Source organism: Ambystoma mexicanum, chromosome 7q (genome assembly GCF_040938575.1).
Source record: "Ambystoma mexicanum isolate Mex_15411 chromosome 7q, UKY_AmexF1_1, whole genome shotgun sequence".
Classification (NCBI taxonomy): domain Eukaryota; kingdom Metazoa; phylum Chordata; class Amphibia; order Caudata; family Ambystomatidae; genus Ambystoma; species Ambystoma mexicanum.
In genome coordinates this window covers 485138231-486113405 of record NC_090941.1, presented here as the reverse complement: position 1 = coordinate 486113405, position 975175 = coordinate 485138231, and the positions used below count along the sequence as shown (strand labels likewise).

Genomic DNA, 975175 nt, shown 5'->3' with positions numbered 1-975175 from the left:
GCAAAGAAAGAGGGAGAAGGGAAAGAGGACAAGAGATTTAGTTCATTGAGGACTGTCTTATTGGTTTAAAGTTTGTCACGTGGTCAGTTAGAGACCAATAGAAATGAACTACAAATGTTCAAAAAAACATGGTTATTGTAGTTTTTACAAATTTGTATTCATGTTCTTTGGAAATATTTTCTTTGCTGCTGATCAGTAAAGTTGAAGAGTAAGCATAATCAGAGCCTCCGGTCTTGACATAGAATTAGGGCGTGGCATTATCAGGGATGATGATGCCACGCGTGTTGAGGGCAACGTGATTGTACTTTGGATTATGGAATGAATTGTACTCTGTGATGTTCTTTTAAAGAGATGTAATGTTTTAGAGTACATGAACTTTTGTACGAATCTTAGTATTTTTTTTATTTTTAAATAGATTAAGCGTATAAGGTTAAGTGGTAACCAAATATACACTTAAATAACATGAATAAATAAAAATAAATGTTCCTTGAATTGTTGAGCGATAGTTTCCTCATAAACTACGACTGAAATCCAGGCAAAGCGTAGCCCTTCAAACCAGAAGCTAAGGCACGCCTCAGTCACGTTCCTATTGTGATGGTATCTTGATTGTCATCTTTCAGTTTCTGGCCCTCTGAAACGCAGTGCCCGGCAACAACCTCCAGGGGGCCATGCTCTGACTCTGCTGCAGAAGACTCCCAAATGGAACACCTATTGGGCAACAAAACAATGATCAGTCGACGTTCAGACGTGATCGACATCTCGGCAGCGTGTGATTTGGCTACTCGCGCGTGAGAAACGCTGTCTTGGCAAAGGTCAGTGCGCGCTTGTGTATGTCTTTTAGCGGCTCAGCGTGTGCGCGGTCACCAGAAGTGACCCAGGACATTAGCAGTGGTATGATGTCGAATAACTAGGTTTAATTTCTGACTGATGTCTGTTGTGCCCTCAAAGCGGGGATTTAGAAAAGTTCCACATCGGCACGGGCTGTAACCCCTCATTATCAGCAGATATTTAGGATCTCAGACGCATAACAATACACCCGTATGCTATGCAGGATTTAAAGTTTGTGTTTATTCAGTGCCACACACACATTAGGTACGGATTCAGAGTGATTGAGAAGTAGGCAGGGTTGGGTGGGGAATGCAGGGTATGGAGCAAACATCGCATTCACAGCAAGCCCCGTTACAGCATTCGCATTCCTGAGCTTCCTTTGACAATCATGTCAAGGTAGGTGCTACTGATGCAAGGGATTCTGGGGCCAGGACCTTGCCTGTAAGCGCAGCGGGTCTTTGAGGGCTCAGGGCGAATCGTGGGGGCTGGGTGTGGGCAGGGGGCTCCTGCTTTTGATCCAGGAAGAGGACCAACTTTGGGCAGTGAAGGATTTCGGAAACACATGGGTGATTGCAGCTTTCCCCAAGCATTGTCTCCCAGATGTGCCAAGAGCTTGGTGACCTGAGGTTACTTGTGGAGAGGAAAATAAATAGAATTAATTGTATTGTGGGACCAGCTGTGGGGACACGCCGGCCTCAAAGGTGCTGGGGGGCCCAGCACCCTGTTGGATTGCCGGGGTACCCCAGACTTATGCTGTTGCAGGGCGGGACCCTGATAGGCCATGGGGACACAGCCAGGTTGCTGGGGGCACCATGAATGCAGGGAGCATCCGAGATGGACGGTGCCTGGGGTGGACCCAGAGCACCAGGTTGATCTGGGTGGCCCAGTCCAGCAGGGACCTGCCGGACCATGATCACATGGTGTGGGCCTGCAGGCCATGGCTTCAGGACCTTGGCCACGTGGCGTGGGCCTGCAGGCCATGGCTTCAGGACCTTGGTCACGTGGCGTGGGCCTGCAAGCCATGGCTTCAGGACCTTGGTCACATGGTGTGGGCCTGCAGTGCCTAAATGAGAGATGGACACAGGACTTCCATTGTTGGATTCTGCAGCCTTTGTGAGGCATGTGCATGCAGGCGCTCCTTTCATTAGCTTATAGCCCATCTTAAAACGGCAATACACTTGGGAGGGACACACCATCTTAAAAGGGCAATACACTTGGGATGGTCACACATCACACGTACGTTTCCGAATAGCAGTTACATTGGCCGTTCACAACAGTGGTACTCAAAGAGTGACCAATTCTGTTGTTGAAGAGAAATTAAGCAACAGTTGTACTCGGAGAGTGGCTAACTCAACTTTGCCATAGAAGATACATTAAAGGCCTGTTTAATTGTTTAATCTTTTAGTAGCAGTCATTTTGACATTGCTGCTCTTTGTTCTTTGTTTCCCTTCTAAAGCCCCCTTTTCATGTCCATAGGCTGCTCGTTTAGGTGGTCATCATACGTGAACAAAACGTGATTGATGGACACATTCTACCTAGCACAGAATCCCTGGTTTTAATGTCACAATTCTCCATTTGCAGTGGCACGCTAAATTCGTGATAAATAGTTTTTCTTTGTATTAAGTGATTCGCTTTATAAACGACTAGGTCTCGTTAAATCAGTAACCAGAAGACAAACTTTAACCAATCAAAAACAATGGTGATGGCAATTTTTAGGAAGCAGAACACAAGAGCATTTAATGTAATTACATATTTGCCAACACCCAAAGGTTCATAGCGTTATTCCCCGTGTAGTAAGGGGTGTTTGGTCCCTATGGATGTTACACTAGTGGTTTACATGCAGCGGAAATGCTCCACATGGTCCAATGCCTCCAAGTCTGAGGTGCACACAAATTTAAAAAATAAAAGTGAGGCCAATCATACAGTAGACGGAAGCTGTACTCTGGATACTGGTGGAACCATCCAACCCACTAGGGAAACTTGACAGAGCGTGATTAAGAAACTGACTGGGGAGAAACCCAGAGATCAATCAGACAAGAGACACTGCCAGCCTTGCCAGGAGCCATAATCCAGATGTAGGTTGGGTAAGGAAGCGACAACTTACCAAAAAACCCAAGAGGTAATTGCCTCATTATGAGCCAAAGAGAGGGACGGTTTCTAGAAGAGGATCTATGCAGAGGCTTGTGGATAACAAGGATCCTGTGGTGAGCTCATGGGACACACAATCCAGAGTGAGACTCTGGAGGAACCCTGTTTGGCAGCAATTGTACTAACCCACAGACTCTCCATTTCTTGGGGGGCTCACACTAACTGTAGTCTGGAAATCAATACTCGGACAGATAACAAATTAGTCTCTCAGTGGCAAGCAAAGCCACCACTGCCCATGAGAGCCATTGTACACTAGTAGCCGCAAGGTACAGTTTTTGCAACCCTAAAAACCTGAGAACTGTGAGTGACTTTAGTAAATATTTTTTTTTAATCAAACAATTTTTATTGGTTTTTTACATACAAATAAACAGTGCATCTACTGATAGACGCGATGCAAACTCCACAAACCCCCTTGCACTGTGAGCATCAGCAAACTGGTTATAAATCAAAATCTCTGTCGGTGTTAGATAATATTTCATTGACATGTACATGTTTCACACTTTTTCAAAAGGTGGATATGTTTGGCTAGGCAATAAACCAGTCAGTGGAGGTCCTCCCATTTGCTCCATATTTTACTTGCTTTATCAGGGCAACCCCTTGCAGTATACACTCGGTGTTCCATTGCTGCACATATATCAACATCCATCACCCGTTGATCGAAACTGGGTGTTGCCTCCGAATCCCATAGTTGTGCAATGTTCCTCCTAAGTACTGCCGTGGCAGTCAACAGAAACAACTTTTCATATCGTGTCAGATCACTCTCGCCAGCAACAGCTGCTTTGGCTCTCTTGGTATCGCTTTGCCCATGACCCTAGTTAGCTCATCACAGCATACTTGCCAATATTGTTGTATGCGGTCGCACTCCCATAAAATGTGAAAGAAGGTGCCTTCCTTGTGCTTACAGCGTAAGCACCGTGGATCTGAGGCTTTACCCCACCGTAAGAGTGCCACTCTCTGGTAGTAAGTGTGATGTAGGATCTTAAACTGGACGAGCCTGAGTCTAGATGAGATTGCTACCTCCTGTGGGTACATCAACGCGGCAATCCAGTCTTCTGGTTGCAATGCTCCCACATCCCGCTCCCATTTGGCCTTAAGGCTAACTAATTCCTTTGTGGTAAAGGAGGTGATCGCATTGTACATGGTTGAGGTGACTTTATGTTTGATCTGCTCCGGGACTGTGTTGCGTTCTATCAGGGTGTATTCAGGCATGTTGCTCATGTCCGCCAGGTGGGTTTGTAGGGCGTGTTTTATTTGAGCATAGTGGTATTGTTCTGTTGGTGGGAGAGAGAAAAGGATTTTAAGGTTTCGAATGTGACCATCTTGCCCTCTCTTATGACATCCTTGATTTTCGTTATGCCATGTGTCACCCAGGTGGGCCATCGAGGGAGCTTGTTTATTTCTGGGAGGTATCTGTTATCTATTGTGGTTGCCCAGGTGTCAGTTTCATGTCCCATTCCATGTACTTGTGTGTTTCTACCCATATTCAAGACAGATGCGATTTCTTGGACGGGCGGGGGCTGTTCTGCCAATGGCGCAATATAAGAGTTAAATGGGGGCATTCTATTGTTGTCGTTTATTTCTCTGACATGTAGCAGTGTTGTGTCCCCGTGCAGCATGTAATTCACCACCGCCATCTGACTAGCCCAGTAGTATGTTTGTAGCCTGGGCAGGCCAATTCCTCCCTCCCAGATGGATCTTTGGAGCGTGGCAAGTGCTTTACGTGAGTGACCATTACACCATAACAGTTTTCAGAGGGCGCAATCGATTTTCTGAAATTCATCCCTTGGGATGTGTAGCAAGGTATTTTGAAGGACATACAGGAAACGGGGAAGGGCGACTTTAGTCAATCTTGTCTGCTGAGGCTCAGCATGATCACCATCCGAGATAGGTCAAGACATTTCAGACTTAGGACTTGAAACAGAAGACTAGCTGTGTGCTTTCTGAGCATTACTCACATTTTTGGTTATCCCCTGAAAACTCTTCTCTTTCACAGAGGATCATCCACGTTTGGGACCACTTCTCCAACCCTCCCTCTGTTTTGGATCCAAATTAAAGACTTTTGTTTATTGCTAATGAGAGTCTAATGCCCTTTGTACATCTCTCACATTTCTAAAGCTAAAACTGAGTTACTCACTCTTCAAAACTACTGTCCGTATGTAAAAGAGTTCACTAAAGAAGGGCCTAAGTGTTAATGTCCTTGAGTCCCTAGGGCCACAGTATTATTGGGTTATTCCTTCAGGGGTCTGTAGGAAGTACTCATCCACACAGAGAATGTAAACCTCCTCTTGAGCTAATTTGCTCAGTTGTTCGGTATGGTAGACTGCTCATTACAGATCCGGATCCCTCACTAAAACCCTGCCTAAAGTCTCCTCCAGGTGGCCAGGGAAAGGCAAACGCTTCCTGATCCTGATGTTGGGCGTGGTGTACTGCTGGAGGATCACCTGGGAGGAGACAAGGCCCAGGGTGGTGAAGAGATCCTGTGGGATTAGACACAGGGGTCGATTCATGGAATTAATGTGCGCCGAAAATTCCCGCGCAGAGGTGCCAAAACGTGCGATTCGCAGTAAAAGTGCGAAAATCGCAGTGCAAGTGCGAAAATCGCAGGGAAACCAGCGCACATCGATTCATGGAAGTCCGTGCGCGAGAAAAACATTGGATGTGCGCTAAAAATGTGCGCCGCGCACGCCGGCGCACAGGTCATCTAACAGCGTGCCCCACGGCCACTGCGAAATCGCACATAGCGCGGCGCACATCACAAAAGTAGGCGGAACACGGGGCGTAACACTCGGAATGGAGAACAACGTGTGAAAATATGGGCGTCACGGGGGAAGTACAGGAGGCAAGTGCGCGGAACGCCCACACGCTCGCCTACAACCCGTATTCATGGAATCGAATAGGGCAAACCAGCGCAAGGTCAAAGATGCGCACAGGGCAAAACAAGTACGCCACAAGAAAGCAGACGGTAGCGCCCCTGCGCCTGAAAAAAATGTGCGCCAAAATGTGCGCTAACAAAAAGCACCCATATACAGCCATGATGAATGGTCCATACAGTGGCCCTCTAGGACAAATGAGGTGCAAAGGGGTACCGACAAACACGGACACCCGCTGTGTGAAAAATAGCATGTGCGTGTGTTCCTGGGTGCGCAGGAAGTTCCACACGCGATTAGCCTGGGTACGTGTGTTTCTGGGTGCATGGGAAGTTCCACACGCGATTGGCCTGGGTACGTGTACTTCGGGGTGCGCGGGAAGTTCCACACGCGATTAGCCTGGGTACGTGTACTACGGGGTGCGCGGGAAGTTCCACACATGATTAGCCTGGCTACGTATGTTTCGGGGTGCGCAGGAAGTTCCACACGCGATTGGCCTGGGTACGTGTACTTCGGGGTGCGCGGGAAGTTCCACACGCGATTGGCCTGGGTACATGTACTTCGGGGTGCGAGGGAAGTTCCACACGCGATTGGCCTGGGTAGGTGTACTTCGGGGTGCGCGGGAAGTTCCACACGGGATTGGCCTGGGTACGTGTACTTCGGGATGCGCGTGAAGTTCCACATGCGATTGGCCTGTGTACGTGTATTCGGAGGTGCGCGGGAAGATTCACACGCAATTTCAGCAGGGTACGTGTATTTCGGTGGTGCCGGGGAATGCTACACGTGATTTGGCCGTGTGGGTCCTCCCAGGTGTTCCCTCTACACCCTCCACGGCCCCTGCAGGCAGCCCACACCACAGGGGACTACCTGCACCCCTGCTCATGTCCCACAGGCAACCCATCCACCATGGCCATGCCCACCAGCCAACCCACATGTCACCTTGCACTACTGATCACCAACAAATGTCTCCCAGCACCCCCACCCCCCAGCCTCCAGGGGCACCCTCCACCAGGCCCCCAAACATGTCTACCACCACCCCCACCCCCCAGCAGTGCAGGGCACCCTCCACCAGGCCCCCACACATGTCTCCCACCACCCCCACCCCCCAGCAGTGCAGGGGCAGCCTCCACCAGGCCCCCACTCATGTCTCCCAGCACCCCCACCCCCCAGCATCCTGGGGCACCCTCCACCAGGCCCCCAAACATGTCTACCACCACCCCACCCCCCAGCAGTGCAGGGCACCCTCCACCAGGCCCCCACACATGTCTACCACCACCGTGCGATTTGCCTGGGTACGTGTATCCCTGGGGTGCGCGGGTATTCTCCCATGCGATACCATCAGGGTACGTGTATTATGGGTCCGCGTGAACTTCCACACGCGATACCAGCAGGCTACGTGTTTTACGGGGTTCGCACGAAGTTCCACACGCGATTGCCCTGGGTACGTGTATTTCGGGGTGCGCGTGACCTTCCACACGTGACTGGGCCTGTGAGAGTGGGGTACGTGTATTCCAGGGTTGGGCGGGAATATTCACTCGCGACTGGGCCTGGGAGAGTGTGTTACGTGTATTCCTGGGGTGGGCGGGAAGATTCACACGTTCGCCTACGACGCGCCGAAAAATAAATGGTCCAATCCTGAAACACGTACGCCAGCATGAAGCAGGCGTACGTCGACCCGCGCAGCATAGAAGTGCGCGCAAACAACAAACAAGCTCAGACGCCAGGATGAATATACCGTTCCTAGCAGCACTGGCCGTGGGTTACCAAAGGAGGAGGAGGAGGATAGTGAGGGCCCGAATTTTCACTCCCAGAACCAGCCTTTTTGGGATGCCTGATGACCAGGTGAATGGGAGGTACAGGTTTCCACCACACATAATACTGGACCTGGTCAGTGAGTGGGAGGATGACCTCACATCACCCACCCTGTGCTCCCAAGCACTCAGCCCCCTGGAGAAGGTCCTCAATGTACTGCACTTCTTGGCCACTGGATCATTTCAGCGGACAAGTGCCATAGTGGGTGGGGTGTCACAGGCCACGCAGTCACGCTGCCTACACCAGGTCTTGAACATCATCACTGCACGCCCATCAGTCCGTAGGCACATATACCTGCCCAGGACACCTGCAGAAAGGCAGGCTGCCGCCCTCGATTTCTACGGTGTGGCACAATTCCCCAAAGTGCTAGGTGCCATTGACTGCACCCATGTGGGACTACGTCCCCCCAGGGCATCTGAGCACATCTATAGGAACCGCAAGCACTGGCATTCCATCAATGTGCAGGTAGTATGTAATGCCAAGGGAATTATCACCTCAGTATATGCCAACTATCCAGGGTCCACCCACGACAGCTTCATTTACCGAATGTCTACCCTAAGCCGGGACCTAGAAGCTGGGCGGCATGGCGATACATGGCTGCTTGGTGAGTATGAATGCCACTGCACATGCATGCATGTCAGATGCAGAGTTATGTCACTACCCCACTAATGATACCCATCACCTCCTCACCAGGGGACAGTGCCTACCCTCTGAGCACCCACATGATGACGCCAATTCAGAACCCCATCACGCCTCCCGAGGTAAGATACAACACAGCCCATATTGCAACCCGAGGCATAGTGGAGCGCACATTCGGAGTGCTCAAGTCACGCTTTCGCTCCATTGACCGTTCTGGGGGGCAGCTGTTATATGAGCCCCCAGTAGTGTGCAGGATCATAGTGGCAGCATGTGTCCTGCACAATGTTGCAACACGCCGGGGCCTGGCTGTGGACATGGTGGTGCCCCCACATCCCCAACCACATGCACGCCCGCTGCGAGAGGGCACGGGTTGAGGCAGCCCGTACGAAGCTGGTGGCTAATTACTTCACATAGAAATCACACCCCTGTGGAGTGCACACAGCCCTGGCACATACCATCTGATAAGCAATGATGACTCGACCTGACAATTATGACCAACAAAGGGACAGTCAACTGTCAAAACCATAGCAGCCTGAGATTGTTCATGTGGAAGTGTCACAATGTGTGCATCCCTACCTACACAAACACCACCAATGCAGTGTCATCAAAAGACACACTTCCATGCTGCAGAAATGAATACCCACTTGCAAAATACTACATGAAAACAGTGCCATGTCACCCAACCCCTCCCCGGCACGGCCACACAACACACCATGGCATGTCATGCAATGTGAGAGCAAACAAATTAATCCCCACAACATGCCCCAAGTGTCACCAGCTACAGTGTCCCTAATGGAAACATGGCCACACATGAAATGCTCACAGTAATGCAGGACCTACAACCCACATTACCAAATACTTACCAAGAATACCAATCACCTACACAACCTCCAACCTACCTTAAACATGACATTACAGACTTAAAAATTTGCTAGCCTCACTACCTGATGATGCCAGCACTTCGAACACTTCCAAGTATACAGTGTTAGCGTCACGCAAGAGTGTAGGTGCACTGCTTACAACATGGACTCCAGTTCCAAGGTGGACCGCCTTGTGAAGACATGAGAAATGGACCTGCAATTCGGAGGATGAGATGGATGCAGAGGCACATATCAATACACCATGCAGTGTACAATACAACAACAATATGCACTATGAATGTATACACAGTATTGACTACAGACTGCCCACACATCGAATGGGAGTCCAATGTCACCATGTACGTCAATGTCACTTGGGCACACCCTTTGCAAGCCCATGGAAACGGGAAGCAGGAGGGGTGTGTGTCACAAAAACCCAAGCATCTGAACCAAATTCATGACAAGCCTGCATGTGCCCAGCCACAATGCAGCGTATGCCCACGGGAGCCACACAAGGCAACACACTGTCCCAAAAAAATAAATAAATAATGCCCATTAATGGGCCCGGGGGGGGTGGGGGAGGCCACCCAGGAGGTCCGAGGGAAGGGTGCACACCAAAACCCACCTGTGTGGATCTTGCGAAAAAAAACACCTCCATGGCCTACACGGCTACCCTATTGTGGGAGAATCACTGCTGTCGCTCTCCTCACCCTCTGCAGATGCATCAGGAGGTGGTGGCACTATGGGAGGCAGCCCACGCAAAGCCCTAGTCTGTTCCTCCATGGCAGCAAGAATGCGGGTGTGGTAGGTCTCGTTCTGGAGTATAATTGTGCGGAGGTCCCCATGCAACAACTCACGGGATGCCCGGACCTCCGCCCTAGTTGCCTGCATCTCAGCTGAGAGCGTACGTGTGAGACGCTCCAGCTACTGTTCTGTCCTTCTGTTTGTTGAAGCCTCAAGCTCAACAAGAGTCGTCCTGAGGTGAAGGAGTTCCACCCTCAGGGCTTCCCTGTGGCCCTGGGACTCTATGGAAATGGCTTCCCGCAGAGTCGCCAGTGCCGCCCGCCTGTCCCTGTCGGACGCCAACATGTCCTCCCTGTGTGACTGGCAGATGGAGTCTGTTGCCTGCTGTAGTCGCTCCATCAGCCTTTCGGGGGGGGACAATGGAAGTGGCCACCCTATCCATGGCCTGAGCCATCATCTCTGATGATGCTGCCTGTTGGGTTGCCATACCGTATATGGATTGCTCCCATGCAGTATTGCCAGGTGGCGGACGGCCACCACGTCGGCGGGCACCACACCTGTCTGGGGCAAGGCGAACTGCGCCTTGCTGTGCCGGCACTGCCTGAGGCTGCAGGACTGCATTCCCCCTCTGATCTGCTGGCCCAGGAACAGGATCAGATGTCGCGGAGTGTGACCCTGCATCCGTAACCACCAAAGGCGTACCTGCAAACACTGACATCCCCATTGAGGGTTCTAACCCTGGTGCAGGTGGGTCGGACAGAACAGAATCCCTCCCAGGAACACTCACCTGCGACGGCACATAGGTCTCATCATCCGAATCTACACCTGAATACAGCTCGGGGGAGGTGCAGCCAGAGACACCCCTTGAGAGCACGACCTGCAGCAGTTGTGGGTTCTCACCCACCACCACACCACGTCCCTCACTGGTGGTCAGTCGGCCCTCAGTCCCCTCCTGGGTCTGCACCCAGGAGGGGTCTGGGTGCACCATCTCCACAACCCCAGCAGTATCAAGTGCGTCATCCCCTGCAAAGACATAAAAGAAAACAAATGGAAACAGGCATTAGCACTATGGCACACAATTAGGGCTGAGAGGCTACAGAAACAGTACTTGATTGACACATGTCCCACATGACTAAAACCCTCCCATGCATGCACCGTCACTGCGTGTGAAGGGTAGGCAGATGGCACACATTGATGACACCAAGATGGAAGATGAACACATTTGCTGCATGCTGCCTAGCAGTGGCATCACACATTGGCCAGTGATTGGCAGGTCAAATACACATGCCATCACACAGATGGCATGTACCCTAGCCATAAAGTGAAGAGGGAGAGGAGGTCACCAATTGTTCATTCAGTCCAGTTTGCTCATGAAATTGATTTTTTCATTGAAATGGTTCAAATGTTTAACCTGGAGCTGCCAGTCCAAAATGGTCCTATAGCACAGGGACATGTCTAAACAAATCATGTCCAGGAAACAAAGCCAGTCCACTGTACCATAGCCATGTCAGACATGTGACAATAGGACTGAGAAATCCCGAGTAAAAGTGGTGGTATGCAAACAATCTGCCTGAATAAACAGAGGTAAATAAGCAACAATGTTGTGGCAAGATGACACTTCAAGGGCAACTGGCGTGGTGTTGGGCTGGATGTCGAATGTTGGCAGAAGGGATGCTGCTATACCCAAATGCTGGTGCACAGAATGTATAGGATGAGGCACAAGTGCATTCAGTTCGGCCTCATTGAAGCTGGGCTTTCTTGACGGGCCGGACTGTGTAGCCGTGTCTGGGGCATCAGCCTCTACTGGACGAGCACTCTTCCACTTCTGCTTGGAAGGTGGTGAGGATCCTGAGTGTCCTACGCCGCTCTGGACACTAGGGGCAGGAGCCCCGGTGGACTCTGTACTAGGAGTGTGGGATTGCACACTCAGCATGGGAGTTGGTGCAGGCATTAGCTCAAGTGTGATGGTGTCAGGGGGAATGTCAGCATGATGGACTTGGACCGACACTGTCCTGGCTGGGTGTGTGAGAGGTGGGGTGGATGGAGCCGAAGCTGCCCCTGCAGCCTCCCCAGCCTGCCTACGCGGGGCAGCAGATGACCTAGCTGCCCCTGATCCACGTGGCCTGATGACACCAACGTTCACCAGCGCACGTGGCCTAGACCTGCTGACCTGGAAGTCAGCCATGGAGTCACCCTGTGCCAGGTCTGGTTCCACAGTGGGCTGGTCCAACAAGGGCTGAGCATGGATGGTGTCAGCCACGTTAACCTCAACCAGGGGGGGGGGCATGGGTGGCCCTGACTGCTCCTCCACACATGGGGGGCTAGGGGCACTCTGCAAGTCACGGCCACGTCCCCTACCGGATCCACCCCGGCCACCACTTGGGGCTCGGCCACCTTTGCCACCCTTACGGCTTGTTCGCCTCCCAGCCATGGCACTGATGTTATTGTGTGTATGGGAGTCGATGTGAACTATTGTCCTGGGCAATTGGGGGTCAAAGGGGTTGGGTACCAGATGGTAATCGTACCCTAGTGCTCTAGCAATGCTGTATGTCACCCCTGGGGAAAGATGACGGGTCACGCAACGCACAGGCACCCCAAAAAAGGGAAGTAAGGTGCACGCAACCCCTCCTAGACCACGTGCATGGAAAAATACACCTGCACTACGCTGTGGCACCCAGAAACACAAGAATGAACGTATGTGTGTCACACGCAGCCTAGAATGACCTCTGAAGGGGTACGCGACACACGGGGCAAGCACAGATGTTAAATACGTGCGCGACTCACCGTCTGCCAGGAACAAAAGCGTGAAAAATATGCGCGTGTGCGCGTTGGCAACACCCCCGCCAAAAGAAGAATTGTACGCTGTCTGAGGAGACAGGACAACAGTAGAAGGGAACGCTGTTTGAGGAAACAGACCCAGGAAAAAGAGGAAAAGAGAAAAAGCTGTCAGAGGTAACAGGGAGTACGAACTTGAAACGCCGTGAAGTAAATCGCGTGTGAACTGACAAGAAGTACAGATTTCTCCCACTCGCTCTCCACGAAAAGCACGTACAAGGAAATGGCGTTCTACACGTACCTTTTATACACACGTCACAGACGCGCATACGCGATGAGGCCATTTCCACCAATTACACGCTTTGACACTCGGACGTGTATCTTTTTTTTTACACGCGCCATTCTCTACGGCCATGCGCGTGACGTCATAGCTGCGCATGGGGGCCTTTGGGCCAATGAAATTGCGTATGCGTGCAGACGCGCTTACGCGCTAAGGGCCTTTCCTCGAATTACACGCAGACGTGCAGGACTTTTCACGTGCCAAATCACTCCGTATCAAGCTGGCCACGCGTAAGCACACGGAAGACCAAGCTCCTGCCCAGAAAGCCGATTTACTGCCCCCCAGAGCCCCGAGCACGCTCCCACCTGCCATCTGCTGCTGCCTGACTGCCTGCTGCCCACGTGCCCTGCCATTTGCTGCCTGCACATCAGCCAGGGGTGCTGTTGCTGTGACCACCCCTGCTGGAACCGAAGACTCCCGACTGGGATTCCACAGCCCAGTCCCAGGACCCAGTTGCCCACCCACTCCTGCCTCTGGGGTTGTCATGTCGGGCACTGCAACATCTGACAACCCCCGGCCAGAGAGGCAGAGGGGCACCAGCTTCAGTGCCAGGGAAGTTGGTGTCCTGGTGGAGCAAGTCCTGGGGCAGTAGGATGCCCTCTACGGAAGGTTGCGCACCGACAAGGAAGAACGGACTCGGATCTGGACGGACATCGTGACTGCCATCAACGCGGAGGGGGTGGCAGTCTGCGACTTCCAACATGTCAAGAAGCGCTGGGAGGACTTCAGGTCCAGGACCCTGAACAAGGCCCGGCGCCTCTTGAAGGCAGCGGATGCTAAGGAGCGCCAGGGACACTTGTCGGAAGATCAGATGAGGGTCCTGGAACGCATATCCCCAGCGCTCCACGTCCAGGTCCTTGAGAGGCAGACCCGTCTGGAGTCGAGCGGTAAGTGTACATGCATCATGATTGTAAGCTGTGCGTGTGGTGATGTGCCAGTAGTGTGCCGGTTGCACATCTTTTTGTATGGGGCCGAGTATGGGTGGGGTGTACAGGACCGTGAGGCTAACACATGCGAGCGCTGTTATGTGTGAGACATGGATGGTGCTTGTGTGTGTAGGCTTGCATGCCAAATGCAGTTGTGTGGGCACACATGTTTGAATGAATGTGTATGTAAGTAGGCATGTTCGTGATGTCACGCATGTATGTTGTTTTCAGCTGCATGTATCAGCACTGTGTACATGTGCATGTTTGTGTATTTGACAGGGGTGCAACAGTGATGCAACATGGATGCATGTGACAGCAGGATGTGGAAGCCTGATTGGTAGATGTGACATGGATGCCCATCGGAACACTGCGACGGTTGGCTGAGGTGTACACATGCATGCAAGTGTGGTGGTGTGCGTGCATGTGTAGTGCACTCCCTGTGTTGCATGCAATGTCTGGCTCACCTTTGCCTGCTCATGCTGTTGTATGTGTATGGATGGTGCTGGCAGTTGCGATGTGGCTGTGGTATGGCTCATGTGTGCATGTAGAAATGACATGTGTGTTGCCAATTGTGATGCCATGTCTGAGGTTTGCCAATGCCACTCATGTGCAACTGTCATGGGTGTATGTGTCCATTGTACAGTGCCCTGATGCCTGTGTTTTATTTCTCCCGGTCTGCAGCGTCAACTGATGAAGAGGGCGGAGAAGGTGCTGTGGAGCACAGCGGCGGGGATCGCACCGCCAGCCGGAGACGCAAGGCCCGGCTCCCCTCCCAGGTTGTGATCTCGTCGGGGAGTGAGGAGTCCGGTGCCGCGTCCCAGGCCACAGCTGCCGGGGGGAGGTCCAAGAGATGGAGGTCGGAGTTGGACTCCTCGACAGCAGAAGGGGCAGTTGGGACCCCACAGGGCCCAACGGGGGAAGATGGCACAGAGTCATCCAGGTTGGTGGGGGGTTTGGTGGAGGAGGAGGCCGTGCAAGCAACAGAGACGGGGTCTAGAGGTGGGGATTCCACTGGTGCTAGTGGTGCAGTGCAGGACCAGGGACAGGAGGCAGCACAGGTCGCCGCGGAGGTGCCTGTGTGCAATCCTGTCCCTGATCCTGTCACTGCATCATCTTGCACCAGCAGGGATGCCAACGTCCAGACCCGTTTTCAGGCAGGGGATGAGCTCACCACAACTGGCCTTCCTCTGCCTGCGGACGTGGCTATCGGGGTCCGGGTTGAGCATGTCCTGACTGGTGTGGTGTTGCGTCAACGGGCCATGCGAGGTGACCTGCAGTCTTTTCATGAGGAGACTGCACGTCATCTCGAATGGCTCGTTGACCGCGTCGGCCTATTGGGACAGGTCACCCAGGCCAGATTCCTCCGTTTAATGGGGCTTGCTCAGACCCCCTCCTCAACTGAACCCCCTATGCGCCAGTCGTCCTCCGTGCCATCTTCCCACCCATCAGTCACCTGGGTGCCCTGTGGAGCTGCCTCTGACGGTGCGGCCAGGCTGGTGGAGGAGGCATCCCTGCCACAGTCGGGAGTAAGACGTCCAGCAGGGGTGGCCACATCAACGACTGCACCCCAGCCAGCGGAGGATGTGCAGGCAGCAGGAGGCAGTGCACGGGCAGAGGCTCAGCAGCAGCAGCAACGTGGTGGGAGCCATGATGGCTCGGGGCCTTCGACATCGGAGAGGCAGGCATCGGCCGGAGGGCAGGAGGACCCAGGACGGGAAGTGTCTTCCGTGTGGCAGCGGTTGGGCCACGCCATAGATGCGGAGCGGCAGCGGGCGGAAGAGGCACGGCTCACGATGGTCAGGGCAGAGAACTCCATGCGGAGGGCCCTGAGGTGTGCCGAGTGCCTCGAGGCAATCCGCAGGGAGTTTGGGGGGAACATGTGGACGGCCCTGCAGACCCTCGGGGCATGGAGGAGGAGCGCCTCCGGGACATTGAGCAGGAGTTCGATGATGCCCTGGCCCGGAACATCCCGAAGTGAGCCGTCGGACTAGCCCGCTGCCCTTGTAAATAGTTCTGTAGTTAGTGTTAGGTTTCCTTTGGTTTAGCATTTTTTTTGGACAATGGGCCACATTTTTGTATATAGTTTTTTTTTAGGTAGTGTTATTCGATAGGTTTCATGTCTTCGTTTGGGATCATGGACCCTGGATTGTTTATCTGTATATAGTTGACTTTTGGATTTTCATTTTTTTTTATGATTGCACCATGGAGCAATGGTTTTCGATTTTAATTTTCCATTGGATTTACTTTTGTGGACTGTGACTTTGGACACCTTTCGTTTGCATTATGATTTGTGGTTTTGCATTATTTCACGTACCTGCTGGTTTTTTTAAAAAAAATTCCATTATTGTTTGTTTATTTTTTATTCAATTTATGTTGCGTTTAATACATATTTTTTCTTCAAACTTCAATGTGTAGTATCATCTCATTGGTTTCATGCATATCATGATATGAGTTTTGACATTCACTGACACCCATTGGGTGTATGTGAGGGACATGTGTTCATTTCCAAACTTGCAATTGGGGTTCTATCATGTTTTTGCCATTTCTAAGTGGGTGGATGCAATACTCAGGTGGATGTTTGGCATTTGGAGGCTGACCATAAGGGCCAGGGATCTAGATTGTGGTGACATGTTGGCTGGGAGACATGAGTGGGGGCCTGGTGGAGGTTGCCCCTGCTGGCTGGGGGGTGGGGGTGGTGGTAGACATGAGTGGGGGCCTGGTGGAGGCAGCACCTGCACTGCTGGGGGGTGGGGGTGCAGGGAGACGAGTGGGGGCCTGGTGGAGGGTGCCCCTGGATGCTGGGGGGGTGGGGTGGTGGTAGACATGTGTGGGGGCCTGGTGGAGGGTGTCCTGCACTGCTGGGGGGTGGGGGTGGTGGTAGACATGTTTGGGGGCCTGGTGGAGGGTGCCCCTGGATGCTGGGGGTGGGGGTGGTGGTAGACATGAGTGGGGGCCTGGTGGAGGCTGCCCCTGCACTGCTGGGGGGTGGGGGTGATGGGAGACATGAGTGGGAGCCTGGTGGAGGGTGCCCCTGCACTGCTGGGGGGTGGGGGTGGTGGGAGACATGAGTGGGGGCCTGACGGAGGGTGCCCCTGGTGTTGGGGGGTGGGGGTGGTGGGAGACATGAGTTGGACCTGAGTGGGGGCCTGGTGGAGGCTGCCCCTGCACTGCTGGGGGGTGGGGGTGGTGGGAGACATGAGTGGGGGCCTGGTGGAGGCTGCCCCTGCACTGCTGGGGGGTGGGAGACATGAGTGGGGGCCTGGTGGAGGCTGCCCCTTCACTGCTGGGGGGTGGGGGTGATAGGGGACATGAGTGGGGGCCTGGTGGAGGGTGCCCCTGGTGGCTGGGGGGTGGGGGTGGTGGGAGACATGAGTTGGACATGAGTGGGGGCCTGGTGGAGGGTGCCCCTGCACTGCTGGGGTTGGGGGTGATGGGAGACATGAGTGGGGGCCTGGTGGAGGCTGCCCCTGCACTGCTGGGGGGTGGGGGTGGTGGGAGACATGAGTGGGGGCCAGGTGGAGGGTGCCCCTGGGGGGTGGGGGTGGTGGTAGACATGAGTGGGGGCCTGGTGGAGGGTGCCCCTGCACTGCTGGGGGGTGGGGTGATGGTAGACATGAGTGGGGGCCTGGTGGAGGCTGCCCCTGCACTGCTGGGGGGTGGGGGTGATAGGGGACATGAGTGGGGGCCTGGTGGAGGCTGCCCCTGCACTGCTGGGGGTGGGGGTGATGGTAGACATGAGTGGGGGCCTGGTGGAGGGTGCCCCTGCACTGCTGGGGGTTGGGGTGGAGGGAGACATGAGTGGGGGCCTGGTGGAGGGTGCCCCTGCACTGCTGGGGGGTGGGGGTGGTGGGAGACATGAGTGGGGGCCTGGTGGAGGCTGCCCCTGGTGGCTGGGGGGTGGGGGTGATGGTAGACATGAGTGGGGGCCTGGTGGAGGGTGCCCCTGCACTGCTGGGGGGTGGGGGTGGTGGGAGACATGAGTGGGGGTCTGGTAGAGGGTGCCCCTGGTGGCTGGGGGTGGGGGTGGTGGGAGACATGAGTTGGACATGAGTGGGGGCCTGGTGGAGGCTGCTCCTGCACTGCTGGGGGGGTGGGGGTGATGGTAGACATGAGTGGGGGCCTGGTGGAGGGTGCCCCTGCACTGCTGGGGGGTGGGGGTGGTGGGAGACATGAGTGGGGGCCTGGTGGAGGCTGCCCCTGCACTGCTGGGGGTGGGGGTGATAGGGGACATGAGTGGGGGCCTGGTGGAGGGTGCCCCTGCACTGCTGGGGGTTGGGGGTGGTGGGAGACATGAGTTGGGGGCCTGGTGGAGGGTGCCCCTGGATGCTGGGGGGTGGGGGTGATGGTAGACATGAGTGGGGGCCTGGTGGAGGGTGCCCCTGGTGGCTGGGGGGTGGGGGTGGTGGTAGACATGAGTGGGGGCCTGGTGGAGGCTGCCCCTGGTGGCTGGGGGTGGGGGTGGGGGTAGACATGAGTGGGGGCCTGGTGGAGGCGGCCCCTGCAATTCTGGGGGGTGGGGGTGATGGGAGACATGAGTGGGGGCCTGGTGGAGGCTGCCCCTGCACTGCTTGGGGGTGGGGGTGGTGGGAGACATGAGTGGGGGCCTGGTGGAGGCTGCCCCTGCACTGCTGGGGGGTGGGGGTGGTGGGAGACATTAGTGGGGGCCTGGTGGAGGCTGCCCCTGCACTGCTGGGGGGTGGGGGTGGTGGGAGACATGAGTGGGGGCCTGGTGGAGGGTGCCCCTGGAGGCTGGGGGTTGGGGGTAGTGGGAGACATGAGTGGGGGCCTGGTGGAGGGTGCCCCTGGTGGCTGGGGGGTGGGGGTGATGGTAGACATGAGTGGGGGCCTGGTGGAGGCTACCCCTGGTGGCTGGGGGGTGGGGGTGGTGGTAGACATGAGTGGGGGCCTGGTGGAGGCTGCCCCTGCACTGTTGGGGGGTGGGGGTGATGGTAGACATGAGTGGGGGCCTGGTGAAGGCTGCCCCTGCACTGCTGGGGGGTGGGGGTGATGGTAGGCATGAGTGGGGCCTGGTGGAGGCTGCCCCTGCACTGCTGGGGGGTGGGGGTGATGGTAGACATGAGTGGGGGCCTGGTGAAGGCTGCCCCTGCACTGCTGGGGGGTGGGGGTGGTGGGAGACATGAGTGGGGGCCTGGTGGAGGCTGCCCCTGCACTGCTGGGGGGTGGGGGTGATGGTAGACATGAGTGGGGGCCTGGTGGAGGGTGCCCCTGCACTGCTGGGGGGTGGGGGTGATAGGGGACATGAGTGGGGGCCTGGTGGAGGCTGCTCCTGCACTGCTGGGGGGTGGGGGTGGTGGGAGACATGAGTGGGGGCCTGGTGGAGGCTGCCCCTGCACTGCTGGGGGGTGGGGGTGATAGGGGACATGAGTGGGGGCCTGGTGGAGGGTGCCCCTGGATGCTGGGGGGTGGGGGTAGTGGGAGACATGAGTGGGGGCCTGGTGGAGGGTGCCCCTGGTGGCTGGGGTTGCAGGGGGACATGCGTTGGTGGGCAGTAGTGCAAGTTGACATGTGGGTTGGCTGGGGGGCATGGCAATGGTGGATGGAGTGCCTGCGGGACATGTGCAGGGTAGGCCCCTGTGTTGTGGGCCACCTGCAGGGGCCGTGGAGGGTGTAGAGGGAACACCTGGGAGGACCCACACGTGCAATTCACGTGTGGTGCTCCCCGCGCACCCCTGGAATACACGTACCCTGATGGAATCGCGTGTGATACTTCCTGCGCACCCCTGAAATACACGTACCCGGCTTCTTTTGCGTGTGATACTTCCCGCGCACCCCTAGAATACATGTACCCTGCTGCTTTTGCGTGTGATACTTCCCGCGCACCCCTGGAATACACGTACCCTGATGGAATCGCATGTGATACTTCCCGCGCACCCCTGAAATACACGTACCCTGCTGCTTTTGCGTGTGATACTTCCCGCGCACCCCTGAAATACACGTACCCTGCTGCTTTTGCGTGTGATACTTCCCGCGCACCCCTGGAATACACGTACCCTGCTGTTTTTGCGTGTGATACTTCCTGCGCACCCCTGGAATACACGTGCCCTGATGGAATCACGTGTGTTACTTCCCACGCACCCCTGATGTACCCGTACCCAGGACAATCGCGTGTGGAACTTACCGCGAACCACTGAAATACACGTTCCCCGCTTGGCGTTTGCTGTTTGGCAGCCCTGTGAACTGGTCCAGGGTTAGCGCAGCCCTTTGCGATGATTTGGGTATTTTGAAGGCTTTTCCTTGCGCAAGGGCGTTCTTGGGGGCGTAACTGGCGCTGCTGCAGGGTCGCTGCGCCACTCTGCGCCACAGCTGGTTTCGGAGGCTGAAATCCATGAATACGCTGTGCGATGGAAAGGATTTTTTTGCACGCGGCTGGCGCAGTGTATCGCACGGGGACACTCCGCCAGCCGCGTGCGCCATTTTTGTGCGAATTTCTATGAATTACCCTGACAGTATTTATCTCTAAAAGGGAAGGACCTTTTAAAGACACCAAGACATGTAATGGTTTATTTAAAAAAAAGCTGGTGAGTAGGGCACTCCTCTAATTATAAAAGATGGTAGCGTTCAGTTATGTCGGTTATTTGTCAAACTTGGGGTGCAAACCCACTATAAGAGGTGCTTCCGTGATGTGGCACCAAATGAGCAATGCAAAAAAGAGACCTTGGCCGTGAGGCCAGCGGTGCGGGCTGCACACCCTGAAACCTCTGTGAAGTGGTATAATTCAAATAAAGATGTGTTCTTCAAGGTTAGTTCCTTTTTCACAAACATTTTTATTATTATTATTATTCAGTTATATTTAATTAGTATAACATGGCACTTTCCAAAAAGAATTCTTATGGCAGAAAGAAATCACACGAATGGCCTATGCATTTCGGGTTGAAACCCTTCCTCAGGGCCTGTGATTGAACCTATTCATATTAATTAGTCACATAATCATCACATTGTGAATACAGACATTAATTCAGATATTCAAAGCAAAATTATAAAGGTCATCATACCATATGGAAAAATAAAAACACATCAACATGTTCAAGGTATATCCATACGACACATAGTAAATGTAATGTAATACGTTGGTCAAGTTTCAATCAAGTATTGTGTATGACACGAGTCACGTCGATGTGTAAAGGTAAAAAATGAAGAAAGAAGAGAAACAAAGAAAAGAGAAACAATAACAAAAAGAAGAGGTGCAAAGAAACGTCAATACATTATACCGTCATGTATCATATTCTAAATATACGTGCTTCATACAATCTGCAAGCAGTTAACTAGAACTGCATCACTGACCTGTAAATCATGTGGTAGAAAAAAACCAACATAGATTCTCTCTTGCGGTTAAAACCGCGGGACTGAAGTGCAATCGGCTGAAATCTCTGTGGAGAGATCAACCGCGTATATTAGAAAGATAAGTGCCTTAATGTACGTCAATATGCTACGGCTCACATCATAGCGAGAATGCACTTACTTGCGTTCCAAATACTGGAACTCTTCCAATGCCGAACGTGATCACTCGCGTGCCCCTCAGAATCCCTGCTAAATTGTTGCGAGGTTGCCTGGGCAACCATTGTTCACTACGCGTCGGCCATTTTGCAACGTTAAACTCAATGAATGGCACAAAGCTAATCGGGCGGCCATGATAGCATGGCCCAAAAGTGAATGCTATCTAATATAATGTCAGCAGACCTGTTGTATATAAAGCCTTGGATGCTAATAATTACTCTGTTACATGAAAAACCATGAATTACCCGGGGGAAATACCTCCGAATACATTACAAATGCAAAGTAAATGCAAACACGTACAAACATATCCATAGAAAATGACAAGAATAAATTAAAAAAACATAATGACAAATACCACAAAAATAAATAGCTTCACAAAAATTGCATGAGAAAAAGACCAAATAACTATAACAAAAATAAGTGAAATGATAAAAGTTGACACGTTGACAAATAGTCCTGCAGATCTTGGTGATAACGTAAAAAGTCATTCAATACTGATTACGACAAAAATAAGAGAAATGATAAAAGTTGACACGTTGACAAATAATCCTGCAGATCGTGGTGATAACTTAAAAAGTCATTCAATACTTGATTACGTCACAAGGACAATACCGTCTGAGAAACGTTTGTGGGGTTCATAAAAAACAACTCAGATCATGATCTTGTCATTTTCTATGGATATGTTTGTACGTGTTTGCATTTACTTTGCATTTGTAATGTATCCGGAGGTACTTCCCCCGGGTAACACATGGTTTTTCATGTAACTGAGTAATTATTAGCATCCAAGGCTTTATATACAACAGGTCTGCTGACATTATATTAGATGGTATTCACTTTTGGGCCATGCTATCATGGCCGTCCGATTAGCTTCGTGCCATTCATAGAGTTTAATGTTGTTAATGTTGCAAAATGGCCGACGCGTAGTGAACAATCGTTGCCTAGGCAACCTCACAACAACTTAGCAGGCGTTCTGAGGGGCACGCGAGAGATCGCGTTCGGCATCAGAAGAGTTCCAGCATTTGGAACGCAAGTAAGTGCATTCTCGCTATGATGTGAGCCGTAGCATATTGACGTACATTAAGGCACTTATTTTTGTAATATATGCACTTCAGTCCCGCGGTTTTAACCGCAAGAGAGAATCTATGTTGGTTTTTTCTACCACATTATTTACAGGTCAGTGATGCAGTTCTAGCTAACTGCTTGCAGATTGTATGAAGCACTTATGATATTTAGAATATAATACATGACAGTATAATGTATTGATGTTTCTTTGCACCTCTTCTTTTTGTTATTTTTTCTCTTTTCTTTGTGTCTCTTCTTCTTTTTTTACCTTTGCACATCGACGTGACTCGTGTCATACACAATACTTGATTGAAACTTGGGTAACGTATTACATTACATTTACTATGTGTCATTTGGATATACCTTGAACATGTTGATGTGGTTTTATTTTTCCATATGGTATGATGACCTTTATAATTTTGCTTTGAAAATCTGAATTAATGTCTGTATTCACAATGTGATGATTATGTGACTAATTAATATGAATAGGTTCAATCACAGGCCCTGAGGAAGGGTTTCAACCCGAAATGCATAGGCCATTTGTGTGATTTTTTCTGCCATAAGAATTCATTTCGGAAACTGGCATGTTATGCTAATTAAATATAACTGAATAATAATAACAAAAATGTTTTGTGAAAAAGGAACTAACCTTGAAGAAACACATCTTTATTTGAACTATACCACTTCACAGTGGTTTCAGGGTGTGCATGTAATGATTTATTGTCCTTATGATGTGTTTGAACCACACATGAAACCTGTTGATGTGGGTACAGCTGGTGTGACAACTTTAAATATCCCAGGGAAGGAAAGACTGTTTGAGTCTTCCAAGGTCAAAAATCTCCCTTACTCCCAGATGTACAGTGACAGGAAACCTATAAATAATGGCTTAAATAAACTGCCTGCACCTTTTTCAATAAACTTGTAAGTTTTCCTTAAATGCATTTAAGAGAAATACATCTGAATTTAAAATTAAAAAGCTGACAAGAAACCCTAATTCTGTTGATTGGCGCTACAAGTCCCATATTCCCTCAAGCACTGGGACGAGGAAGATGGCCCAAGAGCAATGTTACAGGAGTGGTCAGCTCGTTAAGCCTGATGACCCACACCTGAGGGAAGCATAGAGGTTTAAAAGGCCCCCTTAGGTGCTGGGCATTAGATGGAAGTGTGGCTTGAATAGTTGCAGCAGTAGCAGAGCAAGAGCACGTTGGCAATCCAAGCAGAAGTTGTTGGAAAGAAGGGAAGCCAGAACTTTGATCAAGCAGATTCCAGCTGCCTGTTCTGAGAGGGTCCTGTTCCCCCTAAATCTGAAGTGCTGAGGCTGCGCAGCGGAAGGAGTGATGGAAGACTACTTTTCCCCATGTGAATCTGATTGCAAAGATTGCACAGCAGAAAGTGTGCCTGAGGCTGTGGCTGAAAGGTGTTGTGCTGCCGAGGGTCGCAGGAGCAAGAGGAGATCCGTGACTGCGTGGCGGGATGAAGTCGCCTTCACAGAGGAAGGGTGTGTGTCCAAAAGAAGTCAGAAGCAGTCAAGTCCTGCAGCATGCAAAGGGAGTAAGACCGAAGCTGGTGAGTGTTACCAAGCATTCTGAACGCCTTGCGCGAACTAAGGCAGGCAACTGTACCCAAGCAGAATCACTTGCGTATGAGCAGGGGTTAAGTCCTAAAAATTAAAGTGGGGGGCTCATCAACAAACGCAATGCGATGTGACCTCACCAGAAATTAGCATATCAAGGTGAAATATTCACATTTCATTGAATTGGCTTTGCATAACCACCCAAATTGCACAGGACGAATGGCATTTGCTTTTCATAAAATCAACACGCACACAAAACCAAGAGAGGATATTTTCTTCAAATGGTGTTTTTGAAAACATTAAAGGTGTGCATGTTTTAAACTCCAAGAACCAATACAAATGTTTTCCCTGGAACTTGCAGCACCAAAATAGGACATTTCACGTTCAGTTGTTTGTCATTTTTCATCAAGTTTTATAGTGCAGTGGGGAAGTGTCCGGCCTGCAAACCTGACGACTGCGGTTCTTTAATTCATAAATTCAAAGAGGACATTCAATGTTTCTAATTTTAGCTGGGGCGGTACTGAGTCCACCCTCAGAAAAAAGTGAGTGGACTCTGTCCACCCACGTGTACCCTCGACTTGAGCCCTGTGTATGAGTGAAAGCAGAAATAAACTGACAGTTGATTGTCGGACAATGGGAAGTTACAAAGGTAGCACTCGTGTGTGAACAAACTTCTTCCCTAGCACTTGCGTAAGATTAAAACACTCTGAATCAAATTCATTGAATCTTAAACCCTCTGTAAACAGATGAAAGACTGGTTGCGTGTGCTTAAAAGTAACTCTGAGGTAAAGGTGAACTCAAGAGTCAATTGTGAAGCTATTAAAGTTGAAGTAGCACTGAAGTTAAGTGACTGAATATTGAATTGTGAGTTTGAGGGAACAAGCATTGCCTAAGCCAAGAATGAAATAAGCATTACCCAAGCTAAGAGTGAAATGTTTTTCCAAAGCCAAGCATGATGCAAGCTTTGTCCTAGGCCAAGAAGGGTATAAGCGTTGCCCAATCCAGGAGTTGTGCAACCATTATATTCAGCCAAAAGAGACTAACAAGAGGCATATAATAAAGCTGCTTTGGTGAGCCTGAAGCAAAGAGGTGAAGGCAAAGTTGTAAAAAGGTGAAGCCTGCTGATAGTAAATGTTCCCTAAAAATTGGTATAACTCACATTGCCAAAGCCATAAGGAGGAAATGTAGAATTACATCCTTGGGGACAATTTCGGTTGTTGATGTGGCGGAAAGACAAGAGTGGCAAAGAGGCTGCTCTTTTGACAAAATGATTGTTCAGAAGAAGAGTACCATGCTTACTTGGAAGTGGTGAGGGGCACTAAAGAAGATGTTGTCTTTTCTGAAAAGCTGTATAAAGTCACAAAGGTGCAAACTGCTGAAGCTGTGATAAATATTAATGTTGCAGAAAGACAAATGGCAAAGAGGCTGTCCTTCTGAAAGGAGGATGTTCAGAGGAAGAGTGCCTTGCCTACATGAAGGTGTTGTGGAACACTGATGTGAATATTGTCTTTCTGGGAAGTTACTAACAATTACAAAGTTGCAGAGTATGGAAGCTTTGATAAATCTTTTGGTTGTCAGTAGATTTAAAGTTTCAGAAGCCCAGTTCAATGTCGAACACTATGGGGCTGGCGAGTAGACCCGCATTGTGAAACCTTACAGAATTGAACCTGGTGTGCTTCCAAAGAGCCTGCAGGGTCTATTCATCAACTGGTTTTGTACCTGAACTGTTTAAGTGATTTGGTGCCAAACCTCAAACCTCTCAAATACATTTTGGAAGTTGCTCAATTCTGGAATCCTTTGCTGGGGCTTGCATAGCCATAATGGTGCATTGTGGTCCTTGCGCTTTTGAAATCTTGGATCATCTGCATGTGCAAACGCTATGTTTGGATTTGGGCCTATGATGCTGCTAGAGGACTCCTGATAGTTCTCAGCATGCCACCCTGATAAATTACAGAACCAGATTCCAATCTACGATCTGTTTCAGCCTTTGCATCCTTGCCTTCACTAAAACCATGCATAGGCCACATTCAGGAGATGGACTCTTAAGCGCTTGCATCTGGCTCAATTGCCATTTCTTTTCACCTGTGAGTAACATACCTTTAACAACTGCCGTTCTACCAGGGCCCTTAGCGCTCTGAACAAGATCCTGACCATTTGGCATACTTGTTCCACTTAGTTCCTGATTAGTAGAGCCATTTGCACTCTTAAGGCCTGATTTCAAATCACCTAATTGCCAGTGTGCAGCTTTGTTTGAAAGCTCTGGTTCTCCAGTCTGAAGCCTAGCTTGCAAACACCTTGTTCCCATTTTAAAGCCTTTTGCTTGCAGATTTCTTGCTTGGTCCGACCCTTATGTACTCCCCAGTCCTCCATGCAGCTTGGATGTAGTAGTAGTTTGTCATTTTTATAGTGCCTTATCCCATTGGTATGGCCTCAAAGCTCTGTAGGTGAACGCCCTTGGGGGACCGAAGTCCAGGGTATGGGAAAATTGTCAGAGGATTAGAATGTGTGTTTAGATATTCTAAAAGAATTCTGCTCCCTGTCGCTTTTAGAAATACTTCCAGTTTCCATGTAATGTATTCGTATTCTGTGTTTCCTTGGCTGTTTACACTTGTTTTTTCCTCATGCTTTTGCCTCCATTTGTCCTGTATTTCCAGCCAGAGCTCAATTTCCATTGTCCTAGTCACTGACTCCAAGATCCACACCAGCTTTTTCTTGGAGCCCTGTCATAGATTCCCTTTCATCCATCCACTGTTTCATAAGACAGTTTCAATCCATGTTCTCTTTTGATGTGTACCCGTTTTCATGAGCTGCCTGGCTTTTATTAAGGGTGCCAGTGAGTAGGTGCTTTACAGCATCTTGCATACACATAAATAACTTTTGTGCTTTTTCCTATAGAGATGCTAGTTCACTATGTAAGGGCAACAGCTGCAATATGATTTGGCGATCTCTCTACTAGTTTAAGGTTTAGTCCCATTCCCACAGCCCACAAACTATCATTCTTCCATGGTGGTTTTTCTTACATGCTTTTCATAATTCAGCCTTTTACCGTTTCATTGTCTTTTGACTGTGCCCTTATCTCTTGCTTTGTATTTTGGCTTCTGTTAATTCTTTGAGCCTTAATGTTTGTAATGCCCTATGTTTATGTTTAGAGGGACAAGCGCTTGCTTCTCCCCATTCACTGTCCAGATCGGATGTTAGCCGATCACGTGTGGTGGGCAGAGTTACCGCCAATTTGGCAGTCAGACGAAGGATAATAAAGAAGCTGCACCATTGACCATTACTTGATTGTCAGCACGCACATAATTGTAGATTTAACAATTGCGACAAGGGTTTAACGTCTGACCCACCTGTGCCGTGCCTCCGACCTCGCTGGTCATAGTCGCGCTGGGCGGCTTAAGAAAAACCTGTCACCCCAAGCCGCGTCACAGCATCATCAGAGGCCTGGCTGCCACATAAGTGCAGAGCATCGTCTGTTTGCTGATGCCTGCTCCAGCTCTTACCTGACCAGTGTTGAAGCTCTGTAAAGACGCCCTTCATCAAGAAGAATGCACACTTTGCGTCTGAGGTTATCCGATCGACACTCGGCTGGGCTCCATATGCACGAGAGGGACGCTGCTGTCTGGCAGGGAGTGTACTCTACCTCTTTTGCTTGCAACATGCACCAAGCTGCCTCATTTGCTGTTAAAGTGTGCCCAGCTCTCCATAAGTGGCACACTACATTCACATGCTTCTGGCTCACATGTGCAAGGAAAGACCAGTTGGCCTGGAAGGCCCCACCTCACCAGCCAGTTTTCACCACTAACTGCTGCAGCCTGGAGCGCCCTGGCAACAAGTGCAAAAGATTCATCAAACAAAAAGCCTTCATTTTGAACCACGAACAGAAGGTGAGAGCGCATAACCAGCCTTCCCCCTCCCCAGCAGCACGACACACGGTGCACCTCCATCATGTCAGAAAATGAAGCATGTAGTAGCTCCTTCAGCCCATCTTCAAGCTCCTCCACTCGTAACCCAGTGTCCAGAGATGATGGTGGGGGGGTGAATCTCTGCAATTACAGGCAGTACAGCCATTTGACATTTCTGACTCCAGCAGTTGGCACCCCGATGGGACAGGTGGCTTAAGGAACTCAACATTTACATTAATGCGATGGGGGTAAGGGAGGAACACTGCCTCAGAGGCATACTAATGCACTCCTTGGGACCAGTCGTAAGGGACATGGTATTTGAAATGCCAGAAAGTTCAACTGACACATTTCAAGGCATCATTGGTTCATTGAACAACTATTTCGCTCCTTTGAAGAACGTAGACTATGAGCACCACATATGCCACGCATCCATAATTGGGAGAAACATTAGACAACTTTGTCAAAAGAGCGAAATACTGAGATTTTGATCGATACTCTACAGAAGAGTCTTTAAAATCCCAAGCGATTGCAGGGTGTGCGTCAGCCGATTTCAGAAAGAAATTACTGCAGAAGAGCAGAACACTAGGAGAAATTCTACAATTCACAAGAGCGGACATGGCATTATCCATGCAGACAGAATCCCTGAGCAATATTAAGATTACGCAGTCAGCCTCCCCGGCATCCCTGTGTCAAGTACGATTGTCTGAAAGAAATCAAGATGAAAGAAAATGCTATCGTTGTGGATATAATTTTCCCCACATAGGACCGTGCCCAGCCGTAGGGCATAAGTGTGACAAATGCAGAGGTGAAAACCACTTGCAATCGTGGGGCGCTGTTGCGCAGCTAGCAAGATGGCCGCTGCCTGAAAGGCTCCGTCCACAGCAACAATATCATAGAGAAAATCCTTTGCCCTGCAGTCCTACTCACCCTCCGGAGCCTTGCTGCCATAAATATTAAACTTTGGGGCATTGTTTGTTCCTAAAACCGCTCCTTGCCATACACAAGAAGTCCAAAACGAGTCACCAGCCAGCTATGGCCCCGACGCAGACACTGGAGACAGTGTGGTGGAGGAGCAGCTTCGCCACAACAGAAAATGTACGGTGACTGGCGGCTGCACCCCACGTCAGCTGTAAGCCGCGTATGCAGAGTTTTTTTTTTTTTTTTTTAAACATGTTTTTATTATTTTGTAAGTGATACAAAAGGTAACCAGTCCCTCAACTCCCCATCCCGCCTCCCCCGCCCTCCCTCTTCCGGAAGCATAGTCATTGCACCAAAGATCTCGCAGCTAGTCACTAGGTGAAAAAGTCAGAGATTTTTATAGAGTGCGGGCACCACTGTGCCATGTAGTCTGACTGGAGATATTCTAGCACTCCACCCCATTCTTTTATGAAGGAGCCATGTGTTCCATGGAGATTGTGTGTGATTTTTTCCATGGTCATTTGGGACCAGACCTTGTGTAGCCAGGTGAACAGCATCGGTGAGTCTCTGTTTTTCCATCCCTGTGCGATGGTTGCCCAGGCCGCAATGAGTAGGCTCATGAAGCATTTTCGCTGCGCCTTGGTGAGTGTGTTGACCTTGTGGTCCGTGAATCCACAGAGCCAGGTTTTCTCTGTATACCGGTCCACTTCTGGGAAGATCTTCTTCAGTTCGGCTATTACTCCTGTCCAGAAGAGTTTAACCTTGGGGCAGTCCCACCAAATGTGTCTCCACGAGCCTGCATCTGTACAGCCTCTCCAGCAGCGGTTAGGTGTAAGTGGGAACATACTATTTAGCCTCTCCGGGGTGTAGTGCCATTGCGTGACGACCTTAATCCACATTTCTTTGGTTTGAACTGCTCTGGTCAGTTTGTGGATATCTGACCACAGCGACTGCCACTGCTGTGCGGTGATGGCTGTCCCCAGCGTTTTTTCCCATCTTTTCATGTATGCCCACTTGATGTCTTCTCCCTGGGTATTCATGAACCTGTAGAGGTTGGAGACTAGTTTTCTGTCTCCTGAGTTTGTGAGGAGAAACTTTTCAAAGGCGGTAAGTTCTCTTGTCGCCGCATGGGTGATCTCAGGCGTGATCAGCCAGTGTCTAAGCTGCTCATATTTGTACCTGTCCGCATTAGTGAGGTTCCAAGTTGATTTGCAGTTGGCAAAGGATCTCAGCTCCCCGTCCACGAACATCTCCCCTATTTTTCTGCATCCAGCTTCCTCCCAGTTCCCATATGCCCCTTGCTCAGTCCCCGGGGGGAACTGCCGGTTTCTACAGATTGGGGTGAACGGGGCCGTAGTCGTGGTAATATTCTCTCTCCGTGTCTGCTCATCCCAGGCATTCAGCGTGGTCTTCATGATCTCACTAATGCGAAGATTCGGGTGCCTGTGCTGCTTAGGTGTCCATAATAAGTCTTCTAGTGGGGTTCTGGCGACCGCCCGGTCCTGTGTCACCCATATCGTTCGTTGATTATCTCCTAGCCATTCTCTCAGAATCCTGAGCTGGGCCGCTTGGTAGTAGTTCTTAAAGTGTGGGAGTGCTAGGCCACCTTCCCTGATGTTGGATGTGAGGATTGTTCTGGATACTCTGGGGGGTTTCCTATTCCAGATGAAGGATGAGACCGACTTGGCTAGGGCTCTGAAAAAGGAGTCTGGGACCCCAACCGGTAGGGACTGGAAGTGGTACAGTGCTTTAGGGAGAATGTTCATTTTTATCGACTGTATTCTCCCCCACCAGGAAATATTTAGGGGATTCCACCTCTCTAGATCTCTTTGAATCTTGGCTAGGAGTGGGGGATAGTTCTTGGTGTACATCGTCTCTACCTTGTGAGTCAGTGTTATCCCCAAGTATTTTATGCCCTCTTCCGCGACCTTTATGTCCATGTGGTCTGCCTCTCTACCCAGTGTTACGCTGCACCCTGCCAATATAAGCATTTCTGATTTTTTTTTATTTATTCTTAAGCCAGAAATGCTCCCAAATAGCTCCAGCAGGTGGAGCGCCGCTAGGGCTGAGTGGGTGGGGTCCTCCAGTGCCAAAAGCATGTCATCCGCATAGGCTATAACCTTGTGTTGTTTCCCCGCCATCTCAATCCCTCTGATTTGATCTGTTTCCCTAATTTTAATGAGTAGGGGTTCTAGGAACAGCGCATACAAGAGTGGCGAAAGTGGGCAGCCCTGTTTCGTTCCCCTGGATATTTCCACCCTCTCTGTAATTTCTCCGTTTACCGCTATCCTGGCTGAGGGGGAGGAGTAATTGGCTTTGATCATGTTAATATATTGATTCCCAAATCCCATGTGCGCCAGAGTTTTAAAGAGCATTGACCATTCTACACGGTCGAACGCCTTTTCTGCATCTAGAGAAAGTAGTACTGCTGGGGTGCGGGAGAATTTTATTTTCTCTATAAGGTGGACTAGTCTTCTGGTGTTGTCATGTGTCTGTCTTCCCGGGATGAAACCCGATTGATCTAGGTTGATTAAGGAGGGAAGCAGTGGGGAGAGCCTAGCCGCTAGGATTTTGGTGTAGATTTTTGCATCTAGGTTAATTAGGGCTATGGGTCTGTATGAGCCCGGGAGGGAGGGATCCTTCCCTTGTTTATAGAAGACCAGAATTTTTGCCTCGTTCATAGATGGAGTGACATTCCCACTATCTTTGAAGGTGTTTAGAAGTCTAGTGAGGAATGGGGCGAGGATGTCTACGTATTTTTTATAGAATGTGGCTGTGAAACCATCCGGGCCGGGTGCTTTGTTTAGCGGGAGGCTCATTATCGCCTTCTTCACTTCGGTTTCGGTTATCTGGGCCTCTAGGTCTGCTCTGGTTTCTTCTGAAATTTTCTGAAAGGGGATCGATGCCAGGAAACTGTTTTGGTCAGCTTCCTTTGGGTTCTCTGTGGAGTACAGGTTCTGATAGAATTCCCTGAATGTGTTCCCTATGTCCTCGGAGCTCGTTAGCGTTTCCCCGTTTGCATTTTTGACTTTCTTGATGGTCGTTGCGTTCCGCTTCGACGAGAGCAGTCGGGCGAGAAGACGGTCTGCCTTGTTGGCTTTGATGTAGTATTTCTGTTTGAGGTATAGGAGAGATCTCTGGGCTTGTTTGCTTCGGAGCTGTTCGAGTTGACCCTCTGTGTGTTTGAGTGTCCGTTTTAGGTCTCTAGTGGGGCTTGACATTAATTCTTCCCGGATATCCGACAGCTTCTTTTCCAGTTCTGATTCCCACTGCCGTATTTGTTTATCCCTGGTCGCTTTGAGGGCTATTAGATGGCCTCTGATTACTGCTTTGGACGCCTCCCATACTGTGCTCAAGGGGACCTCCCCCGTGTCGTTATGCTCAAAGAATTCTTCCATTTTTTCCCTTATGGATTCTCCCATCACTGGGTCGGATAGTATTTCTTGTGGGAGTGTCCATCTCCATAATCTCCTTTCGTTCCCCGGAGTCGACAGTTCCAGCCAGATAGGTGCATGATCCGACAGTGAAATGGGGCCCAGCTCCAAATCCTGTATTTTTCCCAGGATCCCCACTGACACCCAGAAGTAGTCTATTCTAGACATTGTGTTGTGAACGTGTGAAAAGTAGGTGAATCCCTTGGTTTGGCCTTTATGTTCCCTCCAAGCGTCCCACAGGGCCATGCCTTCCATCTGTTTCCTCAGACGCTGAGAGGGGGCGCTCTGGTGGAGGGGTCCGCTCGCACTTCGGTCTGATTGGGGGTGCCAGGCCATATTTAGATCTCCACCTATTATCATTTCCCCCTTCGCGAACCCCTCCAGCCTCCCCATTGTGTCCCTCAGAAAGCCATCCTGGCCCGAGTTTGGAGCGTAAATGGATGCCAGTGTCATAAGGGCGTTGTGTAGTTTGATATTGGCAAAGACATACCTCCCGTCCTTATCTGAGGTTTTGTCGATCACCTTTACTTCTATATTTCCTTTCACAGCGATCAGCACTCCCGCCTTTTTTTCGGCTGCGTTGGATTGTGCAATTATCTCGTATCCTCTCAGGCGGATTTTCCCCCTATCTTGAGCTTTAATGTGGGTCTCCTGGAACATTAGCACATCCGCCTTTTCTCTTCTTAACATGATCTCTACTTTTTTCCGCTTCACCGGGGAGTTCAGGCCCCTTACATTTAATGTTACAAGTCGAATCTTCCCCATTTCAAATAGTGTGATTGTACCAGTGTAGAGCTCGAGATGCTTTTCCCCTTCTCGCTTCCGGAAGATCTGCCCTCCCCTCCCCAACAATAAACGATTCCCCCAACCATAAACTTTGTTGCAACTTTACACCCGAGGAGGGCACGGGTACCTAAGGTAGCTCTGGCATTCCGCCTGTCGCTCCCTGCCCTCTGTAGGCTCGAGGTTAACTTATTGGGGAGTCCTAAACCCCTCATTGTTCCTTGATCTTTATGTGGGTTGTTCCAGCTCTGAGCCGGGCCAACTAAGACTGTCGTTTGCGACTTCCATCATTGGGGGCCGTTCCCTGTGCTGTCTTCAGTTATTGGGCCCCGGGTCTTTGTGGTTTCATCTTTGCATCCTCTAATTTGTTACGGTAGTCCCATCTCTACCCCCTCCACGACGTTTTCTTTTCTGTCGGACCCGTTCCCATCCCCCCGGCCTGTTGTGTCGTTCCCCCATTTTCCCGTCTTTTCTGGCTGAGGATTCCCTCGGCTGGATGTCCAGAATGGATAGCCCCTCTTCCATGGTAGTCACCCTCCTTTGTTTCCCTTCCCAGTCGAACAGCAGACCGAAAGGGAATGTCCATTTATATTTTATCTCCCTTGTGACCAGTTCCCTCGTGAGAGGGGCCATCTCTCTTCTTTTTAGGAGTGTAACGGCTGATAAGTCCTGGAACAGCTGAATGTCTGCCCCATTCATCCTGATTTGATCCAGCTGCCTTGCTCTTCGTAGAATAAGCTCTTTTTGTGAATAGGAGGACAAAGCCGCCAAGACGTCTCTGGGTCTCTCTCCCGGTGCCCCCGTGCGTCTCGGGCCTACTCGATGTATGCGATCGATCCCCACAGTCTCCGGGTCCTGAGCTTCGATGATATCCCCGAAAACCTCCTGAACAGCTTTCTTTAGGTCCCCGTCCAGGACCGATTCTGGCATATTTTTGATGCGTATATTCGATCTGCGGGACCTATTCTCGAGGTCTTCGCACTGAATTTCTAGGTTATGTGTCAGGCGCACCAGGTGTTCTTGTGTTTCGGCGCGCTGAAGGGCCTCCTCTTCTGCGTTTTGCACAATCTTCTCTAGGGTGTCAGTCCTTTCCTCCAGGTTGGCAATGTCATGTTGAACTCCTTGAATTGCCTGTTGCATATCCTGTTTAATAGCTGCAAACTGGTCTTGGACCGTTGACATTAATTTATCTTGTAGTTCTTTAAACCAGGAGTGCATATCGTCTTTTGTCGGAGGTTGGGCGCCAGGGGCCATGTCCCTCGTCTCGGACGAGTTTGCGGCCTGTTGAGAAGAGTCCTCCTGTATCCTGCTCCTGGTCGACACTGGGGTGTCCCCTGCCCACATTTGTATCAGGTTGGAGTCTTGTTTGGGGGGCTGCTGTGTCTGTAGGGATCCCCCCCCTCTCCCCTTCGCTTTAGACATGTCTTCCTTTAAGTGATCTTGTCTTGGAGTCCCTCCGGACGGACCCGTCCCCTCTCCTATTTCTCTGGCCGGGGGGAAGCCTCTTGTTAGGTGTGCCTTGGCGCGTCCTGCTGATTTCGTGTCCCTTCTTTGGTTGTTTGTCGTTGTTTGTCGTTGTAGGGGGTAACTACTCGGGGGGAAGGGGGGCGTACAGTCCACCCCGGTATGGCGCCTGTTGTAGAGACCCCCGTGTGCTGCAAAGTTGGGGCTCCGGTTAGTGCGGCCCTCGGAGATTGCGCCGCACTCTGTTACCCTGGGTGGATCTATCTACGGTGCTCTGGTTTGTGGCGACCTCCACTTATCTCTCAGCTGTGGGGTGGGGGGGGATGAGCCCTCCCCGCTTCGGCCTGGTGGGCCTTCGTGCGGTTTCGCCGCCGGCCCTCCAGATTCACGTGGCTCCAGGGGGGCGTGGGGTGCACCCGGGGGGGGGCCTCACCTTGTGGTCCACCGGACTGGGGACCGCCGCTGGATTCCGGCGTCCCGCTCTTCCCTCGGGGTCCGCTGCTGCCGAGGGTCGCCGAGCCCGTGTTCCTCGGGGCTGCCGGAAGTTTGCCCGACCCCCGGGCGCCGCAATGCTGGGGCTCCGTTCCGAGGGGGGCTCCCCGCTCCTCGCTCCCCCCGCCGATGGCCTCCTCCTCACGTCCTCTGGGGGGCCTGTGATGGTGGTTCGTGGAGCGCGGGCCGCTCCTTGTCCCGATGGGGGAGGGGGGAGCGCCGTTCCTCGGCGCTGGAGGGGGCCGATGCGACCGCCTCCTGGTGCCCGTGACAGGGGCCGTACCCGGGGCTATTTGTGGGGTACAGCCGCCCTCCGGCTCGCAGCTTCTACGGTGCTAATGTGTGGCCCGGCGGGAGCGAGACTCACTCGCGTCTTCTCGCTCCGGCGGCCATCTTGGAATCCCCGCGTATGCAGAGTTTGACACGCCAGGGCGGAGATAGATTGGTGAGGAGGACCCCGGGGCCAACTCTGAACACGCCGAAGGAGGACCCCGGGGCCAACTCTGAACACGCCGATTGCCAACCAGCGCCCACGCCTGAGGACCCGTATACAGGCAAGGCCCCCTGAATTCCTTCTCGGGGCGTGATCTACTGGTGCGGTCAGCGCGGGCCGCGCTACATCCCGGCCCGAGACTCAGCCAGCGGGGCTCTGGCGTTACACTCTATGGGACCTCGCTGAACGAGTCTCCTCACCAACGAAGACTCCCCTCACACCAACGCACACCACTGCACCAGATTGCGAATGGGTGCTGTGCCTCCCTCCTGTACCCCAGTTGCGACGCATCACTGAAACCACCCCTGGCCACCTGGGGTGTTTCTTGGGGATGGCTCGCTTGGAGTCGGAGCCACCATAGGCCCGCCGCACTGTGCCCCCGTCCCCTGGCCTGGAGCAGAGCAGACACACGGCCCACAACCCCTGGGGGACGAGCCCGCCAACCACCTCCGACAACGGAACCGACGGGCGGAAGGGATCCCGCCAGACGATCTATCGCAGCACTTTTGGCATAAAGTACATAATTCGGAGTATCCTCCCCTGGGTGCTAACCCCGCTCTCAGCTCTGGTGAGACGTCCTACAGGGGGGATAGGACTTATCATTCGGACAATCTCTGAACGTCCCGGTACGGGAATCTGAATACGGGTTGCCTGGTGCAGTTTTGGGAGTCGTCCATGTGTGGAACGTCACGGCATCAGCCCAAAACAAAGTAGCAGAAGGTTAGTGGCCAGGGCCGTAAGAACGTTGTTACCTGCGCCATACTCCTCCTTGGTTCTTGCCGTAAAGGGCCTACCCTCTATACCCTGTGCCTAGTAATATCAAGACTCACCCCCCACGACAACAGGCCGCCACATTACAGACGCTGGAGTGAGCCCGCACACAGGTTACCACATAGCAAGTGGCAGTGCGACCGATGATCACATCCAAACCTGTGATAACTCAAGAGACATATCCCTAGCGTAACCACTCTCTCCAAATAGAGGATCCTCGAGCTAGGTGGGCTACACAGGCCCCCACTCACTGATCTCCTGGTGCGGGGAGGCGGGCTTCTTGGGGTGGACTACCATATAGGCACAACAGCACACCCGGTGCGGCGGCGGGGCTTCGGCATATCACAAGACTCATCTACTTGGAACACCCTTGGAACCTGACCACCAGACTCCTGATCCTACTGGCAAACAACTCCCCTCCAGCTGTGCTTTGTGGCCTAAAGACAGCAGCCCCAACTAGGGACACAATAACAGGCGAGTGCTACACCACGCAAGTGAAGTGCCCTCACTTCCGGCGGGCCCGGCTGCACTGAACCATCCTGGGGACCTCTACGTGACCCCCTCCAATCCGGCGACTCCAAGTAGATGAGGAGGCATTGGCAGTAACTTACGGGCGTGGATAGCACCCAAACAGAAAATGCCTCACACCCAACGGGGGCGCCGTTGCTGCTGGCTGAAGTTTGGACCCCAATGCTCCCGCCCTTACCACCGCCCAACGGGGCAGCTGCGCGGGGCGCAGAACAGACTGATCTGGACCGCCCTACTTGCTATTAGCCTTAATATCATCGCACAACATCAGATAGTCATTGCCTGACGACCACGATCCCGGTGCCCAGATACTGTAACCATAGGAAATTTGCAATCTTGGACCTACCCACTTGAGTCAACTATATAACCCAGTCCAAACTGCTGCACAGGGAAACCACTTTGGGATAGTCATACACGACAGACTGTACCTACTGACACATCACAGCCTCGTGTACCACGACTACGGTGCCACCCCCCTTGGGACTTGAACGGCAACACTACTGTGTTGGACCACTCCTAGGGTAACACTACCATGGTGAACCCCAAGAAACAAGCTAGGATGGACCAGTTTGTGCGCCCGACCAACCTCAACTGCCCCCGACATCCTCTCCTGGCCAATCACCGTCTCAAATAGATGTGGCAGCCCTGGACCAAACACTACTGACCCTGAAGAGCCGCACAGACAATTTGGGAGCTAAGATAGATGACTTGACCTGTAAGGTTGACGTCTCGCCATTCAAATCGACAAATTGTGCGGACTCATGACAGATATGGGAAGGAGAAGATAAAGTAACTACCCTACAGCGGGAAATGGCGGACCCACAGCAGACCGTGAAGAAGATGGTAGCCAAGAATGAAGACTTGGAGGGTCGATCCAGGCGCAATAACGCCTGAATTCTGGGGATACCGGAATCGACTGCTATTGACAATATGGAGAAATGTGTAGAGGCCCTACTAGTGGAGATCCTGGGCAACCCCCCCTCGCTCACACCTATGTCATGGTGGAGAGAGCCCACCATTCTCTAATCGCAAGACCCCCTCCGGGTGCCCCAGAACGCCTGATCATAGCTAGGATCTTCAGCTATAGAGGCCGAGACATCATCCTCTGTTCCGCCAGGGAAAGGGCAGAACTTCGTTGGGGCTCCTCTACAATCCGTCTGTTGCCAGACTTCAGCCCAGGAGTGCAAGACCAGTGGAAAACGTTTCAATCTGCCAAGAATGCTCACCGCAGAAAGGGAATTAAATACACCATGCTGTACCCGGAGAAACTCAGAGTGCAACAATGAATCCACTGTTTTATTCACTTCCCCAGAGGCAGCCGAACGCTTCGCATCGAACCTTCCAGACCCTGGGGACTCCCCGGGACACTCACTGCAGCATCCCTGAACGATATACGATATCAAGATGCCCCATACCACACAATCCTGACAAAGATACAGGGGCGGCTCTGGAGGCCAAGGGCAACACAAAATGGCCACTGCCAATTGGAGCGCCCTGACTGCCCCTAGCGTACCACTACCCGCAGTCACTGCGGGACAGTTATGTTGTGTTTTTCTATGGGTTTAGTTAAGGATAGGGGGAGGTATGGGAACCGGTAGGTTACTGTTTCTGGCGTGGGAGGGATTGGGAAGGGGAAGAGCCACAGTGTTGGCTATTATGTTTAATGTTATTGGTCATTCATCTCTCAAGTAGTTCTTTGACGACTCACAAGGGTACACCACACCCAAATGCTACAGATATCACAACAAATATCCCCACTGATCAACTATCAACATTATTTGCCATGGCCCCACCAGTATCATGGCTATACCCGTAACGAGCAGGAAACCTGGGGCGACCTTGTCTATCTTGTCCTGGAATATAAGGGGGCTCACTAATCAGAAGAAGTTTCGACTGATCAAAAAACTACAGTACAAAGCACAGATCAAACATAATATGTTTACAGGAAACACAGCTAGCCTGGGGGGCTCCTCTTCCTAGATTAGCAGGATGGGGTATTCACAGATATGACTCATCGTATTCCTCATATTCCAGGGGAGTTGCTACCTACATCCACAGAACCCTACAATATAGGCTGCATGAACAGAATAAAGCCAAAGAGGGGCGATACATAATACTTGCAGGGGAGATGTTCAGCACCAAAACTCCTACTTATAAATGTATACGCACCCAACATTGATTCCCCTAAATTCTTCCACCAATGCGCCAAACACATTCACAAGTTCCCAGACTATGAGATAATATAGGCTGGCGACTTTAACCTGGCCTTTACACTGGAGCTGGACAGGTCCACAACATCTCAGTCGACCCCCCCCCCGCAAGTGGTCAGGGCATGGTCCTCGATCTCCCAAAGCCATGACCTACATGACGCATGGTGCTGCGAACATCCACACAACAGAGAGTACACATTTTTCTCTGAGGTGCATGGTTGCTCATCCAGGATTGATTATGTTATGTTCGCCACTCCCATCCTTCGAAATGTTACCACAGCGTCCATTCTCCGCCGAACCCTGTCTGACCATTCGCTGTTATTATTCCACTTTACAACCACCTTATGCCCCCCTTGCTTCGATGGCGATTCAGAGCCACCGCCTTGGAGGACGTCGCCTTCCGATCAGAGATAGCCCAGGACATTTGATCCTACTTCCAAACCAATGAAGGGTCAGTCCCCGACCAAAGCATAATCTGGGAAGCCTTCAAAGTCTATATAAGAGGGTGCTGTATCTCAAAGGAAGAGGGGGTACTAAAAACCATACAGAGGTCAATGCGAATATAGGAAGACACTATCCGTGAAGGGGAAAATAGACAACGAGGTGCCTTACACACGCCCGAACTCTGCCGGGTGCTACGGACTCCTACAATTGGCAACTAGCGAGGAGAGATTTTTGGGAGATCCCTTACTGGCAGCGAGATACGGGGATGGAGACTGGCCGAGTAGGACTCTAGCTTGGGCTATCAAGAAGGAACAGCCAACCACCAGCATAGCAGAGATCGACAACAAGAACGGGGTTCTTGTAAAAGATCTACAGGGGATAAATAGCCAGTTCAGGGAGTATTATGACCGGCTACACACAACATGCCCTACCCCTGGCCATAATGAGCCAACACGATATCTAGACGAAATAGCTTTAGGTTGGATAGACCAAGATCAAGGGAATGCTCTCAATAACCCTATCTCCGAAGAAGAGATACAAAATGCTCTAAAAGTACTTAACAATGGGAAGGCTCCCGGCCTGGATGGAATTACTGCAGAATTCTATAAGGCATACACAGACCAGGTGGTCCCTTATGTAATGGGTATGTACGACAGTGCAATGTCCAGTGGCATCCTTCCGGAATCTACCAGATCTGCCTTGGTGACGGTACTTCTGAAGGCTGGTAAAAACCCCTGACATTTATCATCATACCAACCACTATCAGTAATTAATAGGGATAATTAAATACTTGCGAAGATCCTCACCGATCGTATCTCCCACACATGCCAGCCCTGGTCCTTTCGGACCAGGCTGGATTCATACCTGGTAGGTCCACGCAGAATAATCTAAGGTGCTTGTTCACCCTTATGCACAACATAAACCCAGAAGTACCAATGGCGATAGCAGCACTTGATGCCGAAAAGGACTTCCACTCGGTTGAGTGGGCCTTTCTTTTTGAAGTGCTTTGACGATCTGGATTCGGTCTAACATACATTTGATGGGTTATACAACCCCCAGAGCATCGATATACATGAATGGCATGATCTCGACGCATATCTACCTCAAGCGCGGCACCCTCCAGGGCTGTCCTTTCTCTCCGGTCCTATTTGCTCTTGCGATGGAACAATTAGCGTGCCATGTCCAGGAACTGCATGCACACCGAGGGATGCACCTACATACACATATCTCTGTCGTATCTTTATACGCTGACGACATCCTTCTGTATGATAATCACCCTCTTCAGAACTTAACTCTGTTAACACAAGAGGTGGTTAGATTTGGAGAATGTTCTGGCCTCCGGATTAACTGGAACAAGTCTGAGATCCTCCACTTCACCCCAAGGATACGGCGGGCTGATGTGAGCGACGATTTTCGCTGGTGCCCCCAGGGGATACACTACTTGGGCATTGTGGTTACCACTACACAGGATGCGCTATACAGACACAACTATATAGGCCCCCTAGAGAACTCCCCAAAGCTACTGTATATCTTTAACAATGTTCCAATATGGGCCCCTGCCAGATACTGGACCCGCGTTAGGAGACTGATGACAAGGCTGGTGTGGGCTGTTGGGCAGCCTAGAATAGCCTATGACACGCTTACACGCCCGTACGAACTCAGTGGCATGGAGTACCCGGATATGTACTTGTACTACCTGGCAGCCCAGGTACATAATATTTTGCACGATTGAACCCCACTAGCCCCGACTCCCCCCACTCCCTGTTAGCGAAGGCCGTCGCCCACCCGGATGCTCTGATTGGCATGATCTGGGGCAACAGAGAAGCAGTCCCTAGGAGAGAGGTTGTAACGCTTACCTGAACTCCGTGGGGGTGTCTGGCTGTGGTGCGGGATTCTTCAAAGAAAGGTGTTTTTCTTCTTAGAGGAGCATTGATTAGTAACTCTGCAAAAATGGGTAAAACAACTTTTCTTCTTATAGGAGCTTAATCGTGTTCACAGAAGTCTCAAGAGAGGATAACGCAATGAATGAATTCACTGCAGAGAACGTACTACTGCTCACCCTTGTCTTGATTTTGATGAGCTCTCCATCCTGCTCTGGTGCAGGGCGCAAGTCCTGAAGCATTATGAATCTTGTAGTAGACAATAAAAACTGGAGCCAAAAAGAGGAAGAAATGGATTTCTGAGGGGGGAAAAACATTGAAAAGGGAGTGTACTAATATATATATATCTAAATATATATATATATATATATATATATATATATATATATATATATATACACACACACATTTATATATATGTCTAAGTAAATGAGGTAAATAATTGGACTCTAATTTGGATGCACAACGTGTAGGGACAGAGAGAGAGCTAATTATGTGTTTCCCAAAAAACTACGGTATTACTATGAATCTCAGAAACAGCGTGACATACTTAAATATAATGGGAAACATCCATGCACAACGCGGTCGTTAGTGCAACAGTGTAGCGCACACTGAAGGATTATTATAACAAGCGTTCGCAATGGCAACAGCCTCTACTATGTTCCAAACCTCAGAACTCTTATTCTTATAATAACTTAACTGCGAAGATAAACTGAGGTAAATTCACCTGAGCGAACGTCGGAAGAAGCAAGAACGAATAAATCAAACAACAGGCATTCGTTACTTGCGGTTTTGTAGAAGTTCAGAGAAAATCTTGCCACACAGAATGTAGCAGATGCTTGAACGGGAAGCTGAAGTGGAAGCTAGCGTCTGACAGCAACGCCTCAGGATACAGACAGGTGACGGTAGACTGACAGGAGGCAAACTGAAGCGGCAGGGACGGAAATGGCAAGGCGAACACAGGGGAAACTAATACTGAGAGAAGATAAAAATGAATGGACCAAAAACTGTAAACTACTGAGGCTGTAGAGTTAACTGTGAGAGGAACCGCGGTAAGCATTGCGCTGCAACAGCAGTAACAACACAAAGCACGGAACTCCAGGAGGGCAGGGGTTATATAGGCAGAGGTGAAGAAGGCATAGACTAACACTGCTAAACCAGGGGCGACCAGCAGGGCGGCCATATTAGGTGACCAGGCAGTAGGTTACTCATGCACTACAGAACCCATCTTATGTGTAGCCCAAGTGCGCCAAGCTAATGACCAACTCATCTGGGGAACTAAAGTGGGTAACTTCCCCGTGATCATGACAGTATCCCCCCAAGGCCCCTCCTAGGTTTAAAACTCCCCTCCCTTGTTTCCCTGGGTTATTCTGATGAAAGGCCTTCAATAACCTGGGAGCATGGATATTTTCTTGGGGTTCACAAGTTCTGTCTTGTGGGCCATAACCTTTACAGTCAACAAGGTAAAATAACTTTCGGCGCACCACCTTGGAGTCCAGAATTGCCTTTGTTAAGGAGAATTCTCATAAATGGCTGATTTCCCTTACCTAAAGAGTCCCCCATGTTACGCTCACCTGGTATCCACGGGGACTCCCGTATGCCCTGGTTGCCGGATTCACCATGGACGTGCCCAATTCAGGGTGATGTCTTCTATGGCAGGTGTGCCTGAAAATTCACGAGGACTGGACTTAGGAACTGATTTTGTTTCCTCCCACCAGCCCCTTGGACTCGACCTGATGGCCCCCTCCTCACCTTGTTATGATGTCTGCCGTGCTCTCCGTCCTGCTTTCTGCGCAGGGGCGCGTAGTTTTTCTGCGGGTTGAAGTGACCGAGTTAACTTCACTGGTGCCAACCATTCAAGTGTCTTTAAGGAGGTAAGTCTGATTATAGCAGTCTCTAAAGGCCTTTGCTTTTCTTTCTTGCTATTAATGTCTTTCCTTGTTTGTTTCCCCCTTAGGTGTACGGAGGTTCGATGGTTGCGCCGCTTAGATCAGGCTCCTGCCGGGATTATGGACGCGGGAGCTTATGATGGATGGTAGATTAAGCGTGAAGTGCAGTGCGCTAATGTCTTTTTGGGCTAACCTGTATTCTTTATTCCTCTTTAGGTCGCGGTGGTCTTTCTGGGCGTGCGAAGATTTCCGGAGCGGAACCGGCCAAGAAATGCCCAGCCAGGTGAGGACTTTATGGTTACTGCTGTGAATGCCCGTGAGTAACCTGTTTAACGTTGTCCTTCTTTCTCTCTCCCTCCAGGTGCTTCGTTCCGGTGCATGCGTGATGTCCTGAAGATGCTGCCAACTAGATGGAAGACCGCGAGCAGCAGTAATCGACGGATGGAAAGTTGCAGGTAAGCTGAGACTGCTAATGATGTTCTTTTGTTTCCTCTGCAGGTCTGCTATTTCAGGATCGCCGGGTGCTGGTATCCGAACACGATGAGCGTCACACTGCTGGCTGCAGAATAACGCAAAGCACATTCTGTAGCTTGGGTGTGGTTTATATAGGCCCCTTGTAAAGTAGTCCCAGTAAAGTAGTCCGGGCTACCACACCTTAAAACACTGCACCGCATAGTCTGGTTCTTAGGAACTAGACTGTGTGGGTGCCTCCATGTTGGCTGCAGGCCTTCACAGAAAAAGTAGTCCCTTCAAGTAAAAGTCCCCATCTGAACATGAGCCTGGCGCCAAAGGCGCCAGGACTGACTCCAGGAGAGTCTGTGATGATAATGTAAGGCCCTTGGGGCCCCAAATGAACCCCGACTTCTAACCCTACCTGGCATGTGACCATGCTAGTGGGGTTCTGGGTCACGGGTCATGACAGCACTCCCCCCAAGGCCCTCCGAAGGTGATTCTCCTGCCTGGTCCAGGCTTGTCTGGAAAGTTTCGATGAAACGTTCTAATTAAACGCAGTGCATGAATGTTCTCACTAGGTTCCCAAGTTCTGTCTTGAGGGCCGTAACCCTTCCAATCGACTAGATAGTAGAGTTTGGATCTGATATATTTGGAATCCAGGATTTCTTTTACTTCGTATTCGGGTTCTCCCTCGATCATCATGGGTTCAGGGGATGGTTTAACTCGAGTACCGGGTTGTACTGGTTTTAGCAGTGAGACGTGGAATACTGGATGGATATGCATGTTAGCTGGCAATGCTAGTTTAACTGCCGCTGGGTTGATGATGGCTTGAACAGGATAAGGTCCCAAATAGCGAGGGCGAAAAGTCCAGGTTCCTTTTAGCGGTATGTATTTTGCGGCTAGCCAAACTCTGTCTCCCACCTGATAGTCTGGGGCCTTTTTTCGATGTTGGTCAGCAAACCCTTTTTTGTTTACTTTTGGCTTGGATTAAAGGCATGGTCTAGTAAAAATTGTTATTGTCCCAACGGGTCGGCCATATTTTTTTAAGCCTAAGTGGCTCAATTTTAGAAAACTTTCCTATGGACCTTACCCGAGTTTTCGTCCATTAAACACACGCGAAAACAAGCACCAGGGAGCCGCCATTTTCTGATAATCCTATCCTTTCCCCGATCGACCTGGCTGACCTGCTTTTGCGGCACTAAATCAATTCCCCCGCCCCTGAGCCTGACATTATCAAAACATTCATATTCCCTGCCTCTCCCCGTGATGTTACTGTGCTGCGTAGGCAAACGCGCCCAGTCGTCTTCTGCGCGACTCCACACAGAACCCGGAAACCAACACAGATCAACTCACAACACAGCGCGCCACAATTCGGAATATGAAACTGTACTTTAAAATGAAACAGCAACACGGTACATTTGTTAAAGTACATTTATTTGACATTAAATGTTTAGAGTATATTCAGCAATTGACATATGAACTCCGGAAGCCATTTATTTTCTTTTATCTGTATCCGCAATAACTGTTCCGTTTCATCTTGAGTCACGCGCTGTTCCTTTATGGTACACAGGGTGTTCATTTTCGTAAAAAAAATCACTTTGGAAGCACGGTGAACCGCAAGGCTGTTCCATAAACTAGGCACTAGTCCAGCCAAAAGGTTGATATGTTGCTTCTAGCCACTAGTACAGCGTAAGGGCATGTGGGCCCTTGGCGATCGTCCCATAATATGGTGATCGTGCTCCAGTTGTTGACACGAAGCTGCAGGTGTCTGCTGAAGAATCCATCCGCCGGTGTCTCAAACAGATGGCAGTGGCAGTAAGGGATCAAATACCTGTTATGAAAACAAAAAAAATGATAATTAGTCTCGCTAGCCGAACTTCATTAATATTACTCATTTTATTTATTACGGCCGATCAGAAACTATTTGCTTGCAAGGGTAGTTCAATTGAGTATGTTCGTCTCTAAAATCAATGCAAAAAGTAACGAGATAAATCGAGGCAAACACACAATGATAAACGACAGTCTACATGCGTGAGGAATGATATGATATATGATATGGCATTTGTAACGTGCCTATACTCAAGTGTTACTAGGCGTGACGAGGCAGGTGGGGAACAAGGGCAGACAGACAACGATCCTACTAGGCCAGGTGTCTTTCTGATCGCGCATGGGGATGGGCTGTACAAGGTTAGTTGAATACAAATTAAATAATAGGGCCAGCTGGTGGCAAGTGCAAGGTAAATGCTGGGAGAAGGGGCTGAAGGATACAGAGACAGTCCCGTAGTGCAGGGAAAAGTGGCTGGGCCAAGGAGCGAGATCGGTGAGACCAGTGGACCTGCATGCCCATGTGCCCACTACGAACAGTTTTACTTGCTTTTCCTAGCTCTTCATTCATTCATTTATTCATGCATCCATTCATTAAATCTTCATTCCGGTATAAAAGCGTGTAAAGATTTACTTACATTATATTTGAAATTTCCATTGTGTCTCCTCGTAATGCAGTCTGTAAAATGGACCGTGCTCTTAACAATGATTTTTCGTATACTGACCTAAAACTGAAACTCGGTCTAGTTTCTGAATTTTCTGCCTTATCGTCTCTTACGTTATTGCGCACTCCCTTCAAATGTAGTTCTTTCGGCATGGTCCCTGTCTCAAGGTCAAAAAACAATAGACCCTTATACTTCCAGTGCGACTTGTGGGCCTCATCTGCGCCCTGTCCTTCGCATTCTTTATTTGCAACATCACGTAGTATAGGCATCTGTGAGAACTTGACGTTTAGAATCCGTCTATGTAGTGCGCCTCAATGTGCAAATGCCACGGCCCGCTTGGCTGGCGCGTTCTAAGTGCCCCAATTTTGTCCCCGTTGTCTGCGAGCTTTGCAGCCCAAATTGAGACATTTAATTTTTGGCGGAAGGTCAGGGAAAGTATAAAGTACCACAGGAGTTGAATTAAAAGTGAGATTTATTGTTTGTTTGTTTGTTTTATTATTTGCAATACGCAAGCCTCCCCTCCGTTAACAGTGTGCAGCATTTACATTTACATGAGATGAGACATGAGAAAAATATATACATACACATATGTGAGGTGAATAGAGAGAATTCAAAGATGACACCCAGCTTGTTCGCCACCCATGATGGTGAAGGTAGGGGTTAGGTTTACAGGTACACTGTACAATAACATTTATTTACAAAAAGACAATCGTATTGCAATTATTTAAACCGGGATTTGTACTTCACAATCAGCTGTGCATCGGGTGGGCATGGCACAGTCGCAATGTTCGGTGGCAATGGATCACTGCTCTGCACAGAAACGTCCAAAATTCCATATCTGTGCTTCTCAAACACAGCAACAATAAGGCCTTTCACAAAGTCGAACTGCATTTCATCATAGACTGGTTTGATCACCCATTGCTTACTTCGTTTTGAAAACACCTTAGTGTAGCGAGGCATCCTTACTTTACCCCTAGTCCTAGATTGTTCACATCCGACATTGCTGTTATGGGCCAAGAACGCTAGTAGAGTGCGATGTTTCATGCCCCGAAAGCTAAAATGCAAGCGCTTTGGCCTGTACTTTAGGCACATATTGTGGAACACCTCCAAATCTCCTGTGTGACAGAATTCTGTCAGTCCTCTCAAATCTCTTGATAGAGTTTTGTCGAAAACAATCTTCTCAATGGCTTTGTGTGTCGGTGAAGATGGAATCAACCACTTCTTCTTCCGTGCCTCCTCTGGGGACAAAGGGCCAGGTTCACATTGGTGGAAATGTTCTTTTGCTGTCCAGCCGTGAACGTTGGTACAGTGGTGCATCAGTGACCGCCATTTTTCAAGTAGTATTTCCACTGACCCCTCACAAGTTTTTGAGGTCCACCAAAGATGGTTGGTGATAGAATGTGACCACTGCAAAATACTTTCAAAACCTTTTTTTTTCCTGCAGCCGAGATTTTCTTACTGATTGATTTAACAAGATGCCATACGTCAAATTGATGTTTAATATGTGGGAACTGCTCTCTCATTGTCTTGGCAATTGAAACGTGTCTATCCGTGGCTATGAGGTTGATGTGCATTCCCCTCGATTGTAGATATTCCACTGATTTTATAAAACCTAGTTTCTCCATGGCCACTGACGATGTACATTGTGTTACCTGCACCGAACTCACAATATTCTTACTATCCATGTCCTGAAAGTGGTAGGTGCAGTACTTGGCAGAAAATCCAGGGCTGTCGCACTGTCCATCGCCGGCTAGCCTGAATTGTTTGCCTTCGAATGTACTTGCTAGAGACAATTGTTCAATTTTCCAAGCATCACTAATGGCCGGAAACAGATAATCACGTTGGTATGTGTAGTACAGCGCTTTAGAAATGAAATGGAGTCCCACAAACTGAAAGAAAGCCTCTAACTTTCTAAAACTGGAGCCACTAAAAAGTGATGCAGCTGCACACAGTAGATTGCCTGCTGGCATTTTCCCCAGCATTGGTTGTGCAGACCATGAGAACCTATGATTTAATCTACAGGCGGCATTTATTTTGACGTTACTGCCTTTTATTTGACGAGTCACATTAATCAATGGCTTCCCACATACTTTCCCTCTAATGGAATGCACACATTTCAGCATACTTATAATTTCCATCAAACAACTGTTGAATACAATGTATTTGCTCTCTTTCATTAGACTGTCATCCTGCGTCAACGTTGTTTCGGCCTTTGACGTTGTGGAGATTTCAACACATTGGAAAGTAATATCGCTGATATCAAGTTCTGATGCGTCTATGGATGCTGCGGCTGGTTCATTCACTGTCATTTCAACATCTATTACTTCAACATTGATGGGAGAACACAACAATGTCGACAGGTTTTTTGGTGGCAAATTTTTGGCGGGTGTAGATTGTGTAAATTTATCTGCAACTACTTCAGAGCTATCTTCAATACATTCAATAACATCTTCTTGTGGTGGTGCGGTCGCACTGTAGCTATGGTCCAATGCAACTTTGCTGTAGTCTCCAAACACAATTAATTCATGTTCTGGCCATTGGACATGAGCATCTCGAGCCTGAACACGCCTCGCCTCAATTAATAGTTCCTCCATAGTGTACACGGTCTGGCAAGCCACATCTTCCATTCGCTTCACTGTCTGTGTGTGTATAGTTCTGACACCCACGGGTAACTGGAGGAGATATTGAAAAGGGATGTTCAGTTTAAACACAAGATGGAGTGTAGTAGAATTGACTGGAAAAAAACATAAAATAGTCCCCAGCACAAACATTTTTTTAAAGTTATGAACTGTTTGTAACTAACCTTTTTTTGTTTTTTTTTCTTTGCAACTTTTTTGACTCGACCTTCAACATCTGCACGCTGTAGCTCTGATTCATTTCCGCATGTCCTCCCTTCCCCTGGCGCTGCAAGGACTATATTTTCTGTATCCGCATAGACAGCACGGAATGAGGCTCCATTGTCTCCCTGAAACATAGTACTTTCATTACTATGTATCAAAATATTGTTAGCATAAAACACACGTGAGGACGAACACACAGGTACATCTCAATAGCCAAATACGATTTAAACATTGTGTGCAACAATCAAAGGACAAGTATTCGACCAGTGATGATCTATTTCGATGGAACTGTCAGTATCCATACCTCTGGCTCTGCATGGACTGCCATGAATGGTTGTATTGGAGAGGAGGCATCCGCATCTCCCTGAAACACAGTACTTGCATTAGTATGCTTTTCAATATTGGAAACACAACACACACTTGGGGTCGACGGCACAGGTACATATAAAGAGATAACCGCAAATGATGAATTGTCCAAAAGAATCAAGGAAAATCCAAATATGATCACATTTCATCGACTTATTTCAACGATTCCTTTACATCTGCATCATCTAAATGAGATGTTGTGATTGTGGTGGAAGCTCCGTCGTCTCCCTGAAACACAGTACTTGGAATAGTATGGTTTTCAATATTGGAAACATAACACACACTTGGGGTCGAACGCACAGGTACATATAAAGGGATAACCGTGAAAGATGCATTGTCCAAAAGAATCAAGGAAAATCCAAATATGATCACATTTCATCGACTTATTTCAACGATTCCTTTACATCTGCATCATCTAAATGAGATGTTGTGATTGTGGTGGAAGCTCCGTCGTCTCCCTGAAACACAGTACTTGGATTAGTATGGTTTTCAATATTGGAAACATAACACACACTTGGGGTCGAACGCACAGGTACATATAAAGAGATAACCGCGAAAGATGCATTGTCCAAAAGAATCAAGGAAAATCCAAATATGATCACATTTCATCGACTTATTTCAACGATTCCTTTACATCTGCATCATCTAAATGAGATGTTGTGATTGTGGTGGCATCTCCGTCGTCTCCCTGAAACACAGCACTTGCGTTAATAGGGAAGAAAGTATAGCAAATGGAATCACGTTATATGGTCACGCATGATGGAGCTGTCATTATCCATACCTCGTGCTGCTGAAGAATATCTATGGATGTTGCAAATGTAGTGCGCACTTCCGAAAGCTGTTGCGCCGATTCGTATACTTGAATGTCAGGCTCTGCATCAAGTGCAGGGGTTGACGCTCCATCAACTGCCTGAAACATATTACTTGCATTAGTGAGGATTACAATTGTGAAAACATAACACACACCTGGGATCGACAGCAGAGGTACATATCAACGGCTAACCACGAATGAAACATTGTGTAGAACAATCAAACGACAAGAATTCCAGCTCTGATGATGACGCTCGGTGGAGCTGTCAGTATCCATACCTCCTGATGTTGAAAAACATCTAGAAATGTTGTAGATGTGGCGGACGCTTCAGCATCTCCCTGAAAGACAGTACTTGCATTAGTATGGATAACACTAATTATAACTGAAAACAAACACTAGTGGACGATAACTAAGGTGTATATTAATTGGAAAGCAGTAACCAAACATTCGGTAAAATAATTACACGATAGAATAAAACTATTACTTGACATGCATAAAACATGTAGCGGATTAGCCTAGTAAGATTACCTGATACGCGCTAGAAGTGGTTGATAACTGCGACCACGTCAAGGATGTAGAATGTTCTTGCTTCAGATTCAAGGGATAGTCAAGAAGTTGTAAAGGTCAATTAATGATTGATAATGAAATGCCAATATTAGAAATTGCCATGTAAGCCGACAGAATACTTGAAAAATGCTCAATACAGCACAGTTCCCTGTCCCCATATATATATACATTGTGTTTGTGGGTTATGAAATCGAAAAAGAATATATTGATAAATGTCATTATTCAAAAAACTATACACTCATATCAATATCGAAATTATTACAAGGGATAGAACACCTACAATATCTATTAATCCATTCGGCTACACACTACCGCAAGGCCTAAAGCTAAATCCGGACACTTGACTCACCGGTGGCGGAATGTGGACGAATAGAGTGGGAATAGCGTTTTCGCGCAATTTCCGTGTCGTTCGCCGTTTATTCTTCTTTGTTACCCAAGAAGTTGTGTACATGTCCAAGGAAAAGTGCCGGCTGCAGATGCGGTATCGATCACCCCTCTTGTCCTCTAAGACTTGTTGGACTCTACTTTCTAGCTCATCCAGTGGATATCCGCAATGTCTGACCCATTCTCTTATTCGATCAACAGTTTTCGGGAATACATGCATTTTAGTTCCTTCAGATTTCGCATGGGTCTTCGAAGGGCAACCGCTAATCGAACAGGCAGGCATTGTTGATAAATCTGAAAAGTAAATATCGACATTATTATACAATCTTCAAGAGTAAAGATTTGATACAAAAGTAAATGAATCATACAATGATCAATGCAAGGTTTGTTTTGGTCGCAGGAACTATACCAGTTCATTATGTGCTGCTTAGTACTTGCATAAGTTGCAGAAATGTATAATTGATGTGACTGAAATCTGAACATGTGACTCGTCCCTTGGATGTTCTGTCTTGCACGAGAAGGAAACATGCTAACATTATTGACTGGACCCCCGAAGGATGCAATTCAATCACAATAGTCACAGATAAAAATAAATAGATCTATTGATAGCATAGCAATGGAAACTCAAGTCAATACCAATGAGACCAATGAACATAGCACTGTTGTGTACTCTACTCGAAAATAGATAGAAATTTAAAAATCTGCGAAATATGACCAGGATACATGGCCTTACCTTGACCAACAAACAGTTGGATTCAGCAAGCAGAGCAGTATGTTGCGGGAGAATAGGTGGATGGCCACAGGTAGCGCACTGATGGGTATGCTCGAAGCGGTCACAGAATTTCACGGATAGCACGACGACGAGCAGATTAGCATAGATCTCAGTGGTTCCCAGGTAGCATGTTCAAGAGTTGACTTGCAAAGCACAAAGATGTTCTCATGAGACATATCGAGTGGTTTTTAAAGTATTAGAAACTGGGGTGTGTTTGTGAATGAATGACGTATGTATGTCGTGGTATTAGGGGGGCGGCCTGCCTCAGGGGAGGCCTGCCTGGAGACACGGGGTCTGAGGAGGCCATGTGACCGATGGCCCCTTGGCGTGGGACACCTTTTGAAGTGTACATGCAGTTTGGCACCTTGGCCTTTCGCGCCCCAGACAGCCCCCCATGACAGCGCTCATCCCCGGGTGTGAACCGCCTTTGATAGAGGGGGGTGGGATGGATGGCCCTGGGGCGTGCAGATAAGGCACAGGAAGACTGCTGAATGGAGGCACACTTATGTGGATGGCAGGGGGGCGGCCTGCCTCAGGGGAGGCCTGCCTGGAGACACGGGGTCTGAGGAGGCCATGTGACCGATGGCCCCTTGGCGTGGGACACCTTTTGAAGTGTACATGCAGTTTGGCACCTTGGCCTTTCGCGCCCCGGACAGGCCCCCATGACAGCGCTCATCCCCGGGTGTGAACCGCCTTTGATAGAGGGGGGTGGGATGGATGGCCCTGGGGCGTGCAGATAAGGCACAGGAAGACTGCTGAATGGAGACACACTTATGTGGATTGCAGGGGGGCGGCCTGCCTCAGGGGAGGCCTGCCTGGAGACACGGGGTCTGAGGAGGCCATGTGACCGATGGCCCCTTGGCGTGGGACACCTTTTGAAGTGTACATGTAGTTTGGCACCTTGGCCGTTTGCGCCCGTCACAGCCCCCCATGCCAGCGCGCACCCACCGGCGCGAACCGCCTTTATATCAATATACAGTATATCGCCTTTATATCAATGATAGTATATCGTTGCTTATCAATAACAAATGCCACATACCGGAGATTCTTGTGAGCACAGACCCACACTTCAACCGGTGTATTATAGTGGTCAAGACCCTAAGGCCTGTATAATCCAATGGTAATTGTTAGTATAGATATATGTGTGACTTTTATAGAGACATAACCTACTGAAAGACTTTGAACAAGTGTTATTTAGTGCATGCATTATCGAGAATATGTTATGTTAGCTTAGATAGATAGTGACCACCCTGCTTCACAGCAACCAGACCTTCACCCATTCGGAGCACAGATGTCTGACGTCCATCCTTGAATGGAGACACACTTGATTCATTTAAAAAATCGAGACAAACGTTGTTAAAATATATGTGGTGTTTTATTTTGTACCTTATTTTCATGACACAAAAATAGAAGACTTTAAAGATTATACAGGTCAGGTTGCAGCACAGCGAGAGAAAATCCCCTGTACTGACCGCTGTCACTCGGGAACGTTTCTCTAATGGCACGAACGGCACAGGCGGGTATCACTCTTCGAACCCGGTGTCCAAGCCTCCCGTGAAGCCACCATGTAAAGGAACGATAGGCCACCAGCCTGTACCACCTGTGAAAAGGAATGAAACAAACTGTTTTTAAATGACGCAGATAAGTTTAATAAACGTTTGTTGTCAATGACAATTCTTGTAACTAATGGCATTTTACACGGACAAATGCTATCTAGACAATGCACACTATTGAATGACTTACATGCGTTACAATGATATATAGATGTAATTTTGGATATAGTAGAAGAACATGAAATAGGAGTGGCATGACAAGCAGAGTATACTTACTCGTTACTCGGATTACGAGGACGAACAGTTGCTCGAAGTTCGTGCATAAGCACCATCATTATTCTCAACACGGCCCGTGTGAGGCAGGCTGCCCTGAAGTCTGGCAGCTCGGTGATGCATTGCGGTCGTGGCTCGCCTTCCGAAATGTAGGCCAGGCATCCCGAGTTTTCTCGGCAGCAGCAGTTCTCGTCCTCAGTTGGCATTAGCTCGCACCGATTGCATGTGCACCAGGTGCAGACGCCGTCCATTCGACTAGGCCCAGGCTCTTCATCTGTTGATTCGTCCTGCCAACTGCCGTCCGAATCCCCATCGTTTTCGCGTGCTTCCCTTTCCAGTAGTTCCTCCTCGGTATACTCGGGCTCGTACATGTAGGGCATTATTGTAGCCATTGTGTGTTAAACAAACTAAAATAATTGATAGCGGTGGTACTGGTATCTGTTCACACGGGCTACAAGCGGCGAAGGTAGTTGACCAGAGCACTGAAACGAGTCACAGAATACTCAAAGTAACACAGAGAGAGGAATGGAATCGAAAATCGGCTACTGTGTGTTGTGAAACGGTCTGCTTATACTTATTGAGGAGAGAGGCGTCCTGCCATTTCCATGGCGACACGTCATTAGCTGAAGTGCAGCGAATGTTGGCACGAGACATGCTTTGGCGTTGGGAAATGGGCGGTACGAGTCTGCTGATGACAGGCTCAGGGGCGGGGAAATTGATTTAGTGCCGCAAAAGCAGGTCAGCCAGGGCGATCGGGGAAAAGATAGGATTATCAGAAAATGGCGGCTCCCTGGTGCTTGTTTTCGCGTGCATTTAATGGACGAAAACTCGGGTAAGGTCCATAGGAAAGGTTTCTAAAATCGAGCCACTTAGGCTTAAAAAAACATGGCCGACCCGTTGGGACAATAACATTTTTTACTCGACCATGCCTTTAACTGTTCTGTTGCCTTTTGAAAGGCTTGAGTGATGTTTGCATGAAGAGTCTTTACAGCCGGCATTTCTAGACTGGCAGGGCTGTCTAGTTCGGAAGTACGTGGATGTCTGCCGTAGAGGGTGTAGAAAGGTGTTTGACCAGTACTGGAATGCAATGATTTGTTGTAAGCATATTCGGCTATCCATAACAGGTCTCTCCAGGTTCCTTCGACTTGGTGCAGCATGCATCGTAGGTATTGTTCGAGAGTCTGGTTGGTCCTCTCTGTTTGACCAACCGTTTGGGGGTGGTGATTGGTGGATAGCCGGATGTCGATGTGAGCCATAGCACAGCAGTTAGATATGAATTGGCTACCTCGATCAGAGACCAGGACTGAAGGGAATCCATGCAGTTTGATAATGTTTTCCAAAAACACTTTTGCTAGATGAGATGCAACCGGGAGGCCTTTGAAAGGGATAAAGTGTGCCATTTTAGAAAATAGGTCCACTACTACTAAAATGGTATTGAACCCTTTGCTGGGAGGTAAATCAGTAATAAAATCGAGAGAAAGTGTGTGCCATGGTGCCGGAGGTATTTCTAATGGTTGCATGAGGCCGGCTGGTTTTTGTTTCAATTACTTGTTTTTTGCACACACCCCACATGACTTAACGTATTGGATGATGGAGGTCATTACGACCCAGGCGGTAAGTACACCAACTTTACCACCAAACTACGTTTACACCATGGTGGATGGCGGATTTACCGCCCCATTCCAAGGTGAGTGGGGCGGTAAATCCCCATTTCCCATTTACCCTTCCCCATTCCCATTTTTGCCCCATAGGGCATAATGGGAGTGGGGAAGGCGCTAATTACGGCACCGTAAATTACGGTGCCGTAATTAGCACCAAGGCGGTTTAGAGCCATGGATTTTAACGCCTGCTAAAAGCAGCCGTTAAAATTGGAATCAGGCGTTAAGGGTTAACCCTTAACGCCTGAGTTGTAATGAGGGCCGATGTCTCGACGCCAAGTGGGCCACCAATAATTGCATTTCACTTTGGCTAGGGTTTTGGCAATTCCGGGATGACCCTCCATTAAAGAATCGTGATAGTCCGAAATGATTTGTTGTGGTAGCTCGGTTTTAGGCACATACAGGCGTTTATCAAAATACGGCAGTTGATCTTTAACAGTGTATTATTTTCCTTTGGTATGCCATTCCAGTAACTCGCCTGGGGTTATTTCGCTCTGGATCATGTATCTAAGCTCAATTTGTGTTAAAACTGTGGTGAGGCCTAAAATCTTGTCTTCAGGTATAATGGCCACTGGATCTGGGGTTGCATATTCTTTTTCATCGATGCCCATGCATGATAGTGCGTCAGCTTTCCCATTTCTTACACCTGGTCGATAAGTAATTGCGTAGTCATACTCAGCGAAGAAAAGGGCCCAGCGTAGTTGGCGTGAAGATTGTGCTTTTGCTGTTTTTAAATATTGTAAGTTTCGGTGGTCTTTAATTACAGTGACTGTATGCCTGGCCCCCAAGAGATAATGTCGCCATGCCTTGAAGGCGGATTTTATAGCAAGCAGTTCCTTATCGGTGATGGCATAATTGATTTCAGGAGGCGTGAATTTTCGCGACCAGAAGGCCACGGGGTGCAATTGGCCAGTTTCAGGGTTTTTTTGAGAAAGAACCGCCCCCATAGCCATGCTGGAAGCATCCGTTTCCACGATGTAAGGAAGATCCGGGCGAGGGTGTTGTAAAATCGGGGCTGAGGTAAACCTTTCCTTAAGTTCTTGGAAGGCCTTTTCGGCATCTTCTGTCCACATGAATTTTTTATTGCTTTTTCATAGCAGTAGCGTGATCGGATGCACGATCTGAGAGAAGCCTGGGATGAATCGACGGTAGAAGTTTGCAAGGCCCAGCATGCTCTGAACCCCTTTTAATGAGGTTGGAGGGGGCCACTTAAGAATGGCATCCACCTTGTGCGCATCCATTCTAATGGCTTTTGGAGTAAGAACAAAACCAAGTAATTCTACTTCAGTTACTTGGACATTTTTTTTTCAAGTTTTGCGTATAGTCGATGTTGGCGCAATTTGGCAAGGACAGCACGGACGTGTTTGACATTGTCTTGTTTTGAGGTTGAATACACCAGGATGTCGTCTATGTAGACCAGGGCGCAAACATCGATCAGTTCTCTTAGGACGTTCATAAAATATTGCAACTCTGCTGGGGCATTGCAAAGCCCGAAAGACCTGGTACTCAAACAACCCATACTTAGTATGGAAGGCCGTTTTCCATTCATCTCCTTTTTTAACTCGGACCAGGTGGTACACTCCTCTGAGGTCTAACTTAGTATAAATCTGGGCATCCTTGACTTGATCCAGCATCTCGGGAATAAGGGGCAGAGGGTAACGTTTTTTCACGGTGATCTGGTTCAGGGAGCGATAGTCAATACAGGTTCTCAAGTCCCCTTCCTTTTTTGGTACGAAGAATAGGGGACTGTCTGCCGGTGATTTGGATGGGCGAATGAACCCATTTGCCAAGTACTGGTCCAGATAAGACTTTAGATGCTGGTTTTCTGGTTCTGTGAGCGCATAGATTCTGCCACAAGGGATCTGTGCACCAGGTATGAGGTCAATCTGACAGTCGTAGGATCTATGCAGCGGTAGAGTATTGGCTTCTTCCTTCTGGAACACATCCTGGAAATCTTGATATTCTTCAGGGAGAGCACTGGTTGCGCCAAGTGTAGATATGCCGATTCCTGGATTCGTAGGAACCTTGAAACTGGACTTGTTTTCTTGGAAATAACAGGTGAAGGCGCAATCACGAGGGAAAGTCAATGTTCTTGTACGCCAATCTATCCGAGGGTTATGAGCAACCAACCATGGCATCCCTAAAATTAGCTGAAACTGAGGTGCCTTGATGAGATTAAAAGAAATCGATTCCCGGTGTCCATCTTGGCACAGCAGGGTTGTTGCTGCTGTACAGTGGGTTACTGGTCCGGAAGCAATTTCAGTTCCATCCACCGTGGTTACCTTTTCTGTGCTCGGCTTAAAACTTAGGGGAAGCCCCATCTGTATGGCCAGATCTCGATCAATATAATTCCCAATTGCTCCGCTGTCTATGTAAGCTTCAACGGAGTGCATCCTTGAAGGTTGTTGGTGATTGATTAGGATCACTGGTATTGCAAAGTGTGAGGTCGGTGGCTCATTCTTCTCACTCGACAAACTGACCTCTACTTTTGTCGAGCTAGGCAGTTTTCTGACTCCTTCCTCTCATCCTTTTCTGTAGCTCCCACAATTCGCCTGGGGGGTTTTATTGGACAGTCGTTGAGGAAGTGCCCCGATTGTCCGCAGTACAAACATAACTGCTGTTGTCTTCTCTTGTCTCTTTCGGCTTTTGTTAACGGTGGTCGTATGCCTCCAATTTGCATTGGTTCTGTGGCATTCTCTGACGTGCGCAGAGTAAGATCCTTGGTTCGTAGATACACGGCCCGTGTGTCTGATTTGGACCGATCCGCTTTCCGATCTTGTAGTCGATGATCTAGTTGTACCACCAGATTGATGAATTCACTACAGTCTCTCGTGGATCAACTACCTGAGCCAAGACGTCCTTTAATTCCCATCAAAGGCCTCAGTGAAACAATGTGGTTCTCTTGTCCTCAGGCCACCTGGTTTCGGCCACCAATCTATTGAAGGTTGCTATGTATGTTAGTAGATCCTGATTCCCCTGCCGGAGTGATAAGAGTTTGTTGTCTACAGCTTGTTCATGGGTGTGCCGAGCAAAGAGCGTTTCCATTTCTCTTTGGAAGCCCCCAAAGTCACGTAGTAATGGGTCATCATAGCTCACAAGCGGCACTGACCAATCTGCTGCACTACCGCTCAGATATGACAAAATAAATGCTACTCGTGCCTGATCGTTTGGAAATGCGCCCGGTCTGCAGAGGAAGTGAAGGCGACATTGATTCATGAAAGCAGCATACTTCCTTGGATCACCTGAAAACCTTTCTGGTGGTGCTAACGGGATTGTTCCGGGTAAGGTGATTTGCACTGGAGCGGCAGACGTGGTTGTCTGTGCCGGTGAATTTGTCCCAGGTAATGGAGCATGCCCAGCCTGTGATTGCAGTAACTGCCTGCTGATTTCTTCGGTGCGCTCTTTGGTGATGACAAGATCCCTTCGCAGGGTATTAGTCTCTTGCCTAGCCGAATGCACTTCGGCGCGTAATTGTCCTAATAACTGGGCCAGTTGGTCCATTTCTGAAGTCTCCATGGCGCCCAGGTGGATTTTGTTATGAAGGCTTTGCGTTCTGTTACGCTCACCTGGTATCCATGGGGACGCCTGTATGCCCTAGTTTCCGGATTCACCCTGGACGTGCCCAAGTTCGGGGTGATGTCTTCTATGGCAGGTGGGCATGAAAATACAGGAGGACTGGACTTAGGAACTGATTTCGTTTCCTCCCACCAGCCCCTTGGACTCGACCTGATGGCCCCCTCCTCACCTTGTTATGATGTCTGGCGTGCTCTCCATCCTGCTTTCTGCGCAGGCGCGCGTAGTTTTTCTGCGGGTTGAAGCGACCGAGTTAACTTCACTGATGCCAACCATTCAAGTTTCTTTAAGGAGGTAAGTCCAATTATAGCAGTCTCTAAAGGCCTTTGCTTTTCTTTCTTGCTATTAATGTCTTTCCTTGTTTGTTTCCCCCTTAGGTGTACGGAGGTTCGATGGTTGCCCCGGTTGGATCAGGCTCCTGCCGGGATTATGGACACGGGTGCGTATGATGGATGGTAGGTTAAGCGTGAAGTGCGGCGCGTTAATGTGTTTTTGGGCTAACCTGTATTCTTTATTCCTTTTCAGGTCGTCATGGTCTTTCTGGGTGTGCGAAGATTTCCGGAGCGGAACCAGCCAAGAAATGCTCAGCCAGGTGAGGACTTTATGGTTACTGCTGTGAATGCCGTGAGTAACCTGTTTAACATTGTCCTTCTTTCTCTCTCCCTCCAGGTGCTTCGTTCCGGTGCGTGCGTGTTGTCCTGAAGATGCTGCCAACTAGATGGAAGACCGCAAGCAGCAGTAATTGACGGATGGAAAGTTGCAGGTAAGCTGAGACTGCTAATGATGTCCTTTTGTCTCCTCTGCAGGTCCGCTATTTCAGGATCGCCGGGTGCTGGTCTCCGAACAAGATGAGTGTCACGCTGCTGGCTGCAGAATAACGTGAAGCACGTTCTGTAGCTTGGGTGTGGTTTATATAGCCCCCCTGTAAAGTAGTCCCAGTAAAGTAGTCCGGGCTACCACACCTTAAAATACTGCACCGCATAGACTGGTTCTTAGGAACTAGACTGTGTGGGTGCCTCCATGTTGGCTGCAGGCCTTCACAGAAAAAGTAGTCCCTTCAAGTAAAAGTCCCAATCTGAACATGAGCCTGGCGCCAAAGGCGCCAGGACTGACTCCAGGAGAGTCTGTGATGATAATGTAAGGCCCTTGAGGCCCCAAATGAACCCCGAGTCCTAACCCTACCTGGCATGTGACCATGCCAGTGGGGTTCTGGGTCACGGGTCGTGACACCCAGCAGCTTTGCTGGATTTCTAGGGTTTCTTTTTTTTTCACCTGGTAAGAGTGTGAGCCTTTTCCCCACTCTTACATGCGTTTTGCCATGTGTGTTTTCACTGTTTGTGTGATCTTGGGCAGGGAGCCTCACCTACTCCAGAGCACCACTGTTTGTGTGTGTTACACAGCACCTTCAGTGCAGTGACACAGGGCTGTCTTTGAGACTTCCCCCTGACTCAATTTTTCTGGGGCTGTCTACTGTCCCCCAGAAACAGGTAAAGTTGCCATTAACTTTATATAGTCACTTTAAATTGCAGACCCAGTAAACCCCATTTTACATGGAGTACTGGAAAGGGTTAACTCTTATCCCTTTTTGTCTGTGCCTCTTGGAGCCTAGTTTCGCTCCTTTAACTTTAAAACTTGGCTGGTGGCAGTGGTATCTACCCTAACTTTCCTACCGCGATTACATTATATAAACGTGGTATTGTACCAGGCTATTATAGTAGCCTCGAACATAAACCTGCTTGACCAAATAACTTTTATTTTGGTTCCGGCTGGGTTTATTCGCCATTTCTTTTTGTTAAAGTCTTTCTCGTGTTTTTCTCTGCGCGCCAAACCGGGGATGATTCCTTTGTTCGCTGTCTTTTCGCAGGCTTCTGCACAGAAGCCCTCCTTAAGGCGCCTGATAGTCTAAGTAGGTAGGATGTGAGTGAGGGATCTTCGGACCCCTGCCATGGGTTGCCTTAGTAACCCAAGTCGCACTCTTGTCTGATTGGCTAAGGGGACTGGCCTTGCCAGGCCAGCCACCCTGCTCTGTGATTGACAGCCAGGCTGTATGAATGGGGGGAAAACTGCATAAAAAGCAGGTCTCTGGGACTAGAAGAACAGAGTCGCCACTGGAACGAAAGAACCAACGAGGAACTGGAAGAAGAGGACACCTACCACGGCTGAACCGCCCGGTGAAACCCTGCTGCAGGTCCGAATCTCCAAATCCGATGACAGAGAAGATCCTCCAGGAAACCTCTTCCCTTGAGCTGGTGGGACCAACCAGTTCGCCCAAACTACAAGCCTGGACCCCTCCTCAGGTCGAATTCGCTGTACAGAGCTACAGTGGGCCGGATAGCCAGGAAGGTCCGTCCCTGCTTGGGTTTTAAGGAGCGTGTCTTTTATTTGTTGTTTTGCTCTGCTGCTGGTTTCTTCCCTGGGTGGCGCAGGGCCCTCCAGTCTTCCTACTTCGTGTCAGTGCGACAGTCGCTTCAGGAACCATGAGCCTGTAGGAACCACCAGGAACGTCCACCTCAGCTACAGCTCCCTCTCCGTTTTAAGGTACTCTGCAAATCCGGTTGTGTGTTTCGCTCACCTGCGGTGAAAGTGTTTGAAATCTTTCTCCAATCTAAGGGCTTGTCCTTCTCTTCTCTTTGAACTAACTTTTCTACCAACCAACCTCGTCCGGAATCTGTGCCACAAACTTTATCACAAACTACATTGAACCTATTGGGCCTCATTACGACCCGGGCGGTAAGGGATTACCGGTACCGGTAAGGGCACTGGTACCGGTAATCCCTTACCGCCCTATTACGAGTTCCCTTTGCGGGTCCTCCCTTAACACCAGGTTTTACCAGGCGTTAAGGACGGGGCCCGCAAAGGGACTTTTGTGCTAATAACGGTACCGCAATTTGCGGTACCGTTATTAGCGCCTTCCCCATTCCCATTGTGCCCTATGGGGGCTCAAATGGGAATGGGGAAGGGCCATGGTGAATGGGGAATTACCGCCCCCGCCAACCTTGGAATGGGGCGGTAATAGCTCCATTCACCTGGGTGGAGTCGGTGAGGTTTTGGAGGCATTAGCGCCATGGTTACCTCCAACCTCGTAATGACCCCCATTATCTTGAGCAAAAGACTTTTGCACCAATGACTTTGACCTTAAGCCTTTTCTATCTGATTTTAACCTTGTAGTCTCTCTTGTTCAGTTGCCGTGCTTACTTACTTGTTGGTTTTGCCTAAATTTCTAATAACCTTATCTTTCCCTCCCTTTTAAATTGCTGGAGTGCCATTTTGCTCCCACTTCATTGTGTGAGCTTAACTTGTCTGGAATTTAAGGGAAGTGGTGTGGTGTATTTATGATTGTGATTTTTTTACTTGCTTAGAATAGTGAAATGTTATACAACTGTTGAGTAAATAAATATATATTCTTTTACTTAGAAACCGTGAGTCAGTGTATGTCTGAATCATAGTAATTGCTGTCCTTTGTGTAACTATTTGTGCTGCTCACCTACTGTTGAGACAAGTCTGGCTGCTCCGCTACTGCTACCACTATAACTGTGTAGTACAGGCTTGTACCAAAGGTGACATTGTACTGTCACTTGTAGTCCTAATTGTGTGTAGTGTTCACAAAGGGTACTGCATATCATTCTGCCTAATAGCCTTGACTTCAAATTTTGGTTGATCACCTTCCAATTCTAGTGGTACTGGTGCCTCTTGAACTCGGGTGTCTGGACAAACTGGTTTCAACAAAGAAACATGAAACAGCGGATGAATCTTCATCTTTTTTGGCAGTGTCAATTTCATGGCCACGGGATTGAGGACTGCTTCTATTACAAACTGACCCAGGAACCGTGGATGAAATTTCCGAAATCCTTTCAAGGCAAGGTTTTTTGAGGCTAGCCATACTGAGTCCCCCACCTGATATACTGGAGCATCATTGCAATGACGATATGCAAACTCCTTCTGGGAGTCTTTGGCTGTGGAGAAATGAGTGTGAGCTTATACGATTGCAGCTGAAATGGTATCGTGGAGAGTCTTGACTGCTGGCATCTCCAAAGGATCTGGAGGATCATAAATGGAGGTTCGTGGATGTCTCCCATATAACGTGTACAAAGGACTAAGTCCAGTAGAAGAATGCACAGAATTGTTGTAGGCGTACTCTGCCACCCACAAAATATCCAACCATGACTTGTCTGTCTGATGAAGCATGCATCGCAGATATTGTTCCAATGTCTGATTTGTGCGCTCAGTCTGATCATCGGTTTGTGGGTGGTAGCTGGTGGACAAACGTACATCAATCTTAGCCAATTCGCAACACTTCCTCCAGAATCTCGAGATAAATTGACTTCCGCAATCAGATACCACAGTTGAAGGAAATTCATGGAGCTTCACAATGTTTTCCAGAAATGTCTTTGATAAAACTTGTGATGTTGGAAGCCCTTTCAGAGCCACAAAGTGAGCCATCTTATAAAATAGGTCTACCACAGAGGCGTGGCTTGGAGCCAAAATGGTCGGACCAGCTCTATGAGAGCTCCCGGCTGTCGCCTCGCATCCACCAGAAATGCACTGGTGAAAGGCGACCCGCATCACATTCCAACGGCGTCCCTGATGGCAGAAGCAACCCTGCTTGATTTGAGCTAGCCCCGGTCCCGCTACGAGCCTCAGGGCTGAAGCAATACTGTGAGGTCTGCAGCGCCGGGGGAAGGCGAGAGCATGCGCCCAAAATGGCGGTCGACACCATTTAGCAGACCCCCGAGCCGGCGCAGTGCCTTGGAGCTGGGATCGCCGACCACCGAGCCCCAGGTGTCCCGAGCAGGCCATCGGCCCCGGAGCAGAGACGCAAACCGAGGGTGCTGTTGAAGCGGGCCTCGGGGTCTGCACAGAGGAAGTCGGTCCAGCTCCACAAGAGCTCCCGGCGAACGCCCCGCATCTAACTACAACGCTCCAATGATAAATATCAATTAGCAATCCCAAAGGAAGTTTCCGGCACCTGAAGAGATCCGGCACGAAAGGCGCTAACCCTGGGCACAGTCAGCACCCCGGCACGGTGCGCACATCGAACCGAAAGTGGCGCCGGAGGTCCGAGAGCGCCATACTTAAAAGTTTCGAGCAGCTTCACATAACTGCCCGGCAGCACCGAAAGCCCCTGGTACAGTAAGCGGCCCCTGGGAGGGACTACATCAGCCCCCGGCGGCACAGCCCTGGCGGCACGCGGAGTCCAGGCGCAGCCTAATGACAGAGGCGCTCCGTCCCTAGAACAGTCTTCGGGGTAATGGGATCGGCACCGGGCGGCTTGGCGATGCTGAGCGTTTGAGGAAACCATCCGGGATCTTGCAGTGACGACAACTCCCTCGGATCTGCACGACGTCAGCCGTCGCGGCTACCCCAAAAGGGGGAGGCAAGAGGCACCGAGTGGAGGAAACGTCGGGTGGAGAGAGCAGCCCCCAGAACAGCAGGCAGCCCCATACTGCCCGCCAAGAAGGAGCCGGAGGAGCACCAAGCGGGGAGCTGCCCTCGGGGTGACTGTGTCGGCGCCCAGCAGCCTGCCGCCAACCGGCGGAGTAAAGGGGGGCCACCTCCAAGACAGCGGGCAGCTCCGCAAAGACTATCGAGCAGGATCCTGTGGCCCATCGGGCGGTGGACTGCCTCCGAAAGATGGAGGTAGGAGGCACCAGCCCGACAGTGCCCTGGGGTGCGTGGGGTGGAGGAAGTCTCCATAAACAGCGGACTGCCTCACAGAACCCGCCAAGCAGGAGCCAGAGGCGCGTTGTGTGGTGAGCTGCCTTTGGAGTGACGGGATCGGCACCTGGCAGCGCACCACTGACTGCCGAGCAAAGAGAAGCCGGGCACAAAACGGTGGGCAGCTCCGCAAATGCCATCGGGCGAGAGGGGAGAGGCGGGGAATCAGGCGGCCCCAGCCCGCAACAGAGCCTCGGGAGAGCACTAACAGCTGTGGCGCCAGCCAGCCAGCCTGTGGCGAAGCAGATCAGTGGGGGCCCCGGCTGCCGTCCCCAGCCCCGCGCCTCCTGGCTCGGCGGCTCTCCCCCAACACACAACCAGTGAACCAGTGCTGATCCGGAGCTGCCGGGGAAAGCCTGGAACTATGGCTGCCACGGCTCCGCTCCGGCCCAGCAGAAGAGCATTGCAGGGATCGGAGGAGGCCCCTCGGACAGACACTCTGTCTGAAGCAAGGTAGGGCGGCACCTGCCGCACCAACCACAAGCCCAACGGAATCCCCGCCGGCCCAGGAGGGGCCAAGAACAGCTTCGCTTGGAGGGAGCGGACACGGTCCCCCCCCATATCCATGAAACACCAAGGGAGACCCAACGGGCCCTGGGTGGCCTATCCCCGCCCACACAAGTGAAATCAATATAACACGAAGGGGGCCCAGCTGGGGGCCACTAACATCTTGGATACCAAACACCACCGACCCCGCTAATAGCCCCCGGGGCTCTGAACCATCACCAGGACTCAGCAAGTCCCCTGTAACAGCCGCGGGAGAGATCGGCGAGGGGGGGAGGCACCCCCAAACTCACGTGGCACCCCCCGGCTTCGGAACGGAGAATCGGGACCCCAGGGGACCCTCACTGCACAACGCACTTCACACAGGCGGGGCGCGGCAGGGCGGGCCGCTCCACAGGCCACTCCACAGACTCCAACTAACACACAGGCCACTGGGTGCAGTAAGGTGGTGCAACGGAGAGGCTCTGACCAACACACAGCAACTATCTGGGCCCCAGTGAGTGACTGCTCAGGGCTCGACACAACACATCAGTCTGGAGGATCGGGTCCACCAGGCCCCAGCAAGCCAAGCAACCAAGAGAAGGTCTACCCGCAACCCAGAGTGCCAACTGTGCCAACAAACAGCAAGCTATCACGGGGAGAGACTGCCATGACCCTTATAACTCCCCCACCTGATCCAGGTCAGGGCCACTCGGGACCCACCAAAACAAGAGAAATCCTCCCTCAAAGCATCACAAGTGCAGTCCTTCCCCCCCAAATATGACGAAAGCGCTCAAAGCCACGAAACAAACAGACATTTCTACCCTACTGGCAGCTCCGAGCACAGACAAGCCCAAAAGGGGAGATCGGCCAGAGACCATGTCCGCAAACCCACACGCTGAAGCGGACCCTGCCACCATGGCACAGACAGTAACCAAATCGGACCTGCAGGAGCTCTTGCAAGCCCTCACAAAAGAATACCAGAAGGGCACAGAAGAAGTCATGGGAAAGATTACAGCTCTAGACAAACGGGTGGGGGAAGTGGAGACAAGAACCGTAGAGGTGGAGGCGACCCTGTGCGAACACGGACACGAGATTGGTGAAGGTTCAGATAGAATCACAGCACTCGAGGCCCGATGCGAAGCTATGGAATTGAGGCAGGAGGATGCTGAAAACCGCTCTCGCCGGAATCATATCCACCTAAGGGGAATCCCGAAGACAATCTCGGACGCTGACCTGCCCCGCCCCCGCTATGTTAACGACTTATTCCGCTTCATCATAACCCTCCCAGACGACGCCCCACTGGAGCTGGACAGGGTACATCGAACAAGGACCAGAGCGAACACAGCTACCCCGCCGGATGTCCTAGTCAGAGTGCATTTCTACAAAGTTAAAGAGGAAATCATGAGCAAGGCCAGGGACTCCCCCCGCGTCCTCTTCAGAGACGCTTCTATCTCCCTATACCAGGACCTAGCAGCCATAACACTAGCAAAAAGAAAGGCCCTATGATCCATCACGGACTGGCTCAGGGAAAAGAAAACCCCTTACCACTGGGCTTTTCCCACGGCCCTAGCGTTCTCCTGGGAAGGAAAACCACGCCTGATACGCACCCTGCAGGAAGGAGAGAGGCTTCTAAATCCGGACCCAGAAGACGACATCCAAGCCCGGGATACATCAGCCCGGACACCCCGAACAAGGAACGCTGACCCCTTCTGGACCAAAGTTGTAAGATGCCGAAAACTCTGGGGAACACCAATCAAGAACAAGCCAAATGGCTAGAACTGCGCGTACTTCCCAACAAAGAGTCAAGGATAGGGATGCCGAACAGAAGCCCAGGAAAGGGGACAATACGATCTTGGAACATCAGAGATTCACTGTTTCCCAAATAACAGTTGAGGCACCGTTGCCTCCAAATTACAAGGATGCGTTGGCCCAGCCAGATGCCCCGTTGGCAGATAGCTGACTTTGAAGGCCTTAAAGACTCGGACTGTTTGGGGAGGGAGGGCATCAGAACCAGGGGACAGCGATCAAAAGCCCAGCACTACACAGGGGAACCAACGCACCAGAGGTATCGCAGCAAGGACAGCCCAAAGAACACAGAAGCAACACCACCCCAAAAGATGGAGTCTACTAAGGAACTAACCATGATAACGTGGAACGTGCAGGGGCTGAACTCACGTAGAAAACGGAAGTCGGTGGAGCAGAGACTGAGCTACCTAGAAGCAGACATTGCGTGCCTCCAAGAAACGCATCTCCTGCAATCGGATGAAAAGAGAGCAAACTTCCACCAATACCCCACGAAATTCTTTGCCTCTTCGGGCCAAAGAAAAAGGGGAGTAGCCATACTTCTCAGTCGGGCGGTGCAGCTAACCCAAATTTCGATTAAACGCGACCCAGCGGGGAGATACATACTGCTCAAGGGACTTGTGATAGACCTACCGATCACCATAGCAGCAATATACACCCCAAATTCCGGGCTTTCTCAGCAGTATTCTCCCCACGATCACCTCCTTCATGGAAAGGCGCCTCCTAATTGGAGGAGATTTCAATCTCACCCCAGACCCTAACACAGACAAGAAGCTTCCGCCCTCCAGGGAGGACTTCTCCCAGGCACTGGGAATGGCAGAATTCCTGAGGGACACAGGCACCGGCGACACCTGGAGATTGGCTCACCAGGGAGAGTGTAACGCTCACCTGATTCCCACGGAGGCGCAGGTCTGGCTTCGAGTGCTGATGCTTCTTCAATGGTGAAGCGCAGGACTCTGAAGATGGACAGGAAGGGCCCTCTACTCTGGCTTCTCCGGCTCGCAGGAATATTCCCCTGTGCGTGAAAAGTGAGTATTACCTACTGACTGAGTTATGCTCAAGCTTCCCACTCTCTTCCAACCCTCCACGAAAACCTTCCACGATTCCCTGTGAAGTCTCACCTTAGGGTCAGGAAGGATGAGCTCTCCATCCTGCTTCTGATGCAGGGGCGCATTGAAACCCAGTTACTTCACTGGATTGAGGATTGATGGGAGTTCAGGTAAGCTTGACTATTCAGGTAAGGCTCTGTAAAAGTTCTGTTGCAAGTTCAAAAGTCCAAGCTTAATAATAATGTTCATTGTCTTTTTGCAGCAAGCGCTAATGCTTATGTCTTTTTTCCCCTTAGGGGCCGGGGTTCGGAATGCCGGAGATATGGCACCGACCCGAAGTGAAACGTGCAGTTCCAGTTCCAGTAAATGGCAGGTTAGTTCTGGATGAGCGCTCGGGAACTGACTTTGCATACGCTCATTCAACGTCTTTGTCTTTTTTCCCCATAGGGGCCGGGGTCCGGAATATGCCTGGAAGCTGAAAGACCCGAAATGAAATGGGAAAGACCCAACAGGTAAGTCTTATTCCTTCCTTCTCTCACCTCTTATTCTTGTCTTTTTCTCTAGGCTCTGGGAAGTGGCTATGTATCCGGATGATCGCTGCTGAAGATGGAGGAACCCAGGAAAGGTGAGTGAAATGCAGCGCTGCAGCGATCGTAACAAAATGCTTTTAAAAATAATGTCTTCCCTTTCAGGATCGTCGGTGATGTCTCCGTGGTGCAGTTTAGCTGGTAAGGTCTCTTGTCTCCCTTTGCAGGTGACCCAGGATGCTGACAGGCGTGGCTGAAGTCCAGATGCAGGAGCAGACACGGTGAGCGTCCAGCTGCGAGGAGCAGAACAATGCGAAGCGTGAGTTGCTGATCGGGTGTGGTTTAAATAGCTTTGGAAGAAGTCCCAAGTGTGTATCCTTCCTCCGATCAGGTATGTATCCTTCCCCGACCACACCCGGGTGGAAAGTAGTCCCACAGGTAAAGTAGTTCCATTCAGGCCTCAAGAGGGCCTGGATGTGGCAGCATGGTCTGCATCAGGTAAGTGCACATTAAAACACTTGAACACATGTCTAGCTTTATGAGCCTGGCGCCTAAGGCGCCAGGACAGAGGTCGAACATGAGCCTGGCGCCTAAGGTGCCCGGACTGCGTCCAAAGGGCCCCTGCTTGGGCCCGCTGGCACTCCCCTGGGGAAAATGATGCCTGCCTCTGGGGTCGCTGGGTCGGACCTGGCTCCTTGGAGGTAGGCATCATGACAGTACCCCCCCTCAAGGCCCCTCCCAAGGTTCTTCCCTCCGGGGGTTTGGGCTTGTTCGGAAATCTCCGGTGAAACCTTTGTACTAATCGAGGTGCGTGGACATGGTCACTAGGCTCCCACGATCTCTCTTGAGGTCCATATCCCTTCCAGTCAACAAGATAGAAGAGTTTCGACTTTACCACCTTGGAGTCTAGAATGTCTTTAACTTCGAATTCTAATTCCCCTTCAATTTGAACTGGATCTGGAAGCTTGGACAATCGGGTTCCTGGTTGTACTGGCTTCAAAAGTGATGCATGAAAAACTGGATGAATACGCATGTTGGACGGTAGATCCAGTTTAAAGGCCACTGGGTTGATTATAGCTTTGATGGGATAAGGTCCTATGAATCTGGGATTGAAGGTTTGCGGGCCCTTGAGGGGTAAATGTTTAGTTGCTAGCCATACCTGGTCTCCTACTTGGTAAGGAGGAGTTTTACTTTGGTGCAAATCTGCGTTTTCTTTATACTTTTTCTTGGCTTGCTGTAAATGAGTTGCAGCTTCTTTGAAGGTCGGGTTATTGTGGAATGCAGATGATTTACTGCGGGCATTTCCAGGGTCAGAGGTGGATCTAGGTCAGAGGTCCGAGGATGGTGACCATACAAAGTATAAAAGGGGGTTTGTCCGGTTCCTGAATGCACTGAATTGTTGTATGCATATTATGCGATCCAAAGGATGTCTTTCCAATTTAACTCGGATTGGTGTAACATGCACCGAAGATATTGCTCGAGAGTCTGATTGGTTCTCTCGGTTTGTCCGTCGGTCTGGGGGTGGTGGCTGGTGGATTACCGCACATCTATTTGTGCTAGTTGGCAACACTTCTTCCAAAAATGTGATATAAATTGACTTCCACGATCCGAGACTAATATGGAAGGGAAACCATGTATGCGAACTATATTCTCCAGGAATTCCTCGGCCAAGGTGGAAGCTGAAGGCAAACCCTTTAAAGGGATAAAGTGGGCCATTTTGGAGAATAGGTCCACAATTACAAGGATTGTGTTGTAACCAGCACAAGGAGGCAGATCTGTTATAAAGTCCATTGACAGGGTGTGCCATGGCGCCGGTGGAATATCCAAGGGTTGAAGTAGGCCGGCTGGCCTTTTCTTTTGAGCCTTGTTTTGGGCGCAAATTCCACAAGACAGTACAAAAGACTTTATGTCTTTTCTCCAAGAAGGCCATCAGAAGTGGCGTTTGATTTTTTCCTCCGTTTTAGCGATACCAGGGTGTCCTTCCATTAAAGATTCATGATGATGGGCAATAACAAGTTCTTGCAATTCTTTACTTGGCAGAAACAACCGCTCCTGGAAGTAGGGTAAGTCATCCCTAACGGTGTAATGAGGACCCTTTTGACTCCATTCCAGTAAGGTTGAAGAGTCTAGAAGTTGTTTTACTTGCGTTTGGATATCCTCAATAGTTTGCAATGAAGTTAAGCCTAAGATTCTTTGCTCAGGTATGATGGGCACAGGTTCAAAGCTCGAATTAGGTTCTTCCATGCCAATCCGGGATAAGGCGTCCGCTTTTCCATTCTTGCAGCCAGGGCGATAGGTAATTACAAAATCAAATTCCGCAAAGAATAGAGCCCATCGGAGTTGTCGTGAAGATTGAGCTTTGGCCGTTTTTAAATACTGTAAGTTTCTGTGGTCCGTAATTACGGTGATGGTGTGTCTTGCCCCGAGAAGGTAGTGACGCCAAGCCTTGAAAGCAGATTTGATGGCCAGTAACTCTTTATCGGTAATTGCGTAGTTGATTTCAGGAGGAGAAAATTTTCTGGACCAAAAGGCCACTGGGTGTAGTTGGTTAGTTTTTGGGTCTCTTTGCGACAGGACATCTCCCATGGCCGAACTGGATGCATGGGTTGCATTTTGTGAGCTTAACTTGTCTGGAATTTAAGGGAAGTGGTGTGGTGTATTTATGATTGTGATTTTTTTTACTTGCTTAGAATAGTGAAATGTTATACAACTGTTGAGTAAATAAATATATATTCTTTTACTTAGAAACCATGAGTCAGTGTATGTCTGAATCATAGTAATTGCTGTCCTTTGTGTAACTATTTGTGCTGCTCACCTACTGTTGAGAAAAGTCTGGCTGCTCCGCTACTGCTACCACTATAACTGTGTAGTACAGGCTTGTACCAAAGGTGACATTGTACTGTCACTTGTAGTCCTAATTGTGTGTAGTGTTCACAAAGGGTACTGCATATCATTCTGCCTAATAGCCTTGACTTCAAATTTTGGTTGATCACCTTCCAATTCTAGTGGTGCTGGTGCCTCTTGAACTCGGGTGTCTGGACAAACTAGTTTCAACAAAGAAACATGAAACAGCGGATGAATCTTCATCTTTTTTGGCAGTGTCAATTTCATGGCCACGGGATTGAGGACTGCTTCTATTACGAACTGACCCAGGAACCGTGGATGAAATTTCCGAAATACTTTCAAGGCAAGGTTCTTTGAGGCTAGCCATACTGAGTCCCCCACCTGATATAATGGAGCATCATTGCAATGACGATCTGCAAACTCCTTCTGGAAGTCTTTGGCTGTGGAGAAATGAGTGTGAGCTTATACGATTGCAGCTGAAATGGTATCGTGGAGAGTCTTGACTGCTGGCATCTCCAAAGGATCTGGAGGATCATAAATGGAGGTTCGTGGATGTCTACCATATAACGTGTACAAAGGACTAAGTCCAGTAGAAGAATGCACAGAATTGTTGTAGGCGTACTCTGCCACCCACAAAATATCCAACCATGACTTGTCTGTCTGATGAAGCATGCATCGCAGATATTGTTCCAATGTCTGATTTGTGCGCTCAGTCTGATCATCGGTTTGTGGGTGGTAGCTGGTGGACAAACGTACATCAATCTTAGCCAATTCGCAACACTTCCTCCAGAATCTCGAGATAAATTGACTTCCGCAATCAGATACCACAGTTGAAGGAAATCCATGGAGCTTCACAATGTTTTCCAGAAATGTCTTTGATAAAACTTGTGATGTTGGAAGCCCTTTCAGAGCCACAAAGTGAGCTATCTTATAAAATAGGTCTACCACAGAGGCGTGGCTTGGAGCCAAAATGGTCGGACCAGCTCTATGAGAGCTCCCGGCTGTCGCCTCGCATCCACCAGAAATGCACTGGTGAAAGGCGACCCGCATCACATTCCAACGGCGTCCCTGATGGCAGAAGCAACCCTGCTTGATTTGAGCTAGCCCCGGTCCCGCTACGAGCCTCAGGGCTGAAGCAATACCGTGAGGTCTGCAGCGCCGGGGGAAGGCGAGAGCATGCGCCCAAAATGGCGGTCGACACCATTTAGCAGACCCCCGAGCCGGCGCGGTGCCTTGGAGCTGGGATCGCCGACCACCGAGCCCCAGGTGTCCCGAGCAGGCCATCGGCCCCGGAGCAGAGACGCAAACCGAGGGTGCTGTTGAAGCGGGCCTCGGGGTCTGCACAGAGGAAGTCGGTCCAGCTCCACAAGAGCTCCCGGCGAACGCCCCGCATCTAACTACAACGCTCCAATGATAAACATCAATTAGCAATCCCAAAGGAAGTTTCCGGCACCTGAAGAGATCCGGCACGAAAGGCGCTAACCCTGGGCACAGTCAGCACCCCGGCACGGTGCGCACATCGAACCAAAAGTGGCGCCGGAGGTCCGAGAGCGCCATACTTAAAAGTTTCGAGCAGCTTCACATAACCGCCCGGCAGCACCGAAAGCCCCTGGTACAGTAAGCGGCCCCTGGGAGGGACTACATCAGCCCCCGGCGGCACAGCCCCGGCGGCACGCGGAGTCCAGGCGCAGCCTAATGACAGAGGCGCTCCGTCCCTAGAACAGCCTTCGGGGTAATGGGATCGGCACCGGGCGGCTTGGCGATGCTGAGCGTTTGAGGAAACCATCCGGGATCTCGCAGTGACGACAACTCCCTCGGATCTGCACGACATCAGCCGTCGTGGCTACCCCAGAAGGGGGAGGCAAGAGGCACCGAGTGGAGGAAACGTCGGGTGGAGAGAGCAGCCCCCAGAACAGCAGGCAGCCCCATACTGCCCGCCAAGAAGGAGCCGGAGAAGCACCAAGCAGGGAGCTGCCCTCGGGGTGACTGTGTCGGCGCCCAGCAGCCTGCCGCCAACCGGCGGAGTAAAGGGGGGCCACCTCCAAGACAGCGGGCAGCTCCGCAAAGACTATCGAGCAGGATCCTGTGGCCCATCGGGCGGTGGACTGCCTCCGAAAGATGGAGGTAGGAGGCACCAGCCCGACGGTGCCCTGGGGTGCGTGGGGTGGAGGAAGTCTCCATAAACAGCGGACTGCCTGACAGAACCCGCCAAGCAGGAGCCAGAGGCGCGTTGTGTGGTGAGCTGCCTTTGGAGTGACGGGATCGGCACCTGGCAGCGCACCACTGACCGCCGAGCAAAGAGAAGCCGGGCACAAAACGGTGGGCAGCTCCGCAAATGCCACCGGGCGAGAGGGGAGAGGCGGGGAATCAGGCGGCCCCAGCCCGCAACAGAGCCTCGGGAGAGCGCTAACAGCTGTGGCGCCAGCCAGCCCGTGGCGAAGCAGATCAGTGGGGGCCCCGGCTGCCGTCCCCAGCCCCGTGCCTCCTGGCTCGGCGGCTCTCCCCCAACGCACAACCAGTGAACCAGTGCTGATCCGGAGCCGCCGGGGAAAGCCTGGAACTACGGCTGCCACGGCTCCGCTCCGGCCCAGCAGAACAGCATTGCAGGGATCGGAGGAGGCCCCTCGGACAGACACTCTGTCTGAAGCAAGGTAGGGCGGCACCTGCCGCACCAACCACAACCCCAACGGAATCCCCGCTGGCCCAGGAGGGGCCAAGAACAGCTTCGCTTGGAGGGAGCGGACACGGTCCCCCCCCATATCCATGAAACACCAAGGGAGACCCAACGGGCCCTGGGTGGCTTATCCCCGCCCACACAAGTGAAATCAATATAACACGAAGGGGGCCCAGCTGGGGGCCACTAACATCTTGGATACCAAACACCACCGACCCCGCTAATAGCCCCCGGGGCTCTGAACCATCACCAGGACTCAGCAAGTCCCCTGTAACAGCCGTGGGAGAGATCGGCGAGGGGGGGAGGCACCCCCAAACTCACGTGGCCCCCCCGGCTTCGGAACGGAGAATCGGGACCCCAGGGGACCCTCACTGCACAACGCACTTCACACAGGCGGGGCGCGGCAGGGCGGGCCGCTCCACAGGCCACTCCACAGATTCCAACTAACACACAGGCCACTGGGTGCAGTAAGGTGGTGCAACGGAGAGGCTCTGACCAACACACAGCAACTATCTGGGCCCCAGTGAGTGACTGCTCAGGGCTCGACACAACACATCAGTCTGGAGGATCGGGTCCACCAGGCCCCAGCAAGCCAAGCAACCAAGAGAAGGTCTACCCGCAACCCAGAGTGCCAACTGCGCCAACAAACAGCAAGTTATCACGGGGAGAGACTGCCATGACCCTTATAACTCCCCCACCTGATCCAGGTCAGGGCCACTCGGGACCCACCAAAACAAGAGAAATCCTCCCTCAAAGCATCACAAGTGCAGTCCTTCCCCCCCAAATATGACGAAAGCGCTCAAAGCCACGAAACAAACAGACATTTCTACCCTACTGGCAGCTCCGAGCACAGACAAGCCCAAAAGGGGAGATCGGCCGGAGACCATGTCCGCAAACCCACACGCTGAAGCGGACCCTGCCACCATGGCACAGACAGTAACCAAATCGGACCTGCAGGAGCTCTTGCAAGCCCTCACAAAAGAATACCAGAAGGGCACAGAAGAAGTCATGGGAAAGATTACAACTCTAGACAAACGGGTGGGGGAAGTGGAGACAAGAACCGAAGAGGTGGAGGCGACCCTGTGCGAACACGGACACGAGATTGGTGAAGGTTCAGATAGAATCACAGCACTCGAGGCCCGATGCGAAGCTATGGAATTGAGGCAGGAGGATGCCGAAAACCGCTCTCGCCGGAATCATATCCACCTAAGGGGAATCCCGAAGACAATCTCGGACGCTGACCTGCCCCGCCCCCGCTATGTTAACGACTTATTCCGCTTCATCATAACCCTCCCAGACGACGCCCCACTGGAGCTGGACAGGGTACATCGAACAAGGACCAGAGCGAACACAGCTACCCCGCAGGATGTCCTAGTCAGAGTGCATTTCTACAAAGTTAAAGAGGAAATCATGAGCAAGGCCAGGGACTCCCCCCGCGTCCTCTTCAGAGACGCTTCTATCTCCCTATACCAGGACCTAGCAGCCATAACACTAGCAAAAAGAAAGGCCCTATGATCCATCATGGACTGGCTCAGGGAAAAGAAAACCCCTTACCACTGGGCTTTTCCCACGGCCCTAGCGTTCTCCTGGGAAGGAAAACCACGCCTGATACGCACCCTGCAGGAAGGAGAGAGGCTTCTAAATCCGGACCCAGAAGACGACATCCAAGCCCGGGATACATCAGCCCGGACACCCCGAACAAGGATGCTGACCCCTTCTGGACCAAAGTTGTAAGATGCCGAAAACTCTGGGGAACACCAATCAAGAACAAGCCAAATGGCTAGAACTGGGCGTACTTCCCAACAAAGAGTCAAGGATAGGGATGCCGAACAGAAGCCCAGGAAAGGGGACAATACGATCTTGGAACATCAGAGATTCACTGTTTCACCAAATAACAGTTGAGGCACCGTTGCCTCCAAATTACAAGGATGCGTTGGCCCAGCCGGATGCCCCGTTGGCAGATAGCTGACTTTGAAGGCCTTAAAGACTCGGACTGTTTGGGGAGGGAGGGCATCAGAACCAGGGGACAGCGATCAAAAGCCCAGCACTACACAGGGGAATCAACGCACCAGAGGTATCGCAGCAAGGACAGCCCAAAGAACACAGAAGCAACACCACCCCAAAAGATGGAGTCTACTAAGGAACTAACCATGATAACGTGGAACGTGCAGGGGCTGAACTCACCTAGAAAACGGAAGTCGGTGGAGCAGAGACTGAGCTACCTAGAAGCAGACATTGCGTGCCTCCAAGAAACGCATCTCCTGCAATCGGATGAAAAGAGAGCAAACTTCCACCAATACCCCACGAAATTCTTTGCCTCTTCGGGCCAAAGAAAAAGGGGAGTAGCCATACTTCTCAGTCGGGCGGTGCAGCTAACCCAAATTTCGATTAAACGCGACCCAGCGGGGAGATACATACTGCTCAAGGGACTTGTGATAGACCTACCGATCACCATAGCAGCAATATACACCCCAAATTCCGGGCTTTCTCAGCAGTATTCTCCCCACGGTCACCTCCTTCATGGAAAGGCGCCTCCTAATTGGAGGAGATTTCAATCTCACCCCAGACCCTAACACAGACAAGAAGCTTCCGCCCTCCAGGGAGGACTTCTCCCAGGCACTGGGAATGGCAGAATTCCTGAGGGACACAGGCACCGTCGACACCTGGAGATTGGCTCACCAGGGAGAGTGTAACGCTCACCTGATTCCCACAGAGGCGCAGGTCTGGCTTCGAGTGCTGATGCTTCTTCAATGGTGAAGCGCAGGACTCTGAAGATGGACAGGAAGGGCCCTCTACTCTGGCTTCTCCGGCTCGCAGGAATATTCCCCTGTGCGTGAAAAGGGAGTATTACCTACTGACTGAGTTATGCTCAAGCTTCCCACTCTCTTCCAACCCTCCACGATAACCTTCCACGATTCCCTGTGAAGTCTCACCTTAGGGTCAGGAAGGATGAGCTCTCCATCCTGCTTCTGATGCAGGGGCGCGTTGAAACCCAGTTACTTCACTGGATTGAGGATTGATGGGAGTTCAGGTAAGCTTGACTATTCAGGTAAGGCTCTGTAAAAGTTCTGTTGCAAGTTCAAAAGTCCAAGCTTAATAATAATGTTCATTGTCTTTTTGCAGCAGGAGCTAATGCTTATGTCTTTTTTCCCCTTAGGGGCCGGGGTTCGGAATGCCGGAGATATGGCACCGACCCGAAGTGAAACGTGCAGTTCCAGTTCCAGTAAATGGCAGGTTAGTTCTGGATGCGCGCTCGGGAACTGACTTTGCATACGCTCATTCAATGTCTTTGTCTTTTTTCCCCATAGGGGCCGGGGTCCGGAATATGCCTGGAAGCGGCAAGACCCGAAATGAAATGGGAGAGACCCAACAGGTAAGTCTTATTCCCTTCCTTCTCTCACCTCTTATTCTTGTCTTTTTCTCTAGGCTCTGGGAAGTGGCTGTGTATCCGGATGATCGCTGCTGAAGATGGAGGAACCCAGGAAAGGTGAGTGAAATGCAGCGCTGCAGCGATCGTAACGAAATGCTTTTAAAAATAATGTCTTCCCTTTCAGGATCGTCGGTGATGTCTCCGTGGTGCAGATTTAGCTGGTAAGGTCTCTTGTCTCCCTTTGCAGGTGACCCAGGATGCTGACAGGCGTGGCTGAAGTCCAGATGCAGGAGCTGACACGGTGAGCGTCCAGCTGCGAGGAGCAGAACAACGCGAAGCGCGAGTTGCTGATCGGGTGTGGTTTAAATAGCTTTGGAAGAAGTCCCAAGTGTGTATCCTTCCTCCGATCAGGTATGTATCCTTCCCCGACCACACCCGGGTGGAAAGTAGTCCCACAGGTAAAGTAGTTCCATTCAGGCCTCAAGAGGGCCTGGATGTGTCAGCATGGTCTGCATCAGGTAAGTGCACATTAAAACACTTGAACACATGTCTAGCTTTATGAGCCTGGCGCCTAAGGCGCCAGGACAGAGGTCCAACATGAGCCTGGCGCCTAAGGCGCCAGGACTGCGTCCAAAGGGCCCCAGCTTGGGCCCGCTGGCACTCCCCTGGGGGAAATGATGCCTGCCTCTGGGGTCGCTGGGTCGGACCTGGCTCTTTGGAGGTAGGCATCATGACAGTACCCCCCCTCAAGGCCCCTCCCAAGGTTCTTACCTCCGGGGGTTTGGGCTTGTTCGGAAATCTCCGGTGAAACCTTTGTACTAATCGAGGTGCGTGGACATGGTAATTAGGCTCCTACGATCTCTCTTGAGGTCCATATCCCTTCCAGTCAACAAGATAGAAGAGTTTCGACTTTACCACCTTGGAGTCTAGAATGTCTTTAACTTCGAATTCTAATTCCCCTTCAATTTGAACTGGATCTGGAGGCTTGGACAATCGGGTTCCTGGTTGTACTGGCTTCAAAAGTGATGCATGAAAAACTGGATGAATACGCATGTTGGACGGTAGATCCAGTTGAAAGGCCACTGGGTTGATTATAGCTTTGATGGGATAAGGTCCTCTGAATCTGGGATTGAAGGTTTGCGGGCCCTTGAGGGGTAAATGTTTAGTTGCTAGCCATACCTGGTCTCCTACTTGGTAAGGAGGAGTTTTACTTCGGTGCAAACCTGCGTTTTCTTCATACTTTTTCTTGGCTTGCTGTAAATGAGTTGCAGCTTCTTTGAAGGCTCGGGTTATTGCGGAATGCAGATGATTTACTGCGGGCATTTCCAGGGTCAGAGGTGGATCTAGGTCAGAGGTCCGAGGATGCTGACCATACAAAGTATAAAAGGGGGTTTGTCCGGTTCCTGAATGCACTGAATTGTTGTATGCATATTCTGCGATCCAAAGGATGTCTTTCCAATTTAACTCGGATTGGTGTAACATGCAGCGAAGATATTGCTCGAGAGTCTGATTGGTTCTCTCGGTTTGTCCGTCGGTCTGGGGGTGGTGGCTGGTGGATAACCGCACATCTATTTGTGCTAGTTGGCAACACTTCTTCCAAAAATGTGAGATAAATTGACTTCCACGATCCGAGACTAATATGGAAGGGAAACCATGTATGCGAACTATATTCTCCAGGAATTCCTTGGCCAAGGTGGAAGCTGAAGGCAAACCCTTTAAAGGGATAAAGTGGGCCATTTTGGAGAATAGGTCCACAATTACAAGGATTGTGTTGTAACCAGCACAAGGAGGCAGATCTGTTATAAAGTCCATTGACAGGGTGTGCCATGGCGCCGGTGGAATATCCAAGGGTTGAAGTAGGCCGGCTGGCCTTTTCTTTTGAGCCTTGTTTTGGGCGCAAATTCCACAAGACAGTACAAAAGACTTTATGTCTTTTCTCCAAGAAGGCCACCAGAAGTGGCGTTTGATTTTTTCCTCCGTTTTAGCAATACCAGGGTGTCCTTCCATTAAAGATTCATGATGATGGGCAATAACAAGTTCTTGCAATTCTTTACTTGGCAGAAACAACCGCTCCTGGAAGTAGGGTAAGTCATCCTTAACGGTGTAATGAGGACCCTTTTGACTCCATTCCAGTAAGGTTGAAGAGTCTAGAAGTTGTTTTACTTGCGTTTGGATATCCTCAATAGTTTGCAATGAAGTTAAGCCTACGATTCTTTGCTCAGGTATGATGGGCACAGGTTCTAAGCTCGAATTAGGTTCTTCCATGCCAATCCGGGATAAGGCGTCCGCTGTTCCATTCTTGCAGCCAGGGCGATAGGTAATTACAAAATCAAATTCCGCAAAGAATAGAGTCCATCGGAGTTGTCGTGAAGATTGAGCTTTGGCCGTTTTTAAATACTGTAAGTTTCTGTGGTCCTTAATTACGGTGATGGTGTGTCTTGCCCCGAGAAGGTAGTGACGCCAAGCCTTGAAAGCAGATTTGATGGCCAGTAACTCTTTATCGGTAATTGCGTAGTTGATTTCAGGAGGAGAACATTTTCTGGACCAAAAGGCCACTGGGCGTAGTTGGTTAGTTTTTGGGTCTCTTTGCGACAGGACAGCTCCCATGGCCGAACTGGATGCATCGGTTTCCACTATGTACGGGAGATCTGGGTGCGGGTGCTTCAATACAGGTGCAGAGGTGAATTTGGTTTTCAGGTCCTGGAAGGCTTGTTCGGCCTCAAGAGTCCATTCGAAGCGTTTGTTTTTCTTATGGAGAGCGGTGATGGGTTGGACTGTTTGGGAAAATTCCGGGATGAATCTTTGATAGAAATTGGCAAAGCTGAGCATGCTCTGAACTCCCTTCACCGAGCTTGGAGATGGCCATTTGAGGATGGCGTCCACCTTTCGCGAGTCCATTCGGACTCCTTGAGGTGTCAGGATGAATCCGAGAAACTCAACTTCTGTGGTATGAAAAACGCATTTTTCGAGTTTTGCAAATAATCTGTGCTGGCACAGTTTCTCAAGAACTGCCCTAACATGTTTTCTGTGATCAGATTCTGAAGAAGAGTACACCAGGATGTCGTCAATGTAAACAATGACACAGACATCGATAAGTTCCCGAAGAACATCATTCATAAAGTACTGAAAGGCGGCAGGTGCATTGCACAAACCGAAGGGCATCACCTGATATTCGAAGAGCCCAAACTTGGTGCGGAATGCAGTCTTCCATTCGTCGCCTTCTTTTATGCGCACCAGGTGATAAGTTCCTCGGAGATCTAACTTGGTGTACACACAAGCGTCTTTCACCTGGTCGATAAGCTCAGGGATCAAGGGCAGAGGATAACGATTCTTAATCGTTATTTGATTTAGGGCGCGATAGTCTATACACGTTCTAAGGTCGCCTTCTTTTTTCGGCACGAAGAACAGAGCTGAAGAGACAGGAGACTTGGACGGGCGAATAAAACCATTGGCTAGGTACTGATCTAAATACTGACGCAAATGCAGGTTCTCAGGTTCCGTAAGAGCATAAATCCTACTACAAGGTAGTTGAGCATTGGGTACCAGATCGATTTGGCAATCATAAGACCGATGGGGAGGTAACGTGTTAGCCTGTTCTTTCTGAAAAACATCTTGGAATTCTTGGTATTCTGACGGTGGGTGGAAGTTGCTGAGGCTAGACCCATAGCTGGATTTCTTGGATAACAAGTTGGTTCACAATCAGGAAAACTTATCTTCTTTGCTCGCCAGTCAATTCTGGGATTATGTGTTTCTAACCAAGGAATTCCAAGAATTACTTGAAATTGTGGGGCCTTGATCACATCAAACACGATTGCTTCCCGATGTCCATCCTGACCCACCAGTGTCACTTCAACAGTGGAATGCGTTACAGGCCCTGAGGCTATTTTGGTTCCATCTACTGTAGTAATGACATCTTGGGTTACTTTCGGGCGGAGAGGAAGCTTAATCCTGGAAGCCAATTCACGGTCTATGTAATTTCCAATAGCTCCACTGTCGATGTATGCTTTTATAGCATGCAACTGCTGAGGCTGTTTTGGGTCCACGAGCACCATTGGCATGACAAAATGCGAGGTCAAAGAGTTAGTTTTCAAGCTCGGCAAGCGGACCCCTACGCTTGCCGGGCTAGGTCGTTTCCCGAATCAGGTGTCACTAATTCGTTATCAGTAGCTCCAACCACCTTCTTAAGTGGTTTAACTGGACAATTTCGAAGAAAGTGACCGGAAGTCCCGAAATAGAGACAAAGTTCCATTTGCCGCCTTCTCTCTCGTTCTTTCTGCGTTAATGGTCCTTTAACACCACCGATTTGCATAGGTTCAGATACGTCGGTACTCTTGGAGTTAGCATGGGTTTTGATCGGTGCTCGGTTTTCATACTTGAACCGATCTGCTTTTCTATTTTGAAGTCTGTGATCAAGTTGAACCACCAAGTCAATGTAGTCTGCGCAGACCTGGGGTGGGTTTACTATCTGAGCTAGAACATCCTTAAGCTCTCCGCGCAGGCCTCGATGAAACAATGTGATCCTTTTGCTTTCTGGCCATCCAGTTTCCACAACCAGTCTGTTAAAGGTGGCTATGTAGGACAGAAGATCCTGATTACCTTGTCGTAAGGATAGCAGTTTGTTATCAAGGGCATGTCCTTGAGAGTGTCGAGCGAACAATCTTTCCATGCTGGCCTGGAAGCCCTGAAAATTCTGGAGAATGGGATCATCCTGATTTACCAATGGAATAGACCAATCGGCAGCACTGCCACTGAGGTAAGATAGTATAAGGGCTACCTTGGTCTGGTCGTTAGGGAAGGCTCCGGGTCTGCATAGAAAGTGTAAACGACATTGGTGCATAAAGACTGCATATTTCTTGGGATCCCCCGCAAAACGTTCAGGCGGGGCCAAAGGCATGTGTCCAGGTAGATTAATTTGTACCGGGTTACTCAAACCCATTGATGTGGAAATGTCTCCGGAATTAGGTAAAGGAGTGTGCCCTGCCTGGGCCTGTAATAACCTTTTGGCTAGGTCATCTGTTCTTTCCTTGGATAAAATCAGTTCTCTTTTGAGAGCGTTAGTCTCCTGGCGGGCTGAGTGCACCTCTGCCCGTAATTCCCCCAAAAGCTGGGCCAGCTGGTCAGTCTCGGAAGTCTCCATAGCGCCCGGGTGGGAAATTGTGGGTAGGCTTCGCGTTCTGTAACGCTCACCTGATTCCCACGGAGGCGCAGGTCTGGCTTCGAGTGCTGATGCTTCTTCAATGGTGAAGCGCAGGACTCTGAAGATGGACAGGAAGGGCCCTCTACTCTGGCTTCTCCGGCTCGCAGGAATATTCCCCTGTGCGTGAAAAGGGAGTATTACCTACTGACTGAGTTATGCTCAAGCCTCCCACTCTCTTCCAACCCTCCACGATACCCTTCCACGATTCCCCGTGAAGTCTCACCTTAGGGTCAGGAAGGATGAGCTCTCCATCCTGCTTCTGATGCAGGGGCGCGTTGAAACCCAGTTACTTCACTGGATTGAGGATTGATGGGAGTTCAGGTAAGCTTGACTATTCAGGTAAGGCTCTGTAAAAGTTCTGTTGCAAGTTCAAAAGTCCAAGCTTAATAATAATGTTCATTGTCTTTTTGCAGCAACCGCTAGTGCTTATGTCTTTTTTCCCCTTAGGGGCCGGGGTTCGGAATGCCGGAGATATGGCACCGACCCGAAGTGAAACGTGCAGTTCCAGTAAATGGCAGGTTAGTTCTGGATGAGCGCTCGGGAACTGACTTTGCATACGCTCATTCAATGTCTTTGGGCCTCATTACGACCCTGGCGGAAATCGAAAAACGATGGCGGAAATGCAATACCGCCATCGAATAGCGCTCGGTGCGATCATAACCCGTCACCGCAAAGTACGATGCCATTAGCGACACCGTAGTGAACGCCAACGCTAACTGCACCAAGTATGCGCGCGCGCGCCATGCCAAACCGTAATTACCACCATGGCGCAACGGTACGCGAATTCTGACCCTAGCGGACATGCACCTAACGCCATCAAGCACGGCGGAAAGTACCATTCCGCCATGGTGAGAAGTACGGCATCGCGAACCAACCGTAAACGGCCCTACTGAGTGCCTGTACACCGCTCCCTGGCCACATTGTACAACTCCCCGTAGGTCTAATGAAGTCACACAATGCAACCAGTGAAATGTACTAGTCATCCATGCCTGCCAACGAACAAATGAATCTCAAGAGGGGCCAATGGGAGCTGCAGGGCACAGATGGCACGAATACAGAAGCTATACAAATGGACATGACCTCAGTCTCCCACCAAGAAACGCACGCAAACACAGGCACCTGTGACCAGCCATATTCCGATAATCACATCATTCCACCAATCCAACTGGCTGACCGGCATCTGTTACACAAAAGCTAATCCCCCGCCCCTGAGCATGACATCATCAAAACAGTCATATTGGCAGCCCTTATCCCTGACCGCACTGGGCTTTGTAGGCAAACGCGCCCAGCACAGTACCACGCAACTATACTCCGAAGCTGGAACCCAATGCAGATCTCCTCACAATACATCGCTCCCCAAATAGGAATATGCCACATCACTTGCAAAGAAGAACGCTACACGGTTCATATCAGAATAGAAATTTAATGCACAACAAATTCACCAAGCCCATACAGCCATTAGGCCATGAACTCCAAAATACATTTCACCATTGTGGGCTGCATCCGCAATAAATGACCAGCTACTTCTTGTGTGACGCCCTGTTCCTTCATGGTACACAGGGGCTACATTCTCGTACGAAAAGGCAACATGGAAGCGCCTAGAACCGCAGGGCCGTCCCAATAGGGAGGCACTAGTCCAGCTGAAAGGCCGAAATGTTGCTCCTAGCCACTAGTACTGCGTAAGGGCATGTGGCCCATTGGCGATCGTCCCATAAGATCGTAATGCTGCTCCACTGATTAACACGAAGCAGCAGGTGTCGGGAGTAAAATCCATCTGCAGGAGTGGCATACAGATGGCAGTGGCAAAAGGGGAGGAGATACCTGTCACCCAAATGAAATGAAAAAGAATAGTATGGCCATCAGAACTTCATTTGAATTACTCACTTCAATGATCACACCAAATCCACAGCCATATGCATGCTAGCCCACTCCAAAGGATCATCACCACCCAAAAACCACTTGCGAATCATAACTATCTATATCGAGGTGAAAAACTATCACAAACGAGTGTTCCTGTGCATGCGTCTGTTAAAACAGAATCCATCAGATGGGATTGGTAACGTGCATAGACACAAGTGTCTGAAGGCGCGTCGAGACAGGGAGGGCTCAACAAGGCCAGATAGACGATGGTCCCACTATGGCAGCCCTGCATCACATAGCGCAGGGGAGGCGGATAGATTCCAAGAAGCCCTGTACATGGCAAACTCAGTATCAAATCATCTGTCCATGCATCCATACATCATTCCCTCATCCCGTAATGAAAACGCCTGTTTCCATACTCACATAACATGTGAAATTTCCATTGAGTCTGTGCGTTATGCAGCCTGCAAAATCCACTGTGCCCCAGCCCGTAATTCCAGTGTTGTGAAGTAACATGTATTTGGGAACGTCCGGCCTTATCGCCCACTTCGCTATTGCGCATCCCAAACTATTCATATCAATCATTGCATCCTCGCCATGGCCCCTGTCCCAAGGACATTGAACAATAGAACGTTATATTTGCAGTCAGACCTGTGGGCATCTCCTCGCCGCTAGCTGAAAACCGAAAGCGCCGCCCTTCGAATTCCTCATTTGCAACATCACGTCGAAAAGACATCTGTGGCCGCTTGAAATCACAAATTAATCCATCTAGTGCGGCTGTGTGTGAAAATGGCAACTGCCTTCACTCACAAATGGGACGCCCCGCCCGTCGGTGAACCTCGGTACAGTGTTGCATGAGGGTCCACCGTTACTCGAGTACTACGTTCCACTGACCCTTCACAAGTCTGTTCGCGACTGCAAAGATAGTATGTGAAACAATGGGACCATAGCAGAATGAACATATCAACCAATGTTACACTGCCATCGGGTACAAATACATGATTGTAATAGCAAGATGCCATTCGTCGAATTGCAGCGTTGTGTGCGGGACGTGCTCGCCCAAAGGGGAGAGCAGCTTGCACAGGTGGAATGAATCACCACAGGTGGAGGCCATACAGCCTGAAAACACATAAATTGCACACCCAGCCTCCTCCCACAACCACACCCACTCCGAAATGCTACCGGCAGGACTAGCTAAGTTGGCCCTGGGGGACCTGATAGCACTGCAAGTACTCCAACTTCAAGAAGAAGACGAACACCAACTACAACCGGCCGCACGGAGGAGACGCAGGAGGAGGAGGAGGGCAAGGCAGGGCCAGCAAGGGCCGCCAGCACAGCCACTACCACCACGCAGGCAGCCCGCAATCCCACGCCTCCGAGCACATCCGTTCAACCTCACTGATGAGCAGATCCACACCCTCTACCGTTTGGACCGGGACACCATAACCGCCATTGTGGACATGACACAGGCTGACCTTGTCAGCATGATAGATAGCCCAACCGCCATCCCACCCCTACTGAAGGTGGTGTCTGTACTCCACTTCCTGGCCACAGGCACCTACCAGCACACAGTCGGACAGTTGCATGGCATATCACAGCCACTGTTCTCACGGACACTATTGCAAGTGCTCGATGCCCTCCTGCAGCACGCAGACGACTACATCTCTCTACCACGCTCGGAGCAGGAAATTACCAACACAAAAGTGGGATTCCATGCACTTGCCGGCATACCAGGTTGCATTGGTGCCATCGACTGCACCCATGTGGAATTGGTCGTCCCACATGCCATGGAGGCCCAGTACCGCAACCGAAAACAATTTCATTCTCTGAATGTACAAATGGTGTGTGACTCCAACAGGATCATTACACATTGTTGTGCCCGATTCCCTGGATCAACCCATGATTCTATGGTCTTGAGGAACTCTACAATACCACGCTACATGGAGCGACACGCAGGGAACAGATCCTGGCTACTCGGTGAGTCTCATTTCAAGCATGATGATGTGGGGTATGTGATGCGGCAATGACCTGGCAGGAAGGGGGGGGGGGTGCGTACGTAACAATGGCATTCCTCAAAATTCCTTTATTGTCCACATACAGGTGATGCCGGGTATCCACTGAAGAGATGGCTCCTCACACCAGTCCGGAACCCACGGGACCAGCATGAGGAGGACTACAACCATGCCCACTCATGTACCCGTGTAGTCATAGAACAGGCATTCGGCCTACTGAAGACTCGTTTCCGCTGCCTCAGCAGGTCTGGCGGGGCACTCCTGTACCGCCATGTGAAGGTTGCAAAGATGGTCATGGCATGTGTCATGCTCCACAACATGTGCGTACGTAGAAATGTGCCCATGCCACCTGACGCAGAACTGCAAGCACCTGAAGATGGTCATGATGAGGGTGGGGATGTGGCAGCACCTCAAGGAGTCTGCGAGGCACAGGAGGGCCGTGACATTCGTCAGCATCTCATAGATGCATGCTTCTAGCACTCACGCCTGGTGGCTGATACATGGACACGGGACTCGTGGCACTGTGTGTGTCTGGAACATGCACAATATGGATTGTACGCCTATAATGGCCTCGTACACAAAGATCAATGTCCACACATCTCATTGGATGATCGTGCATTGTTTATGGCATATGTGATATCATGTTAAACACCCTATCGACCCGCCACCCAAGTGAGCCCAACACACCCCCTCCACCCTCCTACCTCCCCCCCGAACACCAGTGTCCAAAGATGCTCATTGTCAGTGGGCAGTCGCTATTGCAAGCCCCCTCTCCGGGTATCAGGGGCACCCCTGCCTGTGGAGCGCAGGTTCCTCCCAGATCTACGTTGGGGGCTGCCCTGGACGGAACTTGCAACGGATGATGTCTCTGCCTGCTCACGTCCATGCATGTCCCTAAGGGTTTGTGAGAGCTCAGTGAGCACACGGCGCACTGCGGCAAGTTCGGCACATACGTCTTTGGACGTCGCATGCAGTTCCCCCCTCAGGCTCTCGGTGCTTCTCTCCATTTGTACTCTCAGGCTCTCGGTGCTTCTCTCCATTTCTACTCTCAGGCTCTCGGTGCTACTCTCCATTTGTGCCCTTAGTGTCTCTGTACTTCTCTCCATTTCTGCCCTAAGTGTCTCAGTTGATGTTTCTATGTCTGCCTTAGTGCCCCCACATTCATCGGCATGGTCCTTGAGGAGCGTGGCCAGTTGCTGCTGTTGCACGATTACCTGGTCGAGGGACTGTTGCCTCTGCTGGGCCATGGCCATTTGCGGTGGTGTCACAGAGTGGCTGGTCACCTCATGTTGCCTTGCCACAGGGCTTGTGGGGGATGGCCAGTCGTCGTCTTGTGGGTGCCCCTGCCTGGTATCCTCATGGTGTACGGGATGGAACAGACAGGGGGATTGAGACAGGTCATGGATGGATCTAACTTCGACATCCCCGTTTTCTGTGTCGGAGCATGCTGCCATTAATGCTGTGTCACCTATGGTGCTGCTGCCACCAGAAGCAGTGCCTACTGTGGCATCCATTGGGGGGACCTGTGGTGGTGCTGTTGTGGGCATGCTGGCTGCTGGGGTGCCTGTTGGAGTTCCCTCCTCTGTGCTGCCACTTGATTTGTGCTGCTGCCGTGTCTTGATGCGTGCAGCTGAGGTGGAGGGTCTTTGGCCGTTGGTCTTGGCCCTCTTTGCAGGTGTGCTGGTAGGGGTGTCCTGGAGCTCGTCGTTTGGATCGGACCCTGTGGTGGAGTAAAGGAGGGCGAGCGTTATTAATGGGTCTGTGGGAATTGGAATGGCAATGTATCACATGCATTGGGGTGGTACCTGAGGGTGATTTGGGTCGGGGCCTTGGAGGTGGTTTCATTTGTGTGTGGAGTGAGGGTGCAGTTGTTTTGCAGCCTGCAGTTACGGTGTGCCTGCTGCACGTGTAGAGGGTGTTTTTAGGATTTTTAATTATTTATGTATTTGATGTGAGTTTTAAAGTGTGCTATCAGGCCTATGTATGTGGACGTTCTCCTGCACATGTGTTACTGTTGCACTATGTGGACACGTGGTACTTCACATGATTGTACATTGTGGTTTTGGCATTGTTTTATTTGGGACACCTACCTGATTCTTCGGATGTCTGCACTCCTTTCTCCATCCCTCCGACTCCCTCTATGCTCTCCATTCCAATGGTGGAGGCACAGATTTCTTCCCAGGGGGTCAACTTGATGGGTGATTCCGATCCTCCCCCGGTAGCTGTGGCAATGTTGCGGTTGGCAGAAAGTATGCTACGGACGCGTATCCGCAGGTCGTCCCATTGCTTTCTGCATTGCTGTGGGTTGCGGGGTGCGGTCCCCACCGCACTTACCCGCTGTGCCACCAGGGCCCATATGACCTTCTTGTTCGCAAGTGCCGTCCTGGTCATTTGCGTGGAGAAGACGGCGGCAGCATTCTCCTGGAGGGTCTCTGTGAGCACGGTGAGTTCCTCACGGGAGAAGTGGACCTGCCGCTTGCGGTCGCACGCTTTCTTCGCTACTTTTCCCATTTTTCTTGGTTTCACTAGGGTGGATGACGGGTTGGGATGTGTCTCAGGGTAGTGTTTTTAATGGTTGTGTGGAATTTGTGGTTTTATAGGTGTACGGCGTGATGTTTCCCGTTCCGGGACCATGCTTTTACTTCCGTTTCCGTATATTTACGGTCACCGTACTTTCCGGTTGGCGCTCACTGCGGTGTCCGCTAAGATGGGTGGCGGTATTGCACCTAGGGCGCCGTACGGCGGCGGTGTGGGCCGTTTTGGGGTCATTTCCGCCATCGCGGACTTTGCACTTCCGCCATGGCGTGGTGCTCGTGCCCGATGGGTCGGAATGAGCCGCACTTTGCTCCGTCGTGCAATGGCGGAAACGCTATTTACGCTATGGCGGTCCGGTCGGTTGATTTCCGCCAGGGTCGTAATGAGGGCCTTTGTCTTTTTTCCCCATAGGGGCCGGGGTCCGGAATATGCCTGGAAGCGGCAAGACCCGAAATGAAATGGGAAAGACCCAACAGGTAAGTCTTATTCCCTTCTTTCTCTCACCTCTTATTCTTGTCGTTTTCTCTAGGCTCTGGGAAGTGGCTGTGTATCCGGATGATCGCTGCTGAAGATGGAGGAACCCAGGAAAGGTGAGTGAAATGCAGCGCTGCAGCGATCGTAACGAAATGCTTTTAAAAATAATGTCTTCCCTTTCAGGATCGTCGGTGATGTCTCCGTGGTGCAGATTTAGCTGGTAAGGTCTCTTGTCTCCCTTTGCAGGTGACCCAGGATGCTGACAGGCGTGGCTGAAGTCCAGATGCAGGAGCTGACACGGTGAGCGTCCAGCTGCGAGGAGCAGAACAACGCGAAGCGTGAGTTGCTGATCGGGTGTGGTTTAAATAGCTTTGGAAGAAGTCCCAAGTGTGTATCCTTCCTCCGATCAGGTATGTATCCTTCCCCGACCACACCCGGGTGGAAAGTAGTCCCACAGGTAAAGTAGTTCCACTCAGGCCTCAAGAGGGCCTGGATGTGGCAGCATGGTCTGCATCAGGTAAGTGCACATTAAAACACTTGAACACATGTCTAGCTTTATGAGCCTGGCGCCTAAGGCGCCAGGACAGAGGTCCAACATGAGCCTGGCGCCTAAGGCGCCAGGACTGCGTCCAAAGGGCCCCAGCTTGGGCCCGCTGGCACTCCCCTGGGGGAAATGATGCCTGCCTCTGGGGTCGCTGGGTCAGACCTGGCTCCTTGGAGGTAGGCATCATGACAGAGAGCGAGACTACACATTCTACTCCCACGTACATAGAGGCTATTCAAGGATAGATCTTCTGCTAATGACTAGCGCACTCATCCCCTGCATTGAGGACTTAGAAATTGGCCGCAGAGTCATATCCGGTCACACCCCAGTCATAGCCAAGCTGCAAGTTGAAGGCCTCCCAGCACCCTCGCAAAGAGCCTGGAAACTCCAAGATTACATCCTAGCAGACACAGCATCAAGCACCGAGCTGCAGAACTCCCTGGTGAACTACTTTTAAGAGAACTCAGCCAAAGGCACCTCGGAAGCCATGGTCAGGGACGCAGTGAAGCCAGTCATCAGAGGGGTGGCGATCAACTGCACAGCAGCACAGAAGAGAAGGCACCAAATCCAACTCGCCAAGCTTGAGGCAGAAGTGGGTGAAATAGAAGCACGATACAAAGCCCACCAATCCGTGAATGTAGGCAGAGAACTTAAAAAAGCGAAGACAAAACTGGAAATGCACCTGGCAGACCAAACGGCCCGAGCATGAGCCTACACAAAACAATTCTACTATATAAACAGCAACAAAGCCAACCACCTGCTGGTCCAGAAGCTGAAGAAACAGCATTCCCGAAACAAGATACTAACGCTTCAAGACCAAGGAGGTAGACTCTGCTGCACAGAAGCGGAGAAGATGGAGATCCTCACTAAACACCAGAAGGGGATCATGTCGGGCCCTGCCACAAGCAAGGAAGCACAAGGCCAATACCTGCAATCAGTCCGGCGAGACCCCCCACCCTCGCAGCTCGACACCCTGGAACTACCCATCTCCGCCGAAGAAGTAGCGGAAACAGTCCGGTTTCTGAAAAACACAGATGGTCTGACGGCCCAATTCTACAAAAAGTTCTCCTACATCCTGGCTCCTCGCCTTGCCTCGTTATACAACACTTTTTTGGACTCCGGCTCCGTCACCCCCTCCATGGAGGAGTCCCTAACGGTACTGATACTAAAACCAGGAAGAAACCCAGAGCTCTGCTCTTTATACAGACCTATCACACTACTGAATAACGATACAGAAATCTTCTCTAAAATCCTGGCAAGCCGACTAGCAAAGCACCTCCCAGAACTGATCCACCCAGACCAGGCGGGATTCATCCCAGGGCGGAGCACCTTTGATAACACCAGGCGCACCCTAAACATCATCGAATCTGCAGGCGGAACGGGCGAGCAAATGGAAGTCCTGTCGCTAGACGCAAACAAAGCATTCGACATGCTAGACTGGGGATACATAGAGGAGGCCCTAAAGCACTTTGGCATCGGCCCAAAGTTCCGGAAATTGACCCTGGCCAACTATCAGCACCCAACTACAGCGCTGAGAGTAAACGGCAGCAGATCATCCAGAATCCATATCACCAGAGGCATGAGGCAGGGTTGCCCGCTATCCCCACTCATCTTTGCATTATCCATGGAGCCGTTCGCCAGCAGAGTTCACCAAAATCCCTTAATAAGCGGGCTATCGGTTAGAGGAGAAGCATACAAGATAGCTCTATACGCAGACGACGTCCTACTATCCCTGACCAAGCCTAAATTGTCCCTGGAAGCGCTCTGGAACGAACTGGCCAACTTTGGAGCGTTGTCAGGGTTCTCAATCAACCTCGGAAAATCCATGGCCTTGGGAATCAATATCCCGGGAGACGCGATAAAATCACTAGCCACCAATCACCCCATTCAGTAGACCAACTCACACTTCACCTATCTGGGGGTAAAGATACCGAAGAAAATAGAAGAAGCGTACAAGCTAAATTTCCCCCCGTTGTTCAAGGAGCTCCAGGCGGACCTAATAAAATGGCAAAAACAAGAAGTGTCATGGCTGGGAAGAATAACAGCAGTAAAAATGAATGTGGTACCAAGGCTGCTCTATTATTGCCAGGCCCTCCCAATCTCCATCCCTAGGAAGGACCTGCTGAAGCTCCAAACAAATATCATGAAATTTATCTGGGAAGGTAAGAAGCCACGAATAGCGAGAAGGGTGGTGAGGAGGAGTAAGGGATCGGGAGGCCTGGGAGCCCCAGAAATAGAGAGATACTGCCTTGCCGCCCAACTCTCACCAGCGTTTACCTGGAGTCTAACTACCAACAAACCCCGCTGGGTGAAACTAGAGGAGGACTGGTGCTGAAGCCCTCCGGAAGCACTCCCACACATCATCAGACCCATTGACCCCCCCAGAGAGGGGCCCCTAACCGCAACCAAGAACACAGTCGAAAGTTGGAGGAAGGCAGCCAGGCGGTGGAACCGCGGAAGCACAATAGGCCCCCTATCCCAGATCTGGGACAACCCGGACTTCACCCCCGGAATAACGCCCAATGACTTTAATCACTGGAAAACGGGAGGGCTAAAGCATGTGGGAGACTTTTACGAGGAGGGAGCCCCACTAACTTTCGAAGAATGCAAGGTGAAATTTGGGGTGCCGGAAACAGAAAGATTCCGCTATACTCAGATCCGACACTGGCTCTTGCACGAGCCCATGAAAACTCAGGGCTGCAGAGGGCTAACGGCGCTGGAACAAACACTCATAACGACTCCCCCCAGAGGGAAAACATCGGCCCTATACGGACTACTAGACAGAACTGATCCCGACAAAAAGGAGGCATACTTGGAAAAGTGGGAAAGGGACATCGGCAGGACAATTGAAAGGGAAGAATGGGGACACATCTGGACCAGAATGCAGAAGAGCTCGAAGTGTGTCACCGACAAGGAAAGGGCGATCAAAACCTGCTACAGATGGTATTTAACCCCAGAGACTCTGAACAAGAGCAACCCAGCTATCTCTCGCTATGCTGGAGAGGATGCACAGACACAGGCACGCTATTTCACTTGCTCTGGTCATGCCCAAGGTCCGTTAAATACTGGAAGGAAATCCTGGACCTAATTAAGCAGATCACAGGCCTAACGATTCCATGGGACCCAGGAATAGTCCTGTTGGGCAGCACAAGGGAGGGCCAATTTCCGCTTACCGGTAACTTAGCAAGCCTGTGCACATAACCTCTCACGGTGGCAAAAATAGCTATAGCAAGACTATGGAAACACCCAGAGGGTCCTGCTGTAAGCCTGTGGTGGGCCAAATGTTGGGACATTGCAGCCGCAGAAAAAATAACCGCCATCCGCTTGGGGAACAGAAACAAGTTTTTTGTCACCTGGTCCCCTTTCCTAGATTATGCGGAACAATTCCTGGGCATGGCAAGAAAACCACTGCCCCTCCGCTGGATGGACAAATAAGACTAAAATAATCTAAAGACCAGTCCCGCGGCCCACATCAAAATCGCCACCCCATTTGCCACTAACCTGGGATCAGGAACAGCAGAGGGCAAGACGAACTAACAGAAACACCCAGCCTCAGTCAAGTTCTAGCCAAAACCTCCCCGCAAAAGACAATTACCTAAAACAGTTCCCCCGAAGGACTATTGCACCCCCGATTGTCGGTCCCCTGATGTTCCCCCATTTTCCCCCCTACTCCCACCAAATTATGTTTTGTTTTTGTTTATGTTTTGGTTTAACATGCTCATTTCGAAATGAACTATGCAATAAGTGAATTAATGCACCTGAGACATTATGTTTATTGACAAAATCAAATAAAAAGAATGTTGGAAAAAAAATAGGTCTACCACTACCAGAATGGTAGCAAAACCTTTGCATGGGGGTAGATCAGTGATGAAATTCATAGAAAGGGTATTTCATGGACTGGGTGGAATCACCAATGACTGGAGAACTCTTGCAGGTTTCTTCTTTTGAGTCTTGTTTTGAGCACAATTTCCACAAGTTTGAATAAATTGAATTACATCCTTGCGCCAAGTTGGCCACCAAAAAGACCTCTTGATTTTTGCCATTGTCTTGGTCACCCCAGGGTGACTTTCCATTAATGAGCCATGGCAGTCAGCAATTACTTGTGTTGTAGTTTTTTAGTTGGTAAATATAAACGTCCTTGATAAAAGGGCAAGCCATCCTGAATACAAGCTTGAGCTTTTCCAATCAACCATTCTTGTAATTCGGCGGTGGTCATGCTACTCTTAACCTCCTCTCTAAGAGCTTCCAGGGATGAATTGGGAGTACTCACCACTCCCAATATCTTCTCTCCAGAAATGATGTCCACAGGAACTGGAGTCACATAAGCCTCTTCCCCGTTTCCTATGCGAGACAAAGCATCAGCCTTACCATTATGCACTCCTGACCGGAAGGTGATAACAGAATCATACTCAGCAAAGGAAAGTGCCCATCGCTACTGCTGTGAAGATTGAGCGTTTGTGAAACGAAGATACTACAGATTTCGATGATCGGTAACAGATGGTAACTGTGTGTCGTGCTCCTAGAAGATAATGTCTCCATTCTTTTAGTTCACTCTTTATGGCCAACAGTTCCTTATCTGTAACTGTGTAGTTTAGTTCAGCGGCGTAGAATTTCTTGGACCAAAATGCCACTGGGTGTAACACTTGAGTTTCTGGCTTACGTAGAGACAAGACTGCAGCCATGGCCACATGAGAGGCATCTGTCTCAACCACGGAAGGAAGATCCAGTCGTGGATGCTGTAAAACTGGAGCCGCAGTAAACCTTTCTTTTAGTCGTTGGAAGGCCTCGTCAGCCTCCTTAGTCCATTCGAATTTCTTATTCTTTTGGAGCAATGACGTGATGGGATGAACTAACTGAGAAAAGTCAGACACAAATCGCAGATAAAATGTGCGAATCCTAAAAAACTTTGGACTCCTTTTACGGAGGTAGGGGCCGGCCAGGTGAGTATTGCATCTACTTTCCTACTGTCCATTTCAATACCCTGTGAGGATAGTATAAACCCCAAGAATTCCACTTCAGGGACGTGAAATTAACATTTTTCCAACTTCACATATAAGGAGTTTTCTCTCAACTTCTTAAGCACAGATTTTACATGTTTCACATGTTCCTGAAGGTTTGTGGAAACAATTAAAATATCATTGATGTAAACCACTGCACAAACATCTAGCAGCTCTCTCAAGATGTAATTCATAAAGCATTGAAAAGCCGTCAGGGCATTGCATAGCCAAACGGGCATAACTTAGTACTCGAATAGGCCATATCGAGTTCGAAAAGCCGTTTTCCATTCTTCCCCTTCCTTAATACGGATTAAATGATACGCTCCTCTGAGGTCTAGTTTAATGAAGATTTGTGCCTGTTTAACTTGATCCAATAGAGTCGAAATGAGGGGAAGTGGATATTGATTCTTTACTGTAATTTGGTTCAAAGCACGGTAGTCTATACAGGTTCTTAGATCTCCTTCTTTCTTTGGAACGGAAAAAAGGGGAGAAGCTGCTGGGGATTTAGATGGCCTTATAAGCCATTGGCCAAGTACTGATCCAAGTACACTTTCAGAAGTGTGTTTTCCTTCTCTGTTAATGCATAAATTCTGCTGCATGGAATCTGGGCTCCCGGGACAAGATCAATCTGGCAATCGTAGGGCCGATGTGGAGGTAACACCCCTGCTTGTTTTTCCTCAAAAATATCCTGAAATTCTCTGTACTCAGAAGGTAGCATGCATAAGATTCCTAGAGTAGATTCCATAGACTGACTGAATGGCATGTACGGATCTCTCAGAACCTTCCAACTGATAGCACAAATCTTTATATGTTTGAGCAAAGGTCAAAGTTCTAGAACGCCAATCAATTACTGGATTATGCTTTTCCAACCAAGGCATCCCTAAAATGATTTGAAATCGGGGTGCACTAATAAGGTCAAAGGAGATCCTCTCTCTGTGTCCCTCCGAACAGAGCAACGTAAGGTCGTCAGTGCGTTGCGTAACTGGGCCTGACACTAATGGAGTGTCATCTACCGCTGAAACCTTCTTGACCACTAACTTGTCCACTAAAGGAATACCTAGTTTGCTAGCCAGATTAAAATCCATATAATTGCCAATTGTGCCACTGTCTATGTAAACTTGTAAAGCATGCATCTGAGTGGGTTGCTTTTGACAGGAAGCACAGAATGTGAGGTCACTGAAACCTTATCACGCTCGACAAGCTGACCTTCAGACTAGCCGGGTGCTGGAGTTTTCTGGTCTCTGTTCTTTCTTATCTTGGTTGACTCCTCCTAAAAGTTTTCGAGATGGTTTAACTGGGAAATCCCACCTTTCCACAATAAAGATATAGCTGTAGTTGGCGCCTCTTATCTCTCTCAGCCTGAGAGATTGGCCCCCTAACACCTCCCAGCTGCATAGGTTCAGGTTGAGTCTCCAATCCTGATCTCACTGAATTTTCTTTAGGACAAACAAAATAGGTTTGGTTCTCCGAGCAGGAACGTTCTGTCCTACGATCCTGCAACCGATGATCCAGTTGAATGGTCAAGTCTGTATATTCAGCAATTCCTTCAGGTGGGTTTACTACCTGTGCCAAAACATCCTTTAGTTCACTCCGTAATCCTCGATAAAACAAAGTTATCCTTTTTTCGGCAGGCCAGTTAGTCTCTGCAACCAATCTGTTGAAGGTGGCCACATAGGCCAATAAATCCTGGGTGCCTTGTCGAAGTGAGAACAATTCATTGTCCAACGCCTGACCTTGAGTATGGTGGGCAAAGAGCTTTTCTAATTTTTTCTGGAACTCTGGAAAATTCCTTAATTTTGGATCTTCTCTATTCACTAGAGGAATTGACCAGTCTGCAGCATATCCGCCCAAATAAGATAACACAAAAGCAACCTTGGATTGATCTGTAGGGAATACTCCAGGTCTACAGAGAAAGTGTAACCTACATTGGTTCATAAATACTGCAAATTTTTTCAGGTCTCCCGTGAATTGCTCAGGAGAGGCAAGTGGTATGTTTCCAGGTACAACTACCTGAACAGGTACTGGTGGCACTGCTGGTGCTGGAGTCTGTGGATTCCCTAATGGTAGAGGAACTTGTCCTGCTTGAGTCTGCAATAGTTGACGTGCCAATTCTTCTGTTTGATCTCGGTTTAGCACCAACTCTCTCCTTAGTACACTAGTTTCTGAACATGCAGAGTGGACTTCAGCCCTTAACTCACCCAACAGCTGCGCCAACTGATCCATCTCAGGAGTTTCCATGACGCCCAGGCAGAGTGATTTCCGTATGGCTTCGCGTTCTGTAATGCTTACCTGTACTCCGCGGGGGCGTATGGCTCTGGTGCGGGATTCTTCAAGGAAAGGTGTTTTTCATCTGGAGGAGCATTGATTAGTAACTATCTGTTCACTGTAGAGAATGAACTACTGCTCACCAGTGTCTTGATTTTGTTGAGCTCTCCATCCTGCTCTGGTGCAGGGGTGCAAGTCTTGAAGAATTATTAATCTTGTAGTAGACGATAAAAACTGGAGCCAAAAAGAGGAGGAAATGGATTTCTGAGGGGGGAAAAATTGGAAAGGGAGTGTACTAATATATATATTAATATATATGATTCTAACTTTTGACAATGAAACATCGAAGATAAAACAGATACCAAAAAGACATTGGAAGATCCTAATGGCTGACAAAGACCTTGCAAACAATCTGAAACTGCACCCAGAAGTAAGCTTAAGACGCAACTGTTCCTTGAAAGACACCTTGGTTCAAAGTTTCATGAAAAATGAAGTAACATCAAACAAAGGAATGTGGCTAACAACACAGAGATTGGGTTTTTTCAAATGCACAAAATGCAATATTTGCAAATATGCTAAAAATTGTGCAACCTATGAACATCCGATTTTAGGCAACACTATTAAATTCCTGGACACAATCACATGTGAAACCAAGTATGTTGTGTATGCATTAGGATGCGCCTGCCAGAAATGGTATATAGGCAGCACTAAATGCAAGCTTAAAATACAGATTCAGCAACATGTAAGGGCAATTCAAAACCAAGACCCGAACTACCCAATGGCCAAACATTTCAGTGAACATCATGACAGCAACATGCAGAGTTTTTACTTTTTTGTTATCCAAAACATGTATAAAGAACCGAGAGGAGGCGACCAAGAAAAAAGACTCTGCCAAAAAGAGACTTGCTGCATTTTGGACTTTGAAACAAAACACCCAATAGGCCATAATGTGGACGAGGAACTGTATCCCTTCTTGGGACAATAATCTCAGACTTTGTGAATGCATATTCTGCTTCTTTGTCTCTTCGTCTCTGGGTTCCTTCACTTTTGTTAACTTTTAAACTTCCTGCTCTACATGACTTGCCATGGACAATTTCTATTAATCCATCTTTCATTTTTTAACTTTAACCTAGATGGATAATGTTCATGCCTATATACAATGAGATTGGTAACTATTTCAGTTCCCATTTCCTCTCTTCCTATGTCTCTGCCTCTCTATTCATTCAAATGTTTCTCTTCCTTTCTCTCCTTCTCTTTTTCTCTCTTTTATCCGATATCTGTAAGGATGAGGCAGCAGCCTGGTGTGGGGACAGTTATTGGGGTCTCCATTTTTTCTCTTTTATGCACTTAAGGTGATCTTTTTGTTTTAACGGTGAGACATGTGACGGGGGGGTTTTGAAAGGAAGAAACTATGGCATTGTTACAGCAATTTCTTTTGACAGTGGAAAGTTGTATTTTCTAAATCAGAGATAGACTTTGTATGATATAGTATGCCCTTCATATATGAACCAATTCTGTTTTGAACATCAGCTTCTGTTGATAGCTAGGTAGTAGCACACCAACTTTGGGGCTATTAATGTGTTATTTCCATACAGACATATAGAGATATATATATGTTTTCAGAATAGTTTGATAATCTATATTGAACCGGTAATGTCTAAATTGGTAGTCTTCTCTGTTAAAAAGACATATGAGCATATATGCATCACGGACTGTCCAATGCTGCTGCTCAGGGAGTTACATTGGGCCTCATTACGACCCAGGCGGTAATCTGCCGACATTACCGCCATGGCGTAATGAGCGTTTACGCCGTGGGCCGATGGTGTAAAGAGCGCCACATTACGACCCATCGCGCACGAGCATTATGCCATGGCGGTAATGTAAATAACGCCATGGCGGAAAGGGCCCCTACCGGCATCGTAGGGCGAGCAAGGTGCACTTCCGCCACCGTAAGTAGCGGCCACTGTAATTAGCGGTGGCCGCAATTAGTGGTCACCGTAAAAAGCAGAACCGGAAATAGCGTCATCGCGGCGGAACGGGAAACAGCACGTCGGCCATCTTTAAAAACACAATCCATTGCCATACTTCCGAACAACACCAGATCCAACCCTGACACCTGTCCCAACCCATCACCCACCCATTCAACCACCCAAAAATGCCTAAAGTTGTTAAGAAGGCATGTGACCGCCAGCGCCAGGAAAGATTTACCCGGGAGGAACTCTGCATGCTTGCGGAGACCCTGCAAGACAATGCAGCTGTCGTTTTCTCGCCGGAAATGACCAGGCCGGCGAAAGCAAAAAAGAAGGCCATATGGGCCCTGGTGGCCGAGCGCATCAGCGCGGTGGGGACCGTACCCCGCACCCCACAGCAGTGCAGGAAGCGTTGGGATGACCTTCGCATACGGGTCAGAGCCGTCATCTCTGCGAACCGCAACCTTGCCCTGGGTACCGGTGGAGGTTCGGAATCCCCACTGAAACTCCAACCGTGGGAGGAAATATGTGCAACCACGATTGGCATGGAAGGCATTGAAGGCGTCGGAGGGATGGAAAGGGGAGTTCCGACATCAGGCGATGAAGGTAGGTGCCTCAAACAAGACATGCCATAGTCACTGCAGTCCATTCATGTGTAGCACAATGTTGCCCTAGAGTGTAAATGCAACACATTAGCTGGACACTGCCCACAGCCACATGCAAGCTCCACCCTGTATACACTGCTGGCACCCACATACCTCCATCCACATTCCACACAAAAAGGAGACAACCTGCATGGCCCTGCCTGAAATCTGCCTCATCTACTGACCAGAATCATGTCAATCATTGTCATTCTAAAGTCTGCAGACCCATCAATAACGCCCTCCCTCCTTTGCTCCACCACAGGCACAGAATCACACCCCGAGGACCAGGAGACCCCTGCAACGAAAAGAGCCAAGAAGGCCAAGAATACCATCCCCGCACCCTCAACCTCAGCTGCAGTGAGGCAGACCCCACAACAAGCAGAATCCACTGCAATCAAACCGGACGGCCCACCGGCAAGCACCCCAGTAGGCAGCAGGCCAGCAGCAGCAGCACCACCTGTACCAACATTGCCTGCCACAGAAGGCACCGGGTCTGTGGCCAGCAGCAACATGGGTGAAATAGCTGCAATTGCTGCATGTTCAGACTCTGACATTGAGGAGCACGACGTCAGAAGCCCCACTGACCTTCTACATTCCCCCTGTTTGTCAAATGCCAGCCCCCATGAGGATCACACACAGGGGCACACAGAGGAAGAGGAGTGGCCTTCTACCCCATGCCCAGTTCTCAGTCCACAGGAGGGGAGCAGCCCCTCCATCACACCACCAGCACTGGGCATGTCCCAGCAGGGGCAGCAGTCCCTCGAGGACATCATACAACGGCAGCAACATCTGTCCACGATGCTGACTGAGCATGCTGCGGAATGTGTGGGGGCTAGGGCAACCATTGAACAGGCCACGGAGACCCTAAGGGCCGGAATTGCGCAGAGCACTGCCACCCTGAGGGATGCTATGCAGGCCATGTCAAGGGACATTTGTGGCGAACTTGCCAGGTTGCTTTGTGTGCTCACTGAGCTCTCCCACACCCTACAGGACGTGCATGCACGGGAGCAGGCAGGGACATCCTCCGCTGCCAGTTCTGCACAGAGCAGCCCCGTCCGACGTTCCGGACGGAACCTGCGCTCCACAGCCAGGGGTGCCCCGGGGGCCGGGAGAGGGGGCTCGTAACAGCCTGTGGCCACTGTCACAGGCATCTGTAGACACTTACATGGGGTGTGTTGGGGTGTGCAGGGGGGAGGGGGGAGGTGGGAGGGGGTGTGTTGGGGTGTGCAGGGGGGTGGGGGGTGGTGGGAGGGGGTGTGTTGGGGTGTGCAGGGGGGAGGGGGGAGGTGGGAGGGGGTGTGTTGGGGTGTGCAGGGGGGAGGGGGGAGGTGGGAGGGGGTGTGTTGGGGTGTGCAGGGGGGAGGGGGTAGGTGGGAGGGGGTGTGTTGGGGTGTGCAGGGGGGAGGGGGTAGGTGGGAGGGGGTGTGTCACGACAATTTATTATTGAAATACACTTTTTCCTTTTCCGAAATGAAATGTGTGGACATTTTCATTGCATATGTGTGCTTTATTGGTGTACAGTCCACAGTGTGCATGTCCCAGAGACACACAGTGCCCCAAGTGCAGTCTCCATGTGATACACACCAGCCGTGTGTGCTAGAAGCAGTGGTCGATGATATTTTGACGCATTTCACGCCCCTCCTGTGCATCGCCTCCTCCATGAGGTGCCGCCCCATCTGCACCCTCCTCATCCTCATCGTCAGGTGGTTGCAGTTCTGCGTCAGGGGGCAGGGGCACATTCCGTCTGACGCACATATTGTGTAGCATGACACATGCCATGACGATCTTTGCCACCTTCTCATGGCGGTACAGGAGTGCCCCACCAGACCTGCTGAGGCATCGGAACCGTGCCTTCAATAGGCCGAATGTCTGCTCTATGACCACACGGGTACGTGTATGTGCACGGTTGAAGTCCTCCTCGTGCTGGTTCTGCGGGTTCCGGACTGGTGTAAGGAGCCACCTCTTCAGGGGATAGCCTGCATCACCTGTATGTAGGCGAGAATGTATGTGTCAGTCATGACGTCTGAGCAAGAACATGATGTGCCACCATGGCTTGCATCCAACTGTTACTTTGGCTCACTTCTACATGCACTAATTAATTCACACAATGCAACCAGTATATGCTTATGGATCTCATGGCCTGTTTTGCATGCCATCACCCAATGTATGCAGAGGGGTGGAGTGCATTGTGAGTGCCCATCCACTGTGTCCGTTCATGCCGTTTGGTTAGTTGGCCTGGCACATGTCCTGTGATGGCAATGCGCACATCATTGCAACATTGCTGTGGGCCTCATCATGACCCCAGTGAGCAATGCTGATGTAGACAGGGACATTTTGGGGGCCCTGCTGTCTGTGTAATGGTGTGTTGATGTTTCTGTCCGTCATGTGCCTCCTTCGTGGGCAGTTATGGGGGACAGGCCTATCGGTTGATGGTGTTTGGTGACGTGCATGTAGGTGCATTTCATTGTTGACAATGTGGTCTGAATTGGTAGAATGCACTTGCAGATGGTTGTGTCATGGTTGGGACACAACCTCATTCACATGGTAGGGCTGCATACATTGGGTATTGGCTTTACTGGTGTTGGGTGGAGTTTGGGTTGCTTTAGGGTATCATCTGTGTCCGTTCTCTCTGCTACTCACAGCCAATTGGAGTATGCATCATTCCCCCCCCCCTTGCAGCCAGGTGGAGTATGCATCATTCCCCCCCCTTTCAGCCAGGTGGAGTATGCATCATTCCCCCCCTTTCAGCCAGGTGGAGTATGCATCATTCCCCCCCTTTCAGCCAGGTGGAGTATGCATCATTCCCCCCCCTTTCAGCCAGGTGGAGTATGCATCATTCCCCCCCCCTTTCAGCCAGGTGAGTATGCATCACCCCCCCCCCCTTTCAGCCAGGTGGAGTATGCATCATCCCCCCCCCCTTTCAGCCAGGTGGAGTATGCATCATTCCCCCCCCCCTTTCAGCCAGGTGGAGTATGCATCATTCCCCCCCCTTTCAGCCAGGTGGAGTATGCATCATTCCCCCCCCTTTCAGCCAGGTGGAGTATGCATTGGTACGTCATTCACCTACCCACTTCACATTTCCATGGTCATGACATTGGACTCACCGAGTAGCCAGGATCTTGGGCCTGCATGTCGCTCCATGTAGCGTGGTATTGTGGAGTTCCTCAGGACCATAGAATCATGGGTTGTTCCGGGGAATCGGGTACAACAATGTGTGATGATCTTGTTGGAGTCACAGACCATTTGCACGTTGATTGAGTGGAACTGTTTCCGTTGCGGTACAGTACCTCCATGGCACGTGGAACCACCAATTCCACATGGGTGCAGTCGATGGCACCAATGCAACCAGGTATGCCAGCTAGTGCATGGAAACCCACTTTGGTGTTTGCAATCTCCTGGGCAGTCCGTGGTAATGAGATGTGGTCGCCTGTATGCTTGAGGAGGGCATCGAGCACTTGGATGAGTGTTCGTGAGAATAATGGTTGTGAAATGCCATGCAAGTGCCCCACTGTGTGCTGGTAGGTGCCTGTGGCCAGGAAGTGGAGTACAGACACTACCTTCAGTCGGGGTGGGATGGCGGTTGGAGTTTCTATCATGCTGACGATGTTGTTGTGTGTCATGTCTACGATGGCGGTGATGGTGTCCCGGTCCAAACGGTACAGGGTGTGGATCTGCTCAGCAGTGAGGTTGAATGGATTGGCTCTGATGCATGGGATTGGGGGCTGCCTGCGTGGTAGCACTGGCTGTGCTGGTGGGGCTTGCTGGGCCTGCCTTGACCTCCTTCTCCTCCTGCGTCTCCTCTGTGCTGCCTGTTGTTGTTGTTGCTGTTGTAGCACTTGCATTGCTATCAGGTCCTCCAGCCCCAACATTGCTAGTCGTATTGGTATCATTGTGGAGTGTGAATGGGTGTGGGAAGGGGTGGGGTGTGCTCTTTTTGTACTTCCTGAGTCTGTATTGCCTTCACCTGTGCTGTTTCTGTGCACCTGTGGCAGCTGCATTCACTTTACATGGCCATTTACGGTTGGTTTGCGATGGCGTAATTAGCACCATGGCGGTAAGGTACTTAACGGGCTGGGTGATGGCGTTAGGTGCATGTCCGCTTGGGTCGTCATTCGCGTACCTTTCCGCCATGGCGCTAAGTACGGTGTGGGAGTTTGCATGCGCGCGCCCTTGGCTCAGTTAGCGGCAGCGTTAACTACGATGCCGCTAATGGCATCGTAGTTAACGGTCACGGGTCATGATCGGACCTAGCGGAAAACGATGGCGGTAACCATTTACCGCCATCGTTTTTCACTTAGCGCCAGGGTCGTAATGAGGCCCATTGACTTTAGCCATTGTATATACTATGCTTGGACAGTTGCCAGATATCTACCTGACATTTTCCCTTGATAATTCCAAAAGAGACTGGTAATTTATAAATAGAAGAGATTGGGCCATTAACATAGGAATTTCAATAATAACGATTAGGGTGAGTCCATGGAGATTCAACGCACCCACAAGATACATACGGAGGGTACATGTGACAACAAAGAAAACATAGATGCACTAAGCGTTTTAAGTAATAATGAGCACTATGCACTTTAATGCTGGCACATTGCACTTTAATGTTGCAGTATTTTGCACGAGTTGCACTAGGCACTTTGAGCGAAATGTATGCACAAGGCACTTTACAAAGCCTATCATGTTGAACTATGTATGTTTCCTTTTATACAATTTTGTATATATTTTACCTAAATTTTAACACTCTAGTGGGGGTGTGTTAAAGAAATTGAAAGTGTTACGTATTAAAACGATGTCACTTTATCCGTTCCAAAATGGCCTATAGGTTTACAGTTACCTGCTCAGTCCATCTTTTATGTCAAACTTCCTGTCACATGAGGTATTTTAACAGTATGGTGTTTGTGTATCACTTGTTGTGATCAAGCGGTGAGGTAACCGCGAAACGCATCATTTTTGTGCCATTAAGTATGGAGCACCACGTATTTTGTGGTTTTTATTAACAGTCATGGTTTGCATAATAAAGAAGATATTTTGTCTGCAGTAAACGAGCTTCCTGGTGATTCTCTGTAGAACGGGGGAGTGCTTCCCATTCTGACTATAGGAAAACAGTCTCATCCAGTATATATATATATATGCCTGCAAGTAAATGAGGTAAATAATTGGATGGACAACGTGTAGGGACAGAGAGAGAGCTAATTATGTGTTTCCCAAAAAACTACAGTATTACTATGAATCTCAGAAACAGCATGACGTACTTGAATATATTGGGAAACATCCATGCACAACGAGGTTGTTAGTGCAACAGTGTAGCGCACACTGAACGATTATTATAACAAGAGTTCGCAATGGCAACAGCCTCTACTATGTTCCAAAATTTGGAACTCTTATTCTTATAATAACTTAACTGCGAAGATAAACTGAGGTAAGTTCACCTGAGCGAACGTCGGAAGAAGCAAGAACGAATAAATTAAACAACAGGCATTCGTTACTTGCGGTTTTGTAGAAGTTCAGAGAAAATCTTGCCACACAGAATGTAGCAGACGCCTGAACGGGAAGCTTAAGTGGAGCTAGCGTCTGACAGGAATTCCTCAGGATACCGTCAGGTAACGGTATACTGACAGGAGGCAAACTGAAGCGGCAGGGACGGAAATGGCAAGGAGAACACAGGGGAAACTAATACTGAGAGAAGATAAAAATGAATGGACCAAAAACTGTAAACTACTGAGGCTGAAGAGTTAACTGTGACAGGAACCGCAGTAAACGTTGCGCTGCAACAGCAGTAATAACGCGAAGCGCAGAACTCCAGGAGGGCGGGGCTTATAAAGGCAGAGGTGAAGAAGGCATAGACTAACACTGCTAAACCAGGGGCGACCAGCAGGGCGGCCATATTTGGTGACCAGGCAGTAGGTTACTCATGCACTACAGAACCCATCTTATGTGTAGCTCAAGTGCGCCAAGCTAATGACCAACTCATCTGGGGAACTAAAGTAGGTAACTTGCCCGTAATCATGACAGAGGTTCAACCCATAGCAGTCACCTGTAGAGCCTGGGAATGCATGAGCCAGCTGCTGGAGACTTCCCCCAACTTTTTACCCGATCTCCCAATATACAACATAATAGGGATACCGATAACACCCGAAAAATCTTTCAGAGAACACTTTCAGATCCTAGCAATACATTCCCCGGAGGACCTGGTACAGGATGGCCGATTTGTGCTCTGGGAGGAGTTAAGATCTAGGGACGAACATAATGCTGTAACCCTACTACATTACTACAGACTACAGGGCATACTAAGAAAAAAAATGGCCAATTTCCCACTAGCCGCGATCCCACACCTGGCACAATGCTATGTGATCAAGCCTCTTTCTGCTAGCAAGCTTGTCTCTACCATCTACAGACTGATTAGAACCGGGAGGGGGGTTAAGTAACACACCTACAGAACTACAGGGGCAGCATTATTAGGGAAACCACTAAACGAGGTACAGTGGAGGTCTATCTGCCTGCTAACCCGCTATATATCCCTAAACTCTCGATACAGACTGATCTACTACAAATTCATCCATCAGGTCTATTATTCCCCCCTCAACCTGAACAGGTACTTCCCTGGGAGTCCCTCCACCTGTAGGAGATGCAATACGGAATTAGCAGACTTCTACCATGTTAGTTGGAACTGCCCTTGTATTAGACCGTTTTGGGGAAGTATAGAGGTGGCGATATCCAAAATGCTACCCTCGACGAGGGTATACTCACCGTAACTCTGGCTCCCGGCTCTAATCGAAGGAGGAACCCACACCGAAAAGAAACTGCTAGGTATGGCCTCAGTGTTAGCCAGGTACTTGGTGGCAAGAACATGGGGGAAATCTAACCCACCCACCTTTCTGAAGTGGTTGGAGTGTATGAGCCTATGTGAACAGAGGGATACCGGGTACGCTTCCTCACTTCCGCCCACCAGTCGCCAATTCGACTATTGGTCCCCTTATAGACAATATTAGTTGGACAACATACAGGTAACATAATTTCCAGGACCTACACCAGGTTGTTGAAGCAGGGGACAAAAAACATGTTGGCACAACTACGTAGTGTGGTCCTAACGGTACACTTTTCCACACATTCGTAGGCCCCAAGTGGTGATATCTACAACAACAAGAGATAAATGCATACCGTTGTCAGTAACTTTGTGAGTTGGAGGGGAGGGTGGGGGGCCGACATGTTGGGGATTTTAAAGGTCTTGTTGATAACTTGTTCATTATAAAACAATAAAGAAAGTTTTTAAAAAAAAGAAAACCACTTGCAATCAGTGTGCAAGAGCAACAAATACTTCCAAAAAACAGAAAACCAAGGGGAAAGCAGACAGCCGGAAAGCTCCCATTCAAGGGCATGGAGATCCCCCTCCCCAGCAGGCATCGCTCAAACAGCAGAAAGAGGGAGTCATCAGATAGGGACCGATGACACAGAGAAAGAAGGGAGGAAACCTGTTGCACATGCTCCCGAGAACAGCCAAAGAGGAGGTAAACGTGGCCGAAAATGAGCTATATAGAGGCCTCACTGAGGTGCCACAATGAATCTGATTCCTCATCATCCAGCAGTGACCGTAAAAGAGGCTACGTACATGCCATAGGTAACTCCAAGGCAACCCAATACAGCCCAACGGTGCTGTTACAGATAAACGGAAACAGTCGAGAATTTCTGATCGATACGGGAGCCACGGTCAATGTGATTAATGAACAGACATATCGGTCCCTCAAATACAAGAAACCACTGAAGCCTGCATACAGTGACATATACCCATATGGCACAAACACACCACTGGAATGCAAATGAATGTTCAAGGCCACCTGCATATACAAGGACAAGAGAAGGAAGGCCATAATATACATGATCAACAGGGAAGTCCTAGGAGGTAGCATCCTCAGCTTCAGATCTGCTATACAGATGTGACGAGTGCACGTGATGTATCAAATCATGTCAGCCTACACAACAAGTTCAAAAGACATGATGGTAAAATAGTTTCTGACACTCTTCAAAGACCTGGGGAAACTCAAAGGGAAACAAATTAAGCTGCATATCAATACAAACATCAAACCGGTAGCACAACACTACCGTGAAATACCACTAAACTTCCGGAGGCAAGTGAAGGATGAAATACCGTCGCTATAAATAGAACATGCAACCGGACCCACACCCTGGATATCGCCCATAGTTCCTGTTCCCAAAATGGAAAACAACAAAAGCATCTGCATCTGCGTAGACATTAGAACACCAAACATCGCAATTGAAAGAAAACGAGACATGTCTCCAAGAATGACTGATATGATGCATCTGCTACACAGTGCAAATGTCTACTCCAAATTATATTTAAATAAGGCATACCACCAACTTGAATTGCACCCAGACTCTCGCTACATAACCACTTTCTCCACACATCTAGGGGTGTTTCGCTACAAGCGTCTCAGATTTAGGGTATCACCCGCTCCAGGGATTTTTTAAAACAAGATACATCAAATAATCAAACACATCCCTCATTGTCTTAACTAGAGCAATAACATTTTAATCTTCAGTGCAACACAGGAAGCCCACAATGATACACTGCGTTGAATGTGCATGGCGCTCAAAGAAGCTAATCTGACACTAAACGCAGACAAGTGCAAGCAAAGACAAATGACGCTCAAGTTCTTTGGGCAAATCTTTTCACACAATGGCTTGCAACCCGACCCAGAAAAAGTGCAATCCTTGGTGGAAGCACTCATGCCGACGTCAACATCAGCCGTCAGATCATTCCTAGGCATGGCGAGCTATGGTACCAGGTACATACAGGACTTTGCCTCCGTAAAACACACCTCTTCCTCTACTCACTGGTAAAGGACAAGATTTCGCATTGGTCCACCGACTTGCGAAGATGCGTTCCAAGAAATCAAAAAGCGCATTGCTTTCGCCTCATGCATGGCATATTATGATCCTGAACTAGAAACTGAGCTAACAGTCGACGCAAGCCCTGTCAGCCTCGGGGCAATCCTCGCCCAAGTAAAGCCGGGTGCCCCGCCCTCATCTGCACGTCACATAGTGGCCTATGCAAGCCATAGCCTATCGTTGACTGACTGTGCATACTCGCAACCAGAGAAAGAAAGCCTTGCGGTAGTGTAGGTGTGTGAGTACTACCACCTGTTCCTGTATGGACGGCCTTTCACCATAATTACCGACCACCAAGCTATCATGGCCATCTATGGCAAACCCGCAGCCAAAATGCTGCCTCGCATTGCAAGATGGGGACTCCGCTTGCAGGAATACTCATTCACCATAATTCATCAACCAGGGAAGGACAGCAACCCAGCTGATTTCCTGTCTAGATATCCACTGCTCGTCAAAGAAGAAAGGCAATCCATCAAGGCCAACCAATACCTCAATTACATTGTGAGCAATGCGTTGCCCAAGTCGCTCACCATACCACAATTACTTGACGGCATGCACCAAGATAATCTGACTGTAAAGGACTGTGTAACGTCGGGAAGGTGGCTTCAAGGAAGCAGAAGTGGAATATCCCAGTCAGAGATGGAAAAGAAACAACTCTGGACTTTCCACCTGATAAGACACACTATGTCTGTGTCCCCTGAAGGGTTACTGCTAAAAGAAAACCAAATGATCATCCCTGAGAATCTTCAAGACCAAGTAATTGCAACGGCACACGGGACACAGTGGAATTATATCCACTAAGAGACAGCTCAGAACAAAGGTGTGGTTCCCACACATGGACGTCAAGGTCAAACAGACGCTGGGGAAATGCATCACCTGTAAAGCAGTTACCCCCCGCACCTTCCCGAACCACTCAAAATGACAGCGATGCCCCAGCAAGTTTGGGACGAAGTCGCCGTCAGCATGTTTGGAACCCTCTCCAGTGGAAAATAGGTTTTAGTCATCATTGATAAAATGTCTAAGTTTCCGGAGATACATTTAATATATTCCACAGCAGCACATTCAGTCATCCCAGCCCTGGACAAGACTTTCTCAGACTACGGAATCCCCACCATCGATAATGGACCCCCGTTCAGTGGGCATGATTACGCAATGTTCGCAGAGCACCTAGGATTCCAGCACAGCAAAATCACACCCCTCTGGCTTCAAGCAAATGGAATGGTAGAGCGATTGATGGCCAAACTGAAGTGCTTTTTACAAATATGTTCAATCACATGAGGATCATTTATGCACTCCTCAGAGACTACCGCAACACCCCACACAGCTCCACGGGCGTGTGCCCCTCAGAATTGATGTTTGGTCGTGTTGTAAGAACCACTCTCCCGCACAACTCCAGCAAGGAGGTGGAAGTGAACATTGGGGCCAAAGCCAGAGCAAATGATTAAGAAAGAAAGCAATGACAAAATAAATGAAAGAGTATGCAGATAGCAGAAGGAAAGCAAAAGCCAGTGATCTTCATGTAGGAGACCAAGTTCTGGTACGTCAGACCCGAGGGTCTAAAGAGACACCAGCATTTAACCCTAAGCCCATGACAGTGAGACACATTAAGGGATCCACGGTGACAGCAGCAAGTCCCACAGGCACCATCACAAGAAACTCTTCATTCTTCAGACAGGTGGAAAGTGATCTGGCTACGCGGAGCGAACATTCATCCAGTTCCGAGGACTCCGATGATGAGGTCTCCGAGTTCATGAACAGCGATTTGGACATGGATGACAGTGAAGCTGACCAGGAAAATGGTACTCCTCCGACGCGAAGCCCGTTGAGAAGAACAATTTGCAAACCCTCAAGATGGATTCCGTAAATGGGTTAGAACACAAAGTTTCTGGTAAGCAAGGGGGAGATGTAATGTCCTATGTTTATGTTTAGAGGGACAAGCACTTGCTTGTCCCCTTTCACTGTCCACATCGGATGTTAGCCGATCATATGTGGTGGGCGGATTTACTGCCAATTCGGCAGTCAGGCGAAGGATAATTAAGAAGTTGCACCTTTGTGTCATGAATCGCAGGGTGCGCCCCTTTTGGGCGTCATGGTCCCTGTCACAACGGACTTATACACATTAATACCTCCAATATGGCCGTCCAACGCATTCCCTTCTCGCTCCATGCGTTGGACGTAACCTTCTCTATTTCTAGACCACGCCTTCCGCGGCTCTGCGCGTCTCAATGCTACTGCGAAGTAGCGACCAGGCGTGTGCTCCATAGCTCACGGTTCTTCTCCTTTCCACTCTGCTTTCCCTTCCTCGAACCCCCCCCCTTCTTCTTCCTCCTGGATTCTAGTTCTAGCGAACTTACCTTGCCTCCTGGATTCCTTGATTTGGCCTCCTGGAAAACTGAACGCATTCTGGATTCGGCAGAGACACGGGCCACCTTGTTCAAAACCCGATCCATCCGAAAGAAGGCAGCATCCAAGGACACCGGAAAAGAACGGATTCAGGTGAGAAGGGGGGAACTCCTTGACACTTTGACCATCTGCCTCTGTGTCTTATTACTGACATTACTTGATTGCCAGCACGCTCATAATTGTAGATTTCCCATTGCCATTGAGGTATAATAGTTGCACGTGTGTCTCCTCTTCCTGTGCTCTTTACACAACAGGTTAAAGCCGTTTCACGTCACTGACTCTAGCCTAGTATCGATCTCAGTTCAGTCCACAAGTATTGTCCAATCCTGTTACAGCATCCTGCCCACTGCCTTACTGTCCTGGCAGTAGAGAATTTTACACTTATTTTCTACATATTCCTTTTTTTCTTTCTCATGCCTTTGCCTCCATTTGTCCTGTATTTCTAGCCGGGGCTCAGTTTCCATTGTCCTAGTCACTGACTCCACACCAGGTTTTCCTTAGAGCTCTGTCATAGATTCCCTTTCAGCCTTCCCGTTTCATGAAACCGTTTCAATCCATGTTCTCTTTTGATTTGTACCCGTTTTCAGGAGCTGCATGGCTTTTACTGAGGGTGCCGGTGAGTAGGTGCTTTAAAGCGTCTTGCATACACATAAATAACTTTAGTTCTTTTTCCTATAGAGATGGCTGGGTTACTGTGTAAGAGCAACAGCTGCAATATGATTTGGCGATCTTTCTACTAGTTCAAGGTTTAGTCCCATTCCCACAGCCAACAAACTATCATTCTTCCATGGTGGTTTTTCTTGCATGCTTTTCATAATTCAGCCTTTCAGTGTTTCATTGGGCCTCATTACAAGTACTCCGGTCCGGAATTAACACTGCCGGTAAAACCATACCGGCACCGTTTCCATGTCCGCCCAATCATGACCCGCGGCCCCGGTAATAACACCACCCTCAACCGCCACCGCGGAAATAGGGGTCCCGTTAAGTCCCTCTGCACGGAAACCCCTCCGTTACCATCAACACAAAACACTGTGAGCATCACAACTAGCGCGGACACGGAAATACCGGCAAAAAAATGGCGTAAATACCGTGATCACGGTGACGGAACCGCCGCCACCGCGAACATGGCGTTATACACTGCCTGCTGAACTGAATCAGGGCACAGGTGCACCAAATCAGCCCAGCTGGACCTAGCAGGCCACTGGCAGGCCACTGCGAGCCTACAAAAGGGCCACACCCAGCCCAACACAACACAGAACCATGCAGGCAGCAGGTCTAGTAGCACTGGGACTGGGCCTACTCAACCAACAGGCAGCACTGCACATGGTGGCAGTAATGGCGCAGAGGAGGAGGCGTAGGCGGAGGAGGCGCAGGCGGCAACCAGCCAAACCTGCAGCTATGGCAAACCCCATTGCCCAGCCAGCCCGACCCCGCCGCCAGCCAGCAATACCACACACCAGGGCCTCACCCTAGAACCTCACCCTAGGACAGATCCACACACTATACCGGCTGGACCGTGCAACAATCCTGCACATCACCGCCATGATTGAGGACAACATCAGCAGCCAAATTGACACCGCCACCCCCCCTCCCTCTTGAAGGTTGTCTCAGTACTGCATTTCCTTGGCACTGGCACCTATCAACACACGGTTGGTGAGCTGCACGGCATATCACAACCCTTTTTCTCAAAAATCCTGGTACAGGTACTGGATGCCCTGTTGCGCCATGTGTCGGAACACATAGCCCTACCCCGCACCCTCCCCAAGGTCATTGCCACCAAGTTGGCCTTCCATGCCATAGCAGACATGCCAAATTGCATAGGCGCAGTTGACTGCACCCACGTTGAGCTGACAGTACCACGTGCAATTGAGGCGGTGTTCCGCAATAGGAAACAGTATCACTCTTTGAATGTCCAGATGGTTTGTGATGCCATGCAACTGATTACACACTGCTGCGCACGTTTCCCAGGCTCATCACATGACTCAATGGTACTGCGGAATTCCACGTTGCCACAGTCCATGGAACGCTATGCCGGACAAAGCACATGGCTATTGGGTGAGTACAGCTGACGATGCTACAACCCTGTCGAAGTGGTGTGTGTGTGTCCAGGCCAATGAGCATTGTGAGTGTGCCGCTGTGACCGCACATGCATCACCCCCCTTCCATCTACCAAATACACAGCGGATGCCAAACATCATGAAGGAAGACATGACAGGGCACCACAATGTGCCCGTGCACACGCTGGCACAGCCAATCCCGTCACTGTCCCATGAACCTTGTGCCACTGCAGACACCCACCCTCAATTGAAACACTGCCTCAAAAGGCACGAGAGGCGTGTAAATGAGACGACGTGTATTTACTACTTCCGTACAGTGGAGTCACTCTGCCATGTGTGGACAGCACTGCACCGTGACATGCACACAATCAAATGTCACCCGCAGGGCACAGTAAACATGCAAGTTAATGTGTAGGCCCATATCCAGTTAGCGACATACATCGTGATGCCCAAAACATACCTCCATACACTGCATGGTACATATGCATGAATGAATGATGATACAACAATGCACAGCAGCAGATGAGGACATGATGCCACAAACACTGACATGTTCCCCCATCTACATCCCATGTAGGTGATGCGGGATACACACTCATGCCATGGATGATGACACCTGTACGGAGACCAAGGAACAGGTATGAAGAGGCATACAATAGGGCACATATCCGCACACGTGCAATGATTGAGAGGACATTTGGACTGCTGAAGGCCCGTTTCCGCTGTCTGAGCAGATCTGGCGGATCACTGCTGTACAGCCCAGTGAAGACGGGTAAAATCACGCTCGTATGTGCCATGCTGCACAATATATGCCTGCGCAGGAACATCCCAATGCCACCAGACGCAGATGAGGAAGATGGGGATGGGGATGGGGATGGAAATGGGGATGGGGATGGGATGGCACCGCCTCCCCCTGGGGGTCCACATGATGGCCAGAGAGCACGGGATGCCCTGATTCGCATTTACTTTTGAGTCACAGCACATTCACAGAAATGGACGAACATGGTGACGACAATGAATTAATAGTTGCACTGCAAAATAAATGATCAATGTCCACACATGTATGTCTTGATTCGAAATGGTGATGTATTGATGTAATAACAACAGGGAAGGAGGTGCATTGGTTAGGGAATCTGTACACCCGGGGCCACCCACCACCCAAACGTGCCCACCCCCACCTAGGCCCCATTGTTCAAACCCCCAAAACTACCTACCCCACCACCCAAACGTGCCCACCCTCACCCAGGCCCCATTGCTCAAACCCCCAAAACTACTTACCCCACCACCCAAACGTGCCCACCCCCACCCTTGTAGTCCACATGTGTCCTGCACTGCCCCACACACATGCCATCACTTCCGTGTGCGCTTCTGTGCCTGTGCAACCTTGCCCGAGGGACCCGTTAGCCTACTCGAGCGCCTCCTTGGACTGGCAGTAGTGGAGCTGGATGGGGTGGTTGTGTTTGATTGCGCAGAATCTGGGATTGAGGGCATCCGTGCCAGATTTGCCTGTTGGCCAACCAACATGGCCTCTACAAGCCTGGAGGTGTGGTCGTTACCCTCCCGCACATGGCGTGCAAGGGTCACTATAGTGCTCGCAAAGCGTCCGATGGACCTCGACAGGCGACGCACTGAGGCGCTGTAGCTCTCCCTCTGCAGCATGGATTCCTCTAGCTGCCTCTCCACCAGCTGGGTGAGGGTAGCCTGCTGGTCATCCATCCGCTGCATGCGGGCATTCAGTTCTGCCATGGATGGGGTGGGCGACCTCATGGGACTCCCCAGTGATGTGGGGCTGAACTCCACCTCATGGAAGGAGCCCAGGTCTTCCAATGTGGGCATCTCCCCCTGTGGCCCCGTTTCCGAGTGCTCTTGCGGGGCATTGTTATCACTGCAGGCCGCCCCCTCTGCAGTGCTGCTGCCTTCGGTGTTGTGTTGGGTGGCCATGATAGGTTCCCGTGGCACCTCTCTAAACTCAGGCAGTGTGGAGACGGTGGGGATGTCGGTGGTGGTGGTGGGCCGCACATCTGTAGTGGCTGGTAATGTGGCCAGAGGTGCAGAACTGCCAGCAGCATCCTCCTGTGTGGTGGCGGTGGCTTGTGTACTTGCCGGTGCAGATTGGCTGGCCTGTTGTGCAGTTTTGTTGTGGTGGCAGATGGGTGCATCACATGCGTCATTAAGATTGTACATTGAATAGTGTTAGTCACATGCATCTGATTGCTGGTGTATGCATTCTGTGATATTGGTTGCCATACGGATCATGATGGGTCCTTTGGCCCACACATGCACTGCCTGGGGGGGGGGGTTGTTAATGGGTCCTTTGGCCCACACATGCACTGCCTGGGGGGGCTTGTTAATGGGTCCTTTGGCCCACACATGCACTGCCTGGGGGGGGTTGTTAATGGGTCCTTTGGCCCACACATGCACTGCCTGGGGTGGGGGTTTGTTAATGGGTCCTTTGGCCCACACATGCACTGCCTGGGGGGGGGGGGGGTTGTTAATGGGTCCTTTGGCCCAGTACTCACAACTGCATATTTTCATGTGGCATTCATGTTTGGGCACTTACCGGCATCTGCAGGTGGGCTCACTCCTGCCTCAGCCTCCCCGATCCCATGGATTCCCTCTAGGTGGAGGACGCTGCTGCAACGCTCCTCCCATGCTTGCAGCCTCAGTGGGGAAGGGGGCCCTCCGCCTGTCCCACTGCTGCGTTGGCGGTGCGTGGAAATGAGGTTGCGTACCCTCAGCCTCAGGTCGTCCCACCGCTTGTGGCAGTCCTTTACGCTTCTCGCTGTCACGCCCACAGCAGTGCACTTGTGTGCAGCTTCGGCCCACACCTCCTTCCTCCGCTGCTGTGTGGCACGCCGTTGGTCGGCGCTGAACAGCATCTCTGCATTGTCCACAATGTGCTCCACCAAGACGGTTAGCTCCGCCTCGCTGAAGCGTTGTTTGCGCTGCCTCTGAGCAGGAATCCTGGCAGACATGCTGGTGGTCCCTTTTGGCTTCTCAGAGTTAGGATTGTGCTTGTGCTGGCTCTGGATGGCAATGGATTGTGCTTTTATATGATGGCCGTCTCTCTGTTTCCTGTTTTGGCGATCATGGTATTTCCGGTTCCGTGTCCGTGGCGGCGGAGACGGACACGGGTTTTGCGCCACTTGTGGCTGCGTTATTTCCATTTCCGTGGGGTTTTCCGTGACGGCGGTAACAACGTTTCCGAGTCCGTGTGGTGCGCGCGACCGACAGCGTGTAATCGGACGGTTTTTCCGCAACCTTGCACGGAAACGTTTTTACCGCCGTCACGGATTTTGCACGGTCCCGGACTGGCAGGTTGTAATGAGGCCCAATGTCTTTTGACTGTGTCCTTATCTCTTGCTTTGTATCTTGGCTTCTGTTCATCCTTTGAGCCTTAATGTTAAGCTCCCTTTACAATTGAGGTATAATAGCTGTAAGTGTGTCTCCTCTTCCTGTGCTCTTTAAATGATAGGTTAAAGCCATTTCACGTCACTGACTCTAGCCTAGTACCAATCTCAGTTCAGTCCACACGTATTGTCCAATCCTGTTATAGCATCCTGCCCACTGCCTTACTGTCCTGGCAGTAGAGAACTTGGGCCTCATTACGAGTTGGGCGGTATTCTGGCAGTAAATCTGCCAGAATACTGCCCAACGGAATTTGTGTTACCGCCACTTGGTTTGGCAGAATTACCGCTGGATTACAAGTGGCAGTGGCGGTATAAATCCCCATTTTTCATGAATCGACAGGACGCTGTGGGGCTTTTTTGGTGGAAATATCACAGCAGTAATTCCGGCACGGTACTTCCGCTGATTTTGCTGATTCTTTTTCGGCGGAGAGTTGGAGGAATCACCTCCAGCACGATGCTGGAGGTAAATCCTAAACTCAGTATGGCGGAGAGGCAGAGGCGTAGGCAGGGTAGGGCCTGAGGGGCAAGGCCCACCTAAAATCTGTAAATGCCCACTCAGCAGCGCTGTGTGGGCATTTACAGATATTTGTGTCAGTGCAGTGGGCCCAACTACATTAGCATCAGGCCCCATTTGCTAGACAATCCTGCCTACGCCTCTGCGGAGAGGGTACATTCGCAGTAATTCCACTAGTGCCAATTTTTTCCCACTCCAGCATACCTGTAATGAGGCACCTAGTGTGGTATATGGTAAACTATCACTCCCCCCGAATTTCTTTGGCAAAGCTCTGCGTGGTGACCGCTCTGACCCGTTTTGCCCTGTGGGTCCTGAAAATATTTGCTACCTGAATTAATATGGTTATAATCTGCAGTAGTTTTAACTTTCACAAGATTACTAAATAAAAACAAGGACACTAAACAAGTACTAAATGTTTTTGGTGTGATACCATTAATCGTTTGTATCTGGGTTTGTTTTCTGGGCCCAATAGCTTTCAAACCAACTTTAGGTGGAAGCATATTAAGCAATATGGGACTGATTCTCAAAAAATGACCAAAGTCTAAAAATTGCTGAGGATGTGTTTTTACCTGCGCAGTATTAAGAAATGTAAAGGTTACCTTATTCACAAAGGAGACCTCTGCATTTCTGAAGGCTGTGAAAATGATATGATGGACAGCCTACTGGTGCAACCCGATGCTACTGTATGATTGGCAGTCAGCACCTACATGGGCTCTCGGAGCGCATCTCACAGCCAAGCATCATTAAAGTCAGACTCTAACACGTAGATGAAGCACAGCTCGTGCTTATGAATTACTCCACCACTGTCGACATCAGCACCGTGGCATGCTCAAGGTGAGTAATCATTGTATTGCACCTTGTGATGGGGATCCATTTAAACATGGCGCTGACACAATCTGAGGTCCAGCTTGGGCCTCCTGCAACCTTTGTCCCGCCTACGCTTGCTGAGGATAGGCTACTGCATCCATATGCTCAGCCCCTCACAATGAGCCGACAGGCGAACCTGGCCCCCATTACAAGGCTCACTTCTAAGGAAATCCTACGAAGAGCTGTGTGGGGAGTGGGAAACATCTGACAGAAGCAGATTGGCGGCAATTGAGACCAGAGACGAGAAACTCCAGGGAAGAGAATGTGAACGGTGTGCAGCTGAGCTGTCAGAGGAGACGCGGTCCTGCAGAGCTAAGAGATCAGGGTAGCATAAATGCTCTTAGCTCTGATACTGTAGTCATGCTCTAAGTAACCTGTGCACTTGAAACCCTGGTATGGGATGTGCATTTGGTTTATTCACAACCAGCAGTGAATGTGTTGGGAGGGAGGCCGTCTGGAGGGTTGTTAACAGCCGTTAAGAATACCTCAGGATTTAATGGGAAATACATTCTCCGAAGTGATGGGTATCCTTGCTGTAGAATTATCCTCATTCCTTGATACCAGAGAGTTCCAGGTAATGATCAGTAACTTTTATTGGCATCCTTCTCACTCAGTGTTGTCTAATTTTGTTGAAGCGGTTAGTGGCATTTTGGTGCAGTATAAAACCAGAGTGCCCAAGGGGAAAATTATCATGGTAGGGGATTGGAACGCAAATTGCTTGACTTCAGACAAGTGTTCTGATTCAGGGGTGCCTCAGAATTTAAAATAGGAAGAAAGTCAGAGGAAAAACAGGAGGATTTGAGAGACCCTCTGTTCGGCATAGAACCTGCACATTTTGAATGGTCAAGTAATAGGGGACATTGCTGCAGCTCCCACGTGGCACAGAGAGGACTCTAAATCATCAATAGAATACACTGCTCTCTCCTATGGAATACTAGCTTTATGTGACAAATTCATGATTTCTGATCACGGAGTTATTAAGGAATTATTTAAATCTCCCCATTAAATCAGCAAAGCAATGTAAGTGTATGAATATTTCAATCAACAATAAAAAGGAATCACATCTCCTGTACGCAACAGGCGACTATCGTATTGGCTGCAGAGATGCATTTAGTTTGCCATTCTACTACACTAGTGTACAAAACAAAGTTGTTTTCGGTGGACTCCTTTTACCCCTTTATGGCACAAACATAATCTAAATATGTTTATAGAGAGCTTGTGCTATGCGAGCTATCAACTCGAACAGTGGGTTTTAATGATAAAATACAAAATAGAAAATGATGCAGAGAGATATTAGAATAATAAATTCCTCTAAGACGAAGAGATACATACATTTGAGAAAATTAAAAAGATTAAGCAGTCATTCATAAACTGGATGAAGGCTAATAGATTCCTTTTGGCTCTTGAAGATGGAGAAACAATGTTGGCAGCAGTGGCAGAGAAGAATGGAAGAAACTTTTGTTCTTTGGTTAAGAGCAAAGAGGGGCAACCAGAGGAGGTTTTAACTAATCCCATTTCGGAACAGGTGTGGTCGGTGCATTTTGAGAATTTGTACCAAGCCCCCCTAACGGAAAAATGGCAAGAGGAATTTGTAGGGAGGTGGGTATTAAACATCTCAGTGGAGCAAATCCATAAAGCCATGGTGTCTGTCTCAAATTCATAGGCCCTAGGCCGTAATGGATTAAGTAACATAACCTTAATAGGTGGTCCTAGGTCCTCATCACTTGTACTGTTTTTACTCTTTAAAGTATTTTGCAAACCAAAATGTTTCCTGTCAATTGCCATCTTTAGGCGATCATCCTCATTTATAAAAAAAGGAGAAAGATCGGATCCGGTCTATTATCGTCCGATAGCTCTCTTAGACATTGAGAGTAAGATCTTCTGCCTACTGGAAAAAATAGAAGTTTGGAATGGAACATCTAATATTTTGTCAAAATTCCAGACAGGTGGGGGGACGCACGAGAGCCTGAGCAAGATGGCCACCGGGTGACAGAGCTCCTCATGAGATGGGCCTTTTATGATTAATTCCTCCCGCTTAATGGCACCACAAGTTCTGTGATAAACCGCAAGATGTAGTGAAGAATGCAGGGCAGCAGTCAGTGAAGTTTGGGAGCTTGCTATATGTGGAGTCCATAGAACAGAGTGCAGTTGCTGGCAAGGCCCTCAACACCAACACTAGGGTCGGGCATCTTCCCACGTACGACTGCTGTATGGGCCAGAGCCAGCGACCCCTGTGATGACCCTGCAGACAGCCGGTGTGTGAAACGACTGTGGCAGAGGGACTCCTGGGGTGCTCTCCTGCTCCATTCTACTGCTGCTAGCCGCCGAGACCGGCTATGCAGGGGGAGCACCTGGGCTCCCGACCCGCGCTGCCTGCATAATACCATCAGCGGAGCAGGGTTGCGCTGTGGGGGCTGCAGTCCCGCATGGGAGCTAATCGATCCAATCTGTTCTTGTCGGAGGAAGCTGGTGATACGGGACAGCGAGGCATGGCATACGCCTCTCCCACTCCTCCAATAACTAAGAAAAGCACTGGCACCGTTAATGTGAGTCGCATGAGGACACTGCCCTGCTGGGGTACGCTGCTGCAAGGTGCTGTGACTGAGCCTGCTGCACAGCATGAAATGGCGTTTCATTAATAGTGGGCTGCATCGCCACAGTATGATATTGATGGCCACCCGCGGGCACAGAGGCATGCCATGCTGAAGAGAACGGAGGCAAGCATGCACCCCTTGCACGTGGGTACTGAGAGGGGCCTGCATGCTTTGTAACGGGCCGCTGTAATCTTTCTGCTCTTAACTCGCTCACCCCTGCGGCCCTACTGAGGAATAGATGGCATGACAACACAAGCAGCAACCTCCATCTCTTCAATAGCCGCTGATATGCATCCCTGCCTCCTGATACCCACAAGTAAGATGCTGATCTGCATGGTGGGCTGGGGTGGATAGGAAGATCCATGAGAATGCTTTACCTCCACCGAGTCACCCCACTGGCCTGATTGGCCTCACCATAAAGGAGGAGTCTCAGTCATGGGCTCATACCTCACTGGGGCCCTACACTGTTAGCCTCTTCTGCCCACAGCATTAACTGCACGAGTAAAGTGTGCCCTCCTCTCAGGGGGTGCCCTCAATGCCCTGGAGCTCACTGTTAGGCAAACCGCAACTGCTTAAGCAACTACTTGTGGGGTGGGGGTGACTACTGACCCCTTGCCGCGGATGCTGGTGCCTGCTTCGATTCTGGCTTGCAGCTGGTTGCTCATGCCTAAAGGTAAGGTAACACTGCTGTCTCATTAAAGTATCACGTACACTGAGCACAACGCCCAGAGCACCACATCTCTGGAGGCTTCATATCTGACCGCTAAACTGGACTTTTTACTGCTGCATGATCTGGGGTGCAGGGGTATGGAGCGAGCGCCGGTAAATTCTGAATCCGATAGTGGGGAAGACAACAACCCCTGCCCACACTCCGCTCTGCAGATCCACCAGACACCCGACAAAAATGGATAACTGAATACAGCTGCAGGTGAAACTAGAGGAAATTAAGCTTATTGGACAACGCACACAGGAGGCTAACAAAGGTGTCCTGGACATCAGGTGGGAGATGCAAGATATCAACACGTGAATGAAGGCCCATGATGACAAAATTACGGATAATGAGCAGCGAATTAGCATGCTGGATGATCACTACGACACAGCTATTGCCAATCTAGACAGACTCATCAGGGAAGTACAACGCCTGAGGGCCCAGCTAGAAGACCAAGAGAACAGGTCTCGGTACAATAATCTGTGCCTGGTGGAACTCCCAGAGAATGCTGAGGGGAACAATCTGGAGGGCTACATCTATGGCCTTCTTCAGGACAAGCTCCACCTTGATAATCCACGGTCCCACGTCATAGAAAGGGTACACAGAACTCCCACCCCCACGCCGCCACCGGGCAAGAGCCCACACACCATCACAATGTGCCTATTGAATTTCCAGCACAAATTGGAACTCACCCGAGGGACATCTGAGGTCCCTATATATTTGTCTGTGCAGTCATGCGCACTCCAGGTAACATAACCTGCACTCACAGACGGGGAGGAGAGGGATGCAGAGTAGGGGGTATGGGTTGTGGGTGGGGCTTCGCCTTTCTTCAACCCTGCATTGGCTTTATTTGATTGTGAAAGTTGTATTGGAGCCCCGTTCCCTGGCTCCAATGTTATGCTGCTGTGATGGATGGTGGGAGGGGGGATTGTCGAAAGTGGAAATGTCACTTGTCAATATTTGTTATAAACCAACTGCATACTGGCCCTACTGCTACCGAGGTCTAACACTGTCAGCCCATGCCCCGGTCCTCCTGTGTCTCACCCTGCCAGACACACCGAACAAAACTCTCATGTGGAGGATAAACCTTGTGGCGCTACAATACCCCGACACGATTGAACTGCTGACACAAGAAGTGGGCCCTTTCTGGCGAGACAATCTAGTTGACGGTTTCAACACACTCTGATGCTGGGACCCCTTCAAAGCTTTTCTGAGGGGACAGTTTATTTCCTGATGGGCCTATCAGAAAAAAAACATGGGCTGAAAGGGAACCCCATCTGACTGTTGAGTTAACCGCTGCAGATCGCATACACAAAGTTAATAGAGACCCCCAGACATATGCCCAGGTAACCAAACTGCGGGCTGAGATAGCGCATATCACTACAAACAGGGCTCAGAAGGCCTTCTCCAAATAGACACCAGATGTATACTCAGCAGGGGACAGGCCTTTGCGCATGCTTGCCCTTAAGAGAAAGGAGCAGGCTCAACTCATTGCCTCAATTCGGGGAAAAGGATGGTGGGTTGCTCATAGGGGATCAAGCCATAAACGATAGATTCGCTGAATTCTATCAGGACCTTTATGCTACCCCACCCGACAGCGGCATGACCTGCATCACAACATTTCTTAGTGAAGTCACTCTCCCATTGATCACTCCTGCCGAACGTAGTCTCTTGAATGCGCCTCTAGATGATGATGAGATCCTTAGAGCAATCCGTGGTTTGAACCCAGGGAAGGCTGCTGGATAGGATGGCCTACCTATACATTTTTATACGCTAATGGTCCAAGAACATAAGCCACGCATGGGCCAGATGTTCCGAAGAAGCCCTGGAGGTGAGCCAACAACGAGCATCCTTAATGAAAGCCAATATCATTGTTTTCCATAAAAAGGGAAGCCTACAGTCTGTGGCTCTTACCACCTAATGTCCCTTATAAATGCGATGCAAAGGTCTTCGCGAAGTGTGTTACGGGCAGGCTAGAGAGGCTGCTTCCCAGACTTATCCACCAAGACCAAACAGCATGTATTATGCATACACACTCCTCTGATAATCTCTGGCGCTTCCTACACATTTTGGAAGGGGTGGCTCAACCGGACGATGTGGTCCTATCAGTTGACGCCGAGAATGCATTCGACAAAGTGCGCCGGCACTACATGTTGGAGGTAATGAGAAAATTCGGCTTCTCAGGGTACTTTCTCCAAATGGTGCAGCTCCTGTGTAGGGCGCCTTGCACCTCAGTGGTTACAAACGGCTTGACATTGCACCTTTTCCCTCTACACACTGGGATTCGACAGGGCTGTTTGCTCTCACCACATCTCTATGCCCTAGTGATTGAACCGCTTGCCGCTAAGACGAGAGAGGACGACGGATGGTGTGGCATAGTCAAGGGGCCTGAGGTGCACATAATATCACTTTAAGCCGACGCCATATTGCTATATATCAGCCACAGCAATAGGTCTCTCCCTCGTATCTCAGATATTTTGCGCAAATACGGACTTGTGGCCGTTTACACCGTCAACTGGGACAAGTCAAAGGCTATGCCCTTGCGCCTAGACATTCTGTTCGATCCAGGTGGGGTGGCCCCATTTAAATTACAGCTACAGTCTGTAAAATATATTGGGGTGTGGATCAATCATCCACTTTCAACGCTTTCTGAGCTAAATTACACACTGGTGCTCGACAAGATTCGGCAGGATATGGCCTCATGAGACTTACTCCCACTCTCCCTTTCTGGCAAAATCAATGCCATTAAGATGAATTCTATGCCAGAATTGGTACACTTGGCATTCATGCTACCTATGCCACCCATCAGAGTGCATTTCGCCAAATTCGATCGTCAGATAGCAAAATTCATATACATAGCAAAAGGGCGCGGGTTAACAAACGCATCCTACAGGGCGTGAAGCCAGGTGGTGGCCTGGCACTCCCGTCCTAGCAGACATACTACATGGCGGCCCATATAGGCTGGGCTAAGAGATGGTTCAGTGCAGAAGATACCACCAGCTGGGGTGCTATTGAACTACAGGCACCGCTCCCCCTCACACCACAGGATATTCTAGCGATACCCCCACGTCGCTTGCTGAAGCCTCTCATACATCACCCCATACTATACGCCGCATTAACACAGTGATACATGATGCATAGAATTACAGGCACCAATATACACACAGCCCCACAGTGGAGCTCACTTTGCGCCCTGCCCACATACGCCACCACAGAATACCTGCACACGCTACCGCAGGCTCACTGGTGCAACGTTAAGGATGATACCCCTTTGCCTTTTACCGAAGCTTAGGACCATGCTGGGGATGGTGGATGGTGATTGGCTACAATATCTGGCCCTTCACTCAGTCATTGCCATACACACCACCAGAGATACCAGGATAGCAAACCTTCTGTTTGTGAATGGGAGATAAGGAGAGATCCTTCAGAGTAGCCTAGGCTAAAAACGATTTATACCCCCAGCATGCACAACAACCATAAAGAAATCTGACCCTGGCGGATATATGGAGCGAGGACCTTGGGGTAGAAATAACTGTGGGGGACATCTATGATTTTTTCTCTATGATCATTCAAATGTCTTGCAATCTCTGGCAAAGAGAGATCCAATTTAAAATGATACAGAGGGCCTACTTTACCCTGGCTAGGCTTTACAGTATGCATATTTCGAGAACTGCTAAATGCTGGCGCGGATGTGGTTGAATTGGGACTATGGGTCATATGTTTTGGCACTGCCTGAGACTTGAGCCGCTATTGACAAAGGTGGCCCAAAAATATTGCAAGTTTGCATGAAAGTGTAGTCGATTCGACCCCAACCGCAATGTTGTTTGGTCAAGGGAGTGAAAACTGGCATGGGGATGTATTGACTCGCAGGCTGATACACATTGTACTGTTTACTGCTCGTAAGGCCATCTTGGTGGACTGGACAAAGCCAAACCCATCTTTAGTGCAACGCTGGCGAGCCCTTATAGCCAAAGTCTGCTCAGCTGAGTGAAACTGTTACTGAAAGGTTGCAGGCCTGAAGCGAGCCGAGAGGTTCTGGGACTTGGCAGACAGGTTTGTTTAGGCCTTGAGCTGCAAAACGGTCTCTGTCTAGTATGATGCTGGACTGTTACTACTATACTCAATGTGACACTTATTTCCTTCTGTGTATTTGGTTTTTTGTTTACTGTTCTTTGGTTACTGGGGTTGAGACAGTGGAGGGCGGACGGTCTATGCGGGGAGGTGGGTGGCAGGTTGCTAGGGTGGGAAAAAATGCAGCGGATAATGGAGACTACGTTTCTGTTCAACTATCTTACTGATGCTCTTGTAAGACATGTGAGTTGATACACTTGTACTGTACCTTGCCACCAAGTAAGTTTTGGTTTTGACCCAAATGCAAAAAAATGATTTAATCCCCCAAATAATTCCAGACAGGCTTCAGAAGGGGGAACGGTACGAACACTAATGGTCTGACTATAAATGCATTAATTGAACAGGCAGGAGGTAAGGTGGCTGATCCCCTTTTTGTAGCGATTGTTGACCTTTATATGGCAGTTGATATTGTTGACAGGCATAGACTGTGGCGTAAGGTACGATCCTGGCATTTCCCAGATCATTTACATAACATTTTAGTTCGTATCTGTGCTCAAACACAAAATAAGACTTAATGTACAAGGCCATGTAACCACTCCCAATACCACTGCAGGAGGCCTACGGCAGGGGTGCGTATTTGCCAACTGCCTATTTAATCTCTACCTATCGGACTAGGGTGACTGCTTGGCTTAGGCATCTTTTGTAGCACCCAGAATAGACAATGAGAAATGCTATTGGTTAAGTTATGCCAATGACATTATATTGCTAGACGGGAACCAGGTTAGATTACAGAGGTTATATGGGAGACTTTCTGCATATATGACATCAAATGGGATAAAAGTCAACCCTTCAAAAACAAGCATTAGGTGCCTTAGGTGACCTAGGAACAAAACTCCTACGTTTACTTGGACATTAGAAGTAGAAGCACTGACAGTTGAGCATATGGTGAAATATTTAGGAGATAGGTTGGTTAGAAGCTCTTCTAGGCCAGCATGGGCAAGTGCCTTACTGGAAAAAGCAATACACTTAAAATGTCCTGTTTACAATGGTCCTCCAACTCCTGTTCCTCCCCACTCTCCTCACCTGATTCCAAGTCTTCCAGGTGTCGAAGTCTGTGCGACAGGTAATCCTTCTCCTTCTTGTGTGCAGTGTATCTATCTCGGGGGGAAGCCACAGTGAATGCTGGTAAACAGCGGTCCTGTGGCTCCCTTCCCACGATTAGACAAGTAGTGAAGGGAAAAAGCCTTAACAGGTGGAAAAAACCTTTCGTCGAGAAGAACAGCAGATTGAACGTTCCACCGATCCCCACTGGGTCTCTCGGAGGGCTCTCAGCCACCCGATCAGGGCCTGTCTGAAGTTAGCGAAGGGCTGAGGTTCTCTGATGCCTTGGGGGAGAGAGTTCCATAGCTGCGCAGCCTTGACTGGGAAGCTATGACCTCCTATAGTGGAGAGTTTGAATTCGCGGGACTTGGAGGCAGTTTGCGTTGGCTGTTCTTGTTGGTCTGGATGAGGTTCTTTTACATAGCCTTTCCATGAGGTAGGGTGGCTGAGAGCCCTCCAGAGTCCTTGGAGGTAAGTAACTGAAGTGTGCAGGCAGTAGCGGGATCGGTACCAGATGGAGCTCTGAAGCAAATGCAATACCGCTGGATGACGTAACCAGCGAACCTCGCCTGCGGAGAATGGGGCAGACTGAAGGAAGGAGGAGGAGGCGGATGCGGAAGAAATCCGCTAGCAGCTCAGAAGAGAAAACACAGAGAGAAAGGGTAAGCAAGGAAAAGGAGAGAGGAGGACGGAAGAGACTGAGAGAGAAACAGTCCGCGAGGGGGGCGGACAAGAGAAAGCAAGAGGGGCGGCCCGCGTGGCCAAAAGTGAAAATACTAGCGTCTGACCCAAAGTAGCGAGGAAGCGCAGCTAGGGGATTGCAACGCGGCGACCGCTGGGGGAGGGGATGTTAAGTACCTCCCAGCGGTCGCCATGTTGGAAAACATCTAGAGCGGCCAATACGCTGGGGGAAAGAAACGTAATGGAACTATCCGCTCAGCTTCCCGACTCGGAGCCGCCAACGCGGATACAGCCGCCAAGTTGGGCGGCGGATGACATAAGAGCGCAAATGATGTACATCCATAAATAATTCTGTCAATTTGCTCTAATGCCATTGATTCTTTTTATAGGCAAAATAATTAAATAACAGTGTTTTCAGAGTACCATGTTTTTGATAAATTAGAAGGCTTCTTTTGGTGGAAAGTGTTGAATTTACCGAATTGCCTTCACATCTATATCCTGCGTTACAAACTTGGCATTGCTTCTTTTTCAAGTCTTATTGACTGGAACATCCTTCGTGTCTGTTTGAAGTTAAGAACGGCAAAGTAAATAGTCTTTCCATTTAATGCCGGACCTGATTCCAGGGCACTAACTCAAGGTACTGCCTCACGACGCACCGTATTATTACATGACCCTATCTCCCGGCTGTTATTCCTGTCTATGTATTGCCGTTGACACAAACATATGACCTATCACTAACGTATCCCCTTACGATACCATGTATACAGCCACATGACACACTGCTAACGTGTATTGTGCGCCTACCGCTCAACGAGCGACCTGAACAAATGTATGTTCTACGTTTAATTTCACTCACCTGCCCTATGTCAATCAGCCCCTGACAACCTGCCTGCTAACACACTGCCCCCCGCAATAACTCAGAGTCTATGGCTGTGAATGCTAGGATGTACTCTGCTCATGCCCTACTCGGTATGTCTTGCTGAATACTGCACATTGATCACTGCCAAGAGAGGAGTGGGCTTAAAACTTGACTCCCACTTATGCGAGCCTGCCAACTGTAACTGCACCTAATTTGCCATCTATATCTAGCCTGCCTATACCTTGACATCTGAAACTTCCTATAGCCAGATAGCTGCACCCAGTTCTGCTACATTCTACCAGATGTTACTGCACTCAGCCCGTTAATAGCATTATTACAGCCTATCTGCACTCTGACTCATGAAACTGCACCTTACCAATTAACTTGCCCTAACCCATCTAAGTTTTGCTATCTGAAATTGCATCTCGCCTGAAAGTCGCATTTAGCCTGCCTGTACTTAGCAATTTTTAACTGTATTCCGACAACTGTAATTTCATCTTGCCTGAAAGTTACACTTAGCCTGCCAGTACTTAGCCATTTTTAACTGTACTCCAACAACTGTAATTGCATCTCGCCTGAAAGTTGCATTTAGCCTGCCTGCACTTAGCCACCTAGCATGTACACCCTGGGTTTAGGCAAACGCATTACAACCACCCCCTACAGGCCACCTTGACTACCACTGTACATCACCCTCTCCATCATACTAGTAGCACAAACACCCAGCCTGGCCACCAAAGTTAACACTTTGAGCCTTCACGTCACATCCTCTACCACCATCTCACCTACCCCATCATGCTCGGCACACAACATCCCAATACAGAACTCAAAATGAACCAGCATCAAGAAAGTACTACCTTACAAATGCCATGTAACACTGTAGACAGGAACTTAGTTGACCATACAGTCCTATGTAGCCACCTTGACTCTGCAGCCCATTTCTCTAAAGAGCCTATAACTTGGATCAAGTCATTTCTGAGTAACCGGACTATGAGAGTCTTCTCTCCATCAGCCTCAGCAGATCCAATCCCTATAACCTGCGGAGTACCACAAGGATCTTGTGTGTCACCTACCCTCTACAATGTTTTCACAAAGCCCCTCTTTGACGAAATGGATCATCTGGGTATGGCCTACACTAACTATGCAGACGATACCCAGATCCTCCTCCCGCTTTCAGGAGTTTACGCCAGGGACCTGGCTCTAATGAATAGAATCTATAGCATCGTTCAGGCCTGGATGGCCACCCACGGCCTATGCCTGAACGATGATAAAACTGAGTTTATCATCTTAGGCACCCCAACCTATATTTCCAAACTTAGCCTGGACTATGCCAACTTCACTATTGATGGCAACAACATAAAAGTAGCTAAAGAAGTGAAAACTCTAGGATTCTACCTAGACGCCACCATGAACTTTGCCAAACAAGTTAACTTTCTAGCCTCTGCTATGGCATATACATGCAAACTTATCAGAACTAGTAAGCTCCAAATTAGATTATTGTAACAGACTATACATAGGGGCAAATAAACAGACCATTCACAAAATACAAGTCCTCCAGAACAATGCCCTGAGAGCAGCGCTCAAGATTAACAGAAAGGAGCATATATCCTCTGTATGAAGAGAATACAAATGGCTGTCATGACCGCTGCCTCCAAGGAGTCAGATCCAGCCCACCATCCTGGGAAGCAGGGTCACAACTTCCATTCCAGGCACCAGCCGGTCCCCACAGGGGCCTTTTGGACCTTGTCCTGGCGCCAGTGGCGCCAGGCTCATAAGGGAACCCAGTCCCGGCACAGGAAGCGCCGGGCTCATATTGAGAGGAATGGTGCTTGGGTGGACCTACCTGCTGCAGACCATGCTGCTCACTTACCTGTAGGATGAGATCCTCATCCATTCATGGCTGGAACTACTTTACCTTCTGGGTGTGGCCAGCACCACTCCTTGGGACTGGATACTGGAACTATCCTGAGAGCTGGAACTTCTTTCTTGCCTGGGCAAGGCTGTGGAAGGAGATACCTAAGTACTCCAGTGGCTTATTTAAACCACACCCGATCAGTGCAACGTGCTTCGCGTTATTCTGCACTAGCAGCAGGACGCTCACCGTGTCAGCTCCAGAGAATCTTCAGCTTCAGCATCTGTGAACAAGAATTCTTTATCTTACCTCCCGGAAAACCAGTCTTCAGTCTTCAGCAGCGTCTGAAAGAGAACAAGGACACCAGGTTAGGACAAGGCAAAACCAGCGCTGCACTTACCTCGTCCATCGGTGCATTCCGAGGCCACGTGCCGCACTCTTCATACTCCGACAACCCTGCGGAAACAAAGGACATTGGTTAGTGAACCTCCGTGATATTTTGCTTACCTGTGCTACTTACGCCTCGATCTCCGCCAAGCGCTGTTCAACCGCACCTGCAAAAACAAGAAGGACATCATTGGGGCACAGTACGCCATCACTACTCACGTGTCTTCTATTCCGGCACGTACCTCCGCATCCATCTCCAACGCCGGCTGCTACGGCTACCTGAAAAAGGGAAAAGAGACATTAAGAAGTGCATTTAACTTCGAACAACATTCTTTTACTTACGTGCCTCCACGAGCTCCGGCATTCTTCTCGCTTACCGTATCTGCATACCGGACCTGCAAAGGCAAGAGACATTTAAAGGGACATATAAATAAGACTCCATATTCAAGCATTTACCGTTCGTGCGGTTAACGACGGCCTTGCTCCCCGATTCCATCCTCTGCAATCAAGAGGCTGGGTTATGAACCAGTGAAGCAACTGGCATTAGCGCCCCTGCACAGACGCAGGATGGAGAGCTCCGCTTTCACCTATCTAAGGTGAGCACATTCCGCCCACGAGAAACGTGGGGAGGCCAGAAAGGGGAAAGTCAGATTGGCCAATCAGACGTACATTAACCCTTTGTTCTCCTACTTGCAGACACCTCACCCTCCGGGTCAAAATTACGGTGAGGAGAGGGCCCATCCAGGGTGTTATCAGAGGCCTGCGCGTGACCCTAGAAGACACTGAAATCTCCCAGCCTGGACCTGCGCCTCCGAGGGATTCAGGTGAACGTTACAGAAATGGCTATCCACCTTTGATAAAATTCAACTCAGGATCGCCTCCCTCACACACAAGTGCCTCAACAATAAAGCACCACCCTACCTCATGGACAGGCTATGTAAAAGAACCTCATCCAGACCAACAAGAACAGCCAACGCAAACTGCCTCCAAGCCCGCGCTTCAAACTCTCCACTATAGGAGGTCATAGATTCCCAGTCAAGGCTGCGCAGCTATGGAACTCTCTCCCCCAAGGCATCAGAGAACCTCAGCCCTTCGCTAACTTCAGACAGACCCTGATCGGGTGGCTGAGAGCTAATGGCATCTAACTACTACAACTGGCATAGCCCCTACATGCACTACCCCTGACACAACTGTATATCATAACCCCATGACTATCCAGGACACAGGTACCCTGTTACTTCACTGTTCCTTGACCTGATCCTGTGTACATATGTGTATATATCTGATTATTGCAACATTGATGATGTCTGTACTTTCCTACTTATTGTAACGTATTTTCCCACTTTCCCACTTATTAAGTACTTAACTAAGTTGAGCATTTTCTTGTCTGTTGCGCCCTTATGCCCCAGGGTATGGTGCGCTGTATAAATAATAAACTAAACTAAACTAAACTAATGTATAACCATATGCTAAAACATCAATCGCGAAGCGACACATCGTTCTTGAAGATGTGTTTTAGAATTTTGTAGGAATATGGCCTATCAGAAGAGGATCTCGTGTCTGGCCTTGATGTCTTGAAGGTGAAATTATTAGACAATGGCCCTCATTACGACCCTGGCGGAAATCGAAAAACGATGGCGGAAATGCAATACCGCCATCGAATAGCGCTCGGTGCGACTATGACCCGTCACCGTAAAGTACGATGCCATTAGCGACACCGTAGTGAACGCCAACGCTAACTGCACCAAGTACGCGCGCGCGCGCGCCATGCCAAACCGTAATCAGCACCATGGCGCAAGGGTACGCGAATTCCGACCCTAGCGGACATGTACTTAACGCCATCAAGCACGGCGGAAAGTACCATTCCGCCATGGTAAGAAGTACGACATCGCGAATCAACCGTAAACGGCCCCACTGAGTGCCTGTACACCGCTCCCTGGCCACATAGTACAACTCCCCGTAGGTGCAACGAAGTCACAATGCAACCAGTGAAATGTACAAGTCACCCATGCATGCCAACGAACAAAAGAATCACAAGAGGGGCCAATGGGAGCTGCAGGGCACAGATGGCACGAATACAGAAGCTATACCAATGGACATGACCCCAGTCTCCCACCAAGAAACGCACGCAAACACAGGCACCTGTGACCAGCAATATTCCGATAATCACATCATTCCACCAATCCACCTGGCTGACCGGCATCTGTTACACAAAACCTAATCCCCCGCCCCTGAGCATGACATCATCCAAACAGTCATATTGGCAGCCCTCACCCCTGACCTCACTGGGCTTCGTAGGCAAACGCGCCCAGCACAGTACCACGCAACTATACTCCGAAGCTGGAACCCAATGCAGATCTCCTCACAATACATCGCTCCCCAAATAGGAATATGCCACATCACTTGCAAAGAAGAACGCTACACGGCCCATATCAGAATAGAAATTTAATGCACAACAAATTCACCAAGCCCATACAGCCATTAGGCCATGAACTCCAAAACACATTTCACCATTGTGGGCTGCATCCGCAAGAAATGACCAGCTACTTCTTGTGTGACGCCCTGTTCCTTCATGGTACACAGGGGCTACATTCCGTACGAAAAGGCAACATGGAAGCGCCTAGAACCGCAGGGCCGTCCCAATAGGGAGGCACTAGTCCAGCTGAAAGGCCGAAATGTTGCTCCGAGCCACTAGTACTGCGTAAGGGCATGTGGCCCATTGGCGATCGTCCCATAAGATCGTAATGCTGCTCCACTGATTAACACGAAGCAGCAGGTGTCGGGAGTAAAACCCATCTGCAGGAGTGGCATACAGATGGCAGTGGCAAAAGGGGAGGAGATACCTGTCAACCAAAAGAAAAGAAAAAGAAAAGAATGGCCATCAGAACTACATCCGAACAACTCACCTCAATGATCACACTAAATCCACAGCCATATGCATGCTAGCCCACTCCAAAGGATCATCACCACCCCAAAACCACTTGCGACTCATAACTATCCATATCGAGGTGAAAACACCATCACAAACGAGTGTACCTGTGCATGCGTCTGTGAAAACAGAATCCATCAGATGGGATTGGTAACGTGCATGGACACAAGTGTCTGAAGGCGCGTCGAGACAGGGAGGGCTCAACAAGGCCAGATAGACGATGGTCCCACTATGGCAGCCCTGCATCACATAGCGCAGGGGAGGCGGACAGATTCCAAGAAGCCCTGTACATGGCAAACACCGTATCAAATCATCTGCCCATGCATCCATTCATCATTCCCTCATCCCGTAATGATAACGCCTGTTACCATACTCACATAACATGTGAGAATTCCATTGAGTCTGTGCGTTATGCAGCCTGCAAAATCCACTGTGCCCCAGCCCGTAATTCCAGTGTTGTGAAGTAACATGTATTTGGGAACGTCCGGCCTCATCATCCACTTCGCTATTGCGCATCCCAAACTATTCATATCAATCATTGCATCCTCGCCATGGCCCCTGTCCCAAGGACACTGAACAATAGAACGTTATATTTGCAGTCAGACCTGTGGGCATCTCCTCGCCGCTAGCTGAAGACCGAAAGCGCCGCCCTTCGAATTCCTCATTTGCAACATCACGTCGAAAAGGCATCTGTGGCCGCTTGAAATCACAAATTAATCCATCTAGTGCGGCTGTGTGTGAAAATGGCAACTGCCTTCACTCACAAATGGGAGGCCCCGCCCGTCGGTGAACCTCGGTACAGTGATGCATGAGGGTCCACCGTTACTCGAGTACTACGTTCCACTGACCCTTCACAAGTCTGTTCGCGACTGCAAAGAATGCATGTGAAACAATGGGACCATAGCCGAATGAACATATCAACCAATGTTACACGGCCATCGGGTACTAATACATGATTGCAATAGCAAGATGCCATTCCTCGAAATTGCAGCGTTGTGTGCGGGACGTGCTCGCCCAAAGGGGAGAGCAGCTTGCACAGGTGGAATGAATCACCACAGGTGGAGGCCATACAGCCTGAAAACACATAAATTGTACGCCCAGTCTCCTCCCACAACCACTCCGAAATGCTACCGGCAGGACTCGCGATGTTGGCCCTGGGGGACCTGATAGCACTGCAAGTACTCCAACTCCAAGAAGAAGACGAACACCAACTACAACCGGCCGCACGGAGGAGACGCAGGAGGAGGAGGAGGGCAAGGCAGGGCCAGCAAGGGCTGCCAGCACAGCCACTACCACCACGCAGGCAGCCCGCAATCCCACGCCTCCGAGCACATCTGTTCAACCTCACTGATGAGCAGATCCACACCCTCTACCGTTTGGACCGGGACACCATAGCCGCCATTGTGGACATGACACAGGCTGACCTTGTCAGCATGATAGATAGCCCAACCGCCATCCCACCCCTACTGAAGGTGGTGTCTGTACTCCACTTCCTGGCCACAGGCACCTACCAGCACACAGTCGGACAGTTGCATGGCATTTCTCAGCCACTGTTCTCACGGACACTATTGCAAGTGCTCGATGCCCTCCTGCAGCACGCAGACGACTACATCTCTCTACCACGCTCGGAGCAGGAAATTACCAACACAAAAGTGGGAATCCATGCACTTGGCGGCATACCGGGTTGCATTGGTGCCATCGACTGCACCCATGTGGAATTGGTCGTCCCACATGCCATGGAGGCCCAGTACCGCAACCGAAAACAATTTCATTCACTGAATGTACAAATGGTGTGTGACTCCAACAGGATCATTACACATTGTTGTGCCCGATTCCCTGGATCAACCCATGATTCTATGGACTTGAGGAACTCTACAATACCACGCTACATGGAGCGACACGCAGGGAACAGATCCTGGCTACTCGGTGAGTCTCATTTCATGCATGATGATGTGGGGTATGTGATGCGGCAATGACCTGGCAGGAAGGGGGGGGGGGTGCGTACGTAGCAATGGCATTCCACATAATTCGTTTATCGTCCACATACAGGTGATGCCGGATATCCACTGAAGAGATGGCTCCTCACACCAGTCCGGAACCCACGGGACCAGCATGAGGAGGACTACAACCATGCCCACTCACGTACCCGTGTAGTCATTGAACAGGCATTCGGCCTACTGAAGACTCGTTTCCGGTGCCTCAGCAGGTCTGGCGGGGCACTCCTGTACCGCCATGAGAAGGTTGCAAAGATGGTGATGGCATGTGTCATGCTCCACAACATGTGCGTACGTAGAAATGTGCCCATGCCCCCTGACGCAGAACTGCAAGCACCTGAAGATGGTCATGATGAGGGTGGGGATGTGGCAGCACCTCAAGGAGTCTGCGAGGCACAGGAGGGCCGTGAAATTCGTCAGCATCTCATAGATGCATGCTTCTAGCACTCACGCCTGGTGGCTGATACATGGACACGGGACTCGTGGCACTGTGTGTGTCTGGTACATGCACAATATGGACTGTACGCCTATGATGGCCTAGTACACAAAGATCATTGTCCACACATCTCATTGTTTGATCGTGCATTGTTTATGGCATATGTGATATCATGTTGAACACCCTATCGACCCGCCACCCAAGTGAGCCCAACACACCCCCTCCACCCTCCTACCTCCCCCCCGAACACCAGTGTCCAAAGATGCTCATTGTCAGTGGGCAGTCGCTATTGCAAGCCCCCTCTGCGGGTAACAGGGGCACCCCTGCCTGTGGAGCGCAGGTTCCTCCCAGATCTACGTTGGGGGCTGCCCTGGACGGAACTTGCAACGGATGATGTCTCTGCCTGCTCACGTCCATGCATGTCCCTAAGGGTTTGTGAGAGCTCAGTGAGCACACGGCGCACTGCGGCAAGTTCGGCACATACGTCTTTGGACGTCGCATGCAGTTCCCCCCTCAGGCTCTCGGTGCTTCTCTCCATTTGGACTCTCAGGCTCTCGGTGCTACTCTCCATTTGGACTCTCAGGCTCTCGGTGCTACTCTCCATTTGGACTCTCAGGCTCTCGGTGCTACTCTCCATTTGTTCCCTAAGTGTCTCAGTTGATGTTTCTATGTCTGCCTTAGTGCCCCCACATCCATCGGCATGGTCCTTGAGGAGCGTGGCCAGTTGCTGCTGTTGCACGATTAACTGGTCGAGGGACTGTTGCCTCTGCTGGGCCATGGCCATTTGCGGTGGTGTCACAGAGGGGCTGTTCGCCTCATGTTGCCCTGCCACAGGGCTTGTGGGGGATGGCCAGTCGTCGTCTTGTGGGTGCCCCTGCGTGGTATCCTCATGGTGTACGGGATGGAACAGACAGGGGGATTGGGACAGGTCATGGATGGATCTGACTTCGACATCCCCGTCTTCTGTGTCGGAGCATGCTGCCATTAATGGGGTGTCACCTATGGTGCTGCTGCCACCAGAGGCAGTACCTTCTGTGGCATCCATTGGGGGGACCTGTGGTGGTGCTGTTGTGGGCATGCTGGCTGCTGGGGTGCCTGTTGATGTTCCCTCCTGTGTGCTGCCACTTGATTTGTGCTGCTGCCGTGTCTTGATGCGTGCAGCTGAGGTGGAGGGTCTTTGGCCGTCGGTCTTGGCCCTCTTTGCAGGTGTGCTGGTAGGGGTGTCCTGGAGCTCGTCGTTTGGATCGGACCCTGTGGTGGAGTAAAGGAGGGCGAGCGTTATTAATGGGTCTGTGGGAATTGGAATGGCAATGTATCACATGCATTGGGGTGGTACCTGAGGGTGATTTGGGTCGGGGCCTTGGAGGTGCTTTCATTTGTGTGTGGAGTGAGGGTGCAGTTGTTTGGCAGCCTGCAGTTAGGGTGTGCCTGCTGCACGTGTAGTGAGTGTTTTTGGGGTTTTTACTTATTTATGTATTTATTGTGTGTTTTAAAGTGCGCTATCCGGCCAATGTGTGTGGACGTTCTCCTGGCCATGTGTTGCTGTTGCGCTATGTGGACACATGTGAGTCACATGATTGGACATTGTGGATTTGGCATGGTTTTATTTGGGCCACCTACCTGATTCTCCGGATGTCTGCACTCCTTTCTCCATCCCTCCGACTCCCTCTATGCTCTCCATTCCAATGGTGGAGGCACAGATTTCTTCCCAGGGGGTCAACTTGATGGGTGATTCCGACCCTCCCCCGGTGGCTGTGGCAATGTTGCGGTTGGCAGAAAGTATGCTACGGACGCGTATCCGCAGGTCGTCCCACCGCTTCCTGCATTGCTGTGGGTTGCGGGGTGCGGTCCCCACCGCACTTACCCGCTGTGCCACCAGGGCCCATATGGCCTTCCTGTTCGCAAGTGCCGTCCTGGTCATTTGCGTGGAGAAGACGGCGGCGGCATTCTCCTGGAGGGTCTCTGTGAGTACGGTGAGTTCCTCACGGGAGAAGTGGACCTGCCGCTTGCGGTCGCACGCTTTCTTCGCTACTTTTCCCATTTTTCTTGGTTTCACTAGGGTGGATGACGGGTTGGGATGTGTCTCAGGGTGGTGTTTTTAGTGGTTGTGTGTATTTTGTGGTTTTATAGGTGTACGGGGTGTTGTTTCCCGTTCCGGGCCCATGTTTTTACTTCCGTTTCCGTATATTTACGGTCGCCGTACTTTCCGGTTGGCGCTCACTGCGGTGTCCGCTATGATGGGTGGCGGTATTGCACCTAGGGCGCCGTACGGCGGCGGTGTGGGCCGTTTTGGGGTCATTTCCGCCATCGCGGACTTTGCACTTCCGCCATGGCGTGGTGCTCGTGCCCGATGGGTCGGAATGGGCCGCACTTTGCTCCATCGTGCAATGGCGGAAACGCTATTTACGCTGTGGCGGTCCGGTCAGTCGCTTTCCGCAAGGGTCGTAATGAGGGCCAATGACTGGATTAATACTTGTGATAGGAGATCCTCCTACAAATACAAGTACAGTGAGTTTTCTATAGATCTAAAAAAGGGGTAAGTCTCAGAATTATTTGATTACTTGCCCTGACGGAAGATTTATGAAGTCGTTTTTTGCGAATTAGATTTAATTATTATTAATTTTGAAATGTTATTTAACTTGCAAAGATTGTACACATTACATCACATGTAGTTATGTCACTTTGATGATACAGTTATACAGGTGAGTGTGTATTTCACATTTATTATACATAGATTATAACACTTCCTCTTGGTTGTTCTCAATTGCACTTTTATCAGAAAGATATTTTCTGAAACAACCCCAAATGTCTTTCTGGCGGCATGTTGATGGCAGTAGGTTGGGATATACCTCCTCCTTATCATTCGTATTACCACGATATTACCGCCTTTATCTGCCTCCTTAATGACTATTGATGTATCCTCGGAGAGAGCTTAGGGTAAGAATTCGTGAGCATTTGGCTAAAATTGGAAGTCAGGACCTGACCCTGCCTCTAGCAGCACATTGGCAAAAGTATCATCAGTTGGATGAGAAGACAAACATACAATTCATTGTTTTACAACATATTACATTAAATAAACGGGGTGGAGACAGGGTTCAAGCATTACGCCAAGCAGAAGCAAGATTGATTTGCTTTTTTAACACAACTGTGCTCGGTTTGAATTTAGATACAGAAATGGTATTGTTCTTATAAGAACACAGACATAAGGAGTTCCAATAATATGTCAAATTGTTGCTATGTGAGGTATACCACAATATGTGTATGCATTCGCATTATATGGGTTTAATGATAATGATGTACTATTATCATGCATTAATCTCTTGTGACTTAACAGTCTCCAAACCATATTACTGTGATTAACATCATTATACTTTTGTTGTTCTATTCAGTGTACTTCCCCATAACACTCCAAAAAAGTTTTTGCTGGGATATATAACAATGTATTATGATCTGAAGGTCATGGAGATGACCTGATTAGTTGTATAGATGTTACTGTAACACATGGTAGAACACTCCGTTATTATGAGTAGGTATATACCTTTAATAAAGTCCGGAGTATAGTTTAGTTACCATGACAACAAACACGATTTCTTTCACAGTAGGTATACACCTTTAATAAAGTTATGAGTGTAGTCCAGTTACCATGACAATGAACACGGTTTCTTTCACTACATTATGTAATCTACAGAGGTTGGTTGTTGCCACCCAATAAACGCTAACTATATTTTAGAATGCAGGTTATCGCGGCTAGACCCTTGGCGAACTGATATTAGCACCACGCACACACTTAGTAATCCGCATGCAAGTGGCTTAGCAACCCGGCACAGAGGCGGATTTGGCGACGCGTCACCATGGGAACCTAACAAATAGTCCCAAGATGGCGCCCGCCTTCTCAGTACGAAGCCAACGCGTATGACTGCAGCTCCTTGAAAGTAAGTGTCTCGTTACGTTTCCGCGCATTGCGCTTTGTTTAACTTTGGTCACATATTGCAATAGAAGTTATACTAACCAAGTCGGCTCAGAATACTATCAATCGGAAGCTCCGGACGTGTGAGACTGAATATTATGCATTTAATGTTGCATTTAATTTAGTTGACATGTAGCGTTTTGTTTAGTATTTACACAAAAATGAGGACTACAATAGGATTAAAGAATTCTTTTGTATCTATCTTGGTACCAGATTACATATAGATGGGATTTGACCCAACACAAATAACCCAAATAATAGGAAGCAATGACCCCCTGCATGGGTAAGTCATGATGCATAAGAGTTATGTTTCACAAAATACGTTTAGGTCTGACATAACCGTGACTAATTTAATATCCATTTCTTGTCCCTGTATGTTTGTTTGTCCATTCCCTTCTCTCTCTTACCCTTCTCTACAATTTGAATTGTATGATGTGTCTAATTACTTTTTTGGTGTTTAATATGCTTTTTTGTATCAATACCAAATATTTCTTTCTTGTTTTGTTTATGATGTTTTTTGATTACATATGAATATGGTGGAATTTATTTTTACATTTATATGACGTAATACTGGATGACTCCTGTTTCATTGGTTTTGTTGATTTGGCATTGGATATATGGACTATTTCGCAATTCTGTATTATTATTTATTACTTTTGTTTTTTTTACTAGAACAGTATGACTATACAAGCCCTATTTTGAGAAAGGCCAGCGAAGGCTGAAACACGTGTCAATAAATAAAGGGCGAATTTGAAAATCTCATAACATTAAAACACTTTCAGCTTTAATGGGCGCAATGTCCTGGATTTCTTTGCATGCTTTTGCATACTTGTATTACAGTTCATGACAGGTTTTTCTTGGCTTACCATCAAATCCAGTGACCTGCGATGAGACAATAAATTGCTTTGGATATATGGAATTAAGGTTTTTTTTCCTGTCCCCATTCCACATGTGTTCAATTTGTTACAATTAGTGGAATTTTTTTAGACTTAATTGTGACTAACGAATCGCCTAACAGACTAGCTGTAACAACAAGCCTGGCTTTCTATCATATTCTTAAGTGGGGCTGGGGTGAGGTGTACTCTGTTTACTATTTTGTAATGGATTAGTCTGTATCTCGAGTTACAGGATATATGTTTTGGTAGCCTGCATATTTGTGTCCAATGCGGAGCTTTGAGGGCCATGCCTAAGTCTTCTTCCCACTCTTTTTTAATATCAGGTGCCAGAATTTCCCTGGTGGACAGTGTGATCTTATATAATACTGAAGCTGATTTCTTTAACCCACTCGGTGAGAGTACATACACCAAACTCGGGTGTGCAGGAGGTTCCTCCGGAAGCCTACCCACATGGTTACTAGTGCCGAATGCAGTCTGAGGTACAGCATTTTCTGTAGTGGGGTATCACCTATGGTTGCCTTGATATCATCCCAGCTTTTAAAGTTACGTTTGTGGAATAAGTCTCTGAACTGGTGTATACCCTTATTGCGCCAGTGTGTCGCCAAATTTACATCTTGTGTTGGGGGTAGGTAAGGTGCTTCCCATATAGGCATATTTGAGTCATACATCACAGTGTTTCTGGGTTGGCTAAGCATCCTGGTCCATACTCTGCACGTAACTAGGCCAGGGTTCATACGGTTATCGCTCCTGGCCTTGCCTTCAGCTAGCTCATGTAGAAGACCTGGCGGGTTTCCCCCTTGTGTCTCTAATGTCACGTGTTCTGCATCAGGACCCCCTTCTGCCCAGTACATTGCATAGTAAGCCTGGGCTGAAAGAAAGTAAAGTTCAAAGTTGGGGCTGACAGTCCCCCTTTTTCATAAGGCATGGTGAGTCGTTTCCAGCTCACGCGCTCCTGTCCCTTCCATATGAACGTTGAGCATGCCCCTTGTATCCTTGTAAAATTGGTTGTCCCTGGCCACACAGGTACCGTGCTAAACAAGTAGAATACTTTAGGGAGTATAATCATTTTGATCAGTGCTAATCGACCCATGAGTGAGATTGGAAGTTGATTCCATCGATTTAATTTAGTGCTTAGTGCATCTATTAATTTCCCGTAATTAAGGTCGCGCACTTGTTGACTTGTTGTGTTGTGTGTGCTATTTCCACACCTAGATACTTCACCCTACAAGGTGCCCATTGAAGACCATGTCGATCTGTGGGCTTTAGGGTAGCCTCTGTCAACAGAAATATTTCAGATTTGGCAGTGTTAAGTTGGAGGCCCGAGTAATCTCCAAATGTGTGAACAGCGCGTATTACCTTTTGCAGACACCTCGTCTCGTCCCTTACATATAACATTATATCGTCAGCGTATAGGGTTATCAGCTCTAGTCTTCCCACTATTGTTATCCCGGCTTGACTATGTTGCGCCCTCAGCAAGGCAGCTAGTGGTTCAATCACTAGGGCGAATAGCAATGGGGACAAAGGGTATCCCTGTATAGTACCCCCCGCCAGTACCAAGATCTGCGATAATATTCAATTGATGCATACTTTCGCATACAGTTGAGTGTACAGTATGTGGACTCATTTGATGAAGTTCGGGCCAAAACCGTAATTGTTCAGGACTCCATATAAGAAGGGCCAATAGACGGTGTCAAATGCCTTCTGCATATTCAGGGCGATTGCCGCCCCTTTGCCTTCTTTCGGGATTTTGGCTAGTACATTATAACACCGACTAATGTTAGATGCTGTGGATCTGCCTTGTATAAACCCTGCCTGATCTTCATGCCCCATATGTGGCATTAGGGGGTTCAAACGGGTGAGCAACATTTTTGCGAATATCTTCGCGTCCATGTTTATGAGTGACAGCGGGTGGTAAGAGCCGCAGTCTTCGGGCAGTTTCCCTGGTTTGAGTAGCAGTGTTATGACTGCTTCATGTGTGGTGTCTGGTAATACACCAGTCTCCAACGCTATGGTCCATAGTGAGTGGAGCCGGGGAGCAAGCATCTCTATTAACTCCTTGTAGAATTACGCACCCAGCCCGTCGGAGCCAGGGGCTTTCCCACCCGGCAGCGCTTTTATGGCTTCCTTTATCTCATTTATTATCAGAGGGGTATCTAAAGCTTCTCGAGCTGCTTCAGGTAGAAGAATACTGGATATCTTTTCTAGGTATCAATCTATCTCCCCCTCTGTGGCTTTGCTTTGGGGGGAATATAGTTTAGCGTAGAAGTCATAGAACACCATGCTAATTTCCTCTTGTTTATTAACTACTGACTCATCTTCCCTGGTTATGCATGGGGTGTTTGAATTACCTCTTTCCCCGCGGACCATATGTGCTAGTAGTTTCCCCGGTCTTTCTTGTGCCCCATATCTCCGTGCAGTGGCTGGTCTGTCAGAGTAGCGCGGCTCCCAGTCTGCCACCGTCCGTTATTCATCTAGTTGAATTTTCATGGTACAGCAGTCTGTGCTGTCGGGTTGGTGGAGTATTATATTTGTAGGTAGGCTATTGTTACCTCCCTTCTCCCAAGTTCTCTCTGTATGTCCCGTAGTACCCCCAGCTCTGTGGACATAGCTACACCCCTGTTGTAGACCTTGAATGCTTGCCTTAATATTGCCTGACTGGTCACAGACCCGTTGTTGTTCTCAAAAAATTCAGTGACATGCTGGAACAATCTGGTTTTGAATACTGGGTCTGCCAGTGCGGCTGCTTTGAATCGCCATGGGGTTCTCTGTGGGGTACTCTTAGGGAATTCTAATGTGAGTGTTATCAGTGAATGACCGGGCAGAGTTCTGGGGAGTATTGTAGATTCCCTTGCCCAACCCAATGCTCTCTGAGAGACCAACCATAGATCTATCCTTGAGTACATGTCATGAAGAGTGGAATAATGAGTGTAAGCCCTTTGTGTTCGGTGTAATGTAGGCCAGGCATTCCTCAGTTCCAGGGCTGTAACATGTTTATGCATTGTGTGCGCTGCTCCAGTTAAAGGTCTGGGATTAGTGGTTGTCTGTCTAAGTCTACATCCAGTACGGTGTTAAAATTTCCCCCACGTATAATTTGGGCTGTTGCATATCTAGCGCATTTCTGAAACACCCCCTGGTAGTAATTTGGTCGTCAATGTTAGGGCCATATACATTGAGCAGTAATATTTCGGTGCTGCCCATTTTTCTGTGCACAATCACGTATCTGCCACCCGGGTCGCTTTCCGTTCTGTAATGGGTGAATGGTAATGATCTATGTATCAGTATCGTAACTCCCCGGGCTCTGGTGGAGTAGGATGTGTAATAGTGATGTTCTCCCCACCCTGGTGCAAATTTACGGGCCTGTTGCTCTAATAATTGCGTTTCCTGTAGATCTAGGATCTGTGCCCCTTGTCTGTTGACATATGCCATTACTTTTCTCATCTTAACAGGCATGCCCAGTTCCCTCACGTTCCAGCTCATCAGTTTGCTCTCCGTGATATTTCTATCTGCCATCATCTTTCAAGCCCACCCTTTCCATTTCCATACTCCAAAATCTTCTATCATTATCATGGTGACTTATTGCTTTCTGTCTGTGCATTATTTTGACTTTACACGACTTTCCCCGTCTCCCCCCACTCCCTCCCTCATAGTTTCCCAAACGTCAACTATGCTGATCCCAACATTTCCCCTTCCACCCCCCACCCGTACCCAATTCACTAAACTATGCACTCACAAGGGGGTGGCTGCCGCAGTGGTGGCCTGGGTCCGGGCGCTAGTGCAGTTACTTATCTCTGACAACTTCTGACCATGTATTAACGTTACCAATGCTCATAATTAATTCCGCCAGCCTGATTGTTCTAGTTGTTCTTCACGAGATCACAAATTTGTGGGCGGCAGCGTCTCATATTTCCTCATCTTTTGTAGGCCCGGGACAGTTTCTGTTTTATTGATATGTTCCTGTCTGCCTTTTAACATAAGGGTTATCTTTTGTTGCCTTCTTCAATTTCTGTTGTCTGCTTGTCTGGTAGTGGCATGTTCATTTCAACTAAGGTTATTGCTTCTTAAGGAAAAGTGAAAAAGTACATCTTGTTGTTGTATTGCATACGCAATCTAGCCGGGTAGAGCATGGCATAGGGTACCTTCCTTTCGCTCAGCATTTTTGTGACTCCCGTAAATGTTCTTTGTTCCTGCTGGACTGCCATGGTGTCGTCAGGAAATATATGTATTATGTTAGATCCTTTCTTTAGTTCTTGTTTGTCCCTGGCGGCTCGCAATACCAGGTCTCTGTCCCTGTAGTTCATGAACTTTGCTATTATCGGCCTCGGGTAGGCGCCTGGCTTAGTGAGCGGGGCCAATGATCTGTGCGCACGCTTGACAACAAACATTGCCGACCATCCCGGGTCACCCAGCAGTTTGTTCAATAGTTCTTCCACTGCTAGTTCCATTGGGCCCTTTAATGCATCCCCAGGTACACCTACAATCCGTATATTGTTGCGGCGTGACCTCGCTTCCAGGTCTTTTCACTTAAGTTTGAATGTGCCCAGATCTTTGGCCATATTGATGACAGAGGTCTGTAATGACTCTAGGGTGTCTTCCTCCGTGCTAATTCTTGTCTCTGCTTCTGTGATTCGCTGCGTGGCCTTCTTGAGTTGGTTGTGGATTGTTGTGACGTTGGTATTGATACCATCAAGTTTGTCATTCATGGCTGCGAAGCCTTGTTGCATTGACTTTAAAACATTTTGCGGATCCATGACTGCCAATGTCGTCGGAGTTTGGGAAACCTCCGGGCTGCTCGTACCTCTTTCACCTGACGCGGTACTCTTGGGGGTTGATTTAGTGAACTTGTCCATAGCCCCGCTCTTTTTGGAGGGAGCACCTTTAGGCATTGCACAGGATGTCGGAGATGTTTTCCATGTGCAGCTATTGTCTGTCAGAGTCGTGACTTCTTCTTAGACGTGCCTGCTGGTTTCTTCCTCTGGGCGGTCTGCGTTTAGGGCGTATTTGACCTGCATGTTCCCTAATTGGTAAGAGCTCTTATGAGCTGGGAGACTCTGTGGTCCCGTTTATTTTAGCAGCAAGGTGATCAGTTATTCCCATAGATAGTTTTCAGCTTGCTCTGTCAGCTGTGTTGTGCCAGCTGCGTCATGTTGGTCTGGTTTCGGTAATACGCTTGATCAAGGCGCCTTTCCAAAAGACACAATTTGTCGCAATGAAAGTGTAGTGCTCAACATGTGGTCTTTGGCTTGCAATGTTAGTGGGCCAGCTGCTTGTGCTCACTATGGTGTTCCCCTTGTTTGAGTCGTCGCCCCGCCCCCGTAGGGAATCGCTGTTGTGTGTAGTGGCTGAGGCTGTTTCTGAAGAGGCGGAGGGGGAGATGGTGATGCTTACCTTAGTGCTTGAGGAGCGTCTCGTTAAATTTCTATCCAATTGCAGATTGCCATGTGATCTTTAAAACCGGCAAGGCTACCTCCAACCTTGTAATGAGACCCAATGAATTCTTGCCATCCAGTCTGGTCCGGTAAAGAGTTACACCCGATACAGTGGACACAGTCCATCAATGTCTGACCTTTGTGCAACAACTGAGATGTGAGATGTGAACATTAAAAGCACTATCACATAGGGAAGGTTGCAGAGCGGTGCATGCCAGGTGCAAGCCATGTCCAATACTCGAGGCAGTGGGAGAACTGTTGCTAGGCAGTACAATGTCATGCACAACTTCTTGCTTTCCAATGTGTAATCTCAAATGTGTCCCCTGAGAGAATTACCATCATTTGGGGCTAGATCATTATCAGCAGGGTCCAAATCAAAGAGGTTACATTTACAAATAGGGCCTGACTAGGAGGGGGCAGCTAATTGATTGCAATGTGATCAATTTGAAGAAAAGAGAACGCAGCTTGCTATAAACTTGCTATACCATAGACTAATTAATTATATCTTTATGATGGCAAGTGAGGCATTTGTACAGAAAACAAGAGCACAGAATGATTACCTTTTTCCCAAGATCACATGTTTATACTGACATGCAATCCTCCCACCCACCCATTCATTCTGTAATTGCTTTCCTAGACATACTGTATGAAAATAATGGCACTGCTGGACTACCTCCCCTGCAAGTCCAAAATGCATAACATACATGTGAATCATTTAAAAAAAATGTGCAGTTGTTTGCAAGCAAAGTGAATCCCAGAAGGAGGAAAATACATAATGGATGCACTTGCACTTTGACTTTGCTAGATGCCAACATGACTCTAGACACTTTCAAGCCCTTAGACATGAATTATTGGTAGGGCTCGGGCCAGTATAATCTGATGCCTACTGCACAGTATGAACACTGTATTTTGTACTTTAGTTTATATTTTTGCTCCAAATTATGACTTTGAGTATTATCTGGGGCACCGTTTGTTTACTTTTCTGAAAACTTCGATTCATCAATGCCCAACTGTGTCTCGTAATTGGTTCCATGTTATTTTGCCGACAGTAGTTACTTCGTTGTACTTTACCACAAAATAATTAATTCAAATGTTTTCATTGAATTTTTTGTTTCAATTTGGGGGGCCTCCCCCACGTGCGCCCCTTCCCCTTCATTCCTGCCCCTGCCCCAAACCACTGCTCCCACCCCCTTTTTATCCCTTACCTGACAATTTCCTAAGAAATTAGATGAACATTTGAAGTAATTACTTTGTTGCAAAGTACAACAAAGTAATTACTGTCAGCAAAATAACGCAATACCCTCATAATTAGCATGGAAATGGCCTTCGTGGGTCTGCCACGACCTTAAAAGGCTGTTCTACATTAGCTTAGCCACCACTGCTGGAACTTCTCTTCTTCCTCGGTTTTGACTCCAGAGAATCGTTCAAGATGAACACTGGGCATTACACTAGATTGGAAATGCTCTGGGAAGAAACAGGAAGGTTTCAGGCGACCTGCATCTCACGGGTGGTCCAGCAGGTAATGAGAAGAACACGCTGCAAATTAAAATTTGGGGAATGGTAACAGCCCAGACATACCTCTGAGAGCAGATCCCACAATTCAAAACTTGTCAGGGATATAGGCACAGATAGATGCGCTTCAGGAGGGGCACAGTGGGTGACTTGCTTGAAGGGGGAAAATATCTGTGCCTCACGAAATGGGTAACAAAATTTCAGATGCCTGAGGGACAATTTCTGAATTTTGTACGACTAGCTAAGACCCTGGCAGACAAATGGGACTCTATACCAGAGGAACCCCTGCTCATCCCAGTCCTCCAAACATTATTAACCATTGGGGAGGAACATCATGCAGTCACAAGATAATACACAGCATTGCAGGATAGTGAGACGCTAGCTACCCCATCTAAAGGTAAACGAACAATGGGAACGAGATATGGGAGAGGTAACAGAGGAGAAAGGGCCAAAAAATATGCAGGAATCATTAAAGTATCAAGGAACGCGTGCTTCAAACTAATTCAATTTACTATTGTACACTGTGTCTATATAACACCCCAGAAGCTACACATGATGAACAAAGCCATTACACATAGGTACCCCAGATGTAAGGGCGAATCCGCAGGGTTCTGGCACACAGGGCTTCATTACAAGTCTGACGGCACCCGCCCGCCGAGTCCTTCTGTGCCAGTCCGGTAACAACGGTGGCAGTAGGCTTACTGGCACTGTTGTTACCGAAACCGGCACAGTCGGAATGAAGCCCACAGTCTGGGAATGCTCAATAATAGAAGGCTACTGGCAGGAAGTGATAGTCAAGGTCAACAGTTTGCTGGGCAGACAACTGGAATGTACGCCCAAGTTTTGTCTATCTGGAGTGTTCCTGGGAAGTAAGAAGAATGGTTACGAACAAGATAGCAACATTTCTGCTGATATTAGCGAGGTGGCACATGGCTATCTCTTGGAAAAGGACTCTTGCTGAGCCAATGATTCCAAGATTTACTGAAGTGGGCGAAGGCAAAAAAGGCAGTAATACATGAACAAAGGGGGAGGGAGGAATTGAATACGTTGGAATTAGAGTGGGGCACTTGCTGAATGACTTGCAAACATCTCCAGATCATCTACCCCTGTGAAAGAATGGTGCCCCGGACGTTAACGTAAACAATGGACATAACCGACTTTTAAGTCGAAATCCCTGAGAGGTTGATACTTGAGACTGACATACGCCTAATGAGTTGGATCATGATGGACCTATTTGGGAATCTGAGTTGGATCAAAGGGGAGCAGGGAGATTGGGAGAGATTGGAGTGGGAAGGTACTAGGGCAATACATGTTATTTTCATATGTTGTTTTGACTCGAATAACGAATAAATAATCGTTGGGAAAAAGATGAATACTGGAAGTTTCTACTGAATTCACACTCGTAATACCAAAAGGAAATTGTGGTTCGACAACCCACAACTCGGCCTGCCCATCTCCCCGAAGCACAAACCAGCCACAGCCTCAAAGCCACAGGCATCAGAGTCCACAATGCCACCCAAGATCTAAGAACAAGGTTCTCCCCACAGAGCTCAGCTTTTACTGTACTTTATGTGTACTGTATTTTGCTGTAGAGTGTGTCTCTGTGGATCTTATCTGTCCTCTACAATCCCCCAAGTTCCCCCAGGACAGTGTAATACATTGGGACTGTGCCCAGATGCCAAAGGAAGATGGTGGACAGCTCTGGAGCATGGTGTGTCAGAAATCCACCTCAGGGATTCTGCTAAAGGCACAGCACAGTGATGCTGTGTATTTCAAACCAGTTCATCTGAGACCAAAGGGTGTGGTGTAATGAATACTGTATGTGATGTTGGAGATTGTTGGAGGATGGTGAAAGGTGGAGTAAAAGTCTTAGAATTGTTGCTGATGTACATACAATGAGGGAAAGCGATGGGGAAAATCTTGATTTGAGATACTATTTGGTGAGTTTGGAAGTATTAAAGCTTACTTTCTAATTAAAGCTGTTGAGGAACCTTTTGGGGGTAACTTGTGGTGGACCTCAGCGCCCTGTTTAATTTTGAAGACTACTCTTGTTCACGTTTGCATGAGAAAGGGTAACAACGGAGTCTATGGGCCTCATTCCGAGTACGGCGCTAACCAATGGCGCTATTAACGCCTTGGTTGACGCCGTACCCGGACCGGCAGCGCCTTGGTGGATGGCGGAATTACCGCCCCATTCCAAGGTTGGCGGGGCGGTAATTCCCCATTCACCAAGGCTCTTCCCCATTCCCAAATGAGCCCCTATAGGGCTCAATGGGAATGGGGAAGATGCAAATAACGGTGACCGTTCATTACGGTCACCGTTATTGGCTTGGAGGCCCCTTTGCGCCCTCGACTTTAACACCTGCTCAAAGCAGGCGTTAAGGGCGAGGGCGCAAAGGGAACTCGGAGTATGGCGGTAAGCGATTACCGCCACCGGTCTCGTTACTGGTGGCCGCTATCCCTTACCGCCATACTCGGAATGAGGCCCTATGACTCCTGAACTCTGTTTAAGTAGAAAATAGTGTTTGCAGTTACACTCAAGATTGCTCATGCGCCCACGATGTACCGAAAAAGAAGACAAATGACCTCTTTCTCCGTGTTTAAATGATTTTTTATAAATATTGACAATGTCCTCTGTGATGACACGTGTTTCGACGGCACTTCTGTCTTTTTCAAATCAGGGCCAATTATTGGTTGTTTGTTTGTTTATCTTAACGTCTTTGTTGTCAGGTTTCGGGTTAAATCCCAGCCTCCAGTTCTCCGCTCCGTACAAAAGAACGAGGACATTTTTGTACAGAGCAGAGAACTGGAGGCTGGGATTTAACCTGAGACGTGGGCAATGTTCCACCCTCCTAACGATGAGAAGCCCCCTTGAACGATTTACCCCCACGTTGTCTGAACCGGGCACCACAAAGACACTTAAACAAGCTGCTGCCTGAAACAGAACCGAACCCCCACTTCCACACTCCTTCCCCCGCCGTCCCCTGCCCTCGCCTTCTTCGCTCCACCCCCTGATAATTCTCCCACGCTGAACTGTTTATCAAATCACATGGAGACAGTCATTGTTATTGTTAAATGTTTATGTTAATGTTGTTTATTGTTTACTTGAGTTACTCTTCGTTGTACATCATCCAAGCTATACTATGCCGCAGTTGGAAACTAGTGCCACACCGCTATTGTACCTATAACAAATGCCAATGAAGAAATTTAAAAATAAATAAATAGCTACATAGGGATGAACAAAATTCGTTATGACACAAATTAAACTATTGACCTGGAATGTGCGGGGTCTTGGACCATTCATGCGCCGGAACAGGGTGAAATCCTACTTACATCGTAAAAAGATATCCATAGCTCTCCTTCAGGAAACCCACTTCACTGCAGAGGATCAGGAAGCTGTCATAAAACTCTGTGGAGGGACTGCCTATGGGACCACATACTCCAAATTTGCTAGAGGAGTGCTTATATGGATAGCTGAATCTAGCTAGAAACACGGAAAGCTGATACATAATCTTGATGGCTATCTGGCAACAAAGAAATAACCATTGTAAACTTGTAGTTCCCGAACCACATGGTACCGTCTCACTGTGCACTAACATTGTTTTAAAACATGACGCTTTCTTTATATGGGTTGGTGACTTTAATTGTGTGTGAGATGTGACGCTGGACAGATCTACACCACCTCGGGGTGTCCCGTCCCCAGCTACCAATGCCCTGAATAACGCATTCACTGACTTAGACTTGGTCGATGTTTGGAGAGAATTACATCCTGGGACTAGAGAGTATTCCTTTTATTCATCCCTGCATAAGATACACACCAGAATAGACTATGTTTTTGTGGGGGTGAGACAACTGGCTGAATTTGTCAGCGTGAAATCTCTCACTCTCCCTTGCTGGTTATATGGGACATTGGGACACCTAGAACCCCTATCCTTGTGTGGTGAATGCCCACGGAAGCCCTGTCAGACCCCCTCTTTAAAGTATGCTGGTCTCCTTTCTCGATGACAATGTTGGGAGCGTAGCCCACTTGGGGAACTGTCTGGGCAACCCTGAAGGTAGCGACCCGGGGAGAGGTCATTGCTGGCGCTGGGGGCATCCACACGATGTTGAGAGAAGAATTGGAGGCCTTGGACCTACAGCTGGTTGAAGGAGAGCTAAGGGAGACCAGGTCCCAGTGTCTAATGGCGTGGGAAAAATTGTCAAAGTTTGATTATGCCACCCAAACAGCACCGGCGCATACTGAAGGAGACAAATCTGGGAAATGATTAGCTAGGCTGTGCAGGCGAGAGCAGCCTAGACCTCTGACTATGTTACTGTATGACGAGTGTGGGGCTTCGTGGTGGGCCCAGAGGGCAATTAACAATATATTTGTCGATTATTGTGCCAAACTGTATAGACACGACTTACAAATACCTTCTGAAGAAATAGCGTAGGTTTTTACAGTGATCCGTCTCCGAAACGTACTGCCAGCCAGAAGATTCCTGGATGAACCGTTTACTCTGGAAGAGCAGGGCGCATCAATGGCTTCCATTTCCTCAGGTAAAACGCCGGGAAGCGATGGCCTCCCGGCAGAATTTTATAAAACGTATCAATCCACCTTCACCCCCACACTCCTGAAGGTATCCGAGGAGGCCTTTGATAGAGGTATACTTCCGGCCACCATGCTGGAAACACTGGTAATACCTATCCTCAAACCTGGAAAACCTGCACATGTGACTCATATCGCCCCCCTAGCCATGTTGAATTATGACGTTAAACTGTTTACCACAATGTTAGCTATATGTCTCCGGAAATGTATTTCAACCCTGATACACACTGATCAAAGCGGGCTTGTGCCTGGTCGCAACACCACTCTGAATTTGAGCAGACTGCAACATGTCATTGATCAAACCATTGATCAAACCAATTCCTGCAATTCCTGCTTAGTGGCGTCGCTGGAAGCTGTTAAAGCTTTTGCCTCAGAATACTGGGAGTCGATAATTTTATTTGTTGGGTTAAACTTTTATATACTTCCCCAACAGCCACGGTAAGATGTGGTAGACAGATATCGGGACAATGGAATATACAAAGGGGTACACAGCCAGGATGCCCACTTTCACCCATGCTCTGTATGGCTGTGTACCTGAGTCAGGAATATATGGAGGTGGGCATTAAAATTAGGGGATATACAAACCTTATCTCCTTATATGCAGATGACGTGCTGCTTTATCTGTGTGAACCACAACACAAACTACCAATAGTATTAGATGTTTTAGATGACCTTGCCAGGTTATCAGGGATCTCCTTTAAGAAGCAGAAATCATGTCTATTCCCCCTGGCAGGACTACGAGGGGAGAGCAAAGCAGCCTTAACGGGCTGGTGATTGAAATGGGAGGCACACTCCTTTAAATATTTGGGAATACAAATTACGCACACCCCAGGGACATGCACTTACTTAACACACAGAGGGTAGTGGAGGGTGTCATGAAGTCAATAACATTCTGGTCTCGCTTACCCCTCTCTAATGGGAAGGGTGGCTATCATCAAAATGATTATCCTCCCCAGATTTTTATATGGTTTCCCCAATGTGCACTTTTATATAGACGCTGCCTTCTTTCGGAATCTTGACGGCATACTCCGGGACTTCCTGTGGGGCCCAAAAAGACATTGGGCCTCATTCCGACCCTGGTGGTAACGGGTTAACAGAGCCGGTAAGGGTGCTGGTGCCGTTAACCCCTTACCGCTGCATTATGAGGACCTTTAGTGGGTCCCGCTAAGGGCAGCTGGTTTTTGTGTTATATCCCTGCCTTATAGTGAGGGACGGGCACAATTCCCACGCCTGGAGTTATACTATATGGCTGCACTATTAAGTTTTATTGTGAAATGGTTGTCAGACGAATTTACATCTGAACATGAGCTAATCAATACACTAGTGAGACCTTCTTGGCTCAGGGAGGCTGTGTGGCTTCCGTTAAATCGATCTGGACTAGAGTATTAAAGTTACTTCGACTGCAACACTCTTACTCCCCTAATGTCCCAATTCTGGCCGACACATGTGCTAATTTGGACGAGATAAAGGATATTCGATGCTGGGAAAGGGCGGGCATAACCACTTGGGACGACATGTATGAAAATGGGTCATGAAAGAAACTGACCAGCCTTACACAACAGGAAGGACTACCTAGAGGACAATTCCTCCCTCAGGGTCCATCGTTTCTTAAAGAAACGTGCTGGGGGTAGATTTCTGTCTTCGGTTGGGGCCTCCCTCTGGAATAGCCTCCCTGTCACTCTGAAACTTGAGGGGAACCATCTCCGGTTCCGGAAGCACCTCAAGACCTTCCTCTTTACTTCTGCCTTCTCTCCCCTGTTGATCTGTTCTGCTTAGGCATCGTGCACCTGGTTACCCTCTGATCTCGGGTCCAGGTACTTCCAACCATGACATGCACCTGCACTGCCTCCTAGCAACCGTTGCACTTGGGTCTGTATTTGTTACCCTACAATCCCCCCCATTCCCTGCACTTATCAGACACCCTCGGTCTGTGCCTTAAACCTAGCACTTGCTGGCTGCACTACCATTCTTTGTTTATCATTTCTATGTACTAAGCTTTCCACTCCCCCCTCCCCCGTCCCCTTTTCCCTGCACTTGCGCATTCTCAATGTCACTGGCCCTAGTAAGATTGTTGTTTTGTTCTCCCTTGTTCCCCTCCCTTGCCTCGTCACGCTCTGAAACACATGTGTATGAGCGCAATACAAATAAAATATCAATATCACTATGAGGGTGACGAGGGTCGCCAGATGCAACTGGAGTGAATTGCCTGCAGAGCCACAAGAACACGCTTTCCTGACTCTAATGTATGCATTAGGAGATGGCTGGAGACCTGTGTCCAGACTATATAAGTACTTAATGGATGCGGCTAGTGTTAAACCTGTTAAACTGAAAGCAAGCTGGGAGACAGACTTTGGTTTGGAAATTACCGACAAGCAATGGGAACTGGCGTTAAGCTTTGTTGAGAATGTGTCCCGCAATGCCAGGTTCAGGTTAATACAAATTAACGTGCTTGATCGCACTTACATGACCCCCTCTAGAGTTGCCCAATTTCAACAGGGTACCTCATCCACGTGCCCTTGGTTTCCCAGGATGACGCCCATCTAATGCATATGTTGTGGATGTGCACCATGGTACAGCACTTCTGGTCTCAAATCAAACAGACCTGTGAAGATGCTGGAATTAGTAGGTACCACTGGACCCCTCTTGAATGCCTTTTGGGCATACACCTCAGACTGCACAAACACAAACCTGTTATTCAATTCATGGACCTAGCATGTATACTAGCTAAAAGATGTTTGCCAATGTCATGGAAATCAAAAAAGGGCTCGCAATGTGAAGCATGGTTCAGTGAGTTTGCAACTTGGTGTGAGGCTGAAACAGAAGCATGGGTCAGTGTAGTAAGAACACATGACGAGGACACTGCTATTGACTTAGAGGCCTCGAAAGCCCTTCCTGAATCTGTCCTCTATGCGTCAGATGATAAACCACCTGTCACCACAGCTGCTTTTGCTCATTCTCCTTTTCCCCCTTACCATTAAATACAAGTAATGCATAGACCCTGAACTCACCCATGGACGAGACTACGTGGAACACCTATTTGGCATGCACTAGACCTGTCATGACTATCATTAATAATTGACATCACTTGTTTTTTCAGCATACTAGCATTGGATATTTGTTAGGAATGTTTAGTTTAGTATATTGGTTGAATTGTAAGGTGTTGAATGTATCATCAAATATTTCTGCTGATTTTTACACTGATTAAGGACTGTGGGCCTCATTACATGGATGGCGGTAAGGGATTACCGGTACCGGTAAGGGTACCGGTATCAGTAATCCCTTACCGCCTTACTACGAGGTCCCTTCGCGGGTCCCTACCTTAACGGCTGGTTTTACCAGCCGTTAAGGACGGGACCCGCAAAGGGACCTTGGAGGTAATTACGATACCGCAATTTGTGGTACCGTAATTACCGCCTTCCCCATTCCCATTGAGCCCTATGGGGGCAGAAATGGGAATGGGGAAGTGCCATGGTGAATGGGGAATTACCGCCCCCGCAAACCTTGGAATGGGGCGGTAATTCCGCCATTCACCATGGCGGACTCAGTAAAATACCGGCGGCAACCATGGCGCTAATAGCGCCATGGTTACCGCCTTTCGTGTAATGAGGCCCTGTGTTACTATGTAATCAAGCTGTACTAACTAACTTCACCAATAAACACATTTCTTTAAAAATAAAGAAATAAATTAAATATAATAGAGGTGAAATATGCACACTTCATTTGTTTGTTTATTTGTTTGTTTATTATATTTATATAGCGCTCCGGACCCGGGAGTAAAAGGGCGCTGGTACAGGTTACAAGGCATAATCCATGGTAAAATTACACAGTGATACATTAGAAAAGGTTATATACAAGAAGTACAGAGAGTGGCTATTGAGAATGCAAATTGGCTTTGCATTACCACTCATACTGCAAAGGACGAATGGCATTTGCCTTTCATAAAATCAACGCACATGCAAAACCAAGAGAGGGTATTTTTTTTAATAGTGTTTTTGAAAACGTTAAAAGGTGGGCATGTTTTAAACGCCAAGAACCAATACCAATGTTTTCCCGGGAACTTGCAGTAACGAAATGGGACATTTCACCTTTAGTTGTTTGTAATTTTTCATCCGGTTATATATTGCAATGATGAAGTGTCCGGCCTGCAAACCTTTCGTTCCCCGAGGTCGGCTTTGATTCATAAATTCAAAGAGGACATTCAATGTTTCTCATTTTAGCTGGAGGGGAATGAGTCCACCCTCTGAAAAAAGTGGGTTCCCTCGACATCAGCCCTGACTTCCTCGACGTTCTGTAGTCCAAGAATTCCAGCTCCTTCCTCTACTGTGCTAATGTTTTTTTCTTGTTCTTCAACCTTACTGGTAATCTAGTGGGGAATAGCCATCAGGAGTTTAGTCTTGTTAAGCGCTTCTGTAACAGGTCGGAAGGCCCTTCATCTTGCCAGGCTGGCCTGGGAAATGTCATCATGAAGTATTGGTGTGCTGTCGTTGAAATCGATTTCCCCATGGACTTGGCAGTATGCATTATGCTCTGTTTGTCCCTGTAGTTGTGGATTTGGACCTGTAACCAGTATGCCCCGTGACCAGGATCCCAGCTTGTTTCTTGGTGATCCTACTCTGTGGGGTCTTTTTATGCCTACTTTATTGCCTGGCTCTTGCCCAAGGATAATTGAGAATAGGTCCTGTATTTAAGTGGTAACATCTGTGCCTGCTGCACCTTCCTTAATAGCCTGAATGGTAGCTCAAGAGCAGTGGATGAGTTTTTGACAAGAGGGGGCCGGGATTGGACTTTTCATTTTATACAGTAGCGCTATACTGTTGGGGGAGGGTGGGATTTGTATCAATCTGGCAAGTATTGTTGAAAGAGACACCTTTTTAGTGTTTAAGAGGAACAGGAGGGTGATTGGAGCATTACAAGCCTCTGCCGGGATTGAATTCCAGATGGTCAGTGGGTGACAGAAGGACTGCTTGTGAGTATTTGCTTTACAGGCTAGCCTAAACGCCAAACATTTTATGGTTTTGTTCCGAGAGACGTGAGAACCTCCAGAGGTGTGGAGTTCAGCCACCAAGTATGCTGGTGTTCCATTTGAGATTGCTTTGTCGGTGATGCATTGCATGAACCTTTTCATTATTATCCTGCTGTGGAGGTGAAACCAGTGGATCTTGCGTAGTGTAGGAGGTCGAAGCCCAGGAAGGTCGGCATTTCCTCTGTCGATGTGTGGGATAGTGAGAGCTTAGACCACCACACGGAAGTCATGCGGGGCAGTGGGAGGAGAAGGTTTGATTTTGCAGAGTGTGGATATCTGTAGCCACACACTTTGCATGTTTTTGTATATGTGTTTTTGGAAGGTAAGGCTATTTTCAACAATGAAACCCAAGTATTTAGATTAGTTTGATAGCTGTGGGGTGAATCCTTATAGGTGCATGTCATCCAGCATTGTTGCACAAGTTGTTGTTTGGCAGGGGGTTGATGTGGAGGAATTTAGTCTTGATTGGATTCAGTTTGAGGAAGCATTTAATGTCCATGTTTGGATGGTGGCCAGGAATTCATGAAGGCGAGCAATGTCCTGAGGGCCACTGACCTTAAGGTACAGCTGAATCGTTATCGTACTGATGGATGGCTATGTTGGGGTCCTTTAGGGGAGTTCTCAAGGGGTCCATGTATGGACTGAAGACAGTTGGGAAGAAGATGGATCCATTCTGGACCCTACACGTGACTGGGAGTCAGTTGGATCTGAATGAATCCATTTGTACCACCGGGTGTCTTCTGGATAAGTAGGATGCAAACCATTGGACGATTACGCAGCAGCCTATCCCATTGGTGATGAGGGAGAGGAGTGTTAGATGTTTGACTGCGTCAAAGGCAGCTGAGAGGTCAAAGAGGTCCAGGAGGCAAGAGTCCCCTCTATCAGTGATTCACAGCACATTGTCCACCACTTGGATATTTATCGTTTCTGTGGTGCATTTGAAAAGGAAGCCGGAATAGTAATCATGTAGGATGCCAAGCTGTTGGATTTTGGCAAGTAGTTATGTCGCAACTCCTTTCTCATTAAGCTTCCCGATGAATGAGAGGCTTGTGATGGGTCTTTAATTGGCTAGGTCAAGAAAAAGTGTGGCAAAACAAGAAGGCACCAACAGATAACAGTGATTGACCATTGGGTGGGGCAGAGGGCCACATGACCTAGGTCCATTTGCATCAGCTGACCAACAGCAAAAGAAAAGAGGCTGGAAGGATGCTTAAATAGAGGAAGAAAGTAGGAGGGCGTGGCCAGAGTCCACTACAAGCACTGAGTACAGGCGCATTATAAATGACATCATTTATCCTATATATTTCATGTGGTGAGGATGTGCCTAGCGTGAGCTCCCTCTTCGATCCTGTTAAAGATCCTGCCTGCGGTGTTCTATTATGAATAACTGCACTGAATTTCTGGAACACGTTTGGCCGTGGCCTGTGTGGCGTTGCCCCGTGAGGGAGACGCGCACGCGGCGACGTGACGTTGCACGTCGCCGCGTGCGCCTTAAATAAACGGGGCGTTCCCGGCCGCGTCAGAGCGACCGGGGAGCCCGAAGCACACAGACGTGTCTGGTCTGAGTCTGTGGGTGGAGGGGCTCACGGGCACGCGTGGGGGCACCCAGAGACCCCCAACAGTGGCGACGAAGGTGGGATGCCCGGGCCCGGCGGTGAGAGCGATCCCGGATAATTTTTCTCCGACGACGAAACATCCGCGGATGTTTCGTCTCACGCTGTGGCCGCGGACCATACACGCGGCTGGCGGCCATCTTGCGCACGTGGCTGAGGAACTTCCGAAAGCTCCGGTTTGGAGTCGGAAGACCATCCAAGCCCAATTTTTGGATTTGCTGACTGCGGGCAGCCTAACCCGCAGGCCCATGCCTGAATTTTGATGTTTTGGCCAATTTTCAGTCTGTAACGTCGTGTGGTAGCTGGAAGATGGACTGAGGTGGCTGGGCCTTCTCAGCCCACTCCATTTTTGAAGCTCAATTTTTGGAACATTTGGTTCAAGGACCCTCTTCAACCCCTTCATCATCACGTGGGTGATGGCATGCCCGCTCCTGAGATCCACGTTGGAACGAGACGCCTCAAGGTAGCTTCTTTAACCCTTTCATCATCACGAGGGTGGTGGCAGTGTGGAGAGAGGTGCAAGTTGCGGCCCTCAGGACTAGAACGAGGGTGCCTGTGCGCTTGGGCCCATGAGTGATTTCGGCGCCCTGGAGGGTGCGACTGCCACGGCCTCGGAGGATTCGCAGGACGAAAGCCTGGCAGATTTGTTTCAACAGAATCCCCCACAGCCAACCCCACGTCCTGCGACGTCTGGGCTGCCTACACCCACGGTTGGTGCCGCTCTTCCCCCGAACCAACCACCACCCCTGGCCATGGCCCAAGCCAGGGCGCAAGCGGCCTTGCAGCCCATTCCGGAGTTTGACGCTACGGGTCCTCCGTCCAGCCTGGGCCCCCGATGGAGAAGATGGATTGGACGGCTGGACATGTACTTTCGGGCCGCCCAGGTCACGGACAATGACAGCAAGGTGGCTACGATGCTGTATTCGGCCAGAGCAGCTGTACAGGAGATATTTGAGTCGTTAACTCCGGTGGACAACTCCTATGACCAAGCCAAAGCCGCCCTCCTCGCGCATTTCATTCCCCTTGCCAACGTGGACTATGAGAGGTTCGTCATGCTCTCGGCCAGACAAAAGGAGGATGAAACGCTCGACACCTTCTATGGCCGCCTGCGCCGCCTATCCCAAGGGTGTGCGTGGGGGGATGCGGAGGATATGATGAGGACCATGCTAATCCAGGCATGTTCATCTGGCAAGCTGAGGCGACAGGTCCTGAGAGAGCCCGGACTCACCCTGCCCAGAATCCTGGAGCTCGGGCGGTGCCATGAGGTGGCGGAGGCCCGTGCCAACAAGATGGAGGCCGGATCCCGCGCAGCGAGGCCGGAAGAGGTGTGCGCTGTCTGGCGAGGCGGCAAAGGGGTGCGAAGGCCCGGTGGGGCTCCCAGAGACAGAGCTGGTAAGCCAGTGGAGTCATGCCAGAAGTGCGGCTATGACCTCCCCCACTCGTCTGAGTGCATGGCAATAGGAAAAATCTGCGGACGCTGTGGGGTGCCCGACCACTTCTCGAGGGTGTGCAGGGCGACCCTGCCTGTACTGATTCCGAGGGGACAACCCCGTCTGTGGACCCCTCGCCAAAACCGCCCGCCCAATGTAGCTCAGGTGGAACAGGCGGGAGAGGAGACGCCGGCGGAAGAAGCGGAGGAAGAGGATGAGGAGAATATCTTCTTCGTCTCCAGCATGGAAGTCCTCAAGGGGAGGAGCAGGAGACAGCCGAGATGCGTCGTGGAGGTGAACTGCTCGCCGGTCCCGGTGCTGGTCGACACGGGGGCCTCAGTCAACGTAATGGCGAGAGGACATTATGCCGCGCTCAACCCACCCCGAGGCTGGCGACGCCGAGAGCCCGCATTTTTGCATTTGGTGGGCGGGTGCCCCTGCCACTGGACGGTGCGTTTGTCGCCAAGGTGGAGCATGACGGGTCGAAGATCAAGGCCCGCTTCTACGTGACTCCGGTGAGCAGCAACACCCTGTTGAGTTGTGCGGCAGCGGAGGCTCTTGGCATAGTGAGCTTCGCGTACTCAGTCTACTTAGAGGACATCAACGATCTGCTGGACAAATATGCTGACATCTTTAAAGGGATTGGGAGAATGAAGGGTGACCCCGTGAGGCTCCACATTGATGAGTCGGTGCAGCCCGTGGCTCTGAAACACAGGCGGATCCCGTTTCATCTAAGGGACCAGGTGGACAGGGAACTAGACAACCTGGTGAACCTGGATATAATCGAAAAGGTGGAGGGCCCCACACCATGGGTATCCCCTATCGTAGTGGCGAGGAAACCAAAACAGCCGGACTCCGTCCGGATCTGTGTGGACATGAGGCTGCCCAACAAGGCCATCAGGAGAGAACGACACCTGACCCCGACAATCGATGACATCATTGCTGAAGTGCAGGGGGCCCGGTTCTTCTCTAAGTTGGACTTACGAGCTGGATACCACCAAGTTGTCCTCCACCCAGAGTCCCGATATATTACAACCTTCACTACCCACAGGGGGCTCTACCTATACAAGCGGCTGAGTTTCGGAGTGTTGTCAGCAGCCGAGGTATTTCAGAACTTGATCCGAGGCGCTCTCGCAGACCTGGAGGGCGTCCTAAACATTAGTGACGACATTCTGGTCTTTGCCAGGACGGAACTTGAACATCTGAAACGTCTGGCCAAGACCCTCGAGAGGCTGCAGTCGCTGGGGCTCACTCTCCACAAGGACAAGTGCGAGTTCCTCCGCCCGACCATTGAGTTCTTTGGTTTCATCTTCAAGGAGGGCGGTGTATCTCCGGACCCCAGGAAGGTCCAGGACATCAGGACCGCGCGCCCCCCTGAGTCGGCGTCAGATGTGCGGAGCTTCCTGGGAATGGTAACATACTGTGGGCGCTTCATCAGGAATCTCGCCTCGAGGTCGGAGCCTCTGAGGGCCCTGACGAAAAAGGATACCACCTGGCAGTGGGGCCCGTTGGAACAGTCGGCGTTCGAGGACATCAAAGGCGCCCTGACAGCAGATGATACCGTGGCTTTTTTTGACCCCGCCCTGGAGTCCGAGATTGTGGTGGACGCCAGCCCGTTTGGCCTCGGTGCTGTGCTCACCCAAGTGGGCAGAGATGGGGGGATAAGGCCAGTGGCATATGCCAGCAAAGCCCTCTCCGAGACCGAACAGAGATACTCGCAGATTGAACGCAAGGCCCTGGCTGTCTTGTGGGGCTGTCGGCATTTTCGGCTTTATGTGCTGGGGAGACCCGTGACAGTGGTAACGGACCACAAGCCGCTGCTTCCGATCATGGCCGGATCATCTTCAAAACCACCAGCCAGAATCGAGAGGTGGATGTTGGCCCTTCTGGAGTATAGCGTCACCCTAATCTGCCGGCCGGGTACCAACAATGCTGCTGACTACCTGTCCAGGCACCCGGTGGGCGGTGGAGGACCCGCACAAGACTCGTGTGCTGAGGAAGCCGATGACCACGTCAGGATGGTGGTAGAGGGTGCCACCCCCAACGCAATGCCGCTACCCGAACTGGAGAGTGCTGCGGCCAACGACAAGTGTTTCCGCATCTTGAGGAGCTCGATGCGGTCGGGGTCCTGGAAGTCCGTGCTGGAATTGGTGGCAGGGCGCACTCAAGAAGCTAAAGTGACCCTCGAGCAACTCTGGAAGGTAAAGGACGAACTGTCCTTCACGGAGTCGGGCCTGCTGCTGCGGGGCGATCGCCTGGTGGTGCCGGGCTCCAAGATCCATGAAGTCATCAACCTGGCACACCAGGGACACCAAGGGGCCGCCAAGACGAAGGCGAGACTGAGGCTGAAGGTGTGGTTTCCCGAGCTAGAGAAAAAAGTGGACAAATTCATAGCGGCCTGTGTGTGGTGCCAGGCGGCCTCCCCAGTCCAGCGGGAGCCTGAAATCGAAGTAATGCCACGAGGGACCCGGCCGTGGGAGGTCGTACATGCGGACTTCGGATCCACGGCCGTAGGCACTCACTTCCTGGTCATTGTGGATGAATACTCCCGATACCCTGAGGTGGAATTCGTCGAGTCGGTGGCATTTGAGCACGTGGTGGGCGCTGTGGAGAAAATCTTTGCCACCCATGGGTTTCCCGTGACTCTGTGCTCGGATAATGGGTCCCCATTCCAGAGCGCTAGGTTCTCGGAATTTCTGGAGAGCTGTGGAGTGCCGCACCGGAAGGTGTCCCCGCTGTGGCCCCGTGCGAACGGGGACGCGGAGAGGCTGATGAGGACATTGAACAAAACATTCCGGATAGCCCAGGGACAGGGCCAGCCCCTCCAGCGGGCGCTATACCAGTTCTTGAGAGTGTACCGCACCACCCCACACGCCTCAACGGGGGTGGCCCCGGCTGAAGTCCTGTTCCGAAGGTGCCCCCGAGGTCTCCTCCCGGAGGTACATGAAAAGGAACCCGGCGTAATAGATGACCAACGGGTGGAAGCGGAGCGACAGGCAAGGACACATCAAGAGAACATACGGCGGGGTCTTCGTCCGCAGCGGCTGGAACCGGGCGACGAAGTGCTGATCAGGAATCGGCATCCCCACGGAAAACTCTCGCTCCCATATGAACCGGAGCCGCTGGACGTGGTGGCAGTAAAGGGATCGATGGTAACGGCCTCGGACGGGAAGTCGGCTGTCACTCGGAATGTGAGCTTCTTTAAGAAACTGGGGGACTCTCGAGCTGAGCTCCCGCCTGACCCGGATGAGACTGTCCTCCCGGATGAAGATACCCCCCGGGGGGAACTCGTGGGGTCGCCAGAACGAGGCACTGGAGCAGCTGGGACTCCTGCGGCTGAGGTAGGCGGGAGGTACCCCCAGAGGGCTGGGCGAGGGAGACCTGCCTATCTCGGAGACTATGTGCTGGGGCCGATTGACTGTGGTCCGGAGTAAGGGGAATCGGGAGGCTGACATTAAAGGGGCATGGGCTCTGAGTTTGTAATTGTTATGTTGTGTGCAGTGCAATTTTTGGAAGTGTCTGTTGTTGTTGTTCCTCCCGGAAAAAGGAGGAGTGTGGCGTTGCCCCGTGAGGGAGACGCGCACGCGGCGACGTGACGTTGCACGTCGCCGCGTGTGCCTTAAATAAACGGGGCGTTCCCGGCCGCGTCAGAGCGACCGGGGAGCCCGAAGCACACAGACGTGTCTGGTCTGAGTCTGTGGGTGGAGGGGCTCACGGGCACGCGTGGGGGCACCCAGAGACCCCCAACAGCCTGAAACTTCCTCTACAGCATTTGACACGATTTGGTGCACAGGAGGCTGAGATATCTACGCAGCCCCGGTAGACCCGCAAAATCCAAGATAGAGGCCGTGCCGGCTTCTGGGACAAGAAGCTAGCGTACCCGGCGAGAGGGCATGGTGTGGTGCCCTTGCTCTGAGTCGGAGCTGTGCTGTGATTGGGGGAATACGGAGCAGCCCTGGATGGGGGCCCGGTTGCTGCTTGCAGACTGCGGAGAGGAACCAGCGGCTGAGGCGAGAGTGTAAGACTGGTGTGGGTGAGTCGAGGTCTGCATTGCGGTGAGTGCAGTCTCCCAGCATGCTCTGCCAACACCCCTTGTGGAGACACGATTGCTTGGGAGGCGGCCCTATAGCGCGCAGGGGCGCCTGCACCCACCAACGGCTCTGGGCTGGAAGACCGCGCTCTACCACTGGAACAGCCTGACACCATGGAGCGTTAGCCGGAGCTGCCGATGACACGCGGCTTATGGCCATAATACCATAATACTCTATCCCGGCAGTGTGAGACTGGTGGCAACAACCGTGCGCTGCTTGGCACAGGGGAAATAAACCGCACACAAAGACACTGATTTGGACAGAACGCCTCGTCTTACTAATTCACAGGAGTGATCTGCTGGAATCCATCTACACACACACAGTCTGCTTGAGAATCATGCTCTTTGTCGCCCCTGTGTTCCCATGTGTTGACCGATCGCCAGTGCAAGCAGATAGATGACATTTGTCCCCCCGGTTTGCAATGCAATTGAAACCCACTTGGACCCTGATGTTTGTCTGCTGGCTGAACTGGGGTGACGTATACCGCAGGGCTCTCTTACCACTATACTTTGGCTAGTGCAGACTGTTACAGGGGATATCATTTTGGTACCTCTGAATAGAAGATTTGCCTGCTGCTGGCGATGGCCTCCGGTCTGTGCTGCGGGGGAGATACATTTGCGATTATCGCTTCTATGTCACCCACCAAGCAGAAGCGAAAGGGCATGATCATGGACTCCTTTGTGGGTTTGGGGAAGCAATAGGACCCTGCGTTGGCTAGCGAGGTGGTGCAGTCGGTCGCAGTGCCAGCACAGAAGGGGACCCAGGAAGATAAAATTCTGGCGGCTATTGCTACCTTGCTCTCCTCCCTGGAAAACAAATCTATGAAGTTATAATCGATGTGCAGCTTCTAAGACAGGATGTACAGTCCCTAGCTCAGAGGGTCACGGTCAATGAGATGCTGCTGCAGGAGATGGTGACTACCACGGCTGATCTGGAGGCAAGAATGAAAGTGATGGAGGCAAGGAACGCCGCTCTGGAACTGCGTGCCATAGATGCGGAAGGCAGGTCACATAAAAATAACATCCTTGTACTTGGTCTGCCTGAAGGAGCGAAGGCGCAGATCCAACCTCATACATTGAGAACTTGATTCTGCAAGAGGTGGGCCCTGGGAGGTTATCTCAGGGCTTCGCAATTGAGAGGGCCCACCGTACGCTCCAGAAGAGACCACCGCCAGGATTTCATCTAAAGGCCTATGATCGCTAGGGTCCTGAACTATAAGGACAGAGAAGTGATTCTGCAATATTCAAGAGAGGCCAGCCAAATACAGAGCGGTTCCTCCAAAATTGCTCTGTATCCAGACTACACACCATTAGTGCAATGGAGAAGGAATATGTTTGTCCCCATCAAAGAAAGGCTCTGTCAGCTGGGGCTTAAATATATGCTCATCTATCCTGCTAGATTGAAGGCACTGTATAAAGGGAAGGCTCATTTTGTGGAGAGCCCGAAGGCGGCAAATGTGGATGGACCACAACGGCATGTCCGACAAGGATGTGGGCGATAGAGGGGACAGTAGAGCGGTGGACCCTTGAACACCCTGATATATGTGCTCTATTGCCAATACATGGAACATCTAAAACTTGCATGAACACAGCGGCTCGAAGAGTCGCTCAACATTGGGGAGGGTAGTGCTGCCACCCATTGTGTGGAACCTCTGACATTCCCGGAACAGTTGACGCAGTGGGTACCTACCTGTGGCTGGTACCTTGACCTGCTACCCCAATGGCACAAAGTGACATTGTGGGTATGGGTGAGCACGAACGGCTTGAAGCTGTTGGGCACAGTTACGACCCTTTTGTTGTGGTCGAGTTGTTGTTGATACAGTATTTATGTTCTCTTTTTTGTTTGTTGAGGCTTGCATACAGGATTCTGGTCATTAATGGGAGGTGGGGGTTGATGCTGTGGAAATTTGGGAGTCTACATGATAGGCGTAAAAGCTGGGGTGCAGGACACAACACTGTTCCGGGGGTTCGTGGCTGACAAGACCCTGTTGGGGTTAATGGAGGCAAACTTACATTACCCTAATGGCATTGATTAAGGTTGTGACCTGGAACGTTAAGGAGCTGGGGACCGATTTACATAGGAACCGGGTGAGGTCCTTTCTACGCAGGAAAAAGATCACAATTGCCTTGCTATAGGAGACACACCTGCTCCCCACAGAACAAGACTCAGTGATAGCTAGGTGGGGAGGTGTGGGTTATGGATCCACTTACTCTAAAGGGGTTATGGTGTGGATTGACGTGCAGATTCCCTTTAGACTATTAAGCGTGGAGAAAAATAGTGAGGGCAGACATGTGATATTGTGTGGGCACATAGGGCATCAGGAGATATGTATAGTGAATTCCTACTGTCCCAATCATACTATACCTGCTTTCCTCCGACCCCTGAGTAATAAATTAGCCCACCTCAGGGCAGCGCTCCTTCTTTAGGGGGGGAATTTAATTGTGTGAGGGATCCAACCCTTGACAGATCAGACTCAACCCAACCCAAGTCGCTGCTGGCCTCTGAGGCCCTGAATGAGGTGATCACTGTTTTGACTCTGGCAGACATTTGGAGGGAGCACAACACGGATGAGAGGGGTTATTCACACTATTTGGGTCCGCATACACTTTATACCCGCATCGACTACCTGTTGGTCAGCACTGAACATCTGGCTGACGGTGGGCAGTCATAATTTCGAAAAAAAAATGTCAACAGACAAAAATGTCGACAAAAAAATGTCGGAAAAAAAATGTCGACTTTCGTTTTTTTAATTATATATTTATTTTAGGGGTTCGGGAGTTAAAAAAAAGGGAAAAATTAAAAAAAAAATTTAAAAGGGGGGTTGGGGGGGAACCCCCCCATTTCGAAAAATAAATGCATTGAAAAAAAAGTCGACATTTTTTTTTTCGACATTTTTTTTTGAAATTTTGACTTTCGACATTTTTGTTGTCGAAATTATCACTATGAACCCTGGCTGACTTCTCAGGTGCAGTATATATGGGACGTAGCGTTTCAGACCACTACCCACTACTGGTAAATTGGGCCCTCCATGGTCCCGGACTCCAGATCCAGTCTGAGATACTTCAAGATAACGGTTTTAGAGATCCGTTAGGAGAATTCCTTGTTTACTATTTAGAGACTAATGTGGGCAGTGTAGACAGTTGGAGTACAGTGTGGAAGGCCCTGAAAGTGGTGACAAGAGGTGAAGTGATGGCAGGTGCAGAAGGGATCAAGAAAATACTGCAATAGGAACTGGGACACCTAGACAATAAAATCTGAACCATTGAGTCGGACAAGGTCTTGACTCCAGAGACCGAGATGGAGCTTAGCTCATTGCGTAGCCAGTGTGAGGAATCATGGGAGAGACTCTGACATTTTGATCACATGATGCACACAGCACGTATGCATGCAGAGGGGGACAAGTCTGGCAGGCTGTTTGCATGGCTGTGCCGGTGAGAACAGCCCCAGAGGCCTATAACGCAGATATGAGATGAATGCGGAGAACTGTGGAAATCTCAGGGGGAAATAAATAGCGCCTTCAGTGAATTCTATAGAGCTTTATATAGGCATCAGATGCTAGCAGATGCTGATGAACTGCAAATGGCCCTCGCCCTGATCCAGCTCCCACAGCTCTCACCTAAATAAGCTGCTGCCCTGGAGCTACCTCTGACAGAAGAGGAACTGGGAGGTGTGATCATGAACCTCTCTGCAGGGAAGAAACCGAGTTCAGATGGATTCCCTGCAGAGTTTTATAAAATGTTTGGTACCACCATAACACCTGTCTTGCTGAAATTATACGAAGAGGCATATGACAGAGGTATACTCCACAATAGTATGAGGGAGGAACTAATAGTTCCCATACCTAAGCCTGGGAAACCGGCAGAGTTATGTGACTCATATCGTCCTCTGGCCATGTTGAACCAGGACATCAAGATTATAACTTCACTACTCAAAGGCAGGCTTAAGAAAGTGATAGGGTCCCTGATCCACAAGGACCAGACCCGATTTGTCCCCAGACGGAATACTACCATGAATCTGAGTCGCCTTCAACATATAATCAATTAACTAACTTACGTGAAGCCCCACTTGTGGTGGCATCACTTGACGCCATCAAGGCATTTGACTCTGTTTTCTGGGAATTGATGTTGGACGCAATGCAAGGTTTTGGTATTGGCAAGGGCTTTATTAGATGGGTCAAATTACTGTACACATTGTGAGGATAGGGTGAGGACAGGGATATGGATGTCTGAGGCTTGAGATGTACAATGTGGAACCCGGCAAGGGTGCTCATTGTTACCCATGCTCTATATAGTAACGCTGGAACCTTTAGCAGTATATTTGAGGCAGGAACTTGGGGAGGCGGGAGTGGTTGTAGGAGGGTCAACTCATCTCTTCTCACTCTACGCAGATGATGTCCTCCTGTATGTGTGTGAACCAGAACACAACTTGCCCATTTTGCAAGAGGTGTTAGATACTTTTGTTAAACTGTCTGGAATATCATTTAACAGGCAAAAATCGTGTGTATTTCCCTTGGCTGGATTACGATGTTACGACCCCCGAGATCTGCCACACCTGGGGTTGCGATGGGAAACTAACGTTTTCAGATCGCTAGGGACAAACATTGCACATTCTCCAAATGACATCCCCATTAGCAACACGGTTAAGGTAGTCGAAGGGGTGAAATGATCCATGCTATTCTGGGGCAAATTGGCACTTTCCCTAATGGGCCCGGATCGCTCTGGTTAAAATATTGTTACCGCGCTTACTTTATTCATTTGCAAATGTGCATTACTACATAGCCGCAGGATTCTTTCGCAGATTAGACACTATCCTTCGAGAATTCCTGTGGGGCCAGGGCAGACAAAAAATAGCTCTGAATACATTATGTATGCAACACGAAGATGTACAACTCCCACATTTTGAATTATACTATCTAGCTGCACAATTACAATACGTGACGTGTTGGCTATCTGCCGACACTACAACAGAGTCAGCGCTATTGCAAGAACTTATTTGACCAGTGTAATTGAAAGAAGTCCTGTGGGCAACCAGGCGCTACTAATAAAATTAGGAAGACGGGGTTGTGAGAGGTTGGTGAAAGTGCTGAAGTTACATAACTCGTACTCGCCACTTGTCCCTATGGCGACATATGCATGTTCGGTACTAGACGATTTGTCGGTGGCCAGAAGATGGGAAGAGCTGGGACTTAGTATGTGGGGAGACATGTACCAGGATGGGGTCTTTTCTAAGGGCCAGTTTTTGTGGTACCAGAGGCTGACAAGGATAGCAAAAAAGAAATGGCCAATATGGCTGGACGAGCCTGAACCAAATGCATTGTTACAGCTGTTGTATGAACACGAGGATGGCTGGCGCACTGTATCTCGGGTTTTCGGATGCATGCAGTGATTGGTCAGTACACGGGATGTACAGCTAAGGGAAAGGTGGGAGGGAGACCTGGGTCAAGTACTGAGTGACACCCAAAGGAATGCTACGCTGATTTTGTACGCTGAAGGTTTCACGCATTGCGAGGTTCCGCCTCTTACAACTAAATGTTCTGCACAGGATGTACATGACACCACACTGCGTAGCCGCATTTGACCATACTAGATCTTCTGCTTGCCTGTTGTGTTGTATGACTGAGGAGGATATAATGCATATGTTCGTGCACTGTGTTTGTGTACAATCCTTTTGGTACCAGGTCAAAACAGCTTGTGTCAAGGCTGGAATCACACGTTTCAGTTGGGCACCGGCAGAGTGCTTGCTAGGATCATACCCTAGGCCTGAAAATTGTAGGCATGTAATCAAATTCATGGATTTAACATGTATATCATCTGAAGGGCGCATTGCAATGGCCTGGAAACTGAATGCAGGGCCGCAATACTGCAAAAAGTATAAATACTTTTTAAGATGGAGTACAGCTGAGACCGCAACATGGCGCAGAGCCTTAAGAATGAATACCAGGGCAGCCACAAAGAAAATCGCAGCATGGAGTGCCCTCCTATCAACAATGTTCCAACCCTCGGATGATAAACCCCTGTGACAATTGAAACTAGGCACCTTTAGTTGCTACTATGCTGATGCACAGGCGAAATTTGCATAGAAATCTGCACTTACAGACCCTCTCGGGTAAACTGGTTTACCTTCTGTTTGTGTGGCATACCCCTGGACTATGGAGATTTGGGGAGAGAAGGAGCTCATATTCCTAACACTGAATTCATAATCCCCGATCTCGAGGTTTGTTGTTGTACTGCTCTGTTTGGTTTAACTTAGTTTTTATATGTTTATTGTTTTGATTGGCTTTCAAGCTATGTAACAAATAGCTGCTTCATGACGTGAGCTGTTTATTTGTGCTATTATTTGTGAGCTGTTTATTTGTGCTTTGAAATAGGCATACCAATAAAACAATTTTAAAATAAATAAGTAGAGGAAGAAAGTAATGGGTAAAAGAAAAAGAGCAACAGAACAAGAAGGCATGAACAGATTAGCAGTAATTGACAGGTGGCTGGTGCACAGGTCACATGACAAACTGTCTTGTTCCATATCTTGCAGCATTCAGTGTAGGTATTTTGTCTTTTCATCGCTATAGTCGCTCTCGGGATGCTGTCTATTGGCCTTTTTTGTGGATAATTATGTTATATTGAATGCCGGACATTTTGATTACTGCGATCGGTGCTTCTGCAGTTGCCATTGAAGAGCCTTAAGCTGCTAAACTGCGCGTGTGCTTTCTTCTACTTAAAAGCTTGATCGCATCCGTGACTGTACAAATAGACTTCACGCTGTTCATTTGCTTGATTTCACAAAAAGCATGTAGAAGAAAGATGACTGCAACTGCATTGCTTCAAATGTGAGAGAAAGTACTTTTGAGATTCCACAAAGGGGAGTTGGAGGTAGGAGTGGAATCTGACAATCAACTTGAATATGTTTCAATGTAACAAAGAAAGACACACCAAAGCAAGCAGTGCTTCTTGGATCAGAAGGTCCTGGTGCTAAACCTTTGGTGGCCCCAGGGCGGGTAAAGACATTAGATTTTGTTTTGGGCGGGTGAAAGCCCACTGATTTATGTGGGCGTGTAAGGGGCTTAATTTTGGCAGGCTGTGACACCCGTCAAAAGCGTGGTAGTTGAGAGGTATGCCTCTGGGCACTTGACTCCAAACGCTGGGAGCAGATGCTTACTGCAGTGTGTTGAAGTTCGGGCATATTCTTTTCCTTTCCTGGATTCACAATTCGGTGAGAGCACTTTTGTGCGAATCCGGTTCATTTTCCACTGTGTGCCACTGTGAAAAACATAATCACAACTGAACCTCCTTTGTGAAATAAAAAGTTAACCGTTCGATTTATGTACAGAGGAAAACAATGCTGTGCGTTTTTTTCCGATTGTTTCTTTGTGGCAACCTGCTTTCTGTAGCAGATTACGCAGCAGCCTTGACTAAACTGGCTACAGTTATAAAGACCACACTTTTACGTCACGTTTTGGTGAACCGACAGACACGCGTATTACACTTTTTCAGCCTCCAGAAAATGTATTTAAAAAGCATTCCACGGCTGGATTCATTGAGGGGAAGGCGTGGTGCTGCAGGGGCTTCCAGATTACATTCTCTATGGTATGTAAGTATTTTTACAGTAGGGTCGGATCGAACGTGACGTGGGACACGTGCCATACTTTATAATATTCCACAATGCTTCAACATGTGTTCTAATTATGTATCTACTAATGTGCTTGAAGGTATTCAAACTTTAGATGTAAGCTCCTCTATGCAACAGAATGCTGGTATGCTGTCACGTTCAGCTCATACCCCATCTCTGTTTTTAACTGATCTATGTCATGTGCGGATTGGGCATTAGAAACCTGAGTGAAATGGGCTATCTTTTTGCTTGAGGGTGAGTACACGTTTAAGGCCTGCGTGCATTGTTGTGTCATCATCACTGCCTACACGGCCAAAGTTGTTTTAAGGTGGGTAAATGGCATCTTCTTGCAGCTAATCTCTTAAAGGGCGACCCAGTGGGATTGTGGACGACTTTGAGTCACAGTACCCCGGCCTCAAAAATTTTAATTTTCCCTCAGAACCACTGAGTGCAATGTTAAATGGTCCCGAGAAATAGGTTCAGCCAAAATTACAACTGCCAGGGAGGATGTGTCATGGCGAGTGAATGGGTATTGGGGAGATACTGAAAGGAGTCCACAGCCTAGACATCACTCCATAAAGAGACTGACTTAAAAACAAGAAAATGCATTATCAAACGGGCAAAGAATATAAGTACGTCACTGCACAGATCGTATTGTTAAATTGACCCATGACCGTGTTTGTTTGTACTTTGTATATTTACTCAAGGCTGGTTTATTTACACAAGGAGTGATTAGGCAGCAGGGCACGGACCATTCTTTGGGTAAGCTGAAGTAACTGCATGCTTACTTAGCTATTAGAAGTTAAGAGCCTAGACTATAAAACACCGATATTGGGGTTATAAAATGGTGATTTTCTTTTTTACTATGTGCGTGTCATAACTTTGCAGATCTTCTGTTTCACACTGTTATCGTATACTTCAAGATAACGGTTTTAGAGATCTGTTAGGAGAATTCCTTGTTTACTATTTAGAGACTAATGTGGGCAGTGTAGACAGTTGGAGTACACTGTGGAAGGCCCTGAAAGTGGTGAACAAGAGGTGAAGTGATGGCAGGTGCAGAAGGGATCAAGAAAATACTGCAATAGGAACTGGGACACCTAGACAATAAAATCTGAACCATTGAGTCGGACAAGGTCTTGACTCCAGAGACCGAGATGGATCTTAGCTCATTGCGTAGCCAGTGTGAGGAATCATGGGAGAGACTCTGACATTTTGATCACATGACGCACACAGCACGTATGCATGCAGAGGGGGACAAGTCTGGCAGGCTGTTTGCATGGCTGTGCCGGTGAGAACAGCCCCAGAGGCCTATAACGCAGATATGAGATGAATGCGGAGAACTGTGGAAATCTCAGGGGGAAATAAATAGCGCCTTCAGTGAATTCTATAGAGCTTTATATAGGCATCAGATGCTAGCAGATGCTGATGAACTGCAAATGGCCCTCGCCCTGATCCAGCTCCCACAGCTCTCACCTAAATAAGCTGCTGCCCTGGAGCTACCTCTGACAGAAGAGGAACTGGGAGGTGTGATCATGAACCTCTCTGCAGGGAAGAAACCGAGTTCAGATGGATTCCCTGCAGAGTTTTATAAAATGTTTGGTACCACCATAACACCTGTCTTGCTGAAATTATACGAAGAGGCATATGACAGAGGTATACTCCACAATAGTATGAGGGAGGAACTAATAGTTCCCATACCTAAGCCTGGGAAACCGGCAGAGTTATGTGACTCATATCGTCCTCTGGCCATGTTGAACCAGGACATCAAGATTTTAACTTCACTACTCAAAGGCAGGCTTAAGAAAGTGATAGGGTCCCTGATCCACAAGGACCAGACCCGATTTGTCCCCAGACGGAATACTACCATGAATCTGAGTCGCCTTCAACATATAATCAATTAACTAACTTACGTGAAGCCCCACTTGTGGTGGCATCACTTGACGCCATCAAGGCATTTGACTCTGTTTTCTGGGAATTGATGTTGGACGCAATGCAAGGTTTTGGTATTGGCAAGGGCTTTATTAGATGGGTCAAATTACTGTACACATTGTGAGGATAGGGTGAGGACAGGGATATGGATGTCTGAGGCTTGAGATGTACAATGTGGAACCCGGCAAGGGTGCTCATTGTTACCCATGCTCTATATATTAACGCTGGAACCTTTAGCAGTATATTTGAGGCAGGAACTTGGGGAGGCGGGAGTGGTTGTAGGAGGGTCAACTCATCTCTTCTCACTCTACGCAGATGATGTCCTCCTGTATGTGTGTGAACCAGAACACAACTTGCCCATTTTGCAAGAGGTGTTAGATACTTTTGTTAAACTGTCTGGAATATCATTTAACAGGCAAAAATCGTGTGTATTTCCCTTGGCTGGATTACGATGTTACGACCCCCGAGATCTGCCACACCTGGGGTTGCGATGGGAAACTAACGTTTTCAGATCGCTAGGGACAAACATTGCACATTGCACATTCTCCAAATGACATCCCCATTAGCAACACGGTTAAGGTAGTCGAAGGGGTGAAATGATCCATGCTATTCTGGGGCAAATTGGCACTTTCCCTAATGGGCCCGGATCGCTCTGGTTAAAATATTGTTACCGCGCTTACTTTATTCATTTGCAAATGTGCATTACTACATAGCCGCAGGATTCTTTCGCAGATTAGACACTATCCTTCGAGAATTCCTGTGGGGCCAGGGCAGACAAAAAATAGCTCTGAATACATTATGTATGCAACACGAAGATGTACAACTCCCACATTTTGAATTATACTATCTAGCTGCACAATTACAATACGTGACGTGTTGGCTATCTGCCGACACTACAACAGAGTCAGCGCTATTGCAAGAACTTATTTGACCAGTGTAATTGAAAGAAGTCCTGTGGGCAACCAGGCGCTACTAATAAAATTAGGAAGACGGGGTTGTGAGAGGTTGGTGAAAGTGCTGAAGTTACATAACTCGTACTCGCCACTTGTCCCTATGGCGACATATGCATGTTCGGTACTAGACGATTTGTCGGTGGCCAGAAGATGGGAAGAGCTGGGACTTAGTATGTGGGGAGACATGTACCAGGATGGGGTCTTTTCTAAGGGCCAGTTTTTGTGGTACCAGAGGCTGACAAGGATAGCAAAAAAGAAATGGCCAATATGGCTGGACGAGCCTGAACCAAATGCATTGTTACAGCTGTTGTATGAACACGAGGATGGCTGGCGCACTGTATCTCGGGTTTTCGGATGCATGCAGTGATTGGTCAGTACACGGGATGTACAGCTAAGGGAAAGGTGGGAGGGAGACCTGGGTCAAGTACTGAGTGACACCCAAAGGAATGCTACGCTGATTTTGTACGCTGAAGGTTTCACGCATTGCGAGGTTCCGCCTCTTACAACTAAATGTTCTGCACAGGATGTACATGACACCACACTGAGTAGCCGCATTTGACCATACTAGATCTTCTGCTTGCCTGTTGTGTTGTATGACTGAGGAGGATATAATGCATATGTTCGTGCACTGTGTTTGTGTACAATCCTTTTGGTACCAGGTCAAAACAGCTTGTGTCAAGGCTGGAATCACACGTTTCAGTTGGGCACCGGCAGAGTGCTTGCTAGGATCATACCCTAGGCCTGAAAATTGTAGGCATGTAATCAAATTCATGGATTTAACATGTATATCATCTGAAGGGCGCATTGCAATGGCCTGGAAACTGAATGCAGGGCCGCAATACTGCAAAAAGTATAAATACTTTTTAAGATGGAGTACAGCTGAGACCGCAACATGGCGCAGAGCCTTAAGAATGAATACCAGGGCAGCCACAAAGAAAATCGCAGCATGGAGTGCCCTCCTATCAACAATGTTCCAACCCTCGGATGATAAACCCCTGTGACAATTGAAACTAGGCACCTTTAGTTGCTACTATGCTGATGCACAGGCGAAATTTGCATAGAAATCTGCACTTACAGACCCTCTCGGGTAAACTGGTTTACCTTCTGTTTGTGTGGCATACCCCTGGACTATGGAGATTTGGGGAGAGAAGGAGCTCATATTCCTAACACTGAATTCATAATCCCCGATCTCGAGGTTTGTTGTTGTACTGCTCTGTTTGGTTTAACTTAGTTTTTATATGTTTATTGTTTTGATTGGCTTTCAAGCTATGTAACAAATAGCTGCTTCATGACGTGAGCTGTTTATTTGTGCTATTATTTGTGAGCTGTTTATTTGTGCTTTGAAATAGGCATACCAATAAAACAATTTTAAAATAAATAAGTAGAGGAAGAAAGTAATGGGTAAAAGAAAAAGAGCAACAGAACAAGAAGGCATGAACAGATTAGCAGTAATTGACAGGTGGCTGGTGCACAGGTCACATGACAAACTGTCTTGTTCATATCTTGCAGCATTCAGTGTAGGTATTTTGTCTTTTCATCGCTATAGTCGCTCTCGGGATGCTGTCTATTGGCCTTTTTTGTGGATAATTATGTTATATTGAATGCCGGACATTTTGATTACTGCGATCGGTGCTTCTGCAGTTGCCATTGAAGAGCCTTAAGCTGCTAAACTGCGCGTGTGCTTTCTTCTACTTAAAAGCTTGATCGCATCCGTGACTGTACAAATAGACTTCACGCTGTTCATTTGCTTGATTTCACAAAAAGCATGTAGAAGAAAGATGACTGCAACTGCATTGCTTCAAATGTGAGAGAAAGTACTTTTGAGATTCCACAAAGGGGAGTTGGAGGTAGGAGTGGAATCTGACAATCAACTTGAATATGTTTCAATGTAACAAAGAAAGACACACCAAAGCAAGCAGTGCTTCTTGGATCAGAAGGTCCTGGTGCTAAACCTTTGGTGGCCCCAGGGCGGGTAAAGACATTAGATTTTGTTTTGGGCGGGTGAAAGCCCACTGATTTATGTGGGCGTGTAAGGGGCTTAATTTTGGCAGGCTGTGACACCCGTCAAAAGCGTGGTAGTTGAGAGGTATGCCTCTGGGCACTTGACTCCAAACGCTGGGAGCAGATGCTTACTGCAGTGTGTTGAAGTTCGGGCATATTCTTTTCCTTTCCTGGATTCACAATTCGGTGAGACCACTTTTGTGCGAATCCGGTTCATTTTCCACTGTGTGCCACTGTGAAAAACATAATCACAACTGAACCTCCTTTGTGAAATAAAAAGTTAACCGTTCGATTTATGTACAGAGGAAAACAATGCTGTGCGTTTTTTTCCGATTGTTTCTTTGTGGCAACCTGCTTTCTGTAGCAGATTACGCAGCAGCCTTGACTAAACTGGCTACAGTTATAAAGACCACACTTTTACGTCACGTTTTGGTGAACCGACAGACACGCGTATTACACTTTTTCAGCCTCCAGAAAATGTATTTAAAAAGCATTCCACGGCTGGATTCATTGAGGGGAAGGCGTGGTGCTGCAGGGGCTCCCAGATTACATTCTCTATGGTATGTAAGTATTTTTACAGTAGGGTCGGTTCGAACGTGACGTGGGACACGTGCCATACTTTATAATATTCCACAATGCTTCAACATGTGTTCTAATTATGTATCTACTAATGTGCTTGAAGGTATTCAAACTTTAGATGTAAGCTCCTCTATGCAACAGAATGCTGGTATGCTGTCACGTGTCACGTTCAGCTCATACCCCATCTCTGTTTTTAACTGATCTATGTCATGTGCGGATTGGGCATTAGAAACCTGAGTGAAATGGGCTATCTTTTTGCTTGAGGGTGAGTACACGTTTAAGGCCTGCGTGCATTGTTGTGTCATCATCACTGCCTACACGGCCAAAGTTGTTTTAAGGTGGGTAAATGGCATCTTCTTGCAGCTAATCTCTTAAAGGGCGACCCAGTGGGATTGTGGACGACTTTGAGTCACAGTACCCCGGCCTCAAAAATTGAGGCCGGGGTACTGAGTGCAATGTTAAATGGTCCCGAGAAATAGGTTCAGCCAAAATTCCAACTGCCAGGGAGGATGTGTCATGACGAGTGAATGGGTATTGGGGAGATACTGAAAGGAGTCCACAGCCTAGAGTAGACATCACTCCATAAAGAGACTGACTTAAAAACAAGAAAATGCATTATCAAACGGGCAGATAATATAAGTACGTCACTGCACAGATCGTATTGTTAAATTGACCCATGACCGTGTTTGCTTGTACTTTGTATATTTACTCAAGGCTGGTTTATTTACACAAGGAGTGATTAGGCAGCAGGGCACGGACCATTCTTTGGGTAAGCTGAAGTAACTGCATGCTCACTTAGCTATTAGAAGTTAAGAGCCTAGACTATAAAACACCGATATTGGGGTTATAAAATGGTGATTTTCTTTTTTACTATGTGCGTGTCATAACTTTGCAGATCTTCTGTTTCACACTGTTATCGTCTATCTTGACGACATTTTGGTTTTCTCCAAGTCACAACAAGAGCACATCTCTCATGTAAGAACCATACTACAGCGACTTCAGGACAGCCATCTCCAAGTAAAACCTGAGAAATGTATCTTCATTTCTTCTACTGTTCCCTTTTTAGGTTATATGTTGTCCGCGAAAGGTGTTTCCATGGATCCTCTCATAAAGTTTCAGCCATTCGTCAATGGAAAAGCCCAAGTAATGTGAATGAAATCCATAAATTCCTAGGACTCGCTAATTTTTATAGAATATTCATACCCTGATTCTCTCAGACTGTTCTTCCTATTACCTCTCTGCTAAAGAAAAACACAGCTTTTGTTTGGAGCAACAACGTAGAAAGAGCCTTACAAAAAATTAAAAAAGACTTCACTTCTGCTCCCATTCCAATCCCACCAGATCCACACAAGATGTTCATCGTAGAGACAGATGCTTCAGAGTGTGCTATCCACAGGGTACTCAAACAAATTGCTTCTGATCAAAAGCAACACCCTCTGTCTTACTATTCTAGGACTTTGACTACCTCAGAGAGGAACTATTCAGTTCTTGAAAAGGAACTTTTAGCCTTTAAGACAGCTTGTAAAGAATGGCGCCATCATCTCTTAAGGGCAGAACAGGAATGAGAACTAAGAACAGATCATCGCAACCATGTCCCTTTGCAGTCCTTTGAGCGGAGAAAACAGCCGTCAAGCCCGTTGTGCGTATTTCTTTTCCCAATCCCAGTTTCATCTGACCTTCATCCCAGGGATGGACGACATCTTTGCGGATGCCTTATCCCGTATGGACGCACCATTCCAGAAAGAACCTAACAACTACAAAAGAATGTATCCTAACTTTTCTTTTGTGTGCTTAAAAGAGCCTTTTCTGCAAGAAGTACGTCAAGCTTACTCAAGTATTTACCCCTCTTTACCAGACCTGGATTCACAAGACGGTTTATGGTTTCATGGTTCTGCCTTATATCTACCATCTGAGGCCCTACAAAGAAAAATCTTACAGATGTGTCACAGTTCTAAGATTGCAGGACATCAGGCGATTCAATCTACCCTTTACTTGACAGAGCCACACATGTTGGGGACTTTTACCAATCGTGTTTAGTGTGCACACAAGTGAAAACACCTCATCAAATACCTTCAGGTAAACTTCTTCAACCTACTTTACCTACATGTCCATGAGAAAAAATAGCCACTGATTTTAACGTGGAGTTTCCTTCTTCAATGAACTGTACAGTGATCATGGTAACTGTGGATACCGTCTCTTAAGATGGCCCATTTCACACCTTGCTGCAAGATCCCTTCATCAGAAGAAATGAGCCACATCTTGTTCTTTTTTTTTGAAAATCATATTTTATTGGCATTTTTAGGTTATCACATCATGCATTGTGTTTCAACATTATTCGCCTTGAGAACATTGTAACAATAACTCTTACCCCTACCCCCACCCTCTGCCATGGATCGAGCACTGGTATCTAATTCGGCCAAAGAGCTCACGGGGAACGTTTCAAGGCACAGTCTATCAGACCCTTGCACACTGGCGTCTTGGGCTCGGCTTTTTGCAGCCCCTTTGGGGCATTATTTGTGTGGCCTCTCGTGCATGTGGGGTATCATTCCTGACGGCCATTGATGTCTGGGTTGGTCCCCAGGTGTGCTATTGTCATTTCAAACCAGGTACCCGTACTTCTCAAAAAAGGGGAGCCAGAGTTCTTCAATATTAGATCTAGATTCATCATTGAGATGTGTCAGGAATTCCATGTCATAAATGGCCCGGACTTTAGTGACCCAGTTTTTTTCTCCTGGAATATATGGGCTTTTCCACTTATGTGCCAAATAGCACCAGGCAGCCACCAACATGAACTGTAACATGTGACCCTGGGTTTCTTCATGATCGTCCCCCACATTGATTCCAAAGAGGAGAAGCCAGGGGCACCTGGACCTCCCCACTCCGTCGACCCCTTTAATCCAGGATAGAACCTCTCCCCAATATATCTGGACCATGGGGCATTTCTACCACATGTGTATGTAGTCGCCTTTTACTTTCTGACATTTCCAACAGTGTGGGTCATATCCCGCCCTCATCCTAGCGATCCTCTGGGGGGGATAATGCCACCTGTGCAGTATCTTCAGGGCCTGGTTTCGGTATTGGAGCGAGGCCGTTGATCGGTTGGCACAGATGCACATTTTGGACCATCTTTTGTCATCAATTGTCCCCCCTAGGTCCCTTTGCCATTGTGTCAGGGCTGGCGGGGGTACCCAGGGGCCGAGAGCAGGAGGAGCTTGTATAGACGTGATATGACCCCCTTGGTGCCACGGGTGGAGATTAGCAATTTCTCAAAGTCTGTCAGGTCTCTCCTAAGAGCGTCCCCCCATGAGGGTTCGGTAAGAACTCCCTTCAGTTGGAGGTAGCGGAACGGTGATAGTTTGCCTAGCCCCAGGGCCTCCTCCAGGTCTTTTAGGGGCATGAAAGATCCCTCCACCCATAGATGGCCTGCACTGGTGAGACCGGCCTCGTACCTTCTTTGGAATGCGGCAGGTTTGGCTATTTTGTCTATGAACGGGGGGGCTCAAATGCAACTCAGTGGAGAGGGCCAGGTTGTGAGCCATCTGTTGCAGCCCCCTTCCCTTCAGACCAACCACAGGACCCCCAGCACCGGGTGGTGTAAGACCGTTCTTGGAACGCGTGATCTGGGGACCCATAACCATTCATCTAGTGTGACCGGGACAAGTACCTTGTTGTCCATTGAAACCCATTGCTTTTCCGTACCGGGGGTGAAATGGTCTGTCAGGACCGTCAACTGGGCACCTTTATGATATGTTTCAAGGTCTGGGAACCCCACACCCCGTCTTCCTTGGGCCTCGTTAGAACCTTGTATGAAATCCTGTGCTTCTTACCCGCCCAGAGAAATCTCAAAAGGGTTAGTTTTATTTCCGTTAGGAAAGTCTTGGGTACCTGGACAGGGAGCATCTGGAACAGGAATAGGAATTTGGGGAGGACCACCATTTTAATCAGGTTAAGACGCGCCATCCATGAGAGCCCTGAACTTGCCCATCTCTCCACATCCCTTTTAACTTCTGACCAGAGTGGGATCAAGTTATTGGGGTAGAGGTCTGAAGGGTCGCTAGTGACTTGGATTCCCAAATATCGGAACCCGTTCCTCTGGAGTCGGAAGGGGAGCTCACCCAAGTAATCTGTCTCTGCATCTGATAGATTACCCCTATGAACGCCACCGACTTTACCAAGTTAACCTTGAATCCCAAGAGTTCTCCATAGCACGCTAGGCCCTGCAGTATGCGGGGGACCGTCTGGGATGATTTAGTGATGTAGAGCAGCGCATCATCGGCAAAGAGGCTAATTTTGCAATGGGTGTCCCCTATCTGTATTCCTTTGATTGCCTCACCCTTTCGTATCAAGATCGCCCAGGGCGCCATAACCAACGCATATATTAGGGGGGATAATGGGCAGCCTTGTCTTGTGCCTCTCCCCAAGGGAAATGCCCTCCATTCTGTCCCATTTGCGACTGTCACGCTCACCTGGTCTCCACGGGGGCGTAGCACGTAGTCGTATGACCGGTATCTGTACTGGCGTAGTTTTGATGGTATGATGGTGTCCTCTCCCCTGTTACCTCCCCAGGAGGTGTTAGTCTGCAATGTTGAAGCAAGATGTTAGCTAGTGAGTGGGTTGGATTAGTCCCCCTTCCTGCAACCTCCTAATGCCCGACTCCTCTCCTGCTCACCTTTGAGTTTGGTGAGGTTGGCTCTCCGTCCTGCTTGACCTTCAGCAGGGGCGCAGTTGGCTCAGTCTTTCTCTGGGCACAGTTACTTCACTGTTCCGGAGTGTCTGTTGCTGTGTTTCAGGAATGCTTGGATTAATCAGGTAAGTCTCTATCCCAATGACAGCTTGGTATAGATGCTCAAAGTCTTATTGTTCCAAGGTTTAAACGTGTTTTGTCTTTCTTGCAGATGCGGTTTCGTACGGAGGGTTAGAAGATGAATTGACTCTCCTAGGATGCTGAACTGGTTGCCTCCAGGTGAGTATTAGCGTGGATGAGTGGCGCTGGATGGCTGAACAATAGTTCATTTTTGTATTGTGAGCGACTAACCTGCTGTTTTCTGTTCCCTTTTTGCAGGCGCGGCGCGGCCCCAAAATGAAGAATGGTAGAACCACTTTGAAGTTCCGGAGGGATGCAGAATCCCGGGTGAGTATTGGAAGCCTGCGCAGAAGTCCTTCTCAACAGGGGCGGCGGTCAAATGACCTGCTGGAGACGAGACCGATGGACGGAATTGCAGGTAAGGCCTTTGTCGCTGTAGTAACACCTGTTCTTCTCCTTTTCTTCTTCCAGGCACCGATGGATGGAACTCTCAGACGGGCGTGGCTGTAGAAACTCAGGAACAGAGCAGACACGGTGAGGGTTACGCTGCAGGAGTGCAGAATAACGCAAAGCGTGTTCTGCATGCAGGGTGTGGCTTAAATAGCCTTGCAAGTAGTTCCAGATAAAGTAGTCCCTTTACTACACCCTGCCTCTCAGGAAAAGTATCCCTCTGCCACACCCTGGATATACAGAAGGCTCAGCCTCACTAGGCAGATTAAGTAGTTCCATAAGTTCAGCCCATTTCATGTGCCTGGCGCCAACGGCGCCAGGACTGAGTCCATGAGGCTCTGGGGCACCTCCTTGGGGCCTGACAAGTCCTTCTGGGTGACAGGGACTGGGGTGGGCTCAACAGTTCCAGGGGTTTCGGAGCACGCACCATGACAGCGACCACCTTGGCTAGGGGAGCGGAATACAGTGCCGACATCCAACCCAGCCACCAAGGTCCCATCCCCACCGCAGAGAAAACCTCCGTCATGAACCCCCAACTAACCCTGTCGAAGGCCTTCTCTGCGTCGAGGGCCAGCAGTAGGGCCCCATCATCCCAGACCATCCTTGAATTTAGCACATGCCGTATGCTGTCGGAGCCTTGTCTGTTTAGGATGAATCCCACCTGGTCTGGGTGGATCAGGCGGGGAAGGTATCTCTCTAGACGAGTTGCTAAAATTCTGGCAAAGATCTTGGCATCTAGGTTCAGAAGGGACATAGGCCTATATGAACCACAGTCTGTTAGGTCTCTGCCCATTTTGGGTATTACAATGCTGAGGGCCTGTAGAAACGTGGGTAGGATTGAGTCTTGGTTTCTAATTTGAATGAACAATTTAGCTAGGGGCTCCGCTAGGATGGTTTGGCACTGTTTATAGAAATCCGCCGTGTACCCATCTCCCCCCGGGGCTTTACTCACCTTTAACCTCTTAATGGCGCCTTTCACTTCCTCCTCTGATATGTCCCCCTCTAAACCCTGCAGCTCCGGGTCGGTCAGTCGGCGTAGTGGGTATTCCGCTAAGTATGCCCAGATCTCCTCCGTCGATTCCCCCCCTTGTTTTGTATCGAGTTCCCTGTAGAAGTCAGCGAAGCATTCTACTATTTGCTCCTTCTTGTTGCACTTGTTTCCCCCTCTGTCTCTGGTGGGTCCCACCCTCCTTTCCATTCTACATCCCCTAGCCCTGCGCACCAGGAGAGTCCCCACTATATCCCCCCTTTCATAATATCTTTGCCGTGTGCATCTCAGTTTCTTAACCACTTCCCCTATGAGGACCGTGTTTAAAGATGTAAAGGCAGGCGCTCTATTACCATTCTTTAGCTTCTCCTCATAACGCACGTTTTCATGACTTCATCAATCTTCAGGGAGGCTGAGTTACTTTGTTTTTTCAGGCGGGTCTGCATTTCTGTTTCAGGTGTGACAAGTTAATTAGCTCTGAGGATTCTGGTACTTGTATTTTTCGCACTTGATTTTGCTGGCAAGTGACTGGAAACAACTCCCTCCATAGCACAAATCTTCCCCTTGATGGGGGCAGGGGGAAAGCCATGGTTGTGGCTCTCCAATGTAAGGCATGATGGCCCTGCTGCACTGCCTTTTCCGGTATTTCTGTAACAATGTTTAAAGATGTAAAGGCAGGCGCTCTGTTACCAGTCTTTAGCTTCTCCTCCTAATGCACTTTTTCATGACTTCATCAATCTTCAGGGAGGCTGAGTTACTTTGTTTTTTCAGGCGGGTCTGCATTTCTGTTTCAGGTGTGACAAGTTAATTAGCTCTGAGGATTCTGGTACTTGTATTTTTCGCACTTGATTTTGCTGGCAAGTGACTGGAAACAACTTCCTCCATAGCACAAATCTTCCCCTTGATTGGGGGAGAGGGAAAGCCATGGTTGTGGCTCTCCAATGTAAGGCATGATGGCCCTGCTACACTGCCTTTCCCGGGATTTCTGTAACAATGTTTAAAGATGTAAGGCAGGGGCTCTATTACCAGTCTTTAGCTTCTCCTCCTAACGCACGTTGTAACTTGTCACACCTGAAACAGAAATGCAGACCCGCCTGAAAAAAACAAAGAAACTCAGCCTCCCTGAAGATTGATGAAGTCATGAAAACGTGCGTTAGGAGGAGAAGCTAAAGACTGGTAACAGAGCGCCTGCCTTCACATCTTTAAACCGTGTGCAGTGCCTGTCTCTTCTCTTGCATCTCTGCCAGGAGGGTTTCCCTATCTTCCCCATTGAGACCCAGCCTTGCGCGCAGGACCTTCAGCTCTTCTCGGACCTTGTTTTCAATCTCTCTCTCGCTTACGCCTGGAGCCCTTGGCTATCAGGGGACCACGGAAGGTGGCCTTTGCGGCCTCCCATACCATTACCACATCGGATTCCTCATTATCATTTGTTTCGAAGTAGGCTACCATTTCCTTCCTTAGGTAGTCTCTGAAGACCGGGTCCCTCAGGAGTGTGTCATTACAGCGCCAACAAGAGGATCTTGGGGACACGGGCAGCGACCAGTTTGCCACTAATAACTCGTGGTCAGACCATGTTATTGCTTCCACCCTAGGGAACGTGGCCACCCCTGTCCCTTCCTCTGAGGTTAGGAGCAGAGCAATTCTCGTGTAGGTGCGACACATCTTCTTGTAAAGAAATATTCAGGTTACATGGTTTACCTAAAGCTCTAATCTCTGACCGTAGAACCCAATACACCTCAGCATTTTGGAAGTCTCTCTGCAGGAATCTATGTATTCAATCATGTGTGTCATCTTGCTTTCATCCCCAATCACATGGAATTACAGAACGTACCAATCAAACATTATAGCAGCATCTTTGCTGTTTTGTGTCTGTGGTTCAAGATGATTGGGTTAGCCTATTTCCTACTGCAGAATTCTCAAACAATAACTCTCTTAACTCTTCCATTAGTATGACACCGTTCTTCTGCAACTATGGGTACCATCCTGCCTGGATTCCATCTTTACCTGCTCGCAGTTCTCTGGTTCCTGCAACAGAAGAAACTCTTACCCAACTACGTGAAATACAGAAACAAGCTCTCTTAACCCTGAGCAAGGCACGAAAAGATGCTAAAACGTATGCTGATTGTTGCTGCAATCCTGATCTTTCTTATCAGTTAGGAGACCGGGCTTGGTTATCTAGCAAACACCTATCAGCCTGACTTTGTAAAGACAAATTTGCTCCGAGATTCTATGGACCTTTTAAAATCATCAAAAAGATCAATCCCGCCGCTTTTAAGCTTCAATTGCCTCCCACCTAGAACCGCATACATCCTGTTTTTCACTCCTCCTTACTCAAACCAGTACACCTGGAGGATTTCTTCATAATCAGCATCAAGAATACGAAGTGGCACAGATCTGTGATTCTCATTTCTATCATGGTTCCTTACAATATCTCATTCATTGGAAAGGATACCAACCTTCTGAAAGAACATGGGGAACCGGCTCCTGCCTTGGTTCATCGTTTCCATCCATGGGAGCTGGGTATGTCGAGACTTGGCAGGGGGCATGATGTTAGACCAATATACTGTCCGTAGTCCCTTTTGGATAGATGACGATCAAAATGCCAATCATGGAGTGTTCCTTGCCAATCACAAGATGGCCTGCTGCAACCTGGATATGAAAACATCTCCGACTCAACGTGCTGCGTTGCAACTTTCCTGTTCCCGGTAACACTCCCTTTGTACTAGCATTACTACTCTCCGTTCTGAATTGCTTTCAGTCCTATCTGCTCTCTGGCTGCTCCTTTTATCCTATCTCGTTTCTCTAGTTTTCCGTGTGCTTCTCTCTTTCTGTAGCCTACTGCTTCATTGTCCTGTTTTGGACATCCTGTTTCAGTGGTGATCTCAGACTTCTCTTCATTCAGTCCTCCACCTGATCTTTACGCTGCTCCTTTGGTCTCAAGGACCTCCACTTGAACCTTTGATCATTTGACTATTCTTTGGAACATTTCCACACGCTTTATGACTCAATTGCTACACCAAGGTTTTTTCACTCCTTTGGAGTTTTTCCCTGGGTTTTGCCTCCCCTATTACCAGGCTGGTCTGTATCACTTCAGGCAGCCCTGGCATCGGGAGAGGAGAGGCCTTTTATGCATCAACGAAGAACTGCTGCCAAGAAACAGTGTCAGCAAAAGTCTGAAAACTCCTTATTTTTCACCACCTCCTCCTGCCCCCCCCCCGGCAAACTCTCTTCTGCCTGCTTGCTGTCTGTCAACATCCACCTCCATATGCCTGCGTCTCTGTCATGACTTCCCGCTATTGAGGGACGTTAGGAGCCTGTTACACCTTTCTGCAGAAACACAGCGGTCTAATCTATTTCCAAAATGGCTGCCCCCACATCTGCTACGGCCTACAACAGACACCTTAATTTCAAAGGAGGACAGAGCTCTGTGTGTGTTGCAATGTTTCTGCCTTCGTTGGTAGAAGCTTCCCCGAAGTAAGTTTTGCCTTGTTTCCTTGCCCCTCCTTACTCCTTATTCCTTCCTTCCTGAACCTTGGATCCCTCTTTGTTTTTCTGTGGCTCCTCTTCTCCTTCCCCTGCTTGCTTGCCTAGCTCAATTTACTGCTCCCTCCTGCCGTCTACTCGGATCTCTCTCCAGAAACGCCTGCACCTCCAGCCTGACTCCTTGCTGTATTTTATCTGCAATCCTGTCATCTACTGCAGTGGGGGGTTTCTGCCTCAGAGGATTTCCCCAATTGGGCACATATTCTGCTGGGGGGGCCTTCCAGTTACCTGTTACGTCTCAGGGGGCAGGCTGGCCCTCTAAAGAGATAGACCCTATCTCTTCTCGTCCCGATGCAGTCCGAAGGCATCTGCAAGTTCAGAGGTTGGTCCTGACAGTCGCCATCAAAGGAAATCCACAATTCCAGAGGTCAGTCCTGATAGTCTGCAGCTTCTTCCAACACTGCTTCTTTGCCTCCAAACTCATAAACTGCTACCAGTCCTTCCAGTTTATATAGCGTGTTTGCCTCGTGCCAAGAGACTGTCCTTGCCTAACCCGGCTGAGGTGTTATATATATATATTTTTAAACATATTTTTATTTCACAGCTGGAGCAAAAACATCACATTTCAGTAGTAAGACCCATATGACACATAGATTACAACAATATTCCCCCGACCCCCTCCATCGTCCCGCTGATCGTCCCTCTGTAGTCCAGATCACCTCTGCCTCCCTCCGGGCCCAAGTCAATCTGGATCAGTCATGGCTTGAAGGTCAGAGCCGGGAACTTCTGGTCAAATTCCAGTAGGGGTGCCCAGACTGCCTGAAACAGGTGGAGCTTTCCCTCCTTTGCTGCAGAGAGCCCCTCGGCGACCAAAATGTCCCAGACTTTAATCCACCACGGCCATTTCTGCCACCTTCCGGTAGTGATAAGCGCTGCCAGCAACAGGTGGGTCATTAACTTCGCCCGCTTCCCCGATTTTGGGTATCCCTTCACAAGGCCCCCGAGCAGCAGGGTCTTTGGGCACAACCGGAGGCAGGAGCCAGTGACATTGTGAATTACCTGTATAATGTTTCCCAGAAGGACTGTATCAGGTGGCAGTCCCACCACATATGGAAATACAAGCCTTGCGCCACACAGCTTCGCCAACAGCTGGAGGGCTGGGGGCCTGGAAGTGGTGAATCTGCACTGGTGGGTAATACCACCAGAACAACAGTTTCAGTGCACATTCATTGTTCGTCACACATTTGGATGAGGCTCGGCTTCTAACCCAAACCTCCCTCCACGCCATGTCATCCAGCTGTTGACCTAGGTCCGTCTCCCATCGGGACATATAATCTGGGTGGCGAGGGGACAAAAGGTCCTCCTGCATTAGTCTGTACAATTTTGAGATCCCACGCTTGTATATGGGTTCCCTCATATTAAGTTCTAGCGGTGTTAGGGATCGTGTGGCCTTTCCCCTTATTTCGGGATGAGAAATCCAATGAAGGAGCTGAGAATATGTAAACCTGTCCCATTCAGAGAGTTTGAATTCTTTTTTACAGTCTTTAAAAGAGAGTGGTTGGCCCTCTGAGTAAAGTTGCCCTGAGGTTCTTAAGCCTCTCTCTTTCCAACGCTTAAATGCCCCTCGTGGAATGCCGGGTGTAAAGGCCGGATTACCAAAGACAGGGGTAAGAGGACCCACTCCCCTCGCAACCTTTTTGTGTTTTACATTTTAATGGCAGAAATGGGCTAAGGCAGCTGTATTTGAATGTAGATTTCTTGCCTCTTTTGTGGGCCCGCCTCTCCCTGCGTGCACAAGTGGACCCGCTGATGGATAAAATGGGACAGGAAGGGAGGAGGAGTGTTAGAGTCAAGAGTTGGAGTTGAGAGGTGAAAGACAGTGTGTGGTGGAGTAAGGAGAAAAGGTGCAGAGAGGAGAAAGTGAAGGTGAATGAGAGGGAGCAGAATAAAACAGAGACCAGAGAGGAGGATGAGAGGAATAAAACAAAGGAGATCAGAGAGAGGAGGATAAGTGGATGTGAGAGGTGAAAAGGAGCAGTCAGGAGATGGCAGGAAACCCACCAGAAAGCAGAGGAAGAGCGACTAGTAAGGGTGGGTAGTGTGAACATCAGAGAGGGAAAAGAATAGGGATGACAGAGGCGAGGAGGAGCTCTAAGAGGCACACAGGGGAATAAAGGGGAGAGGAGGAGTGGAGTTGGAAAGGACTCATGAGGAGGAGGGGAAGCAGCAGAAAGAGGATCAGAGAAGGAGGTGGAAAAGAGGAATACAGAGTAGAGGAGTCGGTGAAAGAGGGTGGAGGAGGTGCAAAGAGAAAAGATTGCCTCCTGAGTGCCTCCTGCTACGGGAGTAATGGCCTAATATACATCTTGATGGAGACTATTAATCGCCCCAAATTTGATACCGCCAGGTGGGCGAAAGTTCAGAGATGCTCTGAGCGGAACTGGGGCTTGCTTGGTGGGCAGGATGAGTGCATATGCTGCAGACTAGTGGGGGGGGGCTGAGCTGTCCTTGGTGGGGAGCGCATAGCAGAGGCTAGCTGGAGGAACGCCGCAGATGGATGCCGTCCTGTCAGGCTGCACGGAGCTTGTGCGACACCCAATATGCCCTAGGGAGGTGGCGCTGCAGACCCCCATCACAGCTGGCCAGTCCTCCGATGGGCGGTCTCCTGGCATGGCCTCCAACAGCCCAGGACATTGATGACACCAGCGTCCTCTATATGACCTCTGGGGGATAGCAAGCGGATCTGCCCTTTGCCCAGCTAGTGCCAGCACTGGATGAGTTTGAAACGGTTTCACTTTGAGGCGAGGGGGACACGCCCAGGGTCCCTGCCTTGGTGGATGCAGCCCTTAAGTCCCAAAATCCATCAGCGGGAGGAGGCACCTTGTTGGAGCTGAGCGCTTTATCAGCCGTCAGCATAATGCAGGCCCTGCAGGTCTGAGGCGGTGAGTGTGAAAGAACTCCTGCCCACTTAGGCCCATCCACTGAGCGGACCCTGTAGCTGAGGATGGCAGGAGAGGTGGTGGTCTCATTCAAGGGACTCAGCTTGCTGGAGTTCAGTTGGGCCTTGCGGTCCTTGGCCAGGGGGCCTCTTCTCTGCTTCTGCCCCTAAGATCAGCGGTGGGGAACCTGGCTAAACTGAATTTGATTTGTTTTAAACTTTATTTGTTGCAAAAACACAGACAGACAGAATAGCACGTTCACGTTCAAATATTAACATATACAAGTAACAGCACGACATGAGTGGGATCGGTACAATAACCTGTATCACAGACCATAACATATTGCACATTTCCCATTATGCATTAGATTAACTGCCCTCTTGGGCCAAATATGCACAGAACAGAGCCCAAATGTCTTTAGGCCTAAAGGCCGGTATCATTGCAGTGAATGTTTCCTCCCTCTCATTTGTGTACACCAATTCCCTCAGCCATTCCTCACATGTGGAGGCCAATGCCGCCTTCCAATGTCAGAGGATATACATCTTGGATATGATACACGCCAAGTTAAAGAAACATCTATTAACCACTGCTACTTTGCCTATATCACTGAGCAAGTATTTTAACAGAGGCATGTTGGGAGGGTTCTCATTAACATCATTCAAAATATCAGCCACCTTACGCCAGTATGCACTGACTGGGGTATTACCCAAATTGGTCGTTTACAATTGTTCGAATGAACAATTGACCGAATTTAAAGGGTCACAATTGACCTTTTCACAATTGACCGTATATATATATGGGTTTTGGGGGGTTTGGCGTTGGGTGGGGGGTTGTGGGGGGTTTCCCCCCACATATATGGTACAATTGACCTTCACAATTCGGTCAATTGTGAAAAGGTCAATTGTCATTCGAGCAGTTGTAAAACAATCAATTCGTATACAACCCTGACTGGAGGACATTCCCAAAACATATGGTAGGAATTGGCAGGAGAGAAACCACACTTCATGCACACCCCGCTCGCACCTGGTGTGAACTTAGCGATTTTAGCAGGGGAATAATGTCATTGATTAAGTATTTTAAACTGTATCAGTCATTAAGAGTCTCCAGAGACGGCCGAAACACCCTGTGTCGACTTTTTTAAGAAGTAACCTCGACACTGCAAACAAATGTCAGGTCACACTAAAACGAAGAATTAACGAGTTTTGTAGAAATCCCTGAATTAGTTAGCTCTGTTATATCATCCACATATATGTTGGAACCAGGTTTTGTTGGGGTCTTACGTAGAGAACAATGGTTTTGTTTTGTGTCTGAAAAGTTGAACATTGTATAGTGTGGTGTCACAGTAAATATACTGAATTGTCTAAAATGTTGTCTGTGGAAGATGCAAGTATACTATGGCCGATCCCAGGGATTTTGATAAAGCAGCAGGAAGGTTACCCCTGTTACAACTAGCTTTTATGCCTATGAAACCCACATGGACTGCTGGTATGGGTAGGTTTAGACACTTATCAGACCACTTGGTTGAAAGTGTATTAATAATCACTAACTAAATGCATGAATCACCCATCCATTTTCTAGGAATGTACAGTTACAAACCTATAAAACCATGTAAAATACAGTCTTACATAAAAAAAAATAATCATTGGTACAAACAGTTAAAAAGTGCTGAAGTGCAAAAGCATTATCACCATGCTTAAATCTGCCCAGTGTTTTTAAACACCTAAACTGTGCAAATGTAAATAATCTGTAGATCTTTTGGATGATCTATTGACCCTTTATTTGCCCAACATGTTTCGTTCTTTTCTCTTCTGAATCGATCAGTAGAACTTCCTCCGGGGCTAATTAACCGTCTGAGAAATATAATTCTAAATTCATGTATTCGGGTGGTACCTTCTGTAAAGGTAATGCCTCATTCTTTAAGGGAAGTGTTTGTTATTGTATGCTGCAAGGAGCCTTACAATCTTTAAACCTCTTTACAAATAAAGAGGGGTATTGTCATGTTTCGCCCATGGCAACTTTGGAAGCGCTGGCAGCTCCATTGTATGATGCTGCAATGTTGTTCACGTCGTGAGAGTAGCAGTGTAGCTCATTTCCAAGATGGCCACTCCCACTATTTACCAGCTTTCAGTATGCGGCTCAGTGGGTTGCGACTCGTTCTATACAGATGATTACGCTCATAGTTTCGCACTATCTCTTGCTCTCCCTCCTTTTGCCTCCCACATGGTTCTCACACCCTTTGGGTGTTCTGCCTTCAGAGACGCTCCTGCGGCTCTGTTCCTCCTGCGCTCAGAGTTCTCCCTCTCTGGCCTCCCGGTTCATCCACTGATCTCTCTCCCTCTCTTACCCGGATTCTCCCTCCTGTCGGCGTACGGCTGACTTGTTGGGCACTCTCCTCAGCTGTATTAACTGTTCTCTAGCTCTCTTTCATGGCCATAGACAGGTCTGTTCTCTGTGACTTTGCCATAGTCATTGTTACCAATGCTATCTTCTCATACTTTCATCTGATCAGATTCTGGGCCTCATTACAACTCAGGCGGTAAGGGGTTTACGGCAGCGTTAACAGCGCCGACCCTTACCGCCTGATTACGAGGTCCCCTAGCGCCATGGTGCTTTTAACACCTGCTTTTAGCAGGTGTTAAAATCCATGGCGCTAAGGGACCATGGAGTTAATTACGCCACCGTAATTTACGGTGGCGTAATTAACGCCTTCCCCACTCCCATTATGCCCTATGGGGCAAAAATGGGAATGGGGAAGGGTAAATGGGGATTGGGGACTTACCGCCCCGCCAAGGTCGGAATGGGGCGGTAAGTCCGCCAACCACCATGGCGTAAACGTAGTTTACGCCATGGTGGTAAAGTCACGGCCCAGGCGGTAACTTACCGCCTGGGTCGTAATGAGGCCCCCTGTCAGGACTGTGTGGAAATCCCCTGGTCCTATTAGCTGGTCCTTTTATTTCTCCGTTGTAAAGAGGGAAGTCTCTATCTTATCCAACGCTGCAGCAGATAACCAACCAATGCAGTATCCTAGCCTCAAGAATCTTCCTGTGTTTTCCGGAACACTGTTATCCTGCTTCTTCTCTGAGACTTCACGTCGCCTTCACCACATCCCAGGTTTTTTTCAGCCACAAGGCTTTTTCCCTGGTCGGGGTTGGCTCCTCTGAGTCCCTCTCTGCTTGGGGCGTTCGCCCCCCGGGCAAAGTGGCCTCCGGGGGAGCTCGCCCTTATCTCTTCGAGAAGAAGGAAAAGAAGATAATAAAGCCTAAAGCAAGGAGAAGAAAAAAGAAGATAAAAGTTTCAGGAAGTTCATCTGAAGATCAAGGTGAGGAGGGGCAGAGGGAAGGATCACCGGTTTATGAGAGATTACAACGCCAAGTACAGACTATGACATCATTGGAACAGTACCAGGAGTTGGTGGCGGCTCTACAAGGACTGACTGCCGAAGTACAGTTGTTCAGATCAGAAAACGTGGTCTTGAGAAAGCAGATCCCAGTACGCAATGACCCTTGGGGCGATCTCCTTCCCTTGACCTTTCCCTTTGGAAAATATGACAGAAATCCCAGACAATTGAAAGAATTCCTTGATGCCTGTCTGGTGTATTTCATCTTCCGCCCCAGAGCCTATTAGCTGGACAGGGCCAAGGTAGGATTTCTTATATCCAACCTGGTAGGAAACACGTTGGCCTGGGCATCTACGTTGAACACACGAGCGGATCCGTCAATTAATGATTATGCCTTGTTTACTCAGCGATTTAGGGCCCGGTGTGATCGACCGCAGGTGCAGTATTCCTAAAACGAAGCCTTGCTGGATCTGCGACAAGCTTCCCAGGACGTACAGTCCTACGTATCAGCCTTTCTAAAGATAGCAACTGAAGCCGGTTGGCCGTATTCCGCCTAATACCACTTCTTACAAACTTGTTCAACCACATAGGGCAGTCCAACGCGCTACCGAAAATGATGGAAGAGGCCAAGGTAATACTAATCCCCAAGAAAGGTAAAGACCCTTCGGATTGCGGATCGTACCGCCCCATTACATTAATAAATGTGGATGCCAAAATCCACACAAAAATCCTAGCTAACAGACTCGACATGGTCCTCCCTAGGTTAGTGCAGGCGGACCAATCAGGCTTCATCAGGGGTAGCCGGACGGGAGACAACACAAGGAGAATAGCCCGTCTAATCGAGAAAGTCCAGAAAAGGGGAATCCCTGCTCTCATACTAGCTGTGGACGCTGAGAAAGCTTTCAATCGGGTGGAGTGGAGATTCCCCTTTGCAACCATGGCCAAGATGGGCTTCATGCCGCAATTCCTGAAGCGAATTAGAGCCAACTACCAGTACCCCCTCCTTCGACTCGTCATAAACGAGCACATCTCCACCCAGTGGCAGTGGGGAGAGGCACGAAGCATGGCTGTCCGCTGTCCCCCATTTTCTATGCTCTACACCTGGAACCCTTCTTGGCCGCGATAAGGGCGAATGAGACCATAGAAGGAATTCCCTTATGGGGAGTCACCCACAAGGTTTTTGCCTTTGCGGATGACTTGATCTTGGCAGTGACCCAACCAGACACATTCCTGAGTGCAGTGCAGATGGAACTGGCCCACTTCGGTCCAGTGGCAGGGCTATAAGTAAACCTGAGATACTTAGCCTTACCTTCACTCCCATAACAGAACAAAACCTTAAAAAGGCCTTCTAATACAGATGGGTGAACAACGCCATTACATACCTAGGGGTGAAACTGCCCAAGTCAGTGAGTGGACTATATCAGGCAAACTACCCGCTCCTCCTAGAGAAATTTAAAACAAAACTGATAGACTGGCCCCCCTAGCTATATCCTGGCTGGGGCGTATCAACGTCCTCAAAATGGTGGTTCTGCCGCAACTTCTTTACCACTTCACGTCTCACCCTCCTTCTTCAGTAGCCTCCACACAGTAACAGGCACATTTCTATGGAGCAACAAACCCCCGAGAGTGGCAGCAAAACTAATGCGAACTCCCGTTGCCCTGGGGGGATTAGGGGTTCCAGACTTCAGGGCGTACTTCACTGCAGCCCAAACAAGGGTCATTAGGGACTGGAAAAAGGATGATAGGGGGAAAATATGGAGACCAATGGACAGGGCAGTAGCGGGGGCAGATCTGGAGGGAATTCTGTGGAAGCCAAGGGCGGACAGACCAGCGCAAATGTACACCAGCCTAATCTTAGAAACAGTGGACAAGGTATGGGATTTTGCGGTGAAAAGAGCTGGCATCACCTCCTTTCCATCCCCATGCACACCGCTCTTCGACAACCTGCAATTTACCCCAGGCCACAAAACGAACACATTTTACACCTGGCAACAAGGAGTGTGCCGCAGAGTCAGGGACATGTTCAGCGGGAACCAGATTAAAACCTTCGAACAATGTAAAGCAGGCTTTGGCCGCCTAGGGAAAGACCAGAGATTTGCCTACACTGGCTGTCACACTCAGCCATGAAAGACGCAGGGACCCGTGACCTAACCCCGTTTGCAAAATATCTAAACACTGACACAGGGGAGAAGAAAGTAGTAGGGATCATTTATAAACTCATTAAACGAGGGTAGCCCCACCCGACCAGATCATACATGGGGAAATGGGAAGCAGATACAGGAGTTACGATTGAGCTGTCTGAATGGGCACAACTATGGGGGCAGATACCAAAACTAGCTAGATCACTCCAAATTAGAGAGAGCTGGATGAAGCTAATCGTGCAATGGTACTTAACCCCGGCCAGACTCCATAGAATATGCCCGGGGGTGTCACAACTATGCTGGAGGAAATGCAGAGAGGTAGGCACATCGAACCACATATGGTGGAACTGCCCAAAGCTAGCTGACTGACTACTGGACGGGTATCCACGAAGCAACTGAGCAGGTGATTGGGATTAAGTGCGGTGGAAACAGGGGACTAGCAATGATAGGGCTAAATGGGGTCATTGGGGAAATACGGACAAAAGCACACCAGAAACTCTACATCATTATGATGAGGGCTTTAGCACTGGTGTTAGCTCGCAGGTGGAAATCCACACAGGTTCCCCAAGACCATGAAAGGATTGCGAAAATCTGGTTGCTACTCGCCATGGAATGACTTACCTGCTCATTGCACGGCCAACACTCGAGGTTCAACACAGAATGGTCAATCCTGATGCTATAGCGTTTATTTTTGCACTCACTATTGAAGGTATGGCGGCCAAGATTAGACACAAACATTCATGGAGGGGCATCCGTATTAGAGGTTCCCCACAACTCCTTTCCTTATACGCTGATGACACTATGATCTATGTGCGGCACCCCGAAACACACTTGCCCCCTATTATGGAAGAGATTTCCACTTTCTCCAGGTACTCGGGCTATAAGATAAATCAAGCTAAGTCCGAGGTTATTTCACTGACTCCAGTCACTGAACAAACTCCTGCATTGACGGGGTTTCGGTGGTCTCCCACCACCGCTCGCTATTTAGGGATAATAATGGCCACAGATAGGCAAACACTGCTTACAAATAACCACGAAGCGTATCTGCACAATTTGGAACATTAGTTAAAGATTTGGGGGGTGTTGCCAATATCTATTTATGGTCGTATTGCCCTACTTAAAATGGTCGTGGTCCCTAAACTTCTATACCTGTTTTGTGGCGTTCCCGTTTGGCCTGGAAGGGAATTTTTTCAGAAATTGCAGAAACTCTCCACTGCGTTCGTATGGGGCGGGGGGTTAGGCTCAGTTGGCCGAAGATGTGTGAAAGGTATGAAACGGGAGGTCTAGCGGCCCCTGACTATTTGCTTTATTATCACACGGCTCAGGCTCACTTTGCGCGATACTGGGCTACTACAGCGGAGCCACATGCCCATGTGCGCGCCGAAAAATTTGCAGCGGCCCCTTCCAACATACAGGCGATGCCGTTCTCTACAGTTAAAGGGAATATTACAGATATAGATCCGGTGGCCTCAACTGTCCGTGCCTGGTCGTCCCTATTTACTAGAGTAGGATGTGAGATCCCTTATTGGCCGTTTCTCTCCTTGTGGCATTACCCTGGGTTAGAGCTCACATTTGACACTGCACTTCAGAAAAGATGGGACCCTGATAAAGAGATGAGGCTGGGTGACCTTTACGCTGGGGGGAAGTTTGCTACATTACAACTAGTGCATGATAGACTGGGTGCCGGCCTTATTATTACTTTACAATACTACCGGTTAAAGGCAGCATGTAAGAAAAAGTGGCCCACTTTTCCAGATGCTCCAGAACCCCACCAATTTGTTCCGGCTACAATGTCACAAGATGGGTTTACAGGTACTGTATCTAGCCTCTACAGGGCAGCACAGGTATATACTCCCTCTAAAAATCATATGAAACTAAAATGGGAAGGGGACCTGGGTATCACTATAGAAGATGATAAATGGTATAAATATTGTCAGCACACTAAATCCATTTCTCTCAAAGCCAATTTCCGGTTTATACAATTTAAGATCCTTAACCACCTACATGTTACTCCGCATAAAGCCTCCAAATTTAACCAACCCAGCCCTACAGGCAACCTGTCCCAAATGTAACTCCAATAAGGCAAATTCAATCCACATGTACTGGTACTGTTCCCCGGTTAAAGCATTTTGGGAAGACGTTGCTGTGTCTGTTAGTGAAATTGTTGGACTTTCTATACCAGCACTACCGCTAAAATACCTGCTGGGTGATATTGGCAAGACATCCATAAAGATCTGCCGCTTTGTGGCTGTGGCGGCTGCGGTGGCCAAAAGGAATATCCTTCGGGCCTGGAAAGCTAGAAATCCCCCAACTCATAAGGCCTGGCTCAGGGACTTAGTGTATGTTCAAGAGATGGAGGAGCAATATGTCGGCTCCACGCCTGAGATTAGTAGACCTAAACACATTTGGGCCCTGCTACGGAATTACCTATCGGGCACTTGCAATAATCTTGATGTGACCAACTCTGTTGATATTAATGGGTCTGCTCAACGAGCATGTTTATAAATCTCGTATTGTAAGTATTGTGTCCCATATATCTGGTCCCTGTAGAAGGCAATGATACAGACTTATTTATCCCCCTCTTTGCACGCCTATTGTCTATCATATCCACTGTGCTTGTTATTTAACTTGTTATCGGGAGAGGGGGGATAGGTTTATGGGGAATCGTTAGTTTTCTCTTTCTCACAAATTGTTAGGTTCTTAATTTCTCTTATGCATGGAAGGTGCTGAAGGGCTGTCAGGGGGGTCGTTAAGAGGGAATGCCTTAACGAGTTATATTCCGTTTAAGTCTGATCCGCATTACTATGTTACGATGGTTTGTTGAACGACCTTTGATCAATCCTGCTTTTTCTTATGGCACTTGATGTCCAGTTGGTTTAAAATTTCAATAAAAAGATGTGGAAAAAAAGAATCCTGATGCTATACCTCAAGGACAGAGCACGCCGGGCATGGTGTCCCAGAGCTATGTCCCTCTTAGGAATAATTGCTAGCCCGGAGGATTGTGACGTATAACCATCATAGAAATGAGGGCCCCCCTAGACAAGGAGGTGGGGATGTCAAAATGTCAACGCTACTCCAATTCACTCGCAAAGACCTCCAAGAACTGCACCAGATCAAGGGTGAGAGGGGGGAGGGAAGGGGGCTACAAGCGGGGGGGGGGAATGTTACTGTTGAAGTTGTTATCTTAAATAAACTGCAAATAAAAACTTATTGGAAAGAGAGCGAAGGCCAGGGCAGACCTTCACCCAGGGACTTGGGCTAGAACACTGGAGAAACGGAGCCCGCATCTGAGGGTGCTTTTGCTGTGCGAAGGGGTAACCTCTCCTCAGACTTGGGGCCTCATTCCGAGGTTGGTGGTAAGGGGTTAACGGCGCCGGTAAGGGTGCCGGTGCCGTTAACCCCTTAACGCCGCATAACCAGGTCCTTTAGCGGGTCCCGCTAAGGGCGGCTGGTTTACCAGGCACCCTTAGTGGCAGCCGCTAAAGGACCAGGGAGCTAATAACGGGCCCGTTATTAACAGGCCCATTGTTAGCTCCCTCCCCATTCCCATTGAGCCCTATGGGGGCTCGAATGGGAATGGGAATGGGAATTAGTTTCCTAAATGGGGAAATACTAATAGCACCATGGCTACCTCCACACTCCTAATGACCCCCTTAGAATCTAAAATTAAGGTGGGTGAGGGGTGGCTAAGCCCCGAGTGACCCCCCATGCATCGGCGCAGTAAGAATATTTTGGGGAGGGGGTGGGTTCTTAACTGCCGCATTGGGGTTGTTGGTGGGGGTTGGGGAATCAGGTTGAGTTGGGGCTACTGTTTGGTTCCGGTTTGAAAGTTGGATGAGAATTACTGGGTTTTTTTAGCACACAATATTACCACCCCAGCAACTCGGCGGGGGCGAGGCTGAATGGCTAGGCCCCACAATATATCCAAGTGGGATGGCTGATGGAGGCATCACCTGTATGTCCTGAAATGTAAGGGGGCTGAAATGAACAGGGATAAGGTTGGGGGTAAGGTAGTAAGTCCCTGCGATCAGACTCAACGGATGGATGACTCTCCGGACAACAGGTTGATGGTATTCAACGCCCAGTTGTTCCTCAAAGATCTCCCTCCCATGGATGCTCTTGCTATGTTGGACTGCGGTGCCACGGGCAATTTTATGGACATCAACTGGGCCAAGGAGAAGGGTATATCTCTACAGGAAAAGCAGGATCCCGTTCCTGTCATAATCACTGCTGGGCTCAGGACTGAGTACTGTTCCTCAACTGAGCTAATGGATTCCTCCACTGGTGACTTGTTTCTGCCTTTGCGTTTTACGTCTGGTTTCTTTTTATGCAGATATGGACTACCACGGGACAATGCCACTATGGTCTGCAGGAGAACCAGAAGACCAGTGGGCCCGGTCCCGCAGTAGCCAAGGAGGGCTAAAAGCCTCTGATAGGCAAAAAAACCCTGGGAACCGTCTTCTCCATCGAAGCCGGTGAGTTCCGTTCCTGGGCAAAGTGCTGAGTGATGTCCGGAAGATGGATGCCAAAAAGATGGAAGTCCGGGCCACTGGAGAGTACAATGGCGAGAGAGACAATCCTGGTAGCTGCTGAAACAGAGTGATCCAAGGAGTCCTGAAGGACACTGTGAAAGGAGAGAGATGGGAAACCAGTAGAAGGTCAAGAGAGGAGGGAGACCAACAGAGAGAGAGAGAGAGACGGGAAATCGGAACGGGCTGAGGACCCGAGGGGGGAAGACCTAGCGGTAAGTACGGGAAGCCGTGAGGGAGAGTAGTGTGCAAGGGCATGTACGGGAAACAGAAAGAGCGCGAACCAGAGGGAGTGACTTCTGCCAGGCAGCAGCGGTAGAAGAACAGCAGGCTTACCTAAGCCAAGAGAGGTAACAAAACGTGGCAACGAAGGAGGAAAGTAAGCACAGTTGCAACGCGGCCGCCGTTGGGAAAAGGAGGGCTAAGAGCTCCCGGTGACGACCATGACAGGAACAACTAGACCGCGGGGCGGTGATGCAGCGTAATGGAACATTTCAATGACGGACCCGTCTCCATCTGTCCCAGATGTGCCGATAGAACGAGGGCATGACAGTATGCCCCCTCCGATCCCGGGGGAGGCCAGGCTCGCCTGAATGGGCCTGATGGAACCTGCACACCAATGCCGGGCCCCGAACAAAGGTACTGGGTTCCCAAGAATCTTCCGATGAGGGGTATCCTTTCCATGAATCCAAATATTCCAGGCGTCCTTTCCTGTAGCGAGAATCCCAGATGAGTGACACTTCGTACTCTTCCTCGCTGGCCGACGTCTGAGGTTTAGATTTATGGATGGGTGTTATAGTGATTTGGTCATCAGCAGGACGCAAGAGCGAAGCATGAAAGACCGGATGAACGCGTCCTAAGCTCTTGGTTAGTTTCAGTTGGAAATCAACCGGATTAATCTGCAACAAGATTTCTTAGGGGCCCAAGTAGCGAGGTGACAATTTGGTAGGGCGTATCCATTGTGGCAGCCAAACTCTGGCTCCGACTGCCAAAGAAGGATCCGAGGTGCATCTTCGATCGGCTTGGATCTTGTATGTCCGTCGAGCTTCTGCAAGAGCTAGCTTGGCGGTCTTGTGGGCTTTGGTGATCTCACAACATTTATCTTCAATGGATGGTATGTTAGAGCTGGGTCCTGTCACCGGAAGAATACCTCTTGGATGTAGTCCGTATGTACAGTAGAAAGGGCTAAGACCCAACCCTGAGTGAACAGTATTGTTGTATGAAAATTCTGTGGAGGGTAGTAGCGACACCCAGTTGTTTTGAAGGTTGTTAATATAACATCTTAGGTGTCACAGGTTTCCCCCTTTCTCACCTGACTTCGATGTTTGCTGGAATTCTTGGAAGGAGTCTTCTTGCGTATGGTTCGGGTTTTGTACAACCCTGTGTGAGCATCTTCGGGTTCCAGTGTGCGTTCAGGGTTCTACATCCAGGGACACTTGGAATCTCCGGGAAGTCCAGGAAACGAAGGAGGTGTACTCGGAGGCGGATACACGAGATCCGGGATTCACGGCAGAATAAGGAGGATGGGAAGATAGAGGGGGGAAGCGAGGGTCCAGGAACCAGGAATCAAAGAGTTCAGCGACGGCGAACTACAGAGCACACGTCTAGCCACAGCAAGCGGTAGCGTTGAAACGCACAGGGCCACGGGGGCGAGGCCTCTTTATAGAATGTGCTACATCTGACATGGAGGCTGGTGGAGAGCTTTCTATGTTAGACGGCCATGTTGGAAGTACTACGGAGTGCAAGTCCTGTTGTGTCAAGGACCAGGAAGTCCAAAAGGGATGCGTCCTACGGATCATGACATTAGGTACTGTTCCAGGGTTCCATTCAACCGCTCGGTCTGGCCATTGGTTTGAGGATGGAACCCTGAGGAGAAAGTCCTTTGTACTCCCAATTTGTTACATAATGCTGTCCAAAACTTTGAGGTGTACTGGCTACCCCGATCAGAGATGGTTTTGTTGGGTAACCCATGAAGGCGAAAAAATCTCTCAGATAAACACCTCAGCCATTTCCAATGCAGGAGGGATTCCAGGAAATGGGGGGAAGTGGCTAGTTTGGTGAATGTGTCAATCATTACCATGATACAAGTACATCCTTGTGAACGGGGAAGGTCCACAATAAAATCATTGGAGATTTGGCTACATGGAATGTCTGGCAGAGGAGTTTGCTCAAGCAACCCTATGGGCACCTCGCATATCCTTTGATGTATTCCTCTATGTCAGTCGACATTCCTGGTCAAAAGAATGATTGTTTGATGAGTTTCTCCGTTCCTTTCTCCCCCCTGTGTCCGGCATTTTTTTTTTATTGTGACACCAAGACAAGACCCTGTGACGAAGTTCCTCTTGGGGAATGTATAACTTCTTGTTGATGAACAAAAGACCATCCTTTTCTTCGACCCTGACTCTGGGTTTAGATGGACCCGAGATGGGTTCTCACGTTGTGGCAGCCTCGACCTGCTGCAGGAACGAAGAGACTGCTGTTATGATCTTTTTCCCGGGGAATAGCCTCTCCAAGAGACCAGCAGATTTATGTTCAGAGGAACATCTATGGGAAAGGGCATCTGCAACGATGTTCTGGCTACCCAGGATTTATGTGATCTCAAAGTCGTACTGTGCAAATAAAAGCGCCCATCTGGCTTGTCGGGAATTAGCGCTTTCATGTTCTGTAGGACCCTAAGGTTTTTGTGATCAGTTCTGATGACAAATTGCTGAGTTCCGCTTTGGAGGAGATTTCTCCACTCCTCGCAGGCTAGCTCACTCCTCGCAGGCTAGCTTCATGGCTAGTAATTCACGCTGTATTTCAAAATAATTGCTCTGACTGGCTGAGAGGGTTTTAGATAGATAAACTACCGGGTGTTTGGTTCCTTCATAGTTCTGGAGGAGAACCGCTCCCACTGCGTTGGCTGAGGCATTGGCCTCAACAATAAAGCTTTTAGATTGATCCGGCTGGCGGAGAATGGGAGGTCGAACTGAACTTTTCTTTCAGGAGTTGGAAGGCAGCTTCAGCCTCTGCTGTCCATCGAAAGAGTTCTTTGGTCTTCTTAAGCAAACCAGTGACGGGGAGAACTGTGTGGGAAAAGTTGGCACTGAATTTGTGGTAAAAGTTCGATAACCCCAAGAATCTCTGTATATCCTTGATGGAAGCAGGAGATGGCCAACTGAGGATAGCAGACACCTTTCTTTGATCTATCATGATCCCTTCTTTGGACAATATGAAGCCTAGACAAGGGACTGATGAAACTTGAAATTGGCACTTGCCAGGTTTTAACCAAAAGGTGATTATCTTGCAACCTTTGAAGGACTGCACGTCAGTGTTTGTGGTGTTCTTGAGCTGAGGAAGAAAACACCAGGATATTGTCTAAGTATATTATTACCCATTGAAACAGTAGATCGGAGAACGCACGGTCCATGAACTGTTGGAATATTGCCGGGGCATTCACCAAACCAAAGGGCATTACCCTATACTCGTAATGCCCGTAGGGAGTTCTAAAGGCAGTCTTCCATTCATCCCCACTGCGGATGCGAAGCAGATGATATGCATTCCTGAGGTCCAGTTTGGAAAAAACCATGGCTCCTTGTACGGCCTCTATGATGTCCGAGATTAAGGGCAAGGGTACCGCTCCATGATGGGGACCTGGTTCAATCCCCTGTAATCTATACAGGGCCGGAGTTCTGTGGAGTCCCGTTTGGCGATAAAAAATAGAGACGCCCCAGCGGGGGACTGAGAAGGCTGTATGAGCCTGTTCTTTAGATTGGCATCCAGGTAATCGCGTAATACCTCCTTCTCCCGGGACCTCTTCGGGTCGGTGAGGGGGTAGATCATGAACCACTTTATCCATGAAGACGCAGTCATATTCCTTGATCTCAGCCGGAATACAATGAACCGTGTGTGTGTTGGAGTCGACGGTCGACAGGGTTGCTGGCTCGTAGTGTATCGAGTGAAGGCAATGCTGATTACAGTAGGAGGAATGAAAACTTAGGCTATTTCTAGTCTAGTCGATGGTAGGGTTGTGTCTCTGCAACCAAGCGATTTCCCAGAATGACCGGAAAATGGGCCGCTCTTATGATATCAAAAGACATGTCTTCCGTGTGTATCATAACCTGTATGCTTTCCATCGAGTGGGTGATAGGGCCTGAACTGAGGGGGGTGCCGTCCACTCCTTCCACCTTCTGATCTTCCGCATTGGGCACTCGATGAATGCCCACCTTGGTGGCCAACACAGTATCTACAAAATGACCTGCAGCCCCATAGTCAATGAGGGCAAGAGTGTCCACAGTCTTGTCTCCCCAGGACAGGTGCAAAGAGATCACCATGAGATGTGAATCCTCAGAGACGCGAGAGGGGGCTATAGCCAAAGTGACAGAAGGGACTTCCTGTAGTACCTCGGACCGTGGTCACACCTAGGTCCGAGGTCGCTCGTTTCCCGAGCGTTTCGGAGGCACCTTAGGGCAATTCCGCAGCAAATGAGTAGAAGCCCTGCAATACATACAGAGACCCGAGTCCCTCCGGAGTTTTCTTTCTTCCGGAGTGAGTGGAGCTCTGGTGGTTCCAATTTGCATTGGTTCTTCCTTAGCCATAGGAGAAGTCGAGGGTGGGACTGCTGGAGGGGCTGCAGAAGACCAACTGGTACCATGATTCCTTCTTCTCTCGCTTCTGCATTCTCCCAACCGGTATTCAATCTGTAGGACAGTTGACAATAGTTCAGCGAAGGACGAGGGATGTGGAATCCTAGCTAGCTGGTCTTTTAGTTCTTCCTTGAGTCATTGCCGGAAGATCACAAACTGGGCTTGTTCAGGCTAGCCTGCTTCTATGGCCAGGCGCTTAAACAGAGTGATGTAAGACAAGAGGTCCATCTGTCCTTGCTGTACGTCCAGCAATTCCTCACAGGCCGTGAAAGTGACTTACGGACGTTCGAAGGTCTGTTTCAGCTTGGCAATAAAATCCCCAAAATCTTGAAGCACTGGGTCGTTGTTGGTCACCAGAGGAGTGGCCCATGCCAGGGCGTTCCCTACCAGATTAGAGACCATAAAACCTACACTGCTCAGATCCGAGGCATAAGTGGTTGCTCTGAAGGCGAAATGCACCATGCAAGCCTCAATTAATTCTTTAAGACGCTTCGGGGAACCATCGTACTTCCCTGAGGTAAATTGCCATGGGGGGAAGGTCTGTTGTGTGAGGATGCCTGGTCGACACTAGCTGGCGCAGCATAGTGTTTTCCACTTTCAAATTCTGGACTTCAAGCGTGAGTGACTGTACAGCTGCTTCCAGCTCCTGTACTTGCTCGGCCGTTGTCATCCTGGTTATAGGCGGGCGTTGCAATCTGTCAGAATCACTGTTGGGCTCAGGACTTAAGTACTGTTCCTCACCTGAGCTAATGAATTCATCCACTGGTGGCTTCTTTCTTCCCTTATGTCTGTTTTCTTTTTATGGCGATATGGCCTACTATGAGACGACACCACTACGGTCTGCAGGAGAACCAGAAGACCAGTGGCCTCGGTCCCGTAGTAGCCAAGGAGGGGAAAACGCCTCTGACAGGCAAAAAAACCCTGGGAACCGTCTTCTCCACTGAAGCCAGTGAGTTCCGTTCCTGGGCAAAGGGCTAAGTGATGTCCTGAAGATGGATGCCAAAAAGATGGTAGTCCGGGCCACTGGAGAGTACAATGGCGAGAGAGACAATCCTGGTAGCTGCTGAAATGGAGTGATCCAAGGAGCCCTGAAGGACACTGTGACAGGAGAGTGATGTGAAACCAGTAGAAGGTCAAGAGAGGAGGGAGACCAACAGAGAGAGACGGAAAATCGGAACGGGCTGAGGACGATAGGGGGGAAGAGCCAGCGGTAAGCATGGGAAGCCGTGAGGGAGAGTAGCGTGCAAGGGCACGTACGAGAGAAAGTGAACCAGAAAGAGTGCGAACCGGAGAGAGGGACTTCTGCCAGGCAGCAGAGGGAGAAGAACAGCAGGCTTACCTAAACCAAGAGAGGTAACGAATCATGGCAACGAAGGAGGAAAGTGAGCACAGTTCCAACGCGGCCGCCGTCGGGAGCAAGCGGGCTAAGAGCTCCCGGCGGCGGCCATGACAGGAACAACTAGCCCGCGGGCGGTGATGCAGAGTAATGGAACTTTTCGATGGCGGACCCGTCTCCATCCGCCCCAGATGCACCGATAGAACGAGGGCATGACAGTTCAAGTGGAAGGTGTAGACGGTTCACCCTTGACTTCCGGCCCAATTATCCAGGAGTCCTGCTCGGTTATGGTTGCCATGTTCCATCATAAGGAACCCATGATCTTTGATTTAATCTGCGCAGCCCACTTTACCATCATTCTGGGAATACAGTGGCTGCGAAAACATAATCCCAACATCAATTGGGTGACTAATATGATCAGTTTTTAATCCTCATATTGCCACAAACATTGTCTAATACAACAGTCGGAGTCACCCCAGGCAGGGGTGAAGGTGTCTCTGTCAGCTTCTGTGGTACAAACTCTACCTATGCATTACAGGGACTTCCAGTACGTTTTTGAGAACGTTACTCCCAGGCTCTTGCCACCGCATGGGAAGGAGGATTGCGCCATTGAGTTACAACCAGAGGCCAATATACCCGTTGGTAGGATGTTCCCCTTATCCCTACCGGAAAGAAGAGCTTTGAAGGAGTATTTGGATTGTAACCTTCAGAACGCAATAGGCCAAAATTTCTGAAAAAATATTACAGACCCCACCAAAAGACCTAAAACACATACCACGAAAAGTTCAAAATACCAAAAGTTCGAACTTTTTCTGGTATGTGTTTAGGTCTTTCAGTGGGGTCGGTTGAAAAAAAAAAAACAGGGATTGCGGGTGACACCCCCGCAGCTGACCTGACTAAAAGTAAAATGAAAAAAGCCAGGGGCTGCAGGGGTGTCCCCCGCAACACTCTGCGTACTATACTATACAATATAGTGAGCAGAGGTTGCGGGGGACACCCCTGCAGCTGACCCGACTAAAAGTAAAACAAAAAAAGCTGGGGGCTGTGGGGGTGTCCTCCCCAACACACGCTCACCATAGTGAGCGGGTGTTGGGGGGGATACCCCTGCAGCTGACCCGACTAAAAGTATAAAGAAAAAAAGACAAGGACCCTGCAGCGCCAGTTCCTGATCACAGAAGTGAAAGGGAACCAGCGCTGCAGGGACACATCGCATCGGAATGAAAGGTAAGTAGGGGGGTGGGGATGTGTTGACGGTGGAGGTGTGTTGGGATGTGGGTGGGGGTGTGTGATTGTATGGATCTGGGGTTGTTTTTGAATGGATGTCCGCATGGGAAACGTACGAAAATGTTTGTATTGCGTACATTTCCCATCCAGACATTTCCGTCGCGGGTAATTGAGCTGCAGAAAAATCATCAAGATCCTTCAGAACAGCCTCATAAGGGAATCCAAGTCTTCGGCGGGCGCATCTCTATTCTTTATTCCCAAGAAGGGGACAAGTGAACTCAGACCTGGTATTGACTACTGCGGGCTGAACAACCAAACCATCAGGGATAGGTATCCCATGCCACTCATTAAGGATGTACTGGAAGCAGTACAAGGAGGTAGTATCTTTACCAAGTTGGATCTCAGGGGTGCATAGCATCTGTTAAGAGTCCGTACAGGTGACGAGTGGAAGACTGCCTTTAGGACCCTGTTAGGCCATTTTGAGTATCAAGTAATGTCATTCGTCCTAGTTAATGCCCCTGCCGTGTTCCAAAGGTTTATGGACAAGGTATTTGCAGAACTCCTTTTTTCCAAAGTCTTAGGGCCTCATTACACGGTATGCGGTAAGGGTTTACCGGTACCGGTATTTTACCGGTACCGGTAAACCCTTACCGCCTTACTACGAGGTCCCTTTGCGGGTTGGAGAATTTAACGCCTGCTTTTTGCAGGCGTTAAAAACCAACCCGCAAAGGGACCAGGGAGCTAATTACGGTACCAAATTTGCGGTGCCGTATTTAGCACCTTCCCCATTCCCATTATGCCCTATGGGGCAAAAATGGGAATGGGGAAGGGCAATGGGGGAAGGGGGAATTACCGCCCCACCAACCTTGGAATAGGGCGGTAATTCCCTTTTCAACCAAGGCGGTGCCGGTATTTTAGCGGCATGGACAAAGGTGCTAATAGCACCTTGGTCCACCGCCGTCCGTGTAATGAGGCCCTTAGTGTACTCTTGGATGATATCTTAGTCTTATCTTCCAATCTGATTGAACACCGCAGACATGTCATCAAAGTACTGTCACGACTGAGGAGCAATCAGCTATTTTCCAAGCCTGAAAAATGTGTTTTTGAGTTGTCCTCTGTCTCCTACCTGGGCTTTATTCTCTCTGAAGAAGGTATACAGATGGACTCTAGTAAAACCAAGGCCATTTTGCAGTGTCCATAGCCAAGGAATGTCAAGGATATTCATCAGTGTTTAGACCTGGTGAATTTCTACAGAAAATGTATTCACAAGTCTCAGATGTCCTTAAGAAGGGAGTTCTTGGGGGGCGTGGCCGGCCGAGGACCCGTTCAGATGGCTCCGAGGTAGGCTCGGAGAACCCCTTTCCCAATAAGGCTCAAACCCCCCATAAATGTGTCTGTTTTTGCTGGGAAAATGAGGCAGACGCTGATGAATACCTGAGGCATCGCTGGGGAAAAGAAGAGGCAACATGTAGCCACTGCGGGGGAGTTCGGAGCATTTTTGTGTGGCGACCCCAGCCTCCCGCCAAAATGGCGGCCCGGTGCTGAGGAGCGCGCGCCCTACGCGGGACACCGACTGGAGCTGCAGCGGCTGAGAAAAGGTGGCCCCACCGAGTGGAGCATACCAGTGCTCATTGCGGTCCAACATGGGGAAATCTACGACCCTCTAGCCCTGAGAGATATAGGAGAGCTGGGAGCCCGCCAGAGGGGAATGAGGAGAGGAGCGGAGGTCCTTGCGCACCGCCGCCCAACAAGGTGCTGCAAGGGCAAGACGGGAACCGCCTGACACTCCGAACAGCGAAAGAAAACGATCCGCGTGTGCCCTCGCTCCCCAGGGGTGCCGGAGAAATTAGATGTGCAACCATCCCTGGACTGCTGACAGAGGGGCGGCCAGCGGAACCGCAGGAGCCCGAAATGAGGCGCAGCATGGACAGCGAGAGTACTGCGGGAGCCCCCGCTGAGAGCAGAGACAGCAGCAACATGCAGTGATTGCCGGGCCTGCAAGACCTGCCACTCGGAGGAGACCTGCTGGGCCATACATCGTGTGATTAAACCAGGTGAGGGGAGCAATGGGGGCACTCACCCGTGTCCACCAGTAATGATATAGAAGCATGGCGGCAAGAGGGGCCATTCTAGAACGTTGAGCGCCGGTCGGGCGCACTCCGGCCTTCCCCCGCCCCACGCAGTTGGAATAAGGCCGCAATCCCAGCTTTTCCCGGCTAGAAGCGGGCTGAGCGGGATACGGAGGAGGTGGAGGGGTCCTGCCTGAACGCCCAACATGGAGGCCTACGCGGGACTCCCGAGGAGGGGGCCCGCAGCACTGCAGCCTGTGCAACATAAGAGGAACAGCTGACTATGTGCTAGACCGGAGCGTGTTTAAAGGCATTCCAGGAAGAATCTCCTTGGCACTTAGCACTTGGCACCAGTTAGAAATGCTGCAGACCTGCTGCAGAGCGGTAATGACCTGCTTGATCAACCAGTGATGGTGAGAGGGTGTTCTCCCCACAGATCGCCCTGAGGCCCCAGAGTTGATGCTCTTGTACCCCAGCTAGGGGGAAGAACCTGATGACAACCGAGGCCACCCATTAGGTGGCCCCCACAGGCCAACCCCACTCAATAGAGCTACCAGAAACACTGAAGGAGAAGCAAGAGAGGCAGACCTGGAGGGCCCTGAATTCAGAGAAGGAGTCTCAAGACCCAGCTGAGGACACTTGGCAGAAGCAATAACCCCGGTGAAGCTCTGTAGAACGGGGGAACAGGGGAACCACCTGTGCCAACACAGCACGCCCTACGAACAAACCAGAGACAAGCTCTACCCTGAAACAGCCGCCAAAAGTGCTCCCTGCCTCCCGCCCCACTCAAATATGTCCAAGCTAAATCGAAAGGGGGTGCATCAGAAGACATCAAAGCGATGATGCAAGCATCGGAGATTCAAAAACGTGGCCAGGTCCAAGCTACTGCCCAGGTACACCTCTCCCCAATCGAAGACCCAGTCGAAACGGCAGACCCGCCAATCTGGAAATCAGACCTCCTGGCAATGCTTCAAGAGTTGAAAGAAGACATTAAAGAAAGCGCCACAGATTTAGCCAAGTCTATAGCGGATCTCAATAAAGGGGTCATGGAAGTTGAAAGAAGGGTAGATGAGGTGGAGACCACGATAGCCGAACAAGGACAGGTACATGAAGAACTAACCAAAAGAGTACAGGAGCTTGAACAACAGATGGGGCGGGTTCAGAATAGGCAGGAAGATGCTGAAAACAGGTCTAGAAGAAATAACATACGGATCCGGGGAATTCCAAAATCCGTGACAGACCCTGAACTACAACAATATGTAATAGACCTGTTTCAACATGTCTTGGATACTGGGGAGGACAAGGACATGGTGCTGGACCGCACGCACAAGGTCTATTCGACATACCAACTCAACAAAAACCTGACCCCGGATGTACTAGCATGAATACACCTATTCCAATTGAAAGAAGACATCATGGTCCTACCACGAATATACCTATTCCAATTGAAAGAAGACATCATGCGTGCCGCAAGGAAAAAATAACCCATACACTTCAGGTCCGCAACTATTCAACTATACCAGGACCTGTCGCAGGCAACCCTCCTCAGGAGGAAACGGCTGAGGGTCGCAACAAACTGGCTGCGGGCTAAGAGGGTGCGCTATCACTGGGCATACCCTACTGGACTCCGATTTGAATCGGAGGGCCCACGATACACAATTACTAAAGCGGAAGAAATGGAGAGCCTTATGACAGGCGAAGAAGATAATGAAAAATCTGACACGAAAGGCTCCTCATCCAGAGACAAAAGGAGGGCGGGGTCATCCTAAAGGGAACAATGGAAACCTGCGCGCCCCCGTCCAAAGGGTCGCAATAAGGACATCAGCGTTATGGATCCTGAGTGATCGGCCGACCTCGAGGCATTAATAGACATATCTAAAGAGTGGTGCCAAGTAGCAAACGCCCGATCTCGAACTACGATAGGCACCAACAAGAAGGAAAGTAAATACGGAAGCTGGTGACAAAGGTGAGCAAGAGGAGAGATGCGCGGAACTTCGCCAACTCAACTTCACAGGAGATCAACAAGCGGATTCCTCGGTGCCCTGGCAAGATGGAACTATAATCGAAACATGACCTCTGCAGGGGTCAGTTAGCAGCACTAGGGGCGCATACTTGGAAATCCCTACGGGAATCAGAATCAACGGGGGATGGGTGGGGGGAGTGGGGACCAGACCCTAATTTCCCAGGTAAATGTATACCTGGTGACTTGTTGTGGTAAATCCACTATGGGTGTTTATGGAGGAAGTTGGAGTTCGGGGGTTAAGGGGTTAAAGGGAGAAAGTTTAAGTTTAAGGATGACGGTGAGGCATCGTACGCAAAGAGTACTCAAAGACATGGAAGGGATTTAGGAATTTAAGAGAGGCAAAAGTGTGAGACATGAGAATGGCTGATTTAACATTTGTCACACTAAACGTCCAGGGGCTTAATTCCCCAATCAAACGCAAATCCATGTTATCTAGACTGGCCTAAGTGGTCTGGATGCAAGAAACACATCTGCTTAGGGAGGATGAACATAGATTGAGGCACAGGGCCTTTCCCATGCAATTCTTTGCCTCTAGTGGATCGAAAAGACGAGGGGTGGGCATCCTGCTGGCCAAAGGGGTCACCTTTGAAAAACAATTTGTGAAAAAAGTTCCAGAGGGCCGCTACCTGTTGGTGGGAGGAAAATTGATGGGGCAGCAGGTGACGTTAGCATCGATCTATGCCCCTAACGACAGACAGGACTGATTTCTGTTGGAGGTGCTCCCGATCATTGCGCAATGTGGGAGCAGTCAGATTCTAATGGGGGTGGATTTTAATTGAGTAATGGATGCTGAGATGGACAAAACTCTCCCGGCTTCCTCTAATGACCACACGTTCAAACAGGCCCGGGCAAAATTCCTCAGGGATCTACATCTAATTGAAACATGGCGCTTCTTTAACCCACAAGACAAGGCTCTGCGGTACATAGAGGCCACTCCCGGATTGACATGGTGCTGATCTCAGACTCGCTGATCCCACAAGTTACGGGATTAGAGATTGGAGTGAGGTGCCCGTCAGACCACGTCCTCTTAAAGTTGGAACCCCTAAGCCCACAGTACCAGCCCTGCAAACCATGGCGTTTAAATGAAGTAATCTTGAAAGATGTAGCTCTCAGAGCAGACATAGAAGAAACCCTGAAGAACTACTTCCAAGAAAATGTCACCCTTGGGATACGCTGGGACACCATTTGGGACGCAAGTAAGGCTGTGGTAAGAGGGGAATGTATAGCGCACACAACAAACTACATTAAAAGAAAAGAAAGGGTGAGACGAGATATGGATACCCAAGTGGCAGAAGCCGAAGCATAGTATAAAAACAAATGCTCATAGAGAGCATGGAGGGCATTGAAAAAAGTCAGGGCAGCCTTAGAGACCCACCTGGCATATGAAGCGGCGCTTCTTCTTGTACGAACCAAACAATCCTACTATAGTAAAGGGGATAAGGCAAATCGATTCCTCGCGGCCAAATTGTAGCACCGAAGAAACCGGAATGGCATAACCGAACTCGGAAATCCAAAAGGGTACCTAGTACGGGGGGAAAAAGCAATAGAGGACGTGATCCACTGATATTATACCAAAAACCTAAAAAGGGAGGACCTGGTGAGAGAGGAACAGACCGCATTCCTTAACCAAATGACCCATGCCACAAATCAGCGATTCAGCTAGGCAAATGCTAGAAGCCCCCATAACGGAAGAAGAGGTGGGAGAGGTAATAAAACACTAAAAGCGAACAAAGCCCCTGGCCCAGATGGGCTTAGTAACGCATATTACAAAATGTTCAGAACCACCCTGGTAGGCCCCTAACAAAACTGTTTAACTCCATTCGGGACTCCGGGAGGATCTCTGGGGACATGAGCCAGGCAACCACAGTACTGCTATTAAAACCGGATAGAGACCCCAGTGAATGTGCCAGTTACCGCCCTATATCACTATTAAATGGGGATGCAAAAATCTACTCGACGGTGCTGGCCCGTAGACTAGCGGAGGTACTGCCAGGGATAATCCACCCTGATCAAGTGGGTTTTATACATTTGCGAAACACACACGATAATATCCGCAGAGCCATAGACACAATTGAATGGGGCCGCAGAACAGGACAGCGATTTTCGTTTCTGGCGTTAGATGCCTCCCGTGCCTTTGACAGTCTACATTGGGGGTTCCTTCAGCTGACTCTGGAAAAGTTTGGGTGTAGCCCTATTTTTACCCGCATGGTAATGGCCAACTTCGCACACCCATCCACACGGCTAATGGTTAATGGACGGTTCACAGATAACATCCTCATTCAGAAGGGCACAAGACAGGGGTGTCCTCTGTCACCTCTGATCTTTGCCATGGCCATGGAGCCGCTAGCACAAAAAACCTGCGACGACCCAGAGATCCAGGGGATAGAGGTAGGTGCCGGAGGGCCCCACAAAATAGCTCTCTATGCGGATGATATCCTCATGTTCCTCAAAGACACAACACATTCACTACCAAAAGCATTAGACCTATTAGAGGAGTTTGCTAAGGTTTCCGGATTCCATATCAATTATGGTAAATCCAGTGCGCTCAATATTACTGAGAGAGCGGAGCAAGTAACAGAATGGGAAGACAGGTATCCGCTGAAGTGGGAACAGAGAGCGGTAAAATACTTAGGAATACAGTTAACCTCCACATACGGGAAACTATATGGGGCCAACATCCCGGAACTACTGATGGAGCTAGCGGGGGACCTAAAATGCTGTGAGGTGCAAGAACTATCATGGCTGGCAAGGATAACAGCCGTGAAGATGACCCTGCTCCCCAGGTTCCTCTACACGGTAAGAGCCCTACCAATATGCATCACAACTCCAGCAATTCAATAATTACAAAGGGAGATAATGGCATTTATTTGGAAAGGGAAAAAACCAAGGGTCCCGAAAAAGGTCCTGTTTAGACCACAAATGTTGGGAGGGTTGGGAGTCCCTGAAATTCGCAGATACCTATGGGCAGCGCAGATAGCCCCTGTATTACAATGGTCACCCAGAAATAAGCAAACCGGTTGGGCGGCCCTCGAAAGGGAAGCAACTAGAGCCCCCCTAGATAGCCTTCCCTTCCTAGCTGAATGACATAGAAACAAAGAAGGTATGTTACTCGAATCTACCAAGGCCACTTTATGGTACTGGGACAAGGCGTTACAAAGTAGAAAGGTAAAGATTGGCAGGGACCTTTGACACCAGTAGCCCATAACCCAGACTTCACCCCTGCAATGCGACTTGACTTCTGGGTACAATGGGAAGGAAGTGATAAAACATTGACAATGGGAGACCTTTACGGAGAGGGTACACCCCTAACCTTTGAGAGATGCAAGGCTAGATTTAATATACCTGAAACTGAGAGGTTCCATTATGTTCAACTAAGGCATTGGATTTCTAACAGGAAGGTTCAGGAGGAAGCAACCCGGGACCCGGTGGGACTAGAACTCACGATAAAAGAAGGCCAACCTGGGAAAGGGGTGTCAAAACTGTATAGCTTAATGGGAGCAGTAGACCCTGAAGAATCCCTCCTATATATGCAAAGGTGGGAGGCAGACGTAGGGAAACCGATCTCTGGCAAAACCTGGAACCAAATATGGCAAAGAGCCGCTAAAAGCTCCAAATGCACCTCTATCAAAGAAGCAGCATACAAAATGTGTTTGAGATGGTACATGACACCTGCACGTATGCATTCCATTAACCCAGACTACCCCATATCTTGCTGGAGAGGCTGCGGACAACCTGGTGTTGTAATACATATGTGGTGGTCCTGTCCAATAGCCGAAATATACTGGAGGGAGATCCTAAGCCACATCAAGGAGATAACAGCGGTACAACTGCCATTTGATCCGATGGTGGTCCTACTGGGGGAGGCGGTCGAGGGGTGCTATGCAAAATCCATATGTTAAGTGCTGCTAGAATACCCTTGGCTCACACTTGGAAGAACAAACAAGGACCGATAGTGGCCATGTGGTGGGTAAGACTTTGGGGGGTGATGGCCATGGAAAAGATAACCGCACTATCCCACGGTTCCTACACAACATATTTGGACACCGGAATGCCACTACACGAATTTACAGATGATAGAGAACAAATGTATTTTAAGCCTAAACTATTGCGCAGTATTCCTGTTAATTAAAAACACATACTCTGAACTGGAAGAGTATGTGATTCTAGAGACTCAGACTGTTGAAACATGCCACACCGTATCCAAATGTTGAGATTGTTGGGGGATGGGGGGAGGGAATATTTTCAAATGTTTGTAATTCATGCCTATGAAAAATAAAAATAAATTAAGTTGGAAAAAAAAAAGAAGGGCGTTCTTGAAGGACATCGTCCGGCTACATGGTGTTCCCCTCCCCTCACCACTGTGTCTGATAGAGGCACACAGTTTACCTCAGTATTCTGGTTTAATCTATGTATACGCCTCAGACCTAGGGGTCTCCAACCTTTACATTGGCTAGAGCTACTTGTAGCTAACGGCCAATAGGTGGGAGATACTGGCGAGAGCTACTGGGGCGGTGATGTCCATGAGTAAAAAACATGTACAGGGATTATTTTTTGCCATTTATTTGCTCTTTATATAAAATAAGGAATAACGTGCATTTATCATAATGACTTCAAAACATCTTTAGTGAATTATTTTTTTATTAGTAGCTGTCTCCTAAAATGGTCAAAAAATACCAGAATGTAGGAAACTAATTGGCACATTCAATGTGAATGCTAGTGCTCAGTAATTTGGTGCGCAGCTTGAAACAGAACAGCACTCAGATGCTGTCAGATGGGATCAAAGTTTTGATTTCAGGAAGTCCATCTGAAAAGGACCTATTTGCAGAGCCAATCATAGTGCAGTTACCCTACCTGCCATAGTGTATGCACCTAACTGCACACCTGACATGGCAGACATACATTCAGAACAGTTTTTAAAACCTTTAATAACAGGCTGTCAGTGGAGTCGCTGCGTCCTACACAATTGCACTATTTGCAAAAGTACATTTGTTTTTCATAAAATAATTCGCCGCTTTGAAGGATGACTGTAACAGAATTTGCACTGCAGCATTTAGTTTACCAACTTTTTAGGATCGCAGACAGCTTCCCTTGGGAACATTATTTTCATAGTCTGTGTGTATTATTGCAAAATTTAGAAAATTGATAATTGGTTATGATTGATATGTAATTGTTTCTGTCAATATATTTCTTTTTGTAGTGTATAAGGTTTTAATTAACCAATTGCACATTAAATTTAATTTAAAAAAAAATATATTGCAAAATACCTAGCAACGTTATGCTTTTTTTCCACCGTAAATTAGGCACTGTAGATTAAAGATGCACATTTTCTTTTTATGCTGGAAGAAACAAAATGGTTTCCCACTCTGGTTGGAAATGGGCATTGTTTGCCTTTTTGTTGGATGGTGCATCCGCATCTGCCTTCAGGATTTCAACAAGGGAAGTCTGTGTCTTTTTGGGGGCTGCATGTGCAAAATAAATCTGAGGAGTATTTCAATCAATGTATTATACTATAAAAATTGGAACAAAATCAGCATATACCACATTTTGCTTTGTCAAAATAAAATCCTCTGCCAGTTTAGCATATCCCCAATTCATGCAGTTTGCTCACATGCAAAGTCAGACAATTCAGCCAAGGAAAAGTAGGTCAAAGCCTACTTTGTTGACTACCCTTTAATGTTTTTATGTCAAAATAATTGGCAAGATTGAAAAAATTTACATGTGGAAACCATGTGATCAAGTTATATGCAAAACATGTAAATCACAGGGCTAAAATAACATTCAGTTTTATAGCGATGACTTGAAATCTGCACAAATCATTTAACAACCCAAGCAGCCAAAATACAAATCATTACATAAAAATGTTGAGCAAATAGAATATGGTTGTAGCGAGGGGTGACTAATTCATAATGGGTAGCGACCTGACACCCATCTGCCCTTCATGAAGGAGGCAATAACACAGAGAACAGATCACAGGATCACCTCCTGTCCATGCAGGAATTATGCAGGTCTTTCTGGTGCATGACCAATGGGCCATGTCTAACTTGCACATGCAGCTCCTTGAGATATATGGGAATGATCCATGTGTTAGAGAATAACTTGTACATTGGATGGTGTGTTGCCCATTTGTGTAGGAAAAACACTGCTCCTAAATTGCACCATTTCAACCCATTATTGAAAGGCTGAAAACCCTCGCCAGAATTTGAACATATTCATGCAGGTTCACCACAGATCTCTGTAGATTTCCCATTTGTGTACATAGACAAATGGGATCAACCCTGTTAATTGTTCTCCCATCCCATGACTCTCCTCAGAGTTCTCTTCCTGCATTCACCATCCTGTTTTGTACAGTGCTCTCTGTCTTAATAACTAGGTTTAAGCTATATTAATCCTATACATATCAAAGTATATACATACAAACCACTGCTCACTTTTCCCACCCAATTACTTAATTTGTATTCTTGTTTCGTAATAAAAAGGCTGACACAGAACTCTCAAATCATGTTTTTTTAAGTCCTGGCATTAATGGCACATGTGACTTCACATTCCTGTTTAGTTTTTATAAATGTACTAGCAAGCACCACAATGCCTTCCCGCGTCCCCACAAGTGTCTCGATGAAAATGGTAACTCACATGTGTGGGTGCACCTACCGCGGGTGCAAAAGGAAAAGGGTAACCACTGGTAACCCCAAAACTTTTGGCACAGCACATTTTATTAATGTGGGCAACCTACATATTTGGGCCTAGGGTGTCGAAGCCAGCAAGGAAAACAGGGAACCCCATGCATTTCTGAGAAGAAGACACCCGTGGGAATCCACAGAGGTCTGACTTACGCAAACCGGCCCAGAATTTATTACCCATAACCCCCGGCAAAGACCCACATGGGAGAAGGGTGCCCAAGGCCAGGGATATTACCGCTGACTTTACTGGAGCCCTGGCTGCCCTGCGTTACAGCTTCTCCCCACCAGGGAGTCCCACCAGTGTGCCAATACCTCCCCGAAGAGAAAAGCTGTAATGCAGCCCAACCGCCACTCCAGGATGGTTGGAGGTGATGTCCCTGGCCTTGGACATCCATGTACCATGTGGGTGTACCGTCCCCTAAGCACAGCAGCAGCTGCAGGGAGCCCCGGCAGGATCCCCATTCCTCCCCGGAGGTGACATCTGTAACATAGCACAGCCAGAGGTGGAGCCTGGGCTTGCAGACGGACAACCCACATGGGAGGGATCCGCTCCCAGGGAAACACCAATGTTCTGCTGGCATGGGGGCAAATTGTGGCCTGCCCATGCAATTGTGTCCCAGCCCACCAACATATCTGTCCAGACGGCCCATTCCTACCCACACCACCAACAATCCAGCCCCAGTCTCACCCACCCCACTGACAGTGGGCCCTAACCATAGAATAATAAAAAAACAGAATTACATAACTCACATAACGTTGCAGCTGCTCGCGTAGAAAAAGCTGTAAACAGAACATAAAACATGAAAACATGTGTTACCTACGGTCACACCAGCAAAAACAAATAAATAATTTTCAAACATGCGCCCCCCCCCCCTTGTAAGGCATCCCTGGTGGTCTACTGAACCTCACACCCCTAGTGAAACCCAATTTGCCCCTTCCTACGGGCAGATATCTGCCCTCAGGCAGGCCTGCATGAGGTACCCCTGCCACCTATTTTGGGTGAGGGGGAGAGGGCCCCAAAGATGGTGGGACAGGCCCCCCAGTGGGTTGGGCAGTAAGGTTTGGGCACCTCGGGGCCAGATTGGCACACCAATGTGCCCCTCTGCGCCAAGGCAGGTTTAGTAAACAAAGAAAATAATTCAAAATGGCTGGCTGCCCTTTAGCGGGGGTTTCGGGGCCCCCTACACCGCTGGGGAATTTTCTAATGTGAAGGGGGTGCACCTCTCCACCCCCACCCCAATTGGAGGGGCGGCGCATCTCATGTAGCCCTCCCCGGGGGCAGATAAGGGGGGGGCTGTCCTGCATTCCTACCTGGGCTCAGGTGTCCCTTCCTAGGAGCAGATATCTGGTCCCAGTGAGGGCTGCATGACATGGGACCCACTCCATTGCGGGTGGGGGTGGGGGACAACACCCCATCCCTTTAGAAAATTCTGCGACCCTTTGGGTTGCCCCACAGCCCCCCCTAAAATGCGTTCCACCATTTTCACTTTTTTCCTTTGGTAACCCAACTCCCCTTGGCGCAGAGGGGCACATTGGTGTGCCAATCTGGCCCCGGTGTGCCAAACCTTACTGCCCCACCCACTGGGGGGCCTGTCCCACCATTTCTGGGGGCCCTCTCCCCCCTCACCCCAAATGGGTGGCGGGGGCAACTCATGCAGGCCTCCCTGGGCTTCCTACAAACGGCTGCGTGAGGTACACCCTCCTTCCATTTGAGGTGGGGGGAGGGCCCCCAAAAATTGTGGGACAGGCCCCCCAGTGGGCGGGGCAGTAAGGTTTGAGCACCCCGGGGCCAGATTGGCACACCAATGTGCCCCTCTGCGCCAAGACAGGTTTAGTAAACAAAGAAAATAATTCAAAATGGCAGGCTGCCCTTTAGCATGGGCTTTGGGGCCCCCTACACCGCTGGGGAATTTTCTAATGTGAAGGGGGGTGCACCTCTCCACACCCACCCCAATTGGAGGGGCGGCGCATCTCATGTAGCCCTCCCTGGGGGCAGATAAGTGGGGGGCTGTCCTGCACTCCTCCCTGGGCTCAGGCGTCCCTTCCTAGGAGCAGATATCTGGTCCCAGGGAGGGCTGTATGGCACCCACTCCATTGCAGGTGGGGGGTGAGAGGGTCAACGGTCCATCCCATTAGCAAATTCCCCGTCCCTTTGGGGTGCCCCACAGCCCCCCTAAAATGCATTCCACCATTTTCCATTTTATTCTTTGTTTATGAAACTTTCCTTGGCGCAGAGGGGCACATTGGTGTGCCAATCTGGCCCCAGGGTGCCCAACCCTTACTGCCCCACCCACTGGGGGGCCTGTCCCACAATTTTTGATGGCCCTCTCCCCCCTCACCCCAAATGGGTGGTGGGGGCACCTCATGCAGGCCTCCCTGGGCCTCCTACAAACGGCTGCGTGAGGTACACCCCCCTCCATTTGAGGTGGGGGAGGGCCACCAAAAATGTGTGGGACAGGCCCCCCGGTGGGTGGGGCAGTAAGGTTTGAGCACCCTGGGGCCAGATTGGCACACCAATGTGCCCCTCTGCGCCAAGACAGGTTTAGTAAACAAAGAAAATAATTCAAAATGGCAGGCTGCCCTTTAGCATGGGCTTTGGGGCCCCCTACACCGCTGGGGAATTTTCTAATGTGAAGGGGGGTGCACCTCTCCACACCCACCCCAATTGGAGGGGCGGCGCATCTCATGTAGCCCTCCCTGGGGGCAGATAAGTGGGGGGCTGTCCTGCACTCCTCCCTGGGCTCAGGCGTCCCTTCCTAGGAGCAGATATCTGGTCCCAGGGAGGGCTGTATGGCACCCACTCCATTGCGGGTGGGGGGTGAGAGGGTCAACGGTCCATCCCATTAGCAAATTCCCCGTCCCTTTGGGGTGCCCCACAGCCCCCCTAAAATGCATTCCACCATTTTCCATTTTATTCTTTGTTTATGAAACTTTCCTTGGCGCAGAGGGGCACATTGGTGTGCCAATCTGGCCCCAGGGTGCCCAACCCTTACTGCCCCACCCACTGGGGGGCCTGTCCCACAATTTTTGATGGCCCTCTCCCCCCTCACCCCAAATGGGTGGTGGGGGCACCTCATGCAGGCCTCCCTGGGCCTCCTACAAACGGCTGCGTGAGGTACACCCCCCTCCATTTGAGGTGGGGGAGGGCCACCAAAAATGTGTGGGACAGGCCCCCCGGTGGGTGGGGCAGTAAGGTTTGGGCACCCTGGGGCCAGATTGGCACACCAATGTGCCCCTCTGCGCCAAGGAAAGTTTTGTAAACAAAGAAAAACATTGAAAATGGTACACTACACTTTAGGGCGGGCTGAGGGGCACCCTAAACCGCCAGGTAATTTTCTAATGTAATGGGGGGTGACTCTCTACCCCCCCACACCAAATGCAGGGGGGGCATCTCATTCAGCCCTCCCTGGGGGCAGATAAGAGGGGGCATCTCATGCAGCCCTTCCTGGGGTCAGATGCCCCTTCCTAGGAGCAGATATCTGCCCCCAGGGAGGGCTACAAGGGGTGCCCCCATTTCCCATTGGGGTGAGGGGGAGAGGGCCAACCCCCTTTTCTGTAAAATAAATCCCTGTTGGCTAGTGGCCCCCCCCACTCCCACCCAAAATTTCCTTTTGTTATTTTTTTTTTCATTTTATTTTTTCATTTTGCCCCTTCCCTGGGGGCAGATGATCAGCCATCTGCCCCCAGGGGGGGCCTAACCTGTAGGCCCCATCCTTTGGGGGGCCTGCACACTTATTCCTGGTGTTTTTCTTTATTTTTTTACTTTGCCCCCTTCACTGGGGGCAGATGATCAGCCATCTGTGCTGATCCATGACCAGCAATGCATCATAAATGGTGTCGTTGGAAAGGGGAGAATCTCCCCTTTCCAACGACACCACTTTTTCCAGAATCCCTGGTGGCGAGTGGGCCCCAGGGCCCCAAATCCCCTCCCACCTCCCCCCTTCCTTTGAAATCTTTTTAAAAAAAAATATTATGCCCACCCCTGGGGGCAGTTGATCACTGCCCCAGGGGTCTCCGGGGCTGTGGCGCCATGCTTTGGGAGCTTGGGGGAAAGGGGTCTGCTTACCTAGTAAGCAGCCCTCCTCCCCCCGCTCCCAAAACAGATGCCTGGTGGTCTAGTGGCCATTGGTGGCCACGGGTCGAGCTCTGCGCCCGATCCGTGACCAGCAATGTTATCACACAAGGTATCGCTGGAAAGGGGAGAATCTCCCCTTTCCAACAATACCTGCCTCGATCTCCGGCTTGAAATACAGCCGGAGATCGAGGCACAGGGAGACGGGCTGAATTTACTTTCAATTTCATGTCGGCGTGCGTCACGCACGCCGACGTGAAATTGAAGGTAATCCAACCCCCGGGCAGTGAAGGGGGAACCCCCTCACATAGCCCGGGGGTTGGATTACAGTTTGTGTGATCCCTGCTCTGCAGGGATCACACAAAACAGAGTGCCCAAAAGGACGAGGTATCTCGTCCTTGGCAACAGGGAGGGAATTCCAAGGACGAGATACCTCGTCCTTGGCACTAAAGAGGTTAATGCTAGATGTACTTTTTTCTTACAAGCTGCGGCACGGATTGTCTTTTTTCTACACACAAGTGCAGACACATCCACACTTGCCAAAAAACTATTACACCTGTACCTTTATTTTCCCCATTCTGATTGAAAGCCTACAATTACCAGCAAGCAAAGTAATGCTAACTGAAATAAATCTAAAGAAAAACAGTGGGACTGAAACAATCACAGCCTCAGCTTTGTTTCACATGGCATGCAGATTTATGCACCCCTTCCCTTTTTAATCACCCATCATTTGCACTTCTTGGTGACAATGGCTACAACACACATTTCCCATTTACATGTTTTTTTGATAGTTGACTCCTTATTGTGACGCTGCCCCAAGCCCTTCAACCCCCGATGCAGCCCCTCCTCTCACCGTGCACACAGCTTTTAACTGTTTGCTTTGCAAGGAGAGGAGATCAAGGCAGCAGGGGAAGAGGCACAGGGACTTCAGACACCAAAATAAACTCACAGTGCTCATTTTGGTGTCTGATGCAAATAACTACTGGAAAGCCCCAGGAGAGCTACCAGTAGCTCACGATCTACTGGTTCGAGACCCTGGGCTAGGTAGGTATTCATCGTGCATTGTCATCAGGGTACCATCCACAAAGCAACGGACAGACTGAGAGACTCATTGCCACACTTGAGCAGTACCTAAGGTGTTTTTGCAACCAGTAACAGGGTGATTGGGCTGACCTTCTGGCAGAATTTGCATATAATAACTCCAGACACACATCCATTGGAATGAGCCCTTTTTTTCGCACCTACGTTACAATCCCAGACACATACAAGAAATAGGGTTCACTCCTTCCAAGATACCCTCAATTGACCGGCTCATAGGACCCATCAAGAGCACCCACAAGCAGGCACTTCAGAACCTTAAGACAAGTAGGAAGACATCCAAGAAGTGGGCAGATAAGAAGAGATGACAAAACCCTTAGTGTGGAACAGGAACCAAGGTTTGGTTGTCCACAAAATTTCTCCCCAGATGGGTTAATGCTGGAAAGTTTTCCTCTCGCATCATTGGTCCTTTCACCATTGAATCCAGGGTAAATCCTGTAGCCTTTCGGCTGCGATTACCTCACAAGTTAAGAAGAATACATCCTGTATTCCATACCTCCCTTCTCAAGGCTTATGTATCCCTATTCGCGCAAGATGCAAGGACATATAATACCCAAGAACAAGGAACCAGAATAATACAAAGTGTCCAAACTTGTGGATTCCAGGTACAAGAGAGGAACCTTACAATACCTATTACATTGGAAAGGGTACTCTACGGCCGAAAGAACCTTGGAACCCATCAGGAACATTCATGCCCCCCAGCTGGTTCATAGGTTTCACAGGCAAAATCCAGGCAAACCTGGGGGAACCCAGATAAGGAGGGATTATACTGTCATGTTTCACCCATGGCAACTTTAGAAGCGCTGGCGGCTCCATTGCATAATGCTGCGACGTTGTTCACGCCATGAGAGTAGCAGTCTAGCTCATTTCCAAGATGGCCACCGCCACTATTTACCAGCTTTCATTATGCGGCTCGGAGAGTTGCAACCCGTTCTATACAGGTGATTACGGTCATAGATTCACACTATCTCCTGCTCTCCCTCCTTTTGCGTCTTGCTTCAGAGATACTCCCTCGGCTCCGTTACTCCCACGGTTGGAGTTCTCCCTCTCTGGCTTCCCAGTTCACCCACTGTTCTCTCTCCCTCTCTTACCTAGACTCTCCCTTCTGTCGGCGTACGGCTGGCTTGTTGTTCACTCTCCTCAGCTGTATTAGCTGTTCTCTCGCTCTCTTTCGTGGCCATAGACAGGTCTGTTTCTCTCTGACTTTGCCATAGTCATGGTTACCAACGCTGTCTTCTCATACTCTCATCTGCTCAGATTCTGTCCGGACTGTGTGGAAATCCCCTCATAGGAGCTTGTCCTATTATTTCTCCATTGTAAAGAGGGAAGTCTCTATTTTATCCAACGCTGCAGCAGATAAACAACCAACGCAGTGTCCTAGCCTCAAGGATCTTCCTGTGTTTTCCAGAACGCTGTTTTCCTGCTTCTTCTCTGAGACTTCACGTCGCCTTCACATCTCAGGGTTTTTTCAGCCACAAGGCTTTTTCTCTGGTCGAGGTTAGTTCCTCAGAGTCCCCTTCTGCTTGGGGTATTCGCCACCCGGGCAGGTGGCCTCTGGGGGAGCTTGCCCTTATCTCTTCGAGAAGAAGGAAAAGAAGATATGAAAGCCTAAGGCAAGTAGAAGAAAGAAGAAGACGGAGGTTTCAGGAAGTTCATCTGAAGATCAAGGTGAGGAGGGACAGAGGGATGGATCACCGGTTTATGAGATTTATTGTCCACATTCCTACCTATATACAAAGGTATTCGAATAATAACTATATCTTATTCTTAGTCTGTACAAATCAACGTAATTAATTATAGTTTGATTTTCTTAATCCATAAACAATTGGCCGTGCAATGCGGCGTGGGATACAACTGTCGCTTGCCACCGCCTGTTACTCTGCAAATAAACCAAAAAAACAAGCATCAATGAGCTTGTAGATATTACGCTGTCATTCAACATTTCACTTTTAAAGATATAAGTAGTTATACTCACAGTGTTGTAAGGAAAGCATGGTATTAACAGTGAGACAGACAGAAGTGACCACAGTTCAAAGGTGTTTATTGAACTTCAAAAAGGGTTTTGAAAAACACCTATCTAATTCTAAATCTACAGATGGGAGCAAGCTACGACCATCAAATAATAATAATGCAGTCCAAGTGGTGTCTTGACAAAATAAAAGGGTCTATACTAATAAACCTATTGCCAATCCGTACCTCTAAATACAAATAGTGTGGGAAACAGTGTTACGAAAAACAAAGAAGTGTTCACAAAATGATATGTCAAGATGCACAGGTAGTTGGTCTCCCTTCCTTATGTTTTCAGCACAAAACAAGGCAGGACACTCAAGCTTTGCACAGTCTCTGGCTTCTCTAGCACAAGGATACAGTTCAATCAGCATCAGGGCCTTCCGTGCCCAAGTCTCTTTTACTTTCAAAGTCTCTTCCTTCAGAGGGCCTGATGAGAGAAACAAACAATATGTTATTTTCCTCTTAGGATTTCACAAGTACTCAATTTCTTAGGCGATTCACTATTTACCTCGGTTCCCCCTCAACCGGGCTCAGATCCTCTTTAAACAATGTTAAATTGCTCTCCCTCGGCCGGGCTTGAACCAATTTATATTTATATTTTAAACTCAAACTTGCTTTAACCAAAAGCTCTCAGCTGATCTCCCTCTGCCGGGCTCAGACCAACTTCATCTACTTTGTCATCAACTTTCTTTACGCTATTAACATCAAAGACTTTCGATTGTGCACAGGATTTTGCCTGACCTGTTGCAGGACCACTTCGATTCACAAATCTTTGTCACTCTTTCGCCACCTTTCAGTTGTATAACTTACAGAGACTTTTGAATGAGCACGCACACACTGCCGGACCACTCTGTCTACGATATCGTATCTTGACTTCAAAGTTCAATCACTCATCTGTTGTTCAATTTTACTTGTGTTGATTATCACAAACGCTTCATACACTGTTCGCTTCAGCGCTCCCTATATGATGGTGCTGCTTGCAACCTTGGCTTCAACATAGACCGGTCTGGTACCAGTCTCCCCAACTCACTGGGGGTCATTCCGAGGTGGGCGGGAGCCATGGAGCAATTAGCTCCATGGCTGCCTCCCATACCGGCACCGAGTCCGGTGTTGTTCAATGGGGACTTACCGGTCCATTTCGACCCTGGAGGGACCGGTAAGTTCCCATTGAACAAACCATTCCCCATTTCCATTTGAGCCCCCAGAGGGCTCAATGGGAATGGGGAGGGCGCAAATAACGGGCTCGCGAATGGCAAGCCTGTTATTTGCGCCCTGGTCCCTTAGCGGGACCCGTAAAGGACTTGTGGTCCGACTACACGTCCCTTACGGTTCCCGCTAAGGGACCGCAGAATAGGGCGGTAGGGGAATACCAGCACCTGTAAGGAGACCGATGCCGGTAATCCCCTACCGCCCACCTCGGAATGACCCCCACTGGCTGTACTGACTTCACTGGCACTGCTTTGTTGTAGGAGCCAAGGACAGTACCACGACGGCAAGCGATTTTCCCCACCTTGACTATCAACACGGGAGAGCCCCAGGTACCTCCAACACACAATGCAGGATTCTTCAGCCTTGTTTCCTGGTCCTACGTTTTCTTTTGTCGAAGGTTTATGAAAGTAACGGTTCCTCGTCGAAAAAGTCATGAGCAGTTCCCTCTCTGCGATCACCTTCTGTTTTGAGGTTTTTCGCCTTGTATTAAACTGTCATCTTGGAACTGCTGCTTCCTCCTGCTCCACCTTTTATCTGTGTGGAGAAGTGTAATGGAAGTCAGGTGTGTGTAATGGTCAGTCATTTCCTGACCCTGTCTGACTATTGTATTGGGACATGTCAGGTATATGGCTCGGGTGTTAGTCCGTTTTCTCTGATAGCGAACTGTCAGTTCGTGTTGGGAAAAGGGGGGTTGAGTTCCTAAGTATCCTACTTGGTAGGATGGGGTGGATGGGGTAAAGGTGTTACAGAGAAGGGGATACCGGGTCTGGCCCTCTGGTATCCCACTCCCTGAAGACCCTTCACACAGGTGATCCTCCCGCACTGTTCCACCCCCAGGAACTGGATCCAAAAGCTATGGCCGTGTCCTGGCCACCTGGATGACAGATACCCGGTGTCAGAGTGCACACAATAATGGAGGAGAGTAATTGACACTCTCACCCGAACCACTGAAGCCGAAGGAATTGACCCACCACCCGTGGTTGGCACAGGCGCCTGACTTGAGAACACAGGACACCACGTGGCAGCCAATGGGGGGAGGAGGGGTTAGGGAGAGGTTGTGGATAGGTGTGGGGGAAGTTAGGAAAACCGGGTAGAGATGTAGGGAAACCTAAGTTGGATAGGGAAAGGGGAAGCACCAGGGAAAAACCTTCCTTAACTTCAACCTGCATACATATTAACGTGATTCTTACAGTAATCTGTACCTTACTGAACCAGCTCTACACAGACCTTAACACACCTTGATACGTGTGTACATGAAACAAACATACACATAGCAATAAGCATAATGAACACATAACAATGGAAAGCTTTCCATGGATGAAGAAACAGAACACATGGCCCCTGGGGCGCGTAGAACCAACACCAAATACATATCACAAAATCATGCCTCTCTCATAACGGACAAACCTTGTGGAGGGTCTAAACTGATCACCCCCTCTGTCCGATTGCAAATCACTGAATACACCTTTCCCCTTCTCCGTGCGTGCGAGTGAAAACACCCATACTCTCACACACGGTAAACCTTTAAACAGATAATGTTCGTTTTGTTGTCGTTTTTCTTTTGCAAAGTCTAATTAGGCCCAGCCAGTTACAGTAAACATATTTTGTCAGCGTTCGCTTCAGTAAGAAAACACATTTTGTCAGCGTTCGCTTAGGTAAGAAAAAACAGAGCGCGATTCAGTAAGAAAACACAGAGCGCACTTATCTGAGTTCTGAGTGGCCCCGCGGGACCTCTAGGACGAAATGTAGACCGCTGTGAACTGCTGCCAAACGCCAGCATTCCCTCCTTGCTCCACGGGAACCTACGGTAGCCGGCCTTAATCACCGTCCATGCTTGGCAGGATTTCTTCCGCGTCCTGTTCCCATCTCTCCGCTCGTGCTGCACTCAATAACGAAAATAAGCCACACCTGCATATGCGCCGTTGCTTCATTTATGCTGCCTCTCATCAATAGCAGCTGGCAACGCGCGCGCACAGAACTACAGGCTTTCCCACAGCATGATGGGAATTGCAGTCTTTTTCCCTCTGCCGGCACACCACTATACACAAACCTTTTGGATGCCCTTCCTCCTAACATTACCTCCTCTCCCAGGCCTCTTCCCAGGACCAGGTTTTGCCGGATGTCGTAAATGAAAGAGTTTCACCAACCTGGGAGCGTGCACCGCCTCTCCCGGTTCCCAAGAACAATCTTCCGGTCCATAACCTACCCACTGAATCAAGTACCATAACCTTTGTTTCTTCCTTTTGACATCCAAAATTATTTTCACCTCATATTCCTCTTGTCCATCTTTCCCAATAGGCTGTGGCCGTTTGGTCTTCATACTGGGAGCTGCAGGTTTAAGTAAAGACACATTAAATACCGGGTGGACAGGTAAAGTTTTTGGTAGACGTAATTTCATCGCAGTGTCTGATACACATTTACAGATTTCATAAGGAGCAATAAATCTAGGCATACATTTACGAGATCCTATTAATGATACATTTTTTGTTGACAACCACACTTTATCCCCAATATGATACTGAGGACTCCCTTGCCGATGTTTGTCAGCCTGTTCTTTATATGCTCTCTTACCTTTTTCCAAATTTTCGCGTGCTCCCTGCCTGATGTTCAAAAGCAACTGTTTACGCTCTTGTAACACGGGCATAGTGTCTGTATCTGGTAAGTGTTCGGGGAACATGTTTTGCTCATGCCCATACAAACATTCATTAGGCGCCATACTCAGGAAGCTATGATAGGTATTATTATAGGTAAACTCGGCCAGCCACAATGCCTGTACCCACGAGTCTCTACCAGCTCCCAGATAACCTCTCAGGTATTGTTCCAACGTCTTGTTAACTCTTTCCATCTGCCCATCAGTTTGAGGGTGTTAACTAGTAGACAAGGTACAGTTGATCCCCAACATCCGACAGAAAGCATGCCAAAACCTTGATGTAAACTGAGAACCTCTGTCAGAGACAATACTTTTTGGCAAACCATGCAATCTAACCACATGTTGTAAAAATAACTCTGCCAACTTGCCTGCCCCTGGAATTCCCACACATGGGATAAAATGAGCTTGTTTGGACAGGAAATCCACCACCACCCAAATTGTATCAAACTGGTTATCCGGTGGTAAATCAGTAATGAAATCCATAGACAGATGAGTCCAGGCTCTTTCAGGAGTAGGCAATGGCTGAAGTAACCCTTGCTTTTTGCCATGGTCAGCCTTGTTCCGTGCACAATTCTCACATTGTAACAAATACCTCTCCACATCCTTTCTCATGTCTGGCCGCCAAAAGTATTTCTCCAACATAATTTGCATTTTCCTCCGACCTGCATGACCTGCCAGAGGGGACTTATGGCACCAAAATAAAGCCTTTTCCTGTAATTCCTTGCTGGGTAGATACAACTGCCTCTGATGGTAAGGCAACCCATTCCGCACCGATCTTGTGGGATGACTATCTTTCCACTTCTGAAGCTGCTTCGGTGAGAAGCCTCTCTTTATTGTCTCAATTAACTGTGTAGTAATTGCTCCAATTATCTTTTCAGGAGAAATAATGGTCTTGACCTCTCCTACCACCGTGTCCATATTTTGTTGACGAGATAACGCATCCGCCTTCCCGTTTTTCTTACCAGGCCGGAAGGTTACCACAAAATCGAATTCATTAAAATACTGGGACCAACGCAGTTGTCTTTGACTCGAGGTCTGGGCTGTCTTGAAATATTGCAAGTTCCTATGATCGTTTACCACTACCACCTGATGTCTTGCCCCCAGTAAATAATGTCTCCATTCTATAAAGGCTGATCTAATGGCCAACAGTTCTTTATCCGTGATGGAGTAATTTTGCTCACATCCTGTTAATTTTCGTGAGAAAAAGGCCACTGGATGCCATACTCCTTTCTTATCCTTCTGAGATAAGACAGCTCCTATCGCAACATTACTAGCATCCGTTTCTACCTGATACACTTCCTCAGTATTGGGATGTTTTAGCACCGGAGCCGAAGTAAAGGCTCCCTTCAATTCCTTAAAAGCCTTTTCTGCATCTGGACTCCATTCAAATTTGCTCGACTTTTTGAGTAGTTGTGTGATGGGAGTGACTATGTTAGAAAAATTACCAATAAATCGCTGATAGAAATTGGCGAACACCAGAAAGGATTGGATATCTTTAATGCGCTGTGGAGATGGACATTCCATCACTGCTTGTACTTTCTTGGGATCCATAACCACCCCTGTAGGTGTCAAAATAAATCCTAAAAACTCTACTTGATTCACATTGAATGCACATTTCTCTAGTTTTACACATAGTTGATATACTTGAAGGCGTTACAACACTGCCCTTACATGTAGTACATGCTGCTCAGGGGATTCTGTCATAAATCACCAAAGTATCAACTGAAAAGGATACAGTAACCAAAAAGGATACAATTTGGTAGGGCTTTTCCGGATCCTATCTTCACATGACTTGATTGTAGGCAGGTCAAATTAGACCTTCCAAATGATACAACTCTCTGACTGAATAAAACAGGCAGAGAGATGGATCACTGGAAAGGGCGTGGGAATTGTACAGGAAGTATGCCTAGAATAGATAAGTATCATAAGACACTGTCCTAAGTTAAATACTAAGAAACACAGAATTGGGATTAATTCAGACACTGACTTTAAGGCTAATCTGAAGAATTCCAGGACAGTGTCTTGAAGAGTCCCAAGAGTTGAACAAACGACAAAGGAAGGGAAGATTAGTAAGGGAGACTTATCCCGAACGGCACGAGGCTCTCGCTAGATACCGGGTTGGCGCACCACAGGATAGCGTCCAATGTACTGTGCACATTCACCTTCCAATAGTTCATGAAATACTTCCTTTCCCACAAAGAACAAAATAAGAATCTCACCTGTTGACTGTCACAGGTACCAAAAGTTCGAAGTAGTTCAGAAAAACACATGCAGGATTGCACGCGACAGCATACACGCAGCCAAGCCAGCCGCGCTTGTAGACAGCGTTTCCGCGTGAAGAATTAGACAGGCGAACAGGATTCACGCAGCCCTGGACAGCCGCGCTTGAAGACAGCGTCCGCGTGGAGATTTGGCACGCGAACTGGATTCACGCAGCTCAGGACAGCCGCGTTAGCAGACAGCGTCCACGTGGAGATTTGGCACGCGAACTGGATTCACGCAGCTCAGGACAGCCGCGCTTGCAGACAGCGTCCGCGTGGAGATTTGGTACACGAACAGGATTCACGCAGCTCAGGACAGCCGCGCTTGCAGACAGCGTCCGCGTGGAGATTTGGCACGTGAACTGGATTCACGCATCTCAAGACAGCCGCGCTTGCAGACAGCGTCCGCGTGGAGATTTGGCACGCGAACTGGATTCACGCAGCTCAGGACAGCCGCGCTAGCAGACAGCGTCCGCGTGGAGATTTGGCACGCAAACTGGATTCACGCAGCTCAGGACAGCCGCGTTAGCAGACAGCGTCCGCGTGGAGATTTGGCACGCGAACTGGATTCACGCAGCTCAGGACAGCCGCGCTTGCAGACAGCGTCCGCGTGGAGATTTGGCACGCAAACTGGATTCACGCAGCTCAGGACAACCGCGTTAGCAGACAGCATCCGCGTGGAGATTTGGCACGCGAACTGGATTCATGCGGCTTAGGACAGCCGCGCTTGCAGACAGCGTCCGTGTGGAGATTTGGCACGCGAACAGGATACACGCAACCCAGGAATTAGCGTGTGGAGGAAAACAAGCTCAAATTAGGCCAAAGAAGATTGCTGGAAGGAATGCGAGATCGCAGGTCCGGAGTTCAGCTACAAACGCCAAAATTGACTTAATCAGAAGCAGCGAATGGAGTTTCCACGCTGCTTATGTACGCACTGCCGTGATACACGTGACGGACCTCAGTCACGTGAAAATTAACGACGTGAAAAATGCAGACGTCGTTTTCCGGGCAATGTATCGAACAACCTCCATTTTGAGTAAAAAGATCTACTGGTTCTATGGGCGTAACTCATCTTGTATGGAGAAGTTGTTCCTGGTCCAGAGGTATGTCCGGCAGGCATGACAGTGCCACCCCCCAAAGGAGCAGCTTCTCCCCTTTTCGAGTGGAATCGCCTTAATAAAGCAGGAGCATGAATGTTCGACAGAGGTTCCCAGGATCTATCCTCGGGACCATAACCTTTCCAATCTACCAGATAAAATGGTTTTCCAGACCGCAACCTCATGTCCAGAATGACATGCACTTCATATTCGTCTGACCCTTTCACTGAAATAGCAACAGGCCGTATAGGTAATCTAGTAGCATCTGAACACGGTTTGATGAGCGATACGTGGAAAACGGGATGCACTCGCCACCGTTGTGGCAAAGCCAGACGGACAGCAGCCGGATTTATAACTTGGAGAACTTCATATGGCCCAATGTATTTAGGCAACAATTTCCTTTTGCCGGGTATTCTCAAGTTTTTTGTGGACAGCCATACCTTCATTCCTGCTTTGTAGACAGGTGCAGGAATTCTATGAGGGTCGGCATAGTACTTGTCTCGTTTTTTAGCTTGTTCCAATTGCTGCTCAACTTTCTTCTGTAGACTTTTAAGATCCCTAAAAGTACGTCCTGCTGCAGGAGTATCCAAAGACAAACTGGAGTCAAAAGGAATGGAACGTGGGTGTTGCCCATACAAAGCATAGAAAGGTGAAGTACCTATAGCACTATGATAGGAATTGTTATAGGCGAACTCTGCTGCTGGCAGAACATTGAGCCAATCTGACTGAAACTGCAAGCACAAACATCGCAGATATTGTTCCATAGTGCTATTGACTCTCTCAGTCTGTCCATCCGTTTGAGGGTGATAAGCACTAGACAACCTGTCATCAATTAATAATGCCGAATTTAGTGCCTTCCAAAAACGTGACGCAAATTGTGATCCCCTGTCAGTGATGATCACTGAAGGTAGACCAAAAAAACGGAATATATGCCGGATGAATAGATCAGCCAGACCAGCAGCTGTTGGTACACCAATACAGGGAATGAAAAGCGCCAATTTTGTAAAGTAGTCCACCACCACCCATATGGTATCATAGCCTTTATTTCTTGGAAGTTCAACCACAAAATCCATTGATATCATGTCCCATGGTTTTTTGGGAACTGGTAGAGACTGGAGTAAACCCACTGGTTTACCAGGAGTAGTCTTGCATTGACTGCATACCGAACATGTTGAAACATAATTTATAACATCTTGTGTTATAGACGGCCACCAACACCATCTTTTCAATAGCTCTAGAGTCTTCTTCTGTCCATGATGGGCGGCAATCAAAGAATCATGACCCCAACTGAGGGCTTTTTTCTGAATGGGATCAGTTGGTAGATAGAGTACTCCTTTTTTAAAAGGCAAACCATTGTATAAATCAATGTTCAATTCTTGGATCAATTGTGGATTTAGTTTCACCCACTCCTGTAAGTCGTTTTTTAGAGAAGGTTGTGCAGAACAACTACATATCACGTGATCTGCCAACAGATTATATTGTACCGATGATTCTTCTTTCACCTCTTCACCGATGCGAGACAAAGCATCAGATTTGACATGTTGTCTGGCAGGGCGATAAGTAATTTGAAAATCGTATTGAGCAAAGAAAACATGCCATCTGGCCTGTCTAGCTGTGAGACATTTCATAGTTTTAAATGACTGAAGATTTCTATGATCGGAATACACCATCACCTGATGTTTGGCCCCAAGAAGATGATGTCTCCACTCTCGGAAAGCATCTTTGATTGCAAGTAATTCACGCTCAGTGACAGTATAGTTCTGTTCATAAGGGGTAAGTTTACGTGAGAAGAAAGCAACTGGATGCTCCTCCTTAGTTTCTGCACAAACCTGCGAGAGTACCGCTCCTGTAGCGACACTGGATGCGTCTGCTTCAACGATAAACTGACCATCCGGATCAGGATGCTGAAGTACAGGTGCAGTTGTAAATGCTTCTTTTAACTTCTCAAAGGAAGCTTGAGCATTCTGGTTCCAAAAGAATGGAATTTTAGAGCTAGTTAAAGCTGTCAATGGGGCCACTGTTTTGGAGAAAGAACGAATAAATCTGCAATAAAAATTCGCAAATCCTAGAAATGACTGTAGTGACTTGACATTGTGTGGGATAGGCCAATTCAATATAGCTTTCACTTTAGAATGACTCATTCGAACACCATGATTGGTAATGTCATAACCCAGAAATTCCACTTCTTGTGTATGAAAAACACATTTCTCAACCTTAACAAAAAGTTTATTCTCTCTAAGTCTTTGTAAGACAGCTGAGACGTGTTTAACATGTTCTGGAAAGGATGATGAATATATCAAAATGTCATCCAAGTAAATCACCACAAATTGATCCATCATATCTTTGAAGATATCGTTCATGAAGAACTGAAATGTGGCGGGAGCATTACAAAGACCAAAAGGCATCACTAAATATTCGTAAAGGCCGTACCGCGTCTTAAAAGCGGTCTTCCATTCGTCTCCTTCACAAATGCGAACCAGATTGTAAGCGCCGCGCAAATCCAATTTAGAGAAGTATTTGGAAGTTCCTAATTGGTCTAACAGGACATTAATCAATGGTAAAGGATACTGATTCTTTATGGTGATGTCATTAATAGCCCTGTAATCAATGCAAGGCCTTAGGTCTCCTTCCTTCTTTGGAACAAAGAATAAAGGAGAAGCAGCCGGCGATTGAGAGGGCCGTATGAATCCCATATCCAGAGCTTTATCGATATATTCTTTCAAGACAGCATCTTCTTTGAGAGTCAAAGTATAAACTCGACCAGTAGGAATTTTAGCTCCAGGAATCAATTCAATTGGACAATCATATTGCCTATGTGGAGGAAGCTGTTCTGCCTGACCTTTGTCAAACACATCGGCAAAATCTGCATATTCACTTGGTATATGCGTACCCTTCTGATGTACCACATTGATAGCAGAGATTCCCTCAATAGAGGCCAACATATGTGATTTATTTGATACCACCTGGCTGGTAAAGCAATGTTCGTTACAAAAAACTGAAGGATATTGGATCAATCCCGTAACCCAGTCTATGGCGGGATTATGAAGAGTCAACCAATTAAGTCCAAGTATTATTTGGTATTGAGGAGCCGCAATGACATCGAAGACTATTTCCTCCGAATGACCATTTGATAAGGTCATCTGAATAGGTACAGTCTCCTGAGTTACCATACCGGAAATCAAGATTGATCCATCCACTGTATTAAAAGTTTCAGGTTTGTTCTTGTCTATAAGTGATATAGAACATTTCTTGGCATATGTGATATCAATGTAATTATTGGTGGCTCCCGAGTCAACCATAGCCTTGGAAGCCAAGTCTTGATCATTGAAACGTAACATCATCTCAACAGCTATCGGTGCATGAGCTGGAAATGTAATGGAGTCCGATGTAACACTCGACACAGGGACTCCTGCTACTGTCGAGTTTTGGCGTTTCCCGAAGGCTTATTTGGTCTTTTAGGACATGCCGCCAATAAATGCTCGGAGGAACCGCAATACATACATAAGTTATTTCTCTTTCGGTTCTCTCTTTCGGCTTTAGACAACCGGCCTCTCACCGCCAATTTGCATTGGTTCAGGATCATTCGAAGAATGTGCCGGTGTATCAGAACGAACTGGTGCCGGAAGAAAAGGTTTTTTCTCTCCTTTGCGGGCATTTCTTCGGGCATCAATTTGTAAAATTAAATCAAGAAATTCTGAAAAACCTGTAAGAACCACTGGAACCGTGGACAAAGCGTCCTTGAGTTCTTCTGAAAGACCCTTGTAGAAAACAGCCGTCTTCTTGTCTTCCGGCCATCGGGTTTCGGCCGTTAATTGGTTAAATCGCGCAATGTAAGCCAACAGAGGTTGAGTACCTTGTTGTAAATTCAACAACTCCAGATCTGTGGCTTGAGTAGCATAGCGCATATCAAAGACTTTGTTCATAGCCGCCAGAAGATCATCGCAATCGTACAACAAGGGGCTATTTGACTCCAATAAAGGATTTGCCCAAGCAGCAGCTGTAGCCCCCAAATGAGAAAGCACGAATGCTGCTTTAGTAGTAAGATCAGGAAATGAATTAGGCCGGCAAAGGAAATGAAGTCGGCACTGATTAACAAAGGTTCTATAGGTTTTAGGATCACCTGTGAACCTTTCCGGAGGAGCCAAGGGAAACTGTGTGGGTATAACCACTTTAAGAGTTTCCTGTGATAATGATGGTGTCGTAGTCCCAGATTCAGACGCAATGGCTGCTGGAATCTGTACTCCCTGAGGAGTGACATTCATGGCATCTTGCATAACGTCTATTCGATGCCGTAGCATATCCTGTACCGTAATCATTTCATTTCTCAAGTCAGAAATTAACTGAGTCAAAACAGTTATAGGATCCGTACCCTCCATGGCTTCTGATTCTGTCATAAATCACCAAAGTATCAACTAAAAAGGATACAGTAACCAAAAAGGATACAATTTGGTAGGGCTTTTCCGGATCCTATCTTCACACGATTTGATTGTAGGCAGGTCAAATTAGACCTTCCAAATGATACAACTCTCTGACTGAATAAAACAGGCAGAGAGATGGATCACTGGAAAGGGTGTGGGAATTGTACAGGAAGTATGCCTAGAATAGATAAGTATCATAAGACACTGGCCCTCATTACGACCCTGGCGGAAAGTGACTGACCGGACCGCCACAGCGTAAATAGCGTTTCCGCCATTGCACGAAGGAGCAAAGTGCGGCCCATTCCGACCCATCGGGCACGAGCACCACGGCATGGCGGAAGTGCAAAGTCCGCGATGGCGGAAATGACCCCAAAACGGCCCACACCGCCGCCGTACGGCGCCCTAGGTGCAATACCGCCACCCATCACAGCGGACACCGCAGTGTGCGCCTACCGGAAAGTACGGTGACCGGAAATATACGGAAACGGAAGTTAAAACATGGGCCCGGAACGGGAAACATCCCGCCGTACCCCTATAAAACCACTAAAACCACACAACCACTAAAATCACTACCCTGAGACACACCCCAACCCGTCATCCACCCTAGCGAAACCAAGAAAAATGGGAAAAGTAGCGAAGAAAGCGTGCGACCGCAAGCGGCAGGTCCACTTCTCCCGTGAGGAACTCACCGTGCTAACAGAGACCCTCCAGGAGAATGCTGCCGTCGTCTTCTGCACGCAAATGACCAGGACGGCACTTGCAAACAAGAAGGCCATATGGGCTCTGGTGGCACAGCGGGTAAGTGCGGTGGGGACCGCACCCCGCACCCCACAGCAATGCCGTAAGCGATGGGACGACCTGCGGATACGCGTCCGCAGCATACTCTCTGCCAACCGCAACATTGCCACAGCCACCGGGGGAGGTCCTGAATCACCCATCAAGTTGACCCCCTGGGAAGAAATCTGTGCCTCCACCATCGGAATGGAGAGCATAGAGGGAGTCGGAGGGATGGAGAAAGGAGTGCAGACATCCGAAGATTCAGGTAGGTGGCCCAAATAAAACAATGCCAAATCCACAAAGTCCATCCATGTGAAGTACCATGCGTCCACATAGTGCAACAGAAACACATGTCCAGGAGAACGTTCACACACATTGGCCTGATAGCGCACGTTAAAACCCACAACAAATACATAAATAATTAAAAACCCCTAAAACACGCACTACACGTGCAGCAGGCACACCCTAACTGCAGGCTGCCAAACAACTGCACCCTCACTCCACACACAAATGAAAGCACCTCCAAGGCCCCGACCCAAATCACCCTCAGGTACCACCCCAATGCATGTGATACAATGCCATTCCAATTCCCACAGACCCATCAATAACCCTCGCCCTCCTTTACTCCACCACAGGGTCTGATCCAAACGACGAGCTTCAGGACACCCCTACCAGCACACCTGCAAAGAGGGCCAAGACCAACGGCCAAAGACCCTCCACCTCAGCTGCACGCATCAAGACACGGCAGCAGCACAAATCAGGTGGCAGCACAGAGGAGGGAACATCAACAGGCACCCCAGCAGCCAGCATGCCCACAACACCACCACCACAGGTCCCCCCAACGGATGCCACAGAAGGCACTGCCTCCGGTGGCAGCAGCACCATAGGTGACACCCCATTGATGGCAGCATGCTCCGACACAGAAGACGGGGATGTCGAAGTCAGATCCATCCATGACCTGTCCCAATCCCCCTGTCTGTCCCATCCCGTACAACATGAGGATACCACGCAGGGGCACCCACAAGACGACGACTGGCCATCCCCCACAAGCCCTGTGGCAGGGCAACATGAGGACAACAGCCCCTCTGTGACACCCCCGCAAATGGCCATGGCCCAGCAGAGGCAACAGTCCCTCGACCAGTTAATTGTGCAACAGCAGCAACTGGCCACGCTCCTCAAGGACCATGCCGATGAATGTGGGGGCACTAAGGCAGACATAGAAACATCAACTGAGACACTTAGGGCAGAAATGGAGAGAAGCACAGAGACACTAAGGGCACAAATGGAGAGAAGCACCGAGAGCCTGAGGGGGGAACTGCATGCGACGGCCAAGGACGTATGTGCCGAACTTGCCGCAGTGCGCCGTGTGCTCACTGAGCTCTCGCAAACCCTTAGGGACATGCATGGACGTGAGCAGGCAGAGACATCATCCGTTGCAAGTTCCGTCCAGGGCAGCCCCCAACGTAGATCTGGGAGGAACCTGCGCTCCACAGGCAGGGGTGCCCCTGATACCCGCAGAGGGGCTTGCAATAGCGACTGCCCACTGACAATGAGCATCTTTGGACACTGGTGTTCGGGGGGGAGGTAGGAGGGTGGAGGGGGTGTGTTGGGCTCACTTGGGTGGCGGGTCGATAGGGTGTACAACATGATATCACATATGCCATAAAAAGTGCACGATCAACCAATGAGATGTGTGGACATTGATCTTTGTGTACTAGGCCATCATAGGCGTACAGTCCATATTGTGCATGTCCCAGACACACACAGTGCCACGAGTCCCGTGTCCATGTATCAGCCACCAGGCGTGAGTGCTAGAAGCATACATCAATGAGATGCTGACGAATGTCACGGCCCTCCGGTGCCTCGCAGACTCCTTGAGGTGCTGCCACATCCCCACCCTCATCATGACCATCATCAGGTGCTTGCAGTTCTGCGTCAGGGGAATGGGCACATTTCTACGCACGCACATGTTGTGGAGCATGACACATGCCATCACCATCTTTGCAACCTTCTCATGGCGGTACAGGAGTGCCCCGCCAGACCTGCTGAGGCAGCGGAAACGACCCTTCAGTAGGCCGAATGCCTGTTCAATGACTACACGGGTACGTGAGTGGGCATGGTTGTAGTCCTCCTCATGCTGGTCCCGTGGGTTCCGGACTGGTGTGAGGAGCCATCTCTTCAGTGGATATCCAGCATCACCTGTATGTGGACGAGAAACGTATGATGTGGAATGCCATTGCTACGTACGCACACCCCCCCCCCTTCCTGCCAGGTCATTGCCGAATCACATACCCCACATTATCATGCATGTAATGAGACTCACCGAGTAGCCAGGATCTGTTCCCTGCGTGTCGCTCCATGTAGCGTGGTATTGTAGAGTTCCTCAAGACCATAGAATCATGGGTTGATCCAGGGAATCGGGCACAACAATGTGTAATGATCCTGTTGGAGTCACACACCATTTGTACATTCAGAGAATGAAATTGTTTTCGGTTGCGGTACTGGGCCTCCATGGCATGTGGGACGACCAATTCCACATGGGTGCAGTCGATGGCACCAATGCAACCCGGTATGCCGGCAAGTGCATGGAATCCCACTTTTGTGTTGGTAATTTCCTGCTCCGAGCGTGGTAGGGAGATGTAGTCGTCTGCGTGCTGCAGGAGGGCATCGAGCACTTGCAATAGTGTCCGTGAGAACAGTGGCTGAGAAATGCCATGCAACTGTCCGACTGTGTGCTGGTAGGTGCCTGTGGCCAGGAAGTGGAGTACAGACACCACCTTCAGTAGGGGTGGGATGGCGGTTGGGCTGTCTATCATGCTGACAAGGTCAGCCTGTGTCATGTCCACAATGGCGGCTATGGTGTCCCGGTCCAGACGGTAGAGGGTGTGGATCTGCTCATCAGTGAGGTTGAACGGATGTGCTCGGAGGCGTGGGATTGCGGGCTGCCTGCGTGGTGGTAGTGGCTGTGCTGGCGGCCCTTGCTGGCCCTGCCTTGGCCTCCTCCTCCTCCTGCGTCTCCTCCGTGCGGCCGGTTGTAGTTGGTGTTCGTCTTCTTCTTGGAGTTGGAGTACTTGCAGTGCTATCAGGTCCCCCAGGGCCAACATCGCGAGTCCTGCCGGTAGCATTTCGGTGTGGTTGTGGGAGGAGACTGGCTGTGCAATTTATGTGTTTTCAGGCTGAATGGCCTCCACCTGTGGTGATTCATTCCACCTGTGCAAACTGCTCTCCCCTTTGGCCGAGCACGTCCCGCGCACAACGCTGCAATTCGTGGAATGGCATCTTGCTATTGCAATCATGTATTTGTACCCGATGGCCGTGTAACATTGGTTGATATGTTCATTCTGCTGTGGTCCCATTGTTTCACATACTATCTGTGCAGTCGCGAACAGAGTTGTGAAGGGTCAGTGGAACGTAGTACTCGAGTAACGGTGGGCCCTCATGCATCACTGTACCGAGTTGCAACGACGGGCGGGGCGTCCCATTCGTGGGTGAAGGCAGTTGCCATTTTCACACACAGCCGCACTCGATGGATTAATTAGTGTTTTCAAACGGCCACAGATGCCTCTTCGACGTGATGTTGCAAATGAGGAATTCGAAGGGCGGCGCTTTCGGTTTTCAGCTAGCGGCGAGGAAATGCCCACAGGTCTGACTGCAAATATAACGTACTATTGTACAATGTCCTTGAGACAGGGGCCATGGCGAGAATGCAATGATTGATATGAATGGTTTGGGATGCGCAATAGCGACGTGGGCGATGAGGCCGGACGTTCCCAAATACATGTTACTTCACTACACTGGAATTACGGGCTGGGGCACTGTGGATTTTGCAGGCTGCATAACGCACAGACTCAATGGATATTTCTAATGTTATGTGAGTAAATATTCAGGCGTTTTAATACCGGGATGAGGGAATGATGAATGGATGCATGGGCAGATGATTTGATACAGAGTTTGCCATGTACAGGGCTTCTTGGAATCTGTCCGCCTCCCCTGCGCTATGTGATGCAGGGCTGCCATAGTGGGACCATCGTCTATCTGGCCTTGTTGAGCCCTCCCTGTCTCGACGCGCCTTCAGACACTTGTGTCCATGCACGTTAACAATCCCATCAGATGGATTCTGTTTTCACAGACGCATGCACAGGTACACTCGTTTGTGATGGTGTTTACACCTCGATATAGATAGTTATGAGTCGCAAGTGGTTTTGGGGTGGTGATGATCCTTTGGAGTGGGCTAGCATGCATATGGCTGTGGATTTAGTGTGATCATTGCAGTGAGTTGTTGGAATGTAGTACTGATGGCCATTCTGTTCTTTTTCTTTTCTTTTGGTTGACAGGTATCTCCTCCCCTTTTGCCACTGCCATCTGTATGCCACTCCTGCAGATGGGGTTTACTCCCGACACCTGCTGCTTCGTGTTAATCAGTGGAGCAGCATTACGATTTTATGGGACGATCGCCAATGGGCCACATGCCCTTACGCAGTACTAGTGGCTCGGAGCAACATTTCGGCCTTTCAGCTGGACTAGTGCCTCCCCATTGGGACGGCCCTGCGGTTCTGTGCGCTTCCATGTTGCCTTTTCGTACGTGAATGTGGCTCTGTGTACCATGAGGGAACAGGGCGTCACACAAGTAGTGGCTGGTCATTTCTTGCGGATGCAGCCCACAATGGTGAAATGTGTTTTGGAGTTCATGGCCTGATGGCTGTATGGGCTTGGTGATTTTGATGTGCATTAAATTTCTATTCTGATTTGGCCCGTGTAGCGTTCTTCTTTGCAAGTGATGTGGCATATGCCTATTTGGGGGGCGATGTATTGTGAGGAGATCTGCACTGGGTTCCAGCTTCGGAGTTTAGTTGCGTGGTACTGTACTGGGCGCGTTTGCCTACGAAGCCCGTGAGGTCAGGGATGGGGGCTGCCAATATGACAGTTTGAATGTTGTCATGCTCAGGGGCGGGGGATTGGGTTTTGTGTAACAGATGCCGGTCAGCCAGGTGGACTGGTGGAATGATGTGATTTTCGGAATATTGCTGGTCACAGGTGCCTGTGTTTGCGTGCGTTTCTTGGTGGGGGACTGTGGTCATGTCCATTGGGATGGCTTCTGTATTCGTGCCATCTGTGCCCTGCAGCTCCCATTGGCCCCTGTTGTGTTTCTTTTGTTCGTTGGCATGCATGGGTGACTTGTACATTTCAATGGTTGCATTGTGACTTCATTGCACCTACGGGGAGTTGTACTTTGTGGGCAGGGAGCGGTGTACGGGCACTCAGTGGGGCCGTTTACGGTTGATTCGCGATGCCGTACTTCTCACCATGGCGGAATGGTGCATTCCGCCATGCTTGATGGCGTTAGGTACATGTCCGCTAGGGTCGGAATTGGCGTACCCTTGCGCCATGGTGGTGTTTACGGTTTGGCATGGCGCGCGCGCGCGTGCTTGGTGCAGTTTGCGTTGGCGTTCACTACGGTGTCGCTAATGGCATCGTACTTTGCGGTGACGGGTCATAGTCGCACCGAGCGCTATTCGATGGCGGTATTGCATTTCCGCCATCGTTTTCCGAATTCCGCCAGGGTCGTAATGAGGGCCACTGTCCTAAGTTAAATACTAAGAAACACAGAATTGGGATTAATTCAGACACTGAGCTTAAGGCTAAACTGAGGAATTCCAGGACAGTTTCTTGACGAGTCCCAAGAGTTGAACAAACGACAAAGGAAGCGAAGATTAGTAAGGGAGACTTATCCCGAACGGCACGAGGCTCTCGCTAGATACCGGGTTGGTGCACCACAGGATAGCGTCCAATGTACTGTGCACATTCACCTTCCAATAGTTCATGAAATACTTCCTTTCCCACAAAGAACAAAATAAGAATCTCACCTGTTGACTGTCACAGGTACCAAAAGTTCAAAGTAGTTCAGAAAAACACGTGCAGGATTGCACGCGACAGCATACACGCAGCCAAGCCAGCCGCGCTTGTAGACAGCGTTTCCGCGTGAAGAATTAGACACGCGAACAGGATTCACGCAGCCCTGGACAGCCGCGCTTGAAGACAGCGTCCGCGTGGAGATTTGGCACGCGAACTGGATTCACACAGCTCAGGACAGCCGCGTTAGCAGACAGCGTCCGCGTGGAGATTTGGCACGCGAACTAGATTCACGCGCTCAGGATAGCCGCGCTTGCAGACAGCATCCGCGTGGAGATTTGGTACGCGAACAGGATTCACGCAGCTCAGAACAGCCGCGCTTGCAGACAGCGTCCGCGTGGAGATTTGGCACGCGAACTGGATTCAAGCATCTCAAGACAGCCGCGCTTGCAGACAGCGTCCGCGTGGAGATTTGGCACGCGAACTGGATTCACGCAGCTCAGGACAGCCGCGCTAGCAGACAGCGTCCGCGTGGAGATTTGGCACGCGAACTGGATTCACGCAGCTCAGGACAGCCGCGCTTGCAGACAGCGTCCGCGTGGAGATTTGGCACGCAAACAGGATTCACGCAGCTCAGGACAGCCGCGTTAGCAGACAGCGTCCGCGTGGAGATTTGGCACGCGAACTGGATTCACGCGGCTCAGGACAGCCGCGCTTGCAGACTGCGTCCGCATGGAGATTTGGCACGCGAACAGGATACACGCAACCCAGGAATTAGCGTGTGGAGGAAAACAAGCTCAAATTAGGCCAAAGAAGATTGCTGGAAGGAATGCGAGATCGCAGGTCCGGAGTTCAGCTACAAACGCCAAAATTGACTTAATCAGAAGCAGCGAATGGAGTTTCCACGCTGCTTATGTACGCACTGCCGTGATACACGTGACGGACCTAAGTCACGTGAAAATTAACGACGTGAAAAATGCAGACGTCGTTTTCCGGGCAATGTATCGAACAACCTCCATTTTGAGTAAAAAGGTCTACTGGTTCTATGGGCGTAACTCATCTTGTATGGAGAAGTTGTTCCTGGTCCAGAGGTATGTCCGGCAGGCATGACAGATTCTGAATATATCAAAATGTCATCAATGTAGACGATAACAAAAATGTCAATATAGTCTCTCAAAACTTGCATAAAAAACTGAAAAGCTGCAGGGGCATTACATAAACCAAATGGCATTACAAGATACTCAAACAACCCAAACTTAGTACGGAAAGCCGTTTTCCACTCATCCACCTCCTTCACCCTGATCAAATGATAGGCCCCTCTCAAATCCAACTTAGTGTAAATCTGTACCTCCCGCTCTTGATCTAACAATACTGAAATCAAAGGTAAAGGAAATCTATTCTTAACTGTAACCTTATTTAAGGCACGTTCGTAACGTGTCTTCCTTCTTAGAAACAAAAAATAAAGGTGAAGAAACTGGAGAAGTGGAATGCCTGATAAAACCTTTAGCCACCATCTCGTCTAAATATTCTCTGAGATATTTATTTTCAGTTTCTGTGAGTGCATAAATGCGACTGCAAGGTAACTTTGCCCCTTCCTCTAAATCAATTACACAATCATATGGTCTATGTGGAGGTAGTCTTTCAGCTCCTCCCTTGTCAAAAACCTTTGCAAATTCCATATACTGCTCGGGGATTCCTGAATCCACCACTCCCACTATTCCTTCTCCTACCTCTCTTTCTGCCAACCGGGTGGCCGGTCCCACTTCAGTAAACATGTGTTCCTGACACTTCTGTTCCTCAAACCATAAAGTTTGTTTCTTCCAATCAATTCTCGGATTATGTTTTCTTAACCAGGGCATTCCTAAAATCAGCCCAAACTGAGGTGCTGCTATTAAATCGAAAGTAATGTCTTCCTTATGCCCTGTCATGCATACCATCTCCAATTTCTCTGTTTGCTTCGAAATAGGCCCGGACACCAATGGAGAGCCGTCCACAGACTAAACTCTTTCCACCCTCTCCTTATCTTGTTTGGGTAACTCTTAACTGTTCAGCCAACACTATGGCCCTCATTACAAGTCAGGCGGTGGACCATGGTGCTATTAGCACCATGGTCCATGCCGGATTCCGCCATGGTGGATGGCGGAATTACCGCCCCATTCCAAGGTGAGTGGGGCGGTAATTCCCCATTCACCATTTGCCCTTCCCATTCCCATTTTTGCCCCATAGGGCATAATGGGGATGGGGAAGGCGCTAATTACGGCACCGTTAATTACGGTGCCGTAATTAGCACCAAGGTCGCTTAGCGCCTTGGACTTTAACGCCTGCAAAAAGCAGGTGTTAAAGTGTGAATCAGGCGTTAAGGGTTAACGGCGCCAACGGCGCCGTTAACCCTTAACGCCTGACTTGTAATGAGGGCCTATATCTACAAAATTGCCCGTCGCTCCTGAATCCACCATGGCCCATACTTCTTTCTGACCCAAAGCAAAACACAATGTCACCAATATATACAAATGAGATGTTCTACTTCCCACCGCATTTGCCACCCATCTGGGGAACCTCAATTCACTCGGGCCCATCACCTGTGTTCCCCTTACGGCCGGCCCAACTCTTTTCCCACTTCCTTCTTGTTCTTGTCCCCCCCTCTCTGAGGAGTGTTGGGGCATGTTCGTATAAAATGTCCTGCCTGTCCACAATACAGACATAAGTTATTACTTTTACGCTGTTCTTTTTCTGCTGCTGTTAATGGCCCTCTAACACTCACAATTTGCATGGGTTCCACCTCACTCATCCTCCCTCCTTTACTCCTGTCTAATCTTACAAAAGGGGCTACTTCATGTCTTTTCCTGTCCCCCTTCCTCTCTGTTATTCTGTGATCCAACCTTAGGGCTAAATCTATCATAGCCGTACATGTTTGAGGTTGTGGTTCCACTTGAGCAATCGCATCCTTTAATTCTTCCTTCAACCCCTGATAGAATAACACTGTTTGTTTGTTCTGGGGCCATTCCGTTTCTATTACCAACCTGTTAAATTGAGTCACATAGGTTACTAGGTCTCTAGTGCCCTGTTTTAATCCTAACAATTCCTTATCCTGTGCCAAAGACACCTCCCGTCGGTCAAACAGTCGACCAAATTCCGCCAAAAACCCATCCCAATTGTATAGCAAAGGATCATCCTTTTGCACAAGAGGCATTGCCCAGGCTTTGGCATCCCCCGACAGGTATGATATCACAAACGCCGCTCTAGCCTGTATGGTCTCAAAAGCTGTGGGTTTACACAAGAAATGTAACCTGCATTGTGTGAGAAAAGTCATATACTTCCGGGGATCCCCCGAAAACAGTTCAGGTGCTGCTAACGGTACACTACTAGGAGGTTGAACAATTACTGTGGGGTTTTGGCTAGGGACATTCTCTCTTGTCTGAGACCCACTAGCCCCTTCCAAAGGAGTTCGTTGAGCTACCAAACCTTGTACTTGGCGAGCATGTGCTAATTCTAGCTGAATATCTTGGAGTGCCTTGAGCACATCGGCCAACGGCGGAGTGGTCAAATCCATTTGGCTTGGGTGGTTTAGTATCCCAATACAGGGGTGGCTTATTTTGTCAGAGTGCACACAATAATGGAGGAGAGTAATCGACATTCTCCCCCGAACCATTGAAGCCGAAGGAATCGACCCTCCACCCGTGGTTGGCACAGGCGCCTGACTTGAGAACACAGGACACCACGTGGCAGCCAATGGGGGGAAGAGGGGTTAGGGAGAGGTTGTGGATAGGTGTGGGGGAAGTTAGGAAAACCGGGTAGAGGTGTAGGGAAACCTAAGTTGGATAGGAAAAGTTGTTGTAGTTTTTCTTTTGCAAAGTCTAATGAGGCCCAGCCAGTTATAGTAAACATATTTTGTCAGCGTTCGCTTAAGTAAGAAAACACAGAGCGCGATTCAGTAAGAAAACACAGAGCGCACTTATCTGAGTTCTGAGAGGCCCCGCGGGACCTCTCGGACGAAATGTAGACCGCCGTGAACTGCTGCCGAATGACAGCATTCCCTCCTTGCTCTACGGGAACCTACGATAGCCGTCCTTAATCACTGTCCATGCTCGGCAGGATTTCTTCCGCGTCCCGTTCCCGTCTCTCTGCTCGTGCTGCACTCAATAACAAAAATAAGCCAAACCTGCGTGTGCGCCGTTGCTTCATTTATGCTGCCTCTCATCAATAGCTGCTGGCAACGTGCGTGCACAGAACTACAGGCTTTCCCACAGCATGATGGGAATTACAGTCCTTTTCCCTCTGCCGGCACACCACTATACACAAACCTTTTGGATGCCCTTCCTCCTAACCCCCGGGGACGAGTGGGTGAGACACCTTCAAGTTTCTCACAGTGTATACTGATTTTGTTATTGGCAGATAATTATGTTTCCCCCAACCTGCCTTTAAAAACATAAATACATACAGCTATTATAGCTTGTCCATATATAGGGGTCTACCTCACAACTTTGCAGTGTTCTAGAAAGCCGAATTGTTATCTAGCTGCTCTGGGCTTTCAAATTCGATCAATCTGTTATTAGGCACACACGTGTAAGCAGGAGAGAACACTTCCTCTTAATCTAGGAGTTGTAACTCGCAGAGCTGGCTCACTGGAATGTCGAAAGGGAGGAACAGCGTAGTGGGCAAAACTACATACTCTATAAAGCACAATCACCTCTTTCTAACAGAGTAGTGTATACATCACTTACTGAAAGATACAGCATAATTTCTGTGTTATTAGTAATATTCGTGCCATATTACTGCGCTTCTCAGCATCGATAGGACCTCTTTAATGGGCCTACTGTAAACAAAAAACAGAACCCTCAGTCAGCTACTGTTTTGTTATTGCCTCGCAAATATGTTGATGTGGCTTGAGCTGAACATCAGGTTGTATATTTTCCTACCTTAGTTCGATGTTGTTGCGTGCCTGTCTGCGTCGGAGAACAAATCGCTTTCAGTGAGGATCTTTTCATGCCGCACTAACATACAACGCTAATGACTGGTTGTCACAGGCAACCCGATCCGGTGACCCTATATGCGAGCTACAATTAGTAATGGATTAGCTAGTACGCTTGTAATTAAACAGCCATGCATATACTCAGCGAGCAGAGTAATGTCAACCAGGAATATCTGTTTCGGAGCACTCTTAATGCAGCGCTAATATTAAATATGTTATTACAAATATTAGAATATTAGTATGGTTTCGGATTGGAGTTTTTAGAGGCGTTAGTACAAGGAGCGTCTCGCGATTGTTGTCGCTACCGTCTCTTTTCGGCCATTTAAAGATAGTATATGTTTCTGGTCAAAGTAACGGCTCCCTATAAAGTTTTTACTAAATGGATGTTAGACCGGGCAAGCCGAGGGTAGGCAATCGTTATCTGGGTTGTTATGGCAACAGGCTTCGCCGGTTGTCTCTATTGTCTTGGATCTTAGGGTTGATTCAGACTCAGTATAAGGTGTCACAAGGTTAGGATGGTAAATGTATCCTATTCTACCCTGTGTACTGCCTCTGATCTGTGTATACATAATCTTGCTATTATGAAGAGCCTTGATGTTTTCTGACCACCCTCATCATTATGACATAATTAGATGCACTATATTAGCACAGGGAAGGGCGTACCATTGTGTCCCATCACATCATATAGAACTTCACATCTCATGTTCACTAGGAGTGGGTAAGTTGCATTAATTAGGCTAGTTTTTCTTTTTTTGCGGTGCCATTCGGTAACTTATTCAATTCTGCTGGAGCTTAATATCACTGATTCGTATTGCAATTATTGAATCCACGTTATAATGTGTTTGACAAGTTATTTGATCTTATGCCATTCAATATTTTCATTCAGACCCACTTCATCACATTTGGTCATGAAGATTAGCTCTTGTTCTTTCCTCTTTGGCTGCATTGCTGTCTTTACTTTTGATTATTTTGTATAATACTGTCCATTTAATATTGTCACACCTGTGGTGTTTGGTTAGAAAGTGTTCCACCATTGGCGCTTCTTTCACTTTATTCCGGATGCAGCTCTTGTCTTGTGCTCGCTTATCCTGGCTTTCACTTTCCTTATCGTTTTCCCAATGTATAGTAATGTGCACAGGCCACAAATCGAGTAGATCACCATTTCAGTGTTATAAATATATTTTCTCATAATATGGTCTTTTCGGTTTCTACTTCTTTGAAAAGCCATCAACGGCGGTCCCAGAGGTGCTTTGCCCTCTTGTAATATTTCCAGTTTTTGTCAATAGATTTGGATATTTCATTGGACAGGTCAGAAAATGTACTTACAAAATTTTTTTTTGCAGAATTCTTATCTTTTTTGCTACTAAATTGAAGGATCGCCTCACAGTTGTTATTTTTGCTATTTTGCAGGATTTTTTTGACCAAGGGTTTCGGGTACCCCTTTTGATGAGTTTGTTCTTAAGATTCTTCGCTTCTGTTTCATAATTCATTTTGACACAGCTGTTTCTTCTCAGTCAGAGAAATTGTCCAAAGGGTAGGTTTTCCCTGCTATGTCTTGGGTGGAAACTGTCGATTTTCAACTAGGAATTTTTGTCTGTTGCCTTATGGTAAGGTTTTACTGCTAGTTTCTTATTTTCTGTATCTGCAAATATGCGTATGTCTAGAAAATTCATCTGACGTGAGTTCCAACTCGTAGTGAATTGTAGGCATCTGTCTTGGTTGTTCAACCAGTCTACACATTCGGTGATCTCTGCTTTGTTGTGGCCATCCCATATTATTAAAACGTCGTCGATGTATCTCTTCCACAATTTGATCTTGTTCTTGTAAGGATTCGGGTTAGCATAAATGTTCATTTCCTCTAGCATTTCTACATAAAGATTTGCTATACTTAGAGCCACAGTTGCTCCCATCGCAGTGCCATGGAGTTGTTGATAAAATGTATCTAGGAACATAAAATAGTTCTCTGTCAGGGTCATTTCTATGCACCAAAGTATAACAGAATTAGGAGTACCATTTGGCGTGCGTTTGAGATATAATAGTTCCTAGCATTTCTAGAGAGTTAGCTTGAGAGATCATCGTATAGAGAGATACGATGTCTAGGCTAACCAATGAATCATGGGTGGGGTCGAAAGCCATTCCTTCTACTTGGCAAATGACAGCATTGGTGTCTTGCACATGACATTTCATTTGTGTCACCAGAGGTCATAGATATATGTCTGCAAACTTTGAGAAAGTTTCCAAGACTGAATTGATCCCGTAGACTATGGGTCTTCCTTGTGGTTTGTCTAGGTTCTTGTATATTTTAGGGAGGATCTAGAATAGTGGTACTCTAGGTTTTTTTTTATTTATTAACGTGCTACATAACTATACCAACATGTCCGTTTTTCAACACACAATACAGTACACCCCTACATTTCCTAATAACCAACAAGTGAGACCAAATTCTAATTTACTTCCTCCACCCATTCACTCCCACTCGCCTTTAACAACCCTGAAGTCCATTAAAAATTAACATTAACCTCCTCCACAATATAGTGAAGTAAATAATACAAGCTTCATTGGTACCATTCAAAAACAACATCAATAAGTCGTCATCAGCACATTCAGATATTCCCGCAGCAGTGCATGTGGCAATCCTCATTGTCCGAACAGCTTCACAACTCGTTAAGAAATGTTTGGCTGTTTCAAGTTAGGAGTCCCTACAGAGCCTGCAATGGCGAAGGGATCATGGAATATGTGTTCAAGCTCTGGTTATTTCCAGTGACTTGGCCACATTTATTTTGATCTTAAAATAATTCCACACCTGGGAATTGCCCACAAATGTTGTGGATGTATTTGGGGTATAGCACACATTGTGAAATGTATTCTTGGAGCAAAACACAAGTCCTCTTCCCAGTGAGTTTGGTTATCAATTGATCATGGGAATTTTGGAGAATGGTAGTTTTCATAAGGAGTTTGTATTGTAGGTAGGCCATGCACTGGCCTAGGCTTGCTGTCACAGAGCTGCCATAATATTTGCCAGGTTTCTATTAGGTATTAGGCACGCCTTAGTCCTCCCCGCCTCGAAGATGAAGGGGTTCAGAGAACTGCTGGAGCATTGGCCAGCTTCCAGTGGATGTTGACACAGGACAGCTGAAATCTCACTTCCCATGGAGCCAAGTCAAATTCAAGGTGGATGAGGTCCGCAGAAGTGTGCACAGTGAGTCAAAGCAATTTCTTCAGTAATTTAGATTCCAACCTGTTTAGCGTTGCAGTGTTAACAAATTCCCAAACCCCAGCACCATATGTGAGGATTGGCAAGATCATAGCTGTGTACAGTTGTACCAGGGTCACGTGGAAATATCGCCCTCCAAATCTGGCAATCTTGTACAGAGCATCCCAAAACCTAGGAGCATTTTCGCTCAAGCAACTCAAGATGACATAAGCCAGTCAGCTTTCTGTCAAACATAACTCCAAGATATTTGTATTCATCCACCACCTCCAGTTTATTCCCATCTAAGCGCCATTCAAAACACTGGGTCTTAACGTGATGGGGTATGAAAATCTTTGGTTTTGTTGGAGTTATTAGTCAGAGAATAAGAGTCAGAGAATTCCTTGAGTTGGGACAATGCTTCCTGCAGTCCTACAGGGGTAAGGTCTAGCAAGACAATATTGTCTGCATAGCCCATCCACTGAAGTGGAAGGTTCCCCAATTCTGGTGGAATAGAGGTAGGATTATGCAATGCCAGTCCCATATCAGCCATATATAAATTGTAGAGCAGGGGCGCAAGTATGCATCCCTGTTTGAGTTCCTGGTAGGTGGAACTACAGGTAGAAGTCCTACCTGCTTTGTCAAGGTGAACTTTGACTCTCGTCCCGTCATGAGGTGCAACTATCATAGAGTAGCCCTGCTGGAATATTCCAGTTAGCTTGCTTGTTCCAGAGCCTGGACCTGTTAACCGAGTCGAAGGTAGCGTGTTAGTCAATAAATAACACAAACACTGTTCTCCGACGGATGCTCCAGGCTTGCTGGATAACTGATAGCAACGCAAGTTGGTGGTCATGCTCAAGCCCTTATGGAAGCCTGTTTGTTTGAAGGGAATTCGAGTCAGGCTTTCTACCCATTTCCACAGTTCATTCAATAATAGGCAAGCAAAGATTTTTGATGGTGCGTCCAACATAGCCAGCAACCGATGGTTCCTGGGGTGAGACCGACTGCCCTTCTTCCAGATAGGCACGATAATGCTATCGCGCAAAGATTGAGGGATAAACTGTACTTCCCTGATCCAGCGGAAGAGCCAATCGAGGGCACTGGCCCAATGGCTTGCATCGTATTTAATCAAAGAGCTACATATTCCATCGGGACTCTGAGCTCTAGAAGATTTACTTCTCCCAATTTGCCTATGGACATCAGCCGGGCCTTTGGAGTATGTCCACTTATTCGCACAAGGGTTTATAGAGGTGACTATTACTGCTCCTTTCCCCAAAGTGCTAGCGATGTATTCAACCCAAGCCTGTTTCGAGGGGCCAACTACGTCACGGGTCAAGTGGGAATCACCCTCGACAATCTTACAGAATTTGCGAGTACCGTTAGATATTGCAGAGCCCACCAATAAATGCCAGCAGAGGCACTCCAGTTCGTACCTGCAGAACCTCAGCCACTTACGGTAGTTGTTTTTAGCCTCGTTAACCCGCAAGGTAAGTTATGTGGCGACCAACTCCTTTTGTGATAAATCTCTGAGGAGTACACATAGTTCTTTTCTCTTATTAACAGTAGGTTTGTCAAACAGATGTTTATGAGACCTGGCAGTAGTCACTCAGGCCTTGGAGTTCCTTTTAACAAGGCACTTAGTAATAACCATCTGGATAAGGGCATCAAAGTCCATAATGGCCTCAGTTGCACAGGAATTAGAGCAGTCGAACAATCTACTATATAGGCTGTGCGAAACCTGAAGGTGTCTCACTGTCTAGTCCCCGGGGATCTGTCATCCGGGCCAGGACACGGCCATCACTATTGGATTCAGTTCTTGGGGGTGGACGAGTGAGGAAGGATCACCTGGATGGGGGATCCTCAGGGAGTGGAAGTGGGACACTTGACGGGTGAGACGCGGTATCCCCCTTCTCATAACACCTTTTATCCATCCTACCCAGAGGATACTTAGACACTCTACCCCCCCCCCCTTCAGACACAAACACTTTCGCACACCATGAAAGACGACGGGCAAACACCAGAGCCGTTTACCTGACATGTCCCACCACAAGGGTCAGGCAAAGTCAGGCAATTGGCCTGAATCACACATACCTGACAGCCCTTTCCCTTCCCCACAGGGATAAAAAGGTGGAGCACGAGAGCACTAGACGACCATGGCAGATCGTACGACGAGAGAGCTAACTCAGCACAGCAGTTCAAGAGGAGGAGGAAGACGCCGCAAATTGAGAGGGTGGCAGGGAAAGAAGCAACCTTGCCCTTTCCAAGCCCGGCTCGTGAAACCTCCACAGAAGGAAACGTAAGTCTGCCGACAATAGCCAGCATGTGTTGCAGCAGATGTCAACGGTACACAGGGCCCTCCTCTGCTGATAACCAAGCTGGTGAGAAATGCGTGCCACCGTGGTACTGGCCTTCACTCCAGAGACAAGAAAGGCCAATCCGTTCATCACAGCCAGTGTGTTGAGGGGAAGCCGATAAGAAACCAAACTGTGTTGAACGAAAGTAGCAAGTGGCTAATTGGAGAAAATACAAAGAACTGTTCATACGAAAGGGGAAAACCCTCTACAGAGGAGTCAGGCACCACCTGGGTGCTCAATCAGGAAACTCTGTGCGACTGCCCTATTGTTGAAACTACCATTTCCAGAAGACCTTGGGAAAGGCGTCAAAGGGGTCGAAGTGGTCATACAGGGGTCTCGTAAAATCCTCTGTAGAGTTGAAAGTCTTTGACAGATGATTGTGAAGCTAAGGGAAGTGACTCCTGCATCAAAAGAACTCTTCAAGAAACTGTGTGATTTACCAAGTTGGCAAGAGTAAAACCGATGGAGGGATGCCGATAGAGAGGAGGTGAAGCCAAAAGTCACAATGAACAGTGTGTTGACAAGAATGAACCGAGCAGAGCGATGGTCACAGTGAACTGTTTAAAAAGACATTAATAGTTGTGAATGTCACAGATGAGATTGAGTTGAAAGCCATAGTGAACCCGACATAGGGAAGCTAATATTCGATCTGAGCCCGGAAGAGTCGGATCCGAGAGTGAGAAGGCATCACCCAACTTACAAGCAGAAAGGAACTTTTGTTTGTTATTTTTGGAATACATCAGGCCCCCAGAGGCAAGAGACTTTTTGTAGAAAAGAGACTTAATCACCGTAGGCTCTGATAGCTGAGAGCGGAACTGTTGGCTCGTGCTGGGAAAGCTTGAGCGTGTGCTGTGCTCCAGAATCCTGCCTTGTCCCATGCTCAAAACGTGGGCAAGGAAGACCCCGACTATCAAATCCTAACTTATCATTTATGAACACTTCTTTCTTTCTTAATCACCTCATTCCGCACTCTTTGTTTGTATTTAGCGTAATGATTGGCAATAGGTTTTTCTTAGTATAGGCCCTTTTATTTTGACAAGACGCCACTAGGACTGCCTTATTATTATTTGATGGTTGTAGCATGCTCCCATTTTACATTTAGGTTTAGATAAGGTGTTTTTCCAACCCGGATGTACAGTTTAACCCCTTAACTGCCAAGGGATTCCTCCCCAGTGCCAAAACCTTTTTTGGTTATTTCGGTATGTCTCCATTCAATCCCTTGTAACTTTTTTGTTACATGAGATATCTCGGCCAAATTTGGCCCCCTTTTCCCCACATGTATGTGGTCATAATGTCACCAAGGAATTCTAGTTTGCTTTGGGGGGTGAGAGAAAATAACCAAAAAGGGAGAACATTTGTTTATTTTCAGAAAATGCCAATAAAATGATGTACAAAGAAGCCTGTGTTTTTTTCCTTGCAAGAGCTAGGAACAAATGGTTTGCTGTGCTGAATTTGCGATATTCCAGGCTTCCAGGAACAGGTTGAGTGGAAACCAATAAAACATATTTTGATATGGTTACAAGCCGTTTTGTGAGAGGTAGGCGATTTTGGAACACAATACAACCACCGGAAGTTGCCAGCCAGTAACCCTGTGCTGCACTCCAAAAGGGATACAATCCCAAAAGTAATTTACAACTAGGTGGGATTCAGAATCTCCTTGCAGGAGCCAGTTAATCCAAATGGTTGGTGCTGCAGATTTTTCCAAGACAATAAGATTCAATAATTACTTCACCACTATCCAGTTAATAAAGCATATCCATGCTTACATGACCCCGTCCGCCTGCTTACACAAAGTCAAGTACCACCAGACTGAACCGAGGCAGGTTTGAACAGGTAAAAGTAGTATTTATATATCACACAATCAATTTACAGCACACTGTTAAGGCACAGTGTGGAATACAAATTCAAAGAGAACATACATTGGTGCATTTCAAAAACAATATCACAACTGAGCTGATAATGCGCTCAAATTAACCACAAAAAATATATAAAAGAATTAAATTGCTTCATACAAGGTATCAAGCACACGCTAATATTTGGCAAAATGAAAACGTGTATTTTACAGTTCTGAGCAATACAGTACATTCTGCTCAAATAATCATCATAAAAACACTCCTATGTGGTCATGGTTGCCAACGCGTATCGGATTATACTAAATCCATCTTCAGGGCAGGACATGTTTAAATTTCATAATGTGTTCAAGATAGTTCCTCAAGATATGTCCTAAAAAGGGTGTGAATACACTAATTAGATCTATGTGAAATACTAGGGAGAGGTAAGAGCTGTGGTTTCAGTGGAAATACACTAACCTTAAATTCAGGGCAATAGAAGACACTGAATGCTACCTGCATGGTAGATACAAGATTAGGCGTTAGGTAAGTACCATTCCTCATAAAGGAGACTTGTAGTGGAGCCTCACACTCAACTAATACATTAACTAGCTTTGCAACTCACCCGGTCAGAAGACAAAATCCTATCCCTGGGTAGTGAAGTGGTGTCGGGTAGTAACTCCCAAGGTGAATGTCTGGAGATAGACAACAGGTAAAGGGAACTCGAGTCAAGCCTGAGAGTCATGTATCTTTACTGTAAATAATAGAATTATGTTACCAAGACTACCCATGCGCGTACGATTAAAGCATGTGGCTTGGTTTGGGAAAAATACGTTCCGATTGCATGCGTTCAAAGAGATCACTGGCCATGATTCAAACAATGATAAAAACCCACTCATTCTAGTTTTCCCCTACTCTTCCAGTTAGGAAATCACACATTTTTCATAATGTTTCACAAAACAAGCAATACCACAAGCCAAAAACGGAGCCATGGTACACAGGATTTTTATGCTTACGGCCTAAACAGACATACTTAGCATGTGTAAATAAGGAAAACAAATGTGGTGAGGAAGGGCAATCATACATTTTTTGAAAGAGCACAGGCAGACCTTTTAAAGGGTAGGTGACTTGTGCAGGTTACAAACTCGTATAGTGCCTAAAGCAGCGACTAAATGTAGGTCACATTTGGGAAATGAAAGGGTTGTGTGACAAAGTGCAGCAGCAAATGTACAAAAACGTTATGAAAACCAAGCGAACACAACAAATGTCTTTCCTGCGTTCCCACTGGTGTCCCGATGACAATGGTACCTCATGTGTGGGTGCTCTTCCCTGGACACAAAGGGAAAAGGCTAAACCACTGGCAACCCCAAGTGTTTTGGCAGAGCAGATTTTGCGGGAATTATTGACAACCTACAGATTTGGGCCTGGGGTGTCGCAGCAACCAAGGAAAACACGGCACCCCATGCATTTTCCGAAAAGAAGACACCCGTTGGAATCCACAGAGGTCTGACTTGCGCGAATCGCCCCAGAATCTATTACCCACAATTCCTGGCAAAGTTCGAAATTTGGCTAAAAAAACACAATTTTCAGACATTTCCCACCGCCAACCCGCCGAAACAAGCCGCCAACAACACATGTCCTACCTTCCTGCATTCCCACAGGTGTCCCGACGAAAACGTTACCTCACATGTGTGGGTGCACGTACCTGGGCGCAAATGGAAAAGGCTAAACCACTGGTAACCCCAACTCTTTCGGCAGAGCAGATTTTGCTCTTGTGGACAACCTACAGATTTGGGCCTGGGGTGTCGCAGCCACCAAGGAAAACAGGGAACCCCATGCATTTCCGAAAAGAAGACACCCGTGGAAATCCACAGTGGTCTGACTTGTACGAATCGCCCCAGAATGTATTACCCACAATCCCTGGCAAAGTCCAAAATTTGGCAAACAAAACACAATTTTCAGACATTTCCCTCTGCCAACCCACTGAAATACACTGCCAAAACCATATGTCCTACCTTCCCGTGTTCCCACAGGTGTCCCGACAAAAACGGTACCTCACATGTGTGGGTACACCTACCTGGGCGCAAAGGGGAAAAGCTAAACCACTGGTAACCCCAGGTCTTTCAGCAGTGCAGATTTTGCAGGATTTTGCTCTTGTGGACAACCTACAGATTGGGCCTTAGGGTGTTGAAGCCACCAAAGAAAAAAGGGAACCCCATGCATTTCCGAAAAAAAAGACACCTGTGGGAATCAATCCACAGACTTCTGACTTGCGCAAATCGCCCCAGAATGTATTACCCACAATCCCCGGCAAAGTCCGAAATTTGGGGAAAAAACCACAATTTTCAGACATTTTCCCTCTGTCAACCCTCCGAAACACGCCGCCAACAACACATGTCCTACCTTCCCGCGTTCCCACAGGTGTCCCGAAGAAAACGGTGCCTCACATGTGTGGGTGTACCTACCTGGGTGTAAAGGGAAAAGGCTAAACCACTGCTATCCCCTAAATGGTTTGGGGAGCCAACCTACAGATTTGGTCCTGGGGTGTCACAGCCACCAAGGGAAACAGGGAACGCCATGCAAAGTCCAAAATTTAGGGAAAATAACACAATTTTGAGACATTTCCCACCTGGAAACTACTGAAATACACCGCCAACAACACATGTCTTACCTTCCCACATTCCCACAGGTGTCCAGATGAAAACAGTTTCTCACATGTGTGGGTGCACCTTCGGGGAGGTATTGGCATAACTGCCGGGACTCTCTGGTGGGGAAAAGCTGTAACACAGGCCAGCAAGAACTCCAGGACGGTTGGAGGTGATGTCCCCGGCCGTGGGCATCTGTTTCCCATGTGGGTGTACCGTCCCCAAGCACAGCGGCAGCACCAGGGAGACCCTGGCTGGGTCCCTTTCACTCCCCAGGGGGTAATTCTGTAACGTAGCCCAGCAAGCGCTCCAGGATGTCCCTTGCCTTGGGCGGCTGTCTTCAGTTGGGGTGGGAGGGTACCCCCCTTTCATTGTATACAATTCCTGGTGGTCTAGTGGGCCCCCACACCCGCCCAAAACTGCATTTATTTATTTTTTGTTTTGTTTTGCCCCTTACCTAGGGGCAGATGCCCATCCATACACAGGGGGGGCAAAACATGCTGCCCCATGCTTTGGGGGCCGGGGGATAGAGGGCTGCTTACATTGTAAGCAGCCCCCTCTGCCCCCACTTCACAAACAGATCCCTGGTGGTCTAGTGGCATTGCTGGATGCGGATCGAGCGATCCGCGCCCTATCCGCGCACAGCAATGCTTCAAAAAAGGTGTTGTTGGAAAGGGGAGAGCCTCCCCTTTCCAACGACATCTTCCTTGATCTGAACGGCACAATAATGCTGCAGATCGAGGGACGAAAAAGAAGGCAACTCACCTTCTATTTTCACTGCGGCAGCCGAAATGGCTGCCACAGTGAAAATTACTTTCATTTTCACATCAGCATGCATGAAACTGGTTGGATTTTACTTTTGCAGGGATCACACAAAATGACGTGCCAAAAAGGACAAGCTATCTCGTCCTTGGCAACACGTACGTAATGTCAAGGACGAGATAGCTCGTTCTTGGCACTTAAGGGGTTAATAACACCCTTGAACTGTGATCACTTGGGTCTGTCTTTACTGTTGCCACCAACAGTAACCTGCCCTTAGGCTGACCCTGTGGGCCCTTGGTCGCCAATTATGACAAGTTTGCCAGCCATTGATTACCAGTTCCTCAGTGAGCCAAGTTTCCTGGAGGGCCACCAAGGAGTAGTCATCAATTTCCTCCAACAGGCCATCTCCCTCCATTAAATGGCAATGAATGCGTGTATTCTAACTAACAAGGCTCGCCTTTGACTCAAGACTGCATGCTAAGGTCCCTGCGCTAAGGTCCCAGCCCTCCATGTAGGGCCACCAACTTTGCCAACCAAGTCCAGTGGGATTCTTCCCCCTGGGTGTAGACTGAAGGCGAAGCTGCCTGCTTCGAGTAACAAACAATAGAACCTTTGTTGACACCAGATTCTATGGAACCAGGTGACCCACCACAGTTTCTCATGCCATACTCCATTTCCACCAACTCACATCCATATCCCATACGTCCAAAGTGGCCCACATATTCCAATACATAAGTCAAGATGCTATCTGAGTGGAAAAAAAACTATTGAAATAGGATTAGCTACGTGTTCACAAATGTCGACAATTTTTATGTCACTACTCATAAGGTCATGAAATATGCCAATATATGGGTGCGGTTCAAAACCAAGGCATCATGTCTGCAAAAGCTACTCCGATCCCAAAGGGCCCTGTGCTGTATTCTATCCTTGTGATTAGCCTCCCCGTGTGATGTTTTCTGTGGTGAGAATAGGCGACCCATGGGTCTTGACCCCTGCTATGCAGCTAAGTGCCACCCACTGGCTGTTCGTTATATGCCATACGAACATGGCCGGTCCGTCTGAACAGAGGCATCAGATCTAGACGAGATTGCCTCAGGAGAGCTGTCAAACAAGGATTATGTGTTCATATCAACATTCATATTAGCTTGGGCTTCAGCCCTAACTTGGCCTGGGCAAGGAATGTGCTGTATACAAAAATTGATTTTCTTATTTGTAGTAGGACATGCCTTGGTCAGTGTTTTTTACATGGCCATCTTTGGGACCTCTGGGGTTGCGTGACACATAGCTGGAGAACCCAAGTTGAGTTTATTCATAGGATAATCTGCGTCAAACATAGTGATACCTGGAGTTTCCCTGGAAAATACTGCATCATCAGGGATCGACTGGTGCCCCATGGTCTTGATAGTACTAGACTCACTCATTTGGGTGATTTGACTTGTTTGGCTAGTTTGACTAGATTGAAACAAAGGATAAAGAGGAGCAGCAGGTTGAATCACAGGGACCTTTTCAGATGGACCTGTTCTTTTCAGACGTTTCTTTTTGACTGCCAGTGGTTCATACATCGTAGAATGTCTGATGGTTTGACGTGTTCAGGTACAGTGGCTCCAGGCCACCAATCTGTTTCGTGCTCAACACATGATTATTTAATGGCAACTCTTCCGGTGAAGAGGTAGCTGCCAATGGAGGAAAAGAAGAGATGGAAGAAATATATTCTGCCAAGGTGATCGTCTGTTTATCAATAAGGCCATGAAGGGTATCCACCAAAGCCTTGGTCATAGTTAATTCTTGGCATTGGAATTCAATTGTTTCCATTATCTCCTCACTTTTATAAATAAGCTCTGTCAATAGAGTCTCCAAATTGTTGAACATTGCTGCAGACGACCTGCTTATGTTCGCCTCATCAAGAGTACTAGGGGAAGACGGGAGCAATAAGCCGTTAGCAGACAGAAAAGTTATCGGTTGAGTGTCGGTCACTTCAGGCATGGAGCCGGACTGCAAAAAACATAGCTAGATAGGTACTCTATGGTAAGCAATAGATTTGCAGTCGTCATAAGTGAGTCGGTCTTTGGGCAAACTGACCTGGGCGGGCAATGGTGGTTCATGTACCAGCACCCAACCTTCGGCACCTTCGCACCTTCGACATCATCTGTTAGAACAGGAGCAGGGCCCCCAATTTCATCCGGTGCTGCTACACTCACTTTTAGTTCGTTTTGGAGTAACACACCTGGGATAGAGTTAGATGTAGTAACAAGTTTGGTAGCTGGTCTAAATACTGTGGTGTCGGTGAGGGCGTTCACCACAGAAGCTACCGTCTTTGTTCCCAGGCAAGCAAGAGATATTGAGAATTCTTCCAAGAGGCCCTCATTAGGAGACACAGCAAAATCTGCAGGCATCGCGGTTGAAGTAAGATATTCAGTCATTTTCCTGTTATCCTTCAAAATGTTCAAGTGAGCATCCAGCTTCACAGTTCATTGAGGGCAAGCCCGTACGGTACGCCTAGTATTGGTAGCAGATATATCCAGTACACCAGAAGCTGGTACGGTCGGTAAAGCAGGTACAGCGGGTAACAGACTCCCTTCTCCTACAGCAACTGCAGGGTCCGCAGAGTCAGTAAGAGTTATAACCTCAGACTTATTCGAGTGTTGTGATAGGTGATATCTCAAGGTTCATTGCGACTGTTAGGTATTGCAGTGCCGCGCGTTTAGCAGCGCGCACAGCAAACGGGCAATTGGCCCGGCACTTCAGCACAGGGAATGAGGAAGGAGAGGGGCACCCACCCAACAATAGGTAAGCAGGTATATTGACATGCCGTACTGGCTGGCTAGGATAGAGTCAGTGAATAAATAAGTTAGACTTATAGTTGAGAAGGATTCAATGTCACATCAGGTGGCATAAAGTAACATCGGGGGGCTAGATAAAATAAAGCCAACAGTCCCGCAGCCAGCAAAACTGCACACTTCCGCACACCGCGTGTGTACCACACTAGGTGCAGGTTTTATAAGGCACCAACAGGACTAGAGGCTCCTTCAGGCTCAATTCAAAACTGCACACTCTAGGATTTTCATTTACAAGGAACATTGCTTCTTGTTTGAATAACCAACCTCTGTGTAAGGCTTTTTCTACTTTGGTTTTAGTTAGGCCTTTAATTCTATGTGTATGGTCTGTGTCCAATTTTAGGTAGCAGGTTTCATCGTTCAGTTGTCTCTTGCATTCATTTATGCAGTCCTCTCTATCCATCAAGACCACCTTTGTCAGCTCTCTGTATTATGATTTTTTCATTGTTGGCCAGGTTGTGTATAGCTTGTGTATATATTTTATTTATCTTTTCCATTTTTTCTAAATCTGCAAAGACTCTTTTTTCAAATACAATCGCTTCCGTGCTTTGACTGTGTTTGGGAGGCATAAAGTGTGAAGGATTCTTTAGTCCGGATTCATTGGGAATGCTGTCATAAGCTTCATTCTGAAAAAAATTGTCTGTGATGTATTGTCTGCATGAATTGTTTGAATTCTATTCTGAATTTAAAACTATAATTTGTGTTAGTAGTCACAAAACCTAGTCCTTTGTTCAGGACAAGTGGTTTGGTCACTGCCAAGTTGTGTGTTGACAGGTTGGCTCCTTGTTATTCTCGGTTCTAGTTCCCATTGTCTGTGGACCTGTTCTAAAAAAGACCTTCCATTTTATCCTCTTCTGTCTCTTCTTCTTCGTCCTCTTGGTTAACGGTTACTGAAATTCCTTCTGTGATTTCTTCCTCTATTTTTTTTTAAAAGTATTTTATTAACATTTTCAAATAAGCAGGCCAACAAGCCTAAACAATAAGAATCAAAAGGAGACAGAAGGCAGTTGTACACATCATATTGCTATGCGACATTCTTTAAATGAGGAAATAGGAAAGAAAAAAGAAAGAGAACAGTACTAAAGAAAGGGAGAACAAAGGAAGAAAGCGACAAGGAACAAAAGGAAATGAAAACCAACCAATTATGCCATTATAACTCCGGTTCTCCCCACCTCCACTAGTATTAACAAATACTCAGGTATAGGTGTAAGTCTCTGTGCCACAAAGACCGTACAGCATAGAAAACAAAATAGGTGAGTATACCATGTATCAGGTGTCCAAAGTTCACAGGGGTTTGTCATCTGAGGGATATAATGCAGTATTGACCAGGAACTTCCATGCCTCAGAGAGGAGGCCCACTTCACCACCATCTACATCTATAGCCCTGCCTCAAGCTGTAGTTTCCGCCAAGATGATTTCTTCCTCTATATGTATTATGTTACTGATAAACATTGTCGTCTCCTGAACTGTCTTCTGTCGAGCTACAAGACGTATTGCCGAATCTTAAATGTTTTTTTGTTTGTAGTTGTTGAAATGTATTACCCTTCTGGTATTTATAGTCTTCTCTGGAGTATGGTAATGCCTTTTCATGGCTGAAGTTTCTCAAATCTTTTTTCATTCTTCGGATCCTCTCTTTCGTTGTATATTCTTTAAACTGTCATTTCTGACTTAATCTTGTTGAGGCGTTTCTTGAAGACTTCTGACGGTACCAATTTCTTTATTTCATCTTCTAATTTAGCCAATTCGATCACTATTCTGTCCGCTATTCTTTTTGCTGTGTCGATGATCAGAATAACCCAATCACGTCCACATTTGTTTGCAATGTAACTCCACTAGATTCTAAATCCTTTGTTGTCCGGGAAAAATCTTGGCTCATTGTGTACAATGAGCCCTTGCGGCAAAGTGCCATTTCTGAGGTATCCAATAAGATAGAGCCATGAGGTTCAGTTTTTATCAGTCTTTTTTTCATTTGCGTTAAGTCATTCCAGTTTGTTAGGTTCATAGTGTTGTTGGGAATCAATATTGTCACCAAATAGTGAAGTATTAGCCAGTAGTTTGGTAACATATCGGTCATCATAGCTCAGGCATTTGTCTAGTGCCATGTTTTCAAAGGTTTATTTTATCAGGGAGTATATATGCACTTTAGTATCTCATGACTAACCAGCCGTACTGGACATGCAAGTATAATATGGGAGATCCCAGGTAATTTGATAAAGCAGCAGGAGGGTTACGCTTGGTACAACTAACTTCTGTACATATGCATGCCTGGACTGCTGGTAATGGGTAGTGTTAGACACTTATCAGACCTCTTGGTTGGCTTGAAAATGTATTAATAATCGCTAACTAAATGCATGAATCACCCATGCATTTTTTTAGGAAGGATCTGTTACAAACATATAAAACCATGTAAAATATAGTCTTACATTAAACAAACATGCATTGGCACAAATAGTTAAAAAGTGGCGAAGTGCAAAAGCATTGTCACTGTGCTCAAATCTGCCCAGTGTTTAAAAACACTGCCGTTAAGTCCGCCTCGGCCATCTCTCCAGATGCAACGACCCTGGAGAACTATTTGCAGTCAATCGCCTTCCCTGTCTTCCAGCAAGACCAGATCGTGCAGCTGGATCTGCCTATACAGGTAGCATAGGTTGCTGCAGCCATCAAATCACTTAGAAATACCACTGTGGACCTGATGGGTTCACGTCTGAGTTTTATAAGACATATTGTGATGTTTCAGCTCTTTGCCTAACTCGGCTCTTTAACACCTTCCCAGATTTCGGGACTATCAAGCCCTCCATGCTAGAAACATCCACCATCTTACTACTAAAACCTAACAAGGACCCAGAGTTATTACATTCATATTGTCCAATCTCTCTTATAAACAACAATGCTGGAATGTACTCGAAAGTCCTGGCCACTCTTATGAGGTGTAGACCAAAAGTGACTACCCCTCCTCCTCTGGTGATGGACAGATAAATATGTCACTCAGGGCTTCTGACCCCCTCCCCCCCACGTCCAAGTCCAATATTGCAATATGAGAATAGTTATTCACTTAAACAACTGTATCATCCATACCCTAAGCAGAGACAGTGAGGATAAACATGGTGTGAGCCAAGGATGACAGAAGCAAGCAATCTCACTTATGACACATATGGCTGCATTAGACATGAGGCAAATATGTATTCATTCCAAAGTCACACAGACATTAGGTCAAACTGTGTTTAGAAATGAAGAATGTTACCCACACATAATAGACACAAGTAAGACATAGCATAAATAATGTATCAGCAAAATGTAATGCTGAAATATAGGTAGAATATAGCTACTGACATAGAAATGCTATAGCAAAAGGAGTCAATTCCTTTAAAATGGACACTACAGGCTGCATTACAAAAAAATGTGCCGACAGATTTTGGCAGAATGTCATGTTTAAACAGAATCAAGTAGGAGAGAAGAAAACATGATCTCAGCAGTATGTCGCAAAAGCCTTTTTTATAAATGGACTTAGCAGTGAGTTAGAAATAGATAAGAATGAAGCAGCCAATGGCAACACGACAACAGGCCTGTTGTTCTTGGCAGAGTTGAGCTACAGCCTGCATCATCCCAAAGCAACACAAATTCCACGATTCATTTGAAATTGGGAAAAACAAGTTCTATGCTGGTCAGCAGAGTATCAGTCATTGGGAGTGGAAATAATGATGTATTTCAGGAAGCATTTGTGTTCAATGAGAAAGGGCAATGCATTTTACTCATAGAAACCTGACCAATGATATTGTACGATTCATATTATACAGAAATGGTGTGTCATATATTTTCTCTCTATAAATGCATGCTAGATATGGGAGGGCTTTGAGACTTTTCTTGCCAGCTGAACCACCCTGTTGGCATGAGAAATGCTCCCGGCTGGCCGTAAAATAATTAAACATTTTTGTTTTTGCACAATTGCGTGTCTCTATCCATGAATTGCTTTATTGGACTATGGCTGAGAAATGACCTCTTTTACGTCTCAACCTATAACGGTTCTGCCAACGTTTGTCCAACCAGACCAGGCAGACTTTATATATCACTGGTGTGCCCACGACAATATTAAAAATACCATGCTTCTGATCGAAATAGCAGGTAAGCAATCTCTCGAAGCCGTACTGATAGCCCTCGATGCCCACAAGGCCTTCGACCATCTTGATTGGTCAGACCTGAGAGTCACCCTTCTACGTTCAGGCCTGGCCCCCGTTTTCAGCAATGTTTGCTCGCCATTTACTCATCGCCCTCCACATGAGTGCTTCTCAATGGGAACTCGATCCCACTTATTCCGGTGAATAGGGGCACTGGAGGGCTAGCCCGTATCCCCCCTCCAGTTTGCCCTCTTTATGGAGCCCCTGGCAATCTGGGTCCGTCAGAACCCTGTCATTAAGGGTATCTCATGTGAAAGGCAAGAGCACAAAATCTCTCTTTACGCCAATGATGTCCTAATCACTGTAACTGACACGACAGCCTCGGCCAAAGCGCTGATGGACACGAATTGACTGTTTTTGGGTTTATCTCAGAATTTAAGATCAACTACTCCAAATCTCAAGGGCTTACCTTGGCACTACCGCTAGAGGAATGCATAAATATGACAGAGTTCAGCCACATAACCTAGAAGGTGGACTGGATTGACTACCTGGGGATTAAGATCCCTAGTAAACTTAGACACTTGCACTGTGTAAACTATCCACCTCCACTTACAAATGTGGAATCCGACCTCAAGCGATGGGATAAGCAAACGATTTTGTGCTTAGGATGGGTTGAAGCCATCAAAATGACCATTATTCCAAAGCTTTTATACCACTTTTCAGCCCTCCCGAAACAAATCTTGTCACATCGATTGCACTCACTCCAGGGGAAGATCTTGGCGTTTATTTGGCAACAGCGTCGACCTAGAATAGCTAAAAAGGTCCTGCTCCAGAGGGAATCCCTAGGTGGTCTGGGGGTCCCAGTTGTTTTCCGCTTTCATTTTGCCTTCCAACCTTTGAACATTATCTCATGGGCCCAAATCAGGGACTCTCCCATCTGTACACAAATAGAACAATCTGCATCTCAGATACCATTACAATAATTACCATTCACCAGCTGGTTCCATAACTGGACCAGGGTAACACTTCTATTATCAACAACACACACGCAGATGCTGGAACATCGCGACCAGGAGGCGGGGCACTCCTTCGGGCTTGGGACCTCTTTCGCCCATTCTTGGTATGCAGAAGGCATTTTCTTTTTGGGTTTAGGGGCAGCTTACAAGAACTTAAACAACTATTTAAAGGGGGGGGCCCAATCACCTTCAAAGAACGCAAACAAACATTCTCATTGCAGTAAGGGGAAAGATTTAGATATGCTCAGCTGAGACACTGGTTGAGTCATCCCACTGTAAAACAAAGAGGCTCTAGAGACTTAAATGCCCTAGAGCTTACATTGTTAGCCGGTCGCTCCAGACGTAGACTCTGAGGGCTCTATAATTTGCTGGACCGATGCGACCGCTCAAAGTGCCTGCACTATATGGTGAGCTGGGACCTGGAAGTCCAAATAGGAGAGGAGTCTTGGCATAGGATTTGGGAACGGAACCAGAGGGTGGGTCGATGTACCACGGATAAGGAATGCCAACTCAAGCTTTGTTGTTATAGATGGTACTTCTCCCCTGACATGCTTCACCACTTCATGCTCTCTATCCTGAAACATGTTGGAGAGGGTGCTCAGAGCAGGAAACATTCTTTCATATGTGGTGGCTCTGCCCTAGGGCTCGTGCATTTTGGAAGGAAGTCCTTTCACATATCAAAGCTATGCTCAAGGTGATTCTACACTCAGACCTACTGGTCATTCTGCTTGGGGATAGCTGTGAGGGGTCATACCCATTGATTGTGTGCATGTCAAAATTAATCACCCACCTCTTACTCACCGCCAAGATTTATTTGGCTCGGAATTGGAAATGCCCAGAGGGCCTTGTCATAGCAAAATGATGGGGGAATGTAGGAAACCTGAGGGTATTCTCACTCCTATTCCCCTTGCATCCTCTGCGCAGGTGGTCAAGGAAAGGTCTTTGCTTTGGATCCTGACACTGGGGGCAGAGAAGCGAGGGAGGATCACCTGGGTGGAGGGTCCTTGAGGATTGTGAGGCGGGTACCCTCAGGCGAGACATGGTATCCCCCTTTCCCCATTGACGACCATCCTAACCCTCCACCGACCTTTATGGGTAAGTCAGCTCCCCTCATTTCCCCTCTTGTGACACTTGACAGTACTGACACGAGGAAGAGGCAGCTGAGACTAATGAACACTATAGCATTTCCCCACTCTGGTACTGGGACAAAGAAGATGACTGCAAGGTGTTGTGAAGGTCAGGCATGTCCCCTTAATCATGATCAGGCAAGGCTAATTGAGAAACTACACCTGCAACCTGTTAAAGGGTTTCAGGTGTATAAAAGGATGAGGGGGTCATTCAAGATGGCCGCCGTCCGGTGAAGTCGTGCGACCCCATGCTCCGCCCGGGTGGGCCAACAAAAGGTGAATAAAACAGCGTATAAGCACCTAAAACTCCCGAAAAAGCCTTCATATGTGAGCGCCTAGCCATAAGACTTCACAGGTCTGATCTGGTTCGGAAAAAACACTAAACTCGGGCGACTCCAAAACTGTGCAGACCCCGGAGAGCGGCCCTGAGGCAACGTGGACAACCAAGGGAGAAATCACTGCGGCGCCTGAAAGAGCACCTGACGTGGGGAGACGTTCGGCCGCAGCGCTGCACCGGCCCTGCAAACTGAAGCCGGAGCCTTTGCCCATGAACGTGGCTGCCTGATCCGGACCTGCAGCAGAGACCTGGAGGTGCGGTACGCACCAAGTGCACAAACCGAAGTTTGAGAAAAGCTGCACACAGGCGCTAAAGGTCCCTTTACCCACCCGCCGAGTGGTTGGGAAAAACACATGACCCAGAAGGGAGAAAGCACAAGCCATCTCCACCTCTCTAGGCAACAACGAAGAAAGAAGCTGGGAGGCGCCGACGGGGCCGCCATTGCGACACAGCTGCCGCTGTGGGATCTGGATGGGTCAAATTAGAGGTACCGGGGCACGAATGAGCAAATGTTTCCCATTTAAGCCAGTGGTTGGGGGGAAGAAAGCTCTGTCTCCTCCCCTACCTCTCCAGAGAATAAATAAGGAATGGATAAAGGGATCCCCCACAGAAGCGCTGTGGGCGCAGACAGGCCCCATAGCAAACCTCGAGGGGGCCCCCCTCAGAAGTGAGATTGCTGAAAATCCCAGACCAGTACGCTGCAATTTGACCTGCACCATACGGACCTAGAAGCATGGGGTTACATATTAGAGCCACCAGGCCCGAACTCGTAAAGCCCTCCTGGTGGGCGAACGGGTGGCGTAATCTCTTCATAGAGGGGGGATAAATACAGCTGGCTCTGAAAATACACAGGGGTTTGGAATGGTGGCTGGAACATTCCGGGCTGGGGACCCCCAGCCTACAGACAATCATTATGCGTCCTGCAAGTAACAGGACCCCACAGAACTGCCTGGGGGGCCCATACAACAACAGCATCTAGAGGTCTCCCGGGAGAGCAACCATATAGGAATTAGCACCTGCTCCCACCCCCGGGAGGCATTAGAGGCCTGAATTTGTATTTGTATTTATTTTATTTATAAAGCGCAGCCAGGCCCAGGGGCATACGGGCGCATAAGTTAGATCTGGTTACAGTTGCAATTGAAAGCAGTCAATAAGGGTTACGTTACATTGCAGTTACAGGTGGGTACAAATTTAGTCATGCAAATGCATATATACATAGTCTAGTATAAGTACATTACTTACAAAAGTGTGCCAGTGACAGTCGATCATGCTGGGATCAGGCAGTTAGGCTGTCATAGAGTCCATGTTGTGAAGCCAACACTTCGTGTTATGTTTAAATAGGTTAAATGAAGGTTCTGCTCGCAAAAGCGCAGGTATTGTGTTCCATAATTTAGAGGCTTGTACAGGGAAGCTAGCACCACCCGAGTTATGAAGTTTAAATCTCGGTATGGACATAGTGTTAGCTTGTGCTGCTCTAAGTGGTCTTGAAGAAGTGTGAGGTGTAAGTTGGTTGGTGAGGTAGGCTGGTGCAAGGTTGGCCCTGGCTTTATGTGTAAGGGCCAGAGTTTTTGGGGATGTTGAGGGCAGCTCTGATGGCCTTATTTTGAATTACTTGCAGTTTGTTGATATTTTTGTAGCTAGTGCCTAAGTAAAGGGCATTACAATAGTCTATCTTGGATAGGACTAATGCTCTAGCAAGAGTAATGCAATTGGGTGAGGAGATGAACGGCCTACATGCAGTGATCAGCTTGCAGGTGTAAGCGGCTGATGATGCTACTGCATTAGTTTGTTTGGAGAAGGATAAGGTGGCATCGATGTAAACCCCAAGGGTTTTGGTGTTATTTGACACGAGGATGAGATTGCCATCTATGGTGAAGGATTTAAATGCGGGATTGAGATTTTTGAGTTTGGCGTGAGTGCCAAGGATGATCAACTCGGTTTTTTCGTCATTGAGACAGAGTCCATGATGTGCCATCCATGCTTGAATTACTGAGTAGATTTCATTAAGGGTTTTGCTGTCTGTTTCATAGTTCCCCGAGATAGGAATGAGTATCTGTGTGTCGTCCGCGTAATTGGTATACGTGACACCCAGATAGTCAAGGATATCAAAGAGGGGCTTTGTGAATATATTATAGAGTGTCGGGGACACGCAAGAGCCTTGCGGGACTCCACAGGGTACTGGTGAAGGTTCAGCAGAATCAGTGGGAGAGAAGACCCTCATGGTTCTGTTCGCCAAGAAGGAACTGATCCAGGCTGTGGCTGCGTCTGAGAAGTGTGCTGCAGTTTTCAAGTGGTGACAGAGTGTTTGATGGTTGACCAGGTCAAAAGCTGCTGACAGATCAAGCAATAAGAGGAGTGCAAGTTTACCATTGTCTTTCAGGATTTGGATCTGGGTAGTGAGATCTATTAATGCAGTTTCCGTACCGTGTCTCGGTCGGAAACCTGACTGCCTAAGTCCTAGGAGATTGTTTGATTCTAAGTAGGCCTGTATTTGTAAATAGGCTGCTCTATCCAGTATTTTTAATAAGAAAGGTACAGCAAAGGAGCAACTAAATACATAGCGCATAGGACCAGAAACAACCCCCACAACCAAGGGGTAGCCTAAGCCTACCGCTACAATTACCCCTCACAGGGGAAATCAGAATAAAGGTACACAGCCAGCCCCCAGGTACCCAGGGACACCCAGTGAGGACTTCAAGAGACCCAGCGAACGGGTCTGGGACACTGATGCCAGGGGCAAAAGCCAAAAACAGCGCGGAAAGAACCAAATCTACAGACAGGTCAAGAGGTGGTCAACTTGAACTCTGCTGGAAACAACACGGGAAAAGAAGACTGCACAAGAGTAAAACAGAAGAACCGAGTTCCAAAGAGGACATGGAAGAAACTACAATTATGGCGCTAAACAAGGAGGAACTGCTAGAATGCCTAAAGAGCATGGAAACTAGGATGATGGAATCCCACCAAAACCAACTAAGTACAATAAAGGAGGAACAACGATCCTCCTTGCACGAGATGAGGAAGGACATCTCGGAGCTAGGGGAAAGAGTGGACGCCACAGAACGGGGACTCTCAGAGACTGTGGAAGAGGCAAAACAGAATAGTATCCTCCTTGACCAAATTGCTAGAGCAACTCAAAGGGCCTCATCATGAGTTGGGCTGTATTCCCGGCTGTAATACCGATTGTTCCAGTACCTAACCCTTTCCAAGTTATACAAAGGGAGACTACTGCATCCAATCACAAGGACATTAAAGGATAAAGGGATCACCTACAGATGGGCATACCGCTTTGGCTTATAGTTCATGTGGGAAGGCAGGCACCAGAGGATTTCCACCTGCGAGGAAGGTATGTCCCTGCTACAAATCGAAGAGGAGGAACCCCGACGGAGTAAAGAGGTGAAACAAACTCAGAGAGAGGAACACCCCAAGCAATGGGAATGGTCCTCAAATAATAGAAGAAGGAGAGGCACAGAGCCCATCCTAAATGTACCCAGACCAAAGTGACACTCAAAGGAAGTCACTCGAGCACATCAACAGTGATAAAGAATCGCTGAACAACAGACGAAAGGCGAGGCTGGAGTTCAAGAGGGGAGATCATGAAAGACAAGATGGTGAGATGGAAGAAGTAAGCCCGGGCGGGGAGGGGGGGACATCTTGGAATCCACATGCAGGATATAGAAACATTGTGGCATGGAGACGAAGAGGAGAATGTGGGATCCAATGCTCCGAGGGGAGTTCGGAGAAGGCTCAACAAAGGTGGGGGGATGAGACTCTGGAAGTTATTAACAGTTTGGTTATGGGGGAAATGTTCGAGGTATGGTTCACGTCAAAAGTGAAAGCGTGGTATCTGCTATGGGGGAAAACACGTCACACAATGAGGAACAGTTGATACTGAGACCATGATTGAACGTCATAACCCTAAATGACCCGATTACAAGAGCTCCGAGCAGCAATAGTCTTCTTACAAGAAACCCACCTTCTCTCGATAGAGGAAAAAAGAATGGCTCACAGAGCCTTACCCAAACAATACTTTGCTTCAGGGGGGAAGAAACCTAAAGGGGTAGCGATCTTACTAAGCGCTGGTGTAACATTTAAAAAACAGGACTTATACAGAGACGCGGAGGGTAGATTCTTGCTCCTCAAGGGGACTCTAAATGATCAAACCTATACACTTATCACGATATACACCCCAAATGAGAGGCAGGACCTGTTCCTGGGTGAAATCTTGCAGAAACTGGGGAGTTGGTGCAAAGGACAAATCATAATCGGGGCAGACTTCAATTGTGTAATGGACCCGGTCTTAGACAAAACCCTCCCTCCCACCCCTGCTGACAGAAGAAATAGGCAGGCACTGGGTAAGTTGTTTAGGGACCTGGAAGTGGTGGAAACATGGAGATTTTTCCACGAGTAAGAAAGAGAATCCACCCACTACTCCGCAGTCCATAGAGGATACTCACAAATAGATATGATTCTGGTCTCAGCCACAATAATCCCACAAATTGACAAGGTACAAATAGGAGTCCAATACCTGTCGGACCACGCCCCAGTCCTGCATCAAATTATCCCCATAAAAGAGAGACCCTGAGTCCATAAAAACTGGAGGTTGAATGAATCGATGCTTAGAGACATTGCCCTTAGAGCACACATGGAGGCAGTGCTGAATAACTACTTTCAAGACACCGATAATGGGGAAACAAACTAGGGAATAATCTGGGATGCTGGAATGGCAGTCGCCCGGGGAGAACTTATATTGCAAGCCACAGCATACATAAGGGAGAGGGGGCTTATCAAGCAGAAACTGGATATAGAATTATGGGAGGCAGAAGCGCAGCACAAAGCTAAACCAACATCTAAAACATTAAGAATCCTCCGTAAGGTTAGAGCCCAACTCGAAACTCAGGTGGCGGACTGTACTGCACAATCACTGTTCCACACCAAACAGACATATTAAGTGCACGGGGGAAAGCCCCCTTAGCTGACAAACTAAATAAACAGAGGTCCCGAAACTCCATAGTACGGCTCAAAAACTCAAAAGGGGAAACATGTACATCGGAGGAAGAGAAACTAGACATAACGGAGAAGTTCCATCAGGACCTCTAGAAAGGGAGAACCTCTCCCCACAAGCACAAATAGACATGTCAAAATTCACCTTGCTCCAAATAACTGAAGAAGACAACCTTACCTTGCAGGCCCCTATCACAACACAGGAGATAAGTGACGCCATAACACACCTTCCCCCCAATAAGACCCCAGGACCAAACTGGTTAGGGAACGGGTATTACAATACATTCCAGAACCAACTCTTAGGCCCACTGACAAAACTCTTCAACCACATAAGGGAGAGCAGAACAGTTACACCTGACATGGGAATTTCAACCACAGTCGTGATCCTTAAATCAGGGACAGATCCCACTGAATGCACAAGCTACAGAACGATCTCACTGCCCAACAGCGATGCCAAACCTTATGCAAAAATCCTTGCAACTAGGCTGGCAAAAGTATTACCCAAAATCATCCACGAGGACCAGGCAGGGTTATCGTAGGAAGGTTTTCTATTTTAGCCCTAGACGCACAGCGGGCATTTGATAGCCTGTACTGGGCATACCTAAACTGGGTCCTGGCAAAATATGGCTGTGATCCTAGCTTTATTCGGATGATACTAGCGAACATCCAGCTCCCCACAACAACCATTATGCTCAATGGAAAACCCACAACAAAGATACAAATACGTAGGGGTACGCGTCAGGGTTGCCCGCTATCCACCCTGATCTTCGCAATAGAAATAGAACCAGTAGCAAAAATGATGAGACAGGACCCGTAAGTAAAGGGAGTGGTGGCAGGGGGAACAGCACACAAAATCGCAATTACACGCCGATGATATCTTACTGTTCCTTAAAGATTCCATTACCTCGCTCCCCAAGACATTGGAGAGGTTACAGGAATTCACCAACATATCTGGGTTCACCATTAATTACGCCAAATCAAAGGCCCTGAATGTAATAGAGGCAGAGGGGGTGGCCGAAGTTATAAAGACTCAATACCCACTAACCTGGGAACCCAAAGCCATAGAATACCTAGGCATCTTACTAACAAAAGAATACAAACTCCTATATGGGGCAAACATAACGCCATTATGGAAGCAGTTAAAAGATGACTTACACAGATGGGACGCTCAGGAACTGTCCTGGTTTGCACGCATTGCTGCACTCAAGACGACGCTACTACCCCGTCTATTGTACGTGGTTAGCTCCCTCCCAGTCAAAATTCCCCCTAAGATGAGCAAGGCTTTGCAAAAAGAAGCGGTTGCCTTTGTGTGGCAGGTGAAAAAACCTAGAATACAAAAAGAGGTCCTGACTAGACCACCCTTAATGGGAGGACTTGGGGTCCCGGACTTTGAAAGATACATCCTTGCAGCCCAAATAGCACCAATGTTGAAATGGATGAGTGGGAACACACTAACTGGGTGGATGGGAATAGAACAAGGAGTGACAAATATTCCCCTGGGAACATTACATGCACTATGAACGGGGGCCAGGGGAGTAGAAGGACAGCTGTTGGAAGCTACTCGAGTAGCACTAAGGGGATGGGATAAAGCACTCAAGAAGCGTCACATTACACCAGGCCTAGGGCCCTTTACCCCAATGGCGCACAACCTAAATATCACCCCAGGCATGTAGGGTGGTTTCTGGGAAAACTGGGGACAAGCACGGTCGATCCAATTTGGGAGACTTCTTTCAAGAGGGAATCCCTTTAGTATTTGAAGATTGTAAGCAAAAATTTGGCATTGGAGAAAAAGAGAGACATGCATATATACAAATAAGGCACTGGATCTCTCAGAAAGAGGTTAAAAAAGTGCCCACTAGAGCTCCGGTGGGACTGGAGCTCAACTTGCAGGAAGGGGTACCCTCGAAAGCTCTAGCAAAAATGTAGAGATTATTAGATAAGGCACAAGTAGAGGACACAATCTCATACAAAGACATGTGGGAGTGGGAGCACCCCCTTTACAGAGGAGGAATGGGGACACATATGGAAAAGGGCACAAAAGATGTCCAAATGCACTGCCGTCAGGGAGACAGCATACAAGATATATACCAGGTGGTACATAACCCCACACAGGCTCTGTAAAATGAATCCCTCATACCCCCCAACTGCTGGAGGCAATGTGGGAACAGGGGAGACGTGTATCACATGTGGTGGTCCTGTCCCACTTCTTTGACGTATTGGAAAGAAGTATTGGGACATATAAAAGAATTTACAGGGAGACAACTCCCATGGGACCCAAAGGTACTTCTGCTGGGAGCCGAGGTAGAAGGAGTATATGCAGCGACAGGAAATAACGCTGCCCTCATCACTCAACTATTAATGGCGGCTAGGATGACCCTGGCCCAAAGTTGGAAAAACCCAGAGGGCCCATTGACAGCATGCTGGTGGGTCAAAATATGGACCATACTAGCGATGGAAAAAGTGTGAGCCCTGAGAGAAGGGAAACATCAGAGATTCCTGGCAATATGGGACCCATTCATAGACTTTGTCAAAGAAAGGGAAGCATGGTACTTCAGACCACGGCTAATGAGAGCAATCCTGGATTGAAATCTCTTAGAAGGGTGAAGTAAAGACTGACACTATAGACAAAACCAAGGTAATCAGGTATTTGAAAATACGAACAAACCACGGGCAAGAGCAACAATCGATGCTGATGTCGGAACCATTCCAGTTAGGAGGGAGTGGGAGGGGGGGTAAATGTCATCAATGTTATTATTATGGTTGCACTTTGGGAATTTACACATATTCGCAAATCTCGGCTTAAGTTGCTATGATATAATAAGTTACAGAGAATCGAGCTTGTGATATTCTGTTGAGTGGTAACCTATTTGTTTGTAAAAATGAAAATAAAGTTTGGTAAAAAAAAAAAGAACGAGGGAAAATCAACACAGAGAGGAGCAGCAGGGAGGCCTGTCTGAGCAGCAGGGAACCTTGTTGGAAGAGAGGCGAGCCGCTGGAGGGAACTGCTGTGGGACGGTCCATTGTGTGCAGCATGCAAAGGTGCTCTGGACTGCAAGGAGAAGTGCTCTTGGAAAACGTGGCATGGGAGCTGGACCTCTGTGGAGCGGACTTGCGGCAGAGAAGGGAGCTGTGTGGAGAGGCTGCCGCTTTTCCTTTCATTCAGAGTGCTGGTTTTCCCATGTCAAAATGCTGGCACAGGAGTGTCTAAGGGGCAGGAGTTGGACCCCTGACATCAGAGGCTGCAGTTTGTGTGTTCCCCGCTGCTGGGAGAGCTTTTACAGAGACCAGCGAGTTTCTACCAGATGAGAAACCCAGTGCGCGCGTCATTGAACATTGCCATTGTTACAGAATACTTTGTATCAGAGTCGTTACGTCTCTCCAAAGAGAGCGTTTTCGAAGGTCTCCAATTTGAAGTCAATTCCATTGTTGAATGTTGCAGCGCAAGGAAATCTTGGTATCGGAGTGGTTGCTTGTCTTATGAAGAACGTTTTAGAAAGTCTTTGAGTGCTAGGCATTTCAATTAAAGTGAAACAAGCAACTATTTAACAGCTGGCTGAATGAAACTGAACTTCAAGCCAAAGCAATGCCTGTTGAATACCCAACTGAATAAAAACGTAACAATTAAGCAAAAGTAACACTTATCGAATTCCAAAGTGAAGGGAATGTTAGAATTAAGCCAAAACCTATAATTTCTGCTTATTTAATTCACACAAAACCAACACAACCACCTCTCTCACAGCAAACCGCACAGACTTCACCACACCAACAAACAACCAACACATAGATCGCAACAACAGCATGCAAGGTCCCGCTTCAATCATATTTGTACACCCAAGCTCAGCGCACGGTGAAAACCGAACTGAAGCTGTCAACAGTACACCATCTCTCACTTTCGTACGCCCTCTTCACCCACTAATCCACCCCGTCCACCTTTCTTTACAGATCCGCCTGAGCGCCTGCAGACCAACTCCGTTGGTGACGGTGCGCTATATAAATACCTTTAACATTAACATTAAATTACTGCATGCTGAATGCCAAAGTGAATGGAACTTTAAAATTTGAGCAAAACCATTACATGTTGAATTCTAAATTTAATGGAACTTCAAACTTAAGGAAAATTGAATAGAACTATACAAAGGAACCAAAGAAAGGTATAGTGAATATCAAATTAACTGAAAGCTTCAAAAGGCATGAATATATATAAGTTAATCCTATTACAGGAAGAACAGAATTAAAGTTTATGGCCAAGGAAATAGAGAAAGTAACAAATAGCCCACCTGTTTGTGATAATGAGATGAAAGACTTGGTGAAGGGAACCCTGAGAAGCGAGGAGCTACATTTGTAGTCTTGAGAACGGAGTTTGAATTGTGTTTCCTGAAACTTGGGCAAGGGAGCCCTGGGGATTGTTTAGAACTGCATAACCTTGAACTTAAGAAAGGTAATCTTGAGACATTTTATGAAACTGTTTTACCCTTGGGGAAGGGAGCTGATAGGAAGCTGCGAGCTAGAAGAAGCTCAGAACGTTTTGTTGAACACTTTTCTTTTTATTGCTGACATCGCTACACTGTTTAGCTTTAGTTCTGAGGGCAAGAATAGGTTTTGGACACAGACAGATTCATAAGTTGAACTCTTGGACTCAGACTTATCTTAGTTTCATTCAGGTAGGGAAATCCCACCTTAGCATAGGACAAGATAGGCCTTTTATCATCCTGAGTTTTCATTTTAATAAAATAGTTTGTTTTGAACTTTGAACCTGTTGTCTGTGTCTTGCTTCCTTATGCCTTCACAGGAAGATCTGGGAAATACTAGCGTCAGAGAAAATGATTGTACTGAGTTAGGGAAAATACTCCTCATATGTTGCAACCTGGCTTCCCTTTATTAACTATATACAGGATTCCTACCTGGGGGGCTATAGACCGAGGCAGTATAAATATCTAGCGTTATTGTAAAGTGTCATCAGTATTTCCTATGCCTGCCTCTGCCTTGATCCTTTGGAACGTACAGTCTAAGGTACATAGTCAAACTGTGTTCCCATTGTCTGTATCAGTCATGCCGTTGCATGGTATATTGCTGTAACCTGTTTATTTTGTTATTATGTTGTCCCATGTCCGTCTGTACAAAATAAAAGAAAGATGTTTAAAAAAAAAGAGGGTGGAGGAGAAGAGACAGAACAAGCAGCGGAACATTGTGAGCAAAGCAAAGAAGACAAGAGAAGGAGAGGGGGTGGAGGAGGAACAGAGTTGAATGTGGCAAATTACTGAGGAGGAAAAAAGCAAAAGAGACAGATAGAGGAAAAAGAAATGAAAGTAAGAGAGGAGCAAATGGAGGAGGAGGGGAAGGTAAATAGAAGTGCAAGCAAAGAGGGGTTTTGTACTTGCTCGAGGAATTTTGTAAATGCGACCAGCAAACCATATTTGCAGGCAGCGTGTACATGAGGAAGAGAGGAGAATGGAAGAGTAAAAGCGAGTTCTTTTATTCTTTACATGTCTACCCTGCTTCGTGAACGTTGAGAATTGCATGCAGGGGACCTAACAGCACATACTCGATAATGTTGGTGATTCCTTAAGTGCAGTTTATGATTTTTGCAATACCCTTCCTAGGGGTAGAGGCAAGTGGCACCTCAGCGGTAGATATTTCCCCCTGTGGAGACAAGGGCTCTCGTTCTGATGAAGAACTCCTTGCTGAAATAGCTCAACAACCAAAGTAGTGAAACCTGCTGCAAGAAAACAGGACGAATCACTATACATGTGTTACTGTGATACTTCCCCTGAAAAAAAACTACCTGTCTGGCTGTCTGGTACTGTGACAAAGAAAACCAATGGAACAATAATAAAACCAGTCCAAAACGAAAATATGGACTGTAACGTTACGTTGAGGAAGCCCCAGCGCAGCATCATAAGTACTGCAGGTGGAGACACCAGTGAGAGTGCGTTTAATGATGTCATTGGTGAGACCGTCCGGACCCGCTGCCCGCGACGAGTTGAGGTTTTTGATTAGGACTATGATGTTGTCCCTGTGAAATTCAATCAACCATTTCTTGTTAGTCTTTGGGACCCCTAGCTTGGGGGCGTTAAATGGTCCGGCAAACAATTTAGTGTAATGAGACACCCAATTTTCCTCCGTAACACCATAGACCGTTGTGGACGACTGGAAAGCGGAGTTATTGTTGAGGAGCCCCCAAAGATCTCTTGTATTTCTTTTGGCAATTACTTTCAATAGTTCTTCCCCATCTGCTTGAAGTCTCGAGATTTTTGTGGATATCAGCCAGTTTTTGAATTGCGGTTTCCTTTTCTTCAGTAGGGAAGCTTTATCGAAGATTAGTTTGGTTTTTCCCAGGTCCTCTCGGTATAGTCTCTTAATTTCCCTTAGCTCACCGTTGTAGCTGTGGAGGTTTTTCACCCCTTGTCCCAGACCTTTTTTATGTTGTATCTCAAATTGCATTAAAAGCCCCTGATATTCAAGTCTGGGGTCTTTCTCTATGGTACCTGACCTTTAGGCTTCCACGATGTCTGGAACTGCGATCCCGGGAATTCTTAAGCGGGTACCGCCTTGGTTTACCTGGATGGTGGCTTTCATTGTTTTAGATTTTTGAGGCATCTCCCCAGTCCAGCTTAAAGTTAGAAGGCAATAATCACTGTTAGCTATAGGTTTTATCCTCAGCGAGGTACTCAATTTGCAGGCATTTCCTAAGAAAAAATGTAGTCCAGTCTTGCTTTTTGCGCTCTGCTCCATGTGGGTTTAACTGGCTTATCCTCCTTCAAATGACTATTTAGCATCGAGATATCCTGTTCTTCGAGCTCTGTCACCCATGCTTTTGCTTTTTTTCATTAGCAATGGGACCACCAGTTTTTTTCCTTCTTTATCTAAGCATTTTATGTTGAGATTCCTGCAGATCATGATTTTTGCGTTGTTTTCTTTGATGTAGACTTCATCAATTAGTGAAGTCACAAGTGTTGAGGATCTCCTCATCACTAATCCCTGCTGAATTCCGATAGAGATTGAACAAGGTGGTAGGTGAGGATGAGATCAGGGTCTTCAATTTAAGAATTGATAATTGAACAGAAGGATTTGGATTTTCTGAATTAGTTACTTGTAAACCTTAGCACAATTTTATTAGTGTCATAAAGCCTGCTGAGAGTCTCCCTGCCCTCCCTCAGTTTGCATGATTACAGTAGACCACCGCAGATTGGTTTCTCTCTAAGCCAAATTTCTTGGAGGCAGATGATTTGATGCTGCCTAAGTGTCAAAGCATCCTCAATGAAGAGATGCATGAGGCAAAGCTTAGAGAATGTGTGTCAATCTTCATTGGCTGTTAATTGCAGGTCGATTACGCTAGCATTCCAGCTAGCCAAGACCAATTCTAACCTGAGGATTCAGTCATACCACTTACCAGAGCTTCCATTACCATGCGCATAGAGATTCTCGTTGGGTCCATTGTTATTTTTAACCGCGGTAGTCGAGTTTCCTCTAATGTCGGAGTTACTAGGGCACTCTCTGAGTTCAAGGTAGGAAGAACTCCACGCTTGCTACTGTTATTTAATGGAATTGCGACTGTAATTTCGATACTGTTCCTGCAATAGTTAACAAAATGTGAATAATCTCACCTTGACAGATCGAGTAGACCGCCAGAGAACAACCAAGTGCAGCCGTGAAAGCTACCCTAGGACAGCCATGTCCTCTCCGACCCGGAGTGGGATTAACCAGGGGAGAGAACAGGGTCGCCAGAGAAACCCTCGATGGGGAAGAAAACCCTGGTAGAATCTGGAAGAGTTGTGGATCCGGATGGTTGATGAATGTCTTCTATGAGTGGCTGGACAGGAAGGCTTCGTCTGGATGAACAAAGGAAAATGGTCAGAGTAGTTGCGAAAAGAAGGGAATAGGAAGTGGAAATTAAATGGCACAGTAAAAGGGTTCTCACCAGCGGAGTGAAGGAGAGGATGATTGATATAGGGCTTCGAAGGAGAAGAGATCGGGAGATGAGAGCTCTAAAAGAAATAATACTTGGTCAGAATCTGAATCGGAAGAGACGGAACGGAATTCTGATTTTATGGCACTTACAGCTATCGGGTGTTTCAGCAAGGATGAAATCAGGGTTGGCGTAATCGTGACGCCGATGGATATCTGGGCTCGATGAGAAATCCCGAGAGATAGCGAGACCGGAATGGGAGCGAGAGTCTGGAGATGAGAGCTTGAGAGACACAAAGGTTACAGGGTTAGTCGAAAAGTCAAATAGTAGAGGCAGAGATATTGAAATCCCTAGAGGCGAACTCACGGAGCGTCTGTAGAAACAGAAGCGACGCGAGGAGTTGCCGGCTTCCGTGTTTGATAAAGGATCACGTGAGCAGGCCGGAACGTCTCGGAGAAACGTGAAGAGTCTAGACCGCTTCCTTCAGAACGGAAGTCATCTTGAGAAGGATTCTCGGGAGTCGCGTAGAGAAGAGTACCACACAACCGATTGCGAGCCCATAGCGACCACCTCCCACAACGTGTAACAGCTACTTCCCTGGGGTTCCTGATCTCGGTTATTCAAACATGACCTTACATTTTTGATTACCTCTTGACTTTTAGCCCCCTTGGTTTGTTTATCAATTGGGTCTTCTGTGATTTCAAACCCCTTCGGGAGCAAATCCAGGGTTGCGTCCAGCAGTGTTTTTTTAATCATGAGCGAGAATAAATACAGAGTTACTCAGTCTAGTCTTTTTTCATCCACAAATTGGACTCTTTTTATGTCATCAAAGTTGATATTACGAAGCTGGGGAGCACAATGAAGCAGCTAAGTGCCAAGGACAAGTATGCTCGTCCTTTTTGCACAGACTTACATAATAGCCTGGCAGTTAAGGGGTTAAGATGTTTCTCCAATTTAAAATTAGGCCATCATTGGATGTAATTTGTCATGAACCACCGTACGCGTCCCTTCTGGATTTCGTGGTCCCTGACCCATAGGGGATTAAACTCGATTGCACTCCCAACATGGCCGTGGAACTCGGAACGTTGTCTGCCAGTCTTCGCATTGTACGCTCTATGTTCTACAAAACAGGCACGCTCCTGCGGCCCCGCGCATCTCAACCCTACCGCTTGCAGTAGTCAGACGTGTGCGGCCGGACTTCGTATGGCGATTTCCTCTTGTTCCTGGTTACCGGTCCCCTGATTCTCCTCTCCTAACTTCCTTCCCTTTCTTTCCTCATCCTGCACTCCTGGATTGCGAGCGCATTCTCTGAGTGCGCTCTTCGTCATTCCTGGACTTATCCCGGACATCTGAACGCTTCCTGGAGTCGAGTCACGAACCACACGCTGGAATCCGAGGATTCACGCACAGGGTTGTACAAGACCCGAACAGAGAGTAAGAAGGCAACTTCGAAGATTCCGAACAAACAATACAGACAGGTGAGAAGGGGGGAAACCTGTGACAGTAATTATCCTTTCAACAGTTACTGTTGCTTCGTAGATTGGTCTTGTTGTGCTCCAATCAATTCCTGGTTGTCCAGGGACGTCTTGTGCATGTTGCCTACTGGACCTTTCTGAACGGTAACTATCAATATCTCTGTCCAGAGTTGGGAAGATCTTCCGTTCCTTCCTTTGAGAAGAGACTAGTGGTGGATCACTATCACTTGACTCCTTGCCCATTTTTGCAGAACCTTTACACTTTCCAATCAGGGCTCGTCTCTTCTCTTCAAGCGTCTGAAACAAGATGAATGACTCTTCAGCAACCTCCTCTAGTTCCATGACCCTAAACTTGGGTATCGGAGTATCTTGGGAATCAGTTTGGGAAAACGAGTTTTCAGCCAGATCATCCACCCACGTATAGGTTTGATTCAGCGGGCTAGTAACCAAAACCTCTTGAGTGTCAGAGTAGGTAGACAAGTCCAAAAGGAGCTGATCCTCTCTGGTTGCCATATCCCTGGCACTCAGAAGATCTTGCTCCATTTGCGGTTGTGCCAGATGTTTTGGCTTCAGTATTAAGATGTTCCTGCCGGTTGTTTGTGCTATTTTCTGGGACTTTTTTTCTGGCTGCAGCATTGTTAAGTTACAAAGAAAGGCTCTTGATCCATTAGATTTTGGCTTTGTTGTGGGATGTTTATTATTCACCTTTTTCGTATTTGGATCCCCTCCCCTTACCTGAATATTAGGATTATTAAATATTGGGAAAGGTTTCCCATTACACTTTGGGAGGATCGTGGCATTGGATGCAGTATTACAAACTGATTCTGCTGTCTCTGCAGGAGGCCCGATATTTTTAGGGTTAGGCAGGTCAGTCTCCAAGCATTCCAAAGAATGTTCCTATGCAGTTGCAATACCTGCAACTACACAGGAATGTCTGCACCTGATATCTGATTGCCCACCACTGGGGAGTTGTCAGTCTCCCTGGGCAAGCAAGTTGTTGAGTTAACAGTCGTTCCGCATATCGCCGGAATATACGTTGCGTTCCTTTGCTGGATTTCAGGGACAGGGGGCGTAATTCTGCACTAACATCCAGGTTCCTACCCTCTCTTTGTATGTGGGACCTTGACCACTTGAGTGCCTCCAGCACTGCGGCCATTAGAACAGTTTTGTCTGCGTCTTCCGTCTGGCTCTATCATATAGGCAGCCCTGCATTGTGTTTTTAGTTCTGCCTCTCTATCTAACCTCTTTTGTGTTGCCGCCATACCTGATTCTAGGTATATTAATTTGGTAGGAATCATTGCCAAAAGGGTTGCCTGATCTTTCAAGGTGTCGTTCATGGTTTCATAGAGTTTGGTGTAGGGATTCAATGCCACAGCCAAGCCAGTCATGATCGCGTTTTGGTTTTGACCCATGGACGGGGGCGAGGGATGAAAATCGCTATGACCTCGACTGGTAAAGGAAGAGATCCTGCTTCGGGGGGAGGAAAGTGATGAAGACAGCGAGGACCGATGAGTTAGTAGGAGTCTTTGTTTTATCGGGTCCCTGTCCGGATCCACGCTTTGAGAACATCCTATTGGTAGCACTCGATCCGGAATCAACCTACCCTCTTCAACATCCTTTGTAGTTTCATGACTTTCAAAGGTGTCAGGTTATCACCTAAAGGACTAGAACACATCTTCTGGGTGGCGCCACTGAGTCTTCTTTGCCAATCAATCATAGTTTTGATATCCGCAATGTCACGCGACAGGCGTGCCACCAGTGCTGAATGTAGCAATTCCAAGTTGTTTAAATTTGTGCATTGTCTTAAGTCAGCATATCCTGAAGTCTCGAGATTTTTGTGGATATGACGAAGACATCATCCCAGTAGGCAGGGTCTTCATCTGGGGGAACGTTGGTTGTGGCAAGGTTTTCTCCCCTTTCACCCCTTCCCTTGTATCCGCCAAGGTACTCTGAGTACCGGAATGCCCCGGGGTCAGGCACTTCAGTAACTATCGGCCTATAGTGTTGTTGTTCTAAAGGTGCCTCCATTGTTTGCACCAGCAGTGACATAGGCGATAGGCATTGACTAGGGCCATTTGGGATTAAGAGATCTTGCGCTTTTCCAAGTTCCCGGTGGGTGTCCCCTGTTAACCCTGCCAGATCCAGGCACCACTCCTCCTCTGTGTATGTAATTTGGGGTGCCGTGCTAACAATGTTTTCGGGGAAAAGACTCTCCGTCTCCCCCTCTTTACCCACGAGATGCAAGTTGTTAGGTAGGCAGCCGTCAGCAAGCTCTTCTAGCGATGATGTACTTCCCGCAGTCCCTTGTTCAGGGACAAGACAGGGGGGGAGCTCACTCTGCGATTTCGTAGCATTTCCTGCAGTCCCAATACCAGCGGCCTTGGGACATTTCTGCGTGGGTTCGAGTATTTTATTTCAAACTTTCCGCACCAAAAGATCAGAAGGTGTTCAAGCAAGTAGCGGATTATACAGGGGAGGGTGTTCTCTTGCCCGGTCTTACCTTGAATTTCCTTGTCACTCGAGGGGATGGATCCTCCCACGTGGCCACAAGTTAACAGTCCTTGAAAGGGCGCGCTGAGTGTGGCAAGTCAAGGCAGCTCAGTAGGAGGAGCTCAATTCAACGTGAGGCTCAGGGGTCCGGACCACAATACACTGTGGAGATTCCCTCAATCCGTTGTTATAAGGACTGACCAGGTCCGGCTCCAGACACCAGACACTCGACCACACTCCGCTCTGCGAGTTGTTCTTGAAGGCGAGCGTTAGCAGGAGGAGCGAGCAGTTAGTGAAGAGTGAAAAAAGACTGCTGTTCTCAGCAAGCACGCCGGAGAGTCTGCATACAATGAGGCAAGGTCCAGTAACTTCCTTCAAACACCAAACACTCGATCACTGGGTTTATTGTGTCCAGAGGGGCAACATCCAGTGTATGGGTTGTTTGTTGTTTGCAGCAGTTTGTTCTTGTGGGGGGTGCGTGGCTTGTGTGTTGCGAGTAGAAAGGATAGCCCATTTGGGTATGTGCATTATGTGGGAGGTACGCAAGAGAGAAGCTATGAGCAGGGGTGGTTAGTAGTATGTGGTTGTTTTATGGAGAATCCTTCTATTATAGTCGGTCGATGATGGACATTATGAATTTAAGTCACTGTTTAATTTTAATTTGTTGATGTGTTTTGTTGAAACTGGAGACACATTTTTAAAAAGGGAGAAAATAATAAAAGTCCTCACCCCACAGCCTGGAACGCGGAGAAAGGGAAAGTGCAACACAATCAATTGAAGTCTACATATACATTTGGAAAAGGTTGGGGTGTGTGCAGGAGGAACACTACTGTGCTCGCTTTTCTTGCTGTTCTAGCACAGATGCTTGGTAATAACCTTGTTTCACAACATACCAAGCTGTTAAAAAACAGAACTGAATGCAAAGTTGACACTATTTTTTTCAATCTGAAAGCCTTCTTAATTGTGACATTTAGACAATTTTAAGACAGATTCACATTTTGCAAAGGAAAAGTTGCTACGCAGAATCTGGAAGCAAAGTCATTAATGAGCATTTAATATTTAGTGTCCTTAAATTACAAAACTGTCACAAATGTATTATGAATTGTTTTCCAATTAAATGTATTAATATGAGGCAAGATGATGGGGTTTTGTATAGATGAAAATAACCTTACAGCCCTTAACACAGGGAGCAGCATATTTATATGTATAAAAGGGAAAATGTGTTTGTGGCAGGATTTGTGTCAAAATGTGTTTGTGGGTTTGTGGCAAAGCGTTGTTCCTTATGCAATTCCACACCGTTTCATCAATCTGCACCTCATTTTCCATAGTTACCTGTTGGGACCCTCCGGACATTACGAGCTACATGGCATTTGGACACCTCAGACTGTTCCCCAGATTTCAGCACCAGTCAAAATTTGTTTGTAGTTTTGTGGCATGGTGAAGTGTTGTTCCTTATGCAATTCCACACTGTTTCACCAATCTGCACCATAATTTGCATAGTTACCTGTTAGGATCCTCCGGACATTATTAGCTACATGACATTTGGACACCCCACCCTTTCCCTGGATTTCAGCACCTTCACACATGAGACGGTTGCCTGAAATCGGCAAAACATCAATCTGGTCGTAGAAGGACCAGTTCTGAGACGAGGAACAAAACTTGAGGTCGAGGCCCTGGGATCAGATTCAGGATATACTTCCGGTCACAGTTACTGAGTACAGCTCAATTCATACGGTGATGGATGCCGACGAAGCTGTAAACTATCCAACAGAATAGAAACTCACTCGACCCCCGGGGAATGCCACCACATCACCTTCGACTGAAAGTTGGGTCACCCATCATGGTGCTTCGCAATCTCGACCCACCTGGGCTTTGTAATGGCACAAGGCTATACGTTAAAAAATTGCTTGCCCGACGTAATTGAAGCGACAGTGTTCACCGGGAAGGGAAACAAAACATGTTGTTTATAAACAAGCCTTACAATAAACATGTACTTTAGTAATATTGAACTTCAGGTCCATAGTTGTTGGCACCGTCTACATCATGTCAGCCATTATGCCGCTCAGAAATCTCCATGTTGTTCTCATGTAGTTATATGTTTCATAATGACTTTATAAGAAGAACAATACATTGTGTTGTGTAGTATTTATGAGAAAACATTTTTAAAATGACAAATCGAAAAATGTAGTGAATTTTTCTTTTCACCTTTCTTATGGAGTCTTTCCGAAAAGCATAAAGCTACCTTAAGGTATTTCTAACAATTAGTACCTAAAAGAAAAGAAAATCCCGGGCAACGCCAGGTATATCAGCTAGTATTAAATAAAGTTAATAGAAATATCACAGTCAGATGTGTTAACAGCCATTCTAAAATATTTGTACTTTACAGATCCACTCTTACTCGCTCAGTTTACACCGTCTGATAAAATGAAGCTAATCAAGAACCTCAAGACCATGCCGGCCAACCCAGGAAATGACGCCGACCCCCTAACCCTATCTGCCCGCATGTTTAAAGTAAGTCTTTGCATGGCCAAGGAAGCACAAAGGGGGTCAATCAGTACAAATGAATTTACATAGAAAAATACTTACATGAGGTGGCCATGTGATTACAGGTAAAGAAGTTAATATTAAGAGGATGATGAAATTGTATTGGGTATTGGACAGATGATCTAAGATGATGGCTCTGTGGGAAAGAAGGATTTCTTGGGGTTTGTACATTCATGTTGGGTTATGTTCATGCGTACATACAATGACATCAATTGACCTAATTGCTGAATTGTAATGGTTAAGGTTGTCATGCATTGACGTTCCGGAACTTTAGTTCGGAGAGAGAATGGATCGCCTGTGGCTCCTCTGGAGTATGAGCCAGGATTTCTAATGCAAATACTCTAAACCCACTGTAGTGACAGAACCCTCTAAATCTCCATGTCTTCTTATGTGAAGGGAGAAGGGGCTAGGCAATGGTAGATGGTAGAGAGGTGTTGAGAGATCAGAGACGGGGGCAGAGTATATAAAAGGACTGGCACTGCAAGCACTATGGGCCTCATCACGAGTTGGGCGGTATCCCTTAAATGCAGTGGTAACAGTGTTGCCGCTGCATTTACCAGTCCGCCCAATGTCGTGTCTGGCTTGTTTACCCCCAGCTGAAAGCTGGGGGTAAACATGCAGGAGAAATGCCAATTTTTGGCGCAATTACCACCAGCAGTATTACTGCGTGGTAATTGTGCAGAAAATTCCCCATTGGGTCCAGTGGACTGAATGGGGAATGGGGAGTAACTGTTAGTGCCCAACCCATGATCCGGCAGTAATATCGCCGGATGGGTGGGCGCTAAGGCAAATAAATTTGGGCGGTATCCTAGTCGGGATACCGCCCAACTCGTGATGAGGCCCTATACAGCTAAATACAAATGAATGAGTTAAACATTGTTCTCCAGCATGGGGTCTGGCATGGATTCACATGCTCATGAATATTCCCCGTCGTCAGGCTGGGAATCCTCGGTAAAGAAAAAAACAGTATCAGTTTCGTTTCTGATCTGTCTTTCGTAGTAGTAACCAATCACTGATCTCTGCGTCATACTGACCACAGCCAATGACTGCCCTCTACCTAAGCCCCGCCTCTGGCAGCCATCTTCAGATTTTTACCGCACGTTCATGTGTTGGGATCCTCGTGCTATTGCTCTCGAGCGTTAGTGCTATTTTTTCACGTTTTTTCTCAAAAACTTCGTTTTTTTCGGTCAAAAGAGCCTCAAGCTCCACCGACTCTCCATCCGATCAACAGGGACCCGTGTCGGATTTGTCTACGCCCCTCAAGGGTGAAGATTCGTCGAGCTACGCTTTTGGAGGACTCCAGAGGTTTCTCAGGCCCATCTCGGTCATGGCCCAGGAGAAGGGAAGCTCGACGCCCGGAAAGCTGTTCAGGGTCTGCCCTGGATGCCAGCTGCAGAATGTCTTTAAGGAAGACGAACACTCCTTTTGTCTTTACTGCCTACATGAAGACAAGACGCACGTGGAGAAGGACTGTGCGTTTTGCGGCAACATGTCGGAGCGGACCATGAAGGACCGCCATCAACGTCTCGCCAACTGGCTGGAAGGGAAGAGCCCGTCCGGCGAGAAGAAGAGGAAGAAATCCGAGCGGTCTTCTAAGACCTTTGAGGACGCCTCGGCGACGGGGGTCCAACATAAGGCCAAGCACCGCGAGTCCGCTGGCACCGGGAGCGCCGAACGGTCGGGCTCTACGGGCGCCAGGCAGGGCGCACCCTCCCCGGCACCATCAACCACGAGCCAACGCTCTGGGTCGGGTAAGAGGAAGGCCGAGCACCCGGCGAAGCTCCTGGAGAGGCCCCGGTCGAGCTTGAAGGCGGAGGGGGAGCGAGGCAGTGTCCCCCCCTCAAGGAGAAGGCGGTGAGCGCACCAAGGGTGGTGAAAGCCTTAATCCATCCCGCCAAGGCCTCTATCGAGACAGTCGCAGTCGCGGCGGCCCTGGCTCAGCCTGTGGAGGCTACGCCTGTGGTGGCGACCTCGGGGCTCAGAGTCTCCCTGCCACCGCGGAGGGAGTCCTCTTTTATGCCCATCGACAGGACCCCGTGAAACCTCCGACGGAGAAGAAAAAGGGGGGGGCAGGAGGTCGCCGTGGATTCGGCCTCAACCTCTGAGGAAGAACTGATCGAGGTCTTAAGCCACGGCGTTGGCGTGGAAAAAGACCAGCCCGTCGGGAGGGATCCCGACGCAGGAGACGACGACAGATTCCCCTCTGCCAGTGCCGCAAGACAACTCGGCGGCCATTTTGTTGGCTATACAGTCCTTATGCTCAGAGATAAGGACGAGACTGCCGTTACCAGTGGAGGAACCACTCCCGTCGGGGGACCCGGAACCAGGCCCTTCGGGCAGCCCCCCTCCTAAGAAAAGAAGGATTCACCCTCCACCTCCTTTTCAGCCGTCGCGCCCCGTTCAGTCCTCCTCCCCGTCCACGACTCGAGGGGATGATACGGGGACTGACACGGCCGCGATGGGTACGGACGACGAGGTGTACAACGAGGATCTGCCGTCGTCTCCTCCCACCCGGGCTTCCCCGCCCGACGAGATTGGATCTTTTCACTCCATGATCGCCAGGGCATCCGAGCTCTTCCAGCTCTGCCCTGAGGAGAAGAAGAAGGAAGGTTTCCTTTATCAGCGGCGCGAGGCCAAGAGGAAGACGGTCCTCGCGGTACCTCTACTGGACGATATTTGGGATGAGGGCCTCGCCCTCCTCAAGAACCCATCCATGACGCCGGCTAGAAGAGACCGGTACGAGAAGAAGTACCGGGTCCCGGACGCGGCCCCCTTGTGCCTCCGGGCACAGCCTACCCCGGACTCCGTCGTCTCCGCGGCGGCCAGGAAGAAAGCGGGGGGGGGGGTGCGGCCTCCATGTCGACTTCCCCGCCGGACGGCGAGGGAAAGAAATTGGACACGATGGGGCGCAGGGTCATCTCGTCTGCAGCGACGACGATTAAGGCGGCTAACGCCTTGGCTATCGTAACCCGGTACGACAGGGAGCTGTGGTACAAGCTGGCTCCCCTGCTGGACTTCCTACCGGACGACAAGAGGGCGGATGCCCTGGAGATCTTGCAGGAAGGTGAGGTGGCGTCGGACCACGCCATCACTATTGCGACGGACATCGCCGACACTGGATTTCGCCAGTTGGGCAACGGCGTGTGCCTTAGGCGGCGTGGATGGCTCAAGGCTACTGACTTCCGTCAAGACGTACAGACCAGAGTCCTGGACATGCCGTTCGATGGGAGCAACCTGTTTGGGAAAACAGTGGACGATTCCCTTCAAGCCATTAAAGCGGACACGGAGACGGCCCGGGCTCTCGGGGTTCTCCAGCAACGGCGGCCGCCCTTTCGGAGCGGCGGAGGCAAAGGCGCCTCCAAAGGTTCCGGCGGTGGATTTTCCACCTACCGTCAAGCGGCCCGTTCGTCGTCTCAGGAAGCTTACAGGGGACGAGGCAAGTCAGGCGGACCCCGCCGTCGTCGCCAAGGAGGTCAAGGCGGCAAAGCCTCGTCTAAGCAGGATTGAACCGGCCGTGGGGTCGGGCCCCCACCGAAGCACCCCGGTGGGAGGCCGGCTGGCGAGCTTCGTCAGCGTGTGGGAGTCCATCTCCACCGACCGTTGGGTGCTGGACGCCCTAGCCCAGGGCCACGCGCTCGAGTTTCAAAGAAGGTGCCCGCGCGTCCCCCCTGTGGCCAGGAAAGAGCTTCACGTCCCTCAGCTTCTCCGGGAGGTAAGGGCGATGCTAAGGAAGGGCGCCATCGAACTCGTCCCAAAGAGGCTTCGGGGCTCTGGAGTTTACTCAAGATACTTCCTCGTGAAGAAGAAGACGGGAGGATGGCGCCCCATCCTAGACCTACGACGGCTGAACAAGTTCATCAAGGCACAGAAGTTCCGGATGGTCACCCTCCAGCACGTCCTGGGTCAGCTGGAGGAGGGCGACTTCCTGTCGTCGTTGGATTTGGAGGATGCCTACTTCCATATTCCCATCCTAAAGGGGCACCGAAAATTCCTCAGGTTCGTGGTCCAAGGGCGTCACTATCAGTTCAGAGCCCTTCCCTTCGGTCTACGGTCGGCACCCAGGGTATTCACCAAGTGCCTTGCACCAGTGGCGGCGCAGCTGCGCCGAGAGGGGATCCACGTCTACCCCTACCTGGACGACTGGCTCATCCGAGCCAAGATGAGGGAGCTCGCCGTGGAGCACACGGCAAGGACCGTCCAACTTCTCACGGACCTGGGATTCTCCGTGAACTACGCCAAGTCCCACCTGGTACCCGCGCAAGACGCACTGTTTCTGGGAGCGAAGCTCGACACGGTGTCCCTTCTGGCCTCCCCGTCGGAGGAAAGGACCAGGGCCATCCTGGGCAAGGTACAGCGGATGTTGGTTTCCGACGCGGCCAAGGTGAGGTCCATCAAGTCCCTCCTCGGAATGATGTCTTCTTGCATCTACCTCATTCCCATGTGCAGGCTCCGGATGCGCCCGTTGCAGGAGTTCCTGGACGCGCGCTGGATCCAAACGACGGGCGGCTTCGAGGAGAGGATCACACTCGACGAGAGTTTCCGACGAGCGATCCGGTGGTGGGGCACCCGCGGGCATCTGACGGCGGGCATGGACTTCCAGACCCCAGGCCACCAGGAGACAGTGACCATGGATGCCTCCCTGGAAGGGTGGGGAGCGCACACCGAAAATCTGCACGCGAGAGGCCTTTGGCTCCCGACGGAGAAGTCCCTCCATATCAACGTCCTGGAGCTCCGTGCAGTTTTTTGGGCCCTCAGGTCCTTCCTTCCGTCCCTCAAGGGCAAGGTGGTGAGGATCTTCACCGACAACACCACCACCATCAGGAAACAGGGCAGAACCAGGTCCCCAGCACTGTCCAAGGAGGCGCAGGACCTGTGGCATTGGGCCGTCGCCCAAAGGATGTTTCTGGTGCCGTTTCATCTGGCAGGGATAAAAAACACCATCGCCGACTCACTCAGCAGGGAGCTGCGCTCGTGCCACGAGTGGGAACTACGGCAGGAGCTAGTGGATCGCCTCTTCCGACGGTGGGGCACACCCCAGATCGACCTGTTCGCGACGGCGACGAACTCCAAGTGCCGGAGGTTCGCCAGCAGGTTTCCCCAGCCGAGGAGCATGGGCGATGCTTTCTCGTTCCCCTAGGAGGGCCTGTTCCTATACGCGTTCCCTCCATTGCCACTGCTGATCCGGCTCATCAACCAGCTCAAGAGGTCACGGTGCAGGATGATCCTCGTCGCACCTGCGTGGCCGAGGCAGATATGGTTCCCGGACCTTCTGGACTTGTTAGCGTCCCCGTCAATCAAGCTGCCAGTGGACGCGGATCTGCTCTCCAGGGAAGGAGGCGCCATCCTCCACCACGACCCGAAGTCGCTGAACTTGCAGGCCTGGCTCCTGCAGCGCTAGAGTTTGGAGGATACGACATACCGGCCGACTGCAGAGAGGTTCTTGCAAAGGCCAGGGCGTCCTCGACTCTTAAATGCTACGGACACAAATGGAAGAGGTTCTCTGTCTGGTGCCACGCACAGAAGATTAACCCTCTAAGGATTACGGCTCCCCAAGTACTGCCGTACCTGTTGACGCTGGCCAAAGCTGGACTGGCACACGCGTCCATCAAGATTCATCTTGCTGCGATCTCCCGATACACTTGAACCACGGGGCGGACGTCCTTGTGGTCTCATCGTCTGGTGAAAGAGTTCATGAAGGGACTGTTCAGATCGTTCCCGCTGGTGAAGGCTCCGGCCCCGGCGTGGGAGCTCAACGTGGTGCTGACCAAGCTCATGGGACCTCCGTTCGAGCCTCTGCACTCGGCCCCGTTGAAGTTCCTGTCGTGGAAAACAGCGTTTCTTGTGGCCATCACCTCCGCACGACGGGTGGGAGAGATCCAGGCCCTTTCCTGCAAGGCCCCGTACTGACTTTTCACGACACGAGGGTGGTGCTCAGGACGCACCCCTCCTTCATGCCCAAGGTGCCGTCGGACTTCCATCTCAACGAACCCTTGGTGTTGCCTGTGTTTTTCCCGTCGCCTTCGTCGCCGGCTGAGAGGACTTTGCACTCGCTGGATGTGGTTAGAGCGCTGAAGTTCTACGTGGACCGCACGAAGTGTTTTCGGAAGACGTCACAACTCTTTGTGAACTTTGGACCTGTCAATCAGGGGAAGGCTCTCTCGAAGGCTTCCATTTCCAGATGGCTCTCCGGCTGTATCATGTACTGTCACCGGTTGGCAAACCGACCGCTGCCTGGCCGTCCGAGAGCACATTCCACCAGAGCGATCGCAGCTACCACGGCGTTCCTATCTGGTGTGCCCCTGCTGGACATTTGCAGGGCTGCTACGTGGAGGTCGACGCACACCTTCACGAAATTCTACTGCGTCGATCGGGATTCCAGGGAGGAGTCCAGGGTCGGCCAAGCAGTGCTGCGCAACCTGTTCGCCTGAGGTGAGCCTGGTGAGGAGGTAAGATTGCTTAATGTTGAGTTTGATGTGATGCTTAATGTTGAGCCTTTGCCACCTCCCGTGGTTGTGCATGTGGGTACTGCTATGTATTCTTTATTCATGAGCATGTGAATCCATGCCAGACCCCATGCTGGAGAAGGAACAAGTTACTTACCTGTAACTGTTGTTCTCCAGCATGGGTCTGGCATGGATTCACATGCGAACCCTCCCGCCTACCCCTCTGCGGCTCTTCACTTGGTCATACTGCCACTTTACGTGCTTCCAAATCTGAAGATGGCTGCCAGAGGCGGGGCTTAGGTAGAGGGCAGTCATTGGCTGTGGTCAGTATGACGCAGAGATCAGTGATTGATTACTACTACGAAAGACAGATCAGAAACGAAACTGATACTGGTTTTTTCTTTACCGAGGATTCCCAGCCTGACGACGGGGAATATTCATGAGCATGTGAATCCATGCCAGACCCATGCTGGAGAACAACAGTTACAGGTAAGTAACTTGTTCCATCTACAAAATCAGATATCAAACGTCTAGCCTAATCTTATTCCCATTTAAGGCCTGGATAGCTAGCTATCCTCAACATCTCTTGTTTTTAGGAGGACCATAGTACCAATCAGCTACTCCACAATGTATGTCCGGGTGCATCATGGTTAAGGCTCTGTTTATGGAATCGACCTGGACTTCTGTATAAGTTGGCAAGAAAGTTTCAGAATGTTCTATGTTACAGTTGCTTTTGTCTACTTTGCCTAGTGCATTGTTTTTTAGTCCACCTATGTGCTGCTCTTAGATATAGTCTTATTTTGTCATAAGAGCAGGCTGCTCCATAACGCATAACTAAACACTGGCAAATCCTTTTTTCGGTCAAAAAGCAATGCAACATTCCTCTCCCTCTAACCGAAGCTAAAACATCTGGTAAACCTGCAACACAGAGAAACATGAGAAACGGGCTGATGAATCCATCATGGTGAGGATTGTGTTACAGGATAAGGCTGTTTGTAGAAGCCAGGGCTCCTTTCTAAGTTGGGATGAGAGTTGTCGAATGTTGCTTTCAAGAGCATCTATGGTTGTAGGGCTGCTTCAAAGATTTATGTTTTTTTCCAAATTTGTGTGCATTCCAATGTTTCTCTTATTGTTGTTTATAATGCTTGACTCATGGATGGTTTTATTAAACCTGCCTTTAATTATATATGACTGCCAATGTAAATAATGTAATGAGGTTCCCAATACATAACAGCCAGCTGTTCCATGAAGCAGAAAGTGCCTTTCAAAGCAGAGTGTGCCATAACTGGCCCATTGCATTTTTATTAAAAACGTCATCCTAGGTGTGCACCACCTTGAACTGGTAAGACATGACTGACAATATTTTTGATTACGTGTTACCATGAATTTTCCTTATGTTTGATGACTTTGAGCTGCGATATATAGTATAACCATAAATTGCGGAGAATGACTCTCTGACTCATGTGAGCATGCAGGTAGTAAAAGGGGGATTTCCCTCAGTCCCTCCACCATACCTATGCTGAACGATATTAGAACTGCCTAGTGATCACAACATATCACCTGCACCACCCAATTTGACATAGAATGGGTCCTTATTTCTAGTGCCCTACCCATTTGTCCTTATGGTATTAGGGCTATCAAGAAGGCGTACTTCTCAAAACATACAATTTACACATTTAATCTAGAGAGAGACAGAGTCCATATTACTGTTAATCTAGCACATCTTGCCCTCACTTCTTTCTTGTGCACAGCATCGCTCTTACAGAGAAGCCTCATTAGGTCAAACACATGCTTATGCACACAACTCAAAATCCTTGACATGAGAGGAGAAAGGAAAGGGTCCCTTTGCTACCACACAACCCATGTCCCAGATATGGCGGCACTTCACAAGTGACAAACAATTTTACTCTTTGGTTTGTGAGGGGTCAGAAATGTGAGGCGGACAACTTTGTGGAGTTATTTCAAAAGATGCCATTTTATTAATTCAAAAGGTTGGATAAACGCCTCACTATCCCTACCATGATGAGGATTTCCCTACTTAAAATAAACAAAAGGAAACACTCTAACAAAAGGTTTCTGTGCCTCACACTTATACATACACCAACTTAACAAGGTAATATATGGCAGTTCAAAAACAACAGGTGTAACAATTAAATTCACATCATGATAACCGTTTCACTTTATAATCTGGGTGAATTCCCCTTCCCCAGATTCAAGCAGGATTTTGTTCAACAGTTCCAAAAGGATAAGGAAAAGCTGGCTCATAACAAAAGTTTCATTTCAGTTCTCAATTTGTTCCAACTTGAATTCAACCAACAGTTCAGAAATGTTCAACAAAGCTTTCTTCTTTTCACTTGCAACAAAGATCTTGAAACAACTTCTTTTCATCAGCAGTTAATAATTCCGTCTTTCATTAGTTTCAACAAAAAGGTCTTTGTCGGGTTATTTCTGCACTAGTTCACACAACCACTTGTTTGACAATATTACATAATTCTGCAGCAGTTTACACAACACTTGCTTCAGTGATATTAATTTGTCAGGATTATTCTGCATTAATCCACAAAAACACTTTAGTGGTTCTTCAACTTCTTCTTCAAGATTTGTTATCACACCACAGTACTTCAATGGCTTCCACCTGGTCCACTCACCTGCCAGGCCTACTACTACAAAGTGCTCTGCTCTGGTGTACTCTCCTGCCAGAACAGGACAACATGCTACAATGTTCTCTGACCTGGTGTACTCTCCTGCTAGGCTAGAATAAACTACTAATTGCAAATACTTCTGTGGTATGGGTTAACTTCTAAAAGATTAGCAATGTCTTTTGCTCCACACCATCAAGTTTAAGAACTTCTTTAGGGGAAACAAGAACCACACTGGTGCTATTTATTTTTACATGTTTGTGATTGCCACATTCAATACAAGTTATGCTCCACTCCTCCTGAATACCTTCTATCAGAAGGGCAATCCTTCTGTCACTCTTGTTTATCCTCTTACGCACAAACCCAATGCCGATAATGATTCTGTCTCACTTTCACACTTCTTTGGCTTTGGCAATGTGGGTTTAAGCCATTTTCTCTTATGACTTCCTTTACATATGGGCAAGAGTCTTTACAAACACTGACATTCTCAATTGCCTTCTTTTGGCTTGGGCAATACTGGTTCTTTCTAAATTGCCTTGGTATGCTTCTCTTTTGGCTTTGGCAATAGTGGTTTGTATTTTCGTCTTATGTTATTGCCCTCTCTTGTTACTGCCTTTTAACATGACCCACAATATTATAATCACACCTTTCTGGTCTGATAATTAGGTTCTTGTTCTGCCATCTGCTCCTTTTTAAATCTGCTTGGTTCGCAACAGAAGAATTAAGCTGCTTTACATTGGTTCGGTATTCAAAAATGTTCCTTTTCTTCAACTTTGCTTTATTTATAATATTTCTGAGGGTAAGCCCCCGGACTTGGCCAGTGGGTGGTAACAGAGCGCTCCGGGGTCACAATCTAAAGGTGAACTCACCGGGTCTGGAGTGCACATCCGTTTGCCTTTCTGCCTTCAGGTCCTCTGCTTCTGTTTTCCTGTGCAGCCCGGTAACCTCTCCTTCGTGGCTTCCTGCGGCCCGCGTCTGTCAACAGCAGAGCTCTCCTGGCACCCACAGCTCTCTGGTGCTCGCCTGCGACCGCAGCTAGTCTGACATGGGGAAAACTGTTAAATGGTGTGCTTTCAGTTGTGCGGCCTCTGCAGCTACAATCCACGGGGGGGGGAGCCGTCACTCCCAATGTTTCCCGCTGCACAACCTCTGCAGTCAAGGGCTCAAGCACAAGAGACCCTCTCGGGACTAGTATCCATTTTACACACCACTGTGGTCCCGGCATCTCAGCTCTCATATGACTTCTGCTGCTGTGTGGAAGTGTTAAAACAACTCCCTCACCTGCTACTGCTCTTAATGGGCTGCCTCTGAGGAGATCCTTTTATGCCTCACAGGCTTCCTCAGGTGTGGGTCATTATCCTTAATAGCATGCAACTTGCAGTGTTGTGCCTCTGCAGTTCTCTTCCTCCTCCCAGTACTTATAGAATTGTGCGACTTGAAGTCCACAATGTCAGAATTGGCTTTTCTAGCAGTTTCTATTTTACAATAGGCCATTAGAAGGTTGGGAACTTGGGTGTTTCCCATTCTTTCTGACTTACCCCCCCCCCATGTGATCCTCCTGCAGAACACCCCTCCCCCGCCCCCCGCAACCCTGTCAGGATCAGAAAGTGTCTGCCTTTCCCTCGACACATGAGAAGGGTTTCAGGCCAGGTTTTCTGGTTGAATCATCTCTGATTCATCACATACCCTTCACCTAATGTCACAGTTTTTTTTCAGCATCTATTGGGAATCGAGAAAGGAAATCAACATTGCCTTGTTCTTTTACCTTTCGATGCTCAGCAGAAAAGCAATCTATATATATAAAAGTGAAAAAAGGTTTGTGGTGGGATTTTTTTCACCAATCTACACCAAATGTTGCATAGTTGACTGTTAGGATCCTCCGGACATTACTGGCTATATGACATTTGGACACCACACCCCTTTCCACGTAGTTCAGCAAAAGTCAAAATGTGTTTGGGGGTTTGTGGCAAAGCGTTGTTCCTTATACAATTCTACACCGTTTCACCACTCTGCACCACATTTTGCATAGTTACCTGTTAGGACCCTCCGGACATTACTGGCTACATGACATTTGTACACCCCAACCCGTTCCCCGGATTTCAGCACCTTCACACACAAGATGGTTGCCTGAAATCGGCAAAACATCAATGTGGTCGTAGAAGGACCGGTCCTAGGATCAGAGTCAGGATATGCTTCCGGACACAGTTACTGAGTACAACTCAATCGATACAGTGGTGGATGCCGACTAAGCCATCAATTATCCACCAGAATTCCTCAACTCACTCGACCCCTGGGGAGTGCCACCACATCACCTTCGCCTGAAACTTGGGTCACCCATCATGCTGCTTCACAATCTCAACCCACCTAGTCTGTGTAATGGCACAAGGCTATGAATTAAAACATTGCTGCCCAATGTAATTGAAGCGACAGTGTTCACCGGGAAGGGAAACAGAAAATGTTATTTATAAACAAGCCTTACAATAAACATGTACTTTAGTAATATTGAACCTCCATGGTCCATAGTTGTTGGCGCCATCGGCATCATGTCACCCTTCATGCTGCTCAGAAGTCTCCATGTTTTTCTCACGTACAGCTATACGTTTCAGAATGACTTTGTAAAAAGAACAATACATTGTTTTGTGAAGTGTTTATGAGAAAAAAAATGTTTTTCCAAATACTTTTTTATTGGCATTTCTTGGATTATTTCACACGACTGTAAACGCCCCCCCCCAACATCCCTCTCCGCTCAGCCATTCTTTGTGAGTTAATCATACGCTCCTTCTCCTTTCGGTCCTCATTGTTCATCTTAGAGGCCCTTCTCTGCCTCCTGTATGGGGGGCTCATCAGACAAACCCTAAGAGCTGCATCTTCCTTGGGCACCACATTCTGCTGGAGTCTTTCATTAGGAATTGTAACACCAAGTTCCAATCTGCAGTGAATTTTGTGTGCTCTCCCCTGATCTCATATGTTACTTTTTCCATTGTAACCAAGGTCCAAATTTTGCCCACCCATTCGTGCTTTGAGGGTGCTTCTTTTGCTTTCCATTTCTGCGCTACTAATAGGGCCCCTGCCATAACCAAGATTACATAGACTTTCTCCTGGGCCTTTGTGGCCAACTTTTCTAGTTCTCTGTCCATGCCCAGTATGAACAGCCCCTTGCTCGGAGTTTCCTCCGTTCCCAGTATGCCCCTAATTGCTTCTTGGATCATGTCCCGGAACTTTTCTACTACTGGGCAACTCCACCAAATGTGTCCCCAGGTTCCCTCTGCCCCGCACCCCCTCCAGCATTGCCTGGAGGCTGATCGGTAAATCTTGGCCAGTCTACTGGGGGTGAGATGCCACTGATACATAATTTTCATCCAAATTTCTTGGATTTGTAGCGAGTGAGCCAGACTGGGGATTATTCGACCATAGGTTATTCCATTGTTCTATTTCAATCTCTTGCTCTGCTTCCCTCTCCCAGTTGAGCATGAATGTTCTCTCCCCAGCTTCTTCCCCTTCTTTGATCAGTCTGTATAGATCCCGAACAAAATGTTTATCCCCAGCGCTAGTAGTCATGAATTTTTCAAATGGGGTTAGCTCTCGCGTCACCGCCTCTCTAATCCTAGGATTTAGGGCCCAGTGTCTCAGCTGGGCATACTGGAACCTTTCCCCTTCCCAAGCCCGAAGTCACTTTTACACTGGATGAATGTTTTTATCTCTCCCCCTTCGTATAGATACCTTCTTACAGCACCCGTCCTGCATTTCTCAAACCTCCTCCGATCCCATCCTGGTGTGAATTGTGGGTTCCTGAAAATCGGTGTGAGTGGTGAGGGAAACGTGGTTATCTTAGTGTGCCTTACTACCTCATCCAGGCCTCCAGATAAGGTGCGTACAGGCCTTTTTACGCATGAAAATCTTGTAAATACGACAGCTTTATTATTTTCCTGTGTACATTTTTACACACGTTTATAGCAGAGGGTAGTGCAAAGCCTTCTTTTGATTTTTATCTACATGGATGTAATTGAAAGCAATGGATAAAAGCCTCTGAAACAGAATGTATTTCTCTGAAGCCTTTCAAAAAAAGAAACTGCACTCTGTGATAAAAGGAATGGTTTATTTCCATTCAGCTTCTGCTGTGTTGCTGCTCATGGAGCAAAAAGAAGCACTGTGCATATTTATTTTCCATATCGTTTTAGCATTGTAAAATTAATAATATAACAATTAACTAAGTTGCAATTGAGAATTAATATTTTTTAACAAATTATTCTTTTTTCCCAGTGAAAGCAAACCAGTATTACACAATTGTATTTTTCAGAATGTACACTTTATTTATAAAAACAGTGTGTAAAATGATGGCTATCCACGATCTAGTGTACACCCATTCAACCTTGCAGTCAGTGGGGTACATTACTGTAAATGGTCAGTGACAGCAGAGTCTTTGCTCTAGGGTGAGTGATTGTCATTACACCAATCGCAGGTGTTGTAGCCTATCAAATCTTCAAGACTACAATTAAAACATCCAAAACCTGACTCTCCAGGAAGTGCAAGCAAGGTTCAAAAACACACAAATGAAAGTTACATTTGTAATTGAGATAGAAACTCAGCAAAACCTGTCCCAGCGATAATCCAGATAGGTATTTAACTGTATGTAGCGCTTCATACTTGGTTCGTCCAACATCTAGGCACTGTTATTATTATACATCAGTCAATACTCAGTTAACCAACCTCTGAAGGAAGTTAGCTAATAAGATAGCTTAGCGGTTTGAGCACTCGTTGCTGCAATATGCGCGTGTTTTGTAGGTTGCAGCTTGAATCCCAGCAAGGCCAACTCAGCCTTTCAGCCTTTCAAGGTCGATAAAGTAGTACCGGCTTCAGATTGGTGATAATTGTGATAAATATATTCTATGTACAGCGCTTTGCCAAAAGCACTATATAAATGACCATTTGACCATGAGATTAGATATAGAATTTAGCATGGAGTCCTTGCCTCTCTGCACTGTTATATCATAACATTGGCATACCATTAGGTCCAGGAAATGAGGACTTGCATTAAACATCAAAAGACAATTCTGCTATCGCACCTCAAAACACAATACAATTCATGCTTGCTTTACTATGTAATTGGCTAGGTTTTTGTGTTTATATACAGGAGAAATAAAATGGCCAGACCTTAGAAAAATAATGAAAGGTGTATTCTGTCACAATGCAGAAAGCTGCTGCATAGTAATGATTTCCATACAGTTTTTGCACACGTCAGCTGGATGTTGCATACATTTTACTCTCTTGCAAAGGAGAAAAGTAATTTTTACTGTCTTAAAATCACATTTACTCTCAAAATTAAAAAATTGGGAGTAAAATACTTCCACCTCAACCACCTCAAAATCTTATCTGGCACACTGACCTCATCCCAAGTAGGTCCCACCAGGGCTTCAATGGAACTAAAGTACATGTTTTGTGGCCTGTCCTCTTGGGGTAGTCATAATACCATGAGAAAACATTTTTAAATGAGAACTAATCGAAAAATATAGTGATTTTTTTCTTTGCACCTTTCTTACGGACCCTTTCCAAAAAGCATAAAGCTACCTTAAGGTATTTCTAACAAATAGTACCTAGAAGAAAATAAAATCTCGGGTACGCCAGCCACATCAGCGAGTAGGGCTGTAAATCTAAAAACCAGCGCATGACTCTAGCATTGGTATCCTTCCTTAGACTTAGCCATTTAAGGGGAACATGGTCAGTAACCAATCTAAATTTTCGACCTGTCAGGTAGTATTTCAAATATGTTATAGCCCATTTGATGGCAAGGGCTTTGGATTCTAGAGTAGCATAGTTATTTTCTCTGACAAATAATGTCCTACTAATGATAAGGATAGGATGTTCTACACCGTCATGATTTTGTGATAATACTGCCCCAAGACCAATATGTGAGGTGTCAGTTTGTAAGATACACTTCCCATTGAAATCTGCCACGTTAAAAATGGGTTCACTACACAAACTTTCTTTTAAACCGTCAATACAGGCTTGGTCTTTCAAACGCCACTTCAGTTTTTGGGGTTCTGAGTTTTTATGTTTATCAGTAAGAGGAGCAGAAATGGTAGAGAAATTTGGAATTAACCGACGGTAATGACCCACTAAGCCCAAAAAGATCCTTAATTCCTCTTTAGAGTTTGGAGCTGGTGTTTCCATAACAGCTTTAACCTTTTCAGTCGGGGGCTGAATTAGTCAATTCCCTATAAAAAAAAATATACTTTACTGCAGATTTAGCCAGGTGATATTTCTTCTTTTTGTAAACTATCTTTTGTGTGGTAGTTCCATATAAAGATACCAAAAGGAAAAACGTACAGTTATACATCCTGCATACATGTACAATAGAGTCTTCATTGCTGTTATGCATGGTAATGATGAGTCTTTGTGGCTGGAGTCCGTTCCAGTCCCTAAGGAACAAAACATAGCCCCCTGACACCGCCTGAAGGCTCCTATAATATTGAAAAATTCCATAGCACAGAAGGCCTGTGGTAATGGTGTTCTCCATCCTTCACCCATTCATAGAACGGAGACCACACTTTCCGAAATGCCAGATAAGACCCCATGGAGAGCTGGCACACCTTTTCCATTGATAACACACCCTACAAACAAATCCACCATGAGGCCACTCCTGGGGTCTTCCATTGGTGAGCCAGGACCATTCTGGCCATGGTTAGCATATGTGTGAGCAATCTTGCCCGAGGCCCACTTGCTGCATAGACCCCCTCCTACACTACTCCTAAAACTGTATTTGTTAAGCATTTATTTGAACATTTATAAGACGCACTATACAGCAAAAAGGTGTTTCCAGGCGCCACAAGGCAAAAGGGGGAGTGGAACAGGGGAGATGAACAAAAAAATACGGTCCTACTAGGCCTTGTGACATTCGGATCGTGCAATTGCAGGAGGGTGGGAGGGGAGTGGTGGGAAGAGGGGGGGAGAAGGAAGGGCCCAAGGTCTGGGCGTACTGGTGGGGATCCAAGGGAGGCAAATGCCAGGGAGGCCAGAGGAGGCACGGGGTGGACCACTGACTAAGTGCAAGGATGGGGGGGCAGACCCAGACCACCAGAGGGCAAGTGACAGGGGATGCCGGGGGAAGACCATCATCTAAGTGCGGGAAACAGGGGGTGACCAGATGTGGGACGGAAGCCAACCCACCAGGAAGTCCGGGAAGGAGGCCCAGAAAGTGGGAGCTGGTATAGACAGGTCAGAGGGCCCTGGTGCCCTGGAGGGATCAGGAGGGAAACCAGGTGGAGCGTGAGGTAGTTGGAATCCTTTAATGTCCTTGATATGCCCTAGAATCTCTTTCCAATACACCTGGGCTTTCGGGCAGGCCCACCACATGTGTATCAGATCCCCAATCTCCCCACAATTCCTTCAACACAAGGGAGAGTATTGCTGGTACCTTCTGTGCAGCCTCTGCCGGGTCAGGTACCATCTGAAGCAGAGATAATATGCGGCTTCCTGTATTGTAGCACATCTAGATGCCTTATATGCTCTGCACCATATCTGCTCCCATACCTCGGCCAGTATAGCAACCCCCACATCACGGTCCCATTGTTCCATGTACGGTAGCCTGTCCCCTGGGGCCGACCCCTCCAGCGACTTATAGATGTGTGAAACCCTTTTCATAGCCACACCTTCTTTTATCCTTGTCTCTAGCCCAATTGGGGCCTGCCGCCTGCCCCTCGCACTTCCTTCTGCGTGATTCAATGCCTCACCTGTGCATAGCAGTACCAATCCCTTTCGTCTAACTGGAATTTCACCTTCATCGCCTCAAACGAGAGAGGAGAGTCGCCACTAAACAAGTCAAATAATGTTAGCTCAGCGATGAGGCAGCTCCTCTGATGGCCTCCGCTCGGATCCGCGGCTCAGTGTTAATTTTACCCGTTTCCAGCTAAGTTCGTTGGTCGTGATGGGGAGGTTTCACCTGCTGTGGTCCTGGGCAGTGAATGGCAGCGTTTTGAGGGCATAACGCCTTCGCTAACGGCGAAAACGCGACGGGGAGCGCGAAGGCCTGCTCCCGTAACACGACCTAAAATGGCCACCGCATCCCCGCGACCCGCTCCGCCGCCGCATCCCCGCGACCCGCTTCAGGCTGGCGGCTAGCTGCCATCATCTGCCCATGAGACGCGCATGAGGCTCATCCTGCCTGACACCCTGCACCTGAGCATCTCACCCCCCCCTGTGCCTGGTCCTCGACAGTGTGAGGCCTGCTGCCGGGGCCCCTGTGATCACCCGATTCGCTGGGATTGCTCTCTCTGCGGACCCTCCACCCTCGTCTTCCTGGGGCGCCCCTGCCCACTTTCTGCCTGCTGCCTCTCCCGGCTACCACCGGAGGCCCTCCTGTGATCCCGGCTGCAGTGAGAGCCACACATGTCGCCCGGCTGAGATTGGCGGCCCCTCAGCTTCACCTCAGCATCCTCTTCGATTCCTGGGGCACCCCTGCCCATCTTCAGCCTGCTGCTCTAGGGGGTGGGGCCCTGCCTCCCCCGGCTACCATCGAAGGCCTACTTGTTGCAGCGTGGCCCCGGCTCGGGGGTCGGCCACACACAGGTGAGGTGGGCTGCCCCTCAGCCCTGCCCCAGCAACCCCCCCCGGCCAGCCTTCACTCCGGAGGCTCTCCATCTCCAGCTACAGCGTGGCCCCGATTTGAGCAACACACACCGCCCTGGGACGACTTTGTCTCTTCTGGCCCCTCTGCTACCTGCTCTCTGCCTCCCCCTCCGGGGTTACCCTGAGGCCTACCACAACACCCGCTCCGGGCGCCTAATATCCCTGCCGGAAGGACCCTCGAGCTCCACCTACTCCGACCCCACACGGAGTGTGTCCCCCCTACGACTTCCTGGGGCACCCCTGCCCACGTCTGCTCACCACCGGCCGGAGGTGCCGTACGCCACCTTCCTAGGCGGATGCCCAGCTCACTGGACTGCCCAACTTGGAGGAACTGTTCTATTTCACGAGAAGCTGGAGTCTTAACCTGTCCGCTCCACCGCCTAGGATCCTCGGGCCTTGCCCACCCCGCACATCTATTTTGGCCGCCCCCCCCTCAACCCCTTGCAAAACGAGAACTTGGGAGTCACCCTCTGGGGTCGTCCCCTCCCCGCGGAACGATGGCCAAAGCACTAAAGCCTCCTAAATCAGCCGACATCTCTGCTATGCTGCAGGCCTCTGGGAAGGGTGAGAAGGCGGACCCCCTCAAGCTCACCCCCCAGAAAACGTCTGAGGGCGGCGGAACGCTCGCAACTAAGGAGGATCTTCAGGCTTTCATGAGCGATATTAAATCTGAATTCAGAGCCTGCATTTCGGAACTCACCGCCAAATTGGAACAGACCGAACAAAGAGTCGCCGGCATCGAACTGAGGGTTGGCGAGGTCGAGGACCTGACCACGGACCACTCCGCCTCACTGACGGAAATTCAACGCACCGTCCAATCGCTGGTGGCAAGAACCGAAATCCTCAAACATAAACAGGAGGACTTGGAGAACCGCTCCCGCCGCAACAACCTACGTCTTCGCGGGGTGCCCGCCTCGATCTCTGATCGGGAGCTCCCGGAATACGTTAGCACCTTCTTCCAGTCCCTCCTTCCAGACCTGAATGAGACTCAACTGCTGCTGGATCAGACCCACAGACTGCGCCCTCGCCGAGGGGTCGATACGGACCCCCCCGGACGTGATCACTAGGGTCCACTTCTACACCACCAAGGAGGCCATAGCAGCGATTGGCCGCTCTAAGGACCAGCTCTCATTTCAGGGAATCCCGATACAGATCTTCCAGGACCTCTCCCCGCTGACTCTTCAAAAGCGCAGAATGCTCCGGCCTCTGTCACTCTTTCTTCGGGATCAGCAGATCCGTTATCGATGGCTCTTTCCTACGGCCCTACAGTTCTCGTACAAGGGCACTCAGCGCACCATCAGCCACCTCGGCGATGCGACGTCAATCCTCCGCCCGGACTCCCCAGAGACCTTAGACCTCTCCGCTCCTGGACGATCAAGCCCAGCCTCAGAAGCAACCTCCTCAAAACCGAAACGGACCCCATGGTCCAGAGTGCAGAGAAATCGCAAACCCAAATGACACGCCTTAACGCCTGCACTGGAACCATGACCCTGGAACGACCCTTAGCTTCACATCTTGCCGCGGATCTGACGCGGTCCTTAACCCCCTCCAAGGCGGATGAAACCACTTTACCCTTGGAGAGACTTTCAAACATGTTGGTGCTGTCGAATGACAGCCATGTTGCCTAGGGGACATGTCGATAGTTCTAAATCGACCCCCCTGGCCGCACTTTGGTCCTCCTGTTGGAGGTCGCTTTTGAATGTGTTTTCTCCCGTTGGAGATCAGTTGGACCAGTTTAAAAAACCCTCGACCACAGGAGACTCTAACTCAATCATGTTCTCACGTCCATGGCTGACCTAACCCCCCACAACCCTCTTCCCCCCAGCAAGAGGATCGCCGGACCAACCCCCTCACTTGAAACTCAAGTTCACCTCCTTGAACGTTAGGGGCCTGAACTCCCCCCCCGAAGAGGAAATCGATCCTACAGAGGCTACAAGACAATGGGTCGTCGATCGCTTTTTTGCAAGAGACGCACCTGATCCGGGCGGACTTTTCACGCCTGCGAAGCAAACTCTTCCCACTACAATTCCTCGCCTCTAATGGCACTAAGAAGGGGGGCGCCGCTATTTTATTCGCAAAAGACCTGAAGCCTCAGATTCTTGATTCACTACAGTGCCAGGAGGGTCGCTTTATTGCAGTCAAATGATCCATCCATGGCCAGCTCTACACCCTCATCTCGGTGTACGCCCCGAACGTATATCAGGAGAGCTTCTATCAGGATCTGGAGGTCTCTCTCCTCCCATTCATCGAGGGGCATGTTGTCATGGGAGGAGACTTTAACGGGGCTCCGGACCCTCTCAAGGACAGATCTCACCCCCGTCTTCTAGAGATTTGAAGTTGGCCGCTGGCTTGCTCCACCTGTTTCGCACACTAAACATTGTGGTCTCTTGGAGGGTTCTGTCCCCAGACGAACCGGACTTTACCTTCTATTTATATGTGCATCGTACCTTCTCCAGAATTGACCTAATCCTGACCTCCCCACAGATCCTGCCCTTCACTGATGATGTGATAATTGGCCCCCGGATCCTTTCGGACCATGCTCCAGTTACTCTGACCCTGTGGTCTCATGACCCAGACCCCCCTCCGCGCCACCGGTGGTGCCTCTATGACCCTATCCTGGGAGACATGGCAGTGAGGGACTCAATCGCCAACTTCATTAGGAACTTTTTCGTTGAAAACCGGGAAGAGGACACTTCCCCGGCTAACACCTGGGACGCCATGAATGCGGTCCTCAGAGGCGAGCTGATTGCCCAGGGAGCCGCATACCACAAAAGGAAGAGGGAGCGGTGCAACGCTTTGGAAGCAGCAGTCTGAGAGGCTGAGGCTACACATAAAAGGAAGGGCTGGGCCCCTAAATCCTACAGGATCCTGCAAATGGCCAGGAAACGGCTGGAAGCCCACTATGCTGAGGCTACGGCGAATCTGCTAACCAAGTCTAAGCAATGGTACTACGCTCACAACAACAAGGCCAACAAGCTCCTGGTTAGCAAACTGGCAAAGGCGAAGAGCAGAAATACTATCTTAGGCCTCTGTGATCCGCAGGGGGTGATCCACTACGCTGACCATGAGAAAATACGCTTGGCAACAGCCCACCACCTGGAAATAATGACGGCAGCCCCGAGAGATCCAATTAAGCAGCACTCATACATCCAAGAGGCGACACTACCACACCTGACCCAGATGGCCGGGGAAGACCTGGAAGCCCCTTTTACAATCGAGGAGGTGGAGGTGGCCATTAAGAGCTTAAAACCGAGAGCCCCGGGCCCGGACAGATTTTCCACTCGCTTCTACAAAATCTTCCGGCCCCAACTAGCGGCCCCCCTGGCCCGCCTCTTCAACTCATTCGTGGCCACTGGCACCGTCACCCCAACGATGCAAGAATCTATTGCAGTCCTTATCCCCAAGCCCGGGAAAGACCCTCACGATATCGGCTCATATAGACCCGTTGCGTTGCTAAATTTGGACGCCAACATATACTCTAAAGTCTTGGCCAACCGTCTGGCACCTATCCTCCCTAATATCATAGACCCGGATCAAACAGGCTTTATAAACCACAGGTCGACGAAAGACAACATCCGCAGGGCCCTGGATCTCATTGAAATCGCCACTCAGGATTCCTAACAGCTAGCCCTATTGGCATTGTACGCAACTAAAGCGTTCAACAAGGTGAATTGGTCTTATCTGCGCCTCACTCTGGGGGCCTTTGGCTTCGGTCCAACCTTCAGAAGATGATCCTGGCGAACTACCAGTCCCCCAGGACGAGGCTGAGAGTCAACGGCCGCTTGTCGGACCCAATCTCCCTCACGTGTGGAACGAGGCAGGGATGTCCTCTATCCCCTCTGCTTTTCGCTTTGGCCATGGAGCCGCTGGCTCAACGTGTCCAGAAGAACCCCCGAATCAGTGGCCTGCGCACCGGCTCTGCGCAACATAAAGTGGCCCTCTATGCGGATGATGTTTTGCTTACCATCACAAACATTGAGAGATCCATGAGCGAGGCCTTAACTGAAATCCACAACTTTGGGATGGTCTCGGGATTCGCGATTAACTATCAAAAGTCGGCGGCGCTGGGAGTGGGCATGACGCCAGCTGAACGGGAGGCTCTGGTGAAGAGGGGTCCGTTTCAATGGAGCATCAAATGGATCCCCTACTTGGGGGTTCATATCCCTGCAAGCCCAACAGAAGTTCACTGAGCTAACTTCCCGCCACTCTTCGAGGAACTAGAAAAGGATCTGACCCGCTGGCAACCCCAAGAGATCTCCCTCCTAGGCCGGATCACGGCGTGCAAAATGAACTTACTCCCGCGCTTCCTCTATGCCTGTGCCGCCCTCCCGATCACCATTCCGCTTCCCCCCTTGCAGCGGCTCCAAAGAAAGATGGTGGACTTTATCTGGAAGGGGAAGAAACCGCGCATCCCGCGGAGAACAATGATGGCCAGCACGAGATTGGGAGGCCTGGGGTCCCCGACCTCCGCAAATACCATATGGCGGCACAGCTGGCCCACCTCCAGGCATGGGGACTTGCTACGGGTCGACCGAAATGGGTGGAGATCGAACAATCCTGCCTCTCTCTTCCCCTTCGCTTCCTCCCGTTCTTACCCACAGCTTTACGCCGCAGCTGGCCGGGCACTCTCACAGCTACAAAACATACAATTAAGGCCTAGGAGTGGGCTCGCAGACACTGGGGCGTCCCAGGAGACTTGAGTGCGCTCTCCCCAATCTTCCTCAACCCAGCTTTCTCCCCCGGGGCCCGTCCTCAAAACTTCAGAAACTGGGTCGCAGGGGGCCTCGCCACTTTAGGACAACTTTTTGAAGGGGACTCCCCCCTAACCTTTGAACGATGCAAGATGACTTTTCAGTTAGCGGAAACGGAAAGGGTACTCCTACGCTCAGCTCAGACACTGGTGCTCTCACCCACAGACCCGAGCGGCGGCCACAAGACCCCTTACCTCACTGGAACTGATGGTGAGCGACCTACCGGCCCGGGGAAAATATCGACCCTGTATAGGCTGCTGCAGGAGGACCCCCTCCGGTCCAGGCCTTCCTACATGTCCCAATGGGAAACGGACCTCGGACACGCCATCGAGGACCATACATGGGTAGACATTTGGACAAGAACGCAGACAGCTTCCCGCTGTATACGCCTTCATCACTTCCAACCTGCACTAAACCCTCTCTGTTGGCGACTTTGCGGCCTCCCAGGATCCTACTTCCACATGTGGTGGACCTGCCCCCGGGTGCAGGAGTTTTGGTCTCTCTGTCTAGCCACCATTAAAGACGTCACCCAGGCGATCATTCCGCTCACGCCCGAACAGGTCCTTTTAGGGATTCCATTGTCAGGCTCATACCCGCGGTCGGGGAGAAGAGCGGCCCTGATATCCCAGTTCCTATTAGCGGCTAAGATCACGGTGGCCCGCACCTGGAAGTCCGCGGACGGACCCTTGATGGCCCTTTGCTGGGTCAAACTTTGGGATATTTTAATAGCTGAGAAAGTCACGGCAGCCAGGGCTGGACTGCTTCATCGTTTTCGGGATATCTGGGAACCAGTGCTAGACTATGACCGGAATTATCCAGCCCTGACCCACAAACCGCCCCTAATCGCAAGGGCCCGTCACGCTATGGATGACCCACCAGCGCCGCCGTGCCAGTCTGACTAAAGCCGAGAACTATGCTTGCCGGGAAGGTACGGGGTGGGTGACGGGGACTCTGGGTTACATGACCTGAGATACTATATGTATAGTTCTTGTATAATCTCTCCTGTGTGTCGAATGATAAATAAACAAATTTAAAAAAAAATAATGTTAGCTTGTGGCCTCCATTCCAACCCTCCCAAAACCCATCGGACCAACCCGGACTAAAGTCAGAATTGCATTTAACTGGTGTATAGGGGCTCAGCCCCGGTGCCACCCCTCTCCGACTCAGCGCCTGATTCCAATGCTGCAAAGTGCAATTGGTGGCAGCAAGCAGCGTCCCTTTCACCCGCTTGGCTTGGTCGCTAAGAAATGGCAAGCTACCTAATGTAAGAAACCTCAAGGCTCTCTCACAACTAATCCCCAGGCAGCTTCTGTTCAGGTGGCCAGGGAAGGGCCATAGCTTTTGGATCCAGACCCGGCGGGTTGAAAAGCGAGGGAGTATCACCTGAGTGGATAGTCCTTGGAGATTGGGGAGAGGGTGCCAGAGGGTGAAACACAGTATCCCCTCTTTCCTGACATTGACCTACCCTGCCCTCCCCCAGCCTTTGTAGGATATTGCTGTTCTTATCCTAATTTTCCCCCTGAAATTGCACAAAGTACTGAGTAGAGGAAAATGACTCCAAGAGTAATACCAATAGGAAACACAACCATAGAACTGGGATGAAGAAGAGGGACCTTGGAGAATACAGGGCTGAAGGTCAGGCATGTCCCAGTAATTGGTCTAATTAGAATCGGGCAAACCAGGCGAGTGAATCACACCTAGAATCCCCTTGAAAGGGTTCAGGTGTATAAAAGGTGGAGCACCAGTGAACTCGGTGAGAGAGCAGCAGGAAGGCCAGCCCAACCAGCGAGAAGCCAAGGGAGAACGGGACGCTGGGACGCTAAAAGACTGCACAGTGAAACAGTGCAATTGCTTGGCGAGGGAGCCGTTGAAGGCGGTAGTAGTGAACCATAGAGAGTATCGGTCCCTTCATTGTAGTCAAGCAGTGCTCGTTCCCCTGGGTGGAAGTACCAGCCACAGGTGTCTGAGGGGCAGGCGGTGAGACCCTGACCTCGAATACAAGGAATCGTATCAACCAGGAATCTAAAAGAAAAGAGCGATGCGACCAGTGAGTTTCGGAATGCAAGAAACCCGGTGCGCGTATGAATGATGCTGAGCTACATTGTATCGGAGTGGTCGCGTGCAATCGGCACATTCTCGAAAAAGCCTCTGATCAAAGTGGAACAACAAACTGAAACAAATGCAATGTTACAAGTGAAGTATTTGGAAACAGTATATAAGAGCGATCACGTCAGAAGAAACGTTACTTGTTCAAAACTCTCTGATCAATTAAGGACACTGAGAAAGTAATATGAACTGTTATGTTAATACTGTGGAAAGGAGAATGGAAGCTGTGAAATAGAGACTGAGGGGAGACTGAAGGGAGCAAAATACTGAAATAGCAAAACTAAGCTGAACAAGTAGAAGTGAAGGCTGCAAATAAAAGCCAAAGTGAAACTTGGAAAAGAGAGCCAAAGAAGTGCCAAGAAAGACAAATCATTAATCAAGGAACTTATGAGTCTTCTGAGTTGGTTGTGAACCGCTAAACCAACCCAGGTCAAGGTGGCAGAAAGCTGGGCGACGACAACTGGCACATGACCTGTAGTAGGTGGGCTGTGTGGCCTGTGAACTGCGCTTAGAGCAGAAAGCCCCAACAAATCTAAAAGAATTGTGAAAGCAACCCTGAAACAAGATAAAGCTGAACTTTGTGAGATTCATTTGTGAACTAGTACTTGAGACTTGGGGAAGGGAACCCAGAGATCCTTAGGAACTTTGTATACTGAAACCAAGTGTACTTTGAACTTTGGGAACAGAAACCCAAGCCCTTGTAATGAAAATGCAAGTTCTGCACAGTGAAAAGGTGCGCACATATCAATTGAGAGAGTAGCACTGAAAAAGGGGAGGGGGCTCCATTTAATCGTTACACAAGTCAAACCCAAAATAAAAATAATTTGCAGGTAACAGAAATGTAGGGGCACCGGTAAGTATAACCAAACCTAGAGGTAGGCAAAAAGGCGGTAAATAGGCCTTGTAGCATGCCTTTGCAGCAAGCGTTTATTAACTTTTATGAATCTGCAACGAAGCCGCAGCGGCTGGTAACACATCGCAGTTCCCACGATCCCAGGCTGGTATGATAGGAAGCAAACAACAGTTGTTACGTTTCGAGGTCCCAGATTAGAACCCATGTGTCCTGCCGACAGGCATGGAGAGCATAACCATTTAATAAGTCAAAATAATTTGCAAAACATGATTTTTAGATGGAGTTAAGAGAACCATTGCGGTTTCAAATTGCCCCTTTGCACATTTAGCCTGGGAAGAAGGCCGAAGAGTTCTTAATATGCAACATTTGTATAGGAGTATGTCCATGGTTCAAGGCCCTGGCAGGGTCATGGAGGGGAACACTTCTTTCGAGAACTTAAATGAGATGACAGGGGCAGTGGAATAAAGTTCCGCTGGTCATCTCAAATGTTTCAACGAATTGTCATTATGATGTGCGAAGTGGGGGTTGGATTGTGACGTAACATATTTAATTGTTAACGGTGTGGGAAGGTTTGGACCCAGTTACAGAACATAGTGTAGGTTTATAAGGGTCTGATGTGCGAGCACCAATCAGCTCGATGTGGGGAGATTTTCTCATGTTGCGAAATTACTAATGTTAATCAGCCAGATTATTATAAAAGTCTTAGATTTAGGGTCGCTTCTTTGACCGCACCTTTTCATGCAGTTCTGTTCCCCAATCTGTTTGGATATAGCTGTCCCAGTTGTGTCTGGGCCCCGAATATACTACTTGTCTGTGTACACTCCTTTTTTTAAAAACATTTTTTTTACTTTTATTTATTTAGCTTGGTAGCACAGGAACAGGCAAGTAACATACAAGGCATGTACACTCAGAGCAATGCAGGTAATACAGACATATAGAGCAAGTTCAAAAACCAGTTTGTACATATGAGGGATACATCCAAGGTGGGTGTGAGGCAGGGAGGGGGCAGTTCGGGAGGTGGAGGGGGAGTGGTGGGGGGAGAGGACTGGAGATGCAGAGTCTGAAGCAGTATCAGTGGGAGACATGAATGAACAAAACTTTGACTAAATATCTCTGGGTCTTGAGTGGGCAGGCTGTTGTACAGCCCAGGATTCTTCGGTGTCCGAGGCCCATGTGACCGCCCTGAGCCACTGTGCATGGGTAGATGTGGTAGGCCGGAGCCAGCAGAGTAAAATAGAGCATACCGCAAGTAGCATGCAAAGGCCAGCCAGTTTTTTGGAGTCTCTGCGGAGCTCAGGAAAGTCATGGAAAAGACACCTCATTGGGGATGGAGTGATAGGGTGTTCGAGGATAGCTGACATAGTAGAGCATACCGCACTCCAGAATTGGGTGAGACGGGGGCAGGACCAGATCATGTGGATATAGCCAGCGTTATCACAGCCACACCTGGGGCACCTTGGGGAGAGGTCATTTGAAATATGGTGCAGTCTGTTCGGGGTGTAGTGGTATCTGTGAAGCACCTTGAATTGGATCAGTTTAAAGCAGGCAAACATATGACATTCGTCTGTCATTTCCAGCCCGAGGTCATCCTCCCAAGCATGTCTTAATTTGGAGAATACAGGGGCCGATCTGGCCTGCACTAGGGTATAGAGTCTGGAAACTTTGCCCCTCATGGGAGTGGGAGAGGATAGCTCCGTAACTGCAGGCTCATCAGGCGGTAGCGACGGGAAACTGGGGTATTTGTGTTAAAGGTTTTTCCGGAGGGATGAGTACTGAAGCCAAACAGATGGTCTCTGCCTCAGGGACAGTGGGAGGTTAGGCCACTCTCTGACGTTGCCCTGTTCAAAAACGTCCCGGAGCAGTTCATATCCAGCCTCAGCCCACCAGCGAACGATGAGGGGAGGTACGTGTGGGATCTCTGGGAGGAAGTTCCAAGGTGGTAGGTTGCTGTGAAAGGGATGGGTGATGCCTAGTAGTTGCCATGTTTTAGATAGGGCCAGAGACGTGCAGGCTGCAGGGTCGAGTGAGTCTAATACCATCGGCATGGGTGTGACAACCAGGGAGCGGATATCACGGTCGCTGACTGATAGCTTTTCGAGTCTGACATGGGGCTGGGGGTCCGGTGTTTTAAACCAATATGAAGTATATTGGAGTTGTGACACCAGCCGGTACTTGAGGAAATCAGGAGCACCGAAGCCACCAACCTCCATTGGGGTGGCTAAGGTCTTGAGTTTAAGCCGGACCGCGCCTGAGTGCCAATTAAGGGTACGAGTCAACGCCTGGAAGAACCCGCTGCCCGGCCACTGGGGGATATTGGCAAACCTGTACAGGAGCTGGGGCAATACTACCATCTTCAGTATCCCTATCCTGCCCGCAAGTGAAATCGGAAGTTTGTTCCAGCCCAGTGACTTTGCTGTAAGGTTTGTGAGGTATTTTTGGTAGTTCTCTTCAAAAACCCGTTCGAAATAGCGAGACACTACTATGCCTAGATAGGTAAAGTTTGACTGAGCCCATGTGAATCCCAGGGTGTCGGGGGGGGGTGTGCAGGCAATGAGCGGAAAAAGGGTGGATTTAGAGCAATTCGCTTTGAGACCAGAAATACGTCCGAAAAGGATAATATCTTCCAATATCGGAGCCAAATTGGTGTCGGGGGAACGGATGAAGAGAAGGGCATCATCAGCATGTAGGCACACTATATCAGAGGAACCAGCGGTACGTAGGCCTCTGTGTACATGAGATTGGCGAAGCATGTCCGCAAATGGTACCATCGCTATGGCAAAGACTAGGGGGGAGAAGGGACAGCCCTGCCTCGTACCCCTAGCTTTTTGGAAAAGGGGGAGCATCGGTCTTCAGTGCAGACCCTGGCTACTGGATTGGAGTCGACGAGTTGGATGGTTCCTGCTCGGATGCCTCCCCCACCGGCCCCGCCGGGGTTTTTGTAAACATGTTGATCGAGCATTGTTTCTTTCCAGCTCCCTTGGTCATGATGCCAGACAGAGGGTGAGCCCAAAGGCCCAGGAGGGCGGTAGGGGTGCCGGGGCAGGTCGGGGGGAAGGATAGGCCACAGAGGATGGTCAGACGGGCTATTCGAGGCGTTGTAGGCGCCCAGAGGACCTCAGGGTTGAAGTGGGATGCAGTGCTGCAGTAGGTTGTAGGGTCTCTGGTCACCGTTGATTGCCAGATCGCGGGACCGGGGGGAACACCCCGGCCAGCGGCAGTGTGAGGGCACAAAGTGGTCAGTGAGTGAATCCACCGGTGAAGACCGCCTTGATGATCCCGGGTGAGGGCCAAGAATCGGGGATCAGTGTACTGTGACTGAGGTGAAGGAAGCAGTGACTATGTGCACTGATGTAGTTGAATGAATTGGGGAGTCCACTCCTTGTGTTGGAGGGGAGGATGGCTAAGGCACCCAGCACAGTAGTCGTGGGCCGCTGAGGGGCAAGCAGGATGCCCGGGGCCAGGCAGCGACACAGCAGTCAATGCGGGGGTCCTCGAGTCCCAGGATATTCAGGTAGAGCGGGGGATCCAGTTGGCGCGCGCCACGGTTGAAGGGGACCAACGTAGAGCACCTCCAACCTCAGTTTGTTGGGGTCTGGAGGCCCGGGGCCCCAGCTGATGTATATGGGCGCAGGAAATGGGAGGCGTAGCACCGCAGCGAAGTCCTCACGGAGGTGTTTCAGTGGAGGATAGTAGGATCCATGTCAGTGGGGGAGCCCGTCCAGGGGCCAGCAATGGGTAAAATATGGCAGCACTTAAGTGGCGCGCGGGATGAAGGGGCCCAGCGCCCGAGGAGTCTGTGTCCCCCCCAGCAGCGCCCACCGGGTTGTGTTAGGGGCGGGGGCCCAGTGTGCCTGGTAGAGTAGAGGGGCAGCAGTGTGGCGCCAGTCGCAGCAGGTGCCGGCAAGAGAGGGCCCAAATGCCGGCTGTGTCCCCAGAGAGGGAGGCGGTGGTGAGCAGGAGCTGGTGATACTACAGAGCGGGTGGGCAGAGTGACCAGGAGTGACTCACCGCAGTTGCCAAGGAGCGGGAGCGTCCCCCGAGCATGCCCCGGACGAAGAACCCCCCGTCCAGACCCTCCAGAGGTACTGGAAGACAGCACGCCACCCCGGGGTCCCAGTCAGGGGGCCGATTTCTCTGCACGGGCCACTGCAGTCCCACGAGGAGTGGGGGAGAAGACAGCGCTGCCCCGCACAGCGCCCCTCCGCCACAGCAGGCCCCGGATGCTCGGAGTCAAAGGCACACTACTCTGGAGCGGAGGAGCAGGACGGAGCAGCGCCAGATCCCGGTACGATTTCGTCGTGCTGGATCTCCGCAGTAGGGCTGATGTGGGAGGCAGCGTTCGGACAGCACATGCCCGGGTCCTCCAGCAGTTGAATCGGGTGGCTGGCCCAGGATTTGGAAGGGCACCGAAGCAGGATTAAGGCAGGAAGGTGCCTCACAGAACGGAGCTCTCAATCAGGCGGCCATCTTCTCTGAGCGCAACAGAGACCCCGGCACATTTTTGGAGACACCAGGTCTGCCTGGTCTGGGGCTGCCTTCCCTCCGACTGAAGTGCCAGCCTTTAAAGGGAGACTCTCTGAGGCTGAGAGAAGTGAACAATATCCTAAAAGGATGCAGATCAAGGGGTGGGAGGAACTATTTTTTTGGTGTATAGCGACGCACCCTCAACGTGGTGGAGGGCGATTGACCATAGTAGTCTTAGATTTTAGGTATGCCGATCTGATAGGCAGACAGTGGCACATCTGCATTAGAGCAAAGGGTTACATATTAAGTGGTAGACCTTGTTAGACAAGAGTTACGCGTAGTGCAGGCAATTGGTATAGCTGTGTCATTTCATTTTCATTGGGGAAGAATTATTGTGCGGGACATGCACGCATGTATTTTGTGAGTAGCTGCAGTTTGTTTATTTTTTTTTGTGTTTTTGAAAGTGGTTGTAATATTTGTTTAATGTGGCTATGGAGATGACAGAAGAGCCAGAGCCGAAATAACATGTAAACATTTACAGAGCTGCATAGCGCGAGTTAAAGATGCAGTGGAGTTAAGGGAGGAGTAACTGTTCCTTTAACGTACTAACGTAGGATATCTTATAAGGTGTTGGGCCTGGGGAGTAGGCCATTTGCGTACTAATATAACCTAACAAGACGGACCTGTGGAGAAGGCCAGTGTATGCAAGTGTGGAGTGCAAGCTATGAAAGGGCAGGGCCTGTGGAGAAGGCTAGATTGAATGAAAATAGGGCGACAAATAAGCGTTAGGTATAATATTTGAGTGAGTGGATTTGATTGAATAAGGGTTTGAGAGTTTAAAGGTTTAAATTATTAAGGAGAAGAGGAAGAAGGAAGGAAAGAGTTTTGCAACAATAGAAATGAAGGTGCGATAATGATGTCCTATTGGATGGATGAACCGCTTAATCACCTGTGTAGGAAACTGGCCCAATATCGTGACAACGTACCATTTTGAGTGGTTACATGACACAGTGGGGACATTTTACAAGGAATGGCCTGGAGAGGGAACGTTCGACAAAAATATTATCACCAGTATGTATTCATATTTGTCGGCTACCCAAAAAGAGGCAGGACATTTTAGGACTTTGGAAGTTATACGGAGAAATGGATAGAGAGATGGAGAAGGGGAAAGAGGAGGAGGAGCAGTTGTCAGACACCTTAAAGGGTGTCTCACCAGCTAGTCCCCAGGGATCTGTCATCCAGGTGGCCAGGACACGGCCATTGCTTTTGGATTCAGTTCCTGGGGTGGACCAGTGCAGGAGGATCACCTGGATGAGGGGTCTTCGGCAAGTGGAAGTGGGACACTGGAGGGTGAGACGCAGTATCCCCTTCCTTGTAACACCTTTTCCCCATCCTACCGGTAGGATACCTAGAACACACCCCGCCCCCTTTTCCAAAATGAACACTTTCTCACGGACAGTTGACTGTGAGCGACAACGGACTAACACCAGAGCCGTATACCTGACATGTCCCAACACTATGGTCAGACAAAGTCAGGCAATTACGGATCATTACACACACCTGACCTCCATCACACTTCCCCTTATGGATAAAAGGCAGAGCACGAGGGCACACTCTGAGCGGGTCAAAACACACGAGGAAACCGCAGTTCCAAGATGGCAGTTAATATAAGGAGAAAGACGGCGAGACCAGAGAGGGTTGCATGGAGGGGAGTACCCTTGACCTGTAAAGACTGTTACTTTCGTGAGCCTTGGAAAGTAAGAAACCAAAGACCAGGAACTAAGGCTGATAAAACCTGCACAGTGTGTCGGAGGTACCCGGGGCTCTTCCGCATCAATAATCAATGCGGGGAGGAGTGATTGCCGCTGTGGTACTGTCCTTGGCTCCTACAACAACGCGGCGTCAGAAAAGACAGCACAGCCGGTGAGTCGGAAGAGACTGATACCAAATCAGCTTGTGTTTTGAACTAAGGTTGCAAGTGGCAACATTGTATAAAGAGAACAGTGTGTGAGGCATTTGGGATGAGCGACGCACATGCAATTTGAAGCTAAAGGAAAGAGTTGAACTTTATAATTGAACTTTGGTAGATCAAGAATAGATACCATACACAGGGCCTTATTAAGAGTTGGGTGGTAGTCCTTAAATGCGGCAGGTAAAGCTGCTGCCGCCGTATTTAAGGGCTGTTCCTATTATGAGTTGGGCGGAAAGTTTTGAGTTTTACTTCCAGCTTTTTGCTGGAGGTAAAAATCCTGCTTTCTGCCCGTTTTCAGAGCAATTACTGCCAGCGGTAATAGTGCCCCCCAACTGAATTGGATAATAACCGCCCTACTGCTACTCGTGATCCAGCGATAATAGCGCCGGACCGAGTAGCGGTAGCGGTATTTGCACTGGTGGTATCCCAGCAGAATTACTGCCAGGATACCACCAGATTCATGATGAGGTCCACAGAGTGACCCGGCACCATGTGGGTGCTCATTCGAAAAGTCTCCGTTAGGTATCCAACTGATGGCGAGTGTGAGAGAAAGATATATTGAGATCTAAGTGGTCATGCAACGGGTCAGGTCTTTTCATTCGAAAGTCTTTGATAGTTTAATGTACATCACAATTGGTCCGAGCTCAGCTGAGGGAGACTAATTGAACAAAAGGAAGGGATCTGAGCCCAGAAGAGGGGGATCCAATGTTGAACTTTTGTTAGAAAAGGATCTGAGCGGAGGGGGCGTGGCTTGGTGCTATGGCGGCTGGAGAGGGTCAATAAGAGCTCCCAGCTCGTGCCACGCAACCAACGATGCAGCACCAGTGAAACAGCATCTTTTAAGTTGCAAATGGGTGCGACTTGATCCCCTGAGGACTGAGCACACCTATGAGCATTTCCAGCCTTCCGCCGCCCGGGCTGGTTAAGTATCTAACACGAGTGATCTACACATACACAATGTGGGTTACCAAGATGGCGGACTCCCCCAGAAAAGGAAATGTCCCTGAAATCCAGGGGGCCTCCCGATCACCCACATCACCAGCGGTCCATTGGCGGAGGCTGTGCGGCATCTCCCGGCGCAAAAGCAAGACCTTTCTCTGCAGCGGTCTCGGTAAGCACCCTCGAATTCTGAGGCTCCGACCGGGGTAGCCGCGCAGGGTAACTAGTACTAACCCGCCAGGACGAGATAAGCTGCAGCCTCTGAAGTCCATTCGGCAGCTCTCCTCCCGTGGTGTGGGGAGAAGGGGCCCCCTCCTGGCAGACCTCCGCTCCCCTCCGGGCACTGGCGCTGCAGGCGAATAGTATTGACGCCCGGGGAACCCGCCGGCCCGCTGCAACCGCATCCCACACGTAGCGGGCAAAACGAAGCTCACTGTGGAGATTGCGGCCGGGCGGGAACCTGGCAATCCGGAAACTGCACAAACTTTATGGACCTCCATCCAGGCTTTACCGCTCCACCCATTGAGCTGGCACAAGCAGATTGATAACGACTAGTGGCACACCTCACACCCAGCAGAGGCGCTGCAATTAATCAACCCGCCAAGACGAGACGAGCCCTGGGGCCATCCGTCAGCTATCCAGCTGAGTACAGCACGCTGCGGTTGGAGCCCTGTGTCTGGGGCCCCCAGCTGCGTCTAGAACTGAGGACGGTAAGAAGGCTCCTGCCGCCTGGAACCCTTGCATCTGGTCCCTAGTGGCCCCACATACCACTGCCTGCCCAGAGGGCCTATCCGTGTCTTTGGGGATCTGAGATGGGAGACATGTGCCAACAAGACCGCCGTGGCGCACCTGAGGCCATCCTGACTGAGGAGCCGGCCGGAGCCACCCCTTCTCTGCCTTAGATGCTCCCCGGCTCGTCCAGCAACCTCCAACCAGAATCTAGAGGCCGCTTTCTTCAGTCCCTGGCAGGAGGTAAGGCGGCAGCTGTCGCGTAGCCCAATGTGCCCCCCTCAGCGCGGCCCCATCGCTTTCGGGACTCCCCCCTCACCCTGGTTGGGGGGCTCAGGGGGTGCTCTGCTAAGAGACACTCCCGCTCCCCGGAGACTCGCCGTGGATGGGGGGGGCCCTGGGACCTGCGGCTCCCAGCAACCCACCTGTCAGCCACCCACGAGCTACAACACGTTAGCCTTGAGCCACTCGCATCGCCTAAAAGGCCTCGATCAAGGTAATATCAGGAGGGCTCCAATAGGCTGTTTCTCCCGCTGGATCCGGTTGCCCCCCAGCATGCATCATACCCAAGGCCCCGGTCAACACAGGGGCCTAGAGCACTAATAAAAAAGACCCGCGGACCTGTTACCACCTGCAGCCCCCTGCAACGCCACCAGGGGTGAAAATCCACACCACAAACTCACTATCCGGGTGGGAATTGAACCGGATGTTCCTTGGACATAAAAACGGTGCCACCACCCGGCATACCCCCTCTCAACAAGTCTTGGGTAAAGGGCCAAACCCCAGAACCAGGACGGCCTGCCTCAGGAGTAGCGACTGCAGAGGTGGATACTGGTAGCACCATCCCAGCCACTCAATAGCGGGGGAACTTAGCTCCATTGACCGACCCACCCCCGGTGTGGAACACCTGGTACCCAGGGGGTCCCAAACCAGCCCAACCAGGTTCTAAGCGAATCTTGCACAATGACCCGGCACCTGAAAACAAAACAGACGGACATCTCTGCGCTGCTATCAACCCTGGCAACAGACAAAACAAGAAAGAGGGACTGTAATGAAACTACATCCATAGAGATACACACAGCGATGGACCCCGGCCCCCCCGACTCAGGCAGTCACGAAATCGGACCTGCATGACCTGCTGTCAGAGCTCACGAAGAAGTATCAGAAGGGCACATAGGAGTAAAGCGCAAGATCAGAACACTGGACGAGCGGGAGGGGGAGATTGAGGAGCGGACAGCAGAGGTGGAGAATACTCTGTGCGAACACAGCTACGAAATTGAGAGGGGCTCAGATAGGATCGCAGCACTCAAAGCCAGATGTGACGCCCTTGAGCTCAAGCAGGAGGATGCCGAAAAACGTTCCCGGTGCAACAATATCCTCCTGAGGCGAATCCCACCAACAGTCTCGGAAGCAGACCTTGAGCACTACGTCAATGACCTCTTCCGCTTTATCCTGACTCTCCCTGATGACTCCCCGCTCGAACTTGACAGAGTCCACAGAGCGAGAGCAAGACCAAGCACGACCACCCCGCCGGACGTCTTAGCGAGAATTCATTATTTTTTTTATTTATTGTTTTGGGAAATTTAAATTTTATTGGTTTTACAGTGAAAGATGGCACATTTTAACGCAGACATGCGCGCAAAGAGAAAGCCCATAACAAGGATGGAGCGACATAGAAGTACGATTTAAGACATAGTGATGAAAAGAAAAGCGTTACATTAACCCTCCCCCCACCTCTTTCCTCATTTCGTGTCCAAGATGTGGACAAAGATAGTGCTCCTGATCCATGTCGTCTTCCATTCACAAAGTTTGGTTGGCAACGGCAGGCGTGAGTATTCAAGGAAGCTAGAAGCGACATATCTTTTGTACAAGCGTCAGATACGTTATTGGGGCCATACTAAGGCATATGCACATAGGTTCTCATGTGATGTATTTTGCACGGAAGTCCGCCCATTCGGTTTCAACAGAAGCACCATGTCCGTGTAGGGCAGCGGTCAGGCTCTCCATTCTGAAGATATTTCGAGCAACATTCACCCATTCCGTCTTGGTGGGGAGGAGTGGCCTCTTCCAAGTCATTGTGAGGCAGGCTCTTGCGGCTAACAGGAGACCCTGGATCATCTTGGGGACCTTAAGAATCAATTCTTCTTCTTCAATCAGTCCAAAGAGGACCAGTAGGGGATGTGTCTCTCTTTCCTCATCATCTAGATCCTTGATCCAACTAAGGACCTCATTCCAGTAGGCCTGGGCCTTGTTACATCCCCACCACATATGCCAGTAATTTGCGTCTTAGCCACAGTTCCTCCAGCATTGCGGATTGGCCCCTTGATACATTTTGGCAAGTCGGAGCGGGTCGTACTGCCACCTGTAGAGGAGCTTGAGTGCATGGAGTTTATATTGACATGATATTGATGATTTCGCCGTTTGTCTGCACATGCGTAACCATAATTCCTCCTGCAGGGGTCTACATAGGTCGGCTTCCCACTTGTTTCTCAGCTTGGTTGAGGGAGCTAAGTTATTCGATATCAGTGCATTGTACATGGAGCTTATCAACCCTCTAGAGCTTACGTGGGTATCTAGGATTTTTTCGAATGCCGTGAGGTCCCTCTGTAGTTGGTCTTTCCATTTCTCTCGGGACATCACCCCCTTTAGCTTTAAGTATTGGAAGACAGATAATGGACCCAAATGGAGTGCATCCTCAAGTTCCTGTATCGTTATGAAGGTCTTATTTCTCCATAATTGTCCGGCGCATTCCAGACCGGCCTCATACCAAGACTGGTAGCTTAATGGTTCGGGTATGTCGTCACGTATTTCCGGGACCCAGAGATGCCCCAGGGGAGAAGGCCAAGTCGTGATTCCTTTCATGTCCCTGCTTGGTTTCCAAATCTTCCAGATGGTACCGAGTATCTGGTGGTTCTTGATGCTGGTCCGCAGTTGGGGGTCCAGGAACCCACAGCCATTCACTGACAGTGTATGGACGAAGATGAAAGTCGTCTAAGGCTATCCAATGTAGGTCTTTTTGCTGCCTCAGGTGAGGGATTAATATTCGGAGCTGAGCCGCTTTATAGTATGATTCCAAGTTTGGGAGGCCCACTCCCGCATCGTCTTTTTTTAGATATAAAAGGGATTTGGGGACTCTAGGTTTCTTGTCTTGCCACAGGAAAGCCAACAGGGACTTCGTCATTTCAGTGAAGAATTCTTTGGGGATCCATATGGGAAGCATCTGGAACAGGTACAGAATCTTGGGGAGAATCACCATTTTAATCGCGTTTAGGCGCCCTAACCAGGAAATCGTGAGTTTGGCCCAGATCTTCATGTCGTTTCTCAGTGTTGCTGACATGGGAGGGAAGTTGGCCTGGTACAGGGTGTCGAAATTCCGGGTAACGTTGATGCCCAGATATCGCAGGGTGGTTAGATTCACTTTCATCCCTAGTGGGGCAAACCTCTCAACTTCATTGTCCCTGTTCTTGTCAAGCGGGAGCAGAGTCGACTTCCCAGTGTTAATTTTCAAGCCTGCCATCTGGCCGTATTCTTCAATGATATTTAGAGCAGCCGGGATGGAGTCGAGTGGTTCAGTTAGGTGAAGCAATATATCATCGGCATAGAGGCCCAATTTGTATTCTTTGTCGCCGACTCTAATCCCCTGGACCCCGGCGTCCAACCTCAGTCGCTGTGCCAGAGGTTCAAGAGACAACACGAACAGAATGGCGGACAGCAGGCACCCCTGCCTTTCCAGGGGGAACCATCTAGAGTAGCCACCGTTGACAGAGACTGATGTTCGCGGGGTTGTGTATAGTGCCTTTATGGCAAGGCGAAGCTTCGGGCCAAGTCCCACCACAGCAAGAACCTTTTCCAGGAAGTTCCAATCCACCCTATCGAAAGCCTTCTCGGCGTCGAGTGACGGGAGGGTAGGATCCCCCGGCATATTTTGTGCCTCATGTATCAAGTGGAGTGTTTTCCTCATGGTGTCCGCCCCCTGTCTTCCGATCACAATGCCGACTTGATCCGGGTTCACTAGTCGTGGCAAGTGGGCCTCCAAACGGGCTGCTATGACCCTTGCGTATATCTTGGCATCTATATTGAGAAGCGATATGGGGCGGTATGATCCGCATAGTTTCGGGTCTCTGCCTTCCTTTGAGATGACCGCGAGCAGGGCTTGTTCAAAGGATGGAGGCGCTTTGCCCGTTTCGAAAATGTCATTGAAGAGCATTGTGAGGAAGGGAACAACGTGCTTGGCGAACGACTTATAGAAGCCAGGGGTGAATCCGTCCTCTCCGGGAGACCTCCCAGCTTTGAGTCGTTTGATGGCGTCTGAGACTTCCTCTTCACTCACAGGGGTGTCAAGGGCCATGGATTCTGCGGAAGACAGCGATGCTAGTTTAATGTCTTTGAGGTAATCTTCAATTGCATTTGACGGGGAGGGCGGGTCACAGGTGTACAGATCTTCTCCCCAAGGTATTCAAACGCCTCTTGAATACCTTGGGGAGAGGTCTCTGTGGTGTCCAGGAGTGTGCCATCCGTCCTTTCTATGACGTCCAGCCATCTCTCGGCCCTTTGTGCACGTAGTCTTGCTGCTAGAAGGGCGTCCGCCTTGTCGCCTTTTTCGTAGAACTTTTGCTTTAAGTACTGTAGGGTTTGGGTTATTTTACCGACTTCCAGTAGCTTCAATTCTTCTCTGAGTTCTTTGACCTTGTTGATGTGTTTCGTTCTTTCAAGTAGATTGGACTGTGTCTGCCTTTCTGCCATGCTCAGCTTTTCTCTGATATTTTTCTCCATCAGGGTTCGCTCTCTTTTTTTGCGGGCTCCCTCTCTGATTAACATGCCTCTCCATGTCGCTTTGGCCGCCTCCCACACCGAGATCCTCACAATCTTCCAGTATCGTTTGTGACGAAGAATTGTTTAATTTCATTCTCAAATTCGTCTCTGAATGCCGTGTCCTTCCATAGAGAGTCATTGCACCTCCACTTTGTGTTTTGGGGAATTGGCCTCCTCCATCTTATCTCAACCATGACCATATCGTGGTCTGACCAGGAGATTGGGTATATGTCTGCGGTCAATGTGTCTCGTAGGAGGCTTCCAGATAGGAATAAATAATCAATTAGCGTAAGGGTTTCATGTGGAATAGAGCGGAAGGTGAAACCGTTCTCTGTAGCGTGAAGATGGCGCCAACTGTCAGTGAGGCCAAGTGTTGAGAGGGCTATCTTCATATCGGATATCTCACTTGGCTGTGGCGGTTTGAGTGCATCCATTTTGCTTTGTCTATCTAGAGTACTGTCCATACACATGTTAAAGACTCCTCCAAGGAGTGTGTGTCCTTTTGCCATGTTGAACACCTTTTCAATTGCTTTGAGGAGGAATCTCTTTTGTCCCTGGTTGGGAGCATAAACCGTGGCTAGGGTGATAGGCGTGTCCTGTATATGCCCCGTTATGACCGCAGTCCTTCCCTCTGTATCTACCCAGGTGTTTTGGACTGATAGCCGGAGGCTCTTTCGTATCAGTATCCCCACTCCTGCTTTTTTTGCTATTCCAGAGCCCCATAGAGCGTAGCCAATAGCTCCGCCCGGGAGTGGTCTTTCTTTTCCTCTGAGGTAGTGTGTTTCTTGAATGAATAAGATGTCAATTTTGGAGCGCTTGAATTCTCTAGCCACCAAGGAGCGCTTAGTGGGGGAGTTTAGGCCCTTGACGTTGAGTGTGCATATCTGTCATGATGCCTACCCCCGGAGCATCAGGCCAGGCCCAACACCCCCGGAAGCAGGCATCATGCCCTCGGGTAAAAGCCCAGCAGCCCCTTATAGGGACTCTTTGGACTCAGTCCTGGCGCCTTTGGCGCCAGGCTCATGTTGGACATCAGTCCTGGCGCCATAGGCGCCAGGCTCATATAGGGAGGTGTTTTGTGCATTTACCTGATGCAGACCATGCTGCACGCTTCAGGCCTCCCTGAGACCTGAAAGGGACTATTTTTTCATAGGGACTATTTTTTCACTCGGGCGTGGCCAGGGAAGGATAGATACCTAGTTGGGGAAGGATACATACCTGGGACTTCTTTGGGGGCTATTTAAGCCATGCCCAGACAGCAGCTCATGCTTCGCGTTGTTCTGCTTCCTGCAGCTTAACGCTCACTGTGTCTGCTCCTGCTCCTGGACTACAGCCACGCCCGTCTTGAACCTGGAAGACCTGCAAGGAAGGAAGAGAAGAGAAAGGTGAAAACCAAGGATTATTTCAAGCTTCTTACCTGCATCCGGAATCTTCTCACCAGCATCCCTGAAGGAAGACTTCAATTTAAAAGCATCGCGTTGCTCGCTGCAGCGCCACGCTTCACTCACCTGTCCTGTCCTCAAGACATCTCCCGACTCCATTGCGGCTGTCAACATCGGATGCCACATCTCTGCACCTAGGGGAGAGAGGAAGAAACAAAAGGTGAGCAGAAGGACACACAGAAGGAAAGCCTGATTAACAGCCATAATACTTACTGGCTTTTCTTCCACATTTCGGGTCGGCGCCGCCCCGTTGGCAGGTACTGTACCCCGGCCCCTATGGGGAAAGGACTAGAGACATTTCAGAGGAATGATAAGGACATCTAGAGGGATCGCCCTCATTACTACTCACCTCGGCAGGTTAACCCCTCGACACATCGCCTTCATTCTGCACCTGAAATAAAGGACAGATCACAGGTGAGAAAGACAGCATAAAGGGGGCCTCACTTGAACTTTGAACTTTCATACTTACGGCGCATCGCTCAGGAAAGTCAAGTGGATTTTGCCAGCGCCATTCTGAAAACCAGTGAAGCAACTGGACGAACGCACGCCCCTGCACCAGAAGCAGGATGGAGAGTTCAACCTTCCAAACCATAAGAAGGATATTCCTACGGGCCAAGGAAGCACGATTTGGAGGTCCTGTCCAATCGGTGTTCCGGGTCCTGCGCATCACGCTATAAGAGGCCGCAGTAATCCAGACTAGATCAGCGCCCCCGTGGGAACCAGGTGGGCGTTACAATATGCGTATATGGCCATTGTCATGTATGGTTGCCATTGGAGAAATCTGACTGGGATTGCGCCGTTGTCTGTGTCTGTCGCGATGTCGCTAGCTTTCGCTGCCATATAATCGAAGTGCATCTCTTGTCAACGGGGAAAAACAAGAATAGGTCAGCACCTGTTTGCGAATGTATTCTGCGTTCTGCATTAAGAGTCTGTAAAAGTCCAACTTTTCCACCCCCTACCCCCCACCCTTCAGGAACAGAGCGGCCCAAGATAGGGTCACCCGTAGCCCCCCCTTCTGCGGCGTCCGATTCAGCTGGGTTAACATCACCCAACCGCTATCGAACCACCAGTATGAACCGCACAACAATCGGTCCTTTCTACGTAACATCATGAAATAACTTTAACTTTTGAGCCCCCCAATAATGTCACTCGAAGCCCAGGAGCAAAAGGCCTTCCTCGCCACCGGCCAACACAGTCTCGAAAGTGGCCCTTCGCCCAGGTGTGTCCAGTTCATTAACATATCCCCCCCCTCATGACCCCAATCTGTACCTCTGTCTTCCTGATTCGATCAGAAGTGTTACTCACTATGCCTCCATCGCTTGAATTACTACCTCATGGTTGGTAGTCAGGACAGTGGAAGCGTCAGTGTTCCATGTCTGATGAGACATTCATCCTCCTGAACTTCCTGGAGCCCTGCATTTTCCGTCTCCGAGGGCCCTTAGTTTGCCAGGTGCCTTCAACAATCTTCTGTGTCGGGGCGAAAGCTTTGTCCGCTTGATGGCCCAGTAGCTCTGCAATGGCATTTGAGATGTCTCTTTCAGAGATTAGCTGCATCCTCGTTCCCTCCCATTCAAAGGTGAGTGAGAATGGATATCCCCTTCTGTATCTAGTACCTTTTTCCCTGAGGAATTTAGTGATCGGTGAGTATTTTCTTCGCAGCGCCAATGTGAGAGAGGACAGGTCCTAGAAGATGGTAATGGGCGACTCTCCCAGGGAGATCCGCGGTGTGAGTCTGGCCTTTTCAAGAATCCAAGCCCTGTCTGCGTAGTTGTGAAACTGGGCCAAGATAGATCTCGGACCACCTGGCTTGCCCCCAGCTCTGTGGATCCTGTCGAGTTTTGGCTCGTCTATTCCATCATCTTCAAACAGTAGTTTCAGGATGTCATGTAGGGTTTTTTTGAGGTGCTTTCCACTTTCACCGTCCATCTCGGGGACACCAAAAACGCGAATGTTGTTTCGACGTTCTCTATTTTCTAAATCGGCTATTTTTAGACGGAGTTCCTCCTCTTTATTCTCTATTTCCATGAGGCGGTGATCGACCTGCATTTCAAGTGTGCTCGATGAGGATTGGTTGTGCTCTACCTCCTCGAGCCATTCCTCCATTTTATCAATCTTGTTCGTGATCTTGTCAATCTTGTTCCCTATATCTGCTCTCATCCCTTTCATTTCGGAAAGGAGGTCGGCAATGTCGCCCCTGGTCAATGCCGCTTTGGGATTTGGGGAGGCCATATTCGGGGGTTCGGGCAGGGGTGGTGCTTCTGTGACCCGAGCAAACTGGTATTTGGCCAATTTCTGTTTAATGTCCATAGATTCGAAGTAGACCGTAACTGTGGTAGATGAGGCCCCAGTGGCTCTTAGACGAGTCTGACGAGCCGGATAAAGGGGTGAGGGAAAATCTGTGTCACCGTGGGGACTCTTCAAGTGCCAAGCTCCCTAGCCCTGATCTTATTCAATGCATACGCAAAGTGCGGTCAGTCCAAACAGCAAGAGCAGGAATGATCTACAGGCAGAAAGGCCAGGAGGAGTATGTAGGGGGTCCACTTACTGTTGAAAGGAAGATTTATTTGCAGACGTTAGATGATCCAGGATGCCCATCACGACTGAGGAGGGCACACGCCCCAGGGATTGGAGGCCCAACCCTCAAGCTGTGTAATGATCAGCACGTTGATTAGGCAGAGTCCACTGCAATGTGTGACCAAGTGAAGGAAATCAAGGAACCCCAGGGGTATCTGCCAGCGCTCTTGTGCCTTGTAACCTCTGCACAGGTCTCGGGGGAGCAGATGTCAGCCGGGCCCACAGCAGTCTGTGGGGTTGTGATGGAGTTTGTTGATCAGTGCAGCCTGTGTCACCAAAAGGAAGTGGCCATTACCTCCTTAATTGTCCCTTAATAGGATATGGGGCCCCGTGGGGTTCCCGTGTCCCTGTGCGTGGTGATGGCGGGCCTGGGGGCGCGTGCAGGGAGGCCTGACTCCAACGGCCTCTCCCGGGGCTCCGCCCGCGAGACCTGACGTGGATCAGTGTCCGGGGACAGGAGATGTCCCGCTGCAGGTCCCGATTCCCTCCTCTCCGCACTGCCCTCCAGACTCCGTCAGCACTCAGGGGTGTCCCCTGTCCTTCCGTGATCCAGGCTATTGCGGAGGGCGTGGGGGACGCAAGACTCAGTCCGCGCCACAGCAGCACCACGGCTCGCGAGGCCGCGCTCATCTCGACGCAGGGTCTCCCGAGAGCCTCGGCCAGGCGGGCCCGTGTCGGGCTTGTTGCTTTCGTTTTCGGAGCGGGGAGGGGGACCCGCTTCAGTTGGACGTTTGAGGGTGAAGACTCCTCTGTTTCTCTTCGAATTTTTTGCCACGGGCGGGGGAGACCTCACCGTGCTCCGTATCGGCTCCCAGCCGCGGGGGGGTCCTCAAAGTGGGGGCTCAGACCGCCTTTGGGACCATAGAGGAGTGAGCTCAAACGGGGCACAGCATTCTCCATGCGCCCCCTGGTGGCCAATCGAGAATTCATTTTTATAAAATGAAAGAAGAAATAATGCGGGAGGCCAGAAGCTCCCCCTGCATACTCTTTAGAGTCGCCTCCATCTCCCTATATCGGGACCTCTCAGCCACCACGCTAATGAAAAGGAAAGTCCAGAGACCCGTCATGGAGAGAAAGATCCCCTATCGCTGGGGTTATCCCACGTCCCTATCTTTCACCTGGTAAGACAAACCCTGCTACATCTGCACCCTAAAGCAGGCCGAGAAGCTACTGAACCCGGAAGCGGAGGAGGCTGACCCTGACAGAGGCTCGCCCTCCAGACAACCCTCATCACAGGAGATCAATCACTCCTGGACCCGAGTGGAGAGACGACGAAGGATCACGGGCCCCCTGGCCAAAAGCAAATGGAACGGCAAAGACTGAATGAAATGAGCTCCAGTCCATCTGACCTTCCAACAACAAATAGGCACTCTTAGCTGGAGGAACGACCCGCACTCTATTGGCTTAGAACTAGAGCCCCACTGACCCCAAATGTCAGAACACCAAGGTTCACCGAATATTAATAACAACTTAACAGCCTCCACATCAGATGGTTGCGATGGCCTCGCTGGATGCCCTGTTGGTTGAAGGCTGGCCCTGACAACCTGGTTCCATTTTGGGGTGGGGAGCGTGGGGGGAGGGGAAAGGGGAGAAATGGGGAACTCCAACAGGGGGCATACAACTCTATCAGTAAGCGGGGTCACCGGAGGCCTACTGTATAAAGCTACCAAAGGAATCTACAAGCGTAGCCGCCCCAAATGACCAACAACGTTAAGGAACTTATCATGATAACATGGAACGTTCAGGGTCTGAACTCACCAAGGAAACGTAACTCAGTGGAACACAGGCTAGCACAACTCGAAGGGGACGTTATATGTCTGCAAGAAATACACCTGCTGACGCCCGACGAACAACGTTTTCATCCTCAACAGTACCCCATACGGTACTTCGCCTCGTCAGGCCAGAAAAAAGGAACGTAGCCATACTACTCAGCTGCAAGGTTCCCCTCAAACATATCTCAATCAAGCGGGATCATGCAGGGAGATACCTACTGCTCAAGGGACTACTGATTGAACTTCCAATCACCATCACAGCATTATACTGCCAGAACAACGCCCAGGACCGTTTCCTGCGTAGGGTCCTCCCAATTATATCCACCTTCACGGAAAGCCACCTGCTGTTGGGCGGTGACGTTAACCTTACCCCGACCCCACTATCGACAAAACACTTCCGCCCACCAGGGCCAACTTCGTCCGAGCACTGGAGATGGCAGAATTTCTCTGGGAAACTGGAACTATCGACGCACGGAGGCTAGCCAACAAAGGAGCATGTGACTACACCTTTTTCTCACACGCCCACGGGGGGTTCTCAAGAATAAACCTACTACTGATGTCCAGTGTGCTGTTCCCATGCATCGAAGACATACAAATCGGCCTCAGAGCAATATCGGACCATGCCCCAGTGATAGCCCGTCTGCGAGTAGAGGGCCTACCGGCACCCCCACAAAGGACAAGGAAACTGCAGGACTACATTTTGACAGACATAGCTTCCCGCCACGAGCTATCGGACTCCCTCATAAATTACTTTCAGAAAAACACAGAGAAAGGCACTGCTGAAGCCATGGTCTGGGATGCAATGAAGCCGGTGATCCGTGGATCGCCATCAACTCTACAGCGGCTCATAAGCAACGTCACCAACTCCGACTCTCTAAGCTGGAAGAAGAGGTGTCGAAACATGATGCAATCTTCAAAGAACGCCAAAACGATGAAGGCAAGAAGGAACCTTAAAAAAGCACGAGCAGCACTCGAAATGCACCTAGCAGACCGGACCGCCCGTGCCCTAACATATACAAAGCAATATTATTACTTAAACAGCAACAAGACTAACCGGCTGCTGGCGTACAAACTCAAAAAACTCCACTCCCGAAACAACATACTCATCCTTCGAGACCGGCAAGGCAAGCCATGCTGCGCGGTAGCGGAAAAGCTGTAGATTATTATGGAACACCGCAGGGACATCATGTCTGGAGCCCCAACTGACAACATTGTCGTCCCCTATCGTATTGGTCACCAAACCTAACCATTCCTGGAGGTTTTGCATAGATTTCCAGCAAGTCAATGCCATTTCTGACTTTGATGCTTATCCCATGCCACGCATCAATGACCTAATCGATAAACTCGGAAACGCCACCTTTCTATCAACCCTAGACTTAACAAAAGGGTATTGGCAGGTCCCAGTGTATGGACCTTATAAGGAAAAGGCAGCTTTCTCGACACCCCTAGGACTGTTTCAGTTCAAGGTCCTCTCTTTTGGCTTACACAGGGCTTCAGCCATTATCCAACGGCTTATGGGCAAAATATTACAGCCCTACTCTGATTTCTGTGGAGCTTAAATTGACGATATCGTCATCAATAGTAAAAATTGGGAAGACCACCTTTTCCACCTCTTTACCATTATGAGGGCTCTCAAAGAAGCCAATCCATCCAAATGCAGACTGGCCCAATCAGCTGTGAAATACCTCTGCTTCTTTGTAGGAAATGATAGTGTGCAACCTCAACGCGAGAAAGTGAAAGCTGTGCTAGATACCTCTACACCTAAAACTAAAAGAGATCTCAGAGCATTTCTAGGGTTAATTGGTTATTGCTGTAGGTTTATTCCAAGCTTCTCTGACTGGACAGCCAGGCTGACAGATAAACTAAAGAAGGCTGAACCCCAGAAAATTAATTGGACTGATGAAGATGATATGATATATGTTACAACAACTTATAACAAACCCTGTGCCAGAACCCGATCCTAAAGGTAGTAGATTGCTCAAAAGAATGTGTATTGCAGACAGACGCCTCCTTCACAGGGCTAGGAGCAGTCTTATCACAAATTTGTGACGGATTGAAACATCCCATCTTGTTTACGAGTCGCAAACTTTTCCCACGTAAAAATGATTACTCTGTGCTGGAATTAGAGGCCCTTGCCATCAAGTGGGAAAATCCATCTCAGATACTACTTCCTAGGAAGAAAGTTCACACTCGTCACAGACCATCCGCCACTAGTTTGGATTAGCCAACGAAAAGACTCTAACCCTCGAGTCATGCAATGGTTCTTAGAACTGCAACCCTACTGTTTCACTGTGGAGCATCGAAAAGGCAAAGACCAATGGACCGTAGATTTCCTCTCTCGGTTCCCCTGTGAAACAGATGCTGCTACATCGCATATGGGAAGGGTATGTGAGAAACCTGAAGGTGTCTCACCCGCTAACCCCCAGGGATCTGTCATCCAGGTGGCCAGGACACGGCCATCGCTTTTGGATCCAGTTCCTGGGGGTTGACCAGTGCAGGAGGCTCACCTGGGTCAGGGGTCTTCGGGGTGTGGGACACTGGATGGTGAGATGTGTTATCCCCTTACCAGTAACACCTTTCCCCCATCCTACCAGGTAGGATACTTAGGAACTCTACCACCCTGCCCACCTTTTACAACACAAACACTTTCACACAGACAGCCCGCTATGGGAGAAAACAGACTAACACCCGAGCAGTATACCTGACGTGTCCCAAAACAATGGTCAGGCGAGGTCAGGCAATTACTGACCATCACACACACCTGACTTCCATTAAGCTTCCCCACATGGATAAAAAGGCAGAGCATGAGAGCACACTCAGAGCGAGTCAAAGCAAATGAGGAAACAGCAGTTTCGAGATGGCAGCTGAACGAGAGAAGGAAGACGGCAAAACAGGAGGGGACCGCAAGGAGGAAAATGCCCTTGACCTTTCCGACAAGGAACCGTAACTTTCAAGAGCCCTCAAGATTACAAACCCTAAGACCAGGAAACCAGGCTGAAGAATCCTGCATTATGTGTCAGAGATACCCGGGCCCTTCCTGCATCAATAATCAAGGCAGGGAGAAGCAGCCGCCGCTGTGGTACTGTCCTTGGTTCCAAGAACAAGCAGCATCAGTGAAGTCAACCCAGCCAGGGAGTTGGGGAGACTGATACAAGACCAGTCTGTGTTGAAGCCAAGGTTGCAAGCAGCAACATTGTATTGTGAGTGCTGGTACAAACATTGTTAAAACGTTGAACTGCTGATGAGTGATTGAACTTTAAAAGCAAAATATGATACCTTTGACAGAGTCGCCTGACGTGTGGGTGCTCAATCGAAGGTCTCTGTAAGGTAACCAGTTGAGAAGTGGCAGAAGTGAAAGTTATGAAAGGTTTTGAAGAGAACAAAGAATTGCGAATCGAAGTTGTCCTGCAACAGGTCGAGCAAAATCCTTCACACAATCGAAATTCTTTGATTTGGATGAAGTAAGGAAAGTTTGGAAAAGGGGATACTGCTGCGAGATGATTAGGAAGGGAGTGATTTGCACCAGATTCAAATTGGTTCACTTTAAATACCTGCATCAATACTATTATACCCCAGCCCAACTTAAAGATTATTTTCCCTGCACTACTGGGAATTTCAAAAGATGTGGGCAGGCCACAGCGGGGTTCCTTCATGTAGCGTGCAAATGCAGTGGCATTCAGCGATTCTGGGAACAGGTCTTCGAGGTGATCGGGGCAGGAAACCACACCATACCATGTACTGGCCCTTTTGTGATATATAACAAGTTGATACCCAGAGGCAAAAGAAAATTAATAGGTGTCCTCCTGATCCTTGCAAAGCGGAGCGTGGCAATGGAATGGGGTAGGAGGAGATGTCCAGTGATTGCTCAGTGGTCCGCGGACATTCTGTATTGCAATGACATAGAGACTAAGTGGGGCGTGATGCAAGTTAACAGATGGGGGGACAGAAGCATGTGGAATGCATACACAGCTTAGCTCATCAAACAAACGGGAATCGAAGATGCAGTAACCCCCCCCACCACTGGGTACATCTCCATAACTCTGAAGATGGGAAATGTTCGCTAAAGGTCAGTCACTCCACTTTATGAGATGCCCCTTTTACAGAAAGCAACAGGCCAGGTTGACTACATACCATGGCAGACAATGGATAGGGACAATTTGATTTACAGTCTGCCTTCATTAATGGTGGGGGCGAGCAAGTGCATTTAAGTTTTTAAAAAGAGGCAGCAGGAGTCCCATAGTCTATAGGAGATATAAAATGTTATTGGCAGTGTTAGTTGGGGAGAGAAGTCACAAAATATGGCAACAGGCCGGATACGCTGTGGTAAAATTAAGCTGTAACATACATGATGGAGCACCCTTTAATAACGATCAAGCACATGTTTGGAAGGCTCTAAGGGAGCTGTATCCAGATACGTCAGACATGGGTTCTATATTGGCTCATAAAATGAAGCCTGATGAGGACCAGAGGCGTAGCCAGGATTGTCTAACAAGTGGGGCCTGAAGCTAAAGTAGTTGGGCCCACCAGAGTGACATTAACATCTGTTAATGCCCACAGAGCGCTGCTCTGCATGCATTTACAGATTTTGGGTGGGCCTTTCCTGCTCAGACCCTACCCTGTCTACGCCTCTGATGAGGACCACATGGAATATATACGATCCATACAAGAAATGTGGATGCAGAAAAATAAACAGTCATGAGATGACAAAATACCTTTGTTTTATTGAGGGGGCTCCCCACAGATGTGCAGACATCTTTAGAGATGATAGTGCAAATTGAGGCGAATGGGTAGTGTGAGATACAGGCGACAATCATACATTATTGCAAGAGAAAGCAAGAGAAGCATAAGAAGACAGCTGACAATGCAACAAAAGCTGAAGACAAGTTAGTTCAGAAAAAACTGGCTAAAATAAACATGGAGGGAGCAGAACTCACATGGTCAGTTATCGATCCACAGGTGCAGAAGGGGGGTTCACAGTGGCAACGGTAATGCAACCAGGAGGGTACACTCAGGTACCACCCAATCAGGAGTGGGGAATGGTGCAGATGCAGCAACAACCTGCATTTGTAAATGTGCAGCAACAGCCAGGGGTTGTGCAGACAGGTGGAGTAAACGGTTACATGGGATCGTATCAGATATTAGGATATTACACACAAGGACAAGGAATGGTGTATAGGAGAATGGGACCACGGTTTGGAGAAAAGTCTTTTGCATGTGGACATTTTGGTCATTTTGCATGAACATGCCCACTAATAGCACAATCAGAGCAACAACAGCAACCTTATACACCAGCACCACAGCAAGTACAGCTGATGCTGCAGCAGCAATTACAGATGCAACCCACACAACCATAGGGTATGTCCCCCAGGGACAAGTACAAGTTCAAGGTGGGAAAGTGGCAGGAACCTAGGCACAGTAAGCATACTACAGGCACCAGGCAGACACAAACACAAGAAGGGGTCACACTACTGGGACAGAACACTGCCCCAATACACCAGAGTGACAGTGGTGGGCGGTAATCTGTTTTTACATCATCCACCAATACATTTTCCCAATAGGGGCGCCCATGGGGAGTGCGATTATGTCCTGTTCTAGCAGTAACTGAGGACCCCTAGGAGGAACCAGAACCCACACACATGGAGGTGTTTTTGTATGGAGTGCACGTGTTGTTCGGGATGGTTACCAAGAATTGGTGGAAGGGTGTTTCGGCTATCCAACAAGTTTTTGTTCAGGCCACGGCGTCCCTCCTCCCTTAGTCCAGGCACACACACACAGCTCTATCTAGAGGAAGTAGTGGTATGGAAGGACATGATCATACTGGTTGCCACTGCTGAAGACAACATGGAATGGCGTTCTGTATTATGTATTGCAAGGAACTCATGATGGCAACAGTAAAGACAGACACAAGTGATCACAGTTCAAGGGTGTTTATTAAACTGTATAGGTAGATTGGAAAAACGCCTAATCTAAACTAAATCTAAAATGGTAGCAAGCTTCGACCATCAAACAATAATAAGGCAGTCCAAGTGGCGTCTTGTCAAAATAAAAGGTCATATACTAAATAAAACAAATGCCAATCCTTATGCTAAATACAAAAAGAAGTGTGCAATAATGTTCTTAGGAAATAAGGAAGTATTCACAAATAATAAGTCAGGATGAGGTAGTCGGGGTCTTCCTTACCCACGTTTTCAGCACGGGACAAGGTAGGATTTTGGAGCACAGCACACGCTCGAGCTTTCCCAGCACGAGCCAACAGTTCCGCTGTCAGCAATCAGGATCAACAGTGCTTAAGTCTCTTTTCTATCAAAAAGTCTCTTGCCTTCGTGGACCTGATATAACCAAAATAATAAAAAAAAGTTCTGTTTCACATGTACATTGGGTGATGCCCTTTTCCACCCCTGGGTCCCCCTCTTCCGGGCTCGGATCCTTCTCAGTATTAGCTTCCCTCAGCCGGGTTCACTACGGCTTCTTAAAACAATCTCTTCTGGGATATTCGCAAATCTGAATGTCCTTTTGAACAGTTCAGTGTGGACATCCCCCTGTCGGGTTCACTCTTGTCAAAACACTGTATATGTGGACTTCGCCCCCTCTTTATCGGCATCCCTCTTTCGGGTTCACTCTTTCCAATCGTGCCTTTTCCATTCAACTCTTACAATGCAGGATTTACTTGCCTTAGCTTCACAATCATCTGTCGGTCAAAGACTTTCAACTGTACAGCGGATTTTACAAGACCTGTGTATGACCACTTTGACCCTTTTCTTTGTCTTTCCCAAGGCCTTCTGGTACTGGTAGTTTCAACAATTGGATAATCGCCCAGAGTTTTCCTGAGTGAGCACCCACGTTGTGATGTTGCTGGTTTTCCCCCTTTTAGCACCAATAGCTCTTTATGCGTGCACAGTTCAATTAGCTGTTTGCTGCTTTTTGTTCAACACAGTTCGGTATCTTATCGACTCTCCCCTCGACTCACCGGCTGTGATGAACCGCTTGAACCGCTTGGCTTTCTCTCTCTTTGGAGTCAAGGTTGGTAACACAGAGATCGGCTTGGTTATCAACGGAAAAGGGTCTTGTGTACCCTTGACATCTGCTGCAATACAGGCTGGCTATTGTTATCGGTCTTACGATTCCTTCTGCAGACGTTTCACGGACCTTGGTCGGAAAGGGCAAGGTTGCTTCTCTCCTTGTCACACTCTCGGTTTGCGCCGTCTTTCTCCTCTTCAACTGCATTGCTGAGTTAGCTCTCAGGTCGTGCGGTCTGCCTTAGTCGTATTGCGCTCTTGTGCTCCACCTTTTATCCCTGTGGGGAAGGAAAAGGGCCATCAGGTGTGTGCGGTTCTGGTCATTTGCCTGACCTTGCCTGACCCTGGTGTTGGGACATGTCAGGTAAATGGCTCGAGTGTTAGTCCGTCGTACTTCGTAATATGCGAAAGTCTTTGTGTCGAATGGGGGGTAAAGTGTTTGCGTATCCTACGTATTAAGTTGGGGAAAAGGTGTCATTACAAGGGGGATACCGCGTCTCACCCGTAGGTGCCCCACTTCCACTCCACGAGGATCCCCATCCAGGTGATTCTCCCTCATTGTTCCACTCCCAGGAACTAGATCCAGACCCCCAGGGCTAGTTAAGACAGACACCTTCAGGTTTCTCACAGTACTAAGCCCACATGGACATTAAAAGGAGCAAAGTGACACAGAATTGTTTGCAACAAAAGGCAATGAGGAAGGAGAGGTAGTATTTTAACTGAGCATACAAGTACACATACAAGAAAGGGCAGTTTCCCCAGATGACCCAGACAACAAAAAAGAATGCAAAATATTTTCAGGACGTTTTGGAAAAAGTGCCAAAAAGCTTATGGACAACAGGACCCCATGATGTAGGGATACTAAAAGGGGCTGGGGCAGTACACATCAAATTAAAAGATGGAGCACCATTGTCACGAGTAAAGCAGTACCCCCTTTCTCGAGAAGCAGATGAAGGCATTTATGAGACACAGCATGCTTTATGGCAGCAAGGCATAATACAAGAAAGCACATCACCTTGCAACACGGCTATCTATCTGATCAAGAAAGAAAAAGGAGGGGTGTGGTGTTTTATACAGGATTTACACCCTCTTAAAAATATTATTGAGGCAGATTATCCATTGGTCCCAAATCCTGGGATGATTTTTTGTAGCATTCCAGCGGAGGCACACCTTTTTACTGTTAGAGAGGAAGAAGCATGTTTCACCATTGCACTTCACTCAGACTCCAGGTATCTCTCTGCATTTACTTATCACAGGACCTGATTCAAACAATGTAGAATGCCCCAAGGGTACTATGAGGGACCTAGCATTCTTTAACACAGTTATACAAATGGATTTGAGCAACTTACATATTGCAAGCACAATGATACAGTATGCCAATGACTTATTGGTATGTAGCACGTATGTCGATGACTTATTGGTATGTAGCACAACAGAAGAGGAGAGTAGAAAGGACTCAGTGACACTACTGACTTTGCTAGCTGACAAAGGATACAAAGTGGACAAAGAGAAATTACAACGCTTTCAGAAAGAAGTGGTGTACCGCAGTCAGATTGTGTTAGCAGACAGGAGAAAAATAACACCTGAAAGAGTAGAGGCCATACATAAAACGCCACGACCAAAAACAATGAAAGAGATGCAGCAGTTCTTAGGCCTATGCAACTACTGCAGGGCATGGGTTTTTGATTACTCCACTTATACCAGGCCATTGGGGCTGGCCTTAAAAGAAGCTAGAAACACAAAACACACATACAGTGGTCAGCAGAAATGGGCGAGAGCTTTGACAAACTAAAACAGGTGTTAGCACATGCCCCTGTACTGGCTACTCCCAATTACAAAGAGACATTTCATCTGTTTTCCCATTCAGATGGATTAGAAGTAGTGAGATGTAGGACTATAAATGCAACAGAATTCATTGCAGAAGAAATTGAAACGGGTGATTACAATTACATACAATTACATACATGACTGCATAGCATTCATAGACAGGAGCAAGGGAACCCCCTAGTTAAGGAAGAGGTGATTGAAGGGGGGACATGATTTTCATTGATGGAATCTCCAGTATTGATCAAACGACAGGATGAAGGCATTAAGGTTCTTCAGTGGTAGGGTTCTTCATGGAGTACACAAGGGGGAGGAGTTGATAGTGTACTCACAGACACGACTACCGGAGCACTACTCTGCACAGGCAGCAGAACTGGTGGTCTTAATTGAAGCACTGAATATGTCAGAGGGCCAGGTAGTAAACCTTGTGTCTGATTCGGCCTATGTCACTTCCATGGTGCACTCGGGACTAGCCAGATGGGAGGGGAGAGGGTTCAAAATAAGTGATGGCACACCTGTTCAGCATGTAGGGTTACTGAGGAAATTAATAGAAATGTTGCCACTCCCAGTAGAACTAGCTTTAATAAAATGCCAAGCCCATACAGGAGGGCAAGAATTTATTTCAGAGGAAAGAAAGATCAGACAGAGCAGCAAACGAAGCAGCACATCTACCAGAAGGAACACATCTACTGTTCCCAGGCAAAAACAAATAAATAGCCCTATTAGCAGTATTAAAGGTGATCAAAGAAAAAGATGCATTATCAGAAAAATGTAATGCAACCCCAATCATGCAGATAATAGAGTTGCAGGGAGAAGCATCAGATGGGGACAAAGAGATCTGGAAGATGAGAGGATACTCTTTATCCCCAACTGATTTGGTATGGCTGCAGGACAGCAGAGAAAAAGTGCCATGTCAAAGAAATTATTGCAGGTGGAATTTGTAAGGAACTTGTGGTGACAACAGTAAAAACAGATACAAGTGATCACAGTTTGAGGGTGTTTATTAAACTGTATACATGTGTGAGAAAAACGCCTAATATAAACCTAAATCTAAGATGGGAGCAAGCTACAACCATAAAATAATAATAAGGCAGTCCTAGTAGCGACTTGTCAAACAAAAAGGGCCTATAATAAAAAAAGATTGCCAATCCTTAGCACTAAGTTACAAAAAGAGTGTGGGATAATGTTCACCAGAAAAGAAAGAAGTGTTCACAAAATGATAAGTCAGGATGATATGGCGGGGTCTCCCTTCCGCATGTTTTTAGCTCAGGACAAGGCGGGACTCCTGACCACAGCACACTCCTGGGCCTCTCCAGCACGAGGTTCATCAGTCTATTCCACGATACCAGAACCTTCAAGGGCCAAGTCTCTTTCCTCAGTCTCTTGCCTTAGTAGGCCTGCTGGATCAAAACAACAAACAAACAAACAAAAGTTCCTTTGGTGGTCTTGCACCGTGGGCGATTGCTCTTCGCCCCTAGGATCTATCTTCGCCGGGCTCAGATCCTCCTTGCAAAGTGGGCCTCCCTCCGTCTGGTTCACTACAGCCTTCTTTAAAACAGTTCATGAATTTCTAACGCAGTTCATGATTTGCTCATTTTCATTAGAAAGCGTGAGTTCCCGTCCCCTAGCTTTCTTTCGACATCCCTCTGTCGTGTTCACACTTGCCTTATTCCACAGTTCACAATCTTATCAGAAAGCGGGGTTCCCTTCCCCTAGCCTTCTCTCAGCAATGGGTCATAGACATTGGGTCAAGGGATTTGACGTGACCCTTGTAGGACCACTCTGACATCTCACGCCGCCCTTTCCTAGGGCTTTCAGGTACTTGCAGTTTCAACACAAAACAAAAGGAGCTGGCGAGAGTCCTTCGAATGAGCACTCCTGCAGGGCTTGACCACTCTACATCTGGCCCTTGTCTGGTCTTTCCCAAAAGTTCAAACACACACACACAAGTTCTTTCTTCTCAAGTTCCTTGCGTTCATGTAATGTTGCCACTTGCAACCTTGGGCTCAACACAGTTTGGTTTGCTATCAGCTTTCTCCGACTCACCAGCTGTGTTGAACCCGTTGGCTTGTCTTGCTTCTGGAGTCAAGGACGGTACCATGGTGGCCAGCGGTCTCCCCACCTGTGCTATCAATGCAGCAGGCCCCCTTGCACAGTTGACATCTGTTTCTCTACACGCCAGCTGAAACTCCCGGTCTTATGATTTCCATTTGGGAGGCTTTGCAGGTCTGAGTTGAAAAGGGTAAGGGCTGTTCCCGCTTCGTCGTCCCTCCAGGTCTGGTTGCCTTTCTACTCTGTTTGAACTGCCGGTTCGGTATAGCTATGTCCTTGTGCATTCGGCCTTGGTATAGGGCTGTGGGGTGTGTGTGGTTATTGTCAATTGCCTGACTCTGCCTGACCCGTGTGTTGGGACATGCCAGGCTCTGTTGTTAGTCCATTGTCTGTTACGGTGTAGGAAAGTGTTTGTGTCAGAAAAAGGAAGGTAGAGCTTTTAAATATCATACAGGGTAGGATGGGGAAAAGGGTAGAGGAGATGAATGGACTGCTTAAAATGTGCATAGCAAAGCTTACGCAAATGCTTGGAAAATTCTGAGTGCACTGCTTGCCTATTGCTTTGTTTGCACTGCGCAATACACCTGGAGGACATCACCACTTGACTCCTCATGAGATTGTTACAGGGCGGAGAATGCAGACACCTATTCCGCTGTCACGTACAATCTCTGATGCACATTCCTCTTCTTGCAAATTGGGGTGGGGGTTTTTGGAATTTGATACATATCTCAAGGAACTCACAAAATCCCTTTGCTACATCTCCTTGCAGAGTAGGCCAAAAACTGAAAGCAGACAATTAGGTAAATTCCCACAAGCAGCATCGCTTTACCCGGGGAGAAGATATTTCTAAAAAATCACGCCCGCAACTGGTAGCAGGAGCGTTTCACCGGCCCACATACCATGATCTATTCGACACCCACAGATGTGAAGATCGAAGGGTGGCGGGGATGGGTCCACATCACCGACGTATGCAAAGACAAGAGGTACGTCTCCCCAAGCACAACATGATGGGGAGTATATGGCAAATTTCTTTAAACGTTTTCTCTGCTTTCAGACTATATCGAAAACCAGCAAAACAAAATGATGAAAATGTCTTTAAAGAAAATGTTTTAATGAAGAAGAAACAGACGTTTTCAGTGTGTTGGAGTATGATGATATTAATATGTTTTAGTATAGGATTAATGCTTCTGATATATTTGATTTTAAGAGAGAAGTGGAACACGATTAAATGAAAAAATAAATACAAAGTTCAATGACGGAGGAGGGTTTTCATCATGGCACTGTAGGAGAGCCAGATTCATCAACTGGAAATGTTTGGTACAGCGAGATGTTACGTGTGAGGAGAAAGCGGGCAAATGGCACATGCTACGTCTGCTCTGTCATTCCACACCTGATAAGAGTGCCCAAGCTTTTCCTACCCCAAGCTGTGTCCTATGAGGAAACAGGATGCCTAATGTACTTGTCACTCTGCAGAACAAGAAGTTTATTCCAGGGAAAAACGTTAACTGTTCAGTGGGTGGATGAAGGGGAAAATGTGTACGAAGACAATTTCGTGAAATTAACAAAAATGCTTCAAAATGAGGAAACCCGGCATAACATAGTGAAGTATGTCACTGAGGGTCCTAAACAAGGGTAATTAGAAATAGGAGACCACAAGGGAATATGGTGCACAGGTGAGGAGGGGCAAAGCATACCCTTGTGTCATACAAGGCCATTGATGAGGGAAGAAGGAGCCGTATGGTATGGGGATCAATGGGAGGGGGAACAATGCAATGTTGTGCTGAAGGATTGGTAGGTTTCGAACAAAACTGGGCTGCCATGATGAATAACTGTTGCAGGACAATCTGGGGAAAATATGTACATGCTTTAACCTGGTTACGTGAAAAGCATTAACCAGTCGACATCAAGAGCTGTTCACAATTCCCTTTGTGTTTCCAATGGAGTGGGTCTATCTACCTGGGCACTAATTCTGGATGCTTGCAACGCTGATGCAAGGGGCTGCAGTGGTGATGGAAATCTGGCGGGCCTGCGGATCGAAGGCTTATGCCCAGCTTCCACCTGACTGGAGTGGTGGCTGCGCCCATGTCACCTTGCACAGTCCTGTTCTGCTGGTGCCTCAAAATAGCACTACTCTCAAGATTACGTTGCCGGACAAAATGGCACAGCAAGTGGAGGAGAATCAATAAGGAGGAAGAAGTGGGCCAACAATAATTTTTCTGAGAAGAGTTAAAAAAAACCTGGCTGCTATCCCAGATGAGTTCAGGCTGTTCTCTACGGCTGCAATATTTTTTAACTCACTTCTGTTCCCAGGGGTCCAGGCTGCTACTAATGCAAAGTGGTTGTAGCTCACCAGATACGAGCTGCTACAGTCAGCACATTCAACAGCAAAAGGGTTGAATGCAATTAAAGACAAGATGAGGGTGCTATGCTTGGTGGCCCTCCAAAACAGGTATGTGTTAGACCTGTTAACGGCTATTGAGGGAGGGGTCTGTGCTAAGCTCAGGAGCAGCTCTTGCACAGTGATACCCGATGGAGAGGCTTTGAATGGAACATTAAAAGCAGCCATAACAGAGATATGGACACTCCATGAAAAGATGACTAGCGAAGTTCATGGAGTGCAATCAAGTGGACAGCATTTTCGCATGGATACACAAATGGCTTTCCGGACTGTTTCGAGTGACTGTCCCCGCGTTGGTGCTCCTTCTCATCAGCTTCTGCATCATTAAGAACATTTTTAGATTATATTCTAGTAAGAAAAAAGGACAGTTGATGTTACCTTTAAGTGTTGATAAAAGGGATACCGAAAAGAAAGGTGGTGATAAAATAATTGGGGAAAGTGAAGAAGGGGATCCTGATGGCTGGGTCTTTTTTTACACAACCAGCAGAGTTAGAGAATTATCAAAAATTTCGGATATCTTGCTTAAAGGATGGCACGGCACAGGGTGTATATGGGTGGGGGAAACTCTGGATGGTTGGGAGGAGAACAGCTAGATATAACAAACTTGGAAAAATATGTGGATTCACAAAGATAAAGCAGCAGAAAGGGAACGGGAGAGACAATAATAGTTAGTTTTTGATAGATCAATGAAAGGGGAGAATAATGTAATAAAAATGCAAGTTCTGCACGGTGAAAAGGGGCCTACATATCAAATGTGGGAGTGGCGCTGTAAAAGGGGAGGGGCTCCTTTTAATCATTACACAAGTAAAAGCCAGAATAAAAATAATGTACAGGTAACAGAAATGTAGGGGCACTGGTAAGTATAACCAAACCTAGAGGTAGGCTAAAATGCAGTAAATAGGCCTTGTAGCATACCTTTGCAGCCAACGTGTATTGACTTTTATTTATTGCAACTAAGTTGCAGCGACTGGTAACACATTTCAGGTTCCATGATCCCAGGCAGGTATGATAGGAAGAACAACAACTGTTGTTATTTTTCGAAGTCACAGAACCCATGGGTCCCGCGGACAGGCATGGAGAGCATAACCATTTAATAAGTCAAAATAATTAGCAAAACATGATTTTTAGATGGAGTAAAGAGAACCACAGCACATTTTGCCTGGGGAGAAGGCAGAAGAGTTCTTAGTATGCAACATTTTTTTTTTTATCAACTTTATTTTAATTTCAAATAAGTACAAACAATCCCAATGACGTCACCCCTCACCCCCCAAACATCCTAACAATGGTTACGGTGTGAACAATATCAACAAATAAGTAGCCTGGATCGCACCTTTCTCAGTTCAGCTTGTGTAATTAAATAACAGAAATGCTACGCAAAAGTCTCGGTTTAAAGTACATTTGCTCTCTGTCCATTGTGTAGTCATGCAGCGGCAACCAAATGTCCAAATATTTTGTGTAGGAGCCGTGGGCTAAGGCGGAAGTCTTTTCCATGGCCATAACCCCCCATAGCCTCACCCACCACATAGCTGTTATCGGACCTTGTCTGTTCTTCCAGTTATGAGCCAAAGTTATTCTAGCCGCGTTTAACATGTGGGTGATAAGGTGAGCTTTTGGACCCGATTTAGGATAGCTTCCTTCGACCACTTCCCCCAATAGGATCACCAAAGGGTCAAAGGGCAGTTGTGTCCCAGTTATCTCCTTGATGTGGCTGGGGATTTCCTTCCAATATGTTTTGGCCAGCGGACAAGTCCACCACATATGTATGAAGTCACCTGGTTGCCCACAGTTCCTCCAGCCCGTTATGGGGTAATCCAGATTGATGGTGTGCATACGTGCAGGTGTCATGTACCATCGTAAGCACATTTTGTATGCTGCTTCTTTGATGGAGGTGCACTTGGAGCATTTCGCGGTTCTTTGCCAAATTTGATACCAGGTGTCACTAGAGATCGGTTTCCCCACGTCCGCCTCCCACCGCTGCATATAAAGGAGCACTTCTTCAGGGTCTAATGTTCCCATTAGGTTGTACAATCTCGACACCCCTTTCTCAGGCTGGCCCTCTTTCATCGTGGGCTCCAGTGGGCCACTGGTTCTCGGATTGATTCTTCTCTGACTTTTCTATTAGTAATCCAATGCCTTAGTTGGATATAATGAAACCTCTCGGTCTCAGGAATATTACATTTGGTTTTACATTTATCAAAGGTCAGTGGTATGCCTTCCTCATAGAAATCTCCCATCACTAGTGACCTCTCATTCCCGCCCCATTGTGCCCAAAAATCAGGTCCCACTCCGGGAGTACAATCTGGGTTATAGGCTACTGGTGCTAGGGGTCCTCTACCAACTTTCACTCCCCTTTGTCGTAGCGCTTTATCCCAGTACCACAAGGAAGCTTTGGTAGACTCAAGCAGAACGCCTTCTTTGCTTCTGTGTCGTTCCGGAAGGAAGGGGAGGTTATCTAGGGGAGTTCTAGTTGCCTCTTTTTCAAGAGTCACCCAACACATTTGGGTGGTTCCAGGTGACCACTGTAGCATAGGCGCCAGCTGCGCTGCACATAAGTATCTGCTAATTTCAGGGACCGCTAACCCTCCTAGCGATTGAGGCCTAAACAAGACCTTTTTGGGGACTCGTGGTTTCTTTCTTTTCCAAATAAATGCCATTATTTCCTTTTGTAGTTTTTGAATTGCTGGGGTGGGATACGCACTGGCAGGGCTCTTACAACTTAAGGAAATTTGGGAGAAGGGACATCTTTACCGCTAATATTCTGGCCAGCCAAGATAACTCCTGCGCCTCCCGGTGTTTTAGCTCTTCTGCTAGTTCTTTCAGCAGGTCCGGGATGTTAGCCCGTACGGTTTCCCATATTTAGGTGTCAGTTGTATACCCAGATATTTGACCCTATTCCGCTCCCACTTCAGGGGGCACCTATTTGCCCATTCCGGGACTTGCTCAGCACCCTCAGTAATATTGAGTGCACAAGACTTGTCATAGTTAATGTTAAACCCAGAGATCTTCGCAAACTCCCCAAAGAGATCAAGTGTTTTGGGTAGCGAGCGCGTGGTATCTTTAAGGAACAGGAGAATATCATCTGCGTAAAGCGCAATTTTTTGAGGACCCACAGCGCCCACCTCCACCCCACGGATCTCTAGGTCATTGTGAATCCTTTGTGCCAACGGCTCCATGGCCATGGGAAATATTAAAGGTGACAATGGACACCCTTGTCTCGTGCCCTTTTGGATTGGAATATTATCTGTGAATCTGCCATTAACCATTAGTTGAGTATATGGGTGAACAAAGTTGGCCATTACCATACGTATGAAAATCGGGCTACACCCGAACTTCTCGAGCGTCATCTGCAGATATCCCCAATGGTAAGCTATCGAATGCACGAGAGGCATCCAAAGCCAAAACCGAAAACCGCTGTCCTGGTCTCCGGCCCCACTCAATTGTATTTATAGCTCTGCGAATATTGGCATGTGTATTCCGCCCATGTATAAAGCCTGCCTGATCAGTATGAATTATCTCCGGAAGTACCCCCGCTAATCTCCGGGCTAGAATTAACAAATAAATCTTTGCATCTCCGTTTAATAATGAGATGGGGCGTTAACTCGAGCAATCAGTGGGGTCTCTGTTTGGTTTTAAAAGTAATAACGTGGTCGCTTGGCTCATATCCCCAGTGATCCTACCCATATCGCGTATATAGTTAAACAGTTTCGTTAGGGGGCCTATTAGGGTGGTTCTGAATGTTTTATAATATGCGTTGCTAAGCCCATCTGGACCAGGGGTTTTATTCGTCCTCAATGCTTTTATAGCTTCTCCCACTTCTTCTTCCGTTATAGTGGCTTCTAAACTTTGTTTGTCTGAATCGCTAATTTGTGGTAGGGATATCTGGTCAAGGAAAGCGCTTTGTTCATCCCTCCCCAGGTTTTCCCGTTGTGAATTCTTAGTATGATATGAGTAGAGCACTTCCTCCACTGCCTTTTCTCCCCATACCAGATCTCCCTCTGTGTTCCGGAGCTGGATTATGCGATTCCGATTCTTCCGCTGCTTCAATTTAGCAGCAAGGAAACGGTTTGCCTTATCCCCTTTTGTATAGTAAAACTGTTTTGTTCGCACCAGGAGAAGTGCGGCTTCATCCGCCAGGTAGGTCTCTAGAGCCGCTCTAGTTTTCTTCAATGCTTTCCATGCTTTCTGCGACCTTTTGCTTTTATATTCTGCTTCAGCCTCTGCCAATTGAGCTTCCATGTCCCTTCTGACCCTCTCCTTTCCCCTAATGTAGTTTGTCGTGTGTGCTATAAATACCCCTCTTATGACCGCCTTGCTTGCATCCCAAATAGTATCCCAGTGAACCCCAGGAGTGAGATTTTCTTGAAAATAATTTTTTAAGGAGCATTCAATGTCTGCTCTGAGGGCCAGATCTTTCAGAACTATTTTGCTTAAGCGCCATGGTTTACAAGGCCGAAATTGTGTGCTCATGGGTTCCAATTTTAAGAGGACTGGGGCATGATCTGACAGGCACCTCACTCCAATCTCCATTCCCGTAACTTGTAGAATCAGAGAGTCTGAAATCAGCACCATGTCGATCCGGGAGTAGCTTTTGTGCACTGCAGAATAGTGGGTGTAAGCCTTTTCTTGTGGGTTGAAGAAACGCCAGGATTCAATCAGATGCAATTCCCTGATAAATTTAGCGAAAGCCTGCCTAAACATATGGTCATGAGAGGTGGCAGGTAGGGTCTTGTCCATCACAGCGTCCACCACCCCGTTAAAATCTCCTCCCATTAATATCTGTCCTCTACCCCATTGTGCCATGATCGAGAGGATCTCTCTCAGAAAGCGGTCTTGACCTTCATTAGGAGCATAGATTGATACCAATGTCACCTGTTGCCCCATTAAATTTCCCCCCACCAGCAGATAGCGGCCTTCAGGGTCCCTTTTCAAGAATTGTTTTTCAAAGATAATCCCTTTCGCTATCAAGATGCCTACCCCTCTCTTTTTGGTACCGCTAGTGGCGGAAAATTGTGTGGGGAACGCCTTATGTCTCAATCTATGCTCATCGGCCTTGAGTAGCTGTGTCTCCTGCAACCAAACCACCGAGGCCTGCATGTCACTCAGCCTGGCTAATATCGATTTGCGCTTAATTGGAGAGTTAAGCCCTTGGACATTTAAAGTAACCAGTGTTAAATCAGCCATGGCCATGCCCTGCATTTCTGCTCCCGTTAAGATCTAGGGATCTCTCCCTTTTCCGGAGAGTACCATGCACATGTTGCAACACTGTCATCCCGAAACCCAAACTGTCCCCAAAACATGTAAATTCCCAAACTGTTACAAACATTTAGTGAATTGAACCTCAGAAAGTACCGGGTATAACCGTTCCCGGAAAAAGTGGGGTCTGGTTCCCCCCCGTTCCCCTCCCACACCCCCTCTTACGTAAGTGCCTATATGTTCTTGGTGTTGACAGGTTTTACAGGCACCATATTCATATTTCTTTACCCTGTTCACGCCCGAATTTGTCAAAGTTCCTTGTGCATCAACCTGACCTCCGCTGATATATGGATAGCGCCTGAAATTGAAGCGTATACCGTCTCCTAGGATCTGCGGCGTTGGTGTCCTTGTTGCGGCCCTTTGGTCGGTGGCGTGCCGGTTTACATTGTTCCTTCTCGGACGAGCCCATATTCTGTCTATCCCTACATGATGAACTATTCACGCCAACATTGCGCCCAGTCTCCTTGTCTGCCATAAATCTGTCAATTTCTTCCTCCTTGGTGACAGTGTAACGTTGTCCTTCCCATTCAAATCGAAGACCAGTAGGGTACACCCAGCGGTAACGAACCCCTTTAGCCCGCAGCCAGTTCGTCACAACCCTCAACCTCTTCCTCTTGAGGAGGGTTGCTTGTGAAAGATCCTCGTATATTTGGATGGTTGCCGATCTGAACTGTATAGGTTCTTTCTTCCTTGCAGAGCGCATAATGTTTTCTTTTTCTTGGAATAAATGTACCCTTGTAAGGACATCTGGAGTATGATTTTTAGCAATTTGGAACGTTGAGTAGACCCTATGCGTACGGTCTAGGACTATCTCTTTCTCCTCTCCGGCACTTAGGATATGTCGAAACAGGTCGTTACGTATTGGTGTAAGTCCGGGTCCGTCACCGATTTGGGAACCCCCTGAATCCGAATGTTATTCCTCCGGGACCTGTTTTCGGAATCTTCCTGCCTATTTTGGACCCGTTCCATCTGATGTTCAAGCTCTTGCACTCTTCTGCTTAGCTCCTCCTGTTCATGACTTTGTACGGCAACCGCCGTTTCGACTTCATCTATCCTTCGCTCAGCTGCCATGACCCCCTTGCTGAGATCGCTATAGACTTAGCCAAGTCTGCAGCGCTTTCTTTAATATCCTTCTTCAATCCTTGAAGCAGCGCCAGAAGGTCAGATTTCCGAATTGGTGGGTCCAAAATGTCAGCCATGGTCTTCTGATGGGGAGAGATGCACCTGAGCTGTAGCTTGGATCTGACTCCGTTTTTGTGTTTCTGCCGCCGATGCTCCCCCTTTGGCTTTAGTGGTTTGTTTGGACATGTTGGGTCAGCGGTGTGGGGAGAACCAGCACACCCAGGCTGTGTCAGGCTGGCCCCGCCACCGATGCAAAGTGTGTTGTAATGCCTATGGGAGGGGGAGTCCCCGCTCTTCCTTATGTACTGCCAGCAAGGGGACGCGGGACCCACCAAGACCTGGATTCTTCTATTCCTCTTTGGATGTATTAGGTTGCACCGTCAGGTGCCCCCACCCCCACCACCAAGCCACACAGTCCTCAATTCCTCAGTTGTGTCGCTGCTCACGTTCGCCAGGAGGACCCGCCATTCGTTCGCAATGCTGCAGGCCAATGCGCCGGTATATGTGAGAGCTGCTCCCAACACACTCCACCACATGTGCTGATTAAGGCTTCCAATGTCGTGTCTCTCCCTCCTACGCCCCGTCTCCTCCCCTGGATTGCATTAATTTGGGGATATTCCCACTCCCCCAAGGAGTCTCCCTGCTGTCAAGACTTAACGGGGCGAGGAGGAGATCCGGTCTTTCACATGCGATATATATGCATGGCGACAGTCCGCTCCCTTTGCCAACTCCCCATCGATGCGTGCCGGGGGCCTTCCCTCCTCCTCTCACCTCACAGTCACCAGTTGGGCGCGGGACAGGAGCGCACCGCCGGCAGCACGGGAACCCAGCAGCCCCGCATCGAGCCTCCACTGCCCACCGGGATCAAATGCGGCGGCTCCACTCTCCTCTCGAGGGGGCCCGGCACCCCCGCCGGCCGCCGCCGAATTGGCCCGCAGCGAGCACTGCCCGGTAGCCACGCCGGGTCCCCCGTGGACGGGCGCACTTGCTCGCCCACCGTGTCGGAGGGCTCACCAAGCTATGGGTCCAGAGCGGGTGTCCGGGGCGCCTCACCGCTCCAAGGCTGCGACCCTGTCTTCATTCCTCCCAGTCAGGGCGCCAGGTCCCCCACCTCATTCAGGCGCAATGGTGCCCTCGTGCAGGGAGGGTGGCCGGGCGCTCCTTTTCAGATGAGTTCAGTGATACTCTCATGCGGGGAAGACGAGACCAACCGCCATGCCCCAACCGCCTTAATGCAGCATTCAGTGCCGACCTGCCATCTTGGCTGGAGGATCAAAACGTCCAAAACAATCGCTCCGATCTCGGACACGGCGGCATTCCGGTGCTTCGCCTTTTCTCCAGCAACGGCTCAGGTGCTCAGCCACCGAAATCTCAATTTGCAGCCAAAAACGGACGATTTAGGGGGTAGTTAAGGGCCATAACGGAGAAGGGGACACAGAGCCTACCTCGGAGCTATCCACACGGGTCCTCGGCTGGCCACGCCCCAGTATGCAACATTTGTATAGCAGTACGTCCGTGGTTCAAGACTCTGGCAGTGTCATGGAGGGGAACACTTCTCACGAGAACTTAGAAGAGATGACCAGGGCAGTGGAATAAGGTTCTGCTGGTCATCTCAAATGTTTCAATTAATTGTCATCATGATGTGGGAGGTGGGGGTTGGATTGTGACGACACATATTTAATTGTGGGCAGTGTGGGAAGGTTTGTGGACCCAGTTACAGAGCATAATGTATGATTTTCTATAAGGTTCTGAAGTGCGAGAAATAATCAGCTCGATATGGGGAGATTTTTTCTTGTTGCAAAATTACTAATGTTAATCAGCCTGATTATTATAAAAGTCTTACATTTAGTGGCATTTATTTGACAGCGCCTTTTCATGCAGTTCTGTTCCACGATCTGTTTGAATATAGCTGTCCCAGCTGTGTCTGGGCCTTGAATAAACCTGTGATACTTCTGGCCTGCGTACACTCCTTTTATGACTACTTTTGTAATATTTATTGGTGAGTTACAAGGCTACCCCCGTCACACCCTGAAGGAACATTGGAAACTTATAATTGTTGGAACTGTATCCTGAACTTGTGGAAGGGAGCTAGAGACTGCTCCAGACTTTACTTTTGAACACTTTCGATGTAGAATAACCCTGCACTATATTTCTGTATCAGATGTTAGGGCAAGCATAGGTTTTTAACACAGACAGATTTTGATTTGGACTTACGGACTGTGAGACAGGCATGGTATCTAGAGAGACAAAGACTCAAACTCAAAAGGTGTTTGTTTCAAAACATTTATTTACTAAGGTTCCTGGGTTGGTGTAATGCCTGACAGGACCTAACTCTAAAGGGATGGTCGCCTTTCTAAAGGCCCTTGATGTCTAATAGTTCAAAATAAAAGTCTGTCTGTGTCTAAACCTATGCTTGCCCTCACTCTTTACAAAAATGTGATAGGATATCTTTAAAAAGAGAAATAGTGGCTCAACAGAAAATAGGAAACCAGTGTTGGTTTTTAGGGGGTCTTCTCAACAGGTGCAGTTTGGTCAATGTCACACAAATTAGTTCAATCAAAAAGGTCTGTTCATAAGACCTTCTCCACAGAGCCCTTGCAATATTTCCAAATACATTCAGTGTCTTTGGTTCCTTGGGGTTCCCTTCCGGAAGCTTCAACTTATTCAAGCTCCAAATACCACAAAAGAAATATAACAGTACCTTTTTAAGTTTCTCAGGGTTCCCTTCCCCAAGCTTCAATCAAAACAACAAGTTAGGCCTCTCAGGTTTCCCTTCCGCAAGCTCAGGCCCCTTTCAACTTGTCCAAGTTCAGAAAACTGCAAAATAAATATAAAACAGTTCTTTGTGAAGCTTCTCAGGGTTCCTGTCCCTGAGATTCAATCCTTTCAACACTAGAAGAACAATATGTCTCCAACTTGTTTAGGCCCCTCAGCATTCCCTACCCCAAGTTCAGGCCCCTTTCAGTTTCCAACACAAATTCAGTTTTGGCAGGATGCACTTAACTTTCTTTGTTAGGCATCTCAGGGTTCCCTTCCCCAAGCTTTGGCCCCTTTTTGGTTTCAAACACAAGTTCAACTTGTCAGGAGGTACCATTCCTTTTTAAACACAGTTCTTTCACACATCCTTCACTTGTGAGGTACAATCAGAGATGTTTGAAACCGCCTGGTTCTTTGCCCCTCCTAGGCGTGACCACTGATCTGCAACCCCCCTCTTTATACCTTGCTCTTCTTTTTAAACCTTTCACCTTCAGGCGCTTCCTGCACCTGTTCCTGTTTTCCTTGGCTTCTTGTTCGTGCACACTTGCACCTTCCCCTTGCTGTTCCTTTTGTTCCACTGTGCACTCTTGCACTTTCCTTTACTTTCTTATCATGCCTCTGATGCACCTCACATCCTTTTGTTTCACTGTGCGCTCTTGCACTTGTCAGTTTCTTTCTCATGCTTCCTGCACGCCTATTAACACGCTGTCCTCTCTTTACCGTGTACGGTTTGCACTTCTCTTCATCGTACACGCTTTGCACTCTTTAAACTCTTCACATAGCTTTCTTTCGCTTTTCTTTTCTTCAGCGCTGCTAGCGCAACTGCCTTCCTTCTATTTCTCTTCTTCTACTTATTTCTTATACTTTCTGACCATGGCACACTTTCAAACGTTCCCGCCCGCACTGTCCCACTTTAAAACTGTGTCTTGCTCCAGTTCCGCTTCAGTCAAACGCACACTCCCAAGTTTCTCTCTTTTACTCACCGGGTAGCGTTGCGTTGACAAGCGGTTCCGCTGGAAACACAGGGTTGAGGTCAGCTTCTCATCACCTGCCCCTCAGACACTCTTGGGACCGGCACACGTCCCAAAGGAATGAGCATTTTCCCATACGCCACCAGCAGGAGACAGGCTGCCTTACTCTAGCTCCTTGGAGGCACGGCTCGCTAGCCACGCTGCAGCCCCTCACAAACACTGGGCCAGCGTCTCAGCACGCCGTTCACCTGCAGGCTTTTACTCCTGCTGCTCGCTGCTCCTTGTCTTTTCGGATCTTGAAAGCATCCCTAGCTTGCTCACTTCCTTGTGAAAAACCACACCTTTTATAGTTGAAAAAAACAGTCAAGTGGAGTCAGGTGTGAGTGGTCATTATTAATTGCCTGACTCTATTAATGGGACAACTTGAGTTCTTTCTATAGTTGGTTTCCCTTACTTTACCCAAGTTGTTTTTATGGGTAATCTTCACTGCTCCCAGTATTGGTTGGAAATGGAGAGGGGGTGATGGAAGGGTTTGGAGGATAGGTATATTCCTGCTATTCTATCAGGGAATCGACAATGGACATAGGGAAATCCTTTAGCCTGGTTTTCCCTCAAGGGATGGTTGCCCCCTTCCATTTTCCTGATGGTTGATTATACAAATGTTGATGGTATTCCCTGTGATTTATATTGGTTGATGGTGAATGGATATTAACATCAGGCTCCTGGCTTGGTTTTAGTTGGTTTTTCTATCTTCCCTACCTTGGGCAATTGACTCCTTCCTCCCCCTTGGGTCATTGATGACAGGATTGGATTCTGGGAAAATGAGACCTGGATCAAAGTGACGGGAATCAATGTATCCCATGAAGGCGTCCGGGACTTCCCCCTCCTTTTCTGTTGCCCTGTCAAAATACTGTGTCTCGCTTGGGGTATTCCCACAAAGGCAACCTGGATTCCCCTACGCAGGTGATCCTCCCTCGCTCATCCACCCTCAGGGCTAGGATCCAAGAGCAACAGCCCTCCCATGGCCACCTTAATGGAGGACTCTCAGGGTCTTAATGGGAGACTCCCCCTACGTTTCTCACAGGACATCGACTTTCCTTTGTTTCTTTAGGTAGGGAAGCCCCACCATAGTTTAGGGCAAGTTAGGCATTGCACCCATCCTGATACCTGATAAAGATTCTATTGTTGAATTCACAATCTGCTGTCTGTCTGTGTCATCTCTTGATACCATGCCTGTCTCACACTAAGGATATTGATGTGGCACACTGTTCCAGATAACACCAGCCCTTTGAGTCAGGCTGTCCTGTCCATTCCAGCATGGGTGCTATCTGTGCCACCAGCAAATATCTACCGATGTCTTGGACCCCCAACCCTCCTTCCCATACCAACCGCAGTAGGACCTTCTTGGGGACTCAAGGCCTCTTTTTCCCCCATATAAATGCGAACATCTCTTGTTGCAGAGCCCGATCTGCAACACTGGTATGTTAAGCGGGAGGGAGCTTGCAACATACAGATGTTTGGGCAGTAGGATCATTTTAAGTGCAGCTATGAGTGTCTTGCTTATACCACCTCTGAAGTCCGTCCTTCATTTCCGCCCAAAGAGGAGGTACATTAGCCTTGTACAATTTCCCAAATTCCCTGGTTAATCTGATACCCGAATACTCAATGTCTGATTCGTTCCAATTGGAGTGGGAATTCATTACACCAGTCCCCCGCTGGCCTCCGCATCCGGATCCACCATTATATTCAGTGCTTTAGATTTAATGTAGTTGATTTTAAACCCTGACGCCCTGCAAAGTGCCCTAGTATCCCCATCGCCCTTGAAAGTGACCCAGCGGTGTCTCCGCGGAATAATAACACGTCATCAGCATATAGCGTGATTTTGTGATCATTCCTGCCCCCTCTTACTCACTTGATCCCTGCAACCACTCTTATCACACTAGCCATTGGCTCCATGGCCATCGCAAAAATCAGCGGCAAGAGTGGGGACCCCTGTCGCGTGCCTCACCTGATTGCCTTTTTTTCATAAAGACGCCCATTAACCACTACCTTCAAGTAGGATATTTGGAAGTTAGCTAATACCATGTGCGAAAAAATAAGGCCACAACCAAAAGCCTCCAGGGTCCTCTGGAGATATCCTCAGTTCATGCAATTGAATGCCTGCGTTGCATCCAAGGCAGCGATTATGAATTTCTGCCCTGTCCACCTAACCCTCAGTCGATGACATCAACCGCCCACTGAGTATTGTCCTGTGTGTGTCTACCTTCTATAAACCCCGCCTGATCAGGGTGGATAATCTTGGGAAGGACAAGTGCCAGCCGCCTAGCCAATAACTTTGCATAGATCTTTGCGTCATTGTTGAACAACGATATTGGGCGGTAGCTGTCACACTCCACCAGGTCCTTGTGGGGTTTAAAGAGCAGTGTGGTAGTAGAAATACCCATATCCTGGGAAATTTGGCCCTGTTCCCTGATCTCATTAAACAATCTTGTCAGGGGCGGCTATAACCAGGTTTTGAAGGCCTTATAAAAACCGTTCCCAAATCCGTCTGGGCTCAGGGTTTTATTTGGTGGAAGGGAATCAATGGCCTGGCCCAACTCCTCTGCTGTAATCAGGTTCTCCAATATCCCCTATCCGCCTCTGACAACTTTGTCAGATTCGACCTGGAGTTTAAATGTTTGCTGTTTATGGGGTCTAGTCCCTACACCTGTAGTGGGCCTGCATAATCTCCAGCGTTTGCCTCTCTTCCCTGCATAAGTCCCCTGATTCCACCCGCAGCTGCGTAATGTAGTTCCTATTGTGCTGCTTGCTTAGTTTAGCCGCCAAAAAGTGTTTAGCCTTGTTCCCCTTGCAGTAGTAGGATTGCTTGGGTTGGAGCAACATCTGGGCACATCTATCTGCTACATGTGCTTCCAGTTTGGTTCTGTCTTTCTGTAACTCCTGCAGGGAGCGTAAGGTGTTTCTGTGTGCATGGGCTCCTCGCTGCCACCTCCAACTCCCGCTCTAATGCAGTCCGCACCACATCCCGTGCCCCTAGGAACGTCACAGTTTCAGAAATTAGCTCCCCACGAAACAGCCTTTGCAGCGTCCCATACCACCCTCATGTCCATCCCGCCTATATCAGTCTCTAGTAAATAGTTCCAAATAGTAACCTCCATATGGGTCCTCAGAGCCAAGTCCGCAACACTAGATCATTGAGACGCCAGGGTTTCCTTTCTCTAGGTTCAAACCCCCGCACCCCATCTCCATCTGTACCAGGACTGGGGAATGGTCCAAGAGGTATCGCAGGCCTATGTCTACCGAGACAAACATAGGAACTAAGCAGGCCAGCACCATCACCATGTCGATTCTGGAAAAAACCCTGTGCACCAGAGAATAGTGTGTGTATTGCCTCTCTTCAGGCCTAAAGACCCTCCAGGTCTCAATGAGCCCTAGTTCCCTAAGGAACCTTGCCAACTCTTGTCTGTGCTTGGCATCATTGTGGGTCGGGGCCAATGTTTTATCTATTTTTGGATACACTACACAATGGAAGTCCCCTCCCACCACTATCTGGCATTCTGCCAGTCCGCCCAACTGTACCCCCAGTGATTTGACAAATTGGCCCCGACGGTCGTTAGGGTCATACGATGCCCCCAGGGTGTACATTTGCTCCTCAATCAGGCCTTTCAAAATCAGGAATCTCCCCTCCGGGTCCATGTGCACAAAACGTTTGATAAACCTGACCGGTCCCCAAACAATATCCCCACTCTTTTTTCCCGAAAAGAGGCATAACATTGTTGGTGGAACAGTGTGTGCCTCATCCGCCTCTCGACACCTGTCAGCAGGTGGGTTTCCTGCATAAAGACTATAGAGCCCTTCAATTCCCCCCAGACGTCTAATTATGGACTACGTTTGGTGGGGGGAGTCAAACCCTGAACATTCAGGTTGGCCACCGACAGCTCAGCCATCTCCCTTCGGGACCTCCTTATTCTGCCCCCTGCGCCACACCATTGGCCTGTCTGCGTCCATCCGCCTATAATGCATCACCATGCCACTTGAGCCTGTAGAAAACAAGCTATAAACCCCTTCCCCCTCCATTTGTCATTTCACCACCCCCTACCCCTCCTCCCCCCCTGTACACAGACCTCCATCCACCCCCCTCCGAAATAGGCACCCCAGCTCTGGGGTAAAGCCGTTTCTCTGGTTCACTCAGGGCCAATCAGGTGCCCTACCGCCCCCCCCCCACCCATAATTATACAACTAGGTACTAGCAAACATGTCGACTGCTGGGCCCCAAATCCCAGTGCAGTCCCACCTCCTCCCTCCAACCCTTCACCGATTACGAATATGGCAACTGTTAATAATAGGCCAACCAGAAATATATCTTCAGTAACACTAATGCGTCCCCATCCTACATTTCTAACAGCCAGTTCCCCTTGTCGGGCCCCCTCCCCAACCTCCCATCTTTATCCTGTGATCAAGATGATTCTGCATATTCTCAGGTGTCTGGTGGAGCTCTTGAGCCTCATCCTCGACCTTTGGGATAAAGCCTTGATGCCCCCCATCCTTCCCTCTTGCCCCGGCTGCTCTCTTCACTCCTCTCTCCCAGATCCTCCACTTGTGGGTGGATTTAGTCCCTCTCCCTCCAGCAATTCCTTTGCTTCCTCCTCTTTGGCAATGCAATAAGCGTTTCCCCCTTATTCGAATCGTAACCCAAGGGAATGTCCAGTGGTACTGCACTCCTTTCTCTTGCGCTAAATCCTGGTAGAGGGTTATCGAGACGTCCTGGAATTTTATCACATCCTGCTGCCGTACTGTCCCCATTATCTTTTCTTTCAACTGGTATGGATGAACGCTTGTGAGCACGTCCGGCAGCAAATTTTTGGCTTGCTGGAAGCTTGTGTTAACTGGGTGTGTGCGGTCCAGGACTATTTCCTCCTCCTTCAGGACTTAGAATATCTGTCTAAACAATGCACTGCCAATCATCGAATTCTGCATCAGGCACTGTTTTGGGGATTCCGCGTAGCCGAATGTTGTTGCGCCTCAACCTATTTTCACATCCACCTGCTTGCTAAGCACCAACTCCACCTGCTGCTCTTAGCCACTTCATGGTCTGTTCCTGCTCATAGCCCTGCTCACAGAGCGCAGTCTCCACTTCGTTGACTCGCTTTTCCATCAAGACCACTTGTTTGCTCAACTCCAGGTTAGACTTGGACAGTGTCTCCGTGCTGTCTTTGATTTCCTTCTTAAGTCCAGTAATGCTTGCAGGTCTGACCACCTTGTGGGGGGATCTTCCACCAGATCAGGCTGCTGGTCCGCAGGGGAGTGCATCTGAGTCGTGGCCACCACCAGACCTTTCTTGGGCTGGCCACCACCAGACCTTTCTTGGGTCCCTCCTGCACCTGAAGCAGTGCCTTGATGTCTCCCTCCTGGGGTCTCTTGCCTTTGGCTGCTTGCTTGACCATGGTCCTGTGGCCCCACTCCAGGCGCTCCTGAGCCAACCCTTTGATAGGGTTAATCGAAACACTGTCCCAGGAAGGTTTTCCAGTGCCTTTGCCTTCAACAAGTGCTCCTTTCCAGTCTAACCCTATATATGGTGCCTAAGCTGCAGAACAAATGCACCCCCGCCGTACCCTTCAACGTGCATATTCTGCTCCTGCATGCCTCTTGGTGCCTGTTGGAAAGGCTATCAGCCAGGATGCAGGAGATGGCTCCCTGCCTCAGATTCAAGTGCTCCTTAAGGCAGAACGGTATGTTCTGATGTTCACCATTCTTGCCATCTGTTACATTGCAGGCCCGGCCAATATTTCCTGAGGAGTCCTGCCGGTCTCCCTCCAACCAGCAGAGGGCTGGGAGATCACTCATGCCCGCAGCGGGCGGGCCTCGCTGCAACTTGCGGAGCCAGCATCCACCAAGGGAGGGACCCACCTGTTCCTCCCCGTTTCTCCGCTCGCTCACCGATATGCTGCCGCTTCAGCTCCCAGCTCCCTGGAGCACCGTGGGGCCACAAACCTTGCTTCTGGTTGCCCGCAGCACAGCAGAGAAGACACTGCCGATGTTTTGCCGGTCCACGAGGACGCTGACATGCAGGATCCTCCCGGTTTAAGGTATTGATGCTTCTGTTGGGTTAGACAGTGCTACTCATTCCCGGGTGCCATTTTCGGTGTCCGACCTTGCCATGCGGCCTCGGTGCCGCACAGGGAATGCTGCGTTTGGGGTTGCCACTGCCTCGGTTAATGCCCCCCATATTCAGAGCCAATCTCAGCCCCTCCAGGGGGTTAATGCCCACATCTACCAGGCTGTAGGGATGCCCGGTGGGTATTGGGCCCGCAGTAGAAAAACGAAACCGTGTGTTACCACACGGTAGCCCCACATGCACTCCAAATGGGATGATATCCCTGATAACACTCAAAAGTCTATTTGCCCTGCGACCCCAAGGGTGGGATATACAAGGGAGTATAGATATAGACCTAATCAATTTATTTTAGCGATCAAGTATTTCACAAACAGTTAGTACATATAGCTCTCAAGGGGAGAGTGAGTCTGATTCCGTAATAGAACTAAGTAACTGGCAATTTAGCCAGTATTGTAACTCAAATTACTTCCCAAAAGGAATATACACACAGGTTTTTTTTAATAACAAGAAAAACACAAAAAAGTATAACAATTTTTCAAAAAAAGTTCGAAAAGCATTTTCAAATGAATTGCAAATGACTAGTGTTTACAACATTCACACTAGAACATTTTTGAGAACTCATCAAAGTCCATAAGACCCATTTCAAACAGCACCATTGAGTTCAATCAAATGCCAACGCGTTTCGGATTACTACAGAATCCATCCTCAGGGCTATGGTGACTATTTGTTCCAATTCTTCAAAATATTTCACAATTCAAATCTCTAGAAAATAACAGAAATCACAATAACTAAGAGTTTGGATGTTTTACCACAACTAAATCACTAATAATATAGGGAGGACCACAAACCTCGTAGTCCATCAACAGTAGTTGTTGTCAGATAGTAGAACCAGACTTTGCGGGACCACAGTGCACCACTGGGTCCGGTAGAAGGTAGGTGTAGAACTCTAGGAAATCCGATACCCTATGGGGAGGGAAAGAAGGTGTGTGTACATTAAAGAGGGGAAACCTCACTGTCAAGTAGCATGAGGCCCCTAGGGCCTCACACTCAATCTCATGTGCAAATGGCACACCACTTAGGACTCAGAGCTACTCGGAGCTCAACATAAAACAACCCTTGACCAAAGGTGAGGGGCATACTGTGCAACTCAATCAAACCTAAAAAGGGGCTCCTAACCCAGTGGGTCAGACCCCCCCAAGTGAGCGGTCAAGGCCGCATTACAGACTAAGGCATTGTGGCATAATACAAACATTAACGTTAGCTTGAAGAAACATAACTCAACATTAACGTTTAGCGTGAAGAAGCATGACTCGACATAACAGTGTTAGGCACCTATGCTTCTAAACAATACGAGCGTCCCATGACACTCGAACCTAAATATGAGTTCCAAACTCATAAACCTGCTTCACAACAAAGGGAAGAGTTTGTGCGAGCACTCACCTTTCTGTATATCCGATGTGTATCCGAAAAACCAGCCGTCCGACGCATAAGCGCGGGCTGACTGTATCTTATGTTTAAAGGTTGCCATGGCGATATCGCGCATGCGCGCAAATGTCACCAGCCGCCATCTTGGAGTGGGCATTTGCGAGTCCCATTCCAGGAAGTATACGTTCAAGGCGATGCAGCAGATGTCCAAAGGCACCTGGATCGCAAAGCCCTCAAGACGCTACACTGCTGACAAGGAGAAGGAGAGACTCATATGTATTCCGGGGTGGCGTTATTATATTAAATGTTTTAGGAACCGAAACGTGCTCATAATTGACCCCAAGGATATATGAGGTACACATAGGTTACAAAAACCTAAAGGCGGGCAAAAGGGGAGATGCAGATCAAAGTCTGCTGGGGTCCCCGTGGCCACCCAGTTCACTAGTGCACATAGGTAACAAAACCTAAAGGTGGGCGTAGGGGGAATGCAGAACTAAGTCTGCTTAGGCCCCATGGCCACCTAGATCTCAAGTAACAATGTTGTACAATTTCCTTGATACAGACCTGGGAGGATTGCAGATCAAAGTCTGCTAGTGCCCCAATTACCGCCAAGTTCATCAATGCAAAAGTATCAAAAAGCCATGCCAAAGTCGATGTGTTCTGTGGTATATTAAGACAACCAAGGGATGGAACGTAAATAGATCCACGCAATTCGCAAATTCAGGCATTTACATTAACAGTCGACCCTTGAACAAAGTGATCCACATCAAGAGGCAGATACATGTCTCAACATACTGCCGCACTAGGAGCACCCAATTCTGGGCATCCAAGCCGTTCACAATCTGCAAGTCAATTAACAGCATATTCCTACACAGAATAGGCAAAATTTACCAAATTTGTTAGTGGTCTGTCATTTGCATCGGCAATGCAATCGAATAGGGTATGGCACATAATGGATGAGAAACAGAAATCTGTCTCAGCGATCTGCCCCACTTGGAACCCCCAGGGCGAGTATACAAGCCGTTCACAATCTAACTGCCACCCTGCAGCATGTTACTCAACAAGACATGTATCTTGACGGTACAGGAGACAATTGTTCAGTACAATTCCACATCTAGTCAATACTCATATCCTTAACAGTCAGCATGACAGTCAGAGGTCTATAAATTGAAGGGACTCTCAACGTAAAGCTAAGTGTAATTAAACGAAACACATCAAATCAAATTCAAGGTTCATGCCCCTTGGACTGAGGCAATCCAGCAGCTCAATCCACAAGATTTCTCTCTGTTGAAGCTTCCTTATGATATCACCTCCCCCTGACCCCAATTTCACCTGTTCCAGTATGACGCATTTCAATTGGGCTACTGTGTGCCTGGCTTCTGCAAAGTGTGCCGCTACTGGTGATTTTTGACTCTTGGTACGGATATTTGATTTGTGCTCCGTCCAGCGTATCTTGGCCTGCCTACTGGTCATCTCCACGTAGTAAAAGCTGCAAGGACATTTTAGGCCATTGATCACATTCACTGCATCACATGTGCATGAATGTTTCAGCCAGATTGGTTTCCCTGAATGCGGATGTCTAACACTGTTACCCTTGATAACATTAGCACAGTGTTGGCAATTCAGGCAGGGTATCGTGCCCCTAAATGTACTCGTGTCTGATCTCGGAGTTTGTAACTCTGTTTTAACGAGGCTACTGCGCAGCGCCTTATTGTTTTTATATGCAAATGTGGGTGTTTGCGGAAAGAGTTGTTGTAATTTAGGGTCCATTTGTAGCATTGCCCAATGTTTCTGTATAATCCTCTTGATTCTCCTACTTTGCATAGAGTGTGTTGAAACATATACAAGAGTCTTGCTGGTCTTCTGAGCTTTAGGTGTGAGCAAGGTGTCTCTTTGAACTTTACTAACTCGATCTTTCACGTTTTCAATGAGTGTATGTTCATAGCCCCTTTCTTCAAATTTCCTCTTCAACATGGCAAATTGCTGTATGTACTCCGCGGGTTCTGAGATGTTACGCCTATACCGTAGGAATTCGCTCAGGGGGACACTGTCCAGTGTTCTCTGTGGGTGGAAACTAGTAGCGAGTAACAGGCTGTTCCTGTCAGTGGCTTTCGTGAAAATGCGGGTCTCCAATTTCTGTGCTTGAGCATAGACCTCAACATCCAAAAAATGAATATTGCACTTGCTCGTGAGAGTTGTGAATTGAATTCTCGGGAGCATCTGGTTCATCATATTGAAAAAATCTCATAATTCATCTTCCGGTCCACTCCAGATCCCGAAGATCTCATCGATGTAACGGGTGTACATTGTCAGGTGTCTCGACCATCTTGGCGACGAAATCACGTATTCATGTTCAAGAAAATACATATATATATTCGCATAGCAAGGAGCCATGGCTGCTCCCATGCTGGTTCCTGAAATTTGCAAAAGTACCTCTCATCGAACTTAAAGAAGTTTTTCATCAGAACGAGCTTCAGTAAGGTCAATACAAACACACGGTCACCTTGGCAATTCTCTGAATTTAATAGCAGCCATTCTACTGCCTCAAGTCCTGATTCATGGACTATATTTGTGTACAACGACGTCACATCCATTGTGAACAATGTGTCCCGTCCTTCAACAAATTGTACTCCTTGAAGTTTTTTCAGAAAGGCCATAGTGTCCCGCAGATACGTTGGCGTGTTCTTTATTAGAGGTTGTAAAATCCTGTCCAGGTACTGTGGCTCTAAAAGGCTCTCAGTTTGCAGCAATTATCGGACGCCCTGGAGGCTTTAAAAGTCTTTTATGAATTTTGGGGAGTATATACAGTACCGGGATTATGGGATGTTTGTTCTCCAAAAACCTCTGTGTTTTCTCTCCGCTTCATCCAGCGTCTCCTCTATCAGAGTCATAACTCGTGCTGTTGGGTTAAACAAAATTTCTTGGTATGTTTCCTTATCAGACAGTTGCCGCTCTATTTCCTCCAAATAATCCTGTTTATCCATTAGCACGAGGGCACCCCCTTTGTCCGCTGGTTTAAAAATTATTGTGTTGTTATCCAACAAGTTCTTCAATGTTTGGCGCTCTCGTACTGAGAAGTTACCCGATCCTTTACTTTTAAACTGCAGTTTATTAAGGTCTTGAAGTATTGCCTTCTCGAAAGTAGACAGGACATGGTTCCGCACTGGCGAGTTTAACATGCTCTTTGGGCTGATCTCAAGGTACTCAGATACCACCTCGTGTTCTTGACTATCTTCTTCCAAGCCTGCAAAGAATAGTTTCAGTTTCATTTTCCTTACTAGTTTAAAGAAATCAATCTTCTCCTTAAGAAGCGTGCTGTTGTTCTGTGGAACAAATGAAAGCCCTTTCCTAAGGACCTGTAGTTCAAGACGAGAGAGTCTGTAAGAGGATATGTTAACCACTAGGTCTTCTTCTGTCTCTTCTTTCTGGGGGGATTTCTTCTTTTGTCCGCGTCTGATAGGTCCTTTTCTAAAAAATTAACCTCCGCGTCTATTGTAGCAATGTTGCTGGAACCTGTCGGTTGTGCAGTTTCTGGTTTAGTAGTAGGGTCTAGTTCAGTACTTGAGGTGTCTGAAGACATCCTGCCATGTATAGACGTTGTCCAACTTGTAGTCAAGCGTGTCTCGTCTAAACTTACGGATTTTCATAGTTTGTAACTCCTGCTTATATCTTTGTATTTTCTGATTTGTATCGTCTAAGACTTCCTGGAGTTGATCTGCAGAGTAACATTTAGTTAAGGACGTTTTGAGGTTCGCAGTATCTTCATCTAGAGACTTAAGACTCTGTGCTAGTTCCTCGATTGTAAGGAGTATAAGATCTAATGAGCACTTGTTAAGGATCTGGCGCCATCTCTTGACGAATGTAGGATTCTCCTTGCACAAGGTTGGTTCAAGGTTAACTCTTAACCCTCTCGGGATTCTCTGTGCCCTATAATACTGTGCCAATGTTGCTGCATGTAGTTTGAGATTGACTTCCCGTCGTATTTTCCACTCCAATTGTTTTATGAGTGCCTCTGGTTTCTCTGAGGTTAGCAATTCCTCGCCCGTCAGTTTAATAAGGGATAAGATCCGGTTGGCTTCTTCTGTGCTGAAGCCTAAGGTCTCGGCTCTATTATTCGTGGTCTGATCAATTTTTGTGAAGGACATGCTGGTCCATATACTCAAGTGTGATTTCAATTTTCGTGTGGCCTCCCGAGTGTGTGGCCGCTATGAAAGCTAACAAGAAAAAATGGGGGGTGGGAGTCAATAACACGTCAATGATTTGCTTGCTAATGTATAAAGGAATATTGAAACAGGTACAAAAATCTGAATAGACTTCAGGTGCAAAGGGGCGAATGCCACAAGGCCACTCGGGACTGATTAGACACTAGAAAAACACTAGCCCCACATGCACTCCAAATGGGATGATATCCCTGATAACACTCAAAGGTCTATTTGCCCTGCGACCCCAAGGGTGGGATATACAGGGGAGTATAGATATAGACCTAATCAATTTATTTTAGCGATCAAGTATTTCACAAACAGTTAGTACATATAACTCTCAAGGGGAGAGTGAGTCTGATTCCGTAATAGAACTAAGTAACTGGCAATTTAGCCAGTATTGTAACTCACATTACCTCCCAAAAGGAATATACACACAGGTTTTTTTTTAATAACACGAAAAACACAAAAAAGTATAACAATTTTTCAAAAAAAGTTCGAAAAGCATTTTCAAATGAATTGCAAATGACTAGTGTTTACAACATTCACACTAGAACATTTTTGAGAACTTATCAAAGTCCTGAAACCAAGCAAACCGGCCGTGGAGCGCGGGTCTTACAGACCGTTGTCCATGCTTAACCAGGACAGCAAAATACTCACGCCGGTGCTGGCTAATAGACTGAAGAGGGTGATTAAGAAACTGATACACCCAGATCAGACGGGATATGTTCCAGGTAGGAACATCACCGATAACCACAGGAGGCTACACCATGTCATAGACCAAACTGAGGAAGACACGGGCGAGCTGGCTATAGTGTCGTTAGACGCGGTCGAGGCCTTCGACTCGGTACGATGGCCCTGGCTGAAAGCGGTCCTGAAGGGGTACGGAATGGGACCTGGATACCTCAGATGGGTCCAGTTGTTTTATAGCACCCCGAGGGCGAGGGTCAAGACAGGATCCATAGTCTCAGATTCTTGGCAACTAGGCAGGGGGACCAGACAGGGATGCCCCTGGTCACCCATGCTATATATTGGCATTGGAGCCGCTGGCAATATGCCTGCGACAACAATATGGGGAGGTGGGCATAAACACTGCCAGTGGAGAGCATCTGATATCATTATATGCGGATGATATGCTCCTTTATTTGCGCTACCCAGAGGAAAACCTACAGTACGTGCTAGAGGTAATAGAACGGTACGCCATGCTCTCGGGAATATCGGTGAACCCTGGAAAGTCCAGTCTGTTCCCCTTGGGCAGATATAGGAATGTCCCGGTGCAGAGGCTGCCTGTCCTGCCAATACCATGGCAGCCCATGACATTTAGGTATTTGGGAATAAATATTTACCACAAGGTCGAGGCAGAACACAAGCACAACACGGAAACGGCGATTGAGGGGATCAAGAACAGCATGGTATTCTGGTCCAGATTGCCCCTGACCATGATGGGGAGGGCAGCCTTGCTCAAGATGGTGGTCCTGCCTAGACTTTTGCACTTCTTCGTAAACGTCCCGTTTCTGATACCCAGGAGCCTATTCGTGAAACTTCACAGCGTGTGTAGGGGTTTCGTGTGGGGCAGCTCTAGGAATAGGGTGGCTCTGTGGAAGCTCCAGAACCCGTGTGACAGGGGGGGGATAGGCCTGCCTAATTTCAAACTCTATTACCTGGCGGGGCAGCTGCAGTACGTGGCCAGGTGGCTCTCGGCTGAAGACTCGGCGGAAGCCAGGCTCCTGCGTGGAGATACAGCCCCATACTTTCTGATGGAAGTGGTGTGGTTGGGCAGAGACAAACTGGTGGGCAAGGGGCAGCTACTGAGACTGGGCTGGGAGATCTGGCACAGGACATGGAAGATTGGGGGGGACTCGGAGCCGTACTCCCAGCAGGCCCCTTTGGCAGCGCTGTGCGGGAGCGACCCCCAACTACTTGAATCGGTCCGCAGATACTGGGAACAGGTAGGCCTAGCCACCCTCAGGGACATATGGCAGGAAGGGGAGGCAGTGGACTTTCAGAGGTTGCAGGAAGAGACGGGAGTACATGGTGGCCAATATATAACCTACACTAGGCTTGTGAAAAAGACTAGAGAAAGATGGCCTGAGACAGTGCTAGCGGAAGACCCAGAAGCCTCCCTGGAAACCATGTATGATGTATCGGAGGGCGGGCACGAAATATCCAGGATATATGAGCTCCTGCAAGTAAGGGCAGGGAAGGAGTTGCTCCAATTGAGACAAGATTGGGAGGAGGAGGTGGGAGGACCCATGACGGATGGGCAGTGGGAACGGGCTCAGAGGTACCACAAAAAGGTGTCCCGCAACGCGAGATTCCAACAGCTTCAACTGTATGTTACCCACAGGGCTTATTTAACCCCCGGGAAGATTGCAAAGTTTGGGGGATCAGCTACGCAGCAATGCCCCAGGTGTGGGGAGGTGAATGCGGGATTGCTACACATGTTCTGGGCTTGCCCGGAGGTGCATAGATTTTGGGACGAGGTCAAGACGAAACTGGCCGGCGGGGGGGGGTGGTGATGGATGTGGAATCGGCCTGATCATGCATGCTTGGGCTTTTCCCTAGACCACGGCATTTGAAACACATAAGCAAGATAAAGGACCTGGCTTATGTCTTGGCCAAACGTAGGATTGCCATGGGCTGGAAGGCGGCCCACAGACCTAGGGTGGAGTTATGGTGGACAGACCTCTTGAGGTGGGCGGAAGCTGAATCCGTAGTCTGGTTTGAAGTGGTCACTAGGGGGGGCGAGGAGGAAGTAGGGCCCTTGCTGGCCTGGTGGCAATTGGTGGCCTCGTTGGCAAACCCTCACCAGGGTGACAACGAAACAGAGGACCCGGATGATGGCTGCCTAAGTATTGTGCCACCCAATGATGTTCCTGTAAACGACATGTGAGAACCGGCTCTAGTAAAGGGGTTGGGGGGAGTTGGGGAGTTTGAAAATGTGTTGGAATATGATGCTTTCTATGTTTTGAAACAGTTGTAGTGTGTTTGTTTGATTTTATAAAATAAAATAAAAATATTTTTTTAAAAAAAATGTGAGGGGTCCGAAAAGTGAGGCGGACAACTTTGTGAATGTTTTTCAAAAACAAAGGTTGGATTAACGCCTTACCAACCCTACCCTAACAAGGATTTCCCTGCCTAAAATAAACTAAAGGAAACACTCTAACAAAAGGTTTCTGTCCCTCACACGTATACATACACCAACTTAACACAGCAATATATGGCAGTTTAAAAACAACAAATGTAACAGTTAAGTTCACATCATGATAACTGTTTCGCCTTATGATCTGGTTGAATTCCCCTTCCCACGATTCAAGCAGGATTTTGTTCAACAGTACCAAAAGGATAAGGAAATCCTGGCTCATAACAAAAGTTTCACTTCAGTTCTCTTTTTGTTCCAACTTGATAACAAAAAGTTCCAACTGGAATTCACCAACAGTTCACAAGTGTCCAACAAAGCTTTCCTCTTTAAACTTGCGAGAAAGTTCTTGAAACAACTTTTCATCAGCAATGAGTAATTCTGTCTTTAATTAGTTTCAACAAAAGGGTCTTTGTCAGATTATTTCTGCACCAATTCACAAAACCATGTGTTTGACAATATTAAATAATTCTGCAGCAGTTTACATAACATTTCCTTCAGTGATTTTAATTCGTCAGGATGATTCTGCATTAATCCACAAAAACACTTTAGTGGTTCTTCAACTTCTTCTTCGAGATGTGTAACCACACCACAGTACTTCAGTGGGCCTCATTACGAGTGTGCCGGTCTGGTAACAGTGGTGCTGGTAAGCTACCGGCACCGTTGTTACCGGACTGGCACACTCTGAGGTCTGCAAGCGGGTGCCTTTCCGCGGGCCAGGTCTGACCTCTCGGGTGGAACGGCACCCGCTCGCAGACCTTGACGGATGCACCGGCACTGTTATTAATGGTGCCGGTGCATCCGTCCTCCCCATTCCCATTGAGTCCAATGGGACTCTAATGGGAATGGGGAGTGATAGTTTCCGGTGCCCGGCAGTAGGGAATTACAGGGACCGCCAGGGCTGTAATGCCCCAGTAGGTCCCCATTGCCGGGCGCCGGAAAAAAATAACTCTGGCGGCAGCCGTGCCGGTATTTACCAGCACGGCTACCAACGGATTCATAATGAGGCCCAATGTCTTCTACCTGGTCCACTCATCTACCAGGCCTACTACTACAAAGTTCTCTGCTCTGGTGTACTCTCCTGCTAGAACAGAACAAAATGCTACAAAGTTCTCTGACACGGTGTACTCTCCTGCCATGCCACAATAAACTAATAATTGCAAGTACTTCTGTGGTAAGGGTTAACTTCAAACATATTAGCAATGTCTTTTGCTCCACAATTCGAGCCCCCCGCTCTTTTGGCGGTGAATCTGGGCACGATGAGGCTGAGAGTATTGGATGATCTGATGACTCTAGTGTTAGATTTAAGAGTGAGTTTGTTGGTCAGGTACTGGGGGGCTAGGTGGTTTAGGGCTTTGTAGGTGAGGCAGAGGGTTTTTAGGTCAATTTTTTTGCTGAATGGATAACCATTTGCAAGATATTCTTGTGTGGGAGATGTGCTCTCTCTTGGGAATATTTAGTGCTGCTCTCAGCGCATTATTTTGGAGGATCTGAAGTTTCTTGATTATAGCTTGGTTGGCACCAAGGTAGAGGCTATTACAGTAGTCAAGCTTCGATTGTATGAGGGCCCTCACCAGAATGAGGCAGCTGTTTGTAGATAGAAAAGGTCTACAGGCCCTGATTAGTTTTCCCGTGTATGCGGTGGCTGAGCCAGTCATATTAACTTGTTTGGCGAGGTTGGTATTGGCGTCAAGGTAGAAGCCTAAAGTTTTCACAGTTTTCACAACTGTGATGATGTTGCCATCTATGGTGAAGTTCGAATAATCGGGGTTGAGTTTCTGTAAATTATTGGGGGACCCGACTAGGAGGAGCTCGGTCTTCTCATCATTCAGGCAGAGGCCTTAAACGTCCCGTTTCTGATACCCAGGAGCCTATTCGTGAAACTTCACAGCGTGTGTAGGGGTTTCGTGTGGGGCAGCTCTAGGAATAGGGTGGCTCTGTGGAAGCTCCAGAACCCGTGTGACAGGGGGGGGGTAGGCCTGCCTAATTTCAAACTCTATTACCTGGCGGGGCAGCTGCAGTACGTGGCCAGGTGGCTCTCGGCTGAAGACTCGGCGGAAGCCAGGCTCCTGCGTGGAGATACAGCCCCATACTTTCTGATGGAAGTGGTGTGGTTGGGCAGAGACAAACTGGTGGGCAAGGGGCGGCTACTGAGACTGGGCTGGGAGATCTGGCACAGGACATGGAAGATTGGGGGGGACTCGGAGCCGTACTCCCAGCAGGCCCCTTTGGCAGCGCTGTGCGGGAGCGACCCCCAACTACTTGAATCGGTCCGCAGATACTGGGAACAGGTAGGCCTAGCCACCCTCAGGGACATATGGCAGGAAGGGGAGGCAGTGGACTTTCAGAGGTTGCAGGAAGAGACGGGAGTACATGGTGGCCAATATATAACCTACACTAGGCTTGTGAAAAAGACTAGAGAAAGATGGCCTGAGACAGTGCTAGCGGAAGACCCAGAAGCCTCCCTGGAAACCATGTATGATGTATCGGAGGGCGGGCACGAAATATCGAGGATATATGAGCTCCTGCGAGTAAGGGCAGGGAAGGAGTTGCTCCAATTGAGACAAGATTGGGAGGAGGAGGTGGGAGGACCCATGACGGATGGGCAGTGGGAACGGGCTCAGAGGTACCACAAAAAGGTGTCCCGGAACGCGAGATTCCAACAGCTTCAACTGTATGTTACCCACAAGGCTTATTTAACCCCCGGGAAGATTGCAAAGTTTGGGGGATCAGCTACGCAGCAATGCCCCAGGTGTGGGGAGGTGAATGCGGGATTGCTACACATGTTCTGGGCTTGCCCGGAGGTGCATAGATTTTGGGACGAGGTCAAGACGAAACTGGCCGGCGGGGGGGGGTGGTGATGGATGTGGAATCGGCCTGATCATGCATGCTTGGGCTTTTCCCTAGACCACGGCATTTGAAACACATAAGCAAGATAAAGGCCCTGGCTTAGGTCTTGGCCAAACGTAGGATTGCCATGGGCTGGAAGGCGGCCCACAGACCTAGGGTGGAGTTATGGTGGACAAGACCTCTTGAGGTGGGCGGAAGCTGAATCCGTAGTCTGGTTTGAAGTGGTCACTAGGGGGGGCGAGGAGGAAGTAGGGCCCTTGCTGGCCTGGTGGCAATTGGTGGCCTCGTTGGCAAACCCTCACCAGGGTGACAACGAAACAGAGGACCCGGATGATGGCTGCCTAAGTATTGTGCCACCCAATGATGTTCCTGTAAACGACATGTGAGAACCGGCTCTAGTTTAAGGGGTTGGGGGGAGTTGGGGAGTTTGAAAATGTGTTGGAATATGATGCTTTCTATGTTTTGAAACAGTTGTAGTGTGTTTGTTTGATATTATAAAATAAAATAAAAATATTTTTTTTAAAAAAATGTGAGGGGTCCGAAAAGTGAGGCAGACAACTTTGTGAATGTTTTTCAAAAACAAAGGTTGGATTAACGCCTTACCAACCCTACCCTAACGAGGATTTCCCTGCCTAAAATAAACTAAAGGAAACACTCTAACAAAAGGTTTCTGTCCCTCACACATATACATACACCAACTTAACACAGCAATATATGGCAGTTTAAAAACAACAAATGTAACAGTTAAGTTCACATCATGATAACTGTTTCGCCTTATGATCTGGTTGAATTCCCCTTCCCACGATTCAAGCAGGATTTTGTTCAACAGTACCAAAAGGATAAGGAAATCCTGGCTCATAACAAAAGTTTCACTTCAGTTCTCTTTTTGTTCCAACTTGATAACAAAAAGTTCCAACTGGAATTCACCAACAGTTCACAAGTGTCCAACAAAGCTTTCCTCTTTAAACTTGCGAGAAAGTTCTTGAAACAACTTTTCATCAGCAATGAGTAATTCTGTCTTTAATTAGTTTCAACAAAAAGGTCTTTGTCAGATTATTTCTGCACCAATTCACAAAACCATGTGTTTGACAATATTAAATAATTCTGCAGCAGTTTACATAACATTTCCTTCAGTGATTTTAATTTGTCAGGATGATTCTCTATTAATCCACAAAAACACTTTAGTGGTTCTTCAACTTCTTCTTCGAGATGTGTAACCACACCACAGTACTTCAGTGGGCCTCATTACGAGTGTGCCGGTCTGGTAACAGTGGTGCTGGTAAGCTACCGGCACCGTTGTTACCGGACTGGCACACTCTGAGGTCTGCAAGCGGGTGCCTTTCCGCGGGCCAGGTCTGACCTCTCGGGTGGAACGGCACCCGCTCGCAGACCTTGACGGATGCACCAGCACTGTTATTAATGGTGCCGGTGCATCCGTCCTCCCCATTCCCATTGAGTCCAATGGGACTCTAATGGGAATGGGGAGTGATATTTTCCGGTGCCCGGCAGTAGGGAATTACAGGGACCCCCAGGGCTGTAATGCCCCAGTAGGACCCCATTGCCGGGCGCCGGAAAAAAATAACTCTGGCGGCAGCCGTGCCGGTATTTACCAGCACGGCTACCAACGGATTCATAATGAGGCCCAATGTCTTCTACCTGGTCCACTCATCTACCAGGCCTACTACTGCAAAGTTCTCTGCTCTGGTGTACTCTCCTGCCAGAACAGAACAAAATGCTACAAAGTTCTCTGACACGGTGTACTCTCCTGCCATGCCACAAGAAACTAATAATTGCAAGTACTTCTGTGGTAAGGGTTAACTTCAAACATATTAGCAATGTCTTTTGCTCCACAACATCAAGTTTAAGAATTTCTTTAAGGGAAACAAGAACCACACTGGTGCTGTTTTTTTTTGTTGTTTTTTTTACACATTTGTGATTGCCACATTCAATACAGGTTAGGCTCCACTCCTCCTCAATACCTTCTATCAGAAGGGCAGCCCTCTTGCCACTCTTGTTTCTCCTCATACTCACTCACCCAATGCTGATAATGATTCTGTCTCACTTTCACACTTCTTTGGCTTTGGCAATATGGGTTCAAGCCATTTCCTATGACTTCCTTTGCATATGGGCAATAGTCTTTACAAACACTGAAATTCTCAATTGCCTCCTTTCGGCTTGGCCAATACTGGTTGTTAATTAATTGCCTTGGCATGTTTCTCTTTTGGCAATAGTGGTTTGTATTTTCTTCTTAGGTTATTGCCCTCTCTTGTTGTTGGCTTTTAATATGATCCACAATGTTATAATCACACCCTTTGTTTGTTTGTTTGTTTGTTTGTTTATTTTATTTAGTATAGCGCTCCAGACCCAGGGGTAAATGGGCGCTTAAGGACAAGTTACAAGGTTACAGTATAAAAGCAGTTATACAATTGTGGCAGAAATATGCCAAGTATGGTATGTACAGGCAGGTAGTAGGAAACATTTCAGAGTATGTACAATATATACAGTTAGTACTGAGCTTAGTCTATCTGAGGATTACCCTCTCCAGATGCCAGCTAATGACTAGTTTTCTGAACAATTGGAAGAATTTGGCCAGTTTAATATTCAGTGGCAGGGTGTTCCAGAGTTGAGGGGCGAGGACAGTGAAATTCGAATGTTTGTAGATAGAAAAGGTCTACAGGCCCTGATTAGTTTTCCTGTGTATGCGGTGGCTGAGCCAGTCATATTAACTTGTTTGGCGAGGTTGGTATTGGCGTCAAGGTAGAAGCCTAAAGTTTTCACAGTTTTCACAACTGTGATGATGTTGCCATCTATGGTGAAGTTCGAATAATCGGGGTTGAGTTTCTGTAAATTATTGGGGGACCCGACTAGGAGGAGCTCGGTCTTCTCATCATTCAGGCAGAGGCCGTGTGTGGCCATCCATGCCTGAATGATGGCGAAGATTTCGTTAATCCTGGTGGAATCAGTGTTGTACTTGCCAGAGATGGTGAGGAGTATCTGGGTGTCATCTGCGTAGTAGGTGTAGGTGACACCCAGATGGTCCAGTTTATCAAAGAGAGGCTTTGTAAAGATGTTATAGAGGGTAGGGGAGACGCAGGACCCTTGTGGGACACCACAAGTGATGGGAATGGGGTCTGCTGCGGCCAAAGATGAGAAAACCCTCATGGTTCTGTTGGCTAGGAAGAATTGTATCCTCGTGACAGCAGAGGGGGAGAAGTGATAGTTAGGTTCTTGTTCTGCTTTCTGCTCTTTTTTCAATCAGCTTGATTTGCAACAGCAGAATTTCTCCTTTAAATCAGTTCAGTATTCAGAAACTTTCCTTCACTTTACTTTTTTTATTATATTTCTGAGGTTAAGGCCCTTGGACTTGGCCAGCGGGCGGTTACTGAGTGCTCTGGGGTCACAATCTAACAGTGAACTCACCGGGTTTGGCGTGCTTGTCCGTTTGCCTCGCTGCCAAGCGGCCCGGCAACCTCTCCTTCGTGGCTTCCTGCGGCGTGTGCCAGTCAACAGCAGAGCTCTCATGCCTCCCACAGCTCTCCGGTTCTCCCCTGCCACCGGTCCTTGCCTGACAATGGGGAAAATTGCTAAATGGTGCGCATTGCACTGCGCAACCTCTGCAGCTGTGATCCTCAGGAGAGAGACGTCAGTGCTAACGCTGCCCGCTGCAGTCAAGGTCTAGATCATAAGAGACCCTCTCAGGACCGGCATCCATTTGACACACCACTGTGATCTCGGCGTCTCGGCTCCATTCTAACTTCTGCTTCCATGTGGAGATGTTAAAATTACTCCACCTTCTGCTACTGCTCTGCAGTCCTCTTCCTCATCCCAGTACTTTGGGAATTGTGGGACTTGAAGTTAACAATGTCAAAATTGCTTTTCTAACTGTTTCTATTTTACAATAGGCCATTAGAAGGTTGGGGTGTTTGGGGAAGTTTTCCAGGGGGTTTCCTATTCTTCCTGACCTGTTCCCCCCACCCCCCAATGTAATCTTCCCACAGAACACCACAGCCAGGGTCAGGATCAGAAAGTGTCTGCCTTTCCCTTGCCACATGAGAAGGGTGCCAGGCCAGGCTTTCTGGTTGAATCATCTCTGATTTATCACAAGTTCCAGGTTGGATGCTATTTACTGGTTATGTAATTCTTGCCAGAAAAGTAACGTAAGTTCTTCGATTGCCTCCCTCCACATCCCATTCCATTGTCCCAGGAGAGGCATCTGGAAACCCCCATCTCATTGCGTGTAGTGGAATGAGCCCCAATCTCCATGCATAAGTACTCTGTCTAGCAGTGACCAAGAGTCACAGGTGGTGAGCGTTCGTACAGACACTTTACATTTCTCATAGAAATGTCATGCCACGCGGCCGGCACACAGGCGACGGCCCTCCGATCCACCAGTGGGAAACAACACTGCTCCACCCAGTGGGCCTCATTACGACCCTGGCGGAAAGTGACTGACCGGACCGCAACAGCGTAAATAGCGTTTCCGCCATTGCACGAAGGAGCAAAGTGCGGCTAATCACGACCCATCGGGCACGAGCATTACGCCATGGCGGAATCCGAAAGGCTGCGATGGCGGAAATGACCCCAAAACGGCCCTTACCGCCGCCGTACGCTGCACCAGGTGCAATACCGCCACCCATCTTAGCGGTCACCGTAATGAGCGGTCACCGTAACGAGCGGGCACCGCAAATTACGGCCACCGTAAATATACGGAAACGGAAGTAAAAGCATGTGGCCGGAACGGGAAACAGCACGCCGCACAACTATAAAATCCGAATCCCAACACAACCATTAAAAATCCGACCCTGACACACATCCCAACCCGTTAGCAACCCCAGTTAAAAAAATAAATATGGGAAAGGTAGCCAAGAAAGCGTGTGACCGCAAGCGGCAGGTACACTTCTCCCGAGAGGAACTGACCGTGCTCACCGAGACCCTCCAGGAAAATGCCGCCGTCGTCTTCTCCAGTCAAATGACCAGGACGGCCCTTGCCAACAAGAAGGCCATATGGGCCCTGGTGGCACAGCGCGTAAGTGCGGTGGGGACAACACCCCGCACGCCACAGCAATGTCGCAAGCGGTGGGACGACCTGCGGATCCGCGTACGCAGCATACTTTCTGCGAACAGGAACATCGCCACAGCTACCGGGGGGGGTTCAGAGTCGCCCATCAAGTTGACCCCCTGGGAGGATATCTGCGCCTCCACCATAGGAATGGAGAGCATAGAGGGAGTCGGAGGGATGGAGAAAGGAGTGCCGACATCCGGAGAATCAGGTAGGTTGGCCAAGAGAAACAATGCGAAATCCACAAACCACGAACATGTGCAGTACCATGTGACCCCATAGTGCAATACATACTTTGCCCTGACAGCGCCCTCTAAAAGTCAGAATGAATAAACAAATCAATCAAGATGCCATAAACAACCCCTACATGTGCAGCATGCACCCCCTAACTGCAGGCAGCCAAATGAATGCATCCTCAATCCACACGAAAATGAGACCACCTCCAAGGCCCAGTCCCAAATCAGCCTCATGTACCACCCCAATGCATTTGATACGTTGCCATTCCAAATCCGACAGACCCATAACTAACACTCGCCCCTCTTTACTCCACCACAGGGTCCGATACCAACGACGAGCTGCAGGACACCCCTACCAGCACGCCTGAAAAGAGGGCCAGGACCAACGTCCCAAGAGCCTCCACCTCAGGTGCAAGGATCAAGACACGGCAGCAGCAGGAATCAAGTGGCAGCACACTGGAGGGGACTGCAACAGGCACCCCAGCAGCCAGCAAGTCCACAACCCCAGCACCACAGGTCCCCCCAAAGAACGTATCTGATGGCACTGCCTCTGGTGGTAGCAGCACCATAGGTGACACAGCTGTCATGCCAGCATGCTCCGACACGGAAAACAGTGCTGGCGACATAGGTACCATCCATGACCTTTCCCAATCCCCCTGCATGTTCCATCCCCTACACCATGACGAAACCACGCAGGGGCACCCTGAAGACGACGACTGGCCAACCCCCACAAGTCCTGTGCCAAGGCAACATGTGTTGAGCAGCCCCCCTGTCACACCACCGCAAATGTCCATGGCCCAGCAGAGGCAACAGTCCCTCGACCTGCTGATCGAGCAACAGCAGGAAGTGTCCACGCTACTCAAGGACCATGCAAATGAATGCGGGGGTTCCAGGCCAGCCATGGAAACATCCACCGAGACACTCAGGGCACAAATAGAGAAAAGTAGTGAGAGCCTCAGGGGAGAAATGGAGAGAAGCACCGAGAGCCTGAGAGCACAAATGGAGAAAAGCACCGAGAGCCTGAGAGCACAAATGGAGAAAAGCACCGAGAGCCTGAGGGGGGAACTGCATGCGACGTCCAAAGACGTTTGTGCTGAACTTGCTGCTGTGCGCCGTGTGCTCTCGGAGCTCTCACAAACCCTCAGAGACATGCATGGACGCGAGCAGGCAGAGACATCATCCGTGGCAAGTTCCGTCCAGGGCAGCCCCCAACGCAGATCTGGCAGGAACCTGCGCTCCACGGGCAGGGGTGCCCCTGATACCCGTAGAGGGGGCTTGCAATAGCGTCCAACCACGGACAGCATGCATATTTGGACACTGGTGTTGGGGGGGGGGGTAGTAGGGTGGAGGGGGTGTGTTGGGCTTCACTGGGTGGCGGGTCCATAGGGTGTATAAATCAAATCACATTAACAATACAGCATCTCATAATCATCCAATGACATGTGTGGACATTGATATTTGCGTACGAGGCCTTCATAGGCGTACAGTCCACAATGTGCCTGTACTACACACACACAGTGCCACAGGTCCCCTTTCCGTGTAATAGGCACCATGCGTGGTTGCTAGAAGCATGCATCTATGATGCTCTGTCGGATTGCACGTGCATCCTGTGCCTCATGGACTCCTTGAGGTGCCTCCACATCCCCACCCTCATCATCATCATCATCTTCAGGTGCATGCAGTACAGCGTCAGGGGGCATGGGCACATTCCTACGTATGCACATGTTGTGCAGCATGACACATGCCATGACCATCTTAGAAACCTTCTCATGGCTGTACATGAGTGCCCCGCCAGACCTGCTGAGGCTGCGGAAACGAGCCTTCAGTAGGCCGAATGCCTGTTCAATGACCACACGGGTACGTGAGTGGGCATGGTTGTAGTCCTCCTCATGCTCGTTCTGTGGGTTCCGGATTGGTGTAAGGAGCCATCTCTTCAGTGGATACCCGGCATCACCTGTATGAGACGAATAAAGGGTGTCAGTGGAATGATAGTGCTAAGTAGCCCCCCCCCCCCCCTGCAAGGTCATTGACGCATCAAATGGGCCACGATGTAATGCATGGAATGAGACTCACCGAGTAGCCAGGATCTGTGCCCTGCGTGTCGCTCCATGTAGCGTGGTATTCTTGTGTTCCTCAGGACCATAGAATCATGGGTAGATCCTGGAAATCTGGCACAACAATGCGTAAATATCTTGTTGGAGTCACACACCATTTGCACATTGATTGAATGAAATTGTTTCCGGTTGCGGTACTGGACCTCCATGGCATGTGGGACAACCAATTCAACATGGGTGCAGTCGATGGCACCAATGCAACCCGGGATGCCGCCAAGTGCATGGAATCCCACTTTAGCGTTGGTAATCTCCTGGTACGTGCGTGGTAGTGTGATGTGGTCGTCGGCGTGCTTCAGGAGGGCATCGTGCACTTGGAAGAGTGTCCGTGAGAACAGTGGCTGTGAAATGCCATGCAACTGTCCCACTGTGTGCTGGTAGGTGCCTGTGGCCAGGAAGTGGAGTGCAGACACCACCTTCAGTAGGGGTGGGATGGCGGTTGGGCTATCTATCATGCTCACGAGGTCAGCATGTGTCATGTCCACAATGGCGATTATGGTGTCCCGGTCCAAACGGTAGAGGGTGTGGATCTGCTCAGCAGTGAGGTTGAACGGATCGGCTCGGAGGCGTGGGATTGCGGGCCGCCTGCGTGGTGGTAGTGGCAGTGCTTGTGGGCCTTGCTGACCCTGCCTTGCCCTCCTCCTCCTCCTTCTCCTCCGTCTCCCCTGTGCGCCCGGTTGTTGTACCTGTTGTTGTTCGTCGTCTTCTTGTAGTTGTAGCACTTGCAGTGCTATCTGGTCCCCCAGGCCCAACATCGCTAGTCCTGCCGGTAGCATTTTGGAGTGGGAGTGGTTGTGGGAGGGGTTTGGGTCTGCTATATATGTGCTGTCGGCCTGTATGGCCTCCACCTGTGCTGATTGAATGATTCTGTGGCAGATGCTATCCCTTCTGGCCGAGCACGTCCCGCACGTAAGGCTGCATTTGGCCGCATGACATCTTGGGATTGGAATCATGTATCTAATCCCGATGGCAGTGTGATGTACTTTGACTGATCTTCATGGTATGCTCCCATTGTTACACATGCTATGATTGCAGCCGCTTACATACCTGTGAAGAGTCAGTGGTATGTAGGGCTCGATCGATGGCCGACCCTCATGCAGCACAGTAACGTACTTCACCGACGGGCGTGGCGTCCCATTTGTGATTGCAGCCAGTTAGCATCATGACACACAGCCGCACTACATTGATGTAATTGTGAATGCAAGCGTTCACAGAAGCCTTTTCGACGTAATGTTGCAAGTGAGGAATTCGAAGGCCAGCATTTTGGGCTTTGAAGTAGCGGCGAGGATACGCCCACAGGTCTGGCTGGAAATGTAACGTTCTATTGTAGAATGTCCTTGGGACATGGCCCATAACGAGCAGGCAATGAATGATATGAATTGAATGGGATGCGCAATAGCGTAGTGGACGATAAGGCAGGACGTTCCCAAATCCATCTTGCTTCACAACACTACAGATCCGGCCAGGGGCACAGTGGTTTTTGCGGACTGCATTACGCACAGACGCGATGGAAGTTTCACATATTATGTGAGTGAATATTCATGCGTTTTCATTGCGGGATGAGGGAATGATGAATGGATGCATGGACTGATGATTCCGTTTAGGGTCTGCCATGTACATGGGTTTTTTGATTCACTCCCCTTCCCCTGCGTTATGTGATGCAAGGCTGCCATAGTGGGACATACGTCTATCTGCCCTTGTCGGATCCTCCCTGTCTCGACGCGCCTTCATACACTTGTGTCTAGGCACGTTACTAATCCCATGTCATGGGTTCTATCTTGACGGACGCATGCACAGTAACCGACGTTGCCAATGGTGTATTTAGCTCGATTGGTTTCGTTATGATTCGATACTGATTTAGGGGTGTGTATATTCCTTTGGAGTGGGCTAGCATGCATATGGGTGTGGATTTGGTGTGTTGAATGAAGATTGTAATGCATCATGAGTCCCGTAATGCAATCGGTTAATTTGTGTTTCTTTTGGGTGACAGGTATCTCCTGCCCTATTGCAGATGCCATCTCTACGCCACTCCTCCAGATGGTTTTTACTCTCGACTCCTGCAGCTTCGGGTGAATCAGTGGAGCACCATTTCGATCTTATGGGACGATCGCCAATGGGCCACATGCCCTTACGCTGTACTGGTGGCTAGGTGCAACATTTCGGCCTTTCAGCTCGACTAGTGCCTGCCTCATGGGACGGACCTGCGGTTCTTGCCGCTTCCATGTTGCCTTTTGGAACGTTGATGTAGGCCCTGTGTGCCATGATGGTACAGGGCGTCACACAAGTGGAAGCCGGTCAATTATTGCAGATGCAGCCCTCGGTGATGATGGTTGTTTTGGTGTTATTTTGCAAATTGCTGTGGGGCCTTTGTCATTTGGATGTGCATTTAAATTGTATTCCGATATTTGTCGTGTTGCGTTGTTCTTTGCAGGTGATGTGGCGATTTTCGCTTTGTGGCGGTATGTATTGCGAGATGATCTGCATTGTGTTCCGCCTTCTGAGTTGAGTTGTGTGGTACAGTACTGGCCGCGTTTGCCTACGTAGCACAGTATGGTCACGGATAGGGGCTGCCATTGTGTCTGTTTACATGATGTGCTGTTCAGGGGCGGGGGATTGGCTTTTGGCCGACTGGTGCCTGTCAGCCAGGTCGATTGGTGGAATGATGGGTTGTTCAGAATGTGGCTGGTCACAGGTGACTGTGTTTGCGTGCGTTTGTTGGAGGGGGACTGGGGTCATGTCCATTGGAATAGCTTCTGTATTGATGCCATCTGTGCCCTGCAGCTCCCATCGGCCCCTCTTGGGATGAGCCTGGCTGCTCAGTCACTCTGCCAACTTGTGTGGTACATGCTTCTGCTGATGGTTGGTTTGTTTACTGGCATGAGTACAGGGCTGGTGCAATCCCCCTCAGGATGCTGTTTTGGATGTTGCCTTGCGCTGGTGGCAAGCGATGGGGGACTACTGTTGTTTTGTGTCATGTGTTCTTGATTTTCATTTTGATGTATTGTACCTTCACATGCCTGTGCTGCGTCAGTACGGCTATGGTGACATGCCGTACATGGATGCCCACTCACGGGGCGCTTTGAGCCCCTGCATGCTTTTCTACGTTGGCATGCATGGGTGAATTGTGGATTTCACTGGTTGCATAGTGTGAGTACATTGCGCCTGCCAGGAGTTGTGCAATGAGGCCAGGGAGTGGAGTACAGGCACTCAGTGGGCCATTTACGGTTGGTTCACGTTGCCGTATTTCTCGCCATGGCGGAATGGTACTTTACGACGTGCTTGATGGCGTTCAGTACATGTCCGCTAGGGTCAGAATTCGCGTACCGTTGCGCCATGGCGGTGATTCCGGTTTTGCAAGGCGCGCGTGCGCGTACTTGGTGCAGTTAGCGTTGCCGTTCACTGCGGTGTCGCTAATGGCATCGTACTTTACGGTGACGGGTCATGATCGCAACGAGCGGTGTTCGATGGCGGTATTGCATTTCCGCCATCATTTTTCCATTTCCGCCAGGGTCGTAATGAGGCCCAGTGTCTGTATCCAGACACGGGAGAGCATTCGCTTGCCATACAGGCCTCCGTATATCCACCAGAGACACCATCCAATTATGGGTGATGGCCCGTTGATCCATCCACTCCACCACGTGGCTCCATAAAACCTCCATAGGCCACCAGTACGCAAGGCCTCCTTAAAGGCGTACAACGTTGGGGGCACATCCAAGCAGGCAGAGCCTCCCCGCCCCCATATTCCAACCAGCACAGTGCTTTCCAATTAAACACAGTCAGATCACTGAAAGACAAAGAGAGCTACCACACATCCACATAAGACAGCGACATAAAAGCAAACCAAGAAAAGAACCATGTCAATGGAAGGGGCACAACCACAAGGTGTGAATCAAGCCCACAGGGCCGCATTTATAAGGAAACCTGCACAATTTGAATTGGCCACTACCTCTGATCGTGGCTCCAGGAGGACCAACCAACTGGCTTGAGGACTTTGAAGACTTTATTAATGCCTTTGGGGATAAAGACGCCAAATGACATGGCCCACATTCCTGAACCTAGCTGGGAGAGAAGTCAGATCGGTGAGGGACACAATTAGTAATTCCAACAAGATTAAAGAAGACAGTGGTTGAAATAGCACACAATGGCCACAGAGGAGCGGACTACACATGGAAACTCTTCAGGAAACCATTGGGGAATGTGCAACATGTCAAATGACAGCTAGAACCAACACGCCAATGCTGATGGCTGTAATAGATCTGCCGAAGGCCATATGAAACACAGTGGCGATTGACTTTTATGGGCCCATGTAGGACAGAATATACATACTAGTTTTCATTGATGAATATTCAAGATTTCCCCATTACGAGGGTGGTGCAATCTAGCACCTTCAAAAACACTGCTCAAGCAATTGCTGAAGCATTTAGTGAGTGGGGGATTCTGATGCACGTCAAGTCAGACAATGGGCTGCCGCTCAGTGGCCATGACTTCTGCAGGCTAGCTGATCAACTAGGATTTAAACATAGGGAAATCACTCCACTGTGGCCCCAAGGCAATGGCATGGGTGTTAGGAATCAGCATGGCAGCATTTCCCAGAGGGCACAATAGCGGACAGTTCATTCGTCTCGTGCTGTCAGCACCCAAAACATAAGAAGGAAACGGCTGCCTGCAAAGACAGAGGACATTGTTCCTGTCGCGTTGGCAGCTACCAGAGAAACAATGGAAGGCCTGCCTCATGCGCCGCAGCATAGCGATGAGGCGTTTGGCTGCCCGTCACGTGACGCGTTTCCCGAAACGCGGCACGCATACAAATACGATTCATTTGTGCCTCGGTGCTTCTGAATGACGTTGCTATGCACACGTTTCCTGTTCTATTGTTTGGTTGCACGTATCATGTTAAGGTATCCTGCTTCCCTGTTTCTGTGTCTCTTGTCTTAGGGGTCCGGTCCGCCGAACTAACGGTTCCAGTATCGAGAACAACGTTCTGTTTGCTGCATGATACCCATCTGACTCGGCTTGCCTTAAGGACTGTCTCTGCCTTACGATTCTGTGTCCAGTAACCATCTGCACCCTCCTATTTGACCTGGATTGCTCTAAGGACTGTGCTTGCCTTCTGATTCTGCCCCTGGTTATCACCCGCACTACCATTTGACCCAGCCTGCATAACAGACTTCATCCGCGCTCCCATTTTGTCACTGGTAACCGGTCGCCCCCTCTTGACCAGGTGAGTTTCACAGACTCAGTTTGCTACATGTTCTTGTCTTTGCTAATTGCCCGGAACCTATGAGACCCGGACCTCATAAAGGATTGCAATTGTGTACTCCTCAGTCGGTCTGCTTTCAATCATCTCTTTCACTTCCCCCCTCATTGCTCTTCAACCTACGCCACAACCACGTTCAATGACAACTACTGTGTATCTTCAGAATCATTGCTCAGGACTTGAGACAATTGGTACACCATCTGGAATATGCGTCCTCGTTCCGTCGGGGTAGGGTTGCTGAACTTTGGAAGATTGAAAGACCTGGACAAGTGTCCTCGTGCCATTGTGATAGGATTGCTGAACTGTGGAGCATTGAAAACCTGGACACACGTCCTTGTGCCGTTGGGACAGTTTCTCCTGCAAAAGATAACCACAAGCATCGCCCGGACTACCGACTTTGAATCTGTTGGTAAGAACCATCAATCATTGGATATTCTGTCTCTATGTTCTACTTCTATCATTGATTCCTTAGTATTCATTACTTCCTACCCTCATATTGCAGACCATTAAGTCAGGAGAGATTCAGGAACACCTATTGCAAACACCCCTCACCTTGCCTTGTGGAACCCTTCTTCCAACCACTCAAGGTTGGATTAGTCTGTTCTACCTATTGTTGGTATTTGATTGGTGTGAAACTGGTTCTAAGGATTGTCTTTCTCTTCTTCTACAGCCATTGTGTCGAGGGTACCTGTGTTCCATCTTTCAACTAATTGATACTTCTACTTGTCTTTACACATCAAGTAGAGCGGTTCATTTGTGGGAAGAATTTGTCAGCGACTAGAAATAGCATATTCAAGACGGTTTTTCTTTTGGGCCACCAGGCAAGAGCTGGGTAAGCCTGACAATGGGCGAGAGGTTCATGGCAATGATCAAACGGACTGCTCAGAAAGCGGAAATATAACACATGCCAGTGCAGGTGGCGCTATGCAGAATGCTGGAGCAATATTGCACGACTCTTCATGAGGCTACAGGAATGACATGGTCAGGGTTGATGATGGCCAGACCGTTGAGAACGAGGATGCCTCAGAATGAGCTATCTCAGCAAAATAATGATGAACAAATCCGAATGAGAGATGCAAAGAGAAAGATGGCCGCCAAATAATACATTGGTCAGAAGAAGAAAGCAGCTGATAAAGATGTTGACATTGGAAACAAAGTGACATGCAAGAGAAACAAAGAAATCTGATTTGAGGTATGTGCCAGAAATTACAACAGTGATCGCCAGAAAGGGGTTCATGATCACCGCCTCGTCAAGAAACTGAGAAGTGACTGTTATGTCTACATCACCAAGTGCCGGAAGGGCAGTCCCAGGCAAAGCAATGCAGGAGTCTGAAGCATTTGTCAGCATGCTGCGGTTGGCACGCACAGCAGCCGGCCCGGCTCCCCCAGTCATACACAACCAGGAGCGCCAGCACCGTTATAACACTGGCGACGAAGCGGGGTCAATCTGCGCACTATGCATTTAAAGAGGCAGTACCGATTTTGAGGGTAACACGCCATACCTCCCCCTTCCCACCTTGCAAGGCCTAAGGAGCGCACACCAACGGCCTCAGGACCAGGCAGTGAGTGAAGAAGCACACAACTAAACGTAACAAAGGGGGGAGAGATACAGAAAGCCATCAAGTTGTCACCCACAGGCGACCACCCACACCACAAGATGACACATGATGGCTACAACTCCAGCAACCACTGCCAGGCTGGCCACGAATTTCAGTCCCAACGCAACGCACTCAAGGACATGGGTGACATGGAGGAGTTCCCATGGCCCCATCTGACCTAAACCTAGAACCATCGTCAGTGGGACACAGATGGGCCCTGTGGCTACAGAAATCTGAGATGGCGATAGATTGTAAAGACATTGCCACACCAGGGAAGATGCGCTCAGACCTGTTACTGAAGGAAGGCGATGAAACGCTGCATATTTTCAATTTGCTACCACAGGCCCCAGATGCAGGTGATGTATAAAAATCAGCAAAAGACATCCTAACACATCATTTCACGCCCCAACTCAAACCAAACTATGAAATCTTTAATTTCTGTACGACGGTACAAAGTGAGGGAGAGACACTTGACTCATACCACACTCGCTTACGGCGACTTGCACTATCATGCAAATTTGACATCACGACCGAGAGATCCAACAGCAGATCATAAATGGGTTGTATTCTGAGAAATTACAGAGGATCATATTGAGTAAAAAAGGAATCTCCCTACCTTGCATCCTAGAATATGGCCGCCAGAAGAAACTCTCAAGCCGCACACACGGGCACCATGATCCAGAGGCTGCAAATACCTCCCGCCCCAACAGTAGCTGTCATCACTGAACGACTGCCACCGCGAGGAGAGAACCAAGATCCTTCCCGCTCACAGGGGGGCAGGGGCAATATTGCATACCTGGACCCAACGACTGCGGTGGTGTGGTGGACAACTTTACGGGAAGCGCAACTGCCCGGCACAAGGCACCACATGCAGCGCATGTAGCCACATTGACGACTACGCCAAAGTCTGCCGGTCCTCGAACAACCTGATCAGCCAGCGCAGCCCCGCAGGCAGACCAACCCCCTAGGGACAGGAAGCAAGCAAAAGCATGCCTGGTCGAGGTGATTAACGATTCCTCATCGGCAGAATCGGAAGAGCACCATAGTCAGTACATAGATTGCAGCATTGTGTAATGTCCTTCCTCCATTGCCCATATTTCAGAGGTAGGTCCCGCCCCAAACCATGGCCACCCTTCTCATAGTCAACAGCAGCAACAGCCCCAAAACAGGTCGTACTTGTTTAGGCAGTCCCAACAGTGCCATCACAGGGAACGGGGTCACACAGTCTCTGGCCACTCCTCCAATCATGTCAAACATCCTAATTCAAAAGGATTGAACCGGGGGACAATGCCAGGCCAAATGTAAGAAACCTGCAGAAGCGTCACACCTCTGGCATGATTCGGGCGATTACGGAGAAAACCTATGAACATCCTTCAGGGTCAGGTAGTACTGATGTAGATATTTACAATGAATCAATTTAAAGTAACTGTTATTCGCCACTTTTGAGTCTGCAGACAGCAATACTTTCAAATCTCCTCATTTAGCGGTGCACCCAGTGTCTCCTCTCATTTGGTGCGAGAATCTACGGGCCATCCAGTGGACCTACCAATTATAGCAGAGTATATTTTGGATACTAACCTGGTCCTGCCCCCCGCACTAACCATCTCATGCAACAGCGGGGCTACCGGAGGCTCTTTTGGAAAGTCTGTAAACCAGTCCCTCAACCCTACCTGCAGCCTGAAAGAAAATAATCCAGTCAGGATGCGGAGTGTCACACCTGAAGGGGTATCCACAACCCCTCTCTAACCACAGAAGCCGAAGGGAGTACAGGTCCCTGATGCTTGTAAACAGGTCACCACGAGACAGCCAATGGGGGTGGGGGAAGAGGTTTAGGGAGAGGTTGTGGATGGGTAGGGGGAGATTAGGACCACCGGAAAGAGGTTTAGGGATACAAAGATCGATGGGTACGGGGGAAAACAGTGTAAAAAAACATATCCATATACGTGCAAATGCCAGACAATCTAGAGTCTCTCCAGTTTGAGTCAGATGACTAACACCTATAAACCTGTCCTGCTTCCTACTACCGGTCTTCCTCCTGACTTTGCTAAATATGTACGCACATACAATGAATATGATGTAGCCACATAACACACATGGGGAGCAACTCACCTACCAAAAGCCATGCATGTTAACACATAATTCAAGTGAGACAAATGAACATGAATGATTCATGCCATCCTTTCCCCTACTGGTTTGCCGCCAAGCTCCCTGGGAAATGTAGTTTCCGGGTTTCCCCACGCTCCACAGCCCTCCAATCCTTACACAGAGCCGTGTACTGATGACAGAAATGTGTAGCCCTTTTCTGTACTGTTCCTGGCCCTCCACAAATCTACCAAGCGCTCATTGGCACATAACTGCTGCAATGTCCTCATTGCTCTGGTAGCCCCTCTACTGAGCCCCCCGGACCTATCCAGTAGATTATTCATGACTGCATTAAAGTCCCCTGCCCAGAGTACCATGTGTTCAGGGTGCCTCCTAATTTGACACTCCATGAGCTGTAATGTCCTTATGGAATCCGTGCTTGAGCCGTAATAATTCACAAGGGTGAAACCCTGCCCCTGAATGATTCCAGTAAGGATTGGGGGTCTCCCCTCATCATCCTTCCATGCCTCTGTGCACCGAAACCCCACTGTGCCTCTGACTAGTGTACAGACCCCCCGGTAATAACTAGAGTATGATGAAAAATATATGTGGCATCCCCACGCTTTTGCGAAGGCTTATTCACTGTTGGGCGAGAGTTGAGTGTCCTGAAGTAAAGATATGTCTACATTATGCCACCGCATTTCCAGTATAACCCTCCTGGCCTTTGAGGGGCATTTCAGCCCCCTTACATTTCAGGACATACAGGTGATGCCTCCATCAGCCATCCCACTTGGATATATTGTGGGGCCTAGCCATTCAGCCTTGCCCCCGCCGAGTTGCTGGGGGTAGTAATTTTGTGTGCTAAAAAAAAAACAGTCATTCTCATCCAACTTTCAAACCGGAACCAAACAGTAGCCCCAACTCAACCTGATTCCCTAACCCCCACCAACAACCCCAATGCGGCAGTTAAGAACCCACCCCCTCCCCAAAATATTCTTACTGAGCCGATGCATGGGGGTCACTCAGGGCTTAGCCACCCCTCACCCACCTTAATTTTAGATTCTAAGGGGGTCATTACGAGTGTGGAGGTAACCATGGTGCTATTAGTATTTCCCCATTCAGGGAACTCATTCCCATTCCCATTCGAGCCCCCATAGGGCTCAATGGGAATGGGGAGGGAGCTAACAACGGGCCTGTTAATAACGGGCCCCTTATTAGCTCCCTGGTCCTTTAGCGGGTCCCACTAAGAGCGCCTAGTAAACCAACCGCCCTTAGCGGGACCCGCTAAAGGACCTTGTAATGCGGCGTTAAGGGTTTAACCGCACCGGCACCTTTACCGGTGCCGTTAACCCCTTACCGACAACCTTGGAATGAGGCCCCAAGTCTGAGGAAAGGTTACCCCTGCCCACAGCAAAAGCACCCTCAGATGCGGGCTCCGTTTCTCCAGTGTTCTAGCCCAAGTCCCTGCGTGAAGGTCCGCCCTGGCCTTTTCTCTCTTTCAAATAAGTTTTTATTTGCAGTTTTTTTAAGATATCAACTTCAACAGTAACATTCTCCCCCCCCCCCGCTTGTAGCCCCCTTCCCTCCCCCCTCTCATCCTTGATCTGGTGCAGTTCTTGGAGGTCTTTGCGAGTGAATTGGAGTAGCGTTGACATTTTGACATCCCCACCTCCTTGTCTAGGGGGGCCCTCATTTCTATGATGGTTATACGTCACAATCCTCTGGGCTAGCAATTATTCCTAAGAGGGACATAGCTCTGGGACACCATGCCCGGCGTGCTCCGTCCTTGAGGTATAGCATTAGGATTTTTTTTTCCACATTTTTATTGAAATTTTAAACCAACTGGACATCAAGTGCCATAAGAAAAAGCAGGATTGATCAAAGGTCGTTCAACAAACCATCGTAACATAAATAAAATATTTTTTTTTTCAAAAGAAGTTGCGGCAGAACCACCATTTTGAGGACGTTGATACGCCACAGCCAGGATATAGCTAGGGGGCCCCAGTCTATCAGTTTTGTTTTAAATTTCTCTAGGAGGGGCGGGTAGTTTGCCTGATATAGTCCACTCACTGACTTGGTCAGTTTCACCCCTAGGTATGTAATGGCGTTGTTCACCCATCTGTATTGGAAGGCTTTTTTTAAGGTTTCGTTCTGTTATGGGAGTGAAGGTAAGGCTAAGTATCTCAGGTTTACTTATAGCCCTGCCACTGCCCCGAAGTGGGCCAGTTCCATCTGCACTGCACTCAGGAAGGTGTCTGGTTGGGTCACTGCCAAGATCAAGTCATCCGCAAAGGCAACAACTTTGTGGGTGACTCCCCATAAGGGAATTCCTTCTTTGGTCTCATTCGCCCTTATCGCGGCCAAGAAGGGTTCCAGGCGTAGAGCATAGAAAATGGGAGACAGCGGACAGCCCTGCTTCGTGCCTCTCCCCACTGCCACTGGGTGGAGATGTGCCCGTTTATGACATATCGAAGGAGGGGGTGCTGGTAGTTGGCTCTAATTCGCTTCAGGAATTGTGGCCTGAAGCCCATCTTGGCCATGGTTGCAAAGAGGAATCCCCACTCCAACCGATCGAAAGCTTTCTCAGCGTCCACAGCTAGTATGAGAGCAGGGATTCCCCTTTTCTGGACTTTCTCGATTAGACGGGCTATTCTCCTTGCGTTGTCTCCCGTCTGTCTACCCCTGATGAAGCCTGATTGGTCCGCCTGCACTAACCTAGGGAGGACCATGTCGAGTCTGGTAGCTAGGATTTTTGTGTGGATTTTGGCATCCACATTTATTAATGCAATGGGGCGGTACGATCCGCAATCCGAAGGGTCTTTACCTTTCTTGGGGATTAGTATTACCTTGGCCTCTTCCATCATTTTCGGTAGCGCGTTGGACTGCCCTATGTGGTTGAACAAGTTTGTAAGAAGTGGTATTAGTACTTACTTATGGGTTTTAGAGAATTCTGCTACGTACCCGTCAGGGCCCGGGGATTTATTGACTGGGAGTGAGTTTATAGCGATCCTAACTTCATCCCTCCTGATTTCCCCTTCTAGTGCTTCCCTCTCCTCTTTCATTAATTTTAGTAATTCTATTTTATTCAGGTAGGCTTCCTGGCTTCCCGTTGACGGGTCGTCAGAGATACACAGTTTAGAGTAAAAATTCACAAACTCCCTTTCAATGTCTTCGGTTTTAGTGCTCGTCTGGCCTCCTGTTTATTTAATTTTTAGAATTGTTTTGACCCTTTCTTCTTTTCTCAGCATTCTAGCTAAAAGGCAGTCTGATTTATTGGCCTTAACATAGAATTTTTGCTTAAGGCGTAGCAGATTGTGTTCCGCCGCCCGGGTTTGGATAGTATCTAGCTGTCCCCGTATCGTTCTGTATTCCCTTTTAATAGCAGCAGTCTGATGCAGTCCCATTTTGGCCATTGTTTCTTTTAGTTTCACCTCTAGCCGTGCTTCTTCTAGGCTCCGTTCCCTTGCTCGTATTGCTTTTATGGCTATTATCCTGCCTCTTATTGTTGCTTTTAATGCGACCCACCAAATTTGCCAGGTAGTGTCCCCGACCTTATTGTTCTCGTTGAAGGCTTCCACTTCTTCTGCCACTTTTCGCGCTAGTATTGTATCTTTAAAGAGCTGGGTCGGATATCTCCTCTTGCAGAGGCCGGGAGGGCCCCTGTTCCTTTTTATGGATAGGGACATTGGGGTGTGATCGGAGAGGGTGATCGCGCCTAGAGTTAAGTCTGTCGCCTTACCGATCAGCGATCTGGACAGCCATGTATAATCGATCCTGGAGTGCGACTAATGCGCATGGGAGTAAAATGTATATTTATTTATTTATTTATTTATTTATTTATTCACATTTGTTGAGCGCACAACAGACCGAAGGCATCGTGGCGCTAGTTACAGAGTTGCTTGCTTAGTTACATACAGTTCAAGTAGATATACTTTTTTGCAGATGTGCCAGAGCAGCAGGAGTACATGAAATCGTGTTTAGTTGAATAGGGCAGTTTTAAGCTTTTTTCGGAAGGAGAATAGAGATGTGTCAGCTCTGAGGTCAGTAGGAAGGGAATTCCAGAGTTTAGGTGCGAGGAAAGGGAAGCCTATACCTCCTGCTTTGGTTCTGTTGATGCGAGGTATTGCTAGTTGGTTCGTGTATTGTGCTCTTCTAGGTCTTGTGGATTGGTATCTACCTATCGTGTCAGATAAATAGGAGGGAGCTGTGAGGTTGATGCATTTATGGGTGGTTGTTAGAATTTTGAAGGAGATACGGTCTTTGACTGGGAGCCAATGAGCTGCTATTCTGGCTTGTGTGATGTGTTCTCTTTTAGGTATGCTGAGGGCTGCTCTGAGAGCGTTGTTTTGAGTGGTTTGGAGCCTAGATAAGTTTTTTTGGGAGGTTCCGGCTAGGAGCGCATTACAATATATCCCTCCCTATCTCCCTGCATTTCCCTTCATGTGTCCACTAACGCTAGTTCTTGGAATTTCCGCTTAAGGTCCCCTGAGGAGCGCACAGGAGACCACTGTGGGTTCGTGCTCCTGTCTTTGGAGGGGTCCCAGGTTAGGTTGAAGTCCCCCGTTAAGATGACCGGAGATCTTGCAAAGTTATCTAATCGTGTGAGTGCTTTAAGTATGTAGGCGTCTTGGCCTGTGGTTGGTGCGTAAAGGATCGCAATCTGTAATGCTAGTGTGTAAAATGCAAGCCAGAATAACATGGCGTTGATGCGCAGCCATTTTGAATACTCGTCTACCATTGCAGTAATAAGTTCTGCGTTCCGTGGGCCTCACAGAATGAACAAGTAGCAGGGAAAACAGAGCAAGGTCACATAGATATTTTGCAAACGGACTGACTACAGAGTATAGTTATTGTACTGTCCAGTGAAGGACACATACAGAATGGGAGTTGGAGCGCGCTGCAGCTGCACGATAAGGGGTCTGGGAATGCATGCAAGTAGAGAAGCGCTGGGTTTTTCCACTTTCAACTGGATTTCTCCACCCTTTGTCTCTTCGACTTGTGGTCTGCCTTTTCGGCCGAGGGCAGAACGCAATTTGGAAGGGGGGTGCCCCATAAAGGAGAGGGCATCATGGAAAGATGGTCGTTGGATGTTGAACCCCGGGTGTTGCAGTCTCGCTGATAGGGAGGACGCTCCGCTTCACACCCCGTTGACCATAGCAACCTCTTTGCCTACCTGCTGAGGGACTAAGCAGTGTTGTTTGGTGGCCAAGATGAAGTTTTCTGCTGCTTCCTGGATAACTGTGATGACATTTATATTCTAATCTATCCGCATATAAATAAATGTTTGTATGTGTTAGTGTTCTATTTGTTTATTATTAGCTATATAATAAGAATAAACAGCCCATATTGAGCCATTTTTTATAACCTTATATGGTGTGTGTGTATCTCTTCTGCTAGTCTGAGTCCAATTATTTTTTATTGCGAGAAGGAGCTGGGGAGACATAAGTGTTGGTGTTCTTCCCTTATAGCCAAATAGACGCAATACATCGTGTAGGCCTCTCCTCTCCTTTCCAGTGCAACTGCCATGTACCTCCCCTAAGTGTCCTTCTCCGTTCCCTTTTCGGTTAAATCAAGCCCGTCCTTCAAAGCTACGAAGACCCCCACCACCCTTTTTTGCTGGATTGTGTGGCCTGAAGGATTCTCCTATAACCCCAGAATTTAACCCTATGCATGTCCAGTGTCTGTATGTGGGTCTCTTGCAAGGTTATTATGTGTGGTTGCTCCCTTCTCAGGAATCTCTCCACCTTTTTCCTTTTGATCGGGGAAATAAGACCGTAAACGTTTAGTGATATCACCTTTAGTTGATCCGGCCTTGCCATATTTGGTTCCATGAGTTATTATTGTCTGAACGGATGGCCCGGCTCTCCCGGGAGCACCCCCCCACCCCCCTCTGCTGTCGTGGTCGGTCAAACTCTTCCTCTAACTGCTGTATCTGGATCTCCTTACCCCTAACCCACTCTCCCCTCCTCCCCCCTTCCCCTTGCTGGGTGGGTCCAGCTGGCCCTCAGCCCCCCTCGTTTTGTGGTCACGAGAGCTAGACCATAGTAAATGCCCAGCTTTTCCCCACACAGGATATCCCACTCCCATTCCAACACTCCGTTCCCTCCCCTCCCTCCCGCAAGAATATAGTTTCTTGTCTGCTACTTATCGCTCCAGCACAAAATTAATTTTATTGTGCGCCCTCCAAGGCATGCAATAGCTGTAGGGCCGAGCCTCGATGTAAGATGATTTGCTGCTCTCGTCCGGGTACCCCGGTTTGTTGGGGTCTTTGTTAGGTGGCTAGCTCCCAAGATGGGGTTGTTTTCCCCCTTTCTTTGGTCTTCTGGACTCTACCGCTGTCCATTCCCATGGCCTCTGGGCGTTAGGTTGGCTGGGTAGCAGGGGGCGTGGTGCTTGACCTTCTTCTTCGATACCAAGTATAGCTGCGCCTTGTTCACATGTGGTTACTTTATGGTGCTTTCCCTGCCAGCTGAAGCTCAGCGCGAATGGGTGCCACCACCTATATCGAACTTGTTGGGTTCTCAGATGGGCCAGAACTGGGCCCATGCGCCTTCTTCTATTAAGGATAGTTTGGGATAGATCTTGGTATCAATAGATGTCCGCCTCGTTGTAGGTGACTTGGTTTGCCTTTCTGGCCTTCTCCAGAATTTGTTCCTTTAGGGAGTAGCTGTGGAGAGCCACAAGGGCATCTCTTGGTCTCGCCCCCAGTTCCAGGCGTTTCGAGCCCACTCTGTGGATTCTGTCAAATTGGATTTCCGCGCTGTGCCCGGCCTCCAACAGGTCCCCGAAGATGGACCGCATGACTTGCGTTAGATCTTTGTCTTGGGTGTCCTCTGGCAAGCATTTCACCCGTAAGTTGGATCGCCTGGACCTATTTTCCAGGTTTTCAGCCCTTAGCTCAAGGTTGTGGGTGGCCACTGCCAGGGTCTCCAATACGGTGTCAGCCTTCCTGGTGTCTTCTGTTAGTTCTTGGATGGCCCTCTCGTTGGTCTCCAATCTTTCCTCGATCTTATTGATGTCTCTCCTTATTTCTGGTATTCCACCGGCCAGATCTTCTCTTAATGCGTCGAATTGTTTTTGCCCCGCATTGTTGATTTTCTCTACTATCTCTCCCAATAGGCCTTTGAGTGAAGCGTGTGTCACCGGCCTCTCCTGGTCTTCCTGCGTGCTGGTGCCTTTTCTCTCTTTCATCAGACTGGCACCATCGTCCATACTGTCCAGAAACTCACTCACCTCTTCAGGTGATTGGAAGAACATGGCCTTGCCCTGGTGCCCCACTCATAGATGTGCCGGGAACAGCACAGTGTATTTGCATCCTTTTGCATGTAGCCTTTTTTTCACTGCTATAAATGTCTTCCTTTCTGCTTGAACTTTGTTGGAAAAATCTGGGACGATCCGGATCTGATCACCTCCGTAACTGAGGGTGCCTAGTTCTCTGGAGCGTGCAGCCTCGATCACGGTAATTAAGTCGTCTGCAATAATCTGCCTGGTTGGCGCTCTGGTACCGGTGGGTGGCCATTTGGTATACGGTGCCCCCTTTCTACCACAAAGGAGGACGAGAAACCTGTTGCCCCTAGCACCTCGCCGAGCATTGTTTCCACCCATTGTTCCATAGGCCTCTTGTCCATAGCCTCTGGCACCCCTAGGATCCTGAGATTGTTTTTTCGGGATCTGGATTCCAGATTGTCATGTTTCTCCTGCAGTTCTTTGACTGCTTTCTTACGTTGTACTAGTTCCTCTACAGATGATGCTGATCCATCTTCAACCGTGGATAGACGCTGTTCTGCCTCATCCAGCCAGTCGCCATGTCTGTTCAACTTGACCTGCATGTTGTCAACTTTGCAGGTGAGCGTGTCAAGTTTCCTATCCAGAGAGATAATCCCCGATTGTAACTGTGTTAGGATCCCTTTTATATCTCTCAAGGTGTCAGAGGATGGCTCGGACCGTGGATCCATCTCCTCCTCCACCTCCTTTTGTCTTCTGGTCATTTGTTTTGACTGGGACGGTTTGGCCAAGGGGTCCCTGGATTGGGTTCTGTCGCTTTTCCTCATCCTCTTGCAGCACTGGAAGTTAGCCGAAGGGCCACGGGTCTTACGTCCCCTGTCTGGCACACACCCCTCACCCCTGCGGCCATGACAGGGGTAAGGGCTCCAACTAGGCGCTTGATTTATCACTAGTCCATGGGCTCACTGATGTTCCTTGGGCCTTTCGTCTCACATTAGAGCCAAATAAGTGCCTCCAGCAGTCTAGGCCTGGATGCCGCTGGTTGGACCAGACCGCCACCAGCAGGATGCATCGTTAATCCCCCAGATTTCAACTTAGTCAGTGCATCCATGGTTGTGTGGTACGTCCAGAGGTGCTCCGGGCGTCCTGCAGCGACGTCAAGTCCCCGGGGTAGGTAGATCGGTATACGTCCTGCTTGGATGGAGGCCACTCCTCCCCCACAGATTCTGATTACACAGTGCTCCTCCAAGTCCCCCTCTCAGCAGTGGGAGCCAACTTCCTTGAGGCACCACCACCAATCCAGCTGCCTCCACCTGTGTTCATATATATGAGGACTTAGATGGCCTTGGTCCTTCGTGATCCACCTATGGGCCATGTTATCTGAGCCCCATCTGTCCCCTTACCAGGTGAGTCAGAGATGTGTCCACTACATGGGTTGGGAGGGGGGGCACACCAACCTCCTACTCCTCCTCAGTTGTGTGCCCCAGCTGTATTATTCCTCAGAAGTCTGCAGCCCAATGACCGGCAGTACGCCAGCAGATCCCAGTGTGCCACAACGATACCGGAGCAATGTGCACTATCCCCACCGCAGGCAGAGCAAGGGTGTCCAACACCTCAACACAGCCCGGGCAGAGGAGGGGCCGACGTGGCTTCCCGCTACATGCACTGCTCGTCCCTCAATTTGGGTTTCCTTCACCTGGAGACGGCCACCGATTCTTCTCGAGCCGCAGCTCACTTCCTCGAGCGTGGGCTCACAGACCCCCCACCGCCGAGGTCCCGTCAGGCGTCCCTCCCTCACACTCTGTAGCCGACACCGGTACAGAGGGGCATCCGCAGTAGTTACAGCGAGTGAGGGAGGAACTCCGAAAGGCTGCTCACTTCAGGTGTTTCCACTGTAGGGGCCGGATGACCAAGACCTTTGTGGTTAAACTCCTCACACCGGCCCCGCTGCTGCGGCCCTCCTGAGGCCTCTCTGCTGCGGGCTCTGCAGGAGGCCAGGCCGTCGCCACTGCTTCTTCAAGGACCCAGGGCCGAGCAAAACTTTGCAAACTGGCTCCCTTCAATCCCAGGGTTGCCCGCACAAGCTTTGCAGGGTAAACCGTGTAATGATGGGCAGTATAAATGAAGGATAGTCGGTGGGTCATTCAGAAGCTCACAGAAGAGCAGCTATTTTGGCGCAGCTCTCGAGCGCCCACCACAACAATATGGCTTTGACCATATATACAAGCCTGGAGCGGACAACCCCACGGATTTCTTGTCAAGACACCCAAGAGCTGCCACAGAGTCCGAAATAGCAGAGTCACATGAGGCAGAAGAACACATCTGCTCCATGTGGATACAGCGAAGCCCAAGGCGGTAAGCATACCAGAGCTAATTGAAGCCCCAAATGACGGCCCATGTTGCACCCTGACGAAGAAAGCCATCCTGGGATGGGCGTGGAAGAAGTTCCTCCAACACAACCACAACCGCACTGCGCAGCAAGAGAATTCCTAACGGGCATCTTCACTATATGCAATGAACTATCGATCACAGAGGAAGGCCTCATCCTAAGGGGGGGTCCGCAATGTGATCCCCTCGTCCCTAAAAGGGAGGATAATTGAACTGGCACAAGAACGACACCAGGGCATGGTGCGCGCAAAAGCCATAATCAATGACTGTGTATGGTTCTGCCACATTGACTCCAAAATATAAGACGTGGTCACAACTTGCCTCCTGTGCCTATCCACTGGAGCCCTGCCAAAGCACAAACCCATCCAAAACGCACCGAGAAGCACATCCCAATGGGAATCGGTGTGTGCCGACTTCTGTAGAGTACAAGAGGTTACCTAACGCCTAGTCATCATCGACGAGCATTCTCGCTACCCAGAGGTTGAGATTGTTTGCTCTACAGCAGCGGAAGTTGTCATACTGGCGCTGGAAGAATGTTTGCAACCCACTGACTGCCAAAGCAGCTGAGGAGTGACAGCGGACCACCTTTCCAGGGGCTGAGCTTGCCAAATACATGGAAGATCTCCAGATCGCACACCACCTCATCATGCCAAGATGGCCCCAAGCAAACAGGGATGTCGAACGATTCATGAAGACACTGAACAAAGTCCTCAGAATTGCAACGTCCCAATCGGCCCCGTGGGAACTAGAACTGTTCAGATTCCTCCACAATTATCGACTAACACCCCACACAACCCCAGCCGACATCATGTTTCGGCCATGCTACGATCCTCCATATCGCACAACAGCCGGAACAAAGCCAAGTCGATAGACAAAAGTGAAACACGTGAAAAGAGAAGGAAGATGAATGAACACATGAGTCGCAAGAGACGAGCCAGGAAGTCATACACCAAAGCTGGGGACCAAGTGCTAGTACTCCGGAACCCATCAAGGTCAAAGCTAGCAAGTACTTTTGAGACCGAACCCTGGACATTGCTGTGATGGAAAGGAACCATGGTTACAGCAAGTAAGAACGGGAAGCTGCTCACCCAGAACGCCTCATGGTTTAAGCAAGTCCCTAAGACACTGTGGAAAGAAAGTAGTGACTTGAGAAGGGACGACAGTGATGAAGGAGAACCAACAACAAGGGAGCTAGTACAACTGGAGAGTTGGCACCAAACTGGTGATCCTCATGACAGGGGACATCCCGACAAAGACAAGGGGAAGGTGAGAACCCCGATTCCGACCCTAGTGGCAACCCAGGACATGGAGTGACCGAACAGCAGCCATCCAGCCCTCCTCCGAGCCTGACCAGACGGCAGCACAGCTGAAACCACCTGAGAACAGCTGTGAGGCTGCTGGACAAGTTAAGTGACTATGTGCGCGAGTAAAGACTTGAATGATATACCATGTGTAGAATGTAATTTGTTGTTTCATGGGGACGAGGAATGTTCTGTCTACGTCACCATGTCTACTTGGTGACGCATGATAAACGCTGCAACGTTCTCCATGCTGGAGGACAGTCGTGGGCAAAGCAATGCAGGAGTATGATGCATTTTTCAGCGCGCTGCGGTTGGCGCGCACAGCGGCCTGGCCACCCCCCCCAGTCATACACAAGCAGGAGCGCCGACACCATTATAACAGTGACAAGAAATGCTTCTCAATTACAACACTTCAGGAGAGCAGGAGATAAAGTAAGAGATGATCCCGACCTGGTACAGTGCCCAGAAGAGAGGAAAGCATTGAGCGAAGAAAGTCAGGAAACAGGGGAAAGACAAGATCGGGAGCAGCATGTTGAGCAATAAAGATAAGGAAGAGAGATAGAGGCCTTGTAGATGGGTTGAAGAAATGTAGTTATATACTTTTGAGAGAGGTGTAGTCGAGACCATGTGTGCAGAGGCGTAGAGAGGGTTGGGCCTGAGCTGGCAAGGCACACCCAAAATCTGTAAATGCTCACTCAACAGCGCTGTGTGGGCATTTACAGATGTTAATGTCACCAGGCTGGCCCAACTACATTAGCTTCAGGCCCCCCTTGTTAGATAATCCTGGCTACACCTCTGCATGTGTGAGAGGGAGGGCGGAGGCTGGAATAACTAGGCTGGCCCAACTGCATTAGCTTCAGGCCCCCCTTGTTAGATAATCCTGGCTACACCTCTGCATGTGTGAGAGGGAGGGCGGAGGCTGGAATAAGGGAGAGGATAGGAAGGGACCGGACGTAGAGGCAGTCGAAGATAGAAAGAATGAAGATTCCCCATGCTAATAGCGCAGGGAGCTCTTGATTCTATTAAAGACAAGGAGGCGAGCATTATTTTCTACTCTCCAGCAGTTTCAACAAACATAACTTTGTAAACTTTCAATTTAAATCTTTACTTATTTTTTTTTTTCCAAACAAACTTCAAATCCCATCAATCCTGTAGTCCCCTAGTCTCTGGCCATGTGACCTAGTCCTTCCTGTTCCTCTGTCCTTCCTCTTCTTTGACTGCGTGAACTGTCATCTCTCTTTAACTGCGCACCCAACTGCTGAACTTGTGCTGAACTTCCTGCTTTGTGCTGGCTTGATTTCTCACATACGAACTTGCGAGTTTGTTCCAGGCGACCTGATCTGAGTAGGGCTTTCAGCTGTTCTTTTGCTCATCCCTAAGGTCAATAAGAAACAAAATTGTGTATGTTAGGGCGGGAATACACACCCTATTCAGGAAGAAATAGCCATGTTAATTATCAACAGTACTTCACATCCTTTATTTCATCATTGCATTCATTGTGTATTCGGGATGGGAATTTAATGCTCGCCTCCTTGTCTTTAATAGAATGAAGAACTCCCTGCGCTATTAGCAGGGGGAATCTTCATTCTATGTCAAGACGGAGGCGAGCATTAAGCTTGTTCAAAGCTTCTTACTACTACTTCTGCTATTGCATTAATAGGTCGGTAGTAAAACGTTCTGAATGTCGTATCTCTAGCCCAGTCTGTGGCTTTCATGATGTCTTATAACGTTGCGCCTAGTCCTAGTGCTTTCGAGGCCATCGCTCCTCTAACTGAGTGTGCTCCGAATCTTGTCATGTCTACGCCTGCTAAGCTCATGATGTTTCTGACCCAACGTGCTATTGTGGCCGTTGCTACTCCTCTGTGTGGCTTTCTGCGCGCAATTAATAACTGAGTTGTCCCTGCCGTTCTTAGTTCGGCTGTTTTATTTTCGTATTCCTTTATACATGCCGCTACACACCATTTCGGGTGCTCTTGCATGTACGGGTACGTGATAGTGCTAGAGTCAGTATTAGTTCTTCTGGCTAAGCTGAACGTCACGCCTTCCGGTCCGTACGTTCTCCTATTCACTTCTAAGACTCTCACATCTGCTACTCTCCTGCATGACACCATGCATAATAGCATGACCAGTTTTTCGGACAGCTGTCCTAGGGACAAATACTTGTTATCGGGCCAGTCCGCAAATAGTTTCAATACTACTGCTATGTCCCATAAAGATTCATATCTTGGCTGCGGTGGTTTCCTGAATCTTATTCCTCTTAGTAGCCGTATTACTGCTACGTTTTCTCCCACCGGTACTCCTTCCACGGGTAGGTGACCTGCTGAGATCGCAGATCTGTATACCCCTATTGTTCTGTATGCCTTGCCGTCCTGGAGGAGTTCTGCTAGGAAATTCAAGATCTCAACTAGAGGGGCAGAAACGGGATGAATATTTCTCCTTCTGCACCACATCGGCCACTTGTTGCAAGCTACGTCGTAGCTCCTTCGAGTTGATGGAGCCCACGACTCGGCGATGAGGCTTGCAGCCTGTGACGAAATACCCGGGAGATTCCAGCGTCTCCTGCTATCCTGCACGCCATCAATGGCAGTGTCCCCTTCACTCTCAGAGGGTGCGATGACCCAGCTGGGTCCGTGAGGAGGCGTTCTCCTTGGGCAAGATTCTCTGGTAATCTCCCAATAGCTCCATGAGTACTGGGAACCATACTTGTGATTTCCAGATCGGAGCCACTACTATCAGGTTCGCTGTCTCTCTGCGTACCTTTGCTAGCACTCGGTTCATCATTATGAATGGGGGAAAAGCGTAGAGTGTCTGCTCCCTCCAATCTTGTAGGAAAGCGTACACTCCGGCTGCTGCTGGGTCCAATCTCCAACTGAAGAACCTGTTACGCTCACCTGGCTCCCACAGTGGCGTCAATCTGGACTGGACTGCTGCGGTCTCCACCAATATGACGTGTAGGGCCGAGATGACGGACTAGACTGGCCCACCTAGCTTCGTTTGCTTGGCCCTTAGGAATACTCTTCTGCAAGTAGAGAAAGGGAATTAACCACCCGTGGAGTTGAGCGTAAATCCCCCCACCCCACTGTTCTCCCCACTGATCACCTTGGATGTTCCCTCTTATAGTCTCACCTGATGATTTGAAAAGATGAGCTCTCCATCCTGCATTGAGCGCAGGGGCGCGTAGATAACCAGTTGCTTCACTGGCTCGAAGGAATTGGTGAGTTCCAGGACAATATTGACTCTGATATTCCCGGCAAGACGCCGTAAGTATGTAGTTCGTAAGAGTTCAAATGCCTGGCTTTCACTCTTGTCCGATTCCTTGCAGGTTGCAGCTTGACCCTACTGAAGAGTTCCTTGTGGCAAGCGGTAATGTTCTGGTAAGGATTTGTATTATCCAACACAGTTCGATAAAATAATGTCCATATGTAACCTGTTGCTTTCTCCCTTATTCAGGCGCTGAGAGAAAGTATGAAGTCTCAGGGAATAATGCCTCTGGCGGTAAAATCAGGTAAGTCTTTTGTGGTGAGGAGGGTTCCCCTTGTTAGTCCCTTGTTTCACCTTGCTGTCCTTTTGTTTCCCCTTAGGGGCCGGGGTTCGGTTAGGATGCAGTGGAAGCTGCGCCGACCCGTGAAGAATAGTACCCCCGGTGGTAAAATCAGGTAAGTCTATCGGTGGTATTCCTCTGTGTATTCCCTTGGCTCACCTTGCTATTCTTGTCTTCTCCTTAGGTGCCGGAGTGTGGCGGTAACATGCAGGAGGATGCGGTGAAATGTGAAGATGCTGCGAAGGCCGGTGAGTTCAGCGCGGCGCTGCAGCAGGCGAGGCGACGCGCATAAAATAACTTCTTTCTTCCAGCTCGAAGGCACGATGGATCAGGAATTCAGGTAAGGATCAAAGGTATTGCTCTTGTTCTAAACTTTTCTCCTTTCTCCCTTTTTCTAGGAGCTCCAAACTCGAGGCGGGCGTGGCATATGACTGGATGCAGACTTGCAGGCACGGTGAGCGTTACGCTGCTGGATGCAGAATAACGCGAAGCGTGTGTTGCTCTTCGGGCGTGGCTTAAATAGCCGCCAAAGTAGTGCCAGGTAAGTATTCCTCCCCAGCCCCACCCGAGTAAAAAAAATAGTCCCTAGGTAAAATAGTCCCTTCTAAGCCTCGTTTGGCTTGGAGCTCTTGCAGCATGGTCTGCATCAGGTAAGTTTGCAACATGGTCTGCATCAGGTAAGTTTTAATCTATGAGCCTGGCGCCTATGGCACCAGGACTGACCCTCCATATGAGCCTGGACTGCACCCAAATAGCCCCTAGCGGGGGTTGTTGGGCTTGCTTGGGATAACTTGATGCCTGCTTCCGGGGTTGCTGGACTTGGTCTGGGCTCCCGGGGGTAGGCATCATGACAGAATCTTTCTGAGCGTTCAGCCTGGACGCAAACAGATCTGTGTATATTGGGCCCCAGATCTTTTCCAGTTTCTGAAAAATCATCCGGTCCAGCATCCAGTCGGTGGAGTCTGAGAGATGTCTGGAGTTCCAGTCCGCTACTACATTCAACGAACCTGGTGAGTATTCAGCTACTACCGAGATCCCTGATTCTAGGCAGGAATGCCAGAAATCCTTGGCTATTTCCGCCAGTAATTTGGATCTTGTTCCTCCTAAATGGTTGATGTATTTGACTGCCGAAATGTTGTCCATTTTCAGCAGAATACAGGAGTTCACTTTCCCTTTCGTAAATGCCCTGATCGCAAAGGATCCGGCTAGTAACTCCAGGCAGTTTATGTGTAATTGGAGTTCCGATGCGCTCCATCTCCCTCCTGTCTGGAGATCCCCGCAACGGGCTCCCCAGCCTGCTCTGCTGGCATCTGACTCTATTATCAAGTCTGGGCGGTCGCCGAAGATGGCTCCCTCGGTAGTGTAATGGCCCTGGGAAAATTGCTTGTATTGATGCCGCTAGTAAGCCTACTACTCTCGCTATGGTGCGGAGTGATGTGCTCGTTTTGCTGAAACATGCCCTTATTTCTCTCTTTATGTCTCTGATCTTTTTGTTTGGGAGTTCCAATGTCGCCGACTTGGTGTTTATAACAAACCCCAGGAATTCTATCCTCCTCGCCGGAGTCATCTCCGACTTCTCTCGGTTCACTAGGAAACCTAACGAGGTTAAGAGGTATACTACCCAGTCGGTCTGGTAGACTAGGGTCTCTCTGCTGTCGGCCCTCAGTAGGATGTCGTCTAGATATATAATCATGCAAATTCCTTTTCCTCTTATCGCTGCGGCTACAGGCTTCATCACTTTCGTGAATGCCCATGGCGCCGAGGAGAGCCTGAATGGCATCGTTGCGAACTGCCATAATTGCCTGTCCCAGTCGAATGCTAGGAACGGACAGAAATCCCTCTGTACAGGAATCGTAAGATAAGCGTCTTTCAAGTCTATCCTCGCCAGCCAGTCGTTCTGTCTGAGCGTATCTCTGAGCTGGTGGATTCCTTCCATTTTGAAGTGGTTGTAGGCCACCCAGCTGTTCATGTCTTAGATTTATTACTGGTCTCACTTTGTCTTTCCGGTGAACCAGGAACATGTTGCTCACAAATCTTGGCGGCGTTATGCATGGTTCGATCGCCCGTTTCTCTGCTAGGCTTCGCAATTCTGTGTCTAGCAGCTCTTTCTCGGTCAGTGTCGTGACTACGGGGCGCAGCGCTTGGTCCTGAACGGGAGTCTCTGTGAATTCTATACACATGCCTTTTACTGTTTGAAGGACCCAAGCGTCGCTGGAAAGCGAGCGCCAGTTTTCCCAGAATATAGCTGTCCTCCCCCCTACTGGCGGATATGTAAATTCTCACCTGTGGGGAAGTTTTGTCCTCTTCCCTGTCCTCTGCCCCGTCTTCCTCTAGGGAAGCGGCCTCTTGGGGGAAAAAAGGTATCAGGCTGCCTGGATTCCCAGTATTGGTTTCTGTTGTTCTGAGGCCTTCTAGATGCTTGGTATCGACCGGTCGAGCGACCTCTGTAGCGACCGGTCCCGCCAAAAACTCTCCCTGGGAAAATCTTCTTCATCAAAGCCTGTGCTTTCTCCAGGGAGGTCTAGGTCCCTACGAACCTCCCCATCTCCTTACCAAATGTCTCTCTGAACAACAGGCCCTGAGCTGCCTCGCCGGCTTCGTATGACGACAGGTCTCCTAGTTTACGGTCAATTTTCAAAAGGAGGCCTCTCCTGTGCTCCGATGAAATCGCGCAGTTTGCGTTTCCTAGTATACATACGGCTCGTTGGGCCCAGTTCGCTAGGACTCCTGGGTCTACCTCCTCGCCTCTATCTCTGGCTCGCTCGGCTAGGTCCATTATCTTGGCTAGAGGAGCTGCTAGGTCGAGGAGTTTTTCTTGGCAATTTCTCCAGGAGCGGTCTATGCCATTCCTTGGGTCCCTGTTCGATTTGGAGACGAACGACAACATTTTAGGGTCCAATTCCGGGGCTTCCGCGACCTTGCCTGGCAGGTCTGGTCTTGGGCATTCAGCCCTCAGTCTTTGTCTGACCTTTTTCGAGAGCTTTCCTCAATCTCTGCGTCATGTATTTCGCCACTCCCGGCGATGGTACCCACTCCGAGGATCTCGGATTCCTGATTTCTTCCAGTTGGAACATATCTGCCGTTTCATCTTCTTCTAAGTGGTGGAGTTTTTGTTGCCTTTTCTTAGGCAGAGGCTGGCTCCCCTCATCCCCTTCATTATCTGCATCCGCTTGAGTGGATGTGGGGGATATCGGCGGTTCCTCGTCTGGGAAGCCTTCTGGGGGTTCCACCTCTGTACAACCCATATTGTCTTCCCCTGGGTAGGGGGTCCGGAGGCTCGGCACCTGAGAATCTTTCATGAACGCTTCCTTTAGTCTGGGGAACGCGTCCGTAGCCTCTAGGGCCCCTGTACCCGCCCCTGTCGTTTGGCCTGGGGGGTCAGAAGAGTCTTTGCTCTTCCGGGCCCTGTTACACCCCATAGGGTCGTTAAACGTTACCCTTGTGGATGCGCTTTCTTCCTGCTTGGTGCAATCTTCCTTCTGGCTCAGGAATAGCTCTATGGTATCTAGCCTTTCTTGTAAAGGCCGCAATCCTTGGGCCACTGCCTCTGTCAGTGAATCTCCCAGCACTTCTTTGAAGCTATAGGCTAGGTCTTCTTGGTAGACTGCCTCCTGCTCCTCTTCGCTCCACTCGAAGTTTGACAGTGTTCTGGCCGGTGCCTGAATCAATACCCGTCTAGGTGTAGTGGCGCGTCCACTGATTCACTTTGCTTGAGGCTGCACCTTCCTTATAGAGCATGTATGTTTGCAGGATATATATTTCAGATTATGACTGGTAATACTCTCTAATCGTGCGGCTCCGCTGTCTAAAGTCCCGCCCCCGCGCAGGAAGGATTGGTTGCTAAGCGCGCTGTGCCTCCTATTGGCGTATTCGCTGCACGTGGCCGCCTTCGTGAGAGGTGGGGGTTGTTCCTCTGCTTGGCCCGCAGGAAGTCTCCCGCCTGCGTAGAGCTCCACCCTTCCAAGGGTGGGGGCTGCGTACTTGCGCTCTTCTAGGGGGTTCGGCAGGCCCCCGAGGTGTCGTGCATTACGACACGGGGCCTCCGAATCTGTCTACTGCTTTAAATACTAAATCACCAACGCTCGTGCGCTCTACTATACATGTTTATTCTATCACTGTCTACGGTGTACAATTCCATATACGTTAATGACATAAAACACGTTCTGTTAAGGCAGTTAAGCGAACATTATGGAGCTAACATAAACTGGTACTTATCTTGTGGAGAGCAGGAAAAGAAGAGGAAGGACAGAGGAACAGGAAGGACTAGGTCACATGACCAGAGACTAGGGGACTACAGGATTGATGGGATTTGAAGTTTGTTTTAAAAAATAAAAAAAAAGAAAAGATTTTCATTGAAAGTTTACAAAGTTATATTTGTTGAAACTGCTCGAGAGTAGAAAATAAAGAAGATGAAAGGAAGCTTAATGCTCGCCTCCGTCTTGACATAGAATAAAGACGGTGGTTGCCGTTACATTTGGCTGCGTTCCTCATTTCGTGTGGCGTCCTTTCCCGATACACAGTGGCAACCATCTAAATCACGTCCTGTTTTTGAAACTCTAAAAATTATCGCTCCTTGGTCTGTAAACCCAGTCTGGTACATTCACATTAAAAGTAAAATTAAAACCTGCATAACAAAGCTATGCTTTAAACGCGGCATTTCTGAGTCACTTCATATGTCGAAAACATATCGCTTGTTTTTCAGCTGCCAGCCTTTGCACTCTCAGTTCCCTACTTGCTCCAGCGAAGACTTCCTGCGTATCCCCTTTGGCAGGACTTCTGGTGGTGCCCTGGGAGGAGCCTATGTTGCTGAGAGAGCTGGATGCAGCTGCCAGCGGGGGTGGGGCGGTGTAGGCATGTGTGCCTTGTGTGTATTGCGTGCCGTGCTAGCCAATACGCCAGTGCCTCCCCCTCGCCATGACACTGAGATCGCCAAGAAGTGATCACTGCGAGGGGATACCCAGAGGTAGCGTGCACTGGGGCTGCTGATAGACTGTGACGGTAGAGCCGCATCGAACACCGTGCAGTCTGTCGATAAATGCACGGGGCAGAGGATCACACAGGAAAACCCGCAGAGAGAGCGAGGACTAAACGGGAGCTCCTAGGCAATTCCAGGTAACGTAACAAAGACCAAAAGTGGGTGGCGCTAGTAGAAACAATAGGTTAAATGTCCCAGTTAAAGTAGGTGACGGTTTAATCAAAACGGATCACGCGGAAGTAGAAACCTGACCTCCTTTCCTATCTCAATTACGTCTTTACTAATGGAAGCACACACTCTTTTAAATGCAATTTTAATTTGACCTCCATGAACAGTAATCAGTATGTCGCGGTCGTATTGGTCGAATCTGACCATCGGCTCGCCTCAGCTGATCTATTGTTATTCTATAGACCTCGAAGATGGATTTTTTTGTTTGAAGCTTTGGATTACCGGTGAGCGTTACAAGAAGCAAACGGTGCAGGAAGCTGTCAATTTCTGCGACAACGTGTCCTCACGAACAGAACTCGGGCTCGGCTCCAGTATTTATCATCTAGGTGAGTCATGGGTGCTACTAGGGCAGGGTGGAGTGTCCTGAGAATTAGGCTTCCAAACATGCACAATTCACAGGACAGATTATGTTTCCATGCGGATGCTGAAGTTACTCAAACAGCACGAGCTTAATGGAAGTCAGTATCAGGCTTAGCCATGACAGCTTCTGGCAGGGCAGTCTTCCCCACTAGTTTAGTTTGACTACACCGGACAGAATCATTCGGCTTAAGAAGGAGCCATGCAGACAGGTATTGTAAGTAGGGGAGTGAAGAGGTCCGTTCTCGCCCACCTAGCCTCTACTGCAGATTGGCCTTTTAAAAGGGGTAAACATTTCAATTTCCAAGCTACTAGCCAGCCATAAAAAGTCACTTGTCGCCTCAATTTATACAAACACACAGCTCATCATTTTAGTTGCCAATTATCACTAAGTATGCAGTTATCACTAGCCAAAGGTACATACACGTTTTGCATCCTGTTTAGTGTGATCAAAGTAGAGCCATTGTATTTAAAAATAAAACATTTTTTATTACAGTTTATTACAAACCTTTTTAAAAATAAGGAAGCATGAAAAAGAAGAAAGCCTTCCCATTTGTTCTTAATACATTAGTCTTTATCATAGGAATACGAAGAGGTTTATCACGAAAATGTTTATTCATCTTTAGTTCTTTCTCCATTTTGTGGGCCTTAGCCCAGCATCCTTTTGTTCATTTGCTCCAAATAAAAAGTGAATACAAATGTTACTTGGTTATTTGAGCCTTCCAACATTGCACACCACCATTCCTCGCTATTCCAGGCCGATCTTTTTGCGATCTCGGGCCCAAGATATCTTGTTCTTAGTGTTTGCATTGAAGGGCAATGTAGAACTGTGATGCTAGAAATGCATCGGAGGGACAGGTCCTCCGTATCCTTGTCCTTTACTGCTTTTTATTGTGTTTTCCACGCAGGAGTTCATGTGGGAGTCCTGGCGGTGCAGCTCTCTCTCTTAGTTTGGTGAACAGACCCATGGGATACCCTTATGGCACCCATGGGTAGGGGTGCAACCCTGTGCCCCTAGTGTATGTTTTTGGGCACCTGTGTGTGGCCCACAGAGCAGGGTACGGGCTGGTGGCAGCTACTTGCTGAATTGACTGGTGCCCTGAGCGTCCTCCATTTTGGGATGCCCAGGCCCTGTCATTGGAATCAGTAGATTCCTGATGGAGACAAAATGGCCCCCATGGCCTCTTGCCTTCCATCGCCTATTATCTTGATCTTCCCGAAGTCCCGGGAAGCCCTGCCTCTGTCCCTTCCCCCAGGCTGGCTGTTGGGTGGAAGTTCCATATATGGTAGTGTGGGGGAGCCTTCCCAACGACCGTATGTTGTGGTTACGCCTGTGGGTGGGACCTGGGTGAGTGGAGTGTGTGACAAATACGCATTCTATGTTGTGGGTGTCTAGTATCTGGTGGTTATGATATGATATGGTATTTGTAACGCGCCTATACACAAGTGTTTCAAGGCATGACGAGGCAGGGAGGGGGAACAAAGGGAAGACAGACAACGATCCTACTAGGCCAGGTGTCATTCAGATCGTGCAAGTGCATGGGTAGAGGGCAAGGGAAAAGTGCAAGGGGAGAGGGGAAAGTACAGTACAGGGGTAGTAGAATGAAGATAAATAATAAGGGCCAGCTGGTGGCAAGTGCAAGGTAAGTGCAGACAAGTGCTGGGAAGGGGGGACTGTAGGGATACAGAGACATTCCCGCAGTGCAGAGGTTGCCGGGAAGGCAGTGCAAGGGGAGAGTGGCTGGGCCAAGGACCGAGATCGGTGAGAGTGGCCCAGTTGCAGATTCAGTGCAATTTCACACAATTTCACACAATGACTGAGACAGCCCTGCCCGAAACCGGTATGAATGCAGTATGAAGTGTTGAATGGCTCAGTACTTGTCCCAATACACATAACTTGTTGTGAGTGTCTGGAGAGAAGTGAATGGCCTGAATGCACTGTGTGCCTGATTGGTTGCCTGCATGAATGCCCTTCGTAGTGATTGGATGCTTAAGTGTGACCCAGTGGAATGAATGGGAGATCAACAGTATATCTGGGGACCTCTCACTGCTAGGAATCGTGTTCAGAGCTGAAGTCCAAACTACGAAGAGTAACTGGAGTGAAACTGATGCTTGACCTTGAAGCCCTGCTGGAAGAGAAGAATTGCTGTTGCTCTCCTTCACAATCTGAAAGCTGCTGTGTCTCCAAGGACTGACTCAGAGAGGACCTGGTCAGGCGCCCTCTTCCCAAGCTACGAGAGACCATCGTGCACAAGCTGACCTTTGCCAAAGCTCTTTGGTAGACAGACCTTGGACAGGCTACCGACCCGATACGGGGACTGCTGCGGAACTCCAAAGAGAAGCACCCAGACTGTTGTCCGCCACTGTTGACGACCGCCATCGCCGACCGGAGCTCCTGTGCTCCCGATTGCCTAAGAACTTCATTGATCCAAGGACGCTCTCGTCCCCATCGTCGCCGCTGTATCCTGCTAGAGAAGGCCTGATCGTCGACACGCTGAGGAACATCCGCCGGTGGGTTTCCTGCCACCCAAAGACCCCAGAGATGCCGACAACTCGATGCCCTTGCTGGGCCACAGTTCTTCAAACTCTTTGCGGTCCAGAACTATCGACACTGAGGACGTTTACGCTTCCCCGTCAACGATCACCGCTAGGAACGACACAGCCACTTCAACGTCGTAGCTCGACCTGTTCTCCGTCGGACGTTCGACCCGTGACTCCTGCCTTAAAGGGAGGGCACTCAAGAAGGGCGTTGATTCCCCGACGAGGAACGCTACAACGCCAAGGTACTTTGGGGTTGTAGAACTATTGGAAAGTCTAGTGTGAACAATATATGGACTGGGCTTTTGATACATCTTTGCTTTATAGGTTGTCCAGATGGGGGGATCTCCACACAGAACTGTGTCTAGGTATCCGGGCCAGTATTCTGCCAATTGTTCAACCGTCTTGCTTTCCTTCCTCTCTCAACTGCTGGTTTCCTCTTTATTCTGATCTGTGTGTCATTCTAACTGGATGCACTTTAAAGAGATCTAATAACGTTAGTGGTACCACTTTAGAACTGTATATATTTACCACTGCTGATTTTCAGAGTACAAAGTGAGTTATCGTGATATTGTATATACCTTTGAATATTATATAAAGACTGTGTTGTAACCGATACAGTGTGTGGACATTCCTTTGTGGGTGCTTGGGGACTACACTGTACTTAAGAACCAGCCTGCATCACCTCCTGAGAAGCTAGGCCTTGATTGCTCGACCACGTCTACCAATAATAGAGAATCTTGGCAGGGTCCTCTGTGCCTCTCCTCTACCATATAGAGAGTGGAAGTACAGACACCCCCCTCCGGTGTCTTTACAAGAACTATATGTTTTAACGTTTCATCTGCATTCATGCAGAGTCTGCAGCTGCTGTCATTGTGCGAACTTTTTTCTCTCAAGTTTTTTATCTCTTTCATTTTGAAAACTGTTCAATGGGAACTTCATAAAGATGGCGCTCGGGTGTTTGCTCGGAAACCTTTGTAGGTATTTTGCCAGCTTGTTGTATGCTCTGGCTTCTGGTTCCTCCAACTGCATACATCTATGCCGTCTTCTCTGGGTGATAGTTTCAATCCATAGTTTTTTCTTTACTGCATTCGAGTTCTGTTGTAACATCTCTCTAGTGGTATTTAATTTCATGAGGATATATTCACAGCTCTTTTTCCAACTGCCTAGTATTGTTTCTGTTGTGTCTGATTCAGAGTTCAGGATCTTACTATCCATACCAATCTTACAGAAGATTATCCATACCAATCACTTTCCTAAATAATATCAACGTATTCCAGATGATTCTTGCGTTGATAGAAACAAGACCAAGCTCGTACCAAATGCATGTGGTTGGGGTTCCTGGGGGTAGTTGTAGGATTTATGTTCACAACTTGCCCATATCATATATGAGCATCCTAACATTGCTTCAGCGCCATGAATTAGAGCTGGCACCACTTCAGTTGTGTAAAAGTTCACAGTCGCCTTTAGAGTAAATTTTCCATACTTTCTGTTAATCATTGCACCTTGTGCATTTAATTGTTTGCACTTCGTTTTAATTTTCCAAGTCATTGGCGCATTGTTGATGCTGGAGTTTCACTATTCCCAGGTATTGTGCTTGAGTTACACTTTTTAATGGTTCTTTACCAAGCTTCCTGTGAATTGTTTTTTGGGGAATTCCCTTTCTGCCCTTTCAGATTTTTGATCTCAAAGATCTCTGTTTTTGCAGCGTTGATCTTTAAGCCATTATTGGAGATGTAGTTCTGTAGTGCCGTTAGTTTATGCTGTAGCCTCACTGGGGTGAAGTCCAAAAGGACGATGTCCTCAGCGTACAGCATCCAACTCAGTTGATTTCCATTTTTCTTCGGAGGGAAAGATTGACCTCCACTCACAGAACTTCCAATATCGGCTATAAAAAAGTTTAACAAGATCGAGCCCAGCGGGTGCCCTAGCTTTATTTACCCCACGAGATGTTCTTATTGGGGCTGATAATGTTCCATTTTGAGCAAGGCGCAGTCTGATCTCAGTGTTTGGATAGAGTTCTTTAATTGCCATAATTAAGGCTATTGGGCAATTCCAGTTCCTCATCTTCCACCATAGAAGATCTCGATTAACTCCGTCAAAGTTGTGAGCTAAGTCCACGAAGACAAGATAGATTTAAGTTTTTATTCTTAGTTGCCTCCATTTTAAGTAAGTTAAGCATCAATAGATTTAAACTAGAGCCCACTCTCCTGATGAATCCTGTTTGTCTAGGATCGAATGCTCCAAACAGGTTAATCCAGACAGTTAGATGGTGTTGTAGTTGAGTTGCAAAGATTTTTCCTACAAGATCCAATAGCGCTATAGTTTTTGGGGTCTGTTCTTATGCCCTTTTTAAATATTGGTACGATGACTGCGCTTTTCCACGACGTTTGTATGGTACATTCTGCCAGTATGAGTTGGTATAAACTGTCCAGAAGTCCGCCTAATCATCAGGATTTTGTTTTAGCATGTAATTTGTGAGGCCGCCTGGGCCTGGGGTTCTAGAAGAACTAATGCGCTTCATGTTATCCATGATGTCCTCTCTAGAGCTCTCATTATTCCAGGACTTCATTCTTTCTAGTCGTTCTTCAGGAATATGGGTCTGTTTCTCGAACAGGTTGGTATAGTGGGTTGTCCACTGCGCTTCTGTTGCCATGTTGGTCAGCAGGGCTTTGTGCGGAGCCTCTGTTATTTATGATCGACCAGAATTCTCTAGTGGTCTTTTTAGCCATGCAGTCGAGCATTTCTTCAGCATCTCGTTGTTCTATGATTGCCGTATGTGACTTTAGCCAGTTGTTGTACCTCATTTTGGCTTTCTTTTTTTTATTTGAAGCGGTCTACGTGATTGTTTTGCATATTTGCTCTGATGTACTTTTGAAGCTTCCGTTTCATCTGTACTATTTTCGGGTTAAATGCATGTAGCAACTTGAATCTCTTTTTTTCCCAGAACCAGCTCTCAATTATTTACATTGATGTAGTAATGCACTGTAATCGACCTTATAATTTTTGTATTCTGAGCCTTTCGAGAAAAAATATTGTTGTCAGACCTCCCATCCCCATGAGTAAAAATAGTGTTGCAGTGTGCCCAAGCCCCCTGCCCAGATGCCATATCTGCTTATACTGTCTATTGGAAAGCAGTCACTGTGCTCAGCCAGATCAGGCTTCGGGCCCCCTAGGAAGATCAGACCCACAGTTTGAAGGCCACTGAAGTAGAGCCTATTTTACCAGTGAGGTACAAGGAAGTAATTTCTCAGGCCATCAAATGTTAACAAAATGAGTAAATGACTGGGACCAGGAAAATCCACCTCTACAGGCCAGCCACCACTATTTCCCCCCCTTCCTGGCAAGTCATCGTAATTCATTTTCCCTTCTCACCCGCATATTGGCTTTCCACAGTACTCTGTTATATAGCAATGGATTGAAAAAATACACATCTCATAATAAAGTACTCGGACACATAAAAATTCCTTATGAGAATGTGACATTCTAAAACACAATGAACCGTTTTTGCTGTGTCAAATAAGCTCAAATGAGAATAAGAGTGAGGGTTTACAACTGGTTTGTGTGATATCGTAATCTTCTTAAAAGAAGAGAGAGAGAGTTGGTTAGCAAACTGGTGCTGTGTGTATTTTGCAGTTCTTGTCAACAAAACGTAAAGTCTTTTAACAGTAGCATCGGAAAATCCCATACAATGGACAATTCAGTGACTGCTAGCCAGGGGTGTTTGGCTTCCGTTGACATCTCCCAGCTTCGCTGCAGTCTTTTAGGTATTGGCGGAAGTCCACCCAGCATCAAAACGTTATGTCTTGTAGCAAACCACAGTTACTCGAATTAACCATCTCTTATAAATACTGTTCCATTAAAATGCATTCCTGAAACAAAGACAGTGCTATGTGTATTTGGAAAGCCCCAGTGGTACCTGCTTTGACCTGGCTGCTGGAGAGGTGGGGGCAGAAGAGTTATCTCTTGGGTTATCAGGGGCCTGGGGAATGACCGCACGGCCTTGCAAGGGACAGGCAAGAAAAAGACCCTGTCCCTGAAAGCACTGTAATCTCTATAGAAAGCACCCTATTGGTTGGTATACATGTGGCCTTCTAGGAAAGGAATTGTAGGTGCACTCCTTACAATTTGTTAGCTAAGAACTCTTACTAGTGTTAGAAGTATACGTTTACAATTTTTAAGGTGCAGGGGAGGAAAAATGGCCCTGGCACAGAACCACCATTAAAAACAAGCACAAAGAAAAGAGGATCCTAAACTGGAACCCTCCCCTCCTCTGCACCCTGTCAAATCCAGTCATTAGACAGTTAAGTACTAATTTAAGAAAATATGAAGCATTTAAATGGAATGGAAAAATCAATTGCAGAGGAGAACTCTTTGGTTTTTCATTAAAAACGCACAAAGATTTAATCAGTGAACAAAGTTTGTCAACAAATGTGTATATCAAGTCCAATATGAGTGGCTGACGCATTTCGAGATTATTCGCTCTTCTTCTTGAGCCAAAAAATGAACTGTGGACAGACAAGGTATATAGAAAAGGAGATACTATCAGCATATCAATCAATTCAATAATGTCAAGTAACATATAACCGATACCAGTTAAGAAGACAGAAATCAGTCTGTTAACAGAATGCCTTTACATGTAGAGCACCACTACGACCATCAGGTCTTATGCTCTCAAGAACTGGTTTTACGGATATATCAGTACCATACCCGGCTCACATAAAGCGAGACTCAACTGTAAAGTAGAGCTAAATGAGCATGGTTTAATCTCTAACAGTGTAATGCTAACATCCTCCACCCTTTCTGCTTACTTAGAGATAATGGACCTCTAAGGGAAATCGCATACCAAGGTAGAAATATGAATTTTAATATATGTATACCTTGAACATGTCTTGCGATGCCTTGTGCATCTAGCGTAATCCTTGTGCCATGAAAGGAGAGGTTCACTCTTGTGCGGTTGAACCTCTCCTTTCACGGTACAAGGATTACTCTATGGTACTGATATATCCGTAAAACCAGTTCTTGAGAGCATAAGACCCGATGGTCGTAGTGGTGCTCTACATGTAAAGGCATTATGTTAGCAGACTGATTTCTGTCTTCTTAACTGGTTTCTGTTATATGTTACTTGACATTGTGGAATTGATTGAATTGATTGATATGCTGATAGTATCTCATTTTCTATATACCTTGTCTGTCCACAGGTCATTTTTTGGCTCAAGAAGAAGAGAGAATAATCCCGAAACGCGTCGGCCACTCATATTGGACTTGGTGTACACATTTGTTGACAAACTTTGTTCACTGATTAAATCTCTGTGCGTTTTTAAAGACAAACCAAAGAGTTCTCCAGTTCTCCTCTGTAATTGATTTTTCCATTTAAATGCTTAATATTTTCTTAAATGAGTACTTAACCGTCGAATGCCAGGATTAGACAATGTGCAAGGGACTGGAGGGTTCTGGTTTAGGATCCTCTTTTCTTTGTACATGTGGCCTTTTGCCTGCCAGGATGGTGTGACCAGTCTGCCAATGCCTATGGCTAGCCTCGAATGTGGGATGCTAGCTCTTCTTTGCATACAATCAATGTGCATTTCGGGAACATAGTGGCCACCGATTTGAGACATATGTCTGAGTTATAGTAATTAAAGCATGCAACCCTTCTGAGCACCTCATGCACAATGTGATTGGTGCTCGATTCTTTTGTCGCAGCACTCGCCGTAACAGGAAAATGCAAACCACACGCCATTGTATACTAGTTTGGACGGCTTTAGTATTGAGGCTTGGGCCTTCCTGCTTCAGCACAGGATGACTTTTCACTTCACTAAATGCATTCCTCTTGCAGCCTGTGAATCGATTTCTCGGATCCGTTTTTAGAGACTGCTGCTGTTGTATGCCGAACGCCACTCCATCATTCTGCCATAGGGATGCAGAATATCGTACAACAACGGGAAGGAGCCCTGCTCCCGAAACAAACCGTACAGATGACGTACTACATAAAATGTTATCTCTGAACTCATTGCAATCTTTAACTGCAGAATGAGTGTTAAGTAATGTCTGGTATGGCGTTGGCTATGTTCACGGGTAGTTAGTTGCCAGCCAGGGTTAGAAATCGTGCTTGAATTGCAGTATAGGTTACATTCTTTGGTATGTGATCGATTTAAATATGCACCCACATTGATGTTTCAGCAGATAGGGGTGCAAAAGAACGTTAAACCCAGAAGATGTGAGACGAGATCTCTACTGACAATCTTTGATGGTGGGTTAGTTTGAAGGAGGCGCGCCAATTAAATCGTTAGAAGGGGTTATTGCTTGTGTCAAATGGATCCGGCTCCCCCTCCTTTTCTGTACCCCAACAGCTACGTTTCCTAGAGGAAAAACACAAACCTACAGAGCCTCTCTGTGTCTAGATTCTAGCATCAACCCTACAGAGGAAAGCTTATGCACTGCTGTATAGTGATTACCTTGTTGTAACCAATATATTTTTTTAAATAAAAGAATGTATACATTTCTAAGGTATTGTTTCATAGTGCTTTGACTCTGTGACAGGTGTCTTGAAGTGCTAAATAAAAGCAGTTGCGAAAGGTGTGGGAGCCCTTCTACCACGAACGAACATGCCTCAAATAGCCTGTCCATTTAATGTATTCCACTCCAAAAGGGGTAACGCTACTGTGGGAATCAGGACAGTAGCCAAATTGGAGCTTTGTAGACCTTTATTACACAATGTCTTAACCAAGGTAGTTGGACTCCGGGTTGACCCCACAGTTACTTCACTGTGAGGGAAAGGCACCTCCGACGCCGAGCGGTCGGCACAAGTCGGGCCCTCTAGTTCCCGATCCTCGCCTCCGCTCGCCGCCGGAGGCCGCCGAAGTACACTCCATTCGCGGGTCTCCCAGCCGCAGCGCCAGTGAACCCGATCCTCGCGGGCACACGCGGCGCTGCGGCTGTGAGCACCCGCGGCGCCGCGGCTGTAATGCCGGCACTGTCGCGGGACGCCGACAAGGCTCTCCCGTCAACAGGGAGACCTTCCCGGCGCCCGCCCCCAGCGTCGCGCCCGCCCGCCCGCGGCATAGCGGGCTCCCCTGTCCGTGGTCGCGGCCGCTCCAGCCTCACCTCCTCACATACCCCCACCACTGATCCAGGCCGGTCGGGCCGGATCGGACATCTGGATAAGTAATCCGCCACCAGCTGAAAGCTGGCAGGTCTATGCAAGGTAACGAAGTCGAAGGGCTGAAGGGACAGGAACCATCGTAGAACTCGTTGGTTGGTGTCCTTGTGTCTCGCCAACCACTGCAGCGGTGCATGGTCGGTATATAACGTAAACTTCCTCCCCAGTAGGTAGTACTGCAATGAATCCACCGCCCATTTAATGGCGAGACACTCCTTCTCGATAGTGGAATACGCCAACTCATGCGGAAGGAGCTTCCGACTGACAAAACAGATCGGTCGTAGGAACCCGTCCACCTCCTGCGTCAGGACTGCCCCCAACCCCAGGCCAGAGGCATCCGTCTGTAGAAAAAAATGCTTCCGGAAGTCCGGGCATACCAACACCGGTTGGGATGATATACAGTCCTTCAGCCCCTCAACGGCCAGTATGGCTGCGTGATTGGTTGACAGGTCCGGGGAACCCCCATTTTTCAACGCCTCGGTCAGTGGCGCAGCCAGGGAAGAAAAACCGGGAATGAAGCGTCTATAGTACCCTATAAACCCCAAGAAGGCCCTAATTTGTTTTCTGTTAGTCGGTACTGGGATCCCCTGAATAGCCTCGATTTTGGACACCTGTGGTCGAATCACGCCGCCACCGACTATATGTCCGAGGTACTTGGTTTCCTGGGTCCCTAGTTCCGATTTCATTGGGTTGATGTGGAGTCCGGCCTGGGCCAGGGTGCCGACCACCTTGCGTAGATGGGTTAGATGGTCATTCCATGATGCGCTGTATATCACAATGTCGTCCAGGTAGGCCGCAGCGTATAGGTCGTGGGGCTGTAAGAGGACGTCCATCAGCCTCTGAAAGGTGGCCGGAGCCCCATGCAACCCGAACGGTAGCACTTTATACTGAAAGAGTCCCTGGGGTGTAGCAAATGCGGTTTTTTCTTTGTCGGATTCCCGTAGTGGGATCTGCCAGTATCCCTTGGTGAGGTCCAAGGTACTGAGGTAACAGGCAGCACCCAGCCTTTCCAGCAGTTCATCCATCCCGGCCATGGGATAGGCTTCGTATTGGGATATCAGGTTGAGTTGCCTAAAGTCCATACAAAATCGTACAGCCCCGTCTGGCTTGGGTACGAGTACGATTGGAGAACACCACGCACTGGTTGAGGGTTCAATGATATCCAACCTAATCATCTCTTCGATTTCTTTCTTAATGATCAACCTTCGGGCCTCCGGGATCCTGTAGGGTCTCAGCCGGACTGTCTGTCCGTTTAGGGTTTCGATACGATGCTCCATTAGGTCGGTCCTTCCCGGTAACTGGGAGAAGGTGTTGCGGTATGGTTTGAGTGTCTCCCGTATCTCGTTCTTCATGCGTTCAGTGAGTGTTTCACCCCATTGCACCTCATCCAATTGGCCGGTTGCGTGTAACAACCCCGTATCTTGGGTGGCCAGAATATTGACCGGTGCAGGCTCGGTCCATTTCTTTAGTAGGTTTATATGGTAAACCTTATATGATGGACTTCGGTCAGGTTGGTGTATCCGGTAATTCACTGGTCCCACCACGTCCTTCACCACATAGGGACCTCTCCACCGAGCCAACATTTTGTTCGTACTGGTGGGTAGTAACACCAGTACCTTATCCCCTGGTTCTAGCTTTCTTAGGCGACAGCCCTTGTTGTATGTCTTCTCCTGTCGGTCTTGAGCTATACTCAGATGGGATTCCGCTAGTCCCCTTAAGGTGGATAGATGGTTCTTAAGGTCCTCAGCGTACTCGGTGAGGGATGTTTCCTTAGTGTTTTCCCAATCTTCTTTAACCAGATCTAGGATTGTTCTGGGCTGTCTTCCAAACAGCAGCTCGAATGGGGAGAATCCTGTTGAGGACTGGGGTGTGTCCCTTAATACCATCAGGATCAGGGGTATGACTCTATCCCAGTCCTTTCCCTCCGGGCCTGTTACCCTCTTCATCATTTTCTTGATTGTTTGGTTGTACCTCTCCACTAACCCATCCGTTTGGGGCTGGTAGACTGAGGTACGCAGCCTTCTGATCTGTAGTCTTTCACAGACTTGTCGCATGACGGCTGACATGAAGTTCGTACCCTGATCGGTGAGGATTTCGGTGGGTAGGCCCACACGTGCGAAGTAGGGGATGAGATGGTCACATATCTGGTTAGCCGACAACGCCTTTAGGGGGAAGGCCTCAGGGTACCGGGTGGCATAGTCCACAATGACCAGCAGGTATCGATATCCCCGACTGACTGGCTCTAGTGGGCCTACCAGATCTATGCCTATTCTTTGAAAGGGTATGGTGATCAAGGGCATCCGCTGCAGAGGCGCTTTGGCTGGCTTTTCCCCACTCGTCAACTGGCAGATTTTGCATTCCTTACAGAATTTCGCCACCTCCCCATAGACCCCCGGCCAGTAGAAACGTTTTAGAATGTTTTGCTGTGTCTTTAGGGAGGCCATGTGGCCGCCACAAGGGTGATTATGTGCCAACTGGAGGACAATGCCCCTGTGTGTTTTGGGCAGGAGTAGTTGTTCCCTCCGTGCACCTCCCTCTTCCTGGAAAACCCGATAGAGTAGGCCCTGTCTAGATGTAAAGCCGGCTCCCTTGGTCAGGTCTGGGTCCCCATTAGTGAGGCCCTTTCGCGTGCCAATGTTAAGGTAGGGTCCGTCAGGGTTTCTCCCCGGATGGAATCCTCATGGTCCTCTGGGTTCCAGGCTATCCGTTGGGTGGCATACATGGATGCGCACTGAGCAAGGCGAGCTTCCCTTCTTTTCATAGTGGGTCTCTCTCGTCCTTGGGTGTTCGGGGGGATGGTCTCCCTGGCAAAAGGTGCTTCTTCCCACCATCCCTGCTCTAGGGCTTTGATAGTCTGGTGGAAGTGGGGTAGATCGGTCCCAATCACCACTGGGGCGGGTAAGGAGGGGAGGACGGCAGCTTTCATCTCTGTAATATTAGGGCCCACTTCTACTGTTATGGATTTCATGGGGTAGGTCCTCACATCCCCATGTATACATCGAATGGGGATACTAACATTGGCGAGGTAGGGAGAATCACTTACGGTTGGTAGTACCGCCGTCTGTCGACTTCCACTGTCGAGTAGGGCCCTGGCTTGGTTCCCGTCTATCCGGACGTCCATCTCGTAGAGACCTTGGCACCTTGGTCGTTGCTCTGTCCTCATGAATCCGATCTCCATCGGCTCGGTGCCTCTCTTCCGGGGACAAAACCGGGCTATATGGCCCCACTCGCCACAGTCATAACATTGCGGTTGTCGATATCCCGTGGACAACTGGGTGGATCGCGGGTCGGGACCGCTCCTCTTCTCCTCGGATCCAGAAGGGCGTCCTTCCGTTGCCCTCCATTTGGGAAGCCCTCCTCGCAGGCTCTTGGTTGGGAGGGGTTCCAACGATGGCATCGGATTGCGAATGGGAGATCCGCCTCCAAGGGGTTTACCCGCTCCCCCTGCCTTTTGGTAGGCCGAAGCTATGTCCACCGCCTCGGATAAGGTGGGCCTGTGATGTTGTCGGACCCATCTTTGCATCGGAGGGGGTAGGGCCTCAATGAACTGCTCGAGGGTGACTTTATCTAGGACATCTTGGAGGCCTGTTCCCGGTACTTGTAACCATTTCTCGGTGAGATCTTTAACCCGGTAGAAGAGTTGTCGGGGGTTCTCCCCCGGCTTGAGTTTAGTGTCGCGCAGCCTCATTCTGTAGGCCTCTTCGTCAAGTCCTAACCGGTCCAATACCGCCTTTTTGATTTCAGCGTAAGGCGTGGTTCCGTTTGGGTTAACGGCCTGGTAGGCACCTTGCATGATGCCGGACAAAAGGGGAGCAACATACTGGCCCCAGCGGTCCACCGGCCACTGAGCGTTTCGGGCGATTCTTTCGAAGGTGGTGAAAAAGAAAGCCGGGTCTTCGCCTTCCTTGAATTTTTGCAACACTGCGGAAGGGACCATGGGCAGGTTTCGGGTGCCGGTGACCGCATCCGTCAGGTGTTTTATCGTCTCTTGGTGTTTGTCCTGAGAAGTGGACTGCAGGGTACCTTGCAATTGTATTGCCTGCTGAAAGGCTTGGCGATCAGCGGCCGCCTGCTGGGCCTGCAGTTGGAAGAGCTGTTGTAACTGTTGTTGCCCTTCTGATAGTGTCTGTATTATTTTCTCCATCGCGTTCTCTCAATCCTGCCGACTACGCCACTTGTGGGAATCAGGACAGTAGCCAAATTGGAGCTTTGTAGACCTTTATTACACAATGTCTTAACCAAGGTAGTTGGACTCCGGGTTGACCCCACAGTTACTTCACTGTGAGGGAAAGGCACCAGGAATTCCTCTTCTCTTTAAGTTTCTCCTACTCTCACGGACCCGGATAGGCCCACCAGTTGCTCTCACTCTCCTCTCCTTCTCCCTGCAAAAAGCAACAAAAACGCCATTAGGCCAGTCCCTTTTATACCTGGTGTTTGGAGGGAAAAAGGACCAATCGGGACTAACTTCCCTCCCCCCCTGTTCGATTGGTAGGGACTCTAGACACCCACCCTCTATAAAAAGTGCTGCCTCCTCCCCACCTCCTCCTTTGGTCTGGCTGCTTGGTTCTGGCTTCCCCTCCCTGTTGTCAGCCACTCCCCCTTCATTGGCCCCGCCCCCCCAATATGGTGTCTCCCTCGAGGACTGCCTCCCGGAGGCCCGTCCTGACTGAGGCCCCATGCTGCTCTCTGGTGTCTGCCCTACATCAGGTAAGGAGGGGGTTCGGGTTAATTCCCCCTTATGGGTTCTTACCCATCTGTCTGGCGTACCTCCGACGCCGAGCGGTCGGCACGAGTCGGGCCCTCTAGTTCCCGATCCTCGCCTCCGCTCGCCGCCGGAGGCCGCCGAAGTACACTCCATTCGCGGGTCTCCCAGTCGCAGCGCCAGTGAACCCGATCCTCGCGGGCACACGCGGCGCTGCGGCTGTGAGCACCCGCGGCGCCGCGGCTGTAATGCCGGCACTGTCGCGGGACGCCGACAAGGCTCTCCCGTCAACAGGGAGACCTTCCCGGCGCCCGCCCCCAGCATCGCGCCCGCCCGCGGCATAGCGGGCTCCCCTGTCCGTGGTCGCGGCCGCTCCAGCCTCACCTCCTCACAGCTACGTTTTAGCTCCCTGCACCCATCACAGAGGAAAACCAGCCATTTACATATCGTCTGCGGCAGTCCAGCGCTGAAATTCTAGGCAATTCAACTCTGAACAAGAGTACCATCAGAAACCCCACTAGACATGTGTTTCGGGCTTGTTGGACTTATCAGTGCGGTGAAGTTGGGCCTCTCTAAGCATAGCGCTGCCATCCCCTATTGGCCCACCTTACACCTTTACGTGGGAGAGGGGAATAAGAAAACAGACCATACAGTACAATCCTACTAGTAAATGCAGACACTTGTTATACATTTGGAAATAGAAGCTCACATTTATTGGAGCATAACACAATACGGGGGGCAGTCCCAGCCCTAAGCAATGTCATAGTTCACAGCCTTAGACTTCTAGGGTGGCCCATAAGCAGGGCAATGTCAAAGTTCTGAATGTTCCGGTCTACATTTGCCGCCTCCGGCTTTAGCAAGGTAGCGGACATACGCTTCGGACTGTACTGCACGCAGTACTACTTCCTCGGGACCACTGACTTGTTGACAAGGAATCTCAACTGTCCCTAAGGGACTGAGTGCCCATCGTCCTAAATTGGCTCGAGTGCGACCATCGGGAAACCGCCCATGGTCGAAACCGCTGCGTCACACTCCTCCCCGGCTAGGACTGCCCCGAACTCGGCCTGTGACAGAAATTGAACAATTGATAGCTGATACAAACAGCAAAACAAGCCCCAGAAACGTACATCTCGAAATCTGCTAAAATTAAATAGCTGTATAACCTGATGGAGTTGATCCACTTATGAAAGATGCAACCCAACCAAGTCCATACCCTGCTACTTCAATAGCTTGTGTAAACCCTCCCGGAGGGGGTAAGGTGGGAGTTCCCTGCTGGGGGGGGCTAGCCAGAGGGGCAAGCCGCTATGCAGGCTCTCCCTCTAGCGGGATGGACATCCCCTGAGGGAGCAATGAATCCATGTCTGAATTACCCTCCGTACCTTTGGGTAAAGCCCCAATTCTTTCTAAAAATAAAAAAAACGTGGGAGCCCGTCTACTGAGAACGAACAAGGTAAAATAATCTGTTCAATTGGAGGTGTTACCACTCAGGAGGGTATTCAACCTCGTTTTAGCTCACTGTGCCTTTCAGAGATAAGATCCTTCTAAATTTTTGTACTAACTAAAAACATATATGCACAACCATTTTTTTGTTTTTGATTACAAGCTATAGTCTTGTATGTATTTCATAAAGCATAAACCGAGCTCTGATGCAAAGGAGTACTGCACGTTGTGGTGTATGACAACAGTGTTTGTGTTTACAGTGCTACAGACCTCGTGGCGTAGAGTAATTCATCACCACACCCTTGCATCAGCCCTAGGCTTTGATAAAAAGCTGTGGTAAATTAGCTGGTACTGGTGGCTTGTCTTTACCGCGATTGGAGATGTGCGTCCTGTTTCTGTTCACCAATGTTTTGCTTGTTCCTCACTGGTGTTTAAGTGTGGATGCCTTTCAAACTGCAAGGTGCTACAATAGTTCGCATGACTTGTTTTTCCTGTTTTGCTTTTGCTGACAGAAAGCTGTGAGAGCAAGAGGAAGCTTAAATAGTCCTCCTGCATCTAACTCGCATGCAAGTGCCAATGGTGAGATAACGTGTTTGTTGTGAAGGGAGGGGCAAGTGGTGAAAACGTTGAAAAACACTAACTGATGCATGCAGGCGTGAAGAAGTATTACAATGTTTTTGAACAAATTGCCAACTTTCTATTCCTTGGGAAACCAGAATATCTGGCTATAGTAAGGTTATATAATGTATTACCCTGTGGCTACACAGCACTGCCTTTTAAAATTAATTTGGATTTTCTGATAGTGTAAAATGTAAGCATATTGAAAAACCCATATAATATTTACACATTTAATTTAAATTCCAAGGTTCTTAAACCAGGGTCTTATTCCAAATGAGATAAAGAAAACACAATTTAATTGGAGTCATAGGAATATATATTACCCTTGAGCTTAAATGCCTGTGTTCCTGATGCCTTGTTTGAAAGGTGTTTCCAATTTAGATGGTTTTTCGTGGACTTTTAATCTTATTAATTAAAAAGACTAATAGACTATATAATTGATAAATGATTGGGCAAACATTTAAGAAGGTTAATGCCATAAAGAACCTTGTGTATGATGCTCCACACTAACAAGTCCCAAATGAGCCCCCTACCAAAATGTACTGTTTCCCAGACTTTTGCAAAAGCCTGGGTTAATTGGAATATGAATCCGGAGCAAATGTGAACCAAATTCTTTAATTTGTTTCGAAAAGGCTACTGTCTGAGAACCCTGGAGTTTATGTGTTTGTTTTCAGTTCCTGTTGATCTCCAGTGCTCCGATATACCCTGTTTTTCAGCAAATAGGTGTACTGTGACGAATCAAGGGAATTCAACCCTTCTCTCCAAGGGGCAGCCCCGCTTCACAAGACCCCCCCCCCTGCACCCCCTACAGGTTCGGGAGAGTGGTACCTCACTGGGAGGGACAAGCCCTTAGAGGACAAGGACTCTCGTTCCTTTGAGGAACCCCCATGGTAGCATACATGGGACTGTCTGACCTGAAGAACAGTATAAAATCCAGACACTTGGCTGAAGGCAAAGCTGAAATATGTTGTAGCTACCAGGAAAAGGGTTCTGTCTCTTTAGACATCCACTCAACTGAGACAAGTGAATTGAAAAAGGATTTGTTAAGGCGAGTAAGAGAGATAAATATGTGAGCAGGGTAGGAATGCGTAGCACCTGCGAGAGGCAGAGTAGAGAAGCGCAGCAAAGCCTGCCACTTTCAGAAGTAATCTGACAGTTCAGAGCGATTGAGACCCCGCGGATGCCCGCTGCATGAGATGGGCGAGACGGGGATACCTATCCCAGTGGTGGCATGACCACAACGACTTTGTGGTGGGCCGTACGTCTGCCCAACACTGCCAAAACCGTCCGGCTGAGAACTCGTTGAACAAGCAGTGTACCCGCAGTGATAATGGGGTGTGGGGAGAGGAGAGGGAGATCAGCGACTAGTGAACCGATGGAAACGAACAGATGGAGAGGCAGAACAAACGAGAAGAACCTGAGTGAGTGCAGGACACAGAGAAGTTCCCCTGGGAGGCCAAAGGTAACAGGAAGAACAGGAGTACCTGGAAGCTGCCGGGGAATCTTTATTCAACAGGAGAAACCTGTTGCAGTGAAACTGACAAAGTATTGAATGTAAAGTTCATGAAGGTGAACTATAATAATGTGAGAAACTGAACCACAATTGAATCTGAGAAAGAGATCATTAACATCTGGCGACCAACACACTGGCAAGGAGGGGAAAGTATTCCTAAGTTTGAGAAACGGAGAATGGGACATATCGGGCAGGGAAGTCTGACGTAAAGTCCAGAGACATCCATAAGAGATGAGGTATATAATCAAACCCCAGCAAGTAAAGGGGGACACTAATTGCCAAGACGGCATACCACTCCTAAAACAGTGTAAGGTACAGAAACCTCCAAGACCTGCTAGTATGAATCATCAAAGGATAAGTGCAAATATGGGTTCCTGGAGTACAACCCTTAAAGAGAAGGAAAAGCCCAAAGACCAGGTCAAAGTATTACGAGAACTCATACAGAGGGTGACAAAAGACTATTTAAGAATATCCTATCAGCAAGATTTGGGAAGCCGAAGGAGAACCATTGCTCGAAGAGACAATCTGGAGAAGGGGGCAGCATTCTCCTGACCTTAGTATGTTAGAATAGTGGTAGGGTCAGTTAGACTTGGCTTTTGGGGATCTATGTGAAAACATCAGATCTATTACTGTGGAAAGGAGCAAGAGAGCTGTGATGTGCTGTTGGCAGCTTCAGCTCGGTTGAAACCCTTTGCTGAGCGTAGGTGTATTTATTCAGTTTGTAGCCATCATGTGCTGTTTGGCAAGGCTTTATGTGGTTTATTTCGTTGTTATGGTGTGGTGAAGTGCGTGCAGTTTGTTGTGTTGTAGAGGTGTGGCTGTGTTTAGTTCTGAGTTTGAGAGGTGTAAGCAGTTTAGTGGGGGTGGTACCCTACCCTACACTGTCTGTTTAGATTGTCTGAGGCCTGTATGCCTTCCCCATGCATATATTCTGGTGTGCTACATGTACCCCTCCTATGTTGTGTACATATGAGTGAGTCCTCAATGGGCTGTATCTTCCTCTTTAGTGTATTTTGGTGTGCCGCAATTGCCACCACCCTGTGGTCCATGAGTTCCAAGATCGAGACGCCCCTCCCTCCCTTTTTCAAAATCTAAGGCTCTATATCAATGGTTCAATCAAGTCGGACCCATCTCTTCCCCTGTTTCCTGTTTGACCCTCTATAGGGAAGGGTGCACCTTGGTCTCCTTCCCATTCCGACTGCTCTTTTTCCCTGCATACTCCCCAGTCCTGCTCAGTTGTGTGTTAATTTCATGGTGCATTGGTGTTGCTCATTCGCTTTTGTCCCGTTCGGAGTTGAAGAGCCAGGTTTTTAGACATTTCTGAATTTTAGGTGGTCCTTCATAGTTTGTATTTCTCTGGGGAGGGAGTTCCAAAGTTTTACGGCTAAGCAGCAGAATGCCGAATGCTGATCCACAATGATTTTTCCCTGTGTATGGTTTAGGTTCTAGGCGAACGTCATTGCTGGATCGGAGTCATATAGTCGGCTGGTAGATGGTGATTATTCTTTTGTATGAATTCTGCTCCTAGGCCGTGGATTTCTCTGTGTGGTATGCACATAATTTTGAAGGTGATTCGTTTTTTGACTGGGAGACGATGTAGCATTCTTGGTGCTGGAGTGATGTGGTCCTTTCGTGAGAGTTTGAGGAGAAGTCTGGCAGCTGTGTTCTGTATACGTTGCAGTTTCTTCTGTATACGTTGCAGTTTCTTCAGTAAGTAGTCCGGCATTCTGAGGTATACGCTGTTGGCGTAGTCTATCCTGGACATGATGAGGGAGATGATGGCCGTTGTTTTGTGCATGGAGGAGAAGAATGGTAGAATCTTTTTGTTTGTATGTAACTGAAAGAAGCATTTCTTAATTATGGCCTTTACCTGCGGTTCTAGGGTTGGTCGTTGTTCATTAGAATTCCAAGGTTTTTGACAACTTTGGATGGTGTGGGTGCTGTTCCCAGTACTGTGGACCATGGGATATACTGGTTGCTTCCTTGGATGTTGGATGTAATCATGATTTCTGTCTCGTCTGGGTTGATTTTAAGGTTGTTAGTGTACATACACTGGTAGAGTTCTTTGAGACAGTCTATTAGTGTTGTGTTCTTCTCTTGTTCATTGCTGATTCTGTAGATGATTTGGGTGTCATCTGCATAGTTGTAGCAGGTGAAGCCTGTCTTTTGATGAGGTTGATTAGTGGTGTCATATAGAGGTTGAAGAAGAGCAGGGATATCAAGGATCCTTGTGGTACTCTGCAGGTGGTGTCCGGTGGTGCAGATTTGAATGGTTTTATCCATACTGTTTCTGTACTTTCAGACAAGAAATATTTAATCCAGAGCAATGCTGTGTAGGTGATCTGTTTCTTCCAGTCTCTTGATGAGTATTTTATGGTTGACTGTGTTGAATGCTGCAGAGAGGCTGAGTAGCATCAGTGCCAAATTCATGTTGGAGTCTGCATTGGTTTTTAGGCCGTCCCATATAGAGAGAATGCTGTCTCCATCCCTCTCATGGGTCTGAAGCCAGCTTGTGCTTGGTCCAGTGGTTGGTTATTTACTACATGTTAGATGTTTGTTCGTAGACAGAGGTCTCTAGTAGTTTTGCTGGATAGGGAATGTTTGAGATCGCCTGTTGTGTCCTTGAGTAGTGGTTTGATGCACCCTCTTCTTAAGAAACCCTCTGCCGACCAACTATCGCCTAACCTCCATCACTCCTTTTCTAGGCAAACCCCTGGAAAAGCTGGCCATCTCCTAGCCTAATCTTTACATTGAATCTTTTGGTTGTCTCCATGACCATCAGTCTGGCTTCAGAGCTGCCAGAAGCACAGAAACTGCTCTCCTGAACATATGTGAAGACCTGCTCTCCAACCTTGATTCCAACAACCCCTGTGTCCTCATCTTACTTGATCTCTCTTCTGCCTTTGATATGGTAAACTATGCCATCCTGCTCAACCGTCTCCGTAATAACCTGGGTATCACTGATCAGGTTCTGGTTTGGCTGACTTCTTTCCTCTCTGATCGACCCTCCCAGGTCCAACTTGGGTCCTTCCTCTCCTCTATTTCTGTTTCTTCCTGTGGTGTTCCCCAGGGGTCTAACCTCTCTGCCTGGCTGTTCAACCAATACCTGGCACTTCTTGCCCACCGGATTGCCGCTATCTGCCCCAACTTTCAGTGCTATGCTGATGACACTCGAGTGGTGTGCCGCCAATGATCTCTGCCTTAATACCAGTAAGACAGAGATTCGCCTCATCAGCATACCTGCTCCCTCCTTTCCTGTCACTCTCTGACCGGTCTCTCTTGGCCCTCTTCCTGCTCCCACCTGTGAGGCTAAACACCTCGGGGTCATCTTCGACTCCTCACTTTCCTTCTCTCCTCACATCTCTGACGTCTCTAAGAAGTCACACTACCAGCTGCACCTCCTCAGATGTATTCTTCCCTTCCTCTCCTTCCCCCAGAAGCTCACTGTCTCCAGAGCTCTGGTTCTCTCTAGGCTGGACTACTGCAACAGTATCTTTCTAAATCTGCCTGCCTCTACTCGGCCCTCTGCAACTCATCCAAAACAGGGCTGCGAGACTTGTCCTTGGCCTCAAGCCCAGGGATCGTATCTCTCCAGGACAGACATTTCTGCACTGGCTCCCAGTGGCAGCGAGGATTAAGTTCAAAACCCTCTGCATTGTCCAGAAGGCCTTCTGTGACCTGGGGCCTCAATACCTTCTACTCTCTCTTCCTAAATATCTTTCTTCTCGAGCTCTTCGCTCATCCGCCTCCCAACTCCCTCGGGGTCAGTCGCTTCTCCAAGCAGCGGGTTGGTGGTAGATCTTTCTTCTGCTGGGGCCTCCCTCTGGAACAGCCTCCATGCCTCTCTGAAACTTGAGGAGAACCATCTCCAGTTCCAGAAGCACCCCAAGACCTTCCTCTTTGCTTCTGCTTTCTCTCCTCCCCTGCTGATCTCCTGGCTGAAACTGAAACTGCACTGGTTATCTGGCTACCCTCTGATTTTGGGCCCAGGTCCCCTCCCCGCCAGTTGCACATCTGCACTGCCCCTTGGCACCCCTTGAACTTGGGCCTGTCTATGTATCACTACAGCCCCCACCAGCACTTGACACCTGAAGTCTGCACTTACCCTTGCGCTTGCCACCAGCTGGCTGCACTTTTTATTTATTGTCTTTATTTATTACTGATTTTTGCTACATTTTTGACTTGGTCGTAGTTTTCCTCCATTCTTGTTCTAGTTTCCGTTTTTTTTTTCATTGTGTTGAGGTGGGAACCATCTCCCCACTGCTTTCTTTCGTGATGTGGTGAGGGGTTTTTCTGGTGCGATACTGTTAATAGTTTCGGCAATCACTTCTGGATTAGGTCCGCCTTTTTGTTTAGGTCAGTTGCTTCCAAGGTTGCAATCGATGGTTTTGAGGATTCTAGTTGTTCTTCCAAGTTGCTGTCTTTGACAGTATTCCAATTTCTTTTCCAGATCGGGGAGTACTTTTGTGGCTGTTTGGATGGTTTTGATGGTAGTTGTATCGCGTATGATATAATAAGATGGTCGCTTCATAGTATTTGTATTGGTTGCGCAGTTGAGATCAGTTTTTTTTATGACGAAGATTGTGTCAAGAGTGTGTCCTGCCGAGTGTGTTGCTCCTTTCACCATCTGTCACAGTCTCATTGTCTCAAGCTGCTTAGTTAGTGATTTCTGCGAGTTTGCGTTTTCCTCTTTGAACCGTATGTTGAAGTCCTCAAGGATGATTAGGTCCTCACGTTTGATGGCCAGGTTTGTGGTGGCTTCTATGAAGGTGTCTATGAAGTTTCGGTGGTCTATAGAAGAGTATAAATGTGAGGTTTGTTTTTGAGTCCGATGAGGGATTTCGCAGTTTGGGATGTTCAGCGAGGCAGTTGTTTTTATCTTTTAAGGTGTTCTTTATAGGCTACTGCCAGTCCTCCTCCTCTTTTATTCTTTTCTTTTTATCTGTTTGCAAGTTGTCGGGTAGACAGCTGTGTAGTGCGACTTTGTAGTTGTCATCTAGTCAGGTTTCTGTGATGAATGGCATGTCAATTCCACTGTCGTTGAGTAGATCTTAGATCTCTGTAGCGTGTTTGGACATCAATCTTGTTGCGTTGATTAGGTTGCTGTGCATTTTTCTCCCTAATAGTGTCCTGCTTTGTTCTTGCACTCATCTGGGTGTGGCCTTGTTGCGGAGTGTCCTTACTATTCTCAGGATGTGGGATGTGTTAGGTCGGATTCGTCATTGAGTAGATCAGCTAGGTTTCGTATTGGGTCCATCATTTCTTCTGGCTTCTCTTCAGTATCTAGTTGCCGTTGCTGTAAGTCCCCTTGGGTTCTGGTGATGAATGGGGTGAAGGTGTAGTTTGCCATCTTTCTCCTTTCATATGTTTCTGCCTTTTTCCTGTGCGGACCTCGTGTCCTGCCGGCAAGTCTAACATTTTCTGGTGGTCGTATACTTCTCTGGCAAGTGGTCCGTAGCAAGGTATGGTGCTGAGTATATTGATTTCTGTCTTATTTTTGAGTGTGTTCCTTTTTCTGTCACTCCTATGGGTGTGTGCACCATTGCTGTGTTGGTATTTGCTGGTGCGGTGGCCTGGTTTGGTTCCATTTCGTTTATCCTTTCTTCCTGTTTTCTCTCGTGTCGTTATGTTCTGTGGCATAACCTATTCTGTTCTCTTTGAGTACTCTATTATTTTTTTTGTTGGGGAGTTTGTTATTGTGTTTTGGGTCATAGGGGCCCTTTCCCACCTCTGACACTTTTTCCGAGTTTTTGTTGGGGTGGTTGTTGTCTTTTTTTTGTTTGTTTATTTTTGAGGATCCTTTTTAGTCGTGGTTTCCTTGGTGGTTTCTGTTGTCTGTAGTTATTGTGGGGTGGAGAGGGGGGAGGATGAGTGTGGCTTGTTCGGGGTATGTTGGCTTGCAAAGTGGGTTGGGAGAAAGCTCCTAACGGGTCAGGGCTAGAAGGTGGTTTCTGAATGCGCGCTATGGTGGACTTCTTTGGACTGTCTGTAAAGTCTGCACTCATCGGACTATTAGCCAGCTGGCAGTTTACTACTGCTTTTCTACTTTTCTGCTAGATTCCCCCTATAGCCCCTAGAGTGGAGGCACAGCTGTGATGGTGGAGCACCTAAGATTGGGGCCCTGTACTAGCGGGGGCCTTAGTTCTGGAGTTGTTTGACTTGTAGCACAGGTGCAATGCGAGGGAGAGCCTGGAACCGAAACCCAGCAGTGGTGGGGGAGCACCTAGAACTGGAACACAAAGGGGAGGCGCCTAGAATTGGAGAAACAGCAATTTTCAGAAACACCCAGAGGTGGGAAAAAACGGTTGAACACTTAGACTTGAAGCACTAGAGCAGTATGGGGACCCCTACAACCAGGACACTGTGCTGGGGAAGGAAGACTTAGAATTGGAGGAATCGGAAGTGGGAAGAAAACAACCAGAACTGGAACACACCTGTAGTAGAGAAGCACTCGGAGCTGAAACAGTGCTAGAGGGGACCACACCTAGAATTGGAGTATTAAGGGGCAAATTACTTTTCATGCCTGGCTAGAGCTTGCAACTTAACATTTTTACCCTTGAATTTTGTTGTTTTTGCGTATTGAATTGATAATTTATTTATATTGCGCTCATACACAGGTGTTACAGAGCGCGATGTTGGGTTTGTCCCTATATAACAATGGCATCATTTACATAAGGATTTCATGGCATGAGTCAAGGAAAATGGATAATTATGTTAAACAAGCATTTGGTGTTTTTTTAATTTTTTTTAAATGATTTTTTTGCCTGAAACCCTACCAATATAAACTCATCTGTTTGACTATACAGGTTAAGGGAAGAGTACGCCTTCTAAAAAGACCAGATGCAATCCCTGCCATAAGAGAGGTAAGGCACTCCCCATGTAACAATTCAGAGAAAATGTATTTTTTTTAATCTGCAGATGTAGCTAGGAAAATGAATCCAAGATTGATTACAGGCCTGGGTGCAAGTGAGCTGTCTAGAAAGATTAGGTGTATCAGTGGAAGCACCTCAGGGTATCCATATCCTTCTTAAATCTTGCATATTATTATTCATTTGAAGTGCAGTATATTCAGTGACATTGTACCAGAGAATAGCATGCATTTGTTGTGTCCCTCAGTCTGACTCTTAAGCACCATACTTGAAGCAGCAGTGCTGTACCTTGCTTGCTGCAACAGTTCCTGAATAGGCTTCGTCTCCTCACCAGCATTGTAGGATGTTTTAATCAGGAGACTCGAATTCAGGGGAACTTTCCACCCACCCCAAACCAGGCATGTAGAATTTTCCTTTGTTTAATCAAGTTCTTTTTATGAAGCTGGTACTCACAATTTAATAACTTTGATGCCTTACAGCTTCCCTCCCCTTCGGGACAAGAAACGGGCAGGGTTGCACGGAAGGTGTTTTTATTAACAAAATAGAAATTATTGAATCTTATTAAAGATAAGCCAATTCTTTATTCATAAAAGGCCAATGATAAGAAATAATCAACACACTAGTCACTTGAGTTTCTAATGCTACCGTTATTGAGCTAGAGACTTTTGTAACACACCATCACCATAGCTATCTATGCGTTTAATTCACCCTGAGCACGCAGGCACCATGGATTGAATGCATGAGAGTCCAGGAGGAATCTTCCATTTGTTAAAAACAACAAATTAGTTTAAAATATTCCTGCCTACCCAATTCTCACTACTTACCCTTTATTCAAAATACCACCCCCATTACTCAGTAGACATGTCCGAATTTCAACTGGATTTTATACTCCATTACAACAGAGTACTAGACCTTCATGTATGTAGGTGGCTTGTATAAAGGAAAGTATGTTTAACATGTACGTAAGCTAGATTTCCTTCCATGATGTTTCTATTTTCCATGATGTTTCTATTTTCCATGATGTTTCTATTTTCCATGATGTTTCTATTTAATTATCGTGTAAAAGCGTACATTCGAATGGATTGTGTCCTCCAACGTATTCCACATCTTTGACATTTAATGTCCACAGCTATGTACTTTGGAAACTTTTTCGGCAGAGGGCGTCCTGTGTCTATGGCGTTGGGTCGATGTCCCTTGAAGGCCGGCGTCGAGGGCGATGTCCCCGGATGTTATAAATAGTACACATGGCGTCTGTAGCCTCAGTTCAGCTTTTTCCGCGAACGTGTTTGCCTCCAAGACTTGGCGTGCCTTGTGTATTCCTTGTGAATATGTCTTCTTCTTCAACCCCTCTGACTCTGCATCTGGCTTCAAGACTTGTCGGGACTGCAAGTCAAAAATTTAGATTACCGACCCACATTGCATTTGTTTGTGATGCTTGGGTGAGAGTCACGACACTGATGCTGACTGCTAAGGCCTTGCGGGAGCGTAAGGGGAAGCTTGAGGTAGGTAGGGGTTCTGAGCCCAGTAAGTCCCGCAAATCGAAGTCGAAGGGGATGTCTACCGACGATTCGAGGGATGACTCTCCGCGTCGGGAGGAGTACTGGGGTTCTCTGTCCTGGAGTGGTTCCTGCCATTCGTTCTCCTCGTCTCTGCATTCTAGGAAGCGCCGTCAGCGGTCGCCTTCCCCGTCCTGCTCAGAGGATGGAGCCACGAGGAAAGTGGCTTTCCCAACAAAGTCCTCAACTCGGGAGGAATGGGCTGCCTTTCGAGAGCAGATGTTGGCGATTTTTCAATCGCAGGGCACAGTTACGTTCGCGCCTTCTAATGAAGCAGGCAAGGAACGGTCTCGTACCATGGCTTGCACGCCTTCCGACTCGGGTCCTCGACGCGATGCTCATCGGGAATCTTCGAGGTGCCGTTCGGACAAGGCTCAGGATAGTTGCAAGAGACGTGCTTCCAGGTCTTGGTCCTCGTCTCCAGCGAGACAGCAGAAACGGGGTAAGAGTTCAAGGTCCGCGTCGACTCCATCGTCGCTGTGTCCGTCGGATACCAACGTCGAAGCTTTGCCTTCATTCCAGCCCTCGGCGCTGTTGTCGACGTCCACACGGAAGCCTTTGGCACCCTCAACGCCTTCGGGGCTTTTTGGCCGAAATTTACAGTTGGAGATCTCCGATACTGTAGATCCTCCAAGGAAGGCTCCTTAGAAGTCTGTGAGGCCTGTGGTGGACTCCAGACCCTCTTCTGTCCCGAGGAAGCGCTTTTCCCTCCCTTTGGATGACATATATGAGGAGGAGGAAAGGTCAGACTTTGATATGGACTCTGTTGAGCCAGATGTGGCTCCTGTCTTTTCTGGGGACAGTCAATTGGATGAGTTGAGGCAAACTCTTCATGATGCCAGTGGTTTGGACACTTCTCCGGAAGTATAATTTGGCAGGCCTGAGCCTGGGACTCCGGCTGAGTCGTCCAACAGGAGGCTCATGGCTAGGGTCACGGAGTATCTGGGCTGGTCCGGTGTGGCGGCTGCTTGGCAGTCACCGGAATCTCTTCCGGCTGTTAACAAATCGTTAACCAAAAAATACTGCCCTTCTGGTAGCGACCCCAGCTACCTTTCGTCTCACCCCGCTCCCGAGAGTTTGGTGGTTCAGGCGGCTACGGCCACCTCGAGGCAGGCGACGTACCCTACCATCCATCCTGACAGAGATGACAAACGCTTTGACGGTTGGGCACGCAAGGTGTTTTCTGTGGGGAGTATGGCGTTGAAGTCTGCCAACTCCACTTGTGCCTTGGCAAGGTTTTCACACACTCTGTGGAATTGTATTTCTCTAGCGGCGGAGCATAGTCCCGAAGGGGAAGAAAGGGATGGGTCCTTGCTCGTGCAAGATGGCAAGGATGCCACGTGTGAATCCCTTCAGTCGGGTTTGTTAGCCGGTCCATGGCTGCGAGCACCATCATACGCAGATTTACGTGGTTGCGGGAGTCGGGTTTTGCTCTGGATGTGCAAAGCCGTCTTTTGAACATGCCCTTTGATGGTGCGCATTTGTTTGGCATCAAGGCTGACGAGAGCCTTGAGAGGTTGCAGAACTCAAAAGCTGCTGCTAAATCTTTGCGCGCAGCTGTGCATCAACCTCTGCCTTTTTGTCCTAGGGATACTTATAAGGATGGGTACTCCCAAAGTTTTTTGTTGTCGGGGGGGGGGGGGGTCAAGGATGGAGGAAGGGAGATTTTAAAGAGAAAGAGAAAAGCCCAGACTGACTACCCCTCTCACTTTGGTCTGTCAAAGAACACAGGGAAGGGATGCACTAAAACCTGCTTAATAATAGAGCAGAAAACTACACCTGTTGGGTGAAAGGTTAATTAAGACTGGATACTTAATTACAAAAGTAGAAATTTCTTTTAATATTTTCTTTGTTTAAAAAATTGTTAATAAAAACAGACAGTTACAAATTACAACATGCATTCATCAACAGTTACATATCAATCCATAAATTGTATGAGTCCAAGGTGCTACAGTTAACATGTATTTTAAGCATAGTTGTCAATTTTAATATGCGTGACACCAGAAAAAACACAATTGGGTTTTCCTATAGTCGACATATGTTTCGGCCTTTTTGAAATGCCAACGTGGTGAGCGCTGGTCAATGAAATAATTATACGGCCATCTTCAGGACGGTCTTGCTTATTGAGAAACTTAGTTTCTTGCCCCTTGAGCATGTGGAGTGTCACATCTGTGGTCGACAATGATGATTGAAGACCATGGAGTGGGGGCTTCTGGAACCGTTATTTGGATGCCAGGAGCCGGAACCGAATAGCACCTCTATGTAGGTGGGGGCCTCAGCGGAGCAATTATTTCAGAAGAGGAAGAAAAAGTGGATAGCTATATGAATTCAAGCTTTGTCCTGTGGTATTCATCTGTGGTAATGTCAAACATCTCATGTCTGTTGGTATAGGCAATATGTTCCGCGCTGGGGTCGCTCGGTCCGCGCTGTAGACGCTTTCATGAGACATGAGATGTTTGGCATTACTACAGATGAATACCACAGGACAAAGCTTGAATTCATATAGCTATCCACTTTTTCTTCCTCTTCTGAAATAATTGCTTCGCTGAGGCCCCCACCTACATAGAGGTGCTATTCGGTTCCGGCTCCATCATTGTCGACCACAGATGTGACACTCCACATGCTCAAGGGGCAAGAAACTAAGTTTCTCAATAAGCAAGACCGTCCTGAAGATGGCCGTATAATTATTTCATTGACCAGCACTCACCACATTGGTATTTCAAAAAGGCCGAAACATATGTGGACTATAGGAAAACCTAATTGTGTTTTTTCTGGTGTCTCGCATATTGAAATTGACAACTATGCTTGAAATACATAACTGTAGCACCCTGGACTCATACAATTTATGGATTGATATGTAACTGTTGACGAATGCATGTTGTAATTTGTAACTGTCTGTTTTTATTAACAATTTTTTAAACAAAGAAAATATTAAAAGAAATTTCTACTTTTGTAATTAAGTATCCAGTCTTAATTAACGTTTCACCCAACAGGTGTAGTTTTCTGCTCTATTATTAAGCAGGTTTTAGTGCATCCCTTCCCTGTGTTCTTTGACAGACCAAAGAGAGAGGGGTAGTCAGCCTGGGCTTTTCTCTTTCTTTTTGTCCTAGGGACAGCAGTGGAGGGGAGGTTCTTTTCGTTTCTACTCCTCCTTTGGTAGAACGAGAGAGGCTGCCAGTCAAAGGGGTCAGCATAAAAGTACCTGTGGAGGTGGGGGAAATAGAGGTGCTGAGGCAGCTGACTCTTTGCCTTCAGGCACTGCCTCAGCTGCTCCAAAACAGTCATGAGGCCATATCCCATGGTTCGCCGGTTGGGGGCAGACTGTCTCAGCATCTCGAAGAGTGGCGAGCCATTACTTCGGATGCGTGGGTGCTGGATACAATCGCCCACATCTACAATGGACCCTCACCTGGGCAGGAGACCCCCTACCTTCCAGGGCTGCAGGAGCAGCGCCACACGACGACCGCCGAGCAGCTACAGCACTGCAGGGTCAGCGTGACGCCTACTCCCTTTGCACTTAGTCTATTTGCCCTGCCATTTGATAGTTGCATTTAGCCTCTATTTGCCTTGCCATTTGATTGTTGTATTTAATATCTATCTGCCTGCCATCTGATAGTTGCATATAGTCTCTATTTGCCTTGCCATTTGAGTATTGCATTTAACATCTATCTTCCCTGACATTTATCACATTTTGCCATCCAGACTCGTTAGTACAACCTACACCCAACAGAATGTACTTACCAGGCATCTTCTCAGTACTGCTGAGAGTAATTTACTACCTTATCTACTCATCCAGAGACTCAAGCATCACCTTTAGCGTTGCCTCCATAGGCTCCACTCTTCCTACCATCATGTCTTATGCCGACCCTCTACCACCTACACTCACCATCATACCCACTCTGCCCCACCTGTCCACGCCTTGTAGCCCATCTACCAGAAATATCAGAATACGGGCCAGGCTACCCAAACTACATGAACCTCGTGCCAGGGATTCCACCCAGTCCAACCTAACTAACCGGACCCCACTTATGCACACAGTCACTCCCACCAACCGTCCCATGAACAGACCTAAACATATCCTAACTAATACTTCAACCAAGTATAAGCCTCCCAACACAGCCATACCTACCCAGACGAAAAATATCACCCGCCCATTAGAGGCACCTTAATGAATGCGCGCTCTGTAGTAGCCCATGCCACAGATATAGCAGACCTCATTCTAGAAGAAAAACTAGACTTCCTAGCTATCATTGAGTCCTGGCTCCATGCAGCCACTGGCCCAGCTCTCTCGTTGGCTATCCCCGATGACTATACTATCCTCCGAGCGGACGGAACTGAATCTAGAGGCAGAGGTCTCGCCATAATTGCCAAAACACACTTCAACATTAGACTTGCCACCACAGATAACCTCACATCTTGCAAATCTCTCTCAGCTAAACTGCCTACTGCCAACTCCCAAACCATCACCATTCACTTATTTTACAGACCTTCTGGGCCTTTAGGCTCTTTTGAGGAAGACCTCACTACCATCCTTACTAACAACCTGAAGAACACTTCACAGAGCCTCATTTTAGGAGATTTGATCCTAGGCCTTAATGACCCTAAAGACCCCTAGGCTACCCTCATCGACAATACCTTGTCAGAATTAGGCTTTACCCAAAGAGTGTCCACCCCTACCGACAACAAAGGGAGAACCCTTGACTGGGTCGCAGACCATAACTGTGTGCTTCCATCATCGCCATCTCCCCCCAACCATGGTCCGACCACCATCTCCTTACCTTCGCCCATGAAGCCTCAAGCCCCATCTCCAAAAACCCACTAGCCACATCATCCCTATTAGAAACAAGAAGAACATTACAGCGGAAAAACGTATCCCCCTTATTCTCCCGACCCTGAACCAACTCTTAGTAACTTCCAATCCTCACCACCTCGTAGAAGGTTACAACAAAATCATGCGATCAGCACTAGACGCCATTGCTCTGCTAAAACGGAGAAAAAGCAAACCAAAAAAACACCTGAACACGTGGTTCTCTACCCACTTAAAAGCTCTCAGATCAGAGAAACGTAAAAAGGAACTAGCTTGGAGACAATCTCCCACAGACAACAATAAGTTGATCCTCAATAAAATAGCAGCCACATACAAAAAAGAAATCATAATCGCAAAACAAGAATCTTATAACCAGAGAATATCACAAGCCAATTCTAGCACCAAAGAACTGTTTACCATCATCAAAGAGCTGGAAACACCAGTCCCTGTCCCAGACACATGCGTGAAAGATAAACAATGGTGCACCAATGTCCAAAGTGCCCTCTACAACAAAGTCACAGGCCTACAAATCAAAATTAAAAACAAAAAAGAATCCCTAACCAACTCCACAAACTCTACCAACACCCCCCCCCCAACCCTATACCCAACCCACTCTCCCGCTTCAGCTTCTCTAAAGTCTCCACTTTAGAAGTGGAAAAAATGATCCTCGGCCTCAAACCTTCTAACTGCCAAGGCGACCCTTGCCCCTCAAATCATTAAGGACGCGGAAAGAGACCTCTCACCATTCATCACCAAACTCATTAACGCCTCTGTCTCATCAAACATTGTCCCCAAAAATCTTAGAGTCCTCGGTTCTCCCTTTACTCAAAAAACCCTCCCTAGACACATCTATACCAACTAACTACAGACCCATCACAACTGCCCCCTTCCTACTCAAAATATTAGACAAGACAGCTTACCTACAAATACAACAATACCTTGAATTAAACCATCTCCTGGGAATCCAGCAATCGGGTTTCAGACCCCAACACGGGACAGAGACTGCCCTCATCGATTTCAAAGCTCAAATCGATACCCTTAGAGATAACTGGAAAACTGCTTACTACTTCTTCTTGATCTCTCTGCAGCATTTGATTTAGTAGATCATAAAATTCAGCCCATTTCTCCCAAGAAGCTATAGGTTGGATTGAATCCTTCCTGAACAGGTCTATGCGTGTCTTCGCTACCTCAGCATCCGCTGACCCTATCCCAATCAACTGCGGGGTCCCCCAGGGATCATGCGTCTCCCCCACATTGTACAACGTGTTCACGAAGCCCCTGTTTGATCTTGATGGTCTGGGTATCACCTACACTAATTACGCCGACGAGACCCATATCCTCATCCCGTTGACGGGAGATTACAATAAGGATTTGGCCTTGGTGAACAGGGTGTACCTCATCATCCAGGCATGGATGGCCTCCCACAGTCTATGCCTGAATGATGACAAGACCAAACTCATTATCCTCGGTTCTACCCCTAACCTAAACAAATTGGATCATAACTACACCAACTTCATCATAGATGGCAACTCTATCAAGGTAGCCAAGGAAGTTAAAACCTTAGGAATTTACCTAGACTCCTCCCTCTACTTCCGCAAACAGGTTAGTTCTATGGCCTCCTCCACAGCCCACACTTGCAAACTAATAAGAGAAGCCAAACCCTTTCCTTTCCACCCAGAGCTGTAGTACCTTAGCTAGAGCCCTTATACTATCAGAATTGGACTATTGTAACGCCCTTTACGTAGGAGCCAACAAATATGTTACAAACAAAATCCAGATTCTGCAAAACAATGCTCTCAGAGCAGCACTTAGGATTCCCAAGAGAGCACACATTTCCAACATGAGGAGAGCCCATAACTGGCTCACCACCACTGACAAAATCCTGCTCAAAGTAGCCTCCTTAACTCATAAATGCCTCAAAAATGCAGCCCCCTGCTACTTGGTAGACAGAATAAAAAGATACACCCCCCAACCGACCTACCAGAACCGCCAATGCCAACCTACTCCTAGTTCCCAGGTTCAAACAAACCAAAAACAGGTGGCAAAAGCTTTCAGGTGAAAGCAGCCCAACACTGGAACTCCCTGCCACTGTCTTTAAGGGCACTGCAAACTTACCCTCACTTTAGATGCAACTACATTCAGTGGATAAAGGACAATGACCAATAACTCGGCTGCCTTCCCTATGTATACCTGGAAATATGTATATTTGTAAACTGTTTATCCCTGTCGTAACTACGATAAAGGACATCAGCCAATAACTTACCTGCCTACCCGATGTATACCTGTGAATATGTACATTTGTAACTGTTTATCACTGCCGTAGCTGTTGTACCTATGCTCACTCTGTAATTACTGTACAGCACTGTAACCAAGCTGAGAATAACCTTGCTGCTCCTGCGCCCTTATACCTGCGGGTCTGGCGCGCAATATAAATAAACAAACTGCCTTCCCTTCCTAAAGCGGCCACACGACAATCCACCGGGGAATCTCTCTTTGAAGCTTCCGGATCTGCTCTTTGTGCAGGAAATCTTGACCCTGCTAGAGAAAGGTGCTATAGAACTGGTACCTGTAGCGGAGAGGAACAAGGGATGGTATTCCCCTTATATTTTTATTCCAAAGAAAGACTGGGGATTGAGACCCCTTCTGGACTTGCGTTGGTTGAACAAACTTCTCAGGAAGGACAAGTTGAGGATGGTCACTCTTTCTCAAGTCCTCCAGGCTCTTCAACTTCAGGATTGGTTGGTGTCTCAGGACCTACAGGATGCTTACTTTCATGTGCCGATTCATCCCAAGCACAGAAAGTACCTGAGGTTTGCGGCTAGCGACTCGCACTTTAAGTTTCGGGTCCTGCCATTCGGATTGACCTCCGCCCGAGTGTCTTCCCCAAGCTAATGGTGGTGGTGACAGTGCCTCTCAGGCGAGGGGGGGCGGCGGGGGGATTCACGTCTACCCCTACCTGGACGACTGGCTTATCCGTGCGTGTTTTTCCGCGCAAGCATTGGATCACCTGGGTCTCACCTGCCGCTCCCTCCACAGGCTGGGCTTCTCCCTCAATTTCAAGAAGTCGCATCTGACAATTTCCCAACAGGTCCAGTACATCAGGGCTGTGTTGGACACGTCCTTGGGGAAGTGCTCGCCTTCCATTGTGTAGATGGTGGACAGGTTTCAACATGCCCAGAGTCTCCCGGCTTTCGAATTCTTAAGGTTACTCAGCCTCATGGCTACCTGCATTTTTCTGGTGCCAGAGGTCAGGCTGAGGATGAGATCCCTGCAATTGGTCCTCAAGATGCAGTGGTTGCAGTTCTCAGGCAAGATGTTGGATCCCGTTCAGATTCCACTCTCGGTCTCACAGGATCTTCTGTGGTGGGCCAACAAAGGGAACCTGATGAAGGGGGAGCCGTTTTGGCAACCATGGCCGGAACTGACTGTAGTGATGGGCGCTTCCCTCACAGGATGGGGGCGCTCATGCAGACGACTTGACCGCCAGCGGTCGTTGGTCTCTGTCGGAGTCCAGACTCCACATCAACCTGTTAGAGGTGAGGGCCATCAGGCTAGCCCTGAAGGCTTTTCTGCAGTCTGTGCGGCGGGAAGAGGGAGGGGGCCAGGATAGCATGGTACCCGGACCTTCTGGAAATGTCCATCTGCCCTCCACGCCGTCTTCCCTACCGAGAGGATCTGCTCTCGCGAGGGGGTGGAGGGGTCAGGTTCCCCATCCAGAGGTCAGGACTCTCAACCTTCATGCTTGGTATCTGAAAGGTTGAGATATAAGGATTGGGACCTCCCAGATGATGTGATGGAGGTGTTGCTTTCGGCCAGAAGGCCAGCGACAAAATCCCTGTACCGTTAGCGTAAGTTTTGCAACTGGTGCAGAGGACAAAATGTTGATCCTTTTCAGTGTTCCATTCCTGTGGTTTTGTCTTTCTTACTTTCTTTGGGCCACAGGGGCCTTCAAGTAGGTACCATTAAAGGTACCATTAAAGGTCACCTGGCGCCGCTCTCTATATTTTAGCGCTCATCTGAAGAATGCTCTTACTTTAAGATTCCTTTAATTTTTCAATTTCTTAAAGGACTGACTAATGTGTTCCCGCCGTCCCCTTTCCAGGTGCTGGTTTGGGATTTGAATTTGGTTTTGAAATTTCTAATTGGTGCTCCGTTTGAACCTTTTGCACTCTTGTCCTTCAAGACAGTGTTCTTGGTTGCGGTTACTTCCGCTCGCAGGGTGAGTGAATTGCAGGTACTTTCATCTAAGCCGCCCATTACTGTGTTCCACAAGGACAGGGTTGAACTGAGGGTACGTCCTTCCTTTCTACTTAAGGTAGCTTCTGAATTTCATTTGAGCCAGAAAGTGATTCTTCCTTCTTTCTATCCTCCTCCTCATCCTGGTAAGGAAGAGGAGCGACTCCATAGGTTGGACCCTAGGAGAGCTTTGACCTTTTATATTTCTAGGATGTTCAGGGTCAGAGTGGACGATCAACTCTTTGTGGGATATGCTGGACACCGATTGTGCCAGGCTGTTACAAAACAGACCTTGTCCAGGTGGATTATCCTCACTATTACTGAATGCTACCGATGGGCGGGAAAGGACCCTCCTGAAGGGTTGCGAGCTCATTCCACTAGGGGCATGGCTACTTCCACAGCCCTACAACGGGGAGTTCCTATTAGGTATATTTGTGATGCAGCCCCATGGGCTTCTATCCACTCCTTTGTTGAACATTATTCCCTGGATACCATCCATGGTCATAATATGGCCTTTGGTAAGGCAGTTCTTTTTCCGCCATCTGATTGGGTACTCTAAATTCTTTTCCCTCCTCCATTTTCTGCAACTGGTAACGTTCTTTCGATTAGATGTTCCTCCAACGTATTCCACATCTCTCTCCCAGCCTGCCCCTCTGGAGAATTTCCTATGCGATTGCAGCTTACGTTTCCGCAATGCTATGTGCAGTCAAGCAGGCATTGTATTGGTGCCACACGTTATGGGGGGGAAACACATTAATTGAGGCTACGGGCGCTGTGCGTTTTATTTATAACATCCGGTGACGTCGCCCTCGACGGAGGCCTTCGAGGGACATCGACCCGACGCCATCGACGCAGGACGCCCTCTGCCGAAAAAGTTTCTGAAGTACACAGCTGTGGACATTACATGTCAAAGATGTGGAATACGTTGGAGGAACATCCAATCGAAAGAACGTTACCAGTTGGTAAGTGACTCTAGTTCTCACTTTCAAATGGATACCTTAAACAGCGAGAAAATGGGTAGCCAATAATCACCCTCTCCCTTTTGTCTGGAACAACTTGGCTTTAACAACGGTATTCTGCTCGATGGCGTATCCAGGAAGTGACTTTAATTACTTTGTTTGTGTAGATAAGCACACAGTGAGATGTCCTATGCTCATCTGTACTTGTACATTGCAAAGAAAAGGAGTCAGGATCTTCCTGTATACAGACCATATGTACTGTTTCAATGATCTATAATTCCAGAAACACATACGCTTATTAAATATTTACTTATTTCCCAGGATGTACAGTCAGTTTCTATACTCCACGCCTCAGTACTTAAATAACGGGGCCATGATTTAATCCAATACCTCTTATGAGATCACTCGCCTCAGGATTATTTCCCATTTAGATCATACTCGCAAATTAATTCTTTCTGTTTTGTAACAGACAGGTGGGCACCCTCTTAAGAATTGATTCAATTACCCCCCTGTAGGAGCAGGTGGGCATTAGTCAGCAAGATGGGATCAGTTTTCCTCCATCTGTTGTCTCTTCCACTGAAGAAGGCCTGGGTCTTTAACTCCTGCTAGGCCTCATTTGCAGTCTCTGCTAATATTCTACCACTGAGTCCAAAGGAGAGCAATCTATTCCTTCTCCTTTCTGTTATCAATTCTTTCTCTCCATCAGTCAATGAGTGAGTGAGTCTGTCAGTGTCTGTCCCTGAGTGTGTGTTAAATCTTATATAGAACAGTAACCCCACCTTTTTGAGGTGTGTATACTGTCCCCCATCTCGTTGATATGTGATTGGACAATGTTCCAAAAGTGACATCACAATAGGTGCATTTCTCTGTAGTCATTGGGCATAATAATGAAGCAGGCATTCTGATGGGAGTAACTTCTAAACCCAGTTTCCCTCCCATTTAATCTGACGCCATCTCAGTGATTTCTTGCATTGCATATTGTAACATTTTCAGGTAATCAATTCCACACATTACCATTTTACTAATTTGCTCACCAGATTCCTTTCTGGCACAAATCAATTGATGCACTTATCATAATACCATGAATGGGTACTGCATTATAGATTTTTTTGTTCTTCTATTTAACTCAATTCTACTGTTAAGTAAGATTTTCATGACAAATCTTCCTGACCTGTGTCAAACCCAGAACATTTTGCGTGGACTTGGTAACTATTTTATCTGGTCCCTATGTGAAGGGGAATCTTTTTTTCCCCCTCTCACCTAGTCTTTTACTCTTTTTATGGGTGACCGTTTTATGTCTCTCCATAGTGTATGGCTGAAGTTGTAGTTTCCTACAACTTTTGGGCTCAGGCTGGGTGGCCCTTTTGGGCTCCCCCGTTAATTTCTCTTTTTTCTGTACTTGTGTGAACTACTGTTCCCAAGTAGTAAAGGGGGATTTCCATCCGCTTTACATTTTGTATAAGTGAGCCAGCACACCCCATCCTATGCAGAGTGCTGTGGGAATACAACGTATCCCCTTTCTTACTTACCTGATAACATTTTGTTACAATTGCAAGTTTACTAGAATGGCTGGTGGCAGTGCAACTACTTTTATGACTTTTAGTCACTTTTACTCGCAGGCTGTTAATTCAGCCTTGGCAATGCACAGGAGGTCCACCATTTTGCTAAAATGGTAGGCTCCTTCTTTTTTCCTGTGTGTTTGCTGTTTCTGAGGTCTTCCCCTGCCATTCTAGGTGAGAACGACCTCAGTGGAAGTTTTGTCTTCAGCGAGAATCCTTTGGATTCCCCGTTCAGGCTCCAGAGTGTCTGAGAAGGCTTGAAGTGAGGGAGGAGTCCAAAGCTCAGCAGCCCTTTTGTCTTCAACCTTTCCTGAAAGGAACCACCTCACAGTGGGGGGCTGGCTGTCCTGATTGGACAGCTAGGCCTCCCATTTCTGTAAAATGCAGGGAGAGAATGCAGAAGTTGTGCTGTGGTTCCTGATAAAAACTCAGAACCTGGAAGCTGCTGAAAGGTCGACCACTGGAGCTGAAGGCGAAGAGGAAGATAAAGAAACTACGGCTGTAGTGATTTCCAGCGAACAGAGAGCCTGTTGTGTAACGGGAGCCTGCTGTTACCCTTCCTTCCAATCGACTTTTGGGGTGTCCCATAAACTATGACCATGACGCAGAGCCTGGTGAGATCCTCTGGGCTCAGGAAGACCTGCATTTTAGGCCATCCCACGTCATGCTGCAATACCCTGGGACCTTGAGCAATTGTGCAGTGCACAGTGTTCCGAATTTCAAATCGCGCTGAAACTTTGGAGTCATCCTGCTGGAACTCCAGAGGCTGAATTTGAGTCCAAAAAGTCCACTCACCAGAGTGCTGGACCTGATAAATGACGAGAATCCGGCCAGCGATATTCAGTCTTCTCCTGGCTCCTGAAAAGGGCACCAAAACCACAGAGCCGCATCCAGCCACAAAGAAACTCTTGCTTGGAGCATTCCCCGTTGATCCCTGCTGCAAAATCCCTTCCAGTGTCCTGTCTTCAGTCTTCATGACAAGGAATTCATCAACAGGGTTTTTGGCAGCAGATCCTGAAGACGTCCTGCTGCAAACTCTTCTTTTCTGCTGTGGTACTGTGTTGGCTGGCGTATGACTTACCTTAAGCCTTGTGTGATTTCCTGTGTAGATTTTGGGGTGTTTCATGTGATTGGGAGTCCTCTCATCCAGTTCACCCAGGCCCACTGCTGGAATCCTTCTAGGGTGTCTCCTCTGAAGTCCCTGAACCCTAACTAACTCTAAAGTGAACTACTTGTTTTGAAGAGGCTTCCAATGGCTTTTCCTGCAACTGAACCCTATCTCACACTGCCTACATCTGGCACATAACTACTAGGGTGCCTCTTCTGCTTCTGAGAGAACTCATGCAATAGACTAGGGAAGAGCTGGATAAGAAAAGGATTCTGCCTTGAAAAGTATAACAAGTATTTAAAAGTTGATTACTTGTGAAAGTGTTGGTTGGTAACTGTCCCTCTGAAATAGGAGCAGTTAAGTTCTTACTATCCCTTGAATGTGCTTTGCCATTCTTAAAAGTATATAGGGTTTTACTGTCCCCGATTTGCTAAATACTAAATACTAGTGCATTCTAAAATAGTTGGTGCGTGTTAGTACTTGTTGCTGAGTAGCTGAAGGCCCTCTCCCCCCGAGAAAGTATATGAGTTGTTTTACTAACACTGAACTGAGTTGTAAAAAGTAATGTTACAAGGAATACTTGTAACAGAGTCGGTTTGTTATGTGATTTCACAACTGAGTGTCACTGCATGACTGACAGGGTCTACTACCTTTGAAATACTGACTGGATTCAAAAAGTATATATAACCTGGTTTTACTCCCCAAGAATAGCTGATTGCATTCAGAATGTGTAACAGCCCTCCCTCCTAAGATAAGCCTGGCTACTCTGTCCATGCTAACTCATTCTTAGGTGGTAGCCTTACACCATGGGTGGAGCTTATGTACTACCTCAGATGTATGGTTTTATGAAGTCTTGGTAGGACTTTAGAAAAACTGTCCTAACATCTACATTTTATATTAAAATTGAAATGACCGGCTCCTCCATGCAGACGCTATGACATAGGACACACAAGCGTGTGCCATTTCTTTGAGACAAAATGCAAATTCGCCTAATTTGCATACTGACATTGACCGCACACAAAATGTGCTTTTCTTCCATCTAATGGAGCATTTCTAGCTGAACGTTGCAAGTTCATCTCTGTGAGAAGCATGGGTTCTATTTTCACATATCATTTTTTGGGGAGGTGGCATGAGCAGAATACAGATGTCAAGAGTTCAATTCTGGCTGTTGCTTGATTCAGGTTGCTTTCTCCCCATTGCTACTTTTAAAGCCAATTTGTCTGTGCCGTTACATCTTCCATTTTCCATGTTACATTTTCCATTAACGCAGTTTATCCATTTTGATAATTGCAGGATACTTTCTGATATTTGGACATTTTCATCTTGAGCCTTGTCAATTATAGTTTTATTTGAGTGTCTGCAAAACATTGCACTCTTTGTTTGCGTATACGTTTCCCAACTACTGTGTGCAGGCTGCAGCTTACATGTTGGATTTGAACATGGCTCCTTGCTCTGCATATTTCTTGTTAGATTTCCCTACAAATCCCCCCCCCCTTGCTCTTACTCCTTGTGTCAGCAAAAGGAGGACAAGGGAGTTGACCTAATTCTTTATTTTTTTCAGGTTTTCTTGAATTTGTCTTTTTTGGCGCCATCACTTTCCGCTCGAGGAACGATGAGTCTTCTTTTCCAACTAGATCTTCCCATTCTCTGTCTTGTTTTTTGTTTCTTTTCCTGTTGGGGGTCCCGTTTCCTGGTCCACAGGCCCTGGAAGGAATTTGTTAGTCGTCTACAGCGAGGGGTAGAAAGGCTGGTTTAGTGGCACATAGGGACACCATTTTATCATGGCAACTCATTTTCCTTTTTCTGTTCTTTCAAATTGACAACTTTTCTTCATGCCTAACTTCAGATGGCGCCTCAATCATTCGAAAAGCTGATCTAGGGTGACAGCTTTTCAATTGATTGATGTGGACCAATTTTTTCTTAACCAGATCCTCTTTTGGTATTCAGAGCTAATCGGCGACCGGAGAAAGTGTATTGATGACCAGAAAATCCCCTTGCCAGGAAGATAAAAAGGCCTTCTGGTTTCTCTGAAAATTATTTAGATATATCCGATCACCGACCTCACTTATTTATTTTCATACCGCCTTTTTTGTTTGTTTTGAGGTCGTAACGCATCCTCATCCTTTCAACAGACTTCTCCAGATTGCATTGGGCATATTCAAAATCATGTTGTAGATGCTCCCTCAAGTTCTCTATGTACTCATGGGTAGTTGAGGTATTTATCAATGTCTGCTCCTGAATTCGGTAAAGCAGATGCTTAGATAATACAATTTTTCATCCTGTCATGAATTCGAATGGAGGCATCTTGGTGGCAGAAGAAGGGGTAGATTGAATGGCCACCAGGTCAAGCCACACTCGGATGTCCCACTAGCCCCACAAACTTCTTCAAAATACTCAGAATTGTTTCGTTTCATTTCTCCACACCCCTGCTCAATGCTGGGCCGTAGGCAATGTGGCGTTTTCTTTTCACTCCTAAAATGTCCCACATCTTTGTCATCACCTCACTGTGGTAAAATGACTACCTCTATTGGACTCCATCCTTTTTGGAAGTCCGAATCAAGAAAAGATGTGGTTGATCATAACCGATTAACCCTCATAATGCTCTGAGGACTCTCTTGGTCTTAGAAGTGGGTGTATCTAGAACTGCTTTCACTTTTTCTCGTTGTTGACTAGATGGTTCTTGGGGAATTAATTCAAACTTATCTATTTCCTCTGGCACCAAACACTACAGTATCGAGACAGTGGCTGTGGAAGTATTTTCTTTTTCTTTTTTTTTTTTGTGAAACTTTTTTTATTGATTTTCAAACATCAAGTAAACACCAACACCCTTACTTGTACCCCTTATAACTCTTTTCACTTTTTCAAGAGATTTACGTGGTAGAGGTGGGTCTTTTGTTTCCTTTCAGTTAGCGTGATTTTATAGGTACAGGTCCCTGTTTGCCCTAATACTTCATATGGCCCGTGCCATTTGTAGAGGACTAATACCTTTATGTCCTACTGAAAAGATCTTAAGTTTACCTTCTTGTCGTATGTGGACTGTGCTTGGGCTTTTTCCATGTGAGTATAGACTAGATTTCAAACCATTTTCATATGCTCTTGCAATCAGATAGCTGTTTGTGAGAGGGGAATAGGTGCCTCTTCTTTTTCTTCCGAGGTCTCCCGGAGCATGTCTAGGACATCTCTTGGTTCTCTAACATAAAGTAATTCGAAAGGAGAGAATTTGGTGGATGCTTGGGGGGTCTTTCTTACTGCATATAGGGCCCAGAGAATCATGCGTTCCCCGTCCTTCCCATCCCTGTCTACCAACTTTCTTAGGATCATAGTCAGTATTTGGTGAAATCTTTCTTCTAAACTGTCTGTTTGGGGATGGTAAAGTGAGGTTCCTAAGGTGGAAATATGAAGCAATTCCTTGACTTCACCCATGAGTTTTATCATAAAACTGGAGCCCTGATCCGTTAGAAGTTCCTTGGGGAATCCAATCCTGGAAAAGTATAATAGATTTTTTTTAATGTGTTGTGGTGTTCTGCAAGGGGAACACTTCTGGGTATCGGGTAGCGTAATCAACTATTACAAGGACATATTTGTTACCCAATCTTGAGGTTTCCAACTGTCGAATGATTCCATCCCAATTTGGGAGAAAGGGATTTCTATTATTGGTAAACGGGTGAGGGGAGCAGGCAAGGGAATATGCGTACTGGTCTTCTGACATATTTCACATGTCTGAATGAAGTTCTTTATATCAGTATGGATACCTGGCCAGTAAAACATCCTATGGATATGCATGCGCCTGGGTTTTAGATTGTCCAGAAGTCTCCCCCTGTGAAATGGGAATGCGTGATCTCTAGTACGATCTTCCGATGGGTTTTGGGGATTACTAACTGAGTTTTACTTGGGCCTTCTCTGGAGGTTTCCTTTCTGTACAATAATCCCTGCCTTAGGCAGAAAAAGGGACTGCCCCTCTTTAATCCTTCCCCCTCTGGAATCTCCTGCAAGAAAGTCTCTGCGAGTGCTGGCTCATTTCGCTGGGCGAAGGCTAGATCGGGAGGATAGTAGGGGGTTCTTCCCTCTTTGTCTCAGTGGCAGATGGTTCACCAGCTTCCCCAAAGCCTAAGTTACCTCTCTGTTTCTTCTGGTTCACCCTCTATAAAACTTGGCAATGGAGCCCAATCAAGAATTTCTTGTGCAATTTTGTCCCCACGATGTACTTCAAAAGGAGTTTCTTCTTGGTTCTGTAGGAGATCCTTTGTCTCCCCGAAAGTCGGGATCTATGACGCCCGCTAAGACATCTAGACTGAACGTCCAGGCCAGATTTTGGAGCCAATCTTATTAATACCCCGGAGGCGGTATTAGAACTAAGTCTGTGGGAATCATTCCTCTTTTACCTGGAAGGATAGTAGCTTCTCTGCTGCTACAGATATCAAAGCCTGTGGATTCTTTCGTGGCGATAGAGGGATCTGAGGCTCTATGACTAGGTTTCTGGAATTTCAGGGTTCCCCAATTCATCTCAGTTGAGTCGCATCCCACGGTTGACACAGATGTATGGAAGGTATGGTATCAAACAGTAAGACAGACAAGTGATCACAGTTCAAGGGTGTTTATTAAACTTCAATAGTGTTTGAAAAATGCCTATCTAATCCTGAATCTAAAGATGGGAGCAAGCTAAGACTATCCAATAATAACACAGTCCTAGTCGAGTCTTGTCAAAATAAAAGGGCCTATACTAATAAACCTATTGCGAATCCTTATCTCTAAATACAAATAGTGTGGGAAACAATGTTATGCAAAAGAAAAGTGATCAAGAAATGATATGTAAGCCGTTGGCTTCCCTTCCCCACGTTTTCACCACGAGATAAGGCAGCACATTCGAGCTTAGCACAGTGTCTGGCTTCTCTAGCACAAGGATGCATTTCAGAACTTCCAACACCATGACTTTCTGTGCCAAAGTCTCTTATTTCAGAAGGCCTGTTGCAACACGACAAATATCAAAGTTCCTTTCTTCTAAGGATTTCACATGTACAAATTCTTGGGTGATCTTTCTGTTCACCCCGGGCCCACTTTAACACAAAAACCTTTCGTGATTTTCACTTCACCCCGGGTCCCTCTCCGCTGTGCTCAGACCCACTGTAACCCAAAACTTTCAAATGATCTCCCTCTGCTGGGCTCGGACCAACTTTATCCACTTTGACAAACTTTCTTTACTCCCAAAAAAATGCTCAAGCCGTCGCAAGACCACTTTGATTGACAATCACTCGCTCTCTTCTCGATATAACTTCTTTCTTAATTTCACTTTTGTCACTTCTCACCTCAATACCTTACAGAGACCTTTGACTGAGCACCCACGTGGTGCCGGACCACTCTGTCAAAGGTATTATATTTTGCTTTGAAAGTTCAATCACCCATCAGCAGTTCAATTTTACTTGCGTCTTTTATCACGTGTTTTTTTAACATGTTTTTTCCAGTGCTCGCCATTAAATGTTGCTGCTTGCAACCTTGGCTTCAACACAGACCGGTCTTGTATTGGTCTCCCCAACTCATCGACTGTGTTGATTTTTCCGACGCTGCTTTGTTCTTGGAGCCAAGGACGGTACCACAGCGGCCGGTGATTCTCCCTGCCTTGATTATTGACAGGAGGGTCCCGGGTATCTCCGACACACAATGCAGGATTCTTGAGGGCTCATGAAAGTAATGTTTCCTTGTCGAAAAGGTCAATGGAATTTCCCTCCTTTCAATCTCCTTCTGTTTTGTCGTCTTTCTTCTCTCGTTAAACTGCCATCTCGGCACTCCTGTTTCCTCGTGTGTTTTGCCTCACTCAGAGTGGGCTCTCGTGCTCTGCTTTTTATCTGCGTGGCAAAGCTTAATGGAAGTCAGGTGTGTGTGTGTGTGAGATGGTCAGTAATCGCCTGACCATTGTATTGGGACATGTCGGGTATAAGGCTTGGATGTTAGTCCATTTTCTCTCATAGCGGGCTGTCCGTGACAAAAGTGTTTGTGTTGTAAAAGGGGATGGGGTTAGAGTGCCTAAATATTCTACCTGGTAGGATGGGGTAAAGGTGTTATAAGGAAGGGGATACCGCATCTCATCTTCTAGTCGCCCACTCCCCGAAGTCCACCCCCCGGAACTGGATCCAAAAGCTATGGCTGTGTCCTGGGCACCTTGATGACAGAACCCCGGGGACTAGTGGCCGAGACACCTTCTGGTTTCTCACAATATTTATGAAGCACTTTTAACTGTATTAGGCAAAACCTGGAGTTCACTCGGGTCTGTGTGCACATATCCCTCCAAATCTTGTCCGATATATCTAGGTCCATGTCATGCGCCCACTTGGATCGTGCCTTGTGGGGAGTCCCTGAACACGGTCCTGGACCAGACAATATAAAGTAGAGATGATGGCCTGGGTGCCGTACGCACCCATAATGAATTCCAGCAAAGGGTCGTTGGTGGGTATCACCAGAAACTCTGCCGATATCCGCTTGAACACCCTACATAACCCAGTGTAGCGAAGCCATTGTGATGATTTGTATTGTGCAAATCCAGGTATATCTTCCTCTGCGATAAAGTTCTCATCACTATACATGTGTTCTAGCAAGCCAAACCCATTGCGTACCCAATGCCGCTCTGTAGCATCGTCTATCCTGGGGAGAGCCAGAATACAGTTTCATAAGGGGAAGCGACCATGAAAGGGGTGGGTCAGAACCAGAAGTCTCCACATTTGATACCAGGCCAAAGCCGTCAGACGCAGGGTCAAAGGGGCAGGAGTCTGCAAACAGCGGGGCAGAACCAGTGATCTAACATCCCGCTCCCCTGGAGAATATCTTTGAAGCTTAACGTGTTGATGGGTACATCGCCTGCGAACTAGAAAGCTGCATATTATGCTTGCAATGCCATCCGGTATGTCCTAAAATTAGGAGCAGCAAACCCCCCCACCCCAAAATCCCCTTTTGCGTGGGGCATAGGCATTGTATCCCATTTAAGACGCAATACCCAGAGGGCCACATAAAACTATTAAAACTGACATTGAGTTCCTTGAAAAACACAGTTCCAGCTCACAGTGTGATACTTTAAATAGGTTTTGGGAGGACTACAATCTTAAGTATGGCTATTTTACATGCAACTGTCAGCGGTAGTCGCACCCAAGCCTTGAGCTTAACTGTGAGGTGTGGCATGTATGCAGCGTAGTTGCAATCAAACAGGGAAGTGTGGTTTCTGATTACCGTGATTCCCAAGTATCTTATCTCTCATGGGGACCAGGAGAAAGCAAGTTGTTCCTGCAGCTCAGTCGCTGCGTCCGTCAGGGGGAAGATATCAGACTTGGTGCAGTTGACCCAAAGGCGAGAACATCCAGCATAATCTGGGCTACGTGTATTTTGAGGTTCCCTCGCATAAAGGGAAATATCTCTTTTAATGGTATTTACCTTCATAAGGGTTTCCATAGGTTCGAGATAGTAGTTGTGAACTCTAAATACCACCTCATCTTCCAAGGTGTCCAGGTAATATCTTCTACTCTGTAAGGGCATGAAACATACACCAAGAAATGTCTCTGCTGTCGGTGTGGATCTTTTCTGGTGGGATACTGTCGGTCTTGTTGAAGGAATCTTCCGGAATTTGACCTATGATTTCATTTTCCAAATCAATTGAATAGTATTGGGAATCAACCACCATTCCCATAGAGGTGTCTGCGCCCAAAGTGATTCTTTGTGGGTCCTTGTTAAACCACCAATATTCAAATGGTGTCATCGTTTAGATCGACCAGTGGAAATGGATGTATGGACAATCCTTGTTGTTGGGTATGATTCAAATTTACGAAAGCTTCCTGATTTTTCAGGGTTTGTCCTTTTTATTTTGATTGGTACTCTAAATTGTTGCACCTGTCCTGGGATAGTAACCTCTTCTTTTGCTTGGACTTCCAACAGCATGAGGCAACAGTTGAGCTGACTGAAACACTTGCTCAACATTGTCAAAACCCATTGGGTTACCTCCTAATCTTGACCAAACTTTGCCATTAATTAAATCTGAATTAATTGCAGATCGATGGAGAATATCACTACCCAGATGAAACTCAGGAGAGACATCTCTAACGATCCAACAATTATGATCAATAGTTTTATTCCTAATCGATTTTATGTATTTATTTTTTTAAGTAAAGGTTTTATTGCTTTTTGTTGGACAACTTCACTTAAGTTTGGTTGACCACTAGAAAGCCATACACATTTTTCCGACAACCTTAATTGGTCCATTAATCCCCCCCTCCCTGTCCCTCCAGGAGCATTTCACAAGCAAACAAATCACCAATACAGTAAGTTGGCCACTACAGGCAGTGTTATACCAAGTACTGCTCCAGGCATGGATCTGGTTCAGAGCCCTCAGTCTTCTTGGACACGAGAGAGCATTAAACTCCTTCTGCATATAGGACAAAAAGCGGGACCACACCGACATAAAGGATAGTTGAGAGTTCTAATGTTTGTAGATTAGGATCCCCCTTTGTAAGCGCTTCTCACATGGCTCAAATTTCAGAAACAAATATTTAAGCAAAAAAGGGAAATCAATCTTTGATTCGGTTTTAGTAATTGTTTCTCCTTATTTTGTATTTTTTTTCCACTCATCTTTTGTCTCCTTTTACAACTTATTCAGTTTTCTTCTCATTGTATCCCATTTTTTAACATCAACAGTCATATAGGTTGTGGGGTTAGTAGGTTCAGTGAATTACTTATTTTACACATGACTGTTGATGTTAAAAAATGACATATGATTATGAGAAGAAAACTTAGTTGTAAAAGGAGACAAAAGATAAGCGTAAAACAAAAAAATAACGAGAACAAATTACAAAAACCGAAACAAAGATTGATTTAACTTTTTCTGGAATTTTAGCCATGTGAGAAGCGCTTACAAAGGGGGATCCTAATCTACAAACATTTACTCAAGCCTAGGTTGTGGGCTTTTCCTCCTGGGAGCAGCTCTGTACTTACACAAACAGTAACAAACAAATAATATAATTTAGAGGGATAAGGTAGTGCCGCCCACACAACTACAAACAACCACAATTCTTCTTCAGTTTCTAATGTTCGCTGTGAGTTTCCCCAAACCTTGTACATCCATAGATATGTTGAAGGGGCCTCCCTGTGTCTCCAAAGCTGAAGTATTGCCAGTTAGGTTGCCACTAAGTAGGTGAGCCAGTAATTTAGTCTCAGGGTGTGTACCCCCCTGAGACCCTGGTCGAGAGACCGAGGATACAAAACGCTGAATCATATGGTACATCAAATTTAATCCTATCCTTTATCTTAGATCTCACCTCCAACCAATATTCTTGGATTCCTGGCAGCCCCAAAGCACATGTAGTGTACCCCTCTCCCTTACAACCTCTCCAGCTAAACTTCGAGTTGCTTGGGTGACTGTGGTGTAGACAAGATGGGGTTTTGTACCACCATGTTTATATCCTGACATGTGTTTCTGCTAGCCGAGGGCCCAGTGACACTGCCACCCCTTTGTAGATGGTTTTTCACTCCTCTATAGTTGGTGGATGTCCCAGCTCTCTTTCCCAACGGACGCAGTACGATCTACGGTCCGAGATAGACATTTAATTAATACATTTATAAAATCGAGAGATGAGTGCTTTAATATCTGCCGCCAACTTGAAGACTAGTTCCAGCTCTGTCAGCTGCCTGTTAGCCCCCGCTACATTAGATGAAGAACCCGGTGCCTGGCCTGTAAGTATCTTTCTCATACGTCACGTCCTCTTTCTTCCATACTTATGGGACATTCTGTCCTTCGGGACGGGACCAGAGCACTTTTTGTTAAAAAGCATCAAAAATGTAAAATTTGTGTCCTTCTCTTTTTACGGGAGGTACCGCACGTGGCCGTAACCCCGCCCTCCTGAGCTCCGCATCGCCCTTCAGTACTTTTCTCCATGCGGTCGGGGCTGGACGCACTTGCATCACTGGGAAAAATTATTTTCTTGTTCCCGTTGTCATTCTCTCCTGCTCCGGTTCTGCAGTCGCGTAGTCCTCCGTCTATGCCGGAGCATCTGGGATTTGTATCCTGTTCTTCATGCGAACGTCGTTTTGCTAGGGCGGATCCCCATTCTCTCTGCTTGGAGTGTCTCGGACCGGAACATCGCTGGGATTCGTGCTTCTACTGCGATTCCCTTTCCGTCCGGGCACTCCAACGTAGTCTTCTTCGGTGGGAGGCCGTCTTTCAGCGCGTTCCTCCACCTCATCTTCAGCTTTTCATCGACGAAAAGAAGAGGCACCCAGTAAGTTCCTTACTTTTTCAGGCACCCTGGCCGGGGGACTCCCTCCGGGCTCTTCTCGGGCCAGGAGGCGTTCGAGCAGCTCTACCACCAGGGTCTCTCTTGAGGTTCCTCGGAGGCCTAATAAGCGTACCGGAATTTTCTCAGAGGGTTCCCACGACGGGCCTGCCAATACCGGATCATGATCCGAGGTTCACCGGTCAGGTGCCAAACATCAGCCCAGTACATCTGTGGTTTTGGACACCAGAGTACGCTCCAAGGTCTCAGTTTCTGGAGCTTTCCAGACAGTCACCGGGCACGCCCCGAGGCCTCCTTTTCTGGAGCTTTCTGTACCAAGCCATGGCTTGAGGCTCCTCACAAGGGAGCTACACATGCTTGGTTGAAGCCTGTGGTTCCTCTTTGTGAGGCTACGGTTTGTACCGACAAACCCGAGAGACCTGTTCCTAAGGTCTTGTCTGTAAGGGTGATCCCTCTCCCCTTCTTACGACTGGCGCACTCGGATGCCGCTGCCACATACTGTCTTGCTTCCGCCTACATCTGCTCCGCTGATCTATGCGGACCTGATTGGTGGTCGGCCTTCCTGGAAACCATCCTCATTGCGTGTGTGGGGGTACGCCCCTTAAGATAGAGACCTCTGCCTACCTCAGCACCTAAACCTTCATCAGAGGATGTATTTTTCTGGAAATTTCAGAGGGTTATGCATGACCCTATGAAAGAGTACTTTAAGGTCTTTTCAACGAAATCTAACCTGAACCTCCAGCGCCACCTTCCACTCCAGTGGCTCTTCCTATCGGTCTGCCTCCAGCTCTACCCCCCTCCCCACCTGCGTTGTCTCCCATAGAGAATACACCGGTAGAGCAGGATAGCACTTTGAAACATGTGGCAGCCCAGCTGTCTGCTACCGGTCCGCTGGATGACCCTCAAGCAGAGCAGGATAGCGACGAGTAGCCCCGCTCTGTCAGAGCATTCCACGACCGGGTGCTGGATATGATGGCCCTCCTCGATTTTTCCAGTACCTGAGGCCTAAGCTCCACAGGAAGGGGTGCTTTTGGGAGCGTTCACCTTGTCACCACGAGCGCACTGGCCTGTTCCTCCAGAAGGACTTTTTGGCTGAGGCCCGTAAGGTCTGGGATAAGCCCCACACCGGGCTGCATATTAATAAGAGAATTGACACCCGTTACAGGCCTCACACCTCCGCGGAGATAGCTTTATCGGCTTGTCCGCTCCCTTCCTCGACGGTGGTAGCTACGGCCACGCTTCAATCCAAGCTGGCCTCTGCAACCTCTACAGTTGCGCCTCAGATTCTCTCCAAGGAGGACAACATTTTAGACTCCTTGGGCAAGAAAATCTTTGCCAACTCAGCACTGCAACTTCGCCAAGCAAATACCGAGCTGATCCTGGTGGCAGCTCATAATGAAACTGTGGAAGGAGTTGGCTGATTTCCAGGAGTGCATTCCTGGGGATAGGCTATACGACTTCAAGGCTGGTTTCTTGGACGCCAGGGTGTTGGCACAAGATCTCCTGGAAGCCGCGGCACATAATGTAGATGGCTCAGATCAAGGCCTGATGGTGGGAATTGACACTTCCCGCCAAGCGTGGCTCCATGCGAAGAAGTTTTCAAAGAAGGTGCACAAGAAGGTTCGGGACCTTCACTTCGATGGCAAGGAATTGTTCCATTCATCTACGTATGACGAGCTTACAAAGACCAAGGTGAGCACCCAAACCGCCAAATCTTTGTCGGTCCTGGCAAAGGCCCGTTATACGCAGAGGTTAGGGTCTCAGTCTCGCTCCTTCTCTGGCTTCAAGGGGTTCCAGGACCGCCTGGCGCGAAGGACTGAACGCCTGATTGGCGGCACCCATCGAAAACAGCAATGTGGTCAGTTTTCCTCTTGGCCATCAGCCTCCTCTGCAGGAGCAGGTAGTCTCCCTGCCGACAAGTCTGCAAAATTATATTTTTTTGTCGGTCGCACGAGACTCCGGTGGGATGACAAATCTCATCTCATCTGGTGGCGTGGCAGACCATCACCAAAGATTGGTGGGTTTTGTCTATCGCTCGGGCGGGCTTTCGCTTGCCCCTCTCCTCCCCCACCCTTCAATCCTCCCAACAGACCGGGACACCCTCACTCTTGAGTCGAGGTTCAGAAGCTTCTGGACCTCAGGGCGGTGGAACCTGTTCCCTCTCAGGGAGTAAGGTGAGGGCTTCTACTCTCGACTGTTCACGGTGCCCGAAACCAACCAGGCTGGCCTGTGCATCATCCACGACCTTTCCCATTTCAACCTTTCTCTTCCCCAAGATAAATTCAAGATGATCACAACCTGCCAAATAAGGTCCTCTCTTTGGAATGGCGCCTGGCTCAGTGTAGTGGACCTTGAGGACACTTATATGCACATCCTGAAATGGAGGCCGCATCGAAAATAGCACTTCCAGTTCTGCATGCTCCCGTTTGGTCTCAGCTCGGCACCGCGCATCTTTACGAAGATGTCGGTCATCGCTGCTTTCCTTCGGATACAGGGTGTTCATGTATATCCGTACTTGGACAATTGGCTCCTACGCAGCCCTTGTCCTAACGGCTTTGAGCAATCTCCAGTGTCTCCTCCAGCTCCTTTTCCATCTTGGGCTCTCCGTGAATTGGTGGAAATCCTCCATGACGGTCTCCCAAGACCTGATCTTCCTGGGTTTCCGTTGGTAGACGATCGCCTCCAGGGTGTATTTGACGGCGGACATGATTGTGGATCTATTCGCCACGTGTCAAATCTTCATCCAGTCAGAGTACATGACGACTTGGGGGTTCGAGAGACTTCTGGACCTCATGGCCTCGTGTATGCTTGCTCTTCCTCTGGCGCATCTCAAAATGAAGCGTACACAGCCTGCTCTTTGGAGCTCTTGGTGTCGGGGTTCAGACTCGGATTCCAAGATGAACCCAGTCCCATCCTGCATGATGGCGGACCTTCTATGGTGGTCCTCGACCAACAATCTTACAGTGGGTGCCTCCTTTCAGGAGCCCTGCCCACAAGTGACGATAACCACGGACTCCTCCCTTCTGGGATGGGGCACCACGCTGGATCATCTCCAAGTTTTCAATCTATGGGCACTGCATGACGGGCAGTTTCATATAAATTATTTGGAACTCCTGGCTGTCTTTCTGGCGCTCAAAGCCTTCCAACCATCCATCATGAACCTGGTGGTCTGCATCCACACTGACAACTCTGTGTCCATGTTTTATATCAACAAGCAGGGTGGTACCAAGTCACCACCTCACAGGAAACTTCCTCTTTATGCATCCAGGAACGGTTTCGGGGCCTCCTCTCTAGGGGATGCTCTTGAGATTCCGTGGCACAACACAAGGGCATAAACCTTCCTGCCTCTTCCTCTGATTCATCGGTCACTCTGCAAGCTCAGGAATGCATCAATTTGCACTCTCCTGTTCTTAGCTCCTTGGTGGCCAGCCAGATTCTGGTATTCGGAACTTCAGCATCTGTCGATTTGTCCACCGATCAGACTTCTGTTGATTCCCAACCTGTTTCACCAGTGCGATCAGCAGATGTGGCACCCCTCCCCACAATCCTTCAGCTTGGTGGCCTTGTGGCTGAATTAAAGTCCCTAGGGCAGTTTAACCTGTTCGAGGACAATATGCGCATTATCCAAGCGGCCTGGAAGTGTTCGGCGAAGTCTCAGAATAGGAGCAAGTGGCTCTGGTTATAGGAGCAAGTGGCTCTGGTTTTGTCACTGGTGTTTGGCTAAGTAGATAGATCTCAGACATGCTATGATTGACACTGTCCTTTTGTTCATTTCTCATCTGGCCGCTTTGGGCATTCATGTTTGGTCTTGTAGGACTGGAAAAGAGAAAGGATGGACTAGTGGACAGAAAAGGGATGATGGGACACAACATTTATATTTCCAGAGTATGTATTTTATTCAAAAGACAAATCTAAAATAATTATTAAGCACAATTTCAATAAAATAATGTGGCTCATTGATTTTCACTCATTCACACCTTCAACAAACTATCACCCAGATTTTCTCAAAAAAATGGTCTATACAAAGGAAAACAGTTGTGAATCTGTTGCATCTTAGAACATTTGTAATTCATACAGAGAGCTCCCCCTTGATTTGGGGTAACAAAGTGTGTTGTATAGTCCCCACAGATTCTCACGTCGACACGTGTTTCAGTTGCTCTCCACGAGCATCGTCAATAGTGCTCTCTATGTATGGCAACCTTCTTCAGGACAAACAACCATTTTTCTTGTGCATATATTAGCAAAAGCCACACCATCTCCTGTCCAACGGGCAAGGAAGGTGGAGGATGTGATGTTTTCAATTTCAACACATCTCAGAACAAGGTCTTGGGAATATTTTTCTTCTTCCTCCAAAACTGAAGTAACTGTGTCTCGCGCTGTATATCGAGCTCCTCGAGTGTGCGGATTAGATCAGCTGAAGTAGTGCATAAGTGGTCAGCATCCATTTATTCACTTAACTCAAATGCAGGCAGAAATGGGCTCTGTCTATCTCGTAAATCTGCAAAGATATCTACAGCCTTCCATCTGGACTCTCTCTTGCTCCGTTCTACACGGCGTCTGCCGTCCGCGCTTTCCTTCGGCCGAGATATGTGCCTTACCCATCAGGCCAAGGTTAAAGAGGAAAGATTGGTCTGTGTGACGACTTATAACCACAGGTCCATGCTCCGCTTTTTCTATCTCAGGAGTTGGGACTCTCGGCTGTGGTGCGCCCAGGCATAACTAGGCAAAACAACCACACCCTGGTTCCCAGGGCCTGCACTGGCATGGATGCGGTCTGTGCAGATTACCAGTATAGGCCCTGTGAACCGAGAGTCCCAACTCCTGAGATATAACGGAGCAAGAGACAGTCCAGATGGAAGGCTGTAGAATTATTTGCAGATTTACGGGATAGACGGAGCCCATTTCTGCCTGCATTTGAGTTAAGTGAATAAATGGATGCTGACCACTTAGTGAGCGCTTATTCATTCTTAAGGAACCACAAGACTCTTACCTTATTCGATCGTCTCCCGGTCAGCATCCATTCCGGAGCATCACAGTGGCCTACAAGCAAGAGAAGAGACACAGGTTAGCACAAGAAAAGGCAAAATAACACTGCATTTACGTACGGAACAACGCTGCGCACCGCGTATTCGCTTACCGACTCGTGCTCAACTCCAGTCAGCACGGCAATGCCAAAAGCACTTTCCATACCTATAGGAAAGAAACAGAGGCATTAGTAAAAGAATAAGAGAAAGAAAGAAACAAGAGACTCATACAAAAGACTGAAGAATTAACCTACTTTAATTAAGTTGGAGTCACAGCAGCGAAGCAACTAGGTCGCAACACGCCCACTACAGCTACGCGCCCCTGCATTGAGAAGCAGGACGTTGAGCACATTGTACAAAGAATTAAGGCTCAACCCTCTCTGAAGCATTACCAAGGGAGAAGGTTTGAGAGTGCGAGTTGTCCAGCCAGGGCTGAGTGGCTTCCCCGTGGATACCAGGTGAGCGTTACAGTAAGTGAGCTTCAAGCTCTGTTCATGGAACATCCGTTCCTTACCTTCCATAAGGATAAGGTTTCCTTCCTAAAGTAGTCACTGATTTTCATTTGAATCAATCTATATCATTACCTGTCTTTTTTTACGCACCCGGTCTCAGATGCCGAGAGAGTTTTACACAATTTAGATGTCAGACGTGCTCTGAAGTTCTATTAGGACAGAGCATCTGAATTCAGGGGCTCCTTTCGACGGAAACCTGCTTTAAAGGCTATCTCCCGATGGATTGCCTCCTGTATTTCAGAAGCATATACCACTCGGGGCATTCAACCTCCGAAGGGCATTCATGCCCATCTTGTATGTGTCAAAGCGGCTGCTGTTGCCTTCCAAAAATGTTCCCTGGGAAGCCATTGCCAAGGCAGCTATGTGGGCTTCCCTATCAGCTTTCTGTAAGCATTACTGCTTGGACTTGAGCTCCAGGCCCAATGCTCAATTCGGCCAGGCTGTCCTTAAAAACCTTTTTCAGTAGGGAAGTGCCATCCATCAGTATTACCTGTGAGGAGTGCTTTGGAATCTCCCACAAGTATGGAGGAAAGGGGACGGGACGTAGGAGTATAACAAAGTTCCTCACCGTAGTGACTACCTTACTCCTAGCCCATAGTCCCCTTTCCTCCATACGTCCGCCCGCCGTCCCCTTTAATAACTATCCTCCATTGCTTAAATGGTCGCAGACCTGGCGATAGAAGAGGACTTGAGGGCGCTGTGCAGAGCGGAGCTCAGGAGGGTGGGGTTATGGCTGCGGGCGGTACGCAGCGTAAACAGAGACGAAGGACAAACATTTTCAATTTTTGATGCTTTTTAACAAAAAGTCCTCCGGACCCGTCCCGAAGGACGGAATGTCCCACAAGTATGAAGGAAAGGGTACTATGGACTTGGAGTAAGGTAGTCACTACAGTGAGTAACTTTGTTAATTTAATTATTGTGTAAAAGCATACTTTTCTCACTTTCAATGGAAAGATTTAAACCTTGAGAGAATGGGTAGCGAATAATCACCTTCTCTCTCTTTTGTCTGAAATAGCTTGGCTTTAACAACAGTATTCTACTCAACAGTCTATCCAGGAAGTGACTTTACTTTATTTGTCTAGGTATGCACACAGTGAGATGTCCTATGATGATCTGTGCTTGTACATTGCACAAAAAAGTGTCAAAGGATCTCACTGTATACAAACCATAGGTACTATTTCTTTGATCTATAATTCCATAAATACATATGCTTATGAGATACTAGTGGTACCACCCAGCATTGCACAGGTCTGTAGCTGACCTTCACATGGGGGTCTGCTATAGCCTTGTGTATGTTGTATTGTCTCATAACTTCCTATTGTTGAAAAATCGCAAAATCGCCTATACTGATAGCACAGCATTGGACTCCGCTCCACCCCTGCACAGGGCGAATGGGTGGGGTTGGTAAAATTTCACTATCGCCAGTACACCCCAGACTGGTATGCCGACCTTGGGCCAAAATGTCAGCTCACCAACTGTTATGGGGCTGGAGCCAACCCCGAACATACACACACACTTTCACAAATATATATAGAATTATTTCCCAGGATGTATAATCAGTTTCTATACCCCCGGCCGCCCCGTAATTACAAATAACAGGGCCAGGATTTAATCTAATTTCCCTTATGGTATCACTCGCCTCAGGATTATTTCCCCTTTAGATCATACTTGTACATGAATTTCTTTTGGCTTTATCACATACAGCTGGGCACCCTTTTAAGGACTGGTTCAGTTCTCCCCTCTAGGAGCAAGTGGGCATCAGTCAGCAATATGGGATCAGCTTTCCTCCACCACCTGCCTGCTCCCTCTTCCACTAGAGAAGGCCTGGGGCTTTATCTCCTGCTAGGCCTCACTTACAGTCTCTGCTAATAACCTATCAATGGGTCCAAAGGAGAAAACTCAATTCCTTCTCCTTCCTGTTACAGTTATTATTTCTCTCCATCATTGAGTGAGTTAGCGAGTGAGTCTGTCAGCGTCTGTCCCCGAGTGAGTGTGTGTGTAGAATCTTATATAGAACAGCAATTCCACCTTTTTGAGGTGTATACTTTTCCCAATTGTATTGGTCAATGTATGTGATTGGACAGTGTTCCAAGGTGACATCACAGTAGACCTACCCCTATGTAGTCATTGGTCATATTAATGAAGGAGACAGTCTGATGGGAGTAACTTCTAAACCCAGATTCCTGCCATTTAATGTGATTTCATCTCAGGGATTACTTGCATTAAAGATTGTAACATTTTCAGTTAACAATTTCACACATTACCACTTTGCTAATTTGCTCACCAGCTTTCTTTCTGGCATGAATCAATTGATGCAATTCTCATCATAACGCAAATGGGCACTGAATTATAGATGTTTCCATTTAACTTGCTTCTACATTCATATTGAAATTATTGCCCCATCTCAAAGCAACAGGGTCATCTGTGCGGATGCTTATGGCACACTAGTGGGCGCCATTTCTTTGCGACAACATACATACTGAAAATGACCTTGCACAAATTTCATTTTTACTACCGCCTAATGGAGCATTTCTAGCTGAATGTTGCAAAAGAACAATTAACTTTCCACGAGTTTCTGTTCAAGAATTAGGGGTGAAATATTGAATCCCACTATAAAAAATGAATTTTTCCAATAAAAAATATTAAATAGCATCTGCAGTTGGGTCTGTCACCAACAGAGCATCTGGAGTCTTCAGTTCTTTAGCTGTTAGTTAGTTCATGGCTAATATTTATGACCAAGAGGCCTTGCAGTCTTTGAAGTTTGAAATTCTTGGTTGTGTAGATTTTCAGATAACCTTTTTTTCCATATATTTTCTTTTACTGCCTTTATGAGGGCCAGAGAGATCAGATTAGTCAAAACTGATAGACTGATCACACTGAAACCCTGTTAGTTGTTCCTTGTCTGAAACCCACCATACACAGATGCAAGCCATAAACCCTGGCCTAGGATTTACAGTTCAGCCTTCCTGTGACAAAGTTGCAGGCTTGTCTCTATGCCCACCAGTTCATCTCAGTGAGAAAGCATGGGATCTGTTTTCACATCTCGTTTTGGGGGCGGTAGCATGAGCAGAATACAGATGTCAAACCGTTCCGTTCTGGTTGATGCTTGATTTAGGTTGCTTTCTCCCCATTGCTTTGTTAAAATCAATTTTTTGGTGCTCTTAGATGTCACACTTTCCATGAATGCAGTTTATCCATTTTGATAAGAATTATGGGATGCTTTCTGATATTTGGACATCTTCATTCAGGGCCATGTCAATTATGGTTTCATTTGAGTGGCTGCAAAACATTGCACATTTTGGTTGGGCATATCTTTTCTTATGAATTAAATTTCCCTAGTGTGGTGGGGCGGTTGCGGGGGGGGGGGGTTGGTCCATAAAGGAATAGGAGGGGCAGATCAGATGGAGGCATGTCTCGCTGTCCACATTGATCTTTCCGGCTTGGAGAGGCTTTGCGAGAGAAGTGTACATCAGCTCTGGAAACCTCCTGCACTGCAATGGTGATAGATGCTGCTGGGAACTGTGGAGCTGCTGAGACCTGGGCAGAGTGGGACAAAGCTTTGTGCATTAGAGGAGCAGGGGGACGCAACACCAGTCTAGGACCTTCACTCGAACACTTCTGATTCCTCATGCCATAGATGAGTGTGCAGGGGTGAGGTGGGTCCCTATACTCGTCCGCTGGTCTGTGACTCCAGGCACCATCCTGTGGGCGTGGATCCTTGGTCAAGTTGGGAAGCACCTGTCATTTTCCATCAATCGAACATTTTGCTGCAGGGGGCGCCCTTGGACTTTGCAAGTGCTACATAGTTTATATGGCAAGTGAGCACTTCTTGTGATTGCTGCCTGAGAGTGTGATGGACTTCAACTCCTGCAATGAGATTGGCCTGACTCTCTAAAAAACAAATGAAACCATAAACTGGGTAGATTGGAAAACAGTGGGTCCCATGGGATCAACCCCTGTAGCTGACAGGTGAGAACACTGGAGCTGGGGAAAAAGCCAGTCATGATTCAGAACTGGCTACATGACCACGGACTAAGACGTGATCTCCGTGAGCTCCTGCCGATCCATTTGTGATCCTGTTGAAAATGTGGATCCTGAGCCTGCTGAGAGACGTGCACTTGGAGGGGCAGCATCATGACTGTAGGAGCACGGAATGCAGCTGTTCCAGTGATACATTGTGGCATTGGCTCATGAACGAATTGATGACAGAGGCTCGAGTGTGTAATATGAACTGAAGCGCATGGACTGTGTGGCTGCAAGAAATAGATGCGCTCGGAGTCGCCAGCAACGCAAGCGAGAGCGAAAGCAGTAGACTGCAATATGAGGGCAGCCTTGTATCGTAATTGAGGTGGTTCTACGCGAGCGCCTGTGAAGACAAGACTGCAAGACCAGAGCGTGGGACACAGTTGTAAACACAGAACAGCACGAAGCGAGGCACATTTTGCTCCTCACTGAAACTGACATAAGAATGGGAAACAAACCTCTCATACTTTCCGTCCGCTGATAAATATATAGCGCTCGCAAGTGGACAGTGTGAGCTGGGCTGGTGGTGGGAGCCTAGGAGGGACCCCGACTATCGCTGCGATGAGGATAGCACACACCCAGAACAGCATATAAAGTTAGATACTGGAGTCACTGCACCTTTATTAGGCCAAGTGCATGCATGGAAAGCGCCATGCTACGAGGCCATGGCATGGCAGAGTGAGGCAGTCCATCTGGTGCGGCCTGTAGTAAACACAACGGTGTACAAGACTGAAGAGTTTGGGTGTCAGATGAGAACTTGAGGAACCGGAGCCCCAACTGAATAGTAACCGTGGTTTAGCGCAGAAGCTACATGTTTCGGGTCTGAAACATGGTCACACTAAAATGTGGCTGGCAACAACTAGGTGTGGTGGAATAGACGCTTGCATACATGAGTCAATCCACGCTAACTTAATGCTTGCGTGATCCCTAATGGAGTGAATCCCCAAGGCACGCACAGACAGCAGGCACTGTATATGCGAGGGAGCTACAATTTACTGAGCTATTGACAGACTCATTGCAACCAGCAAGTGGAAGGAGAAGCACTGCGGAAAACCCATACGCCAGATAAAGACTGCTTAACACCAGCCCTCCAAGAAGGTGGCCAGCCTATACTGATTTAAGGCAGACATTGAGAGGTGCCAATGCTCTAAGCAGTATAGACGCCGGATCAGCGTGGTGGGGGTCGGGGCTTACCACGCAGTTAATACCGCATGGTGATCGCAAAGGAAGATTAGCGAGGGCCCCGAGAGAAATGAAGGCGGAGCACCCACAGAGGTGACACACTAGGCACCTCCCAGGGACCCAGGAAATTGGCTGTGAAACACTGTGAGTAACGGAGGAGTGAATACACACGTGCAGTGCAAGCACTGGAAGCTCCCTACTGTGGAGGCAAGCGAGAGTTGTTGCTGGAGATACAGGTGCAGGGTGCAAGCACAAGACAAAACCCGAAAGGGCGAGGACACTAGAAGAGCTGCGATACAAACGGCAGAACACCCTACCCAATCCAGAACTATGTTGGACATTGAGTCGCACCACAAGAGGTTGGACCGTGTACGCAGACGCTACAATGGCGGCGAAAGCACAGAAAAACAAGGGGGAAACAGTTGTCATTGGATGCGTTTGCAAAACCCACTCGGATGACAGAGAGTGCTAAGACACAATTGCAAGAAGCACTTAAAAGGGAAATTCCGGGAAGAATGGACAAGCAAATAGTGGCTGCCATAGCCGGACTGAAATTGACATTGGAATGCAAAAAAGATGCAATGCAAATCGATATGAACCTTCTGAGACAAGATGTCAGAACATTAGTGGAGCGCACTGGGGTGTTGGAGAAGGAGGTTAAGGCTAACACTAACAGCTGCAAGGGCAACACCCAGGAAGTCTCTATATTGAAACAACAAATGCGAAACCTCGAAAATAGGGTGGAAGAGGCAGAAGGTAGGGCACGAAGAAACAACATTCGGATAATTGGACTCCTGGAAGGCGAGGAAGGCCAGAACCCAACCAACTACATTGAGGACATGCTCCTGCAGGAAATGGGAGCCGGATCACACCCCCAAGGGTTCACGGTGGAGAGGGCACACAGAGCCCTAGCGAGGAGACCACTGCCTGGAGCCCCGCCCCGGCCAATAATCGCCAAGATATTGAATTATAAGGACAGAGAGAATCCTGGAACATTTCTGAAAAGGAGGAACCATCAGTCGGGCGTCAGCATCCTCACGGCATACCCGAATTACACGTTTATGGTACAAAAACAGAGAATGAGCTATGGGGCTGTTAAGGGAAGGCTGCGTGTTGCCAATCTCAAATATATGTTACTGTATCTGGCGAATATGAAGGTTCTGCATAAAGACGTGCTCTGTTCTTCGAGACCCCCGAGGATGTGAACAAATAGATGAACTTGCAAAATATGCCGACAGAGCAGCAAGATTAGCCGGGAGCGTAAAGTGATAAGTGAAGTTGCAATGGTTGTTTTAATGTACTTTTTAATTGATATCGGGGCCCATGTGTACAGAAGCGACAGACACTTAAACTACTAGGAAACTATGTTTTATGGCTAGAGAAATAATAGAAAGAAAAACCACAGCGTTTTCAAACACAATAACCTTGTATTTATGTTTGCGGTCGCTTCAAAAGCGACCGCAAACATAAATACAACGTTTTTAAAGCTGCGGTTTTATTTCTAAGTTTTCCGGGCTCCTCCGGAAAACTTAGAAAAAAAAACGCAGCTAGTCTTTATTTTTATTAAAAAAATAGCACTTACCGAGGTGCAGCTGCAGCTTTTCTGCCTGTAGTCTCCGGTCCCCGTCCTCCGCGTACAGCATCAATGAAGGAAAAGCCAACCAGCTGTAGTAAACAAAAGCTACCATTCGGTGGCTTTTCCTTCATTAGTGCCGCAAAAGCCAAAACAAGCACAGCGGCGGACATCCATTTCACAAAATGGATGCCCCCATGTGCTTTCTTTGAGCTTGAATTGCTCCAAATTTTACATTGGCATTTTTTTTTTCGAAGTCCCTATCGTTTTTTTTTTAAATATTGCCCATCTATTTTTGAAATAAAAATTTTTGGGCGAACCATTCCTTTAAGACCTTGTGTATTGTACACCGTGCCATTCATTGTCAGGGTGCAGAATACCTTCAAGCCAAGTTCATGCGTGATCATCCTACTCGTCACCTTCGCTCAGCCACCTCCGAACAACTGGCTGTTCAAAAGCACAACAGAGACCAGGTTGGCGGCTGGGCCTTCTCTATTGCTGCAACATCTTTGTGAAATAATCTCCCACTTGTCATAAAGAAAATCCCCAACTATCTGGAGTTTAGCTATTTTGAATGTCATGGGGCTGTCGCCGTCTCTGAGCGCCATGATGCCTTCGGGCGACCGTGCGCTTTATAAGAATCACTAACATAACATAACATACACTGTCTGGAATAACGGTTAACCCCAAGTAATCGAGTCTGTACCCCCTGGGGGAGTACAAAGGGAAATCTATACACACACTACCGGTGTTGCCAATCAAATGGGAGTTAGAAACATTTCGGTACTTGGGGGGGGTAGGGGGGGTGGGAGAGGCGAGGGGGGGGCATATATCATGACCCCAAAGAGGAGCATAGGCACTCCACGGGGAAGGCGGTTGACAGAATTGAAAAGAGCATGTCATTCTCTACCACTGTCCATGATGGGGTGCGCAGCATTACTGAAGATGGTGGTGCTACAGAGACTTTTACATTATTTTGCCAGTGTCCCGTTTGCGATTCCCAAAATGTTTTTTCAGGAAACTACATAGCATATGCAGGAGCTTTATATGGCATAATTCAATGAATAGAGTGGCGTTGTGGAAGCTCCCGAATTCATATGAACAAGGGGGAATAAAACTGCCCAATTTTGAGGTATATTTTATGGCTAGCCAGCTACAATTTGTGACCCAATGGTTGTTGGATGAACAAACAGCGTAATCGAGGCTGTTAGGACTGTGGGTGTTCCGTTCTTTCTAAATGAAGTTATATGGCTGCCAGATTCGTGCAAAACCAGTGAGCACCTCCTGATGCGCTTTGGGTGCACAGTGGGGCGCAAAGCGCGGCTGCTGTTGGGGAACGCAGCATTGTATTCTCTGCAGATACCATTTAGTTATGCTAGAAGGGGTGGATGAACACATTAGGGGGAATGTGCGGTACAGTTGGGAACCCAAGGGATTAGCGACGGTGGGAGAAGTGTTAAAAGAAGGGAAGCCCAAAGAATTTGAAGAGCTGGTGGTAGACACAGGGGTGCACCTTGGGCAGTAGATCACACACGCCTGACTTTTGAAGAGTCTAAAACAGAGATGGCTGGAGTCTGGCACACCCTTACAGCCGGACGAGGTGATTGAGTCATTTTAAGATGTATCGGAAGGAGGACATGAAGTTTCACGTACATACAAGCTTTTAATGTCTAAGGTTGGACGGGACGTGGACCAGATTAGACAGAAGTGGGAAGCAGATCTGGGGGAACCACTGTCAGATGAGATGTGGAGTAGAGCGAAGAGATATCACAAAAAGGTGTCAAGGAATGCACGACTTCAGCAGATTCAGTTATATGTGATGCACAGAGCATACCTGACCCCAAACAAAATAGCCAGGTTTCACCAGGCATGTATTCATTTGTGCTTGAAATGTGGGGAGGTGGACGCAGATTTGGTACATATGTTTTGGGCATGTGCAGAGATGCGGATATCACCTTGGATGTGGGTTGTCCCGGGGCTTGCCTGTTGGGCGGCTTCCCAAGGCCCAAAAGAGCTAAACATGCGAGCATGCTCAAAGACTTGGCGTACATCTTAGCGAAACGGAAAATAGCGATGGGGTGGACAGCACAAGCAAGACCTAGGGTACAATTATGGTGGAGGGACTTGTTAAAATGGGCTAATGCGGAAACCACAGTGTCCCAAGAAGCATCTAACAGGGAGGTGGAACAAGGGGAAAGAGGAATAGTGGTGTGGAGACAACTGATGGCGGATCTGACAGCCTCTGAGCTTAATACCCAAGACCCGACAGGAAACTCTGTGCCTGATTCCACTATAACTAGATAAAAGTAAACAAGAGAGCTGGGAAGGGGTATGAAGTATGCAGTGTAGGCCTGGGTTGGGTGGGGGAGTTCATGGAGGTTGTGAGGGTGGGGAAGTAGCCATGTTATAGTATGTGTATTGTGTAATGTTTAATAGTTAGTATGTTATGTTTATATGTAAAAATCAATAAAAATTGTTTAAAAATAAAGAGTTCCGATTTCTACTCCTATGCAAGTCTTACGTAAAGAATTGGGCCTTGTATCATTAAGAGTTCTGGTTGAATGCAAAAGACTGGCCCTCTTTAGGAAATGTCTCTTGGGGACTAATGTAAAAACTATGGAGATAACCAACAACTAAATGATTCAAGGAGAAAACGGGGCCATGAAAGATTGGGTTGAAGACAATTTGAGTACGTTGGAAGAGATTGGCACTACAGAGGAGGATTTCAAATCTAATCCGTGCAGGATGAAAAGCAAGTTGTGGGAGAACGACTGGATTTCTACCCTTCGCGAAGCAAGCAGCTATAAGCTGTTTTACCATCTGGAACAGGAGTTCAGGGCTCTGGGTGAAATACCTAGGTATTTTGTTAAATTCCAGAGAAAACGTTATAGAGAGCAATTCCTGACAATTAGACAACACCTTTTACTAAGGAAATAATTGCCTCAAGACCAATAACTAGTTTAAAAGATAAAGAATGTCTATTTCGTCGGGGAGATGGTTCAATGGAAACTATAAAGCACCTACTACTCTATTGCTTGGGTTTGACTATGAGAGAACAAGGTATTTTGGGAGCTTTTTAAGGGATGTAAGATCATTAGCGCCTGATGACTGGTGGTCCCTCTTGTTAAGAGGGGAAAGGGTGTCTTTGGTGCTGGCAGCAGTGTCATTCATGAATGTGATTTTAACTTTTAGAGAATGGCCCATGGAACAATAATAATCCACACTAGGGTGGAAAGAAGTTGAAGCTGTCTGTGGTAACCAATCTCTCGGATTCACGTTTTTAATGTTATTTTTCTTTTACAGTGAAATATCCTACAGCTGTCCTAAATTCTTTCATCTTTTTTCCTTTTTCTCACTCCCTTGTTTTTCTTTCTTTCTTTGAAGTAAAATTGCAAAGTTGTATGTGATTTTATGTTGTGCAGCTTTTGCTAAAGATTTGTAATCAAAGCAATAAATAAAAAAATTTAAAAATAAGATGCAGAACTACAACAAATATTGCAGAAAATGAAGACAGGATTTGCCTCGGTCTACCTGAAACTGGCGACTGCTCGGCAAGTTATCAGCAAATGTGACTGAGTTCTTTCAGGGTGAAGCTTGACCAGGGAAGCAGAGCATCACTGAGGCAGAAACCACAATTAGCACAGTGGACCAATGTCACCAAATTGAATATTCTGTGAATGCCCTATTGAAAGAGCTCTGTGATGACACAGAAGTGCGATGACCTAGAATAGTGCTGGTGTAGTGTCGGAATGGGCCCTGGAATGCTTTCTGGAATCCTATGTATAGAAGCTCGTGAGGGAGGTATTGAGTAATCCACCATTCTCCGATTTCATCTTTGTCTGAGCACATTTGGCCCCTCCCTCTCTTCCCCTCTCCATTCCCTGGTGAGATGCACCTGCAGAATCCTTATTCATAGAAATCTCAGATTGGCACTAAGAGAAAAGCTAAAATGGAGAAACTTAAATTTTTCTCTCTATCTTTGACAGAATCGACGTGGTTGTAACATACTTGAACGCGAATGTCCCGAAAGCAAAGTCAGGAGCAAGATGTGTATTCCACATCTTGGGCAGAGGAGCATATACATGAATGACCCCTGCCTGGATAGAGGCCAGGGCAGGATAATCTTCATTCATGCCTCATGATCTGCATGTCATCCATCATTTACTGTGTATGGGCTTATTATTCTGAGGTATAACTCAAAATATGGTTGCCATTTGTCATATTGGTTATGAGGTTAAAGTCTTGTAGGGAATGGTAAATTGTTGCACAGGTGGAGTATGCAGCAATGTTGTTGCAGAGCGGCTCACCTCCCTAGCCTCACAGGGGAGCTCCCTGTTTGGGAGAAGGGACGAATTCCCTTGATTCGTCACAAGATGCATGGAAACTTTGCCAGACACAGGGAATGGGGACCGACTGTTGACAACCTACTCATCCCAATCTAGGCGAGTGTTAACGCTGGCACACAGGTTAAGAAATTTCAGCGGCAGCGAGTGGGCAGGTTTGAAGGAGAAGCCTTTATAGCAACATCAGTTTGTACCCTTGCATCAAAGGTGACGCATCAAAATGGAAACCTATATTAAACATGTCTATGGCTGCCACACCATTGTTATGTATTGGATCCCTGTGTCTCCATGCCGCACATACTTTTCATGCACATGTATTTCCTCCCCATCACCTGTTTTCAAATCATGGTCTCAATATAATGCAATACAATGGCGCTTCCTGCCATTCTCTGTGTAGGAGGTAGCCGAGCATAAGGCCAGGATCTCCAACACGTTAATGTGAGGACTGGTAGCTCACCTGAGGCTTTCTAGTTGCTCGGTCCCAGAGCAGCAGACTCTCCACTCACTATGCACACAGCTATCCCCTCCCTGTGCCTTCCCTTGCAAAGTAAGTGACCTGAGCTGTTTCCACAGTGATAGGCGGGGCTGCAGAATCCTGGATGTATTGTCTTTCACAGGAGTCTTAAGAATCAGCTGAGCTCCAATGAGAAAGCATTGCCCGTTTCCCCAGTCATGGCCAGGCTGAGAAATACAGCGTCCATGGCTCTGCAGGCAGAACCTTAACGAGCTGGCTAACACATTTCTTTTGTTTTCAGCATAACCTTTCCTAATCCTGATGGGAGATTTTTTTGTGGAAAGACCCGAAACTGCACCAGTTTCCCAGCAAACCAGTGTCTACTCAAAAATAAGTTAAAGTGAATAATAGAATAAAGCCCCCTTTCTAAAAATGTGTTCATATCCATGACTATCAGCTTGACATGCAAAGATTTGCTTTTTGTCCATAGGGAAATATTCTTAACTTCATTCATAAAATCGAGCTGGAGCTTTGTGACCGTCTCCATACCTAACTGAGTTTACTATAAAACTTTTTAACTCCTTAACTGCCAAGGGTCCGCCCACCCCCAGTGCCGAGGCCTTTTTTGGTGATTTCGGTATGTTGCCATTCAATCCCTTGTAACTTTTCTGTTACATGAGATATCTTGGCCAAATTGGGCCCCTGTTCTTCCCACATGTAAATCCTAGTTTGCTGTATGGGGTGAGAGAAAACAACAAAAAAGGAAAACGTTTTGGGTTTTTTCTGAAAGAAGCCTGTGGTTTTTTCCTTGTAAGGGCTAGGAACAGGGCTAGGAACAAATGGTTTGCTGTGCTGAATTCGCCATTTTCCAGGCTTTCAAGAACCGGTTGAGTTGAAACAAAAGAACATATTTTGATATGGTTACCAGCCGTTTTGTGAAAAGGTAGGCAATTCTGGCCTTTTTTTCCCAATAGGACATGCATGCACGGAATGGAAGAGGAGGGTAGAAAAGCTGAATGGAAAGACAGAAAGCCATACATTTCTGAAAAGTAGACAAAGTTCCAAGTTTAGGAAGGGCTGATTTGCGCCGGTCAGGCAACAATGTAGGGAAACATTATAGTTTGGGGAAGAATTAGAAAAATGACAGAAAAAGGGTATGTGGTGGACATGGTTGGCCCGGTAAGGCAATGGCTTCTGTGAATTTTGAGAAAAGCAATGCTCTGCTACATTCCCCCAACTGTTCCAGTTAGGAAATCGCACATTTCTCGTAATGTTTCACAAAACAAGCAATATCACAAGCCAAAAAACGGAGCCATGGTACACAGGATGTTTATGCTTACGGCCTAAACAGATGTAATTAGCATGTGTAAATAAGGAAAACAAATGTGGCGAGGATGGGCAAGCATACATTTTTTGAAAGAGCACAGGCAGACCTTTTCAAGGGTAGGTGACTTGTGCAGGTTACAAAAGCGTATAGTGCTTAAAACAGCGACTAAATGTAGGTCTCATTTGGGAAATGAAAGGGATGTGTGACAAAGTGCAGCAGCAAATGCAGAGGCGTTGCTAGGGGGTGGCTAAGGGGGCTATAGCCCCAGGTCTTTTGGTTGTAGCCCCGGATAGAATCTCAGGAGCTACAACCAAAAGGCTAGCTAGCCCCCAGTCCCAACAGCTCCAACAACAGCGTAGCCCCAGGTCTTTTTCAGACCTAGCAACACCCCTGAGCAAATGTATGAAAACATTATGAAAACCAAGCAAACACAACAAATGTCCTACTTTCCCGTGTTCCCATAGGTGTACCAACGACAACGGTACCTCACATGTGTGAGTGCACCTACCTGGGCGCAAAGGGAAAAGACTAAACCACTTTTATCCCCCAAAGGGTTTGGGGTGCCAACCTACAGATTTGGGCCTGAGGTGTTGAAGCAATCAAGGAAAACGGGGAACCCCACGCATATCTGAAAACAAGACACCCGTGGGAATCCACAGAGGTTCTGACTTGCGCGAATTGCCCCAGAATTTATTACCCACAATCCCTGCCAAAGTCCGAAATTTGGCAAAAAACCCACATTTTTCCGACATTTCCTTCTGCCAACAAACCGAAACACACTGCCAACAATGCATGTCTTACCTTCCCGCGTTCCCACAGGTGTCCCAACGCAAACGGTACCTCACATGTTTGGGTGCACCTACCTGTGCGCAAAGGGAAAAGGCTAAACTACTGTTATCCGCCAAAGGGTTTTGGGGGGGGCAACCTACAGATTTGGGCCTGGGGTGTCACAGCCACCAAGGAAAACAGGGAACCCCATGCATTTCTGAAAAGACACCCGTGGGAATCCACAGATGTCCGACTTGCACCAATCGCCCCAGAAATTATTTCCCAAAAGCCCTGGCAAAGTCGCAAATTTAGGGAAAAAACACAATTTTCAGATATTTCCCACCTGGAAAGTACTGAAACACGCCGCCAACAACACGTGTCCTACCATCCCACAGGTGTCCGGATGAAAACAGTACCTCACAATTGTGGGTGCACCTACCTGTGTGGGAAAAAAAACGTGTTGACCGTCCACAAGTCCAACGGCAGTCCCAGGAAGCCGAGGAACCCCAGGAGGGACCCGTCTGTTCCCCCGAGGGAAATTCTGTAATGCTGCCTAGCCAGAGCTTCAGGGTGGTCGGGGGTGATGTCCCTGGCCTTCGGTGGTTGTCCCTCATGTGGTTTGACCGTCCACAAGTCCAGCGGTGGTTTCATGGAGCTTCAGCGGCTCCCTGTCCTTTCACAGAGGGAGAAGGTGTAACGCAACCCAGCCAGAGCTCAAGGATGGTCGGGGTGAGGTCCCAGGCCTTGGGCACCCGTCACCCATGTGGGTCGAACATCCCCATGCCTAGCCTGGAACTCTGCCTGGGCTGCGTTGCAGCTTCTCCCTCTGTGAAAAGTCAGGATCCCTGCCGTGGCGCCCTGGAACCGGTGCTGGGCTTGGGATGGTCGACCCACATGGGAGACAGCTGCCCAAGGCCAGGGACGTTACCCCCGACCATCCTGGATATCTGGCTGGGATGCGTTACAGAATTTACCTCCACGAAGGGAGGAGGACACTTGGGGATGGTCAACCCACGTGGGAGACAGCCGCCCAGGGCCAGGGACATTATTCCTGACTTTCCTGGAGCTCTGGCTGGCCGGCGTTACAGCTTCTCCCTCCGGGAACGGACAGGGGATGTCCCGGGCCTCCGTGGAACCAAAGCTGGGCTTGGGGACGTTCAACCCACATGAGTCAGCCGCCCAAAGCCAGGGATATGACCCCCTATAAGCCTGGAGCTCTGGCTGGGTTGTGTTACAGCTTCTCCCTCTGGGAAACGACGGGGACCCTGCTGAGGCTCCCTGGAGCCACTACTGGGCTTGTGGATGGTCAACCGCCATGAGGGACAGCTGCCCAAGTCCAGGGACATTACCCTCAACTATCCTGGAGCTCTGGCTGGCCTGCGTTACATCTTTGGGCCCTTTACCTACACCTGTCTCTCTAATCAAGAACCTATGGGTACAAATTGCCTCATCCCTTTCTGCGGCATCACAAGTCAGTGCCAGATGTAGCTCTGGCCATTTGAAAGATAAAAACTCTGAGGAAGATTATTCCATTAATTCCGGCTAACCTACGGAGCTTGGTTTTCTCAGCTACATTTTCTGGAACACTTGATTACTGCAATACTACCTTGCTTTCCCAACCAAAATTCTTGATACACCTTCTGCAGGTTGTACAAAACTCTGCAGCCTGACTAGCAGTGGGACTACCCAAATATGCCCACATTTCTCCTCCGCTTCGTAGCCTTCAAAGGTAGAATTACATTTTTAAGTCCCTCTGTTTAGTCCACCAGGCCTTTTACAGCTCAGGCGCACACTATCTTTGTGAGAATTTTACTGTTTATCCAATCTGTTGCTACTCCATATAACTGGGGTCTCTAAAACCACAATTGGTGGGAGAGCCTTCTCGGCAGTGGCTTCAGTCTTATGGAACTCGCTCCCTTTTTCTCTATGTGCCATTGAGGACCATTTTTCTTTTAGGAAGGCCCTAAAACTTTCTCAACGTTCCCTTTTACAAATGGGAGGTAGTGCACTGTTTATGCTCCTTTTACTGATGACTGCTCATTTCTCTGAGAATTCGATCCTTTCAGTGCCAAGATACCCTCGGGTCTAAATTGCGCTCTATATGTGTTATTGACATTAACATATATGTTTTAGGCTTGCATTAATTTGCATTCTGGGACTTCCTTTCCTTTCAGGGTGTGAAAAATAAAGCTACATTGATATTCTTTTAGTTTAACATGATTCCATTACATGTTGTCAGGCTGCTGCAATTTGTGTATTTTGCAAATAAACAGTCTAAGATCATAGTATTGTACTGTCATGACAGATCTACGTTAAGACAGTTCTTTTATAGCCAATTCGGCCTGTTGCCAGTGAAACAATAGCGAATGTTTATGACCTCTGTTAAATGTTCGAGTATAATGGTTGTCAAACATACAGCACATGTGTTAGACTAAAAGCTACTGCACACTCTTACTGGACGAATATGTTTTGGCTTAACCAAAGTCCAGGAAGTGTTGCTTTCCTGTTCTAGCAGATGAGCAAAATCAGGAACGATCGCTTCCTGTGTTACCTGCAAACCAGTAGGTGCGAGCGTTGACTTCACGCCATTGAGTGTTACATCTGATAAGGAGTCAAAGACAGGAAGTAGGGAGATGCGAATAGCACGTCTGCATTCTGCAAGACTAGGAAGAAACAAGTGGCATACAGGTCTCTTCGCTAAGCCAAAGCCAATGGAATGCCATAGAAGCAGTCCGTGAGCAAGTACAAAACCCCCTTAATGGAGTTGTACATAGGAGATGGTATTCAACGAGCACAGTGACACTCTGAGCTGTAGACCTTACTCTTCAAGATAGCAGATCTGATGCACGCACACGGGCAGGGAAACCATGTTCCTTCTTACATATAAGGCCCGAGCATAAAGGGGGGGCGGATTCAAGGATCCATCAAGGTCAGCGGGGCTGGGGAAGAGTACTGAGCAGAGGAGGCCTGAGCAGTAGCAGGAATGAGACAGCCTGGCCCAGCTAAGCAGAACTCGTAAAACCTCAGAAGGAATGGTTTCATTTGAAGCACATTCTGCTCTAGACGTGAGTGAAGGGTGGGGACTTGCTGAGTGCATTGAGTCTGATGGCGTGTAGTATGGTATATGGTGTAGTGTAGTATAGCATATCTCCTTGGGACACAAAGGTTACACATGCTGTTAAAACATATCACTTGTGCTATTATTTATATACTCAACCATGCTCTTTGCCCACATGGCAATCTTGTTCGCTGGTGTGATGTTATGTTATATCTGCTTTTGCTTTAGCTTGTATGATGAGAATAAGAACCCTTAAAACGTAGGATGTTGTATTAAATATATTCTCATGATAACCCCGGTGGCAAGTGTATAATTCGGAGTAATATTTCAGAGGGGTATCTCTTGGAGTCCAATAACTTTACAATTCCTGGCTGTATTTGGTTAATCATGTTGGTAAACGCACAAACCTAGGCAGGCCTGTCTTTTAGCGCTGAGACACAGCCTAGGGTGAATGTCGGCATGAAACGACTAATGATCATGTGTCTATTTTCACAGCCTCAAACAAGGTGGAGATAAGAGACTCATGGTCAAGCCTAAGTGTAGGCAATTATGTTAGTACTCCTTGAAATCCAATACCTAATACTTGTACCAAGTGAAGTTTGGAAGATGTGTGGTCAAATACTTAAATTGTGTAGTTGTTTGAAATCCCTGCTGCACTATTTAGCCATAGCTTGATTCTGGGCAAATCATTCTATCTCACCATAACTTAACTGCAATAATTTGAGCCCTTGTAAATGATTAGGTCCTAACTATATAGAGAAAATGCCCTTTCTATGGGGTATATTGAATTATTTTAGGCACAAAATGGCGTACCCTCATGCTCCTGTTAGTGGATGTTGCCTAGAATTGCATTATTGTTGCACTGGCCCTCCCACAGTCCCATATCACTTCATTTAATAGGAAGGTTTCTGATGCTTGTGAATCTGCTTAGAATCACATGTTGTGCATATAGTCCGACGTCTAGTGGTTATTGCAGAGTATTGCATCTTGTCTTTTGAGAATCGAAAGGGGGACGTCGACATGGGCGTGCTTATAACACTATCCCTAACGTGACGTGTAGTGTACCCAAAATCCCTCACGCATCAAGGTCCCTCAGATTGTTTTTTTCCACCCAGCTAGCTGGTCGCCCTATGCGGAGCTCGAACATTGCAAAGTTATAACTTCTTTATAGTCTTCGTCCTTTCATCGCCGACTACTTTTGGACCTACGCCGAAGACGACTACAGATTTCGGTAGCTGGTGCTCAGGTTGACGCTGCCGACCACGTGGCCTCGGCCCTCCGGCCAGGCCTATACAGTAGGGAGAGTGGGGCTTCAGGGTTTGATTCTTTGTAGAATGCATTTCTTCCCCTCCCCTCGGCCTCCCCATCTTTTCCCTTCTGGTTTTGCTCGCTTTTCTTCTCAGCTATGGAGAGGACTCCCTTTAAGTTTTGCACGTCCTGCAACAGCAAATACCTGTGGAAGGACACTCACCGAAGGTGTAAGAAGTGTCTGCCTCGTGATCACGGCGAGCAGTCCTGCAAGTCTTGCCGACTTTTACATCCAAAGACGCTAAAAGATTGGACAAAGTGGTGGGTGGCCTACGCCATGCAGGCCGAGAGTGGCTCCCCCGCCTCCACAGGCGCCTCGAGTGACGAGGATTCAAGCGGCCTCGATGTGGAGGCTATTAACCTCTCTGCGGAACCATCAGTTTCCGAAGTGCCCGTCCCCGGCAGGCAGGCCACCAGTGCTGCTATGCGAAGACAACATCCCGGCGACAGTGGCCCACCCGCACCACAAAAGGTAAAGCGCACAACCCCACAAGCTACAGACGCCAACAGGCCCATCGAAAGTTTCGACAACGCCCACTGATCACGATCGGCCGCCCTCCCTCCCCTCAACCGTCATCACGGAATATGTCCGAGCATGCCCATAAGGGCGTCTATCAGGCTGCACAAGAGTGCCAAGGCGCCTCATATTAGCGCGTCAGCGTCCAGGGTTTTGGCGCCGCCGCAAATCTCGACAAAGCTGACAGGCACGTTGAAAACACTCCCTGATCTGCTGAAGCTACGCAAGATTCTTACGCCCATCATTTCGGCAGCAAATAAGTCTAAAGACACGTCTAAACGTCTAGCAGAATATTTAGAAGGGTCACAGCCCCTCTCTAAGGCTATGACTGACAAATCCTGACCTCCTAGGGACCCTGTCCTCCAGAAGAGACCTCCCACCCACCCCTCCAGACCCCTCTGGTTCATCTCTATAGACCAGAGTTAGGTTTGAAGGTTATATGGACAAAGTTTCAAAGTTTGTTGACTTCTCTGAGAAATGTATTATCCCAAAAAGACCTACGGGGTAGGATTCCTGCCCTACTCTTTCAAAGGTACAAAAACTGCCTTGTACATTCCCCCAGGAAGAGGTTTTAGAATTCTCAGAACCTGAAGAACTCTTAAATACTTTTGAGGAGACACCAGATCAGTGCCAAGCCTGGGGCCAGTAACAGCCGACAGGGGAAGCACCATGGCTTTTCCTCACTACAACTTCAGATCCAAGCACCCCTCCGGGGCAAGCTTCACCCATTGATGACCAAATGGCCTTCAACGGAATCCTAAAGAGGGTGGCAGACCATTTTGAAATTGTCACACAAGTGGCAGTACAGGACACAGACTTTGTGGAAGATAACTTTAAAAGAAAAAAACCCACAAGTCAATCGATACCACAGCTTAACTCCATTAAAAAGTGCCTCACACCCTCATTGTTGACCCCATCTCTTACAAGAGCGGTCAACCCTAGGGTAAAAGAGCTTTTTTTGCCCCTCCCTTTCAGACCCGCTGTACATCTGGGGCCATGTCAATCCAGACTCCCTTGTAATCACTGCTACCAGAAAGAGGGCCGGAGTGCCATTGTCCACGGAAAGCGCATCACTACGCCAGCCGCATATTTCACCAGGATTGCCAACACTACACTGCTGGCAAGTTATGACGTACAATGGAACTTACTTCAGGAGGGCCTACAAGAAGTCCCGGAGCCGGTATGATCACACCTGCTGACGGTTGTGTCAGAAGGGAGACAAGTCAACCAAAACATCCTGAACACCTTGGATGCAGCAGAAACGGCAGGCGGGGCCCTGTCCCAGGGTATCCTTCTTAAGAGGCACGCCTGGCTCAAAAATATGGGCTTTAAGCCTGAGACACAGGCATCCCTTATAAAAAAAAACATTGAAGGAGACTAATTTGTTTGGGAAGGCAGTGGATGATGCCTTAGAAACAGCAAAGAAGGAGCATGAGACTCTTAAGTCTCTAAATCAAATTACAGCAATACCCTATCAACAGCGAGGCGGTAACTCTTGCCGTTCCTTTTGGGGGCAATCCTTCTTGCATTTCCCCTCCTCCCCACAACACGTATGGGACAGAAAGTGCACCATGGTCCTCCGGACAGGGCACAACTGCCACAGGGCAATACCAACAAAGGGGTCAGAGTAGAGGCAGGGGTAGGAACTCCGCTCAAAAATGACTCGCCAGTCTGGGTTCTCTCCATGCCTCCCCGGTCGGAGGACGATTAACCTCTTCCCTTCATGTATGGGAGGGGGTCAATTCAGACCAGTGGGTGCTCAAGACAGTCGCCCACGGTTATTGTATCGAGTTCAGCCGGCTACCTCAATACCGTCCACCAACGTCCATACGCCTGTCGCCAGAACTGTCAGGTTCTCACAGTCTTGACTTGTGCAGAGACAGCACGAACGCCTACCTCCCTGTTGGGTCTTGGCACCTGGGATCTGCAAATACCACAGGCCACCGCAGCGTGCCGGGGAAAGGGGGTTAGTGTCCGTTGTTTGGATAGGTTGAGGGTTTCAAAGGTAACCGGGAAGAGGGTTAGGAAGCTGTTGTGAATGGGGAAGGGGAGTTAGGGTAAACATGCTGCACGGCTCCGGTTGGACTCTGTGCCATGCACTCACTCAATTGCCCAGAGCTACACAGAAGCCTTTACCTGGAGCTTTGAACCAGGAACACTGTAGAGGGGTTAATACCCAGGGATGCTCAATGCTGCACTGAAGCCTTTGCCTGGGGTTTCTAACCAGGTACACTATAGATGGGTTAATACCTAAGGGTTGCACTTTCAAGACTGTGATTCACAACTCACCCTCACCCTCACCCTCCATTAATGCCATGCAGTTATACCAACTACAGGCTGAAATAACTTTAGACTTTAACAGAGGTTTTTTTTTTTTTTTATTACATTTTTATTGGTTCTCCACACACAATAAACAGTGCACCTCTACATGGTGCATAATAAACTTCAACCTCCCACACCCACGCCCAATTCCATATTCAACAACCACGGTATGTTAGTCCACTGCAGTCTCTCCTGTATCATCATCCGTTGAATTGCCTGTGTCCAGTGTTTCAGTGTTTCAGGGACCGCGCTCGTCAAGGATGCCACCAGATGCTGCCACTCTGTAAATATCCTGGTTTCCTCTTCACCCCATCTGCAAGCCGCCTCCCTCCAAACCACCGTTTCTGCATCAGCCCACTTTAGGAGGTCCCTCCACCAGGTTTATATATTGGGTCTTTCACGTGCCTTCCATCCCATGGCGATCCTACGCTTAGCCAAAATGTAAGCTAGGTCTTTAAGCTTGCCCACATGCTTAGGTTTACACGGTCTAGGGAATCCCCCCACCATACTTGCCCACAGAGAGTCTACCACCACTCTAATCCCTTTGTCCACCAGTCGGCCTGCTATCTCCTCCCAGTATCTTGTGATTTCAGGGCAGGCCCAAAACATGTGTACCATCCCCACATTTTCCGCCCCACATTTTGGGCAGTGTTGCTTAGCCACCTTGGCGAACTTGGCAATTTTCTTTGGGGTCATATATGTTCTGTGGGTGATGTACAACTGAATCTGCTGCAACCGGGCGTTCCTCGAGACTTTCTTATGATATCCTTGCATCCTTTCCCAAAGTCTATCGTCTATGGTCTCCCCACTTTCCTCTTCCCATCCCTGCCTGACCTTGACCACCTCTTCACCCACCTTGGACATCAGTATCTCATAAATTCTGGAGACTTCATGACACCCCTCTCACACTGCTTGGAAAGTTTCTATAGCTGTGTCTGGCTGTTGGGTCAGTTCTGTTTCTGACCACATCTTCAATAATAGTTTCATCAGCCTAGCGTATGTGATATACTGTCCACTATGTAAGCCCGTATCTTCTATCAATGTGCTGAACTCCATCTTTTCCCCTTCCCTCCATACATCTCCCACTGTTGTCACACCCACTGGTTCCCAGCATTCCTGAATGGCATGCCTCAATCGTTCGTCTATGCCCCTTAGTGTTACAAGAGGGATATGTGGGGAGCACGGCTGCGGGTTCCCCATTACGGCGCAGGCTCTGTGCCAGATCTTTCTGCCCAGGGCCAGCAACGCCGATCTGTTTTCTTTCGGGGGGTCTGTCACCCACATCCACTTGTTTAGGAAGTAAGGTGCACTTTCCGTCCTTAATAGCCTTAACTCAGGGTTCGTATCATCAGATAAACATCTAGCTGCGTACTGTAGCTGGCCCGCTAGATAATACACCTCGAAGTTGGGCAGCTTTATCCCTGCCTGTTCATGTGGGTTCTGCAGAGGGCTATCCGGTTCCTGGTGTTGTGCCAAATTAACGCTCTGCAGATGCTACTGTATTGCTCGCCAAACGTGCACGGACAGGTATTTATTACCAGTACATTTGCAGAGCAGAGTAAATACTTTGAATGCAGGTAGACTGAACAATAACTCACAACCAGATACGCAGTTAGCGAAATAATGAGCACTTATACGGCTATTTATTCATAGTTAAGCATACATAAGCAACAAGTAATAACACAGAAATAAATCGCAGAAAAGATAGTGAATTAAAGAGAATACATCACCATGGGCGTAACCGAATCCCTCATCTCGCCAGAAGCGGCTGGAAGACCCCGGTAACAACTAGGCTGAGAGCACAACAGCCCACAGGAAGGTCTGAACAAGGCATCCCCCCTCCGACTGAGGTGTTTGTGTTTTTTCCACCTGACCTTTCCAGAGCTCCGCATAATTGCCCTCCTCAAAAAGGGGTGGCAATTTCTCGAACCTTCTGGCATTAGCGCTTGCGCATTGATGAGTGACCATTGGTTGCCGGCCGAGCCAACCGACAGTAACCCCAAGGAGCAAAGCTTCCCTCTTCTAAAGCACCACGGAAAACAATTCCATAACTCATCCTGAGACCTTGGCGCAAGTATAGCAAGACATAACAAAACCTTTTTTTTATATCTGGTACCGGTCGACACCTGTGGATTCTCGCTTTCCCAGCACTGTGTCCTTGGCTGAGGCCTGCATACCAGGCTCAGCAACAAATAACGTTGAAGACCTGTTATAGCAAAGCAAGTGCAGCTTTTCACTGAGGCATGGAATAAATATCCATTATGGCTCTGAGTTACCCCAGAATGCACTGCGCATCGGCGCCATGTTTTAGCTCAAGCATCACAGCTATGTAGGTTGGAGAAAAATCGTTTGGGTATTAAGTATGGGACATTTGCAAAGTTGTGTAGCAATCTAGGTACTACTATCATCTTGAGCAGAGCTGTCCTCCCCACCATCTTCAGGGGCAACGTTGTCCAAAATGTCATACTCCATTGGATTCCTTTCACTGCTTTCACTGTGTTGTTTTCGTGTTCATTTTCAGGTTTATGGTATATATCAATGCCCAAATATTGGAAGGTACCCACCGCCCAATCGATTTGTAACACAGGTAACGCACATTTTGGCACGCCTATATATCTGCCCAGAGGAAATATGCTAGATTTCCGTGGGTTGACTTAAACAGAGTTTGTTTTGCACTTTCACATTAATGTAACAAAAGAAAAGCTACTTAGCTGTGGGTTTCTGGCCTGGGAGTGTTCTGAGAGCTGTGCTGCAAAATACCAAAGGAATGGTGAGTATGCGCAGCGGGAGCGGTTAAGCCTCTACTAAAGCTAAATTCGTTTTGCTAGTCATGCAGTCAATCGTGTGTTCTGCGACCTTGGCGCTCTGGGTTGCTATCACCATGAGCTTACTGTTCCCAACGCTATGTTCAACACATTTGCCCACATCATGAGCATGCTAGTTCATGCAGTTTAGTTAGTTCTTTCCCAATACGGTACACTCTGCTAGATGTAGCAGTCTGAGCCTCAGCCTCAAATGTTAAAAGCATGCACACTTAGACTGATGTTAGTCAGCTAAGACTCATGGCCTTAATGCGCTTCGCTTATCTGTTTTGAAGTGCGGGGCATGCGATTTGTCAGGCAGGTGAATGCCTCGCTGTGGCTTGCCTGCAGGAGCGCTCCAGAACACGTCCTATCCCTCCGAGAGTCAGTTTTGCGAGCGGGGCCTCGCGGGCATGGCTCGCGCATGCGGTCACTGTAGGGTGTGGCATTCCGATGGCCGGCAGGTTTGTGTGCACACGGGCCTGCTGGAAAATGTCTATGGGCTTTTCTTCGTCCCAGGATGCTTTTCCTGCAAAATGGATGGAGAATACTCCTGGAATACCTCATTCTAGGCTTATACACCTGTATTACAGTACTCCCATGGCTGACACCAACTGCAGTATGCCTAGTCCTTACAAGAACACTTGAAGATTTTGCTACACGAGGCAGAGATCCTTCAAGAAAAGGGCGCCATCAAAGTCGTCCCTTTCCTACAGGTAAACAAGGGTATATTAATCAGTGTACTTCCTTGTACCCAAAAAGGATCTCACCATGCACCCTGTGTTAGACTTGCGCCCAGCGAACAAGATTGTCAAGCCACAGAAGTTCAGAATGACAACATTGCAGGAAGTAATCCTACTGCTAACGAGGATTACATGGCAACATTGGACATGAAAGATGCATACTTTCATATTTCAATGTTACCAGTGCACAGAAAGTACCTAAGTTTTATGATGGAGGACAAGCACCATCAGTTTAAGGTCCTCCCCTCGGCATTGCCTCAGCCCCAATGGTGTTTACAAAGGTACTGGCGGCAGTGACGGCTCACCTGTGCAGGCAGTCCATCCCAGTCTGTCCTTACCTAGACGACTGGCTAATAACCGGGGGTTTGTACGGAATATGCCTATCAAATACCCAGAAGACGGTAGCTCTTCTCTTCAGTCTGGGATTCGCAATCAACGAGAAGTCCAGCCTAGACCCCCAGCCAAGTCGAGCAATTTCTGGGGGCTCTAATTCAGACAAGGACGGCCTTGTCTTCCCCTCCAACGAGAGGGTTCAAAACATGCTGTTCCAGATCCCTCACTATGTAGCCAATCACGAGGTAACTGTATGCAAAGCCATGCGACTGTTAGGGATGATGGCCTCCTTCATTTATCTAGTTCCACACACACGTTGGCGCATACGCTCCATACGAGAGTGGCTCTCCAGCCAATGGTGTCAGGCCAGCAAACAATGGGACGATCTAGTGATTGTCTCAGCAGCCCTCATTCTTTCTCTGCAGTGGTGGTCGAGGGAAAACCTCTTGCTGGGGAAAACCTTCACCACCCCTGCAGTAGAAACCACTCTCCCCATGGATGCATCTCTCATGGGGTGGAGGCTCACCTCCTTCATCACACGGCGCAGAGTGTTTGGTCCCTAGCAGTAGCATCCAACCACATAAACCTGTTGGAATTGTTAGCAGTGTTCAAAGCCCTGAAGGCTTTTCAGACACAAATACAGGGAATGACAGTACTGGGGCTCACGGACAGCCCCACGGCCATGTATTACCTGAACAAACAGGGGGGCACGCACTCTCCAGGGCTATCCAAACTGTCTCAGAACATATGGAAGTGGGCTTTCAAACACAAGATGTTCTTCCTGTCTCAACATGTTCCAGGGGAACTCCATCTTGTGGAAGACGTGCTCAGTAGAGACCTCCCGCTACCCACAGAGTACGAATCGCGATTACACTGAGACATAGTCTCCAACGTCTTCCAGAATGGGGCTTCCCAGAGATTGACATGTTCGCAACTCTGGAGGACGCGCAATGTCCAGATCACGCCTCCAGGTACCCGCAGAACCGCTACAAGGGGAATGGTCTCTGGATAACCAGTAAATTGTGTGTACGCTTTCCCCCGCCAACCCTGGTTCTCTCATCTCATGGCAATGTCAGTCTCCTCTGCGAGGAAGCTACCATGCCCGTACAACATGCTATCACAAGGAAGGGGGGAAACACTCCATCCATGCCCGCAAACTCTCAATTTAGCGGCCTGGCTCCTGAAGTCAGAGTTCGGACACCTCCAGCTTCCTCAAATATGCATGGACATATTTGGAGAAGCAAGAAAGCCTCACACCAGACATTGCTACTCCAATAAATGGTAGCGCTTCGTCATCTGGTGCAATTCCAAGAGCATCAATCCCAATTCCAAGAGCATCAATCCCATAGACTGCTCACCGACACATATTGTCTTGTACCTGACTCACCTACTAAACTGAGGTCTGGTTTTGAATTCCCTGAAGGTTCACTTAGCTGCACTTTCAGCTTACACAAAGTCCCAGAAAAAGGTTTTGTGGTGGAAATACCAATAATCAAGGCTTTTATGGAAGGTGTTGAAAGACTTCATCCCCCTATTTGCTCCCGGATGGGACCTGAATGTGATATTAACTAGACTAATGGGACCACCCTTTGAACCTATGCATAAGGCTAGCCTTAAAGCACTCACTTAAAGACCGCCTTCCTGGTGGCAGTCACATCAATAAGAAGAGTTTGTGAACTACAGGCCCTTTCAGTTCAAGACCCATTTGTCACAATTCACAAAGATAAGGTGGTTCTGCGCACTCAGGTTTGCACACGGTTTGCGCCTAAATTCATTTCAAAGTTCCATGTTAACCAATCAATAGAACTACCCACCTTCTTCCAGAACCCCACTAACGTGGCAGAAAGAAGCCTCCACACACTTGATGTGAGGAGAGCAGTCATGTATTGTCTGGAAAAAACTTAACCACTAAGAAAAACGAACCAGTTTTTCGTTTCAGTGGCAGCCGGTAGAGAAGGGAAACTGTCTCTAAATCAGCCCTCTCAAAGTGGATTGTAAACTGCATCACACTGTGCTACACGCTTGCCAAGATCTGCCCTTTAAGCCTAGAGCACACTACTCTGGGCATTGGGGCTTCCATAGCATTCATTGCAAATGTTCCTCAAGTCCATTTGTAAAGCAGCAACCTGGAGTTCTGTACACACCTTTACAAAAACCTACTGCTGGATACACACTAGGTCTGATTCTCAGGTGGGACAAGCGGTACTAAGATATCGCTTTACTACTGTTCCTTCACACATCCCACCACCATATCTGGGTACTATGCACAGCATGTGATTCTAAGCAGATTCACCAGCATCAGAAGAATGCATTACTTACAGTAATAGCATTTCTGATAATTGTATCTGCTTAGATTCACATGCGCCCTCCTTTCCTCCCTGCTTGGAGTAGAAGGAACATAGACATCTTACTCCTTTCCCTCTCTGTACTTCCTCACGATAGTCATTAGGCTCCCTCACAGCAGAAAAAAACACAACCAGAGGGACCTCGATGCGTGAGGGATTTTGGGTATACTACACGTCACGTTAGTGATAGTGTTGCAAGCACACCCAGGTCAACGTCCCACTTTCGATTCTCGAAAGACAAGATGCCATACTCTACTGTCGGACTATATGCACAGCATGTGAATCAAAGCCAGCGGTATTCAAACTGTTGTGGGGCGCTCCCCCGCAGGGGTCCGTGGCCGTGAGCCCAGCCAGAAATGTGTTAAAATAAAAAACCTGAAGCATGAAAATGTCTCGAACATCAATGAAAAAGTGGCCCACAGTTGTAAATGGATAGTCATTCCTTTAGTCACAGACTGTTTGAATAGTACCCAAGGAGGTGCTTTGTATTAAAATGTAAATAAATTGTGATATTTAAAGAGTATTTATTCAGCAACAATTGTCAAAATTACTAACTGCATAGTGAAGTAACTGATCAAACTGGCCCACATTGGCCAAAAAGGTGGCCCATTTTGACTGGCCCGCACTAGCATTTTGCATTTTTTGCTGCACACCTTGCCCTATAGGCAGGTCCGAGCCTGGTGGCTCATCCATAATGGTGAGGGGGTTCCCGCCCAGTGGCCCCCTCACCCATTATGGAGGAGTGAAGGAACCAGCCCAGTGAAACAATGAGCACTCCCTCGACTGCTTTTTACAGCTGAGGGAGTGCTCCTCGGCTGGCTGAACTGTCAAAGGGAAACACTATTTCCCTTTCACAGTTCAGTTTAGTTCCCCAGCCGCACATGCTCACTGAGCCATGCAAGTGCTGGGACGTTTTGCTTCGCCAGCATTGCATAGCTCATTGGAAATGCTGGCTGGGGCACTGCATGTCTGTATGTGCGAGAGGGGAGCTCCTGCGCCTCCTCGCACATATGGAAAGAGCAGCCTGGAGCAGGGTGTTTCAGAACCCACATGCAGGCCAATGCAGAAGGTATGTTTTATGTTCACTTTTTTAAATTTAAAAATGTGTATGGATGAGTGTGAGAGTGTGAGAGTGTGAGAGTGTGAGAGTGTGAGAGTGAGAGTGAGAGAGAGACTGACGAGCTGATTTTGGCAAGTAGTGGATAGAGGGGAGAAGGAAGGTTGTACAACAAAGGTTTTTAAAAAAATGCCTAAATACCTTTGTTGCACAATCCCCCAACCCACCTCTAAAAATCAGCTCTCCTTCTGAGGCGCTGTGGAGCGCAGGGGACAGGGATGGTATTTTCTTTTTTTTTTACTGGATTTCCATCATAGATGTCCAGTAAAAAATGTCATGCCTGCCCCCTGGGCCCCCCAGCACCAATTGCAAACTGTTTGGCTATTTACCTTTTTTCTTTTTATGCTCTAGAGTATGCTCTAAAATGCAAGATTGTAACCCATTATTTTAAAAAGAAATTCACGGGGGGGGAACCCCCTCCCCCGCCCCCACAAAACCCCCTTGATTAGTTTGGGCTTCATCACTGCGCTCGGTCGCTATGGCATCTTTGGGGGGAAATAGTTCTGCCCCTCCACTTAAAAATAATTCACCAGCAGCCACTGGCCCTCAGACTGTGTTGGGAACAGGATGGGGGAGCCCATGGACTGTGGTGGGAGCATGATGGGCGGGAACCATGGGATAGTGGTTGGAGCAGGGTGTGGGAGAGCCCAGGTTGTGTGATGGGGTGGGGGAGAGCCCAGAGAATGGGTAGAAGTGGGATGAGGGAGCCTACCAACTGTGATGGGAGCAGGTGGTGGAGCCCAGGGACTATACTGGAAGTAGAATGCAGTGACGGCACGCAACAAATACTGTCCATTTGGCATTTTTGGGGGGGCCCGGCCTGCCCAAATTTTGCTCGGGGGGGGGGGGGGCCCGGCCAAATAAGTTTGAAGACCACTGATATACAATCATCAGAAATGCTATTACGGTAAGTAAGCATGTCATATAGCCTCGCCAGCCATTTAGTGCACCCGGTATTCGACTATAGTGGGGCAAATGTGGCAGCATCAATATTAATTTCCTCCCATGCTGCCAGTCACAAAAGTGGCTTGTGTATTCTAGAGGTCTGCCCCAAAGAAGGAATGAACTATATTTGTTCCTTTTCATGCTAGGTTATTGAATCTTGTATAGCATGCTTTCTGACATTTTCAGTTTTTCTGGAGCTTCAGGATCTACACGAGGTGCGTTAGGGGACTTATGTAGCAGGGGTTGCAGGACAAGGTTTGTTTGTTAGACACCAGATAACAGAGCACTGGTGGATCGCATGTATTGTCATTGAATGTCACGATCTGTTTCCTACATTCTGATAGTCTTTTAATGAGAAAGCTAATTAAAAAAGAAATAAATGTTTTTGAAGTTCTTAATGTAAAATTAAATGCATATGTTTCTCCGTTTCTGTATAAAGCGGGAATAACCTCCCAACAATTGGTACAAATTCCCATGCTTATGAACATCACCACCCCAGTACTGCCCGCCTATTGGCCCACAACTATGAGTATCTGTTAACGTGAAGGTTGCAAACCCCTATCGTAAGGTATGTTTTTGGCTAACAGTATTTTCTGGACTTCATTGAAGGATTTCCTACACTTCTGTGTTTCTGTTCCAAAGTCCAGATAGGAGGATATTTTATTCTGTTATAACTAATTGTGCCTTATTTGCAGGCCTCCACCAGTAGCTTAACTTTGTCCTGGTATCTTAAGATTCTAATCATTATCACTTGTTTGCTGATGCAAACCTGGAGGTTGTTGCCGAGGTGTCTTATGTACTCTGTTCACTCCCTGTTTTTGAACAATGATGGAATACTGGCTTTCTTTGTTCCCTCCGGCAGGCTGTGAAGGAAGACCTTGTTTCTTCTGCACTTGTTCTCTAAATTGCTACGTTTGGCTGCCTGTATCCTCCCTATGTCATAAAGCTGTGTCAATGCTTCTTCTTTCTTCCACATCTTTGAGTGACGACACTCAGCACTTCACCTCTGATGTCCTGTTGTGCAGCTTGTCAATACCTTACTGGATCAGTGACGTAAATATGGAGAGTGAGTGTTCTTTTTCAGAGATCTGCCTGTCGCCTTTGAGGATCCTCCAAGGGATTGGCTGTGGCGGTTTCATCCGACTGTAGTATATCCGCACATTCTGCCATTTTCGACTGTTTCTGCAACTCTTTACACAACTGGCCTCCATGGGTACTTTAGAGACTAAATATGCACCCTAGCCATCTCTCTCGTTCCCTTTCGGCGTTTAGCAGCAGGCTGCTAGAATAACTGTGTTATTAGGCCTGTGGGATATGCCCCAGTTGCACAGTATTGGTGAGATAATCACAGAGGTTTCAATGGCAATAAATCCAGATATGGCGGATCACAATGTCTTATTGCTACCCAATAGGGCTTTATCTGTCCTGTGTATTCTCCACTCCTCATCAGGTCATTCAGGGTTTAGCACGGTTATTCACTGGATGACCTCTGAAAAGTGCAAATGACACCCCTTTAATTAGTACTGCTATAGGAGAAATGCTTCAGAAATGTCCGGTCCTGATTTCTGTTCCGCAGGAGCTGCTGAGCCCCACAGTCCCTCTGAGATGTGTAGTCAACTACTGGATGAAACAGCAGAAGTCTATACACCCCAAGGGGAAGTGGATAAAATAAAAAAAAAAGAACACTGGTCACTCTCTCCAACTAGCTGAGCAACTGCTGAGTGAGCAAGAAATGTTATTACAATTAAAACCAACGTTTCCCACCAATATTCCCCTGTGGTTATCTGTACCTGTTTTGCCTCCCTTGAGAGCTGGAAGGCAAGGATTCAGAAACTTCCAGCTGATTCCTCATTAACCTTTTACTTGAAAGAAACTTCTTTTGGATAGCAATACCATAAAGTCTGAACTCCTTTTCTAATAAACTGTGTGTTAATTAAAATCCAATTACTGGCTGAAAATATACAGTCCCCTTGGATTGAATTCTGCTTTCCTTAAATTAAACGTGTTTTAAACATGCTTTAAATTACCTTTGTTCCTAAATGTTTTTAACTGTCGTCATGCGCTTTAAAGATTGTGCTTCCTCCAACTAAAATGGATCTGAAACTTCAAATAATGTCTTAAAAGGAGTTTCTCTTTTAAAGCGCACCTTGTGAGATTTCAATTCACTTACTCCTTTAATTACGATCGCGTGCTGAAGAGATTGCTGCGCACTGCTCTCTCGACCTTGCTGACACTAGTCCAGAGAGCATGCGTGCGAGGGATACCCAGTTTGTATTTTGCCTTTGGAAAATAAACTATTGTGCCTAATACGAGCAGACTGTCTGCTCCTTAAGTTTACTCTATATTACCTGAAAAGCCATGCAGATTCTGACTTCTGAAAGTCGCTAGTCTCACAACATGCGCGGAACAGCAGAACGAGGGATTACAAGCCGCCACGCATGCGTCTGATAAAGACTGTGCTCTTTTTGTATTTCTTTCTCGCAGAAACGCTAATCTTCGGAACATACGCATGAACGGCGCATTAAGGAAATGTCTGTCGCCGCGCGCGCATAATGGAACTGGTACTTGCCTTCAATACAAATAACTCCTTTTTCTCACGAAGTACGTGCAGACCGGAACACTTCCCAAGAAATACGGTGAACACTGCACAGCACTTCAGTTTTCTTCACAGTTTATAATAGAGCAAAGTCACAGTTCTCTTGCCTTATTCTGAACCAAATTTAAACTGTAACAAGATGCATCTTAAACACAAAAGACACTAACTAATTAATTACCTAAACTACCTATACAGGATGAACAATCCACTTGGTAGACACTTCCTGACTATTTAATATTGCACAGAGTGCTACTTGAGTATCGCTGAATTTGATAATTTCTTCTCTTGAACCAAGAGTGCAGCGCTCACACCAGTTACACTGCTTGTCTTGTCCCACGTAGACCTGGTGTAGACCTGGTCTCCAACCGGCTACAACACCAACACCAACCAGGACTGGTTTCAAGGGATTTAAGTGGACTTAACTCATGAGATTTAAATACCAGGACCTTCCTGCTTGGATAAGGACAATGAAAGGCAGTTTAGAATTCCCTTTCTGTTCCCTAGCACACTCCCCCTCCAGTCACCTTGCAGAATGTTCACGTCCAATCAATTCCCCGCCTCCTCGCAACCATGATGGCTTGGGGAACTCTCCCTCTGAACAATAGGAGTTAAGGTCTGAATTCTAGTAGTAATTGAAAATACAAAATAATGACAGTGAAACATTCCCAATTACAGTGAAACCATCCCCAATAGACAGAGAAACCTGACGAGAAGCATTGATCCTGCACAGTGGGGGACAGGAATCATTTACATGTGTGGCAAGTGATTTGAATTGTGTTTTCACGCCCCATTTCCTGAAATCCAACATTGCATTTAAGTATTTGGGATGAATCCAATGGAGTCATCCCAGATTCTGCAGCGGTGACCTCCTCCCATGTGGCCAGGGGAAGGCATCCACTACCTGATCCTGACCCTGGGGACGGCTATGTGAGGGAGGATCACACGGGAGGTGACAACTACTGTGAAGATGTCAAGACTTCATTGAACAAGACGCAGTATTTCCCCCCCGCTCCCCTCTTTCCCATGAGCAAGTCCCTCCAATGCCCAAGACCTTAATGGCCTATTGTCAGATGTTTGTTCCCCCTTGTAGAGGAAGTAAATAAACCTCTTCCCAATATTATTTAGGTCAAACCCCATCAATGACCTAGACACACAAATCTCCAACAAAACTTTTTGCTTCTGGTATACCTTTATGTGAAAATGTTCTCTCGTGTAAAATTACAGAAAAAAATATCTAAACGCTATAGGTCTGATGCCCCCATGTACTCCCAACTCCCATAATCACCAGAGTACTGAGACAAGGAGGAGGAAGGAGTTGGAACAAGGTAACAAGAGCCCGAAGCTCAATGTGCAGACTAGTAGTTTTACAGAATCACCTGTGCACAAGACATTAAAAGATGACAAGCGCACTATTGAGTGTGGCAGTGTAAGAGAAGACATTGGTTCTGGTGCAGAGGCTTTCGAGTGCAGGAGACATTTACTGGTGTAGTGGAGTAGAGGAGTCCGCTGAGACAGAAGGAGAAATGCAGTGCGTGAGCAGGACGTGTCGTGGAGCCGCAAGACGGTTCCTGGGCGCTCGGCATCTCGAAGAGGCAGCATTCTCCATACCGGGAGCTGAAGTGAAGCAGACATGTGACCTTTGAGCCGCGAAGAAAGCTGGAAGGACGTCAGCACAGTCCAGAGTAGGAAGCGAGTAGGAGAACCACGCTGCAGAAGCGCGAACTGGACTGGAGATGCTGGAGCAACCCTACGAGTCAACCCAAAGCCAGTGGGGAGCGCAGGGTGTTCTGGCTACGACAATTTGAATGTTATGTGATTGCGAATACAGAAACTACAAGAAGATTGTTTGAATGCAGAAACGGCAAAGTACCAATTCAAGCGCAAATAAGATACAGATGCTTGTGTGGGGCAAAGTTTGAACAAACATTACCGCAGACAGATATACTGAGCCAAGAATGGTATATACAGTTTTGGTGATACAGAGGAACTGTGGAACACAAGTCCTGGCAAGAGAGGTATACCAGGCAAGTGAAGTCGCAAGAGTGGTCCTGGCCGGCGAGTACTCCAGGCAGTTGGAATTGCATAAAGAGTTCTGGCGCAGGAGAATATAACAGGCGGGTTGCAAAGCAACAATAAATATTAAAGAACGACTGTGTTTGCTAGGCAAAGGAAGACACTTGTGCTAAAGAAAGACCGTTTAAGAACATGTTGCCTAACAGGAACATTGTGAATCAAGGAGAGACACAAAGGAACTGTTAGTAAAAGAGACATTGACATCCCATTTCAGATTCCAGAGGAAGGAAACCACCCTCTCGGTCCAAGGTCTTTTCCCCCTTGGAAAACATTTTCATTGGAGCTATTCTAAATTTCAGTTGTGAACACTTTATTTTTGCCAATATCAGGTTGAAGACATTTCCTTGCACCCTTTATTGTTTTGTTTGTAGTGTGAGGGTCAGGAAAGGACGTTTTGGACACAAGGACGGCTTTTCAGTTATTGACATCCTGACACAGTCAGATCCTTAGTTTTGGGTTTTTTAGGTAGGGAAAGTCCTCTTTAGGATAGGGTCAGAGAGACATGTGTCTAACCCATTTTCATTTTAATAACAGTCTGTAACCAAAACATGACAACTGTGTCCGGCTTTTATTTCGGACCCTCGAATATTGCTGTGCTAAAATGAGAGAAGTGCACTAGTTTTTTCAGACTGATTGCAGAATACTCCTATTGGGTTTCCACTCATTGCCGACCGAGCGAAGGTCCAGCACAAAGGAACAGCGCTTCTGTTGTCCAGACAGGGAATACCCCAATGGTACTTGAGGTGGACCCTGTGTCTTTGTCCTCCCCCAGCAGGCAACATACACTCTGCACAGGTAAACTCACTGGTCTGCAATGCTGAGCTGAAACCACAGATCAGACCGGATACCCCTCACACACACACACACCCTCTGGGCCTGAAAGACCAGCAAGGCACTTGGGCCTAGTAGGGTAGAGGTATCGGTGCACCATCAATAAGGATCCACCATACTGCAGTTTCTATCCCAGCCTCAGCGCTTCTACAGCAGCACACAATTGGGTTGGAGGTGAATGCCTGCAATGTACAGGTTGCACAGGGACCTGGAAAGGAAATTACTTTGGCAGAGTTCGGTAAAGCTCTTGTCACCCAGCAGCCATCTTGGTTCCTCGCTTTTGTTTTCATTAACAAAGAATAGCCTAACCCTAGTTCTTTGTGGGGGATATTTTTTCTGAATGTGGAAGACATGTCCTCTGTTGACCTGAATTGCCAGTATCTGTTTTTGATTGTAAATCTCACTTGAAGGCTCTTTTGCTCCTATGAGTGTTAATCTGATTGTGTTATCTATTTAAAGTTACTTGTGTTCTGGGGGTGAGGGAGGGAGCCCAGGCGTGAAGAGGTGCCTGATGCCCTCTAGTTGGTTATCTTATCTGCATATGTGGGTAAATGCCCATGGTGTACAGAAGCCTGGTAGTTAGTCAGCTGGCTTGCCAGGGCATTATGGTCTACAAGGGCAGGAGTATGGTTTGGGGATAGGTTTGTCGCTGCTAAGGAAGTATTGATTTGTTTGATGATTCCTAGTGTTCACATGGGTTGAGATTTGCTAGAATTCGCAACTTCACTTTGGGATTAAACGTTTGGATCCCTCGTACACCTGATGCTCCAGGGATCCATTTGGGGATCCTTTCAGTACTGCCTGAATCTCACTGCTATCTCTTATTTTATTTTTTTTACTTATTTATTTATACAAAAGTAAACAGTGAAAACCAAAGCACAGGTGTATATAATCAAGAATAAAACTTATTCAAAGCAAGTAAATCATAAGAAATACACTTGCCCAAATTTAAACCCACCCTCAACAGCAAAAAACAAAGAGTAAGAAGAGAATGAAAATCAAAATACATGAAGAAATCTCCTCCAAACATTTCTCAAAAATGTTCGATCTCTTCTCTTTCCTGAATATAATTTCTTCCAAACTTGCAAGTGAATGCATCTCTAAAATCCATTCGGAAGAAAGCAGCACAACTTGGAATTTCCAATGGCGTAGAATCTTTTTTTCCCCAATTAACGCACCACTAAGAATTGTTTCAGTGAGATTGAAAGAGTATCCAACAAATCATTACTGCCCAAGATCATTGTTTTGAAATCTAAATCAATTAAATTATCCAGAACCTGCAGACACATTTCGCAAACATCAGTCCAAAACCCACGAATACGTGAGCAATGCCAGAGCAAATGTTCCAATGAGCCCACGTCACGCAAGCATTTCCAGCAATCATCCGTATCAGACATCCCTCGTTTCATCAATCTTTCTGGGCTCCAATAAACCCGGTTAAAAAAATGTATTTGCCTAGATCTTTCACTGAAATTCAATAAACCTTCTCACACATTTCCATCCATTGCCCCTCTGAAATATCAAATCCTATTCTGGAGCCCTATTCATCTCGAAGCATTACATTTTCCTTGTATTTAAACACAATTTGTCTGTGCACTCTACTCGCAATCCCCCCCCCCCATTCCAGGCATCTGCGCACCTGTCAGAAGGTTCAGATCAACATCACCCTCAGACTTAACCTCCCCAATACATTTCTTCAGGCATCTGTAATCAAGTTCAGTGTAACCAACAATGTCCCATCTTCTGCGAACTTCCACCCCAGAAATCCAGTTCCCGTTTTGCCACAAATCCTCAATCCAACAAACTCCACTGATAAATCAGTTCACCCAAAATAGAGACCTTCCCTTTTCCTTAATGGCAGCATTCATCCATAGTGAAGCTCTGGGACCTCAAGGCATCTGATCCCAAATACACATACAAATTCTTCCAACAAATCCTTAAAAATGCAGTTATGGGATTTCTATTGTTTGCAGCATTTCTTGTGGTCAAGATTGCCTTTGGTAAAAGTGGACCGGCCAGGCCTGACTCAGCAATAGCCTGCTCATTTGGCTGATCTTTAAGAAATGAAACAATAAACTGACAAGCAAATGCCAAAGGCACCGAAATTCGGAATGGCAAGGCCGCCCTTTTCCGACGGAAGCTGAAGTTTCCACAATTGTAATCTGGGAGGCTTATTGTCCCAAATAAATGACTGAATCAAATATTCCAATTCATTCCAGTATGAAGTTCTAATATCAAGCGGAAGCATGCTAAGGGTATAATTGATTTTCGGTGCAGCAGACATTTTCAATGCATTTGCTTTACCCCATAACGATAACTTTAATTGGGCCCATCTCTCCAGACCCGACTTAATCTTTACACACTTCATTCAAGTTCTCATCCACCATGTTCTCAATCTGCGGGGTATGCCACACATCCAGATATTTCATCCTCTTCTCACACCACTGAAAACCCTACGAAGTAATGAGAAACTTCAGATTTAGACCAGTTGATTTTGTAGCCCGCAACTTTGTAGAATGTGTTTAGTGTTTCCATCAGTATAGGTATGTAGCTGTCTAAATTCTTCATAATCAACAGAAGATCATCAGCATAAAACCAGAGTTTCTGCAAAACCCTGTGAAAACTAACCTCACATAAATTTTGATTACACCTCAAAGCAATTGCCAATGGTTTAATTGCCAAACTGAAAAGCAAAGCCGAAAGAGGGCAACCCTGTCTAGTACCGTTCTGTAAATTAAACCTTTCGGACCGTAAGCCATTAGTCTTGACATCTGCCGAAGGAAGACTGCACAACAGATTGATCCACGAGATAAAGCCCTCCCCAAAGTTCATTTTCCTTAAAACCGAGAAAAGGTAGTTTCAGTTAATCCTGTCAAATGCCTTTTTCGCATCAAGGGAAAAGGCAGCAATGTCCTCATTTGAGGTCTGAGCTGCAGACATAGTCAATAATTTCCGTATGTTACTAGAGGTGCTACGATTCCTGAGAAAGCCTGATTGATTATCATGTACCAATATTCCCATCAAATGATCAATTCTCAAGGCTAGGACCTTAGCTAGCATTTTGTCAGTGTTGACTAAACTTATAGGGTGATCATTTTTGGGAAGGTTACCATCTTTACCCTTCTTCAAAAAAACAGAAATTGTTGCATGTACTGTCGAGGATGGCAGAAGCCCCACAGCTTGTGAGGTAATGTACATATCCTTCAATAAGTCTAACACAGAGTCTGGTAGAATCTTTTACAATTCCACAGGAAGCCCATCCGGTCCCGGTGCTTTACCCACATTCAATGTGTGAATTGACAATTTGATCTCCTCTAATGTTATCGGATTCCCAAGAGCCACCTTGTCACTCTGAGATTCTTGGGATTTCCAAGGAATCAAGAAATGTTTCACCATCACCCGTGATATCTGGTTCATTCTGATAGAACTGCGTATAATAGTGTTTGAAAGTGTCATTTATTTCAACAGGATTAAATGTATGACCATCGGGGCCACAAATAGCTGTAATAGCCCTTTCAGAACATTGTTGCCAAACCCTATAGGCCAGCCAGCGATCACACTTTTCACCACGTTCAAAGTAGGAGCATTTAAGGTGGAACAACTGCTTCTCAGCCCTTTCACTAATAACTCTATGCATCTCCCTCTGTAAATTATACAATTCCTTTTTTTTACCGGAGCAATACGGATCAGACAGCAGTCACTTCCTTGATGCGCTTTTCCAAATCTATTCTCAGATTCTCCATCTTTTTTCTTTTTCCACTGGAAAGGTCTAATGTGAGGCCCTTGATCGTACATTTAAATGCTTCCCATATCACTTTAACATCCAGCTCATCAGATCAATTCTCTCTCACAAAATGATCAGCCTCGGTTTTAATTTTGTCAACTAAGTCTTCATCTTGTAAAACGGAGGTATTCATTCTGCATGCAAAAGATTTATGAAATTCAAAATCCAGTTTCACTGCGATAGAGACCGGCCATGATCAGAAACCACAATATTACCAATCTCACCCGATTTGAAATTCTCAGTCATTTTACCACTATTTAAGAGCATATCAATGCGAGAGAGTAAGTATTGTGAGAATTCGAGAAACGATATTTTCTCAAGGAAGGGTGTATTAAACGCCGGCAATCCTTAAAATCATTCTCATCTTTCATAGATCGAAAAGACCTATAAAGAGCATCACCTCTATTCTCAACCCTGCCATTGCTTCGTTCCAGTTTCGAATCCATCACCAAATTAAAGTCTCCACCCAAAACCGCATTTGGAGATTCCATGGTTTGTATCATCTATGAGACTTTTCTGAAAAATGTGCCATCATCCGTAGAAAGCGCCTAAATGTTAGTCACCTTCACACCTTGCAATTCAATCCACAAAACAATAATCCTCCCATCTTTATCAGCATCATGATTTAGTACCTTGACAGGAGCACCTTTACGAATCAAAGTCGCTACTCCCTTAGATCTAGAAGAATAACTCAATCCATATACATCACCCACCCACTGTTTCTGCAAATGTTTAACCTCATCCTTCAATAGGTGCGTTTCCTGCAAAACATAGATATCGCATTGCTTATCTCCCATATAATTCAACACTTGCTTTCTCTTGCCAACATTATTTAGCACATTCACATTCCAAGTCAGTATTTTCAAATCCTGTTTTCCAGGGCATGTAATTTTCTCCAAAAAATCCTGGAGTATACTAATAACCTGAACATCAACTGCCAGAAAAAAGAAATAGATAACACAAACCCCCCCTCGCCCCCTCTCTTACAGAACACTGGAAGCCAACACTTCAAAACGTAAAGCCCAACCACCCTCAGTTCCCCCCCCCAATCAAAATATAGAACTCCAGTCTGCAACTTAACACACAACTAAAAGTAAAGTACAACAATCTCCTGTACCGTTGTAATAATAGGGCTAACCCAACACCCCACCTAAACGCGTACCATAACCATTTTATATAATATAATAACACACAATGTTCACTGTCACATCACAACAGATTTCTGAAATTCAGCTTTAAACACTAAGAACAGGGCCCTTAGATAACATTCCTGTTAGCTATTCTACCCCAAAAGTTATATTAATCAACAACTAAACTATAGGATATGGTAAGCATCATGTATGTCCTAAGATCATCTCATTGACCTGAATCCATCACTCACACCCCTTGAACCTTGACATCTGCTTACCTCAACAATATCCATATTCATTTTGACATATCATTCATCATAAACAGTATCGTAGACAACGTTGTCGTGAATAAGTATATAGAACCTCATTGAAAAGTACATCACCCAAACCTAACAACATTAAATTTAAAAATCAAAGTTTAACAATCACAGCACAGCTGGTAAATAGGGAATTCAATCATTAATAAAATATATATCGGCACATAAGGTTATGAGGTCCACATCCCTTACAAAAGAGCTATGAAGGCATAGGGTTAGAACAAATAAAGTCAACAATATGATGTATATTTAACAGTCTCTTTCCAAGTGAATAAACAGTCACCATGGATGCACACAGTTCACAAGTGACAGTCAAATGTTGATTGTCGATCTATGTTGTGTTGTTTTTGAAGATCGCTTGCAGCAAAGAAAAAGAAAAGAACCTTCATTCTATGTTTTTGTCAGCTGATCGGCGTGTTACGTGACTATTACGTGCCCTCTACGCTGTGTGCAAGTCTGTTTCAGTCATTTCTACTTTCCTGCATGTATGGATTTATGGTTCTTCATTGCGGCGGTTCGTTGCACATGCCCGGAGCCTCGCTCTCCAACTACCGCGCACGTCTGCAGTGAGGATTTATGCGCCCTTCAGGATGTGTACGGTGGGGTAATGGCTCCTATGATATATGGTCCTCTGTGTCTTGTTTCCCTGACACCGTTATCCTGAGGAGTTGGCTCATGGCATTTGGCGGGGGAGGGCCTGGCCCCGCTTGCATACCGCCCCACGGCCCGTCTTTCCAGGGAAACCTCTCTGCCGCAGGAGGGTCTTCTGCTGGTGCAGGGAGTAGTGGCTGTCAGAGCGGCGGCGATAGCGGCCATCACGGGCGCTCGCAATTAGTTATATGGCGGTCAGTGATGCGTCATCTTACTGCATTAGGATGATCAGATGAATCATTCTGGGAACTGGATTGAACATCAACGTTTGTGACTCGAGAGTTCCCTTGTTTCTTTTCCATTCTGAAAGCTCTGCCTGATATTTTACACCCAATCCTGGGAACGGGTGAATTACTCACTGCTATCTCTGTTGTTTAAATGGTAGATATGTCTACTATGATTCCTAATATCCATGTTAAATGTAGGGTGCTCTGTGCAGTTCGCAAGGGCACTGAATTGGGCGTGGTGTTCTTCAGGTTGTACACTTGGTAGTGCAGAACGAGTAAAGGATGGCCTATTGGTGGGTCCCCCCGCATGCCTCTCACCCAGAGCAATGATTTGCCACATTGGCATCTAAGCAGGCAGGGGGGGCTATTTGGTTTCTTGATGTTGAAATGATTCATGTCTGCCCTTGTGTTTAGGTTGTGCCCAAATCGCGCGTCTGCCTGTACAGGGGGCGCGGCAGGGGGCAGAGGGTATGGCGGCGGGGGGGGGCTGTGCAAATATCTGTTCTGTGACTAGAGGAGTGGGGATATTGTAAGAGGTGGGTATGGGCAGAAAACGAACAAGTGAAGATGCATTGCCTTTGAAATTGTTAGTTTCTCTGAACAGTTGTTTGGTACATCTTGGAGACTTTCAGTAAACCTTTCTTAAATTACAAATAATTATACTACATTTGTCTGGATTTCACAAAGCTATGTACTATAAACAAATGACATGTTATGTGTGTGGTCTGTTTCACCCCCTCCTAGCCCCCACCTCTTCCCCTTACCAACTCCCTAGTATAAATACAAAGCATCCCTTGCACAGCACCAAATTAATCGCTTAGCGGGTTGTGGCATGCAGGATGTCCGCTATGTTGTCCATATAATGCACCACAGAGCAAGGAGAAGTCCAGAGATCTTCCACCAAATCCATCCCCACCTGGAGTCCAAACAACTGAATAACTGCCCACAAAATTGACAGCAGTTCCAGTGAATTAAACGTTAGGTAGGTTTTGAACCAAACCTCTTCTTGTTCATTGATCCTCCACCCCTTCAATACAGAGGGACCTCCGGGCAAATGTAAGTTCACGGTTAGTTAAATCACATAAATATAAATGGTGCATTCATCCTAAATGCTTCTATTTTCTGTGATTTGCCTCTCAACATTCTTTGCCTCCTGGTGCAGTGCCCCTCTCTTGCATTGTGCCATCTTTAAGGACTTTGGTGTTATGCCTCCTGATGCCCAGTGTCCGCGTTGCTGCCTTCAAAAATACAATCTAGTTTGTTTTATTCTCCCAGATGACGGTTACACCGAACTGCAATGCTCATCGCCATTGGACATCATTACTGCAGTTTCTATGTTATTTTGAAAGAAAACCATCCTCTTTTGTGGTGTTTCTGGGCCTGTGTCTTGAAACGCACTTAATCCTTGTCCCAGGAATAAGATGGACTCCAGGGCACGTGCAATTTGCCATCTCTTTTTCATGGCTGTATAGAAATGGAATTTCATTTAAGGACTTGCACAAACCAGCGGCTTCACTTTGTCTCTGTGGACTGATCTAGGGCAGTACCTTCTGCATTGACATTCTCGGGAAACTATGCAAAGGGCTGCTGGATCAAGCCTGATAGGTTAAATAAGGCCTTCAAGTCAGATGGTGTCCCAGTGTAGTCGATTTTCCAAATATTCCACCCTCAATGCTGCTTCAGCATAAAGTTCTTGTGTGGAATTCAATGGGTTCTTTGTCTGCTTAAGATTCTAGGCACTCAGTCTTAGCAACATGCACACCAGGTGCTCCAACATCTATTTTGATCCCCCTTGTAGATCTGTCCAACTCCTTTGTGGATGCCTATATTCCATCCTTCTGGTTTTATTTCAGGTTGGCAGACGAGCCAGTGATGTTTGGTCAGTGAACTCTTTGGTGACATGTTTTGCTCAAATTCAACTGTGGTTCTATGCAAGGTTGGACCCCAGAAAGTGTGCCGTGTCTGTTTTGCACCAATTGGTGTAATCCCAAGCTAATTGCCAGTCAAAAGGTCAGCCCTATTGAACAATGTCCCCTGCTGACGCTCAACTGCTGGTACAAAAGGGGCTGTTTAGGGGGCGCGGGGGGTCATTGGATAGGCTCAGTCAGTGATTTCTTGTGAGATTATGTTCCCCAGAGTGTCAGAACCTGAGTTGTAGGGGAGTGGTGCAAAACGGGTTTGGTGCACACCTTTGTGATGCCTGCTCAGAGTGTAGCCTGGAACTCACCAGAGTGACCCTGTGTGTTTTGTATGAAGGCAGAGTTTACTGCTAAGGCAGGCGCTGGAATAGGGGGCCCAAGCCAGTGCAGTAGTACACCTTACTGTCAAATTGCAAGTTGGTCATACTGGCACAGAGTATGCGAAGGGGAGTCCAAACTCCCCCCAAGCACTACAGTCCTGTCTGTGCTGTGGCAGACCACCTGTTTCCCTTTCCGTGTGGTGCCCCATCATTCTTTCAGTGCATTGTAGCATTATCTACTTGGCTGCATCAGGAAGCGCAAAGGGAAACAATGACACTGCAGCTACCATTCCAATGGTTGGTCTGCACTCCAAAATCAGATAATTGTATTCCATCCTAAAAAGCCTTCTCTTCAGCTGATGTGATAGGTTGCATGTTGATCGATACAGGCGCCATGAACATTCCACTAACCTTGTTTGTGCCGGAGAGTCAAGACAGCAAGAGGTACACTTAACATCCCCACATGAGCGTTGTCTGTGGCTTCCTGCCTGGGTGCGGCATGCAGCCATTCCATCTCGTCCTTGCCCGCACGTGCGGTCAAATGTAGCATTCAGCAGAAGTAAATGTTTGATGCTATTTAGTTGTATTCTAGGGTGGGGGTTTAGTCTGGTGGCCTCACATTGTGATTTCAAACTACACTTAGAGGTGGGTCTGGTTATGGTCATTCCCTTCCTTGTCTGGCTTTTTGAGCCTATAACGGGGTGGCCAGACAGGGCTGGCTGTCACTGATTCTGCAAGTCAAGCTGCCCTTTACATCTGCAGCTGGACATGCTTCCTAAGTGAAACCCTTTATGAACTATCACGTTTGTCATTGACTAAATAAATACATTCCTCTGGGTTAGACCCACAAAGTAGAATAAATACCAACTTGTGCTGCTGTGGACAAGAGCAAAAAACAATTTCCACGCAAAATCCAATCCAGCAAAATCGCCAAAGCTTGTGGTGCAGTATCCCTAAGTAGCCCAACGTTACAGTGCACCATGTTTATTTTTCCTCTCCCATCACCTGCAGTGCTAACCGGTAGAAATCATACAGACACATTCTATACAGATTGGGGGAGGTCGGGGGATGCCCTCCTGCATAGCCCTGTGGTGTATTCTGAGAGAGCCTCCCAGTGTCCCATCGGTGCCCTTGCAGGGTCTTCCAACAATCCCATGTTTATCCTCACCGGGCATGGAGTGTCTGGAATACCTTCATGCAGGATATTCTGTGGAATGACACCAGCCCACAAGACCACCATTGCTGAGGGAGGCTTGTAGGTGAGCTGTGTTGGCCTTGGGATATCCCGATGATTTGGCTGAAGTGCTAGGACATCACCACTCGCTGACCCCTGTTCAATGTCATAACTAATAGACATTGAGAAAAGACTTCCACCGACCATGGTTGAAGTACGTTGTTCGGGTATGTCCGATGGTAATACTGTGTGCAAATTCTAACTTGTGCACATATTATGCTTTCAAAATAACTAGTGGATATCCAGGCCTATTTTGAAGTTGTTCTGTTGACTTGCAAATTTTGGAATTTGTGATCTCAAAACGTGTTGTAAAGTCATCATTATTACTCAAATAGGCACTACATACCGACTAAAGAATTATTTTAAAAGCCCCAAAATGTATGCTAGTTACTATTGACACAGATGTGGCATTAGTTTTAGACCTAGTGGAAAGACTTCCAGAGATAACAGTGGGACAAACCCTTTACAAAGCCCAGCCTAGCAGGGCCCACCTAATCCTGGAGGAAAAGCACCTCTGGTCTATGGGAACAAGCAGATAACCCAGTAAAGGCGCTGCATGGAAGGAGGTGTGCTGATGGGCAACTTCAAAGGGTCCGCTCCATCCTCCTGTTGATGCTTGGGCTAGGGTTTGTGATTTATCGTCCCCTGATGTCACCTGGGTTGAACGTTCTGTGTTCTCACTTCCTGTGGTGCCATCCGGGGGCTTTACCCTTGCTTGATGTCATTTCTGGATCCCTTATATAATTTTGGTAAATTCATGCTACTGTAAAGCATTTTTCTTTGCAACTGCATTTTAAAAGTGAGCCATTGTTTTACTCAATTGTAAAAGAAAAACACATTTTGATGGTGCTTTTGCTGCCCTTCTGTTCGTTGTTTTGTGACCACTTAACTCGTGGGCAAACATGCTTGACGTTTTACACTTTATGCACAGTACAGGTTTCTATCTCATCCACCCCTGTGTTTTTCTTTACAGAATGTGATGGAGCTTCTAGAGGAAGACCTGACCTGCCCCATCTGCTGCAGCTTATTTGAAGACCCACGTGTGTTACCATGCACACACAACTTCTGCAAGAAGTGCTTGGAAGAAATTCTTGATGGCGGTGGGAGGAACATACTGTGGAGACCAGCAGCTTTTAAGTGCCCCACCTGTCGTAAGGAAACAACTGTTGCAGGAGTCAGTAGTTTGCAGATTAATTATTCCCTAAAAGGAATTGTGGAGAAATACAACCGGATCAAAACCCACCCTAAAATGCCTGTGTGCAAGCTGCATAGCGGTCAACCCCTCAACATTTTCTGCTCTACAGATCTGAGGCTCATTTGTGGGTACTGCGCCACTAGAGGGGACCACACAGAACATTCCTTTTCCTCCATCGAGGATGCATACTCCCAAGAAAAGTGCGCTTTTGAGACTCTCTTTCAGGGTGTCGAGTCTTGGCATTGTGGGGATATCCATTCTCGGCTTGACACCTTAGAAACTGGCAAGAAAAAAGCCCTGCAGATGCTGTCGAGAGATTCAGACCGTGTTAAGGAGTACTTCGAAAAACAGCAGCAAGCACTAGAGCAGAAGAAGAATGAGCTCCTCTCTGATTTGGAGACCATGAAGCTAGGGGCGATGCAGGCGTATGATCCCCAGATCAATAAGTTGAACTTGATTCTAAATGAGCAGCAAAGAGCCTTTAGAATAGCTGAGGACTTTAAGGATGTGTCCGATCCGATTGTCTTTCTGCAGCAGATGCAGGAGTTCAGAGAGAAAATTCGACTGATCAAGGAAACCCCATTGCCATCTAACACACCTGTAGTGGTCGCTCCTTCCTTAAAGAACATTGATACCAGCCAGTGGGATTGTGTAAAGCTGATGGATGTAGACAAACTTTCCTTGCCGCTGCAACCATACACAACAACTTGGCGCAACCGTTTATTGTTTGTACGCACATTCATAACTCTTTTTCTCTTGTGCTTGCTCCTGCTTGTCGTGGTGATGATTGCGGGATCACCAGCCCTAAGTCATCTTGAGTCTTGGAAAACCCATGTGGTTTCTCTGACGCTTTCTGACATGGTAGATACAGCTGAAATATCCGACCGCATGGCAATTTACTGGGTGCAGGCAGGAGCTGGACTAGACCATCTGAGAGAAAAGTGTCAAGACTGCACACTTGCTGTTCTGGAGCAAGTAGCAGCATTTGTGTGTAAATATAAACTATTATAGACTGTGTTGCACAAATATTACTAGTGAGAGAGAATTAATGTGCCTATCTAAAATAATAAATATTATAGAATGGGTTATTTAAATATCGTGCAGGAAGCTGATACTAGAGTTTCTAATAGAGCTTTTGTGCTCAAACATGATTTTTACCGGCTTTTACAACAGGGGATCTTGGTGGATGGAGCGACTCATTTTCTTTACATTATCATAAGATTATTGTTAACAAAACTGTCCATAGCCCATAATAATAATTTTGTTTTTTTATATAGCGCTTTAATCTAAAGCACTTTACATAGGGCATATTTGCATGCAATACTATTATTACCCAATCGAAATAGGTACTCCTTTATTGACCTCGGAAGGATGAAAGGCTGAGTTGGCCTTGCCGGGATTTGAACCTGCGTATCAAACACGCATCGCAGCAGCAAGCGTTTATCCTGCTAAGCCATTTTATTGGCAAGATAGGTATATAGATAGCAGACCAGTAATAAAATGAAGGAACAATAATGTATCCCAGTATATTTTGCCTCTTTCAGGTTCTGTTTTTAGTTTATAAATTGTGAGAGATTGTGTGGGTTTAACACCTCTTTGAAAATCCTATATCTATTTTTGGCTTTATTAGTGCTTGCCGCCTGCTGCTGTTTCACAATACTTCAGATCACTGCACAATGCACAGCCAGCGGGGCCTAGCTTTCTCAGTGGTGAAAACGTTCCAAATGCAAAACATCATAAATACCTAAGCATTACCTGTTCTTTTTTGAGTTTGTGAGGCTACATGGCCGGACCACAGTGACCAGTTTCCCTTGAGGGTGACTGTTGGGCTTGTTCCCTTTTGAACCCGCTCTGCTGCAGAAAACTACGAAGTGCCAATGCTGAAGCAGGGCGCCAGTGACACGGTCACGCCCTGATCCAGCCGGTTGACCGGTGTGGGCCAGCTTCCCGACCCTCAGTGCACTATAATGGAGCCTCCTTCTAACTGTGAGACCGCACATATGAATCTTTGGGATGACCCAGTAAGGTCAGCTGATTCTATTGTTGACTTTGAACATACTCGTCCATACGAGCTTCGCCATACTAAAATGTGGCAACCTAAGATCATCAAAGCTCCCTCCGTTGTGAACCGTACTGTCCTTCCTAAATTTACTAGATTCTTCCCATTCTGAACTCTTAAGTGAATCTGATTTTATTTCAACTCTAGCTAGTCCGCTCTCGACTTCTTTGAGCTGTGTAGGATCCAAAATGATTGAGCATGTTAACAACGCTCTACTGCCTAACCCCTGTTCTCAAGTGGTTGCGGTCTCCTCTTCTAACCAATGTGCATTGACCAGTGTGATCGGCCTGTCTTCGGATAGGTAAATTGTATCTAGTGAATTAATGACTGACCAAGTGTTAATTCATTATAATACCGAAGAGGGGTTGCAATGTAGTCTGTTGTGCACCCCTGATGCAAACTCCACTTTGGAGGAAGTTAAATTGTCAATGCTTCTGATCGAATGACTATTGGTTCTCGGGCTTCTGTGTTCTCTGATTTATCTTGCACACCATAATCGAGCCTTGGCTATTCTACTTAAAAATGGTATCGAGGAATGTGACAAATTTATTTCTCCAGCATGGGGTCTGGCATGGATTCACATGCTCATGAATATTCCCCGTCGTCAGGCTGGGAATCATCGGTAAAGAAAAAATCAGTATCAGTTTCGTTTCTGATCTGTCTTTCGTAGTAGTAACCAATCACTGATCTCTGCGTCATACTGACCACAGCCAATGACTGCCCTCTACCTAAGCCCCGCCTCTGGCAGCCATCTTCAGATTTTTACCGCACGTTCAAGTGTTTGTATCCTCCTATTGCTCTCGAGCGTTAGTGCTATTTTTCACGTTTTTTCTCAGAAAAATGTCTTTTTTCGGTCGAAAGAGCCTCAAGCTCCACCGTTTCTTCATCCGATCAACGGGGACCCGTGTCGGTGAAGATTTCGTCGAGCCACGCTTTTGGAGGACTCCAGAAGTTTCTCAGGCCCATCTCGGACATGGCCCAGGAGAAGGGAAGCTCGACGCCCGGAAAGCTGTTCAGGGTCTCCCTGGATGCCAGCTTCAGAATGTCTTTAAGGAGGACAAACACTCCCTTTGCCTTTACTGCCTACATGAGGACAAGACGCACGTGGAGAAGGACTGTGCGTTTTGCGGCAATATGTCGGAGCGGACCATGAAGGACCGCCATCAACGTTTCGCCAACTGGCTGGAAGGAAAGAGCCTGTCAGGCGAGAAGAAGAAGTCCGAGCGGTCTTCTAAGACCTTTGAGGGCACCCCGGCGACGGGGGTCCAACAGAAGGCCAAGCACCGCGAGTCCGCTGGCACCGGGAGCGCTGAACGGTCGGGCTCTACGGGCGCCAGGCAGGGCGCATCCTCCCCGGCGCCATCAACCACGAGCCAACGCTCTGGCTCGGGTAAGAGGAAGGCCGAGCACCCGGCGAAGCTCCTGGAGAGACCCCGGTCGAGCTCGAAGGCCCCATCGGAGGGGGAGCGAGGCGGTGACCCTCCCCCCAAGGAGAAGGCGGTGAGTGCACCTAAGGTGGTGAAAGCCTTAATCCATCCGGCCAAGGCCTCTATCGAGACAGTCGCGGCAGCCCTGGCTCAGCCTGTGGAGGCTACACCAGTGGTGGCGACCTCGGGGCCCAGAGTCTCCCTGCCACCGCGGAGGGAGTCCTCTTTCATGCCCATCGACAGGACCCCCGTGATACCTCCGACGGAGAAGAAAACGGGGGGCAGGAGTTCGTCGCGGATTTGGCTTCAACCTCTGAGGAAGAGCTGGTCGAAGTCTTAAGCCACGGCGTTGGCGTGGAAGAAGACCAGCCCGTCGGGAGGGACCCCGACGTAGGAGACGACGAGAACGTCGAGGGTGCCGACGGGGCTCCTGACCGCCCGTCGGACTCCCCTCAACCAGTGCCGCAAGACAACTAGGCGGCCATTTTGTTGGCTATACAGTCCTTATGCTCGGAGATAAGGACGAGACTGCCGTTACCACCAACGGAGGAACCGCTCCCGATGGGGGACCCGGAGCCAGGCCCTTCTGGGAGCCCTCCCCCTAAGAGAATAAGGATTCATCCTCCACCTCCTTTTCAGCCATCGCGCCCTGTTCAGCCCTCCTCCCCGTCCACGACACGTGGGGATGATACGGGCACTGACACGGCCGCGACGGGTACAGATGACAAGGTTTACGACGAGGATCTCCCGTCGTCACCTCCCACCCGGGCTTCCCCGCCCGACGAGATTGGATCATTTCACTCCATGATCGCCAGGGCATCCGAGCTTTTCCAGCTCTGCCCGGAAGAGAAGAAGGAAGGTTTCCTTTATCAACGGCACGAGGCCAAGAGGAAGACGGTCCCTGCTGTACCTCTACTGGACGATATTTGGGATGAGGGCCTCGCCCTCCTCAAGAACCCATCCACGACGCCGGCTAGAAGGGATCGGTACGAGAAGAAGTACCGGGTCCCGGACGCGGCCCCCTTGTGCCTTCGGGCACAGCCGACCCCAGACTCGGTCGTCTCTGCGGCGGCCAGGAAGAAAGCGGGGGGGACGCGGCCTCTACGGCGAGGGAAAGAAATTAGACACGATGGGACGCAGAGTCATCTCGTCGGCAGCAACGACGATTAAGGCGGCCAACGCCTTGGCTATCGTAGCCCGCTACGACAGGGAGTTGTGGTACAAACTGGCCCCCCTGCTGGACTTCCTACCAGACGACAAGAGGGCGGAAGCCCTAGAGATCTTGCAGGAAGGAGAGGTGGCGTCGGACCACGCCATTACGATTGCGACGGACATCGCTGACACTGGATTTCGCCAGTTGGGCAATGGCGTGTGCCTTAGGCGGCGTGGATGGCTCAAGGCTACTGACTTCCGTCAGGACGTGCAGACCAGAGTCTTGGACATGCCGTTCGACGGAAACAACCTGTTTGGGAAAACAGTGGACGATTCCCTTCAAGCCATCAAGGCGGACACGGAGACGGCCCGGGCTCTTGGGGTTCTCCAGCAACGGCGGCCGCCCTTTCGGAGCGGCGGAGGCAAACGGGGTGCCTCCAAAGGTTCCAGCGGCGGATTTTCCACCTACCGTCAAGCGGCCCGTTCGTCGTCACAGGAAGCTTACAGGGGACGAGGCAAGTCAGGCGGACCCCGCCGTCGGCGGCAAAGCCTCGTCGAAGCAGGACTGAACCGGCCGTGGGGTCGGGCCCCCACCGAAGCACCCCGGTGGGAGGCTGGCTGGCGAGCTTCGTCAGCGTGTGGGAGTCCATCTCCACCGACCGTTGGGTGCTGGACGCCCTAGCTCAGGGTCACGCGCTCGAGTTTCTAAAGAGGTGCCCGCGCGTCCCCCCTGTGGCCAGGAAAGAACATTACGTCCCTCAACTTCTCTTGGAGGTAAAGGCGATGCTCAAGAAGGGCGCCATCGAGCTCGTCCCAAAGAGGCTTCGGGGCTCCGGAGTTTACTCAAGATACTTCCTCGTGAAGAAGAAGACCGGAGGATGGCGTCCCATCCTGGACCTACGACGACTGAACAAATTCATCAAGGCACAGAAGTTCCGGATGGTCACCCTCCAACACGTCCTGGGTCAACTGGAGGAGGGCGATTTCCTGTCGTCGTTGGATTTGGACACCGAAAGTTTCTCAGGTTCGTGGTCCGAGGGCGTCGCTACCAGTTCAGAGCCCTTCCCTTCGGATTGAGGTCGGCACCCAAGGTGTTCACCAATTCCCTCGCACCGGTGGCGGCGCAGCTGCACAGAGAGGGGATCCACGTCTACCCCTACCTGGACGACTGGCTCATCCGAGCAAAGACGAAGGAGCTCGCCGTGGAGCACACGGCAAGGACCGTCCAACTACTCACGGACCTGGGATTCTCCATAAACTACGCCAAGTCCCACCTGGTGCCCACGCAAGACGCACTGTTTCTGGGAGCGAAGCTCGACAGTGTCGCTTCTGGCCTCTCCGTCGGAGGAAAGGACGAGGGCCATCTTGGGCAAGGTGCAGCGGATGCTGGTTGCGGACGCGGCCAGGGTGAGGTCCATCAAGTCCCTCCTCGGAATGATGTCTTCTTGCATTTATCTCATCCGCCTGTGCAGGCTCCGGATGCGCCTGTTGCAGGAGTTCCTGGACGCACGCTGGATCCATACGACGGGCAGCTTCGAGGAGAGGATCGCACTCGACGAGAGTTTCCGACGAACGATCCGGTGGTGGGGCACCCGCGCGCATCTGACGGCGGGCATGGACTTCCAGACCCCCGGCCACCAGGAGACAGTGACCACGGATGCCTCCCTGGAAGGGTGGGGAGCGCACACCGAAAATCTGCACGCGAGAGGCCTTTGGCTTCCGACGGAGAAGTCCCTCCATATCAACGTCCTGGAGCTCCGTGCAGTGTTTTGGGCCCTCAGGTCCTTTCTTCCGTCCCTCAAGGGCAAGGTGGTGAGGATCTTCACCAACAACACCACCACCATGCTCTACATCAGGAAGCAGGGCGGAACCAGGTCCCCAGCCCTGTCCAAGGAGGCGCAGGATCTGTGGCATTGGGCCGTCGCCCAAGGGATGTTTCTGGTGCCGTTTCATCTGGCAGGGATAAAAAAAACACCATCGCCGACTCGCTCAGCAGAGAGCTGCGCTTGTGCCACGAGTGGGAACTACGACAGGATCTAGTGGACCGCCTCTTCCGACGGTGGGGCACACCCCAGATCGATCTGTTCACGACGGCGACGAACTCCAAGTGCCGGAGGTTCGCCAGCAGGTTTCCCCAGCCGAGGAGCATGGGCGATGCTTTCTCGTTCCCCTGGGAGGGCCTGTTTCTATACGCGTTCCCTCCATTGCCATTGCTGATCCGGCTCATCAACCAGCTCAAGAGGTCACGGTGCAGGATGATCCTCGTCGCACCTGCGTGGCCGAGGCAGATATGGTTCCCGGACCTTCTGGACTTGTCAGCGTCCCCCTCAATCAAGCTGCCAGTGGACGCGGATCTTCTCTCCAGGGAAGGAGGCGCCATCCTCCATCACGACCCAAAGTCGCTGAACTTGCAGGCCTGGCTCCTGCAGCGTTAGAGTTTGGAGGATACGACATACCGGCCGACTGCAGAGAGGTTCTTGCAAAGGCCAGGGCGTCCTCAACTCTTAAATGCTATGGACACAAATGGAAGAGGTTCTCTGTCTGGTGCCACGCACAGAAGATTAACCCTCTACGGATTACGGCTCCCCAGGTACTGCCGTACCTTCTGACGCTGGCCAAGGCTGGACTGGCGCACGCGTCCATCAAAATTCATCTTGCTGCGATCTCCCGATACACCAGAACCACGGGGCGGACGTCTTTGTGGTCTCATCATCTGGTGAAAGAATTCATGAAGGGACTGTTCAGATCGTTCCCGCCGGTGAAGGCTCCGGCCCCGGCGTGGGAGCTCAACGTGGTGCTGACCAAGCTCATGGGACCTCCGTTCGAGCCTCTGCACTCTGCTCCGTTGAAGTTCTTGTTGTGGAAAACAGCGTTTCTGGTGGCCATCACCTCCGCACGAAGAGTGGGAGAGATCCAGGCCCTTTCCTGCAAGGCCCCGTACTTGACTTTTCACGACACGAGGGTGGTGCTCAGGACGCACCCCTCGTTCATGCCCAAGGTGCCGTCGGACTTCCACCTCAACGAACCCTTGGTGTTGCCTGTTTTCTTCCCGTCGCCTTCGTCGCCGGCCGAAAGGACTTTGCACTCGCTGGATGTGGCTAGAGCGCTGAAGTTTTACGTGGACCGCACAGAGTGTTTTTGGAAGACGTCACAACTTTTTGTGAACTTTGGACCTGTCAATCAGGGGAAGGCTCTCTCAAAGGCCTCCATTTCCAGATGGCTCTCCGGCTGTATCATGTACTGTCATCGGTTGGCAAACCGACCGCTGCCTGGCCGTCCGAGAGCCCATTCCACCAGAGCGATCGCAGCTACCACGGCGTTCCTATCTGGTGTGCCCTTGCTGGACATCTGCAGGGCTGCTACATGGAGGTCGACGCACACCTTCACGAAATTCTACTGCGTCGATCGGGATTCCAGGGAGGAGTCCAGGGTCGGCCAAGCAGTGCTGCGCAATCTGTTCGCCTAAGGTGAGCCTGGTGAGGAGGTAAGAATTGCTTAATGTTGAGTTTGATGTAATGCTTAATGTTGAGCCTTTGCCACCTCCCGTGGTTGTGCATGTGTGTACTGCTATGTATTCTTTATTCATGAGCATGTGAATCCATGCCAGACCCCATGCTGGAGAAGGAACAAGTTACTTACCTGTAACTGTTGTTCTCCAGCATGGGTCTGGCATGGATTCACATGCGAACCCTCCCGCCTACCCCTCTGCGGCTCTTCACTTGGTCATACTGCCACTTCACGTGCTACCAAATCTGAAGATGGCTGCCAGAGGCGGGGCTTAGGTAGAGGGCAGTCATTGGCTGTGGTCAGTATGGCGCAGAGATCAGTGATTGGTTACTACTACGAAAGACAGATCAGAAACGAAACTGATAATGATTTTTTCTTTACCGAGGATTCCCAGCCTGACGACGGGGAATATTCATGAGCATGTGAATCCATGCCAGACCCATGCTGGAGAACAACAGTTACAGGTAAGTAACTTGTTCCTTCTCTCTCTCTCTCTCTTTCGCGCTCTCTCGCTCTCTCTCTCTGATTAGTGAATTACTGGCTTTCTCTAGACCCAATGCTAACATGGTTTGTCTTATGGAGCTCCTTCCTTGGCTTCCTCAGAGCTCTTGCTAAGTCCTCAATAATGCTGTTGCAGTTACTGACGGCCTTAGTTTTGGAAGCCAAAATAATGCCAAGTCGGCGGAGGCCAAAAATTCTAAAGGCTCTACTTTTACTGATTAGCCTAACCTCTGTCACTTACAACACCAAATACCTGTAAGGCGACAAACCCTTAATAAAAGAATGAAGGAACACAGAAAACATCATGAAGCCAAAATCGAAACGTACCAATACTGCTACTCTAAAATGCTGCCTGCGCTTTTACTTTTACTACATTTTAGAGAATGCCGACTCCCCTTCACCCAAGTGGAGCATCGGTTGCGTGGGTGTCCCCTGCTCTCCCTGGTCGCAGTAAGGGGAGTTGGGTTTGCAGGGGTATAGGTTTTTCTTTTTTAAAAAGGGACCATGCAGCGTCAGCACCGCTACACGTAAGTGGGAGGAACTGATGCTGCAGGGGTACAAGGGAGTCGGTGGTGCACACAGACAGGAGTGCGCCGCTGTAAAGGTAAGTGGGCTGGGGCGTGGGGATTGCAGTATTGTGGGAGGAAAAGTGATCTATCTGATCCACTGCACCACGCCGTAAGTGGTGTTGACATTTTCGTTGGCACAGTTATCAGCGGCACAGTGATGATATAGATCCGCCAAATAAGCTCCATATACACAATCGGATAATAAGGGCCCCTTGGTGAATATACCGGCCTCAATTGATTCAAAATACAGACATTGAGATCATCACTGATGGCAAAGCCCCTATTTCTGAAAAGTGTAGGTGCTGTAGCTTAAAAGCTTAAGAACCCGGGTGCTGCCCTTAAAGCGGTTCCATGTAATAATGTTGCCACAAAAATATCGCCATGCAAAAATATATGTGGCAATATTATTACCTGATACCCTTAAAGCCCACTAAGCTACTAAGAATATGGCTGGTAAAGTTAATACTAAGGAGCAGACAGATATTTGCTTCCTGTTTGGGGCAGTCTATACTCGGGGGACCAATACGGTCCTTAAGCCTGTGAAGTCTACTCCCCTAATTGCTCATTATCATAATGAATCATGCATTTTGGAAGACCTACTTCAACCGTCCATTTCAGATGTCCTGGTTCCTGATCCGAAAAGGTCACTAGGTGATCCTCCTTTGCCATATAAAAGTGAATCTAACACAAGATGCTGCCATACCTGCAGGTGAATCCCACTCAGCAGGTGACTGCATGCACCCCTTTTGTGCCGCACATTCAATGTCGAAACAGGAATGATACTGAGGCTTTCGGATGCACCAATGTTGCATGTAATCAGTTTTGTCTCAGGCCAGTTCTAATGACCCTGAATTGTGACATATCGTTACTACTAACCCAATTGAGGTGGACCTTGCGCCTCACGCTAAACAGAATAGGGGCGTTAAGATTCAGAGCCTTTTTCACCGCCCTAATGCATATTTACTTAATCGCTATACTTTCCTGGAACTGTCCCGCACATTCCTCTGCTGCGTGTCATTACTACTAGAGACATTAAGCTGGTTGAGATTCCAGATAACTCTGACCCAGTAACCATCTTTGATCACTTCTATCAGAACTCCACCACTGATTACATACTACAGAGTGAGGTGGACTTTAACAGGATGGGATATGAATGTATACAACTCTAAACGTCCCTGTATCTGTTGGGGCTACGAATCGCTTCACTCAGCATAGGGTGGGTGTGCTAAATTCTGTAAACTATGGCCCGAGGTTCTCCTCAGACTGACTTCATTAAACGTCAGCTATCAGGTTTGCAACTAACTGATGGCACTAGAGCCACCCAAATATTGGATAATTCAAACCAGCAAGAGGTGACTAAATCTATTGATTGGTCCTGGCTTTCATCCCAATAATATTCTGAAATGTCCCCAATTATGGTTTTAATATCCTTTCATTGAACTCTTGAGGATCCTCTCATTTATTTGAGGAGGATGATCCTGTAATCTGTTTTTAGTTACTGTTGTTTCTTCGCAGGAAACCTGGTTGACGGAGGTGGTCAGGTGGCACTGGAGGGTAGGGTTACTATTCAGTGTCTTGCTACTAGATGACTGTGTTGTTCAAAATAGGGGCTGCTCATTAGTTGTAGTACTGCCTTTAGCTTGACTAATCTTAATGCTGGTTCAGAGTTTGTATTGGCAGGTTAACTAAGCGGGAAATAGGCTCATGGGCAAGTTTAGGGGGATGTTTTCGACTTCCACCTATGAGCCACCACCATTACCGCAGACAACATCATTAATACATATATTTTACGGACTGATTTCGTAGGGATTTCAACCAGTGCCCTGTACATGCATAGCATATCTCGTCCCCTGTTTTCCTCACCCACTTTCCCCATGACTTGTGTTATAGCTTGATGTATGTATCTCCAATATGCATCTAGCTTCGGGCATTCCCACCAGATGGGGGCCCACGTACCAGCCCCTCCACACTCTCTCCAGCACTTTGGGGAGGAATTTGGGTACATTTTATGGCGTTTGACCGGGGTTAAGTGCCATTGAAACATTATTTTTAGCCATGCTTCCCGGACTTGTAAAGATGTGGTGAGTTTAGGAATCTCACTCCAGAGCTTTTGCCATTCCTGGTCCCCTATGTTTGTGCCCGTGTCTGCCTCCCATTTGCACATATAGAATCTTTTTGGTGTATTTTCCCCTTCCTTGATATATGTGTATATGGAGGTGATCAGGCCTTTGTCCCCCGAGTTGGTGTCTAGATATTTTTCGAAGGGGGTCAGGGGCTGCGATCCTGCTTTTTTCAGATCTGGGTGGGATAACCAGTGACGCAGCTGAATGTATCCATACCTATGTGTCTCCTCCAGCCCAAATTCCATTTTGCATCGCTCGAATTCTTTGACCTTGCCTCCTTCAAACATGTCTCGCACCCTACGACATCCCCCTTGATACCACCGATCAAAAACAAAGCTATCACAGCCCGGGGTGAACTGGGGATTATCGAATAATGGGGTATATGGGGATGGGAACGTAGTAACCCGGGCCCATGCCACTGTGGTGTCCCATGCCTGCCCCACCGTCGACCTAATTTTACTGGCATACATTTGGGGGGTTCTGTCTGGTTTTGGTTTCCAAACCATTTCCTCTAATCGTCCTGCGACCACCGCCCTATCCATCCCCCGCCATATTTTATCCCAGTCATCTTTTTGCCAATCTCTAAGGATTCTAATTTGAGCCGCTATATAATATGCCCTAAAATTCGGCTTCCCCCATACCTCCATGAGAGGTTGACGTTTTCATGAGGGATGCAGAGATTCTTGGATGCTTATAGTTCCAGAGGAAACTATTAGTGATTTGCTGCAGGACTCTAAAGAAGGCGCGTGGTGCGTGCACTGCCAGAGCAGCAAATAAATACAGCAGCCTCGGCAGTATCGCCATTTTTAAGGCGTTTACCCTTGCCAACCATGAGATACGGAGCATGCCCCATTCAATCAGCTTAGATTTGATCTTTTCCAGTAACGGTGGATAGTTTGCCTGGTAAATTTCCTGTATAGTTTTGGTTACATACACCCCCAGATATTTGATCTTAGTTTTGGCCCATCTACAGGCATGTGTAGTTTTAATTAGCTGTTCTGTGGGACTGGGCAGGTTCAGGCTGAGTATTTCGGATTTGCTGGCATTGATTTTTAGGCCAGCTACTTGTCCAAACTGTTTTATCTCACCGCTGACCCCTCTCAAGGATTGTTCGGGACACGTGAGGTTAAGTATTAGATCATCAGCGAAGGCGGCTACCTTGTGTTCCTGTCCCCCGAACGGTATGCCTATTCTGGATTCTGTCGCTCTCACCGCCGCCAAAAAAGGTTTGAGATGCAGAGCATATAGTAGCGGGGATAGAGGGCACCCCTGCTTGGTGCCCTGCTGTACCTTGACCGGGTCAGACAGTTGTCCATTAACTATCAATCAAAGAGCCGGGGTTTGATAGTTAGCTTTGATCCTAACCATGTATTTTGGACCGAACCCCATTTTAACCATTGTGGTGAATAGGAAGCTCCCTTCTACCCGGTCGAAGGCCTTTTCGGCGTGGATCGCCAATAGTAGAGCTGGGACCTCCTTCCGCTGTGCCTTTTCTATTAGGTGGATTATCCTCCGTACATGATCTGCCATTTGTCTACCCTTGATAAATCCCGCCTGGTCGGGTTTTACTAACTTGGGCATGATCGTATCTAACCTGGAGGCCAGGACCTTAGTATGAATTTTAACGTCCACATTTATCAACGCTATCGGTCGATATGACCCGCACAACTCTGGAGCCTTTCCCTTTTTGTGAATGAGTATGACCTTTGCCTCTTCCATAGACCTAGTCAATTCTTTGGTGGGGCCCACCTGATTAAACAGTCTTGTTAAGTGTGGGATTAAGAATTCTTTATAGCGTATATAGAACTCGACCACGTACCCATCAGGACCCGGAGACTTATTTGTTGCTAATGTGTTAATTGCTTTTCTAACCTCATCTGTTGTTATATCCTCTTTTAGTCTGTCTCTATCTTCCTTTGATATTACTTCAAGCTTGACTTTGTCCAAATAGGACTCTTGCGCTGCCAAGTCTGGTTTACTAGAGGAGTATAGATTGGTATAGAAGCAGCAGAATTCTTTGTATTTCTTGATTTTGTGTATACGTCCGGCTTCCCTCCCCTTTGATCCTCAGGCTGTTCCTGTCCTTATCCTTTTTCCTTAACATTTTTGCTAGGAGGCGGTCTGATCTATTGGCCTTAACATAATACCTTTGACGCAGGCGCAGAAGACTTCGTTCCGCTGCCCTAGTTTGAATAAGATTTATTTGGCCTCTGAGTGTGCAGACCTCCCTCTCAGCGGCTCTGGTGTGTTTCGTGGCCATGCTTTCCATTGCCTCTTTATGTTTAAGCCACAATCTTTCTTCCTCTAGTCTCGCATCCCGATCTCTCCTTGCTTTTATCGCTATAATCTTACCCCTCACCGGAGCCTTGAGAGCATCCCACCACACTTGGGGCGATGTATCCTCCCATTTGTTATGGGCCGCAAAGTCTTCCAGTTCCTGTTCTACCTCCCTCGCTAGTATGTTATCATTGAACAACGAGGGCGGGTATCTCCATCTCCACAGACCCGGTGGCCCGCGTGGTCTATCAATGGACAGCGTGAGGGGGGCATGGTCTGAGATTGGCATAGTGCCCAGGTTAATATCTTTTACAGTGCCGGATAAAGATGCAGTAATCCATATGTAGTCTATGCGGGAATGGTATTTATGCGGATATGAATAAAAATTTGTATCCTGCCATGTCCCCCTTGATTTCCCTCCAGGCATCTACTAAGGCCAGTTCTCCCATTTTCTTTCTAAGATCCCCAGAGGGCCCCCCTTGTTGTTCCCATATGGTCCTGCTTCTATCTATCAAGGAGTTCCATGCCATATTGAAGTCCCCTGTTAGTATGATGCGGCCCTTTGGATGAAGGAATCTTGGCCGTTGTTAGGTGCGTAGATAGTTGCTATCGTAAGAGGCACCCCCCTTCCCTCGAGCAGAACCACCAGGAATCTTCCCTGGTTGTCTTTTTGTGTAGATTTGATTGCCATCTCTAAGCCATCTTTCAGGGCAATTATTACTCCCCCTTTCTTGCAGGGATTCGTGGCCTGAATCAAGCTTTTGTATCCGCAGATTTTAATTCTGTGCAGGTCATTGGTTTGTATATGGGTCTCCTGGAGTGTGGCTATGTGTGGATCTTCTTTGCGGAGGAATCTCTCAATTTTCTTTCTCTTAACAGGGGAGTTTAGACCATTGACGTTTAATGTCAGGACATTGAGCTGGTCCGTACTAGCCGGTGTAAAGTCTGCGATAGACTTGTCCCTCCCAGTGATACTGGGGTGTCGTGGGATTCCCAAGGACCGGGGTATACAGCCGGGCCTTAGATGTCTTTCAAGATTTGCTTGCCCCAGGATCGCTCCCGCTTCTAAAATTAGTTTAGAATCCTACCAACTCATACATGAGCTACTGGACCATGTTATGGGTCCCAACACAGCAACTATTAATGTTCATTTGAACTGTTTCGGCAGGTAATCCAGATGATCAGACTGAGTGTCTTGTATTGGTGACCAAGTGTGTTCTGGAAGAGGTTCGCAGAATCCCATTGGATGTGTTAGCCCACCTGGCTTCTGTGCTGACTTGTGGTGCCTGGTACTATAATTGTGGTATTCATAAACACAATTATGACGAAAACATTTGGATAACTAAGATGAGCCTGTTGAGGGATCTATGTGCCACCCTTTTTTCGTAAACTTGAGCTGTCTGCAGTTCTTGAACTAACAAGGGCAAGGAAAAGGCTCTGCTCTGTTTGGGTGAAGCACTATCGGATCCCAGGCTAAGCCACCCGTACTCTTGGCTAATGTTACTAGTAAGAAATCAGGGTTAGTTATAAAGAACACAATTGGTAAACCCTAAGTTATGACCTCTGGTCTCGATCTAGCTAAGGTTAAAGGGTGTTTTACCCTCTCTCCACTTGACTTGAGTAAAATTATCAGGTCACTAAATAAATAATTCTTGTGCCCCTGGCCTGGAGGGTATTTGTATTGCCCCTATCAAGTATAATCCTCAATGGTGGGGTGAACTACTATTTCACCTGTTCAAATCTGCCAGTCAATCCAGCTTGATACCAGGTACCTATATACAAAAAAGGGTCTAGGTGTTAGGCCAAAAATGATAGGTTGTTGGCTGTGCTAGATGTTCACGTGAAGATCTTTGCGAGGGTGTTGCTGCGGGAATTAAGCATCTGGGCAACCAGTGCAAACATTGCCGTGTTCTAAACTGGATTTTTAAAGAGAGCTGATACTCTGACTAGTATTCTAACATTGGTAGATCTTATTGAGTACTCTTGGACGACTGGAAAGCAGCACGCTTAAGTAGCCTTCATTGATTTTAGTGCTGCCTTTAACACCGTGTGTAGATAGAGGTTGTGGCTAAGATTCTTGGATTGCTCAAGATGATTCTCCAAGCCTCTACTAAAGTTAAGATCAGGACCTCTAATCCTGGTGTTATCACAAATTCTTTGGACAAGAGTATAGGTTTAAAACAGGGCTATATATTGGCCCAGCTATTATTTATCTTGTACCTTGGGGACTTACCCGAAGCATTGTGGAGTCATAAGGCTAATACTCCTTGCTTGGGAATCTATAGGATACCCTAGTTGGGGCATGCTGATGATCTTGTCCTTTTGGATGGTATACCGAGGTGCTTCCAATGCGCAATAGACGAGCTTCATTTTAATGGACTCACTATTAACATAGCAAAAACTGTGACCATGGTTTTGTGTCCTGGTATCTCCAGGGTTACTAACAGGTGTTCACTGAGGCTTGGGGATCAACATGGAACAGGTTCCCACATATAATGACACTGGCGTCACTTTTTACTGCCGCCTTAATTGGGATATGCATGTCCAAGGACTTGAGGTAAAAGTCTGCCAACTAACTGGGGCTATTGTACCATTCGTAAAGGTACAGGCAGCTTATTCTCTCATCTCCTTGATTCAGCTCTATAAATCTGAAATCTGGCCTAAGATTCTTTACGAAGCTGAGGTTGGGGGTTAACAACAATTAAATAGAAAGGTTAAAATGGAATATAAAAGTTTAAAAATCATTCTTAACCTTCCGGCTTCTACCCCCATTCAGTATGTTTTGCTCTAGTTTCAGCTGAGCTCCTACAGTGTGTTGCTGGTTAACAAACGTAATTTGTATCTGAAACTGATGCATGCCTCTGCTAATTCATTACTAGAGTTAAATGGGCAACTAATCCAGGCTCGTGTCACAGGATGTTGGAATATGTACATGTATAAATTGTACCGAGAACTTTCGACTTGGTTTGGAACTTCCCCAGTAGAATATCCATCTAACAAAGTGACATTAAGTCACAAAAAGATCATTTTATAAAATGGATATAGAACAATCCCTTGTGAATTTGTCCACCAAAACCTTGGCTCGAGAATATTTATATCATTACATGAAGCATTCAAGTATTGGTGGCTGTTAGACTGCTTATCCAAATACATGGATTTTTGTTAAAATGCCTTGCCTAGGTATTAAATTTAACATTGTTGATTCTTGGGAAGTGGTTGGGGGACGTTTGGGAGTAGTCCGGCATCTAAGTTGTTGTAGACTATGTGGGGGAGGTGATCTTGAATCAGCTAAACATTTAATGCTGGAATGCGAGGCATTGATTGACATAAGAAGGACCACTCTACTAGCATTTGGAATTGACTGCTTTTGGTCTAACCTTTTGAAGTTATGGCCTGACTACTTTGTAGGGAACGTAGTTGGTTTGATATACCACTTGATGAAAATGTGGAGAAAGATTGAATCAATTATATTTAAAATGTTATGGTGATGTACATTTGAGTGTTGTTTTTACTGTGACATCCTCTATTGTGATTCACTTAAAAACGTTTAATTTGATTTATATATGGTGGCTTGTTCAAAAAGCTTTCATTTAGCTGTATTGTACTGTTTTAATAAATTAAAATAAAATAGCCATAAATAGTTGACCTAAAGCCGATCACAATAAGCAATCTGCTATATCGACGGAATGTAGGTCAAATGTATCATGTGGGCTTTAAAGATTCTGGACAATTGGGTATGTTCTTCTGCCCCAGACCCCCTTTAGTCCTACGAAGGTGACATACTCAAATGGACAGATCAGGGGTCTCAACGGCATATTCAAGCTTAGAAGCCAGCTGCGAGGCCACATCTGCTCTTTTGCCAGCCAGTTTTGTTTCCTTTAGCTTCTTCATATGTTTGCGATCACAACACAAATGCATGCAAACCTCTGGCAATTTTTGTACTTGACAGTATACGATGCAATAGCCTTTTTGTCCGCTACGAGTCCTTTGGATTGAATCATTTTTAGGTTGCTAATCTCATGCCTTAGAAAGTAGTTAATTAAAAAATGCCCCTCTCGTAGCTTCCCATTCCATGTTTGAGCACATTTTTTGTAAAGTGTTTTAAGATCTTAACAGACCGTCATTGGGCACCATGGCCCCCTCCCCACTACCTTGGTCCAGGAGCCTCATGGTCATTCTACCAGATTTTCTTGGATAACCCTCACCTGAAGTCTTACGATTGTTTACAAAAACTTTTTTTTAAAATTTAATTCTATTTATTTTCAGAACACCAGGTCAACATATGGTCACACTGGTGTTCCAAAAACATGGTATTTGCATTTGAGAGGTCTTTTTGGAATGTCATTTCCAACCATAGACTGAGGAAGACATTTGGTGCACCTCTGAAGAGTACTAATCTAGGATCTCCTAGACGGTTGTCTGAAAATGATTTTGTGTTGGAGAGACGTTCTGTGTTGCACAGAAGATTGCATAGGTCAAAATATTTTATCCCTGAAAAACACGGGTCCTTCTGATTTGCCCTCTGCAATCAACTGATGCCACAAACGAACGCTGGGCTCACAGCCGCTTATCGGGTAGTAGTGCTAGAGGATATTACAGCCTCTTTAAGCAGGAGCTATCTGCCTTCCCCTTAGCTCTCAACATTCCACAGAGGCACGTTGTTTCCTTAGGAAGCACTGTATCAGGCACAATGTGAGATAAGCCACCCAACAACAATACCTTACTTGGTAAAGAATGGTTCTTGGTACCAGTCAGGTTTGTGTTGATTTGTATTCCAGTTTTTTTATTTTTTTTTTACACAAAGACAAGAAATCTAACAAGCAGCACATATAAGCACATCAATGCAACGGACCATGACATCAGTCGACATATTCCCACTGAATGCCTGCGTGTTTGCGTGATCCTGCTCTGCCTGATCACTAAGTTAACGCCGAAAGTCTGCCCATATGTCCTTGGGTCTACTACTAGCATGCACTATGTCACATAGACCACATCAATGAGCCACTCATGAACAGACGGTGGATTGCGCATGTCCATTTGAGTAAAATGCTTCTTCCCGCTAACAGCAACCCCAGGTTTAAAAACCTACGTTTCGCCTCAGACATTTTGCCAACATAACCAAGTATACACACCAATGGGGACAATTCTGTCTGCAGATCAATGACTTCAAGCAAAACGCAGGTCACCCCATACCTGTAGTCACACAATGTGGGGCATAAGTACAACATTTGAAGCAGGCCTGCATCATCTTCTACACACCTGGGGCATATGCCCCCATAGTCAGAATTGAACAGCCTAATTTTCAACACAGGTAATGTAACATGTTGACAATCTTGAACTGTATAAGTTGGAACCTCGGGTTATACAAGAAGTTCTTGTTTATGGTACACAAACCTGACCATTTTTTTCCCGTGAGCTGCACCTGGAGAGCCTGTTCCCATTTCGATTTGTCTGGGCCCTGACCGTGAAGACTACCCAACTATCGCATCTATAAAACCGATATACTTTTAGACCCTGCTACAGCTAATACTTCATAAAGATAAGACGTCCCTGGATTTACCGGAAGCTCATCCGGAAAGTTCGGCCATCTTGCTCTAAAAGCGGACTTCATTCGGCAGTAACACATTAATTGAGGAGACACATTAATGGAGGAGGAGTAACACCTATTATTATCTTGATGTCAACCAAGTCAACAAACCTCCCTTAGGTATACATATCTCCCATCTTGTATAAGCCCACAACCTTCTAACTCTTTTCTATTAACGGGTCTAAAGATGGCGCAAGTATAGGTACTCTCCACAGTGGCGCCCCATTATTCACTGCATGCGGAGTAGTCTCTTCCACACTATTCTTGTTGCCTCCACTGGGTCCAATGGCCTCCCAGGTGTGTACCTGCCTCTGTATGAAAGAGAGCGCAGTGGTGTCCTTCCTGAAGCCCTATTGTCCAACAGAACATGAGGCGTGACATCTACTTAACCTTCCCAGCATGCTGCGTACAGGCCCTGCGCAGCCAAATAATATACCTCATAGAGCCCGGCCATGAGTCCACCTTCCTCCCACGGACGAGTTAGAGATGGCAGCCTTTGCTAACCATGCGATTCCCCCATAGGAATGATCCACTCATAGCCTGCAGCTCTTTGAATACATCCCGGGCCAGGCTGGGATATTATTAAACAAGTATAACAACTTTGGCGACACAATCCTTCCGAGTAAGGATAATCTACCCATCAGTGAAATTGATATCTTGGCCCATCTGTTCACTTCAATGACAGTTGTGTTAAATATGTGTTATAATTAAGATGTATTGTCTCTGCCTGAGATCGTACCACCACTATTCCCCCAAGTATTTCATAGAGCTCACTCCCACTTCAACCCATGCACTTCAGCTGATGTTAAGGTGATATCGGTAAGTGGGAACACCTCTGATTTGTCCCTACAAAGGTGTTGCTCAGAGTACCTCCCGAAGTCTTCAACCACTTCTAGAATGGTGGGCACCTGTTCAGTCGGGTTTCAGACACATAATATATCTGCATAGAGGGAAATTAGAGTCTGGGATCCAGTCTGAAGCCACTTTGCCCTTAGCAATCTCTCAATTTATCTGCAAGAGGCTCGATGACAAGAGAATTAACGGGGGGCCAAAGCGGGCATCCCTGCCTTGTACCAACTGCAAGTTGTATAGGCGAGGATAAAGTGCTATTCGTATTAACCCCAGCAGTTGGGGCCACATATAATAATCTGATCCATGATTGGAAAAAGGGGACCGATTCCAAGATGGCGGCCGACCCGAGTGGACGTGCGTGAGCGGTGCTCCGTCCCTCAGCTCGGGCGGCAACAATAAAGCACCACACATAAGCCCACACCGTGCCCTGCGGAGTGCAGCCTTCCTCCAAATACAGGCGAGAAGAGAAGTCCCGAGTACCGAGGATCTCGCACGAATCGCGAGCCTTTCCAGAGACGCTGTCGCAGAGGACGGGCGAAATCCGGAAGCCCGGCCCCGGAGCAGCCCAGAGACGTGGAACAGACTGGGAAGCCAACCGCCGGCGGAGCCCCTCCACCCCCCCGCCTGCAGCAAGGAGAGAAGGCCTGATCGACGAAAGGAATGAGCAGAGACTAGACGAAGAGGTCCGTCTCAGTGGACCCAGGAGCGGCACCAGAGAACTCCCAGCCACAAACGGGGAGGGCGCCAGCCCGACATGGCGATCCCAGCCGCGGACGACGCAGCAATCCAGGCGAAGTCGGGATCCGGAAAAGAGGAAGCAGCCGAAGTGGGAGAAGACCTGCTCTCAGACGATCCCGATCGAAGGAGAGTGGGAGATCCGGCTGCGGCAACAAACCACTGGAGGATGACGGGGCCCCGCAGAGGTGCCGGATCCACGGACACCCTGGTACGAGGCGGGGGGAGGGGGCCTATCATCGGCCGACCAGCCCCTCCCCCCCCAGAAAATATTGCGGCGCCCCAGAGCACCACAACGGGCAGGGGGATCCAAGTAGCAAACTACCCCGGCGCCACGAAGAGGGGAGAGCAAGGCCCTAAATATAAACTATCAAACGATGCACAGCGGCAGGCTGGGGCCTACCCCTGCGCCGGCAACGCGACACCGCTAGGCCGCGGAGTGCCAACCCATCCCCCCCTTGAGACTCATACCCCCCCAAAGCATCGGGGCGGTGCTGGCCCTTCACTCTGCCAAAGAGAAGGACAGAACAAACGCGCAAAACACCCAAATAGAAGGGGCAGCACCGAGAAGCAGACTGGTGAGGGCCCACACCGATGCCCCCGAGAGCTCGACAAAGGGGCTCTCGGCAAACAATAAAGAACCCCCCCATACTATTAACAAACCTGCTCCGAGACCACCGAAAACCACACACAGATCGCACGTACTTCATGGTAAGGGTTACAGAAGCGGACACCCCCACAACCGCAAAGGAAAGCGCGGACCAGCGCGGCCTAACTACAAATCAAATCAACACGAAAACATTCACGAGACAAGCAGCCAAGGTCCCCTAAAACACATACATGTCAAAAGTCAGGACCAGACACGGAGCTCAGGCAGCAGTTACGAGTAATAACAGAACCAAACAGGCTCAGGACCTGATCCAAATCTGGGGTGCAGTAAAAATACCGCCAACTCAAACCGAAAAACTAAGAAATAAGGGGGAAAGCCTGGCATACCAAGAAGGGAGAGCAGACATGGCCTCGAAGGACGATATGAAAACCTGGTTAAAGGAATTTTAGGAGCAATTCATGTCCACAACACAGGCACAATTCGAGAACATGAAGGGGGAAAAGAAGCAAGCGGTCCAAGAATCAAAGCGGGACATACAAAACCTGGAGGAGAGAACAGACACTTAGGAGAGGGCAGTACAAAACATAGTCGAGGAAACTCTCCAATACGCAGAAGCGCAAGACAGACTAGCGCGATTGGCGCAGGAACTAGAAGCACAATAAGAAGACCTGGAAAATAGATCCCGGAGGTCGAATATAAGGATTAAGAACATGCCGGAAACGGTGGAGGACAAGGACCTTCGCACTGCAACACAACAGGTTTTCAAAGATCTACTCGCAGATGACACCGGGGAAGAAATCCAGATAGACAGGATACACAGAGTGGGCCCAAAAAGAACGTGCGAACCGGGAACCCGCCCGAGAGACGTTCTAGTGGCAATGGCACAATATATGCAAAAGGAACAAATCCTCAAGAAGGCTAGGTCAATAGAACAAATAAGAATGAACGGCAGAGAAGTCCAGCTATATCAAGACCTGGCACAATCCACACTCAGAAAGAGAAGAGAAATGCTCCCAATAACAAAACTCCTAACCGAAAAACAGATACAATACAAGTGGACCTTCCCGTTTGGCCTACTATTTACATGGGAGGAGCGTCAACACCGCATCATAACTTGCGAGAAAGGCCTCAAGATCATAGGATGTCAAGAACATGAGCCAGAACCTCCAAACGATGGAGAAACAAATAGAAGAAGGAGAGAACCGAAGGGATGGCAGACGGAGAAAAGAAAGACAAGACTCCAATCCCGCAGATAAGAGGGAAATGGAAACGACCTCGAACACGGATGACAGACTTAAGTAAAAATGGAGGGGGCCTCAAGGAAAAATAGCGATAAAAAGGAAATAATCCTCCGTCTGGGCAGGTGTCCACTCAAGGACGTCGCAGAGCAGGGGGTCACCCTTGGAATCCACAACTCAAGCAGGGTTTAGGACTCCCTGCGTAACTGTACACCTGAGATGTTAGAGGGCATGGGGCAAAGGCGGAACGCCCGAGCAACCATAGGGCCCAGAGCCCTCCTCAGGGAAAAAGTTGGGAGGGGGTGGGAGTTGATGGGGAAGTTCAGAGGGGGAAGGACATAATCGCCGGACCACAAGCGCAACACTGTGACCCACGAGAAGAGCCCCATCTACAGAACCGACCCCAAAAGAAAAGATGGGGCTAAAAATCCTGACATATAACATCAGAGGCCTGAACACGCCAGTAAAAAGGAAAAAAATCGAAAACTTCCTGCACAGAGAAAAGTTTGATATAATAACGTTCCAAGAAACACACATACCAAAAAACAGGAAGACCCTAACCCGCATAAGAGGTTTTAATCAAATACTCCAATCCAACGACACAGAAAAAAAAAAGGAGTCTTGATAGCATTTGCCAACTACCTCAACGTACAAATCAGAGACAATGGCGGACAAAAATGGTAGATACCTGTTCACAGTGGCCCAGTTGGAAAATAGACTACTAACCATAGCAACCATATACGCCCCAAACACGGGCCAGGATGGATTCATCAAAGTAACGATTAACAAATTAGAACATTTCGCAAAAGGGGAAGTGATACTAACAGGGGACTTTAACATTGCATGGAATCACCTGGTAGACCGATCAGACCCCAAACACACCCATCAAGGGACCCCTTCATCAGCACTAAAACAGATCATGAACAGAATGGCACTAGAAGACGTTTGGCGGAGACTCAGAGGCACGACCAGTGGCTACACATACCACTTGCATGTACACAACACAAGCTCCAGAATAGACTACATATGGGCCTCGGGAAGCTTAATGGGCGAGATCCAAGATATAGAGAAAGGACATATATCACTGTCAGACCATGCCCCACTATGGATCACACTCCCCAAAATACGTAAACGGTCTGGTCTTTGGCGCTGGACACTCCCCAGAGATACCCTACAAGACCCGGTCCTGAAGGAAACAATAAGGGAAAAGATAGTGGACTATTTCGAACACGACACTCCAGATCTATCATCAAGTACAATTAGGGAAGCTTTTAAAGCGGTGATAAGAATTCAAATCATAGCACTAAAAGCACAAAAAGACAAACAACTTTACAAATGGGAAAGCGAATTAGAAAAAAAACTGGACGAGATAAGAGAAGAGATGACCAAGAACACATCTCTGAAAATAAAGAGAGCATACCGGCACGTCCAGAGCCAGATTGACACGCTCCGAACTAAAAGAGCGGAAGCACAACTTCTTAACACAAAGCACTGGTATGCGATGAAATCAAATAAAGCAGACAAACTACTGGTGAGACAACTAAAAGGCAAACAGCAAAACCAAACGGTGCAAACACTAAAAGACCGGCAAGGATCAATAAGAACACAATCAAAGGATATCAAAGAAATATTTAGAGACTATTACCAGGAACTCTACACATCACAGAACCCGAACGAACAGGAACAGGCAGCCTTTCTACAGGACGTTACGCTCCCAACCATAACAGTAGACGAAAAAACAGCACTGGACGAACCAATCACACCAGAAGAAGTCGCAAAGGCAATAAGAGACCTTCCCAGGAATAAATCTCTAGGACCAAATGGCTTTACAGCAGCCTTTTACAAAACATATGCGGGAACACTGACACCTATCTTGACGACTCTCTTCAACACCTTTAAAGACACGGCCAACATCGCTCCCTCCATGAACGAAGCAAAGGTCCTGGTCTTCCACAAGAAGGGGAAAGACCCAGAAAACCCGAGCTCCTATCGCCCAATAGCCCTTATCAACATCGATGCGAAAATCTATACTAAAGTGCTCGCCAATAGACTATCACCCTTACTCCCGAAGTTAATTCACCAAGAACAAGCAGGATTCATCCCGAATAGGAAAACCCATGATAACATTAGACGAATAATTCATCTTATAGAGAAAGCCGGCTTCACAAATATCCCCTCAGCAATACTATCAGTTGATGCGGAAAAGGCCTTTGACCGGGTAGAATGGACAATGCTCTTCGCGACACTGAAGAAAATGGGCATGGGCAACTCATACATAAACATGGTTCGGGCCAATTACAATTCACCATCGGCTAGGATAGCAGTGAATGGAGAACTTTCGGACCCGATCCAAATTGGAAGAGGTACCAAACAGGGTTGTCCTCTAGCACCCCTGCTCTATGCAGTCTTCCTCGAACCACTACTGGCAAAGATCAGAGAGTCGCCCACGATAAAAGGCATGGAAATGGGCGCACAGACCCACAAGACAGCGGCGGCATACGCGGATGATATGCTGATGACCCTAACGGATCCAATCAAGACACTCCCCCTCCTCATCCAACAAATCGAGGAGTACGAAGCAATCGCAGGCATAAAAACAAACAGGCAGAAATCATCAGTGATGGCTCTGGCAGGAGACAAACGAGCAATATACAAAAAGACGAAGGACCTCCACTTGCAGACGGCGGAAGACGGGGTGAAATACTTGGGAGTCACCCTAACGGACACAGTAAAGAACCTCTACGCAGGAAACTACACGGAGCTCATAGAAAAAGTGAAAAGAGACCTAAACAGATGGAACCCCTTAGCAGTCTCTTGGTGGGGCAGAATAACAGTCATCAAAATGACAATACTCCCAAGACTTCTCTACTACTTCCAAGCACTCCCTATTCGGATACCGCTGACGTTTTTCAAGACCCTAGCCAAAATAGTCACGAAATATATCTGGCAAAACAAAACACCTATACTGTCACTCACAGCACAGAAACTAGACGGGGGCATGGCACTCCCTCACTTCAAGAAATATTATGAGGCCGCCCAACTATGGGTGCTGAACGAATGGATCATCAACACGTCGGACAAGTGGTGGGAAGCTCAGGATAGAGCTGTAGCGAGATCTAATCTACGTCACCTACTATGGAGCAAACCCGAGCACAGACACCAGAACATCAAGATAAGTGAGATCATGAGCTCCGTAATGAACATCTGGGACAGATCGACCAAGAAAGGAATACTCACAATAGATCCAGCCCCTTTCATTCCAATCCTACACAATCCAGACTCCCCCCTCACCCCCCGCGCCCACCAGGGATGGGAAAGGTAGCATTCCAGAAATGGCGAGATCTCGATTGCACAAAAGTAGGAGACATGCTGGACGGACAATGATTTAGAACATTCAAAGAATGTCAAGCCTTACTGGGCCTTACGGAGAAGGACAGATATCAGTACGAACAACTGAACCACTGGCTCACAACTCCAAAAATAACACAGGCATTGACAAGAACACTGACACCGTTCGAAACATATATAATGTCCCAAACCGGCGAAAGGAAATTTGTCTCCACCCTATATAAGTTCTTGAACGCCCAGACAGAAGCAATGACATGGCAATACATGAAGAAATGGGAAAAGACCCTAGGGAAACAACTAACGAGGGAACAATGGAATTACATCTGGCAAATAATCCCCAAATGTACGAGGTCGATCCAGACGAGAGAAGCCTGGACAAAAATAATGATACAATGGCACCATACCCCGGAAAAACTCCACAAAATGTATCCCACCTCGCAACCAAAATGCTGGAGGGGATGCGACACAGTAGGATCCTGGAGACACATATGGTGGGACTGCACTGAACTGCAACCATTCTGGTCAGAGGTGAAATCTCAAATGCAGAATCTCTTCAAAGAGACGGCAAACCTAGGAGAGGGAGTCTGGATGTGCGGCATGTGGGACCCTCGAGACGGGTCTCTCACAAAGACACAAAAAAGGAATTTCATGGGATTCCTCATTGCAGCATGGCCAGCGATAGCCCAGAACTGGAAACGGAAATCACCACCAACCAGTCAAGAATGGCTACACAGGATATGGACATATGTGGCAATGGAAAGAATCACATATAATATACAAGGAGACAGGCAGAGATTTGCAACAGACTGGGGGATCCGATCGAGTATTTACAAAGCGATTACATGCTCCAATGGTGTCCACATAAACTATGAATACTGGACTTGTTCACAGGATAACTCTGAAGCGGGAAAAGAGACTCAGTGGGACACCGAAGAATGATGCGGCCGGGGGGAGGGGGGAGGGATGGGGGTTGATACGGGACACTGTTGAGTCCCCATGTTTTTGTTTAAAGAAATGCCAATAAAAATATTTTTTTAAAAAAAAGAAAAAGGGGACCAATAGTTAAGTATTTGGAATAGAAAAGGCCAATACACAGTCCAACACCTTGCTTATTTCAAGCGATATGGCAACTGCCATTGCCTCCGGAGTAACTAGTGACATTACATTGTACAGTCGACTTAAGTTAAGTAGTGGTGGCCCTACCAGGAATAAACGTGCAGTGGTCTTTATGTATTAAATGAGGCATCAGCGGTAACAGTCTACCTGCAATGACCTTTGCAAAACTATTGACATCCACAGTGATAAAGGATCAATGACGGTATAATGCGCTGTCATAGGGTGGCTTATCCGACTTGAATAACTGCATTACCACAGCCACTCTGAGCGACTCTGGAAATTGACCCACCCTTACTGCCTCTTCCCATAGCTGCAGAAAATATGGAACGAGTACAGTAAGCAACAAGCCCGTTGGACCCTTCCCATTTGGCAGCCCCTTAATTTCCTCTGATCTCCTCAGAAGTTGAAGGTAGCCCAAGAGACTCTGATGCCTCCCGGGATAAATGGGATGCAGGTATACTTCTTAGGTACGTGTCTATCTTGTTGCATGATGCCTGTCCCTTTGTTTGATATAAAGCAGTATACTAAGTGCAGCACACATTGTTAATATCTTCTGTATGAACACGCTCTTCTGATTCGGCATCTATATACACTATGGGCGTCCTCCCGCCTTCCCTCCGGACCAGTCTCACCAGAAGGTGTACCGGTTGGTCTGCCTCCTTATATCTCCAGGCCAGCCCCGGCCTGTCCAATAGCCTGATCCCGCGGGCTGCAAGTTCTCTAAACGTATCTAGTTCGGCCTTAGTGTCTGACAGGTCAGGCAAGAGTTTATGAGCGTACCTCTCCTGGAGCGCCCCAAGTCATTCCGGTTTGCGCATGTCGCGCCTAATATCTCGAGTCCCTGCATTCAGACACCAGTGCCATTCCCCTAATATATACTTTGAAAGCTTGCCAAAGTATCACTGTAGTGGAGACAGAGTCCACATTATTGGCAAAATAATGAGCTAGACTTTCCTGCAGAGTGAGTGCAAAGGCAGGGTACTGCAGGTCTTCCGGTTTGAATCGCCATGGGGGTCTACTGCTTACCCCATCAGACCCAGAGAGTACCAGTAGAACAGCAGAGTGATCAGAAAGGGTTTGAGGGTAAATCATGCAATCTGTAACTTTTGATATGAGGGTTCCAGACATGCAACACAAGTCTATCTGTGAATGCATATCATGCACCGACGAGTAATAAGTGTATCCCCTCTGTTCCTTGTGTATCCCCTCTGTTCCCTTTGCACAATTCACCAGGCATTTACCAACCCCAAATCTTGGAACCCCTCTGCTATTCTGCAAGTGGCTTTCGTCATGCCCCTAACGTGCACGGTGGACCTGTCTAGATTCACATCAATTATGGTTAAAATCCCTGTCCCAGATAATCTCCACTGTAGGAAATGGCATCAAATGTTGCAACAATCCATCATAGAAATCAGGATCATCAATATTGGGGCCATAACTGTTCAGTACTACCACCTCCTTCCTACACAAATAACCATGCCCTAACGCAAAAAGCCCTGAGGTGTCAACTATGGATTTTGCACAAGTGAACTGTAAAGATGTATGTATCAGCGTCATGACACCTCTGGCATTGGTGAAATATGTGGTGTCGTTTCTATGTGTTCCCCAACTTGGTGCTATTCTCCACGCTAGCTTTTCCATGGCATGCGTCTCCCCCGCCTGAGCATCACCTTCCTGGCGTTAGTATAATTACACTATACTACTGGGTCCCAGAATGGTGAGGGTCTGTGTTGGCGATAATCAATCTTCTCCAATATCTCAGACATGCGGAGTTCCTCAGGGCTCCTGTCTATCGCCTCTGCTTTTCAATCTTTATATCCGTCCCCTTCTTGACCTCTTAAACAAATTAGGAGTGCAATACACGAACTACGCTGATGCTACTAGGGCGGTCATACAGCTGAGTGGCTTCTATATCAGCGATACAGTAACCATCAATAAAATATACAAAACCATACAAGACTGGATGGCCTTCAATTCTCTCGCCCTGAACGACAAAAAAACTGAACTTCTCATCGTGGCATCAAAAAACACTCGGGCGAAACTCGACTCCAACTATGCTAGTTTCCATATTGCCAACAATACCATTCTCGTCCAGAAGAAAGTCAAGACCCTGGGCGTCGTTCTTGACGAAGAACTCTCTATGAAGTCCCATGTCTCCAGCATTAAATCTAGCTGCAGTCTTATAAACAAAAGAATAGGCTATACTCGACCATTCATTTCGGAAGAAAACTGTGCCCTTCTGTCCACTGCATTGAACAATTCAAGATTGGATTATTGCAACAGCCTCCTAGCGGGCACCACAGCCTCCAACATCCAATCACTACAAGTGGCTCAAAATAATGCTGTGCGTAATATCTTCAATCAGTCCCGTCGTACACACATCTCCACTTTTAGGAAAAAACTTCACTGGCTTCCCGTTAAACATCGGATAACGCACAAGATATTGACCACGACCCACAAATGCCTCAGCCTCTGTAGCCCTACTTATTTGTCAGCCCGCATTAGCATTAAATCCAATGCGAGGAACCTTCGTTCATCCTCTGCCACTATTCTCAAGCATCCAAAATACAGGACAGCCAAATTTGGAGGTACCACTCTTGATGCTCAAGGTCCTCTTCTATGGAACAAACTCCCAGCCCAGATGCGGCAGATCCAGGACTACACTGTATTCAAACGTGCTGTAAAAACCTACTTCTTCAATCTGGAATAACTCTTTGACCCGTCTTCTTTCTCTGCCATGTGTGTGTGTTTTGTCCAGTTTTATGTGCGCCCTGAGGCCTACGGGCATGTTGGCGCATTACAAGAATTAAAATAATAATACACAGTCCTCTCACATTCCAGCTCAGGAGTGTAATCCGACACAGACTATCACATGAACCCAGGTTATTTTAGACAAATAATGAATGCTATAGGCCACACTGTGCTCCATGTGCTGCCACCAGTCAAAGTAAAACGCCAAGCTTGTATTCACCACACCTCTGCACTTCCCCGCTCCCTCCCTCATGTACCCCCCTAGAACCAGCAGTGTTCTCATCCCACCTCCAAACTTTCCCCAACATTAACAAACATTGCATTTGCAACTGGGCCAACTGTTTCCGACCAAGGCAGCTTATGTAGCTCATAAGTACTGTTTAGAATCATTAAATACTCATAAACCTAATGATCATAGTTACTGTCTACTAAGGGTACATGACAGTATACGTAACATGCAGCATAGTTACTAATTCAAGCTGTGGGAGAACTGGATGCCGAAGCCCATTCCAGCAGCGGGACCGTGGCCTTGATAAACTTCACTGCCTCCTCCGTAACTGTGAAAAAAACAATTTCCCATTAAACTGGAAGCAGAGCCTAGCCGGATGAATATAACAGCATATTTCAAGTTGCATTCTAACAGCAGCTTCTTTACTCACAAGAATTGCCGTTGCTCCTGCTGAACAGCCACTGAGAAGTCTGGGAAAATGCTAATCACTTTGATTCCAGCTGCAGTTTCTGCTTATCGCGCACCAGCCTCAGTAGTAGATTTATATCCCTAAAACTCAGGATTTTCGTGAGAATAGGTAACGGGAGGTCCCCTGGTTTCAGTTTAGGAGCAAGAGCCCTGTGCGCACGTTCCACTGTAAACATGGGTGACACTGCCAAACAACTGCCTTGGATGCCCCTCCACCAGATGCTCCATATTGCTTGTCAGTGCTTCCTCCGGGACTCCTACTATGCGAATATTGTTCCTGCATCATTGCACTGCCTAGATCGTGGCACTTTGATTTCACATATTTCAATTTTCACTACATGTCAACTGTGGTTTGCAAGTCATTCACCCTGTTGTCCGTCGTACTCCTCCTCTCTTCAGCTTCATTTATGCGCAGGACTTCTTTTGCTAGATGTGCGCGGTATTGTGGTGATGACCATTGTGATGTCATCTAATTTTTTGTGAACTGCTGCGAAACACTTTTGCATAGTATATAGCATCTGCTGCAAGTCTGATGGGGCCTGCGCTGCTGGCATTTCCGACAAGGAGATAGGTTGTTGCTGGCCGTCATCGGCATGTTTGGGGGGTGGATTTGGCAAATTTGTCAATGCTTCGTTTTCTTCCCTCCACCTCCTGCGCCTTTTGTCATGTTTGGATGCTTCAAAATGAGATACAGAGTGTTTGCTACCCAGTGCTCCAGTTAGATCAATAGCTGAACACCCTGCTAGGTCTCCACGCACTAGTAATGTGCGCAATATGACACTATTACACAGAACGCACACCTCACAAACTCACAGGCCAAACCACCCCCTCAGCTAGTTCTGGCCACTGAAAACCGGAGCCGCAGACGCAGGTGACTAACCTTACCAACAGCAGTGCCGTGAATTGCCCGTGCTATGGCAGCTCTGCCCCATACTCTCAGCTATCATTGTGCTCCAGTAACTTCTTCACTCTGCATCTTTCATTCTCAAAAAAGAAAAAGGGGTGGGGTTTCAGCTGCACTTCCATGGGGTTACACCACTCCCTAAGGCACGCAACCAAAGTATGGAGTGCCCAAAAGTGGGCAGTCTGCCTACTTGTGGTACCAACTCTAGCAGCCTGCCTGATCAATCTATGCCTTGTCATAGGGCTGTACTTTCTCTCCAGCAGTACCTTCCCGCCCGAGTTCCGCAGCACTGCTATGGTGCGGCTGACTGCCAACACCAGCACTCACCACAGGGGCTCCCGCTCTGGGGGCTACCTAAAATCAGGGATGTTAAGCTTGCCATTCTGAAGAGCCTTGGGTGCCCCCCACCCCCCTCACTATTTGGGCCGCGATGTTACCGCTGGAGTTCTGGGCCTGAAATGGCTTACCTAGCCGAAAATGTTATGCTTCAGAGCATCGTGCGGAGGCCTGCACCTCAGTCCGAACTCCTATCCACTGCAGTTACCTGAGACGAGAGTAGTCTTGTTGCAATCAGCTCACCATGCCCTAAAGTCAGGCACCAGGCATTGTACATTCTGCATGCTCCAAACAGTCTATTAATTCCGGGATCCGCTGCCATGGTTCAGAGCCTCAGAATCAAGCAGCCATCATGCTTGGCTGTTCCACAGCACCCCCACCCCCATATTCCAGTTTTCAATTTGGCTTCCTCAGTCAGCCTGGAAAATGTGCCCTAACAGAACATGTTAATATGATCCTGCTCATCCAGATCTTGGACAAGTTGCAGAGTGGAGACTAGCTGTGTGCTACAAACCTTGAGGATCATATTTCTCTATTGATGTTTTTAGTGTCAGACTTCCATTACCAATTGCTGGTCCTCCCATAGGACTTTCACTTTCAGGGTTTTCAGAAGGGCAATGGCTGCTCTGCTACTGCAGTGTTCCTAAGGAAAACCAGTAATTGACATCTGTCTTTACCTGTATAACTGGCTCATCGAGGGTCAAGTTCTCACACCCTAATCGCTCACTTTGAATTGGATCTAGTGACCTATTCTACCACAGTGTCTCAGTCATTGACAAAAACATCAAGCCTCGTCACCTACTCAACATCTCCTGTTTGTTGGTGCGGTACTTGACCGCAAACAGGGCAAGATGTTTCCCCTGGAACAGGGGATAGTGGCCCTCAATAAATACAAATTCTTTGCTATCTAAGGTTTCAACAACTCCTTGGTGGTTTGAGTATTTTGGGCCTCTGGTGTGTTCTGCTCTGGTTAAAAGAGCAGAATACAAATTAATGATCTAATTGTAGTCGGCTAACTACGAAGTCCAGGGCCAAGATCACTGTTGCACAGAATCCCAATTACTGGCATTCTTGAGTGCATGTACGTTTTTGTACCATGGATTGCAAGCTGCTTCTTCAAAGGGGGTATCTGTAATTGTACTGACCCTAAGGACTCCTTAACATTTTATTCATCAGGGTACTGATGAAGCCCAACAGTGAGCAGTCAGGATGTTCTGATCTCTGGTCACTTCATGAAACATTCAGCCATATTAATTTACACGGGTTGTAAGCAATTTTAATTGAGCTCAGTGCCCATCTACAAGCCCTGCAAGGGACTTGTCGAAACATACACAATACCCCATCCATGTTTTGTAAGAACAGGATGGCACTTGGTCTTTGTGTCATAGGTGGGGATATTACATTTTTGGCCATTCAACAATTCTTCTGTCTACAGCAACTCACAAAGCAAGTTTACTCCATTAGAAAGCATATGAGGATGAGCATACTTCACAATATTGTCACAAGGGTATGTTGCATGCTGAAGTGAGCAAGCCTGTGCTGCTTTTTTATATTCTGATTCTCCACCTCTTAGCAACTTGGATGGGGAAGGTGAAGTCTATCCGCTTGGGTGATCTTCCTTAAATGGCCTGGAAAGGTCCTTTATTGCTTATCCCTGCTTCTGCTCTTTCCCAAAGTATTTACTATACTAAAAGGAAACTCTTCATGCAAAAGGATCCTTAGGATCCTTATGATAAATTATTTTATCGTTTTTAGATCTGATGCATCTAGCATGGGTTGTTCCCTACAGAGAGGGTATGGTGACTCTCAAGGGAGTTCATGTTCTCCTTCTCTCTCAATGGATTTGCTTCAGTACCTCTAGGGCTTCATCATTACATCTCCTAATGACCTGATGATCGTAAAAGCATCTGCTCTGAAGTGCTATCGAAAAGAATGAACACAATTGCTCTATAAATGTAGTCCAGCTCTCTTTTTTTCCATGCTTGTCTCCTGGGGTTGTAAAGTAGATTCCTGCAAACCAAAACTTTTTGTCCCTCCGAGCCTACTGAAATACTGCAAATGACGGGACATTTCAACAGAATGAGGTCTTCCGTTACCTTCCTGTTTTAAAACTGCATTTGTTGTGTTGCTTTCATTTGGTCCTCCATGGCTGGTTCATAAACCCTTTGAACCAATAGGTTCTTCAGAACTTAAGCTGGTTTCCTATAAACCGGTTCTCCTTGTTATAGTACCTTTTGCCAGAAAGATGGAGTGAAGTCCAGTATCTCTAGACTGATGGTCTGTGCACTGTTGTTATGAGAGACCATGCTCTTACATACTTGTCCTTCCGTCTTACAGATGGCTGTTTCTCATTTTCACCAAAACCAGAGATCTGCATTACTTGTTTTATATCTCTCCAACATGACAGGAAAAACAATAGAAGCTCAGAATTCTGCTTTTTTAATTGGAACAAAATAGTTTTTTCCAAGTTGTGTGTTACCTTTGTGGTTGACCCCTTAGTAAAGACTGTTCAGAAAGCCTCAAAAGTGTGTTGTCATTCAATTGGTCAAAATAATGTAACCCTACAAATCAGAGTCAATTATTCTGTGCAGGCAATTCCTACCTGCATTTTTACACAAAAAGAGGAGAGGCTATGTCTATAGTCTTCCAGAGATATGCGTTTAGATACTGCCATGGTGTGGATGCAACAGAAGACTTGAGGCAATAGGAATAAATTGTACACCTCTGTTTAGTACCACAGGGAGTATTGGTGTAACTGGGATGGTGTTTTATAATTAAACGGAGAGCACAAGCTTACAGTGTTGGGAAGAAGGATGACAAAAATAAGACATAGGGATGTATTCAGCTAGAATGTCCTAGCCCAAGTGCAATCCCCCCTCTTAAGATCCAAAGGTCCTCGGTTGCTTCACCCTGTGTGCTTCCTTCAGTTCACTCAGTCTCAGGATGTTTGAAGTGTGCCAGTATAGTGTCTTGATATTAGTGGTTGCTCCTGATGCAGATGTGGTGGTTCTCCTTGCAAGAGTCGCCCACCTGTCCCACTTTGATGTGGACACATTGCATGCCTAGAAGCCAGAACATTACGATTCCTCATAGCTATGGAGGACAGACATGACCATCACCAGCAGAATTTCTCTCCTGCCTTGTACCTTCCATCTGAGTCACACAGAGGTTATTTTCACCTACCACCCAAAGGTTGCTCTCCTGCAATAAAACCAGAATGCTCACCAGAAACCAGACACCCACAACACAGTGTGGATTGGGGGCTGCTCCCAAGCCTTTCAGTGCATCACAATGCATTAATTTCAGTTTCAGTCATGGTTGGCTCAGGCACAACCAAAACTAGACACCCATAACACAGAATGCATATTGACTACTCCATTTCTGCAGACTCCACCCCAAGGATGTACCCACAACAAGCTGTCCCTGGGAAGGTTCCTGCCAGTCTGTCCAGAGCCATACATGGTCCTTCCACCCAACAACCATTCATGCATTTCCAGCATCACACCTTGCTCTGGTATTTCCTCAGGTTCCTTATCTGTCTCCTCTATATGTTCGCCTTGGTTTCCGTGGGGTTCGTGACTAACGCCCTCATAAGCTTTGCCATCGTTGCATATCCATGGTTCTTGTATTTCCCCATGTTCGTTGAGGAGCTCATCTGCCCACTCCCTTTATCGTGACCAAACCAAGTACCTGATACTCTGCTGTGTTCTCTCCAGGGAGGGTCATAGCTTCGGTGGCAGCAGTCTGCTTTCTGTAATTCTCTAGCAGCAGCCTTCTCAGTACCTTGTTCCTTGGCTTCCTCCAGCACCGGCCTTCTCGTGGGCTTGCTGGTGCTTCCTTTGGCCTTATACGACATCGGCCGCCTTGTAGCCTCACCAGTAATTTCTCTGGGTTTCGCCAGGGGTATCCTTCTCATGTCCCCACCGGTCTCTTATTGCTTCCTCCGGCGCCTGGCTTCTCGTGGACCTGTTGGTCTTTTTCTCTGGTTTTCTCTGGCGGCAACCTTCTTGTGGGCTTGCCAGTATCTCTCTGGTTTTCTCTGGTGGCAGCCTGCTTGTGTGCTTACCGGTATGTCTCCCTCTGGTTTTCTCTGGTGGCAGCCTTCTTGTGGCAGCCGTCTTGTGGGCTTGCCTGTCTCTCTTCTTCCTCTGTCAGCATCTCCCAGGGTCCTAATGGGGTACCTAGTTTGGTTGCCGCTCCTGGGCTCAGCTGCGTTCTGCAGGCTGCTCACCCACTACATCCACTGTGTGGTCCCGCGTGAAGGCAGCACTGGTTCCATGCGATATCGGCAGCATCTGATCTGCGCTTCTCAACCCCAGCTGATGGAGTCTACTTCAGCTGGTCTCCGTCGCTAGGTGAGGATCAAAGGGTCTTTATATGGGTTTCTGAAATGAGAGACAAAGTTCTGAATGCCTGTGCGCCTGATTGGGTATTGCCTGCATGAATGCACTTGTGTGTGATTGGCTGGCTCAGCCCGAGTTAATGGGGAGTGTTTTGTATAACGGGGGGCCTCACACGCCTCCTTGTCAGAAGCTAAAACAAAAAACCTGAAGCAGAAGCTGAAGTCGTCTAAATCTTGCATCTTGGAGTCCAGCTGGAGGAAGTCTCTTGCTGCAAATCTTCATTGAATCCGAAAACTGCTGTGCTGACTCAAGGACTGAACCAGAGAGGACCTGGATAGGCAACCTCTTCCTGTAGCTACAAGGAAACATTGTGCAACTGCTGCTCTTCACCTGAGATGTCCTGGAAGCCAGTTCTGTGTGCCTGCCGTCCAGAGAAGGGATCTTCGTGGGTCCAGAAGAGGAGTGCCTGAACATCTTGAAGCCAAGAAGTACATATGTATCGCCCATGGTCTGGTGGAGTGTTCATGACCCCTGGAAGCCAAGCTGTTGTGTATCACCCAGAAGAGGGAGTACCCTGGCATAGTGCTGCCGGACACCTGCACTTGCGAAAGTTCCAAACAACTGAAGAATCCTTCATAGGTCATCCCTGCCGCGACATCCATCCACTTTCCACGCCAAAGAAGTTCCATTGTGGCTTTCTGAAGAGGATTGTCTTCCGGTGGGTTTCACACCACCAAAATCCTAAGAAGATGGCCCGAGGGTCCAGCCTTGGTGAGGGTCCACAGTCCAGTTCAGTGGTTGTATCTAGGTCTCCAGAAGCCATCCTGAGGTCTGTCCTGCGGCTGCAGCGCCGAAGGACCGAAAGGCGGTAAACCGTGAAATCCCAAAACGACACCTATTTCTGCCACTGTACCCGTCGCCTCCAAACGTCATCCACAGCCACCAAGGGTCTTCTCTTCTTCAGCCAGGCCTTGTCATGGTCCATAGCAAGTTTCATCTTCGTAGGACATCCACAGCTGGAGTAGCAACCCGACACCGCATACCACCGTAAAAGACCGGCATTGCTGCTTTTCCGACACTGCTTAATTCCTTTGCTCTTGACACCGACATCCCAGTGGTGACTCCTTCGAGGGGGGGTCCAACCTAAAGGGGTCTCGTCCAGTAAAGCCAAGAAACTTCATCACTTGGCCTTCCAAGGCACCCAAGGTATTGTGACGAGGAAAAGCATCTTCCATCCTCGGGATTCATCCAGGACTCCCAGATTCGTCTTGGATCCTGTTCTGTGGCTTCACCGGTACTTTAGGGTAGTGGGATCTGTAGAAAGAGAAGCAGACTATTAATGAACATATTTATTGGACATTTGTAGGGCGCTTATACATCAGGAAATTGTGTTTCAAAGCGCCCACAGGGCAAAGGGAAGGGAAACAGAAGACCTGGAATATACCAAATACAAGTGGTCCTACTAGGCCTTGTGAACATTTGGATAGAGGCAGTGGTAAGTGCTAGGGGGTCCATAGAGGGGGAAGTGCCAGGGAAACAGTTGCATAGCAACAGGTAAGTGCAAGAGCCAGTTGCTAAGGCAGCAGGTAAGTGCCTGGCAGTGACCACTGCATGGAAAAAAGGGATCACCAGCTCATAAGTGCAGGCCTGTGAGGCAGTACAGGCCACGAGGTGCCCGAAGGCAAGTGCATGAGGCGGGAGGATGCTGCGGGCGATCGGACAGAAGGCCTGAACACAAGGGCACGTATTTGGACTGAGCTGTAATATACAACATAAAGTACACCTTAACTTTTCCTAACAGGTTGCCCAGGTGGGCGTTCACCCAATATTGCATTTTTATCCTAAATAAAGCATTCTGCCTATGTTCTAATTATTACCTGCCTTTCTACAGTAATGTTTATGAAGTAGCACTTGCCTTATTATTTAAATGCGTTTTAATAACTGTCAGCAGTTGGTACATTACAATCGAATTTAAAGGTAACAGTGGTAGTACATTACTGTCTACAACCTTGAAAGGAGGTGTAGTTGCCCTGGAAAGGGGACTTTTTTTAAGACCTAGCCCAAAGATTTGAAAGGGAATGAGAAAACTAACCTTTTTCTCTGATTCAGTGAAACATCTAAGCTTATAAAGAACTTATAGGAAAACCAGCCCATTGTAAAAGACTTAAGAAGTGAATCGTGTTTTGAAGAACTGACACAACTGAGTGTGTTTGCCCTCTGCCAACAGTCTCTTGCGCAAAAGTCAGATCATTTTGACAAACATTTCTTCTCATAGAACATTTCTTTTCAAGAACTGTTGAGTGAGGAGGGGGTCAGCTATACGGGCCTAAGCCTGGAAAGCATTAACTTTAGTTGATATAATTTTGTGTTTAGTGGTAGAGACAGTTGGATTATGTTTCAGACTAAGGATTGACGAGCACCTTAGGTTTTAGTTGTAAGCAGCGAACCTCCCGATAGCACGAAGGCCAGGTTAGACAGGTTTTTGTTTAAGTTAACATTTGTTGATGTCTAGTGGTCCGACTCCTGTTTCTGGGATACCACATCAGCTTCCGATCTGCTCCTAGGTTTCTGGTTCTTGGGTTTCAGCCCCTAACACGGCAGACTAGTCGCACACTTGCGTTCTGTCCTCTGTCCTCATACTTGTTGGTGCTCCCATGTGTAGTGATGGGATTGTGGACATTTTCTCAGCTAGAGAGAAATCCCTCTTTCATTGGTTAGCATAGCCACTCATGCAGCGCTGCCTCCAGCCTCCCCTTTCCAGTCCTTTTCCCTGCCTTAGACAGGACAGAGCCCTCGGTGCTAGCATTCTTCCTTGCTCTTTTTCCCCTTACACTTTTCTGTTCAAACTGTTTTCCCCTCTAATTCTTGGCAGCACTGCATGCCCCTCTTAAACCTTTTTTTCAGCCTGTGCATGGTGCAACAAGCAGTGCCCAACTGCAAACCCGCCAATTCTCTGCCTAGACTCGGAGCATTTGTGGGACCATTGTCAGTGCTGCAACACGCTCTTAGTTCGGTCACTCACTTGTTGGATACAGTGGTGGGATGAGCTATTTTCTAGTACACCTCCACAGCACCCTAGAAGTACCCTTCACAGCTTTGAAACTCCTTCACAGGAGCCTCCTCGCCTGGGAGGGCTAGTAAAGCCCACTAGCTACTACAGATTCCTCAGTTTGTGCCTGGTTAGTGGATAATTCTGGGGTGACCATGAGTGTCTCTGCTACAGGACCGAATCTGGGCAAACATCAGAGGTTTCCCCACTCAGGCGCTAAGACCAGATCTAGGACAGAGGGTACGTTGAAGCCAGATTATCTCATGAAGATCTCGCTAAGTGGGTTAAAACTAAAGAGACTACGTTGGCGGGCCCCACCAAAGGGGTTGCACCAGTAAGTGTTTTCAGTGCAAACGCTGAGGTTCCCCAAACATCTGTGACTATGATGGTGGCGGTCATCTCTCCCAGCGACTAGAACTAGACTGGCAAGATGCCAGACAGCTTGGCTAAAGGTAAAAACAATGGTGGTCAGTGCCGGCGTAGTTCCTGTAAGGCAGAAGCTTCTTGGGTTTTAAGGCCTCTTGTTTGTGTGGGAACAAGAACCATATAGGGAGCCTCTGCCTACTACCCATCAGGGATTTGCCCTTTTTGTCCCCGGGTGCAGTGCACTGCTCCTATGCAAATATCCTTTGTACCCATAGTGAATCACCTGCCTACTTTGCCCCCACTTGTCATTACTGACCAATGGTGTTCTGGGAGTAGGGGGCCTTCTTCGGTTTCATCCTTGTAGGCATTGTGAACCTGACCGCCTAAATCTCAGCTTTACTTTGAGGATAGGTTGTTTGCAAAATGTCAGGGCCCTATGTTGTCACCAATGATGATGTCCTACTTCAGACATAAGAGAAATAGTGCCTCACCTCACCTAGCTGCCTCTTTGGCCCCTCAGTACATTTGGTTCCTTTGATCCCGCTTAGCACTGCTGCTCCAATTCCTACCAGTGGACCTGTGGGTCTCGCTCATTATTTGTGGGTAGAGGGTCCCCTTTGAGCTCCTCCAAATCTGGGCTTGTCGACCCAGGTTCTGGGGCAGCCCCCCTCTCCTGCCTGTGCCCTTCTCTTTCAGCTCAACAGCAGAGGCAGACTCCCCAGCAGCAGGGCAGTCTGATAATTTGACCACTGTGGAGAGAACTGAGGTGGAACTTCCCTCTGCAGCACGGGCTTTCCAGATTGTTGGAATTCCTTGAGATCCCTTTGTCTGAGCACCCTCCTGCAGCGATTAGGTTAATGGCATGAGGTTAATGGCAGCAGCCTTGATGTTGCGCAGTTCGAAAAGATCAGAGATTCTATGCAGTAGGATGTCATGACGAAAGCCCTTAAGATCTAGCAGAAACCCCACTCTGGGCCAGTGATGATGAGGAAGGTGGATATGTGTTAATGTCCTCTCCCCTCAGAGATCTCGTGGTTTGCCTCACACCCCCAGCCGCTATCCTGTGGTTGCAGCGACTATTCTCTATTCCAAGTAGGTGGCACAGATTTCAGCATCTCCTCTCTTAGGCAGAACGACAAATTGCTGGATGCCTTTGCGTACAAGGTCTACCAGAATTCCTCCTTGCAGCTTGGGGCAAAGCAAGCCTATCGCACTGTTCACAGCAGCCAACCAGAAACTTTGGAATGATCTAGCTGAATTTGAGTAGCTCCTCCCAGTAGACCAGCAGAGGCTTTCAGTACTGGTCTTGCTGAGGTGAGGCAGGCAGCACAAGACCTCTTATAGGCTACAGTGGATCATATTGACACATCGGTGAGGGGCATGTTGGTCAGGTTCTGTCGTAGGTGTCACGCCTACATGAGGGCTACAAAATGTGTTTAGGATGTGGCGTTTCGCATCCTGGATCTTTTTCCCCTCATCCATGGATGATGAATAGTTAAAAAAGAAGGCCAGCACTCAGATTGCAAAGTCATTAGCAGTCCAAGCCAGCCCAGATAACCTTTTTGTCTTCCAATAGGGCCTCCAAATCACTGTCATGCTCCTTCAAGAGATTCAAAGTCTTTCTGGAGAGATGGGGCTAGGGCTGGCTGATTTTTCCCTAGCCCAACACAGAAATGAATGGCAGCAAATGACCCTTTGAACTTTCTTTCAGCCCCCTCCACACACCCCTTCTGATGCCAAGCCCAATCAATGATGGGTTTGGTTACTCCTATTTGTCTCTGGTGGGGTTGGGAGGGGGGGCACTCTTCAACCCGTGGGTCCTGTCTGTATTCCAATGAGGTTTTCAACTATCTCTTCCTCCCACTCTTCACTGCTGCAACTAAGGACCCTCACTTTAGCTTCTGAGGTGCTGGTATTATGCTGGGCCCTGATGCCCCTGTTGCTCCAATTGCACTGCCCATTAATGTTGCTGCTGGGATTATGCCTGACCCTGTTGCCCCATATGCATTGCCCATTGTTGTTGCTGACAATAGGTTAGGCCCTGCTGCCAACTCTATCACACGGCCCACCAGCCTCCCCTTGACCAGCCTTAACTGTGCCCTAGTCAATGCACGATCTATCCCTGCACACGACCTTATCACTAGGGACAAGTTTGACCTGCTCTTTCTATGCGAGACATGGCTACAAGACACCTCTGGACCTGCCCTCTCACTGGCCATCCCTGATGGCTATACCATCTACAGACAGGATAGAACAGGATAGAGGGGCGGAGGTGTGGCCATTATAGCCAAAGACTCTCTTGACATCAGAAGAACCCAGGCAGAAATAGGCCTCAACTCAGAGTACCTTCCAATCAAACTCAAAATCTCCCACAATACTACCATTGTATTCCACCTAGTATATCACCCCCCAGGACCCTCTAATGACTTCCAGGAAGCCCTCATCCACTCGATCTCTGACAATCTGAAAAAAACTTCCAAAGTAGTACTGCTGGGGGACATGAATCTAGGGCTCAACGACGCCAAGGACCACAACACCCAATCCCTACAAAAGGCGCTAACTACACTAGTATTTGACCAAGCGATCACCAAGCCTACACACATCAAAGGACGCACCTTAGATTGGGTGATGCAACATAACTGCCCCATTCTCCCCCACGCCATGTCTCCCATCCCCTGGTCTGACCATTTCTGCATCAACTTTCACATCGACACCTCACCAGGACCTGCTAGACCCTCCATCCTTCTTCCTGCAGGGCTCTCAAGGAGCGCCAAAAAACGAACTAAGGACTCTCTCCTCCCGCATTTGCTCATCCCAGCATTGAAACCCCCATTCCCCAATGATCCCACCCTCCTAGCTTACACATTTAGCCAAGTGATAACCACAGCGGTAGATGCCATCGCACCCCTCACCGCAAAAAAAACTAAGCACTCTAATGCCTGGTTTTCACAAGAACTTGCTGATCTCCGCGCTAAAAAGAGAGCGCTACTGGCCACATGGAAAAAGTACCCCACCGAGTCCAACAAAATAGCCTTCAAGTCCATATCCAGAGACTATAAAATAGCCACCTCACAGGCTAAGGCAGACTCCTACAACACCAGGATTAGCAACGCTAAATCAGATACTAAGGAAATCTTCGCCATATTCAGGGAACTGGAGTCACCCTCTGATCCACCATCCACCCTTACCAAGGATGAGACTTGGTGCAACCAAATTCAAGCAGCCATGCTACAAAAACTAGATACCTTACACTCTAAAATCTTAGCCCACCAAAAAGCACTATCGGTTCTTCTAGATCACACAGCGGCACCTCCAGCCCCACCGCCAGACGTTCCCAGTCAAATACCAAAATTTGAATTCTCCAACATGACTGAATCTGAGGTAATTGCACTCATAAAATCCATTAAGCCATCCAACTGCAAGGGAGATACTTGCCCTTCCCACATTATCAGGGATTATGCACCTGCCTTGGCTCCCATCATTACGGCCTTTATCAATTCATCAGTTCAATCGTTGCATGTACCGACCTCACTAAAAGAAGCCTGGGTCAAACCTCTCCTAAAAAAAAAGTCTCTCGACACATCTATCCCAGGGAACTACCGTCCCATCACAACCGTCCCCTTTCTGTTAAAGATTCTGGACAAAGCAGCCTACCTGCAGGTTCAAAAATGTATTGAAGGAAACCACCTCCTTGGCCTACGCCAGTCTGGCTTCCGCCCTCGACATGGTACAGAGACTGCACTACTTGACCTAAAAAATCAAATAGATGACCTAAGAGACGCAGGCAAACCAGCTCTCCTCCTGCTTCTAGACATCGGCTGCCTTCGATTTGGTTGAGCATAAAACGCTATGCCACCATCTCACCGACTCAGCCCACTTCTCAACAAAAGCTTGTGACTGGATCTCCTCATTCCTTCAGGAGAGGGTAATGAAGGTCTTCTCAGACTCTGCTAACGCTACACCCAGCCCTATCAAATGTGGTGTCCCACAGGGCTCATGCATAGCCCCCACACTATACAACCTCTTTACGAGACCTCTCTTCAGGATACTTGACTCTTTGGGCATCTCGTATACAAATTATTCAAATGACACACAGGTTCTCATTCCCCTGTTAGGTGATTACACTACAGACCTGGACACACTCAACAGTATCTACGCCACCATTCAATCATGGATGGCTGAGAATTGGCTCTGCCTAAATAGTGATAAGACAGAACTCCTGCTTGTCGGCTCCCCATCAACTCTGGGCAAACTTGATATAAAGGACCAATCATTCACCGTGGATATTATCCCCATCAGAGTCTCTCAAACGATCAAAACACTGGGTATGTATCTCGAAACCCAGCCTCACCATGGACAGACAGGTCAATGCCATCGCCTCCTCTGCAGCATATCACTCCAAACTCATCATTGCCATCAGGCCCTTCCTATCACGGCAAAACTGCATCTCAATAGCCAGAGCCATTATCGGCTCCAGACTGGACTATTGCAATGCCCTGTACATTGGAACCTCCCAAGAAAACCTCGCCAAACTCCAGATTGCCCAAAATAATGCCTTAAGGGCTGCCACAGGCACCGCGCACAAGGAACACATTCCGGGGATCAGGAGGGAGGTACACTGGCTCCCCATCAAGGAAAGGGTGATCTTCAAAACTCTGGCCCTTACACATAAGTGTCTTCATGATCAGACCCCTCCCTATCTGACACAAAGGATCACCAAAAAAACAGTCACCTGACCTTCGAGGGCAGCCTATGCTAACTGCATCACTGTCCCGCACATGCGCAGAGTGCGTGCAGGAGGCACTAGCTTCCCCACTTTGGCGGCAACCTTATGGAACAACCTCTCAGCGCAGATTAGATCAATCGACTCACACACAGCCTTCCGCAAGGCCTTAAAAACCCAGCTCTTCGTATAAAGAGCACTTCACACTTACTCTGCACTACCATTGTATCACTATGTGTAGGTTATTATCTGTCTTGCCATCTGCTACCTAGACAAGAGTATGAGTAATCAACTGTAACGCTCATTGTGTATCATCTGTAACCAAACAAATGTTTCTAAGTGAATGTAATTAAGCATACCTTCTTGGGCCGCTTATTGTAACCCACAAGCAAGCCTTCTTAAAATTTCCTTATAGCGCCTTGGTGCCTGTGGGCTGTAGTGCGCTCTACAAATACTAAAATAAATAAATAAATTACAGAGGCGGCTGCTGCAGGCAGGGCTCCTAGTGAGGGTGACCAGGGGGTGGGTTGGGGAAAGAGATATGTTTTACAGCAGATTAGGATTTCGGTTTTACCAGGGTTGAGGAGGAGGTGGTTAGCCGTCATCCAGTGATCGTTTTCAGAGAGGCAGGAGGCCAGGTCAGGAAGTGGGGAGGCCGGTTACTTGGGAATCTTGAAAATGCTCTGTGTAGTTGTAGCAGGTTAGGTTATGAGAGCAGATGTGTGTGGGATGGAGGCTTAGGTAGAGATTGAAGAGGAGGGGGACAGAGAGGCTGCCTGGGCGAGGGGCAGAGAAGGGAGGAACAGCAGCATGATTTGAGGGTGGTTGGAGAGGAATGAGGAGATCCATCTGGGAGCAGAATCCTAGATGGGAGCAGAATCCCTGATGCCTTGAGAGTGGAAGCTGTCAGTGAAGATGGTGTGGTCGATAGTGTCAGAGGCAACAGAGGGATCAAGGAGGATAAGTGCAGCACGGCATTCCGAGTCTGCTGTTCTTTTCAAGTGCTCCCAAATGGAGACAAGAGAGGATTCTGCTGTGCGGCCTAACAGTTTGGTAAAGAAGCGGGTGCTTGAGATAGGGCAGTAGTTGGAATGAAGGACATTGAATTCTCCTAATATGGTGAGGGATGGGTGCAGTATTAGAATGGCTGATAGGGAGTCGCTAAGGGGGTCTGCAAAGTTTCTATTGTTGTCAGGTCTTTAAAGGAGTAAGACATTGTGGGTGAAAGGGGAAGAGGGATGGATTTTTACTAGCAATGATTCGCAGACAGTGTTGCATGGTTGTTTCTCGGTATGCAAGATTGAGAGGTATTTGTAAATGATGGCTAATCCTCCAGCTCTGCTGGACCTATTGTGGATGGCCAGGGAGTAACTGGCCTTGTGTGCAATGGGTTCATAGTGGTCAGAGAACCAGGTTTCAGTGATGAAGAGGATGTCTGGGTTCGCATCAGAGATGAAGTTAAAAATTGTGTTCGTTTTTGGAGACAGATCTGCCGTTGAAGCAGATGCAAGAGAGCAGGTAAGGTTTGTGAGGAAGGTCGGGTCTTGGTGTGAGAGGAGGAGTGGGGAAGTGTGACTGGGTAGGAGCTCTATCTGAGAGGGGGCAGAGGTGTGTGCTTGTGTAGGATTGGAGGGGGTGGGGGAGGAGAGGGAGCTGACTGGGTAAACCAGAGGCTGTGGGGGAGGCAGAAAAGGGGGAGAGGTGAGGTTCTGAGTGGAGTGGATTGAAGGCGGGCAAGTTTAGGAGATTTTGGAGGGGAGGCAAAGAGCGATTGGACAGGGTAGGAGGGAGGACAAGACAGAGTACCGGAGTAGTGCATGGAGGAGTCTTGGGCTGAGTTGAGGAATGAGGGAATGATGTCCTGTGGTGAATGTGGCCTTTTTGTTTAGGGGGTGTGTATATATATATATATAAAATGAGGGGCTGTTGAATGCGGCGTGTTAGCCAGGGCAGCCTGAGCTACGCTTAGGGAAGGGAAATGTGAGTTAGGGAAGATGGGAGGAGGTTGTAAGGTGGAGGAAGGAGTTGTTTTGGGAAGCTTGGGGAGGAGTGGGGTAAGGGGTGTGCATGTAGATGTGTTAGGAGAGGGGAGTGGCAGATTTGGCCGATTGTCTGGTTTCTGGAGTGCCAGCATGCAGCTCAATTCTGGGATGTGTGAGGTGTGCTTGGGGGGCACGAAAAGTGTTGGGGAGGGAGGAAAGTGGGTGTTGGGTGGAGGGAGGAGGAGAGAGGGGTGGATGGGTTAAGGGCTGTGCATGTAGGGGTATTGGGAGTGGAGGTAATGGAGGGGAAGGTAGAGTGGCAGAGAGGGTCACTGGCTGGTTTCTGGAATGCCAGTGTGCAGCTCTATTCTGGGATGTGTAGACTGGTGGCAGGGGCTCTGTATGTGCACTAAGGTCTGGGGATGGTCACGGGGAGGCAGGTGATATGTGAGAACAGGGGATGGAAGAGTTCCAGGGTAGCAGGGGGGGCCGAAGTATAAAGGAGTGGAACTTGGACCACACGAGTATCGCTATGAGTTTGCATCAGATGTGATACTCAATACAGCAAGAATTAAGACTAGGGCTTGGAAAGAAGCTAGAATTCAAACACGAACAGTGCCTGAGAAATGCAGCTAGATTCAAAGAAATAATAGGATCTGGAAATGCATCTAGATTCAAAACATGAATAGTGTGTGAAAAATGCAGCTAGATTCAAAGGAACAATAGGGTATGGAAATGCAGCTAGATTCAAAACATACAGTACCTAAAGCCTAGCAGGGCTCAAGCAACACTGAAGTTATTTAATGGGAATCGCCTAAATGGAACAGAGGATGTATTGTGATATTGCACCTGGAATTACCAGAAGCTAACTGAATTCAAACCTGTGTGCAACAGTGTACATATTGTGGGATTCGCCTATATTCTAAAGAGGCTCTGCTCCAGCAATTCACCTAGATTTAGAGGTGGTTATGTTTCAGAAACCTGCCTTGATTCACCTAGAAAGCAATATCAGGTGCAGCAGCGTTTGACCTGGCAGCTAACCAGAGAACACAGCAAGGTAAAGTGTAATGGCAATTCCAGCATACACTGGGATACAGTACTATGTGAAGTCCGGGTATTGGTGGTATATAGAAGTGGCAGGGTTTTTTGTAGTATACTTATGGATGTGTTCCCCACCCCTACCACCTTACCTAGTTGTAGCGGCAGGGTTGGTCATCGTCGGACTTCCATGGGTGAACAGAGGCAAACGGGGAACAGGAGCTGCCCTTTGCTGGCTGCCCAGGCAAGGCTGACCTGGGAGTGCCACTAAAGAGGGAGCTTCTGGTCACGGGACCCTCGCCAATAGGAGCATGGAGGAGGGTGGGCAATGGAGGTAAAGGCAGTGCAGGGAGGGACCAAGACACAAAGGGGAAATCTAAATAAAACAAGTGGTGGAAATAGCATGGATTGCAAAACTCCAATTGAAGGTGTACACCATCTGGAAAATGCTTACCTAAGCAGGTACTATGGGGTCGGGGGGGCCTCCAGGACCCTACAACAAACCGCTTTCCATCGTCGGACTACAACACTAGCTAGAAAGCATACCAGAGCCCAGCCTTTCAGAGGCACATGCACCGACCTCAAACCTGACATTTATACCCCTTAACCTACCTCCCCTCCCCCCTTCATTCCCTCCCTTTGAGCAAATTGTTCCATATACTGTACTTCTGGTTTGTTTCATGGTTGTAAATATGCTTCTTTCACTTCTGTATCTTGTTGTTACTCTGTAAAGCGTTTTGGCGTAAAGCGCTAAATAAATTCAATAAACATAAACACTCCGGGGGTAATTCATAGAATTCGGTGCACAAGTGGCGCACGCGGCTGGTGCACAGAGTGCACGTGCGGCAGTCTGAGCCAGCTGCGTGCGCCAAAACCCATTCAGGCGCACAGCGTATTCATGGATTAATACATCCATAAGCAGCTGTGGCGCAGAGTGGCGCAGCAACCCTGCAGCAGCGCCAGTTACGCCCCCAATCCTCCCCGTGCGCCAAAAAACATTGCACAAATCCAGTACATGGCGCAAAGGCCAGTGGACCAGCATAAAGCCCCCCAAGCATGAAAACGCTCGGGGTTCTGCACGCCCCAGAATACATGTACCCCGCTTGCGCCAGGCCCATAGCATGTAAAACTCCCTGCGCACCCCTTGGAATACACGTACCCCGCTCGCGCCAGGTAAATTGTGTGGGAAAAGTCCCCCCTGTGGTGTGGGCTGCCTGTGGGGCATGACCAGGGTGGATGGGGTGCCTGTGGGGCATGGGGAGGGTGGATGGGCAGCCTGCGTGAATTTCGGGGGTGCGCTGGAAGTTTCACACACGATAGGCCCTGTGGGAGGGGGTACGTATATTTCGAGTGGTGCGCGGTGAGTTTTACACGCGATGGGCCTGGCGCGAGTGGGGTATGTGTATTTTTGGGGTACGGGGGGAGTTTCACACGCGATAGGCCCTGTGCGAGCGGGGTACGTGTATTTGGGGGTACGCAGGGAGTTTCACATGTGATAGGCCCTGTGCGAGCGGGGTACGTGTATTTGGGGGTACGTGGGGAGTTTCACACGCGATAGGCCCTGTTTGAGCGGGGTACGTGTATTTGGAGCGTACGCGGGGAGTTTCACACGCTATTTGGCATCGTGGACACTCCCGGGTGTGCGGTTTCCCCCCTCCCCATGCTCTGCAGGCAGCCCACACCACAGGGGAATACCCTACAACCCTCACTATGTCCTGCAGGCAGCCCACATGGCACCATGCACTTGTGAGCACACCTGTGAGCCCCGACTCATGTCCCCCAACCATCCACCCACCCCCAGTGACGGGCACCTGCTGGCAGGCCCCGACTCATGTCCCCCCACCCACTCACCCATCCACCGACGGACACCTGCCAGCAGGCCCCGACTCATGTCCCCCCACCCACTCACCCGACTCATGTCCCCCCACCCACTCACCCACACACCATTGACGGACACCTGCTAGCAGGCCCCGACTCATGTCCCCCCACCCACTCACCCACCCACCATTGACGGGCACCTGCCAGAAGGCCCCGACTCATGTCCCCCTGCACCTCCACCCACCCAGCAGTGACGGGCACCTGCCAGCAGGCCCCGAATCATGTCCCCCCACCCACTCACCCACCCACCATTGACGGGCACCTGCCAGCAGGCCCCGACTCATGTCCCCCCACCCACCATTGACGGGCACCTGCCACTAGGCTGCGACTCATGTCCCCTTGCAATTCCACCCACCCAGCAGTGACGAGCACCTGCCAGCAGGCCCCAACTCATGTCCCCCTGAACCCCCATCCAACCCGCAGTGACGGGCACCTGCCAGCAGGCCCCGACTCATATCCCCCCCACCCACTCACGCACCCACCATTGACGGGCACCTGCCAGCAGGCCCAGACTAATGTCCCCCCCCCAACATGTCATCACACTCCAGACCCATGGGCCTTATGGCCACCCAAATCCCACCCCAGTCCAAACACCCCACATTGAATTCCCAAAGTCATGATAGAAAATAACCAGCATGCCCATGAATACATGTCCCTCAGACCCACACAATGGTGACACATGACTGTGAAAAACAACATTGTGACATGCAGGGGAGTTGCTAGGTCTGGAAAAGACCCGGGGCTAAGCTGATGTTGGAACTGTTGGGACTAGGGGCTAGCTAGTCTTTTGGCTGTAGCTCCTGAGATTCTATCCGGGGCTACAACCAAAAGATCAGGGGCTATAGCCCCCTTAGCCCCCCCCTAGCAACGCCCCTGGTGACATGCACAAAACAAATGATAGAAGACAATAATGAAAAGAAATAATCCAAGTCTGGAACTCCAAAATTGATAAAAAAAATAAATGCTGCAACCAATAAAATCCAAAGTAAAATGGCTCCTATGGGTATGTCCATAAAAAGAAATCACAGTTCAAAAAAAGCAAAGTATTCCACCATGGGTCCAAGAAAATGAAATCCACATCGAAAACTATTTACAAAAGAACATCCAAGGGTCCATGAGCCCATCAATCCAAAGGAAACCTACAAAAAAACCCTACCTAATAAATAACTATATAAAAAAAGGTGGGGCATAGTCCATGCACCCCAATTGAAAGAAAAATAGAAAGGAAACTTAACACTAATGAACTATATACAATGGCGGTGGGCAAATCCTACGGCTCACTTGTTGATTTCGCTGGCCAGGGCATCATCGAACTCCTGTTCAATGTCCTGGAGGCAGGCCTGTTCCCTGGCCCCGAGGTCTCGCAGGGATAAAGCCATGTCCACCTCCAACTCTCTGTGAATTTCCTCGAGGCACTCAGCCTGCCTCAATGCCCTGTGCATGGAGTTCTCCGCCCTGACCATAGTGAGCCGTGCCTCTTCTGCCCGCTGCCGCTCCGCATCTATTTGCTGGCCCAACCGCTGCCACACGGAAGACGCTCCCAATCCAGGGTCCTCCTGCCCTCCGGCCGATGCCTGCCCCTGTGATGTTGATGGCCCCGAGCCATCATCGCTCCCACCTTGAGCCTGCTGCTGCCGTGCATGTGCCCTGCCTGTTGATGCCTGCACGTCCTCCTCCTGCTGGGGTCCAGTTGTTGGGGTGGCCACCCCTGCTGGACCTCCGACTCCCGACTGTGGCAGGGATGTGTCCTCCACCAGCCTGGCCGCTGGGTCAGGAGCAGCTCCACAGGGTGGCCAGGATGATGGCACGGAGGACGACTGGCGCATAGGGGGTTTAGTTGAGGAGAGGGTCGGTAGAAGGTCCAGCAGATGGAGGAACCCAGCACCAGTGACCCGTCCTAGTAGATCGACGCGGTCAATGAGGCATCTAAAATAACGTGCAGAGTCCTCACGAGAACCCTGCACGTCATCCCGGATGCCACGTTGGCGCAGCGCCACCCCAGCCAGGACAGGCTCAACACGGTCCTGGATTGCCACGTCCGCAGGGAGAAGAAGGCCAGTTGTTAGCGGATTCCCTCCCTGAAAACGGTTCTGGACGAAGGCATCCCCGCTGGTGCGGGATGATGCAGTCACAGGATTGGGGACAGGATTACACACAGGCACCTCCGCTGCCACCTGTGCTGCCTCCTGTCCCTGCCCCTGGACTGCACCACTAGCACCAGTGGAATCCCCCCTCCAGACCCCGTGTGTGGCCCTTCCAGGGCCGCCTCCTCAACCAAACCCCCCACCGACCTGGATGACTCTGTGCCATCTTCCTCCATAGGCCCCTGTGGGGTCTCAGCTGCCCCTTCTGCTGCCGAGGAGTCCACCTCCGACCTCCGCCTCTTGGACCTACCCTCGGCAGCTGCGGCCACGGACGTGGCACCAGACTCCTCACTCCTCGACGAGATGACAACCTGGGAGGGGCGCTCGGCCTTGCGTCTCCGGCTGGCGGTGGGATCCCTGCCGCTGTGCTTCACAGCACTGTCTCCGCCCTCTTCATCAGTTGACGCTGCAGACAGGGAGAGACAGAACACAGGCATCAGGGCACTGTACAATGGTCTGATACACACACGACAGTTGCACATGAGTGGCAGTGTCAAACTTCACACATGGCATCACACTCCCCAACACATATATCATTTGAACCCACATACATGCGCAAATTCACAGGAATGTTGCAGCAGGCAGCACCATCCATACACATACAACAGCATGAGCATCCGAAGGTTAGCCTGACATCACATGCAACACGGGGAGTGCCAAACACATGCACACACGCCACCAGACATACATGCATCTGTACATCTCCAACACCTGTCGCAGTGAAATCATCGACATCCATGTCACAGCTGCCAATCAGCCTCCAACATGTTGGTGTCACATGCATCCATGGTGTATCACAGTGGCACACATGTCAAATACACACACGCACATGTACATTGTGCACATACATGAAGGTGGAACCAGCATCCATGTGTCACACCACAACCATGCCACAGTACATACACATAATTTTAAACATGTGTGTACCGACACATGCATTTGGGCACCATGCATTTGAACACATACACCATTGATGTGCCTCACACATGACTGTACTCACATGCGGCAGGCTCATGTCCCTGTACATACCCATCCATGCATGGGCCTTCCAAGACATATGTCCAACCTGCACACTCCTGCCACACCTCAATATGCACAGCGTCCAGTCAGTACGCATGTACACTTAACGCTCGACTCTAGACGGGTCTGCCTCTCAAGGACCTGGAGGTGGAGCGCTGGGCGTATACGTTCCAGGACCCTCATCTGGTTGTCGGTAAGGCGGACCCGCACCCCTCATCATCCGCTGCCTTCAAGAGGCAGCGGGCCTTGCTGAGGGTCCTGGACCTGAAGTCCTCCCAGCGCTTCTGGACGTGTTGCATGTCGCGGGCTGCCACCCCCTCCACATTGATGGCAGCCACGATGTCCTTCCAGACCCTCTTCCATCCTTCATTGTCGGCGCGTGAACTTCCAAAGAGGGCATCATATTGCCCCAGGACTTGCTCCACCAGGATGCCAACTTCATTGGGACTGAACCTGACAGCCCTCTGCCTCTCTGCTGGGGTGTTGCCACTGGTACCAGATGGTGTTGTGTCGGACATGGCAATCCCCGAGGCAGGTGTGGGTGGGCAACTGGTTCCTGGGGCTGGGCTGTGGAGCGATGGAATACCAGTCGGGAGTCTTCTGTTCCAGCAGGGGTGGTCACAGCAACTGGACCCCTGCAGATGGCTGACGTGCAGGCACCAAGTAGCAGGGCACGTGGCCAGCAGGCAGGCAGGTAGCAGCAGATGGCAGGTGGGAGCGTGCTCGGGGCTCTGGGGGGTAGGAAAATGGCCTTCTGGGCAGGAGCATTGCATGACCCGTCACTTTATCACCGGGGTCACACACAGCCTTGCAGGTGCAGGGGTGCTGTTAACATCTTGTATCCCACCCCCTTCACCCCAATTGCCCAGGACAATTGTCGTGTACACCTCCCATTGGCACTACTACATCTGTGCCATGGCTGGGAGGCCATGAAAGGTGAGGGACGCCTCAGCTGGGCGTACACGACGTGGCGGGCATGGTCAGGGACGTGGCTGGGGTGACCAGGGACTAGGGGGACTCCAGGGTGGCTGCAGAGGGGGAAGAGGCAGGGGTGCGCCACTTCGGCACAATGTTGTGCCACGTGTTGGTGCAGTCATGCCACCACCCCCTGCGGCTCCGGGAGATGCAGTTCTTGCATCTGGTACTGGCGCCCATGTGACCCGGCAGTCCGTTTCATCGACTGCCACGGGCCCAAGGGTAGTGGTAGCTGCAGGTGCAGCTGTGGACACCACCACCCAGGCTCAGGGTCTGCCAGCGCAGGCTGCGTTGGCACCTGAAGAGTCCCTGGAAAATTTCCAGGAGGTCAGGAGGCACACCGTAGGTGCACGCAGGGCTGACCTGACCGAGGCACGTGTCCCTGGGGCAGTAATGTCATCTGCTGCCCCGACCAGCCGGGTGTTGGCAAGTGCATGCGCAGATGCAGCCGACACCACCCCGGTTGTGAGTCTACCATCCAGGACAGTCCCGGTCAATGACCCTGGCATAGCGGATGTTGCTGCGCAGGGTCCATTCCAGGGCACCCAGCAGCCACTGACGCAAGTCAGAGCTTCTGTCCTCATTCAACCTGCCATTCCCTCGGTTCAACCCACCAGCGCCACAGCCCATTCTGATCAGGGCGGCATTTGCCAGCCAGGGTCCGGACCACTATCCAAGAGGAGGAAGGTTGCACCTGCAGTACAGGCTGGGACCCCAGACACAGCTCCGGCCTCTGGCATGTCGAGGAAGAAGCCTTTCTGCATGCAGGAACTGGACTTCCTTGGGGACTACGTGCGGGACCACAACCGTGATATGCTAGTGGGGCCGAATTGTCAAACTACGGCTGCCCATCGTATGTCCCACTGGAAGCAAGTTGCGGATCGTGTGAGTGCATTCGGCCATGAGGCGCGCACAGCTCAAGAGTGCAAAAAGCGTTGGGATGACCTCAAACGCAGTCTAAGGCGAAGCGTGCCTCTAATTACAACATGACTCTGGTGACTGGCAGTGGGCCACCACCTGAGGAGGAAGACCTCACTTCGCACGAGTCAGTCGCTGCGGGGTTCATACAGGCAGGAATGGTTGAAGGAGTGGGAGAGATGCTGGACTTTGATGCCCACGTCCAGTGAGTGTTGTTGCGTGTTTGTCGAGGCCATGTGTGGTTTGCTTGTATGATGTGTTGGGCTTGACTGCCACTACATGTCATGTGTACATGGTTCTCATGTGCAAGTCATGCAATGCTTCACTGATGCGTGCCTGCTGTGCAGGATGCTGGACCTGTAGAGCAGACGGGGACTGTCCTCATCGCCACACTTGCACCCTACTCACATGATACTCACCCGGCTGCCCCTCCGGTCCATGTTCCAGCTCACTGGCCCTTCTGCATGTAGCCTGGGGTGTCTTTCCTCTCAGCACTGGGACTATGTCATTGCATGAATGACGTGCATGTGTCTTCTGCCTGCATGCGGGTACTCCACGTAGGCATGCTCCCTTGCCCCTCCACCCCCTGCACCCCAATTTCACCATGGCACTGGTGTGCATCATGTTGGCGTACTGCAATGGCCTGTTCAAGGCTCCTGTGTACTTGCAAACTTCCACCAGCCAACCTGCCAGACACATACAGTGGGGTACATCCTCTGTCCTTGATGCAGGGTGTCTCACTTGGACTGTGCAGATGGCAGATGCTCTGCAGGGACATGAGTGCCCATTCATTCTCCATGTGCATTCCATGCATGCCCCTATGTGTCCTTGACAGGATGATCATTGTAGTAGGTGTCCAGGATGACCTACATTTCATGGTATTAGATCATCCATTCCATGTCCACTGTGGCTCAGTCCAGGTTTAGGGTGTCACAGTCTGTGTGGGGCACAGGCCTCCCCTTGTTTCAGGCCCACTGACACTGTTCAACTGGTGTAGTGGCTTCTGCACACATGGGTGTACTACTGAGGTTTCATCATGTGTCCTGCTTACTGTCCCATCATCATCTGCTGTGTTGTCAGTGGACTCAGATAATGCAATTGACGCTAGTCAACACTGTCTGCCCATACACAGGTCTCTGGTCACCCTTTTGGATGAAATGCAATTCCTCCCTGCATTTTCACTTGGGGGGAAGGGGGGTTTGCTTGCATGCACATTGCATGTGATGCCTGAACTTGTCCTTGCACTGCCTTCACGTTTATTGATAGACATCATAATGTACTTGTTCATGTAGATATTGGGTAACGTACACATGTTCTGCACTGCATCAACCCACTTCTGAGCCGTGTTACACCCTTCTACATGCCTACTCACTGGTGCAATGTCAAAGTCACTTGGCATGTATGGCCAGTTTTTCATCCCTTCTCTGTCATGAATGCGACGGGCACAGGTGCATCCTGTGACACATGTACTCCGTATTGGAACTCCCTAGTGGTTGTTTAGATAAGTTGATTGGTCAATCTGCGGCCTATACCAACTGGCATAGGGCACTGATTGGATGTAGCCTGCCAATCGGGTTGTAATGACGGTGGAGCTTCCTTCACGTGTGTATGTGTGCACTTCCACATACATCAAAGCAAGCAGCATTATAGCTGCTTGCTTTGCTGTATTGGATGCTGTTCATGTTCACAATACAGGTGTATGGGGAAATGGGTGTTTTTGAACGCTTTCACATGTACATATGCAAGCACCTTCAACGTTGTGTGGTGCAACATTGTGAGTACTCACTTATGAAAGAGTCCATTTACACATGTGTCTTCCACAGCTTTTTTGTTGACTAATATGTAGTTGATAGACGTTTATGCTGGTGAGATTTCTGCATTGCGCACGTTATGTGGAACTGGCATGATCCCAAAGGTTCACTGTTGTGCAGTATGTGTATGCCCAGGCCCACTTAGTTACTATGGTGGGTCATGGGCGTGGAGATTTCCACAAGGAATGATGTAATAGGGCACATTCATAGCCCAATGTGCTCAATCAGGCCCTGAGGGGTGTTGTGGAGGCCTCATGTACTGCAGCTTGGACGGTACTGGGCGTTATGGTCCCTCATGCCTGGTTGCAGGCCCTTGCTTTGCTTGGGACATTCACTATATCTACTTGGCCCATGCCACCCGGTATGGGCCGAGCTGCAGATGGATGGAACTATATTGATGATGATGCTTTAGTGATGCACGTCTTCATGCATGTTACCTGTGTCATTGTGTGTTTGGATGCACTTGCAGCAGTGGTCAATTTGCAGTTCCGAAATGCTTGTAGTGTTTTAAATCTCTTAGTTGCCATCTGTATTTTCTGCCTGTGACATGTGCCTGACAGAGGTGGTGTCTGATGGAGTTCATATGCTACATTTTGTACTTGTGTAGGCTTCGCTATTTAGACACATCCATTTCTGCTTGTGGGTTGTGTTTGCATATCAAGGCCACTGGATGCATGCCAGGTTTTCATTTGTGTGTGACATGTCTGCTTCATGTGTTGGCTGTCTATGTGATGTCTATGTGTGTGTGTGTTATGTGCTTCTGACATGTGTACTAATGTTAATTTTTCTCCACTTTTCAGATGATGACACAATGGAGCCAGAGGATGGTATTATGCCAGACACAGGGTTGCTATCACACCAGCAACCTGGCACAAGTGGGAGTCATGGGGTGGTAGACCACGAGAACCCACTTGTGTTCCAGACCTTCGTGTCTAGGGCTGGCAATGAGTCTAGCCCGGATGATCACTCTGACGACAATGTAGAGATGGATGCGCATCGGGTTCATTCGTCAGGGGTGACTGATTCTGATGTGGACGCTCCTCTGTCCGCGACACCTGCACTGAGGGGCCAGACGGTGGTGGGACCTCCGCCTGTGGTAGATTGGGACGCAGGGCCACCCTCCACACCAGTTGCTGATGTACCTGGGGCATCACGTCGACGGAGGAATGTAGTCCTGCAGCCGCGGGCGGTGCCAACCCAACAAGGACGTCGGCTCGTTGGGCCCCGCAGGTGTCAAGCCTAGCAACGCGGTGGCTGCGTGCCACTGGGGTATACTGAGAGGGAGCAAGCCATGGTTGCCAATTCAGAACACCAGGGGGCAGCAATTGATAACATCGCTGAGAGCATGGAACGTGTGGCCCAATCCGTGCTACCCCCTGCTAGGCAGATGGAACTCCAGCAGCGGGCAGCACAGTCCACGGCCCGCTCACTCAGGATGGGCATGGCGGCCTCAGACAGGGCATGCCGGGCTGAAATGGTGTCTTTGCGTCAAGCAATTGCTGCTCACGCAGAGGCACACATGGAGGCCGTGAAGGTTGACTATGAATCCCTCAAATCTACTCTGGCTGTGCTCATGATGTCCCAGAGGACGCGGTCAGAGGAGAGGTTGGAGCAGCTAGAGAATACCATCTCTGCTGAGCTATGTGCTTGCTGGGAGGTGTACCAGCTGTCCAGCCAGGCCATGCAGGAAGAACTCTGTGTTAAACGTGTTACCTTGCAAGAGGAAGCATGCGTATCACGCAAGGTTCTACATGCTGACCTACGTGTCATCGCCGCACAGAACCAGGTTCACCCATCCCGCAGACTTGCTGCCGACGAGGGGCAAGCTGCGCCTAGGCATGGTCTAGGCGTGCCACGTCAACCTTTTCAGCCAGAGGGTGATGAGGACGAGATATCTCCCACACATATCGGGCTGTGCAGGCGTTGAGCCCATGGAGGTTTTTTTTTGTCTCAACATCATCGCATGTGGGTGTTGAGGTGCACCCTGTACCCCCCTCCTGGCTCCCCCCCCCCGGGTCGTATGTGGCTATTTTTGATTTTTATTCTTAGTTTAGTTAGGTCATATGTTTTTTGATAGTTAGTTTAATTAGGTAATATAGGTTTTTTATAGTTAGTTTAATTAGTTAATATAGTTTAAAATTGCTTGTCTATTGTGCATTCATGTGACGGTGTGGTGCTTTGTGGCTTTTGAAAGCATCCACTGTCTGTTCCAGCTGGGCCCTTCAAGCTTGTCTCATGTATGTGTTTGCAGCTTGGGGTCCTGGCTCACATAGGCCACTCCTGCTTCCCTTATCCATGGGCTCGCAAGGATGGTTCGGTGTAACAACCATTTAGACAAGGGCTTTGGACTTTCATCATATCTGTGGCCTGTCTGCTGCTGTACTACCTGTGTCACCACTCCTAGTGGGGATTGAGTGGGTTTTATCCACGGCATGTCTGTAATCAATTTGGGTGAGTACATGATTGATATCTCCATTAATTGATTTGGATTGTGATGTATGTTCTTTTCTTGCCTGTATATGTGCTTGATGCACTTCATGCTGTAGACAGTAGCCTGTACCCTTTGCCTGTCAAAGTCACACTGATGGTGGGAGGAGTTTGGATGTAGGTCTCTAACATGGCCCAGTGACAACCAGCATGAAGACACACACACACAGGGAACTTTCCAGCCTTATTAATATCTTTTATGCCCTTTCTGCAGGAAAATGAGCCAGCAGACACAGGGCCAAGTACTACTGAAACCTGGCCATGTTCGGTAGTGCAGACGTGCAAATGTGTGCGCAAGCAGAAGCACAGGGCTTGTGCTCAGACGTCCAACAGAAGCAGACGTGTTTCCAGGAGCTCCAAGCAAGGTGAGCAGCACAAGGGGCCACACCGCAGCCAACCTTCCACTAGGCCACTTGCACATGCATGCTAAGTAGCGCCAGTGCTGAGGAGCTTGGCCAGGCATTGTTGTCGATGCGCACAACAGTACAGCTAAAATGCGTTGAGGGACAGATGCCTAGTAGCTTTACAAGTTGTCAGGGGCACACGCAGGGGCCGTCGAACATATCCTCGAGTCCCCCTGCTCCATAGAAGCTGAGTTATTAGCGCAGTAGCGTTCCTAGCTAGAAACTAATACAGCGCACAGGGACACCCAGCAAGGCACATACTTGTGTGCAGTGCATATCATTTGCATGTGCAAATTGCCACGTGCACTACCTATTGAAATCCGCAGCTGCCAGAACACGACTTGTACTGAAGTCGCACCTCGCTATACACGTCTAGCAGTTCACCCAGGAACTATTCTATCATGTGTGATTCTTGACGCAATGGTCTTCCATTTACCACGCACCCACGTGCGCCTGCCTTACTGCATTGACAGTGTATGAACTATCACGGGGCAAGCTAACGTATACATACAAAGCAGCAGACAAGAGTGTTTGTTTGTGGAGAAGTCACTTACTTTGGTGCATGAATGGTGTTGTGTGTGTGTGTGTGTTGTAAACACACACAGATTAGTAACTCACGCTCTCTTTGCAGCATTGAACTGCTCCTGTTACCGGACCTGAGAGTGCGCAGGCAGGAGGCCAGCACTCAGCCCAGAGATAAGTCTCTCTTTGGCTTGCATTTGACTCATTTGGTACAATGTGCATGATGAACATGGTTTCTCTGATTGAGTATGTGTTATTGCAAATAGTTGTATTTTGTATTTTGCCTACTTTCCCTTGCCAATCCAACTCCCCTCTCCTGCCCCTCTTTCCGGTTATCCTGAATACCAATGCCTGTCCAAACAACAGATCCCTGACCCTCCTTCCCCGCCGGGGTCTCGGAGGCCTGTGTAAGTTTGACCTTGTAGGCGCCCAGACCACCTAGGGGGTGGTTGGTTCGTGCCACTCCTGCGCCTGGACACCGGAGCTGTGACACTACCCATCAGTTGTTGCATCCTCATTGTATATTATGTACAGAAAATGGTACCCATCCTGTTGAAACATTGTTGAACTGTGCTACCTTGGTTGTTCTATCATTCTGCCTGGACATGTGCTTGGACATTTTCTGCTCCTTCAAGTCATCTACTGGAGACTCTTGCAGGGTTTGTTTGGTGCCTACAGGATTTTTCCCTGGTTTGGGGGTTTGGCTCCTTGGAGTTCTCTGCGATTTGGTATTTTTACCAGTCAATGTGGCCTCTGAGGGGGCTGGACCCTATTTACACGCAAGGTGGAACATGGAGACCAAGGGGTAGGGTGATCCTGTAGCCAGGTAGACTTGAGGGAAGAAGGCTACATACCCCAGACACAGTTGTTCAGAAGGTCATGGTGATGTGTAAATGAGGGAGGGCCTTTTGCTGTTGGACAGTTGGCTTGGGCTACAGTGTTTGGGCACTCTGACATTCTAATTGTGGGGTGCTATGTACATGATGTGTTCTGCTGCTCAATGCCTGTTCCTGTGTTGTGTTTACTTTTCAGGTGTCAGGGGATTGGTGTTGTATGACATGCTGGGGTGTACACATGGGCAATGTTCACATGTGATGTGTACAGGACACTGAGGGTCACTTGATTTCACATGCATATATTGAGTGCATGTCCCTATTAACACACAGTTGCACAATGCTCCACCACACGTACAACCACCCTTCCATGCCCACAGATGCACACAGATTGCCTTCTCGGGCACGCTGTGTCCCTGCAGCGCATGATCTATTACCATTTGGGGATCCTGTACATCCATCAATTGGTTATTTATTTTGTTTGTCCTTTTCATGTGATGCTCAAGGTGTATCCCCAACACAATGGCTGCTCACTGTGCTGTGTGCAGAGCAGTGTGTTGCAGGAGACACACACAGCACATGGGTTTGTGAGTAGCGATTTTGCCTTGCACAATGTGCATGTGAACAGGCATTCAGTGTTGTGTTCATGCTACGACTGGTGGAAAGCATTTGTGTATCACTTGGTATGTGTGGGAGGTTTTTGGTCAGTCATTTCATCTGATTCCATGTCAGGCGTCATTGTCGCGGGCCACTTTCCATTTATCACATGTCACTTTGTATCTTATTCGTCATGTGTTGGGCTTTTGCTATTGCATGCTATGTCATGGTGTGGCAGACAAGGGTGATGTGGCTTGGGAGGGTTTGGGTGACATACCAGGGATTGTCATGGCCTGTTTTGCGGGGAGGGAGTGGTGATACACACCCTGCATGTGTTCCTTTTGGTCACACGGGATTGGTTATGTTTAAGTAGCTAGGGATGCACACAATGTAGCACTTCCATGGCAACATTCTCAGAGCGGTAAGGTTGTGACAGTTGACTGTCTCTGTCATCATCGATTGTCACCTGGTATGTGCTAGGCCTGTGTGCACTACGCAGGGGTGGGAGTTTAGGTGAAAAATGTGGCCACAAGCTGGGTCCAGGCTGCCTCGCCACGTGCCCTTTCCCCTCCCATGGGCACCGCCTGTGCCTGTGGTTGGGGATGTGGGGGCACCACCATGTCCACCGGTACACCCTGCCGTGTTTCAACATTGTGCAGGACACATGCTGCCACAATGATCCTGCACACTACTTGGGGTGCATATATTAGCTGGCCACCAGAGCAGTCAAGGGAGTGCAAGCGTGACTTGAGCACTCCGAATGTGTGCTCCACTATGCCCCTTGTTGCAATATGGGCAGCGTGGTATCTTACCTGGGGTGGTGTGGTTCCGGATTGGCGTCATCATGTGGTTGCTCAGAGGGTAGGCACTGTCCCCTGGGGAGGTGATAATGTTTGTGATTAATTGGGTTTGTGTATTTGTCTGTGTGTGACATGCATGCATGTGCACAGGCATTTGTACTCATCTAGGAGCCATGTGTCGCCATGCTTCCCAGCTTCCAGGGCCCGGCTCAGGGTGGACATTCTCTATATGAAACTGTCATGGGTAGAGCCAGGGTAGTTTGCATAGACAGAGGTGACGATTCCCTTGGCATCGCATACAACCTGCACGTTGATGGAATGCCAGTGCTTGCGGTTTCGATAGATGGAATAGCCCTGGCACTCAGTCTGCTGCCCAAGAGACCAACACTCATTAGGATACTTCATGGTCCTCAGTCTCTCCTAGGGCTCTCATGAGGACTCTGCACTTGGTGATTTGCAACTGGCAGTCCCTACTGGGAGCGCTTCCCTGGAACTATTTTATCCATAGTTAACCTATAACTGTGGTGGTCTGTTGCTATGTCCTCCTTCCCACGTCGTCCCCCCCCTCATACTCTGGAACAGACCTGGCACTCTGTCTGCTGCCCAAGAGACCAACACTGATTAGGATTCTTCATGATGTCTCCTCACAATCATCTCAACCTAAGGGTGCCATCACCAAGATGTTGCCCAATGGGAACCCAACCAAGACAGCGTCAACTCATCCATTGGGGAAACTACTAACACCTCCCCACAATAACACTCAGAACTGTTTCAAACATAATATATGCATACCAGCTGAGCCTATCACACACGCCAACTGTATAATCCTCCCAACAGACATCAAACATCTGAACGCTACACCCAGTTCTGACCAATGCATCCTAGCACCATGGGAACACAAGACACTTTTTAGACACAAATGCCTCAGTGTCCACAACACAAAACACCCAGAAACAGTCACACACACAGAGTGCCTGTGTGCATGTGAAAGCCTGCATCGCCACAACAGCAAAGCTATGAAACATTTTCAGTTTGGGCTACAAGGCAAATTTATTGAATTATAGTACAGATAGGGAGAAATGGCATGTGAGGTGGGACACAAAGTTTGTAGGTGTTTGGTTATTTGCCCATGACCATGCTCATCACTGTGGAATTCTTACCTAGTTTCTACCCATTCCTGCCCAAAAAACACTGCCTCATGGGAACTCTTTGAGCTTGCTTTACTCAATCTTTACTATCAAACTTTGCACTCGAAGTGCCTCCCAGTGTTTTTTCCAAAGCAGTCTTCTGAGAGTTGACTTAATTGGAGCGGTAAACGTGCTACTAGTGTAATAAAAATGTTTTAACCAGGTTTTAACCAGGTCTGCCTTCAGCCACGCGATTTATAAGTGCTATACATGTCCTTCACTGAAGTCCTGTTTAGAACAAGCATTCACAAAGCCAACAGTTTTGGCTTGTGTATAAGTATTAGGCATTTGCCAAGCACTGCTATTAGATGTCCAAGTATGTGCACCATTTGCTCACCTGCCACCATCAATGGCCAGTTAATATATCACTATGGCAGTGCCTCGCAAGTGGCTTTGCCATGCATACACAAAAGCCAACCTGTTGGCATTGCCAATGCTTGTTCTCTTTCTCCACAAACCAAGTACAGCCCGCTCTTTTCAGATCCGCTGAGACGAAGCAAAGGACAGCAGTGCTCTGTGTAAAACCCAGTGCATAACCATGACATAGTTTCAGTCCAAAGACCATTCGGAATTCTGGGTCTTGAACCTGTTAAACATATGTTGTCTATCAAGGATTACCAAATAAAGTGGTGATGAAACAACATTAAATTCTAGCCAGGGTTGTTGCTTGTATGAGTAACACCGTATCTTTGCTGTAAGTGTGATGTGGCAAGTGGGAGGTTTGGAGGAAGAGGGCATGCTTTGGAGAGTGTATCCAGAGGAAAAGGACCCTCTCATTCTTGTACACCACCACAATTCTCCTTGACTGCCATCAAGGAATAGCATGTTGTCCCTCATCCAGCCCTCACATGAATTGTTCCATTATGGTAGACCAGTTTCCTGCACTGCTGTGAAGCTCATGAGTACACTTACCTGTGCCATGAGGATTTCATTGGTAGAACCCTAATGTGCACCACGGGTGAGCACATCTTTTCCAATGTGAAACTGCCTGATTATACTTGCTTATTTGTCTATTTACTTTTTGCTTTTATGTGCAGCTCTTTATGCTCCTTCAAAGGGCTAGTTATCATATTGCAATCACTGGATCTGTACCAAAACTGCCCTAGTGACATCCATCTGTCATTGTTTATCAAGAGTTGCATGGTAAGCTGTATTAACAGACCAACTGATCGATCCACCAAAACAATTCCACAGAATGTCCCCCGTCCAGAAGAATAGAGGTTTTTGCAAACACCTTACACAGAAAGATAACTTGCTTTCCAGGGACTAAACTGCAATTGGCACCCTTTTAGGAGAAAACTCAATTGCGGTCATAATTGAATGTTGTGTGCAAATTTTGTTTCATAAACACTTGCGAGGAAAGACAGGTTGGTGATGTAATTCTTAGTTACTTACCTGTAGCTGTATTTCTCCAGCATTGGTATCTTTCATAGATTCACATGCTGGAATATTCCCCATCAGGTTGGGAATCGCTGGTAATTTAAATGTTTCATACAAAGCAATGTGCATTGCTAACAAAGCCTGACAGGCTTTCACTTTTGTAGTCGATCCACCTATGTTGGCCCTTTTCTGCCTAGCCAATGAGGTGGCAGTGCTTAAGCTCCATCCCAGGCAGCCATCTTCAGATTTTGAGCCTCTAATATAGTGACTGATGATTAACTGTAGCTGGAATTGCCTCATGGGGTAAGCGGGGGGGGGGTACATGTGAATCTGTGAAAATTACCAATGCTGGAGCGAAACAGTTACAGGTAAGTAACAAAAACTTCTCCAGCATTAGATCTTGCATAGATTCACATGCTTCAATAGAATACCAAGCAGTTCACGAATGCCGACTACTTCCATGAAGCACACAATAGTTCCAAACAGTATCCAACAGAGGCGTACCACAGAACGCATCATGCATGCTTAAATATGAAGAGAAGGAGGGAAAGAACAAGGCTGCTCATACTTGCAAATAGGTACTGTAGGACTGCTTGGCCGACAACTGACTACCTTCCAGCGTCCTCTTCCAGACCATAGACCTTGGAGAACGTATGGAGAGTGCTCCATGTAGCTGCCCTGCATAGGTCTTTCATGGCTACTCCTGCATCGAATGCTGCTGTTGCTACCCTCCCTCTGGTGGAATCGACAGTAGCTGGATGTACGAGTGCGTCAACCTTGATTTTGTGACAGTGAGTAATACAACTCAGTGGGCAAGGCCTTGTTTGCAGATGGCCTGGCCCTTGCTTGGGTCAGAAAAGGTGAAAAATTAACCTGGAGGATGTGTGGTACACACTGGTGCATTGCAAGTAGAACAGAAGGACTTTTGATAGGTCTATTAAATGCAGGGCGCGTTCAGCGCTAGTGGTATGATTATCAGAACTAATTGCGCTACCAACTTTTTTTGTGAGAGTCATCTCCGAAACCACCTTTGGAAGGAACTTTGGATGTGGTGCCTGGTCCTTGTAAAAGACAGTGAACTGAGGGTCTGTACATAAGGCTTGTAGTTTGCTAATGCGTCTCTCGCTTAGGTGATAACGATCAGGAAGCCACTTTCCACTAAAGGAACTTTGTTGCATTTGTGGATGGGGTTGTAAGGTGCCAATATCAAAGCTGTTAGAATGGTCTTGAGCTGCCAGCTCTGGATAGGCCACAGTATAGGTGGAAAACTCCTAAGCAAACCTTTTAGAAACATCTTTAATGCCGGATCAGAGAAAAAAACACGATGATCCTGGCCCTCTTGAGCATGTAGTAATAATGGAGGGATGTACTTTGAGAAAGGTTTGCGATAACCCTGCCATGGCTAACTGGAGCAGGTAGGGGAGAAATTGGTCAACCGGGACCTGCAGTGTGTCCAGTCGTACCACACTAGATGGTAGCGCGGTTCCACTTCCTAGTGTATGTTTTGTGTGTTGAAGAAGCTCTAGAAGCTCAGATGATATCCCTGCATTCGTCTGGTAATGTTAGATGATGTGTTTTTGTTGTTCAGCAACCAAGCTCTGAGACTGAGAGCTGCAGGGTTGTGGTGATGAACTTGTCATTCTGCTGTGTTAACAACGCTTGATGTCCTGAGACGTATGGGCGTGTAGTGTGTCATTCTGAGGGGAATAGGGTACCATAGCTGCTGTACCCAGGCTGGAACAATAAGACTCAACCTCCATGGTTGTTCTCTCACTCGTCTCAACACCCTGGATAACAATGGGATTGGTGCGAAGGTATACAGGAACTTGCTTGTCCAGTCCAGTGAGAAGGCATCCCCCAGTGATCCTGTCTTCTGAGTGAGCCTCTTGTTTTGCTCTTGGTGGTGAAGAATTTGATCTGAGGGTAACCCCATTTCATGAAGACTCAGTCATCCTTGTTCATGTCGAGCTCCCATTCATGAGACGCAGAGAATTCTCTGCTTAATTGATTTGCTAGGATGTTGTTGTTGCCTGGAAGGTGTTACGCTCTGACTTGAACTCCTTCCCTGAGAGCCCATTTCCACATTTCTTGTGCCTCCGCGGACAGTAGCGGCAACCTCGTGCCCCCATGTTTGTTTATGTAGTGCATTGAGGTGCTGTTGTCCATCTGCAGTCACAATCTGGTAACAACCTCAATGCCCATCGAATGGCCCGGAGTTCCAGGACATTGATGTGTAGGTCTGATTCCTCTTTTGACCATGTGTCTCTTCCTTGCAAGTCTCCAGATGTGCTCCCCAACCTGATAGGGATGCATCAGTCCTGAGGATGAGGGTTGGTGCTGGCGACTGAAACAGCATACCCGGTTGGAGGATTTGCTCGTCCTGCCACCACCACAGAGCTCGATGGAAGGTGGACTAAATCTTCCCAGGCATCTGAGGTTTGTGGCCACTGTAGATCTAACTCCTCTTGGAGGGGACGCATCTTTAACCTACAATTTGGAACTAGCAATATACATTACATCCTGCCCAGCAGGGACCTGTATTGACGCACTGTGGCAGTGTTTGCTGTCATGGACCAGTTTGCTAATTGCACCAGTGTTGTGACTTGTTCGCTGGAAGGTCTCACCTGTGGAATGCATGTATCCATATCTGCCACTAAGAAATGTGCTTTTTGTGCAGTTGTATCCATGTATTTCTCAGTGTTGATAGAGAATCTTATTGCAGCTATGGTGTCCTTCATGTGATTGACACTTTGGATTGCTTGTTCCTTCGATTCTGCCTTTTTAAGCCAATTGTCCAGATATGGGAACACTTCCACTCCGGTTCTTCTTAAATGCACCTCCACTGGAGCAGGGCATTTTGTAAAGACTCTCAAAGCTGACCGTAGGCCGAAGGCAACCACATAGAACTGGTAGTGCCTGTTTCCTATTGCAAACCTTAGGTGCCGCCTCTGCACGGGGTGGATTGGCATGTGGAAGTAGCCGTTTTCCAGGTCGATGATTGTAGGAAATTCGCCCTTTTGGAGCAAAGGTATGACTTGCTGCACCATAGTCATCTTGAACTTCATGCGCTTCACATTTTTGTTTAGTGCACGTAGATCTATTATTGGTCGCCACTGCCCGACACTGTATTACCTTCTGAAGGTTCCATGTGTTAAAATCGTGGCAAAAATGGCCGTTTACACAAAAAATCATGGCAAAAAGGCTGTGGTTTTGCCGCTGCAATCCATGTAAAGTATGGGGGGACACCCCTGCAACCCCCAGACCCATTATACCATTTAAGGGGAGCGGGGTACACCCCCGCAACCCCGGCTCCCCTTAAATGGTATAATGGGGTACACCTTTACCGGGTCAAACCACAGAAGTTATTTTGTAAAGGTGACATTTTTGCCGTGATTTTATTACTGCATACCCTTCTGAGCGAGCAATGTCCGGGGCAGCTTTCTGCTGAAGCTTGCATACCTCCACCGTGAGCTGATATAAGTGAGGAAAGTTGGTTGCTCGTGGTGGTAATGTAGGTGATGTTTTTAAGAATTTGATTGTGTGTCCCTTGCTCACTATTTGTAGCATCCATTTGTCTGAGGTGATTCTTTGCCACTGGTTTAGATCGTGGCTGATCCTTCCTCCCACCAGGGTGCGATGCAGGAGTGAAGGCAAAGTCATGTCAAGCCTGCTTGCACGTTTGGGGCCTCGAATGACCTGATCGACGTCTGGCTTTCTGTGCAGTATATCTTGTAGAAGACTGCTCAAATCTTGAAGAGGGTGGGTTCACCGATGTTGACCTCTGTGCGGAATACGGCGTGTTAGAGGATGTACAAAACTTTCCTGAACCTCCATGAAGAGCTGATAGCCCTGGCTGTGTCCATCTATGTCATGATGCCAGTCAGGAGATCATCTATCTTCTTGCCAAACAAACAGAATTTGGCCGGTACTTCAGGGTGAAAGTAAGCCTTCATCCAGGTTTGGCGTCGGAAGACTGCTCTGTGGGACATTTGCCAGAACCCTGATTCCGCTGCATCATCTGCGGCGTCAATCATGTGTTCAGATGCTGTTTCCCCATCCTTGACAATTGCCGAGCTTCCTCCTGAAACTCGGATTTCAGATGGTCCATGAACTATTTTGTGCCATAGTTCTATCGTATCTAGCTGTCATAGCGAGTGCGTTGGCAGCCCTGATGAAGTGTCTCTGAAGCTGACACCTTTCTGCCTTCTGAATCCAGTTTTCTGCCCTCCTTGTCTGGTGGGACTTTGAGAGGAGATGCAAGGTTAGTAAGCTTCTTGTTTGCGGCCACTATGATTACGAAGACTGGCTTTGGGTGCCTTCGCAAGCATACTGGTGCATCTTCTGGGGCCTTGTACTTTTTTCTAGACCTAGCTGTAGTAGAAGGGGTTGAGAGTGGGTTAGCTACTATTCACCCTCCTGCCTCCCATATGGTATCTAGAATGGGTATAGTGGTGGTAGTCCTTCGCTTCTTATCTCTGTGCTTTTATAACACAGAATTATTTTCTTCCGATGAGACTTTACCTATGATTGAATAGAATTAGACAATATCGTCGGGTGGAAATTAACTCCCCGGGGAGTCTTGGTTCTTCTGCTTTTCAATGATGTAGTCCTCTCATTCATAAGCCCCCTGTTGCAGTGGGTCCTGAGGCATCTCTCCTTCCTACTGCTCGTCCACGTGCGTCTCTGGTTCTGAGAAGTCTTGTTAAGCATCTTCGATGGGGTCCTGCCATTGATAGGAATCTTCCTTATGCAGTGGTAGCAGGGATGTTGCTCCAGTAGAAGGTGGCAGGGAGACACTTCTCTGCCTTTTGGGTGGTACAGCATTGATACGTACTGGTTGTTCACTATGTATAGGTACCCTGCAGGGTTATTTCTCACTGGTGTGTGTCCCAGAAGCTATGTGATCTTTCTGTCTCCTTTGGAATTCATCTGTTATATTTTTCAAAGATTGCATTAGGGATGTTGGAATGGATATGTGGTGTCGTCAGAAGCTGTTTTGTGATGGGGGGCTGTACTCCTTAGGCACTGACCTCGGTCTCTCTGAGAAGTCTTCCCAAAGAATTAGATCTGCTAATTCTACCATTTCATTAATTGGAGAATAGTTTTGAGTATTTGATTCTGTAGCTTGTGGTATGAAAGTGGCTTGTTTGTCCCTTTCCTCAGATTGTTGTTTGTCTGTTGATGAGGACCGCTGTTTTTTCTCAACTTTATTAAGATATTTCAATAATATGAAATACAATACAGCCAAATAAAAACATGAACAAAAATGAGCCACTCAATAATGGCACACCATAACATCTTTGTTATATATATTGTACCCCCCTTGTTCCACCCCCCCACACATTCTCAAACCACCGCCCAACCAAAGGTGAACTAAAGATATTGGGGTCTGTCCCATCCACTTCACGTGACAACCTGATTTTTTCTCGTTCCTCTCCACATTATATCGTCCACCCCACCCCTCTGCACACCGTAAAGTACGTTCCCATCAGATCTTCTTCCCTCCTTCCAACCATCCTCCCTCAAACCTATCATCTACAAGTCACACTTCCATCGGCATATATCTGGCCCGAAATCCGCCCATTCCATCTCAAGGTGTGCCCCTCTACCGTGTATGGCCGCTGTGATCCTTTCCATCAAATATATGTTCTTCCGCGTGTTTATCCATTCTCTCTTACTCGGGAGAAACACTCTTTTTCAATGTGTAGCTAAACAAGCACTTCCCTCTAACAACAGAACATGCAGCAAGTGTGGAAGACTTATATTCTCCCTCACTACCTTCCAATCCAAATAGAATCAATAGCAGCGTCCTCATCCTGGGGACCTTCTCACCCCACCACCACATGTGCCAATAATCAGCCCGCTTATCACATTCATGCCATCAAAGAGGATTTCCCCCCTGGAAACATCTTGGAAAGGCCACTGGGTTATACTACCATATATGAAGTAAATGGATTGCATGAAGTTTATATGGACAGGCAATCGAGACGCTGCACGCCCTGGTGCACATTCTATGCCATAGTACATCGTCCACTTCCAGACCCAACTCCCCTTGCCATTTTCTCTGTAGTTTCTCCGTACTCCCCTGCCATCTTTCACCAAAGCCCCATACAGGGATGTGATCGATCCTTTCATTTCCCTTCTCAAAGACACCACCTTCTGTGGGGGTGGGGGGCTCCCTCTGTATCTTTACCTTCGATGATTGAGCTGTGATTTCTCCTTTCAACTGCAAGTATGAAAACACCAACAACTTTTCGATTCCTAACTCCCTCTTCAGATCCACCAATGATATAAATTGGCCGTCCCTCCACAACTGTCCGACTTTCGTGAGGCCCGCCTCAAACCATGTCTGAAGCCCATCCAAATTCGTAATCCCATCTCTCACCCCTGGGGCCCATAGGTGGCTCAAGGCAGAGGGCCAGGTTGTGATGCCCCTCATCTCGGAGCCCTTTGTCGATATATTCCAAATGACCCCCAAAATGGGGTGTTCCCTGATCCTCTCTCAGGACCCATATCCATTCTCCTACCGTCGCTGGCCTAAGACGAAAATTATCTAGTTACACCCATTGACAGTGCCTAGATCTCCCAGATGTGGTATTAGGACCCTAAGATGAGTAGCCTTATAATAAATATAAATACCCAGAAAACCAACTTCCCCCATTTCCTTTGGAACACCAAGATCTCATATACCACCCTAGCTTTCTTTCCCTGCCATTAGAACCTCAGAAGGCGAGCCTTAACCTACACGAAACAGAGTCCGGTATCTGAATCAGTATCATCTGGAACAGATATAGTATTCTGGGAAGGAAGTTCATCTTGCTAAACCGTCCCAACCATGACATTGTCAATTTGCCCCATTTCTCTAGATAGGCAAACAACTTAGCCAGAAGAGGAGGGAAATGTGCCTTGTATCGACCGCCCATTTCCCTTGTAACATTTATACCTAGATAGCGCAACTGATACTCCTTGATCTTCATTCACAGCATCGCCAGCCTCTGTCTGTCAGTATCCCCATCTGATCCAATGGGAACAAGATTGACTTCCCCTATTAATCTTAAAACCTGAGTGTGCCTCATACTGTTCCACTATCTCCACCACCATCGGGACCAAAGACATTGGATTCTTAGGATGTAATAATATGTTGTCGGCATACAAGCCCAACTTGTATACCACCCCTCCCACGCTGATACCCTCCACTCGGGGATCATCTCGCAATCTCTGTGGGAGTGGTTCCAAAGAGAGAGCAAAGAGAATCGGCGAAAGAAGACAACCCTGCCTTATGGCTCGTCCCAGGCCGAACCAGCATGAAAAATGACCATTAGCAGCAACACAGGCCTTCCACTCCGAATACAGCACTGAAACACCTTGCAAAAACTTCGCCCCCAGCCTAGCGAAAGTTGCCTTAAAAAATCCCAGTCCACTCTGTCGAAACCATTTTCTGTATCTGTCTCGGGAGGCTAGCCCAGGGGCACTGTGCTTGCCTTGGAAGCAAGAGGACACGGAGCAACACAGATTCGATCCCCAGGTCCGTGCTTAGAAACCTCTGGGTATTAAGTGTGTTATAAATAACTAACCATATCAATCATATCATATCAACAGACAAGAGCGTTGGGTTACCCCTTCTGCCCCCATTCAATCAAGTGTAGGGATTTATGCATTGTGTCCCTGCCTTGCCTAGCCCTTATGAAACTCATCTGATCCGAATGTATCAAACGTGGCATATATCCCTCAAGTCTTGATGGCAGGACCCGAGTAAACAACTTCGCATCCACGTTGATGAGCGAAATCGGATAACATGAACCGTATGCCCATTGGTCTCTTCACTCTTTGTGTTTCACTGTGATTAGGGCCCGCACAAACGTCTTCAGAGCTCTAGCAGATTCCAAGATGCTATTAAATCATTTTACTAGATGTGGCATAAGGACCCCCGCAAATATCTTGTAAAAACAAGTGGTGTAGCCGTCCTCCCCCGGTGCCTTTCCCAGTTGCAATTTACTTATTGCCAGCGAGATCTCATCCCCTGTAATGGGGGCATCCATTCCCATAGCTTCCTCCGGGGTCAGTGTCAGGATGGATACACATCAATCAGATAGGCTCCTATTACCTCCCCTTCCGGTTGGTTATTGCATAAAAGTTATTGAAAGTCTCAACTATTCCCCCTGATGAGGTCTCAGCCGTGCCCCCCAGTTTCTCCACCCTGTATATCCATCTGTCAGCGCGCTGTCCACGTAATCGTGCTGCCAGCAGGGCATCCGCCTCCTTTCCCATAATATTTATTTTTTGTTTACGGAGTTTCTGAACTATCTTACCTTCCTCCACAGCCGGTTTGCTTCTCTCTTGCCCCTGACTGCCTCTATCCGATCCCTTGTTCCCTCCTGTGATGACTGAATTCGACTTTTCATGACCCCTATCTCTGTGCACAACTTGTTCCTCTCTCTCTTCCTGCATGCCCTCTCTCTAATCAAAAGGCCCCTCCATGTCGCGTTGCCCACATCCCATACCATACCCAGATCCACCTCTCCTTTGTCATTCAAAAGAAAATACTCTGGGGTTTGGCCCCCTCAGATTCCTCTCGAAACACATGATCCTTCCATAGGGACTCGTTACATCTCCATATCAAGCTATTATGGTCTGTCTTTCCATGACAAGTCTAGGGACACCATATAATGATCGGACCAAGTGATCGGGTGGATCTCTGAGCCCAGCACCCCCTCAAAAATGTTCCCTGAAATACAGAGAGAGTCTATACGTGTATAAGCCCCATGGGGTGTGGAATAGGTAAAACGCCTTTCTTGAGGGTGGAAAAGGTGCCACACATCACGTAGGCCAAGTGAGTCCTGGCAAGCCTGTAAACCTTCCGCACCCACCAAGGGGGCTCCGGCTCCAGGTGGTCCCATGGCTCTTCTATTCAACTGTAGATTTGCCCACATGTTTAAATCTCCCCCACAACTAGATGTCCCTCCCCCTCATTCAAGTCCTTCACCAACATAGGATTAAGAAATTGCACTTGCCCTTGGTTGGGGGCATACAGTGTCACAAACATAAAACGGATCCCTCTCATGGAGCCTGACACCATTCTTACTCTTTCCTCTTTGCATCACCAGAACTTCCCTACCTCCATCTTCAACCTCTTATGTATCAAGATACCAACACCTCCTTTTCTTGCCTCTCCCGACTGCCAATACACTTGATCCAGAAGTCCACATGGGATCTTCCTTTCCTCTACCCTGGAGAATCTTGTTTCCTGAAGGAACAGAACATCCATCCCCATTCTACGGAACTCTCTGACCACTAAGGACCTTTTAGTCAGTGAATTCAATCCTTTCACATTTAGTGTGTAAATCCACAGACGATCCACCCATCCCCCCTATTCAGGTCAGCGATTGTCTCACTGCAGACATCGCCACCTGGGCAGACCACCTCTCATACAAAACAGTATTCCCCTGAGTCGAGAGCCCATGAACCAATTGTTCCCCTTACCCAATTATTTCCCCTCCCCAATTCCCCATTCTTCCTCCTCGCTCCCCCCCTGTGGCACCCGGTTCTCTCCAGTTAACATCAATGGATGAACACCGGAGCACCAATAGGACCCAGTCAATCGGGTCACCTCAATGCCCCCCCTCCTTTTCTGCTTCTTTAAAGCATGTCTCACTGCCCTACAACATCTTCCCTCCAGATCGTCCACTGCGATCAAACAAAAAACAATTATGTTCCCCTTTAGACACATCCTACATATGAAAACATTCCCCCTCAAAACCCCATACTAACTCTGTCACATCAACAAGAGATCCGGGGATCTCGGGTGCTTTCAGCACTCAACTACAATCTATGGATAAAATGGCAAGTCATCAATTCAGGTGGCCCCAGCTGGAGGAGTGTTCAACTTCCTGAATTTCCTCGATCCAGGAACGCTTCACCTGTTCAGCCCTTTAATGCACCACTGTCTGTCACCGGGGCCCTTCAAACCTCCTTCTAGTGTGGAATCGTCCTGTCCCATCAGTTCACCCATGACTCTCTGTATATTGTCCTCTGTAACCAGCTGGTAGCTGTATCCCTCTACCTCAAAGGAGATGGAAAAGGGGAAACTTAACACACATTATCTGGAAGAACAACTCACAACAGAAGATGAATACAATTATATGAACAACCAACATCCAGTGATAGCAAGCATCTATTTTTTGCCAACAATACATAAGGAATACCAGCACTTACCATCCAGCAGACCCATTATCAACAGCATCGGGTCACTAACTGAACCTATTTCATCATATATTGATAAACATCTACAACCATTGGCGTCCAACCTTGCTTCATAGATCAAAAATACCACAGATGTCATAAATCAACTGGAACTATTAGACTGGGAATCAGATTTCAGACTTGTGACCTTTGATGTTACTAGTCTCTATACTAGTATACTTCACCAAAAATGATTAGAAACAACTCAAGAGTTTCTAGAGACAAGATCCATTTGCTACAAAAAACAAAATGAAAGGACACTAGAGATGCTGAACTTCACGCTTAACAATAACATCTTTCTTTTCAATGGAGACATATTTAAACAGAAACGAGGAACAGCCATGGGGGACAAGTTTGCCCCCGCATATGCCAATATATATATGGGTTCTTTTGAATTACATCATGCATGGCAACACCAATCATTCAGCAACTTCAACCAGGTTATCTACTGGAGTAGATATATTGACGATATACTAATCATATGGAAAGCAGACAGAAAATCACTCAATGAATACCACCATTATCTAAATAAAAAACATTATAATTTCAAACTGACCATGGAAGAGAGCATTTCCAAAATACATTTTTTGGATCTTGAACTTTATATCCACAACAACAAAATCTATACCACATTATATACGAAACCCACAGCAGGCAACAGTATCTTGCATGCGGCAAGCTTTCATCCACCACACATTAAAAATAACATCCCTTACGTGGAGCTCTCATTCAATGGCAAATTTGTGTTTATTTTTATGTCCATATACCTATTGCTAGTTATTGACATATTATAATTTCGCATGTGTGACTGCATTGAAACCATAGAGACCCCTTTGTACTACATTTTTGTCAAAAGTGGCACAAAATATAAGTTATCTCTAACATTTTAACCTTTTTATAATTAGTTTCAACCCTGAATGGAACTATAAATCACGGACACTGATCTGTCTGTGACAAAACCTGTTAACAACCAATCCAAAGTGCCTAGTATCTTCATGGGAAATCACAGGCACTTAATCCGCTAAACTAGTAGCTTAATTAACATGGCAGATATAAGAGGAAGACTTTTAATAAACTCTTGTTACACGAACATAAAAGAACTACAAAAATGGCATCCGTGACATCATGTCGTTCATCACGCAAACGTGCGGATGACGTCATCACGTCATGGTACGTAAATAAATAGCGGCCATTTTCTGGATGCAAAATGAGCAGATCCAGTGAAACCATGCATTCGGCACCATCTACCTCATGGAGAAATCCAGGTATTTATATTTTAAACCTAGGTAATAGGAAACACCAACTTCTGGTTTTCAGAAGAATTATTTTAATACTTTAAATGATTTAAGACTCCTATCCATCTTTGTAGAAGAGCCGTAGCACGGTTACTAACAGTTTCAAACCAGCAAATCTCTCCATTTAAACAAGAGGCTTTTTCTTGTATCCAACTGGGACTTCTCTATTATTTCAAGAAATATGGACTCAACAGACCACCGATATAACTAATAAGAACATCACTTAAGTCCACCTATTTTGACACTGTACAAACAACCATTGAGCAGTAAGGATTCAATTATGATACTTCTTTTTGTTTGTTTAATTATTGTACCATTCTAAATCCATTTATGAATCTCCATATCTTTTTCTTGATAACCTCAACCCAATAACGAATCACAATGCAGTTGAATTTCAATTTTTTTGACAGAGCTACAGTCGCAATATATGTCAATAATTATGCACGAACTTGTAGTGTAATTAATTCGTAAAGTATGGCACACACAACATCGCAAACTGCATAGTTGTTAATTGATAACATTAACCAATTAAAAGCATACTTTGTTGTTCCTGTTCACAATGCAATCTAATTTTATTTTTTACAGCGTTCTGAATATTTTACTTTACCTCCTGTAATTTAAGTGGGGAAACACGTGTTGAGGACCTAAAATACGACCTTTTTGTTTAATGTATCTGTGAAAACAACAGATATTGTTTAAAAAAATTCAATAAACAATCTTTGGAGTGCCTAACAAATAGTGTTTGAACTTTTTTCCATTGAAGTACTGCTAAAGTTCTGAACAGCCTTACGAGCAATCAAACACCCATGTGGGCAGCACCAGCAGGATCAAGGATAACCTAATCTAACCTACCTATCATCCAGTTACTCGCATGATTTACGCCATACAAAGGCTGACATTTCTTTTCTCCGGGCAAGAATCACAGGGGTACTTAAAAGGCTGAGTTGGATCTAACTGCATTTTTCTTAACAAAGTTCACAATTTACAAAAATGGATAATAAATACAAAGCACGCGAACAAGAAGCAAAACAAATCTTCTCTGGACTACCAACACAAAAAAATACAAAACAAAATACTGATAGCAAATCGCTCAAGCATCTATTTGAAATACTTGAAAATGTATCAAAAAAGAACTCTGTAAATGGTAGCAATTCACCTCTTTGGAAAAATATTTACACGTGGGCAGAATTCCCAGAGGACTACGAATTTGCATCTTTCCCTCTTTTGATGAGGAAGACGTGGACAAACTAAAAGATTGGGAAGAACTTCTAAAAAATACATCACGAGAAATGATGCTTAGGATTATTAACAACACTAAAAAAACACATGACAAATTAACCCAAGAAATAGATATTATCAAAATCAAAGATCTCAAGCTTCCGGAAGCTACCTTTAAGAACTATCAAATCTTAGATGATTACTTAGAAAAATTCGAACAGGAAATTAAAATTCGGAAACAACAAACTTTTCACAGGGATGAGATGGACTATAAGTTTAAAAGAGTCTACACCTTCCAAAAACCAACAAATAGAAAATCCAAAGGATTCCCCCCTACAACTAAAAAACCTAACACACAAACTACCAAAACTACTCAGTCACCACAATCTTCAGAGACAGAACAAAGTAGTGATGGAGAACAGGAATCTCAAAATGCGACCGCTGAACTAGAAATATCGGAAACAACGGCATATTCTTTTTTAGAAGAATATCGCAAACACAAACAATGGAAAACCAATCATCCACTAAACAGAATAAACATACCCACAAATGGTGGCGCATCAAAAGGGGCAGACGAGGCAGAGGCAGCATCAGAAGAAGACAAATCTTCAAACAGACTCAAGACAAGATCAAAAGATCAAAGGAAAAAGGATAATTAATTCTCAATCTATCCAACAAAGAATGCTCGCCAACACTATGCTCTGCATTAAGCAAAGGCCTGTCCTTTTGTCCAACACACAAAATGGATTTTTTTTAAACAAGAGTTGATCTTTTTAAATTCAGCAGGAATCTTAAACTGAAAAAGTATTTTGCTACTGGATTAAAAAAATAAACAAGACAATAGAAGATGAACCTGTTCCTTTAGACCTATCAATAGCCCACTCCTTACTAACAGTAAATCTCTTAAATCTACCTGAAGAAAGTAATATACATACCTTAGAATCTTTTACAGAAGATTTAGGTCTCACCATGGATCTTAGTGAAGCCACCAGCTTGAAACAAAAATCAACTTTCTATCCTCACCTGTACACTGACAATGTCATAGACATATTCGAAAAAGCTGTCTCAAATGACCTGGGCAATTGTACCTCAAATCTTCCAAATCAAAAAATGTTTACCACAATTTGACTAGCAAAGAAAGAGCATCCTTAAAGGAACTGCAAAATGACGACTCAATTACAATAAAACAAGCTGACAAAGGGGGAAAAATTGTATTACTGAACACATCTGACTATATCAAAATAGCAGCAAAACATTTGGGTGACAAACAGACCTATGACAAAATTAACTAAGAATCCTCTCCCAGAACTCATTACGGAATGGTATTTGCTTAACACACATTATCTGGAAGAACAAATCATAACAGAAGATGAATACAATTATATGAACAACCAACATCCAGTGATAGCAAGCATCTATTTTTTGCCAAGAATACATAAGGAATACCAGCACTTACCATCCAGCAGACCCATTATCAACAGCATCAGGTCACTAACTGAACCTATTTCTTCATATATTGATAAACATCTACAACCATTGGCGTCCAACCTTGCTTCATTTGTCAAAGATATCAAAGATGTCATAAATCAACTGGAACTAATAGAATGGGAATCAGATTTCAGACTTGTGACCTTTGATGTTACTAGTCTCTATACTAGTATACTTCACCAAAAAGGATTAGAAACAACTCAAGAGTTTCTAGAGACAAGATCCATTTCCTACAAAAAACAAAATGAAATGAAACTAGAGATGCTGAACTTCACGCTTAACAATAACATCTTTCTTTTCAATGGAGACATATTTAAACAGAAACGAGGAACAGCCCAGGGGGCCAGGTTTTCCCCCGATTATGCCAATCTACATATGGGTTCTTTTGAATTACATCATACATGGCAACACCAATCATTCAGCAACTTCAACCAGGTTATTTGTACTCAATCAATGCAGGGACAGGGGCTACCGTACCTCTCCTCCTCAGGCTCCACCAGCAGTCTACTTTTCCCTTTCCACACCACCACAACTTCTACTGTACCTAGAGGTCAGGTGACCACTAGCGTCCCATAGGGTGTAACCTGGGGCCACTCTGCACAAAACATTATTACTGCATCTAAGCTACTGGACCCTGGCCTTGTGTGGATATTCATCCGGAAAGGCAGGCACACGCCCCAGCCGAAGCCAGGGGGCCTACACCTTAACAAACTGTCTCAGGGCTTGGGTTCACTACCATTGACGGAGGAGGACACCTTGTCATGTCATTGGAGCACCAATCTCTGTTTGCAGCTTTCTGTGTGGCCTTTATGTTCCCTGCAGCCACTTGCACCTTCTAACCAACTTCCACAGCTTCAACTGCTCCCAGTACCACTTAAACTGCAGTTTTCTTATGCCTCACAAAACTCAGTCAGGATTATGCTTATTGAGGTCCCCCCTCGGATGGGGGTAGGGGGGCCACACAACGGGCACTTGAGCCGCACTACTCCAGTCCCCAAACCTGGTTGCGCACCTTCTGCCGGATAATGCTTATTGAGGACCCCCCTCAGATAGGGGAAGTGGGGGACACACCGTGGGCACCTTACCAACAATTCTCTGGTCCCAAAAACCTGATTGCACAATTTCTGCCTGGATGGGACGCACTTCTCAGGCCCGACGCCACTCTGGGGGTTGCTGTGGAAGTAATCAGCTTGGAGATCTGCGTACAGGGAAACGCTTTCGTTTTACCGCCGATAGGTCTTCTGTGCTGCATCTCCGTCAAGCCATGGCTGAATTTCTTCATATTTCGTGTCAGGACAACCAGACTGCTGCCCAAGCTGTATGGCTCCAAGGGGGTCTGGCTGGGCGGGGGTCTCAAGTGGGGGCTCTTCACTCTTTCCGACTCAGTGACACAGGAGTAGCTCACTCAGGCAAACAGCATGAGCATGCTCGCTGGTGGCCATTCCGCTGTGCTATTAATATGTTTTTTCCATGGACAGTGCACAACTCATTGAGCATCCGCTCAATAACAATGATTTTCGTGTAGACGGTACTCTGGCGGCCGACAAATGGTCTTTCATAGACAATACTTTATTCAGGAATGAAGAGTAATGTTCTGTTTTATGTAGCCTGATGTACTGTTCATATGGAAGGTTGGCTCGTATGGGATAAGGATGAAAACTCTTATAATCTAAGAGTGTATTATGATCTGAAGGTTTGGGATATAAATCGCAAAGCAAACTACCACCTTCTACTATGATCTCGAAATCGAGGAAATGTATCTTAAATTTTTAATATTTGATGATGTATGAAATTTGGCAATTACAGGTATTAATCCAATCACAGAACACTTTCAGTGAACCTTCATCACCTTCCATAATCTTTATATTGTCAATGTATCTTTCCCATTCTTTAATCTGTCCTCGAAACTCATTGTCTTCAGAAAAGATCAATCTGTCCTCAAAGTTTGCCATTTAGAGGGTTGCCAAACTGGGTCCAAAAGGTGCACCCATGGCAAAGCCACTCACTTGAAGATAAAATATGTCCTTAGATTAAAAATCTTTTTTTTCAAGACTTCCATTTTAATAGTTCAATGATGAGTTCCCTAAAAGTTGGTTGGGCATACTCTGTGTTGGTGAGAAACTCTGTAGCCACTTCAATGGCTTTACTTTGAGGTAGGCTGGTATATAAAGACGATCTATCTAGAGTTACCAACAATTCTCTGTGCACATCAAAGGGTTGATGTTTAAAGATGTTAATTACAGAAGTGTTATCTTTGAGATAGGTTCTGGTGTTCTGCCTGATGGGCTTTAAAAAGTTGTCTACATATTGACACAAGGGTTCAAGAACTGAACAACAACCTGCTACAGTGGGGCGTCCTGTGGATTTTGAAAATTGATTTTGAAATTGATTTATGGACTGTGGGGAGCGCATAGAAATTGGGGGTTCCTGGGTTTTCCGCATTCAAAATATAAAATTCTTTTTGGCAAATCCAACGTCTTTCCAGAGCAAGGTCCATGATATCAGCTACCCAGCTTCATCTTCATGATGTTTGAACACAGGAACTCTTAAGAACTACTACAGATACAGAACCAGAGGGCAGCTAGTTACAGGAATCTCAAAATGCGACCGCTGAACTAGAAATATCGGAAACAACGGCATATTCTTTTTTAGAAGAATATCGCAAACACAAACAATGGAAAACCAATCATCCACTAAACAGAATAAACATACCCACAAATGGTGGCGCATCAAAAGGGGCAGACTAGGCAGAGGCAGCATCAGAAGAAGACAAATCTTCAAACAGACTCAAGACAAGATCAAAAGATCAAAGGAAAAAGGATAATTAATTCTCAATCTATCCAACAAAGAATGCTCGCCAACACTATGCTCTGCATTAAGCAAAGGCCTGTCCTTTTGTCCAACACACAAAATTGATTTTTTTAAACAAGAGTTGATCTTTTTAAATTCAGCAGGAATCTTAAACTGAAAAAGTATTTTGCTACTGGATTAAAAAAAAAACAAGACAATAGAAGATGAACCTGTTCCTTTAGACCTATCAATAGCCCACTCCTTACTAACAGTAAATCTCTTAAATCTACCTGAAGAAAGTAATATACATACCTTAGAATCTTTTACAGAAGATTTAGGTCTCACCATGGATCTTAGTGAAGCCACCAGCTTGAAACAAAAATCAACTTTCTATCCTCACCTGTACACTGACAATGTCATAGACATATTCGAAAAAGCTGTCTCAAATGACCTGGGCAATTGTACCTCAAATCTTCCAAATCAAAAAATGTTTACCACAATTTGACTAGCAAAGAAAGAGCATCCTTAAAGGAACTGCAAAATGACGACTCAATTACAATAAAACAAGCTGACAAAGGGGGAAAAATTGTATTACTGAACACATCTGACTATATCAAAATAGCAGCAAAACATTTGGGTGACAAACAGACCTATGACAAAATTAACTAAGAATCCTCTCCCAGAACTCATTACGGAATGGTATTTGCTTAACACACATTATCTGGAAGAACAAATCATAACAGAAGATGAATACAATTATATGAACAACCAACATCCAGTGATAGCAAGCATCTATTTTTTGCCAAGAATACATAAGGAATACCAGCACTTACCATCCAGCAGACCCATTATCAACAGCATCAGGTCACTAACTGAACCTATTTCTTCATATATTGATAAACATCTACAACCATTGGCGTCCAACCTTGCTTCATTTGTCAAAGATATCAAAGATGTCATAAATCAACTGGAACGAATAGAATGGGAATCAGATTTCAGACTTGTGACCTTTGATGTTACTAGTCTCTATACTAGTATACTTCACCAAAAAGGATTAGAAACAACTCAAGAGTTTCTAGAGACAAGATCCATTTCCTACAAAAAACAAAATGAAATGAAACTAGAGATGCTGAACTTCACGCTTAACAATAACATCTTTCTTTTCAATGGAGACATATTTAAACAGAAACGAGGAACAGCCCAGGGGGCCAGGTTTGCCCCCGATTATGCCAATCTACATATGGGTTCTTTTGAATTACATCATACATGGCAACACCAATCATTCAGCAACTTCAACCAGGTTATCTACTGGAGTAGATATATTGACGATATACTAATCATATGGAAAGGAGACAGAAAATCACTCAGTGAATACCCCCATTATCTAAATAACAACCACTATAATCTCAAACTGACCAGGGATGTGAGCATTTCCAAAATCCATTTTTTGGATCTTGAACTTTATATCCACAACAACAAAATCTATACCACATTATGTACAAAACCCACAGAAGGCAACAGTATCTTGAATGCGGCAAGCTATCATCCAACACACATTAAAACTAACATCCCTTATGGGGAGCTCTCTTTCAATGGCAAATTTGTGTTTATTTTTATGTCCATATACTAATTGCTAATTATTGACATATTATAATTTCACATGTGCGATTGCATTGAAACCATAGAGACCCCTTTGTACTACATTTTTGTCAGAAGCGGCGCAAAATATAAGTTATCTCTAACATTTTAATCTTTTTATAATTAGTTTCAACCCTGAATGGAACTATAAATCACGGACACTGATCGGTCTGTGACAAAACCTGTTAACAACCAGTCCAACGTGCCTAGTAACTTCATGGGAAATCACGTGCACTTAATCCGCTAAACTAGTAGCTTAATGAACATGGCAGATATAAGAGGAAGACTTTTAATAAACTCTTGTTACACGAACATAAAAGAACTACAAAAATGGCATCCGTGATGTCATGACGTTCATCACGCAAACGTGCGGATGACGTCATCACGTCATGGTACGTAAATATATAGCGGCCATTTTCTGGATGCAAAACTAGCAGATCCAGTGAAACCACGTATTCAGCAGCATCTACCTCATGGAGAAATCCAGGTATTTATATTTTGAACCTAGGTAATAGGAAACACCAACTTCTGGTTTTCAGGTTTTCAGAAGAATTATTTTAATGCTTTAATTGATTTAAGACTCCTATCCATCTTTGTAGAAGAGCCGTAGCACTGTTACTAACAGTTTCAAACCAGCAAATCTCTCCATTTAAACAGGAGGCTTTTTCTTGTATCCAACAGGGACTGCTCCATTATTTCAAGAAACATGGACTCAACAGACCATAGATATTACTAATAAGAACATCACTTAAGTCTACCTATTTTGACACTCTACAAACAACCATTGAGCAGTAAGGATTCAATTATGATACTTCTTTTTGTTTATGTCTAATTATTGCGCCATTCTAAATCCATTTATGAATCTCCATATCTTTTTCTTGATAACCTCAACCCAATAACGAATCACAATGCAGTTGAATTTCCATTTTTTTGACAGAGCTACAGTCGCAATATATGTCAATAATTATGCACAAACTTGAACTTGTAGTGTAATTAATACGTAAAGTATGGCACACACAACATCGCAAACTGCATAGTTGTAAATTGATAACATTAACCAATTAAAAGCATACTTTGTTGTTCTTGTTCACAATGCAATCTAATTTTATTTTTTACAGCGTTCTGAATATTTTACTTTACCTCCTGAAGAACCACTGTAATTTAAGTGGGGAAACACGTGTTGAGGACCTAAAATACAACCTTTTTGTTTAATGTATCTGTGAAAACAACAGATATCATCTAAAAAAATTCAATAAACAATCTTTGGATCGCCTAACAAATAGTGTTTGAACTTTTTTCCATTGAAGCCACACCTGTATCCAACTCCCTTATCATTCAACCATTTCATGAAGGGCATGCATAGACGCCTCTTTGGCAGACTGAGTGAGGACAGATCCTGAAAAATCGTGACTTACGCATTACCCAGCATCACCGCGCTGACTCTTCTGGCTTTTTCCAGGATTCTCTGCTTATCCAGATAATTATGGAAATGAGCAAGAACCTACTTCGGTCCTCTACTTGTCCTGCCAGCTCTGTGAACCCCATCAATCTTAGGATTGTCTATGGTGTCACCCTCATATAAACCTTTTGCTGCATCATGTATGATCCTCTGCGGGTTCCTTTGAATTTCACTGTCTTCCTCTGGCACACTGAAAAATCTCAGATTATTCCTTCTCTCCCAAAATCGTTCATTTTGAGGGTAATTTCCCCCTCTCCTCTCTCCAGTTCTGCCATCCTCACGTCAATCTGGGTTTCCAAAGTCTCGAGGGATGACTAGTTATTTTCCACTGCTTGCAGCCTTTCATCCGTTTTGTCAATCCTAGCGTTAATTTTGTCCACTTTTCCTCCATTGTCGGCCCCCATGGCCCAGATCTCCTCCATCAATCAAGCAATGTCTCTCTTTGTGGACACAGGGTCATCACCTCCCTCATGCATGTTCAAATCCCACGTGGCCCTCTTCGATACCGGACTATGTGGGTATTCGAAACGTTCCAGTTTTTACTGCCCAGTCCATGTGAAATACATCACTGTATCTGCTATCATTCAGTCTCCATCCGTGCTTTTCTGGTGTGCCGTCTATCTGTGTCTCAATCACCTTTCCAATGCAGTGTGGCTTTCTAGATTTTCAGCCACTTTGTACTCAATCAATGCAGGGACAGGGGCTACCGTACCTCTCCTCCTCAGGCTCCACCAGCAGTCTACTTTTCCCTTTCCACACCACCACAACTTCTACTGTACCTAGAGGTCAGATGATCACTAGCATCCCATAGGGTGTAACCTGGGGCCACTCTGCACAAAACATTATTACTGCATCTAAGCTACTGGATCCTGGCCTTGTGTGGATATTCATCCGGAAAGGCAGGCACACGCCCCAGCCGAAGCCAGGGGGCCTACACCTTAACAAACTGTCTCAGGGCTTGGGTTCACTACCATTGACGGAGGAGGACACCTTGTCATGTCATTGGAGCACCAATCTCTGTTTGCAGCTTTCTGTGTGGCCTTTATGTTCCCTGCAGCCACTTGCACCTTCTAACCAACTTCCACAGCTTCAACTGCTCCCAGTACCACTTAAACTGCAGTTTTCTTATGCCTCACAAAACTCAGTCAGGATTATGCTTATTGAGGTCCCCCCTCGGATGGGGGTAGGGGGGCCACACAACGGGCACTTGAGCCGCACTACTCCAGTCCCCAAACCTGGTTGCGCACCTTCTGCCGGATAATGCTTATTGAGGACCCCCCTCAGATAGGGGAAGTGGGGGACACACCGTGGGCACCTTACCAACAATTCTCTGGTCCCAAAAACCTGATTGCACACCTTCTGCCTGGATGGGACGCACTTCTCAGGCCCGACGCCACTCTGGGGGTTGCTGTGGAAGTAATCAGCTTGGAGATCTGCGTACAGGGAAACGCTTTCGTTTTACCGCCGATAGGTCTTCTGTGCTGCATCTCCGTCAAGCCATGGCTGAATTTCTTCATATTTCATGTCAGGGCAACCGGACATCTGCCCAAGCTGTATGGCTCCAAGGGGGTCTGGCTGGGCGGGGGTCTCAAGTGGGGGCTCTTCACTCTTTCCGACTCAGTGACACAGGAGTAGCTCACTCAGGCAAACAGCATGAGCATGCTCGCTGGTGGCCATTCCGCTGTGCTATTAATATGTTTTTTCCATGGACAGTGCACAACTCATTGAGCATCCGCTCAATGACAATGATTTTGGTGTAGACGGTACTCTGGCGGCCGACAAATGGTCTTTCATAGACAATACTTTATTCAGGAATGAAGAGTAATGTTCTGTTTTATGTAGCCTGAAGTACTGTTCATATGGAAGGTTGGCTCGTTTGGGATAAGGATGAAAACTCTTATAATCTAAGAGTGTATTATGATCTGAAGGTTTGGGATATAAATCGCAAAGCAAACTACCACCTTCTACTATGATCTCGAAATCGAGGAAATGTATCTTAAATTTTTAATATTTGATGATGTATGAAATTTGGCAATTACAGGTATTAATCCAATCACAGAACACTTTCAGTGAACCTTCATCACCTTCCATAATCTTTATATTGTCAATGTATCTTTCCCATTCTTTAATCTGTCCTCGAAACTCATTGTCTTCAGAAAAGATAAATCTGTCCTCAAAGTTTGCCAATTTGAGGGTTGCCAAACTGGGTCCAAAAGGTGCACCCATGGCAAAGCCACTCACTTGAAGATAAAATATGTCCTTAGATTAAAAATCTTTTTTTTCAAGACTTCCATTTTAATAGTTCAATGATGAGTTCCCTAAAAGTTGGTTGGGCATACTCTGTGTTGGTGAGAAACTCTGTAGCCACTTCAATGGCTTTACTTTGAGGTAAGCTGGTATATAAAGACGATCTATCTAGAGTTACCAACAATTCTCTGTGCACATCAAAGGGTTGATGTTTAAAGATGTTAATTACAGAAGTGTTATCTTTGAGATAGGTTCTGGTGTTCTGCCTGATGGGCTTTAAAAAGTTGTCTACATATTGACACAAGGGTTCAAGAACTGAACAACAACCTGCTACAGTGGGGCGTCCTGTGGATTTTGAAAATTGATTTTGAAATTGATTTATGGACTGTGGGGAGCGCATAGAAATTGGGGGTTCCTGGGTTTTCCGCATTCAAAAAATAAAATTCTTTTTGGCAAATCCAACGTCTTTCCAGAGCAAGGTCCATGATATCAGCTACCCAGCTTCATCTTCATGATGTTTGAACACAGGAACTCTTAAGAACTACTACAGATACAGAACCAGAGGGCAGCTAGTTACATCGGGTATTCGTAAATCAAGTCCCTGCCTCTACAAGCATTAATCTGTCTCACTTCTATAGTTGCTGCTGGCAGTATCTCTGTTCTGTGGCTTTTCAATCATGTTTTTGCTTTATCTTTTTTTCTTGTTGCTACTGGTCTCCCGTCTCTCACTTTCTTTTGCTCTGCCCCTCGCTATTAATTGTTGCTAAGCTACCTGTTGTTATCTATTGCTCTGCCTCTCCTGCCTCTGCATCCTATTATTTCCATTTATTTCCCCTGTCTTGCTGTCTCTATTGCTATAACTCCCATATCTCTCTGTCCTGTTCATCCCCCTCGTGTGTCCCTCGCATGTCCTTACTCTAGCGTGTTCTCCTTTTCAATTTTCTCTGCTGTAGTCTCTACTGTTGATCTCTTTCTTTCACAGTTTTTGTTAGTTATTTGCCTTCCTTTCTCCTGTTTTGTTTTTTTCTTTTCAGTCTCTACCATAGGCTGTTGATCTGGTTCTTTTTGTCCTGTCTCCCACTTTCTGTTTTTGCTCTATCTCTCCCTTCTACTGTTGTTGGTGTTTGTCTCTTTCCTTTTTTGTAGCTTCTTTCTCTCCTGTTCTCTTTTTTTTTTAATCGGCCCCACATCGCCCTTTGTTGCCCGGTTTCTCTTGGACACTTTTAAATGTTTGCAATATTACTTTTGTGAGTTACGCTGGAAATAAACTAATTAGAGATTTGTCTCCGCTAGATGGTGCACTTGCGTACATGCAGATGCATTACCTGCAGTGCATGCCATTACACTTGTAGCAGCTCTGATGAAACGTGTGTGTTTGGAACCACTGATCATTTAGCAGTACTCTGGATAGGTGGGACCCTTAGTCATGTCTGCTACAAGTCAAACATGTTAGCTGCTATGCATTTTAAATGCATATCTCTGCATAAGGCCCATTAGCTCACAGAGTTTTGTCAGGTTTAGAACAAGCAGGTTAAACATTGATCTATGCAGCAGGATTATTAAACTCAGAGCTAAATTTCTTAAGATGCTCTTGACTCTAAAAGGCCCATAGGGTTGAGGCACTAGCGGTCTCATTTGATGGTTACCTGACATGGCTGGTACATCCCAAGCTCTATGCTTATTTGAACTGACTGTCCTCCATGTGGATCAGATTTATAATGAGGATGGCACCTTTGAAATGTGGTAGGTTTTTGGCAGTGTCACTTACTAGTCAGACGAGGGAGAAGCCATGCAAAGTGCAAGATTGAGAGTAGGATGGGTAGAAGTCTACCACAACAATCAAGTCTTGTTCATTGCTTCAGTCAACACATGTTGGTCCTGTGCCATTACATCGACTAGGTTGAGAAATGCAGGTACTGTCACTAAACATCACAGTCCTGCTACGAAATGTGGGTATTCTGCAACAAAATATGCATTAGCCCTGCTGTGGAAAGCTGACCTTGTCCTATGAAAAGGGTATGGCAGCTCCCCTGAGAAATTAGCATACTGTGAAAAATGTTATTGGTACAGTAATTCCCACTACAAATACATACAGCAGTGTTCACTCTGTCCACATTTTTTTTAAACGATCAGATAGTCCTGCTGGGAAGGGCCATTAGCATAAAAGCACATCAAAGCAAAGTAAAGTTTAGACCACATGCAGCCATTCCTTGCTCTCTGCGGAGACTACTAACAACTTTCAGGCACGTGCACAAACACATGCAACCTTTTAAAACTAAGAAACACATCTCCGTATTTAAAACCAAAAGCTTTTGCTGATCACAAATGCCAAACACATCTTCAGAGAGATAACCAACCCAGTATGAAATGCTGTTGCAATGACTACTAAACTTGGATCCTGTATCAGTTTCGCTGAGCAAACTTGGACAAATGATGCAGCTTTAGCTGAGCTTCCTGTATATATTTTTTTTTTATTAAAGCCAGTGAAAAAAAATGGACCAAAGTAAAATGCAAATCCAGCCCTGGCTTAAGACACAGTTTTACACAGTAATACAACAGTCTTCCAAATCACGCTACATAAGGGTGCCACTTCTAACAATATACCCTAAAGTCTCCTAAAGCGTGTACACAGCATATTTGGGATGCACAATGCTTCCAAACTTAAAAACATTCACTTCCAAGTGCCACACAGAATCTTCTGTTGTCCAAATGAGCAGTAGACAAACTTTACTAACACTAAAAGTATGTTCTATGTAGAATCATCAACAGAGGAGCCGCAGCGTCATTTGGGGGTCTCCCTTGCTACCCCTAAAAAAAAACAAAGCGTTTTTTTTTTTAACTTGCAGCTCATGGGATGTGGCAAGTGCCATGTAGGTCTATGTTTTTGGAGTGGCAGGCTTTCAAATACTAGGGTCTCTTTTCCAAGAAGGTTTTAAAAGTTTGTCCATTTTTCACAATGTGATCTATCAGCCTTTGTGCTGGTTCTGAATGATCAGTCTTAATTCTGTACATGCTTCCGCCACGTTCCCTTCTTGCATATTTGGGATGCACAATGCTTCCAAACTTAAAAACATTCACTTCCAAGTGCCACACAGAATCTTCTGTTGTCCAAATGAGCAGTAGACAAACTTTACTAACACTAAAAGTATGTTCTATGTAGAATCATCAACAGAGGAGCCGCAGCGTCATTTGGGGGTCTCCCTTGCTACCCCTAAAAAAAAACAAAGCGTTTTTTTTTTTAACTTGCAGCTCATGGGATGTGGCAAGTGCCATGTAGGTCTATGTTTTTGGAGTGGCAGGCTTTCTTGTTCAGGCCCCTTAAAATAAAAACGTGGTCCCAGGAGTGACCCTAAATAAGAAAGAATAGGAATAACAAATAATTTGTCTTTCTGGAATTCTATACAGTAATTGCTAGACTCACTAAAGGTTCATTTCAGGCAGAATTCAGGGGGTGAGTCACTGATTTAGTCTGTTCTTAAACACCTCAAATTCACAATGCAGACAAAAACTTCCAAAATGCATTTAGAGTAAAATATGGATCCATTTCGCACTATGTATATTGCTTTTCGCAAGTTGCAGTTATACCATGTTTTTTTCTGCTGTTGTCTCTGTTACGATCATCACAAGACATTCCATCTCGGTGTCCTCTCTCATGTTCATCCTTCTGAAGTCGATAAATGAGTGCCAACACAGGATGGGTGATAGTGTATGCATGTTTGTTCTATAAAGTGCTTAGGTGTAAGTGCTATATAATAACACATCGTTATCATTTGGCCTTGGCCGTCTGCTGGTATTCACAGTAATTTGGTAATATGGGCTTATACACACTGATCTTAACGATACTTATGGTGATCCACTCTTGTATGAAATGTATATAACATTACAATGATATTGTAACCATATTTTTCATAGTGTACTTGGGAACAGTGCTATGTGATGCCACTTCCTGTTTTGTCAATGGGTTAAACGTTGTCCCCATGTCTTCCTGTGATATTATTTCGGGGTGGGGTCAAATTACATCACTTCCTGTGATGCCATCAGAGATCAAGGGCCATGTGATGTCACTTCCGCTACCCCTGGCGCTTTGATGAAATTACATCTCTGGGAGACAGCTAAACAGAGCATGACCCATCCGAGTTGGCTGTGTGCAGTAGACTCATGATGATTTATGGGGGCCTTTTGTGGATAGTAAATGATACACGAAACGTGTCTTATTCACAAAATTCAGGTGCAGAAGGAGGCCTAAAACGCACCTTGAAAATCACTGTACTGCTTGGCACACGTGAGTGCTGCCTGAAGTCCTCATCTATTCAGGAGGACTGCATCAGTCACTGCTGTCCCTGAACACCTGACTTGCTCTCTCCTTACAGGGTTGACAGTTGGACGAGTGAGTGAATATATTATTTTAGGAGGAACGCTGAGAACACAACAGCCACAGCACCCACTTCAAGCATATCTTCCAGTGCACCTGCTGCGTGCGTCAGGCAGGCTTAGGTGGTTGGGTTGTCAATCCCATGGACCGTGCTCGGCTGGAGGCAATTGCTGCCTTCCAAGGTATGTTTGATTGCAAATTGACTACACAATCCATCTGGAATTGTTTGATATTCGTCAAGGGGGGGGGCACTTGATTTTGTGGTGAACGAGAAGAAGGAGTAGCACTATGTTGTGACATGCTCAAGGGTGTTTATTTAAATAATAAAAAACTGCCCATCTCGCCCTACCGCTATGAGGGAAATTCCCTACCTAACAAACTAAAGCTAATAGCTCTAGCCAAATGTCCCAAAAGGAATCATCCTTAGTCCAAAACCCTACTTACTATCTGGCACTACCACTTAGAAAAACGTAACAAAAATACAGGCCAGAGCAATAGTGTCTATCCTTGGCCTTTCTTGGCCCAAATACTAGGGTCTCTTTTCCAAGAAGGTTTTAAAAGTTTGTCCATTTTTCACAATGTGATCTATCAGCCTTTGTGCTGGTTCTGAATGATCAGTCTTAATTCTGTACATGCTTCCGCCACGTTCCCTTCTTTATATGGAAAAAGGGTCTCCTTAATAGAATGCCACTGTTTCTTAGTTGGTATTTGAAAATGTTTGTATTTTGGGTTGGAGCACGGGAACCCTCCACGTTCTCTCTGTTCCAGGTTTTGCTTGAAATATATTTTATAGTTCCAGGGCTCTCCAAAGGGTATGAGGTCAATTGACGTTTTTCTTTTTTCCAAAAGGAAAAAAAGACTGATTTAGAAAGACCGCTCTGTGACAGCACAGAACAGTCTTTCTTAATCGAACTGTCAGCGCAGGGGCTGACAGGCATGGCGAGACAGAGAGGATGTGCTGCGGGAGTCAGAGGTAAGGGTGTGTAGCGTGTGTGTTTGAGTGTGTGTCTGCTTGTGTGCGCGTGAGTGTGACAAAAGGTGTGTGTATGCGGAAGGGGGTGAGGGGTGGCAGGGAGCAAGAGGGGCGGTTGAGGGTGAACCCCAGGAGTAAAAAAAAAAGTGATGTCTCTTACCTGTTTTCTGGGGGTGCACGAAATCAACTGTTAAAAAAACGGTTTTTGATATGCGACCTCCAGAAAATGGGAAGATGACATAGAACCTTCCAAAGCCCTCTGGCCTTCTGATAGGCTTACCTTCGCAGAGTTTCAGTTGGGTAACTGCCCGTATCCAGTTTACAGGTTTTCTGGGCTCCCCCAACATGTGTGGCTTTCCCAGCCTTTGATATAACTGCCTCTCAGTTTTCAAAGGCTTCCCAAAGCCCTTTGTCCCTCTGTTAGGCTTACTTTAGCAGGCCTCAGTTGGGTGTCCACCTTTATCCAGTGTGTGGGTTTTCCTGGCTCCTGTAACCGCCTGGGCTTACCCGACCTTGGATATAGCTGTTAGCTTCTATCAGCTGTGTTACCTCTTCCGGTGTGCTTGCTTCCTTTGCTCTGCCCTGATAAGCATCTAATGCACATCTCATGCAGAGATCGGGGATCTGATCCCTCCGCTGCACTCTGGTCTTAGCGTTGGTTAACGGGCCCCAGGACCACCACGGCTCCCGTGTGTTCACACCACCAGGCAAGACGGTCTCTTTATTGTCTCTGTCTCTCTTTCTCTACTTCAACTTCATTGCCGCTTCGGACGCGAACCTCCTGGCAACTTGCTAGTGATCAGCTCACTCTCCACGCTACCGGCAGCTCTGTGGTCTAGCGTGGCTCTGCCACTCCAGGACGTCCCCCCATCAAAGGCTCACCTCTGCATAGGATTCTCTCTCTCCCATTCCAAGTTCCTTGTCGTTTTTTGTCTGTCATTATAAACAAAAGGGGTGTGTACTTCCTCTTTGACTGTGGAGTTCAGGTGAGATCCATTATTACCTGAAGCCAAAGAGATAGAAGAAATGTCACTGTTTGGAAAATCCAAAACAGAAGAAACAGTCTTTCAGATTACATGTAAGCAGACAATGTATTCTGGACAGGGAGTTCCTTACAGGAATGGCAGTCATTCCCAAGAGGGAAGTCACTCCCAGTGAGGTACAACTTTCCCAGACCCTTAGGGACGGTCTTGCTTAGCGGGCTCATCTCTCTAGCCTCAAAAGGGATGTTTTCCCTCTGGGAAGAAGGGACAGATTTGTCACAATTTATATTGCCCAATTCCAAGGGCCAGTCATCCAGCTGGCCTGACCTAAAGACATTTAAATATGTTTTTTTTTCAAAAACGGATTTTATTTAACTTTTAACATGGTATCTAACGTATAGAAATGACAATTGCAGATCATGACGAAGAGCTTTAGACACATAACCATTCAAATGAAAGAAGAAAAAAGGAGAAAAAGAAACAACTGAAAACAACCCTTGTCTGTCCTTCCCTCCCGCAACCCACTAATTCCTGTGAGATAGTGTCTGTAACTTGATCACTTTTATATGAGATAGGTAAAATGCTATAATGGTTAGGAAGCATTGTAGAATAGGTGTGAGTCTATGAATTCATGGTCTCAGATAAGTTATAACAAGTTGAGAAAGTTGTTTGTGAGGCACATCAAATCAACATCATTTTGTGGTTTTACTTCTTTGTCTGGTGTGGCACAATTAACATGAGGCACACTACTAGAATGTATTTAGGTTGCCAGGCCAAATAGGTTAAGGGCTCACAGTCTCTGGGAACATGCAATTCCTCTGTGATCCATATGCAGGAAATGTAATAAGGCTCTCCATTTAATTAAGAATGCACCTTGTGTGCAGTCCAGGTATGTTGTGAGTTTTTTCCATGTCAAGTAGAAGCCAAAGTATGTTCCATCAGAGATTGATATGGGGGGGGGGAGGGTGTACGGGTAGTGCCACAATACCACTGTTACTAGCTTGGCTGCCAAAAGCATGGTTGTGAGAATTTTCCCTTTCGTGGTGTGTAGCGAAAAACATTTTTTTAATTGGGAGCCCTAAGAGTGTGACTCCTGGGTTCCATGGGAATTTGCTTTCCGAAACAGTCAAAATGTGGTATAGGATTTCCTTCCAAAAGCCTAGTAAGTTAGGGCTGTTCCACCATATATGTATCATGGCGCCCACTCCTCCACATCTGCCAGAATTGGAAGGGTTGATCTGTTTAAGCCTTTAATGTGTCATATACCACCTGTGGCCTATTTTATTTAAACATTGTCTTTATTATTTTCCAGATATCAACATCCATCAAACATTGTAACACCTTCCCCCCCAACTTCCCCCACCTCCCCCCCACCCCGGGGACACAGATGCTTAGATTCGGGGATTACTTTATGCAGTAAAAATGTCAGTGACTTTAATGTTGTGTGGGCACCATTGTTCCATAAAGTCTGACTGGAGATACTCTAGGACTCCGCCCCATTCCTTAGCGAACCTATCCCTCGTTCCTTGGATTGTGTGTGTGACTTTTTCCATTGCCAGCTGCGCCCAAACTTTTTGAAGCCAGGTGAAAATCAGAGGGGTGTCCTTCCTTTTCCAATTCTGGGCTATTGTTGTCCATGCCGCAATGAGAAGTCCCATAAAGCTTCTCCATTGTGCTTTTTTGTATCTTCTTGCTGTGTCATCTCTTATTCCACACAACCAGACGCCCTCCCCCAGTTGTCCCACATCTGGAAACATTTTGCCCATTTCTCCCTTAACTTCTTCCCAGAACGGCACTAATACTTTGCAGGCCCACCAGGTGTGTTTCCATGTCCCCACCTCTCCGCATTCCCTCCAGCATAGGTTTGACGTTTTCGGGAACATTATGTGAAGTCTCTCGGGGGTGTAGTGCCATTGTGTCACAATTTTAATCCACATTTCTCTAGTTTGTGCTGATCTGGTCATTTTGGGGATCAGAGTCCAGAGGTCCTCCCATTGTTTTCTTGTCGGTTCCTCCCCCAGAGTTCTGCTCCATTTGGTCCACTTAATTTCTTCATCCTGTGTATTTATGAAGCAATATAGTGTTGATACCCATTTCTTTGCCCCTGAGTTGGTTGTAACGTATTTCTCAAAAGGAGTGCGAGTTCTCGTAGCTGACTTTGCATTGTCCGGGGATTTTAACCAGTGTTTGAGTTGTTCGTGTCTATATTTATCCCGTGAGGAGAGTGAAGCGTATGGGACGCAGGATTCGTATGATCTAATTTCATTGTTAATGAACATTTCCCCAATTGTCGTTATTCCCGCCTCCTCCCAGCTTTCATATGCCCCCTGCTCCATCCCCGGTGGGAACTGCAGATTCCTACATATGGGGGTAAATGGACCAAGCGTGGTGGTCATCACACCCTTTCGTGTTTGGATATCCCACACCTCCATCGTTGTTTTCATTATTTCGCTAATCCCTATGTTGGGGTGTCTGTGTTGTTTCTGTAGCCACAGTAGTTCCACAAGCAGGGTTCTTGCTACTGCCCTGTCTTGTGCTGCCCAGATCGGTTGTGGATCGTCGCCCAGCCACTCTCGTAGCACTTTTAATTGGGCAGCTTGGTAGTATTTCTGGAAATGAGGGAGCGCCAGCCCACCCTCCCTGATTGGTGTGGTTAAGACAGCCCTGGCCAGTCTTGGCGTTTTCCCCTTCCACACTGTGGCCTATTCTAAAGGCAATTTCCTTATATTGGATGCAAGTGGAAGATGTCTTGACCCGGGCTTAGATTTTTCCCAATTCATTGTGCCATGCTTTTCCATGGGGCTGTGGGGGTTGTGGTGGCACCTCTATCAGGAATTTGTATATGCCTGACAATCAGCCTCTGGTTGAGGTACACTTTGTGACAAAGCTTTCGAAGGCGATGAATGGTCTAGTTGCTGCAGCTCTAACAGTCTTCTGCATTACCCAGTGCCTCAATTGAAAATATTGAAGATGTTCATCTTCAGTTAGGGCAAATTCATGTTTGCATTCATTAAAAGATTTGATCTTGCTGTGGAACATGCCTGCAATACACCATTTCCCTATGCTGCTTCCATTTTGGGATGGCTGAAGGTGCAAGGTGGGTGTGAATTCTAGGTTGCTATGGATTGGTGCAAAGGGGGGAGTGAAATGCTGCCTCAGCGTGGATGAAATTGAGTTCCAGGGGTCACAGATGGCTTTAGTTGCAGGGAAAATGTAGAGTGATTTGTGTTTTGTTGTTTTCGGTAGCCACATGGCGTTCCATAAGTGTGACCGCTTGTTGCAGAATACATGTATGCCGCCAATGTTTGGAGGAGTGGGTGAGGCCCAATTCGGCAAGTATTCTTAAGTGGGCCGCCTTGCAGTATAACGGCAAGTTTGTGCACTGTAGATCTCCTTTGGGTGAGGACGCCCAAATGATGCTTTTAGCTAATCTGGCTTTTTTAAAGCCCCAGATAAATCTATATATTTTTCCTGTTGTATTTATTTTAATGTAGTTTGACAAATGGTGTAGGATGGACTTGGAAAAGGTAGAGTAAGCATGGTAGAATGTTTATTTTGACTATTTGGATCCTGCTAAACCAGGAATGTTTCCAGCGTGGTAGGTCTTGGCCAATATGGCTGACGTTTTTTTGATAATTGATTTCATAAAGGTTCATGAACTTGGACGTTAAGTGTATGGTTCCATGTCATTTCGCAGACAGGCATCTTTACGACTGCCTTTTTTTGATGTGGACCCTATTACGAACTAGTGGACACATTTTTGGGGGGGTTGTCCCCCCAAACCCACCCTCTCCCATTTATTTTTAACTATTCCAGACACCCCAACACCTTATCTGACCTTTCCCACCCCCCCAAATTTCGATTACTTTTTCATAATAGCGTCCATGTAAAAAAGGCAATCGTAAAAATGCCTGTCGGTGAAATGACGGTATACCGAGTGTATACTGTGGTGGGTCAGAAGAACACAGACTCCGATTTGCCATTTTACTGTAGTGGGTCATTAAAAAAACGTGAAAACTCCTAACTTTCCCTATACTATGGGTGATCACTACCTACCAAACTAATTGGTCATCAGTGAACATCCCAAATCAGATTCAGTCCACTGTCCAAAACTGACCTGGCCATTAGAACAACTAAGACGCAGGAGAATGGCTCACTCCTCTTTCATGGTGGGTTTTCCCGAAGTTCAGTTCAATATAGGATTTTTAACAACCACTCTCATCCAAGCATACAGTTCAGAAACTGGATTCTTCCAGGTTTCAATGGTTTCCTTCACTTGCTTTCCCTTCTTTCTCTCTATATTCGATTACCTTATCAATGCTTTATCTTGGCTGAGATAAGTATGAGCTTTCCAGTAACGATGCTCACCTTTTTCATGTATTCTCAATACTTTATCTTGACTGGGACAAGTAGGAGCCTTCCAGTTACAATTCTCACTCTCTTCAAGTATTCTCAATGCTTTGTTTTGACTGGGACAACTATGAGCGTTCCAGTAACGAGTCTTACTCTCTCAAAGTATTCTCAATACTTTGTCTTGGCTGGGATGAGTATGAGCGTTCCAGTAACGATTCTCATTCGCTTCGGTTTCCCTCCCAGGTCTCACGATTTTTCTGTTACCTGTCTTCTGTGGGGATAATGTGACCGGGTCCTTAACAGACTGAGATCTTTTCCTTGTGTCAGAATGGCTACTTGCCTCTTAAGGACTGGTACAAACTGCTTCTCCACTCTTGCTCACTTTACTCTGTGACACCTCTACAAATGTGTTATTGGCATAGTTTGTGGACCTATCAGTTCACTGCATTCGGCTAACGGTCACGCCACCCCTTTTCCTCTGCTCCGATTCAGAATGCCTCTCGGTGTGTCCTCTCTTCACCTCGGCGTTCTGCTCTTCTTCCCTTTCCCAGTGCGTTGCGTTGGCGGCTTCACTCAGCTCTCTTTCTCGCAGTGGATGCTGCGTATCTTAAACTCCTTTAGCGAGTTTCAGCCAGCTGATTTCAAACTCCTGTGTTCTCTCTCATCCCAGGCCCTTCCTCTCAGTTTCATGACGTTCTCACGGCTTCCCCGGTACCTTATCAAAGTCCTTCTTTTCTTTTGGACTCATACTGGTATGTTTCAAATTATCTTCTTCGTCCCAGTTTTCTTTCATGGACACCAATGATGTATTTGGTTGAAAATAACAAATGTTGATTTGTTCTTCATGTCTTTCTTCATATGGTGTTAATGAAAATGGGGTAGTGATTCTTTGTTTAGGGAGTTCCTCATAGGAATGGGAGTCCTTGTGCACAGAGGGTGAGTCCCACCCAGGGTGGTCCCACTTACCTCTACCCATAGGGAGGGTATTGCGTAGCCGGCTGACCTCCCTAGCCTCACAGGGAAAGGCTCCCCTTTGGGGAGAAGTGACAGAATCTCGCAATTCGTCACAATGCTGAAATTATTGATAGTTCCACATTCTAAGGGTTTTGGGCTCGGTGTACAGCTAGCTGGTGGTGGTGGGTGGATAGGTTGAGTGTTTCTGACTAATCCAAATTTACATTGAAGCCTGGAAATGCTCATAGTCCTTTAACTCTTCTAATATCAGATTCAAGGAAAGGGAACGATTGTTTATGGCTACAAGCACGTCATCCACAAACATAGTGAGCTGATAGTTGTTTGTCCCAATTGAATGCCCTGAATGGTATTGTTGTATCTCATTCTTATTGCAAGGGGTTCTATAGCTAGCAGGCACCCTTGTCTGGTTCTTCTTTCAAGCACAATTTGGTGAGATTTGTGGCCATTTTTTCTTTTGATGGAGAAAGTGGGGCAACTATAAATTACAAATGGCATGTTCAGGAAGTGGTCCCTAAAATGCATGGCTATTATAGTCTGCCTCCGAAATGTCAAGCGCACCCTGTCAAGTGCCTTTTCAGTGTCTAGCAAGAATAGTTTTGTGGGATCACCAGTGAATTGAATTGTCTTGGCTATCAGGTGTACTATTTTCTCACATTGTAGGTTAGGCAGCCCTTAATTAAACCTACCTGGTCTTAGTGGATGATGTCAGGCAGTAGAAATTCTAGCCTGTTGGCTAAAACCTTTTTAAATAGTTTCACATCTAAATTGAGCAGTGCTATGGGTCTATTTGAGCCATATTCCCCTGGGTCTTTCCCAGGTTTTTGTTTGAGACTTGTTACCGCCTGTCACATAGATGCAAGGTGGGTGGTTAATTTCTCGTGTTCAAGGTGTTGCAGCCTCACTAGTTCTGCACCAAGTGATAGGTACTTTACCCTCATCCACGCTGTAAAGGCATTCCAGTTGTTGGTATGGGAGGTTTGCTCCTGCTTATTTAAATAAATAATGCCTTGATTTGTTCTTTGATTTCTTTGCAGATATCTGGGTCTCTTGGGAGGTGCTGAGGAAGTGTAAATTCCCTGTGTGGGTGGGTAGGGGAGTTTGAGATGGAAATGCAAATTGGGCTATATTCTGAAATTGGCTTGGAGCCCATTTAAGCCTTGTGCAATGTGTTTTATAACCTCTTTGTGATGTAGTCTATTCTGGTATACATTTGATGGACACCAGAGTAAAAGGAGTTATCCCTTTGGGTATCATGTGTTTTACTCTCCAGGGGTCTAATACTCCGTGGTCTTTTAATTTCTGTGTGAGTGCCTCTGTGCTTTTGAGGGAGAGAAGGCTCCCTGAGAGTGGGCAAGACGTGTATGCATAATTACGTTAATGTTTCCTCCTAGTACGGTCTCTTTTGTAGCAAGACCAGTTAGTATAGCTTAAATAATGTGTTATAAAGTCTTCCTCGCCTGTGTTAGGGGAAAATAATGTTGCCAAGGTCAGGTTGCTGCCTCGTAGTTTCCCTGTTATCCTAGCATATCTTCCATCAAAATTTCTAGCCCTGCTTTTTGTGCTGCAAAGAGGACAGAAGCTGAACCAGGAAGTATTTATCTCTTTATTAGGTGCATCTCTTGCACCAGTGCAACATCTACCTCCTAAGTCATAAAAACTGAAAAAGAGCTCTCTTTTTGGGTGGATTTAAGCCTCTGATGATGATTGACATCATTTGATTTTCATTTCTGCAAATGGAGGATAGCAAAGGGTCAATGCGCTGGTCTTGGAAGCAAGACCACGCAGAGCATCAGAGGTTTGAATCCCAGATCCGCACTTAGAAACCAAACTCAGGTATGGTATTAGTGTGTTGAAAAATCAATTAATTAAATAAATACATTTGTGTCATATCCGGTAGGCATGCACGGTAAAATTAAATTGCACTGAGACCTGTGCCTCCCTTCTGTTTTACATTTCTTTTGCTTCCATTACACTAAAACCCAGGTGGACATGAGGTATGAGTCGTACCTCATTTTAAGTGGAACCTTCTCACCGGCTGCGAGAAGAACAGTCTAATCTCACTCAGTCAGATCAGACTTCCCAGAACCTATGAAAAGTAAGAATTTCTCAGTGTTTGGCGTGTCTCTGTCTGTATTCAGGCACACCATAGCGGATAATTAGAAGAGCTATTTAGTATGTAGGTGCGGGTCTCGCTCCTGAAGTTAGCTTCGAAGACACTGCAATGTATTCCTAGTGCAGTTTATTTGTTATTTGTTCCTGAGTAGTCATGGAGGACTACTCTCGTGATAGTTTCTCTTTTCATGGCGGAAGTTTCTGAATCAGCTTGTTGGTCGCCTCATTCGCTTAAGGAGTGGCTTAGGTCTCCTTTTTGCTCCCGTCAGATTCCAGCTGCCCTCTTCGATTGACATAATCCTGTGATTTTGATTACAGTAGCTGAATTGAATTCCAGTTGGAAAAGTCCATTTGTATATGACTTCAAGAGCCCTGTAAACAGTTGGTTTAGGAGGCCTGCCAGATGTGGACCCTTAGTGGATTCTTTGAGGAATTTGAGGCAAATGTTTCCCCTATGTAAACGACTCTCTATGTCCTCACACTTGGTGGATAAATCATTCACCTTTTGTTATAGGTTGGACACCTCCTAGGAAAGCTTGGGGACCGGGCAGGTTAGGTTTTCTATTGCTTGTTCCGCAGCGTGGATTCTGTCACCCAGCCCTGCCAGTTAAGTTTTCAGTTCCGTAATATTCCTAGATACCTCTTTCTCCAGTTTCACCCACTCTTTTGTAAGGTTATTTTGGAAGCTTTGTAAGCACAGTAGATCTTCATTGTGGAAAGTCACAGGGGTGGGTTGGGTTTCCATCCCCTGTGGCTCGGACGTGATGGTTTGCTAACATGCAAACAGCTTGTTGAACAAACTGTTCTATGCTGCCCATTTGGCTCTTTTTCAGTTGAGAGCAGACTGTGATTTTTGTTGGTAGAGCAGATGTACATGCATCAGTCTATTCGTCTATCCCTTGGTTTGGTGCTTTACTTCAATCAGGTTACTGATCTGCAGCCGATGGAGCGCAGAGTAGTTACTTCTCCGTGTCTATGGGCCCTATGGACAGAGCAACTAGGCTTAACCATGATTGTTCTTCCAGAAGGCAAATCAGGTGAGTTAGAATGGTAATGGAGTGTGCTTTCTTTCCCCTCTGTTGGGATATGGGGGCCTGGCAGGACCCCGTAGTTTGGGCTCCGCTTAGTGGTCGGGACGAACCCCCATGTGAGGTGGCAATCTACCCAAGTGTACCCAGCTGGGGTGTTTCGGGTATTCAATTGATGCCTGTGGGTGCCATGGAGCTCCAGTCTGTTTGTAAATGGGGCCATTGTGCCGCTTACCATTGCAGCTGGATCTCTGGGGGACACAAGAGTATAGTGCTGTGCAGTATGTGCATTGCACCTACTTAAATGGCATGTTGTACATCTTGCCATGCCGCTATCAGGGATGGCACTCTATTAAGAGTGGCACAGGCGGTGCCGAGGTGCACCCCGACCCCTGAATCTCCTTAAGGATCCACCTTGACTCCGGTCATACTCGCTTTCTTGGTCAACTAGAGGGCTGCCCGCCTGGCTGTCCTACCGCAACGTAACGGCTACCGGAAGCCCCTCTTGGTTCTCTAGCTGGTCTCCTCGGCCCTTCCCTCCTCAGGCTCCCGGAGGTATACTTGTGGATCACTGACCATCACATACATCGGCTGGCCAGGACGACACTCCTGCCCCTGGCCCGGCAACACTGCATCTCTTGTCACTAGCCGGCTGCGACCTCGCGCGGCCCTGTTGCTCTCTCCCGGCGTCTCTCACCCCTCCCTCCCCCTCCGACCCTCCGGACCTGACTTCAACTTTCGCCGACATCATGTCAACGAGGACGGGAAAGAAGCAATCCTCTATCAATATGTTCGCTAAACCTCCGGGGGGAGCTGGTACTGAGACGCCTTCACAGGAACCATCCACTGCACATGAACCGGAGCCATCCGATACTCAGAAAATGATGGAATTCATCCGTGAAGGGTTCACCACAATACATAGTAAACTAGACGACATGAATGGTATGATATCCTCCATTAAGGCACACATGGAGAGGACGGATGGTCGTGTGACTGAGATCGAATCGCGTATGGGTACCGCTGAGGATGGTCTGGGCTCACTCCGGGCGGAGGTCTCCACATTATCCACACGCTTGAAAGAGGTGGAGAAGAAGAATGAGGACCTCGAGTCCCGCTCGAGGCGCAACAACCTCCGTATAATCGGGGTTCCGGAGGATGGCATACAAGAACCCATGGAAGATTACGTGGAGAGCATGCTTCTCCGACTCCTCGATTCCCCAAAACTCTCCTCACAATTTGCAATCGAGAGAGCCCACCGAGCACTTACAGCGAAGCCCAGGCCTGGCGCTCCTCCTCGCCCGATAATAGCCAGGGTCTTAAACTTCCGCGACCGGGATACCCTTCTCAGGGCGGCGAGAATCAAGGGAGACCTTTTGTTGGGCGCAGCCAGAATCCACCTATACCCGGACTTCTCGATGGCGGTCCAACGCGAGCGCAAATCCTTCCTGGCGGTGAAGAGACGATTGCGCGACCTCCAGGTCAAATACGCTATGCTATATCCCGCCAAACTCCGAATTGAGCATGCGAACCGAGTATATTTCTTCACGCTACCGGAGGAAGCTTCTAAGTTTATGGATGAACATTTTCCCGGCTAAACCACACTTGCATTAATCCCTGCCTTTGCTTGGGTCTTGGTTCATTGGCCCACACGCTCCACTTTTAGTCAAACGCGACATGCTCTTATTGTGGAATCGGCACTACGTAGTCCTAACCCAAAACTCGGTTGGTCTCACAACGTGCCGCCAATCCTGGTTGCGTCCTCGCAGGGGCTCCTGGACCCGGGTGATGCCGTCTGCCTCTTCCAGTGGTCACTGTGTCAGAAAATGTGCATGTCCTTGTTTTTTCTCTATGCGATGCATCTGTTGGTGTGGGTTGTGAGCCTCCGTAGTAACCCCTAGTAATCCCGTTAAATTGGTTCATTATGGACGGTCATGCCTGCCTCCCCCCCGCGGGGCCATCCCCATATGTGTCCCGCCTTTATTGCCAGGCATTATGTTTATCCTCAAATTGCCTTAAGGTACGGATCTCCGCCGTCAGGCCGACTCACAGGCCCCCCAGGCGTTGATGCCATTGTTTTGGATTGGGTTTGTTGTTTTTGGGGCTTTCATCTCTCTGATTGGGGGAGGGATGTGGGTGGGGGTGGGGGGTAGGGGAGTTTATGTTAAAAAAGGCTTGGTAGTTTCGGAGAGGGTAGAGTTCAGAGCACCAGGGGATCTATGTCACCATGATCCTGACAACAATTGGGTCCACTTTTGGGGGGCACTGTTCCATCCACCTGTGTTTTTCTATGTCTGCTTCGGGGGTGTCGGGTGAGGAAACCCTTACATTCCTGAGTTGGAACGTGCGGGGGTTGGGGAACTTCAAGAAAATGAGACTACTACAGCTTCAGGCTGAACGACATGGGACTAAGATCCTGTTTCTCCAGGAGACACATGCGGTAACTGAGCACTGTGAGAAGTTCGCTAAAGTATGGGGACCACAGAGGTACTATACCTCCTACTCCACACAAAGCCGGGGGGTTATGACCCTAATTCATAAGAGTATCCGATATATCCCCATAGCCACGACAATAGACCCTCTGGGCAGATTCGTTTTGCTTCATGGCATACTGCAGAATAGGGAAGTGATCCTACTTAATATCTATGGTCCCAACATTGATGATCCCGAATTTTTCATACATCTTGCGTCCCTTCTGGATGGATTCCCGTTGGTGCCCATTCTCTGGGGGGGCGACTTTAATACAATATTTGATGTGGATCTCGATAGATCTGGCTCTCGCCCCCGCCACCTCACTAAGGCAGCATATGCTGCACTTTCTTCACTTCCCCGCCTGGCCCTATTTGATGCATGGAGGCTTCTTTACCCCGACTCCCGCACCTTCTCCTTCTATTCTTCGGTGCATGATTCCTTTTCCCGCATTGATAGATGGCTAGTCTCTGATATATTCATAAGAAGCATTTCAAACTTGTCGATTCTCCCCAGGACTCTTTCCGACCATTCACCAGTGACTATTACCCTATCCTGGGGCCCGGATCACGACCGTACTAGACACTGGAGGATGAAACCACTCTCCCTCCTCGACCCGGTCTTCGGCTCGGAATTGGAGTCGGCTATTGAGGAGTTCTTTGAGATCAACTCTGGTTCAGTCTCATCACAGGCCACCCTCTGGGAAACTTTTAAGGCCTACATCAGAGGCATCGCCCTCTCTAAAGAAAATGGCATCCTCAGAACCATCCGTAGGGAAATCGCCGAGAGCGAAGCCACACTGTCCGAGCTGGAGGCCCAATATTCGTTAAATCAAACTCCTGAGACCCTTGCCTTGATCGGCACGGAGTTAGACACCTACCGTGCTCTTGCGGATCGCGAGCAGAGATTTCTCGATAACCCTGGGCTGGCAAGGAGATATGGTGAGGGTGAACGCCCGTCTCGTCTCCTGGCTAGGCTTCTCCGCCGTGAGTTTGGTGCCCCACCCATTCCTGGCGTTGAGAGACCTGACGGATCCCTAGCCACCTCCCCTGGTGATATTAATTCCGAATTCCTCTCCTTTTATCAGTCCCTGTATGCTAACGCAGATAAAGCCTCCATAGCTGAAATAGATGTCTTTCTGGACAAGCTTCCCCTGTCGGTTCTTTCCCCCGACACCATCGAAGCCCTTGAGAGCCCATTTACTTCCTTGGAACTCTCGGAGGCCATAGATTCCCTCTCATCAGGCAAATCCCCGGGATCTGACGGTATACCGGTTGAGTTCTATAAACGGTTTAAGACTTTGCTACTCCCTCGTTTGGTCGCGCTCTGGGAGGAATCGTTGATGGCGGGTCAGCTCCCCCCCACGCTCCGCGAAGCCACTATTACCGTCCTGTTAAAACCGGGTAAATCCCCCACTCAATGCGGTTCTTATCGTCCACTTTCGTTAATCAATTGCGACGTCAAGATTTATGCTAAGTTACTGGCTTTACGCCTGGCCCCCTTCATGCCACATATCATTCACCCTGACCAGGCGGGGTTTATTCCGGGACGCTCCACCTCCCTGAATCTGAGGCGCCTTTTCAATGTTATAAGCAGGGTGAGTCCGGATGTCCACGCAGTGGCCGCCACCCTCGATATGCAAAAAGCCTTTGATTCCGTCTCATGGAGTTATCTGTGGCGAGTACTCAACAAATGCAAATTCGGCCCCACGTTTCTTTCCTGGGTCAAGCTACTATATTCAAACCCAGTGGCCAGAGTTCGCACCGAGGACCGCTGCTCTTCTCTTTTCCAGATAGCCAGAGGTACTAGACAGGGTTGTCCCTTCTCTCCATTAATATTTGCCGTAGCGATGGAACCGTTCGCGGACATGCTTCGCCAATTTCATTCCCATAGAGGCCTTCGCACCGACGGGGTCTCGGATATAGTTTCCCTATACGCTGACGACGCTTTACTCTTTATTCGCTCCCCTGAGATCAACCTTGCCCCAATTTTGGAGGATGTTGTCCTCTTCGGCCGTATTTCTGGCCTGACGGTTAACTGCACTAAATCAACTCTTTTCCCGCTCACCCCCAGCACACTCCCCCCTCCCGATACTCTTGGATTCACGTGGGCCCAATCTGAGGTTACATACCTAGGTCTAGTGGTGTCGCGACACTTTGATCGGGTTCTCGAGAAGAATTATCTAGTATACCTTACAAATCTTACGCAAAAGATTCAGGGTTGGAACAACCTCCCTATTTCACTGGCAGGGAGGGTTGGAATACTGAAGATGGTGGTACTCCCTCAGCTATTGTATAGATTCGCCAATATCCCACAATGGCCGGGAGGTGAGTTCTTTCAGTCATTGACACGAACCCTCAACACCTTCCTCTGGCACTCTGGTGCAGTCCGCCTTAAGCTCAAGACTCTTGCTTCACCGATGGAGGTGGGTGGCTTCGGTGCGCCCGACTTTCTCAAGTACTGGCTGGCGGCCCAGCTCCAACACATTGCACATTGGTTCAACATATCTGACCCTCCTCCCCATGTCAGGCTAGAAAGATTATCGGTTGGTGACCGCGATATTAGATCCCTGGTGATCACACCTATCCCAATGGGACCAGGCTCATTAGACCCGGTGAGGTGCACATCTCTGGCTTTATCCAAAACTTGGCAAGTATTGGGCACCACCCATCCCTTTCATGGTAATTTCCCGATCTGGAACTTTCTCCCGGGAATCCCACAGGTTCCCCTTTCGGTTGTCCGCACATGGGCAGGGGCAGGATTTGAATTGCTCCGAGACATATTTGTAGATGGTAATTTCATAGAATGGCCTGACCTCCCTCCGCCCCTCAGACAACGCCCCTCAGTATGGCTTCAATATTCATCCCTCCGTAGAGTCCTCAAACATAAGTACCCTTGCTTCCCAGCATTGCCGCCGGATGAACTAGCGATCACTGAATTGACCTCACCTTACCCAATGAGGGGAAAAACTTCCAGACTATACGCCTTGTTACAATCCAGATCGCCCCCTTCGTTTTCTAAACTGAAGCTTGCGTGGGAGTCTGACCTTGGTGTGGAAATGACCGAAGAACGGTGGTCCCATATGTGCTCACGTATTCAGAGGGTCTCCTTCAACTCCCGATTTAAATTAATTCAATTTAAGCTACTTCATAGATACCATTATACCCCAACCAGACTACATCGTATGTCGAATAATTCCTCCCCTAGATGCCCTAGGTGTGGCTTTGATGGAGCCGGCTACTTCCACATGATATGGTCATGCCCCCGCCTTACCCAATTCTGGGACGACGTTTGCTCCACCATCTCGTCTGTTCTTGACCACCCCATCCCCCCTACCCCAATGAAATGCCTATTCCATGACTTTCCCGACCTCCATCAAGATTCTAGAAGACTGGCTGGCCTCTGTATGCTTCTGGCTGTTCGGGCGATACTACTTTGTTGGCTTCGACCTACCATTCCGACACATGCAAAGTGGCTTAGAGCGGTTACTTGGGCTTCCGACACGGAGGAATCTTGGGCGGTACAACAGCCCGCCTGCTCTAGGCCCAGAGACATCTGGTTGAAGTTCCGATCATTTATGTCCTTTCCCGACACCGACTCAGGTCCTACATCCCCAGAGCCATCCTCTTGTTGACCCCCAGCTCTCCCCTGAATGGCCCTCTACCGGGTCTTGCACTGTTCTGCTGCTCCCCCTTGTCGGCGAGGCGAACCCTCGACCTGTTCTATGAGACTATGTTGTATTAAGTTGTTGATTTTACATGCTCTTGATGCTCACCTGTATCTGTCCTACCAAGCTGTTAAAAAATAAAAGTTTAAAAAAAAAAAGAGTGGCACAGGACACCCAGGAAGGATTTGGGTGGTTGTGCCAAAGTAAAGAGGACAGAATAGTTCACACACAGCGGAAAGAAAGGAGAGCGAAGAGTAGGCAAGCGTAGTAAGGGAAAAGGTACAGGATAGATTCCCTCTTGGGGTGTATGCAGATATAGGAAAAGAGTATTCCACGAACCTTAGGAAAACTCTAACCTTCTGCACAGTTTGCTATAACAGAGGCCCACACTGTTTGCTCATGGCTTGGAACAACAGCTATGGGTGTCTGTAACGTAGAAACTAGACAAGGGAAAGGGCAGAGGTTGCCTGACGGAAACCAACAGACAAGCTCTGTACAAGGGGTTTACAAACAGCACAAAAGAAGACACTAACAGATAAATCCAGGGAAAAGGAAGTTGAATAGCAAACTAGCAGAAGGAAATGAAGGGAAAGCCGTATAACAGGATTGGATAGGGAGAAAGAACTGAAGGTTGAAAACAAGTAAGAAAGCAAGGGAGGAGCAGTCAGGAAACAGAGGAACTGTAATAACTGAAAGTAAATAATGAAGGTAAACTGATGTGGATAACAGAGGGCGGTAGGGTACAAGTTAGAAAGCTCAGAAAAGCAGGGAAGCAATGGACCAGCCCAAAAGGAGCAGGGCTGTAAGGAAGGAAGTCCCGAGGGATAGGGCTTAGGGCAGCAGAGTGAAGCAGGCTGCACGGCAAGGAGCCCAGAAGGGCCGGGCAGCAAGGAGTGAGCCCAGAGGAGTAGGGCCGCAGAACTGTAGAAGGGTGCAGAATGACTGTAGAAGGCTGCTAGACTGAAAGCCCAGCGGACGAAGACTGTAGGTTGAAGGCAATGGAGTGATCTGCTGTAAGGCAGGAGCCTGGGAGGCAATGGCGGAAGATAGCAGCGGAGCGTGATCGGCTGCAAGGCAATGGCGGAAGGTAGCAGCAGAGAGTGATCGGCTGCTTGGCTGGAGCCTGGAAGGCAATGGCGGAAGGTAGCAGCGGAGCGTGATCGGCTGCTTGGCTGGAGCCTGGAAGGCAAGGACGGAAGGTAGCAGCGGAGCGTGATCGGCTGCAAGGCTGGATCCTGGAAGGCAAGGACGGAAGGTAGCAGCGGAGCGTGGTCGGCTGCAAGGCTGGATCCTGGAAGGCAAAGACGGAAGGTAGCAGCGGAGCGTGGTCGGCTGCAAGGCTGGATCCTGAAAGGCAAAGACGGAAGGTAGCAGCAGAGCGTGATCGGCTGCAAGGCTGGATCCTGGAAGGCAAAGACGGAAGGTAGCAGCAGAGCGTGGTCGGCTGCAAGGCTGGATCCTGGAAGTCAAAGACGGAAGGTAGCAGCGGAGCGTGATCGGCTGCTATGCAGAGGAACTGCATACAAAGATACGTAGCTCGAAGCAAAAGGGTGCTGGAAGGACTCTTAATGCAAGAGACTGAGCCCCTGCAGGCAGCAGCTTTGTACTGCTTAGCCCAGCACAGAGGCAGGCTAATTGGTTGCACCTGGCTAAGCACACCTGCAGACAATCGGCCACCTCCCTCTCTGTTCCTGAGCGGGTGGAAGCAGAGCAAATCCCTAGAGCTTCTGGGGATTGTAGTTTCGATGATGACCAGTAGGAATAGCCAGGAATAGATGGTTATAACCAGGTGTATTGTGGTTGTTGAAGTTTGTTGGAAGAAATAGAAAAGTACCAAAGTCTCGAAAATGAGAAATAAGGTCCATAATGATCGCCATTGTATGCGCCCATGGCGCAGGCATGACAGCCGCTTGTACTTCTCACCTGGGTCATGGGGTGGTTTTGGGAATTCTCCTGGGCCCTTGCACTTCCCCCAGCCCGCCTGCAGCATTCTTGCTGTCGAGCATATGGGCCGCTAAATCGCTTCTCCCTATCGGCTGAGAGGTCTGAGGCGGGATGATCGGCATGTTGGCCCTCGCGTAGCAGTTCCCATTGTTGCTTCACCAACCACTTTGCATATCACTCACGGACATTGCCTTCAATTTTCGAGGGTTTCTTTTTTCTTTCAGGACGCTTTGGGGTTTTCGGTGTCGGGTCGCTGCTTAGGATCTCAGCGCATCGGTTCCTCTGTGGTCACCATGTTGATTCCCTCTTCTCCAGATATGTTTTTTTTAATAGGGGTTTGCGTGAAGTTTTGGACTCACAATGGCAGATTACGTAGTCCCAGCGCTTAGACTTGATCCAACATTAGGGTAAAGGAGAGGTGATGGAAACTGTATGAACCTAGGCGTGTAGTTCATAAAATAGGGCTAGAAGACCTGACTGCTACTGAGACAAAACTCATGCAATTAAGGAGCACTAGAGGATCTCTTCCAAGTGGTGAGATAATGCTTTTGCCGTTTATATCTGTCTTTATTGCTGAGAAGCAGGTCATTACATTGGCAAATGTAGAACAAAGACCCCCAACCTATGCGGGAGATGATCATGCAGGTAACCTGGGCATAATGTTGAGTAGGAAGTTGTACCCTACTACTCTCTCTTGCTCCTATGTACCAGGTCAGTACATGCTTTTTTTATATACAAGTTCATTTAACAACCTCCACTTATCAATGGGAGCAAGTGTCCGGAACTGCTGAACAGTTGTGCTACAGGTTATTATATAGACCCGACCTTCGCCCAAAGACAAAAAGATTCCATTGTCCCACAAATCCAAGGCAGGGCCTCTCTTTTAGTGGATGGTTACAAGTTGAGTTTGGGGCCTATTGCCCAATTGATTCAACCACTTAGAATGGTATTTTCCTTCCAACACCAAGCAATTATAACATTAGATGCCATGTCAGCTACTCATTTCTAGTTAATACTGGTTATTCTCTGATTGGAGCATCACAATTGGAAGACCAGGTCAGTGATCTTTTTAGTGGACCAATGGCCAAACACCTGTTCCGAGTCTAATACTTTAGCGATACCCCATAAATTAAACAGGAATGAAAGTCTGTCACAATTCCAGGAGGTTTAAATGTCACACTCTATAAACGTCCCCATGTTTATACAGATTATGCAAACTTGTTTGATCCAGTAGAAGCATTTAAGTTGCCTCTACGTTGATGGTGTGATTGTTGAGTTGAATTGAAAACCAGAAACACCAATACCTTACGGGCAAACATATGCTTTTTCAGAAACAGAAAACCAAGTCTTCAAAGCATAAGTTGAACAAAACCTCTGAAAGGGTTTCATACAAAATGTTGCGACCCCCTCGCTCCAGCTTGGGCTCCCTTCTTCGTCGCAGAAGAATGAGACCAAACTCCGGCCAAGCAAAGATTAGACAATGTAATGCCATCACCATCAAGAAGGTCCATTACCTCTTATCCAAGTCTTGTTGGCCCAAGCAGGAACCAACAAGAATTAGACCTAAAAGGAACACAGTATCGTGTCTGAATGGAAGACTGTTTTATTCACACATTGCTAGTAGCTCATGCTGCCATTTGGGAATTGGAATGCCCCAGCACCATTCAACATTTCCTAAATTAGGTTTTCTGGGATATTTTAGATGCCTATGTTGTAACATATTTGGACAAACTCCTATATTTTCCACTATCTACGAAGGACGCGTGAAACATGTAACATAAGTTTTACAATTTCTTAAGATCCAAAGCCCTCGTAGTGTGTATGCCACCAAAAGATAATCAGTCTCATTACGAGTTAGGTGATAAGTGGTAACATTGACGGTAACTGAGTTACTGCCAATTTTACCACTATGCCAAATCAGGAGGTTGGTTTTTGAGTGGAAGATTTACCTCAAGGAAAACCCTTGAGGTAAATCTTCCTACGCAACGCCGAAAAATCAATTACTGTGGCGGTAATTTGCAGCGGTAATTACGCAAAAAAAGCCCCATTAGGTCCAATGGACCCAAAATAAATGGGGAATTACACTGCCACCACCACTTGTAATCAGGTGGAAATTCGGCCAGACGAAGTGCCGGCAACGGTACTTCCGCAGGGCAATTTTTGGGTGGATTTACCCACCAAATTTCCGCCCAACCCATAACGAGGCCCAATATCCTATCTGGGGGTATGTTTTGACACCCTATAACATTGAAATAAACCCTCAGCAGGTCACTCAATGCAGTCAGAGTGGCACAATCCAAGGAAAGTTACAGAGCTTCTCCAATTCCATGGATTCTAGACAATTCTTTCCTCACTATTCCCAGATGATATGTCCATTCTGCACTATCCTTAAAAAAGGGAAAGCGTTCTTTCAAGACCCTTTTCACCACAACATCAATCCTGCGTCTACCAAATCCTGAGCTCCCATACATCCTCGAAGTAGATGCATCTGAGTATGCTTTAAGGCCCGTGTTGATACAGAAATATTAAAATCCCAACTGCCCTCATCCCTTTGCTTACCATTTTCGTACCTTCGGTTCAGCAGAATATAATATCGTTTTTGAAAAGCGTTTTTTTGCCATGAAAGAAACCTTGTTGACATTTGTTGGAAGGGGCTATACACACACCATGCCAGTGCACACCGACCATAAAAATGTAGGTTTGTTTTGAATAAAAGCTGATGTCTTTTCTAGAGCCTAACATGACAATCGTGATGAGTTGGCGGCCATACCCGAAAAAAAAGCTATGCACCCGAGCCTAATGATACATGTGTACGTACAACCCCCCCTGCCAATAAGGAGATTGAAGGATTATTTCATGGGTCCCAATCATGGCTGCCCACCAGACCTAGTCAACATACTATGCTACTCTGGTGCCACATTCTCCCTGGGGCAGGACACTGGGGGGGGAAAGACAGACCCTACAGAAACTATGCTGTTAAGCTTGTTGGCAGACCATGAAACAATATGTGAAGAATGATTTAAAGGGTTGTCACACCTGTGCCCTCACAAAAGCAGGGAGGTAAACTGGTAGGGGTCTGCTATCGCTTACCCATTTCAAAGGGACCTTGGCTGACGTGCTCCATTTTATAACAGAACTATATTCCTTTATCAAGTTAGCTGACACTATTGCCCTCCAACAAGTCCCCCTGCTTCTGTTCTAGCTTGCGATTTCTTGCTACATGTTTTTCGAATTGATGGATTTCCAGTGGCATGCCTCAGATTATGAAAAGGGCTGGTTGTCACTTCTCTCCCAGGCTGAATTTTCATATAGGCTACGCCATTCGATATATCTCACAGTACCCTCCCACTTCCTTGCCACTCCATATCCTGGAAATACCCTCGTACCGATGCCTCTGATGTGGCCTGACAAATTCAAGCAGGACAAAACACATGCAGGCAATAAGACAACCAGTTCCAATTTACAAGCTCAAGCGCAAGGATGTAGTTTGACTTTCTACAAAGCATCTTCAAGTACCCTCACAAACACAGAAATTGAAGCCTTCCTGTATAGGCCCTTTTTGCCATTTTGGAAGTTATCAATCCAGTCGCAGTGCGACTTCAACACCCACCGATTTATCGCGTACATTCCGTTTTTCATGTTTCACTGCATAAAACTCTAACCCAGTCTTCTTCCTTCACAGGCCGTACCCTGTCCAAACCACCTGCTGGATGACCTGAACAGGAATAGGAAATAAACCACATTGCAGACTCATGTAAAATAAGAGAATCCCTCCTGTATCTGGTACAGTGGAAGGGATATGGCCCTGAAGAGCGAAGGTGGGTGCAAACTCAAGATATCTTTGCAAAGCGAATCCTCAAACCCTTTCATGGCAAATTTCCTGGCAAGCTATGCACCATTCCAACCATTGGAAAAAAGGGGCGAAGAGTGTTTGGATGGGGGAATACTGATAGGGGCCCATGAAGGGTCTGACGTGGAAGCTCAGACCTCTTTTCAGGGAGGTGTTGGCAATCACACACGAGATGCGCTTCTACTTGGGGGGAATTTGGGGGAGGAGTTGCAGATGAGAACAGTGACAACTACAGCATCTATCCACACCAAGGACATCGGCACACTGTAGCATTGCAATGTCCTATTTGGAAAAACAGCAGATAGTGGAAGCTAAATATTGCAACTGCCTTCTCGCAGTGCAACAGTTGCCAACAGTGCATACACTGTTTTCATCTCCAAGACCTTCAGCTCAGCTTTTATGAAATATTTGCTAGCATGACTACCAAGTCCTCTGGGTATAACGTTTGACTCCAAGACGCCTCCTGTTTGGGAACCCCAGAACAAGAGCCACGACTGCCCAAGAAGCCTTCTCCAAGTATATTTGTTGGGCAGAGGTGGTAATGTCCACCAAGTGAGGGAATGCAACAGGTGTCTCCACTGATTCTTGTTCTTTCTTGGCAGCTCTTGAGCCTCGGTGTCCAGCTGTATCAATTAGTGCAGTATAAGATGCCCGTGCCTGGGGAGGAAGCTCAGGTCACCCATGTTATTTTTTGTGCTGGGGGGAGAGTTATTCCTGCACAGGTCTGGACGTGCATCCTCAATAACTCCTGAGATTCGCTCGTCACCTGCCTGCCCCGAGGCCTGACAAGTGCACTTCTTCATTACAGGAAATAAATCTACAGGTGGGCGCCTAAGTGGGTGAAAAATTTGGTTTCTCTGACGTTCACCTCACTCCCTTTACAATACCATGCACAAGCTGTGACTGCTTGGTGCAGTATAAAAAAGGTACAATAGCAGTATGATACGCTAATGTATGGAATCCTTTTCAATCCTGAAAACAAGGGTGGAGATGGTTTTTAAACATTTTGAAAAACTCACAACTAGGTTTTTCTTTTACATACTGCATGTATGCTATTCCTTAAACTCTGTCAATGTGGCTTTAAACTCATAACTAGACCGACATCTGACCAATACTGGATGCAGTAACAGAAGGTACCACATGTGGTAGTGGCAAGCTATAGACCCCCAAACGTCCAATGAAGGACTCAAATCTTACACACATTTTCCCTGGGCTTTACTCCACACACTTCAGCTGTAGCCAGACAACACATTTTATTCTTTATTTTCATGTGCATCTCGTATTTGCCATTTTAAACGTTTGTGCTATTTTATTGGTTAGCTCTGTCTAACACAGAGGCCCTCGAAAACAGACATTTAAATCTTATAAAGGTGTTACCGTTTTTTTTTAATCCAGAAGCATAAAAAACTCACAGGCCGCATGTAGATAGATCTCAGGTCATAGTATCCATGTTCCTCCTCGTTGTCACATATCGAATATCAGAGATGGCTGCTTGGCATCGAAGGAGTTGAGTAAGGCCACCATTCTGTTTTCCATTGGCTGCCCATGACCCGTGAGGTTGTGGCCACTATGGTTCCATAGGGTTAAGCATGACCTCTTTACGTATAGTAGTTTAGTCATTAGTGTAACAGTTACCACGTGTTTGGCCATAGGTAAGCAGCCTGCTGCTCCAAAGTTTTCAATAGGCAGAGCAGTGTTGTTCAGTCTATCTCATCAGTTCACTTTTCCTCTGACTCTCAACTCATCTACATTTGTTGTTCACAAAAAATGACTGTAAGTAGTTTCAATTTCCGAAGAAAGGTATGCAGCGATTATATCGAATACAAAACAACTAATGAAAAAAATAAATGAAAAACAACTAATACCAAAATAACTCATTTTGAAAAAAACTAAAAATGGGGTTGTGAGCAGGAATAGTGATTTTGGGGGTGGAGGGAAAGTATTATTAAAAAAGGGGGTGGACATCTAAGATGGCCACCGTGGAGACGACTCTGTGCTAGGAACGCCCCCTGGGTTTCCCAGCAAGAAAGATGGAATAAACAGAGCAGATCTCCTCCCCGGATGCTTCTACCCGCTGGGCTTTGGTGCCGCAATGTTGGGTGCCAGTGCGGAGCGGGGGCGTGGTGCCTCTGCCCACGTTGGAGGGGACGCTGCAGCCAAGGAGAAGGCAGCCAGACACCGTGGGGTGATGCGGCCTGTGGTGTGCCTCAGAGGAGCGATGCCCGCACTGCTCCGGGCGGGAGGGGCATGGCTGCGGAAGCAAGAGGAGGAGCCGGAGGGGACTCTGAGGTCCAGGCGGGGATCTGGCTTCCCCTCCCTGGGATCGGGCACCGAAGTGGCATTGAGCAAAGTCATGAAGAAGAGAGAAGCTGTACTCCGGTTCGCCGCAGTAAGAAGGGGAGTGCCTTCCGCAAAGAAACGTCGTACCTCTGGGGTAAGACCCGGAGCTCCAACGTTGGGGGGGCCCGTCGAAGGGACCGCCTCTAGCCTCATCAGAGGGACCGCCTCAAGCTTTGGGTGAGGAGCTGCAGGGAGAGGGAAGCGGATGGCCCGAAGAGCGGGCCTGTAGCAAATTATAGCGCAGTAAACCTGGAAATCAGGGCAGGCGCAATCAAGGTGGCAGATGAGCGTGGCGGGTAGGGAGGGCATGGCCATGTTTAAAAATAAAATGCTGCAAGGCAACTGTGGCAAGTGCCTGCCCTTTGGCTCTCCCTCAGCACACCCTCCCCCCTGCCCAAGGGCTGTGAACAGATCTCTGGCTAATTTGACGATCTGGGGGCCTGACCCCACCATGGGGACAGCGGGCACCAGCGGAGGAGCCCTTGGGGCGGCTCTAAGAGGCTCCAGGCCACTATGGGGGCGAACTTGGAAAAACAATACTACTTGGGGTACATTAAAGCAAGCCCTGTGTCCGGCTCCGGGAGGGCCCGGCAGCAGCTAACATGTCCAAAAATAGAAGAAAGGCTCCAGGGACCCCGGTAAAAGGCAGATAATAAATCCCCAGAGGGGATGCTTCAGAAACTGTGGAGAAAGGAAGGGGGAGCACTGATCGAAGAAGGGAAAGAGGGAGACAGGATTGAGGAGGAGACTGGCCTGAGAGATGACCAATAGGATACAAGGGTCACAAAGAAGCTGCTAGAGGAGTGTTTCCAGACCTTTGATGACAGAATGGCCAATGTTATGCAATCACAACTTGATAAAATGAAGGAGGACCTCACGGGGCGATCCAGGAGGTAAAGGATGATCTGACCAGTCTGGGTACAAGAGTGGACACTAACGAACGGGCCCTCCAAGATCTAGCAGAGGATGCTAACAAAGTGCAAGAATGGGTGGAACGCCTGGCCGAAGCCACCCACAACCTAGAGCTTCAGACCGAGGATCTTGAGAATAGATAGAGGAGGGCCAATATTAGGGTGAAATCTTTGCCAGAGTCAGTCATGGATGCAGACCTCCAACAAACGGTGAAGCTATTGTTTGCCCCCCTGGCGGATGTCACAAATCCGGAAGAAGTCCGGGTGGACAGGCCCATAGAGTGGGGCCCAGAAGGGATGAACCTGGTGCTCGGCCGCAAGATGTACTTGTGGTGCTACATGAGTATTTGCAAAAGGAGAAGATATTAAGGGCCGCGAGGGGGGCAGATGCCCTGTGTCAGGGTGCAGGGTGTTATAACCGGCTGACAGGGCTCTGTAAAAGGCCCCAAGCACAGGAAAACAGGGAAAAGAACAAGACAAAGCCAAAGGAAGACTCCAGCCTTATCGGAGGCTTCTTTGTCCATTTTGCAGGCAAAAAGACCTGCGAACCACAAGTCCCAGCAGCCTCCAGGCCAGGAACTACTTTTTCACTCCCATGTCGGGAGGGGCTTGCGCACGCGCATGCGCGCAACACAAAGGCACAGGGCTTGTGCTTACGCCCCTGACCAGACCAGACGCATCTTCCGGAGCTCCTGCCGAGGGGGATTGCGCAAAGGGCCACGCCCCAAGGAAAAAGCATTTCGGCCCCTCGCTCATGCCAGATAGATACAGCAAGGGCCTAGTGAAAGAACCCATGCTGAATACTAACGAGCTGCAGCAGGGAGGTAGCGTGGAGACAGGAGGGAACCATTTGGCCTCCAAATCCACAGAGGGGCACGCGCAGGGGGCACAGCCCGGCCACATCACGTCCCCTGCTGATGGCAAAGCTAAGTGCTTAATAGCGTTTTGCTGCATTTGAAGACAGTGACTTTTCCTGCATGATTGCATGAAAACTAATGAGTGCAGCGCCTTTGTAAATAATCACAACTTCAGCCACGTGCAGCAAACTTTGGCAGCACAGAGTGCTCATCTCATTACAAGCCACGTGTGGCAAACTTTGGCAGCACATAGCGCCTTTAGGTTTCAAGCCACGTGCGGCAAACTTTGGCAGCACATAGCGCCTTTAGGTTTCAAGCCACGTGCTGCAAAACTTTGGCAACACAATGGGTATTATCACTTCTTAGTCACGCGCGGCGAAGTTGGGCCACATGTTCTGATCACCAATAATTAGCCACGTGCAACGGGTACAGCTGCACATCTTTTGTTTGGCATTAATAGACTGCATGAGCAGATTTACACTCCACGTGCATGTGTCTGCACTAACCAATCCTTGGGGTGGGGTGTCACCAGATGGTATACCTGTTCTGTTCCTGTATGGAGACCTGTGTAAGCACTGTCTTGCAGGCGCCCAGACTGTAGACGGGGTAGTTGGTTCATGCCCCTCCTGCACCTGGAATCCGGAGCCGTGACACCCTGAGCTTTAAATGGATACTCCATTCAGCTGTACCAAGATCTTTCGGCAATCACTGCTAACAAGAGAAGGCAGATGCACCCAATAACACAGGAGTTACAGAAGAGGAGTATTTGGTACAAATGGACTTTTCCGTTTGGTTTGGTGTTTGAACTGGACAGTAGGCAAAGACGGGTCACATGAGTGGAGGAGGGATAGAGGTGGATCATTCCTCAAGTGAGTTGCCAGACATGGGGGAAAGCCAGCCCCAGACAAAGGGAGTGGGAGTGGTCAACGCAGGCACCAAGAAGGAAAGTGAGGAGAAGAAGGTACCCAATGGGACTGGGGGCGTGTTCCCCAGCTGTGGTGCTCCGGCCAGAGAGGGGGAGATCCAGGGCTCGGCACCCAGTTGAAATTTTGGCCACAATAAGGGATGGTTTTGGGGTACCCGGGGAGGGGTGTCTAGAAGAGGCTGCAGTAGCTGAGGCGTGGGATGGGGAGGTTCGGTTTGGATCACCAAAGGGTCAGGGTTGACCTGCCATTGGGGCCACTGGGGTTAGGGAATGGCACTGCCCCTGAGGAGGTGGTTCGGGAGGAGCTAGAGGCCAGCAGCGCATACCCGGTGAGGGGGTGGGTGGGGTTTACAGGTCTGGTGTGAGGGAAGCAGGGTACGGTCATGGTTCTGTCAGGGAGGACACGTCGGCCTCCACCATAAATGGGTAGAGCGCTGAAAATATTATCCCTTAATATAAGGGTATTGAATTTGCTGATAAAGAGGAAAAAAGTAGAGCTAATGATGGCAAAAGAAAACCATGACGTTATAAGCTTTCAAGAAACTCACATACAAGAGAAAGATAGGCAGAGGCTGAGATTGAAAGGGTTAAGCCGCATTCACCAATCCAACGGCCAGGGAAAAAAGGGTGGGGTCCTCATAGCCATGAAAAATTATCTCGACCTGTCTGTCACAGGTTTTTCCAGGGACACCGCAGGCAGATTCCTGGTTCTGAATCTTCAAAAAGGAAGGGTGGTGTTATCAGTGGCAACCTTCTATGCTCCAAACACAGGACAGGACCACTTCAATGTTGTGTAAATAAGAAAGGGCTGCCAAGGGTAACATAATACTTACGGGGGACTTCAATTTAGCTTGGGACCCGGCGAGGCATAGGAGTGCATGAATTTTTCAAGCCCAGACTAAACCATCTAAAGATCTGCAGAGCAAAAGAGAGAACGTGTCGTTGGTAGATGCATGGTGGGAAAAGAGGGGGGAAGACAGCGGGTATACCTTTCATTCCAATTTGCATAGATCGGCGTCCAGGATTGATTATGTCTGGTTGTCACGTTCCCTGATAGGTAGGCTTAGAGAGATTGATGTAGGCGCGATCACGATTTCAGACCACATTGCGATTGCGATAGCGCACTCATCCCCTTCGCAGGCGGCGGGGCTGTGGAAATGGAAATACCCGTCCCACATATTTAAAGATGAGGTGTTGCAAGGGGAGCTGCGTGAGGAAATTGGCCAGTACTTTCAGAGGAACGATATGGAGGGCATGGACCGAGGTATAATTTGGGATGCTTTTAAAGCCACCATTAGGGGGACGATTATTGGGATCAAGGCTCGGAGGGACAAGGAGGTTAGGAAACTAGAAGAGGATATGGAGGCTAACTTGAAGGCAGTTATGCAGGAGCTAGCCATTAGACCCTCCGCAGAGACTAGGAAGAAATACAGGGTGATCAAGGGCCAATTAGAAACGATAATCTGGGCTAAGGCGGAGAGGGCACTGATGCATCTTAAACAGAAGTTCTATGTGAAGGCTAACAGGGCAGATAGGCTACTGGCAAGAAAGCTGAGGAGCGAGGAAAAGGATAGAACAATATTGAGAATTAAGATGGCAGCGGGAGGAGAGGTTACAGGGCTCCAAGAGATCAAAAGGGAGTTTGCAAGATATTATGGGGAGGTCTATCAGTCAGATTGACCAGCGGAAGGAGATCAGGGGAAGTACTTGGAACAGTGCCACCTGACTGGGATAAAGGAAGCGAACAGGGAGGAGCTTGAGAAAGAGTTAACTATAGAGGAGGTTTACAAGGCTATCGCGGCTCTCCCTCCTGGTAAAGCCCCTGGGCCTGACGGGTTCACAGCAGATTTCTATAAAACGTTTAGGGACTTATTGGCCCCACGTATGGTAGCCCTATATAATGAATTTGGGGGATCGAGGGGGATAACCAAATCTATGGAGGAGGCGAAAGTGGTACTACTCCCTAAGCAGGGGAAAGATCCTACATCATGCGGGGCTTACAGACCGATTGTGCTGATCAATCTGGATGCGAAGATCTTAACTAAGATTCTGGCGGCCAGGCTAGACCCCTTCCTCCCATCCTTGGTGGAACCTGATCAGTCCGGTTTTGTGCGGGGGAGGCAAACACATGATAATACCAGGAAATGTGCCCATAATATAGAGAAAATAAACAAATCCAGGATTGAGTCTCTTGTGGTGGCCCTCGACGCTGAGAAAGCGTTTGATAGGGTAGAATGGGGCTTTCTCTTCACCACCATGTGCAAGATGGGATTTGGGGAAAAATGTATGAGCAATATAGAGGCGTATTATCGTAACCCCACGTTACGCCTGATGATCAATGGGGAGGCATCTGATCTGGTGGCAGTGTCTAGAGGCACGAAGCAAGGCTGCCCGCTGTCGCCGTTACTTTTTGCTTTTTTTCTAGAACCGTTTCTGTGTAAAATCAGGTTTCACCAGGTGATTAAGGGGGTGATGTTTGGGGGAGGAACACATAAGGTGGCCGCCTTTGCAGACGACATGTTGTTGACCCTGACGAACCTCCGGGAGTCTCTGGAAGTGGTTGAGGGAGTTTTTGCGGAGCTTGGCCGGATTGCAGGGCTACGGATCAACAAAAGTAAGTCGGGGGTGCTGTGCCTACAGATGTCCCCTGGGGCGGAAAGGGAGTTAAGGAAGTGCTCAGATTTTGCCTGGGCTCCGAGTAGGGTCAGGTATCTGGGGACCGTCATTACGGGGACCATAGAGCAATTATATGAGGCAAATTACCCCCCGATACTGGGGAAAATCAAGGGGTTGCTTCTGGGATGGGGACTTCTGGCTGTGTCATGGATAGGCAGGATTAATGCCCTGAAGCTGGTTATTCTTCCAAAATTATTGTATCTGTTTATGTCACTTCCTGTCAGGGATCCGACTCCCTTCTTTAGGAAGTCAAGCGAAATCACCCAGGCCTACATCTGGGAGAATAAAAAACCTAGAGTACCCCGGAAGCTGATGCAATTGCCCAGACATAGAGGAGACATGGGGGAACCAGACATGGTAAATTACTACTGAGCAGCTCATATGCTGGTATTACGAGATTGGGTGAAGGACTACAGGGGGAAGGTGTGGAGGGGAATGGATAGGGCTGGGAGCTGACTCCGGTTTTGACGCTTGGCAAGAAGGGGGCTGTAGGTACCTAAGGGACCTATATGGCGGGGGGGGATAAGAGATTTCCCCACTTGCAAGAGCATCTTTGAGGTGGGGAAGAGGAGCACTTCCGATATATGCAACTAATTAAACTTTTCTTTATTGGCAAGAAGTAGCAGCCAGTACCACATACATTACAACAAAGACACACATTGCATGTACAATTGTGAATGATGAACCATAGGTTCTACAGAAGGTCCGATAGAAACCCACCAGAGATAGATTACAGTGAAAGCATGCATCATGTAGAGTTATCCGCTCCCAGGGTGGGGGAACGAGGGGATGATAAGAGCTCTAAGTCCACCTTGCTGTTCAAGTAGCTACAGAACTCTGTCCATATGTATTTAGGGCGAGCATTGGCAGGGAGCAAGTTAATATAGTCTTCTTCGCAGGATTGCGTCCAGGTGAGGGCCTTCAGCCACATTTCCAGGGAAGGGGGGGATCTGCGCTTCCAGCATTGCAGAATGCATTTCTTGGCCATGCTCGCCGCCACATTCAAAAATTTAGCCACCTATTTCGCCTCAGCCCCCTCCCAGAGCCCAAACAAGAGAGACAGGGGTTCAGGGTCTACGCAGAACCCTACAATTTCAGAGAGGGTCTCAAGCACCGCTTTCCAGAACGGGGCCAATGCTTCACAGGACCAGAACATGTGTGCGTGGTCCGCTTCTTCAGATCTACATCTCTGACAGGGGTGGAGAAGATCCCGGGCAAATTTCCCAATCACATAAGGGGTGTAATACAGGCGATTGAGCAGCTTGTATTGGATACATCTAATTCTAGAATTAAATGAGACTTTGCGAGTGTGCGTACGCATACTGGACCAGATATCATCTGTGATGTCTAATCCTAGATCCCGACTCCAGGCATCACGAACAGTGCGGGGGGGTGTTCAGCGGCCCGGGCCATCAGCATTTTAAACAAGGAGGATACAATACCCCTACCACCAGCGGAATTGGCTATATAGCTGTCCTCGGGGGACTTGGGGGGGTTCGTCCGGGTACGAAGGCCACATGTCCTGGATTGCCGCCCTAATAGGGAAATATTGCAGCAGCTCAAGAGGGGACCCGGAGTGCCCTGGTCTCCACGTATCTGGGGTGATGAATTTTCCGTCAGGGAAGAGGTCGGAGAATGATCGGTATCCCAAGTCCGACCAGTGGCGTATGAGCAGCTGATCCTGAGTGGGGGTGAGACCGGGGAAAGACCAGAGGGGAAGCCACTTGTAGTATGGGGGGGAGCGGGAACCAGGCGTCAGTATCTGCCGCCACGCTCTAATAGCGGAGGCCACTGGGTCAGCAGGGGCCTGCGTGCGATATGTGTGAAACAGGATCAAGGACATGACATTCACCCCCTCAGTCGCAAGGATTTCAAGTTTAACATGCGGGGGGGTTCTTGGTGATGGTACCAGTATGTAGCATGTTGGGCCTGGGCGGCTATCCAATACTGAGCAATGTCAGGTGCATTGAAGCCACCCCTATTTGATGCCCTCGGGAGCCCATTTGAGAGGGAATTCGCACGCAGGTTGGGAGGTATCAGGAATAAGGGGAAAGATTTCTGATTTAGAGTAATTTATGGTGAAGCCCGAGAATGTACCAATTTTAATAATTTCACGCATGATCGGGTCGAGGTGAACTGAGGGGTCCCTGATATACAAAAGCACATCGTCAGCATAAAGTGATATAATTTCGGGAGTATCCCGCAGGCAAATCCCTTTGCGCACGTGATTGTATCGTACACTATCAGCCATGGGCTCGATGGCCATCGCGAATAGAAGGGGAGAGAAAGGGCACCCTGTCGTGTCCCTCTGTGGAGGGAGAAAGGAGCCGAAAGGTGAGAGTTAACCAGGACTCTGGCCACCGGGTCAGTGTATAGAAGTTTAATACAGGACATCATGTAAGGGCCAATCCCCATCTTCTCCAGCACCGCCCACAGGTATTGCCACGAGACCATGTCGAACGCTTTTTGGGCGTCTAATGTCACGGCCACTGCATTGGCTTGAGGGTCAATTCTAGACATGACATTAAATAGCCGCCGAATGTTTAAGGCGGTGGACCGAGCAGGAACAAATCCACTCTGGACCGGGTGAATCAGGAATTTCATGATAGGGAGGAATCTGTTTGCTATGATTTTGGCGTAGATCTTAGTATCGGTATTGATAAGGGATAGAGGTCTATATGAGCCGCATTCATCCAGAGGCTTACCCGGTTTATGAAGCACGGTAATGACAGCCTCACGCAGGGACCGGGGGAGGGTGGTAAGGTGCATCGACTCCTCCCAAACCTCATGGAGGCACGGAGCCAGTAGAGCAACATGTTCCTGATAGAACTCGGTGGTCAGGCCGTCCGGACCAGGGGCTTTCCCCTTAGGGAGGGCTGAAATGACAGTGGTGATCTCATCGAGGGTAAAAGGAGCATCTAGTTGTTCTTTGGTGGCCGGGGACACAAGGGACATTGGAATGCGGTTAAGGAGGTCATCCAGTTCCTGCGGGCTGTGCTCTGGTTTCTGGGCATAAAGGGTTGCATAAAAATCTGCGAAGGTCTCAAGAATGGGCCGGTCGGACCAATGTCGCACTCCGTCGTTGCCAATAATACTGTCAATTCGGGCTCTACCTCCCTCAGTCCGAACAAGGCGGGCAAGGGTGCGGCCTGGTCTCTCCCCCTCACCATACCTATGGGCAGCAATAGGGCGAGCAAGGTATCTTATCTCGCTTTGGGCGAGGGACTCGAAGTTGTCTAGTTCAGCTCTAATCTGCGCCAGTTTGGGTGGGGAGGGGGTGGCCGCATACTTGCGCTCCAGCTCCCCAAGTCTGGACTCCGAACGGCGCAGAGAGTTTCTGATATCTTTCAGGACCCCAGCCTCCCTGGAGATACACATGCCCCTAATAAAAACCTTAAAGGCCTCCCATCTCACCCCGTCCGTTGTATCATGGCGTTTGTTGCAATCAAAAAACGAGGTAATATCTGCAAGGATGTAAGCCTTAAAGACTATATCGTGTAGTGAGTCGGACTTGAACCTCCAGTTAGAGTGCTGAGGGAGGGCCGGGTGCAAGGCAATGTCCAAGGTGATTGGGGAGTGATCAGAGAATGTGCAAGGGAGAATCTGAGTGGTGAGAGTTTTGCCCATGAACCCAGCAGAGAGAAGGAAGAGGTCAATCCTGGAGTGGCTATCGTGGACAGAGGAGTAGAATGTAAACTCCTTCGCCATTGGATGAAGTACCCTCCAGGCATCCACGAGACCAGCAGAGAGCACATGTGCATGGAGGCGGCGAGCGGCCCTGGACAATGTTCTGGGTGCCGCACCGGATCTGTCAAGGTCGGCGTCAAGGATGAGATTGATGTCCCCACCCCAAATGATGGGAACCCCAACATAGACAAGGAGAATGTCGAGGATGTGGTCGAAAAAATCGGGTGTATCAATGCATGGGGCGTATGTGTTGACCAGAAGGCACTCCACATTGGCAAGGAAACAGTGTAGGATCACATATCTACCCTGGACATCTATGTGGCTGGTGCAGAGGGAGAACTCCAAGGACTTGTGAATCAAGGTGAGGACACCTCTGGATTGTGAGGAGAACAATGTGTAAAATCTGTTGGGGCCCCATGACGGGGCGAGACAGGACGATAATGGAGCGAGGGCGTGGGTTTCTTGTAATAAAAGTACTTTGACCCAGTGCCTCTGGACACAAGCCATGACCTTACGTGCCTTCGTGTAGTTGCTGAGCCCTCTGATATTCCAGGACATTAGCCTAATAGCCATTCAGTAACTATTTAGGGGGGATCCGAGTAATGCGTGTCATACCTTGTCAAGTGAGCGTAGGTCACTTGTACAGCAACCAAATGTGTGATACCAAAGGCTGCCGCTATCTTGCCATTTTTGTTTTTATAACATCCCACAACAACACCTCCCCCCTCCCTCACTGCCATCCCCAACATAGCAGTGCCCAAGGACCCACCCAGAGTCACATGGCCTTTGCGCCCAGCCCAACGGGGCTGGACCAGTCCCCAAACCAAACAGGGGAACAGCCACTGAACTAAAGAAGCCAAACAAGGCATTGCAACTGCAGCGGGGGTAGCTGCTGCCGTGAGCCCGGTTAAGATAGTTGAACGGTGGAGTGCACCAAATAGCGTACAGCGGTGCCTAAGTTGAGTTCTTAGAGGAGACTACACAGTAGGATATAGTGAGCAGGGGCTGCAGGAAAAGGATCCAATTACAGGTACCATATTCAGTAAACCATACAGCAATGTCCCCTGATGCATTTCATGAAATTTCACCATGAGTTGCGACTGTAGGAGATTACACGAGGAAAAGGCTAAATGAGATTACAAGGAAATTGCAAATAACAGGTGCGGTAGTAGTACCGCAATGCCACAAGTAACAGGTGCATGACAGGCCGGCTCAGCCCTCCTTAAATGGATCACCCTCGGGGCCTGGAACAGGAATATGTGCCTCAATAAATTTCACCGCCTCTTCAGGGACAGTGAAAAAGTACAGTTTGTTACGGTGGGTGAGCTTCAGCCTAGCAGGGAATAACATGGCATATTCCACCCTCCTCTCTCTGAGCATTTTTTTCACACCGTTGGATTGCCTGCGCTCCAATTGAACATTAACAGAGAAGTCAGGGAAGATGCGGATAACCTGGGACTCAAGTCTCGTTCTCCTCTTTCACGGGCCAGCCGTAGGATGTGGTCTCTATCTCTAAAGCTGAGAACCTTGGCTATAATCTGTCTAGGGAAGTCGCCCGGCTTGGGGCGAGGGGCCAGTGAGCGATGGGCGCGCTCGATGGTAAAGAACGGGGAGAGTTGTGGATCCCCCAGAAGATCTCTCAGAAGGGTATCGACTGCAGGCTCCATTCTGCCCTTAAGGGCTGTCTCGGGAACCCCTACGATGCGAATATTATTCCTGCGGGATCTGGATTCCAAATCATCGCACTTCTGACCTGCTTCATATCTCGCACCAAGTCAGAGACCGTATTCTGGAGCACATGCACCTCATCCTCGGTGGCCCCAATCCTGGTCTCCGCCTCAACCAGCCTAGTGCCATGCTGGTCCAGTTTGGTGCGCAGGGAGGCTACATTGGCATTTATATCATCAAATTTTTCGTGAAATGACGCAAAGTTCTTGGCCATAGACTCCATGATTGATGTGAGGTCGGGCTGAGGAGGACATGCGGATGCCTCCGATTCGTCCTGCAGAAGGGCAGCCCCAGCTTGGTCCTGCTTGGCTAGGGCTTTGGCAAACTTGTCCATTGCTCCCGCCTTGTTTGCCCCACGTGCTTTGCCGGACATCTTAGGGGGCGCCTTGATAAGAACAGCGAGCGCTTCGTTGAAAGGCAGCAATGGGGGCCAGGGGGTTTAGAAAGGATCAGGGCCCGTAGTCAGTGATGGGTCGATATCTGCCTGGGAGGAAGAAGCAAAGGTCCACCCCAAACTGATGTGCTCTGGGGGTATGAGCCCACTTCCAGTGGTCGAGCCAAGAATCAGGGTGGGAGTATGGTCCGGGGGGGGGGACAGCACTCAGTGGCGCCCGACCCTGAGCCAGGGGGGTCAGGCAGAAGGGGGCAAGTATTGAAGATCAGCGTGGTGCGTGGGTAGTAGGCACGTAGATTGAGGAGATGAAGGTAGTGCAGGGCGGCACCAGCAAAAGGAGAGCAGTCGCAGGGGAGCCTGGCTAGCCTGGGGGGCGATTACAATTCCATGATAAGAACAGGCGAAGGCCAGGGATAAGGCAGAGCAGATGGGCGCAGTGCACTGTAGCCAGTTAATACCCACTCCTCACCTCGGGGCCCAACAGACCGCAGAGTGGGTGCACATCCAGTCCAAAGCAGGCTACCGATCTGCAACGGTAATATCCAGGACCCCAGCCGGAGCCAGCCGGAGCCAGCGACGGGGAGGCCTGGGCACAGCCACCCCTCCCAGCCGCCGCAGGAGAGCTGTGTAGCGGGCAGCGGAGCCGGCACGCTCTGATGGTATCCGTGCGGGGGGCGCTCCCGCGGCCCCCGCACTGTCCCGGTGTTCTCTGTGCCCGCACGGGGCCTGCAGCATCGCACCCACCCAAGGGCAGGGGGCGGGCGGCGATAGATCCGTGACAGCCCGGCGCGGGGCACGGCCCACTCCACTGGGGGAGCGGGACGCAGATGAAAGCGCCGCCGACCCGGGGAGGGCCCAGTGCAGCCCCGGCCCGAGCCGCAACGGGGGACCAGGAAGAACGGTCGGAGAGGCCGCAAGACGGAGTCCACAGGAGGAGGTAGTGCGGGGGCCGCTCCGGCAGCCCCCACCACGTCCCAGCGCATCCTCACCCCTGGGCAGGAGCAGACGGCGAGAGGAGCTGCTCCGGGAGATCTAAGGATCCGAGATCCGACGCTCCTCGAGGGGGGAGCGGGCCGCGGCTGAGAGCTGAAAGCACCGCACAGGAGTCGCCGGCAGTGTAGTCCCGGGAGGGAGGGTGGAGAAGGGGGGTGATGCTAAAGCCCCAGACCGGCGCGCCCAAGCCACAGGCAAGCAACCCTCGCGGCCGATGGGGGGGATGGGCCTCAGATGATGTAGCGCGGCCCGCAGGCCTCCAACGGCGGCAGGGTGACCTCCGAGGTCCGTTTTCGCCCGAAAACCGGGCAGGATGCAGCAGAGGCGGTGGGCAGTAGAATGCCTGTGGTCTCGTCTCCCGCAAGCACGAAGCACCGCTGATCGAAGCAGATATGTAGCACACGGGCCACGGATCTTATAAGCTAAGCGGCCATCTTGCTGGCTGCTCAACAGCGCCCCCCGATATATGCAACTAAGACATTGGGCCCTACATCCATCTATAAAGGGGGCGGCCACCAGGGAACTCACCCAGTTCGAGAAATATGTTACGACCAACGGAGGGGACAGACACCTAGTGGGGTACCTGTATAAAATGCTCAAGGAGGGGGAAGGGGAGGGCGTGTGGAGTTTCATATCCAACTGGGAAAAAGAAACCGGGCACTCAATTGCGTTAGAGCAATGGCAACCCCTGTGGGCGAATATCCCCAAGTTGACTAACTCCCTACAAATTCAAGAAATTTGGGTGAAGATGATGTACCAGTGGCACCTCACCCCTTTTAGGATAGCCAAAATGTATCGGTCCCAGACCACCTTGTGTTGGAGGGGATGTGGTGGGGAGGGCTCCTGGGGACATGTCTGGTGGCAATGCCCGAAGGTCGCCCCGTTCTGGGACAAGGTTTGTGAAGCACTTCATGACATGTTGGGCAGAGGCATTGCAGGAAGCACAGATACAGGGCTTTTTATTTTGGGGCTGGATGGTACTCTAAACGGGCTGCATACGAGGGCCCAAAAGAAGGTATATCTGTCTCTGGTGATGGCAGGGGCATTGGTAGTAGCACAAAGGTGGAAGGCGAAAGAAGTGCCTGCAGAGCATGACTGGGTAGGAAAGGTATGGACCCTGGCTGCGCTGGAAAAAGTGACGTACTCGCTACGGGGAGAACACTAGAAGTTTCTTTTGGATTGGGACTTGGTACTTCAATTCCTTAAAAAAGATTCTAGGGCGGCCTGGTACCCGTGTAGCATGAAGCTTCTGGGCTTGGTGTAATAGGGGCACGGGACAGGCTTAGGGAGGGGGGGTGATAGTTGGAAGGACAGAAAGGGGATCCGGGAGGCCCCCGATAGCAGAGCTTGGTGGGCTCAGCTGCGTGGATGAAGGCGCGGCGGGGCATGAGCGAGGAAATGGCTCAAAGGACAGAACTTCAGAGTATTGCACCATCACCTGGGGGGTGGGGTACGGGTGTTGTTTGGGAGGGGTTAGGAGGAGTTGGAGGGGGCAAGGGTTTGGTTTGTCAAGTTGTTTAAAAATGCCAATAAAAATGTATATGAAAAAAAGGGGTGGCATTGGCCCCCCCTTAAAACAACGAAAAATGAATTAGTTATTTTGGAATTAGTTATTTTGTATTCGTTATTTTTTCATTAGTTATTATTTCATTAGTTATAATGACATGTAACCCCGAAGAACACATTGTTTGTTGAATCCATGAAATAGAGGGTGGATTGAGCCATCTTGGCCCTCCCTTCAATGTCCTTGGAAGGCTTCTGGTGTTGCTTGCGCTCTAGCTAGGGTTTGCAGCAACATGCCAGACACACTTGCGCTGTGTCTTTATTTAAAGAATTCCCTCCTCGTGGCCCTGTAGTTTTATCGCATCCCCTAGCCTATATGTTAAATTTGGTACCCTGTCCAACATACTAAGTCTTAATTACTCATACCGCATGAGTAATTAAGAGTTAGTGGGTTAGGTTTGCCAGAGAAGGCCAAATTCAACGTCATCTTCTGGTTTCAGTAATTAGATTTTTTCCAATTTTTTTTATTGTTCAGAACAGATTTCAGCCAATAGTATACAGAGCACAACACCATGATACACACAGATGCAATCGCTGTATTCGGTTTGCGTGTAGCCCCTCCTTTGCTTCAAACAATGACATACATAGTATACATCCTCCTTTTCCATGACATACCGTAACCTCTGAAGCGCTTTGAAACACATTGTGTATAGGCGCTATATAAATAAACAATCATATCATATCTCTAATAGCCTCTGTGGGATGAAGGTGAGGAGGGTAATCTGATCATGTTTCCCTCTTACCAAGCCAAAATCAAAACCTCTTTTTAACTTTTATAACCTACTGGCCACGTCCTACTCAGTGGGTGGATCAATTGCGCCATATGTAGAAACCCAGCTCAGCCTTCCTGTTCAAGGCCCTCCTTATGCCACCCCAGCCTGCTCCTCCGATGCTGCTGCGATATTTCCCACTACTCTTGTTGATCCCCCAACTAAGGTAACCAGTAAAATTCATCAACTTGTCAGTCAGGGAAAGACGGTCATACTTTTTGAGGAAATTTAAATTTTTAAATAGGACCTCTATGGTCATATAAAGTACCAGCATTACCTCCTCCTCCCACTTGAGTCTTTGTTTAAACTCTATGTCATGCCGAGGTAACGATGGAGCACACTAGAATTCAATGCTACCACTTGGAGATTACACTGTCATATGACAAGGTGAAAAACTGGGCCTTCCGGGCTCCATTCCCTTAAGACCACTAAACCACCCCATCTCACGCCCTATCTCTGCTGCCTTTCAGGTTCATTGGACACCCCGGTTCGAACGCTGCATTCACCACCATTACCCTGTGGCGCCTCTCGACCTACCTGCGCTCAACAAAGCTAGGACCGTATCAAAAAAGCAAAACAAACACACTGTGCCAACCGATGTTGGTCTCACCACTCCCTTTGCACCTGTGCATTTGACCAGTTGTCATCAGTGGTAGGCTGGCCTACAGGGAACTCTGGAGATATCCAAGAAGGCCTCTGCACCAAAGGTCTCTTTTGTGTGGATACTCTGGATTTCTGTTCCTCTTACCCTCTCTCACATGCACCTCGCTCCCTTCATTCCATCTCTCCTCATCCCTCACGTCCATTTAAAGTAAAGAATGTGTTATAAAGCTCCCAGTGTGTTACTTATCACTCTTTACAAATGTTATATATCAGTTTTCTTTTTATCCCTGGGCGGTGAAGAATTCAGTATTTGGACCAATTTCTTTCCAAATACCCCTGTGGGTTAACCCCACAAACTTACTTAGAGGGGTTGAGCTTGCTTGCATGGTATACTATGAGGTCACTTTGAAAACCGTTGTGGTGGCCACTTTCTGTTCCTAGCCCACCCATGGTGGTCATTGGCTCAAATGTGGGAGTGGAGCAGAGTTTAATCTTATAGAGTATCCCTAATTTTGGATAGTACGGTTATGTATAACTACCTGTAGTTTTATGCTATGGTCTTGTAATATTCCTGTGTCTGTTGCATAGTTTATTGCAAATGTAATTTTCAGTCTTTGACTCCAGTGTTTTCTTTCTTTTTCCTTTCTTCCTTTTCTTCTTCTTTTCTCCCCTTCTTTCTCCTCTATTCTTTCTCTTATATATCATATTTACAAATAGTTTATGAATTGTTCAATATGTTTTTACTTTAATTGACTATGTGCATGTTTAATAGATGAATGCTATTTTTTTGTTCTTATTAGTTATTATGACAATAAAACATTTTAAACCAAAGAAATAACAAAAATCTTATAGAGTAATGCATGAGGCGAAGGCAGTGCTGTCCTCGGAACCTTCAGCCCTATGCTAGCAAGCTCTGAGAGAGTAAGGGGAAAGGGGGCTCAGAGAAACGGGCCTTTTGGAAAATGGGGTGGGGCGTATAAAGCTCTTTTCTTTGCTCTACTGTGTACATGCTAAGTGTGCAGTTGATATGTCAGGGGGAAGGAGGAAAGGCATGCCAGGCTTTTCAGAGAGGGAGGCTTGTAGGAGGAGGGAGATTTTGAAAGAGGGACTCGGTAGGGGTGCAGCTCCATGTCCTGCTATACATGGAAATGCTATATGAAGGAGGGAAGGGGGGGTCATGGAGTTTAGAGGGAAGGGCGTTTATGAGAGAGTCTCAGGAGGAATGCAGCTCTGTCCTCTACTATGTGTGCAAGCGAGGTGGGAGAAACGAAGGGGGGCTCAGAGAAAGACGACTCTTAGCGGGAGGTAGCTGTTGGAGGAGGGTCTCAAGGAATGCTTGGCAGATTACTGAGTGATGGGGTGGCTAGGGACTTCACGCCAGGCCCTTTTTCTCATGCAGGCCTCACAGCCATCACTCACCACAACAGATGTAATAGGTATATTACTGAATAGATGGGGATCTGCACTGGAGGCCTTCATTGACATTTACTGAGTAATGGGGTGTAAGGATTGCCATCTGGCAATGGTGTAAAGCCCTGGCTTTTTTGATTTGTATTAATTAATAACATTAAGTGGATAATTCAATCTCTGAAAGGGTAATCTGCTGATCGGATTCCCCTTTCATAGGTTCCATGCCAAAAGCATGGTGTGTACCTTTGGCCTGCTGCATCCTGACTTGCAGCACATGCTCTACCAGTGGCACAGAGCCATTTCAGAGGTCATGGGTGCCCCTTTGATATCTGCAATGACAGTCAAGGCTCTGCAGTCCAGGGGGTGCATTTAAGATATACGCACCTGTACCAAAACTATGATGATCATGAGTAGCCCATGATGAGGATAAGGTAAACTCTGCTATGCCTGATTTAAGGCTTGGTGCATGGCACTACTCGTAATCATTACAGCCATATCCAATTTGATATAACACATCTGTCAGCTCCTGTGAACCAGCTCAGCTATGGAAGGTGATTTGTATTCTGGTAAGACAGGCTCATTCTGCCAAAGTGACAGGGCAGTAACCTGAATGGCTATGCCTCTTATTTGGTGTCTTTGTTGGGATAGGCAGCACCCTCCTACAGAGAAGGCCACACAACAGGCACCTGTACTGGGCCCAGACATCAATGGGAGTAGCTCACAACAGGGTGCTGCATTTATAAAGGCCTGTGATCCTAGTGAGAAGGGGAGGGGTGGAGTTAGTGTAGACAAAAAACTCTGTACAGTGGGGAAGAAATCTACCATCTTGTTTCTCTCTGTCTCTCTCTCCCCTCCACTACCTCTGCAGCAAAGCACTTTGGGTGTGAAGTCAGAAGGGCAAAGCCCACTGCTTTTACATACAGGGATTGGACCACTAAGGCAGGCTAGCTTTAGCCCAATCACATGTTGGCTTTTACATTTAAAAGAAGGGGTCTCACACCACTTCTTTGATTCACTCTGGAACCACAGCTGAGGATTCATTGGACCTCTGTTGGGAGAATTGCAATTTCCAAAGCCCTGAACCACTAAGGTGAAGGAGTAGCAGTCCAAGATAGAGGAGAGATCTGCCCCTACCCACTGCCAGGGTATATTGGGGGTGACATTTGCCATGGAGCAGGACCAGGACCTGCCAATCTGCACCAGAATCTACCACAGCTAGGAGAGAAAACCATGAAAGGACACACCCTATCCTCACGGCCCTGAATTGGGTCTCACAGGATATGGAAGATCAGGTCTGCTAAGGCTCCCTGCTTTGCTGCCCCAAAACCCATTGTACTGCTATCAAAGCCGAACTCTATGCCATTGAAGCCAAGCTCAACACCATGAACGCGGAAGGATCCCGCTGGCGCTACTTTCTGGCACTCCTCCAAAAAAGTGCTTGCATCTTGAGCCTGCTCGACTCTGCAGCATGCCCTGGTTCAGCCCATCACCTGCTACGCTCAAATCAACCATTCAACATCAGGACCCGGTTCAAAGCGGTGGCGAGTCACTTGCTGACTCAAACCAGGGGTTATGTCCCAACTTGGCCAGAACATGTTTAATGTCTGCTTGCTGCGTGGGGCCTCATGATCCAACTTACCAGCTCTGGCACCTGGTCCAACAGTGCTGGGTCCAGCAACAACATCCTCGCCCAACCTTCTTTAGCCAGAGGCCACTGCCTGCATAGTGCCCAAAGGAAATCATTGGGCATAAGCTGTGCACAACCATGATTTGTGCTGAAACTACTCCCAGTTTGACAGCTCCTCTCCGTATTTAATTATTTTATTTATGTACAAAGCTTATTTAGTGCTTTATCCAAAGCGCTGTACAAAAAGCAACAGTACACAACACAAATGGAAATGGTTGACAGGTAACTGGATGTAAGCTCACGAGGAGAAAAGCAAAATTCTAAGAAGATAAAGGGCCTCATTACGACCCAGGCGGTAAGTTACCGCCTGGGCCGTGACTTTACCACCATGGCGTAAACTCCGTTTACGCCATGGTGGTTGGCGGACTTACTGCCCCATTCCGACCTTGGCGGGGCGGTAAGTCCCCAATCCCCATTTACCCTTCCCCATTCCCATTTTTGCCCCATAGGGCATAATGGGAGTGGGGAAGGCGTTAATTACGCCACCGTAAATTACGGTGGCGTAATTAACTCCATGGTCCCTTAGCACCATGGATTTTAACACCTGCTAAAAGCAGGTGTTAAATCCGCCATGGCGCTAAGGGACCTCGTACTCAGGCGGTAAGGGTCGGCGCTGTTTACGGCGCCGTAAACCCCTTACCGCCTGAGTTGTAATGAGGGCCAAAGACTGGAGCAGATACCTTTTTAAAGCCTGTGTTAAAGAGGTGGAGAGTAGGAGAAGAACAAATGTCCATAGGGAGAGCATGCCAAAGTTTGGAAGCTACAAGTTGGAACGAGCGAAACCTGCAGTGTGCACAAGGAGGATGAGGTACAGACCAGAGGATTTGAGAGGCAGAACGAAGGTCCAGAGATGGGTAAGGAGATCAAGAAGCAGGGATAAGGAGGAGCCAGAGTGTGGATGCCCTTGGAGCCAAGACAAAAACTGAAATTCACAGAGTTGTTTCATAGCGAGCTAGTGAAGACATGATAAGAAGGGTGAAATGTTGGAGGCCAGAGGAAGGCAGAAAGAAGTCCTAACAGCAGAAAGAAGAATTGAGCATAATGGTAGGAAAGCATAATTGGAGAGGCATACATAAAGAGAACAATAGTTGAGGCATGACAGTACAATGGTTTGTAAACGTGTCCTTGCCGCGGCAAAGGTCAATAGATGGCAAATCTTTCTGATGTTAAAGAGGTGGAAGTTTTGTGAGCAACAGATGGTAGAAATGTGAGGCTGAAGCGAAAGGGAGGGATCAAAAACAAATCCACGGTTAAATCCTTGATGACTGGTGGAGAGCTGGAGAGGAGGGAAAGATATGGATTGGGAGTGCGGGGAGGACAATGGAGGCAGAAGCAGGAAAAAAAACATTTCCGTTTTATTAGGGTTAAGACAAAGAACCAAGAGGCCATGCATGATTTGACGGCAGAAAGACGAGAAGAGAGTAGCTGGTGGAGGGAGTCTGTAAAGGAAGAACAGGAAATACAACTCTTGTGTCATCTGCTTAGAGGTGAACCTGAAAGCCAAGGTAGGGAATTAATGCAGCCAAAGGGGATGTATAGAGGGGAAATAAGAGCGAAGAAGAGGGAAATAAGACAGAACCCTGTGTACTGTTATGCAATTTCTTTTCCTACCTGCTCCCTTATTGAAAGTGTAGCCTTAGTTGCTTATCCATGCGTAGCCATTGGAGAGTCTGGCATTCTACAGCATTGCTCTGAAATCAAGGTGTGGATTGGTGTCCCTGAACCCTAAACGTAAGATCTCTTAGAAAATCCTGTAAAATATGGCACTCCAATGTTTTCCACAGGAAATGTAGTCCTGTTATAGGTTAGTAGTTTGTACATTTTCGAGGTCAAGGGGGTGCGTTTTGTTAAAGAGAGTTTGAATTTGCCTTTGCTTGAGGACTGGGGGTGAAAAGGAAGAGAACAAGGAAGATATAAATAGGAAGCCATAGTTTACTGAAGGTGTTGTTGAGTTGTTTGATAAAGAATGCAAGGGAGGCATGGAGGTGACCATCAATAGTGTTTCTTCCATGTCTGTGTGAACGTAATATTCATCCTATTTTTCTTTTTTAAAGATGTTGTTTTCTTTTCATAAATATAGTTTTTATTTGAAAAAATAAATGCAAAAAGATGGTTTAACAGAGTTGCATAACAGTAATCAACAAAATGGAAATTAGGTTGGACAAAGTAGGTATTACTATACAGTGCACTATTGGTTGAATATAGATTGCTTAGGACTGCATAAGTCAAACATGGTCACATGATTAACAAAGCAGTGCTGCACACCATTATGGGATCTTAACCGTAGTTTTTAACCTGGGCAAATACACCCAATCATGGATGAATTGGATCCTGGAAACAACCATTTAAACAAACAAGACTCCAACAGACAATGAATATGATGGAGATACCCATGATGGAGTATTGACATTACCTTTATGATGATTCAGGGTCTATTAATCCTGTTATACCTTGGCCAGTACTGGTTGGAATTGGAAAAAGAAGACTCCACACGAAGGGGCAAATTAAAGAGTTTTGGGAATTACTCTCAGGCATGTTTCCATCCATAGGCATTTATCCGTGGGTCATGAACTGTACCACATAGTTCCTATCATGTTTAGTCCTTCCAATATACAGTTAGGGCACATCATATGGTTAGTAGAGGTAGTTGGGTAGATGTTGTGAAGAAAGGAGACAAAAGACTGAAAACCTGAATCCCCATGAAAGTAACTTTACTTTTGCCTTGTGTCCAGGTCTCCCTCCATCTCAATTGTTTGGGAACAGACTGTGAAGTAAGAAATTGTAGTGGTTGGATGCGTCAGCATATACTGGCCAGGGCATCAAGCAAAAGAAATAAGACCCTGATTAAAGGAAGCATTTTCCAATGAAGATGCACCAGAGGAACGTTGTATGCAAAAGCAAGTTGTGTGGCCTACTTGGCTGCACTCCATATTTAGGATAAGGGTACATGCTTCTGAAAAACCACCAATGCTGCTTCAGCTCTGGTGGAATGAGCGTGAAATATCAGTGGAACTGTCATCCATAGGATTCCGAAATGCCTTATTGCCGGTATCAGACCACCATACGTTATGAAGAGATGGCCAGAAACTCTGGAAGGCTTTGTTGTCGAGGTGTAAAACAGGTTCAGCATAAGAAAAAATAAGAAACTAAACACAAGACTTCATTCACCATAGCCAAAAGAGGATAGATTTTAAAAAAATCTTTCTTTGTCTTTGTGTCGAGAAACCAATGGCAACATGACAACATGTGCTTAATATTATTTTCTGGATGATTACTTTGTGGCTGTGGACATGATGAGCATTTCTGAAGAGCAAGGGAGCAAATGCTAGCTAGCAGGGGTGGACTGGCCTATAGGGAACTCTGGGGATTTCCCAGTGGGCCTCTGCACCCTGGGCCTAATTTCTGTGGTATTTTCAAATTTTCTCATAGGAAAAGCATTGGGCTTGCTGAAAATGTGTCATATGGGGCCACTTTGAACTTTATTTCCAGGGCCTCTTTTGGACCCCAGTACTTATTTCCAGGGCCTTTTTTTAGTTCCCAGTTCAGCCCTGCTAGCTAAGAAGCAAGCCCTACATCAATCAGTCATTCTCAGTGCAGTCCACCGATTGCAGGCCTCCATCAATCTGGGACAAGGTGAGGAAGGGTAGAGTTCCTTTGAGAAGGAAGAGCTGAAAGTGGGATTTCTTTCAATGTCCTGAATATGATGGATGAAGGAAAGGAAGGAATTGAAGATGACTCTGAGATTCCTGGCTTCAGAGGAGAGGGGATGGGTGGCCCATGGAGGAAAGCCAGAGTGAAGGGAAGAAGTAGGGTGCAGGAGACCCAATACGGAGAATCTCAGTTTTGCTGACATTGAGGCAGAGGTCATTAGCAGTGTGTACTGGCCTGGAAGGCAGAGAGGCAGTGAGGGATGAAGGAAGGTGCAAGGGCATCAATAGGAAGTTTGAAGAAGAGTTGTGTGTTGTCAGCATAGCACTGGAAGTTGGGGGAGAAGGAGGAAATGAGGCATTCCAGCACAGAAAGGTATATGTAAAAGAGCCAGTGCGAAAGAATAGAGCCCTGGGGGATGCCACAGGTGGAAGAGGAAGTAGGGGAGGAGAAAGGGCCCACAATGGTTTTGGAGGAACGGTCAGTTAGGAATGAGGTAAGCCAGCCCAGTGCCCACTCCGAGATACCAAGGGTATCATGGAGCCTTTTTATGAGGATGGAATGGTTTACTGTGTCAAATACAGAGGAGAGATCAAGGAGGATGAGGACAGCAGAGGAATTGGAGTCCAGGGATGCAAGCAGTTTTTCGCGGGTGTTCAGAAAAGCAGTTTCCATGCCTCTGGATGCTCAGAATCCAGACTGGTAGTCGTGTAACCCACCAACAAGTTCTGTATGCGAGTTGAGTTGGTGGAGGGCCAACTTCTGGAGCAGTTTCCCCAGGAAGAGCGTGATAGAAATGGGGAAGTAATTGGCTGGGCAGGAAGGGTCTGCAAAGGGTTTTTTAAGGAGTGGGTGCATAAGGGAGTGCTGGAGGGTGACTGGAAAAGAACCAGTAGCAAACGAGTGCTTGCAGAGATCAGCAAGGGCAGGGGCGAGAGAGGAGATGCTGTCCTTGATGGTTCTGGAAGAACCAGCAATCTGTCTGGAAGAGACCTTCATGGAGTTGACAACTCTAGTGACTTCTTCAGGGGAAAAAGGAGCGGAGAAGGAGGAAGGAGGTGGGTGACCGGTGGGGGGAAGCAGGGAGAGGGTTGGGTTGGGAGAGTGCGTGACAAGGCTGTTCAGTATGTCCTGGGTTTTGGAAGTGAAGTGAGAGGCGAGTGCATTGCAAAGGGCCTGGGAAGGAGTAGGGGCAGAAGATACTGCGGATGGGTTGTCAAGTTCCCTGCAGATTTTGAAGAGTTCAGCCGTGTTGTTGGATGCATTGGACAATTGTGCCTTAATGTGGGCTCCTTTCTTGTCACGGATGGGGAGTTTGTAGTATCTCTGGGTCAGGCAGCAGGCCAGTTTGTAATTGAGTGAGCCTGAAGTGTGCCCCTTCCGTTCAGCAGCCCTGCACTGATGTTTTGGTCTGCAAGTTCGGAGTCATACCAGCTGTTACGTTTGAAAGCAGGTTTCAGGCGCATCCTCCCAACTGGGACAAGGATGTCAAGGGTGTTGGTAATGGACAGGTAGAGGTTGCTGAGGGCAGAATCAGTGGTTGAGTCTGTGTTAGGTGGGCAAGGGGGAATGAAGGTGGAATTCATTCTCAGTGCATACTCCTGCCACCCCCTAATTCTCAGTGCCGGCCCTTATAACTCATTCATTCATTCATTGTCAGTGCACCCCTTGCACAGATCCCATCAGTCAAGAATTCTCAGAGCACCCCATTTCAGGTCCACCACTCAGAAACTCTCAGTGAAGGCCCCATGACATAGGAATTCATAATGTAGCCTCTACATGCATGCTCCCATCACTATGTAAGCCTATGTGTCCCCACTAATTATTTATTCTTATCATCTGTGCACACAGCTCATTAATTCTCAGTATAGCCCCCATCCCTCAGTACTTTTCAGTGCAGGACCCTCATTCAAAAGGCTTCAAGATGGCATCCATCAATCAGCAGATCTTGGTGCAACACTAACCCTGTGAAGACCTTTGTCATCCAGTATACTCATTCCAACGTCCCAATGTAGGGCCCCCATGTGACAAATTGAATTCTGCAAGAGTACAACAATGAGTAGAACTAAAATGGCCACTCAGCCCTCACACTTCTACAAACCACAGGCCAACGGTATACAGTGATATTGTCGCTTGGGAAATGGCCGTCAGGTGGTGACATTTCCCTAAAAATGCACCCTCCAGACAATCAAGCACTTTCCCGAATATTCTAGGCTTGGAGGTAATAATATGTAATTATACACCTCCTAGAATATTTTTGGGAAAAAATGTTAGGGGTCAGAAAAAAAAAGTCACCTACCTGGTGAACATTTCACAGCGACATTATCACATGGAACCAAGCCAACACAATCGTAAAGGTAAAACAGGCACAGTTAAGAGATATTCCTCCTTCCCCTTTTGTGGTAACATGGGCAGAGGGGAAGGCTATTCTCTTAAGAGGGGTGTGAAAGTGATCCATTAATGACCCAAATTACACATTCCAAAATAAAGGGAATGTCCAATCAAGGTTCTATAAAGATATATTTATACTTTAATCAAACATTACATCTGCGATAAATGCTGTACAAAACCCACCGCTGTGGAAAGAGCAGAGAAGATGCAACAGATATAACAATGTAGCACTCTGAGTATGAATACAGTGGTGATAGGCACATTATTAACCACAAAAAGGATATGTATTTGGGTGAAAAGGGTGCAAAAGTGACGTAACAAGTCTCTAGGGCCCTATTGGACCAAGGGGGCAGTTATTGGTCCACTGTACCTAATTTTGGGTCGACCGCATCGAACCCGGCTTCAATCCGTGATGCAAGCTGGTCAGGCTCAGTGCTGGTAAGTTGGATCATGAGGCCCCACGCAGCAAGCAGACATTAAACATGTTCAAATGCGGTATCTCTGTGCAGCTTGAAGGTGGCTTTCCACGATGCAAGTTAGGGCGCTCATGAAGATCTCTAAGCGGGCGGGCTGTGTCAAGTTGGGGTGTAACTGCTGGGACGGGTTGATGAATGATGCTCCAGCGTTCGAGTCAGCGGGGGGCAGTTGTCAAAATGGTGATTCCGATGTGTGGTATGGCGAGGCGGCAGTTCGAGGGCGAGTCTGGCCAAGTGCTCCCAAGGTCAACATTGCAGCCACGGCAGAACAGCAGTGCAGGCAGAGGACAAGAGGTTCAGGTTTGTCAGGTTTCACTGCTACAGGAAGCAGGATTCCCACATCACGTACAGACAGGGGCTACCAGTCACGCCTCAAGCGCTGCTCTTCTATTATTTTTAATCAGGATAAACAGAGAGCGTTTAGTTCCTTGATTAGGTCACAACCAGGTGCCTGGAAGTTGGCATGGCAATGCTGGTGTCCTGTGCACCGTTGTTTGTCCCGCCCCCTGCTTGGAAAAACGCAGAACGCTGTCACGTGATTTTGCCTTCTTAAGCACCTCCCATTGACTCTCCCGGTGCTTCTGAATTTTTAATTGGTGGCGTTTCTGCATTCTTTGTATCCCTGTTTTGGCATTCCTGACCCTTGTATTCCAGTTTCCTGTTCCCCCGCCTTGCCCAGACTCTCCCTGTACCTTGGTGCTTCCCTCCTACGACTCGGACTGCCTTCGGACATGCTTTTGAATATGTTTTGATACCTCGCCGCCCGCTTCCTCTTTGACTACGGATTGTTTCTGGATTCGCTTTGCCTACAGTTCTGCATCTTGCTGCCTGCTCCGTTTTTTACCCGGACTGTTTGGATTGCCCTTGGAACTGCACACGCACATTTTGGGATTCTTGAACCTTGTTTGCTTAAGTAGTACATGGACTAGAGACTGCCATTGTGTACTAGAACTTTGAGGCGTCCTCGTGCCGCAAGCCTAGGTTTGGACATTATTATTGCTTACCTTGGATTCTACGAACTACATACCCATCCAGCCTTTGAACTCTTCATTCCGTGCAGACAGGATTCTAGTACGGTAAGCCATACAGCCCTTGTGCTTTGTTAACGTTAGTCAGCTACAACCTTTTGCTTACTGTTTGGGTTTTCTTGTTACAGAGAAGACCACAGGGACCTGCATCACATAACATCACATGACCCTTGAATGTTTCATGGTTCTATAGAAGCAGGTCAGTGGGTATTGCATTCTGGACTGTAATCTGTAGTTTTCTACGGTCTGTATTGTACTGATAGCTTACTTTCTTTGCAGTCTTCAGTGTCTCACCGTGCAATCCAGTGATTCGACCTGCAGCACCTGTGTCTCATCCTGCATCCTGTCTTTTCACTAATAGACCATTCTGGTTGTTTTCTTTGATAACTAGACAGGTACATTGGTAGGAAGACTTGGTCTACTACACAACGAGTCAACTCATTTCATTCAGCACACCAAGTGAGCACCTGACCAGGATCAAACGAGAAGAGAATGTAGCAGTCGTAGGTCTTTGGCGAACCCCACTGCAGCACTGTTGCAGGAGAATCGGGATCCCAGATAGGAGTTGAGTTTGGCTACAAGTGATATTGCAAGTGTTACTGGAGTCCTACAGAAGTAATTTGGCCTTGCTTGCCTGCCGAGTCAATGGAAGAAAGCACTGGTTGGGTCCATGATACCTTGGAGTGAGATCTGTGGTGCGCAGGTTGCAGCAGTATTTTGTTATAAGATTGTAGAGTGCAGGCGAAGAGACGTCTTCTTCCTTAGACGAGTCCTCTTCCAGCTGCCCTGGCAAGAGTCAGAGCATTTGACAAAGGTAAGGTGCAGATACCCCTTCCTACACAGTTCTTGATAGCTGAACATACACCCAGATACCAATCAGACACAATGTAACATTCAAACATTTGATGATTCAATCAGAGATGGTTGCCACACACGTTTCCATGCAAACCTGGAAAACATCGTCTTGTTGCAGTCTCACTAAAATTGTAGGTACCAGTCACCATTTTAATGGGGCACTGCTGGGAACAAGCCCCTCTTCACTTGACACAAAATGGCTGCACCATTACACAGCCACATGTCAGTGTGAACATACACAGAGCTGAGCAGGGTGACCTGGCAGAGTCTACACTCTACAGGGGGCCTAAAAGACGCCAGAGACTCCCAATTACATCTCTTTTTAGACCTCTGCAGGTAAGATACCACTGATTAGGGGGTTCAGGCTATAGCCCTCATCAAACACATGGGTTTTAGTGGTAATGTTTTTTTCATTAACTTACATCATGTCGGGGAGCACCCAGTTTGTACAGATGGCAGCCGCACAAACCCCCTCACCCCAATGCTTTACAAAGTATCCCAGGAATCCATTCTGTCTGCCATGCTATTTGACATTTACATAGAACTGCTGGGTGGCAAGTTGAATGACACTAAGGTTTCTGTGCACCAGTATGTTGATGACTCACGTCTCTTGAAGGACAATCCAATGATGAATGCTTCCCCACTTCTAAAACTCTAGCCTTCCAATGGCGCGGAAGTTAAGTAAAGGACCCATATATCAACGTTGGGTGAATGACCTATTGGTATGGTGTAAAGTGGAAATGATAGTGCAGAGAGATTAAAGTAAGTGGGACAACCAATGGGTACCACATTGGAGAGTGGTGTGTGCTTTTTTTTTAAATAAACTTTATTTTGAGACTTTTCAGACAGCAAACATACGAATTTCCAGCATTGCATATGATGGCAAAGTACCTTATAGCAGAAAAGCACATCAACAAAACAATCTGACACACTGCATGCATTTTTAACACCACGAGTCGCCCATGTCCGTACACATCGATGGGCGGGGTAGCTGTGCCCATCTATCTATGAGTTATGTGCTAGATTGATTCACGATCGTGCTGCTGCTAATTTGTATTGTGCTTTTAGCCTTCATTTGTATTATTGATTTTAATTTGTTCGGATCTCCTTCTTTTAAAGCCATTCTGTTACCTTGTTAGTCAAGTGCGACTTAAAACAGAGTGTTTCGTTACTCTGCAGGCACTGCGTGGGGTAAAACTACACCTCCCATGAGCACTTGTAGTTCCAGTGCCCGGTCCGTGCAGGACCGTAAGGATGGAAGGCCGTGTCTCTCTGCCTTCTTCTGCTGCACAGATTATCGGAGAGAAGATATGGGTTTGGCAGACGTTCTGGCAGCTATAGCTGCTGCCAGAAATATTGTTGCCATGCAGGAGCCTCCCAGACACCCAGCGCTGTCACAAGATGTGGTGAGGCCTGGTGCAAAACATTTGGTGAGGCCCCCCTAGGATTTTCTGCACTGGGCCAGCGGCGGCACCTTTGCAAACAGGAGACTGGAGGAATGTCCCCTTGAGTTTGTTTGAAGGATCCCAAAAATGGTTTATTCCTACAACTGCAAGTCAACTACAGAAAAGTTAGATGTCTCTACTGAAGAAAGGTTTATGCCAGACTAACTTTTGTATTATATGCATCAATATATATAGGATGGCATGACGCATGTGGTGCGTGATGCCAGCATTAAAGAGCACCTTGCCCCTCTGTGCGCATTGAAACACACATCATACACAGTCACAGACAGATAGATGGTATACAGTGGAGGCTGGTACATTCGACAGAGCACAGTGAGGAAGCCCAAACCAAACAAGGGTTGCTTGAGGGGGGGGGAGGTTTCTCGATCCCAAGAACATTTCTGAAACATTGGGTTAAAATTATGCATTTTACAGCACTTTCTTTGTCAAATTGGGTAGAAATTAATTCAGTTTGCAATTGGTTTTGTATGGAAGCACATGGAAAACCCAATAGTTGCAAGTCACCAACCGTGCACAGGAACATTTTCCAATGCACGTCATGCTGCCTTTGCTCAAAACATATGTTAGTATACATATATATTCATGCTGGTTGTTCCCATGTATGTCCATGCAGGCTGCACCAATATATGCCATTATTACCATTTACAGACTCCAAGCCAGTAAAAATGACATGCCACAGAAAGTATGTCCAGGCTGACTGAGCACCATAGGTGTTATTACTGGCCAGATTGGCCTAAATTCAATGTGGGCAGTATGTTTGCCTTAACCTTGATGCATAGTCCTGTGCATCAAGGGTAAAGCAAAACAAACATTGGCAATGCTAACAGTTTTAGCTTTTATGTAGGCATGGGAAAAGCACCGCTGTATCGGTATTAACTGGCCGTTGATGGTAGCAGGTGCAAACTGGTATTAGTACCTGTGCATCTAATAACAGTGCCTGGCAAATGCCTAATACTTATGCACAAGCCAAAACAGTTGGATTTGCCAATGTTTGTTTTTAACAGGACTTCAGCGAAAGACACACAGGGTGCAACGCCATTGAGCAGATCAGGCTCTAGCCACCTCACGAAATGCTGGTCTTTGTTGACTCGACCTGGCTGCATGGGCGGCGCTAGCCCCCGACTAGGGAGGGCTGAAGCCCTCCCACTATGAGGCAGAAGGCCTCTTTCGGTGTGTTGCCAGCTCATAGCACTCGTTAAGGAGTGGCAGCATCATCAAACATGCAGAGCACAAAAGCCTATCCATGCAATATCAACAGACTAACTTTGATAAAGCCAAAGTCTTAACTTCTGGTCTCAGCTTTTAAATAGCCCACCTTTCCAGACATTGGCATAGTATTATGAAAGTAAACAACCTCTGAATTAGGGTGAAAGGTACGACTAGTGGCCAAAGGGAAGGTGAAATAGCAATTCAGCTTCCCAGCTGGGTTTAGGGAATTGGGAGGGAAATGGGAGCAGGGCTGGTTAAAGATGTGTCAGGGCTGGTGGGGGCCCACTTCTTTCTGATGTTTGGGGGGTTCCCCTGGCCTTACTGATTGGAAAAATAGGCCAAGGCACCTGTGGAGTGCTTAAATCAATAATGAAGTCAAAATAATGCAGCAATGTGGTTAAAAGGTGCAGATTTTCAGTAGCTTTATGTGTCATAAGACTGCCAGCATGGGGGCAGCTGCTTATGGGCCCATTTCAACTGCAACCTGTGAAAGACCCAGACTCCATCCCACAGTCGGGAGACTGACAATGCAATGGGTTTATTGGCCCCACTCACTATCCGCTTTCAAAACAGTCACCCACCCACTGCCTTGTGGCCAATACTGGATTTGACTTTTATGGACTTCATCGAGTCACAGTGCGTCACCTTTTCTCAACTCTCATGCTGGACTTCCGTTGCATCTTGTGCTCATGGTGTCCCTGAATCATGCTGTTCCCCTTATCGTCCTGTATCTTGGCTTGCAACATTATGTGTTACTACTGACTTCTGCAATTGTATTCGCTCTCCCCTCTTGCTCCTCCACTCTTTTTGACTGCTTACTCTCTGTTCTCCCCTCCTCCCCTTACTTTCTTCTATGCACTTACCCTATCAGAATTGTCCCTGGACCTAGTATGATAGCAACCTTGTCTGTCTCCTCTCCCTCCTCTTACTTGTTTCCCCCCCCCCAGCACTATCTAAAATGTCATCAGATCTAGGACGATAGTCGCTTGTTTTGTTCCTCTCCCCCCTTTCTGCACCCCTCTCCCTCACCTTTTGTTTCTCTCCGTCTCTACCAGAAATGTCATCAGGCCTAGTACAGTAGTTGCCTGTCTGATCCCATTTCCTTCGCATTCCCCCCCTCCCTTTCTTATCTATCTATGTCTTAGTGCTTGTACTATCTGAAATGTCGTCAGGCCGAGTACAATAGTTAATTTCACATCTTACTGTTCATGGCCTGTAAGAATCTGTATTTTTCCTTGTCCCCTCCCTTGCCTTGAAGCGCTTTGAGACACATTGTGTATGGGCGCTATATAAATAAACTATCATGTGAGAAATTTAATTCTCACAGCAGCCCTTAAGTGTGACATTTCAGAAATGAAGGAGTTAGTTGCTTCTAACATTGAAGCTTCACCATAATAGTCTCATTCGAATGTGGAAAGATGTTAGATGTCCCCACACAGGTAAGTTTGCCCCTCCCTTACAGCCCCTCCCAACATTTGAAGTGTTAGTCCCACCCCCCAGCCCCTTTTGGCCCCCGCAACATTTTAGCCTATGTGTACCTCTGATGCCGTGACCCCACCCATTAATTAAGTGGCCTGCATTAGGGGTGGGCTCACACACACATTCACATACAACACTTTCACCCATGCATGCATCCACCAGTCACACAACTTACATGCATGTATACATAAAACCCATAACAGCATTGACTCAAACATAAACATCAACATGCACGCATGCATGCATTCATACACATACTCATTTAATTTAAATACACATATATACACATTCAATTTTAAAACAAAACACTTACCTTTCAAAAGCACACGGACAGAAACGGTACTCCGACAGGTAGACATGCTGCCTGACAGGAGAGAACTCCTCTCATATCAGTCAGAGTGTTCACACTGAACATAGTGACTGACAGGAGAGGAGTCCTCTCTTGTCATTCAGCATGTCCACCTTGTCAGCTGAATAACGGGAGGCAGCAGGGCTCAATTCTGAGCCCTACTGTCTCCCATTATTTTGCTGTTTGTTGCAGAGCCAAACGGCTTTGTAACAAACAGCAAACTCATTGCTGGGGCAGCGGGCAGACAGCACAGTTCCCGTGTGAATAATGGGCACGGGTGGACTGTGCTGCTTTCTACTAGGGAGAGGGTGCTGCGAGACCCCCCACAAGCGCGAGGCCCGTTGCAGGTTGCCCCTCCGGCCCCCTCCCCCCCCTTGTGACAGCCCTGCAGACACCTCCAGTCCTCCGTGAGTCCCACTAAGTATTTAACAGTGCTCCCCCCCATCCCCCAAAGGATTCTCATGTGGATAATTACTGTTCTATTGATAATACTATCAATTCAAGCGCAGCTAGCATTCCTGCACAACCCCCCACATTGCGTAGCAAGCAAACAACGGCTTCACCAATTACCGCTCAGATTATTTCGCCTCTTAATGCAACTAGCAATTCTAATGGAAGTCCCGCCATATGCGGGTCTAAAGATCTTTGCAACACATCCTCCGATGCTGTGTTAAGCACTACCTCGCAAACAACTTCGGTTGCAAACCCAGCAACTCTGAAAGAAAGGCGTCCAGTGTCTCCCGTTCATAAATTGTCTTGTTAGCTTTTGAATACCAGATTCATGGTGAAACATGTCTTGGAGATTGCAGCCCATATTGAGCTCATGAACACGGATATCTGTGCATTCGCTGAAACTTGGGCTCATAGCGCAGCAGGCCCTTTGCTTAATCTGGCTATCTCGGAGGGGTATTCTATGTTAAGGTCAGACAGATTGGAGGGCAGAGGTGGGGGAGCGGCCTTGATTTTTAAATCTTCTCTCACAATCTGGGTGAAGGCCGGGACCATTAAAGATGGTATTGAATCCCTTCAGGTAGAAAACTGGCCTGAATGCTGAATCAACCCTGAACCTATTTGTGATTTATAGGCCTCCCTTCCTTACCAAAGACTTTACAACAGCGCTATCCAACTATTTAGTATCCCGTCTCAAACCCCACGCTACATTTCTCTTGTTGGGTGATTTTAACTTCTGGTTAGGCCATAAGGATGATCAGAAGGGATTAGAGCTGGAGACAGCATTGGCCAACTTAGGTCTGCACCAAAGATATCGGCTTCCCATTCATAGCCTCGGGCACACCTTGGACTGGGTTTCTGCCACTAACGTGGTAACAAAAGACCTACATGTATCGTCCTGTCCATGGTCTAACTATGCATTTTTATACTTTTCTATTCTGGCGGATTTCCTTGTCAAAGCTAGAAATAAAGACATGCCCGGTTCCATAGGCAGAAACCCCAGGCTACTCATGCAGGCCAGAATGACCACGCTGCCGAGTCCTGATATAAATTTCACATCCACGTGTACCTTGGTGGGGATGTCAAAAGCCTTGATTTCCAATCTGGCAGATATTACCAATACCCTGGCTCCAGAGAAATGCAGGAAAGCAAGGTCTGTGGTTAAAAACGAAAACCTGGTTCTCTTCTAATCTTCAAAAGTTAAAATCTAATATGCTAAAACTATTCTATGGTTGGAAAGGTAATCCCGCTCCAGGCCATCTCGTTGTGTATAAAGGTGCTGTCAGCGTATATAAATCTGCTATCTTGAATGCGAAAAAAACACATCTTTAATGACAGGATTGTGAATGCCAAATCTCAGACAAAAGAACTTTTTTAAAATTTTAAAAGAGCAGGAGTTCACCACCACTCCGGACTCTGGACCAGTTGTGAAAGACACGGTATGGTGTCAGAGCATCCAGGATGCTATGGTCAAGAAATTGCAGGGCATTAAGGCTAATATAGCAATTAAGAAAGATACCTCTATCAGATGCGAGTAAGCAAGCTGAGCTCCGAGTGTTGCAAAAGATGTTCCACTATTCCTTGATTAAATTTTTCCCCTATCTCCTTGGAGGAATTGCCAGAGGTAGTGGCTCATCTTAAAGCCACTAGTTGCAAAGGAGACCCTTGTTCAGCCATCATCATAAAAACTTGTCCTCCGACCCTGCTCGCTGCCATCAGTAAATTTGTGAACACCTCGCTTATGGAGGGCTTTGTGCCGGGAGATCTTAAACCATCTTGGGTGACCTCCCCCCCCCCCCCTACTGAAAAAAAACAGGTGTTCCTACGGGAGATCCCTTAAACTATAGGCCTATTACAAATACAGCTTTCCTACTGAAGATCCTGGATCGGGTAGCATATAGGCAAGTGGCCCAACTTCCCCATTCTAAATTGCCGACAATCTGGATTGAGAGCAGGCCACAGCACAGAGACGTCGCTACTTGAATTAAAATCTAGGCTTCATGAGCGTATGGATAAGGGACTCTCCTCCATGCTCATGCTCCTAGATCTTACAGCTTTGACCGGTAGAGCTGCGACTCGTTGGGTTGCATCTTTTCTCAATAACAGAGAAAGTAGAGTCTATTCCGAGTCAGCTGAGGCCGTCGCAGTACCAATCGAATTTGGGGGGCGAGCATATCCCCCTGTTTAAACAATATTTTTATGGACCCTTTTTTTGCACTGTTGGAACAGGAAGGGATTTGGTTTACCAACTTTGCCGACGACACGCAGTGCGTCATCCCCCTGCCAGGTTGTCACAAACAAGACGAAGAAATCTTGAATAAAGCTTATGCCAGCATCGAAAATTGGATGGTCTGAATGGCCTGGCACTTAACAGGTCCAAGGCCGAACATCTCATCGTGGGTACACAGTCCACCTTATCTAAGTTGGGCATGGCCTATGAGGTTTTCTAATTAGGCAATGTGAAGATCATCCCTCTTAAGAAAGTGAAATCATTAGGGGTCTTATTCGATCAACATCTTTCCATGAAGGCCCATGTAGGGAGCCTGGTCTCGGCTGCCATGAATTACATCAAATTATTTGCACACCTGCGTCAGAGACTCTAGCAAGAGCCATCGTGGGTTCTAAATTATATTACTGCTGTAGTCTTTTGAGAGGCCTCAGCAAAGCAGAAACCCAAAAGACTTCAGGTTATACAAATCGGTGCCCTGAGGGTTGTCATGGGCCTTTCCAGACGTTATCACGTTACTGAGGCCAGAAGAGCCTTGCACAGGCTGCCAGTGGAGGCGCGTATACATTTCCGCCTCCTTACATTCACATTTAAGTGCACACTGGGCATTATGCCATGTTATCTGAAGGAATCTATTCAGAAGAAAGCCACCAACAGAGTTCTCAGATCTAATAACCAAAATGAACTTGTGATCCCTAGATGCAGATCTAGGAAGACAGAAAAGGGGGCCTTCTCAGTCGCTGCCCCCTTGGCGTGGAATGATCTCCCGCTCGATCTCAGGTCCCAGACTAAGCTTCTTCTTTAACCTTGACATAGGTTAAGTCTCTCAGCCATTCTGAATGCTTCTACGGATGTTTTGATTTTCAATGTCTGAGAATACACTTTTTAGCCACAATGCAGGCCACATTAAACAAACTACTATTGAAACCTTTCCTATATCCCCCAGCAGATACTTTATAGGAGCCATTGCAGAAGAAATACCAATATCATCATAGAATTGCGCAATCGGTAAGCACTCCCAGAATATATGTATAAAATCGGCCGGTGCCAAGCCATATTTTAGACATGCATCGCTGATGCAAGGAGTGGATTGAGCAATCTTATCTGGCTGTAGAGTAAGCTGTTCAATATCTTAAACTGGATCAGTCTTTAACGGACATTCATAGACACTTCTTTCGTCAACAGGCAACATTCCCCCCACTGTGCAGAGCGTACCCAATATTGAAGGTCTTGATTGGATTGAACAAGTCTGTGCAGCCTTGAGGCCATACGCCTGGGTTCCCCTCCCACTACTATTGTTTCTATGCACAGGTGCGACTCAGATTTCTGTGGGAAATACGGCCATAACCTGGTGCCCCAGTTCTGCAAGGCGGTGTTCTACTTCACGCGTTACAATCTACCCACACCAGGCAGAAGGAGAATATAGAAATGGTTGTGGGACTTGTGTAAATGTTATATTGGCTCAGCAGCTGAATTTGGAATAAATTGCTAAGCAGACCCCCAGGATGTCATTATGGAGGCAATTCATTTATGATGTCTATTGGACGTACATGCAGTGTGACAGCTGTAACATAAGGTTAACGTATATGGCCCGCCTATTGCTTTATTTGCTTACAGTAATCAGTATGACTCATTGAGGATGCCAAAAAAAGACCAATTCATTTGTCTTATGACAAAGAAACTCATAGTTCAATAGCTTGACATCAAAGCGATCAGAATTATGCAAAACAAACTATACAAAAGTGAATTACATTTCAAATCATTACAAGGCATCAATACATACTGATGCGTTGGGACAACCTGAAGTACGTCAGTTGCGATCTTGGATCTGAAAAGTCTGCACCTACTGCTGTACCTATGTGTCCTAACACTCAGCACACGAGGGGAGGTTGGGCGAGTGGAGTTTGGTGAAAGGGGGAGCAGGCAGTCAGGGGAGAGTATGCATGATAAGGAAGAGCATACATGTCAGAGTGTGAACTCTTCAGGAGTGCGACCCATGCATATGACAAAACACATAATCACACTAGCGTACAAGCATAGTTTGTAACATCTTAAAATCAGATGATCAGTCTTTACACCTAGTGAAGAAAATTCAGCTATTAGCCACTGGTATGCATTTCCGGGTGGATGCCACATCGAATATATGCCTTTGCAGATAAAAGGTCTGTGAAACGCGTCACTTCTGTTGAAATCTACAATATTTCTGGGGAAGATCACATACAGTAAGTATTCCACCAATAGCAAATGTGCATTTTCCAAGCATTTTTGCAGTGCTTGGTCATCAGCTGTAAAGTTACCACAATGAACACGTTTCTGTCCAGGTTCTCTTCTCGCACCCGAGTGTTCCTAAGCTGGAATCTGTTCCAGGTGATGCTGGCCTGTATTGTTTATCACATTGGGGTACTGACTTGTGAATACTCAGCATTTTCTGTGGCAGGAGTGCTTTCTGTACAAAAGCTCTCAACCGCAGTGATTACATTGTAGTTTTTGTTTAAATAATCTCTCCTTTGCAGCGTAATTAGAAGCCACGATTTTGCAGCCCGGAAGCTCTCTACACCGTCTCTTCAGCTCCTTGCCTTCCCACTGCGATGCTGCTGCTGCTGCTTCAGAGACTGAAAAGAGGACTTGCTTGTTCTTCCCCAGTTATATCTGTTCCCTGCTGAAGCACGGCTGGGTTGATTTGGGATGACAGAGCTAAAGGTTGGTGCTAATTCTTTCTCCGTTTCATACATTGTCCCCTGCTAGCCACGGAGTGCTACCAAACATGCCTGAAAAAATAGCACAGAAACAAAATGTAAATCAAACTCCAACACAACAATCCACTAAAACAACTAATCACATACACTTACATTCTCAACTGCCACTCTGCACTTGCTCACACATGAAATCAACGAGTTAATTAGCACACACTCTCCAGACAAATCCCCCACACATTTTTATTATCCCTGACATGCCCCCCCCCCAAAGCTATGTCATCCACCACAAGGAGCGCCCACAAAAACAAGGTGGTGGCATGGCCTTCATTTACACCAGGGTTGTCCAACTCCATCCAAGCCTCCAGGGCCTGAAACATGTCAGATTATCAGGATCTTTCTCATTAATATCAATGAGATAAATTTACAAACAGTGATTCTAAATGTATTCAAATGATTCTCATGAATATTAATGAGGGCTAGCCTGAAACCTGTCAGGTTTGCGGCCCTCGAGTAGGACAATTAATTATAATGCGTTTGATTTGTCTCGTTCAGGGGTGGGGACAAACATGATTTACACAGACGCACTCACATTCAAACGCAACACCACCACATCACCCATACACTTGCTTTGAATCATTCCCTCACTTGCTCCCCTCCATCACACCCACACCCCACATGTACCTCCCACAACTTACAATCCCAACTTCCATGCTGACTGAACTACTAACCGCAGTTTCCCTCTGCACCAATATCTACCGTTGCAATTTTAACACCCGTAATTTGATCCATTCTGCGTGTCATGGTGTGACCACTTTGCAGTCCCCTTCACACTAGCTGCCACACAACCCACCTGCCTGCATTCCCCCACCTCTGAACAAGACAAATCAAACACATCACAAAGCATCATCACCACTCATGCCACCCTCTACTCCCCTCACACACACATCCCTCCATTCTTGCTAACAATTTCAACGCCACCATCACCTAACCACTCAACAAAATAGCCCCCCTCAAATATCACAAAGGCCCCACAATTACTATCAAAAACCATGGTTCGACAATTCCCTTCTCGCTATGAAGCAGGGAGTCAGACATAAGAGCTAGAGGCTGCAGACTCCTCTTTGCATAGAGACGTTAATACGCGATTGCCTCAGGGGGAAGAAGCACAAGATCTGAGGGAAACAATACTCAGATGAATGATCAGCCAACAGGGTAAAGAGAATCTCAGCAGGTGGAAAGCAACTGATAAAGAAGAAACTTTGGTCAAACAGTCAAAAGGAGCTGGAAATCAAACAGTGGAGGGCCAGAAGAAAAACCACCCTTATACTGCCATGAATACGAAAACTGCTTAGGATTGTTTTTAATGGAGCCCAAAGTTGTAATTTTGAAGAATGAATGGATCACAACAAGTAATTTAAAATACAGGATTATTGACACTATTTAATTTAACTTTCCTATATTCTATGGCATCAACACAATTAAGGAATTAAGTAGTGAGGTTGTGGTCAGTCGGGATTGAGAAAAAGTTCATCTAATTTTGGTGATTGGTAGAGGCCAAATATCACTGGGGAATAAGCTTCCCTGATGAGGTTTGAGTTTCATACTGTGGCAAGTTAGAGGGTCTCGTCCCTCCTGTAAAAAGAGAGAACCCCACAGCCTTACCCAAACCCAAACAGTTCCTAAACAAAAGCCATGGAACACCATGGAACAATTTGTATAGAATTTACCACCATATCTACAAAAAGCGGTTCAACAACTAACCAAGCCGACGCAAACTATTGCTATAGAAATGGCACAAAGTATTTAAGAGGCTAACAAACAGTTAAGGGTCTTACATAAGACAGGGGAAGTCCGGAGGGAAATAAAACCTGGCCCCCGGCCCTACACCTCACATACAAGTGAAACCAGGAATTATAATTATAATTGTTCTGTTAGAATGCGCTTAATACCAAAGATTGGTTTGTAAGCACGGGATCGGGATATGAACCTGTGTTGCACTGCATTGTCTTGTTTCAAAGACAGACAAATTGCCCCTGGGCTATCCCCTCACCAATAAAGCAGTACACCCCAGAAATAACTCCCAGAACCTTAAAGTCAAGACCTACGAAACAGAAGAAAATAAGTCCTCCGCCCATCCCCATAAAGAGCTGGGAGTAGGCAAAATGGAAGAACAAAGACCCCCTCTCGTCCTTCGCTTTTCCTGTGGTGAGAGGGGCCACCTAGCAAGACATTGTCCCACCAACTGTAAGGAAGAACCTATGGAAATAGGGTGGATGATGGGAGACCCTTGTGGTGAGCACAGGAATAGGAGGACAGAGAGATAATATCATTAATTGTCTCTCCTTACCGGTCCCTCTGAAAACCCACGTTGATAATTGGGAAGAAGAGGATTTGGTGGAGAATGCACCTGTGTGGATCTGGAGAGAAACATCTACAAAGCCCACTTAGAGAAAATCCATCGTCAGTCTCCTGTAACGAGAGAGAACCTCACACCCATACCCAAACACAGACAGTTCCTAAAAGTTAACTAAATCTCCCAACGCAAACCATCACATACCATACAGTCACATGTATTTATATGTATTTCTGTAATATAAAACCAGTTATGTCCAACAGAAATACTGAGATGAGGAGGATCCCTGAAGATGTAAGAACTCAACATGAGACTTATAGCGATCGCTCTAGTTATTACCCAACAGGTAAAAGCAATGCAGACCCTAAAAGACAAGGCCGACAAGCCAATGGTAATTGTTGGAGCGGGATAGGAAGCAGAAGCAGTTGGGGAAGTGGTCGAGAGAAGTGGAAGAGACTGAGAAAAAACCCATTGGGGAATGAGCTGAAGGAGGTGCAGTTCAACCCATATCCGGTGTATCGCTCGGGAGCTCAGAGGCGGAGCCTGGCAGAGGGGACTTCCTTTGGGTGAAAGACGGAAGAACTGAGCGCCAAGTAGCAAGGTGGGAGAGCACAATTCTGCACCCCTCCCATCCCCTCTGAAGCTTGAGCACCAGTGCCTGGCTGTCAACAACACACCCAGGCACACCGTGTGACGCTTCCGCAGCGTGCCAGAGAATCGGCTTCGGGCAGCAGACGAGGCAGGGTATCTGGAGCTTGAAAGGATCCTGGGATGAGCCAGATCGTTTCCTGTGACCCCGCTTTAGGATCGAGGGGGAAGGCCAGAAGACACCCCTTTTATTGGCTGGTGCCAATTGTAGGAAAAGTGACAACAGCCATGGAAGTCCCACAGGGGCCAATTGACAAGCTGGAAAGTAAGCTGTGCCACGGAGTGGCTTAAGCAGACACTGTAGGAAGTGCCAGACACAGCCGAGAGGCGAACCGGGCTGCGGTGCTGCCCAGAAAGGTACAGTTTTAGACAGAAGTGGGTGCCAATAATAAAAAGGTAACCACAAGGTTGACAGGGGACCAAAATCAACCTCAAAGAGTACCAAGTCCAAAAAGCTGCATAACAAGGAGCATGTTGTAATAAGGAAGTGACTGATATGTGGATAAGAGAGTAAACCCACTTTACCAAAGAGACACAAACCAAATGGAATAAAGTTTAAATTCAAGTGTCTCTACCTGGAAATACCTAGCAGGATAGCAGATCAAATAGCTTGGACAGACACATCAGAAACACAGACCTTGGCAGGAGATTACACCAAGGCTTTGACTTAATTAAAGAGAGAACATTTTGGGGGGGAATTGTTAAACACCATCAAAGGGAAGGAAAGCAACCCCTTTGAGTTGGTGGAACTTTCCTTTTGGAACATTTCAGTTGCATTACACATTGGGACTCTGTGCTACAGAATTGAGCAAGGCTGTAGGTGAGTAGCCAAGAGAGACTTTATTTTTCCCATCTTGCACCTTTTTGAAGAAATCAAAGTGTGAGGACCAGATTAGGTTTTGGACATAGGAAGGAAAACTTTACTTTGGGCATCCTGACAAACACGATTTCATTAGTTGTGTTGAGGCAGGGGAAAGCAGGGGAAACCCCTCATAGATTTAGGGCTAATGAGGCCTTCTTCCAAACCCCACTATTATTTAAATTAAAGTAGTTCAGCAAGTGAACAACACTGTGTCCGTCTCCCATGTCCGCTTCCTCACAATACCTTGCAAATGGATTAATGGAGCCTATTTGTGTAGTATTTTCTCTATTATTGATAGATTTATTTTTTGTGACTTTCTTTTATATATAACCTTGTAGAGTGTACTGGGATTGCTAAGTACATTACCATTTTACTTTTTTATGTGGCCTACGTGTTCTTTAACAAAGGAACGTAGAGATTACTAAGGCTATATGATGTTGTTAGTTTTAACAATGGTCGATAAATATAAAGTATTTAAATTAGTGTTTTTAATGTCATGTGTCTCAATTCGCCTATTAAGCACAAACTGATCCTCCAGAGACTACAAGTCCTCTATACTTCAGTGGCGTTTCTACAAGAAACTAATTTTCTCTTAAATGATGAAAAGTGCAAAACATCTGCCACACATTACTGCGCCTCCAGTGGTGGGAAAAAGAGAGGATTAGCCATACTCGCCCAGAACGGATTTTCATTCACAAAAATGTATAGGTATGTACCCTGGAATGCACCAGATGAACGTCAATAATCATTTTTTACCCACTGGTTTTCTAGGTTAGGACAATCTGTCAAGGGAGATATTATAATAGGTTGGGACTTTAATTGTGTTTTAGACCCTATGCTGGGTAAGGTGTTAGCTCTTTCTCAGCCGAACAGCAAAAAATTCCAAGTGATTGGAAAATATTTGCAGATTTCTCGCTGATAGAAACTTGAAGGCTTTTACATCTGGGGGACGACACCCATTATTCTGTCACACGCAGGGACTTCTTAAGAATAGATATGTTTGTGGAATCTATTACCTTAATACATAAAATCCCAGCAGTGGAGATTAGCCAGAGTGTTATATAACCATGGCTCGGTTATTCTAGTCTTAATAATTGGCATGTCACCTAACCCAGGGTGTAAACAATGGCACCTCAGCAATTCCTTACTACACGATCTCATAATTAAGATTCATAATGCAGATACCTTGAGCAACTATTTTATAGAGAATGACAATGGAAATCTAGATGCCAACAATCTGGAAAAACACTTGAAAAGTGAAATAATTAACAAAACTTTGGCTTTTATTAAAGCCAGGGAAAGGCAAAGGCAGACATTGGGAGATGTGAATAAACTGTAGTCGACAGAACATAAACAGAGGCAGTCCCTTAAGAGTCCGGGAGAACTTAAATAAGCAATCTTTCAACTAGAATCATGCTTCGCAGATTATTCTGCAAGGTCCCCATTACACAGCAAACAATTCTGTTATAGCAAAGGTCATAAAGCATCACCTGGGCATTTGTCCATTAGTTAGGCCATTTCTCATTCTTGCCAGCCCCTTTCCTTTCCCCTCTAGTAAGGTGCTGAATGAGACATTTTCTTTTGGTTTGGCGTAACAAGGCCACAGATTTATTTTCACATATGTACAACCACAGCAAACAGATCTTGAAAATAGTTCCAAAGATGTAGCGACTGCTCCTTGTCCTGCTTCCCCCTTTTACTCCATGTCCATTGCAGGCCCAACTCCCCCAAGACCTTCGAGTCTGAGAACCGCCTGCCCCTGCAGGTATTTGCGGACTGGGGGAGCGCCGTTTGTTGGAGGGAAGTTGAGCCCCAATTGCTACCGCCAGACACCCCCGCCGTTTAGGCTCCCAGGAGGCGCTGTCCAGACTGGGCGAAGCCCCTTCCGGTTTAGCAATGGCTCATTCGGAGTCTTTCTCTTCTCATTGGTCGCCACAACACCGCCATGCCAAAGGTGGGTTACCGCCCACCGTGGCTCTCCCTTTTCCTATTTTGTAGTTCTAGCAGTTCTGAGTACACCTTGTTGCCCAGTGCAACTCCGTCTATCCTCCTTTGACCAGGGATTTCACCTTTGCCGGTTGTGCCTGATCTAGGGATACTTCAGTCCCCTCCATCTTTCCGTCATACCTTGACCTGCTCTTGCACAACCGGCTCCCGGTTCGACCACCGCTTTGAGGCCAACTGCCTCCCCTTTCTTTCAACCATCCCTTGGTAGCACCAACTCTCTCAACCCTCCGTGCCTGCTATCCCCCTGCCCCTGCAGGTGTTTCTGGGCTGAGAGAGCGCCATTTGTTCGAAGAAGCGGAGCCCTCATTGCCACCACCAGACGCCCCTGCCGTTTTAGGCTCCCAAGGGGCGCTGGCCCGACTCCGTTTCTTGCATAGTCCAACCATCTCCTTCGTAGACACCGCTCTCTCAACCCTCCATGCCTGATACCCACCTGCCCCTGCAGGTGTTTTGGACTGAGAGAGCGCAATTTGCTCGAGGAAGCGGAGCCCTCGCTGCCCCCACCAGACGCCTCTGCTGTTTTAGGCTCCCAAGAGGCGCCGGTCCGACTCCGTTCCTTGCCCAACCGTCTCCTTCGTAGACACAACTCTCTGAACCCTCCGTGCCTGATACCACCTTGCCCCTGCAGGTGTTTTTGGGCTGAGAGAGCGCCATTTGTTTGAGGAAGCGGAGCCCTCGTTGCCATCACCAGACGCCCCTGCTGTTTCAGGCTCCCAAGGGGCGCTGGTCCGACTCTGTTCCTTGCCTTGTCCAACCATCTCCTTTGTAAACACGACTCTCTCAACCCTCCGTGCCTGATACCCCCCTGCCGTTGCAGGTGTTTTTGGGCTGAGAGAACGCCATTTGTTCGAGGAAGCGGAGCCCACATTGCCACACCAGACACCCCTGCCTGTATTTGAACAGAAAACAATTTGTTATCCACCCAATGCAGACATGAGGCATACTGTGGACACCTTTTTTGGACTTGTAGGCTCTGTCCCAAAAGCATTGCCTTGTGGATAGGTACCTTCCCCCATACATAAATTCATTCGTCAGCTGAGTGAATAATTAACCACCCTGCCATTTCCGGGAAATCTTGGTCGGTGCAATCGCTACCTGCCCGTATGGATCATCTCCCCCAACTAATGCCTCCTGGAAAACCCTTTCTAATGGCTCCTGAAAACCAACCAGCATATTATCCATCGACATTCCTCATAACTACTAGGTACTCCCATATCTAAACAACTTCAGGCCATGCTACCGCCTTCTGCCGAATTGCATTCTGGTATTTGTAGTCTCGTTTATCCAGAAGTGGGGCTTATTTGAATCCATACAACCTATACTATTAGCCATAATTTTATTATCCACCAGCAATGTTTCCGTTAATCTTTCAGTAATTGTGCCTCTTAAAAGAATGTTAAGTCCTGTGGCACGCTATCCTGTCCTAAAGACATAGAAACCAACTTTAAGACATCATTACTCGGTCCAGATGCATCCTAACATTTTTCTTGGATGTTGCATGAAAGTCCAGACACGCGAGTTCCGCACGTTGCTGTGCTATGGCAAATGTACTTAACTATTCACCTCCCGCTAGAGGGACCAGTGACTCACTACGCACAGCTGTGCCCCCCCCCACGCAACACTACCCGGGGCTGTCCCCCCAAATGCCTTGGACACATGCCCCTCTGCCCCAAGGCAAGGCGATCAACCCAGCAGATATGCACGCACCCATCTCTCAAACCCAACAGTTTTGGGCTGTGTATAAGCCTAAGGGATACGCCTGGCACAATTCCATGGCCAAGCACCCTTCTTGCACCTGCTACCATCGATGGCTAGTGAATACCCCAGAAAACAATATTCCATGGCCATGCACTTACACCTGTTACCATCAATGTACAGTAATACCACAGGAAACCATATCCCATGGCCATGCACTTACACCATGTTTGCACCTACTAACATCAATGGTCAGAAAATCCCTATTCGTAGAAAGTATTCCCTATTATTCGTGTGGACGTTACTGGAAACCAACTCTGATTACTTCCATTTTTTGGAAAAACCAATCCCATGCATGTGTAATAAAAGAAAATTTCTTCACTGTAAAGCCGCCATTTTTCCATTTCCAAACCCTTTTTTAACAATAGAGAGCACCTTAACCAATGCGTAGCAGCTACATGAAAGCCGCATTATTTAGAAATGCACGTGACAAATGCCTAAACGCATTCTGGGACTTATAGTCTTGCAGGTATACGGGGAACTAAACCCCGGCCAGGGGCATGACTGCGTCTGGCATAAATTGAATCTACAGAATAAAAAGCCAATCTGATATCAATCCTGTGCCCAACTACCATTCCCATAATGCACCAAAATGGGCTTGAAACATTAAACGTAAACTCCTAAACACGGCCACTGACCCCCTTTCATTTCCGCCCGCCCGCCAGTATTGCAGCAGTTCTTTAAAGCTGCGGCCGTACCTAGACCTCACTTGTAAAGGCACAACATTGCCACACCAACCTTAGTGGTTGTCCGTTCCTTATGCAAACACGGCCTCCATGTTTATTTCTTAAGCACCATATGCTGCCCTGTTTCCCTAAGGGACATGGGCTTCTCCTTGCACATATTCGCTGGTTAAAAACTGCGGCCATTATGGAGTTCAATTCATGGCGCAAGCATACATGCGCCCCTTGATTCATCATTCCTTAAATCACTTAATCCCACAGTATTACCTCAATTACTGCGCCACAGGGCCATGAACAGTTGGGCGTAGAATTCAAATTAAATACAATACATTACCCTAAACAACGCAAAGGGCGAAACTATGGAAGCATATACAAACAATTAAACCACCCCAGGCCAATTTAGAAAAATGTTTTTTTCTTTTCTTAGTTTATAACGCGCTTAAATACCCAGCGGTTTCTAAGCACGGAACCGGGGATCGAACCTGTATTGCTTTGTGTCGTCGTGCTTCCAAGGCGAACACGTTGCCGCTGAGCTATTGTGCCCTTTCACACATAGCATCCCCTTCGTCAATAGCATGCCGTCTGCCCTTAGCCGCCCGCAAACCGCTAGTAGAAGAAATAAAACACGGCGTTCGTCACCTAGCTCATAACATCATGCTAGCAGCCGACAAGAGACATTGCATTGTCGAATACTATCTCAGCCCGACATCAGCAGCGTCAAACCCAGCAAACACGTCGTTCAGTTGCCGCGGTAAGAGATTATCACAATTGCTATTAAGTGCATATAATTGAAACCTTAGCCGTGTATTATATACCATTGGACCCAGAAAACAAAATGTTGCGCAGTCCTCCTTAAAACAACAATGCTCCCTCACATCAAGTACCTTCCTGTTTTGTAAACCAGCGCTTCGCCGTGATGAGAACAACCACCAGTCTCTCCCTTAAGGAGCTGCATTTATAACAAACAAGTTCCGGTAAGAGCTGTTGTTCCCAGGGCCTCCTTCCTGAGCACTAGTTTTGTGCTTGGAGCTCATTCAAAAAACACGATAAACATACTGTAAGCATTCATACATACAGCTGCTCCGTGTGGCAGCGCACCCTTTCTATTATCTGTGCTTTCGATAACGCGGGCTATTTATAGAAGCACACAATCCACCACCGCCCCAGACACCTACCGCGCGTTGATATTCCTGCGCCTGCACCCGGTGGACCAAAAGTGGAACAGGGTGGCGCCCGCGCTGTAACCATTGCCTTAGTGACCTCACAGTTGGCAAATGCACACAACCTCCATCATGTACAATATGACGGGCAAAACTATTTAACAACAACCATTAAACGTACTGCAATTGCTACATTTCATTCCCTGGCAACTGGGATCGAGAGTTCCTTTCATGCTTTTCCTTTGTCTTCTCGCCGTCATTCTCCCCGGACGTGACCGTAAATGCCACGAAACACCCCAGATGGGACGCAAACCCACATTTATTGGCCTAGGAGGCCAGTGCCTTATCCATTAGGACACTGGGACCACTCCATTACATTCATTTCCTCCTAATCATTACCCCTACCTTCATACAGTCGGTCAAGTGACACAGCGAGCAGAGCACTCGCTCCGACATCCGTGCAGAGCCCGCCAACGCAGGCTCGATTCCCAGCAGGGCCCAACCCAGCCCTTCATCCCGACACCGTGGGTAACAATAAGCAGCGCTCAGCGCTATGCAAATGGCAAACTATTGTCTTTATTATTATTATTATTATTATTACAAAACTGCCCGGCTAAACAACAATGTGGGCATGCGAAAGACAGGACCCGCCTGCGCCATTTGCTCCTCCTATGTTGCCTTCTGCCGTTAGGCCCACTCGTTTTGGCGGCCCCCCCTCATCGTGCAGGACGCCGGGACTGGTCAGCCGTCCCCTACTGCTGACGACCAGCCCTGTGATACCCACCACGAGACCTAAATACATTACTTCGCGGACCCGCCCTTTGCTCAAAGCGCCGCGACCGCCGCAGGACAGGGCTCTATTCTTACAAACCCGAAGGTGCCAGCGCAACCATACTGGGCCCGTTCTACCGCTTTCCCCTCTCTCTTAGCCCTTCTCCTTACCGGACTCCTATTCCTGGCTGCCGCACGATTGCTGGAAACCCGGCACAAGCTGGAAAACCTTCTTCCACTCGATCGGGAACACTGCACAGCATCCCGGACAGCCAAAACTGGAACCCTCCTTCCTCCATGTGAAATCCTCCTCTCCGTGCCGGCGAGTGGGCGTCCTTCTGCATCCTTCGAAACGTCCTTCGAAATCCTCTCCTGGTTGACGGGCGTCCGGCTGCTGGAAGAGCTGCAAGTGCTCCTGTGCATATGAAGCCCTTGCTCCTCCCCTTTCCATTGTTGCCCTTCGCGGGCTTACTGTTGCGCTTGGCGCTCTTTTGGACTCTTGCCGCCCTCTCCCCTGCCCCCGAGGGGGTGAGGGGGGATGAGGGAGCAGAAGGAGGAAGGCCCCTGCCCCGGTTATCGGGGTGCCTCCTCCATTTCCGTCGTCACCTTCATATAAGCTGTTAGCTGCTAAATTACGCAATATATCTGCTGTATTTAGTATGCTTAGGCCATGGAACCTTGCATTGTTCCATGGTGTAATAGTTGACTCTAGAATCTGGTCAGTTGGAAGTTGGTGAAGGAGCTGACTGGAGCTGGGGTCACTATGAAATAACTTCTTATCAATATAGAAGAAGAAAACCTCCTACCTGTGCATGGACCCGCTTCTTTTCACTGGTGATGGGTGTGTGGACTCCTGCGTCAGTGACCCCCAACAGCAGCTGCTGCTGCCACCTCACTGGTCCATCTGAGTCAAGGACAGCAGCTGCGGGTACAGATCATGTCTGTCACAGGTTGGCCATGTCTCACCAAGGAGTGACTGTAAGTTACCAGCGTGAGTGAAGCCAGCCGGCAGCAGAGCACCCAAGTGACTTAGCAATACAGCACTGCTCTGCACTGTCCCTTTTATATCTGTGACGGCACCTGAGCAGGGCAACTCGTGATGGATGCTGTCCGGGAAGAAATCTGGCACTAATAAGTGATCTGGACTTTGTTTTACCACAAGTAAGGAGAAGGGGGGCGCTTTTTGGCTGTGCATGCACAACCTGTTGGTGTCCATGCCCCTCGAGCCGCGCTCAGCGCAAGGGCATTGTACTTGGATGCTCGCTCGCAGCATTGCTCAAAGACGATATGCAACGCTACTCCACTAAAGATAAAGGGATCTTGGTGCGTAACAGGCGCAGTGGCCATTTTGTTGCCTGTTGGTCGCCAAGGCAAACATTGTCAGAGCGAACGGATTTCGCTGGGTTTATAAGGAGTTGGAGCCGGCACTATTCGCAACTAATAACAACAAAAAACTAGTTTACCACGCAGGAGGAGCTGCATTAACTTTAGCGGGCATTATACATATCTGCGTGGATGTTGTTCAGTCACCAGCATACATGCATTGTAATGATGGCAAGTTACTTTTAAATAAGAATAACGAGTAAAGAGGTGAATAGAGAGACAGTACTGCAACCGGCCTGGACAAAACAATACTGTGAAGTGACGTACATCAGCCACAATGGCCATGTATGGATCGCCTGGGCCCCCCATATTTATGCCCAGTCTTGGCCCTGTAAAAGTTAAATGGGCCCAATGGGAAAAAGGTTTTCTGCGCTACACCAGGGCTGCTTGCGGGAATTTTTTTTTCTACAGACCATAAGGTGTCACTTTTAATGTATTTCCTGGGATATGAAGGTCTGCGCATATATGAAACATTGCCGGATTTGTATCAGTCAGATGAGTCATCAGTTTCAAATTAATTTGAGACTGCCTTTCAAAAATTGGATATGTATTTTGATCCCAAGACAAGCACGATACTAGAGAGATATAACTTTGGAGTTAGAGTGCAGGATGATGTGGAGTCAGTGGGTGGAAGAGTATCTCACTGCTCTCTGCCATTTATCTGCAAATTTGGTGAGAAGTTAGATGAATATATAAGGGATCAGTTCATGATTCATTGTAATAATGACTAAACAAGGGAGGAGTTGTGGCTCAAGGACGAGCCGAGTCTGGATGAGGTGGTTTGTATTGCAAAAAGTGTTGAGCATTCAATGGAGTGTGGCTAAATTAGCGAAGAAGGAGTGTAAAGTGCCAACAACAGAAATATTGAGAGTGAGTGATGTGGGGAAAAGGTTAAAAAAAAGAAGTAGAAGGGCAATGGTCAGCGTGTCCATGTGGGTTTTGATCCCAAGGGTCAGAAGCCAGAGAAGCCTCTGTGTTTTAGATGTGCAAGAGCAAATCATTTTGCAGGGTCTCCAGCATGTCCAGGAAGGAAGGTTATGTGCTCTAAATGCAACAGCTTGCATAATGACCCCACCTTTTACAATGATTTCTCTCTTGGGGTAGGAAAAAGAGTTCTCTATGTAACTGAGGAGATGCAGCAATCCTCTGGGGATGAAGAGAAGGACCAAATAGAGGTGATTTCTGTCAATATAGTGCAATGTTCTGGCGATGACGAGTGTGAAAGTCCTTTTGCGGATGTTGAAGTTGATGGTAAGAAAGTGAGGATGGCAGACTCTGCTGCCAAGGTTTCGCTGATCTCACAGGAGTTGTTTGAAAGGGAGGGTGGGGTGTTGCCTCCCGACATCAAGCCCAGTGGGTATAATTTAGGAAAAAAATATTTTATTGGGTATTTTGTTGCAAGATTGAATTTCAAGGGTAGACAAGCCTATGGCAAGATACGGTACAAAGAGTGGTGAGACACTACTGGGTCGAGGGAGCAGAAGGGAGAAAGGATTGGGGATAAGACTTGATCCAAACACAGTAAAAACAAATGCTGCATGTGCGAGAAAGTGGGGGTGTAGTTGAGTCTTACCCCAGTATGTTCTCAAAAAATATTGGACGCATGAAAGGAATGAGACACAATATTGTGCTTGAGGAGGGTAGTGTGCCAGTTGCAGCAAAGTTGCAGTTAGTTCTATTGGTGATGAGAGATGAGAACCTCTGAAATTGAGGGAATTGGGAGCAATAGAGAAGGCAGGAAGCGTAATGGGTGTCACCTTTGGTAGTCATAAGGAAGGCCAATGGTGAATTAAGACTATGCATGGACTTACGAGAACTGAACAAGCGTGTTATTGTGGAGAGACATCGATTGCTAAATATGACGGAAATGATCTTGATGGTAGGCAGGGCAAAGTATTTCTCAAAGCTCAACATGGCGTCAGCATACCACCAAGTAGAGCTAGATGAACAGTCAAAGAAGTTGACTGCTTTTATCACTCATGAAGGTGTGTTTCAGTTCCGCAGGATGCCATTTGGTATCTTGGTGTGTGGAGAGACCGCTGAAGGCACTCCTGATGAAAGTGTTGGACATTTTGAAAGAAAGGGCCATTACGCTTAGCGCGGAGAAGTGTGTATTTAAGAAGGGGGTTGTTGAGTATTTGGGACACGAGATCTTCACTGAAGGTCTGAGGCCTAAGAATGACATGATAGATGCAATGAAGAAGGTGCCATCACCAAAGGAAAAGGGTGAATTGAGATCATTTTTAGGAATGATCGAATTCTATCAGAAATGTGTACAGAGTTTTGCAGACAAGGTGGTGAAAATGAGGAGATTATTAAAGAAAGGAGTGGAGTTCATATGGGATGGGGAGTGTGAAAGAGAGTTTGTGGAAGTTAGGAGTAGGATTGATTTGGCAAAGCCACTTGTGAAATTTGATATCAGAAAAGGTGTGTAATCATGGTGGATGCAAGTGATAGCAGCATTGGCGCAATATTGTCACAAATTGGTGAGGATGGTTTGGAGCGCGTGATTACGCATGCCTCAAGGATGCTGAGAAGAGCAGTGAAAAACGACCCTGTCCTAGAGAAGAAAGCCCTTGCTTGTAATTGGGCTGTAGAAATATTTCAGAACTTGGTGTGCGGAGCGGAATTTACCCTAAAGACAAATCACAAACCCTTAAAGGTGATTGAGGAGAAAGGGTTGGGAACAAAGTGTCGAGGAGAGTAGTTTGATGGGTGACCAGGATGCAGGGTCACAAATTTGTCATGGTGGTCATAGCAGGAAGAGAGAACGTGTTGGCAGATCATTTGTCGAGGTTGGGTGGCGACCATGAGGGTATGGTGTCGGAAATCTCAGATACCGTGTTTGTGACACATGATGGAATGGTGTCTCGGGATAAGTGGAGTAGAGCTGTGAGGGAGGAGATTGAAGGTGGGAGGCCAGGACCCAGGTGGGCACATAAGGGCCCTGGTCACCAATCCCAGCGACTGTGGGGTTTAGCAAAGGAGGGAGGGGGGAGGGAGGAAGTGAAAAGGAAAGTCTTGAGGATCTTCTGTAATGTGAGGGGGTCGGCTCAAGACGAAGAGGAAGGGGGAGTCTGTTCCATAGGAGGGAGCCAGCCGAGGATATAGATCGTCCACCAGCTCGCTTAACACACAGAGAGTTGGTGTAGGAGGAACATAAAGATCTGTAGGGAGTGCGTTTAGTGAGAGTCCATTGTAGATCGCATGGTCCGCTGCCCCAAACAGCCTTATGGATGATGCAGTGGGATTTGAATTTGATCCTTCCAGCAACCGGGAGCCAATGGAGAGTTTTTAGGGCTGGACAGATGTGATCCCTAGGCCAAGGATAAATCTTGAAGCCCTATTCTGGATTAGCTGGAGGGGACGTAGAGAGGAAGAGGGTAGATTAAGGAAGGGGCTATTGTAGTAGTCAAGCCTAGAGAGTACCAGAGCTCTAAAGACATTGAACTTCTGGGTAAATTAATGAAAGGAAGTATTCCTTGGAGGAGGTGGAGTTCAAAGTGGGCCTTCATGGCAAGGTCTTTGATGTGATGGAGGAAGGAAGGAGAGGAGTCGAAGATGACTCCAAGGTTTTTGGCTTCAGATGAAGGAGAAGGTGGAGAACCCATAGAGGGTGGCCAGAGTGAAGGGAACAAAGAGGGAGCAGGAGTCCCAAAGGGAAGGATCTCATTCTTGCTAGCATTGAGGCAGAGATCATTGGAGGCACACGATAATTGGATGGCAGATTGGCAGTCAGGAATGATGGAGGAGGTATGAGAGAGGGTCAGAGGGGAGATTGAAGAAGAGTTTGTGTCATGAGCAGAACAATGGAAGTAAGGGGAGTAGGTGGAAATTAGGTATCCAAGCGGGGGGCAAGATAGATGTTAAAGAGCCATGGAGAAAGGTTGGAGCCCTGGGGGGCGCCACAGGTGGAGCTAGAGGTGGGAGAGGAGAAAGAGCCCAGGATAACCTCGAAGGGACGGTCATTGAGGAAGGAGATCAGCCAGTCCAGTGCCCGCTCCGAGATACCTAGGGTATTGTAGAGCCGTTTTATGAGGATGGAGTAATTGACTGTGTCAAATGCAGAGGAGAGATCAAGTAGAATGAGAACGGCAGGATAGTTAGAATCAAAAGATGCAAGCAGTCCTTCACGGGTGTTCCGAAGAGCAGTTTCCGTGCCTCTGGATGCTCGGAATCCAGATTGATGGTCGTGTAGGCAACCAACGTGCACAGTGTGCTGGGTCAGTTGGGGAAAGACCAGCTTCTTCAAGAGTTTCCCAATGAAGGGGGTGATAGAGATGGGGCGATAGTTAGCTGGACAAGACAGGACTGCAGAAGGTTTTTTTAGGCAAGAGAGTGCTTGAGGGAAGAGGGGAAGACCCAGTTGCAAAATAGTGATTATAAAAGATATGATATGATAGTTTATTTATATAACGCCTATACACAATTTGTTTCAAAGAGCTTCAAGGCAAGGGAGGGAACAAGGAAAAATGCAATGACATTCTTACAGGCCAAATGTGACAATATTACCAGAATTGCTATATATATATATATACTCTAGGAGTTACCCTTTCTGATCCATACTAAAATGATTAATCAACTACAACTCTACTGTTTATAAGGGTAGAGAAGTTCCCTAGGGTTCCCCACAAAATCATTCAGCGTTCTACCTATCCAGTGGGTCTTGGGGTCCCAAGAATACAATGCTACCTGATCGCTGCCCAGATTAATCATATACTCGACTGATCTTCCTGACAAGTTGAAAAACAACATGGAACGTAATCACGCAGGAAATGGCCACAGTGCCACTTTCACAATTGCCCTTTTTGCCTAGTTGTTCAGGGGCCCTGGTAGAATATTGGAACAAAGGATGCAGATTATTAGAAAATAGCACCCGATCTAGGCCCACTTGCACCAATAACACTAAATACTGAATTTAGCCCAGGCCTGGTCAAAAACCTGCATGCCAAATGGGGAGCAGCAGTGACCAGACTGAGGAAACTATATGCTGGGGGTATACCACTCTTATTAATCCCAGGCCAAGAACACTTCAGAATACCAGGAAAGTTAGGCATTGGGTAGCTAATCGAGCAGTGATGGTGGCAGGTACTAGAATGATTAAAGGCCTTGAATCACTGGAATGAAAGGGAACTGAAAATAAGAAAATGTTATGAATTGCTTGACTCAGGAGATTACTACAATTCACCCTTATATGGCCAGGTGGGAATGAGAGTTGGTATCTTGATCCTGCTACAGCAGTGATCTACAGTCTTTGGCTCTTTAGAGGTGCAGGGCTACTACTCCCATCAGCTCTCCGCAGCCCCATGAATTGTTGTGACAGAGTCATGGTGTTGCCAATGGAATCTGATGCTGAAATGTTATAAATGCATGGGGGTCAAGGAATGTGTATACAAAGTATGTTATAGCTGGTATAGGACTGTGACAAAATGACTTCTGCCCCAGATGAGTACAAGGATGAGTAGTGGTTAGACCCCTGACTCAGCCCTCATACTTCCACCAAACAAGAGTGATCCCAATCATAAAGATGAAAGAGGGACAGTTAAAAGATATACCTCTTCACCCTTTGTGGCAATGTTGGCACAGGGAAGGCTATATTCTTAAGAGGGGTGTGAATGTGATCCATTAGAAACCCTATCAGCAAAGTACAATAGTCCAAAATAAAGTTGATGTCCAACTAAGGCTCTATTAAAATATGTATGGGATAGAAATATGCAGCACTCTGGGGAGTGAAAAAGGGGGAGAAAGGCAATCAAAAACCACAATGTTCTTAAGAAGGATATACGCTTGCGTGAACAGGGTTTAATGGTGACCCAGCCAGTCACTAGGGCCTACAGCTGGAGCAAGGGGGCATTTACCAGTCAATACTACTTATTGTTGTCATTGGCAGTTTGACAGTGTTGAACCCAGTTTCTCTGTACCGTTAGTGCAGTTCGAAATAGACTCAGATGCGGCACTCGTGTTGTCCCAGACGGGCAGCAGTTGTTCCGCTGAGGTTCACTGTGGTTCGAATGCGACTTTGAAGAAAGGGAGATCGTGATGGCCAACAGGGTCGGTTCGACAACGAAGATTCTGTTGACTGGATATGCTGTTCAAGGCGATCGATTTGAAATGGCACTCAATGGTCAGGGTTCGATGAGGTCACGAGGATTGGTTCGACTGTCGATGCAGATCGTCAACGAAGATGCTGGCAGTTCAAAAAGCACTTTGAATGAAGTGAATGCAGCGACGATCATAAAGTTTCAACAGAGTCAACTATGCGCTAGGTTGGCGCAGTGCAGCAGTGAAATGGTTCAGGCATGCAGTACAGCGGTTTGAATACAAGTCGAGTGCCAAAGGCAGCTCCGCAGAGTCCTGTTGGTTCAACGGGGGATGGAACGGGCTTGTATCAAGGCTCGCACAGGTTAGACAGTGAAAACACAGAGGTTTGGCTGTCTTGGCACTCATGTGCTGCAAATCCCACTCCAGGTCTCAAGGATTAGTTCAGTCCGCGTTCTCAGGCTCCCAACAGAGGAGAGGCTGGCAAACACCAACAGGGTTCCTTCGGCTCAGTGAGGCATTGGGCGCCAATGTGGCTGGGAGGCACAGGTCTTGCTCCAGCAGCAGGTCTCCTCTAGCCTGGGGATGGTTTTGGAGAAGAATTTGTCTCTGCCTTTGACTCTCAGTCTTCACCTCACACATGGAGGGAGGGCTTTGAAAGGTCAACCGTCCCAACAGAGGTCCAATTAATTCTTCCTTAAGTATTTGTCCAAAAGTGATTAAAAAAGGGAGTGGGAGACTCCCTCTTTTAAACTCAAAGGCTCACAGATGAATGGACTAAAGCAAGCCTGCTTTAATGGGTCCAATCCCTGTCCTTGATACAAGAGGACTTTGCTTTCCAACATCATAACCACAGTGCTTTGTGCTAAAGGAAACGGAGGGGAGAGGAAGAAGATATAGAAAAGAAACAAGATGGTGGAATCTGCCTCCACCTATGCAGAGCTCCCTCTGTCTACACCAACTCTGTCCCCTTCCCGTATCAAAAGCATCAAAGGCCCTTTTTAGCACTCTGGAATGAGGCTGGTCCTTATGAGATGGGTATGTCCTTTGATGCCCGTTACCCAGGATAGCTCCTGCTGGGGGTTGTCCTGCTGGAGAGAGCTGTTAAGAGAACTCACAAAGGATCAAATGAGAGGCCCAGCCATTCTGTCTCCTGCCCTGCAAGCTGGCAGGGCCAGGCTGTCTAACCAGAATACACATAACCATTCCACAGCTGAGCTGGGCTAACAGTGCTGACACATGTATGATAACAGGGCAATGGTGAAGACTTATCACACATTTGCTAAATGCAGCACGTCTGACAATAGCACAATTTTTGAGGTTTCCAGAGGGCCCGTCTATTGCTTACTGGTGGGTAAAGGTGTGGGAATTTCTCTCAAGGGAGAGGATTTGGGCCCTGCTCACTAACACTTGTGCTAAATATCTTCAGGTGTGGTCTGCATTTGTTCCGTATGTCAAAGATCGAAAACACATGTAAGCTGCAAATTCTTTAAACATGTTCTATGATACGATTGTAATTAATATTTAGCATTTTGTTAGATGGTTACATCCACAAACCGGAGTATCTCTACTGTAAAGAGATTAGCCTTGTTCTGCCTCTCCAGAGCACATTCATACCCATGTTTGTTTGTATATTTATTCTTACTCATGTGATTTGTTTGATTTTATGATCTGTTATTTGATTTGTCAAGATTTAAGTTTACAAAATGTTTGTTTCGTGGATAAATATGTGCGTCATACAAGTTTAAAATCAAAGAAATAAAGCTGAACTAAAACAAGAGAGCCTGGAGACAGAATCCATGCCCCACCACCAAGATACACCTCAAACATCTCTGCAACAAATACAAAACAACCCTACGCAATGCCAAAACCACACACTAGCTCCAAGAGCTACAGTCCACCACCAATCTATACACAAACTTTTCAACATTGTCTAATCACACTAAAAGCCACCATCCTCTTCACTATACAATGCCCTCATGGACTACTTCAACTCTAAAATACACATCAGCCAAGCCCTCACCTCTTCTGCTCCACTCCCACACTTTACAAAACATGGGACAGTTTCCACCTGATCAGCTAACATGCACACAACCAAAACAAAACCTGAGCACTTAATGCATGACCCATTCCCACCTTAAGCCACATCCAAATGCATATCCACCCTGGATTCACACCAACTTCTGTATCTCACGTGGTACTATCCCCAATACATGCAGAACTGGACTAATCTCTCCCCTCCTCAAAACAATCATCCCTCAATACCCTGCCCTTCCTAAAAATTATTGATGCATCACGACCCTGCCACACCTTGCCAAAATCATTGAACGCTTCATCAAAACCCCATTCCAAAAAACACATTACCACAAACAACCTCCTCAACCCCTTCCAATGTTGCTTTTGACCCGGCCACAGCACTATGGTCACTACACTTTGCATCCTCAACAAACTCAGAACATCCCTGACAAAGGCCATGCTGCCCTACTCATACTCTTCAACCTCTCTTATGCCTTCAAAAACATAAATCATAGCATTCTCCTCAACATCCTATCCCACAGGATGAAGCCCTCAGGCAAAGGTTCAACTCCTTCCTCACTGGCAGAACACACTTGGCTGCATGTGCCCTTATCAAACTCCATGCCATTCAAGTATGGGGCCCCACTAGGATCCTCCTCGTCTCCACTCCTCCAACATTTATGTAGAATTAATTGGATAAACCCATAGCAAACAATGTCTATTTCCACCAATGCGCAGACAACACACACATTTCCAAATCTCACCCCCCCTGGTAACTGCACACCCTCAGAAGTTCTCTCCATCATCATCACCTCCTGGTTGGCCACCTGTAAAGACTAGGATGTGGGTCTGTACTCCTGCTCTCTATATGGCAGAGGAGAGATGGCACAGAGGACCTCAGCCAAGATTCTCTATTTGGTAAAATGTGGGCGAGCAATCAAGGCCTACCTCTCAGGAGGGGATGCGGGCTGGATCTTAAGTACAGTGTAGTCCCCAAGCACCCACAAAGGAATGTCCATACACTATGTTAGTGATAACACACACAGTTCTTTATATAAATAAGGTTCAAGGTTATATACACAATAATAACACACTTTGTGCTCAGGCTGATCTACAATGGCAAATATCTACATTTTCTATGTGATACCAAAATTATACTTTGATTCCTTTAAAATGCATCAACTGTACTCAGTTCAAATGTCATACAAATCTGTTAAAGGGAACCAACAATAGACACAGGAGGAAAGCAAGTTGGTTAAAACAATAGGCAGAATACTGGCCCCGTTACCTAGACACAGTTCTGTGTGAGGATCCCCCCCACCTGGGCAACCTGTAAATAAAGATATAATACAAGCCCAGTCCATATATTTTCTATTAGAGTCTTATTTCCCCCTAGAACGGTTCTGCCACCCCAATGTAAGTGGAATAGCAGAGTTTGACGTCGGGTCGTCGACGGATCGTTCTTGAGCGGCTCCCTTTAAGGCAGGAGCCAAGGATCGTCGAGATCCCTCGAAGAAATGGTGAACAACGGCATCGAGGCAGCAGCTACGGTCCTGGCGTTGCTCGTCAACGATCGGTCACGGACGTCCTGTGAAGATAAGGCGTGCTGGGCACCTCAGCGTCAATAGTTTGTTACCGCAAAGAGTCTATGAAGAACTTTGGCCCACCAAGGGCGTCAAGTTGTCTGGCGTCTCTGCGGTCTTCGGGTGGTGGTAAACCCACCGGTGGATGCTCCTTGGCGGCCTCGACTTTCTCAGGCGGGACAAAGTGGTTGACGGTGCAGGCGAGAGCGTCCTTGGATTCAAAGTGTCTTAATCAGGTGGAGCGTTGTGGCTCTGGTCGGCGGCGGCACACGGCTTCGACGGGCCTCCAGCGGTTATAGCAAACCTGTGAACCCTGGTTGACGACATTGGACGGAATGTCCGGTGCTTCTCTTAGTTCTCCTCAGTGGTACCCGTCTCCGGTTGCCAGCCTGTCAAGGGTCTGACTTCCAGGGAACTTCGGCGAAGGTTAGCAGTGCTCGATGGTCCTTCATAGCTCGGGAAGAGGTCTCTTAGCCAGGTCCTCTCTCAGATCAGTCAACGTCACAGCGGCTTTCAGATTGCGGTGAAGGTAACAGCAGTCAACCTTCTTTGGGCTCGGCTTTCGAGATCAAGCATCAGTTTCAACTTCAGCTTCTGAACGATTTCTAGCAGTGAGAGGACCCCAGATATACTGTTTGGACTCTCATTCATTCTGCTGACTCACACTCAGGCAACCAATCACTAAGAAGGGAATTTAGCAGGCAGACAGCCAATCATGCTCACCAGGCATTCCGGCCATTCTCCTCCCTCTCAGACACTCACAACAAGGAATGTGTATTGGGACAAGTACCCAGCCATTCAGCACTCCACACTGCATTCATACCAGTTTTGGGCAGGGCTGTCTCAGTCTTTGTGTCAAATACCAGAATCTAGACACCCATAACAAGAAGTGCCTATTGGTCATCCACTCCGTTCACCCAGGTCCCACCCCAAGGGTGTACCCATAACATACAGTCACTGGGAAGGCTCCAGCCAGTCTGGCCTGGACTTCCCCACAATACCATATATGGAACTTCCACCCAACAGCCAGTCCGTGGGAAGGAATAGAGTCAGGGCTTCCCAGGACTTTGGGAAAAACAAGGTAACAGGCAATAGAAAGCAAGAGGCCACTGGGGCCACCTTGCCTCCTATCAGGAATCCTTGATTCCAGTGGCAGTGCCTGGATATCTCAAAATGGATGTTACTCAGAGCACCTGTCAAATTCAGCATGGAGCTGCCACCAGCCCAGCCCATACCCTGCTCTGTGGACTACGCACATGTGCCCAAAAACATACACTAGTGTTACAGGGATGTACCCCTAACCTATGGGTGCCATAAGGGTATCCCAAGCGTCTGTACACCAAACCAGAAAGAGAAAGAGCTGCACTGCCAGGAGTCCCACATACTCCTGGGCAGATAACAAGACAGAACACACATGATAAAGCAATAAAGGACAACTGTATGGAGGCCCTGTCCCCCCCCAATGCATTTCCCTCATCACTCCACCCACTTCATCAAACTCAAACCTTCCAAAACAGAAAAAGTCCTCATCTGCGCCACCAGGCGCAAACCCGATATCACCCCTTGGATCAAAGTCACCATGGACAAACCATGTATAACCCTCTCCACACGTCAAATCCCTAGGCTTCACCATTGATGCCCACCTTTCCTTCATACATGACAGTTGCCATCACCAAAAACATACAACCTACTACAACTCCTCCAAAAGACATTCTTCCACTGATGACTTCTGCACCACTGTCTAAGCACTGGCCCTGCTCAAGCTGAACTACACAAACGCTCTACTTACCAGACTCTCAAACAGCACCCTTGCAGGCCATTACAAAAATAAATGCAGTAGCAGACTCATCCTCCACCTAGCCAAAGATGCACATATCACCGAGTTCCACTGGCTCACCATACACAGAGAATTACTGTCAATGGTTTTGTATTCAGAGCCATCCACCTCAAAACCACACCTTACCTTCATGACAAACTGAAACCCATGACCTAAACAAACACCAGACAAACTAGCCAGCAGCGTTTACACATTGCACTCTGCAAAGTAACATGCACAAAACAACATGCATTTACAGAGGAAGCAACTAGAGCATGGGCCAGCCTTTCTCTTCATATCTGCACTACACCCTCTATCACCACTTTCCAATAAAGCTCAAAACATACTGGTTTCTCCACACCAAATACATCTCTTCATCTCCTCTATTGCCAGTGTACCCTAATGTTGATATCCCATCCTGAAAACATTTTGTAACTTCTGATATGAAAACAAGCCTAATTTAAAACAGCTTTTCATATCTTATGCTGCCTGCAGCCAATGAAACAATGAAAAATTTAAAAGACAGCTTTTTCATATCTCATGCAGCCCGCAGCCACTGATACCCGAAAAATGTTTGTCAAACATACAGCACATGTTTACACAGAAGGCTAGTGTGCACACTTGCTGGACGAATATTCTTGGCCTCACCAACGTCCAGGAAGTAGTGCTTTCCTGTCCTGGCAGATGAGCAAACCACAAACGACATATAGCTACCTGTTTTGACTGCACACCAGTAGATGTGAGCGTTGAATTCACACCATTAGGTGCTATCAGAGAAGCAGATGGTGGATTTTACAAGGAGAATTGCTATATCTGATAAGGATTCGTGAACATCCACATCACTTACATGCACCCAGTTAAGGCCCATGGAATGCCATACATAGAGCTAAGTAACAAGTGAGTGAGATGTCTCTAGACAGATATGTGATGCAGAGCTCCACGGATGCCATAAAGTGCAGTAAAGGCATTCACCGAGAGGTGCGAAAACCCACTTAATGTAGTTTTACATAGGAGACCTAACTCAGTGAACACAGTGACACGCTCAGCCCTAGGCTTTACTGTTCCAGATGGCGGATTTGACGAATGCACACGTGCAGGGAAACCATGTTCCTTCATACATTTAAAGGCCCAAGCAAAAAGGGAAGGGGAACACCAGAAGACTTGCCAGGGCATTGAGGCCTGCAGGGCTGAGGAGGAGTGCAGAGGAGTCCTGATCAGAGCAGCAGCAGGAAAGATAGCTGGTCCCTGCTAAGCAGAACTCGTCAACCCCAGAAGTAGTTGTTTCATTTGAAGCACATTCTGCTCTAAACGCGAGTGAAGGGTGGGGCCTTGCGGATTGCATTTAGACTGATGGCGTGTACTATAGTGTGACCACAAAAGTGATGGAAGGTTTTGAATGAATCTGTACCACTGGCATTGCTCTGGGCAACCTTCGACACCATCGTTTTTTAGCCCGTTGCACCATTGCAAAAGAGGTCCAGCCATATGCAAATCAGTCAGGTACTATAGTGTAGCATAGCTTCATGAGACAAAGGTTAGACATGCTGTTGAATAAAATCTGTCACTTGTTCTATTATTAATGTGTTCAAACATGCTCTTTGCCCACATGGCAATCTTGTTCATAGGTGTGATGATATATTATATCTGCATTTGCTTTAGCTTGTTCAATGAACATGAGAACCCTCAAGAGATAAGGGGGGGGGGGTCATATTAAATGCATTAACAAGATAACTCCTGTGTCAAGTGTATAATTCAGAGTAATGCGTCAGAGTGGCAGCTCTTTGAGTCCAAGAACTTTACAATTCCTGGCTGTATATGTTTAATAATGTTGATGAGCACACAAACCTAGGCAGGCCTGTCTTGTAGCGCCGAGACACAGCCTAGGGTGAATGTTGACATGAGTGACTGATGATCAATGGTCTATTTTCACAGCCTCAAACAAGGTGGAGATAAGAGGCTCATGGTCACGCCTAACTCTTAGGAAATCAAATCACCTCTTGCACTTTTGAACATTGCAAGGTGCACAGAGACACTCTAGGGAGGTCCAACGCTAAACACAAATTCCAATGAAAATGTATTAGCAAAGTTCAAAGAATGATAAGATGACAGAGCTACGTTTCATAGACGCTTGACCGTGTGGAGTATGGGGGGCAAGTTAAGGATGTCGGAGGGGTTATAGTGAAGTGGGCATGTTTCGCCATGTATGGCCGGATTGCTCCACGATATCTCCTTTTTGGAGAGAAATGTAACTGACCAAACTAGACATGTTCAGTGTCTAGATACCACCAATACAATAGGAAGTGGCAATTGGACTACTTGTGCTAACAGGCAGGGAGGGTGGCTCACTTAAATCCTTACTAGGCGAGTTTGTGACAACACTCTTGCTAGCAGCTGAACTGGCAATATTTTGTATTTAGAAGAGGTAGTAACACCAAATATCAATGTGTGTTTACGAAGCTGTGCCATACACTAGCCATGGAACAACTGACAACTATGTTTTTATTAATATGTATGAATAGAAATTAGGGAAAGCAATGCATTTTTGGTACATAAACGCTTACAGAATGTACCATTGATAACAGAGCAGAATGGCATGGGTCCTTTACAATGGGGTGAGAGAATAAGACTTGAAGAGCAGATGTTAGAGGAGAAGGTGGTAATAAACCAGGGATGAGGACAGGACAGAATGACATAGGAATGAGATGGTGGAGAAAGTGCTGAATTAAGGGACGGGTGATAGAAAACTGCTGTAGGGTTGTCCATGAAGCGTAGGTAGAGAGGAAAATAGGGTGATGCAGTAGCACAGAGTGCTAGGAAACAGATTCTTCAGAAAGCTTTGAGATTGGATTTAAATAGTGGTAGAGTTGGAGTAGTTTGGAGAGGGAGCGTGAATGAGAGGGAGCACAGGGGGCTAGAGTGGTGGCAAGAAGGTAAGTTGAGGATGATCTTAACAAGCCAGGCGATGAGCAGGGAGTGAGAGGAGCAGATAGGTAGGTTGGGGCAAGTCCATGAATAGTTTTGAAAACAATGAGAGGACGTTTATACTTAGTCCTTTGTTAGATAGCCAGCCAATCTGGGGACAGGCAGAGTAGGTAGATGTAAAGCAAGAAAGGTTGAAAAGTGTGCAGATCACGAAGTTGAGGAATTTGAAAAGCATAGTTGGGAAAGCCATAGAGTAGACGCGGACAATTGTCAGATATACAAAGAGATAACTAGGAGATGAGTTGTTCAGCAGTATTGAAAGGAAGATGAGAACATATATTTTTGATTTTGAGGAGGTTCAATCTGGCTGCAGTGCCAGATTTGAGATGGACAGCGAGAAGTGTGATGGCTCGAAGATGAAACCAAGGTTATGAGCGGAAGCAGAGCAAGCAAGGTAGTCAGGAGAGAAGAGGAGGAGGCATTGTTGATGAGGGTAACACAGCTTTGTTGTTGCTCTTGGATCTGTCCGCCACATTTGATCGTGTTGACAGATTAATCTCAGTTGGCAAATGCACCAAAGAAGCGACGGCTTGGTTTAAATCCTTTCTGGGTTCGCGAAATATGAGAGTAACTAAATACAATGCGTTTTCCATTGTCCCTACATTATTATGTGGTGTTCCTCAGGGGTCATGTCTTTCGCCCTTTTCAATATTCATTCACTACTCCTTTGTGCTCTTTTTTTGGTCATGTGCATATATTTTGCCAATTATGCCGACGATACACAGATTGTCATCAAACTCACTGGTGAGTATCATCAAGACTTTTTAGCAGAAATCCAGAATTGGATGGCCTTGAATTCTCTGGCTCTTAATAATGCGAGTTGCTTGTTTTGGGCACTCAACAGTGGTGGAAGAAGCTGGATGTGAAATACAAGAACGTTTTTGATTAGTCAACATGTTATTCATGTATCAAAAACTGTAAAAACTCTCGGGGGTCTTTTTCGACCCTCAACTTTCTTTTACTCAGCAGACTAACCACCTTAAATCCTCCTGCCATTTTTACATCTAGCTCCTCTGGCAGATACGGCCCTACCTGTCAAAAGAAAATCTTGCATTGATTACAGCTGCAATTGTGAATTGCAAGCTGGACTACTGTAATAGCCTCCTAATTGGTATTTCTCAGGCTAATCTCAAAACATGCAGGTGATCCAGAATAGTACAGTGGGAGCTGTGCTTGATCTCAAGCGCAATATGCACGTTTCTGAGGCTACGTGCAGCCCTCTTTGGTCTCCGATTACTACGCGATTCGAATCACGTGACCAGAAGACCCTCATCCCACCGGTTTGCTCAGTGTAGCCTCGTCTGGGGGCCAGAGGCATGGGAGGCACCCTAAAGCTGCTCCAATCCCCAGTCTGACTTGTTCGCAGGTCGGAGCCCATATGCAGGTCACAGGTCCAGCCGCCAGCAACTTCTAGGTAAGAGACAATGGTCCTCATTACAAGGTTGGAGGTAGCCTTGCCGGTAAAACTGGCAAGGCTACCTCCAAACTTGCTACAGGGTCCGGCACCCATGAATGGGCAATTACTGGGGTATTCCGGCCCCGCCGGACCCGGTAATTGCCATTTCATGGGTGCCGGAGCCGGTAGATCCCCATTCCCATTTGAGCCTGATAGGGCTCAATGGGAATGGGCATGCCTGTAGCACCGGCACGGTTCATTACCGTGCCGGTGCTACAGGCTTGCTGTGCTCGTGGGTGCCTTTCATTCCGCCAGGTCAGACTTTGATGGTGCCGTTGCTAGCATCCTCCCCATTGAGTCCTATGGGACTCGAATGGGGAGTAATTGTTCCGGCGCCTGGCAATGGGGAATTACCGGGACCGCCAGGGCTGAAATGCCCCAGTAATTCCCCATTGCCATGTGCCGAAAAAAACGACTCCGGCGGTAGCTGTGCCATTTTTACCGGCATGGCTACCACCAGGGTCGTAATGAGGCCCAATGCCCTCCTAGTATCTAGCCAACCCTGCATTATATCTGGGGGAATGTCAAGCCATATATCCCATCTAGATGAATGGCAATAGGTAGCCTCCTTTGAATGCAGCCATTGCACTGAACCTAGATGGATATAGAATGTAGCCCTTGCTTGATTCTAGTCGAATGTGGAATGCAACCAGCACATGGAATCCATATGAATGTGGAATCCAGATGAATGTAGAATGCACTCGTATAAATTCTAGCTACATTTAGAATATAGCCAAGGTACTGTAACTAGCCAAAGTAGAATTTAGCCTATGTGGAATCTGTGTGAATTGCAGATTGTAACCATTATTTAAAATCCAGTTGTATGCCGAAGAGAACCATTGTACTCAATCTAGGCGCATGTTGAGGGTAGCCATTGTGTTCCATTTGAATGAATGTAGAAGTTAACCATTGAATTAAATAAATATAAGTAATACCTACAGTAGGCCGAAGACAGGGAATCTTAGCCTTTGTCAGAACGTAGCTAATGTACTGAACATAATTTGCTCCATGCTTATGAGAGTTAGCCGAAGGCATGGCAACTGATCTGCACAATATAAATGTATTATACACACTTAAAGCAGATCACCTCAAGGCTCCACATCGCATACAAACAGGCAAGACCCCCAAAGGCCCGAAGCGTGTTAAGGGGAATCACTCACGAGGGAGAACATGTGTATGCAATATCCTAACAACAGTCTAGGAGAAATGCAATCACACATTTTAATAATAAGAATTGCACCAATAATTGATAATAATAATTGATAATTCGTCTACGAATGGCACCTCTATTCAATTATCTGTGCAATTCTTTTTATTAAATTTGCATTATTAAAATGTGTGATTGCATTTCTCCTAGACTGTTAGGATATCGGATACACACGGGTGGACACCCATTTCCCCTCGTGAGTGATCCCCTTCACTCGCTTCAGGCCTTTGGTGGTCTTGCCCGTTTGTATGCGATGTGGACCCTTCAGGTGGTCTGCTTTAAGGGTGTATAATGCATTTCTATTGTGATGCACTTTATCTGTAATATGAGCCAATATCTGGTACTGGTGTATACATAGTGAATATTAATTTTATCTATATTTTGGTACAATAATAAAATGATAATGTATTCTTTTATAAAAATGACAATATTGTTTGGTGTTTTTGGCCTTTTTGGTCTCGCTCGGGCCCTCTCCTTCTATCCTTTGTTTAACACTCATGTATTAGATTAATAATTTCTTTGTTCCGCTTGACATGACCCCCGTTTGATTGCCCGACTATCCTGCTACATTAAACTCAACTTGTGGTGCCCATCTCGCACACAACTGCGTGGAAGCACTGAAAGATGGCGGCCACGTAATGCAGCACAGAAGTGTCTTTGCAACTTCTACACTTGTGATGCCCAGCAGCCGTGATTGGCCTCCATTCCCCTGAAGAGGACCAAATAGGGAGCCGGCAGGCGTACACCGGCGGCCTCCCACAGAAGGCCCACACACAAGGCCCCTGACTGTCTGAGGCTGTCTGAGGCGGATACGGATCCCCTAAGCCGGCAACACAGTAAGTCATACCTGCCATCCTCCTTTGCAGCGTGATAACCTGATCATACCCAATCCCGAACACGCATTCCCCCTAGAATAACAATCTTACCGTGCCTATCCAACTCCACCAAGGCAGCATTAACTCCTGAGCCCCCTCACAATAAATATTGCAGCCTCTTCCCTGTAAGAGCTTGTCACCATCCTCCGGCCATCATTATCGATCAAATGAGAACCGGCAGCACAGCGATGCGTGCCCTCCCCTGAGGCGAACAATTTGACCTATCGTATCATCAGTGAATCCAGCTACATCCAAAGAACTGCCCCAATCTCTAAGTGCTGGCAGCACCTGCCTATTTTAATGGGAATATTGACTTTATGGGCATCTGCCTTTGTAGAACGTACTGAACCTGCTTCCTGATGCTATCATTACCATCCCGGCCTACTTTACGCTTTTTACTTTATTCGCCTAGGCCCATATCACTATTGGCTTTCTATTTTGCCTGCTTACACTGTACTAGCCCACCCTGTGGACTCAACTTGCCCTGTCTATTGGACTAGCCTATTCTGTGAATTGAAGTTACCTGCTTACATTGTAGTAGCCCACCCTGTGAACTCAACTTGCCCTGTCTATCGGACTAGCCTATTCTGTGATCTCAACTTGCCCTGTGTATCGGAGTAGCCTATTCTGTGGATGATAACTTGCCCAAACCCTCACCTCTGATTGTACCCATCTGTTAATATTGGACTAGCCTACTCTGGGAACAGAACTAAAGCTATGTATACAGGAAAGAACTGGCCGTACTTACTTCGACTAATCCTAGCCTACATAATAATATCCTTAATCAAAACCGCACCCTGTCCCTTACCAGACAGGAACAATAGACTGAGCAAGACTAGCCTGACTCTATGAGCCTAGAATGAATAACTCCTTCAACCCAAATCCTCACCCCAAGATTAATACCTTTGGCCCTGGCCCTGACGCACCAATAGGACTTGCTCGTGAGGTCCTGCCCAAAAGCCCAAACCCCACATACGGCCACCTACCAACATCTTACACTAGAACCAATCAACCTAGCCCTAACCCAAGTGGTTTCCAAGAACCAACGCAATCAACGCAAGATCCCTAGTGGCACATGCCATCAAAATAGCTGACCTCCTTTCCACTAATAACCTGGACTTCCTGGCAATCACTGAATCATGGCTACATGACGCAGCCGCCCTGCCCTAATGTTAGCTATCCCAGACAACTATCAGATACTTAGAGTGGATAAACCCAATGCCAGAGCGGGCGGCACAGCTATTACAGCCAAAACCAGCCTTGCCCTAAGACTTGGTACCCCACTGACCATGAGGATAAACAGGCACAATCTATAGCAACGATCCTATCACAGTATGGACTAACCCAAAAAGTCCTTGCCCCTACCCACAACAAAGGCAGAACCATTGACCTAAACTGCACCACCACCATCATGAACAAAACAACGCAACCTTGGACAGATCATCATCTGATAGACTGTTCATTAACAATAGATAAATGCCTAACACCACTGCCATGGCACCACCATTGCCCACCAGATGCAAAAGAAATATTACAATGATAAACGATTACCTCATCTCCTCCCATCACTTAATTCGCTGCCAAGTAACGCCGACCCAAACTTCCTAGTAGAGACCTTTAACAACACTATGACCAATGCTTTAGATATCATTGCGCCAGCTACAAACTTCACAAAAGTAAACAGAAGGCTCATCTCAACCCCTGATTCACACCCCATCTTAGAGAGCTAAGGCTTCAGAAAGGAAAACTACAATCCCTCTGGCGTCACTACCCCACAGAGGAAAACAAACGACAATTAACCCAACTGGCCGACAAATACAAAAAAAGAAATAATCCGCACCAAAAAAGATGTTTCGACAAAAGAATCTATAAAGCTAGCTCCAACACCAAGGAGCTCTTCGTGATACTCCGGGAACTAGAATACCTCATACCTCCTCTAGACAATGTAACTAAAGACACACAATGGTGCACTAGCATCCAGAATGCCCTAGCCAGCAAATAACATCCCTTCAAATAAAAATAGCCAGTAAAAAAGCCTCACTGCCTCCTGTTTAGCCACTAGTGTCCACGCCCATTGATGTCCCTACCATGCCAGCACCTTTCAGTTTCACCAAGATTTCCATTCTGGATACCGAAAAAATTATCCTCTCCCTAAAGCCATCTAATTGCCAGGGTGATAACTGCCCTGCCCAAATAGTCAAAGATGCAGCGACAGATCTAGCGCCATTTATCTCAAAACTTATCAATGCCTCCTTCAAAACAAACACTGTCCCAAAACAATCTAAAGGAGTCTTGGGTCCTATCACTAAACAAACCCTTGACCCATCCATCCCCACTAACTACAGGCCCATCACTACGGTACCCTTCCTACTTAAAATAATTGACAGAATAGCATACCTGCAAATTCAGGACTACCTCAAAGCCAACCACCTACTAGGATCCCACCAATCGGATTCAGACCCCAACATGGTACCGAAACGGCGTGAATCGACCTAAAGACCCAAATAGATGAGCTTAAAAGGCAAAACCGCCATGCTACTCCTCCTCGACCTGTCAGCGGCCTTTGACTTAGTGAACCATGCAGTCTTATGCAAACACTTAGCGCTGGCAGCCCACTTCCCGAGTGACGCAATAGCCTGGGGTCCAGTCCTTTTTAGCTAATAGAACAAAGAGAGTCTTCTCCCCCTCGGCCGACCCGATTCAAACTACCTGTGGCGTCCCACAAGGATCTTGTGTCTCATCCACTATGTATAATATATTTAGCAAGCCCCTATTCGATACATTGGACAGACTGGGTGTCACCTACACTAACTATGCAGATGACACCCAGATCCTCATTCCTCTTTTGGGCAGTTTTGATAAGGATACAGACTTGGTAAATTAAATATATCTCCTCATTCATGTATGGATGGCATCCCACGGCCTCTACTTGAATGACGATACAACAGAGATCCTGATACTTGGCTCCAAAGCCAACCTAAAAAAACGCAATACCAACTATGCCTCATTCAACATAGATGGCAATATAATCAAAGTAGTAAATAGGGTAGAAACACTAGGTTTTTATCTCGACTATACCTTATCATTTAAAAAACAGGTTAACTCCCTGGCCTCCTCTACTGCCTACACTGGCAAACTTATCAGGGCCTGCCGACCATATCTTACAGAAGCTAGTTGTATCACCCTCGCTAATGCTCTAATACTATCAAAACTGGATTATTGCAATGCCCTATATCTAGGAGCCAACAAACACAACATTAACAAACTCCAAACGCTCCAAAATAATGTCTTGAGAACTGCCCTAAACCTAACCAACAGAACATATCTCCAACTTCAGAAGAGACCACCACTGGCTAAGGATTAGTGACAGGATCTTACTTAAAACCATATCACTCACCTTCAAATGCCTCAATAACGCAGCTCCCCCATACCTCACAGAGAGAATAATCAGAAAAGCCTTGCCTAGCCCATCCAGAACAGCTAACTCTCACTTTCTAGAGATACCTAGATTCAGATTAACCAAATCAGGAGGAGGCAGCTTCCCAGTGAAAGCTGCACAACACTGGAATGCATTACCCCTGATCCTCAGATCCGAGCAGTCCTATTTTAGCTCCAGACGCAACTCCTTAAACTGGCTGCGATCCAATGATACATGACCCTCGAACACCTGCATCTTGCATGCCATTATTCTCTTGTACCTGTCCTACCTGAATCCATGCAACCTAATGAATCCTCCAGTGTAACCCAATTATAGCCTTCTTGTCTGCACTGTATTTATACCATGCTGTAACTAAGTCTTAAGTATACTATCTGCTGCGCCCGGTTACCTAAGGGTTTAGTGCGCGTTACCAAATAAACAAACATACTAATGGTGAAAGGTGCTATACAAATGGCGCACTACATTACATCATAAATTGCTTTTCACTTCCAGATCTTCTCTCCAGCAATTTCATGCCGTCCTGTTTTTGCATTGTAAATTGTATGTGAATTCTAGCCCTTCCTCTCTCTCTCTCTCATCCAAAATCTCTGTTATCTCCAACTTTTTGCCACCCAGCATGTGCTTTTCTCCCCTCTGAGGCGTCTTTAGCACAGGCTAATACTTTCAATAAAAAAAAAAAATGTAAATGTATACTGAAACAAATATGTGCTAATCAAGCACTGACAGCTGGTGATGGGAAGGACACTCACTCTGCCACTAGTACGGGGGTAGTGAATAATGCCGACTATGTTCCTCAGTTTGAATTCTCACCAGTTCCAGAAGAGACTATTCAGGCTATGCTGGTAGGTTTGAAACCCACAAATAATACTCTTTTTACCTTATTTGTGCAGGTGTCAAAATACTTGGCTGTCTAAATTACACATTATATGACACAGTTTGTGAATAGGTCTCGACTTTCTGGGTCAGTTCCGCCAGAGCTAAAAATATCTATGGTCACACCTCACCTGAAGAAACCTAATTTGTATCCGGAGAGCTTTCTTAATTACTGCCAGTAGCAGGACTCACCTGACCAGGTAAAGTACTCAAGAAGTTAGTTATAGTACAACTGCAGGAGCATGTACAAAAGGAGCAGCTCTTAGATCCCCTACAATCACGCTTCAGCCCAACATTTGGCACAGAGACTGCTCTTCCGATGGTGAGGGACGATCTACTTGTGGCGGTGGATTGGGTGGATTTAACTGCGTTGGTAATGCAGGATCTCTAAGCTGCTTTTTATACAGTGGATCATTGTATCTTAAATCGACTGAGTATGATCGGAAGAGTTTCGTCACAGAAAATATTCAAACCCGGCGATAGCCTATCAGGACGGCAGCAACAGGTCAAACTGGGAGGCTGTGTGTCCGACCCCTGGTTCAGACCTGTGGAGTGCCACATGGATACCCATTAACCCCTCCCCCTATTTAATCTATACCTGCGTCCTTTGAGGGACTTCTTGAGGAAACACAGGGTGAACTTTCAGTCTTATGCTGATGATACGCAGATATAAGCCGACATAGGCTATATAGAAGAGCCCTTCCTGAGTTAAGGATTGTCTTGAGGAGGCGAGTAGCTGGTTGTCGGCCAACTGGGTTCAGCTTAATGCTAAGAAAACTGAGTTGGCATTGTTTGGCCCAAAACATCTTTTGGAAGCAGTTAACCGTCCTCAAACACCTCACTTTTTGGGAATGGATCTTCCATTTGCCACCAAGGTTAAGAATCTGGGCTGCATCTGGTCAGAGAACCTAAGCAGCGAGACTCATCTGAGTGCAAGGTGCAGTCGGTTTTCTATAATCTTCGGCTCCTGCGTCAGGATTTATCCTATGTACCATCAGATAAGCTGGCTGCAGTGGTCGGAGTACAGGTAAATTCGCAATTAGATTATTGCAATAGCCTACTTCCAGTTATCGCAGTTAAGGAGTGTCAATGACTACAAAGAGTACAGAATGCTGCAGTGAGACTGCTGGTGGGGGTAAAGAAGTTGGACCATATCTCGGGATTCCATCGTTCCTTTGACTGGCTATCTATCGACTTCAAAATTCTTTGGCTTATTTTTAAATGCCTAAATAATCTGGCTCTGGCCTATTTGGGAGATATCTACAGGTATTGCCCAACTCGCTTGCTCCGGTCCGAGTATAAACTGTTAAGCATTCCAACATTCTCTGTGTGTCGAGGGGCAACCAGAGGTTTGCAGCCTATGTACCTAGGGTGTGGAACAGACTACCCTCAAAGATTTGGGAAGTTAAATCACTGAGTCACTTTCGGAAAGTGTTAAAGACCCACTAATTTAAATTAATCTTAACACTAGTTAGTGGTGTATCGATTTCACTGGACCCTACTCACTCAAACCTGGTCCAGCTCTGGTGCTCCCATTCTTTCTGATTATTTGAGGAGTCATATTTGTGCCCAAACATGATTAAGGTGTCAGGTTTGCACGATATAAATAAATCAAATCGATCATCACTCATTTTCTTTAACTTACATGTGTTCTTCTCTTGCAGCAGACATGTTAAATCCCTTGTTCTTATTTCTATGTGTACATTACTAGTTTCAAAATGTTTTTTAAGGTATATAATTAGGTTAACTGATTTTACCCAAAACATTTTTTGGGGGGCATCCCTTTAAACACGTTTTTCATCCCAACCCCTTGCCGCCCGTTTTAACTACTTATCTCCTAAATTATGTGTATGTATATATTATATATATATATATATATATACATACACATACACACACATATATTCTTTTGGAACTGATCACAAGTCAGCCAGATGAGCAGCACTCTCTGTGGGTGGAAGAAAGAACATCAGGATCCCTTTTGCTTTAAACAAACTTAACGTTCAAATCACAGCTGAAACAAGACAAGTAAAATCGAGTTAATGCGATGCTCCTACTCAGTGGCAACAAGTATAAGTATATATATATATAATAAAATGAAAAACTTTGTTAAAGGGACGTTATGGTTAAGTTGCGCTACTAAAAAGTTATGAAATTCAGGAAAAAAAAACATTAAAAGGATGTTATGGTTACAAGTAAAATCGAAAAAACCCTGAAATTCGCCAGTTATGGTAAACTAAGCAACCATAATTCGCGCCACCACCGTGCACTGCTAAGACTAACACCCAGGATACCAAAGATGACATCCCAAATATCATTGATGATATCACTGATGGCATCACATGTCTTGCCCCTTCTTTGTTCACTGCCATATCTAGGCCAGGTGGTTTTATTTACTGACAGAAACTTAACATTCAAAAGGTATTACATTTATAGATGTTGCTCACATGTTCTTACACTAATTTCCTTAGAATTTAATCGCTTCTTATGATGTACATATATAGGGGAAGAAGCAGGCCTGAAACACAGCAATCATTTTTGTGCGTGATACAATCATGTAGATTATACACAGTTAGTAATGATATTGCCTCTTGTTTGCTTACTTTACTCTCCATATATAAGCCCCATAGTTGTATGCATTGTAGTCTATTTATGATTTGTGTGTATTAGTAGAAATATGTAGTAAGTGATGCATTATTAGCTACTTAGTACATGTTTCAGAGTACGGAAAAGTCTGATACAGAAACATTCACCATTTTATTATATAGCTTTGGAAAATTACAAATATTGCACCTCTATGGTGTACGCTGCAGCCAATATCTACATTTCTTTTCAATTTTACTTGTAACCATAACATCCTTTTAACAAAGTTTTTTCATTGAATTTCATGAGTTTTTACCAGTGCGTGCTGTTTTCCTACAACTTACAAATATCATACTTACCCAATATAGAAATATTTGTGTCCATTTCACAAAGTGCCACCTTAAAACTGTGCCATTTCCCACCTTCTAGAATCATTTTTAACACTTCTATACACTTTTTGCAACTATTTCAACTAGTTTTGCATCCGTGGACGTCTACGAACATATGACTTCATTGCGGACCTTCCGGACAGTGCCACATGACCATACGCTGGCGCGCGGCATGATGACATGTCCGAGAACCCGTCCGCACTTCACGATAAGATACGTGCTTTGCGGACAGTTCAGAACTGTATTTTCTACTGATCTAGGAACTTTCAACTTCAAAATTTCCCTTGCACAGCTCCAACACCTATTCCTACTCATTATGCATTAACAATCTATTACACAGTACATACTTTTATAAAAACTACTATTTATCTTAAAATGGCATCTGGTGTTGCCATCCCTCCTCCCCAAGAGCCACCACCACTGCTTTAATCAAGGAGCATGAGAAACACTGCCCCCTACCTTAGAAATAACACACGCTCAACATTTTCCCCTGTCCACCTACCCCTCCATATTAGTGTATGGTGCCTCTTCCCTCATTTTCTCCCCACATTTCGTTCTTAACTCTCCTGCCAAATAAATACATCCAAAAACAACAAAAGAAATGTTCCTTTTGTAATAGCCTTTCACAGTTAAAAAATAGAACTAAAATAAGTAAATAAAATAAAATGTATAGACTCCATCTACTTTATATTTCTCAGTAATGTACATACACTCAATAAGATTTTCCAACATTTCCATTTGCATTTTGTGTTATGCTAATGGGAATATTGTGGCGTTCATCCTCCGTTCCAGGGCTGGAATGGTGGATACCGGCCCGGCAGCCCAAGTTATCAGCCCAAGCGAAGCAAGGGTGTATAATGAGGTCTCTGGCCCATTATCCCCCCAATCCAGCCCCCGTAATGGGGGATGAAGGCCATTAGCACTCTAGGTTCCCAAAGCGGGAACCCAGGGGGCTGAAAAAAGGATTTATCTTCCTACACCGGGACACAACGGTGTAGGACAGAAAATCCTTTTCCAAGATGGCCACCATCGAAAGGGAAGGGGGGGTTCCGTACAGGACCCGTCTTCACTTTCCGTGGAAGCCTGTTTCCAAGATGGCCACCATGGAAAGGGAAGGCAGGGGTCCATACAGGGCCCCTCTTTGCTTTCCATGGAAGCCTGTAGAAGGCGAAAAGAGAACCCTATGACCTTATTAGCACAAGCACATTTTCTTCCCTTTCAAATCTATCCCAATTTCGAATAACTTCACCACAAAACCAGTCCCAGGTGGACATAGCCACTTTAACCCCATATGTTGTCACTCGTGGTCATGGCCAGTAGCCAGATTGTCCGGATCATGACCTTATTCCATGACCTGGACAATCTGGCCACTGCCCAAGGCCACAGGCTACACCTCAGTCACCAAAGATATATCACAATTTTTTGTACCTACATTATGACACTTGTCAAAAAATAAAACATGGGCACACTTGCAAAACCATGCTTTCAGGTCCTTGCCAATGCTCCTTACACAAGTTTTCTGGAAATCCACCCATGTTTTATTTTTTCAAAAGTGTCAAATGTAAGCACATACAATTGTCATATAACCTAGCCCCCACTTGACAAAATCCATTCAGACTTTACGAAAACATTTATATCTAGATCTATAATCTTTTTGCAAACCTTTGTATAGATTTGTCAAATGGAACCGCATTTATAAGCCTTAACAATATTTTGGGACCCCCCCCCTCTAGACAGAATCCCACCAAACTTTGCAAACTCATTCGGGATCAGGTCAGGAATATAATTGCATAATTTCATGCACTTTCATTACGTAGCGCCAAAGTTATAAGCCATCCAAAAACTGGCCCCAAACATCTGAAGTGTCCCCGAACTTCTCTGGACTGTTCGCGAACATCTGAACTGTTTGCGGACTTCTCGCTGCAAAAAACACCTGTTTTTTTACTTCTTGCAGCCATATTCCATTGCATCCTCATCACACCTCACCTCCCCAAAGATTATTTGATAAATTTGGCATGTGCAATGTTGTGGTTTTTGATCTGTTTTTATTGCGATGTCCGCGAATCCAAGATGGCAGGCGTTTCCAAAAATCTGACGCACCTCACGCTTCACCCCAGCCAATCAGCAAACACGTCACATGTCCACGGATATGACACAAGCCGATTAGCCAATCGGTGTCCTGTCCGCAGAGCGAACAGGGAAATGTGTCCGCAGAGCGGACATAGATATCACTAATTTTTTTAGACCTACTTTTTGGTCGAATTAAAAAAAAAAAAACTACTGGACAGACTTCCACCAAATTTACAAAAGCACACTTTTGGGACCAAACTGCTGCTCCTGCCGCAAATTTGGTGCAAATCCGTCCAGCGGTTTGGAGCTGTAGGCGGGAGCAAAGTTTTTTCCCCGTTCACTCTATGGGAAAAGGATCCCCCCATCGCCCCCCCCACCCCCCGGAACAAACCTCACCAAACTTTGCAAAAAAATTTAGAGTGGGCCATATACTTTTTTTTGCAAAATTTGGTGAGGATTCGTCCGGGGGAGCTAAGTTATAAGCCGCCCAAAAAGTGCTCTTCCTATGGGATTAGCAATTTAACCATAACTACATGGCCGCTACTGCAGGCCGGGATATATATTGTAAGCAAGCGGCAAGGTTGCCGTGAAACGCATTAACTTTTATTGGGAGAGCCGGGATGAATGGCGGCTGCACATTGTAGTCATGATGTGCTGCACGATTTGGTGAAAATGAATATGCCCCAGGCCCCGTGCTGCACAACGTGCGGCACGATGGAGGGCCTGGGGGGTTAGGCGCAGGGTGGGGGATCCTCCCAACAGGCGGGAAAACAGAAGGGAGGGGCAGCCAGAGCGGCGCCCCCACCCGCGGAGCAAACAAACGGAGACACAAGGAGGGTAGAGCAAGGTGCGAAAGTATCAGGGGGGTGGGGGGACAGGAAGGGACACCGGCGGCCCAAAAATCACCACAACAAAAGGTGGAGGGGGTATAAATACCCCAGAGAAGAAGGAGCAAAACACAACCAGGTAGGAGCTCACCTCACTCGGGTAAGCTCCCAGCCCCTGGTTAAAAGCGGAAAAGGTTTCGTTTTCTCCGCTTCGGTCACTTTTGCCTCGGCGGGCTTAAGCGACGGAGAATCGGTTCCCCTCGCTCGTGTTTCGCCTCTGCGGGCTTGACTGGCAAGGAGAGCGCCGGAGGAGCGGAAGAAAAGAAGGACGCAGCTGGTCGTGAGGGCGTCGCGGAAGAACGGGACCATGCTCACCTTTTCCTCGGTAGGCTTGGCATCGAGGGAAAGCCAGCAGTGAAGAGTCGGGGCCCGCGGTGGAAGCAGTGGACGACACAGGAGAAGCCGGGCAGACGCGGCGCTGGAGAGGAGAATCCGGGAAGAAAAGGAGGACACAGCTCGCTGAGTAGGCGTTGCAGAAGAACGGGACCACACACGGCTTTGCCTCGGCGGGCTTAGTCGTCAAGGGAAAGCAAAAGAAAAAGGAAGACCCACCTCGTCGAGGGAACCCAGGAAGGCGATCGCAGCAGAAAGAAGACCCCACAGCAACATCAAGGAAATCCGGGCGCCGGCGCCTGTTCCGAAGAGGCGCTGCCCACGGGGGAAGCAGTGAACAACACGGGAGAAGCCGGGCAGACGCGGCGCTGGGGAGGAGAACCAGTGAAGCTCACGTCAGCAGGAGGAGCGTCACGTAAGGAAAGGGAGCCCTTAAAGCAACAGTACACTCTGCACAAACACCGATAAAACACGAGAGAAGGGCGGAGGTTCACACGGCCAGGTGGCGCAGGGAGCAAGGGCGCGAGCAAACGACCTCGGCAGAGCCTGAGAACACGGGTTCAAGACCGAGCAAGGCCGATCTCAGCCTGCCACTTTCCGAACCTGGGACAAACGCAGGGGGCTAAACAACCCTCAAAGGGAAAGGTGGGGGAATAAGAGTTAAACATTTTTACCAGAGGCAAGAAAAAAAGAGGAATGGAGGAAAAATTAAGAAGAGCGCAGGAATTCAGCGCATGGGCCAAAAAGGCAGAAAAGGACTACGGGGCCAAATGGGTCCTGGAGGTGATGCAGAAAGAGGAAAGGGCTAGGGCAATGTCGCCCCTGCTGCTGGAGGATTCCACGGACAGCGAGGAGGTAGAGGCGGTACCCCAAGGCCAAAAGAGGTCAAGAGGAACAGGGGAAGAGCCGAAAGAACCGGAGAGGCCTAAGAAGAAACAGAAAAACAAAGGTATCGTAAAATTAAGCAACAGCATTAACAAAATGATCAAAGTATTAAATGCAAATGTAGAATGCATGAAGGCCCAGGGTAAATCGCCCAGAGCTAAAAGGGGTAAAGATGAAGGGCAGGACGGCATGGAATCAGAGTGGGAGGAAAGTAGTGAGGACGAAGAGAGAGACCACTTGCGAGCCTGGGTGAAGAAAAAAGGGGTAATAGGAAGAGGAAGGGGTACGGAGGACAGGACAGGTGGGGGTAAGGGGACAGGGGGGCAGGGGCCAGCAGACAACAGGGCAAACCCTCCTACACCAGAGCCACCCCAAAGCCCAAACACTTCAGCAGAGCCTACCACAGCATTAGTCAATGAACCAACCAAGATCATGACAAAGTATGGGAGACCCACTATAGGCAAGGATGCACAGGGGCGTTCCCTGAAAGCGCAAGCATGGCACATTAGCGACAAAATTAAGGAAAAAATATGGAGAAAGGAATTAATAGACATATTCACATTGCTAGACGTACAGAAAAGGGGTCACGACGTAGCAAAAGAGGACATGAAAGAGGATGAAAAAGGGCTATTGAAAAGGTCAGCAGTAGCTAGAAATTTTGACAACTGGACAGCAGCATTCCAGATAATGTCATCTATCATTTTACAGAAATTTCCCGAAGACGGCCCATCGCTGGTCACTTACCAGCAGAGCGTGCTAAAGGTTTACAAAGCATTTGGGGGGGATGCATGGAAAGAGTATGATCATGAGTTTAGGAAAGAGATGGACTGCTTCCCAGATATTGGGTGGGACGAGGAGAATTACAACCTGTATATTTTCAATGTATTGAAAGAGAAGTGGGACAGCAGGGACCAACCAAATGCGAGTAGCTACTACAGGAGGCAATATGGTTATAATGATTACAGAAGAGATTACAGATACAGCAGCAGGAGGTTCGAAGGTAGCCGCGACAGGGCAAGCGAGCAGAACTTTCGGAGCAGGCAATACGAGGCACAAAGAAGCTGGCAGAGCAGCATACCACCGACAGCGCAAGGGGGTGGCAGGGGAGAAAATGGGGGTCCAAGAACACAGCCAGGACAATGCAGGAATTTCGAAAAAGGGGTGCCATGCAGCTGGGGGAAGAAGTGCAGATTCAATCACAAATGCGAGAATTGTGGGGGTGAGCATGCTACCAACAAATGCACAAGGTCAACATACAATAAGTACAGGGGGCCAGAGAAGCGAAACTAGGAGGGCAGGCGAGAAAGGGGCCACTCCAGTAAAACTGGAAGTAATGGAGAAATGGCTACAGGTATTTCCAGATCAAGAATTGGCAGAGACAATCAGGCAAGGGTTTCAGGAGGGCTTTGAGATCCCATTCGAAGGACACGGGTCTACAAACACACCAAAAAATCTGAGATCAGCACTAGAAAACAAAGAGTTGGTGACCAATAAAATCAGCAAAGAAATCGAGCTAGGAAGAATAAGAGGCCCTTACAGCTCCCCCCCGTTCAGAGAGTACATATGTTCACCACTAGGGCTGGTTCCAAAAAAGGAGGCAGGCGAGTTTAGATTGATCCACCACCTATCATACCCGACAGGGACCTCAGTTAATGACGGGATCAACAAAGAGGCAGTATCAGTAAGTTACTCAGACTTTACGGAAGCCGTACACCTAGTCAGAAAAGCAGGAAAGGGAGCATGGATGGCCAAAGCGGACATAAAATCAGCATTCCGGCTCCTACCAGTGAGAGAAGAGTCCCAGAGGTGGCTATGTATGCAGTGGGAGGGCAAATACTTTGTGGACAGGTGCCTCCCAATGGGCTGCGCCATCTCATGTGCTTATTTTGAGAAAGTAAGCTCATTCTTGCAGTGGGCACTCACAAAGGAGGATGAGGGGGCGCAAGTAGTTCATTACCTAGACGATTTCCTATTTGTGGGGCCACATGGCTCAAAACAGTGCCAAAATACACTACAGAAATTCATAGCATTAGCTAAAGAGTGGGGTTTCCCATTAGCAGAGGAGAAAACCACAGGCCCAACACAAACAATACAATTCCTAGGCATCGAGATAGACTCACGAATGGGGGAATGCAGGATCCCAAAAGAAAAGGTAGCAGACTTACTGAGCAAAATCAAGGGCCTAGGAGGGAAAAGCAAGGCCACCGTGAAGGAGCTACAATCACTGGCAGGAAAACTGAACTTCGCAGGAAGAATCATACCACAAGGGAAAATATTCCAGAGAAGGTTAGAGCTGAGAACAAGAGGGGCCAGAGAAGGACACCATAGGGTGAGAATTGGGGAAGGTATAAAACGAGACATGGAGGTATGGGCAGAATTCTTAAAAACGTTCAATGGCGCAGTAATCTGGCGCACACCTATGAACGAAGAAAACGAAAGGGTGCTATTCACAGATGCAGCCGGGGGGTTTGGGTTCGGCGCAATTCTAGGGGTGGAATGGTGTGCCGAAGAATGGCCAGAAAATTGGCAAAGAGCAGAATGGACTACCAATATTACACTGTTGGAAATATTCCCAATATGGGTAGCACTATGCGCATGGGAAAAAGAGCTGAGATGCAAAGACTTAAAGGTGTGGTCAGACAACATGGCAGTAGTACATGTCATAAACAACGGGAGCGCCTCTTGCCCACTAGTACTGGAAATAATGAGGGTTATAACACTAAATTGCCTTAAAAATAATGTTAGCATAAAGGCAAGGCATATCGCAGGTGAAGCTAACACGGTCGCTGACGCCTTATCTCGCTTTCAGTGGGACAGGTTCAGAGAATTGCGGCCGGATGCAAGAAAGGAAAAAACGCCCACGCCAAGGAAGGCATGGGTACCTCTGGAAGAATGGGAGGAAACACGGTCAACTACAAGGTTGACTCGGAAGAAGAAAAAGAACCGCAGGAACAGACGGTAGAGAAATTGGCCAGGAACGCCATAACATACAGAACCGGTGAGCAATATAAAAAGCATGTAAAGAATGTATTAAAAGTAACAGGAGCCAAGACAATCGGGGACATCACAGTGGCAATGTTATGTGATTTTGTGGGGAGCGCATTTTCGCAAGGAAAGAGGAAAAGTTGGGCGGCAGCACACCTAGCGGCGATAGCCTACACAGTGAAAGTGGCCGGGATAGCGGACCCGACAACAAATTCACGAATAAGATACGCTATGAAGGGGTGGGCAAAGTTAGAGGGAAAGACACCTGACAGCAGGAGGCCTCTGAACTTTGAAAAAATGACAATACTGTTAAAATTATTGCACAGCACATGCAACAGCAGCTATGAGGTCAAATTGTTTAGGGCAGCATTTGCTTTGGCATATTACGGGGCACTAAGGGTCGGGGAGTTAGTAGCGCGGAGCACAGCAGCAGAAGACGGCTTAGCAAAAACAGACATATGCATAAGGGCAGAAGGAATGGCAATATTCTTAAGAAAATCCAAAACAGACCAGGTGGGGAGAGGGCGAACAATAGAGCTAAATTGTATCAAAGAAAGGGAGCACTGCCCAAGGTGCATCACGTATCAATTCCTCTTAGTCCGTCCGGACGTAGGGGGCCAGCTACTGATACATAGGGACGGCAAGGCCCAGGTATCAATTCCAGGCGGTACTGAAGAAAACTATAGCCAGGGCAGGCTGGGACAAGGCAGAATTCGGTACCCACTCCTTCAGAATAGGTGCAGCCACATCTGCATGGGCAGGCGGTTTGGGGGCAGAGGGAGTAAAGAGTATCGGGGGTTGGAAATCGCAATGTTTCAAGAGGTATGTGCGAGTGAACATGGTATGATTCATCTTTCATTCCCCACGCAGACATAACACCCTACAAATCGGCATGGATAGTTGGCCATTCATTCGTGACGAGAGCAGGCAGATGGATCGAGGAGTACAGAGAGACCTTGCATTTCAAAAGAACAATCACTTCATGGTGGGGCCTCCCAGGGATGCATTGGGAGGACATCCACGACAGGCTGTCAGACCTGATTGGGTTCAGGGACCCACCCGAGTACTTAGTCATCCACCTCGGGGGGAACGATTTAGTCAGCACAAACCGAGGCGTGTTAATGCACGACATATGCGAATCGTTAAGGGCAATAGCACACTGTTGGGGAAAAACGAAAATATTCATGTCAGAAATCATAACTCGCAGAATCTGGCACGGGGCGCGCAGGAGGCAGGCCATTGAGACAGCACGTAAAAAGCTGAACAAAGGGGTAGAGAAGTACTGCAAGAGCACAGGACTCCAATACATTAAACACGGGCTATCACAGAACGACCCCGACTGGTTCCACCAGGACGGAGTACACCTGTCAAACAAAGGCTGGGGTAGATTTACAGACAACATCTTTCAGGCATTAGCGGCACAGGGCTGCAAATAAGGGGGCGGTAGGTTCACTGTTTTGGGGGGACCTGAGCGGTTTAGGCTAGCAACCCCTCAGGTGTGGCGGCACGTGTCCAGGAAAGGATGCCACAGGACATCGGAAGGGAGGCCAAAGGAATGGGGGCATCCCAACCCCTGGACACGAGGGGCCCAAAAAAGTGTTATTTTACTGTACAGCAGTCATAACCAGTGTACAGTGCCATCATTTGTATATAATAAAAGGCCTACGGCCACTTTTTATTTTCCACACAAACAGAGCTGTTGTGCATTCATTCAGGGGGCAGGGCTCATCACAACAGAGGCAATAGCAGGGGGGAACCCACACTACTCAGCCTATGCCCCAGGCCCCGTGCTGCACAACGTGCGGCACGATGGAGGGCCTGGGGGGTTAGGCGCAGGGTGGGGGATCCTCCCAACAGGCGGGAAAACAGAAGGGAGGGGCAGCCAGAGCGGCGCCCCCACCCGCGGAGCAAACAAACGGAGACACAAGGAGGGTAGAGCAAGGTGCGAAAGTATCAGGGGGGTGGGGGGACAGGAAGGGACACCGGCGGCCCAAAAATCACCACAACAAAAGGTGGAGGGGGTATAAATACCCCAGTGAAGAAGGAGCAAAACACAACCAGGTAGGAGCTCACCTCACTCGGGTAAGCTCCCAGCCCCTGGTTAAAAGCGGAAAAGGTTTCGTTTTCCACCCAACCCACCCTACAAGAAAGAAAAGAAGAAAACCGGAACAGGAACGCCGAGTACTTCTGACGGTACACGGTAGAAAAAGAAAAAGTCGTAGGCGGCGGCGGCACGTGTCCAGGAAAGGATGCCACAGGACATCGGAAGGGAGGCCAAAGGAATGGGGGCATCCCAACCCCTGGACACGAGGGGCCCAAAAAAGTGTTATTTTACTGTACAGCAGTCATAACCAGTGTACAGTGCCATCATTTGTATATAATAAAAGGCCTACGGCCACTTTTTATTTTCCACACAAACAGAGCTGTTGTGCATTCATTCAGGGGGCAGGGCTCATCACAACAGAGGCAATAGCAGGGGGGAACCCACACTACTCAGCCTAAAGAAGAAATGTGAACTAAACTGGCGTTCTGGTCTGAGTTTACAACGCACTGGAAGGAGAGTGCTCCACGACGACTGGCGGTTTGTCAGTTCTTTGGGAAAATGTATATTTTAAAGCAGTGTTTTTTTTTAATAGATTTGTTTCGGTTAAAAAAATGAACCGGAAAAACATTTTAGGTAAAATCACGGGACACCATAAATAGTATGCTTCAGAAGCCGAAGTGAATCAAATGATTAAAAGGTTAAAAAAAACGATATATTATTTGAAGTGGTAAATCTGGCAATCTAGCATTCTCCGGAACAGGTCATTGCTGTTTGGGAAGTGTTGAAAAGTTCCCAAGCAACAATCAGGCCGACTACAAACATCCCGTGTTGTATTTGCTTTCTGTCGGTGGTTGCCTGGGAGTGTTTGGCGGGTGCAGTGCATCTACAGCAGGCAGCAGGCCCAGTAGAGTGGGGTCGTCGGCCAGCAGCACGATGAGCAGGGGCAATGGTGGGCCCGAGCAGCCGGTCACCCTGAACGTGGGCGGCCAGCAGTTCAGCACTCTGCCCTCCACCCTGCGCCGGGTCCCGGACTCCCGTCTGGCCCGCATGGTGGACGGCGTGGCAGACGGCGAGCTAAAACCGCTGGGGGGCGGCCATTTCTTCCTGGACCGGGACGGGGGGCTCTTCGCCTTGGTCCTAGACTACCTGCGCAATGGCGAGCAGCTCTGCCTGCCCAGCGGCTTCCGCGACTACCAGCGTTTGCAGAGGGAGGCCGAATTCTACGGGCTGCCCGCCCTGGCGGACCTGCTGGCTCCCGAAGGCAGGTTGCGGCCGCGGGCAGAGCTGCTGGAGCTGCGATTCCTGCTGCAGGAGGGGCGCGGCTATTTCCGCCTCTTCTGCTCACAAAGCGGCACAGCAGAGGCGCTCGGTGCCCGGATAGTGCTATTTGTCTCGGAGCCGCCTCAGCAGTCTGACGGAGCGGTGTGGGCTGCCCCCCAGCGGCCACTGGTACCGGTGCCCCTGCAGAGGCCCTCCCACCACGACTTGGTCTTCCAGTGTGGAACCGACTTCCCGGCCCCGGGGGAACAGTTTGGGGCGAGGTATAAACAACGTGCTGAATAATATATTATTCCCTATTCTCTCCTTTCACTCAAAGAACCCCTGTTAACACACCTTCATTTTTAGTACAGAGGACAAGGCACTTTGACTGCATTTTTTGCACATTGCTGGGTTTTGTTCAGTGCTTTAATTGAAAAAAAGAAGTGCAGGTACTCACCATCCTAGGCTTTAATTAGGGGGTTGCTCTCGTGACGCCCGCGACTTCCCAAACATTTTTTATTAATCTTACTCTGGCTACCCATCCGTTTGCGTAAATATCCATTTGTCGTACTTCCTATGGGTGTCTCGCTCTTTCTCACTCTCGATTTGTATCACTTTCTATTGACCTCTCTCCTCACCCTCCCCTTCCTGCACTCCAATCGTGTTTCCATCTCTTTCACTCTCTAAACCCCATCAGCAGCCATCTCTCAAGACCGTCCATCAATCACAGACTAAGTAACTATGATCTATGGGCGAAGAAGGTGTTGAAAGAGAAAGGCCACCGATACCATCTCACAATCCCCATTAAAACCGGCTGGGGGACACAGGGTGACCGCATCACTGAAGACAGGTGTATAACTTATCTTCAAACCGCTACACTTTACTGAGGGCAATATACCATTCTGAGGATGAAGAGGGGAAATGGAACAATTTGATGAGCGGAGAGAACATTAAATGGACCATTGCAGTAACAGGTTTTTACGAAAGTCTTGGTCTATTGAATATCCGGGATCAGGGCAAAGTTAATAGTGCAAGATCATAGTTACTTAGTCTGTCATTTGTTTTTTTTTATTCTCACATTCTCCATCTGTGTCTGCATTTTGTCCCCACTCTTTGCCTCTCTGCATCTCCCTCTCTCCATTTGTCTAACCTCTAGCTGGCTCTAGTTGTGATCACACTTGTTTCTCTCCATATTTGCTGCCCTCTTCATTCGTGTCCCTTCCGTTTGACTCGCTCTATCCACCCGCACCTTTCTATTGTCTATATAAATATAAGAGTTGTCTGCCAGTCTATGTCAATTTTCTTTAACTTTTCCCTTCTCTTCCCAGATACTTCCACCCTCTCTTTCTCTTCCTCCAATCATACGCTATCTGTGCCAGTCTCTCTTGTAATCAGAGGTGAAGTAGCTACACAAATAAAATGCAATATAGACCTTTAAAGAGACATATATATATTTTGGGTGTAGCCCCGTTCATTGTTCTAGCTATGGAGATTATCCTTCACAGAAAATGGACGGGAACGTTTTGTGAGAACCTACAGAGCGGTAGACAGAGTAGGGCCTGAGCAGGCAAGGCCCACCCAAAATCTGTAAATGCCCACCCTGCAGCGCTGAGTGGGCATTTACAGATGTTAATGTCCCTGCGGTGGGCCCAAGTACATTAGCTTCAGGCCCCACTTGTTAGACCATGCTGGCTACGCCACTGAGAACCTTCCCCCAGCCCTCTTCGTTCATAGAAGGGGTGAAGTGGGAGGTGTGTGCTGTTAGGTTAGAAGACAGCTCTAACAGGCACATATTGTGGCTGTCTTTTCTTATTCAGTGTTGGGAGGAGTAAGACAAAAGGTGGGACACGGCATGGGAGAGAGGGAAAGATTTACACTGCCTTCGGCAACATTTTCTAAAATGTAAACATGTTGCTCGCGGTCACATAGTGGATTACCGGTACTGTATTTTCATTTGGAGAAATACCGGTCCTCCCTGTTGGGAAAAATATGAAGGGCAGGTACTGAGGGCCGGACAGGACCGACCCATTTAAAGCACTGGTTTTACAACTGTTCTATCAATAACAGGTGGGACCAGCCCTTGGATGTTTGGAACCAGGGCAGCAAAAGATTTGTGGAGCCCCCAATAAGTCTTAAATACTAAAGGGGATCATGGGAAGTTGCATTTAGAGAAGTTTCCAGGAGTAAGCAAAGACACAAACTTTCTCGGAGCTCTCAAGTTTCTTGTGGCCATGCATGAGAAGGCCATCCAGTCCCTGTTTTTCCCTTTTGGATTCTGAAACTTGAAGGTTTTTAGTTTCCACATGAAATTTAGGGAAACTACAAATCCCAGAATTCCATGGAAAACCAGGACTCAGTGGCCTTCTCACCCATGGCTACGGGAAAATTGAGAGCTCGGCTTTGTGATGTGCAGTGATCAAAGTGAGCGGGAACGTTCAGGAATGTTGTTCCACTACTTTTATTTTTTTCTATTTACCGTTCCTCTACTTTTTACAGCCATATTCACCATTCATTTTGCGGATTTGCCCATTCATGCCCCTGTGCAAATGTAAAGTTGTAATAGGAGCCTTAGTTACAAGTCACTTAGACTATTGCAATGCCCCGGCTGCAACACCTTGTTACATGTTGCACTATGCTTCCGCCTACCCTCTCCCTTGCCAAAACCACAGTTCCACTATTTTTTTCGGTGTATTTCTGCCTCTGGTGATGTCTGTTATATGATCACTATTATTGTACGTGACAGTATCACAGGGATGCTTTTTAGTAGGGATCAGTGTGAGCTGAATTCGTTTCAAGGACTTCTCATTTTGGCAGATACGCCTCAGTGAGATAAAGCAATTTGGCCAGGAGCGCACACTTTGATTAAGTGGCAAAGCTGGGATTTGAAACCAGTCTTCACTCAGGCACTTGAATACACATCTTCGAAGCTGAAACTGGTTGAAATTCTGCTTGTGACCAGTCTTTTTGCAACTTTGGTTTGAAAACAACACCTAGAGCTCTCAGGTTTCACGTGGCCATCTGCAAGAAGGCCATTCAGTCCTGTTTGTGCTGGGAATTCGGGTACTTATACTTTATTTAAATGTGAAATGGAAAAGAAAAAAAACTACAAGTCCCAGAATCCAAAATGGAAAAACAGGACTGGATGGCCTTGCTTCTCACGCATAGCCACGGGAAACACAAGAGCTCTGAATAACTGACTGTGGAAGGCAGGGCCAAACATATGATTGTGTTTTGCTAACTGAACTAAAATGTTGCTTTTACAGCTGTTTCGTGATTGCTTTATGGTGTATATGTGTGGCCATTTTGTCCAAATTATCCATATGCTTTTAACTTACAAGCTACGGATCATGAATATTTTTCCTATCAAAAGGAATGAATCTCCAAACAATGCTTCATGTTATTTTCAAAATGTAAATGCCCCCATTTTGAAAACACTGTAATTGCATGCAGGGGCCCACCAGCGTTAGCATTTACGTGCAGGTGGGTCCCCTGCATGCAATTCTAAACATTCACAAGAGAGGGGGGAAAAGGAAAGTGTAAAGGGAGGTGCACTCGCTTTTACTCTTTCATTTTCCTCTCCATCTCACGAACAAGTAAATGCCGTCAGCAAATTACATTTTGTAGACCGTGTGTACCAAAGGATTCCTATGCTATCCATCTGATTTTAGCGGTTGCCAAATGGAGACGGGGTCCATTGGAATCCATTTAGTTTTGCACATGCATGAGAAACTAAATGATCTGACAGGATGGAGGAGCCCAGCATGGCAGAGATCCTTTCTCCAGTATGTGTCCCTTCTCAGCCTCGTCACTGCTCAGAAATGCGGCAGACAGCAAATGGAGGCATAAAAGCATGACACCTGTACGGTTCCCATCTCCTGCTTTGCCCCATTTAAAATGAAGCCGTGCATGAGCTACATGTGACAGCACGTTCTTAGGACTTTAGGGCAGGGATTGGGCTTGGGGCAAACAGGGCAATGTGTCTCCACTGCAGGACAGGATTGCATTGTAGTGCGATCGACTTAGAGCCTATATACCTGGTAGGTCTCTAGGCAGTGGGGGCCCGCCATTTCACAGGTCTTCAAATGGCCAGGTCGAGGGAAAGCAAACTCTCTGGTCTCCAACCCAGCTATCTCATCTCCCATATCCTGGCAAATCACCATGCCTCACTTGCTCTCTCATCCTTTCACCTTCTAAATCCCCCATGTTTGCATTCAACAATACCCTGTTTTCATAAAGATAATTTGGAAAGTGCACATCATAATAAAGTACTCGTACAAATATCTAAATCCCAACAGAACTATGTTAAGCTAAAAGAGTTCAACTGTAGTACTATTTTCCACCCTCTTTAATGGAAGACTACAAATACTAGAATGCAATTCACCGGAAGGGGGAACAATATGTCTGTCAGTTATGTACATGATTTTTCAAGACTTAGGCTCACAACAAAAGATAATGTGTGAAAAGGCAACCTGTTTGTTTTTCATTGATGAAGGCATGCTTCATAAATGATGTGAGGAAAATGTGACATTCTAAATTGTTTTGGTGTGTCCAATGAGAACACATGACAATAAGGGGGATCACTTAAAAGATTTTGTTTGATACCTGTTAATTGTTTTGCAAAAGGTATAGATTTAGGCAGCTGACTGGTACTTTGTTCATGCTTTAGAAACCAAATGCTACATTTGTAGTTCTTGTCGCTGTAAAGTTTAGAACTCTTGTCCAAAATGAGGGTTACTTAAACAAACAGTCACTTGTAAATATCTTCCACTAGAAATGTTGCTACAAAACATAGAGTGATAAGAAGTTATGTATTCATGAGGACCCCAGTGGGGGTTATTTTCCTCTAAACCGTCACATTGGGATTGGGAGGTCACTGCACAGCCTTACTAGGACTGGCAGAAAAAGAGCCCAGTACATGAAAGCGGCACAGCCCCTCTGGAATAAATCTGTTTTGCTTCGTTTACACCTGCCTGCTGGTTGCTGCAGGGCCTCCATGAGCGCGTGACCCTGGGCTATGGCACAGACTGCCCATGCCTAGTGCCGGCCTTGATCGTGACTTCAAGAAACACAGTGAAAGAAAATGCATGATGGGATCATCTACTTCTAGTGCTTGTTTCACAGAATGCTTGTTATGCAACCTTCCCATTTCCAATCATCCACCACTCACACTTCCTAGAGGACATGCCACACATCATAGTCACTCCCAGTTATCCACTTATTGCTCTGTTTGGAGCCATCTTCCCGTTTGAAATGTTCTTCTAAAACAGCTATTTGACAGACCAGGCTTGTTCATTTCTTTGTGCTTGTAATCCTAAACAGAGGGGAAAAAAATGAGACTCCCCATCGGAGCTCAGACGTTAGTCTTCGAGCACTGGGAACGGCTGATCATGCGCCCACCAACCACTGCTGTTGCCCGCTTCTGCGTGTCTCACATTTTATTGCTGGCATGGACTTTCGTTTTCCTGGAAACGGAATCTGGGTGGATAACTTTCACCATGTTCCGTTGAAATCTGGCACTTTCCCTGCACGGGATGTTTGCTAATCGGCAGGGTAGCAGATGGATAGAGTTTTCTCTTCACATGCTACAGGAGCCGATTCCAGCCACTTCATGTCAAAATACTGGGGGATTGCTGTGGCTGAAAACCTTGATTGCAGATGTAGACCTGTTTTTCCTTTGGCGGCTCCTTGAATGTTAGTAACAGAGCATGAGGGTGTGGATCGGCTCTTACAGCCAGTAAACATACAAGGCTGTGACTGTGATCATTGGAGGCACGCACCAGTTGTGAATTGTAGGACTCATGCTCCGGTCTTACACTAAAATGATCACATTTTGGAACACAGCAACATAGAGATGAAAGAGCTTCCTAGAGGCATGGAGTGTTCGATACCATACCTGAGAAAAAGTGAATGTGGAAAAAATATGATCCACATACCAAAGGTGGAAGATGAGGATGCAATAAATGCCGATTGCGCATAGGGGTTTGTCTATGTGTGGGTGGGGGAACAGGTATGTTTTGAGGCTCTTTCTGAAAGTGGTGATGCAGGGTGCAGTGTGGATGTGAAGAAGCAGGTTGTTCTATGCCCTGGATGCCCAGTGGGTAAATGCATGCTTTTGTGTGCATGTTAGTCTGCAGAGGGGAATGTGTAGGAGATGCTGGCTTGCCTGTCTGCTGTTTGTGTGGGTGATAGGTTTGAGTTTGTTGAGAAGGTAAGATGGGGTTTTGTAGTGGATGGCTTTGAAAACAATGCAAGAGTCCTTTGAAGGCAATTCTTTGAGGTATGGGGAGTCAATAGAGCTGGGGTGACGTGTGAATGTTTTAGTAGATGTAGGATGAGTCTGGCTGCTACGTTTTGTATGGCTTTCAGGGGGGCAAGTGTGCCGCTGGGGAGTCCAGGTAGGAAAGCTTTGCCGTAGACCAACTTAGACAGAACCAGTACTTGGACTGCCTTGTAGAAATCATCAGGAGGAAGGCTGTGTCTGATCTTTCGTAGCCAGTGTACTTGTTGACTGCATGTTTTTGTGATAGCAGCTATGTGGTGTTTGAAGGAAAGGTGGGGGTCGATGGTTAAGACAAGGGATTTGACCAGAGTGGAGAGTGATATGTGTGGGTTGGCCGTGGTGAGGTCTTTGGTTGTTGTCTGGTAGGGCAGATGAGAAGGTATTCCATTTTGGAAGGAAGGGTTCTGCTTGAGGAAGTGGGTGGCTTTCTAGGTGGTGATGTTGCAGAGACTGCTTTTGAGGATGTACGGTTGTGAGGGGGATGAGATTTGGAAGTATATTTGCATGTTATCTGCGTACTGGCAGAAATTGATGTTGTGTTTGCTAAGGGTCTGTCCAAGCAAATCAACATTTAGGTTGAAAAGGAGCATAGATCGGGAGGAGCCTTGCGGGAGCCCATACTTGACTGGGGTGGGGTCTGATTGAAAATCAGGGCATCGAGACAAAGTGTGTCCTGTCAGTAAGGAAGGAGGTGAACCAATCGAGGACGGGGCCTGAGAGTTTCATCTTGTGGGATAGGATGTTGAGTAACAGTGTGGTTGATGGTGTTGAAGGCTGCAAAGAGGAGTATGTGTTGTGCTGTGTGTCCTTTGTCGGGGTTGTTGTGGAAGTCTTCGGGGATATGAAGTGTTGCAGTCTCAGTGCTGTGTCCAGGTCGAAAGCCAGATTGAAAGGGGTTGAGTAGGTTGTTTGTGGTGATGTATTGTTGCAGTTGTGTAGTCAAGATGTCACAAAGCATACCATGATTCTGGCGAGCTATGACAGGATAATCATGTGGCAGTCATTTTCAGGGAGTGTGGGCTCGAGAGATGGTTTCCTGAGGAGTGGTGTGTTTTGCCCTGTTTTGGAAGCAGAGGAGAAGGCAGGAGTTGATGATATTGAGCAAGTTGAGAGCAAGGTTGATCATTCATTTGAATGTGGCTTGAGGTGGGCATGCATCATCCAGGAAGTGTGCAGGTTTTGTTTTGGTAGTAATGGTGATGAAGGTGTCTGTGTCAATGAGGTGGAAGGTGTTTCACTTGCTTATAAAATGATCCCACTGGTAATCTGGCTTACTTTTTTCTGCCTCAAATATAATTTTACTTCCAACTTTAAAAATAATGAGTCAAATGCTCCCAGCTCAAAATCTCATCTGGAGCACTAGTTCCCCTTCTATGTTTGTGAAGCATCCAGTATTCTTGTTGCAGCTTCTGAATTTGGCAAATTGTGGCACGCCTCTAGTGTACTCAACTGCATTATTGTTTTTGTGTTGTATTCTTTTTAAAGTGAACTGTTTCAGCATTGGCTTTTCCCTGTGTCTGTATACTAGCAACGGCTTAGTGCCTGGCACATTCTCATGTTGTACGGGCTGGGAGGAGGAAGAGGGACAAAGGGGGACAAAGGGGGTAATGTCCCGAGTACTTAACTGTCCTTTTAATTACTCTGAGTCCTGCTTTTATTTGTAAAAAGAAGAAAAAAGGTATGGACGAACCCTCTTTTTTTGGGGGCCTGACTCTGGAGGGTTGAGAAATACAGAAATACAAGAGGGTAGAGTCAAAGGCTTCCCTGGCCAAAAGCGTGACAGGGGGTCAACAGGGCCTTGCAAAAGACCTAGGTAACTACTAGCTCGAAAAAGAAATCACCGTAGGGTACAAAAACAGTAGAGATTTATTTTAACATGAAGACATATTTACAGAGTTTTCGTGTGCCGTAGCACAATTAACATTGACAATGTTAATGTATTGTGATGTCAAACAATACATGAAATAGACTGTCACTACATGTACTAACCCACTATTATGCAGACTACAAATGTACTTTAGTATGCATATGCCTTGTGCTACGGCATACGAAAACTCTGTAAATATGTCTTCATGTTAAAATAAATCTCTACTGTTTTTGTACCCTACAGTGATTTTTGCAAGGCCCTGTTGCCCCCCTGTCACGCTTTTGGCCAGGGAGGCCTTTGACTCTACCCTCTTGTATTTCTGCTTTTATTTGTTTCAGTGCTCTTCCGACCACCCTTCCCTACCACTGCCAGCCTTTGCTTCTGATTGTGCTTTCTATGTGCAGAAGGAGCCTGACTGTAAGTGCAACAATATGTGTACTGTTGGGGAAGGGCTTCTTAAAAATAGTTTTTCTTGGCTACTCTGCTTGACCGAAGGTTCTGTGGAAACAGGGCACCACATGTTGTGTTGACTGGTACAAAGAAGAGAAATTATAATTACCGGCAGGTAATCTGAACATACCTTTATCATTGCACATTATCTGTCACTTGAGTCTGGGGCCCTCATTCCATGTGCACATTCATCCACTTAAAAACAACTACATCATGCATTGCCTTTCACTTTCATAGCTTCCTCTCCCCAGCATTCATTTCTTCCATCCTCTTTTCCATTGCTTATTTGATGCGAGTTATATTCGTTCATCTCTCCCATCACCCATTCGCTTTAAATTGTATTTTTTCGCTTGCATAATACATCTTGAATCCCTTGTGATAATTTCCCTTTCTTATTGCACATTAAGAGTTCTATCCCATTCGTTTTCCATTCTGAATCGCCTTTCGCTTCCAGTCCTTTTTCTCTCTTATTTTATACCCATGGTGGTACTTATATTGCCGCTTTTGACCCCTGAAACAATTTCTTACACTTGGCCACCTTCCTCTCTTTCATCACACAGATTTCATTACGTTTATATCCATCTCTCTGTCATAAAGGTGTCTACCCTTCTCTTACCTTTCAACATTCCTTCACTGTCTGTCTACAGTTTCTGTCGGGTCAGACCATTAATGAATAGAGTATATGAGTCTCAAATGACTCATATGAGTCTCATATACTCTATTCATTAATGGTCTGATCCGACAGTAATGAACAATTCCTGTGTTTCCACTGTCCCTTCCTCAGGCATAAAACGGATGGAATCCCCGCTCTAAAAATAATAGGGGACTACGTCCACTGTTGTCTGTCCTCTCGTGAACCATGGGGCTCACTGACCTTGAAATCCCGGCCCTTTAAACACATGCATTGGAGTGGGGAATCATCAAGTCAGGATCGCTTTGGCATTGACTCACTGTCCCAACATGCAGAAGTACTTTTAAAAAAAATTTTTTTTATAAACTTTATTTTTGGGTTGCACATCACGATACACTCACCTCCAATTTCCATGCAAGTTACAAGTATGTTATGCATTTCATAATCGTACAGATTTTATCAAGCTGATGTTATACGTCAGGCCGTTATTGTCATGGGTACAGTAGACACAATGCAACTAATAGGGGATAGATTCTCATATGTAGAACCACGAAGAGTTTACATTTAGTTCACACTTTCATCATCAGAATTTTCTGTATCGGGACATGTTTCAGTTAGGTACGCCCTGAATGGTGCCCAAATGTCTTTCGGTTTACATGGAGAGGGTATCGTTTCCACAGTTTTCTTCGCATTCATTTACGTAAACCAGTGCAGAGAGGAACTGATCTACCGTTGGTGCCTGTGCGCTCTTCCATTTCTGGAGGATGCATTTCTTTGCGACTGCGCATGCCACATTGAACAGTCTCCTGATTTTTTCGGGGACTTTACCGATGTCCCCGAACAAGTATTTCGGAGGGTTAAGGACTGCCAGAATTTGTGTGATCTCCTCTAGGATGTTAGCCACCATGCGCCAGAATTCCGCTACATGGGGGCAAGCCCAGTACATGTGAAAGGAGTTAGCGCCTGGAGCCAGGCATTTTGAACAGTTATCAGATGAGGTGACATAGAATTTTGCCATTTTTACCGGGGTGAAGTGTAATTTATTCAGTATCTTGAATTGTATTAGTCTCAGACCTGTATTCAATGAAATTTATTTCGATAGGAGACAGTATCTAGTCCATTTCCCCGCATCAATAGCAGTGCCCATGTCCTCTTCCCATGATGTCCTAATGGTGTTTTGAGTTTCCGTATGTGTCTGAATAATGTTATATAGTTTGGATATTCCTGTGCCTGCCTGAGAGTACAATGATTGGTAACATGCATGGTCGGGGGGCTCATCTTGAAATGTGGGCCAGCGTTTCTTGAACGCCGCTTTCATGCGATGGAACTGAAGGGTGAGCAGTTGGTTTCCGCCAACCGATTCTGTGAAGTCCTCAGGGGTAATGAATTTACCGTTCGGGAACATGGTTTTCATGGTGAGTTCATAATTCGGGAGCCAGCTCTTCTGGATGTCAGTATCATAGGTAGGTGTAATCCCAGGGAAATTCCAGAGGGGAGCTTGCGAGTCATAGGGGTTGTCTATCTGAAGTCGCTTGCCAATCGCCGCCCATGCCACAATTGTACAAGAGGTAGGATCAAACTTGCAGCTATCTCTATACTTTTTCGTGAATATGATTGAACGCAAGTCTGTTGGGCGAAATGAATGTCGCTCAATAGGTATATGTGGTGTTGTATCCGAGGGGTCTTGCCAGAATTTTGCATAATGTGCCTGTGCTGCATAATAATAGAGCTCGAAGTCGGGAGCCGCAAAGCCACCCTTTTCATAGCATTCGACTTACTTGGTCCAACTGATTCTGCTTGCCCCCCCCCCCTTCCAGACGAAGGTGATAGCCATGGATCAGAGGTTATCGAAGAAGGGTCTTCCCGGCCAAATAGGGACGTTACAAAAGACGTAGAGGAGCTTAGGGAGTACTGTCATCTTGAGCACTGCAATACGGCCAGCTAGGGAAATAGCTTAGCCCAGATTTGAAGTTTCGAGTATATGGTTTGCAAAGTAGCCACGTGGTTTTCAACATAAAGGGAGGTACTATCCCGGCAGACCAGGATTCCCAAGTATCTGACGTGGTCAGGTGCCCATGTGAGGCCGTGTGTGTTTGTGGGGCAAGTAGTGGCGGCAGTCAAAGGAAAAATATCAGATTTGGCAGTGTTAATCTTGTATCCTGAATATGAGGTAAAGTCGCCTATCACGGTCAGTATGGGACTCAGGTTCTTCTCCGGTTCCCGGACATATAACAGTGCATCGTCCGCGTACAGTGAGATGGCTTGGTACGCCCCGGACATATATATGCCTCTCAGCTCTTGTTCGGCCCTGACTGTGGCCGCCACCGGCTCAATCGTCAGAGCAAAGAGTATAGGAGAAAAGGGGCACTCCTGTCTAGTTCCTCTGTGTAGCGAGAACTGTTCAGATAGAGTTCGGTTAGTAAGTACTCTAGCTTTGGGCGACGAGTAGAGTAGCCTGACACATCCTGTCAGATAGGGGCCAAATCCGAACTTGCGGAGAACCTCAAACATATATATCCATGAAACCGAATCGAACGCTTTCTCTGCGTCCAACGAAATGGCTACAGCCTGCGCCTCTGGTTTAATCTGTGCCAGTATGCAAAATAGTCTGCGCAAGTTTAGAGCCGTGGATCTGGTGGGTATAAATCCACATTGGTCAGGATGTACCAGGGCTGTCATCTTAGGGAGTAGTCTAGTGGACAGTACTTTTGCGTATATTTTCGCATCAGTGTTGATCAAGGACAGGGGGCAATATGAGGAGAGTTTGTGGGCTGGGCGTCTGGGTTTCAGAAGTACCGTGATGACCGCTTCCATCATGGATTCTGGGAGTGAACCAACATCAATGGCCTCTTCCCAAACTGCGGCACGTATCGGGGCCAGAATTGTGCAAAAAGATTTGTATAGTTCGGCAGACAGGCCGTCTGGGCCCGGGGTTTTACCTGAGGACAGCGATTTAATTGCCTCAGCAATTTCATCGCTTGTTATGGGTTGCTCGAGGGCCCAGTTGTCTTCCAGGCTCAGCTTGGGGAGGTCAATCTCACTCAGATATGTCCGTATACTGTTTTGTGTACGACTGTCATGATTAGCATACAGGTCAGAGTAGTAATGCGAGAATTTGAGGTTTATTTCGCTTTCTCCATTCGCGACTGTCCCATCCTCCGTTAGGATGCTCATGATGGGAGAATGGGTGCGCTCACTACGTAGCATGCGGGCAAGATGATGGCCTGCTTTATTGCCCTCCCCGTATCTGCGTGCTCTGATTGGGATGGCCATGTATTGTTGTTCTTTGGTTGCCAGGTCTCTGAAAGTTTGGAGATATGCACTAATGTCTGAGAGGATACGTTTGTCTTGGGTCATACTATATTCAGTTTCTAGTGTTTGCAGGCGAGATTCTGTATTGTCCAGTTGGGTCCTGACCGCTTTAAGGAGGCCAGTCATCTTGGACATCAAATTACCCCTTACCCATACCTTAAACGTCTCCCATATCGTCGCCCACCTGTCTACAGAGCCTTTATTCAACTGGAAGAATTCTTCCATGTCAGCGTGGAGGGTATCTACAACACTTGGATCTTTTAATATGTTGGAGGACATCAACCATCGTCGCGCTGGACGGTTTATATCGGGGAACCAAATGTCCAAGGTGACTGGAGAGTGGTCTGAGAGTGTGCGCGGGAGGATTTTACAACGTTCGACACAGTTAACCAGGGGGGATGAAATGAGCCAATAATCTATTCTGGATTCAGTGTCATGGACTGAAGAGAAGAACGTATATTTTCTGTCAATGGGATGGGTCCCCCTCCAAGCATCAGATAGGGCAAGTTCCTCTTGGGCGTGGCGAATAATGTTCGCTGCTTTGGAGAGGTGTCTGGGTCTACTGGAGGACCTATCCAGTGTAGTGTCGAGGATGGTGTTGAGATCTCCCCCCACCACAGGATCCAGTAATCTGTTGTCAAGCCTATCACTGTAAGAAGCTGTATGTAGAACTCTGGGTCGTCCAGATCCGGACCGTATGTATTAACTAACAAAAGTTTAACTCCAGCCAACGTGCCCCAGACCACCACATATCTACCCTGTGGATCTATCTTGCATTTTTCAGTGGAGAACCCCAATGAGGCGTGTATTAATGTAATGACCCCCCTGCTCTGAGAGGAATATTCCGTGTAATACCTGTGCTGCCCCATTGCCGGAGGATACTTTCGTGTGTGGCCTTCAATGCATGGGTCTCCTGGAGCAATGCGATATGTGGGTGGTGCCTGTTAATATATGCACCCACCTTACTAGCCTTCGCTCTATTGTTTAACCCTCGAATGTTCCAAGTGATTAGTTTCAGTTGAAGCCCCTTGGGTACATTAGTGTTTTGCGCCATTTTCGTGCATCATGATAACATTAGGAGAAGCATTCTTATAAAGAGTGTCAGCGAGCAAACCCGTGAGTGCAATTTTATCAGTAAACCAGCAACAACAAACAACGATGAACATTTGTGCCTTGCGCCCAACCGGGGCGTCCTGAGGTCTTAACCTGGGTAAGTCAACCACACAACTTATCCGGCGCCCAGGAGGGGCTACCCTTGGCGTTGACATGGTTCCCAAACAGTGAAGCCATTCCCTATCACCCGTTCCCACCCCCACCCACACCATCATACCCAACTTGATGATGATCCCCAAGACTAATGTATGGGTGTTCCCCAAAGAAGGGGACGAGTCCAGCAACTCTGCATCGAATCGGGCACGACTCATCCGGTTTTTATAATACGAGGGGGACATAGGTCATCCCCCTTTCCTGTCCTGTTTCCAGTATTCTCAAATGTCACTGCGGGCTAGCCGCTCCTGAAGCTAATACAAGTGTGTTGAAGAGGCGGATCAGATGGGTTGTTGCAGATCATTTTGATCAGGCTCCCGTCTCCCGGGTGGAAGGGGTATCGAGGCTTCCACATAGGCGAGGGCATTTGCAGTGGATTCGAAAAAAATGGGCTCTTCCCCCGTGCTGGATGCGAAGCTTCGCCGGAAAAAGGAGAGCATAGGGAACCTGTCGCATTCGAAGTTGACGCTTGACAGTGTCGTAGGACCGTCTCTGGGTCTGGACCCCTGCAGAGAAGTCCGGGTAGATGTGGATGTTGTCAGTTCCGGACCTGAGAGGACCCTTCTCCCTCGCCAGTTTGAGGATTACATCCCTATCCCTGTAGTTCATCAATCTGGCTATCACCGTGCGGGGAGGCGCGCCCGGCCTGGGTGGCGGGGCGGCTGAACGATGTGTCCGCTCCACAAGGAATTGGGGCGAGAACGCCTCCTCCCCAAGGAGAGATCTCAAGAGGTCCTCCAGGCGTGTTTCCATAGGGCCCTTGCAGAAGTTCTCCGAGAGGCCGACTATACGGATGTTGTTTCGTCTGGAACGGGATTCCAAATCATCGCACTTGTCACAGAGCTTGCTCATTTCCCCTCTAATTTGTGCAATGTCCTGGGTGTTTTGCCTAGTGGAATCCTCACTTGCACCAATTCTAGTTTCAGTGTCTGTAATTCTAGCACTTTCCCTGTCCAGGTGCGTTTTCAGAGAACCTATCGTTGAGACGATGTCATCAAGCTTAACGTTTATTGCAAGGAATCCATTCTGAACAGTTGTCAATAAGTGATCGAAATTTGTGTCTTCTGCATCGAAGGGCGAAGTAGAGGATTGAGGATCCGGGCCCTCGGGTGAAGCCTGCGAGTTTGTGAAGGAATCCATCAGGCCCGTTTTCCTGGCTTTGCCCAGGGTCTTTGCCGGCGTGGTGAACTTGCAGTTAAAGTCGGGCAGGGGCCCTCCGGCGCAAGGGGACCGTGCTGCGGGGGTCCGTTGAAATATGTGCAAAGGGAGGGTAGGACTCGCAACCGGAGGAAAGTGTTTAGGTCCATGACCACCTCAAGTCAATGTGTCTCGTGGGACACGCAGCCCGGCGGCAGGCGAGGGTGGGGTGTGTGGGCAGACATCGGGTGCCCCAGGCCGCTTAAGGGTAACGACGGATGAGTTAGTCGTTCACATCCGCTAGTCTACCAAGAGTGTATCGCGGCCTCCCAGATTCGAGCGCAAGTCAGGGCGTCGCTGAGGCCCCCAGTATATAGTACGCGGCTCAGGGGGGGCCCTGCAGGACTGGCGGATGGCCGGATGGCGTCTGAGCGGGCCCCTGATGTGGGATGGGCTCCCACTCACCGCCGCCTCCCAATGCCCGGCCGCAGGCAATGGGTGCCCTGGGATAGGAGAGATACCGCCGCGCCGGGCCTTTGCAGAATAGGGCAACCGCGATGACAGCCTGAGGCTGGGCCCCACACAGCACCCACCTTCAGGAGTATGACCAGAGTCAACGGGGGAGCACCTTCGGTCGCCGGGCCGCCACAGGATCCTTGTCAGGGGTTCGTGGTCCTCCGCTGGTGTATGCTCTCCGCTGGAGTAGGCCGGCAATGGACCTCGGCCGCAGGTTTGCAGGGAAGGCCGGTACGCCGCAGCTGCAGGATACGAGGTGGGGGGGAGATCCGAGGGCTAGGTCCCACCGCTGATGTTCACCCAGGCCCGGGGGCCGTTCTAGGACGCCACTTGTCAGCTGGGACGCCGCCGTCAAGGATATGAGGTTCAGCCTGCCGCCGGGCCCGACGTAGCCGAGGAGCCGCGGCACTCGCGCAGGTACTTGCGGAGCCGCGGCGCCAGGAGCTGCCAGGTTTCTCAGGGTTAGAAAGTCCGATTTTAGTCGGGACTTCGCCCGTGGGTGCAGCGTCAATTGCAGGAGCGGCGCCGCTAATTAGAACAGCACAATGTGGGCTGGAAACAGGAGTTTATTACTGCAAGATTAATTCCGGAGAGGAGCTCCTCTTCTAAGCGGCCATCTTGTCGCGGAACAGCGCCCCCCGCAGAAGTACTTTTCTAATACAGCTTGGGTGTGTTTCTCCTTCCTGGGACTCTCAATTTGCATTGCTTACTCACTTGCATGGTATCTTTTTGGCCAGAGGTCCATTTGGCATGTACTCAACGTCCCAGCATGCATTAGTGCTCCTATGGGTGCAACCTGGGCACTTAGCCTCTCAATTGTTGTTGCCAGCTGGCCCCCACCAGTTGATTACAGTCAAGCATGAGGGCTGACTACTCTCTGCCGGGTAGATATACCAGGCTTTGTCCTTCACTCTGCCAACTCTTTCCATTATCACAGGCTAGGGCTTCTCCCTCATACTCAGCTGCTGAGCAAGGCTACATAATCCCTTTTCACTCAATAGCTGGCTACGAGTCCGGGTTCCAATCCTCAAAGAACTAATGGCATCTAGATACTATGGGCAGTTGCAGTGTGCCTCCTCCTCCTGCGTTCTTGCCAACTGCTCTCTGACTTCCTGCTCTTCCTCCATTGCTCAAAGCTCCTTCTTATTTTCCCTGTTGGAATATAGCCTGAAAAACAATATTCAACACATTCTTGCCTGTTTTCTAACACACGAAGAGACATTCCTTTTACATTGTTTTGAGGTACCTTATCATCCTCCCCACCCCTTAGTGACTGCATCTTTGTACATTTAAGTATTGAAGTGCAGGAGCGAGACTATCTTGGCCTTTCTGGTTTGCCAGGTGTTCACTTTTCCACTAGTGGTGTCTTTGCTTAATGTTCTTTGGTCGACTTTCCTTCCAGCTATTCGGCCAACCAATTCATGAATGAATCCAGATTCTCTGTCTCCTCTTATCCATGTAACTAAGGGTTAGGTGTAATCTATTCCAGCTTTCTCTGAATTTGCTTTTCCAGCATTTTGTGAACATCTGGACATTCCATTCCAGTAGCAAAGGGATGGGTAGTGTAGGCTTTATGGCACCATTTCCAAGGTACTTCACTTGTGCCTACTTTAAAAAGTAAATTGGTTGGGGAATGCACCTTTTGTCCTGTTACAAGACCCTTTGTCTCGTTGAATACCTCTGGTGAACTGGGCTGTTTTGCCCCCCATTGCTGATAGGCCTAGAGAGAATCTAACAGCCCCTCTCCACTTTGTGGCCCTAGTTGGAAATCTTGCTGCCATGAGCAAGGGTTTGGCAGAGCCATGCGCATGTTGATGTGTGATCAACCACACGCAAGGTAAACCCGGTTGGGCTTTTATGGTGGTCTTAAATACTCATTGTATAAGAGGCACACAGAGCGCATTTCTCACTGGAACGGACATCAAATAAAAAAGTGAATTTTAATTAAAAAAAGAAAAAGAAGTCTTTTGGTGCAAAGAACAATTTGAACACTTTATTTCAGCGCTCCATTGTTCTGCAGCGTGTTCCTTCACTTCCTGACTCCATTCTTGCCCATCAATTCCATCATGGCCGCCCCCTAGCTTGCACTCACAGGAGTGCTTGCCCTGCAGTTGGAAGGCCCGATCTGATTGGAGCCAAGAAGGAAGAGGGGCCCAATCAGGAAAGTCGGCAAACTTTAGCCGGCCCACATCCCAAGGCCTGCTAGGTAAGGCCTCTGAGCCTGGCAGGGCTCGGAAGGGCCCCCAACTCATTGCCCCTCTACAAACAATGCAGAAGTCTCTTGTGCACGCCTTGCCCCTGCATGAACTTGGCCCACAACACCGCAGGCCCACCTTTCTGCACAAATGTGAGTGATGACTATTGCCTCCTCCAGCTATCTCTTGAACTGTAACTGTGCCAATCCTATTCTGCCTTTTTCCATTGACCACCTCTTTTGCTCACTGCACTCTGTTCTACAATTCGTAAATTCATTCAAGTCGTGATTCTCCTTTTCCTCTTGCATCCCTGTGTGGATCAATTTCTTTGCATTGTGATTGTGCTTAACATCTTGCATCCATTTTGTGCACTGCATTGTGATCCTTTTTTAAAATAGAATCTACGTGGGTGTGCTTTACATCTTGCATCCATTTTGTGCACTGCATTGTGATTGCGCTTAACATCTTGCATCCATTTTGTGCATTGTAATTCTTTTTTTAATCAAATCTAGGCGGGTGTGCTTCACAGCTTGCATCCATTTTGTGCATTGCATTGTGCTCCTTTTTTAAAATAAAATCTAGGTGGGTGTGCTTTACATCTTGCATCCATTTTGGGCACTGCATTGTGTTCCTTTTTAAAATCAAATCTAGGTGGGCGTGCTTTACATCTTGCATCCATTTTGTGCACTGCATTGTGTTGCTTTTTAAAATCGAATCTAGGTGGGTGTGCTTTACTTCTTGCATCCATTTTGTGCATTGCATTGTGATTGTTCATAACATCCTGCATCCATTTTGTGCACTGCATTGTTATCCTTTTTAAAATCGAATCTAGGTGGGTGTGCTTTACATCTTGCATCAATTTTGTGCACCGCATTGTGATCCTTTTTTAAAATCAAATCTAGATGGGTGTGCTTGACATGCTTATTTATTTATTTATTTATATTTAATCATTTCTATTGCGCCGGAAACTCGCAAGTCTCGGGGCGCAGATTGGAAGTGCCAATGTGCTGGTATTAATTGAAGAGGTGGGTCTTCACCAGTTTACGGAAGCATAGGTAGTTAGCTTCTTTTCTTATGTTGGTAGGCAGATTGTTCTAAAGGCCTGCTGTGATAATCTGGAAGGATTTACCCAGTCCAAGCTTGTGTTTGTGCGTGGCTACCACCATCCTGTTTTGGTCCGTAGATCTTAATCTGCGGATGGGTGTGTAGGTGTATTTTAGATTTCAAATACCCTGGTGCCTTCCTATGGAGGCATCTATGGTCAGGAGTGAGGGCCTTGAATTGGGTTCTATTTTCCTCTCTAAGCCAGTGCCGCTCCTTCCTGGATTTACAATTATTATTATTATTTTTTTTACTATACATGAACAAAAGTATTTAATCCAGATCATCACAATTAGGGTACCCAACACCCTTTAAAGAGGAGGAATCACAGTTACAACCCAAACCAGACTGATAACAATTTTAATAATCTAAAAATCTGCCCCAGATTTGATCAAATAAATTCATTTTCTTATCCCTGTATAGGATTAACTTCTCAAATCTTGACACTTGTTTTAGATCATCCATCTGTTCTGAAATCGTCGGTCTGGTCTGTCATCGCTTTTCCACTTTCTCAATATGATTTTTTTTGGCAGAGTTTGACGCCCTAAAAAACCTACACCTCTGTGGAAAAGAAAGATCTTCCACCATGTCATCTTCTCCCAAAATTACAGTCATATAATCAAAATCTGCATGCATCAGAAGAACTTTGTTCATCTTCTTAGTGACCCCTCTCCAGAAAGATCTTAGCTCATAACAGTCCCAAATCATATGTTCAAAAGTCCCATTAGCATGTTTGCAGCTCCAACAGGCACCCAAATCAGCTACACCTCTTGCATGCAATCTTTGTGGCGTCCCAAAAACTCTGTTCAGAATTTTGATCCGTCTATACCTTTCTCCTAGATTCAAAGATGTTAGAGCCACATTCTTGCGCATATTCCTCCATCTGCCCTCTGACATCTCTGAATCAATTCTATCCAACCATTTTGACAGTAAGTCTTTATTTGGTTCTTTATACTGATCAAGATTCTTGTACACCTTCGATGCCATGCCAGCTTCAGATTTATATTCTCTCAGCCATATATGCCAACTCTTGCATCCATCCGGAATCTTGTTCACCAGAGCTTTTTTCAGCTTCCTATACTCCCCCACTGTGCAATCTTTGAGATCTTTAACTAGCGTCTTTTAAAGCTGATCCATTTTCCCTCTTCAACAAGATCCTCAAGCCACTGTACACCTCTGAGTAGCCAGTTCGGCCAGAAAAGAAGTTTCCCTTTCAACGTAATGTCTGGATTTAACCAGACCCATGTACATCCATAGTCTAAAACACCCTTTTTGCTCTTACTCCAGAGATTCTTCCAACATGACCTTACAAATGCAGTTGGTGGAGATGAATTATATCCTGTTCCATCCACCGTTGACAGAATTGCCCTGGGGGTGAGTGGCGAAGATCTACTTGCTTCCGCCATTGTCCAGACATCAGATGAATCTTCTATGAAAGGAACCAAGTGACGTGCCCCACACGCCAAATGATAATTTTCAAAGTCTGAAACCCCCAGACCACCACATTCCTGTGAAAGTTGTAGTCTCCATAGTTTTAGAAGTGGTTGTTTACCCTCCCACAGGAAGGACTGGATCAAGGTTTCCATTTTCTTCAGATAGCATTTTTTGATCTGAAAGGGAATCATGCTTAACACATAATTAATTCTCGGAGTTGTCGTCATTTTAATTGCATGCACCCTTCCCCATAGACTTAATCGTAACTCATTCCTGGATTTACTGATGTGGTCGGATTTAGATTTATTCTTAATAATCATAACCGCATTGTTTAGGATAGTCTGATAGACTTGGAGGCATTTTTTATTTGGCCCTACCATCAGTGCATTACCGTAGTCAAGGTGTGATAGAATGGTTGCCCTGGCCACGGTGGCGCAATTGCTCACAGACCGGTATGGTCTCATGGATTTTAGGAGTCTTGGGTAGTAATTACATGTTTTTAATATATTGGGCCTCATTACACGGAAGGCGGTAAGGGTTTACCGGTACCGGTAAGGGCACCGGTACCGGTAAACCCTTACCGCCTTACTACGAGGTCCCTTTGCGGGTCCTCCCTTAACGCCTGTTTTTTACAGGCGTTAAGTACGGGACCCGCAAAGGGACCTTGGTGCTAATTACGGTACCACAATTTGCGGTAACGTAATTAGCACCTTCACCATTAACATGGAGCCCTATGGGGCTGACTGGCAATGGTGAAGGGGCAATGGTGGATGGCGGAATTAGCGCCCCCACACACCTTGGAATATGGCGCTAATTCCGCCATCCACCAAGGCGGACCCAGTAAGGTACAGGCGGCAGCCATGGCGCTAATAGCGCCATGGTTTACCGCCTTCCGTGTAATGAGGCCCATTGTGTCTGTGCTTCGACTCCTAAAGCGGCTTCCATCATCATACCTAATGTTTTAACTTTATCACGCACCTTAATCTGAGTGTTTTCAATCTGAAGAGAGCAATAATCTGGAGAGAGGGAGTTTCTGGCCTGATGGGATCCTAAAACCATCAACTCAGTTTTCTTGCCATTGAGACACATCCAGTTTATGTCCATCCACTGTTCTATGATGGCATATATCCTGAGTCAGTTATTATCTTTTTTGTGGTCCCCACTGAGTTCCATCACTAGCTGCGTATCATCAGCGTAGTTTGTAAAAAAAGATGTTTATGTGATCTAGTACACAGCATAGGAATCTAATATATAGGTTGAATAGTAGAGGTGACTTGCTGGCTCCCTGTGGTACCCCACAAAGTATCTCTCTTTCCATGGAGAATTTGCATTCATTTTGTGCATTCCTTCAATCCACATATTGCTGTGCATTATTTGTGCCCTCCTTAACTACTAGGCCACCTGGAAGTAAGGGCCAGGACTGCGCAGTGCAGCCCCCCCTTTCTTTTTCCTTCTCCAATCTTCTCTAACTGCTACACTATCACCTATCCTCCCTCTCTCACGAAATACGAACGTAAAAAGCACAGAAAACAGATCCTCAGTGCAAATCCTGGCCTTCCCATCACAGGCACCTATGTCAATGCATTTTCCAGAGAGCTCTTCACTGATAGCCTCTTCTCTCCAGACCTATGGACTTCTCATCTCATCTCTACTCTCTCCCCTTTCGCATCCTCATTAATGGTGGCACTAAGTGGGAAGTCCTCTTGGCGGGCGTCTTCTCATCACGCTGCATCATTAATGTCTACCACACTGGCACTATCCTGGTTCAGGGTCCTCAGGCCAACCTCCTTCTCTTTGACCGGATCCTTTCATCCCTTGTTAACTTTCTTCCTTCTCCTGCCTCTCCTCTTATAACCCTCTCCACCCTCACCCATTTATGACTGGAGTACCACGGTCCTGTACTCCACCTCAGAAAACCTTCAAAGGCAGAGACCGTCTCCACCTGGCAACTCTTAACGCCCGCTCAGGCAATAAACACTCTGCTGACATCTGCCTCCTTCTTGAAGAGACTGACCTTGACATTCTTGCTCTTACTGAGACATGGTTCAATGCCAGGTCAATCACTTTGTTTGACTCCCTCCTACCTGACGGCTTTAAGATCATTTCCAAGCCACAACCTCATTGTGCTGGCGGTGGGGGTGCCTTAATCTTCCTTGAGTGGGTTCCTTCTTCCATCTTACCCATTCAGCTCTACTCTTCCTTTGAAAGCCTGCTATGCAAGTTGGCAATCTCTCCCTCCTCCACCCTGACCATTGCTACCATCTACCGGCCTCCAGGGGATACCTCCCTGTTCCTCTCTGAATTTGGCTGATTTCTGGTCCTGCTTACTTTCAACCTCCTCCAACCTGCTCCCCTTGGGTGACTTCAGCATCTAATTGGACTCCCCTGGCACAGCATCCACTCTTTTCATGGACCTCTGCACCTCTCCATCCCTCTCCATTCTCCCATTCATCCACTCCGACCTCCCTCGCTCATCTCCTCTGGACACCCCTCTCTCTTGGTCAGACCACTGTCGTCTCTCCTCCCACCTGGGTCTCTATGGCCCTGTGTCTGCACCTTCAAAAGCCCTGCCAACCTTGTTCACGAACATCCGCACGATGAAACGAGTGTCAGCTGCTGCCTTCACTTCTACCTTTATCCCCTTTTACACCCCTAACTCAGACTCTTCCACCGACGCTGCTCTCAGTAACTTCCACCTGTCCATCACCAGCACCCTTGCCCCAGTCATCATGATCTGCCTGAAACCCACCTCTAAGCGCAACACCTGGTACGACTCCGAACTTGAAGCCCAGAAACGAAAGTGCAGAGCTGCGGAACAGAAGTGGCAAACTTCAGGCTCACCCTCTGACAAACTTGCCTGCGCCTGCTTCAGAGGCAATATAGACTCTCTATCTGTGCCAAGAAAAGGGCCCACATTCAGGCACGGGTATCTGGTGCATCCAACAACATGGCTGAACTTTTCAAAATCTGCAGGGAACTAGCCAACCCTTCCGCAGTCTCCTCTTCCACTATTCCTTCTCAGGCCCTCTGCAACAGACTGGCCACTCACTTCACTACCAAAACTCAGGACATCCGAACAGCCTTGTTATTCACCCTCCTAATCCATCCCTCACACCCTTCCCTCCCTTAGCCACTCATCCCCCTTTCTCCTTCTCCCTTATCACACCGGATGAAGTCACCAGAGTTGTCTGCTCCATGAAGGACTCTTCCAAACAGGTTTCCCCTAGCTCATCCAGAAGCATCAATGACAACATTGGCTCTCTTGTCTGTAAGGAACTCATGGTGGCAACAGTGAAGACAGACACAAGCAATCACAGTACAAGGGTGTTTAATAAATTGTATAGGTGCGGTCTGCCTTGCTAGTAGTGTGCTCTCGTGCTCCACCTTTTATCCCTGTGGGGAAGGGAAAGGGTCGTCGGGTGTGTGTGGTTATTATTAATTGCCTGACTCTGCCTGACCCTTGTGTTGGGACATGTAGGGCAACCTGCTCTGGTCTTAGTGCATTGTCTTTCATGGTGTAAGAAAGTGTTCGTGTCGGCAAAGGGGGAGGGGGGGGTAGAGTTTCTGAGCATCCTATGTGGTAGGATGGGGAAAAGGTGTTATAAGAAAGGGAATATCGCGTCTCACCCATCAGTGTCCCACTTCCACTCCCAGACGACCCCCCGTCGACCCCCAGGAACTGGATTCAATAGCAATGGCTGAGTCCTGGCCACCTGGATGACAGATCCCCGGGGACTAGTCAGGGAGACACCTTCAGGTTTCTCACATGCCCCTGCACTCGCTGATCTCTGTAACCACTCCTTTGCTACTGGTTCTTTCCCCTCCTCCCTCAAGCACTCCCATGTGCTCCCCCTCCTTAAAGAACCATCAGCATACACTAGCTGTCTAGCCAACTACTGCCCTATTTCCATCACCCCCTTTCTGGGGAAATTGCTGGAGAAGTTGGCCCTGCCCCAACTCAACTCTCAAACTGAACTTGTTGGTGGTCTGCACAACCATCAGTCTGGATTCTGAGTATCCAGAGGCATGGACACCGTTTTTCTGAACATCTGTGAAGAACTGCTTGCACCCTAGAATTCCAACTCCCCAGCTGTCCCCATCCTTCTTGATCTCTGCTTTACCTTTGACACAGTATACCACTCCATCCTCATACAAAGGCTCCACAACACCCTTGGTATCTCAGAGTGGGCACTGGACTGGCTGACCTCCTTCCTAAATGACTGCTCCTCCCAAGTCATCTTGGGAACCTCTCCTCTCCTACGTCCTTCTCCACCTGTGGTGTCCCCCTGGGCTCTAGCCTCTCGCCTTGGCTTTATAACATCTACCTTACTCAGCTGGCACGCCTCACCTCCACTGTATCCCCCAACTTCCAGTGTTATGCAGATAACACACAACTCTTCTTCAAGCTTCCTGCTGACCCCCTTGCACCTTCGATCCTTCCTGACTGCATATCTGCCATCCAGGCTGGTGAACTTCCAATGATCTCTTCCTCAATGCCAGCAAAACGGAGATCCTTTGGGACCCCTGCTCCCGACTTCTTCCCCTCACTCTGGCCTTCCTCCATGGGCTCTCCCCCTGCTCCTTCTTCTGAAGCCAGAAACCTTGGAGTCCTCTTCGACTCCTCTCTTTCCTTCCTCCCTCACACCCAGGACATTGCCAAGAAGTCCCACTTTCAGCTCTTCCTTCTCAAAGGAATTCTACCTTTTCTCACCTTAACCCAGAAGCTCAATGTTACCCGAGCCCTGGTTCTCTCTAGGCTTGACTAATGCAATAGCCTCCTCCTGAAACTCTCTTCTTCCACACCCCTCCAACTATTCCCGAATAGGGCAGCAAGACGTATCCTTGGCCTCAAGCCCAGGGACTGCATCTCTCCTGCCCTAAAAGGTTTTCACTGGCTCCTGGTTGTTCACAGATAAAATTAATATCCCTCCGTATCACCCACAAGGCTGTCTGGGGCCGAGGACTACACTATCTGCAGCTCTCGCTTACTAAATATTCCCCCTCTAGACCCTGCGCTCCTCTTGCACCAACTCATTGTGTGTAAAGCATTTCACTACACAGAGGGCAGGAGGTCGATCACTTTCCTCAGCTGGTGCCCTTCTTTGCAACAGCCTCTCCCTCCCTCTTCGTCTTGAGCAGGACCTTCTTAAATTCATGAAAGCTCCTCAAGACTTTCCTCTTCACCTCCTCCTTCCCCCTCTCTTCTCTGGTCATCTCACAGTTGCTTAATTGCCTCCTCGGGGCCCTGACTTCCCACACCGAATCGCCCCAGCTTCTTTATATCCTCAGCACGTTCCTCGGAACACTCCAACGATGCAGGCTCTCACTTACCATACATTGCACTTTCACCTTTTGCTCACCCATGAGCACCCCAGCACCTATAGCATTCCCCCTCCCTTCTGCACTTGCAGGTTCTGAACACTCACTAGGCATAGTAGGTTCATCCTCCCCCCACTGTATTTAATATTTCTTATGATTTTTTAATGTTTTTTAATGTGCCCCGTGGGCGCTTTGAAACAGTATTCACTTGCTGTATAAGCACATAAACAAGCAAACAATACATAAATAAATGATTTTAACTTTGTGGGTTTCATAGTTAAAGCTTTGGTTGTCAAGTGGTTTGGATGCTTGCCTTTGAAAAAGGGGAGCGGATAAGCGACTCCCCCACCAATGCCTTTTTTAAATTGGCTTTTTTTAAATTATAAATTGTTTGTTGCTTTTGGTTACATGTTTATAAATGGACCAAAAACATGCATAGGCAATATGGGGGTTGACACTTCTATATACTGGAAGCAGGAATTTCCCTCACGGCTTGATAGCTGAGGGGTTCTCTCACCAACCATGTAACACTGTGGCCCTCATTATGAGGTCGGCGGTAAGGGGTTAACGGCAACCCTAAGGGTGCCGTTGCCTTTAACCCCTTACCACCGCATTACGAGGTCCCGTAGCAGGAGCCGCTAAGGGACCAGGAGCTAATAATGGGCCCGCTATTAGCGGGTTATTAGCTCCTTCCCCATTCCCATTGTGCCCTATGGGGGCTCGAATGGGAATGGGTACTGGTTCTCAGAATGGGGACTTACCGGCTCCTTCAAGGTTGGAATGACCCGGTAAGTACCCATTCCGAGAACCCGGACCCGGTATGCGGTAAGGGCGTAGCCATGGTGCTAACAGCACCATGGCTACCTCCTACCTCATAATGAGGCCCTGTGTCTTAGTTTGACAGTGTTACCTGGTTTTGAGCCCCTTGACAAACAACATTTATTTTAATTTCACCTACGCAAACAATCAAACTTTTCATTTAATGCAATTTTGTTTTTAAAAACACACTTTATTGGAATGTCTGCTAATGTTTGCGCCACCTTATTTATACTTTCTTTAGTTAACATTTTGGGTTTGGTTGCAGTGGGGTAACTTGTTTACATCTTGCTTAGTACATAACCATGGTTCTGTCACGTAGCATGCCAAGGCTTTCTTTGTGTGAAGAGTGCTACATTTTTTACCTTGCATACTCTGGGCCTCAGTACAAGTCAGCCAGTCCGGAAACAACGGTGGCAGTAAATCCGCCGTCACTGTTGTTTCCGGACCGGCTGATTCCGAGTCCTGCAGGCGGGAGGTGTCACTCCCGCCAGGTCTGACCTGGCGGAAGCAACATCACCCCCCTGCAGGCGGACATGGAAACACCGGCTCTGTCAAAGACGGAACCAGTGTTTCTATGGTCCCCATCCCCATGGAGTCCCATGGGACTCCATGGGAATGGGGATTTACTGAATTCGGCTTCCAGAATTACCGGGTCACCGGGGTTGTAAAGCCCTGGTGATTCCGGCAATCATGGAGGCGGAATGGTATTACCGGTCTGGCGGCAGCCTGCCAGTTTTTCCAGCACGGCTACCGCCAGACTCGTAATGAGGCCCTCTGACTCTTAAGGTTTCTTTCTCTGTTCTCCCCATGTGTTACACTGCTGAATTGTCTAAGGATGTCTCTGTATTGAAATGTGCACTACAGTTTTGGGACACCTTTTTTAAAGTTCTTTCATTTAAAATGTGGCTGGAGTGGTTGTGGGGTGAGGGTGCCCCACTGATATGGAGATGTTAAGCAGTCTTTTCCAAATCTTTCTGAACCAGAGGGATTTGCCAATATCCTTTTGGTTATGCTCAGGGTTGAGATCTATGCGAGTTGCCTATTCTCACAGTCATCTGATTGTTCTGTGGCATTTGATAAGTGAAGCATGAATCTCATTGATCTTCTGAAGTCAATGTAAAATCGCCTACCTCCATCTGGGTTTCCAACAAGTATGATTGGAGAGTCCCAGTGACCTCAGGAGGGCTTGATGACTTGTAAATCCAGCATCTTCTGAATCTTCTTTGTGACACTTTGCCATCTTGCTTCAGCAAGATTTGAGGCCTGAAGCCACACTGGCTCTCCGGGTTGTACGTGTATGCAATTAAGAAATCCTTCACTTGTCTTGGTTTCTCTGAAAACACATTCTGGAAGGGGCCGAGAAAATCTTGCTAGCGTTACAGACACTACAGGATCACCAGCTGCGCTCTTCCTCCTCCACCCCTTCTCCTTTTTCTTTCCTCCTTCTGACTCGCTCCTTTTCCTCTCCCCTCTCATTTCCTCTCATCGCAACCTCCTCTTCTCTGACCTTCCTCCTTTCCTTTTCTCTTTGGCTCCTTTGCTACACCTCCTTGCAGCTCTGACACTCCACACTAAACTTGACTCTACGGCTCCTCCGCACTTCGACTTCTAATGCCTACAGCTCCGTTTTGCTGTGTTTTGTTTATTTAAGCCAGTGTGGCTATGTCTGGGACATGTAACTGTTTGATGGGGTCAGCTGAGTGAGAGATGCAATTGTGTTTGACCGGCTAAAACTAGAGGGCACTACCCTGTTCCCAGGTGGCTTGTGCTACGTTGTGAACAGCCCAATAGCTCTGCGGGCCAAGGTTACACAGATTGTCTGCAACCTTGAAAATAGTTTGCGAGAGGCCCGTGATTGGACAACTCCCTCTGAAGGTTGTTGGTCCCACCCATTGGAATCCCACCATGGTGTAGTTTCTGGCTCCCTCCACAAACTGGTATGAGCATTGCTAAGAGTAGTCTCAAAAAGCAATGCGCTCAAGCTTCTCACCTTCTTATAAATAGGATTCTCTAATCACATAACACGGCATGCGGACTCTGATGGAGGTGGACCTGGAAGCAGTTTTCTTCTTGTTCTTATTTTCACTTTTTTCCTCACCCATATGATTCCTAAGCCATAATTTCTTCCCAGGAGAGCAGGGGGCTTCCTTCAAATGAGGTCTGGGATGGGTTGGGTGACTGGGGGGATGCTCCGTATACCGCCTATATTATCTAGTGGGTTGAGAACCCCTGTTTCCAGGGGTCACCCCGCACCCATCCTGTAGTCTCCCACCTTTGACTTTGTCACAGTGGTCACAGATGACATGAAAGGCAGAGCCTGGTAAACAATGAATGATTCTGTAAAAGCACAGCGGTTGATCTAGGGTCCGCTGTTTCCCTAAACAAAGAATCCAGCTATGGTGAACTCCAGCCCCTTCAAACGCTAAGAAGAATTAAGCCATCCTGCCTTCTTAAGATTTCCTCCTTCCGCCTGAGCTCTCTGTTCAGAACATTTGAACGGCCATTTTAAATGACTGAAGATAGTTCAAAAGGAAGCTGTCAGGCTCATTGCAGAAGCCCAAACACTGAGTAAACACCAAATGTTACCCCACTTGTCCTTTTTAAAAAATAAATAATATATTTTATTGGTTTCTTCAACAAACATAATTAACATACAAGCCAAGAGACAAGCTCATAAAAATAAACAATAACAAAACTTGTGCATTCGAAGATTAAATCAATAATTAAGTATGGTCAGAGTCCGAGGAGTCCCCTTTTTAGCCGGCTTCATGTGTTCCCAGTGCGCGTTTCCGACTGGTAGAAGCTACCGGGAATCGCGCTCCTCCCACTTCCCCCAGATTTTGGAAGCTTTGGTGTGGCATCCCCGTGCCTTGTGGATTCTATGTTCCAACATTGCACAAGAGTCCATGTCGTCTGCCCACTGATCCAGTGTCGGGGAGTCCGGAGCACCCCATTTCTGTGCGATGTTGCGTTTCATCAGTCCTGCAGCCGTTGCCAGGAGCAGTCCCTCCCATTTATTTGCAGTGTTTTCATCGGGCGTACCCAACAACAACATTTTGGGGTCTAGTGCAATGCTTCGACCCAGTGTTCTGGACAGCTCCCCACAGCATTCACCCCAGAAAGTCTGGATTCGGGGCATTGCCAAAGGATGTGTATGAATGTTCCAGTTTCTGTCCCACATCGGAGGCAGTTCTGGTTTGGGGCCTGCCCCCATCGGTATATCATGATTCTAGGATAATATATTATATGTAAGATTTTCAGCTGCACCAGGCGGAGCCTGGAAGAGATTGCAATTTCCCTGGGGTGCATTAGTACTTGGATCCAGTCCTCCGGGTCTATGCTTCCCACGTCTTCCTCCCATTTGGACTTAAGGTGAGGGAGTTCTGGGGTGGCAAATGAGGCCATGGCGCTATACAATATAGAGGTGCATTTGGTGGGGATGTATGCCGGGAGCATGTTGCGTTCTATGGGTGTGCTTTCGGGAATGGCAAAGTCCGACTGAATATGTGTTCGTAGAGCGTGGGCCAACTGAGTATAGTGATATTGTTCAGTCACTGGGATCTGGAACTTTAGTTGCAGAGTGTCGAATGAGGCAATTTCCCTGCCCTCAAGGACGTCCCCGATCTTTGTGATACCGGCATTCTCCCATTTGGACCATGGCTTAAATTTACCCAGCTCTTTCAGGTTACTTTTGTACCACAGAGGTTGTGCAGTAGTGATCTTGTCTTTCCAACCTACAAAAGCATCTGCCCGTCTCCAAACCATGGCAACATGCGCTGCCATTGTTTGTGGGGAGGGTCTTCCCAGGGGCTGATAGAGCAAGTAAAGTGGGTCTGTATCGTGAAGGGCTGCTATTTTGGCCTTTATATGTGGTAGCTCCCGGTCCCCGTGTAGTAGGTCATTGACCACAGCTAGCTGCGAAGCCCAGTAGTATGCTCGGGGGCGGGGCACGCTGATTCCTCCCTCCCAGATTGATCTCTGCAGTGTGGCTAATGCAATGCAGGGTTGACCTCCCCATATGAGTTCTCCAAGGAGATTGTCGAGGCGGTTGAATTCGGAGTCTTGGATTTCAAGCGGGGCATTCTGTAACACAAAGAAATCTGGGCAGGGTAATCATTTTAAAGAGGGCGGCTCTGCCCATAAGTGTCAATGGGAGGAGTTTCCAGTGGCAGACATCGTCTCTAAAACGGTTCATGATTTGTTGGAGATTATGGGATGTGTAACGAGTCAAGTCCTCTGATACCCAAATCCCCAGATATCGGAATCCGGCTGATTCTACTTTGTACGGGCAGTCCTGGGGAATGGCTTGTGTACCGCCCTTCACCGGGAAGAGGACTGACTTGCTCCAGTTAATTTTCAACCCGCTAAATTCGCCGACACGAACAAGCATCTGCGTCACTATGGGGCAGGTTTGTATCGGGTCACCCAGGTAGATCAAAAGGTCGTCAGCATAAAGAGACGCCCTATTCTCATGTCGTCCCGGCCATCTAAATCCGGTCCACTCCTCGCTTTGGCGGAGCCATAAAGCGAGTGTCTCTATTGCCAGAGTGAAGAGGAGGGGGGACAGGGGGCAACCCTGTTGCGTGCCTTTACCGAGGAGAAAGGACTCCGAGGGCCACCCGTTTACCTTCACCTCTGCATGTGGGTCTGTGTAGAGGAGTTCTACCCAGCTCAGGAAGTTGTTTCCAAAGCTCATTCTCTGCATGGTTTCCCAGAGGCTGTCCCAGCGAACCGAATCAAACGCCTTTTCAAAATCTATGGCCAGTAATGCCAGCGGTCAGTCTATGACTGGGGCTCTTCTAATAGTAGGTGAAGGCGTCGTATGTTCATCCGCGTTGATTTATGTGGCATAAACCCACATTGGTCCGGATGGACCAGGGAGGTAATGACTGATTGTAGCCGGTTAGCTAGGAGTTTGGCAAGGATTTTGGTTTCAGTGTTAAGTAGTGAGATGGGCCTATAAGAGGCGCACTGCTCCGGTGGTTTGCCCGGCTTGGGAATGACGACGATCGTGGCTTTGCGCAGGTCTTGCGGGAGGGTACCCTGCTCCCGAGCCCTGATGAACATCCCGTGGAGGTATGGTGCTAGTTTCTCCCCGCCCAGTTGCTTTACCCCACTTGTCCTTTGCTGACTTCCTAACAAATATATATTATTTATTATTTATATATAAAGATAACAAAGGGATAAAAAGACTTTCTGATCCAGAGGAATGACTCTCTTCCTCTAGACAATGTCCAACTGTATGTGAGAAACTCACCTTTGAGAATAGCTCCCTCCTCCAGATTTCAGTTCTCCTCAAAAAAGTCAACATAAAGTTGCCGGTTCAATCGAAGTAAAGGTTCAAAGTGCCAACAAAAAAATCTTTAGACAATGCCAGGGGGAATTACTCCTTTTTCCCTGGTCACAGTATGTTCAATGCCAAGAGGTTTCTCCTCTACTGGCTCTCCACAAAGTTCACAGTACCAAGAAGACACTTCTTCTCCCTTGGCTTCTCCAGGTTCTCACAAACACCAGGGGTGAATGACTCCCTTCCCTTGGTTACAATGTTCATTGCGCCAAGAGGATACCTCTCCCCTCTTGGCTTCACAGGATTCCTACGCACAGCACCCGGTGGAATGACTCTCTTCCCCCGGTTGCAATGTTCACAGTGCCCAGAGGGTACTTCTCCTCTCCTGTCTTCTTAGGGCTCTTACAAACAGCACCAGGCGGAATGCATCTGTTTGACTGGTTACAATGTTCACAGTATTCACAATGTACAGCTCATCACCTTCTTATCACCCCCAACCTGCCTGGTATACTCTCCTGCCAGGCGCTAGGTCAGTCTTTCTTCCTCAAACTTGGTCAAGGGTAATATTTTCTCTTCCCCTTATTTGCTCTTCCTGGCACAGCCAACCTGGTTCGCCCTTCACCCAGGTACTGTGTCTTGGAAGACTGTTGCACAGTTCAACTGGCAGCCTTGGTATACTCTCGTGCCAGGGACTGCCTTGGGTCCCAGACCCTTCTCGCAGGCTTGTCTTGTAGCTCAGCACCTTATTTACATGCTTCCATAGACTTCAATAGGTCCTGTTTCCCTTAGTCCCTTGCACACTGCTGGTGCTCAAGGATTTTCCCCACCTTTCTGGGAGGCACTCTGGTCTTCTTGGTTCCCCCAATGAGGGAGACTCCAGCTTCCCTTAGTTCCCCACAGGCTGCTGGGGATCAAGGGTTCTCCCTCTCTCTGAGTATTGCAGTGGTCCAGAACCCCTTCTGTTCCAGCACAGGATTCCTGCTCCTCCAGGGAAGGGTTGATAACACTTTCTGGTTTCCCTCCTCTATTTCTATTCTAGATGGACCAATCGGAAACCTGCAGCCACTAGAGTGTTACTTGTGGTTCGCAAAGGTGATCCTCATGCTTCTGCGCTTCTCCCTCATCACAGTACTGATCTTTCTGCTTCCTTGTAGGTCAATGGAGTGCCTCCTCATCACAGTACTAGGAAGTGGATCTTCACTTGGGTAACTCCTAATCTTCCTCGTCTCAGTTCTTAATAGGGGAATCCTAGGGTGGCAAAAACTCATGACCCTATTAGGGAAGCGGCTGTTATTAAGGTCATAAACATGGGGGTCTAGAGCCAGGTGATACGCAGGGATACTGTGTTCTCCCTGGGTCATTGACACCCATCCCATGAAGGGTTTCCCTCCCCATGAGATCCACCTGCCAAGTACCACGCCCAGGGGGACTATTGGGCAGCGGCCTCCCCACCCTGGCCTCGTGGGTAGGGGCTCCCCCATGTAAGTAGTGATGGTACTCTGGATTTTCATCACAACACAAATCTTGATGACCAGGGAGTCAAAGGAGTACACATGTTTTGTATCCAGGCTGGGGAAGTCAACAAATGTATCAAGGTGCTTAATTTGAGGAATGACAAATCTACCACAGAGTCACAGGGCTTTGGGGAGGCCCAGTGCCACAAGAGGTGGTAGAAAGTGAATACATGCAAAATTAATCTTGGAGGCATTTCTACTACTTATAAAGGCTAAATTGATCTGGGAGAAATTTAGCCAGCGGTAAACAACGAGTGAGATAAAGGAAGAGGAACTGTCCTTTGTTTTTCAGAGAGGGGAAAGCATAAAGCAAGAGGAATTGTTGCTTGTTCTCTAGAACGGGAGAAAAGCAAGAACTGTATAAAAGACACTTATATTTTAATCGAATAACTGTACATAAGGACTGAATATTGTAGAGAGTAAAAGTGTAGCATAAGTAATAATAAAAAGTAAGACACGTTCTCTGTACCAGGCTGAGTGATGAAGTGTATTGTTATAAGGCACAAATGATACGTGAGATTTGGAGAGAGTGTCACAGCAAGTCTTGCAGAATAGAGAGTAGGGGAGATTGAATCAAGAACCGAGGAGATTGAGACCACGCTATGTGATCAGAACTTTGAGATCAGGGAGGGGGCTGACAGGATTAGGGCCCTGGAGTGCAGGTGCGAGGCTCTTGAAGCCAGACAAGAAGATGCTGAAAACCGCTCGAGGCGGAACAATATCAGAATCCGGGGAATTCCATCTGCAATCTCGGAGAAAGACCTCCCATCATATGTTTCCGATCTCCTCCGCCACATCATCAACCTGCCAGATAACTCTCCCCTGGAGCTGGACAGAGTGCACAGGGCTAGACCCAGGCAGAGGCCCAATGGGGCGACTGACGTCTTGGTCAGGGTCCATTTCTATAAGCTCAAGGAGGAGATAATGTAGGAGGCCAGGGCCATGGGACAAATCCACTTCCGGGACTCGGAGATAGCCCTGTTCCAAGATTTAGCAGCATAAACCCTGGCCAAACGAAGAGCTCTTAAATCCATGGCCGACTGGCAACGCAAACGCAAGATTTCCTACCGCTGGAGCTTTCCTTCAGGCCTCGCCTTCACCTGGGAGCGAAAGACTCAGCAAATCCCATCACCTCGGGAAGCTGAAGCGTTCATGAACCCGGACACGGAGAAGGAGGTCCCGGGGGGCTCGGACCGCTCCCCCGAGGGGGCTGGCGGGGAGTCTCTCTGTCCCTGGTCCCGGGTAGCTGGTCGACGTAGGATGCGCGGCCCTCCCGCAAGGGGGAAGAACAGCAATAACCGCTGAGAGCCCCATCTGCCCTGATCCTGGTACCTCCTCCTCGGAGACCAGCGGCCACCCCTCTCTCCCCCAGGGGGCCCAGTCTTTGAACCCAGAGCCTCACAAATAATCGTGCCTCCTGGGCCGCTGCGGAAAGAATCCCAATTCAACAATCTCGTTGGCCAGGGTGGCCTGCGGCGATCTCTCTCGAACTTCAAGATTTTCACCACTACAGCATGAGACTCCTTGGTCTCCGACACAGCTGGTAGCCATGGCCCAGCCGACAGCCCTGTTGGTAGAAGGCTGGTCTGGATACCTTCATTTGTTTCTTGTTTTAGGTTTTGTTCTAGTTCATTTTGTTGGTTTAACTTGGTCAGAGGGAGAGGGGGAGCTGGAGCTGGGGAGTGGGCTGGAGACGAGGGGGATTCGAGAGTCAAAACACAAGTTGACAGAGTGCTTACCTCTCTGTTTGGAATCGCCACGGCAATGGCGGATTGGCCCACCGGAGTGGGGGGTTTCAAGCTTCGCAATCCGAAACATGCAGGGTAAATCAGCCATCAAACCTACCCACCAATGTCTCTGCCGAATAAGGAGCTCTCGATCCTGACCTGGAACGTCCAGGGTTTGAACTCCCCCGGAAAAGGAAGTCCGTGGAGCACAGGCTCACCCAACTGGCACCCGACAATATTTGCTTGCAGGAGACTCATCTCCTCAGGAGTGACGAGCGCCGCATAGCCTTTCAACGCTACACAAAAAGGTACTTCGCCTCTGCTGATCTCAAGAAAAGAGGGGTTGCCATTCTGTTAGGCCGAGACTTACCCTTAACTAACATAACCATCTAGAGGGACCCGGAGGGTCGGTATCTCTTGCTAAAAGACCTCTTGGTAGAGCTTCCCATCACCATTGATGCCATATACTGCCCAAATACAGCGCAGAGCACATTCCTCCGAAACCTTCTACCCATTCTTGTCATCTTCACTGAAGGTCGCTTACTCATAGGGGGTGATTTTAACTTGACTCCAGACCCAAACCTGGACAAAACGCTCCCTCCATCTAAGGAGGACTTCAGCAAGGCCCTCTCCATGGCAGAATTCCTGAGGGAAACCGAAACTATAGATGCATGGAGATGGGCCAACATGGGAACAAGGGATTACACTTTTTTCTCTCATGTTCATCTGGGGCACTCAAGAATCGACCTTCTGCTACTCTCCAGCGCTCTCATTCCCTGCGTCGAATCCATCCAAATTGGGCACAGAGCCCTTTCGGATCATGCACTAGTCATAATGAACCTGAGGGTGGGGAGCTTCCCCGAGCCGCCTCAGCGGCAATGGAAGCTTCAAGACCAGATCTTAACGGACATTGCAATCAGAACAGAAATGGCAGAAGCCCTCAAGAACTACTTCAGGGAGAACACTACCAAAGACACATCAGTGGCCACGATCTGGGACGCTATGAAGCCTGTCATTAGGGGCACGGCAAACGACTGCATAGCCCGACTCAGATGACTGCACAAGCTGCAACAAGACGCACTTGAGGCGGAAGTGATAGAAGCGGAACGCATCCTTAAACGAGGCCAGAATAGGAAAGCGAGTTGCGTGCTCCAAAGGGCGAAGCGATCCCTAGAAACGCATCTAGCTGACAAAGCGGCCAGAGCACTAACATACACCAAGCACTTTTACTATGTGCACAGTAACAAAGCAAATCGGCTCCTGGTCCACAAACTGAAAAAGCTGCAATCAAGAAATTCCATCCATAGCCTCCTGGACGCACAAGGGACTCTTCGCTACACCATCATGGGGAAATTGGAAATCATGACAGCACATCACAGGGGTATCATGTCGGGTGCCCCCACGGCCGCATTAGCACAAGTCAAATATCTAGCAGGAGGACAGCCGGTCGATCCACATCCTCAACTCACGGCCCTAGAAGTCCCTATCTCGGCAGAAGAAGTGAGCGAGGTCATAGCAAAAATGAAAAACTCAACTCCCGGCCTGGATGGGCTTACAGCGCAATTCTATAAGAAGTTTTCATACATTCTCTCGCCCCATCTGGCACCCCTCTTCAACTCATTCCTATCAACAGGAATGACCACCCCCTCGATGGAAGAGCCACTAACTGTGCTGCTACTGAAACCTGAAAGGGACCGGAGCCATTGCGTCTCCTACAGACCTATCACTCTCCTGAACTACGACGCAACGATCTTCACCAAAACCCTTGCGAACAGGCTAGCTCCCTTGCTTCCAGCCATCATCCATCCGGACCAGACCGGATTCATCCCTGGCCGCAGCACTCGTGATAATATAAGGAGAACCATAAACGTCATCGAATCTGCCAACAGGAAGGGGCGGGCACTGATGGTACTATCCCTCGATGCGCATAAAGCATTTGACATGCTCGATTGGGGCTACATCCAAAAAACACTTCAGCACTTCGGCTTTGGCCCAAATTTCATAAAATGGACATAAGCGAACTATCAGCAGCCTTCCACCAGACTAAGGATCAATGGGGCCAGGTCCGAAATAATCAAAATTTCAAGAGGCACCAGGCAGGGTTGTCCCCTGTCCCCCCTGGTATTCGCCCTCTCCATGGAGCCATTCGCGAACAGGGTACGTCAAAATGCAGAGGTCCAAGGCCTGACAATCAAGGCCCAAACATATAAAGCTGCCATGTACGCCGACGACGTCCTCCTTACGCTGATCAAACCAAGGGAATCCATGAGGGTCCTAGGGAGGGAACTGCTTGAATTTGGGGAAGCATCAGGATTTAAGGTCAACCTATCCAAATCGACAGCGCTGAGCATTAACCTGCCTCGTCCTCTAATGTTGGATCTGGAAAAAGAATATCACATACCCTGGGCAAAAAAGAATCTGCCATACTTAGGGGTCCAGCTTACATGCGCACCCAGCAGACTATACACAGCCAACTTTCCGGCGCTTCTTAAAGAATTCAAGAATGACCTGATACGCTGGCAAAAACAGGAGATCTCCTGGTTTGGGAGAATCACGGCCCTGAAGATGAACCTTATTCCTAGACTACTTTACCAGTGTGCAGCCTTACCAACCACAATTCCGAAGCAGGCTATCCAGAAGCTGCAAAAGAACATCATGAGTTATATTTGGGGAGGAAAACAGCCGCGAATCCCGAGAAAACTCATTCTCCGAGGACGGGCGCTGGGTGGACTGGGAGCGCACGATGTGGCCAGATATATCCTGGCTGCTCAGCTCTCATACGCGTTCGCTTGGCTTCCCTCCACCCCAAAGCCCCGCTGGCTGGAGCTGGAAGAGGACTGGAGCCCAAACCCAATAAACTCTCTACCACATTTGAAACGACCCAGTGCAGGCGAGGGCATGGGACCCCTGACGGCAACCAAAAACACGGTGGTGAGCTGGAGGAAGGCAGCGTGTCTGTGGAAACTCTGCAGCACTACAGGTCCACTCACCCCGGTCTGGAGGAATCCGGAATTCACCCCGGGCTATAACCCCAAGAACTTCACGAGGTGGAAAAATAGAGGGCTCTAAAGGGTGCAAGACTTTTATGAGGAGGGAAACCCCCTTGATTTCGAGGCCTGCAAGGCGAAATTCAATGTGCCGGAGAGCGAGAGATTCAGATATACCCAGCTTCTTCATTGGCTCTCGAGCAGGGATATGAAGCACCTCGGAAGCAGAGACCTTACAGCCCTGGAACTCACTCTCACAGCATCCCCACCAAAGGGCAGAATATCAACCCTCTACAGGCTGCTGGATAGAACAGACCCAACCCGCAAAGAGACGTACATGCTTAAATGGAAGAAAGACATTGGGAGACCCATCGAACTGGAGGAGTGGGATCACATCTGGTCGAGGGCAAACAGAAGTTCGAAATGTGTTTCCAACAAGGAGGGGGCATTCAAGGTATGCTTCAGATGGTACCGGACCCCAGAAACACTCAATAAATGCAACCCGACAATTCCACCGGTGTGCTGGAGAGGATGCCCAGATAAAGGCACACTCTACCATTTGTTCTGGACATGCCCCAAAGCCACCCAATTCTGGAAATCCGTGCTGGATCACATCAACAGGATCACAGGCCTGACCATCCCATGGGATCGGGGCATTGTTTTACTGGGAGCAGGCGGGGAGGGTCAATTCCCCCTCTCAGGGTATAGAGCAGAGCTATGCTCTCACCTGCTGACTGCCGCTAAGATCTCTGTGGCTAGGCTGTGGAAAAATCCAGAGGGCCCGGCAGTACAACTGTGGTGGAAGAAATGCTGGGATATAATTGCAGCGGAAAAAATAACTGCCATCCGGTTCGGGAATAGAGACAAATTCCTCCAGACGTGGGCCCCCTTCCTGGACTATACCCAGAAATACCCGGGCCTGGCCCGACAACCACCCTCCTTACGATGGATGGACAAAGCGGACTGAAAAATAAGGGGGGCAGTGCACAGCAGAGGATCCGATCGGGGGAGCTCCCCTCCTGCTTGCAAGTCCAGGAACAAAACATTGAAGGCTCAGGATCCCGGTGATCCCCCCTTTTTCCGCCTATTGCCCTGATGCCGAATCATGTACAATTCCCCTTGTCCGCCTTCACTCAACTAATAGCGACTATCTTGGCACCCCTCTCCTCTTGGCTCCCCCCACGAACATTTCTCTGACCTGTTGTTGACGTATATGTTCTTTTGTTTATTACATGCACCTCTAAGCACGATTACGCTGCTTGCAGCGCTCTTCAAGTATATGCCACATGTGATACAGTGTATGTATAAAATCAATAAAAAATATATTTCGGAAAAAAAAAAGAATAGCCAGAACCATCCCTCCAGATTACACAGAAGGAGCTACTTACATAGATAGATCGATAATATGACATTACATTGGTCCAATTCTAGGTGGGCACTACCAGACAGTTTACATAGAGGTGATGTTTATTTGCGACATATGGGTTCAGCGCAACAGCTAAGCCTTGCGGTTTTCTACCTTTTCATAAGTAGGTTCAGCTAGCATCGCTTCTGCATGTACTGTGTGGAAAACAAGATCACAATAACTGAATACCAAATATGGTCACGATAGAAGAAGAAGAAGAAGAAGAAGAAGAAGAAGAAGAAGAAGAAGAACGGTGAGATGTGACATCAGGTTGCTGGGCTGTAGCAGAATCTGCCAGCCCTGCAGTGTGTGCATCGTGTAAAGATGGGTATACAGGGCTACACAAAATGGGCTTAGTGAAAGCATATGGCAGCATATGGATATTCTGCCACAACAATATTGAATAGGGATATCCTAACAGAGCTCTGAGACTGAGGTACGTGTTCCGAGAACCGGGCCAGGCAGAAGCACATGCTGAGGTTTGTCTACAAGCCTCTTTTCCTTTTTAGATAGGTTTTTCTGAAGTGGTAGGGCCAGTTAGGAACATAGGAATTTGGACTTGGGGCTCTTTATTTTGGACTACCCTAAGCACCATTTTGTTTGAGAAAGCAGGGAATTTCTCTCATAGCGATACAGGCAGCTAGGTATTTTCCTTTTATTTTGAATAAACACATAAATATCATGACCATGGTTGTCTGAATCCTCCTTCTGGTTCGCCACAGTATTCGTTTAGAAATCAATAGACTAAGCAGGGGCCAAAAAAGGTCTTTAAAATCCAAATGGTACATCTCCTTTGCCCATTGTCTATGCTTCGGTTCTACCAGGGCTAATTTCTTTAACCTTTTAAACACTTGGCGTGAATCTGAGTATGGACATTATTTTAGATAATTCTCATAGGGACAATGAACCTGAACAAATTTGCCGAACAGCCAGGGCCCTTACCCTAGACATCCATTACTTTATAACCAGACTTCAGTATCTGAGCTGGTCTGTACTTTATTTGCTGAAACACATTTGTTGGAGCTGGACAGTTCTTCGATCAGGGAGTATATCTGACGTTACTGGCTCACTTTTCCTTGGGTGCTATCCGGAGACGGACCCCGCTACATCACACAGAGAATGTGATGGCATTTGTTTCTAAGCTATATCAGTGGCAATGTTGTTTACCTTTCAGGGAAGATTTAAGAAAGGACAACATAGAAGATCCGTTAGGGTTTTGAATCCCTTCTTAGTTGGGTAGAAAATAAGTGACTGAGGTGTTGCAGTTCACTGTGGTTGGGCATAGGTATTTGTGGTAGGGACCACATGTGAGTGAGTGATTTGTTTTCCAATACCTCTTTAAAAGAGTTTGCAGGTTCTGCCATTGAAGGGCCAGAGACTCACCAATGTACATTTAATGAGAGATGCTACAAATGTAATTCACCAAAGAGTAACTTGCTTTTTAATAAGTGAAAGTTGCTAAGCTAAACTGAAAAGTGTTCTGTTTTTTAGATATGTGTCAATAAAACCGGACCAGAGAAAACTGATAAATGGAACCAACGTGCTGGGGCTGCTGATTGACATTCTTCTTAAAGATGGTTTCCGTTTGGTGAGCACCAGGACTGTTTCATCAGAAGAGAAAGTTGAGTGCTACACATTTGAAAGGATGAAAAGCCCAGATGTTTTTGTGGTCACTGAAAGTGACAAAGTTGAGAAAAACATTGTGACACAAATTAAACAAACAAGAACAAACCGGCGCCGATAACATGTACATTTCTATGTGTCTTTGTTGAACTGCACCAACCCGACTGCTTCTCTGACTGTTTTTCTGATTACATTGGTCCCATTGAGGCTTCAAGCCACATTAATACTTGTCCACATAAGGCTACTAAACGTTCTTTTTACAAACTGGATGTTCGCTCAAGCTATGTCAATCTTTTACAGGCTCACCACCGGCTCAACTGAGGATTCTGAATTCAAAAATGGGGGTAAAACCTTCTTAAGAGTACCTTGATGAGAAACTGGTCAAAGCAAAATGTTCCGGTTGCTTTTTAGACAGTGCCTATTTTTGCAAAAGCCACCATCTTGTCAGGTTGTTGATATGTTGGATCTATGTGTGCATGTTAGAATGATCTGGATGGCCAGAATGAAATGCAGAATATTAAGCGCTCATTTGACCTTCTATGTATCTAGGATCTATTGGCCTTATTGATCTATGTATTGTTCAAATTACTGCATTTGAGAGTGGAACTGTTACTGAAGGTAAAGGCTGAAGCTTGTGCTTCAAAGATCTAGAAATCAAACAACTATATGATCTGTCCATGCCCGTTAAAGCTTGCATAGTGTACCTTTTAATTTGGCGTCCGAGCCGAGCCAGGGTCCATTTTGAAAACTGCATGTGAAGGTCATCAAAAACTTTGCTTCTTGCTTTTATAGTAATCAGAAAATCGCAATTTACCTGATGTACACTTGTGTTTTCCAAAAGACTATTCTGCATTGTCCTAACTCAAAATAGTCGCCATGTTCTCTTTCCTTTCCAAACCAAAAGATGATCGATTGCCCATTATTAAGTAGTATTTATAATTAGATTGACATGCACGTGTACATTTTATCAGACCAGTGTCTCCCACAGCCAATCATTGTAAACATCTTGGTAGCTATTGTGGTCCTCGTAACCTGATTTTCACAGACTACATTTAAAACCGCAACATGTTTGACTCGGTCCTGAAATTGTTCAAATTACTATTCCTAACGCATAGCATATCATCATTAAATGGCATTTCAATAATACACATTGCTTTAATTTCTCAAAGCAAGTGTAACAATTATATAAGCCATTTTACTATTTAAGTTGGTACATATTTATGTCACTGGCAAATAAGCGCGAACTTCAAATAATCACACTGCTAACCTGCCAAGTCTTCATTACATTTAAAATGCTACAAGTACTAGACGAATTTCATGTATGCTAGTTAATATATAAAGTTCAATAATATATACTAAGTTCTAAATAGTACAGTTCTTGTATGATAATTTGTAATATTTTAACCATACCAGTCAATGCCAAATATTTTGGAGTGCAAATCTTCAAAGAAAACAATGTAAATCAAAATCTGTGTTCATCCCTTTTGATTTTTTTTTTTAACCTTTTGTTTATTGGCAGAAAGTAAAGACTGGTATAGTACATTTGCACAGCGATACGAAAATAAACAAAAAAACATTCACAATAGCACAGTTAGGAATTACAACATGAATTGGAGACGGTTCCAGGATGAGGAGGGGGGTATTGACAGCTCCAAAGGAGGCAAGGAGTCTAGTGTTTATGGCAATGTGCTCTGTCGATCCGGCGGGGAAGCGGGGCCCCAATCAACCTCCTCTCTATTGTTCAGGTACGTGCAGAATTCAGTCCACACATTTTTAGGACGAGATGGCGTAGACAAGGATCCGAAATACTCCTCCTCACATGTCTGTACCCAGGTGAGGGCCTTTAGCCACATTTCAAAGGTGGGGGGAGAGCAGTGTTTTCAACCTTGCAGCAACAATAGCACATACATTTAAGAATTTGGACATTTTTTTTAGCATTTGCACCGGACCATATCCCGAACAGCAGGGCCAGCGGGTCGGGGTCTACTGGGGTCCCTATTATTTCTGTGAGCACCTTCGTTACTTCCAGCCAAAACGCCCTCAGCGCAGTACAGGACCAAAACATGTGCATATGATCTGCTTCTTCAGAACTTCATTTCGGCCATCTGTGGGTAAGGGAGCGTGTAAAATTCGCCACTCTGAGCGGTGTGTAATAGAGCCTGTTGAGTAGTTTATATTGTATACAGCAGAATCTAGCATTAAGGGAGACTCTGCGCGCGTGCGCGCACATGTTAAACCACATGTCGTCAGCGATTTCTATTTCCATCTCTTTGGCCCAGGCTTCCCGTGGTTTGAGGGACGTGTTTTCTCGCTTCGTTAGCTACATTTTATACAAGGAGGACACTATACCCCTACTGCCCGTGGAGTTTGCTATGTACTGGAGGTCGGGTGAGTCCGGACCGCCGTACTTAGCCTGAAATATTGTAGTAGCTCAAGCGCTGAGTTAGAGTGCTCGGGTTTCCATGTTTGGGGGGTGATGAATTCACCCTTAGGGTAAAGGTCTGTGAGTGTTTGGTATCCCAGGGCTTCCCAATGTTGGATGAAATGGTGATCGTGCACAGGGGAAAGACCAGGGAATTGGCGCAGGGGTAGCCATTTGTAATATGGGCAATTCCCCTGCACTGGGTTCAAAATCATATTCCATGCTCGAATCGTGGTGGCAACGGGGTCTGCAGGTGCATCGGTCTGGAACGTATGGTGTAGCAACAGGGTCATAATGTTAGTCCTGTCTCCCGCCAGCTCTTCCAATTTGACGTGTGGAGGTGGGTTTAAGTGTGCATACCAATGTGTGGCATGATGGGCCTGTGCCGCTACCCAATACAGGGTTAGGTCTGGGGCAGAGAAACCGCCTTTATCGTAGGGAGGGGTCATATGTAGCCACTTTTTGCGGACTGCACCGGAGTGCCAAAGGAACTGGGCACATATAGCGTGGAGTCTCTTAAAATAGTGTTTCCCAGGCCAGATCGGGACGTTAGCAAAGATGTAGAGGGGCTTAGGGACCGCAATCATTTTAACTAGTGACAATCTGCCCGCCAGAGACAGAGGGAGGTTGCGCCATTTGAGCAGCTTAGATTCAATGAGCTGTGCTGTCGCCTCGTAGTTGTCCGCCAGTAGGGAGACTTTGGTGAGTGAGACTTGTACCCCCCAAGTACCTGATGCCCCCAGGGGACCATCGCAGGGGAAATTCACATGTCGCTGCAGTAAGGGGAAATATCTAAGACTTAGAATAATTGATGGTAAAGCCCGAGTACGTTCCTATTTTAGTTATGTCCTGAATAATCGGGTCGAGATGTGTGGAGGGGTCTCTGATATATAGGAGCACGTCATCAGCGTATAATGAAATGATTTCTGGTGTGCCCTTCAGGCGAATGCCTTTGCAAGTATGTCTCTCCCTAACGTGATCTGCCATGGGTTCGATGGCGAGTGCAAAAAGGATGGGGGAGAACGGACATCCCTGACGGGTGCCTCTATGTAATACAAAGGGGGAGGAGACGATGGAGTTCACAAGCACCCTAGCACTTGGGTTAGTGTATAACAATTTTATATAGGAAAGCATGTTCGGGCCTATTCCCATTTTTTCCAGCATGGCCCATAGATATTTCCAGGAGACCATGTTGAATGCTTTCTGGACGTCTAGTGTGACCGCCACTGCGTCCGCCCTTGGGTCAATCCTGGACATTATGTTGAATAATCGGCGGATGTTGAGATCAGTGGAGCGGCCAGGGACGAAGCCACTCTGGTCTGCCTGGACCAGATGGGACATAAATGAGAGGAACCTATTCGCAATTATTTTGGCCATTTTTTTTTAATATCTGTGTTGATGAGTGATAGGGGCCTGGGGGTTTCCCTGGCTTGGGGAGAACGGTGATTAGTGCTTCCCTTAAGGAGGGGGGAAGAGAGACTAAATGTAGGGACTCCATCCAGACACCGTTTAGTATGGGGGCTAGGATGGCAACGTGCTCACGGTAAAACTCAGAGGTGAGCCCATTCGGGCCTGGAGCCTTATTCCTTGGGAGGTCGGAGATCACCTGGACTATCTCTTCCAGGGTGAACGGGATATCAAGTTGTTCCCTGGTGGCCTGGGAGATGAGGGTCATGGGGATACGTTCCAGCAGGTCGTCAAGATCTCGAGCGTTGTGTTCAGATTGGGGGCCATATAGCCTGGCATAAAAACCAGCGAATACGTCCATTATGGCCTGGTCGGACCAAAGGCGTTGTCCCCGTTCGTCTAGGACACTGTCTATTCGGGATCTGCCCCCCTACGCACGTACCAGTCTGGCCAGGGTTCTGCCCGGTCTATCCCCCTCACCATACCGTCATGCGGCCACTGGGCGAGCAAAATAACGCACCTCGCTCAGGGCATGGGATTCAAACCTTTCTAGTTCTGCTCTAATTTTAGCCAGGGTGGCCGGGGATGGGGCGGGAGCATGTTGTTGTTCAAGAGTTTTGAGTTTCGTTTCGGAGCAGTGTAGGGCTTGCCTTATGGCTTTAAGTACCCGGCTTCCCTTGATATGCACATGCCTCTGATATAAACCTTAAATGCTTCCCAGCGGGTCCCCTCAGATGTGTCTTGTGTATTATTACTTTTCGAAGAAGGTGTTTATGTCCGATAATATCTCAGCTTTGAAGACGATGTCAGACAAGGCCTCTGACTTAAAGTGCCAAGCCGATCGGGGGGGCGCGGCATCACCCAGTTGGATCTGCAGGAGCACGGGGGAATGGTCTGAAATCGTGCGAGGGAGAATCCTAATCTCTGACACCCTACCAACCCGGCACCCCGACAACAAGATCATATCTATTCACGAAAAACTATCGTGCACTGTTGAATAAAAGGTGTAATCTCTGTCTTGGGGATGAAGCGTACGCCACACGTTATAGAGATTCAAGGAGCTCATATGTGTGAGGAGCCGCATGGCGGCTTGGGATACTCCTCTATGGGTCAAGGTTGCTGTCCATGTCATTATCGAGGATGAGATTCATATCCACGCCCCATATAATGGGAACGTCCACATATTTCATGATGATGGCAACTACCGCATCCATAAATTCGGGGGAGTCAGTGTTAGGACCATAGAAGTTTACAAGAAGGCATTCGCTGTTAGCTAGGGTGCAATGAAGGATGACATACCTGCCCTCTGTGTCAATGTGGGATGTATGAAGTTTAAATTTCACCGATTTATGAATAAGTGTTAGGACTCCTCTCGATTGAGTGGAGAATTGAGTATAAAATCTATTGGTGTCCCAGGACAGTGCGAGATTGGATGATAGGAGTTTCTGAGCATGAGTTTCCTGCAACAGGAGTACCTTAATCCTGTGTCTCTGAGCGTATGCCGTGATCCTACGGGTAAGAACATAAGGGTCTGTGTCTGTTCACCAAAGGATGTGTAGCTGTGGCGTTGATGCGCTACTTTTCAAACCTAGTCAGTACTTTCATGCCAATTTTCTGATAACTACCCACAACAGTCCCACCCCCACCCTCACCGCCCAGAGGAACTCAGCAGTGTGATACCACCCACCCCCAATACAACCAACCGCGTGCCATTCCCAATTTGGCGACGCTTGACCAACAGCCCAACAGGGGCACAACCTTAAACCTTTCGCCTCAGCAGGCATTGCAGCTGCAGTGGGGGCTAACGCTGCCAATGACCCACAAGGGTGAACACATGTCGTGATGGTACATCATAAATATTTTTCACAGCTGATGAAACATAGGGTAACAAGGAAGGCAAGTATGTGCTAAGGTCATGGGACCAGGCTATTTCTGGAGTGGTCTGGCGCCTGACTGGTAAGTCAGGGAGGCGCGATTCAAGACCAGTAGGAAGAAGTATAACTGACCAAATGCATAGCAGGGCCAAGAAGTTCATAGGTTCCTCTATTTGGTCGGCTAGTGGGATTTGCGCTTCGATGAATTTAACTGCTTCATCTGGGACAGTAAAAAAGTATATTTTGTTGTGATGGGTGAATTTCAGGCGGGCCGGGAAGAGCATCGCATACTCTATTTTCCTCTCTCTCATCATCTTCTTGACACCTACAAATTGGCGACGCTCCATCTGCACTCCCACAGACAAGTCAGGGAAAAAAATTCCAATTGTTTATGAGTCAAGCCTAAGTTCCCCTCTCTCTCTGGCCAGGCGGAGGATATGGTCTCTGTCTTTGTAGCTGAGCAATTTAGCAATTATAGGTCTGGGGAAGTCTCCAGGTTTGGGTTCGGGGAGCCAGGGCTCTTTCTACAGTGAAGAAGGGTGACAGCTCCGGGTTATCAAGTAGGTCTTTAAGGAGTTGTTCGACCGCTAGTTCCATGCGGCCTTTTAGAGCTGTCTCGGGAACCCCCACTATGCGTATATTGTTTCTTCGTGACCTCGATTCGAGGTCATCACACTTGGCTTTAACCTGCTTCGTATCTTTGACGAGCTCTGCGACAGTGCCTTGTAGGGTGTGAACATTATCTTCGTTGGTGCTTATTCTTTGTTCTGCCTCTGTGATTTTTGCACCATGTTGGTCCAGTTTAGCTCTCAGGGAGGCTACGTTAGCGTTGATGTCATCAAGTTTTTCATGGAAGGCTGCAAAGTTTTTAGCCATAGACTCCATCATTACTGATAAATCAGGCTGGGGTGGAACTGGAAGGGCATCGCCATCTTCTTGCCCCATGGAGGAGGACGCCTGCTCTGGCCTGGGCGCGGTCTTGGTGAATTTGTCCATGGCGCCTACTTTGTTCGCTCCACGTGCCTTGTTCGGCATTGCTGTCCCAGATGGGCAGAGTGGCCGTAGACTCAGCCCCGGGGTGCAGTAGTGAGGAGGGAAGCCGGCCGGTAGTAGCGGTGTGCAGACAGAGCGCCTAGTAATGTGAGTACTTCCCAAACCCACAGACAAAGGCCAGCGCCGGGGTGGCCAGTAGTGGCGTGTGCGCCGAGGAACGGGGTAGGCCAGAGGGCGGCAGTGTGAAAGTGGATTGAGCAGGAGCTCCGTGACCACTACAGCTGCAACTGGCGGGGTTAGCTGGAGAGAGGTCTGACGGGCTTCAGGGCAGCCAGGGTCGTGGACGTTAGTGTTGAGGCACACAAGGAGGGGAGCAATGTAAGAGCTGAGTGTGGAGTCTTCCTGGGTGCAGTGCTGCTTTAGCTTACAGTCATGGGTACAGCTAGTGAGGGGTGCCTCTCCCCCACTGTTTATTCACTTATTTCAGCCCTGTGACCGCATATGGCCCCCAGATTGATAAGAAGGACCCGCAGCTTTGGGGGGGGAGTTACAAGGAGCAGCTCACAAGTGACGGCCGCGCCCCCCCCCCAGGGCCGTGAAGCGGAGACCCAGCTCGCGTATGAGAAGGGCTGGGGGAACTCCCCGCAGCAGCAGTCTATGCCGTCCTAACGGCGCCGGGAACGAGAAGGGGCAGACCTCATGGCCAGCAGGGCCAGCCCTCAGCGAACGCTGCCAAGGCAGAGGCAGGCCGCGGCGTCCGCAGCCGCCGATCCCCACAGCCTCCAAAGGGGAAAGCCACAGGCAGCAAAGGGGGGGAGGGGGAGGGCGGGAGCGAGACGCAGCTGCCTCAGCAGTAGAGCCGGGCCCGCATGGGCTCCGGCGAGACAGCGGACGACCAGCGGTGTATTGGCCCACCCGGCCACTCACCTCCTCCGCCCGTGGTCCTACGTCCTCCAGGCGACAGCAAGTCGGGCCCCCAGCGCCGTCCCTGGCGGCAGCGTGGAGTCCGTTTGCGCCAGCCGCATGCATGGGCCCCCCAGCGGAGCTCGGCTCGCGGCCCAGCGGTGGCGCACTGCAACGCCACAGGGCACGGCTCCTCGAGGCAGCAGAGGCAGGTTCAATGGCGGCACAGGGCAGCTCGGCGCAGTCGGCCGTATCTTGGAAGCGGTCAACACCCAGGCCACAACTCTCCCACAACGAGCGCTCCAACGCCAGGGGATATAATTGGAGCGGTTATTTATGTGATAACTGTTAGGATTCCGCCGTTGTCCATGGATACAGAATTGTGGGTCTCGGAGCTCCGAGGCTAAGCGGCCATCTTGTCGGCTGCTCAACAGCGCCCCCCGTTCATCCCTTTTGATTAAGGACAGATAACTGATCTTTCTCCAGCACTGGATCTTTTATATATTCACATGTTTTTAATATTCCCTGTTGTCAGGCACTGTAGTCCAATTGTAAACCCAAGAAAGTGCACTCAATTTGGGCCATTTGCACTTCAGCTAATAAGGACTCGCCACAAACCTCCACACTTGGAGACCATTTTCAGATTCTGTAACGCACATCATGTGTGTGGAAGTCCTAAAAGTACTCTCCTCTTCAGTAGATGCTTTAAGAGGAAAAATGGAATACGAATAGTCTGCAAACTTGAAACCTGCTAGACTCTGACAAGATCTATCTATCGTAGTTGGGACGTGTTTTAGTGGCATAAGCTCATTCTGAATGTTTTACCAGTGAAAGAGAAAATCCTTGCTTCTGGGATCCTTATCTGGGACTTGCTCCTGTGGGAGTCGCACTGCTAATTTGTCAGAGGGTTGCTGGAGAAACGTTTTCGTTATCTGTATGCTCATTATTTTCCCTTATTTATTGGAATTTCCCTTATTTATTTATTTCTTTTTCCATTTGTAAAGCGCATAAGCCTGGGGGCATCAGGGTGCCGTTTCAGAACATGTTACACACAGTGTGGCTTCACATAGTCAACAACAGAGCATTACAAAAAACATATGAGGCTAAACAGTGTTACTATTCGAGGCGGCCTGGGGACAAGCTTAGTCCAGCCCAGAGGGTAAGCTTAGTCCAATCCAGAGTTTAGGAGAATAGTAAGGTTTTTAGGGCTTTCCTGAAGGCCTGGTAGGATTCCTCTGCTCGTACGGCATGTGGGAGGGCATTCCAGTGCTTGGCTGCTAGTGATGGGAAGCTGGAGCCTCCTCCTTTGACTTGCTTGAATGTAGGTATTGCGGTGAGGTGTGCGTGGATTGTTCTGACTGGTCTGAGGGTTTTGGCTCTTGCAATTGTGTGTATTAGATACACGCACAGTGTCTGTGAGGCATTTGTGGGTGATGGAGAGCGTTTTGAAAATGATCCTTTTGCAAATTATTTATTTGTTTGTATTGGGAGTTTTTGCCGCAGGACATGTCATCGAAGTAGAATCCATCAAAGTTTTTTTTTACTGATTATGCCCCAAGTATTTGTGGGGGGAGGTTTTAGGTGAATAACTAATGTGAAGGGCTTAAGGGCAGGGGAGGATGTGGGCGGTCTCCCTGCATTTATTTGCGGCAAAATCTACCAGTAAAAAACTGAAAAAAATCCCACAAAAAAAAGGAAAATAAATCGATGACATCTACTTCGATGACATTTTTTCAAGCAGATCACATAGAACCTTATATATTCAGGGAGGTTTGCAAACCTTTTAATCTATATGTACTTATAGAGACTGTGATTCAAGTGGTATTTGTCTGATCTGCCTTTCCTTCTTTATAGTATTGTTTAATTTTATTTCATTTAATCAAAGGTATTTTGAAGTTTATGGCTATAAGCATGGCTTGTGAGCCACCTTTCACAATGAACTTGTGCCTGGAAGAAGATAAAGGAAAAGGGGGATAAAAGGGTGAAAGGTGATGGGGCTTTTGTAGCTACGCCATATGAGCCCTCCCTACCTGAGCCCTCTTCATCTGCCAAGAGAGATAAGGGGGGAAAAAATCCTTCCCCATTAATCGAGCAGGCATGTACGAGAGAAGGCTTGTCTATGAAAAGGCAAGTCTATGAGACGTCCTCATTTACAAGAGGGTTAATTTACAAGACGCGTGCACTTTGCAGAAATTCATCTATGACTGGCTCACCTAGGAACGGCATACTCTATCCATGCCTCGTCTATTACAGCTTCGTCAACCAACAGTCTCTACAAAAGGCCTAGAATTCAGAGGACAGGGACTCGTCTATGAGGGGCTTCATTCATGAAGGCTTCATCAGCACTTTGGCCTCATTGATGAAAGACCATGTCTCATTCACAACATCCTCAGCTATGATGGGCCTCATCTGTAGGAGGCTCAACAAGTGGCCTCATCCATGACAGCTTAATGTGTGAGAGGCCTAGATTACAAGAGCCTCATGTACGAGAAGGCTTGTGTACCACAGAGCTCGTAAACAAACGTTTTTGTCAATGAGATCTCTAATCTGATGCCTCATCACCAGAAAACCCAGATCCTTGCATCAAAGCGCTAGAGGTGACCTTGAAGATTTCTGGTCTATATAGCCATTTGACCAGGATGAATGGGCTGAGTGTGTAACATACGGCCTGATGAAATAACCATCAGGCTGTATGCTTGCATACCAGGATTAACAGACCTTCAAACCAATAGCCTGTAGGTCACTGCACCAAGGAAAATGGATGACTTGAGAAAGGAGGCTGAGCCCACCATTAAATGTTTAAACTGGCTTGCCCATTCTACTGGCTACAGAGTAGTTTGGCCCAACAGAGATAATCTGAGTCTTACATGTCATGTTCTGTACCCTTTCGTGAAATATAAATTCTCTCCGCAAGAAGATACAGGCGGCACGGGCCCCCATGATAGAAACAACAAGCTCAATAGTCATTGTTATCTGATCTAACAAACATAGGGCTTGAATTAGGGCCACTGCTGGACGCTTACATGATGACGAAAGAATTGAGATGTGAGGCAGCTTTGGACCTCACTGCCACCCCCTACCCCCACATCCCCCTCCTTTGACTGTCGGTATCAAAGTCTGGATTCACTCATTTACTTGTTGGTTGCTCTCAGGTCCCATCACAGTAAGGAGAGAAGTAAAATCCTATTTGCATCTCCTGTAGCACTTTCATGGATATTCAAGGGTACTCTCAACATTACTATTAACACAGATCCCAAGCAAGGCATTGTGCCCGAGATACCATAATGCCATGCAAAGATACCACCCTGTCAGTGATGGATGCATACAGGCCTGTCTTAGTAGCCCACGACCCAACACGAACATCACTGAGCCCCACTGCACCAGCATGCATTGCATGCTCTAGGACAGCCCATGTCTCACAGTCAAAAATAGCAGAAATACTTCAGGGGCTTTCGAGTAGGAGCATGGTAGGCGACCAATGCCAGGTTTCTTCCTTTTTTCCAACATGTTCTTCAGAAAACTGATCTTCAGGAGTGTCATGTAGTAACAAAATCTGTCATACTCCGAAATAATCATATGCCACTACCTATGGACATCTAAGTGATGAAAGGTGGTTGGGGGCTTGTTATTAAGTGCTAATGTCACAACAAGTTCAAGGGGTCTCCACTCACATTTAGGAGAGGTTTGTTCCCCAGGATCCTGTTTATCCGGCCATATGCTTTCCAACTCTGAGAATACACCACATGTGCTCTGACCATTGCTTGATGCTCAGTGCATTTGTTTTGAAGACAGTATAGTTTGTACTCTGCCAAGACCGTCTCCAGAGAGTATGTCAAAACAAGCTAGGCTTCAATGCTCTTTCAAAAGTGAAGTTCCAGGTTCTTATTAAAAATATAACCTTCCTGACATTGTAAGGGAGGCATGGTATCACAAGTTGACACTGACACAAGAGGTACAAGTTTTAAAACCTTTATTACATTTTCGGGGTTTTGAAAAACTCATACTTTGCCCTAAAGCTATGATGGGAGTAGTCTCTACATCAAATAATAAAGAAAACACAGTCCTAGTCAGTCTTTGTCAAATCAAAAAAGGCCTATACTAACAAAACCTAATGCCTGCCCTATCTTTTATACAAAAAGTGTTATAACCTAAAGGATCAAGATAGCGGAGTCAGCTCTCCTCCCCACATTGGACAGCACGGAGTGACACATTTCTCAAAACAAAAGCTGTTCAAAAAGATGGATCAAGGCCTGCCTGGCCTTCCACGTTAAAGTCACTTATTCCAGCGTTCAAAATGTTCTTTTACAGTTCCAACAAAAAGTTCAAATAGGTCTCCCTCCATCGGGCCGGACCTCTCAAAGCTTTAATAGTTCACGTAAGTCTCCCTCAGCCAGGCTCGGACCTCGTAATCACAGCACTTGCAGGGGTTCCCTTCCCCAAGCTTACTTCACATTCGTTAGGGGTTCCCTTCCCTAACTTATCACACTTCTGATCATTACGCATTTCAGAGTTCGTTCGCTTTGCTGCTTTATAACAAAACATTTCACATCTCTTGGAAACTTTCAAGTGGGCTACTTCCCTTCGCCGGACCACTCTGCTACTCTGTATCAGTGGCTTCACAGTTATCAGCCACTTAAAAGTTCATCACTGGTTAGCTTTCTTTCGCATCTCATCAGCATCAATAACCACATTGTGCCTAAGCTGAATTTAGAAGTGTGCTTAATTTGCTAACTGTGGTCCATTTCAATTTAGAGAGTGTACCTAATAACATAACTGTGGTCTAGTTCAATTTAGAAAGTGTGCCTAGTAACCACATTGTGCCAAAGTTGAATTTAGAAGTCTCCCTAATAATGTAACTGTGGTCTAGTTGAATTCAGAGAGTGTACCTAATAGCATAGCTGTGGTCTAGTTCAATTAGAAAGTGCGCCCAATAACCACATTGTGCCAAAGTTGAATTTAGAATTGTGCCTAATAGCGTAACTGTGGTCTAGTTCAATTTAAAGAGTGTACCTAATAGCATAACTGTGGTCTAGTTCAATTGAGAGAGCGTACCTAACTAGACCTGTTGTCTAGTTCAATTTAGAAAGTGTGTCCAATAAACTCACTGTATCAAAGTTGAATTTTGAATTGAGCCTAATAGCGTAACTGTGGTCTAGTTCAATTTAGAGAGCGTACCTAACTAGACCTGTTGTCTAGTTCAATTTAGAAAGTGTGTCTATTAAACTCACTGTATCAAAGTTGAATTTAGAATTGTGCCTAATAGCGTAACTGTGGTCTAGTTCAATTTAGAGAGTGTACCTAATAGCATAACTGTGGTCTAGTTCAATTGAGAGAGCCTACCTAACTAGACCTGTTGTCTAATTCAATTTAGAAAGTGTGTCTAATAAACTCACTGTATCAAAGTTGAATTTAGAATTGTGCCTAATAGCGTAACTGTGGTCTAGTTCAATTTAAAAGTGTCCCTAATAACCTCATTGGGCCTCATTAGGACCCAGGCGGTAAGGGGTTTACGGCGGCGTAAACAGCGCCGACCCTTACCGCCTGATTCCGAGGTCCCTTAGCGCCATGGAGGATTTAACACCTGCTTTTAGCAGGTGTTAAAATCCATGGCGCTAAGGGACCATGTTGTTAATTACGCCACCGTAATTTACGGTGGCGTAATTAACGCCTTCCCCACTCCCATTATGCCCTATGGGGCAAAAATGGGAATGGGGAAGGGTAAATGGGGATTGGGGACTTACCGCCCCGCCAACCTCGGAATGGGGCGGTAAGTCCGCCAACCACCATGGCGTAAACGTAGTTTACGCCATGGTGGTAAAGGTACGACCCAGGCGGTAACTTACCGCCTGGGTCGTAATGAGGCCCATTGTGTCAAAGTTGAATTTAGAAGTATGCTGGTAGCGTAACTGTGGCCTAGTTCAATTCAGAGAGTGTACCTAATAGCATAACTGTGGTCTAGTTCAATTTAGAAAGTGTGCCTAATAACCACATGTGCCAAAGTTGAATTTAGAATTGTACCTAATAGCGTAACTGTGGTCCAGTTCAATTTAGAGAGTGTACCTAATAGCATAACTGTGGTCTAATTCAATTTAGAAAATGTGCCTAAAAGGGTAACTGTGGTCGAATTCGATTTAGAATATATGAATACGGTGTGAATAATCCCACCCTATAGTATAGTTGAACTCAGAAAGTGTGAATAACATCATCCGATGGTATAGTTGACCTTTAAAGTGTGAATAAAATCTTCGTGTGCTACTGCCGAGTTAGAATGGGTACCTAACTGCGGTATAGGTAAACTCAGAAAGTGTGAATATCTTCCTGTGGTTCAGTTGAACTTAGAAACTGTCCCTAACTGTGGTATAGATAAACTTAAGTGTGGACAATATCTTCCGGTGGCTCAGCTGAACTTAGAAACTGTCCATAACTATGGTAAAGGTAAACTTAGAAAAAGTGAATAATATCTTGCAGTAGTTTACGTTGAACCTAGAAACTATCCCTAACTGTAGTACAGGTAAACATGGAAAGGGTGAACAATTAACATCCAGTTGTATAGTTGAACTTGGAATGTGTGAACAAACTCATCCTATTCCAACTGTAACACAGTTCAAACTTAACCACCCCATGAGTTCACTCAACCCACCAAGGTCCGCCGAAAGAGATCCGCTCGCCTCCGCCTCTTTTCCCTTTCGCCCTAGTTCCCTTCCCCAATCCCAAAATCATCGCACCCTCCACCACATCCTCAGCCCACTCCCTATGCAACGCCCAAGACAGAAGAACCAACCCATTCCAAACCAGCCCACCCACCACGACATTCTCAGCCCACTCACCGCCCAACCCTCAAGCCAGAAGAACCTTCCCATCCCAATCCAGCTCCCCTCCCCCTCACCCTCACCCTCTCCCATCCCCTATCCAGACACCAAGCCAGAGGAGCCCGATGGCGAACCGACCACCTTAAGACCCCTGTTCCTCCCATCCCCTCCACCCACCCGCCCACTATCATCATGCCCGCACCCCCGGCCCCTCCAACTATCGGCCCGCCCAGCCTCCCAGGCACACCCTGCCCCGCAACCACCCCCCCCGCCCTTCCCCTCATCAACTCCCACCAACATCCTCCTCCGAACCCACTCTTTCCCCTCCCTAAAAACTGTACGTCTCGCCCTGGCAAGAACAGTAGCGCATCCCTTTCACCGTCCCCCCCACCCTCTCTCACACACCGACCGCAACAAAAGCCCTGAAGAGAAAACGTACCTGGTCTCCCTCAAACGCTCAGTGCTCCTCACCACTCCTGTCACGACGACCACCTCAATCTCCCAATCTCTATCATCACCACCCTCCCCCCGCCTCACCCTGCCTGAAACCCCTCTCCCTTGAATTCTCACCAACCACAACGGAAACTCCTTACACCCTACACCCCACCTTCAAGTCCCCCGGCCCAAAGCAACCCAACCCCACACACCCATCCAACACCCCCCCACACCCATCCCCTCAACCGCCCGCCTACTCTTCCCATCGACTGCCAACCACCCCCCCTCTCACCCCAGTTTCCACTCTCCCCTCACCCGCCTCCACCACCCCTCCGACCCACTGTCCCTCCCCTCCCATTCTCCACCTCTGGAACCCCCACATCATCCTCCTGTACCGAAATAAGATGCATCCTTTTCAATGCCCGATCTGTAGCAAAAAACAGACACAGCATCTTTGACCTCCTTGCCTCTGACAAACCCGACCTAGTCTTTATCACGGAAACCTGGTTCTCTGATGACTTTGCCCCTATCACCAATGAAACCTTCCCCCCCAGACTACTCCCTCATCCCAGTAAGCAGACCCTCTAGAGGAGGAGGAATAGCAATCGCCTTCAAGTCACACTTCTCCACCTCAATCTTCGAAAGACAGCCAACCATCCCTTCCTGCGAATCGCTTCTCGTAAAACTACCCCCCCTCGTTCTCCCACAGCTTCCTAATCATCTACAGACCTCCAGGCTACGACAGACAGTTCGCTAACAACCTCTGCAACTAGATAGCCACCGTCCAATTAAACCATCCCACCCTCACCCTCCTAGGAGATTTCAATATCTGGCTTGACATCCCCACCAACCCTATGACCCACTCCCTGGTTGACTGCCTAGACGTGATTAACCTCCATACCCACATAAACGGGCCAACTCACTATAAAGGACACACCCTTGATGCCATCTTCAGCTCCCACGACTAGATACATCTAAACCTCCCACCCCTATCATCTGTTCCGATCACTTCATTGTCTCTTTCACCATTCGCTCACCCGCCCCCCGTACCTGAACCAAAACCTCCAAATCTACGCGAATGCTGGAAGAAACTAAAAATCCTTCCCGACCTAGCTGACATGCTCCTTCAGTCTCCTCCCCCCACCTGCCCACGCAATGAACACTTAACCTCCGACGCCTTTGACTCATGGCTCAATACCTCGTTAATCCCGCTCACCCCCACTTGCAAATCATCCGCTCGCCATGGCCCTTTTCCTAAATGGTTTACACCAGAACTAAAGACAGCAAAACGACTATATAAATCCCTCGAACGCAAATGGTGGAAAGACAAAACCACCCTGAGCAGATCCACCTTGGCCCGGCACCATTGGCACTACAAAGCCGAAATCCGGAAAGCAAAAAAAGGCCATTCCAACTCCCGAATCTTGAACTGTGAAAACCCCAGCTAAGCACTCCACAAAATCATCTCTGAATTTACCAAACCATCATGTACCACCACCCAATCGAGCCCCTCTCAATCACTCTGTGACTCACTCTCTCTCCACTTCTACACCACCACTCTCGAAAGAACAAATTCTCTAATTAAGAAACTGGCCCTCCTGCAACCACCGCACAATCCACCCACACAACCTGCCAAGCCACCACCTGCAACTGCAACCCACCCGACTTTCGACTCCTTCACAACCATATCAGCTGACCAATTTCTCAAACTTCTCTCTGCCCACAAACCATCCGGCTCCCCGCTAGACCCCTGCCCAGCCTCAACCCTCAAAGAAATATTTGCATCTACGTGCGCAGGAGAACACGCAAGAACCATCATAAATGACTCCCTCTCGTCAGGAATTTTCCAGACACGTTCAAAACTGCTTATGTCAAGCCTCTTCTAAAGAAACCTTCCCTCGACCCTGACGACCCAAAAAGCTACCGCCCCATCTCAAACACCAGGTTCCTTGCTAAACTCATCGACCGAACCGCTTACTCCCAACTAAATGCCTTTGTCGAAGCCAACAATCTCCTAGACCCTGCTCAATCAGGTTTCCGCCCCAACACAGAACCGAAACCACCCTAAGCGCAATCTGGGATGACCTTAAAAACACTGCAGACTCTGCGGGATGCGCTGCACTAATCCTTCCTGACCCATCCGCCGCCTTTGACACAATCAACCACTCAATCCTCCTCGACTGCCTCCACTCCCTAGGAATACGTGGAAATGCTCTCAAGTGGATAGCATCCTTCCTCAAAAATAGAAAACAAATAACCCTACTCTCCTCCTTTACTTCCACCGCCCAACCAGTCAATACCGGAGTTCCACAAGGAGCATGCCCATCAGCCCTCCTGTTAAACCTCTATATGTCCACCCTCCCACGAATAATCCGCTTGCACAATATCCTGTGCTACAACTATGCCGATGACACCCAACTAATCCTAAAACTCCTTAACTCAAAACCCAGCTGCCAACCCGACCTCGCTGCCTGTCTCCTTGACATTGATCACTGGATGACCACAAACCACCTCCTTTTAAACCCCTCCAAAACTGAAATCATGGTGTGTGGCAACACCGAACTTCTTCTGCACCCTCTACCCTGGCCATCTGCCATGGGAAAGTCCCCGACAACCTCAACCTCAGTAAAAAACCTTGAATGCACTCTCGACTCTGACCTAACCCTCTCGCACCAAGTCAACAACATCTCTAAGTCCTGCCACTACCACCTCAAAATTCTTAGGCACGTTTTTCCATACCTGTCCTTTCCCAACAGACTCATGCAGTCCAATCAACTGTAATGTCAATACTAGACTATGCTAACTCCCTCTACCTCGGAGTCCATGCGTACCACCTGACTAAACTACAAAGAGCACAAAATGACGCAGCCAAACTGCTACTAGCACTTGGCCCAAGAGATCACACCTCCCCAGCTCTCAAAACTCTGCACTGGCTCCTGGTTGGCAGAAGGGTGACCTTCACAACCTTATGCATCTCACACCGAGCAAAGCATAAAACCAGACCTCAATATCTTCAGGACAAACTAAAATCCTACCATCCACCGCACACTCTAAGATCAAGCTCTGCCCACCTCCTAGTGATACCAAAAAACAACTCAGTTAGGTTAGGAGGATCATCTTTCTCAACCCTGGCCCCCATTCTGTGGAACTCACTTCCACCCCACATCCGACTCACCGAAGACCTCATGTCTTTCTGCAAATTACTGAAAATATGGCTCTTCCCCTAAAAATCGACTCCTAACACAAACAGTATAAACAGCGACAATAAACAGTAACCCAAGGTTGCTGAATCAAAAATAACAATCCAGCATCGAGACCCGACCGAGAAAATGGAAAACTAAAACCACCAGTGTAAATTAAAACGGATAAACTGAACAGAACAAATGAAGTGGATGAAAGGAATGAAGTGGATGAAAAGAATGAAACGGATACAATGGGTGAAACTGATGCCGTGGATGAAATGGATGAATCGGATGGAAGGGATGAAGTGGATGGAAGGGATGGAACAAGTACATAGAACGGATGGAGTGCACGCAACGCATGGACAGCACAGACCGGATGAATGGAACGGATGGATGGAGTGCGCAGATCAGATGGAGAGCATGGAACGCGCGGAACGGATGGAGTGCATGGATCGGATGGATGGAACGGATGGAGTACATGGAATGGATGGAGTGCATGGAATGCATGGAACGGATGGAGTCGGTGGAAAGGATGGAGTGCACAGAACAGATGGAGTGGATGGAACGGATGGAGTGCACGGAACGCACGGAACAGATGGAGTGGATTGAACGGATAGAGTGGATGGAACGGCCTTACGTTTACCTTACGAAAACCACCATATCACACTACCACGCTTACTCTCTCCTATACACCACCACTCAACTAGAACACAGCGATACTATGACACATTTGGTATAGCTGTTCTCATACTAACACCAGCCACATACTCCTCGTCATCCTAATTAAACACAGCTAGCTGAGCACACACCGCTAGCCTATGCGTCTCCTCAGGGCTAACGCAGCGAGAAATCAGTCTGGGTGTCAATCCTCCAGAATCAACACATATTCCTGACCTTCCAACCACCACACCTACTGCTAAGAAGCAGCTATCATGCAAGGGCCACACCAGCTGCACACATATCCGCTGCACCCCCACACTTTATGACTCTCTCTCTCTCTCTACTGACTTGAACTACGGTTCCCGAGGGCATTCAACCTACCAGCACTTTGAGATAATACCAATGATACATAAGGCGCTATATAAATGCAAAGTAACATAACATAACATGTGCGCAACCTTCACTTATGAGATATACTGTTGCTGCTTCAATCTTTCCTTGACACAAACCGGCCTTTCATGTCTTTCATTAACTCACTGGTTGTGCACGTTCCTTTCTTGTCTCTGCGGCTTTGATTCACAAGTCAAGGTTAATAAACAGGCTTGGCCTCCCCCCAACTCTGTCGTTCACCTGGGAGGGTCGCTGGCGTCCTTGAATTTTATTTTTAAAAGTTTTTATTGGCATTTACGTTTAAACATAGAATCATTACAATCATGATGTGGGTCGAGACTTGTGTTGCAAGTCTGTTATGCCATATAGGGCATGAATAACTTTAAACAGTAAACAGGTAAACAAATAACAATGGTAACTTTGACTGTCCTTCTATCCTCTGAGTTACTGTGCTCCTTGCTTCATTGTCGAACCCCAGTCTCTGCTCTATTTGGCTCTGTTCGCTCTTCGTGGAACGTGGTGGGGGAGTGCGTGTGGAGTTAATTCTACAGTTCATGGATTAGGCTGTCATGCAAAGTGCGAGGGGTAGGATTCAGGGGGGTTTGTAGCTTGTTGAAAAAATCATGTCTCTCAGAAGGGTCTTCCAGGCCTCTAGGGTAGTGTAACGCTCACCTGATTCTCGCAGAGGCGCCGGTCTTGACTGGGCGACTACCGTATCTTCAAAGGTGATGTGTAGCACCCGGTTGGCTCTTTGGGCTGGACCTCTGTGCACTGTATGCCTGACGTGTAGAGTAAGATGTCTGCAGATAGAAAATATGGGGTTAATGAACTGGGGTTATTGGGGTGTCCCTATCTCTTTCCTCTTCTCCTCTCCTGTAGACACCCAAAGGTTAACGCTCTCACCTTAGGTAAGTGAATGCCGAGCTCTCCATCTGCCTCGGGGCAGGGTGCTGTAACCAGTTTCTTCACTGGATAGGTAGCGCAGGCCTCTTGACTTCAGAGGACTGCTGTCCGTCGTTTACTGCACGAACTGTAAGTTTCGAGTCATTCAAATGTCTTTAAAGTCTTTAGTAATGATGTCTCTTGTTTTGCAGGGTTCCGGCGATGGCGGATGACGGGCTGAAGTGAGTTGAAGATGGAGCCCGTGTGATGAATAGAAGCGCCTGGAAGCACGTAAGTAAGCGCTTGTTGCCTGCTTCACTATGCGCTCTAACTGTCTTTTTATTTTGCAGGTACGAGTTCGGAGCGGCTGCAGGGTGCCGGAATACCCACTGGATTAGATGTGGAAAGGAGTAATGGCACGTGAGTATTAAAGTTCCCCAATGTCTTTAAACGCACCTTGTTTTGTCTTTCAGATGCGGGATGCAGCGCCGAAGAGTAGGTAAGCCTTTGCCTTTCAGATGCCGGAATGCTAACCTGTTCTTTCTTGTCTTTATAGGTGTTGCTGAAGACTGGATTCAGGATGGTAAGCCTTTGCCTTTCAGATGCCGGAATGCTAACCTGTTCTTTCTTGTCTTTATAGGTGTTGCTGAAGACTGGATTCAGGATGGTAAGCCTTTTTCCTTAGGCCCAGGACCGGATGCAGAAGACACGATGAGCGTTCTGCTGCAGAGGTTGCAGAATAACGCAAAGCAAGATTCATCCACCGGGTGTGGTTTAAATAGCCTCCTGTAGTGCTTAGGTGTCTCCTTCCACAGCCACGCCTAAGTAAGAAAAGAGTTCCTGGTAAGAAAAGAGTTCCTGCCTTCCAGAAGAGTTCCAGTGTTCTGAATCTAGGGAGTGGCTCCAGCCCCACCCAACAGGAAAAGTAGTTCCAAACAGAAGAGGATCAGAGGCTCAACTGGCAGGCAAGTAAGCAGCATGGTCTGCTGAAGGTAAGTCCACCCAAGCATTATGAGCCCGGCGCTTCCAGCGCTGGGACTGGGCATATTTATGAGCCTGGTGCCACTGGCGCCAGGACTGGGTCCAAAAGGTCCCAATTGGGACTGGTTGGCACTCGGAACCTGGGTTATGGATCTGCTTCCAAGGGAGTTGGGAAAACCCTGACCTTTTGGAAGCAGAGATCATGACAGTACCCCCCCTCAAGGCCCCTCCCAAACCGGGCTTCTCCGGGGGTTTTGGCTTGTCAGGAAATGTTCGGTGAAATCTTTTGATTAGGCGAGGAGCGTGGACATATTCAGCAGGTTCCCAGGATCTCTCTTGGGGGCCGTAGCCTTTCCAGTCAATTAGGTAGAATAGTTTAGATTTGGAGATCTTGGAGTCCAGAATGCTTTTGACTTCAAACTCGAGTTCTCCATCCACTAGGATAGGTTTTGGAGATTTGGTTAGTCGGGTTTGAGGTTGCACAGGTTTTAATAGAGAGACGTGGAAGACCGGATGTATCTTCATGTGCGGGGGCAAGTCCAACTTGACCGCTACTGGGTTTACTATGGTAGTGATGGAATAGGGACCAAGGTATCTTGGGTTGAATGTGCGTGGCCCTTTTAGAGATAGATATTTGGTGGATAACCAGACTTGATCCCCTACTTGATAGTGAGGGGCTTCCTTCCGATGTTGATCTGCTCCTTTCTTGTATTGTTCTTTAGCCCTTTGAAGGTGAGAAACAGCTTCCTTAAAGGCTTGGGTGATTGTAGAATGCAGGTAGTCTACTGCTGGTGTTTCAAGATCTTGGAGGGGATCCAACTCCGAGGTTCGAGGGTGACTGCCGTACAAAAGAAAAAACGGGGTTTTCCCAGTTCCCGAATGGACAGAGTTATTGTAGGCATACTCGGCTATCCAAAGGATATCTTTCCAAGTTTTTTCAGTTTGTTGCAGCATGCAGCGTAAATACTGTTCCAGAGTTTGATTGGTCCTCTCGGTTTGTCCGTCGGTCTGAGGGTGGTGACTGGTCGATAGTCTCACATCAATTTGAGCCGACCGACAGCAACTTCGCCAAAAATGAGAAATAAATTGACTACCTCGATCCGAAATTAGAACCGAAGGAAAACCGTGCAGTCGGACGATGTTTTCGAGAAATTCTCGGGCCAGAGTTGCTGCTGTTGGCAAGCCTTTGAGCGGAATGAAATGCGCCATCTTGGAGAATAAGTCCACGATTACTAGAATCGTATTGTATCCGGAGCATGGAGGTAGATCGGTGATGAAGTCCATAGAAAGCGTATGCCAAGGGTGAGGTGGGATGTCAATAGGGCGTAAGAGGCCTGCTGGTCTTTCCTTTTGACTCTTGTTTTGGGCGCATACTCCACAGGACATTATAAAGTCTCTGATATCTTTTTTCCAAGACGGCCACCAGAAGTAGCGCTTGATCTTTTCTGAGGTCTTGGCTATACCGGGATGACCTTCCATTAAAGAGTCGTGATAACAAGAGATTACTTTTTTCTGTAAATCTGTGCTGGGTAGGTATAATCGTTCTTGGAAATACAATAAGTTGTCCTTTACTGCAAAGTCCTTTCCCTGCAGATGCCAATTCTGTATGTCTGCTGGAGTTACAAGTTGCCTGGCTTTATCCTTAACTTCCTCTATGGATTCTGTGGCGATTACACCCAGAATTCTTTGTTCGGGAATGATTGGTACAGGTTTAGGGTTGACCAAGTGTTCTTCCACTCCCATCCGAGAAAGGGCATCGGCTTTACCGTTCTTTGTACCAGGTCGATAGGTAATTATGAAGTCAAACTCGGCAAAGAATAATGCCCAACGGAGTTGTCTAGAGGATTGGGCTTTTGCGGTCTTCAAATATTGCAGGTTTCGGTGATCCGTAATCACAGTAACGGTGTGTCGGGCCCCCAGCAGATAATGCCGCCAAGCCTTAAAGGCAGACTTGATAGCCAGAAGTTCCTTGTCAGTAATCGTGTAATTGATTTCAGGAGGCGAGAATTTGCGGGACCAAAATGCCACGGGATGCAACTGATTGGTTACCGGGTCCTTTTGTGATAGAACTGCCCCCATGGCAAGGCTTGAAGCATCAGTTTCCGCGATGTAGGGGAGTTCGGGGCGAGGGTGTTTTAAGATTGGTGCAGAGATAAATTTAGTCTTCAAATCCTGGAAAGCTTGTTCCGCCTCGGTAGACCATTCAAAACGTTTGTTTTTCTTTAACAAGGCAGTGATGGGCTGGACTATTCGAGAGAATTCGGGGATAAACCTGCGGTAAAAGTTAGCGAAGCCTAACATGCTTTGCACACCTTTTACGGAGGATGGTGATGGCCATTTGAGAACTGCATCGACCTTCTTTGAATCCATACGCACTCCGCCAGGTGATAATATGAATCCCAAGAATTCAACTTCAGTCACGTTGAAAACACATTTTTCCAACTTAGCGAAAAGTTTGTGTTGACGCAATCTTTCGAGGACCATTTTCACGTGTTTCCGATGTTCAGATTCCGATGAAGAATAAACGAGGATGTCGTCAATGTAAACAACAACACAAACATCTATGAGCTCTCTGAGGACATCGTTCATAAAATATTGAAAGGCGGCCGGGGCATTGCAAAGTCCGAAGGGCATGACCTGATATTCAAATAGCCCATACTTGGTGCGGAAGGCCGTCTTCCATTCATCGCCCTCTTTTACTCGTACCAAGTGGTAAGCTCCTCTAAGATCCAGCTTTGTATATATGCATGCTTTTCTGACTTGGTCCAGGAGTTCAGGGATCAAAGGTAACGGATATCTATTCTTAACGGTGATCTGGTTCAGGGAGCGATAATCGATACAAGTTCTAAGGTCTCCTTCCTTTTTTGGAACGAAGAACAAAGCTGAAGAAGCAGGGGACTTGGAAGGACGAATAAACCCATTTGCCAGGTATTGATCCAGGTATTGTCGAAGGTGAAGGTTCTCAGGCTCGGTGAGGGCATAAATTCTACTACAAGGAGGAGTAGATCCAGGTATCAGGTCTATCTGGCAGTCATAAGACCTATGAGGAGGTAGAGAGTTAGCCTGATCCTTCCGGAAAACATCTTGGTATTCTAGGTATTCGGGAGGTAACTGGGGAGTCTCTGAAGAAATTGCGGCCAGTGCAACACCAGGTGGAGGGTGACAAGTAGAGACACATTCTGGAAACTGGACCGTTCTTGCTCGCCAATCGATCAGAGGATTGTGTTTCTCTAACCAAGGTATTCCTAGAATAATCTGAAACTGAGGGGCCTTGATCACATCGAACACGATCTTCTCATGGTGTCCATCTTGACTTACTAGCGTCACCTCTTGAGTGGTATGCGTTACTGGCCCGGAGGCTATCTCCGTACCATCCACCGTAGTAATGACGTCCTTTACAGCCTTGGGACAAAGAGTTAGATTCATCCTCAAAACCATTTCATGATCCACATAATTGCCGATGGCACCGCTGTCGACGTAAGCTTCAATTGCATGTAATCGATCCGGATTATCAGGGCTAATGAGGACCATAGGTATCACGAAATGCGAGGTCACGGAACTGGTTTTCACGCTCGGCAAGAGGACCTCTATTCTTGTCGGGCGAGGTCGTTTCCCTGCTCAGAGTTTGTAACTTTGGTAACTGCAGCTCCTACTGCCTTCTTGGCAGGTTTCACCGGACAGTCTCGAAGAAAGTGCCCTGAGTTTCCGCAATATAGGCATAATTGCAACTGTTTTCTCCTTTCCCGCTCCCTTTGTGTTAGATGACCTTTCAGACCCCATATTTGCATGGGTTCCCCGGAGTCTACTCCTTTGGAAGGAGTTGGCGGTTTGGAAAATACTCGAGCATCAAACTTGGAACGATCGGCCTTCCTGTTCTGCAGCCTGTGATCTATTTGAACGACCAAGTCTATATAATCCGAACAGTCTTGTGGGGGATTCACTACTTGGGCTAAAACGTCTTTGAGCTCTCCACGTAGACCTCTATAAAACAGCGTAATCCTTTTGTCCTCATGCCATTGAGTTTCCACTATTAGTCTATTGAAAGATGCAATATAAGCCAAAAGGTCTTGATTACCCTGTCGCAACGAAAGAAGCTCATTGTCCAAGGCCTGCCCCTGTGAATGTCTTGCGAACAGTTTTTCCATACTAAGCTGAAAGGCTTGAAAATCATGGAGAACCGGATCATCTTGATTAACTAGAGGGATCGACCAGTCTGCCGCATTGCCACTAAGGTACGAAAGTACAAAAGCTACTTTTGCTTGATCAGTTGGAAAGGCTGCTGGCCGGCATAAGAAGTGCAACCGGCACTGATTGATAAATACGGCAAACCTCTTTGGGTCACCAGAAAATCGTTCGGGCGGAGCCAGAGGTACATTCCCAGGTAGGTTGATCTGCACTGGATTCATAGAGGATGTTGAAGGAAGATTTGCCCCTGATGCGGGTAACGGGGTCTGTCCGGCTTGTGACTGTAGCACTTGTCTAGCAAGATTGTCTGCTCTCTCCTTGGAAATAATTAGTTCCCTTCTTAGAGCATTCGTTTCCTGACGAGCTGCATGCACTTCTGCCCTTAGTTCCCCAAGTAACCGGGCTAGGGGGTCAGTATCCGAGGTTTCCATAGCGCCTGGGCGAGAGTTTTGCGGTAGGCTTTGCGTTCTGTAACGCTCACCTGATTCTCGCAGAGGCGCCGGTCTTGACTGGGCGACTACCGTATCTTCAAAGGTGATGTGTAGCACCCGGTTGGCTCTTTGGGCTGGACCTCTGTGCACTGTATGCCTGACGGGTAGAGTAAGATGTCTGCAGATAGAAAATATGGGGTTAATGAACTGGGGTTATTGGGGTGTCCCTATCTCTTTCCTCTTCTCCTCTCCTGTAGACACCCAAAGGTTAACGCTCTCACCTTAGGTAAGTGAATGCCGAGCTCTCCATCTGCCTCGGGGCAGGGTGCTGTAACCAGTTTCTTCACTGGATAGGTAGCGCAGGCCTCTTGACTTCAGAGGACTGCTGTCCGTCGTTTACTGCACGAACGGTAAGTTTCGAGTCATTCAAATGTCTTTAAAGTCTTTAGTAATGATGTCTCTTGTTTTGCAGGGTTCCGGCGATGGCGGATGACGGGCTGAAGTGAGTTGAAGATGGAGCCCGTGTGATGAATAGAAGCGCCTGGAAGCACGTAAGTAAGCGCTTGTTGCCTGCTTCATTATGCGCTCTAACTGTCTTTTTATTTTGCAGGTACGAGTTCGGAGCGGCTGCAGGGTGCCGGAATACCCACTGGATTAGATGTGGAAAGGAGTAATGGCACGTGAGTATTAAAGTTCCCCAATGTCTTTAAACGCACCTTGTTTTGTCTTTCAGATGCGGGATGCAGCGCCGAAGAGTAGGTAAGCCTTTGCCTTTCAGATGCCGGAATGCTAACCTGTTCTTTCTTGTCTTTATAGGTGTTGCTGAAGACTGGATTCAGGATGGTAAGCCTTTGCCTTTCAGATGCCGGAATGCTAACCTGTTCTTTCTTGTCTTTATAGGTGTTGCTGAAGACTGGATTCAGGATGGTAAGCCTTTTTCCTTAGGCCCAGGACCGGATGCAGAAGACACGATGAGCGTTCTGCTGCAGAGGTTGCAGAATAACGCAAAGCAAGATTCATCCACCGGGTGTGGTTTAAATAGCCTCCTGTAGTGCTTAGGTATCTCCTTCCACAGCCACGCCTAAGTAAGAAAAGAGTTCCTGGTAAGAAAAGAGTTCCTGCCTTCCAGAAGAGTTCCAGTGTTCTGAATCTAGGGAGTGGCTCCAGCCCCACCCAACAGGAAAAGTAGTTCCAAACAGAAGAGGATCAGAGGCTCAACTGGCAGGCAAGTAAGCAGCATGGTCTGCTGAAGGTAAGTCCACCCAAGCATTATGAGCCCGGCGCTTCCAGCGCTGGGACTGGGCATATTTATGAGCCTGGTGCCACTGGCGCCAGGACTGGGTCCAAAAGGTCCCAATTGGGACTGGTTGGCACTCGGAACCTGGGTTATGGATCTGCTTCCAAGGGAGTTGGGAAAACCCTGACCTTTTGGAAGCAGAGATCATGACAGGTAGTGCTCGAGTCGTCCCCACCCCGGTTGTTCCACTCCTCCCAGGCTCTAGTTTCTGCCGCTGTCCATCTTTCCATCTCCTTGATCCAGAGTTCGTACCTGGGGCCCCGTGGCGATTTCCAGGCCATGGCGATCGTTCTTTTTGTGAGGACACATGCTATGTCCATGAGCTTCACCAGGTGTTTGATTTTACTCAGTCTCGGGTGGGTGCCTAAGAGGCATTCTTTAGGTGTCCAATCATATGCCTCCAGGCCCGCTTTCCTACAGGTCTGTTCAACGGCGAACAAAAGTTTCTGCGACTTAGGGCAGGTCCAAAACATGTGGATCATGTCGGCCTGGTCGGAGGGGCACCATGGGCATGTCGGGCTGGATCTGTCGCTGAATGTGGATATTCTATGTGGGGTCATGTAGGTCCTGTGTAGGACATTGAGCTGAATTAGCCTGAATCTGGCGTTCCTAGAGACCTCCTTCGGGTACGATAGGGCTCTCGACCATTCTCCCTCTGTGATTTCAGCCCCCAAGTCGGACTGCCACCTCTCTCTCAGACGTGCACTTCTTGGGTTGGGCCTGTCATTTATTTGGGTGTATAACCTCGATGTCGGTTTCCAGCCATCGCTAACACCGTAGATCTCCTGTACAAGGGCGTGTGTTTCAGGTTCCTCGGGCAACATACTCCATTTCTCTTTGGCGATGTGCTTCACCTTTTGATACCATAAGAATTGGCCCGAGGGGAGTCCGTCTTTCCCCTGCAGTGATTCAAAGTCTCTGAATAGCCCCTCCTCGAACATATCTCCCCACGTGTAGAGGCCAAAGTTCTCCCATCTCCTCATTATTGATAAGTCGCCAGGGGCTTTGCATACGTCTGCTAGGATGGGAATCTCAGGTGAATATGAGTGTTGTAGCCCAAGCATAGAGCTGACCTTTTTCCAAACCTGTCGCCCCATCTGGACGATCATGGGCAAGTTAGGAGGCCCCATTTTGGTGTTCCATATTAGTTCTTTTGGATGCATGGGTGAGGTTAATTGGCGGAGAAGGTTCGTTTCGGCTGTGGGTTCGTCACATAGCCACTTAGCGACATGGGACAATTGTGCCGCTAGATAATATCTTTGGAAATCGGGTAGCTGAATACCACCTGTGGCATAGGGTAGTGTAAGAAAGTTCAGTGTTAGTCTGTGCCTGGTCCTTCCCCAAAGAAAGTCTCTGATTAAGGATTCCAGCTTCCTGAAGAAGGATGGGGGAATATAGTATGTTATATTAGTGAAATAATAGAGGAATCTAGGTAGTATTATCATTTTGGATATTGCCGCTCTGCCCATCACTGAAAGCGGGAGTTTCGACCAAAATTTAATGGATCTGTGTACCCCAGACATAGCGGCCTCTGTGTTGCACTCGTGGGTGGAGATTGGTGTGCGCTTGATGGTAAGGCCCAGGTAACTAAAGGCCTCCACTTGCCATTGAATCCCGATCTCAGGGAGTTCTTCTGTGCTTTTTCCCTTGAGTCCAGCTAAAGGGAAGGCGCATGATTTCTGCCGGCTGAACTTTATCCCTGAATATTTCGAAAAATTATCCAAGATGTCTAGGGCTGTAGGGGCATTCTTCTGGGGGTCTCGAAGATATAGTAAAACATTGTTGGCGTACAGGGAGATGATGTTGTCTGTTCCACTGATGTTGATACCCGCGTCAAAAAGCTGTTTCCTAAAATAAATTGCTACTGGCTCCAGACCCAGGATATATAGCATTGGCGAGAGCGGGCACCCCTGTCTGGTCCCTCTCTGAAGAGCCCAGGCCCCTGATACCAAGCCCCCTGTCTTTACTCTTGCCACTGGGTTGTTGTAGAGTACCTTGACCCATCGGATAAAGTGTTCACCCAGTCCAAACTCCCTCACGGTCTCGATCAGCCACTCCCAGAAAATTGAATCAAAAGCCTTAATGGCATCAACCGAAAGTACCGCTAGGTTTTCTTTGCATTCCTCTGTCTGTGCCATTATGTGCTGGAGCCTTCTCAGGTTGGCTGTGGTGTTACGCCCTGGGACAAACCTGCTTTGGTCCACATGTACTAGGGAACCTATCACCCTTGAAAGCATCTTGGCCAATATGGTTGTTAGAATTTTGCTGTCGTAGTTCAGGAGCACCAGCGGACGATACGAATCACATTTTCGGGTGGTTTGCCAGGTTTGAGCATTGGGACGATGAGGGTTTCTCTCATGGTACCTGGTAATGTTCCAGTCTCAAATGCCTCCGCATAGACTTCATGCAGTATGGGGGACAAAATCTCCTCGTATGCCTTGTAGAACTCTGGGGTAAGGCCATCTGTTCCAGGGGTCTTACTCGTGGAAAGGGATCGTATCGCCTCAGAGATGTCTTCGATCGTGATGGTCTCTCCCAGCATGTTTTTTTGCTCCTGGTCCAGTGTAGGTAGGCCAACTTCTGCCAAGGTGTCTCTTATGTCTGCTTCAGGAATTCGGTCACTGTGGGCATATAGTTCCTCATAGAAATCGGAGAACACATCATTTATTGCTTGTTGCGTTCTGTGGACTATGCCATTATCGTCTTCAATCTCATTAAGGGCCAGCTTTGGGTGTTCCCTCCTGCACAGCCAGGATAATATCCTACCCGGTTTATCCAGTTCTTTATGAGCTTTCACAGTGCGAGTAGAGAAGTCAAATTTCGAGAGCCTCTCCCATGCGATTCTGCAGTCTTCCCTGATCTCCCTCAGCTTGATTTCCGTCTCGGTTCTGGGAGAGGGATTGTTTTCGAGTTGCCTGATCTTTTCCTCCTCGACCTCTAGTTCCTTTCTCAGCTGCCTCCTAATCCCACCTGCCTCGGCAATCACCTCACCCCTCGTCACTACCTTCATTGCTTCCCAAAGAGTGCTCCATTTTTCAACTGTTCCCTTGTTAATCTCTATGTACTCTTCTAGGTTCTCGGCCAGGGTCTCCTTGAATGCGGGGTCGGTTAATGTCTCTACTGGCATCCGCCACATTGGGATAGGAGGTCGGGGGGGATGCAGGCATAGTTGTATCATTAGTGGGGAATGATCCGAGATTGATCTTCCCAGGTAATTCGCGGACTCGACCTGTGGGGTAAGCTCATCATTTATGAAGAGGTAGTCTATCCTGGTGTGCAGGTTGTGAGGGGCCGAATAGTATGAGTAAGATCTGTCAGCAGGGTGAAGGTCTCACCAGATATCGACCAAGTGCAAGTCCTCAACCACTCTGTGGAGGGCCTGAGCGGGGAGGTTATTGTGTTTTCGTGGTGTGGTGGATCTGTCCATTTCTACATTCATGACACAATTGAAATCGCCTCCCCATAGCAAGGTGTAATCCCTGTGGAGCATAACTTTGGCACATAGCTTCTTAAGGTGTGAGGGTATGCCGTGTTGGGGGAAATATGAGTTCATTATGCATATTCGAGTGTTCTCCAGCATGCCCCAAACCAGCAGGTACCTGCCTTCATTATCTGATTCTACCCCCATCTGATGAAATGGTGTGCCTGGACTCACCCATGTGTACACTCCTCTTGCATACTTCGAGTATGATGAACCGTTACCTTGGCCCCCCCAGTAGTTTGATAGTTTATCTGCAGAGTCAGGGGAGAGGTGTGTCTCCTGTAGAAGGGCAAATGATACTTACTTCCTCTTCAGGTAGGAGTGTATACGGTTTCTCCGGAGATAGGATCCCATCCCTCTGACGTTCCATGTGATCACCCTTATTTTTGATGCCATTGCATGGTTGTATTGATTGCCAAGGGGAGATCTTTGTCTTTTCTGCGGCTTAGCAGCATGTTGTTGTGAGCCTTGTCTAGTTCTGTTCGTGTGGAGTGGTCAATTCCAGTGTTTAGTTTTGGGTTCATTTCAGTTTGATTAAGAGTCCTCAGAGTTAGGGCAGTCGAAACAATAACAACTTGTGTAAAACAATTATAACTGGTGCACCCAGCAACTGTCACAAGGGTGGAGTGCTCAGGTGCTCTCGCACTGTCTGCCCCAATCCGGGTGTCTGGCGCGAGTAGGTACGTGCTGACAACTGGTCTGCATTGGTCTTTCGTGGGGTTGTGGTCTGTGTACATGTGTGGGAGGTCAGGTGAGCCCCGCAGTCATTCAGCATTCTCATTTTGTAGTTTTGCTTTGTTGTTAGTGGTGGTTTCATGAGTCCTCAAATATATCGCGGGTGTTGCTAGTGCCTGTGTCGGTGCGTTCAGCCCTCACCCTTGACTGTCTACGTTAAGTTTCCCGTGGGTGGATTCAATAGGGACCTCAGCCAGGTTATTATGTTCCATCCACATGGTAGCCGCGGGTGGTGTCTCGAGAGATACCGCTCTTCCTTTATAAATCACCTTCAATCTCGAGGGGTATAGCAGCATATATTTTAGGTTTAGTTTCCTAAGCCTGGCCTTGACTGGGACAAAGGAGTTTCTCGCTCTTTGAACCGACTGAGTATAATCGGGGTATATGGTGATTTTGGAGTTGCCTCGCTCAATTTCTCCACCCTCTCTTGAGAATTTCAGGATCACCTCCCGGTCTCGAAAGTTGAGGACCTTCGCTATGATGGGGCGAGGGTAAGAGCCTGGGGGGGGGGGGGGTTTCTTCTGGAGCGACCTATGAGCTCTCTCTATGGCGAAGCCCTGTGAGAGGTTTGCTACCCCGACCTCTTGTTGTATTAAGGATTCCACGAAGGCCGCCGGGTCCGCAGTCTCCGTCCCTTCTGGTATGCCCAGTATTCTTATGTTACTGCGCCTAGCGCGGCCCTCCGCCTCCTCGGACCTTGCTTCTAGGAGGGACACCTTACTTCTGAGGTCTGCGACTTCAGTTTTCAGGGCCGCTGTATCATTTGCCATGTCTTTCTGGGAAGACTCAACAATGGTGACACGTTCCGTTAGGTTGCGGGCATCTTGCCTTATCAACTGGATGTCGGCTTTTACTTCGCCAATCCTTGTGTCTATAAATGATCTTAGGGCCTCAATCGCCCCCATCACCTGATTGTGTCTGGTGTCCGCCTCCGGAGTGTCCCGTGTTGTTGGGTCATTTGGTGTAGACTGGGCGATAGGGTGAGATTTCGAGGTGATGAAGGGGTCCAGAGTGGCATTTTTGGTTTTGTTCCTTGCGGTGGCCATAGTGGATTGTCTCGGTCCTGGTTGATAGCTGAAAGGATCTAGAGTTCCCTACTTAGGCATATAGTTGTGTACAGTTTTCCGGTCTGATTATGGCGCCATACAGATGTGCGGGGTTACCCGGCTCAATGCAGTCCAGGGTCCGGGCGTTCACAGGATGTGATCAACTTGCGTTTGTGGTACAGGAGAAGTTGTGGCCCATGTCGTTCAGGCTCTGATCCTTTGGTGTATTGTGAAGGGCTGAGGGGATTCGGGGTGCTGTGGAGCAGGTAGGACAAGGGGAGCAGCGCGGCGTGGACCCTTATTGTTGCCCAAGGTAGACAGGAGCGTCCCGTAATTTGGTAATTGATTTGTCAGGCCCAGCCTAAGAAATATGGTGGAATCGGACCCAGCGTGGGGAGTATGATGGAATCAAATCCCAGGAGGAGGGGGGTCCCACTTATATGAGGCAGATCCCGCTGAAGCCCCAGTGCGTGCTCCGGGGGGAGGATCACACTGCTCTCAGAATATTAACTCTGACGAGCGCTGCCGCCGGTCCCAGGTCGCCCCAGACGATCTGTGTGGGCGGGAAGCTCCGCTCCCGGAGAAGCGGAAAGTTCATGTGGGGTGCCCCGGGTTGGGGTCGCAGTGGTGAGAGGCTTGCGCTGGTCGCGCACCGGCTTCGTTTGGCGTCGGGGCACCAGGCGCCCAGGGTGTTCAGCACCCGGCGCGGGAGCCCCCGCCTCGTCTTCGCCCGATCCCCAACTGATGCCTTAGCGGGGCCCGCCAATCCGCTCCGCTGGGTGTACTGTGCCTCCGGGCAGCAGTGAGCGACGGGGGAGGTGCGTAGACGGCCAAGGTCGGGCTCCTCTTGAGCACAGTTACGTCGGTCGTTCGAGGACCGTTAGCTGGATATGGCCACCATCTTGTGTGCCTCCCTCAGGGGGTAGGGTGGGCCGGGCCGGAGAGCCCCAGTGGGTCCGCGTCCTCCGATTATTGTCGGAACGAGTTGCCGGGCGCAGCCAGTCGCCTGATTCACCACTGCAATAAAGGATGGGTAATGTGGATGTGATTGTAGCACCCAAAACAGGATGAGACTGCATGGCTCAGCCGGGTCTTGAGTGCCTTCCCCAGGGGGCAGGGGGAGTCGGACCGGAGTGTCCCAGCTAGTCCCCGTCTTCCGATTTTTGTCGGACCAGGTTGCCAAGTGCAGTCAATCGCCTGATGTACCACTGCACCAAAGGATGGGTGGTGTAGATGGGTTTACGGCACCCGAAACTGGATCTGGCTACACCGCTCGACCGGATCCCGAGTGCCTCCCCCAGGAGCCAGGGGGAGCCGGGCCGGAGTGTCTCAGTAGGTCCCTGACGTCCGATTTTTGTCGGGGCAAGTTGCAGGGTGCTGCTAATTGCCTGGTGTGCAACTGCACCAAAGAATGGGTGATGTGGATGAGTTTTCAGCACCCAAAGCAGGATCTGACTGTGCGGCTCGGCCGGAGCTCAAGGGATCGACGTCCTTACACCATGCGCATCAGGCCACGCCCCCTCGCTGGCGTCCTTGAAACACAAAGCTTGTGGAAAGGACACTCGGATGGTCTGTTTGCCACTCTGGGAAACTCTAAATGCCTAATCTATTTGCCTGAAGATATTTACTCAAACTCTGAAAGAGGCTTTCAACTTACTTCTCTGGGAATGGAAGTGTCACCTATGCATCCTCCTTTGCCGCCTGCCTCTCACATGTGTTGCATAAGCTACATCAAAAATCATGCTGGCTAATACCTGTGGCCCCTTCTTGGGCCAAGCAGCGCTGGTTCGCATATCGCCTATAGTTGCCCTGCCAGGGGTCTGCAACCTTTGGCTCCCAGATGTGTTTGGACTACCATTCCCATCCGGCCTGTACAGCATAGTCAATGTCAGGAGATCATGGGAATGGTAGTCCAAACACATCTGGGAGCCAAAGGTTGCAGACCCCTGCGGCCTAGGCAAACTCCTCACACTTCGCCCTGATCACATTTGCCTTTTCCAAGAAAAAGGCACATCTAGTGTTAGTCTGATAACCTTTCTCCCAAGTCTTGGGAATTATGGCTGCTGGGTGTGCTTCAGAATTGTAGAGAGACTTTTTTTGGGAAGAGATACAATTCATGGAATAGCCAGAGGTTTGATTTCTGATGCCTCTAGCAAGGTTTCAATCCCTCTGGTTGTTTTCCCTCTGGATAGTGCCCTTTCTGAAAGGCATAGAGAAGGTAGTCTGACACATGCCTTCATCATGGTGTATTAATCAACAATTTCTATTTATGCCATATGTGCAGAGCTGCTGTCTTGTTACATAGAAAGGTTAATTGAAGGATCAATAAAAAGGTTTTTCTGAAAGTTACTTCCATCAATAAAATACCCAGGGGAACAACATGCTCCTTTTGGAGCTGATGTACCATTCTTTCAAGCTTATGTGTAGGCGTATCTCAATCTCGCTTCCTGGAAAACAGTTTCCTTTTAGCTATCACTTCTCCAAGGATAATGGGGGAGACCCAGGCTTTTGCAATCAATTAGTCTTTACAGCAGATTTCGTAAAGGCAAGGTGTTGGGACTTAGTAACCCATAAAATCTAGTGCCCTTCTCTCAGCCAGCCGGTTGTCCCATGTCCTACCATCCTTCTCTGACAGTTCTATCTCCTCGGTCAAAAGGTTGTTACACTTTCTGAACTTTAGAAGGGATCTAAAGCTTTACTGATAAGAACAAAGGAAAGAGTTAGTCTTCTTAATTCTTTGTTGCCTTGGCCATAGTGGCATTGGCAATGGAATCTCTAAATATGGGTTAGGCAGCTGGACTTTGACATGCATTGAGTTTGCCACTATGGACTCTTCAAGGAAGAGTAAGTTCATTCAGCCAGAGCAATGGTGACCACAATAGTGTTGCTTGCCGGTGTTACCCTGAGGTCAGATGCAAAGCAGTGACTTGGGGTGAAGCATAAGCATACCAGGTACCACTGTATCGACATGAAGGCCAGAGAAGAGTAGGGGTTTGTTCAGGTGGTGCCCCAGATCCGGTTTCGTTTAACTGAGCCTCATTCATTTCATCCTCCCTTCCTTGATACGAAAGCCTTTAAGTCTTTTCACTGCTTTGTAATCTATTGAAAGCATTTGAATCTATGAAATATCCAATTTTTGGAAAAGGAAAAGGTTACCTGTAGCTACGGTTCTGAAGCATTGGTCTCTTTCATACATTCACATGCGACCCTCCTGCCTTAAGCTCTATATTGACAGTGTCCATTGTGATGAATTCTTGGATGTCATCTCTTCTCCCATAGGGTGGGACCCTTCTCATGGGTCCAGGGCAATGCAGCCGCAATCCAATAATCCCCCTGTAGGTGGTACAACATGGGAGCATCACATGGGGGAAGTGTACCTCTTATGAGATGAGGGATGACATTTTAGGGAGAATGCGCTATCCACCCACCCCCTTACAACCTCCCTCACCCTCTTACGCCAGACAGGGTAACTTAGTCCCTCAAGTTTCTATCTGAACGTATAAAGTAGATCATTTCATCCCACTACCTTATACTAAGACGAGGAAGAGTAAGGACCACCCATGTGAAGCCTATCTTAAAACTGGGACGAGGAAGATCATCTGTTACCCAGTAAAGAACAAACAAGAATTGATGGAGACGAAGAAGCGTGGAGTGCTAAAGAGCACCCTGTGGAACCAACAAGCACAGTCTAGTCAATATGGAAAATCTGTCAGTATGAACGCTACAAAAAGCGAAGACAGACATGCCGTTGAGTCCTCCTAGGAGGCACCGCAAGAGGCTGAAAAAGATGCGAAGAAGAAGCAGAGACTGGGACGCTGAACAGGGAGCAGGACGCTCCATAGCTGACCTAGAGTGGAGAAAAAGCCACTTATAGAGCAGGCTCAGGACAGCACCTGGGGTCCTTGAAGCAAGAGAAAGGCGCAGAGGAAGAACTGCACAGCCGAGATAAACTGGGAAAGTGCGGAACCGCCGCACACAACAAACCGTCCGAGAAGGCTGGAAAGAGCTGCTGCTCAACCACACAGACTTCCTGGAGTGGTCGAGACCCAATGCAGACCAAGCCAAAAGGTATGCAGGAGACCAAACGGGCGGAGGGGAGCCAGGAAAAGGCCACAAGCAGAAAGGTTTAAAAAAAAACAAGAAACGAGGATCTGGGACCCAGAGAACCATAGACCTTGCAAATCACAGTCTGAGGTGATAGATAGTACCTGGCAGGTGTGAGGGGTCAGAAATGCGAGGCGGACAACTTTTTGATAATTTCTCAAAATATGACATTTTATTCAATCCTAAGTTTAAATCAACGCCTCAGTATCCCTGCCCTGATGATGATTTTCATGCCTAAAGTAAACTAGAGGAAACACTCTGACAAAGGATATCTGGCCCTTACACATATATATATAAAACACACAGGAACATATATGGCAATCTTCAACAACAATAATTGCACTGGTAACATATTCACAGTCTACCTTTCTAACCTGGGTGAATTCCTCTTCCCCAGGTTTTAAGTTGGATTCAACTTCAATGTTGAAAGGAAATAAACAAGGAAATCCAGGTTTGCAACACAGTTCCAAAACAGTTCTTTGCACCATCAGCTTGCCAAAGGAAAGGTGTATCAATCCAATGTTCAACCAAAGAAAGATTCCTCTTCTTCCTTGAATAGTTATTTTCAGTTAATCAAATAGCATCAATGATATTCTTAGTCAGGATGTTTTGCTTCAGCTTACAAATGTCAAAGAACTACAGCTTCTTGCAAGATTCAAAGAAACACAGTTTCTTAATATCTGCTCTTCTCAGCTCTCCTTTCAGCACCTTAAATCATAATTGGTATCTTTGTCAGGATAACTTCACCGCACTTCCACTTCCACCTGGTTTATTCTCATACCAGGCCCACTTCAACAATGATTCACCATGCAGGTGTACTCGCCTGCCAGGTAGCTTTCCACAATCAACAGTGCTTCTGAAGTTCTACTGACAACCAAATGTTTACCACAGCTTAAGCAGTTTGCAATTGTGTGACTTTCAACAAATTTTCAGAAAAGACAAAATTCACATTAGTGCTCCTCAACACTTTAATGTAAGCAAGGCACTCTTCTTCTGAACATTAACCTTGCAGAAGGGCAGCCTCTTTGCCACTTTTGTCTTTCTGCAACACCAGTAACCAAAATGCCTTTAAGGATGTTATTCTACCCTTCCTCCTTTTGGCTTCAGCAATGTGAGTTTTTATACAAGTTTCGATTTCTAGGGAACAGTCGCCATTAACAAGCTTCACCCCTTTAAGACATTGCATTTGCCCCTTCTCTTCCTGCTGGTCCTATTAGCTTAATGACATGCTTTGGTGTTAGTCTCTTTTGGCTCTAGACAATGCTTGTACCACTCTTGGCTTTGGGCAATGCTTGTACCAATCGGGGCTTTTGGCAATGCTTGTACCACTCTTGGCTTTGGACAAAGTTGGTTTGTTCCCTGAAACTCCCAGATTTAAGTTCAGTCACTTAACCTCAAAGCTACAATGTGTTCTGCTGCTTTACAAAGGATCCCTCAGTTAGCCTTCACTTTAGAATTATTTTTAGGCACACGTAATTAGTATTTCAGCTGCTTTCTCTTCAGTTGAATATGCAATTAATACTTTTCAGGCAGGTTCACTCATACGCGAGTGCTACTTTTGTTGCATTCATTGTTTGACAGTCAACGGTCAGAGTAACAGCAATTTATTTATTTTTAAATTTATTTATTTACAATTATTTAAAATTATAAACCATATACAAGACAAATTCAAATATCAGTGACAAAATATTCATACATTGAGATAAAAAAAAACTCCTTAAAAAAGAACATTAAATTTCCCCGATATTTTATCATAAAAAACAATTTGCATTTCAATTTATAAATAATTTTTTCAACTCTTGAAATCTTGTGCATTTCCTCTATCCAGTCATCAAATGAAGGAGAAATCCTGCTTTTCCAGCCCCGAAGTATCAAGCGTTTGGCCACAATGGCACCCCTAAAAAGAAATTTTTTGTGGGCAGAGCTGAGATCACAAATCTCAGAGTCATCTCCTAGTACCATTGTCTTGAAATCTAAATTGGGATCCCCACCGGTAATTTGAACACATGCATTACAAACCTCAGTCCAAAAGCCAGAAACCCGTACACAACTCCACAAAATATGTTCCAAGGAACCAACTTCATGCATACAACCCCAACAGTCATCACTATTTACCATACCTCTCATTTTTAGCTTTTCTGGACACCAATAAACACGATTAAGAATTTTGAGTTGTCATGTCCTTTCATCCAAGTTCAAAGAACATAAGGAGACATTTCAACAAATATTTTGCAAACAATCAGGTGTGATTTCTGAGTCAATCCTCGTACTCCAAACATTCTGCAGCTTTTCATTACCACAATAATTTGACACAATTAATCTATACACTCTACTCGCTAAGCCACCTCCTCTGTTCACAGATGTAGCAAGAAAAATATTCAAGTCCGCGGTATTAGACCAATGAACATCGCCTATTCACCTCTTCAGACATCTATAAGCTGAATCCGTCAGGTTCCAGATATCCCACTTCTCCCTCAACTCATTTGCAGTCATCCAACGACCATCCCTCCCAAGATCACCAATCTGTTTAATGCCAGCAAGAAACCAATCAGGCCAAAAAATGGTTTTGGTGTTGTCTCGGATCTTAGGATTTAGCCAAATTGAAGCTCGTAAACATCTGAAAGCATCCTTACCCAAAAGCACCAATAACTCACACCAAGCAGCGCACAAAGATGTTGTTACCAATGATCTGCATCCATGATCTTTCGTATTTGTAGACAGTAAAGCCTCCGGTCCAAGCGGACTAAAGGCATTAGATTCCACCACAGCCCAACTTTCTGGAGTCGTACTCAAAAAGGGAACAAATGAATGTGAAGAAAAGGCTAAATGATAAGCTTTAAAAATTGGAACTCCCAGTTCGCCTTCATGAACTGGAAGTTGCAGTTTCCAAATGCAATTTCACACGCACGCAAGTGATTCTCCTTTGCTACTGTTGCTTGCCTTTGTTCGCGCACGGGATTAGAATGCTCAGTAACACTCAAAGACTTATGTCTTCAAACCCTTTGCATGCTGCAGGAGCTCCACTGCTTTGACTCCGTTTGAGGGAACACACTTCCTCATTGAAGATGACTTTGTTCCTGCCATGCAGTCACGGTGCTCGACTTACGCCAGGGACCCTCAGCTGCACACCAGCTCCCAGCCACGGTCTCCTGCACGCTTCCTGCTGCGTAGTGTCTGCAATTCGGTTCACATGGGGGAAAGCCTTCTTCTTTCAAGCTTCCCGCTGCACAACCTCTGCACTTCATAGTTAGGGGTAAAAGGACCCTCTCAGGACTGGCAGCTGGAATCTGCTCTACTGTGGTCCAGGCACCCTCTCTTTCCTCCAACTTCGGCATGGACTGCCAACAACGTGCTCTCCTTCTACTGCTACTACTGCCACTCCATCTAATGGCCTGCACCTGAGGGGGGCACTTAAGCCTCTCTGTCTCCCTCAGGTATGGGCCGTTAGCATTAACAAGCGGACCACTTCTGCAACATTGCTCTTGAGCCCTCTTCCTAGTCCCATTATGTAGGGAATTATGGGACTTGAAGTCCCCAACAACAAAATTAGGTTTTCTTATTTCTTCTACTCTGCGATAAGCCATTAGAAGTGTGGGATGTTGGGGAAAATTAAACAAGGGGGTTTCGCAGTCTCTCTGACCTGTTGCTCCCTCTCCCCCCACCCATGTGATCCTCCCGCAGAACACCACCCCCAGTGTCAGCATCAGGAAACGTCTGCCCTTCCCTGGCCACATGAGAAGGGTCCCAGGCCAGGTTTTCTGGGGGAATCATTGCTCATTCATCACATACCCTTCCCCTAATGTCGCTGGTTTTCTCAGCCTTTATGCGGAATCGAGAAAGGAAATCAACATTACCTTGTTCCTTTCCTATGTACCACAGAGAAAAAATAGGGCTGTAGATCTAAAAACCAGCGCATGACTTTAGCATTGGTATCTTTTCTTAAACTTAACCATTTAAGAGTCGCATGATCATTAATTGATCAGAATTTTCTTCCAGTTAAATTGTATTTCAAGTATGTTACGGCCCATTTGATGGCAAGGGCTTCCAACTTTAGATAAGCATAGTTCTGTTCCTGATCAAACAGTTTCCTACTAATATAGAGGAGAGGATGTTCTATGCCGGCATGGATTTGAGACAATAGTGCCCCAAGACCGATATGTGAAGCAAATGTTTGCAAATAAATGGTATATTGAAATCTGCCACTTTCAGAACAGGCTTGCTACACTATATATGCTTCACTTTATGAAAACATTTTTGATCTTCTGGCTGCCATTTAAGTTTATGTGGTGCTACATTCTTAAGTTTATCAATCCGAGGGGCAGAAGTAGAGGAATAAACCATTCAATAGTAACCAAAAAGACCCAAAAAGGCTTGTAAAGAATTATTTCTTAGTTTTTGGGGATGGTGTTTTCATTACAGCTTTAACGTTGTCAGGTGGAGGTTGAACCAATCCATTCCCTACAAAGAATCCCACATACCTTACTGCAGATCTAGCCAAGTGACATTATTTTGGATTTGCCATAAGGCCTGCTTTCCTTAATGTCCTGGTAACCTGGTACATATATGACATATGTTCAGGCCACGTTTTGCTATATATGATGATGTCATCAATATAAGTCCCACAAAAAAGATGACAGAGGTCTTAATATTTGATCCATCCACCTTTGGAAAGTAGCAGAAGCCCCATGCAATCCCCAAGTTTCCCTGCAGCTCTCTGGCCGGCCTCTCTTGGCCCTCTTCCTGCACCTACCTGCACGGCAAAAAACCTCGGGGTTATCTTCGACTCCACACTCTCCTTCTCTCCTCATATATCTGACGTCTCTAAGAAGTCACACTACCAGCTGCACCTCCTCAGAGGTATTCTTCCCTTCCTCTCCTTCCCCCAGAAGCTCACTGTCTCACAAGCCCTGGTTCTCTCAAAGCTGGACCACTGTAACAGCCTCTATCTTAATCTGCCTGCCTCCACTCTCCGCCCTCTGCAACTCATCCAGAACAGAACTGCGAGACTTGTCCTTGGCCTTAAACCCAGGGACCGTATCTCTCCAGGACTGAAGTCTCTACACTGGCTCCCAGTGGCTGCGAGGATAAAGTTCAAAACCCTCTGCATTGTCCACAAGGCCTTCTGGGGCCTGGGGCCTAAATACCTTCAACTCTCTCTTCCTAAATATCTTCCTTCCCGAGCCCTTCGCTCATCTGTCTCCAACTCCCTCTGGGTCAGCCGCTTCTCGAAGCAACGAGCTGGGGGTAGATCTCTCTCCGCGGCAGGGGCCTCCCTCTGGAACAGCCTTCCTGCCTCCCTGAAACTTGAGGAGAACCATCTACGGTTCCGGAAGCACCTCAAAACCTTCCTCTTTGCTTCTGCTTTCTCTCTCCCTCTCCCCTGCTAATTCTTCGCTGAATCTGCACCGAATCTGCAACTGGGCCACTCTCGCCGACCTCGGTCCTGGGCCCAGCCACTCTGCACTTGCACTGCCTCGCTGGCAACCCCTGCTCTGCGGGACTGTCTCTGTATCCCTACAGCCCCTGTTCCCAGCACTTGTCTGCACTTACCTTGCACTTGCCACCAGCTGGCCCTATTCATTTTATTATATATAATTACCTTGTACTGCACTTGCCCCTTCCCCTCCCCTTGCGTTTTGTCCCTTCCCCCTTCCCCTGCACTTGCGCGATCTGAATGACACCTGGCCTAGTAGGATCGTTGTCTGTCTTCCCCCGTTTCCCCCTCCCTGCCTCGTCGCGCCTTGAAACACTTGAAACGCTTGTGTATAGGCGCGTTACAAATGCCATATCATATCATATCATATCAAAAGGTAATACTTTAAATTGGAATATCTCAAGGGGAGTAGAAAAGGCAATCTTGGGTTTATCACCTGGGTTGATTGGTACTTGATAATAACCTTTATTCAGGTCAGTGGTGGAAAGGTATTTGGCATCTCTTAGTCTATCAATTAAGTCATCTATCCTGGGCATTATATAGCTATCAAATCGGGCCACTTCATTAACTTTTCTGAAATCTATACAGAATCTCCAAGAGTTGTCTGGTTTGGCAACTAAAACAATAGAAGACCAAGGACTTTGTGATGGTTCAATAATATCTGCCTTTAACATAGTCTATTTATTCCTGGATGGTCTTCTTTCTACTTCCAGGGATCCTATAGGGTTTTTGGTAAAATACTTGTCCAGTGGATTATGTTTATAATGATATACTCCTTTCACTCTTCCTGGCTCAGGTCTAAACACATCAGGAAATTGTTGTAAGAGGTTAACAGGTCTTGCCTCTGATTCTGAGATAACTCTGGAGAGATTAACTGATTAGCCTAATTTTCTTCTGATAAGACGCTTGTTAACATGGTGGAAACCTCTCTCTCTCTGGATTATCCCTCCACTCTTTAAGTAGATTGACATGATAAATAAGGTTTTAAATTTTCCAAACAGGTTGTGAGATCTTATAATTATGGGTTCCCGTTCAAGTACTTCATATGGTTCATGCCATCTAGAAAGCATTTTGTTATCAGATGAGGGAAGAAGTACCAATACCTTTTGACCTATGGAAAAATATCTAATTACTGCATTCTTATAACATTCTTTCTGATGTTCCTGAGCTCTAATCATATTAAGGTGAACTATATTTCTAACGACGGTCATATGCTCTTTCAATCTTTGGGCGGTTTGGGATAATGGAATAGTGGCCCTTTGTGTTTCTTGTTAGGTTTCACGCAACATATCCAGCACATCCCTGGCTTCCCTTTCATACAATAGTTCAAAGGGAGAAACTCCAGTAGATGACTGATGATTTTTTGATTGGCAAACAGGGCCCATAGTATCATAAAATTCCAATTCTTTCTATCTGCCTTAACTCATTTTTTAAAGATATGTTTCAAATTTTGGTTCAATCTTTTAACCAATCCAACAATCTGTGAATGATAAATAGAAGTTCTTAGAGTTTTAATCTGAAGAATATCCTTCCCTTTAGCCATAGGTTTACTCATAAAGGTACACCCTTGATCAATCAATATTTCTTTCAGAGACCCAGTTCGGGAAAACAATTGAAGTAAATGTTTCAGAATCTGCTGTGAAGTATTGTTCCTTAAGGGAAAGGCTTCAGCGTTCCAGGTTCCATAATCTAGAAAGACTGATATGTACTTATTACCCAATTTTGATGTTTCTAACACGTGCTTATACATTTCTTGATATCGGCATAAATACTTGGCCAATAGAATCTATTAACAATTTGAGCTTGGTTTATTTTTTGTAATATGTTCCTCAATGTTCCCCAGTCAAATGAGCATGTGCATTTCCAGTACAATATCCCAATGACTCCTAGGGATCACAATCTGTTTTCTCGGTTTACCCAATGGGTCTACCTCCCCTCTATACAACAATCTGTTCTTTTAGAGAAAAAGAAATGGACCAATTTTCTTCCTTCCCTCTTCCTCACTTGTTACCTGATTGAAGGTTTCTGCCAGCAAGTGTAACGCTCACCTGGTATCCACGGGGACGTCACTCAGCCTGTTCTGACCTCTTATGACCTCGAACCCTTCCCTGGAGTCTACTCGACTGGAGACTGGGCCTGAAACACAGGATTGGTAGAGTTTAACTCCCTATTGTCTCTGTGTGCTTGAACCCCTTCTTCCCCGGGGTCCAACCCTTCCCTTTGATCCACAGCTCACCTTGTTTTCTTGGAAAGTGTGCTCTCCATCCTGCTTTCAGCGCAGGGGCGCGTTGATTGATGCGGGCTCGTTGCTGCCTAGTTACTTCACTGGCAAGAGTCTGACAGGTAAGTATAATGAGTCTTTTGAACAGTTCTCTAACTTCATTCCTTTCCTTCCTTAGATGATGGCCGGCGTCCGGGGATGGCGATGTGCTGCTGAGATGAGTAGCGCTGAAGGTGAGTGAGCGACCCTTTCGTATTTGTATTGAACTGAGTTCTTTTTCTGTGTCTTTTAGGTGCCGCGACGTTTTCAGCGTGGATGCTGGTTATGAAGATGAAATGCGGTGAGTACGCACGGTATGCGGTGCCTCTAGATGTTTCCACGCTAACCTGGAGTGTCTTTTCCCTCTTGCAGATGGATGAGATGTTCCGGAGACAGAGTTCCCCAGAATGGCTGGGATTCAGGTAAGCGTTTGAAGCTGGTACAGTCTTTAAAAATAAGCGAAGATTTGCTGAATGCTTACTAATGCCTTTTTTCTGTTCTTTTCCCTTTTCCTTAGGAAGCGGCGTGCCGGGATGGGAATGACACCGCCGAAGATGCCCGCAGAACAGAAGGAGCGATGAATGATGGGCAGAAGCGCCACAAGGTAAGGCTGTTCCTAACCGTGTTCTTGTTCTTGCAGGAGCTGAGCGCAGAAGAAAGATGCAGGCCTACTGGAGACCGATCCGAACACGGTGAGTGTCACGCTGCAGGTGCAGAAAACACAAAGCATGTTTCTCAGCCTGGGCGTGGCTTAAATAGTCTCTGGGTATCCCAGGTGTCTCTGGGCTGAACCACACCCAAAAGGCAGTTCAGGGAACCGAAATATGTGGGGGCATCCATCTTGTCCCCATCAATGCACTACAAGTCCAATCCCCTATGTTATTCTACGGGAGTGAGTGAGTCTGGTGCCACGAGCGCCAAGTCTGACTCCAAGTGGGTCTTTGGAGGGATGGAGAGGCCCTTGAGGGCCATGTAGGTGATCAAGGTGGCTCTTCTGTCTGGTCCTGGTTTGTTTGATGGTTTTGATGAAATCGTCTAAGCAAGCGAGGTGCATGGATTTACTCACAAGGCTCCCATGTCCTGTCTTGTGGACCATACCCCTTCCAGTCTACTAAGTAGTATAATTTGGATCTGACGTACTTTGAATCCAGGATGTCCTTGACTTCGAATTCTGGCTCCCCGGCGACTACTACTGGCTGCGGTGGCGTTGCTACCCGGGTCCCAGGTTGAACAGGTTTAAGGAGAGACACGTGGAACCCAGGATGAATCTGCATGTTTGACGGTAAAGCTAGTCTGACCGCCACAGGATTTATCACGGAGGTGACGGTGAATGGACCCAGGTATCTTGGACGGAAAGTTTGGGTTCCTTTAATGGACACGTGTTTAGACGCCAACCAGACTTTGTCTCCCACTTGGTAGTTGGGGGCCTTTGCTCGGTGTTGATCAGCAAACTTCTTTTGGCGATTCTTAGCTTGAAGTAGGTGTTCAGCTGCTCTTTTAAAGATTTGAGAAATGGTCGAGTGCAAGGTTTTGACTGCTGGCATTTCCAGGGTTGTAGGAACGTCCAACTCAGAAGTACGTGGGTGCCTGCCATACATGGTATAAAAGGGTGTCTGTCCAGTGTTGGTGTGTAGGGAATTATTATAAGCATATTCAGCTATCCATAATAGGTCAAACCAGCTTCCTTCAGCTTGGTGTAACATGCAACGCAGATACTGCTCGAGCGTCTGATTTGTCCTCTTAGTTTGACCATCCATTGGGGATGGTGACTGGTGGATAGCCGGATGTCGATCTGGGCCATAGAGCAGCATTTTCTCCAGAAGTTAGATATGAATTGAGTACCTCGGTCTGAGACTAAAACTGAAGTAAACCCATGGAGCCGTACGATACCTTCAAGAAATACCTTTGCCAGAGTGGAAGCATTTGGGAGCCCCTTAAGAGGAATGAAATGTGCCATTTTTGAAAATAGGTCCACGACCACAAGAATAGTGTTACCACCCAGTCAAGGGTTTAAGTCAGTAATAAAATCGAGGGACAATGTGTGCCAGGGTGCTGGTGGGATTTCCAATGGTTGTAATAGCCCAGCCGGTTTCTGCTTAGATGACTCGTTTTGAGCACACACTCCACAAGATAGGATGAATTGGATAATGTCTTTATGCCACGTGGGCCACCAATAATTTCGTTTTACCTTGGCTAGGGTTTTAGCGATTCCAGGGTGGCCCTCGATTAAGGAATCATAATAACAGGACATGACTTGTTCTCGTAGTTCTTGGTTTGGTAAGAATAAACGATTCCTGAAGTAGGGCAACTGATCTTTTATCATGTAATGTTCTCCTTGTGCACTCCACGCTTGTAATTGCTCCGGGCTCATCAGGTTTTGGATTTCTTCATGTAATTCTTTCTGAGTAATGGTTGCTGTGATTCCTAGGAGCTTGTCACTCGGGATGATTGCTATTGGGTCAGGAGTCTGATACCCTTGTTCTTCCACCCCATACGGGAAAGGGCATCGGTCTTCCCGTTTTTCACCCCTGGTCGAAATGTAATCACGTAGTCATATTCAGCAAAAAAAAAAGAGCCCAACGTAGTTGTCGTGAGGATTGGGCCTTTGCCGTTTTTAGGTACTGGAGGTTCCGGTGGTCAGTTATTACGGTGATTGGTTGTCTGGCGCCCAAGAGGTAGTGCCGCCATGCCTTAAAGGCTGACTTAATGGCCAGGAGTTCTTTGTCTGTGATAGCATAATTGAGTTCAGGGGGTGTGAATTTACGCGACCAGAAGGCACAGGGTGTAACTGGCCCGTTTCGGGGTCCTTTTGTGAGGGGACGGCTCCCATAGCCATGCTTGAGGCGTCCTTTTCCACCAGGTATGGGTGATCAGGGCGAGGGTGGCGTAAGATTGGGGCAGATGTGAATCTTGCTTTGAGTTCCTGGAAAGCTTCCTCGGCTTCTGTTGTCCACTGGAACTTTTTGTTGCTTTTCCTTAGCAATGACGTGATGGGATGCACGATTTGCGAAAATCCTGGGATGAACCGACGGTAAAACCTTGCAAAACCCAGCATACTTTGAACCCCCTTGAATGAATTTGGGTATGGCCAGTTCAGGATAGCATCTACCTTGTGTACATCCATTCGGATTCCATTCGGGCTGAGAATAAAGCCCAGGAATTCCACCTCGGAGACGTGGAATGAGCACTTTGAGCTTGGCGTAGAGTTGGTGTTGACAGAGTTTCTCCAATACGGATCAGACGTGTTTAACGTGGTCCTGCTTTGATGCGGAATATACTAGAATATCATCGATGTACACTAGAGCACAGACATCAATCAATTCCTGTAGGACATCGTTCATGAAGTATTGAAATGCTGCAGGCGCGTTGTAAATGCCAAGGGGCATTACTTGATATTCGTACAAGCCGTATTTGGTGCGAAAAGCGGTTTTCCATTCGTCCCCCTGTTTTACGCGAACAAGGTGATCTGCCCCCCTCAGGTCTAGTTTTGTATAGATTTGGGCATCTTTGACTTGATCAAGCAATTCAGGGATCAGTGGCAGGGGGTAGCGTTTTTTTTACGGTAATCTGGTTCAGAGCGCGATAGTCGATGCATGTTATCAAGTCCCCCTCCTTTTTCGGTACGAAGAATAGAGGACTGGCTGCTGGAGACTTCGAGAGACGGATGAACCGGTTGGCCAGGTAATGGTTAAGATAGGCCTTCAGGTGCTGGTTTTCTGGTTCCGTGAGTGCGTAAATCCGCCCACAAGGGATTTGTGTGCCGGGTATCAGGTCGATTTGGCAATCGTATGGTCTATGCGATGGCAGGGTATTAGCCTGATCTTTCTGAAAGACATCTTGAAAGTCCTGGTATTCACTTGGTAGGGTGCCGATTGCCACAGTTGCAAGCGTGGAGTTTTCTGGTGTCTATTGGTTGTTTCTCTTGGCGATAACATGTGTGGGCGTAAGTCTCTGGAAAGGCCAATTCTTTTGCTCGCCAATCGATTCGAGGATTGTGAGCTACCAACCATGGCAGTCCCAAAATGAACCGGAACTGTGGTGCCTTAATGAGGTCGAAAACGATAGATTCTTGATGTCCATTCTGGCACAGAAGGGTTAAAGCTGCAGTGCATTGGGATACTGGACCAGAAGCTATTTCCGTGCCGTCAACAGTGGTAACAGTGTCGGTGGTTGATTTAGGGCGTAACGGAAGCCCCATCTTTGCCGCAAGATCCTGGTCGATGTAATTCCCAACGGCTCCACTGTCAATGTACGCTCTTACTGCGTGCATCCAAGATGGTTGTTGGTGATTGATCAAGGCCACAGGGCAAAATGGGAGGTCTGTAGTTCACTTTCTTCGCTCGACAAGTGGACCCCTACACTTGCCGGGTTGGGGAGTTTTCCGATTCCTTGATCGTATCTTCCTTGTCTGTGGCCCCTACCATCCTCCTCGGTGGCTTCACAGGGCACTCTTTAAGGAAATGACCTGACCTTCCACAGTACAGACATAACTGCTGCTGTCTCCTTTTATCCCTTTCCGCTTCAGTCAAGGGGGATCTGACCCCCCCCATTTGCATTGGTTCTCCTGAACCTTCCGTTGTGCGGGCAATATTGTCCTTTGAACGCACATACATAGGGCGAGGGTCCGGTCTGGTTCGATCTGCTGTTCGGTCCTGCAACCTATGATCCAGTTGAACAACAAGGTCAATGAATTCTGAGCAGTCTTTCGGGGGGTTCACTACTTGTGCGAGAACATCCTTGAGCTCCCCCCACAACCCCTGATGAAATAACGTGGTTCTCTTCTCCACTGGCCATTCTGCTTCAACTACGAGTCTATTGAACGTGGCTATGTATGTTAATAGGTCTTGATTCCCTTGGCATAGGGACAGAAGTTCATTGTCTAATGCCTGCCCATGAGTACGACGGGCGAACAGCTTTTCCATTTCCTGCTGAAAAAGCCCCTGAAGTCATGCAGCAAAGGATCGTCTTGGGCCACAAAGGGTACAGACCAGTCCGCGGCGCTACCACTCAGGTAGGATAGCACAAAAGTGACCCGCGATTGGTCATTCGGAAAAGCCGCTGGTCTACAAAGGAAGTGCAGGCGGCACTGGTTCATGATAGTTGCAAACCTCTTGGGATCCCCCGTAAATCGTTCGGGCGGGGCCAAGGGAACTGCCCAGGAAGGGTTATCTGAACGGGATTGGCTGATGGTGCTGGCATCGAGGGCACGCTTCTCGGCAATGATGCATGCCCTGCTTGTGACTGGAGAAGTTGCCGGCTTAAATCATCAGTGCGCTCTTTGGCTACTATCAGCTCTCTCCTCAGGGTGTTGGTCTCCTGCCTGGCTGCATGTACTTCGGAACGTAGCTGCCCCAACATGTGGGCTAACTGGTCAGTTTCTGACGTTTCCATGACGCCCAGGTGATTTTGATGGGAGGCTTTGTGTTCTGTCCATTGCAGGCAGCCGGTGCGAGGCGAGGAAGCCCATCCCTGGGCGTTCTTGAATTTATTTATTTTTTTCTCCAGCCTAAACAAGGCCCCCAGGCCCCAAAGCCTCCCTCTCCCACCCCCCACCCACTTCCTGGTCTCTGTTCCCCTCTCGCCCATCCCCGCTCTGATTGGGCCTGAGCACACTGGAAAGAGTCCATCGACCCTCCCCACACCGGCCCCTCCATCCATTGCAGGCAGCCGGTGCGAGGTGAGGAAGCCCATCCCTGGACGTTCTTGAATTTATTTATTTTTTCCCCCCGGCCTAAACAAGCCCTCCAGGCCCCGAAGCGTCCCTCTCCCGCCCACCTCCTGGTCTCTGTTCCCCTCTCGCCTCCCAACCTGCCCATCCCCGCTCTGATTGGGCCTGAGCCCACTGGAAAGAGTCCATCGACCCTCCTCACACCGGCCCCTGCATCCATTGCAGGCAGCCGGTGCGAGATGAGGAAGCCCATCCCTGGGCGTTCTTGAATTTATTCTTTTTTTTTCTCCGGCCTAAACAAGGCGCCCGAAGCGTCCCTCTCCCACCCCCCCACCCACTTCCTGGTCTCTGTTCCCTTCCCGCCTCCCAACCCGCCCATCCCCGCTCTGATTGGGCCGTGGGCCCTTCATCATTGGTCCTCCCAGGGCAGCCCTCTGCCCGGCAGCCCCCTGCGGCTAAGGACCCCGAGGCCAAGGGCGGCTCCAACAGAGGCGGCTCAGGGAAGTGTCAGCAGGTGTCCGCTGGGGAAGCCAGTGGCCAGCCGTCAACCAGCAACTACAAGGACCCGTAAGGTAGGATGGCTTGGGTTGAGGAGAGGTACAACTCTACCCTAGATACCTGACCACTAGGCAAACCAATGTCGATCAATGTAATCACTGCCCATTGCCCCAAACTGCATTGATAGCAGGGCCTCTGTGCCCAAATTGCATTGTGTGATCTCCAAACTGTACTGTTAGGCCTCTCTCCAACTATACAGGTGTCTCAAACTTAGCAGGGCCTCCGTGCCCAAATTGCATTGTGTGATCTCCAAACTGCATTGTTAGGCCTCTCTCCCACTATACAGGTGTCTCAAACTTAGCAGGGCCTCCGTGCCCAAATTGCATTGTGTGATCTCCAAACTGCACTGTTGGGCCTCTCTCCCACTATACAGGTGTCTCAAATTTAGCAGGGCCTCTGTGCCCAAATTGCATTGTGTGATCTACAAACTGCATTGTTAGGCCTCTCTCCCACTATACAGGTGTCTCAAACTTAGCAGGGCCTCCGTGCCCAAATTGCATTGTGTGATCTCCAAACTGCACGGTTAGGCCTCTCCCCCACTATACAGGTGTCTCAAACTTAGCAGGGCCTCCGTACCCAAATTGCATTGTGTGATCTCCAAACTGCACTGTTAGGCCTCTCCCCCACTATACAGGTATCTCAAATTTGATTAGCCTCCCTCCCACTTCACAGGTATCTCAAATCCAGCTCACTCACACACCTAGCAAACTCCCAAGTGAGACAGAAACCACCAGCGAATTACGGTAGTGGGTCACTCTGACTAGGGCCTCTCACATCACAGGGCGAAAGTCCAAGGTACTCCCGTCCAAGTCACCCTCCAACCAGCTGATACCCTACCCAACCCACACAGCCTGCTCACCACAGTGAACCGCGCTTAGGGAGACGGACAGTAAAGAGAGCCACCGATAACACCCAACTTAATAACACTTACCACCCCCTTGCCCCCTAGGACAGCGACTAAACGAGTCGTCAACTACAGCTGGAATACCACCCACAGACAGAGCCAAACTAATAGCGGACACCCCCTCACCAGCCACTAAACCACAAGACAACCAGTCCAAAGTGGTACCAACTAGATGTAACCAAACAAAGACTAAACAACTCTCAGTCTTACGATGCCGCGCAAACAACCAATTCCGAAGAAAAGTCGAAGAGATAAAAAAACAAACACGCCAGAACAGCAACCTAGAACAACCATAAACTGGAACCCCACAGGCAGGAACACAAACCGAAGGAACTCTGAGAGAAGAGAAAAATCCCTCTACCTCACTCCATACCTCGCAGACAACTGGCCACCACGGCAATCCAACCCAACATTAGAAGCAGCAACATCAATCAACCTAACACAAGCAAGTAGAAGAAGGATGACCAAAACAAACAACAAACAGACGACCGACCCAATAACCCCTTACATCACCAAAGCAAGAGGAACCTCCAATCAAAAACCACAACCCCCGGAAGACGAACCCGATGAAAACACAAAAAACCCAAGACAAAACCTAGAAGAACTCTTCCAAGACGCTGACACCCCAAACCCCACAGCCCAACAAGTGGCCGACCAAGAAGGAAACCTCAACAACGAGCGGAAGACGACCACGACAAAACCCAAACCAAACAACACCTCCAAAATTCACTGCAATCTAATAAACGCAAGATCATGTCAAAACACTCAACAGAGATCTTCGACCTACTCGACGACAACGGCATTGACATCCTGTTCATCACAGAAACATGGCTGGACGACAACTACAAAATCACACTTCAAAGCTGCCTTCCTACAGACTTCAAATGCCTACAAATAAACAGAAAAAACAAAAAAGGAGGAGGCATCGCTATAGCATTTAAAGAACACCTGAAAATAAAAACTGACGAACCACTCAACATCCTCAACTGTGAAACCATGGTAATACACCTAACAGCGAGCCCAAAAACCAACATCGCATTCATCCTGGTATACAGACCACCAACATATGATGCAACATTCGTCGATAACTTCATAGAAGCCATCACCAATTTAGCCATCAACCACGAACACCTAATCATCCTAGGGGACTTCAACATCTGGTTTGAAGACAGCCACGCCAACTCCCAAAACTCACCAATCGAACAACTCAGCAACATGAAACTACGACAACTAGTCAAAGGAGCAACACACTCGGCAGGACACACCCTAGACGCAATTTTCGCCAAATAAAAACTCATCACCACGGGACCTTCGATACAAATACTATGGAGCGACCATCTCATCATCCCATTCGTGATCACTCTGCCTACCCAAGCCTACATCCAACACTCGAAACTCACAACCACCACCAAAAGAAACTGGAAACATGTCAAAAAAAGCAACCTATTCGAACAACTGGAATTAACGAAACCCTCAACTACAGAACTGGAGCTAGCTGACCTAGACGGAAAAGCAGAGATACTACACAAATGGATCGCAGATACGATAGACGAGATCGCCCCAGAAAAACCGCTCACCCCATCAAAAAAAGAGCAATGGCAAAATGGTTCACCCCACTATTAAACGACATGAAAAAGGAAAACAGAAAGATGGAATTGGAATGGAGGAAAGAATACAACCCAGGAAAAAAAACACTTTACCAGAAACAAATCTGTGCATACAAGATTGAAATTCAAAAGGCAAAGAAAAGACATTACGATGACAGAATCAACAATGCCACCAACACACAAAAAGAAATGTTTAGTATCATTGAAGAAATGAGAAACCCACCAGACTGTGATAACACCCCAACCCCCTCAGAAAAACTATGCAACGACCTGGCAGATCACTTAAAAAAAAAAAATCAACGACATCCGTCAACCCATACAAAAGCGACCAACCAACCACAACATACAACCCAACGAACCCAACTCGGAACCACAACACAAACTCAGAAGCTTTCCTGAAATATCAGCAGAGGCATTCGCAATGCTGGTTAAAAGAAGCAAGAAAGCGGGATCACCCATGGACCCATGTCCACCAGATATCTACAAATCAATCCTCCCGCAAGGATCGCCAGCAGAACACTACAGAAACCTTCTAATACTATCACTATCAACAGGGGCTGTACCGAAGATCTTCAAATCAGCATACATCAAGCCACTCTTAAAAAACACAAGTGGTGATGTAGATGACCTTTCCAACGAAAGGCCGATCTCTAACATCCCCTACCCAGCGAAACTTCTAGAAACCTACGTATATAAACAAACCCAAGAACACGTAGAAAAACACCACCTGCTCGACCAAGCTCAAAACGGTTTCAGACCAGCGAGAGGAACGGAAACAGCACTACTATCCATCTGGGACGACCTCAAAACTAACGCAGACTCATACACTACTTCAGCCCTTATTCTGCTCGACCTCTCCGCAGCCTTTGACACAGTTAGCCACGACACCCTGACCAAAAGACTAGAAAACATAGGCATAACAGACACAGCACTACGCTGGACCAAATCATTCCTAACAGACAGAACAGAAACCGTATGGATAAAACCTTTCAAATCCACTCCACGAGTTAACGACTGTGGAGTACCTCAAGGATCCTCAATATCTCCACTATATTTCAACATCTACCAGATTCCGGTCATCAGAATCTTCAAAAAATACAACATTACATGTTACAACTACGCAGATGACACTCAGATCATCTACAAAATCAAAGACACTGACGCCGACCATTCAACCCTTACCGACTGTCTAAAAGAAGTCTTCAACTGGATGGATGCCAACAACCTAAAAATCAACCCAGGAAAGACAGAAATCATGATCGTATCCAAAGACCAAGAGAACGAAACCACCATCCCATGGCCTACGGAAATGGGAAAAGCACCAGCACCATCGAAGGTAGTAAAAAATCTGGGAGTCCTAATTGACAACAAGCTTACTCTGGAGCCACAAATAAATGCAACAGTGAAAACATGCTTTTTCCTACTCCGGATGGCAAGAAGAATCCTACCTTTCCTCTCCTTCGCGCACAAAACACTCACTATCGTCGCCCTAATCATGTCCAAAATAGACTATGCAAACAGCCTCTACCTCGGAATACCTGAATACCTCATGAAGAAACTGCAATGGATGCAAAATGCAGCAGCAAGACTACTCCTCAAACTATCCAGAAGAGACCACATCACACCAGCCCTAAAAACCCTACACTGGCTCCCAGTAAAACTTTGCATCACCTTCAAAACAATGTGCATAACACACAGGGCAATCAGCGGACAAGGAGCAGAATTCCTACAAATGAAAATAACAGTCTACAAACCAACGAGACCCCTCCGATTGAGCAACGAAATCCACCTGGAACGCAAACCATTCCTCAAGAAAAAACTTGGAGGCACCTCCTTCTACCACTTAGCCGCAAAAACCTGGAGCAACATCCCAAAGGAAATAAGAAACACTGAAGATCATCTAAAATTCAGGAAATCACTAAAAACCTGGCTCTACAACACCACAGACTAAACCTAGAAACCGAAACTGGAAAAGGATAACTAAACCGAAAAGACACGGACATCCCTGACCGAGAGTAAAAGCCCACGGCAGCTGGACGGGTAACACAGGATAGACAGGAACACAGGCGGCACGCGCAGAGACTGAGTCAACTAACCAAGACAATCCCACCAACACTTTCGCCCGCCCCTTAATTTAATTACCGCCAGGTACGACATCGGTGTGGAATTATGGAGATATTGGCAATCACCCCACTACCTGAGAGGTTGTCATTGGCAGATGCACTGGCCACAAGAGTCTGAATGGAGGATAAGGGGAGCTATCAGAGAGCATGTTAGAGGCGGGGGCTAGAGGAGTAAGGAACCTGTATGCCAGTCAGCCCCAGATCAGGACAGAGCCGCAACAGGGGGGACTACGCAAGCCGAGTGCTTCAATTCTGGATAGAGACGCAAACTAACCAACCCTACTAACAATTTCCCTTTCTGCATACACCTCTCAAACTCCAAACCAAACACAACCAAAACCTACAGCACAACAAACCGCACAAACCTCACTACATTGCAACAACAAAACAAAAACACACATAGCCTTGCACAACAGTACACAACGACTACCGGCCGCAAACACCCCAGGCCCAGCCAACGGACCCACCGGGCTGAGGCCGCCAAGAGCACATCACTGCTCTCTTGCACTCTTCCTGCTTCCTCCCACTAACTCAACCTCCCCTCCTCTTTCAGAGCCGCCAGAGCGCCAAGGGACTACTACGGTGGTGATAGTGCGCGGTACAAATGTCTTTAACATTAACATTCTGTAACGCTCAACTGGTATCCACGGGGACGTCACTCAGCCTGTTCTGACCTCTTACGACCTCGAACCCTTCCCTGGAGTCTACTCGACTGGAGACTCGGCCTGAAACACAGGATTGGTAGAGTTTAACTCCCTATGGTCTCTGTGTGCTTGAACCCCTTCTTCCCCGGGGTCCAACCCTTCCCTTTGATCCACAGCTCACCTTGTTTTCTTGGAAAGTGTGCTCTCCGTCCTGCTTTCAGCGCAGGGGCGCGTTGATTGATGCAGGCTCGTTGCTGCCTAGTTACTTCACTGGCAAGAGTCCGACAGGTAAGTATAATGAATCTTTTGAACAGTTCTCTAACTTCGTTCCTTTCCTTCCTTAGATGATGGCCGGCGTCCGGGGAGTTCTTTCTCTGTGTCTTTTAGGTGCCGCGATGTTTTCAGCGACTACAAGTCCAATCCCCTATGTTATCCTATGGGAGTGAGTGAGTCTGGTGCCACAAGCGCCAAGTCTGACTCCAAGTGGGTCTTTGGAGGGATGGAGAGGCCCTTGAGGGCCATGTAGGTGATCGTGGCCTGGCTCCAGCCTGACATCTTGGAGGGCTGGGGACATGAGGGGCAGGAATCCTGACAGCAAGTGATCATTATGTTGTGTAAAAAATAAACCAGGAATAACCTCTTCCTTTCTTTCTTTCTATATGAACTGGGATTTTTGGGTCAAGATCAGCCTCTCCAAAACTGTGAGTTCCTCTTCCAGTTTGCTCACAATTCTTAACCTCTTCTGGTTCTGGAAACATAGCTCGTTCCAATATGCCTTGTGATATCCTTTCTCCAGCTTTAATCTGGTATGCCTTCTTTCCATAATTTGGCATCAACACTTTAACATCTCCTCTATAGCCTGGATCAGTCACTCCTGCCAATACGTCCAGACCGTAATGCCAGGCAAGGCCTGACTTAGAGGCAAGGAAGACATAAGTACCCTTGGGGGGAATAAGAATTAAATCTGTAGGGATCAAAGCTCTTTCATCTGGTTGAATCAATTCGCCCCTACTTCTATATATATCAAAACAAATTGATTTTTTAAATTCTATTTTTGTTATTGCTAATTTATAACGTGTTTAATAACAGCGAGTGGTTTCTAAGTGCGGGGTCGGGATTTGAGCTTGTGTTGCGCCATATTGTCTTGCTTCCAAGACAAATGCGTTGCCCCTGAGCTATCTTTCCTCCCCTATAGCTATAGTGGGAGTAGAGGCTCTTTTGCTAAGTTTCTCAAACTTAAGAGTTCCTCAATTTGTATCAATTGATTCAGATCCCACTCTAGCACCATATGCAAAGGGTCAGAAATGTGAGGTGGACTACTTTTTTCAGACGATTTCTCAAAATAGGCCATTTTATTCAATCAGCACCTCACTATCCCTAACATGATGAGGATTTCCCTACCTAAAATAAACTAAAGAAACACTCTAACAAAGGATATCTGGACCTCACACTTATACATAAAACACACAAGAAAATATACAGCAATTCACAACAAACAACAAGTGCACTGGTAACATATTCACAGTCTTTCTTTATAACTTGGGTGAACACCCCTTGCCCAGGTTTTAATTTGGATTCAACTCCACTATTCAACAAAAAGGAACAAGGAAATCCAGGTTTGCAACACAGTTCCAACACAATTCTTGCACCTTCAGTGGGTCAAAGGAAAGGCCTATCAGTCTAATGTTCAACAAAAGAAAGATTCTGCTTCCTTCTTTTTTAAAATACTTTATTTTTGTTTTTTCAACCAAACAAACATATTTTGTATTTGTATTTTATTTGTAAAGCGCGACCGAGCCCTGCGGCATCTGGGCGCTAATCTTACAGGTTACACAGGCATGGAATAAACAGGCAGTACATATGGACATAGATATGGCACACAATTTACATAATTGACAGGCAGAGCTTTGCAGGTTACACAGGCAAGGAGTAAATAAGCAAAGCATAGGTCTAGCACAGAGTATACAAGGAGTCAGATTCCACCCGCCGCCCACCCAGGCTAATATTGTACACATCAGCAATACATGAGACATTGGTTTGGCCACCGTTCCACCCAACGGTATCAGTCAGCTGTTGTAATCAAATATTGAACATATGGACCCCAAAACTCTAGCGACCGGGCATATAGTGGCAAAGTTTGAATGAAATCATCTCCACATCATGACAATATGCAACATCTTGTAGCCACCCTTGTACACTGGGGGTGGGGTTGCCCTTCCCCCAGGCCATGGCCACCCTCCTGCGAGCTACCACAAGCAGCAGCCCCACTAATTGTGTCATCCCTGGCTGCAGGCCCCTTGTACATCCTCAAAGAGCTATCGCAGGATCTGGCTCCAATGGTTCCCCAATGATCAAGGAGACTTTCTCCAGTACCCCTCTCCAGAAGCCGGAGACCCGTGGACATTCCCAGGCCAGATGGAGAAGACCTGCTGGTGCAAAGCCACATTTGGCACAGGCAGCTGGTGTGGTAGGGAAATGCCTGTGAAGCTTGGCTGGGGTGTGATAGACCTGATGTAGGAAATTGAAGTGCATTAGCTTGAATTTGTAATTTAATGACACTTTCTGGGTTTGTCTCAATACATATGCCCAATCCTAGTCTTCTATGGTCTTGCCCAGGGCACTCTCCCACTGTCTCCTTGGTGCCTCCCCCTCCCATGGTATGTCTGACATAATGCTACTATATATCTGAGAGACCAAGCGGCCCTCCCGCTGAGATTGGATCACCCCCTGCAATAGTGCCCACATGGAGGGTTACGTGGGAAACGAGGGAAATAATGCCTTCAGCGCGTGTCGTACTCAGAAATAGAGAAAAATATTCAGAGCCGAATCGCCACCTCACTCCCTTGCGTGCGGAATGGAGAGAAACTCATCACTAACGGAAAGATCCCCAAAGGTGACAATACCAAGCTTGTCCACCCAATGCAGATGGACTCACTCACCCGTTAAGGCCAACCCGGGCACATGTCGTACTGGGAGGAGGGGCGTATATAGAGTAGAAACATCCATTTTCCCAGAAATCTTTTTCCAAACTTCACAAGTAATCTTGACAATGTTCAGGGTATTGTGAGATATTCGGGATGCCCTGAGAATCGTCGCACGCAGCAGGTCTGCGGCAGCAAGCGCTCTCTCCACATGTACATGTAGCCTCACAAAGTGAGTGGCATACCAGTGCCCAAGAAAGTCCGCCTGCAATGCCCAATAGTAAAGTACGAGATCTGGTAGAGCTAAGACGCCCCCTCCTGCCATTGGTTGTGTTAATGTGGTATAAGTCACCGTCGCAGGTTTCCCCACCCAACGTATGTCAAGGATGAGCCTCCGCAGATGCTGGAAAAAGCCACCTGACAGCAGCAGGGGAATGTTTAGGAAAAGGTACAAAGATTTAGGGAGCACAAACATTTTCACAATGGAGATGCGGCCTAGTAGCGAGTAGCGTGAGTGGAAGTGTCTGCTATCTTGCCACCACCCCCTGGAGCTTCCCAATCCTCCTCCTGTAATTATCGCGAAACAGGTCATGCCGGCTGTGAGACACCTGCACCCCCAGGTACCGGACCTCAAAAGACTCCCATGGCCAAATTCATCGTCGAACATCCTTATGACCTCCATAAGGGGGACACCACATATTTGTTGTGGTTTATCCTCAAACCCAAGAATTCTCCAAACCTCAGCACCTCCTGCATCACAGGGCTTGAGTTGCTTGCCGAGTTATCGATAAAGAGGGACACGTTGTCGATATACAAAAAGATAATCTGCCTATGCGGGCCCAGATTCAAGCCCCTCTGAATATGACGCTCTCGCAGGATTGCTGACAGAGGCTCCATGGCAAGGGCAAATAAAAGTGGTGAGAACATGCAGCCTTGCAGCATCCTCCTCCCCATTTCGAAGTTTTCGGATCTCGCTCGCCCTACAACAATTTTCACGGGTTGACCTATAGTAGAGAAACCAGTTTAATAAAATAAGAGCCAAGCCCTAGCTTTTGGAGTACCGTGAATAAGAAAGGCCACTCAACAGAGTCAAAGGCCTTTTTGGCGTCTAGAAAAACAACAACCGCTTGTGATGTTTTCTCAAGTGCCGCAAGAACCCTGAAGAAACAGCATAGCCCATACGTGGTGTTCCTCCCGGGGGCAAACCCAGCCTGGTCTGCCAGCACCAAGCTGGGCATCAGGGGCAGCAGCTGATTAGCAAGTACTTTGGCGAATATTTTGTTATCCACATTGATTAGGGAAATTGGGCGTTACGAGGCGCAATCCTCGGCCGGTTTACCCTTTTTGTGTAAAAGCACAATGTTTGACTCACGCAGTGTGTCGAGAAGTGTCCCGACAGCAAGCAATTCCTCATGTACCTGCAGGAGCACTGGAGCCAGGATGGGGGCATACGCCTTATAAAATTCCCTGGTTAGACTGTCAAGCCCCAGAGATTTTGATCCTGTGAGCTCCTTAATTACAGCCAGGATCTCTTCCAATGAGACCTCCCGATTGAGAGGCTCCCAGAGTTGCAACTCCAACCAGTACAGCTCCACCTCCTCTAGATAACGTGACAGGGTATCAGAATCCTGCGAGTACCAGGATCCGTCCAGGTTCTTGTAGAACGCTCAAAATTCTGCAGCAACACCCTCTTCCGTGCCCACAGGCCCTCCCTCGGGTTCTCTAAAGCACTCCCCTTTGGAGGCCACTTCTCAGCTGCTAACAACCGGGCCAACAAGGGCCCTGGTTTTTGCCCCTCCCCGTATTGACATATCTGATGGCCTAGACCCAGAAACCGGATCTCCCAATCAGCATTTGTCCTGAACCTTTCGAACTCCTTGCAGAGCTTTGCCAGGGGCGAGGGTCGGTCACAGATGTATATTCAGCCTCCAAATGTTTAAGCCGGGCCTCTCCCGCCACAAGGTCCCTTCTAATAACCCGAGGAAACCCATTTACTTTGGCCACACACCCCCCGATGTAACACTTAAGGCATTCCCCAAGTACCCCTGCTGAGGAGACAGAGCCCTCATTGTGCTGAAAAAGTACTGGATCTCATCCTGTAATTCCTGGCAGAACACTGGGTCCTTCAGTGCATCAGGTTTGAATCACCAAGAGTGGGCCCCCCTCCCTTTCCTTACTAGCCTGCCCTCCAGAAGCACAGGAGAAAGATCTGAGAGAATTTGAGGGAGTATCCAACTATTGCCCCACTGTAGCTTCCCCTCATGGGACACCAATAATTAGGTAGTCCAGCCTAGAGCTGGATCTGTGAACCCAGGAGTGGAAGGTGTAAATCCGTTCATCCCTGTGCTGGCGTCGCCATCTAGAGGAACGGAGGATAACATAGGGGCAACGTGCTTGTCTTAGAAGCAAGACCACGCAGAGCAACATAGGTTTGAATCAGGGATTCGACTTAGAAACAGAACTCAGGTACGGTATTAGGCACGTTATAAAAAAACAATAACATAAAATAAATCCACAAGATTATACATCCTGCACATTTCTCGCACATGCAAGCTCGCCTGGATACAGGACCCTGGCCCACCCCGGATCTATCCCTGAAATGATCCATCATGGTATTTAGGTCCCCGCCCCACATGATGGTGGTGCATTGAAACCCGCACAGCTGCCCCAACACCCAGTCGAAGGCATTAGCAATGTCCACATTTGGGCCATACGAGTTCACCAGTGCCACCAGCACTCCTTCTAGGACACCACATACCAGCAGGGCCCTCCCCTCATTGTCTCTTGCTGTCGAGACCAGGTGAAACTTGACCCCCTGCCTATCTGGATAGCTACCCCCTCGCATAGGAGGAATAAGAGAAAATATACCTGTGACAACCCCAATGGGTGCCCCATTTGTGTTTGGAGGAGGAAGTAAGATGGGTCTCTTGGAAGGATGCCACTTCCACCTGGTGCCTTCTGATGTAATGTGCAACCTTAATGATCTTAGAGGGGCTGTTCCCACCCCTAATGTTCCAATAGCCGACCGGAAGTGCATTCTTCCCCACAGATACTTGGTTATCAGAAACAGCCTCCCCCCTCCCATTAGCTAGCCGCCCGTGGAGCAGGGGCCGGCCTTCGATTGAGAGACAAGATAGTGAGACACCAGGTTAAGAATCTGACTCCTAACAACCATAACAAAACCAACACCCCCACTTCCTCACAACCAGCTCCTGAGGCCTCCCTCCCCCTGAAACCACCTCTGACCCACCCCCCCGCGGCCACCCCCAAACCCACCTGAAAGCCCCCCCATCCCCAAACCATAACCAGTGCTGTGCTTTGGGTGCTATGGCCCAACCAGGCCCATGTCGGCCCTGCAACCTGTAGGCAGTAGACATATTTCCACGCCGCCCGGGCAAGCCAATAGAGGAGTCAGTGGTACATAGACAGTTGCATAACTGTTCCACAATTCTCTCTCTGGATCATCTGTCAGGAAACCCGGCCTCAGGAGTCCTCCCGTCCCTCTCGACCCTGGTTCCCAGACCCGTTCCAGGGTCTCGATCTGTCAGGGCAGAGGCACCCACCAATTTCGTCCAAGAAGAAGCTTGCCGCCTCCGGGAAGGTGAAGAATTGTCTCTTCCCATTGTGCTGGATACAGAGCTTCACACGGAATAGCATGAAATATGGAATACTTCAGTCTCTGAGGTGCCATTTGACCCCTGCGAAGGACTGTCTTGAAGCCTGCACTGCTGCTGAGAAGTCTGTATAAATCTGGACCTTATCACTGTCGAATTGAAGGTCCCTTTTCTGCCTGGCCAGACGAAGAATCATGTCCAGATCCGTGTAGTTCAGGAGGCGAGCAATGATGGGGCAGGAAGGCCGTCCCAGGTAACAGTCGTGCTGCCAGTATGCAGTGGGTCCTTTCAACCACAAACATGGGAGAAAGCTTGGACCCTCCAAAGACCTCTCTACACAGAGTTTCAACAAATTCCTCCATCTTGATCTACCCCTGACGTTCTCTGATGTCAACCAAGTGAATGTTGTTTCTATGAGCCCTTCCCTCAGGTTCTCATTCTTGGAGGCCACCAACCTGAGCTGCACCTTGACTGGCCGCCAGCGATGTCGATCCATCCTCCAGGCCGGATACTCTGAGTTCCACTCATACAGACGGTCGCCGGGTTTATCCAGGCAATGTTGCAACATATCGACCTTGAAAGAGAGTGAATCCAGCTTGGAGTCCAGCCCTCCAATGCCTGCTTTGAGGTCCAGCAATATCTCCCTGATGTCCAACTCTGGCCCCAGAGCGGCACCCCCAGCCATCGCCTCCTCGGGTCCCGGCGCCTCTGCCTGTTGCTGCGATCTAGTAGGCTTGGAAGATGGGCCCCCTTCGAAGGTCAGCTTCCTCTCCCCTTTGTCAGTTTTCCCCATGTCAGGAGTAGTTCACCCCTGGGGGGGAGGGGCGCCCCTTACCAGGGATAAAGCAAGTGTATGGGACCCTTATGGCTGGTGGGGCACGACGGCCGGGACGGGTGATCTCGAGCTACGGGCCCCCTCTCCAGGATGCTACGAGGACCCTGCTCCTTGAAAGTCCTTGCCACCAGGCCCAAGTGTCAGTATCCTCCTGCAGGGCCCCACAATGCTCGACGTTGTTCAGTATTGTCGTCTCTTAGCGTGAGCCACCCAGAAGGATGTATGGTGGCTGCACAACGCAGGCCGGCCCCCACCTGAATTCAGAGGCCTCCACACCACCAGGGCCTGTGCCAGCAGCCTCAAGGCAGCAGGTGGGCTCCTCACCAGCACCTCCATTAAGAACACATGGAAAACCGGGTCCTGCCGGGGCACACAGGGCACCCAAGAAGTGAGTCCCTGGGCGTGTGAAGCAGACCTGGATAGTCACAGCTCCAGGAGCAGGCTCCAAACTGCCTCTGCCCCTGGAGCTCTGCCGCACTGAGCCCTGGCCTCCTCCGCCTCTGCTCCCCCACGGGAAACACAAGAGCCCGCCTGGGTATACAGGGCACCAAAGATGTGAGGCCCCAGGCACGCGTAGCATCCCCGGATGGTCACGGCTCCGGGAGCAGGCTCAAGATTGCCTCTGCCACCATGGGTCCAGCAATTCAAAAGTTGCCTCAATGCCCTGACGCTTGTTTCTTCTGTTTTCCCCCTCGCCTGCTCCGGCCTGTGCTTCTCTGGCATTCTCGGACAACCTCCCTGTTTCCTTCTTGCATGCTCCTGCTTCTGCCTCGCTGGTGTCCCTAATCCCCTGTTGCCATTTCCTCCTCTTGTACTTTGCTACTCCTTTGAGCCACTCGTCCTTGCATACTGAGATCTGCTCCTTAAGATTACTCAGCTGGAATTTCCTTTTCTAACGACCAGAACATCTTCAGCTGTTTTTCCTTTCCCCCTTTTTGAAGGGTTCCCCCCCTGGACGCCCAAGACCAGGTCTGGTCCTTAAGAGAAGCACCCTTTCTCCTCTCTACTAGCAGTGGTCGTGGTGGCTTCCCAACAGAACAGACCTTACCTCTTCCCAGAAAAGACTCGCCAAGAACCACAAGTAAGGCGTGCATGTGAGATAAACTTAAAGAAACTGGTCCACTGTATTGTGTATTTTTATTGGATATCTGGTTTTCTACCTGGCATAGATTTTCTAATACACAAAAAAGGAACATTTTAAAATTTTACACACTAGTACACCCTTGTTTCTGCAGAGCTGTGCTAAACCTGTAGTACACATGGGGCCAGATTTACACTTCATTTGAGGCATCCCATTCAAAGATAGTCTTGTAAATCAGGCCCATAGACTTTTCGCTGCAATCTTCTCCCTGCTTATACATAACTGTGCTAAGCCATATCTGTTTCGGTCCCTAGGGTAGCGCAGGACCTTGTTCAGGGACAGTAAAGGTTGAAGGTGGTTCTATGAAGATAACCTCACTAGTCGAGGGATTACGGTCCATGGGAAATTATGTGTTTGGCCTGACTATCAATTCTGCCTTTTTATTAGACTGAGGACATGTGTTGCCTCTCATGTGTAAAAACCATTGATTTCTAAATATGGGTAACTTCCACATCTAGAGCGGGAGGTGCAAGTAGGAAATACCTAGTGTTTTAGAATAGTGCAGTGAATAATTTGGAGTGTCAGTGTTCATTTTGGTACCTAACGAACATAGTGACCCTAGCTGTTTGATACCTTAAAAACAATTCACATTTCCTGGAGAAAGTTGTGGGCAATGAAGACCTATGCCCACTGCTTAATTTGTGAGAAAATAAGTGCCAGGGCCCAAATATGTTCTTGCACGTCACTGACACATCAGAGCAGGCAGCTCCCAGCCCACTGACACCACCCATGCCTGCCACATACAGTACCAACATAATTGTTGTTATGGCTGCAAATACCACCTGTTCATTGGGGGTGATGGATGCATGGTGTGATTTACACATACCAATCGACATAACATATTGTGTCTTGAAATAATATAACAATGTAAGTGTTTCTTTAATATTTTGCTCTGCTCATTTCAGTGGAAAGTGGAACTTTTTACCAATCCATCAATAGAAAATAAGAGCCAACATGCTTTCCTTCTATTGTAAATTATTAGACAAATGCAGGCAAACTGATAACTGAACTGACGAACATGCCTGTCGGTTGCTGCAGCAAGATCATCTTCCTTGGTTTGGCACCCATGAAAGGAAAGGAACTCCTCTTTGATATTGGCGTTTTCACTGACCTTGCCCCTGTGTTGAGGCTGCTGGCTGATGACTGTCCTGTTGTCAAGCCACCTTGCTGGTTATTACAGTAGACTATTTACAGCAGTGTCAAGCAAGTTGATTGGAGCAGTGTCTGGGATTGGCCAGCATCAGGGATGTGACCTAGCAATTCGGGCTGGACTGCCCCTTTTGGGGTGGTACCAAACCTGATTTGCATATGGTCTTTCCCCTTCTGTAGTGGCTTGGCAGGTGAAGCACGATGGTCTGGAGGATTGCCCAGAGCAATGCCAGAGGTAAAGATTGATTCTAAACCTTCCAGCCATCACCTCTTAGTTTTTGCTTTGTCCCCCCGAGTGGGACGGGTATGCCCAGGCGTGGGTCCCGTGCCTGCTGGACCTAGAGACCAAAGCTACTCCTCACTGCTGAGGCCCAACAAGGCAGACACATTTTTGGGGATGCTTGTGGTCTCGTGCAGAAGGGATGTGACCTAGCAGTGCAGGCTGGACTGCCCCTTTTGGGGGTGGGATCAAGCCTGATTTGCATATGGTCTTTCCCCTTCTGTAATGGCTTGGCAGGCAAAGAACGATGGTCTTGAGGGTTGCCCAGAACAATGCCAGAGTTTAAGATGAATTCTAAAACTTCCAGCCATCACCTCTTTGTTTTTGCAGCATCAGTGCTCATCATTGTCACTTTCTAACTTATAGTTATTCATGAAAATGGATAAGTAGCCCTGCCAACCTGGGTTATCAAGTTTATGAATAACAATGAGTAAGCCCAGGATGAAGACACCCGGGCCAGTGCACACTGTTGTTTTTATATCACTATGACTGACTGGCAGTTAAAATAATAAAATTGCAAAAACACTTTGACATAATGAAGCTAGGATTATAAATAAGTGCTGGGGCTGAGCCCTGGCAAGCCAGCCCCCTACCCCCACACACACAAGAAGCACTGCCTATGCCTATTAAAATAAAAGCATCAAGGAAATGTTAGCAAAGGAGACTGGTGGAGGATATGGGTGCTGGGTGTAACCCTCAAGTACAAAGAACATAGGAATAATAGTAAACGCTGGACAAGGGCAGTTTTTACTCTTATTTTCTTTTTGTCAGAAAGGGCAAATCGATATTTAACATAGAATCTTCCCAAAGAGGAGATAATCTGATTTTATAACATTTTTGATGTTGCTCACATATAAATAAATACTCACAAAGTGGATATTGTGTATATAGTTTATATGGAAAGATACAAATACAATTTTATTTTAACAGGAAAACCTACTTCGTTATTTCTCAATTTATTTACAGTAAATTCATCCAATACATTAAACAAAAAGACGATATGGATTACGGACACAGAAAAACAAACACGGGCGACACATTTTTGCATCACGATTTCATCTGGGATAGCTTAAACGCAGATCTATGCAGCCTGTTTACTTATTTTGCTAGGCAGCATTTCCTGGAAGAAGCCTAGGCCTGAGCAGTGTCACTCCCCCAGCGTCTGCAAGGATCATCCGTTATACATAAATTATGAGTTTTATAAATAGCCATGATATCTGAAAGGCCTGCAGGATGGGGGCAGTCTCTTTTTAGGCAAGGGAGTAGGGAAGTTAACTTTCTCACAGCAGTTTACATTTCTGAAACGACCCATAAACCTGTGTCATACCAGTTCAGGAGGGTAAAACGGAAGTACAGACTTTATGCACATTCATAAGGTTTGTATTTTGTTATTACAAACCTTATTATCATAGAATAATGTTAAGCATAAACCTGTGCAGTTCCCTTGGGGAACACTGCAAAAGATTTAAGACTACAGGTATAGCAGTAAACCCACTTGGTAGCAGTCCGCACCACCCAGATTTACCTGGTAGCTGTGGCTGAGCAGTCAGACTCCCCTCAAGAAGAGTTAGGCAGTATGTAAAGTATACACAATATGTACCCAGACACAATAGCACAAGCAAACACTGACCAGAGCTTGGTTTCAAAAGTATATAGTTATTTATTTTTAAGAACACATAAGTTGAAAACACTCTAGCAAAGTATAGTAAAAAAAACACTTCAAACACAGTTATAATGAAAGCAGTTCCGACCCCTACTCCTATCTAGACAACTCTAAGTTAACACCACATAATTAAAACAGAGGTGAGCGCTTAACGTTAGATGACACTCTAGTAGGTTCAAGAAAGGGATAAAAAGAACAGAAATGGGTTAAACACACCACTCTAAGGTCCAGAACACTTGCAATAGGCTCAAAGAAGCACAAAGTCACAAGTGAGCAAGGGTCACTAGGCAGGGCCCACTCTTAGAGTAGCCGGAGCGAAAATGTGCCCAAGATCACACTGTTATTAGGGATTCAAAGTCTTGCAAAGAGTTAGAAAGAGTTTAGAGTGGCTTAGAAAGTTTAGCCAGGGTGTCCCAGGCACTCCCAGGGTCGAAAGCCGGGGGCTAAATCTACCCCGTACAGTCGGTAGCAAGGGAAGCCAGGCGGAACACGGTACCTTAAGCGGAAAGGATCCTCCAGCGGTGGCAGTTGTTCCAGGCAGTGGCAGCAAGGCTCGACGTCGGTCAGGGGAGAAGAAGTTCTCGCTGAAGAGCAGAAGAAGAAGGTCGTTGCACTGCCCGGGAAGAAACCAGCCGCGGAGTCCTCCGGTTAAAGGGTTGTACCGACTTTCGTGGTTGGGGTAAAAGTGGTGGGGTTCCGGTTGCCGGGGTGCTTGGCACTGGCAAGGCGGCCACGAGATACCTCGAGAAGCGAAAAGAAGGCGAAAACTGGTTGTCCCCACCAGTCAAGGGAAGGAGCCACTCCGTTAAGAGTTCTCCTCGGTCGTCGGGAAAAGTGGTGAGACGGTTCAGCAGGGCTCCACCGGGTGGTGTCGTCGAAGCAGGTCGGCTCAGCTCTTCCCTCGTCGGATTCTTGGTCCTGTGGCGACTTCTGCAGTTCCAGTCCCCAAAGCCCTGCTTTTATGCAGCAAACCCCCATTCACCCAGCCTAGCTGTCACTCAAACATGCTAAGTGGTGAGCCGGCCGGCTCACCACTTGGGCCAATCAGGACGGAGTGCGACTTGAGTTACCAAGGTAACTCAGTCCAGGGTGCCTAAATCCCCCTCCACCCCTCCTAAGTACCCCAGACAGAGTGGCACCACTTTGGAGGGCTTCTGTGGAGAAGCCCGCCAAAAGTGGAACAAAAGGGCTCCACTTTGGGTCAGAGTTACAGAGGCGAACGCCAACGCCATTTTAGAATCAAGTTTTGGCAAAAAGTCCCAACCGGAGTTATAATAATAAATATATAAACCGGCGGTATGTTTAAGGCTACCGTAAATAAATAATTAAATGTGTTAGCCTAAAACAATGGGAAATCCCATAGGGAAATATTCACGGTCAAATATAAAAAGTAGTTTCCACTGCCACCAGCCAAAACTCGATCAGGGGGGACGGAGACGTGCCCCCTCGACTAACAGACCCTGGGGCAATCGAATTGCCCCAGCCAGTACGTCCACAATATGATGGTTTGTACTGGTTCTGTTCAGGATCCAAGACTAGCAAAGTCTTTGGTGACTTTACATGCCCTGGGAGACAGTAGTCAGTCCCAGGGTATGGAGTCTATGTTGGGGAGTCCCTAGGACACCCCTGGGTCACGGCACAGAGGGTGCTGTGTAACCCACATCACAAAAATACATGAGGCCCTATGGAGTAAAAGACCCCATAGCCCATTCAACACAAGGTTTAACCAAGAAAACACACTTCAACATGTCCAAGAGTGAGGGTAAAAGAGTCTCACTCTTGGCAGGAGAAAAAAAGAAACCCCAGAAATCCAGCAAAGCTGCTGGGGGACTCACTAGGTAGGGAAATTCAGCCTAAACAGAGAATTCTCCCTAACAAATAAGAATAAAGTTGTAGTCATATTAAAGTGAAATAATGCTTTTAAAAACCGCAAAAGAAAATGTACATTTACATAGAGTCTTGTCGCTCGAATGTAATGCTGTTCATATGTCCAACCGTTTCTATAACTCTACCCTATCTGACTTGTACTTTCTTAATGTTTCCTTTCATGCCGAACGCTTATGAGCGGTAACCAGTCGTTGTGTATCCTAAGCCCCCTTGATGCCAATGAAAGGGTAAGAAGGCTCTCATCGCGTGTGCTGTTTTTAATTTGGGAATTATAACAGCCTGGCTGAGAAAAGATAGTACTGTACCAATAGAGGTATAGCAGCCGTGGATCTATGGGAAATTGTATGCTATGTTCATTGCCATCATGCTGCTGACTAACTGTTCCAAAGTCTGCCTAATGGGCAAGTGCCAAAATCCTTGCGTTGATGGACTTGTTGCCAATTGCTGGTAAAAACTCACAGGATTGCCTTTCTGAGAATCAGATAGGCAGATGGTGTGGGTGACAGCAAGGAAGAGTATGAGAGATGTACCCAGAAATACCCACAAATCCACTGCAAGAAAACAGGAAATGTGCCAATTCCAGCATTCCTTACAGGCCACCAAAACCAACTGGTTAAAAGGGGGGAAAATATTGAACAAAGTTCTCCTATACTAATAGGTTAGGACAAAACTCATCTGAAATAAACACCTCTGTTGTCCAATCAAACATTTAAACACTTAAATTCATACCATCTAGAAAGCAAACCAAAGAAAATAAGCACCTAGCTCTCCTGGAGATAAAGTAAAGTACCCCATAGGGGTGAAAGTCTTGTAGGTTCCATCCCATGCATCAAAGGAAGATATTGCATTAGAAACAGGGCATGTCACAGAATTACACTGGGGAACCCAGAGGGAAAGACAAATCTTCAAAAGGTAAAATGGGAGTAAAAAGTCATTTTATAAATTTGTAATAGGACAACCCATGCTGAGCGGAGCTGAAAAGCAATAGAATTAACTCACAATTGTCTTCAGACATATGTGTATACCAAGGAGGGATGTCTTCTGGAGGCAGAAACAGAATGGAAGAGAGGGCCCCACCTGAGAAGCTAAAGCCGTCAAACCGCCAACATGGAGACCTTCAGACCTCCCGAACTCTTAAAGAAGGACTCTGCTACCATGACAAAAGGCAGATATTTACAAACCTGATCCTTAAGAGGCCAAAGGGGCAAGGAGAAAAAATGTGTCCGAATTCCAAACGCCACCATTATTGCGATATCTAAACCCCCTTGTAGATATGCCCGTTGCTTGAACCTTGTTCCCTCCTCCCTGGTGATAAACCCCCTAGAGGATCAAAACTAACCGAAGGAGGACACCAAAATTCCAAAGTCTTAGCAAGACTCTAAACTGCAAAGAACTGATCACTAAACAGTTAAACTGAAGTTGCACACCAGAAGAGGTCCAACCTATATTTCAGCCAGATTGCAGATCCTTGAAGCTCACAGCACCCTGAGCTGGCACCTTACTACAAAAACAACCCTTGTGAAAACCCAAAGGTCCACCTGCCATGCAAGTGACTATGAGAATCAAGTCGTTAACTAAATATATATCCCAGCCCTCTGGGAATCGTAGCGGCAGACACCTTCTGGTAGTTAATGTATATACGCTAGAACGCATCGTGATAGAGGATCATAATAACGTGGATGGGGGATAGTATCACTCCCAGACCCTTCTATCCCACCAAGGGACATTGAGCCCTCCCAAAAGAGGAGAAACCTCCCCCACTTATCCAAGGGAAAAACCTTGCAATCCAGAAGAAAGCTACCCTGAGGACCACACTAAAGCCCCGCTTTACACCCTTAAGAGAAATAAATACACACTAGCACCTCTTACCAATCCCCTGACCGTGGACAGGCTCCGCTTAACTTATTGAAATACCAGAAATTGGCACAAAGGACAGTAACTGACGGGAGGGAAATGCTCAGTGCGAGTCTGCACTGGTCACGCACCAGAACTCCTGTAAAAAGGAAAAACGGAAACCATCGGGTGTTCCTCCCAGAGGTGTAATATTATGATGCAATCTCCCCCAAGGATGGCGGGAAGGGGAATGAGGGGCAAAGGACTCTGGATAATTATCAATGCCCCGTAAATGTAAGGTTGAGAAAGAAATCTGGGACCACTGTACCCTCAAACCCTGAGGTCTGAGTCACTGTATTCATGTGAGGCTGACTGGCCACTAAGGGAATCAGGGGAAGAAAAAACTAAGCACATTGTCCATAGCAAAACATTACTTATACAGTACTACGAACCCTCAGGTATACGAGTGGTGCTTATCACTACTACGAACGTTGTGTGTCGTGAGGTGTTCACTTATCGATCTCAGCAGGATAAAAGACTGATGTAGACCTTTCCAAAATTAGGAACCTGTATCAGCAGGGTCATCACATATATGAAAACAGCACTCTATTTGCTGCACTATAGAAAATATATATATATATATATATATATATATATATATATCCAGAATATATATATCCAGAATATATATATATATAACTAAAGAGGTTAGGCAACGCTCATGAGGGTACAGAAGAGAAGAAGTTGCAACACACTGTTAGACGGTTAGCTGAACCATAGGCCAAGCTTTGGGAGGAAAACCATGGGGCAGGCGCCATAAAGTTTATTTGGCAACTCGTCTATCTGATACCATCAAGTGTTTCCAAACACTCCATCCAATTAAAACATGGTTGCTCAACTTGTCATGCAACAAACTGAACAGTTACCCTCGAGCTGACCCTGCCTCCACCAAAACCAATAGAATAATGAATGTCCAATGGGACAAAAGTAGGGGAGAAAAACACGACCCCACTAAAGAGAGCCTTAAGCCCTGCAGACCTCAATAGAGGCATAACACATCATCTTTTTTCTTCCTCATTTTGAGAGAAAAAAACTGTAGCTTAATCAGCACGGGTATTGGGTGGAGCAATTGAGGTTGGGAATCAAAACCTAAGGAAAGGACTGAGTTGTCCTGAAACTAACTAAGGTAAATGGCGACAGAATTTGTAACTAAAACACAAAGGATAACATTAGAGAGATGGTTAGAGAGGAAGGTACAACCCCCCATATGGGTCTGTTTACAACCACTTCCACACACTCTTTTCTTTAAAGTACTTAATAAATAAAGAATATAATATATAAAATATAAAATATATCCAAAGAAGAGGGGTTATGCCCTTACAGCGGTCCGAACCCCGGCCCTTATATAAGCTGATACTCACTGAGCTATCTGGGCCACTGACAATTCTGAAAAACGCAAATGTGTTTCAGTCAACACTTAAACATTTTGTTTATCAAACAGCGTACACTGAGCAAGTGTACCTCAACTGCTCAGCCCAGCAGGGCGTGGCAACCAGCAGTGCACGAGAGGATACCTCGCAATAGAACCGAGGTAAAGCCAGAAACCGAGCAGGATACGGCATGTTTACAGGAAAAACAATGACATCTGCCATATGCAGCACCTAAATAAAGCTGCAGACCTTAAGGGAGGAATACACTGAGCAAGTGCACCTCCAACTGCTCGCCCGAGCAAGGCGTGATATCAGCAGTACACGAGGGGGTAACCTCGCATTAGAACTCAGGCAGAACCTGAAACCGAGCAGGTTATGGTGCACACCAGTTAGGGTAACCACCCAAGTTGCCGACTTTAAGGGAGAAAACACTGAGCAAGTGTACCTCAAACTGCTCACCCAAGCAGGGTGTGGACCCAGCAGTATACGAGGGGACCCCTCGCAGAAAACCCAGGCAACCTTGCCACCGAGTAGGTGACTGCACCTTTCCAGGGAAGATAATGACATGCCACCAGCAGCACCCAAACAAAAGAAAACTGTCAAGTTTAAGGTAGGATACACTGAGCAAGTGCACCTCCAACTGCTCGCCCGAGCATGGCGTGATAATCAGCAGTACACGAGGGGTAACCTCGCAACAGAATCAGGCTGAACCTGAAACCGAACAGGTTATGGCACCTACAGTGAAGGCAAATCACCTAACTTAAGAAATAAGTAAATAAATAAATAAACAAAGAAAATAAAAACCGCAGACTGGCATTGCATCGGGCCCTTGCGCTGGTTGGTCAGACTTTGACCTAACAAATACACAGTATAACAGTATACATTCTTCTAAAGGTAAGGAAATGTATTGTGTCACCAGGGATACGAAATTACAAACATTGGACAAAACCATATTTTTAATATTAAAATGTGTGTGCTATAATCTTTCTGAAGAAGTTATGAACCAACCAAATGCCCAGTAGGAAATCCATGCTCAACTGAGCGAAAAAGGTGACAATCAAATACCTCCATTGTAAAATATAATTATTGAAAATATAATAATTAAAATATCTAATCTTAAAATATATATTCTAAAACACATAAAAATATACAAATAAACACGCGCTTTGAACCCGGGTCTTCCTGCATGGGAGACCTGCAGCTCTATCCTTGAGCTAACTTGCCTCAGAACTGAAACAGAGGCTTTTGTTACTAACATAAGCCACAGGGGCAGGTCAAACCCAAAGCCTGCAGCACCTGGAATCCCCAGGCGACCATAAATCTCTCAAGGGGCACGAATTCAAACCAGAGCCTCGCGCACTTAAAGGGCGTCATGCCCAATAAACCATTACGGCTGGAATTCACAGGCGAAACGAAAGAGGGAACAGTGTAAACAACACTGCTCGCGCGTGCGCCGGGAGAGAAGCCGTGCTTCTGCTCGAACGACGCGTGCGAGTTCAAATGCCACAAATACATTTTACAAGCTTAGAAACACCTGAGTTTACAAGCGCGAGAGATTTTTTAAAGAAGAAATAAATTAGATAGCTCTCTTGAACTCACGGACTGTAGTCCGAAGTTCAACCATTGCACCACTGCTTTAGCTGAAACGGGATGTATAAACGTAATACATAATTTCTTGCTACCATTCTGAAAGACACCCAAAATAAAACCAACGGCCCCACGCGGCTATCCAGATACAATGTATCAACATACAAATTCCTTTATAATAAAGGTAATTAACACATATTTACAATATATACCATATTTAAACTAATAAAGCCTACTGACAAACAATGCGAGACACAACTGAAAGGGGTGACTTAGCTCTGTGGTGTCAGCAGCAAAGAAAGAGGAATTGGGATTAGAGTAATGGACTTATATAAGGAAGGGTCCCTGCTCATTGGTCGCCTGCAGGGCATGACCTGTCCTCCATGATGGATTGGGGAGCTCCCCTACATTGACATTGAACTCTATTTAGTTCTGTTCTTTACAACTTTTTTGTTTGTAAAAGTTTTTTTCTTTGCTGCTGTGGTTTCAGAGTAAAGATTGTAATGCATAATAATCGCCTCCTTGTCTTTAATAGAATCTAAACCCCCATCTCACGTTAGTGTGGGGGATTAGTCATTGTTACCTGCATCATGGGGGTTGCGAGGAGCTCCTCTCCCCAACTTTGGGAAATATTCTTATCGAGGGTCAGGTAGGGCCCTTCTTGAGCCTGTCGGCAGTTTTTTTTACCCTCAGCCTGGGATCTCCAGGTTAAAAAATATTTATCTTTTTAACCCTTTACTATGAACATTTGTTTTAATGCGTTGGTTATAAATTTTAGATCCTAGGTGCTTTTAGGATTCCTGTTTTTTTAAGGATTTTTCTTTTTCTTCTCCAAATTTGTGCTGTTGTTTTAACCCGTTTCAACCGCTTTTATCTTTGCTGCTGTGGTTTCAGAGTAAAGATTGTAATGCATAATATGAGCCTCCCGTCTTGCCATAGAATCTATAAAGTTACACTGTTACTCTTAAATAGGAAACCTTATCAACGGGGGAGAGGAAACCCTTTCAGCCCCCACAGAAAAAGACGGTAGCAGGTTGCAGCTGTCAACCTGCACTGTTTAAACAGTGCCTGGCGAGAATAAGAAAGGTTTTCAGTGGGGGAGAGGGAAAATCTTGCAGCCCCGTCTGCTGCAACAGATTCAAAAGTCAATTTATAGGCAGGAAAAAATGTATACTTTGACGACAAATAATGACCAATGAATGAAGTCAGTGGCAATAACAATAGTAAATGCAGTATCCGGGTAGAACAGTTTTAGTTTAAAGTCTCAAAGTCTCCAGGGCTCTAATGCAGTATCAGGACAAAGTTTACCTCATCTCGGATGTTTAAACTCCTGAACTGCGGGGCCTCCCACAACCCTGCTCACAACTGTTTATAATCCAATTGGGGGCGGGGCACGCCCCGCAGCTTAAGGAGCTGCCCGAGTCCGACTATCCCCCCACCCTGCCCTCTCGGCACTCTCGCTCGCGGCTCTCGCTGTTCACCGGATACGTAATGCAGCCTTTTTCCAAACTCCTGATGTAAGTACCAACAGCAGGCGCAGAGCCCACACTCCTCCACACAGAACTCTAAGGACACCAAGGACACAATGGGACTCTGCTCGCACCTCTCCACGTTAGTCCTTTTGAAGTAGTTAGCTCCTCCTCCTACTGGCAACCCATTCACAGCCACTGCAGACAGACTGTGTGAAACAGAGTGACAAGGACACCAAGGTCTCAGCGGGACTCCGCTCGCTCCGCTCCACATTAGTCCCTTTAAAGTAGTTAGCTTCTCCTACTACCAGCAACCCGTTCACAGTCACTGCAGTCAGACAGTGTGAAACAGAGTGGCAAGGACACCAAGGACTCAGCGGGACTCAAAAGGAGTCCGTTGATGTAAGTCCCTGCATTGATCAGTTTACCCAGGACCTAGTGAATGATCTGATAATATTGCAATCTATTAACTCTCGTCCAGACCAAAGTCTCTATTGCATTTTGATTCTACCATTTTCCAACCTATGCACAGCATATTCGCAACCGCTTATTCCCCATTTCCGGAATGAGCTAATTTGATATGCTTGTGTGAAATTAGGTTTTCTAAAAAGGGATGGTGCTGGACCTGGAAATGACAACAGATTCAACTTAGTTGAATTGCTCTCTTATATTACGCTTGTGACCCTGAGAAAAGGGATCTGGTACATTGCTGTCAGAGGATTGTTTTTCTGCAACCTATGACTTTGTATTCTATTATCTTCCAGGTGCTATGGGAGGAGGGATTCACGCGTTCATGACCCAATTGGGCAGTCTAGTAATATTTTAGCATGTGTGGGCATGACACCCCTCGTTCTTTAGACCCATACAACGTGGTGTCCGAAATCATGTAATACGGCCATCTCCACAATAATTGTATCACTTCTATTTGTAGCAATTCTAGTGCACCTGCAGATATTAAAACCACAAGTGCTTAAAAAAGATAGAGCAGATGAGGTAAAATTGATATCTTAACTATGGCCATTCTTCCGAACCATATATCATTTGATTCCTCTGTGCATACAAACCATGCAAACCATTCCTGATAGTCTTGCTATCGCATGTTAAACATCCCTAAGTGTGGCCAGGTGCGTCGCAGGAACATTGGTGAGGAAGATGTTCCCCTCCATCGATACAGCGATTACCAGGGCCTGAACTGTGATTCTGAAGTTATCTTCCAGTGGAGAGTAAGCTGATATTAGGTGGTTTGGGTATTTTTGTTGGTATGTCGTTGGAAGAAGTTAGTGCTGTCTATAATGAAATAGTGATTTGGCAGTTAGTGCCGGGTGAGGTGTAAAACTACTAACTAATTACTACCCTCAAATTCATGGAGCCAGCCTGCCTGTTGGTTAATCAGTTTATTTATAGAGTTGTTTGACAACTATGTTGTCAATGATTTTTTCAATGAATTTCAGGTTAGTTTAAGTGACTTGAGCATGTCAGACCTCTGCTTGGGGGTAAGTGGGATGAAGGCGGTCCAGGTTTGTTATACGACATGGCACCAAGAGCGGGAGGGAACAATTTTTTCTGGACCCATCTGTTGCCATATGCTATTTATCTTTTTGGTGAAAAAGTTATTACACTTGTATTTTTCTGTAGACTCAGGGATTAGGGAGTCAGGCAGTGGGTTGAGCACTGTTTGGCTGCCGTAAAGAGATATTTACTCCCGTTGGCGAATGCTAAAGATAGTTGATGAGTAATATGAGGTTTTGAATTTCATGATGAGAGGCCAGAGCACACTGTGTGATGCTTTAAGAGTGAGTAGGCCTTTGTTCCTGTTTTTCATGCCAGCGTTTTTTGTATGACTGTATGGTGCAATTCTTGCTGGTTAGTTGTTCTGTGTACCAGGGGGCAGAAGGTTTAACCCTCATGTGATCTAGTTTCATGTGGGAATGCGTGTCCCCCAGTTCCTTTATGCTTTCATTTAGAGTTGATATGAGAGCATTGAAGATGGGGGAGGTGGGGTTGGTTAGAGTTCCTAGTTTGTGTTCTAAAACTTCCTAGAGGAAGTCCTTAAAGGACTTGAGGACGTTATGGGCTTGCCATGTCCTTAGTTGGAAGGGAGGTTAAGTGTAAGAATGATGGGTATGGCAGCATGGTCCGTCCAGTCAAGTGAGATAGGGTTAAGACAATGTATCAGGGGGATGCTGACAAGATCAAATACTTTGCCTCTGATATGGACGGTTTTTAGTACGTGTTGTTTTATGTCCAGGTAATCCAGGAGGTGGAGGAGAGCAACCCCCATGCTCTCTATCCACCGTTTGAGTTATCTCTATATGCTTTCTGTTATGATTTTTGGTTCAAAATGTCTCCAATAACATATTGATGCCCTCTCACTACTCCTATCTCTTGGACTGACCACTCTCTTCTCTCCTCACACTTGAAGCTCTCCACTCCTCTTGCAGCAGCACACCCGGCACGGCCACTTGGTTTCAAAGTCATCCAACCCATGAGAAGAGTGACTGCAGCTGCCTTTGTCTCCACCTATTCTCCGCCTCCTACTTCTGCGGCTGACTCCCACCCTGACACAGCCCTCGCTAACCGCAATCTCTCTATCTCTGAAACTCTTGACACACATGCCCCTGTCATGAGGGTCCGACTGAAGCCTTCCAAAAAGTGCAAGTCTTGGTACGACTCTGATCTGGCTGCCCTTAAACGCAAGTGCAGGGCAGCTGAGCGGAAATGGAATTCGTCAGGTGGACCCTCTTACAAACTGGCATGCCGTCTCCTTCAAAGGCAATATCGACTCTGCATCCACACCAAAAAAAGTCTTTATTCAAACCTGCATCTCCGTGGCATCAAAGAACACGGCTGAACTTTTCAAAGTCTGTAAGGAACCAGCCAATCCTGCAGCAACCTCCTCTTCTGTCACACACACCCAGGCCCTCTGCTCGGCCCTGGCTGTACACATAACCGCAAAAACCCAAGACATCCTTTCCTCTCTCACTTCCACATCATACACCAACACCTCTGGAGCCTCCCTTGCCCCCCCACCATGCTTCTGCTCTTCACTTACCCCCACCACACCTGATGAGGTGACCAGACAGGTCTGATCTATATAGGCCTCATCCAAACAGGTGGACCCCTGCTCTTCCAAAACCATTAAGGACAACATCGACTCTCTCGCTCCAGCCTTGGCTGACCTCTGCAAACTTTCTTTTGCCACTGGAGTTTTCCCAACTTCTCTTAAGCACTCCCCTGTGCACCCTCTGCTTAAAATACCCTCTTCCGACCCCTCCATTCCAGCCAACTACCACCCCATCTCTATTACAGCTTTCCTGGGCAAACTCCCGTAGAAGCTGGCTATCTCTCAGCTCACCCTCCACACTGAATCTGCTTTTTCTCTCCACGACCATCAGTCTGGCTTCAGAGCATCCAGAGGCACAGAAACTGCTCTTCTGAACACCTGTGAAGACCTGCTCTCAAATCTTCACACTAACACTCCCTCTGTATTAATTCTTCTTGACCTCTCCTCTGCCTTTGACACAGTAAACCACAACATCCTGATTGCACATCTTCGTGACACCCTGGGAATCACAGGCCAGGCTCTGGCATGGTTAACCTCCTTCCTTTCTGACAGCCCATCCCAGTTGGAACTTGAGCACTTTCTCTCTACTGTCACTCTTTCAACCTGGGGTGTTCCCTAGTGTTCTAACCTATCCCTCTGGTTCTTCAATGTCTACATGGCTGCCCTGGCACGTGTGATTGCCACCTTCATCTCTAACTTCCAGTGTTATGCGGATGACACTCAACTCTCCTTCAGGCTTCCCTCAGCTACCTCCTCTACCACGCTCATATCGGACTGTCTGCCTGCAATTCATTCATGGTGTGCTGCAAACGACCTCCGCCTCAACACCAATAAGACTGAGATAGTTTGCATTGGGACACCTGCTCTCGCTTTTCCACTTTCACTCTGGCCGACCTTCCTTGGCCCTGTGCCAGCACCCACCTGCGAGGCAAAACACCTTGGCGTCATCTTCGTCTCCACCCACTCCTTTTCAACTCACATTTCGGACATCTCTAAAAAGTCTAACTACCAGCTAAACCCACTCAGAGGTACTCTTCCTTTTCTAACCTTCCCCCAGCTGCACACTGTCTCCAGAGCCCTAGTTCTCTCAAGCCTGGACTACTGCAACAGCCTCTATCTCAAACTCCCTTCCTTGGCTCTGCGCCCTCTCCAACTCACCCAGAACAGAACTGCAAGACTTATCCTTGGCCTCAAGCCCAGGGACTGCATCACTCCGGCACTGAAACCCCTCCACTGGCTCCCCGTGGCTGCAAGGATAAAGTTCAAGACCCACTGCATCGTCCACAAGGCTTTCTGGGGTCTGGGACCAACTTATCTGTCCTTCTCGAGCCCTCCGCTCATCTACCTCCAACCTTCTGCGAGTGAGCCGGTTCTCCAAGCAGAGATTTGGAGGAAGATCTTTATCATCAGCAGGAGCCTCCCTCTGGAATAGCCTCCCTGACGCCCTCCGTTTTGAGCTCCTTTTCCTTAAGTCCGGCAATTTCTTAAGACATTCCTCTTCTCCTCTTCCTTCTTTCTCCCTCTAACCTGCTAACCTCTCTCTCTGCTCTAGCCCTCTCTACCTCCTCTCCCGCACAGCTTGCTGCTTGGCCGGGTGTACCTCAGAGTCTCACAGGTCCCTGGCACCCTTGCCAGGCCTTGCGCACTTGCCTCCAGGCCTGCACTTGCCTCATTGCAACTGCACTTGGTCAATGACCCATAAGAGTGGCATCTCTCAGCACTTAACCCAGTTTCTGACTGATTGGACGCACTTGGACCCACCCCTCCCCCCTACACTTGTCTTCTTCCCCCTCCCCCTCGCCTGCACCTCTGTGCACTTGCACGATCTGAACAGACCATGCCTTGAAGATGGTCCCTCTATCCTATCTGTCTCCCCCTTGCATGGTTGCGCCTCTACACACTTGGAAAAAATGCATAATCGTTATCAGACCTATTTGCTGTTATCTATACTGCATCCTCGTCTCGGGAGGATAGCTCAGCGGCAACGTGCCCGCCTTGGAAGCAAGACAGCACAGAGCCCCACAGGTTTGATCCCCGGGTCTGAGCTTAGAAACCTCTGGGTATTAAGCGCATTATAAATAACCAATCATATCATATCATAATTGTATTATATGCACTTACTCTGCCTCTATAGACTTGTACCATTTTCAAATTCAAGGGCTCTGACTGACTGATGTTTTCTCCACTGTTCTGTTCCTCCTTGAGCGCATTGAAACACTTGCCTTGTGTATAGGCACTTTACAAATGAACATTACCATACCGTACCATCTTACACTGCTCACATCTCCTCTTTATTCCTAGTTGTTGAAACCTAAAAACCTCACTTTTAAATCAACTGGCATAACTTTCAGGTCTTCCTGTTTAGATGGATTCCTGTGTTTAGTACTAATCCTAATAGACACAATTCTGCTTTGGAAAAAATGCTTTACTTTAGTTCAGATGTATATTTGGTTTGGTGGTTGCTGTATTTAGCAGAAACAAAATCCTCAATCGGTCCCTTACTCTTCCAAAGAAAACATTATCCTCAAATAGTGTGGCATTGTGGTCTTGGCATGCATTTTTATGGTCTGCCCTTTGTAGAAAACAAACTATGAGGCAATGATCAGAGAACATTGCTGGGAAAATTGCAGGACTGATCCAATGACTGAAAAAGCAAAACCTAATCCATTCTTGCACAGCTTCTATGCCGTCTGCTAAGAATAGTGAATGCCCATTTTGGTAACAGGTAGGGTGCTGTCACCATATATCTATTAGACTAAAGCCCTGCATTATACCGATATGGTAGCTCTAAGTTTTGTGCAATGAACCCCCTCTCTTTAAGTAAGATCTGTTATCATCATCAGTCAATAGGCTGTTAAGGTTTTCACCAATGAGAATTAGTTTAGAATCTCTATCCCCGGCATGCCCCTTTTAGAATGAAATAACTTTATTTTTATTTTTTTATCGATTTGGCTGTTTTTTTAAACAACCTTTCAAATCATTATTAAAATATGTGAAATCAATTTTCATGTTTATCAGATTACAATGATACAAAGATTTAAAACCACATCAATTAGAATTAGTCATAGTACTTATATGAACAACTGATTTGTGTGTCACAGAATATTAACAATGCAACATTTAAAACATATTACACATGTAATGTACAAACATTAAAAATGTACCATATGACATAAAAATTGATAAAACAAGAAAGAATTTAAAATAGTACATTTACAAGGTCAGATAAACTGTAACACTTTCATAAAGTGGCTCCAATACATTAATGCTTTTGTACTTAGTCATTGTTCAAAGGACAGATTCAAGAGCCAAGTTCTAAAATTCCTGCCAATTCTTACTTTAAAACTATCATAGTAGAGATTTACAAAGTTGTATTATTTTTCAAAGAAAACCCCTGTATTTGTTTTGAGTAGCCATAATGTCATTCTGTTCTTTTCTGTTAATTTAGGTCAAGCGAATTCAGAAAGTGAACTATGGCTATTCGTACGGTGGTATTCTTTGGAGAAAAGATATGTTCCCACAGTGCTTCAGAAGTCATGATTTGAAATTGATCAAACAGTCGTTTAAAATATGAGCAGCGTCTAATTATTAGATTAGGACATTCTGCTATCAGATGTTGAAGAGTTTCTATCTTTGTCCTTCCAGATTACAAAAGCAGCACACATTTTCATATTTAGGAATTACACCTCGACGAGCTAAGATATCTTTAGTGTGCCACAAATTGAATCTAAAGATATATAATTCTCAATTGTGGAGATGGAAATCTGATAAAAATAGCTTTCTGTCACACAAAGTTTCTTGTATTGAAAAGGATTGGATCTAAAATCCACGCATGAATTACATTTTGCGATAGTTCAGATCCAGTCAGCTTGGTATAATTTTTGCTTGGCCCGAGCTGGATTTTTTATCAACATTTCAACGGAAATATCTGCATTAGCTAAGATGTTAGGGATGAAGTTCTTCCATTTATATGGGAAATCATGATCAGATGCAAGAAGGTAAGATCCCAAAGTGACTAATACATTGTCTGTTTGCCCAGTCATCGTGCAAATCCTCAAAAAAGCACAGAGTTTCCAGGCATATGCTATACATAACGAAAGCATTCCCAATTCTTCGCGCATTATTACTATTGGTACACAAGAAGGCAAATTTAGAACTTTTCGCCAAAATTTGCTCTCCACCTTATCTCATGTAGCTCGTTTCAGGGGTATTCTCGTCTCAGCACCATAAATTAAAATTGGTATTACTTTTTGATTAAAGTAAACGAGCACTGGGCTACAGGTGAATTTTCCATATTTGTACAAAATTGCTCTTGCTTGTGAAATCAGTGAAGTCCGCTTGTTTCTGACTGTGATTAAATATGATTTGTCATTGATTTAATCGTTTATTTTGGTACCTAAATATTTGTACTGATGAACCTTCTCTAACTTCCCTGTAGTGTCCACACCAGATGGACTTGTTTACTCGAGGATCCCTTTACACACTGCATAGTTTGGGGTTTTTCTAGATTGATTTCCACATGATTTTTTTGTGCATATTGAACCAATGCGTCTAACAGATTTTGAAGACCTCTCTGCATTTTTGACAATAGGACGAGGTTGTCGACATATAATAACCATGTGATGTGTTGGGTTCCCAATTTTGGTGCATTAGATGTTATAGCGAGGAAGTCATCTTTCATATCGAGAATAAAGAAATTCAAAAGAACAGAAGCCAAAATGCAGCACTGTTTAAGGCCTCTGTGGGTAGCAAAGGAAAGTGACAAGAGGCCATCAAGGGTCATTCGGACTTGCATGGAAGTATCTGGGTGCAGCCGCTCGATGAGAGACAGTAGAGCTGTGGCACATTTTTTTTTAAGCTTTTCAAAATAAATAGTCTATCAATTAAATTGAACGCTGCTCGAAAGTCTACAAAAGCACAGTATAATGCTTGTTTTCGAATAATACAATATGCTTTGAGTGCAGGCAGAACTGTGATGTTTATAGCTGTGCCTATGCCTGCCACAAACCCAGTCTGATGTGGATGACGATTATTAGTTTGTAAGGTCCAATCGATCAAACCGCGCTGAATTAGTTCTGCATAAATCTTACTCAGAGCAACTAGGAGGGCGATTGGCCTGTAATTCGAGGGACTTTGCTGATTGCCCTTCTTGTACACCTGGATGATTATCCTTTATGGGTCCACGCTTTAGGGTGTTGTTTGAGCATGGTATTGGACAAGCCATCAGGGCCAGGGGCTCGAGACCTACTATCTTTATTTATACAATAGGCAATGTACGCCCTCTATCAATGGCGATTATGCAACTTTTTTAGGAAATGTCTCATCTCAACACCCTCTAATGTAATGTTGAAAGTTCCGGCTGTTTATTTGTTTTCATCATCAGATCAATTTGTTCAAAATGGATCTCAGGAGTCATCTATATGCTTGCATATGCTGATGTGTCAATTGAAATGTTAATATTGGACCCAATCAAAGCCAAAACAATGATTTATCAGCACGACTGGATTACAAATACAGAGAGATGCCTAACGTACCAGCAATCGGCAAAGCTAAGGTTTGCACCTAAGAAGATGCGTATAATGGCAAGCTATCTTCGAAAAGCATCTTCACCCAGTCATCGCTCGGCCATGTTACGTTTTAACCTTAACTTGTGGCCCACGAGAGATGTTCCAGCGGTTTGCAAAATGATACCAATAGAAGAGAACGTTTGTCATTTTTGTGTAGATCATTTGTGCAAAGAAACATAGGAACACTTAGTCTCGCTGTGTCCCGCTCTTGTGGCTCTTCGAAGAACTAATTTTTATAAACATTTTAGTAATCTTGGTCTATTAGAAGACTATGATCGCTGGTCGACATTTCTATCAATGCCTTCGCCTTCTATTCAAATTGCGCTTGTTGGATTTCTGAATGCCTTGAAGCTTGATAAGGATGCTGAATAGACTAGTAGGAGAACAAAATGTACTAAACACTGAATGCGACATAATCAATTTATGAGACACTTTTTTCTTGTATTTTTATATGTTTGGTTGAAGTTTTATGTATGTACTGTAAAATGTATTTTATGATGTAAAACAAAACATTTTTTTTCTTTTTTTATTTCTTTATTTTTATTACTAAATACCTTGTTTGTATTGAAAAGTTGATTTAATTCAGCTAAATCAATAAAAAAATCAATACAAAAAATAAAAATACAATAAACAATGTCATCCTTGTCAAAATGTAAATAGAATTGAATGGGAGGAGGAGCAGTATATTCGCTAGGCACCTGAGTTGGAGGAGCATACAAGTTAGAGAAATGAGTCATCCACTTTTGTTCAGATACTCCATTTATTTTAATCACTAATTGTGTCTGTGAGTTAACTTGATTAATTATGTTCCAAATTTGTCATGTATTCATATTGCCAATCGCTCTTAGCATGATTTCTCCATCATTTTGAAAAACTATTGCTTGGCGCACTCGCGTCCAGTTTCTATACTTAGTTTTGATTGTTTTCAATCTGGCATCTCTTTGTATCGCCGGTAGTAACATAGCTGATCTCGTTTCACGACGATATAAAGCTTTTCTTTTTTTACTATGGGATCACATTTAGGGTGTTTTTAAGAATCCTCTTTCTAGTTTTACTGCTATCGATTTTATACAAATGCAATAAATCACTATTTTGGAAACCTTGTTTCATACGTTGACTTACTGGTTGATTCATTGCATTGGACAGAGCACCATTTCGATGTCTCAGCAAGGCTTCGGTCCAACGGAATCTATTCTTGCCATTGTTGATAGTCAAGGTTCCCGGCCCTTTGTCATGAGAATGCAACTTAGTAGGTATCCAGTCCTCCCATTTTAGTGTTAACATTTCATGATCGCTTTCTGTTTGCGATTTTATTTGAAATTGTTCAGCAATTGCAAACAGTGCCGGATCCACACATATATAATCAATGATTGCCCTGCTAAGGCCCCTCCTCCATGTGTATTGCGGGGGAATGTTGCCAGGTAGAGCGCCATTGGCCATAATCATATTTCTTGTTTTGATAAAGTTATTCCATAACAACAGTCTTGGATTGCGTTGATCTATTTCTGGATTTAGACAGTGAAGATTCAAGTCTCCAGCTATGATCGTGTGTGTTATATTTGGGTCAAGCATGATCAAGTCAAATACCTTGTTAATATCAATAAAAAACTGGTGATTAGATATTCCAATTGGGTTCCAATATAAATGAATCAAAGCAAATACAATGTGACGCAGCTTTATTTTTACCAATTGCATGAAGAAATTTGGCACTGCCCACGGCTCGATCATTAGACCAGAGCTGGTTTTAGTAGCTATCAATAGGCCAGACATCGGCCTTCATTTGGTCGCACGTTTGGCGGCGTGCATCCTGGCCCTGTCCTTGGAGAGGGGACTCCCCTAGGCTGGCCGGCCCTGAGTGCATGAGCGCATAGCCCTTGTGAGGAGACTGGTGGATTGCTCAACCTCAATGTTCTAGTTCAGATCATAGTTATTGGTTCAGATCATAGATCTGGTGTTATCTCATAATTATTCCAAGTTGGCGTTTCTGTTAACCACGTTTCCTGCAACGTGATTATATTAAATGTTTCAAGTTGATTTTTATCATTACACAGCAGGTGCGTAAAACCCCTCGTGTTCCAGCTAGCTAATGACAAGTTTTGCTTTCCTTTTTTGGATCTAGTATGGCTTATTTGCACAACATAAACACGATTCTTGGTTTTTATTAGCAGCATCGAGGTTGAGCAATCCACCAGTGTCCTCACACGGGCTACACGCTCATGCACTCAGGGCCGGCAAGCCTAGGGGAGTCCCCTCTCCAAGGACAGGGCCAGGATGCAGTGAACATGGAGAGGATTGTCCAAAGGGAGGGACTAGCCAATCCCAATTTCCACACCAGAACTGCAAGCCACCCCCAGGGACAGGGACCACCAGCCAATTTCCTCACCAGCTGTATTTGGAATGTGACAAAGTCCACTGCCTCTCTCTGGAGTCATGTAATTTGGTGTCTACCCAAGCTAGAGGATGATGGGCCTGGGTCTGTACGGGCGAGAATCCCCAGGGCACCCTCCCTTGGTCGCCGGTTGTATGAATGGAGTCAATCTTAGGCGGAATCTATACAGGACTCCGCGTAAGGTTAAATATCATTAAGTTCCAACTAGCCAGACCCAAAGTTCCTGACACACAAAAAAACAAACACACAGGCTCATTGACATTTAGCTTTGTAAACAAGATATATTTAAAACCCACACTGTTACTGTTACCAAAGAATCTGGTAGGGAATAACTCCCTTTAAAAATCCAGAGACATGCTTTAGGACTCACAAGTGATACAATGTTGTCAGTGCAATGCATACCAGTGACATTTCCACACACACATGGTATAATCTTACCAATACATTGTCTGTGACAAGCATTCATTTCACCCTCAAAAGGATTTAACAGACTTTTAAAATGTTTGCCAGCATCAGTTTCACATGCAGGGAAATCAGAGCAGCTATGTCCTTCCCATACAGTTCACTGCAGAAGTGAATTCTACGATGCAGAGAGGCCAATTAAAGGCTTGGTCCAACCCCTAAAGCTTAGAGTGAGCTCAGGTGAGCCTATTAGGAGTAACCAATCCCTCACCAATTCCAGGACACTGGTGTAGAGCCTCACAATGATCCCAGACCAAGGAAAGGGCCAAATGACCAGTATGGAGGAGTGGGTGTTTGAAGAGAGATCCAAGTTTGGAGACAGAGCTTGAGTTGGTGAGAGGTTTGGCAGGGATAGGCAAATATGGAGAGTACACAAAAGAGGTTGAAGGAGAGGTACAGGAGGCACCAGGAAAAGCAGAACTGGAGGTGGATAAAGACCCAGGATGCTGGGTGAGGCCAGACCAGAAAGAGCTGGATCTGGAAAAAGACCCACAGAGCTGGGCGAGACCACACCTAGAGGGACCTGTTTTGGACAAGGACATTGAAGGCTGAAGAAGAGATTTGGAGCTCAGTAAAAGTGAGAAGGTTGGACACCAGTTGGTGACAGTAAGGAGGAGGTTGGTGAGAGTACACAAAAGAATGGTGATTGTAAGTAGGAGGTTGGTAATAGTGAAGAGAAGGTTGATGCCAATGAGGAGCAGGCCAGGAAGGACCAAGAGAAGCCTGGTGATAATGGAAAGGAAATGAACAGAACAGACCTGGAAGTGGCTGAGGATCATGAGGAGGAATTTGGAGTACATGAGGAGACAGTGAGCCAATATTAGGAGATTTGAGATTATTAGGAGGTGTTAGACAGGTAGTGGAGAATTTTTCAGATTTTGTAGAAGAGAATTTGGAGAGGAGACTGGATACGAGAGGGAGAAAGATATGGTTGGAGAAGATTAGCGGAATACCCAGAAGTGATAACAGGAATTAAGGCAGTGAGTTGCGAGTATAAGTAAGTTGTGTAGGAGAATAAGAAGGAGGTTAAAGAGCATCAGGAGGTGGTAGAAGAACCATGGAGCCCAAAAGATAGACACAGCAAGAATATTCCACAGGGCAGATGTTAGAGGTGTGAGGAGGAAAAAGGACATGGCACGAAGCATACCAGAGGCAAAGGAGGTGACCGATACCAGCAGACTTAGCCTTTAGAGAAACAGGAATCCCCTTTTCCGCGGCTCTGTTGGATGCCAGGGGATCAATGGGCCCAAGAGGTGGAAATACCTGGTGGGAACTTGACACTCTTGTCCTCCAGCTTTACCCCTCCCTCCTCGAGGGAGCCCAGCGAAACTGGAAGGCCAGTGGCAGACCTACCTGCTCACTTTAGGAAGAAGGGTTCTGGGTGCATGGCGTGTTTGGGAACACACTTAAATCTGAATCCACAGGGCCCCTGGGAAGCATCAAAGATAATTGGCCTCAATACAAGTTGGGCAGTATTCTGATGGTACATCTTCCGGAAAACAGGCCAACAGAATAACTGTTACCGCCACTTGGTCTGGCGTATTTACAGATGGATTACAAGTGGTGGTGGCAGTGTTAGTTCCCATTTATTTGGAGTTCATAGGATTCTGTGGGGATTTTGGCAGAATTATTGCAGAAGTAATTCTGCTGATTATGCCAATTATTTGCGGAAAGTGGGAAGATTTACCTCCAGCATGATGCTGGAGGTGACTCCAAGGCCAAACTCGTAGTATGGCAGAGCGGGAAAAGTGGCAGTAATTCCGTTATCGACAAAGGCAGGATGGGGGTGGATCTCTCACAAGGGCCACTGGGGACCAATTCACATTCAGAAAGAGTAATTGGTTGAGTGGGATGGGGCAGTAGTGGTTTGAACATTGGAGGGGCTTCTCTCCAAGAGCCTGCCTGTAGCAAGGTGGCTTCAGGCAAGTTGATAACCACAAGCAAATCGTGCTGGTTCCTGCATTAGGTGCTGTGCTGGAGGTATTCTCGAGAGGTACCTGTGAGTCCTGCTGTGTACTGGTAAGGACCCGATTATTTTTCAGTTGGGCCTGAAGCGTGGCGAATGTTGCTAAGAACTATGTACAGCAGTCTGTACCCACAGAGGTGGGACAGAGGAGAAGAAAATAGTGTTCTCCTGCTGGTAGAGAAACAAGCATCTGTAAAGGCTGATGAATGCGATGTAAGAGAAAGGAGACTGATGCAGTGGAGTGCAGCCCAGGGGTGCTGCATGTGAGGTGGGAGAATTGAAGCTTGTACTGCCAGATGCATTGCTAGTGGTGAGAGCCCGGGCTAAGAAGCAGTGTAATTCTTTGGAATGTGCCTCTCTTCTCTCTCTGTGCCTAGAGCCCAACATGTGAGTGTTGCAGTACCATCGATGGCACAGGAGCTGGCCATTTATGTCCTTGCATGACATAGTTCCTAGACACCCCATAATTTAGGATCTAAAGTGAGAAGCCCTTTCCTTGGGAAAATGAAGCCCCTTCTTCTTGCAGGCTTATATTTTTGTCTAATCTTACTCTTGGTGGAGTAGAAGGTGATTCTGTGGTTGGCAAGAAACCAAGAAAAGACGCAGGTAAGTTAAACGGCTATGGGATCTGTCCCCAAAGAAAACTTTGCATAAACTCTTTGGGCCTCTTTATGACCCTGCCGGTCTGGAAACAACGGTGGCGGTAAATCCATCGCCACCGTTGTTTCCAGAACGGCTGATTCCGAGTTCTGCAGGTCTGACCTGGCGGGAGTAACGCCACCCGCCTGCAGGCGGATATGGAAACACCAGCTCCATCATAGACGGACCAGTGTTTCCATTGTCCCCATCCCCATGGAGTCCTATAGGAATCCATGGGAGTGGGGATTTACGGAATTCCGCCTCAGGAATTGCTGAGTCATCGAGGTTGTAATGCCCCGGTGATTCCGGCAATCACAGAGGTGGAATGGTATTTCGGGTCCAGCGGCAGCCTTCCGTTTTTTCCGGCACGGCTACAGCCGGACTCGTAATGAGGCCCTATGACTAAAGAACCCCACTGCCTTTATGTTGACTCTTCTTACCTTGGACAATACACAGTTCATACAACAAATAAAAAACTGTTAACTACAACATCATCATTATTATTCATCAATTATCAAATGATATTATTAAACATACACAATTAGAATAAACACTTATAAAATCATGTAGACATTATGCACATTACATACATCATAGAAAAAGTGAATGGCACAGTGCAATACACAAAGTGCAATAGTTAATGAGACTAAATGTAAACGAAATCTGATCACAGCTGGCCAACTAAAGCCAGTCTGTTGTGCTTCTCTTGAACATCGTTGGATAACGATAGATAGCCAATTTGATTGCTGTTGTAACGAAAAAGCCATAATCCATACGAGAAACAATAAGCCATGGGAGGCTCACCGTGACAGTAGTCTTTTAATAGCAGCCAACAGTCTGGTGGAAGTGTCTTCAAAGTAGACTGTGATCTGTGGGAACAACACATATGGGGTGAGTAGGAGAGATCGCACTGCCTGATTCCTATATCATATAGATATTCCAATGTTTACCGGGCAACAACGTAACTACATATCCAATTGCCCATTCCTGACCAACCGACCTTCAAGCTGTTAACCTAGTTAATCTCTAATTTGTATATTTGTTCGTGAAAAAAAACTGACAAATCCTAGCAAACTACCGCTCCGGGAACTATCACAAAGTAAGAGTGGCGAAGAAGGTACACGCCTCTGTTCAGCGTTTTGACCATTAAACTCTCACGTATCCCATAAACAGTATTCTCACCACCTGGAACTCCAAGGTGGCTATACGTCATGCGAAATACCTAACCTCAGTAGTACTAAGTTCTTAATAAACATTTACCTCAGAATCTTGGATCTCAAACACCACATGGTGCTCCAGCAACAAAATTGGAGAGCATATTTTACAAGAGCTCCAGAAAGACATTCAATATGACATTACAAAGGACAATTTGACTGAATCGATTTCTGAGGCTATTAAATCCATCCAGGCAGTTGGGAAAAGAATGGGCAGGCTGAGAGTTCACTCTCATTCCACTTTGGCAGATAAAATGGAGGACTGTGAAAATCACCCCTGAGAAAAAATATTCTGATTAAAGGAATCCCTTAAGATCTTGGCAATGGGAATTCGGAAGTACATGCCTGGGCCTTTTGCCATGAGATCCTATGGGTAGATGACAGAGCCCATAGTTCTAAACATTTTCAACCACCCAAAGAGTCAACATTAGATGTTTTGACTATGGTTCACTTCTTCCAAGTTCAGGAGAACAATTTATCCTGTACACCATACATTTCAGAAGGATTAAATTAACATCTACCAAGACCTAGGTATTTGATGATCAAGAAACACTGCAACTGCATGGCTCCAACAACTGAAAATGCAGCATTGTTCGGGGTTTTCTTGGAAGAATTGCCATCTCTGGACAAAATGAAAACATCAATTCTGTATATTTGGGACTGCAGCAAGATTTTTTGAGTATTCCAGTAGACGGGCAGCAACGGGGAGAAGGGCCTTCCCATAATTCCTCACAATCTAGCTTGTTACATGCAGATAATAGAAGTCACTGGAAGCAGTGAGCATCAATGGGCAGGTGAGAGAGAAGTGTAGATGCTGAACTGCCCTGCCTTCTTTGTAGCAGCTGGAGTTAGGAGGAAATCCTACAAGAATGTTATCATTTGCTTGTAGGTTTCCACAATGTTGTTGGGTCTGTTCTCTTTTTCCTACATTACAGAGCGTTCTGTTTAACCGTCCTGCTACCCACCACCACCTGGCAAATTGTGGAAAATCCTGCGGATCCATTAAAATGGCAGTAAAAGTGTACCACCAATTTTGCCACCATTTATACTAATCCGCAGGGCCCACAAAACCACCTCCAGAGACATTTGGTTGACAACCTTTTCTCAAAGGGAACCTTTCCTTCATTAAGTTACCAAGACTCCAGTGAGACCCTGAAGAGAGCATTCATCCAGACTATTCAAGTTGGTCAAGGACTGTTTTGATATGGCTGGTCATTTGATCGCATCACCATGCGTGGCAGAAGACCCACCTGAGTTACTTTAAGCCAAAGAGAGACTGGAAAGTGGGATACAGTCCAATGAAAGAAAGGACCTGTGGAAGAGAGCTGTGAGGTTACGGCGAAGAGCTCATTGTAGACGGCTGGCAAAGAGGGCAGAAGAGCAGAAGACAGGAGGCCAGAGAGGAGACCCATTGGGCTGGTCCAGGAGGGCCCCAAGAGGCTAGGGGAAAGCAGGAGATAGGGGTCTTGTGAAAAGACCACAGGGACCAGTGAAAAATATGTCCAGGAGGCTGGGGGAAATCACAGCCAAGAGGCTGGGAGAAATCAGACCAGGAGGCAGGGGGAAACTTTCACGATCCTTTGCCCCTGACCCCCTCAGGTATAACAGCCCCCTGGCAGCAGGGGCCTTAAAACTCCATCAGAAACATACTTGGAGTCAGACCTGGCGCCTCTGGCACCAGGCTCATTATCAGGAATGAAACAATACCAGTTTTGGACCTTAATCCACCATGGAGGCCTATTACACAGCTCAGTTCTTTAGAACCAAGCCATGCAGTTTAGTGTTTTGGGTGTGGCTGGGCCTGGAACTACTGGGCCTGGAACTACTTTACCTGGACTATTTAAACCACACCCAAACAGCAGAACACGCTTCGTGTTATTCTGCACTCCTGCAGCGTAACGCTCACCGTGTCCAGCTCCTGCTCATCTGCTTCTCTGGCAGCCGATCCTGAAGCCCTAGATCCGGATTCCATTAATAACCTGGAAGAACAAGAACAGCATTAGCAAGCAAGAACACTTACCTGTGAAGTAACCGGTCTTGAATCCATCCTGTGCTTTGCTTACCTCGCCCATCTCTGGAGTTCGCCGCAACCTGCAAAGGTAAAGAAACAAGGACAGCATTAATAACAATTGTTACCTGAGCAAGCAGTGAGTCCTGGCAGCACCCTGCGCTTCTCTTACCTCGCCCATCTCCGGGTTTCACTGCAACCTGCAAGCGAGAAGGAACAAGGTCAGCATTAACAAAGCACTTACCTGGGCAAGCAGCGCTTCGATCGCTCATCACTCCGGAGCATCACCGCAACCTGCACAAAGAAGAGAAGAGAACACAGGTTTGCAATTAGCACCAATAAACAGCGCAGTGCTCCGCGCATCAATAACTCACCATGGTCTTCGCCATCAGCACTGCAACTCCGAGATCACAACCATCCCTGTGTAAACAACAAGAGACATAGGGCCTCATTACAGGTCGGGCGGTCTGGAATTTACAGTGGCAGTAAACCCGCCGCCACTGTTAATTCCGGACTGCCCGATCCCGAGTCCTGCAGGCGGGAGGTAATCTTCCTGCCAGATCTGACCTGGCGGGTTGAACACCTCCCGCCTGCAGGCAGACGTGGAAACACCAGCACCATCACGAGATGGTGCCGGTGTTTCCACTTCCCCATTCCCATTGAGTCCTATGGGAATCAATGGGAATGGGGATTTACACCATTCCACCTCCGGGATTCCCAGGACACCAGGGTCGTAATGCCCTGGTATTTCCGGGAGTCACAGAGGCGGAATGGTAATACGAGTCAGGCGGTACCACCGGACTCATAATGAGGCCCATAGTTAGGGAACAGCATAGTGGAGCAAGATGCAGAGAAGACAGAGAAAACAGAGGGAAAGAAAGAGACAGAATAAAGACAGAAAAAGACATTGGGCCTCATTACACAGTAGGTGGTAAGGGATTACCGGCACCAGTAAGGGCATTGGTGCCGGTAATCCCTTACCACCCTACTATGAGGTCCCTTAGCGGGTCCCTTCCTTAACGCCTGGTTTTACCAGGCGTTAAGGACGGGACCCGCTAAGGGACTTCAGAGTTAATAACGGTACCGTAAATTGCGGTACCGTTATTAGCTCCATCCCCATTCCCATTGAGCCCTATGGGGGCTCGAAAGGGATTGGAGAATGGTTCCCAGAATGGGGACTTACCGGGTCCTCCAAGTCGAATGACCGGTAGGTCCCTATTCCGGGAACACGGACCCAGAATGCGGAAAGGGGGTAGCCATGGCGCTAATAGCGCCATGGTTACCTCCTACCGTGTAATGAGGCCCATTATAACTCACCTGGAAGACAGAAAGCAGAGTCGAGTCACAGCCGGTCTGGACCCGACATAAGGGCACACGGACAAGTGAATCAACTAGGTCCACAGAACGCCTGCACCGACCACGTGCCCCTGCACGCAGGACAAAGAGTTCAAAGCACAAAAACCTAAGGTGAGCAATAACCCCAAGGGAGGGGATTTGGACCAGAGGGAGGTGGGAGTCCACCCATCACAGAACCAGTATCTTAACGCTCCATTCTCCTGTTATAGGTGCTGCCCAACATCTGAACATCTGGCACATAACCAAGCAGAGAGGGGTCTGGGATAGCGCTTAGACCTCCATCCAGTATCGTGTGGTGCCCCCGTGGATACCAGGTGAGCGTAACAGAAACAGAACTTGGAGGCTTGAGCAACGTAGACCCAAGGATGTTGGGGGGGCAAATAGACCCAGGGGGCTGGGGGGAAATAGACCCAGGAGTTTGGAGAAGGAAGATCCAGGAGGCTGAGGAGATCAGGGAAAGGCTCAAAAGAGTTGAGGAGGAGGTGCATAGGTGAGCTGAGGAGAAGGAGGAGGTGCACCCCGGGAAAACTAGAGAAGATGGAGAAGACAAAAGTGGCACAAGGTGACTGAGTAAAACTGGGAGTGGCTGCTAAGCGTTCTGGGTATAGTAACCACTACTGATGGGAACCCAAAACCCCACCTAGTGAGGAGCCAGAGAGAAGGTATGTGATGTAGTCCACTGCCTGACCCTGCTGGTGGATGATGGAATCCCAAGGGACAACACAAGGCTTGAGGATACTAGGGACCGAGACTGTGTTGAAAGATTGAGATTGACAGATAGAGAAATCGAGAAACAGTGAAAGGAACCTTGAGGGACATTTTGTAACGCTCACCTGATTCTCGCAGAGGCGCCGGTCTTGACTGGGCGACTACCGTATCTTCAAAGGTGATGTGTAGCACCCGGTTGGCTCTTTGGGCTGGACCTCTGTGCACTGTATGCCTGACGTGTAGAGTAAGATGTCTGCAGATAGAAAATATGGGGTTAATGAACTGGGGTTATTGGGGTGTCCCTATCTCTTTCCTCTTCTCCTCTCCTGTAGACCCCCAAAGGTTAACGCTCTCACCTTAGGTAAGTGAATGCTGAGCACTCCATCTGCCTCGGGGCAGGGTGCTGTAACCAGTTTCTTCACTGGATAGGTAGCGCAGGCCTCTTGACTTCAGAGGACTGCTGTCCGTCGTTTACTGCACGAACGGTAAGTTTCGAGTCATTCAAATGTCTTTAAAGTCTTTAGTAATGATGTCTCTTGTTTTGCAGGGTTCCGCCGATGGCGGATGACGGGCTGAAGTGAGTTGAAGATGGAGCCCGTGTGATGAATAGAAGCGCCTGGAAGCACGTAAGTAAGCGCTTGTTGCCTGCTTCACTATGCGCTCTAACTGTCTTTTTATTTTGCAGGTACGAGTTCGGAGCGGCTGCAGGGTGCCGGAATACCCACTGGATTAGATGTGGAAAGGAGTAATGGCACGTGAGTATTAAAGTTCCCCAATGTCTTTAAACGCACCTTGGTTTGTCTTTCAGATGCGGGATGCAGCGCCGAAGGCCTCCGGAGCGTGCGAAGAGTTGGTAAACTTTTGTCTTTCAGATGCCGGAATGCAGTGTGAAGACCTCCGGAGCGCACGAAGAGTAGGTAAGCCTTTGCCTTTCAGATGCCGGAATGCTAACCTGTTCTTTCTTGTCTTTATAGGTGTTGCTGAAGACTGGATTCGGGATGGTAAGCCTTTTTCCTTAGGCCCAGGACCGGATGCAGAAGACACGATGAGCGTTCTGCTGCAGAGGTTGCAGAATAACGCAAAGCAAGATTCATCCACCGGGTGTGGTTTAAATAGCCTCCTGTAGTGCTTAGGTGTCTCCTTCCACAGCCACGCCTAAGTAAGAAAAGAGTTCCGGTAAGAAAAGAGTTCCTGCCTTCCAGAAGAGTTCCAGTGTTCTGAATCTAGGGAGTGGCTCCAGCCCCACCCAACAGGAAAAGTAGTTCCAAACAGAAGAGGATCAGAGGCTCAACTGGCAGGCAAGTAAGCAGCATGGTCTGCTGAAGCTAAGTCCACCCAAGCATTATGAGCCCGGCGCTTCCAGCGCTGGGACTGGGCATATTTATGAGCCTGGTGCCACTGGCGCCAGGACTGGGTCCAAAAGGTCCCAATTGGGACTGGTTGGCACTCGGAACCTGGGTTATGGATCTGCTTCCAAGGGAGTTGGGAAAACCCTGACCTTTTGGAAGCAGAGATCATGACAGTACCCCCCCTCAAGGCCCCTCCCAAACCGGGCTTCTCCGGGGGTTTTGGTTTGTCAGGAAATGTTCGGTGAAATCTTTTGATTAGGCGAGGAGCGTGGACATATTCAGCAGGTTCCCAGGATCTCTCTTGGGGGCCGTAGCCTTTCCAGTCAATTAGGTAGAATAGTTTAGATTTGGAGATCTTGGAGTCCAGAATGCGTTTGACTTCAAACTCGAGTTCTCCATCCACTAGGATAGGTTTTGGAGATTTGGTTAGTCGGGTTTGAGGTTGCACAGGTTTTAATAGAGAGACGTGGAAGACCGGATGTATCTTCATGTGCGGGGGCAAGTCCAACTTGACCGCTACTGGGTTTACTATGGTAGTGATGGAATAGGGACCAAGGTATCTTGGGTTGAATGTGCGTGGCCCTTTTAGAGATAGATATTTGGTGGATAACCAGACTTGATCCCCTACTTGATAGTGAGGGGCTTCCTTCCGATGTTGATCTGCTCCTTTCTTGTATTGTTCTTTAGCCCTTTGAAGGTGAGAAACAGCTTCCTTAAAGGCTTGGGTGATTGTAGAATGCAGGTAGTCTACTGCTGGTGTTTCAAGATCTTGGAGGGGATCCAACTCCGAGGTTCGAGGGTGACTGCCGTACAAAAGAAAAAACGGGGTTTTCCCAGTTCCCGAATGGACAGAGTTATTGTAGGCATACTCGGCTATCCAAAGGATATCTTTCCAAGTTTTTTCAGTTTGTTGCAGCATGCACCGTAAATACTGTTCCAGAGTTTGATTGGTCCTCTCGGTTTGTCCGTCGGTCTGAGGGTGGTGACTGGTCGATAGTCTCACATCAATTTGAGCCGACCGACAGCAACTTCGCCAAAAATGAGAAATAAATTGACTTCCTCGATCCGAAATTAGAACCGAAGGAAAACCGTGCAGTCGGACGATGTTTTCGAGAAATTCTCGGGCCAGAGTTGCTGCTGTTGGCAAGCCTTTGAACGGAATGAAATGCGCCATCTTGGAGAATAAGTCCACGATTACTAGAATCGTATTGTATCCGGAGCATGGAGGTAGATCGGTGATGAAGTCCATAGAAAGCGTATGCCAAGGGTGAGGTGGGATGTCAATAGGGCGTAAGAGGCCTGCTGGTCTTTCCTTTTGACTCTTGTTTTGGGCGCATACTCCACAGGACATTATAAAGTCTCTGATATCTTTTTTCCAAGACGGCCACCAGAAGTAGCGCTTGATCTTTTCTGAGGTCTTGGCTATACCGGGATGACCTTCCATTAAAGAGTCGTGATAACAAGAGATTACTTTTTTCTGTAAATCTGTGCTGGGTAGGTATAATCGTTCTTGGAAATACAATAAGTTGTCCTTTACTGCAAAGTCCTTTCCCTGCAGATGCCAATTCTGTATGTCTGCTGGAGTTACAAGTTGCCTGGCTTTATCCTTAACTTCCTCTATGGATTCTGTGGCGATTACACCCAGAATTCTTTGTTCGGGAATTATTGGTACAGGTTTAGGGTTGACCAAGTGTTCTTCCACTCCCATCCGAGAAAGGGCATCGGCTTTACCGTTCTTTGTACCAGGTCGATAGGTAATTATGAAGTCAAACTCGGCAAAGAATAATGCCCAACGGAGTTGTCTAGAGGATTGGGCTTTTGCGGTCTTCAAATATTGCAGGTTTCGGTGATCCGTAATCACAGTAACGGTGTGTCGGGCCCCCAGCAGATAATGCCGCCAAGCCTTAAAGGCAGACTTGATAGCCAGAAGTTCCTTGTCAGTAATCGTGTAATTGATTTCAGGAGGCGAGAATTTGCGGGACCAAAATGCCACGGGATGCAACTGATTGGTTACCGGGTCCTTTTGTGATAGAACTGCCCCCATGGCAAGGCTTGAAGCATCAGTTTCCACGATGTAGGGGAGTTCGGGGCGAGGGTGTTTTAAGATTGGTGCAGAGATAAATTTAGTCTTCAAATCCTGGAAAGCTTGTTCCGCCTCGGTAGACCATTCAAAACGTTTGTTTTTCTTTAACAAGGCAGTGATGGGCTGGACTATTCGAGAGAATTCGGGGATAAACCTGCGGTAAAAGTTAGCGAAGCCTAACATGCTTTGCACACCTTTTACGGAGGATGGTGATGGCCATTTGAGAACTGCATCGACCTTCTTTGAATCCATACGCACTCCGCCAGGTGATAATATGAATCCCAAGAATTCAACTTCAGTCACGTTGAAAACACATTTTTCCAACTTAGCGAAAAGTTTGTGTTGACGCAATCTTTCGAGGACCATTTTCACGTGTTTCCGATGTTCAGATTCCGATGAAGAATAAACGAGGATGTCGTCAATGTAAACAACAACACATACATCTATGAGCTCTCTGAGGACATCGTTCATAAAATATTGAAAGGCGGCCGGGGCATTGCAAAGTCCGAAGGGCATGACCTGATATTCAAATAGCCCATACTTGGTGCGGAAGGCCGTCTTCCATTCATCGCCCTCTTTTACTCGTACCAAGTGGTAAGCTCCTCTAAGATCCAGCTTTGTATATATGCATGCTTTTCTGACTTGGTCCAGGAGTTCAGGGATCAAAGGTAACGGATATCTATTCTTAACGGTGATCTGGTTCAGGGAGCGATAATCGATACAAGTTCTAAGGTCTCCTTCCTTTTTTGGAACGAAGAACAAAGCTGAAGAAGCAGGGGACTTGGAAGGACGAATAAACCCATTTGCCAGGTATTGATCCAGGTATTGTCGAAGGTGAAGGTTCTCAGGCTCGGTGAGGGCATAAATTCTACTACAAGGAGGAGTAGATCCAGGTATCAGGTCTATCTGGCAGTCATAAGACCTATGAGGAGGTAGAGAGTTAGCCTGATCCTTCCGGAAAACATCTTGGTATTCTAGGTATTCGGGAGGTAACTGGGGAGTCTCTGAAGAAATTGCGGCCAGTGCAACACCAGGTGGAGGGTGACAAGTAGAGACACATTCTGGAAACTGGACCGTTCTTGCTCGCCAATCGATCAGAGGATTGTGTTTCTCTAACCAAGGTATTCCTAGAATAATCTGAAACTGAGGGGCCTTGATCACATCGAACACGATCTTCTCATGGTGTCCATCTTGACTTACTAGCGTCACCTCTTGAGTGGTATGCGTTACTGGCCCGGAGGCTATCTCCGTACCATCCACCGTAGTAATGACGTCCTTTACAGCCTTGGGACAAAGAGTTAGATTCATCCTCAAAACCATTTCATGATCCACATAATTGCCGATGGCACCGCTGTCGACGTAAGCTTCAATTGCATGTAATCGATCCGGATTATCAGGGCTAATGAGGACCATAGGTATCACGAAATGCGAGGTCACGGAACTGGTTTTCACGCTCGGCAAGAGGACCTCTATTCTTGTCGGGCGAGGTCGTTTCCCTGCTCAGAGTTTGTAACTTTGGTAACTGCAGCTCCTACTGCCTTCTTGGCAGGTTTCACCGGACAGTCTCGAAGAAAGTGCCCTGAGTTTCCGCAATATAGGCATAATTGCAACTGTTTCCTCCTTTCCCGCTCCCTTTGTGTTAGAGGACCTTTCAGACCCCCTATTTGCATGGGTTCCCCGGAGTCTACTCCTTTGGAAGGAGTTGGCGGTTTGGAAAATACTCGAGCATCAAACTTGGAACGATCGGCCTTTCTGTTCTGCAGCCTGTGATCTATTTGAACGACCAAGTCTATATAATCCGAACAGTCTTGTGGGGGATTCACTACTTGGGCTAAAACGTCTTTGAGCTCTCCACGTAGACCTCTATAAAACAGCGTAATCCTTTTGTCCTCAGGCCATAGAGTTTCCACTATTAGTCTATTGAAAGATGCAATATAAGCCAAAAGGTCTTGATTACCCTGTCGCAACGAAAGAAGCTCATTGTCCAAGGCCTGCCCCTGTGAATGTCTTGCGAACAGTTTTTCCATACTAAGCTGAAAGGCTTGAAAATCATGGAGAACCGGATCATCTTGATTAACTAGAGGGATCGACCAGTCTGCCGCATTGCCACTAAGGTACGAAAGTACAAAAGCTACTTTTGCTTGATCAGTTGGAAAGGCTGCTGGCCGGCATAAGAAGTGCAACCGGCACTGATTGATAAATACTGCAAACCTCTTTGGGTCACCAGAAAATCGTTCGGGCGGAGCCAGAGGTACATTCCCAGGTAGGTTGATCTGCACTGGATTCATAGAGGATGTTGAAGGAAGATTTGCCCCTGATGCGGGTAACGGGGTCTGTCCGGCTTGTGACTGTAGCACTTGTCTAGCAAGATTGTCTGTTCTCTCCTTGGAAATAATTAGTTCCCTTCTTAGAGCATTCGTTTCCTGACGAGCTGCATGCACTTCTGCCCTTAGTTCCCCAAGTAACCGGGCTAGGGAGTCAGTATCCGAGGTTTCCATAGCGCCTGGGCGAGAGTTTTGCGGTAGGCTTTGCGTTCTGTAACGCTCACCTGATTCTCGCAGAGGCGCCGGTCTTGACTGGGCGACTACCGTATCTTCAAAGGTGATGTGTAGCACCCGGTTGGCTCTTTGGGCTGGACCTCTGTGCACTGTATGCCTGACGTGTAGAGTAAGATGTCTGCAGATAGAAAATATGGGGTTAATGAACTGGGGTTATTGGGGTGTCCCTATCTCTTTCCTCTTCTCCTCTCCTGTAGACCCTCAAAGGTTAACGCTCTCACCTTAGGTAAGTGAATGCTGAGCACTCCATCTGCCTCGGGGCAGGGTGCTGTAACCAGTTTCTTCACTGGATAGGTAGCACAGGCCTCTTGACTTCAGAGGACTGCTGTCCGTCGTTTACTGCACGAACGGTAAGTTTTGAGTCATTCAAATGTCTTTAAAGTCTTTAGTAATGATGTCTCTTGTTTTGCAGGGTTCCGGCGATGGCGGATGACGGGCTGAAGTGAGTTGAAGATGGAGCCCGTGTGATGAATAGAAGCGCCTGGAAGCACGTAAGTAAGCGCTTGTTGCCTGCTTCACTATGCGCTCTAACTGTCTTTTTATTTTGCAGGTACGAGTTCGGAGCGGCTGCAGGGTGCCGGAATACCCACTGGATTAGATGTGGAAAGGAGTAATGGCACGTGAGTATTAAAGTTCCCCAATGTCTTTAAACGCACCTTGTTTTGTCTTTCAGATGCGGGATGCAGCGCCGAAGGCCTCCGGAGCGTGCGAAGAGTTGGTAAACTTTTGTCTTTCAGATGCCGGAATGCAGTGTGAAGACCTCCGGAGCGCACGAAGAGTAGGTAAGCCTTTGCCTTTCAGATGCCGGAATGCTAACCTGTTCTTTCTTGTCTTTATAGGTGTTGCTGAAGACTGGATTCGGGATGGTAAGCCTTTTTCCTTAGGCCCAGGACCGGATGCAGAAGACACGATGAGCGTTCTGCTGCAGAGGTTGCAGAATAACGCAAAGCAAGATTCATCCACCGGGTGTGTTTAAATAGCCTCCTGTAGTGCTTAGGTGTCTCCTTCCACAGCCACGCCTAAGTAAGAAAAGAGTTCCGGTAAGAAAAGAGTTCCTGCCTTCCAGAAGAGTTCCAGTGTTCTGAATCTAGGGAGTGGCTCCAGCCCCACCCAACAGGAAAAGTAGTTCCAAACAGAAGAGGATCAGAGGCTCAACTGGCAGGCAAGTAAGCAGCATGGTCTGCTGAAGGTAAGTCCACCCAAGCATTATGAGCCCGGCGCTTCCAGCGCTGGGACTGGGCATATTTATGAGCCTGGTGCCACTGGCGCCAGGACTGGGTCCAAAAGGTCCCAATTGGGACTGGTTGGCACTCGGAACCTGGGTTATGGATCTGCTTCCAAGGGAGTTGGGAAAACCCTGACCTTTTGGAAGCACAGATCATGACACATTTCCTTTGGAGCACTTTAGTTTGGTGCACCATTCACATCTGTTTTCTGTTAAGCCACCATGAGAGATCAATGGCAAACTTAACCAGAACTGAAAAATTGTTCTTTTGAATACTTTTGTACTTTTCCGGAGAGGCTCACATTCTGGCAAGCAACCATTCTGACCATAATTAAGTTATGTTGTGCATATTCTTAGCTCAAAAAGAACTGCTTTGGTTTTACCTGTAACTCCTGTTCTCCAGCACTGGTATTTTTCATAGATTCACGTGACGTTTAAATATTTCCTCTCGTGAGGCTGGGAATCCTTGGTATAGTACATTTGTGTATGTTTAATTTTTTTTAATGCTTTCACTTTACTGCTCTATTAGAGTAACTTTGGGTCATGTTGACTTTAGCCAATTGACAGGTCTACCTTAGCTCCACCCAGGAGGCCATCTTCAGATTTGGGCAAGTGCACTTCAACATGGCAATATGAGCCAAGAAGAGCCATAAGAGGGGTAGGCGGGAGGGTCGCATGTGAATCTAAGAAAGATACCAATGCTGGAGAACGGGAGTTACAGTTAAGTAGCATATTCCTTCCCCAGCATTGGATCTTTTATAGAACACATGGGGCCTCCTTTCCCATTCCCATTGAGCCCTATGTGGTCTCAAATGGGAATGGGGGATGGTTCCTGGAATGGGGACTTACCGGGTCCTCCAGGGTCGGAATGGCCCGGTAAGTCCCTATTCCGGTAACACGGACCCGGACCCGGAATGCGGTAAGGGGGTAGCCATGGCGCTAGCACCATGGCTACCGCCTACCGTGTAATGAGTCCATGCTGTTTGAATAGATTAGAAAGGAGTAGACTATTATGCAAGACATCATGCTGGCACGGAGTACATATTTTCCATTGAAAGTGCCATGTTGGAGACGCCAGGCTGCTGTTGACGTAGACTGATGGTGCTGATTGTGCAGAGCGGGAAATCAGCCCAATGTTTCCCTGGATAAAACATGGTAGAACTCTAGGCCAACTCCTCGTGCCGCGGGACAGCACTTCCCTGATTTACTTGGTGAAAGGACAGTACAGACACTGGCAAGGTCAAGTACAATTACAGACAAGCACTCTAGGTGTTGGCAGGTAGGAAGGGTTGCAGGTCATTTTGTAGGAACGACTCTGCTGGAGACGTAAACCCCAAGGCCACCAGAGAAATGGACCGCAGACAGGCAAAGAAACAGAGACAAACCCAGTAGTTAGGAAGACCAGAAAATAATAAACAGAATGTCTGGAGCAGAAAGGAGCAGGCAGGCTGGGCAAGGAACGGAGCCAGGTGGACCGGGCAAGGAAATGGAGCCAGGTTGATGGGGCAAGGAACTGGAGCCTGAAGGACTAGGCAGGGAACTGGAGCCAGGAGGACCTGGCAAGGAACTGGAGCGAGGAGGACTGGGCAGGGAATTCAAGCAGACGAATTCAAGAACAAGAATAGCAGTATAGAGAAAGCACAGTCAGCGGGATAACTGCATTGAGATACGGTTTGCTGGGCACACTGCAAGGCCTAATTAAGTCCTGGTGCTTCATAGAGAGGCCTGTGACGCAGGTCATGGTTGCTGTGGCAACCTGAAGTGACTCTAGAACTGACCATGTGCAGGATGACGAAAACGGACATCAAAGCATGCACAGAAGAACCAAGATGGTGGCACCCATCTGTGCCTATGTCCGGAGGGGCCCGATGTTGCAAGCCTGCGACCATCGCCTGGGCAGATAGAGGTTCCATGAGGGATCCCAGGCCACAGCTAAGGCCATACAGCCACCGGGCACTGCATGAGGCGTGACATGCACATACGATACAACCTGCAGAGCTTTAGCACACCTGAAGGAAACAATCACCTCAGAGGAACGCTGACCTCACCCAAGCAGGTTGCGTAGCATTGCATGGCTGTCCCTGGACTCATCCATGTAATCCCTGTCGAGACAGTAAAACCTTGTGAAGGTATGTACAGATCTCAACGTGACAGCCTTACAAATTTCCAGCAGGGGAATGGGCTCTGGCTCTGGCCTGTTAGCCAGTTGATGCTTGGAGGAAATGCAGGAGGACAACCAACACACAATGGAGGCTTTGGAAAAAGCATTGCCTATTCCCGCCACGTCAAACATCACAAACAGTTGTGAAGACTTGCAAAGACTTTTTGTGCAAGCAACACAGATCTTTAGGGCTCGTACAACATCCAAGGGGTACAACGACCATTCCGCAGCAGAGGATGGAGAGCCAAAGAAGATGGATAGCACCACAAGCTCGTTTAGGTGGAATGTAGATGGAACCTTGTGCATAAAGGTCGGGTTAGTGTGAGGGACAGTTTTGGATTTGTGGAAAGTCAAATAGGTCTGCCCGCTGAAGAGAGCCTGAATTTCCTCCACACGTCTTGTAGAGGTGATGTCAACCTGTAAGACGAAAATCTGGTAACTGCAAACAAGAAAAAGACCAACAGTCACAGGTAAAATATAAACAGTTTATTTGCTTCAAGCGGACCCAGGTTCATCTACAACAAAGTACAGTCATAGTAAAGTGAGCAATTTGCAACAAGAGCTCTTCACCTTTTATACACATTAACTTGCTGACGTTGTCATTTCCCAGACAGTTTATCATTTCCTGCAACGTATATCATTTTCTGCAAAAACAGGCATAAACATACATTACTCATCAGTATTGTAATTGCATACTTTAACCTTCTTCAGAGTTCAGGCTGTTCCCAGCGTCAGGACACGTTCACACTCATCTAATCTATGTTTGTCCGGCCAAAGGTGACTGTGCATCTGTAGTTTATTTAGGATACCCCTTTCCTGGTATGCACAGAACATCTCCTTCAATGTTAATCATTGGCACATACATCTTGAGCCACACGCAATTAGCATCGAGAGACGTTGAAGGCATATATTATCTCCTATTTCACTTGGACCGGGCTGTTCAAGGTCCAAGGCCAAACGAACACTGAGCAAAGCATTTACGTGCTACCGCAGCAGTCTTATGCCGCAAACATATTTCTTTAAAGCAGAGAAAATAGGAGACCCAAAATGGAGTCTGTATGTGGACAAAATGGAGGGCTCAGGCTTATTTAAATGGATGCAGTTTCACAAACCCTCCTTTCAGCTTAAGCTAACTAATTTTGTTTACACATTGTCATAATCATGTACATTAATGGCCATACATTTCTGTATCTTCATATCCATAAACTGGTAGACATTGTATGCAACAGCAGCAGAATAAAATAATTTCAACAAATATTACATCATATTGAACAGTAAATCAGTTGTCTCATTAATTGTTCTTTCTAACACTCAGGCCAACCTTCTAATGTATCTGGAGTTTATCGCTGGGCCTCAAAAGTGAAATATCGCTTTTGACTCATCCCCTAATATTTTGCCAGGTGTATTGTCATTGATGTCCCTCCTAAGGCGGTGTTTCAATATTTCTAAAGTTGATGTGAAGTAAACCCTGGTAACAGTATCCTGAAGTAACATGTTCCTTTCCAATGTTTGGGTTACCATAGATATGCTTGCTTCCCACAGACAAAGTAAATTGATCTCCCAATGTGCAAGGGCCTTGTCTTGTTCACCAACACTGCAGTATGTATACATTTGCCATACCTACCCATGTACATAGAACCTTCCTTACTTAAACAAAATGGTACTGTGGCAGGATTATTGTTAATTGTGTATGCTGGAGGAGTTGCTTCCCTATGCCCTACTGGTGACATTCAAAATTATATCATTGATTGGTATGGCCTATAATTCCCATCTGAGCATTTGGCAGAGGCAGTGTTGGTAGTGCCCCTGTTAGCAAACACTGAGCATCCCAAAGGTAGTAGCACCTGCTGATCAAACACGTTTATGTTTTTCCCATAAAAGTTACCATTGCTACTATGATTCCATCTACCAAAAAACATGGCCCTAAAAGATGCATAGCCAGCAGTTGCCAATGGGAGAGGATATATATATACCATCCTAACCGTTTCTCACCATGTTGTGGAAGGTGGAAGGTGGGAACACACCCAACAATTGGTTTTGTTCAGTATTGCATGGGTATCATTCATTATTTTTATGAGGGTGTTATTGAGATAGCCCTGTCTGTGTTCAAGATCAAGGGAATGAAGTGTGTAGGAGTGTACATTAAAAGGAGGCATTGTAGTGCAGCCTACCGTAGGAAATAGGGAGCTAAGGGTGTGTGAGCTCTCCAGAAACCAAAAAGCATGCATTAATATAAGTACAATACAAGCCACACTAGCTATAATGACACATTTATCTCTAGTTCACCACAATCCTTTGGACCTGGTCACTCCAGTGGCACCACTTTTCATTTCGCCGCTTCTGCGTACCCCAAACAGAGACATAGGGGCTCATTACAGGTCCGGTGGTAACCGTGCTGGTAAAACCAGCAGGTAGCCGCCGGACCCGTAAACAGTTTCCAGCACCTCTCTTCCCGGGACATTACAACGGGTACGTTTTTAGTCAACTGGTTACAATAGTCTAGCAAAAATAGATACTCAATCTCAGAAAATGTCTCTGCACTAGCTACATTCCACACATTAGCAGTTCTTCTCATCACAACCTCCTATGGGGACAGACCTGTTTTTCCTTGGCCTGTCATTCTCATTGACATTAACGCCAATGGTAGGGCTTCAGGCCATTTTAGTTGGCTATGTGCACAGATCTTTGCTAACTTGCTTTTCCAGGTACTGTTGTGTCTGTCAACTAATCCCTCCGATTGGGGATGGTTCGCGGAATGACATTTATTATTTATCTGTAATCCCTCACACACGTGCGTGGTGACTGATGCTGTAAAGTGTGGGCCATTATCTGACCATATTACCCTTGGTAAACTAAAATGGGGAAAGTACTCTTTTAGCATTACTTTTTCTGTTGACATTGCAGTGTTGTCTTTCAGAGGGAAAGCTTTGGTATGGTATGATAATGTTTATTTGTAAAGGGCCTATACACAAGACCAGTGTTTCAAGGCGATCAAGGAGGGAGGGAAAAATCATTCAGAGCCCTTGAGTTTCTGAACGATAACCGGTCTGCCCAGGCAGAAGTAAGCGCATATAATACAATTAGCAGTGTAGATAACAACAAATAGGTCTGTCAACGATTCTGCAGTTTTTGCAAGAGCATAGAGACCACCATGCAGGAAGGGAGACAGGGAGGAAAAGATAGGCAATCTTCATGTCATGGGATGTTCGGATCGTACAAGTACGCAGACGGTGTAGGAGAGGGGAGGGGGGGAGGACAAGTGCATGGGAGGGGGGATCCAGATGCCCCAGTTGGTCAGAAACTGGGTAAGTTCTGAGAGATGCCATTCTCAATGGGTAATTAACTGAGTGCTTAAGCAGTGAGTCAGGTGCAGGCCCTGAGGCAAGTACTGGAGGACTGGCGAGGGTGCCAGGGACCTGTGAGACTCTGATGTACTCCCGGTGGCCAGTCAACATGCTGTGCGGAAAAGGAGGGAGATAGGGATAGAGTGGAGAGAGAGGTCAGCAGGGTAGAGGGAGAGAGAAGGAAGAGGAGAAGAGGAATGTCTTAAGGAGTTTCTGGAACTTAAGGAGATCGGGCTCAAGATCGAGGGCGACAGGGAGGCTATTCCAGAGGGAGGCCCGAGCTGAGGTTAAAGATCTCCCCCCAAATCTCAAAACTCAAAACTCACTTTACTCTGTTAGATGGGAATGACTGAATTCCCCTTCTCGGTCCTGATGAAGGCTGCTTTACCAAGTGGACTAATATGTTTATTTATTTATTTATTACATTTATTATAAACCCAGACCCTGAGGTATCACGGCATAGTTACAGTCAAATCAGGTACAGTATTAGTGATGCTTTTTACAGATAGGTAGTGCAGTTTTGGTTACATTTCTACAATATGTACGGTTATATACAATTATATACAATGGGGATACAGAGATAGTATGGGTGACGGGTGACTGAGCTGTGTTAAAACTGGTTGAATAACCTAGTTTTTAGCAATTTTGTAAAGTGGGGGAAGGATGTTTCCTTCTTGATGTTGATGGGTAGGGCGTTCCAATGCTTAGGGGTGAGTACTTTGAAACTCCTGCTCCCTGCTTTTTCTCTCTTGCCTCGTGGGATTTCTAGGTTGTCGCTGTTGTTGGATCTAAGGAGTCTGGTCTGGGTTTTCTTAGTGATTTTATTGAGGAGGTATTTAGGGGCTTTGTAGTTAACACATTTATGGGTGATGCTAAGGGTTTTGAAGAGTATCCTAGCTTTAATGGGCAGCCAGTGATTTTGCATTCTGATGTCGGAGATGTGCTTGGATTTTTTTATGCCCAGTGCGGCACGGAGGGCTTTGTTCTGCATGAGTTGGAGTTTGGCTAGGTTAGTGTTGGACGTTCCTAGGAAAAGGATGTTGCAGTAATCAAGCTTTGAGAGAATAAGTGCACGTACTAGTGTGATGCAGTTTTCTGGTGTAGGGAATTTGCGACTGAGAGATATGAGCTTGGCTGTGCAGGAAGTAGATGAGGATAGGGTGTTTACTTGCTTAGACATGGTAAACGCTGCGTCAAGGTAAACCCCAAGTCTTTTAACTTGTTTAAGAACTGGGATTGTGGTGCCGTCAATGATGAACGATGCATAGACCGGCTAAAGGGACACGATTTTGGATGAAGAGCCTAGTATAAGTAGCTCAGTTTTGTCGTTGTTAAGGCATAGGCTATTATTGACCATCAAATTTTGGATTAGTGAATAGATTTTATTGATGAGCAAAGTATCTTGCTCATAGTTACTTGTTAGTGGAATGAAGATCTGGGTGTCATCTGCAAAGTTTGTGTAGATGACACCCATGGCGTCCAAGGCAGCGAAGAGCAATTTGGTGTAGGCATTGTATAATGTGGGGAATAGGCAGGAGCCTAGCGGGACGCCGATTGGGACTGGTATAGGATCAGCTGATTCTTTCCCAATGGCCACTGTCGAGGTCCTGTATGCGAGGAATGATTTGATCCAATCTGTGGCATTGTTGGATAGATTGAAGTTGTTGTTTAGGGTGGCGCAGAGTTTGTCATGGTTGACCAAATCGAACGCGGTGGAGAGGTCTAGTAGCATCAGAAGGCAAAGTTTGCCAGATTCTCTCGTAGCGTCCATTTGGATCTTTAGGTCGAGGAGGGCTGTTTCTGTACTGTGGCTGGGGCGGAACCTTGACTGTCTGTCCCCTAGTAGTTGGTGGTGTTATAGGTGGTTTTGAATTTGGGAGTAGGCTATTTTGTCTATGATTTTCAGTAGAAAAGGGACGGTGGTTATGGGGCGGTAATTAGTGGGGATGGAGGGGTCCAGCAACGGTTTTTTGAGGAGGGGAGTTACCCATGCCTTTTTGATGCTAGCGGGAACTGTTTGCGTCGAAGGACGTGTTAACAAATTCAGTGATTAGTGGTGCTAGGGTGTGGGCGCAGAGTTTGACTAGGTGAGAGGGGAATTGGTCTTCTTTGCAATTAGAGGCTTTTAGTTTAATTATGGCGTCTAGTACTTCTTTGTTAGAGACTGGGGTGAGGCAGAAGTGGGGGCAGGTGAAGGTAGTGGAGGGGTTGGACGTTATATTGGTAGATGTTTTATCTGCGAGGATATTATTTTTGCTTTCGATTTTCTTTTGCAATAGTATGATTGTAGAAGCTAAGGCGTCTTGTATTGTGGTGCACCAGGTTTTGATCGTATTGTGGGGTGCTGTCACTTGGCAAGGATTCTCAAGCTCTCTAAGGATGGCGAACAATTCTTTGCTGTCAGAGTTGGCATTGGTTATGCGTGTGTTAAGGGTGTTGGCTTTATGGGAGATTATGGCTGATTTGTACTTTTTGTTAGCTGTTTGGAAGGCCTTTGCTGAATCGCTGGTGAAGTCCAAACAGACAGCCGAAACACGTATCGACAACTAGATCTGTGTAATTGATTATACATAGACAGAACCATCTAAGAGTCAATTTGAGGGCACTCTACAGTGTAAATTTAGATATTGTTGACCAAGTGGTCATAGAGATAGGTGAGATGTGTGCATTTTTTAAGAAAATGATTTGTGAATGGATGGTAGGAGTGACTGTATGTGAGTTGAATTGTGTATGAAATGTGGAGACATTGTTTTTATGAATTGACTTTATATATGATATATGGCATTTGTAAGGCGCCTATACACAAGTGTTTCAAGGCACGACGAGGCAGGGGGGGAACAAAGGGGAGACAGACAATGATCCTACCAGGCCAGGTGTCATTCAGATCGAGCAAGTGCAAGGGTAGAGGGGAAGGGAAAAGTGCAAGGGGGAAGGGAGAGGGAAAAGTGCAGTACAGGGTAGTAGAATAACAAGATAAATACTAAGGGCCAACTGGTGGCAAGTGCAAGGTAAGTGCAGGCAGTGCTGGGAAGGGGGTGCTGTAGGGATACAGAGACAGTCCCGCAGTGCAGGGGTTGCCAGGGAGGCAGTGCAGGGGAGAGTGTTTGGGCCAAGCACCGAGATCGGTGAGTGGCCCAGTTGCAGATTCAGTTCAGTTACAGTAATTTTACCAGGGGAGAGGGGGAGAGAAAGCGGAGGCAAAGAGGAAGGTTTTGAGGTGCTTCCGGAACCAGAGATGGTTCTCCTCAAGTTTCAGGGAGGCAGGAAGGCTGTTCCAGAGGGAGGCCCCTGCCGCGGAGAGAGATCTACCCCCAACTCATTGCTTGGAGAAGCGGCTGACCCTGAGGGAGTTGGAGGCGGATGAGCGAAGAGCTCGAGAAGGAAGATATTTAGGAAGCGAGAGTTGAAGGTATTTTGGCTCACAGCCCCAGAAGGCCTTGTGGACAATGCAGAGGGTTTTGAACTTAATCCCCGCAGCCACTGGGAGCCAGTGTAGCGATTGCAGTCCTGGAGAGATACGGTCCCTGGGCTTGAGGCCAAGGACAAGTCTCGCAGTCCTGTTCTGGATAAGTTCCAAAGGGCGGAGAGTAGAGACAGGCAGATTTAGATAGAGGCTGTTACAGTAGTCCAGCTTCGAGAGAACCAGGGCTCTCGAGACAGTGAGCTTCTGGGGGAAGGAGAGGATAGGAAGGATATCTCTGAGGAGGTGTAGCTGATAGTGTGACTTCTTAGAGACGTCAGAAATGTGAGGCGAGAAAGAGAGTGTGGAGTCGAAGATGACCCCGAGGTTTTTTGCCTTGCAGGTAGGAGCAGGAAGAGGGAATATATGTGTATATGATACTAATAAAAAATAATTTGATACTACAGTGTGACATTTATTGGCATAATTTAAAAAGATAACTGTATTAGAAGTGCCATTCCCTATCCCAGGGGCCCATTATTGTGTGTTCTTAAAGGAAAGCAGGCAGCAGGGTGAAAGATAGTGTGATTAGTTTGACCCATTTGCTGAATGCACAAACTACCACTATAACATATTTAACATTCTGACATCTTTCGATCTCAATGGAATCAAAGTTTATTACTTCAAAGGGCATGGAAGGGGGAGACAAGCTGCCCTTAGGTACCGGTGTTCCTTTCCCAATGTTATACTGTAAACAGATCATGCAGTGTTTGACCAGTTGGGCTGCTATTTTGGATATGTTGGAGTTCCTCCATACCTGGCCTAGGTGTTTGCAAATGCCTTTTGTCCTTATGTGGGCTGGGCCATGGGCCATGGTCACTATAGCCTGCACATAGGCATTAGGTAACATCCATCTTTGTTTGTCATGGTGAACCCAACAACCCTCCTCATCTACGTGGGCTGGTCCTGATCCCCATTCTTTGATTTCTTCAACTGTGGCCTCGGCCTGAATCTCTTTTACACTGCTAATGCCTTCTTCCATCATCCCACTCTTAGCGATCCATCTAGCAGGGCCTAATAGGTACATCCTTGATTGCAGATCTGTGGCAGTTTGTTTGACTATTTGGTCTGCAAATACATTCTCATTAACAATATCGTTAGTAATTCTCTCGTGTGCTGTGCATTTCATTATGGCCAGTTGTTTAGGAAATGTCAATGCTGACAATAGTTGCATTATCAAGGTACCATGTTGAATCTTAGTGCCATGGTATGTTAAAGATCCTCTCTCTGCCCATAGTCTCCCAAAGTTGTGATCTACCCCAAAGGCATACTGACTGTCAGTATAAATATTCACTTTGAGCCCCTGGGATATCTCACAAACTTGAGTTAAAGCAATAATTTCTGCTGCCTGTCAGAAATGTGAGGAATTCTTATACTTTCAAAAATTGTGTCCAAGGTGGTGATTGCATAGGCAGCAGTAGAAGTGCCATCCAGAAGTTTAAAACAAGAGTCACAAAATATTTCCGCATACGGGGATTGCAAGTGTGTGTCAATCAAATCAATTCTTCGTTTTGTGTCTTGCTTGGTGACATAGATACAATCATGATTGGTGTCATTGGTACTGTTCTCATCTAGAGGAGGTAAAAGTTCGGCCGGATTTTAAGAATTGCATCTCTTAATTGTTATGTGGGGTGCAAATAGAATGAGCTTGCATCTAGTGAGCCGAGCAGATGTGAGATGCTGAGTTTACGTTCTATTCATTAGTACATCTACTGAGTGAGGCACCATCACGGTTAAGGAGTGACCCAAAACCATGCCTTCACTTTGCTTTACTGAGGCGGTGGCAGCAGCCACAGCTTTAACACATTTTGGCAAAGCGCATGCAACAGGGTCCAGCGTGGAGGAAAATAGCTGCACGGCCTGTTCTTTCCCCCATGTTCCTGCGTTAGAACAGCCAAAGCACAACCATCTATTTCATGCACAAATAACACAAACTCCTTAGTGTAAATTGGTGTGCCCAATACTGGCGCGGAACACAGAGCAGTCTTGAGCAGATCAAAAGCATCTTGACAAGCTGTATCCCAAGGTAGAGGTAGAACTATATCTTTCTTTGTTAGTGGTAACAATGGCTAAATAAAAAGGGAGAAATTCAGAATCCTTTGCCTGCAGTAGGAAGCCATCCTGATAAAAGCCCTAACCTCTTTCTGAGTGTTTGGTAGCGCCATGTCAGAGATCGTTTGTACCCTTTCAGGGGCAAGGTGCCTACCCTCTTTCGACAGGAGGTAACCTAATTAGGCGACCTCCTGTTGGCAATACTGGATTTCTTTCAAAAATGGCTTATGTCCGTTGTCCGATAAATGTTTTAACAACAATATAGTACCCTCCTGCCAAGTGCTCTTTGAATCTGCAGCGATAATCTAGTCAGTACGTATTGTATTAGCGTACAAGAGGAAGGTAATTCTAGTGCATCTAGTTGTTCCTTGAGAGCCCTACTGTAAATGCTAGGCTTTCTGTGTACCCCTGTGGTATCCTGGTGAAAGTAAATGAATGTACCCCAAGAGTAAATGCAAACAAATACCTGCTATATGGGTGTATGGTTATGCTAAAAAATGCGTTCTTCAAATCGATAACTGAAAAATGAGTAGCCTGGGCTGCGATCATAGTTAGAATGGTAGGCATGTCAGGAACAATGGGAAACTGGAACGAAACAACCTTATTAATAGCTCTCAAGTCAATTATGAAAGGGTAGGGTAATGCATTGTCAACTTCTTGTAAAGAGGTATAATAGGACTATTTCATGTGCTACCAGAAATGTTCTCTATGACACCTTGATGTACGAGGTCAGAGACAATACTTTTAAGTGCTTGTCCTTCTTCAACCAAAACCTTATATTGGGGAATAAGAGGCAATGGGGCACTGGTTTTTAAAACTATGCGCACTGGTTCCACATCGAAAATTCCAGCATCATTGTCATTGATTGCCCACAGATGTGTAGGTACTTGGCGCACCTCACTAGGTAAAGGCAAAGCCATAAATTCAGAGGTGGAATTCCGTTGGGGGGACATTCTGCTTTGGGGAAATTGTCAAGTAAACTCCATCAGGAGAGCAGTAAATTACTGCATGTAAATTCTTCAATAAGTTCAGTCCCAGCAGATTTTCACCGCAGTTGGTGGTTAACAGAAAGGGAAACGAGTCTGTAAAAGGTCCTGGAGAAATGGGCACCGGTTGGAGAGACCAGGCTTACCACTGGAGTACCAAGAAACCCTAATGATACATTTTGTTGCCCTGCAAGGGTTATATCTGGAACCGTTGCATGATCAATGGAATATTTTTGAGCTTGTGTGTCCACTAGAAAAGTGTGCGCTCTAGCCCCAACTTTCATTTTTACGTAGGGCCCTTTCTGGTCTACGGGGATAGGAGTGGGTTCCAGATCCTGCTTCAGGCTGTCCTAGTAAAATAATATATTGTTGGAAGTGTAATCCTCAGAAAAATAAGTGCGGGAAGTGTTGTAAAAAATGTTTTGCACCCCGAGTATTTTGTTGCCCATCTTGACTTCCTGTATTATTGTTGTACTGCTGGTTCTGGGAGAACTGACTTCTGTTTGGCCCCTCCATACCATTGCTAGCTGCTCTCTGCCTTCTACCTGACATTCCATTCACCTTCTGCTGGAGGATCAGACACTGTGCCCTCCAATGGCCTTCTTGTTTACAATAGGCACACTGGTTCACATTCTCAGTTCCTGTGTGTGGGGTAAACTGTCCTCTGGGTTGGGCATACCCTCCTTTCGATCCCCTTATAATTTGCTGCAAAAGCACCCTAGTCTTTAAATCAAATGTTTTCTTTTCAATCTTTTCCTTATCACTATTCACTTTGTTCTCATAGTACTGGGCCATGTGTAGCATTTCCAATGGTGTCTTATTTTGCCAGGCACTCTCAGAGGCAGTGATTTGAGACTGAATGACGGGCAGTAGTGCCTATACAAATGTATCAACAAACACTCTTTTCACTGGTTCAGTACTCAAATCCTAGCCGCTGTAATCTGAAAAGACTTACTTGAATCTATTAAAGCATTCTGTTAGCCCTTCTGCTTTCCCTTGCATGCAGGAGATCAATTTATCCCAAACAATCCTTTTCTCTGGCACCAGCGACTTAAGTTTGTTCACAATATTGTTAGGTAATGCCAGTATGCTTTGCAGAGGATTCTCGCCTGCACCCCTTCCCATGGCGGCCTGCACAAGGTCGACCCACGTGTAGCCAAATGCAGTCACATTGTCTATGGTTCTGATCAGTTTCCATAAATCAGATGGTAATATGACAGGAAATGTCAAGGACGGTACCACGGTATCAAGCGTCTTGCCCTGGCTTGGTTATCAGCAGAGGAGGGCTCTGTGTACCATTGGCATCTGCTGCAACACACGCTGGCTATTGTTCGCAGTCTTATGATTCCTTCCACTGAGGTTTTGCAGGTCTGGGCCGGAAAGGACAGGTCACTTCTCTCCTTGTCACCCTTTTGGTTCTTGCCACCTTTCTCCTCCTCTTGAACTGCCATACTTGGATAGCTGTTTCGTTATGTGGTCTGCCTTGCTCATAGTGTGCTCTCATGCTCCACCTTTTATCCCTGTGGGGAAGGGAAAGGGCTGTCAGGTGTGTGTGTGATTCCGGTCAATTGCCTGACTTTGCCTGACCCTTGTGTTGGGACAAGTTAGGTAAAACACAAGTGCCTGCAAGTGTACAGGCTGTTTGGCTGCAGACCCTGCTGGATTTATCTGTTGGATTGACTGCTGGATTCACCAACGTTGCTGCGGGACTAGTCGGCAAGAGGAAGTGCCTGCTACTCGTAACGCGCCGCATGTGGACTACAAGAAATAAATAGTTTTGTTTTTGTTCCTCGCACTGCGTCCCTTTTCTGGGAGTCAGTGACTAGGAGTCAGTGTTTTTGTTTCTGCTGCAGGTCCGTTTCTAGTTCCACTCACTACCTACTTCTCCTTTTCTAGCCACAATTCCTGGCGCTGCTGGTTGCTCCTCCCCCTTCCTACTGGGATTGGCGCTTTATCTTTGAAAACATCAGTGCACGCGCACCGCACCGCAAGTGCCTGCAAGTGTACAGGCTGTTTGGCTGTTCGGCTGGTCGGGTGGCCAATCTTTATTTAGTGTGCCAAAACCCTCTGTGTTGAGAAACTCAACCTGAATTAAAGTAGGATTAGTGTTTGTCAGTTTCATCAGTGTTTGTAGTTTGTGTTTGTTAGTTCTATGATATCTTCCTGAAATCATTGTAATACACTGTAAACCGAATACCGCAAGGTTGTAGGCTTGTATAATTGCCTTGCACCTCTTTCAATATTACAAAGATGGCAAGTGGCCTAAGAAGTGGCAAGTGTTCAGGTATGGTGCTGCCTAATAGCCATAATAATGAGACCGAGAATTGTATTGCACCATCCCTAAATGGTGATGTTGATGCGGGGAATACTAACTTTGGCACACAGGACCAGGTACCTAATACTTCACCTATCGCGTCTCCAGGTTCGGCCAATGAAGGAAACATGCTTAATAGCGATTTTGATATTAAAGCATTGGCAGACCTGGACTCGCGTATTAGATTATCTATTGGCCTGTTGGCCCCACTTATTCCTAGTAATTGTGAATTACAAGAAAATGTATATGGAAATGACGCCCACCGCTCTTCTAGCCCGCACTTGCCAATTTCAACTGTAAATAATACTATTTGCGGTGTTGTTTAGGATTCTGAACTTCCATTAAGTCCCGATCCTGGTACTCCCTACTCTCAGAATAATTGTAGCGAATCCAGTATACCTCATACTCCTAAAGACCAAGACCCTTTCACCTTTCCAGTAATAATAAGAATACTTGATTTGTTAGACAAAGGGCACGACGTCACTCATCTAGAACTGAGAGACATTAAACAGTGATATCGTTACTAAAGTGACTAGGATGGAAGGTTTCATTCTTGCTCTAGAAGGGTTTTTTTTAAATACCAAGACTCCCATAGAGGCTAAAATTAAGATTGCTCACTAACAAAGTACTCAATCTACAGAATCATGTCTTGTTAATTTACTGGGCTCTGTTACTAAACCATCAAATGAATTTGATTTGCTACGATGTGAACTAAGGACCATCAACTCTTCCCTAACTGATCTTAAGAATAAGCTTGACTTACCAATCCCTTCCTCCTCGCCAGAAAAAAGGATGACACTCGCTGATAGTCCCTCAGTCCTAATTAAACTCATGGACGAACAGAAACAGGACATAGGCGCTGTGGAATGTGAATCTGACTATATAGGCTATTCATCTAGAAGATTCCGTAAAAATCAAAAACGCTGTGTCAAACGTGCTGAAAAAAAACAGATCTGCCAATGAAAAAATAAAAAATTCCAAAAAAGAAAATTTAGCGATCGAGGACAGTGGCGGTGAAGATGCGATTGACGTTGCACAGATTTCTGTGGAATGTCAATCACATCTGGGTGCTGACCACAGGAAAGAGGCTAAGATAAAAGAAGTCAAATTAATGCCAACTTCTTGCTGTCACCTAAAAACAGTTGCAGCCGAAGTTCATGCTGAACATGCAAATACCTCAGCTCTCCATGAATCAAAGAGCGGCTCTGATAACACGAGTGAGATCGAAGGTGAAGCACCGAAAATCCCAAAAATACTTCCCAACTATTTTCAGAAAAAAAAAACCTCTAACAGATCTACAGGCCGATTCATGGAATTAATGTGCGCCGAAAACGTGCGATTCGCAGTGAAAGAGCGAAAATAGCAGTGCAAGTGCGAAAATCGCAGGGAAACCAGCGCACATCGATACATGGAAGTCCGTGCGCGAGAAAAATATTGGATGTGCGCTGAAAAAGTGTGCGGCGCACGCCGGCGCACAGGTCATCTAACGGCGTGTGCCACGGCCACATGGGAATCGCACATAGCGCGGTGCACATAACAAAAGTAGGCGGAACACGGGGCGTAATACTCGGAATGGGGAACAATGCGTGAAAATATGGGTGTCACGGGGGAAGTACAGGAGGCAAGTCCGCGGAACGCCCACACGCTCGCCTACAACACGTATTCATGGAATCAAATAGGGCAAACCAGCGCACGGGCAAAGACGCGCACTGGCCCAAACACGTCCGCCACAAGAATGCAGGCGGTAGCGTCCCTGCGCCTGAAATAAATGTGCGCCAAAATGTGCGCTAACAAAAAGCACCTATATACAGCCATGATGAATGTCCCATACTGTGGCCCTCTAGGACAAATGACGTGCAAAGGGGTACGCGACAAACACGGACACCCACTGCGTGAAAAATAGCGTGTGCGTGCATTTTGGGGTGTGCGGGAAGTACCACACGCGATTGGCCTGGGTACGTGTATTTCGGGGTGCGCGTGAAGTGTCACACGCGAATGCAGCAGGGTACGTGTATCTCAAGGTGCACGTGAAGTGTCACACGCGAATGCAGCAGGGTACGTGTATTTCAAGGTGCGCGGGAAGTTCCACACGCAAATTCAGCAGGGTACGTGTATTTCGTGGTGTGCGTGAAGTTCCACACACGATCACAGCAGGGTATGTGTACTTCGGGGTGCGCGGGAAGTTTCACACGCAATCACAGCAAGCTACGTTTATTCCGGGGTGCGCAGGAAGTTCCAGATGCGATCACAGCAGGGTACGTGTACTTCAGGGTGCGCAGGAAGTTTCACACGCGATCACAGCAGGCTACGTGTATTCCAGGGTGCGCAGGAAGTTCCACACACGATTACAGCAGGGTACGTGTACTTCGGGGTGCGCAGGAAGTTTCACATGCGATTACAGCAGGGTACGTGTACTTCGGGGTGCGCGGGAAGTTCTACACACGAATACAGCAGGCTATGTGTATTCCGGGGTGCGCAGGAAGTTCCACACGCGATTACAGCAGGGTACGTGTACTTCGGGGTGCGAGGGAAGTTTCACACGCGATCACAGCAGGCTACGTGTATTCCGGGGTGCGCGGGAAGTTCAACACTCGATTACATCAGGGTACATGTACTGCAGGGTGCGGGGGAAGTTTCACACGCAATTACAGCAGGGTACGTGTCCTTCGGGGTGCGCGGGAAGTTTCACATGCAATCACAGCAGGCTACGTGTATTCCGGGGTGCGCGGGAAGTTCCACACGTGAATACAGCAGGCTACGTGTATTCCGGGGTGCGCGGGAAGGTCCTCCCAGGTGTTCCCTCTACACCCTCCACGGCCCCTGCAGGCAGCCCACACCACAGGGGACTACCCTGCACCCCTGGTCATGTCCCGCAGGCATCAAATCCACCATGGCCATGCCCCCCAGCCAACCCACATGTCACCTTGCACTACTGATCACCAACGCATGTCTCCCAGCACCCCAACCCCCCCAGCATCCAGGGGCACCCTCCACCAGGCCCCCACTCATGTCCCCCTGCACCCCCACCCCCCAGCAGTCAGGGGCACCCTCCACCAGGCCCCCACTCATGTCCCACACATGTCCCACTGCACCCCCACCCCCCAGCAGTGCAGGGCACCTGCCAGCAGGCCCCCACTCATGTCCCACACATGTCCCCCTGTATCCCCACCCCCCAGCATCCAGGGGCACCCTCCACCAGGCCCCCACTCATGTCTCCCAGCACCCCAACCCCCCAGCAGTCAGGGGCACCCTCCACCAGGCCCCCACTCATGTCCCCCTGCACCCCCACCCCCAGCAGTGCAGGGCACCTGCCAGCAGGCCCCCACTCATGTCCCACACATGTCCCCCTGCACCCCCAACACCTCATGATGATCCACAATCATGGACCCCATGCCTCCTCAATACACCCCCCACGCCACCCCAGTCCGAACACACCACCAGGTATGACATCCACCCCACCAAGAAATCACCACCACATGATGCATCCCAAATGGCTAGTCTGCACATCCACATATATCCGTCAAACCCACACAATGAGAGCATGTGAATGATAAAACACACATTGTGGCATGCATGAACCCAAAGAGAGAATACCACACACTGAAGTACCAAATGGTAATGTATTAAACAGAAAAACAAGGGAATGAAATGGAACAGAAGAAAATGGAAATAAGAATTGAAATCCTGCATGTCCAATAAATGAAAGATGCATGAAATCCAAATGAAAAGCAATCCAAAAGCCTCCAAAGTGTTAGTCTGAGAAAATAAATCCAAGGTGCAAAAATAATAAAAAACCATTGATCCATGGAAAAAAAAATTAATAATCCAAATCCATTGTCAAACTATTTACAAAGTGAACATCCAGGGTCCATGGGCCCAATCCTTAAAATGAAACCTATGAAATAAAACCCTACCTAATGAACAACTATATACAAGAAGTTAGGGCATTGTCCAACCGCCCCAAAAAAACAAAAAACAAAAGGAAACTTAACCCTAAAGAACTATTTACAAGGGCAGCGGGCTAGTCCGACGGCTCACTTCTGGATGTTCCGGGCCAGGGTATCATCGAACTCCTGCTCAATGTCCGGAGGCGGTCCTCTTCCATGGCCCGAGGGTCCGCAGGGACGACGACATGTTCTCCTCCAACTCCCTGTGGATTGCCTCAAGGCACTCGGCCCGCCTCAGGGCCCTCTGCATGGAGTTCTCCGCCCTGACCATCGTGAGCCGTGACTCTTCCGCCCGCTGCCGCTCCGCATATATGGCGTGGCCCAACCGCTGCCACACGGAAGACACTTCCCGTCCTGGGTCCTCCTGCCCTCCGGCCGATGCCTGCCCCTCCAATGTCAAAGGCCCCGAGCCATCATGACTCCCACCTCGTTGCTGCTGCTGCTGTGCCTGTGCCCGTGCTCCTGCTGCTTGCACATCCTCCTCCGGCTGGGGTGCAGTCATTGATATGGCCACCCCTGCTGGACGTCCGACTCCCGACTGTGGCAGGGATGTGTCCTCCACCAGCCTGGCCGCACGGTCAGAGGCAGCTCCACAGAGCACCCAGGTGACAAATGGGTGGAAAGATGGCACGGAGGACGACTGGCGCATAGGGTGTTCAGTTGAGGAGGGGGTCGGAACAAGCTCCAGCAAACGGAGGAATCCGGCCTGGCTGACCCGTCCCAGTAGGCCAACGCGGTCAATGAACCATTCGAGATGACGTGCAGTCTGCTCACGAAAAGACTGCAGGTCACCTCGCATGGCCCGTTGACGCAACGCCACACCAGTCAGGACAGGCTCAACCCGTACCTGTATAGCCACGTCCGCAGGCAGAGGAAGGCCAGTTGTTGTAAGCTCATCCCCTGCCTGAAAACGGGTCTGGACGTAGGAATCCCTGCTGGTGCAAGATGATGCAGTGACAGGATCAGGGACATGATTGCACACAGGCACCTCCGCAGCGGCCTGTGCTGCCTCCTGTCCCTGGTCCTGCACTGCACCACTAGCACCAGTGGAATCCCCACCTCCAGACCCAGTCTCTGTCGCTTGCACGGCCTCCTCCTCCACCAAACCCCCCACCAACCTGGATGACTCCGTGCCATCTTCCCCCGTCGGGCCCTGTGGGGTCCCAGCTGCCCCTTCTGCTGCCAAGGAGTCCCACTCCGACCTCTGCCTCTTGGACCTCCCCTCAGCAGCTGCGGCCTGGGACGCGGCACCGGACTCCTCACTCCCCGACGAGATGACAACCTGGGAGGGGAGCGGGGCCTTGGTCCTCCGGCTGGCGGTGCAATCCCCGCCGCTGTGCTCCACAGCACCTTCTCCGCCCTCTTGATCAGTTGACGCTGCAGACAGGGAGAAATAAAACACAGGCATCAGGGCACTGTACAATGGACTCATACACACATGACAGTGGTACATGAGTGGCATTGGCAAACCTCAGACATGGCATCACAATCACCAACACACATGTCATTTCAACTCGCACACATGAGCTATACCACAGCCATATCGTCATATCGCAACAGCCTGCACCATCCATACACATACAACAGCATGAGCAGGCAAAGGTGAGCCAGACATCACATGCAACACAGGGAGTGGACTACACATGCACACACACCACCACACTTGCATGCATGTGTACACCTCCGCCAACTGTCGCAGTGTTGCGATCGGCATCCATGTCACATCTGCCAATCAGTCTTCCACAACCCGGTGTCACATGCATCCATGTTGTATCACTGTTGCACCCTTGTCAAATACACACACATGCACATGTACACGGTGTTAGGTGGAAACCTGTGCAGTTCCCTGGGGGACCACTACAAAAGATTTAGGACTACAGGTGTTTGGCAGTAAACCCACTTGGTAGCAGTCTGTACCACACAGATTCACTTGGTAGCTGTGGCTGAGCAGTCAGACTTCCCTCAAGAAGAGTTAAGCAGTATGTGGAGTATACGATATAGGGCAATTCTTCACAGTAAGACAAGCAAACACGCAACGAGACTCAGTGTAAAGATATTAAGGTATTTATTTATAACGGAACATCTATGGAAAACACTATGGCACTATCACAGCAAACACTTCAATTACAATTACTCTACGAAGAAGAAACGATCAATCCCCCTAACAATATTTCGACAAGTCTAGGTTCTACCAGCATCACTTATTTGCAGACAGAGGTGTATGCCTCAACCTAGATGGCACTCTAATATTAGTTAGGATGGGAGAGAAAAATAAGCAGGTTACGAAATCAACACAGTTCAATACTTCACGGGAAAAATGCAAGGCAAGAAGGCAAGAACCACAATAGATCATAAAGTTCAGAGGCCAGGCCCACTCGGAGAGAGGCAAGGCAATATGTCCCAAAAAGTCTCTAGTGGAAATGCGTTCGAGTCTTTGTAGCAAATTGTTATCGGCAGATTGAACCAGTTCAGAAAAATACGTGAGAAAGCTTGGAGGCGACCCAACGGAAAGGAGAGGATTAAGACACCTCACTCGAACCGATCGAAAGGGAAGCCAGGCGGACACGGTACCTTGTTTGTGGAGAGACAGCTCCGGCGGGGGCAGTTGTTCCTGGTGGTGGATGCACGTCGGGTCTTTGCCAAGAGTAGAGATGATCTCGTCGTCGAAGAAAAGTGAAGTCCGGTGCACCACCAGGGAAGAAACCAGCCACGGAGTGCTCCGTCACAAGGCACCACCTTTTGGTCGCGGTACAGGGGTAGTGGCTATCCGGTTGCCGAGGTGCTCTGCACGGGCAATTCGACCACTGCGTCCTGAGGCGAAGAAAAAGCAAAGGGGACTGGTTGTTCCCACCAGTCAGGGGAAGAGACTCTCCGGCAGGGAGATCTCCTCTGTCGTCGGGAAGTGGTGAGTCGGTTCCGCAGGGCTCCACCGGAGGTGTCGTTGTGCAGGTCGGCTCAGCGTTACCCTCGTCGGATTCTTAGGTCCTGTGGCGACTTCTGAATATCCAGTCCCAAAAGCCCTGCTTTTATGCAGAAAACCCCCATTCATTCAGCCTAGCTGTCAATTAACACTTACTAAGTGGTGAGCGGGAAGGCTCACCACTTGGGCCAATCACACCAGAGTGGGACCGGAGTTGGCAAGGCAACTCGGTCCAGGGTGCCTAAACCCCCTCCCACACCCCTGTGGTAACCCAGACAGAATGGCACCACTTTGGAGGGTCTCTGTACAGAGGCCCGCCAAAAGTGGAACAAAGGGCTCAACCTTTGGTTTAGGAGTCACATAGACGAACACAGACGCCATTTTAAAAACCGAGTTCTGGCAGAAAATACCATCCGATAAACTTATTTAAGATAAGTAGACCGGTGGTACGTTAGAGATTAACGAGGAAAAGTATCAATCTCTAACAATGTGACGAATCCCATAGGCTTATGTTCGGGGTCGAACATAACAAGTAGTTTCCACTGCCACCAGCCAAAACTCGACGAGGGGGGACGGGACAGTGCCCCCTCGAATAACAGACCCAGGAGTAATCGAATTACCCCTACTAGTACGTCCACAATAAGATGGTTTGTACTAATTCTGTTAGTAAATTTAGGTCTAGTAAAGCCAATGGTGACTTTACATGCCCGGGGAGGCAGTAGTCAGTCCCCGGGTATGGAGTCTATGGTGGAGGTCCGCTAGGACGCCCCAGTGTTACGGCACGTAGGGTGCGGTGTAACACACATAGAAAAACATGTGAGACCCTATGGGGTAAAAGACCCCATAGCCCATAGAACACATTGATATTCAAAGTAATTACACACATTCATGTCCAACTGTGTGTGGAAAAGAGTCTCGCTCTTGGCAGGATGGAAAAAAACAAACTCCAGAAATCCAGCAAAGCTGCTGGGGGACTCACTAGGTTAGGAAATTCAGCCTAAACAGAGAATTCTCCCTAACACTCGCCCCCCCCCCCCAGACTAAGGGACAGGAGGATTTAATCCACTCCTGGATGAGTCTCATACCTCTAGTCGATGACATACATCCTAGGGAGACCATCAGCATTTTGGTGGTGACATCCTGACCTGTGCTCAATGGTGAAATCAAACCCTTGCATGCAGATCGACCATCTCAATAGTTTTGGGTTTTCCCCTTTCATTTGCATTAACCATCTCAAGGGTTGGTGGTCAGTCTGAATGACAAAAGTAGAACCATACAAGTCCAGCCTAAACTTCTTCAGAGCCCACACGATAGCAAAGCACTCTCTTTCAATTGTTGCCCACCTTGTTTTAGGATCCTTCAGCTTGCGGCAGATGAAGCAAACGGGGTGCTCCCTACCTTTCCCATCCAGTTGACTGAGTACGGCACCTATCCCTACATTTGAAGCATCTGTCTGCACAATGAAGTGTTGGCGGTAATCAGGAGCTCTGAGTACTGGGGCTTGGCAAAGAGCCTTTTTCAGGTTTTCAAAAGCCTGATTGCACTCCTCGTGGTGTCCAGTCACTTGGTCGACTGAAAACTGGTCGAATGACATTTGGTCGACGCAATTTGGTCGAAAACCAAATGGTCGAATTTTTTTTTATTTATATATTTATTTTTCGGGTTTTCGTTTTTTTAAAAAACTGGGTTTTTAGAGAAAAAAAGGGGGTTGGGGGGGGACCCCCCCAAAAAAATAAAAAAAAGGGGTGAAAATAAAAAAAAAAAAATTTCGACCATTTGGTTTTCGACCAAATTGGTTCGACCATTTGTCTGGTCGACCAATTTTTTTCGACCAAATGTCTGGTAACCACTCCTCGTTCCATTTAACCTTTTTAGGAAATTTGGGCGAGGAAATGACATTCAGTGGAGAAGCTATGGTCCCATAGTTCTCTATGAAATTCCTGTAATACCCAGTGAGGCCTAGGAAGGCTCTCACTTGGGTCTGAGTAGTAGGTGTTGTCCAATTTTGCACAGCTTCAATCTTACTGAGCAAAGGCCTTATTTCTCCACCTCCTACCTCATGTCCAAGATAGACTACCTTACTCTGTCCAATTTGGCATTTACTCGCCTTTATGGTCAGATTGGCTCATCCAAGAGCCTGCAAAACATCTCTCAGGTGGGTTACATGTTCTTCCCAGGAATTGCTGAACACTGCGATGTCATCCAAGTATGCCATGCAGAAGTCCTCCATCCCATTCAGAACCTGGTTTACCATCCGTTGATGCATTCTTCAATCTGAAAGGCATTACCTTAAACTGGTATAGGCCAGCGGGGGTAGAAAATGCAGTTTTCTCCTTGGCATGGTCTGTCATGGCTATTTTCCAATAGCCTGACGTCAAGTCAAATGTGCTGAGGAACTTGGCGGCGCCAAGTTTATCCACCAACTCATCTGTTCTTGGCAAAGGGTGGGCATCAGTCTTGGTGACTGCATTAAGAGCTCTATAATCCACGCAGAATCTAAGCTCTTTAGATCCGGCCTTTGGTACTAACACAACTGGGCTACACCATGGACTAGTAGAGGGCTCTATTACCCCGAGATCAAGCATCTTGCTGACCTCACCTTTGATGTGGGTTCGTACGTTTTCTGACATTCTGTATCCTCTGCTTTTGACTGGCAGACAGTCACCAGTGAGTATGTCATGCTGGCCCCAAGGGGTCAAGCCTGGTGAAAGCGAGAACAGAGAGGCAAACTGATTTAACATGGATTTGCACTATTCTTGTTGCTCGGGTGTCAGATTGGAAGAGAGATTTACTCCTTCAATTTGTTTGTCTAAAGGTAAGCCTCTGAGGAGATCCGGAAGAGCTTCCCTCTCTTCTTCTTCCTCGGATGATGCTAGAAGCAACGCACCTACATCAAGTCGTGAGACATACGCTTTGAGGCGGTTGGTGTGGAAGACTGTCGGAGCCTCCTTGGGATTGCCCAAGTCCACCAGATAGTTAACCTCTCCGAGTTTACCCACAACTCTAAAGGGTCCCATCCACTTATCTTGCAAGGCCCTCTGCCTTGTTGGGATCATAACGAGAACGAGCTGGTCTTGAGCGAACTCAACCATGTTAGCCTTTTGATCGTGCCAGTGCTTGACCAATGCTTGTCCAGCTTTCAAGTTATCGCTTGCTTCCGTCATCATGTGCGACATTCTCCTCCGGAGACCTATCACATAGTCAGTCACTCTGACTGACTTGGGGGAAGGAGCACTCTCCAACCCCTCCTTAATCAGGGCCAATGGACCTCTGACGGGATGACCATAGAGAAGTTCGAAGGGAGAGTAACCTACTCCCTCCTGAGGGACTTCTCTATAAGCAAAGAGAAGGCATGGCAGTAGAAGGTCCCACTTACGCTTAAGGGGTTCCTCTAAAGCACCTATCATGCTCTTCATGGTTCGGTTGAACCGCTCTACCAACCCATTGGTTTGTGGGTGGTAAGCTGTTGAGAACTTGTAAGTAACTCCACAGGTTTTCCACATGGCTTTCATGTAGTGGGACATAAAGTTTGACCCCCTGTCAGAGATTACTTCCTTAGGAAACCCGACCCTAGTAAAAATACCAAGGAGGACCTTAGCCACAGCTGGAGCTGTAACAGTCCTCATAGGAATTGCCTCAGGATACCTAGTAGCATGGTCTACTACAACAAGTATAAACCTGTTGCCTGAGGAGGTTGGAGGATCAAGGGGACCAACAATGTCAATCCCTACTCTCTCAAACGGGACTCCCACAACTGGAAGAGGCACTAAAGGTGCCACATTCTTGGAGCCAACCTTACCAGAGGTCTGGCAGGTGTGGCAGCTCCTGCAGTGTTTTTCCACTTCGGCCCCCATCTTCGGCCAATAGAAGTAGAGAGAGAGCCTTTCCTTAGTCTTCTTGAAACTCAAGTGACCAGCCAAAGGAATCTCGTGGGCTAACTGCAAGAACTGTGGTCTGTTCTCTTGGGGTACTACAAGTCGTTTGTAGTCTCCAGGTGCAGACTCGGTCGGTTCACTGTGGAAGAGGCCATCTTCCCAGTGCAACCTGTATTTCCCAGGCTCTTGCCCTTCAGCCTGAGCTTCTGCCTGGTGGCGAAGACCTTCCAGAGTTGGACATTCCCTCTGTCCGTTACTGAAGTCTGCCCTGCTGGGTCCACCTTCTGCCAGTAAAGACTGCAGCTCAGGATGGTCAACAGGATCCAGATTTCCAATGAGTTCCTGGCCTTCCATTAGCTCTTCCTCAGAGTCTAATTCTACCACACAGGGTTGTACCTCCCTCTCAGCCTCAGCTGGAGGTGGAGTTACGGGTGTAACTTTGGACAACCGTGGGGAAGTCTGTGTTGGCTGCACTTAAATGCTGGCTGCTGGTTTCGGGATAGAAGTCTTAGGTTTACTTTTCGCTTCTGATTTCTTGGAGACAGCTGCCGACAATTCCAGTGGAGCAGGAGTGATTTCTTTCGTCATCATCTCCTGGAGCGTACCGCGCATGGTCCTCTCTCTTGCGGGTCTGGTTAGCTCTTGTAACCGTTTACTAGGAGGTCTGGGAGTATGCGATACAACTCCGAGAGTTTTCAAATCATTACCCAACAGTACGCGTCCTGGTACCTCACTCTGTATGCTGACAGGTATCTTCACAGTCATGTCGTTACACTGGATGAGTACTGGTAATTGGGGAAGCATCTGCACAGGCCCTCCAGCTAACTTGGTGAGGCGTTTGGGTGCCTTAGCAACATCCTCAGCCTGAAAAAACGATTTATCCACCACAGTTATGCTGGCCCCAGTGTCCCTAATGGCAGGAGTCTCCTGACCATTCACCAGGACACTGTCCTTATAATACTCTTTAGTATTATCGGGGATAGAATTATAGACATCTAAATTCTGTTGTTCCCACAACCCCAGAGATACTAAAGAAACGCTGGCTGAGACTCCAATGGGTTCGTCAGCTAGCAGTAGAAAGCTTCCACTTGCCATTTGGACTTCTTCCTCTGGAGCGAAGGCTAAGGAGACAAGCTGGACCCCTGAAGGTTTACCCTTACATCTGGGATCGCCTTTCACGTGGTCAGTGGAGCCACAAACAAAGCATTTAGCGAACGCTTTTTGGAATGGTGGCTTGTTCTGACCTCATTCCGGTTTGGCACCAGAAGACACACTATTCTGCTGTGGTTTTCCCGGTGGCTTACCCTCCTGGTTTTGTTTGGGGCCCTCTTTGGAATTTGAGTTATTCGAATTCTCTTTTGAGTCTTTTTTAGGCTGTTTTCCCTCATCCTTTTTCTGAGTTGCCCTAGAATCCTTATGAGTAGCCCTGTTGGCAACCCACAAGTCAGCAGCCTTAGCTAGCGTCCGGGAATCCAATTCCTTTGAATCAGCCAAGTGCAGTCTGAGCTCAGGAGAACAGGCATCATAAATCGACTCCAACATAAAAAGATTCTTCATACCCTCATAAGTGTTCACTTTGTAACCCTTAATCCATCCCTCTATGTTTTTCAACCCTTCACTCACCCAGGTAGCCCAAGGGGTACCATCATGCTTTTTGAGGGTTCTAAACCTCTTAAGATACTGGGAAGGGGTCTTCCCGAATCTAGCTATTAAAGCTAGTTTCACACTTTCATAATCCGTCTTATCCGCCTCCCCCAACTCCATTACCACATCAGTCGCAACAGGAGGGAGCCTAGAGAACAAACAGGGAAGTAAATCATTCCCGGTGATGTCCTGGAGCCTATGATTGTACTCAAACAGTTTTAACCAATCCAACACATCCAATCTCGGTTCATACATACCCACTAATTCCTTCGGCATCCGGGGTCTTTTGGGACTGGAGCTCCTAGAGGAACCAGAGGAGAGAGAAGCATTTTCTATAGACAACTTTTTCATCTCTAACTCGTGATTAACTTCTATTTCCCTGAGTCTTAACTCAGCTTGCTTCTGCTCAGCCTGGGCATTCATCCGTCTGAACTCGAGCTCTTGGTTTCGTTCAGATTGAGCCAAGAACCGTTTGTATTCTAATTCGAGCTTCATTTTTTCAAGTTCAAAATAAGCAGGGTTACTTGTGGGACCTGGTATGGGCCCCGTAGGCACAGCTGGTAAAGGCAGGTAGAGGAGCAGGGGAGACAGTTTCGTTAGCCTCTCCGTCCTCGTCAGCCTCTTCATCGCTATCATCAGAATTACGATTCAGATCAGCACCATCACTGTTATCTACATTTGCTGGAGAAATTGGTTCCTCTGAACCAGTACCCAGACTTTGGTTCGCCAGCAATCTCTCTATTAGTTCTAACTTCTTGCCTCTTACAGAAAGATTCTCTTGCCTACACAGAGCTCGTAAACTCTCAGTATTTTCACCTGACAAGGATTCTTGGCTGTAAGTTTCCATCGTAGACATGTTTTTGAAAGTTGCTTTTTTAGTACTAAGCTCTGTGGTTAGTTATCCTAAAGTGTCGAAAAGCACTCTAAACTGTATACTCGATACAAATCCCACCGCTGTACACCAGTGTTAGGCGGAAACCTGTGCAGTTCCCTCTGGGACCACTGCAAAAGATTTAGGACTACAGGTGTTTGGCAGTAAACCCACTTGGTAGCAGTCTGTACCACACAGATTGACTTGGTAGCTGTGGCTGAGCAGTCAGACTTCCCTCAAGAAGAGTTAAGCAGTATGTGGAGTATACAATATAGGGCAATTCTTCACAGTAAGACAAGCAAACACGCAACGAGGCTCAGTGTAAAGATATTAAGGTATTTATTTATAACGGAACATCTATGGAAAACACTATGGCACTATCACGGCAAACACTTCAATTACAATTACTCTACAAAGAAGAAACGATCAATCCCCCTAACAATATTTCGACAAGTCTAGGTTCTACCAGCATCACTTATTTGCAGACAGAGGTGTATGCCTCAACCTAGATGGCACTCTAATATTAGTTAGGACGGGAGAGAAAAATAAGCAGGTTACGAAATCAACACAGTTCAATACTTCACGGGAAAAATGCAAGGCAAGAAGGCAAGAACCACAATAGATCATAAAGTTCAGAGGCCAGGCCCACTCGGAGAGAGGCAAGGCAATATGTCCCAAAAAGTCTCTAGTGGAAATGCGTTCAAGTCTTTGTAGCAAATTGTTATCGGCAGACTGAACCAGTTCAGAACAATACGTGAGAAAGCTTGGAGGCGACCCAACGGAAAGGAGAGGATTAAGACACCTCACTCGAACCGATCGAAAGGGAAGCCAGGCGGACACGGTACCTTGTTTGTGGAGAGACAGCTCCGGCGGGGGCAGTTGTTCCTGGTGGTGGATGCATGTCGGGTCTTTGCCAAGAGTAGAGATGATCTCGTCGTCGAAGAAAAGTGAAGTCCGGTGCACCACCAGGGAAGAGACCAGCCGCGGAGTGCTCCGTCACAAGGCACCACCTTTTGGTCGCGATACAGGGGTAGTGACTATCCGGTTGCCGAGGTGCTCTGCACAGGCAATTCGACCACTGCGTCCTGAGGCGAAGAAAAAGCAAAGGGGACTGGTTGTTCCCACCAGTCAGGGGAAGCGACTCTCCGGCAGGGAGATCTCCTCTGTCGTCGGGAAGTGGTGAGTCGGTTCCGCAGGGCTCCACCGGAGGTGTCGTCGTGCAGGTCAGCTCAACGTTACCCTCGTCGGATTCTTAGGTCCTGCGGCGACTTCTAAAGATCCAGTCCCAAAAGCCCTGCTTTTATGCAGAAAACCCCCATTCATTCAGCCTAGCTGTCAATCAACACTCGCTAAGTGGTGAGCGGGGAGGCTCACCACTTGGGCCAATCACACCAGAGTGCGACCGGAGTTGGCAAGGCAACTCGGTCCAGGGTGCCTAAACCCCCTCCCACACCCCTGTGGTAACCCAGACAGAATGGCACCACTTTGGAGGGTCTCTGTACAGAGGCCCGCCAAAAGTGGAACAAAGGGCTCAACCTTTGGTTTAGGAGTCACAGAGACGAACACAGACGCCATTTTAAAAACCGAGTTCTGGCAGAAAATACCATCCGATAAACTTATTTAAGATAAGTAGACCGGTGGTACGTTAGAGATTAACGAGGAAAAGTATCAATCTCTAACAATGGGACGAATCCCATAGGGTTATGTTCGGGGTCAAACATAACAAGTAGTTTCCACTGCCACCAGCCAAAACTCGACGAGGGGGGACGGGACAGTGCCCCCTCGAATAACAGACCCAGGAGTAATCCAATTACCCCTACTAGTACATCCACAATAAGATGGTTTGTACTAGTTCTGTTAGTAAGGGGAGACAGTAGTCAGTATGGAGTCTATGGTGGAGGTCCGCTAGGACGCCCCAGTGTTACGGCACGTAGGGTGCGGTGTAACACACATAGAAAAACATATGAGACCCTATGGAGTAAAAGACCCCATAGCCCATAGAACACATTGACATTCAAAGGAATTACACACATTCATGTCCAAGAGTGGGAGGAAAAGAGTCTCACTCTTGGCAGGATGGAAAAAAACAAACTCCAGAAATCCAGCAAAGCTGCTGGGGGACTCACTAGGTTAGGAAATTCAGCCTAAACAGAGAATTCTCCCTAACACACGGTGCAGATACATGCAGCTGAAACCAACATCCATGTGTGACATCACGACCATGCCTACTTACATACATTCATTCAAACATGTGTGCGCACACATCTGCATTTGGCATGCAAGCCTACACACACAAGCACCATCAATGTCTCACAAATGAGAGCCCTCGCATGTGTTAGCCTCACGGCCCTCTACACACACCCCCATACTTGGCCCCATAAAACCACATGTGCAACTTGCACTCTACTGGCACACCAGCACACGCACAGTTTACAATCAGTATGCATGTACACTTACCGCTCGACTCCAGACGGGTCTGCCTCTCAAGGACCTGGACGTGGAGCGCTGGGGATATGCGTTCCAGGACCCTCATCTGATCTTCCGACAAGTGGCCCCGGCGCCCCTTAGCATCCGCTGCCTTCAAGAGGCACCGGGCCTTGTTCAGGGTCCTGGACCTGAAGTCCTCCCAGCTCTTCTTGACATGATGGAATTGTCGGACTGCCACCCCCTCCGCGTTGATGGCAGTCACGATGTCCGTCCAGATTCGAGTCCGTCCTTCCTTGTCGGCACGCAAACTTCCGAAGAGGGCATCATACTGCCCCAGGACTAGCTCCACCAGGACACCAACTTCGGTGGCAGTGAAGCTGGTGCCCCTCTGCCTCTCTGGCTGGGGGTTGCCAGTGGTGCCAGATGGTGTAGTGCCCGACATGGCAACCCCAGAGGCAGGAGTGGGTGGGCAACTGGGTCCTGGGGCTGGGCTGTGGAGCGATGGAATCCCAGTCGGGAGTCTTCGATTCCAGCAGGGGTGGTCACAGCAACAGCACCCCTGGCTGATGTGCAGGCAGCAAATGGCAGGGCACGTGGGCAGCAGTCAGGCAGCAGCAGATGGCAGGTGGGAGCATGCTCGGGGCTCTGGGGGGCAGTGATTCGGCCTAATGGGCAAGAGCGTGGTCTTCCGTGTGCTTACGCGTGGCCAGCTTGATACGGAGTGATTTGGCACGTGAAAATCTAGCACGTCTGCATGTAATTCGAGGAAAGGCCCTTAGCGCGTAAGCGCGTCAGCACACGTACGCGTATCCATTGGCCCAAAGGCCGCCAGCGTGTAGGCGCGTCTACGACATTACGCGCCTGGCAGTTTTCCATGGCGTGTGGAAAAAATAAGCATGTCCGAGTGTCAAAGCGTCTAATTGGTGGAAAGGGCCTCAGCGCGTATGTGCGTCTGTGATGTGCGTGTGTGGGCGTTACCCTGTACACGGGTGCATGTTACACGTCCAATGACTGCACGTCAGAGTGTCAGCTCGTGTAATTGGAGGATAGGGCCTTAGCGCGTACACGCCGAAGTGACGCTGGACATGTGGGCATGTTTAAAAGGCACGTGTAGGACACCATTTCCTTGTACGTGCTGGGTGAAATCTGTACTTCTTGTCGGTTCACACGCGATTTATTTCACAGCGTTTCAAGTTCGTACTCCCTGTTACCTCTGACAGCTTTTTCTATTTTTGTCTTTTTCTGGGCCTGTTTCCGCAAACAGCGTACACTTCTTCTGTTGTCCTGTCTCCTCAGACAGCGTGCAATTCTTCTTTTGGCGGGGGTGTTGCCTACGCGCACACGCGCGTCTTTTTCACGCTATTTTTCCAGGCAGACGGTGAGTCGCGCACGTATTTAACATCTGTGCTTGCCCCGTGTGTCGCATACCCCTTCAGAGGTCATTCTAGGCTGCGTGTGACACGCATACGTTCATTTTTGTGTTTCTGGGTGCCACAGCGTAGTGCAGGTTTATTTTTCCACGCACGTGGTCTAGGAGGGGTTGCGTGCACGTTATCTCCCTTTTTTGGGGTGCCTGTGCATTGCGTGACCCGTCATCTTTCCCCAGGGGTCACATACAGCCTTGCTAGAGCACTGGGGTACGAATTCCATCTAGTACCCTACCCCTTTGACCCCCAATTGCCCAGGATAATAGTTTACTGCAACTCCCATACGCACAACAACATCAGTGCCATGGTTGGGAGGCGAGAACACGGTAAGGGTGGCAAAGGTGGCCGAGCCTCAAGAGGTGGGTGTGGTGGATACGGTAGGGGACGTGGCCGGGACTTGCAGGGTGCCCCTAGCCCCTCATGTGTGGAGGTCCAGTCAGGGACACCCATGCCCCCCCCGGTTGAGGGTAACGTGGCTGACACCATCCCTGCTCAGCCCTTGTTGGACCAGCCCATTGTGGCACCAGACCTGGCACAGGGTGACTCCCAGGCTGACTTCCAGGTCAGCAGGTCTAGGCCACGTGTGGCGGTGCACGTTGGTGTCACCAGGCCACGTGGATCAGGGGCAGCTATGTCATCTGCTGCCCCAAGTAGGCAAGGTGTGGAGGCTGCAGGGGCAGCTGCGGCTCCATCCACCCCAGCTCTCACTCACCCAGCCAGTACAGTGTCGGTCCCAGTCCATCCTGCTGACGTTCCCCCTGACTACATCACACTTCAGCTAATGCCTGCACCAAGTCCCATGCTCAGTGTTCATTCCCACACTCCTAGTACACAGTCCACCGGGGCTCCTGCCCCTAGTGTCCAGAGTGGCGTAGGACACTCAGGATCCCCACCACCTTCCAAGCGGAAGAGGAAGAGTGCTTGTCCAGTACAGGCTGATGCCCCAGACACAGCTACACAGTCCGGCACCTCGAGGAAGCCTAGCTTCAGTGAGGCCGAACGTGATGCACTTGTGGAGTATGTGTCCGCACATGACCGGGAAATGTTGATTACTGCAGGGTGCAAGACGACACCTGCTCAACGTCAGGCACACTGGCAGACGATCGCGGACATCATAAGTGCCCTTGGAATCGTGAGGCGCACTGCTAATGATTGCTACAAGCGCTGGAATGACCTGAAGCGCAGCGCAAAGAAAAAGCTGGCCTCAAGTCATGCCGCTACTCTAGTGACTGGAGGTGGGTCTCCAGCAGAGGACATTGAACTCACTCCACATGAGTATGTTTCTGGGACCTACGTCACGGAGGAACAGATCCAAAGTGTGGGAGACCTGCCAGATTACGAGGCATTGTCCGGTGAGTGCACATGCATGTGTGTGTCATCCATGTGCATGGTGTGTGTGTGAGGGCTTCTGATTGAGTGTCAGGTGAGGGTGTGTGTGCCTGAGTGGTTTGAGTCACCCATGTGCTTCATCCAATACATTCTGCGCACCAGGATTTGGGTATTGCAGTATCCCTTCTGGCAACAGTAGACATTTAGCCAACATCACACCAGTTGCCCTTGAAGTGTCATCTTGCCACAACATTGTTGCATATTTTTCTGTGTTCATTCAGGCTGATTGTTTGCATTCCACCACTTTCACTAGGCATTTCTGAGGCCTATTGTCACATGTGTGACATGGCTATGGTACATGCCATCTGTGTGATGGCATGTGTCATGTATGTGTATTGGACATGCCAATCACAGGCCAATGTGGGATGGCACTGCTAGCCAGCATGCAGCAAATGTGTTCATCTTCCATCTTGGTGTCATCAATGTGTGCCATTTGCCTCCCCTTCATACGCAGTGACGGTGCATGCATGGGAGGGCTATAGTCATGTGGGACATGTGTCAATGAAGTACTGGTGCTGTTGCTTCTCAGCCCTAATTGTGTGCCATGGTGTTAATGCCTGTTCCCATTTCTTTTCTTTCATGTCTTTGCAGGGGATGACACACTTGATACTGCTGGGGTTGTGGAGATGGTGCAGACCCAGGAGGGGTCTCGGGGCCGACCAGGCACCAGTGAGGGACGTGGTGTGGTGGTGGGTGAGAACCCACACTTGCTGCAGACCATTCTCTCAAGGGGTGACTCTGGGTGCACCTCCCCCGAGCTCTATTCTGGTGTCGATTCAGATGATGAGACCTATGTGCGGTCGCAGGTAAGTGTTTCTGTGAGGGATTCTGTTCTGTCCGACCCACCTGCACCAGGGGTAGAACCCTCAATGGGGATGTCAGTGTTGGTAGGTCCGCCTTTGGTGGTTACGGATGCAGGGTCACACTACGCAACATCTGATCCTGTTCCTGGGCCAGCAGATCAGAGGGGGAATGCAGTCCTGCAGCCTCAGGCAGTGCCGGCACAGCAAGGCGCAGTTCGCCTTGCCCCAGACAGATGTGGTGCCCGCCGACGCAGTGGCCGTACGCCACCTGGCAATACCGCATGGGAGCAATCCATATACGGTATGGCAAACCAACAGGCAGCATCAGCAGAGATGATGGCTCAGGCCATGGATAGGGTGGCCACTTCCATTGTCCCCCAAGAAAGGCTGATGGAGCAACTACAGCAGGCAACAGACTCCATTTGCCAGTCACACAGGGAGAACATGTTGGCGTCCAACAGGGACAGACGGGCGGCACTGGAGACTCTGCGGGGAGCCATTTCTAGAGTCCCAGGGTCACAGGGAAGCCCTGAAGGTGGACCTCCGTCACCTCAGGGTGACTGTTGTTGAGCTTGAGGCTTCAACTGACACGAGGACAGAACAGCAGCTGGGGTGTCTCAAACGTACGCTCTCAGCTGAGATGCAGGCAACTCGGGAGGAGGTCCGGGCATCTCATGAGTTGTTGCATGGGGACCTCCACACGATTATCCTCCAGAACCAGACCTTCCACACCCGCATGCTTGCTGCCATGGAGGACCAGACTAGGGCTTTGCGTGGGCTGCCTCCCATAGTGCCACCACCTCCTGATGCAGCTGCAGAGGGTGGGGAGAGCGACAGCAGCAATTCTCCCACAATAGGGTAGCCGTGCAGGCCATGAGCCCATGGAGGTGTTTTTTTTCCACAGAATCCACACAGGTGGGTTTTGGTGTGCACCCTGTCCTCGGACCTCCTGGGTGGCCTCCCCCCGGGCCCATACATGGCCATTTTTGATTTTTGAATTTTTTTTCAGTGTGTTGCCTGCAGCAAATGTGTTGATCTTGTGTGGCTCCCGTGGGCATCCGCTGTATTGTGGCTGGGCACATGCAGGCTTGTCCTGAATTTGGGTTAGATGCTTGGGTTTGTGAGACACACACCCCTCCTGCTTCCCGTTTCCATGGGCTTGCAAAGGGTGTGCCCAAGTGACATTGACTTACACAGTGACGTTGGACTCCCATGTGCTGTGTGGTCAGTCTGTAGTCAATACTGTGTATACATTCCTAGTGCATATTGTTGTTGTATTGTACACTGCATGGTGTATTGATATGTGCCTCTGCATCCATCTCATCCTCCTGATTTGCAGGTCCATTCCTCATTTCTTCATAAGGCCGTCTACTTTGGAGATGGAGTCCATGTTGTAAGCAGTGCACCTACACTTTTGCGTGGCGCCAACACTGTACAGTTGGAAGTGGTCAAAGTGCTGGCATTGTCAGGTAGTGAGACTACACATTTTTTGAAATTCGTACTGTCATGTTTATGGTAGGCTTGAGGTTGTGTAGCTGATTTGTATTATTGCTAAATATTTGCTCATGTGTGTTGTTGGTCCTGCATTACTGTGAGCATTTCATGTGTGGCCAGTTTCCATTAGGGACACTGAACTTTGTGACACTTGTGTCATGTTGTGGGGATTACTTTGTTTGATCTCACATTGCATGCCATGGTGTGTTGTGTGGCGGTGCCGGGGAGGGGTTGGGTGACATGGCACTGTTCTCATGTTGTATTTTGCAAGTGGGTATTCATTTCTGCTGCATAGAAGTGTGTCTTTTGATGACACTGCATTGGTGGTGGTTGTGTAGGTAGGGATGCACACATTGTAACACTTCCAGGTGAACAATCTCAGGCTGCTATGGTTGTGACAGTTGACTGTCCCTTCATTCATCATCATTGTATGATTGAGGCATCATTGATTGTCAGATGGTATGTGCCAGGGCTGTGTGCACTTCACAGGGGTGTGATTTCTATGTGAAGTAATTAGCCACCAGCTGCGTACGGGCTGCCTCACCCCGTGCCCTTTCCCCTCCCATGCACAGCGGGCGTGCATGTGGTTGGGGATGTGGGGGCACCACCATGTCCACAGCCAGGCCCCGGCGTGTTGCAACATTGTGCAGGACACATGCTGCCACTATGATCCTGCACACTACTGGGGGAGCGTATAACAGCTGCCCGCCAGAACGGTCAAGGGAGCGAAAGCATGACTTGAGCACTCTGAATGTGCGCTCCACTATGCCCGGGTTGCAATATGGGCTGTGTTGTATCTTACCTCGGGAGGCGTGATGGGGTTCCGAATTGGCGTCATCATGTGGGTGCTCAGAGAGTAGGCACTGTCCCCTCGGGAGGTGGTGATGGGTATCATTAGTGGGGTAGTGACATTACTCTGTATCTGACATGCATGCACGTGCAGTGGCATTTATACTCACCAAGCAGCCATGCATCATCATGCTGCCCAGCTTCCATGTCCCGGTTTAGGGTTGACATTCTGTAAATGAAGCTGTCGTGGGTGGACCCTGGATAGTTGGCATATACTGAGGTGATGATTCCCTTGGCATCACATACTACCTGGACGTTGATGGAATGCCAGTGCTTGCGGTTTCTATAGATGTGCTCAGATGCCCTGGGGGGACGTAGAGCCACATGGGTGCAATCAATGGCACCTAGCACTTTGGGGAATTGTGCCACTTCATAGAAATCCTGGGCGGCAGCCTGCCTTTCTGCAGGTGTTCTGGGCAGGTATATGTGCCTGCGGACTGATGGGCGTGCAGTGATGATGGCCAACACCTGGTGTAGGCACCGTGACTGCGTGTCCTGTGACACCCCCCCACTATGGCACTTGTCCGCTGAAATTATCCGGTAGCCAAGAAGTGCAGTACATTGAGGACCTTCTCCAGGGGAGTGAGCGCTTGGGAGCAGAGGGTGGGTGATGTGAGGTCATCCTCCCACTCACTGACCAGGTCGAGTATTATGTGAGGTGGAAACCTGTACCTCCCATACACCTGGTCATCAGGCATCCCAAAAAGGCTGGTTCTGGGTGTGAAGATTCTGGCCCTGACTATCCTCCTCCTCCTCCGGCGGTATCCCACGGCCACTGCTGCTAGGAACGGTATATTCATCCTGGCATATGAGCTTGTTTGTTGTTTGCGTGCACTTTTATGCTGCGCGTGTCGACATACGCCTGCTTCCTGCGAGTCGACGTACGCCGGCTAAACAACGGTGCCGCTAATAGCGGCATAGGCGCGTACACGCGCACCTTCGGGGAGCAAATACCGGCATGCCGGTAATAGGGGGACATCCCAACCTACATGGACATGCAAATACCGGCATTGCGAAGCCGGTAATCACGGGCTGCACGATGCCGGCCATACAGGCATCGCGGACCACCCGCAAACAGCAATCAGCAACTGCCACAGGTGCACACAATCCCCACAGGTGGAGTCAATGGAGGCTGGGCCAGTATAAAATGAGCACACCTACACACCACACCCCTTCCAACACCAAAATGCTACCACTAGCTGTTGCAATCATGGCGCTGGAGGACATGTCCATACTGCTACAACTACAGCAACAACAGCAACAACAACAACAACAGGTACAGCAGCAACAACAGGCAGCACAGAGGAGACACAGGAGGAGAAGGAGGGTGAGACCGGCCAAGCAATTACCACCAGTGCAGCCAGCAGTGCCTCGTAGTCAACCACCAATCCCTCGCACCAGACCCAGCCCTTTTAACCTAACCCCTGAGCAGATCCACACCCTGTACCGGCTGGACCGTGACACCATCACCACCATAGTGGACATGATACAGCACGACATTGCCAGCCTCATTAAAATACGCACTGCCATCCCCCCTACTAAAGGTGGTGTCTGTGCTCCACTTCCTGGCCACAGGCACCTACCAACACACAGTGGGCCAGCTGCATGGCATTCCACAGCCACTATTTTCACGTATATTGAACCAAGTGCTGGATGCCCTCCTGAAGCACGCAAGCACCCACACATCCCTACCGCGGACTGCCCAGGAGATAGTCGACACCAAAGTAGGCTTCCATGCACTGGCAGGCATGCCCAATTGTGTTGGTGCCCTTGACTGCACCCATGTGGAATTGATAATCCCCCATGCCATAGAGGCGGTGTACCGTAATTGCAAGCAATACCACTCCATCAATGTGCAAATGGATGTGACTCCAGCAAGATCATCACACATAAGGGGGGGCATACTCCACATGGGTGGGAAAGGGGGAAATACTCCACCTGGGTGGGAAAGGGGGGGGCATACTCCACCTGGGTGGCAATTGCCGGTGATTGGAGAATGCATGCAGAGCTAAACATTCCTGACTTGAACCAGCCAAATGGAACATGACACATCACTGGGCCACATTTCACGAATTATGCATATCGATGACAACAAGTAAGAGGCACAACCAGGCCACCATGGTGATGGCAAGCAATGCATGAATGAACAGGATGGCAACTGTGGCAATGTGGTCAGTGTGACCATGCACAGTGAAGAATGAACAGCATGAATTGGAGGCCAAATATTGTTGCACTACCACAGCACATCTGCCTCAGCATGCATGATTACACCCTGTATCATCCATTGAACGCCATCCCCACTACCACACCTCATGGCAGCATAGATTGCATCTAGTTGACACATTTGCATGCGTACAGGGACATGTGCATGCCCACACCAAATAGCTGCCACCATGACTGTGCTCCCTGAAGGTGGCAGTTCAGACTGACACACACCTATTTGTATCTGCTTGCAGGTGATGGAGGATATCCCTTGAGGCCGTGGCTACTTACCCCTGTGCGGAACCCACAGAACAGCCATGAGGAGGAGTACAATCGTGTGCACACCCGTACCCGTGTTGTGATTGAGCAGGCCATTGGCCTGTTGAAGGCGCGGTTCCGCTGCCTCAGCAGGTCTGGTGGGGTACTCCTATATAGGCCTGAGAAGGTGGCGAAGATCACCATGGCCTGTGTCATGCTGCACAACTGTGCGTCCGGAGAAATGTACCACTGCCACCTGGCATTGACATGCATGGCCCGAGTGAGGATGATGAGGATGGAGACGGAGGTGAAGTAGCCCCCCTGCCAGTACGTGATGCATGGGATGGCCATGCTGTACGCCAAGCACTGATTCACGAATACTTCTGAAACACAGGGACTATGATAGACATGTGTCAGTGACACACTGGCTGCATGTGGACATGCACACTTGTATTGTTTGGAGTTCGCCACTGTACACCATCACACATTAAATGTACATGCACAAAATGAAGTATGTCCAGCCATTGAATTTCTTGCACACAAGGGGTGTATTTTTCAAACACGCAAAAATGTGAACACTCTCCCCAACCCCCAGTGAAACCCCTAACCCACCCTACAAAACCCAAAAAAAACCCCAGTGAACTCCCTAACCCACCCTACAAACCCCAGATGTCCCCAAATGTACTCTAAAGATGGTTCCCTTCACCAACGTCCATGTGTCCAACGCCATTGTCTGGCCACCCGACTTCTTGGCCTTTTTGGTATCCGGGGGTGGCATGTCCGAATGCCGTGCACTCCTCCGGGTCATCCGCACAGGGCTTGAGTGGGCAGAGGTTGTAGGGGCCGTAGCAGTGGACGTGTCAGAGGCTGGTCCCACGCCTGCTCCAAGGCGTGGCCGCTGCATTTGGAGCAGGATGGACGTTAGGACTTGCGTCACTTCCCCCAGACAGTCCCTCATGAGAGTTGCGGACGCGTTAACGGCAGCAGTGTTTGCAGCGATGGCTGCTGTGGTCTCCCCAATGGCAGTAGCGATGGCCCTCCTGGACTCCTCCCCATCGGCAATATACTGCTGCATTAGATCTAGCATTGACTACTGTCGTGCCTCCACCCTCGACAGGCGAGCCTCAAAGGTGTTGTTGGTAGCGGGAGTGCTGGTGGCCGGGGTGTTGGTAGCTGGGATGGTGGTAGCCGGGGTGGTGGATGGCGGTTTTGTGGGGCCCACATCCAGGGTGCTATCCTCCTCGAAGGGACACATGTCGGAATCTCTGAGGTCGGAGTCGTGGAGGCAGGGATAGTCACTGCTGTCGGCCTCCAAATGGGTTGAGGGGATGGTCATGGGGATTGGGATGGGTGTAGTGGACACGACTGTGACACCGTCGGTGTTCACATTATCATCCGCAACGTCTGCGGTGGTTGGCGGTGCAGGAATGGGAACACCTCCCACTGTTGTGGGTGGCTGCTGCTGGTCTTCATGTGTGTGGCCCACACTGTCTGCAGGTGTTCTTTCCTGGGTTTCAGCCCGGTCGGCACACTGCCTGTTGGTCTGGCCTGTTTCTCAGGCTGGGGGGTGGTGGTGGCGGTGGCCCTTGTCCCTTGCCGTGATGTTGATGCCCTTGCACCCCTGTCCTGCCTGGCATCTCCCCATCAGTGCCCGGGGGATAGAAGAGATGCAGGTCATCAGTGATGGTGTCACATGCCAGCGACATTCTATTGCGCTGTAAAATCTCAATACATTCATGCATCCATTTATTACAGGGGTCTGGCATTTGGAGTTCTGAGGGGGCATGTAGGCTATCAATGCATGGCAGGTGGCATGCCATTGATTGATGTCTGTGTGTTGGGTTACATGGGCACGGTTGAGTTATGTTGCCCATGTGTTGGGATTGGCAACCAGCATGCATTTGTGTGTGGCAGGATGTGGCACGCATTCTTGACTGGATATGTTGATGTGGGTCTGGGACATGCATTGCCTTGCCTAGTCTCACTTCCACGTCACTTGTGCCACGTCATGGTTTCTTCTACAGGGATGTGCTGGGTCACTCACCTCCTTCTGGGGATGATGCGGCGCTCATCTCCATGTCTCTGAATCCCTCTATTGACTCTGGATCAATGAATGAGCAGGCAGTCTCCTCCCATGGCATCAGCTTTGCTGGTGAGTGTAGCCCCCTGCCTGTCGCCATGGCCGCCCTCCTGTTGACTGGCAGGATATTCCTCACCCTCAGGCAGAGGTCGTCCCACCGCTTGTGACAGTCGCGCACAGTATGTGGGGTGGTCCTCACAGCCGACACCCTCTGGGCAACCTCCTGCCAGATTTGCTTCGTTTTCATCTGGGCGGTATGCTTCATGTCGTTTGACCTGATTATGTCTGCATGCTGGGCCAGAGTATCTGCCAGCATATTGAGCTCAGCGTCAGAGAAACGCTGTTTCCGCTTCCGAGGGGTCATCTTCCTGGTTGCCTTGGACATCCTGAGTGTTTTCTGATGCAGCACGACAGGAAAGGACTGGTGGTTGGGGAGGATGGCAATGGATTGTGTTTTTAAAGATGGCCGCTGGCCCATTTCCCGTTCCTGCGCGATGACGTAATTTCCGGGTCAGTTTTTGCGAACCCGGTATTTGCATGGTGGTATAACCGTGCCGGTATTTAGGGGTTGCTCTGAGGCGGTGCTGGTATCGGTGGGTCCCGCGATGCCACTATCGGGGGGTTGGAGGGCCTTTAGCGGCATGCCGGTATTGCCATTACCGGCATGGGGGTTTGCGCGTGCTCGCGCACTCGTAATCATCCGCTATTAGCGGGTTCATACGAGTACGAGCCCGCTCTTACCAGCATGCCGGTAATGGACCCGTTTTCACCAGGCTACTCGTAATGAGGCCCTAAATCTTAATGGCCACATGTCTGGAGTAAAGGACTTCGCTAATGTTGTCCTTGCAAGTAGTACACAGTTGGTACAAGAAAAAAACGCTGATGCTCGGTCTACACTTGCATCTAGTGACATTGATTGCTTTGCTTTAGCTCCAACTAATAACTTCCGTATGACATGTCATTTGTTCTCTGAAAGGGAGCTTTATGAAATGGGATTTTCATTATTTACATTTAATGATGAAAAGATGGCAGGTGAATTCCTATATGATAATCAGCGATCTGATTCAATGGAGAAAAATACGAATGGTGATTTGACAACTAGTGCGAAAAATGAAAAATTGTGTATATCTCAATTACTGACGATTGCCTGCACTAATAGTGAAATGGCATGGCTAGAAGCGCTGTTAAAAACAATATTTGCTGCAAATCCCAAATTACTTACATCATAAGTTAAGGAGAAGACAGTCCTCACTGTACTGTCATGGAACTCCTGCGGTTTTAGTAATATTCCGTACTCTTGTAAAATTACCCTAAATTCTCTTGCTTCATGAAACAATGAAAATGGATCCACTAGTTATCTCAGATTACCATTCTTATTGCTCTCCTGCCTCTAAAGGTGATGGTGGTAGACCTTTTGGTGGCTTAGCTATCGCAATTAATAATGTTGTTGCTTGCAAGATAACTTTGGTGTATTCGTCTATTCATGTTTTAGCGGTAACTTTGTGTCTGAATAAGCATGAGGCCAATGTACTCCTAATTATTAATTTGTATTGTAATCCCTTGAAATACACTATACTGGAGATCCTCGATGATCGAGATTGCTGTTTTGAACAAGCTTCAACCCTCTACTCTAATTATGATACTATAGTAGGTGGGGATTTTAATTCTCAATGTAATAGACTGCTTGCATATCATCATGTTCGTAATCAAGCTTAAACAAATAGCCTGAAAAGAGGAGCAGAATTTTGTGATTACTTTGAGAATTGGGGTATATCTTTTGTCAAATTCAGTAAGTCTTCCAATGTACATACATGGAAGAGAGGAAAAATTAGCTCAGTGATTGATTTTTTTGTGTATCAGATTCATTGTTAACAAGCATTGACTCTGCTAATATTGGGGATATCGTGTATAGTGATCATGCCCCTATTTCTCTTAACACTTCTCTTGATATTGACCAATGGCACTCTAACCAATGTTTACGCCCGATTGAAATCAAAAGGGACAACATTTCCTTGATATGGAATCCTACTTTATGTAGGAAGCTAGCAGAGCATGTTCAAAAACATCTTAAATGTGTGATTATTTGCGATTCAACTAATTTGTACTTTATTGAATACTTAAATCTGATTATTGATGATTGCATTGAAGACACTCTTACTCATTTTAGAACTAATTTACCTCCTTCTGAGATCATTCACAATCATAGATTCAATTACAAAATTAAAATGTTGAAAAGATCTAAAAATCGTGATATTAGAAGGTTGGAATTAGGGAATCTACCTGTCTTGGAATATATGTTAAAAAAGAAGCTTATTGTTCAAGAATATACATTTAAAATTAAAGGAGTTCATCTCGAGCAATACAATGAGCAAAATTGCAAAATGATTAAAGCCATTTGTTGTCGCAATTCACGTGACATCTGGACTGCGCTTGAAAAAGGAAATGCGCCAGACAGATTAAACAAGTTTGAAATAAATGCTGAGACATGGAGATCCTATGTTAAGAAAAAATATACACTACCAGCCCGTTTTGTCAAACTAGACGCTGATATAGATCCCTCTCCTCGCTCTATCAAATTTGTTTGGTCCACGCACGACATCATGTGGGCCATTAAAAAATTGTCGAATTCCTGTGCTCCAGGCCCTGATGGGATTCCATCTTGTGTTTATAGATCTTACCCCATTTTCTGGAGTAAGATTTTAAAGATCAAATTTGATAGTATTCTCCAAAAGGGTAGTATTCCGACGTTGTGGGTCTCCTCCATTCTAATACCTCTCTATAAAAAAGGTGATTCCAGCTTACCTGAGAATTATAGACCTATCTCTTTGACAGACGCAGCGGCAAAGGTCTTCTCGATTCTGGTGATTTTTGAGTTAGAAAAACATCTAGCTACTCATAAGATCTACTCAAAATGTCAAGTTGGATTTAGGGGTCAGATGGGAACAACTTTAAATGGCACAATAATGGCCCATCTGATTGCTGGAGTGAAAAGAAAGGAACTTGGTACCATCTACATTGCCTCTATCGACATGTCTTCTGCATTTTATACAGTTGTGCATCATGTTTTTATGGAATAAAATGCGTAAATTTGGAATTCCTGAATATTTTATATATTGGATTACCAAATTTCACACCAACACATCATGCAAAATTTGTCTGACTCTGGGGGGATCTCTGACTGAATCTGTTCATCTGCATCTTGGACTAAAGCAAGGCTGCAATTTTGCAGCTCTGCTTTTTAATCTGTATCTCTCTGACATAGATGATCTTTGGGAATCTGTTATTATGTATCCTGCAAGGCTATGCTCATTGAGAATACACTGGCTAGCCTTTGCAGACGATTTAATTTTTTTTTATTTAACTCCAGCAGGTCTTCAATCTAAACTAGACATATTTTCAAAGTTTGCATATAACCACAATCTTGTACCCAATCCACCTAAGACATATGTAATGATCTTTAAATCCAGCGTAAAACTTAAGAAGTATAGCTGGAGTATAGGAGATATCCCTATATTAGAATTAAAAGAGACTATCTATTTGGTATACCGCCTGTGTAATGTGAACACCATTAATTCATGGGTAGATTACCTAAAGCAAAAAGCCAGACCGCTCCTGAGTCAAATGAAGTTTATTTTTTCTAAATGTTGTAAATTTTCAGTCACACCTCTACTTGAATTTCTTACCTTAAAAGTAGAACCAATTCTCATATATGCATTGGATATTTGCGTTGGTGGTTTGCACAAACTGGATTCATTACAGGGCAGTATGGTTAGAAAAGCTCTGCGTTTGTCGCTAACAATTCCTAATTGTGTTATTAGACATGAGATGGGTCTCACTTCCCTATCCACTAGGTTAACATGGCATGCTCTATCTAACTACTCCAAAATTCTTAACTGTCCTGATAATTCAATCTATCAAGATATTTTTGACTTCAGAATGGGATGCTCTTCTAGTTCCATTACCAGTTATTATGTAATTGTGGCTAAAACTCTAACGAGCTTGAGTGTTGATAATGATGATTTGTACAGGCGTCCGAACTATGTAAAACAAAAGTTATTCGAGAATGATTGGTGCAAAACCATTGTTAAAATTACCACATTGAGTACATACAAGGAATATGCGAAATTTCCTCATAAAAGAGATGGATGTAGAGACTATTTTAGGATGTTTCCATGTAACACAACTAGAATGTACTATATGCGTTTCAAATTTAATCAGTATCACACACTTGAACGGACAAAGCACTGGGGAAAAGGAAATGAAAATCTGGGCATTTCTAATTGTCAGTTCCCTAAATGTACACAACAGAATGAAACTTTAAAACATCTGATTTTAGAATGTCCACACTTTAGGGATATAAGAACAAAAACTTTTTTTAAGATTCATTAATGTGAACTATGTAGATTGTATGGTCTCACTTTGGAGTCGACTTATGCAAGGAAATGAGAAAGCATTAATTTTAGCTTTAGTTGACTTTCTAAAAGTAACTGAAAAAGAGATTTTGTTACTTTAATGTTATTTTTTCTCTTCATTTAAAAATTGTTTTAAATGTATGTTTTTAATAACGTATTGTTTTGTAAAATTATTCGAATATGTATCGATGCGAAATTTTGTAAAGGTTCTTTGAACCACACACAAATAAAAAAATTAAAAAATAATAATCTGGAGTTAGTCTGTAATCTTTCATGGTGTGCGAAAGTGTTTGTGTCAGAAAAAGGGGAGCGGTGGGTAGAATGTCTGAGTATCCTACGTGGTAGGATGGGGAAAAGGTGTTATAAGAAGGGAGATACTGCGTCTCACCCATCAGTGTCCCACTTCCACTTCCCGAGGACCCATCATCCAGGTGATCCTCCCTTACTGGTCCACTACCAGGAACTGGATCCAATAGCAATGCCGTGTCCTGGCCACCTGGATGACAGACCCCCAGGGACTAGTCAGGGAGACACCTTCAGGTTTCTCACACAGACCTCAAAGGAATTCTTTGATGAGCTTGTGAGACCACCAGGAAGGCGTCCCAGCTGAAACACACAAACCTGGAATTGGCATACAGGTGAACCTTGTTGGAAGAGTGAGCCAGACTGGTTTGCGCTAAGGACAACAGGAAAGGCAGGAGATCTGTAGCCTGCTTACGGAAGGTGTCGAGGCCCCTACCAGAACACCAAGTTGAGACATGCTTCCGCTTGCTCTGATAGCAGGAAACTGTGGTGGAAGCCCTGGCTTGTGCCATTATGTTACGACAGTCTTGAGGCAACAGTACAGCCCTAAACTCTAAGAAGCAGGAGCCAGGCCGTCAGATTGAGGGAGGCCGGCCCATGGTGCAGCACTGCTTCTTGGTCTCTGAACAGAAGATTGAGAAGCAGCAGATGCCGGAAGGGAGATGCGGCTGGCAGGGAGAGAAGCTCAGAGAACCAATATTGTCCCAGCCAAGTTGGAGCCACCACTATCAGTTTGAACTGATGCGGTCTGAACATGTTGATCACTCGGGTAACAAGAAGAATCAGAGGGAATGTGTACAGGAACATGTCTTTCCACAGTAACATGAAGGCATCTTCTAGGTTCTCTGCGTGATGGAATCTACTGGCAAAGGCCATGCACTTCTTGCTCGCCTAGGTCATGAAGATATTGACATTTGGCGTTCCCCACCAGCTGAAGATGCAGTTGATGGTCTAAAAGTAAGTTCCCATTTGTGGCAGGATTTCAATTCCCTAATGGGAATCCGCCACCATGTTGCAGATCCCTGGTAGATGTAAAGGGATGATAAAGAGCTTGTGGGCCAGAACCCATGTCAATAGGTCCTGAGCTTCCGCTGATAACAGAGGATTGGATACCTTGTTGCTTGCAGATGTAAAGCATTGTCGTTGTGTTGTCGGTAAGAACACAGACCACCAGACCCTGAAGCTGTGGTAGAAAAGACTTGAGAGTCCAAAACACAGAATGTAGCTCCAGGAGGTTGATGTGCAACATTTTCTCCTCTTGCAACCAGAGACCCCTTGCATGGAGATTGCCGGTGTGGACTCTCTAGCCCTCCACCGATGCATCTTTAGTGACTGTGACCTGGTGGTCGCGCAGACGAAAGGGTGCTCCCTGGTTGAGATTGGAGCGAAGCATCCACCAGCGAACAGCATTGTGAAAAGGGCATGTCAGAAGAACCTTGTCCTCCCATGCACCGGAGATCTGTTTCCATGCCACATCGAGGAACTCCCCAAGAGGCCACATTTGAATCCTGCAGTACTTGATTAAGGTGATGCAGGAAGAAATCATCCCTAGCAGGGACTTCAACATGTAGACCAAGGCAGTGTGGTGGCCCAGATCGGACCCTTTCCCAAAGGCCCCTCGACATCAGCCTCAGTTTGCAGCAAATAAGGGGAAGAGACACAGACTGATGGTAAACCAAGCTTCTTGTATTAGATAGCAAATACACAGTATACAGACATTATCAGCGGAGATGCAGGAAAATACAGAAAGACACGGTTCCCAGCAGTCAGCACACAGAGCTCTGTAGGGAACACCCCTAGAACACAGTTTATATAACATATCATAAGCAATTACTAATATATAGCACTTTCATAATGCAGGGTGTTACTTGGCACGATATTGCAGACATTTGTCAAGAACTGTTGACATCTCATTTGTGACCTTGTGATGCAGCCTTGTGGGGACATTGTGTTGTATAATGGATAAGTGGCATTCACATAAACCCTACTGTTATCTCCCATATATGGGGCTAATGCTATGCATGTAGAGAATACGTGGAAGAGAAGGTCTGATGTGTCCTCTGCCCTAAGAGGTGGTTGAGTCTGTCCGGGTTGCTGCATGCAGAGGGAGAAAGAGGGAGGTGACATGGAGGGACTGAGGCCTAATTGTATGGTAGAGCCTAAAGTAGCATAGCATTGCTTTGCATGACATAACATAGCATAGACTTGCATAAGATAGCATAGCATAACAATCCTGCCACATCAACAAACTTCTTCTGTCACAGTAAAAGAGCTTTTGCTAGCATGGCTTTCACCCTGTCCTCCGAAGGGGTAGCGTTGCAAGACAGCGTGTCTAGTTGAGCCTCTAACAATAGAGCTTGTTGTGAGCGATTCAAGCACGACTTGGCAAAGTTGATGGAGAACCCCAGAGACATCAAGCAACGGATTGGGTCTTCTGTGTGCCGATGGGTCAATAGAAGAGAATAAGCTCAAACTAGCCAATCATTGATGTTCGGGTAGATGTGTCTCCCCGACCGATGTAGATGAGAGACCACTGGAGCCAGTTACTTCATGAATACTCTCTGCAGTGAGCAGAGGCCAAAGGGCAAGGCCTTGAATTGAAAATGTTGACCTGCGACTGTGAACCAAAGATACTTGCGGTGCCAGAGATGGATTGGAACGTGAAAGTATATATCTTCTAGGTCTAGGGGTGATAGAAAATCCACTTCCTGCAGCTGTTTGAGAATATGCTGGAAGGTAATCATCTTGAGGATTTGAGTCCACAGGAATTTGTTTTCTTCCTTACGAGAAAGTATCTTGAGTACACTCCTAGGCCATGTTGCTGAAGGGGGCTGTTCTCGATCGCTCCTCTTGAGAGAAGAGACTGAACTTCTTGCAGAAGTAATGACAAGTGCTTCTCGACCTTGGCCAATTGAGATGGGCTAGATCAGCGACAAAACCCATTTGTCTGTGGTGATGGAACGCAAGAGCAAAAAATTTGACAGCCCTTGACATGAGGGCATGGAAAGAGACAGTTTCATCTGGAGGAGAGCCATGAAGAAGAGGATTCTCTGGTTCATCGTTCCCAGGAACGCCATTATCCAAGGTGTTAATTGGCATAGACACATCACTGTGTCTAACTATCATCCGCCTCGCTTGTCATACTGTGTTTCCTGCTATCTGACGGCAGCTGTATGTCATGTTACTTTTCTCCCTGCTCTCAGCCTGATACCTAGCCGTAGGCTGATACCTTGTGATTATGTTATGCAGATTTAGTGTGATTCTAGGACATCTTGCCTTTGCTGCTCACTGTGTTACATCTACCCCAGCCGCACTCTGCATTGCCTAGCCTATTGATCTAACAATTAGACGTAGCCTGTTGCATGCTGTACTGCTTTGCCCAATGTGCTGGACATTAGAAACTAGCTGCGCTGTATTTTTCACTGTTTTACTTTGATGTGCCTGACATTTGAATCTAGATGTGCTGCATTCTGCATTGTTTTACCTGAGGTGCATGTCATTCGAATCTAGCTGCGCTGTACTTTGTACTGTTCTACCCTGATGTGCCTGACATCCGATTTTTAACTGTGATGCTCTCTGCACTGTTTTACTTTGATGTGCCTGACACTCGAATCTAGCTGTGCTGCATTCTGCATTATTTTACCTGAGGTGCCTGTCATTCGAATCCAGCTGCGCTGTACTGTGTACTGTTCTACCCTGATGTGCCTGACATCCGATTTTTAACTGTGATGCTCTCTGCACTGTTTTACTTTGATGTGCCTGTCATTCGAATCTAGCTGTGCTGTACTTTGTACTGTTCTACCCCGATGTGTCTGATATTAGATTTTAGCTGCGCTGCACCTCTGCACTGCTTTACCTTGATGTGACTGACATTTGTTATCGTCAGTGCACTCTGTACTGCATAGCCTATAGAGCCTGCCGACCTAGCTTGCTGAACTCTGCTCTGTCCACTTAGTGACCGCTACATTGGCCTGGTGCCCTACTCCACTCAACTCTGGTACCATGTTACCACGCCCACCTGCTCAAAACCTCCTCCTCCCGCTATTAGGAGTACTCCTCGTACTGTGGCTATAAACCTGCGTGCCCTACTCATCACCCCCTAGCACATTGGCACCCACCACTTTGTACATTGCAACCATGGCTCCTACCTGCAGACTTGTTGACACCTGCACTAGCGTTGTTCCCCAGCATCCTAATATCTAGCTTAATGCACCGGCCCTATGGCTCGACCACTTCACTAAAAAACCTACACCTAATCAACCTTGCGCCATCGCCTTAAGAAACCTAAGACTAGGCTCTAGACTTATGGGCAAGAAGGGTCACCCCTTGTACCCTAACGTATCTCTGAAAACTATGAAGCCTAGCTTGTCCCCACAAACCCTTACCTTACCTACGCCCCAAGGCCCACAGACCAACCTTGCCGCCTCAGGCAACACTAGTCAGATTAAGGCAAAACCTAGCAACGTTGGCCTGATTAAGGCCGCCATGATCAACGCTCGGCCCCTAGTAGCCCACGCCCTGGATATTGCAGATCTCATCAAGACTCAGGAGCTTGACTTCATCGCCATCTCTGAGACCTGGCTGCACCCCGCCTCTGGCCCAGCTCTTTCACTGGCTATCCCACCAAATTATGCCATTATCAGATGCGACCATACCGCCAGAGGTGGAGGAATCGCATTCATCTACAAAAACTCACTAGGACTTCGAACTCTACCGAGTACTAAGTTGGAAACCGCAGAGCTACTCTCGGTCAAACTCACACTATCGGCCAACCAAACGGCCATTATCCATTTAATTTACAGACCACCTGGCCCCCCCACCTCCTTCGTGGACGACATCGCCACTCTAGTACTTGACAAAGCTAAAACGAACTTTCAAATTATTATCCTTGGTGACCTTAATTTAGGTTACCAAGACCCTAACGACCCGGCAGCACTTGATCCTGCCAACACCTTAACATATCTAGTTTTCTCTCACCACATACAAAAACCTACCCACAATAAAGGGCGAGCCTTAGACTGGCTCAGCGACACCAACTGCAACATCCGCCTTCTTTCCAGCGTTCCCTGCGTTTGGTCAGATCACCACATCATCACCTTCAGCATTGAAGCAGCCTCACTGCTGCTCCCTCTCATCCTCCCCACTCTCAATAATGCCACTGACTCCTGCTCTGACCCTACTATCTTAGCCAACATCTACAACCAGTCAGTTCTCACAGCCATAAATTCCATCGCCCCACTCAAACTTAGAAGACCCAAACAACACGCGCACCTAAACTCATAGTTCACACCGCAGCTCAGAGTGCTACGTATAGAGAAACGTAATGCAGAGTCACGCTGGAAAAGTCACCCTTCTGACACACACAAGGACAGCCTCATATTAGCCACCCTTAACTATAAAGAAGCTCTTCTCCAGGCCAAAAAAGACTCATACAATAACCGCATTGCATCAGCACAATCAAATACCAAGGAATCATTCAAAATTCTCAAGGAACTCGAGTCACCTATAGCCCCCCCTGACTCCTGTCCCAAAGATAGCAATTGGTGCACTAACATCCAGACAGCACTCCTAGGTAAAATTGCCACCCTTCAATCAAAAATCAGAAATAAACAAAAGTCACTACAGTTGTTCCAACCACTGTTCACATCCACAACTAGCTCCCAACACCAAGCTAACCCATCTGTTAAACCATTCACCTTCTCCCCTCTTACCATCCCTGAAGTAGAAGGAATCATAAACAACCTTAAACCATCCAACTGCCAAGGTGACCCTTGCCCAGCTCCCATCATTAAGGAAGCCTCGCACCACCTTGCCCCTTTCATTACATCGTTCATAAATGCCTCTTTCAAAACGGGTGTAGTCCCTGACAACCTCAAGGATGCGTGGGTAATCCCACTACTCAAAAAACCATCCCTTGACCCTAACATCCCAACTAACTTCAGACCAATCACCACGGTCCCGTTCCTGCTTAAGATTCTTGATCGCGCAGCTTACCTGCAGATCCAAGACTACCTTGAGTCTAACAAACTCCTAGGGCTAAGACAATCAGGCTCCTGCCCCAAACACAGCACCGAATCAGCCCTGATCGACCTGAAACCTCAGATGGAGACACGAAAGGACAACGGGAAGCTTGCGCTACTCCTTCTCCTTGACCTCTCTGCGGCATTCGATTTGGTCAACCACCAAATACTTTGCCAACATCTTAAATCCGCTGCCTACTTTTCTGACTCTGCTAATGCTCGGATCCATTAGTTCCTCAGCAACAGATCTATGCGGGTATTCTCACCTTCAGCATCGGCACACCCCTCTCCCATTCTCTGCGGCATCCCTCAGGGCTCTTGTGTATCGCCTACACTGTATAATGTATTCACCAAGCCCCTCTTTGATGTGCTTGACTATCTGGGTGTATCTTACACTAACTACGCGGATGACACCCAGATACTCATTCCCATTACTGGTGACTACACAGCCGATACCAAAGCCCTGAATGATGTCTACCTGGTCATTCAAGCCTGGGTGGCTCAACATGAACTTTGCCTCAACGACAATAAGACAGAGCTCTTACTACTAGGATCCACTTATTGTCTTAACAAACTTAACCAAGCCTGTAAATCCTTCACGATTGACGGCAACGTCATCAAGGTCTCCAAAGACACCAAAACTTTAGGCGTTTATCTGGACTCCACCCTCTCCCTGAACAGACAAACAAATGCTGTTAGGTCGGCCTCCGCCTAAACATGTAAACTTATCACCGCCTGCAGACCATTTCTGAACACTCACAACTGCACCACATTGGCCAGAACACTCATCATGTCCAAAATAGATTACTGTAGTGCTCTCTACCTAGGGACTAGTCAGACCAACCTCAATAAACTTCAAACTATTCAAAATAATGCCATAAGGGCAGCTCTCAATATCCCTAGACGGTCCCATATCTCTACATTTAGATCTGACCTACGCTGGCTCCCGGTAAAACAAAGAATTGCCCTGAAAACGCTAGCCTTGACCCACAAATGCCTGAACAATGATGCCCCACCTTACTTCACATCACGTCTTGCACTTCACTCCTCCTCCCGTCCCACTAGATCAGCCCAAGTTCACAGCCTAACCATGCCTAGATTCAAACTCCAAAAAGCGGGTGGCGCGAGCTTCCCTGTCCTAGCTTTCAAACTGTGGAATACTTTGCCAACCCACATAAGAACTGAACCTTCTTTCCTAATGTTCAAGAACAACGCCAAAGCTTGGCTGTTCACCCAGAAAGCATAAGGTTCCCTCGCTAGCCGGTCCCCTACCTGTAATATATCTTTCTGTGTATATATGCCTCACTGTATCGCTCACTACTTGTATTCTGTATTTATGTATTACCAGCAAATCTGGCCCTTTGTATATACTTTGTTGTAACCTGTATTCAAGATTATGCTCCCGGTTGCCCATGGGCCTGGTGCGCGCTTTACAAAATAAACAAACCGTTGGAGTCGTCATCCTCAGTATCCGTATCTGTAATAAGAGTGGCAGGAAGAAGAAGACTATGGTTGCCAAACTGGTTGTGAAGGGGCAAACAACTGACCTGCTGGAAGCTCTTGACGTGGAGGCACAAAGGCTGGAAGCCTGTGGTGCAATTCAGACACTAGAGTTTGCAGTGTGGAAACGATGTTCAAGGAGAGGTCACAGGGCTCTAGTTCAGCTGCAACCATCCTTGGAGATGGCCCAGCAGAGAGCACCTTTTGGGTGCATTATATTTGTGCAAACTCCAGCTGGAGCAGATGGTAGAGAATCCATTTGAGTGTCATCAACCTGTCTGTTGTAGTAACCATAGAAGTCATCTCCCTGTTCAAGCTCTGCCACAGTGGCAGGTTGCAATATGTCCTCTGGTGGAAATATAGCAGCAACAGGAAAACAGGAGTGACATACAGAGCCAGCATAAACAGTGGATGGATACACGTAGGCCTTGGTAATACAGAAAGCACACAAGCTGAATCTGCAGCCGGGGAGACGCCGGAAGGAGCTGTCTGCAAGAAGTCATGCACTTTTGCTGTAGATAAGGTTGTAGTGGTGACAGACATAGATGGAGTATGATGTACCAAAGCAGTCATCAACAAAGTCGTCATCAATGGGATTGTTGACGGAACAGAGGCTTTGGTCTTTTTGTGTGTCGTCGACAGGGTCGTAGACCAAGACATTGTCGATCGGCCAGGCATGGACGAGTGACAGATGGAACCTTCTCTGATTTTGTGGTCAGGATAAAGAAAGTAGAGTCAGTCGTCGTGGATATCCTCCACATAGATGTTATTTAGATGGCAGGTAGCATAGGCGTTTCTACCTGGTGTCAGCCATACCCTCACGGACAGGTCCAATGCCTCAACGAGAGGACACCGAAATGTATCTCCAGAGTAGCTGGAAAGCAGGAACAGGACCACCTATTGGCAGAGGAAGTTCTTGGCATCATGAAGAGTTGAGGGACGATATAAAAAAAGCAAAAGTAGTGGAAAAATCATCAAAGATGACTACCAATACTGAACGTGCAGTAAAAAATCTGAAGATGGTCTCTGTGGTTGGTGCCAAGGGAGACCTGTCAATTGGCTGTGGGCAATATAACCCAAAATTATAATAGAGCACTAAAGTGATAGCAGTTAAAAAAAAATGAAACATAAGCTGCTTTATTATACAGAGGACTCCCAGCCTGAGGACGGAGAATATTCAAACAGCATGTGAATTTATGAAAGGTCCAATGCTGGAGAACAATAGATTCATTGTGTCTGGTGTGTGTTTGATAGCACTCAGCTTCATGACAGTATGCACAGGAAACCCCACCACCTTACAAATGCACATCACACATTTACCCTCCGGGTTATACTACTGCACTGACATCTTGGTAGAAGCATGCAGAGGATATGAGTCACAGGCTGCACGAATATGGGAAATTCAGATTTGTATCTTCACATGTGACATAGCTCTCATGTGTACCCAAGGCACACATAAGTAGAACAGGCGGTTGTTCTATTCCTTGAAATCAATAACTCTTAAACATTTTACCCAATACAAAGCTAGTACCACAGGTCACAGAATGCAAGGCAAATTACAGGACTGGATATCCCACACGAGCATGGGATGGAAGATGTGAGAGACATGCATTAGAGCTTCCAACACAGCAGACTTGGAATGCTCTTTTGCCACAAACAATCCCTCACCATACCACAAACTACCAGTATGTATGTTCCACTTTAACTGCATGCCTGACCCTCGGCTGGATAGGTCTGATATAAAACATAGTAAGCTGGCACCCCCTGCGAGAGTGTTGAAGAACCTGCTTGCAGACTTTGAGTTGGTGGATGACTGGAGGTCATTGCACAGGAATGATAGAGCTTACTCATATTTCTCCACTCCACACCAGGTGCACACCCAAATAAATTACTTGTTTACTGGGAAGGAAGCAGTAGGGGAGCTCATCAGGGGAGCAGGCAGGATCCTCTCGGATCATTCACTGTCGATTGCCAAATGGCAGAGGTACACATGCAGAGCCCGGGTTCCCACTTGGAGACTGAGGGCTGAAGCTTTGCTCGATGCACCATTCAGGGACCACATAGCAGAGAAGATAGACAAGTTCTTTGAAAGCAACACTGGGAGCATCCACTGTGGGATACATTCAAGGTGATGATGAGGGGGAGGCCATTGCTAGATCTGGTTGAGTGACAAAAGAGCTGTTAGGGAGCTTGGCGAGAACTGAAGAGAAGATTGAGACTGGAGAGAGCCCCTGTTCCCTCTAAGGGTCATGCGGGTAAACTTAGTCTACTGCAACAGGAGTGCCTGGGTGACTGGGATAAACTGGGCAAATGTGATTACTCAAGGTACACTGAGAAACTACATGTACAGAGGGTTTAACCGGGTAGGACGTTAGCGTGGGTGTGCCGAAAAGATACTCCCTGTGCGACGATATGCGCCTTGATGGACGATTGCAGTGATACACATCGGGCACAAAGTGAGAGCAACAGCATATTTCATAGATCCTATGGTTCATTGTACGGGGTAGATGTGCTAGATGATGGTCATGACATTGAGGATTCACTGTCACAGATCAAGCTACCACACCTGGAGCAGAAACAGGTAGAGATGCTAGATTCCCCCATTACAGAGTATGAATTGATGGCAGTAATCCTCTCTTTGCCACCAGGGAAAATGCAGAGTGGAGATGGCTTCCCAGCGAAATTCTATAAGGAGTACATCATGAAAATCAGCCCCTGGCTCTTACAGATGTATGAAGCTGCCTATGAGATGTGTATCCTTCCGCAGAGTATGAGGAAATCCATTATAGTCCCGGTGTTCAAGCCTAATAAACTCCTGCAGGAGTGTGGTTTGTATAGACCACTGTCCATGATTAATCAATATAGCAAGATTCTCATTGCAATCCTGGTGTGCAGACTACGAAGGGTGTTAGGCTCTCTTATACACTCAGACCAGACCGGGTACATCCCAGGAAGAAGAACCCCCTGGAACTTGCAAAGACTACACAAACTCATAGATGGAACAAAAAATAGAACTGGCAGCTGTGGATGTAGCATGGAAGACAGACATGTTCTGCTGCCTGGGGGTAAATATATGGCATGCACTCAAGACCTTGCATTCCACAAACACTAGAAAGTCAATGGATTTCTGGAAGAAACTCCCCTATCTGTCACAGACAGGACAGGGCTGTCCAAATGGTTTTGCCCCGCTTGTGAACATCCCATATGCTATTTCTTAATCCTTTTTCTGCACTTTGGACTCACTGTGGTTGGATTTTTGCTTGGGATGGGCAGGCGAAGGAGGGCGTGAAGCAGCCTGCGCAGAGAGTACAATGAGGGGGTGAATTAAGCTACCGATCTTTGTAATATGCTATCTAGCTGCGCAGCTCAAATTTGTAGTGGGCTGGCTATCAGCCGAGGCTTAGTTGGACACAGTGTTGTTGGGGGGAGTGGTAAGGCCTTATTTCCTAAAAGAAGCTTTGTGGTTGGATGACAAGAGGCTCACTGACAGCCTACATATATTACGACTAGGTGTTAAGATCTGGCACCGAACTCTGAAGTTGCTTGCCATATCGGACCCGTACTCGCCAAATATTCTGCTAGCCGTGATCTATGGAATTGATAGAATTGACTTACATGTCATCAGATCAAAATGGGAAGACAAAGGGCTGATTGTATTGTGCAATCTGAAGTGTGAAGGAGAATTGAGAGATTCCCCTGAGCTGATGGAGCGTCTCAGCATCCACGCCAGCCAATTCCTGAAATAAATAAGAATGACGAAGGTGGTTGGGAATAGATGGCAAGAATAGCTAGGGGACACAGAAGGAGGCACCACATTAGCTCTAATGTCTGATGTATCGGATGGGGGAGACAAGGTATTACGATTGTGTGGGGCACTGTTGCCAAGAATACAAACTGAACCACTTCGAGTTACATCTAAATGGGAAAAGTATTTGAGCAAGGAGTTTAAAGCCAGAGGGGGAATGGTCTAATGTGTTGATGTATACCAGAAGGGTCTCCAGAAATGTTAGGTTTAAACTCGCACAACTGTACATACTTCACAGGGCATAAATGGCTCCAGATAAGATTTCATGGTTTAAGGTTGTGACCCCCCCCCCCAGAGATGCCCCAAGTTTGAAGATGATAAAGCCGATATGCTTCACATGTTTTGGATGTGCCCTGTGATAAAACGGTTCTGGTCGGATGTAGCGGGCAGAGTGTCAAAGTGTGGGCTAGAAAGGCACCCTTGGACCCCGGAAGCTTGTTTATTGGGATTTTACCCAAGGCGGAAAGGCGTTGCACATGTCATCAGGATGCTTGGCCTGGCCTAGATCGTGGCAAAATGCAGGATCGCAATGGCGTTGAAGTCGCCTAAAGGACCATAGATAGAACAATGGTGGGTGGACCTGAAGAGATGGGTGGAGGCAGAGACAGCTATGTGGTACCAAGTGGTGGGTAGGGGGTGGGGGTGAATGAGAACATCAGGGCCTGTAACGCATCGCAGCAAACAATGTTCGCACTATCGGACGATATGCCCCACTAGGGTATCTTTGTGCATAGATGACACTGGAAGGTTAGACATGACCTGGGTAGAAATGTTGACCCGACTAGGGTGCATAAGTATCCCTATGCATTATCCTCACCAAAAATATCACCGTACATATGGTAGTTTGTCTCGCCATAGGCGATATTTTTGGTGGGGATAATTTGTAGGAGCAGGGGTTGCGGGGGTGTCCCCTGCACATTTAAAAATTATGCGGGGGTTGCGGGGGTGTCCCCCCGCAGGGTCCATGGCTCAATATAGCCACAAAAATATGGCGATATTTTTGTATCGCAATATTTTTGCGGGGATATTAACACATGGAACCGGTGCATAGGCGGCCACTAGCCAAAAGGAGCAGACACTGGGGGTCATTCCGAGTTTGGAGGCAGCCATGGTGCTATTAGCACCATGGCTGCCTCCAAACCCGGGTCTGGGTCTGATCTGGTCTGGCTGAATGGGGACTTACCGGGTCATTCCGACCTTGGAGAACCCGGTAAGTCCCATTCAGTAAACCATTCCCCATTCTCATTTGGGCCCCCATAGGGCTCAATGGGAATGGGGAAGCCGTAATTACGGGCCCGCAAATAACGTGCCCGATATTCGCGAACTTGTCCCTTTTCGGGACCCGCAAAGGACGTGTGGTTAGACCACACGTCCTTTGCGGGTCCCGCTAAGGGACCTCGAAATAGGGCGGTAAGGGTTTACCGGCACTGGCATCCTTACCGGTGCCGGTAAACCCTTACCGCCCAACTCGGAATTAGGTCCACTGATTGGTGTTTGCAATGTTTGTTAAGAGTTGAATTTAGTAATGTATGCATTATCATTTATTTTTGTTGGTCTTTCTGCTGGTCTGCATGGATGTAATGCACTGATTGTGTACCCATACTAAAAACATATTTAAATAAATAACACAAATCTGAGGGGTTTCCCTGCCTCAAAGAACAATCTAACGAGTCTGTCAGGATATCGAATAACAGTATTTCTCTAATGTGAAGGCGGTAAATAAACAGTTGAGTAAACTCATTAACCATACAGGTATAAAGGAGAAATATGAACGTATTACCCCGCTTACCTTTATGGGCTTTCTGTAGAATGGGGGAAATGGAAAAGAAGTTAATTTAGGTAATAAGTCTCAAAGAAAACACTGCTTCAATATGGGCTTTCAGTTCAGAAAGAAATAGCTTCGTCAAATATTAAGAAAAGTAAAAAACCTAAATGTGCATGCAATTGCTAAAGCGAGGGAAATACGAAAAATAAAATAATACAGAAACTGGGTCAAAGCCCACAATCACCTTCTGTTCCAAAAAGATGGTGAGGTTATGCTTGGGGAAATTGTGTAAAGAAATGCCTGTAATTTCTGGTCCCTTATTAATCAGATGGACAATGTGCAGGAAAGGTTTCAGTGCAAGCTGATTAATAAAAGCATTTGAGAAACCCACTTTAAGAAATTATATGAAGAGTCTGGAAAAGTGGGTGCTGTGCAATATGAGATGATAGACTGGGATTTGAGCTTTACCAATGGAGACGTGAAAATAGCCATAGCTAAAGCATCTGCCTCGAGAGCCCCTGCACCGAATGGTCTCTGTAACCATATTTTGAAATCTTAGCCACAGATGTGGGCATTCATTCAAAAAATATTATTCGATAACATCATCCGCTCTAAAAAGCATCTGCCCGTCTTGGAGATTGGCGACCATAGTTCCAATTTACAAGAAGGGTGACAGAACCAATATTGCGAATTACAGGCCTATCGCCCTTCTTTACGCCAACTCTAAGATGTTTACAGGGTTAATCTTGAAGGAGTTGGAATTGTGGATTAGCAGAACAAATAGATTGCACACATTTCAAATAGGGCTCAGAAGTGGCATGAACACCATTGCTTGCAGCAATTATAGATTTCAGCCAGGCTTTCAACACAGTAAACAGTAATAAACTGTGGGAAAAGCTAATACATTGAGGAATCCCTTTACCATTACTGGATTTGATTAGGAAATTACATGAAGGTTCCCATCTGCAAACTAGACTGAATGGCGACGATGTGCTCTCAAAAGCAAACCCCACGTTCCGTGGATTGAGACAGGGATGCATACTGGCTCCCTGTCTCTTCAATGTTTATCTGTCAGACTTGAATGAGGCATTAGAGGGTGTGTCCCTTATGAGGCCCAGACTCAGAGACACCATGAATGGCATAAGCCGACTACCTGATTATACCAGACAAAACCCCTTTGGGACTGCAAAGGTTACTGGGAGTGATCACAGGATACACAGGGATTAATGACCTGTGTATTAACAGTAGTAAAACCAAAATAATGGTTGTTGAAACCATGCCCCATGGAACAGGAGGATTCTGTCGGAAGCGGCTACTAGCAATCTAACGTGCAATCTAACGTGCTTGTGGCAGTGCGGCTTGATGGATTTGTTGGCTTGGCAGTACTCGATGGTACGCTGGCAATTGCGGGTCCTTTACTCTAATGTGAGCGCGATGAGCGTTTGCTGCTCCGTTACTTTGGAGTCTGTGTGCTTCCTGGATAACGCTGGGATAATCGAGTGAGTGAGACTCAGAAGATATCCACCCACCCCTCCCCCCGCGTTGGATTAAACCCTCCCCAGGCGGAGACTACGCCGTGCGGTGTAGAGAGGCACACAGGGACTTCATCCTGCAAAGACCCACAAGGTAATGGTAAGTGCGAGGCCAGCATATTGCCCCTGAGTGGTACTGAAGCTTGAATTTTGGCCTGGCCTAGTGGTGTGCCATGGGTTTTGGTTTACCTGGGCAGTATTTGTACCTTTAAACCCTGCCTTACGGGAACCCTTGAAGGAAGGACTGGTTTGGTCTGTAGACACTCTCAATGCTGTGCTGATCTCTATCCTAGACTTTTTCATCGGGGTCTGCGTGCGCCGAAGCCTTTGACACGATAGCCGGCCTGCCTGGTGGTTAATACGAAGATCCACCCGGGAAGGTCTTTTTCCATGGTTCCAAACGGCCTTAAACGCCTACCAGGCATCCTGTTATATACTGCCGGGAGGGGCTATCTAATCGTGCTCACTCCTGACGGGGGGGGTTCGAGCCACAATTGGATCAGTCTTGACAGATTCGAGCAGGTCACCCAATATGCGCATATCCTTAAAATCGGGTATGCCGGATCAGAGCCCCCTTAAAGAGTGCGCATACTGGGGAGCCAGAAAACAGAGTGATAATGCCCTGTCTGGTTCTACCCCGAGGCGGAAAGGTTTAAGAGACCCGTCACCAGGGAACACAGATATACGTACATTTTGCAATGGATCTCTATCCGCCTTCCGGGCTCAGTCTGGGCCCTTGACACTCAAACCTATGGAGAAGGATGATGGTGCGAGTGGTACCCTATCTGGCCCAAATAACAAATTAAGCGATAATCCTGTCGACTTGCAAACAAAGGACCAACTGATTAAGCCACCTAACGGGTGCCTGTTGAAGGATTCCTCTATATCGGACACGGCCCTATTGGAATCAATTCCGGCAACTGGTGCCTTGACACTTGGTCCATCTAAAGTCCATAATACCGAGAGTCAGAAAGTTGACATTTTTGTGATAGACTTGGAGGCAAACGACTCTGTATTTTCAAACGACTTACTCCCTGAGAACTTATCAGCCTCCCCGGTAATGTTTTCGGAGAGTTTTATAAGTACAGCCCACTCCAGGAGCGAGGATCAAGGTCGAGCAAATGAGTCAGTAATGTCTGTAAGAGATCCCAACACCATTAGTGATGAACAAGAAGTAACATCTTTGTCGACCCACAATCAGAGTATGAACACGTCTGTGGTAGTTTTGCAGTCGGAAAATGGTTGAGGGATCGCGTTCCAGGTTATGAACCTTGCGCTAACCACGATGTCAAGTTCTTTGTTAGCATGTGAACAGAAATTATCCCTCCAGAGTAAATGTATGGAAAAAATGATGAAAGGGCAGGTCCTGAACGAGGCTGCCTTAACTAAAATCTGGGACTTTACGGTTGCAGCAACGGAACTGAAACCACAAATGATCACCGTAGCGGTTCAAACAGAAATGCTTGCTGATAATAATACACAAGATAACCATGTTAGAAATGTGACCCTAAAATCAAATGTGGTTGAATCAGTGATCCCGTTTTTTGATGATGTTATTTATGTATCCTCGAGAGGGGGTGGCGGGCAGTTCGCTCAAGGGGAAGATAGCTTAAAAATGCTACAATCCTCTACTGAGGAAATCCAGGGGGAAAAGCCGAAAGGTAAAACACCTGAAGTAGTCATACCCCTTGATAACCAAAAAAGCAAGCGAGGAAAACTGATTCCAAAAATACCTGCGAAAAAACTACCAAAAAACCAGCAGACCCCTAAAACGATAGGAAAATCGTCGGTCAAACATTTCTTTAAGGTAATTTCCCTACCTAAACGCACTACCATAGCTGCATCTGAGGCCATTAAACAAAAATACTTAGCTCGAGCCCTTGTTCGAAAAAATTGGACTCTAAATTTTTGTCCCCGTCAAGCCTTGGACTATCAACCCTTAGATGAGTTGGCAACCTTGGACAATGCTATGGAAGAAAAATTGAGTTCCAGGGAAGTCAACTCGGCAAGTTTACCCTCTAAACCGTCATTGGAGTTGGAAGCCAAGGAGCTTGCCCTCAGCGTACATCGGGCAGAGATCAGGAAAGCGGTTGATGCCTATATGGCAAAGGCATCACACACTAAACTATCGCCATCCTTGAAACCGAGTGTGGTGAGTGCAAGTGACAAGGCCGGTAGTGGGCAAAGTAAATTGACCCTGGAAAGAGTCGTGGGTGCTGAGCCATTTTAACCGCGTAATCTGACCTTAGAAAAAGTAAGTCAGGCAAGAGCTCCCAATAGTGCTCATGACATGTCCATGGAAGTGAATCATTCTCAAGTGTTTGGTACGGCAGACCAACCTCAAGGAAATCCGGCCCAGAAAGACAACATTGGGGACTTGACACAAATAACGGGGCCAATCATTTCTTTGATCGAAAGTGCCCTTAAGAGATTGCAGGGTCCTCATGCCCGGATAGAAGAAATGCCTATGCAAGTAACGGGAAAGCAGATGAAAAGTATTCAACCTAAACCGGCTATGAGAAACCAGCAAACATTGTTCCCCCTGAGGTTATCATGCAGAAGTCCTCCCTGTACACAGTATGATCTCAATAGGAGGGCGGTGATGCCCATTTTCTCAGAGATCCACCAACTACAGGATATTGTCTCATCGGACTTGTCATTAGTGGAGTTCCCTGTTCGATCTAATTGGAATTCAGTAATCCTGTGGTTCAAATCAAGAGTGGTACAAAATGTAACATGGAAGGCTAAGGATGAGTTGTTCGCACTGGGTTTTGTGGTTGAACCGCTATTGAACACAACACATGAGGGCCCTCCCCATGGCTCGAGGTCTAAGGCCCCTGGTCAGAATTAGTGTGACGAAGGGGGGCGGGAGGAGTTGTTGTCAATGGTAAGCTGGAACACCAGAGGTTTTACCCACCTCATAAACAACGATCAAAATGAGCTGTGTAAATATGACATTGTAGTTTTACAGGAGACATGGCTCACATATGCCCCAATTTGGGATAACTATGACCTACATCTAAACCCCGCAGTGAAACCCCAAATGGGTCGCCCGATGTCAGGACTTGTGATAGCCGTGAAAAGGGGCAGAGGCATAAGCTCTGAGCTCTGGGCCATTCCAAATAGCTACATGATGTTAGCAAAATTAACGGCTGGTGTAGAGGTGTATGCTCTTGTGAATATATACTGGAACCCCATTGCCATGTTGGATGACACCTTTTTTAAAGACCTAACTAATATTCTAGATCTCGTGGTGGTCGAACCAAAGATAAGGGGAATTGTAGTGGTGGGCGATCTAAATTTAAACTGCTTGAGTATGGCAGGTAGTAAAAACAAAAATAGAAGGAAAAGATGGGACTCCTTCGTAAAAGATAGAAGTTTGACAATCCTTAATGGTGCCTTCCCATCTGATATACCTCCGGCCCCGACATGGCAAAAAGGAGACAGTAAATCGGTTATCGATTATATTTATGTAAGCATGGATCTCTGGCCTGCAGTAATGAACTTTTGTGTGACAAAAACAGAGGTGAGTGATCATAACAAACTAGAAGCCCAATCGAGATGGGATCCGGTTAAGGGTGCCAAAGTGGATAAACACAAGGGTTCATCCTGTATAGTGTATGCAGGGGGGAAAAAACTATGATGGTCAGAGAATGATGTAACTAGCCTTGATTATATGTTAGAGAAAGGACACCACGATTATACAGTGTTGCTAAGAAATGGTATGCAGGAACATTCAGATCTTATACAAATGCCCCGTAAACAAGGCAACAAATCAAAGCAAATGTAAAAGAAATGAAATCAAGACTTTGTTATGAACTTAGAGTAGCCCGTAATGCACCTCCCCTGATCAGGAAAACGCTGATCACGTGTGCAAAAACAAGGTATAGGAATTGGGGTGAAGACATCGAGCAAACCTGTATCAGGAGGATGGGGCTAGCAGGCTGAAAACTTTAGCAAGTAAAAACATAGCGAAAATATGGTCAACCATAAATCATGCAACCACAGGCTCCCAGTTAAGCTTACAGGTGAATGGAGTGCCCACCCAGAAATGGATTAATTACTTCTCCCTTCTTTATGCCTACCCTTCACCCACGACCATCAGTGAAGTTACCAGGCCTTTAGCAACCTTTCATTTGGCATTTGACTTAGACGATATTATACATCTTATTGTTACTGCCTCTAACTCAAGAGCTCGTGGTCCTGATGGCCTGTCAAACTTCGAGTTAAAAAAAAATCCTAAAATTTGGGCGACAGTCCTGTATAAAATCTTCAAGACCATAAATGTATCGCAGAGCCTCCCAAGCTCGTGGACGCAAGCAATTACTATCCCTATTTATAAAAAAGGGGATAGACTGGAACCAAGCAGCTATAGGCCAATCTCGCTGATCGACGTCCCGGGAAAACTATATTGTCGGATAATCCTGAAGGAATTACAAGCTTGGGTGTCGACAAAAAAATTGGTCGATCCATTGCAATCTGGCTTTGTAAAGTGTTTAGGAACAATACCTAACATAATAATACTCAACCTCCTCCAGGCACAGCAGCTAGAGAGATCTCAACCCTTATATATGGGCTTTATAGATTTTAAGGCAGCATTTGACTCTGTGGATCGCGATCTGCTATTTAATAAACTGAAAGCGTATGAGTGCCCGACATCTCTACTCTCCCTGATCATCTTGTTCCATTCCAATACATCGATGCGGGTCCGCATGAGCTTAATGGGAAGCTGTCTCCAGAAATTGAAACATTACGTGGCTTGAAACAGGGCTGTGCGTTGGCCGCATTTTTGTTTAACTTCTTTATTTTAGACTTTGGGGATGAATTTCTGTATTGCAACGGTGATCCGCCAAGGTTTGGGGCACAGCACATCCCGTATCTGTTGTACGCAGACAACCTTGTCCTCTTGTCCCAGACCCCACAAGGCTTACAGCGGTTACTTGTAAGGCTTGGGGAATATGCCTATAAAAACAGATTGGTTATTAATATCAGTAAATTGCAAGTAATTGCCTGTCCACCCAAGCCGGGTTACAGAAGGAGGTCCCCCCTTACACACTCATGGTTGATTCAAGACACCAAGCTGGAAAAGGTGTCTGGATATAAATACCTGGGTATAGAAATCTCAAATAGACAATCGAAGGGCAACATAGGAATAATGCTACAGAGTAAACTGCTCCAATTGACCTCACAGTCTAGAATAATCATAAAAGAATTTGGTAAATTCTCCTTGAAACACGTAGCCGATTTCTACAAAATGAAAGTTGTTCCGATTGTATTGTATGGTGTGGAGAGCATGGTGTTAAACAAAGGCTCGCCATGGGAGGCCTTAGAGGCAAAGTATTGGAGGGTGATCCTAGGCTTACCTAAAGCGACGCCGATCGCTATGATGCGGTATGAGCTGGGTTTGGTGTCTTTGTATGCACAGGCAAGGTGGAGACTGTGTGCCCTGCTACGGAAGTGCTTGTTGGGTATAAATAGTGGGACAATTCTAGAGGTATTGGCCTCCGCCTTGTTATAATCAGGTAATACATACCCAATGAATTGGCTGAAGTGTGTATTTAGCCATATGAGCGAGGCAAATGTCACATTAGAGCTGTTACTCCAGAACCCTGACCGTGCTAAAGTAAAATTCTATCGCGCTGATTGGGCGGGTACTTTAGCGAAGTGCTCCCTCTATAAAGACTTTAATGTCTGGGTGTTTGGTGTTAAGCCTTATGGTATCATTGCTCAGTACCTGCTGAAATGTCCATCTCCAGCTATACGATCCGATTTCCAATGGTTTAGATTTAATCTATGGGGTACGAGAGATGTACTATATAGACAGAAACTGATCCTACAGGAACAAAACTACTGCAGATATTGCATTGATGTTCAGCAAAAAGAAACGCTGCAACATCTGCTTGTAGATTGTCCGTCACTAATGTTGGTGAGAGAAAGATATTTTCAGAATATTACCGCCTTTCGCACTCGCACCTTAAGTGACTACAAATGGCAAGTTATGTTTTCGACCCCAAGAGAAAAAGTTCAGATTGCTATAGTCCAATACCTAAGAATGGTTTTGCCTGTTGTAGCTGCCTCAAATTAAGTTGTATGGGGTCCCTATGGCCCTTGAGACGTGTTCAGTTTGGTTACTTTTCCTTTTTACTTTATCCATTGATATTGTATTTAAACTATCCGGAAGGTATAAGAAATGTAAAGTATTTTGTTTTAATTTATTGTTTTTGTTTAAGATGCTTAATAATTAATGTGTATTTTTGTATATATTTGAAAAGTTGTGCATCAACTAAACCAAATTAATTTAAAAAAAAATAATAAAAAAAAAAGGTTTACCAAGCGAGGGTCTGCTCGTAACAGTTATATCTGGACCTTAAATGGAATAAAACTGACCCTTGTTAAAAAAATAAAATATCTGGGGTTTACTTTAGACACTTCCCCGAACAAAGGCTGTCTTAAGGACAGGCCGAAAGCAAAGGCTATACAATATGCCGCCCAGATGCGCAAAATTCTTTAAACATATTGCAGGTTTATTATTTCTCCACTTTTAGAATTCTCCAAGTTGAAAGTAATCCCATCACTCCTCTATTGTATGGAAGTACAGCCCCAAGCCAGGGTATTGAATTGGGACCACATAGAAGGCTTGATTTGGAAAATAAAGTTGGGATTACCACCTAATGTCCCCATATCAGCTGTACTGTTCAAACTGGGGTTACCTGCCTTGAAATTCTGGTGTATGTGGAAAGTCGTGTCTTTTTATTATAAGAGTTTGATAGCAACCCCAAGCATATTATATGAAGATCTTAATAAAAGTTTGAATAAAGAGTCAACTAAATCGCTTAACAAATTTGCGGTGCTTGCAGATGCTATCCTTGGGGAACTATATTCGAACAATGTGGAGTTGCTATGCTCTTTTCCAAATAATATTTGAATATGATTGGATCTCAACTATTGATAGACTGAGAGGATACAAGTTATATCGTAGCCACTCGGTGGTGGACAAAGCAATAGGTGTGATCCCGAATTATTATAAGGTCTTGCCAAACGGATATTGGTGATATTATTTTGACTGGGGACGTTTTAGCTGCCAGATCCGCTGAAATGAAAGCCAGGGGGAAGGGGGCTGTTCCCATTGTGAAAGAGAAGGAACTGTGCAAGCATTAAAGCATCTCTTGGTGGAATGTACAGCACTTGAAGAAACGAAAAATAGGATGTGTGCCTGTTTTAGCTGTACTGAAGATTGGTTGAACTCTGAATCCTTTTGGAATTGACTTTCCAATGGCCAAGAGACTGCCCTAACAGTAGGGGGTCCTGAAATTCTTAGCGGAAATTGGTTTGGTTAACATCAAATATTAATATTATATTATATCTGAATTTTTCATCATTGTGAACAGATGACTCTGAATTCGTTTTGTTTTTTTCTTGTTTACTTTTTTTGTTCTTTGGACACTGATTTTATGGTGAATATGTTTGTATTATATCTATCGTAATTTGTTAATTTTGAAATAATTGTTTTATTTGCTATTTTTAATGTCTAAGGTTGAATATTTCAACCAATTCACCTTTAATAAAAGAAAAGATCTCCAAAGAACAAAATCCACTGCTGTGCCAAAACCTATTTCCAACCCTTACGCTAGGAACTCAAACCAAGGGGAATGGTGATCCTCTTTGGTTCAGAAGAATTCCTTTCTTCTTCTGGACACAAGATTCAAAGTTATTTCCTAACTCCTGAAACAAAGTTCAAAATCATGCAAAAACAGTACAACCTTGCGACAAAAAGGTTGTTGGGTCCTCACAATTCCAATCTCCCTTCTCTTGGCTTTCCAAAATGTTCTCAAACACCAGGGGGTATGACGCTCTACCCCTGTTTTTTCTTCAGATTCTTCAAAGTACCAAGAGTATATCTCCCTTCTCTTGGCTTGGAATAGTGTTCACAAACGCCAGGGGGAATGGCTCCCTTCCCCTGGTTTCTTTTCAACTTCTCTCACAGCCAGGTATTGTGACTATGAAGATTCCCAATGATCTAATCCTCATATGGGTTCAAGTCCCAGACTCGCCTTTTCGACTGATATTTTGTTTACTGATATACTTGGTACGCTCCTCTACTAGGTATCATAATGTGGTTTTGGATATGTCAAAGTTCTCTCGTCTCTGTCAGGGTCCCAGACCCTGTCTTCCGGGTTCTCCACCAGCTTATTGGAGTCCCTGCATCTCCCCAACAACCAGTGTACCTTTTTTCCCATTCCACAGTGGTTTCAGGTCTTCCCGGGCGCCTGTGTTCTGCAGTGGGGCTTCCCCGGCCTTTGTGGTTGTTTTGCGGTGGCTCCGCAGTCAAAATCTTCTTCTGGGGAACGCAACATTTCCCTCTTGCGTACGAAAGTCTGCTGCAATGCCAGGAGCTTCTTCTTCCAGGTTTGTTGAGCGGTCCTTCCACTCCAGACCCAGCTCTGCTTCTGCTTGCTCCAGCCTCAGTGTCACAGTCTGCCTTCTTCCTTCTCTCGGGTCTTCGCTTGCTCCATCAGTTCCTCCAGGAAGCACTCACCACCATTCCTAGTCCCTCTGCTATTTGTGTACTCTGTTGTACTTCAGATAGTCCTCACTGACTAGACTGCACTGTTTGAACCTGTGCGGTATTCTGCATTACTTCGGGCCTCTTCTTCATCTCAGTTTTCAAATTACAATGCTAACATGGGTAGTCACTATCCTTCTTCGTCTCAGTGTATTGTAGGGAGTTGGTATATTCTTCTTTACAATAATACATAGAGGAAGGAGGGACTGGGTTGCCCTGGATAGGGTAAGAGGGTAAAGAAGTGGGGTATGTGGTATTTATATACAATGTTCTCCTTCCAATTTCGTCTCTCATCCCATAAGGGACCTCCTCTCCCTTGTGATCCTCCCATGGTGTACCACCCCTAGGGGAATTATTGGACTGTGACTGCATCACCCTGGTGCCACAGTGTCAAGTACTCACCCAGTCACCCGCTGTCGTGACTAGCCAGATCCCTCAAACTGGGTAATAGAAGATAGACCCGGGCCCGTCCTGGCCAGGGTCTCGTCCTCACTTGGAAATGAGGGAGATCTTCCTTTAGATGCACCCCTTTGCTGTTTTAAAATTAACAGGACAAAGGGACAAATCAAATGAAAAAGCAGGAGAACCACAACGCTGTAACTCAGGCTGAAAGGAAAATGGTAGAGGATTAGAATTGGATGTATAATACAGCACAAATATTATTACAATAGTAGAACGATTAGCCTACACAAGATTTGCTCCAATATGGCTATAACCCTGGACAAGTGATGCTTCTGCCGTGGGATAATGCTTGATAAGGCTTTCTAAACAGGTTCCACCTTGTAGAAGGAAAGGAGAGAACACAAGAGAAATAAACATTCACTAACAGTATCCTGTGAAAATAATAACTAATAATCCACAGCTTCCAGGGGCTTACCAGATTTGTGTAGAGCATGACCAATCCAGAGGGAAGCCATCTAACAAACGTCAGGGAAGGAAAGGTTAGTATAACTCTTCTCCAATGTCAGGGTCATGATCACTTGTAATCTCCATAGAGTCCTTTTGCCATCATCATGACTATCGTCATTTTCCACTGAGGGTGAGAGCACAAATTAAGTTCGCATACAACATGTAATACATGCTCACAACATCAGCATTACATATGTGTGTACTATCGCTACTTGATGGTAAGTTACTAGAGTGTCTGTGACCCACAAGAATGGGGATGTCTTTGTGTGGGCTTTGGGAATGACTGACTATTTGTGGAGGAGAATGTTCTTATGCCCTTCACTGGTCATATTTAGTTCAATGGGAGCATGAAACAAATTGGTGTGTGGCATACATAGGAGTGTATATATTGGGCCATTGACGCCACAATATCTTAAATTGCAGTGGTTTGTCTTTTGGTGTGCATTCCTGTGGATTACATTGCACCAAAAGATACACCTGCAAATGTGTCAATGATATCCTGAATTTCGACATCTCCCCTTGATCTTCCACAGTCTTGGCTGCACCCTTGAGGAGATGTCAACATGCCACTGTGTGTTGCTGGCATCATGCATTACATGAAGTTGTGCAGTGTGATGTAATTTCATGGAAAGGCTGCAATATCAACATGCAACCCTTCAGCATGGCCCCATGTCTGTCTGCATTATGGTCTATCACTTCTCTGCATGCAGTCTTATAATTGTTGAACTGCATGTTGCCAATCACATACATTGTGGGGAGTGTGACGAAATGATTTCTGCCCTGCAGGAGTACAAGGGTGAGAAGTGGCTAAACTGCCCACTAATGTAGACTGGTGTCAAGCTATACTCTTAAGAGGGGTGTGAATGTGAAACAGTAGCATCACAAACAACAAAATACAGCAGCCCAAAATAAAGGAATGTCCAACCAAGGTTCTATACAGATATATTTACTTTCATTAACCACATCATATGCAAAAATGACTAGAATATGCAAAAGAAAGCCCTCTGGGTAATACAAAAGCAGTGGAATGCAATGCGTAATCACAATGTTTGTAAAGTGGTATGTCTTGTGCAAGAAAAGGGAGCAAAGTTGACTTATTCAGTCCCCAGGGCCCAAAGCTGGGTGCATTTGTGAGTCAATAATACCTTCTCTCTGTTATTAGCAGTTTGACAGTGTTGTGCCAGGCTCTTCTCCTTATTTGGGCATTTCTAATCAGATTTGGATGCAGCGAGTTGCAGTGAACCAGGGTTCAAAGAGTTTCATGTTGCTGTTTGATACAACATTCTAATGAAGTGGGCCGATGATGCCACAACGATCTGTGCGATGTTTGTACTTGGGTCGAAGACGAATATGCTGGTGATTTAAGGCTCTTGGTCAAGACGCAATGATTTGATTGCTTCAACAGAGATGAGCTTCTTGCTCCAGCTGGGGGAACAACACGCTCAGGTGGCACAGTGGCAAGCTAGTACGAAGATGCAGCAACAGCAGTTCCATGATCAAGGGAGTGCTAAAATGCTAAAAGCAGCATCAGTGGAATATGTTGATTCAGCTGGTGTCGAACAGGGTTCAAAAGACATCTCAAATTGGTTTGATGGTAAAAAACAGGGTTCCTGGGGCTGTTCTGGCTCTCAATATACTGATAGTTCCAACCCAGGGGCTCAGGGACAAGATGAGTCCTTGTTCCCTTTTCTACCAACATGGGGAGGCTGACAAATACCTGCAGGTTTCTTTAACCACCAGTGAGATCCTGGATACTGATGTGGCTGGTAGAGAGGTAGGTACTGCACCAATAGCAGGCCACCCTACTGAGCCCTAGCAGTGGTCAGTGAGCATCCCTTGCCTCTTCCTTCGGTCACTCCTTCATTTCAGTAGCTGAGGGCCTTGGAAAGTCAAATCTCCCAAAAGCTGCCCAAATTAATTCTTCTTGAAGGTCCAAAGTGAATCCCAAAATGAATCAAAAAATGGGTGGGACACCCCCTCATTTATAGCCAAAAGTCTCAGGCGATTGGATAAAAGCAAGCCTACTTTAATGGGTTAAGTTCTGCATCATACCCAAAGTGCTTTGTGCTACAGAAAGTGTAGGTAACAGGAAGAAAAAAGAGATGCAGAGAGAACGCTTCCTCAACTGTGCTGAGCTCGCTCTGATCACATTAACCCTGCCCCCTTCTCAGACACAAAGCATCAAAGGCCCTTTGGTATGTAGCACCCTGATGTGATGCTAGTCCCTTTGTGCTGGGTATGCCCTTTGATTCACGATTCCCAGGACAACGCCTGCTGGGATGCTGTCCTGCTGGACAGAGGAGTTATCAGACCTCACAAAGGCACAAAAGGAAGATGTGGGGTCTCATTACAGGTCCGGCGGTAACCGTGCCGGTGATACCGGTGGATTACTGCTGAACCTGCAACGCTTTACCAATGCCTGAATTCCCAGTAATACATTACAACCCCGGTGGAAGGGAAAGTCAGGCACCAGTAAATTGTAAGTTCCCTTTCACATAGAGTCCTATAGGACTCTATGGGAGTGGAGACCACTGAAGCACTGACACTGTTAATAACGGTGCCAGTGCTTCTGTGAAGACTCTGCGGGTGGGCGCCGTTCTGCTTGGCAGGTCTGACCTGCCGGGCGGGATGGCAGCCGCCCGCAGACCTGTAATATGCCAGTCAGGAAACAAGAGTGCCGGGTTTCCGGACCAGTAGGCTCATAATGAGCCCCATAGTCTTTCAGACTCCTGGCTGGCAGAGACAGGGTATCTGACTAGAATACACACAACCCTTCCAAAGATGACTTGGGCCAACAGTGTTGACGTGTGTAATGGTGCAAATCAGATGTGGCTCCAAATAAATATATAAACCCTCAACCACCATACCACATAAAGTATGGCTTATATTTTCACATTATCCTGCCACCAGGTGAGGTGTTTATCATAATCATATAGAATTTGGACCAGAGGTGTAAACTTAAATACAACCTCTGCACTGCCTTGGCTGTCACATCAGTGGTCAAACAGGGCACCTGTAACCTCTGAACCTCCTTTGTCACTGGAAAGCAAGGGCTGCAGATCAGGAGACTGATGCTTCAGGGCGCGGATGTATGCTATGCTTTTGGAACGGAGTTTACTGAATGGGGGTTCTGATTAGCAGGCTGCCCTTTCAGAGATGGATTTACCTGCATCATTTTCTTAATTGATAACAATTTAAAAAGACAGGGCTTCTTGACCCTTGCTAGATGGCAATTTCTCATAGGGAGACATTGTGCAAAGTAAAAGGCAGCTGCTAACCCTTGCTGGCCTTAAACATTCAGTTGATCTAAAAATCACAGCACGATATCACACAACCAGTCTACAGTGTTTGGACATGACTGCAATGTTTTCATTTTCCTACCCACCATGTGGCTCCTTGGGCATGGTAGCAGATGAGTGATGGGGCACCTTCCCCACGCCCTGATGGGGCACCTTCCCCATCCCCCTAAACTCTGTGGCATTAACCAGACTGTATAGATGGTGGAGGGCATAGTGTTCAGGGGGGTCTGCAGTGCTCCTTTTGGTAATGTTGAGGAGAGAAAGCTGGAGAGGGGAATGCATGTTGCAGACATGACAGAAGTTAATTATGCAAAGAGGGTATGTATTTCTAAGTGATTACATGATTGCAGTATATGGGCAAAGGTCATTGCACATCACTGTTCTCATCCAACTACACACCCATGTACACACAATTGGGAATTTGTGTGGGGTATGGCACAAGGACACGTGACATAACACCCTTGGGGAACACACGTGGCTTCTTGCATGCAGAGGTCCACCTGTCTAGTACAAGTAATCCCAGGCACTAGTTTATGTGGATGGTGGCATATATGCAGTCATACTTCCTGGTCAAGCATGGTTAGGTGATGTCTCCATGGCCGTGAGGAAAATGTATAATGTTTTGAACCAGTGGTCTCTGTCACCTACAATTATTTACCACTAGCTACCATTTGAACATCCACCAGTAAGACTACTCTAATGCACCAGGCAAGGTGTTCAGACCTCTTTACTGAAATGGAGTCAACATCTGACCATCTGCAAAAGTCAAGTTGCAATAAGTATTCCAAGTCATGTGCAGAGTGTCAATAATTACATGGCATGGGGGAGCAGATACTGGTGATGCCAAATGTTCATGGCTGTTGGCACATTAGTGAGTTGGCGATTGCTTTAGTGTTTGTGTGCATTTGTTCTGACTCACACACTTTGCTTTCCATAATGCACGCATGTTGTGTACTCGCCTTCAACACCAATCTCCAGTCCAGTCCCCTCTAGACTGTTGATATTAATGACACTGCATGCTCTTTCCTCGGCCACAGTTTAAGACGTGGCGGTGATCAGCCACTTTCAGTGACTAGGCTCTCCTTGCGGTGGCCAGAGACCATCTGCCGCACATGCCCAGTTAGGTCTTGCCAGTGCTTTTGTATCTGGATCATCTTGTGGGAGTTGGTTTCCACAGAAGTGGCTTCCTGCAGGAACACAGCTTGTTGCTCTGACATACTGGGGTATTTCTTTAATTAAACAATTGTTATTATTTGTTCATATGAAGAATAGCAAACAATCCATATTAAATCTCTGGCTATCAAAAGTTCCCAATATGAACACATCCCCCTGCCCCCCAGTCTGCAAAAGTGACATAAAATAAAAACATGCTCATATTATTTTGGTGATTAACAGAGTGAGACCATAATAGAAGTCATTTGATTTTTCAGGGGCCAAACAGTTGCAGTACTCTAAGACTAGTAGGACATGAAAGACCTCTAATATCAAGGGACAGAAAATCCAGGAGTGATTGCCATATTTTCCAATCGTTTGATCTATCCTTTGGATTTCCACAGTCATTCTTTCTAATGTCATCGCTAGCCCACATTTAAGCATTCATTTGTTTGAAACCAGGGCCTCTTTCTTCCCCCAATTTGGCTCAACATGTTAACTTTGCAGTATGCACAATTGGCATTACCAATCAAATCAGATCACACCTGGGTCTCAAGGAAAGTCCTTCCCTACAATACTTTTCACCAAGTTCATCTACCCAAAAGAACTCTTAAAACCACGCATGCACACCAAACATGAGGCAGCATCCATTTTTCCTACTTTCTCGCCAGCAGAGTATCAAGAGGTTTCCTTTCAGGGTGAGGTCTTTTGATACTCTATACCTTTAAGGTGCATCGTGTTCTTCACAACACCCTCCACCATCATGTTCTGCTCATTATCAGAGGACTTTGAGCATCTTCCCTGTGACATAGTCCTGGTGGGTGCATTGTTGTGTGGTCCAAAGAAGGAAAACAACTGTTTTGACATGGTGAGGACCACAGGATCTGACTACAGGAGCAGGCAATTGGCAGACTGGTGTTTGATAGGGTGACTAAGGATGGGAGGGAGGTGACACAGGAGCAAACAAGGAAGGTTTTAGGCAGCAGGGGCCAGATGGTGGTGCCAGCAGCAGGAGGGGCCATCAGGATGGAGGAGTAGTAGAAGGACTGTGAAAAGGGGCTGGACAGCAGTCAGAGAGGGCCACACAGCAATTTGGGAGGGGCAGAGAGGTCAAAGGGGGCTGTGTGGCAATCAGGGATAGGTGTCAGAGCTTGGTGATACCTCCCGAAACTGCTCCTCACCTGTATCCTCAATGGAGCTCTCTGGGGTCTCGGAGTCCTTCTGCCTCTGCTATTTCCTTGGCTCCTTACTCTTCCTTTCTTTCTTTTGATGGAGGTAGGGGCGAGCTCCCTCGGTGGCCACCGTTACTGGAATGAAATCCAGGTCCAGGGAACCTCCGAGGAGGAAGCCCCCAAATCAGGGAAAAAGCCAACAGGCAAAAAAAACTCTGGATGATGTTGAAGGGCAGTCTTTCTTGTGTAGAAGGCAAACCATCTTTAGCAAAGAAATTAGGGTAAATCCACACCAATTATCATTCTTGGGTAAAGTGTCTATTTTCAGCTGGGAGAAAGGAAAATCTTAGCTGCAGTACCAGAGCACTGCTAACTGCGTTACAGGAACGGGCAGCAAGTATAGCACTGGAGGTTTCCAATAGCCGTGAGATGGAGTTTTAACTCCCATAGGAGAAGGCAAGGAAAGCAGCAGTGCAAAGAGCGTGTTTAGTTAAGGAGACAGCTAAGAGATAGAATGCGGTCAGAAGACTTAACCCCTCAGGAAACAGTAACCTGAAAAATAGAATAGAAATCAGGAGGAGAGTTTAGGAAAGTAGAAGACAGAAAGGGCTGCTAGATGAGTAATGCCACGGATGGAATGGGGAGGCGTTGGCGGCAAATTAATCAAGGAAAAAATTGAGATGGAAAGAAGGTAAGCAGTTAGAACACTACAGACACAAAATAGAAAGTCAAAGCTTAGCGCAGCTAAATGAGATGATAACGAAGGACAGAAAACGAGAATAGGAAGGCAGACAGAACACAGGAAGTAGTTTGTTTACCACAGAGCAAACAAAATATTGTGGATGAGACAGAATAGGAACCGCGAACAAAAACCTGAGATAATGAAGGATTGATTGATTGATTGATTGATATTTTATTTCTATCCGGCTCGTACACAAGTGTTTCAAAGCGCGACAAGGCAAGCGAGGGGAACAGGGGAGAACAAAACAGCGATCTTACTAGGCCCAGTGACATTGAGAACGCACAAGTGCATGGGAGAGGGGGGAGGGGAAAAGTGCATGGAAGGGGGAGAGGTGGAAAGTGCGAAGCTGAAGAGAAACAGATAAATAACAATAAATAAATAATAAAGGCAACAAAAAGTGGTAATGCAGCCAGCAATTTGCAAGTGCTAGGTTTAAGGCAGCAGATAGGGTAGGTCCGATAAGTGCAGGAAGAAAAAGGGGGGGCTGTATGGGTACAGATACAGACCCCAGTGCAAGGGGTGGCCCGGAGGCAGTGCAGGAGGGTGGCAGGATGAGCAGGTACCTGGGCTCAAAAGACAGAGGGTGGCCAGGTGCACGGTGCCAAGAGAAAACAGATCAGCAGGGGAGAGGGGGAGAGAAGGCAGAAGAAAAGAGGAAGGTCTTGAGGTGCTTCCGGAACGGGAGATGGTTCTCCTCAAGTTTTAGAGTGGCAGGGAGGCTGTTCCAGAGGGAGGCCCCAGCCGAAGACAGAGATCTACCGCCAGCTTGTTTCTTAGAAAAACGACTGACCCTGAGTGAGTTGGAGGTAGAGGAGCGAAGAGCTCGAGAGGGGAGGTATTTGCAGAGGGATAGCTGGAGGTATTTTGGACACAGGCCTCAGAAAGCCTTGTGGACAATGCAGAGGGTTATGAATTTAATCCTTGCATCCACTGGGAGCCAGTGGAGAGATTTCGGAGATGGAGAGATACGATCCCAGGGCTTGAGGCCAAGGACAAGTCTCGCAGTCCTGTTCTGGATTAGTTGCAGAGGGTGTAGAGTAGAGGCAGGTAGATTTAGAAAGAGGCTGTTACAATAGTCCAAGCTAGAGAGAACCAGAGCTTGAGATACCATGAGCTTCTGGGGGAAGGAGAGGAAAGGCAGAGTACCTCTGAGGAGGTGCAGTCAGAAATTTGACTTTTTAGAGACCTCAGAGATGTGGGCAGAGAAGGAAAGAGTGGAGTCAAAGATGACCCCGAGGTTCTTAGCCTCGCAGGTGGGGGTAGGAGGAGGGCCAAAGGACGCCGGCCAGAGAGTGAGGGGAAAGGATGGTGAAGGTGTGCCGATGAGGAGGATCTCCGTCTTGGTGGCATTCAGACAAAGATCATTGGCGGCACACCAATCTTGAATGGCAGTTAGGCAATCAGAGATGAGAGAGGGAGAGGAGGTGGCAGAGGGCAGCCTGAAAATGAGTTGAGTGTCGTCAGCGTAGCACTGGAAATTTGAGCAGAAAATGGCAATGCAGTGGGCTAGAGTTGCCAGGTATTGGTTGAAAAGCCAGGGTGAGAGGTTAGACCCCTGGGGAACACCACAGGTAGAGAGGAAGATAGATGAAAGGAAGGACCCAAGTTGGACCTGGGAGGGTCGATCTGAGAGGAAAGAGGTCAGCCAGGCCAGAGCCTGATCAGTGATACCCAGGTTTTCACGGAGACGGTTGAGCAGGATGGTATGGTTGACCGTGTCGAAAGGCAGAAGAGAGATCGAGGACGATGAGGACAGAGGGAATGTTAGAGTCAAGGTTGGTGAGCAGATCTTCACAGATGTTTAGGAGAGCAGTTTCCGTGCTTCTGGCAGCTCTGAAGCCAGACTGGTGATCATGGAGACAGCCAACAGAATTGGAATGAAGGTTAAGCTGAGAGATGGCCAACTTTTCCAGGAGTTTGCCAAGAAAGGGAGTAATGGAAATTGGGCGATAGTTATCTGGACAAGAAGGATCAGCTGTGGGTTTCTTGAGAAAAGAATGCACAAAGGAGTGCTTCAGAGGGGAGGGGAAGGATCGAGAGGCAAAGGAGTGGTTGCAAAAATCAGCAAGGGCCGGAGCAAGGGTGTCAATGGGGTCCTTGATGGTTTTAGAGGAACAGGGATGAACCTGTTTTAAAGAGGCTTTCATAGATCGGACTTGTCTAGCAACCTCGTCAGGGGTGAAAAGAGGAAAGGACGAGAAGGATGGTGGGAGGGTGGCTAAAGGAGGGTCATCAAGCACAGATGGAGAGGGAAGAGGAGGAGTGTGGGTGGAGAGGGTGGACAGGATGTCCTGGGTTTTTTAAATGAAGTGAGAGGCAAGGGCATTGCAAAGAGCCTGGGAGGCAACAGGAGGGGTAGAGACTGCAGCAGGGTTGGCCAGCTCCTTGCAGATTTTAAAGAGTTCAGCCGAGTTGTTAGATGCCGCAGAGACACGAACTTGAATGTGGACTCTCTTCTTGGTGAGGACAGAGAGTCGGTATTGCCTTTGTAGCAGGCGACAGGCCAGTTTGTCAGAGGATGAACAGGAAGTCCTCCATTTCTTCTCAGCTGCCCTACACTTACGTTTAAGTGTAGCTAGGTCAGAGTCATACCAGGAATTGCACTTGGCTTTGGACTTCAAACAGATCCTCACGACAGGGGCAAGAGCATCAAGCGTATCAGAAATTGAAGAGTAGAGCAGAGACAGGGCTGTATCAGGATGAGAGACAGCCAAAGGTGGAGGGGGGGAGAGAAAGTGGCGGCAAAAGCCTCAACTGACACACACTTCATGGGCCGGATGTCCGAGAAGGTAGGTCACAGTGTTAGGGTAGGCTTGGCTTGGGGGGAAGAGAGGGAGAGATGAGATGAGGGAGTGATCGCTCCAGGAGAGAGGAGTGGTCAGAGGGATGGAGAGGGGGAGGTCAGAGGAGATCAAGACATCGAGTGTGTGCCCTGCAGAGTGAGTCGGGCCAGAGGGGAGAATGGACAGGGAGAGGGAGTCACAGAGGACACAGAAGAGTACAGAGGAGGAGCAAGGAGAGTCTAAATGTATATTTAGGTCACCGAGGAGGAGGAGTTGACTGGTAGAGGCCAGGATGGAGGAGAAGAGGTCTGCCCACTAAGAGAGAAATGAGGTGATTTGACCAGGAGGCCGGTAGATGGTAACCACAGTAAGAGAATGGGTAGGCGAGAGAGAAAGCCTACAGACAAGGCATTCAAAAGAGAAGTAGGTCTGAGTGGGAATGATAGAGGCAGGAATCCACTCCGGAAAGATCAGGGCTACCCCCCCACCAGACCGGGAGGATCTGGGTGCTGAGAGGATCTTGTAGCCATCAGGGAGGAGAGTGTCAAAGCTCGTAACAGAGCTGGCCGTGAACCATGTCTCAGTAAGACCAAGTGTGCTGGAGGGCAGAAATAATAGAACCAAAGAGGACGGCAATTAAAGCTGTAGAAGGATAACAAGAACGCGAGTAGGCTGTAAACACAGGAACTGGCAGCGTCGGAATCAAGAAACAATACAACGCACAGAATAATGGGTCTGATTGCCGTAAGTAGGCTCTGACGGCCATCTTGAAAAATGAATAGACCGTCAAGATGGAACTGCAATGTCCATCTTTTGTGTATTTCCATCTCTGCCAGCATTTCCAGGGACAATGCATGACAGTATGCCCCCTTCTGTACCTACTTCCATCAGGTTTTCCTGGATACAGCCTATGAAACCGCTGCACCAATCGAGGGGCATGTACATGGGATCTGGGTTCCCAGGTCCTCTCCGCCTTGGGATAACCCTTCCAGTTGCCCAAGTATTGCAAATCCCTTGTCTGTACCTAGAATCAACCAACCTGGAAACCTCATTTTCTTTCGGTTCCGAAGGCACAGAGTAAAGGGATCGTCCTTATGTGCCTTGAGCAAGGACGAATGGAACACAGGGTGGATACGTCTTAGACTACGAGGTAACTGTAGTTTAAAGGCCACTGGATTAATCCTGGAGAGTATCCGATAAGGCCCGATGTACCGGGGCGAAAACTTGCCCAGATGAGTCCAACGAAAAAAGGGATCTGGTAAATAACCTCCACTGCAGGTTGGTCCTTCATTTGACGTCTGCATACTTTTGATATGTCTTCCGGCTCTCTTCCCAGGATCGTAAAGCGTCCTTATGAACCTTGTTGAGATGCAACAACAAGCTGTCCACAGCTGGCGTCTCGGAAGTGGTGGGACAGATTCCAGGCAAATGGTGCAGATGGTAGCCGTAAGTGCATTTGAAGGGACTCATGTTTATGGCTGTATGGTGTGTGTTATTATATGCCAATTCTGCCATCGGTATGAGGCTTGCCCAGTCATCCTCTTCCCTATTGCAGAAACAGCTGAGATACTGCTTTAAATTTGTATTGAGTCTCTCTGTCTGGCTGTTCGTTTGTGGGTGGTAACCCGAAGAGAGCACCCTCTGAGTGCCCAGTTTATCGCAGGAGGAGGACCAGAACTTGGACGTGAACTGCTTACCAGGGTCTGACACAACAGTTTAGGGAATACCATATAGCCTTACTATATCCCTGAGAAAAACGGCTGCAGTTTCAGAAGCAGAAGGCACCCCCGGTAAGGTGGAAAAATGAGCCAACTCGGCGTATGAGTCAATTGTCACTAATATGGCGGTTTTCTTGTGGGACGGAGACAAGTCCACAACAAAATCCATGGATACATGTTCCCAGAATCGTGATGGTAACACACCCTCTTGCGGAAGCCCTAAAGGTTTCTGTCTGGACACCTTACTGGTGGCACAGACAGGGCAGGAAGACACATAAAACAAAACGTCCTGTTGTACCGTGGGCCACCAAAAACTAATGGTTATCAATTTATACGTAGCCTTCTGTCCCTTATGACCCGCCAAAGGCATGTCATGACAAAACTGCAAAGCCCTTTTCTGTAGAGAAACAGTAGGCAGAAAAAGAGCAGTAGCTTGAAACAAAAATCCTCCTTTCCTTTGGAGTTGGTGTGAAGCAAGCTCCCTCTGTTTACATTTCTTCAGGTCGGTTTGCAGATCTTGAAGAAACGTGTTGATCACTGCTAGAAATCTTTGTTCAGGCAGTATCTTCTCCCTGCCGACTATACCTCCGGGATCCACAGGCCAGCTTCGTGACAGTGCGTCAGCCACCCTATTCTGTGAACCCGGAATATGGGTTATGCTGCAATCAAAATTGGAAAAATAGTAGGTCATCTGGCGTGCGTGGAGTTTCTGCTCTCCATTTGTTGAAGCCCCTTAAGATTCCTATGGTCTGTGCGGATTACGAATGGATGAGAGGCTCCCTGAAGTAAATACCTCCATTCTTCAAGTCATTCTCATGGCCAACAACTCTCTCTCTAGGATCGAGTAGTTCTTTTTACTTGATGAAAGAGTTTGTGAGTAGTAAGCAATGGGATGCTCCTGACCATTCTGATCCTCTTGTAACAGTACAGCTTCTAACGCTCCTCCACAGTTATCAGTTTCTAGGAAAAAAGGCTTAGATTGGTCAGGTTGCATCAATACCGCAGCAGTTGTGAATAACTCCTTAAGACGTAAGAAGGCTGCTTGTGCATCAGGATTCCAATTGAAGACAACTCCCTTCTTAAGCAGGGAAGTGATGGGTAGTACCACTTCAGAAAAGTTGGAAATAAAGCGGCAATAAAAATTGGCCAACCCAAGAAACCACTACACTTCCTCACAGAGGAAGGTTCGGACTAGCGTGTGATAGCCTTGTCTTTATCCGGGTTCATGTGCACCCCACTGGCGGACAGAATGAATCCTAGGTAGGGAACCTTGGATGCTTCAAACGTGCATTTTTCAGGCTTAGCATACAACTGTTTCTCCTTCAGCCGGCAAAGAACCTCCTTCACTTGGTAGCAGTGTTCCTTCAATTTAGGGGAGAAAATCAATATATCATCCAGATATACCACAACCGACACATAGAGAATGTCGGCAAGCACCTTATCGATGAACCTTTGGAACACCGCTGGGGCGTTGACCAAACCAAAGGCATTACGCAACATTCGGACAACCCCAGCGGTGTCCTGAAGGCGGTCTTCCACTCATCGCCCCTCTTTATTCTCAGCAGATGGCAGGCGACCGGTAGATCCAACTTGGTTAATACCTGTGAGTCTTGTACTGCTTCTAGGATATCCCGAATGAGGGGCATGGGATATCTGTCACGGATTATTATACTGTTCAGACCCCTGTAATCTATACATGGTCGAAGTTCTTTCGAGTCTTTCTTGGAGATAAAAAACAACGAGGCCCCTCCTGATGACTTGGACTCTCGGATAAGCCCGTTCTTGAGATTGGACTCTAGCTATTCCTTTAGAGCATTCTTCTCTAGTTGGGAAACAGCATACATCTGCCCAAAAGGAAGTGGGGCTTCATCTTTGAGGTCTTTGCCGCAGTTTTCGGGACGGTGAGGCAGGAGGAGTCTAGGTAACACATCCTTAAAGACCTCGGCGAAGGCTTGGTAGTGAACCGGTACAACAGAAATGGAGGTTCAAGGCTGGGTCACTGTACAATTCGACTGCACCTATACCACAGCATCCTTGATGCAATGTTGACCGCAGTACAAAGAGTCACATCTTAACTTGTTGGAACCCCAATCTATTCAGGGGTTATGCAGTCTCAACCAGGATATACCCAGGATCACTGGGAAATGTGCTGCTCTGATGACATCAAAGGTAAGGGCCTTGGTGTGGTTGCCCATGGAAATCCGGGCAGTTGGGGTCTCCATTATTATAGGCCCTGAAGATAAAGGTCGACCATCAACACCCTCTACCGGTATAGACTTCTTCTTTTTTTGGAGTAGAATGTGGTTCTCCTTAGCCCAGGCAATGTCAATAAAGTTGCTTGCGGCCCCCGCAGTCCAACATGACAAGAACCTGTAGAAAGGTACCCGAAAGAACAGAAAAGGAGATGTGAAAAACCTTCAAGCGGTTGTCTTCTGTGTCTCCTGCTCCTTCATCTCTTGCTCATGTGTGATTGGAAGGGTTTGGGCTGCTCTCCCTGTTATCTCCCTTGAATAGATACCTGGCAGAGCATTTCCTTGGCGATGTGGAGGCACTTCGGGACAGCTTCGCAAAAGGTGTTTGGAAGATCTGCAGTACATGCAAAGGCTTAGTTCGTGTCTTCTCCTCCTTTCCTCAGGTGTCAGCGGCCCTCTCGCTGTGCCTATCTGTATTGGTTCTTCCGTTGCTGCCTTCTCCTTCACGGCTGGTGGTTGGTTGTACACAAGAAGGAAACCTCGACCCCTCTTCATCTCATGACGCCTTTCCATCAATCTGAACTCAATCTGAAGGACCAGGGTAACCAGTTCTGGAAAGGTATTTGGTCGTGCAACACGTGGTAGCTCATCTTTAATATTATCATGCAAGACTCTGCGAAACATGGTTTGTTGAGCTGTGTCTGGCCATCCGGCGGTTGAGGCTAGCTTCTGGAACTGGGATACATATGTCTGGATGTCCTGATTCCCCTGTTTGACATCCAACAGAGCTTCATAAGTTGAGTATTGCACTTCAGGATGTTCAAAACGAGCCTTAAAGTTCAGGAGAAACTGGGCATAGTCATTTACTGATGGGTCCAGGTTGGTAACAAGCGGAGTTGCCCAGGCTAGAGCACTCCCAACTAGATTGGAGATCACAAACCCGACTTGAGACCTTCCTGTCTCAAAGGTCCTGGGTCTGAAGGAAAAGTACACTGAACATGCATCTAGGAATTCTTTCATCATCCAAGGGTTTCCATCATATTTGCCGTATGGGAATGGCATAGGTGGCAGGTCACCTCTGCCTTCATTTCTGGCAGCAGCCTGTTGTCGAAGCGCTAGATTTTCTGCATGGAGAGTCTGCACTTCAACCCAATGTCCTTGGATGGCGTTACATAATTCCTGATACTGCTCCAGGGAAGCCATCTGTCTTTCTGGACTTTGTATACTGTCAGAGCATGGTGATACCTCCTGAAACTCCTCCTCACCTGTAACCTCAATGGAGCTCTCTGGGGTCTCGGGGTCCTTCTTCCTCTGCTGCTTCCTTCGCTCCTTACTCTTCTTTTCTTTCTTTTGATGGAGGTAGGGGCGAGCTCCCTCAGTGGCCACCATGACCGGAACGAAATCCAGGTTGAGGGGACCTCCAAAAAGCAAGCTCCCAAATCAGGAAAAAAGCCAACAGGCAGGAAAACCTTGGATGATGTTGAAGGGCAGTCTTTCTTGTGTAGAAGGTAAACAGTCTTTAGCAAAGAAATTAGGGTAAATCCACACCAATGATCATTCTTGGGTAAAGTGGCTATTTTCAGCTGGGAGAAGGGAAAGAGCACTGCTAACTGCGTTACAGGAATAGGCAGCAAGTATAGCAGTGGAGGTCTCCAATAGCAGCGAGATGGAGTTTTAATTCACGTAGGAGAAGGCAAGGAAAGCAGCAGTACAAAGAGCATGTGCAGTTAAGGAGACAGAGCTAAGAGATAGAATGCAATCGGAAGACTTAACACCTAAGGAAAAGGTAACCTGAAAAATAGAATAGAAATCATGAGGAGAGTTTAGGAAAGTAGAAGACAGAAAGGGCTGCCGGGTGAGTAATGCCACGGATGGAATGGGGAGGCGTCGTCTGCAAATTAATCAAGGAAAAAATAGAGACAGAAAGAAAGGTAAGCAATTAGAACACTACAGACACAAAAGAAAGGCAAAGCTTAGCGCAGGTAGATGAGATGATAACGAAGGACAGAAAACGAAAATAGGAAGGGAGACAGAACACCGGAAGTAGTTTGTTTACCAAGACCAAACAAAATATGGTGGATGAGACAGAATAGGAACCGCAAACAAATACCTGAGTTTAAGAAGGATTCCCGAGTGTGCTGGAGCACGAAAGAACAGAACCAAAGAGGAAGGCAATTAAAGCTGTAGAAGGATAACAAGAACACAAGTACTATGTAAACACAGGAACTGGCAGCATCAGAATCAAGAAACGATACAACGCACAGAATCATGGGTCTGATTGTCATAAGTACGCTCTGACGGCCATCTTGAGAAATGAATAGACCGTCAAGACGGAACTGCAACGTCTATTTTAGGTTCATTTCCACCTCTGCCAGCATTTATAGGGACGATGCATGACAGTAGGGCACAGCAATCAAATGAGGATGCACAGGGCAATAGCAGTCAGGGAGGGGTTGCAAAGGGTAGCAGCAGTCAGGGCAGCATATGGGCAGGGTGGGAGGAAGCAGCAGCAGAAGGAGGTAAAGGGAGGATTTCATGTTAAGTCAGAAACATGGGGATGGTATTCAGGGTGCGGCTGTGGCAGGGACTAGTGGGTGGGCTACTGGGTGGGGAGTCAAGAAAACCAACTTTTACAGGCATACGTGTTCTTTCACACTTCAGGAGTCGGTGCGTCCTAACGCAACTGAGCTATGTTATTAATTTGGTGGGCCCAAAAGCAGAAATGACATGACACAATAGTAATTTATGCACAGAAAGATTGCCAGGTTTTTACATGTAATGCATTTTTAATACAGAATTATCATTCCTTATACATCGCACCAAGTGTTTTACATACAAAAATCATGCATGCATTCCTACTGCTGACTTAGGCTCATATGGAGGTTGTTTCCTGGGGAGTCCTGCACCATTATAGGCAGAGAATAGGGAAAGCACTCATGAGCTGAATATGCAAGAGCAAAAAGTACCTGATAAGCGACCTTATGGACTCATGACGAGGAGTCTGGGTGGATGGAACCTCTTGGGTAGATGACAGCGTGCTTGTTAGCGAAGCAAGACTGACTGATCAATAAAATGGTGTACTGACAATCTTTGGGTTTGGCGCCTGTGCTAGCAGAACTAATGATGTAGACTGAACGGCAGGCGTAGGGCAGGAAGGGCCCCCAAATCCAAATTGTGGTTATTACAAGACAACGGGCCTCATTACGACTCAGGCGGTAAGGGTTTTACGGCGGCGTAAACAGCGCCGACCCTTACCGCCTGAGTACGAGGTCCCTTAGCGCCATGGTGGACTTAACACCTGCTTTTAGCAGGTGTTAAAATCCATGGCGCTAAGGGACCATGGAGTTAATTACGCCACCGTAATTTACGGTGGCGTAATTAACGCCTTCCCCACTCCCATTATGCCCTATGGGGCAAAATGGGAATGGGGAAGGGAAAATGGGAAAATGGGGATTTACCGCCCCGCCAAGGTTGGAATGGGGCGGTAAGTCCGCCTACCACCATGGCGTAAACGTAGTTTACGCCATGGTGGTAAAGTCACGGCCCAGGCGGTAACTTACCGCCTGGGTCGTAATGAGGCCCAACTTGTTTTACAGTGTGATGCTCATTAGGAATCCCATCTGTTTGGAATTTACTATGCATGTGCTTTACCTGCGATTGCCATGCTCTTGCTAAATGGCATTGTTTGGTTCCAGTGATCTGTGGCAAAGGTAGCAGCTCAGAATACGCAAGACACCACCACTTACAGTACCTGTGAGTGAGTTGTTCACGCATCAATGTTTTTATTGGTCAAATCAGCCACATTGGCCACAGATATCGATGCTGGTTTGGCCCAACTAGCTTTGATATTGGTTGTGCGCAGCCCTTCACAACACTGTATCATTTTACCACTAGGTGGCTCCTTGCCATTCAATGGAGGTGGAAGCACCCCACCTTTATGCACTGACCCCGGACACAGGTACATTGGAAGTGGAAGAGAGTGTGACACAGGCATTCTTTCAAGCACATAGGCCATAAGATGCCTGAAACTCGCTGCCTGTGGGTTAAAAACCTACTTGGTTTACCCGTGTTACACTGGGGTCCAGGGTTTGACCCTGGTGGGAGCCTCATCAATTGGGTGAATGCCTCATCATTTGGGCCCCCTTTAATTAACTGGGTCCCAGGATTCAATCTACCTCAGTTTTAGTAAAATACAGTAATCAACTTCATAAGACAGTACAGACAGCAGAAATCCAACTTCTTTCCACCCCGCCCGCACCCTCAGTCATAGCCTCATGCAACTATTCACCCCACCTCCCTTGGTTCTGATTTCGGCCTACATAAGACCACATCTTTTAACCTTCAGATGACTTGAGACACTCAAACCAAAAACCTGTGGCACCCGGGCACGACACAGGAATGCTCAAGCTAAAAGAAATTCTTAAAAACCTTCATGGCATTGCCCCTGTGTATCTAACCCAGGGTCTCGGAAGAGCCCCTATCTCATAGATTTGTATTTTGGCCGGTTGGCTTGATCTGGGCTGCATGTTTTTTTCAATAAATTCAACCCATTCCATTTCAAGAAGACTTGCCTGTCCATGGAGCCCTGCTGTTATTCTTTCCATTATGAATTTGTGCATAGCAACGTTCATAGCTAAATGTTGCTATAAACATATCCATCATGGAAAGAATAACAGCTGGGCTCCATTCCCTTTTACCTGGAGGGTGTTCACTTCTCCATTTCATAGCTAGACAAGCTCTTGCTGCCAGGAGAAGGGATGAAGCCATTTTCGGAAGACTAACATATTCGCTGTCCTCCCCCTCCAGACCAAACAAAACCAGCATGGGCGATTTAACCCGGGCAATCCCATCCAGGTCCTTGATCCATCCCAAGACTTCATCCCAAAAGAATTGTACCCCTGAGCACCCCCACCACATGTGCCAATAGTCTGCCTTATCTCCATATCCCCGCCAGCAGTAAAGGCTGGAGTTCTGGAACATTTTGGAAAGGCTCATTGGAGGCCTCGGGAGGATAGCTCAGGAGCAACGTGCTCACCTTGGAAGCAAGACGACCTGGAGCACCACAGGTTCAATCCCCGGGTATGCGCCTAGAAACTTCTGGTGTTAAGCGCGTTATAAATAACCTATAATATGATATCATATTGCCACCTGTGGAAGAGCTTGATGACATGAAGCTTATACTGGCTGGAGATTGATGTCTGGGAAGCCCCCCTGCAAAGCATACCCCAAAGAGCCGAGCCTATACCCTCATCATGTCTCGATCCCACCTTCTTCCAAGTTTCTCAGTGGAACGGGTCCCAGACTCCACAAGAGCCCCGTACATCGCCGATCTTTGTCCAGTATTTTTTCAAAGGGGGTGAGATTGCTCTGTATCTGATCCCTCCAACAAGCCAAAGTTAGCACCCCCTTTAACTGGAGGTACGAGAAGACTGAGAGTTTACCTATGCCAAGTGCCTCCTCCAAGTTGATTATGCTGATGAAGCTACCCTCCCTCCAAAGCTGGCCAATCCTTTTCAGTCCCGCCTCAAACCATTTCTGGAATATTTCAGGGTTCAGGATAGTCTCCCTAACCCAGAGGTGACCAAGGGGTAAGGACAATGTCGTCACTCCTTTAATTTCTACTCCTTTTCTCCAGATATCCCATATAGTAACCAAAATAGGATTCTCCCGTATTCTGCAGGGGAGCTTACTTCTCGGTACCCACAAACCATTCCCCGATTGTGACAGGGTGGAAATGTAAATTGTCCAGTTTAACCCATTAAAGATCACTTAAAGCCCTAAAATGGGGAATAAGAACCCTGAGCAGAACAGCTTTATAGTAAAGTTTCATGTCTGATAGGCCTACTCCACCTTTTTTCTTGGGGAGGACCAGCACATCACTAGATATCCTAGCCTTCCTTCCTTGCCAGAGAAATCTCAAGAGAGAGCCTTTTGTCTCACATACAAATGTGTCTGGGATCCGGATGGGTAGCATCTGGAACGCATATTGTAGTAGCCTCGGGTGGAAAACCATTTTAGGAGCATTGAGGCCACCCAACCAAGATATTGTTAGCTTACTCCATTTCACCAGGTCTGTCCAGATTTTGGTCAATAGGAGGCGGAGGGGGGGGGGGGGGTAGTTTGTATTAAAATAATCACGAATGCCCCTTGTGACATTGGTTCCTAAGTATCGTGACGTTCCCAGGTTGACCTGCACCCCAAGGAGACCAAACCTCCCAATTTCACCATCCCCTTTCTTATGCAGGGGGAAAAGGAACATTTTGAATTTATTAATCTTAAATCCCACCCTATAGCCACATTGCTCAATCAGGTGGATCGCCACTGGGATGGCGGACAGGGCATTCTGTATGTGTAGAAGCATGTTATCAACGTAAAGCGCAACTTTATAATTTACCCCTCCTACAGGGTATCCTTCTACTCCGGGGTCTTCTCTGATCTTCTGGGTGGGACGTTCCACTGAGAGTGCAAATAGTATCAGGGAAAGGGGGCAACCCTGCCTACTTCCCCTGCCCAACCCAAACCAACGGGAGTACCTTCCATTTACCGCAACCCACGCCTTGGGAGATGAATACACTGCAACTATCCCGCAGAGAAGCCTCTCCCGTATGTCACACTTAGCACTGCTTTTAGAAACTCCCACTCCACCCTATCAAATGCCTTTTTGGCGTCCACTGTAAGGAGGGAGGGGTCCCCAGTCATCCCCTGGGCTTCATACATTGAGTGTAGAGTTTTTCTCATTGTGTCAGCCCCCTGATAAAACGAACCTGGTCCAGGTGAATCAGTTTTGGCATGTACCCCTCTAGCCTCGCCACAAGCACCCGGGTATAGATTTTAGCACCTGTGTTAGAAGGGAGATCAGTCAATAATCCCCACATGTTCCGGGATCCTTACCCTCCTTGTCTATTACTGTGATAAGCACCCTAGTCAAAGACTACAGGGCTTTCCCCGTATTTAAGATGTCATTGAACAATTCTGTCATTAAGCGCAAGAAGACAGCTGGAAAGGCTTTTTAAAACCCTGCAGAGAATATGTCCTCCCCTGGGGCATTTCCCAACGGTAATCTAACCACTGCCTTTTTAAATTCCTCTGTTATGGGGGCCTCCAGTACATGAGTCTCCTCGTCAGATAGTCTGGGTAGTGGAATATCTGCCAAGTATGTATCTTTATCTCCCTCATCTGGTTTTGTCTCAAACTAGAGTAACTCATAAAAGGAAGCAAAGCCTCCTGAATCCCCTCGGTCGAAGTTAACTTTACCTTGTCCCGATCTTCGATTTCTGTGACCCATCTGTCTGCTTGCTGCCCTCTCAGTCTGGCTGCCATGAGTGTGTCAGCTTTGTCCCCATTTCCCATAGAATTTCTGTTTGAGAAATTGCAAATAATGTTTCCTTCCTCCAGGAGACGCAATTCCTTTCTTTCCACCTTGCCTCCATAATACAGTTCTCTCGAACCTCCAGAGACTCATGCCCTTCTATCGAGGTGTTTTATCTCCTCCCTCAGCCTATTTTCAATAAGTGTTCGCTCCCTCTTTTTCTTAGCCCCTTCCCTCATCAGTGCCCCCCTCCATGTCGGCTTCCCTGTGTCATGTGCCATTTCTATTGTTACCTTTCATAATTTGTCAAGGAGCCAAGTCTCCTTTCTGTTGTTCAGACGCACATTATTGCTCTCCTCAACTTATTGCTTTGTATTCATTTACTCTTGGCCTGACGCATTGTGAGTGCATTACCTTACGAGTGTGAATTCAACAATGGCGATGAGGATCATCTAAAACGCGCTCGCTGCGCATATGCTAGCAAGGCGCCAAAACCCTGCATTCGGTGAAAAGTCTGCACCGCCCAAGGGACATATGCAACACAACCACAACGGATCACAAAAGCGTCTATCTACCATTCACGCCTCATTCCCCTTCTCAGGGCAATCATCTACATCTACAGTGCCGCCACAGAGGAAAACAGCGACAGGCAAGCATTTGAATCCCATGCTGCGCACTGCTACGGAGCGGGCCCCTCATTACAAGACACCGCCATGGAGGAAACTCTATTTGAGCGTCCCGAGCATCACACGGTGCATTTGCACTATAAGGCAAGCCATCTATTCCTTTCAAAGACATATTAAAACAACCTTATTTCTATATCATCTCAAGTACTGCACTGGAAAACGTGCCACGACACTGATGACAGTGTCCACGTTCAGCTCCTGAACTAATCAAGTCATTCCCATTTGTCATCACAGTGTCGGAAAGCAACACAGACAGTGGACTCCAAAGCCCACAAGCCAGTTCTACATCACAATATGCCACCTCCAGAGAAGAAGGTAGCATTTTGTCATTGCAGCTTCAAGCTGTGCCTCATTTCGAGATGTCAGACACCAGCAGTCTGGCACCCAGGTGGGCCAGGTGGATAAAAGAACTCAACATTTACATAGATGCATCTGGTGTGAGGGAAGAACGCTGTTTATGAGGCATCCTACTGCACTCATTGGGCCCCATGATACGTGACTTCGTATTTGAAATGCCTGAATCCAATACAGACTCATTCCAAGGTATAATTGACTCATTGAACACTTACTTTGCGCCATCAAGCAATGTTGACTATGAAAGACACATTTTCCACAATACAACGCAGAAAAAAGGTGAAAACATGGACAATTTTGTAATGAGGCTACTAAAAAGAGCCAAATATTGTGATTTTGATTGATACTCGACTCTATGAAGCTCTCAAATCGCAAGCCATTGCTGGCTGTGGATCATCAGAGTTCTGCTAAAAACTTCTCCAGAAAAGCAGGACACTTGAAGAAATACTCCAGTTAGCAAGAGCTGACTCAGCACTAGCATTGCAGACGGAATCACTCGGCAACATCACAATCACACAGTTTGCCACGGCAGCCACACTGTGCCCCATTCGCACCCCGACAGATACGACAGATCAAAAGAAATGCTACAGGTGCGGTTTCAAATTTCCTCACGTTGGCCCTTGTCCTGCGATAGGGCACCACTGCGACAAATGCAGTGGTGAAAACCATTTTCAGTCCGTCTGCAGAAATATCAAATTATTTCAGTCACCGGACTCCGGCAAAGAATCCCAGAGACAAGATGGCTGTAATTCCAGGCAGGAAAGGCCGCGTCCTCGCACAAGTTATTTTTCTACACCCAGCAGGCACCGCTCTCACAGCTCATCACGTGACCAATCCCACACCTCCTGACGACGGGAAGAGAGGAGATACAGCTCCAGCCGCCACAAGAGCAGACATGATTCACAACAAAGAAAAACGACACAGAGAATTAGATATCTAGATGAATCACCACAAGGGAGACGTTTCTCTCACTCATCGTCATCCAGCGGGGACCACAAAAGAGCTTACGTTCATGCCACTGGCAACAACGTAGCTGTCGAGTATAGCCCAACGCTACTGCTTCAGTTGAATGGACAGAATCAAGAATTTCTAATTGATACAGGAGCGACAGTAAACGTAATTAACCACGACATCTACAGGTCACCCACCATGAAGAAAGATTTGAAACAAGCCCACACCTTGATATACCCATACGGCTCCACAAACCACTCAACTGTCAATTCATGTTCACCACCACGTGCCAACACAAGGACCAGTGTCAAAAGGTAAAAATGTATGTCATCAAGGGAGAGGTCCCAGCTGGAAGCCTACTAAGTTTCAAGACAGCCATACAAATGGGTCTCATTCACATAATGTACCAAATTATGTCCGCTTACACCACCAACTCGAAGGACATGATACAAAAAAAATTCCCAGCCCTCTTCCAGGGATTAGGCAAGGTGAAAGACAGACAAATTAAATGACACATTAACATATGCCACCAACGGCTCAACATTACCGGGGCATTCACCTCAATATCCAAAAACAAGTAGACGATGAAATTCAATCCCTATTACAACAAAACATTATCGAGCCAGCATCTGGACCAACGCCATGGGTATCCCCAATCGTGCCTGTGCCCAAAAATGACAACAAAATCAGCATCCGCATCTGCATAGACATGTGGGCCCCTAATGTAGCCATCGAAAGAGAGCGGCATCTCGCTCCCAGAATGACAGACATGATGCACCTACTGCATGGTGCCAAAGTATTCTCCAAGTTGGACTTGAACAAAAGCTACCATCAGCTTGAATTGCATCCATCATCGGGATATATCACCACATTCTCAACTCATCTGGGTTTATTCAGATACAAAAGACTCAGCTTCGGGGTGTCATCCACTGCTGAAATCTTCCAAAATGAGATCCATCAAGTAATCAAACATATTCCAAATTGCCTACATTACAGTGATGACATCCTAATATTTGGCACCACTCAGGAAACACATGATGACACTATCAGAAGGGTATGCATGGCGCTAGAAAGCACACATCTTACACTCAACCCGGATAAATGCGAAATTAGCAAAACCACCCTAAAATTCTTTGGAAACATATTTTCGAACAACGGCCTACAACCGGATCCAGAAAAGGTATAGGCACTAGTAGAAGCTCCCACTCCTACATCAACGTTGACTGTACGCGCTACATCCAAGATTTTGCGTCAGTAAACACCCCTCTTAGACTGCTCACGGAGAAATATCAAGAATTTCAATGGACAAGTGAATGTGAAGATACCTTCCAGGAAATCAAAAGGCGCATCGCATCTGCCTCCTACATGGCCTACTATGACCCTGAATACGACACTGAACTAACCGTAGACGCCAGCCCTGTGGTGTTAGGAGCAATCATAGCGCACACAAAACCGGGAGCACCATCCAATGCACCGAGGCGCATAGTGGCATATGCGAGTTGTAGCCTATTGACCATCGAGTGAGCCTATTCTCAACCAGAAAAAGAAAGCTTAGCAGTCGTTTGGGCATGCAAACATTATCACCTGTTCTTATACGGGCGCCCATTCACCATCATCACTGACCATCAGGCTCTCACCACCATCTACGGCAAACCCACTGCCAAAATGCCACCCCGCATAGCCAGATGGGGCCTAAAACTGTAGGAATACTCATTCAAGATCGTTCACCGACCGAGCAAAGACAGTAATCCAGCTGATTTCCTGTCCAGATACCCACTTCCAGCCCGAGACAAACGTCAATCAATCAAGGCAAACCAATATATCAACTATCTCATAGGTAACGCGCTCCCGAAATCCATCACAACAACCCAATTGTTAGAAGCAACACAGAGTGACGTTCTCAGTTCAGGAGTGCCTGAAGTCTGGCCTGTGGCACAGGAGATGCAATCACAAACACAATCTATCAACAAATGAAGAAGAGCAGCTACACACCTTCAAACTCATCCGACACACGTTATCCACATCACCGGAAGGGCTCCTACTGAAGGAAAACAGGCTTGTCATACCATCCAGTTTGCAAGAACAAATACTAGCCATCGCTCATTCAGGACACCAAGGGGTGGTATCAACAAAGCGACAACTTAAATGGATGAGAAGGTAGAAGCACTTTTGAGCAAATGCCTTGCATGTCAAGCTGTCGCCCCACGCACCTTCCCGGCGCCACTGAAACCCTCTGAAATGCCCCTGAAAGTATGGGACAAAGTGGCGGTGGACATATTTGAATCACTGGCAAATGGAAAATATGCATTAGCGATCGTTGATGAGATGTCTCGCTTCCCAGAAGTCCATCTAATCCACTCCATGAGTGCTCAGGCAGTAATACCCGCAATGGACAAAACATTTGCAGACTATGGGATTCCATTGACGGTGAAATTGGGCAATGGGCCACCTTTTAGCGGACATGATTTTGCCATGTTCGCAGAACATCTAGGCTTCCAACACAGAAAAATGACACCACTATGGCCGCAAGCAAACGGAATGGCAGAGAAGTTCATGAGTAATCTCAAACGGGCCCTACAAATCACCAATGGAACATTCATGCAAGCCATCTGCACGCTGCTGCGGGAATACAGAAATACGCCCCACAGCTCGACAGGCGAATGTCCGTCGGCCTTAATGTTTGGCCGGATCATAAGAACCAGGCTACCTCATAACCCGGGTGCTGCACTTCCCACAACTTTCATTGATGACGCACGGGCAAAAGACAAGACAAGCAAAATGAAAATGAAGAAATACGCTGACCACCGGAGACAAGCGAGACCGAGCCTCATCCAAGTAGGTGATCAACTACTGGTCAGACAAAATCAAAATGCCAAGGACACTCCGGCATTTAAGCCTGAACCCATGACAGTAACCCACATACATGAGTCCATGATAACGGCGGCTAACCCACAGCGAACCATCACAAGAAATTCCTCGTTATTCAGAACCCTTGAAGGAGATCAAGAACCCGTGAACACTATGAAAGATGCAGCAGACAAATCTTCCGACATACACTCTGAGTACAGAGGAGAAGACCGAGACGCAGACGATAGTGACAGTGACAACATTCCTGCACATGCACCGTTGCCGCCCCGTAACCCGTCGCGGAGGACAATATGTAAGCCATCCAGATGGATAGAAGAGATGAACTGAAAACCCCAGTTAGACATTAAGCAGGGGGGAGATGTCATGTCCCATATCTATTGTTACCTTTCATAATTTGTCAAGGAGCCAAGTCTCCTTTCTGTTGTTTTCATCTGGTGGGCTGCACCCCACGTGTTAGGGTAGAGGCGGGGTTACCGCCTAAAGTTCAGTTATGATACAGATTAAAGAAGATTCAGACACATTATTGCTCTCCTCGACGTATTGCTTTGTGTTCATTTACTCTTGGCCTGACGCATTGTGAGTGTATTACATTACGAGTGTGAATCCAACACCCTGCTTCCCAAAATATTATTTTTAACACTTCGCCTGTGTGATTTGTGTTGAAATTTTCCAAGATTTCCCTAGTCATACCCTGCTGGAAAACCGGGTCCTTCCATAGGGATTCATTACACCTCATTTTGAGCCCCTGGCGCTCATCCCCAACCAACCCATGTCCACCGTCGTCATATTGTGATCTGACCAGGAGACCGGACGAATGTCTGAGCACAGAGCCACTTCCCAGAGGTCCCTTGAAATACACATATAATCAATCCTAGTGAAGGTTCCATAGGGGGACGAATAGAAGGTGTAGCCGGGTGGAGATGCTGCCATATATCTCACAACCTGTTTACTTCAAGTGTCTCCCGAACCTCCCCATATCCTGCTTTGAAAGTTCTTGTTCCCTAGCATGCAACCCTTGTCTATCCAATTTGGCATCTGCCCAATTATTAAAGTCTCATCTCCCAAAATAAGGTGTCCTGAACTTTCAACTAATATTTTCGAGAGGGTACTCTTAAGAAATCTCAACTGACCTTAGATGGGGGCATAAATCGTGGTGAACGTAAAGTGCACCTTCTTAATGGAACCCCAAACCAGGAGGGCCCTCCCCTCTATATCTGACCAGAGCTTAGACGCCTCCATCTTTTTATTAATTATTAATTAGGATCCCCACTCCAGCTTTCCTCAGGGGACCTGATCCCCAATATTCTATTCTCGGCCAACCCAGCCCCCACGGATTCTACGTTCATCTCCTTTACTATATTTAGTCTCCTGGAGGAAGAGGACATCAAGACCCACTCTCCGGAGTTCCCTTGCAACCAGTAATCTTTTTGTTGGCGTGTTCAGCCCTTTGACATTGAGAGTGCTGATCCTCAAACGGCCCTCCTGTGTGAAGCCATCCCACTTCGGCAACACCTTCGGCAACACCTTCTTTCCCCCCTTTAAAGCCTCTGAGTGCCCATTTGGGCATTGTCATAAAAGGAAAACCAAATGAGGAGAGCCTGTACCAAGGACCAAATATCCCCCCCATCCTCACCCGTCCTCCCCCAGTCCTCACCCAATCTCCAATGGGCACTCGGCTCTTCCCAGTTAGCAGTACTAGGTCGAAACCGAACCACCAAGGAAACCTGTTCAATTGGATCCCTTCCGTTCAAACCACTTGTTCTAGAGCCCCATTTCTCGACCCTCCAACAATCTCTTATCAAACATTAACTACAATTCCCCCAACCTATGTCCCCGGCAGCATTTTTTCCCAAACGCCTGGAGGTACTTTGGTATTCAGTATACCCCTGCTGGGCCAACGCTTCCACTCAATTATGACTTCCCCTTTTCAAGTTACACTGCATGCTTATTCATCGGCAGCAGCTCAGGTCTTGGCCGCCGGGGGTGTGTTCAGCTTTCTAAACTACCAGGATCCTGCCAACGACCGTCGCTCACCACCTCCTCTCTGGGGGTTCCCAGTTTCTCTGACCAGTTCCCCTGTGGCTCTGCGAATTTCATCCACGGTGGTCGGCTTGTATTTGTACCCATCCACTTCAAAGAAAGGCGATGGAGAAAGGGAAGCCCCAACAATACCAGATCCCCTCTTCATTTAACCACTTTGTGAGGGGTGAGCACAGCCTTCTTTTGGCGAGAGTCAGAGATAACAGATCCTGAACAATCATCACTTTGCTCGTGCCGTACATCACCAGGCCTTTCTTCCTGGTTTTCTCCAAGATCTGAAGTTTATCAGAATAGTTGTGGAAACGGACATGGACTGACTTGGGGCCCCCAACCGAGCCGCCAGGTGTGTGAATCCTCCCGATTTTTAGTTTATCAATTGTCTTGTCCTCAAAAGCGAGTTTCATGACATCATGGAAAGTCTTTCTCATGTCCATCTCTGTCTCCCACTCTTTGTCGCAAAAAGTCTGGGATTATTTCTCCTTTTGCGATTCTCAAGATTGTCAATTTTCAGTATAATCTCAGACTCTCTCCTCTCCGTTTCGCACCTCCATTTGGGCCTCCAGCGTGTCTAGGGAGGATTGGTTATGCTCCACTTCCTCAAGCCTCTCCTCCATTTTGTCAACCCTTCCCCCAATGTCTGCCCTCATGTTTCTGATCTCTTCCATCAGAGTTGCAACATCCTTTTTGGTGGCCACAGCCTCATCCCCTGCGGAAGACACGATATCCCTCGAGGCGGTCACTGCACCATTCTTCCGTAGAATATATTCAGAGCTGGCCAATTTAGATCTACCAACCATGTGCCTCCCCTCAATGGCTTACGTAGATAAACGTATACAGCGAGTCTCATCCTGGAATTCGCCTTGTTTCCACTTTGTGTTTATGGAGCTTATAAGTCAGTCCACCTTGCCTGTCTATTCTCTCCCAATTAGTGGACTGCCTCCTCACTTGAGGGTGGTGGGGCTCCTTAATAGTCGCACCAGATCCACCTCCTCCCTGGTTGGCCACTGAAGGGCATCAGTGACTGCCTTGCGACGGGGGTGGAAAGGCGGGCACAGGCCCCTGGGTTAGGGGGCCCACACCTCCCTGTCCCACTGGTAGCCGAGCGTCTCTTCTTCTCCCTTCCTCACTAGATGCAACCTCTTTTTCATTTTGAGGCTGTTTGAGCCTCCAAAAGGGAGGCGCTCTAGCCTGCTACCAAAAACCATAGCATCTTGGGCCCTTTCAATAGTCCGTCAGCTGCATCTTTGGGCTTCTCGACTGCCCACACAGGCTCCTATGGTGCAGCCTCTATGTTATGCACCTCCACTTTATGTGACTCTAGTGTTCCAGTGCTCCCAACGGTCCTGAGATGGGCCAGTGGTCAAATGCTCAGGTGGCGCTTGCTGGCAAAATCGGGCTCTGCTGCTATTTCTGTCTGCGGCGTAGCCCTGGGCACTCTGAGCCCCTTTGAGGTCAACATCTCTCTACTGATCCCGCCAAAGCCCAGGGGACAGGCCTACTGCGTTCAGCTGTGTTTGTGATACTGCGCCACGGTTCGATATCACAATCCTCTGCCAGAGGGTGGGGGTCCCGGACCCCACCCGGGGCCCTGGGCGTTCTCCCTGAACTGCTGCTGGACTCGCGGGTTCTACCGGGTCCTGATGGGCAAGCACATGCAGGTGTATCCTCTCTGATTACCCTTGAGGCCAGGGGGTGTCAGGAAGGGACACTCACCTGCCTGCACTGCTCAGCGTGTCTCCAAGTTCCCTCTCCCGCGTTGGTTAAGCCGTGCGATGGGGCCTCTGAGCGGGACGGGACGCCACGCACAGTCCCCTCTCCTGGAAGCTTTGCAGGACGAAGTACTTTAGTTTTCGGTCTCCAGTTATGCGGCGCAGAACTCTGCCAATACTGGCTAGATTTTCATCATTGTTGTGCCCTCACGGGCAGGGGGCCATCATAAGTCCAGAGGTCTGGGGTTGCATGCCCATACTTGCCAACCCTACCGATTTAGGCGGTAGGATACCGCTTTTTAAGCAGTCCTACCGCCTACCGATTTAGTGGCAAAAAATTACCGATTTGTAATTTCTTTTTTGTTTTTTTTGGCCTGGCTGCCTGAGGCCAGGCACAGCATGATCAGCATCCTTTGGTGCAGAGCCGGCATTGGGGAGGGCGGGCCGGGCGACCACCGGGGCACCACGTCCCCAGGGCGCCATTAGCCCCTACCATGCCAGCTAGGGGGAGTCTTTCAAGTGCTCCCCCGAGCTGGTGTAGCGGGAGAAGGCGCGGCATGCAGGCTTTTGATGTAAAAGGCGCCCACGCCGGTGGGCTAAATGCACCCCTCCGCCGCAGGTGCCTTTGACAAAAGGCACCATTAACCCCCCACCACGCCAGCTCGGATGAGTCTTTCAAGGGCTCCCCCGAGCTGGCTTGGTGGCAGAAGGCGTGGCAGGCGCCTCATTGTCATTGAATGCACCCGCGGCGGTGGGCTTATTCAATGACAATGGGCTGCTGACGCGCCCTATTCCTATCATTACCTCCCCGCCAGACTATTTTTGAAACTTTAAGATTCCTACAGACTTTTGGTCACAGAATGTTGGCATGTATGCATGCCGTGGGGGCGGGGGGATCAGAAAGTGGGGGCTCCTGCCACTTTTTGTGTCTGCAACGGGCGAGGAGCGTGCTCAGGCCCCTGAGATAAGCGCGCCCCCTGGTGGCCTCCACCGTTATTACTTTTAATGCGTTCCTTAATTAGTACATTACACACCTGTCGCATTTTGGAGTATTTATGTATACATTTAATTAATGATTTACTTCCTGTTTTTTTCCATGTGTTTTATATCATCAAATGTGAAATAAGCACCAAAAATAATCCCTGGCGAATTGCAATACTTATTGAATGCATGGGCCTGTAATATACTACACACAAAACAGAAACAATCTGCTGTACGCTAAACACCTTCATGACCTCCACTCCAAAGCCTTACTCAAAAGCAGTGAACAGATCAAAATGCCTTTCACATGCTCACTTCCCCTAGCCATTGACACCTTGCAGCATGAGGATCTCATGTGAAAAATGGTCAAGCACTGTGCAAGAGGATAACATCTCCATATGACAGGTGTGCTCTCATCCTTATTCCACAGCTCCAAAGAAGACCACGTACTCAAAATCAAAAAATCAAAGTTACTTTAAGAAAGGTATGAAAAGAAGAAAGGCAGCCCAAACTGTAGCACACATTTCAATTAAGATTTCAGAATTTTGGGTTAATCTGATACACCCTCTTGGGGTTAAAATATCCACTAGATGGCAGCGTTTTCCACTAGATTGACTTATTGGGAAAGCAATAGTATATTTTCTATTGTTGATCCTTAGAGATGGAGCCATTGAAACAGAATTGATTAGACATAAAGTGAGTTAGCTTAGATGCCCTGCTTCCATCCACACCAACAATGCCTCTCCCAAAAAGTAAACAGCAAATATGATATTTTTATGTTTCCAGGATCTTCTGTGGAACACTAGTACTATATGGAATGGGCAAAGGTGGGTGACTCAAGGTGACCACACCATCTGGCAGTTCTAATTGGCTAATGCATCTTTTTTTGTATGTGTTGACAATCTGTGTTTATTGAAATATAATCACAGAAAACAACATATAACGCAATTGGTGAAAACAAAAGGAAACAAGGACATACCGAATATACTAGGCATCACTGGGCCCTTAAAACCCAATTTGTCACGTCCTCGAGCTCAGTAACACCAGGCCCAGGTATAACCACGCCAAACCCTGGACTGGGGCCTATCCCAGACCCTTAACACCTGGAGGACATTCATTCCAATAGCACAGGGCAGTACAATACAGAAAACAAAAGGGAATGTTCCAGGAGATAGCTCATACCTAAGAAAATAAATTTAAAAAACACATCTTCTGAGGTAAAGAGGTGGCACTTATACCTCTTGAGGGTGCAAGAAGTCTGCCCTCTGAAAAAGTCTCACCCCACAAAAAAGGGGTATCCTCCTCCTCTACTGACCTAAGTCTCACGCTGCGGGGACGTCATTTGGGGGTCGCACCTGCGACCCGAGTTCTACCTTGCTACCTGCAAACAAAGTTTTAAAACAATATATATATATATATATATATATATATATATATATATCACAAAACTGGGGTTTAGCCACTTTAAGCGCTCTACCTCTTTAAATAGCTGATGCTGATGGGCATGAGCGGGCTAGGATCAAAACATTTAAAAAAACAACAAGTATCCAGCACAGTCAGAGGGCCTCATTAGGACCCTGGCGGAGAGGGTTTTACGCCAGCGTAGTGCATGGCGTACCTCTCCGCCATACTACGAGTTCCCGTAGCGCCATGGAGGTTTTCTCCGCCTGGTTTTACCAGGCGGAGAAAACCATGGCGCTACGGGACCTCGTTGTTAATTACGCCACCGTATTTTACGGTGGCGTAATTAACTCCTTCCCCACTCCCATTATACCCTATGGGGCAAGAATGGGAATGGGGAAGGGCAGAATGGGGATTGGGGATTTACCGCTCCGCCGAGGTCGGAATGGGGCGGTAAATCCGCCAACCCCCATGGCGCTATCGACGGCTTTCCGCCGTGCTTCGCGGTGCATTTAGCACCGCGAAATCCGCCTGGGTCCTAATGAGGCCCAGAGACTGTAAACTGACTGTGACAGTGGAACTGTAACAAAACGCTCAAGCTCACTAGACCAAACTTGCTGTTGCAAAAAGAGTGTTCCTGTAATTCATATAGATATATGCATCGTATACATGGTTAAAAAGTGGTATATTTTGTCACATTGCAGACCAGGTAAAGCAGAAAACTCTCTGACCCGGGTGGATAGCGCCACGCGTTCCGCTCGATTCGCAAGCTTCCTCAGGCTTGTTGTTAATCCATTCGTCTACCTCTCACGCTGCAGGGATGTTATTTGGGGGTCGCATCTGCGACCCAAGGTCTCCCTTGCTACCCGCAAAAAAAGTTTCAAACAAATAAATATAAATCTTTTAAATGGAAGCTGCTGGGCTCTGGCCAGCAACACGTGGCTCTTTGTTTCTGGGGTGGCTGGCTTTCTTGTTCAGGCCTCTTAAAAAAATCAGGGGGTTCCACAAGTGTAACACTTTAAGCAGTGACCCTAAATAAAAAGAATAGGAATAACAAATAATTTGTCTTTTTTGAATTCTATACAATAATTGCTAGACTCATTAAAGGTTTATTTCAGGCACTTCGGGGGTTGAGTCACTGGTTAAGTCTGTCCTTAAACACCACAAATTCACAATGCAGACAAAAACTTCCAAAAAGCATTTAGAGTGGAAAAAGCATCCATTTTGGACTATTATTTTGCTTTTCGCAAGTTGCAGTTATAGCATGTTTTTTCTGCCGTTGTCTCTTACGATCACCACAAGACATTCCATCTCAGCGTCCTCAGTCTCTTCACAAAATCCTTGTGCCTAAAAGCTTGTGTACAGTGTAAAAATGTTTGACCATAGCACATAAAGTGGCCCTTGATTTTATTGTGCCACAATTAATGCTTTGTTGTAATGTGTCTATCTTTCCTATCTCCATGGCATGCTGTTCTGGATGTTTGTTTGCATGCATGAGGTAACGAGTGCCCAGAGCACGAGATGCTGTGTGAGTGTGCTGCTTTCCCTGCACTCCTCTAAATTCTTTAATACACATTTATGAACCCTCCCAATTGTATGCCGTTTGGCAATCTCTGAAGCCTGAAAAGAAGATCCACGTAGGCATGACACGTGGCCAACTTTGCACCAGACCTGTAGAGGAACTGGCTTGCTGTTAAGTCTGTTACCAGTTTAAAGGTATCCACTACAGAGTGTAATTTGCTTTCCAACTTTGAGAACATTCAGACATGTAATTGCTCATTTTACTATAGCCTCTAAGATAGCTATAGCCGGTAAGATAGCTCAATGGCTTGAGTGCTTGCTGCTGCGATGTGTGTGTGATCTGCAGGTTGCAGGTTCGGATCCCGGCAAGGCAAACTCAGCCTTTCATCCTTCTGAGGTAGATAAATCTGTACCAACACAGGCTGGGTAATATTGGATGTATATTTGTTCTATATAAAGGCACTGAAGCGTAAGTGCATTATTATAACACATCATTATCATTTGGCCATGGACGTCTGTTTGCATTCACAGTAATTTGGTAATGTGGGCCTATTCACACTGATACTAATAATACATGTGGTGATTCATTCTTGTATGAAATGTATATCACATTACAGTGTAATCGTAACCATATATTTTATAGTTTACTTAGGAACAATGCCACTTCCTGTTTTGTGAAGGGGTGAAAGGTCATGTTCCATTGCCTCCTGTGATGTCACATGTGGGTGGGGTCAAATGGCATCACTTCCTGAGATGTCATCAGAGGTCAAGGGTTGTGTGATGTCACTTCTGCTACTCCTGGTATTTTGGTGAAATGACGTCCCTGTCACACTGTACTTTGGGAACTCCCCATTTCCAGGCTTTCCAAGGAGGGAGGTTCTCCACTAGACCCCCATATGTTCCCGTAAAGGCACCCCATTCCTCTGTGACGGTGGACAGATCATCATGCCGCAGGTATGTCAGCTTCTCCATCAGATAGATATCACATACCTTCTGTAGCCAGTCAGACTGATCAGGGACAGAGGGCTGTCTCCACTTTTGCACCACCGCTATTCTCCCTGCACGTATGAGGGCCTGCCACATTCTCAGGAATCTATACGATTTATAGGTTTTGGCCGTGATCCCCAGTAAAAGTGTGAGAGGCGCCAGCAGCTTTGGCACGCCAGTCACATCTTTGATACAGCTCAACTGTTCCGCCCAGAAAAACTGTATCCAGCGGCATGTCCACCACATGTGAATAGAATTCCCTACCTGCTCACATCCCCTAGTGCAGCATGGTGAAGCCCCTGGGACCATTCTAGAGATCCTCAATGGGTCTCTGTGGCACTCGTGTAGGACCTTAAAATTATTCTCAATCGCATGTGTAGAGCGGTTTTCATGAAACGTGACCCTATGTCTTTTCTCCCATAACCCTTCTGGCATAGAGTCTCCCAGTACCTGATCCCAGTAGGTCTTAAAATGCGGCCTCCCCTCTATCATGTTCAGAACCATGTTCTTATATAACTTAGAGACAATCCCTTTACTGATTGAGCCTTTTCGAGGACCGTCTCGAACGTCTGAGCTCTTGGAGCAAATGCATCCCCCCACCTTTGGCCCAAAATCAACCCTTTGAGTCTGAGGTTTTAAAACATTCCAATATTCTCCTTTCCCAACTTCTCCTGAATGTCAATAAAGTCCTTAGATTTTCCATTACCAACGAGATGGCCCACTCTCTCAAGACCTATGTCCGACTGCTTAGAAGTCCTCTTGACCCCCAATTGGTTCAGCAGAAACGGAGGGCCCCACAACAAGATCAGGGGGGGCAAGGCCATGTAGATAGTCCCCTGTACATCCTGTTTCTCTTCCACAGTAGCTAAAGGACGCACAGCGTCCAGTGTTCCCGTATCTCACGAGGGAATTATCTAGTTAGAGCTCATAAAATGTCCCTCACCTTTTAGGATGTGTAGCACAGTCTTCCAAATACGTCCAATAAGTCCTCAGTTCTTCCGTCATGTGTTCCAACATCACCCTAAGAAATTTGGGAATCCAAAGCCGCCCTCTCCCTTGGGAAGCACCAAAACCCTGCGCGCTATTCAAGCTTTTCTATTCTGCCACACAAAGCTAAAACATTGTCCCACCTCCTCCCAAAAGGTTGCCTGTTCCGTGTTGGGTCAATATACCAAAACTACCATGAGTGGAATACCTTGAAAGAGGCACTCCAAAAACAAAAATCGCCCTTCAAAAACAAAACTCGCCTTTCCCGGTCGCATTCCATGTCCCCCACCTGGAACCTACAGGACGTCCCTTGTACCGCGCCCACTTAGGACCAGAGGGAAAGTAAACTTCAGAGACACCCCCTGCCCTGATGATCAGTTCTTCCCCCTCACCAAGTGAGTCTCTTACACACAGAGAATATCCAGTTTTGCTGTCCTAAATTCCCTTTGTAACGGTGATCTCTTAAATGAAGAGTTCAAGCCTCTTAAATTCAGAGTGCCTATTTTTAAGCCTATTCACAAATCACTAATTTTCTCAAGGCACGTTGTCTTCCAGCATTCCTCCACCCCCAACCCTGCAGTCTAGACCGCAGGTCAAGCAAATTATAGTGTTCTACTATCTCCGAGAACAAACACAAAAACACATGCAGTGGGAAAAATACATAACATATAAACATGAACCCCCAGACCATATGGTAAACTCCCCCTTAACTCCACTTCCGTGTGTATGTTCCTCTGACCCCCTGTACCACAAGGCGCCTGGACCCGTCTCACACCCTTCAGCTTACAGGTGCACACCACCAGGCAAAACTCCTGCCCTGCTACACTTGAAACGTTAAAGACCTCTTGGGAAACACCCTCTACCCCTTAACCCCCCTTAATCCTCCAAATAACCCTTCCCAAAGCCCACGCACAAGCCTATTCAGTGGATTTCAATCGTAAGATTCCCCCTACTAGCCTCCTCCCATGTCTCACCCACAAGTCTCCTTTCATCGAGTACCCCTCCCGAATCCATCAGGTGTCCCCCCCTACTAGCCGCCCCTCATCCCAATACTGTAACTCCTGAGCACTATCCTCTGCCCCCCAATGGCAACAATCAAAAGTATACGTGCTCGCTCCCGGAAACAAAACCATGTAGTGAGTTCATGGGAGTTGTTTTCAAGGGGATGGTGTGTTCAGCTTCTTGAATTTGACTGCCCCCTGGGGTTTCCCTGATTTGGCACCTCTGTCTGGGACTGGTGTTCTGGCCACCCCACAGCACTCTGTCCAGGGCCTAGGCCTTCATAGGCCTCCCCTAGTGCCTCCGCCGTCAACTTCTCTAGGTTTTTGAGGGGGTCAAACCTCCTGTCTCATTACCCCTGGTGCTTGGGGTGCCACCTCCTCTCTCTCCCAGCGGGTCTGCTCTCCCTCACCTTCCTCCTGCGATCGTCCCAGACGAGGGCTCGATCGCGCTTCGTCGGCACCACAGGACCCCAAATGCCTCCCTATCGTTTTCCCGATCAGTCTTCTTGTCTTCTCCTCTGGGGGGGCCCTGGACTTTCATCCTTTTCGCCAGCTCCCACTGACACCGTCAGCTCCCACCATTAACAGTGTCTCGGCCCGGGCTCGTACTCTGCCACATCTTCACCATAGTGTCCACGGGGGCAAGGGCCTCCACACCAATTTTCCTATCTCTGCTTACAGTGCACCGATTCCTTTTAGATTCGTTTCAGATCGGCTCAAAGGCATCGCCAGCTACTCTTCTACTGTGCCCCATCACCGGATGCTCGAGGGGGTCATTAATGCCACACCACAGATCGAGTGTAGCGAGGGGCTACGCAGAATCTCGCTAGCAGGCATCCATCTTGCCCGTGCCCTCTGGTGGCCTCTTGCATCTTTTAGTGGTCACTCCCATCTTGCAATCCCAGTGATTTCCAGAGTCTCTGCACAGTTGAATTCAATTTTCATATAGATACGCAAAATGGTATTATTGGGGATAGAGACTACGTAGCTTGGTGCACAGGTGATTTGTCCATAATGCTCAAGAAACAGAGCACTATTAACCTTAGTGGCAAGATATACCATATTTTGTTCTCTGTGGAACTCGTTAAAGAATTTCTTGACTTGTATTTTGGGCCTAATCAAAGTTGTCTCAGAACTCTCCGAATCTAAGTGTAATGCCCATCTTGTAGCTGTGTTATATATGGCCTGTATAACACTGCGCCTTCGAAGGGGAGTAAATAGTTTGCGCTCAGCTCTCGTGATGGATAACAGTGATTGATCACTAGAATGTGCGATCTTCCAGTGATAATTCAGGGTAAAAGTGGTCAGTATGATGCTTATTCTGCACAAGTTAAACTCCGCATATACGTATTCTATCAAAAGATCATTAGGCAGATTACATCTTAAGGCACTTACTTTCTAGTAAATCCTACCTTCCCACATAATTCTGTATCCATATTATTGCACAATAAGTCATAACGGGGACAATAAAGGCCTTATACACTCTCAATATCGCTCTCAATGAGTGCCCCCCATGTTTAGCTGAAAAGCGTTGAGGGCACCGATTTCCTGGTGGATCCCGAGATGGACCTTAGTCAACTGTGATAACCAGCTCAAACTACTGTCTATGATAATGCCCAGGTATTTTAACTGTGAAGCCTCATCTGCCTTAGTTCCATTGAGGGTGCATACATAGCTCTTTCTCTTACAGTATTTGTCTAGTAGAAAGGAAATTCTTTAATTCACTGGTATTTATTATTAATCTGTTATTTAGACAGTAGCAGTGCAATAAAGTGAGTTGTTCCTGCAAACCCTCTGGTGTACAATCCAGCAGAACCCAGTCGTCGGCACAAATTAACCATTGCATGCAGCAATTTCCCAATTTAGGAGGGTTAGATCTATCTGATTTCTATCCTAACTGGAGATCAGCTAAATACAAATTAAAAAGGTTCGGCGCGAGGATACAACCTTGCTTTAAACTGACAAAAGTCGGGATCCAGTGAGTATCTTTACCTCTATTGTCCACCCTTACTTTTACCACAGTATTGGAATAAAAGAACCTTATCATATACAGGGAGCTAGTAGGAATATTCCACTGCGCAAGCTTATTTGAGAGCACCTCTCTCCATACGGTGTCAAAAGCTGAACTAAAATCAACGAATGCTGCATAGATAAGTTGTTTATGAGTGCCCCAGCCACTTTGGACAATAGTCACTAGAGTTAGTATATTACCAGCTTTACTGGTCATTTTGTGGAATCCTGTTTGATTCATAGGGATGATGGAATTAGCTGCGATCCAAGCATTAAGATCGTCCAAGAGAACACGCACAAATATTTCTGCGGGTGCGTACAGCATTGCCAGAATCTGATAGTTTATGGGATCGTCATGCTTTCTTTTTTTACATACCGGCAGTATGGTACTCTTCGTCCATGTCTTTGGCAGTAGTCCAGAGATACTGATAGCCTGGAATAGCCTGTATCTAACATTAGCCTACCGATCAGAGTTGTTTTTGAGAAGTATGTTGCACAGTCCATCCAGACCCGTAGCCTGGGATTGTTTGATGCTCTTAATGATGGCTCCTATTTGATATCCCTGTAGTGTATATGACCACCTACTAGTGTAGACGAGAACACTCTATGGAAGCCTACCAAAGGGTGTTTGTAATGTGTGATGTCCAGGCTTCTATGGAAGTTCCATTTACAAGGTCCACCCTGGGTTGTATGTCATTTGCAATCTGCCAAAAGGTATTGCAATTTTGTGAATTGGACAAACAGACCAGCACTTGCCAGTGTTCTCTCCTATTGCTCCAATTATGTTGCCTATGCCACTTCTTATATCGTTATGTTCTAGTGCTCACCAGGTGAGCTAAGAGTTTGGGAGTAAAGTGACTACATTGAAAAGAACGTAAGCTACTTCTAGGTGATTTATTTGCCATTTGTATCATATTATCAAATGTATGGGAGTGTGTCAATCTGTTATTGACCAAGTGTCTATTAGTGTGTTGAAAATTCTCACCAAAGAATACTTTTATGAAATTACTGCTAGCGGTTTCATAATTATAATTTGGACTACAATCTCTCCCTAACCAACTTCCTCTCTGTCGAGTGCAGATATTTTAATGACTTTGGGCCTCATTACACGGAAGGCGGTAATCCAGGGTGCTATTAGCACCCTGGACCATGCCGGTAAATTACCGGCACCGCCTTGGCGGAAAGGGGATTTACCGCCCAATTCCAAGGTTGGAGGGGCGGTAAATCCCCCTTCCGCCATTGCCCTTCCCCATTCCCATTTCTGCCCCATAGGGCTCTATGGGAATGGGGAAGGCGCTAATTACGGCACCGCAATTTTGCGGTGCCGTAATTAGCTCCGAGGTCCCTTAGCGGGTTGGTTTTTAACGCCTGCAAGAAGCAGGCGTTAATTCCTCCAACCCGCAAAGGGACCTCGTAGTACGGCGGTAAGGGTTAACGGTCACCGTTGCCATTAACGGTGACCGTTAACCCTTACCGCCGTCCGTGTAATGAGGCCCTTTGTCTACTGGAAGATTTAATGTAAGACTGGTAGACTGGTTCACGCTTAAAGATTCCATCCAATTCTATTCATCCCCCTACTTATGTCAATGCCGATTTATGTAACTTTGAAGATTGTTGACAAAGTGACATCAATTAAAGAGAGAATAGGATAATGATCGCTCTCTTCCCTGGGAATCCCCTTCATGGCTACCATTAAACCTAACAAGGACTGTTGTACAATGCATAATCTATGGTAGAGGCACTAGTCGCCAAGATCCTAGTGTGCTGCCCGGAGTGTCACTAGGGCTCATATCATTCATCATCACAAAACCATGCTGGTATAGCAAGCATGCCCAGTCAAGGCCCCTCATCAAGGACGCTGGCAGCGGGATCTTGGCATTAAAATCTCTTATCACTAAAAAATCATGGTTGGCCTTGTGAGTGTCAATAATTCTAACTGTGACTGTAAGAATGGAAGCATGCACTTGTCTATCTGAAGGGTCATATATATTAACCACTATTAAGGTGGTATGTTTGCCTTCTGATGGGCTCCAACTCGACAAGCCCACCAACACATAGACAGAGCCAGCGTCTAGTTTAGTAACTGTAACCAAATTAATAAAACTCAGTAATAGCCCACCTTTTGGTCTCCCCAAAGATCCCTTAGTAATTAATGCCTGTATCGACTGTCTTCCATCAAGAGTTACATTTTCCAAAAGCTATGTTTCCTGAAGGGCCACCACATGGGATGTATCTAGTTTATCAAATATACCCTCTTCATCAAAATAATGAGAGTGCCATCTTGTGTTCCACGACAATATAGATATGTATTTGCTACCGCCGACTCAGCACTCTCTGTTGCAAAATCGAGGGGAGTCACAACCAACTTTCGTAATCATTTTTCGACTCCCCATTTGTATTCCCCACTGCTGTTTTCATGCGGTAGCCAAGGTCATGCCCCCTATCAGAGAGCTTATGCGTTGCACTCCTTTCCACAAAAACATCCTGAGTGTTGGCAGTGAACAATGCAAGGGGTGTATGGTTTTAGCTTCCCGTGATGGGCCAACACACATGGAGGGCTTACAAGTAGCACAGTCATACCCCAATTGCCCTAATTTGTGGTCAAAAGATATCACACATTCCGTAATGGAGGATGATGTAAAGTGTACAATAGAAGTAGTGTATGGTGAATCTTTCCTCTGATGCAGCAATTGAATATCGTCAGAATCAATACCTCGTAATGGCAGGATGCAGTGAAACAATTGCAATACCGCTGATCTAGTGAGATGGAAACTGTTACTATGACAAAATAGACTTCTGATCTTAATGGCCATGTTCCCCATATTACAGATTCGGCTTTAGATGCAACTTCTGTTGTCTCTACGTTGGTTGTTGATCAGGTTCAACATAATGTTATCTCTGCTTTGTGCCTTGTCTGGTGATGTAGCAATGACCTAAGGTGGTAGTTCAGTGTTTTCCTGAAAGAAAAGTTATTCTACGTCTTCTAGATAGGATGAAGCATCAGCCAAAGAGGCTTTTTCAAACCTTTTCCTCGTCACCTTAAGTTCAACATTAGAAGATTTCGTACCCCTATTAAAGTAGTCTTGAATGTCATTACAGCTACTTTTCCCCCATGAGGCTTTCATAATATTTTGAACAGATTTTCATGGTGTGACAATGAACTCAAGGGTCTTTTTATTTGGTTTATGTGACTTCTGGCCTCTCTTAGATTTCTTCAAAACAACTTCACCAATCACATAAATATTTGAGGGGTCCAGGTCAATTGTAACATTACAGGATCTGGAATCAATCAAGGTCTTTTTCCCGGCCTTAGTAGATTTTTTTTTCTCATACGCCGGTTCTTTAAGGGTTTGCTAGTAACCAATATGGGGCTCTTTCTCTAATCAATGGTGAGTATCCTCCACCTCTTTTTGTTTATTATTAGTGTGAACCAAAGATATGGCGTAATCCGGCGGGTATGATATGCAACTTTGAGTGCCATCTGCACATGTGGCTTCACGATTTTCCATGTTTAGTATCTTCGAGGAAGAGTCTTCTTTTACAGTTGCTTAGATTTTCATGCTAGCATTGTGCCGGGCCACATTTGTTATTGGAGTAGAGTAATACAGACGAGCCAGAATTAGTCTAAGAAGGGACTTGTGATCCAGTCACGTTTGTTGGAAAGCGTCACATTTCTCGATCAAGGAACAAAGCAGCCTCTCCAAGGTTTGAAATAAGGTAAAGGAAGAGCTAGAATTAGACACATGTGTGCTGGTATGTAGCACCGGTGAAGCCATTTTCGTTGCTCCAGTTGCCTACATCAGCCAGCTGAACTGTTACGGCAGGGTCTTCATTACATACCAAAGTGGAGTTGTGAATTGGGAAATTTGGGTGAACATAATAGGCTTTGGTCAAGTTGGTAATCCTTTCAGTGGTGTATGACTTATTCTTGGGCTTCCTGTTCTCTGGGCTCCAGGTGCACCTCAGGAATCTTGTTCAGCATTGATATTATTAATAGTCTCCTCACGATTTTGCATGCCAATTATACTCTCCTTACAGTCAGTATTAAGATCTTTATCTTGTGTTTCCAGTACTAAGAGAGAGGAAACCACTTCTTCAGTTAATTTACTCCCCAAACAGGAGACTGACGATCTAATGTGGGAGTACAGGTAACGTCTCCCTCTTCTTTTGGGTAAAAAGAGTTTGTGATATTGGTAGGTATGGAGGGAGCACTAGCCGGTGTGACAGTAGGGTCTTTAATGATCTTTAGCAGGCAGACTATTGGGTGTCTCAGATCGTAAAGATGAGTATTTGCAGCATGATTAAAGGGGTAGTTCGGTCAGAAATTGTATTGGCCCAATCGATCAGGCATGTATTTTAGATCATACATCGATCGTTCTTTAATTAAAAAAAATCCATTTCATCTGGTGTCATTGCTGCTTTTTTACTGTGTTCATGTTTGATGGATTATGTCTGAATAAACTTATTTGATGGTGAAAAAATGTCCAATGCAACGTACCCAAGGTTTTCTCATTTTAACACTTGTGAAAACAACTGGTCGGGTACTGCCATCTTGTGCTAATCTTATACCTTGATACATGGCCCTAAGTTCAGGTTCCCTCGCAGCAATAGTTTAGTTTAAGTTTATTTAGATCTTAAAGTTCCATCAAACTGTACAAAAAAATATATATAATTATGCATAACCATCAATGAAATAAATAATTAAGAAAACGGACAAAAAGGGTTACAATTACAAATCTCTGGGCTGGGGGGACAGTTCGGTCCATGTTGAAAATACATTAGAGTAACTTATGGGGTTATTACATCTAATAGATCATTGCATAATGAGAAAGCATTTTCAACATAAAAGGAAAGACACTGTGCCACATGTAAGTTCGAACCGGAAGGGAGATACGTGAAGGCCTCACAAGCATGTCTCACACCCCGTTCCCTCAGCAAGGGGAGAATACATCTTCTTCTCAGACTTGAGAAGACAGGGCAAAAAAGTAAAAAATGCTGGAGATTGTGTACATTATACTCGGAACATGTGCCTTTTTGTCCTGCAAAGTTCTTATTCTGCAGTGAGCCTACAGGTGTTTGTACACAAAGGGCCTCATTACGACCCAGGCGGTAAGTTACCGCCTGGGCCGTCACTTTACCACCATGGCGTAAACTACGTTTACGCCATGGTGGTTGGCGGACTTACCGCCCCATTCCGACCTTGGCGGGGCGGTAAGTCCCCAATCCCCATTTACCCTTCCCCATTCCCATTTTTGCCCCATAGGGCATAATGGGAGTGGGGAAGGCGTTAATTACGCCACCGTAAATTACGGTGGCGTAATTAACTCCATGGTCCCTTAGCGCCATGGATTTTAACACCCGCTAAAAGCGGGTGTTAAAAGCTCCATGGCGCTAAGGGACCTCGTAATTGGCGGTAAGGGGTCGGCGCAGCTAACGCTGGCGTAAACCCCTTACCGCCAGGGTCGTAATGAGGCCCAAAGAGTAGATTCATCCTAAGGCAGAGGATAAATACCCTTTTTCTTGGGCTTTTAAGTCAGCAAGCATAATCCGATTTTAGAATGATCAGAGTTATATTTTTGTGATAAAAGTGTACATCAGTCTTCTGTATCTCATTTTCCCGCTTAGCATTTACACGATCAGAAATAAAACATCAAACAAATTCCCTTTCTGCAGACGTGTCCACCATTACCACCTCATTTAAATAATTTTGATAGCCAAGTCTGCGAATGGAGAGCTTAATGTAATTCAGACACGGTGAGAAACTCTTATCATGTGAGGACATTATTTCTCTGACCAAGGCCTGGGTTAGGGATGTCCCAGGCCTAACCCAGCACTTCATGCAGTAAGTACCCTAGGAAACTCTGTCATACACCCAGTAATGTTTGAAAAAAATGTGTCTTTGGAGACCTGTATCACCTTTGTGAATTGATAACACCATACATCAGCATTGTAGGTCAACAACGGCATGGTTTTTGTGGCATAAATTCGGGATACGTGCTTTATGGGGAGCCCACCCAAACTGCACCAAATCTCAAGATGAAGCCATTAGCTTTTGAGGCTTTTATTGCCTGTTCTTTAATATGTGCAGACCATTTTATGTTGTGTGTGATTGTGACGCCCAGGTAACGGAAGGAAAATACCCAATCCAGTCTCTTGCTATCTATGGATAAGCCGTTTCCCCGAGTCTGCTATTGCCTTTGAACATTGCCTTTGATTTCTCAATGTTCATTTTCACGTCTTTGCCTCTCATGTAGTTGTCAAATCCGTTTGCAATGTTTGCAGAGCCGTCTTAGTTCTGGCTATTAGGACTGCGTTTTCTGAGTACAGTAGTACACAGATCTTTCGACCAGCCATCTTTGGGACGTTAGGCATCAAACCAGACAATTCCGTTGATAGTGAATTGATATCAAGATTAAAGACAAGCAAGGCCATTATGCACCCCTGTCTTACGCCTTTGGGCACAGAGAAGGCCTGTGTCATTTGGCCTCTGTTCCCCAGCCTCACTTTTACCAATAAATTGAAATGTATCTGGTTTATGGTTTGTCGCAAGTCTTCCGGCATACCCGGGTCACAGAGAACCCTCCAAAGTTTATCGTGAGTTACGCTATTGAAAGCAGTGGAGAGATCCATGAATCCTAGGTAAATCGTGCCCTTTTGACCTCGGACATACTTACCCATGGTCAGAGTCAAGTTCAATATTTGATCAACTGTGCCGATTCCGTGAGGAAAACCGTACAGGAATTCAGAAAGAATCTGATTTTTTTTTACCCATTCCATTGTTCGGTTATACAGTACTCGCCCAAACCATTTCGCTGACATCGGGCGATAGCAAGCCGGGCCACCCAGGTCACCTTTTTTGAAAATCAACACAATGGCCGCCTCCCTCAATGAGTTACGTGTGGACTTCAGACGTCACATTGCATTAAAGATTAGAGTGAGCAATGGGACGCAAAGCCTTGGTTTGTTCTTAAAGAACTCTAGAGGTATTGAGTCTGGCCCAGCCGATTTCCCATGAGCCATGCCTAAGAGGGCTTTAGAAACTTTGTTCAATGTCAATGGGGGACTAAGGGCAGTAGAACATACAGTAAAACAAGGAAGGTTCCTTCACTCCCACCAGGGTGACCCCCGTATAGTTTTGATTTGATTAGACCCACCTAGCCTCCCCCACTTGATCTGTATGACTTTGTGATGAATGACTTTTGGGGCGCAATCCATCCAAAATGATTCTCCAGTATTCCCTGGTGTTTCCAGAAGCAGCAGCCCTCTCTAGCTTTTGCCAAGCAAGCGTAACAAATTCCCGTTTGCTGTTTATCAAGGCGTTCTTATAGTAGATCCTTGCCAAAGCCCCCATGTCATGTTCTCTTGGTTGCTGTCTGAGTGCTGACAACAAACTACTGTTTGCTGATTTGCAATGGCTATTGTACCACTCAGTATGACCTGACCTTGGAAGCGATTTGGTCGCATGTTTTCTAAAGGCCTGGCCAATGGATGGTGCAATGTCCAACCAGGCATACCATTTATCCAGGTCTGCAATCTCAGCACCCAAACACTTCTCCAGATTACACATGATAGTTTGCAACACCTGGGGAACTAGAGAGCCAGCATTCACCTGACCCCAACACAACGTTTTATATGCTGATGGATTAGCCACATTGCTCTTTTCACAGGAGACCGCGGCTCCAAGCCATATTGTCAAAGTCAATGGGCCATGGTCACTTTCAAGACGGGGGACTGCCACAAAATATCTGAGCCAAGACCAGCTCTTGATACCCAATATGAAATAATCAATGATCGAGTGATGCCTCGTATTCGCGAAGGTGTATTTCCATGGGGTGTCCGAAGGGAATCTGCCATTCACTTGCCTAACTCTGCCTTGATTAAAGCATCCATAAATGTCTTGCCTCAGGAATCTGTCCTAGAATCTAATAATACAGATGGATGGATGCCAAAGGCCTCATCCTCATCTTCCATACCTTCAACAATGCCAGAGTAACTGCCCCCTTTTAGATTGCAGTCACCACCGAATAGAAATTTAGGTCCCAACATGGGCCCATCACAATTTCTCATAGCCTGGTGGACTTCCTCCAATAACTCCCCCAATGATCCCCCATTAGCATCGTGAAGTGATGCATTGTAGAAGTTGCCCATGCGCCACAGAGCACCATCCACCATCCACCAATTCTACATATACAATCAGCAATGTTGGAGAGGATAAGAATAGGGTTGACTTTATAATCTTCAACGATCTCTGGGCATACGTGGCCAAGCCACACAGCAGTAATTCAGATCACCCACACCTAACGCTGACATCCCTAGACGCCAATGCATGTCTCATGTCAATGTCCTCTGTGTGCAATCTATTGACATGTCTCCATGGGAATGCCAATACACCTCATTCCTCAACAAGTGTAAACAAACCCTTTCTGATCACACAACATTGGAGTTTCTTTTTCCTTCGTGTCAGTGTATTTCATTTCGAGCTTCCCTGACTTGTTACTGCTCTGTTCAGCTGTCTGTTAAGTACGACACACAGAACCGGTATTTATACTGCCTAAAATGAATTAACTCAGTAGTCGCTTTTCATTTCTTATATTATGGACAAATGTCTTTACCAAGCCATATTTGAACATGTGTACTTGTAAACTTTTAAAGTTGTCTTTTCACAATGTATTTTTGTAACATGGCTGTTTCTTTGCTTCTCTTTATTTAACATTGAATGTTAACGCGAAACCTCTTTTTGTATTGTAAACAAACCAAAACGTTTTTTATTTATCTCACTGTTGATTCGGTGCTTCTTCACTATTCAGGAACTATGGCAACAATTCAGCCCTACCTATACAAGCCCGAATATTCAGAAGAGGAAATCCTTGAAAGGGAAAAAAGTCGAGACGATGTTGAATCAGATGAAAGTCATGAGGATCAATCACCGGAGCCTAAACCTAGTCGCATGGAACATGTTTACTCATTCTAATCTTAAACCAAAGTGTTCATCTTTAGATTTATTGTCCGAGCAATTACTTTTCTTTCACTTGGAAGTATCTCCCAAACAGTATAATTTGTATAATGTGTAGTGTTATTGCCATCCACTTTACCACTAAATTAAAAAAAAATAGTTAATCTGAACAGTTGTTAGAAACATCCAAACATCTTAGAGTATCGTAAAAGATTAGTGGGCTTTAACAAGTTTACTGGCCTATCGCGCTCCCCTCATCCACATCCATCCTCCCTATGCTGGCTGTTCCCGCCTGTGGGCGTGTGCTCGAAAGGGAGCTCGGATGATAGGAACGCTCAAGGTGCCGAATACCATGTACACCACAAATTGTTCTTTCTCATGGGGACCCCCATCCACATGGCCACCCCAGACCCAGTGTATCCAGACTCCGCTTTTGTAGACCCTGCCCGGGAAATCAACATAGGTCTGTGTCCTTTGACTGTGTTTGGGGCCTATTGCGCTCGCCTCATCCATATCCATCCCCCCTCCGCTATCATTGACAGTATGCACCTGTGGGCGTGCACTTGCAAGGGGGCTGGTAGGATGGGAACGCTCAAGGTACAGAATACGATGTACAGCGCAAAGTTTTTTTCCGCATGGGGACCCTTATCCACATGGCCACCCCAGACCAGGTGTCTCCAGACTCCCCTTTGAAGACCCCGTCCCTGCAATCTACATAGGTCTGTCTCTTTGGACTGTGTCCCGGGCCTATTGCGCTTGCCTCCTCCACATCCATCCCTTCTCCGCTATCACTGACAGTTGGCGCATGTGGGTGTGCGTCCACAAAGGGGCTGCACTGGTGGGATTAATGAGGTGAAACATTGTCATAGAGGCCTGGTGGGTGTGAACAAACACATCAGACATTCACATACACACCCACTTCTGTGATCCTTTATAAACACTGTTTGGGTTAACAAGAAAAGATCTGTGAGATTGACAACGGATATCGCTAGCTCTCTATTTTTTACCTTGCTTGCCTAGTCAGCTCATCTGTTCTTCTACGTAACAGTTAGTCAATTTTTACTATTGTTTTCTGTAGTGTCAACGTTCTCTGCTAGGCCACTTCTATTCCTTTATACTCAATGTACACCCTATTCTCATTTTATTTTATTCAAAATGTCTACACCATTATCAACCGACCTACACATTTTCATCTCTGTAATTAGCACATAATATTACAGAGTATTATTTCCAAATGTAATCTTTCGTAAAGCATGTTTTAGATGCATGTCTACTTTATGTGCCTTTTTTAATAAAGTTATTTTTTTTATTATCAAAGGAATATGATGTTTGATTTACGCACTGTGATACTTTTTTAATAGTACTATTTATTTATATTTCTTTAACAGATCATAAGGACAATTCAACAAACAATGCCTTCTTGTATCATTTTGGGTTGCACTAATAACAGCCATGCTAAAGGTCTGAGTACTTTCCTGCATGGATTTCCAAAGGATTTAAATTTAATAAGAAAATGGATCTTGAGCTGCGGATTTCTGAAATTTAAAGCAGAGCAAAGGATGTCTGGGATGACGTGAGGGGCAATCAATTCCGCGTCTGCAGAATGCACTTCTCAGAAAATATGTATGCATAATGCCAGTATATTAAAAAGCCTCACCCCAGACTCCTTTGCAAATTACTTCCCAATGCAGTTCCAACTGAATTTCAGCACACGCAGACTCAGGTGAGTAGTGGACACTGAAGTTTTAAATGTATTTTACCATTTTCTAAATTTGCCTCTATAATATGTCTTGTAAATGACCACTCAATATACTGAAATAATCTGTGAACAGGTAACGTAATGAACGTTTTTCTGTTTTTGGGGAACATTTCCAGTGGTATTTTACTGCACAAATTTCCTTCATGCCACAATGTACTGTGGTTTGTACATTTTGAACTTTACGTTACTTTGTGTATCCCTTCTTTAGAGATACTCTAATAGTTCAGTGCAATGGGAGCCTTTCCAAATGCATACTCACATCATGTCCTTTAAAAATAGGTCATTTCTTTTAAAATGACCATGCCGTTCTTTACGTAGACCACACTAATGCAATTACGGACCGTTACCATGGAGGAAACCACAGACACGTATCAACATCCTAATGGTGAGGCCAAGCAACAAACACACAAACTTTTTAAAAATAATTTTTGATTTGGTCTAAATGATAATATTAATGTGCATTTTCTATTGAACAATGGTATGAATATATACATTGATTAAAGGATTGTGATGCTACATCGACCACTATTCTGGAGTCAACAGCAACCTCACTGACCTTTCAAGTAATAATTTTAGAATATTCCTTCAGATGCGACTATTCAAAATATGTATTTGTTGAAGTTCAATTTAAAACACATTGATTATTGTTATGTATAATATTAGCTTCTGATACAAACTGGCTCGTAGGATTCTTTGTCAATAAGGACCATCTTTTGCATGATTTTTTTTAATGTTATATAGTCGGAGCCTGGAACTTCATCAACGTATTATTCTTCTACTGCAACCGGTCTGGAGGATGAGGTATGAGGTGATAATTTATTGATTTATACTAACAGCTATTGATTAACAATATCTTTTTTACATTTTCATAATTTGCAATACTGTCAGCGATTTGGAAAGCATTAGATCAACAACCTTGATGTATGTATCTCAGAAACACATTGAACAATGAATGCAAATCTTCATAAAAATGTACTTTATTACTGAATAACAGACCCTTTCACTATATCAATGGTGTATGTGTTTGTTATAAACTTTAGCTGCTTAGTGAAAAATGTAATTAGTGAAACAAAATAACCCCACAACGCATTAAAGGGGCCCCAGTTTAATCAATGTTTTGCAAGATGATCTCGCACCAACTCCCGGCAACATCTCTGAAGGTTATCAAGCACAGTTTTCAAATAAGTCTTTTAAAAATGTTACATGTACACAATGTTCGAATTGCCAATACTAATTTAAAATTGTAATCAGATGATTAACCATATCTTTTTACTTAGATTAACTGATACTATAAGGTCGACAATCATTAAATCAACTTTTCTCAAGATGTAGTTTATGAAATCAAAGATTTTGAAATTAAATTGTTTAACAATTTAATCAATGTTCTTTGAATTTGTTATGTACAAGGAATGTACTACTGAAGTGGTTGAAATTGAAGAGACATGGACAAGAGGTATACATGAGATATTGTAAAATATCAGTTATCCATTTTAACTGTGATGTAATATTTAATATGTTTTAATGGTTTCCATAGGGACATTTTGTTATATATGTGTATATGATTCTTTATGTGGAAGAGCAAATTTCAATGTTTATACAATTTCAAAATGCTGTTTTTCAGCTTGGTCTTGTGGTCGGCAAATCCAATTTGACTGCTTCAAGGACAATTCAGAAAACAAGGGTACATAACAGAATGTTTTCTTTTCAAAATAAGTTGTTTATCAGTTATTCATTGATATTACATTTTCATGTTGTAATTCATATATTCTGTATGTGTGCTATAAATTAAGCATGTTTTTTCTCGTCGATTAGAGACCTACAAAAAGAGGAGCATAAAGACTCAGACAACTACACAAATTAATGATGTCGCTTGCCAAACCGTTGTCACTTTGGAGTAGCTACATTTTGAGGTTCAGCATGGTCCTCTCAAAATTCAGCGCCTTGATGCACATGTCCAGTGACCGGAATTTGAATTGAATGTCAGCACTGACCCATGGAAAGTAGCCTGGATCATTGTTACAGCACACATCACCCAGAAGAAGCAGACAATACAGAAGATGTTTCAGAATTGCTTGCAGAACCGCTCACACAATCCACATACTCTAAATAAATGCTATCTAAGAAACAGACAATGTTCTCTGGTTCTCCAATACATGTGGACAAATCGGAAAGATCACACACAGAAATAACCGAAGCATCTTCGCTACTGATTGCCGATTGTGCTTGTAATGTGGACTTCACTCTTCCTAGTGTTGCGGACATATCCACCACCATGGATTCGCAAACCACTAAACTTATGGACGATTGGCTATTAAAGGAAGCAAAATAAATTGCATTCGACTGCTTCCTGATCGAGATTATGAAAATTATTAAATGTGATCACAAATTGCATAGGAGGATTTGTGGGTAGCCATAGGTGAAGTTTAATCATGCAGTCAAAGGCACCAGCCTGAAGATCAAGGGTAGCTGTGCACACCACCATAACTCATTTTACAGTGTCCAGTCAAAGGATTGAATACAAAAGGGTTGAATGCAAAAGGTGAGGGTCAAAAGGATCGAAAACAAAAGGGACGATTTTTTTTTATTATTATATATTTTTTGGGGTTTTCGTTTAGGTAAAAAAAGTGGTTTTTACCACAAAAACAGGGGTTGAGGGGGACCCCCCAAAAAAAATAAAAAGGGAAAAAAAATACATTTTCGACCCTTTTGTTTTTGCTCCTTTTGACTCGACCCTTTTGTCATTCGATCCTTTTGATTCAATCCTTTGACCTATAACCAATTTTACAGTACAATTTCAAGTTCTTCTAACTTTGTGGGACTCAATTGCTTTCAAAACCCCAGTTCTACAAACATCAGAAAGATTTCTTGTTCCCCGCTATTAGCCAGGCATGGACACTTGAACAGATGTCAATGGACAATGCTCTCGCTGGCAAAAGGCTCTAGCTTGCTGGTGATGGACAGTGTGACAGTCCAGGTTTTTCTGCTAAATACGACACTTACCACTTACAAGACATGGAAACCAAAAAAACAGTGAATTCAGTCGTTGTGTAAGTATCTGAATGTTTATCTTCTGTTTTCATGGAAAAATATGGTTTAATGAAATCCATTCCACTTCTGCAATCTAGAGGAATGCAAATAGACCTGATAGCCATTGACAGGCATGTTTCAATAGCCAAGGCCATGCAAGAGCAGTTCCTAGACATAAATGGCCTGATTCATGGAATCGGATGCAGAAATGGCACAGGTCCGCGCGGCGAGAAGAACCCTGCGCTAACCGTGGCACAGAAAAAATATTGCCTGCCACGCGTATTCATGGATTTTAAGATGCATTACTAGCCGTCACGCAAGTAACAACAAGCTGTGCGAGGAACGCCCACAACACGCCCTCAACACGCCCCAATCCCAGCGAAAGGACTAATACCGCGCAAGCGTCCGCGCCACCCCTGGCCCAGCATCCAGTACCCCAGCGAAATTGCACGCCTCACCTCGCAATCCCAGGCCGCACCCCAGAGAAAATGCCTACCCTCCCAAGCAAGCCCAGGCCGCACCCCAGAGAAAACATGTGCACTCCCTCGCAAGTCCAGGCCACACTGCAGCAAAATAGCATACCTCACCTCACAATCCCAGGCCGCACCCCAAAGAAAACATGTACCCTCCCTCGCAAGCCCAGCACATACCCCAGCGAAATGGCGCACCCCCTCGTAAGTGTAGGCTACACCCCCTACACCCTTGGCACCCATCCTGTCCACATACTGCACATGAACCACCGTAGTACACACACAACCCCCAGCCCCCCTCACATGTGACACCCCCCAAAGGTAGCCCCCCCAGAAGGGACACCCCCCACAGGCAGCCCCCTCCAGATGGGACACCCCCCACAGGCATCCCCCTCCAGACTGGACACCCTCATAGGCATCCCCCTCCAGATGGGGCACCCCTCCACAGGCAGCCCCTTCCAGATGGGACACCCCACCAGCCCCACTCACATGTGACACCCCTCCCACAGGCAGCCCCCTCCAGAAGGGACACCATCCCCAGACCTCCTCACCTGCAACACCTGCCACAGGCTGCCCCTCCAGAAGGGACACCACCCCACAGGCAGCCCCTTCCAGATGGGACACCCCACCAGCCCGCCTCATATGTGACACCCCCCCACAGGCAGCCCCCTCCAGAAGGGACACCACCCCCCAGCCCTCCTCACCTGCGACACCTGCCAGGGGCTGCCCCTCCAGAAGGGACACCCCCCACCCCACAGGCAGCCACTCCAGAAGAACCCCATCCCCCACAGGCAGCCCCTTCCAGACTGGACACTCCCCAGACTGGACACTCCCCACAGGCAGCCCCCTCCAGACACCCCACCCGCCCACAGGCAGCCCCTTCCAGATGGGACACCCCACTAGCACCCCTCACATGTGACACCCCCCCCCACAGGCAGCCCCCTCCACAAGGGACACCATACCCCAGCCCTCCTCACCTGCGACACCTGCCACAGGCTGCCCCTCCAGAAGGGACACCACCCCCCCACAGGCAGCCCACTCCAGAAGGGACACCATCCCCCAGCCCTCCTCACCTGCAACACCTCCCACGGGCTGCCCCACCAGAAGGGACACCCCCCATCCACAGGCAGCCCACTGCAGAATAACCCCATCCCCCACAGGCAGCCCCCTCCAGGCTGGACACTCCCCACAGGCAGCCCCTTCAAGACGGGACAACCCCCAAAGGAAGCACTCTTACAGTCTGACACATTACCACTGCAATTCATGTCTGTTGCTCACTTGAACTTCCGTGAATTGCAACATGAACATGTAGCCAGCAAATCCGAACAACTGGAATCACTGGAGATTCATCCATGAGTGGAGCATCTGCTCACACACACTTCCAGGCCTTAATCATCCCCCAACATAAACATGTGACAAGTGAGTGGAAAATCATGTGCATGCTGCCCATGACAGAAACAAACATACCAAATGTTGTAGCAAGATCCACAAACAATGGCATGTCACAGCCTGAGCATGAGTGAGTTGGGTGGCAAAATACCTGTCAGGGAATTATCACATGACCGGTCCATGCATGGGTGATGGTAGGACAGTCAGAGAGAGCATGACTCACAGTGACTGATGAATTGTTCCTCCACCCAGGAAGATCAAATATGTGCCACTACTGCATTCC

The 975175-nt window shown here is 47.7% G+C and overlaps 2 protein-coding genes across 4 annotated transcripts; both read left to right on the top strand.

Annotated features, from left to right (window-relative positions):
• The first annotated feature begins 611 nt into the window (after positions 1 to 611).
• Positions 612 to 511026, top strand: TRIM13 (tripartite motif containing 13). 3 transcript variants are annotated; one of them, XM_069639814.1, is made up of 4 exons: positions 612 to 812; positions 287881 to 288005; positions 434411 to 434467; positions 509711 to 511026. In XM_069639814.1, exons 2-4 carry the CDS (start codon positions 287919 to 287921, stop codon positions 510941 to 510943), a joined length of 1377 nt encoding a protein of 458 aa, XP_069495915.1. In that variant the 5' UTR covers positions 612 to 812; positions 287881 to 287918; the 3' UTR covers positions 510944 to 511026. The 3 variants fall into 3 exon arrangements, with proteins under 3 accessions (XP_069495915.1, XP_069495916.1, XP_069495917.1); XM_069639815.1 differs by lacking the exons at positions 612 to 812; positions 287881 to 288005 and adding an exon at positions 408782 to 409186; XM_069639816.1 differs by lacking the exons at positions 612 to 812; positions 287881 to 288005 and adding an exon at positions 409232 to 409603.
• A 198024-nt stretch (positions 511027 to 709050) lies between these two features.
• KCNRG (potassium channel regulator) lies at positions 709051 to 751714 on the top strand. The gene is made up of 2 exons (XM_069639813.1): positions 709051 to 709718; positions 750176 to 751714. The coding sequence occupies exons 1-2, from the start codon at positions 709111 to 709113 to the stop codon at positions 750426 to 750428; spliced, it is 861 nt and encodes a 286-aa protein (XP_069495914.1). The 5' UTR covers positions 709051 to 709110; the 3' UTR covers positions 750429 to 751714.
• Positions 751715 to 975175: the final 223461 nt, after the last annotated feature.

Coding starts and splice junctions, on each gene's coding strand:
- TRIM13 (XM_069639814.1), top strand. CDS start 287,919: ATGAAGCTAATCAAGAACCTCAAGACCATGCCGGCCAACCCAGGAAAT. Junction 288,006..434,410: donor TATCTGCCCGCATGTTTAAA/GTAAGTCTTTGC, acceptor TTGACTATACAG/GTTAAGGGAAGAGTACGCCT. Junction 434,468..509,710: donor CAATCCCTGCCATAAGAGAG/GTAAGGCACTCC, acceptor TTTTCTTTACAG/AATGTGATGGAGCTTCTAGA.
- KCNRG (XM_069639813.1), top strand. CDS start 709,111: ATGAGCAGGGGCAATGGTGGGCCCGAGCAGCCGGTCACCCTGAACGTG. Junction 709,719..750,175: donor GGGGAACAGTTTGGGGCGAG/GTATAAACAACG, acceptor TCTGTTTTTTAG/ATATGTGTCAATAAAACCGG.